Below are 1,095,739 nucleotides of genomic sequence, written 5' to 3'. Positions count from 1 at the left end.
ACATCACAACCCAAAAAAAAATGAGTTCCAGCAATTTATAGACGCGCCCCGCTTGCCCTATCCCGAAAGCACGCGTGAGTCCCATAAACTTTAGCTCCGAATAGTCTGTGCCGGTCTCGTTCCAGTTTCGACCCAAACCACAATTAGGGGCGGATTCTAAATACCATCATTTATGCTCGACTTCTTTTCTTCTGGTTTGGGACGCGAGGCTGTTCTATCTGTTTGGTTTGTCAAGAACAAACTTCGCAGTGAGGAAGATCATTTTTTTTGCGGGACCTTTTATTTGTAGATGTCTTTGGTAACCTTGTAGTACACATTTTTTTTAATTTGAAGTTTTTTTTATCATGCAAAATATTGTCATATCAAAAAGTTATGCAGCGAGTTAAATACTTCATTTATTTAAGCAAATTTTGAACTTGTCAGCACTTTAATGGATCCTGAAAAGTACTTTTCAGTACTATTATTTATGGCGATGAAAACTAGGCCTTTCCGTCATTCGAGAATGGCTGAAAAATAATAATCACAACGGAATCACAAAAAATATAATTAGTTAAATTAATGAAATTGCAAATAAAAAGTTCACCTTATTCGTGATAGGCCTTTGATATACTCAAAAAGCAACGCAAAAAAACCTGTCACGATCCCGAAACGTTTTTTTTTTTTTTATTCTTTGGGTCGTATTTTGTCGCACTCCAAATCCTCTGCAAAAATTTCTTAAAAATGAATTTTTATTTCTTTTTATGATATTTTTTTTGACCTTGCAGTTTTTGGTCAAAATTAAAATTTAGAAAATGTTTAGTACATTCCCTCATTTTTTTTTAAATATCAAGCCAAAATAATTAATTTCATAAAACTGCAAAAAAATCAATTAAATTCCAATTTGAAGAATAGCTTTACATTATACATTTAAATTAGTTTCCAACGGTTAATTGTCACCATTGAATAAATATAAAAAAGGTTTGTTTGATTGCAAAGAGTTTTTTGTTTACATCTTGTCTAGTTTGTTTGTTTGTTTGTCATAGCCCAATACCTCCTTTAGAAGTCCTTATTTGCAACTTAAAAAAAATAAAAAAAATGGCAAATTTCGTGCCCTTATCAATAAAACTAACATCGAATCAAAAAAAAAATCTGATAAGCAATTCTCTATGAAATCGATATTTTTTACAATTTATGTTTTTGAATATTTTAATCCGGCTGAAACTTTGTTTTTGCCTTCGGTATGCCCAAAGAATCCATTTTTCATAATTAGTTTGTACATATAATTTTCCTTACAAATTTGGTAGCTGTCCATACAAAAATGATATATGAAAATTCAAAAATCTGTATCTTTTGAAGGAATTTTTTGATCGATTTGGTGTCTTCGGCAAAAATGTAGGTATGGATATGAACTACACTGAAAAAAATGATACACGGTAAAAAAAATGTTGATTTTTTATTTAACTTTCTGTCACTAGAACTTGATTTGCAAAAAAAACCCTATTTTTAATTTGTTAAAATGATAAAATATGAAACATTCGTGAAATTTTCCGATCTTTTCGGAAACAATATTTATATTTTTTTTTATCTAGTTTTTCGTGTTTTTTTTTGTCGTAGTCCAATAACTTGTTTTTATGTACTAATTTTTAATATTTTTTTAACAAATAAGGCCGTTGCAAATATTTTTAAAAGTTTATGTTTAATTTCAATTCAATTTCAAATTTTTAAAGGAAAAAGGAGTCTAATAAACTGAGAACAATCATAAATTTATTTTTCTGCATTGATAATCATATTAAACATGTTTGGACTGGACTTAATTCCCCCCCCCTCCCCCCTTTGATCAGAGTCGAGGGACATAAACTCCTAAAAATATTTTCAACGGCCAAATTTCGAAATAAAAAAATCAAATGTTCAAACCAAAATTTTATTACCTTTCAAAAAGTTATTTTGACTCTGAAATTTATGACTTTTTTTTAAAAAAGAGCAAAATAGTTTCAACTTTTAACAATGCAAAATGATCTGAATGTTTCCGGAATATCACGTGTGGAAAAATGGTGGATAATTGATTCACTGATTAAAAAATCATTTATGCAGTTCCGTCGTGAAACTACTAACTTTTCCAGTCACTCTAATAGTAGTTTATGCAACAAGTTGCAAAAAAAGTTTTTCTCAGCACGAGTCGTAGGGTAAGGTAGTCATCAATGAGACACTTTTGGTTTTCAACTTTCAACGATTTTTGTAATTTTTTTATCACCATGTTTTAATGAACTTTTTGTTACATTTCCTTTCTTTTAATGTGTTCTAAAATTGACCAAAATATGAGATCGATCCGACATCTACAGCCAGAGTTATTCAACTGTCTCATTGTAGACGCACTTGGCAGGAACAATGAGACAGCTGGGGAACAATGAGACACACTACGAAAATCAACATTTTTCTAGCAAAACATCATGTTTTTGTATTGTTCCATAGCAGGTGACTTGCCTTGAATAATTTAGAGCAATTTTGCCAACATGAAACTTTAATTAACAAAAGTTATACTAAAAAGTATTTAAATTTTGTAAAATCCATATATTTACACCAAATAACTTGGTATTTTGCCTTCCTCACTGAGGTAAGGCTATAATCCTGCTCGAAAAATGAACTTTTGAAAAACAGCTCGTAGACCTATATTCATGTATACCTATCGACTCAGAATCGAAAACTGAACAAATGTCTGTGTGTGTGTGTGTATGTGTGTGCGTATTCACTTCGGTGCTCAAAATTCTTGCCAAGTTTTCTCGGCACTGGCTGATCCGATTTTAGTCAAAAAAGTTGCATTCGATTTGTTTTGGTGCCCCATACTGCACTATTGAATTGTTTGAAGATCCGATAAATAGTTCAAAAGTTACGTATAAAAAAGTGTCAGAGTTGCGAATCAGGTGCTGGAATTTTGATGCCGGATCTCACTTATCTATATGAAAACTATGTCCGGATCTATCATCCGACCCATCGTTGGTTAGGTAATCAAAAGACCTATCCAATGAGTCCAAAACATTGAAGATCTGGCAACCCTGTCTCGAGATATGACCACTTAAGTGATATTTATATACTTTTTTGAAGCCGGATCTCACTTAAATGTATGTAAACTATGTCCGGAACCTCCATCCGACCCATCGTTAGTTAGGTTATCAAAAGTCCTTTCCAATGAGTCCAAAACATTGAAGATCTGGCAACCCTGTCTCGAGATATGACCACTTAAGTGATATTTATGTACTTTTTTGAAGCTGGATCTCACTTAAATGTATGTAAACTATGTCCGGATCCATCATCCAACCCATCGTTGGTTAAGTTATCAAAAAACCTTTCCAATGAGTCCAAAACATTGAAGATCTGGCAACCTTGTCTCGAGATATGACCACTTAAGTGATATTTTTGTACGTTTTTGAAGCCGGATCTCACTTAAATGTATGTAAACTATGTCCGGATCTATCATCCGACCCATCGTTAGTTAGGTTATCAAAAGACCTTTCCAATGAGTCCAAAACATTGAAGATCTGGCAACCCTGTCTCAAGTTATAACCACTTAAGTGATATTTATGTACTTTTTTGAAGCCGGATCTCACTTAAATGTATGTACACTATGTCCGGATCCATCATCCGACCCATCGTTGGTTAGGCAATCAAAAGACCTTTCCAATGGGACCAAAACATTGAAGATCTGGCAACCCTGTCTCGAGTTATGACCACTTAAGTGATATTTATGTACTTTTTGAAGCCGGATCTCACTTAAATGTATGTAAACTATGTCCGGATCCATCATCCGACCCATCGTTGGTTAGGCAATCAAAAGACCTTTCCAATGAGACCAAAACATTGAAGATCTGGCAACCATGTCTCGAGTTATGACCACTTAAGTGATATTTATGTACTTTTTGAAGCCGGATCTCACTTAAATGTATGTAAACTATGTCCGGATCCATCATCCGACCCATCGTTGGTTAGGTTATCAAAAGACCTTTCCAATGAGTCCAAAACATTGGAGATCTGGCAATCCTGTCTCGAGATATGACCACTTAAGTGATATTTATATACTTTTTTGAAGCCGGATCTCACTTAAATGTATGTGAACTATGTCCGGATCCATCATCCGACCCATCGTTGGTAAGGTTTGAAAATCTGGCAACGCTCAGTTTCAAGTTATGACCGCTTAAGTGACATTTGTATATTTTTTTATTGAGAAATAGATGGAATTAGTGTCCAAACTCGTCATATCATCAAATGTATGTAAAAAGTGAGGAAGGCGCCAACCACATTGGTGGATAAAGTTAGTTTTTGGTTAAATGAGGTTAAAACTCTATAAATATGCCAAGATTACTTTCAATTCATGTTTTGAAAGACTTCCATAAATTTTAAAAAGTTTAATGAAGAAAAATCGAAGTGTCTCATTGTTACCCATAGGCTGAAATGAGTGGGGAACAATGAGACAGCCCTGGATTCTGGGTATATTCTTAATTTTGGCCAAACCTAATGAAAGGACATTGTAACCCAACTCAATCCCTATAGAACGTCGAAAGAAATTTGAAGAAATATTAGTTTTGGTGTAGATGGCAGCCTACGATCGAAAAACTATTTTTTGTCCAAAATTTACTTTAACACCCCAGAATCAAACATTCATGAATAACTTCTCAAGGGGGCGTCCATAACCAAAGCCACTATTATGGCAGATGTTTATCTAGTAGACACACCTTTCCCCAAAATATGAGCCTGATTGATTGAAACTAAGACTTGTGAGAGCCATTTTATCATTGTTCCCCGTGTCTCATTGATGACTACTCTACCCTACATTTATCCAACGAGGTTCACCGAGTTGGATAAATACGACGAGTGCTGAAAAAAATCAAGTTTTGCAACGAGTTCCATACAACATTTTTGCAATTCGAAAAAACACCCTTTGAGAAAATTTTAAGAAATGTTCTCTGCATGTGTTTTTTTTTCATATACCTTTTAAATTTAAGTCAAATGTTCATGTATTTTGTCAAGGATAACTTTTCGAAACAAGTGCTGAAAAGTTCAACTGTTCAGCATCCGTTTCAGTACTGAAAAGTAGGACTTTTCAGTATTTATTTTGAAAAGTGTTATTATTCGATACTGTTATTTATGGTTCAGAAAAGTAGGCACTTTCATCGTTCAAGAATGACAGGAAAAGTAAGTAGTTTTACCACGGAATTGCAAAAAGTATCTTTTCGCTTCCAAAAAATTCAGAATGGTGAATTAATATGCATTATGCTTATAAAGCTGACAAGTTGAATATCAGTACTGCACAATTCAGCACTGAAATGAGTGCTGAAAAATTGAATTTTTAAGAATGAGTATTGAAAAGTAACATTTTTCAAAATTATTTTATTTGAACGGTGAATTTACTTAACACATCATTAAATTACATTCAAAGAGCGTTTTTCAGAATAGCAAGAAATATTGTAAGCAACGCGTTGCTAAACTTGCACGACAAAAAAATACGACTCGAAACTTAGGAGGCTCAGCAAGTGCACTCCGATCAACAATGTCAGTAGACGAAAATTTTAAGAAAAGTTCTCCGCATGTGGTTTTTTTTTCATATACCTAATATATTTAAGTAGATTTTTTTTGTCACATTTCTAAATTCTTAAGTAACTTGAAAACAAAGCAAGGTTTGTAATGTAATTTTTCAAAAAAAAAAAATTTCAAAAAAAATGTCTCTGGTTCAATTCAAAAGGGGTCTTTAAAAAACGCCTTAAACTTAAAGAATATGTGTTTTTATGAAAATACCATTTTTAATTTTCTATTGCATAAACTTTGCCGAAGACCAAAACACGTTCAAAAAGTCTTAAAATACAAAGAAATGAAAATATAAAATTTCATCCAGATCAAGAATGACAAAAACACGGCTTTTGAAAACCTGTAGAATTATTCAAATTAAATCTAAATGTAAATTTTTGGTATGAAAATTCATTTTTTTTTTTGGTTTTTTTTTTGACAAATGAAATTTGTTGTGGAACTTTATTTTAAAATAAGGTATCAATTTTGGTTATAAAATTGTCAAAGAAGCATCGAACGAAATTGTCTGCTTGAACAGATTTTTTCCACGATGGCCAAATCTATTTCTTTGCACAATCAAAATCAAATTATTCGCTCTACAGCATTGCCTTGGCGTTCTCGATTGCGAGATTCCTACTAGAAACTAGGTGTCCGAAGGCTTGATTGTTGAGGCAATTGCAAACCTCTTTTTACACCTAAGCTTCCATCCACCCCGGGATTCGAACTGACGACCTTTGGATTGTGAGTCCAACTGCCTACCAGCGACTCCACCGAGGCAGGACCCAGGGAGACGACTCCTACACCTGGACTGAGCTATCGACCTAACCTTTTAGGTTAGACCGGGGCCAACATCCGACGGAAGGCGTGGTCAGACAAATCTCGTCTCGAAAAATGCCACCGGGACCGTCTGGGATCGAACCCAAGCCGACTGGGTGAGAGGCAACCACGCTTACCCCTACACCACGGTCCGGGATATTTCTTTGCACAATAATATGTGAAATAATGCAGATTGTTTAAAGGAAAAATACTTTTGAATAAAACACTTTTATGTTGTTTTTTTTTGTTGAAGATTTCTTGCTTCAAAAATATACCACACAATCAATCAATAATTATAATTTCTAAACGAAAAAGCTTCCCAGAGATTCGTCTCAAAGTTCATTAGAAATTCCGTTCCCATCTCTACGACCTACGGCCCAGAGGTTCGAATGACGACACGCGTAAAAGAAACGAACAGCAAAAAAAAAAACAAGGAATCTCCACTTTGAAGAATTTCAAATCACATTACGCACATTTCACTCCCTGTGGAATTCGGCAGCAGCAGCTAGCTAGGCTGAAAGTAATTTGCCTCTGGGAAACGAGCTTTGTGGAGGGGGGAATTTTCAGCTAGAAAGAACTTTCGATTGAACTCGCGGGTCTTCAATTTGCGGGAACTGGGGCTAATCATTTTTGATTGCACTCAATATCTAGTTTCAACTAGTAATGAACATTTACCACACAATGCACTTCAACAGGGGGAAAATAATGAAATCATTTTTCAATTGAAAAAGAGCTTGAGCAAATTGAATTGTAATTAACCACAGCATACAATTTTGTATGGAAGCCACAACCTTTTTGCGTTAAGGTTGACCACAGGCTCGGTTATTCGAGGAAAAATAATGTAATAACGATGTGGCTGAGGCTTTACGTACCATTTCGTGTAATTGAACCCAACCAGTATTGCTGTAATTTCCTTCTGCATTCTACGCAGTGCTGCCAGCTCTGAAACTGACAGGAAAAACTAAGAGTATAAATTCCTCATTAATGCTTCTTGCAGATCCTCTTCCAAAAGTAGAGCTAATGCATTCTTTCTTGCACAAAAGTCTTTCACTTACCGGGGAAAAAAAGAGCAAGTAACGTCAGCAATGCTGAAATACTGGGGGAGGGGATCAGATTCTCCTTTTTCATTATGGCCAGGAGTTCAAGTGCTCCAATCATGTTGAAAACTCAGGTGTGTGTGTGTGTGTGCATTCACTTCTCCGGTGCACGTGCGTAACAAAGAAGAGCCATTTCATTTGCATTCAAGAGCTGAAGTTGCTGCTGCCTGCCAGTATGTAAGGACCGACAAGGATCTCTCGATACGTACTGCGGGGGATGGGTCTTTGGAATTTCAGAACAATCGAGCGAATAAAGGGGGTCAAAGTTAAAGGTGATGAATTTTTTAACTCGATTACTTCGCTTTTGGGTGCAATTGAGTAAACGTTTAATTTGGGTATGAGATTGATACTCACTCAGTGATTCACACAAAAAAAAATGTAGAGATGATTAGGGATTCGTACCTGAAATGAAAAAAAAGAAGAAAAATATTAAGATGTATTTAAACGATTTGTTGCGGTACTAAAATGAAACTACAAATTTGCGCAATAACCACACTGTAATTTATTATATCTCCAAAAAATGGGGGAGCACTTTACTTAGTTCAATCCTAAACAAGAAATAACGAATAAAAGAATCCTTTTCGCGAGTCATAATCCACTGCGCCAGAGGGGAAAAAACATAATACATTACCAAACATAAAAGGAAAGACCCCCCCCCCCCTCACTCTCTCTTCTTGGCAAACTCACCCTCGGCAATATCCGTAAACAAATAATAAAAAGCCAGTACACGTACCGGCCTCATCCCACCTCCAGGAAAACTCAGGTCGGTAGAATCCGCATAAAACGTAACGGTATACCCGTTTAGTCGTACGATAAAGCAAGCCCGACCGATCCTTGTTTATGAAAATAAGATTATTATTTATTGATTAGAGAGAAGGAAGCCGGGGACTTTTTTTTACTCCACCTTCATTCGGGGACCACGTGGCCCAGGTTGTTTGGAGAATTTGCCATTCCGACCGTGGGGTGTACGCTTTTCAATTGAGGATGATTGGGGGAATGTAACATATTAGAAGTCCTTTTGGAAAATATCATGACAAAAGTTCTTATTGATACCAAAATACTGTTTAGCCAAAAAAAAAAAAAAACAAAGCTTAACACAAATTTTTGTTTTGTCGTGGAAAATCACCAATAAGCCAACTCCTTTCGGGTCGACGAGTCCTTGCTGCTATTGCAGCTCAAGTACTTTCGGTTGTAAGCGTTGGAGGGAGCCCCCCCCCCTTCTCCAAAACAAGTGGCATAAAGTGGATACTGGACTGTTCGTATCGGAATCGTTTTCATAAAGTGTACCATTTTATGGCCGATCGGGTGGAAAATATCCTTTCGTTCAGAGGGAACGAAAGGGCTCAATTTTGCTATGGATTGTCCTTGTTTATTGCAATGGGATAATTTGGTACTATATCTAGGCAGAAGATGTTTGCGAAATGAAAAATGCGAAACAAATACGAGCAGAGTGAATGATGCGTCGGCGTGCCTTCCAAGCAGCGATGCTGAAGATATTTTTCAAAATTTATTTCGATTTCCCGTACATACTTTTTTCAAAGGAAAATTTTATATTTTTGAGTAATTTTGGTCAACTCTTTTCATTTATCAGAATGTCTCGGGGAAAACAGACAAATTTTCTCATTGGTCTAAAGATTACAAGAAAAATATAAAATTCTACACCTTCCTGTATCACTTCACACCTATTTAGATTGAATAACACATTTTTTACACAAAATCTGTTCAAATTCCCAAGTAAATAATAAATAAAATTACGTGAAAGTTGAAATATGTTATTATTTATTATTTTATTATTTCTCGTTTAATGGTTTAGTTTGATCAAATTCTTAAGTTGCTTCGAAAATCGATTAAATTATAAGATTTTGAATGTTCTAAAAAATAAAATTTCGACAATGAAACAATCAAGAGAGTCAAAATAATCAAGATTATCAAGAGAATTTAAATGAACAAAAAATCATGGTTATCAAAAGAATCAAAATTATCAAGAGAGTTAATTATTTTAAAAGAGAATCATAAGAGCCAAGACAATCAAAATAATTGAGAGAAACAAAAGAATCAGAAGAATTAAAACAATAAATCAAAACCAAACTAAATCAGCATTATCAATAACAATCAAAAATATCACAAAAAATCAAGAGAATCTTGAAGAATTAGGCAGAATGAAGAGAATTTCAAAAATCAAGAAAATTAAGGCAATCAAGACAATCATGAGTATCAAGATAATCAAACGCATCAAGAGAATCTAAAGAATCAAACGCATACAGAGAATCAAGAGAATCAAAAGAATCAAGTGAATCAAGAGAATCAAAAGAATCAAGTGAATCAAGTGAATCAAGAGAATCAAGAGAATCAAGAGAATCAAGAGAATCAAGAGAATCAAAAGAATCAAGAGAATCAAGAGAATCAAGAGAATCAAAAGAATCAAAAGAATCAAGAGAATCAAGAGAATCAAGAGAATCAAGTAATTTTGGTAATTTTGGTCATTTTGGTCAGTTTGGTCATTTTGGTCATTTTGGTCATTTTGGTCATTTTGGTCATTTTGATCAGTTTGATCAGTTTGGTCATTTTGGTCATTTCGGTCATTTTGGTCATTTCGGTCATTTTGGTCATTTCGGTCATTTTGATAAATTTAATCATGTTGATCATTTTGATCATTTCGGTTATTTTAGTCATTTCGATCATTTTAGTCATTTTGGTCATTTAAGTCATTTTAGTCATTTTGGTCATTTTGATCAGTTTGATCAGTTTGATCAGTTTGGTCATTTTGGTCATTTCGGACATTTTGGTCAATTCGGTCATTTTGGTCATTTCGGTCATTTTGGTCATTTTGAAAAATTTAATCATGTTGGTCATTTTGGTCATTTTGGTCATTTAGTCATTTTGGTAATTTTGGTAATTTTTGAAAATTTGATCATCTTGGTCATTTCGGTCATTTTAGTCATTTTAGCTATTTTGGTCATTTTGGTAATTTTGGTCATTTCGGTCATTTTAGTCATTTTAGCTATTTTGGTCATTTTGGTCATTTTGATCAGTTTGATCAGTTTGGTCATTTTGGTCATTTCGGACATTTTGGTCATTTCGGTCATTTTGGTCATTTCGGTCATTTTGGTCATTTTGAAAAATTTAATCATGTTGGTCATTTTGGTCATTTAGTCATTTTGGTAATTTTGGTAATTTTTGAAAATTTGATCATCTTGGTCATTTCGGTCATTTTAGTCATTTTAGCTATTTTGGTCATTTTGGTCATTTTGGTCATTTCGGTCATTTTAGTCATTTTAGCTATTTTGGTCATTTTGGTCATTTTGATCAGTTTGATCAGTTTGGTCATTTTGGTCATTTCGGACATTTTGGTCATTTCGGTCATTTTGGTCATTTCGGTCATTTTGGTCATTTCGGTCATTTTGGTCATTTTGATAAATTTAATCATGTTGGTCATTTTGGTCATTTAGTCATTTTGGTAATTATGGTAATTTTTGAAAATTTGATCATCTTGGTCATTTCGGTCTTTTTAGTCATTTTAGCTATTTTGGTCATTTTGGTCATTTTAGTAATTTTAGTCATTTTGGACAATTTGGTCATTTTGGTCATTTTAGTAATTTTAGTCATTTTGGACAATTTGGTCATTTTGGTCATTTTGATCAGTTTGATCAGTTTGGTAATTTTGGTCATTTCGGTCATTTTGGTCATTTTGATAAATTTGATCATCTTGGTCATTTTGGCCATTTTGGTCATTTGGTCATTTTGGTCATTTTGGTCATTTTGGTCGTTTTGGTCATTTTGGTCATTTTGGTCATTTTGGTCATTTTGGTCATTTTGGTCATTTTGGTCATTTTGGTCATTTTGGTCATTTCGGCCATTTTGGTAATTTTGATAAATTCGATCATGTTGGTCATTTTGGTCATTTCGGCCATTTAAGTCATTTTGGTAATTTTGGTCATTTTGGTCATTTTGATCAGTTTGATCAGTTTGGTCATTTTGGTCATTTCGGTCATTTTGGTAATTTTTGAAAATTTGATCATCTTGGTCATTTTGGCCATTTTGGTCATTTTGGTCAGTTTGGTCATTTGGGTCATTTTGGTCATTTTGGCCATTTTTGTCATTTTGGTCATTTTGGTCTTTTTGGTCATTTTGGTCATTTTGATCATTTGGGTCATTTGGGTCATTTGGGTCATTTGGGTCATTTGGGTCATTTGGGTCATTTGGGTCATTTGGGTCATTTGGGTCATTTTGGTCATTTGAGTCATTTTGGACAATTTGGTCATTTTCGTCATTTGGTCATTTTGGTCATTTGGGTCATTGGGTCAATTGGGTCATTTTGGTCATGAGTCATTTTGGTAATTTTGTTCATTTTAGTAATTTTGGACAATTTGGTCATTTTCGTCATTTGGTTATTATGGTCATTTTGCTCATTTTGGTCATTTTAGCTATTTTGGTCATTTTAGTCATTTTGGTCATTTTGGTCATTTTGGTCATTTCGGTCATTTTGGTCCTTTTGGTCATTTTGGTCATTTTGGTCATTTTGGTCATTTTGGTCATTTTGGTCATTTTGGTCATTTTGGTCATTTTGGTCATTTTGGTCATTTTGGTCATTTTGGTCATTTGGGTCATTTTGGTCATTGATTATTTTGATTATTTTGATTATTTTGATTATTTTGATTATTTTGATTATTTTGATTATTTTGATTATTTTGATTAATTTGATTAATTTGATTATTTTGATTATTTTGATTATTTTGATTTTTCTGATTATTTCGGTAATATTGGTCATTTAGTTAATTTAAAGAATCCAGCGAATCTGCAAAATTAACAGAATCAACTGAATTAAGAAAATGGTGTTGATAATCCAGAATTATTTCCAGGACTTTTGAAGAAAGGTGCATTTTGTTTTTTTTTGTGTCACAAAATTGCCCATATCTTTTTTATTACACAGAAAAAAAATCAATTCTCGTAATCGTGAATTAAGTTTACGAATGAGGGAACCACGAAGGAATTTATTCATGAGTATGGTGCATTTTCACTATTAACGTGAATATATTCCTTCGTGGTTCTCGCATTCGTGAATTTAATTCACGATTTCGAGCATCGATTTTTTTCCGTGTAGTAGGTACATATGTCATTTATGCTAAATTATCAGTAATTTAAAATGTAACCTTTTCGAAGTGAGACAACAACAAAAATCATAGATTGTGCTTGCGATTATGAAAGTATTATTGTCATGTTCGTTTCAGGTCTCCTTCGGGACGGAGAATTTCATCAAAACAGTTAATTAACAGCAGAAATTTACAACTTGAGGTCGGTACAGCTAAATTAAATTCCAAACGTCGTGAGATCATCATGGCATGGAGTGCAATTGATTCCGGGTAAAAGGGTTGTGTTGTTTGGTTTCGTGTTCCAGGCAGGCGGCAGCAAGGGGTCATCCAATTTACAGCACCGTGTAGGCAGCGGCCACCGGGGCAGCGTACGGATAGGTCGCGGCGTACGGATATCCGGCGGTGTAGGCAGCGGCGTAAGCGTACGGGCTGGCTGTGTAGGCCGCGGTCAGCGGAGCGGAGTACGCCGCCAGAGCCGGGGATGCCACCACCGGGAAGTAGGGCTTGGCGGAAACGCAAGCGATGAGGGCCAGGACGGCGAAGAAGATCTGCGGAAAAATGGGAGGGAAATTGTGAGCTTTTGAGCTTCTTGCTAGAATTTTAAAACCGAGAACTTACCACTTTGGCGAACATTTTTGAACGGTTGATAATACTTTGCAGTCGGTTTGCAGTGGATGAACTGTGCTCTCTTCAGTGATTAGAAGAGGATTTTATACCTCCCAAGCCCGCCAGGTGTTCAATACGCGCGAGGTGACCGAATCATCGCCTCGACCTTGTCCTGTCCAACGATACGGTGACCTCTCTTCACGACGACGACGACGACGGTGACAACGATTTGTGTCCGCGGAACGTGAGCGACCGCAATTCGATCGGGTAATGGACACCGCATCGCATCGTCTCCATCGAAATTAGCATGGAGCACTGCACCGGGACCTTGCTGTAGTTTAGTTGGTTGAACTATGCCTAGACTAAGAATTCTCGGCGAAATCAATGCAATCAAGTTTTTTTTTTAACAACAACCCAGAAAAACAAAAGGGCAAAAGGACAAAAAGACAAAAGGACAGGACATAAAATCTTTAATTTTGAGTGCTGAAATTTAAATGATTTAAAGCAAATTTTTTAGCGTCTGATTTCCTAGAGATTTATTTCTAAAATGCAACCATCAAATTGCACCCAATTGATGCAAGCCTATCGAAACTGACAATTTGAGTTGCTGATGTTCAATAGTTGATTTTAGCGCACTGCTGTTTACTCAGCAAAGCGCGCAATGTTTCCAACTTGACGTGAACTGATTGCAATCATTTCGTTGCCGTACAGCGAGAATTTTCACTAGATGAGTTGAGATTCAACAAAAACAACCCCACGGCCAATAACTTCCGTAGTCAGACTTAGTCAGGAGTGGTCAATTTGGAGTTCGCGCTCTTCTAAAAAAAGGGTTTCAATTCCAATTCCATTTCCAATAAAATCCCACTTGGCCCCATTAAACTTCTAGCTGACGCACGGAGCCAAAATCGCATGTGCTCCAGAACGTATCGATTAATGAACCCAGGCCCCGGCTTTCATCCCAATCGTACACGCGCGCCATCAATTTCGATGTTCATGACGACTGTATTTCGGCTCCCGGGTCAGGTCCATTCCATACGCCGTTCACGTTTTACGGCACAGGGTTGGACGTGCCGCTGCCACTTGGAGGACACCACACATTGTCACCTCCTACTCCGCCTCCGAAATCAGCTCTACCGAGCCGGGCCGGGACCGAATTGCTCAGTGCTTTCCATATAAATAGCCGGTGGCCACCGACGGAATGGTATCAGTTCCAATCGAACCCAAAGCAACAACGAGAAGTTCAGTCCCGCCGCGCTTCAATCAACCGCAATTTCAATCAAGATGTTCGCCAAAGTTGTGGTAAGTAAAGGGAGCCTCGAACGGACTCCAGTGTTGTGATCCTAGGCGAGCGCAGCTCGCCAGCTCTATTCTAGATCTAACCCAAAAAAACTCCCTCTTTCCCGCTCCAGATCTGCCTGGTCGTGTGCGCCACCCTGACGTCGGCCGCCGTTCTGCCCCTGGCCGCTGCCCCGCTGGCCGCCGGAGTTGTCGCCCCGTACGCCACCTCGTACAACGCGCACACCGTGAACCACAACATTGCGGCGCCGTACGTGGCGGCGGCCGCTCCCCTGGCCACCGCCCGGTACGTGGCCGCCCCGGTTGCTGCTCCCGTGGCCGCCAGATACGTTGCTGCGGCACCAGCTGCCCCGGTGGCGTACGCTGCTGCCTCCCCGTACGCGGTCTCCCCGTACAGCTACCCGTACCTGTTCTAAGGAAAAAATAATGGGAGCTCTTGAAGGAGCGCTCTACTAGTCAATGGTGATGATGCTGGACAATAGCTGTTATGAATAAGAAATCTTGTTGAAATTTATATTGGTGAATCTTCCTTTATCCGAAATAATCCTGAAGAATTATTTTTAAGTCTATTAAATATAGCAATGTTAATGCTTGAGAATACTAAAAAAAAATCCAAGAATAGAAAAAAAAACAACTTAACTGAATCACATACAAAAACATTATTTTATTTATTCCTGTTTATAAAATTTGTAACCTGTCTTACAGAACATAAAAGCTTTTTCAGAAAATTTAATTTTTAATTTCGAAATTAATCGATTATTACCTAAAAAAAATGCAAAAAAAAACATTAAAGATTTTTCCTCTTATTTTTGAGAAACATAAACTTGAAATTCCTGATACACAGTTTTTTTTATAAAATAATAGACGGATTTACAAACTTAAAAAAAATTTAGTAAATAAATTCAATAAATCATTTTAAATTTGAAACTTTCTCGTGCTTTCGAAAAAAATAAGATTTTTTTTTCACAGAGGCATCGAAATGTTTGCCAATTGAATGATACATGCAAACTCAAATTGTAAAGCTAGAAGATCCATCCCAAATTGTTGAGCTAGAAGATCCACCTTCAATGTTTTAGAGTGAATTGATAGGAAATTTAGTTATTGTTAAAAAAAAATACATTCAGATTTGATAAGTTTTGACCCGAACAGACGGTAATCACAAAATTCATGCCATTTCAATAACAAATACTATTAAAATAACAGAAAGTGTTATGGAATATTCTTGAAAAATCCAACTTTGCATAAGAATTGAATAACAGTTTATGTTATCATAACAAAATTGGTTATTGGTCTGATATTGGTTGAAAGCCAAAATAGCTTTGGAATAACATTTTTTATTATGGAAGAATACCTCCAACTGTTATTGGGATGATCGGATTAGTTGTTAAGATAACAAAAAATAATAACAAAGATTTGTTTGAAGCATAACTAAAAGTGTTATTAGTCTGTTATTACAATAACAATCCAGTAAGGGTTATTCTCTACCAACTCAAACGAAATCGGGGAAAGTTGCCCCGACCCCTCTTCGATTTGCGTGAAACTTTGTCCTAAGGGGTAACTTTTTTCCCTGATCACGAATCCGAGGTCCATTTTTTGATATCTCGTGACGGAGGGGCGGTACGACCCCTTCCATTTTTGAACATGCGAAAAAAGAGGTGTTTTTCAATCATTTGCAGCCTGAAACGGTGATGAGATATAAATTTGGTGTCATAGGGACTTTTATGTAAAATTAGACGCCCGATTTGATGGCGCACTCAGAATTCCGAATAAACGTATTTTTCATCGAAAAAAACACTAAAAAAGTTTTAAAAATTCTCCCATTTACCGTTACTTGACTGTAAAATTTTTTGGAACATGTCATTTTATGGGAAATGTAATGTACTTTTCGAATCTACATTGTCCCAGAAGGGTCATTTTTTCATTTAGAACAAAATTTTTCATTTTAAAATTTCGTGTTTTTCTAACTTTGCAGGGTTATTTTTTAGAGTGTAACAATGTTCTACAAAGTTGTAGACAATTACAAAAATTTTGATATATAGACATATGGGGTTTGCTTATAAACATCACGAGTTATCGCGATTTAACGAAAAAAAGTTTTGAAAAAGTTACTTTTTGCGTTTCTCTTTGTTTCGTCGTCCGTGTCTGTCGCGGGTGACCATGAATGGCCATGATCGATGACGACCAACTTTTTCAAAACTTTTTTTCGTAAAATCGCGATAACTCGTGATGTTTATAAGCAAACCCCTTATGTCTATATATCAAAATTTTTGTAATTGTCTGCTCTACAACTTTAAAGAACATTGTTACACTCTAAAAAATAACCCTGCAAAGTTAGAAAAAAACACGAAATTCTAAATTGTTCTAAATGAAAAAATGACCCTTCTGGGTCAATGTAGATTCGAAAAGTACATTAAATTTCCCATAAAATTCCAATTTTTTTTACAGTCAAGTAACGGAAAATGGGAGAATTTTTAAAACTTTTTTAGTGTTTTTTTCGATGAAAAATACGTTTTTTCGGAATTCTGAGTACGCTATCAAATCGGGCGTCTAATTTTACACAAAAGTCCCTTTGACACCAAATTTCTATCTCATCACCGTTTCAGGCTGCAAATTATTGAAAAACACCTCTTTTTTCACATGTTCAAAAATGGAAGGGGTAGTACGCCCCTCCGTCACGAGATATCAAAAAACGGACCTCGGTTTCGTGATCAGGGACAAAATTTACCCCTTAGGACAAAGTTTCACGCAAATCGAAGAGGGGTCGGGGCAACTGCTGTGTGAGTTGGCGGAGAATTACCCGTAACATAAATTTCATAACGACAAATAACAAATCTTGTTATAAATATTTCATGTTATTGGCCTAGTATTTTCAAATATCAAAAAATGTTATTCCCAAGTTATTTCCGTCGGCTCGGGATAGATATCGCTGCTAACTACATAGGAATCCCAGCAAGCTTAACTCAAGAGAGCATAGAGGTATCGAATTGTTTGCTAATTGAATAATATATGCAAAACTCAAATTGCGTTGTTTCTCATTTTATTAACCATATTTTGGGAGCGAGAAGATCCGCCTTCAATGTTTAATTTAAATTTAAATTTTAAATTTCAATTTAGTGATTGTTCGAAAAAAAATAATTAAGATTTGGTAAGTTTTGAGCACTGATTCTGAAAATCGAAAAATGATCTTTTTATTAGAAAAGATGAACTTTTCGTTACTTCAAAAAAAATAATTCATTTTTCAATACAAAGTTCATTACAATTGTAAATCAAAGTTCAAATCAATAATTGAAGTTTTTTTTTTAGATGCTAAGCGCGAAATTTGTTTCAATCTGTTTTAAATCATTTGAGACAAAAAAAATGGACTTTCGATATGTTTCGCTCATCAATAAACGAAGGTTTTTTTAAAATTATATTTTATTGGTTTAATATTGATGTTTTATAGTTTTATAATGTTTGTCCATTCAATTCTTTTTAAAAAGTTACCAAAAACCAAATACATTTTTGTACGGAAATTATCCGATTTTTTTAAAGGAATTATGTAGTGAAACTGATGTTTAGTATATGATTCTGTATTAAACAATAAAATGAATGATAAAAAGGGAAAAAATAGATTCAAAACACTAAAATGGCTATAGTCACTAGCAGTTGATGGCGCAAGCTTTTGAATGTCTTGAAAATTGAGTTCTTTGAAATCAAACGTATTTACTGAAAAATAGTCAAAAAAAATTAAGTAGTTTAATTATCTTTACCAGAGGCGACTCGTGCCCGAATGTAGTACCTGTTCAATGTTATTTTTTAAATTCTTTATTATAGAGTTTTTCAGCCGGATGCTGGTTCAACTCTTTTGGATGATTTGACTTCGTGCTTGAAGTCGACCCGGTTACAATGTTGTTTTTAATAAATATTGATTATAATAATAGATCGTAGTTAATTTTTGAATCTTAATGTTAAAAAATGTTTTTGAAGCTTTTTTCTTTCCAATGGCTTTTATGTTTATGTTTTATTATTTTATACTATTATAATTTTCTGTTTATGCAAATAATTAATTACACTTATGATTAAGACTTTTTTATCTCGTTAAAATGTATTTTTAAGACTTAATCATTAGCGTGGCGAATGTGGAAAAATAGAGCAATCGCTCTGCCATCCTTATCGAAATTCAAGGGAAGTTATTGAACATTGTACTTCATCCACAACATCCTTCACAAAGGAAAACTGTTTGTTGGGCTTTTTAAGGCCCAACTAATATTGAGCTAACTTGGTTACTATTTAAAAATTCAATTGACATTTTACTTTATACTTTATACGACCTGGTTGTATCGCTTTTGATCCTTTGTCAATTTTTTAGAGAATTGAATTTACTCACTGTTATGTCCTCATGGTTTTGGAATTTAATTTCTGAATAAAAAGAAGAGCTTCTTCTGATGTTAAAAACAAAACTATATCGACATGAATCCGAGATAATGAAAATATTTGTTTTTAGCATCAGTAAAAAAAAAGTTTTCAGAACTAATTCATGCTACAATATATGATAATAATATATTCAACTAGAGTGAACCGGACCAACAGCCTGAATAAACACAGTCGTTTTTGGAGCATTTAATGGCATCAAATCTTGCACTTTTTAGGACTGCATCCGCTTTAAATACAATCATCCTGAAAATAAAATAACGATCATGGTTGAATCTACGATCATAATTCTTCTCATGTGTCCCGAGTCTGGAAAAACACAGTACTTTTTTGTTTCAATTGTTTCAATTCAATCTATCAATCACACTATCTAAACTTAACATTACATCACTTTCCAGTAGAGCAGGAATCCACTAGTTACCAAGAAGATCGAAGAGGTTCAACGCGCGCAGTTGAACATTCCAGTTTTAAAACAAGCCATCACCAGTCTGCGCAAAACAGCCTGATGCCTAAAAGTGCGCCAAATATAGAGCAATATCTGTCGTGCTCTCGCGCTCTCTCATTTATTCATGCTCTCAACGTGCTGTCAACGCGCTGGCTTGTTTACCTCTTGCAAGCAGCTCCCTGCAGAGCTGAGCGAGCTAAGTCAGCTGGGGCCTGGGGGTGGCATTTCGCTCTCTCCCAAAAATGCTGTCAGTTCACGCTCTCAGATTGAACCTGATTTACCAACACATCGATACTGCCGCTGCGTATGAATAGGAAGCTCTTTACATGTGTTGATTTTTTCTGTATGGAGATTTTTCCCGACGTTCAAAGGGTCGGTGTTGAACGCGACGAGCATTTGCGCGTGGCCCGCTAGGCTGGCTCGTTTTAGTATTGGTGGGTTGTAAAGAGAGGTAAAGAGTAAAGGGTGGCGGGCCAAAGCTTTTTCGGTGCATGCAGCGCTGCTGGACATAGGGCGTTTAATTTGTTAACGTATATTCAAACAAAAATTGTAATTTTATGTTGCTGGTTTAAAAAGCACCACGGCACATAAATAAAAAAAAATATCCGCTTGAAATCGGCTACCTGTTCAATGAACAGGTTGAACAGGTGGACGAGTCGCCTCTGATCTTTACCAATCCAAAATTGTATTACAAATTTGAAGCGAAAAAGAAAAAGGCTTTCAAAAGTCCAGCTTTGAGTTCCTGTTTTCTAGCCGAAGTTTAATCCAAATAATGCATCACAGTCAACAAGTACAAGTCTTGAGATTTTCTTCTAGGACAAAACCAAACACCCAAAATTCTGAATCAAGAGAATCGTTCCCTCAAAATTTATTGAGGGCTCAGCGCCAAAATCGAGAGAATTATGCTATCAACTCACACCACCATAACAAATGAGTTCATTCGTTAATTGAAACAATAAATCTCCAACAAGTGTCATACATCGACATCTAACCACTCCTTGTTCATCAAGCTGTGGTGGCCGAGGCAGTTAAGTCATTGAGTAAGTATGTCAAAGGTCTCTGGTTCGATTCCCGTAGTTGACACTTTTGGTTTTTGTTTTAACAGATGAACTTTTTTTTTGCAAATGAACCTCGAGAGAATAGTTCTATCGCCCATCTCGAGCTGTGTTCTCTGCGTCCGTGAATGGTACCACTATTCTCTCGACTCGAGACCATCATTCTCTCGGACTAGCGCTGCCAGTTTTGGGTGAACCCATGCATAAAATGTAAAGACTTCTGAGTAAAGCATGTTTTTTTCCAAAAACAAATTCAAAACCTTTTATTTGTAAGAATGCCAAACAAAAAAAATATCTAGTGAAGGTAAATATTACAAAATTCCTCTCTAAATGAGTGATGTCACTGCCAAACATTCACAAAACTTCTTCCACTTTATTTTATAAAAATAAAATAAAAAATCATAATTTGTAAACAACAAAAAGTACCTAATACCTAAATAAAAAAAATTGAACGTCAAGGAACGTATTTATAAGATGTTTTAAAGCAATTTTTACTCTGGTTTTTATTTAAAATTGAAGGGAGCGACAAACTTTAAATAAAAACTTTTACTGTTTAAGTTTATTTTCAATATTTTTGATAAATCATTTTAATTTTATTTTTAATTTAAACTTTTTTCTCTCCTCGGAATAATCTTCATCAATCTTCACCTATTTCTGGAAAATCAGCAAACTGATCTAATTGTAACGCTTTTTCTGATTTCATGGCTTTATTATTTTTTTTTGTGAAATAAGTAATAAGTTTTAAAATTGAAAATGAGAAACAAATTCTAATTTATCATAAAAAATGAAAAACAAAAATAAACGTTCTGAATATGCGGTTGATTTATTTTTAAATTAAAGTCACATTTTTCCTCTTATATGTGAATGCTTTGGAAAGCGTAGAACACTTTTTATTTTTTATGCTTTAGGGGTTTATTACGAGAACATTGATCAAACATTTAAAAAATTTACTTCAATTTTATTCCAAAAAGCCGTCGACATGGTTTTGGTGTTTTAGTTATTTTACTTATTCATCCACTGTGTGCTTCCAAATGTCTCATTAAAATGACATATTTGGATTGGTTCTACATATTTTGCTGTATAAGAAAAGACGGCTTCCGCATGCTCGATTGCATCAGGTCTCGCAACAAAGCTCTTTCGGGGGCTGACTTTTAACCTTTTGAGCATGAAATTGATAGCCCACAAAACTTATGCCACCCAGATTCTCTAACTCGCACACACACACACACACACATAACTTGGCCACACAATCGCCCCCAACCTCCGTTTCCAATTTGGCCATTACCGGTAACAATTTGGTCGTTATTTTTGGTGAACCACTTTACGCCTCATACATCGCACCACCACCCAGCTGAACACCATCATATTCACTTTGGATGCACAGGTGAAAAAGTTGAAAAATTCAATTTCGTATGTAATTTTGTCCAGTTCAACAGAAATATTTCTTCAAGAAGCATAGGAATAATTGAATGTGCAACTACCGGACTTCTTTTTTACAGTGTAGAAGGTACTTGCAAGGCACACACCGACGACCGGTACGTACTCACTCTACACACAGTAAAACACTTATTTATAACGAACTGTTTATGAAGTTTTTCCTCCTGAAACCACCCCATTTCTCATCCCCTCCTTCGTTCCTTCCCATGAAAGATCATGGGAAAATAAAAACGAAAACTCACAAAAGTTTAGCACCTACGTGTATGAACAGCAATTTTCGTGTGTTTGTGTGTGTGTGTGTGTTTTTTTTTAGAAAACAAGTGCAGTCAGCTTCCTCCAAGGAATGTTCAAAAGACTCACCGCCCTTTCTCTAATTTTCGCCCACTGTTCCCCACCAGTAAGTTCATGACAGAGCAGGAAGAAGAGTACCGTTCGCCCCGGAATTCGATATTGGAAACAAGTGTGTTCAAAATCATCATCTCTTCATCGCGGCGGTTTCTTTTATGCTCTGGCTGTACACAGTCAGTGTGGGTGGCACGAGCGGAAGGAGCGGGGTCACGCTGCAGGGTGGGGAGGCTTTTCTCAATCACTCTTATTGAACCTTATTTTTTACTCATGATAGTTCAATGAAAAATCACAAGCAAAAAAAAGATTTTGACCAGCTTTCGACTTTTAAAATTTATTGAAAAGATGACTTATACACAGTTTAACTTCAAATGTTTAAATTTTAAAATTGTTATAGAATATATGAAAAACTATAACAAGATATAATAACCAAACAAAAAAGTAATGCTAAAATACAGAAGAATTTACAGATCAATAGGGGAAATGTACCCTTTCTAATCAAACACTTATCTTCGTCATATGGAGAGTTTGATGCTCTATTAAAGCTCCAAAAATACTATTTATGCTATAAACTTACCAGCAACAGCACCGTCTCGAGTTAGCACGCAAATGTATGCTACTTACCTGGGCTGCGGAGTCGGTGTTTCAAACGATTCCGACTCCGACTCCGGCTTTCTGAGATTAACCGATTCCGACTCCGACTCCGGCTCTGGCTTTCAGCTCGAACCGACTCCGACTCCAACTCCGGCCTACAAACTCTAGCCGACTCCAGCTTTCAACAAATGGTTAGCTCCGACTCCGACTCCGAATCCACTTATTATGGAAACATTGATAAATAGAATTATTTAAATACTTTCTAAATATAATGTTTTCTCAAAAAAATAAATTCGAATCACAAAACTGAAAAAAAGTTCGAGGTAACAAGTTTTAAATATGATTGAAACAGAAATCAAAAAATATTTCTAATTTTGAAAGCATTTTCAGAAGAACAATTCAGAAGTACACAGAAAAAAATCAATTCTCGAAACCGTGAAGTCAGTTCACGATTATGAGAACCACGAAGAAATATATTCACGTTTATGGTGCAAATGCACCATACTCATGAATAAATTCCTTCGTGGATCTCACATTCGTGAACTTAATTCACGATTACGGGAATTGATTTTTTTCTGTGTAAGGACCAACATTTTACCGACGATTAATGATTTTTTTAAATAGTGATTTTTGTTAAACAATTAAATCATTTATGTAAAATCGAATTTACAATCGAAAAGTACTTAAGAGGCAGTATTTGTAGATTCTGCTCGGTTTGTTCTAGAGGTCGTATCGAGGTGCTCCGATTTGGATGAAACTTTCAGCGTTTGTTTGTCTATGCATGAGATGAACTCATGCCAAATATGAGCCCTCTACGACAAAGAGAAGTGGGGTAAAACGGGCATTGAAGTTTGAGGTCCAAAACACATAAAAAATCTAAAAATTGCTCGCATTTCCGTAAAACTTCATCAATTCCAACTCTCTTAGACGCATTCGAATGGTCTTTCGAAGCCCTTCAAAATGTGCTATAGACATCCAGGATTGGTTTGACTTTTTCTCATAGCTTTTGCAAATTACTGTTAAAAATGGATTTTTTTTAAAACCTTAATAACTTTTGGCAACAGCCTCCAACACCCATACTCCCATAGGTCAAAAGTTAGGTAATTTCATGGACTATAAGCCTACGGTATTAACTTTTTGGCCAATTGCAGTTTTTCTCATAGTTTTACGATTTTTCTAGAACAAACATTTTACAACGTTAATTTTTGCCCTGTAGGCCAAGAAGACGGCACTTTTTGGTCTCAATTTTATCATTTTCGGAATCCTCGGACAATTTCACGTAAGTTAGAAGTATTGGAGTTGTAATTTTTAATTAAAAAATAATTAAATAAAACATTTTTGAAAAAAGAAATGGATCTTATTTACCCTATGATCAATACGTCAAATGCTGTATCAAGTAGGCGAAAACTCGTTTTACCCCTAATCCGACAAAATTCTAAATAATATTTTAATTAATTCTAAATGGCAATTTTTTCAATCAAATTCAAAATTCCAACACCTCAATCTAATGTAAAATTTTCTGAGGATTCCGAATATGATAAAATTGAGACCAAAAAGTGCCGTCTTCTTGGCCTTCAGGGCAAAAACTAACGTTGTAAAATGTTTGTTCTAGAAAAATCGTAAAACTATGAGAAAAACTGCGATTGGCCAAAAAGTTAATACCGTAGGCTTATAGTCCATGAAATTCCCTAACTTTTGACTAATGGGAGTATGGGTGTTGGAGGCTGTTGGGAAAAGTTATTAAGATTAAAAAAAAAAACCATTTTTAACAGTAATTTGCAAAAGCTATGGAGCAATTCTCTACGAAATCGGTCTTTTTTCTTCAATTTTAATTTTTGTATTTTTTAATCCGGCTGAAACTTTTTTGGTGCCTTCGGTATGCCCAAAGAAGCCATTTTGCATCATTAGTTTGTCCATATAATTTTCCATACAAATTCGGCAGCTGTCCATACAAAAATGATGTATGAAAATTCAAAAATCTGTATCTTTTGAAGGAATTTTTGATCGATTTGGTGTCTTCGGCAAAGTTGTAGGTATGGATACGGACTACACTGGAAAAAATAATACACGGTAAAAAAATTTGGTGATTTTTTATTTAACTTTTATCACTAAAACTTGATTTACAAAAAACACTATTTTTAATTTTTTTATTTTTGATATGTTTTAGAAGACATAAAATGCCAACTTTTCAGAAATTTCCAGGTTGTGCAAAAATCACTGACCGAGTTATGAATTTTTAATCAATACTGATTTTTCAAAAATCGAAATTTTGGTCGTTTTTCAACTTCATTTTCGATGTAAAATCAAATTTGCAATCAAAAAGTACTTTACTAAAATTTTGATAAAGTGCACCGTTTTCAAGTTATAGCCATATTTAAGTGACTTTTTGAAAATAGTCGCAGTTTTCATTTTTAAAATTAGTGCACATGTTTGCCCAGTTTTGAAAAAATATTTTGAAAAGCTGAGAAAATTCTCTATATTTTGCTTATTCGGACTATGTTGATACGACCTTTAGTTGCTAAGATATTGCAATGCAAAGGTTTAAAAACAGGAAAATTGATGTTTTCTAAGTTTCACCCAAACAACCCACCATTTTCTATCGTCAATATCTCAGCAACTAATGGTCCGATTTTCAATGTTAATATATGAAACAATTGTGAAATTTTCCGATCTTTTCGAAAAAAATTTTTGGAATTTTCAAATCAAGACAAACATTTTAAAAGGGCGTAATATTGAATGTTTGGCCTTTGTGAAATGTTAGTCTTGATTTGAAAATTCCAAAATATTTTTTCGAAGAGATCGGAAAATTTCACAAATGTTTCATATATTAACATTGAAAATCGGACCATTAGTTGCTGAGATATTGACGATAGAAAATGGTGGGTTGTTTGGGTGAAACTTAGAAAACATCAATTTTCCTGTTTTTAAACCTTTGCATTGCAATATCTCAGCAACTAAAGGTCGTATCAACAAAGTCTAAATAAGCAAAATATAGAGAATTTTCTCAGCTTTTCAAAAATATTTTTTTCAAAACTGGGCAAACATGTGCACTAATTTAAAAAAATGAAAAACTGCGACTATTTTCAAAAAAGTCACTTAAATATGGCTATAACTTGAAAACGGTGCACTTTATCAAAATTTCAGTAAAGTACTTTTGATTGCAAATTTGATTTTACATCGAAAATGAAGTTGAAAATTTTACGACCAAAATTTCGATTTTTGAAAAATCAGTATTGATTAAAAATTCATAACTCGGTCAGTGATTTTGCACAACCTGAAATTTCTGAAAGTTGGCATTTTATGCCTTCTAAAACATATCAAAAATAAAAAAATTAAAAATAGTGTTTTTGTAAATCAAGTTTTAGTGATAAAGTTAAATAAAAAATCACCAAATTTTACCGTGTATTATTTTTTCCAGTGTAGTCCGTATCCATACCTACAACTTTGCCGAAGACACCAAATCGATCAAAAATTCCTTCAAAAGATACAGATTTTGAATTTTCATACATCATTTTGTATGGACAGCTGAATTTGTATGGAAAATTATATGGACAAACTAATGATGCAAAATGGCTTCTTTGGGCATACCGAAGGCACCAAAAAAGTTTCAGTCGGATTAAAAAATACAAAAAAAATCGAATGACCGAAATCCTAGAGAACTGCTCTATGAGAAAAAGTCAAACCGATCCTGGATGTCTATAGCACGTTTTGAAGGGCTTCAAAAGACCATTCGAATGCATCTAAGAGAGTTGGAATTGATGAAGTTTTACGGAAATGCGAGCAATTTTTAGATTTTTCATGTTTTTTGGACCTCAAACTTCAATGCCCGTTTTACCCCACTTCTCTTTGTCGTAGAGGGCTCATATTTGGCATGAGTTCATCTCATGTATAGACAAACAAACCCTGAAAGTTTCATCCAAATCGGAGTACCTCGATACGACCTGTTTCACATCGGTGAAAAACTTGCTCTTAACACATTTTTTTATTAAGTTCACTGTTTTAAAAATATAGCCTTTTGATGTTAAATTTTGTACGAAAAAAAACGGTTTTTCGATTTTTTTTTAATAGTGTTCTTGATTGACCATTCCTGAAATTTTTTTTTCGGTTCAGAAAATTTCCTACTATTTCGTCTAAGAAAATTGGACCACTGGTTGCAGCGATTCAGCGGATAAAAGAAATAGAAACAGGATATTGTTTTTTCTAAGTCTTACCCAAACAACTCTCCATTTTCTAATGTAGATATATCAGCAATTAATTGTCCGATGCTCAATATTGAATAAATGAAATTTTCCGAACTTTTCGGAAAAAAATATTTTTTTTGATGAATACTAACACTTCAAAAGGGCCAAACATTCAATATTTTTAGAAATGGACAATCATGGATACTATTTTTTTTAAAGTGAAAAAAACCGGCATTTTTCGAACAAAATTTTACTTTCAATTGATATATTTTTAAAACGGTATAAGGCTTTCTAGGCTCAGTGAACAAAATATAATTTAACCCAAAAATTATGAACTCCTCGTCACAGTGTCCTGATGCAAACTCGAGCTCGAGCTTTCACAGCCCTGCGAAATATGTTGGCTGACATATCGTGCGGTCAGTCATGAAAAACAAGCTGGAAGACGCCTGACAAAAAACTTTTGACAGAAAGTGATATGAAACCTGATGCAAACAAATGTCCAGCTGTCATGTAAACATACTTTGAATGTGTAGGTAATTTTCTGACTAGAAAGCCTTAAACTTAATCAAAATATATGAAAAGTACTTTTCGATTGCAAAACCGATTTTAATTTAAAAATTGGTCAGAAAATTTTTAAAATACCGATTTTGGGAAATTGATTTTTTACAAAAAAAAATCAACCGATATTTACGTAACTTTTTCATATGAACACCTGCCTAAATTGTATAGAGATTAGTATTAGTGAATCAAGGACACCAAATGGCTTCTTTGGTGATAGGGAATGCCCCCATAATGTTTAAGCCAAATATAGCAACAAAAAAAACAGAAAATAAAAAAAAGTTTGAAATCGGCCGATTTCGTAGGGAATTGCTTTTAGGATAAACTTAGTTAAAAAAATGGTTACGCAATGCATGCGACTTAAAAAAACAATTAAAAAATAAGAAGTTTTGTGAACAATAAAAAAAGCATAATTTTTGTTGAATTTTAAATAACTCCGACTCCAGCTCATAAAATGTAGCCGACTCCGACTCCAGCTGTTCGAGTTTTCGACGACTCCGACTTCGACTCCGACTCCAGATCCCCAAAAAGACCCGACTTCACCGACTCCACCGACTCCGGCTCTGACTCCGACTCCACAGCCCTGCTACTTACTGGCCAAAAAGATCAAGTTTAATGCACTTTTGATCATAATTTCTGTTTTGCGAGACCATTTCTCATCATTTTGGTGGCACACACATCCACACGCTAGATCAGAGGTTAACTGCTTAACAAAAGTGGAAAATTGTTCATTTAAAAGCATTTTGATATGCACGAATAGATGATGAAAGATGCCTCAGAGATTTGCTCTGATAGAAGCTTAAATTTGTTTGTTTAAAGGGGTGTTTTTAGCACGCTTAACAAACAGTTTCTATAAGAACATTTTAGCACTGTCAATTTGTGTGATGAAAAGAAGTCACAACTCAAAGTTAAAAGATATATATAAAATTCATTTCAACACCGAAATCACCACAAATCGGGTCACACACAGCTTCTTTAATCGCTGCAAGCAGGCCTGCAAAATGTTTCCAACCCAGCGTACACATGAAGCAAACCGAAATGTCAGTTCACTGCTAGCATCTGACTATAAGCCTACTGTATCCGTTCAACCACTGCCGCCTGACTCGTGCCGGTCGGCTGCTGGAGAATGAGAGACGTGAAAAAATGAGCTACACTCACTCAATTCGTGTCGTATGACTGACTCTTAAAATCCTCTCTAAACACTATTTTGACTATTTTTAAACAATTGAATGGTTCTAGACTGTGCAAAACACTTAAAACAACCATAACTTATAATCAAAATTACATTTCCACGCATAAATACCAACTTTTTGTGTAAAAACTTGTTTCTTTATGTGTGTGCGTGCAACGTCGAATGAGCGTTGGTCGACTACTGCCTCGCATTGCAGCTGCTCAGTGAGCTAGGGCACTCACGACTGAGTCGGGTTCGTTTATGTCACGGTTTTGCGGTTCAGTGAATGGATCTGAAAAAATCGTGTATGCGTCGCCGATTTTCGCGTCAGGACCCCTGACATTTTCAGCTCTGGCTGCAAGTACTCGTCACGGAACCCGGCCCATCAACCCGTTTGATGTTTGATAACTTTTACGTTTCCCGATAATCCACCGAATGACGAGCTTCGCCCCACATCTCGATACTGCTGCAAGTGACTGCATTCTAAAGTGTTGGCAGCACGTTCCAACACTTCTTGGAGCTGTCACGTGAACGGAGTTTGGCCCCGTGGCCACGTGACATGCGGGGCTTCCAGGAGAGGAGGGTGGGAGCACGACCACACGAGATGCAATCTATCTTGATGTGGTCTTCAGCACTGGGAGGATGGTTGTGCATCAACGACGATGTTGTCAAACGAAACCACACAAAACTCAGACTCTTTCGCCTGCTGAAAGTCTCCGCTCTTTCCGGGCACTAGAGCTTTGGCAACTTGGCGTGACAGTTTTCCGAATGGTGGAACGCTGTTGACGGAGCGGGATTTGCGGGATTTCTGAGCAAACTGGCGATGGGGAGTTCGGTTGGTGCGGTTTACCACCGTCGATACTGGGCTGGTGGGTGGTGCAGCGCGCGTTACTCCAGCAACAGTAAATAATTCTTGGAGGGTGTTCCGTTCTTGCCACTGAAGTGGTAGTACAAGATTCCTGGTGGAATGTTAGTTCAGTGAGAGATTTGTTTGAGATTCTGGGTTGGAAAAGAAGTTTTCCACCCAAGGCGATGAATCTTAAACTGTGTTACTAGGAGCAATAGTTTGAGTTCTGTGGCGACGATAGACTAAGTTTATTCATCTTCAACACCGGGGGAAGGAAGCTAAATTTGCAATCAGAGCGGTATTGCGCTTCGGCAAGATTATCTTAAGTTTGAAAAAGATAAATAGAATTATCCCTGCTTTGGGACAACTTAGCAAAACTATAAACATTTTACGATTTTCTTTGCAGCTATTCAATGAATACTCTTATTCTTTCTTTCATTCTTTCTTTCATTCTAATTTTCATTCTTTATTTCTTTCTTTCATTCTATCTTTCATTCTATCTTTCATTCTTTTTTCATTCTTTCTTACATTCTTTAAATCATTATTTCTTAAATTTTGTCTTTCTTTCTTTGACACTCGGGGTTCCAATCAAGCTGCCAAAAGAGGGTTCGAACCAAGCTTCAAGATCTTGCATCCGTTTTAATTAGTTTTGATGAACCTCATTGATAGGGCTAGGGAAAGAAAAAACAACCCAAGTAACATTTTTTCCAGGAGTTCTACAAGAGCTCTTCAAGATAGCTACACTGCCCATGTTCGCATAAATGTCCCATATGCAAAAACAGCAAGCTGAGAAAAATGCATTTGAAGTCTGTCCCATACATAAGGCTACGTGTTAAGTTTACGCGAAAAAACTGGATTTCCTCCTGGTTTTTAGACCAAAATACAGAATGTTATATGTTTTTCGGAAAAAGCACACGATTTTGAACCAAAGTGCATCAATAACTCAAAAGCGATGAAAATGCATATGGGACATTTATGCGATCAGGGGCAGTACCGGTAGGTAGGATAAAACTCTCTTCAAGTTCTCTTCCAAACTCCTGAAGAAGTTTTGAAGAGAATTGTATCCTACCGCGGTCCAAACTGCTATGCTGTAGCTATCTTGAAGAGCTCTTGTAGAACTCCTGGAAAAAAATGTTACTTGGGAATATTCTTTTAGCAAAATTATTAACAGAAAAGTGTCTTAAAAGTTAGCAGTAGTTACAAAATAAAACCCCCTGACACAAATTATTTTATTTTATCTTTATTTATTTATTATTATTTTTCTTTTTTTTTTGAGAAAAGGAGTACAGTCATGCCCCGGTTTTGCATTCCTCGAGTTTGCAATGATTCGTTCAGTTGCCTCGGTTTAGCACGGCCCTGTGCTTATCCTATGAATAATCATCCAAACTTCAAAAAATTATAGTGTTTAAAATCGGTCATCTATCTATTGCATTTATAATTACATGAAAATTTTCACAAAAATACGTTTTTACTTATAATCTAAGATTTTTACAATATGGGCATCAAATAATCAAAAAATGTCATACATACACAGTTATCAAAATTTTTTGGAAACACTCAAAATTTTCATAAAAAGACGTATTTTCGAAAAAAAACTTAAAATTTCTGTTTTTTACAATATCTCAAATGATTGAGATTTTTTCAGACATTTCGAAAATTATAACATTTTTATAATACTCAGAATCTTTACAAAACTAAGTATTTTTGAAAAAAAAATACTAAAATTGATTTTTTGCAATATGAGTATCAAATGATTGGAATTTTTAACACATTTCGAAGGCATAACACAAATTTTAAAAAATTTCCCAAACCAACGAATTTGAAAACGGTGCACTTTATCAAAATTTCACTAGAGTACTTTTTGATTGGAAATTGAAGTTGAAAAATTTTTGCGACCAATTTTTCGAGTTTTTGAAAAAATCAGTATTGATTCAAAAATTCATAATTAGCTCAAAGATGTTTTGCACAACCTGAAAATTTCTGAAAAGTTGGCATTTGATGTCCTCTAAAACATACCAAAAAATAAAAAAAAAATAAAAAGGGTGTTTTTTTGCAAATCATGTTTCAGAGACAAAAAGTTAAATAAAAAATCACCAAATTTTTTTTTACCGTGCATCAGCGTAGTCCATATCCATACCTACAACTTTGCCGAAGACATCAAATCGATCAAAAAATTCCTTCAAAAGATACAGATTTTTGAATTTTCATACATCATTTTTGTATGGCCAGCTGCCAAATTTGCATGGAAAATAATATGGACAAACTAATGATGCAAAATGGCTTCTTTGGGCATATTGAAGGCACCAAAAAAGTTTCAGTCGGATTAAAAAATACAAAAATTAAAATTTAAGAAAAAAGACCGATTTCGTGGAGAATTGCTCTTATTACTAATATTTTGATTTTTTGCGGTGGATACCAAAGAAGTTTTTTTATCAAAAAAATGATTGAATGAAAGTTCTAATGAAAACTTTCAGAATTAATTTTTGTTGGCTTTTTTATTATTGAAGAGTTTAGAACTAAATTGTATTTTTTCAGATAGGTTCCTTGATTTTTCCCAATGAAAAAAGTGAGAAATTCCCAATCCAAATCTGATACAAACTTTAGGTATATAATGTTGACCCAAATCTGTTATTAGCATGGTATTGCATTAAAAAAAACTGAGCGTTGGATTAACATAATGTTTGGATTAAAAGTTCCCACTAAGCCCGATACAACGACAGCTGCTTTTCAACTCAAGACAAAATCCAAAATCCCGAAACCATCTCAGCCACTAGAACGTACAAATCCACCACAAATTGTCACCACAACAATGACAACCGTTCAACACCGAGCAAAGCAAGTGAACGAACGCTTAATTAGCGCTGACTTGGCTCAGTCAGCGGAGAGGTGCCAAATTTAGAACTTCTTCTTCTTCTTCTCACTGCTTCCGAAACCCCATTTGGCACCTGCCGGCGATGGTTTTCATGGGGTAGGCAGCAAGGAAGGGGGGGGGGGCTTAATTAATCTTACGTCACCCTTCAAGTGACGGAGCAACGAACGGTTGGGTTTGATTTGTTGGTCGTTTTGTCGTTTATGTTTAATGGATTGTTATTTTCCTTTGATGTGTTCTGACTTCCTCAAGAATTTTTATGTTTTTTTTTGTAATTGGTTATTTGGCCCATAAAACTTGTTTTGTTCAAATTTATTTTGACAGTTCTAAACAAAAAAAGTGAAGCAAACATGTGGTATCACTGTCAAATCCAAAAGACTTACGGCATCCTTCCAAGAGGATCATGAATGACCTCTCACTGTGCCAGAATTCAAGTGGTGTACCAACCTGCAAAGAAAAAAAAAAACACACACACACAAAAGAAGTGATTAGAACAAGACGACCATGCCAGCAACGATAAATTGCGCTATAGATTGGGGTAATTTATTGCTGCGGGTGAAAGAACACAAATTCTGAGCAAATCGACTACGGACGTCCGAAGAAATGGCCGGCTTTTTAGAAGGGCCAGCACCAACCCACTCATAAACAAGACAAATGAACTACTGTACTGGGCTCAGCGGCACACAGACCCACCGCAATGAGGTTATAATTGAGTTTGAAATGGAGATTTTTGCTTCTTTTTTTTGTTGGATAAGGGTAATGGAGCGTACTTTGTTTAGGGGGGATACATTACAGCCGTGTTTTGCATTTGATTGTAGCAAGAGATTAATCATTTTAATGATGTTGACCATCACAGTTCATTTAACAAAACTCAAATACTTGTTTTCTATCAAACTCAAACCTCAATTTAGATTCCTGAAGTTAAACTTTTTTGATAATATATTGAAACCTTTTCTGAAAAGTTGGCGTTTAATGTTCCCTAAAACATATCAAAAATAAAAAAAAATAAAAAAAGTGGTTTTTTGCAAATCAAGTTTAAGTGACAAAAAGTTAAATAAAAATTCACTGAATTTTTTATTAACCGCGTATCATTTTTTCACTGTAGTCCTTATCCATACCTACAACTTTGCCGAAGACACCAAATCGATCATACAATTCCTTCAAAAGATACAGATTTTTGAATTTTCATAAATCATGTTTGTATGAAAAGCTGCCAAATTTGTATGGAACATTATATGGACAAACTAATGATGCAAAATGGCTTCTTTGGGCATATTGAAGGCACCAAAAAAGTTTCAGCCTGATTAAAAAAAAACGAATGACCAAAATCATAGAGAATTGCTCTGTTGTTTTCATTCAAATCTTTTAATAAGAGCAAGAAGAATTCACTCACTCTTATGTACTGATTCATTTTTTATTCATCAATTCTTTTATTAAAATTTTTATACGGTTTAAAGGTGTTCTCAAACATGAAAATTGTTTAGGCATAAAATATTAACTATTAATTTTGAAATATTTGTTTTTTTCTTATTGATTCTATGTCATTAAAAAGACCATAAACAGGAAAAAAAAGTTCACCGAATTTCTGGGGGTTCCTTGACCAAATTTATTTGACTTGTATTTATTTTTATTTCATTTTTTTGCCATTGAGGTGACCGTGCCGTACTAGGGTGGTCTTTAAAATGGTAATTTTAGGCCAAATTTTTTTTTTACATAACTCCGCGCCATTTCAACGAATTTAAGCTGTCTTGGACGCAAACAAAAAGTGATTAATTAAAAGCAATTATTGTAACTTTTTTTGAAAAATCTCTGTGGAGTGACGCGGTTCAAAACAATATTTTGATTTTGGGGATTTCTATACCTTTGGTCGTTGGATTTTTGCATTATGGGTTTATCGAATCAAAAACGATAATTGTGTATCAACATTTATTTTTCCACAGGAAAATTAATAATCTTTAGCAAAGTTGTATGTAATTTTTAGGACAATCTCGAAAAAAAGTTACACTCTATAAAAATTTACCCATTTTTTTATGAATATTTTCTACTGAAAGCATGATTAAAAAACTGTAATATTTTTTCATTAAATTTTTCAAACATTTTTTAACGTTGCAAAAATTTGTATATTTTGTGCATGGACATTACATTTTCCATTGAGATATGATTAAACAATCATGGACCCTATTTTATTAGAAACAGTGTTGGAATTCGAGCGAGAATAAGAAAAGCATTTCTCGCTCGCGAACGAGGGAGAGAATTAGTAGTACTCGCTCGCGCTCGCATTTTCGTTCGCGTTCTAGCGAGCGCCGCGAGCGCTCGCGAGCACCTCGTGCTAGCCGTCCGTCCAAAGCTAGCAATTTGTTTATCAGGCTTATCAATGCGAACCAGGCGATGGCATAGAGGTGTACCTTCAATCGCTGTGTTGTTTTTTGTTCGTTTCTAACACGTTCAATTTCACGCGAACGGGCAATTCTGGCTCGCGAGTGGAGGATAGCACGGGCAATCGGTGAGTTTCTCTCGGCAGCTCGAGACTCGTGGCGAGAACTCGAGAGAGAGGATTTTTTCTCGCGAGAGCGCGAGAATGCCAACACTGATGAAAAATAAACAAAAAAATCGTTTAATAGCCATTTAAGGGAATATTTGAGATAAAGAAGTATTAGACCTACATTTTTGAACATATATTAACAAAAAGTTGCAATTTAAATTGGTGAAAAAGTTGCTGAGAAAACATAAAAAATGATAATGCGAAAAACTAATTTTCTCAGTTTTCTCCAACTCGGCAATCACCTGCCCGATTTGCAATTTGTTGAATTTTCGTGATTTTTTTTTTACGTGTGTGACTTAATAGTTCCAACTAAACACAATGTTTAACCTTCTACAACCCAATCCCGCCTCTGGGCAGGCTTTAGTCTATTTTCAACCAATTTTTGATATTGAAAATTTTAGGAAATTTCAGAGTTGGATGTTAAACATGCTTTTTTTAACTGTGACTTTTCCAATACTAAAAAAAAAATCATTATCAACTTTAGCTATGTTTTTCGCAAACATTTTCTATATAAAATTTAAATTTTAATTTTTCTATTTAAAATAAGTATGCATTATTTTTTGTAGTGTCCTACACTATACCACTACGCAATTTCTACAACTTAATAATAATGGTATCATTTTAAGTAGAAAAAGTAAAAAAAAAACAAGCAGAAAATTAAAAAAGAACAAAAGGTTTTGATAGAAGGTGGTACAATAAGCCAAGTACTATCAGAAAGTGATCAAAATTTGACAAGATAAATGCAACATGAATACTAAACGCATAAAAATCGAAACTAGTAAAACATAAAACAACACAAGTGAAGTTTTTCGTAGAGCAAAAGTTGCTCAAAACGATCTCTTGAACACGGAAAAAATTAAAAATGGGAATTACAGGATAAAATAAAATAGTATTTATTTTGCAGTTTATAACTTTTCAATGCGACCTCATAGACCACTCTTCACGTATACCTATCGACTCAGAATCAAATTTTGAGCAAATGTCTGTGCGTGTGTATGTCTGTAATTCCGTGCACCGAAAAATATGCACTCGTTTATCTCCGGATTGGCTGAACCGATGTTGACCGTTTTGGGCTCATTCGATCCGTCTTGGAGTCCCATAAGACCCTAGGTAATATTGGGAAGTTAGGAACGTACTTCAAAAGTTATGCTAAAAACCTTAAACCTTTCTTTTGTAAGAAATCCCGTCTTGTTATATATCCCAAGTAACATTTTTTCCAGGAGTTCTACAAGAGCTCTTCAAGATAGCTACAGCATAGCAGTTTGGACCGTGGTAGGATAAAACTCTCTTCAAGTACTCTTCCAAACTCCTGAAGAAGTTTTGAAGAGAATTTTATCCTACCGCGGTCCAAACTGCTATGCTGTAGCTATCTTGAAGAGCTCTTGTAGAATTCCTGGAAAAAAATGTTACTTGGGATTGTTACAAAGGTATTTGAAAGACCTTTCCATGAGCCTAAAATATCCTAGATCTGACAACCCTATCAAAAGTTATAAGCACTTAAGTGTTATTTATACACTTTTTAGAGGCCGGATCTCAGATATTTCGATGAAAATGATATACGGGTACATCATGCGTTCCTTCGTAAGTAAAATAATTTAAAAACCTTCAAAATGAGCTTAAAACATCTAAGATTTGACATCGCTATCAATAGTTATAAGCACTTAAGTGTTATTTATACACTTTTTAGAGGCCGAATCTCAAATATTTCGATGAAAATGTTTTTCGGATCTATCATGCGATCCATCGTTGGATAGCTAATCAAAAGACTTTTCTAATGAGTACAAAATACTGAAAATCTGACGAACCTATCAAAAGTATAAATGCGTTTTTCCTTCCTTTCCTAAACTTTTATTCTTATTGACAATAAGACAACATAACGAACAAGAACCTAATGAAAGAGAAATGAAGTTTTAGAAATAGATCAAAAATATTTTTTTATAAGGATAAAATTCAAAAATCCATGATTGAAATATCCAAATCCCAACTCCCATTCTTCAACCAACTTTCCACACCAACAAGCCACCCGACATTCGTCAATTCGTTCCGCCATGTCGAAACCCGAAAACGTGGGCTGATCGCCTGCTCTTGAACAACAAAGCAAACAGCAACCACTTCCGGCAAAGGTTCAATTTCAACCCTGCTCCCCGTGCTGCCAGCGCTAACGATCTGTAACGTGTCCGCCGGGCGATTTCATCAAACCATCAAATCGAGGAGGGTGGTGGAAAAAAAAAGTTTTCATGTTTTTAGGGGGGGGGGGGGGGAAGGAAAATATGTTTCCTGAGAGATTTTTCCTCCCAAAAGAATCGGGCGAGCCCGTTGGGTCAATTTCAATCAGCATTAAAAAGTCCTGAAAGGCATTTTTTTTTATTTTGTCTGTGCTTTGAAGTGTAAAAAAATACACTACAAGCCACAAGCAGGTCCAATCTCTGTGAAGTGTGTGCGAGGTTGTGCGAGATGGTTTGAAACGGCCTCGAGGGATCGGCAACTAGCCGCACTGTGGAATAGCATTAGAAGATATTGATTCTTGCTTCTGAGAAATTTTTCTTCAACTTTTCCGAGTAGATCTAAGTGTTTTCTTTGTTTTTGGACACCGTAAAAAAACGAAGGAAAAGTTGGTCTACACTGAGACAAAACTCACCAACATTTTGCATAGTGCCCTGACCGCACAATCGTCCCGCTCTGCACGGAGAAAAAAAGTATTCACAAAATCGTAAACAAGCGTTCATGAAAATGGGAACCACGCACAAAGTGTTCAAATCCCATGGTACGATTTCCAACAACGTACCATGGCATTTGAACACTTTGTTCGTGGTTCCCATTTTCATGAACACTTGTTCACAATTTTGGGAACTCTTTTTTCTCCGTGTGATTTGGTGTAGCGTCCGTCGCCGTTTTTTCATTTCTCTTCCCTTGTGGAGGTGGTGGAAATGGCAAATTATCGACGCTTTTCCGGGGGTCGTTTTCCATGAATTCTTTTTCCCATACATAAAAGTGTGACACCATTTTGTGTGAGCGTTTCGCAAGACGACGATGGACAGACTCCGGTTGGTCTTTTGGAATCGGAAATGGAAACCGGACTGAAGATCGGAGGTGAGGCCAGGGAAAATGTTGCAGGGTAAAGTGGGGAATTGTATCGTCTGAAAAGGAAAACAATGCGTGATGCGAAGGACGTCGGAATGATTGTCCATTTGGATGGGCTATTTATCACGCATCGATCTGGCTCGAAGTACATAAATCAAACTCTTTCCAGGCGAAAGTTTTTGTTTTTGAGTAGGAAAAATAACAATTATTGTCGATTTGTAAATACACAGATTAAAAAATTATGGTAATATTACATCTGGGAAGGGGTACATCTTTTATGTCAGAAAAAATGTGTAATTTTACCTCTGAAAATGAGTAATTTTACCACTTTTCTGGTGTGATGTCACTTTTTCAGTCTAAATTGAGGTAAAATTACACCATAAAAGAGGTAATATTCAACCTTCCAAAATTACATCAGCCAAATTTACATTATTTTTACTGTGTAGGTACGAAAAGAACAACAGCCTGATACTTAAAATTCTGATGATAAAAATTTATTCAAAAATTCAATACAAGAAAAGTATCAGAAGTTCACCCATTAAACACTTAGCCTAATGACGTTAAGTTGCGGTTTAACACTCCCAGTCCCATGTGTGTTTCTATCAACCGTCATTAGCAGCAGCGTTCTACCATTAAAACTAATACTTTCTTTTTCTCGATGTGGGCGTGTGCGTGCTTATCCAAACAATAACCTTTTGCGACATGCTCGAGCAAGAAACGAAAAAAAAAACGTCGACCAAATAACAATAACAATAACGATACTAATCGCCAACCTGTGCGCGTCAACTTTCACGCCACGTTGCACAAATTATCGTGAAACAAAAACATTCACACCCACAAACACACAAACACACATGCGGCCTATCCTTTTGGGACCGATAACGGTAACGGTAACGACTCTCGCAAACGGAACCGGAGCGAAATTGATGAAGATCTCCTCGCGTTGGGGGGCAGAAGCAGAGGAGCAGATTGTGCCACCACCAACACTACCATCGGCATCATCATCATCATTACCATAAGTTGAGGGGGTGTGTGTGTGTTTAGGTGCAGCCGGCAAATCGAATCATCAAAGGAAGTGGTCCTCATCGGCACTTGAGGTGTGTCATTATAGGAGGAATTCCGGAAGGACGGTGTCTTGCTGGGAGGAAGTTCGAAAGAGTTGTTTGAAAAAGGACCAGTTTCAAAACTTATCTTAGACGTTCAACACATTTTGTATTTTAATTTCAAACTAGGGCAAAAGCAAAATAAAAGCACAATAATTGCAAAATAATAACAAATGGCGAAACAATTTAAGCAAAATACAGAAACACACAAAAAACCAAGTAAAAGTATCGTAGAATCGAAAAATAACTTTTTTTTCAATATTTGGGTCTCTGATCCGAACTATGACTTCCAGAATGCTCAAAAGTGATCCAATTATATGTAATCCAAGATGGCGATCAAAATGGTGGCGGACAACCCACTAGTAAAATTCTACAAATTTGCGGTCACTGAACTTAAATTTCAACTCAAAAACACAATCATCCAAATTCAAAAGATTTTTGAATTAACCCAGCAGAGGAATTCAAAATACAATGATTTTTGATTAGTGCACAATCAATACAACACCTTTTTTCGAAAAAAAACTAAAATTCAAGTCATTTAAATTTAAACATATGGGTTTTTTTTACAAAAACTCGGTTCTACAAACTTAAATCCCCTCAACTTCTTATATTTTTCATTTGTTTTATTCGTTTCACTAGGAGACGGTGATTTTAGCGGATTGCAGACTGGATTTTCGCCATGTGATGTGATGACTGTCTAAGCCCAAGTTGCCTAGGAATCGACAATTGGGAATAGAACCAATTCCACCTGAACTAGATTCTCATAACCATGGCAACCTTCCATTGCCGGCCGCTCCCATCTCCACCACGCACTAGGGACCAGTAATGGGATTTGGAAGACGGGAAGTGCTGATGCTCCACTTTTTTCAGAGTATTAAGGGAAAATCTCCACGGTATCCTCAAGTAAGTTTCGCTTGGAGTTGGACGGTTTTTTGGGAAGGTGAATGGTCTGAGGAGCCACCCTAGGCGAGTGGTAACGACCGTTTTGCATTGTTGTTCGAATTCTTCGTGTGTTCTCATTTCTAATGGGAAAGCTTTCAATCCTTCTCATCTCTTATTGGATGAATTCTGTCAGTCGCCCAGGCTATTTTTAGCGAGGTATTTTTAGATTCAATTTCAACTGCGCTTGCATGCAATCTTGTTAAAGTTCTGATATTCAACTTGCATTCAATTATATTCTTTGTCCGATTCTTGGATTCAACTATATCAGTCTCAGTCCTCCTCAAGCTACCAATGATCCACGGTTAAGTTTTTCATTTAATTCAAATTTTAATGAGTCCAGAACCTTCTCGTTGGGAGCAGATGGGTATCGAACCCAGGACCATTCGCTTATAAAGTAAACATCGTAACCACTCAGCCACAACCGCTCCAATTATATTTTTTATTTGTTTTGTTGTCCAAAAAGTGAACACTTTTTAGTGCTTTGTTTTTACCGAGTAATATTTTTTTTTTAAATAGTAATTTTTTGAAAGTTTCGATAATTCACCGAAAAGTTTCCAAAAATCATTTGAGTTTGGAAAAAAATTACCGGTATTTTTTCTTGATAAAATGCATCGATCTATTCAAAACATTATAGCATAGCATAGCATTGGTGTCTACCCGTAGCTGCTACTTCGTTATTGACCAGAACCCCCAAACATTGCTCCGTGGACCACAGATGAAAAGTAGGAACCAATCATCACCCCTTCGCAATTTTCAAAGGTCCCTATCATGCTGATCAATACCGACGCCGGCCACGACCAGAGGTAAGACACGGGGAAGTGGATGGGAATGTTAGCCGATACTTGAGTGATGGGACCGCTAAATCAGCTGCGTCTCCGACAAAGTATCACATGAGTTTTGAGGGGTTAGTAAGATGGGTATGAGGTCAGGATTCACTGTGGTAGGTGATGCGACCATAAGCAATTTGTTTATCGGTTGAAATTTTAAAAATCTTAGGCAGCCGGCTGCGGAAAGATAGCTATCTAGGGATTTAAATATAGTTTTAATTCGACCGCGATTCTCCAGAAATTCTCCGTCGGCGTGCCTTCCGATCAACGGTGATGTAGGAAGGGCTTCCTTCATGAAAAATTATTTAATATCATAAGCCTTAAAACAAATTCGTCGACGTGCCTTCCGATCCTCGATGATATGGAAAGGACTTAATCCAGCAATACGACTTGCTTGTCTCAAAAATAGGTACGTTTTTATAAAAAACTATAAAAAGAGAAAAACACAAAAAAAACTCATCGGCCAACGAACGCGAGTGAAAAAAAAACAATGAAAAAATAAGAAGATAAAAAAACAGAACTGCGCGTCCCGAAAAGCACCACACTACTGATGCTATTATTTAATTATAATGACCAATCACCCCATGCACTCGAACTGCGACACAAAAGAGACGGAAAATAACACGAAAAAACAGGACTGCGCGTCCACACAGGCACCGCACTACTGATCACATCGATCTATTTAAAACATTTTATAAAAAATCTGTTTATTATAAAAAGATTTTTTTTCACGAAGAGGCAATGTGGCCCTCAACTGAAATCTTCGAAAATAATGTATCAATTTACTATGTTAATAAATGATATCAAAATGGCTAATTTCAGTGAAGCACCTTTGATTTTTTTTTAAATTTACGAACAAACTTTAAAACTAGTCATAAAAACATTCATGAATAATTATGTTTTTTTTCGAAGCCTACAGTTTTGATAGGATATTTTTTGATATTTTTGTTACTTTTTGCTGTAAAACATAGAAAATCAAGAATTAAATTTTAAATCAAACCAAAAAATTTTAGTTTTCTTTTTGTGATAAAATTTGAATAAAAAACGTTATTTAAATTAAAAGTGAAATAAAAAATAATGACTGTTCACACCAACAACTAATCAATTCTCTGAGATTTCGGTCATCCGTTTTTTTTTTGTATTTTTTTTATCTGAAACTTGTTTGATGCCTTCAGTATGCCAAAAGGAGCCATTTTGCATCATTAGTGGGTCCATATAATTTTCCATACAAATTTGGCAGCTGTCCATACAAAAATGATACATAAAAATTAAAAAATCTGCATCTTGTGAAGGAATTGTATGATCGATTTGGTGTCTACGGCAAAATTGTAGGTATAGATGAGAGGTACACTGAAAAAAATGTTACAAGCTAAAAAAAATGATGATTTTCAATTTCACTTTTCATTACTAAAATTTGATTTGCAAAAAAACCGAGTAAAACATTTTTTAATCAATACTGATTTTTTTTCAAAAAATGTAAATATTGATCGCAAAAATTTTTGAACTTTATTTTTCGATGTTAAATCGAATTTGCTATAAAAAAAGTACAGCAGTGAAATTTTGATAAATTGCGTCGTTTTCAAGTTATAGCCATTTTAGGCATTTTTTTTAAAATAGTCGAAGTTATTCCATTTTTTAAAATTAGTACCCATGTTTGCCCAATTTAAAAAATATATTTTTGAAAAGCTGAGAAAATTCTCAATATTTTGCGTTTTTGAACTTTGTTGATACAACCCTTAGTTGCTGAGATATTGCCATGGAAAGATTTAAAAACAGGAAAATTGATGTTTTTCAAGTCTCACACAAATAACCTACTATTTTCTAATGTTAATATCTCAGCAACTAATGGTCCGATTTTCAAAGTTAAAATATGACATTTTTGTTTTAATTGAGACTAACATATCAAAAGGACGTAATATTGTTATTTAATGAATAAAAACTATTCTAGTTTTTTTTTAACCAAAACTGTAAACCTTGGCAAACCAGGCTTAAAATTTGAATTCAAACCAAAAGATTTTGTGTTTTTTTTTTCATCTAGTGATAAAATATGGTTATTTCAAATAAGAGTGATCCATTTTTAATGAATTATCCTCTTCTGATTTTTGAATATTTACATATAATTTTTGTATGAACAGCTGTCAAATCGAATGAACACTTCTATTATTTGAAACAAAAATTAAAAAAAAAATGTAATTGAAAAAACTTTATCAGGAAACATATCTAAACAAGTATATTAGAACAACCGATTTAAAAAAATAAAAATCAAAATTTCGATTTTAAAATTTTTGAGTAACATTCTGAACAATTTAGAAAAATCTGTTTTCAAAAAAGTTTAGAAAGTACATTATTTATTTTTTTTTAGATATTGTATGAATTTAGTAAGAATCATTTTCAGATAGAAAAGTTTTTTACCTAAGTTTTTAGTAAATACTAGTTTGAATTACATTGTTTTCATAGTAAGAAAAAAACGGAACATCAAAATGTTTTATCCAACGCATTTTCAAAAGTTCCATCCAAACTGAACCTAGTGCTGCAACGACGATACGGGCTTCCTGATTAAGGAAGCTTCCTTTGATGGCTGTGATTGTTTGGCATCAAACCCTGCTCCGTCGAGGTGCTGAGCCCGGCATGTAATGGAACACTTATACGACTATCGTCGAGGACTAGCTAGAAAGCAGGCGAGCTTTGAATGAAGCTTACCAGTCAGTCAACAGATTAGAGGGGCTGAGCTGTGTGGAGTGCGCCCTTACGCTCAAGTGCTGCTGTTGTGTTGAATGTGGTGTCATTAATTTGTGCGGCGCATTCCGGTGGAACAAAATAAGGATGTGTGCTACACTGTTTGCGGGTTTGGCCTGTGATGAAAACGATACAATGACAGGCTTTCATCTTTCTGCTTTACATTTGCATTTGTGGTAGAGCCTTCTCCTTTCAAGAACAATCGTGTTGAGGTTGTTTTTTTATAACACTCTGGTCTAAGTTTTTGAGTGCACTCTCGTCGCACAATAAGACACAAATTCGATTCGAAAAATGCATCAAAAGCTCGTTACCAAGCAATCCCTCACATTTCGCTCGCGATCACAACAAAAAACACCCACAAATGCTCGCAAACATACTTTTATATCAATCAATTTATTCTCTCCGAGCACACACACACACACACACACATTCGCACACACGGAGGGACACATTTCATTTGGCGCTTGGCAAATTCGTTTCGGGGAAATCTATTTTTCAAAAATTGAACCTCCATTCTCGGCAGTGCCTTTTTTTGTTCGTTCTTCTACAAGGCCTTGGAGAGCGTTTTGTCCCCAGATTCTTCTCGAGTTCCGGAGGCTATGTGTTGTTGCTGTTGGGGGTGACGTTCGGAATCTAGGACAGAATAAAAAAAAACGCCATGCTGGAGGAGCAAACTTGCATGGCACTATGGCATCTGCGTTTGCCCTTTGCGTGCAAAAGACCCTTGGTAGCGGGGGTTCTGAAGGATATTAATGTTTTTTTTTACTTTTGAATTGGAAACACACCAAAAAAGTCGAAAAGTGCAATGCCGATAAAAAAAATTATTTAAAAAAAATGTAAGAAAAATGGTAAATTAAATTAAAATTAAATGCATTACATTTCCCTTTAAATGCATCTAGGTTCCTTTTTATTTTGATAGGATAATATTGGATAGAAAACCCTTGAGTTTGAACCAAACAAACTACTATTGCACTTCAGTTGCAACGAGTATAAAGTGAAACGAAAGTGAGAATATTAATTATACAGCTCTTATGTAATTCACCACGCGTTCTAAATTATATATTAAATGGTTTTTAATTTAAAATCTTTAAAACATCAAATATTCAAATCTTAAGTTCTTGAAATCCTAAATTCTTCAAATCAAGATATCTTTTCATCTTGAATGCTTCAAATCCATACTTCAAATCAAAGTAACATTGAATCTTGAAATCATCATAACTTCAAATATTCATGTCCTCGAATCTTCAAATCATAAACCTTCAAATCTTCATATCTACTGATCTTTAAATCTTGATATCTTCATCTTGTCACATCTTGAAATCTTTAAATCTTCAAATCGTATCAATAGGAAGAGAATGAATTTTACAACCTGGGTGATGAATAGAGAGAATTCCTAACGTGATTTTCGAATGATCCCACTTTGTTTATATCTACAAAGTAAGAGGCTGTTCAAGCACAAGCATGACTTTTTTCTTGCTGGTTAATGAGCTGTTTAATAATCAGTAGTATGTGTTTTATTTTATCTAGTTTTTGATTTTTTTGCTAGAAAATTGTCGCGTTTCGATCGGTTAGAAGAGATTTTTTACGGGTGACAAAGAACTGCGGCAAGAGTGTCATTCTGCGATGTTGCAGTTAAATTCCTGATTTTGGAATCCTGCAGCTTTCCTGGTCCAGCGTAAAAACATCGCTACTTTTAGCGAAGCTGATCCAACAAGCAGAGAGAATTTTAACTAAACCATGTTTTCAAACGGAATCAAACAATAAAGACAGCATCTGGGTGGATACAACCGCATCGACTCCATAAACAACTTCCATTCATAATCATAAAAAAAAATGACGATCTCGCCTTCTTAACTTTCTTAAGATTTCTTGACTTCAAATCCAGGTCCTCAAAAGCCACACATTTTTCATTAAAAAACAAAATACAATTTTTAATTATCGATAACAATACTCTCTACTTTTGACGCACAGTAAATTGGTTTCACTTTGACAGTTCAAAATTGAGGCCGTTTTGCGAACCACTATTCAGCACCCAGTTTACAACCATCGAAAAAAATAATACCCTTCTTTAATCAAATCAATAATAAAAAGGAGGACCCCTTGGCGTAGTGGTTAGCGTCTTCGGCTGCCGATCTCTCATGTGTTCTAAGGGGCCCGGGTTCGATTCCCGCCCATCTCCTTTTTTACCGTTTAGTAAAAAAATAGGTTTGGGAATGGTTAAATAGTTATGGTGAATGAAATTGTGCGGAATCGATCCTTGTGTGTTCAAGGATAAAAAAAATAAAGCAAAAAACGTTGAAACGATAACCTGTTTCTACAAAATTTAATTTCTGCGATTCTCAGTAATTGAAAAAAGAAAAGGTGAAGAATTACTGTTTGAATTCCCGACGTTTTCCTGACTTTTCCAAGACCTCAAATAATAGAAATTTCTCTAACACCGAACATAGTTTTTAAATAAATATAAAACACAAAATTTATTCATTTGATTAATAAAAATTTTAGTAAAAAGAAAAGGACAAAGCTCAAGAATTTTTAAAAGGTCCTACAACATTTACAGAATATTTGTTAAATCTTCTAAAAAGATGTTTTTCTACACCCAAAGGAAAAATATATCTCAAAATCTGCAGCAGTGGATTTGCTGCAGAAAATGTCATATTTTATAACATTTTTTGCAGCAAGCCCCTAGATCATTTTTGCCCGCGTGTAAATATTTCAGCGATCTGCAGTTCTCACCAACACATATAAGGCTGGCCCGTCCCCGAGCAACACTCCAAAGAGAAGCATATGTTGGTGCTTATTCACTCACTTTTCATCAAGCGTCCATGGCGCGGTGGTAGCGTGTCGGATCATTAACCAAGAAGTTGGTGGTTCAATCCTCGTTCTGTTAAGAGTTTTTTTTTTTTTGGGAAATACAACCAAAAAGCCGTCGGTAATGTCGATAATTGTCGGTAACGGGCAAAAATGTCATACCACTATATCGCTAAAAATGCATGAGGACAGTTTTCATGCAGATTATGATATACTTTCATGCCGCCATGCATCACAATCATGCTACCGCCGTTTGGGTGTACCACTCCTGAAAGTTTCATGAAGATATTTCATGGTTAAACTGAGTAAGAGACGATTTACGCTCAAAATGTTTCTGCCCTGAAAACAGAATTTAAAAAAAGTTGAAGTGTGTGCTTATACTAACCTCTGACTTTTTTGCCTATAAACATGTATGTAACCCTTTAAATGTTTGCCATTTTGGGTGCATTTGAATACCCTTGACTCCAGGCGAATTAAAAAAAAACCCAAACAGCAAAACAAGAAAATAAAAAAATTACTCCAGAGAAGAAATAAACTAATACAATCACAATTTAGTAAAAATAAAAAAACTGAATTTTAAATTTGCCATTGATTTTTTCCAAGAGTCGCCTTAAGACACCATAATTCATAAAAAAATATATATCGAAGAGTTAACGCATTGTTTAAATCAAATTTCCTTTTAAATGTTGTGTATTTGATACCTTATTCCAAAAAATCGTGTGGATTTATTAATTTGTCAGTATTTTTTTAAGATTTCAATTTTATCCAATAAAAAATCCAGTTTTAAAAGAACATTTTTGATAGATTTTTGCCTAGATAAAAAAAAACGTCTTCAATCTGTTTTATCATTGTTACTTTTTAAATATTTGATTTGTTATTTTCAAAAAGCGAAAAATGGTTTCTTAATTAATTATACTCTAAACCACAAAAAATAAGAGCACGAGGTGCTCACAATTTTTGAATGACAGGCCCAATTTGAAGTTCCAAATGCAGGAAAATGTGGAAAATTATTTATTAAAAAAAATTAAGTAACGTTGTTTCAGTCTATAAACTAAAGAAAACATTTTCGTCTTTTTAATAGTACAGAATTAAAATTTCATTAATTTCAACGATCTTGCTTGAAAAAGTTGATTCAAATTCAAATCAACTTAACCAAAATTCATAGATTAAAATAGTGAAAGGAACCTTAGATTTGTTGTTTAGTGCTCAAACCGAATTGAATTGCAAATTGAACAAAATCTCAACTAAAAAAATTCAAAAGTTAGAAAATGATTTTCTTACGAGAATGCTTAGGATTCCAGACTTTTTCTAGCTTTTTTTAACGACTTTTTAACAAAAAAACACTAATTCCTAACGTCATGATGTTTTCTGCAATTTTTGGATAATTCCAAACTTTATCCCGTCTTTCTTGACTAGAGTGGCCACCCTGAAGTACAAGTTATCCAAACAAATTGGACAAAACATTTTTTTCATTTTGTTTTCTTGCAATCGTTGGTCCAAAACATTCAAAAAATGAAAAAAATCCAAAAGTGATCAAAATGAGAATGAATCTGGTATTATGACATCGGGAATAGTCAACAAATTTTGAGTCAGAAATAATGCGCAATAAAAAAAATTGTGTTATGTGTAGATTTGAATCATTCGATGCGTAATTTCACATGTTCCACATGAAATGAGGCAAAATTACCGTAAAACGGGGTGACTTTGATAGGTTTGCGATTTTTCCGTTAAATGAAGAGTACAATTAAAATACGTACGTAATTGTTTAGAATCATTCTGACCGTGGTAGAGAAGTGTTCATAGTACCTAAAAAAGAACTTTTCATAAAGTTTAAAAAGTTAGTTGGCTATAGTTAAGAAAATGTTGATGAAAGTCATTATTTTAAACTTCTCAAAGTATCATGATTTTCTCAATGAACATGATTTTGAATCGGAAAACGAATACATTTTCGGATTCTTTGGACAATTTTCCACTAGGAGAAGGTTAAATAAATTTGTATACAATCAATAATACCTGTGTGTTTTCGAAACACAATTAAAAAAAAATCTCCAATTTTATAGGCGATTTCAGTTCAAAAAATTTCATGTAAAGTGTTAAAGCTTGTGATTCGTGCTTCGAATTCAGTGATTTAACAAATTTCAGGCAAAATTCCGTTTTTTTTTACAATTTTACCTAAAACTTCAATGTATTTTGTTAAAACGCTTATAAACTTAGTTTACTAAACATAAACATTGATGTATTTCTCTAAAACTATATCAGCTACTTTAGTGATGGTACATTTAACGCACAAATAAAGTTTGAACATCTTAAATATGATTTCAACAAGAAAAACTATGACTAAAACTAAAAACTAAGTCACACTCCAAAAAAGTGCATGGACTTTGTGTGGCCTACCCCAGTAGGACATGTTTTATAAATAATAATTTTGAAAAAAATCCTTACCTGTTGGAAAATATTCCAATAACAAATTGAAATCATATCAAAGTCACCTCGATTTGCGGTACATCTTAAAAGAAGTAATAAACTTCGATTCCCAAAATACGTATTTTTGAATTTTCAAGATTTTTTTTGATAAGTTATAAGGGAATAAACTATTTGTTTGAGTCACATTGGAAGAAGTTCCGGAGGTATGATTTAGAAAAAAATAATTTTTTAAATGAATAGCATCCGAACAAAAAATAATGCAGAAAAGCTGTGAACATTTCCTGCGATTTTTTTTCTGAGACTTTGACAATTCGACAATTAGTTATCGTAAAAAAGGAAACTTTTATGAAACTTCTTTTGATTTCTAATGTTGAGTCAATTACTCATTTCAAGCCAGAACAAAAAATCTTATGTGTTCGCAAAGGGACAAAAAAAAGTCCAACGGCACAACTAACTTTTTCTGAAACATTAGTAATGAAATTTTTATGGAAAAACAAAGTGCACTAATTTTGAGAATCAGTGGTACTCAATGTAAATGCAAGATAAATTTAATATGATTTCACGTGTCTCGTTATCAAAATACGCAGTTCATAAAACTTCAACATTTAAAATATTAACCTGCTGCATTAAAGGGCATCCTCCCTAGGTCCCCAAAAGCCCCCGCCAACGCACGGCAGAGAGCTCACTCCGGGAAAATTCTCCTCCCTAGAGAACGAACGAACGAACGGTGGCAGCTTTTCGCTTATTGAACAGTATACCGAATATGAAATTTATTTCATATGATATCCTATTCTGTGTCACTCCGGTTTCAGTGCAAACGTGCAAACTCGAGTGGGGTTCCGAAAAAAAAAGATTCCAGCGTGGGGATAACACCCTTTTTTGTGGGGTGGGGAAAACTCCGACCCCTTTTGGTTGGCACGTGCTGCTCGGTCTCAATTTTTCAAATTTAATTTTTTATTAGATGGGATTGTTCGCTCGCTCGCTGGCTTCTTCACTAACCAAGCTCAATTCGATTCAGAGTATCGCCACTTTTTTTTTTTTGGCTCCACAAGACACACAATTTGGAGTGGGGAAGAAGACGCCCTCGATAAATATTACCCCGCTTTTAATAATTGACAAATATGGATTCGGATAATGTGAGTTTCATGTTTGGCCGGCAATAAATCTTGTATTGGAAGGGACTAGGGATCGCTACTGGTATGTGAGAAAATTCCGGATTTTCTTCGTGGGAAAATTTGGGCTGTAAGAAAATAATGGCCTTGGCCGGGCAATTATTCATCCTCGCCTTCTGGGGTGGATACAATGCCGGCGACGATGTGACCAGAATGGGGATGGCCCATCGATCAGTTTTGCGCTGGAGCTTTCCAGGAATTTCAACGAGGATCATAAAGAAAAGGATGGAATATGTTAACCGGAAGGGTCTTTTGGTGATGGATGATTTGAAAAAGGAGGATGCTTTTTGTAACCGATTCTGAAAAAAGACAACGCGTTTTGAATTAAATCAATAATAAAAATTTCAACTTAAATCTCTAAACAATCTTTTATAAAACATCTCGACCCAGCCAGGCTCGATGTAAAAGTGTGAAGTAATCCTGAGATTTCTTATAGAAAACACTTTTGTTAAGAGTTTCTATTCTCAGGGTTGGGAAATTTATATACACTTTTACACAAATATACCTTTCTTTGGCATTACCCAAGAATTCAAGGAAATGGGATTGAACCAAATTCCAAAAAAAAAAAATATTCAAAACTGCACTTTTTCACGCATCGAACATTATTCAGCGCCCAGAACAACTCCAATTCATGCATCAAAGTTCATCACGCAACCTCCCAAGAATCCGCAGAGAGCACGGAAAAAGAAAAAAAACTCTCAGAACTTTTCCCCTTCTTTTTTTCCTGGCACGAGCAAGCCATAAATCTCCTAATTTCGACGCCCAAGAAAAGCTCGGCCAAAGGTGGCCTCCTTTCGGTTTGCTAATCGCGATATAAATCGATGCGGCAGAGAGCTTTTTTTTGCTGCTTTTTCTCCGAGGGGCCACCCAAAATTTATTGGCGCATTTGCAGAGCAAGAGCCTGGCTGCTGGACCATCCGGAAATTGCTCGGACGCTGGAAACAGGCGCAGACATTCCTGGAATGTGAGTGTGTGTGTGTGTGTGTTACGTAAGGCATTTCGCGAGGTAATAAATTCAAGCACTTAACGATGCTGCCACTGTTGGATAGTGCCAACTGGTTGGGAAAGTCAACGGGGTGCAGGTTAAGGGGTGACATTCGATTTTTGGTATTTTCTTTTAGTTCTAAGATAACTTCTCTTTGAAGCGAAAAAAGGTTTTGAAATGATTGAAATATTTACACGAGAAAACTAAAAACTTGCTCATATCTACACTGGCAAAAGAAAATAATTAAATTTCACTTTCACACATGTAAATTTACAAACCTTTAAAAGTTACACTTATTTTGACAAAATTCTGTGATGTTTACCATGAAAAAAACATGGAGCATTTCTCTACCAAAACTGGAAATAAGTTATATTTATATTTTTTAATTTGGTTCAAACATTGTGCTGCCCATACAAAAATAGTACGTAAATATTCGAAAATCTGTAACTATTGAAGGAATTTTCTGAACAATCCAATATTGAAATTCACTTTTTTACAAAAAAAAAACAAATTCCCATAATTCATTAATTTTAATTTTCGACTTTTTTTATGTTTTAGGCCGTAAACTTTGATACGCATTTGCAACGGCCTTACCCGAACAGACGGTAATAACTGAATTCATGCCATTTCAATAACAAATACTGTTAAAACAACAGAAAGTGTTATGGAAAATTCTTGCAAAATCCATTTTTGCATAAGAGTTCAATAACAGTTTATGTGATCATAAGGGTAATTCTCTACCAACTCACACGAAATCGGAAAAAGTTGCCCCGACCCCTCTTCGATTAGTGTGAAACTTTGTCCTAAGGGGTAACTTTTGTCCCTGATCACGAATCCAAGGTCCGTTTTATGATATCTCGTGACGGAGGGGCGGTACGACCCCTTTCATTTTTGAACATGCGAAAAAGATGTGACAATTGTGACAAAAAAAAACACTAAAAAGTTTTAAAAATTCTCCCATTTTCTGTTACTCGACTGTAAAAAATGTTGGTACATGTCATTTTAAGGGAAATTTAATGTACTTTTTAAAATTTCGTATTTTTTCTAACTTTGCAGGGTTATTTGTTAGAGTGTTACAATGTTCTACAAAGTTTTTGATATATAGACATAAGAGGTTTGCTTATAAACATCACGAGTTACGAAAAAGTTACTTTATGCGTTTCTCTTTGTTTCGTCGTCCGTGTCTGTCGCGGGTGACCATGAACGGCCATGATCAACGACGACCAACATTTTCAAAACTTTTTTTTCGTAAAATCGAGATAACTCGTGATGTTTATAAGCAAACCCCTTATGTCTATGTATCAAATTTTTTGTAATTGTCTGCTCTACTTTGTAGAACATTGTTACACTCTAAAAAATAACCTTGCGAAATTAGAAAAAACACGAAATTTTAAAATGAAAAATTTTGTTCTAAATGAAAAAATGACCTTTCTGGGTCAATGCAGATTCGAAAAGTACATTAAATTTCCCATAAAATGACATATTCCAAAAAAATTTACAGTAAAGTAACGGAAAATGCGAGAATTTTTAAAACTTTTTTAGTGTTTTTTTCGGAATTCTGAGTACGCCATCAAATCGGGCATCTAATTTTACATAAAAGTCCCATCGACGCCTATTTTCTATCTCATCACCGTTTCAGACTGCAAATTATTGAAAAACACCTCTTTTTTGCATGCTCAAAAATGGAAGGGGTCGTACCGTACCTCCGTCACGAGTTATTAAAAAACGGACCTCGGATTCATGATCAGCGACAAAAGTTACCCCTTAGGACAAAGTTTCACGCAAATCGAAGAGGGGTCGGGGCAACTGCTGTGTGAGTTGGCGGAGAATTACCCATAACAAAATTTGTTATTGGTCTGATAATATTGAAAGCCAAAACAACTTTGGAATAACATTTTTTGTTATGGACGAATACCTCCAACTGTTATTTGGATGATCGGATTAGTTGTTAAAATAACAAAAAATAATAACAGAGATTTGTTCGAAGAATGACTAGAAATGTTATTAGTCTGTTATTACAATAACAATCCAATAACAAAAAAAAACATAACGATGAATAACAAATCCTGTTATAAATAACATAAAATGTAATTGGCCTAGTATTTTCGAATATCAAAAAACTTTATTCCCTAGTTATTTCCGTCTGCTCGGGTAGGGAAAAAAAAACAAATTTTGAGTAGAGCGTACAATTTCCCGGGGTTACGAATTTCCCGGGAAACGGAAAATTTGCCATCTTCGTTTGAGCAGTTTTTTTTTATTCAAGCGTTTAGACAGTGAGCAAAATAAATCCAAATTCCACAATCAAAAAAAATCATTTAAACTTGCCTCTGTGATCAGTTTTAGAGAGTGTGATTTGACAAGTTGAAGTGGAAAGATGCAGAAATTATGTTTTTCATAATAAATAACTTTTCTAAAACAAGGCATATGGTCAAAACTTTATTATTTTTTTTTTTTTTCTTAAAAATCTAACTTCTCGTGTTTGTTTTACTTAAAACAATTCAATATTTTCAAATATTTGAGAACAAATTAATAAAATATGTTTGCATTTTGGGCGTCCAATTTCCCGTCCAGGGAAAAAAAATCCCGGGAAATCCCGGGATTTCCCGGAAAAAAATATTTCCCGGGAATTCCCGAAAGTATACATTTTCCTACCTTTTTGCCATCAATGTTTTGAAATTATACAAAAAATAATAATTAGAGAATTTAATTCATTTCAACCTTCATATTCATATTGAGCTTGTCTGTAAATTTTATGTCAAGGTTTAATTCAGATAATATTTATTTATTTATTATTTAGGAATATTGTTCGCTTATATGTTGGGCAACAAAAATTACGCATTTATGGATTGAATATAAAATATGGGTAATTCTCTACCAACTCACACGAAATCGGGAAAAGTTGCCCCGACCCCTCTTCGATTTGCGTGAAACTTTGTCCTAAGGGGTAACTTTTGTCCCTGATCACGAATCCGAGGTCCGTTTTTGATATCTCGTGACGGAGGGCGGTACGACCCCTTCCATTTTGAACATGCGAAAAAGAGGTGTTTTTCAAAATTTGCAGCCTGAAACGGTGATGAGATAGAAATCTGGTGTCAAAGGGACTTTTATGTAAAATTAGACGCCCGATTTGATGGCGTACTCAGAATTCCGAAAAACGTATTTTCATCGAAAAACACTAAAAAGTTTTAAAATTCTCCCATTTTCCGTTACTCGACTGTAAAAATTTTGGAACATGTCATTTTATGGGAAATTTAATGTACTTTTCGAATCTACATTGTCCCAGAAGGGTCATTTTTCATTTAGAACAAAATTTTTCATTTTAAAATTTCGTGTTTTTTCTAACTTTGCAGGGTTATTTTTTAGAGTGTAACAATGTTCTACAAAGTTGTAGAGCAGACAATTACAAAAATTTTGATATATAGACATAAGGGGTTTGCTTATAAACATCACAAGTTATCGTGATTTTACGAAAAAAAGTTTTGAAAAAGTTACTTTTTGCGTTTCTCTTTGTTTCGTCGTCCGTGTCTGTCGCGAGTGACCATGAACGGCCATGATCGATGACGACCAACTTTTTCAAAACTTTTTTTCGTAAAATCGCGATAACTCGTGATGTTTATAAGCAAACCCCTTATGTCTATATATCAAAATTTTTGTAATTGTCTGCTCTACAACTTTGTAGAACATTGTTACACTCTAAAAATAACCCTGCAAAGTTAGAAAAACACGAAATTTTAAAATGAAAAATTTTGTTCTAAATGAAAAATGACCCTTCTGGGACAATGTAGATTCGAAAAGTACATTAAATTTCCCATAAAATGACATGTTCCAAAATTTTTACAGTCGAGTAACGGAAAATGGGAGAATTTTTAAAACTTTTTTAGTGTTTTTTTCGATGAAAAATACGTTTTTTCGGAATTCTGAGTACGCCATCAAATTGGGCGTCTAATTTTACATAAAAGTCCCTTTGACACCAGATTTCTATCTCATCACCGTTTCAGGCTGCAAATTTTTGAAAAACACCTCTTTTTTCGCATGTTCAAAAATGGAAGGGGTCGTACCGCCCCTCCGTCACGAGATATCAAAAAACGGACCTCGGATTCGTGATCAGGGACAAAAGTTACCCCTTAGGACAAAGTTTCACGCAAATCGAAGAGGGGTCGGGGCAACTGCTGTGTGAGTTGGCGGAGAATTACCCATATTTTATTTTGGACAAACTATTTTAACGATTTTTTTGTTATATCATTCATATATATTCACCTCTTCCGGCCAGGAATAAAATTGAGATTTGTTTGACATTTTTGTTTATTGGTTGAAAATTGAATTGATATAATTAAATTATTCAAAAAGAGTTGTTCGATAAGAATTTGTTTTAAAGTATTCGAGAAATTACTGTTTGTTATAAATTTTTAAAGCACGTGAGCTAGCAAACATAAATAAAATATCGTTTGATTTCAACCACTTTTACAGTATGAAAATTATTTTATTCTAATTAATTAATTAGGCCATGTAACCGTATAACTAAAATCATACCATAATTGAAATCATGAAAAATAATTCAAAACAACTTCGTATCATATGAAATTTACGCAAAGAATGCCACCAGATTTTAAAAACTTGCTCCAAATATTTTAAAACTTTGAATTGTGATTTCATGAAATAGTGTTTCAAGTTGAATAGCGCTAGAAATTACACTTTTTAAAGGCAAATTCAATGATAATCTATTTATTCACAAGTTGAAAATGCTTGTTCTGGAATAAATTATTTGCCATGAAAAACATTATTTTTGCATGATTTTTTCACTTTCAACTTTATGGTCACTGTGGCAAATTTAAAAGCAATTTTATTGTTGTGGAGCATAGATTTTCACTGTCCAAAAACCTTGAATAAAAAAATGCTGCTCAACAAAAAATACTAAAAAAATATATTTTTTTGATGTGGTACGATTTGAGGACAGCATAAAAAATTAGAAAATCTATATTCAATTTTTTCAATTCAATTAGTTTTTCTTAGTAAATAATCAATTCACAATTTCGTAATTCTTATAACCTAATAGAGTTTTGGAGTACCTTTCAACTATGATTTGTACTATAGTTCATTTTGATGTAATTGGATATTCTAACAATGGATTTGCCAACAGAAGGAAAAAATATTTTAAAAAAACCTTCTAAATTTGCTAAGGAAAAGGATAGAGATAGAAAAGCTTAAAACTAGATCACAGTTTGTTTTGTCTTTTGACGTCGAAAAACTTCGCTGCACAAGGCAGCTTATCCGTTGTAGATATACTTCATCATAAGCTCACTCAGAGCTTGGAATTGTTCTGCCTTGTTCCGGCAGGCACGAAAGCGCGTGAGCATCTCTCCAGCAAGAGCGAAAAACTCGGGAAGCGTGAAGAGATCATCTCCGGTAACGTCAGCTTGTCCCGGTGAAGTAACGTCATGATTCGAAATCCGGACACTTAGTACCATATTATTTTTGTTATAGCTGGCAAAAAATCATGTAATAAGTTGGAAATGTAGAAATATCATCAGGATTTAGAGCAATTCTCTACGAAATCGGTCTTTTTTCTTCAATTTTAATTTTTGTATTTTTTAATCCGGCTGAAACTTTTTTGGTGCCTTCGGTATGCCCAAAGAAGCCATTTTGCATCATTAGTTTGTCCATATAATTTTCCATACAAATTCGGCAGCTGTCCATACAAAAATGATGTATGAAAATTCAAAAATCTGTATCTTTTGAAGGAATTTTTGATCGATTTGGTGTCTTCGGCAAAGTTGTAGGTATGGATACGGACTACACTGGAAAAATAATACACGGTAAAAAAATTTGGTGATTTTTTATTTAACTTTTATCACTAAAACTTGATTTAAAAAAACACTATTTTTAATTTTTTTATTTTTGATATGTTTTAGAAGACATAAAATGCCAACTTTTCAGAAATTTCAGGTTGTGCAAAAATCACTGACCGAGTTATGAATTTTTAATCAATACTGATTTTTCAAAAATCGAAATTTTGGTCGTAAAATTTTTCAACTTCATTTTTCGATGTAAAATCAAATTTGCAATCAAAAGTACTTTACTAAAATTTTGATAAAGTGCACCGTTTTCAAGTTATAGCCATATTTAAGTGACTTTTTGAAAATAGTCGCAGTTTTTCATTTTTTTAAATTAGTGCACATGTTTGCCCAGTTTTGAAAAAAATATTTTTGAAAAGCTGAGAAAATTCTCTATATTTTGCTTATTCGGACTATGTTGATACGACCTTTAGTTGCTGAGATATTGCAATGCAAAGGTTTAAAAACAGGAAAATTGATGTTTTCTAAGTTTCACCCAAACAACCCACCATTTTCTATCGTCAATATCTCAGCAACTAATGGTCCGATTTTCAATGTTAATATATGAAACAATTGTGAAATCTCTTTTCGAAAAAAATATTTTTGGAATTTTCAAATCAAGACAAACATTTTAAAAGGGCGTAATATTGAATGTTTGGCCTTTGTGAAATGTTAGTCTTGATTTGAAAATTCCAAAAATATTTTTTTCGAAGAGATCGGAAAATTTCACAAATGTTTCATATATTAACATTGAAAATCGGACCATTAGTTGCTGAGATATTGACGATAGAAAATGGTGGGTTGTTTGGGTGAAACTTAGAAAACATCAATTTTCCTGTTTTTAAACCTTTGCATTGCAATATCTCAGCAACTAAAGGTCGTATCAACAAAGTCCAAATAAGCAAAATATAGAGAATTTTCTCAGCTTTTCAAAAATATTTTTTCAAAACTGGGCAAACATGTGCACTAATTTAAAAATGAAAACTGCGACTATTTTCAAAAAGTCACTTAAATATGGCTATAACTTGAAAACGGTGCACTTTATCAAAATTTCAGTAAAGTACTTTTTGATTGCAAATTTGATTTTACATCGAAAATGAAGTTGAAAATTTTACGACCAAAATTTCGATTTTTGAAAAATCAGTATTGATTAAAAATTCATAACTCGGTCAGTGATTTTTGCACAACCTGAAATTTCTGAAAAGTTGGCATTTTATGCCTTCTAAAACATATCAAAAATAAAAAAATTAAAAATAGTGTTTTTTGTAAATCAAGTTTTAGTGATAAAAGTTAAATAAAAAATCACCAAATTTTTTTACCGTGTATTATTTTTTCCAGTGTAGTCCGTATCCATACCTACAACTTTGCCGAAGACACCAAATCGATCAAAAATTCCTTCAAAAGATACAGATTTTTGAATTTTCATACATCATTTTTGTATGGACAGCTGCCGAATTTGTATGGAAAATTATATGGACAAACTAATGATGCAAAATGGCTTCTTTGGGCATACCGAAGGCACCAAAAAAGTTTCAGTCGCATTAAAAAATACAAAAAAAATCGAATGACCGAAATCCTAGAGAACTGCTCTTTAGTATAAACAGTCAGTTTTAAGAGCATGTATGCAAAATATGTCTTTTCTAACAATTTTTCATCAGAATTTGAAAATTAAAATGACTTGTTTTGCTTCGAATCCCGGACACTGTTAAAAGCTGATTCGAAATCCGGACACTTTTGCTTCGAATTCCGGACACTCGATTTTGCTAATGAATCGCACAAATTTTAACTGAAATGTTAGTGAATGGCATTCTTTAGGTCTCGAATAAGCTGTTAACATCAAAACAATCGATAGTTTATATAAAAATTTGCTAGAATTTAAGGAAATCAAAAATATAAAATTCTGCTTTGCCTTCCCGGTGCTTCGGACGCCTATGAAATATTTCCGTTGAAATGTTTCGCATTTTTGGTAAACTTATAATTTTATTTTATTGAATTGTTTTGGCATTAACTACAGCGTTCAAACAAACTTTAAATGAAAGTTAATGTTAGAATTCATCAAATAACACAGTTTTGACAATCATAATGCGAACTTATATCCAAATAATTGATAAAACAAGTTGAAGTGTCCGGGTTTCGAAGCGTCCGGGAATTCGAATCATGACGTTACCGCTCCCAGAAGCGGCTACTCTAGCGTACGAACCTCCCCAACCGGGAGGGAACGCTGGGTTGGTCGGTGGAACCGCTCCGCCGCCAGCTGCTGCAGCGTTCGTGCTCGAAGTCTTTGGAGGTTGGCGGGACGCTGGCGCTTTCTTCTTCTTGTCCTGCTCCTCGAGGTACTTTTTCCGCGCGGCACAGCCACGGAAATTCGCCGTGTGGTTTCCACCACAGTTCGCACACTTGACGCGCGCTTTGTGCTGCTGGGCGTTTTCCCCCAGCTGGTCTTTCCGCGGAAGATTGCACCTTTCGGTGAAGTGGGTCTCACCGCACTTAACACACCGGGGCGGAAGATTACAGTTTCTTGAACCGTGTCCGAATTTTTGACAGCGGTGGCATTGCGCTGCGTCGGTCGGATTCTTCGTGTAGAATCGCCACGTCACGAAGAAGCCGTCCAGTGCTTTGATCTGCCGTAGGTCCTGGATTTTGACCGACCCACGATCGAAGTACAGGAGGTACAATGTGTACGTACCTGTCACCGTTGTCGATTTCGAGAGCACCTTAACCTCTCGAGGCTTAAACTTGACGCCCGACAGGTGTTCTTCCAGGTCGGAGATCGGGCGGTCCGGATATCCCTGAAGGACGATCTTCACTGGGACCTTCTCTGCTGGGTCAAATGTGAAGAATTTGAAGTTTCGCAACTTCAACTTCTTCACTACCAAGTCGAAATTCTGTTTTTATGCGTAATCACTTGCACCGAAGTTTTACTAATTTTAAGAAAATATTGAGTCCCTCAAGCAACTCGTCAACATCGTCCGCCAACGTATCCAAAACAAAAATTGGAGGTGGTCGTCGTTCCTTCGGAGAGTTACACTTTTTCTGCTTTCCTTGCTTGCGCGCAAGTTCATCATCGTCATCGTCGTCGCCAGCACTGCTGCTGTCACTGGCGGTGTTGTTTTCTTCTCCACTCAGCATCTCAAATTCGTTGCTGGTGGGAACGTTGGAAGTGGTTGTTGTCGTGGTGCTTGTGGACGGCTGCTGCTGCTGCTGCTGGCCGGAAGTGCTTCCGGATGCCCGAGTCGATTGTCTCGTCCGTACAGGGGACTCACGTGGACGGTATGACACGTGTAAAAACGATGGATCGGTGACGTCACTGGGCACGCTCCCGTGCGCGATGGCGGTCGATGCGGCGTTGGTGTGTTTACCTTTCTGCACTCTGCCGGTAGATGAACTTCGCGGGTTTTTCGAGGCCGCACTCGAACTGCCACGGCCACGGGAATGATCCTCAGACTCATTTTGACCATTGATGTTGCTGTTCTATACAATTCTGTTGCAAAATATTAATCAGAAACAGGATCAGAATAAATTTCTTTAAATTTCAAATTTCCCGGGAATTCCCGGGAAATTTGTTGAAAATTTCCCGTTTCCCGGGAATTTTGTGACCCCGGGAAATTGGACGCACTACATTTCAATAACTTATTTAAACCATTAATGTTGTTGTCCTATATAATTTTGTTGCATAATATCAATTAAAACCAAAATCATAACAATTTTCAATAAATTTAAAACTTCCCGGGAATTCCCGGGATTTCCCGGGAAATTGACTGAAAATTTCCCGTTAACTGGGAAATTTGTAACCTCGGGAAATTGGACGCTCTAGTTTCATTTTTGTCATAAAAATCCGATCAATATTTTTCAAGAAAACGTCAGTTGAAAATGAGGACCAAATAGGCAACGACTAACGTCAATAATGTTATTGAAAAAAATCCAATTCATCTCAAACCAAACCTTATTCAAAAATTCAAAACTTTCTCAATTAAATCCATCCTTGGTACACTGATCAAAAAAAAAAAAAAAAGATGATTGAAAATTTAACAGATTAACAATAAATGAATATTATACTTTGAATTTTAAATTAGATACTAAAAATGTAAAATTTTGAGATCCCTGTAAAAAAAATCATTCAATCAATCCTTTCTTTCCTTTAACTTGGCTCCTTGCTCAACTCAAGCTCTGTGAAAGAACCGGAAATTGCCATCTCACGCTTTTTAGCACGAAAAACATAAACCTTTTTCCACATCACATTCCCAGTTTTACTCCCTACTCTTCTAAGAGAGCACTACTAAACAAACCCTTTACAGACCCACGCAGAATAGCTTTGTTAAATATTTTTATCTCTAAATTTTGTAAACAATTTACAAAAATTGTGATTTTGCTCCTATTTAAAAAACTTCTCATTCAACTGAAATTTGATGAAAACAGTAATTCCCAGAGATTCATTTGAGGGTTAACTTCATCTCAAACCCGTCATCTTCCCCGAGTCACGCTGGTCCAGTTTGTTTGCCCAAACTCCCCGGTCTGACCTTAATCAATTCACCCCCGCCCCGCCCCCACTGTGTTTGACCACCCACAACTGTTTGGACGCTGCGCCCCTTGTTTCGGTCAATTTCCGTGTCTAACACGCTGGTAATTTCCGGCCGATCAGCCATCCTCATCCGAGACCAACCTAACCACGCAACACATGGTCCAGGGTCGTCATGCTTACATAACCACCGATCTTTCCGCGGCGCGCCCGACGACGACGTACTTGTTTCAAAGGTCGACCAAATTTCCCGCCGTGCGTGTGTACCAGCAAACACGCACCATTCTGCGATATCGCGATTTGAGCGCCAATGTTTGCGGAATCGTCTGGCGGGTTTCGGCGAAATTCCCGAGGAACCGGAGACGGCGTCGGCCAACAAATATGGCCGCGTTTTAGGTTAAGGGCAGCCGGCAGAGGATCCGGATTGAAGATGATGGAGAGCTCTGGCCACGCACGCGATTTCCGGCCACTGCGGCAGGCCGACACACTGGGGAAGGCTCTACAGCGATTGCAAGGGCGACTATTGAAGGAGCAAACGCGACCGATAGAAGATAAATCAGTTGATTGATTGCGTGGGTGAGTGTGTGAATGTAGTTTAGGGTGGTTCACTATTAGGGAGAGAATATTTTGTAAAAATTTGACATTACAAAATTTTATCCATAAAAAGGCATTACTAACTAAATCTGATTTGATTTGACAAAAACCCGATTTAATCCCACCTGGGGTGAGATAGAGCCTTTCTTACAAAAGGAAGATAACGGCAGTTGATTTTTTTTTTTCAAAGAAATAGCAAAATAAAGAATGATCCATTCATGAATCAATTCAAAACTCAACATGATTTTTTCATAAAACTGAAAAGCGCTGGTTTTTACCTCATTTGCCATGGCCGGTTGTAAGCTGTGCTTGCACACAAGCATTTTCGATTTTTAAAATCAGATTAAATTATTTGTGAGGCAGAGAATTAGCTCACAATTTGCGATGTTAGTAATGTTTTCTGCCTATCGCTTAATTGTTCTTATTCTCTGAGTGTTTTTTGCACTATTCAAAATATCAAGAATTAACGAGAAAACAAAATAATTCCATCTTGCTCCAGAGCGTTAAAGTGGTTCCATTATGACTGGCAGAAAGTTTTTCCACACCCGAGAATTTGCCGTGCTGTAAACGATGTAACGTAAAACCGCATAAATGTTCTTGAAAGCTTTGAAACGCCTGCTGGAATTCACTAAACTGACATTTAGGCGTCAGGCAAAATTGTGAGCTTTCAATAAGCAAGCCAGAAAATGATGTAGTATGCATTCAGGCGTTTTTGGGTTTGGGAAGCATACTGCGACTGAGCGCTCGGTGAGACTTCACTACGACAAACGCACGCTGGGTTCATTGCCGACGAGCCGATACGATGAACCAAAATACTTACACACAGAAAGGCTCGTACCGAAGCTAGAAAACCAAACCAGTGATGTGTGTTGTCACTGGCGCATGGGCAGCTTGAACGCTCACCAAAAATTCGCTCACTCAACGATCGATCAGAGAATGAGCAAAACAAAAAAGAAAGGCAAAAGAAAGAGCATGGGGCTTTAGAACGGATAGCTGCTTGCGTCTAGTATGCGTTCACTGGAGCTTAGCATAGATAGTCATGAAAGGCGATGTGTGATGAACGAGCCATCGATAAAGCAACTTGCACTAAAAGGGGGTAATCTAGTATCAAAACTCTATACGCGCCAGCATCACGCGCCACCATTGCTCGCGTCTGCATTTGAAGCTCACCTTGACAACTTGTCGACGAGGCGACGAAAATCGTTCGTCCATGATTTTTTGCAGATTTTTCGAATGAATATTTCTCGAGAAATGATTTGGGAACGAAGCTGGATTTGGCGTCGGAGCCAAAACCAAACCCTATACCTTTCTTTAGTAAGAAAGGCAAAAATGGAAATTTTCTAAAATCTGAACGTTAAATCCGAATGAGGTCAAATTTGTTTCAGAACCTCGATTATCGTCTAGATTATGATATGAAGAAAAAAAATAGATAAAATGCCAAAGGAATAGTTTTGGCATTTGGTGAAAGTTAGCTTTTACCTTTTTTAGGGGTTTTTCCCCCTCACAGTGAATTAGTCCTCAAGCTGTAAACCAAGAACCACATTACCGACATGGATGAAAATTTGGGAGGATGTAGGGCTCGAAAAATGCATTTTTTTTTAATAAATAAACGATTTCAATACTTCAATTTTCGACCGAATTTTCATTTGAAAACCGCCTGATCAGGTGAAAACACACTCCGAGTCCCCATAAAAAATGGATAAATGCAAATTTGGTATGGAACTGGTTCAGGTTCAGCACATCCCCTTTCAAATGCGCCCAAGAGAGCTTAAATCCATAATGTGGGCTCTGAGAAACCCCCTACCACAAAATTGAGCACTTTTTTACCACACACGGACGTCACGCGTGCTCTACAGTAAATTAAGCGCCAAAATTCGCATATTGGAGATAGACCAATTCTGTCATTGTCAATCGATCGGGCGTCGAAAATCGATCGTCCATGATTTTTTGCAGATTTTTCGAATGAATATTTCTCGAGAAATGATTTGGGAACGAAGCTGGATTTGGCGTCGGAACCAAAAGCAAACCCTATACCTTTCTTTAGTAAGAAAGGCAAAAATATGAATCTTAGGTAATTTCGATTTCCGACACCTTTATGATTTTCGTAAGTCTTTGCTCTAAGGTACAAATGGAGTCCTTTATCAGAAATATGAGGTCCATTATTTGGAATCTGAAATCGATAGGATGTGACCCATTTTTTTTTTAATTCGTAAAAGGCGTGTTTGTTATTTATTTGCACCATGAAATTTTTTTTTATTTTTTTTTGTGTACTCAAATTGACGATAAACTTTTTTTCACAAAAAAAAAAAATAAAAAAGCATCTGCAACGTTTTTGTAAAGCAACTTCGTCGAATTTCTTCAAAGTATTGCTTTAAAAATATTTTTTTGGTTTAAATTTCATGACTCATTTTGAGACATTTTTAAATAATTCAAAAATATTTGCTGGGAACTTTGTTTCACAATTAATTTGCTTTCTAAGCGTTATCCTAATAAAATTTATAGTTTTCTAGCTTACACATTTATTTAAAAAAATCAATTTGAATAAAATGCCTCAAACAGAATAGTATGAAATCAATAGTAGAATTATTCTGTAAAACAATCCAAGTTTTTTTTCGTATGTTTCACAATTTCACAAAATTGATAATTATATTTATTTCTCCCAGTTTTCATTTTAATTCTAAAAACATCAATAAAGAAGTGTTAAACATTAAATTCAAAAATAAAGAATGTTTAAATTTTAAACAAAAACACCTTTAGCAAAAATTGCTAAATGCATTCATTTAATTTTAAGTTAAAATATGTAAAAAATTGATCTAAAGCATTTTTTTTAAAATGAAGATTCTAAATTTATTAATCAAATATTTCATTAACAGCCTTGCAACAGTCGCTTGTATCCTTGTATCCATGGCCAGGGCTGGTGCAGGTGATTTTTCTCGATTTCGCGAAAGCCGCGTAATCCACGAAATTTGCCCCTGACCGTGAAATTTGACAAATACCGTTGAATGCTACAAAATTTGAAATATTTAATTTATAAATCGCTGCTTATTTCATTTATGCTTTAATTTTTAAATTAACAAGAATTTTGGAAGCAGTTTCCTATTCAAAAGTATTGCCTGTCAGATTTAGAATTATTTGTTGAAGATAATGTTTATAAGAATATTCAACGAAATTCAGAAAATTGATTACACATATCCAGCAAAATGTCTTTATTCCACAAAATTACGAAAAGGTTGTTAATGGTAGTTTATGCAACAAGTTGCAAAAAGAGGATTTTTTCAGCACGAGTCGTACATTTATCCAACGAGGTTCACCGAGTTGGATAAATACGAAAAGTGCTGAAAAAATCAAGTTTTGCAGCGAGTTCCATACAACATTTTTTGCAATTCCAAAAAAAACACACACTGAGTGAAATTTTATGTCAAATTTTCATGTATTTTGTCAATAAATTGTTTAAATCAAAAAAATGTTGAAAAGTGTTACTTTTCGAAACAAGTGCTGAAAAGTTCAACTTTTCAGCATCCTTTTGAGTGCTGAAAAGTAGAACTTTTCAGCATTTATTTTGAAAAGTGTTGCTATTCGATTCTGTTATTTTTGGTACAGAAAAGTAGGCTATTTCGTCGTTCAAGAATGACAGGAAAAGTATGTAGTTTCACGATGCAATTGCAAAAAGAATATTGTACGTACGTGCTGAAAAAATCCTCTTTTTGCAACTTGTTGCATAAACTACTATATTCAACCTAACAATAAAAGTTAACGTGAGAAGTTAAAACTTTATAATATTTAAATTATTTTCAAATTGATCAAAATAACCACGACAAGTTGCATTTAATGAGAAATTAATTTTCTTTTTAATATTTTGAATAAGAATTATGTATTTTTGAAATAAAATTTAAAAAGAATTTTGCAAAGTATTATGTGGAATTATCACTAAATGTAAGAACTGCTATTTATGAAGTTTGGCCTAAACTTTATTTAAATACTTAAATTTTCTTATTGCTGAAATTTAGGAAGACGAACAAAATTTTAATACACATTTTTAACTGGTTCTTCTATACATGATGTTTAAGATGTGCTTCGTTTTTGAGATATTTTAGCAAATCCAATTTCTAAAATCTTAATAAAATTAAAATGGCTCATACATGAACATGCCTAACTTTATCAAATATAACTATTTTTTAAAATAGGTGTTTGGTGTCAGGGGGTTTATTTTGCATCTTGCACTACTGCAAACTTTTAGGACACTTTTCTGTTCATAATTATGCTAAAAGAACACATTTTCTGATTCATTTTAAGCAGTTTTCAGAGTACCGTAGAATTGTCGTGAATTTCCTATGTTTTGTTATTGGCATGCCGCGAAATTTCGATTTTTGTGCCGTGAAAAATCACTGCCCCTAGTAATGGCCAATTCAATCAAAACTTTGAATGTATTTTTTTTCGTGCAGAGTCAAAAATTTGGTGCCAAATTATTATACACAGAAAAAAATGTAGATTTGGAAGCTATAATTTTGGAAGTTTGAATATTACCTCTTTTATGATGTAATTTTACCTCAATTTAGACTGAAAAAGTGATATTCCACCAGAAAAGTGGTAAAATAACACATTTCTAGAGGTAAAATTACACCTTTTTTTCTGACATAAAAGATGTACCCCTTCCCAGATGTAATATTACCATGTTTTTTTTTCTGTGTAGTGTTAGAGCATGACGAATCCTGGACAGCAATTATTTCACAAAGCTGCTATTTTTTATCGATACATTTTCAGATTAAAATTGAAATCGGAATCATAAAGTACAGAACTGAATTTTTAATAAACTTCACCGCTTTTAAAACCCCAGGTAGCTTATTTTTTGGAAAAAAATGAGTTTTTTTTATTGGTGCCCATGGTTGTTCAAGTCTGATTTTATTAAATAAGTTTTAAAAATTGCCTTTATTTTTGTTCTAAGCTGGATCTAAAAAACTTCCGAGATTCACCCCTTGTTGCTGATAGCAGCCACACAAAAAGAAATAGGAAAACTAAGGTTTTTTTAAGCTTTTATCCAAATAGCAGATCCGACTTTAAATATCAAAAAGCGGAATGTTGTACTCTTTTTGGTGAAAATATTATCAAAACTTTAAATTCACTAATTTCATTTGAAAAGGGTCTAAGGTGTAAATTACACAAGATATTTTTTAAACGTTTTCCAAAATGAAATTAAATTAAAACAACTTTTTGAATCAATCCAGAAAAAAATCTAAAAGTTTGCATCACCCTAATCCGAACCAGCCTATAACCGCTCACATGTGAGCACGGGGTGTCTTCAAGTGGCACTCAAAATATGTTGACGCTGACACTGACACGTTAGAGGGAGGCCTGTGATGTGTGTGGGGGTGGGTGGTAGAAGGGAAAAACTCATAGCTCGAGTCGAGGAGGAGACGAGACCAGACGAAACCCACAAGGACAAAAGCAATTGAGATAGTGAGATATGGCCAAATGTGTCACCGAAGGACGTCCAAACGGATCGATTACAGAGACAGAGATTTTCGCGGAGCTTTTTGTTTTTGTTGTTGCTTGCTTGTTGGGAAAGCCTTCTAGTTGGTGACGATTTCGGTGCTGACGAGGCACGTTTTCAAAGTTTTCGACTAACGACGACGGAGCGACGGCTTTTTGCAGGGGGATCCGTACTAAATGCAAATTCGAACCAATAAATCTGCGGGTTGCTTGAAATCAATTTCGGAACGGAGTGTGGGTGTGTGTGTGTTCCGGAAATCAAGCTCATACAGTGAAGGGAAGGATTTCAATAGAGAGATATGGCAGAACCGCTTGTCGGGCCTGGCGAACAACTGACGGAATGACGCTTTTGAACGCGATATGTTGAGCCGCGAAATTAATGATCGGGATTTGAAAGGGCATTCATATCAGCTTCGATTAAGCTTAGTCAGCAGATTGAAATCTCGATAATTTATGGCTAGATTTCTTGAAGCTGGAATTGAATCTATTATGTACTTGCTGCACGATATTAGTTCAGTTCAAACCCATTTTTAATACGAGAGATATTATAAAAGGATTAGTATTTCTCTTTTAAAACAACAACATTCAACGTTGCTTCTCCAGAGCATTCCCAACTCTCAAGTCTTGAACTATGTTTTCGAAGAACTCCAAGAAATTCCATCCGTTTTCCCACAATCAAATGCAACGACCCCTCCCGCAGCACCAGCGTAACCGACCTCCAAACTTTTGAAATGCAAATTGCAAAGTGCCAGATTTTCCCCCGAAATCATCGCCATCGCACAAACCCATCGTAAACGAAAGTTTTCCATCATCTTTCCCAGCTTGGCATACAAATCGCTGGGAAAACCGGAAGGCTTTGTCTCGGAACTCTCCTTCGTTTAGAATTTCTGTGGAAAACTTTGTCAACAGAGTTTCGTTGTCGAGACGGGGCCATAAATTTGATTGCGATGTTTTTCCTTTTTCAAGTTTAAATTAGTTGTTAAGATATTCTGGACAATTTTATATTTTATTGTTACTTTCAGCTCAAATTGAATTCAAGGAATATTTATATTGCAACTTTATCCTAAATAGAACAACTCAAATTCGCCTCACCAAGTGTAAAATTCGAGTTGATATCGAGCTAGATTTTCTCGGAATGGAACCAGATCTTCTCATATTACTTTCCCCGGAAATGGGTCGTCCCCAATCCGATAGCAACTGAAGTCACGAATTATGGACGGGTACAACAGGAAGCAAACTACGCACAATAAATCTAATCCCCGCCAACAAATCGGATGCTGATTTGGACGAAAATCAATATCACGCCCAAATTCTAGGGCAGAAGGCACCCGGGTGGATTTTCGTGGAAGGACACAATTGCGAAAATATGGGGAAGGGTGAACTTTGTCGGATTTGTCGTTATTTAATATTCAAAACGGGTGCGACCTTGTGCATTAGACGGGGACACGCAACTCGAACTGGCAGAAATTTAATTTGCTAGGGATTGGGAGGGAAAATTTGACGAGAAAATTTAATTTTCCGAGGTTAAAATGATGAGAAAAAAAATTTAAGTTATGAATCCATAACAGAAGCAAATTAAGCTTAAAGCTTTTAAGAAAATTCTATGAAATTATGTAAAAGAATTGTTCAAAATATTTGAATGCTTTTAGAATACCTACTTTAACAAAAAATCAATTAAAAAATAATTTTTTATAACATGAATAATGTTTATTTGCACCTTTTTCTCTCAATTGATTCCAAAACCTCATTTTAAATTATTAAAATATTTAAGATCACCCATCTATGAGAAACGTAATTCTCTATGTTTTCTCAAATCGATAATTTAGTGTCTTAGGCAAAGTCGTAAGTAATGAATAGGACTTTAATAGAGAATAGAGAATAGAGAATAAAGAATAGAGAATAGAGAATAGAGAATAGAGAATAGAGAATAGAGAATAGAGAATAGAGAATAGAAAATAGAGAATAGAGAATAGAGAATAGAGAATAGAGAATAGAGAATAGAGAATATAGAATAGAGAAAAGAGAATAGAGAACAGAGAGTAGAGAAAAGAGAAAAGAGAATAGAGAATAAATAATAAATCATAGAGAATAATGAATAGAAAATTGAGAATTGAGAATTGAGAATAGAAAATTGAAAATAGAGAATTGAGAATTGGGTAATTCTCTACCAACTCACACGAAATCGGGAAAAGTTGCCCCGACCCCTCTTCGATTTGCGTGAAACTTTGTCCTAAGGGGTAACTTTTGTCCCTGATCACGAATCCGAGGTCCGTTTTTTGATATCTCGTGACGGAGGGGCGGTACGACCCCTTCCATTTTTGAACATGCGAAAAAAGAGGTATTTTCAATAATTTGCAGCCTGAAACGGTGATGAGATAGAAATTTGGTGTCAAAGGGACTTTTATGTAAAATTAGACGCCCGATTTGATGGCGTACTCAGAATTCCGAAAAACGTATTTTCATCGAAAAAACACTAAAAAGTTTTAAAAATTCTCCCATTTTCCGTTACTTGACTGTAAAAATTTTGGAACATGTCATTTTATGGGAAATTTAATGTACTTTTCGAATCTACATTGTCCCAGAAGGGTCATTTTTCATTTAGAACAAAATTTTTCATTTTAAAATTTCGTGTTTTTCTAACTTTGCAGGGTTATTTTTAGAGTGTAACAATGTTCTACAAAGTTGTAGAGCAGACAATTACAAAAATTTTGATATATAGACATATGGGGTTGCTTATAAACATCACAAGTTATCGCGATTTTACGAAAAAAGTTTTGAAAAAGTTACTTTTGCGTTTCTCTTTGTTTCGTCGTCCGTGTCTGTCGCGGGTGACCATGAACGGCCATGATCGATGACGACCAACTTTTTCAAAACTTTTTTTCGTAAAATCGCGATAACTCGTGATGTTTATAAGCAAACCCCTTATGTTTATATATCAAAATTTTTGTAATTGTCTGCTCTACAATTTTGTATAACATTGTTACACTCTAAAAAATAACCCTGCAAAGTTAGAAAAAACACGAAATTTTAAAATGAAAAATTTTGTTCTAAATGAAAAATGACCCTTCTGGGACAATGTAGATTCGAAAAGTACATTAAATTTCCCATAAAATGACATGTTCCAAAATTTTTACAGTCAAGTAACGGAAAATGGGAGAATTTTTAAAACTTTTTTAGTGTTTTTTTCGATGAAAAATACGTTTTTTCGGAATTCTGAGTACGCCATCAAATCGGGCGTCTAATTTTACATAAAAGTCCCTTTGACACCAAATTTCTATCTCATCACCGTTTCAGGCTGCAAATTATTGAAAAACACCTCTTTTTTCGCATGTTTAAAAATGGAAGGGGTCGTACCGCCCCTCCGTCACGAGATATCAAAAAACGGACCTCGGATTCGTGATCAGGGACAAAAGTTACCCCTTAGGACAAAGTTTCACGCAAATCGAATAGGGGTCGGGGCAACTGCTGTGTGAGTTGGCGGAGAATTACCCAATTGAGAATTGAGAATTGAGAATTGAGAATTGAGAATTGAGAATTGAGAATTGAGAATTGAGAATTGAGAATTGAGAATTGAGAATTGAGAATTGAGAATTGAGAATTGAGAATTGAGAATTGAGAATTGAGAATTGAGAATTGATAATTGATAATTGAGAATTGAGAGTTGAGAATTGAGAGTTGAGAATTGAGAGTTGAGAATTGAGAATTGAGAATTGAGAATTGAGAATTGAGAATTGAGAATTGAGAATTGAGAATTGAGAATTGAGAATTGAGAATTGAGAATTGAGAATTGAGAATTGAAAATTGAGAATTGAGGATTGAGGATTGAGAATTGAAAATTGAAATTGAAAATTGAAAATTGAAAATTGAAAATTGAAAATTGAAAAATGAAAATTGAAAATTGAAAATTGAAAATTGAAAATTGAAAATTGAAAATTGAAAATTGAAAATTGAAAATTGAAAATTGAAAATTGAAAATTGAAAATTGAAAATTGAAAATTGAAAATTGAAAATTGAAAATTGAAAATTGAAAATTGAAAATTGAAAATTGAAAATTGAAAATTGAAAATTGAAAATTGAAAATTGAAAATTGAAAATTGAAAATTGAAAATTGAAAATTGAAAATTGAAAATTGAAAATTGAAAATTGAAAATTGAAAATTGAAAATTGAAAATTGAAAATTGAAAATTGAAAATTGAAAATTGAAAATTGAAAATTGAAAATTGAAAATTGAAAATTGAAAATTGAAAATTGAAAATTGAAAATTGAAAATTGAAAATTGAAAATTGAAAATTGAAAATTGAAAATTGAAAATTGAAAATTGAAAATTGAAAATTGAAAATTGAAAATTGAAAATTGAAAATTGAAAATTGAAAATTGAAAATTGAAAATTGAAAATTGAAAATTGAAAATTGAAAATTGAAAATTGAAAATTGAAAATTGAAAATTGAAAATTGAAAATTGAAAATTGAAAATTGAAAATTGAAAATTGAAAATTGAAAATTGAAAATTGAAAATTGAAAATTGAAAATTGAAAATTGAAAATTGAAAATTGAAAATTGAAAATTGAAAATTGAAAATTGAAAATTGAAAATTGAAAATTGAAAATTGAAAATTGAAAATTGAAAATTGAAAATTGAAAATTGAAAATTGAAAATTGAAAATTGAAAATTGAAAATTGAAAATTGAAAATTGAAAATTGAAAATTGAAAATTAAGAATTGAGAATTGAGAATTGAGAATTGAGAATTGAGAATTGAGAATTGAGAATTGAGAATTGAGAATTGAGAATTGAGAATTGAGAATTGAGAATTGAGAATTGAGAATTGAGAATTGAGAATTGAGAATTGAGAATTGAGAATTGAGAATTGAGAATTGAGAATTGAGAATTGAGAATTGAGAATTGAGAATTGAGAATTGAGAATTGAGAATTCAGAATTCTGAATTGAGAATTGAGAATTGAGAATCGAGTATTGAGAATTTAGAATTGAGAAGAGAGTAGTAAGGAGTAGTGTAAATTGAAAATGAAGAATTGAGAATTGTGAATTGAGAATAGAGTAAAGAAAAGTGAAAATAGAAAATAGAGTATAAAAAATGGAGAATGGAGAATGGAGAATAGAGACCAAAAAATAGGTCTTTTCTTCTAACCAAAAATAAAATTTCTGATCTTTTTTTTTCATTAGTATTAAACTCACAGGATTGGTTTTCCTCCAATTCTCATCCTAATCTAACCCAATCCCAAACTCGACAATTTTAATCCACCCCAAACCCATCAAACAGCGTTGGAAAATCGATTTGTGATGAAAGGATTTTCCGCGCGACTTTTCCGTCGTCATCCCGTCGAGGATTTTCCACCACACAAACACACACACACACACACGTTCCCTCTCCAAAAGCATTCGAGCTTTTTGCCGACTTGACGACGACGGCGTCGAATTTTACATTTTTATTTCCTCGTAAGAGCAAATACATGCAATGATTTTACTTTTTTTTCTGAGCTTGAAATCGAGACGACAACTCAGCAGTTGAGAGCTCAGCCCAAATCGGCAACTGATTGATACAAGCTTAGCTTTTCCAAGTCATTGGCACCACCGCCAACCATCACAGTGGGTGGCGTAAAGAGGAGGGGGAGGGGTTTGAATGGAAAAATAAGATTTTCCCAAGCACGCATGGGGAAAATTGTGTTTATTTTTCCGGGGTTTTGGCCGCAACCAAATCCAAGGGCGCAAATTTTTAAAACATGATGATGATTTTGTTGTTTCCTCCACCTACTGCCTCTCTCAATTTTATACGAGCTGTCATTTACGACGACAATTTGACGAGCTCTTTTTTGCTTGGAAATTGGATTTTTGGTTTGTGTTTTGCGTTATTTTGTTGTTTTAGGATGGTGGAGAGGAAGCGGGAGCTAATACTTGTGGTGGGGTGGGGAAGGTGGATGGTTTTATCAAATGGTGCAACCATTTATGCGGAATCGGCGCCCATTTAGCCCGGTTATGGAAGAACGGCGCTGAATTGATGATGTGGGTGGTTGATCGGGTGAATGGATTTTTTTCCCTCCAGTTGAAAAGTTAATAAATTTGGCAATTTAGATTTTATTGCGTTGCTCCCCCGAAAAAAATGGCTATTGAGTTTTATCCTTTTTTTTGGTATCTTGATGGGTCTGATTCATTGGAAAGTCAGTAAATTTCATGTGTTAAAAAATAGACATTTAAATTCAACTCAGCGAGCAGCAACAAAAACGGATAGAATTTCAGGTAGATTTTTTTTAAACTTAATGAAATACATTTCCAATGCTCAAATTTGAAATTTGAAGAAATTGGATAATACACCCAACTGGCAGTCGCATGATTGTGATGCATGGCGGCATGAAAGTATATCAGAATCTGCATGAAATCTTCCTCATGCATTTTTTGCGATATAGGAGTATGACATTTTTGCCCGGTACCGACAATTATCGACATTACTGACGGCTTTTTGGTTGTATTTCTAAAAAAAACACTTAGCAGAACGAGGATTGAACCACCAACATCTTGGTTATTGATCCGACACGCTACCACTACGCCATGGACGCTTGATGAAACGTGAGTCAAATAGCACCAATATATGCTTCTCTTTGGAGTGTTGTACAGAAATTTCGAAAATTCTGCTTAAAATTAGATTTTTTTTTACAGTTTTTTAATCGCAAATTCTGAATTTCCAATAAACAATGACAAACACATAATTTGGACAAAGTTTAAATGTCTACTGTATTATTTAATATTAAGCATAATGTAATAATTAAACATTTTGCAGTTTCTTCAGTTTATGCAATAAAAAATATAGTTCAATAAATATTGATTTTTTTTAACACGCTGAAAATTTCATAAATATTTAACCAACATATTTAAATTAGAGTTTTTTCTGAAAAATATTTTCACAGTTTTCGCACAAAATACGGTATTTTTTCGAAAATACTCAAATATTCAAAATTTGCAATATGGGTACCAAACGAAGCGAAATTATGTATGCTTTTTCACTTCATTAGCGAAAATGCATTCAAAATGTCGCTTCCTTTGGGAATTTTGAAAATTTTAGTATTTTAGAAAAATAAGGTATTTTGTAGAAAAAAAGCTATAAAAATTAAAAATGCATATCAAATTTTGCTTCATTTGATGGGACCATTCATAAATAACGTGGACACTTTTTTGAAATGTCAGACCATCACACCTCCCCCCTTGTGGACAATTTCCATTTAAACAAATTCTTTTTGTTTAGAGCGTGGACATTTAGTGTAAGTATTAATTAAGTGAAAATTTCAATTTTAGTTTTCCCCAAAAAAAAACAAAAAAACAAAAAATGAATAAAGTATAACCAAATTTCACTTCGTTTAATACCCATATGTGAACAATTTTGAGAACATTATGTATTTATACTTTGAAACATACTACATTTAAAAATATATATATTCTTAGTGAGATCATTGAAAATTTCTTCTGCCTTTTTGAACAATTTATTTATTATTTAATTTTAAATCGCAGACTGCAGCTGTTTTTTTTTTGTTTTGTTTTAGGAGACATTTTGAGCAACTTGTCATACGAAAAAGCTTTCATGTATCATTTTATATTTTCATCATTCGTTTGAAATTTTATTGTTTCAATTTGTATTATAATTACTTTTCGCCTTGCAAGTGTTTTCAATAGTTTTCGAGTCACGTATTATTTTTTTTGCATGTTTTCCACATTGAACAGAACAACTGTTTCAAATCGAAGAAAAAAGTTTAGACACAGTCTGGTAAAGAACAATAATGATTGTATATTTGGTTTTGGTTTGAAATATGCATAAATTCAGTCAAAAACAAAAAAAAAATTAAAAAAAGCAAAAACAAAAAATGAATAAAGCAAATCAAACCACAAAATCAATTATATTCTAAATATTATTCTTAAAAAAATTGAAGCACGTCGAAATCCGGAATATCTCCAGTAAAAATGGACCATATTTGTCCCCCATCTGAGAGTTCAAAATATAGACAAATTTGGATCCTTTTTCAATCGGAATCATCCAATTTGGTATATTTTTTTTATCAAAAGTGATAAGATTTTTAAGATAAAATCATATTTAAAGTAAAATCATGTGAAAATCATATTAAGAGGCAGTATTTGTAAATATTGCTCGGTTTGTTCTAGAGGTCGTATCGAGGTGCTCCGATTTGGATGAAACTTTCAGCGTTTGTTTGTCTATACATGGGATGAACTCATGCCAAATATGAGCCCTCTACGACTAAGGGAAGTGTGGTAAAACGGGCTTTGAAGTTTTAGGTCGAAAAAACATAAAAAATCTTAAAATTGTTCGAATTTCCGTAAAACTTTATCAATTTCAACTCTCTTAGATGCATTCGAAAGGTCTTTTGAAGCACTTCAAAATGTGCTATAGACATCCAGGATTGGTTTAAATTTTTCTCATAGCTTTAGCAAATTACTGTTAAAAATGGATTATTTTAGTCCATGAAATTACCTATCTTTTGACCTATGGGAGTATGGGTGTTGGAGGCTGTTCAAAACTTTTTTTCGTAAAATCGCGAAAACTCGTGATGTTTATAAGCAAACCCCTTATGTCTATATATCAATTTTTTGTAATTGTCTGTTTTACAACTTTGTAGTACAATGTTACACTTTAAAAAATAACCCTGCAAAGTTAGAAAAAACACGAAATTTTAAAATGAAAAATTTTGTTCTAAATGAAAAAATGACCCTTCTGGGTCAATGTAGATTTGAAAAGTACATTAAATTTCCCATAAAATTACATGTCCCAAAAAATTTTACAGTCGAGTAACGGAAAATGGGAGAATTTTTAAAACGTTTTTAGTGTTTTTTTTCGATGAAAAATACTTTTTTTTCGGAATTCTGAGCATGCCAGCAAATCGGGCGTCTAATTTTACATAAAAGTCCATTTGACACAAAATTTCTATCTCATCACCGTTTCAGGCTGCAAATTATTGAAAAACACCTCTTTTTTCGCATGATCAAAAATGGAAGGGGTCGTACCGCCCCTCCGTGTGAGTTGGCGGAGAATTATCCATTTTTAAATTTAAAATAAAGTTAAATTAGCATAGCATAGCATAGCATTGGTGTCCACCCGTAGCTGCAACTTCGTTATTGACCAGGACCCCCAAACATTGCTCCTTGGACCACAGATGAAAAGTAGGAACCAATCATCACCCCTTCGCAATTTTCAAAGGTCCCTACCGTGCTGATCAATACCGACGCCGGCCACGTCCGCTAAATCGGCTGCGTCTCCGACAAAGTATCGCATCAGTTTTGAGGGGTTAGTAAGATGGGTATGAGGTCAGGGTTCACTGTGGTAGGTGATGCGACCATTAGCAATTGTTTATCGGTTGAAATTTTAAAAATCTTAGGCAGCCGGCTGCGGAAAGATAGCTATCTAGGGATTTAAATATAGTATTAATTCGACCACGACTCTCCAGAAATTCTCCGTCGGCGTGCCTTCAGATCAACGGTGATGCAGGAAGGGCTTCATTAATTAAAATGATTCTATATAATAAGCCTTAAAACATATTCGATGGCGTGATATAGAAAGGACTTAATCCAGCAAAACGACTTACTAGTCTCAAAAAAAAAACAATAGAAAACTATAAAAAAAAACAACACAAAAAAACTCATCGGCCAACGAACGCGAGTGAAAAAAAACAATGAAAAAAAGAAGAAGGTAACAAACAGGACTGCGCGTCCCCACAGGCACCGCACTACTGATCAATTTAACATAAAGTTAAATTTAACATAAAGTCGTTTTAAAAAGATTTTGAAAATGAGTTCTCGTCCATGATCAAATCAAACCACAAAATCACTTATATTCTAAATATTATTCTTAAAAAAGAAAAATTCAAGCTCGTCGAAATTCGGAATATCTCCAGCAAAAAACGGACCATATTTGTCCCCCATCCGACAGTTCAAAATATAGACAAATTTGGATCTCGGAAGCATCATATTTGGTATTTTTTTATCAAAAGTGATAAGATTTTTAAGATAAAATCATATTTAAAGTGAAATCTTGTGAAAATCATATTAAATAAATGTTTGAAGAAAATCAACAGCAAAGACTTAAAACATATTACATATTTTTTCAACTCTTTAATAAAAAGAAAAAAAATCATTAGAAAATAGAATGTGCAACTAGAACGCACTCAGCAATACTTCAATGGAATATTTTTTCCAAAACTTCAAAAAGGTTCTCAAATTAACTGTGTTTCCAGAAAGTCCCTTTTTCCTTGCCAAAAATAACCCCCCAAACTCCTTTTCACTCTCTCTCTCCCATCTCGTTACCAGTTCATGAATGAATTATCATGGCATAAACATCCGCAACGGTAGGTACAACGCCTTCTTCGACCCACGTGTCCACGTGCTCATAAATTTCGCCCAAACTGGTTTGACCCTCTTGGAATTCCGAGGCGGCCATCCGTCATGATTCCCCGGGTTGGCCTGTGTGTCATTTTTGGCAAAGGAGAAAAGTGGTCCTGTCTGATTCCACCTCTCCCCCTTAAAGGGGGAGGGGGTCCTGAGCTGGGCGATAAAATATTCATGCAGCAGCAGAAAAATCATTATTATTATGATTATTGCTATTATTAGATCGATTTGGGTGGTAACGTTACGGTCGACATTAAAAAAGGAGAAAAAAAATACCAACCACTCTCGGGACAGTGTTTGGCGATCCTCTCCAAGATTTGATCCTCTTTGGTGAAATATGACACAGTAGCAAAAAAAAAGTGGGTCAGCCGTGAGAATCGAACTAAGATGCATTGATTTCCAATCTTGCGACACCCCTAAAAATAAGAGTTTAGAAAAAAAAATCAAGATTTCTCTCCGTGCAAGCTTGCACGCGTCTGTTATTGATTCTTTTCGTTCGATAAAGTTTACGAGTGCGAATGTGTGTGAGTGTCGTCTCTTGTCTGGCTGGCTGGCTCGCCCCTGGGCCAGAACAAATTTGAATGCACATTTTATGGGACGATTTTCCTCTCGCAGCGCCGGCTGGGGACACATTTTTTTTGCAGCAGAGTCTCGTGGCAACTGGATTTTGCACAGTTTGATGCGTTTCCATTTATTGTGTGCAGAAGCGACATGAAATTGATGGAAAATGGTGGAAACGTTTTCGGTAATAAAAATTGAGCGGAGTACTCTTTGGGGGGAAATATTTGTTTGCCTTTGTGTTCGGCAGTCATATCGGACTTAGTTAGATAACAATAGAAATGGAGAATATGGACAAAACCAAGTGTTTTAAATCCTTCATGAAAATGTCGGAAGCAATCTTATTTTTAATGCATCTTTGTTTCAAGATCAAAAAAAAATCAAATTATTCGCTCTACAGCATTGCCTTGGCGTTCTCGATTGCGAGATTTCTACTCGAAACTAAGCGTCCGAAGGCTTGATTGTTGAGGCAATTGCAAACCTCTTTTTACACTTTAGTTTCCATCCACCCCGGGATTCAAACTGACGACCTTTGGATTGTGAGTCCAACTGCCTACCAGCGACTCCACCAGGACAGGACCCAGGGAGACGACTCCTTCACCTGGACTGAGCTAACGACCTAACCGTTTTAGGTTAGTCCGGGGCCAACATTTACTTCCCGTCCGACGGAAGGCGTGATCAGACAAATCTCGTCTCAAAATTTGCCACCGGGACATTCTGGGATCGAACCCAGGCCGACTGGGTGAGAGGCAATCACGCTTACCCCTACACCACGGTCCCGGGTTTTGTTTCAAGATAGGTAAGCTAAATAAATTTCAAACTTATCCAATGTGCATAACTATAATACCTTCACATTTCCAGTCTTTTTATTTTTCTTTTTATTACTTCAAGTTTAATTCCAAAAATATTTATTTTGAAGTTTGGATATGGGTAATTCTACGCCAACTCACCAAGTAGCTGCCCCGATCCCTCTTCGATTTGCGTGGTAACTTTTGTCCCTGATCACGAATTCGAGGTCCGTTTTTTGATATCTCGTGACGGAAGAGCGGTTCGACCCCTTCCATTTTTGACCATGCGTAAAAAAGAGGCTTTTTTCAATAATTTGCAGTCTAAACGGTGATGAGATAGAAATTTGATGTCAAAGGGACTTTATGAAAAATTGGACGTCCGACTTTCTATACATTGTTAAACTTTAAAAAATAAATTTGCAATTTAGAAAAACACGAAATCCTAACATGAAAAATTTTGCTCAACTTGAAAATCACCCTTCTGGGTTAGTGTAGATTCAAAAAGTACATTAAATTTCCCTTAAAATGGCATGTTCCAAAAAAAATTACAGTTGAGTTACGGAAAATTGCAGAGTTTTTTAAAACTTTTTTAGTGTTTTTTCAATGAAAAATACGTTTTTCGGAATTTTGAGTACGCCATCCATCGGGCGTACAATTTTACATAAAAGTCACATTTACACCAAATTTCCATCTCATCACCGTTTCAAGCCGCAAATTATTGAAAAAACACCTCTTTTATCGCATGTTCAAAAATTAAAACGTCAGGAGATATCAAAAAAACGGACCTCGGATTCGATTTTGGTGACAAAAGTTACCCGTAAGGACAAAGTTTCTAGCAAATATGAGAGGGGTCGGGGCAAATTTTCCCGATTTCGTGTGAGTTGGTAGAGAATTGCCCATATGAGCAATTCTCTATCAAAACCGGAAATGGATTTTATTTGTATTTTTTGATTTGCATCAAACTTTGTTGTGGCCTTCCCTATGACCAAATAAGTTTTTTGTGTCATTGGTTCACTCTTACAAGTCTCCATACAATTTTGGCAGCTGTCCATACAAAAATGGTACGTAAATATTTATAAATCAGTAACAATCAGCAAACTTGTAGGTATTGTTGAGGACTATTGAGAAAAAAAAGGTACACGGAAATAAATATTGTCGATTTTTTACTTAAAATTTTTTTCACAAAAAAACAAGATTTTTCAAAATAGTTTTTTTGTTTTGGAGATTTTTCGATATGTTTCAGGGGACAAACTTTTGAGCAACTTTTGAGCCATAGAGAAATATGGTCAAAAAATCTACCGTCAAGTTATGAATTTTTGAAAAACCAGAGTTTTTTGGAAAAAAATGAGATTTCATGCAAAAAACATCGACTCAATTTTTTATGTAAAATTAAATTTGCAATCCAAAATTACTTTACAGATTTCTTTATGAAGGGCTCCGTTTTCAAGATGTAACCACCGAAAGTTTGGTTTTAGTGAAATATTTGCAGTTCTTCGATTTTTAAAAATAGTGACCATGAGCGACCATTTTTAAATATTTTTTTTTTAAGTTCAGAAAATTTGCTATAAAATTGTCTTTGAGCCAAATAAAAAAAAATATCGGAATCGGCCGAATTCGTAGAGAATTGCTCATATATTAGGCCGATGCAAATATGTTTCAAAGTTTTTGTCCCTCGGCTCTGGCCGGGGTCGAGGGGGGGGGGGGAAGGGCATTTAGGGGCAAAAGAATATAAAAATATAAATATTGAAATAACAAGCCATAGATGCAAAATTTTTCATGGAAAAAGTGTTATGCAATCATTAATTTTCAAAAAAACACAAATTTGACGAAAACAACAATTTAAGCGTAATATTTTCAAAAATTCAAAAGATTTTTAAATCAACTCAAACGCATTTTAAATTGATTACAGCTGATTGTATTTAAACTTCCATAAAAATTTTGAAGTTTTTTGAAAAAAAAATGCCCCCTGATTTTTCGGGCTGATTTTGAAGGGGGGAGACAAAAACTTTAAATAAAATTTGTACTAGCCTTACAATATTTTAAAAAAAAAGACATGAACCAGATTTTTTTAATCTGAACATTTATTTTTGTATCATAATTCAACGATATGGTCGAGATATTTGCAATTCTTTTCAATTTGGTTTTATTTGTGAATAATCAAGTTACTATAAGTCCATTTGGAGTACATAATAGAGTTATGGAGTTGCTTTCATCTCCAAAGTAATCATCCATTTTAAAGCAATTAATGTTGTTAATATGGACATAATCAAAAGTCAAATATAAAATTGAAAAAAAAATACCAAAATTTTCAAAAGGGAAGATGTTTGAAAACTGTTCATATCTTTCAATTTTAAAATACTTTATGAAAAATTTGTTAAAAAGCTGAAAAACACTATTTTAATTTTCTGTTCTTCTAACAACAAATATCAATAATTTTTAATTACAGTAAACCTTCCCACTCGACCTTGCCTTTTGTGTGCACAGCAGAAAAAGTAGTAATTCAGCTAAGAGTTAATGAGCCAGATGAAAAAATCGTGGTAAAATTACATGAAGGGATGTGGAATGTTTGATGTTGAATAAAATGTGTAATTTTACTTCAAAACATGTATAAATTTACTTCTGTTTTGGTTTCTTTGCGCTTTTCCACACAAATTGAGTGAATCTTAAGTTTATTTTTTTATGATGAAAAAAAAGTGTGCAAGTGTGGAGACCATTTCAGTTTTTCGTGGGAAAATACAAGTCTCCACTAAACATTAAATATTCAAAATTCTGTATCTTAAGAAAGAATTTTCTTAGCGATGAGGTTTCTTTGGCGAAATTAAAAGCATTACTTGGAAGTTCTAAGAGGGAATTAGTTACACTCTTGAAAAATTATTTAAATTTAATATTGATTTTCTCTCAAAAAACTTGAAAATTATTGATTTTGGAAATACTTGCAGCTATGCATTTTTTAAATAAAAACATTTTCAATACTTTTAAATCAACTCTAAAATTTAAAATGGTAAAACCATAAATTTTTGACCATATTTTTGAAATTGAAAATCACATGCAAAGTGCATTGATTAAAAAAATGCATTATTTTGGAGATGTAAAAAAATAATTATTTTTTCCTGTTTGCTTTTCCTTCAGTGGTTGTATCTCAGCAAGAATCACAAGAAAGGATGGACCACTTGATGAATAATTTCTTGGATAAAGGTTTTTGTTTTAATTTTACAGCTTGAGAAAAGAATTCCTGTAATTTCAAGAGATCTACTGCCTACTCTACTGCCAAACCCCTAAAAAAATACATTTTTTAAAACATTGGCAAAGTCACATAAAACAAGTAAAATTTCCAATCTATAAATTTTCTAAAATTTTAAGAGTTCTTTTTTCCAATGCAATTTTTATACCGAAGCCCGTCTAAAGGCGGGGTTGGGTTGCAGAGGGTTAAACAACCAACGCAAGGATCTCGTTAAGCTTCAAAGCATTTCGAGTGCTTGATGGTACGAAATCCCTCCTACGTATAGGAGTGGAACCGGCAAATCCAACGCTTTTCATTTGCAAATCTCAACAACACCACCACTTTGGTTGGATTAAACATCATCCTTTTACTGATGTAAACAAAAACCTACGGCAACTATTCGTTAAAGTTGCAGATTAGTGTGCAGCACTGCACCGAGGGCTTATCTTTTTGCTGTTTTTTGAAATTATTTTGTTCAACTAGCGTAACAGGCTTGGATTTTGGTTTTGTAATTCGGGTTTTTTCATCAAACGTTTTTTTTCGGAAGCTCGAGCTCACGAATCGGAAGTTCCCCGATTATCAGCTTCCCCCCACCAAAAGCACCTAATCACTAGGGGGAGGGGTTAACCAAACCGATAGCTCACCACTCACGCTAGCCACATTCCGTGTCACTTTTGCTGACAAATCAAGTGATAAGTGTTTCGCAAACAATCCCACCGAAGACCGGACCGACGTTTATTCGAGCACTGAACGCTGGGTGGAAGTAGTTTCGTGGCAGCTCATAATCAGTACGGGCTGTTATCAGCGAAACCGCAAGTTTAATCCACATTTGGCGAGGCTCCACACGTGGCGTGAAAATCCTCTCTTAAGGAGTCTTGAGTTAATAGTCAGTGCAGAGTAACCATTAATCCAGATTACTGGATGCACTCCACTGACTACGGAATGGCGAATTATGGCGAATATATTTCAGCTTTTATTCGCCTTATTCAGAGCGGCTCGTAAACCACAGCATTACGGATGTTCAACACCAAACTGCAGCTTGCGCCTGAAGTGGAATTCCTCAATAATTTAACAACCATTTTTTCACACATTTTCGTTGCCACGTTGTTGTTGTCGATCGAGTCGTTCGAGGAGGGATGTTTACTTCCCGCAGTATAGTCGCAGAGTGGAGGGGCGATGAAACAAATATGATACATTTGCGGCGGTCTCGAAACTCCCGTTCGGAGATTCGCTCTCCATCAGCACGAGGTGGAGAAGAGGAAGACCAAGAACAAGTCCGGCTCTAATTTATAAATATCGCATGATCATCGTCAGCAATCAACAGCCAGCAGCAGCTCGTCGGTGGAGTCGTCACCGGGGCCACGTTTGGGGCGGTCGGTACAAGATTGGTGCAACTACGTCGGGACCACTCTCGGTGGCGAGAGTAGGAGGCACCCGATGATGGTCCCGGGAGAAGGTTGACTAGTCGAGATGGCTGGCTGGCTGGTAGAACAGTGGGCACTCCGGATAGCGATGGAAAGTTTTTGAAATTGTTACCTGAAAAGAGAAAAAAAAAAGTTTGAGTTATATCTTTTGTGTTAGAAAACAACTAGATTAACGATAAATAAATTTGATAACATGTTTTACTTGATACAAATTTAGCTAAAATATACGTAACGTAACAAACATTATTGCATACATATTTTGACTACAATACAAAGGAATAACAATGCAATGTTTTGTGAAGATGGAAACAGCACTAAAAAATACTAATTATTTCTTCTTTGGGAATAACACAAAAAAAAACAATGCTAAACAATATTATTGATCCAAATCAAATCAATCACATCAATTTCCATTCCACTCTGACGAAGTGTGATACTTAAGGTTAACAAAACATTGCCGAGATTCTCGGTAACGATGAAACAGCTGCCAAAAAAATGTCTTCGAAGATTTGTGTTCAATTATCTAACAAACTCTCTACCGAGAAAAATCTGAGTACAAACGATAGAAATGGGATTCCCATGCACAGCAACGGCGATAGCAGACCGACTACATTCTTTGAAATAGACTCTGTTGCGAAAAACATTGCATGATCTTGAAGTGAAAAAATAAATAATAAAAACAGGTTTATTTTTTGATGAAATTTTCAGCACACGACGAGATCCAGCATGGTTCTGCCGACGAGTGCTGATAAAAATAACATTGCAGTTTTTCAAAAAAAAAACTTTTCAGTGAAACATGTGCTGAAAACAATTACTTTTTGTTATGGGTGCTGACTAGGGCGTCCCTTAAAAAATGAAAAGTTGTGAAAACTTTGGTGCTCACCTCTAGAATGATTGTAGTTTTTACTGAAAAAAATATATCATAAATCACTCCGCAAAACAAGCCAAAAAAAATTTGCAACCAAAACAAATGCATAGGAATTGTAGGAAATTTCACGAAGAACATTTTCCTTTGTTTTGAAATTTAATTAAAATATAAATTTGTCGGTTACGTCACATTGTGAGAAAATTGCATGTTCTTTATCATCAAATGTTATGACAAATATCGCTTTTGAGCGAGCAAAATAAAAACATCAAAAAAACATACCTTTCCGTTTGTAATCATAGTACCGTAAACCGGGGTGACTTTGATAGGATTTTAATTTGTTTTTAGAATATTTTCCAACAGGTAAGGTTTTTTTCAACATTATTATTTTTAAAACATGTACTGGGGTAGGCCACACAAAGTCTATGCACTATTTCGGAAAAAAAGTTTTTTCAATAATGTTTAGAAAAATAGTTATGTTAAAAATTCTTAGTTTAAATTCCGGGGTGACTTTGATAGTCATAGTTTTTCTTGTTAAAATCATATTTAAGATGTTCAAACTTTATTTGTACGCTAAATGTACCATCACTTAAGTAGCTGATATAGTTTTTAAGAAAAAAAAAAATCAATGTTTATATTTAGTTAACTAAGTTTATTAGCTTTTTAGAAAAATACATTTGAATTTTAGGTAAAATTGTTAAAAGTCGGAATTTTGCCTGAAATTTTGTTAAAACTAGTTTTGTTTATAAAATTATTGATTTATATTGCATTTTATACTGAATTCGAAGCACGAATCACAAGTTTTCACATTTTACATGAAATTTGTTCAACTGAAATTGCCTATAAATTTGGAGATTTTTTTAAATTGTGTTTCAAAAACACATATTATTTATTATTTACAAACTTTTTTAACCTTCTCCTAGTAGAAAATTGTCCAAAGAATCCGAAAATGCATTCCGTTTTCCGATCAAAAATCATGTTCATTGAGAAAATCATGACACTTTGAGAAATTTTAAATAATGACTTTCATCAACATTTTCTTAACTATAGTTAACTAACTTTTTAAACTTGTCAAAATTTTATGAAATGTTCTTCTTGAGGTACTTTGAACACTTCTCTAACACGGTCAGTATGTTTCTAATCCATTCCTTACGTATTTTAATTGTACTCTTCATTTTGCGGAAAAATCGCAAACCTATCAAAGTCACCCCGGCTATCAAAGTCACCCCGTTTTACGGTAGCCAATTTGATTTGAATTTTGAAAATTTGTTCCCTTTTTCTCACTAAATTGCAAATATCTCGGCTTTGCGTGGACCTAAATTAAATTTCAAAAAAGGAAAATGTTCTTCGTGATTTTCCTGATTTCCTACAAGCTGTATGCATTTGTTTTGGTTGCAAAATTTTTTGAAGCCCCATGCGATCAAATTTGAATGACTTTAGTACGTTTGAAACGCGCATTTCTGAAAAATACTCGAAAAACTCACCTTTTTCATTCAAGCTCCGCGAGCAAGTTGTAAACTATTTTTGGGAATTTTGTGTTGCATGAAAACGTTGATCCTGACTTTCTAATCTTTTATTGTAGGGGTGAGCACCAAAGTTTTGACAACTTTTCATTTTTTTTAGACGGTCTAGTGCTGACAAGTACAGTTTTGTCAGCTCTCAAATTAGTGCTATAATAAACTTTTGAGCACTGATTATTTTGGAGAAGATAAGTACACAGAAAAAAAATATGGTAATATTCATCAGGAAATGGTGATAGATTTTGTGACGAAAAAAATGTGTAATAATACATCAGGAATTGGTGAATTTTCATCAGTTTCTGATGAATATTCATCAGGTTCACATTTTACACATTTTTTGATTAATATTACTAAAAAAACTAGGTAATATTTAACCTACAAAATTTTCAACATTCCAAAATTCAACATTTTTTTCTGTGTATGCCATATTGTGACAGGAAAAGTTTTTTCAAAACAGAATTGAAAAAAATTTAAAAACATATGTAATAGAAGCTTACTTTCCTTGTTATTGTCGTAAAAAAAATCGGCATTATAATAGCTTTTTTTAGATGCGAAAACGATTTTTTTTTTCAACAAAGTGAAATTGCAGAAAGCTTTTCAGAAAGTCTTTTTTTGTGGAAAATTTAAAACCATCATATTGAATCGAATAATAGCATCATTAGTGCGCTGGAAGTGGGGACGCGAAGTCGTGATTATTCAGGTTAATTTTTTGTGTGTGCTTTTGTATCGTTATTTGTATGGGGTGAGTGCGTAATTTGTAAAGGTGGTGTAACTTTAACTATCGGACTAACATTCCTCCCTTTCGTTGAACTGCAGGCTTCTTGGGAGGACGCCGGTATTGACTAATAAAGAAGGATCTTCAGAGGTTAAACAGTGAACGGATGGTTGGCTCCCACTGATCATTTTTGATTCATTGTTTAACTTCAGCTGATCTGTCTATAACGGAGCAGCAGCTCATTGGCAGTCAACCATGCTCATGCTCATGCTCAAAATTTAAAACCATCATATTTATTGTTAAAAAAATAAGTTTTCACATGAAAAAAGGTGCACAATATATTGTAAAAATATTTCAAACACATAACAAAACGTTAATGTTTGTTACTCTAATCACTTCTATCCATTCTATAAATTTTGAGTGTTGGGACCACTTTAAAGGGATCCATCAAACATATTTTTTCAGGTTGAGAAAAATACATAAAACATATTTTTTAAATTTTTTTGTTGGGACAGCAAGTAAGCCATGTGGCCACTATTTTAAGAAATTTCAAAACCTTCCTCAACCACCATGTGGAAATGTTTAGTTTGAAAATAGTCACTTTCTCTGAACACAACATCCTTAACTCTACTATAATTGAGTTAACAAATAATTAATTTCACTTCAGCAAATAACACAGAAAAAATCATGGTAGTATTACATCTGAGAATAAGTACATCTTTTTTAAACTTATAAAATAAAAAGAAGAAATTTTTTGTGTTAATATAGACAAGTATTTTATATTTTCTTGATTTGAACATAAAATTCAAGTTCATCGAAACCGCTTTATTCAAAATTCAGTGATTTCTTGCCTTAAATTAAAAAATGGATTTTTATTCAATCTTCCATCACCACCATTTTGCCGCCAACTTGATTTAAAAATTCTAAATCACTTTAGAATAGTTAAGGGGCTTTACTTAAGCTTGATAACCAAAAATATGACAATAAAAAAAAAATCTCAGCAACTAAGGGTCGTATTAAAAAAAGTCAAAACGCAAAATATAGAGAATTTTCTCAGCTTTTCAAAAAAAAATTTTTTTTCAAAGGTGGGCAAACATGGGCACTTATTTCAAAAATTGATAAACTGCAACTTTTTTCCAAAAAGGTGCACTTTACCAAAATTTCACTTAAGTACTTTTTGAAAGCAAATTTGATTTTACATCGAAAAATGAAGTTGGAAAACTTTTGCGACCAATATTTCGATTTTTTGAAAAAATCAGTATTGATTAAAAAAGTCATAACTCGGTCAAAGATTATTTGCACAACTTGGAAATTTCAAAACAGCTGACATTTGCTGTCCCAAAAAACATAATAATTAAAAAAATAAAAATAGTGTTTTTTTTTTGCAAATCAAGGTTTAGTGACAATAAATGAAATTAATAATTACCAAAAAAAAATTTCAGTGTTCCATTTTTTGTCAGTGTAGTCCTTATCCAAACCTACAACTTTGTCGAAGACACCAAATCGATTAAAAAATTCTTTCGAGAAATACAGATTTTAGAATTTCCATATATCATTTTTGTATGGACAGCTGCCAAATTTGTATGGAAAATTATATGGACAAAGTAATGATGCAAAATGGCTCCTATGGGCATACCGAAAGCACCATAAAAGTTTCAGCCGGATAAAAAAGTACAAAAATTAATATTAATAAAAACACCGACTTCGTAGAGAAATGTTCAAATGATAATAGTATCGTTATATAGTAAAAAATTCGAAAACCAGCAAAAAATTAAAAAGTAATTGTGGGTAATTCTCTACCAACTCACACGAAATCGGGAAAAGTTGCCTCGACCCCTCTTCGATTTGGGTGAAACTTTGTTCTAAGGGGTAACTTTTGTCCCTGATCACGAATCCGAGGTCCGTTTTTTGATATATCTTGAGATGATGAGATAGAAGTGTTTTTCAATAATTGGCAGGTGATGAGATAGAAATTTGGTGTCAATGGGACTTTTATGTAAAATTAGACGCCCGATTTGATGGCGTACTCAGAATTCCGAATAAACGTATTTTTCATCGAAAAAAACACTAAAAAAGTTTTAAAAATTCTCCCATTTTCCGTTACTCGACTGTAAAAAATTTTGGAACATGTCACGAAACAAAGAGAAATGCAAAAAGTAACTTTTTCAAAACTTTTTTTTCGTAAAATCGGTCGTCTAATTTTACATAAAAGTCTCTTTGACACCAAATTTCCATCTCATCACCGTTTCAGGCTGCAAATTATTGAAAAATACCTCTTTTTTCGCATGTTCAAAAATGGAAGGAGTCGTACCGCCCCTCCGTCACGAGATATCGAAAAACGGACCTCGGATTCGTGATCAGGGACAAAAGTTACCCCTAAGGACAAAGTTTCACGCAAATCGAAGAGGGGTCGGGGCAACTTTTCCCGATTTCGTGTGAATTGGTAGAGAATTACCCAAATACCAACAATGAAACAAGACACAGCACGCAAGAAATAAAAAATAAAAAAAATAAGCTATAATTAGATTTGTTTATTTCTATGTTTTTTACCAAAACTCGAAATAAAAATAACAAAATCTATTTTTCTCACATATAATTCACATTTTCCCATTCTCAGCTCACAAACCGCTTCCATCTCGGAAAAGGTCACTTTCCACGACAGCTTTACAAACTGGGTGGTGGTTCTTCAAAACCGTTCCCGGTTAGCACACACTGTGCGTGCAAGATTTATTTGTATGTGTGCCAAGACCGTGGCGTGGCAGGTCCAGCACCGGGGGTTCAACCCGTTCGGTGTAACTCGGTGGCAAATCAAGAACCGTCATCATCATCACGTCTCGTGGACTAACTCTGCACGTTTAGATTGTAAAATTATTTGCTTTCTCAACTTTTAGAGCGGTCGTCATCTCGGCTGGCCTGTAATCTCTCCTTCCTACTAGAAACCTGATTACGTTTCATTGCATGATTTGTATCCATTTTTCTGTGAGGTTTGAACAGAGATTTGAAAATAGTTTGATTTTTATTAAGTTAAAAGTGTTTAGTGAAGACTTTTAGTAAACTTCATTTTGACAATAAAAGTATAAAAATAATCATTGAAGCAATTCTTTTATAACGAAACCATTTAAATAATTATATTTAGATAAGACCCTTTCAAAAAGCTACTATGCCACTGCGAATGCTCGATCTCACCCACGGTGGTCACTAACTGGGTCCTAGTGTCTGTCCCTATCATCATTAACCCGTTTTCTAACAACACAGGAAAAAAAAATCTCAACAAAATTTGTTTTTTTTATGAAAAAAAAAACTCAACTATTTTTTTTTTTTAAATAAATTTGCAGGAAAATTATGTTTAACTTTTAGTTTAAATTTATTTAAAATGAAAGATATTTTCAAAAAATATTTTCCAACAGTCCAACACTTCTATTTGTTCGTCAGTCTGTCTGGCCTCGTGGCTCCGGGTGGAAATGACCCTTTGCGGAGAAGCTGTCCGACTCATTTCAATTGACTGTGTGTGTGTGCGCGCGCACACCCGTTGACGTGGTTGAAGATGATCAATGAGGTCGCAGCGCGCGCGGATCGGTTTCGAACAGGCGAAAGCGATTATAAATTAGTTCTTTTGCTAGCTATCTCTTTCTCATTCTCGAGCTGGGATGTCGAAGGGGGAGGGAGAGTGAAATAAATGCTATTACGTGATTTGTGTGTGTTTGTGTGTGTGTGCGCACTCGCTCGCATTCCCATCTGGATCGGTTTCATTTCTTGACAGGTCTCGAGGGGGTGGCGGGATGCGAAAGTGTGAGGTGCAGTAATTAAGATTTATATCTTTTAATACTTATTTCTAGGTTAACTCATGTGCGGTTTTTTTAAAGAAAAGAAGCGCTTTTAATCTTATTTCAGAAAGTATACAACCTTCTATTCTTCAAAAAAGTATACAACTTGCAATATTTTAAGTTTTTTTTTTGCTACGGTATGTCCACGCATCCTTCTTCCCCTGTAGATTATGTGAAATGTGGTCGATCCTTAGAATTCTCTCTGCGATAAAAACAACGCAGTAGGGCTGACTACTTATCGTAATACATTTTTGGGTGTTCTCAGATTTATTGTATTTCTAGAGTTTTCTTTAAAGGTCCAATAATCCAAATTGTTATTATTAGCTTTACGTAGGTATAAGTCCAGGTGGTCTGACATTTACTGTTCAGACCTAACCAATAAATACCGTAAACCGGGGTGACTTTGATAGGATTTCAATTTGTTTTTAGAATATTTTCCAACAGGTACGGATTTTCTCAAGATTATTATTTTGAAAACATGTACTGGGGTAGACTACACAAAGTCCATGCACTATTTCGGAAAATAGTTTTTTCAATAATGTTTAGAAAAATAGTTACGTTAAAAATTCTTAGTTTTAATTCCGGGGTGACTTTGATAGTCATAGTTTTTTCTTGATAAAATCATATTTAAGATGTTCAAACTTTATTTGTACAATAAATGTACCATCACTAAAGTAGCTGATATAGTTTTTAAGAAAAAACAATGTTTATATTTAGTTAACTAAGTGAATAATCTTTTTAGCAAAATACATATAAATTTAAGGTAAAATTGTAAAAAAGTCGGGATTTTGCCTAAAATTTGTTAAAACTAGTTTTGTTTATAAAATTATCGATTTATATTGCATTCTATACTGAATTCAGAGCACGAATCACAAGTTTTCACATTTTGCATGAAATTTGTTCAACTGAAATTGCCTATTAATTTGGAGATTTTTTTATATTGTGTTTTAAAAACAAATATTATTTGTTATTTACAAACTTTTTTAACCTTCTCCTAGTGGAAAATTGTCCAAAGAATCCGAAAATGCATTCCGTTTTCCGATCAAAAATCATGTTCATTGAGAAAATCATGACACTTTGAGAAGTTTTAAATAATGACTTTCATCAACATTTTCTTAAGTATAGTTAACTAACTTTTTAAACTTGTCAAAATTTTATGAAAAGTTCTGCTTAAGGTAGTTTGAACACTTCTCTACCACGGTCAGTATGTTTCTAAACCATTCCTTACGTATTTTAATTGTACTCTTCATTTTGTGGAAAAATCGCAAACCTATCAAAGTCACCCCGGCTATCAAAGTCACCCCGTTTTACGGTACAATATGAAATTTGGCTGGAAGATATTACAATTGAAGAGCATGTTTTTAGACATTCTTCAAGAATATTTTCTGATCTTTTTATCACACTAAATTTAATCTCTTATAAAATCTTTTCTATGAATTATACGTATCAAAACACACAACTAATTAAAATTCGCTCTTACATTTTTATCTGATAACAGTTAATTGACTAAATAGTTTGAAAATAGTTTTTATAATTGTTGTATTTGAGCAAGTCTCTACGAAATCGGTCTTTTTTCTTTAATTTATATTATGGTATTTTTAAATCCGGCTGAAATTTTTTTGGTGCCTTCAGTATGTCCAAAGAAGTCATTTTGCATCATTTCTTTGTTCAAATAATTCTGCATACAAATTTAGCAGCTGTCCATACAAAAATGATGTATGAAAATTCAAAAATCTGTATCTTTTGAAGGATTTTTTTTATCAAAGACACCAAGTCTTGGGAAAAGTTGTAGATATAAATAAGGACTACACCGAAAAAAATGATATACGGTAAAAAAAATGGTAATTTCACTTTTTGTCAATAAAACTTGATTTGCAAAAAACACGGTGTTTTTATTCTTTTTTATTTTCTGATATGTTTTAGGGGACATCAAATGCCAACTTTTCAGAAATTTCCAGAGTGGACAAAAAATCTTTGACCGAGTAATGAATTTTTGAATCATTACTGATTTTTTTTCAAAAATCGAAATATTGGTCGCAAAAAATTTCAACTTCATTTTTCGACGTAAAATCGAATTTGCAATCAAAAAGTACTTTAGTGAATTTAGTTTTCAAGTTAAGGGGTTACATACATGTAAATCGTCAAAAATGTCCTAGGTTGGTATGAGCACACATTTAAACTATTTTTTAAATCTTTTTGGAGGGCATTAAAATATATATTTTGATCTAGTAATAAAATAAATATGAAGACATTTGGATATACCTTTGCCGAGATATAACTATTTTAAGTTAGCTGTTTCAAAAAATGAGTGCCACGATATCTCAACACTGCTTTGACCAAATCGGCTCAAAATTTTGGTGAAGACTCGTTGAACCGGTCCTGTGTGCATGACGAAGGCTGATTTTCAAAAACTTAATTCTTGAAAAAGATAAAAATATTTTTATGTTTTTAATATAAAAAATCCTCAGTTTTTGATTTTTGTATTTTTTAAAAAAGCAAAATTTTAAAATCGGGCTTCGTCATGCACACGGAACATGTCTTGAGAGTCTTCACCCCAAATTTCAGCCAATTTGGTCCATCCCATCTCGAGATATCGTGGCACCCATAAATCAACTCGGTGTTTACAGAAAAACGTTTACAAAGTTTGACAGTTCGCTTTGCGCATGGCAAAATTATGAACTTAATTCGTCTCTTACTCAGTTCAGTCACGAAATATCTTGATGAAACTTTCAGGAGTTATTGAAAATCATCTTTTTAGTGAATCAAGTGAATTTTCTGTAATATGAACTTTTATGATTTTCTACATGTATGTAACCCATTAAAGCTACTTTTGAGTATTTTTTTTCTTTTTAAAGTCGCAGTTTTTTTTTTAATTAGTGCTTATGTAAAAAAAGTGTTTTTTTTTGCAAATCAAGTTTTAGAAAAAAAAGTGAAATTAAAAATCATCAAAAAAAATAAAAGTGTATCATTTTTTTCAGTGTAGTCCTTATCTACAACCACAACAACTTTGTCGAAGACACCAAATCGATCAAAAAACTCCTTCAAAAGATACAAATTTTTGAATTTTCATTTATCATTTTTGTATGGACAGCTGCCAAATTTGTATGGAAAATTATATGGACAAACTAATGATATAAAATGGCTTTTTTTGGGAATACCAAAAGCATCAAAAAAGTTTCAGCCGAATGAAAAAAATACAAAAATTAAAATTAAATATTTAAAACCGAACTCGTAGAGAATTGCTCTGATAATATAAATATGCTATCATACCCATTATTATTGTTAACACTTAAATAAAATAAATACTAACTCAATAAAAACAAAGCCATAATATTACTATGTATAAGTAAAATAAACACTTTTATACAAATTGAAACTTTGCAGTAAAATCCAAAGCTCAAACTTGATTGTTGATCCCAGTAAGAGTCCAGACATCACGTACCAAAGCGCCTCATTCACATTGCTCTAGTTCTCTAAAAAGCGGATCTGCCACAACATCCCAAAAACATACACACTCAAACCCAAAAATCAAAAAAATAAAACTAACGAAACAACACGACCAGCTCCGAACCCCAAATCACAGAGGTTTCGCTAACTTTTTTCGCCAGGTATTCTCTCTCTCTATCTCTCTCGTTTGCCGACAGAGAGTTGTGATCTTTTTTTTATTTTCAACTTCTTTTCCCTTTATTTTATTCCAAGTGTAAAAGTGTGGGCATGTTTGCATGTGTGAGAGATGTTCCCGTTTTTTGTTATCCTGCTTGTTTCTTGTTTTGTATTTTGCTCGGCATTTTTTTATCATGTATTTGCTACTAGCTCCCCTTTTTTCTGACTAGCTGCTGTTTTGCTTCTGGTGATTCCGAAAGAAAAAATCCAACACCGCCGTCGTCGTCTTCGTCATCACCATCAAAATCATCCGCATCAGCATCCTCACGTGCGATGGTTATTGTTGGTGTTGTTGCCTTTCGTGGATCACCAGAACAAAACGAAGAAGGGAGGGGGATCCTGAACCCTTTAGTGGATGTTGGTTTTTTATTTCTTTTTGCTAAGTGTTTATTTTCTTTTTTTTTCACTTTTTCTCATGGCTTTTTTTATTTCAACTTATTGTTTTAGGTTTTAAGTCCAATTCAACTAAATTTTTATTCAGGTTCCTCAAGGGTTCTCCCCAGGTTAGCTAAACTCATCCATGTATTCAAGTGTGAGTGTGTGTGCTCTTTTCACTCGATTCTTGGCCTTCCGTGTATTGTTTGCGCGAGATGGACTTGTTGTTGTTATCTTTATCGTCAGTGCCAGGCCAGCGCACACAAGTGCCACTCGCTGGAGCTGAACACATTGTTGTTTGGGCCTTCTTAGAGTGTATCGGTTGATCCTTCGTTCGCGTTAGGCCGGTTGATGATGATAATCTTTGAAGGTGGAGTAACTCGGAAGCAGAAAAGTTTGGAGAATCATGGAGAACATTTAGAACAGAATAAAAATCATATAATTTTTTTTAGGTCAAATTGGCTATAACTTTGGCAGCTAGGGGAAATAAACCCATTTTAAGCCAAATAAGCGATCGTGTTTGAATGATGCTGGATAATCTGGAGTGTTCCTTGAAATTTACTAAAACCAAGTACACCAACGAGTAGAGCAACTTTTTGTGAACATTTCTGTTTATTTTCACTTTTATTAAAGGTAATTCTATTCCTTTTACAAGAATTTGAAAAAAATATTTCGAAAATGTATTTTAATCAAACGAATGCATTTGGCCACGCCCATCTTCCTATTTTCAGCTTAGTTTTTTTTTACTTCCACCGCTCATTTGGGTCTGCCTAGTGATGCCAAAATTGATGAAATTTTAAACAAACACACACGAAAAGTTGCATTTATAGAGAAAATTTCCATACAAATTTGGCAGCTCACTTCAACAGGCGCGCGGTGGTGTTGGTAGCCACCTTTTGTTCTTTATTTGCCTTCGCTTCTCGTTCGTTTTTTTCAGCCTTCGATTGGAATGGGTCGTCAAAATTAAAACGTCAAAAGAGTTTGTCACTGTGTGTGCCACCAAAATGACGATAAATGGTCACGCAAAATAGAAATTATGATCAAAAGTGCATTTCAATTGATCTTTTTGGCCAGTAAATGGCATAAATTTGCCTGCTTACTTGAGGTGGTGCTGTTGCAGGTAAGTTTATAGCCTAAATATTTTGGAGCGTCAATCGAGCATCAAACTCTTCATATGACGAAGATGGGTGTTTGATTGGAAAGGGTACATTTCCCCTATTTTTTTTTAATTCATCAAAAATAATTAATTCAAAAATCGTTTTTATCAAGGTAACTAAGAATGCCAAACGAATTGCTAGTTTTGCAAAAAAAAAAAAACTTTCAAATTTCCCCGTATTTCGTCTACTTGGACATATCGTAAACCGGGGTGACATTGATAAGATTTCAATTTATTTTTGGAATATTATCGAATTGTTAAGGTTATTCTCAAGATACATATTTTTAAAACATGCACTGAGTTACTATTTTTGAACAAACATTTGTTTTTTCATTTGTGTCTAAACAAATAGTTGCGTCGAAAATGTTTGGTTTGCAATCCGGAGTGATTTTGATAGTCATAGTTTTTCGTGCTAAAATTAGATTTAAGGTGATCAAATTTTATTTTTACGTCAAACTAAGGTTGCTGATATATCTATAAAGAAAAAAAACAATATTAATATTTATTTAACAAAATGTATGAGCTTTTTCTAAAATACAAATAATTTTTTAGTAAAATTGTTGAAAAATCAGATTTTTGCATGAAATTCGTTAAAACTAGTTTTGTTCATAAAATTATCGATTCATGTTGCATAAAAAACTGAACTCGAAGCATGAATCAAAAGTTTTCACAATTTATATGAAATTTGTTCTACTGAGAATGCCTATAAATATGGAGATTTTGTTTAGTTATGTTTCAAAAACACATGATATTTATTATTTAAAAACATATTTTGCATTCTCATAGTGAAAAATTGTCCAATGAATCTAAAAATGCATTCCGTTTTCCGGTTCGAAATCATATTCATTGAGAAAATCATGACACTTGGAGAATAACAAAATATTGCTATTTATCAACATTTTCTTAATTAAAGTTAAAGGTCTAACCTTTTAAAGAGTTCAAAATTTTATGAAAACTTCTTCTAAAAGTACTTTGCACACTTCTGTACCATGGTGCACACTTCCATACCATTATGTACGTGTTTAATTTGTAATTTGTAAAAATCTCAAACATATCAAAGTTAGCAAAGTTTTACGGTACTTTTGATAAAAAAAATGTTTAGCAACTTAACAAAATACTTTATAAAGAAAAATAAACGCAACTTTAAGAGCATGGCACAACATTAAAATAAATGAACTCCGAGTTAAGAATTTATTAAACACATTGTAGATACCTAAATATTCTCTTCTGCACAGTTCTTGAAAAACGAGAAAATCCGATTTTTTCCCATTGTTTGCTTCTAAAAGATTCTCGAATGGCCCAATATTTGCAAATACATGTTTTATCAAGTTTCAAGTGTATGTATGGATTGAGACATTTGAGGAAATTTTCAAAAAAATTGAGGGCCTCGTGGCGCGGTGGTTAGCGGTTTCGGCTGCCGATCCCTAAGTTGCTATGGGGCGCGGGTTCGATTCCCGCCTTATCTTCCTGGCCTTCTATCGGATGGGGAAGTAAAACGTCGGTCCATTTGCGTAAAAGAGGTTTTGGGTGACTCACCACACATAACCTTCGAACACCTAGAAATGAGCAGAAACTTACAACAGAGACCACAAAAGACCCGGGGGTCGTTAAAGTAGATTGCTTTGCATTTTATAAATTTGCTTTAAAACTCATTTTTTTATCAAATTGATGCCTCAGTGCTCTCTTGTAATAAGCTTGCTGGTTTTCCTATCTAGTTAGAAAAAGAGAGCACAAAATACTAGGGCGTCCAATTTTCCCCGGGAAACGGGAAAAATATTTTTGAAATCCCGGGAATTCCCGGGATCCCGGAAAAAAATTATCAGTAATAAAATCTATGTTTTCATTATATTTGTTATGTTTTCAAGTTTAAAATCAAAGAATTCGCTTAATAATATTAAATGGTGATAATTTAAACTTCAATCTAAACAAGGACGACAGTTTTTAAAAAGCCTATAAGAAATTAAAAATTGATAAAAATCAATGTTGATTTTTGTGGGTTTTGGATTTTAAATCAACTACAATTTTTAATTCCAATTTCAATATTTTTTTTATTGATTTGCGGTTAAAATGACATTATTCTTAATGAAAATATTTCTTTTATAATTTTTTTCATATGACATGAGTAAAACACCTAAAAAAGTTTCTTTTATCTAATCTAATCTAATCTAATCTAATCAGACCCTAGCGCAGCCAATCTTTCGAAGGGATCTTGGAGAGTGCCTTAGGTTAGATGACGCTTAGCACTCTTCTTGTCATTTATTAACATTTGTAGTGCGCCATTGCATCGGAATGCATTGAAACATCACAAGCGTTAAAGCGGCCAGGCCTACTGCGTAAAGCCGTATCGTGGAGATGACTCGTAATTGGGTTGAGTTTGAGCACTGAGTGTTCGAACAACAACACAATTCTGAATCGACAGGGGAGGAAGAAGCGTTTGGACACACCACCATACGCTCCGAGATTTTGGTGGATTCGTTGGGAGCACCATGCTAAGAAGGTTTGGTACTCCGGGACCCTCTGGGATGGGACATAATATTTCCACGAATGCCCAGGACATTATTTGCCGTGGTTATAGCGCCACAACTCGCTCTCCTTAAAAAGTTTCTTTTATATGTCTTAAAAAACAAAAAACGACAACAAATAAAATGATACCAGTCAATGTTAAATTTTTGATTAGTTTTGAATTCATTGTTTTATATAAAACATATTTAACAAACTAACTTCAAGTTACTACCGCCAAACGGACGAAAATCGGATCTAAAATCTGAATAGGTACAGGAGATTTTAGAGCAATACATTTGGAAAACGGTGTACTAAATGTTTTGTTCTGTTCCTGTTTTAACCGAAGTCATCCCAATATTTTTTTTTTGCTTTAGTAGCATTTGTCCTTTATTGTCCCAGATGCCGGTATTCGATTAAAAATATTTTAAAATGAAATATTTTTTTTTTTCAAATATAAAATCGTAAATATACGTAAATATATCCATTCTATTTAAAAAATAAAAGAGAAAAAAATTAAAGCGCTAGGCATTCTGTAGACCTGTTAACTAAAATTATAATAATTTGTCCTTATAAGACAAATTATTGCTGATATTTGCCGAATACAAATTTAAATTCATTTGATCGATTACTTAGTATTCAACTGTTCTTCTATGTTAATGCTTCTTATCGATTACTTAGTATTCTACTATTTCCACAACAAAATCTGAATTTCCAGAACAAAATATGATTATTTTTTTCAATTTCGGGAATTCCCGGGACAAATTATGGAAAATCCCGGGATTCGGGAATTCCCGGTTTTGGGAAAATCCCGGGAAGCACTACAAAATACTTATTATTTCGGATCAAAACGTCTCAACTGAAAGGATCATTTGTTAGTAGTTTGGAAAAGTTTTATTCAACGATTACGCTAATTTTCAGTTCGAAAAATACAAAAATAGAATATTATTTTATGTTTTATGATGTAGGGGAAATATACCGATTTTAATCACTCCAAGCCGTTCGACCAATTCTCATCACTTTTGCCGTTTTCCGCTATAAAATAAACATTTTCAGATGTATCAACAATGGAGAGTGTCTTGCTCACTTTTATTTTAGCTATTTATTACTTTGAAACAGTCATTCATGATCAAAGTGCTGATAGGCCGATTATAGAAATAGGCTGAAAAAGGATAAAGTTCCCCTTTATATGCCAGGACCCGTGTTGTAGGGGTAAGCGTGGTTGCCTCTCACCCGTTCGGCCTGGGTTCGATCCCAGAAAGACTCGGTGGCATTTCTCGAGACGAGACTTGTCTGATCACGCCTTCCGTCGGACGGGGAAGTAAATGTTGGCCCGGTCTAACCTACAGGGTTAGGTCGTTAGGTCAGTCCAGGTGTAGGAGTCGTCTCCCTGGGTCCTGTCTCGGCGGAGTCGCTTGTAGGCAATTGGACTCACAATACAAAGGTCGTCAGTTCGAATCCCGGGGTGGATAGAAGCCCAGGTGTAAAAAGAGGTTTGGAATTGCCTCAACAATCAATCAATCGACCACCTAGTTTTGAGCAGGGATCTCGCAATCGAGATCGCCAAGGCAATGCTGTAGAGCGAATAATTTGATTTTTGTATGTATCTATGCAGAAATATCAATATTTTTTCCGGATACGTAGAAAAATTATCAAGTTCTAGTAAAATATGAAAGTTTATTACACTTGCAAACTTTATGACATCTGGAATCAGGAAAAAATCTGTTCAACTTTTATGGTGCAATATGTAGCTTCTTCCCAGTTCTCGATGCTATGAAGTTTGTTCACGTTAACGTTTTTTTGCCTATTTTCCCATTTTCAAATTTGTGTAAAGGTTAATTTATTATGCCTTTCAGGATGAAAACACGTGTCAACAAGAATGATTAAATCGGTTCCCAATTAGTTTATCGTTCCACCTGAATTTGCCCAAAAAATCGTATCAAATCAATCTTGGCCCCTGTAACAGGCAGCACCGTTTATAAAATTCGATTGCACATTTTGCTCACCCACCGATAACGAAATTGAAATTGCACCCCATTTTTTTTGCTACCCTTATCGAACCCCTAAACCCCGGTTCGACACACCCCTGACGATTTGCGTCGCGCTCGTGGCAACAGCTGTTTTCCCCTTTTCTGTGACTAACATATGAAGCAAATACGAATCCGTTTCAGGTTAGTTTTCTGCAACGCTAAATTTGAAAACTTTCGCCCTCGCGCTTTCTGCACGTGCATCAACCAGGAAAAGTGAACTGGTTCAGAACGAAGTAAGGCCAAAGCTACTTACAGGTGTAACATACATCAAACAACAACATAATTAAATTTTCACAGCTCGTGACTACAGCGGAAAGTTGGGAAGTATTTTTTTTTTTCGTTTGCCGAGTGCACGCCAAACTCAACCTAGGAAAGAAGGGAGAAATCCGTGCCAGTCTAGAACTCTCAGAACAAGACACAACTTACGAAAAGTAAGCCAACAAAAAAAAATATCGGGCAACCAAACCAGCAAACAAAACGTGCAACTTTTTCGCGGAATGAATTTAAAAGATGCACACGTGTTCTATATACTTGCGGCAAAGAAAAACTTTCTTTTTCGTTTCGGGAATTTTTGCAGCATTTTTTTGGCGATGTGCTTTCTGCTGTCATCTTGAGCGCGAAATGTGCTCCAGACAGAGCTGCTTGAAATGCGAGCTCTGTGTCGGCCAGCCAGCAGTGCCAGTGGGTTTTTTTTTTCTCAGTTCAGACACGTCCCGCGAACTTGGAGAACTTGAAGTTGGTTGAAATGTGAAGTTTGCAACCATGTAAGTATAAGGTTGCAGCTCATGTTTGATTTTTTTTTTCTTCAAGAGATTCTAGAGCTTGGCACGAAAATTGAGCATGCTTTTGTTACAGTATTTAAAAAAAACAACTGATAGATTTTTTCAATATTGGATTAGTGCGCTGACCACGGGGACGCGCTGTCTTGTTTTTGCATGCTCATTTTCATTTCTATTGTTTCGCTGTTTGTGTGCTTGGGTGCTTGGTTATTACATATAGGTGAAGGGATTTTATTAAATGACCATTTTATTGCATTATATTTTACACTTAACACATTATACATAACACATATGAAACTGTAAACAGGAGCGTTTGGTACGGTATGTCCACGCATCCTTCCTCCCCTGTAGTTTCTGTGAAATGTGTTCCGTTCTCAGAATCCTCTCTGCGGTAAACACAACGTAGTAGGGCTGGCCGCTTTAATTTTTGCAATACATTTTCGGGTGTTCTCGGATGTACTGCAATTATTAATAATGACAAGAAAAGTGCTTGTGGCGTAATCTAATCACAAGACTTTCCAGCATGCTTTCATCGGACTGGCTGCGTTTGTGTTAGATTAGATTAGATTACAACTGATAGATTTTTTCAATATTGAAAATTGTTATGTTACATCTGGGAATGACGCCCAAGGCTCCAAAAAAGTTGGAACGGTAACTTCAACTCAATGGTTCTCGGGCATAACTCAACCAATCAAGATGATTCTTCTTTCCAGTGATTTGTTAGGATGTCTAGATGATTCTAGAACTTTGCAGAATTTAATTTCATCAAATCTGTAATTTTTGCAATCAAAAACATCGTTCCAACTTTTTTTTTCGAGTGTAAAAAAAAATCGCCAAAAATTCCGCGGAGGCAGTCGTTTTAAAAAAGGTGGAACGATGTTTTCGGTTGCAGAAATTACAGATTTGTTTAAATCAAGTTCTGCAAAATTTTAAGATCATCTAGACATTCTTACAAATCACTGGAAACAAGAATCGTCCCGATTGGTTGAGTTAGGCCCGAGAACCAGCGAGTTGAAGTTACCGTTCCACCTTTTTTGGGAGGCTTGGGCGTCCGTGTAAGTTGGACATGCGTTGGGCGTTCCAGTGTTAAACTCTTTCGAAATATTTTTTTGTAAAACTACACTACAAAATTTCCATTTAATTTTTTTCATTGATGTGCATTGATTGTGTTATTACTCCCTTCAAAAAACTTAAAAATCATTAATAGGACGTGCAAATGACCAATAAAGCATTTTTAAAGATTGTTATTCGCAGCTGTGTGTTGGCAAATCACCATAAATCCAGTGTCAGAACTCCAAATAGGCACCCTTGACTGATTAAAAAAATAATTTGGATTGAATATAAAGTTTACCAACTACTTAGTATAAAATTTTATATTACTTTGGAAATTCTATACAAAACTAATCTAAACTTAATTTTGCAAACATTTAATTAATCTAAATTTCAATATAATACCTTGATATTACAAAAGAGTTGCTAACTAAACATTTTGGAGAACAAAAATTTCAGAAAGTTTTCATTTTCCATATTTTTGGTCTTTTTGACAAAAACGAAACCATAACAATATATTAGATCGGAAATTCTATGTCCTTTCCGATTCCGGTTCGGATGCCGGCGGATTTTCCGACGACGTTATTCCGGGTTGGTACGAAATTCCGACGAAAAATAAATTATTAAAGACCCCTAAAACGGTGTTATACCCACCAAGGTTGTTAACGTTTAAATTATCGAGGTTCGATAACGATAACGAAAATCTATCGTTATCGTTCTTCCGATAATTCTATCGGCGATAATTTTATCGACGATAACGGACGATAACTTGTATTTAATATTCTCGATTTCATTGGTAAGTTTTCAAACGAGCTCTTACAATGAACTCTATTTCATGAGCGATGAACTCCAATGCATGTAAAAAGTCACAAAGTCGAATATATTTATAATGTTTTAGAGTTTTTTTAATGAAATACTCAAACTATCACAAAATACCGTATTTTCTTGAAAATACTAAAATATTTCTTATTTGCAATATGGATATCAAACGATTCGAAATTGTGCATGCATTGTCACTATTTTAGAGTTTTTGGAATTAAATACTCAAATTTTCACAAAACACTGTATTTTCTCAAAAATACTCAAATTTTAAAAATTTGCCATATGAGCATCAAACGATTCAAAAATTTAAATGTATTTTAACTGTTTTAGAGGTTTTTGAATGATACTTATATTACAAATCATGAAAATTTGAGTACTTTTAAACACAAAACAGTATTTTGTAAAAAAAAATATTATTGCATTCAAAAATCTCTAAAACAATTGAAATAGATGAAAAATTTCAAATCGTTCGATAATCATATTGCGAATCATAAAAATATATTTATTTTTTGAAAATTTGAGCATTTCATTAAAAAAAAATACTATAAAACCATGAAATTTTTTGCCAAATTTCAAATTATTCGATTATATATTGCGAATCATTTAACAGTGAAATGCGTGCACAATTTCGAATCGTTTGATACCCTTATTGCAAATTAGAAATACAAATAGTATTTTAGAGAAAATACGGTATTTTGTGATTTTTTCAGTATTTTTACTTTGAAAATACATATCATCAGAAAATATTTACAAATAGAAAGCTTGAAAATTCAACATGATTTAGTTAGTTTAAGTCAATTAAAGAAATATAATCAGGCCGTTGCAAATATTTTTCAAAGTCTATATCGCCCCCTCCTTCAAAATTGGCCTGAATAATCAGTGAATAATCAGGGGGCAACAATTTTTTTTTTCGAAAAGCTTCAAAAATTTAATAAAAATTAAAGTTTAATCAACTGAAAACCAGTCAATGCCTCGACATTTTCAAAACTAATGATTGGAAAGCAACTGTATGCCTGTAAAATGCATTTTAAAACACTTTTTTCATCCAAATGTTGAATCCTGGCTTGCGATTTCAATTATTGTATTTTATTTATATCATCAGAAAATATTTACAAATAGAAAGCTTGAAAATTCAACATGATTTAGTTAGTTTAAGTCAATTAAAGAAATATAATCAGGCCGTTGCAAATATTTTTCAAAGTCTATATCGCCCCCTCCTTCAAAATTGGCCTGAATAATCAGTGAATAATCAGGGGGCAACAATTTTTTTTTCGAAAAGCTTCAAAAATTTAATAAAAATTAAAGTTTAATCAACTGAAAACCAGTCAATGCCTCGATATTTTCAAAACTAATGATTGGAAAGCAACTGTATGCCTGTAAAATGCATTTTAAAACACTTTTTTCATCCAAATGTTGAATCCTGGCTTGCGATTTCAATTATTGTATTTTTTTTTTATTTTTTTGCCCCCACCCCCTTGACTTTGGTCAGAGCCGAGGGACATAAACTTCAAAAAATATTTGCAACGGCCTAAATATAAGTAATCGACCGTTATCTTCGATAAAATTATCGCCGATAGAATTTTCGAAATAACGATAACGATAGATAACCATTATCGTTATCGTTAGACGATAACACTATCGACGATAATTCCATCGATTAACAACCTTTATGTAGCAAAATGTTCGGCAAGAGTTTCTGAACAAAACGTATTACTAAATTTCTATCAAATTTCAACTTATTTTCATGTTTTATCCCAAATTGTACATTAGAATGGCTCGAGATGGTCGGTTTTTCAGAACATTTTTTTCTTCTGTTGCTTCTAGGCCCCTAAACAACTCCCCAAATTTTGGGAGCGATCGGTTGCGTCCACAGTTGGTGCATTGCAATTCAATTTTGTATGGGAATTATCACATAAAAACGTTACTAAATCCACCTTTAGGTGGTTGGTGCCTTACTCGCATGCATAAGTGAATACACTGCCTCAAAAAAGTTTATAAATAACACTTATTTTTATCAAAATATCTGTGATCTGGCCTCAAAAAGTGTATTAAAACACTAAAGTACTTATAACTTATGATAGGTTTGTCAGATCTTCAATTTTTTGGGCTCGTTGGAAAGGTTTTTTGATTACCTATCCAACGATGGGTCGCATGATAGATCCGGACAACTTTTTCATCAAAATATTCGAGATCCGGCATCAAAAAAGTGTATAAATAACACTTAAGTGCTCATAACTTTTGATAGGGTTGTAAGATCTTCAATGTGTTGGACGCGCTGGAAAGGTCTTGCAAATACCTTTCTAAAAATGTATAGCATGACGGGTATTCTTACAAAAACCACCCTTTTTAGCATAACTTTTGAAATACTTTTCTAAAATTTAAATATTAACTCCAGTCTTGTGGGACCCCAAGACGAATTGAATGAGACCAGAAAAGTCCAAATCGGTTCAGCCAGTCCAGAGATAATCGAGTGCATATTTTTTTGGTGCACAGACTCACATCCAGACACACGCACAGACATTTGTTCAGAATTTGATTCGATAGGTATACGTGAAGGTGGTTCTACGAGGTCGAATAAAGAAGTTGAGGTAAGGAAGGCAAAACCTTCATTTTTACAATTTGATTTTTATTATTTTTATTTTCCACTAAATTTTTCAAACCAACACCTAGGGGAAATATACCCATTTTAATCACACTAAGCCGTTCGACCAATTCTCATCACTTTTGCCGTTTTCCGGTATTGAATCAAGATTTTCAGATGTATCAACAATGATGAGTTGCTTGCTCACTTTTATTTGAGCTATTTATTACTTTGGAACAGTCAAAAACATTTCATTTAAGCTGTAATTCATGATCAATAAGCTGATAGGCCGATAATAGAAATAGGCTGAGAAAGGGTATAGTTCCCCTATTATGTTAAAATTGAGCAAATTCTCTAAAACTTTCCCGAAGAAATTATTGTGCTATCTTGTGCAGCGTGCTCAATACTGGTCTAAAACGTGGTTTTCGAGCGAAAAACACGTTTCAGACCAGTTTTTAAGACGCTGTATCTTTTGACAGGAGCAATATAGCACAATACTTCCTTGGGGAAAGTTTTAGAGAATTTTCTCCATTTTTACCCTATTGTGTTGTTTTGAAAAATTTAGTGGAAAATAAAAATGATAAAATCACAATGTTTAAAAGCGGATTTTCCATGCTAATTCCTATACAAAAAATTGCTGCCAAATTTTAGGGGGTTGTTTGGAGACCCAATAAGCATAAAAAACTTTGGTCTGGTTTGATTTGATCATTTTTAAAATTTCCCATATAACGACGAGCCAGTCTAATGTGCATAGTGCCCAAGGGGTGTAATTATTATGATATTTTTTAAGTGTGGTGTTTGCGAAAATGCGCAAAAAAAAAGTTGCTGTTTTTATTATAACAACGAATTCGTCTAATACTACGATCATAATATTTACGTACAGAGCTGGTGGTGTGGCAATCCATTTGATAATATACGGAGAAAAGCGAGTTCCGAAAATCGAGAACAAGCGTTCTTGAAATTGGGAATCAAGTGCGAAGTATCTTAGTTTTGTTTTAAACACATCTTTTCTGGTTCCTAATGTCATGAACGCTTGTTCGCGATTTTGGGAACACATTTTTCTCCGTGTATGTATACAAAAACAATTTTAAATCCTGAGCAAAGGTTGTTCATTTCTCTAAAATATCATGGTACTTAGAAAAATAAGCTTCACCGTTGAGTGACAATGAATCAGCCATAAAAAGTATGTTAATCTCTGGTATTCCAACTATTTTTGATCGATTTCTTATGATAAAAGTTTTGTTAAAAATTCAAAACAAGCTGAATTTTTATTTTCGTAAGTTCTTCGCGAAGACAGAGCTTATTTTCGTTCACAGAAATCCCGACAACCCAAAGACCATGTAAATCCATCAATCAAGTCCCATTTTCGTCTAAATGTCCAAATGACGTGACGTGAACTCGTTCTCCCTTCCCTGTGCTCTGTCGTGGCGGCGGTAATCCACTCCGTCACAACGTGGATCCCCCTTCCCAATAAGAAAAAGAAAAGAAACGATCTCTCTCCCTCCAATCATCCCATTAACCACCCCACTAATTCCAACATGCCAAAACACATGAAACCAGAAGAAGGCGAAAAAAAAATCTCTGAAATAAATACCGACTCTAGTTTTGGAGCAAACGAGCGTGTATTTGTGTACCTTGTATTTTTCTTCTGATCTCCGTCTGGACGTCGTGTATCCAATCGCCTTTTTAGAACCGGCCAAACAGATTCATTCACTTGCTTCACAGCTCTAATACACCTTTCCACAGGGGGAGAACCCACACACGCACAAGCACCAGTCGTCGTAAATAACACACAAAAAAAACTACGATGCACTGACTGTCGAAACAACAGAACGAACGGCGAAGCAGGCCGTGCGAACACACACACGCACGCACGTTCTCCTCCTTGGCTCCTCTTCTCTTCTCTTTTGTGTGTTGTGCTGCCGTAAATCTCTTTTATTATATTGTTGTGTATTCCTCTTTTTCGCTATCTTCCTTTGTTTCGTTCTTCTTGTTGTTGCCTTTTGTTTTGTTTTCTTCCCGATTCATTTACTACACCTTTGATGTTAATTTCCTGGTGTGCTGCCCTCCACCATCCATCGGGTTTCGCGATTCCCTTGCGCGAATATCGCCGCAAAGCGAAACGTCAAACACTGTGCGCCCTCGGTATGCGTGTTTCGTAGGCCTACGCTCACTCACTCTTTCTCTCGCGAGCACAAAAATACCGTAACAGTGACACCTTTCTCCGAACGCCGAGCCGCTGCCGTGTACGGTCGTGTTTTTATTATTGACGACAATACAGCCACCAAACGCTTCTTACGATCAATGAAATCAAGGGGGGCAACCACCAACAATTACCCAAAGAAGGATGCACTCTCTCTTCCACTTCCAAAACAGACTCCACACACTCCCTAGGTTGACTTCTTTTCCCTCTGACGACGGCGACGGGCGCCACGACGGTGTGTCGGAACGGACGGATCTTCTTCGTGTCTTGTTCTCAGAAAACCACTAACACAGCGGCCGCGGACCGTCTCTTTCTGCCGCACGCGGAAATTCCACCGAGATAGGGTCGTCGGGTGTCGCGTACACAAATCTCGTCAACTTTCGCCCTACTCGCACGCCCCTCGCCCGCTCTCATCTGTCACTTTCCATACAAAATAAAAAAAGAAAACACACCCTCACGCAAGGGGTCTGCCACTCGCGGCCTGGGGTCAGACACCAAAACGCATTCCCATTCGAGCTCGCGCTAACTAGATCAACCGCAAAAGGTCAAACACAAAACCCGCTAATCAATCTGGCCCCCCGAACGTCTTCATCCGCCGTCCTGCTCTAGCCACCGCCGTAGAAAACGGGAACCCCGAAACCGCGAAGAGAACAGAACACCGCGAACGAAACGACCGTGGAGACGCGTCCACACCCGTCAGCTGTTCCGAAGTGACTGACAGAAGCGCGCTCGGCGGAGCTGGGAATCGGGCCCCGACGGTCCGTTTGTTTCATTCCATTGCATTCACGAGGGTCCGCTCAGTCCGTAAACATTAAGGGAGGCCCGGACAAGTGTGCGTGTGCAATACACCTGACAATGCACGGCTGTCAAAAGGGAAGGAAAGTTTTGAGTAGGCGTGATGTTTTCAAGCGAGCAGTGCGAGGAGATGGCGCTGACATCTGGTGGGATTGGGATGGACTAGATTTTGGTTTGAGGGACGCGCGCGCGCAGTGAAGAAACGTGGTCGTGCAAGTGTAACAGTTACGACAGTTTGCAACTATTTGCGAAAATTCAACTGAAAAGACATTTATCAAATCGCTGACGTTTTAAAATGTGACTAATGGCCTATCTACAATCACTTAGCTTAGAACATCTAAGTAAAGTAGTTACTTAGGAAAGTCTGCACCTTACGTTCGTCATCCACAATCAACTTAGAAAACTTGCTGGGCTGATATACGTTGCTATGCAGTTGTTTGTTTACCTTTGATATGGAAACGTCAACTTACCGTAGATTTTGAAATTTTCCAAACCAAACGTCAGTTTCTAATTTGATTACTTTTCCATTGTAGAAACTCAGATTCATTTCCATTGATTCAAATTCCTAAGCTAAGTGAAATTTTCTAAGCTAAGTGATTGTAGATAGGCCATAAATCTTTTTGGATTCAGCCCTTTCCTAGGGGCTTGACACTTGCAATATACTAAAACCCCGATGGTTTGCCACCGATCGTTGCCAACACGATGAGCACGCACACTTTTAAACCTTTGTCATAAACAAGGGGAACTAACTGAAATGTGTCAAACCACCGATGTTTTAGTGTAATAATAAGTAATTTCATTCCATTATAGAATCTTTTAAACACTGGTTCTGAGAGTATGTCTCTTCCCGAGCAGACGGAAATAACGTGGGAATAAATTTTTTTGTTATTTAAAAATACTAGGCCAATAACATTTTATGTTATTTATAACAAGATTTGTTATTCGCCGTTATGTTTTTTTTTTGTTATTGGATTGTTATTGTAATAACAGACTAATAACATTTTGCGTTATTCTTCGAACAAATCTTTGTTATTCTTTTTTATTATTTTAACAACTAATCCGATCATCCCAATAACAGTTACATAAACTGTTATTAGACTCTTATGCAATAATGGATTTTGCAAGAATATTCCATAACGTTTTTTTTATTTTAACAGTATTTGTTATTGAAATGGCATGAATTTTGTTATTACCGTCTGCCCGGGTTAATCAAAGCAATGTAGGTAAAGTACCGAAATCGAGTAATATTAGTTAATTTAATTTCATTCGAACTAACAAATGCAAATATCCTTATTCGATCTATTGACAGCAACATTTTGATATTGGAGGGAGTGCATTTCAATTCACATGATGCACAAATTCAGCAAAGACACTTGTAAAATTATTGTTAGGGGAGTTGATGTTTTGCATTGAATCTACTACAAAACAAATTACACACTTCTTTGAGTCACAAGTGAAGTAGATACTCAAATTGTCTAAAAACTAAAAACTAAAAACTAAAAACTAAAAACTAAAAACTAAAAACTAAAAACTAAAAACTAAAAACTAAAAACTAAAAACTAAAAACTAAAAACTAAAAACTAAAAACTAAAAACTAAAAACTAAAAACTAAAAACTAAAAACTAAAGCATAAGCATAAGCATAGGTGCCCACCCGCAGTTGCTACTCCGTTATTGACCAGGACCTCCAGAAGTTACATCCACGAGCCGTGGAAGATGAGTGGGTGCTATCTTTCCTCGCTTCGCAACTTCTCAAAGGCCCCTATCATGCTGATCAATACCGGCGCGGCCACGACCAGTGGTAGAGTCACGGGGAAGTGGATGGGAATGTTAGTCCGATACTTGAGTGATAGAGACCGCCCAATCGACTGCTTCTCCGACAAAGTATCACATGAGTTTTGAGGGGTTAGTAGATGGGTATGAGGTCAGGATTCACGAGTGGCAGTGATGTGACCATGAGCATTTTGTTTATCGGTTGAAAATTTTAAATCTTAGGCAGCCGGCTGCGGAAAGATAAACTAGTGATGATTTAGAAAGTTTTTTTAATCGAACGCGTGCCAACCGAGCATTAGTGCTATGGGCTGGACTTATCAGTATATTCTTACTGTTTCTACAATTTAGATAACGCGAGCAAATTTCAAATCTCCTCGCAGCAATACACGCACAATACACGACAAAAATGCGAAACAAAAGGCACACAAAAAGAAATCACTTTTCACTCCGAATATTTTTTACGACCACGCGCTCCCTTTGTCAATTGTGCACTGATGACGCTGCATTTTCAGAGGGTAATTTTCTCTTCGCAGCACACAATACACGACAAAAATGCGAAACAAAAGGCACACACCAAAAAAAAATCACTTTTCACTCCGAATATTTTTTACGACCACGCGCTCCCTTTGTCAATTGTGCACTGATGACGCTGCATTTTCAGAGGGCAATCTTCTCTTCGCAGCACACAATACACGACAAAAATGCGAAACAAAAGGCACACATAAAAAAAATCACTTTTCACTCCGAATATTTTTTACGACCACGCGCTCCCTTTGTCAATTATGCACTAAAAAACTAAAAACTAAAAACTAAAAACTAAAAACTAAAAACTAAAAACTAAAAACTAAAAACTAAAAACTAAAAACTAAAAACTAAAAACTAAAAACTAAAAACTAAAAACTAAAAACTAAAAACTAAAAACTAAAAACTAAAAACTAAAAACTAAAAACTAAAAACTAAAGACTAAAAACTACAAACTACAAACTACAAACTACAAACTAAAAACTTAAAACAAAAAACTAAAAACTAAAAGCTAAAAACTAAAAACTAATTTTAATTATTATTATTATTAATAGGTCTGCACAGACAATTTCAACAAGGTTTCTTTTGTTCTAACATGGGTCATTCCAGGTCAACTGAGAACACTTTTGGACTCGACCTTCACCGAGCCGGGTCCGGTGGCGCAGTGGTTAGCGTGGTAGCCTCTCACCCCAGTATGGCCTGGGTTCCGTCCCAGACGGACCCGGTGGCATTTTTCGAGACGAGATTTGCCTGATCACGCCTTCTATCGGATGGGGAAGTAAAACGTCGGTCCATTAGCGTAAGAGAGGTTTTGAGTGACTTACCACACATAACCTTCGGACGTCTAGAAATGGGCAGAAACTTGCAACAGAGACCACAAAAGACCCGGGGGTTGTTAAAGTGGATTGCTTTGCTTTGCTTCACCGATTTGGACCAAACTTGGAGGGAACGTTCATCTTTTGATAGTTAACAGAAATACCAAGTTTGGTGCTGATTGGACCATCACTCTATTTTTGGCACCGCCCTCTTTTTTGACGATTGTCTAAAAAACTTTTTTTTCTTCGAATCAAAACTTTGCAACTATTTGAGGCAAAGACTTTCTACAGGTTGCATTTTATAGAAAATTGTCCAAGGAATTCGATAAAAATAAAATGTTAACCCTCAAATGCCCTTTTATATTATATTTTAATGTTTTAAGTATTAAAATTCAGTTTTGACCAATTCCTTATATTTTTATTTGTTTTATTTTATCACCATCGTGTTCCCCGGACAATTTTACATAATAATCAATGTAAACTTCAAACTAAAATGAACTATTGGTGAGATACAGCAATTTTACTGAAAAAAGTTTGATTATGCGCTGCACTCTGTCCTATTCAAATCCGAAATAAGTTTCTCAAATATAAAACCGAAATATGCGGGATTCATCCCATTTTGTTGAAAAGTACACCATGTACTTCCGAGTGCTGCGTAAAATCTAACTTTTTTCAGTACAATCGCTGTATCTCACCAATAGTTCATTTTAGTTTGAAGTTTACATTGATTATTATGTAACATTGTCCGGGGAACACGATGGTGATAAAATAAAACAAATAAAAATATAAGGAATTGGTCCAAATCAGCACACAACTTGGGATTTCTGTTAACTATCTATAGATGAACGTTCCCTCCAAGTTTGGTCCAAAACGGTGAAAGTCTAGTCCAAAAGTGTACTCAGTTGACCTGGAATGACCCACATTGAAAATTAAACCATGATTCGAGATATCCTTATTTGAAAAATGAAGTTACATTAAGATTTTTTTTTCATAAAGCTTAAACTTTAAAAGGCTGCATCTCGGCGTCTAGCAGTTCGTTCAACAGAGTCTTAATTATTTTTTTAATGTATTATAGCTTTGGTACCAGATTTAACTTAACATCATCTTAATTTCTAGTGTCAAACAATGTTTTTTGGTAACCAAAAACAATTTATAAATACATAATTTGGGAATGCTCACCTTTATGCAGTAATAATCAACCTCGAGTGCTCTTTTTTTCTGAAAAGTCCTGATCACAATCCACAATTTTGCCCAAAACACCAAATCGATCAGTAATACTTCTCAAGATACAGATATGCAAATATTTACCCGCCCACTTTGTGTGAAGAAAATTTTTTCTTATTCCTAGGGGGAACTCCCTTGAAAAGTAAGAGGGCCGACATTCTCAGTTTTTTTTAAGAATCCAAATTCTTTGAAAAGACAACAATTCTGTTTCCGAATTTAATGACGATAAACGATGCATTTCAGGGAATTGCTTTTCTTAATATGTTTACTCCATAATATATTTTTCCATTCATTCAGTGTATCATTTGAACGAACTTCCCATTTTCGCGATTATCTGGGGTTATATTTTTGCATCGCTTGCAAGCAACAGCTTCCCCCCTCTCCAAAGGGGTACTCGAATATCTGGATCAATTTTTCATTTGCCACAAATATATATAAAGTCTTTTGCAGTAAGATCCATATCACCGGTGCAATATGCGTGCGGTATATTTAACGTGGGTTAATGTGGGCACTTTGTGGGTATTTTTTTATGTTTAAAGTGGTTTGTTTCGAGGAGATTTATTATTATCAAGGGGGGAATAAATGAAATCTGGCTGGGCAGTGAAATTAAAAATGATACATGGGCTGTTTGCATTTATAAATAAAGCTGATATTTTTTAACCGATTGAAAATAGATTTACAATTTTAATCCAGGAATTTAATTTTCGGTAAGAAATACGCGTTGAAATTAAATTTGAACAAAAAAATATTTAAAAATATCCTTAAATCGTTGATCTCAACAAAAAGGTTAAAATGTTTAGCATGCATCATGCTTGTTTAACAAATCCTATCTTTTCAAAAGAATGTCAATTTATATTTCCAAATCCCAAAAAAAACCTTTCCAACATGTCAACCTTTGCTAAAATTTCCAATGACCATGCGAAAATTCCTCCCAACATTGCAATAACGCGAGAGGGGGAAACTTCCAGCAATGCTCTGTGAAGCGTGCCAATTCTCATCCGAATCGGCTTTCCCCGATTCTTTTTTTTTGCCTTTCTTTTTTCCCTTCACACAACCCTCTTTATTTTCCCTGGAAAATGGCACCACGCTCTTTTTCCTCTTGGCCACACATCATATAAGCAGCTGTTTTTGGTTCCCTTCGGCCAACGAATCTTTATACGGAGAAAAGACCTTTTATAGTTTTCCACGAAGACCTTTGAAAGTCGGCCGTGAAAAAAACCGGAAGGGGAACTCTACTTCCAACTAACTAGCCGGTGGAAAGCCCCTTTTTCGTAACATCTTTTCAGCTTGTAGCACATCCTTGTCAGCTCAAAAGTAAAGCCGGGAGGAGAGGATTGTTTTTTGTTTGAAATTGTTTTTTTTTTCATGAAATTGAAGCCTGGAAAATAATTTTAATTAGGTTAAACTGAAATTGCTTAAATTCCTTTTTAATAATTTTGAAAATTTAACTTATTTTAACACTTGTGTCTTTTTCGTTTGAAAAGTTCCACACTAATTACACAATCTGTGCCACAGAACAATCCTTCAGCAAAAAAATAAAACTAAAATCCCTTCTGTCCACGTCGGTGGCTATTACAGTTTTTCGACCAACAACAATACCGGAAGTTCTTAAAAGTTGCACCACCATCGCAGATAAGATAAGCGTAGAATGCAAATGAGGAGTTAACAGGCTGCGCCAGAGCTAAAACGCAGCCAACAGGAGCAAAAAAAAAGTGGGCGGGAAAACAATGCGCGCACAATTTGCCAGGAAGGAAAGAGCAAGAAGTATCAGCAGAACGAGTCCGGCAGCAGTGGTTCAGGAAAAGTTTACAACAAAGGAAAATGCCTGAAAAAATGATAAAGTTTAGAGTCTGGTTGGACGAAAGTTTAGCGGCTTTTGAATCCGGCTTTGGGCTTACAGGACAGAACAGCTTGTCTGGGTGATGAAGTGAGGAATATTGCCTCATTTAATCTTTTGATGTTTGAGAGGATCAGATAGGAGCAGATAAATATGTTTTGCTGATTACCCTTAGGATTTTTAACAGTTTGACCAATTAATCATGATTTAGTTTGCTTACATGGTTTTTCTTTTTCAAAAGTTAAAAAAGGAAAATCTTTTTTTTAGTTTTTAAGACAACATAGGATAGAGAAAAGTCCTTTTTTAAGGACTAATTAAATATGAGAAGACGGGGCAAGTGTAACAACTAAGGTAATGCTTGAGAAAACACACATAAAAAGCCTTCCCTATTGAGCAATTCTCTACCAAAATCGGAAATGGATTTTATTTGTATTTTTTGATTTGGCTCAAACTTTGTAGGGGCCTTCCCAATGACCAAATAAACCATTTTGCGTGATTGGTTCATCCATACAAGTCTCCATGCAATTTTGGCTGCTGTCCATACAAAAATGGTATGTAAATATTCAAACAGCTGTAACTTTTGAGTGAATTTTCTGATCAATTTGGTGTCTTCGGCAAAGTTGTAGGTATTGTTGAGGACTTTTGAGAAAAAAATAGGTACACGGAAAAAAAATTTGCAGGTTTTTTAATCAACTTATTTTTCACTAAAACTTAATTTCCCAAAATACGTATTTTTTTATTTTCGAGATTTTTTGATATGTTTTAGGGGACAAAAAATCCGCAAATTTTCAGCCATAGAGAAACATGGTCAAAAAATCTGCCGCCGAGTTATAAATTTTTGGAAAAATAGTGATTTTTGGAAAAAATCGAAGTTGCATGCAAAAACAAATTTGACATTATTTTTTAATGCAAAATTGAATTTGCAATCGAAAAGTACTCTACAAATTTTTTGATAAAGGTCTCCGTTTTCAAGATATAGCCACCGAAAGTTTGATTTTAGTGGAATATTTGCAGTTTTTCAATTTTTTAAAATAGTGACCATAAGTGACCATTTCTAAAAATATTTTTTTAAGAAGTTCAGAAATGCTATAAAATTGTCTAAGAGACATTGATGATTGGACCTTGGGTTGCTGAGATAGAGCCGCTTTAAGAAAAAGAAACACGAAAATTGAAGTTTTCTTAATCTCACCAAAACAACCCACCATTTTCTAATGACCATATCTCAGAAAATAATCTGTAGAGTACTTTTCGATTGCAAATTCAATTTTGCATGAAACTTCATTTTTTTCCAAAAATCATTATATTTTCAAAAATTCATAACTCGGCGGCAGATTGTTTGACCATGTTTCTCTATGGCTCAAAAGTTGCGGATTTTTGTCCCCTAAAACATATCAAAAAATCTCGAAAATCAAAAAATACGTATCTTGGGAAATTGAGTTTTAGTAAAAAATAAGTTGATTAAAAAATCTGCAAATTTTTTTTCCGTGTACCTATTTTTTTCTCAAAAGTGACAAAACTTTTTGAATCAAGACAAACATTTCTAAAGGGCGTAATATTGATTGTTTGGCCATTTTGAAACGTCAGAGTTGATTCAAACATTTTAAAAATATTAATATTAATTATAAAACAAGCCGCTGTATCTCAGCAACCATAGGTCCAATCTCCAATGCCTCTTAGACAATTTTATAGCAAATTTTACGAACTTTAAAAATATATATATTTTCTGAGATGGTCACTCACTATATTTAAAAATCGAAAAACTGCAAATATTTCGCTGAAATCCAACTTTCGGTGACCATATTTTGAAAACGGGCCTTATATCAAAAAGTTAGTAGTGATTGAAAATTCAATTTTACACAAAAAATTGGTAAAAAACCAGTATGAAATTATTTAATTAATAAATACCACCATTTTTTCTAAAATTCTTAACCCGACGGCAGAACGTAGAAAGGGGTACAAACAAAGAATCGCTGATTTTTTAATTTTTTTTTTTTTCACCAAAACTCTATTTCTTAAAATACATTTTTTTTACTTTTGAGTTATAGATAATTATTGTGCACTTAATTCATAACTCGGTCAAAGATTTTTTGCACAACCTGAAAATTTCTGAAAAGTTGGCATTTGATGTCCTCTAAAACATATCAAGAAATAAAAAAAATAAAAATAGTATTTTTTGCAAATCAAGTTTCAATGACTAAAAGTTAAACAAAAAATCACCATAATTTTTACCGTGTATCATTTTTTTCCAGCGTAGTCCGTATTCATACCTGCAACTTTCCCGAAGACACCAAATCGATCAGCCGAATTAAAAACTACAAAAAATAAAATTGAAGAAAAAAGACGGTTTTCGTAGAGAATTGCTCTTATGACAAGTTGGAGAAAATGGGAATTTGTATGGAAATCCCCCCTTTTTCTCGCGCTTGGAAGTTTAGGTGTTAAAGAAGAGTACTGTGAAAAAACCAATGCGCCATGGGTTTTCTGTGTACATAGGCTTTTTAAAAAAGTAAAAGAGAAATAATTTTAAAAATCTTAAATTTTCAAAAGCACAAAATTTAATATAAAAGAAACGGATAAAATTAGGTCATAGAAAATGTACCGTCTGTGGTGACCGCGTGTCTCCTATTAAGAAGAGCGACCGATATGCTCAAGAGTCACAATCAAACTGTGCGCGATACGATCGTTTATCGTGCACACGAGTCCACTGCACTGGTGATGATTCGCCACACGCAGTTGCGCACTTATTGCATATATTATATGTTTACCTATAAAGGCATCCACCACATCTCCCCTTCTTTAATTTATAATTGAATTCATTAGTTAATGTACATCTTGTATAACTATATTGCAGCAATTAATCAATGAGTTAACAAACAATTAATTTTTCTCTTATCATGAAATCCAATTTAATTTTCGACTCTCAATATTATTGTAAGTGACTTTTTTACTGTAAACACTTTTGTCATGGTGTTTGTACTAAACTCTTTCTAATTATTCATTCGTCTAACATGCGTAGACTGCAAATATAAATTTGAATAAAGAACCAATTCCTTCACATCTTCCCTCTCTTTCCCTTTTTTTCTATATCATCCAATTTATACACTCACGGAATCTGCAAAAATAACAAATAAAAAATATGTTTCGGTTTTCTATCGTTAAACAAATGTGAAATGTTGTTGAACTTCTCAAGATAACAACCTTGATACACTAATCAGTTGCCTACAGAGCGATTTTGTATATCAAACGTTTGATAAGTGAGTGGTTCTGTCTATTTACTTCCTGATGGCCTGTGACCAATATGAAACTGCGTGAATTCCATGTGATTAACAAAAGTCTATAATCTCAAATGATATCAACTGTTTGGCACTATCAAGCATGATCTATTGACCATGTGGATAAAGCCCTACTCTTCGTCGGCCCCTCAAATTCAAAAGATTGTGATCATCCTGTATATTTGTTAAAGAAATCAATCCGTCTTTAAGACACACACAGAACACCCAGAGGAGATGAGCGTGAAACGAAACAAGGCCTGTAGTAACATTGGGCAACCGAATCCGCTATTGCTGTTGATCGCGTCTTTAGCTGTTATATTTATTCATCATAATCGATTCCATATAGCCCTTTTTTAAATAAACCACTACCGAATGTGTTCACCGGTGAGCATTTAGCTAAGGAAAACGAATGTTAATTTCACCCAAGATGGTCTTCACTTGAAGACTCAGGTTAACTTTCTACTTGAACGAGATAACATTTTCATATCTTTGATACGCTGGCACAATCTCCACTAAAATCTGATAGTCACCTCTGAATTTTCCGAGCCAAGCAGCCTAGTTATAACGTTTCTGCTTAAGCGGTAGATCGGAGTTCAAATCCCGATTTGGATCAACACAACTGATCTTTTTTCTTCTTTATTCGATTGCTTAATACAGGGTATTGCTGGAACTTAGGGAAAGTGACCTATGCACTTGTTAACTCTATCCTTGACATGTTAAGAAATAACCCCTGAATTCGCTTTGTAAATGCAGTCCCGACATTCTTCATGGATCATGGGTAAAATATGAACAAGGCATCTCTAATGTGCCAACTCTACAATTCTTTCGCGTAACAACTCTTTCGAGCTTAATGCTTTATCTTAAAACAACATTTTCAGCAGTTCATCCTCCTGGAAACTATGCAGCTCTTGATTGCTCAATTATGATCCCCCCAGATTGTATTGTCGACCAATACCAAAACTAGAGGACAAATTCAATGGAAAACCTTCACTCCGCTGATGTTTTATTCGCTATCCTCCTAACGTTCCATTTCATTAATCATCAAGCTCTGTTTTATCCATGTTTGTTTTATAGGGAACTACTAAGTTTCGTTGACTTAGCTGACAACTGTATTTTTAAATCCGATTCATAGAAGAGACAATCGCTAAGCTGCCGAGAATTGCTGGCTGGAATCCTTTGATCCCGTATTTACGAACCAGTCTATGTTAGATCTATAATACTATCAATCTACGTATATATAAATGTATGTATGTATGAATGATCCCCACACCCATAGGCAACCTAGTTCTGAAACACATTTGAGCGCTTGGGTCTCTCACTCTGTTAATATTTTCAAAAGCATGCTTCCGTATGTATTTTACTTAAAACTGCTTTTCATATGCATAAATACTCGAGTCGTGCTATGTGGTCCTGTTTCCCCTCAAGCTTCGTCTTTTCTCGAGGCAGTATCATCGGTAAAACCAAAATCAATTTACATAGAAATTTACACTCCTCTCAAGCTACATGTAGATAATTCGTATTAACAATCATTCTGAATCAAATTGATTTGATGTTCTTTCGTTTTGTGCCTTGATTCGATAGCGATGATTGATACATTCACCTGCTATACTTCCACTTCAGGAGGACTGATGATAATTCAACTTCTAATTCCTATGCCTACATAACAAACCATTCACCTTAACGACCCACAAGACTTTTGTGGTCTCTATTGCAAGTCTCTGCTCGAACCTAGGAGTCCGAAGGCTTGAACAGGGAAAGCACCCAAACCTCTTCCTACTCCAAGGAACCCTCCACACCCGCATCTGAACGGACGGGGAGACGACTCCTACACCTTGAATAACTTAACGGCCCAACAACAACTTAAAGCCGTGGCCGACAATTTTCATCACCATCCGATGGAAGGCTTGACAGCAAATTTCTCGTCTCAAGAAATGCGAACGAGTCAATACCGACCCTGTAAACCCTGATGCCTACACAACCCCAGATGATCAAATATTTGCAATTCTGATCGATAGCCTGCCAGTAATTAAAAAACTTCATCTTCCCGGATCGACTTACGGCCTTCGATCCTTGATCACCATTTGGCAAATCTCTACAATCTTTGATGTTACTGATTTTATTGAGCAGCTTAGTATTAGATAACGGGATGTACGCGATTACAATCTTAACCGTGGAGTCCAATGTCAGCTGTATTTTAAATCTTCTTAAAATGTTCTTTCTGATCTGAAATTTGAACTATCCGTGCATTATTGTTGGCCATACTTATTAGAACTAGCCACCGGTATCAATAAAGGAATTCCAGCAGATGAAACCGGCTATACATATAATCGACGTCCATCAATGCTAATTCATTTCCAAGTGTCACAAGATCACAACTCAATAAATATTATTTCTGTTTTTTTTTTTTCAATTTCTCCACATTTACTTTTTTTTATCGGGAGTTGCAACATTTCCGTAATCACATATTTTTTCACATTTTTTTTTAATCGCACCGGGATGTCCTCAGGTAACAATCAGAATATTTATTCTTTTTTTCGCAACCGAAAAGTTTAACCTTCTCGTAACAAACCAAAAAACATGTATTGTTCTTTCGACCAGCAGAAATTACATTTCCGTATTTATCCACTCGAAATTTAATCTCCGTTCAATTAATTTAGTAACAACCAGAAATTTCAATTTGTTTCCGTAACATCCGTAACCTACTATTTTTATCTTTCTGTAGCAACCAGAATAATCATTTTCTGTAACAACAGGAAATTTACATCTTTCTGTAACAACCAGAAATTTCATCTTTCTGTAGCAACCGGAAATTTCAACTTTCCGTAACAACCAGAAATTTTATCTTTCTGTAACAACCAGAATTTTCCTTTTTCTGTAACAACCGGAAATTTCAATCTTTTCGTAACAACCAGAAATTTTATTTTTCTGTAACAACCGGAAATTTCCATCTTTCCGTAACAACCAGAATTTTCCTTTTCTGTAACAACCGGAAATTTCCATCTTTCCGTAACAACCAGAATTTTACTTTTCTGTAACAACCGGAAATTTCCATTTTTCCGTAACAACCAGAAAATTTATTTTCTGTAACAACCGGAATTGCCATCATCCCGTAACAACCGAAAATTCCTTTTTTCGTGACAACCAGAAAATTCTGTTCTGTTCTGTTATAACAAGAACTTGCTTGTTTCTGTAACAATCGTGAATTTCAATGTTTCCGTAACCATATTTTTTTTGCTTCAAATTGAGATTTAGATTTTGAAACAAAACTGGAAATATCTTAATATCGTATCAACCAGGGGTTTACTTTCTCCCATTTCAACCAGAAATTACCTTACTTCTGAAATAACAAAACACGTTATTTGCCTGACAGCAATTAACATCATTTCTGATCCACATTGAGTAGATAACCATTGAGCATATCCAAAATAATTCAAACTGTTGCACATCACAGGAAATACGCACCTCATGTGTCCAGCAAGAACCTAATTTGTTCCATGTATTTGATTATCAACACAGCACATTTATATTATGTGCGCGATTCAATTGTAATCCCTTTCCAAGGTCATTTCCCCGCAGCCTCTTTTGATGCACATTTTTCATTATTCCTTTATACACCAACTTTCCAAGGTTATCTCTTTAGAGTTTGCTGCAGCACTTTTTTTTTTTTTTTTGCTTTTATTCATTTATTTATTTTTTTCTGCAGCAGATTTGATTTCACTCAACTTTTAATTCTCCACTCGTCTTTACTTTCACACATTTTTTCCGCATTTTTTCCATAATATGCACAACCTTTGAAAGCACGTTCTTTCATCTACTATCACATATTTTTAAATCAGTTAACTATCCATAATTAATCAAAACACACATCAAATTTTAATTGTAATTTTCACTGCGTTGCATTTTACATGCGCCATCCTCGTCGCCATTGTGTGGTGACCGCGTGTCTCCTATTAAGAAGAGCGACCGATATGCTCAAGAGTCACAATCAAACTGTGCGCGATACGATCGTTTATCGTGCACACGAGTCCACTGCACTGGTGATGATTCGCCACACGCAGTTGCGCACTTATTGCATATATTATATGTTTACCTATAAAGGCATCCACCACACCGTCATCAGAAGGTGAGATTTTGTCATGCAACAATGCTAAAATACATAAAAACATACAAAGAACATACAACGTTTCATCCAAACAAAAAAAAAAAAAAAAAACAAACAAAAAAAACATTGTCATAGAAAAGTTTTTCTGACAAAAACAAACAAAATTCTAAAAATCATTGGAAAAAACTTTGATAAAATCCAATTTCAAATTATCATAACTCCACTGTGGATTCTCGCTGCCACATTTTTCTCACCGGGTTTGTTTTTGTTTTTCCTCTTTCACTTCGCGGAAACCATCTGATTTTGACAGTTCTGGTTAAAAAATCACCCAAAGTGCAGTTATCTCTCAACGCGAGCATGAGCTCACTTTCCCCCTCGGAAGTTTTGCATTTAATTCCGCTGCATTTCGTGTAGGAAATGTGCATTTAGGGATCGTTCTTTTATTACGTAACGCGAAAAATCGGACTTTTAGACCCCCTCCCCCCCCCCTCGTAACAAAATTTCCATACAAATTTTAAAAATTTGTATGGAGCGTAACACGGCCTCCGACCCCCCCTCCCCCCCTACTGCGTTACGTAATAAAAGAACGCTCCCTTAGCTTGTTCCAATAGTTTACAGTTTAATTGAGTTTAAAGAAATTTTAAGCAGCAATGCTAACGAGAAGATTAACCAGCAGTGGATTCCACTGGAATCACACCGCTGGAAGCAGTTGTTACATCATCCAGAACCTACGATTCTCATCCAGTGGAGACCGGGACCGGAAAGTAACCGGTCAGGATCCGTCCCAGCAACCACAATCCAGCTCGTACGAGTACATCACACTGGAGCAGCCGGAATCCAGTCGTCACCAGGCGCAACGATCGACTAGTTCCGGCAGTACGGTGGCCCTGCGTCGAATCTCGTTGCTCGATCTGGCCAAATCAAAGCTGTACGAGGCGCAGTCGTTTTACGACGAGTTCAGCGGCATGAACGAGGTCAAGGTGGCCCAGAACAAGGTGATTGAGATCCAGAACCAGCTGCAGCTGGTGCAGGAACGACGACGGCATATCTTGCTGGAGTTGACGTTGATTCGGAAGCAGATGCAGGACATTCACGTTGAGTTGCAGAAGGCGGTTCGCGGCGAGCATCGCTACGTTGAGCTGATCAAGGAAGAGTTTGATGTAAGTTTAAGGGAACTCTGCCTCTAAAACTCTGATTAATCCATACTTATTTTAGGTAATTGCTCGCGAGCGCGAAAAGAACCAAATCTTCCAGATCGTCGACCAAGAAGAACGCGAACTCTTCTCGCACCTCACCTCGGCCGTCAAGACAAGCCACGAGAAGGAACGCACCCAGGCGAACAACGTCAAGTACTGGTCCATCATTGGATCGTGCGTTGGAGCGTTGCTGGGAATTGTGGCCACTTCGATCAACTATTACTACCGAAACACGCAGTTTGAAGCGATTAAGGCCACAACCGGCGAGGGTGTCAGTCGGTTGGTGCAGGTCGATGGAAAATTGAACGAGTTGGGACTCTCGTTGGACTACATCAAGGAGTACGTGGCGATCCGGCGGGAAGAAGACGAAAAGGCACGGTTTCGGGCGATGCGAGAAGCCGAGTTGGCGCAGATTAGGGCCAGGGAGGGATGGGGAAGCTATCTGTGGAGGAACAGTGTGCGGGTTTACAGGTTTTTCATACCAAATATGAACAAGTGAAGCATGTTGTTGATTTAGGTTAAGAGAATGTAATGGACACTTCCAAAGGAATAAAGCAAAAGTTTACATAATTTTTAAAATGTGTTTTTGATAGGGGAAATATACCCTTTCTAATCAAACACCTATCTTCGTCGTATGGAGAGTTTGATGCTCGATTAAGCTCCAAAAATACTACTTAGGCTATAAACTTACCAGCAACAGCACCGCCTCTAGTACGCACGCAAATTTATTCCATTTACTGGCCAAAAAGAACAGAACAGAAATGTTCACAAAAAGTTGCTCTACTCGTTGGTGTACTTGGTTTTAGTGAATTTCAAGGAACAATCCAGATTATCCAGCATCATTCAAACACGACCGCTTATTAGGCTTAAAATGGGCTTGGGCATACTTCCTCTACCTTTTATGTTTTTTTTTTTATATTTTTACAGTTACCTTTTTTCAGTTCTTAAAGTACGGTATGCTGATCGGAAGGAACGCGGTCAAGAAATGTTGCGTGTTCTTTTCGTGACCCCCCCAAGAAAAGTTGACAGTTCGGTATGAACGCGATTGACGGTGTGCGCGCTTGAGGTTCTTTCGAGGAAAAAATAAAAAGATTAATAATATTCAGAAGTTAAAATTAAATAGATTTTAACAACAATTATAAACAAAATTAAGAAATCAATAAATAAAAGTAAATTTAGAAATTATTAAATTCTAAAACAAGAAAAACTAAAATTTAAAAAAAATATGTAATTATGAAATAAGGAAATTAAAAAATTAGGAAATAAGGAAACCAGGGAATTAGGAAATTTGGAAATTATGATATAAGCAAATTAGTTAAATAAAGCAAATAAGAAAATTATGAAATTAGGAAATTAGGAAATTTATATGTAAGGAAATTGGGATGTTAGGAAGTTAGGAAATTTGGAAATTAGGAAGTTAGGAAATTAAATTAGGAAATTAGAATATTAGGAAGTGTGGAAGTTAGGAAGTTAGGAAATTGGGAAATTAGGATATCAGGAAACTAGGAAATGAGGAAATTAAGAAGTTAGGAAGTTAGGAAATTAAGAAATCAGGGAATTTGGAAATATGGAAATTAGGAAATTAGGAAATAAGGAAATAAGGTAATAAGAAAATAAGAAAATAAGGAAATTAGGGTATTTGGAAACTAGGAAGCTAGGAAATTTGGAAATTATAAAATAAGGCTGGTACAAATGTTTAATTTTTTTCTGGAATTCTTAAATTCTTAAATTCTTAAATTCTTAAATTCTTAAATTCTTAAATTCTTAAATTCTTAAATTCTTAAATTCTTAAATTCTTAAATTCTTAAATTCTTAAATTCTTAAATTCTTAAATTCTTAAATTCTTAAATTCTTAAATTCTTAAATTCTTAAATTCTTAAATTCTTAAATTCTTAAATTCTTAAATTCTTAAATTCTTAAATTCTTAAATTCTTAAATTCTTAAATTCTTAAATTCTTAAATTCTTAAATTCTTAAATTCTTAAATTCTTAAATTCTTAAATTCTTAAATTCTTAAATTCTTAAATTCTTAAATTCTTAAATTCTTAAATTCTTAAATTCTTAAATTCTTAAATTCTTAAATGCTTAAATGCTTAAATTCTTAAATTCTTAAATTCTTAAATTCTTAAATTCTTAAATTCTTAAATTCTTAAATTCTTAAATTCTTAAATTCTTAAATTCTTAAATTCTTAAATTCTTAAATTCTTAAATTCTTAAATTCTTAAATTCTTAAATTCTTAAATTCTTAAATTCTTAAATTCTTAAATTCTTAAATTCTTAAATTCTTAAATTCTTAAATTCTTAAATTCTTAAATTCTTAAATTCTTAAATTCTTAAATTCTTAAATTCTTAAATTCTTAAATTCTTAAATTCTTAAATTCTTAAATTCTTAAATTCTTAAATTCTTAAATTCTTAAATTCTTAAATTCTTAAATTCTTAAATTCTTAAATTCTTAAATTCTTAAATTCTTAAATTCTTAAATTCTTAAATTCTTAAATTCTTAAATTCTTAAATTCTTAAATTCTTAAATTCTTAAATTCTTAAATTCTTAAATTAAATTCTTAAATTCTTAAATTCTTAAATTCTTAAATTCTTAAATTCTTAAATTCTTAAATTCTTAAATTCTTAAATTCTTAAATTCTTAAATTCTTAAATTCTTAAATTCTTAAATTCTTAAATTCTTAAATTCTTAAATTCTTAAATTCTTAAATTCTTAAATTCTTAAATTCTTAAATTCTTAAATTCTTAAATTCTTAAATTCTTAAATTCTTAAATTCTTAAATTCTTAAATTCTTAAATTCTTAAATTCTTAAATTCTTAAATTCTTAAATTCTTAAATTCTTAAATTCTTAAATTCTTAAATTCTTAAATTCTTAAATTCTTAAATTCTTAAATTCTTAAATTCTTAAATTCTTAAATTCTTAAATTCTTAAATTCTTAAATTCTTAAATTCTTAAATTCTTAAATTCTTAAATTCTTAAATTCTTAAATTCTTAAATTCTTAAATTCTTAAATTCTTAAATTCTTAAATTCTTAAATTCTTAAATTCTTAAATTCTTAAATTCTTAAATTCTTAAATTCTTAAATTCTTAAATTCTTAAATTCTTAAATTCTTAAATTCTTAAATTCTTAAATTCTTAAATTCTTAAATTCTTAAATTCTTAAATTCTTAAATTCTTAAATTCTTAAATTCTTAAATTCTTAAATTCTTAAATTCTTAAATTCTTTAATTCTTAAATTCTTATTTTTTTTAAATTTCTTATTTTTTTAAATTTCTTTATTATTTTTTTTATTCCTCAATTTTCATTCGAGTTTTTTTTTAATTTTGGAAGAAATAGAGTTTTTGATTGTTATAATTTCGAGGTTTTCGTAAATTTGTATTTACGAATTTCTATATTTCCGATTTTTAAAGCTTTTGGAATTTCGACTCGTACATTCGTTTCGAATTTTAACTTTTTTGATCTATTGAATTTATAAAAAACTTTAATATTAAAATTATTATTAAATTCTGCATATTTTTAATTTTGGTTTTTCAAATTTCAGATTTTTATTGAAATTTTCTATATTATTTAAAAAAAATGTAATTTGAAATTTCTGAAATGTTTGTTTTTTTTTTCATATTTTTGAATTTGTTGTTTGGTTGGATTTCAAAATTTCAGATTATTATTGTATTTTCAGTAAGAACATAGATATTTGCGAGGATATTTGTATGATTGTTGGCAAGTTTAATTTCACTCTGATTTACTTCATTTTGGTCCCGCGAGTGTGGATAAATAGGACAGTGCAGGGGACTCATAATCCAGAGGTAGCTGGTTGGTACTAGCAATAAATTGTTGGTGACACGATGGCCGACATCTATAAAGACAACTTCTTTTTTTACTCCATTTCGACCAAAAAACTAAATCTGTCCTTTAAGTTTCAATATTCTGCTTTTTGAGATTCGGCGGGAATTTTAAATACCGCAATATTAGATCAAATAAAAAATTATTGAAACGTTTATCAGTCGTATTCAAAAAGGAAAATTACAATTCTTTGATTTTTTCATCAAAACATATTACAAACAAGCACCGCGCGAAGAAACGTCAAACGCAATCTTTCCGTTTCTGTTACTTTTCAGCTGCGTACCGCTTAAGAAAAATCTTTTCGTGACCCTTTCCTTGACCGTTTCTAGAGTTATCTACGTGCGCATGTATTCCGTGTACGTACACGAAAAAAAGTGAGGTTAAATTTTGTACCGGCCAGCAAAACAAATGGTGTGCTAGTTTGTGTGAGATCGGGCTTAGATAGCTCTCTTGGGCGTTTTTTTGTATGGAGTTTTGCGTTCCTTCCCATCTGCGTATCAGCCTTAAGGGCGCAATATTGAAAGTATGGCCTTTTTGAAATGTTAGTCTTGATTTAATTTTTGTGAAAATATTGTTTTCGAAAAGCTCGGAAAATTTCACGAATGTTCCATATTTTAATATTGTAATTCGGACCATTAGTTGCTGAGATATCGATATTAGAAAATGGTGGGTTGTTTGGGTAAGACTTAAAAACATCAATTTTCCTGTTTTTAAATCTTTGCATGGGAATATCTCAGCTCAGAAATTTTTCAGCTTTTCAAAAATATTTTTCTCAAGCATGGGCAAACATGGGCACTAACTAAAAAAAAATAATAAAAAAGCTTTTCAAAAGCTGGTGGCAGTGCGTGGCCGAATGGTTACGCTGTCCGCTTTGTAAGCGGATGATTCTGGGTTCGATTCCCATCTGCTGCAACCTTCCATCGGATGAGGAAGTAAAATGTCGGTCCCGGCCTTGGTTGTTAGGCCGTTAAGTCATTCCAGGTGTAGGAGTCGTCTCCATGCCATAAGTACAAACAACAAACCAAACCAAGCCTACTCCGGTGGAATCGCTGGCGGCGGTTGGACTCGCAATCCAAAGGTCGTCAGTTCAAACACTGGGGTGGAAGGTTCCTTGGAGTAAAAGAGGTTTGGGTGCTCTCTCCATTCAAGCCTTCGGACTCCTAGGTTCGAGCAGAAACTTGCAATAGAGACCACAAAAGACCCGGGGGTCGTTAATGTGGATGGTTTGTTTGTTGTTCAAAAAAGCTACCTTAAAATGGCTATAACTTGAAAACGGTGCACTTTATCAAAATTTCACTAAAGTACTTTTTAATTGCAAATTTGATTTTACATCAAAAAAATTTACATAAAAAAACACAAATACCGTCTTGCACGAACAGGCTTTGTTTGCGAGTTTATCAATTTTGTTTGTTTTTTTTTTGTCATAATCTAATAGCTCCTTAAGCAAACTAATTTTAATTTATTTTCAAGGTTAGGTTGCACCCTCTCTAAAAAAATGAGCCAAAAATTCAAGGGACAAAAATTTTTCAAAATAAACTTTAAAATGGTTGTGGAAATATGGTGTACTGGTGTTTTATGCAATTCAAAAAAAGTGTTTTTTGTAAGATTTTTCTTTCGCTTAAAATAAAAAAAAAACGCATTTTTATACTCATGTTTCTGTTGTATATTGTTCGTATTCAATTATAATAATATTTTCTGTTTCCTGTTGATTTGTTTCCTTTGCTCTCTCTCTCTCTCTTTTTTCTCATTACTCTCCCACTTGCTCAACTTTTTCTCTCACAATACTCTTTGTTCTTACTTTCTCTTTCTCACTGCATTTCGCGACTATCATCTTCATCTCACACGGTGTGATTTGTTTTTCTCTTGTATTGGTTTATTTGCTGGATAAAACGGGGGTTTTCTTTTCACTTTTCTACTTTATAGGATTCTTTAAACTTTTATTTTTCACCTGTTTCTCTGTACCAAATTTGTTTATTGTTGAGTGTGAGTGTGTGTATATTTGTGTGGGAAGTTTATTCTAGGCGTCTTTCTTCTTTCTCTCTCTCGTTTGTTTTATTTGCGACTTATTTTTTTGCTTGTTTTAATTTATTGTAACATGCTTGGTTGTTGGTTTGCTTTATTGATTTGACTAAGATACTTCGCTATGTGGTTGTTTCTTATTTGTTTTCATCTTCGGTTTATTCACTATTTTTTCAACGACACGCACACAATTACAATTTGAAATCGAACGATTTTCTGTTTGCTTGTTGATATACTTATGTGAGTGTGTTGGGTATGAATGATGATAAACTACTTTCACTAGCGAGAGTGATATCACGACGTTTGTTACATGCACACACTGCACACACACACACACATACAGACGGGATTGTTTGTGAAGGATGATGATTTTTGGGGGGAAAGAGAAATGTTAAGGCCAAACGGGATCTCTTGGTTTCCAATGATTTTTTTCTTCAAAGTAAATATATAGGAAATGTTTCCGCTCCGTTTTTTCTCTCTCCAAATGTTTGCTAACTAAAACGATTATTTGATTGGTCGATTTGTGATTTTAATGTGGGAAATCTTACTTCAGAATTTCAAGTTTTTCTTTATTATTTCATTTCGCAGATAAACCGGCTGCTGTTTGTCAACATGATTTTGATTCTTCTAAAACAATATTTACAAATTGTTCACGTTGCAGGAAACTTTTAGGAAACTGTCTCTCAAATTAAATTAACTCCCTAACCCTAATGAACTTTTTAAAAAATGAGCTCGTTTCTTAGGCTAGAAAAAGGAAAGGCAAATAAGTGTAGCGTCAAAATAGATATGATCGGAACAATGAAACTGTTGCACTCGATTTCTAAAACATAATCTCAGCTCTAGACTATCACCGTTCGTCGTTCTACAATTAGCAAAAGCTACTAGCAACTTACTCCGACTATCCTTAATCTTACGAACTAATGCGGAACGAAAAGTAAAATCTTTCTACACTCGGCACTGATTTCGAACTCGCAGTAGGCCTTGACGCGTACCACGCTTGGCGAAATTGGATCGGTAAAAAATAGAAAGAACCAAACAAAATGGCGCATTTTTTTCACCCCTCAACGCACCCCCCTTCGAACTGTTCCATTGGTTAAGAAATGGAACCTTCCCGGGGTGCCCTCCCTCGCTTTGAAAGGGTCAAAAAACGAATAAAAACCTAACCTTAAAAAGAACAATAAATTCGCGCCTCACTCTAAACCCGGTTTGAATTGCTCGCTCAAATCGGTAGCTGATGGCAAAATTTCAAGCATTTTTCTCTTTTCTACCGAAAGTTGTCTCGTTGCGGAAGCTAGGGATGCGCCCTCTCTCTCTCTCATCAAGCTCACAACGCACATGCATTCCGTTTTCTCCTCCTAAACTCGGATTAGCCTTAGCCTACTGTGACTGACTACTACTGGTGGTGGCAGCTTCTGCTTCTTCTTCTGCTTCTCTCCCTCCTCCCCATTAGTGGGAATCGATAAACTCGTACAGACACGTGGGCACCTGGCCGTGGTACTCGATCGAGTGGCGCTGGAGGACGCGGGCGGCTAGGCAGGAGAGGCGCGTGTACCGGACCGGGTTGACCAGCTCGTGCAGGCGCTGGTTCTGCAGCAGCGACTCGAACGTGTCGCCGTCCAGGTTTCTGGTGTCCTGTGGATGGAAAAAAAAAGAAGAAAAGTGAGTTTAAAATTGAGATTTCAAAAAATGTTTTCAAAAATACTGGGGATATATATAATTTAAAATGAAAAAGTTTTTTTTTATTTTGAATAATTTGGATCGTAGCGCTTTTGGCAAAAAATTGAAAAGGCAGGGAGCCCTCGCCCCTTACAGATGTTCCGAAGGTTGGTTCTTTTGCCGTTCTTTGGCATACTGGTCATGTCTTCAACATAACCACCTAAACTCCTGCTAAAGTACAGAAAATTGCGGAAACGCGCTGCGTAGAAGTCTGAAAAATCGGTGCAGTTGATTGTTTACCACTTCAACAATATTTTCGAACATTAATTTCCCAGTTTTTTTTTTCAAAACAACTTTGGAATACATTTTTTTGTTATGGAAAAATAACAAAAATAATAACTAAGATTTGTTCAAAGAATAACTAAAAATGTTATTAGTTTGTTATTACAATTACAATCCAATAACAAGAAATGCATAGCGACGAAAAACAAATCATGTTATAAATAACATAAAATGTTTTTGGTCTAGTATTTTCAAATATCAAAAAAAGTTATTCCCAAGTTATTTCCGTCTGCTCGGGTGGTCAGTTCTATCAAAAGTTATGGACAAAAAACGGGTTTAAAACACTGATTTTCGAATGAAGATTTATTAAAGTTAAACAAAAAAGACCTCCGTGAATTAACATATCAAAATGGCGTATTTTTCATCGTAATCTTGCTGTAACTTTCGTTTATAAAGACCAATTATCATTTTTTTTAATAGATATGTTTGTTTTAGTAAGCTCTACAAATGTCTTGCACTAACTCGTTACAAATAAAGCTTGAGTTGATAAAACCAACAAACTATTATTTTCATAATTACCCTAATCCAGATCACAAAAAAGGCTCTAAAAACTTGCAGTTTGAAAATAGATAAGCTTATTTCAAGGATTTCGAGTGTTTTACTTGGTATTGTAAGAATTTATTTTCTTTAGTTATTCTAGTTTATTTCAAGTATTTCATACATTCCATGTATTTCCAGTTTTCACAAGAGTTTTTATATATTTCAAGAAATTTGAAAAGTTGAAGAATTTCAAATATTTCAAGTTTTTGAATATCTGAAAAATTTCAAATATCTAAGGTTCATTAAGTATTTAAAGTTTTTTTTTAAATATTTTATTTTTTTAAATATTCACAGATATTTCAAGTATTTCTAAATTTCGAAACAATTCATATACTGCAAGTAATTCAAAAATCATTTCATTAACTTTGCCAAAAATTTCCAAGATTTATAGTTTATCAGATAGTTTAAGTATTCCAAGTTTTTTTTTTTTTTTTTTTTTTGATAATTGAAGAAATTCAAAGTTTTTCAATTACAAAGTATTTAAAGTAATTTATGTTTATTGAAACATTTGATTTTTTGAAGTATTTCACATATTTGAAAAATTTCATGTAATTTGATGATTCAAAAGATCATTAATCATAATTTAGATAACGTCAAGTATTTCATGTATTTTGATAAATTAAAAATTCCAAATATTTCATAAATTTTGATCAAATAAAAATTTCAAATATCTCAAGTATTTATGTATTTTAATTATTTTAAGTTTTTCAAGTATTTCAAGTATACTTCATTTATTTTGAAACATTTGGATAGTTAATAAAAATATCGTCGATAATATTTTCGTCTAACGATAACGATAATGGTTATTGGGATCGAAGCAATCTGTGCCCGTGTTCGGACGCGTTTTTTGAGCGCTGTCATTTTTTTTCCATTTAATCGTCTTTAAAAGTGTTAAATTTCTTAAAATACGGAGATCTCTTTATAATTTTCGGTTCAAAACATTTGTAGTTGAAGTGATGGAAGTGAAAGGCAGACTTTTTCGGTGAAATGTTTGAAATACGACTTTCACGACTCGGCAGAGTTGCTCCACCGGGAGGAGATGTCAGCAGCAACAAGAAGATCAGGACCTGGGTAACTTCACGAAGTGGCCATCAGCTAGAGCGTTGCCTGTGGTTCCAGTTCGACCAACATAAATTCCAGAATGGCGACGTCGTTTTTCAAGAATTGTCGAAGCAGATGTGGGTGGTGATCATCATCCATCCTCATTAAAGTGGGTCGCTTGCAGTTAATCGTGCGGTTTTAGGATTGCTGCCGGAAGCTCTGCTGATCAAGACAGGGATTCAAGAAAAGTCATGATTCATGTGACATGTGGCGAAACGATCGGAAATGAGCTGGTTTCGAAGATTCTTCGTATTTGGTGAGAGCTTTCCATTTTTATTTTCAATTGACACTTCCATCCACTCTAACATCCATACATTTCACTAAAGACCAACCACGCCAATCTTACTATATACGCGGTAGGGTGTTCCCTTGGTCGTTCGCTGTGAGTTGTGGATTGCCTGCTTCTCTAATGAAGGTTCGACTGAGGGGCATGCTTATTAATTTCTCGTCGCTCCATACCCTCAGTGACGTGATGGGAGCAAGGGCGTCTATGCAAAGTGTCCCTTCACCCGCTACAAATTTCCGGCGCTTGGGGCGGGAAGAGGGAAACCATTTTGATCTATGCGCCGGTATTTGTAGCATTAAAATTCGTGCAAAAAAACTTATGCACGTGGGTGTACAGATTACGGAGTAAAAGATGATCGAATTGTTCACCTAGCGCTCACATGTGTTCCAGGACCAAGTTGCCTGCGGGTATGGGGATCATACATACATACATACATACGATAACGATAATGGTTATCGTTATCGTCGGAACGATAACAAAATAATCTATCGTTATCGTTATTTCGATAATTCTATCGGCGATTATCTTATCGCCAATAATGGACGATAACTCATTTTTAAAATCTTTCTTAAATGGACTAAATTCAACCAAAATGAGTTAAATTTTAAATGTTTTAATCAAAAAAATATTTTTGAAAATGTGGTAAGTTTCAAAGTATCCATGCTCAAAAATTTTTACAGGATGCCTTACTTTTCGAAAATATGCCAATTTTCATAATTTGCAATATGCTTTTTTCACTTCATTAGATTTTTTAAGAGCTAAAAATTTCACAAAATACCGTATTTTTTTAGAAATTTTGCAATTTGTTATATGGGAATCAAACCAAGCGAAATTTTATATGCTTTTTCACTTCATTAGAGTTATTTTGTTGAAAAATGCTAAAATTTTCACAAAATACCGTTTTTTTCGAAAATACTCAAATTTTCAAAATTTGCAATGTGGGTATCAAACGAAGCGAAATTTTGTATGCCTTTTCACTATAATTGAGTTTTTTTTAATACTAAAATTTTCACAAAAATACCATATTTAATATAGGTATTGAACGAAGCTAAATTTTTGAAGCTTCAAAAAAAAATTGTGAAGTAAGTGAAAATGCATTCAAAATTCCGCTTCCATCGCGAATTTTACAAATTTGAGTATTTTCAAAAAATACAGTATTTTGTGAAAATTTTAGTGTTTCATAAAGAAAGCTCTAATAAACTGAAAATGCACATAAAATTTCGCTTCGTTTGATACCCATACAGCATATTTTGAAAATTTTATTGTTTTCGAAAAAAGACGGTATTTTGTGAAAATTTCAGTTAAAAAATAATATATTCAAAAAGCATCCACATTTTGCTTCGTTTAAAACCCATATTGCAAATATTGAAAATTTGAGTACTTTCGAAAAATACGGAATTGGGTCCTAAAATAAAGCTTAGATAGCTTATATTATTGTTAACAGCGATAAACCTTATTTTTCTGAGCACAATGACACTCTGTACGACCACAAGGAGCTTAAAATGGATTTTGAATCTATTTTGAAAAATTAACCTCGCGGTCCTACTTGACAGCTCTTTCCAAGGGGACCAAAGTTGATCCATCGAAAAAATGTTGTCTTGTCAACTTTTTTGTTGCATGAAACTTAGGCTGGTACAAATATTTTTAAAAGTTTTTGAGGGACAAAAACTTTTTTAAATATTTGCATCGGCCTTAATACATTTTCAAAAAATATATACTTGGTTAAAACAATGAAAATTTAACACCATTTGGTTGAACTAAGAACGATAGAATTATCGTTATCGTTATCGAGCAATTATCGAGCCTCGATAATTTCATCGTTAACAACCTTGTATTTCATAAATTTCAAGAAAATCAAACGTATTATATATTACACATATTTTATGTATCTCAAGTATTTCTAGCATTCAATGGTTTTTGAATATTTAAAATATTTCAAGTCGATAGTTTTGGAAAATCAGGTGTATTTCAAATCTGGAGTTTTTTTTAAAAAGGTCCAATAAACCAATTTTTTAGTATTAGCTTTTTGGGTGTTTCAATACCCTTGACTCAAGGCGGTTTCAAAAACACCCAAAAAGCGAAAACTGGAATTTTGGTTTATTGGACCTTTTCAAAAAAAACTCCAGAAATGTTTCTAGTATTTTAAGTATTTTGAAACATTTGTATATTAAAATATTCTTATATTTCAGCTATATCATGTTTTTTTTTTAATAATTCAAGAGTTTAAAATTGTTCGAGTATTTAAAACATTTTTAGTATTTATTAATGTTTTCAAGGGTTTTGCCTTCCTCACCTGACTGAGGCAAGGCTATAAAATCACTCAAAAATTGAACTTTTTAAATAAGCCTCCAAGATATACCTTTACGTATACATATCGGCTCAGAATCGAATTCTGAGCAAATGTCTGTGCGTGTGGATGGACGTAGATTTTTTTTTCTCATTCACTTTTCTCGGAACTGGCTCGGCCGATTTTGTCCGGATCTATGTTTTTGGATTCGTTTTCAGGTTCTTTAAGTCTTTTTTTAATTTCATCCGGTTTGGTGCAGTATTTAAAAAGCAATGTTCGAACAACTGTTTTGTTTGATACAAAAAAGGGTCATTATTTACATAATTTGAAAGCTCCGGCGGATAGCTGTCGGAACTTTCCGCTCAGTGCACGCACACAAACACTACAGTACTTCAAATTGTTCATTAAATTTATCATAGATGGCAGCATCCAGATGTATAGTGTCTTTACTAAGTAAGCGTTAGCCAAAGCTTTCGTAGTGTGAGGTTGCAAGGCTTTTAGGAGGAAGGCAGCAACCACCTTCTGGTGGATTAGGTAATGTTTTGCTTCAATATTTTCAAGTATATGCTGTATTTCGAAACTTTTAAATATTTCAAGTATCACCGATATTACAAGTACAGAACGGATCCGTTAAATTGAAAGGAACAAATCCAAAAATTGAAATCTACATCAAAAAGTGGCACTCACCAGGTGCGCCCCGTACTCGAGCAGCGTCTGGGCCAGCACGGCCGGGCAGGGCCGCGTCAGGGCGGCTAAATGCAGCGGGGTGTTGCCGGCCTCGTCCTGCGCGTTCGGGTCCGCCCCGACCTGGAGCAGCGCCTTCGCGAGGCGGGGCGAGGGCAGCTGGCAGGCGGGGTAGCGACCGACGAGCGCGGCCTCCTTGTAGCACGCGAGGTGGAGCGCCGTCCGGCCGGACTTGGCCACGATCTAGAAGGGAAGAAAATGGTTAGTTTTGGGGAAATTATTGTGAAGGGTTGAGATGATCCTACCTTCAAACTGACTAATTCGTAGAACGCACGCAGAATCTGGTGCTTCATGCTATCACAGCACACTTCTTCGTCCTCGTCGAGCAATCGGGCCAACAGGCAGGCCAGATGCAGCGAGATGACCAGCGCTCGGTTCAACGCCGTGCTGTCCCGTTCGTGGGTCGGCATCTGCTCCAGCATGCGCTGGCCGTACTGAACTTCGCGGATCGACTTCTTGAAGATGATCAACATGTCCGAGGTTTCGATCGGTGGCACGATCCGGCCACGGGTGATGGGTCGACCCGCCTCGCCGAGCATAAAGCTGAACAGTTCGGCAAACGAGAGCAGCGATGATTGGGTCATTGGGTTCAGCGGTTCCAGGATGTTTTGCTGCATGGACAGCGCGTACGTCCACAGCTCGATGCACCGGTCGAAGCGGCCCGAGTCGGCGTAAACGGCACCTCGGAAGCGGATGTAGTAGCTGGTGTCCGGATGGACCGGGCCGAGTATTCGCTCGCGGATTAGCAACGCCTGCATGCGCATCTCATCGGGGTCCATCACGAGCTCGTCCAGCGCGTCCAGGTCGTTCACCTCCTGGCCAAAGTCGTACGCGGGCACGGGTTCTCGGACGGGCTTCGGTAGCACCGGACTGTTGTTGTAGCTAATGAGAAAAACCATCCGTTAATATCTTGATCAACTCCTACTCCATAGCTCAAAATTACCGATCTTCCATGGCACGTTTCCAGAACGAGAGCGCCCCCAACATGTCGCGCTTCTTGTCCACGTAGGTCGCCCCGAGCAGCTCGAGCGCCGCTATCCGGTCTTCCCGCTTCACGAATGGCAAACTGATGAGGTGTTCCACGATGGGCAGGTGACCGGTGACGCTGGCCGCTAGCAGGGGTGTCATTCCTGAAAGCAAACCACAAACAACTCATTCCAACAGTTCATTGAAAAAAACATTCAGCGACGAAACCGTACCGTACGAGTCCACGTCCATGGTGGCGCCGTGCTGGAGCAGCAGCTGCAGGATCTCGAGCGAGCCGGACTCGGCACAGTCGTGCAGCGCGGTGTTGCCCTTGACGCTGCGCCGGTTCACGTCCGCCTTGAGCGAGAGCAGGTATTGTGCGATCTTGTAGTGGCCCTTGTAGCACGCGATCATCAGGCAGGTGTGGCCGTGGCGGTTCGCGACCTCGATGTCTGGAGAGAGTTAGGAAAAGGAAAACAATGGTTAGTATTAAAAAAATCCTAAATCGTAAAAGAAAACGAAAATTTCCCTAGGGGCCATCAATAAATCACGAGAAACCTTCAAAATCAAGCATTACTTTTGAAAAAGATCTACAAATAGTTAATTTTCCCCATTTCATATTTTAGATCTAATTTTTAAATTTTGAAATTATTTTTATTGGAAAGATGATATGAAAATTTTACAGAAGCTTCATTCTTTAACGTTGAAAATTGAACCAAAAAATCAAAATCAAATCAAATTATTCGCTTTACAGCATTGCCTTGGCATTCTCGATTGCGAGATTCCTACTCGAAACTAGGTGTCCGAAGGCTTGATTGTTGGGGCAATTGCAAACCTCTTTTTACACCTTAGTTTCCATCCACCCCGGGATTCGAACTGACGACCTTTGGATTGTTAGTCCAACTGCCTACCAGCGACTCCACCGAGACAGGACCCAGGGAGACGACTCCTACACCTGGACTGAGCTAACTACCTAACCACTAGGTTAGACAAGGACCAACATTTACTTCCCTGTCTGACGGAAGGCGTGATTAGACAAATCTCGTCTCAAAATTTGCCACCGGGACCTTCTGGGATCAAACCCAGGCCAACTGGGTGAGAGGCAACCACGCTTACCCCTACACCACGGTCCCGGCAACGAACCAAGGTTTTTTAAAAAAATATAAAGTGATAAAAAGTTAAATACAAAATTGATTTTTCCGTGTACCTATTTTTCCGAAAAGTCCTAATCATAACCTATAACTTTGAAAAAGACACCAACATCGAATAAAAAATTGAATTGTCTCCACATAGAAGTGATTGATTTGAGATCATTTTGTTGCTGATAAAAGTAAAATGAATGTTCAATACTTTCTAAGAAAACATCTGAAGAACTAAAAGATGGTTTGAACACGTATCTTATCGTGATCAAAACATTTAAACTGACATACCATCATGCCTAGTAAAAAATCATGGTAATATTAAATCAGGGAATAAGGTCACCTGTTATGTCAGAAAAAAGTGTAATTTTACTTCTAAAAATGTGTGAATTCACTACTATTCTAGTGTTTTGCCACATTTTCCATCAAATTTGAGGTAATGTTACTTCACAAAAGTGATAATATTACATATTCAATTTGTTAGGAGGGGGAAGAGGGGCCAACATTTTTTTTTTTTGCGTTACATTATAAAAGAACGCTCCCATTATTTATTAAATTGATAAATCCTTGACTGAATTCTAACTCGATTTTTTCCTTTTTTCCAAAATTTACAAAATTCTATCGTTTAATTTATCTCTTTACTATGTTTATCTAAATTATTGCGTTAAAAAATATCACACAAAAAAACATGTAAATTTCACCTCCATGATGTAATTTTACATGGTGTCTAAGGTATAACTAAACACAAAAAAATATTTCCGAATGTAACATCATTCATGATGTAACACTTTTGCACGTCATTAAACATTTAAATTTAAATTCAATTTGATGTAAATTTGCAACAAATTATACGTAAAAACATGATTTTACGTGTGATTAAACCGTTTACGTCGAATCTCAAGTTTACATCAACTGAGTTTACATGTGATTCATTTTTTCCGTGTCGAGTAAATTTACATTTTTTTCTGTGTACAGTTTCAGTTTTTTTTTTTGAGTCGAATATCATATAAAATTTCCCTTTGCCTCGTTTAATTTTACATACTTTGTACGTCAATTTTACCAAACTATCGCTGAAACAAAATGACAGCAAATAAAGCCGATGCAAATATTTTTGTTCCTCGGCTCTGGCCGTGTCGAGGGGGGACAAAAAAAGTATAAAAATTTAAATAACAAGCCATAATTTCAATATTTGGATGCAAAGTGCAGTTGTTTTGCCATCATTACTTTTCAAAACAAAGTCCAATTAAACATTTTGCGATACTAAACAACGAAAATTTTCAAAAATTCAAAAGATGATTAAATCAACGCAAACATGCTAAAAATGATTTTAAACGCAGGGGAATGCATTTTAAATCAATTTCAACTGATTGCACTTAAATTTCCATTTGAATTTTGATGTTTTTTGAAAAAAAAAATTTCTCAGAATAAATGTGTAATATTATCTATACACTGCCCCTGATTGCATAAATGTCCCATATGCATTTTCATCGATTTCGAGTTATTGATGCAGTTTGGTTCAAAATTGTGTGCTCTTTCAAAAGACATCATCCAGTACTTTGTTCTAGAAATCAGGAGGAAATCCAGTTTTTTTCGCGAAAACTTAACACGTAGCCTTATGTATGGGACAAACTTCAAATGCGTTTTTCTCAGCTTGCTGTTTTTGCATATGGGACATTTATGCGAACATGGGCAGTACAGCAGTTCTCTACGGAATCGGTCTTTTTTTCTTTAATTTTAATTTTTGTAGTTTTTAATCCGTCAGAAACTTTTTTGGTGCCTTCGGTATGCCCAAAGAAGCCATTTTGCATAATTAGTTTGTCCATATAATTTTCCATACAAATTTGGCAGCTGTCCATACAAAAATGATATGTGAAAATTAAAAATCTGTATCTTTTGAAGGAATTTTTTAATCAATTTGGTGTCTTAGGGAAAGTTGAAGGTATGGATATGGACTACACTGAAAAAAATAAAATAAAAAAAATTGGTGGTTTTTAATATCACGTTTTGTCACTAAAACTTGATTTGCAAAAAAACACTATTTTTATTTTTTAATTTTTTAATATGTTTTAGAGGGTATCAAATGGCAACTTTTCAGAAATTTCCTTCTCGAAAAAAAAATCTTTGGCAAAAAATCTTTGACCGAGTTATGATTTTTTGAATGAATACATTTTTTTTCAAAAAATCGAAATATTGGTCGCAAACATTTTTCAATTTCATTTTTCGATGTAAAATTGAATTTGCAATCAAAAAGTACAATAGTGAAATTTTGATAAAGTGCATCGTTTTCAAGTTATAGCCATTTTTATGTGGCTTTTTTTCAAAATAGGCGCAATATTTGATTTTTTTAAATAGTGCCCAGGTTTGCCCACTTTTGAAAAAAAAATTTTTTAGAAAAACGGAGAAAATTCAATTTATTTTGCTTTTTCGGACATTGTTGATACGACCATAAGTTGCTGAGATATGGCCATGCAAAGGTTTAAAAACAAGAAAATTGATATTTTCTGAGTCTCACCCAAAAATATTAGCATTTATTTTATTCCTGCAAAAACCTTTTTGAATAGTTGATTATGTTAATTTAAAATCTTCATGAGACATGAAGTAGTCATTTTTTTAAGCATATAACATTACCATATTTCACCAGAGAAAATTATTAGTTTGAGAGCAGTACTGTCGTCCCGAGCAGGTAGGAATACTTTTAATAAATTTTCCTATCCAATCGATAAATGAATAACAGTTTAATAGCAATTATATATAGCAAAAAAAGCTATTGATTGAAATTTTTTAATTGAATAGAATATAATTTTCGGAAATTCGACCATGTGTTGTTATTCATTTATCTACACCCACAGTAGAAAGCCGAGAGAATAACTCTACCGAAATAGAGGAGAAAAGCAACTCGCGACAAAATTTTGAGGCTAGGAATTTTGACAGGTATGATTTTCATAAAGTATTCGCCTCCTTTTCTCTCCCACAGAAAACCTGGGAACAAGGTAGCTGTCAAACTAGGCCAAAATGTTAAAGTCACTCACAAAATGAACTTTGAGTGATTTGAGTTCATTTCTGACGTCACGATTTTTTCCTCTATAATATACCTCTCGCGGGTGAATCACCACGAAATTGTGTTCATTGAAACAGTTCATCCCATTGACGAATTGACGAACACATTTTTAGAATTCATAACCCGAAACCAGTAACAAGGTACTCACCGGCCCCGTGTGACACTAGGTATTTGACGATCTCGTAGTGGCCGTCGAAGCAGGCCGCCCGCAGCGGCGTGCTGTTCGTTTTGGTTGTACTGTTCACTTTGGCACCGTGCTGGACTAGAAGCTTCACTATGCTGGTGTGGCCGGCGGCGGACGCGCACCAGAGGGGCGGGGCGCCCTCTATCGTTTCGCCGTCGAATATCACTAAAAAATTAGACAAATTGTTAGACCACCTACGTAGATTATGGATGACCCCCCCCTTCCACGATAACGTACCTGAACCCGGCTGTTCGACGTCGGCGTGGCACCGTTTGATCAGATACTGCACCACGTCAAAGTGACCATTCCGGCAGGCAATCAGCAGGGGTGTGGCGCCGCCCGTTTTGGCCGTCACCAGCATCTCTGTCTCGTTCTGGGGCCGGCCGCTGATGTATCGCTGCAATGGGAAAGAAAAAAAAAGTTAAAAACAACGGAAATTAGCATAAGGTTGAAAATAGAACTGAAAAATTGCAAGTCACGAAAATATTTTCGAATTCACAAACATTTTTGGTTGGCTTGTTATGAAATATTTAGCATCAAGCTAATAAACCGATTTATTCAAATTTCACACGACTCAAATTGAATTAAGTTGTCAGCGTAAACAAGTCTGCGAAAATATTTGTCTCCTCGATTTCTGTTTTAAGAGACGAAACTGGTTGATTCAATATTTAAAGCTTCTAAAAAAAAGGATGATGGCAAAAAATTAAACAGTCACGTACCTTCAGACTTAACCCTGAAATATGCATAAGTGTTTTTATGTAATTTGTGAACGCCACATCGTTGAATGATCTTGAATAAAACAGCCATTATCAGCATTTTCACTGTCACCACATTCAAACTGCCGGAGAAAACACACAAAAAATGTCTAAACAACCGTTAATAGCTAAAGAAACCCACACAAAATCGCGCGAAGACGAGCCTCTCAACTCGACCACAGATCAAGTTGGTTGCCCTTGAAAACGAGGAGAACGCACCGGACCCTTGAATTTCCACATTTATTATTAAAAAACAGTTTGTTCATAAATTGTACAAAGATTTTTGTTATAAATATGAATTTTCAATAAACAAAAAAAAAAACAAACTTGATGAGCAAAGGGTTAACTCAAAATCCCTTACAGCCACTTCCAAGCAACGTTTCAGATGTACCCAACATTGCGTAATATCTTACTTCTACTGCTATTTTGGTATGACCCCTGACGCGTTGCAACCGGTTTTGTTAGGTTTATGTTTTTTTTTCTCTCGCCAAACTATATTTCTTTCACCTTACGCGTCATGGCAGGTTTACACACTTAAATTTACGATCATTATCGGATCTTCATTATCTGATGCCACCACCTCCCCTCGTATACGCACAGTACAGAGATGTTGACGAACTTCAAGTTGAATGTCAAGTGGCTTGGAGAGGGCTCTGGGTTTGGAATTGAGTTGTTTTTGTAGATTTGGGTTTGTTTTTGTGATGTTTTTGGTTTTTGGCAAACATTTTTTTATGTAATTTTTGCTTAATAGAGTTTTGAGAACTTTATAAATATTCATTAATTTTGATACTTTGTGGACATTCTTAAATGGATTTGGCAAAAGGTTGGAAATATTCCTCAACCCATGATGCAGTTTTAACTAGTGTGGAGTGCAGTGCATGTGCAGTAATCTTGGCTCGCTTTGATCATTTTAAGGAAATTTAAAATTTCCTAAGCCAGTTTGACAAGTCGCAATAGTGCGATCGATAGCAATAAATTAATGCTAAGTCCAAGTTAGTGGGAATTGGGTCCTAAAATAAAGCTTAGATTGCTGATATTATTGTTTACAGCGATAAAGCTTATTTTTCTGAGTACAATGACCCTTTGTACGACCACAAAGAGTTTAAAATGGATTTTTAAATCAATTTTGAAAAATTAACCTCGCGGTCCTTCTTGACAGAAAAGCTCCTACTTGACAGCTCGTTCCAAGGGGACCATAGTTGATCCATCGAAAACATGTTGTCTTGTCAAAAAAAATTGCATTAAAATGAAAAAATGTGATCAGAAATGGTTTTTAATCGTATTTTTAGCGTTGTACATAAAAATTTACATAGGGCTTTAGTACCCAATTGCGCAATACTTCTTAAATTATTATTCATTTATTTTTTTGCATCAACTGACCCTTCGATCATTTTGATTAGTTTCTTGTTTTTTTTCTTGCGTTTTTTTCTGATTAAAACTGAGTTTTTATACTGACTAGGGGAGATATACCCTTTCGAATCAAGCACCTATCTTCGTCATATGAAGAGTTTAATGCTCGATTAAAGCTCGCCTCAAGTAAGCACGCAAATCTTTGCCATTTACTGACCAAAAAGATCAAATTGAATGCACTTTTGATCCTAAATTCTATTTTGCGAGACCATTTCTCATCATTTTGGTGGCACACACATCCACACACAAGATCAGAGGTTAACTGCTTAACGAAAGTCACCATCAATATCTTTTCACTTGAACATTAGTTAGTCACTCACTTGAAAAATAATTCCGAAACTTGTTAATAATTAGCAAGCGCCATAAAAAAAACAAACGCGCCAAGTCTTTCGACGTTTAACTTTTGACGACCCATTCCAATGGCTGAAGAAAACCGAGCGTGAAGCGAAGGCAAATAAAGAACAAAGGGTGGCCACCAACACCACCAGGCAGCGCCTGTTGGAGGGAGCCAGTGATGCCAGGAAATTTTCTCTATAAATGCTACTTTTCGTGATTGTTCGCTTAAAATTTCATCAATTTTGGCAGCACTAAGCACACCCAAAAAGGCGCTGGAAGAAAAAAAGAACTAAGCTGAAAATAGGAAAATGCGCGAGGCCCGCAAACTCAGAAGGCATCGAAAAATTGAGCGCCCGGTTAAAAAAATAAAATCTTGGGTCTATTCAATTCTATATCATGAAATCATGAATAATTTTTTTTATTGAAGTTCTAATCATAGACTAATAAAAGACTATACAGTGGGATCTGAACCATGACTCAACCTTTTTATGACCCCTCGGCACGGCCGGTTCACTGTCAAAAATGACAGATCAAAATGTCAAGAACTGGCTCCACTGACGATTTTCTGACGTTTCTTTTTTTTTGATTTGATTGGTGAATCTAAACAAACACACACATTCGATTTATTTGAGGATGCATTTGCCATCCCAATAATATCGGAGAACCGGAACAACCGACAGGTTTTTCAGGCTGATCGCCATAATTTTTTAATTTAATTTTAATTTTGCCTTCTATTTCCATCGATTTCGTAATAAGTCGCCGATGGAACAAATGGCCATTCGGCATCGGTTCCGGGTTGATCAGCAGGTGCTGCATGCGGTCATGTAACATCCCTTGGTACTTCCGATTACCGGTTTCACAAGAAATTAAGCACGCGAGAGCAACGATTGCAAAAGGCTTGTGTGCTTGCCGGAATGAACACGATGGTGGTCGGTGTGAAAGCTTCCGGTTCCGGTACACGGAACCCCGGGGAAAGTCGTAGAATCGAACGTATTTGAACCGATCGGAACCAGGATACGCTGAAGCTTTTCTTAGACGCAAGCCCTCCTGATTAGCATGCTGTCCAACTCCACCTTACAGGACATTTCCAACCAAGGTTCCAACTGATATAGCTCTAAGTTGTTTAGTATCAATTAAATCTTCAATCGAAATGTTCATTCAAACTAAAAAAAAAGATGTCTAGAGTGTTGATTAGATCAATCATCATTTACCATCAAATTTACAATGAAAAAGACTTGTAACAATATGATTGTATTTTGCTAAGTCACGGTCATCAAAAGACATTTCTGTGGCTAAGGAATTTAAAACCAGGTTCTAACATAACAGCTCGGTAAACGGCATATTTGATTAAAACAAAGACGACAAAAAGCTGTAAATTTTATATATTTTCAATTCAAACTTAACCACAAATTTACATCAGTAACATACACACAAATACACCCACACATAAGTCGACGACTTGGGGAGCGTTCTTTTATTACGTAACGCAGTAGGGGGAGGGGGTCAGAGGCCGTGTTACGCTCCATACAAATTTTTTAAAATTTGTATGGAAATTTTGTTACGAGGGGGGGGGGAGGGGGTCTATAAGTCCGATTTTTCGCGTTACGTAATAAAAGAACGCTCCCTTGGCTGCGGTAGCCCCAGGTTGGGCCTTCCCCTCGCGGATGCGGTTCTTCTTGGTCGCAGGGTCTACGTTGGTAGGGAAGCCTTCTTCTTGCACACGTCCTTGAGGAACGGTAACGGCACTCTTCAGCCTGGTCATTTCACGCCTTCACTCGAGCATTTCTTCTCCGCCAGTTCTTGCTTTTCCAACTGAAGTTCCTTCAACTTGTTTTGGTGGTAGTGAGCACCGAATGACCCCGCTCCATTTATCTGGGAGGCCGGTGCACGGGCGTGGTCAAGGACATGACAGCGAATTCCCTGGAAAGAGACAAATGATTTCTCGCTTAAGATAGGAAAATCTGGTTAATATGTTCAAATCCTCATATCACAAGAAGAGTTTGAACTACTCAACTGATCTTGTGCTATTTAAAAACACTTAAATCTTACCATTTTGTTTGAATAATAATCGAAGGAGTTCTGCAACAAAAACAAAAATTCCGCCGTCCAACTGATGCGAAAACAAAAACAAACACGATCGCGCCGATGCGATACGCGCGCAAAACAGCACAAAGCAAAATTGAAAAAGGCAGTGCGGCCAAGGAAATCTGTCATACGGGGGGTAAGCCGATGCGGTTCAACGTGGTTCACGCGGTTCACAGCATATGAGTCATATTTTTTTGAAAAAAATGTTCGGAGTGTTTAGTCTTTAATTAGTCTATGTTCTAATGGTTCAATTTAGCTATCAAATTAAATTTTGTCAAAAGTTAGACTTTTGGTAACATTGTTGGGAAAAAATCGTCATAATAGATAGTTAACCAGGAATATATTCAAAACGATTTTGCATGGATTATTTTTGTTTTGAAACATACACAGAAAAAAAAATCATGGTAATATTACATCTGGGAAGGGGTACATCTTTTATGTCAGAAAAAAGGTGTAATTTTACCTCTGGGAATGTGTAATTTTACCACTTTTCTGGTGTAATGTCACTTTTTCAGTCTAAATTGAGGTAAAATTACATCATAAAAGAGGTAATATTCAACCTTCCAAAATTACAGCTTCCAAATTTACATTATTTTTTTCTGTGTAATGGCTTTTTTTTCAAGAACAAATTAATTTGACTTAGAATACTACTTTGAGAATATTCACAAAATCGAAAAAGAAAATTTACATAAAAATGTAAAACATAATTTTAAAAGTAATAAATTGAAATAAGTTATTTTAACTTTCATTGATTTAACCAACACAGAAAAAAAGTTGAATTTTGGAATGTTGAAAATTTGGTAGATTGAATATTACCTCTTTATTTGTGTAATATTACATAAAAAATGTGTAAAAATATGAACCTGATGAATATTCATCAAAAACTGATGAAAATTCATCATTTTCTGGGGTAAAATTTATCATTTATTTTGCCACAAAATCTGCTACCATTTCCTGATGAATATTACCATCATTTTTTTTCTGTGAAACTGAAATTTTTGATGTTTACATTTCCCTTTTGATGAAAGATATGACAACAAACAAATTTATTTCACTTATTTAATGATAGTTCTTTGAGTTAAGGAGCTATTAGACTATGGACGGTTTCCACGCAAAATCGACCATAAAAATACGATTTTGAACCGGACCATTTCCGATCTTTATAAAACTTGCTGGATCGTTTGTCCTTCTCAAATCAACAACTCCTGTGCACTCAGTTTAGTAATTTACAATGGCATTTGAATTTTAGGAATTCTTTTTGTTTTAAATTATTGGTAATTACAATTAAATTGAAAAAATCATATCTTTCGAAGCAGATGTTCAAAAAAATCGATCGAAAGTGTGTTTTAACGAAAATCGTGCGCTCTTTTCAATGAAAATATTTCCAAAAGCCGAAACTTTCATTTTCGATCAAAAAACAGCCAAAAATCCAATTTTCTTCGAAAATCAGGCTGAATACACCCTTTGATTCAAATTTTGCCATTACCATTCGAAAGAGCGGACAATTTCCCACTTTTCTTCCATAGACACCAAGTTGGAGCGAAAGCGTTTTCGAGTGGTTTGTAAATAAAAACCTTTTTTCGTTTTTTTTTATTTTTTTCAAAAAACTAAATTACATGTTTTATGGCAAATTTTGTAACAGATCCCATTTTTAAACATAAAATAAAGTTCTGCTTCCGTGTTTTTGAGTTTTTCCTTGACGTACCAGTTTCAAATACATATAAAAGGATCGAAATAATGAAAAGGTGCACCTTAAAGTAACATTTCCTGAACCATTTTTATTATGGAAAAATGTTTATCTCACTCGTCAGTGTTGTTAATACCTGCAAATTTTTTTTTCCTATTTTTTATGGGTCTTAGGGTGATTCCTGTCGCGTCAGGGCGGTTCAAAGATGACAATTTTGAGTATTTTTTAATAATCATTGTCAAACGCCGTTTAAACTGAACTCATGCGTATTTTTCCTTGAAAGCCAAATTAGTAACTTTCCATGTACAAACCGGATAACTTTAGTTGGTTTAAACAATGTCAAGTTGTTTTTAGAAATATGTGTTTATTTTTTTTTTTTGAAAATCGCCATAATTGTCATTTTAAAGCACACCCTGACGTGCCAGGAACCACCTTAATAACCTCAGTGTCTTGCGAACCTTCGTGGTGAACGGACACTAGAGCTGCGGTATTTTTTACTACCTAAGCTCAGAGTTATTTCAAAACAAAATTCACAGTCTTTTTAAAGACTACCTGAGTTATTTTCCAAAATTCTAAACAGTCTTTTCAAGACTAACCCCACCTGAAATTTTGTTGTATTTTACAAACGAAGCCATCTTTTAAGAGAACTTTGCTTGCAAAATGCGTCAAAACAAAGGTAAACGCAAATCTTCTGAAGATTTGGTCGTTACGTCGGTGAAGCGTTTGAACGCTAAACCGGCTATCGGCAACAGAAAACGAAAACAGCCTCTTCTGAGGTCTGATTCTGATTCTGAATGTGAGGTCAATCCTCCAATTCCATTGACAAACAGTTTCGGTGTTTTATCCGAAACTGAAGACATGGAACCTTCTCCTCGTACTGAGCCTTCTGCCGTCGAGAAACGAGTAAAGGCTCCGCCAATTGTAGTGACTTCCGTCTCCGATTTGGCCAGCTTTCGAACGCAACTGAAGAATTGCAAGGAAACTTGCAATTTGAAGGTTTCGTTCCAGCTTGGTCGAAGAGGAGAATGTCGCTTGTTGACGGAATCTTTACAAGATCACCAAACTTTTGTTGGTTATTTGAAAACCACAAACACAATTTCTACACATATGAGACCAAGAATGCTCGGCCATTCAAGGCGGTCTTGAAAGGTCTCTCCAACGACTTGTCGGTGGATGAGATCAAAAACGAACTTAAGGTGTTGCTTGGCTTTGCCCCATCCCAAGTAATACCAATGAAGAAAAAATCAAACGGGAATATTTCTCGCTTTGGTTTGACTTCACAATTTTATCTGATTCATTTCAACAGAAATGAAATCAACAATTTGAAACTTTTGGACAAAGTACAGTTTTTGTTCCATGTACGGGTAAAGTGGGAGCATTTTAAGAAACATGGCGGTAATGGCCAGAATCTGACCCAGTGCCGGCGTTGCCAGGCATTCGGTCACGGTACTGATCATTGCGCCATGGTTCCAAAATGCATGGTTTGCGGGGATTCTTCTCACGACAAGGACAATTGTCCCGTGAAAGAAGTCACCCAATTTAAATGTGCAAATTGTGGTGGAAATCACAAATCAAATTTCTGGGATTGCCCCATCAGAAAAAGGTTTTGGATTCTCGTGCTAAGCATCAGCCGAAATCCAAACCGAAATTTTCTCAAAGTCAGGTTGTACCTGCATCTTTAAATCAAACGTTCGTGCTGTCTCACTCGAACAATGCTAGAAATACCCCTACCGTGGAAAAGTTAGGTAACAACAATGGCATTTCTTATGCTAACGTCGTTTCGGGTTCGGGTTCATCCACGAATTTTAAATCCTCTACCAATCTTTCTGAAATTGGGCAGGTACCTCAAATCTCATTTGAAAATTTTTCTGCTGGCAACGCTTTGGGATCTTCTGATCTCGGCGATGTTACGTTTGAAAAATGACTTTTTGCAAAACTCACTGTTTGGTTTGATTCAAACAATGAGTAATGCTACATCCATGATGGAAGCAATCCAGATTGGATTAAAATTTGCGAATGATGTTGTTCTTACCCTGAAGTTTAATCATGGATCTAAGTAATTCCATCAATATTATGAATTTTAATGCTCGCTCTTTAAAAGCGAAAGAAAATGAATTTTTCAACTTTTACGAGTTCATAACGTGCATGTTGCTGTTATAACCGAAACATTTTTAAAAACTGGCACTTATTTGAAAAGTGATCCAGATTATAAAGTTATAACTAATAACCGAATGAATCGAAATGGCGGTGGAGTTGCAATAGTTATCCACCGTAGTATGACTTATAGCACTTTACGTGACTTTAAGTTAAAAGTTATTGAAAGTTTGGGCATTGAACTTGAAACTTCTTTTGGGAAAATTATGATTGCAGCTGCATATGCCTTTCCAATGCACTGGGGAAAATAAAAATTATTTCAAAGGGGATTTGAATAAACTTACTCGGCATAGATCTCGATTTTTGATTATCGGTGATTTTAATGCCAAACACCAATCTTGGAATAATTCTAAAGTAAATTCCAATGGTAAAATTCTATTCAGAGATTGCACTTCTGGTCTTTATTCGGTTTTATACCCGAATGGGCCAACTTGCTTTTCTTCTGTTAGAAATCCATCAACAATTGATTTGGTTTTGACAAATCAAAGTCAGTATTGTGGTCCTTTAGTGACTCATGCTGATTTTGATTCTGATCATCTTCCAGTAACTTTTTCACTTTCTCATGAAGCAGTTACCAGACCCAATAGTTCTGTGTTTAATTACCACAAAGCTAATTGGGACAGGTATCAGCATCATATTGAGAATAATTTAAATCATGATTTTGTTTTAGAAACCAAAGCTGATATTGATTCAGCCTTGGAATCTTTAACTAATGCAATTTTGGATGCTAGGAATATTGCTATTCCTAAAGTCCAAGTCAAATTTGATTCTCCCATTATTGATGACGATCTTCAGCTTCTGATTCGTCTGAAAAATGTTCGCCGAAGACAGTATCAACGTTCTCGTGATCCTGCACTGAAGCGAATTCAAAAGATTTGCAAAAGGTTATTGACCACAGATTCACTCTCCTGCGAAATGAAAAGTTCGCAAGAGATGTCGAACAAATTAAACCTTATTCCAAACCTTTTGGAAACTTTCAAAGGTTCTTAAGAAACCTCAAAACCCATCCCTTCTTTAAAAGATGGTGATAATATTCTATTAACTAATGGGGAAAAAGCTCAAAAACTTGCTCAGCAGTTTGAGAGTGCTCATAATTTCAACTTGAATGTTTTGAGTCCTATTGAAAATCAAATTTCAATAGAATTTCAGAATATTGTTGAACAAGAATTTTCATCAGATGAAGTTTTTAATACGGATCTGAATGAAATAAAATCTATTATCAAAAAATTTAAAAATATGAAAGCCCCTGGTGAGGATGGCATTTTTACATTTTAATTAAAAATTACCAGAAGCAACTTTAAGTAGCTTGGTCAAAATTTTCAACAAATGTTTTGATTTGGCATATTTTCCCAGTAGTTGGAAAAATGCCAAAGTAATTCCGATTTTGAAACCGGATAAAAATCCTGCTGAAGCCTCAAGCTATCGGCCCATTAGTTTGCTTTCATCTATTAGTAAATTATTCGAAAGAATAATTCTTAATAGAATGATGACGCACATTAATGAAAATTCAATTTTCGCTGATGAGCAGTTTGGATTTCGCCTTGGGCATTCAACTACTCATCAGTTGTTGAGAGTTTCAAATTTAATTCGAAGCAACAAATCTGAGGGCTATTCTACTGGCGCTGCTCTTCTAGACATAGAAAAAGCATTTGACAGTGTTTGGCATAAAGGTTTGATTGCGAAATTGAAAAGGTTTAATTTTCCGATTTATATCGTGAAAATTATTCAAAATTATTTGACGGATCGTACTCTGCAGGTATGTTATCAGAATAGCAAATCTGATCAACTACCTGTACGTGCTGGCGTCCCTCAAGGAAGCATTTTGGGTCCAATTTTATACAATATTTTTACTTCTGACTTGCCTGATTTGCCCCCAGGATGTCAGAAATCACTTTTTGCTGATGACACAAGCATCTCCGCCAAAGGTAGAAGCCTTCGTGTCATCACAAGAAGATTACAAAAAGCTTGGATATTTTCAATTCTTATTTGAAAGAATGGAAAATTACTCCAAATGCTGCAAAACTCAACTTATTATTTTCCCTCACAAACCAAGGGCTGATTTTCTTAAACCAAAAGTCATCACATTATAAAGATGAATGAGGTAAATTTAAAGTGGGAGGATCAAGTGAAATATCTTGGACTTGCTTTTGACAAAAACCTTACTTACAAGGATCACATTGAAAGTATCCAGGTTAAATGTAACAAATATATTAAATGTTTGTATCCACTTATAAACAGGAATTCTAGACTTTGTCTCAAGAATAAACTGTTAATTTATAAACAAATTTTCAGACCTGCCATGCTTTATGCTGTGCCGATCTGGACAAGCTGTTGCTTAACCAGGAAGAAAAACTTCAGAGGATTCAGAACAAAATTCTGAAAATGATTCTGAAACTTCCTCCCTGGTTCAGCACCAGTGAACTTCATCAATTAGCCGAAGTTGACACTTTGGATGTTATGTCCAATAAGATAATTGATGCATTTCGACAAAAATCATTGCAGTCTTCAGCTGCATTGATCCGCTCTTTATATAGTTTATAAGTTAGTTTTAAGGTATCCCTTTTCCCTTTTGTACATGTAGGACCTCCTACATTTGAAATCACTGAATAGCGAAAGCTACAATATTTCATGAATAAATGAAAGTTGCTAGTATTTAAAATTGAGGTGAAAAGTCATCGTTTGTGATTGGACACTCAATAATATTTTAACTGAATGAATGTACATGGAAAAGAAATTGGAATAAATATAAATTAAAAAAAAAAAAAAAAACCTTAATAACCTAACAAAAATTATGTATAAAGCCCGAGAATCCCGAAGATTTGAAGCCGATCCGAGCACCTTAGAGTTTGGCCATGCCGTTTGCCTGGAAAATTGTTGTAAGTCACTTAGCAGAATTTTGTAAGATGTTCAATAATTTGTCAACGTGTTTTTTTTTCTCACAATTAAAATAAAATAAAATCCAACACAGGATTTTTGATTTGTCATCCTGAGAATAATTTAAGTAATAGTAGGACGAAAAGGGAAAAAATATCACAGAATTTTACAATTTGCAGCTTTTCTATACAAAAATTGTTGTAACTTTTCAGAGATTTGATGAAATAGCATGTTTATTCTGCAAATTTATTCTTGATATAATTAGTTTCAATTCTACGCAAATAGTTTTGATAAACACGAATAAATGATGTTTCCAGATGAATTTGGAAAATAAAATAAGAAAAAAACTATTTTGCAGGTATTAACAACACTGACGAGTGTGATAAACATTTTTCCATAATAAAAATGGTTCAGGAAATGTTAGCTTAAGTGCACCTTTTTTGGTTATCTTTAGTAATTATTTCGTTCCTTTTATATGTATTTGAAACTGGTACGTCAAGGAAAAACTCAAAAACACGGAAGCAGAACTTTATTTTAAGTTTAAAAATGGGATCTGTTACAAAATTTGCCATAAAACATGTAATTTAGTTTTTGGAAAAAATTAAAAAAACGAAAAAGGTTTTTATTTACAAACCACTGAAAACGCTTTCGCTCCAACTTGGTGTCTATGGAAGAAAAGTGGGAAATTGTCCGCTCTTTCGAATGGTAATGGCAAAATTTGAATCAAAGGGTGTATTCAGCCTGATTTTCGAAGAAAATTGGATTTTTGGCTGTTTTTTGATCGAAAATGAAAGTTTCGGCTTTTGGAAGTATTTTCATTGAAAAGAGCGCACGATTTTCGTTAAAACACACTTTCGATCGATTTTTTGAACATCTGCTTCGAAAGATATGATTTTTTCAATTGAATTGTAATTACCAATAATTTAAAACTAAAAGAATTCCTAAAATTCAAATGCCATTGTAAATTACTAAACTGAGTGCACAGAAGTTGTTGATTTGAGTAGGACAAACGATCCAGCAAGTTTTAATAAGATCGGAGATGGTCCGGATTTTGAGTGGTCGATTTCGCGTGGAAACCGTCTATGGCAAACAAACAAACAAACCCGAGCAGACGGAAATAACTTGGGAATAACTTTTTTTGTTATTTGAAAATACTAGACAAATAACATGTTATGTTATTTATAACAAGATTTGTTATTCGTCGTTATGAATTTTTTGTTTTTGTATTTACAGACTAATAACATTTTTAGTTATTCTTCGAACAAATCTTTGTTATTATTTTTTGTTATTTTAACAACTAATCCGATCATCCCAATAACATTTGGAGATATTCTTCCATTACAAGAAATTTTATTCCAAAGTTGTTTTGGATTTCAACCAATATCAGACCAATAACAAATTATGTTATGATAACATAAATTGTTCCGATTATTTTATGAAGATTTTAGAGTACCATGAAATTGCCGTGAAATTTAAATATTTTGTAATTGGCATGCCGTAGTAGTCAAAAAGTAGTAAGTCACACGAAAATGCCTCGCAACATGCACTGACACAATATATTTAGTTAATTTACACCCAGAACTGGACATCGGCATACGAGAGGATAAAGAGCACGATTCGGTAGTAAAATGGTACTGTGTGCGGACTGAGAGGATAAATCCCGAAATTACCGAGAGTACTTTACTCATGAGTTAATCTTCAAAAAAAGTTCATGTATCAAAAAAAAAGTACCGGTACCGAGACTCGAACCCAAGACCTTTGGCATATTGAACCGTGCCTATGCCGTATGGGCCACCATGTTTCGGTGACTAAGTGGCGGTCATTTGTCCACATAAGCCACTACATAGGATGAACTATTCCAATGAACGAATAAACACTACACAGCTAAAAAAGTAGTATGTATGTGCATGTAAAAGGCCTGGGTGTAAAATAAATATTGCATTATTTTATGCAATTATATGTGATTTTACACCCTGAAATATGTAGCCCATCAGTATGGGAAACCTACTTGACCGAAATGTCAAGCTCACGTATGCGTTTATCTTTTCCAGCTTTTCATCGGTCTGATGGCCGAGTGGGCTAAGGCGCCAGTCCTTACTGTTGGTGCTGGGTTTGAATCCCGTCGGTTGCAACTTTTTTTTGTGTTTGCAAAAAATGGACATGCAGTGTGTAATATTAAGTGTTTATTTTGACGAAGGTGATGTGCATGCGTTTGCATGCGATTTTACCATCGGATTTTTTGCTGTGTATATTAGGGTGGGTACGTTTTTCAAAAAGTTCTCGGATCAAGTTTTAGTATGGTTCCCCTTGTAGGGCATGCAAAATAGCACTTTCCTCACATTTCTTTTCGTGAGGACTATCCCCTCGTTCTTTAACTTTGGGTGTAAATTCTTTACAAAATATCTTGTAGATTAAGATGTGAAAGAAATTTCATGTCATACTTCCATGTGTTAAGTAAACCGTTCATATAAAAAAAATTGAAAGATGATTCTAGTGCTGAAAAATTCAAAATTTCAACACCCATTTCAGTGCTGAAATATAGCACTTTTCAGCATTGGCATTAAAGGTATTAATTTTCTTATCTGTTATTTTTGTAGGTTATGTATGCAATTTTGTCGTTCGTGAATGATAGAAAAAATAAGTAAATAGAACAAAAAATATGGAAATATTCATCAGGAAATGGTGACAGATTTAGTGTCAGAAATGTGTAGTATTACATCAGGAATGGGTAAATATTCATCAGTTTCTGATAAATTTTCATCAGGTTCACTTTTTTACACATTTTTACAACCAACCCAAATTTCAATTTTCCAAAATTATGTTTTTTTTCTGGGTAGTTTTATGACGGAATTGCAAAAATATTGTTTCTGTTATTTTTGCGAAACATTTACGTGTTTAAACTTTAAACTTTTTACAATGCTTTCCTTGCTTATAGTTTAGCAACATAAATAAAATAAGCAGGATGAAATTTTATTTTAATTCGATAAATCTATCTTAACAGAATATTGACAAATCCACATTATTGTGGAAATATATTTAAATTTAAACAATTATACGTTTTCAAAAGAGAGCAGGATTTTTTTCTAATTTTTTTGTGGTTTGCTGTTACATTCTGATCGATTTTTGAAGCATTTTATCCCCTTGTTTTTAAAATGAATTTTAAAGCTATATAAACTCTCCAAAATTTTCCACTCGATTCACCTCTCGCATCGACTTTTCCCACGACGTTTTCTGCAGCCCGAGCCAGTAGCGCAGCACGATCACAACGAGCAGCATCTGCCTTAGGATCATCACTTTAGACACCAGCACACTTTCGACACTTTTCCACTTGAGCACCTTGTACAGGGCGGTAATGTAGAGCAACATTTTGTCGTTTTTTTGTGTGTCCTCTCCCGGTCACTGCCAAAATTGAACTGCGTTCTTCACTTCCACCTTCCAGAAGCCAGACACAGGGAGATCACTTAGAACCGTTCACACGAGAACTGGAAGAACTTGTTGCACAAGTTTCAAAAGTTTACTTTTTGGGGAACGAAATTCTGACAAATTCCAGCTTGATGGACACAGTGGCAATGACAAAACAGTCAAATTTCAATGTTTTCTGTGATTCTGCCTGCGAATCCGTGATCAGCACCTGATGTGGCCGCGCCAACCGTTCGAGGGAAACTAATATTTGCACCCTCCCCCTCCAACGTGGACGGCGAGGCAAACATCTTTTCGTTTCCGTTAATCGGCGTCGACATCGAAGTGACACTCCAACTGGATGTCTCAAACTAACGTTTTAAGCAAAAAAAAAAACACAGATAATTTGTGAAAATTGATGCTAATTGCGCCATGAGCTGGGAAGTTAACGAAACGCGACGAAAACGAACAAATATTTTTAAACATTTTTGAAGGATGCCAGTTGTGCCGATTTGAGGAAAACTAAACATGTTAAGAAAACCAGCTCGGCTGAGGTGGTTGGACTTCCTTGTGATAATTTTAAAGGTAAGTGAATGTATTTTTGATTTTTTAAATTTCAAATAATGTTTGCTTCAACAAGTTTTCAATCATTTGTTGATACATTTTAAAATTATCATGCATTTTCTTTAAATTGTAAAAATCAGCAAATAAGATTGTTGTTGTTCAGAAATAGATGTTTCTATCCTTGATGGTGTGTTCAACAAAGTGGAAAGTTTGCGTAATTTGTCACTATACTCAATAGCTTGGCGTCTGGAGATGTTTGTTTCGATAAAAAAATATCATTTTTCATAGTTTCTTCTCGCGAGGAAGTGGCATCCTTGAAACTAAAAATAGCAGTTTTATTTTTAAATAGAAAATGATTTAAACATGTCTGTGGAATCAGAGTCGAAGTCAGCAAAATTGGCGCTCTTTTAATTACGTGAATTTTGTTAAATTGGGATTATTTGTAGGCTTGCAAGCATGCTTTACCAATAATATTGCAATGACAGGGTTGCCAGGTAAATCGAAATGGCTGGTCACATTTCAAAGCCTTTTAAATTTCGAAATTTTTTTTTTAAAGAGCAAAAAAAAAATTTTTTTGAACAAATAATTTCCGAGTTATTAAAGTTTGAAAAATGAGGGATAACTTGACACTGAGAAAAACTCATCGCAAAAATTTCTGTTTTCAGAAGTTTAATCTGAGCCACTCAGCGTGATCAACACAGTCAAAAAAAAAAAATTGTAGGAAATTATCTCAACCATTCGAAAATATTTTTTTGCAAGTGTGATTTTGCTTCATACTAAATTTAAATGCAAAAAAATCAACTTTTTCAAAATTTGGTCTATTTGGTCAATTTATCAAAAATGGCTAAAATATTTTTTTTTTTTCAAATTTGCTTTTGCATCTAACATATTTTTGCATTAATGATAACATTTCAAAATTTTCAATAAAAAAATTATGCACCATCCTATGTACAAGTTAGAAAAAAAATTACAATTACAATTACAATTACAATTACAATTACAATTACAATCACAATCACAATTACAATTACAATTACAATTACAATTACAATTACAATTACAATTACAATTACAATTACAATTACAATTACAATTACAATTACAATTACAATTACAATTACAATTACAATTACAATTACAATTACAATTACAATTACAATTACAATTACAATTACAATTACAATTACAATTACAATTACAATTACAATTACAATTACAATTACAATTACAATTACAATTACAATTACAATTACAATTACAATTACAATTACAATTACAATTACAATTACAATTACAATTACAATTACAATTACAATTACAATTACAATTACAATTACAATTACAATTACAATTACAATTACAATTACAATTACAATTACAATTACAATTACAATTACAATTACAATTACAATTACAATTACAATTACAATTACAATTACAATTACAATTACAATTACAATTACAATTACAATTACAATTACAATTACAATTACAATTACAATTACAATTACAATTACAATTACAATTACAATTACAATTACAATTACAATTACAATTACAATTACAATTACAATTACAATTACAATTACAATTACAATTACAATTACAATTACAATTACAATTACAATTACAATTACAATTACAATTACAATTACAATTACAATTACAATTACAATTACAATTACAATTACAATTACAATTACAATTACAATTACAATTACAATTACAATTACAATTACAATTACAATTACAATTACAATAACAATTACAATTACAATTACAATTACAATTACAATTACAATTACAATTACAATTACAATTTCAAATATTCAATATTACGCCCTTTTCAAATGTTAGTCTTGGTTTAAGAATTTTGAAAATATTTTTTTCGAAAAGATCGGAAAATTTCACGAATGTTTCATATTTTAACATTGAAAATCGGACCATTAGTTGCTGAGATATCGACATTAGAAAATGGTGTGTTGTTTGGGTGGGACTTAGAAAACATCAATATTCCTGTTTTTAAACCTTTGCATGGCAATATCTCAGCAACGAAGGGTCGTATCAACAAAGTTTAAAAGTGCAAAATATAGAAATTTTTCTCAGCTTTTAAAAAATATTTTTTTCAAAGGTGGGCAAACATGTGCACATATTTAAAAAAATGAAAAACTGTGACTATTTTCAAAAAAGTCACCTAAAAATGGATATAACTTGAAAACGGTGCACTTTATCAAAATTTCACAAAAGTACTTTTTGATTGCAAATTTGATTTTACATCGAAAAATGAAGTCAAAAAATTTTTGCGATCAATTTTTCGATTTTTTGAAAAAATTAGTATTAATTCAAAAATTTATAACTCACCCAAAGATTTTTTGCACAACCTGGAAATTTCTGAAAAGTTGGCATTTGATGTCCTCTAAAACATATCAAAAAATAAAAAAATGAAAATAGTATTTTTTGCAAATCAAGTTTTAGTGACAAAAAGTTAAAAAAAAACACAAAATTTTTTTTACCGTGTATCATTTTTTTTCAGTGTAATCCATATCTATACCTACAACTTTGCCGAAGACACCAAATCGATCAAAAAATTCCTTCAAAAGATACAGATTTTTGAATTTTCATATATCATTTTTGTATGGCCAGCTGCCAAATTTGTATGGAAAATTATATGGGCAAACTAATGATGCAAAATGGCTTCTTTGGGCATACCGAAGGCACCAAAAAAGTTTCAGTCGGATTAAAAAATACAAAAATTTAAATTTAAGAAAAAATACCGATTTCGTAGAGAACTTCTCAAGTTATTCTTTACAAATTGACAAAAGCAAATAAAAATATAAAAATCTTTGAAATCTTTAAAAAAATTTAAAACATTTAATATGTCTTGAAAAAAAAAAGATAGAAATTCTCTCAGCAAAACTCAAGAATGACTTTAAAACACTCCATTTAGAACCGATTTACACTCGTGGAGACGAGTTTTCGGTACATGCCCTTACAGAAAATGTAAACATCACACCGAGATTTACATTTCAAAAGCGCTTATACAAAATTGCAATAAAACTATTTTTAAAACAAAAAATAACTACAAACTTCAAAAGGTAGTCAAAATTCCAACGATTTTACTAACAACAAATAGCAATTCGCCAAATCCAAACCTTAAAGCAGACCTCAATTCAGTCCAACTATCCAGTCGATCAACCCAAGCTGCCCTGTGGTCAGGCCATGTTGTTGTTGTTGTCTGGTCCGGCAGTGATGGCGATGAACCTGCCCTTGGTAACCTTGAACGCGGCGGCGATGTTTTCAACCTTATTCCACACATTGCGCCTTTCGACCATTTTTGGTGCGACGATTAGCTTTCAGGAATACATTTGAATGTAAAATTTTCAAAGCTATCCGCGAAACGGACCTAGCCGGAGTTCAAGTTCACGACTAAACGATACCGCGAAGAGTTGAACGGGGAAAAATCAATCACGTTTGAAATGGGCTGGTGCAATCATGCTGCTGCTCGCAATTACAAGAGTTGTGTCTTCATGGACTAACGGTTCTTCTAGTATTTAATAGCAGTGTTTTGCAAGGAAGAACTAGCAAAGGGAAAAAACAGAAAACCGCAGAACATAAACAGAACGTCGAGTTCAAGAAACTCGAACTTGTTCAGGTTTGCACTGAGAGAATATGTTTGAAATTCTATGTTCTTATTTCAAATTCGTATTTTTTGCATTTATTAGCTAAAGCTTCAATTTGGACTGTATTTTTCTTTCCGTGTACCCCTCAAAGTGCATCGACTCTGCTACCTTCCTTCTGGGCCGTTTTCGGATTGACCCTTGAATGGTACACGCCTTCGGTGGCCTTGTTTTTCTTGCACGTGCCAGATTGCAACCCAACAGCGGAGAGTGCGTATTCTCGTTCCATAGACCAATGATCTCTGGTAAAACCACATAAACATAAACGCAGCACAAAGAAACACAACAAAGAAACCGGTCAATTTTTTCCTCGGCCAGAGAGGAAGAAAGAAGAGTTGTCAATGTAATTTTCTTCACCGTCAACCACATGGTCCTAGGGGAGCGGGACCTGTTTTTGGATGATTTCAAAAGTCATAATGTGAAAAAAAGAAAAGAAAGAAAAAGATATTGATAACAGTGAAACAAATTCTTGATGGGTTAAAAAATTGGTTTCTCTCCCCTAATATTACAACTAATGATACGTTGCCGGTACTGGTTAGGGAATGAAGGGTTTCTGCATCATGGCTTGTGCATGTGCAAGGGCCACGAGTGTGCAGGATCATACGGACAAACAGCTAATTGCCTGACAGCACAAAAGAGACACTCTCGTTGGGGGTTGCATCTAGAAGTGCAGACTGAAGATCTGGAAGAAACGTTGAGCTAAAGATGACTGTGATCAATGGCGGAGGTAGGAAACCCATTCTATCAACTTTTCTTTTTTTCTCTGTGTTTGAAATTTTGAAATTTACGTTTTTTTATAAAACTATTTTGAATCTGATCATATTCTTCTTGAAAACCGAATCAAGAAGCAAACAAAAACGTTTTTTTTTATTTTCTTATTTTATTTTATATTTCTTCGTTCATATTATGAATACGGTTATTACAGGTCAACTGGGTACAATTTTGGATTCGAACTTCACCAATTTGGTCCAAACTTGGAGTGAACGTTTATCTATCGATAGTTAACAGAAATTCCAAGTTGGATTGGACCATCCCTCTATTTTTGGCACTGCCTTCTTTTTTGGCGATTTTCTAAAAAAACATTTTTTTCTTTTAATCGAAACTTTGCAACTGTTTGAGCAAAAGACTTTCTAGAGGTTGCATTTTATAGAAAATTGTCCAAGTAGTTCGATAAAAATAAAATTTTAACCCTTAAGTGCCCCCGTATATTATATTTCAACGTTTTAAGTATTTAAATTCAGTTTTGAGCAATTTCTTATATTTTTATTTTTTTTATTTTTCACCATCGTGTTCCCCGGACAATTTTACTTAATAATCAATGTAAACCTCAAACTAAAATAAAGTAGTGGCGAGATACAGCGATTTTACTGAACAAAGTTTGATTTTGCGCAGCACTTGAAAGTACATGGTGTGTATCTCGCCAATTGTTCATTTTAGTTTGAGGTTCACATTGATTTATAAGTAAAATTGTCCGGGGAACACGATGGTGATTAAAATAAAACAAATAAAAATATAAGGAGTTGGTCGAAACTGAATTTAAATACACTCAAACCCCGATGGTTTGACACCAACTGTTGTCAAACGAACGGGGTCACTTTTTAGTTTGACACCCCTTTTACACGGAGTTCACACACACTACCAAACGTTTGTTTTGATAGTGTGCGTGAGCGTCGTGTAAAAAGTGACAGTTCGTCACTTTTTAGTTTGACTTTGACCAACCAACGGGGTACAAACTAAAAAAGTGTCAAACGAAAAAGTGACCAACCACCGGGGGTTGAGTGTACTTAAAACGTAACAATATAATATACGGGGGCACTTCAGGGTTAACTTTTTATTTTTATTTGAATTCTTTGGATAATTTTCTATAAAATGCATTATTAAGAAAGTATTTTACTCAAATAGTAGCAAAATTATGATTCAAAGAAAAAAAATAGAAAATCGTAAAAAAGAGGGCGGTGCTAAAAATAGAGGGATGGTCCAATCGGCACCAAACTTGGTATTTCTGTTAAATATCGATAGATGAACGTTCCCTCCATGCTTGGTCCAAATCGGTGAAGGTCGAGTCCAAAAGTGTACCCAGTTGACCTGGAATGACCCATATTCAAATATTTTGGAAGAATATAGAAATATATAATAAAATAAAAAAATAAAAAAAATATTTGTTTGCTTCTTGATTCGAATTTCAAGAAGAATAAGATCGGATTAAAAATAGTTTTATGAATAAAATCATAAATTTCAACATTTAAAAAAAAGAGAAAAAAAGAATAAAAATAAGACAAAGAAAAAAAATTAAATTAGATTTTTCGAAATGAAATCATTCCAAGCCCGTCGGATAATCGAGTCAAGACTGTTATTCAGTGTTAATTTTTTAAGCCTATTAGGCCTGATGTACTGACGAAAAAACATAAATTTCTAAACTAATCTATAACAAAATTTCCCAACAATATTTACTTTTTTTTGTCAAAATTTAAGCCATAAATATTTAAATTATTCTCAATTTCCAAAATGAAACTTGCGTGAATAAATACTGTTCCTTGCTAAATTTGTCTCATTCATGTTTTTTATGAAGTATATTGCGTACCTTTAATTCAACTTAATTATTTCATAAAAAAAACTTTTTAAAAAAATCCTGCGTTCAAATTGTTATTTCAGAATTTTTGTCAATTATTTTTTCGCATATTTTTTCATTTTCCTTTTTTTTACTATTCATCAAAAAGACCGATTCTCACTATACGTATTTTTAACCATGAATATTTTAAGATATTTTTAAAATTTTATTATTGAAACTATTGTTGTACAAGATTCAAATCAAATCATGCAATAAATATTTTTTTCCAAACATCCGTTCTTATTTTTGTATAAATATTTAGTCTGGTGCAAATTTTATTTCAAACTGTTATTAATTTACAATGCGTTTTCCTGCGTTTAGAATCACTTTTAACATGTTTGAGTTGGTTTAAAAAACTTTTGATTTTTTTTTAAATTTTGGATGTTTAAGTTTTTTTTATGCTGAAATTTTTGTTTTCGTTAAATTATTCATTTTTTGAAAAACAACTAAACTAGTGTAAATTGACCCCCCTCCACCCCCTTCTCGACACCGACCAGAGCCGAGGGACAATAACTCTGAAAAATATTTGCATCGACCTTAAGAGAATTATAAAAATGAGACTTTTGATGCAAAATCCTTAATAAAAATAAAGCTTTGAAGACAAGAAAATGTAAAATATTTTGAAAATTAAAGCCTAATAATGTGTTTATCAGAACATGTTACTTTATTTCCAAAAATCACTAAAAATTGTTGGCAAAATTTTTAGTTATTTTCTCAATCTTGTATTGTCTTCCCCGCAAATTGGTCGCAAAAAAATAAGACGCAAATTTCCTTATTATCAAACCTACTGCCTTCAACGTGAAATACTGACTTCTGATTGAATTTAAATGTTTAATAAAAAAAAAAAAATTTAGGCTGTTTTTAGCTGGGTACTGAATAGTGGTTCACAAAACGGCCTCAATTTTGAACTGTCAAAATGGAACCAATTTACAGTTCGCCAAAAGAAGGAAGTATTGTTAGCGATAGTAAAAAATTGGAATTACGGGCTTTTGTCGGTATTTTTCGGTGAAATTAAACTCTCAAAATTAGAAGAAAGGAATGAAACTGATAGGTGGATAGGTGACTAGTGTCTTAGAAGAAGAGTGAAAAGGACGGAAACTAAGTCAGCGAAAGGGCCATATGAGAAAGCGTACGTGTGTGATCAAGTCTTTTAACCTTCTAATTTGGCTGTGTACAAGTTCTGAGTCGCAACCTCAGTAAGTGTACACAGACAAATCATCCCTCCCGAGCAGACGGAAATAACTTGGGAAGGTCATTTTTTGATATTGTGAGAAGATCGAAATATGTTATTGGGATGATCGGATTAGTTGTTAAAATAACAAAAATCAATAACAAAGATTTGTTCGAAGAATAACTTAAACTGTTATTATGTTGTTATTGCAATAACAAACCAATAACACAGAAGGAACCATGAAGGAATAACAAGATTTGTTATTTTGTGCGGAGAGGTGGAGCAGTATAATAACAAAAAATGTTATTGAACAAGTATGTCTCCATAACAAAAAAAAAGTTATTGTTTTGGTTTATTTGTAATTTGCAAATAAACCTGCAGTTGCCATAACTCCTCTGTACTAGTCAGGGTTGTAGAGTCGGGTACCTCCAAGCGACTTTGAATCCATACTTTGAAGACAACTCCGACTCTGGATGCAGGATATGACGTCAACGACGACTTCAGCTCTCTAAAAATACCCGACTTCACAGATTCCGACTCCAAGTAAAAGTTGCTGAAAATTTGCTGAATCCGATGCAGTCTCCGAGGTCTCACCCCAGCTCGAACTTCAACGTCAGTTCCGACTTCCTGGCTCTGTGAAAATAATAACAGTTTTTGTTATGCACACATCAAAAATTTTCAATAAATACATCAATTTCGTTAGGGAATATAACAAAATTTAAAAAAAATCAACTCTCAAAAGTTAATTTTATCGGATTAATTTTAGCTTGAAACCCCATTTCATGGTGAAATAAATGACCCCGATAAAATTGGTCAAAATTATTTCATAGTTCTAGCCAATTTTAGTAAAATCCCTTAGGGGGTATATCAAATAATAAAAAAATCAACTTTCAAAATTTCAACTTTTCAGAATAATTTTAGCTTAAGGACCCCATTTCATGGCCAAAATTATGACCCCGACGAAATTAGACAAAATTATCCCAAAGATTTAAACATATTTAACAAAAGAAAAAATAATAACAGATTGTGTTATGGACACTTAGAAACTTTTCCATTTGTGCGATTTATGATAATTTAATTTCTAAGTCAGTATACCGAACGAATAACAAATTTTGTTATTAGGAGAGTTTTTGAAATGTATAACATTTCCTCTTATTAGCGTGTTATTAAACATTTTCAATATAATATCACTTCAATACCAAATTTTGTTATTTTATCAGAAACTGTTATTATTTTTTCTTCTTGAAGTTGAACTTCAGGATAAAATAATAACACTTTTTGTTATTTTAACAGGATTTGTTATTGAAATATTATTAATTTTGTTATTACCGTCTGCTCGGGCTGTGTGTCATCCAAATGACTCCAGGACGGTCAAAAGAAATGATCACACACCGCCTAGATACGCTTTCGGCACGTAATTTTGATTCTCTCGATACATGATTTACAACCAAGGCGGTGTGTGATCATTTCTTTTGACCGTCCTGGAGTCATTTGGATGACACACAGGGGATGATTTGTCTGTGTACACTTACTGAGGTTGCGACTCAGAACTTGTACACAGCCAAATTAGAAGGTTAAAAGACTTGATCACACACGTACGCTTTCTCATATGGCCCTTTCGCTGACTTAGTTTCCGTCCTTTTCACTCTTCTTCTAAGACACTAGTCACCTATCCACCTATCAGTTTCATTCCTTTCTTCTAATTTTGAGAGTTTAATTTCACCGAAAAATACCGACAAAAGCCCGTAATTCCAATACAATTTAAGGTGATTAAAACAATTTGGGTAAATAAACAATCAGTCCCAATACTGAACGATAGTAAAAAATTGTTTTTATTTGCGAGAATGAAACAATATATGGCAACAGAGAGTGAAACTTTCCCAGTTGTCATGGAAAACTTCACAGTAGCTTGACAGAAAGGTTAACTCAATGTTCCACTTTTAATTTCTCGATAAATCAGCTCAAGTAAGAAAAAAGTCATGCTTGTGCTTGAACAGCCTCCTACTATGTAGATGTAAACAAAGTGGGATCATTCGAAAATCATGTTACGCAATCTCTCTATTCATCACCCAGGTTTTTTGTTGATTAGTTTTCTCTTATCAATCAAATTTTGGAGTTTTTGAAACGCCGGAGTTTTTTACCCGACTTTGATGAAAAAAAATATTAAATTTGTTAATAAAGATTCTACACTCTAATAATGGCTTCCCTTAATTGCAATAATGCGAAAGAAAAAAAAATGTATAAGTTAAAAAAATGACAAAGACAACTTTACAAGCCAGCTCATAGTGCTTTCTTCCAAAGAGAGCAAGAACCAAGAGCGGTCGTCGACCGGGGGCATCAGCAGAAATCCAAAAAGAGCAGCCGACGTAGACCGCGATGTGAGCACAAAGTTTCATTGAACTTGCTGTCAAGAACCGCGAGAGAAAACGACTCAAGAGCGCGCTAAGAATCGTCTCCAAGTGTCCGTGTCATCGTTTTGTTTTGTTTGACCAGCACTTATTGGAGTGGTTGTGCAGTTAAGGGGGCCGGGTGACTTATTGGCAGTTTTTGAAAAAAATGTTTTTAAATATTAAAATATTTATCATATTAAAAATAAAGAAATTGATATTTTTTTAATGTACCACCCTAATCTTCAACTGTTGAAAAAGAGCAGAAAAGTTTAACGTGCTGATTGCACTGGAGCACTGACAATGGGGAAAGACCTGACAGGCGGTGGTGAGTCATCTCCTGAGACACTTCTTATTGCGTTCCAAGTCGCGTTCCATTCTCGCAAAAGTTCATCTCGTGAACATTTGCGTAGCGGATTTATGGCGATTGTGTTAGTCAATTCCAGAAGAAAGGTAGGAACAAAAGAAGAATTATTGGATTGAGAAGGTTGTAACACTGCAACTCAGGATGAATTTCAAAGGTTTTTGAAATAATTCTGGTGTATCAACAATTACCATAAAACGACCCAGATTCCGTTAAGGGAGGAATAAAGATTTGTTCCGCAATTTGTCGGGTATCAATAAGAACCCAATCACGGTTCTGCAGACTATTGCCACCACTTGCAAGCTGATGTAATTGCTGGCGTTTGTAACGTCATCTACGTACAGTACAGTTTCTTGGCGAGTAAAATAATGCTCAATCAATCGGGGGGTTCGTTAATTGAATGTCGTAGATAACCTCAAATAATCAGGTTGAAAACAGATTGGAATTTAGCAGTATAAGAATAGCAGTATTTTTCTTGCTCTTGCGTTTTTTTACCAAAAAAGTTCACATTTTCTCTTGTTCAAAAGGTTGCTCTTGCTCTTGCTCTTGCTCTTGCTCTTGCTCTTGCTCTTGCTCTTGCTCTTGCTCTTGCTTTTGCTCTTGCTCTTGCTCTTGCTCTTGCTCTTGCTCTTGCTCTTGCTCTTGCTCTTGCTCTTGCTCTTGCTCTTGCTCTTGCTCTTGCTCTTGCTCTTGTTTTTGTTTTTGTTTTTGTTTTTGTTTTTGTTTTTGTTTTTGTTTTTGTTTTTGTTTTTGTTTTTGTTTTTGTTTTTGTTTTTGTTTTTGTTTTTGTTTTTTTTTGTTGCAACAAAATAATTTAAAAAAAAAGTTCAGTTGATAATTTGAGAAACAGAAAAAGCGCAAACCAGTAAAGTATATATGCTGATAACGGTGGAATGTTTTTATTAAGATTTCGCGAAATTGCAGCTTGCAACTTGATCCCGATTTCCTTGAAGCGATGTTGCAATCCAATTTTGCACTGGCATTTCCAATTATCAAAAACTGAAATGAACCAAAAATTTAGAATTAATGAAATTACAAAGTTATTGTAAACATATTAAATTAAGATAAAACCTTACTGGCATCTAATTTTCCGTGTAATTGCAGCAGAAAGTGACAAACAGTACAAACGGCCTGGGAGTCGGGGAGGGTCAACCAGTTCTACGAAAACAAACAACAATCCATCAGTCAGAAGCGTTGTGTAGAAGCCTGCTGGATTAATTAACTTTAACAACCAGGAAACAAACAAGGTGAATCATGGTTTGGAGAAGATTACATGCTCGCCAGAGGCAATTAGGAATTAACATGCAAATAACCTACTAGTTTGATAGTTTGATTGCTATTGAATCATAGGATCAATTATAAAAATGTATTTGTTGAGTAATTTTCATTTGAAACGAAAAAAAGGCATAACATCAGTATTGAAATACTTTATAGAAGATAAATTTCTTTAACTCAAATCCTTTCTATGTCAATTTCCTTGATGGAAAAAGGAAGTCGCCATTACCGCCACGTAACTGCGTATACAATCACAGTTGGTCTCAATTTCTTTGTGATCACTTCCTCGTATACAGGAAAACAATCTCTTGACGAGTAAAAGTCGAAAGAGAAACAAAAATCCACAAAGCAGTGCCGACCACTGCTCCTGCTGCGGGGGCGTAGCCCCAATTGGACTAACCTAGAACTAAATAACGGAATTTTTTCACGGAAAACAAGTCTTGTGTCAAAAGTTGCACCCAAGTGACAAATTGCCTTTTCACCAGTGCGGGGTGTAACCAAAACAAAGATTCTCGAACCAGACTTGACGGTGCCTTCGCAAGTTCAAGTTCAATTCGACTCCCAGGTTTACTCTTTTTGGTTAAACTAGTATTAAGTCGGTTTATAAGCGCTGCTGCTGCTAGCACTCAGCTCGAGCGGGGTGCACATTTCGATGGGGGAGCGTTCAACTCGTGAAACCAACGGGCCAAGTTGCCCTATTTGGAAGATTTGCCTCATAAGGAAGCGGTCTGGCCGAGGTGTAGAATCTGAGGAATTCTGTCGAGTTTTGCTTCCTGTGATCGGGGCTCTTAAGCCGGGTGTGTTAATTTGAGTTTAAGCGGTGCGCGAAGTTGTTAAGCAATAAATCGTGCGAAGCTGACACACCTTTTTTGAGTTGCTCAACTTTGGCGGCGGAAGACAGTTATTGATCAGGAATGACTTTTTGGCAATGTATTTAAATTGAATGTTTAATGAAAATTGCATTTTTTGAAGTTCCGTGCAGAAACTACTTATAACTGCGACTATTTAAAAAAAAGTTACCTAAAATGGCTATATTTTGAAAACTTTTTGATTTTTTGGTTTAATATCGAAAAACGAAGATGAAAAATTTTTGCGACCAATATTTCGATTTTTTGAAAAAAATTGAATTGGTTCAAAAATTCATAACTCGGTCAAAGATTTTTTGCACAACCTGGAAATTTTTGAAAAGTTGACATTTGATGTCCCCTAAAACATATAAAAAATAAATTATAATAATGTTTTTTTTTGCAAATTAAGTTTTAGTGACAAAAAGTTAAATTAAAATCACTAAAAAAAATTTACCGTGTATCATTTTTTTCAGTGTAGGTAGTTCATCGATCAAAAAATTCCTTCAACATTTACAGATTTTTTAAATTTCATGCATTATTTTTGTATGGACAGCTGCCAAATTTGTATGGAAAATTATATGAACATACTAATGATGCAAAATGGCTTTTTTGGGCATACCGATTCCACAAAAAAACGTTTCAGCCTGATTAAAAAATATGGGGAGAGGGGGTAATTTGCACCCCGTTAGGGAAACTGTGATTTTTCAACTATAACAGTATTTCTATGGAAGAATTTTGTTCGATGTTCCAAAACAACTAATATTCTTCTTCATCCATGTGAAAAAAGTCTTTCATAAACCTGAAAATTTATCGAAAATATCAAATTTCTAAAAACATTTTTGATTCATTTCAAATAACCATGCGAGGCAAAATACACCCCAACTTTAAGAAAAAATGCACTACAGCAACGGGGCAAAATGCACCGGGTTAAAGCAGTTTTCACTACTCACCACTAGATGACACCGCTGTTTTTACAAAGGAGCATCACAGCGGTGCATTTTTGTCCCGATCACGCTTTTCGCAGAAAATTTAATTAAAAATACATTTTTTCATGTTTTTGGATTCATCTATCTAGTGAATAATGAAGATAATGCCAAAAACTATATAAATCAACACTCACAATATCAATAAATGCTTTTCATATTGTTCAAAAATCATATTGAAAGCTCAATGAAAATTAGATGAAAACACAACATTTCAAAGTTTTCCAAATAACTTAAGCTGTTTTTATACAGTGGACTCTCTCGTTGTCGATATTGAAGGGACCGTCGAGAGAGGGAGTTATCAAATTATAGAACGCAAAATAAAAGCAATCTTCTTGAAGGGACTGAAAATTTTATTGACAGCTGGAGGCAATATTGATATCGAGAAGATCGACAGCCAGAGAGTCCACTGTACTACGAAGCTCAAAATATTCCAGCATGATTTAGCAATGTTAAGCTTCAAATTTCTATGATTTTTTTTTCCCGAAAAACTCTTTCAAATACCGAGAAAAGCAGGAGGTGCATTTTGGCCCTGGGGTACATATTGCCCCTTCTCCTCCTACAAAATAAAAATCGAATGACCGAAATCTGAGCGAATTGCTCAACTGGTTTATTTGCAATGTTAAAAATTAGCCTTTCGTAACTTTTGCTGATTTTTTTTAACAAAAAATATTTATGATACTTAAAAATCCAGGCCAGGATTTAATACATTGGTTTTAAAAAGATCTGAATTATTTTCATTGAAACGAACAGAAAATTTCACAAAAGTTTGAATTTGCAATATTTAAAATCAAACCAATAGTTTCCTGGGGTGCTTTTTCTCCACAAAATATTTCTATTATTATTTTTATTTATTTAAACTGAATATTAAAAAATGCCCAACAGATGCCAATAACATTAAAACGGTGATGTTTATGAAGAATTTTGTAAAGTGTTATTTATTACAAATTTGATTTTGCGTCTAAAAATTAGTTTCTCAATTATGTTTTACAATATCTGGATTTTATTCCAAAATTTATTAATTACCAAATTAAAAAAAAAAATAAAGATTCTGCACCAACCCAAACTTTAGCGCAAAAGATGGTATTTTAATCCCCTTATTAAGATCGGAAATTTAAAAATTGTTTTAGGAATTCACATTTTAGTGATAAAAATCAAATTAAAAAGTCGGGATTTTTCCGTTTATCTGTTTTTTTTTATCGAAAAGTCCTAATTATAATCTGCCTATAAATTGAAAAAAAAATCAAGATTTATTTGAGTTTTATTTTGAATTTTGAAAGAAATTCTTCGAAACGCAATTGAGGTTTTGCAGCGCAACTGTGTTTCAAATGTAGGTGGCGCCAAAATGAGGTTACTTGCCAAAAATCGTTTTTTTTTTTCTGCTGGATTGAAGAACAAAATCGCTTATTTCTCATGATTTCTTGCAACAATCTTAATGAAACTGGTTGCAAAAGACGAGAAAAATTTGTTGCTTTAAAAGAATGAACATCAATTTTTGGGCGCGCAAAAATTTGTGAACTTTTCCTTAAAAAAACATGTTTTGGAACACGAAAAAATGAGTTTCCTCATATATATCAATGAAATAAATAGTTATTTAGTTAACAGATGTTTTAACGTATATTCAATCACTTTGATTGATGTTTGACAGACTTTCTTGACAAATAGTCAAAATTATTATCTTTTTCTAAATTTACAGTTTTCTCATAGAAAAATCAAACAAATATTGGAAAGTTGTAAACCAAATTGTTGGAAATAATTTTTCTCATCCGAATCTGGCATAAGTTTTATAAAAACGTTGATTATGAAGGTAAAAACACATTTTTTCGAAAAATCATAGGTTTACGCTATTTGTTCATAGGTGGCGACATGTGTCTTTTAGCTTTGCTGCAAATCCTCTATCAAACTCAAAAAAAATCGTAAAAACCCAAAATATTTGCAGAATTCTAAAGAATTACTCTGCAACTTGTTTCTTGAACTTCTATTTTGCAACTCCATTGTGAAACTTCTTATGTTTCCAGTTATTCTAGAATGATCAAAACGGCCTACTTTTCTTTACCAAAAAATAACAAAATCGAAAAATAATTTTAATCGATACAAGGGCTGAAAAGTTATGCTTATCAGCACTCAAACGAAGGCTAAAAAGTTATACTTTTCAGCACATGTATTGACATTATTTCTTTAAACTACTATTCCAAAATCTATTTGAGTGCTGAAAAGTTCAACTTTTGAGAAAAGGAAAAAAATGAAGATCTTGTTGTTTTGTTTAAATTGCTTAAATTTAAATGTGATTGACTTATCACATAAGTCTACAAAAATCGCTCGACTTCTAGCAAATCTGACCTTTTGAGGAAGCTAAACCGTGAGCTCAAGCAGCGCAAACGTTTCAATGACATTCTCGAGGCAAATTAATTGAGAGCACATAAACTTCCTCGAAACCACCTCTTCTGCCAAACAAACAAAAAAATCAAAAATTACGACCTGAACCGCCAAATAAACTGTTCCTCCTAAAAACAAAAAAAAAAGGTTTATTCCATTCCAAATGCACACGACAATCGCCGACGACAACCTCAAAACCGGGTGGAAAATTCTCCAAGGCCAATGGCACGGCGCACAAACACATTCACATTTCAAATGAAAACATTGAATCAGTCACGCACTGCCATAATCGACGGAGCAGCCGAAAAAAAAAAGTCATAATAAACAAAAAAGTTCGAGGCCAATAAACCAATTTCCACAGAGTTTTTCCAGCGCCAAGCAAAAGGGTGGGGGTTTAGGAAAAACCGAAAGCTTGGCCCCAAAATGATTTCATTCATTCGATTGAGGGGGTGGCGTAAAAGTTTTTTTGCAATTCCGTCGTGAAACTACTTACTTTTCCTGTCATTCTTGAACGACGAAATAGCCTACTTTTCTGTACCAAAAATAACAGAATCGAATAGCAACACTTTTCAAAATAAATGCTGAAAAGTAACACTTTTCAACATTTTTTTGATTTAAACGATTTATTGACAAAATACATGAAAATTTGACTTAAAATGTTTGGTTTTTGGAATTGCAAAAAATGTTGTATGGAACTCGTTGCAAAACTTGATTTTTTCAGCACTCTTCGTATTTATCCAACTCGGTGAACCTCGTTGGATAAATGTACGACTCGTGCTGAAAAAATCCTCTTTTTGCAACTTGTTGCATAAACTACTATTGCCGGGGAGGGAAAAAGTAGGTGTAGGTTAGAGGATAGTTTTTTCTAACTCCTAAAAGTGACAATTGATTAGTTGGTGACAAGATGGTAGGATGACAAGGTTAAATTATAACACTTTTCTTAAATTCTTAAAAAAAATATATTCGAGATTTATTTGAGTTTTACTACTAATTACTAAAGATGAAATTGCTCGTAAACACCCGATTCTATCGTCTTGTCCCCACGACGAGTGCTGTTCAGGTGAGTCCTTTTTCGTCCCCAATAATTCGGCTGACGCCGCCCTTGACACAGTCTGCTTTTCCCCCCATTTTTTCTTTCTTTGAGTTTTCCAATGCCACTTCTAATCGCTTCATTCAGGCGTTTGTTGGAGGAGTGTGGTGGTGATTGGTGACCTTTTTTTTTTTTTTTTTTTTGTTGCCCAATGGGCATTGGGTTAAGTTCACTGCGACCACCTGAGAAGGCTATCTTTTGTGATGTACCCTGGTTACTGTCCATACTACAAATTACTCGTATCCATTGGATCGGAAGACGAGGGGTTATTTTGCAGACATGGTTTATCCCAATTCGGCGCAATACAGTCGATAAACTGTATGACCTTCTTGGGATGGGTGTGGTGCCATACATCGTACGGCGTAAGAAGGTGCGATCCAAAGAACCGCAGCCTTCGAGACACAAGTGCTCCGCAGAAGCAGAGTAAATGTGCCGAGCTTTCCAGCTCAGTTAAACAAAAACGACAGAGGTTGTTAGGCCACCTGCCGATTTTGTGCAGGTGATATCTGGCAGGACAATGTCCTGTTAGAAGCCCTGCGAGTATTCGTAGTTCCCTACGGTTTAAGCCAAGAAGTTTCCTGGCAATTGAAGGACTTGGAGTGATAAAAGTTTTAGCTTGTCTCAATCCTCGCATCTCGCCCCAGATTGAAGCGATTTGCAATTGTCCCCAATTAGTTATTTCTTGCTTCACGGCACTTTGGTTTGGTGACCTTCCCCTACACCTAACGTTGTTTTACTCTGATTTTAGGTGAATAATTATCTTGATATTTTCTTCGCTGAAGGTTTGCGAGAAATTTCTTTCTGACCGATGGAAGAACACGCTTGATTGCGTAATTTATGGCGGCAAAATTTCTCGCACACAAATTTAGGGGAAGAAATTTGGTATACTAAAAACAGGTGATTCAATGAGGTGGAAAGTTTTTTCGCACAACGTGGGGTTCGATGGGGGTCGTAATTTTACTTACAAATTACCATTTGGCTGTTATGTTCGAATTTCATGAGGCAAGGTCAGGGTGTTTGGATGGTTTACCTGGAAAGAAAGGGAAATGAAATTTAATTAGTTTGGTGATTCATTATTCGTCGTTGAAGAATTGATTGCTGTAGATTTAATCAAATAGAAGTAGCTATCGATTTGTCTCGAAAATAGGACCTCACACACTTATTATTCGGAGCTTAACAAAAAAAACATACCGCGTTCTCAATTCTCAAATTGTTTTTATCCTTCAAAAATTATGATGAAACAGGCATTTGAGTTTTATTTATGAGTAAATATTTATCTAGAAAAAAACTGTATCTTTACTGTAGACTTAAAGAAAATTAACAAAATTAGAAATTGTAATAATGATTGAAAATTTGCTAAAATAATTTGAAATTCTCTGAATCTTTCAAGCATTCACAACTGGACTACTGGAACAGATAATGGCTCAACCAAAAATTGCTTGAGCCTCTGTACCAAATTGAAACGAATTTTGTTTTACTTAACCTTTTGATACTGGGTTGAGAATGAACCAAAATATTGAACTTCCAAGGGACATTTTTTGTCTTTTAAGACCTTTTAGAATGTAAGACTTGATTTTTGAATTTTGACAATATTTGTGCGGAAATGAACAAAAAATCACAGTTGTTTCGTCGATTTTCATTGAAAATTGCACCTATATTTGCCAAAATCTGGAGATTTTTTTTAATGAATTAGAGCGTCCAATTTCCCGGGGTTACAAAATTCCCGGGAAACGGGAAATTTTCAACAAATTTCCCGGGAATTCCCGGAAAATTTTAAATTTAACGAATATTATTTTAATCCTGTTACTGATTAATCTTTTGCAACGAAATTGTATAGAACAGCAACTTTAATGGTCAAAATTAGTGTGAGGATCAATTAATGGCTTGACTGCTTGTAAAAAATCTTGCAACTTTGAGAAAATATATAAACATTCTAATTTTGAAATCTTTCAAATCGTCCCAAATGAAAGAAAATATTATTAGTATTTTTGTTGAGAAGGATTTTTTTAAATCAAAGTGTTTGGACAGAGAAAATCTATGCTCCACAACCATAAAATTGCTTTTAAATTTGTCTCAGTGACCATAAAGTTCAAATAAAAAAACCAAAACATTCAACTTGTGAATAAATAAATAATCGTTGAATTTACCTTAAAAATCTAATTTCTAGCGCTTTTTAACTTGAAACACTATTTTTACTTGAAAATTTGATACGAAGTTGTTTTTTAAAGGTTTTTCATGGTTTTATGATATGACTTTAGTTATATGGTATTCAGCCTAATAAATCAATTAGATTTAAAATAATTTTGAGCATTTAAAAGTGGTTGAAATTCAACAATATTTTTTCATATATAACCCTCTTACGCCCTTGGTAGCTCACGTGCTTCATAAATTTATAACTTCAAACTGTAATTTCTCGAATACTTAGAAACAAACTCTTCTTACACAAAACCTTTCTTAAAGATTTAATTATATTAGTTCAATTTCCATCCAACATGTTCAAGGTAAAAATAAAAGTCAAACAAATCGCAATGTTGATCTTGGCCGGAAGATGTAAATATCTCATTTTCAAATGATATAACTAATCTAAAAAAAACATTAAAAATGGTTGTCAAAAATAAAGTAGTTTATATTCATTCCATAACAGCGTAAGTTTTGTTGTCCAACATATAAGCAAACAATATTCATAGTGGTGAATGCTTCAGAAATAAATATTATCTGAATTAAACCATGACATGAAATTTACAGACAAGCTGATTAGTTAATATGAACAGTAGATGGAAATAAAAAAATCAAATCTCCAATTATTATTTTTTGTATAATTTCAAAACATTGGTGCCAAAAAGGTAGGAAAATGTATACTTCTGCTTGTAATTCGGGAATTCCCGGGAAATTTACAAATTTCCCGGGAAACGGGAAATATTTTTTTCCGGGAAATCCCGGGAATTCCCGGGAATTTCCCGGGACGGGAAATTGGACGCTCTAGGTCCAACAAACCAAATTTCCAGCTTTCGCTTTTTGGGTGTTTTTGAAACCACCTTGAGTCAGGGGTATTAAAAACACTCAAAAAGCAAAAACTGAAAATTTGATTTATTGGACCTTTTTAAAAAAAACTTCAGAAATATCGTCAGATGAATAATGACACTAAGAAAAACATTTTTTTTTCTCAAAATAAGGCCAATAACAATTTTAATTAAAAGTTGTTGTCCCCCTTCCCTGCAGAATATCCCAACAAATCAAGGAGTTTAAAAATAATTTTGAGTATTTCTCTCCGTTTTCGCAAATTGTTTTTTTTTTTTTTGCTATTTCAATTTAAACATCGTCCTTGTATTCCCTATGTCAAAAAAGTCATTTTGCATCAATATTTTTCTCAAAAAGGTCTCCAAAACAAAATGGGTATGTAAATGTATTAAAATCAGTATCTTCAGAAGGAATTTTCTGATTAAGGTTTTAGGTTATGTGATCTGGATTTTTCAGAAGCCTATTTTTTCTGAAAAATCCTAATCCTAATAAACACGGAAAAAACTTTTTTTTATTTAAGGTTTTATTAATAAAAGTCCTAAAATACGTAGTTCTTTAATTTAGTTTTTTTTTTCGATATGTTTTAGGAGACTTAAAAAGACATCTTCTGAGTCATCGTGCATGATGGTGCAAAATTAGAGTTAGGAGAATGATTTTTTGGAAAAATCGTGAAACTATTAAAAATCGTTTGTTAAAGCAAAATCTTACTTGGAATCGAAAAGTATCTCAAATTATTTTTGGGAAAATGTATCGTTCGCAAGTTATAGCTTCTTTGGGTTTATATGTTCGATATATTTTCGTTTTTCATGCATTTTAAAAACACTTCTTGAAAGAAAAGCACCACCAAACATAAATATATTTGAAAAGCTGAGATTATTTTTCTGAGACTTTGAAAATGTACTACTAATGTCTGACATACAGCCTCAGAGAGAATCCGAATCGAAAAAAAATAGCCAGAAATGTTCAACTAGCGATATCTCGGTAACTATTGGCTCGATATTCAATGTTAAAAATGAAACCTTTGTGAAATTTTCGGAGCAAAGGTTTTTTTGATCACTGATCGCAAAAAGACGAAAAACTTTAAGTAAAAACATGATTTTCTAAAATTCATTGATATTTTGCGAATTCTTGAAATGCATGAAAAAATTGCTTGTAATGCGAATTTCATCGTAAACTCAGGCTTCAAAGACGGATTTTGTATGTTTTTGTGATATGATATAAACAAGAAAAAAATCCAAATAATACTTAGTTTGGGCTTTAAACATTTGTTTAGTAAAAAATGTAAATAAAAAAATCCGATTTTTTCCGTGTACATATATTTTCTGAAAAGCTTTAATCAGTACCAAAAACATTTCCCAAGACAAAAAATTGATCAAAAATCCCTTTTCAAGCTATGGAGATTGTTTATATTATGGGTACATTTCGTTAGCAATAATATTTTTTGTAAAATACTCAAATTTTTCACAAAACTACGTATCAATTGATCGGAATTTTTCATACATTTCGAAAGTCGTAACACAAATATTTGAAAATAATAAAAGTTTTCACAAGCTAGGAATCTCGCAATCGAGAACGCCAAGGCAATGCTGTAGACCAAAAAATTTGATATTTTTTTTTAAAAGTTTTCACAAAATTACGTATTTTGGAAAAAAAAAATACCAAAAACTCATCTTTTTTTAACAATTGGTACCAAATGATTAAATTTTTTCATACATTTCAAAAGTAATATCACCAATTTTAAGAAAACACTCGAAATTTTAACAGAACTACGCATTTAAAAAAAAAATCATTCGAATTGTATGAAAATTTCCAATCATTTTAAACTCATTAAGAAGAAAAAAATAACAAATTTTAGTTAACAACGAATATTATTACTATCGTAATGTATGCAAAAATCCCGATCATTTGATATGCATACTGTAAAAAAACTGAAATTTTTAGTATTTTACCGAAAAAAATGTTGTTTTGTGAAAAATAAGAGAATTTTCAAAAATTTGTGCTAAAATTTTCGAAATTTATTTAAAAATCTCGATCATTTGATACCCAAATAGCAAAATCAATAATTTTGAGTATTTCTTCGAAAAATAAGGCCGTTGCAAATATTTTTTAATGTTTATGTCGCCCCCTTCAAAATTGGCCCGAAAAATCAGGGGGCAAAATAAATATTTTTCCAAAAAACTTCAAAATTTCCATGAAAATAGAAGTGTAATCAACTGAAAACAATCTTAAAATGCATTTTTCTGTATTGATAATCATATTTAGCATGTTTGGGCTTGTTTAAAAATGTTTGGAATTTTTATGAAATTCCAATGTACAGCACCGCAAAAATGTTACTTTACGCAAAAAAATAAAATTTTCTTCAATACATAAATATTTTGAACACTAATGATTGCAAAACAACTAGGTAGATTAAAATGCATTTTTAAACACTTTTATCATTCAAATTTCAATACCGTGGCTTGTAATTACAATTTTATATTTTTTTTTATTCCCCCCCCCCTCGACTTTGGCCAGAGTCGAGGGACCTAAACTTCAAAAAATATTTGCAACGGCCTAATTGCATTTTAAAATACAACAAAATACGTATTTTTGTGAAAAATTTATGTAATTATAACTAAAAAAGATAACTGACACTATCCCGATTCTAAAATAATATAATTTTTAATGTTTGGATGATTTTTCATAGGATTATACACTGAACATTCCGTGGTGCAGGGGTAACCGTGGTTGCCACTCACTCAGTCAGCCTGGGTTCGATCCTAGACGACCCAGTGGCATTTTTCGAGACGAGATTTGTCTGATCTCAGTCTAACCTAGAGGTTAGGTCGTTAGCTCAATCCAGGTGTAGGAGTCGTCTCGGTGGAGTCGCTGAAAAAGTTGGTCGTCATCGATCATGGGCTTTCATGGTCACCCGCGACAGACACGGACGACGAAACAAAGAGAAACGCAAAAAGTAACTTTTTCAAAACTTTTTTCGTAAAATCGCGATAACTCGTGATGTTTATAAGCAAACCCCTTATGTCTATATATCAAATTTTTTGTAATTGTCTGCTCTACAACTTTGTAGAACATTGTTACAGTCTAAAAAATAATCCTGCAAAGTTAGAAAAAACACGAAATTTTAAAATGAAAAAATTTGTTCTAAATGAAAAAATGACCCTTCTGGGTCAATGTAGATTCGAAAAGGACATTAAATTTCCCATAAAATGACATGTTCCAAAAATGTTTACAGTCGAGTAACGGAAAATGGGAGAATTTTTAAAACTTTTTTAGTGTTTTTTTTTTCGATGAAAAATACGTTTTTTCGGAATTCTGAGTAAGCCATCAAATCGGGCGTCTAATTTTACATAAAAGTCATTTTGACACCAAATTTCTATCTCATCACCGTTTCAGGCTGCAAATTATTGAAAAACACCTCTTTTTTCGCATGTTCAAAAATGGAAGGGGTCGTACCGCCCCTTCGTCACGAGATATCAAAAAATGGACCTCGGATTCGTGATCAGGGACAAAAGTTACCCCTTAGGACAAAGTTTCACGCAAATCGAAAAGGGGTCGGGGCAACTTTTCCCGATTTCGTGTGAGTTGGTAGAGAATTACCCTTTTCAACTGAAATCGAAGTTTAAATAGCTCAATAAGAAGTGAGCAAGCAAGTTTCTATCAAAAGTTATGCAAAATTAAGTGTTCAAATAGTGAAAACACCACATTGGATGGAGTTAGGAGCGAGTGCTTATCCTGCCAAACATTCAAGAATTACCTCTACGATAAATAAAAAGTTTGCTTTGATTATGGTTTTTTCTTATTTCATAAAATGACTAACAAGATAAATTCTCTCCGACCAAGTGAATATCCCCAATACTCACTGTACGCGATCAGCGGAAAATTTCCTGTAAACTGATAGCCACTGACGATCGCGTGACAATCGCTAAACGATTATCACACCCTGGCGTCCAGAGGCGCGCGCGCAACAAAGATCGATCGCTGCAGCTGGCTGCAGTTTCCTAAACAAGCCGCAACAAGTGAGTCTGTGGCGTATACGTCAGACGTTAAGCGATTAATCAACCTGAAATGAAAACAAAGCCCGTTTCTCCATTTTGCAAAGAGTATTTGTTCTAAAAAAATAATAGAAAAAATCTACACTCTTGCTTTAAATACCATGCCCAAACCTGGCGGTGGTGACAGATCGGTATGCACTGTACTTTACCCTGCTACTACCTAGAGTGTGTACTATGCATATTAGTTGCACCGGTTTGCTGTTCTCAGACAACGGGCATGATTTATGGTTTGTAGCTTCCCCGACCAGTCGGATTTTAAATTGACCGTTTTGTGAGGTTGATTCGTCCACCTTGTTGAAATTTCAACTTGGTTTCATTATTTTAAGAAATCAAACATTCTCAAATAGTTTGGATATTTCAGATGAACTGTTTCAAACTGTCAATCAGCGACGGTAACAGCGCAAAAACCGGCACAATTTGTAGACTCTATGGAAGCTTGGCCACCGTTTAATGCCACAGCGAATTGTGGGTGGCAGCCATGATGTAACTCTAATCAGCTGTGAGTTGTTCGGTTTGACCTGAAAAGTTTAGCTATCTGAACGCAGCTTGGTCAGCTGGTTTGCGTGATTTGAGATAAGCTATTTAGTTTTGAATTAGTCGGAATATTAGTCATTATGTAAACTTAGATTTATTGGAAGTAACTGATATTAAGTATTCGAAATGGAAAATTATTCAAAATTTGAGAAAATGTAGTGGCTTTCCAATGACTGATCGACTCGTCACTCATCGTCAGCACTGCCAACAATAAAACAAACGACGACGGGGCAACATAAACAATAATTTACTCGCGCAAATGCCACACGCGCCCAGCTCTAATGAGGGAGAATTGCGTTAGAGGCTGGATTTGTGCTCGCTTCGTAACCGGCGGGCCACATTAAAATTAATCGATCGTATCGTGTATTGCCACAGCTCCGATGTTCTAGCGGATCGTTATTGCCGTTGTCACTTTGGGAGAACACCAAGGTAATCACTATTGGAGCGGTAGATGTTAGAGGAATTTTCAAGAAACTATTAGCAACAACTTTTTTCTTACTGTCTGTGTGTCCAATCCAATACCCACTAGCCGGCAGTGAAATTATGGGAAAGTATAGTTTGTATAAGACTTGGGTTATGCTTATACAACTTATCTCAGTACAGTCATCCCACATATTCGGAACACCCACAAATTCGGAACACTTTTATGATAATTTGTCAATAGCATGCCAAAAGTAGCTTTTCTTTCGACCTTACTATTTTTAGAACCTTCATTTGTACATTATCTTGCTATTTCACTAGTAAAAGTAGGACTTTTTGAACAAAAAACTTCATTCCAAGACTATTTTGTCCTGAGCAGCAAAACACTGCCTCCAAATGGTCTGTTTCATAATTGTGGGATGTTATTGTGCCTCCTACATTTGTGGAACACCTGAATTTAACTGATATTTTCACAAAAAAAAGTTATCAAACCATGTACAAAACATCACTAAGCTTGAGTTTCATTGGTTTCCGTGTGTGAAGTCATTATTTGGTAATAAATATGTACTCCTGGAGAGATCCAAAGTTTGTTTACATTCGTAAGAAAAAAGTGTTCCGAATTTGTGGATTTCAAGGGTCAAAGTAATTCTTCAAATCTTCATATAAAAGTTAAAATTTGCAGATGTTCGATACAGCATTCGAAAGATCGCAAGAAGAGCTTTCAAATGAAGGTAAAAGCGAAACATTAAGTTTAATTATCGATTTGCTATGATTTTTTGAACATTGGCCGATCTGGAAACCGTTCCGAATATGTGGGATGACTGTACCGGGTTTTGGTGATCATAGCCTTTGCACTGCTTTCAAAGACTATATTCTAAGGTCATTGGACATTGCCTGGTCCCGCCTTCACATAGTAGCAGGCTTCAAAAGGATCCTAGATGGATAATTCTCCGCCAACTCACACAGCAGTTGCCCCGACCCCTCTTCGATTTGCGTGAAACTTTGTCCTAAGGGGTAGCTTTTGTCCCTGATCACGAATCCGAGGTCCTTTTTTATATCTCGTGACGGAGGGGCGGTACGACCCCTTCAATTTTTGAACATGCAAAAAAGAGATGTTTTTCAATAATTCGCAGCCTGAAACGGTGATGAGATAGAAATTTGGTGTCAAAGGGACTTTTATGTAAAATTAGACGCCCGATTAGATGGCGTATTCAGAATTCCGAAAGAACGTATTTTTCATCGAAAAAACACTAAAAAAGTTTTAAAAATTCTCCCATTTTCCGTTACTCGACTGTAAAAAAATGTGTCTGTCGCGGGTGACCATGAACGGCCATGATCAACGACGACCAAAAAAAATTCAATTCAAAAAAAAAAATTCGTAAAATCGCGATAACTCGTGATGTTTATAAGCAAACCCCTTATGTCTATATCATTTTTTTTTGTAATTGTCTGCTCTACAACTTTGTAGAACATTGTTACACTCTAAAAAATAACCCTGGAAAGTTAGAAAAAACACGAAATTTTAAAATGAAAAATTTTGTTCTAAATGACCCTTATGAGTCAATGTAGATTCGAAAAGTACATTAAATTTCCCATAAAATGACATGTTCCAAAAAATTTTACAGTCAAGTAACGGAAAATGGGAGAATTTTTAAAACTTTTTTAGTATTTTTTTTCGATGAAAAATACGTTTTTCGGAATTCTGAGTACGCCATCAAATCGGGCGTCTAATTTTACATAAAAGTCCTTTTGACACAAAATCCAAATCTCATCACCGTAGGCTGCAAATTATTGAAAAACACCACTTTTTTCGCATGTTCAAAAATGGAAGGGGTCGTACCGCCCCTCCGTTACGAGATATCAAAAAATGGACCTCGGATTCGTGATCAGGGAAAAAAGTTACCCCTTAGGACAAAGTTTCACGCAAATTAAAGAGGGGTCGGGGCAACTTTTCCCGATTTCGTGTGAGTTGGTAGAGAATTACCCAGATATATTTTTAGACTTCTAATTCTGAGAGATATAAAAACAATAATGTTGTTTAAGATCAACTTTGCAACTTTTGCTACAAAACGTCACAGCTAAAAAAGCCTGTGGCAAAAAAATAATTATGGTACAATTCTGTGGTCACCTCCCCAGCGCTGAACCAAAACCATAAACATTTCCACACGCGACTTACCGCAAAAGTGGCGGCGCGGCGCTCTAAACTGATTGAAATGTTATATGTGTTTTTTTTCTGGTCTGCACTGCTGATGGTCCTCCAGTTACTACATGTACAGCGGCGACGTTGCTTCTGCTTGTTGCACGCGATTCGGTAAAGTATGTTGCAATTGGCAGAGTTAACAGCTCGTAAAATGACGACTAAACATTAGCAGCATGGACGGCAGTTGAAACATGGGCAGGCAGAAGAGGCATTAGGTTAGCTGATTGTGGGAAATTTGTGAGAATTGGTTTGTGAAGTTCGAGTTCTAGCTCAAAATATGTTGTGTTTCACCTTAACATACTTTGGTTAATCATGAACATCATATCAATAGCAAAAAAAAAATCTTCAAATTGATTTATGGTCAAAGATTCAATTCATCCCGAACAGTACCATATCAGAAATAAGCTCAATAGAGATTTATAACACAATTGCATAGCTCCGACAATCCAGCCCAACAATCAGCCGCGGTTTCGATTGGCCCCTATTACGAGCCGGCTCTTACCCAGTGACTACCAAACAGCGGCGGTGATCTCACATAATTGAATGCAGTTTGCTTGCTCGCTTGATGGTGGTGGTGGTGGTGGTACGGTTCCCATGCTCCACTGCACTCTTCACCAATTGCTGAGACCACCACCCGGGAGAAGGGGAGGCGGAGGTTGGGGTCCTGCCCCAAGAGCTCTAGTTTTAAAACATAATAGCAACAGTCTTTGATGGTTTGTTATTAAATCCACTTCACAACAAACAAACGCACTCGGTTAGGCTGGCTCAAGTTATCAATGAGCGTAGTACTGGTAGTTTGGGTGTCTCAGCTAAACAAGAGTCTTCAAGGTCGTTTTAGAATTTCCTCGTTACCCTGGACTCTACTGACGGTCGTTTTCGGCGCCGGTATTGATCAGCAATTTTATTTTTCGTGATCGCTATAACTCGTGAAGTTAAAAAAATTTGTTTACAAAGAAAATTTACCCATCTTAGTAGATTTTCGCAAATTGTTTAACGATATTCAAAGTTGTTTTCGTCTAGGATGAAGCTTTTTATATACATTAGGGAGGTCCAAATTCGGGCTTCCTCGAGGCTACCTCCTGACCCCCTGAAAATTCCAAATATGAGGTAATTCTTATCATGGAAACTCCTCCCTCTAATTGCTTAATGTTTGTATAGGAAAATTCTTTTAAAAATATGGAGAACAGCAACTGTTTTACTTTTTTACCAGTGGAGGGCGCCATAGTTATCTGATTCTTACCGTTTCTTAGATGTAGAACCTTCATTAAATTTAGAACAACTTTCCTCAAGACACCATATGTTTAAGATTTTTTCCCGCGAAGTTTTTAGCGCCCAAATTGATCATTTCATTGGTCAGAATGAGTAAACAATTAACCTGATAATAATTATAACTCCAATATTATCAAAAAATTGGCAAAAAACCTTTGGATTTTCGATATTGTACAATGATTTTTTTTTTTTCAAAAAATATAAATATCTCTGAAATCAGATATGCAAAGTATAACATTTTGGAACTTAAAAAATACGTGTTTTTGGGAATCTAATTTCTAGTGAAAAAAGTGAAAAATAAAGAAATCTTTATTTTTTTCTGAACTGTCCTAATTATTAAAACTCTTTTCTAGAAAATAACATTTCCTTATTACAGAGAAACCTATTTTACACGGTGTCGTTACGGTTTTTATATTATCAATTTCTTTTAAACCATAGAATATTTTTGCAAGATTTATAAAGCGTTTGGTAGATCTGAACAAAAAATCGTTCCAGAGAAATCGACAAAAAAACGTAAAGCATCGCGTAGGTTTCTCTGTATTAGGAAATTTTGAAAATCGGACAATTATTTTCTGAGATACAAGGTGGTTAATGCATAAGATTACCGTCGATAATTTTTATCGTCTAACGATAACGATAATGGTTGTCGTTATCGTCGGGACGATAACGATCATTATTTCGATAATTCGAAATCGATATGATTCAACCAGTGTAGTCAGTCTCAAAGTATAAATACTCGAAATTGTTCACGAAATTCCGTATTTTTCAAAAGTACTCAAATTTTCATAATTTGCATTATGGGCATCAAACGAAGCAAAATTTTGTATGATTTTTCACTTCATTAGAGTTTATTTTAGACAAATATTAAAATTTTCACAAAATATCGTGTTTTTTCGAAAAAACACAAAATTTTCAAAATTTGCAATATGGGTATCAAACGAAGCGAAATTTTGTATGCTTTTTCACCTTATTAATGTTTTTTGAGAAATACTAACATTTTCACAAAATACCGCATTTTTTCGAAAATACACAACATTTTCAAAATTTTGCAAAATGGGTTAAAACGAAATTTTTCATGCTTCAAATATACAATTAAATTGTATATGCTTCATATAATTTTTTGCTTTGTTTGATACCCATACATATTACAAATCACAGAAATTCGAGTATTATTAAAAACTTACGATAATTTGTGAAAATTTTATTGATTCAAAAAAAAGGAAAATTTTTGTATTTTCGAGAAATACAGTACAGTATGTACTTTGTGAAAAATTGGGTGTTTCATAATTAAAACTCTAATAAACTGAAAATGTACACTGAAATAAAAAAAAATCAGAGTTACCAAAAGAACCGGTTGGGCTAGGTTCACCAATAAAATTGGTTCGGCTTAAGCCTCCTTTTGTGGTTCAATCCTGGTTCAGTGAACCATGAACCATGGCTTAAGCCAGGCTAACCCGGCTAATGAAAACCATGACTATGCATAAGTGTTACGGTGCAACAATGCTACCGTGTAACAAATATAATGATGTAACATTGTTACACCGTAACATTGTGACACTGTAACATTGTTACACTGTAACATTGTTACAACGTCATATTTGTTACACCGTAACATTTATTACACCGTAACATTCGTACACCGTAACATTGTTACACCACAACATTCGTTGTAACACTGTTACGGTGTAACAATGTTACGGTGTAACACTGTTACGGTGTAACACTGTTACGGTGTAACACTGTTACGGTGTAACACTGTTACGGTGTAACAGTGTTACGCAGTAGTAGATTTAGGGTTGAACAGTATAATGGTGTCTGGTTCAAGCCAATGGTTCATTTTGGCTAGCCTCGCCTGGTTTGAACCAAATGAACCATGGCTCACGGCGCTCGTTGAGCCTGAGCCGACGATGCTTGCCGACGTGTGGAGTGAACCTGAACCAGAAAAATGAACCTAGCCTAGCCGATGGCTTAGGCTAGTGGGAACACTGAAAAAAATAGTACCAAATTCCTTTATTCTAGGAATTTTGCCTCTTTTCCTTATTTAGTAATCGGGTTGTTTGGATTACTTAATAAGGAAAGGAGCCAAAATTCCTAGAATTTAGGTATTTGGTACTTTTATTTTTTTTTCAGTGCACACCAAATTTCGCAGAAAATTTGAAAAAAAATTAGTACTTTCGAAAAAAAAAACGTTTTTTGTGTAAAATTTTGTATCTTCAAAACAACTCTATAATGTGAAAATGAATAACAAACATTGTTTGGTTTGATACCCATACTGAAATAAAAAAAAAATACCAAATTCCTAAATTCTAGGACTTTTGGCTCCTTTCCTTATTTAGTAATCGGGTTTTTTTTGGATTTTAATAAGAAAAGGAGGCAAAATTCCTAGAATTTAGGAATTTGATACTTTTTTTTATTTCAGTGCATATTGCAAATTTTAGTATTTTTGAAAAAATACGATACTTTGTGAAAATTATAGTATTTTCGTATTTTTTGTTGTATTTTCTTTTTTAGTATTTTTATCGTCCCGATATTTTGTGAAAATTTTATAGATTCACATTAAAAAAAAAAATGAGTGAGTAAAACTCTAATAAACTGAAAATGTACATACAATTACGCTAAAAATTTAAAAAAGATTTAAGTGATTTCGAAAAAATACGTTTTTTGTGTAAAATTTAGGCCGATGCAAATATTTTTAAAAGTTTTTGTCCCTCGGCTCTGGCCGGAGTCGAGGGGGAAAAAATATAAATATTAAAATAACATGCCAAAGTTTCAACATTTGCATGGAAAAAGTGTTTTAAAATGTATTTTACACTAGTTCAGTTGTTTTGCAATAAAAGTTTTCAAAAACTGTAAAATTTGACGAAAACAAAAATTTTTGCGAAAAAAAAAACTTAAGCGATAGTAGACATCGAAAATTTTCAAAAATTCAAAAGATTTTTAAATCAACCCAAACATGCTAAAAATGATTCTAAACGCAGGGGAATTCATTTTAAATTGATTTTAACTAAATGCACTTAAATTTTCATAAAATATAGAAGTTTTTTGAAAAAATATTTTTTTGCCCCCTGATTTTTCGGGCCAACAAAAACTTTAAATTAAATTTGTACCAGCCTTAGTATCTTCAAAAAAACTCTAATAATGTGAAAATGAATAACAAATATTGCTTAGTTCGATAACCATATTGCAAACTTTGAAAATTTGAGTATTTTTGAAACAATACGATTATTTGTGAAAATTACAGTATTTTCGTATTTTTTTTTTGTATTTTAGATGATTAGTATTTTTATCGACCCGACGATAAAAATAGAATTATCAGTGGCTTCAAGAAGGCAACAACCGGCTTCACCTTAGACAAGTTTTTTAAATTTAATTTAGGTGTCTTTTTCTTCGAAATAAAAAAAATTAATCTCGTCAAACATAAAAAACGAATGTTAAAAAATAGGTTATTTGGGAATTCCACTTTTAATCATAAAATGAATTAGAATGTTTTTTCCGTGAACCTTTAAGTTTTAAACAAATTGTATTGGCTTCATATTAATATTAAATATTTGTGCCAGTTTTTAAGGAATGGATTATTATACTTATACTTAGAAGAAGTAGACAGCAAAAAAATCGATGGTAAAATCGCATGCAAAAGCATGCACATCACCTTTGTGCAAAATACACTTAATGACTGACGCCTCAGCCCGTTCGGCCATCAGATAGATGAAAAATTTACAATATAAATATGAGCTTGACATTTCGGTCTAATAGGTTTCCCATACAGATGGGTTACACATTTCGGGGAGTAATATTACATACAATTTTATAAAGTGATGCAACATTGGTTTTGATATTTCGTCTAATGATGTTCTATCTAATAAAATTTACCTTAATTTTGCCTTCCTTTGACCTGTTGTCCATTTACAACCTTTTCCTATTGACCTTTTGGAGATGAATGACAATTGAGGCTATTGTAGCCAATTGACGAAAAGTTTTAACTTGAAATTTTGAACCAGTCTAACCTCTCACTCACATGAAACACACCCGTTTAATAAATTCATTAGCTGCGGAGTACAGAGACTTGTGCCCGGCAATGAAATTATGTCATAGCCTATAAACCCCCTTGGTTGGTTGATTAGATGGTACGAGAGATTTTGAGCTCTTGAACACGTGTGTTAGCCGCCCTGTTGAGTTTTGCTGGGTGGTCTCCTTTGAAGTGACTGCTGCAGAAGCTTCAGCGGACTTGACATGTTAGAGCGATTGTTTTTGCTGGGCTGATGAGGAATTAGAAATTGAAATTTGCAAAACGAAAGGTTGAGGTAGTTGTGGATTAGAATTTCATAAGGGTGATGACAGTTGTTCAAATGTTTGGAGCCTTGTAATGCGGATCAAGTGCATTGTAGATCAACTATAAAATGATCTAGGTCTGGATGTTGGTCAGTTACTTTTCGAGCAAGATGACCCGAGTTCAGACGTATCTTATCGTTGTTATCGTTTCGGCGTTGGTAAGATTCAAATATTATTTTATTGAGTCGTGTTGATGGAATCTAAAAATTTCAAATTCCACAGTTCTCAACCACTCTGGGATCGCCAATTTTCTGGCTTCTTCCGTGGAGTAGCTGGCTCAACCCAACTACCACAAGCAGTACCAGCAGTGGCACTTCCTCAACCAGCACTGCAACGGCACGAACCCCTTCAAATGTGTCCATAGCGATCGGAGACCGGACCAACACAACCGCCGGACTGGACGACATGGGAACCGTCATCGACGGGCTAACCATAAACGCTGGTCGGCGGAGAAGATCCGCCCAACAGCTGCCCGAGGTGGACTTCATTGTACCAAGTAATGAGTCTTATATTCAAATCGGGAACCACGTGATCAGACTTCCGTCGCGAAACATTTCCAACATCACGATCAACGTGGTCGACGGAGTTCCGTACGTTGGAGCAGGAGGGCTTCCGGCTCCGCCTCAGGATGTGCCTCCAAATTTGTTCGACCACATCAAGAACTTTTTCGACGGGGTCTTCAACCGGACCAACTAAGGCATTTCCTCGTACTGTGAAAACCTGCTAGTTTGACAACGTGGTTTAACAAACCAATTATCCAGTTTATGTTTGAAAGTGTTTGTAAAATCAGCCAAAAGTATGAATTTCAAATTAAAAAGTGTCAAACCATCGAGGTTTACCGGTTTTATTTTCACTCGAGTTCATTTTTGGCGTGGCGCGGGCTATTTTCGGACTAGCCAAACAAGTTTGCCGGTTCCCCAAAGGACATTAGACAAATTTTTGATGTGGTGTGTTCGGTGTATTTTTAAAGCCACAACAGATGCTTTCATCCGAGTGACAAACACACACAGATATATTGCAGTCAAATTCACTGTCACTGGGTTAATTTTAGATGCGCGAGTGATGCTGTGTTTTTCCTGCCCGCTTGAGTGAGAGTTTTCCGCGGTGGTGGTGAGGTGCAAGTGTGTCGTGAGAAGTGAAGTGTTTCTGGCGGGGGTAATGTTCGATGGAACGCGATACTTCCTGTTTGAGAAGACATGATTTTTCAAGTGTCAACCAGAATAAAGATTCTCTGTGCCAGATATTGACTGATTTTTCATTTTATGCTCTTTTTGGACAATTTTTGATTAAAATGAACGAATTTTATTGAAAATAAAAAAATAGAATGTGGTTTTCTCGAGGAAACCGTAAATTCAACATTTTTAAGGCCATAAAATCAGTTAAATCATTTATATTTTACAAACTTTTGAATTAAATCATGTCCTACTTCCCCTTCACCATTCAGAATTGTTAAATTTTCGTCTGATTTTTTTTGCGAATAAAAATCCGTCGATAAATCGATATTTTGAAAACTGATCGATATTTTGAAAAATAATGGAAAGCAGCTGGACGCATGTAAAATGCATTTTAAAACACTTTTTTCATTCAAATGTTGAAAACTGGGCTTGTAATTTAATATTTTTTAAAATTTCGGCCACGACTTCGGTCAGAGCCGAGGGACATAAAATATTTGCAACGGCCTAACTGGCACAAAAAATTGAATTCCAAAAAACAATACTTTTAAATTTATTTTTTTCTGGGGTAAACACAGCAATAGTATGGCTAATTTATTTCACAAAGAAATGAAATGTATTAAAAATATGACTTTTAAAAATAATGTTCTTCAAAAAATCCAGAAAAAGGATTTTTTAATTATCGTAATATGAATAAAGTTATCAAGCGACACGAAATTCAGTATAAATTTGTACTAATTAGATTGAACAGTTTGTGACACAAAAATGTTTTTTTATTTCGTTGAAATTTTAACAAAATTTTAAGGTGACGGCAACCTGCAGTAAAACATGGTGTTTTCTACAAATGATCGTTGCATATGTCATTTTATGTGTTTACCACGTGGTCTATTTTTGAAAATTAGTTTTTGAAAATAAATACCTGATAAAACTCCATGAAAATGTATCATCAAATGCAGCAACCCATTTATAGCCGATTCCTTTCATCACTTATGAAAAATTTGCAGTTCTTAATGTTTTTTTATAAACTTTTCCATCATCTTTCTTCTTATTATCACTTCTAATATTATTTTTCTTCTTGTAGCCAGGCAGCATATTCTTCTTATTCTTCTTTTTTCATGCAAATAATAGTTTCTCGTTTCTAAGCTACTTCCACCAATCAAATTGTCGTCAAAAAGAATCACAGTCGAGATCACAGTATACTTAATAACACTACATTCACGAATCTACCAAGAGAAATCATTTTCATCCACTAATTATTAAAAGTTTTATCACACAAAGTTTTGATTACCGCGTGTAAAAAAAACACATTTGCTAGGGAATGCAAAAATGTCAAAATAGAGTTTTTTTTATTACAACCTATAAACCTGATTAGATTAGATTAGATTAGATTAGATTAGATTAGACAACCTATAAACCTGATCGAATTAGATAATTGAAATTTGATTTCGTTTCCGCAATAAAACTAAATAAATAAAACCACACATTGCTACCGTAAACCGGGGTGGCTTTGACAGGTTTTTGATAAAATAAAAATAAAGAGTTCAAACTACAAGTAAGGAATGACATGGAATCAATCTGATCTACAACGGTCAGTATGATTCCAAATATTTCATACGTATTTAATTTAAACTATTCATTTTACCTGTAAAATAGGTATTTCCAGAGTTTTTTTTATAAGGTCCTATAAACATATGCAAGACAAAAGCTTATAGGTCATTTAAAAAAACTCTACACTTGAACTTCTTTTTATTCTCCAACGCAAAATCAAATAAAAAATAATTTCAACTTTCAGTATTTTATTTTAAAAAAGTACCTGGGATTGGCTACACCTTGAAAGATTTAGATGCCATGAACATGACAGAAGCAAAACATTGTTTACAGTCGCATTATAGTAGTGTCGCGAACAGCTTATCAAGACATCACGCATACTTGTAAGCATTGATGATGGTTGATGATAATTGATTCACAACTACATACGAAGAACGCTGCGCTACGGCTTCACCTTAAGTTGCATTAACACAAACATTTTATTTTTTTTAAGGTCTAATTTTTTGAACCCTCATCAGCACAAAAAAGTTTTTTGCATTAAAAACTCTGTTATTTTAAACTTGTGTAGTAAAAATCTACTATACTTTAAATCGTGTTTTACCTTTATTACAAATTACAAAAAATGGTGTGATAAACACCAAATTTTGTGAGAATGTTAGTCGAAAAATAATCAAACCATCCACTTTCACAACCCCTATGTATATTGTGGTGTCTATTGAAAATTTCTGCTTTAAAAATGTTAGTATTTTACAGTAAAACTTTTATGTAGTTAAAGTCTATGCAAAATCATGTATTTTCATGAATCAAAATAAGATATTTTTCGAACTTTTTGATAACTGATACCCTGAAAACTCTAAAACTAGTTACAATTTTTTTGTTTATTTTTTATTCCATCAATAAAATTTTTTCATACATTTTAATTATTTTTTTATATACATAGATGAGCTCAAATTAGGAACAAAGCCTAGTGATCGAAAACCTAAATTTTCAGATTCAAGGGTATTCCGGGTTTGGAACATTGCAGCGCCAATGTGAATATTTTTAAATAAATATAGCCGAGAAAATTAAAAAAAAATATTTTGTGGGCTTTAATATCGGATCAATAGTTGCTGAGAAAGCTTTGAAATGTATAAAAATTGAAAAAAAAACTAATATTTCCTTTTTTTCAGATATTTTATTTATGTTCGATATTCAATGTTTAAAATAAAATCATTTGATTTTTTTTTTATTTTTTTCCAATAATTTCATTTTCTTAATTTCAACAGCAAACTTCAAATTATAAAAGGGTAAAGCATAAAGTTTTAGTTGTTATTTTGATTAGAAAATTTAATGTTTTTGCCTTCCTCACCTCACTGAGGCAAGGCTATAAAATCACTCGAAAAATGAACTTCTTAAATACACCTCCTAGATATACCTTCACGTATACCTATCGGCTCAGAATCAAATTCTGAACAAATGTCTGTGGGAATGTGTGCAGACACGATTTTTTTCCACACGATTATCTCAGAACTGACTGAACCGATTTTGGCCGGATCCGCCTTATTCTGTTCGTTTTGGGGTCCCCTAAGACCCTATTAAATTTTATTTTGTTTAGTAAAGTATTTAAAAAGTTATGCCAAGAAAAATATTTTTGTAGATACAAAAAAGGGTGATTTTTTGCCTAACCTCAAAAGGCCGGGTCTTTTTGTTTGCGTGCGAGAGTCGCGCCAGATGCGAAAAGCCCGGTTGCCATATTGCTTCAAATGAGAGTCTGCATATTTTCTGGAAAAGTCTGTTTCAGATTTATATTTTTTTCATAAACTTATTTTCATTATTACTTTGTAAATGTGAGGAAGGCACCACCCACCTAATGGTGGATTAAGAAACGTTTTGATATAAAGACTTGCACGACTTACAGGTACTTATGAAATCCATTTCTGGATTTTAGAGCTGAATACAGCAATTCCCTCGCAAACAGCATGATTAGAAAAAAATGTCCGATCGGGCTATTAGGGTGACCACGGAACACGGTGTAGTTAGAGTTGTCCAAGGAATTGCCATTTTCGTCGATATTCGAAAATACAACATTTTCCAAAAATCATAAATCCGCGCCATTTCAACCGTATTTTTCTTTGATGCAGTGAAAGTTAAAGGCCAATCTAGTTAATCGCAGTGAAATTCACCATAAACTGGTCTCTCGTTGCAGATTAAAACTTCCCTAGCCCATTCAAGGAAAGCTTTTAATTTCCCCCGAGTACTATTTTTCCAAGAAGGTCCTCAACGAAAGGTTACGTTTCAAGACCAGCAGCAGCGCTTCAAAAGCCAAAAAGGAGAATTCTTATTATTCAGGTTCGAGTGACCTTTAATGCCAAGTTCTGCTCGCTCATTAGACGTCATTGCTGACTTTTTGAAACTATAATCAGTTTTGGGGTGGCTTGACGATGCCTTCTGGGGACAGGGCCTCCATACAAGTCTCAGTGTAAACAAAGATAAGTGAGTTGGTTTTTTTTTTCAACTTAGTGATTGACACCTCATCGCATTCAGACGAAGTTCGCGCGTGGGTGTGGAAACTTTGTGTATAAGTTTGAAAAGTTGCTTAAAAATTGCAGATTTCGCCAACGAGTGTGGGGGTTCTAATGACTGCTTTGGAGTACCGTACATATCTCGTTAGAATTACGCGCCAAGTTAAGCTCTTGACGGCGACCGGTTTGCTGAAGTTGATTCGCAGAACGGATCATTAGTTGAGCTCTCGGTGGATAATTATGCTTAATTTCATTATTTAATGCCTCGCAGAGAGCTAGGCGCACTGGGTAAACACGAACCGTTCTCGGAGCTGGATGGCCTCCGTCTTGGTGGTGGCCTCTCGAAAGGCTAACTTTCACGTGGCAGAGCAACTCCGCGCTGACATCTCGGCAAAGAGCAAGAGCCACTTGTTCAATATTGGCTCAGCAAACTTCGAGAAGGATGGGTTTCCGTGGATTCATGAAATATAATTGTTTGGCAGTCTTCTTCAGCAGGTTTACCTATTTTAAAGCCTCAACAAATGGTCATCGTCATGATCTCTAGCTCAACATTTTTGCCTCAACTATAAAACTATTCTAGAATTTGAAATTTCAAAAGAAATATTATCATTATGTCCTGAGAGCACAACAGCGACAAACTGTGAAGAACCCTCCAAGTGGTGGTGTGGCTCCAGAAGGGTGTCAACAATTCTTCGGTGCATTCCTCCTAGTTCCAAGAGAGTGACTTATTGTTATTTGCTCCAGCACCGATGTAGACATTGCACCGTCAGATGAATCACGTCACATGAGTAATACACACCTGGAATGAAAAAGAAGAGAAAAGGGGAAAAACATAAGTTAGAGAAAACGCCGAGCTTCCGTGGCCGTGAGGTTACGGGTTTCGCCTTGTTAGCGGAAGGTGATGGGTTCGATTCCTGTCTGGCTCGGCAAAGTCAGATCCCTTAACCCTTTCAGGCCTGATGGGTCATATATGACCCATACCGAAATTCGGTTGTATAAAATCACACAGTGCTCAAAACATATAACATTGTTCAGCAAAGTTGTAATTTATGAGTTGCTGTACCTAGGAAAAAATGTTTGAGTGGTTGTTAATGGCCTTTTTGGCGACCTAGAACATCCTGAAAACCTGAAATTTGGAAACTTCAGAAAATGTTGAAGATAATTCAGGTTTACAACGATTTTTCAAGGCAAATGAAGTTTAGTTATTACCAGTCACATCCTCACGACCATTTGGGACCACTTCGATCCCTTTGGATCTCTTTTGGGATGATCTAGGTCCTCCAAAGTGTCCTGGAATACAGATCTTGGAGTCTACCGCCGTAACAACACGATTCTACCAAGTTTCCGATTATGGTTCATATGCAGTGATGTCCCTGGGACCCTTTGGCAACACTATGAGCTATGTGGGTCACTTTTGGGATGTTCTGGGTCCTCCAAAGTGTCCTAGAATACAGATCTTGGAGTCTACCGCCGTAACAATACGATTCTACCAAGTTTCCGATTATGGTTCATATTCAGTGATGTCCCTGGGACCCTTTGGCAACACTATGAGCTATGTGGATCACTTTTGGGATGTTCTGGGTCCTCCAAAGTGTCCTGGAATACAGATCTTGGAGTCTACCGCCGTAACAACACGATTCTACCAAGTTTCCGATTATGGTTCATATTCAGTGATGTCCCTGGGACCCATTGGAAACACTATGAGCTATTTGGATCACTTTTGGGATGTTCTGGGTCCTCCAAAGTGTCCTAGAATACAGATCTTGGAGTCTACCGCCGTAACAACACGATTCTACCAAGTTTCCGATTATGGTTCATATTCAGTGATGTCCCTGGGACCCTTTGGCAACCCTCTGAGCTATGTGGGTCACTTTTGGGATGATCTGGGTCCTCCAAAGTGTCCTGAAATACAGATCTTGGAGTCTACCGCCGTAACAACACGATTCTACCAAGTTTCCGATTATGGTTCGTATTCAGTGATGTCCCTGGGACCCTTTGGCAACACTCGGAGCTATGTGGATCACTTTTGGGATGTTCTGGGTCCTCCAAAGTGTCCTGGAATACAGATCTTGGAGTCTACCGCCGTAACAACACGATTCTACCAAGTTTCCGATTATGGTTCATATTCAGTGATGTCTCTGGGACCCTTTGGCAACACTATGAGCTATGTGGATCACTTTTGGGATGATCTGGGTCCTCCAAAGTGTCCTGAAATACAGATCTTGGAGTCTACCGCCGTAACAACACGATTCTACCAAGTTTCCGATTATGGTTCGTATTCAGTGATGTCCCTGGGACCCTTTGGCAACACTCGGAGCTATGTGGATCACTTTTGGGATGTTTTGGGTCCTCCAAAGTGTCCTGGAATACAGATCTTGGAGTCTACCGCCGTAACAACAGGATTCTACCAAGTTTCCGATTATGGTTCATATTCAGTGATGTCTCTGGGACCCTTTGGCAACACTATGAGCTATGTGGATCACTTTTGGGATGATCTGGGTCCTCCAAAGTGTCCTAGAATACAGATCTTGGAGTCTACCGCCGTAACAACACGATTCTACCAAGTTTCCGATTATGGTTCATATTCAGTGGTGACCCTGGGACCTGTTGGAAACACTATGAGCTATGTGGATCACTTTTGGGATGTTCTGGGTCCTCCAAAGTGTCCTGGAATACAGATCTAGAAGTATACCTCCGTAACAACACGATTGTACCAAGTTTCCGATCATGGTTCATATTCAGTGATGTCCCTAGAACCCTTTGGAAACACTCTGAGCTATGTGGATCACTTTTGGGATGTTCTGGGTCATCCAAAGTGTCCAGGAATACAGATCTTGGATTTTCCCACCGTAACAACATGATTCTACCAAGTTTCCGATTATGGTTCATATTCAGTGATGTCCCTGAGACCCTTTGACGAACACGAGAAACCAATCCGCGGACGTGGAGATAAGTGAGATTGAGGGGAAACCTCGTATATTTTTGACCCATATATAGTTCGATACCGATCATATAGCCCAATTTTCAGCTCGAATTTTGCCTGAGACTATGTTAGCGAGAAGAAAGTTGCAGTTGAGGCATTTCTCCGTGTATTGCTACAGAGTTTTTCAATGCTCAGATTCAGCCGCCCACAGATCGTTCGAGAGATTGAATGTGTTGGGTTTTGGGAGGTTTATGACTTGAACAAATTCAACTAACGCTGCAGTCAAAATCCTCCCTCGACCGCCACCTACCCCTTTTGCCTCGACAAATGGGATTCAAGCCATCCTTTCGCTTACAAAGCGAAACCCGCCAGGAGCTAGCACCCTTTAGCATTACTAGACTCCAAGAACTGTATTCCAGGACACTTTGGAGGACCCAGAACATCCCAAAAGTGACCCACATAGCTCATAGTGTTGCCAAAGGGTCCCAGGGACATCACTGAATATGAACCATAATTGGAAACTTGGTAGAATCGTGTTGTTACGACGGTAGACTCCAAGATCTGTATTCCAGGACACTTTGGAGGACCCAGAACATCCCAAAAGTGATCCACATAGCTCAGAGTGTTTCCAAAGGGTTCTAGGGACATCACTGAATATGAACCATGATCGGAAACTTGGTAGAATTGTGTTGTTACGACGGTAGACTCCAAGATCTGTATTCTAGGACACTTTGGAGGACTCAGAACATCCCAAAAGTGATCCACATAGCTCATGGTGTTTCCAATGGGTCCCAGGGACATCACTGAATATGAACCATAATTGGAAACTTGGTAGAATCGTGTTGTTACGGAGGTATACTCCAAGATCTGAATTCCAGGACACTTTGGAGGACCCAGAACATCCCAAAAGTGATCCACATAGCTCATAGTGTTGCCAAAGGGTCTCAGGGATATCACTGAATATGAACCATAATTGGAAACTTGGTAGAATCGTGTTGTTACGGAGGTATACTCCAAGATCTGAATTCCAGGACACTTTGGAGGACCTAGAACATCCCAAAAGTGATCCACATAGCTCAGAGTGTTTCCAAAGGGTTCTAGGCAGACATGCATCGGCACTATGAGCTCTTTTTAACGGCACTCAGCTTGTTATAGATGGCATTTTCGTTTGAAGCAATGTTATGCTTGTTGCTAGGTAAAAATCTCTTGATTTTGGCTTGAATAATATGTAGAAAACATTGGTTCATTGGAAAACCCGATTTTAGCTATATTTTCATGTAAATGTTCTCTTAAGCTCTCAAGAAGAACTTCTTAAAAGCTCTTTGAGTGCATTTAAGAGTTCTTAACCTATATCTCGGTTGGGTTTCAAAATAATCTCTCAGGGTCTTCGGGAGCCTAAAAGACAAGCGTAATTAGCGTATTCTAATCACTGGCACAACATGCTGGGTATCTTCTATGTGAAATGCCAAACAAGTTCTTCTAAAAGAGGAGTTAGAGCGGATGCATGTCTGGTTCTAGGGACATCACTGAATATGAACCATGATCGGAAACTTGGTAGAATCGTGTTGTTACGGAGGTATACTCCAAGATCTGAATTCCAGGACACTTTGGAGGACCCAGAACATCCCAAAAGTGATCCACATAGCTCATAGTGTTGCCAAAGGGTCTCAGGGATATCACTGAATATGAACCATAATCGGAAACTTGGTAGAATCGTGTTGTTACGGCGGTAGACTCCAAGATCTGTATTCTAGGACACTTTGGAGGACCCAGAACATCCCAAAAGTGACCCACATAGCTCATAGTGTTGCCAAAGGGTCCCAGGGACATCACTGCATATGAACCATGATCGGAAACTTGGTACCATCGTGTTGTTACGGCGGTAGACTCCAAGATCTGTATTCTAGGACACTTTGGAGGACCCAGAACATCCCAAAAGAGATCCACATAGCTCATATTGTTGCCAAAGGGTCCCAGGGACATCACTGCATATGAACCATGATCGGAAACTTGGTACCATCGTGTTGTTACGGAGATATACTTCAAGATCTGTATTCCAGGACACTTTGGAGGACCCAGAACATCCCAAAAGTGATCCACATAGCTCATATTGTTGCCAAAAGGTCCCAGGGACATCACTGAATATGAACCATAATCGGAATCTTGGTAGAATCGTGTTGTTACGGCGGTAGACTCCAAGATCTATATTCCAGTACACTTTGGAGGACCCAGAACGTCCAATAATGAAATGTAACTTTTTTTTGCCTGTTTCTGTTTACTCATGGAAAAAATGAACTACTGGTACCAAAATTGTAGATTAACACAGCTCAGAAAAATTCAGGCCTGAAAGGGTTAAAGGAGTAAATATGCTCACTGGGAGTACTGACCGGTAGGGGATGGGTTTCGACTAGCGGCGTGCTGGGTTTCCAATCCAGAGGTCGTGAGTTCGATTCTCATACCGGGATGATGATGAAATCACATGCAAAAAAAAAAAAGTTCAAACAACAAGCACGTAACCGAAATAGCCTAAAACAAACACCAAAATAGAAAGACTTGAGTGCTTCTGGGCGTCTTGTTGCCAAACACTAGGCTAGGGCTCTAATATTATACAATGTTTGTCTGGTAAGACGACAGCAAGCTGCTCAACACTCTAAGAGGTGTTTGGTTTTGGTTTCATTGCAGCGAGTTGCCACCACCACAACTATCCGCGGCAGAATCGTTGGCATCGTGACAAACGTGAGATGCAAATATACTCTTAGTACACACAACGAGGTTTTTTATGTTGTTTTTCGCGCTAGCCACGAGGTAGTGCGAGCCTTAGCTAGTCAAACTTAAAAAAAGAAAAATAAAGGCTTCACGCACAGTAAAAAAAATCTTGGTAACAATACATCTGAAAATGAGTAAATCTTTTATGTCAGAAACGTGAGTAATTTCAGCTCTAAAATATGTAAATTTATCGCTTTTCTAATGTAATGCCACTTTTTCAGTCTAAATTGAGGAAAAATTACAACATAAAAGAATAGAATAAATAATTAAGAATATTGAATATTTCTACATTCCAATATTACAGCTTCCAAATATACACAACTTTCAACTGTGCAGTAAAAAACCAGATGAAATTTGAAAGGTTGAATACTTAGTGGTAGAATATTTCCTCTTTCTTGTATAATTTTCACATAATTTTATATACTCAGAAAAAATTGTGTAAATAGCCCGTGTAAAATTGGAAGGTTTAATGTAACCTCATTTAAGACGATTACAAACGAAAAGTTGTAAATTTACATATTATTAGATTAGGTTTTTCTGACATAAAAGATGTAATATTGCCATGATTTTTCTTTAATGTGTAGCAAACAAAATCAATAGAACCTGGTGCTGCAATATTCTAGTTCAGTTTTTCACACATAAAATTGTCTCAAAAAATGCTCGAAAAAGATGGAATATTCAACTATCAAATTTTTAACCTTAAAAATACCGTGTTTTCAAAAGTATCATTGATGTTTTTGGTTAATGTTCTTTGAAAAAACTAGTTTTTTGGTAAAAAAATATCTGTTATTGCTTTCAATTAAATAAGGCTGGTTAAAACTTTTAAAACATTTTTTGTTCCTCGGCTCTGGTAGAATTTAAGTGCAAAAAAGAACAAAATTTCCATTTTCAAGACTAATTTTCACAAAAATTAAGCAAATAGAAGGTATCACAAAATACTTTATACATTATTACAGTCAAGCCTCTGTCACAAAATTGCAAAATATCAAAGAATTTATTAAATTTGTCTCCAAGTCTCAAAAAAGTGCTACATAGTTTACAACCGACAGTATAAGCTTTGAAATGAAAATGTCGATTTTCTGCAATATTTTTTTTATCCCTCTTGACAAAAACATTAGATAAAATCGGCTGAAAATCATGAAAGACAGCAAAATTAAACACAAAAATAAGCAATAATAACTAAAAGATCAAAATCACGCCATTTCTTAAAATATGATTAAATGTCTGATGAACTTGTGTATATTATACAGACATTTTTTCATATTTGAAGAAATAGGGCGATTTTGAGTGCGATCTAAGTAGGTGCTGTCGATGTTGATTTCGATTAAAAAAAATCAAAACATGTAAAACAAGTCATACCACCATGCTTAAAATTTTCTGACAAAATAAAACAATATCAAAGGTTGATTTTTAAAGATTATCGGATTTTTGTCGGATTCCTCGAGAAATTTTACGGAACTATGCCAAAAATAAGAGACATGATTTTAAAAAACGGGAAAAAAAAACAACTTTTTACACTAAAACTGCAATAATTATTTTGGCCAGGGATTAAGAGTCCAATTCGCATTTTGAGCTTTTTCCGAGCACTTTAACGTACTTTTTGAAGGGAGGTTCAACCTTGTGTGACAAAGTGTCACATAGGGATGAGGGAGGGGGTGGGCTGGGTTAATTTTGGCCGATTTTTGCGTGACATACTTTATGGATGACGCCATACAGATTTCAGATTATTTACATTAATTCGTGTGTGATAAAACTAACGATGCTAAATGGCTTCTTTAGACAAGAATTCAAATAAAAAAAATTTCTTGCTGAAACTTTGAAAATTACTCAACTGTCAAGCATAATAAAAAAAAAATACTGATATCAGAAAGGTATGTTTTTTTTGTGGAATAATAAATCATTTTTATTCTTCTCTCTTAATTTATTAGTTCTATAAATATTATGGGTTTTTTATTTCAAAATTTCATTAATGCACTTTGTTTATTTATACAATATTTAAAACATTTCTAGATTGTTTTTATTGAAGCACGGATTTAAATGGCAGTTGAAATTTATTTTCATTTCTTTCGGTGAGCTAAGGGTCTACCGAACATTGGAGCAAACTACTAGTGTCACACCTTCTTTAAACTATGTTTGTTGATTCTTTTTTCCGCATTTCAGCGGACCACCATGTGCCGCTTATTTCAACCAAACTTTGTTGATTGTTTATTACGATGGAAAGTTTTGAAACCTTATATTGATGCCACGAAATCAAATGTATTTTTCTAGATTTACCTGTAAGCTTCTTATCTGAGTCAATGAACAATCTATTCAAATACTTTAATTAAAATGTATTTTTCTTCAAATCATAAAACTTTATCGCTTCCTTTCGTGCATAGTTTGCCAACCTCATTACCCACCTTTTGCTTGCTCTAATCGCGCAAATAAACATGTTTCCTTTCCCCTTTTACACGCTTCAACATCTTTGAAAACCCCATTCAACATGCAAATTAGAATCTATTCAAGAAAGTGTGCTGCTCCCGCGAAGAAAACTGCATCTCGCTCGCGCGCGCATAATGACAAGTCATTTCCGCGCTCGGCACATTTGCCCTGCATCTTGTTTGCCAGCCCGATGGTAGTCGACCCTATTGCACAACCCAGGTTCAGCTCAGCACAGTTGTTGGGCGACAAATAGATATCAGCAGTACAGAGTGGAATAGGGGAGAGCAGCTTAAAAAAAAGAGGGTTTGACGTTTCTATTGAATTGAAGAACTTTTTCAATGTTAACTTAGGAATCTTTTCTGGATTTTATAGAAATTACTGACAGCTCATGTTTGCCCTACAAAAAGAGGATCATCAGCGAAACTAACTGTACTACGAGTGTGTAAACCAGTTTGTCGTGTCGTGATGAATTTGACTGGCGGAAATTGCGAACTAGATTGAGCATGTCAAACTCATCCTCCTCTCGACTAGGAAAGTATTCTCAAATGATTTAAAAGGGTGCTTGAACTTGATTTTTTTCTATGTTGTGGTCTTACAAATTCGACGTAAGTGTCCACGTGGTTCAACCAAACTTCGGGACAATGCACAGAATGGTCAAACAAATTAAACATGTTTGGTATTTTTTACATGCGTTTTTTTTGAACGTCAAAAGGGGACTAGCGACAAGATAGCACGACAGCGGCATAATACAGAAAAATAAAGCGTTATGGGAATGCATTTCTATGTAAAAGTTCGAATGATAAACCGAAGATGCAAAACCGAAGCGTGCATAACTGAAACACATATAAACCAATGAAAAATCATGCAAACATAAAAAAATAGTGTTTTGGAATCGGAATAATGACAGCTATCCATTGTAATTAAAGTTACATAAAAAATTTCACAAAAATACTTAATTTTCCTGTATTTCAAAAATGCCATTTTTAACTCTAAAAAAACTCAAAATATTCGTTATTACAATATGGGTATTAATTGATCGTGTTTTTGTCATACATTTCGAATGACAAACTTTTTTTTGATAATACTAAAAAATTTCACAAAACTACGTTTTTTCGAAAAAAAAATACTCAAAATTTTAGTTTATGCAATAATGGTATCAAATGATTAACTCTAACTAAATACTTAACATTTTCACAAAACTACGTATTTTTGAAAAAATACTCAAAATTACAGTTTTTCACAATATTTTCAAATGATTGGAATTTTTCATACATTTCAAATGTAATATTAACCTTTATTGAAAATACTCCAAATTTTCACAAAATTACGATTTTTTGAAAGTTTTTTGCAATATGGGTATCAAATGATCGTTTTTCATACATTTGGAATGTAATATTTACATTTTATTGAAATACTTAAAATTTTCACAAAACTTCGATTTTTTGAAATAAAAACACTCGAAATTTCACAAATTATCGGATTTTTTTCAAACAATTCGAATATATACATTTTGAAACTTTGAAATTTTTAATATATTTTTTGAAAAAATGTAGTTTTGTGAAAATTTTGACTATTTTCACAAAAAATATTATAGCTTTCGAAATTTATTAAAATATTTCGATCATTTGATACCCATATTGTGAAATTTCGAGCATTTTTCGAAAATTCGTAGCTTTGTAGAAAATTTGAGTATTTTCAAAATATTGTGTTACAACTTTTGAAATGAATGAAAAATTCCCAATCGTTTGATATCCATATTGCAAAAACTGAAATTTTGAGTGTTTTTTTCCGAAAATATGTAGTTTTTATACTCCCGTGCTTAGCCGAGACAGCTGAACGAATCAAAACCGGGGCAGTGCAAAACCGAGGCGTGCAAAACCGGGGCAAGACTGTAGTGGATATTTATTATTTTGGATATGGAACGCAACAAAATCTGAACAATCATCGAATAATATTGTCAGAACTTCAAACCATTTTGCTGGTTTGAAGTTCTGACAATATTTTCCTATGATTTTTCAGATTTTGTTGCGTGACATATCCAAAATTAATAAATATCCACTACAGTCATGCCCCAGTTTTGCACTAAAACCGAAAATTGATTTAACTTACATTTTAGAATTGGCTCAAACTTTCATATCAAAAGCCATTTGGTGCCATTGGTTCGCCCATAAAATTGTGGCAGCTGTTCATTTAACGATGGTAAGTAAATATTCGAAAATTTGTAACTATTGAAGGATTTTTTTAAATCAGCTTGGTATTTTCGGCGAAAAAAAAAACTTTGCCGATTTTTAATCAACTTTCTTTTTACAAAAAAAAATCAATTTCCCAATATCCATATTTTTATATTTTTCGAAATCTTTGATATGTTTGAGCCATAGATAAGTATGGAGAAAAATTTTGCCACCGAGCCATGATTTTTGAATAAAATTCAAATTTTTGATAAAATTCACAATTTTCATGATATAATCACTTCATTTTAATTTGAACTGAAAAATTCTTGTTTTCCGATTTTTTAAATGGTGTCCATGATTATTTATTCCTGAAAATATTGTTTTTGAAAAAAAATCAGGAATTTGAAAATTGGACCTTTGGTTGCTGAAGATTAACAAAGTTAAAGTTTTTAAGTCTCATTCAAACAGCTTTTTATTTTCTTGTACCAATATCTCAGAAAATAATGGTCCTATTTTCAATGTTAAAAAAATAAATATAAATGAAATTTTATGATCTTTGCGAAAAAAATATTCATGAAATTTTGGAACAAAGACTAACAAATCATAAAAGGACTAATATTCAATTGAACACCTTTTTGAAATGTTTGAGTTGATTCCAAAATTTTAAGGATATATTTTTCGAAAATATCTGAAAATTTCACAAGTGTTTCATTTTTTAACATTGAAGGGAAATAGGAACGACAATAATCTTAAAATATGCCCAAACGTTTACAAACCAATTCAGAAAAATATATTTAGAATTGTTTACATTTAAAAACGCCTTATATCCAAATAAAAATTTAAAGTTTAGATGACAGTTGAAGGAGCAAAAGTTCTAATATGTCTTCAAATAGCAGGTAAAGGTAAATAAATATTCCTAATAGAAACAACCAACAACAATAAAAAAGTCTACTGTTTCTGTAAGCCGATAGCAACTCCCCAAAACCATCGCGGAATCCACCATTATCGTTTTGTTTACACTTTTGTAGCAACGCACCGGCTCCCCCTTTCCTCGAAATCCGGTCCAACTTGGACCGGCAGCACTTCTTCGCGCCGCACGCCGTTACCTGAAAGTGAAAATCGAGGCCAAGGTCTTTCGCTTACTCCACGGCGGTGGAACAGCCACGATAGCCAAAATATCTCGTAACCAAAGTGGGGGTGTTTTGCCGGCGGTTTCGTTTGGTTGGGCTCGGATCGATTGCGGTGCGTGTCTTACGTGTACCAGTGAAATGCCACTGCTGCGGGGAACCCTCGATTGCCGTTCGTTACAGTGCTTTTTTTTGATGAAATTATAGGTTTTTTTTCTAAGGAATTTAGGTTGAAAATTTGCGAGCCAAACGCCATTATGGCGTCGCTCGAAGAACTGTCAAAATGTGCCATAATGGCGGCTGCCATAAAAAAAATCCAACCTCTCGAGGGTTAATCAACTTCCAATTTGAGAGTGCGTCCGGTTTATGAAGGCCTACCCCAAACTTTACGACCGGTTTGGCTTCTTTCACCTTGATTTACATCAAATATTGGTTTTCTTTTGGGGGCTGCTGAAGCCGCCCTGCCGGGCGTTGGAAACTGGTTTTACGAACAGCGGAAGGTTAAGAGTTGATGCGTTCGTTAACCTTGAATTTGGGGAAGGGATCGACTGCGAGTTGATCTTCAAATCGGTGAAGGTTGGCATAATGATAGTGACAGGAAATTATTCTAATATCACGTTATTTATAGTTTCCTAGTTTCACTCAAACTTTAAGTTAAAACATTATTACGAAATGCAGATTGTAGATTTTTTTCAATTAAATTGAATGAAATATTGTTGTATAAAAAAGAAAACCTGTCTGAATCTGAAACCAACCAAAAGAGAAAAAAAAACACTTCTTCAATTCGTTACACAAGTTCCTTTAATTTAATTTGCAAGATCAGAGATCAAATGCAATCGTTTCAATCCTCTCTACCTCTTCACGGTTGCCAGCACTTTCCCTACAAGTCTCGTGCCACCTCACGTGTGCGCTACTGCCGGCGTGGCCCAATTTCCCACGTGCGAGTTTTTGTTTTCCACGGCGCATAATTTTCACACCTCTCTCTACCTATTTACAACGCAACGAGGGTGCATTCAGTTGCCCTCAAACACTTCAGTCTTAAAGAGCATAGCTATTTGAAAATAAAAATAAGTGGTATGCCTCAATACCTCGCAGATTTTTCGCAATCTTCAACCACTCTGCAGTTGGAACACCGGCTTAACCCATCACTACCAGGCTGACTGCGTGCCTTAATCCACTATTACACTGACTTGAATTCAGACCCCCCCAGGGCAACTATTTTGTACTCTTGAACACTGAAAAAAGTTTCGAAAAAGTTAAAAAACCGAAGTTTTTTAGAAAACTTATAATTATTTTAGAGTAAAATAACAAAACAAACAAAAATTTCAAATTTTATTCACAGTGCACCAACTATTTCCGAGCAGGGGTAAATAACACGGGAATACCAAATTTTGGTATTACTTGGGCAAATAACAGCGACCAAAATGTGCCCTTGGTTGCCCAGTAATAGATGGTAAAATACCATGAAATCATACCAAAAGCTTGTATGTGGAAGGGCACAACAATACCATACCATGTTATTCCAAAGGTAAAATAATACCACAAAATAAAATCATTTCAATACCAAGTTGAGGTCTTCTGGATTTTTGAACATTGCTTGAATACCAAAACTTGGTATTGTCATGGTTTTAATTTAAGGTATTCCCGCGCCCTTGGAAAATCATATTTTGGTATTCCTGTGGACAAACATGATATTGGTTTGATTTCATGGTATTTTACCATCTATTACTGGGCAACCAAGAGCACATTTTGGTCGCTGGCATTTGCACAAGTAATACCAAAAGTAGTTTGAAATTTTTTTTGAGACATCATTTTAGCGCAAAATTAATTATTTTGTCAAAATTGGTCAAAATTTTCCCATAGTTTCAGAGGAATTTGATAAAACACTTTAATACCAAAATAATACCAAAATGTGCCATCCTGACTTAGAAAATTTTCCACAATTTCAAGTCATTTCTGTAGGGGGTATATCAAAAATGTTTAAAATCAAGTTTGAAATTTCCGGTTTTCAATGAAAGCATTCGCTTTAGACATCATTTTAGCGCAAAATTAATTATTTTGTCAAAATTGGTCGAAATTTTCCCATAGTTTCAGAGGAATTTGGTAAAACACTTTAATACCAAAATAATACCAAAATGTGGTGTTCGACCATTGACAAATTCTGCAATTTTACAATATCAAAACAATACCTTAAATTGGTATGATACCACATTTTGCTCTTGCATAATCCTTAAGACAAATTTTTAAGGGTCCAGGAATACCAAAATTTGGTATTGATACCAGAGAAAGGTATTATTACGCATTTCCCTTGTTATTTACCCATGCTCGGGATGCTCGGGTTACCACGGTTGGAGCGTTGCATAACCGGCCTGGGGTTGCCTGCCCACAAGCCGCTGGCCACATTAATTTACACCGTTTTACACCTGTAAGTGAAACTCAATCTGCGATGACGACGGCGGCATCAGCCGGCGTACGAGAGTTTGGCCGTCGTCAAAACAAGCCCCCTCGGCCGCTGCTCCCAGTCTGGCCGGGCCCCACCGAGTCCGAAGACTTGCACGCAACTGGACTTCGAGCCGGCGTTTGATCGATATGATGCAGTGTGGAACGATGCACGGAGGGAAAATGGGATGAAATGTTTGTTTTTTGGCAACTTACATTTTTTTTAGTTTAAGAAATCAACAAAAAAAACTAAATGCTCTCAAAAAAAAAAAACAAAAATATCATAAAATAAATTTAAGTTATACTTTTATGTGTAAAAAGAGAGTAAATAAAATGATATTTCAATTACAACAAACAAATCTAGAAAATTTGATAATTTATTTTTCATTTTTTAGATTTTTTAATTAAAATTTTGTGAAAGAATAAGTTAGCTGTTCATCGAAAAGGTACATAATAAAACCAAAATCAAAAATCATCTTTCCTCTAGCAAAAGTACAAGTCGCTCTTCCACATTTCAATTAGAGCTGGGACTTCGGGTATCCGGATAATTTACATTTTTTTCTATATTAAATTTGATGAACCCAAGAAAGATTTAAAAATACAAATGTTTTTCGGATAATAGTATTCGGCCATAAATCATGTGATAAAAAACTTGAGATCTCTTGAAAACCTGAAAAAAAATTTGTTTCATCTTTATGTCACCCCACAGTCGTGAGACAAAGCTGGCTTGTATAATAAAATTATTAATTCTGCAAATTATCCGGATATCCGAAGTCCCAGCTCTAATTTCAATGTTCTCTTTGAACCAAACATATCTCGCGATAGGAATACCAGATCATAAAATTGGAAGACTTATTGTTAAAATTTCTTTTTAACACGATAACTTATTTAATAAAATTGAATAACAGAAAGATTCCACCAATTTTCAAAACATTTTTTTAAATTCTTTTTAAATAAAAAAAATGGCTCTGAAAAGATATATCCACTTAAGTACCGATATCTACCGACAGTGATGGCAGAACCTCTCACTTTTAAGTTGTTGGAAAGGTCTTTAAAATAAAAGACCATGTGGGTAATTCTCCGCCAACTCACACAGCAGTTGCCCCGACCCCTCTTCGATTTGCGTGAAACTTTGTCCTAAGGGGTAACTTTTGTCCCTGATCACGAATCCGAGGTACGTTTTTTTGATATCTCGTGACGGAGGGGCGGTACGACCCCTTCCATTTTTGAACATGCGAAAAAAGAGGTGTTTTTCAATAATTTGCAGCCTGAAACGGTGATGAGATAGAAATTTGGTGTCAAAGGGACTTTTATGTAAAATTAGACGCCCGATTTGATGGCGTATTCAGAATTCCGAATAAACGTATTTTTTATCGAAAAAAACACTAAAAAAGTTTTAAAAAATCTCCCATTTTCCGTTACTCGACTGTAAAAGTTTTTGGAACATGTCATTTTATGGGAAATTTAATGTACTTTTCGAATCTACATTGTCCCAGAAGGGTCAAAAAAAGTTTTGAAAAAGTTGGTCGTCATCGATCATGGCCATTCATGGTCACCCGCGACAGACACGGACGACAAAACAAAGAGAAACGCAAAAAGTAACTTTTTCAAAACTTTTTTTTGTAAAAACGTGATAACTCGTGATGTTTATAAGCAAACCCCTTATGTCTATATATCAAAATTTTTGTAATTGTCTGCTCTACAACTTTGTAGAACATTGTTACACTCTAAAAAATAACCCTGCAAAGTTAGAAAAAAATGAAATGAAATGAAAATGAAAAAAATTGTTCTAGATGTTCAAAAATGGAAGGGGTCGTACCGCCCCTCCGTCACGAGATATCAAAAAACGGACCTCGGTTTCGTGATCAGGGACAAAAGTTACCCCTTAGGACAAAGTTTCACGCAAATCGAAGAGGGGTCGGGGCAACTTTTCCCGATTTCGTGTGAGTTGGTAGAGAATTACCCATGTTTATTTATGAACCAAGCGTAGAAATGTTTTATTTTTTGTTTCTTTTATTAATCGTTTAAAAAAAATCACCGCTTGATATTTTTAAAGAATTCTGTCAGTAAACGCGTCAATTTTGTCGAGTTATGTTAGATTTGGGCTCCCTAAACACGCTATTATCGACAGAATTGAATTTTAGTGACTTTCCTTCGAAAGAAAAAAGTTGTGAATTGCAGGTATAAATGCTGTGAAATTATTCTAAGAACCCGAACGCCTAACTGAAATTTAGAACTTTATTCTATCGCAGGTAATTCAATAAAATTATATTAATGTCTATAAGAGCGTGTTCAGGGAGCCCAAATTCATCATACCTTGACGAAACTTATGCATTTACTGGAATCAATTCAAAAAATGTCGAGTTGTGTTACTATTAGGTCGGATCCTTTTTTTCAAAACTGAGCAAATTAAAAAAAAATGAGCAAATTTAAGAATTATAAAATGTATGCGGAAAATAACACTTAAACAAGAATAATATAATTTGAAACATGCTTGATTGTTTTCAAAATTTTTCTACAACAATTTAAAGATTTGTTCTTGTTTAGGTGATTCGAAAAACTAACAAAAATATTGCTGAAACAAAACTTAATTTTTTGAGGGTTGGGAAAAAACCCACAGCAATATTAAAGCAACAGGAATAAATTATATTTAAAAAAATTAAAATATATATAAGCTTGAATTTCTGCTCATAAAACTGTATAAAGAACAAGTGATGTTAGAAATAATGGGAAACCCAACTAATTTTTTTCTCGAACAATTTCTTTCAAATAAGTCAAAAACAAATCATTTTGAAACTAAGAGCTCGAAAAATCGTATTGAAACTAAAAATGATTATTTTGAAAGGAAATGAAAATCTTTCAAATACCTCGAAATTAGACTTTTCGCAAATAACTAACATTTGAAAAAAAAAAATCAATAAAATGTTACTAAACCATAAATGAATTATTGAGAAGGAATTCAACATAATTTTAAACGAAAAAATATCCTGAAGCTATTAAAAAACTGTTCATGTTTTATTGTTTGGAAAAATTAGCAAGTTTCACTATAACAAGAACAATATATTTTGAAAGAATATAAACATCTTTAAATTATGCATGCACTCAGATTTACCTGTAACTGTAACTTCTTACAGAACTCATAACTCATAAAAATAAAACAGAAAAACGAGTGAAATATTTTCAAAGAATATTAATACATGATAGGACTTTTTTTTTAAATTTTGAAAATAATCATGAAATTTCCCGATCTTTTCGAAAATAATATTTTTATTTTTCTGAATTATGACTAACAACTTAAAAGGACCAAACATTCAATATTACACCCTTCTGAAATGTTAGACTTGATTCAATTTTTTTTAAAGATATTGTTTTCGAAAAATTTCAAGAAAATCACGAATGTTTCATTTTTTATCATTGAAAATCGGACATTGAGGTGCTGAGATATTGACATTAGAAAATAAAGGGTTGTTAGGGTGAGACTTAGAAAACATCATTTTTTCTGTTTCTTTTTCTGTAAGCCGCTGTGTCTCAGCAACCAGAGGTCCATTTTCAATGTCTCTTAGTCAATTTTATGGAAAAAATCGTTAACTTTTCGAAAAAAAAATTATCAGATGTTGTTACTCATTGTTATTAATTTAAAAAATAGATAAACTGCAAATATTTCGCTGAAATCAAACATTCGAAAGATATATTTTGAAATCGAGGCACTTTATCAAACAATATGTAAGGTACTATTCGATTGCAAAATCAAATTTACATAAAAATTGAGGCCAAAAAATTATAAATGAAATTCTGATTTTATCCAGAAATCACTATTTATTACACATTCATAAGTCGGCAGCAACATTTTTAATCATACTTTTCTATGGCTCAATAGTTGCGGGTTTTAGTCCCCTAAATCATTAAAAAAATCTCGAAAATTGAAAATTACGGAATTTGGGAAATTGAGTTTATGTGAAAAAAGTTAATTAAAAAATCGGCAAAATGTGTTTTTTTGTGTACCTATTTTTTCTGAATATTCCTTATCAATACCTACAACTTTGCCGAATACGCCAAATCGATCAGAAAATTGTGATTCGAATATCCGAAATGAAATATTTGCAAGGCATGCGGATAATCGACTCTTAACTGTTATCGATCGAAACCAATTTTAAAAAATATAAAAATATTAATAAAACAAGAATAAAACATTATATCAAATCGTTGTTTTTTTGACCACATCAAACCCTTCCCAAAACCCACCGTGCATATTTACAGCAGTGGTACAAAAACTATGTAACTATGTGGCTGCACAACATCATCGGCCCCCATACACACGTGTGCAATTACGGATTAGAAAACGCACGTGGTGGATAAAAATAGTCCGATTGGAGGGCGGCGGTTTTGCTGAATGCTCAACATTTTAATGGTCAGATTTATTGGACCTCGTGGAGGCATGTGCCCAACGTATGCCGTCATAGTTTAGTGCAGTGAGGTAATAGGCTCGATAAATTACCAGTTCTTTAAGTAATTGATGTGAACGCAGAGCAATTTGAGGTTGGACAATTTGTCGAATGACGTTTAATTCATTTAAAACTACTTAAAATGCAGATGGAAAACATTCTTTGAATTTTCTTCAGCACAATACCAATTCAATTTTCCACTCAATTAACTTTGTTTTTAGTTCTTTTGCTACCTTTTGACCCATAGCACATCAATCAAAAGCATTTTCTTTTTCTTCCTTTCTGCGAAAAAAAAAAAAAAACAGGAACGATGACATTGTACAATCCAATCTTTCACCATGACTTTTTGACACAGTTAAAAAATTATATGTATATATTTTTTTAATTTTAAGTAAATTTGTTTAGTAATTGAAAAAAAACATTAAGATGAAAAGAGAAAAAAATAAACATATTTTTTGCTGTGCCTTGGCAACTGCACTGAAAAGCTAAGTGAAAAATCCGATTTTCAAAGAAAAAACTGGCAGAAACTGGGTCATTTCCTCGTCGTTGGATGTGCCGGTTATGTGTGCATCTCACACTGCTCTGCCGTCACGTGAAGCTGCGGGTACAGCTCTTTCGTGGGTGAATTTTGATCATTTTTTGTTTGTTTCAGCTTTTCAGCATTTTCCCACACTCTTGTTATTGGTGGTTTTCCCTCCTGCTGCTTTGTTGCTTTTGAGCTTAAACCCGAGTAGAAAAGGAATAACAATATGTTTTTAGTTGAAAGCATCATAATTTGTAAATATTATATGAACAAACAAAATTTGTAAATAATTACAAACATTGTTCTTGAACACAAAGTTCAACATTTCAGCATGGAAATGTTTATTTTTAAATAAAAGAATCACAGAAACGTTAAAAACAACAACAACTAACATTGATATGAAGTCTTAATTTAACAACTTTTGTTCCTAAACTCCACCAATTCTCTATTTTGAAATGTGGGAGACCCACCGGCTCAGTTTCGACTCGGGGTGGAAGCGAACCAAAACATTTTTTCGTAACTCAAAATTGTGTGAGCTGCCAGCGCGGTTGGTGGCCGCTTTTTCGGATTTGGAACTCTCTCAGCTGGCAGTTTGGCAAACCGTTGTCGCCGACACCAGACATCGACGCAATGTCTGCGCGGTAGGTGCAAGTGTTGGCAGCGACCGACCACCATTAATGTGTGCCCGCGACAGATGTCCACCTGATGTGCAATACCAGGTCAGGTTGTGTGAAATTTAGAACAAACCGTTGGCATGAAAATTGTGTTGTGATTAAAATTACTTAGAAAATAGTAAAAACAAATTTACTAACGGTTTAAAAGCATTCAAAATTTTCAAATTCTCAATTTCAAAACCATCGTCAAGTTCATGCGTGGAAAAAGCGCTTTAAATGCCTTTTGCGCCATCTATTGCTTTGCGTATTTCACGGCAGTTAATTGCCATGTCGTGTGAAAATGGACAACAAACCAGGCTCGGAAAGTCAACGAAGCGTGTCCGTCTAAAGCTTTTTTTGGCAACCGAGCCCCCTTGGTATCACACAACATGGGGTGCGAAAATTGATGTTTTGACAATGTTTTAAGAGATTTTTGTGCAACATGACATTTCTTTCTTAGTATCACGAAGTTTCAATTATTTTTTAGCAAATGTTCTCCAAAATCATCCAATTTCTTTAAATACGGTTTGTATTGTTTTATTTGGCTGAAACCTGGTGGGGACGTAGCCATACAAAAATGGTGTTTACATATTTAAAAATATGTACCTTGGATATGGACCTTTTATTCAAACCTCGCTCTACAAGCTGAATATGGTTCCTCGACAACTTTGTAGAACATAGCAAAGCTGTAAAACATTCTGTTCTCCTGCTTTAGGCTCGGGTACCAATGGGTTAATCTCAACCAATTACGCTCAAAATTTGCACAGATGCACAGATGTCATTTTTTCTGGACATCCTAACCTTGGTAACTTTTTGATCGGTTTGGAACCTTTGACAAAGTTATGTAATAATAGCTTAATTCAGGAAAAAAACATTTGAAACAAAAATTGAAAACCAAACTCCTTAAAAAATATTAACAATCAAATAAGGCCGTTGCAAATATTTAAAAAAGTTCATGTCTCTTTCCTCTGGCCAAAGTCGAGGGAAAAATTGGCCATGGTTTCAAAATTCCAATGAAAAAAGTGTAGTAAATAATTAGTTTTCAAAAAAATTGAATGTTGACAAAAAAAATCATCGTTATTTCACAAATCATCTGTTTTGACTGTTTAAATTATGCTCAAAATGACTATCAACGCTGGAAATGCATTTTAAATAATTTACAGCTGATTGCACGTCAAATTTCATTGACTGTTTTTATTGTATTTTTCAAGTTCACTTCAATGAATAATTAAAAAAAAATTCCGTTTATTGTGGGTGTTAGAAGAGTTTCAGACTATACAAAGCAAATCATAGAAAAATTCTGCAAACTTGTTTAGGCTTTTTTAGTTAAAGATTTTTAAGCTTTTCAATTCTAACATTTTTATGACATCATAAGGCGTTGGAAATATTTTTTGAAGTTTATGTCCCTCCACTCTGACCAAAGTCGAGGGGGGGGGAGGCAAAAAAAAAGTATAAAAATTGAAATTACGAGCCATGGTTTCAAAATTTTATGAAAAAAATTGTTTTAAAATGCATTATACACAAGTCCAGTTGTTTTGCCATCATTAGTTTCCAAAATATCTCTATATTTTAACGAAAATTTTATTTTTCCGAAAAGTAAAATTTTTGCGATGCTGTACATTGGAATTTCTAAAAATTCTAAATATTTTTAAACAAGCCCAAACATGCTAAATATGATTATCAATGCAGAAAAATGCATTTTAGATTGTTTTCCGTTGATTAGACTTCTATTTTCATGGAAATTTTGAAGGTTTTTGGGAAAAAAAATTGTCCCCTGATTTTTTTTTATTTGCAACGGCCTAATTGTGCCTGACAGTGCATTTTTATTTAAAAATGAAATTGGCAAAAGGGTTAATATTTGAAATTTGAGCTTTGGAACACAAATTTTTGACACAGCTAAAGATTATTCAGAGCATACAAAAACATAACACAAATAATCAAAACGAACTCAATTCTCCTACTCTGCTCTGCTCTCCCTTTAAAATTCCTCCAACAAATCTTGCTAATAAATTGCTAATAAATAATAATTGTCATTTAAAAAAACTCATAAAATCGATTGCAAGCTAGTAAAAGTATACTGCATAACGCTTTTTTGAATGCATAAAAGGCTTCAAATCATTCAACAAATTTTGAATTTTCAGAAATTTGCTGATATTTTGCTAATTTGTGACAGTACCATAATGTTATGATTAGGGCTACTGATTTTTCACGATTTCACGGATGCCGCGTAATCCGTGAAATTTGGGAAATACCGTGAAATGCCGCGAAATTTGAAAATTTCATTAAATATTTAAGATTCTATTGATAAATCGCTTATCAAGCTATTTTTTTAAGTTCAAGCATTTGAAAAAAATTTAACAAACATTTGAAAAATACTTAACAAATTTAAAAAATATTTCATGCCAGATCCACAACTATTTTTCGAAGGTATTGTTCACTATTCTAAAGTTATTAGTATTTCTTAAATTTTATCAATATATCGTGCTTGCCATTTCATTAGGGCACATACATTTTGCCTTTCTTACAATTTTAATCAAGAGTGTTCCTTTCACACCATATGTAAACCGTCATTTGAGTGAAAGGGATACACTATTATTTACAAAAGTTATGTGCCCTTTTGAAATGTTAGGCTCCATATGAGAAATTCTCTACGAAATCGGTCTTCTTACTTCAATTTTAATTTTTGTATTTTTTAATCCGACTGAAACTTTTTTGGGCCTTCGGTATGACCAAAGAAACCATTTTGCATGATTAGTTTGTCCATATAATTTTCCAGACAAATTTGGCGGCTGTGCATACAAAAATGATGTATAAAAATTCAAAAATCTGTAACTTTTGAAGGAATTTTTTGATCGATTTGGTGTAAAAAAAATTGGTGATTTTTTAATTTAACTTTCTATCACTAAAACTTGATTTGCAAAAAAAACACATTTTTTTTTTATTTGTTTTAGAGGACATAAAATGCCAACTTTTCAGAAATTTGCAGGTTGTGCAAAAAATCACTGACCGAGTTATAAATTTTTTAATCAATACTTATTTTTTCAAAAAATCGAAATATTGGTCGCCAAAATTTTTCAACTTCATTTTTCGATGTAAAATCAAATTTGCAATCAAAAAGTACTATACTAAAATTTTGATAAAGTGCACCATTTTCAAGGTAAATCCATATTTAAGTGACTTTTTTGAAAATAGTCGAAGTTTTTATTTTTAAGAATTAGTGCACATGTTTGAGAAAATTCTCTATAGTTTGCATATTCGGACTTTGTTGTTACGACCATTAGTTGCTGATATATTGCAATTCAAAGGTTTAAAACAGGAAAATTGATGTTTTCTAAGTCTTACCCAAACAGCCCACCATTTTTCAATGTCGATATCCCAGCAACTAATGGTCCAATTTCCAATTTGCGATCTTTTCGAAAACAATATTTTCAAAATTTTCAAATCAAGACTAACATTTTAAAAGGGCGTAATATTGAATGTTTGGCCCTTTTGAAAAGTTAGTCTTGATTTGAAAATTTTAAAAATGTTGTTTTCGAAAAGATCGGAAAATTTCACAAAAATTTGATGTTTTAATATTGAAAATCGGACCATTGGTTGCTGAGATATCGACATTGAAAAATGGTGGGCTGTTTGGGTGAGACTTAGAAAACATCAATTTTCCTGTTTTTAAACCTTTGCATTGCAATATCTCAGCAACTAAAGGTCGTATCAACAAAGTCCGAATAAGCAAAATATAGAGAATTTTCTCAGCTTTTCAAAAATATTTTTGTCAAAAGTGGGCAAACATGTTCACTAATTTAAAAAAATGAAAACTTCGACTATTTTCAAAAAAGTCACTTAAAAATGGATTTAACTTGAAAACGGTGCACTTTATCAAAATTTCACTCCAGTACTTTTTGATTGCAAATTTGTTTTTACATCGAAAAATGAAGTTGACCAAATTTTCGATTTTTTGAAAAAATCAGTATTGATTCAAAAATTCATAGCTCGCTCAAAGATTTTTTGCACAACCTGGAAATTTCTGAAAAGTTGGCATTTGATTAAAAAATAAAAAAAAATGAAAATAGTGTTTTTTTGCAAATCAAGTTTTAGTGACAAAAAGTTAAATAGAAAATCACCATTTTTTTTACCGTGTTTCATTTTTTTCAGTGTAGGGTAGAGTAGTCATCAATGAGACACGGGGAACAATGATAAAATGGCTCTCACAAGTCGTAGTTTCAACCAATCAGGCTCATATTTGGGGGAAAGGTGTGTCTACTGGATACTCGTCTGCCATTATAGTGGCTTTGGTTATGGAAGCTCCCTTGAAAAGTTATTCATAAATGTTTGATTCTGGGGTGTAAAAGTAAATTATGGACAAAAATTACTTTTTCGCTCGTAGGCTGCCATTAACACCAAAACTAATATTTCTTCAAATTTCTTTCGACGTTCCATCGGAATTGAGTTGGGCTACAATGTCTATTCATTAGATTTGGTCAAAATTTAGAATACACCCAGAATCCAGGACTGTCTCATTGTTCCCCACTCATTTCAGCCCATGGGTAACAATGAGTCACTTTGATTTTTCTTCAATAAACTTTTCAAAATCGATGGAAATCTTTCAAAATATGAATTAAAAGTGATTTTTGGCATATTTATAGAGTTTAAACTTCATTTAACCAAAAATACAAAGTTATTTGGTATTAATATATGGATTTTACAAAATTTAAATACTTTTTAGTGTAACTTTTGATATTAAAAGTTTCATGTTGGCAAAATTGCTCTAAAATGTTCAAGGCAAGTCATCTGCAATGGAACAATACAAAAACATGATGTTTTGCTAGAAAAATGTTGATTTTCGTAGAGTGTCTCATTGTTCCCCCGCTGTCTCATTGTTCCTGCCAAGTGCGTCTACAATGAGACAGTTGAATAACTCTGGCTGTAGATGTCGGATCGATCTCATATTTTGGTCAATGATAGAACACATTAAAAGAAAGATAATGCAACTAAAAGCTCATTAAGACATGCTGATGAAAAAATTAGAAAAATCGTTGAAAGTTGAAAACCAAAAGTGTCTCATTGATGACTACCCTACCCTAGTCCATATCCATACCTACAACTTTGCCCAAGACACCAAATCGATCAAAAAATTCCTTCAAAAGATACAGATTTTTGAATTTTCATACATCATTTTTGTATGGACAGCCGCCAAATTTGTATGGAAAATTATATGGACAAACTAATGACGCAAAATGGCTTCTTTAGGCATACCGAAGGCACAAAAAAAGTTTCAGTCGGATTAAAAAATACAAAAAAATCGAATGACCGAATGCTGAGAGAATTGCTCCTAACTGTTTTATTTGAATCATCAAAACTGTATCTTCAATCAATATCAGTTAACCTTTCCCAAAATAATGCAATTACAGTCCGGCCTGGCAATAATCAAACCGGGGACCAATTACCCGACTGCGTGGCATTTCAAAACCCCCCACCAAATCGGTGAAGGCATGTCCAATGGATCCAGCCAGCCCGTCGAACCGAAATTCGAAAGGTTCCACAAACCCAAGGGCAAAGGTAACTCCAACGCTGGCTCACCAAAATTGCAGCGGTCTGAAAATGCCATAACCCGGTTATTTAACTTTGAAACACATAGACGGCAAAACTGAACCGACAAAAAAAACGAAGAGGTAGAAACCCCAAATAGTTAATATAACGAGAGCTCATAGTAATAATCAACAACCTAAACAAACAAGACAGAAAATGGTTTTGTCTGGGCTGCATTTTGGAGCAATCTGGAAAAAAAGGAAAGGGAAAATTGCAAAACAATGCATCGTCAGCTTGAAAGGTTTTCCCAGGTTGCGAAAAAGTCGAGACTCCCCCTTGAATGCTCCAAATGTGGGTGTATCGACTTAACTGTTTGGAGCTGGGAGTCAGATTTCGAAACTTCCGAAAGAAAATGTGTTGAAAATTCAGAAATTACTTTTTTCTTATTTTTTGTACATAAATAAATTTGAGTATTAAAAATCACTTCATTGAAGAAAAATGACTAGAAAGCCCTTTTCAAAAACTAGTTCCCACTGAATCCTCACTGTAATACGATGTTCTCGATTTGCATTCCTTCAAACAGAGTTTAATGTGTTCTGTTTATTGGGGAAAAAATATATGTTTCTTCACCACATTTATTTCTATGTAGGGCAACTGAACTCGTAGGCAAGTCATGCAATCCAGACGAATTTTATTGCTGATGAATTGTTTTGGCAAATACGCGATTTACGAGCCTCTAGTTATATCGATTCTCGAGAAAATTCATTCTGCTTCAGGAAGATTGAAAAATCCGACCTGATTTAGATTTAAAAAGTTTAACATGACAAGTTTTGCAAAAATCTCCACTATTACGTTAAATTGCAACTAATCCAGCTCGGAATGCCACACAACTGTCTTAAGTCTCAAGCCCGGCTCAGAAAAGCTTAAGCTGTGCGCAAGCAAAGCAGAGCATGCCAGACTTCTTCTATTGGGTAACCCATTCTTGCGCAATTCTTTTTGACGTGTACGCGCGGCGCAGCTCAGTTGCAGAGCTCATTTTTCGGTTTTTGTTTTTAACCGAACGAGACCTGTCGGGAGACCTGAACTGACAGACAGGCAGCAGCAGTCTGGCCGAGCCGGCGAAAGGAGAGCAAACGTTGGCTTTGCAGAGCTGCAGCAACAGTATTGGTTGTCCGGCTGTCGTGTACGTCACTTTGTTGTGATGGAAAGATGATCAGACTGCAGAGGTTTAAAGAGGTCTTACGTTGCAATCAGAAGGATCAGCTGTTTGGGGATCGATCAGTAAAGTTGTACCAATATTGTGGCTCTTACCTGTAAAAAATAGAAAAAATATATATAATTAGTCAATACATTCATAAAACAAGTTGTTTGTTTTAATAAATAGCATTGGATGCATTCTTCGGACTGGCTGCGCTTGTGTTCGATTAGATTAGGTTAGATTAGACACTATTTGACCTTATTCGACAAGCTACAAATTGAAAACAGACATGAAACTTGCCAAATATAACAAGATTTTGCAAATATTTGGCAACACCATAGCTGTCTAGAAAAACTATAAGGAGCCATCCATAAACTACGTGGACTTTTTTTTTAAATTACTTTTGGGTTCCACAGATCCCCAAATTCTAATTCAATCCTATGATATTCAACCCCATGCAATGTTGTCACACCCTGCAAATGCGACAACTGACCAAAGGAAATTTAGTCAGAGGACGTTTTATCACATGTCAATGACCGACTACTGCATACATTTTTTGGTGTAACTCGTGAATCCGGCAACCAAATTTAACCGAATTTTGGGACGCTGCACAGAATCGCCAGCCAAACAGAACGTGTTTGTTATTGTTAAACATTAAAACACGTTTTTCTCAGAACGTCAAAAAGCGACGTGCGACAAGATAGCACTAACACGTCCCACACAAAACAATATATTTTATATACGAACCGTAGATAATACCAATCCGCGTCACAACATTCCACCCATCCCGGAAAGGATTCCGTCGATTGGTTGACGATTTGCAGAAGGTCACAAGCTGCGTACAATAACGATTGGAGAAAATGACGCATCATCGCCAAACTCAGCTCCCCCCATGAGGAAGACGCCGAAGCGCTTCCTCGACACGGGGCTCTGCTCCGCTCAGCGACCAGCTCAGTCTGTTCAACTCCGTTCTAGGTGAGGAGCGAAATCGTGACCTGGCAAGTCTTCACCGGCACAAACCCCGGAAAACAACTCGCGAGGCTCCTCCAGCCTTCCATATTTGGAAAGTTGAACCTCGCCTGGTTGAGCCTTTTCCGGAGTCTACGATTCTTTTTGTTTCGTTAATCTGCCTAGCTGACGCGGGACAGGGGGAACTTCAAAGGGCGGGTTATCCATCGCAGAACAGCGAAACTGGTTTGAGGTTGCGGTTTTTTCGTGACAGTCACAATAACAAATCGAAATCAATTCCACGAAACTCGGGTAAACAAACACGTAAAAATCGATTCGACAGAAATTGAAATAGAAAGCCACGTTGGAGTGGCAAAATTGGTTTTGGGCGACGACAACGACATGTCGTTGGATTTTGTCGGGGAGCGAAATACGACCTTCTAAACGGATCCAATTGAATGCTTTGATGAGACATGGTTTGGGAAGGTTAACACGACAAGAAATTGATTGGCTCATTTCATCGATTAGTATTTTTGAAATGAAACAAGGAAATTAAGGAATATCTTCAAAAATCGTTAAAAAGGTAAACGAACGGCTAAAATTAGGAATATTCTGACAGCCACGCAAACAACATGCGAATGTCATAAAAATTTCATCTTATTTTTTTTTTTTATTTTTTTTTTGCCTTTCCTATTTATTTGCGCACACCGTTTTATTAAACAAGACAGTTTACTCACACCTGGTTTGTGTGTGTGCAATACATGAGGTGAAGGAACCTTCCACTACTGGCAAAGAGACCAGAGCATCGGAGTATTCGACGTGTGTTCGAGCATGTTTTATTCCATCCTGCCAGAAATAGCATAGGGGAAACTAACGTTTCAGAAAAAATCTTATTGTTTTAATATGACAAAAAATATCAAAAAAATCGCTTCGCTAGGAGACGGTGATTTTAGCGGATTGCAGACTGGATTTTCGCCATGTGATGTGATGATTGTCTAAGCCCAAGTTGCCTAGGAATCGACAATTGGGAATAGAACCAATTCCTCCTGAACTAGATTCTCATAACCATGGCAGCCGTCCATTGCCGTCCGCTCCCATCTCCACCGCGCATTAGGGACAAGGAAAGGGATTTGGAAGAAGGGAAGTGTTATGCTCCACTTTTTTCAGAGTATTAAGGGAAAATCTCCACGGTATCCTCACGGTATCCGTTTTTGCATTTTTTGTTAGAATTCTGCGTGTGTTCTCATTTCTAATGGGAAAGCTTTCAATTCTTCTCATCTTTTGTTGGATGAATAGGGCCGTGGCGGGATCGTGCTGCCATCTGGTTTTTTAAGTGCAGGAGTGGAACAGTGCTGAGTCATCGTCAAAAAAAAGAAGGAGTGGAAAAGTGCTGAGTCATCGTCTAAAATTAGACGGCTTCCTATCTCGCCCAACAAAATGAAGTCGATAAAGTAGTCGGTTTCGATGGAGAAAAAGTGGAAAACGTGGTCTAAAAAAAGCGACGCCATCCCCCTATTCTATCAGTCGCCCAGGCTATTTTTAACGAGGTATTTTCAGATTCAATTTCAACTGCGCTTGCAAATCTTGCATGCAATCTTGTTTGAATTCTGATATTCAACTTGCATACAATTTGATTCTTAGTCCGATTCTTGGATTCAACTACATCAGTCCCAGTCCTCCTCAAGCTACCAATGCTCCACGGTTAAGCAGAAAGCATTTTTGCTTGCCAATCTACAGGGGATCGAACCCCGCCGTGAGCTTCTAGTTTTTCATTTAATTAAAATTTTAATGAGCCCAGAAACTTTCTCGTTGGGAGCAGATGGGTATCGTACCCACTACCCAGGACCATTCGCTTATAAAGCAAACATCGTAACCATTCAGCCACGACCGCTCCCTGACAAAAATTATCAAAAAAATTGCATGTTAACAAGATTTCATGAACTCAAGTGAAATCCAAACCAGTTTAACTTAACAACTATATTTTTTTAAGTTTTTGTTCCTCGTTTCTAGACGGTGAAAAAGTGGAGTAAAACAAAAAAAATAAAAGTGTTACAGACATGGCCAATATAGCAAAGATCTAATATTTTTTTAAGTCTCTGCCATTTTCCCACGGCTACGTCACGACTGTCTTCCACATACAAGACGAGTGAAGTCAAAATAGAACCAAGATCAAACCAAGTTTTTTGCGCATGGCTTTTGAAAAGGTCGTATGCTGCGCATCGGACATAATTTACACATATTAAAACTTTTAAAAGTTTATGTTTTTTTTCTAAAAGATTTATAATTAATTTCGGATTTGAACTAGGAGAACAGTATTTAATTTCATCGAGCACCTTATATTGGCATATCAGTACTTTGATGTATTTAAAACTAGTTTAAATCATTTTCAAAGGAATTTTAATAAGTATTCTAAAAGCGCAAACCTAGGAAGCATCTAACGTGATTTATTTTGTTTCAAGAAATTTAAATCTATTTAATTTTTAGTTTAGTGTATTGTGTTGATTGTAAATATGGTCAAGTAGAACTTTGTAATATTCTGAAATTATACTCAAATAAATGTTAAACGAGGAAAACATTACGTAATACTTCTTATTATCTCAAATAAAAAAATAATGCAAGATAGTGAAAACTTCAAAAAATTGAAAAATAATTTCGTATAAATTTCATACTACCTTTTCAAAAACCACATGTAGGTAAATAATATTGACAGCGCCGCTGGCGGTGACTTGCGTGTCAGATCCTTGAATTTTCCTTGTATTGATTTTTTTTTACAAAATTATGTTTTATTTGACAAATCAACAATCAACTAATTTATCGTTATTTTCAGAAATTGTAAATTATTGAAATTCTCAACTATTTGATTTTTTATTCAGTAGTGGATAATTCAAATTATTAAAAATAATAAAAAAACCACTTTTATCGAAAATTATCTTAAAACGATGCACTTTTATCAAAATTTAACGGATGTCTAAAAAAATCTAATCTAATTATTCGCTCTACAGCATTGCCTTGGCGTTCTCGATTGCGAGATTCCTACTCGAAATTAGGTGTCCGAAGGTTTGGTTGTTGAGGCAACTGCAAACTTCTTTTTACACCTTAGCTTCCATCCCACCCCGGGATTCCAACTAACGACCTTTCGATTGTTAGTCCAACTGCCTACCAGCGACTCCACCGAGACAGGACCCAGGGAGACGACTACTGCACCTGGACTAAGCTAACGACCTAACCATTTTTTTAGGGTTAGTCCGCGGTCAACATTTACTTCCCGTTCGACGGAAGGCGTGATTAGACAAATCTCGTCTCGAAAAATGCCATCGGGACCTTCTGGGATCAAACTGGGCTTGCCAACTGGGTGAGAGGCATCTACGCTTATCCCTACATCCACGCTTACCCCTACATTTAGAATGCTAATTCAGTATCGGGACCACGCGGCCGCTTCTTACAAATTGAGTTGTTTCCAAATCCAAATAACTTGTCAAATGGACAAAGACCCAGCGCGTACCCAAGCCGCGATGGCACAGTGGTTAGCATTTTAAAATACCAATCAAGAGGACCTGGGATCGAAGCCCGGCTCTAGCAACTTTGATTTTTCGATGATTCACAGAGTATCAAGAATTTATATTTTTTTAACTTTCTAGTTGGGAGCAGATGGGGCTCGAACCAAGGACCATTCGCTTACCAAGCGAACAACGTAATCAGTCAGCCAGGCCGCTCCTCTATTTCGATGGCTAGCTTTGTTTTACATCCAAAAAGTTTTTGGATAAAATTCCGTTGCTCTTTCTTCAAAACATTACTAAAATATTTGGTTGTAAAGTGGGTTGAAAATTCAACTTTACATCGAATAATAAAGTTGAAAAATTTTTGCAACCAGTATTTCGATTTTTTGAAAAATTAGTATTGATTCAAAAATTTATTTCCATTTTTGTCCATTCTGGAAATTTCTGAAAAGTTGGCATTGATGTCCCCTAAAACCGATAAGAAAAAATAAGTTTTTTTTTGCAATCACAAAAAAAATTACCGTGTATCATTTTTATCAGTGTAGTCTGTGGATAAGGACTTTGTCGAAGACACCAAATTGATAAAAAAATCCTTCAAAAAATACAGATTTATGAATTTTCATAAATCATTTTGGTATGGACTTCTGCCAAATTTGTATAAAAAATTATATGGACCAACTAATGATGCAAAATGGTTTCTTTGGGCATACCGAAGTCACCAAAAAAGTTTCAGCCAGATTAGAAAATTCAAAAATTCAAATTGCAAAAAAAGACCGATTTCGTGAGAATTGCTCTTTAGTGAAAATTCCTTATTATAACCTGAAACTTTGCTATTTTTAGCACTTCTTCTGTTTTATTTGATAATATCTTGGCATTGACATCAAAATTCACTGAACAAAAATTGTCGCATGAAATGTTTTTTGTTTTTTCAATGTCCAATTAGCAAAATTGACACCAGAACGATTTATGAGTCATGTACCTTGTTAAATCCAACTTATGTTAAACAAATTTTCTGTAACAAGATGCAAAATCATGTTGAGATTAAGCTGCAAATCTGACTTTGTATAAATATTTTTTTTTAAATTGAAAATAAAGTATCATTATCAGTGCTGTATTTTTTGTTAATTTAATTTTATGAATATTGAAGCTTAAAAATCTTGTTTCACGAGGGACATAAAAGCGGTGTAGAAAAAGGTATGAAAATTTTCATAAAAATGACGATGATACCCCATTCTCTCCTATACGATACGAACCGTTGTGACCTTGGAGCGCAGATTTGCGCCGGCTGTAGGGTGCAAAAATATGAGTATTATTAATAAAAACAAAAACAGCCAAAACGGAATTATTCCCCGCACAAACATTCACACGAAAGGTGGTGTGTTCGGCAAAGTGGACAGGTTTATTGCACTTGTGTGTTGAATTGATAATGATGCTGAGTCACTTTGGTTGTGTGGCAGGATGTGTGGCTATACCTGTTCTAATGCGTCGTCTAGACTTGTACGGTATTATCGTGATCGTTTAAAAAAAAGGTGCTCTTAGCTGTTATCGACGAGTACACCCCGATTAAGGTTCGAGGCGTGATCGCTGCTTAATAGCATGATCCGCTGATCATGCTGACTTCCTTGTTCCCTGCACTTAAGCATACCGCAGAATATATGACACCCGGTCGTTAATCTTCGCTCCATACGTGGATGCAATACTAATTACGACCACTTGTGAACCTGTGAACAAAAACACTGATAAAAGCTCAGCCGGAGCGCTCGCTCACATACAGTTCTGCTCATGTATAAGTAACGCCGGCTTCACCGGGAGTAATCGTTGAAAAGGTCATGAAACCACAGAACCGTGTTTATCTTCCCTTCGCTCCCCAACTGGCCGCTTTGAGGAGTCCGGGTCCGACAAACTGTCTAGGCGGCAAGAGAACAAGCAGGCTCGTGTGCTGCTTGTCGAACACAACGGTTCAGCGTCTCTTCGGCGGACCGAATCGGGACTGGCTGACCTTCACGCGGCTTGTGTTGGGTATTTTGTACTGTTGGGAAGGTAATCCGTTTCCGGATTTGGGTTCAATTTTTTTCTCTCTCAAACTTATTGAACCATTCCCAGTGAGTATCCAAGTATTGATCGAACCCCTTCTCTGAGCTTCAAAAACCTAACCTTGCACCAAATTCGTTACCCAGGTCCCAAAAACCAGTGGACTGTGGGAAATTATAACCGCAGTGCAATTGCTGGCCGACCTCGTTCCAAACTGCCTCCCCCAGCAACAGCCAGCCTGGCGGCAATCTGTGTGGTGCACTTCACGCATCGCCAAGCTCCACAAAAAAAGGCTTTTTCCCTCCGTGCTCAACAACGACGAAAAAAACCTATTGCCAAACCGGCGACAATCGTCGTCGTCGTCGTCGTCGTCGTGCACCATTTGGGCGCGCTGAGTTCTTTCCCAACAGTCCTGTGCCTGTAGGGTCTAACGACTGCAGTTTTTCGCTAATATCCATGTGTTTAGTACAAAGAGTAGGGGCTCTACCTTAGTCGGTGCCACCAAAGCTTCGTGACTAATTTGGCGTGACTTGTGCGCCGATTTCTAACCCCTGGCGCGACCCATCGCGGCGCGCAGTTACATGATAATGGAGGTAATTTTACTTGCTTTCGTTGAAGAGTTGCACCGTAAATGACGGAGCAGTCAGGTGCAGCTTAGTTGGGTGCATTTTGCTATTGTTTTGATGAGATTTTAAGTGACTGATATTTTGTATGAATAACTGGCCCATTTAATGAGGCATGGAATATTGTGCCTTCGAATTACTAAAACTAGCAGCAGTTTGTAAATACCTCCTCACCACGATTGACGACAGTCGGCGCCACCACCCGGAAGCAGTGAGCACGGCCATCACGTGTGTCCTCCTGTCGCCAAGTCCTCGAACGTCAGCAGGCGTCCCGTTTCTCCGCACATGCTAGAAAATGCACACCAAAAATCCGTTTAATACCCGGGGAAATATTCCGCGTGGCTTGGTCACATTTTCCTCGTCCCTCCAGGGCTGACGCATGACGGTCAAACAAATGTGACCATGATGGGAGACACACCACAAGGCAGTCCCGGAGGTGATCAATTTTTCACGCGACAATTCCACGCGGCGTGGGGAGCATTTCCCGAACTTCTACCCCCTCAAGAAAATCGAAGGGAAGGGAAAGGGAAGGGAAACATCACGCGCCCCCACACGTAGGGCTGCATTCAATTGTTCAGAATACGACCAAATATTTGGTCTCCTTAATGAATTTGAACAGATAAATTGAATTGTTTACTCAAGAAATCGATTTTTCGAAAAAATGCCAAACTTTGAAGGTCTGTACCGAGCTCCAGGGTGCTCCAAATTTCAATGTTATATATACCAAAAGATGCGCAAGGATCTGGCCTACACGCCAATGATGTTGAAAATAAACGCTTCAGTGGCCAAAATGCCTCAAAAAGTGACATTTTTGAAAAAAATCTTTTTTTACGGGTTAAATCCCATTTAAAATTGAAAGGCGGAGCGCCAGCTCCTGTTACGTCCAATCAAGCTCATATTTTGGATTTTGGCTTAGTATGCCCACCAGAACAAACCCTTGAATGCCCGCCAAAAAGTCATTTTTGTTACATCCTACTGTCACATTATCATCAAGAAATCAATTTTATCAACTTGAAAACGGTTTACGATATTCGAATTTCATTAAATAAAGATAAGTTTCTTAAAAATTAAGTCAACTTTTTTTACGAACTTTTTTTTAACGTGAGTAAAAATCATATTTTTTCAAAAACTTGGCAACACTGCCAAATCAAATTTTACCAACTTGTGCTACACTGAAACCCCGATTGTTATAACACCAATTGTTGTCAAACGGACGAGGTCACTTTTTAGTTTGACACCCTCTTCCAACGGAGCTCATACACACTTCCAAACGTTTGACATGATAGTAAGTGTAGGTCCCGTGTAAAAAATGTCACTTCGTCAATTTTTATTTTGACTTACATAAAAAGATAGCATAATTATCATATCAATAAAAACAGAATTAAAAAAAAGGTTATTTTGCGCAACCATGCTTTTTTTGCTAAGTCCAATCAAGAATGGGTATTTTTCTAAGAGTGTATCGATTTTTTTCAGGAAAGTTCTAAGCAATATATAAAAAAACATTTATTTGATTTGTTGGCAATCATTTAAAACTTCACAAGTAAATTGTTGTTGAAAAACGTTTGTTTAAAGATTCATTACGAAACGTGGAATTCATGAATTTTAACGTTAATCGTTAATCGATGAATTTAATTGTTTTCATTTTTAACTTATGGCATGATTTATTCCTTTTCAAAAATTAGACTTTTATTTAATGTTTTGGTAACGTTGATTTTTTTTTATTTTTAATCAAGTAGGGTGGTTATTTAACGCATTTTACAAATTTTAAATTTTTAGACCTTAGATCGGATATACCTAGACGTGATTTTTTTGCAATTATTTTCCACTTCCACTTTTCATATAAAAAATAGTTCTGAAAAGTACATTTCTAGAGTATTTTTTTGAATAAGTCCTATAAGCATAATAAAGATAATAGCTTTTAGGAAATGTTTAATAAAAAATAAACTCTAGATTTTGAGTATCGTGTTAGCAGCAGTGCCGGGATGATGGATTTTTGTGGTGTTCTTTTTGTCCTGTATTCGTGATCGTGTTCAGAGTGCATAATTGGGAAAGGGGGCGCGTGGTCGTAGAAAATATTCGGAGTGAAAAGTGAATTTTGTGTGTGCCTTTTGTTTCGCTTTTTTGTCGTAAATTGTGTGCTACGACGAGGCCACGCGCTTGCCTTACTGAATTATTTGTGTCTTGAGCATCATTTTCGTTGAGTAATGTGTGTTTTAGGTGCTTGTGTAATCTTAATTCATTGTGTTGTGATTTTCACCATTGTCGAATGACAAAACAACCTCATTTTCATCGCCAAAAAACAGAAACGAAATAGTAGTTTATGCAACAAGCTGCAAAAAAAAAGATTTTTTTGGCATGAGTTGTAAGAGTGTTGAATAAATCAATATTGCAACAAGTTCCATCCAACTTTTTTTACAATTCCGAAAAACACCTTTTGAATGGAATCGTAAGTCAAATATCAATGTATTTAGTCATGTCAATTCACCGTTTAAATCAAAACAATGTTGCAAAGTATTACTTTTCAAAACAAGTTCAACTTTTCAGCATCCATTCTAGCTCTGAAAAGTAGAACTTTTCAGCATTTTGGTAGAAAAAAAGTAAGCTATTTCGTCATTCAAGAATGACAGGCAAAATAAGTAGTTTTACGACGGAATTGCAAAAGTACTTTTCAGCATCTTTTGAATTCTGAAAAGTTGTCTTGTCAGCACTTTTATCAAGTTTGTCAGTAATCGTGACGGCAAATTACATTCAAGTGGGGAAACAAGCTGTTTACTTAACACTGGAACGCCCAACGCATGTCCAACTTACAATCGGACGCCCAAGCCTCCCAAAAAAGTTGAAACGGTAACTTCAACTCGCTGGTTCTCGGGCATAACTCAACCAATCGGGACGATTGTTGTTTCCAGGGATTTGTAAGAATGTCTACACAGAAAAAAAAATGATGGTAATATTCATCAGGAAATGGTGACAGATTTTGTGGCAAAATAAATGATAAATTTTACCCCAGAAAATGATGAATATTCATCAGTTTTTGATGAATATTCATCAAGTTCACATTTTTACACATTTTTTATGTAATATTGCACAAATAAAGAGGTTATATTCAACCTACCAAATTTTCAACATTCTAAAATCCAACTTTTTTTTCTGTGTAGATGATTCTAAAATTTTGCAGAACTTGATTTGAACAAATCTGTAATTTCTGCGACCGAAAAAATCGTTCCTCCTTTTTTTTTTAAATTCCCCAAGCGGAATTTTTGTCGATTTTTTTTACACGCTAAAAAAAAGTTGGAACGATGTTTTTGATCGTAAAAATAACAGATTTGATCAAATTGAGTTCTGCAAAGCTCTAGGATCATCTAGATATCCAAACAAATCACTGAAAAAAAAAGAATCGTCCCGATTGGTTGAGTTATGCCCGAGAACCAGCGAGTTGATGTTAAAACGTTCCAACTTTTTTGGAGCCTTGGGCGTTGGAATGTTAATAAATCCAATTAGAAAGAAGTTTTCCGGAATTGGATAAAATATGTATTAAACTTTGCAACTTGTTGCATACACTACTATCGGTGGATTGCGTTTTTGGTTTTAAACCTGTATAACTCTATCTTCCTAATTCTCTCATGATCGTTTCTGAATTCAATTCGTCTAGCAAATTCGTCCAGTTGTCTTTCTAAATTGAAGGAAAGACGCAAAACGTTCACGACTCAACGATTTCCAGAACGCTGAAAACGATCAAAACAAGTTTCACACATCCGCCACGGGGTGGCCACATTTTAAATTCAATTGCAACCATGTGCCCCTGCAGTAAATAAGTTCACGGAACCACGATTCCCGCTTGACAAAAAAATCTATAATCACTTGCAGGCACCAACAGTTTCTGAAATTAGCACTTCAAATGCGTCCCAGGTTGGTTCCCGGAGTGGTGACCTTTGGTGCTCGCCATTGGTGCCATCACGTGGTCACGTGTGCCTTGCCGCGGTCACCACAGCAGCTCACGTTTGCTCCACTCTACGTGTCCTAATCGGATTAGCCGTAGGCTGGCCAGTATGAGTTTTTCTTTTCAGGTGAGAAAATCAGGTAAACAATATTGAAGTGCAATCACTTTTGGCAATTTCACACATATCTGAAGAGGGATTGCACTAATACATTTCAATTTTTGACGCGTCGCTATGTCTCACGCACAAGAGTAAAAGCAGCGCGTCAAAAATAAAGATGTATTAGTACAAACGATCTTCAGATATGAGTGGTGTGATAGTTGATTCGTCCTGAAAATTTTCACATTTTCACTCAAATCACAAAAAAAAAAATGCATATTAACAACAATGTCGTTGCACCTCTTGTCATGACCTAACCTAGAAGTCACCGAACGAAAACAAAAAATCAAACATCACTATCTCAAAAACACGACTTTTGTGGTTGTTTTGTGTTTACATGTGCATTCAGTCTTATCTTATCGCGTTTCCAGATGTCGTGGTTTTGCTTGCTCGTGAGTTTTTTTTTGCTTAGTGTCGTCGTCGTGACCGGCTGATGGCTTATGAATTATTGTTGTTAATGAGTGTGGTGCAAAACGCCGTAAATCATTAATCTCACAAACACATGTACGAGGAGGTATACTGTCTGTATTCGGACTTTTTTTTCACACCCAGTTTTGTAAACAAACATTATCAAAATTCAATTAAAGCTTTGCTTTGGAGGTGACTTGCGGATTTCAAACCAATTCATTAAATTGTGTCAAAAAAGATGATTAGAAAATATTTCAAATCACGATGTGACATAAAACAGCTGATTCAGCTGTAAAATCAAACAAAGAGTCGTTACTTAAGAGCGCTTGAAAAGCGCTCTCCAAAACCGTGACTAAAAGATCTCAAACTCAAACTAACGAGCACCACAACTATTGCACTACTGCTAACGACCGTGCTCGAATGTGTGTGAGTGTGAAGTAATGCAGCAGATAATAAAAACAACAACAAACAAACAGATAAATCTTAACGACCAACTTTGTTCCGTCACGATATGGTAGGCTTGGGTAGAGGAGGTGAGAAAAACATCAAACGGGCTAGAGATAGAAAATTCTCTCTCCTCTACAGGCAAACTCTCTTTCGACAGCTTTCAACAGCTGGCTCCCGTTGAGAAGGGGGTTCCACGAATAGATATTGAGACCGGAAAAAGTGATATTTGCCTTGATGAAGGTGAAACTGGTTGAGAGTTGATTACTCTTGAAATTAAAAAAAAAAAACTGGAATGAAAGTACCTTTTTGAGTAACAATAACTTTAACAAAATTACGAGCAAATTTTTATTAAAAATCGTAAGGCAAAAATAAATTATTTGATAAATTGTTAACCCATACCTTCCTAATTATACACAGTAAAAAAATATATGGTAATATTTTATCTGGGAATGAGTACATCTTTTATGTCAGACAAAATGTGTAATTTTCGCTATAAAATAATTTTCCGTAGTAACGCCACTTTAATTTAGGTAAAAAAAGGTAATTTTAAACCTTAGAATACTACACCTCCCAAATTAACATTTTTTTTACTGTATACAGTCCAGACTCGATTATCCGAAATTTTGATCATCCGTTTCGATTATCAAGAGGTTTGTATGCGACTTCAGATAACAATAATATTGATTTTTTTGTAATTAGAATAAAAACTGGTTTAAATTTTATGTTTATTTTTATATGTTTAAAAAAATCAATCAAATTGGAATTCATTTAGTTTTTGAGAACATAAAAAATAACAAAGTTTTTTATTCAAGAATATAAAAAATACACTTAGTTTCGCATTTCAAGATCTTAAAAAAAAGCAAAAAAATATCACAACATGCTTTATGCATTATTACAGTTTTACTGTTGTAAAAAATAAAACCTAGAAAATATCAATAAATTACGTTAAATACGTCTTTTTCCTTTCCCTGGTCTTAAAATTTTTAAGAAAACCATTTGACCATTTGATAAAAAATTAAAAAAAGGTTGTAAAATATAATTTTTAAAATTTAAATTAGAAATTATGAAATTAAATTGGCAATAACCTTAAACGCTTCAAATAAACTAAAATGGTTAATTAGTTTATGATCGGTTCAAGGTCAAGAAGTTTCAGCGTTTTTTTTGTAAATCTTTAGGCCAATGCAATTTTTTCATGTTTTTGTCTCCCCGCTTCAAAATATCCTTAAAAAATCAGTATTGCTCGAAATTTAAATTTTCAATGAAAAATCATGCAAAATCGATTCTTAAACATTTAAGATTGATTTATGTACTTGAAATGAAATAAGTCTATTTAATTTTTATACAAATTTTGTTTTTCGTTCAAATAGATCGGAAAGTGTCGTAAAGCTTTAGGAAAATAAATATATTTTCATTTATTTATTGATGGTTTGCAATTTCGTGAAAAAAAGCGTAGAATAAGCTGTAATAATATTAAAAGCATTTAAATTTACTTTTTGCATAATAATTTCGAAAATTTTGGCTTAGCACTTTTTTTAAAGTCATGTTTACTCCGTCAAAAATGCTCCAGAAAATCATCAGTCAACATTAAAAACTTTTTGATGGTTCCTCACATTAATTCAGCTCTGGCCCAAGCTTGAACTGGAGTTAACGCGAGCGAAGCGGGAGAAAAGAAAAGAGTCTGTATTAAAGAGAGTTGCTCTCTCGCTCACTGTCTTGCGGAAATTAAGAAAACAACAACAAGTCGTTGTCCATTTTTTCAGTTTTGCAAGTGGCTTGAAGTTGAAGTGAAATTTAATATTTTGCGAGATATTTTGTAAAAGTCATTTTATCTAATTTTCAGTCGCAACAAAAATCTGGATCACGTTGGTAAAATAAAATTTTCAATCATTCCAATTCGAGTTTAAAGCGAGCTATCATATCTATTCTTATAACTTTTCACCCAGCTCCTACAAATCTATGTTTTGAACGTCATCCCGATGGGCGTGTGAAGAGAGAAATTTGAGAGCCGCACCATCCAGAACACCATTATGTAACAAGTTTCAACCTTGGCCGGAGTGTATCCTCCTTTCCAGAGTCTTGTATGTCGTGTAAAGAATTGACGATCCTTTGTCGTCGTTGTCGTCTTGGGAGACCTACCTTCAGCACAACCAGGTTGCCGTCCCGAGCCGCGTTGAAAACGTTCTCTTTGTTATCCATCGCTGTTGCTAGCATCTAACAACACGCCGTACACGCACTGTGCACACAGACACACCTACGCACACACAGCTAGATTCACGTGCTTGAACACACACGCTAGCACCCTCAGATGGGAGATACAGAAGGGGGGAACAGGCCCAAAATATTCGAGAACTTTTATCCCCTTTTTCACTTTGCTTTCTCTTCTATTGGCTCTTTTCGAACCTTTTTCTTAGCTTCTTTTGTGTGATGTGTTTCTTCTTATTCTTGCTCACGCTTCTAATGTTTGACTTTCTTTGTATTTTACTTCACTTGGTGGACACTTTTTTACATGTACTGCATGCAATTTTCGCTGTTGAACACATTGGCTTGCGGCATTTACATTGCACTTCCTGCTTTCACACTAAAGTGACACCTTCTTGTTGGGCCGATCGCAGCGCCACTCCGTCATCCAGGCGTGGCCGAGGGTGGAAACAACACAAAATCACCAAATTTCAAGGGATCTCTTCTACAAACTAGTTTTGTTTGTATTCCTGGAAGCTTAGACTCACACACGAACACACCTTCGCAGGATCAAACAGATGGTTTCCAGCAGTGCTGGTGCACACACCAAGACAGGATCGATTATTTTCTTTCGATTCTTTTCCTTCTATCCTTCTCCTCTCACGATGTTAGGTTATCCTTTGTTTCGTTGAGGTTTGTTCTTTGCACCAAAGCTTGTACGCTTTTCTTTGTCACAAAGTTCCAAGTTCTTGAAAATTGCTCAAAATTTTTGGGTCAGTACATCCGGAATTACAACACTTCCGGAAGTGCAAAATTTCTACGCGAGCCTTAACAAGAACTTTCGTAACTTCGGCTATCCCCGTGAACACAGACTCCAACTCCGTTGCTACTCTCCACTTACAACGCCCTTTCCAGCGACGGTACGATGCGCGCGAGAGAGAGAGTTCAACAACTTTTAGAACCAGTTTAAACTTCTGGGCAGAGAACGCACTTTCCCTTTGTGTATCACAAAGGTCTACTACCACAGAACTTCCAGGAGTGATGGCTTGATGTTCAGCTAGGTGGTGGATTTGTTTTTGTTTTCTCACTGCGAACCCAACGAATGCGAGCGAGCAACTGAACAACCCCCAGCTGGTAACGCGGCGGTTCGGTGCTGGCTCGAGTTCAGGACAACGTGTAACGGAAAGAGTTCTGCGGCGTATGTAGTGGTGTGACTTGGCAACGCCGCCCGTTTTCTCGCTCATTTGCAGGAAACTGGCAACGTCGACCGTTGCGGCGTTGTTGAACGGGTAATATGGTAACGGGTGAACGCCGATCAGATTTGGGAATCTTTTAAAACATTCAGCATTTTTTAGGAAAATCAGATGCCCTCTAAAAAATTTTAATATTATTTTGAAGCTTTTAAAATATTCTTAACAATTTATATAAATCGTACAAATTAGGTCTTTAAAGAATATTGGACTTTTTGCTATGAACATGGCATTCCCGTCATCATAAATCGATTTCCGGTCAGAACGCGTTTGACATACGTACATGCCCGACTACCGTACACATTTGTAATTATAACTCGGAACTGCGGGATCAAATTCAACCAAACTTCGGGCCAATGCACAAAATGGTTTGTTTTTTGCAAGTGTTGGTTTGATTTATCAAAGTTTTTTCTGATTAAATTTTGTTTTAATAACTATGCGAAAACATCAAATCGAAAAGAAAATTGAACACACTCCATCCACCAAAGAATTAACAAATAAAAATTGATTTTTGCTAAAATAAAGAACACTCAATGAAAATTACCCCACTCATCCAATTTCGTCCAACAGTCGATCGCTCCATCGACGCCGCGCGAGAACCAGAAAAGCAAACGAAAATAACTCCGCGGCTGCCTTTTGGACTCTCGGCCTGCTATTCTTGGTTGGGTGTCCAACTGGTTGCTGTGTTGGTTCAAAATAAACGGAAATGGCGCTGTGTGTACTCGGTACTGCACAAACACCAACTCACGCCGGGTGTGTTTGCGGGTGGTGGCGCGCATGTGGTGTGATGTGTGCTGCGCAATAAAAATATACACCAGAGGAAGGCAGACACTAATACTCTGTCGGCAAAGAGAGACTCGTTTCGTTACACTGCGAGTTCCACGTTTAACGGAAGCGGAAAAACGCGAGTAAATTTCGAGAAGAAACGATAGGTTTGTTTCGTGTTGGGTGTTTGTTACGCTAGACGCTACCAGATGTCGGTAATTGTGAGTCGAACAAATTTATCGTTTTTGTGAATAATTAAATTTCTTCCAATTGGGTACTAAAGCCCTATGTAGGGTAAATTCTCGTATGTTTGGCAGGTTAAGCTTTCGCTCCTAACTCCATCCAATTTGCTGATTAACACTATTTAAACATTTAATTTTGCAAAACTTTTTAAAGAAACTTGCTTGCTCACATCTCATTTGGGCTATTTATCACTCGATTTCAGTTGAAAACGCTTTTAATTAGCTTTAATTGAATGTCAAAGTTCTGACCTGCAAACATTAGAGCTGGAATTAGATGCTACTCCCCAAAATTTTTATGTACAACGGTAAAAAACACGATTAAAAACCATTTCTGACCACTTTTTTCATTTTAATATTGACAAGACAACATTCTTTCGATGAATCAACTATGGTCCCCTAGGAACGAGCTGTCAAGTAGGAACTTTTCTGTCAAAAAGGACCGCGAGGTTAATTTTTCCAAATTGATTTTAAAATCCATTTTAAACTCTTTGTGATCATACAAAGGGTCATTGTACTCAGAAAAATAAGCTTAATCGCTGTAAACAATAATATCAGCAATCTAAGCTTCATTTTAGGACCCATTTACATATTTCATTACTACCAACTGCATACTATTTTATTTCTAAAATAATTCTTGATGGAGGCCTCTAAGATGGAATGAACAGCTTTTTTTAATTTTTGAACAGCTTTTTTTAATTTTTGAACAAGCTCATAATGTTTGAATAAAAAATAAATATGTTAACATGCATTATTGTTTATTTTTAAGGTCATTGCGAATACTTGTAAAGATTACATCCAAACCAAATTTTTTATTTTTGTTTCTTGGGTCTGTTTAAAACCACCTTGAGTTAGGGGTCACCTATTCTGCCCACCATTGAAAAAACGGCTAATATCCACTTTTGGCAAAAATGAGATATTAGCACCAGGTTGTAGAGGATATTCCAACGCATCTTCTGAACCTTGAATTTCATAGAAATAATGTTTAGATTTGGCTGCCGATGCGAAAAACCAAATGGCTAATATGCCACTCTTATGGGAAATTGCCTTGACGGAGATTTTGTGACAAACACTAAAACGCGTTTTTCTCGGAATACTTGATTTGGCATAATAGCCGAATTTTCAATTATGGGCAGTATTCTCTTCCCTTTTTCTTTCAAAATTTGATCGAAAAAATAAAGGGCGATATTTTTTTAAAAGAAAATACTTCTAGATAGAACGGAATCAGAATTCATTTTTTACGTCTCCCCCATCCTTCACAATTTCACAAAAAAAAAAGTTAAAAAATATTGCTGAAAATAGAAATTTCAAGGAATAAGTCTTTTTCAATCAAAGATAATTTATTTTGAATACATTTTACAACGTTTTCTTTTGCATTTATAACCAAAACAGCCACCTTTAGGATTTGAAAAAAAAATATGGGAAAAGAGTGTTCATATGAAGTCTTTGCAAACTTTGCAAATTCTTACATAGTGATTAAATTGTATGTACAAAATAGAATTATGCTCCAAATATGAATGTTTTTTGACTTCAGTCGAAGTCGAGGATCTTAAAAAAGGTATGTTAATTTTAATTTTCAATTTCACGGAACGAAATATTTTTAACTGCTCTAAAAAATAAATCTAAGTTTCCAATTGCAAGCATGATTTGCAAAATTATTATGCATAGAGTGTCAAAAGATGCTTAAACTACCGGTTATGTTTCTGCAAATGTTTCTTTACATTTCCTCATATATTGTTTCATCGAAAATGAAAATTTTATCCCGCTTTGTACTTTTTTTTTATTGCACTATCACAGCTAAAAAAGTTGTAATCCAGCTGCGTGTAAAAGATCTGGGTGTAAATTAAATATTGCATTAATTTATGCAATTTTATGTGATTTTACACCCTGAAATTTGCAGCCCATCAGTATAGGAAACCTACCTGACCGAAATGTCAAGCTCATATATGCGTTTATCTTTACAGTTTTTCGTCGGTCTGATGACCGAGTGGGCTAAGGCGCCAGTCCTTCCTGTTGGTGCTGAGTTTGAATCCCGTCGGTTGCATTTTTTTTGTGTTTGCAAAAAATGCACATGCAGTGTGTAATATTAAGTGTTTATTTTGACGAAGGTGATGTGCATGCTTTTGCATGCGATTTTACCATCGGATTTTTTGCTGTGTACAAAACACATTTAATACAATTTAAAAGCGCTCGTTGGTGTTTTATCAATGAAAGTTTTAAGGTTTTTATGCTGGTTAAGTTGTAACTTCTTGATCCGAAATTTACGAAATTTTGAAATTATGATCTTAAAATTTAATGGTCTCAAGAATAAAAAAAATCTTATGAATGATATCGAAAACAAACTCAAGTTTATAAGTGATTTGAACAACTCGTCGCTTGTGTGCTGTCTTGTTTCACAAGATAGCACACAAGTGACGATTTGTCAAGTTTCGTGAAATTTCTGTTAGATAAGGTGTTTCGGACTTATGTTCTCCATGAAATTTGCAATTTTTGAGCGTGAAAAATCGCTAAGCCTGACCATAAACCTTGAAAAAAATTGCAATGAATCAAATTAAAATATAAAAATATACATGAAAAAGCCTAACATTATTAAGTTCATTTCTTTTAATGAATAATAATAAAGTATGATAGAATCCTAACTTTTATATTTATTAATTTATTACATTTATTCCACATGGGCTCATGGGCTTTAAAACATGTGTCATAATTTATTCAAACATGATTACACCTTATGCCTACATCTACATCTGCAGTGAGAGTGATTGTCAAAACAGACAGTACATTTGATTCAAAAAGTTTAAGACAACCTTGCGAATGGAAGAATATCTTTATAATAAGTTTTTATCGGAACTTTTGGAACAATATAAACAAATCGGTTTTTTTTCAGACATCGAATCAAATAACTAAGGAGCCGAAAAGTTTTTCAAAGATTATTTTTTAGGAATAAATAAAATTAAAGAATGCATTCTTATCACAATTTTTGAAATAAAAAAAATTGTTTTGAACAATATATTTGAAATAAACTTAAAAACAATCAATGCAAGTTCTTAAACCTCTTCTTAAAGCCAAATGCAAATTTAATTTATTTTTATCTATCTCCTTAAAAATTTCTCAAAGCTAAACAAATGGAATTGAATAAAACTCCTTCCATCGATTGTAAACAACTAAGAATACTTTTATAACATTTAATTTTGGATTTTTTGAATCAAACAGTAATTAGGGGAACTATACCCTTTCTCAGCCTATTTCTTTTATCGGCCTATCAGCACTTTGATCATGAATTACAGCTTATATAAAGTGTTTTTGACTGTTCCAAAGTAATAAATAGCTCAAATAAAAGTGAGCAAGCAACTCTCCATTGTTGAAACATCTGAAAATGTTGATTTAATAGCAGAAACGGCAAAAGCGATGAGAATTGGTCGAACGGCTTAGTGTGATTAACATGGGTATATTTCCCCTAATAAGCCTATAAATATTTTTTGGAGTCACAGAACTTTACGACTTGTCATAGTTCAATAGCGATGAGTTCAGCGATGACCTAAACATGTTAGGGTACCAAAAGTTGCGTATTTTAATTACGAAAATTTTGGTCATCGCTGAAATTTTTAAGTCATCGCAGTTTTAGTGAAAAAAGATATTTTTTGCGAACTTCGTCATTTTCCTGTCTTTGCGCGTGGCGCGTCGAAAAACTCAGTTTTTATTTTCAAAAAATCATATCTCAGAAACATACTGTTTGGCATCGCAAGTTTTAGTGATATGTTATGTGAAATTTTTCGAGGAATCCGATAAAAATATTTTCAGACATAGGCTCTTTGGTCCAGACACGGTCAAAACGCCATTTTAAGTTTTCATAGGACTTTTTGAAACGTTAAGATAGATTTTTGAAACTTTTTACTATTTTTCTCAAAAAGCCAAACCAATCATCTTTCTTTTGCGTCTAAGACAGCTAAAATCGTATGAAATGACGCGGAGATATGATTTTTTGAAAAAAAAAGTGTTTTTTGCAAAAAATGACGAAAATTGCCATTTTCTGAACCACCCTAGCACGATGTAGGTCAACCTAATGGCCAAACAAAAAAATACGGGTCTTATTATTTTGGCCAAGGAACCCCCAGAAAAATTTCTGATCGGAGAACTTTTTTTCAGATTAGGCTCTTTTTAAATGGAATTGGGTACTAAAGCCCTATGTCAATTTTTATGTACAACGGTAAAAAACACGATTAAAAACCATTTCTGATCACTTTTTTTCATTTTAACGCAATTTTTTTTTTGACAAGACAACATTTTTTCGATGGATCAACTATGGTCCCCTTGGAACGAGCTGTCAAGTAGGAGCTTTTCTGTCAAGAAGAACCGCGAGGTTAATTTTTCAAAATTGATTTAAAAATCAATTTTAAACTTTTTGTGGTCGTACAAAGGGTCATTGTACTCAGAAAAATATGCTTTATCGCTGCAATCAATAATATCACCAATCTAAGCTTCATTTTAGGACCCAATTGCTGTATGGATATAAATACTGTTTTCCTTCAAACTTAATTTTTTGAAAACTAATTCATGTGAAACAAAAGTTGTGTTTTTTAATACTCCTGACTCAAGGCGGTTTCAAAAAAACCCTAAATGCAAAAGCTGGAAATTTGGTTTATTGAACCTTTCAAAAAAAAAAAAACAAAAAAAACAAAAAGAACTCTAAAACTGTACTGCCCATGTTCGCATAAACCAAATGCATTTTTACCGATTTTGAGTTAGATGTTGGTTTTTTATGTTATTCTATGTTACACTAAGAATATTTATCACTGTGTTCAAATATGTGTCCAAGCTATATCCACCTGAACACATCTTTTTGATTATGATTTGACTCGTTCATCTGTTTGTATCTGTTTGGAATATATTGAACATTGTTTATTTCTGCATTTTGAATCAAATTTGTAATTTTTGGAACACAAATCGGGATAGTCGTGAAAATTGCACACTTTCCAATCACCGAGGTTGCACCGTTCCATAGCGTTTTGCAGATAAATAATATCCCCAACAAGCCCCCCGCACAGAAATCTGGCAAATCGACTGACGCGAGCAGCGCCACTGAGAGCCGCTAGAGAATGCTGAACAATAACGGTTCTCTCTCACCGCGCCGCTTTCCGTTCCTGTTGCTCATGCTCAGAAGAGCGCGCGCTCTCATTAAATGCGACCGAGCGGCCATCTTTGCTCTCTCTGTTTACCAACAAGTGCGTGGTTTTCCTCCCCTCACCTTCGCGGGTTTCTTCTGTGGGGGGTCAGTAGATGGAGGCGCCAGGTTTTTTGTTATATTTTGTTGGGGTTTTGTTTATGTTTTAATAAGATATTTTTGTTTAAATTTCTTAAACTTTTGATTTTGATTCGAATTTAATAAATTTTCGTATTGTTTTGTTTACCTTCAGTTTTTATTACCCACTCTTTCCGCGAACCAGCGCCAACACGTGAGCAGTCGCGCTCCCCATTTCTGGCTCGTTCTCTCGGCTCTCGCACAGCTCGCGAGAGTTCCCACGAGAATACCGGCACAAACCCAAAACCGGCGGCCACGAGCTTAGTCGCACTGGGGATCCCGTTGGAAGTCGTTCGGAGTCGTAGTCGTCGTCGGTTTCGTCGAATTTCCGTGCGTCAAAAAACCGTTTCGCTCGTGTCACGCGCGCGCTCGCTCCTGTCACGGCGGTGGTCCGAGGTTTGAACCCCGCGTTGAGACTTTTTTTAACTTGGTTGGTGAGTGTGCGAGTTTCGGATGTTGTGACCGCAAGTTCGGAGCTATATCTGGGAAAGGAAAATCTGTGTTTATTATTACTCGCGGTTTTGCGGTAATTGACCAGGCCAAGTAAAGTGTCAAAAAGCCGCGCGCGGAACACACACACTCTGTCACGTGCGTGTTTGTGTGTGTGTTCGGTTTGGGGTACGATATTATTATGCAAATGCGCAAAAGAAGAAGTGTGTCTGGCTTTTGAGCAGATTTTGCGGTGTCGTTTATCCAGAGTCTGAGGAGAGAGAGAGTTTGTGTGGTTGATGATGTGCTGATTGGGTGGTGAAGGTGCGGTACACTTTGGGGTCGTCACGACATTCTAGTGAGAGGGAGAGAGAGAAAGAGCAAACGAGTGTCAAAGTGCTTAGCGGAGGTGAGAAATGCCATTTTAAACATGTTTGGATAAGTACACAACAAAACACACACACAGACACATTGTGGGAGCTCATAAACAAGTACTTCGAAAAACATCTATATCGGCTATTATTACTAGTGTTGGTGTTATTGTACCAAACAAACACAACTACAACTAATGTTCTATTGTTTTCAAATAATTGACCCTAGGATGTGTGAGTGTGTCTTGATTATATAAACCGAGCAATTTACCGTTCCCATGACGAATCTGTGTTGGTTTACCACAAGCAGATTGACCTAATGGATTCTCTCAATTAGTTAATTAAAAATGACTGGTGTGGTTTTTGTGTGTCCGGGCGACGGACTTCCTTTTGTCTCGAATGATTGACGATGGATTGATACGGGTTGTGTGCTGGAAATGCATATAAGAAACATTTTTTTCACCAACAAGTATTTGAATCACAACAGATTCAATGAACTAAAACTGGTTGAAAATGTCAAAAGTCAGGTCAAGTAAAAAATTAAAATAACAAAATTCAATCAACTTCTCAGTTGATAATCCAACACGTTACCAACACCGCGATTATTTAGTGATGTGAGAGAGGCAGAACACAAACGAGCTCTTCTCTTTTACCAATTACTCTTGAACGTCACGTTTAAGTGTATTGGTGAGGAATTCAGATCGCTGTCAAAATTCATGCATATTTCAAATGAAAAACTCTCATTTTATGTAGAAAAATCCATTCAAAATTATTCGAACACTTTACTGCGCGCCCTCTTTTAAAATTTACCCAAAAAAGAGAGCAAAAAAAAGTCTTCAAACTAAAAAAAACAAAGAGGGAATTATACCCATTTTAAGCCTAATAAGCGGTCGTGTTTGAATGATGCTGGATAATCTGGAGTGTTCCTTGAATTTTACTAAAACTAAGTACACCAACGAGTAGAGCAACTTTTTGCGAAAATTTCTGTTTATTTTCAAATTTACTAAAAGTTATTATACTTCTTCTACAAGCATTTACAAAAATATTTCCAAAATGTATTCTAATCACTGTAATTTTCCTATTTTCAGTTAAGTTCTTTTTTCTTCCAGCGCTCTTCTGGGTCTGCAAAGTGCTGCCAAAATAGATGAAATGTTAAGCGAACACTCACGAAAAGTAGCATTTATGAAGAAAATTCCGTGGCATCACTGGCTCACTCCAACAGGCGCTGCTGGTGGTGTTGGTGGCCACCCTTTGTTCTTTATTTGCCTTCGCTTTTCGCTCGGTTTTCATCAGCCTTGGATTGGAATGGGTCGTCAAAAGTCAAACGTCAAAAGACTTGGCACCTTTGTTTTTTTTATGGCGCTTGCTAATTATTTTCGTGTTTCGGGATTATTTTTCAAGTGAGTGACTTACTAATGTTTAAAAGAACATGTTGCCGGTAGTTGGAAGAAATTTCATATGTTAAGCGCTTTGAAAACGTTAGCGCCAGTGAGAAGATATTGATGGCGACTTTCGTTAAGCAGCTAAGCCGTTTTCTTGCGTGTGGATGTGTGTGCCAACAAAATGATGAGAAATGGTCTCGCAAAATAAAAATTATGATCAAAAGTGGTTATTCGATATTTTTGGCCAGTAAATCGCATAAATTTGCGTGGTTACTTGAGGCGGTGCTGTTGCTGGTAAGTTTATAGCCTAAATAGTGTTTTTGGAGCTTTAATCGAGCATCAAACTCTCCATATGACGAAGATAGGTGTTTGATTAGAAAGGGCATATTTTCCCTATCATTTAAAAACAATTTTCCCGCGTTGTTTTGAAATGTTTACAGCTCATTTGGGATTAGTTCCGAAAGTCTAAATGTTTAAATGTTTCTCAACACAATTTTATTTTTCAAACCAAGATCTCTAATTGTGTCTACAGTGATTCCACATCAAACCAGCCGGTTACAAATCAAAAAAGTTCAGATTTGGCTCAAAGTTTGGCACAAGTGAAAATTCGTATTTTTTTACCGCCAAAAATCACTAGCCCTAATTGTGATGAATAACGACAAAAATGAATCGAAATCACATCATAACAAAAACACTTAGAAATTTTTTGGATGGAGAGATTGAAATTAACCATTCACGAGCGAACACGACAGGCTTGCTCAATCGCTTTACTCAGCGAAACAAATGCTTGGTGAATTTCTCTTCCTACTCCGTCCGCCAACCCAAGTCACAATATATTATTGATATCATTGATTTTGGGCGATTTCTTTAATGATTAAAGCAAACCCGATCGCAAACTATTCTCAGTCAGCTTTGAGCGACTTGGCGGAATCGGTCTCCCTGAACCATTCGCTGTACTACCCGATTGGAGTGAGAGGGAGAGCAAAGAGAGAGTGTTCAGTAGCAATTGGTGTGGAAGTGACAAACGGTAAGAATACATCAGAGCAATTTTATGTCGCTCAAATGTCAAATGTCGCTCAAAATTTGTGCTCGTGAGTGATTGAGTCTTTTTGGAGCGATCAGGACCCTTGCTTTTAAATAGTTTTTATTAGCAGAAAAAAATCTTGGATTTTGAGACGAATTTTTCGATACAAGGTGATAAGATATTATTTAAAAGTTATTATTTTTTCAGTAATGAAATTCATTGCGTCTCGACATGGTACAAAGTTTTAGAATATTAGTAAAGCCGTCCTTATTTGCAATTTTTTTTAATTTGCTTAAAATCAATTTGATGGTTAAGTATAGGTTAAATATTTTAAATTAGCTTTAATGGTTTCTCAAAAAAATATATATCTTTTTTATTTTTTTTATCTTGCCATTTGATTTAAGTGTGAAATTATACAATTGTACAGCAACAAAACAATAAATCTTTTGAAACAATACATGAAGTGCCAAAAAACGACTTCCACATAATAATTTGTCAACTTCAAGACAAACACAACCCCACACAGGGTCACAGAAATTAGTGAAATTTCACGCGCAACTTATTTCGAGCTTGAAACATTTGGCAAGAACAAACTAATTGGTTGTTTAAACTCATTCACCAAATCGTCCACCGGCAGAACCCCACGATGTGAGAAACATCAACACGAAGCAATAATAGCAAAAGGAAACTCAACCCAGAAGAAGCAAGAGAGCCAACGAGCAGCAGAAAAAAAAACGCTGCAAAATGTCAAATTAGCGGTTTCGTTCTTCAAATTCTAAAATTGACGAGGTTGCGGGAGAGCTGCAAAGAGACACGACTCCGTGCCGGTGCAAAAACGGTACATGACTTGCTCGCCGAGTGTCGTCAGGTTAAATTAAGGGAAAGTGTTGCCAGTGGGCGGCAGCGTTTTTGAGCGTAGGTCGTTTTCACCTTAATGTCAGCCATGTATTGCAAATTTTGCGTTATTGAAATAACGTTTGAAGAGAACTTCAACAGTCCGACTTACGTCATAATGAGACGACGTGAGTTGCAGGTTTGAAATTTGATCCAACCCGTTTCAAGTGAGCCCTCCCGGAAGTGTGCCCAAACTACACCGAAACAGGATGTCCAGCTGTTGCAGGGTTCTGTCTAATAAACGCCAGATGGCTCTCAGGAGGTTGTGGTTGTTGTTGTTTCAGGCGGCTGCGACCACCATAGCAAACCGTATACCGCAAGCTGATGTTAGTTGGCTAGGTTTCAGTGCTTTGCGGAAACGTGTGCTAAACTCCGTACTCTGGATCATAAATTTGTGGCAACACTGTACTGTCACAGTTGCGGTGAAATTATTTAAAATCGAATAGGTTATTAGTTGATAATCGGGTGTATTTTTTAATCTATGCGTTAATTATACATCTACTATTTATTATCTAGCTGTAACTTTGGCCGACATCTAAAGGGTCCAGCCATAAATCACGTGATAGGGAATTTCCACGTTTGGTATTTTTATTTGTTCTGGTAAAAGTTATTTTTATTTGTTGACATCAAATTATTGAAAAACAACTGCACAAATGTGCAATGCTTTTAACGACACTTTTTCATTGAAATGTGGATTCTCTTAAAATTAAAGATTTTTTTTTGAGTTGGAAATGTGACTTGTTTTATGTGACTTTGCCAATGTTTTAAAAATGACATTTTTTCTGGGGTCAACTCTGGCTGTGTTTTTCACTAATATTTTCTATAAAAATAAATAATAATAGTTTCTTTCTAGAGTAAAAATGTGACAAACATGAGAAAAATAAAAAGTGGCTGTAGAAACATATGTAGGAGGTGCTTGTATAAGTCAAATACAAGCAGAAACAAACATAAGCTAAACAATATAAATGTAAATATAAATTCTCAAATTAAAATATGAAAAACATAAGCAAGAGAAGTAGAGTTTTTGGTAGCACAAAAGTTGCTCAAATGTCCTCCTGAATAAGGAAAAATTTAAATTTGCGAAAAATGTGGGCAGTAGAGGGTAAAGATGATTTTGGTCAGTATTTATTGAAATAAAAAGGCTGGTATTTTTATTTTTTATTTAAAATTTTTGCCTTGCCCAAAAAACACGACATTGATGGCATTTCTTAAGCGATGTTGTGACTTCGGCAAAGTTGAAGGTATGGATAATGGGAGCGTTCTTTTATTACCTAACGCAGTTGGGGGGAGAAGGGTTGAATGTTGTGTTACGCTCGAAATTCCAAAAATCCATTTTTTTGCGTTACGTAATAAAAGAACACATCCTTATGACTATGTTAAAACGAATTGAAAATAAAACACCATTCACCATTTTCAAGTTAATATTCATTTTTTTTTAAATACATTCCAGACTCAATTATTCGAATTTTCGATTTTCCGAAGAGATAATTGAATCACGATCAAACATTTTTGTTTCCGTTTTTATTTATTTTTAACTTCACATTCGCTTCCGAGAACCCGCGTTGATTTCCTAATAAATATTAAAAGGCATTTTTTTATAATTCGTTACCGCCATATTGGCCGCCATCTTGGAACTAAAAAATCTAAATCTTTAGTGTAGTTTAGGGCTTTAGGGGCTCGACATTCAAAAAAAAGACAGCGAAAAACATTTTTTTTCCGTGATTCGATTATCCGAAGTTTTGGTTATCCAAAGTGAAAATTTTCCGAAGCTTTCGGATAATCGAGTTTGGACTGTAGTGCTAGTTATATTCTCGTTCTATAGATGGCACCCAAGTAACATTTTAGGCTTTATCAAAGCTGTCACAATCGCTGTAAAACCTTTCAACCAAAACCAACATTAAAACCACTTAGTCGTAACAAACTCCCAGAACCTTGATAAACCCCACTTAAAACCCAAAAGGACCGCCGCAAAAGGTTGTTACGGCCAGTGCTGTTAAACGTTAATTAACGTTAACGCGTCCGTTAATCGTTAAAATTAACGAGAACGCGAACGGAGCCTACGTTGATCTTAACGAGAACGTGAACGGTGCACGTTAATTAACGTCGTTAATTAACGTCGTTAATCAACGCGTTAATCCTTCTGAGGCCCCGACTTTGAGGGCCTGTATCTCCCAAACGGTTACATCTAGCGGGTTACTTCCAGTTGCATTTTACGGGCATTAACAGTGACTATGAGTTCCCGGTGAGGTTATTTGTCCAAAGTTACCACCGGTTCCGGCAACCCGGAACATCCGTCAAGCATGTTTTTTAAGGCTTTTGTCATTCAATCGACATTTGAGCCAATGTTATGAAACGTTGTTTGTAGTACATAGGTACACTGACTACCTTGGGTCAGTTCAGGTCATCTGTGGCCACTCCGGAACCGATTCCATGGTACCACGCAAATGGTTCCGATGATTGTGATATTCAAAAGTCGACAATTTTAGTGAAATGAAACTCATTAATCAGCTATTATCATGTCGGTGTCCTTTGACCCGATCGGACCTATCCGGAACCGGTTACCGGTGACCGGAGGAAGTGTAGTGAGTATAGGAAAAGTCCTTTCATGCGACATATCAAAATCATGGTACCATTTGCGTGGTACCATGGAATCGGTTCCGGAGTGGCCACAGATGACCTGAACTGACCCAAGGTCGCGTTCACTTTTAGGTTAACTTTTAACGATTCCGTTAAGTTAAACGTCGTTAATTTAAACGTTTAACAGCACTGGTTACGGCCTATTTATAAAACCTACATAGGTGTTCAAGGCTTTACAACTGAATCCTAACAACATCCTCAAAGCCTTGTTTAAACCTAGTCAGGAGTTAAGGAAAAATGACATTTCATACGTCTTCAAACGTCTTATGTCAAAAAGGTTTTATTTTGGCAAAAAATAAGTCTTCGTCTTGCCAAATGAAATTATGGAGATGGTTGTCAAAAATGCCGATGACAAAAAATAGTTATTAGAGGTAATCAAAATAATTGGCAAGCCTATTTCTCGCAATGGGTGGCTCAAATTCAACTGCGGTTGAAATTTTATTGATAAATGTAGGGGATATAAAGTAAAAAAACTCGCTTCTTCAAAATTCATTATTTTGTGATCATACACGGAACAAAATCCGGTCAGCGTTTTCGAAAAATCTTTGCGACGAATTCGGAAACGTCGAATGTTTGCGAAATCATCGGCAAAGTTTTCAATATTGGAAACTTTGCTTTCAATATCGAAACAAAATGCTTCCAAAATCGAACGCACTTTGTTGTCGGTTCATTTGAGAGTGCAGACCGCCGCAGCCAATGCGTTACGGGCTGTCAAAACAAATAAACAAATCCGATTTTATTTTTCGCGAGGTGGTTTCAAGATGCGGAAAAGTTGGTTGAATTTTGCAAGGTAAATTAGTAAACACTGTTCTATTTCTTAAATTATTCTAAAACCATTAATTTTCAGCTTCCCTCCCTTTTTCCCCGGCTGCCCAGGCTTCGACCCCGAAGAAATCGCCCTCCGTTGGACAGCCGTTTGGAAATTTTCGCCTCGCAAGCTGGCCGGGCTCCGCGGCCAAATCCATCACGGAATTCAACATCGCCGGTGGCGACAGCGCTCTTCTTGTCCGGTCCGCCAACCTGCTGCATCCGGTCCGCCGCCACGACGAGCGCGCTTCGATTTGGAACGGAACTGCCTTTTTAAGCGTCGACGGAACAATCTCCGGAGGCAGGTACAGGTATGAGCGCAGATACTCGATTCCCTCGATACCAGTAGTTGTGACGTCATGCTTTTTTCGATTTTAGTTTGCCAATAGTGAACACACAAGTCGCAGTTCTGCTGTGGTGTCCCGGACGCCAAGATCCGCATCTTCGATCTCGGCCGCAAGAAGGTCCTACTCGAGGACTTCCCGCTGTGCGTTCACCTAGTGTCGGATGAGTATGAGCAGCTGTCCTCGGAAGCGCTCGAAGCAGGCCTCATTGCTGCAACAAATAACTGGTCAAGTTCTGCGGCAAGGACCAGTTCCACATCCGCATGCGGCTGTGCCCGTACTACGTGATCCGCGTCAACAAGATGTCCTGTGCCGGAGCCGATAGACTCCAAACCGGAATGCCAGCCGATCTTGTCGGTGTGCACGAGCGACCGTTTCCGACAGCAGGCCCTGCGTCGTGCCAAGTTCAAGTTCCCCAGCCGTCGGAAGATCTTCATCTGGAAGAAGTGGGGCTTCACCAAGTGCGACCGCGACCAGCACCAGGTGTACTGGGACGAGGTTTACCTCGTCAGCGACGGTTGCGGTGTCAAGTTCTTCAACGACCACGGCCCGCTGAAGAACCGGGAGGCGTACGAGCGCGCGCGGTTGGCAAAGGTTCATCGTTCGTCGTTGAGCTGAACTCTGTGTGAACGTGAAGGTGTCGTCGGACAGAGAGAAGGGAGCGGGAGGAAACGGGTCCATCAAAGAGACGAGTTGTTCCTTTTAATTCCGCTATATATATATATATATATATATATATATATAGCGGAATTAAAAGGAACAACTCGTCTCTTTGTATTCACAGTAATGCATTCTGCTAAAACGCTCAACCAAACCACAACAGGTCCATCAAAATAAACATGATTCCGGATTGCAATTCCATGCAATCTACTCTAGTTGCTCCAGGTGCTTCGGGGCGTAGTAATCCCTCTGCGCAACCAACACGCCTACGAGGTACTCGTAGAGGGCGGGGTGATTAGCTTTGGGCATAAACATCTTGGCAAAAGAAATGTGCTACGGTTGCCGGAAAAAGCTTTCGATCTGCAGCCGCGGAGGAAGTTGGTTGCAGCGGGAAGATGCACCACATGATGAAGAACAGCACAACCTACTCGCAGTACATCCATATCGAGTGCAAGTGGGGGCAGCTCCAGAGCTGGCGAAAATCAACTGGGAGGAAGATTTGACCATCGCGGGAAGCAAACCGTCGAACCGGTCCCGGTTGAACAGCCGGAAATGGCCCCGACACGCAGGAGAGCTTCAAAGTAATCAAGTTTTTGATTGAGCAGTACCAAAACATAACCAAGACGCTGTACGGTGAGTTGCTGTATCACTTGATTTCATGTGAATCCTCATTTTTTCTCTAAACTTCTCCAGACCGACTAAACTAAACTTTAACAAAAAAAAATCAATTGTTGTTAAATGAATGAATATTTTAATTTTTCATTTTAATAATGTTGCCGATTTTTAAAAGGTCATATAAACATATGAAACAGAACAGCATATAAGACATGTTATTGTAATGTTTTTAATTTTATGATTTTAAAAACATTTAAATTAAATTAAAAATTAAATTTCAATTATCTCTTTTAACAAACATGTTTTCTATTTGAGAAATTTCCGAATAAAAAAAAATACGGTATTTCAAATTTTTGATCTATTGGTGTATATTCCAATGTTGAGAAGTTATTTTTTATATTTTTTTGATTTCATGAATTTTAACATGTTTTATTTTTTTGAGAATTTTTATAATTTGTTTTTATTTTTAGAAATTTCGTAGCTTATAATTTTTTCAGAATGCTTAAATTTTTAGAATTTTTAGATTTTTAAGAATTTTTAGAATTTTTAGAATTTTTTGATTTTTTAGAATTTTTTGATTCTTTTGAATTTTTGGAATTTTTAAAATATTAAGAATTTTTAGAATTTTTCAAATTTTCAGAAATTTTTAATTTTTAGAAGTTTTAGAATTTTTAAAATTTTTTGAATTTTTTAAATTTTTAGAATTTTTAGAATTTTTAGAATTTTTTTAATTTTTAGATTTTTTTGAATTTTTTGATTCTTTTGAATTTTTTGAATATTAAGAATTTTTAGAATTGAGCAATTCTCTACGAAGTCGGTCTTTTTTCTTCAATTTTAATATTTGTATTTTTTAATCCGACTGAAACTTTTTTGGTGCCTTCGGTATGCCCAAAGAAGCCATTTTGCGTCATTAGTTTGTCCATATAATTTTCCATACAAATTTGGCAGCTGTCCATACAAAAATGATGTATGAAAATTCAAAAATCTGTATCTTTTAAAGGAATTTTTTGATCCATTTGGTGTCTTCGGCAAAGTTGTAGGTATGGATACGGACTACACTGGAAAAAAATAATACACGGTAAAAAAAATTTGGTGATTTTTTATTTAACTTTTTAACACTAAAACTTGATTTGCAAAAAAACACTATTTTTAATTTTTTTAATTTTTTGATATGTTTTAAAGGACATAAAATGCCAACTTTTCAGAAATTTCCAGGTTGTGCAAAAAATCATTGACCGAGTTATGAATTTTTGAATCAATACAGATTTTTTCAAAAAATCGAAATTTTGGTCGCAAAAATTGTTCAACTTTATTTTTTGATGTAAAATTGAATTTGCAATCAAAAAGTACTTTAGTGAAATTTTGATAAAGTGCACCGTTTTCAAGTTATAGCCATTTTTATGTAACTTTTTTCGAAATAGTCGCAGTTTTTCATTTTTTTAAATTAGTGCACATGTTTGTCCACTTTTGAAAAAAAATAGTTTTGAAAAGCTGAGAAAATTCTCTATATTTTGCTTCATGGGACTTTGTTGATACGACCTTTAGTTGCTGAGATATTGCAATGCAAAGGTTTAAAAACAGGAAAATTGATGTTTTCTAAGTCTCACCCAAACAACTCACCATTTTTATTGTCGATATCTCAGCAAGTAATGGTCCGATTTTCAATGTTAAAATATGAAACATTTGTGAAATTTTCCGATCTTTTCAAAAAAAATATTTTCGAAATTTTCAAATCAAGACTAACATTTTAAAAGGGCCTAAAATTCAATGTTTGGCCTTTTTGAAATGTTAGTCTTGATTTGAAAATTTTGAAAATATTGTTTTCGAAAAGATCGGAAAATTTCACAAATGTTTCATATTTTAACATTGAAAATCGGACCATTAGTTGCTGAGATATCGACATTGAAAATGGTGGGCTGTTTGGGTGAGACTTAGAAAACATAAATTTTCCTGTTTTTAAACCTTTGCATGGCAATATCTCAGCAACTAAAGGTCGTATCAACAAAGTCCGAAGAAGCAAAATATAGAGAATTTTCTCAGCTTTTCAAAAATATTTTTTTCAAAAGTGGACAAACATGTGCACTAATTTTAAAAATGAAAAACTGCGACTATTTACATAAAATGGCTATAACTTTGCACTTTATCAAAATTTCACTGAAGTACTTTTTGATTGCAAATTCAATTTTACATCTAAAAATGAAGTTGAAAATTTTGCGACCAAAATTTCGATTTTTGAAAAATCAGTATTGATTAAAAATTCATAACTCGGTCAATGATTTTTGCACAACCTGGAAATTTCTGAAAAGTTGGCATTTTATGTCCTCTAAAACATATAAAAAATTAAAAAATTAAAAATAGTGTTTTTTTGCAAATCAAGTTTTAGTGTTAAAGTTAAATAAAAAAATCACCAAATTTTTTTTACCGTGTATTATTTTTTTCCAGTGTAGTCCGTATCCATACCTACAACTTTGCCGAAGACACCAAATCGATCAAAAAATTCCTTCAAAAGATACAGATTTTTGAATTTTCAAACATCATTTTTGTATGGACAGCTGGAAAATTTGTATGGAAAATTATATGGACAAACTAATGATGCAAAATGGCTTCTTTGGGCACACCGAAGGCACCAAAAAAGTTTCAGTCGGATTAAAAAATACAAAAAAAAATCGAATGACCGAAATCCTAGAGAACGCTCAATTTTAAGAATTTTTCAAATTTTTAGAAATTTTTAAATTTTTAGAAGTTGTAGAATTTTTTGATTTTTTTAAATTTTTAGAATTTTTTATAATTTTTTGATTTTTTTTAATTTTTTTGAATTTTTAGAGTTTTTAGAATATTTAGAATTTTAAAAAAATTTAAAAATTTTTAGATTTTTAAGAATTGTTTAAGAATTTTTAGAATGTTTAGAATTTTTATAATATTTTGAATTTTTTTTTTGAATTTGTAGATATATTTGTTTTTTGATTGAATTTTTTGAATTTTCAGCATTTTTCAAACTTGTTGAATTATTTGATTTTTTAAATTTTTTTAGAATTTTAGAATTTTTTGAATTTTAGAATTTTATAATTTAGAATTTTAGAATTTTAGAATTTTAGAATTTTAGAATTTTAGAATTTTAGAATTTTAGAATTTTAGAATTTTAGAATTTTAGAATTTTAGAATTTTAGAATTTTAGAATTTTAGAATTTTAGAATTTTAGAATTTTAGAATTTTAGAATTTTAGAATTTTAGAATTTTTGAATTTTAGAATTTTAGAATTTTAGAATTTTAGAATTTTAGAATTTTAGAATTTTAGAATTTTAGAATTTTAGAATTTTAGAATTTTTGAATTTTTGAATTTTTGAATTTTTGAATTTTTGAATTTTTGAATTTTTGAATTTTAGAATTTTAGAATTTTAGAATTTTAGAATTTTAGAATTTTAGAATTTTAGAATTTTAGAATTTTAGAATTTTAGAATTTTAGAATTTTAGAATTTTAGAATTTTAGAATTTTAGAATTTTAGAATTTTAGAATTTTAGAATTTTAGAATTTTAAATTTTAGAATTTTAGAATTTTAGAATTTTAGAATTTTAGAATTTTAGAATTTTAGAATTTTAGAATTTTAGAATTTTAGAATTTTAGAATTTTAGAATTTTAGAATTTTAGAATTTTAGAATTTTAGAATTTTAGAATTTTAGAATTTTAGAATTTTAAATTTTAGAATTTTAAATTTTAAATTTTAGAATTTTAGAATTTTAGAATTTTAGAATTTTAGAATTTTAGAATTTTAGAATTTTAGAATTTTAGAATTTTAGAATTTTAGAATTTTAGAATTTTAGAATTTTAGAATTTTAGAATTTTAGAATTTTAGAATTTTAGAATTTTAGAATTTTAAATTTTAGAATTTTAGAATTTTAGAATTTTAGAATTTTAGAATTTTAGAATTTTAGAATTTTAAATTTTAGAATTTTAGAATTTTAGAATTTTAGAATTTTAGAATTTTAGAATTTTAGAATTTTAGAATTTTAGAATTTTAGAATTTTAGAATTTTAGAATTTTAGAATTTTAGAATTTTAGAATTTTAGAATTTTAGAATTTTAGAATTTTAGAATTTTAGAATTTTAGAATTTTAGAATTTTAGAATTTTAGAATTTTAGAATTTTAGAATTTTAGAATTTTAGAATTTTAGAATTTTAGAATTTTAGAATTTTAGAATTTTTGAATTTCAGAATTTTAGAATTTTAGAATTTTGAATTTCTATTAATTTTTTTCAATTTTTAAATTTTTAATTTTTTTGAATTTTAGAATTTTTTAATTTTTTTGAGATTTGAACCTTTGATTTTTATTTTAACGATAATATGACGATAATTGAAATATATTGTTGTGTTCTCTTCCGCAGTCTATGCCTCGCGATTGCAGCGTGATTTCAGCAAACATCCTATACTGCTGGCGGAGTTTCTGCTCGTCAGCAGAGCGTCCAAAGCGGGGACTCGTTCCAGGCGGACGGTTTCCTAGCGCTCAAGTCAATCCTCGAGGTGAAGTTCGGATTTGGAATGGCGCCTTCGTTTCCCTCGAGTGTCATGAACCTGAGTCGGCACTATAACCCCTTTCCCGAAGGCACGAAGGGGAAAAGAGCAACAACCTCCAGAACCAGGAGAACTTCCAACGGTACGCGAATCCGCTCAAGGGAAGTGCCAGCTCGCTGTGCGGTGCCATGGAACCGAGTCTGAAGCCAGCGCCGGAAATCAACCGGATCGCCGGAACGAGCTCGCTGCACCGGTCCCAGCAGCACCTATATCCGTGTGGCTCCGCCGCCGACGTCACCGAGTACGAGAACGATCTGGACAAGGCGTAGGCTGCCAACCGGAACTCGCATACTCTGCTGCGCAAAACGCAAAACGCCGACATCATCAGCATCAAAAGCATCCGCGGCGCGATCACGGTGCCAGCCACAAAGACTTTGGCAAGTGGAGCATCAACGGGTGTACGGCGGCCACGTCTCCTGCTACTGCTAGCACCGGAACTCACATCACGGGGAGCAACGTGCCAACGGCGGCGACGGCGCCCGGCAGTACCCAGCTGCACCACGGTCATCGAGGCCGGTTTGCTCTGCCAGATAAAACATCGGCTCGTTCGAACCGTCGCCACAACCACAGCATTCACTCATGCAGTTTCGTTTTAAAAATATGAATAAGTAAATAAAAACTTAAAACAAAATAAAAACCTCTTCTTCTTCTTTTTATTTCTATCCAAATATCGAGCAGCAACGGTCAATTCAAAAAGGTAAATACTGAAGTGGCTGCGTGCTGCGTGCTTTTGCCGGGGTATGCGTTACTGCGTTACGTTTGCGAAATCGTGGAAACTGGTTTGCGATATCGGAAGCAATGCTTCCTGCTGAGGAGTGCAAACCGAGATTTTCGATTTTTAGAGCAAATCGGAAGCAAAGTTTGCGATTCCGCAAACCGGATTTTGTTCCGTGTAGTGTTTAATGTTAAAACATATTTTATTGCAATTCTTTGAAAAAAAATCTTTGAAAAAAAAAATGAGATAAAACCGTTTGGCATGACATTGCCATTGGGTTTTCAAGACTCTATTAAAACTTGAAAGCCAATTAGCTTTTATTGTCACAAGGTTTTATGTCCGAGGCATAAAACCTTGTTAGAACCTACTAATTAGCCCTTGCTTATTGGTTGTGGTGAATGCTTAAATAAAACTATAAAGCAATCAAGATGCTACCATAAAACCTCAATAAAACTTGGTGGTGGCTAGTTGGTTTAAAAATGTTACTTGGGCATTTTATGTCCCCTAAAACATATCTGGAGTTTTTTTTAACCAAATTTCCAGTTTTTGCTTTTTGGGTGTTTTTAAAACCGCCTTGAGTCAGGGGTATAAAAAAACACCCAAAAGCAAAAACAGAAAATTTGGTTTATTGGACCTCTTCAAAAAGAACTCCAGATAGGGACCATCCATAAACCACGTGGACACCTTAGGGGGGGGGGGGGTTTGGCGATTGTCCACGGTCCATACAAAAAAGATTTTTTTTGTATGGACAATTGTCCACGAAGGGGGAGGGGGGGGGGGGAGGTTGAGATTTCCAAAAAAGTGTCCACGTGGTTTATGGATGGTCCCATATCAAAACATTTAATTAAAAATCCAGCAAAAAAAATCGTGTTCAATGTTTTACTACTTTGTCGAAAACTCTAGAGACCCTAAATAGGGAGACTGGTCTAAGCTGGCTAAATCGATCTGGCAACGTATGTTTTGAGCTTGGCAACACTGATAAGTTTTGCTGGGCGTAAAGGCAAATGCTCGTTTGGATACGTCAAACTCGTGTCTGTTTGGGTACGTCAAATTCACTTCGACCAGTCTCCCTATTAAGGATCTCTAGAAAACTCCAAATCAAACAAAAAATCTCTCAAAAAAAAAAGATTTTTCAATTTCGACGTCGTCGTGCTATCTTGTCGCACCAGCCATTTTGACGTTCCGAGAAAAACGCGTTTTTATGTTTGACCTTGAATAAACAAAAACGAGAGCGCGCAATGTTAACAATAACAAACATGTTTTGTTGTGCTGACCATTCTGTGCATTGTCCCGAAGTTTGGTTGAAGTTGGGTGCTGGAGTCCCGAGTTATAAATACAAATGTTTAGAATTTTGGGGATCTGTGAAGGTCAAAAGATGAGGCATTGTGAGCCGCTCAAAATGGCGTTCTTAACTCAATTTAACCCATAGTGCACATACGACAAGTTAGCATGACGACGACGATTTAACCATTCACAGAAAAAAATCAATTCTCGTAATCATGAATTAAGTTCACGAATATGAGAACCACGAAGAAATTTATTCATGAGTATGAGGCTTTCTAGGCCCAGTGAAAAAAATATAATTTAACTTAAAAATGACGAACTCCTCGTCACAGTGTCCTGATGCAAACAATGATCGAGCTGTAGCTGTCACAGCCCTGTGAAGTATGTTGGAGACTAATATCGGGCAGTCAGTCAAAAAAAACCAGCTAGAAGTCGCCTGACAATTTTTTTTTTGCTAAAAAGAGATAGGAAACCTGATGCAAACAAACGTCGAGCTGTCATGTAAACATACTTTGAATGTGTTGGTAAATTTCTGACTAGAAAGCCTTATGGTGCATTTGCACTATAAACGTGAATATATTCCTTCGTGGTTCTCGCATTCGTGAATTAAAACATTTTTATTGCGATTTGTGCTAATAAACCACCGTTACTTCATTTTCAGACCTCGCAACATCATCTGAACCTAAAATCGAACCAATTGGCATCCTTCTACGCACAACCAATCAGTCTCCGCATCAACACCAACTAATCAAAACCAGCCTCCAGCGCGGCGGTAATCAGACCAACCAGTGATTGTGTGTGAGTGTGTACGTGCGTATTTCTGTGTTCATCGTAATTAATTACACACTTGCTGACACCTTTTCCTCCTAATCACCCTCGCTATTGGCAACGGATGGATAGAGCGAAGAAAAAAAAATCATAATAAAGAATTAATTTCACTATCACTAGCCGCGCTATTAACGCACGGCGGTGGTGGTCGCCAAGAAGATTAACGGCTAATTTGCGCCACTTCGCGAACCACTTTTTGCTCTTCGGCAAAGTTCGCCGACGAAGACAGAGGAGAAGAGGAAGAGCGAAAACAATGTTCAAGGTGGCTGCCGAAGTCACCAATTAGCATACAATCGCGTAAAGGCGCAGCGCCAGCGTCACAAGAAGCAGGAAGAGAGGGGAAGTGAGAGCGGGAAAGATTAGCGTGGAAAGGGGAGAGGAAGATCGAGTTAAGTGGGGAGAGAGGAATGAGGGTGATCTTGTCGTAAAGAATGAAGAAGAAAAAGTGATCGCAGTAGCAGCGCGGTGAGCAGAAATAACAAAATTCACGCGAAGAAAAGAAGAGTGTGCGAAAAGGAAGAGCGAAGGAAGCGTCGAAAGGGTTGAACGGAAAGCGAGGAGGAGGTGAGAAGGAGAGAGAGGAAAATTCAATTCGTGTTTCAAGCGCAGTTTTGCTCGTCGGCACGACGACAAAGTCGGGTGAGAAAAAGAAGTGGAAGAAGCTGAAATTGAAGTTATTGTTGAAACCAAATAAAATTTTGCGCGCGCCGTGGCGCTGAAGAAAACAAAGTAGGCGAAGAAGCAAACAAGAGCAAAACAGTGCAAAGCACAAGTTTGAAAGTGCTAATAAGTAATAATCAATGCTGGCACAATGAGAAAACAAGCTGATGGGGAAGGAAGAAAAAAGAAAAGAAGTTGAATTTAAGCATTAATAAAAAATTTAACGGTTTCACGAAGCAAAAAAGGAAATAAAAAAAATCGCTGATTGATAAATTGATTGATTGTGTTTTTTCTCCACTCTGTTCCCCGTTCATCATGGTGCAATTTAGTGTGGTGCTCGCACACAAATCCGCGTGTAAGTGTGTGTGTAAGCGTGATCGCATCCAATAAAAAGTAATTAATCGCAATAAAAGCGCGACGAAGATCAGAGAAGGAAAAGAAAGTCAAAATAGGGAGGAGGAGGAGAGAGCGGTGCAGAAATTATCTTTCAATTTGCTTCGGGGTTTTTCTTCCCCTCTCTCGCTAAGATCGATAATGCAGAGCTGTGATGTGAATCCGGTTTCGATTGCGTGAGAGCAACAAGGGCGCGCCGTGTAATCGAGAAGAAGAAAGAGAAGTTGAAGAAGCGATCTCTTTGCTGGAAGCCGCCGACTTTTCTCGGTGGTCGTCTGCGAAGAAAAGAAGAGAATCGCGAGGAAGGAAAAACACATCAGAAATTCAATCAAGTGTGAGAGGCTGGTGAACCTTGGTCGAAGAAGAGAAGAAGAAGAAGATCAAGAAGAGGAGCAGTAAAGGAAGGTGAGAAGTGCAGCAGAAGCGTCGTCACCAAGCAGAGAGAGAAGAGCTCCGGGAAGGAGGACTAATCTAGAGAAAGAATCAACGCGCGCAGAAATGTATCCGGCGCCAACGAGACATCCGTCCGCAGCGGTAGGTTCATAAAAATTATGACTTAAACATTTGTCAAGTTAATTCGGAACAGTATTTAAAATTAAGTTTAATATTGTTAAGTAAGGTAAACGTTCTTTAAATCTTGTGGAGAATGAGAAATTAACAATTAGTGTTTGGCTTAATCATTTGTGCTGCTGTAACTTCAGCATAGAGATTCTAATTTTAGAAAAAAAAAAACACTTTTTGAGGATATACAAATCACTAAACAAGGAAATAAACAGGTTTTTGTAACGGCCATCAAACCGTCGCCGTCGTGCTAACTTGTCGTACGTGCATTTTGGGCCAATTTATGTTAAGAACGCCATTTTGTGCAGCTCACAATGCCTCACCTTTTGACCTTAACAGATCCCAAAAGTTCGATATCAATCCTGAGATATTCAACGAAAAACTCCGTGCATTTTTGCCGCTTTACATATGAAAGTTGTTTCAATCTTGTCACTCCCTGAAAATTGATGTATGTGCGACAACTGGCCAAAAGGATTTCAGGTCAGAACGCGTTTGACGCAAGTACAAGTAAGACTACCGTAAACAGTTGTAATTATAATTCGGGACTTCAGTACAAAACGTGTTTGTTATTGTTTACATTGCGTGCTATCGTTTTTGTTTATTCAAGGTCAAACATAAAAACGCGTTTTTCTCGGAACGTCGAAATTGGCGGGTGCGACAAGATAGCAAAACGATGTCGAAACGGCTTCAACTGAAAACTCAGCACTGGCTGAACCGATTTTAACCGTTTTAGGATCCAATTTGATTCGTCTTAAGGTCCCATAAGTACCTATTGGAAATTATAAAGTTTAGTAAAGTACTCGTAAAGTTTTGCTAAAAAACGATTTTGACAAAGGTTCAGAAGATTGTAAAAACGGTGGTTTTTAAGTATAATCGACATTTTTAGAAAGATATTTAGAAGATCTTTCTAACGAGCTCAAAACATCTAAGATCTGACAATCCTATCAAAAGTTATGAGCACTTAAGTGTTCAATGTGTGAATGATTGGAGGGCACCAACCACCTCAAGGTGGATTATTTTATTATTTTTTTCCATATGATGCATTAAAAGTTACTTTATTTGACGTAATCAATACAATTTTCATACTTTTAGGCTGAAATCTAAAAAAAGTGACTATCAAAGTTACCTCGGTTTAAAAATATCGATTTCCAACCAAATAATTTGTTAAAGCAAGTCAAGCGTTAGAATAAGGCCATTGCAAATTTTATTTCATGTTTTTGTCTCCTTCTTCAAAAAATCCCAAAAATGAGGGGGCATTTTGATTGATTGATAAAACTTGTATAAGGGTTATTCCACCTGAAGTGTGCAAGAAAAAATGCAAATTTGAAAATTACCATCTCCGATTCTGCTCAAATTTGGCAGAGCTGTTGAGACTATCAAAACATGCAAAAATCCCGAATTTCATCCAAATCGGACCACCCCCTCCATTTCTGTACCCTCCCAAAAAATCGACTTTTTGGCGATTTTTGAGCGAAACCCCTATCTTCAAACGGCGATAACTCAGGAACCACAAATCTTAGAGGGTCGGTCTTAGACTCAATTTTGAAGGAAATTGGACGTAGAATCCATTTCTGTGATCAAAATTTAGATTAAAATATGTTTTCTACCTGTATTGTGCAATTGAAAACTTTAAATGGCCGTATCTCAAAACAGCCCTATTTATTTTTTGAATTTGACCTCACCATCGTATTCCCCGTCCGATTTTACATAAGAATCACTTATCGACAGAAAGGAATATGTTTCGTTCCAGAGATATCGAATTTTAAAGTTTTGAGTATTTGAGATTACCTAAATTAGCTACACTCGTCGCCTCTGCTAGAAGCACTAAGTCGTGCTGATCAATAACTGCTACCTGCTTTTATTAAAATACGATTTCATCCCAAATAATCATTAGCAAAATAGGCAAATATTGAATGAACACCATTGTAGAAAACTGCTGTATAATCTTAAATTAAAAAATAGTATACAGTGAATTTGTGTGCTAGCCCAATGGATAGCCCAAGAATGGAATTCCCGCAGAGCTAGCTGGAAATTGCAACTGATCTTGTAAGTAACACTTGAGAAAAAGTGTACGATACATTATCGTGTTAAAAATTATGAATTAACATGAATAAAACTCTCGTGAAGCATGATTAAGGAGGAGAATTTCTGGAAAGTATAAAACTGAAAAATGTAAGTAAATCATAAAGATTAATCTGATTTATTATCTGATTAAGATCAACTTCAGTTGTGTTGATTTCGACACCGTCCGAACAATAATCTTTTTTTTGTTTGTCAATCATTTAGAAATTTTGAAAGACGATAAAGCTGCTGTCCACATGTAGCAGAATTGAAAAAAATCATCAATTATTCAGATGAAACTGGCTCACAATATAAAAATCGGTTTAATATGATCAACCTTTCAAACCGTAAGGCAGATTTTGGGGTTTTTGCTGAATGGCACTATTTCGCTACCGCACATGGCAATAGCTCTAGACCCCATGAGAGTTATTTCATCTACCACAGCCAGCTCTACATTTGTTCTCACTTTAAATAAAAGAAATAAAATTGATAAAGTGGGAAGAAATGAGGAATAAGGAAAAATATAAAAATGATAGAATTTTTTTGAAAATTGTATTGTAAAAACTCTGTAGCATTTGCAAATAAATATTCAAAGTTTAAATTTTACTTAATATGGTTTAATGACACTGAGATCACGAAGATCAGTGCATTGAAAAATACCCAATAAATATTCCTTAAACAAAAAATAGATTGTTCAAGGTATTGATTATCTCAAAATCGTATAAAATTATAAAAAATAATTCATCTTACAGAACACCAGGTAGTAATTATTCATCAGCACGACTTAGTGCTTCTAGCAGAGGCGGCGAGTGTAGCTAATTTAGGTAATCTCAAATACTCAAAACTTTAAAATTCGATATCTCTGGAACGAAACATATTCCTTTCTGTCGATAAATGATTCTTATGTAAAATCAGACGGGGAATACGATGGTGAGGTCAAATTTAAAAAAATAAATAGGGCTGTTTTGAGATATGGCCATTAAAAGTTTTCAATTGCGCAATACAGGTAGAAAACATATTTTAATCTAAATTTTGATCACAGAAATGGATTCTACGTCCAATTTCCTTCAAAATTGAGTCTAAGACCGACCCTCTAAGATTTGTGGTTCCTGAGTTATCGCCGTTTGAAGATAGGGGTTTCGCTCAAAAATCGCCAAAAAGTCGATTTTTTGGGAGGGTACAAAAATGGGAGGGGTGGTCCGATTTGGATGAAATTAGGGATTTTTGCATGTTTTGATAGTCTCAACAGCTCTGCCAAGTTTGGGCAGAATCGGAGATGGTAATTTTCAAGTGCTGTTCCGCTTCAGATGGAATGACCCATAATTGATTTTAAACTATTAAAAATACATTTTTGCAATTCCGTCGTGAAACTACTTACTTTTCCTGTCATTCTTGAACGACGAAATAGCCTACTTTTCTGTACCAAAAATAACAGAATCGAATAGCAACACTTTTCAAAATAAATGCTGAAAAGTTCTACTTTTCAGCACTGAAATGGGTGCTGAAAAGTTGAACTTTTCAGCACTTGTTTCGAAAAGTAATACTTTTCAACATTTTTTTGATTTAAACGATTTATTGACAAAATACATGAAAATTCGACTTAAAATTTCATTCAATGGGTGTTTTTCGAAATTGCAAAAAATGTTGTATGGAACTCGTTGCAAAACTTGTTTTTTTCAGCACTCGTCGTATTTATCCAACTCGGTGAACCTCGTTGGATAAATGTACGACTCGTGCTGAAAAAATCCTCTTTTTGCAACTTGTTGCATAAACTACTATTATAACGTTTATTTTTGTATTTAAAATCATGTAGAGCCCTTTTGGACTTTTTGCAATTTTTTTTCTTTCGGACCACAGATTGTAAAAATACTTTTAAAGTTCAAATGTAAACCATTTTTTTCAATTTGGTTATGATTTTTCTGGTACTTTTGTACGCGACCCTCGTTAATTTTAAGCAAACACAGTTAAAACTTAAAGAAATTTTAAATTTTGTGTCTTTTTGTACATTTTTAGACATCAATCCAAGTTTTTTTTCATTTAGAAATTTTACGAAATGGATAATTTTGTTTTGTTGCACCATTTTTCAGTTTTAAAATATCTCTATGGAAATTATGACAATCAAACTGAAACATGACACAGCGGGTTTTTGTCCCCTAAAACATATCAAATAATCACGAAAATAATAATATATTTTGGGAAATTGAGTTTTTGTGGAAAAAAAGTTGATTAAAAAATCTGCAATTTTATTTTTCCGTGTACCTATTTTTCTCAATAGTCCTCAACAATACCTACAACTTTGCCGAAGACACCAAATTGATCAGAAAATTCACTCAAAAGTTACAGCTGTTTGAATATTTACGTACCATTTTTGTATGGACAGATGCCAAAATTGTATGGAGACTTGTATGGGTGAACCAATGACACAAAATTGCTTCTTTGGCTATAGGGAAGGCCCCCACAAAGTTTGAGTCAAATCAAAAAATACAAAAAATAAAATGGTCGAAATCGGCCGATTTCGTAGAGAGTTGCTCTAAAGGCACACACAATAATAAAACCTAAAAAAAACAAGATAAGTAATATTTTTCGAAGGTCAAAAGTTGCTACAAATTACTTGACAAGGGTAAAAAATCATCCCCGATAAAAACCTGAACAGTAGAGGGTAAAAAATCTCAAACTTTTGTTGAAACTGTGAATATGTCAGAAATGATTGTTTAAACTTGAAAATAGCTTGTATGTAGAAATAAACTGTTTAAATCAAACTCATGGCTCAGATCGCGCACTCACGCCCGTAAATGGCAGCAAAATTAACGATAATTACGAATCCAAGAAACAACTCAAGCCTCCCGAGGACCGGATAAGGGTGATCTCGAAGTGTTCAAATTGCATTTCCACTGCACTACTCTGCTCTGCTCGCTGCTGATGCTGGTGCGTCCTCGCCCGATGGCTACCGATGACTATTATTAAGCAGCAAAATTAAACCTCATTAAAAGTGCACTTCGCCGGTTCGGTCGGTCGTCCCCTCTGGGGAGAGTAATAAATCTCGTTTTCCGTCCTAATTATCCCGAAACCAATCTTCTCGCCTTGCGATTAAAGCACAATTTGATGGGGTTTAAAGTAAGCTAGAATTGATCAAAGCGATCAAATTTGTGCAATTTTTTATAAATCACAATTTCACAATCTCGTGACCGCGTCACAAAGCAATCAAAAGTCGTTGATTTTTTTTTTATTTCCTCAGATCTTATCAACCTCATCGAACGACCTGAAGAACCCGCAAGCGAACAATGATCAATTGACTCTTGCAGAGTGTTGTTGAACATCAAACCAATTTGCTTGCTGACATAATCGCTGCCGAGTGCGACCCGTGATTAATTATCGCTGATAATCGCGACAACGCCACTTTTGATTGTTTGATGGGGAGCGCGAGAGAAAAAAAATCGGACAAAAAGAGGAAAAAACGTCCTATCGCGAAAAACTCAATTTACACGAATCACTTGACTTGGAAGTGCCTGCTGCCGCTCGCTGCACGGCCGATGACGAATGTTCTCGAGCGTGACTTTGTTATCGCGATGTTTGACAAGATGGGAATACATGAAAAAATACATTGGAGATGCGATGATGGCGTATGATAGGAAAAAGTTCGATAAAAATAGCGTTGAAGTTTTATAAACCACGACTTCTAGACGATTAGAAATGTTGAATATTCTAGAAATTCGTCAAAATCTTGTTACAAAATTAGGGTTAACAATTACTCAAATTGAATCAGTTAGAATTTTCTTTCACTTTCTAATCGACTTCGAACCGTAATCAATCAAATTTTAATGACTCAATCAAAATCATCCACGGGCCGGTCTAGACACGAAGACTGTTTTTAGAATTGTCTTATCTCTGTGGTGGAATAGGCTAATTAACACTGTTTGAAGTGATAACAGCAAACAGCGGATGTCATATTGTTGTCTGAGGAGCCCTGGCATGGCAATTTACTTTACATGGTTCTATCAAATTGTTAAATTTATTTAGAATTTTATAATATTTTAGTTTGGTAAAATTCAGTAAAACATTTGCGGTCATAAGTCATCATCATCTCTGTTGCCCTTGCTCCAAACCGAAATTGTTTCATCCCGAATGGATGTGTACAACAGCTCGTAATTTCAGTTCATAAATTAATTTAAATCGCAACCACTGCTATGTGCTTGAGCCTGTATGAAGGAAGCGAAACATAACAAACAAGAGTTTCAACTGAGCTGAGTATCATGATTATGTAAAAAGCAGTAGTGTAGAGGTAAAGAAACAATTATTTAATTTTTGAGCAATTCTCTACGAAAACGATTTTTTTTTAATTTTAATTTTTGTATTTTTTAATCCGGCTGAAATTTTTATGTTGCTTTCGGTATGCCCAAAAAAGCCATTTTGCATAATTAGTTTGTCAATTTAATTTTCCATACAAATTTGGCAGCGGCCCATACAAAAATGATGTATGAAAATTCAAAAATCTTTATCTTTTGAAGGTATTTTTTGATCGATTTGGTGTCTTAGGTAAAGTTGTAGGTATGGATAAGGACTACACTGAAAAAAATTCACTTTTTGTCACTTAAACTTGGTTTATAAAAAAACACTTTTTTTATTTTTCGATACATTTTTTTAGGCATCACATGCCAACTTTTCAGAAATTTCTAAATTGTGCAAAAATCTTTGAACGAGTTATGAATGTTTTCAAAAATTCGAAATATTTATAAATTTTAAAAATCGAATTATAAATAAATTTTCAAATAAAGACTAACATTTCAAAAGTGCCAAACATCCAATATTACGGCCCGAAGTTGACAAATTTTTGCGACCAATATTTCGATTATTTTTTTTTTGTAAAAATCTGTATCGATTCAAAAATTTATAACTCGGTCAAAGATTTTTTTGCACAATTTTGGAAATTTTCGAATAGTTGGCATTTGATGTCCCCTAAAACATACAAAAAATAATAAAAAATAGAGTTTTTTTGCAAATCAAGGTTAAGTAACAAAAAGTGAAATTAAAAATCCCCAAAAAAATTTTACGATGTATCATTTTTTTCAGTATAGTCCTTGTCCATACCTACAACTTTGCTGAAGACAAATCGGTCCAATAATACCGAAGGCAAAAAACAAGTTTCAGCCGGAAAAAAAAAATACAAAAATTAAAATTTATAAAAAAAAACTATTCAGTAGAAAACTTCTCAGAAGTATAAAAGCAACATTTCAATCTTTGTATTTTTTTTAAATTAATGTTGAAGCTTTGTTCTTTTTTTGGATTGGATAATTAAGACAAAAGAAAGTCATTTAATCTTCCATTTCAAATGTTGGTAATGATTCTAAAATTTTCAATGTTGTTTGATTTTGGAAAGAGGATGAAATTTGTTAAACGATTAAATGAAATCAGAAACAGAGTAAAAAAACAGAAAATATTTTTTTTGTGAAAAATAAACCCTTTTACCTTTTACCAACCCCGCCAAGAAACGTGATTTAATTTCAAAAAACTCGCCAAAAAATCACTATCAACTAATGATTTGTTATCAAAATGAATCGTTAAGAAGAACTGTTTAAATCTATGAAATTTAAAATAAGAAAAAAAAGAATGCCGCAATTTTTGTAAAAAATCGACTTACTTTAAAAAAAATTCATTTAAAATTAAATGAAATCTGTTCATTGAAGAATGAAATTCGAAAAAAAATCTAACTAGTTCATTATTTGAAAATCTGTATGATAAAAAAACACGAAAAAATAGAAATTCAAGATTTTTTAAAGGAAATTTTGCCCAAAATGACTTTCAGAAAATGAGAAAAAAAAGGTGCAGGTGGTTATGTTACACATGACCAGTATGACAAAGAACTTTGCAAGATGATTGTTAAAATTTTCGATCAGAATGTCCGGTCCAAATTTCGCCCTTATAATAACCGTCCTATCGAACTAAGGGGACGGAAATTGCAAGTGGAGCTGAAATAGAAATCGAAGTGAAATCAATTTACTTTCCTTCACCACTCGAAAGTTACCAAGATGCGGGAATGTTTTTGCAGGGCTGTTGCAAGCAATCGGCGGCAGTAAAGGAAATTTGAACAACAGACATTAAAAGCTACCCTTTACAGGGCTCTTAATGATTACGAGATAGTTATTCTAAATTTCCAGAAACAGATTTTCGCAGTGGCACAAAAAAATGTGCATCGCAGTAATCTATTTATTACTTCCTGCCTAATAAGCAATATATTTTAACTGCTTAATTTCAGATAATGGCCAAATGCAACTTTTTATGTCCATTATCAAAAACCATAAAGTTTGATACCCATATTGCCCATACTCTTACGGTCCGACAAATGTCCCCCCATCGGAACATCCCCGGGGCCTCTGGCCACTCCGGATTGTGGCCACTACTGCCGAAATGTTAAATTTCATATCCAATATAAAAAACCATAAAGTTTTATACCCATATTGCCCCAACTCTTACGGTCCGGCAAATGTCCCCCCATCGGAACATCCGCGGGACCTCCGGCCACTCCGGATTGTGGCCACTACTGCCGAAATGTCAAATTTCATATCCAGTATCAAAAACCATAAAGTTTGATACCCATATTGTCCCACTTCTTACGGTCCGGAAAATGTCCCCCCATCGGAACATCCCTGGGGCCTCCGGCCACTCCAGTCCAGGTGGTGGCCAGTTCCAATGATCGACTCCCGCGACTGCCATGTCTTAGCTGGTCCTTGCCTCCAAGCCATCTGCTCCCAGACCTCCAGGCCGTCTGCTACCGGGCCACCAGGCCATCTGCTTCTGATGTTTTCTCGTCGACGTCCAGCAATAGAATGAATTTTCGGGACCGACCGAGCCGAGTTTTGTTGGCTCGTCGACGATCCGAAAATTATGAGGTGGAGTGGGGGTGATTTTAGATACATCAATCTCACGTCTCTCTATTGACTGATTGGGAAACGTTCGTTCATCCAACCAGCGTGCACCAAAAAGAGGGGAAATTTGCCGAGAGGGGAATTCGTCACGTAACGTTTTCGCTTCGCGAAAATTTTGGATTGACACCACGTATAGAAACCTTAGGACAAAGTTCTTTGTCAAAAGTTTAAAAAACTGACAGCATTGGGATGAAATGGCTTAAACTTTTTTTTTTCATTATTTGCTTTTCCAATATAGCCACGTAAGTTTTTTTTTAACATAACATTATCTACCAAATAATATTTTTACAAAGATTTATAGTGGAATGTTTGAAACTGACTTTGAATAGGCATTTCTATGCAAATTTGATCTTGTTCAATGAAAATGATTAAATATTTTGACTAATATTGCTCAAAAGTTTTTTTTCTGATTTGCTTCTATTTTATCTATTTTCTTTTTGTCAATTCCAAATCAAAATCAAATTTAACAGTCGACGTCAGCGACTTTTTAAAATTTCAAATCATAAGGTAATAACAATATTAAATCATTAAAGAAAAGAAAATTTATTCAAGATCAGATCAGAAAACTTAAAAATAGTTTAAAAAATTATTCAGTTATTGGCATAAAAATAACAGAAAAATGATAAAACTAGATTCAAGTTTTCCAAGTTGTAAATAATAAAACTAGATTCATGTTTTTCAAGTTGAAATGCCTGATTTTGAAGATAAAAAAAAAAATTTTTGCATCTTGAATAAACCAAGTCTAAATCTTTTAATTTATTCTGAAATTATACTTAAAAAATGTTAGACAGATTGTTTGTACAGAGAATGAAAGTATTATTTAATCAAATAAATTATTTCGTGCTTTCCAGTGTATCCCTTTCTTACCTTATGCAAACTGTCATTTGAGTGAAGGGATACACTATTGTTTACAAAAGTTTTGTGCCCTTTTGAAATGTTAGGCTCTTTTTAATGTTGTAATTTTTAAGCATTGATTTGTAAAAAAATGTTGATTTCCCACTGTCAAAGTCGTGGAGCACCCTTTAAGGTGGTAAATGGTGTCCTTCACTTTTGGGCCAATGACTGTCAATGATGGTTCTGAATGCAGGGTCCAGAAATAGTAAATTGAAATGAAAAAATAGGAGGTTTTTTTGAAAAGGTCCAATAAACCAATTTTCCAGTTTTTGCTTTTTGGGTGTTTTTAGAACCGCCTTGAGTCAGGGGTATTAAAAAACACCCAAAAAGCAAAAATTGAGAATTTGGTTTATTGGTCCTTTTCAAATAAAACTCCAGATATGTAAAATGCTTGTCGAACAACACAAAGAAAATCTTTTTTTGATTGAAACATTCTGAATCATAATTTGAATGTTTTTCTAGAACAAACATGGCCGCCAAATGGCCAGAGCCTTAAATAACCTTTGAAAATGCTAATGTATAGTTGATAATAACAGGAAACAATTTCAATTGGAACTCCGATTTTTCATTTAAAACAATTATATTTTTTTTAACAGTGCATAACTTTGGCTTCAAAAGTTATTAAATTTTGAATAAAACTTTTTCGAATATTTTCAAAGCATTTTTGTATAAAACAACTGGCTAATCCATATGGAGACTATGGAATGAATGTTCAAATTTTCTCTCAAATAAAAAAATGCATTTCATTTGATTTGCTCTGAACATTGAATAATTTGTTAACTTAACCCTCTACAACCCAATCCCGCCTTTAGACGGGCTTCGATTTTAAAAATTGCCAAAAATACATTTTTCAACCAATTTTTGAAATTTCAAAAGCATTGGAAAGAAGAACTCTTAAAATTTTAGAAAATTTAGAAAATGTGAAAAACAAGCAAAAAATTGAAAAAGTAACTATAAAAAAATGAAAAAAATTGGAAGGAAAAATACTACCAAAAACAAACATAAACTAAACAAGATAGATGCAAATTAAAATACTAAAAATAAAACAAGGAAAACATAAAATAAGAGAAGTTAACCCGGGAAAAATAAAAATATTCGAAAAAAATGTGGGCAGTAGAGGGTTAAAAAAGAAGTTCATATACATAAACCGAGCTTAGATGAGGAAAACAACATCATTGTTGGATTACTTATTATAAATAACATTTGTGTAAATTTGGACAAATGTCTCAGATTTCACCTCCTTCTTCCCAACTCCTTACCGTAGTAGTACTACTACTCAGCAGCTCAAACACTCTTGCCTTGCGACCAACTGACGCGGCGTGGTGGCAACGACGATGTTGACAATTAAGTAATTTACATATACGGCACCACCACAAGCTGCCGGGGTCGGCTGGCGTCAGAAGAAGGAGAGCGGCGACGGCGGCGGTTGTTGAGAATCTACTCGCGTAATGACGATGTGATGAATAATCAACTGTGGCCAGCCATGCACACGCAGTTCAAGTGGGCGCTCTAGGGTGGTACTTTGCGTGAAATTTGGCTTGAGAAGTTCTATGCGGCGTTACAGCCGGTATCGTTCGATACGCCAATAGTACACCTTTCAACCTACATTGAAAGATAAGCAAAGTGCCAATAGTTTGTTTATCTAACACACCGAGCAGTGGGAGGGGGATTGAGTGAGTAAGTTCAACCACTTGACGCCATTCGTTGCCATTTATATGACGACAGTCGACGAATTGCTCGGTCAACAAAGCTGGAGTGTAAGCCGGCGCAAATATTACGTATTTTGTGGCGTTACAAAAATAAACTTCTGGCGTTATCTGGGCCACCAGAGTGAGGGGGAAATCATACTTGTGAGTTGGCGGGAGATGACTGCTGCAGAAAGATAACGCGGGCGAGTTAGGCGTTGCTGTTATCGGAAATTATGACATGTGCAATCGATACGGTACACACCAGAAATAACGGTAATCAACGTTGAACCTATTTGCGTTTTAAGAGGAAATATGGTCTCTTGCAGTTTTGCCTAAACAGCTTAATTTCAACGAAATTCAAAAAACCAAGAACATCACGATGTAGTAAACATTCTTGAGAATTACTGTAGAAGAAATCAAGTCTCTAAGTAAAACTGGCGATTTTGTATTTACTTTTTAAGACGACTTATGTGGAAGCATGGAGATTAAGGTCCCCAGAAACACTTCTTTGTGGACTTAAAAAAATTTCAGGAGCCGAACAGCATTGCTTTCTACACACCTACCTCTCAGTAACACCTCTGCCACAGCACTTGACACGTTGGCTTACCGCTGATGAATTGTATCCGAGAGTCGTGTTACTAAAGTGCGGGTGAGCGCCGTGAAGCAGAGAGCAGTAATTACAACGAAAACGGTAAATAGAATATGCAAAGTAAGACATGGCAGCTTAGCTCCTTCCCCTTTCCACCCTCCTAGACATCTCAACACTTGACAGACACACAGGTCCCCATCGGTTCCTAGAGTTCAGCTGAGATATTATTTCACAGTCATGACAGCTTTGGGGCTTGTACTTGTGGGAATAGTTACAAGACAGGGGCACGATGGAGTGTGTCGTCTCATGTTGAACGTTTGCTTTCCAGACATGGAGCTTCTGGGGATGTGTTAAGGGACTTCTTCAACTGCCAAAGGGTATGGGGTCCTACCAGGGTTTGACAATCAGCACATCGTAAAATATTTTAACATAATTTCAATTAATAAAAAAATGTACAATTACGCACTTAACAAGGGTGCTTATGCTTGAACCTTGGACTATAAAGTCCTGAACTCAAAATGAAACAGACCACTTGCCCCATTAGACTGGCCGGTGTCATGATGCAAGAGAACAGATATTTGCATTTCTCCAGGGCACACATACAAAACCAAGACACACTTACTCACAGCTCTATATTTATTCAAACGAAGAGGACTGTTTACATTCTCTGGTTTTAACAAAATAATCATAAATATGTGTCAATATTTGCACACACTTGGCAGTGTCTACCGAAGACGACGACGATGATGACGACGATGACGACGACCAAGATAACCAACAACTGTATCGTCTTTGCCGATGAGGGCTGAATTTTGTACAAAGACGATACAAAGACAGAGGTCACGTAAGACAGATTCTTGTTTAGTTGTTTGTGGTGTTCTCAATGTCTGTATCAAATCAGGTCGAATAGGCTGTTTAGTGTTATTGTGGTTTAGAAGAAGGCATTTAATTAGTAGGACTGTGCACTGAAAGTAAATTTATTGAGACTTAGCAAAAATAGAAAAAATGTCAAAAATAACCAAAAATAGCAAAAAAAGCTAAACTGGCACAAAAGCGAAAATAGCAAATACAGTAAAAACTTGCAAAAATAGCAAAAATAGCAAAAATACCAAATTTTTGTTTGCAAAAATAGCAAAAATAGCAAAAAAAAAAAGGAAAAAAGCAAAAATAGCAAAAATAGCAAAAATAGCAAAAATAGCAAAATAGCAAAATAGCAAAATACCAAAAATAGCAAAAAAAAGCAAAAAAAGCAAAAATACCTAAATTGCAAAAAATAGCAAGAAAAGCAAAATACAGCAAAAAAAGCAAAAAAAGCAAAAATAGCAAAAAGTTGCAAAAATAGCTTAAAAAGCAAAAAAAAAGAAAAAATAACAAAAAAAGCAAAAATTGCAAAAAAAGCAAAAATTACTAAAATAGTAAAAAAAAGCAAAAGTAACAAAAAAAGAAAAAAAAATATCAAAAAAAGGAAAAATTGTGAAAATTGTGAAAAAAGCAAAAAAAAAATGCAAAAATAGTCAAAATAGCCAAAAAAGCAAAAGTAGTAAAACTAGCAAAAATAGCAAAGATAGCAAAAATAGCAAAAATAGAAAAATAGCAAAAATAGCAAAACAGCAAAATTAGCAAAAATAGCAAAAATAGCAAGAAATGGCAAAAAAAGCAAAAAATAGAAAGAAAAAGCAAAAATATTAATATTTAAAAAATGCAAAAAAAAAAACTAAAATTACAAAAAAAGCAGAAATTTCAAAAAATAGCAAAAAATGCTAAAATAGCATAAGAAGCAAAAATGAAAACAATAGTAAAAATAAAAATTGCAAAATTGCAAAAAATAGCAAAAATAGCAAAAAAATAGCTAAAACATAGCAAAACTAGCAAAAATAGCAAGAAAATAGCAAAACTTGCAAAAAAAAACAAAAATTACAAAAATAGCAAAATAGCAAAAATAGCAAAAATAGCAAAAATAGTAAAAATAGCAAAAATAGCAAAAATTGCAAAAATAGCAAAAATAGCAAAAATAGCAAAAATAGCAAAAATAGCAAAAAAAACAAAAATAGCAAAAATAGCAAAAATAGCAAAAATAGCAAAAATAGCAAAAATAGCAAAAATAGCAAAAATAGCAAAAATAGCAAAAATAGCAAAAATAGCAAAAATAGCAAAAATAGCAAAAATAGCAAAAATAGCAAAAATAGCAAAAATAGCAAAAATAGCAAAAATAGCAAAAATAGCAAAAATAGCAAAAATAGCAAAAATAGCAAAAATAGCAAAAATAGCAAAAATAGCAAAAATAGCAAAAATAGCAAAAATAGCAAAAATAGCAAAAATAGCAAAAATAGCAAAAAAGCCAAAATAGCAAAAAATAGCAAAAAAAAAGCTAAAATAGCAAAAATAAAAGAATAAAAAAATAGCAAAAATAGAAAAAAATAGCAAAAAATATCAAAAATAGCAAAAATATCAAAAATAGCAAAAATAGAAAAAATTGCAAAAAAAAACAAAAATAGCAAAAATAGTAAAAATATCAAAAATAGCAAAAATAGCAAAAATAGCAAAAATAGCAAAAATAGCAAAAATAGCAAAAATAGCAAAAATAGCAAAAATAGCAAAAATAGAAAAAATAGCAAAAAAAGCAAAAATAGAACAAATATCCAAAATAGCCGAAATAGCAAAAATAGCGAAAATAGCAAAATAACAAAATAGCAAAAATAGCAAAAAAAAGCAAAAATAGTACAAATATCCAAAATAGCCGAAATAGCAAAAATAGCAAAATAACAAAATAGCAAAAAAAAAGCAAAAATAGTACAAATATCCAAAATAGCCGAAATAGCAAAAATAGCATAAATAGCAAAATAACAAAATAGCAAAAAATGCAAAAATTGCAAAAATTGCAAAAATTGCAAAAATTGCAAAAATTGCAAAAATTGCAAAAATTGCAAAAATTGCAAAAATTGCAAAAATTGCAAAAATTGCAAAAAATTCAAAAATTGCAAAAAATGCAAAAATTGCAAGAATTGCATAAATTGCTAAAATTGCAAAAAATGCAAAAAATTGCAAAAAAATGCAAAAAAATGCAAATAATTCAATTGCAATTTTTAAATACAAAGCTTCTAGCGTGTCCAATCCCCGAACCTCCGTTCGTTCACAGCTCATTTTTATTTTCAATTTCTCTGTGATATCAAAGCGGCGGTGCCGGCGACGTTGGCAATGTTCCCAGCCGTGTTTGTTTTTCCAACCCATTTTCCTCGAGTTTTCCATTACGGCTGCCTCTCCTCGGGGTGCGAAACCAAGCACGCGGTCATTTGCTACGGCCCGTCGACCGAAAGTAAATGAGCAACAATCTTCAACGCGCCCCCCTAGACGGTTGAAGTCGTAGGAGGTTGATAGTGGGATTAAATTTGGTCAAAATTTAGTTTTCTAGGTTGGTGATGAAAGCTCGTCAATTTTAAGTTTCATTATTTAAAAAGGTTGTTTTTCAAAAGGTCTGGAGAAAATAATTAAAAAAAAACAATGTTGTCCAATTTCGCTCCAACTTTCACCCACAGTGCCTCAAACAAACCATTCAACGTTTCGCTTACAAGATGTTCGCTGAAATGGTTGAAAAGTTGGTAGCGTTTCGAGACTACTAATTGGACGAGAGTGGAAAAACACTTTGAGTTTTTCACCGCCCGCTTTCCGTGCGCAAAACTTGATGAGCCGGGTCGAGTTTGTAGTGCAGTGACTACAAAATATTAATTACAAGTTTATTTTACGGTTTTTTTTCTCTTCTGCAAAACCCCTAAGTCTTGCTACCAAAGTCACCGCGGTCAGCCAAGTTGAGGTGAGATTGAAGAAGATTATCCGTTGCATACCAAAGTCGAGTAAAGTTAACAGCCACGAAAAGGTGGGCGGTAAGGAGGAGGGTTTGGGGGAAATGCTTAAGCTTGTGGAACGAAAAACAAAAACGAATAGCCGAGGCGTTTTTGTTTCAATTTTCCAACCCGCTGAACGTTAGTTGTTTGTTTCCGAGGTGGGGAAAAACATTTGTTCCGCGCTGCATAATCGACTGTTTTGGTTAAAGTTTGGTTTGCTGGAACAATGATTGGTGCGATGACCTTTCGTAATTTGAACACAAGTTGTTTCATTTAAACTTAATAGAAATTTCACAAATATTCCCGGTGGCCGGCAGCAAAATTATGAGAAAGTATAAAAAAATATCTGAAAGCAAGAATGCTGGGTCACAAAACAGTATATTTTATAATTCCTACATAAAATTGTTAACCATCTATCAACTCCTCCTTTCTCAATCTCAGCCTTCACCCATTAATTTCCAAGAAAATCCTAAACTCTCACAATGTGTGTCATTTGCCATTCAAAGAAGAACATTCATTTGAAATTCCGTCCCATCCAATCTTCACTGGAAACCATTAAAAAAAGTCTGCTTTTAGGACACGTGCCCCACCACCTCCAGTTCCCTCCCCCGAAACATTCAAATGCCATTCGGAAGAAGTCGTCATTGTCTTGGTTCAATCAAAGCAACCGTCCAAAAACGACGACGACGACATGACGAGGTGGGACCTCACAAATCACCACGAAATTCCATCCACGACCAATTGACACCGAAACGCCTTCTGTAAATTATAGTCGCCCATATATTATCATACGGCCCGAAGGTGGTACTGACCCGAGCAGACGATAACTGTGTAATGGAAATAAAATTTGTTACGGTTTGTTTGTTTTGATCGAATCCTTTCTTATTAAATTAAAAGCTGATTAAAGTGTTCGAAATTTTAAAATAAATTTCAAAAATAACAAATTGTGTTAGTTAAGTCGCTGTTAAATTTACAAATTATGTTCTTATTTGAAACAAAATGTGTTTTTTAGAAAGATTTTTTTTTGTTCTTTCATACCCACTCGGGGCACCTTCCCATAATCGCCGATGTTTTGCGAGCAAACAATTTGCAGGTTAGGTTCCAAAAGTGATGAAGCCAACAAAAAAAAAGTCTTCAAACTTCCCTCACTCACCGTCCAACTTGACCGACGACGATGGCCAGTCGACGGGAGTAGAATACACAAAAAGACATCAAAGTTGTTCGCCGACACCCAAAACGTCGTCATCGTCGTAAAAAAAAACAGCCTCAACCTTTCCACAACACTGCACTGGTGTGTCCCAAGGAATTGTTCGCCGGACTTGGATATTCGGGCAGGGGTGTGGTTTTTCGGCTCGATTTGGTAACCCTTTAAATGTTAAATTCTAAAATCGAGCAAAAAAAAAAAATTTAACAAATAAATTTGAAAAGATCAACAAAAACATCAAAAATCTTTTCAAAACCCAACATGTTGTAGAAAGCAAAAGTCAACACAGGGTTAAGATGTTATGGAAACAGGTCATAAAAAGCGTCAGTTTGTATGACTTACGATGGGCAGCAGCAGCCAGTGATCTTTCAACATCTTGCTGGCGTTGTTATTTTTGTTGGATCTTTTTTTTCTTTTTTATCTTTTGCAAATGTCCAATTCTCGTGAATGTATTTGGGCGTAGCTCGTAGGTGCTCAGTCGAGGATGATGAATAACAAAAATAAAACGCTTTCATGAGAGAAAAAAATCGAACCAAAAAAGCGTTAGATTATTTAAATTGGTTGTAAATATTTGGGAAACGTTATGACCCCGGGAATGGGGTGAGGACTTTGCGGTCAATTTGTTTTCGCCGAGTTGTGGAGATTGGTTTTATGAATAGGATCTTTGGTTTGAAAAAGTGTATAGAATAGTAAGTGAAGCTTTGTTTTAATATTTAATCATCAAGCTGTTCGAAAAAACAGTGTTGAAATGATGTTTTTGAAAAGAAATATTCCTATAAAAAATGTGTCAAAAAAGAAAAAAAAAACAATGAACGTTGATATGTTCCATTGTTTCTACATTCATTTCAAAATAAAACAAAAAAAATAAATATCAACCCCCCCCCCCCACTCTCCCCTCGTTGACAATTGTCCTCAAAAAAAATCTGTTTTGCACGGAGCGTGAACAATTGCCAAGGTCGAACGGAAAAAAGTCAAATTACAAAATGTCTAGTTACAAATCAACAACAGAAGGGTTTGTTTTTCTAACCAGTGAATCAAACCTAATCGTGTTTAAATGATCAAAAATAACAATTTCTTTTATATTATTTTTTTTAAGATTATGTTTTAAAATGCATTTTACAGGCGTATAGTTGCTCTCCAATTAGAAGTTTTGTAAATATCGAGGTATTGACGGAATTTATTTTTTCGCAAAAAAAAAATCGTGGGACTGTACATTGGTACTTCATGAAAATTTAAAAAGTTTCAAAGGAGTTCAAAAATGTTGAACATGATTATAAACGCGGGTAAATGCATTTTAACTGGTATTCAGTTGATTAAACTAAAATTTTCATTAACATTTTGAAGTTTTTCGAAAAAATGTGTTTTGTGGAGGGGGGGGGGGGGACATAAGCTTTGAAAAATATTTGCAACGACCCTAATTGAAAAAAAAAATACATTAGGTAATGTGATTCCCGAACAGACGGAAATAACTTGGGAATAACATTTTTTGTTATTTGAAAATACTAGGCCAATAACATTATATGTTATTTATAACAAGATTTGTTATTCGCCGTTATGATTTTTTTGTTATTGGATTGTTATTGTAATAACTGACCAATCACATTTCAAGTTATTCTTCGAACAAATTTTTGTTATTATTTTTTGTTATTTTAACAACAAATCCGATCATCCCAATAACAGTTGGAGGTATTCTTCCATAACAAAAGATGTTATTCCCAAGTTGTTCTAGCTTTCAATCAATATCAGACCGATAACAAATTTCGTTATGATAACATAAACTGTTATTGAACTCTTATGTAAAATAGATTTTTCAAGAATATTCCATAACACTTTATGTTATTTTAACAGTATTTGTTATTGAAATGGCATGAATGTAGTTATTACCGGCTGTTCGGGTTTTCACCAAGAAAAATGTTTAGTTTTGGATTCACAGATTATTTGTCGTTGAGCTATTTTATTAAACATAAACTTCTAAATGTTTGGTTTTGCTTGACATTAGGTTATTGTTTTAAGAGTTAAAAGTTTTGTAATTTTTCATACCATTTTTTTATCGTTTCTCACCCAAAATTAAAGGGGGCATTAATTTATAGAAAATATAAATTTTTGATGAAAAAAATTGTGCAATAAATTGTAAACTATTTAAAATCAGTTAATTATAGTTGATTTAGTATTTTTAAGCAAACAGAGCACATAGAGACTTTTGGCAAGTTTGACAAAGACAGAAAATGTTTAGAATTGGAATATTTTCATATATTGCTTGATATTTTGCAATTTTTTGACAGAAGCATAACTATATTTATGTATGTAACGTCAAGTTCTTTAAGGTTAGCTTGAAATCTGCAATTAAGTTTTTTTGGTTGTGTTGCTCCTACCAATTTTTTTTCTTAAATATGTTTAAATTTCCCGGGCAGACGGTAATAACAAAATTCATGCCATTTCAATAACAAATACTGTTAAAATAACAAAAAATGTTATGGAATATTCTTGAAAAATCCATTTTTGCATAAGAGCCTAATAACAGTTTATGTTATCATAACCAAATTTGTTATTGGTTTGATATTGGTTGATAGTCAAAACAACTTGGGAATAACATTTTTTGTTATGGAAGAATAACTCCAACTGTTATTGGGATGATCGGATTAGTTGTTAAAATAACAAAAAAGAATAACAAAGATTTGTTCGAAGAATAACGCAAAATGTTATTAGTCTGTTCTTACAATAACAATCCAATAACAAAAAAATCATAACGGCAAATAACAAATCTTGTTATAAATAACATAAAATGTTATTGGCCTAGTATTTTCAAATAACAAAAAATGTTATTCCCAAGTTATTTCCGTCTGCTCGGGTTATGAAAATATTTGTTTCCTCTATGATCCCAAAATTCGAAATAAGCAACATGTCACTATTTTGATTTAAAATACCTAAATAAACGTTGAACAATGTGTTTTCAATAGATTTCTATCAAGTATACAAGTTTTCGATGAAAATTTTAATTCTTAAAATAATCATTTTTTTTGCTCGATTCCCTGGATTTTCCTGGAATTGTCCAATTCCTGGATTTTTCAAATATTTCCAGGTTTCCCCGAAATTGAAAAATAATCTAACAGAAACTACAACTTGCATAAAAAAACTTTTTCAGCTTGAGTCTTGACTTTTTGAAACTAGTTCTGAAAAGTTGAATTTTTAGTGCTGTAAAAATATACTTTTCAGCACTAAAAATTCAACTTGCTTCAAAAAGTCAAGCACTGGTATTGAATGCTATTGATTTTCCATTCTGTTATTTTTGGTAGAGAAAAGTAGGCCGTTTTGTCACTCGAGAATGACAGGAAAAGAACGTAGTTTCACGACTGAATGGCAAAAAAAATGTTATTGAAAATGAGATTTAGAGCGTCCAATTTCCCGGGGTTACAAAATTCCCGGGAAACGGGAAATTTTCAACAAATTTCCCGGGAAATCCCGGGAATTCCCGGGAAATTTGAAATATGACGAAAATTATTCTGATCCTGTTTCTGATTAATATTTTGCAACAGAATTGTACAGAACGTCATCTTTAATGTCCAAAATCAGTGTGAGGATCAATGAATGGCTTGAATGCTTGTAAAAAATCATGCAACTTTGAGAAAATATTATAAGTTTTCTTATTGTTTATGCTTTCTTTCCAATCGTACCAAATCAAAAAAAATATTATTAGTATTTTTTGTTAAAAAGTATTTTTTTAATCAAAGTGTTTGAACAGTGAAAATCTATGCCTCACAATAATAAAATTGCTTTTAAATTTGTCTCAGTGACCTTATCGTTGAAATGAAAAAAATATCATGTAGAAATAATGTTTTTTTATGGCAAATTACTTATTTCAGAATAAGTATTTTCAACTTGTGAACAAAAAGATAATCATTGAATTTGCCTAAAAAATCTAATTTCTAGCGCTTTTTAACTTGAAACACTGTTTCATGAAACCAAACTCACAGTTTTACAAAAATTGAAGCGAGTTTTTGAAATATGGTTGGATTCTTTGGGTAAACTTCATAGGATTTTTCATGGTTCCATTTATGGAATGATTTTAGTTATATGGTTAAATGTCCATATAAATTAATTAGTTTAAAATAATATTCATAGTGTAAAAGTGGTTGAAATTAAACGATATTTTTTCATATTTCAAATTTAACGGTTATATCTTGAATACTTTTAAACAAATTCTTCTCGAACAGCCCTGTTTTGAAAAAAATAATTATATCAATGAAATTTTCATCCAATTTGGTCAAGGTAAACAAAAATGGTGAATATCTTATTTTCAAATGATATAACAAAAAAAGTAGTTAAAATAAATTGTCGAAAAGAAAATAAGCAATATTCATTCCATAATAGGGTAATTTTTGTTGCCCAACATATAACCAAACAATATTCCTAGTTGTGAATGCTTCAGGAATAAATATTATCTGAATTAAAACTTGACATGAAATTAACAGACATAGTTCAATATGAACATTAAATTGAAATGAATAAAATCAAATAAGGTTCTCTTATTATTATTTTTTGTATGATTTCAAAACATTGGTGCCAAAAAGGTAGAAAAATGTATACTTCCGTTTAGATTTCGGGAATTCCCGGGAAATTTACAAATTTCCCGGGAAACGGGAAATATTTTTTTCTGGGAAATCCCGGGAATTCCCGGGATTTTTTTTTTCCGGGACGGGAAATTGGACGCTCTAATGAGATTTTAATGTGAATATAGTAAAGCATATGAATACTTCGAAAGGATTTTGAAGTATTTTTTTTATCGGATATATATGTGTTTGGTTTATAAACTTGGTTTATCATTGAAATTTAAGTGTTCAGATCCGCAAAATGCATCTCCCATTAAATATTTTTGTTGTATTTTTTTATAAATATTTTCTAAGAACAACAAAATAGGTACACCAACTTTCATATTTAATGCTGTAATATTTACTGTCTTAATCATACGCTAGTCTCGATTTGCTCCAGTTGGCGAAAGTGACATAAATGAAGATGAACCCGGGCAGACGGTAATAACAAAATTCATGCCATTTCAATAACAAATACTGTTAAAATAACAGAAATTGTTATGGAATCTTCTTGAAAAATCCATTTTTGCATAAGGGTATAATAACAGTTTATTTTATCATAACAAAAATTATTATTGGTCTGATATTGGTTGAATTCCAAAACAACTTTCGAATAACATTTCTTGTTATGGAAGAATATCTCCAAATGTTATTGGGATGATCGGATTAGTTGTTAAAATAACAGAAAATAATAACAAATATTTGTTCGAAGAATAACTAAAATTGTTATTTGTCTGTTATTACAATAACAATCCAATAACAAAAAATTCATAACGACGAATAACAAATCTTGTTATAAATAACATATAATGTTATTGGCCTAGTATTTTCAAATAACAAAAAATGTTATTCCCAAGTTATTTCCGTCTGTTCGGGAAAGACTATTTGAAGAATATTTGTTATACAAAACAAAAAATTCTAAACTTACCTAAAACTCCAAATTGATGAGATGTCTTTATCTTTTTAATTGGTTTCATTTATTTTTTTGTTTATCATTATAAAAGATTTTTTTAATTAAAGCTTTTCTTTCAAAACCTGAATTTTGATTTAAAATAGATGAAAAGATAAAAATCAGTTTATTTGAGAGTTGGATTTCTTACAATTACTATTTATTCTCAAATGCTGAATTATAGAATAATTTAATCATTTTAAAATAAATTGTCAGAGTTAGATTCATATAATTTTAGAACTTTGAAGTGCTGTTAAACTTTTTTAATGGAACTATAGGGTGACGAACGGGAATTCCCGGGAAATTGGCCATTTTTGAGCCTCTCGATTCCCGGGAAATTCCAGTTCAGAAATTGAAATTCAAGGTATTTAAAATAAGCAGACTTATTTGCTTCAAGGATGTTTTCAAATTTGGAGGCATGTTTCGAAAATTTACCAAAATCAATAATTATTTAAGTAAAACTATGGCATTACTTACATTGTTAAGGAATGCCTACAGTTCATATTCAGTTCAGTTTTCCATTAACTGTAAATACTCTTTTACTGTTTAATAACAGTTGAAACAAAAACACTACTTTGAAATGTTGCTTAAAAATTCTTATTGTCTTATAGCAATAATCCTGATCTTGAAAATTGATGTTTAAACTTTTGTTTAAGTTAAAAAATCTAATGAAACGTTTATGTCTACCAGCACCAACCACGACACAGACAAATTCTTAAAACTCTGGAAACTTATTTAGTGAGAATTAAGATTTAAAAAAACATAATTCAGTACAGTTTTGAGTACCAACTAGAGATCCTAAATAGGGAGACTGGTCAAAGTGAATTTGACGTACCCAAACAGACACGAGTTTGACGTATCCAAACGAGCGGTTGCTTTTACGCCCAACAAAACGTATCAGTGTTGCCAAGCTCAAATCATACGTTGCCAGATCGATTTAGCAAACTAAGACCAGTCTCATAGCCAGTCTTAGGGGGTTCTTATTTAGGGTTTCTAGTCCCAACAAGCCATTGAATTCAACTTATACCAGCAGAATTGGGAAGATTTTTCTACACGTAGATAGATTTCCACAAAGCAATTCAAATGTCGATATTAAACTTTCATTGTGTGGAACAACTATTACTTTTTTTTTTTCAATTTCAATTCGGTTTTATTGGTGAATAATCAAGATACAATAAGTTCTTTTGAGGTACATAACAGAGTTTTGGAGTTCCTTACAGCTGTGTGTTACATCATAATCCATTTTGGAACAGTTATTGCTTGTAAATAAAGGTGTCACCAAGAGTAAGAAAAAAAATAAAAAAAAACTTACTAAAATTGCAAGGGAAAGGGGATAGAAATAGAAAAAGCTTAAAACTAGATCACAGTTTTTTATCCTTTATAGATGTGCTTGATCATCAGCTCCCCAAGGGCCAGGAATTGCTCCGCCTTGTTACGGCAGGTCCGAAATCGCGTCATCATCTCCCCTGCGAGAGCAAAGAACTCTGGCAGGGTAAAGAGATCTTCTCCGGTAACTTCTTGCTGGGCCGTATTGCCACTGCCGGCAGCGACCACGCTGGCAAACGATCGCCCCCATCCAGGAGGGAACGCTGAGTTGTCCGCTGGAACCGTACGATGGCCAGCTGCCGGCACGGTTTCGCTCGTACTTCGCTGAGGAGGGTGGGACGCTGCTGCTTTCTTCTTCCTCTTTTCCTGCTCCTCGAGGTAGTTTTTCCGTGCGCTGCATCCACGGTAGTTGCTGGTATGGTTACCTCCGCAGTTGGCGCACTTGATGCGCGCCTTCGTTTGCTCTGCCTTGTCCCCCAAGTCCGCTTTGCACGGCAGTGCACACGCCTCAGAGAGGTGTGATTCACCGCACTTTACACAGCGGGGCGAGAGGTTGCAGTTCCGCGAGCCGTGGCCGAATTTCTGGCAACGGTGGCATTGTGCTGCGTCCGACGGGTTCTTTGAGTAGAACCGCCAGTTTACCCAAAACCCGTCCAACGCCTTAGTTCGCCGCAGGTCTTGAATTTTGACGGTGCCGCGGTCGAAGTACAACAGGTACAGGGTGTGTGTACCTGTTACTGTTGTCTTCCGCGAGAGGACGTTTATTTCCCGCGGCGTTATGCCAGCACCCGAGAGGTCCTTCTTGAGGTCGGAGATCGGGCGGTCTTGGTACCACTGCAAAACGACCTTAACGGCAGTCTTCTGTACGGGGTCGAATGTGTAAAACTTGAAGTTTTGACGCTTCAATTTCTCCACAACCAGGTCGAAGTTCTTTTCGTCAAATGTGTAAACTTGCACTGACGACTTACCGATTTTCAGACAATATCCGAGGCCTTCCAGCAACTCGTCAACATCGTCCGCCAACGTGTCCAAAACAAAAATTGGAGGTGGTCTACGTTCCTTTGGAGAATTGTTCTTTTTTGGCGTCGACACTTTCTTCCGTGCACGCCCGTCATCGTCGTCGTCGTCGGTAGCGCTGCTACCGTCGGTGTTGTTGATTTCTTCGTCGTCGCTCAGCATCTGGAACTCGTTCCTGATGGGAATGTTGGCGGATGTTGATGTGCCACTGGTCGTGGCACCGGAAGTACCGGAACGGGTTCGCACTGGTGATCTCGGAACGTATCCGGGATGTAGATACTTTTTGTCGATTCCATCTGCGCTCACGCTCCCTGCGCGATGGCGGCCGACACGGCGTTTGTTTGTTTACCTTTTTGCACACGGCCGGTAGACGAACTTCGCGGGTTTTTCGAGGCCGCACTCGAACTGCCACGGCCACGGCCGGCCTTTGGCATGCTGGAGAAGCAAACTCGCGGGTAATCACTATCAACTGCGGCGAAAAATTTCGAAAAAAACGGTAGAGCACAGAGCACTTGACTGCTGCTGGCTCTCGTGCGTACCACAACTATTACTTAATGATATCAAATTTATACAAATGTTATTTATTTGTTTTAGTTCTTTTAAATTTCTGACAGCAAATCAATTATTTTGCCAAACAAAAATAACTCCCGGTCCCTGGTTTTTGCGAAAATCGGCAATTTGCTAGACATAACCATTCAATTCAATTTCCTAAAAAACCGTGTTTTAAACTTGCACCTCAAACTAAAAAGAAAATCAAACGATCATAATCTTTACCATTTTCCCAAATTGAAACCAGAACGAAAGAAGTCATTGCCATAAAATCATCCACCCTCGTCCAAAAGCGAGGATATCAATTAAAGTCCGACCCCCCTCCCAGGTTTGCCTCCTTAATGCTCACCAACACGAAAATCACCGTCATTAAGCCAGCACCGGCACTTTTCCACTCCCCCCACCCAACTCAACACTCGGCACAAACAACCCAAGACAAGTCCCGTCCCACCCACTAACAATCCCCCCCAACTCGACTCCCGTTAAAATCAGTCGACCCGCCGGAAGGCGAAAAGCGAAGAGGAAAACCTGTGTCAGAATGCAAATAAAATTACCACCGGAATTTATCTTTTCCGCTTTACTCGAGCTTGGTCGACAAAGCTGCTGTGGGTGTGGGTGGGTGGCAAGTCCTCAAACAGTTTTCCTCCTGGAGGAGGTGAAGGCCATTCCGGTGAATCAAACGTACACCCTCCCCACTTCCCCGCACTCCCTTGTGGAAACTTTTCCTGATTTTCCCCAACTGTGTGTGACCTGCTTCTGGTGCTCCCGAACGAACTTTTGAACTTGATTGGGGTGGGGGGTGAAAGCGATTCCTGTATGTGTGGGAAGGAGAGAGAAGAGCAGCAACTGAAAGAGCGAGAGAGTAGGTGCCGACAAAAAGGATGGCGTCGTACTCCGAGCCAATATGGCTGGTTTTGCCATGAAGAAACTTCTACACACACACACACATACACAGTGGCTTCGGTTTTTGGATGGGGTCGTTTGGAGAGTTGGGACAGCAGCAGGAGTGTTGCAAGGGAGAGAATGTTTTAGAGTATGAAAATGGAACATTGCTTTGAAAAAATATATAACCTTTACTGACATTATATTGTATTAAAGCTTTATTGACACTTTTGGAAGAAATTTCAATCATATGAAACGAATGAAAATGTTTTGAAATGATTTGAATCCTTAATGTAATTGCCGAATAGATTCATTTAAAATCGTATAACTAGAAAAAAAAAACTATTGGGTTTAAACTTTGGAAATTATCAGCTTCAACAATCTTTTAAAAAAAATGTAATGTAGTTTATAAGAAACCAAAAAAAAAAAAAAAAAAGTATAAATATTCATAAAACAAGTCATAGTTTCAGCATTTACATGGAAAAAAATGTTTTAAAATGCATTCTTCATTATCATTATTATTATTATTATTATTATTATTATTATTATTATTATTATTATTATTATTATTATTATTATTATTATTATTATTATTATTATTATTATTATTATTATTATTATTATTATTATTATTATTATTATTATTATTATTATTATTATTATTATTATTATTATTATTATTATTATTATTATTATTATTATTATTATTATTATTATTATTATTATTATTATTATTATTATTATTATTATTATTATTATTATTATTATTATTATTATTATTATTATTATTATTATTATTATTATTATTATTATTATTATTATTATTATTATTATTATTATTATTATTATTATTATTATTATTATTATTATTATTATTATTATTATTATTATTATTATTATTATTATTATTATTAGTTCAGTTGTTTTGCAATCATTAATTTTCAAAAAATGAAAGTTTTGACGAAAACAAAAATTTTAGCGAAAAAAACTATAAACATGGAAAAGTTTCAAAAACTCAAAAGATTTTTAAATCAACTTAAACAGGCTAAAAGTGATTCTTAACGCAGGGAAACGCATTTCAATTTGATTTCAGCTGATTGTACTTAAAATTCCATTAAAATTTTAAAGTTTTTTGATAAAATATTTTTTCTGCCCCCTGATTTTTCAAAAACTTTAAATAAAATTTGTACCAGCCTAATTGAAATTTATATTTTTATTTCAAAAGAATATACCGATAGAAGTATAAATGTTAAAATGCATAAACATTTTGTGATTTTTTTTATTCAAAATTTCGAAAAATCAATAAAGCAATGCTTTACACCTTTTTGAAGTCTTTAGGCACACTTTGAGGGATGAAATGGAGAAAAACCGTTTTTTTTGAGATTTTAAATCTTTAAACTCTGTGCATTTCTTTTGTGAAAAAGATATTGTTTTAAATAAGATTTAATCCTAAATTATCTTTTATGGTTGAACCGTCTGAGGAAAATACAATAAAATATTAAAATATTTTAATTTCACTAAATTGTTTGATACCCGATAAGGCGTCATGTTCGAAGATTACTGAACGTTTAGGTGAATAATTAAATAAAAGTCATGCTATTTTTGTAAATAATAAAATGTTTAAAACAGGCCTGCCCAACGTCCGGCCCCGGGCCGGATCCGGCCCTTGAAGCCATTTCATCCAGCCCGCGACGGCTTTCTAAAATATTTCTATGACCGGCCCTTAAAGCTGTTCATGAAGTATAAAATAAATTAAATTAATGTCTGAATTAAAAAAATAAGCTTGAGATCAAATTTTAACATATTGCTAAAACATTCTTCATGTTTGAATTTTATTCTTATAATTTTTATATTGATATTATTTAACTGAAAAAGTTGTTCAGGAAAACAAAAATATCCATTTCGTAAAATTGTTAAATTTATGAAAAAACTTCTATTGTTATCTTAAAATTTACAAAAAAAGACTAAATGTTATTTCTTCCAGTTTTGACTGTGTTTACTTTAATTTGAAGTTTTTTTTCTATTTTCTTTTTTTAAATAAATGAGTAAGCAAAACTTATGTATTTTTCCAGAACAACTTTTTAGTGATAAAGTTTTTTTTTTAAAAAGGTTAAAAATCAAATTATTTATACTGAAAACAGATCGTCGGAAATATTTTTAAAATATTGAAAAATGTATCAAAAACTTGCAACGATTATTGAAATTTGAATGTGTTTTTTTTTTTTATAAAAAAACATATCAAGGTATTTAATTGCAATCGTCAAAAACAATATCTTTACAATTTTAAACAAGCAAAAATTTAAATAAGTCAAATAAACAAATTTTTGAATGTTGTTTGTTTTTCATTTTTTAAATCAAGATATATGAATCATATTTGCAACACTAGTTCTTATATGTATTTGCTTTAAAAAAACTCAATCATAAGAAAATTGAAAAAAATGTGTTTACTTTTTCAGCTTTTATCAAATATAAAGGTCCTTCCGCAAAGGACCTCTAAAAAAATAAGAACCCGAAAAAATCCTGATTTTAATTTCACTTTTTCAACACAAAATGATATTTATTTTTTAGTTTTTTGTATGTTTCAGAAAACCACAATTGAGCTTGTTTTCACACATTTTTTTGAGTTTGGAAAATCACTTCAATTTTTTTTCCAAAAACATGTTTGATGTAAAATTTAATAAGCAATGTAAAAATACTCCAATGGATGTTTGATAAAGTGCACCTTTTCCAAGTTACTATACTAGTTCAAGTTAAGTATATTTAGGTAAAATCCTGAAAAACATATTTTTAGGTGACTGAGAAAATTCTCTACTTTGTTTTAGTATTGTTCATTTGAACATTAATAAAAAAAATCGATATTTTTTTTTTTGTAATGCTTTTTTAATTTTTTCGAAAAATTACTTCAGAATTTAAAAATCACGACAACATTTCAAATAGGCGAAAAAATAAATTTTAGGCCATTTACAAATTTTTGTCGTAATTTTGCAATTTCGATTGTATTTTCTTCTTAATAAGATGATAATTTTTCACATTAGTTTCAAATTATCGGAACAATGAAATTAGAAGTGGCGTGTATTTTTATTTCAGTGTACTTTTTCAGAAAGCCCGCCCAATTCCCTACAAGTTTGCCTTTGACCACTTTTTGATACGCTGCAACGGCTTCTAGATGCCGTAATTTTTAAATTGCAAAATACAAAAATATTTAAATAACTTACGCACTTCTCAAATGTTATTTTTGAGTATAATTGGCTTTAATACACAAAAATGCCTTATATAGGCCTAGGATAATATGTCTACAAATCTTCATTTAAATCGGAGAGGGTCGGGTACAAAAATACCAGAAAAAATCTTGATTTGAGCTGGAATTTCTCAATAGTGAAAGTGAAAAAAGGATATTTTTGTTTCGGTTTAGCTCATTTTTTTCTAAAAAGTCCTGACCTCAACCTACAATTTTGCCGAAGAATCCAAATTGATCAGATCGATCGACAAAGTTTCACCCAAATAAAAAAACGAATTTTAAATTGCAAAAACCTAGATTTATTGATATTTTGCTTTTTTGGTAGATTTGTTTTATTTGTTCATTTCTTTAATAAATCAGCAAACTTTGCTCATAAAACTGAGTCATTCCGAAAAAAAATATTTTTTCGACGCCTCTGTTCTCTGTTCTTGAGCCGACCAATTTCCTTCACACCCCGCCGAAGCCACAGAAGCATTCAGAGAAAACTCAATTTTACTCAATACATCATCGCTTAACTTTTTGCCATTTCACACTCCCCGCAACTCTCTCCTCGGGGAGGCCACCCCCTTTTCCCCTCCCTTATGTTGATTTTATTTAAACGCCCCCAGCCCACTCCTTACCTCTCTCTCTTTTTTTTTCCTTTTCCGGGAAAATCCCCTTCCCCTCCTCTCCCCCACCAAAACCAAACCAGCCAGCTGTGCTCAAGTAGCCACAAAAGCAAGTGTATCAGAACCTCCACCACATTCTCCTCACTTCCACCTGGGGGTGGGTGGGTTGGTCCGGAAAAACGTTAAGTGACTATCGGGTACTTGTCGACTCGACACGAATAACTGTTGGCCACCGCACCGGCACCGTCGTCGTTTTTGGCTCAATGTTGGAGATGCCACGAGAGCTGAGACGACTGCTGGAAAGGGGGTTGGAAGGGGGTGAGGAGGGGATGTATGTTGCTACTGCTTTGTGGTTTTTCTATGTTTCAGAGCCGTGGGAAAGGGTGGGGGGTTGGAGGTGGAAAGAAGGGGAAGGTATTTACACGGATTTGCTGGGCAGTGATGCCGATCGGGTTTGTTTGAATGTGGTTTCAAAGTTTAAGTTTAAGTATTTTCAATGTTTTATTTTTACCAAGTTTTTGTTTGAGAAATATTTTTATGATTTTTTTTTTATGAGCTGGAAACATTTTTTAATTAATTACTTTATTAGAATTTTTAAAATCAATGTTTTATATTAAGACAACATTTTGTATATTTTAAAAACAAAACAGGAATAAAATATTTGATATTTATTTTCCAATTTGGGAAATTTGAAATATATGTTTGTTGTGAAATTTCAAATGCATTTTTAAATTGTATCTACAATCCTCAGTAATATTTTTTTTTTCAATTGCTCAAATTTCTTTCATTTTTTTTTATTCTTGACAAAAATCATAAAAATATCGTTTTTTAAAGTGTTGCGTCAATTTTAGAAATGGGTTCCGAACAAAAAAATCAGTGAAAAAAAGGACTTTTTGATTATAAAAAAACCTTAAAATAAATGTTATTCAATGCATCTTTAATAGATTCACAACAGTTTTCACAAGTTTTTTCAATGAAAGTTTTAATTTTCAGCAATAAATTTTTTGCAAGCTGATTTTTTAAATGACTTTAGGCCATTAAAACATTTTTCAATGTTTTAGTCAACGGTTCTGATCAGGTAAAAAAAAGTTTTTTATATCAAGCCCAATATTCTGAAGAAAATAAAACGGTTTACGCTTAATAATGAATGCAGTGGTATAATAACAAAAAAAAAAAAAAAAAAAAAAACAAAAAAAAAATCTAAATTATAATGCCTGCGTTAAAAATATGTGTACATTGCCAAATAAATTGTCAACCATTTGCCGTTTTTTTATTCTAATGGTACTTGATAATAATAATGATAACAAATTTAAATATAAAATGATAAAAAAATATAAATATTCAAAATTTTCTTCAAAAATCAGCTTGTAAAAAATGATAGCTAAAAATTTAAACTTTTTAAGTCACTCTGATTTTTTTTTAATATTTTGAAAGGTAAAATAACACAATTCAGAAAAATAAAGATAACGTTATACAATATTCAGGATTATTTGATTATAATTGAAAAATAACATTTGGAAATTATTTAAAATTGATGTTTGTTTTTAGATTTTTTTTTTCAAAAATAAAGTAAAATAACAAAAAACTATTTGAGTCAAAAACATGAAATGTTTTTTATGACTTTTTGAGAATATAAGTGTTATATTTTTTGTAATGTGGAAAGTAGAAGAAAACCATCATATTATTTCTAGTATAATTTGGCCCTTTTGATATAAATGTTCTGGTTTTGAAACTGGTGATTCAATTTCAGAATTTTCAAATTTTTTGACATTAATATTTTGATGTTTTAAATTTTATGCAAAAAGGTGAACCTCGTTGGATAAATGTACGACTCGTGCTGAAAAAAAAAGAGTTTTGCAACTTTTTTTTGCAGTCCTGAAAAATACTCTTTGATTTTAAATTTTTGATCTTAAATTTTTGTATTTTGTCAATAAATCGTTAAAATCAAAAAAAAATGTTGAAAAGACCTATTTTTCGAAACAAATTTCAGTGCTGTAAAGTAGAACTTTTCAGCATTTATTTCGTAAAGTGTTGCTATTCGATTCTGTTATTTTTGGTACAGAAAAGTAGGCCATTTCGTCGTTCAAAAATGACTTGAAAAGTAAATAGTTTCACGGCGGAATTGCAAAAAAAAAAAATGTTAGGAGCGGTCGTGGCTGAATGGTTACGATGTTCGCTTTATAAGCGAATGGTTCTGGGTTCGATACCCATCTGCTTCCAACGAGAATGTTCTGGACTCATTAAATTTGGAATTAATGGAAAATCATGAAAAAGCTCACGGTGGGGTTCGATCCCCTGTCCTTAGGATTGGCAAGCAAAAATGCTTTCCACTTATCCGTGGAGCATTGGTAGCTTGAAGAGGAATTAGACTGGTATAGTTGAATCCAAGAATCGTACAAAAGAATCAAAATTGAATGCAAGTTGAACATCAGAACTCAAACAAGATTGCATGCAAGATTGCAAGCGCAGTTGAAATTGAATCTAAAAATACCTCGCTATAAATAGTAGGGTGGGTACGTTTTTCAAAAATTTCTCGGATCAAGTTTTAGTATGGTTCCCCTTGTAGGGCATGCCCATAGGGACTTTCATGCCAAATATCAGCTCATTTGGTTGTAAACTGGCTGCGCGCATCAGGGTTAAAGTTTAAATGGGAATTACTATGGGAAAATTTTACATTTTGTTCAAACGCTCCTACAGGTCTGGGAAAATAACGCGCCAACTTCTGGTATGGTCAGGCCTATGGGGAATGGTCTGGAGAGCACTTTTCCCGAAGAGAGCATATGGATTCGTTGTCCCTAGACCTGGCGCATCGGCAAACAATACGATGTCCCCGAAATCAACGGTTTTCCCCCAAAAAGCATCAAATTTTCCTTAGCATGCTATGAAAGCTTGATGAACACCGCGACGCCATACGTCAGGCAGCTACCACGTGGGTGAGAAACGGCTGGAATATTCAATTGCAAACCTTCTTTGAACTAGAAAATGATCATTTCGAGCAATCCTGATATTATTTAGTCGAATTCAGAATCTTTGCATAGCAAATTTGTATTTTTTTGCAAATATTTCAACCACGTGGTAGCTGCCTGACGTATGGCGTCGCGGTGTTCATCAAGCTTTCATAGCATGCTAAGGAAAATTTGATGCTTTTTGGGGGAAAACCGTTGATTTCGGAGACATCGGATTGTTTGCCGATGCGCCAGGTCTAGGGACAACGAATCCATATGCTCTCTTCGGGAAAAGTGTTCTCCAGACCATTCTCCATAGGCCTGACCATACCAGAAGTTGGCGCGTTATTTTCCCAGACCTGTAGGAGCGTTTGAACAAAATTTCCAATTTTCCCATAGTAATTCCCATTTAAACTTTAACCCTGATGCGCGCAGCCAGTTTACAACCAAATGAGCTGATATTTGGCATGAAAGTCCCTATGGGCATGCCCTACAAGGGGAACCATACTAAAACTTGATCCGAGAACTTTTTGAAAAACGTACCCACCCTAATAAATAGCCTGGGCGACTGATAGAATTCATCCAATAAGAGATGAGAAGAATTGAAAGCTTTCCCATTAGAAATGAGAACACACGAAGAATTCGAACAACAATGCAAACGGTCGTTACCACTCGCCTAGGGTGGCTCCTCAGACCATTCACCTTCCCAAAAACCGTCCAACTCCAAGCGAAACTTACTTGAGGATACCGTGGAGATTTTCCCTTAATACTCTGAAAAAAGTGGAGCATCAACACTTCCCGTCTTCCAAATCCCCTATCCTTGTCCCTGGTGCGCGGTGGAGATGGGAGCGGCCGGCAATGGACGGCTGCCATGGTGGTGAGAATCTGGTTCAGGTGGAATTGGTTCTATTCCCAATTATCGATTCCTAGGCAACTTGGGCTTAGACAATCATCACATCACATGGCGAAAATCCAGTCTGCAATCCGCTAAAATCACCGTCTCCTAGCGAAGCGAAGCGGAATTGCAAAAAATGTTTTTTTAATAGTAGTTTATAAAAAAAGTTGAAAAAGCAGATTTTTTCAGCACGAGTCGTACATTTATCCAACGAGGTTTACCGAGTTGGATAAAAACGACGAGTGCTGAAAAAATCATGTTTTGCAACAAGTTGCTTACAACATTTTTTTGTAATTCTGAAAAACGCTTTTCGAATGAAATTTTATGTCAATCATCCAGGTATTAATTTTCCAGTAAATTCACCGTTCAAAACAAGAAAATAATGAAATATTTTACTTTTCGATACAAGTGTCGAAAAGTTCAACTTTTCAGCACCCATTTTAGTGCTGAAAAGTAGAACTTTTCAGCACTGGTATTGAAAGGTATTAATTTTCCATTCTGTTATTTTTGGTAAGGAAAAGTAGGCCGTTTCGATTCTCCAGAAAGTCAGCAAAAGTTGACAGTTTCACAGCGGAATTGCAAAAAATAAATTTAAGTACGGTGGCCTCATCATAATGTTATTTTTGAAGTATTTTTGATTGGAAATTCAAGTTCAATGTTTATTTAGATTTTTTCGAGTGTTTTTTTTACCACAATAAAAAACATAACGTGTTCGAAAAAAAAAAACGATTGTCATGCTCTTTACCTCAAAAGTTGTCTCTTCACAATCTCATAAAACGAATAAAAAAATTTAATGATTTATTGAAACATTAAATTAAAAACATAAATTTGCAGTTACTGCTTTCAAAAGTTAAGAAGACAGAGCTATGATTTATTAACTTACGATTGCAAAACAACTGTACTACCTTTAAATGCATTTTAACTACATTTTTTCATAATTTTGTTTAAATTAGGTCTTGTCCTATAAGTTTTATTCGAATGTTGCCCAATCCTGAAAAATATTTGAAACGGCCTCATAATTTTGAAAATCGGCATTTTTAAGAAATATCTATAAATAAATCCCAACAAAATTGATTGAAAACTCCAACTTAGCCTCTCAGAATGTTTCGATTTTAAATCCAAGTTCAGACCTATCGGACTGTAGAAATTCAATAATTGCTTTCTAACAAAAAATCATCTATTTTTTTAACATTGACAAAAAACACATCCGACACCACTTCCAACCCCGGTTTTTGGGGGATAACTTTCCAGCTTTTCCCCAAAACACAGCAGCCGCCCTGCTGCGGTGGCACCTCCCGGCATCCACCATCCTTGACTCCGTGCTGAACCACTCCGCTGCCCAAGGATCCGAGCAGAGAAGCTCCCAAATGGTGTTGTTATTGCCCCTGCTCACTTTCCAACTCTGAATCTCTCTTTCTGCGCTACAGGATCTCAAGTGGCAAAAGCCGTATACAAAAGCTCGCTTATCGCAGTCGGAGCAACAAGGAGTGAAAGAGAGAGGACTTGCGAAAATGAACGAGAGGGAGAAAGAGGCAACCCGCCACAAACATGGCAGACATTATTAATACAGACATATTTGCAAACGAGCGAAAAACACACTACGTGATTGCTCTCTTGATCTCCTCCTGCTGAGGAGGCCGGCTGACTTTTAAGGAAGTGACGATTGTGTGTGGTTTCAAGGGGGGTTGTCGGGTGTTCTAGTTGTAAAGCTTTTCTGAGTTGAAGTCAGGGTTGCTCCGAGATTTCAAAAAAACTCATTTATTTCTAATTTTTTTTGTCGAGTTTAAAAAAAAATAAGTCAACCCTCCTTCGAATCTCCCAAGTTAACCTCCTCCAAGAACCATTCCCATTGTGGCCGTTCTCGTTCCCCGCGTACAAATAACCGTGGAACCATTTCCCGTGGCATGGCGGCGGTGATGGCGGTGGCGGCAGGGACATGCGCCCTAAGGTCGGTCGGGGCCATAGTTACTAGCTGTAGCCGTGGTTCACGGTCGTCGCGCGAAACCTTGGACCGTCAGTTGCGGACCGGAGCCGGTTCGGTGCACACACTGTGGCACTGGTTCTGGAGTCCAGAATCTCTCAGGGAAGGCATGAGGCATCGGACTCGATTTATTGATTTTGGGAATCGCGTATTTAACCCTCTAACGCCCGTGGTTACTCTAGAGCATAACTAATTTTTGAATTTTGTTAAACGTAAATTTTGTTCAACTTTCTTTTATACACCCAAAATTCCGAGTCGAGAGAATCGTTCCCTCCAAAATTTATTGATGACTAAGCGCCAAAATCGGGAGAATAACGCTACCAACTTACACCACCATAGCCATAAATCTCCAACAAGTGTCCTACATCGACATCTGACCACTCCTTGTTCACCAAGCTGTGGTGGCCGAGGCAGTTAATTCATTGGGTTAGTATGTCAAAGGTCTCTGGTGCGATTCCCATGGTTGACACTTTTGATTTATTGTTTTGAGGGATGAACTTTTTTGTTGCTAATGATCCTAGAGAGAATAATTCTCTCTCCCATCTCGAGCAGTGTTCTCTGTGTCCGTAAATGGTACCACTAGAGCAGTTCTCTACGGAATCGGTCTTTTTTCTTTAATTTTAATTTTTGTATTTTTTAATCCGGCTGAAACTTTTTTGGTGCCTTCGGTATGCCCAAAGAAGCCATTTTGCGTCATTAGTTTGTCCATATAATTTTCCATACAAATTTGGCAGCTGTCCATACAAAAATGATATGTGAAAATTCAAAAATCTGTATCATTTGAAGGAATTTTTTGATCGATTTGGTGTCTTCGGCAAAGTTGTAGGTATGGATACGGACTACACGGGAAAAAAATGATGCACAGTAAAAAAAATTTGGTGATTTTTTATTTAACTTTTAATCACTAAAACTTGAATTGCAAAAAAACACTATTAATATTTCTTTTTTTTATGTTTTAGAGGACATTAAATGCCAACTATTCAGAAATTTCCAGGTTGTGCAAAAAATTATTGAGCGAGTTATGAATTTTTGAATCAATACTGATTTTTTCAAAAAATCGAAATATTGGTCGAAAAAAATTTTCAACTTCATTTTTCGATGTAAAATCATATTTGCAATCAAAAAGTACTTTAGTGAAATTTTGATAAAGTGCACCGTTTCCAAGTTAAAACCATATTTAGGTGACTTTTTGAAAATAGTCGCAGCTTTTCATTTTTTAAAATTAGTGCTTTTCGAAAACAATATTTTCAAAAATTTCAAAACAAGACAAACATTTTAAAAGGGCGTAATATTGAATGTTTGGCCTTTTTGAAATGTTAGTCTTGTTTTGAAAATTTTGAAAATATTGTTTTCTAAAAGATCGGAAAATTTCACAAATGTTTCATATTTTAACATTCAAAGTACGAAGAAGCAAAATATAGAGAATTCTCTCAGCTCAGGAAGGCACCACCCACCTAATGGTGGATTGAGAAACGTTTTTTCCAGTGTAGTCCATATCCATACCTACAACTTTGCCAAAGACACCAAATCGATCAAAAAATTCCTTCAAAAGATACAGATTTTTGAATTTTCATGCATCATTTTTGTATGGACAGCTGCCAAATTTGTATGAAAAATTATATGGACAAACTAATGATGCAAAATGGCTTCTTTGGGCATAGCGAAGGCTCCAAAAAAGTTTCAGTCGGATTAAAAAATATAAAAAAAATCGAAAGACCGAAATCCTAGAGAACTGCTCAACCATCAAATTTTCATCAACGTTGGACGATCTAGTTACAAGTAATGTAGAAAAACGTAAAATATCTCGATTTTGCTCGGGCGGAAAGGGGTTAAAATATTTCTTGAGTTCAAACACGCAATTTCAGTTTAACTGATTGTTACTCTACCAAAAACATTAATTCAAAACAAGATGAGAACACTGATAGTTTATTTTAATACTCTCAATACTCTCATCATTTCCTTGGTGAAAATAGGTTCGAATCGGAAAACAAACTTCATTACCAGATTCTTTGAACAATTTTACACCATGAAAAAAAATTTGTTTTTTTAATTTTAATTTTAAGTGTTAATATAGCAGAACTCCAAAATATCTTCTTTTTTAAGGAATTTTCGGTAGTTCTTTGTAAGGATGTTAGACAGAAGGTTGTAAAACAAAAAAAGGTCGAAAGGACAAAAGGTCAAAAAGACAACAAGACGAAAGTGTTTTATGATAATATAACTTTTTGGTAACATTTTTATAAGTTCAAGAATGATCAAACCTTAAAAAAAAGTTTCCTGAGATAAAAGTCTAAATTCTTATTTCAGTAATATTTTATTAGGTTTAACCATTATTTCGAACACATCTTTGATCATTTTATGATCCTTTCCCGAATATTGTTAAGAATGGTTAATCAGTCAAAATTCTTATTTCATGCAACTGTATTTCCTCAGATAAGATCAGTTTCTCAAAAAAGCGTTTAAAGATTTTTTTCATGCAGATATATTTTTATATTCTTCCAAAAGAAATTATTCTTGTTTATGTTTTTTGTAAGTCTTAACAACGCAAAATATGTAAAATTTTAATAGTTTGAAATTGAATTTTGGTAAACTTAAATTTTGTTCAACTTCCTTTTATACACCCAAAATACCGAGTCGAGAGAATCGTTCCCTCCAAAATTTATTGAGGACTAAGCGCCAAAATCGGGAGAATAACGCTACCAACACCACCATAACCATAAATCTCCAACAAGTGTCATACATCGACATCTGACCACTCCTTGTTTACCAAGCTGTATTGGCCGAGGCAGTTAAGTCATTGGGTTAGTTTGGCAAAGGTCTCTGGTGTGATTCTCATGGTTGACACATTTGATTTATTGTTTTGACAGATGAACTTTTTTGTTGCTAATGAACCTAGAGAGAATAATTCTCTCGCCCATCTCGAGCAGTGTTCTCTGTGTCCGTAAGTGGTACCACTATTCTCTCGTCTCGAGGCCATTATTCTCTCGGACGAGCGCTGCCCAGTTTTGGGTATATAAATTTCGAAAGGGAATCAATGTTTTCCTAATTATTTTTTGTAAGATTTACATCATTATCATCAAATCTCAATTCTAACAAAATTTCTTGCCTAAAATAACAATTTTAATTGGATTCGATACTTTTAATCTTTAAAAATTACACATCATCAAGATAAATGTTTTCAGATTTTAGGAAAGTGATATTTTTTCGACTTCAAAATTATTTGTGAATTACACTTTCTTTTCAGCATGAAACATATAATTGGAATCTATTTTGAAAAGAATACTATCAAAATATATTTTTTCCATACCTTTAATTTTTGAATTGTTTTAAAAATGACACTATAAAAAATTAATTTTGATAATTCGAAAATGAATGGTTAATTGAATACAAATTCGTAATACAATTTTCTGAATCATCACGACCTGGCTGGAAGATTTTCGATTTAAGAATATTCCAATTTTATTTTTATTAAAAAGTGAGAAAACATTCTTAACATTTGCAAATTGAAAAAAATTATGATTGCTTTCAAATAATTTGTATTTTTTTTCAACTTTGATATTTTTTTTTGCAACGGCCTTAGATAACTTTTTTTTCTTTCATTTTTTATGAAAAAATTAAATACAAGAATGCCTTATAAAATTTCAACAAAATTTAATTTCACCATCAAACACAATTTTTCAAATTTATTTTTTGTTTGGATGACTGAAATTGAAAGTCAAATTAATGGTTTTAAATCCATGTTCTTTTCAAACGCAATATTTTAACTACGAACATCGTTTTTTCATACTTTTCCTTGACCTATGATGCTTAAATTTGGCTCAGATTTGAAGATTTGATTTGAGTTTAAGTTTTAAAATTGGCGAGAAGATCCGAAATGGTCTTCATAACAGAATCTTTTTTATTGTGATTAACTGCTGGATATATTTCAAATAAATATTAGTTTTTTTTCTGAACACAGCTTCATTTTCATGCATTCCTTTCGAATCTTAGTTGTGACAATGTAATAAAAGTTTTTATTTCTTTTTTATTCACTAAACTCAAAAAACTGGTAACGTTTATAAAATCTTTTAAAAAAATGAGAAAACGCTTTACTAATACATTGTATGTCTTTATAAATATTGTAGGAGATAAAATTGAAAAAAAAATAGGATTGAAGACTAATTTTTATTTATTGAAAGAAAAACTATCATAAAACAAGATAAAATACTGTATAAATTTTTGAAATATCAATAAATTCATGAAATATTATTTTTTTGCCAATATGTTATGTCAATTTTTATTTTTTATTTTTTCTAAATGTTTTGGGGATGAAAAAAGATAAAAAAATTGCAATGAGCAGTTCTCTAGGATTTCGGTCATTTGTTTTTTTTTGTATTTTTTAATCCGGCTGAAACTTTTTTGGTGCCTTCGGTATGCCCAAAGAAGCCATTTTGCATCATTAGTTTGTCCATATAATTTTCCATACAAATTTGGCAGCTGTCCATACAAAAATGATGTATGAAAATTCAAAAATCTGTATCTTTTGAAGGAATTTTTTGATCGATTCGGTGTCTTCGGCAAAGTTGTAGGTATGGATACGGACTACACTAGAAAAAAATGGAACACGGTAAAAAAAATTTGTGATTTTTTTATTTAACTTTTTATCACTAAAACTTGATTTGCAAAAAAACACTATTTTTAATTTTTTTTATTTTTTGATATGTTTTAGAGGACATAAAAAGCCAACTTTTCAGAAATTTCCAGGTTGTGCAAAAAATCATTGACCGAGTTATGATTTTTTTTAATTAATACTGATTTAAAAAAAAATCGAAATCATGTTCGCAAAAAATTTTTAACTTCACTTTTCGATGTAAAATTGAATTTGCAATCAAAAAGTACTTTAGAGAAATTTTGATTAAAAAGCACCGTTTGCAAGTTATAGCCATTTTTATGTAACTTTTTTCAAAATAGTCGCAGTTTTTTCATTTTTTTAAAATAGTGCACATGTTTGCCCACTTCTGAAAAAAATATTTTTGAAAAGCTGAGAAAATTCTCTATATTTTGCTTTTTCGGACTTTGTTGATACGACCTTTAGTTGCTGAGATATTGCAATGCAAAGGTTTAAAAACAGGAAAATTCATGTTTTCTAAGTCTCACAAAAACAGCCCACCATTTTTCAATATCTCAGCAACTAATGGTCCGATTTTCAATGAGCAATTCTCTACGAAATCGGTCTTTTTTCTTCAATTTTAATTTTTGTATTTTTTAATCCGACTGAAACTTTTTTGGTGCCTTCGGTATGCCCAAAGAAGCCATTTTGCATCATTAGTTTGTCCATATAATTTTCCATACAAATTTGGCAGCTGTCCATACAAAAATGATGTATGAAAATTCAAAAATCTGTATCTTTTGAAGGAATTTTTGATCGATTTGGTGTCTTCGGCAAAGTTGTAGGTATGGATACGGACTACACTGGAAAAAATAATACACGGTAAAAAAATTTGGTGATTTTTTATTTAACTTTTATCACTAAAACTTGATTTACAAAAAAACACTATTTTTTTTTTTTTTTTTGATATGTTTTAGAGGACATAAAATGCCAACTTTTCAGAAATTTCCAGGTTGTGCAAAAAATCATTGACCGAGTTATGAATTTTTAATCAATACTGATTTTTCAAAAATCGAAATTTTGGTCGTAAAATTTTCAACTTCATTTTCGATGTAAAATCAAATTTGCAATCAAAAGTACTTTAGTGAAATTTTGATAAAGTGCACCGTTTTCAAGTTATAGCCATATTTAAGTGACTTTTTTGAAAATAGTCGCAGTTTTCATTTTTAAAATTAGTGCACATGTTTGCCCAGTTTTGAAAAAAATATTTTTGAAAAGCTGAGAAAATTCTCTATATTTTGCTTATTCGGACTTTGTTGATACGACCTTTAGTTGCTGAGATATTGCAATGCAAAGGTTTAAAAACAGGAAAATTGATGTTTTCTAAGTTTCACCCAAACAACCCACCATTTTCTATCGTCAATATCTCAGCAACTAATGGTCCGATTTTCAATGTTAATATATGAAACAATTGTGAAATTTTCCGATCTTTTCGAAAAAATATTTTCAAAATTTTCAAATCAAGACTAACATTTTAAAAGGGCGTAATATTGAATGTTTGGCCTTTTGAAATGTTAGTCTTGATTTGAAAATTTTGAAAATATTTTTTTCGAAAAGATCGGAAAATTTCACAAATGTTTCATATATTAACATTGAAAATCGGACCATTAGTTGCTAAGATATTGACGATAGAAAATGGTGGGTTGTTTTGGTGAGACTTAGAAATCATCAATTTTCCTGTTTTTAAACCTTTGCATTGCAATATCTCAGCAACTAAAGGTCGTATCAACAAAGTCCGAATAAGCAAAATATAGAGAATTTTCTCAGCTTTTCAAAAATATTTTTTTCAAAACTGGGCAAACATGTGCACTAATTTTAAAAATGAAAACTGCGACTATTTTCAAAAAGTCACTTAAATATGGCTATAACTTGAAAACGGTGCACTTTATCAAAATTTCACTAAAGTACTTTTGATTGCAAATTTAATTTTACATCGAAAATGAAGTTGAAAAATTTTACGACCAAAATTTCGATTTTTTGAAAAAATCAGTATTGATTAAAAAATTCATAACTCGGTCAATGATTTTTTGCACAACCTGGAAATTTCTGAAAAGTTGGCATTTTATGTCCTCTAAAACATATCAAAAAATAAAAAAAAAATAAAAATAGTGTTTTTTTTGCAAATCAAGTTTTAGTGATAAAAAGTTAAATTAAAAAATCACCAATTTTTTTTACCGTGTTCCATTTTTTTCTAGTGTAGTCCGTATCCATACCTACAACTTTGCCGAAGACACCAAATCGATCAAAAAATTCCTTCAAAAGATACAGATTTTTGAATTTTCAAACATCATTTTTGTATGGACAGTTGCCAAATTTGTATGGAAAGTTATATGGACAAACTAATGATGCAAAATGGCTTCTTTGGGCATACCGAAGGCACCAAAAAAGTTTCAGCCGGATTAAAAAATACAAAAATTAAAATTGAAGAAAAAAGACCGATTTCGTAGAGAATTGCTCAATGGCCTTTTTAGAAAAAAAAAACAAACGATTTAAAGTAAGTGCATATGAAAAAAGAAAGTGCAGTAAATTTTATTCAAATCTCATTGTGAATTGCTCAACAAAATTTAAATGACCATTTTTATGACAAACTCTTAAAAATTAAACACACAAAGCTCCCTCATTACTTCCGCAAAACTTTACCGTTAATCAAATAGCTACCATCGAGTTTAATCTCCGATCTCCACCGCCACCGATTCACTCCCATTTTTCCCGTGAAAAACGCGTTGGTCGCTTTTCGTATTCCGGACAGAGACATGGAGGAAAGAGGGGGGGAGGGACAAACTTTTCCACCCGAGAAGCAATTTGCGCAATTTCTCACGTCCGTCAGCCAATGTACTGCGGCCAGTAATTCTTGTGCTTGGAAGTACACACTACATCAATGTGCAGAACCAACCGTGCTGGAACAAAAACTAAAAAACACTTGAAAGTTTGTAACCCGTTACTTAATCTAGTTGGGCTGCAGCAGCAGCAGCACAATTGGTTACAAATGGGTGAACTTGATGAAGCTTTGTTTGCCTTGGGAAGTTTTACGGGATCAAGATTAGTTTGGAGTAGGAAATCTACGTTGGATAAGTGAAATTAAGATTGTTTTGCCAAGATTCTATGTGGCACGATATTATTTGTTTTGTTTGCTTTTGAAATGAAGTTGAATATAATTCTACAAATTTGCTTTGAAATCTTCTTTAAAATTTTTGCTGAATTTAAACCCCATTCCGTGCAGATTTGCTAGCGTGTTTCGCAATGTAATTAACGAGTTTTGTAAAGTGCCCAACTGTGCTGACCCTCTCTCCAACTGATTCACAGAGCTTTCCTTTCATCACTTGGAACATTAAATTACATCAGCTGGCGAAGTGGCAGGCATGCCAACCACGCCCGTTTCATGCTCGGTTGGCGATTTACACGCAGACAGCAGCGAAGGGATGGAGGGAAATTATTAATTTTTCACTCAACAACACCAGTTGACTGATACGAGGTGAATACAATGTTGCAGTTGAGGCTTGGCACTTTTATGGGCGAGTGATAAGAGCCGTGTAAATAATGTGATTTGTGTCATCATCAATCTTCGGTTTATTGTAAAGAACATTAATTTTCTTATTCTCATTTTCTTCGGTTTCTTCGAACTGGCAGGGTTTGTGTTCAACTGGATTAGATTAGATTAGGAGAACTTGGCGGTCCCAACAAGACCTCAATGCTAAGATTTCTCTTAATGTTCCAAAAACTAAAAAACTAAAAACTAAAAACTAAAAACTAAAAACTAAAAACTAAAAACTAAAAACTAAAAACTAAAAACTAAAAACTAAAAACTAAAAACTAAAAACTAAAAACTAAAAACTAAAAACTAAAAACTAAAAACTAAAAACTAAAAACTAAAAACTAAAAACTAAAAACTAAAAACTAAAAACTAAAAACTAAAAACTAAAAACTAAAAACTAAAAACTAAAAACTAAAAACTAAAAACTAAAAACTAAAAACTAAAAACTAAAAACTAAAACTAAAAACTAAAAACTAAAAACTAAAAACTAAAAACTAAAAACTAAAAACTAAAAACTAAAAACTAAAAACTAAAAACTAAAACTAAAAACTAAAAACTAAAAACTAAAAACTAAAAACTAAAAACTAAAAACTAAAAAAAAACTAAAAACTAAAAACTAAAAACTAAAAACTAAAAACTAAAAACTAAAAACTAAAAACTAAAAACTAAAAACTAAAAACTAAAACTAAAAACTAAAAACTAAAAACTAAAAACTAAAACTAAAAACTAAAAACTAAAAACTAAAAACTAAAAACTAAAAACTAAAAACTAAAAACTAAAACTAAAAACTAAAAACTAAAAACTAAAAACTAAAAACTAAAAACTAAAAACTAAAAACTAAAAACTAAAAACTAAAAACTAAAAACTAAAAACTAAAAACTAAAAACTAAAAACTAAAAACTAAAAACTAAAAACTAAAAACTAAAAACTAAAAACTAAAAACTAAAAACTAAAAACTAAAAACTAAAAACTAAAAACTAAAAACTAAAAACTAAAAACTAAAAACTAAAAACTAAAAACTAAAAACTAAAAACTAAAAACTAAAAACTAAAAACTAAAACTAAAAACTAAAACTAAAAACTAAAACTAAAAACTAAAAACTAAAAACTAAAAACTAAAAACTAAAAACTAAAAACTAAAAACTAAAAACTAAAAACTAAAAACTAAAAACTAAAAACTAAAAACTAAAAACTAAAAACTAAAAACTAAAACTAAAAACTAAAAACTAAAAACTAAAACTAAAAACTAAAACTAAAAACTAAAACTAAAAACTAAAAACTAAAAACTAAAAACTAAAAACTAAAAACTAAAACTAAAAACTAAAAACTAAAAACTAAAAACTAAAAACTAAAAACTAAAAACTAAAAACTAAAAACTAAAAACTAAAAACTAAAAACTAAAAACTAAAAACTAAAAACTAAAAACTAAAAACTAAAAACTAAAAACTAAAAACTAAAAACTAAAAACTAAAAACTAAAAACTAAAAACTAAAAACTAAAAACTAAAAACTAAAAACTAAAAACTAAAAACTAAAAACTAAAAACTAAAAACTAAAAACTAAAAACTAAAAACTAAAAACTAAAAACTAAAAACTAACTAAAAACTAAAAACTAAAAACTAAAAACTAAAAACTAAAAACTAAAAACTAAAAACTAAAAACTAAAAACTAAAAACTAAAAACTAAAAACTAAAAACTAAAAACTAAAAACTAAAAACTAAAAACTAAAAACTAAAAACTAAAAACTAAAAACTAAAAACTAAAACTAAAAACTAAAAACTAAAAACTAAAAACTAAAAACTAAAAACTAAAAACTAAAAACTAAAAACTAAAAACTAAAAACTAAAAACTAAAAACTAAAAACTAAAAACTAAAAACTAAAAACTAAAAACTAAAAACTAAAAACTAAAAACTAAAAACTAAAACCTAAAGAGATAATAAAAATAGAGGGGTAATGCTCCGCCAACTCACACAGCAGTTGCCCCGACCCCTCTTCGATTTGCGTGAAACTTTGTCCTAAAGGGTAACTTTTGTCCCTGATCACGAATCCGAGGTCCGTTTTTTGATATCTCGTGACGGAGGGCGGTACGACCCCTTCCATTTTGAACATGCAAAAAGAGGTGTTTTTCAATAATTTGCAGCCTGAAACGGTGATGAGAGAAATTTGGTGTCAAAGGGACTTTTATGTAAAATTAGACGCCCGATTTGATGGCGTACTTTATTTTTCATCAAAAAAACACTAAAAACGTTTTAAAAATTCTCCCATTTTCCGTTACTCGACTGTAAAGAAATTTGGAACATGTCATTTTATGGGAAATTTAATGTACTTTTCGAATCTACATTGTCCCAGAAGGGTCATTTTTTCATTTAGAACAAAATTTTTCATTTTAGAATTTCGTGTTTTTTCTAACTTTGCAGGGTTATTTTTTAGAGTGTATCAATGTTCTACCATGTTGTAGAACAGACAATTACAAAAATTTTGATATATAGACATAAGGGGTTTGCATATAAACATTACGAGTTATCGTGATTATACGAAAAAAAGTTTTGAAAAAGTTGGTCGTCATCGATCATGGCCGTTCATGGTCACCCGCGACAGACACGGACGACGAAACAAAGAGAAACGCAAAAAGTAACTTTTTCAAAACTTTTTTTCGTAAAATCGCGATAACTCGTGATGTTTATAAGCAAACTCCTTATGTCTATATATCATAATTGTCTGCTCTATAACTTTGTAGAACATTGTTACACTCTAAAAAATAATCCTGCAAAGTTAGAAAAAACACGAAATTTCAAAATGAAAAATTTTGTTCTAAATGAAAAAATGACCCTTCTGGGTCAATGTAGATTCGAAAAGTACATTAAATTTCCCATAAAATGACATGTTCCAAAAATTTTTACAATCGAGTAACGGAAAATGGGAGAATTTTTAAAACGTTTTTAGTGTTTTTTTGATGAAAAATACGTTTTTTCGGAACTCTGAGTACGCCATCAAATCGGGCGTCTAATTTTACATAGAAGTCCCTTTGACACCAAATTTCTATCTCATCACCGTTTCAGGCTGCAAATTATTTAAAAATACCTCTTTTTTCGCATGTTAAAAAATTGAAGGGGTCGTACCGCCCCTCCGTCACGAGATATCAAAAAACGGACGTCGGATTCGTGATCAGGGACAAAAATTACCCCTTAGCACAAAGTTTCACGCAAATCGAAGAGGGGTCAGGGCAACTTTTCCCGATTTCGTGTGAGTTGGTAGAGAATTACCCAGAGAGTTGCGAGTTGAGAGTTGAGAGTTGAGAGTTGAGAGTTGAGAGTTGAGAGTTGAGAGTTGAGAGTTGAGAGTTGAGAGTTGAGACTTGAGACTTGAGACTTGAGAGTTTAGAGTTGAGAGTTGAGAGTTGAGAGTTGAGAGTTGAGAGTTGAGAGTTGAGAGTTGAGAGTTGAGACTTGAGACTTGAGAGTTTAGAGTTGAGAGTTGAGAGTTGAGTTTAAGAATTGAGAGTTAAGAACTGAGAGCTAGCTAAGAGTTAAGAGTTACACTGGCGATTTCAATGAAATTTAAGTTTGCAGATGTTAGATATTATTCACAGACTAATAGCACCTAAATATACAGGAAACACTGCAAATTTAAAATGTCCTAATGAATAAAAGTAGCTTGTTATTTTATTTTGATATAACATTTTGATTTGAACCAAAAAAGATATGTTGTTCAATATTTACAGCATTCAAAGTCCTATTTTTTCATTTCACTCTGTTTGATCTGATGATTGGTCCAACAAAAAGTAAAACAATATCATTTCATAAGTCCAGAAGAAGTGAGGTAATTTGGCACAAAACTGGGAAAAAACACACACCTCCCCCAATAATAGTCCAAGTGAGAAAAACAAATAGCTCTGATCTGACCGGGCACCACCGTCATCATCATCATCGCCGGATTCTCCCCAACCCAACCCACAATGATCACGAAGGGGAGGGGGAAAGTGATGCCCCCCCCCCCCTACTCATCAGCCAGAGCAGAAACGAAAAAGCAAACCAATCAACGAAATATATTAGTTCGAAAATCATCGAATTAATTTATCAATAAAAGCTTATTAAAACGAATGCCGGAACGACTGGGAGAGAGGGTGATTGGGGAGGTTGTGGGAGCACTCAGTGTTGAAAATCGCGGATCATCGTGGAAAGAGGCGTGGAATGGAGGGTGAGAGAGTATTGGCCGATAATCGGGGACTGTGGCCTGTGAAAATGTATTCAATCTGGTTCGTTCCGCAGTCAGGGGGGGCAGTGTTGCCAACATTTTAATTTTTTCTGATGACTTTTCACAGAAAAAACCAAAAATAACAAAAACTTTAAAAAATGAAGCAGGTTTAAAATTTTGTAGTTTGGCAACACTGCCCACATTCTCACTCCAACAAAAAAAAAAACACTGAATGAGTCAAATTCCATCGCGCTCGGAGAGATGAAAACAAAATTGAAAAACATAATAATTCATTAAATTTATAAGAGCCGCTGCTCGGTGTTGAACCGTGGCGTGTATGTGTGTGTGTGAGCGCGCGTCTGGATGTACGTGTGCTTGCTCCGTAAATTATTATACGAACCCGGTTCTTGTTCGGGTTCCTCATTCGATCTGTCGAAATATAATCGTTACCCCCCGAAAAAAAATGGGAAAACTTTGGGCTGGGTGGAGGAAGAGTGACTTGAGCAGCCGTTTTCATCACAACCGGGGGAATTTGTATCGGGTTGAGCGGACTAATTGAATTATTTCGCGGTGTATGCGTTTTCGGTATTTGCGCTGATAAATTGGTGCAAATTTGAGATTTGCTGGTGGAATTGCAGTATACTGCAATGGAAATGTATTAAATATGGTTTGCCAAATTACCAGTTGTATCCAGGATTGAAGATTTTATCAAACATTTCCGAGATATTAATTTTATTTTATAGCTTTATCCATACAACGCTGAAGAGTAATTTACATCATTTTCGCAAATCGACTATTCTACATATTTATTTACTTGATTTGCAATTTGCATTGTTAGGTTATCCATACAAGTCTACAGATAATTTGACGAGCTGTTTCTACAAAATGGCCATGTGAATATTCCAAAATCCGTATCTTAAGAAGAGATTTTCTGATCGAGAAATCAAGTCTTCGGTAAGATTGTACGTTGTTATTAGCACTTTTATAATAGAACTAGTTTCATTGATATAATTTTAATTCCCAAAGTACATATTTTTTAAGGACAGCGATTATCAACCTTTTCTGGGATAGGTACCACTTTTCGTTTTATCTAAGCTTCTAAAGCCCTCAGTATTAGCGCATGTAATTTTTCGTTCTTATGAGTTTTCTAACACTAGAAATTTCAAAAAAATTATCAAGGTTAAGCATGAAATTTGAAAAAAAAATCAATATTTTTTTAGTGTAAGCCAGTCTTTACTGTTAGTGCTGGGTTTGAATCCCGATGGTTGCAATTTTTTTGTGTTTGCAAAAAATGTACATGCAGTGTGTAATATAAAGTGTTTATTTTGACGAAGGTAATGTGCATGCTTTTGCATGCGATTTTACCATGGATTTTTTGCTGTGCAAATTTAATTGATAACGTCAAATAGAACGACAGCTAAAATTATTTTATGTTTCATTCAAAAATTCTGAATTATTTGTTTGTTTTACAAGTTGAAAAATTGCTTAAAATTCATCAGAAAATGATCAGAAACCAATTTTGAAAACATTCTAAAGGCAAAACTTCGTTTTATAAAAAAAAAAAATTGATGGATTGAAATTAATAATTATTTTGAAGATATTTTACCATATTTAAAACAGCACACTTAATCAACAGATTTTTTTTTAAGTAATTCACGAATGAAAATTTGATGCTGTTTATAAAAGTGAACTTTCAGTGTTCAGTGTATATGAGCAGTTCTCTCAGATTTCGGTCATTCGATCTTTTCTGTATTTTTTAATCCGACAGAAATTTTTTGATGCCTTCGGTATGCCCAAAGAAGCCATTTTGCATCATTGATTTATCCATGTAAATTTACATACAAATTTGGCAGCTCTCCATACAAAAATGACGTATGAAAATTCAAAAATCTGCATGTTTTGAATGAATTTTTTGATCAATTTGGTGTCTTCGGCAAAGTTGTAGGTATGGATACGGACTTCACTAAAAAAAAGTGATAAACGGTAAATTTTCTTTGGTGATTTTTATTAAATTTTTTGCCACTTAAACTTGATTTGCAAAAATACACTTTTTTATTTTTTTTTTCATTTTTTGATATGTTTTAGGGGACATTAAATGCCAACTTTTCAAAAATTTCCAGGTTGTGCAAAAAATCTTTGACTGAGTTATGAATTTTTGAGTCAATACAAATTTTTCAAATATCGAAATATTAGTCGTAAAAATTTTGCAACTTCATTTTTCGATGTTAAATCAAATTTGCAATCAAAAAGTACCGTAAACTGGGGTGACTTTGATAGCCCGGGGTGACATTGATAGAAATTTGATTTGGCCACTAATTTTGATACATCCAATGTAACAGTCATATTTTTGCATATATGTTCGATAATAAGCTATCCCTTAATGCTTGCATACTCAAAATTCTCAAAAATGTTTAGATATTAATTTGACGGGCATTTGAAAAACCTATCAAAGTCACCCCAGTTTACAGTACCTGAGTGAAATTTTGATAAAGTGCACCATTTTCAAGTTACAGACATCTTTTGGTAACTTTTTTGAAAATAGTCGCAGTTTTTATTTTTTTTTTAAAGTGCCCATGTTTGCCCCCCTTTGAAAAAAATAAGTTTGAAATGCTGGGCAAATTCTCTATATTTTGCGTTGTTGAACTTTGTTGATACGACCCTTAGTTACAAAAAAATTGATGTTTTCTAAGTCTCACCCAAACAACCCACTATTTTCTATCGTCGATATCTCAGCAACTAATGGTCCTATTACAATGTTCATATAGGGCAATTCCAGCTCAAATCAGGAATATTTCTGGTACTTTTGTACCCGACCCTCTCCGATTTCAATGAAACTTTGTAGACATGTTATCCTAGGCCTATACAAGCCATTTTTGTGTATATGGAGCCAATAGTACTCGAAATAACATTTGAGAAGGGCGTAAGGTATTTAAATATTTTTGTATTTTGCAATTTAAAAATTGCTGTATGTCGAAGCCGTTGAATCGTATCAAAAAGTGGTCAAAGACAAACTTGTAGGAAATTGGACGGGCTTTCTGAAAAAATATACTGAAAATTTAAAAAAAATACACGCCACTTCTAAGAGATTTTCAGTTTTTAAGTTTAAAAGTTTAATTTGATGGTGATGTCACGATTTTTTTTCGATCAAAATTTTTGAGGAAATAGCCTAAAATGTTACAAAAAGATTCACGAAAAATGCAGGATGGTTTTTCACTCCTAGAAAAATACAAAAATCATTTACTGCAACTGTTTTTTTAAGTGATTTAAACGTCATAAATTTTCAAAATCGGTAGTGGGAATCTATTCCCCAGACAATTTTACATAAAAGTCTCCTTATTAACCATTGCCCTTAGTCCAACCCTTGGGAAGATACAGCGGTTTTAAAAATAAAAATGTTGAAAAAATAGGTTTTTCTGTGGTTTTTGGCAATTTCTATATGACAGACTTGGTTTTTCGATCTCGTAAATATTTTTACCAGAAAGCTCGTCCAATTTCCCATAAGTTTGTCTTTGACAGTTTTTCAATTTGACTTGCCTTATTATCTACGTAAGTTTATTTACTATCCAGGTTTAACCACACTGAAAAAAAATCTATTTACAGTTATGAGCAATGTAATTAAACTTATATCTGTAATCCCACACATTTAATTGAAATGCTGTCAAAGGCAAACTTATGGGAAATTGGACGAGCTTTCCGGTAAAAATATTTACGAGACTGAAAAACCAAGTCTGTCATATAGAAATTGCCAAAAACCACCAAAAAACCTATTTTTTCAACATTTTTATTTTTAAAACCGCTGTATCTTCCCAAGGATTGGACATAGGATAATGGTCAATATGGAGACTTTTATGTAAAATTGTCTGGAGAATCGATTCCCATTACCGGTTTTCAAAAATTTTGACGTTTAGACCACTTTAAAAAAAACAGTTCAATTTTTCAATTTGTGTTTTTATTAGAATTTAGCAGTTCTGTTCCAGGATGTTACATTTGCAATTCAGAGATTTGGAGAACCTTTCAACTGAGATCAATTCATAAGCCTTTGCAGTGAGAGTACATATTTCTACGTTTAGATTTTGCTAGCTGAGTGCTCTTTTAGGGAAAATAAATATTGAGAAAAAACCCTAGATCTATGCAAAAAAACAGTTTTAGTTAAGTATTTTTGTATTTTTTTTAGGAGAGACATAACATCCTGCATTTTTCGTCAGTCTTTTGGTAACATCTTAGCCTATTTCCTCAACAAAAAAATTGAATGAAAAAATCTTGACATCACCTTACAATTTTACTTTTAGACTTAAAAAATCAAAAAAAATCTCATAGAAGTGGCGTGTATTTTTATTTCAGTGTATTTTTTTCCAGAAATCCCGTCCAATTTCCTACAGGTTTGTCTTTGACCACTTTTTGATACGATGCAACGGCTTCGAGATGCAGTTATTTTTAAATTGCAAAATACAAAAATATTTAAACAACGCCCTTCTCAAATGTCATTTTCGAGAACAATTGGCTCCTTATACACAAAAATGGCTTATATAGGCCTAGGATATCATGTCTACAAAGTTTCATTGAAATCGGAGAGGGTCGGATACAAAAGCTGGAATTTCTCTAATAAAAATTATACCAGCTTTGCCTTTGCTGATTACGTTCTACATTTTCCACATTCTCAAAGTCCAAGCTGGACAAAAAACTACAGAATAAAGAAGGCTACACAACAAAAAGGTAATCACTCTCGGAAATTACCGGTATCAATCAATCTGAAGCTCGGAACAAAACGCACCTACCAGCCAACCCACAGTCCAGCCCGTAATCTGCTGGACTACATTTTTGCTCTCGTTCTTAGCCGCTACGATTAACATCACTCCGCCGCGGCCGCGGTCTCGAGTAACACCTTTTTGCGCTGGGAACTTTCGTCGATTTTAGGGGAGTTTGGCAATTGGTATCCACCCCAAGAAGAAGAAAAATATCAAAATAAAATCAAAAAATAAACTATAAATTTGGTAATGCTCCCTACTCAAGAGTTCCTTCAAAAAGTGTTCGCAGACGACGTGTGGTCGTACGCGGCAGTCGTTGCCAGTAATTTTATCGCTCGAATCCACAAGACTTGCCACAAGAACACACATCACAGTGGAGGTATCCTAAGAAAAGTGTTGTCGAAAGTGTTTGGCCCTGCCCGCGGGTTGCCGCTGGGAAGTGGGAGGGAGTTTCCTCGACACCTCAGACGTCTCAAGTCTTCAAGCTGGACCGACCGGCGGTCGTAAACGTTAATGACTATTTAATGCTTAATGCCATAATATCCAATTTTGTTGTGGTGAACTGGGTCCGGGAGTCAACTGGGGAGAATGGAGCTGAGATTGAGGGTTTTTGATGTTGCGCTTGTTTTCACGAGACTTACAGTAATGACGAACAGGTTAAGTCGTAGAATGAAGGGATTTGGCTGTAACGATTTTGAAGTTTAGTTTTGATAGCACAAACAGCATAATTGGATTAAACAATTTTATTCTATAAATATCTGTAATTTTAAACTTGTTACAGTGAACATACAAAATCGTACATTGAATGTCTCAAGTGCGTCAGAACTCCTTGCCACCGAATACAGTGTTGCCAAAAGCGTTTCATTTCGTTGTACCCTGCTGGTTGTCCGAACGTCCAGAATCCGCAAAAAAAAGAGAGCAAAGATTGCTGGAGAATTGTGGTGTGTCCAGCTTCGCAGCTTCAGTTGACGCCAACAACACCATGAAAGACTTGCTCAAAACGAAGTTTGGAAGGTTCACGTTACCTCAACTCCACGTGGAGTCGTTGAATCTCCGACTCACTCATCTGAACTGAGAATGATGATGATGATGACGCCGACGACGAGGGCCATGGTCCGGGTTCCGATGGTCATTTATGTTACCCCTTCTCGCTGCCCTTGGTCCGTTGAATTGACCACGGTTGAAGAAGAGACCGCTTATTGTTCAGCTCGCACCGTGTCCATTACGTCTGGGAGAGGAGTTGCCTTTTGCTTTTGTGTGTGTATGTCTTCGGTTCTCGCGGTGATTCGCTCGAGTTGTTCTGGAGAGTTTCCTTTTGGCCTTTTCGTCTGACGCTCCGTCGGGTTGTGTCCGAGATCGTCTCGAGAAGTCCACACGATGATTACTGTTATTATCGTTATTTTGTTCCACAGCTTTACGTCGCGTCTCGCGCACACCCTTTTGCTGGTTGCACATTATTCACTGAATGGTACACACACTCAAGGGAAACTTGGGACTTGAAATAACTGGAGGAAGAACGCTGGGATGTTTTGGATTCGCACCTTGGAGTTGCTCCCAAGTCAGGGAATAAGCAGTAATGGACGTTTGTAGTAGCTTTAATTAGTTCGTTTTGATGGGAAATTAGGTTACTTTTGGTTGTTCTAATCATTTGAACATGCTTTTACAATTTTGTACAAATCAACCAAAATAAAGTTGAAAAACATCCACCTCCTCACTGACTTTTTGTCACTGAACGTTGAATCCTCAAAGTACGTATTTTCGAAATTTGTTGAAAGAAAGAGGCATTTTCTGAGCTAGAGTTTAATATAATGAAAAAAAAATCGAAAAAAATAATTCTAGATTTTTTTTTTAATTGCCGTAAAGGATTTAAATTTATTTTTTTAATATTTCCCAACTGGAAAAGTTTTTCTCAAGATTATTATTTTTAAAACATGGGTAGGCCACACAAAGTCCATGCACTATTTCTGAAAAAAAGTTTTTTTCTATAATGTTTCGAAAATAGCTACGTTAAAAATTCTAATTTTTATTTCCGGGGTGACTTTAATAGTCATAATTTTTCTTGTTAAAATCAGATTAAAGGTGTTCTTTAACTTTATTTTTACGTTAAATATGCCATCACTAAGGTTGCTGACATAGTTTTTAAGAAAAAAAATCGATGTTTGTATTTAGTTAACTAAATTTATAAGTTTTTTAGCAAAATTCATATAAATTTTAGGTAAAAACTAACTAAATCCACCTATGTGGTTGGAGCCTTCCTCACAACAATGGCTGTACACAAGTTTCATCTATTTTGACAAAGGACTTTGTCTTAAAGCTCTATCTGCGGTGTCAATGCAAAATTTTTCGAAAATGTAGCGTTACCGTCGCAAGCCCTCGGCGTGACATTCTGTTTCTGTTGCGTAGATGCCGTGAAAACTATTTAAGCTAAAAGTTAGCCTCTGGAGGATTTAGTGTCCATCAGACTTTCATCAAAGACGGACCTTACGTTGGGAATTTTATTGCTCACACACACACACGCAGGTGGTGCACGAACTTGAGAGGAGGTCCAAGAAGTTATTGACGGTAGCCAGAACGGTCACCGGAATACCGAAATTATTGGGAACAATTTGGTAGGATATCGGTCACACCCGGAGTGGCCAGTGCCCTGTGGGAAGGTTCTACCGGGAGGACATTTACGGAACCATACAAATTTGGGCAATATGGGTATCAAAATTCATGGTTTTTGATACTGGTAATGAAAATGACCATTTTGGCAGGATTGGCCACACCCGGAGTGGCCATTGCCCTGAGGGAAGGTTCTACCGGGAGGACATTTACGGAACCATACAAATTTGGGCAATATGGGTATCAAAATTCATGATTTTTGATACTGGTAATGAAAATTACCATTTTGGCAGGATTGGCCACACCCGGAGTGGCCATTGCCCTGAGGGAAGGTTCTACCGGGAGGACATTTATGGAACCATACAAATTTGGGCAATATGGGTATCAAAATTCATGGTTTTTGATACTGGTAATGAAAATTACCATTTTGGCAGGATTGGCCACACCCGGAGTGGCCATTGCCCTGAGGGAAGGTTCTACCGGGAGGACATTTACGGAACCATACAAATTTGGGCAATATGGGTATCAAAATTCATGGTTTTTGATACTGGTCATGCAAATGGCCATTTTGGCAGAATTGGCCACACCCGGAGTGGCCATTGCCCTGAGGGAAGGTTCTACCGGGAGGACATTTACGAAACCATACAAATTTGGGCAATATGGGTATCAAAATTCATGGTTTTTTATACTGGTATTGAAAATGACCATTTTGGCAGGATTGGCCACACCCGGAGTGGCCATTGCCCTGAGGGAAGGTTCTACCGGGAGGACATTTACGGAACCATACAAATTTGGGCAATATGGGTATCAAAATTCATGGTTTTTGATACTGGTAATGAAAATTACCATTTTGGCAGGATTGGCCACACCCGGAGTGGCCATTGCCCTGAGGGAAGGTTCTACCGGGAGGACATTTACGGAACCATACGTCTTGGGGCAATATGCGTATCAAAATTCATGGTTTTTGATACTGGTCATGCAAATGGCCATTTTGGCAGAATTGGCCACACCCGGAGCGGCCAGTGCCCTGAGGGAAGGTTCTACCGGGAGGATATTTACGGAACCATACAAATTTGGGCAATATGGGTATCAAAATTCATGGTTTTTGATACTGGTAATGAAAATTACCATTTTGGCAGGATTGGCCACACCCGGAGTGGCCATTGCCCTGAGGGAAGGTTCTACCGGGAGGACATTTACGGAACCATACAAATTTGGGCAATATGGGTATCAAAATTCATGGTTTTTGATACTGGTCATGCAAATGGCCATTTTGGCAGAATTGGCCACACCCGGAGCGGCCAGTGCCCTGAGGGAAGGTTCTACCGGGAGGATATTTACGGAACCATACAAATTTGGGCAATATGGGTATCAAAATTCATGGTTTTTGATACTGGTAATGAAAATTACCATTTTGGCAGGATTGGCCACACCCGGAGTGGCCATTGCCCTGAGGGAAGGTTCTACCGGGAGGACATTTACGGAACCATACAAATTTGGGCAATATGGGTATCAAAATTCATGGTTTTTGATACTGGTGATGAAAATGGCCATTTAGGCAGGATTGGCCACACCCGGAGTGGCCATTGCCCTGAGGGAAGGTTCTACCGGGAGGACATTTACGGAACCATACAAATTTGGGCAATATGGGTATCAAAATTCATGGTTTTTGATACTGGTAATGAAAATGACCATTTTGGCAGGATTGGCCACACCCGGAGTGGCCATTGCCCTGAGGGAAGGTTCTACCGGGAGGACATTTACGGAACCATACGTCTTGGGGCAATATGCGTATCAAAATTCATGGTTTTTGATACTGGTGATGAAAATTACCATTTTGGCAGAATTGGCCACACCCGGAGTGGCCAGTGCCCTGAGGGAAGGTTCTACCGGGAGGACATTTACGGAACCATACGTCTTGGGGCAATATGGGTATCAAAATTCATGGTTTTTGATACTGGTAATGAAAATTACCATTTTGGCAGAATTGGCCACACCCGGAGTGGCCAGTGCCCTGAGGGAAGGTTCTACCGGGAGGACATTTACGGAACCATACAAATTTGGGCAATATGGGTATCAAAATTCATGGTTTTTGATACTGGTAATGAAAATTACCATTTTGGCAGAATTGGCCACACCCGGAGTGGCCAGTGCCCTGAGGGAAGGTTCTACCGGGAGGACATTTACGGAACCATTCAAATTTGGGCAATATGGGTATCAAAATTCATGGTTTTTGATACTGGTAATGAAAATGGCCATTTTGGCAGGATTGGCCACACCCGGAGCGGCCAGTGCCCTGAGGGAAGGTTCTACCGGGAGGACATTTACGGAACCATACAAATTTGGGCAATATGGGTATCAAAATTCATGGTTTTTGATACTGGTAATGAAAATTACCATTTTGGCAAGATTGGCCACACCCGGAGTGGCCATTGCCCTGAGGGAAGGTTCAACCGGGAGGACATTTACGGAACCATACAAATTTGGGCAATATGGGTATCAAAATTCATGGTTTTTGATACTGGTAATGAAAATGACCATTTTGGCAGGATTGGCCACACCTGGAGTGGCCATTGCCCTGAGGGAAGGTTCTACCGGGAGGACATTTACGGAACCATACAAATTTGGGCAATATGGGTATCAAAATTCATGGTTTTTGATACTGGTGATGAAAATGGCCATTTTGGCAGGATTGGCCACACCCGGAGTGGCCATTGCCCTGAGGGAAGGTTCTACCGGGAGGACATTTACGGAACCATACAAATTTGGGCAATATGGGTATCAAAATTCATGGTTTTTGATACTGGTAATGAAAATTACCATTTTGGCAGGATTGGCCACACCCGGAGTGGCCATTGCCCTGAGGGAAGGTTCTACCGGGAGGACATTTACGGAACCATACGTCTTGGGGCAATATGCGTATCAAAATTCATGGTTTTTGATACTGGTGATGAAAATGGCCATTTCGGCAGAATTGGCCACACCCGGAGTGGCCAGTGCCCTGAGGGAAGGTTCTACCGGTAGGACATTTACGGAACCATACAAATTTGGGCAATATGGGTATCAAAATTCATGGTTTTTGATACTGGTAATGAAAATGGCCATTTTGGCAAGATTGGCCACACCCGGAGTGGCCAGTGCCCTGAGGGAAATTCTACCGGGAGGACATTTACGGAACCATACAAATTTGGGCAATATGGGTATCAAAATTCATGGTTTTTGATACTGGTAATGAAAATTACCATTTTGGCAGGATTGGCCACACCCGGAGTGGCCATTGCCCTGAGGGAAGGTTCTACCGGGAGGACATTTACGGAACCATACGTCTTGGGGCAATATGCGTATCAAAATTCATGGTTTTTGATACTGGTGATGAAAATGGCCATTTCGGCAGAATTGGCCACACCCGGAGTGGCCAGTGCCCTGAGGGAAGGTTCTACCGGTAGGACATTTACGGAACCATACAAATTTGGGCAATATGGGTATCAAAATTCATGGTTTTTGATACTGGTAATGAAAATTACCATTTTGGCAGGATTGGCCACACCCGGAGTGGCCATTGCCCTGAGGGAAGGTTCTACCGGGAGGACATTTACGGAACCATACGTCTTGGGGCAATATGCGTATCAAAATTCATGGTTTTTGATACTGGTGATGAAAATGGCCATTTCGGCAGAATTGGCCACACCCGGAGTGGCCAGTGCCCTGAGGGAAGGTTCTACCGGTAGGACATTTACGGAACCATACAAATTTGGGCAATATGGGTATCAAAATTCATGGTTTTTGATACTGGTAATGAAAATGGCCGTCCCGCCCGTGTGGATCAATCGGACCGCGCACTGGATTCACAATCCAGAGGTCGCTGGTTCGAATCCCGCGGCGGGCGCTCTAAAATTCTTTGTGTAAATATGGGTATTTGGCGCCGTCGCTCCGTGCCATACTTTCATACACTTAGGAGCCCAGGGCGGCGAAGTCCTTGTAGATAAAAGGAAGACACTAGTGGTTGGTACTAGCAATGGTGGCCGACAGCTATAAAGTCAACTTCGTAATGAAAATGGCCATTTTGGCTGGATTGGCCATACCCGGAGTGGCCAGTGCCCTGAGGGAAGGTTCTACCGGGGGGACATTTATGGAACCATACGACTTGGGGCAATATGGGTATCAAAATTCATGGTTTTTGATACTGGTGATAAAAATGGCCATTTTGGCAGGATTGGCCACACCCGGAGTGGCCAGTGCCCTCGGGAAGGTTCTACCGGGAAGACATTTACGGAACCATACAAATTTGGGCAAAATGGATATCAAAATTCATGGTTTTTGAAACTGGTAATGAAAATGGCCATTTTGACTGGATTGGCCACACCCGGAGTGGCCAGTGCCCTCGGGAAGGTTCTACCGGGGGGACATTATTCGAACCATACGACTTGGGCCAATATGGGTATCAAAATTCATGGTTTTTTAAACTGGTAATGAAAATGGCCATTTTGACCGGATTGGCCACACCCGGAGTGGCCAGTGCCCTCGGGAAGGTTCTACCGGGTGGACATTAATCGAACCATACGACTTGGGGCAATATGGGTATCAAAATTCATGGTTTTTTAAACTGGTAATGAAAATTGCCATTTTGACCGGATTGGCCACACCCGGAGTGGCCAGTGCCCTCGGGAAGGTTCTACCGGGGGGACATTAATCGAACCATACGACTTGGGGCAATATGGGTATCAAAATTCATGGTTTTTGATACTGGTGATAAAAATGGCCATTTTGGCAAGATTGGCCACACCCGGAGTGGCCAGTGCCCTGAGGGAAATTCTACCGGGAGGACATTTACGGAACCATACAAATTTGGGCAATATAGGTATCAAAATTCATGGTTTTTGAAACTGGTAATGAAAATGGCCATTTTGACTGGATTGGCCAAACCCGGAGTGGCCAGTGCCCTCGGGAAGGTTCTACCGGGGGGACATTATTCGAACCATACGACTTGGGCCAATATGGGTATCAAAATTCATGGTTTTTTAAACTGGTAATGAAAATGGCCATTTTGACCGGATTGGCCACACCCGGAGTGGCCAGTGCCCTCGGGAAGGTTCTACCGGGGGGACATTAATCGAACCATACGACTTAGGGCAATATGGGTATCAAAATTCATGGTTTGGCCACTACGGGTGTGGCCAATCCGGGTGTGGCCAATCCGGTCAAAATTGTCATTTTCATTACCAGTTTCAAAAACCATGAATGTGGATTCCCATATTGCCTTGTAATGAAAATGGCAATTTTGACCGGATTGGCCACACCCGGAGTGGCCAGTGCCCTCGGAAAGGTTCTACCGGGGGGACATTATTCGAACCATACGACTTGGGGCAATATAGGTATCAAAATTCATGGTTTTTGAAACTGATAATGAAAATGGCCATTTTGACTGGATTGGCCACACCCGGAGTGGCCAATCCAGTCAAAATGCCCAATTCAGTCGTAATCGAGCTGTCGTGGTAATCGGTCGCATTTTTAATTAAGTCCGTGTCGTTCCGCGCGCTTTTTGAAGTGTAAGCATAAACCGCGAATTCATTCATTTTTTTGTGTCGACTTAACCCTCTCAACTCGCGAAACATGCCTTGCCATATCAATAACTGCCAAATCACCGACGCATCGCACTTGATGCAGTGTTCCGGTTCGTGTGGCAGAAGTTACCATGCTGCGTGCGCTGGGACACAGAGGAACTACGAGAACGAAATAACTAATTATATGATCCCGCTGTGCCGAGACTGCCAGGGAGTTATTTCGGTTGAAGTCACAACTCGCGCCGTTCTCCTGCAACAGCAAAAGCTGACTTGCGATATCACAGCTCTGATTGATGCTAACTTTAAGGCTTGCAATGCCTTCAAGCAAATGGACAACAAAATCGAAGTTGTTCAAGATGAATATGAGGGCATTGCCACCCTCCTTGGCGAAATGCAGCAGCAACTCAACAGACTGGATAAAAAAATCGACGACTCTACATTAAACGTATGCAAAAAGTTTCGTCAATTTTAGATGACGTAGCACCAGCGGACAACGCCAGTACGTTGGTCAAAATCGACGCACTGACCTCCGTCACTCAGCAAATTGGTGAGAGTCAGAGTATGATCGGTGAAAGACTTAAGAATATCAACACGGAGTTGATTTTTGTCTGGGCGTGACCCTGGTCCTGCTGTCAATGAAATCCTCGAGGAGATTAAGGCAATCTCAGCCAATCTCCCGGCTGGTACTGAGCAAACCGAGGCTCATCACGAAACTCTCGCTGATGAGTTAGCATCTAGCTCAGCTTCAGGTAGTCCCAATCTTAAAGACAATTCTGGATGGCGCACACTCGGCAATAAACGGCTATGGAAAGCTGACTGGACTGACTACGATATCCGAACAGCACGCCGAAAGGAGCAATCTAAATTGAGACGTAAAGCCAATCAGCGAAAACGGCGTCGGCAACATAGGCGCTCCAGCTACACCGGGACAGACGACCTCGATGAGATCGATTACGAGCTCGATTACAGCTTCTTTGACAACAATTTCCACTTAGAACAACGTAACGACCGGCTTCACCGCCTGTGCCACAATCAGCTTGCACAACACTTAGTAAAACAACCAGTCAACTTATTACAAAATCCACAACATTCACAATCCCAGCAACAACAACACCAACAACATAATCAACAACAACAATCCCAGCAACAACAACACCAACAGCATATCCTGCTCCAACAACAACAATCCCAGCAACGTCAACACCAACTCCAGCAGCATCAACATCAACAACAACATCAACAGCATAGCCAGCATCAACAACAACAGTCCCAGCAACGTCAACACCAACCCCAGCAGCATCAACATCAATCCCAACAACAGCAACAACTTCATCAACTCCAGCAACCCTATCAAAACCAACAACAGCAACATCAACAACTTCAGCAACCATCTCTACAGCAACACCAACAACAAACATTTCAACACCTACAGCAGCCGCAACAAGCCCACCCCCTCCAGCAACAACAGCAACAGCAACATCAACAACAACAACCACAACCCCATCAACAACATCATCAAAATCTACAGCAACAACTACAAGCCCAGTCCCACCAACAACAGCAACCACAACTTCATCAACAGCAACAGCCCACCCAAGCTCAGCTAATACATAGAAGCGCACAGGTATACAGTGAAACACCTAGCTGGATGTTCCGGCCAGCGCAACGTAGCTCTTTTTCGGAAACAGGAAATTTTATGAACTAATGACGCCTTCATGTGAAGCTAGCGATAATTTAATTTTGACAAGTCCAACCACTGCGTCTAATAATTTAATTGAAATTTTGACTTACTGTCAAAACTTCAATAGAATGAAAAGTGCCGCAAAAATCGACACTATTAATCAAGCTATCAGCGGATGCCTTTATACTGCTATTCTTGGCACGGAGACCAGTTGGGACGCTAGTATTTTAAGCGAAGAGGTTTTCTCTAGCAACTTTAATGTATTCAGGAATGATAGAAATCTGTTATCATCCGGGAAAAGTCAGGAGGCGGCGTTTTAGTCGCCATTAAAGCCGATTTTGACTCAGAAAAACTTGATTCTGACGTTTTTGCACATTTTGAACACGTATGGGTCAAAGCTCAGATTGCAAAAGAGACTCACATCTTTGCATCTGTGTATTTTCCCCCGTTATCGCCACTCAGCTCATATGAAGATTTCTTCAGGAACGCTGAAAAATTATCTCCAGTCTAGATCCCGAATCCAAAATACATTTGTATGGCGATTTTAATCTCGGTGCTGTCGACTTCATGGTTGACGCAGAAAACGAGTCTATTCTTATTCCCATCTTAGGGAAAGTGATAGATTACAATTAATTTTTGATAAAATGTACTCTCTCGGCCTAAATCAAATTAATCATGTTAAAAATCAAAATAATCGCTTTCTTGATCTTCTTTTACTAATATGACTGAAGACTTCTGTGTGACTGAAGCAAATAATCCACTTTGGAAAAATGAAGCTCATCACACAGCAATTGAATTTTCACTTTTCGTGCATAAGGCTAATAACAGACCAGATGGTTCAGATTACGAAGAAATTCCTGATTACAATAATGCCAATTATCCCTTAATCAAACGTAGACTATTAGAAGTTGATTGGAAAGCATTACTAGAGAAAGAAACGAACATCGAGCTAGCAGTTAACACTTTCTATAGCATTATATACGACATCCTCGATGAAAGCGTCCCAATACGAAGAAAAAGACGCACAATTGACAAACACCCGCCTTGGTTTACGAGAGGTTAAAAACCTTAAAAATAGAAAACAAAAGCTCACAAAGCTTACAAAAGCAATAGCCAAAAACTTGATGAGTATCTACAAATATGCAGTCAGTTAGAAGTCACCATCCAATTTGAATTTGAAAAGTATCATAGAAAGGTAGAATCGGAAATCAAGAGTGATTCCAAGCAGTTTTTCAATTTTGTAAAATCAAAATTAAAAAGTAGTAATTTTCCGTCAAATATGTCTCTCGACAATAAAATTGGCAAAAACAGTGCAGAAATTTGTGAATTATTCGCAAACTTTTTTGAAAGCGTATACACCTCTTTTGATGAAAACGATCGCGACCGAAGCTACTTTTCCTTTATACCCCAAGCAAATAACGAAATAACAGTCGATAGCTTATCCTTAGATGAAATTCAGGCGGCTCTTAAAGCTCTTGACAGTTCGAAAAGTACCGGACCAGATGGAATATCTCCAAAATTTGCAAAAAATGTAGCCTCTGAACTGGCTTCTCCGCTTTATTGGCTATTTAATCTATCATTAAAATCAGGAATATTCCCAAGTGCTTGGAAGAAATCATATTTAGTTCCAATTTTCAAATCTGGTAAAAAATCTGACGTGAAAAACTACCGTGGAATTGCTCTTATTTCATGTATTCCCAAGCTCTTTGAGGCAATAGTTAACAACAAAATGTTTGCTCAATTAAAAGACTACATAACACAAAAACAGCATGGATTTTTCAAAGGGCGCTCAACCGCAACTAATCTTCTCTCGTTCGTAAACTACACATTGAATGAAATGGATAACAAAAACTCTGTACAGACACTCTATACTGACTTTAGCAAAGCCTTCGACAGAGTGGACATTCCTATGCTTCTTTTCAAATTGGATAAAATCGGAATTGATTCTAATCTACTTTCATGGCTTAAATCTTACTTAACAAAACGCACGCAATGTGTTAAATTTAATGGCCTCATATCTAGGCTCATCAATGTTACTTCCGGGGTACCTCAAGGCTCTCATTTAGGCCCATTACTTTTTATTCTTTACGTAAATGATGTATCCTTTATATTTAAGCATATCAACGTTTCGATTTACGCAGATGACATGAAATTGTTTATGAAAATTAAAGACGAAACTGACGCTTCAAGATTCCAGAACGAAATCAACATATTCTTTGAATGGTGCTGTCGTAGCCTTTTACAACTTAACATTAAAAAGTGTACATCGATCTTGTTCAGCAGAAAAATAAATAAGCCAAATATAAACGTAAAACTAGACAACCAGATAGTTGAAACTTGTTCAAATGTTAGAGATTTAGGAGTCATACTTGATTCTAAAATGACTTTCATCGAACATTACAACACGATGGTATTCAAAGCAACTAATATGCTCAACTTCATAAAACGATTCAGTTATAACTTTAAGGACCCTATACATTGAAAACATTGTTCATAGCTTATGTTCGCTCTATTCTTGAATATTGTAGCGTCGTGTGGAGTCCACACATCAAAACACACGAAACCCGTATTGAATCAGTGCAAAAACAATTTTTACTATTTGCTCTTCGTAAACTAGGGTGGACAGTGTTTCCTCTTCCTTCGTATATTGCACGCTGTATGTTAATAAGCTTAGAAACACTTGTAAAGCGTCGTGAATTCGCTTCTCTCTCGTTCGTAAATGATCTTATTGCAAACCGAATTAATTCTCCAGAGTTGTTACAAACATTAAATTTCTATGAACCCACACGCGTATTGAGAGCACGTGAGCCTTTCGCATTGCATTTTCACAGAACTGACTACGCTAAACACGGGCCCATGAATAGAATGATGGAAACTTATAACAAATATAATAACATAATCGATTTCACAATGACAAAATCCACCATGAAAAAACAGTTCTACAATCAAAGATAGATGTTCCCCCCTTGTAATTAGAAACTAAGCAACGATCATGTAGTCTACGTATGTTTGACGAATAAATAAATGCAAATAAATTTTCATTACCAGTTTCAATAACCATGATTTTTGATACCCATATTGGCCCAAGTCGTATGGTTCGAATAATGTCCCCCCGGTAGAACCCTCCCGAGGGCACTGGTCACTCCGGGTGTGGCCAATCCAGTCAAAATGCACATTTTTATCACCAGTTTCAATAACCATGAATTTTGATACCCATATTGCCCCAAGTCGTATGGTTCGATTAATGTCCCCCCGGTAGAACCTTCCCGAGGGCACTGGCCACTCCGGGTGTGGCCAATCCAGTCATAATGGCCATTTTCATTATCAGTTTCAATAACCATGAATTTTGATACCCATATTGCCCTAAGTCGTATGGTTCGATTAATGTCCCCCCGGTAGAACCTTCCCGAGGGCACTGGCCACTCCGGGTGTGGCCAATCCAGTCAAAATGCCCATTTTCATTACCAGTTTCAATAACCATGATTTTTGATACCCATATTGGCCCAAGTCGTATGGTTCGAATAATGTCCCCCCGGTAGAACCCTCCCGAGGGCACTGGCCACTCCGGGTGTGGCCAATCCAGTCAAAATGCACATTTTTATCACCAGTTTCAATAACCATGAATTTTGATACCCATATTGCCCCAAGTCGTATGGTTCGATTAATGTCCCCCCGGTAGAACCTTCCCGAGGGCACTGGCCACTCCGGGTGTGGCCAATCCAGTCATAATGGCCATTTTCATTATCAGTTTCAATAACCATGAATTTTGATACCCATATTGCCCTAAGTCGTATGGTTCGATTAATGTCCCCCGGTAGAACCTTCCCGAGGGCACTGGCCACTCCGGGTGTGGCCAATCCAGTCAAAATGCCCATTTTCATTACCAGTTTCAATAACCATGAATTTTTATACCCATATTGGCCCAAGTCGTATGGTTCGAATAATGTCCCCCCGGTAGAACCTTCCCGAGGGCACTGGCCACTCCGGGTGTGGCCAATCCAGTCAAAATGCACATTTTTATTACCAGTTTCAATAACCATGAATTTTGATACCAACATTGCCCCAAGTCGTATGGTTCGATTAATGTCCCCCCGGTAGAACCTTCCCGAGGGCACTGGCCACTCCGGGTGTGGCCAATCCAGTCATAATGGCCATTTTCATTATCAGTTTCAATAACCATGAATTTTGATACCCATATTGCCCTAAGTCGTATGGTTCGATAAATGTCCCCCCGGTAGAACCATCCCGAGGGCACTGGCCACTCCGGGTGTGGCCAATCCAGTCATAATGGCCATTTTCATTATCAGTTTCAATAACCATGAATTTTGATACCCATATTGCCCTAAGTCGTATGGTTCGATTAATGTCCCCCCGGTAGAACCTTCCCGAGGGCACTGGCCACTCCGGGTGTGGCCAATCCGGTCAAAATTGCCATTTTCATTACAAGTTTAAAAAACCATGAATTTTGATACCCATATTGCCCCAAGTCGTATGGTTCGATTAATGTCCCCCCGGTAGAACCTTCCCGAGGGCACTGGCCACTCCGGGTGTGGCCAATCCAGTCAAAATGGCCATTTTCATTATCAGTTTCAAAAACCATGAATTTTGATACCTATATTGCCCCAAGTCGTATGGTTCGATTAATGTCCCCCCGGTAGAACCTTCCCGAGGGCACTGGCCACTCCGGGTGTGGCCAATCCAGTCAAAATGGCCATTTTCATTATCAGTTTCAAAACCATGAATTATGATACCTATATTGCCCCAAGTCGTATGGTTCGATTAAGTAGAACCTTCCCGAGGGCACTGGCCACTGGTGTGGCCAATCCAGTCAAAATGCCCATTTTCATTATCAGTTTCAAAACCATGAATTTTGATACCTATATTGCCCCAAGTCGTATGGTTCGATTAATGTCCCCCGGTAGAACCTTCTGGCAGGTGTGGCCAATCCAGTCAAAATGCCCATTTTCATTATCAGTTTCAAAAACCATGAATTTTGATACCTATATTGCCCCAAGTCGTATGGTTCGATTAATGTTAGAACCTTCCCGAGGGCACTGGCCACTCCGGGTGTGGCCAATATCCTATAAATGTGGTCCCAAGCCCATTGCCCCAAATCATTCTGGTCCGGTGACCGTCCTTACAATCTTCATAAGAACAGAATTCCTCCCAATTTAGTGCACAAACTGTGTCTTTCAATGTGTGCGTGTGTGTGTGTGTGTGAGCAATAAAATTACCACCGTGGATCCGCTTTTGTCGAAACCTCGTAAGGCACTGAATTTTTCTGAGGCTATCTGTTAGCTTAAATAGTTCGCATGAAATGTGGCAACAGTGATGCAACATTCTCGCGTGACAGTTCCACGTAAACAGGAGAGGAGGCAAAATTTGCACCATGTTGCCATATTTCATGCGAACTATTTAAGCTAACAGATAGCCTCAGAAAAATTCAGTGCCTTACGAGGTTTCGACAAGGGCGGATCCACGGTGGTAATTTTATTGCTCACACACACACACGCACACATTGAAAGACACAGTTTGTGCACTAAATTGGGAGGAATTCTGTTCTTATGAAGATTGTAAGGACGGTCACCGGACCAGAATGATTTGGGGCAATGGGCTTGGGACCACATTTATAGGATATTGGCCACACCCGGAGTGGCCAGTGCCCTGGGGAAGGTTCTACCGGGGGGACATTAATCGAACCATACGACTTGGGGCAATATGGGAATCAAAATTCATGGTTTTTTAAACTGGTAATGGAAATGGGCATTTTGACTGGATTGGCCACACCCGGAGTGGCCAGTGCCCTCGGGAAGGTTCTACCGGGGGGACATTAATCGAACCATACGACTTGGGGCAATATGGGTATCAAAATTCATGATTTTTGAAAATGGTAATGAAAATGGCAATTTTGACCGGATTGGCCACACCCGGAGTGGCTAGTGCCCTCGGGAAGGTTCTACCGGGGGGACATTAATCGTACCATACGACTTGGGGCAATATGGGTATCAAAATTCATGATTTTTGAAACTGGTAATGAAAATGGCCATTTTGACCGGATTGGCCACACCCGGAGTGGCAATTGCCCTCGGGAAGGTTCTACCGGGGGGACATTAATCGAACTATTCGACTTGGGGCAATATGGGTACCAAAATTCATGGTTTTTGATACTGGACATGAAAATTACCATTTTGATTGGACATTTTCCGAACCATACTTGTTTTGGCAATTTATTTCCACAGAGGTACCAAAGATAGAAAACATTTTATAGGAATAAATTATTTAGGATTAAATACATAGGCAATGTTTTAAAAATATAAAATAAAATAGAATATTTTTTAGGAGTTTTGTACAAAGTTCTTTGTCATATTGGTCATGTAGAACATAACCACCTGCACCTTTTTTATATCCGGCTTCCAAAAAGTACATCGATATCACTTAAGTGGCCATGTCTCGAGACTGGGTTGCCAGATCTTCAATGTTTTGCACTCGTTGGAAAGGTCTTTTGGTAACCTAACCAACAATAGGTCGGATAGTGGATCCGGACATAGTTTACATACATTTAAGTGAGATCCGGCTTCAAAAAAGTACATCAATATCACTTAAGTGGCCATCTCTCGAGACAGGGTTGCCAGATCTTCAATGTTTTAGACTCGTTGGAAAGGTATTTTGATAACCTTACCAACGTTGGGTTGGATGGTGGATCCGGACATAGTTTACATACATTTAAGTGAGATCCGGCTTCAAAAAAGTACATCAATATCACTTAAGTGGCCATCTCTCGAGACAGGGCTGCCAGATCTTCAATATTTTAGACTCGTTGGAAAGGTCTTTTGATAACCTTACCAACAATCGGTAGGATGGTGGATCCGGACATAGTTTACATACATTTAAGTGAGATCCGGCTTCAAAAAAAAACATCAATATCACTTAAGGGGCCATATCTCGAGACAGGGTTGCCAGATTTTCAATGTTTTAGACTCGTTGGAAAGGTATTTTGATAACCTAACCAACGTTGGGTTGGATGGTGGATCCGGACATAGTTTACATACATTTAAGTGAGATCCGGCTTCAAAAAAGTACATCAATATCACTTAAGTGGCCATATCTCGAGACAGGGTTGCCAGATCTTCAATGTTTACGACTCATTGGAAAGTTCTTTTGATAAGTTAACCAACAATAGGTCGGATGGTGGATTCGGACATAGTTTACATACATTTAAGTGAGATCCGGCTTCAAAAAAGTACATCAATATCACTTAAGTGGCCATATCTCGAGACAAGGTTGCCAGATCTTCAATGTTTTGGACTCGTTGGAAAGGTCTTTTGATAACCTAACCAACGATGGGTCGGATGATGGACTCGGACATAGTTTACATACAGTTAAGTGAGATCCAAATATATGTGAAAACACATTATTATACATAACTTTTGAACTACTTATCGAAACTTCAATCTGTATAAAACTCGATCTATGGGACCCTAAACCAAGTCGAATGCAACAAGTTCGGGTCAAATCGGTTCAGCCAGTGCCGAGAAACATGAGCTAGTTTGTTGGTCACATACATACATACACACACACATACACACAGACATTTGTTCAGTTTTCGATTCTGAGTCGATATGTATACATGAAGGTGGGTCTACGACGTTTTTATACAAAGTTCATTTTTAGAGCAGGATTATAGCCTTACCTCAGTGAGGAAGGCAAAATGCTAAAAAGTCGAAATTTTGCCTGAAATTTGTTAAATTTAGTTCTTTTAATTTATATGAAATTTGTTTAACTGAAATTGCCTGTAAATTCCAAGATTTTTTTGAATTATGTTTCAAAAGCATATTTTATTTAATATTTACAAAATTGTTTTACCTTCTCCTAGTGTTATGCATTCCATTTTCCGATTCAAAATCATGTCCATTGAGAAAATCATGACACTTTGAGAAGTTTGGAATAATGCCTTTCATCAACATTTTCTTATTAATAGCTAACTAACTTTTTATACTTTTCAATTTGTTATGAAAAGATCTTCTTGAGGTATTTTGAGTACTTCTCTACCAAATGAACAAGCCATATTTTTAACATTTGAATGGAAAAAATGTTTTAAAATGCATTTCACACTAGTTCAGTTGTTTTGCAATCATTAGTTTTCTAAAACTGTGAGATTTGAAGAAAACAAACATTTTCGCAAAAAAAACTTTTTCTGATGACAAACTTAACTTTATTTTGAAAAATTATAAGGATTTTTAAATTAACCTAAGCATGATTCAAAATGCTGGGGATTACATTTTAAATTGATTTCAGCTGAGTGCACTAAAATTTCGATTCAAATTTTGAAGCCTTTAAAAAAAATTGTGTCCCCTGATTTTTCAAGCCAACTTTGAATTTAAATATTTTAAATAAAATTTGTAACAGCCTAAAGCAATAAAAAAAATCGAAAGTATCAAAATACGTTATTTGAGGATTCATCGTTTAGTGATAAAGCGTAGTGATAAAAACTTTAAATAAAATTTGTACTTGCCTAAAAAGTGAAAAAAAGTAAATGTTTTTTCTTGTGTCTTTTTTTTCTTAAAAGTTCTAATTTCGATGCAAATAATTTTCAAAGTTTTTGTCCCGCGGCTCTAGCCAGGGTCAAAGGGGACAAAAAATAAAATAAAAAATGAAATAACAAGCCATAGCCCCAAAATTACAATGCAAAAAGTGTTTTAAAATGAATTTTACACTAGTTCAGTTGTTTTGCAATGAGCAGTTTTAAAAAAAAATACGAAAACAAAAATTATAGCGAAAAAAAAAACTTGTTGCGATACTAAACATAGAACATTCGCCAAAACCTTCAAATAAAAGTTGAACCAGTCTAATCATAACGTACAAAATTTTGCCGATGACGCCAAATCGATCAAAAAATTGTATGGAAAACTAATGATGCAAAATTTCTTCTATTGGAATAGGTAATCCGTGAACAAAGTTTCATTAAATTTAAAAAAAAACTTCACGATAGTGTTGCGCTTTACATAAAAAAATAACTAATTCAGTTCCTTTTCTTCTTTTTTCAGGTAAGTTTCTTGATGACCAATAAGGTATCTGTGAGGAAGGAACTATCCAAAACGTAATATTGTATTAGAGCAATTCCATATTAAAAAGGGAATCGGTTGTACCCGATATTTGTGTATATGGAGCCTGTTTCACTCGATAATGACATTTGAGAAGGGCGTAAGTGTTTTAAACATTTTTGTATTTCGTAATTTAAATATTGCTGTATCTCGAAGCCGTTGCATCGCATCAATAAGTGGTCAAAGACAAACTTGTAGGAAATTTGACGGGATTTCAGGAAGAAAAAAAAAATACTCTGAAAGAAAAAAACACGCCACTTTAACGAGATTTTTTGATTTTTAAGTTTAAAGTCAAATTTGTAAGTGAGCCCATGATTTTTATCGTTCAAAATTTTTGTGAAAATAGCCTAAGATGTTACAAAAAGACTCACAAAAAATGCAGGATGGCGCAACTCACCTAAAAAAAATACAAAAATCATTTACTGAAACTGTTTTTTTCAAAAGTGCTCTAAATATCAAAATTTTCAAAAACCGAACACGAGAGTCGATTCTCCAGACAATTTTACTTAAAAGTCTCCATATTGACCATTGTCCTAAGTCCAATCCTTGTTGATGGTTTTTGGCAATTTCTATGTAACAGATTTGATTTTTCAGTCTCGAAAATATTTTTACCGGAAAGCACGTCCAATTTCCCATAAGATTGTCTTTGACCAATTTTCAAAATAACTTGTTTAATAAAAAAATTCGAGTTTTTTGATTTTTTAAAATAGTGTCCAAGATTTTCCATTCCTGAAAATATTGTTTTGGAAAAATTGAGAAAATTTCCCAAAAACTTGACGCATAAAGTGGGCGCAATATGCAATATTTGACTTTTGAAATGTTAGTCTTGACTCTAAAATTATAAAAATATGTTTTTGAAGAAAATTAGGAAATTTAACCAAAAAGTTATTTTATAACATTGAAAATAGAACTTCACTCCAGAGCAATTCTCTGAGATTTCGGTCATTCGATTTTTTTTTGTATTTTTTAATCCGGCTGAAACTTTTTTGATGCCTTCGGTATGCTCAAAGAAGCCATTTTGCATCATTAGTTTGTCCATATAATTTTCCATACAAATTTGGCAGCTGTCCATACAAAAATGATATGTGAAAATTCAAAAATCTGTATCTTTTGAAGGAATTTTTTGATCGATTTGGTGTCTTCGGTAAAGTTGTAGGTATGGATATGGATTACACTGAAAAAAATGATACACGGTAAAAAAAATTTTGGTGATTTTTTATTTAACTTTTTATCACTTGATTTGCAAAAAAAACACTATTTTTATTTTTTTTATTTTTTGATATATTTTAGAGGACATAAAATGCCAACTTTTCAGAAATTTCCAGAATGGGCAAAAATCTTTGTCCGAGTTATATTTTTTGAATCAATACAGATTTAAAAAAAAAATCGAAATATTGGTCGCAAAAATTTTTCAACTTCATTTTTCGATGTAAAATCGAATTTGCAATCAAAAAGTACTGCAGTGAATTTTTGATTAAGTGCACCGTTTTCAAATTATAGCCATTTTTATGTAACTATTTTGAAAATAGTCTCAGTTTTTCATTTTTTTAAATTAGTGTCCATGTTTGCCCACCTTTGAAAAAAATATTTTTGAAAAGCTGAGAAAATTCTCTATATTTTGCTTTATTGAACTTTGTTGATACGACCCATAGTTGCTGAGATATTGCCATGCAAAGGCTAAAAAACAGGAAAATTGATGTTTTCTAAGTCTCACCCAAACAACCCGCCATTTTCTAATGTCGATATCTCAGCAACTATAAATCCAATTTACAATTTTAAAACATGAAACATTATTGAAATTTTCCGATCCATTCGAAAAAAATATTTTCAAATTTTTTAAATCAAGACAAACATTTCAAATGGGCGTAATATTGAATGTTTGGCCCGTTTGAAATGTTAGTCTTGATTTGAAATTTTTAAAAATATTTTTTTTTAAAAGATCGGAAAATTTCACGAATGTTTCATGTTTTAACATTGTAAATCAGATTTATAGTTGCTGAAATATCGACATTAGAAAATGGCGGGTTGTTTGGGTGAGACTTAGAAAATATAAATTTTTCTGGTTTTTAACCTTTGTATGGCAATATCTCAGCAACTTTGGGTCGTATCAACAAAGTTCATTAATGCAAAATATAGAGAATTTTCTCAGCTTTTCAAAAATATTTTTTTTTCAAAAGTGTGCAAACATGGGCACTATTTAAAAAAAATGAAAAACTGAGACTATTTTGAAAATAGTTCAGCCGGATTAAAAAATACAAAAAATAAAATTAAAGAAAAAAGACCGATTCCGTAGAGAACTGCTCTCCAGACTCGACTATACGAAGCCTCGATTATCCAAAGTTTCGATTATCCGAAGGTTTGTATAGGACTTCGGATAATCGAATCATGACCAAAAAACATGTTTTCGTATCTTTTTCTTTTTTTACTTTTAACATCAAACTCGAGTTCTTCGACCCAATTTTGGTCAAATTTAATAGTTGATTGCCTATTAAATAGAAAAAATCATTTATTCAATATTTCAAATGCGCCATGTTGGCCGCCATCTTGGATTTTATAATTTTAAATCCCTTTAGAGTAGTTTAGAGTTCATACTCAAGCTCGAAGAAAAAAAAATCGTGATTCGATTGTCCAACTTTTGATTTTTCGAAGTGAAACTTTGCCAAGGCACTCAGTCGCCAGCCAGCGACAAGTTCAGACGTGTTTTGCTCGTGTTGTCATCTCGGGTGCTTGGAAGTTTTTGACAGATGGAGGTGGAGGAATCCTCCGAGGAGGAAGATTTTCGTCCCGTCCGCGGGAATCGGAAGCGGAAGAAGTCCAGCGAGGTCACTGGAATCGGCATCGAAGGAGAAAAAGTTGAGAAGACCCTGCTCAACAACAACAAGTTCAGCCCGCTAGCGGATAACAAAAACAACAACAATGACAGCCCAGCAGGAGGAGGGGACGCCCCGGCGGTTCCACCACCCGGCCAGTCGGCAGGTAAACAAAAGCACCTTTGGTGGTGAAGAACACCACGGATTTTTACAAGCTCGTGGCGATAGTGGAATGTTGTAAATTAGGTTTCAAACCGATTTACAAACTAACCCGATTTGGAACCAAGGTGACCTGCTTCTCTGTCAAAGATTTTGACAAGTTGCAAGAGCTACACAAGAAGAAGAAAGTGGAATTCTACACCCACGATCGGCGGAGCGAACGAAATCATCGGGTGGTTCTTCGTGGTTTTCCTGATGAACTGAAACCGGACGAGGTCAAGTACCTGCTGAAGAGGGATCTCAAGCTGGACGCGCTGGAGGTGCATGTCATCAAGCGGAAGGAAAAGTCTACCGTGGACGAAACTCCGTACATTGTGGTCTTCCCCAAGGGATACACCAATCTGAAGAAGCTCTCTGCAATGAAAGTTGTGGCAAGCACTATCATCCGGTGGGAGGCCTACCGGAACAAGCGGCCGAACGTGACCCAGTGCAGGAACTGCTTGCAGCTAGGTCATGGAACCAGGAACTGTCACCTGAACGGCAGGTGCAACAACTGTGGGGGTCCCCACAAGACGGACGAGTGCAAAGTCCAAGAAGCCGAGCCGAAGCGGTGTGCCAACTGCTCTGGAGCCCACGAAGCCTCGGACCGCAGCTGCCCTTAGCGTGCGGACTTCATCCGGAGGCGCCAGCAGGCGTCGAAACCGAAACCGCCGGCAAGGAAGGTGGAGAAGCAGAGTCCAGCAGTTCCGGCGTTTACGCCGGCGGAGTTCCCTCCGCTGCCGGGCGCAGTTCCGGACGGAAAATCCAAGGATCGCCCTCGTCCCGCAGAAAGCAGCCAAGGTGGCCCCCGAGACGGTGGAGCCACGGAGAAGGAAGCCGGGGAGGTGCTCTACAGTTCGGCTGAGCTGTGGGGGATTTTCTCCGAGTACATCGGCAGGTTCAAGTCCTGCAAGACCCGCTTGGACCAAGTAACCCTCGTCAGTTACATGATCTCCAAGTATGGAATTTAGGGAGTTTTTTTTTGTTATTATATATTGTTATACTGATCCTCGGTCCCAACCTGGTCACAGCACCTAAAAGGACCTAATAAAAATAAGTTAAGGAAAAAAAAAAAAACTTTGCCAAGGCCCTTGGATAATCGAGTCGGGACTGTATTTGTTTTTTAAAGATATTGTCGCTAGTAAATAAATGCTTGCGGCCCAGCAAGAAGTCAACGGGGAAGATATTACTCTGCCGGAGTTCTTTGCTCTCGCGGGGGAGATGATGACGTGGTTCCGGACCTGCCGTAACAAGGCGGAGCAATTTCTGGCCCTTGGGGAGCCGATGATCAAGCACATCTACAAAGGATAGAAAATTGTGATCTAGTTATAAGCTTTTTCTCTTTCTTTCCCCTTTCCTTTGCAATTTTAGCATGATTTTTTTTAAATTGTTCTTGCTCTGAATTGATTGTATCGTGATTATTCACCAATAATCCTGAATTTAATTCAAAAAAATAAATGGTTGTTTTGAGAGACTTAAAACCCATAAATTTTCTTGTTTTTTTCTTTTATTCACTATTTCAGTAACTTAAGGTAACTAGAGGTGAAATCTTATTGAAAATTTTCTCAACGTTTCGATATTAAATATGTTCGTGAATGGACAATCATTAGTTTAAAAAAAAGTAAGATTGGGCAAAGACAAAAAAAATGTGAAAAAAAGATGTAATATGAAAAAATAATTATTTTTGTATTTGTAGTACCCGAAAGCATTCTAGTGTATACTTTTAATTAAATCAGTTCATTAATTATTTATTCAGTACTTTATTGAACATAATGCATATTTTTATTTTGTATTTTGATCATGTTTATTTATCTTCCACAGTCTATTTTGAGTATGCATTGTTCAAAGACTAACTATTGGCGAAGTTCCACTTGCACCATTATTCCAATGAACATTACGCAACAATCAATTACCTCCCACCAGCAGCACCTTTCAAGTCATGTGTCACTCGGCTAAGTGGCTAATGTATGACTATGACCGCAAAATTGCATCTTGTTGCAGTGCTCACACCCCTTTAACTGTTCTAAAGCCGTATATATAGAAGAAAAATATGTACTTGTTCAACATGACTGACGACCAGCCCAGGGAGTGGAGAGAGGAAAGGGGCTAGTCTCGTTCCGGTGCGATGTTCTTCCTTCACCCACCTCACTTCCTGCAAGAAAATAATGTATGTAAATTGAATGTTAATTGATATTGATATGACATACCAGATACAGTTAATTGAGCGTGGAAAATTGCACCACTTGCACGTACAAACGCGTGCACTATCTGCCGGTGGGGAGGAAATAACTTGTGAGTTGGGCGTAAATTACGTGTTTGTTTCAATTTTAGTTTTTATCTTCTCGTTTGAATATGTTCAAAATTCGCGTTAATTTAAAGGAAGTGCTACGTAATTGGCAAACGTCCCCCCAACCAGACAAAGCATACGCTTCAATCGATATGTGTGATTAGTGCCTTTAGCCACAATATAACTCAAAAAGCCACACGGCTGTGTTTATGCTTTATTGCCTCAAATAAATGAGGGGGAAGGGGGTAATTTGTGGCTGGTTCTGGCAGGTGAGCTTCGTTTTTCACTCTAATAATAGCCAACTATCTGTGGTTGACATTGAATTTTTAAAACCCTCTCTGTGGGGGTTGGGGTTTAGGGGAATACCACATGTTTGAAAGTGGTCATTAAAACGAGTGAAAAGGTTAATTTTGCTGACCCGGGAACGGTGTCAATGTCAATGTTGGATGATTTTTTTTTAGCTTAATCTAAATTTACCAAGAACATTGATATTAATAATGTTTATAAAATGTATAATATCGAATTTCTTTTAAAAACCACAAACAATACCTTGCTCTAGAAAGCTTCACTCTACCGCAAGCTCCCTCTACTCAACTTCAATTCCAGGCACATTTTCCTCGCTGTTTGCCCACGGAAAGTACACACAAGTTTGTGTAAATATTTTACGAATCCACCCACCAACAACAACAGCAGCCATCGTTACCTCTCAACCACCATCGCCATCATCATCATCGTCGTCGCAGTTTGTCGACATTCGCCGGTAAGTCGCACGCGGTCAGTGCGGTTTTGGCGAAGGTTTGTGCGCGCAAATGACACATTATGGCCCACCCCCACTTACTTACCACCCCCTTTGGCAAACAGTTGAACCTGCCGCGGCAATAAACTCTACTTGGATATTGTTGGTCCGAGCCCAACCCCGCGCCGAGTGTTTATTTGGCTAATTTGTATCATTATCGAATGTTTGTTTACGATATACCCAAGCACGGTATCGGGTTGAGGGGTTCCTCTCGGTTCCCGGAGGATTGCCCCCGAAAATTGCGCTGCTGGGAGTTTAGTGACAAAATTGGGTTCAAATGCAATTACCGAATTGTCCTGGGCACGTAACCGAGCCCTTCAAATAACATCACCATCGGTTTGCAATTGGAGCTCAGCATTTGTGCGGTTGTGACATTTGTGCAAACAAAATGAACCCAAGAGCGTAGAATAGAACGGTAAACAGATGTGTTTGATAAGCGGAGAAGTAGTTCGCTGATTATAACTAAATAATAAAGAGAGGGAGCTCTCTACATTTTTTTTTCAATAACTGGACCTCGGAAAAACCAACAAACTGACCTCGGATTTATGATCAGGGAAAAAAGTTACTCCTTAGGACAAAATTTCGAAACGAACGACGAAACGAAAATGTCTCTCTTCCCGAGCAGGGGTAAATAACACGGGAATACCAAATTTTGGTATTACTTGGGCAAATAACAGGGACCAAAATGTGCCCTTGGTTGCCCAGTAATAGATGGTAAAATACCATGAAATCATACCAAAGTCTTGTATGTGGAAGGGCACAATGTTATTCCAAGGGTAAAATAATACCACAAAATAAAAACATTTCAATACCAATTTGAGATCTTCTGGATTTTTAAACATTGCTTGAATACGAAAACTTGGTATTGCCATGGTTTCATTTTTAGCATAGATTATTAATCAAGTAGATGTCCCACTTGGAAGTTGCTCCATATACCCAGGTGGCGACACCCCTTTAGCGCTCTGCGCGCCCCCACAGTCAAATTACAGGTACTAAATTGCTAAACAAAATCGTAGTACTCTGGAAACTTTCCCGTTGGTTTTTGCTTTGACATTTTTAAGTGTAACCATGGCACCAATTTATTTACTCTAGCTCAGCCTCGGGCAAAAAGTCGAAATTTACTTTTTCCCTAGAGGTTTCCCTCAAGTTTTTCCCGCGAAGTGCCAATCGTTAAATCGACGACGGTAAATATTCGCCAAAAAAGAGATTCGTAGCCAGTGCTAATTTTTTTTTTCGTGTGTGTTTTGCTAGGAACCTCGCTAGGAGCGGCCACCCGGTTGGTCATCCGAAACTCCAAAGTGACCTGGAAGTACAAGGAACCGAGTTGTAGGAGGATAACAGGAACAAGCAGCACAAGATTACACCTCGGACAAGACTAAAAGTTCGGGGCCATCCTCCAAGATATTGAATAAAGACTAGCATGATTTTCAGTATCAACATTTTATTTTAAATTATAAACATGGAATCATATTGTATAACTACATTATTTTCCTCTTGCCAACGATCCCGTTACCCAGCTTTTTCTTTTTCAGCTGGTCCTTGTATCAGTTTGTGTTAATTAGATTCGTGAGGGACCAGGCCATGGTAAGGCTTTGCTGGAGGGAAGCCGTGGCCACCACCCAGGTCGTTGCCGCGGGCTTCTGCTCGTTCATGTTAATTTGTGAAGGGGAAAGATCTGCTTGCAATCACACCCGGTTAACGTTTCCGGTTTAAATCGAAGGACGAAGTACAAATCGCGTGGCCTGTTGAAAAAAAAAATTGTGGTGGCATTTTTGATAAAATTTGTTATCACCTCACCTGCATTTGTGGACAAAACTCCACCGCAAAAAGCTATCTACTTTAGGTTGAATTGGACCAGAGGCGGCTTGACAATTTTGTTCATTTTACGGGGTTGGATTCCGGCGGATTGCGATCTTTCGATTAGTCGGGATCTGGTTGGGTATAGTCGTACCACGAGGGTAGCTACATAGGCAGAATTCGATTGCTGAGTCGGAGTGGTTGGCAGGCCGTATCAGGGGACTTAGAGGGGACTGGAGCTGAGAAAAAATAACTTTTCCAATACTCATTTTTGATGAACTTCATTCTACTTACCTGTTGACTCGTCTCCACGCCTTTAATGGGCACCACCGAAGGAATCGGTTCCGTTCATGAGATTTCTGGTAGCCTGAGAAGCTCGAAACCGGGAGATTTTATAAGGAGATGAAAATAAGTGTTCTGGAGTTTCGCTTTTGTTGACAGAAAACAAACAGTTTGAAAAACATCAGTTGCTACGATGCAACCAAACAACTTGAACTGAAACCTGGGGGGAAAAATATCCCGAACATTCCCTAAGGGAAACACCCATAATTAGTACCTGTGAATTGCCACCAGGTGAAATTTTGGCGTGGCGGTAGTGTCGCCTGCCCTGACGGCGGAGTGGCGTATCTATATATATTTAGTCTATGTTTTTAGGTATTCCCTCGCCCTAGGAAAATCAGATTTTGGTATTCCTGTGGTCTTCCACACACATGATTTTGGTATGATTTCATGGTATTTTACCATCTATTACTGGGCAACCAAGAGCACATTTTGGTCGCTGGTATTTGCTCAAGAAATACCAAAATTTGGTATTTTCATACCATTTTTAGTGCAACAGTTGCAGTTACTGAAAAAACGGTAATGATCCACATGCAACAGCCAAACCTACTCACCTGATGATTCCATGTTGTTCTTAGTAATATTTTTCACCACATCGAATGCTTTTGTCATTGATGAACGGCCTGTGCTTGAAGTTCTTGAATATTCTAAAAAATAACAAGATTGAAAAATAAGTGTTATTACAATGAAACTGGATTGAAGTTCACCAAAATTCAATAATCTGTCGATTAACTCGTTCTTCAAAGTATTTGGTTATCCCAACTTAGATTAATTTCAACGTTTTAAAAAAAAATCTCAGTAGGTATATCAAAAAAATTTGAAATCATTTTTAACATTTTTGGGTTTCAAGTCATTTTAGCGCAAAATTAATTATCTCGTAAAAATTTATTAAAAAAATCCTATAGTTTCAGAGGAATTTGATGAAACCTTTAATACCAAAATAATAACAAAATGCGCCATCCTGACTTAGAAAATTTTCCACAATTTCAAGTCATTTTTGTAGGGGGTATATCAAAAATGTTTAAAATCAAGTTTGAAATTTCCGGTTTTCAATAAAAGCATTCGCTTTGAGACATCATTTTAGCGCAAGATTAATTATTTTGTCAAAATTGGTCAAAATTTTCCCATAGTTTCAAAGGAATTTGATAAAACACTGTAATACCAAAAGAATACCAAAATGTGGTGTTCGACCATTGACAAATTCTGCAATTTTGCAATATCAAAACAATACCTTAAATTGGTATGATAGCACATTTTGCTCTTGCATAATCCTTAAAACAAATTTGAAAGGGTCCAGGAATACCAAAATTTGGTATTGATACCAGAGAAAGGTATTATTACGCATTTCCCTTGTTATTTACCCAGGCTCGGGTTGACTAGATATGACGTATAAAGATCCCCCAAGATAAAACAGTACAGAAATGGCCACAGGAACCATGTTGCGGGACCCCGGCGGAAGATTGACCAGGAAGGACTAGTAATTTTGGCATGTTGCATTTCAAACGTCATGGTTTCAACAGAGTAGCCTACTACTAGTGTTCAATTAGTAAAACAATCAATTGTGACCTACTGTGATCGGCTCCAGGTACCCTGGGGGAAGAATTGGCCACTTTGGTCCAGTAAAATGGGCAAGATGCATGTCAAACTTCATGATTTTTCAACCCCAATGCATAAATTTGAAATTTAACAAAAAATATTCTGATCCTGTTTCCGATTAATATTTTGCAACAAAATTGTATAGAACAGCAACTTTAATGGTCAAAATGAGTGTGAGGATTAATTAATGGCTTGAAAGCTTATAAAAAATTATGCAACTTTGAGAAAATATTATAAATTTTCCAATTTTTTATGTTGTTTTTCAAATCGTAGGGGAAATTCTCGTATGTTTGGCAGGTTAAGCACTCGCTCCTAACTCCATCGAATTCGCTGATTTTCACTATTTAAACAACAAATTTTGCAAAACTTTTGATAGAAACTTGCTTGCTCACTTCATATTGAGCTATTTATCACTCGAGTTCAGTTGAAAACGCTTTTAATTAGCTTTAATTGAATGTCAAAGTTCTGACCTGCCAACATTAGAGGCACACTGGAATTAGATGCTGTTCCCCTACCAAATCAAAAAAAAATAGTATTTTTTGATGAAAAATATTTTTTTTAAGTGTTTGGACAGTGAAAAGCTATGCTCCACAGCAACAAAATCGTTTTTGAATTTGTCTCAGTGACCATAAAGTTGAATTGGAAAAAAATTATGTAGAAATAATATTTTTCATGGCAAATTACTTATTTCAGAACACGTATTTTCAACTTGTGAATAAATAGATTATTATTGAATTTTCCCTAAAAATCTAATTCCTAGCGCTATTTAACTTGAAACACTATTTCATGAAATCACAACTCAAAATTTTACAATATTTGAAGCGAGTTTTTGAAATATGGCTGCATTCTTTGAGTAAATTTCATGTAATACGAAGTTGTTTTTTAATTATTATCATGGGGACCATCCATAAACCACGTGGAAACTTTTTTGGGAATCTGTAACCCCCCCCCCCCTTCGTGGACAATTATATATATATATAAAATCTAAAAAAAAATCGCCATAACCCCCCTCCCCCTAAAGTATCCACGTGGTTTATGGATGGTCCCATTGTTCCATATATGGTATGATTTTAGTTACATGCTTATATGGCCTACTTAATTAATCAGACTAAAATAGTTTTCATTGTGAAAAAGTGGTTAAAATTAAACGTTATTCCTCGAATACTTTTAAACACATTCTTGTCGAACAACCCTTTTTGAAAAATTTAATTATAAAAATTAAATTTCCATCCAATTTGGTCAAGGTAAACAAAAATGGTGAATATCTTATTTTCTTTGTCGAAATCTTATCTTATTTTGTCGAAAATAAAAAAAGGTAATATTCATTCCACAATTGCGTAATTTGTGTTCCCAACTAATATTCCTAGCTGTGAATGCTTCAGAAATAAATATTATCTTTATTAAACCTTGACATGAAATTCACAGACAAGCTGATTAGTTCAATATGAACAGTAGATTGAAATGAATAAAATCAAATCAGGTTTTCTAATTATTATTTTTTGTATGACTTCAAAACATTGGTGCCAAAAAGGTAGGAAAATGTATACTTCCGCTTGTATTTCGAGAATTCCCGGGAAATTAAAAATTTCCCGGCAAATGGCAAATATTTTTTCCGGGAAATCCCGGGATTTTTTTCCCGGGACGGGTTATTGGACGCTCTAGTTTACCCATACAAATCTCGATTAAATTTTGGCCGCTGTTCATACACAACTGTAACTTTTCAAGGATTTTTTTGATTGTGTATTGGGCAAAGTTGTAGATATTGATGAGGACTATTCAGAAAAATTTATACACAGGAAAAAATTGGTGATTTTTCAATTATTTTTTTTACAAAAAAAAAACAATTTCTCAAAATCCCTCTTTATTTTTTTAATTTTTGATATGTTTTACGGGTACGCATCTTTTAAGCCATTCAGAAGTATGAAACAAAATTTTGCCGACAAGTTATGAATTTTTCGGACAAAATTAAACTAAAAAAAAAAATCAAATTATTCGCTCTACAGCATTGCCTTGGCGTTCTCGATTGCGAGATTCCTACTCGAAACTAGGTGTCCGAAGGCTTGATTGTTGAGGCAATTGCAAACCTCTTTTTACACCTTAGCTTCTATCCACCCCGGGATTCGAACTGACGACCTTTGGATTGTGAGTCCAACTGCCTACCAGCGACTCCACCAGGACAGGACCCAGGGAGACGACTCCTACACCTGGACTGAGCTAACGACCTAACCTTTTGGTTAGTCCGGGGCCAACATTTACTTCCCGTCCGACGGAAGGCGTGATCAGACAAATCTCGTCTCAAAATTTGCCACCAGGACCTTCTGGGATCGAACCCAGGCCGACTGGGTGAGAGGCAATCACGCTTACCCCTACACCACGGTCCCGGCTTTAAACTAAGGATGGCTAAATTTTGAAAACGGTGCAATCAAGGAAAATGTGCAAAGTACTTTTCGATTGCGAATTCGCTCTTCAAAAAGAGCCGCTCTTTTGAACGGCTCTTTCGCTCTTTTTCGAAATTTGGATGAAAAGGGTTTTGTCAAGAATCATGTGATTTTATAAATTAGGCCGTACCAAATATTTTTTGAAGTTTTTGTCCCTCAACTCTGGCCAAAGTTGCAAAAATTTAAAAAAATATATGGCAAGCCATGGTATAAACATTTTAATAAAAAAATAGTTTTCAAATGCATTTTACACATTCCCAGTTGTATTGCAATCATTAGTTTTCAAAAAATGATGAATTTTTTTTAAGCCACGGAACGGAATTTCACACAAAATTCATAATATTTTTGATCGGTTCCAAAATGCTTTTGAATTTGTTTTCAGTTGATAAGACTTTTATTTCCATTAAAATCTGGAAGTTTTTTGAAAAATATACTTTGAAGGGGAGGGGTGAAATAAACTTTGAAAAATATTTGTAACGGCCATATTCGATAACAAAAATAAAGCTGAAAACGAGAAGATGCCCTTGAAAATCATAGGTGGTGTCTATGTCAAGATTTCTACTCAAAACTAAACATTCGAGTAATTGAATGGCATCCAAACTTAAATCTAGAATGCTGGAAAAAATGCTATTAATTTGGAAATTACGTTTATTTCTGCAAGAATTGAACTTACGCTGATATTTTATTTGGAGAAAATATTCTGTGAACGGTTCTTTACATTCTGGTTTAATGGATAAAGTCTATAAGGGACCATCCATAAACCACGTGGACACTTTTTTTGGTTATCTCGAACCCCCCCCCCCCTCGTGGACAATTGTCCATACAATAAAAATCTTTTTTTATGGAGCGTGGACAATCGCCATACCCCCCCCCCTAAAGTGTCCACGTGGTTTATGGATGGTCCCTAATCGCTAATGTTTATTTCAAAATCTCTCAAATATTAAGTCGATTTTTGGTAATATTTGACAAATTATGATATTTGAAATTTGTATTCCGGTATAACTTTAATGTACACTCAGTTGTACAATGAAAAGTTTATTTCATTTCGTTTAGAAAATCATTTACTTTTGGAATTAATTTTTATAAGCATTGACATTTTTGACCGTGTCCAGTGGCAGCGCATCTGGAGACAGTTCATGACCCGGAGGTTGTTAACCAATTTGTTCTGAATATTCCTCATCAACACCTACAACTTTGCCGAAGACATAAAATATTAAAAAATAAATCCTTCAAAAGTTACAGATTTTTGAGTATTTACGTACCATTTTCGTATGAACAGCTACCAAAATGGTTTTTTTCGTCGAGATATATATTTTTTAAGTCTTAAATGAGTGGTGCTCAGGAGCTTCCATCGGCGTTAGAGAGTTAAAAACATAACAAAATAAGTCGTTTTAAATTATTATCAGATGATTTTGAGTCATTTTAAAATATTTTGTTTTAAGAAATCTGAAATTTTTCGATTGCGAACTAAAATAAATATTATTTTATACATTGTTTTAAAATTCGAATTTCGTTTTGAATTGTTCAGTAAAAACTGATTGACTTTAAATTAAAATTATGAAAAAATAAGGAAATAATATTTACCATAATATGTCAAAACTATACCTTACACTCGAAAAAATAATTACCAAAAAGCCACCGCAGATCCCCGAAAGACCTACACAAGAGAGTTTAAACGCGCAGAACGAGCTCCGAAACAACAAGTTTTGAATATTTAATCGCTTTCGGCAAACTTCTCCAGCGACAGAACGCTGGAAAAACTCTTCTTCCCCCAAGGGGAGGGTGGGTGGGTGTCGGGTTTCCAACAGTCATCATCGCATGCTTAATGGGGCGGCGGATTCAACTCTCCCTCCTCCCGACCACGATTTAAGGGTGGGTGCCGGAAAAACACTAAAACAATGGTATTAGCTATGACCATCACGGATGGTTTGGGGGGAGGGTTTGTGGGTGGCAAATGTTTGTCGAAAAACGGTGACACATTGCCACCCCTTTTACAAATTTGCACACCCAGAAAGGGGGCGGTCGGTTACACGTTGATGATAATTTTGTTGGTGACGATGATCATTTTTGTGTTGTTATTTAATTAATTGATGTTCTAAAATAATATAATTTAATTGAAAAAATAAGAGTTTGAAAATAGGTTACTTTACCCTAATTCCCAAAAACTCGACACTGGTTCGGTGTCAGTTTTTCCCGGGGACCTCGGAAGTTTCAAGGGGGGTGATGACGACCACAATATGCAAATTTGGGGGAGGTCGCGGAACGGGGCAAAAGTTTCGAATTTGGTTACAAACCGGTGGAGCGAAAGGCGAGGTGAAATTAACCGTACAAATTAGAATTGGTTGTTTGTGCGAGGGCGTTGAGTTGGGTTGGGTTCGGTCGGAGCTGGGAGTGGGTCGTTTTCCGACGTGCGGAAAACATTATGAAATTGTTGTGAATGAGAGTGTTGGTACACAAGTGGGAATTCCGAGAGCTTCCGCCACTGCGCGTCAGGGTGAGAATTTGGGGAGGAATAATTATGGAGTTTTCGGCGAAAATTTACTTTATGAATCTCTAATTAGCTTTTGGGCAAACATTTCACAGGAGCGGAATGTGTGTTACATGATTTTGGATGTTTGTAGGGGAGATCCTTAGGGTGGTTCAATTTTGATTTATTGCCTTCCATTACAGGTTTGAAGTTTGACAACCATTGAGTCAACTTATCCAAATACATTTCCCATACAATTGTGTATGGAAAAAGTCACTGTTTCAGTTATTGTCATTCAAACCAGAAAAAAATATCCTAGAAACTCCCTACTCGTCACTCACAAAGTCCTCACTCGAGTGGCTCATTGAAATAATCGCCTGGAAATCGTTACCAATCAACGAAATCTGATACCCATCGAAGCCTCCAACCGTTCCAACCACCACCCCAGTCACCACAAAATCCGTCTCGACAAACCTGTGGTAATCCCAAAACAGCAATTTCCGTCCCGAATCCCAGCTGTTAAATCACGGCGCGCACCGTATAATCAGCACCGGGACCTCATCATCCCGATTATCAGCCCCGAACAACCCCATCATCATTATCATCGTCATCGTCATCAGCAGGGCCACTTTCCGCGATTACATAATCAATTTATTATAATTTTCCGTATTGGCGAAAACAATCAACCGCGAACGCCCGGCGTCCCGGCCCAAAATGATGGCCACACTTTTTACGCTTTTAATGAATCTGCCACATTTGCACAGCTGCTACCGGTTTCGGGTTGACCGCGGCCAGAAGGTCTGCCTCCAACCCCCGTTGGAAATGGCGCTACCGCGCAATACCGACGATGATTAAGGGGGCATTTCATTTTCAGTTAATTTATTTTACGCGACGATGACAAGTGTGATAGCTTACTGTTAGGGTGGTCAACAATAAAAATGGTTTTTTTTAGTAATCAAAAATCAAATCAAATTGATCGCTTTACAGCTTTGCAATTGCAAATAAGCAATTCTCTACAAAATCGGTCTCTTTTCTTTAATTTTTTTTGTATTTTTTAATCCGGCTGAAACGTTTTTGATGCCTTTGACATGCCCAATGAAGCCATTTTGCATCATTCATTTGACCAAATAATTTTTCATACAAATTTGGCAGCTGTCCATACAAAAATGATTTATGAAAATTCTAAAATCTGTATCTATGGAATGATTTTTTTGATCGATTTGGTGTCTTCGACAGAGTTTTAGGTATGGATAAGGACCAAACTGGAAATATTTGATACACAGTAAAAAAAAGGTGATTTTTTATTTCACTTTTCACCATAAAAACTTGATTTGCGAAAAAAAATATTTTTTTTATATTTTCTGATATGTTTAAAAGAACATCAAATACCAACTTTTCAGAAATTTCCAGACTGGGCAAAAAATCTTTGACCGAGTTATAAATTTTTGAATCAATACTGATTTTTTCAAAAAATCGAAATACTGGTCGCAAAAAATTTTCAATTTCACTTTTCGATGTAAAATCCAATTTTCAATCAAAAAAATACTGTAGTGAAATTCTAATAAAGTGCACCGATTTTGAGTTATAGCCGTTTTTAATTAACTTTTTTTTTAAAAAAGTCGCAGTTATTTTTTTTTAACTTCGTGCTCATGTTTGCCACTCTTGAAAAACATATTTTTGAAAAGCTGAGAAAATTGTCTATATTATGCTTTATTGAACTTTGTTGATACGACCCTTAGTTGCTGAGATATTGCCATTGCAATGATTTAAAAACAGGAAAATTGATGTTTTCAAAGTCTCTTCCAAACAACCCACCATTTTCTAATGTCGATATCTCAGCAACTAATAGTCCGGTGATTACAACCAAATCAATAACTAATGGTCCGATTTACAGTGTAAAAATATGAAACTTTCGTGAAATTTTCTGATTTTTTTCGAAAAAAATATTTTCATTTTTTTTTAAATCAAGACTAACATTTCAAAAGGTCATTATATTGAATGTTTTGCCCTTTTGAAATGTTAGTCTTGATTTAACAAAATTGAAAATATTTTTTTCGAAAAGATTAGAAAATTTCACGAAAGTTTCATATTTTAACAATTACAATTTGACCAATAGTTACTGAGATATCGACATAAGAAAATGGTGGGTTGTTTGGGTGAGAAAACATCACCTGAACCAATATTTCGATTTTTTTTTTAATCAGTATTGATTCCAAAAATCATAACTTGGTTACAGATTTTTTTACCATTCCGAAAATTTCTGAAAAGTTGGCTTTTGATGTCAAGTTTTAGTGACAAAAAGTGAAATTAAAAATCACGAAAAATTTGTTTACCGTGTATCATTTTTTCAGTGTAGTCCTTATTCATACGTACAACTTTGCCGAAGACACCAAATCGATAAGATTTTTGAATTTTCCTAAATCATTTTTGTATGGACAGCTGCCAAATTGGTATGGAAAATTATATGGACAAGCATGATGTAAAATGGCTTCTTTGGACATACCGAAGACACCAAAAAAGTTTCAGTCGGATTAAAAAATACACGAATTAAAATTAAAGAAAAAAGACCGATTTCGTAGAGAATTGCTCTACTTCTTTAAATATTATTTACCATAGTGATATGAAAACAATTTTTTTATCTAATTCCAAGAGTTTTATACATTGCACACATTTTTATTTTGAAGATTTAGAGCCAATTTGTCTGAACTAATATGTTTTTTTTTAATATTTGAAAATAATTAGTTTTGGGAACATTTTCGATGAAACAACTTAGCGAAAAGATAATTGCTAATTCGTATTATGATCAATTTAAATTCACAAAAAATTCAGAACACATAATTTACTTTTGCAATTGTATATAAAAATCAATGAAGTTATTTAAAAAAATTAAATATCTGTAAATAAAAAAACAAAAATTATTTTTTTTCAGATTTTTAAAATTGATTTAAAAAAAATCTTCAGATAAGTCATACCAGTTGGAAAAAAAACCTTATTGAAAAAAATAATCTAATGTGATAAAGTCACCCCAGTTTACGAAATTTTATGTCCCTTTTGCCTTTCTTAATTAGGTAAGGCTATAATCCTGCTCTAAAAATGAACTTTTTATTAAAAGCTCAAATACCCACCTTCATGTGTACATATCGACTCAGAATCGAAAACTGAACAAATGTCTGTGTGTGTATGTAAGTATGTGACCAAAATTCTCACTGAGTTTTCTCAGCACTGGCTGAACCGATTTTGACCAAACCAGTTGCATTCGACTTAGTTTAGGGTCCGCTTTTGAATTGTTTGAAGTTTCGATAACTAGTTCAAAAGTTTTGCATAAAAATGTGTTTTCACATATATCCGGATCTCATTTATATGCATGTAAACGATGTCCGGACCCATCATCCGACACGTCGTTGGTTACGTAATCGGAAGACCTTTCCAACGAGTCCACAACATGAAAGATCTGGCAACCCTGTCTCGAGTTATGACCACTTAAGTGATATTTATGTAATATTTTGAAGCCGGATCTCACTTAAATGTATTAAACCATCATCCAACCCATCGTTGGTTATGTAATCAAAAGAACTTTCCAACGAGTCCAAAACATTGAAGAACTGGCAACCCTGTATTACCCATTGTTGGTTAAAAGAGAGGAAGGCATCAACCACATTGGTGGATTTAGTTAGTTTTGATTTAAATTTTATTTATATGATTTTTCATTAAATTCGGAAACATAAAGAATGTTAGCATTATAATCTTCCCACCTTTATGCCGGTACTTTACATACCTGCAACAGGTAAAACATAATCTTCTTCTTCAATCGAAGATCTCGATCGTTCCATTAGTCAAGTTTTTCCTGAAATTACCTTGGGAACATTATTTACAACATAAAAAAACCTGTACAAACTATTCACACCAAACTCCCTGCAACGTCCCAAACAATACCCTAATAAAAATTAAACCGTTTTTCCCGCCAACAATTGCGAGTACGCCAACGCCACGTGTTCCGTTGGTGGAGTTACAGGGGGGGAGGGGAACGCCACTAATGGTGGGCATCAAAACATTTGTCCCAAGTCACACGCGCAAGGGAGGAGGAGGAGGAGGAGCGCCGCCGTCGCAAAACGTTGTTTATCAGCGGTAAATACAGTGTGCTCTGTGTTTACTAAAGATATATACCTACTAAAGCCAGTCAGTGTGTGGAACTGTGACGAGTTGAAGAAGGCAATTTGTTTCACGAGTGCGCGCGCGAATCGAATTACGTTGGAGGGGTCATTCGGAGAAGACGAAATAGGTAGACAAGATTAAGGTATTAAGGTATTGTCACCGAAGTGGGTTGTCCAGAAATGGCGTTCAAATTGAATCTCAAAATCACTTGTGTAACGTAATGTACGATCAACTCCTTATTTCCCAGTGGGAAAAACGTTACACGATTTGTTCTCCTCTCCCCTGACAAGTGGGTTCGCCGCTCGTGTAATGGGCAACTGTCACGCTAGCCGCCGGCTGAGGTAATAATTTGTGTAATTCCAGTGGGAATCGAGGGGTGGAGAGGACGCAGTTATTGATTTGTGGAGCAGAGCTATGTGATTATCGATGGACGCTTACTCGCACTGATAGTATTAGGGAGAGGTGCTAAACAGCGCAAGAATTCCGGATTTGCAATGACGATATCGCGGAGGTGTGAAGATGGAGCGCAACCAGCTGTGAACAGTTTGAGCAAATGTTTGTTGAGTTGGAATTGTTGAGTTTGCAAGTGGGTCGGAGTTGTGAAGTGATAAATAGTAAAGAAAAGAACATTGTTGCAGATGAGGTTCTTGCAGAAATTGGTATTTAAACAATTCTAGTGGTAGATATTCATTGCCTACTCACTAATTCTTACAAAAAAGTTTCATCTTCGCAGTAAACTTAAGTGTCAACCTGAACTTTTACTCCTAATTGCATGAGATTCACTGAATCCGATTTTTCATTTTTCCGCACACCGCTCCGAAACAATAAAGTCCTAATTAGGACCATCCAGCGAGTGGTCCGTTCGTACCATGTGACAAAGGACGGTTGACAGAGAGGGGGTGGTGAAAACAATTTATCACGCACCCAGAAAAAGGCACCAGAAGGAGCACACGAAAGCGAAGAAAATTATTGTATAATTTCCTACTTAATTTTCCTCCCCTCTCCACCCGGGGGCTTCCGGTCACCAAGTCCCAAACGAGGCCACCACCCCAAAGGCGAACAAACGAACGCACCACTGAACCGTAAATACCCCCACCCCCTCTGCTACTCAGAAAAGAGGGTGGAAAACCACTCCGAGCTCAGCGCTCCCATTAGCAGCAAGTTGCCACAGGAGCAAATCTCTCCAAATTTCCGTCCACGCCGTCCTTCGTCGTATTACGATTATCCTTCTTCTTATTATTTTCTTTCCTTTTTCATGCTTTTATTATCCCACTTCCAACAGCTTATCTTAATACCGAGAATCTTCACCCTCCCCCTACCCAAACTTTCCCAATTGTCATGGTGGGCGAGAGCCTTTTCCGTTTTCAGTCTGAGACCAGTCGTTCCAAAGCAACGAGCGAATCCGACACCACCACCACCACCACTTCTTCTTCCAACATCTATTTCTTCCTTTCTTTTTATTTTATTTTGGGGTCGAATATCATCGTCGTCAACGTAATCATCATCATCATCATCAGTACCAAGCTTGGCTGCCTTATTGCTTCTTCTTCTTGTGGTGGTGGTGGCTGGGGACATAAACGAAAAGACGATCCTTGCTATTTCTCACCACCCGGGCCACCAACATAAAGTCATCGGAAAGAAAAGTCCTTGGTGAAAGGCGGCCGTGAAATGCTGTAAGTTATGGAGGTAGGGCACGGTGGGAAATTTTGCACAGGAATAGAATGAATGCAAAAAATGAGGTTAATAGAATAAAAAGTTAAGTAAGGGGATTTCAAATTTCTGATCTGCCAATTAATATTTTTTTTTTGTTTTTTAGGAAATCAGACTGGCTTTCTGACAAAATGCACTGAAATGAAAATGCACGCCACTTCCATGACATTTTTTTAAATTTTATGATTGAAAGTTAAATTTTAAGATGATGTCACGATTTTTTTCAAAGGAGATAGCCTAAGATGTAACAAAAAGACTCATGAAATCTCTTCTTAAAAAAATATAAAAATCATGTACTAAAACTGTTTTTCTGAAATTGGTCTAAACGTCAAAATTAAAAAAAAAAAAACGATAGTTAGAATCGATTCCTCAGACAATTCGACATGAAAGTCTCCATATTGACCAATGTCCTATGTTCAATCTTTGTGGAAAAACAGCGGTTTAAAAAAAAAAATGTTGAAATGGTATTTTTTTAATTTGAAATTATTGTTTTCGAAAAGATCGGAAAATTCCACGAATGTTTCATGTTTTAACATTGAAAATCGGACAATATCGACATTAGAAAATGATGGGTTGTTTGAGTGAGACTTAGAAAACATAAATTTTCCTGTTTTTAAACCTTTGCATGGCAATATCTCATCAACTAAGGGACGTATCAACAAAGTTCAAAAAAAGCAAAATATAGGTTGTTTCAGCCAGGGCTGCGGAGTCGGGTCATATTTCAAACGACTCCGACTCCGACTCCGACTCCGGCTTTCTCAGATTAGCTGACTCCGACTCCGACTCTGGCTCCGGCTTTGAACAAATGGTTGGCTCCGACTCCGACTCCGACTCCGGCTTACCAACTCTTGCCGACTCCGACTCCGACTCTGACTCCAGCTTTCAAGAAATGGTTGGCTCCGACTCCGACTCCGGCTCCACATATCTTAAATGTTTCAAAAGTTAGTTAACTATTATTGGTTAATTATTTTTAAAACAATGATAAATAGGATTATTTAAATACTCTCTAAGCGTCATGTTTTTCTCAAGAAAACATATCAAAAGTTAAGTAAAAGTAAAGTAAAACAAATAAACGGAAAAAAAGTTTCTAGGTTACAAGTTCTATACGTTATGGAAACAGAATTAAAAAATATCTTCAGTTTTAGAGGCATTTTGAGAAGAACAGTTTTGTAAGTAAGTTTTGATTTATTTGATTAACCTCTAATTTGAAAATATTTTTTTCAAAGCTTATAAATTTAAATATTATATTGTTATTTTTGAATGAATAACTAAACAAAACCTGGCCTTAATGATCTATTGAACATTAAAATTCAATTTGCTCACTTTCAGGCTGACATTTGTAAGATGCACAGTGACAGACACCTTGTTTTTAAAAGACAATTTTAAACGAAACTTTTTTTTTGTTTTTTTTTTTAAACGTACATAGACATCACGCCATGGCTGAAGGAGATTATTATTGCAAATCAATGTATCTAAACAATTTCTTCGTGGAAAGGATACTTAAGAGATCCTTTTCAAATATCTGTGACATGAAAAATATTTTAACCTGGAAATTTTTAATTTATTTTAATTTTTAAATTTTATATTCTTTAAAAAGGAGGTGCACGATACTTCGTGAATCTTAACCTAAAACAAAGCTTTATGGATGATCTTTCACCTCCATCAAAATATATGAAAAAAAAACTTAAAATATAATAAAAAACAAATATCCACAAGTAAAATATTTTCTAGGTCACATTTTTTTCATTTTTTCAAGGTACATTGATTTGCAATGATTATCACTTTCCGTCATATTGGCGTGAGACACACAGTATAAGAAAATTCGTACCAGTTGATAATATTTTAATTCTGTTTATTTATTTATAATATTTGAAAAATAAATTTAATTCCTATATTTTGTTCTATACATTTTTTTATTAGTTCATTTTTGTTATAAATTCTTGAGATTTGTTTAACGATAATTTGCAACGATATCAAAATAGTTTACCTAAAATCAACATCAACATCAACAATCAATGATCATTTCAAATTTGTTGCAACTTCTTTTGACATTTTTTGTTAGTTTCAATTATTTTAAATGCAACACTTTGATTTTCTTGTACTCAGTTATAAACAAAATGCGCATGTTGAGTTTCAAGTAAGAGATTGTTATTATCGTTGATTATTTGTTACAAAAGTTAAACTGTCAGTGACTCTTTTTCGATCTGCAAAAACAGTGATTACTATTTATAATCTTGTTATGTACCTCGTAATTTTTTCCTAAAAAATGATTTAACTTAAAACTTCTAAGACATTCGCTATCGGGGTAAAAGATGACTTTGTGTGTACTTTTTTCAGAAATAACTGGATGAAATTTGGTCAAATTTGAGTTGAAAGGGCACATAAATGTAGTCTGACTACATAACCAATATTTTTTTAATTTTTTTTTAATTATGATACTACATATTTCGGTAAGTGGTTATCATTTAGTGATTATAGTGCATTAACCCAATTAGAGCTTTTCAATCACAATAAAAAGCTTTAAATACATAATGGCATCTGATAAATCAACTAAAAACATAAGTTGTTTTGTAAATTAAGCTGTTATGTAGGAAATACTTAACAATAAAAAAAACATATTTTTTCTTGAATTAAAGATAACTCCGGCTCCGACTCCGACTCCGGGTTATCAGAAATCTTCGGCTCCGACTCCGACTCCGACTCCAGCTCGTAAAATTTAGCTGACTCCGGCTCCGACTCCGATTCCAGCTGTTCGAGTTTTGACGACTCCGACTCCGACTCCGACTCCAGGCTTCCCAAAAAGACCCGACTCCACCGACTCCGGCTCCGACTCCGACTCCGACTCCACAGCCCTGGTTTCAGCTTTTCAAAAATATTTAAAAAAAATAAAAACTGTGACTTTTTTCAAAAAAGTCACCTAACAATTGATTTAACTTGAAAACGATACACTTCATCTAAATTTCACTACAGTACTTTTTGATTACAAATTTGATTTTACATCGAAAAATGAAGTTGAAAAATTTTTGCGACCAATATTTCGATTTTTTGAAAAAAAAAAATCTGTATAAATTAAAAATTTCATACTCGTTCAAAGATTTTTTGCACAACCTGAAAATTTCTGAAAAGTTGACATTTCAACTTATCTAAAAATTGAAAAAAAATTATGTTTTTTTTGCAAATCGAGTTTTAGTGACAAAAATTTATATAAAAAATCATCAATTTTTTTACCGTGTATAATTTTTTTCAGTATAGTCCGTATCCATACCTACAACTTTGCCGAAGACACCAAATCGATCAACAAATTTCTTCAAAAGATACAGATTTTTGAATTTTCATGTATCATTTTTGTATGGACAGCTGCCAAATTTGTATGGAAAATTATATGGACAAACTAATGATGCAAAATGGCTGCTTTGGGCATACCGAAGGCACCAAAAAAGTTTCAGCCGGATTAAAAAGTACAAAAATGAAAATGAAAAAAAAAAGATGGATTTCGTAAAGAACTGCTCAGAATTAAAAATTTTGTAAGGGGATTTTCAATTTCTTTTCTGCCATTTATAAAAAAATATGTGTTTTTGTTTTTTATTTAACCCAAATTCTGAGCAACATTTTCGTTTTGTTTTTCAACAAAATTGGATTAAATTTGGTATTAGATATTTACAAAGCATTCACAGCTAAATACTTTTTGCAATTCAAAATACAAAAATTCAAAATTATAAATTGGAAATGAAATTTAATGTTAATGATTTGAATTTTGTAAAATTTAACCAACGTTGTTTCTATCAATTATGTTCCTATAGGTAAATGTTAATTTTAAAATGTCAAAATTTGTAAAATGTATCTTAAATAGATATCAATCGGTTTACTAGTTTATGCAATGAATATATTATTTCTTAGCAAATTTTGTTTGCCTTCTGATCGCTATCGCTTTACATGGAATTGATCAATGATCAATCGATCCCAGACATGCTAAATATGATTTTAAACGCAGGAAAATGCATTTCTTATTGTTTTCAGTTGGTTGGACTTCAATTCCCTTTGAAAATTTTGGAAGTTTTTTGAAAAAAAAATTTTTTTTTGCCCCCAGATTTTTTAAACCGCTTTTGAAGAAGGGGGGGGGGGGGGCTACATAAATTTTGAAAAATATTTGCAATGGTCCTTAAATGGTATTTATTTTTTTTTACTTTTGGCCTGATCGACGTCGATGGATAGGAGAAAAAAAAATAAGTTCATAATTTCAGTCAAAACTGTAAAAATTTCAAAAATGCTTCATTAATTGAGCAGTTCTCTAGGATTTCGGTCATTCGATTTTTTTTGTATTTTTTAATCCGTCTGAAACTTTTTTGGTGCCTTCGGTATGCCCAAAGAAGCCATTTTGCATCATAAGTTTGTCCATATAATTTTCCATACAAATTTGGCAGCTGTCCATACAAAAATGATGTACGAAAATTCAAAAATCTGTATTTTTTGAAGGAATTTTTTGATCGATTTGGTGTCTTCGGCAAAGTTGTAGGTATGGATACGGACTACACTGGAAAAAAATGGTACACGGTAAAAAAAATTTGGTGATTTTTTTATTTAACTTTTTATCACTAAAACTTGATTTGCAAAAAAACACTTTTTTTATTTTTTTTTTATTTTTTGATATGTTCTAGAGGACATAAAAAGCCAACTTTTCAGAAATTTCTAGGTTGTGCAAAAAATCATTGACCGAGTTATGAATTTTTTAATCAATACTAATTTTTTCAAAAAATTGAAATTTTGGTCGCAAAAATTTTTTAACTTCATTTTTCGATGTAAAATTGAATTTGCAATCAAAAAGTACTTTAGTGAAATTTCGATAAAGTGCACCGTTTTCAAGTTATAGCCATTTTTATGTAACTTTTTTCAAAATAGTCGCAGTTTTTCATTTTTTTAAATTAATGCACATGTTTGCCCACTTTTGAAAAAAATATTTTTGAATAGCTGAGAAAATTCTCTATATTTTGCTTCCTCGGACTTGATCGGTTGATACGACCTTTAGTTGCTGAGATATTGCAAGGCAAAGGTTTAAAAACAGGAAAATTGATGTTTTCTAAGTCTTACACAAACAGCCCACCATTTTTCAATGTCGATATCTCAGCAACTAATGGTCCGATTTTCAATGTTAATATATGAAACATTTGTGAAATTTTCCGATCTTTTCGAAAACAATATTTTCAAAATTTTCAAATCAAGACAAACATTTCAAAAAGGCCAAACATTCAATATTTCGCCCTTTTAAAATGTTATTCTTGGATTAAAAATTTTGAAAATATTGTTTTCGAAAAGATCGGAAAATTTTACAAATGTTTCATATTATAACATTGAAAATCGGACCATTAGTTGCTGAGATATCGACATTGAAAAATGGTGGGCTGTTTGTGTGAGACTTAGAAAACATCAATTTTCCTGTTTTTAAACCTTTGCCTTGCAATATCTCAGCAACTAAAGGTCGTATCAACAAAGTCCGATGAAGCAAAATATAGAGAATTTTCTCAGCTTTTCAAAATATTTTTTCAAAAGTGGGCAAACATGTGCACTAATTTAAAAATGAAAACTGCGACTATTTTGAAAAAGTTACATAAAATGGCTATAACTTGAAAACGGTGCACTTTATCGAAATTTCACTAAAGTACTTTTGATTGCAAATTCAATTTTACATCGAAAATGAAGTTGAAAATTTTGCGACCAAAATTTCGATTTTTGAAAAATCAGTATTGATTAAAAATTCATAACTCGGTCAATGATTTTGCACAACCTGAAATTTCTGAAAAGTTGGCTTTTATGTCCTCTAAAACATATCAAAAATAAAAAAATAAAAATAGTGTTTTTGCAAATCAAGTTTTAGTGATAAAAGTTAAATAAAAAATCACCAAATTTTTTACCGTGTACCATTTTTTCCAGTGTAGTCCGTATCCATACCTACAACTTTGCCGAAGACACCAAATCGATCAAAAATTCCTTCGAAAGATACAAATTTTTGAATTTTCGTACATCATTTTGTATGGACAGCTGCCAAATTTGTATGGAAAATTATATGGACAAACTAATGATGCAAAATGGTTTCTTTGGGCATACCGAAGGCACCAAAAAAGTTTCAGCCGGATTAAAAAATACAAAAATTAAAATTGAAGAAAAAAGACCGATTTCGTAGAGAATTGCTCAATTATAACCGTAAAGTAACTGTTAAAAATTATCTGAATTTCAAGGAATTAGTGAAAAAATCGATCTGTGATCTCAAAAATAAAAATTTGTAAATAGGTTAAAGTGCTTCATAATTCTCTCTAATGAAATATGATTTTGAACGCAGGAAAATGCATTTCAAATGATTTTCAGTTTAGTTCTTCTTTTTTCACTAAAATTTTAAAGTTTTTTGGTAAAATATTTGATTTGTCCCTTGATTTTTCGGATCGATTTTGAAGTCATAAACTTCAAAAAATATTTTCAACGGCCTTATCAATGAAAAGATTATTTTATAAAAATATATAAAATGAACTGAAATCACTTCTAGTTTTTAACTTTGATCAACATCTCAAATACAAATCTGTAAACACATTAGTAAAAAAAACCCTTGCTCCAAATTCATTCATTGCTGTGTAAAACGCCAAAAAAAACCCAAACCCCCTCCAAAGCGCAAAGAACCGCTCGCAGTGGAGCGCGGGCAAAATAAATGAATTTATGATTACGCGCCGGGCCATGAAACGATTCTGCTCGAGTTGCTTGCTTTGTAGATCGAAATTTGAGCATGTGTTCCGGCGATGCATGGCCCTCATCACTCATACCAGCCCGACCGCTCGTTTGGGAATTGATCCTTTCACCCACCCACCCACTTCTACCAGAAGGAGGGAGGAGGAGGAGGAGGGAAAGTGGAAATTTCAAATAAAATAAACAGACCAAAGCACAAAATATGCATTCATCGTTTCGCGTGGTGATGTGCACGGTGGGTTTCAAGAACGATTTTAAAGGCAAAAAAATAGTAATAATATTAATAAAAATAAATTTAAGTCAGATTATTCAAGCTTGTTTTTGTGACAATGATCTTCTTTTACATGAATTTTTTTACATTAAAATGTTACACAAACTTCGACTTGCAATTTTCCCGTCACTTTACCCTCGCTACTTGGCAAGACAAATGACCCTACACCCGGATTCAACGAGGGAGTCGAGCACAACCGGCACATTGAAAATGACCTCCTCCCTCAACCCACCGATCATCAGCGTTGTGTTTATTTGGGATTATAAATATTTCGCTGGAAAATTATCATCGACCGAGAAGGGGGGGGGCGGCGCTCGACCGGCCAATTTCCATTCAATTTGCTTGCCTCACACTTGCACAGAGTGGGGAGAAAATTCGGAGGGGTAAAAGCATCGCATCGTCGCGTCAGAGTGCGTAAATATTCGTCGGGAAATTCCAATTAATCATAACGGGTTCTTTGCAAGGGGTGGTGTGGAATGAATAAGGCATTGTAAAAGGAAAATAAAATTGTCTATAATTTGAAAACGGTCTAGTAAAGTAATTTTTGATTGCAAATTAAATTTTGCATCTAAATCATAATTTTTTTACATTTGAGCAATTCTCTACGAAATCGGTCTTTTTTTCTTTAATTTTAATTTTCGTATTTTTTAATCCGACTGAAACTTTTTTGGTGCCTTCGGTATGCCCAAAGAAACCATTTTGCATTATTAGTTTGTCCATATAATTTTCCATACAAATTTGGCAGCTGGCCATACAAAATTGATGTATGAAAATTCAAAAATCTGTATCTTTTGAAGGAATTCTTTGGTCGATTTGGTGCCTTCGGCAAAGTTGTAGGTATGGATATGGACTACACTGAAAAAAAATGATACACGGTAAAATTTTTTTAGTGATTTTTTATTTAACTTTTTGTCACTTAAACTTGATTTGCAAAAAAACACTATTTTTAATTTTTTTTATTTTTTGATATGTTTTAAAGGACATCAAATGCCAACTTTTCAGAAATTTCCAGGTTGTACAAAAAATCTTTGAGCGTGTTATGAATTTTTGAATCAATACTGATTTTTTCAAAAAAGCGAAAAATTGGTCGCAAAAATTTTTCAAGTTAATTTTTCGATGTAAAATCGAATTTGCAATCAAAAAGTACTTTAGGGAAATTTTGATAAAGTGCACCGTTTTAAACTTAAATCCATTTTTAGATGACTTTTTTGAAAATAGTCGAAGTTTTTCATTTTTTAAAATTAGTGCATATGTTTGCCCACATTTGAAAAAAATATTTTTGAAAGGCTGAGAAAATTCTCTATATTTTGCATTTTTGAGCTTTGAAAAAATCAGTTTTTCGATTTTTTGAAAAAATCAGTATTGATTCAAAAATGTATAACTCGCTCAAAGATTTTTTGCACAACCTGGAAATTTCTGAAAAGTTGGCATTTGATGTCCTCTAAAAAATATCAAAAAAAAAAAATAAAAAAAATAAAAATAGTGTTTTTTTGCAAATCAAGTTTAAGTGACAAAAAGCTAAATAAAAAATCTTTCAAAAATTTTTTACCGTGTATCATTTTTTTCAGTGTAGTCCATATCCATACCTACAACTTTGCCGAAGACACCAAATCGATCAAAAAATTCCTTTAAAAGATACAGATTTTTGAATTTTCAAATATCATTTTTGTATGTGAGCAATTCTCTACGAAATCGGTCTTTTTTCTTCAATTTTAATTTTTGTATTTTTTAATCCGGCTGAAACTTTTTTGGTGCCTTCGGTATGCCCAAAGAAGCCATTTTGCATCATTAGTTTGTCCATTTAATTTTCCATACAAATTCGGCAGCTGTCCATACAAAAATGATGTATGAAAATTCAAAAATCTGTATCTTTTGAAGGAATTTTTGATCGATTTGGTGTCTTCGGCAAAGTTGTAGGTATGGATACGGACTACACTGGAAAAAATAATACACGGTTGGTGATTTTTTATTTAACTTTTATCACTAAAACTTGATTTACAAAAACACTATTTTTAATTTTTTTATTTTTGATATGTTTTAGAAGACATAAAATGCCAACTTTTCAGAAATTTCAGGTTGTGCAAAATCACTGACCGAGTTATGAATTTTTAATCAATACTGATTTTTCAAAAATCGAAATTTTGGTCGTAAAAATTTTCAACTTCATTTTTCGATGTAAAATCAAATTTGCAATCAAAAGTACTTTACTAAAATTTTGATAAAGTGCACCGTTTTCAAGTTATAGCCATATTTAAGTGACTTTTTGAAAATAGTCGCAGTTTTCATTTTTAAATTAGTGCACATGTTTGCCCAGTTTTGAAAAAAATATTTTTGAAAAGCTGAGAAAATTCTCTATATTTTGCTTATTAGGACTATGTTGATACGACCTTTAGTTGCTGAGATATTGCAATGCAAAGGTTTAAAAACAGGAAAATTGATGTTTTCTAAGTTTCACCCAAACAACCCACCATTTTCTATCGTCAATATCTCAGCAACTAATGGTCCGATTTTCAATGTTAATATATGAAACAATTGTGAAATTTTCCGATCTTTTCGAAAAAAATATTTTGGAATTTTCAAATCAAGACAAACATTTTAAAAGGGCGTAATATTGAATGTTTGGCCTTTGTGAAATGTTAGTCTTGATTTGAAAATTCCAAAATATTTTTTCGAAGAGATCGGAAAATTTCACAAATGTTTCATATATTAACATTGAAAATCGGACCATTAGTTGCTGAGATATTGACGATAGAAAATGGTGGGTTGTTTGGGTGAAACTTAGAAAACATCAATTTTCCTGTTTTTAAACCTTTGCATTGCAATATCTCAGCAACTAAAGGTCGTATCAACAAAGTCCAAATAAGCAAAATATAGAGAATTTTCTCAGCTTTTCAAAAATATTTTTTCAAAACTGGGCAAACATGTGCACTAATTTAAAAATGAAAACTGCGACTATTTTCAAAAAGTCACTTAAATATGGCTATAACTTGAAAACGGTGCACTTTATCAAAATTTTAGTAGAGTACTTTTGATTGCAAATTTGATTTTACATCGAAAAATGAAGTTGAAAATTTTACGACCAAAATTTCGATTTTTGAAAAATCAGTATTGATTAAAAATTCATAACTCGGTCAGTGATTTTTGCACAACCTGAAATTTCTGAAAAGTTGGCATTTTATGCCTTCTAAAACATATCAAAAAATAAAAAAAATTAAAAATAGTGTTTTTTTGTAAATCAAGTTTTAGTGATAAAAAGTTAAATAAAAAAATCACCAAATTTTTTTACCGTGTATTATTTTTTCCAGTGTAGTCCGTATCCATACCTACAACTTTGCCGAAGACACCAAATCGATCAAAAAATTCCTTCAAAAGATACAGATTTTTGAATTTTCATACATCATTTTTGTATGGACAGCTGCCGAATTTGTATGGAAAATTATATGGACAAACTAATGATGCAAAATGGCTTCTTTGGGCATACCGAAGGCACCAAAAAAGTTTCAGTCGGATTAAAAAATACAAAAAAAATCGAATGACCGAAATCCTAGAGAACTGCTCATGTATAGCACACGGTGGGTAAGAAGGGGATTATTATGCAACTTGCATGCACCTCGGAAATTCTTTCTGGAGGTTGTTGGGGGGACTATTCTGAGTCAGAAAAACCAACTCCCAAAATATTCTGTCGGTGAAAACTTATTTTATCTCGATTTGAAGTTAAAAAACCTAATATATCACCTAAAAACTCAAAAATACGTCTAAAAACTCGGTCTATCTCTGGACAAAGATGTACATTTTCATATTTTTTGTTCACAAATTTTATTCCTGACATAGTACACCTTGAATCGATCCATTACTTGAGTTCCAGCGTCATCCGAAGGTGTAAAATAATGTTATTTCTAAAAAAAATATTTTCAATTTGCTCTGGTAAATAAACTGTCATGTCTGAATTTAAAAACTAATATTGTAGTTTTGTTGCAAACAAAATGAAGAACAATTTTGCAGAAAAAAGTATGACATTTTATCCATTTACAGTAAAGTTATGTCTATTTTAGTGGGAAAATTTCTGCCAATTTTCAAAATTCTTCAATATTTATCTCATTCCTGTTATAAACAGCTACTATGATCATACTCAGAAGGATGTAACAAAAAATATAATTTGGCGGTCATTCAGGGGCTGGTTACGGTGGGAATACTGAGCTCAAATTCCAAATATGTGCTTGATTGAACTTATTAGGAGCTAGTGTTTGCATTTGAATTTTTAATGAGATTTTACCCATAGAAAACACTTTTTTTTCAAAAATGTAGATTTTTTAGTCACTTTGGTCACTGAAGCGTTTATTTTAAACATGATTAACGTGTAGGACAGATCCTTGCGGATGTTTTGACCTATATAACATTAAAGTTTTGAGCAAAATGAAATGGCGCCACGCTTATCTTTTCTACTGAGACGTTTTTTCTTTAAAAAAATAGAAAAAAAAACAAACAAAATTTTGAAGGCCTGTACAGAGCTCCAGAGTGCTTCAATTCAATGTTCTATATACCAAAACATCTGCAAGGATCTGTCCTACACGCCAATGATGTTGAAAATGAACGCTTCAGTGGCCTATCTACATTTTTGAAAAAAGTGATTTCTACGGGTTAAATCTCATTAAAAATTCAATTGCAAAACGCCAGCTCCTGTTAAGTTCAATCAAGCTCATATTTGGAATTTGAGCTCAGTATTCACCGTAACCAGCCCCTGAATGACCGCCAAATTATAATTTTCGTTACATCCTCCTGAGTATGTTCATAGTAGCGGTTTATAACAGGAATGAGTTAAATATCGAAGAATTTTGAAAATTGCCAGAAATTTTCCCACTAAAATAGACATAACTTTACTGTAAATGGATAAAATGTCTTCCTTTTTCTGCAAAATTGTTCTTTATTTCGTTTGCAACAATGCTACAATATTAGTTTTTGAATTCAGACATGACAGTTTGTTTACCAGAGCAAATTGAAAATATTTTTTTAGAAATAACATTATTTTACACCTTCTGATGACGCTGGGACTCAAGTAATGGATCTATTAAAGGTGTACTATGTCAGGAATATAATTTGTGAACTAAAAATTGATATTTAGATGAAAATGTACATCTTTGTGCAGAGATGGACCGAGTTTTTAGACGTATTTTTGAGTTTTTAGGTGATATATTAGGTTTTTTAACTTCAAATCGAGATAAAATCAGTTTTCACCGACAGAATATTTTGGGAGTTGATTTTTCTGACTCAGAATAGTCCCCCCAACAACCTCCAGAAAGAATTTCCGAGGTGCATGCAAGTTGCATAATAATCCCCTTCTTACCCACCGTGTAGCAGCCAAATTTGTATGCAAAATTATATGGACAAACTAATGATGCAAAATGGTTTCTTTGGGCATACCGAAGGCATCAAAAAAGTTTCAGCCGGATTTAATAATATAAAAATTAAAATTTATGCAGACCGATTTCGTAGAGAACTGCTCTTTTACATCATGACAGAGGTAATAATAAATCTCTCAATTTAACACATTTGTTTTAATGTGTACGACTTGTTTTTTCCAGAAATATTGAAAATACAGATTCTTTATAGTTTTAGTAAAAAAAGCATGAGTTTATGAAATCTGGGAATGGGCAATATTTAGGTAAGATTGCATCATAAAAAAGGTAATATTAAACCATTCTATTTTATACATGTTTTATTTCGCATTCATTTATCATGTTCTTTTCAAAATAGACACACATCATTTCGCGAAATTTCTCGAATCAATCAGACGCAAATCGAAAAAATAAAAACTCCGAAAATCGTCTACAACAAACAAAAATGCTCTTCTTATCCACGCAACAGAATCGAAAAAGAAGCAACGTGCCTCATTTCTGATTCGCCGGTTACGTGACCTGCCATCAATCGTTTCAAGAATCATCTTTCGCTCCCTGCAAAAAAAAAACCGTCCAAACTGCTGTTCGATATTGTTGTTACTCACGACAGACTTTCCTTCCTTGTTCGCAACAAATGCGACGGAAAATAAAGAAATCAAAAATCGGAAAAGTATCAACGAATCGCATTGGTTTTCCCCCCTAGTGAGGGGGTGTGGGGGGAGTGCTTTCCCTTGCGTCCGCTCCGGAAATCAGTTCGACGTCGCATATTGAGTGGAAAAGACGTTGCCACCATTGATCTGGTGGAGAAGGGGTAGGGAAGGAGGGTTTTGAAAAAAAAATGTATACCAGCTCATTTTTATGTGGGAGTTTTCCGCTTTTTCCGGACGAGAATTGGGGGTTGGGTGGGGTGGAAAGTAAGGCTTCCTTTTGTAATCTTTCTCCGTTGACTGGTAAACTCAATTGGGTTGGATAGGGAATTGTAGGGTGGCTTGATTTTTTGGGTGGGATTGGGATTGGGATTGGGATTGGGATTGGGATTGGGATTGGGGTTGGGATTGGGATTGGGGTTGGGATTGGGATTGGGATTGGGATTGGGATTGGGATTGGGATTGGGATTGGGATTGGGATTGGGATTGGGATTGGGATTGGGATTGGGATTGGGATTGGGATTGGGATTGGGATTGGGATTGGGATTGGGATTGGGATTGGGATTGGGATTGGGATTGGGATTGGGATTGGGATTGGGATTGGGATTGGGATTGGGATTGGGATTGGGATTGGGATTGGGATTGGGATTGGGATTGGGATTGGGATTGGGATTAGGATTGGGATTGGGATTGGGATTGGGATTGGGATTGGGATTGGGATTAGGATTGGGATTGGGATTGGGATTGGGATTGGGATTGGGATTGGGATTGGGATTGGGATTGGGATTGGGATTGGGATTGGGATTGGGATTGGGATTGGGATTGGGATTGGGATTGGGATTGGGATTGGGATTGGGATTGGGATTGGGATTGGGATTGGGATTGGGATTGGGATTGGGATTGGGATTGGGATTGGGATTGGGATTGGGATTGGGATTGGGACTGAGACTGAGACTGAGACTGAGACTGAGACTGAGACTGAGACTGAGACTGAGACTGAGACTGAGACTGAGACTGAGACTGAGACTGAGACTGAGACTGAGACTGAGACTGAGACTGAGACTGAGACTGAGACTGAGACTGAGACTGAGACTGAGACTGAGACTGAGACTGAGACTGAGACTGAGACTGAGACTGAGACTGAGACTGAGACTGAGACTGAGACTGAGACTGAGACTGAGATTGAAACTTCTCTAAAATTCAAGATTCATGATCCAATTTACCCCACCATCTCCTCTGCATTCTGTTTGTACGTGTGAACAATCGTCGGAAGCGCCTCACACCAAACGAAAAGCCGGTGGAAAATTCTCATTCAATTTGGATTTTCCTACCCTGCGCCGCTCGGAATATCCTACTTTTATTTTTTTCTTTCACCGACGAAGGTCGTTCGATGGCGTAAGGATTCTTCTTTTCTTGGATACATTTTTATTCTTCTTCTTTTGCTGTTGCTTTTCCCTGCTTTATAATATGCTAATGTAAGCTGAACATTTGTAACAGCAAGTCGAGCGGAAGGCGATTGCTTTGCGGAAGGGGGGGAGGTGGGTGGTTGAGGGTTGAAGGGTCCTCGTGAGGTGCTTGTTCTGTCGCCGTCGTTATGGGTATTATTGATATAGATTCCCCTCCCCTTCCACGTGCCATAGGGGGTGGATTGAGGAAAAGGAGGGACGCACCGGAAAGCTATTATTATGAAAATATTATGATGATGATTATTATGGCAGCCAACCTTTGCGTGGCAGGGAAGCGTTTCACAACATCGAGCCATGGCGAAATAATCGTCGGAACTTTGAGTAACGATGTGATAGTGGTGGGTGGAGAGGGATCGATGGTAAATTTATGATGATTGATTGAAGGTAAGGAGACCTCGTTGGAAAACGATTTCTTTTACATTGAATTTTTCATTTGAACCAATTGTTAAATTCAGTAAAATGAAGCCATTCTTGTTTTTTTTATATATTTAACATATAAAAATATTAAAATTCCTCTGGTTAGGGTTGAGGGTAGAGCAGAAAACCACTAAATGTCAAATACCAGGCTAAATTTAAATCCTAAAACTATTAAGAAATGCCTGAAGCAGTTTTATTATAATGTTGTAAATATTGTAAATGTAATTCTCAGACTTTGTATAATAATCAACATCAATTAATCTTACTTCAAAATAGCAGCCAAAAATTGCTGCCGAATCATCAAAGATCCCTTCTTCCAATTTCCAACCATCCGCCAACATTATGTTGCTATTTATTTGGGATAATTTTCTGATTTCTTTTTCCCTTCTCACCCCGCTTCCAAGAAGAGCAAAAAATATCCCTCCTTATTATCCCTTAAGCGACCCTTCCTCTGAAAGGAAAAATAAAACACCAAAGTGGAAAAATCAGTTCCCTGCCAGGCGGAAAAGATTTCCATCTTGCTTCTCCCCAGCAAAAATAAGGAGAATGGCAAAACACATAAACATAAAACCTCGATTTCTTCGACGGAAGAAAAAAAAACAGTATTCAACAAAAAAAAAACGAATTGACTTTTGGGTTCTCGCTCTGCTGAAGGAAAACAACCCCACCGGAAAACCCCTTTTCGGGGGGTGGGAAAATTGAAAACGATGAAAATATGCTGACTCGCAAAACCAACCCTCTTCCACCCCTCACAACTCAAATCTTAAGGATAAGCCAAAAGAAAGAAAGTAAAAAAGCTTCGTGAAAGGATTGTGGGGGTGGAGACTTTTGTGGTGTCTGAGGAAGTCGACGAAAATTGCTTCTCAGTGCTTGTTTTCCGGTTTGTAGACATGGCTCTTGGCAGGGTTGGAAGATGCTGGAAAAGTGATGCCAAAGTTATGTGCACGTGATTGTTGCAGTGGAGGTCTTCCGTTTTTTTTTTTTTTTTTGCTGATGCCGGAATGAATTGGAATGGAGGGAAAAGAGTTGGGTTGGAGATAATTTTCTTCGTTTTAATGGTTTTATCATGAGGCGTTGAGAGAGTTTTTAACACACCCTACTTAACATCAATTTTGAAAAATAATTAAGGTGACATGAAAACGATGAAGTGTTAAGGATGCTTTATTAACGCCATTAAACATATATTTTAAAATATTTATGGTAGCTGAGGTGACATGGTAAAAAATTCTTTGGCTCATAATAATTACATTTTGATTTAGATTCTTATTATTGATCTTGAATTTCACAAAAAAATATTAAAGTGAAAATATATACTTTTCTACATTGAAAATTGAATCTGAACCATATTGAAAATTCAATTCCCGAGCAGACGGAAGTAACTTGGGAATATCATTTTTTGATATTTGAAAATACTTGGCGAATATCATATTATGTTATTTAGAACCAAGATTTGTTATTCGTCGTTATGCTTTTTTTGTTATTGGATTGTTATTGTAAAATCAGACAAATAACATTTTAAGTTATTCTTCGAACAAATCTTTGTTATTATTTTTTGTTATTTTAACAACTAATCCGATCATCCCGATAACAGTTGGCGATACTCTTCTATAACAAAAAAAAAAAAAAATGATTCCCCAGTTGTTTTGGCTTTCAACCAATATCAGACCAATAATGAATTTTGTTATGGTAACATAAACTGTTATTAAACTCTTATGCAAAAATGGATTTTTCAAGAAGATTCAATAACACTTTCTGTTATTTTAACAGTATTTGTTATTGAAATGGCATGAATTTTGTTATTACCGCCTGCCCGGGTTCCTCCAAAAGCTGCCTATGGCCTGTTGGTAGATTTTTTTTAGAAAACTATTTTTAGCATATTTTTTCTAAATAATCATCAAAAAAATAAAGTTAGTGTCCCTCTCCTTAAAATTTTAGATTTTTTTTTTAAATTCAAAGATCAAATGTCAAGTTTGAAGGTACAAACCAACCCTTGAGTATTTGATTAACAAAGTTAAGCTAACGATTTTTAATTCAATTTAATATAATTTCCAATGTTTAGTTTTGTATTTCCTGGCAAGTTGGATAATTTTTTGACAATTTTCAATTTAGAATTAAATAGACTCAATACTTAGACAAAAACATACCCGAATAGACGGATATAACTAAATTCATGCCATTTCAATATCAAATACTGATGAAATAACAAAAAGAATACCTCGAACTGCAATAGGGTTGATCGGATTAGTTGTTAAAATAACAAAAAATAATATCAAAGATTTTTCGAAGAATAACTAAAAAATTTATTCGTCTGTTATTATAATAACAATCCAATAACAAAAAAAATCAAAACGACGAATAACAAATCTTGTTATAAATGGCATTAAATGTTATTGGTCTAGTATTATCAAATATCAAAAAATGATATTCCCAAGTTATTTCCGTCTGCTCGGGCATTTAAATTATTTTCCATGGTTTATTTTTTTTTGTCAGAAACACAATTATAAATTTATTTCATATTTTTTCTCACATTAAATATGTACCCATTCCCAGATGTTACTTTTTCACATTTTTTTTTTATTTTTCAAAACTATTATTAAAAACAATGTAACTCCGGTTCAAATTTACGTGATATTTATTTCGTCTTTTAATAAAATATAATAAAACCATGTTGTAACCAAAAATCATCGAGAAGCAATTATTTTTCAAAACGTTTGAAAGCAATCATGACTATATTTGAAAAATATGAGAATGAGGAAAAAATCAGCACAATCTCGTGCAGTTTCATTAAATTGAATATTTTTTTAAAGTTTTTCCAATTTTTTTTCGATTCAAAATTAAAAAAAAGGATATTTAGGATCATGTTTTTTTTGATTTAAAGAAATACATCTGGAAAAGAAGATTGGTATTTTTATTCCTAAGATACAGACAAACCGAACATATTTTTCATAATTCGATCCAATCGATTCAACTCGAGTCATTAGTTAAATTTTCTGATTCCTGAAAAAACATTTTTCATTATTCAGAATTTTTGATATATCGGTATTTTTTGTGTTTTAGGCCTTTTAGAATTTTATGCTAGATTTTGAAGATTTGAATTTATACTTGTTCGAAAATTAGGAAATTTATTTAAGACTTCATTTTTAACTTATAGGATATCGATCTGATAGTTGCCATGCTATTGTAAGTTGGAAAATGTAGGCTAATTGTAGAACACCAAGAGAATTTTATATATCAACATCAATTTATCAAATTTTGAAGGTCATAAATAAATTTGTTGAAAATTTTCTCAGCCGTTTGAAAAAAAAAACATATTTGGAAATGGACATTCATAAACATTACATAAAAAAATCAAAAATTGCTATGCATCAGGGAATGTTTTAAACCTGAATTTAACCCTCAAATGGCCATAACTAAAAACGGTTAGTTTCATGAAAACAAATTTAAAGATCATTGAGTAAATATATTTTTTTACCTTAATTTTTTTTTTTTTGAAATAAGATGGTGCACATTTTCAATATTTCAAAAATAATATCTGAGCAATTCTCTACGATATCGACCGATTTCGACCATTTTTATTTTTTGTATTTTTATTATTTGGCTTCCGAACTTAAAAAAAAAACAAAATTGTTAGAAATGGTTACTCATGGCCACTATTTTAAAAACAAAATTGACAAACTGCAAATATTTCGTTAAAATCAAGCTTTCGGTGGCTATATCTTGAAAACGGAGCCCTTTATCAAAAAATCTGTACAGTACTTTTCGATTGCAAATTCAATTTTACATAAAAAATTTAGGTCAAATTTTTTTTGGTGTAAAACTTAGATTTTTTTCAAAAATCACGATTTTTTCAAACAAATTATAGCTTGGCGGCAGATTTTTTTTGTCCCCTAAAACATATCAAAAATTCTCGAAAATCAAATAACTCGTTTTTTGGGAAATTGAGTTTTTGTGAAAAAAATGTTAATTAAAAAATCGGCAATTTTTTCCGTTTACCTTTTTTTCTCAATAGTCCTCAACAATACCTACAACTTTGTCCCCAAATTGATCAGAAAAATCAATCAAAAGTTACAGCTGTTTGAATATTTACGTACCATTTAGTATGGACAGCTTGCAAAATTGTATGGAGACTTGTATGGGTGAACCAATGACACAACATAGCTTCTTTGGTCATAGGGAAGGCCCCCACAAAGTTTGAGCCAAATCAAAAAAATACAAATAAAATTCATTTCCGATTTTGGTAGAGAATTGCTCATCTGTGAATATGTTTATGTCCAAACTTCGCCATGATTCGCCTGATTTATCGCCTGTGAAAAATATGACTTCGTATGTTGCTATTTTTTTTTTAATCAAAAATTCGAGTTGTAGTGTGTGTGTCAAGATGGCGGTGCCTTCCCGTTTTACCTTTAAAGATGCCATTATTGGTAATCTAAAACTTTTCTGAACTGTCCTCTTCACTACCTACAACTTTGCTGAAGACAGCATATCGATCAGAAACCACTCTTCCCCACCCCTCTCCTCCAACAGATTTTTGAATATTCAGCTATTGTTTTTAATGACAGCCGCAATGGACAAACCAAAGATAACAAAAGGCTTTTGATCAATCTTAACTAAAACTAAGAAATTGTTTTCTTGTGCAAATTTCAGCTGTCGAGCAATCTAGTGACGTTACACAATTTTTAAGGGAAATTTACTTTTCTTAACACAGCAAATTTGTAAGACAATTTATTTTGATTGTTTTTTTTTTATTTCAGATGTGTTTTTTTTATAACCTTCTCAATATAATTATTAAGCATATTTTCAGTAAAAAATATCATAACTGCTTAAACATTAAAAATCTTATTTCTATTTTTCTTTTCAGGTGAGTTAAATTTTGATAATCCAGTGGTCCCAACGTCAAAACCACAGATATGTTTCGCCCACTCAATATCCAGAAGGTAAAGTACCAATCACCGATCAATTTCACCGGGGGTGCAAATGTGTTCTCACCGCAAATAAAAACATCTTCAAAGGGGTTCAAATTAATATTGATCTGAAATCAGCACAAACACCCACCCCAGCATCAGCAAAGTTTCCAAACCTCCCCCTCCCCATGCACACACACACCGGGATGCCAAATGCAAACAAACCGCAAAGGAGATTAGAGTTCCAATGGAAAAACATTGCCCCCTCGCTGCTCTCTAAAATGTTCTCTGCTGTTGGTTTTTCCAACATCCCCCTTCCCCCTCTGGTTGTGGTTGAAGCCATCCAAGCTACTCTACATCTGCCAAGGCATGAAGTATCAATTTCCTCGTATCCTCTAAACCGATCTCCACCTTCCAATCACTGGTGCTGCTGCTCCACCATGGTCCATGGCTAGTGCGAGAGATAGAAGGTATAACTTTCAACCAATCCCAGGCACTTCCAATCAATAAATGTTTTAATCGCATCGGATGAATCTTTGAATAATATTAGCATTTTGTTCCCACACACACCCACACGTACTCTTCTTTGCCAATTTCCCTCACGAACCGACACATTTGTGCCCGGGACTTCCGGTCAACCCTGGAAAATCCCAGCCCCGCCTCTCCACCCACCAATTTCCCAGAAAGTTGCATCGGAACCATGTTCCATCGTTTGCTTTATAGACGACGACGAGGAGACAAGGTACCGTACCATCATGGATGATGGAGCTCCCAGAGCGGTGAAAGAAGAGCAAGTTTTGCACTTCGATCCATTGGCACCAGCTGGCAAAGGTTGAACCTCGTCGTCGTCCTCGTTGTGGTTGCCGGACCCCTCCCACCCAGCGCGGTTGGGCTCCTCGTTTTACTCGGCTTTTGCTTTGCCTAACCGCGTCCTAAAGTTATTACAAGTAAGGTGAAGGTACGGGTTTTTGGATTTTGATTACGAAAAAAGTTACCTTGGTCGTTTTTCATATTTTTCCAGTATTTTTTTCAATTAGTTTTCGCTTTTGATGATTTAATTCACCAAATCAAAAATACTAGATTTTTTTTTTCAAAATGTCCTGCCAATGCATAGGAACCCCATGGTATACAGGCATAAAGGAATATCGAAAATTGCCTGGACTGAATTTATGAAGAATTTGAGTTGAGGATCTTTTTTAATTAAATCATTGAAAAAATAAATATATAAATAAATAAAGTAATTATTTTTCTTTTGAAAAATAGTTTGCAAAGTTTCAATTAGCTTGAATCCAATCAAAACATAACCTCAATAAATAAACAATGAAATTTTCAAAATTATTTTAGTCAAGATATGGACATGCATTGTTTTATCTATTGTTGGTGGTTTATTTGCAGATTATTACTACTTAAAAAAATGTTTTGAAATATTTTTTTAAAAATACTGAAATACTGATATGTCAACATTAGGGTCCCATTGGAAAATTTTAATTATTTTTATGCTTATTAACATTATTTCAAACAATGGTAAATTAATACACAATTATTTGCATCGATTCACAATTTACAGTTTTGGTTCTTATTATGAAATTTTGTATTGTAATTCTTGGTTATTTTCTAAAATGTCCAACTTTTATATTCTACAACGACCTCTAAACCTCAATGGATGTGGCTCAAAATTGGCACACTTTTTTGTCACCCTATTGCCCATACAAGTCTCCATACAATTTTGGCTACTTTGCACACAAAAATAGTTTTTAAATATTCGAAAATCAGTATTCAGACATTTTTTCGGATTTGTTCTCTTCGTTAAGGTTTTTGGTAATTATCAGGAATATGCAGACAAAAAATACCCCTTTAAAACACCATTTTTATTCCAAAAGGGCTATGCAAAAGGGCAAATGCCGAAGTGTGAACTAAGAGTCTCTCCTGCTTACGTCAGTTTATTTTTCTATCAGGAATAAGCAGGATGGACTCTTTGCTTATACTTGACTTCGGCATTGACCCCATTATATTGTTTTGCCTGATTTAAAATGAGGTCATCATTTGCAGATTGGTATCAAATTTGTTTTGCATTTTTACTGTATTAGTTTTTTTAAATACTTAAATTTTCACAAAATACCGTAGTTTTCTAGAATACTCAAATTTTCAAAATTTGCAATTAGGGTTAAATATTGCGAAAAAAAAAACAAAATAATAAAATTTGCAATATAAGTAACAAACGAAGTGAATTTTTTATGAATTTTCAGTTTATTTGCTTTTTTGTTGGAAAATACTCAAATTTCCCCAAAATACTGTATCTTTCGAAAATACTCGAATTATTTCAATTTGCAATATGGGTATCAAACGAATCGAAATTTGGTATGCATTTTCACTCGATAAAACTTTTTTTTAAATACTTAAATTTTAATAAAATACCGTTTTTTCAAAATGCTCAAATTTTTTGAATTTATGATATGGGTATCAAATGATTCAAAAATTTTGTATGTTTTTTTTTAAGTTTTTTTTTGTAAAAATCAAAAATTTTACAAAATACTGCACATTTTTGAAAATACTAAATTCTTTTAAAATTTGCAATATGTGATCAAACTAAGTAATTTTTTACGCATTTTAACTTCATTTTTTAAAATACCAGGTTTTCAAAATTTTAAATATATGGGTATGAAACGGAATGAAAACTTGTATGTACGTTTTTTTATTCTTAAATTTTAACAAAATATCGTATTTGAGTAGTGCGGTGCCTGTGTGGACGCGCAGTCCTGTTTTTTCGTGTTATTTTCCGTCTCTTTTATGTCGCTGTTCGAGTGCATGGGGTGATTGGTCATTATAATTAAATAATGGCATCAGTAGTGTGGTGCCTGTGTGGACGCGCAGTCCTGTTTTTTTTTTTCGTTTTATTTTCCGTCTCTTTTGTGTCGCTATTTGCAAGCTATTTGTGTACATGGGGTGATTGGTCATTATAATTAAATAATGGCATCAGTAGTGCGGTGCCTGTGTGGACGCGCAGTCCTGTTTTTTCGTGTTATTTTCCGTCTCTTTTATGTCGCTGTTCGAGTGCATGGGGTGATTGGTCATTATAATTAAATAATGGCATCAGTAGTGTGGTGCCTGTGTGGACGCGCAGTCCTGTTTTTCGTGTTATTTTCCGTCTCTTTTATGTCGCTGTTCGAGTGCATGGGGTGATTGGTCATTATAATTAAATAATGGCATCAGTAGTGTGGTGCCTGTGTGGACGCGCAGTCCTGTTTTTTCGTGTTATTTTCCGTCTCTTTTGTGTCGCTATTTGTGTACATGGGGTGATTGGTCATTATAATTAAATAATGGCATCAGTAGTGCGGTGCCTGTGTGGACGCTCAGTCCTGTTTTTCGTGTTATTTTCCGTCTCTTTTGTGTCGCTGTTCGAGTGCATGGGGTGATTGGTCATTATAATTAAATAATGGCATCAGTAGTGCGGTGCCTGTGTGGACGCGCAGTCCTGTTTTTCGTGTTATTTTCCGTCTCTTTTGTGTCGCTGTTCGAGTGCATGGGGTGATTGGTCATTATAATTAAATAATGGCATCAGTAGTGCGGTGCCTGTGTGGACGCGCAGTCCTGTTTTTCGTGTTATTTTCCGTCTCTTTTGTGTCGCTGTTCGAGTGCATGGGGTGATTGGTCATTATAATTAAATAATGGCATCAGTAGTGCGGTGCCTGTGTGGACGCGCAGTCCTGTTTTTCGTGTTATTTTCCGTCTCTTTTGTGTCGCTGTTCGAGTGCATGGGGTGATTGGTCATTATAATTAAATAATGGCATCAGTAGTGCGGTGCCTGTGTGGACGCGCAGTCCTGTTTTTCGTGTTATTTTCCGTCTCTTTTATGTCGCTGTTCGAGTGCATGGGGTGATTGGTCATTATAATTAAATAATGGCATCAGTAGTGTGGTGCCTGTGTGGACGCGCAGTCCTGTTTTTTTTCGTGTTATTTTCCGTCTCTTTTGTGTCGCTGTTCGAGTGCATGGGGTGATTGGATTTCTTCTTCTTCTTTTTTCATTAATTTTTTGTTCACGCGTTCGTTGGCCGATGAATTTTATTTTTGTTCTCTTTATATAGTTTTCGATAGAAACGATCCGATTTTTGTTTTTTGAGACAAGCAAGTCGTATTGCTGGATTAAGTCCTTTCCATATCATCGAGGATCGGAAGGCACGTCGACGGATATGTTTTAAGGCTTATGATATAAAATAATTTTAATGAATGAAGCCCTTCCTACATCACCGTTGATCGGAAGGCACGCCGACGGAGAATTTCTGGAGAATCGCGGTCGAATTAATACTATATTTAAATCCCTAGATAGGTATCTTTCCGCAGCCGGCTGCCTAAGATTTTTAAAATTTCAACCGATAAACAAATTGCTCATGGTCGCATCACCTACCACAGTGAATCCTGACCTCATACCCATCTTACTAACCCTCAAAACTCATGTGATACTTTGTCGGAGACGCAGTCGATTTGGCGGTCCCATCACTCAAGTATCGGCTAACATTCCCATCCACTTCCCCGTGTCTTACCACTGGTCGTGGCCGGCGTCGGTATTGATCAGCACGATAGGGACCTTTGAAAATTGCGAAGGGGTGATGATTGGTTCCTACTTTTCATCTGTGGTCCACGGAGCAATGTTTGGGGGTCCTGGTCAATAACGAAGTAGCAGCTACGGGTAGACACCAATGCTATGCTATGCTAAATTTTAACAAAATATCGTATTTTTTTAAATACTCAAATTTTCAAAATTTGCAACATAAGTATCAAACGAATGAAAAATTTGTGCATTTTTTTTATTAGAGGTTTTTTTTAGTTTTCACAAAATGCTGTGTTTTTTCGAAAATACTTAAATTTTTCATATTTGCATTATTTATATCAAACGAAGTGAAATTTTGTATGCCTTGTTACTTGATTAGAGTTATTTTGGAAGATACTATAGTTTTCACAAAATAGCGTATTTTTCGAAAGTACTCAAATTTACTTTAATTGCAATAGAGCAATTCTCTACCAAAACCGGAAATGGATTTTATTTGTATTTTTTTTTATTTGGCTCAATCTTTGTGGTGGGTCTCGTGGCGCAGGGGTAGCGGCTTCGGCTGCCGATCCCGATGATGCTATGAGACGCGGGTTCGATTCCCGCCTTATCCACTGAGCTTCTATCGGATGGTGAAGTAAAACGTCGGTCCCGGTTTCTCCTGTCTCGTCAGAGGCGCTGGAGCAGAAATCCCACGTTAGAGGAAGGCCATGCCCCGGGGGGCGTAGTGCCAATAGTTTCGTTTCGTTTGTGGGGGCCTTCCCTATGACCAAATAAGCTATTTTGCGTCATTGGTTCACCCATACAAGTCTTCATACAATTTTGGCAGCTGTCCATACAAAAATGGTATGTAAATATTCAAACAGCTGTAACTTTTGATTGAATTTTCTGATCAATTTGGTGTCAAATTTTTTTATCAACTTTTTTTTTACAAAAACTAAATTTCCCAAATACGTATTTTTTGATTTTCGAGATTTTTGGATATTTTTTTGGAGACAAAAAACCGCAACTTTTGAGCCATAGAGAAACATGGTCAAAAAATCTGCCGCCGAGTTATGAATTTTTGAAAAAATAATGATTTTTGGAAAAAAATCGGGATTTCATGCTAAAACAAATTTGACTTTATTTTTTAATGCAAAATTGAATTTGTAATCGAGTAGTTACTTTACAGATTTTTTGATAAAGAGCTCCGTTTTCAAGATATAGTCACCAAAAGTTTAATTTTAGCGAAATATTTGTAGTTTTTCGATTTTAAAAATAGTGACCATGAGTGACCATTTCTAGAAATATTTTTTTTGAAAAGTTCAGAAAATTTGCTATAAAATTGTCTAAGAGACATTGAAGATTGTACCTCTGGTTGCTGAGATACAGCGGCTTAAAGGAAAAGAAACACGAAAATTGAAGTTTTCTAAGTCTCACCAAAACATCTCACCATTTTCTTATGCCGATATCTCAGCAACTAATGGTCCGTTTTTCAATGTAAAAACATGAAACATTCGTGAAATTTTCCGACCTTTTCGAAAAAAATATTGTTAATGGGCCAAACATTGGATATCACGCCCATTTAAAATGTTAGTCTTGATTTAAAAAAATGCCATTTTTGTACACAGCATTTTTGGACAGCAGTCAAAATTGTATGGAGACTTGTATGGATGAACCAATCACACAAAATAGTTTATTTGGTCATAGGGAAGGCCCCCACAAAGTTTGAGCCAAATAAAAAAATACAAATAAAATCCATTTCCGGTTTTGTTAGAGAATTGGTTTACGGTATCAAACGCAATATAATTTTGTATTCTTTTTTAAAGTTTTTCTTGAAAATACTAAAGTTTTCGCAAAATACCGTATTTTTTTAGAAAATACTCAAATTTTCAAATTATGCAATATGGGTATCAAACGAAGCCAAATGATATCTGAAGCATACACAATGAGACTGTTTGTATGAAGCATGAAGCACACACACGAATACACATTTATTTGGTCAGTTTTCTATGCTGAGTCGATAGGTTTTTTTTTTACAAAAATATCATTTTCAGATCAGCATGTTGTAAATCTGTAAGATGTCAGTGCGAAAGGCAAAATAAATGTTTTGGCCCAAACATGGTCCCCATACCTTAATGTGCACACACATTCACCCGGTAGTTGCCCATCAACATTGAACGCCCCAAAGAGATATGCCAGGAAACAGTGGAGGGGAGGGGTCCTGACCGACGGTGGGTTATATCCATATGTGTGCCTCTCATATCTTATTCATTGTATGTTTAACTAACTTTTCATTCGATCAAATAATCGTCCCCACCCTTCTCTCCTTCTGGTCCGTTCTCCGTTACCTGACACGGCATATCCTTTCGGGAAATGGGTGATTGAAGGGGAAAGGGGAATGGGGCAAGTATGGACCACATCCATGTATACGAATATTGGCAAACTGGCATAAACAGCAAGTGTTGGGTGTGCATGCCCAAGTGAATGTATCGCTTCTTACGGATGAAGTCCTTTGCTCCTCTTGGGTCAACATAAACATGCTCGCACCTACCAGGGTTTATATCGATAGACAGATGATGTTCGTGCTGTTTTTGTTGTGGTTATTGTTTAAGTTAACTAGTTCGTGTATTAACTGAGAAGATCTTTTCTGATAAATCTCAGTTTCCATCAGCGAAGTGATGTTTTTGGCCTAGTCAGGTGGCATTCTTTTCCATTAGGGAAAAAATCGCTTTTCCCTGTTTTTTCCAATTTTCCTCCAACTGACAGATGACAGTTCTATGAACAAGGTTCATACCTCAGTCGGTACGGGTGTTCGCAGAATCATGTTCTGGTCCAATTTTTGAAACCACTTTTTTGCCTCCTCAGTGAGGAGTCCTCACATCACAACAGCCTTCATGGAGGAGGAAGCTGATGGTGGAGGTTGAGCATCAAAACTCTTTGTGTGTGTGCGTGTGTGACACTCTGTGCGGTACAACACTTTTATGCCCATGTTCCAACATTCGCTGCCCTGCCCATATATCACTGTCTGGTTTTTATTCCCAAAGTTGGCACCTTTTTTTTACTCACCTTTCTTCTCGCGAAAGCTTGCACCAGAAAACTGCAATATTTGTGTGAGTGTGTGTGTGTGTTCGACTTCGTATGTGTGCTGAAAAGCCCACACTATTGTGGAGTGCTGGGAGCTTTGATGGCTCTTGATTCAGCTTTTGGCTGGAGTCACTGACGGTGGTAAAGTCGTGTAAAAAAGTGGGTGGTGAAAAATTTTTGCATCGGAGGAAATGTGGAAAACCTTACGCTCGTATGATGGAAACCTCTCGTCGGGTGTGGTTGTGGGAGGTTGTTGAAAAATACATTTACGAAAAATGTGCTCCCACATTTTGCCAGCAAGTTCTGAAGTGTTATTGCTTTGTCATTTATGTTATTTCATGAAAAAAAAAAGAAATGATTTTTTACATATTAATTAACTGAGCAGTTCGTTTTTTTTTGTATTTTTTAATCCGCCTGAAACTTTTTTCGTGCCTTCGGTATGCCCAAAGAAGCCATTTTGCATAATTAGTTTGTTCATATATTCCATACAAATTTGGAGCTGTTCAAAAATCTGCATCTTTTGAAGGAATTTTTTGATCGATTTGGTGTCTTCGGCAAAGTTGTAGGTATGGATATGGACATCAAATGCCAACTTTTCAAAAATTTCCAAGTTGTGCAAAAAATCTTGGACCGAGTTATGATTTTTTTAACCAATACTAATTTTTATTAATCGAAATATTGGTCGCAAAATTTTTCAACTTCATTTTTCAATGTAAAATCAAATTTGCAATCAAAAAGTACCTTAGTGAAATTTTGACAAAGTGCACAGTTTTCAAATTAAAGGCATTTCTTTTTTTAAATAAGTGCACATGATTGCCCACTTTTGAAAAAAATTAAAAGCTTAGAAAATTCTCTATATTTTGCTTTTTTGAACTTTGTTGATACGACCCTAAGTTGCTGAGATATTGCCATACAAAGATTAAAAAACAGGAAAATTGATGTTTTCTAAGTCTCACCCAAACAACCGACCATTTTCTAATGTCGATATCTCAGCAACTAATAGTCCGATTTACAATGTTAAAATATGAAACATTCGTGAAATTTTTCGATCTTTTCGAAAACAATATTTAAAAAAAATAAAATCAAGACTTAAATTTCAATGAGCATAATATTGATTGTTTGGCCCTTTTGAAATGTTAGTGTTGATTAAAAAAAATAAAATATTTCATAAATCTTTCATCTTTTAACATTGAAAAACGGACCATTAGTTGCTGCGATATCGACATTAGAAAATGGTGGGCTGTTTGGGTGAGACTATGAAAAAACCAATTTTCCTGTTTTTAAATCTTTGTATTGCAAAATCTCAGCAACTAAGGGTCGTATCAACAATGTTCAGGAATGCAAAATATAGAGAATTTTCTCAGTTTTTTTTTTAAATATTTTTTTCAAGAGTGGGCAAACTTGGGCAGTAATTTTGAAAAAAATGAAAAACTGCGACTCTTTTCAAAAAAGTTACCAAAAAATGGATATAAATTTATCAAAATTTCACTGAAGTACTTTTTGATTACAAATTCAATTTTATATCGAAAAATGAAGTTGAAAAAATATTGCGACCAATATTTCGATTTTGTTTTTAAATCAGTGTTGATTCACAAATTCATTTTTTGCTCTCCCTGGAAATTTCTGAAAAGTTGGCATTTGATGTCCCCTTCTTAAACATACCAGAAAATGAAAAAAAATATAAAAAAAATAGTTTTTTTTGCAAATCAAGTTTAAGTGACAAAAAGTGAAATTTAAAATCACCATTTTTTATTGGGTATAATTTTATTTCAGTGTTGTCCTTATGCACACCTACAACTTTGCCGAAGACACCAAATCGATCAAAAAAATCATTCAAAAGATACAGATTTTTGAATTTTCATTTATCATTTTTGTATGGACAGCCGCCAAATTTGTATGGAATATTATGTGAACAAACTAATGATGCAAAATGGCTTCTTTGGGCATACCGAAGGCACCAAAAAGTTCCAGCTGGACTAAAAAATACAAAAATTATAATTAATAAAAATATACCGATTTCGTAGAGAGTTCATTTATGTAATTTGATAAAAAAATTATATATTTTGACATATTTAATAATTGCGTAATCATTGAAGTTTTCGCAAATCGACACAAGAAATATTTTTCATATTTAAAGTAATTCAAAATTCTTCTTTGAAAATCTGCAACAAACAGATTGCTCTGTACATCTTGCAGGCCTGCCCACAACCATTAAACAACCTGTTCAGCCTAACTAAGACACAATCCAAACAGAACCAGTTGAACTGTAAATAATCCCTCTCTTAAACAATCGAATCATACCCCTTTCACTCCCAGCGATGATTACAATCACTTATTCTGGAAGATCCTTTGAAAACCGGCCCCCCGAGCAGCAAATTACGTTAAACCTTTATTGTCCAAGCTGTGCCTTCCACAGAGACGTCCACAAACACCAAACACCTCTTCTGCCCGTAGTGACCACTCTTACGAGCATCTTTCCAAGAGTGGCCTCATCATCGTGCAACCACTTTTCGTCGTCGTCATCTTTGCCTCTAATAGAATACGGTTCCCTGCTGGCAAATAACGAACCGGGAGGCTTTCGGTATCCATAATCCAGAAGGAAGCAAGCTGACCGGTTGTGTGAGGGTTGTTTGTGGTTTGAGCGAGGAACTCCTCGGTGCTGCCGTTTTGCGGTCATGTTGTCTACGCTGTGTCGTCTTCTTCCTCAACCCAGAGAGGAGCTTGGAGGGGTGGGGGGGTAGGGCATCATATCCGGATGAAGATGTTAATGTTCTAAGTGACTTTGAAATTGGTTGAGAGATTAAGTTATTCCGGAGTCCCAGCGGCACTTTTCGGGAAAAGGCGAGGGGACAGCGGCAGCAGCAGAAATTGGAACGACCAACTTTGTCTTCGGGGGGTTTAGGTTACAACAACCCTGTAGTCGTAGTCTTGACACAACACGGATCCTTTATCCTGCTTATCGTCTTGTTTTTGCGTGTGTGCGTGTGAGTGGGTGGTTCTAAGTGATTGCTGATGTTGTTATGGTGTTTGCTTCATTATACGGAAGGTGTGTTTTACACACACACACACACAAGTGGGAGGTTGAGACACTAGATTGATGCCCTAGGGCATTAGGTACCTAGCTAAGATATTCACATCCAATTTAATTTGAGTTGGAATCTTGTAGCAGTTTGTTGGGAACACGTGCAAGATGTTCTGTTTAGGGTATATTTTGTCAGTCAGCATGTGAAAGACAAAGTTTGGCAATGGCAGTTATTCTGCATGGCAAACGACAGAGCAGAAAACAATATGTGTGTGATAGGCCTTTTTCTAATGAAAGTTTCAAATCAAACAGACTATTTGAAACTTTCATTTGAAAAAGGCCTATCAATTTTGAAACTTTTTTAAAAGAATTCATGAATTTGAATTTTAATCGTCATTATATCTGGTTGTTGCGTATAAACAGAGTGGCGTGCCCCTCGGACACTGCTGCTGAACTTCTTGTGTATCGTTCTTTGTGTGTACTTAGGGGAACAGCATCTAATTCCAGCGTGCCTCTAATGTTGGCAGGTCAGAACTTTGACATTCAATTAAAGCTAATTAAAAGCGTTTTCAACTGAAATGGAGTGATAAATAGCTCAATAAGAAGTGAGCAAGCCAGTTTCTATCAAAAGTTTTGCAAAATTAGTTGTTTAAATAGTGAAAATCAGCAAATTGGATGGAGTTAGGAGCGAGTGCTTAACCTGCCAAACATACGAGAATTTCCCCTACGATGACCTGGTGCCCGTGCTATTGCTCAAAGTAGAATTAGAAATAAACAACTGTTTGAAGCAAGCGGTAGTGCGGGCGCACCGAAGTCGTAGGTCTATACAAGCCAGAAGCACATGTCGCCATTTTGAATTTTCTTTGTGCTAAAATTTAGTGCTCATTTAGTGCTATTTAGTGCCCTAAACCCCACATTTAGTGCCCTTATAGTTTCCATACAAATTGCCATACAACATTTGAAATACAGGCCAGATGACACATGTCACCATTTTGAATTTTCTTTGTGCTAAAATTTAGTGCTCATTTAGTGCTATTTAGTGCCCTAAACCCCACATTTGGTGCCCTTATAGTTTCCATACAAATTGCCATACAAAATTTGAAATACAAGCCAGATGACACATGTCGTCATTTTGAATTTTCTTTGTGCTAAAATTTAGTGCTCATTTGGTGCTATTTAGTGCCCTATACCCCACATTTAGTGCCCTTATAGTTTCCATACAAATTGCCATACAACATTTGAAATACAGGCCAGATGACACATGTCGCCATTTTGAATTTTCTTTGTGCTAAAATTTAGTGCTCATTTGGTGCTATTTAGTGCCCTAAACCCCACATTTAGTGCCCTTATAGTTTCCATACAAATTGCCATACAACATTTGAAATACAGGCCAGATGACACATGTCACCATTTTGAATTTTCTTTGTGCTAAAATTTAGTGCTCTTTTAGTGCTATTTAGTGCCCTATACCCCACATTTAGTGCCCTTATAGTTTCCATACAAATTGCCATACAACATTTGAAATACAGGCCAGATGACACATGTCGCCATTTTGAATTTTCTTTGTGCTAAAATTTAGTGCTCATTTAGTGCTATTTAGTGCCCTATACCCCACATTTAGTGCCCTTATAGTTTCCATACAAATTGCCATACAAAATTTGAAATACAAGCCAGATGACACATGTCGTCATTTTGAATTTTCTTTTTGCTAAAATTTAGTGCTCATTTGGTGCTATTTAGTGCCCTAAACCCCACATTTAGTGCCCTTATAGTTTCCATACAAATTGCCATACAACATTTGAAATACAGGCCAGATGACACATGTCGCCATTTTGAATTTTCTTTGTGCTAAAATTTAGTGCTCATTAGTGCTATTTAGTGCCCTATACCCCACATTTAGTGCCCTCGTAGATTCCATACAAATTGCTATACAAAGTTCAAAAGTCAGATTTCAGATCTCGCCATTTTGAATGATTTTCTATGCTAAAATTTAGAGCTCAGACAACAAATTAGAAAAGTTTGTTCAAACAATTATAAGCACTTAATTTTTTCTCAAGCAGAGGATAGTTTTTTGGAATTTTCATGATTATAAAATTTGTGCATTTTAAGGAAAAATTTCAAATCAAACACTCAATGCTTTTGTAACTAAATTATAAATATTCTTCAAACCATCTCCCTCCCCCTCCCCATCATTTAGTTAACCTGTTTAACTACTGCAAACCACCCCCGAAAACACTGTAAACCAACCTTCAACACTTTTTTTATGTTGCTTCCTTCATTTGGACCAAAGTTGCCGACATCCCCCACCAACCGAGACACAACTTAGTGTGTGCGAGTGCTGTGATGGAGAAACCAGAAACCAAGAAATAAACTACACTCTCTACAAAGCTTCCCCCATCCTTCCCCCCACCACGCTTCCCTAAAAGCGCTCAATTTGCTGTGAAATGTTGGAAACGATTTTCCACCGCCGCCGCTCGTCGACTTTGGGGTGGCAGTGTTGAAAGTTGGCTGGGGGGAGGAAAAGTGTTTTTCAAGAAACTTCCCTCGGAAGAAGAAACAGCCTCGGGAGGGGGGTGCTTTCCAGCAAGAGTTGTTATGTGTTGAGAATATGAACACGGTTTTAAGTCCTTCCTCCCCCCCCCCTTTCTGCGCCAACTTCCTTTGAGGTTTGAAGAGTTGGGTGGAGTTGCTGCCCCCAACCCCTCCGCTCGTCTTCAAGGGGTGGGAAAATTGTTCTCGAAAAGTGAGCTCCGTATCATCAACATCACTTCTCGAGCTGTTCTCGTCTCGCAGAGGGGCACACACACACATACATGAACATTCACACTTACAGAATCACACACACACAGCGGTGGTAGTCTTGAAGCGTTGAAGAAGCTGTTGAAAAGTTGCCCTCAAGGCTGAAATGAGGGCTTGGGCGGAGAAGGGGGAAGGAAAATCTCGAGAACAAGGAAAAACTCAGACAACAATGATGATAGTGGTGTGTGTGTGTGTGTGTGTGTGTGTGTGTGTGTGTGTGTGTGTGTGTGTGTGTGTGTGTGTGTGTGTGTGTGTGTGTGTGTGTGTGTGTGTGTGTGTGTGTGTGTGTGTGTGTGTGTGTGTGTGTGTGTGTGTGTGTGTGTGTGTGTGTGTGTGTGTGTGTGTGTGTGTGTGTGTGTGTGTGTGTGTGTGTGTGTGTGTGTGTGTGTGTGTGTGTGTGTGTGTGTGTGTGTGTGTGTGTGTGTGTGTGTGTGTGTGTGTGTGTGTGTGTGTGTGTGTGTGTGTGTGTGTGTGTGTGTGTGTGTGTGTGTGTGTGTGTGTGTGTGTGTGTGTGTGTGTGTGTGTGTGTGTGTGTGTGTGTGTGTGTGTGTGTGTGTGTGTGTGTGTGTGTGTGTGTGTGTGTGTGTGTGTGTGTGTGTGTGTGTGTGTGTGTGTGTGTGTGTGTGTGTGTGTGTGTGTGTGTGTGTGTGTGTGTGTGTGTGTGTGTGTGTGTGTGTGTGTGTGTGTGTGTGTGTGTGTGTGTGTGTGTGTGTGTGTGTGTGTGTGTGTGTGTGTATGTGTGTGTGTGTGTGTGTGTGTGTGTGTGTGTGTGTGTTCGTGGTGGGGTTTGAGGTCGAAGGAACGTGGAAATAAAACATAGACTATATTATTTTATTATAGTTCCATTATTGAGCGGCGGAAGATGTTCGTGAATCTCGGTGTGGGTGACGACGAGGACGACGTTAAAAGACTCGGAGAAGTCAGGGTGGAAAAAGGAGCAGGACGTGTCTCCCATTTAGTGGCTTTAATGGTGTAACTTTTTGAGAAAGGTTAAAGATTTTTTTTTTTTGCCTGGACTAGTTTAAACTATGTCAAAAAGCTATAAGGCATAAATTGAACTAGTGAAAAAACTACATTTTGGTGAAACAACTAAAGTTTCATTCAATTTCATGTTCTTTTGAACTTTTTAATATTTATTTGTTTTATTTTTAAATATAAATAAAGTTTATGCAGTTTAAAGTTTAAAAAATTAGGATTTATTTTTATTTAAATGAAAAAAAAAACATTAGCATAATATAATCGTTCCAAAGACAGCTTATTAAAGTAGCTAAAACCAATCTCAACTACAGATCAACTACAAAGAAGCTTCGTAGAAATCTGCTGAAAAGTCAACCACTTTTAACGAGAATCAATTCTCTTCAAATCTACGTCGTATTGTTTCCTTTTTACGTTTCTAAACAAAAAGAAAAGAAAATTCCACCAGCATAAAAAAGTGCTCCATCCCATATAAACGAACACATAAACATTACTTTTTTCCACTTTTCCCTCGACTTTCCCAAAAAAAAAACTCTCAAAATTCAGCAGGACGACCGCCAGTTCAGGATCATCATCAGCCGTGTAGCAGTAAAAATGCCAACCAGATGAGAGAGTCCCTGCGAAACAACGTCGTAGGCAAAAAAAAACGCCATAACATGCTTTCACCACCCTCCACAGCTCCTTTTTTTCGGAAAAATGCTGAAGCAAAAAAAAAGGAACTCGCTTGTCGCTTTTCTCACATTTTTATGGCACACCCCCCCCCCTCCATACTCTCCTCACCCAGCAGTACAAATCCGTTCCACGTTTTTTATTTATCACAAAAACACAAAATTAACACAACCCCCCTCTGCTAACCGAACACACGAAACCCCAACCCACCCACTCAGCTGTGGGGGAAAAAACGAGGAAGGGGGGGGACTTTTCCTTCTGGTTTCATGTTTGTGTTTGGGAAAGTGGAAAAAGTGAAGCAAAAAAATAAAAATACTGGAAAATTGAGCCGGGAAAAGTGAAGGGGGAAAACAGCTTATTCGCAGTGTAACAAGCAGCTGGGAGCTTAACGTTATGGGGGAGAGGGATGATAGCGGATAGTGGGAAAGTTTAGAGGAATTTTGAGATAAAATCAAAATATCCTGCAAAAAAATGCTTTTTTTTGTGATTTTTAGCAATTTTATAATAAATTGTCATAATTTTTTTTTGTGAGCCGTCATCAGGGGGTTGAGATTAGGTCATACACATTTCGGCATTTTGGAAGACCCAATTTTCAAATGATTCAAATTTGGGTGTACAGTTTTTTGAAAAGTATAATCTCTTATTTTGCTTTCGTTTTAAATAAGTTTGTTATTCAGACTTTTAGAGTTCAGTTTGGAAGTGGAACTCAGACAAAGCAGACGTGTTTTCTGCAGCGGAAGGCTTTGTGCAAAAGGGAATTTGATCAAAATGGAGAAGAAACGTAATTTTACATTGCGATTTAATTTTGGAGAAGGAGCTAGGAGCCCAACGGATAATGAAATATTTGAATTCTTTCGAAAACAAAATTGGAAAAGTAGTGATTTGAGTGCTTTCTATCGTGAACAACATTTGATATTTGTGCGTTTCAAGAATCAAAGATTGGCCGATAATGCATTGACTAATCTCGGAAATGTATTTTTGTTTAAGTATGAGGATGGGAAAAAGGGACAAGTATTTGTTAATGACGCTAATGTGGTGTGTAAATATGTTAGGCTTTTTGGTCTGCCTCCAGAAGTGAAAGACGTTGATATTGAAATAAGTTTGGAAAAGTTCGGACAAGTGCAATATTTGAAAAGAGAGCGTTATTCGGCGGATACAGGTTTCCCTATCTGGAACGGAGTAAGAGGCGCCTACATGGAATTGGTCAGCGAAATTCCATCGACATTGGAAGTTGGTGGAGTTTGTGCCAGAATTTATTATGATGGACAGCCCAGTTTTTGTTTCAAGTGTGGTTCTCAAGATCATCTCAAGGTCAATTGTACGGGTGGTAACCGGAAGAACAATAGACGGTCAACTTCTGGTCAAGAAGATGGCTGCTCTTCTTCAAAAAACAATGGTTCTGTGGTCACTCAACCAGATTGCTTGCTAGTTGTTGCTAACTGCGAGAATCATGAAGACAAAGAAGCCATGGAAAGAAGAATATCAAAGGAAAAAACCTCGAAAGATAACAGCAAAGCAATTTCAAAGGGTGAAAAGAACAATAGATCGGTCCCTAGCGATTTGGATAAAAGCAACCGAGAGCATGATATCCAAGCGGACTTGCAAAGTTTGAGCGAACCCAGACAAATTACCGAAGAGGAATTGAAGAAGATAAGGGACTCGTGGAAGTATTACAAAGGAACATAAATGACATGTAAATTATCGAAAAATAAATAAAATAAACCCGTTTTTAGAATAAAAAAAAAAAAAACTTTTTGCAACTTCTCAAGAACAATGTAATAATTGCAACAACGTTCAACAAATGTTGTTGAGCAGGATAGGGCCGTTGGAATATTAATGTCAAGTCCCCTACGAATTAAAAAATAATAATGCCGAACAAAAAAAAATAAATTAACAGCATTGAAATTTTCATTGCAACATCATGTAAAATTAATTTTGAAATTTGCAGAATTTATTGTGTTATGCTTGTTAATATATTTTTAATTAAGTAAAGAATTTTATAACCAGTTGAAGACGAAAATACAAAAAAAATCATCAATTTGTTGACTATTTATTTTTTATTTTTGGGTGTTTAATTTTTATAAATATCCCGGTTTCAAAATCACTTCAAAAGCAAAATTAAATTTTGGAGTATTAGACCTTCGAAAAACGAATTTTCTCTGATTAATGAGGAGTCTTTAGAAGAGCTGAATTTTCTGATCAGTGCTTCTAAAAACCTATTTTTATTTGCCTTTTGACACAAAATATTAAAAATACTTAAAAATAACTAAAAATACTCAAAACACTTAAAATTATAAAAATTATAAAAATACTTCAAATACTTTAAAATAATTTCAAATACTTTCAAATGCTTTTAATACTTTGAAAAACTTTAAAATACAAAATAAAATTGTATAAAATTGAAATCACAAGCCATGGTATCAACATTTTAATAAAATGAGAGATTTAAAATGCAATTCACTCTTGCCCAGTTGTTTTACAATAATTAGTTTTCAAAATATTGTATGATAAGTAGTGACGATTTTTTTTCGGAATTTAAAAAAAAAACAATATTTCAATGTTTTTCATAGATTGCAAATATACTGAATATGATTTTAAACGCAGTAAAATGCATTTGAAATTGTTTTCAGTTGATTAGACTCCTATTTTCATCAACATTTTGAAGCGTTTTGAAAAAAATATGTTTTCCTCTTGATTGTTTTCACTGATTTTGAAGAGGAGGGTGACATTGACTTTGAAAAATATTTGCAACGGCCTTAAAATTTTTTAGACATGCTTAAAAATACATAAAAATGCTTAAAAATACTTAAAAATACATAAAAATACTTAAAAATACTTAAAAATACTTAAGAATACTTGAAAATACTTAAAAATACTTAAAAATACTTAAACATATTTAGAATTACTAAGAAATACTAAAAAATACGTTAAAAATACTTAAAAATACTTAAAAATACTTTAAAATATTTAAAAATTCTTTTTAAAACTTCAAAATACTTAAATTACTTTAAAATACTTTAAAATACTTTATAATTCGTTAAAATACTTAAAAACACTAAAAAAATCTTTTTGCAATTCCACTGTGAAACTGTCAACTCTTCCTGCCCTTCTGGAGAAACGAAACGGCCTACTTTTCCCTACCAAAAATAACAGAATGGAAAATTAATACCTTTCAATAACAGTGCTGAAAAGTAACATTTTTCAATATTGTTTTGTTTTGAACGATGAATTTACTAAACACATGAATGTTTGACATAAAATTCCATTAAATAAGCGTTTTTCGGAATTGCAAAAAATGTTGTAAGCAACTCGTTGCAAAACTTGATTTTTTCAGCACTGGTCGTATTTATCGGTAAACCTCGTTGGATAAATGTACAACTCGTGCTGAAAAAATCTTCTTTTTGCAACTTGTTGGATAAACTTCTATTAAAATCCTTTAAAATACTTGAAAATACAAACAAATACTTTAAAATAATTAAACACTTGAAAATACTTGAAAATACATAAAAATGCTCAAAAATACTTAAAAATACTTAAAAATGCTTAAAAATACTAAAAAATACCTTAAAATATTTTTAAAAAATTGTAATACTTACAAATACTTACAAATTCTTAAAAATACTTAAATAATTTAAAATCTGGAGTTTTTTTTTGAAAAATTCCAATAAACAAAATTTTCAGTTTTTGCTTTTTGGGTGTTTTTGAAACCGCCTTGAGTCAGGGGTGTTCAAAAACACCTAAAAAGCAAAAAATCAAAATTTGGTTTATTGGCCCTTAAAAAAAAACTCCAGAAATACTTAACATTACATAAAGATACCTATTTTTTTTTACTTAGGCCGATGCAAATATTTAAAAAAGTTTTTGTCCCTCGGCCCTGGCCGAGGTCAAGGGGGGGGGGGGGGGCAAAAAAATAAAAAAATATAAAAAATTAAATAACAAGCCATAGTCTTCACATTTAAATGAAAAAAGTGTTTTAAAATGCATTTTACACTAGTTCAGTTGTTTTGCAATCATTAGTTTTCAAAAAATCTAAGATCTGACAAAAACAAAAATTGTATCGAAAAAAAAGGATTTTGCATTGAAGATTTTCAAAAAATTTTAAGATTTTTTAATAAACCCAAACATGCTAAAAATGATTTTAAACGCAGGAGAATGTATTTTAATTTGATTTCAGTTGGTTGCACTTGAATTTTCATTGAAATTTTGAAGTTTATTGTAAAAATATTTTTTTTGCCCCTTGATTTTTCGGACCAGTTTTGAAGGGGGGGTGACAAAAACTTTTAAAAATATTTGTACCAGCCTTAAAAATTCTTAAAAATACTTAACAAAAATTTAAAGAACTTATAAATACTATGAAGTACTTATAAATACTGGAAACGACTGAAAAATACTTGATTTTCTTTGAATACTTATAGCTACTTAAAACTACTTAAAATACTTTTTTAAATACTCTAAAATTCTTTAAAAAACTAAATAATTCTTAAAAATATATTAAAAATCCTTTTTTCCATAAAATTATTTTCGTTGCTTTGGCCTGGTTAGGACCGAGTTGGCTTTTGTAGTTACATTTTTCTTAAAGCGTAATTACAGAGGATATTGTGAGTTAATGTTATTGGGAGGGGAGCTCATCAAAATACTTCAAAATACATTAAAAAAATAGTTTAAAATACTTCAAAATACAAAAAAACTTAAAATATTCAAAACATGTACTAAAACACTCAAAAACACTTGACAATCTTTTTTGAAAATCTCTTTTTGCTATAGATGTGCTATAGAATTCTATAGGTGACAAAAAATTCATCTTTTGAGCTACGGCACAAGTAAGTCAACATTTATTTGGCAGTGTTGCCAATCAAAAAAAAAATAACAATTTTTGTTAAAACTCAGGAAAGGGACAAAAAACATTAATAAAATTCAATTCGTCCTATGTTCATTCTATCAAAAAAAATCGTTTCTTAAAAATGTATTTTCAAGATTTTCAAATCAAACATTTGAAAAAGCAATGAATTCATATTTACAACCTTATCAAATGTTCAATAAGATATTTTAAAAATGGTTAGATTTCGAAAAAGTGTCTACGTGGTTTATGGATGGTTCCTAAGCAACAAGACACATATTCCAATAGCCTTTTTGTATGGATAGCTGCCAAAATTGAAAAGAGGCATCCATGGAACAACTAATGATGCAAAATGGCTTCTTTAGCCAGAAGAAATGTTTCATCCAAATAAAAAATACAAAATAATAATAGTGTCAAAGAATTATTACGAAAATAATCAAGAATTATTTAAACTGATTTTGAACTTTTTGTTTGCACGAACTTTTTTAAGAATTGTAATTCAGATGAAACAAATCTAAAATGTTTTCTTTAACCTTTTTAAAAATTTAAATATTTTGACTACACAAACACAACTAAAAAAAATCAATTTTAGATTTGTTCACCAAACTCGAAGTTCAGGTTGATGATTCTAAATTACCACGTGCTTTTCGGACAACCCCACTGTGCTGTGATGTATGATCCTTAGAGTCGTCCTCCCCACACCAGAGGATAGACAACATCGCCAACGAACGCGGTGATGATGATGTATATCGCGCTCCGTTCCAAGGGGCATGTTCGTGTGACGAATCGAGGAAAACTCGGAAAATTCTCACCTACTCCCACTAACTTGCTTTTGTGGTGGTGGGGGTTCGTGGCCTGCCCGGCAGCTCACACATTCATCACCATTTATTTATGCCATCACGGAGTAGTCAACGGGGATCATCATCAGGTGCCACTCCGTCATCGCTAGGGTAAGGAGGAGGGTCGGGGTTGGGGAGATTGCGTGCGAATCTTCGTCATCGCCATCATTAACGATGTTCCTGAGGGTGGTGCTGGGCTGGGGGGGAGGGCTGTTGTGTGATAGGCATCGCGGTGTGATTCAAAGTGATGCAAATGTCAGAGTGAGCCTCCTTGCAGGGAATTGCAGGTTTTGCGGTGACGCACGATGTTGCAACTGTCGTGACGATCGATTTTTTTTTTGTAGATTTGATTCAATAACTTTAGTGTTGTTTGGAAATTGTTGAATCGAATATTTCAATCTACATTGTCCTCATTTTGGTTAAATATTGAACAAATATTTTAGGGAAAATTGTGTTTTGAAATAATGTTATACTCTAAAGTTTAGTTCTACCCTGACTTAAAAAAAGTTAAGGTGGTATTTTGAAGTTAAATTTAAGTAAAAACAAATCCCAACAATTACACTGTGTTCAACACCGGATTCTCTGTAGTCACCCGGCTTGAATCATATTGTACCAATTTCTATTTTTTTTTCTCTCTCAGTTCTCACTCCATACTCGCACGCACACACAATCCCACACCGCACTCGATTCTCTTGCTTCAAACGAACGCATCCTGCGAAGCAGAATCATTTAGTCCTGGTTCACTCAAGCCACCAAACCACTTCCCTCGTGAATCCCTCACTCCGATAAGGACACACCGTTTGTATACTGACTGGAGTCGAGCTTGCTCGTTTGAGCGAAAGAGATAGCAATTTCTCTTCTCTCTTCCTCCTCACATCGCGAAAGTGATCCGATCCTGATGATGACGGTGGTGACAAACACACAGTGCAACTTTTTTCCACACAAAAAAAAGGTCCTTTCGCGAACACACACTCACACACACAAACTCACAACCAGCTTCAAGCCACGGCTCAATGACGATGATGATTGCGCTCGCATCATCACCATCGGCTCATCCCCCCTCACAGTGCGCGCGAGTTCACACTGATGGGTGACGGCGATGGCGATGGTGCTGGGTGAGAGGAAGCGACGAGCCTTTTCCTCTTCTGTCAACTGTGAACCTCCGTATACGACGCGCGAGCTCTCGGTTGCGTGTGCCGTTGTTTTTCCTGTGAGTGTGTTTTCTGGTTTTTTTTCTTCTTTTTGTGTGCAAAGGGCACTGTGAAAAAAGTCGCTTATCAAATAAAAGCAAAATTGAAATTTATTCAGTGTAAAACATTGCCCAATAATGTTTTGATTCAGAAATGATGAAATCAAAGTTTGTGAACTTTACAAAAAAAATAACTCGCAAAATCCGATTTTGAACTTATATATGCTCCAAGTGATAAGTTTAACCCTTTTGAGATTTTAATATTTATGATGTTTTGTAATGTTTCCCAGTGTGTTACACCGGCAGATTTTTTTTTAATTTTTTGTTTAGAAGCTATATTTTAAGGAATCACCTTTCCAAAATATATTTTTAGATGATTTGATATGGCATTAGAGCCGTTTTTTATAATTTTATTTTTTGTATTTTTTAATCCGGCTGGAACTTTTTTGGTGACTTCGGAATGCCCAAAGAAGCCATTTTGCATCATTAGTTTGTTCATGAGCAATTCCAGCCCAAAACAGGAATTTTTTAGGTATTTTTTTCTCGACCCTCTCCGATTTCAATTAAACTTTGTAGACATGTTATCCTACGCTTATTTAAGCCATTTTTGTTTATATGGAGCCAGTTACCCTCAATAATGACATTTGAGAAGGGCGTAAGTGTTTTAAATATTTTTGTATCTCGTAATTTAAATATTGCTGTATCTCGAAGCCGTTGCATCGGATCAAAAAGTGGTCTAAGACAAATTTGTAGGAAATTCCGAAAAAAATACACTGAAAGAAAAAAACTCTCCACCTTTATGGGATTTTTTTGATTTTTAAGTTTCAAAGTCAAATTTGAAGGTTAGCCCACGATTTTTTTTCGTTCAAATTTTTTGTGAAAATAGCCTAAGATGTTACAAAAAGGCTCACAAAAAATGCAGGATGGAGCAACTCACCTAAAAAAATACAAAAATCATTTACTGAAACTGTTTTTTTTTTTTCAAAAGTGCTCTAAACATCAAAATTTAAAAAAAAAAAAACCGAACACGAGAGTCGATTCTCCAGACAATTTTACATAAAAGTCTCCATATTGACCAATTGAAATGAGGCCAAAGACAAACTTATGGGAAATTGGACGAGCTTTCCGGTAAAAATATTTTCGAGACTTAAAAATCAAGTAGGGTAGGGTAGTCATCAATGAGACACTTTTGGTTTTAAACTTTCAAAGATTTTTCTCATTTCTTCATCAGCATGTTTTAATGAGCTTTTTGTTGCATTTTCTTTCTTTTAATGTGTTCTAACATTGACCAAAATATGAGATCGATCCGACATCTACAGCCAGAGTTATTCAACTGTCTCATTGTAGACGCACTTGGCAGGAACAATGAGACAGCTGGGGAACAATGAGAAACACTACGAAAATCAAGATTTTTCTAGTAAAACATCATGTTTTTGTATTGTTCCATTGCAGTTAACTTGCCTTGAACATTTTAGAGCAATTTTGCCAACATGAAACTTTAATTAACAAAAGTTATACTAAAAAGTATTTAATTTTGTAAAATCGTATATTTATACCAAATAACTTTGTATTTTTGGTTAAATGAAGTTAAAACTCAATAAATATGCCAAAAATCACTTTTAATTCATGTTTTGAAAGATTTCCATAGATTTTGAAAAGTTTAATGAAGAAAAATCAAAGTGTCTCATTGTTACCCATGAGCTGAAATGAGTGGGGAACAATGAGACAGTCCTGGATACTGGGTATATTCTAAATTTTGGCCAAACCTAATGAAAGGACATTGTAGCCCAACTCAATCCCTATGGAACGTCGAAAGAAATTTGAAGAAATATTAGATTTAGTGTTAATGGCAGCCTACGAGCGAAAAAGTAATTTTTGTACATAATTTACTTTTACATCCCAGAATCAAACATTTATGAATAACTTTTCAAGGAAGCGTCCATAACCAAAGCCACTATAATGGCAGACGTGTATCCAGTAGACACACCTTTCCCCCAAATATGAGCCTGATTGGTTGAAACTACGACTTGTGAGAGCCATTTTATCATTGTTCCCCGTGTCTCATTGATGACTACTCTACCCTATGTCATATAGAAATTGCCAAATACCATCAAAAACCCTATTTTTTCAACATTTTTATTTTTAAAACCACTGTAACTTCACAAGGATTGGACTTAGGACAATGGTCAATATGAAGACTTTTATGTAAAATTGTCTGGACAATCGACTCTCGTGTTCGGTTTTTGAAAATTTCGATGTTTAGAGTACTTTTGAAAAAAAAAACAGTTTCAGTAAATGATTTTTGTATTTTTTTAGGTGAGTTGCTCCATCCTACATTTTTTGTGAGTCTTTTTGTAACATCTTAGGCTATTTTCATAAACATTTTGAACGAAAAAAAAAAATCGTGGGCTCACCTTCAAATTTCCTACAAGTTTGTCTTTGACCACTGTTTGATACGATGCAACGGCTTCAAGATAAAGCATTATTTAAATTACGAGATACAAAAATATTTAAAACACTTACGCCCTTCTCAAATGTCATCATTTGACAACTATCCATGCAAAAATGATATATGAAAATTCAAAAATCTGTATCTCATGAAGGAATTTTTTGATTGATTTAAAGGCTTGGGCAAAGTTGTAGGTATGGATAAGGACTAGAGCTGGGACTTCAGATATCCGGATAATTTACATTTTTTCTATATTAAATCAGATATAATCTTTTCAATCAAACCAAATCAATAGAGGTGTACAAAAATCGTATCAGAACTTCAAATTATTTGGGTAAAAATATTTGAGGAAATCAAAATAGATTGAAGAATAAAAATGTAACGAATTGAATAATTTTTCGGATAATAGTATTCGACCATAAATCATGTGATGTAAAATTAAAGGTCTTTTGAAAACCTGTAAAATTATTTTGTTTCGTCCTCATGTCACCCCACAGTCGTAAGACAAAGCTGGCATGTATGGGATATTTCATTTTCTACTAGAATTATCAATGATGCAAATTATCCGGATATCCGAAGTCCCAGCTCTAATAAGGACTACACTGAAAAAAAATGATACATGGTAAAAAAAATTGAGTATTTTGAATTTCACTTTTTGTCATTGAAACTTAATTGGCTAAATAAACAATTTTTATTTTTTTTTAAATTTGGTGATATGTTTTAGGGGAAACCAAATGCCAACATTTTAGATACTTACAGAATATGCAAAAAATCTTTGACCGAGTTATGATTTTTGCATCAATTCACATTTTTTTTTAGATCGAGGTACTGGTCGCACAAATTTTTCAACTTCGTTTTTTGGTGGCGTTACGTACTTTTTGACTGCAAATTTAATTTCAAATTTAAAATTAAATTCAAAATTTTGAATGTTTTGATGTTTTAGAAAAATCACTATTTTTTCAATAAAAAACTGCTTGGTTTAAGATTTCTTGCCCTTTCTGTTTTTTTATTCTAGAATGATTGCATTTTATGTCACCTAAAACATACATAGTTGTTCTTTTGGAAATCAATTTTAAGTGACAAAAAGGGAAAAAATCTGGATAATTTTTTCGGTGTGGTCCTGATTCATACCTACAAATTTACAAATATAAAACTTTACTAGTGGTAAAGTCATTGGTCTCTAAGACACAAATGTTGTGTTATTATGTAAAATTTATTGTGCATCATACATTAAAAATACACATTCTTTTTATTATGAATTCTTTATGAACCAAAAAAAGAATTCTGTATTTTTTTATTTACTTTTAATCCGAAAAATAGAATGAAAAGTCGGAGTTGGTTTAAGTACCAAATAAAAAAATAAAAATTACTATTTACGGTTCGATTTTCTAAAACTGTGCAACACATAAAAAAATAGAGTTTACAAGCATAATTTCTATATATTTAAATGAACATAATGTTTCTCAACTTGTTGTGGTATTGCACAAAGGAATAAAACATAAACTTTAAATATAAACGAGCTCAAACATGATAATTATGATCATTTTCAGGCAGGAAAATGCAATTCAGATTGTATTCAGTTGATTAGAGGAGAAACCATTTTTATATCCTGGCATTTTTATAACAAGTTTTGCGGTATTAATAAGTGTGAAATTATTTTTCAAACATTTTAATTTTCTATCTCGTTGAAAAATCTAAAATATTTTGCATCAACAGTCCAGATTTAATTATCTGTAGTTCTCGCAAGAAATCATTTCAGAAAATCGATCCACAAAAATATAATAACCTAGTCTGGACAGTTTGATGGATCAAGCTTATTCTATTTTGTTTCTTTTTTTTCTTTTTCTTGAATTTGTTTAATATATTCTAGTTCTTAGAATTATCTTCGTGGCGAACACAACGCAGTAGGGCTGGCCGCTCTAATTTTTGTAATACGTTTTCGAGATTTATTGAATGTATTCCAATTTTAAATATTGTCAAGAAAAGGCTGAGGCAAACTCTAATCTATATACTGTCCAGCACGCTTTCATTGTGAAATGTGTGTGAATGTGAATATTTTTTTTAATAATTTTTTAAATTTGTTTTAACATTCCTTCCATCCGTTCCAGTGCAATCCTAAAAATCTTTTTTATTGTTTAACAAAACCACTTCCAAAAGCCCATCAAAAATGTTATTTTGTAAACAATTGCAAACCAAAAATCGAATTAGTCGCTCTACAGCTTTGCCTTGGCGTTCTCGATTGCGAGATTCCTACTCGAAACTAAATGTCCGAAGGCTTGATTGTTGAGGCAATTGCAAACCTCTTTTTACACCTTAGCTTCCACCCACCCCGGGATTTGAACTGACGACCTTTGGATTGTGAGTCCAACTGCCTGCCAGCGAATCCACCGAGACAGGACCTAGGGAGACGACTCCTACACCTGGACTGAGCTATCGACCTCACCTTTGAGTTAGTCCGACGGAAGGCGTGGTCAGACAAATCTCGTCTCCAAAAATGCCAGTCCCGGCAAAAAAAGTTCATTGCTGGCGAAAAAAAACAAGATTTTTAACATTTAAGATTTTCAAATTTTGGAGATTAGAGGAAAACTCTATAAATTTCTGTTATTGTTTGACAAACCATAGTTTGAAAAATCCTTAATAGTATTATTTATATTTTCAGCTACAAAAATCATTAAATAAATAAATAATTAAAAAAGTAAGCGTAATCTTGTTTACATTCGCTAGCAATATTTATTGTTTTGGAGCAATGTAAAAGAAATGGACAGATTTTTTTTATAAGCATCTCTGTAAATCAATCCACAGTTTGTTACAGTGTGCTAATATTTTCACAGTGCAATACCTCTGCTACTGCTGCTGACTCTAGACTCCGGCTGTTCATCGTCCTTTTATTTGTTGTTGTTCGAGTTGGTGTTCTCTCCGTCCCCCGAATACAGCTCGGCCTGCGTCCTCTGCTATGTTTGTACAGCAATCAGCAGCAGCAGCTAGGATGGTCGAAAGGATACATGCGTTTCTGGTCCTCGCCGTTTTCCTCCCATCCTTCCCGCAGCAGGATTCAATGTGATGGGAGATAACCTTACTAAAAGAGAGGGGAAGAGGGAGAGAGTGCGAAAATAACCTCAAACCACACTAATTCGTCCTTTCCTGAACGTTGTGTATTGCGCTCCAAAAACCAAAAAAGGACTCCAGTGCAAACACACACACACACACACACACACACACACACACACACACACACACACGCTCGCTCGCGTGCGTTCACCATAACGGTAGTCGTTTCTCGCTTTCTCTCTCGGCGAAGTGATCCTTACCAGAAATGATGGGATCGGGACCGGGACCGAGGAGATAGGAAAGGGAGGGAGAATGTATACATTTCAACAGCTTTCATTCATGGGTGCTGCACCACGATTTTTGGAAGGATATGTTAAAAGGAAAGAGAGAAGAGGGAGTTGCTGGCTGTGAGAGGTGAGCAGATGTGAGCATGAGGTTTGGAGAGAGAGAGAGAGCGTGCTGTTTGTGTTTACATGCGCAAGGATAACATGGAAGTGTTGCCGGATAGAGTGGAAAAGTAATTTTATTTGTTTTTTCTTCTCTTCTTCTAGAGGACTTGAATTATTTCAAAATTTTATTATTATAAAGGCTAGAAAATGAAGCTTATAAGGAAATTTTCACTAAAAAATTTTTCCTGTGAAACCTCTGTGACTTAAGTTCGAGCTATTTGTTAAATATGATGCTTTAATGTTTTATTGGAAAACACTTTTAAACATGCATCATAGGTTTTTTGTCGCAGTTATTCAGGCTATTTCTTTTCGAAGTTTTAAAAAAAAATCTTGTTTCGTGCTTATATTTAAATGGAGAAGGTGGAGGAGGAGGAGTGGGTACATAAACTTTTAAAAAATATTTGTTTCGGCCTTAGGAAAATAAAAATTTCAATAAGACGTTTTTTAACAAAAGCTTTGAGGAATTAACACTTTGTTAATAATCTCATCTCATAAATTAGGCAAGTGCAAATTTTATGCAAAGTTGATATAAATCAGTTCTCTAGGAGGAGGCTAAAAAATCAAATTCAACTATTATATAGTCAAGTACAGAATCGATTATCCAAGGCTCGACTTCTTAGAAACTTCTGATAGTTGAATCGTGCTAAAAAACGTTTTTATTTTGGTTCCATAGCCGCCATATTGGCCGTCATCTAGGATCACATATTTCCAAACTACTTTGGATAATTTTTGGGGTCACGTTGTGCTCAACTAAATAATTTTTCGTGATAAGTTTATCTGAAGTGTTTTTTTCCAGGGCTTCGGATAATGGAGTCTGGTCCCCACCCTTTTGTTTGAAGAAAAAGTTGTGGTACTGTACATCGAAAATTTAAAAATATATATATTTTTTTAATAACCGCAAACATTCTAAAAATGATTCCTAAAGCAGAAGAATAAATATGAAATTGATTTCAGCTGATTGCACTTCAATTTCGATTGAAATTTTTAAGTTTTTTGAAAAAAAAAATTGCCCCCCGATTTACCGGGATGATTTTTAAGGGAGAAAGATATTTGCAACGGCAAAACTGGAAGTTGGCATTAAATGCCTTAATTTTAAATTGATTTTTTCAAAGTACTAGTTGTTTATGTGTAAGGATGTCTTAGGTCATTTAAAAACTCCCTGGAGCTAAGACCTGTCGGTCTACCGCCGTAACAAGTAAGATTTCGACCGGTTTTGACCATAATCCTTGGTCAAAACCGGTCGAAATCTTACTTGTTACAAGCACAGTTTCAGTGTGTGTGTGCACAAAAAAAAAAATCATGGTAATATTACATCTGGGATGGGGTACATCTTTTATGTCAGAAAAAAAAGGTGTAATTTTACCTCTGGAAATGTGTAATTTTACCACTTTTCTGGTGAAATGTCACTTTTTCAGTCTAAATTGAGGTAACATCTCATCCCAAAAGAGGTAATATTCAACCTTCCAAAATTACAGCTTCTAAATTTACATTATTTTTTACTGTGTGGTAGACTACTCTGTTGTTGTGTTGGTATGTTCAGGGCCAATCCATGAAGTCCTTATTACCACGTAGACCCACACATTTAAACTTCAGGGAGTTCTTAAATGACTCAAGACATCCCAACACATTAATACAGTAGTCTACCATACTCACTGAAGCTATGCGGGTATGATCCGTGGTCAAGAATCACCGACTTTTGGCTTGTTACGGAGGTAGACCCACCGGTCTTAACTCCAATGAGTTATTGGATGACCCGGAACATCCCAATATGTTGTTAAAACAATGCACTGTAAAGTAGGAGTAAAGTAAACCGGGAGTAAAGTAAGAGTACGCACTAGCCGTTTCTAGCTTTAATTCAGGGGTGCTCGAAATGTTTTGAATCTGGGCCAAATTCGAAACTCAAATGAGATTGCGGACCAAATTTACAAAATAGGTTATTTGAAAAATTGCATTTTTTGGATTTTCAAAACCTATTGTTTGGAACTCAGTGCAAAATTAGATTTTTTCATCACTCGTCGAAAATGATCGTTGAGAGCCAGAATTTAAACTTTTCAATGGAAAAAAAATGTTAAAAAATTATTTTAGTTTAAGTTTTTATTTTTTCAAAATAAGTAACTTTCGACGAAAATTGCACATGTTTGCTCACTTAAGAAAAAAAATATGAAAAGCTGAGAAAATTCTTTATATTTTGCTTTTTTAACTTTATATGAGAAATTGCCATGCAATGGTTTCAAAACAGAAAAAATGATGTTTTCTAAGTCTCAACCAAACAACCAACCATTTTCTAATGTCGTTATCTAATCAATGGTCCGATTTACGATGTTAAAATATGAAACATTCGTGAATTTTTCCGATCTTTTCGAAAAAAATGTTTTGAATAAACCAACATTTTAAAAGGATAAAATATTCAACATTTTGTCCTTTTGAAATGTTAGTCTTGATTTAATATTTTTGAAAATATTTTTTATTTGAATAGATTGGGAAACTTCACGAATGTTTCATATTTTAACATTGAAAATCGGACCATTAGTTGCTGAGATATCGACATTAGAAAATTGTGGGTTGTTTGAGTGAGACTTAGAAAACATCAATTTTCCTGTTTTGAAACCATTGCATGGCAATATCTCAGCAACTAAGGGTCTTATCAATAAAGTTCATAAAAGTAAAATATAGATAATTTTCTCAGCTTTTCAAAAATATTTTTTTCAAAATAGGGGAAAAATTGGCACTAATTTAAAAAAATTAAAATCTGCGACTAGTTTCAAAAAAGTCACCAATAATGGATTAAACTTGAAGACGGTGCACTTTATCAAAATTTCATTAGAGTACTTTTTGATAGCAAATTTGATTTTACATCGAAAAATGAAGTTGAATAATTTTTGCGACCAAAATTTCGATGTTTTGATAAAATCAGTATTGATTCAAAAATCCATAACTCGGTCAAAGATTTTTGCACAACCTGGAAATTTCTGAAAAGTTGGCTTTTGATGTCTTCTAAAACATAAAAAAAATTAAAAATAGTGTTTTTTTGCAAATCAAGTTTAAGTGACAATAAGTTAAAAAAAATCACCATATTTATTTTTACCGTGTATCATTTTTTTCCGTGTAGTACGTAGCCATACCTACAACTTTGCTGAAAACACCAAATCGATCAAAAAATTCCTTCAATAAATACAGATTTTTGAATTTTCATACATAATTTTTGTATGGACAGCTGCCAAATTTGTATGAAAATTTACATGGACAAACTAATGATGCAAAATGGCTAATGATGCAAAATGGCTACCGAAGGCACCAAAAAAGTTAAATTGTGTAATGATATTCACTGAATTATTTCTCTAAATTGTACTACGTCCTTTTCAAAAATGAAAAGTGGTGCGGGACAAGTGTGTGCACTTAAATATGGCTGTTTTTACTTGTCAAAGATACCCTTCTGATAATTTCTTTTTGATTTATTGTGGAATTTGTTGTATTTTGACTGAAGAACAACCCCCAAGAGTGCGCATTTCTAGAGTTTGCTTGAAAAGGTCCTATAAACCAAATTTCATTTTTTTTTGCTTTTTGGGTGTTTTTAGAACCGTCTTCAGTAAGGGGTATTCAAAAACACCCATAAAGCTAAAATTTAAAATTTGGTTTATTGGACCTTTAAAAAAAACTCTGGATTTGTACTTTTCTTCACAAATCAGCGGAAAATCATCAACATTACAGTGTTTGGTAGTGATATTTCAAGAAATCACCAATTCTTCTGGCATCCCTTCCCTCCACACTGCCATATTGAAATCCTGCCCAACTTTCTCAGAGAGCACATTTCTCTCTCAGCCTCTGTTCGCCTCCTCACTCTCTGTTATCCTTGCTCGTCCTTCTGCCTTCGTTGACGGTTTCGCACGGTTACGTCGAAACGTCATTTGTGTGCGAACTCTCGTGCTGGGCGGAGGAGCCTTTGTACGCGTCCTTGCTGTCAAGTCACGGCCGACTACGTCGACCACTACGCTCTCGTGTTCCGGTCTGGTTTTCTTTTTTTTTTTACGGGAAGATTTTTTGGAGAAAGTGATTTTCTTTAGGGGTGTTGGTTTTAAGCAAAGTGAATTAAATAATTGGTGAAGAAGTTCAATCGGCGACCTGCCAACCCTGGGATTAGGGTCACCAATTGGATTAAAGCGCCGCCGACCCAGAGAGGGGTAATTGAATTGGCCAGTTGCCAGGTGCCGGGGGGTCAAGAAGAAAGTGCGCGGGGTTACGCGGGATCAACAAAAGCGAGAGTGCGAACTCCCAGAATCGCTGGAGGATCTTCGCGCGCGTGGTTCTACAGTGTCCAAGAGCGTGTGTGTGTGACGTCAGGATATTCGTCAGTGTGGGTGGTGGTGTTGTTGTGGTTTTGGGGGTTAAATTGAGAGTGAGAGTAGTCTCCCCTCCCCCACCCGGAAGCTCTGTTTGTAATAATTCAATCGTTCATTAAACATATTAAATAATCACATTAAAAACAGTTACCATCTCGCAGAGAGCAGTCATCAGCGCGCGCGTGATTGAGTGGTCGGTGTGTGCGTTACGCAAACACACACACACACACACAAACAGGGAGAGCAAGGGAGTGTTGGTGAGAGCGGTGTGTTGTGGATCTCTGTGGGTCACGGTGGTGGCATATTTATGAATAAAACATCGATATTACGATAATAAAGCACATTTTCCGACGAATGAATTAATCAGTTTAATTATAATGCTCCACGGGAGTTCCGGGTAGTGGCGGTGGTGTTTGTGTCGGTTGTTGTTGTGGTGGCGCCAGCCAACAGTGCTGGTGATGTGGTGGTGAAATAATGGATAAATGCCAGGCTTTATCGCAGCGGCGGTGGTGGTGGTAATCGTGCAATTCCACTGAATCAAAGTGTCAACTAGTGGGAAAACAATTGGCAGCATTTTACCCCCTCCCTCGCCAACTGAGCGGGAAATCGTTCGTGGAAACTCAAAAGTGATTAATTTTGTGCACAGTTGAGCAAACATACCGGGAGGCACACGTACACTTGCACACATATAGAGCAGAACGAGCGCGCAAACATGACTGCCAATTTAAAGGTGCGGTTACGATTGTTTTTTGTTTTTGTTGTTGTTAGTTACATGTTGCATAATTATATTTAATTTGCGATTATTAATTTGACAAACACACACACTCACACGTGACTGTGTCACGGAGATAATTATCGCGCGGCTTTGCCGCGTACGGATTAACATAATTAGTTCGATAAATTATTATCCGTGTGGGTGTGTGTGTGTTTGTGCAAATAACTTCGACGAGCGAAAGTGATACACTCACTCAAATCGGAGTAATTACTTTGCCCCGGCCCTAATGATTGATTGATTGTGTAGTGATAATAGGATCGTAATAATGATGAGTCAAAATTGAGGTTTAATAATATTTTTCTTTCATGTTTTTTTACAGGGTCCACCCCCGCAGGGGCGGCAGTTCACAATCGCGGAAACGCTCGAACGGATTAAGGAGGAGTTCAATTTTCTCCAGGCACAGTATCATTCGTGAGTATTGACAGTTTTTTGTTTGTTTTTTTTTAAGATACAAGCCCTACAAGTCCTTGAAGAACACTTTCACTTAGCTTTCACTGAGAGAGAAACATTTTAAATTTGACTCAACCCACCTTGGATTTGCGTAACACTTTGTCCTAAGGGGTAATTTTTGCCCTTGATCACGATTGAGCTTCGAGCCCTTCCGTTTTTGAATATTCGAAAAAAAGGAAATTTTATATCAAAAAGAACTTTTTTTGTAAAATTGGAAGCTCAATTTGATGGTGTACTCTGAATTCCGGAAAAAGTATTTTTCATCGAAAAAAATCAAAAAGAGTTTAATTTTTCTTTAGTAGAAATTTTAAAAAATATCCCAGAAGGGTAATTTTTCATCGAAATAAAAAAATTTCATTTTAAAATTTCGTGTTTTCTGTAACTTTACAGGATTATTTTTTAAAAGTGTTTAAACGTTCTGTCCTACCAGCAAATGATAACTCTCTTACTCTGTTAAAAGATATATTTCAGTGTGTGTACAACATTTTTGTTAACAATACCCTGTTATCTTTATTTTTTTAATTAAATTGTTTTAAATGCTCAATTGTTTAAAAATATTTCTTTAGGCAGATTTTTTTTAAATTGTGCAAATTTTCTTGTACATTAATTCCGTTTAAATATTATAGAGTACCCATTTTTCAGGTCAAACTTTAGGGAAACATATTCCCTGCTTATTCAACGGTAACTGTAACCTGCCTTGATTTAATTTATTGGTTTACTTTGTTGTGCATGGCTGAAGATAACTTACAGCAGTTTGTTGAACCACTTTTAAAATACTTCGTTGAAAAATTATCAGTCATTGTAAACATGCTAAATTTAGGTCTTAATAAAAATTATAAAGTTTTTATTTTTTTCATATTACACTTGTTTTAATGAACAGTTTAGATGAACAAGACATATGTTGCTAAAGATTTCTTTAAAATGTTGAAACATGCTGGTTTGAGTATTTCCTAAACTCTTGGCATGACTCAAAGAACTCTTTCAATCAAATACCCTTTTCAGCCAATCAAAGTTGAATGTTCAGGCTTTCAACTCAGTCAAAAGAAAAATGGAGGAAGTAAAATAAATATAAATTATTGAATGAACAAGCCATAGTTTCAGCATTTTCATGTAAAAAGTGTTTTAAAATTAATTTTACAGTAGTTCAGTTGTTTTGCAATTATTAGATTTCAATTAATGAAAGATTTGACGAAAACAAAAATTTCAGCAAAAAACAAAACTTAAACATTGAAAATTTTCAAAAATTCAAAAGCTTTTTAAATCAATTCAAACATACTAAAAGTGATTCTTAACGCAGGGAAACGCATTTTAACTAGATTTCAGCTGATTGTACTTAAATTTCCATAAAAATTTTGATGTTTCTTGAAAAAATATTTTTTGCCCCCTGATTTTTCAACCAACTTGAAGGGGAGGGGGAGACAAAAAGTTTAAATAAAATTTGTACCAGCCTAAGTGAAATAAGTGAAACTCATAATAATATTTAAAAAACAATTTGATATTCGAAATAAAAAAAATATTAATGCTTTTCTTAAATGTCTTTCTTGATTTTCAAATTTCCTAATATTAAGGATCAGAAAATTTTACGGATGATTCATTTTTTGACTTTGAAAATCTAACACTTTGGGACTGTTTTGAAAATTGAGTTCTGTTTGGTTGACGATGAAAACTTAAATTTTATTGTTTCTTTTATTTGAGAGCCTGCATCTCAGAAACGTAAAGATCAATCTGCATTATTTCTAAGACAGCTTTGTAACTTTGGAATAGATAAGGGCACCATTTAAAAAAGTCGATTATCAATGATTTTTTTCAAACTCGATTTTAAAGTGGATTAACTCGAAAATTGTGTTTTTTAACTTAACTTTTTATGTACTTTTCGCTTGCAAATTCAATTTTACATCAGAAAATTATACTCACAATTAGTGCGTCCATCCCGGGAATTCCCGGGACAAAAATCCCTAAACCGGGAATTCCCGAATCCCGGGATTTTTTATATTTTGTCCCGGGAATTCCCGAAATTGAAAAAAAAATCATTTTTTGGTCTGGAAACTCAGATTTGGTTGTGGAAATAGATGACTTAGTAATCGAAAAGAATTTTAAAGCATTAGCAAATTTGTATTCGGCACATATCAACATTTATTTGGCTTATAGGGAAAAATTATTAAAATTTTAATTTTCGGATCCGCAGAATGTTTAGCGCTTTAAATATTTTCATTACATTTTATTTATTTTATAAATATTTACGTTTAGTGATGATTTTAAACTTGAAAAAATATTTAATTATTTTTCATCAAACATCGGCATCTGGAGCAAATTAGGACAATAGTAACGAATTAAGACAGCTGTTTAAGCCAATATTTTTTGCATAAAGTTCTGATATTTTTTAAATAAACAAAATAATTAGTACACCGATAAATTAGAAAATTTATTGCTCTAAAATATCCTGAACCTATTCAGACTGCAGTCCCGATTTCCGTCAGTTGACGGTAGTGGCTTAAATACAATTTTTAAATATTTTTTTTTGTAAAACATGAAATTATAAACTTTTTTAGCTTTTAACATTGGATGGTATCATTTTATTTGTTTTCGTTTGTTTTTTTTATAGTTTCAATGAATTTCTTTAAGCATTAGAAGTCATGTCACATGAAAATTAATAGAAATTTTTAAAAATTTTAGGATGATAAATATGAAATAATTTAAATCACATTGGATTAAAAATAATTATTCAATCAAAACCCAAAGCACAACAAAAAAAAACAATTTTAATATTTTTTAAACTAGCTAAAAATCGCTGTTCTTGTTCAGATTGAAGTATAGATTATTACCAATTAACAGTATTGAGCTAATTCTGTATGTGTAAGCTTGAAAAACATAACAAATTTAATAAAAACGTATATTTTATGATTATTTTAAAAAATTCCCGGCATCCCGGGAATTCCCGGGATTTCAAAAATATTTTTCCCGTTTCCCGGGAAATTCAAAACCCGGGAAAATTGGACGCCCTACTCACAATTCTATTTCTTAAAATTATAAAAAAGATAACATTTCTTTGTCTTCAAAACCCTTTTTTGGTTCTCTGAAGCACATCAAAAATTTCAAAAATTGTAAAATACGGATTTAGAATTAAGAAAATGTTGATTTATAGCATTATTTTAATATTCTCATAGTGTCATGATTTTCTCAATGAACCGGATTTCGAGTCAAAAAATCGAATGCATTTTCAGATTCTTTGGACAATTTCCCACTAGAAGAAGGCAAAATAAGTTAGTATATAATTGAAATTATGTGTATGGAAACACAACTCAAAAAAATCTCCCAATTTAAAGGCATTTTCAGTAGAACTAATTTCATAAAAAATGTAAAAACTTTTGATTCGTGCTTCGATTTCAGTTTATAGTGCAATATGATTCAATAATTTTATAAACAAAACTAGTTTTTAAAAATTTCAGCTAACATTTTGATTTTATAACAATTTTACCTAAAATTTTTATGTATTTTGTTAAAAAGCTTATAAACTTAGTGATGGTACATTTGACTTAAAAATAAAATTTGAACACATTTAATCTGATTTTTATAAGAATAATTATGAATATCAAAGTCACCCCGGAATTCAAAATATGAATTTTCAGTGCAACTATTTTTTAAACACTTTATATCAAAAATAGTGCGTGCACCTTGTGTGGCCTACCCCAGTACATTTATCAATAATAATAATCTTAAGATAAACCTAACCACCTGAAAAATATTTCAAAAATTAATCGAAATTGTATCAATGTTACCCTGGTTTACGGTAATTAAAATTTTAGTCATGAAAAGTTGATAAATAGTAATAGTAAAAAGTGATGAGCAAATATTTTTAAGAGTTCTACAACCTTGTACTCCATCGATCAAAACATTCTTTTTTTTAAATACTGATTTAAGAATTTTAACGTAGCATTTTTGAATAAATAACTGTCAAAATTGTATTGAGACTTGTACCAATCATGCAAAATGACTTCTTTGGATATAGAAGAATTGCCTTTAAAGTTTGAGTCAAATAAAAAAAAAACACAATAATTGAAATATTATCAAATTGGCAGATTTCGTGGAGAATAACTCTTATGTTAAAAAAAAACGAAAATTCAATTGGTGACACTCTTATTGACCGCGAATATCTTTAATTGCTGTGTTATTCCACAGTTGCAAAGTATTTTACTATAAAAGTACATCGCGAGATATCGTACCCATACTGTTTTTGAATGATTTATATTTTTTGTAATAATATGGAAGGCATGAAAAATAATTGCAAACATATTTTTAATTATAATTCTAAGGCTATTTATAACCACTTGAGCTCGAATCGAGTTACAAAAAGCCAATAAGTTTGGCCCCTCGAGGGTTAACTGCATCTCCAATCAGCACGTGCGTGCCTGTGTGCGACGTGTTTGTAATGTATTTATTGACCAAATAATGCCGAGCACAATAACGCGAAGAATAGCTCTTTTTCCACTGAACGTGTGTGAGTTTGTGTGCGTGTGGCACCAAAATTCCCAAAGGACGCACACACACACTCGCACAAAATCACGCAGGATCGTTTTTGGTGTGTCGTCGTCGCTGACGTCCTTTTATTTCTCTCCCTCCCCGGAAACCCATAAGGACTCGATAAAGCTCTTATGTGAACAACAACCAGTAGAATGGTGAAATCAGGGTGAATTAATAGGGGCTGCGAGCCGGGTCGCTCGCTTTTATGAATAATTTTGCCGTTTTTCTTTCATAATGGAGAAAAAGCTGCGGGCCAAAAATTAGAGGACAAGCCTGAGGCAAGAGAGGAGGTAGGGAGGGAAAAAGCAACACAACTGGGAAATTATAATGGTTTTGGAACGCGACGATGATGGTTGATGATAACCAGGGAAAATATCGAGAAATTAAGGGGAATCGGGACACAAAGGAAAGAAAAGAAAGGAGAGAAAAAAGTTAACAATTTTTAGCACCAATGTCACGAATGAGAAATAGATCCTTGTCGTCCCAGAGCTGTTGTTGTTGTTACCGTCTTGTGTTGTCCACGACTATTAGAATAGGGTGTGAAAAGTTCCATCAGGGAGGGAACAGCAACAAAAAAAAAACTTGTAATTGAAATATAAATAGTGTGACTTGGCGGCGACGGCTGCTGGCATCAGCACGGCGCTAAGGTAAACAAGCAGCACAATTATACCGATTAAGGGGAAGTTTCTTTGCTGACGAGATTCTGAGGGAATAATCGCAGAATTTCATTTTTGTGCCATTTGTAGCGTTTTATTTGTTTCGTTTTGGTGCGCTTATAGGGCTAATTTGATTGTTTGTCGACTGCTTTCCAATGGGAGATATTAAGGTACAGCGGCAGATGGTACAAATTGGTGACGAGGACGATTGATGGAAACGTGTGGTATGGCACATCATCTGGCGGGTAAGAGGATGAACAAACAAGCGAGTTCGCACTAATGCCATAATTAGGTTAGGGTGGTGGTTTTGGACAAGGCATTGATGATTTATTGAACCGATCAGAATGGTAGATTTTTGCCTTTTTTTTCGTACGAGTTCAGTTTTTCAAATCTATAAACACAAACGTACCATGGGATTTGAACACTTTGTTCCTGGTTCGCATTTTCATGAACGCTTGTTCACGGTTTTGGGAACTCATTTTTCTTCGTGAAGTTGGTTGGAAGGTATTTTTTTTTTGATCGATTTGGTGTCTTGGGCAAAGTTGTAGGTATGGATAAGGACTACATTGGAAAAAATGATACACGGTAAAAAAAATTTGTGATTTTTAATTTAACTTTTTGTCACTAAAACACTATATATGTTTTTTTTTATATGTTTAAGGGGATATCAAATGCGAACTTTTCAGAAATTTCCAGGTTATGCGAAAAATATTTGACCAAGTTATGCATTTTTGAATCAAAACAGATTTTTCAAAAAAGCGAAATATTGGTTGCAAATTTCTTTTAACTCGATTTAAAATCAAATTTGCAATCAAAAAGTACGTTAGTGAAATTTTGATAAAGTGCACCATTGTATTTTCCGATTCCAAAGCACTATATTTTTTAAGTTTGGTTGTTTTTCATAGGATTATAGCCATAGGCTCCCATATAGCCCAGATCCCAAATGACCGGAAAAATAGAAAAAATTTAGCATTTTTTTAAAATACGTGGTTTCGTGAATATTAGATTATTTCTAAGAAACTGTAATTACTTTCGAAATGTATGAAAATATTCCGATAACATAATATTCATATTATAAAAAACCTGATTTTTTTTTTCAAAAATACGTAGATCTGTGTTATAACTTAAGAAGTGAATGGCAGTTGTCCATACAGAACTGGTACAAAAATATTCTAACTTTTGAATAAATATTCTGATTGGTTTGGTGTCTTTGGCAAAGTTGATGACTTTTCAGAAAAAAATTAAATGAAAAAAAATTGTCAATTTTTAGATAAACTTTTTTTTGCAAAAAAAGTTTCCGAAAATCGATATTTTTTATTTTATTTTATCTTAACGTAAAATCAATTTGCATTCAAAAAGTACTTCAAAGATTTTAAGATAATGTGCATCGTTTTGAAGATATAGCCACTCAAAGTTTAATTTGAATTGATGAATTCAAGTTTTTCAATTTCTTAAAATAGTGACCATTGTCCATTTTTGAAAGTTTTTTTTTCGAAAAGCTGAGAAGATTTACAATTAAATTGCCTAAGGGACATTCAAGATTGGATCTATGGTTGCTGAAATTTAGCAAATAAAAAATAAACTAGAAAAATGAAGTTTTTTAAGTCTCATCCAAACAGCCCTTTATTCTTATGTATTACCAATATCTCAGAAAGTAATGATCCTGTTTTCAATGTAAAAAATACATTTTTGAAATTTTATGATCTTTTCGATTTAAAAAAAAACACTAACATTTTAAAAATGGTAAATATTTAATAATACACCCTTTTCAAATGTTATAATTGACTCCAAAAAATTAACAATATTTTTTCGAAAAAATCAGAAAATTCATTTTTAACATTAGAAATAGCATTATTATTTTCAGAGATTTTTGAAGTCAAAAATAAAATGCTGCTTGGAATTTTGTTTGATACTTTTTATTTATTTTTTAAGAATTTATTTTTTTATTTATAAGCTTAAAAATAGATCTCATTTCGCATTGTTAAATACCCCAACATCCCAATATTCAAACAATTTTGATTTCAGCTATCGAAAAAAATCTTCTGAGTTTTTTTACTATAAGTGGAAGTCTTTTTCTTTAAAATACACAAAAAAAAACATTTTTATGTTTCTCCTAAAAAAGATACAAACATTTAAATATACCTTTTTGCAATTCCAGTGTGAAACTGTCAACTTTTCTTGCCCTTCTGGAGAAACGAAACGGCCTACTTTTCCCTACCAAAAATAACAGAATGGAAAATTAATACCTTTCAATAACAATGCTGAAAAGTTCTACTTTTCAGCACTGAAATGGGTGCTGAAAAGTTGAACTTTTCAGCACTAGTTTTGAAAAGTAACATTTTTCAATATTGTTTTGTTTTGAACGATGAATTTACTAAACACATGAATGTTTGACATAAAATTCCATTAAATAAGCGTTTTTCGGAATTGCAAAAAATGTTGTAAGCAACTCGTTGCAAAACTTGATTTTTTCAGCACTTGTCGTATTTATCCAACTCGGTAAACCTCGTTGGATAAATGTACAACTCGTGCTGAAAAAATCTTCTTTTTGCAACTTGTTGCATAAACTACTATTTTGAAACCGTAAAATCGCTGCAACTTTTCAACAGAGCTAGCGCCTCTTTGTTCTTTCGTCAGAAGGTTATTTTTATTCCTCTAAACATGCTCCGAAGACACCAAACCAAAAACCGACACCGAAAAAAATGCAAAAAAAATAATTTAACACTTTTTTGAAAGTTAAGTGCGTTTCATATAAAGTTTTGTATGAAACGGAGTTCAGGTTGGCAAGCACTGCCGAAGAGGGTATGCCTCTATCTGTTGAGGATTCGGAGAAAACGTTTAAAAATTAATATTTAGGACCACCCTTGTACCAATATTCCCAAATGTCGCAGAATTGCATAGATATGTTTTTGTGCTGCTAAATTTGATTTTCAGACCACTGTGCAGAGCACTGATAACTGGAGCTTCGATAACTGGAGAAGAAATTGGCACAAAAATCGTGTCATTTCGGTTTTGCTAAACGCACCGTGTGGCATGACTTGTGGTTAGGATTAGCAAACTTTACGGGTTGCCCCGAAGCAATATAAAGTATTTGATTCGGCTAACAGAAATCAAAAAACAAATAATTACGCGTTATTTGTCATCAAAAAAGAATCAATGATTGAAAAACACGGGCTAAATATCAGCTTCAATCCTAACCGTCAGGAAAAATTCTTCCCCTACTGTTGCACAGGATTCGCTTCACTGAAATTGAGCCAAATCAAGGAGGAAGGAGGGCACCCAAGCTGACACGAACGGAAAACCACCCTCCTTCTAACGCTGCTTAATTTATCCGCTCTCCCCCTTCGTCGAAATTCTCTTTTCACCCCGCACCGCACCAACCCCGTTATTAAACCAAATTCCACTCATTTAGTCCTAGATAATCATATTTCACCCTTGTCGTCGTCGTCGTGTGCAAGTCCTTTTCCCCCTCCTGTAATCGTCATCGGGCGTCCAGTCATCGATGATTATGGCAAGTCTTTTACTTTGTTATTTCGTTTCACCGGGCTTGCCACCACCCCACTTACAGGCTGGGATGATCCCATGTTCGAGGTTGATGTCCTTTGAGCAGGGTTGATTTTTTTTTCGCATTAAAAAAAAATCTTTTGTGAGATTTAATATAGACAGGATATATTTTTCAAATTCCCCATTTTTGTAAATGTTTTACACTTTTCAATCACAGTATCTAATTTACATTCTAGTGCACTCAATTAAATTGAAAAAGTGCGTTAAAATTTAATTGAAAACATCCGATTGCTTCCAGTGAAATGCAGCTGCTACGAAGCGTTGAAAAAAAATAATCCATTTAATCGCCGTGCCAGCCCAAACAAAAACCTATCACACAAATCCACTCCCACTGATTCACTATCCCGGGGTGGGAGGAAAACCCACGCTAAATAAGTGATACTTGTTTTGGAAGCTGCCAGAAATCGAAACAAAATACACCTAGTTTGCAAAAAATAAAAACAGAATCTCTGGCACTCAATCGGTTCTTGGAAAAATTTCATTATTTTTGCACTCGTTTTTCCACTTTTTGTGAAATTGAATGTAAAAACCGAGTGTTGATCCACTCGAGAGTGTTTTTCACTCTACTCTGCTTAAAACAATTAAATTTGGCTGCCAAAATAACAACAAACACAACGCTTTTCACGCTTGACAATAAAAAGGTAGCAAAATCAAATCCTTCCACCCTTTTTTTTCGTCCCACTTGTCCAACAGAAACGCGCCAAACGAAACGTATAAAATCTGTTGAATATTTAATTTAGCACATTTGCGCAAAATTGACCGAGCCACGTAGCCCAGTGGTAACGCTTCCGCCTCGTAAGCGGTAGATCGGGGTTCAAATCCCGGCTCGGACCAACACAACTGGTGATCTTTTCCCTTCTGGAATCGATTGCTTAGTAAAGGGAAGGTAGTGTATCGTCACAAACTGGACCTTATCACGACACCTTAGGGAGGCGACCTATGGAATGTTAACATTAACCTTAACATGTTAACATTAAGTTGAGAATGGAACTGCCACTGAATCCGCTTTGTAAATGCCGGCCCCGATACTCTTCAAGGGTGTTCCCCTCAGGAACTGGGAAAGATTTACTTACATTTGCGCAAATATTTGCTGATGATTTCCACCCTCTTTTTTTTTCATTCGCGAGGGGTGGCAGATTTTTTGTTCTGTCCAAAGCTAAAATTCACCCCGCCGGACTGTGAAATGCACCACTCGACATACGTGAACGGGTTACGCAAAAAAAAAGAGAATTCACCTGGTTCAAACCCACGGGCCACGATGAGCAGGTACTAGAAAAAACTGGGGAAAAAAAGAATGAAAATTGTATAGATCCAGTGTGTTAGAGTGCCACTGAACAGGTTCAAACTGGGAGGGTTTTTCTCGAGTTTTTCCAGCTTGGTTCATGGTCAACCCTCCCTTGAAGGCAGCAGCAGCAGATGTGCCAAGTGGGAATGGCTGTGAACGAACACACACTCTGTGGGTTACAAGCAAATGAATTGGATTAACATTCTACCCCTTATTTTGATTTTATTTTCCACCCGGTTGAATTAGGTTGTTCGAGGGCTCCCTGGGGGATCGGATTTTGCAACCATGGACGATTTTTCTTTATTTTTTGCAATTGTGTTGTTGCACTCTTGCAAATCACATTCGCATACACTTCTTCAAATTTTAAATTTACTTAAATTGTTCAAATACAATCTTTCGATCAAGCTATCTCACCAAACTCGACCCGCAGGAATGGCTGAATTTGTAAGTGATCACACAGACTGTTGTGAAAATTGGCCAGCCGGAAGGGAGCTGCAGCTGGCGCTGGTTCCCGTCTGTTCGATACGGTGACCGCAAAACCAGCAAACCGCCGCAGGTTCACAGAGAAAGGCCACCGTCCATCGGTGCGTGTAACTAATGGAATAAGTGAGCAGTTTCTAGTCGGGATGTTTCGAGATGGACTGCTGGTCGAGTTCTGGCGGTACACGTCCGGAATCAATTGTGATGAAAGGGATCCCACGAAACGGTGAAGCTTGGTTGTGGTGGAAGTGTCTGGGATTTCCAATTGCCCCAATCTGAGGAAATTGTGGGATCAAAGTATGACCATGGTTTACCATAAATATTGAGTGAAATAACAATAATTTTTGACAAAGACTTTTGCTGTATTAAACTATAGCAGTTAACCAATTTGGGAATACCAAAAAATAAACCACTTCAAAAGGCAAACATAGCATTAAAAAAGTGAACGATGCTCATTGTTGGTATAATAAGCGATCTTTGCAGTATTTTTCTAAAAAAAAACCTTTTAATTTTTATTTTAACAAAGCAAAATTTTCAGCAGCATCAAACTTTAATTTTGAGAAACACCAATGTCTTAGTCGAAATTGGTTAAGCAGTTTCCTTAAAATAGCTCATTGAAAATATTGTTCAAGTTGTAGACAAATTTAGAAAATGATCTAACGAGGTTTACCGAGATGGATAAATACGACAACATTTTTTGCAATTCCGAAAAACACCCTTTGAATGGAATTTTATGTCAATTGTCTATTTGTTTGGTCAATTCCCTGATAAAATCAAAACAAAATATATAAAAAAAACACTGAAATGGGTGCTTTTGTCTCTTCGACACTTGTGTCGAAAAGTATCACTTTTGGAAACTTTTATTTTTAGTAAAGAAAATTAGGCTTTTTCGTTATGCGAGAATGGCAGGAAATGTAATAAGTTTCACAACGGAGCTGTGATTAAATTTTCTGAAAAAAATCTATTTTATTTTTTAAAATATAAAAAACTTTAAACATCAAATATCATTTTAAAAGAAATAAAATTTAGATTCGAAAAGTGCTTAACAATTTTTTGATAAAATGTACCGTTTTCAAAGTAAAAGCTATATATACCTTAAAGTAAACATTTTTGACTAATTTTCTATTTTCTTGAAGGAAGCACACCGAAAAAACACATTTCTGAAAAGCAGAAAAAAAATCCTGCAATTTTTACTGGAACTCGCTGGAAAATCGGACAATTAATTTATAAGATAGGGTAGAGTAGTCATCAATGAGACACGGGGAACAACGATAAAATGACTCTCACAAGTCGTAGTTTCAACCAATCAGGCTCATATTTTGGGGAAAGGTGTGTCTACTGGTTACACGTCTGCCATAATAGTGGCTTTGGTTATGGACGCTCCCTTGCAAAGTTATTCATATATGTTTGAATTTGGGATGTAAAAGGAAATTATGACTGAAAATTACATGTTCGCTCATAGGCTGCCATTAACACTAAATCTAATATTTCTTCAAATTTCTTTCGACGTTCCATAGGGATTGAGTTGGGCTACAATGTCCTTTCATTAGGTTTGGCCAAAATTTAGAATATACCCAGTATCCAGGACTGTCTCATTGTTCCCCACTCATTTCAGCCCATGGGTAACAATGAGACATTTTGATTTTTCTTTATTAAACTTTTCAAAATCTAGGGAAATCCTTCAAAACATGAATTGGAAGTAATTTTTGGCATATTTATTGAGTTTTGACTTCATTTATCCAAAAATATAAAGTTATTTGGTATAAATAAATGGATTTTACTAATTTTATTTACTTTTTAGTATAACTTTTGTTAATTAAAGTTTCATGTTTGCAAAATTGCTTTAAAATGTTCAAGACAAGTCACCTGCAATGAAACAATACAAAAACATGAAGTTTTACTAGAAAAGTATTGATTTTCGTAGAGTGTCTCATTGTTCCCCACTTGTCTCATTGTTCCTGCCAAGTGCGTCTACAATGAGACAGTTGAATAACTCTGGCTGTAGACATCAGGCCGATCTCATATTTTGGCCAATGCTAGGACACTTTAATGGAAAGAAAATGTAACAAAAAGCTTATTAAAAAATGCAGATGAAAAAAATACAAAAATCATTGAATGTTGAAAATCAAAAGTGTCTCATTAATGACTACGCTACCCTACAGCCTCATAACGAATTCGAATCGATGAAAATGATTTTTTCTAATTGCCCAGTAATTTTCATCTCAAAAATTTTATAATTTTGTCTGAACTATAAAATAAGAAAAATCATCTTTGGGTGTACATTTTCACAAGTAAAACTTGATTTAAAAATGTTGAAATTATTTTTTTTTAATAAAAAAAATTATTAAAAATTCAATTTTGCTGCCCCCAACATGGTTTGGAAAAACTAATGATGCAAATGACTTCTTTGGATATAGGATATGGTCATTCCATCTGAAGTGGAACAGCACTTGAAAATTGTCATCTCCGATTCTGCTCAAATTTGGCAGAGCTGTTGAGACTATCAAACATGCAAAAATCCCGAACTTCATCCAAATCAGACCACCCCCTCCATTTTTGTACCCTCCCAAAAAATCGACTTTTGAGCAAAACCCCTATCTTCAAACGATGATAACTCAGGAACCGCAAATCTTAGAGGGTCGGTCTTAGACTCAATTTTGAAGGAAATTGGACGTTGAATCCATTTCCGTAATCAAAATTTAGATTAAAATATGGTTTCTACCTGTATTGCGCAATTGAAAATTTTAAATTGCCGTATCTCAAAACAGCCCTATTTATCTTTTAAATTTGACCTCACCATCGTATTCTTCAGCCACTTTTACATAACAATCACTTATCGACAGAAAAAAATATGTTTCGTTCCAGAGATATCGAATTTTAAAGTTTTGAGTATTTGAGATTACCTAAATTAGCTACACTCGCCGCATCTGCTAGAAGCACTTAGTCGTGCTGATCAATAATTACTACCTGGCGTTCTGTATGATGAATTCTTTTTATATTTTTATACGATTTTGAGATAATTATTTCCTTGAACAATCTATTTTTTGTTTAAGAATTATTAATTGAATAATTTTTAATGCACTGTTTTTCCTGATATCAGTGTCATTGAACCATATGAAGTAAAATTTGAACTTTTAATATTTATTTGCAAATGCTACAGTGTTTTATCATTTTTATATAATTTTCATATTTTTCCTTATTCCTAATTTCTTCTTTTATTTAAAGCGAGAACAAATGTAGAGCTGGCTGTAGTAGATGAAATAATTCTCATGAGTTGCCTTGTGCGGTAGCGAAATAGTGCCATTCAGCAAAAACTCCAAAATCTGTCTTACGGTTTGAATGAATGATAATATTTAACCGATTTTTATATTGTGAACCAGTTTCCTTTGAATAATTGATGATTTTTTTCAATTCTGGTACATTTAATTTCAAAAACAAAACCATATACTTCCGATACATGTGGACAGCAGCTGTATCGTCTTCCAAGATTTCGAAATGATTGACAAACAAAAAAAAATCAAAAACAAGAAATCAACACAACTGAATTTGATCTTAATCAGATCATAAATCAGATTAATCATTGTGTTTTTTTTTTTTTCATTTTTCAGTTTTATACTTTCCAGAAATCCTCCTCCTTAACACCTAAACCCCCAAGCTCGAGAAAAAGGGAGAATTTCCATATAAATTCCCCCTTTTTCTCGAGCTTGGGAGTTCAGGTGTTAATCATGCTTCAAAAGAGTTTTATTCATGTCAATTCATATTTTTTAACACGATAATGTATCACACACTTTTTGTAGTAAGTGTTACTTACTAGATCAATTGCAATTTCCTGCTAGCTCTGTGTGAATTCCATTCTGCCCTGTATTGCGCATCGTTCTTGCTCTGTCCTGTGGGCTAGCACACAAATTCACAGTATACTATTTTTTTCAATTTAAGATTATACAGCAGTTTCCTACAGTGGTGTACATTAAATTTTTGCCTAATTTAGTAAAGATTATTTGGGATGAAAGCTTATTTCAATAAATAAGCAGATATTGATCAGCGCGCCCGAGTGCTTTAAGCAGGTGCGGCGAATACGGCTAATTTAGGTAATCTCTAGGAGGGCCTCGTGGCGCGATGGTTAACGGCTTCGGCTGCCGATCCCTAAGTTGCTATGGGGCGTGGGTTCGATTCCCGCCTTATCCTCCTGGCCTTCTATCGGATGGGGAAGTAAAAGGTGGGTCCATTTGCTTAAAAGAGGTTTTGGGTGACTCACCACACATAACCTTCGGACGCCTAGAAATGAGCAGAAACTTGCAATAGAGTCCACAAAAGACCCGGGGGATTGCTTTGCTTTTGGGTAATCTCAAATACTCAAAACTTTAAAATTCGATATCTCTGGAACAAAACATATTCCTTTCTGTCGATAAGTGATTTTTATGTAAAATTGGCCGGGGAATACGATGGTGAGGTCAAATTTCAAAAAATAAATAAGGCTGTTTTGAGATGGGTAATTCTCTACCAACTCACACGAAATCGGGAAAAGTTGCCCCGACCCCTCTTCGATTTGCGTGAAACTTTGTCCTAAGGGGTAACTTTTGTCCCTGATCACGAATCCGAGGTCCGTTTTTTGATATCTCGTGACGGAGGGGCGGTACGACCCTTCCATTTTTGAACATGCGAAAAAGAGGTGTTTTTCAATAATTTGCAGCCTGAAACGGTGATGAGATAGAAATTTGGTGTCAAAGGGACTTTTATGTAAAATTAGACGCCCGATTTGATGGCGTACTCAGAATTCGAAAAACGTATTTTCATCGAAAAAACACTAAAAAGTTTTAAAAATTCTCCCATTTTCCGTTACTCGACTGTAAAAATTTTGAAACATGTCATTTTATGGGAAATTTAATGTACTTTTCGAATCTACATTGTCCCAGAAGGGTCATTTTTCATTTAGAACAAAATTTTTCATTTTAAAATTTCGTGTTTTTCTAACTTTGCAGGGTTATTTTTTAGAGTGTAACAATGTTCTACAAAGTTGTAGAGCAGACAATTACAAAAATTTGATATATAGACATAAGGGGTTTGCTTATAAACATCACAAGTTATCGCGATTTTACGAAAAAAAGTTTTGAAAAAGTTACTTTTTGCGTTTCTCTTTGTTTCGTCGTCCGTGTCTGTCGCGGGTGACCATGAATGGCCATGATCGATGAAGACCAACTTTTTCAAAACTTTTTTTCGTAAAATCGCGATAACTCGTGATGTTTATAAGCAAACCCCTTATGTCTATATATCAAAATTTTTGTAATTGTCTGCTCTACAACTTTGTAGAACATTGTTGCACTCTAAAAAATAACCCTGCAAAGTTAGAAAAAACACGAAATTTTAAAATGAAAAATTTTGTTCTAAATGAAAAAATGACCCTTCTGGGACAATGTAGATTCGAAAAGTACATTAAATTTCCCATAAAATGACATGTTTCAAAATTTTTTACAGTCGAGTAACGGAAAATGGGAGAATTTTTAAAACTTTTTTAGTGTTTTTTTCGATGAAAAATACGTTTTTTCGGAATTCTGAGTACGCCATCAAATCGGGCGTCTAATTTTACATAAAAGTCCCTTTGACACCAAATTTCTATCTCATCACCGTTTCAGGCTGCAAATTATTGAAAAACACCTCTTTTTCGCATGTTCAAAATGGAAGGGTCGTACCCTCCGTCACGAGATATCAAAAAACGGACCTCGGATTCGTGATCAGGGACAAAAGTTACCCCTTAGGACAAAGTTTCACGCAAATCGAAGAGGGGTCGGGGCAACTGCTGTGTGAGTTGGCGGAGAATTACCCAGATACGATCATTTAAAGTTTTCAATTGCGCAATACAGGTAGACAAAGCACCTTAATCGAAATTTTGATCAAGGAAATGGATTATACGTCCAATTTCCTTCAAAATTGAGTCTAAGACCGATCCTCTAAGTTTTGTGGTTCCTGAGTTATTGCCATTTGAAGATAGGGGTTTTGCTCAAAAATTGCCAAAAAGTCGATTTTTTGGGAGGGTACAAAAATGGAGGGGGTGGTCTGATTTGGATGAAATTCGGGATTTTTGCATGTTTTGATAGTTTTAACAGCTCTGCCAAATTTGAGCAGAATCAAAGATACTAATTTTCAAATTTGCATTTTTTTTGTTTCAACATAAAAAAATCAATGAAAAGTCGTTTTGTCAAATCGTGGGGAACCCCTTTTTAGTCATGAAAGTTAAATCTCAAAATGTTAAAAGTGCCCAAAACGGGGCTGCAGATTTCTTGGCTCAAGTAACAAAACATGTAGCTTTCAAATTTTGGTGCATCCGAAAATTAAAATTTTCGAAGAAAAATTAGGAAGATCATTTCGTTTTAAAACTAATAACTTTTCGTCGTTTCATACGCTTTTTGCTTTCTCGAACGCAAATAAAATGTCATTGGCTGGCTTTATAGGAATAATAGTTTGAATGCAAAAAATCTTGATTCAGACGCGGTCCTTTGCAAATGTCGCGCTAGTTTTTTCGTTTCAAAAAACTATCTGTTTTTTAAGATTTTTTGCTTCGAAGAGACCTTTAATTGGTAGAAACGAAAAACTAATGTAAATGAATAAAAAATTGTTGTTGTTGTTTTTAAATAGATTTTCTAATGTTCGTAATTTGGCCACCCTTTAACCCTCTACAACCCAAATCCGCTTCTAAACGGGCTTAGAATTAAAAAGTCGCCAACCATCCATTTTTCAATAAATTTTTGATCTTTACAAAGCACCTGAAAGAAGAACTCTTTAATTTTTAAGGTCGGAAGGCTCAACTGTTTTATGAGACTTTGCCTTGAGAGAATTTTGTCAGTTGACAAATACGTGTCCCATTTTCGAGCCGATTTTAAAGGCATTTATTTTGATGATAAAACTTTTTCAAGAGAATTATAAAAAAATTGTAACTGTTTATCAATTTTATTATAAATTTCTGTGTATTTTATTAAATGATTCATTGAACATTTGTTATACTTGAATAGCAGCGCTTTTCACCCTAAAATAAACAACTAAACTCATATACACAGCTAAAAAAGTAGTAATCCAGCTGTGTGTAAAAAACCTGCGTGTAAAATAAATATTGCATTATTTTATGCAATTTTAAGTGATTTTACACCCTGAAATGTGTAGCCCAACAGTATGGGAAACCTACTTGACCGAAATGTCAAGCTCATATATGCGTTTATCCTTTCAGCTTTTCATCGGTCTGATGGCCGAGTGGGCTAAGGCACCTGCCTTTACTGTTGGTGCTGGGTTTGAATCCTGTTGGTTGTAACTTTTTTTTGTGTTTGCAAAAATTGTACATACAGTGTGTAATATTAAGTGTTTATTTTGACGAAGGTGATATGCATGCTTTTGCATGCGATTTTACCATCGGATTTTTTGCTGTGTAGAAGCAAAAAAATTAATGAAATTTGTATTTCTCTGATTAATATATTTGACAATATCTACAATTTTCTTTGAAACTTATGCAGCATCTCAATATTTTACAAATTCACCACCATCGATTGCTAGCAAACACCCTTGGCCACAATGATTTCCCCTCCGACAACCGATTAGAACTGATTAACATATCGTAATCCACGTGGTCAATCGAGAACAAAACGGGAATTACAAATAATCTCAAAAGCTCTCAGACCCCACCCCTCTTTTAAGGGTTGTGTCGCCCAGCCAATTTCACATCAGCACACAAACACACACACTCTCACACACTATTTCGCTTTTCATCGCAGCCGGGTTTTATCCAGAGTGTCGTTAATTTAATTGCCATTATGATCGTCGCTGGCAGGACAATTTTCCTCCCTTCCCTCCTTCCCAGTTTGTGAAAATGATGACGCAGCAGCAGCAGCGAGTCAATTGAAAAAGAGGAAAATGTGGGCTGAAATGGCGATGAAATTGATATGTGTGTGTCCGCGGAAAAGAGGGACAATTTTCCAAATGTATTAATGCACTCGGTCTCTCTCACACAAACGCACACATGAGCAGTGAAAACTGTGAGTGAATTTGGCGGAGGGGGGTTGTGTTTCAATTTTCGTCATTTTGCCCCCGTGACGGAAAATGATCATCGCGCGCGTGGATGACGACGACGACGCGGTGTCGATGACCACAATTACGCCCTGGAGTGTGAATTATAACGCACAAACACACGCACACACACACAAATACAAACTCAAACTGGTAGCCGTACTCGAGCGCAGGGTAAACAATGAGGGGCGCACGAGATTTCAATAAACTTCACTTTATGATGCTGATTAAGAGCTAATTAAAATTAAATTTTTGCTCGAGGGATTTCACGGCGCCGCGGGGAGGATTTGCTGGCTGGGTGTGATGCGTCCTGCCGATATGGGATCATGTTTTATTGGTTCTGGAACGTGGTGGTGGTGGTGAAACCGGTGAGTTTGGATTTGTTGCGGGGTGATGGCGTGGTTGCTTATAATCAATTTGATGGGAATGTTTCAATCATTCGCACAAGTGTTGGTGATTTTGTTTGTTTTTTAAATGCTTTCTTTAGACTAAATTAATTTTAAACAACTCCTCGACATCAAGAGTTCCTGACAAATTTATTAGCAATATAGCATTATTTAAATTTTTATGCTTATTAATACCAGTTGTGGTATTTCATCAGTTTTATGCTTATTAATACCAGTTGTGGTATTTCATCAGTCGAACGGTTTGAAAATATTAGTTTTATTTTAAAAATAAAAAAGAACACTTTTCATCAAACAAGATTACAGACACATTAAGACTAATGTTTCAAAAAACATTGAAGGAGCATGAGATGTATGTTTTAATCGAAACAATTTGAATGGAAAATAAATGCAATTCCGTTGTGGAGTAGTTCTTTATGGAATCGGTCTTTTTTCTTTAATTTTAATTTTTGTCACATTCGTGAAATTTTCCGATCTTTTCGAAAAAAATATTTTCAAAAATTTAAAATTAAGACTAACATTTCAAACGGGCTAAACATTCAAAATAACGCCATTTTGAAATGCTTAACATTTTTTGAAAATATTGTTTTCGAAAAGATCGGAAAATTTCACGAATGTTTCATATTTTAACAATGAAATTATGAGTAATCGTTGCTGAGATATCGACATTAGAAAATGATGGTTTGTTTGGGTGAGACTTAGAAAAGATCAATTTTCCTGTTTTTAAACCTTTGCATGGCAATATCTCAGCAACTAAGGGTCGTATCAACAAAGTTCAATGAAGCAAAATATAGAGAATTTTCTCAGCTTTTCAAAACAAAAATTTCAAAGGTTGGCAAACATGGGCACTAATTTTAAAAATGAAAAACTGCGATTATTTTCAAAAAAGTTACCTTAAAATGGATTTAACTTGAAAACGGTGCGCTTTATCAAAAATTCACTTAAAAACTTTTTGACTGCAAATTGGATTTTAAAAAGAAAAGTTGACATTTGATGTGCACTAAAACATATCATAAAATAAAAAATAAATAAAAATAGTGTTTTATTGCAAATCCAGTTTCAGCCGGATTAAAAAATACAAAAAAATCGAATGACCGAAATCTCAGAGAATTGGTTTGTGAACTTTTTTTTTATCGCCAAAAATAACAGTGCACAGTGGTCCAGAACTCAAAATGATGTGGAAAATGAATTTTCCAAAAAATGGTGACGTTGTGGAGCTTTGGTGTCTTCAGAAGAGTTGTTGGTTTGGTTCAAAACTAGGGTGGTTCACGATTAGGGTGGTTTTGAAAATCTAAGTTTTCAGGAATATTTTTGGGAAATGTTTCGTCTTCTAAAAAGTTGTTGTACTTGCCAATCCAAGCAGTTTTGTGGCGGACACCAAAATTTTATCTCGTAATCCACGCCTTCTACGACCAAATTTAGAGAAAACATCTGATAAACCGTCAAAAATCAGTTTTTTGAACGTAGCAATTCAGGGTTAAGTTTTAGAGAAAAGTGTTGTTTGAAGCAGTTTTAGAGCTTTGAAAAACAAACATTTTTATTATCTGACAAGTCAATTTCGACTTAAGGGTCGAAAGTTACAGCCATTTTAAGGTAAAAAAGATGCACATTTAAAACTCAAATATCTCGAAAAGGCGCAGGCCAAATTTTAGGCGCCAGGTTGCATTCGAAAGAGGAGATCTAGCACTATAAACGCTGAAAAAATTTCAGGGGTATTTTTATTTAAACTCAAGATATCTTCATTTGAAAATGTCTAATTATCAAGGGAAAAGTGTATGGGACCACCCTAACGAAATTCGAAAATTGTCCAACTATATGTATTTCCATGTATTTTGCCCGCTGAATCTGAATCTGCCAAAGTGTCGAAAAATCAATTTTTGGTCATATTTTGGGATTAATAATAGTCTTTCATAGAAAATCTAAAATGAAAATAATATAAAAAAATATTTGTTTTTGCTTCGAACAACACTTTTCACTAAAACTTACCCCTGAATTGCCACGTTCAAAAAACTGATTTTTGAAGGTTTTCTCAGATGCTTTCTCTTTGGTCGTAGAAGGCGTATATTACGAGATAAAATTTTGGTGTCTTCGACAAAGTTGCTTGGATTGGCAAGTACAATAACTTTTTAGAAGACGACAAAATTCCCAAAAATATTCCTGAAAATTTAGATTTTCAAAACCACCCTAATCGTGAACTACCCTAATTTGGAACCAAACCAAAATTTCCATTTGCAACAACTCTTCTGAAGACACCAAAGCTCCAAATCGTTATCATTTTTCGGAAAAATACATTTTCCACTTAATTTTACGTTCTGGACCACTGTGCAGTGAGCATCCATTTGAGTGCTGTACAACTCAACTATTCAGCACTTTTATCAAAAACTAACACTTTTTGACACCAGCCTAAGATTTGGCATAGAACTCGTTGCAAGGCTCGGATTTTTTAACTTTTTTCTTTGATTTCCCCAAATTTTTACAAAATTAGTATCGATCAACATTTGATCAAAAATATTTTATTTTTTTTTAAGCTAAAACCAGACCTATAATAAACAGTTTAATTAGGAGGGACAGCTAACTTCATCTAAATTTTCACAAAAATAACAAAAATTCATATTTCCCAGAAATTGAACGCGGGAAAATCATGAAAATTAAAGATTTGGCAATCGTGTTCAAAAATATGAGAACTGAACAAAAAATAACGTAACTATTCTTGCTAAAATGTTTTGAAAATACTTACGGCAATAATATAGTACGAATCAATGTTTTTTTTTTTGGTTTTTGACAGATGTTTTGATGAGATATAGGATTTGATGTTCTGGCAACCATGGCAGGATTATGAGTACTTAAGGCTATTTTGCTTCAGAACTGGCATTATGTTCTTCGCTGGTTTGGTTTTGAATTTTTTTTCTGATGAGTTATAAACTTGGCAAATCTGGACTTTATTTATAATGTATTAACGATGAAACGACTTGTAGTAATATATTTTCAGAAATTTTCGATAGGTCAAAAACGTGATTAACGTTAACTTTTCAGATATGTTTACGATGAAATTGTGTAAACGTAGCTTCAAACGTATTTCCAGAATAATTTTCGTTACATTTTTTTTAACAAATTTTCTTTTTTATCATTTTTCAAAGATATTTGCAAAAAACTTCTTGTTTCATGATCAGCGATGGAAATGTATGTAAACAAAGTGAAATAAATGATTTTAAGTGGTGCTGACAAGAAAATTCACAAAAAAAATCATCAGCAAATTGATTTTTTTGTAGAATTTCGGGAGCGATTTTCTTTTGCGTGATTCGCCTCTTCTCTCTTTCGCGGGTGAAGAATGTTCGCAAGCGAAATTGATTGTTTTACAATTATTCCATCCCTGTTCATGATCAACCCCTTTATGTGATTTTGTCACTTGAGTAAAATTTATATTTTTTTCGTTACATGAAACTCATTTTGCTCCGTGTAGACTTTTATGAGAATTATAAGATATGTTTTATAATGAAAAAAAGTTAAATTTTGTTCCTAAAACTCCCAAATAAAAAACTCTTCCAAACATTTATCAAGATTGAAAAAAGAACAAATTTCAAGCCTGATTTTCATTAAAGAGTAGCAAAAAGACAAATGTTTAACACACTATTATAATTTTTTATTTTATTTTTACATTGTTTATCAATTTTGAATGAAAGAATGAGGTATGTCAAAATCTAGTTTTTTGCCCACTGATTTTTTGAGATAAAAGTTTTGAAATGACTTTACTTTGTTTTATACTACTAATGTTTATGTAAAACTCTTGATTGTTTGTTATTCTGGTACACTTTATCATAATAAATACCACCACACCAATATTTTACATTTGAATTTCGTGATGGTTAAATGTGACCATCTTTCAGATGAATTATCATCTCAATTCATAAATTATATGTAAAATCACACATAAACAGATGTTAATTTACACTTTTTTGGAGGTAATTTAACACATTTCTGAATAAAATAAGTAATTTAAAATGTTATTTTTTATTTGCAAGGTTAAGAATTATGCTTTTTATATGTTTCTTTGCTATTATTTCAAAGGAATTTAATAATTAAATCACATGAAACATTCAGTTTGTTAGTTAATTTTCCATAATACCACATAAATTAACTTACTCAAAATAGAACTGTCCCATTCTGTTAACCCCTACAAACAGTCAATCAAAATTGACGACACCCACGTTAAACTCTGTTCTAAACATACCCATCAACATTTGACACCCCCGGGAAGACCCACCCCCGCACCGAGTGGGCAACCAAAAGCACAACAAAATACTAAGAGAAACAGTGTTGTGCGATGTTTCCACATCCTTTCCCGCCCCGCTCTAATTCAAATGTGTTGGCCGGAGCCCAACAAAACAGTTGCTTATGTGTGTGGGTGGGTGGTGGTGCCACCTACCGGTCACAAACAAACAACCTCTAGCGTAGGGGTTTTTTCCCCCAAAAAAGAGGTAGAGAAAGGGGGGTCGGACCATAACAATAATGCGAGAAGTGTACAGCAACTGCCCCGCCCCTCGCAGCCACCCACAATTGCCAGACCGCAAAACCGTTTACCACATTTTCGTATTTAAAGCTGTTTTCGGTGTAAATTTGCCCCCCGCAATTTTCCACCTCCGTGTGTACCTTCAGAGCGTAGTTTTTGCTGGATAATGTTTGCCCAGTCAGCGTCCCAGCAAAGTGACTCCCGGCCGACAGTTTTAGCAACGGGGAAAATTGGTGCCGGGTGGAAATCGATTGTTCCAAATTGGGGGGAGGGTAGTTGATAGCTACCGTTAGAAGGTGAGGTTACTGATATCCTTTTTTCAATCAATTTTAATATAATTTGAAATAAGTTATGTTTGATTCTACCTTTTCGAACAACTTGTTTGTTTCAAAGAATTAGTATTTTCAATATATAGCGGAATTAAAAGGAACAACTCGTCTCTTTGTATTCACAGTAATGCATTCTGCTAAAACGCTCAACCAAACCACAAGTATTTTCAATGTTTTAAAATTTTGGATATTTAAAAAAAAATCAGTTTCATGATATTTCGTGGATCATACTGTTTTTAACGTTGGATCATATTGTTAAAGCAATTCTGAAGATATTTTAAACGTTTTCATCTCACTTCTCAATAACTATATAGAAAATCGAAATCAGAACAAACCAAAAAGGGGTATTTTTTAATCCCCTCTTGAAATATCCACTTAAATAATTTAATATCTTGAATATTAAACAGGACTCAAAAAACAGTAATGTTGTTAAAATGTGTAAAATTAAGAAAAGAAGTCAAATTGTTATTACCACGAATGCAAATATGACTAAATTTATTATGTTTCCTAAGAAAAGCTGGTATTGATGCTCTAAATAGCAATATATTTTCTGAGTATTTTTCTCTAATCCAATGAAATGTAATTTTTCATTCATATTCTGATTGATTGCTCCTCCAGTCACAAATTTATTGACTTAGGGAAGAGAATGTTTCTAGTGAATGTTACTTTCAAATGAATGTTTGCATCTAATAGAATTATAAAAATAAATCTGCAATGAGTGCAATCTTTAACAAATTTATCACAATTTACTTGTTTAGTCAACTTTAACAAATTTTTGTTGAAAAAGCCTGCAATCAAGTGATTGATAATATTTAATTCAATTCAATTCAATTTATCATGCTTATGATAAGTTGATGATTCCGAGAATATGTTTTTACTGATTTTTTTTAACATCAAGAAGCATTCGCTTCTCAGTAAATGTGGTAAGATTTTTTTTTAGTTCAAATTTTCTAGCCCAAAATTATAATGATTTTTAAACCAAAAAAGCATTCAATTTATTTGTAGTTTAAAGTATTTTTGTAATCTTTTGTAATTTGTTTCCTAAAAATTCATTTGCAAGTAACCTTTCTGATTTATTGATAAAAATATTCAATGATATCTATTGCTTTTAATAATAAGAATTGAAATTGTTTTTAAAGCGGTAAAAAACAAATTATTTTTGATTTAGTTTTAAAACGTCGTTTGTTGTTTGCTGTAAGAGACCATCCACAAACCACGTGGACAAATATGGTGGTTTATGGGGGGTCCCTAATCAGCGCAAACCAAACCGTGTACTTTGGAAGCCCAAAAAAATCTATTTAGGCCACTTTGAAATGTTGAACTAGAATTTCAAATTTGGAAATTATTGTTGTTGAAAAGAGCAAAACAAAATTTACCCAAAAATGTTTTTAACATTGAAAGGTGAACCAATAGCTCCCGAGATATCGCGATTTTCGAAATCTGTAGAAAATTTAGTTCGGCTCTTCAAAGAAAATTTGATTGCTTTTACCGTTGTATCGCAAAAAAATAAAAAAAAAAAAAAACAAAAAATGCCTTGAAATGCTTTTATCTAAAAAACAAGTCAATTTATCATGCAAATTTTTCAGTTAATTTTGGTGGCAAATTTTATTTTCCGTTTTTTTTTATTCATGAAATTTTGTTTGAAAATATTTTTTTTATTTTTTTCTAAAATCATTTTTTTTCATAAAATTATTTCTTTGATACCTGATATTACACCATACTACAATATAACGTTAAAGATGCTTTTTTTTTGGCCCAAAAAATATAATATTTTTTTAAATAAAAAATACGTATATTTAAAATAAAATAAATCTTAAAATAAATAAAATAAATATTTAATAAATCAAATAAAAAATTGTATTTTTTGTGTATCTTTTCGTTGTGAAAAGTCCTAATCACATTATACAACTTTGTCGAGTACACCAAATTGATCACACTTTTTTTTCTCGAGATACAGATGTTCAAATATTCACATAACCATTGCGTATTTTGTACGATTAGCCTTCTAAATTTCATCCAGATCTAAAAATCCAAAGTTAAAATTTTTAGAGGAGATTGCAAAAATCTAGGATAATTTTCTGATTGTTTATTGAGTATTCTATTATCAAAATCATATATAATATATTTTTGAGGTGTTTTGGCGCCTCATCCCCATCAAAAAAAATACTTTAAATTAAATTGGCTTTAGCTTAATATCAAGAGCGTAAAAAATTACTTTTTTGAATTTTCAATCATGATTAATTAGTGAAGAAAAGACACAATTTTTCTGAGATATTTAATTTCATGCCGAAAACTTTCAGATAATTATTAAAAAAAACTTCATGAATTTAAGTTTTTGCCTTCCTCACCTCACTGAGGCAAGGCTATAAAATCACTCAAAAATTGAACTTTTTAAATAAGCCTCCCAGATATACCTTTACGTATACATATCGACTCAGAATTAAATTCTGAGCAAATGTCTGTGCGTGTGGATGGACGTAGAATTTTTTTTCTCACTCACTTTTCTCGGAACTGGCTCGACCGATTTTGTCCGGATCAATGTTTTTGGATTTGCCTTCAGGTTCTTTAAGTCTTTTTTAAATTTCATCCGGCTTGGTGCAGTACTTTAAAAGATATGTTCGAAAAACTGTTTTGGTTGATACTAAAAAGGGTCATTATTTACATAATTTGAAAGCTCCGGCGGATAGCTGTCGGAACTTTACGCTCAGTGCACGCACACAAACACTGCAGTGCTTTCAAATGGTTCATTAAATTTATCATACCTAGATGGCAGCACTCAGATGTATAGTGTCTTTACTAAGTAAGCGTTAGCCAAAGCTTTCGTAGTGTGTGGTTGCAAGGCTTTTAGGAGGAAGGCAGCAACCACCTTCCGGTGGATTAAGTAACGTTTTTACATCGGAATTTTAATTTTCAAGAAAATGTTTATTGTTAAAATCATGATTAATATTAAAAAACTGTATTTGATATTTTCCGACACTTTTCCGAAGCTTATTGATATCTGTAATCTGGATGTTATTGGACATTCGAACTCTTTGAAAAAAATTAACTCTCTACAATCCAACCCCGCCTTAAAACGCGATTTGATTTAAAAAAATCGCCAAAAATCCATTTTTTAACCAATTTTTGATCTTTTAAAAGCATTGGAAAGAAAAACTCTAAAAATTTTACAAAAAATTGTGGTCTGTAATTTTTTCTGTCTTAATGTGATTTTGGCTGTGTATTTTATTTTGTTTTTTTTTCAGTAAAAAGAAGTATGCTGTAATTTTTCTACTGTCCCAAACTATGTCTCTATGCATTTTTATACAATTTTAATGAGAATGGTGCCATTTTATAAAAGAAAATGTTAAAAACAAGCAAAAAATTTAAAAGGTGACTATAGAAACATGAAAAAATTAGGTAAGCAAAATGTAATGATAGGAGGTGGTAAAATAGGCCAAATACTACCAAAAGCAAACGAAAACTAAACAAGATAAATGCAAATTAAAATACTAAAAATGATACAAGAAAAACATTAAACAAGAGAAGTAACAACAAAAGTAACACAAAATGACCTCCTAAACAAGGGAAAAATAAAAAAATTCGAAAAAAAAATTGGGCAGTAGAGGGTTAGTTATAATCATATTTAATCATAATCGTTAAATGACATTTGATGAAGGAAATATAAAAATAGTAAGAAAATGTTAAGTTGATAAATACCAGAACGGTCATCATTAAATAGTATTTTTTGATTTAATTTACGTTCAAACAAGGCCGTTGCAAAAAATTTTCAAAATTTATGTCGCCTCCACCCTTCAAAATTGGTCTGAAAAATCAGGGGACAAAAAAATATTTTTCCAAAAAATTTCAAAATTTCCATGAAAATAGAAGTCGAATCAACGGAAAACAATCTAAAATGCATTATTCTGCATTGATAATCATATTAAGCATGTTTGGGCTTGTTTAAAAATGTTTTGAATTTTTATGAAATTCCAACGTACAGCACCGCAAAATAGTAGTTTATGCAACAAGTTGCAAAAAGAGGATTTTTTCAGCACAAGTCGTACATTTATCCAACGAGGTTCACCAAGTAGGATAAATACGAAGAGTGCTGAAAAAATCAAGTTTTGCAACGAGTTCCATACAACATTTTTTGCAAATCCGAAAACACCCATTAAGCGAAATTTTAAGTCAAATTTTCATGTATTTTGTCAATAAACCGTTTAAATCAAAAAAATGTTGAAAAGTGTAACTTTTCGAAACAAGTGCTGAATATTTCATCCATTTGAGTGCTGAAAAGTAGAACTTTTCAGCATTTATTTTGAAAAGTGTTGCTATTCGATTCTGTTATTTTTGGTACAGAAAAGTAGGCTATTTCGTCGTTCAAGAATGACAGGAAAAGTAAGTAGTTTCACGACGGAATTGCAAAAAAATTATTTTTCGCGGAAAATCAAATTTTATTCAATACTTAGGTATATTGGAAACTAATGATGGCAAAACAACTGGACAGGTTAAAAATGCATTTTAAAACACTTTTTTCATTAAAATGTTGAAACCATAACTCGTAATTTAAATTTTTATACTTTTTTTATTTTAATGCCCCTCCCTCGACTTTAGTCAGAGTTGAGGGACATAAACTTCAAAAAATATTTGCAACGGCCCAATTAAATTCTAAAAAAATGATTAAAATGGTAGAAAGATCATTCAAAAAATAAATAGTCAGAGTTGATTTCCAGCTATCGCACAGTGATTTCCCAGGTAGTCACAAGTTGATGCCAACAGATGCCACAGTGTTTGGCTCAATTCATCCCCTAGTTAGTCAACTCCCACTACTTCTGCTACTAATACAGAGAGCAGGACAATGACTTGCCGAGGGTGTGTGACGGCGGCTACGAGATCAGGGCCGTGTACAAGGGGGGGGTTTTAGGGGTTTAACCCCCCCCTGGCAAATTAAGTTAGTTACACCCCATGCGCCCCTCGGGCCGAAGGGCCGATTTTTTTTAGCTATGTTGCTAAAATGCCAAAAAGATTTTTTTTTCAAATCGATATGAAAAATTTGACTGGAGGCGCCCCTATGACTAAAACATTTTTATGAAAATTATGATAATTTAACTGGAGGCGCCCCTAAGACTTATTTTTTTTCAATACGAATATGCAATATAAAAATTTGACTGGAGGCGCCTCTACGTCTTAAAAAAATCATGCAAATTCTCGAAATGAAATATTGAATGGAGGCGCTCCTACGACTTAAAACAAATCATATTATTTTTTTTATAAAAATTGACCGGAGGCTCCCTTATGACTTGAAAAAACATGAAAATTCTTGATATAAAAAAATTGACTGGAGGCGCCCCTATGACTACCACATTTTTATGAAAATTTAACTAGACGCGCCCCTTAGACTTAATTATTTTCAATACGAATATGCAATATAAAAATTTGACTGGAGGCGCCCCTACGTCTTAAAAAAATCATGCAAATTCTCGAAATGAAATATTGAATGGAGGCGCCCCTACGACTTTAAACAAATCATATTAATTTTTTTTTATAAAATTTGACTGGAGGCGCCCTTATGACTTGAAAAAAACATGAAAATTCTCGATATAAAAAATTTGACTGGAGGCGTCCCTATGACTACCACATTTTTATGAAAATTTAACTGGACGCGCCCCTAAGACTTATTTTTTTTCAATACGAATATGCAATATAAAAATTTGACTGGAGGCGCCTCTACGTCTTAAAAAAATCATGCAAATTCTCGAAATGAAATATTGAATGGAGGCGCCCCTACGACTTAAAAAAAATCATATTAACTTTTTTATAAAAATTGACTGAAGGCGCCCTTATGACTTGAAAAAACATGAAAATTCTCGATATAAAAAAATTGACTTGAGGCGAACCTATGACTACCACATTTTTATGAAAGTTTAACTGGACGCGTCCCTTAGACTTAATTATTTTCAATACGAATATGCAATATAAAAATATGACTGGAGGCGCCCCTACGTCTTAAAAAAATCATGCAAATTCTCGAAATGAAATATTGAATGGAGGCGCCCCTACGACTTTAAAAAAATCATATTAATTTTATTATAATTGACTGGAGGCGCCCTTATGACTTGAAAAAACCATGAAAATTCTCGATATAAAAAAAATGACTGGAGGCGCCCCTATGACTACCACATTTTTATGAAAATTTAACTGAACGCGCCCCTTAGACTTAATATCTTTCAATACGAATATGCAATATAAAAATTTGACTGTAGGCGCCCCTACGACTGTAAAAAAAAATCATACAAATTTTGTTATGAAAATTTGACTGGAGGCGACCCTAAGACTTTTTTTTTCCATACGAATATGCAATATAAAAAATTGACTGGAAGCGCCCTTACGACTTAAAAAAATCATGCAAATTCTCGATATGAAAAATTAAATATAGGCGCCCATACGACTTTAAAAAATCATACAAATTTTGTTATGAAAATTTGACTGGAGGCACCCTTATGACTTAAAAAAATCTTGCAAATTATCGATATGAAAAATTTGACTGCAGGTGCCCCTATGACTAAAACCTTTTCATGAAAATTATGAAAATTTAATTGGAGGCGCCCCTAAGACATAATTTTTTTCAGTACGAATATGCAATATAAAAATTTGACTGGAGGCGCCTCTACGTCTTAAAAAAATCATGCAAATTCTCGAAATGAAATATTGAATGGAGGCGCCCATACGACTTAAAAAAAATCATATCAACTTTTTTATAAAAATTGACTGGAGGCGCCCTTATGACTTGAAAAAACATGAAAATTCTCGATATAAAAAATTTGACTGGAGGCGCCCCTATGACTACCACATTTTTATGAAAGTTTAACTGGACGCGTCCCTTAGACTTAATTATTTTCAATACGAATATGCAATATAAAAATATGACTGGAGGCGCCCCTACGTCTTAAAAAATCATGCAAATTCTCGAAATGAAATATTGAATGGAGGCGCCCTACGACTTTAAAAAATCATATTAATTTTATTATAATTGACTGGAGGCGCCCTTATTACTTGAAAAAACCATGAAAATTCTCGATATAAAAAAAATGACTGGAGGCGCCCCTATGACTACCACATTTTTATGAAAATTTAACTGAACGCGCCCCTTAGACTTAATTTCTTTCAATACGAATATGCAATATAAAAATTTGACTGTAGGCGCCCCTACGACTTTAAAAAAAATCATACAAATTTTGTTATGAAAATTTGACTGGAGGCGCCCTTATTACTTAAAAAAATCATGCAAATTCTCGATATGTAAAAAATTTGGCTGAAGGCGCCCCTATGACTAAAACATTTTTATGAAAATTATGAAAATTTAACTGGAGGCGACCCTAAGACTTATTTTTTTTTTCAATACGAATATGCAATATAAAAAAATACCTTACGACTTAAAAAAATCATGCAAATTCTCGATTTGAAAAATTAAATATAGGCGCCCATACGACTTTAAAAAATCATACAAATTTTGTTATGAAAATTTGACTGGAGGCACCCTTATGACTTAAAAAAATCTTGCAAATTATCGATATGAAAAATTTGACTGCAGGCGCCCCTATGACTAAAACCTTTTCATGAAAATTATGAAAATTTAATTGGAGGCGCCCCTAAGACTTAATTTTTTTCAGTACGAATATGCCATATAAAAATTTGACTAGAGGCGCCCCTACGACTTAAAAAAACATACAAATTTTATAATGAAAATTTGACTAGAGGCGCTCTTATGACTTAAAAAAATCATACCAATTCTTATATTGAAAATTTGACCTATGACTATGAATGAAACATTTTTATGAAAATTCTCAATATGAAAATTTAACTGGAGGCGCCCCTACGACTTAATTTTTTTAAACATATTCTCAACATTAAAGATTTGACTGGAGGCGCCCCTTAGAATTAAAAAAATCATGCGAATTCTTGATATGAAAAATTGACTGAAAGCGCCCCTATGAATTTTTTTTTAAATACAAATTCCCAATGTAAAAATATGACTGAAGACGCCCCTACGACTTTTAAGGCATATGCTCAATATGGCAACTTGGATTGAGGCGCCCTTATGACTTAAAAAAATCATACAAATTCTTATTATGAAAATTTATTTGGTGCCGCCCCTACGACTTAATTTTTTTAAACAAATTCTCAATATTGAAAATTTGACAGGAGGCGACTTAAAAAATCATGAAAATTTTCGCTATGAAAAATTTAATGAATGCGTCCCTACGACTTTGAAAAAATCATACAATTTCTTATTATGAAAAAATGACTGGAGGCGCCCTATGACTTAAACATTTTTATGAAAATTCTCGATATGAAAATTGAATTGAAGGCGCCCCTACGACCTAACAAAATCATGCAAATTCTCGAAATGAAAAATTGATTGGAGGCTCCACTACGACTTTAAAAAAATCATACAAATTTTATTATTAAAATTTGACTGGAGGCGCCCTTATGACTTAAAAAATCATGCAAATTCTCGATATGAAAAAATTGACTGGAGGCGTCCCTTTGACTTAAACATTTTTATGAAAATCATGAAAATTTAACTGGAGGCCTACGACTTAATTTTTTTTAAATAAAAGTTCACAATATAGAAACTTGAATTCTCCATATGAAATATTGAATGGAGGCGCCCCTACGACATTAAAAAATGTATTAATTATATTTTAAAAAATTACTGGAGGTGCCCTTATGACTTGAAAAAAACATGAAAATTCTCGATATTAAAATTTGGTTGTAGGCGCCTCTATGACAAAAACATTTTTATGAAAATTCTTGATATGAAAATTGAATTGGAGGCGCCCCTACGACTTAAAAAAATCATGCAAATTCACGATATAAAAAATTGAATGGAGGCTCCCCTACGACTTCAAAAAATTCATACATTCTCGATATGAAAAATTTTACTGGAGACGCCCCTATGACTAAAAATTTTTTATGAAAATTATGAAAATTTTACTGGAGGCGCCCCTACGATTTATTTTTTTCCAATTCAAATTCTCAATATAAAATTTTGACTGGAGACGCCCTAACGACTTAAAAAAATCAGGCCAACTTTCGATATGAAAAAATGAATGGAGGCTCTCTTTTGACTCAAAAAAAATCATACAAATTCTTTTTATGGAAATGTGACCTATGATAATTATGAATGAAACATTTTTATGAAAATTCTCAATACGAAAATTTAACTGGAGGCGCCACTACGACCTAATTTTTTTTAAACATATTCTCAACATTAAAAATTTGACTGGAGGCGCCCCTACGACTTAAAAATATCATGCAAATTTTGGATATGAAAAATTGACTGGAAGCACCCTATGAATTATTTTTTTAAATATGTATTTAAAAAATAATGTTAATATAAAAATATGACTGAAGACGCCTCTACGACTTTAAAGGCATATTCTCGATATGGCAACTTGGACTGAGGCGCCCTTATGACTTAAAAAATCATACAAATTCTTATTATGAAAATTCAACTTGTGACTTAAATTTTTAGAACAAATCTTCAATACCAAAAATTTGACAGAAGGCGCCCTACGACTTCATCATGAATCATGATGATTTTCGCTATGAAAAATTTAATGGATGCGTGACTACGACTTTAAAAAAATCATACAATTTCTTATTATGAAAATTGACTGGAGGCGCCCCTATGACTAAAACTTTTTTATGAAAATTATGAAAATTTAATTGGACGCGCCACTACGACTTTTAAAAAATCATACAAATTTGACAAAAAAAAATCATGCAAATTCTCGATATGAACATTTTGATTTGAGGCGCCCCTACGACTTAAAAAAATCATGCAAATTCTCGATATGGAAAATGGAATGGGGGCGCCCCTATGACGTAAACATTTTTATGTAAATTCTCAATATGTAAGTTTTACTGGAGGCGCCCTTATGAGTGGGGAAAAAAATTGGTAAAAATATTGAAAAAAGTTGAATAATCAGTGCCCAAATCAGCTTAAAAATGATAAAAATATTTTAAACATAAGATTTTACTGGAACCGCTATTATGACAAAATTAAAACATTCAACAAAAAAAAGTTTGACTATCGACGCCCCTCTAGCAACATAAAGACTGTTTAATAAGAGCAAAACAAAGTTTGGCGTACGGTAACATAAAAAAATAAAAATTCTGTTTAGCGTTCTAGCTACAACAACTTTTTGCGCCGGTTGGCAAACTTTGTTTGACTAATTTTGAATAGTCTTTATAGCTTGAGGAGCGCCGATAGTCAAATAATTTTATCAACAAAACGCCGCTGGTAAAATCCTATTTATCTTTATCTTTGATCTTTTTTTATGTTGCTCTACTTTTTCATTTTTTTTATTTTGTCATGAGGCCACCTCTAGTGAAATTTTATTTTCAAAAAGGTAGTCAAATTGTTTTATTTAAAAAAATTATTTCATCACAAGGCGCAACTTTTTATCATTTTTATGTTGCTTAAGCTAACTTTTTTTTGATTATTTTTTTTACGTGTTGTGAAACTTTCTTTGAAATCTAATTTTCAAAATATTTTCATCATTTCTATGGTGCTATTCAGGCGTTGATAGTATTTTTTTTAATATGTTAATTATTTTATCATTTTTTAAATTTTGTATATGAGAGAGGTGCCTTTTCGGAACATTTTCTGGGGTAATTCGAAATATATCTTTGTTTCCTGTAGCAACTTTGTTACTTTTTATCGATTTTCTAGGACGTTTCTTCAGAAAAGTCAAGGAATCGATAGAAATATATTCAAAATTATCTTTTTTATTTTAATTTTTTATACTCAAAAAGTCTGTTACAAATGTTTGACCCAAAAACGAAGTTTCTTATCTAATTTTTCAGATTTTCAGGAAATTCCGTCCAAAGATACAAAATTTCATACGTTTACATACCCATTCCAGCCCTCAAAATTGTATGGAGACTTGCATGAAAAAACAAATGATGCAAAATTGCTTCTTTTGACATAGGGAATGCAAAGAAAAGTCGCTTGAAAACCAGTAGTTTCCGAGTTATGATCAGTTGAACACTTTCAGTTTATCCAGCTACAACCCAACCCCACCTCTAGGCGGGTTCGATCTAATAATTAGCCAAAAATCTTTTTTTTACCAATTTTCGACCTTTAAAAAGCATTGGAAAGGTGAACTCTTAAAATTTGTTTTTTTTTAGGGTTGAACGTGTGACTTGTTTTATTTGACTTTACCAATGTAAATTTTTCTTGGCTGTGTTTTTCACTAATATTTTCTGTACTTTTTTCTATTGTTTCAGACTATACCTCTAAGCATTTTTAACAATTTAAATGATAATGGTTTGTTCTAGAGTAAAAAATTAAAAACATACAAAAAATAATGAAAAATTGGCTGTAAAAACATGACAAATTAGGTGCTAGAATAGGCCAAATACTACCAAAAACAAATATCAACTAAACAAGATAAATGCAAATATTAAAACTATAAATGAAACAAAAACAACAAAAACAAGAGACGTAAACTTTTTCGTAGAACAAAAGTTGCTCAAAATGTCAAGGGAAAAATTTAAAAAATCGAAAAAAATTGGGCAGCAAAGGGTTAACTCTTAGAAAAATCAAGTTCATCGATTTGATTTCTTTGAGATTGTGTATCTCAGAAACAAATTGCTCGATTTGAAAGTTTCAGAGAGAAAATTGTACAAAATTTTCTTGAAAAGAAACCAAAATAAATTGAAAATGCAGTCCTAAAATTAGCTTTCACCTGAAAACGGTACATTTTGTTAACAAAATTGCTTCAACAATTTTTGTCCACTTTTACGTTTTTTTTCTTCAAAAAAATCATATCTCCTAAACCAGATGAATAATATGACCGGCCCCAGAATTGTATGGACATTTGTATAGAAAAACGAATTATGCAATTGTGCTTCTTTTGACATATGGAATGCATGGTGCATGGCAAAGTTTCATCCAAATCAAAAAAATGAAAAGCTAAAAATCGTGAAAAAAAATTGCGAAAACGTTGAGAACTACTCTTAATATTTAAAAAAAAAACTTATGAAAACTTGTTTTGAGCAATTACCGCTACACTTCTTCACTAACGCTCCACAAGTGAACGGCCCATGCCTCTTCCGATTTACGCCAAAACTCTCATTTGCGCAAAAATCTCAAATTCGCTCAAACTCCGAATTAACGCCCTCCCTTCATGGTGCTATTCAACACGATTTGCAGCACCAATTCAAGAAGTGTAGTCTCCTGTTGCACCAATGTAAAATATATAAAAACGAAGTTGACTTTATATCTGTCGGCCGGTACTAGACCAACCACTGTCTTCCTTTTAACTACAAGGACTTCGCCGCCCTATTTGAGTAAGGCACAGAGCGACGGCGCCGGATACCCATATTTACACTTAGAATTTTAGAGCGTCCGCCGCGGGATTCGAACCAGCAAAATATATGTAAAATATACCAAAGTATTATTTATTGAGTTTAAAGATTGACTGTTAGCGCCCTTTCGCAATCTAAACAAGCACCCCATGCGCCCCTTTCGAGAAAACCCTCCCCTTTCGAAAATCCTGTGCACGGCCCTGTACGAGATCAATTCGAACCGAAGGTAAAACTGTGTTGTATAGGTACATAAAAGTTGCCTTCTGGAGGGAAAAACTGGGCAGGGTGAGGTGAGCAGTAACTACTGGTGGAAAATTGGACAAGTCACGTCGAGGGGAACCAACCCAAAATTGATACAGACTCGATTTCTGTGAATTTGAGGGTGCGCTTTTCCAGGCACAAACTCACAAATTGTTGTCTGATGTGGAGTGGTGAAGTGGGTGGCAGGGAAAATGGTGGAACGGTTTGTTGCCACAGGCTGGCTCGTTTTCTCGGGCCCAATGAAGCGATAAAGAAATAAGTAATTTATTGAATTTGCTCTTCTGAATCGTCTGCCCGCCAGGGGTATTGTTGTTCGGTGCTCGTTCGTTCTATGCAGGGACAGTGGGAACGGAACGAAACACTGAATTGGATTCTGTCGATCAGGACTCTTGTCGTTGAGGGCTGCTTCTTGGGAGTTGGCCAAGGAGAGTGAACACGAGGGATGTTTGTTATGATAAAAATCTTCTTTATTTAATTTTATCAAATTTCAAAGTATTTGGAAATTTGCATTGACTTATTTGATTTTTTATGAATTTAGAGGAATTTCTTAAGCTCAACTGTACAACAAATGAGGAAATTATCTGGTATCATAACAAACAACTAATTACCCCTGTTCGCTTCATTCGTTCGTACAAATATATTCAACAACATTTAATTATTCAAGTGTTTCCTCCCCCTAAACCCAACACAAACGTTTTACCATACAACAAGAATCACAGGCTGCATGTCCTCCGTCAGGACGTCAAACAAATTAAATTTCAAATCACTCGTTCCCCCCCACCAAACCAAAAACCAAACCGAACCGACATCAACACCGAGCTCGTGGAAGGGTCGAACGCCGTGCTATCCCGAGCTAGGCCGGTGGCCAAAACTTTCCCTTCGCATCGCAAACAAGCACATAAATCTTAATTAATTTGGCCCATTTTCCGCCCTGCGCCGCCACTCGTTTTTCTCATTTTCTTCCCGGCCTTCCCCGCCTCAAAATCGAAAACTCACCACCTTCTTTTCTCTCTCTCTTACTTTCCAGATTGAAGCTAGAATGTGATAAACTCGCCAGCGAGAAAACAGAAATGCAGCGACATTATGTCATGGTAAGTTCCAACTTTGTAATTGTTCTTTTTACCGAGGAAAAACAGTGTCCCCCGCTCCACTCCGGGCAATCATCGTCCTTGTCGTGCAGTTGGGGGGGGGGAGGAGTTCAGGGGGGCGTCCCGATACCGAAACATTTATACGACTCATTCTTCTCAATTGCTTTATTTTATTAGTGTCCTTCTCCTTCGCTTTTTGCACCGGACCGCACCCGGAACGTTCAGACAACACTCCGGATGCCAGCAAATAATAGGAGAAGGGGGGCGTCTCTTTCGACTGGGGTGGTTCTTAGATAATTTTGTAGTTTTAAAATAGATTCCTGTAAGGTTATCTTAAAAAATAATAAGATCACTTATTATTTTTATTCCCATTTCATTTAACACAGCTAAGAAAAATGACATTTCAGACATAGAATTCATGTGGTTTCTTCTACATTTTCAAAAATAATTTAAAAATTTTGTTTGTTTAATTTATGAAGATTAAGTCTGTCTAATAAATCTAATGAAAAAAACTTTTTGTTCCTCTTTCCTGATTCTGGAAACAAAAATCCAAAGCATTGTTTTTTTATTTGTTACGTCAAACATTTATAAGAATTTTGGGTTATTGATCCCCAGACTATTGAAACAATTATTTGTGGTTTGTAAATTTCTCGGGAATTCCACAAATACAAGCAGTAGAATACATTTTCCTACCTTTTTGGCATCAATGTTTTGAAATCATAAAAAAATAATAATTAGGGAACCTGATTTGATTCTATTCATTTCAATCTACTGTTTATATTGAACTTATCAGCTTATCTGTAAATTTATTTTCAAGGTTTAATTCAGATAAAATTTATTTCTGAAGCAACTACTAGAAATATTGCTTGCTTATATATTGAGCAACAAAAATTACGCTGTTATGGAATAAATATTAGCTATTTTATTTGTAACAACCTATTGTAAAATTTTTTTGTTATACCATTTGAAAACAAGATATTTACTTCTTTTGGCCAAGGTCAAAATTTAGATTTGTTCAAATTCAAATTTATTCATTCAAATTCATTTATTCAAATAATTCAAAATTTAAAAAAAGGGTTGTGCGAGAAGAATTTGTTTAAATTTGTATATCGTTCAATTTCATCCACTTTTACACTTTGAAATTATTTTAATCTGTTTAATTTATTAATGAAATAAATGAAACCATGAAAAATCATTAAAAAACAATATCATATCATATGAATATTGCCCAAAGAATGCAACCATATTTCAAAAACTCGCTTCAAATACTTAAAAACTTTAAGTTGTGATTTCATGAAATAGTGTTTCAAGTAAAAAGCACTAGAAATTCGATTTTTAAGGCAAATTCAATGATTATCTTTTTTTTTCAAGTTGTAAATACTTAATCTGGAATACATTATTTGTCATGAAAAAAAATATTTTGCATGATTTTTTATTCACTTCCACTTTATGGTCACTGAGACAAATTTAAAAGCAATTTTATGGCTGCACTGTCCAAACACTTTAATTTAAAAAATACATCGCAACCAAAAATACTAATATATTTTTTTTATATGGCACGATTTGAAAGACAGCAAAAAAAAAATATAAAACTTATGTATTTTCTCAATGTTGCACGATTTTCAAGCCAACAATTGATCCTCACACAAATTTCGACGATTAATGTTGCTGTTCTATACAATTTTGTTGCAAAATATTAATCAGAAACAGAATCAGAATAATTTATTCACAAATGTCTAAACTACATTTTAGTCACATCACAGTACTTTTGATTTAATATCATGTTGGTTCAACGTGAAATTGCTAACAAGTTTTTTGATTACAGTAATTTAATAGAGAGGGAAATTGCAGAAAATAACTTTTTTAGTTCCAATTATAATATTTACTTTTTAAATTAATGTTATTTCAATGTTAAATTAACAGTTCTTTGAAATATTTCATAAGTTCGTCTCACTCGTTTTTTATCTTTCCATCATTAATTGCTAGATGATTATATTCTCCTTTATTATTATAAAATCAAATAAATAACCCTCCTACCCATTCCCGTTCCTCAATCCCAAATTGTCCAATTCCACTTCCATCCTAAAAATATAATATCTGCCAAATTTACACAAACACACCACACCTAACTGATTCGGAGCGTTTGGTACGGTATGTCCAAGCATCCTTCCTCCCCTGTAGATTCTGTGAAATGTGATCCGTTCACATTTCATCCTCTCTGCGGTAAACACAACGCAGTAGGGCTGGCCGCTTTGATTTTTGTATTATATTTTCGGGTCTTCTCGGATGTAATGCAATTATGAAAATGACAAGAAAAGTGCTTGGGGCGTAATCTAATCACAAGACTTTCCAGCATACTTTCAATGAGCTGGGTGCGTTTGTGTTAGATTAGATTAGATTAGATAAGATTAGATTAGATTAGATTAGATTAGATAAGATTAGATAAGATTAGATTAGATTAGATAAGTTCGTCTCCCTCGTTTTATCTTATATTTAACATTTTTTAAATTTTACAATATCGCAATCAAAATTATGTGAAAAAAAATATCAAGCCGTAGTCTTAACATTTGAGTGAAAAAAGTGTTTTGAAATACATTTTACACTAGTTCAGTTGTTTTGTAATCAAAACTTTCAAAAAAATTGAGGGGGTACCAAAAACTTTTATTAATATTTGTAACGGCCTTAACGATATCGCTTAAATTTCTAGAAAAAAATTAAGAATTTTTAATGGATTATCTTAATGATTTTTAAGGCTTTTGGATCGGTGAAAACTCGTGTTAAATCATATTTTTTTTTATTTAAAGGATAAAAATAACTCATTTTTTAACTTTTAATATAAATAATTATTTACATTATAATTTTGTTCGCATGAAAATGTTTTTTTTTTGCCTTAAGATAAAGAATTTTCAATAAATTCAATTTGTATATTTGTTTAAATTTTTTTATTTTATTTTATTTTTTCAATCTTAAAATATGAAACATTCGTAAAATTTTCCGATCTTTTCGAAAAAAATATTTTCAAAATTTTTAAACCAAGACTAACATTTTAAAAGGGCCAAACATTCAATATTACGTCCTTTTAAAATGTTAGTCTTGATTTAAAAATTTTGAAAATATTTTTTTCGAAAAGATCGGAAAATTTAACATTGAAAATCGGACCATAAGTTGCTGAGATATCGACATTAGAAAATGGACTTGGAAATCATCATGTTTCCTGTTTTTAAACCTTTGCATGGCAATATCTCAGCAACTAAGGGTCGTATCAACAAAGTTCAAAAATGCAAAATATAGATAAATTTCTCAGCTTTTCAAAAATATTTTTTTCAAACATGTGCACTAATTTAAAAAAATGAAAAAATGCGACTATCTTCAAAAAAGTCACATAAAAATGGATTTAACTTAAAATTGTGCACTTTATCAAAATTTCACTCAAGTACTTTTTGATTGCAAAATTGATTTAACATCGAAAAATGAAGTTGAAAAATTTTTGCGACCAATTTTTCGATTTTTTGAAAAAATCAGTATTGATTCAAAAAATTATAAGGCCGATGCAAATATTAAAAAAAGTTTTTGTCCCTCGGCCCTGGCCGAGGTCAAGGGGGGTCAAAAAAATAAAAAAATATAAAAATTTAAATAACAAGCCATAGTCTTCACATTTAAATGAAAAAAGTGTTTTAAAATGCATTTTGCACTAGTTCAGTTGTTTTGCTATCATTAGTTTTCAAAAAATCTAAGATCTGACAAAAACAAAAATTGTATCGAAAAAAAGGTTTTGCATCGAAAATTTTTCAAAAAATCTTAAGATTTTTTAATAAACCCAAACATGCTAAAAATGATTTTAAACGCAGAAGAATGTATTTTAATTTGATTTCAGCTGGTTGCACTTGAATTTTCATTGAAATTTTGAAGTTTATTTTAAAAATATTTTTTTTGCCCCCTGATTTTTCGGGCCAATTTTGAAGGGGGGGGGGGGGGGGGTGACAAAAACTTTTAAAAATATTTGTACCAGCCTAACTCGATCAAAGATTTTTTGCACAACCTGAAAATTTCTGAAAAGTTGACATTTGATGTCCTTTTAAACATATCAAAAAATAAAAAAAATTAAAAAAACACTATGTTTTTTTTTTGCAAATCAAGTTTTAGTGACAAAAAGTTAAATAAAAAATCACCAATTTTTTTTTACCTTGTATCATTTTTTTTCAGTGTAGTCCGTATCCATACCTACAACTTTGCCGAAGACACCAAATCGATCAAAATATTCCTTCAAAAGATACAGATTTTTGAATTTTCTTACATCATTTTTGTATGGCCAGCTGTCAAATTTGTATGGAAAATTATATGGACAAACTAATGATGCAAAATGGCTTCTTTGGGCATACCGAAGGCACCAAAAAAGTTTCAGTCGGATAAAAAAATACAAAAATTAAAATTGAAAAAAAGACCGATTTCGCAGAGAATTGCTCAAATGCAAGTAAAGTATGTAAATTAAAAGAAAATATTTGTTTCAAATCTGTAGAAACCTATTTTTTGTATTTTCCAATGATAAATTACTATCCATTTCAATCAAAATGGGAGACGTTTTGATCCTTTTTTTTCAAAATAATTACTTTAGATAAGGAACATGATATACTTTTATACGAAGCTTTATAAAATTATTTTGAATTGTACTATTAGCTATATCACATTCTCAGTATTAATGTATTTATGTGATAATTTTTGGGATTATTTTTATGATGGTCATTATTACAAGACCTAAAGTGAAATTGTAATGGACTGAATTAAAAAAAAATAAATTGAAATGTTTTAAAATGTCTAAGCAAATTTGAGCTTTTCTTTGCAAACAGTAACCCTAGCTCTCCAAACGGGGAAACACCCCACCACAAGTAGTAGCAACTTCTCCAGCCAACATTTCCAATCTCAACCAGAATCCGACCGCCAAAGTCCTCCTCCTCTTCCCCCCTACTCACTCCACCCATCGCCGACAGGAAAACATTAACTGACTGACTACTCTTCTGACGATGACGACAATCTCTCGAACCTCCCTCGTCTTTCCCGAGCAGAAGGGCAAGAATAAAACTGTCTGCCTGTGTCTGTACGTGTGTCTTTTATTTGCTCCAGCGCAGCATCCCTCGTCCCCCCACTCGAAGTCATTATCATTCCACCCAACCCGTCCCACAAAAAAAAGAAAAGCTGCTCTCTGGCAAACTCAATCAGATCAAGTTTTCCCTTTTCGCCCTCGTCCTCACCACCTTTTCAACACATTCAGCCAACATCATCCCCAATCAGTTGAATTCTCCTTCTTTTTTCTCACTCTCGTTGTGTTTCTTTTGTCCTGCTCTCGCGTGAGCGTGTCAACGCTCTCTCCCTCTCCCTCTCTCTCCGGCAGAATTCTGGCAGCAAACAAACAAACCCTTAATCGTCCTCGTTCGCACTTGTGTGCCAGCAAAAACACACACAAACACACACACACACAGCATGGGGAGGGGGTCCTTTGGGGAGTTCTTTGGTAATTGGTATTCCAATCTGCCCCAGCTCGCTCGCTTGCTCTTTCGCGCACTCATTTATGGCTCTCTTTCTCGTCGTCCTACCCTCTTCGGCTCCCGCTCCTCGTTCATTGCGAGCAAACAATTTCATTTTATTATTTTATATTTATTATCAATTATCAGGCACATCCATATCGTTTCCTGGAGTGGAGCCGTGAACTTTTGTTGCAGGAAAAAGGGATGCTCCGTTTCTCTCTTGGAATTGTGTGTATGTGTGTTTTTTTTTTCTTTGAAAATGTGTGATACTAATTCTTTAATTGTTCAATTTAGTTCTGATTTCATGATCTGATTGTAACATTAAAATTATTTTTAGTTTTAACTGCGTTTAACTCATTTATCTACTATATTAAGCTTTTTCAAAGCATTTATAGAAAAAAATCAGAATGCATATAGTTTGAGTAAAATGAAAACACTTGTTTTCATGTTTAAAAAAAGAGTTTTGGACAACTTGAGCCGCGTTTACTATTGACAATGATTCAGTAACAATTTACTACATGAAATGATTATTTTTTTTATCGACAAATAATTGGTTCAAATTAACAGTATTGCATTTTTTTATAAGGTATCGTCATCACGGGTGACATTGGGTCTGATCCCAAGACCCAATATCACTCCTGATGACGGTCCCTAACATAGAATTGGAGTTCCTCACAAATATGATTAAGACATAATTACCAATGGATTTCAGGCTGGAATTGGAAAAAATCCTTAAAAATAAAACTTCTCAATAAAATGTTGCAACTTAAATGCAAGTTAAATTTTCACAACTAAAATTTAAAAATTATGTCAGACACCGAAAAATGACTTCAGAACAAACACAAGTTGGTACAAAACAGCATCTGTAAATTGTTTATAAAATTTTGCGATGGCCTTACTTAAAAATTAAAACAATGTTGGTCGCATTACATCTGGAGGTAGGTACATTTTGATGTCAGAAAAAATGTGTGATTCTACAACTTTTCAAGTATAATTCCACATAGTCATTCTAAATCACACAGAAAAAAAACATGGTAATATTACATCTGGGAAGGGGAACATCTTTTATGTCAGAGAAAAATGTGTAATTTTACCTCTGAAAATGTGTAATTTTACCACTTTTCTGTTGTAATGTCGGTTTTTCAGTCTGAATTGCGGTAAAATTACATCATAAAAGAGTTAATATTCAACCTTCCAAATTTACACAATTTTTAACTGTGCAGGACCAAAGTGGTCCGCGAGGTGATTTTTTGTGGCCTTCGGACCCGTTTTGATTATTCATGTAAAATGGCCCTTTTAACATGTTTAAATGCAGATTTTAACTTATTTTTGTTAATCTTATTTTTTGGTAACATAAAAGTAAAGGTTTCTTAATATTTGATGTCGATTATTCAATACAAATACTTTGTTCAAATATTTATCAATTTTACACGTTTGAATGTGAGTTAAAATAATAAGTTTCGTTAAAAAAAGTAGAAAACTTCAATTCATGTTGATTTACAAATCAAACCCACTTTTTTATGGACTGAGTCCAAACTTGTATTACACTAAAATACCGTCTACACAGTAATTTTTTTTGTCAATTAGGAAGGTGTAATTTTGGAAGGTTGGATATAACTTCTTTAATGATGTAATTTTACCACAATTTAGACAGAAAAAGTGACTTTTCACCAGAAAATTGATAAAATTACACATTTTTCTGACATTTAAGATGTACACCTTTCCAAATGGAAAATTACCAGGATTTTTTTTACTTTGTACTTAGGGAATCGAAATCATGACATTTGAATAAAGAATCTGAGTGGCTTATCAAAATTTATGGAAATTTTATTGAAATTGTAATTTTTTTTTGGAAATTACATTCACATAGAATTTTTATTACACAGCAAAAAATCCGATGGTAAAATCGCATGCAAAAGCATGCACATCACCTTCGGCAAAAAAGACATTTAATATTACACACTGAATGTACAATTTTTGTAAACACAAAAAAATTGCAACCGACGAGATTCAAACCAAGCACCAACTGTAAGGACTGGCGCCTTAGCCCGCTCGGCCATCAAACTGATGAAAATTGGAAAGGATGAACGCTACATATTTCAGGGTGGAATGTTATATAAAATTTCATAAAATAATGCAAACTTTATTTTTAAAAAAAATATACCCAGGCTTTTATATGCTACATGACTACTTTATTTGCTGTGAAGTTGAACTAAATTTAATCATCAAATTAAGCCGTTACAAACAGTTTTTAAAGTGAAAGGGATATTAGTATTTACATTTTGCTTTTTGCTGTTGGTTTCATTAAGGTGTTACATACATGTAAATCGACAAAAAAGTCAGAGGTTGGTGTGAGCATACACTTAATTTTGTTTAAAATATGTTTTCAGGGCTTAACAATGTACATTTTCATCCATTAACAAAATAAATATGAAGACATTTGAATGTACCATTGCCGAGATATAGCTGTTTTAAGTTAGCAGTTTCAGGAAAGGGTGCCACGATATCTCAACACTGCCTTAACCAAATCGGGTCAAAATTTTGGTTAAGACTCGTTAAACCGGTCCTGTGTGCATGACGAAGGCCGATTTTCAAAAAACTTATTTAAAAAAAAGATAAAAATATTTTTTTGCTTTTCATATAAAAAATCGTCAGTTTTTGATTTTTGTATTTTTTTGAAAGCAAGATTTCCAAATCGGGCTTCGTCATGCACACGGGATATGTCTCCAGAGTCTTCCCCCCGAATTTCAGCCAATTTGGTCCATCCCATCTCGAGATATCGTGGCACCCTTAAATCAACTCGGTGTTTAGAGAAAAACGCTCAGAAAGTTTGACCTTCCGCTTTGCGCACGGCAAAATTTTGAGCTTAAAATCGTCTCTAACTCAGTTTAATCATGTAATATCTTAATGAAACTTTCAGGAGTGATTGAAAATCATCTTTTTAGTGGAATAAACAAATTTTCTGTAATATGAAATTTTGTGATTTTCTACATGTATGCAACCCCTTAAATTTAAAACCAATTGATTGAAAGCTTTTTTGAACAAATTTGTTGGAAGATTGTCATTTTCTGTTTTTTTTTTTGCTGATTTTAGCGTGACGTACTTTTTGGATAATGCCTAACGTAATTTCATTTCTTGAATTAACAATTTTTATCATTTCACCCGCAATCTCATGTAAGTTTCAAATTTGGCCCACCACTCAAAAACTTTGGGCACTTCTGGTCTCAAGAAAGGTAATGTTACACCTTCCAAATTAACATTTTTTCACTGCACAGTTAAAAAAAATTATAGTTATATTACATCTGGGAAGAGGTACATCTTTTATGTCACAAAAAAGGTGTAATTTTACATGTGAAAATGTGTATTTTTTCCACTTTTCGGATGTAATGTGATATTTGCTAAACACTTAAGACTGTAAAATTGGCAAAACACTTGAATGGTGGTAAATTTACCATTTTTTAGAGGTTACACATATTTTTCTGATATAAAAGGTGTACCAACTCACAGATATAATATCACCATGATTTTTTACTGTGTAGGTAATTACACTTTGACCCCAACAATGTGTAAATAAATATCTTTGTTCACAGTTAAAACTAGTTTGAAATGCGGCGAGATTAACGTTAAAAGGTGTCAATTTCAAGAAAACAATGTAAATGGGCCAAAACCAAAGTATAAACAAACAGTCTTTCCTGCTTACGCCAGTGGATGTTTACATTTGGAACGAGCAGGACAGACTCTTTGTTTACATTTCGGCTTTAGCGTGAATGGGCCGTAATTTGAAATTTATTGCTTAATTTACTTCTTTTTCATGTCATTTTACCTAAATGTGTCAGCAATGGCATCAAAACAAAAAGACGATAATGTCTCCTTGCTGGTGTAGTTTTGCCAGATACCGGGTCTAAAAGATTTTGCGTCAATAAAATGTGTAATTTTGCCTCAGAAACTCGAAAAAAAAATAATATGCAAAAAAAAAGGTGAATTTACTCGATTATTGTTTCAACACAGCGTTTAACTCAACTTGTTTTAACTGCACACTGCACACATCGATTAAAATAAAATTAAAATTTTGAGGTCAAATATGCAAATAACATTTGCAAATAAATAAAAATAAAATTAATCAAGCTATTCATTATATTCTTTATGTTTGTTCGGGGGAAATTTTGACAAAAACTGTTTAGTTTGCGAGTTCAAAAGCTTGAAAAAAGTGTAAATTTACAGCATTTTATGTTTATTGTTTGCTTTTTATTTATTTTTCTGTAAAAGTTTTGAACAAATAGAAGAAAAAGTATCAAAACCATCAACTTTTCAAGAAAACCCACCCACAAGCCCCCAGTTGTTCAGCCTCACCTCAATCTCGATTCTCGCCAGCAAAACGACTTGTTAAACGATTCTATGGTGCTTGGGAAAACACGATAACACCCCTCAGGAGAGCAAACCCACCCACCCAACAGATTAGAGTTTTCTTTCAGCTCTCCAGCTCTCCTCACTCTCAATTAGAGCATTTGGCTGATACAGAGAAAAAAGGAGCAACCACCTTGGACTACACGTGCTGTGTTGATGTTCATCAGCTTTACGGTTCACACACACACACATACAAACATAAAGAGTTTGTGCTTGCTTTGGGTGGGTCTCTGTGTACAAGAGTGGGAAACCTCACATCAAATAAAGGTGAGCTCAGAAACGTTCACTCTCTTAGATTATGAGTACCTTATGTGGTCAGTGTTTAGTTTTCCGATCTAATCGCATTGATTGGCTTGAATTTGTTGCGCAATTCTCTGAGATTTCGGTCATTCGTTTTTTTTTGTAGTTTTTAATGCGGCTGAAACATTTTAAAAACCTAAGGTATGCCCAAAGAAGCCATTTTGCATCATTAAATTCTCCATACAATTTTCCATACAAATTTGGCAGCTGGCCATACAAAAATGATATGTGAAAATTAAAAAAATCTATATCTTTTGAAGGAATTTTTTGATCGATTTGGTGTCTTGGGCAAAGTTGGCATGGATGAGGACTACACTGAAAAAATTATACACTGTTAAAAAATGGGTGATTTTTTATTTTACTTTTTGTCACTAAATTTTTATTTGCCAAAAATCACTATTTTTTTTTTTCATTTTCTGGTATGTTTTAGAGGACATCAAATGCCAACTTTTCAGAAATTTCCAAAATGTGCAAAAAATCATTGTCCGAGTTTTGATTTTTTTAATCAATACTGATTTTTTCAAAAAATCGAAATATTGGTCGCAAAAGGGCACCATTTTGAAATTATAGCATTTTTTTCAGTTCAGTTTCAGTTATTCATTTTTTTTAATTAGTGCCCATGTTTGCCCACTCCTGAAAAAAATATTTTTGAAGGGCGGAGCAAATTATCTATATCTTGCTTTTTTGAACTTTGTAGATACGTTATTTAGTTGCTGAGATATTGCCATGAAAAGATTTAGAAACAGGAAAATTGATGTTTTCTTAGTCTCACCCAAACAACCCACCATTTTCTAATGTCGATATCTCAGCAACTATTGGTCAGATTTTCAATGTTAAAATATGAAACATTTGTAAAATTTTCTAATCTTTTCGCAAACAATATTTAAAAAAAAATCAAGACTAACATTTTAAATGGGCATTATATTCAATGTTTTGCCTTTTTGAAATGTTAGCCTTGATTTAAAAAAATGGAAAAAGAAATTAAAATTGAAGAAAAAATACAGATTTTGTAGAGTATTGCTCCGTTTCAACCACTCAGGAGAGAAGTTGAAAAGAACAGGGGTGGTATTTTTTAAGATCTGGAAAAAGTCATCACATTCTTTCACAGAAATAAAAGCGCTTTTTCTAACCCACCATTCACGGTGGAAAAGTGGAAAACGAGCGCGCAAATTTGTCCCCACTCGAGAAGATGCTCCTCTGACTTCCTCTGGAGTGTGGGGTTGATTTCCCACTAAAAGAAGGGAGAAAAGCTCCCTCGAAATGGCTTTATGTCACAGTGCTGCTGCTGCTGATGATGGGAAAAATGGCTGTTTGTGAACCAGACACGAGCAAACAGTTTGCTCGAGTTGGCTGCCGATGACGATGATAATAATGTTTGGCTTGTGTTTTCCAGTGGTTTTGGGATGGGGTGAATTGAAAATTGATCTTTGGGTTATCTTGATTTTTCTGGGGACGTGGATTTAAGTTGGGGTTGAAGTTTTGAGGAACTGTAGACTTTGATTCTTGTATTTGTGTATGGTCTGAGCTTTCTAGAACAATTCCATGGAGACGCATGGTTTCCCAACTTTTCAATGGAGTCGCATGGTCCTTGAACCATCCAAGTAGCACTTGCTAGCTAAAATGCTTTTAGCACAAAACAACTTTTCCCGCACTCGATTCGAGAGGGGGTAGTAAATAATTTTTATTTTAGTGCCCTGTGCTCCACCCAAAAAAACGAAAGCTCCGACATTCAACATCCTAAATCACGTCTCCATCGTGTAATAATGTGCCAGCCAGCCAAATAGTGTGTGCAGTGCAGCGTTCAACTTTTTCCGTTTTCTAACGTTTCAGCCATAAATATTCACATTCATAATAATAAATTTGTTGCATTTAATATCGCAACTCGTTGATTCCGTCGTTCTGAACTCCAGCAAAGTGTGCAGAGTTTCAGCGAGTAGCCTCCTGCACCCGGTCATGGTGGCCTGGTGCAACAATATGGCATATGGCCTGGTGGAAAACCCAGGACCACACCAAAAAGTACATAACTTGGTAAATGTTTTCGCTCTCCATGATGGCTTGTACGGACTCCGTTGCTGCTTTGGTACTGGCTTTTTTGTTCTTCTTTTGGAATATTTTTGTGCTACTGTTTGAAGAAAATTTATAACATTTTAGATCTTTCGGTTTATGAAATTATGAGGAAGTTTATTTCAATATCTGCTTCCAACAATTTTATTTCAAAAAAATTAGGATAACTAGACTCAAATTTCAAAACCACCCAACACTCACTTCAAGGTGAACCATCCAACTTTTTTTTCCACGACATCATCGCTGAACCCCGTTCGGAAGGCCTCCTCCGAAACCGGGGAACCGCGAACGTTGCTCTTGGTTGCAGCTCTCCATCACGGTCTGACGAACGACCGTTCCACAGGACGTGGAAAACCTCGGAAAAACCACTCCTCACATGCCGGAGGAGGAGGAGGCCCTTTTTAGTGCCACTTTTTAGCGAGTTTCAACTCGGCGCACGGCTGATGATCCCGATGATGGCGCTTTCCACTGACGACGGTGACGCGCGATGATGACGGATGCCGGGATGTACGTGGAATGCAATCGAATCCCTCCCCCAAACCCGAACTCACCCAACTTGGAGCGCTTTTTCTCATGCTGTGGAATGGTACTTACATTTTTCATCCATTTGTTGCCGCAAACTAGGGGGGGAGGGGAACACATGAAGTACGTGTACCCGACTGGAGATGAGTTGCATTTCTCGAGTGTGTCGAGTGCACATACACTGGCACCACCACTCGGCACTAGTGGGTGAGTGTGTGTAACCAGGGTGTGTGCTGCACCACCCACTGTAACTGTGCAACGCGATGGGATGCACTAGAAGACATAAAAATAAGGTTATGCTGTGAACACTTGAACAGTTGGTGAAGTTTAAAACTACACAAAAAAAAAAAACACCTTTTTGAAATCTGTCTTGGACTGTAATGTAATGGCTTTGCTCATTCTAAATACTCTAAATGAATTTTAAACATTAAAGTTATCGGAAATATTATGGCATTTGCTTAAACAAAAATTAAGAGTCTCGAAAGTTAAAGGAATGCATAAAGTATCAGAATTTTTTTTTCTGATTTTCCTAAGAATTTTGCGGGCTGATGAAACTGAGAAAATCTTATTTTCCTCAATAAACAAGCTAGAAGAAATTGTATCTAACTGTACTAAATGTTCTCAGCTTTTTGAAAATATTTTTTCAGGGGTGCTTATTCTTCATACAATATTTTTAAATCGCCAAATTTTTTTTTTTTTTAAATGTCCCCCTTTAATTGGTCTATAACATTATTCGAAAAAGGCATAAAGTTATTTTGGATTGCAAATTATATTTTGCAACAGAAAATTATGTCTTGAAAATTAAATTGACATTTTTCTTCCAAAAATCTATCTTTTTGTTACCAGATTTTGCACCATAATAAACTCTAGCGCAAAAGTGGCCTATTTTAGTCTCCTGAAACATATAAAATAAACGTTACTTTATCCACCTTAAGTTGGTATGTGTCTTCCCTAAATAAATTAGGGCTAGTGGTTTTTTTCGCAGTATTTTAAAATCTTCTTGAAGTAAATGCAATAATTTATTATTTTAGAAGTATTGTTCAGAGGAAAGTTACTTTAAGAATTAACAGAAGTCAAAGATAAAAATGTACTTATAACCCCTTAACTTTAAATATTTAGTTCAATTTTTGTATTAAATTTAACAAACTTTTCAACATCTGAATTTGCCATTTTGCTATCCTAATTCTGATGAAGCTTTCGAAATTTGAATTTCCGTATAATTTGCTCAATTCTCTTTGAAAAAAAAGACCAAAAGTAGAAAAGTAAAATAAGTGAAATAAAATTTTATGTTTTCGTTGTTTTCAGGAAAAAGAATTTTTGATTATTTTGAAAAATGTCAGGCAAAGTTCCCTTTAAAACAATTTTCTGAGACATTTGGTAATGATAATACTAGAAAATCATAAAATTGAAAATGTCTCAACCCTCTACAACCTAACCCCACATTTAAACGCGCTTCAATTTCGAAAATCTTAAAAAATCCATTTTTCAACCAATTTTTGATCTTTAAAAAGCATTGGAAAAAGAGCTCTTTAAATTTTAGAAAATTTATGGGCTGGAAGTTATATTTTTTTATGTTACTTTGCAAATGTTTTTTAAAATGTCATTTTTTTTTGCTGTGTTTTAACTAACATTTCATAATTTTAAGTGAAAAGAACTATGCAGCAATTTTTCTAGTGCCCCAGACTATGCCTCTACGCATTTATTTTTACAATTTAAATGATGGTATTGCCATTTTATAGCAGAAAATGTTAAAACAAGCAAAAAAAAATTAAAAAGTGAATGTAAAAACATGAAAAAAATAAGATAGGCAAAATGTAATGGTAGGAGGTGGTAGAATAGGCCAAATACTACCAAAAACAAACATAAACTAAACAAGATAAATGCAAATTAAAATACTAAAAATGAAACAAGAGAAGTTTTTTTCGTAAAACAAAAGTTCCTCAAAACTACCTCCTGAACACGGGAATAATAAAAAAAAATTGATAAAAGAAATTTGGGCAGTAGAGGGTTACGTCAGCATGTATTATTTTTGAAATCAATAAATTCTACCCAAATGTTCAAATCATTTTAAAATTTGTTTTTTTTTTAATCAAAATGAATTATGCAATTTATTTTATTTTTCAATACTACCTATATTCTTTGGATACTGCTTCCAAAATGCTGTCTAGTTTGTTTGTTTTCAAAGTAATTTTTCGAATTTCGCGGCATTTCACGGTATTGACCAGATTTCACGGCCAAGGACAAATTTCACGGATTACGCGGCTTCCGTAAAATCGCGACAAATCACTAGCCCTATTAATGAAGTTGTTTTTGCCTTCCTCACCTTACTGCGGAAAGGCTATAAAATCACTCGAAAAATGAACTTATTAGTTTGACCTCGTAGACCCACCTTCACGTATACATATCGACTCAGAATCATGTTCTGAGCAAATGTCTGTGTGGATGTGTGTAGGTGGGTGGACAAAAAAATTGTCACTCGTTTATCTCCGGCCTGGATGAACGAATTTTGACCGTATTAGTCTCATTCGATCCGTCTTGGGGTCCCATAGGTCTCTATTTAAAATCAGCAAGTTTAGTTAAGTACTTCAAAAGTTATGCTAAAAAAACGATTTTGGCGTATGTAAAAAGGGTGGTTTTTGCAAGAAACCTTATCATGTTATACATTTTCAGAAAGGTATTAAAAAGACCTTTCCAATTAGCCCAAAACATTGAAGATCTGAAAACCCTATCAAAAGTTATTAGCACTTAAGTGTTATTTATACACTTTTTGGAGGCCGGATCTCAGATATTTCAGTAAAATTATATCCGGGTCCGTCATGCGACCCATCGTTAGTTAGATAATCAAAAGACCTTTCAAATGAGCCTAAAACATCAAGGATTTGACAACCCTATCAAAAATTATTAGCACTTAAGTGTTATTTATACACTTTTTGGAGGCCGAATCTCAGATATTTCAATAAAAATTATGTCCGGGTCCATCATGCGACCCATCGTTAGTTAGATAATTGAAAGACCTTACAAATGAGCCTAAAACAACAAGGATCTGACAACTCTATAAAAAGTTATTATCACTTAAGTGTTATTTATACACTTTTTGGAGGCCGGATCTGAGATTTTGTGATACAATATTGCCTGAATCTTCCATGTGAACATTCGTTGAATAGGTTTTTATTTATCAGACCTTGCCGATGAGCCAGAAAAATTGAAGGTCTGCGAACCCTATCAAAAGAAATCAGTAATAAAATTGATTTGTTAAACATGGGGAATGTTTCTATTTTTACTGAATGTATTGACTTTATGAATGTGAGGAAGGCACCAACCACCTAAAGGTGGATAAAGTATCGTTTTTTTTTTCAAACTAAAAATACAAAATTGAAATTTCAAATTTCTAACATTTCATCAGCATAAGATTTTCGAGGTCCGGCCCCAACACAGTGAATATATAACACTTAAGCGCTTATAACTTTTGACAGGTTTGCTAAATCTCCAGATTTTTCGGACTCGTTGAAAAGGTCTTTTGAAAACTTAGCTAAAGATGAGTCGCATGACTAATTCGAACATTATTTTCATCGAACATTATTTTCATCACAATATCCGAGATTAGGCCTAAAAATTGCCTAGTTTACACTTAAGGGCTCATAACTTTGTACAGAGTTGTCAGATTGTCATTCTTTTGGGCTCGTTGGACTTGGTCTTGGCAAACTTACTGGACATTCCGGTGAAGATATATTCGAGACTGGAAAATCAAGTCTGTCATATAGAAATTGCCAGAACTTTGCCTGCTTTTCAATTTTTAAAACTGCACAGTAAAAAATAATGTAAATTTGGAAGCTGTAATTTTGGAATGTAATTTATGATGTAATTCTTTTATGATGTAATTTTACCTCAAAAAAAAAAAAAAAAAAAAAAAGACTGAATAAATGACATTACACCAGAAAAGAGGTAAAATTACACATTTCCAGAGGTAAAATTACACCTTTTTTCTGACTTAAAAGATGTACCCCTTACCAGATGTGTGGGTCTCGTGGCGCAGGGGTAGCGGCTTCGGCTGCCGATCCCGATGATGCTATGAGACGCGGGTTCGATTCCCGCCTTATCCACTGAGCTTCTATCGGATGGTGAAGTAAAACGTCGGTCCCGGTTTCTCCTGTCTCGTCAGAGGCGCTGGAGCAGAAATCCCACGTTAGAGGAAGGCCATGCCCCGGGGGGCGTAGTGCCAATAGTTTCGTTTTTTTTTCTTACCAGATGTAATATTACCATGATTTTTTTCTGTGTGCTGTAACTTTACTAGGATTGGACTTGTATTTTTAAGGAGAGTTGCTCCGGCTTACATTTTTTCCTGAGTCTTTTTTTGTGAGTTCTCAGGCTAATTTCACAACAAATTTGAAAGTAAAAAGTCGTAGTCTCACCCTCAAATTTGACTTTTAAACTTAAAAATAATAAAAAATCTTATAAAAGTTGCGTGGTTTTTTTATCAGTGTATTTTTTATAAAGTCGAGATTTTTTTTGGAAAAATCACATTTTTTAAAAAATTACAAATTGTTGGCAAAATTTTTGACCAAGCTTCTCTATGACCCTAAAACTGCGGGTTAGGGCCAAATAAAACATTTTAAAAATCTCGAAAATAAAAAAAAAATGAATTTTGGGAAATTGAGTTTTTGTAAAAAAATGAAAGTTAATGAAAAAATCGGCAAAAAAATTTCATTGTGCCTATTTTTTTAATAGTCCTCATTAATGCCGAAAACACCAAATTGATCAAAAAATGCCCTCAAAAGTTTCAGATTTTCGAATATTTACGTTCCATTTTTGAATGGACAGATGCCAAAAATGTATGTAGACTTGTATGGTTACTTTGGTCATAGGAAAAAAATCGACAAATTTCTTTAAAATTGTTCATGGGTAGTATATTTTTCTATAAAGATTTGTTTTGCAAATTTTCTAATGAAATTTATCTTAGAAACATTGAAGATTAGACCTCTGTTTTTGGAGATACAGCGGATTGTGGATTTCTTGGTTTAACCCAAACAGCCCCCCATTATAGCTTGCCAATATCTCAGCAACTAATAGTCCAATTTTTAATGTTTAATAATGAAACGCATGTATTTTTTCTTTATTTCAATATCAGGACTGATATTCTCAAAACCGTAATAATGATTTTTCCTCTTAGAAATGTTAGTCTTATGTTTTGAAAAAATTGTTGCGAAAAATTAAGGAGGCAATTTAATATTTTATCCAAAAACTAAAAAAAAAAAAGAATTTCCTGAAAACATTTAAACATTTGATTGAACTATGAGATGTTGAATTTTTGCAATATTTCAATGTATGTTTTTCGTTGAAACTTAGTTTTTTTATCGAAAACTAAAGATTGCAAAACAACTTAACTGTAATTTAAACCCTTGTTTTCTGGAATATTGAATATTATCTGGCTTGTAATTGTAATTTTTAATTTTCATTCATTGATATTTTCTTTATACTTTAATTATAAGATCAGATTTGGTTTAGAAATGATATTATTTGTTTTATTTGTATGGCCACAAAATGAACGCTTTTAAAAAAATGTTACATCAATAAATTGTACAATTTAAATGTTTGATCCATAGATTCGTATGAATTTTAATTCAACTTTTAAAATTAAATGCTTTTTAACTCGGATTAGCCCTGTTGGTAGCAGGCTTTTCTAGTGTACATCTAAAACCTAGAACATTCACCCAAACACCAAAACAGAGAGTGTGAGTAGGAAAACCCCATTCAACGCACACGGGAAGTGCTGAACAAATAGAAGCCGCTGCCAACAACGCTTTCGTTCTAGATTGTGGCAACGTGGAAAAATGCATCCGAGAGAGGAGAAAAAAAAAGAAGAAGCTCGAAATGAAAGTATAGCAGAGTGCAACTATGAGTTATGTGCTCCGCTCGGTCGGACGGACGGTGTAACTTCCCATCCCACAACCAGTATTTTTTTTCATTTTTGCATAGGGAAAAGGGTGGAAAAAGTGACGATAAACTGGGAAGTGAACTGCGTTTTCCGAGCCAGGAAAGAGGATGGAGGGTGCATAAGGTTGAGCTGGAGGTGGCAGATTCAGATCTATGACGACGAACGTTTGCCCTTGCTGGAATGGAAAGTGGAGCGATGGGAATTTTGTGTTGGGAAAATGTTGAGTTTTGATGTAATGACATTTTTCAGTATTGAAATATTGGGTTGTTGATTTGACATGTGTTGTTATTTTTAAAGAGATTTACAAATTTAAGTTTGCAAACAGTAAATCAATCAAATTTGTTTGGATACTGACGAATACTTCAAAATGAATTCCTTTTCCGAATCTACTCTAAAATCCGACCACAATCAGATTAGGGCACTTTATCGTCGAGAGAGAGAGACTCCCAAGTCCTTGCAAGTCTCAATTCCGAATTGGAACCGTTTTCTCGCACAATAAATCATACCCTCGAGCGACCCAGAAAAGCATTTCCCTCAACTTCCCCTCTTCATTGCTTCTGTGAAATTTCCTCCCACTCTCTCCTCATGTATGTATAATTTTATCGGAAAAGGTCCTTCTCGCTGAAGTTTCTACCCCCGCCGGCTGCCGCTTGTTGTTATATTATTTTATTATGATTTTATTTTCCTTTCCCCAGTAGCTCAGCGAAAAAGTCCCACATATATTTCCGTGTTTACAGCCCTTTTCTCCTCGACACATCTTGAAACAGCTTCCCTTCCCCAAATGTCGGCAGCCATTCTTGTGAAACTGTTTTCCTGTGATGGTTGCCAGCATCTCAAAAAAAAAAGAAAAGTCGTTGAAAATCCGAGACCTTTTACGAGAAAATTTTGCAAGCTCCCTCATCTCAAAGTCTTTGTTCTTGAAAAACGTCCACCAGAGAAATTCAACTCGTACGAACAACAACAAAAAACGGAGCAGAACTTTCCTTCTCGGTGTCGACGGTTGGCTTCCCTGTTTATGTTATTTTCCAGCATTTCCCCCCCAAGTGCAGCTTCGGTCCTTTTTCCTCGTTTTCCACTTTTGGCTTTTATTTCCGGGTTTTTGATTTTCCGGCGAGGACTTGCCCTCGTTTGTTGTCACCCAACGGATTGGGTTTCCAAGTGTTTTCCAAGAGTGTGGGGGAGGTTACGGAATTGTGTTACTGGCTGGTCAGGGTTGAAGTTTAACTTTTATTTTATGATTTAATTTAAAACACGCCAAATACTAGCTGGGTAATTCTCCGCCAACTCACACAGCAGTTGCCCCGACCCCTCTTCGGTTTGCGTGAAACTTTGTCCTAAGGGGTAACTTTTGTCCCTGATCACGAATCACGGTAGAGAATTACCCAGCTCGTATTTCATAATTGTACTAACAGTTCAAGCGGACCTTTTCATTTCTTGAATTATGAAGATTTTCCATAATGGTTCCATTTAAATATAGAGATTTATCCCAACTGAATTCTACATGGATTAAGTTCAATTTAAAAATTTGATTGTAAATTCCCTTCCGATGTTAAATTACTCAAATATAAGGCTACCAACTGTGCGGATTTTTTCCTTACCATACGGATTTTCGAACCTCTTCGCGGATTTTTAACAGGCCGGACATTTTGTAGGGAATTTTACGCATAATACGGATTTGTACGGAATTCTAACAACTTTTTTATCATTGAATTGCTGTTTTGATTTTGTTAACTAGAAATTTGTATTTTTCTGTGAGTTTGATTTAAAAAAGGTTTTCTCAATTCAAACTTAATTATCAATAATTCTAGAGTTTTCGAACTATTGTCTTTCATATGTTGATAGGAAAAAACTCTAGGAATTGTTCTTTTAGAAATTCCTTACTAAATATATTTATCGATTTCCAAAGGCTTTCTAAAACTTGTGAAAACATTTGAACATTTGAATTAACAAATCCAGAGTTTTTTAAAGGTCCTTTAAACTGTTGTGCTTCACATGTTATAGGACCTTTTCAATAAAAAAAAAACTTTGGAAAAGTGTTCGTGAAAACACTAAGAACGATATTATTTGTAAAAGCAAACATTTTGTGAAATTTGTTAGCTGTAAAAGCGACATAAATTTATATGTTAAATTCTTAAATTTATTAAATTTAATTCATCTAAATTGACAGTTTTTGTTATACCATGGTGTCATATCGGCAAAGTGTATGGATGTTTGCCTAACAAGAGTTGGTAGCCTTACTCAAAGAATTGTTGACGGAAATTTATAAACCTGAAAATGTTTATCTGATTGATAAATACTGTTTGATACTCCATCAATTTTACAATAATAAGTTACTCAAGTTTCAGTTTAATTAAACATCCCAAATGCTGAGGTATTATTATTTTTACGTTCATGATCTTGCTGTCAATTTAAAAAATTAGGGAATTTTTGAAAAAAGTTGTAATTATCCTTAAAAAATAGTGCTAATTATTCTACATTTTTTGGTGTAAAATTCCTAGCTTTTAGGTATCCATTTTACCGTTTGAACTGAATGAATTAGAAAAATAGGTACTGCTAAATATAAAAAATGGGAAAAGAAAAACAAACAGCTTTAAATGTTTGTTAACCTTTTTTTCAGAGAACTGTTTTCATGTTTCAGTCATTCTGTCTTACATTTTTTCCAAAAACCTTATGCATTAAACATACTTCAAATTTTAACTAAACCCTTTCAGACCGGATGGATTTTGGGACTTTTTGTCATAACCATATTTAAAATTGAAATTATCTTCATCTCACTTAATCCACTTATAACTAAGTCAGTTTTGATCAATTGAATGTGCAATGTTCTACAAAGTTGTTTCTAATATAAACATTTGTACAGATCTAGCACAGATTTTTTTTGGTTCTATTTCAAATTTTTGAGTCTTTTCTTAACCAAATTGGCTGACGCTTTTAGGAGAGCTGCTGTGGTTGCCATTGGTTTTTTGCTGGCCTATCCAAATAGCACAAATTTTGCCATTTTGACGCACCCTACTGATGGGTCATGCTGACCCAATAATCATAATATTCTAAGCAAGTATAATTTTCGTTTGGTCCTAATTTCCCATCATAAAACTATTTTTTTTTAATTCAGGCCTTGGTTAAATTAACTGCATTTTCAGTCGCTTTCAAGTTTTCTTATAAATGTTAGTTTTTGATCTTAATAAATTTAAAAAATACTATTTTTAATAAAATAACAAAGTGCAAAAAATCCGCATCTTAAGAACGAAATTGTGTCCAATATGTAATATTTATATAAACTCAACAAAATTTTGCCGACATTTCAACTTTTTTTTAAATGAAAGTTTTATTTTTCATTAAAAAAAAAAACCAGAATCAAAGCAAATATTTTTGCTGCCTGTTAAAAAGTTTGTTTTATTGAAAAATATATTTATGGATTGTTGTCGAAAATTGCTAAGCGTTTTTGAGAAGAGTAAATTAGTTTTGCAGTTATGATTTTTTTTATTTGCAAATCACCAAATCATAAGTAAAAAAAATTGAAATAGTTTATGTTTTTTCTACGGTTTGTTTTAATTGATGTAAAATGTTACATATTGAATTTGCTGTGCATTTCTCAAACCTTGTTTTAAATTATTTACTCGAAAATTGTTAATTACATTTAATGTACGTTTATATAATTTGTTAAATATATGATAATACAAAAATTTAAAAGAAACCACAAATAAAAAAAAAGTTGTTATTTATTAACGTTTATAGTTTGATAAGGCCATTAGATAAGGCTTGCAGAGGTCATGGTTTCAAGTCAATTTATTTTTATTTTTTATTTTTTTAAGAGAAATATTTCACAAACTGATTTGTACATTTTCAGAGCTATGCTACAGTGTCAATTTTGTAAAATATCATTAAATTGTTCAAATGGTCAATCAAAATATTACAAAAATATTTTCTAGTTTTAGTTCCAATATGTGGTCTAAATATTAAAAATGTGGAAAAAAATAAAAAATATTTTCTTGATAAAACAAAATACTGTTTTTTCTAGTAAAAAAATCTTTTTTTTTTTGTTTGGGAAAGATATCTCTTTCAACGTTCTACAATGTATTTAAAATAGCAATTTTACAAGTGTGGTATTCAAAACAAATTAGCTTTTTATTGCTTTGATCTCTTATTTCAGAAGAAATTTTTGACAAAAAATTAAAATAAATTTTACTTTGGTTTAATTTATAAATAATTTGAGAACTCAAATGGCTGTCTTCGATGGCTTAAAAAATATATTATGAGCAATTTTCTACCAAAACCGGAAATGGATTTAGAGTTTTCGAACTATTGTCTTTCATATGTTGATAGGAAAAAACTCTAGGAATTGTTCTTTTAGAAATTCCTTACTAAATATATTTATCGATTTCCAAAGGCTTTCTAAAACTTGTGAAAACATTTGAACATTTGAATTAACAAATCCAGAGTTTTTTAAAGGTCCTTTAAACTGTTGTGCTTCACATGTTATAGGACCTTTTCAATAAAAAAAAAACTTTGGAAAAGTGTTCGTGAAAACACTAAGAACGATATTATTTGTAAAAGCAAACATTTTGTGAAATTTGTTAGCTGTAAAAGCGACATAAATTTATATGTTAAATTCTTAAATTTATTAAATTTAATTCATCTAAATTGACAGTTTTTGTTATACCATGGTGTCATATCGGCAAAGTGTATGGATGTTTGCCTAACAAGAGTTGGTAGCCTTACTCAAAGAATTGTTGACGGAAATTTATAAACCTGAAAATGTTTATCTGATTGATAAATACTGTTTGATACTCCATCAATTTTACAATAATAAGTTACTCAAGTTTCAGTTTAATTAAACATCCCAAATGCTGAGGTATTATTATTTTTTACGTTCATGATCTTGCTGTCAATTTAAAAAAATTAGGGAATTTTTGAAAAAAGTTGTAATTATCCTTAAAAAATAGTGCTAATTATTCTACATTTTTTGGTGTAAAATTCCTAGCTTTTAGGTATCCATTTTACCGTTTGAACTGAATGAATTAGAAAAATAGGTACTGCTAAATATAAAAAATGGGAAAAGAAAAACAAACAGCTTTAAATGTTTGTTAACCTTTTTTTCAGAGAACTGTTTTCATGTTTCAGTCATTCTGTCTTACATTTTTTCCAAAACCTTATGCATTAAACATACTTCAAATTTTAACTAAACCCTTTCAGACCGGATGGATTTTGGGACTTTTTGTCATAACCATATTTAAAATTGAAATTATCTTCATCTCACTTAATCCACTTATAACTAAGTCAGTTTTGATCAATTGAATGTGCAATGTTCTACAAAGTTGTTTCTAATATAAACATTTGTACAGATCTAGCACAGATTTTTTGGTTCTATTTCAAATTTTTGAGTCTTTTCTTAACCAAATTGGCTGACGCTTTTAGGAGAGCTGCTGTGGTTGCCATTGGTTTTTTGCTGGCCTATCCAAATAGCACAAATTTTGCCATTTTGACGCACCCTACTGATGGGTCATGCTGACCCAATAATCATAATATTCTAAGCAAGTATAATTTTCGTTTGGTCCTAATTTCCCATCATAAAACTATTTTTTTTTAATTCAGGCCTTGGTTAAATTAACTGCATTTTCAGTCGCTTTCAAGTTTTCTTATAAATGTTAGTTTTTGATCTTAATAAATTTAAAAAATACTATTTTTAATAAAATAACAAAGTGCAAAAAATCCGCATCTTAAGAACGAAATTGTGTCCAATATGTAATATTTATATAAACTCAACAAAATTTTGCCGACATTTCAACTTTTTTTTAAATGAAAGTTTTATTTTTCATTAAAAAAAAAAACCAGAATCAAAGCAAATATTTTTGCTGCCTGTTAAAAAGTTTGTTTTATTGAAAAATATATTTATGGATTGTTGTCGAAAATTGCTAAGCGTTTTTGAGAAGAGTAAATTAGTTTTGCAGTTATGATTTTTTTTATTTGCAAATCACCAAATCATAAGTAAAAAAAAAAATTGAAATAGTTTATGTTTTTTTCTACGGTTTGTTTTAATTGATGTAAAAATGTTACATATTGAATTTGCTGTGCATTTCTCAAACCTTGTTTTAAATTATTTACTCGAAAATTGTTAATTACATTTAATGTACGTTTATATAATTTGTTAAATATATGATAATACAAAAATTTAAAAGAAACCACAAATAAAAAAAAAGTTGTTATTTATTAACGTTTATAGTTTGATAAGGCCATTAGATAAGGCTTGCAGAGGTCATGGTTTCAAGTCAATTTATTTTTATTTTTTATTTTTTTAAGAGAAATATTTCACAAACTGATTTGTACATTTTCAGAGCTATGCTACAGTGTCAATTTTGTAAAATATCATTAAATTGTTCAAATGGTCAATCAAAATATTACAAAAATATTTTCTAGTTTTAGTTCCAATATGTGGTCTAAATATTAAAAATGTGGAAAAAAAATAAAAAATATTTTCTTGATAAAACAAAATACTGTTTTTTCTAGTAAAAAAATCTTTTTTTTTTTGTTTGGGAAAGATATCTCTTTCAACGTTCTACAATGTATTTAAAATAGCAATTTTACAAGTGTGGTATTCAAAACAAATTAGCTTTTTATTGCTTTGATCTCTTATTTCAGAAGAAATTTTTGACAAAAAATTAAAATAAATTTTACTTTGGTTTAATTTATAAATAATTTGAGAACTCAAATGGCTGTCTTCGATGGCTTAAAAAATATATTATGAGCAATTTTCTACCAAAACCGGAAATGGATTTAATTTGTATGTTTGATTTGGCTCAAACTTTGTGGGGGCCTTCCCTATGACCAAATATGCTATTTTGTGTCATTGGTTCACCCATACAAGTCTCCATACAATTTTGGCAGCAATTAATGGATCGATTTTCATTTTAAAAGGGCCAAATATTGAATACTACGCCCATTTAAAATGCTAGTCTTGATTTAAAAATTTTCAAAATATTTTTTTCGAAAAGATCGGAAAATTTCACGAATGTTTCATAAATTAACATTGAAAATCGGACCATTAGTTGTTGAGATATCGTCATTAGAAAAAGGTGGGTTGTTTTGATGCGATTTAGAAAACTTCAATTTTCGTGTTTCTTTTTCTTTAACACTCCTCCGTCCAAGGCATCCCATACTTACACGAACGACCAAGGCGGAAAAAAAGTTGGAACGCTAACTTCAACTCGCTGGTTCTCAGCCAAAACTCAACCAATCTGGATGATTCCTTTTTCCAGAGATTTGTACGGATCTCCAGATGAGCCTAGAACTTTGCAGATCTCGATTTGATCAATCCTCTAATTACTACGACTAAATTAGTCGGAGCAACTTTTTTTCCGCGTGTATTTCCGAAAAGCGACTCAAGCGGGAACATTTTTGCTACGCTGCAAAAATACAATAACTTTGCTAAAATGTTAGCAAATCCCATAAAATTATATATAAAAATTTCCGTTATGATCTCAGGATTATGATGAGCTTCTCAAATTTCCATTATTTTCTCAAAAAAATCACAAAACTACGTAAAACTACAGAAAAATAAAAATGCCTCATTTTATGACAAGAACTTTATGGTAAAATCATTGATTTCATTGATTTTTTATGAAAATGTTTCAAGTGATCTAAATTATATGTTTCAGAATCATTCTGGGTGTGATTCTTCCTAAATACTACAAAATTTTACCAAAACTACGTAAAATACAGAAAATTTTATGCTTTCCTTTAGAACGTTATTTGCTTCATGGTAAAGTCATTGATTTATTTTATGAAAATGTTTCAAATGATCTAAATTATAAGTTTCCGAATCATTCTGAGTGTGATTCTTCCTGAATACTACAAAATTTTATCAAAACTACGTAAAATACAGAAAATTTAAGAATTTTTAAAATTTTATGATGGTATTAGAATGTAGAGCATTGTTTTGGAAGCTTATTGTATAGGAGCAGTTCCCTACAGAATCGGTATTTTTTCTTTAATTTTATTTTTTGTGTTTTTTAATCCGGCTGAAACTATTTTGGTGTCTTCGGTATGCCTAAAGAAGCCATTTTGCATCATTAGTTTGTCCATATAATTTTCCATACAAATTTGACAGCTGTTCATACAAAAATGATATGTGAAAATTCAAAATCTGTATCTTTTGAAGGAATTTGTAGATCGATTTGGTGTCTTCGGCAAAGTTGTAGCTAAAGATAAGGACTAACCTTAAAAAAAAGTAATAAACGGTAAAAAAAATTGGTGATTTTTAATTTCACTTTTTGTTACTAAAACTTGATTTGCAAAAAAAACACTATTTTTTTTTTTTTCTGATATGTTTTAAAGGACATCAAATGCCAACTTTTCATAAATTTCTAGAATGGGCAAAAAATCTTTGACCGAGTTATGGTGTTTTGAATCAATACTGATTTTTTCAAACAATCTAAATATTGTTCGCAAAAAAATTTCAACTTCATTTTTCGATGTAATATCGAATTTGCAATCAAAAAGAGCTTCAGTGATTTTTTTTTCATAAAGTGCACCGTTTTCAAGTCAAGCCATTTTTAGGTAACTTTTTTGAAAAAAAGTTGCAGTTATTAATTTTTAAAATTAGTGCCCATGTTTGCCCACCTTTGAAAAAAATATTTTTGAAAAGCTGAAAATATTTTTAAAAGGGTCAAACATTCAATATTACGCCTTTTTGAAATATTAGTCTAAATTTTTAATTTTTGAATGTATTTTTTTTCGAAATGGTCGGAAAATTTCACAAATGTTTCCTATTTCAACATTGTAAATCGGACCATTAGTTGCTGAGATATCGACATTAGAAAATGGTGGGTTGTTTGGGTGAGACTTAGAAAACATCAATTTTCCTGTGTTTTAACTTTTGAATGGCAATATCTCAACAACTAAGGGTGTTATCAACAATGTTCAGAATGCAAAATATAGAAAATTTTCTCAGCTCTTCAAAAGATTTTTTTCAAAAGTGGGCAAACATGGGCACTAATTTTAAAAAATGAACAAATTTCAAAAGAGTTACCTAAAAATGGCTATAACTTGTAAACGGTGCACTTTATAAAAAAATCACTAAAATAATTTTTGATTGCAAATTCGATTTTACATCGATAAATAAAGTTGGAAAATTTTTGCAACAAATATCTCGATTTTTTGAAAAAAATCTGTATTGAAGTTTATTTTGTAATTTTTTTTAATATAACTTTTCGGTTGAAAAAATAAAGAGAAAGTTTTGAAAACTTATAATTTAGAGTATACTCAGGAAGAAACACACTCAGAATGATTCGGAAACTTATAATTTAGATCATTTGAAACATTTTCATAAAATAAATCAATGATTTTACCATGAAGCAAATAAAGTTCTAAAGGAAAGAATAAAATTTTCTGTATTTTACGTAGTTTTGGTAAAATTTTGTAGTATTCAGGAAGAAACACACTCAGAATGATTCGGATACTTATAATTTAGATCATTTGAAACCTTTTTGTAAAATAAATCAATGATTTTACCATGAAGCAAATAAAGTTCTAAAGGAAAGCATAAAATTTTCTGTATTTTACGTAGTTTTGGTAAAATTTTGTAGTATTCCGGAAGAAACACACTTCGAATGATTCGGAAACTTATAGTTTAGATCATTTGAAAAATTTTGATGAAATAATTCAATGATTTTACCATGAAACAAATAAAGTTCTAAAGGAAAGTTTAAAGTTTTCTGCATTTTACGTAGTTTTGGTAAAATTTTGTAGTATTCAGGAAGAATCACACTCAGAATGATTCGGAAACTTATAATTTAGATCATTTGAAACATTTTCATGAAGTAAATCAATGACATTACCATGAAGCAAATAAAGTTCTAAAGGAAAGAATAAAATTTTCTGAATTTTACGTAGTTTTGGTAAAATTTTGTAGTATTCAGGATGAAAACACTTTCAGAATGATTCGGAAACTTATGATTTAGATCATTTGAAACATTTTCATAAAATAAATCAATGATTTTACCATGCAGCAAATAAAGTTCTACCTCCGTGTACGCACGAGTGCAAGCAGCAGTCAAGTGCTCAGTGCTCCATCGTTTTTTCGAAAATTTTCGCCGTAATTTACCGTGATTAGCCGCGAGTTTGCTCCAACAGCATGCCAAGGGCCGGCCGTGGCCGTGGCAGTTCGAGTGCGGCCTCGAAAAACCCGCGAAGTTCGTCTACCGGCCGTGTGCAAAAGGTAAACAAACCAACGCCGCGTCGACCGCCATCGCGCCGGGGAGTGTGAGCGCCAAAGGATTCGACCCCAAGTTACTACACGCTAATTACCGCGTCCAGGATCGCAGCCCTATTAGGCTCCGTTCAGCTACTTCCGGCAATCCGTCGACCGATGGCGCTTCAACATCCGCCAACATTCCCACCAGTAACAAGTTCGCGAGGCTGAGTGACGAGGAAAGCAGCTACAACAACACCGACGGTAGCACTACCGACGACGACGACGACGATGGTCGTGCACGGAAAAAGTGCCGACGCCAAAAAAGTAATTACTCCAAAGGAACGACGACCACCACCAATTTTTGTTTTGGACACGTTGGCGGACGATGTTGACGAGCAGCTGGAAGGCCTCGTGTACTGCCTCAAAATAGGTAAAGCGTCAGTGCAAGTGTTCACATTTGACCAAAAGAACTTCGACCTGGTTGTGGAGAAATTTAAGCGTAAAAACTTCAAATTCTACACATTTGACCCCGCGCAGAAGACCGCTGTAAAGATTGTCTTGCAGGGGTACCAAGACCGCCCGACCTCCGTCCTCAAGGAGCACCTCTCGGGTGCCGGAATAACGCCGCGAGACATAAAAGTCCTCTCGCGGAAGACAACAGTCACAGGTACACACACACTGTACCTGTTGTACTTCGACCGCGGCACCGTCAAGATTCAAGACCTGCGGCGGACTAAGGCGTTGGACGGTTTTGGGTAAACTGGCGGTTTTACTCCAAAAATCCGACGGACGCAGCGCAATGTCACCGTTGCCAGAAATTCGGCCACGGCTCGCGGAACTGCAACCTCCAGCCCCGCTGCGTGAAGTGCGGTGAGTCACACCTCTCGGAGGTGTGCGCACTGCCACGAAAGGCGGACTTGGGGGAAAACGCAGAACAAACCAAGCCGCGCGTAAAGTGCGCGAACTGCGGCGGTAACCATACCGGTAATTACCGTGGATGCGTCGCGCGCAAGTCCTACCTCGAGGAGCAGGAAAAGAGGAAGAAGAAAACAGCAGCGTCCCACCCTCCTCAACGAAGTACGAGTGCAGCCGTTCCTGCAGCTGGCCAGCGTACGGTTCCAGCGGACAACCCAGCGATCCCTCCTGGCTGGGGGCGATCGTTTGCCAGCGTGGTCGCGGCCGGTAGCGGCAATGCGGCCCAGCAAGAAGTCACCGGGGAAGATCTCTTTACCCTGCCGGAGTTCTTTGCTCTCGCGGGGGAGATGATGACGCGGTTTCGGAGCTGCCGTAACAAGGCGGAGCAATTTCTAGCCCTCGGGGAATTAATGATTAAGCACATCTATAAAGGATAAAAAACTGTGATCTAGTTTTAAGCTTTCTCTATTTCTATCCCCTTTTCCTAGCAAGTTTAGTAAGTTTTTTTTTTAATTTTTCTTACTCTTGGTAACACCTTTATTTACAAGCAATAACTGTTCCTAAATGGATTATGCTGTAACACACAGCTGAAAGGAACTCCAAAACTCTGTTTTGTACCTCAAAAGAACTTATTGTATCTTGATTATTCACCAATAAAACCGAATTTGAAATTTGAAAATAAAGTTCTAAAGGAAAGCATAAAATTTTCTGTATTTTACGTAGTTTTGGTAAAATTTTGTAGTATTCAGGAAGAAACACACTCAGAATGATTCGGAAACTTATAATTTAGATCATTTGAAACATTTTTATAAAATAAATCAATGATTTTACCATGAAGCAAATAAAGTTCTAAAGGAAAGTTGAAAATTTTCTGTATTTTACGTAGTTTTGGTAAAATTTTGTTGTATTCAGGAAGAATCACACTCAGAATGATTCTGAAATTTATAATTTAGATCATTTGAAACATTTTCATGAAATAAATCAATGATTTTCCCATGAAGCAAATAAAGTTCTAAAGGAAAGTATAAAATTTTCTGTATTTTACGTAGTTTTGGTAAAATGTTGTAGTATTCAGGAAGAAACACACTCCGAATGATTCGGAAACTTATAATTTAGATCATTTGAAAATTTTCATGAAATAATTCAATGATTTTACCATGAAGCAAATAAAGTTCTAAAGGAAAGTTTAAAATTTTCTGTATTTTACGTAGTTTTGGTAAAATTTTGTAGTATTCAGGAAGAAAACACTTTCAGAATGATTCGGAAACTTATGATTTAGATCATTTGAAACATTTTCATAAAATAAATCAATGATTTTACCATGAAGCAAATAAAGTTCTAAAGGAAAGAATAAAATTTTCTGAATTTTACGTAGTTTTGGTAAAATTTTGTAGTATTCAGGATGAAAACACTTTCAGAATGATTCGGAAACTTATGATTTAGATCATTTGAAACATTTTCATAAAATAAATCAGTGATTTTACCATGCAGCAAATAAAGTTCTAAAGGAAAGCATAAAATTTTCTGTATTTTACGTAGTTTTGGTAAAATTTTGTAGTATTCAGGAAGAAACACACTCAGAATGATTCGGAAACTTATAATTTAGATCATTTGAAACATTTTTATAAAATAAATCAATGATTTTACCATGAAGCAAATAAAGTTCTAAAGGAAAGTTGAAAATTTTCTGTATTTTACGTAGTTTTGGTAAAATTTTGTTGTATTCAGGAAGAATCACACTCAGAATGATTCTGAAATTTATAATTTAGATCATTTGAAACATTTTCATGAAATAAATCAATGATTTTCCCATGAAGCAAATAAAGTTCTAAAGGAAAGTATAAAATTTTCTGTATTTTACGTAGTTTTGGTAAAATGTTGTAGTATTCAGGAAGAAACACACTCCGAATGATTCGGAAACTTATAATTTAGATCATTTGAAAATTTTCATGAAATAATTCAATGATTTTACCATGAAGCAAATAAAGTTCTAAAGGAAAGTTTAAAATTTTCTGTATTTTACGTAGTTTTGGTAAAATTTTGTTGTATTCAGGAAGAATCAAACTCAGAATGATTCTGAAATTTATAATTTAGATCATTTGAAACATTTTCATGAAATAAATCAATGATTTCCCCATGAAGCAAATAAAGTTCTAAAGGAAAGTATAAAACTTTCTGTATTTTACGTAGTTTTGGTAAAATTTTGTAGTATTCAGGAAGAAACACACTCAGAATGATTCGGAAACTTATAATTTAGATCATTTGAAACATTTTTATAAAATAAATCAATGATTTTACCATGAAGCAAATAAAGTTCTAAAGGAAAGTTGAAAATTTTCTGTATTTTACGTAGTTTTGGTAAAATTTTGTTGTATTCAGGAAGAATCACACTCAGAATGATTCTGAAATTTATAATTTAGATCATTTGAAACATTTTCATGAAATAAATCAATGATTTTCCCATGAAGCAAATAAAGTTCTAAAGGAAAGTATAAAATTTTCTGTATTTTACGTAGTTTTGGTAAAATGTTGTAGTATTCAGGAAGAAACACACTCCGAATGATTCGGAAACTTATAATTTAGATCATTTGAAAATTTTCATGAAATAATTCAATGATTTTACCATGAAGCAAATAAAGTTCTAAAGGAAAGTTTAAAATTTTCTGTATTTTACGTAGTTTTGGTAAAATTTTGTAGTATTCAGGAAGAAACACACTCAGAATGATTCGGAATCTTATAATTTAGATCATTTGAAACATTTTTATAAAATAAATCAATGATTTTACCATGAAGCAAATAAAGTTCTAAAGGAAAGTTGAAAATTTTCTGTATTTTACGTAGTTTTGGTAAAATTTTGTTGTATTCAGGAAGAATCACACTCAGAATGATTCTGAAATTTATAATTTAGATCATTTGAAACATTTTCATGAAATAAATCAATGATTTTCCCATGAAGCAAATAAAGTTCTAAAGGAAAGTATAAAATTTTCTGTATTTTACGTAGTTTTGGTAAAATGTTGTAGTATTCAGGAAGAAACACACTCCGAATGATTCGGAAACTTATAATTTAGATCATTTGAAAATTTTCATGAAATAATTCAATGATTTTACCATGAAGCAAATAAAGTTCTAAAGGAAAGTTTAAAATTTTCTGTATTTTACGTAGTTTTGGTAAAATTTTGTTGTATTCAGGAAGAATCAAACTCAGAATGATTCTGAAATTTATAATTTAGATCATTTGAAACATTTTCATGAAATAAATCAATGATTTCCCCATGAAGCAAATAAAGTTCTAAAGGAAAGTATAAAACTTTCTGTATTTTACGTAGTTTTGGTAAAATTTTGTAGTATTCAGGAAGAAACACACTCAGAATGATTCGGAAACTTATAATTTAGATCATTTGAAACATTTTTATAAAATAAATCAATGATTTTACCATGAAGCAAATAAAGTTCTAAAGGAAAGTTGAAAATTTTCTGTATTTTACGTAGTTTTGGTAAAATTTTGTTGTATTCAGGAAGAATCACACTCAGAATGATTCTGAAATTTATAATTTAGATCATTTGAAACATTTTCATGAAATAAATCAATGATTTTCCCATGAAGCAAATAAAGTTCTAAAGGAAAGTATAAAATTTTCTGTATTTTACGTAGTTTTGGTAAAATGTTGTAGTATTCAGGAAGAAACACACTCCGAATGATTCGGAAACTTATAATTTAGATCATTTGAAAATTTTCATGAAATAATTCAATGATTTTACCATGAAGCAAATAAAGTTCTAAAGGAAAGTTTAAAATTTTCTGTATTTTACGTAGTTTTGGTAAAATTTTGTTGTATTCAGGAAGAATCAAACTCAGAATGATTCTGAAATTTATAATTTAGATCATTTGAAACATTTTCATGAAATAAATCAATGATTTCCCCATGAAGCAAATAAAGTTCTAAAGGAAAGTATAAAACTTTCTGTATTTTACGTAGTTTTGGTAAAATTTTGTAGTATTCAGGAAGAAACACACTCAGAATGATTCGGAAACTTATAATTTAGATCATTTGAAACATTTTTATAAAATAAATCAATGATTTTACCATGAAGCAAATAAAGTTCTAAAGGAAAGTTGAAAATTTTCTGTATTTTACGTAGTTTTGGTAAAATTTTGTTGTATTCAGGAAGAATCACACTCAGAATGATTCTGAAATTTATAATTTAGATCATTTGAAACATTTTCATGAAATAAATCAATGATTTTCCCATGAAGCAAATAAAGTTCTAAAGGAAAGTATAAAATTTTCTGTATTTTACGTAGTTTTGGTAAAATGTTGTAGTATTCAGGAAGAAACACACTCCGAATGATTCGGAAACTTATAATTTAGATCATTTGAAAATTTTCATGAAATAATTCAATGATTTTACCATGAAGCAAATAAAGTTCTAAAGGAAAGTTTAAAGTTTTCTGCATTTTACGTAGTTTTGGTAAAATTTTGTAGTATTCAGGAAGAATCACACTCAGAATGATTCTGAAATTTATAATTAAGATCATTTGAAACATTTTCATGAAATAAATCAATGACTTTACCATGCAGCAAATAAAGTTCTAAAGGAAAGCATAAAATTTTCTGTATTTTACGTAGTTTTGGTAAAATTTTGTAGTATTCAGGAAGAATCACACTCAGAATGATTCGGAAACTTATAATTTAGATCATTTGAAACATTTTCATAAAATAAATCAATGACTTTACCATGCAGCAAATAAAGTTCTAAAGGAAAGCATAAAATTTTCTGTATTTTACGTAGTTTTGGTAAAATTTTGTAGTATTCAGGAAGAATCACACTCAGAATGATTCGGAAACTTATAATTTAGATCATTTGAAACATTTTCATAAAATAAATCAATGACTTTACCATGAAGCAAATAACGTTCTAAAGGAAAGCATAAAATTTTCTGTATTTTACGTAGTTTTGGTAAAATTTTGTAGTATTTAGGAAGAATCACACCCAGAATGATTCTGAAACATATAATTTAGATCACTTGAAACATTTTCATAAAAAAATCAATGAAATCAATGATTTTACCATAAAGTTCTTGTCATAAAATGAGGCATTTTTATTTTTCTGTAGTTTTACGTAGTTTTGTGATTTTTTTTGAGAAAATAATGGAAATTTGAGAAGCTCATCATAATCCTGAGATCATAACGGAAATTTTTATATATAATTTTATGGGATTTGCTAACATTTTAGCAAAGTTATTGTATTTTTGCAGCGTAGCAAAAATGTTCCCGCTTGAGTCGCTTTTCGGAAATACACGCGGAAAAAAAGTTGCTCCGACTAATTTAGTCGTAGTAATTAGAGGATTGATCAAATCGAGATCTGCAAAGTTCTAGGCTCATCTGGAGATCCGTACAAATCTCTGGAAAAAGGAATCATCCAGATTGGTTGAGTTTTGGCTGAGAACCAGAGAGTTGAAGTTAGCGTTCCAACTTTTTTTCCGCCTTGGACGGAGGAGTGTTAAGCGGCTCTATCTCAGCAACCCGGGGTCCAATTCTCAATGTCTCTTAGACAATTTTATAGCAAATTTTCTGAACTTTTAAAAAAAATATTTTTAGAAATGGTCACTCATGGTCACTATTTTTAAAAATTGAAAAACTGCAAATATTTCGCTAAAATCAAACTTTCGGTGGCTATATCTTGAAAACGGAGCCCTTTATCAAAAAATCTGTAAAATACTTTTCGATTGCAAATTCAATTTTGCATTAAAAAGTAATGTCAAACTTGTTTTTGCATGAAACTTCAATTTTTTCCAAAAATCACTATTTTTTCAAAAAATCGTAACTCGCCGGCAGATTTTTTGACCATGTTTCTCTATGGCTCAAAAGTTGCGGATTTTTGTCTCCTAAAACATATCAAAAAATCTCGAAAATCAAAAAATAAGTATTTTGGGAAATTGAGTTTTAGTAAAAAAAAAATGTTGATAAAAAGATCTGCAAATTTTTTTTTCCGTGTACCTATTTTTTTCTCAAAAGTCCTCAACAATACCTACAACTTTGCCGAAGACACCAAATTGATCAGAAAATTTACTAAAAAGTTACAGCTGTTTGAATATTTACATACCATTTTTGTATGGACAGCAGCCAAAATTGTATGGAGACTTGTATGGGTGAACCAATGACGCAAAATAGCATATTTGGTCATAGGGAAGGCCCTTACAAAGTTTGAGTCAAATAAAAAAATACAAAAAATAAAAATGGTCGAAATCGGCCGAATTTGGTAGAGAGTTGCTTTTATATGTTTTTTTAAAATAGAATTGGAATTTTGATTATTAAACCACTTAGTAAATTGTAAAAAATGATTTCAGGCTTTTTATCCAAGGCATTCCAAAGATTTAAAAAAAATGTCAATTTTCAAAGAAAATCAAAACCGAAATTTGAAAACATTTGTAAATTTAAAATTTTGTGCCTAAAATAACACTGAAAACCCCGCTTATTGAAATATTTTTGCACCAAAAGGGCTACTATTCATAGAATTTAATATTAGGATAAATCAACCTACCTAATGAAAAGTACCATGCATCTCCATAAAAGCTCCAAAATTTTATCATGTTATTGGAGAGACATGGCACGTTTAGCTGCAATATCTCTTCATGGTTTAGATTTCTCATTTATTTTAGCTGCCTTAAAATTAAATTCTAAAGCTTTTTAAAAATCCCATTGGTTAGTAAACTTTATGCCCCTGAAACTTTGACCCTTGTCTTCCAAAGCAGAACGCAAACTCGTAACCTTCCCTCGAGGGAGCTCGTGTCCACCAGTAACACAATAACGCCACAAGGACGATCATCAGCACCAAACAAAGCTTCTTTTTTCATTTTTTTTTTTTTGTTTTGCCTCGTTTATTTTATTTTCTTCTGGAAAAGACTTTCCACCCCGAAACCTCGATCCCACCGCCCACGGGGTGATGTTTTATACGTTCTCTTATTAATATTTATTTGTTGAAAATTATGTCCACGATGAGGGTTGAGGGGGAGGGGGGGAGGTTACGCCACCCCAACCCGGTCAGTCAAGTGTGAAAATTGTGCGCTACTCCCCGCAGGGGGCGAACTCTTTTTTTTGTTGGTCTGGTTCTCGTCTGCGAATGAAATCATATTTTTCTCGCCACAGTTATGCCCTTTTTTCGTTTCCCTCCGGCTCACCACTACAGCCCCGGGCAGGTTCCGTGATAGTGGTGGCTTCCGGAAGACCGGACAGAAAAAATGGCACAAGTCCTCCATTGTTATACATGGCAGTGTTGTTGCTCCCTCGGCGACCGTTTCCACGAGCTCCCGGCGAACCCCCCGGCTAGAGGGCGGGCCACTTTCGTTATGTTTTATGGTGGTATTTATTAGATTGTTACAAGCAATTTTCGTTATGATTGTGTCTGGCTTCGGGGGGGGAGGACGGATGACCATTTCTAGGAGGGAAGAGACATATTTTAGTTGTCTGGTAAAGTCACAGGAAGCAAAAGTTATAGTTTTTTTCAGTTTTAGTTGAGGTTATGTTTTTTGGATTTTAGTTCAAACTCAGAAGAAGTTTTAAGGTTGTTGAAATTTTGTTTTTTTCAACGTTTCGATCTTCTGTGTGATCTCCTTAAGGAGTTGAACACCTCCACTCGTAATATATCAATTCACTTAATATTTCCCACCAAAGAAACTCACCAGCAGCCAGTGTGATAAATCAAATATTGAACATTTTCACAGCCAAACATTTACCGTGTTCTGCGGAAAACCTCACCCACACATACCATCGTCGGCGACTCCAGGGGCATCATTATTGATACGATTATCATAAATCCCTTTGAAGTTCCGATCCGGGCCCTCATCGCAACCCAGAAATTAATCATAATTCCCCTACCCTGGCCGAGGGGATATCATCCTTTTTTGCTCAAACGAAAGCAAAAAAAAAGTCATAGAAAAGGAATCATAATTTTCGGTTCAATGAATCTTACCAATCTCTGAAGAGCATCGGTGAAGTGATTTTCCTTTCCTCCTCTTTTTTTCCTTCTTTATATACTTTTTGCAATCTAAAGCTCACCATCTTTCCCCCTTGTTAACACCACCACCACCAACCAGCCTGTGAAGACTAGGGGGAAGGTTTATTGATTTTTCCCCCTTCCCCCCAGGACGTGTACAATCTTTAGCAAATTTACGCAAGAAGGACCCTTGCAAGAAGAAGCAAAATGTTTGATCCTGCAAAGATGATAAAAAATAATAATAAAATAACAGCAAAAAGTTTCCCAATCTTTTAAGGATAAACTTTTCGTCGCCTGACACCACTTAATTACACCCTTATCAAAACAATTACCGGGACAATTATTACCCGGCACACATACAGTCGCACAATGATCGCACACGTACTCATCGTTGTCGGTCGTTGCCTCTTTCGTTCCTACCGTATAATGGAACAATTTGTAAGGACTCGCACACCCAATCTCCCCACTTTTTCTCATAGTGTTACGATTTTTCTAGAACAAACATTTTACAACGTTAGTTTTTGCCCTGTAGGCCAAGAGGACGGCACTGTTTGGTCTCAATTTTGTCAAATTCGGAATCCTCGGTCAATTTCACGTAAGTTAGAAGTATTGGAGTTGTAATTTTGATTTAAAAAAATAATTAAATAAAACATTTTTGAAAAAAGAAATAGATCTTATTTACCCTATGATCAATACGTCAAATGCTGTATCAAGTAGGCGAAAACTTGTTAAACCCCTAATCCGACAAAATTCTAGATAATATTTTACTTAATTCTAAATGGCATTTTTTCCAATCAAATTCAAAATTTCAACACTTCAATCTAATGTAAAATTTTCTGAGGATTCCGAATTTGACAAAATTGAGACCAAAAAGTGCCGTCCTCTTGGCCTACAGGGCAAAAACTATCGTTGTAAAATGTTTGTTCTAGAAAAATCGTAACACTATGAGAAAAAGTGCGATTGGCCAAAAAGTTAATACCGTAGGCTTATAGTCCATGAAATTCCCTAACTTTTGACCTATGGGAGTATGGGTGTTGGAGGCTGTTGCCAAAAGTTATTAAGGTTTTAAAAAAATCAATTTTTAACAGTAATTTGCAAAAACTATGAGAAAAAGTTTAACCAATCCTGAATGTCTATAGCACATTTTGAAGGACTTTGAAAGACCATTCGAATGCACCTAAGAGAGTTGGAATTGATGAAGTTTTGCGGAAATGCGAGCAATTTTAAGATTTTTCATGTTTTTTGGACCTCAAAATTCAATGCCCGTTTTACCCCACTTCCTTTTGTCGTAGAGGGCTCATATTTGGCATGAGTTCATCTCATGTATAGACAAACAAACCCTGAAAGTTTCATCCAAATCGGAGCACCTCGATACGACCTGTTTCACATCGGTGAAAAACTCGCTCTTAAAATGCATTTTCCTGCGTTTATAATCATATTTAGCATGTTTGAACTCCTTTGAAAACATTTCAAATTTTCATGAAATACCAATGTAAAATTTTTTTTTTTTTAGGAGAAAAAAAATCCGTCAATACCTCGATATTTTCAAAACTTATGATTGGAAAGCAACTGTACGCCTGTAAAAAGCATTTTAAAACACTTTTTTTTATCCAAATGTTGAAACTTAGGCTTGTAATTTCAATTTTTATTTTTCATGAAAATTTTGAAGTTTTTCGAAAAATATGTTTTTGCCCCCTGATTATTCAGGCCAACTTTGGAGGGGAAGGTGTCATTAACTTTGAAAAATATTTGCAACGGCCTTAATTATAAACTTACAAAAAAAAACACAAAAAGCTAAATTTCCTTATGCCTTATACATCATTAGAGCAATGTAAGCATCAAAATTTTGCAAAATATCAATGAATTTTTGATTATTATTTTTGTAAAAAGTTCTACATCTTTCAACAATTTGTGGCTTCAAAATTTAAAAATTAGTTAAAATATTTAAAAAGTCTTTCTGGATTAAAAATGCATGAATATCTGTTACATAATCTTTTCTGAATAGTTACAATCTAAAACAACGTCTTTAGGATCAAAAACTAAGCTTCAAAATTTCTAATTTCTATGGGGCCCTTAAAAACTAAATAATCATATTTCGTGAAAATTTCACGGGACTCATTCCCAAGAGGACTGATTTCAAAGATCAAAAATAATATTATGAAGCTAAATTCCAAATTAAACTGTTACTAAAAGCAATAAAAAATTGAAATTAATTAAATTATTGTTTTGAAGAAAAGCTACTAAAATACCATCGCAATTTCTGATTAAAAAATAATCTCATCACCATTGCACAGTGTTCGGAATGGCAAAATTAACTGGAATAATTTGATAACTCCTTTATTTGACGTCCTAGCCAAATGGTGTCTGAAAGGATAAGCGCATGTATCAGCTTGACATTTCGGTCAAGTAGGTTTCCCATACTGATGGGCTACATATTTCAGGGTGTAAAATCACATAAAATTGCATAAAATAATGCAATATTTATTTTACTCCCAGGCCTTTTACACGCAGCTGGATTTTTACTTTTTTAGCTGTGTACATTCCCTGCAAATATTTACGTGTCTATCGGTGTCTATTTTTCGATATCTCAATTTGAATTTGACGGTGTTTAATCAATTTATTTATAAATGTTATTCGAAATCATATTGAATAAGAGGTAAAAAGACCGGTAAATTGAAGGGTAAATTGATCGATTTTAATGGAAAATACTTTGTCGATGAAAAAGTACGACAACCTTTCTAAACTGACCAAATATAAAAGGCAATACTAAATTTTAAATACTAACAATTATTTTAAATTTTAATTTACATTATTTTTAGGCTAAACATGTTTTGATTCATAATTTTAGAATGTGTGTCATAGTTTTAAGCATAAACAATGCGCCATTTTGAAAACATAGCAACTTGAAAATAGGCTCAAAATCACTTAAAAATGGTTATAACTCCTCAATAAAGGCTCAAAACATTTTGCTATGTAAATTTATGTCATAAACAACTCTTCACAACATAGTAGGCCGCTCAAAATCTAACATTTTGAGTTATCACCGTAAAAAGTGCTTTTTTGGACCATTTTTGCAAAACTGGCGGATATCTGGAGTAGATTAAGAGACAAAGCTTCATGAAATTTTCTCCTCTACAATTTTGCCCAAGACACCAAAGCCCTACAACGTCATCCAACAAAGTTAGTTTTTGGTTGACAATTTACCTAGAAGGTCGTCACCCTGTATGTCAATAATTTTAAAATTATTAACTTATCAAGTACAACAACTCGTCCGAAGACACCATTTGGCTAGGACGTCAAATAAACGAGTTATCAATTCATTCCACTTAATTTTGCCATTCCGAACACTGTGCATTGGAATGTTTAATTGGCCTTAAAACTTAATTCAATTATTTAATTTTATATCTTTATTGCTTTCTCCAGCCACGATCTCTTTATATCTACCCAGGTAAAACCGACTGTTTAACCTGGGTAAAAAACTTTTTTTTTAAGTTTTTTTTTAAAGTCCTATAAACAATATTTTTATTATTTGATTTTTGGTTGTTTTTGGACACCCCGGGCTCAAGACGGATTCTAATCGAATCAGACTCTTGAAAAAAGTTTTTTTTGCAAATCAAGTTTAAGTAACAAAAAGCGTACCTTGTTAAAAATCACAAAAAAAATTAACAGTGTGTCATTTTTTTCAGTGTAGTCCTTATCCATACCTACAACTTTGCTGAAGACACCAAATCGATCAAAATTTCTTCAGAATATACAAATTTTTGAATTTTCATATATCGTTTTTGTATAGAAACCAAATTTGTATGGAAAATTATATGGATTATTATATGCAAAATGGCATCTTTGGGCATACCGAAGGTGCCAAAAAAGTTTCAGATGGATAAAAAATTCAAAAATTTAAATTAAAGATCAATTTTGTGCTCATGTAAAAAGAGGTCAAATTGTACAGTTTCTGAGGTAAAATTACACGTTTCTTCTAACATTTGATATGATTTGATTTTTTTTTCTGAACAAAAAATAACAAAAAAGCTGTTCAATTTGCAATCGCCTTTTTGCGAGAAAAACGCAGCCCCTTCCCCACAAATGGGAGGAAAATCGCATAAAATAATAATAACTTTATATGAGCTTGCAATCAATTTCATGTTAATTTTTTTTCGTTCCGAGGGAAAAACTCGCGACAGTTGGCGAATATTTTCGCAATCATTCTCGCACGAAACACTCTCACCCTTCTTCGATGAGGGTGGGTGGTAAAGTTGCTGAAAATGAGGGTCCTTCCGACTTCCGAGCGATGAAATTTGCATGAAATGTAACAAGAAAAAAAAAACAAAAACCTGGAAGGGAGTTTTCCAAGTGTCAAGTGTGTTTGAGCTGTAATTAAGTTTATGAGGCAGTGTGCTTGCTCGGAATTTTACCTCTCGAGTTCGCACTCGAAATTTGAGTGACATTTGAACCTTGGGTTCCGGGAAATTACGGCTGCAAGTGCCAAAGGAAAGGGAAACCTGCAGCGTCAGCGGCTCTCCACCGGGTGTTGTGATTGGCCCCAGGGTTTTCACATCACTCACACTTAGCAAGGGTATGAGGATGAAGAACAAAGATTGCATCCAATCAAGTTGATCGATTCCCTCTAAGAGCAGATTTTAAGTTTGGTGGCATTTCAATAATATTTTGAACAATTTTTAAAGTGATTTTTTCTTACAAGTTGAATCTTTTTCACTTCTCAAAATTTGGACAGTCACCATCAGTAGCAGTTCCATCAGCAAAGTTGAAATTCTATCCTGTTTCTCCGCAAAAAAATGGTAACCCCCTTCTTGAAATCCAATCGAATTCGAGAATCAAACGGCAGCTTTTCCGGGAAGAGCGCAACAAAACCATCAATCATGTCATCCACCCAGTTTGAACGCCCCCAAAACACACCACCAACCCCTTTCGCCACAACCCCCTTTGGGAAAAGTGCGAGAAAAAACTCAGCTACTTTTCGATTTAAGAGCGAGTCCACGAACAGGGCATACCCCTTTGTATGAGACGTCGTTTGGACCTCACCAATCTGCCTGAAATTTTCAGGGGTTGTTTGTACATATAAAGCTAGCATCTGTCCAAAATATGAGCACTCTAGGTCAACGGGAAGTGGGGCAAATCGGGACACAAAGTTTGAAGGTTCAAAAACGTCAAAAATCTTTAAAAGGCTATAACTTAGGCAAAATTCAATTTATTTTCAAAATTCAAAATGCATCTGAAAGGGCTTACAAAATGCAACAAAATGCAGGATAGAGCACCCCAATTGGTTAATTCTAAAGGGAGTTATTGGCATTTTAGAGAAAAAATAGCATAATTTTCAAACTCAAATAAAAAAGTGTTCCATCCAGATATCAACTCGGTTCGACCTGCAGCTTGTAGGGGACATCTGGGACTACCATCTGAGACTGAGACCGCTTTGGGTAAGGCAGTTTAACATATTGAATAGACACTTTTACTTTTAGTGAATTTTTTGGTTGTAAATTTTTGCTCGGGGGACCACTTAGATCCCATTTTATGGTGATAATTTTATCATATTCGTGTTTCTGAGACAATTTCACATTAGAAACATGCATAAAAATGTTTGTTTTCATCCATTTTAACCCTTTAAAAAATAAAAGTTAAAAAAATCTTCGATTCACATTTATTGAAAATCAAGCTTGTTTCCAAGGATACTAGATGACACCAGAAAAAAAGCAGCCTTTTAATTTTTTTTAACTTTTATTTTTTAAAGGGTTAAAATGGATCAAAATAAACATTAAGCATGTTTCTAATGTGAAATTGTCTCAGGAATACGATTATGATAAAATTATCACCAGAAAATGGGATCTAAGGGGTCCCCCGAGCAAAAATTTACAACCAAAAAATTCACTAAAAGTAAAAGTGTCTATTTAATATGTTAAACTGCCTTACCCAAAGCGTTCTCAGTCTCAGATGGTAGTCCCAGATGTCCCCTACAAGCTGCAGGTCGAACCGAGTTGATATCTGGATGGAACACTTTTTTATTTGAGTTTGAAAATTATGCTATTTTTTCTCTAAAATGCCAATAACTCCCTTTAGAATTAACCAATTGGGGTGCTCTATCCTGCATTTTGTTGCATTTTGTAAGCCCTTTCAGATGCATTTTGAATTTTGAAAATAAATTGAATTTTGCCTAAGTTATAGCCTTTTAAAGATTTTTGACGTTTTTGAACCTTCAAACTTTGTGTCCCGATTTGCCCCACTTCCCGTTGACCTAGAGTGCTCATATTTTGGACAGATGCTAGCTTTATATGTACAAACAACCCCTGAAAATTTCAGGCAGATTGGTGAGGTCGATGCGAGATGGGTATGCTTTGCTCGTGGACTCGCTCTTAACCCCTTTCCACGTGTGTGTGTTTGTGTGTTTGTGCGAATTTGTATGTGGATGAGAGTTTCCAAATTCCGTTGAGGGATTTATGGTTCATGTGCATAAAAAAAGACACACATTCACACACGTGCACAGATAAAGGATGAGCCCAAAACAAGATCACACAAATTCACACACACACACAAGCCGGGCGCTTTCAACTCAATTTACAGCGAACTTTTTCGACCATAACAGCAGCCCAACCCCTTTTCGGTCGCCGTGAACCGCCCACACGATTTCGCGTGTGAGGTTTTTTTTCACGGTGAAGTGCTTCCTTTTATAGCCTCGCGTGGAAAATGGGAAAAAAAAGGTTGAGGTGAAAATTTACCGTGTCACGCGTTGCTGGACACGGTCGCGGTGCTTTTGTTGTGTAGGGGTTGTAATTTTTAGGGAGTCGTTGTTTTTTTTTTGTGTGTTGGTTGAACACAGCGGACGAGCTTTAACTTTTTTTGTTAGGGGGAGGGAGGTGATAAATTTGGTAGCGTTTGATTTGATTTCGAATGAACGCAGTGAATTAATCTGTAAATGCTTAAAATTTCTAAAAAGGCAAACAGAGCAAAAATATAAAAGACACATTCTCCGGCAATGTACACCTTAGGATGAAATTTTGAAAAGCGTGTATGAGCTATTTGAATATTTTTTCTCGATTCTAGACTACTTGAAGCTTCAAAAATCATGGTTTTCATTAATTGATCATTTGAATATCATTTTGTACAAGTTGGTTAGGTTATGCATCAATTCGTGATAAAATCATCGTTTTGAAAAAAATTTCTAAAAACTCCTGGTTTTCAGCGAAATAAAATCCAAAAAATATTCTTTTGATTGCATTTTGTAGGTTTTTAGTTGTACTAAACGGAAATGTCATGGGTTTGCAGTTTATCTTAAGTAAAGTATTTTTTCAAACTAGTGTAAGTTTACCATTTTATTGCGTTGCAACGTCACGAAAAAGGGACATTTGTTTATGTCAACAAAAAACTAAACATTCAATCATTTTGATATTTCGGATGCTCTTTGTACTTGGAAAGAGCTTTCAAATGCAATCTAGAGCGACTTAATTGGTTGTCTAGATCCAAAGTTACAACAGGTTTAAGTTTGCGTTGCAACGTCACGAAATTTTAAATCATATTGGTCACATGGCAAAAAAGGTGTATGCGTAGTTGGTTGTTGAAGATAAAAGGGTACTAAATATTATATATTTGTTATATAATGTTTCCGAGCATATTTACAGAAGAATTGTACATGGGTTATTCACAAATTCCGTCATTTAAGTTAAGTTAAGTTAAGTGAAATTCATTAAACAATAAAAATCACGTGATTCGATTGTTTTTTTTTCACAAACTATTGTCACTCTGTTGTTGGACGAACCCTTACTTAAATAAGTTGTATGCAACGTTTTGTTGTTCACAATTAAAAATGTTATGTTGCGCAGTTAAACAGTTATATTATTTCCTCAAATTTAATTTAAAAAGCACAAAAGTCAACAAAATAAGTTACGTTGTTTGCAGATTACCCCTTAGGGGCCATGAACAAACGATATGGGCACTTTATTTATAAATTCAAAATAAGCCCTCCTGAAAACTTGAAGCTCCTCACCTCCCTTCTAAATCTTCCACGAGTTTTGTAAGTTGCCCAAAACCATTAAAATATTAAGGGTGCGTTCTTGCATTACGTAACAAAACATTTATATTTTTAGACCCCTTCCACCCCCTGGAAATACATTTCCGATACACTTTTTTTGTATAAATCCTCGAACCCTCCTCCCTCCCCTTGATATTACGCCGTTACGTTATGCATGGACGTCCCGTTACATGGATAGAGGAAGGGAGAGGGGGGGGGGGGGTTTCCTTCGTGATAATGGAATAATACAAAAAAAAATATTTTGAAAACCCTTTGGAAAACTTCGTAAATCGTACTGCAACTATGAAAGCAGAATAGGGGGAGGGGGGGGGGTCTAACATGGGCGGGCCAAGCAATTCACATGTCCTTGTACTGTCTATTAATGTCTTATAATCAAATCTCAACCTACAGTTGTTCAGCCTAACAAAAACTATGATTTATTTTGAAACTATTATTTCGTGACGTTGCAACGCAACGAAAAACCCTGTTTTCAAAAACAGAGCGTTGCAACGTCACGAAATGTAAGCGGTCTTCAAAAATCGTGGTTTAATTTTTCGAAAAACTAATGATTGCATTCGATTTGTTGGCCAATTTTACACTAAAAATGGAAGAAGAACTCCAAATTTGCCGTTTAACAGAGCAGAGTTAATGGCGAAACATGAATTGGGTCAGAATTGAGAAAAAGTCACGCGTTGCAACGTCACGCTACATATCCCCCTCTCAAAAATAAAATATTCGCTTAAAATAATGTTTCAACATTGTTTCTTATAGGAAATTTAATGTACTTTCCGAATCTGTAATAATATATGTACCTTTTCAATGTAATTTTTGAGTTACAGCCGAAATACTGAAAAAAGAAAAGTCAAAGCGTTGCAACGTCACGGCGGAATGTGTCAAAAAAAATCAAAATCAGCAAAAAAAGCAAATAAAAAGCAAAAACAGCCAAAAACAGCAAAACTTGCGAAAACAGCAAAAAATGCAAAAAAAAAAAATTCAAAAAAAATGCAAAAAATAGCAAAAATAGCAAAGGAAGCAAAAATAACAAAAGTTGCAAAAATAGCAAAAGTAGCAAAAATAGCAAAAATAGCAAAAGTAGCAAAATAGCAAAAGTAGCAAAAATAGCAAAAAAAAAATGCTAAAATTGTAAAAAATCCAAAAAATGCGAAAACTGCAAAAATGCAAAAAATGCGAAAAATGCAAGAATTGTAAAAATAGCAAAAATTGCAAAAATAGACAAAAATGCTAAAATTTTTAAAAAAGAAAATAGAGTAAAAATAGCAAAAAATCAAAAATTGCAAACATTGCAAAAAAATTTAAAAATTGCAAAAAATGCAAGAATTGTAAAATAAATAAAAAAGCAAAAATAGACAAAAATCCTAAAATTTCTAAAACAACAAAAATTGCAAAAAATGCCAAATTGCCAAATTACAAAAAATGCAAAAATTGCACAAAATTGCAAAAATTGCAAAAATTGCAACAATTGCAACAATTGCAAAAATTGCAAAAATTGCAAAAATTGCAAAAATTGCAAAAAATTGCAAAAATTGCAAAAATTGCAAAAATTGCAAAAATTGCAAAAATTACAAAAATTGCAAAAATTGCAAAAATTGCAAAAATTGCAAAAAATGCAAAAAATGCAAAAAAGCAAAATATGCTAAAATTGCAAAAAATGCAAAAATTGCAAAAAATGCAAAAATTGCAAAAATTGCAAAATTGCAAAAATTTCAAAAATTGCAAAAATTGCAAAAAATTCAAAAATTGCAAAAATTGGTTTATGTTTTAACGCAGTGAATTAATCTGTTTAAATCACATGTAATGGATTTGAAAGCTCCAAATCAAGGCATCTGGTTATAATATTTTTGAAGCAAAAATTAAAAAAAGCAGTTTAAGCAAAAAAGCAAAAATAGCAAAAACAGCAAAAATTGCTGAAACAGCAAACAAAGTAAAATAAAAGCAAAAGAAGCAAAAATAGCAAAAGTAGCTAAAAAGCAAAATTGCAAAAATTGCAAAAATTGCAAAAATTGCAAAAATTGCTAAAAATGCAAAAAATGCAAAAATTGCAAAAATTGCAAATTGCATAAATGCTGAAATTGCTAAATTAACAAACATTGCAATACCTGGTTTATTAATTAAGTAAATTAATCTGTTTTGATTCTCACATATAATGGATTCGAAAGTTGCTAAACAACGCAACTGTTAATAATATTTTTGAAGCAAAAATAGCAAAAATGGCGAAAATTGAAAAAGTTGCAAAAATTGCAAGAATCGCAAAAATTGCAAAAAATGCAAAAAAAAATGCAAAAATTGCAAAAATGGCAAAAAATTCAAAAATTGTAAAGATTGGAAAAATCGCAAAATTGCAAAAATTGTAAAAAATGCCAAATTGCTAAAATTGCTAAAAAAATAAACAATGCAAAACATGCAAAAAAAATGTAAGAATTTCCAACAACAAACGATTAACGATTATCTGAATATCGATTCAGATACTGAAAATTTGCACAAATTCATTTTCCTCTAATCAATATCCTAGCTAATTCCATAAAAGAATCGTTCCCTAGCGCTCGTTCTCCCAAAATTCAGCCTTTGCCAGCTGTAGCATATGCGTTCCGGCACGACCAAAGACCGCACACTTTCGCGACCGCAAGCATCCGAGCCTTTTCCACACGCGCGTCGTGCGCTTTTCCGGCCAAAACGCATCGTCGCACCGCACCTTCCGGGACGACCCTAATTTGAATAACAATAACAATAATAATTTCGAATTTTCCAAAACCCGTCCTCGTCATTTTGCAGCTGCGTCGTGCGTCTGGTCTCGGGGAAAATTTTCTCGCTCCAGCTGCACACGTTTCGGGCCTCGCGGAAAAGCCTCCGCGAAATTTTCCCAACCACGGTGGGGGGGGGGTCGTCGATTTCGCGAGAGTCGTTCGATAAATATTATTCAAAATTATTCATGTTGAAGGAGGGGACGGGAAACAGCACAAGTGGATGCGATTTTGATTGGATTTTGCGTGTGCATTTCCCTGAATTTGTCGTGTTCTGCGTGGAAAAAGGATTTTCACTGCAGTTGTGCAAGGGGGTGGTGGGGTGATCTTTGCCCCCTCTCCTCATTTTGAGGAGTTGACTCCGATATCGCGTTGGTCAATATTTTATTTGCAGTTTTGTGGGGAAGTGGGAAACAGGCGAGAGGTTCTGTAGCTTTGGAATTTCGTTCAATCTTGCAGACTTGGCCTCCCAGATCTAGCAAATGTTCCTAGCTCTAGAGTGAACATGGTTTTTGGATTTCCAGTGGTGGATCAATAAATTATTGCGTATATTTTGGATGTCCCAAGTGGTTGAATGATTCATAATCAGTTCACTTAGTTTTTGGACTATTTCAACAGACTTTCTGTGTATTTATTTGAAAAGAAAAACTACTTAAAACAAACATACAGAAATACTTAAATACAAAAAGCAGCAAAAATTTAAAAAAAAAGAATAGCAAAAATGCCAAAAATAGCAAAAATAGTAAAAATAGCAAAAAAAAGCAAAAATAAAACAAAAATGGCAAAAAATTGTAAAAATAGTAAAAAAAATAACAAAAATAGCAATAAAACAGCAAAACAGCAAAAATACCAAAAAATACCAAAAATGCAAAAAATACCAAAAATAGCAAAAATACCAACAATACCAAAAATATCAAAATAGCAAAAATTGTAAAAATTGCGAAAAAAAAAGCAAAAATAGCAAAAATCGCAAAAAGAGAAAAAATAGCAAAAATACCTACAATAGCAAAAATAGCAAAAAGAGATAAAATAGCAAAAATAGCAAAAATATCAACAATAGCAAAAATAGCAAAACATACAAAAATAGTAAAAAAAAGCAAAAAAAGCCAAAATTGCAAAAATAGCAAAAAATGCAAAAATAGCAAAAATAGCAAAAATAGCAAAAATAGCAAAAATAGCAAAAATAGCAAAAAAAGCAGAAATAGCAGAAATAGCAGAAATAGCAAAAATAGCAAAAGAGCGAAAAAAGCAAAAATACCAAAAATACCAAATAGCAAAAATAGCAGAAATAGCACAAAAAAGCAGAATTTGTAAAAATTGTAAAAATAGCGAAAAAAGGCAAAAATATCAAAAATAGAAAAAATAGCAAAAAGAGAAAAAAGCAAAAATATTAACAATAGTAAAAAAAGCAAAAAAAGCCGGGACCGTGGTGTAGGGGTAAGCGTGGTTGCCTCTCACCCAGTCGGCCTGGGTTCGATCCCAGAAGGTCCCGGTGGCAAATTTTGAGACGATATTTGTCTGACCACGCCTTCCGTCGGATGGGGAAGTAAATGTTGGCCCCGGTCTAACCTAGAGGTGTTAGGTCGTTAGCTCAGTCCAGGTGTAGGAGTCGTCTCCCTGGGTCCTGCCTCGGTGGATTCGCTGGTAGGCAGTTGGACTCACAATCCAAAGGTCGTCAGTTCGAATCCCGGGGTGGATGGAAGCTAAGGTGTAAAAAGAGGTTTGCAATTGCCTCAACAATCAAGCCTTCGGACACCTAGTTTCGAGTAGGAATCTCGCAATCGAGAACGCCAAGGCAATGCTGTAGAGCGAATAATTTGATTTTTTGATTTTGAAAAAAAGCAAAAGTAGACAAAATTGCAAAAATAGCAAAAATAGCGAGAATAGCAAAAATAGCAAAAATAGCAAAAATAGCAAAAATAGCAAAAATAGCAAAAATAGCAAAAATAGCAAAAATAGCAAAAATAGCAAAAATAGCAAAAATAGCAAAAATAGCAAAAATAGCAAAAAATAGCAAAAATAGCAAAAATAGCTGAAATAGCAAAAATAGCAAAAGTAGCAAAAATAGTAAAAATAGTAAAAAAAGCAAAAAAGCAAAAAAAAAAAAGCAAAAATAGCAAAAATAGCAAAAATTGCAAAAATAGCAAAAAAAAAAAAGCAGAAATAGCAAAAATAGCAAAAAAAAAGCAAAAATACCAAAAATAGCAAAATTAGGAAAAATAGCAAAAATAGAAAAATTAGCAAAAAATGCAAAAAGCAAAAAAAATGCAAGAATTGCAAAAATTGCAAAAAATGCAAAAATAGCTCAAATTGCACAAATTGCAATAATTGCAAAAATTGCAAAAATACAAAAATTTCAAAAATTTCAAAAATTTCAAAAAATTTAAAAATTTCAAAAATTTCAAAAAATTTAAAAATTTCAAAAATTTCAAAAATTCCAAAATTTCAAAAATTTTAAAAATTGCAAAAAAAGCAAAAATTGCGAAATTTGCAAAAATGGCAATGAATGTGACTTGCATTTTCCTCAAACTCGGGCCGCACTTTTTTTCGCCGGATCGATGTTATTCGCTACTAATTTCGTTCACGACCATCCACCAATGCCTCGCCATCGTCGTCGTCGTCGTCCAGTTCACCAAAGATAAGCCTTTTGTGTCCCTGCGTCCTGGAATCTACTACGCGACCTCCTGCGGTCATCGTTGTGGCCCGCTGCCATTGATCTAACCTCATTTGTTCCTGGCTGCCGCCCTCCTGTATGCGTGTAAATAGACTCGTCACGAGGAGAGCAACTGCAAAGGTTGGACACGCTGGGATGTGTCCTCTCTTTCGTTAGAGAAGGTCCGAGTCGTCGTTATCTGGGAGCAGCAACCAAAGGGACCGCACCGGCCACAACGAACGGGGGAGCTTTTCGCCGCACATGCACGTGCATAGGAGCGCTATAAATTTATAATTAATATTGTATAAATACGTATAAATGGTGCTACATCATCAGCATCATCATCAATCGGTGCGCGAGAGCTGCTGCGTTGGAGCGTGGGGGATGACCACGGTCTGGACGTCCTAGCTGGATGCAGTAGAGCACTTTGGAGAAGGAACTGAAAATTCAAAATTGAACTCGTTGAAGCTTTGAACGAAAGATTTCATCTCCTTCGCACAGGTCGCTTAGTCAGAGAACCGGGCACAATTTTCGAATCTCATCACAGAACCCGTGATGACGACGACGACGACTCTCTATTTTCTAGCAGTGACACCGGATCGGACCGAACCGCGAAGAGATAGATTGGACGTGGATGATGGGCCCCCGGACGCACTGCAGCGTAAGTTTGTCCACTTTTGTAGGTGCAATCCTTGCGGTGGATGGACCTGCGGTACGGGTTCGTAGCCATGGAGCCATGACCGCGTGGAATTTTGTGCAAATGTGGAACGATTGGAGCCCTGGGAATGGATCTCGGGCATTTGTGGTGAAAATTTAAGCTTCAACTTGTGAGGTTGTAAAAAACAATTGAAAAAAGTTATTAGTTAGCTTTAGAAATCTAAAAATATCTATTTTCGTTTCATTCAGTTCCATTAAGGGGTTACATACAATCTCAAAATTTTATATTGTATCATTCTAAATAGTTGACGAATCTTTTCGTACTCTTCGGCTAAGTTGTTCTCTAGAATACGAACTATAAGCTAATAATGTTTTTTTTTCTGAAATGCCTGCAAACTTCGACCATTTTGTTACATCCTAATACATATCCCGTGTAAAGGGCGAAGTCCGATCCTTCCACTTTTTGAAGGGGATTTGCTATCCGCCTTCCAAATCCCTTGTCCCTTGTAAGATGGGAGTGGAAACTGTTTTAGGTGGAATTGATTCGACAATCAATTCATAAAAAAAATACAAAAATTAAAACCACAGAAATACGTTTCTATTTTTTTGGTACAGTTAGGCCGTTGTAAATATTTTTCAAAGTTTACCGGGAAATTCAAAACCCGGGAAAATTGGACGCCCTACTACAACCTAATTTATTTCAAATTTTAAGCCTTATTTTAGAAAATTTTGAACAAAATGTAGCACAAATGTATTTTCATCATTACAGTGCTGCTACTACTAAATTTAAAAAAAAAAATCAATGAATCTATAAAAAACTGAGCTTTTACGTTTTTCACTGGTCTTTGGTCCTGATTTTTTTTTTTTTTTTTTGATAAGTTTAAAAGTTTTTTATTTCATTTTAAATGCATGCATCCCCTTTGAGTCATTACATGAGCGAGTACAATGTAATCAAAAGAATAATTCTTTTTATTTTTTATTGAAAAAACTTGGGAATTATTTACTATTGATTTCACAAGTTTTTTCAATAAAAAATTACGTTTTAGTATTTGTTTTGCTCCTTGTTTTAATTATTTTAAATAAAATGTGCAGAAGTCTTATGTTAAAGGCCTTTTTATCTGGGGCTAATCTTTTTCTTTAAAAATCGTCTAACTTTTGATAGAGTTGAACAATTTGGATGTTTCAATAATAAAACATATAGGGGAAATTCTCGTATCTTTGGCAGGTTAAGCTCTCGCTCCTAACTCCATCCAATTTGCTGATTTTCACTATTTAAACAACTAATTTTGCAAAACTTTTGGTAGAAACTTGCTTGCTCACTTCTTATTGAGCTATTTATTACTCGATTTCAGTTGAAAACGCTTTTATTTAGCTTTAATTGCATGTCAAAGTTCTGACCTGCCAACATTAGAGGCACGCTGGAATTAGATGCTGTTCCCCTATTCATGAATACATGAATTATTTCATTGCGATTATTTGAGAACACTCATCGAGAAAAGATTTATAAATTTATAAACATTAAACAATTATCAGGAAACCTACCAATCAATATAATAAATGTTTCTTTTAGGAATAAATTAATTGCGTTAATAAAAGCTTCGTTTTAAAAAAGTTTAAACTTTTAAGCTATCGTTAATATTTTTCAGATGGTTTGGCGGAAGAAGAAAGTATAATTTCAACCCTTATTTCCCAAATAAAATAATAATACTCATGATAAAAGAACATAAAAAAATCAAACGATTAAAATATTGAATGTTTCATGACTGTTTCCATACTCTGGTTCCAATTTTTTTATCTTTCTTAAATCAGAAAAAAGCTCATTTGCATTTTCATTTTTTTGCAGATGATTCTTTTCTGGAACCAATATGTGCAACTTGATTAGGTGAAGTTAAACTCTATTTTTTAATAAAGACTGCAGGCAGACAAAGCACATACACGGCTTATTTTCTAGTGTTTTCAACCTTTCCAGGAAAAAATAGTCATCGCTACTTTCAAATGTGTTTTATAGGAAATTTTCTCAGCTTTCCAATACTTCTTAGAAAAAAAAGTCTCATCGAGAAATTTCTGAGATATCTTTATTTTAAGTTTTTTGTTTTAAATTCCTTCATCATTTATTGGAAACTTTTTAATAACAGTTCAGGAAACTTCAAATGATGTGTTTTATGCGTCATTAACTCATCAAAACGTGCAAAATAAGACAAGAAACAAATTTATAGAAGCTCGCAAACCGCTAAACATTTTGAAATTTATTTTTCAGCTGGTTTATGAATTTGCGGAATTTATTCTGTAATTGAAATCATATATTCATATTTTTAAAAATACTAAAATTAATAGATTATGACATTTTTGCAGGTGTGATATTGGTAAGGGTGTTTATTGAATAAATATATTCATATTTGCAGGTGTGATATTGGTAAGGGTGTTTATTGAATAAATATATGATATTTCCTTAAATAAAATTGAACCAGGAACATAGATACAATACATGATTTAAAATCAAAAATGTTACACAAATTACTGTCGCAAGCTTCAAAAATGATATTTTTATAGGTACGAAGTAAAAATAAAATTTTAGAGAATATTTTACCGTTGAAAATGCATTTAAAAGTAGCAATAAAATTCGTGTGTTTTAACTGAGAATGTTGAAAACACCTTCAAAAACATTGTTTTGGTTTAAACAAAAATAAAATATTAATTCAACAAAAAATCAAACAGAAGCCTTCCATTACAAGCTATTTGAACAAAACTCAAGGTACTTGTAAAACGTTTTAAAAAAAGATAAGACTTCTTTGGTATTGGTGATTTATTGATTATTTCATACAAAAATATAATAGAATCTCTTTCATACCATGAAAAGTATTTCACCTGAAAATCTCCACAATAATTTTAGGTTCAGTTTCGAATAAATTACCTGTTTTGAATCCATGCAACTGGTTAATGTTTGGTTAAAGAAATAAGCATATTTATTCATAAATATCTTGCAATACCCTTAGCGATCTCAAGAAATTTCGGTTGTATCAGCTAAATTCAAGCTAAATCAGACGGCTAATATTTGCACCCAAAAATTTTGTAATAATCTATTGATTCTTGTTGACAAATATTTGATTAAAAACATATTTTTTAAAATGTTGAGTGATTTGCAACCTTTTACAAAATTGTTTCTTGTCTTATTTTGCTCATTTTGATGAGTTAATGACACATAAAACACATCATTTGACAAGTTTCCTGAGCTGTTATTATGTTTCCAATAAATCCGTAGTAACAGTTCAATAGGGCTAATCTGTGTTTGTAAACAAGCAGTCTATCTCCCTCTTACTTGACGTGAACTGTCATTTGAGCGAAAGGGATAGACTGCTTGTTTACAAATGCAGATTCGCCCTATTGAAATGTTACTACGGAAATGATGAAGGAATTTAAAACAAAAAAAAACTTAAAATAAAGATATCTCAAAAAATTAAGATAATAGATTGTTATAATCGTTGAATATTTGTTGGAAGAGTTATCCTCTCAGTGATTTTTTTGTTTTCGTTTTCCATAAATAGTGAATATGTATTATTTATATTTTTTTCTGTACCTCGTAACTTTTTTCCTGAACATTGATTTACTTAAAACCAGCAAGACGACATTCACTATCGGGGTATAAGATGACTGTGTGTGTACTTTTTTCAGAAAGAACTATATTAAATTTGGTCAATTTTTTGTTTAAAGGGTACATAAATATTGGCAAAAGGATGCAGTCAAAAATCAATTAAATTTTTCTGGCTACAAAACCAATATTATTATTATTATTTTTTTTTTTTTTGGTTTATGATGATACTACATACTTGGGTGCTTCTCGTTCGAAATTCTTTGCTTGTGGTGTGTTCCGGTACGCGTTATTTAAGAATGTTCCGGATGGGTCTATTTCGCGGATCGATTATCCGGTTTACAGAATCCGTGTTGTACTTCACCCGTGACTTCACCGGAGTTTGGTGGGTTAAAGTGGAACCAGAATTCCGACGGTTTTTCGGAGGTGTTCACGTGGATTGGGCGTTGTGACATTTTGACGCGAAATCTCGGTCACCAAATAGTGTTTTTGAAGCCAAACTTTGGGTTTTAGTCTGGAAACAATGTTCGTCTCAAGTGACTGAAAATTGTGAAATTGCTCGATTTTTTCTAGTTTATTTTGTAAAATTGTGAAACTTAATTCTAAATTTCAAAATGGAGGTGTTAAAAACTGTGCCTGCTGCTGGTAAAAATTTTGGTGTAGGAAGTGAAGGGTGTGGGGGGGGGGGCGATTGTGGTTTGTGTTAAGTGGAATTTTCTCAGACAAGGAAGAAGCAATTCGAGGTGGAGCATACTCCGGAGAAAATCGGGGCCAGGTGGCTGTGGAAGCTGGAAACCAGTTCAACGACGACGGAGGCAATCGTGTGGATCACTTGGCGGCAACATCCGGCAACGCAAGAGATGCAAAGGAAGCGGGGATTTACATAAGAGTTTACGGAGCTGGATGGGTGATCCTAGAATTTGGTGAGAGCGTTCTAGTATTGTCCCTATTATGGAGCAGCCGTGGCTGACTGGTCACGGTTTTCGCTTTGTTAGCGAATGATCCTGGGTTCGATTCCCATCTGCTCCCAACAAGAAAATTAAAGAAATATGAATTTTTGAAACTCTTAACATGAATGAAAAATCAAATTCGTTCGAACCGGGGTTCGATCCCCCGTCCTTTGGTTTGGTTGAATTAGGAATACTATTACTACAAACTATATACATGCTGGGCCTTTGTCCATTTGACAAGGGCTCGGAAGTTCTAAATAACGTTTGAATCCGATTGATGCAATCGTTCTTTAGGGCGGGGCTTGTCGATTCAAGCTGAGGTACCTCGCGCATGGCTAGCCTGCGTAGAAATGGGTCACCGAAGCTCGGCAGAGCTAACACCGTCCAAATGCCTATGCGAGTTATTTGCATGTATAGAATACAAAATCTAAAATACATGGAAACAACTCAATTTGTAAGAAGTGACAGCGTGGTCCCGTTTGGTTGGTTGCACACACACACACACATGATGATACTACATACTTGGGTAAGAGCTGATTAACAGGTTATCATTTAGTGATCTCTAAAAAAAATGAAACTGGCAACGCAGCGCATGCAACTTGAAAAAATAATAAAAATATAAGAAGTTTTGTAAATTAATCTGTTTTATAACAATTACTAAAAAATATAAAAATAAACATAATTTTTGTTGAATTTAAGATAACTCCGACTCCGACTCCAACTCCGGGTAATCAGAAATTTTCGGCTCCAACTCCGACTCTGACCAACTAATAAAATTTAGCCGACTCCGACTCCAGTTGTTCGAGTTTTTATGACTCCGACTCCGACTACAGGCTTCCCAAAAAGACCCGACTCCGACTCCGACTCCACAGCCCTGACAAAACTTAATATTACATTTCTTATAATCTTTGTTTTTACGTCCTCAACCTAGGCTAGTTAGCCTATAATTTTTGTTTGGTCCTAAAATTCATTTTCCCATTATCAGATTATGGAATTTTTTTTCTTCAATATCTGGTTTAAAAATCTAATCGAAAGTTAATTTTCTACCTATGTCAATAAGCTTGTCTTAATCAGTCTAGTTGAGCTTTCATGCAAATGTACTTTGTGATTTGCGACAACACTGTTACAAAGAAAATTCCCACCCAATTGAAGGTTCAGAACACATGATTTCCTATAACTCCAAAGACCTTCCCCGCAAGCCAATACAATTTATTTTATTCAAACGAAAGCAAAAAAAACGGAAAGAGCAAATTGTCATACCATCAAACGGCAACACTGTTGCAGTGAGTTATGTATCTGTGGGAGGGGGTTGGAAAGCGAAGCAAGAAATGAAAATGCAAGAATCGTCCTTTCCATTTTTCTTCATCATACCACAAAGCACGTGGGGAGGTGGGGTTGCCAGTCGTTCCTTTTGAGTTAAGGGTCGTTCTCAACTTCGTGCCAGGGTGGGTGGGGGTGGGAGGGAGAAAGATTGTATGAATTTTATATGAATTTACAACTTATCTCTATTTACATATATCATTTTGGTTCGGCTCCCACTGCTGCGCTGGAAGCTGCTGTCGTTGGCTTTTTTTTTGCTCTGGAATTGGTTTCCCCCCCGCGGGGTATGAGGAAGGACGGAGGGGAGGGGTTGGGTGGGTTCTCGGGTAGTCTTAGCATGTTTTTCACATTCTCCACAAAAGTCGACTCTTTTCACAAGAATTTCACTTTCCTGCTGCACCACACCCAAGCCAACGTCTGTGTGTGTGTGTTTGCAAGTGTTTGTGTGTTCGTTACGCTCGAGGGAAAATATGTAACATTTTTGCTCTGATCCTTCCAACTGCTCCCTCCCCTTCTCACTTCTGTCCCAAGTTCATCCCCAAAGCCCCAGTCTGCTCTTTATCATCGCTTTTCTTGGTAGTCAGTTTTGCTTGTGTGGGTGTGTGTGTGTGTGTTCACGTCTGTGAAAGTGGCTGTTCCTGTCTATCTATCTGTTCCTCTGTGTGTATGTTTGTACGTGCGAATGCTGCTACTTTTTCGGTGGAAAGCCGAAATACATCTTCCGGTTTATGGTGTGGCGTTCAGATTGAATAAATATTTGAAGGCTACCCTCATCCTCCCACAGCCTTACCATCCCAAGGGGAGGTTGGTGGAAAGTTGGTGGGATGAAAACGTTGAAGAAGGGCGGCACCAAATAAAGCAAGATGAATGTATTTACCAGATGACAAAGATCTCGCTGGAAGCTGCACGAAAAAAAAAACTGCGCGAATCCGGATCATGATGGAGGTGGATTTCCACCCCACGTCCCCCCCGCTTCAACTGCATCCTCTCGGTATCTTGTGTGTGTGGGTGGGAACTGTTTATATCGTGTGGCACGTCGATAATCTTCTCCCTTCTTTTTTTTTTTCGTTGCTCCTTCATTGAACGTCAAAAAGAACGACGAAGCGAAGAAGCTTTGGGATGTCAATCATGGGCAGATGGTATGATTGAGGGGATTTTTCCCCCTTGCTGCGTGAAATAGGGCTCGGGAAAATGGACGACCAAAGGTTGGTGTGGAAAATATGATTACGGTACGGAAGCAGTTTCCAAGTTGATTGGATAAATATGGTTGGGACCACGTGGGAGTGTGTGTGTGGGTGTTTGTGTATTTGTGTCGGTTGAATGAGATAAATCTAATTATGGAATAAAGTGGACCTTCTGTGAATAAATTATGATTATCAATTCTATTAATTCTTACTGTTATTCTTTTTACCTTCTGCTACATTACCTTTCTAGAAAATAGAATTGTTTTGTATGAAATATGGTAGGCAGCATTGCTTGCAAAATAAATTGAAAATGTGCAATCAAATCGCAAGCAAATTTAATAAGAACTTATTTAAAATGTAATCACATTTTCAATCGAAACAAATTTGTGCAAATTAATCGCAAAAATGATATCATGAAATCCAGTTTTAAATTTCTAAAACTTAAGAGCAGGGATGGAATAATCGCGAAAAAATCAATTTCGCTTGCTAACTTTCTTCACCCACGAAAGAGAGTCCTCTCAATTCACGCAAAAGAAAATCGCTTCCGAAATTCTCCAAGAAAATTAATCTGCTGATGATTTTTTGTAAATTTCCTTGTTAGCACCACTCAAAAATATTTATTTTACTCTGTTCACACACATTGCCCATCTACAAAAGGTGACAAGTTATTTTTCGACTTGTGAAGTTACACTTGCAAGTGTAGTAGTGAAGAAGATGTATTGCCGAATAATCAAGATGATGATTTTTTGTATTCTTTTTACCGATCTTTCGTGCGCGAGAGAGGAGAGACATGCTCCCTTCGGATTTTTTCTCTTGATCCAAAGATTTTGTTTTGATGATGATTATTCCATCGCTTCTTAAGGCCGATGCAAATATTTAAAAAAGTTTTTGTCCCTCGGCCCTGGCCGAGGTCAAGGAAGGGGGGGGGGGGGGGGCAAAAAAAAAAAAAAATATAAAAATTTAAATAACAAGCCATAGTCTTCAAATTTAAATGAAAAAAGTGTTTTAAAATGCATTTTACACTAGTTCAGTTGTTTTGCAATCATTAGTTTTCAAAAAATCTAATATCTGACAAAAACAAAAATTGTATCGAAAAAAAAGATTTTGCATCAAGAATTTTCAAAAAATCTTAAGATTTTTTAATAAACCCAAACATGCTAAAAATGATTTTAAACGCAGGAGAATGTATTTTAATTTGATTTCAGCTGGTTGCACTTGAATTTTCATTGAAATTTTGAAGTTTATTGTAAATATTTTTTTTTTGCCACCTGATTTTTCGGGCCAATTTTGAAGGGGGGAGGGGGGGGGGGGGTGACAAAAACTTTTGAAAATATTTGTACCAGCCTAAGAGCTTCTGAATATTATTTTCTGAAAAAAAAAACTGAAAACTTCAATTATTTTTGCAACGATTAATAAGGCCGGGGATCAACATTTCGAATTTTGTGAAATTCTGTTGTACATTACAGCGAAAAGTTTTTTTTTTTCTCAACAAAAAAAAATCCTCATTACAAACATTTTTTGAACCTGAGTAATTCTCTACCAACTCACACGAAATCGGGAAAAGTTGCCCCGACCCCACTTCGATTTGCGTGAAACTTTATCCTAAGGGGTAACTTTTGTCCCTGATCACGAATCCGAGGTCCGTTTTTTGATATCTCGTGACGGAGGTGCGGTACGACCCCTTCTATTTTTGAACATGCGAAAAAAGAGGTGTTTTCAATAATTTGCAGCCTGAACGGTGATGAGATAGAAATTTGGTGTCAAAGGGACTTTTATGTAAAATTAGACGCCCAATTTGATGGCGTACTCAGAATTCCGTAAAAACCTATTTTAAAAAAAAAACACTAAAAAAGTTTCAAAAATTCTTCCATTTTCCGTTACTCGACTGTAAAAAAAATTGGAACATGTCATTTTATGGGAAATTTAATGTACTTTTCGAATCTACATTGACCCAGAAGGGTCATTTTTAGAACAAAAATTTTCATTTTAAAATTTCGTGTTTTTCTAACTTTGCAGGGTTATTTTTTAGACCGTAACAATATTCTACAAAGTTGTAGAGCACACAAGGGGTTTGCTTATAAACATCACGAGTTATCGTGATTTTACGAAAAAAAGTTTTGTGGTGATGGTGGTGATTTCTCCTATTTCTCGAGCTTGGTAGTTTAGGTGTTAAAGAAAGAAAGATTGTTTTAAATTCGAAATCAAAATTATGACTAACAAATCAGAAACTTATTTTTTCCAATATTTTTTCAAGAAGGTTAATAATTGAGTTTTCAGATATTTATTAAAGTATGCCCTCAAATAAAATTCAAAATAAAAAACAAATTAAACTATCCCTTTTTAAAAATCTCACTTAGTTTTGCAAACAAATAACAATAAAATAAAAAAAAAATAACGCAGCTTTTTATATTATTTAAATTATTTGAATTTTTATTTGGATACCAATTTTGAAAGCTTCATGAAAAAATATCTTGAAAGTAGTTTATTCAACAAATGTGCATAATAATGATTTTTCAACACAATTCGTATATTTTTTGTTATGCAACGGGTGCTGAAAAGACCAAGTTTCACAACTAGTTACATCCTTTTTTTGTTGCGATTCCGAAAAACATTTTTTGTAGCACGTTATGCAACAAGTTGCTAAAAGATGATTTTTTTCAGCACGAGTCGTACATTTATCTAGCGAGGTTTACCGTGTTGGATGGTTACGACGAGTGCTGAACAAATCAAGTTTTGCAACAAGTTCCATAAACCATACAACATTTTTTAAAATTCCGAAAAAAAAAGTTAATTGTTTATATGTTTAGTCAATTAACTGATAAAATCCAAACAATATTAAAAAGTACAACTTTTCGACACAAAAGCTGAAAAAATCTAATTTTCAGCACCCATTTCAGTGCTGAAAAGCAGAACTTTTCAGCAATTGTGTCAGAAGAAATCACTTTTCGAAACTTTCATTTTTTGTAGAGAAAAGTAGGCCTTTTCGTTATGCGAGAATGACAGGAAATGTAATTAGTTTCACAACGGAGTTGCAAAAACAGTTTTTTTGCAATTCCGTCATGAAACTACTTACTTTTCCTGTCATTCTTGAATGACGAAATAGCCTACTTTTCTGTACCAAAAATAACAGAATCGAATAGCAACACATTTCAAAATAAATGCTGAAAAGTTCTACTTTTCAGCACTCAAATGGGTGCTGAAAAGTTGAACTTTTCAGCACTTGTTTCGAAAAGTAACACTTTTTTGATTTAAACGATTTATTGACAAAATACATAAAAATTGGCAAATAATTTCACTCAGTGTGTGTTTTTTGGAATTGCAAAAAATGTTGTATGGAATTCGTTGCAAAACTTGATTTTTTTTCAGCACTCTTCGTATTTATCCAACTCGGTGAACCTCGTTGGATAAATGTACGGCTCGTGCTGAAAAATCCTCTTTTTGCAACTTATTGCATAAACTACTATTTTTTTCTTTAAAACTTGTGAATTCCCATATTCTAACGTGTCTTTTGTATGGTGGTCTACCTTAAAACTTAACATTTTGTCAAAAATAAATGCTGTAATAAAAATTCAAGAAACGTTTTTTTTTTGGTTGATGATAAAAAGGAAAATTCTTCAATACAAAGTTACAGGAAATATACGAATTTTCAAATCAGATTTGCAAATGATTTCACCGATCTATAAATCGCACTTTTGTTCGGATTTAAACACATTTTTTAGAACTAAAAATGAAATTCTATTAGCTAAAGTTGTGAGTGAATGTAAATTTCTTTTTTCCTATGTTCAAGGATTTTCCCTTTCTGAAGATGTAATTGGGCATTAACAAGTTTTAAGGATATTATATAATGATTGAACTTGTATGCTTCTTTCCTTCAAAGGCCAAAGATAAAAAGTATTTTAAGAGTTTTTTTTTAAGTAAGCGTAAGGGAATATTTCTTTTAATCTCTAGATTTTCACGGATTGTTTATCCAATTTTACTTATTGAAATGTGTGTGTGTGTTTTTTTTAACAAAACTGCATTTCAATTATTTTTATTTTAATGTGCAGAAATAGGCAGTCTTAAAATGGTCTGGTCTATGATGAGGCGATGTTTTTGTGTCTCGAACTATTTTGGAGTACCTGAATTTATTAGATAATTTATTCAACCATTATTAACAAAATATAATTTAGCTTCATCGGTTTATACAACGTTTGAAATCTTTATTTTGAGGAAATTTTTGTTTCCACAATCACTCAAATGAAGAACAAAACCAAATTTTAGATTTAATTATTGATCTTCTCACACGAATCAACTCACACGAAATCGGGAAAAGTTGCCCCGACCCCTCTTCGATTTGCGTGAAATTTTGTCCCAAGGGGTAACTTTTGTCCCTGATCACGAATCCGAGGTCCGGTTTTTTTCAATATCTCGTGATGGAGAGGCGTTACGACCCCTTTCATTTTTGAAAATGCGAAAAAAGAAGTGTTTTTCAATTATTTGCAGCCGGAAACGGTTATGAGATAGAACTTTGATGCGGGACTTTTACGTAAAATTGGACGCCCGATTTGATGGAGTACTCAGACTTCCGAAAAAAAATTCACTATGAATCACAAATTATATCGATAATTCTCGTAATTTTGAAAACACCAAAATTTCTCTTACAAATATCTGGGTGCTTCAAGCTCTGATTGATGTGCACCGTTAATTTCGATTATTGTTGTTTGGAGCTATTTTCTAATGGTTTATTTTGATTTTTTTTTTTAAATTTCTTACTAAATGGAAGGTGAATTTTCCGAACGAAAATCATTCTGATCCAGGCTTGGCAAACACTCAAATTCTCTATTTCATAACAGAGAGCGGTACAATATTCCCACAAAAAAAAGTTATATCGAACTCTACAAAATTCCAATCACCTCAACCCAGATTACGTTATCTAAACACGGAAGTAAAAGATTTTGTTTATTTTTAGTTGATTTGCTACTACGATTTATTTTTTTCACTTATTTGATTTATACATGAAAATAACGATTTAAAATTTGGAAACACTACACAAAACGCCAAAATTGCTTACCAAATTCAGCAACTTTCCGTGCCTTCAAACCAACGATCCCCGGGAAAAAGGTGCACATCACATCCATCGAGAGGACACCCCTTCGTCAATCGTGATGTGTGTGTGTGTGTGTGCAGTGGAGCTGCGTTTCAAATCAATCTCCAATCCGAAAGCCTCTCGTCCGAACCAGGAACCGGCACGTCAGAAATCTCTTGATGCCGGGTGTTTTTTTTTCTCCTCTACCAAACTGGGTGGGGTTGTATTTGCATTCTAGTTCATAGATTTTGTGTGCTGGAGTTGCGTTGCCTAACACATAAAACATAGAGTGGCTTTAGTTGGAACGCTTGCGATTCATGAATATCTGGAGGAAGATTTGGATGGGGCGTATTTCGGTTTTTTTGTTAATCTTTTTTGATCGAAATATGCAAACTGTTTAGTATTTAGTCGAGATTTTTGCTAAAACTAGTGAGATTTTTTGCGTCAGCGTCAAACGCGGAAAATCTGGTTTCGTCCACTGACATAAACAAACAAAGAGGATTGGAGTCCCCGAATGGGGAATATCGTAGTTGCAAGAATTTTTTCTACTTTGAACACGTTTGTGGGAAAAAAACGTTTCGTTTATGGATGTATTTTCATAAATTGATTTTTTAGATGCCTTTGAAGAGAACTTTTCCGTACTTTTTTAGTTTCGTGAGTTATCAAACACGATCCCAATACTAATGGATTTTCCTTTCTGATTTTTTACAGTACTATGAAATGTCGTACGGCCTCAACGTCGAAATGCACAAACAGGTAAGTCTTGCCCTCTCCACCGATTGTACCAGCTCATCACCGGGAGACCCTTCATCCATCATCCAATTAAAAACCTCACACCTCAGTCAAGCACTCTACGCTCCATTCAGTCAACAAATCAACCCTCAACCCCTTTTTCATTAATGAGCTTCCTCCAATGCCAGGAAAACCGCCATTACACGCAAACAACCTGCCCCATTTCCGTCCCCACGGGTTTCGAAAAATCCTTGGAAAATCCCACCCCCCCTTCCCCACTGTAAATAAGATAATCACATAAAATTAAATAAATGTCACAGCACGAAAAGACAAACTCCTGGCCCCCCAAAAACGGGCGACCTTTTTGCCCTGGCCTGCCTCCGCCTTCCAGGGAAATGTCGTCGCTGTGGTGTGGCAATGTGTGTGAGTGTCGTAACCACCATCGACGACGCCGGCCAAGAAAGGCGCAAAAGGATATGGCCCTGGTTTGCTATCAGATTTACTGGCACCACGGTGAAGACAGCTAGCTCGCTGTGGTGCCGCTGGGAGGAGGGCAGTGGTGCCAGATTTGGCATTTTTTTCGATTCTTTAATCTCAGTTTGATCTATTTTTTTAAGTTCGTCATGAATAGCAGTATTGTACAAGCTTTTAATTGTTGAACTGTATATTCTAATTAAAATTCAATTAACATGCATCATTAATAAAATCCTACAAGCCGGTTCAAATTAAAAATTGGAGAACATTTTAATAACTTTTTTTTACTTGTATAAAATATGATGGACATAAAAAATCAGCATATTATAAATCTAAAAAAAAAAAAATTTTCAAATTTGTTATTGTTTTTTGCCATAAACTGTCTTGAATAATTGAGTAACTTAATATTAAAATATTTCATAAATTTTATTGTAGAATGGGGAAATGTATATTTATCTTGTAAAGGTTATTGGTTTTGAAATAAAGGGTTTCTAATCCAAATTTTCAACTGAAATAAAAAAAAACTTAAACTGTTTTAATTGAAATGTGTTAAACAACTAAAATAGTAGTTTATGCAACAATTTGCAAAAAGAGGATTTTTTCAGCACGAGTCGTACATTTATCCAACGAGGTTCACCGAGTTGGATAAATACAAAGAGTGCTGAAAAAATCAAGTTTTGCAACGAGTTCCATACAACATTTTTTGCAATTCCAAAAAACACACACTGAGTGAACTTTTACGTCCAATTTTCATGTATTTTGCCAATAAATCGTTTAAATCAAAAAATGTTGAAAAGTGTTACTTTTCAAAACAAGTGCTGAAAAGTTCAACTTTTCAGCAACCATTTGAGTGCTGAAAAGTAGAACTTTTCAGCATTTATCTTGAAAAGTGTTGTTATTCGATTCTGTTATTTTTGGTACAGAAAAGTAGGCTTTTTCGTCGTTCAAGAATGACAGAAAAAGTAAGTAGTTTCACGACGGAATTGCAAAAATTATATTACGGTTTTGATGAATTTTGCTCATTTTTTCGTTGTTTCATTTTTATAAATGAATTAGGCTGGTACAAATTTTAATTATAGTTTTTGTCCCCCCCCCCCTTCAATGTTGGCCCGAAAAATCAGGGGGCGAAAAAAATATTTTTTCAAAGAACTTCAATATTTTTATGATAATTTAAGTGCAATTAGTTAAAATCAATTTAAAATGAATTACCCTGCGTTTAGAATCATTTTAGCATGTTTGGGTTGATTTAAAAACCTTTTGAATTTTTGAAAATTTTCGATGTCTACTATCGCTAAAGTTTTTTTTTTGCTAAAATTTTTATTTTCGTCAAATTTTACATTTTTTGAAAATTTTTATTGCAAAACAATTGAACTAGTGTAAAATACATTTTAAAACACTTTTTCCATACAAATGTTGAAACTATGGCATGTTATTTAATATTTATATTTTTTTATTTTTTTGCCATAAATCTTGGTGCAAAAACTCTTGTTGATGTGCACCCTTAATGGACTTCGTATACTGAAATAAAATTCAGCGTTTTCTAGAACTGCTAAATATATAACTTAAAATAAAACAAGTTCACATTTCAAATTTCATTCTCAAATATTGAGGAAAAAAAAATTCAAACTTCAAATTAGAATGCAACATTTGTAGCCAATTTTCAAGATATTTAAATATGTGCTTACAATATTTCAACTGTCAAAAAGTTTCCCAATTTGTTTTATTTTTTAAGGAAACTTCAATTTAAAATTTTTTTAAATCATATTTAAATTTTGACAGCGTCGTAAAAGAGGAGGAGACAAAGTTATTAAACAAAAGCAATAAGTATTTAATCTGCCCTGATCTGCCCTTATATCTCCTTATTATCACTATCAGTATAAAAATGCTAGAACTCCGAAAAAAATGAATTTCAAAAATTCTTATTTCGTTGTTCCCGAATAATATGTCCAATAAAATAATCCATTAAATAATGCTAACAAAAATTTAAAAACGAAAAATCAGAAGATTTGAAAATTTGATTCTTTGCCAAAAATCAGGGTCAAACCAAACAGTTGATAATAAAAAGATTTAATGTTAAACAAATTATTAACTTTGGATTGCTTAAAAAAATAGATAAAAAAAACTTTTTCAATAAATTTGAATAGAATAGTTTTAAAAATGTGCTAACTTTTCAAATGTTAAAAACTTCTATTTTTTTAATGAATTCAAAAACTGTTTAGCTATTAGATGTTAAAATATGTTTTTCTTTCAAATTTTATTTAAAATCAGGTTGAAAAAAAATCAAAAAAGCTTAATTAATCAAAAAACGTTACTTAATCCACCCTTAGGTGGTCGACGCTTTCCTCACATTTAAATGATGCTATCCAAAACGCAAATAGTGCGTAAATAACACTTAAGTGCTTATAACTTTTGATAGGGTTGTCAGATCTTCAATGTTTTGGAAGCATTAGAAAGCTCTTTTGAATACATATCCAACGATAGGTCGCTTGAGAGATCCGGACAACGTTTTCATCAACATATCTGAGATCCGGCCTCCAAAAAGCGTATAAATAACACTTAAGTGCTTATAACTTTTTTTTCCAAAGTACTCTTATTTTTGTATTATAATCAAAATCAAAAATATATATCTTAAAAAACGCAAATCGCAAAAATATGATTATTTTTCAATTTGCTCTTTTCATAAAACAAAAAAATTCTGGTAATAATTTGAAGAATTCTGGTTTCTTTTTTTTTCAACTCATTTAACTATTCATTTCCAATATTTTTTCCTCTCGAAATGCTAGCCTTCCACACACACACTCATTCACACTTCGCATTCGTATGGGATGGTGATCTTAGCGGGTTGCAGACTGGATTTCGTCATGTATATGTGATGATTGTCTAGCTCAAGTTACTTAGAAATTGATTATAAGGAATCAAAACAATTCTAATAGAACAGAACACCATTCCTCATAAAAGCTGCTTTTTTAATCTGAGTAGTAAAAGTATTAAATTCATCCTGAAACGCTGTATGACAATAGAAATCAAGTCAGTAGACGAGTCGGACAGTTCACAATGAATTGCAGTTTATTCTGTCTTCTTTTTTTTTAACAGCAGATCTTTCATTGCGAGCACTTCATTGCGAATTGATGTATGACAATGACTTGGAATCCGCTCGAAATCTCCACGAAGAACAGTGTGTTGCTTTTCTAAATTCAAACAATTCTGGCAACCCTGCCCTCCCGGCGAAGCCAAAAGCCAAAGGTGCGGCAAACAGTTCCGAAAACACAACGTTCCCATCCCCATGCGTTCCGTCCTCGGTAGGAGGGTTGGGGGTGACTTTTCCACAGCCTGAGAATGAGAGAGCTTTCCTCCCAGTCTCAGGCGAGAGAGAAGGAGAGGGAAACTCCAGAAGTTGCCAAGTGGTGCGAGGGTTATTAAATTAAAATAACAGTAATAGCTGTGAAAGCATGAAAAGTAGGAAAATCATGAACTCGTTGGAGCTCGCTCGCTCTCTCAGTAGTACAGCCTTCTCGCTCACTCTCACTCAGCGCGGCACCTTCTCGCCCCTAAACTCCCAGGACGTCGGAGGTCGGTTGTGTGGAATGTATTTGCTTAATTGCGCTCGTTTCGACGACGACGTGCGCTCCGGAACCGACAGCAAATTTTCCTCAACTCTCGCTCCTTCCCCTCGCTCTTTCAGAGGGTTGGGAGGAAGGAAAATTAGTGTTTGTGCGCAACAAAACCGATTTCCCCGAGAAGTTGTGTACTTTCGCTCGGAAAGGAAACCCCAGTGCTGCTGCTAGTTTGGGTTTCCGCTTGTTCTGGCTCCCCACCTACCTTCTCTCTATGTACCTTGGTAAGTGTTTTCCGACTGCCGGCGAGACAGACTTGGCTGGATTGTGTTGGCTGGCAAGTGGCAAGATGGCTCTTTTTTTGTGGATCCTGGCACAGTTGGTGAAATTGGTTGAAATGGGGTATGGCGGGTAATTCATCGTGAAATGGCAGTAAAATTCACGATGAAATAGAGTATCAACAATTGTGCAGATTGTCGAAAAGTGCTCATTTTAAGACAAACCTTCACAATGCTAAATATTGTTTAGAAGCATTACAAAAACTTTCATGAAACATTTCAGGAGCGTGAAACAATAGCTTGCCTGCTGTTCATGATGAATTTTTAATCAAATGACTTCTCTTAAAAGCCCTAATAATTGTTTTGACACAATACAATAATACTTTCAACTAGTTTGCTTATGTTTGTTTTTTGTTTGTCTTGTTGATTTTTTGAGCAAAACAAATGTTTGAACTGCTGTTCATTATGAATTTCTTTTGGAAACTTTTTTGCAAAATGCTTAAAATTGAATGATCTTTAATTTTAGTGTTAAGCTACACGACGCTTTTGTTAACAAAGCAGTTTTTTTTTTTGAGTACTCTATTACTTATCCGACATACAGCTGTTCACGATGAATTGCCCAGTTAAATCCTTCCCAATCCCACTGTCCACATCCAACTTTCTCAAACGAGCAGAGCAGGCGATCCTAACTTGATTATAATTCTCGTAGCATTCTCGCTTTCACAAAACACTCTCGGTTATTCCACCGTCGTCGTCCCGTTTCCACCGTAGACGCCCCCCCCCCCCTTTCCGAAGAAGATACGCCGGAATGACAACGTTTTCAAGACGACCTGGCTGCAGGTCCTTGATTTCTTTAGTCAACCAACCAACCGACCGAAAACAAGCTTGATTGTCAAAGTCCTTTAGGAGTTAAGGGAGGGCGCCCCCCCCCCCTCTTTGATGATGGCTTCACTGATGATGACGGTTTGATGACGGCGTGAAGCGTGCTCGAACGATGAGTTGAAAGTTGGAATAATAATCAACTCGAAGAAGTTGTTTGAGAGAGAGTGTGCAGCGCGGGCACGCTAATGGTCTCAGGGAAGAAGGTGGGGTTGTGTCCTGAAACGGAATACATTATCCTTGCTACAACGAGCATACGGCACGGCGTAGGAAGGATTCACGTTTTAAGGGCTGGCAATGGTATGTGGTTTCGGATATGAGCTGTACGTGGAGATTGCCGGCCCGGAACGTCGTCGTCGTCGTCTTCTTCGTGGGGTGTCCTTTGGGAATGTCTTGTGGGAGTATGTGTGTGTGTGCGGGCGTGTATTAAGCAATAATAATCGTATTAGACACGGAATCAGATTAAAGTGAGTGAGAACCGAGAAATTGAGCTTCACGCTGCGGCGGAGAAAGTGGTTGATGTTACGGGGGCGGTGTTCTGTTCTGCGCAGCACAGTTGTCAGTAATTTGATTAGAATGTTGTACGCCAAATTGCTAACTGAGAATTATGTGTTCAACACCGTGGCGCAGACTTCGGGGTTAGCCAGGTCACGGATGCTAATTGGCGTAGCGAAGCGTGGTGATTTGCCGAGAAGGGAACCGTGATTTGATTAGAAATTCATGATGAATAGCAGTGAGACTTGCACTGTTCTAAGCTTCAATACTTGTTTTCATCATGAATTTATGGATTCTTCACTAAGCAAATCATGATGAACACTACTGATCTTAATTAAAATAGCTATTTGTCAGGTTTGACTCACACTAATGTTCGTCTTGAATTGTTTCTTACATGCGATTATCTAGATTGTAATTTGTTGAGGAGGAATAAATAATTGAATTAGTAATTCATGATGAAAAGCACTATGATTTGCATTGCTCTTAGCTGGAATAGTAACATTTATAATGAAATCACAACTCATTTTCTTACTTCCATTTCTTATTAATTCATCATAAATTTGCACTAAGCAGTTAATGACAATCTTTGCTCTTCATATTCAAAGTTGTTTGAGCATGACACATACTAATACTCGTCATGAACTTCCTTCCACGTGAGACCAACTTTCAACACACAATTCCCCCAGCGATGCGTGACGGTTTGCTCAAGTTAAGATCTGTAAATGAAGGTGCATTGTTCTCATCTCTAATAGTAGTGTTCGTCATGAATTCATCTCACTTCTTCACGTTCTCTTAAACCATCCATTTTACGTTTTCTAGTACAGATCATGATGAACATTGCCCAACACTGAAAAAAATCTCTATTGCGTATGACACATACTAAGGTTCGTCATGAACAGCCCACGTACTACAATCTTTCAACTCACATATTCAATTCCCCCAGCTCGACAACAGATGTTCCACTTTAAGCAAAAACCCACGTGAACAACCACCCCCCCCCCACCCAACTCCACGTGGCCACCCCCCCCCCCCCATCGACTCTGTCGAAACCAAGATTGCGCCACCCCTCGCCATCGTCGTCCGTGCACGTTCCGTGTCCTGGATTAGGCCCGTTTTAACAAGCATAAAAACGTGCACAACGTGGTGGAACTGCAAAATGATTCTGATCTTTTCACCTCGTCGGCTACGCGTGGTTTCGGTGTTGTGGGAAAAGGACAAAAAATGTCCTTCCTGCCCCCTCCCCTTCAGAGGGTGGTGGAAAGCATATCTGTACCGGTGTACATTGGGTCGTTGAAATCCCTTGGCAGCGAGGAGTGGTGTACGGTGCTATTCATTTTTCTGGCTTTTCAACATTTTTTTTTTTGCTCTACTTTGTTTTGCTTGGCACTTTTTTTCCCGGTATTCTTTTCAGTGAATGGTACTTTTTCACACTTTTTACAATGGATTCTTTTTGCGCGGCAGGTTCAGCTTCCTTATGAACAGCAGTGTTGCGTACCATATTTTTCTGGAGTAGACCTTATGAAATATTCATACTTTGTGCTGTAATTTACTATTTCGCGAACAGCTGGGTTGGCAGGTAACTCAAGCAATAGTCGTACTACTGTTCGTGATGAAGTGAACTTGTTTATTTTTCTTGTTTTATTCACATTTTTGCTCTTTTTCAATTGTTATTGTATGCAAAATGTACTGCTTTGTATTTAAAATTTAAATAGAGACATTCATACTGCTGTTCGTCAAGAAGTTCACTTTTTTATTTCTATTGTTCATGAATTAAAATTATAAAGCAAATGAAACAATAAGATTATGAAGTTCAGCATGAACTGACTCTTATTTTTAAATATTTAAGTTCAATACTGCTTTTCACGCTGAATTGCATAATTTTTTAGTGAAATTCCTTAAAGCACCTACAAAATCGTCTCAATTAACACCTAACCTTCCGCTTTTTTCCCGGTATTCTTTTCATTGAATGGCACTTTTCCACACTTTTTACAATGGATTTTTTTTTTGCGCGGCAGGTTCAGCTTCCTTGTGAACAGCAGTGTTGCGTACCATATTTTTTCTGGAGTAGACCTTATGAAATATTCATACTTTGTGCGAGCAGCTGAATTGGAAGGTAGTTCAAGCAATAGTCGTACTTCGTGTTCAATATAAAGTATGTTGTTCAGTTTTTCGTGTATTATTCACAGTTTTGCTCGTTTCAAATGCATATTGTTTGCAACTTGTATTCAACATTCAAAGTGCACAATATTCATACTGCTATTCGTCACGAAGTTCACGTAACCATTTTTTATATAAGCAAATGATTGTTTACACTTCTGTTCTACATGAAGTGGGGCTGTTACGCATGCGAAACAACTTGCAAGCTTAGTTTAGTAATTCAATACTGCTTTTCGCGATGAATTGCATAAATTTTCACTTAAATTTCTTAAAGCTTCAACGAAATCCTCTCCATAAACACCCAACCTTCCGCAAAAATTGAATCCGAAGGCCCCTTCAGGGCTGCTTCTGTGAAGACACCACGTGTCACCCCTCCCCCCTTTCACCACACATTCAAGCTCCTCCTCGTTGCGGGTGGAAAAGCGTTGATTAAGTGGAAAACACCGAGCCGACGAGCTGTGGGGTGGCGGAGATTGTGATGAAAGCTCCAACAACAACAAAAAAGCTCCACCGCTCCAAATTAGAGAGTGAATGTTTGCGCCCCCCTACCCTTTCTCCTCACGACAAGAGGGGGGGGGGTGAAAACGCTCCTTCTGGCAGAATTTGTGATCCTGCTGTTTGAGGTTCTCCTCTTGGCAACCCCCCTCCCCTCTTTAGTGAAGGTATGAAAGGAAGATGAAAGTTTGCGAAGCACTCTTGCCCCCCCCCCCTCTTCACTTTCATGAAAAGAGGGGGGGGACTGCTTGACGGTGTGATGGCAACAGAGAGATGAGTAATCTGAGCAGTGAATCATTTTCATTCCTTTGTGGCACCTTGCGTCCCTCACTGCTGGGGGAGACCCCCCCCCCCCTCCTTTGAGGAGTTGGAAGGGGGGGGGGGAGGCAAAATAACAGCAAGGTCTATTCTTCTTTCCGAGCGAAGCCATCACCCGGAGTCACTTGGCTTGCAACGTTGTCGTTGCGTCGTCATCCTTGTTTCTTCGGAGGAACCCCCCCCCCCCCTTTCTCGTCATGAGTCGTTTCAAGTTTGCTCGTTTGGTGCCGGGAGGTCCTTTTGGCTGTGAGAGGACGTCCTTCGACAAAGTGTACGAGAGAACAATGCGGAGCAGAGTTCACCTAGCGGAACTAAGGAGGCTTTTTTGTAGTATTTCATACAATGTTGCGTGCAAGGTGTTTTTATTGCATGCAACGCTAATGCGATTTGCATTCCAGGTAAAGTTTTCAGAAGTGGCATTAAATTTCAAGTTGTTCAAGTTGAATGCTCCCCACTATTTTTCCATTTTTTTTAATTTAACTTTCTTTGCACACCGAGAAAAATTGGTTCCCAAAATAGTGAAAAAGCGTTCATGATATTGCGAACCAATGTCAAAGTGTTCAAATTTCATGTTCAAGTTTTTGAAAAACGCTCTATGAAATTTGAACACTTTTTTCGTGGTTCCCAATTTCATGAACACTTGTTCACGATTTGGGGAACACATTTTTCTCCGTGCACTAGCAGTCGAAAAACATTAAAAAGCTATACTTTTCGCAACGCAAACGCAAAAATACTCTGAGGCAAATGACGAAAGTTATTTAGCTGGCAGAGAGCAAGAAAAATCTGCGTTTGTTATTTCTTTTTCATTCTTTTTTTGTGTGCTATTGCGACCGAACAGTCCAATTGTGTCTCTTGGGGATTTGCAGAGTTTTCTTTATGAGATTTTTTTTTGCTTTCGGTTTGGTCGTTCGAAGCTCGAACCCCCAGATCGCCGGCGTATGATAATGTGATTTATTTAAATAATTTTCAGTGATTAGGGCTTTAATTAATTTCTGACTCGAGGGACGTCGTTTTTTGTGCAGTGTAAAGCTCGGTTTAATTCGGGGGGTGTAATTGGAAAATTAATTGCGAAGCTAATTAAAAATGCAGAAAAATATCTCCTTCTTATTCATTTTATCATTTAGTGGCATCTTCCTGGAAGAAAAACTTTTTTCACTTTCCATAAAAAGAACCTTTTTCCTGCAAGAAGAAAAAAAACCGGCACGTATAAATTAATCTCAATCAACTTTCTTTGCCCATTTCCTTCTTTTTGCAAAGTCGATTTTCCGCACCCTTGGAAAATCGCTCCTCTGAAGGGGATCAAAATACACGTTTTTTTTCTGCTCTCTCTCTCTTTTCGGAAAACCCCTCACGGACGACTCTGGAGGTAAATAAATTTATCATCCCAGGACGTGACGGCCAGGAGGGTGTGGGGAAAAGTTGTTTCGATGTGGTTTCGGAGAAGGTCATGCCATGGAGAAAAATGACAAGGGTGGGAGGATTAAAGAGATGATTTGGGTGTTTGGTTGAATTTCGTATTTTGAAGTTAATAATTTTCGTTAGAAAATGCATGTTATTTGCTAAAAAATGAAAAAAAAAACTTGTTTGATGCATTTTGCCCTCATTTTTGGTATTTTTTTTTCATCTCAAAAGTTACTTAAATCAATTTTTAAATATGTTTTCAAAATATAATACTGGAAAACATACTTAACTACAAAAGCATGTCTTAGTATTTTCATTTTTTTTTTCGTTTAATTATTGAAAATGACTTTCATTACTCAATAAAATTCTTATCAATATTATCTTCATCATTTTTTTTATGACAGATGGATAAAAAGCAAACATTTTCTAAAGGTTCTATCCAATATTTCCATTTTAGCAGTTACATTCAAATCGAAAAACTCTTCAAATCACCCACATAACTTCACCATTTTTTATTCCCATAAATTATTCATGAATCTTGCATGCACAGATTCCATTTTCATCTACCGTCAGCAAAAAAAGAAAATAGAAAAATCCATTTCTTACACCACGAATTCCAACACCACAAGCACTACAGTCCACCTCCACATCCAGCCGGCAATAAGGTGAGATAATAAATCGAGAAACGGATAAAAGAAAACAAGTCTCGTTTACCTCTCGGCCATTTCCAACTCCCCCCCAAACAGAGTTCATAATTTTTCCCAACTTGCTCCATCCTGTCGACCATTGTGCTTCCGGCACGTCCCTTCCCTCCCTCCCTCCCGGGAGATCCTCTTTAACCTAGAAAAAAGGACAAAGCCAACCCGCTGCCCCTTCCTTCCTCCTCCCAAAGGACGAACCTTCGTGACCGTAATGAATTCCTCCTTTTTTTCCTTGTTCACCTTCACCAACTTTTATTCGCCATCACTACCAGCAACAGAGACCCCCCCACCCTCTTCGCTCTCCCTTCCATTTTCCGCAATTTTCCTCCCCCGTCCCCTTTCCCACCAACCTTTTGTATTTACTTGCTTCCGCTTGAAACGCTCGAACAAATAAGCGCCCTCCCTGCCTCCACCGTCTGTTTTTCTCGCCCACTTTTCTGTTCACTTTTCCACCGACACCACCCACCCGGACTGGTGAAATGAAAAGAAGAAAAAAAAAAACCGGACAGCAAAAGGGAAATGCGAACGAGCGAAAAAGTGGCGCTTCCCATTTTTTGTTGCTACGAAGAGACTGTGGAAGGATGAGGAAGAGGAGGGGGGGGACTTTTCCACCGGTTGAGGTTGCCTGCCGCCGGTCTGCAGAGGATGAAGAGAGAGGTTGGGGGATACACAAGAGTTTACCGTTTTTCTCACCTTCGTTAGACTCATCCTCGGGTAGGGTTGTTTACGGCCTGTGGTGGAAAAGTAATGTGTTGAATAGGAATAGGAAATTTCAAAATGTGGTTTCTTAAATTGAAAATAGAATTTGGTTTTTTTTTCATAAGAAAAAAAAATAAAATTAAAAAAAATCCGAAGTAATTCGAACAATTGAAAAAATATAAAAAAAATTATCAATAGAATTGACTATTATAAAAAGTTGGAAAAACATTTTTGTAAAGATAAAGCTGTGCATGGTATCTGAAACACAATTTATTTAAATTTGATAATCAATGTATCTAGGTATACAAAACAAACAATGTATATTTCTGGAGTTTTTTTTTTAAAAAAAAGGTCCAATAAACCAAATTTTTAGTTGTTGCTTTTTGGGTGTTTTTAATACCCCTGACTCAAGGTGTTTACAAAAACACCCAAAAAGCAAAAACTGGAAATTTGGTTTATTGGACCTTTAAAAAAAAAACTCCAGAGTTCTTCTTCATTTAAAATTCAAAATCAAAATAAAAACTAACTTAATCCACCTATGTGGTTGGTGCCTTCCTCACTCTTTTTCAATAATGGGTGATATGTGATATGATGGGTTTGGACACAAATTTCGTCTGATTTCGTTGAGTTTCAGAATACAAAAAAACACACATATCACTCAAGGGCTCATAAGTGATATCTTAAGTGGTCATAGCTCGAGACAGGGTTGCTAGATCTTCAATGTTTTAGACACGTTGGAAAGGTCTTTCGATTACCTAACCAACGATGGGTCAGATGATGGATCCGGACATTGTTTACATACATTTAAGTGAGATCCGGCTACAAAAAAAGTACATAAATATCACTTAAGTGGTAAGAACTCGAGACAAGGTTGCCAGATCGTCTATGTTTTAGACTCGTTGGAAAGGTCTTTCGATTACCTAACCAACCATGGGTCGGATGATGGATCCGGACATAGTTTACATACATTTAAGTGAGATCCGACTACAAAAAAGTAAATTAATGTCACTTAAGTGATCATAGCTCAAGGCAGGGTTGCCAGATCGTCAATGTTTTAGACTCGTTGGAAATGTCTTTCGATTACCTAACCAACGATGGATCGGATGATGGATCTGGACATTGTTTACGTACATTTAAGTGAGATCCGGCTACAAAAAAGTACATAATTATCACTTAAGTGGTTATAACTTGAGACAGGGTTGCCAGATTATCAATGTTTTAGACTCGTTAGAAAGGTCTTTTAATTACCTAACTAACGATGTATAACATGATGATGTTTGGTTCAGTTTACTGCCATTTATTCAATTTCCGAAAATATGCAAAAACACATTTTTATACACAACTTTTGAACTACTTATCGAAACTTCAAACAATCCAATAGCACCGTATGGGACCCTAAACCAAGTCGAATGCGACTGGTTTGGTCAAAATCGGTTCAGCCAGTGCTGAGAAAACTGCGTGACATTATTGGTCACATACACACACACATACACATACACACAGACATTGTTTTTTTTTTTTTTTAATCGAAATGTTCAGTTTTCGATTCTGAATCGATATGTATACATCAAGGTGGGTTTTCAATCTTTAAATAAAAAGTTCAATTTTAGAGCAGGATTATAGCCTTACCTCAGTGAGGAAGGCAAAATGTGTTGTTGAATGTACTGAATGTTTTTAAAACGCCTTGTGATTTGATGTAATTTTACATGCAACGAGCGTCTAAATTTACCATGTCTGATTTTTTAGTTAATGATTTTATTGACTTTTTTCTGTGAATCTAATAAATATTTTTTTATAAATATGATTAACACTAAATTCAACAACAAAAAACCGCCTATTTCACACATTCATTAGATTTTTTAAAGTAAACCTTGCAAAGCTGAGCAATCTTCTATCAAAACTGAAAATTGATTTTATTAAAATATAAATAAATTTGTTCAAACTTTTTGGGGGCCATCCCTATGACTAGGGCTAGTGATTTTTCACGGCAGAAAAATCGGAATCACGTGTCATGCCCAAGCATTGAAATTTCACGGCAATTTCGCGATACTGTAAAAACTGCTCAAAATATTCGTAGAAATGTATTCTTTTAGCAAAATTATTTCCGGAAAAGTGTCTTAAAAGTAAGCAGTACAAAATAAAACCCCTGACACGAGAGTATTGAATTAGTTTTAGTAAATTTAGAAGAATTTCCACCAGATGATTTCTAATTTTTTTGTATAAGGTCTTACAAACAAATCTGGAGTTTTTTTTTTTTTTTGAAAAGGTCCAATAAACCAAATTTTCAGTTTTCGCTTTTTGGGTGTTTTTTAATACCCCTGACTCAAGGTGGTTTCAAAAACACCCAAAAAGCAAAAACTGGAAATTTGGTTTATTGGACCTTTTCAAAAAAAAAAACTCCAGAAACATTGAGTGTATTCCACTTACTCCAATGAACATTGCCGTAAAGTGTGAAAGGGATACACTCAATGTTAATATTTAATAATAAGAACTAAATAAAAAAAGTCAAGAATTTATGATTCAGCTGTTTTAATTTTATTGAGATTTTACAAATTAATTTGCTTAAAGAAAAAAATATTTTTCTTTTTTTTTGCTTTCCTTAAAAGTTCAGGCAAAACATCATTAAAAGCAGTTTTTACATTTATTGATAATTCAAAAAGAAATAAAATACATTGCAAAATGGTTAACAAATATGCATTCAATTGGTTTTATTTTACTTATCAATTGAACCAAAACACATAATTAATAAACATAAAAAAATAAAAAAAACTAAAAAAAAACTTTTTTTTTTCAAACATTCAAAAGATTTTTAAATCAACCCAAATATGCTAAAAATGATTCTCAACGCAGAGGAATGCATTTTAAAACGATTTCAGCTGATTGCACTTAATTTTCTATTGAAATTTTGAAAACTTTTTGCAAAAATATTTTTTTTGCCCGCTGATTTTTCGGACCAACTTTGAAGGGGAGGGAGACAAAAACTTATTTTTTTTTTTGCATTTTCTTTTTAAGAAGTATTGATTAATGTTCTTTTAAAATCTTTTCAGAATTTTGTGGAATAAAGCAATTATCTGCATTTTGTTGAATATTCCAATGAACAATATCTTCAAAAAATTGTTGTAGATCTGATATAAAATACTTTTCTATTTGTAAACTGCTTTAAAAATGCTTGTAAAAATCTTTGCAAATGTTTGAATTAAAATAAATAAAGCTTATATGCGATTTATCAATTGAATATTTTAAATTTCGCGACATTGCACGGTATTTCCCATATTTCACGACCCGAGGCAAATTTCACGGATTATGCGGCTTCCGTGAAATCGTGAAAAATCACTAGCCCTACCTATGACTAAAGCAGCCTTTTTGTGTCACTGGTTCAATTTTGGCAGCTGCTACAAAAATTGTAGCTGTATCTTTTGAAGGAATTTTCGGATCGGTTTGGTATCTTCGCCAAAGTTGTGGTACTCAGAAAAAATGCCGTTTTTTATGAAATTATTTTGTACGAAAAATAATTTACTGAAATTCTTATTTCTTTTTAAATTTTTTATTTGTTTTTGGTAACTAAAAACCGCAATATTTGACCAAAGAAAAATGTGGACAACAATTTTGCCGCCAAGTTATGGTTTTTTGAAAGAAAAAGAAATGTTTTGAAAAGATAGAAATTTTACTCTAGAAAATTGTTGATTCAGTGTTTTCTGTTAAGTCAAAAATGATATCGGATTAGCCATTTAAAGCTTAATTTTAACAGAAAAATTCGATTTTTTCTATTTTTTTTTAATTATCCATGATCACGAGAATATTGTTTTGGAAATGTTGAGAAAATTTACAATAAAATTGCTTTATTTGAAGATTGAGACTAATGAAAGAAATTCTTTTTTATAAAGAAATAAAGTTTTTTTTAACGACCATAGCAAATAATTTGTTTGCAAAATCTCCTTTTTGTTTAGCTAAATGAGTTTTTTTTATTTGATAATTGTTTAAAAATTACATAAATAGGATTGAAAATTGATTATCACTATTTCATTTACACAACTAAAATTTTTGCTTTCAAATCCATTTCGAATTCAAAATTTCATTTAAAAACATTATGAATAAATTAAACTGTAAAACAAACCTGTTCGTTCTTTTCAAATTTTCCACATTGATGTTATAAAAAAGGACAAAATACTTAATTTCAAATCTCCAGCTAGTTTTTTTTTAAGATTAAATAATTGATTTATTGTAATCTTGATATACAAAATTTAAATACCATTGCAATATAAATTAACATGTTTTAATCTTCGCAATTTGTACATTTAGTCACAAAAGTTAAAAATACAGTTTTGTTTATTATAAAATTGCAAAATAATAAAAACGAAAATCAAGCCTAACATTATAACTAAGAAATACGCATTAGAGGCAAACATGGACCAAAATGCAAATTAAATGAAAATGATAAATAAGAAAAACCAAATACTTCGTTCAATTATTGGCTATTTTGAAAAGTAGAAATATTCTTTCTTCAAAATTATATTGTTCAAGACAGACATAAAAATTATGATGTAAGTTTATCAATAAAAAAATATGAGATCTATTTAATAACAACTACATCGAAATCTGTTAATATTGTTACAATTTCATAACTTTGCTCAAAGAAAGCCACCAACCAAGGATTATTTTCCTGTCAACTAACAAGCCAGATAAAAAATAGCAAAACAAAAAAAGAAGAAAAACCCAACCTGTAAATTTGTGAGGTTGTTTGGCGCACTTTTAATTGGAAGTAATTTTCCGGACCAGCCAGTAGCAAGGGCAGCGACAAAAAGTGGCTACTCCGTGCGACACACTTTACCTGTTTAGCTGTTTTTTTTCTCTGTCCTGTTTTTACACTCCTTTAAACCAAGTCTCTGGAACCTGCTACCTCTCTGGCACACCTTGTTTGTGTGTTTTCACAGGAACATCAACCCTCCCCTCCCCTCCGCAAACCCAATCTGGTTTTAAAGTGGAGAGAAATAAGGTTGAGAAAAAAAAAACCTGCGAAAAAGGGGTGGAATTCCTGATGATGTTGTGTAATTTTAAGTGAAAGCAAACCGAAAAGGACGAATAAAAGCTCGGGGTGTTGAAATTGTTATGGCCGTGTGGCGGTGGCACTGCCACCCTGCCCCCAGCAGGAACTCGCTGAGCTTCAACGGTGGATTCCTAGATTTGTATTGTTTTGTTTTTTTTTACTAGCCTCTGGCAGATGATAAGGGATGTTCTTTTTCGACAGGGTTGGGTTGTGGGAAAATTGAGAGTTTTTTTTTGTTTTCATTTGTTGTTGTTCAAGTCATAATTAAGAGAGGATTAAATGAATCAACGCTGGTTTTGTAATATTTGTAATGTTCATATTTTTCCATAATTTCGCAGCCATAATTTATTTTATTTTATTTGTTTTACAAATTTTGTCTAATTTCAATCCTTCAATTCAGATCACACCTAGAATTGTAATTCAAAAGTCAAAAATAAACTAATTAAATTTCTCAACAAATAAAAATCCCCTCAAACCCACCGTGCCACCCTCCCGACCAAACAGAGCCAAGTGTGTGTTGTATGCAGCAAGGGAAAAGTGGAAAATCCCTTCCCTTCTCTCCTTTCGTTTTCCCTTTGTCCTCACCAAAGGGAAAGCCACCCTCCTGGCAGTCACCCAAAGTCAGAACGGCAACCGAACCAAATCCTGTGACACGTGGCAAAGGGGGGGGGATCGAAGGGACGGTAAACCGAGGCGAACAATTTTCCTCCCATCTGGCAAGCATTCCAAAGCTCTGAAAGAGGGAGGAGGAGGGGGGGGGGTTCGACCTGGGTCGTTATGTTATGCTATGGCTTGAGGGGGGAGGGGGAGGGTTGGGTTTAGCCAACGTTGTCGACGACGTCGTTTTCAGACCGTAGGAAAGTACGGCGAGGATTGAGAGGGGGGGGGGTCTCCCTCACCTCCCCCTTGGTTCTCTGTTTCAGGGTGGTTGGTTGGTTGGGATTTAGCGACCGGGCAGCTTCTGAATACTCTCTGTCCTGGCTTTCCTGCGAGGTGAGGAGTTGGGGGATCATGTTTATGAAATTAAATATAAAAGAAGAGAAAACGATACGGAAACAGGAAGTGACGGAGAGTGGGCGGGGGTTGGCTCTCGAGGGGGGGGGGATGAAAGTGAGGGTTGGAATAGAGTGAAGTGCCGTGTTATTGTGCTGTATTATCAGATGGGTGGTGGCGGTGACTTGAGGGGCTCAATGGGGTGGGTGGATTGGTTATTCTGGTTTAGAGAAACGGAGGATGATGGTGGTGAGTGTGTTTACGCTTAGCAAGCTGGAGGTTTATCCCGAGCGCCCAGAAAACAGAAGGTCCTTTCACTCTGGCACTTCTTGGTTTACGCTGTAGGTGGGATTACAGTAGGGACTAGCACAGTGGTTACCTAATTGGTAATAGTGGGAAAATATTTATAAATTATTTTACTTTATAAATTCTATATTTTTTTGTGTCAAATTTCTTTCCCTTTTTTCCTCGCTATAATTACAGTATGTTTAATTTTGGATAGTTTAAAATTTTATTGCTTGAATGATGCCGCTTTTTTAAATAAAATGTTGAAAATTTCACCAATTCCTTAAGTATTTATAACTAAGAATTATTGAAAAAGAATGCTGTGTTTTTTTACATTAAGGTCGTTGCAAATATTTTTTTATGTTTATGTCCCTCACCTCGACGGGCCAAAATTTAAAAAAAAGTATTAAAAAGGATACTACGAGCCATGGTTTCAACATTTTAATGAAAAAAAATGTTTTAAAATGTATTATACACTTTTCCAGTTGTTTTGCAATCATTTGTTTCCAAAATTTATAAGTATTCACGAAAATTTTACTTTTTTGTGGTGCTGTCCATAGGAAATTTCATAAAAATCCAAAACATTTTAAAACGAGCCCAAACACGCTGAATGTAATTATCAATGCAGACAAATGCAATTAAGTTTTCTTCCAGTTGAAGACACTTCTATATTCATCAAAATTTTGAAGTTTTCTTGAAATTTTTTTTTTGCCCCTCATTTTTCGGACCAGTTTTGAAGGGGGTGACAGAAACTGTGAAAAATATTACAAGACAGAAATCATTTCATTAAAGATAAAAAAACAACGCAATTTCGTTCAAACATATTGTGGCTTGGCTCTGTTTCTGGTCAAGGTAGATCAACAAACTTACAAAGTACAATACTATTTCGTGTAGAAAATGTAACAACTGAACTGAAGTAGAAAAAATCATGATAAAATGGATTTCAGACAGTTTACAATCGATTTTAAAAGTTTTTCAACGACAAAATCTGTTCTCAGCCAATGTTTTTGCCAATTTAAAAAAAAATCCGAAAGATCAAAAAATCGAAAAAATGATTTTTTCCCTTTGGTTGCATACATGTAAAAAATCTCAAAAAATCCGATTATTTATTAAATCCTTTCAAAAGATGATTTCCAATCACTCCTAAAAGTTTCATAAAGATATTTCATGATTTAAGTGAGTCGAAGACAATCTATGATTAAAGTTTTGCCATGCGCAAAGTGAACCGTCAAACTTTGTGAGCGTTTTTCTCAAAACACCGAGTTGATTGGCTGAAATTAAGAGTAAGGGCTCTCAAGACATGTCCCGTGTGCATGACGAAACTTGATTTCGAAATTAAGGTTTTTAAAAAATTATAAAAATAAAAAAACTGTTGATTTTTTATGAAAACAGAAAAATATGTTGATCTTTTTTTTTAAATTAACTTTTTGAGAATCGGCCTTCGTCATGCACACGGGACCCATTTAGTAAATATTCACCAAAATTTTGAGCTGATTTGGTCAACGCAGTGTTGAGATTTCGTGGCACCCGTTTTATGAAACTGCTGCCTTTAATTTTATTTTGATAATAAATGAAAATTTATTTTTAAATACCCTGAAAAAAAACTTTAAAAGAAATTGTGTGTACTCATACCGACCCTTGACATTTTTGCCAATATACTTGTATGTAACCCCTTAAATTAAACTCAAAGTCACTATATCGATGCCTCTGTGCTCTCTAAATAGGAAAACCAGCAAGCTAAGAACAAAAGAGCACAGAGGCATCGATATCTGGAAAACGGAGCACAGAAAATCTAGTATTTTTCTAATCTCAAAAGAAGCAATTTTTTGCCCTCTATAACATATACAAAAACACGAAAAAATTTAAAATTTGGATTGTAAGTATTCGATTTTTTGTAACAAAAAAATTCTATATAAAATCGACATTTTTCCGTGTACCAACTATTGTTCTGAATAGTCCTCATCAAAACCGTCAACTTTGCCGAAGGCACTAAAATGATCAGAAAATTTCTTTAAAAGATACAGATTTTCGAATATTTATATACCGGATGTCACGGTGCTCAAAATACCAATATTATGAAAAAAATATAGCGCATCTCTGTGCAAAGAATAAAAACATTCGCTGATGTAGTTTTCGAGATACAGCCCTTTTAAGATGTTACATCCGATTTTCAATAAGAAAACCAAAACAATCAATACAATTATAGCATTTCAAAGAATATGCATTTCGAGATAATGATGTTTTTTGCTTTATATGACTGTCAAGTATCTCTGGGCCAAGTTTCAGAAGGTTTGCTGATGTAGTTCTCGAGATACTGTCATTTTAAAATGTTATTTCCGATTTTTTTAAAGAAAATCCATAAAATCAATACAATTTCAGCATTTCAAACAATATGCATTTCGAGAAAATTGTGTTTTTTGCTTCATATTACTGTCAAGTATCTCTGGGCCAAGTTTCAGAAGGTTTGCTGATGTAGTTCTCAAGATACAGCCATTTTAAAATGTTATTTCCGATTTTTTCAAAAAAAACCATAAAATCAATACAATTTCCGCACTTTAAAAAATATGCATTTCGAGATAATGATGTTTTTTGCTTTATATTAGTGTCAAGTATATCTGGGTCAAGTTTCAGAAGGTTTGCTGATGTAGTTCTCGAGATACAGCCATTTTAAAATGTTATTTCCGATTTTTTCAAAGAAAATCCATGAAATCAATGCAATTTCAGCACTTTAAAGAATATGAATTTTGAGATAAAGGTGTTTTTTGCTTCATATGACTGCCAAGTATCTCTGGGCCAAGTTTCAGAAGGTTTGCTGATGTAGTTCTCGAGAATTGATTTTATGGATTTTCTTTGAAAAAAACGGAAATAACATTTTAAAATGGCTTTATCTCGAGAACTACATCAGCAAACCTTCTGAAACTTGGCCCAGAGATACTTGACAGTCATATAAAGCTAAAAACACCTTTATCTCGAAATGCATAATCTTTAAAGTGCTGAAATTGCATTGATTTCATGGATTTTCTTTGAAAAAATCGGAAATAACATTTTAAAATGGCTGTATCTCGAGAACTACATCAGCAAACCTTCTGAAACTTGGCCCAGAGATACTTGACAGTCATATGAAACAAAAAACACCTTTATCTCGAAATGCATATTCTTTGAAATGCTAAAATTGTATTGATTGTTTTGGTTTTCTTATTGAAAATCGGATGTAACATCTTAAAAGGGCTGTATCTCGAAAACTACATCAGCGAATATTTTAATTTTTTGCACAGAGATGCGCTATGGTGTAAGGAATCGATAGACCCCAAAATCTCGGATTGCATATTTTTTTCATAATAACGGTATTTTGAGCACCGTGGATGTGCGACAAAAGGTCGAAAGACATAAGGTCGAATGGACAAATGGTCGAAAGGACTAAAGATCGAATGGACAAAATGTAGAAAGGACAAAATGTTGAATGTGAAAAAATTAAACAAATAATTATAATTAAAAACTTCTAAAACATTCATGAAAAAAACATTTACTTGCGATCACGCCTGGTTTTTTTTGTGAGTTAATCCTTGGTTTATCCAACCTTTTAGTAATGATCTTTTAGATAAATAATCAGATTAACTTCCAAAACATTTTTCGATGAGATTTCCATTCTTTCAAACATGAACAGTTCTTCCAATATAAGTTCGACTTCTAAAATATTTTTTCAAGTTTTTATTTTTTTTAAACAAACTTTTCTTGTTTGTCGATATATTTTTGTGAGTTTTATTTTTCATTCTTTCAAACATGAGCAGTTCTTTGAAAAAACAAGTTCGACTTCTAAAATATTTTGAAGGTTTATTTAAAAAAAAAACTTTTTCTTGCTTGTCGTAACATTTTTGTGAGTTTTTTTTCCATTTAAACAAAAACATAAGTAGAGCTTTGAAAAAAAGTTAGACTACTTAAATATTTTGTAAGTTTATTTTTATTTAAAAAAAACCTATTCTTGATTGTCAAAATACTTTTGTGAGTTTTTCCATTCTTTCAAACATGAGCAGTTTTTTCATAAAAAAGGTCGAAATCTAAAATATTTTACAAGTCTTTTTTTTTTTTTGTTATTGAAAACAATTCTTTCTTGTTTGTTGCTATTGACTCCTGAAAATTTTTGGAAGTTTATGTTTTATTTTTTTAAACAACCTAATCTTGATTGTCAAAATATTTTTGTGAGTTTTTTCAATCTTTCAAACATGAGCAGTTTTTCCTTAAAAATGTTCGACTTCTAAAATATTTTCGATTTTTTAACAACCTATTCTTGATTTTCAAAATATTTTTTGTGATTTTGTCCATTCGACCTTATGTCTTTCGACCTTTTGTCATACATTCTCTTGGTAATAGGGAAGGCCTCCAAAAAGTTTGAGCTACTTCATAAAATATAAATAAAATCCATTTCCGGTTTTGGCGGAGAATTGCTCCGTTTTCTATATGAGCAGTTCTCTAGGATTTCGGTCATTCGATTTTTTTTGTATTTTTTAATCCGACTGAAACTTTTTTGGTGCCTTCGGTATGCCCAAAGAAGCCATTTTGCATCATTAGTTTGTCCATATAATTTTCCATACAAATTCGGCAGCTGTCCATACAAAAATGATGTATGAAAATTCAAAATCTGTATCTTTTGAAGGAATTTTTGATCGATTTGGTGTCTTCGGCAAAGTTGTAGGTATGGATACGGATACACGGAAAAAATTTGGTGATTTTTTATTTAACTTTTATCACTAAAACTTGATTTACAAAAAAACACTATTTTTAATTTTTTTTATTTTTTGATATGTTTTAGAAGGCATAAAATGCCAACTTTTCAGAAATTTCCAGGTTGTGCAAAAAATCACTGACCGAGTTATGAATTTTTTTATCAATACTGATTTTTTCAAAAAATCGAAATTTTGGTCGTACAAATTTTTCAACTTCATTTTTCGATGTAAAATCAAATTTGCAATCAAAAAGTACTTTACTGAAATTTTGATAAAGTGCACCGTTTTCAAGTTATAGCCATATTTAAGTGACTTTTTTGAAAATAGTCGCAGTTTTTCATTTTTTTAAATTAGTGCACATGTTTGCCCAGTTTTGAAAAAAATATTTTTGAAAAGCTGAGAAAATTCTCTATATTTTGCTTATTTGGACTTTGTTGATACGACCTTTAGTTGCTGAGATATTGCAATGCAAAGGTTTAAAAACAGGAAAATTGATGTTTTCTAAGTTTCACCCAAACAACCCACCATTTTCTATCGTCAATATCTCAGCAACTAATGGTCCGATTTTCAATGTTAATATATGAAACAATTGTGAAATTTTCCGATCTTTTCGAAAAAATATTTTGGAATTTTCAAATCAAGACAAACATTTTAAAAGGGCGTAATATTGAATGTTTGGCCTTTGTGAAATGTTAGTCTTGATTTGAAAATTCCAAAAATATTTTTTCGAAGAGATCGGAAAATTTCACAAATGTTTCATATATTAACATTGAAAATCGGACCATTAGTTGCTGAGATATTGACGATAGAAAATGGTGGGTTGTTTGGGTGAAACTTAGAAAACATCAATTTTCCTGTTTTTAAACCTTTGCATTGCAATATCTCAGCAACTAAAGGTCGTATCAACATAGTCCGAATAAGCAAAATATAGAGAATTTTCTCAGCTTTTCAAAATATTTTTTCAAAACTGGGCAAACATGTGCACTAATTTAAAAATGAAAACTGCGACTATTTTCAAAAAGTCACTTAAATATGGCTATAACTTGAAAACGGTGCACTTTATCAAAATTTTAGTAAAGTACTTTTGATTGCAAATTTGATTTTACATCGAAAAATGAAGTTGAAAATTTTTACGACCAAAATTTCGATTTTTTGAAAAAATCAGTATTGATTAAAAAATTCATAACTCGGTCAGTGATTTTTTGCACAACCTGGAAATTTCTGAAAAGTTGGCATTTTATGTCTTCTAAAACATATCAAAAAATAAAAAAAATTAAAAATAGTGTTTTTTTGTAAATCAAGTTTTAGTGATAAAAAGTTAAATAAAAAAATCACCAAATTTTTTTACCGTGTATTATTTTTCCAGTGTAGTCCGTATCCATACCTACAACTTTGCCGAAGACACCAAATCGATCAAAAATTCCTTCAAAAGATACAGATTTTTGAATTTTCATACATCATTTTTGTATGGACAGCTGCCGAATTTGTATGGAAAATTATATGGACAAACTAATGATGCAAAATGGCTTCTTTGGGCATACCGAAGGCACCAAAAAAGTTTCAGCCGGATTAAAAAATACAAAAATTAAAATTGAAGAAAAAAGACCGATTTCGTAGAGAATTGCTCATATGTAAACGCCTCTCTTTCAATTAAATAAAAAGTTCTAAAAAGTATGTCATGTTTTTGATTATGGAAATCCTTAGTCAAACATTCTCCGAATCCTGAAATTCTTGGATTTTGAAAATGCCCTGATGTGTAGTTAAGGGTTCTTTTGGGATTTTAGTGCTCATAATAATTGGAAAAATTACGAAGCAAATGCAGCGGCATTTTGAATTTTTATCAACTTTTTTTGTTTAACTATTTAGCATTCAACACAAACATAAAAACATATAAATATTGAAATAACAAGCCATAGCTTAAACATTTGCTTAGAAAAAGTGTGTTGAAATGCATTTTACAGTAGTTAAGTTGTTTTGCAATCATTAGTTTCAAAAAAAAATGTGAGATTTGACGAAAACAAAAACTTTAGCGTAGAAAAACTTTACGCTATAATAAACATCGAAAATTCAACTTTAACATTTTTAATTTAAACTTTAATTAAAATTTGTACCAGCCTTATGTAGAAATTGCTAGATCAAACATTTGGGCAAATCATTTCAACAAAGTTTTGGTTAGACTTTCATTTCGCTTATTTCGAGCCTTGTCCATAATTTTAAACACTACATCAATCAAATAAGATTGTTGGAAATCGCTTAAAAAAAGAAATATTTAATTCTGCTTATTTTATTAGATTTTTTCTAATCTTATCAAAAAGAAATTTGTGTAATACTTTTTTTAATGGAGATCATATGACAAATTTGAAAAAAATCTTTTCATTTATTCTCATTTTATTTGAATCACATTGTGACCACAATCAACCCCACTCTCATCCCACTGTGCGCTCTTCGCCAGACACCGGAAAAGCCACCCACAGAACAGAGCATCATCATCGCTTTCCAACGATGACGATGACTTCCACCCAACCTCCGGCAATGACGCCTCCGATGACGGCTGCTGACGGGCCCCGATGATAATGATGGAGGGAGAGTCCTCCTCCCTTCCCCACCTCCAGTCGGCATCGAGGTCGGTTTATTTGCCAAGAAGACGAGCTCGGCGGCGGGCTCTGAATTTCAACGATGTCAGATTGAGTCGAGATAGGAATGTGTATAGCGGTTTCCCCGCACTTTCCTTACCCCTCCCCCTTCACGACAAAACCGCACGGACGGATCAGGACCTTTTCAAACCACCCACCCAGGGTGGGGGGGGGGAAGCTAGTCTGAGTTGCTGTGGCTTTCCGGTCTTATGTAGGTGAACTCGGTCGGAATAGGAGGAAATGTATATTATCTAATCTTCATCACAATTTGACACTGTTTTATTTACACAACGATTCGCAACTTTTTTTTCTGCTTTCTCCTCCCATGTTTTGAGGGATGGTTTTTAGGTGGGGTGGAATATATTAAATTAGTGTAGCAGGACGGACGGAAGGGGAGCTCGGGATGAACACCCGAGATAAGGTTTTCACAGGTCAGGTGGCAGGTCGAGGGGGGAAGGAAAGTAAATTATACAAAATTTATGCCAGTCTCACCCCAATTTACACACAGACAGAGAGACCTGATGCCGATGGCCATCTTCTTCTGGATGGGGGGAGCAGAAATTGGGAGGGGTGAGTTGACGTCCCCTTGAGGGTGGAAAACTTTTCGACCAACTTGGCCCGGCTCGGAAGAAAAGTGGGAAATTTAATTTGTTTTGTGCTTGGTGGAGGATGCCGGGGGTGGGGGATAGAGCGTCCAATTTCCCGTCCCGGGAAAAAAAATCCCGGGAATTCCCGGGATTTCCCGAAAAAAAATATTTCCCGTTTCCCGGGAAATTTGTAAATTTCCCGGGAATTCCCGAAATTCAAGCGGAAGTATACATTTTATTAACTTTCTGGTACATTTTTTAAACTTTCAAAAAAAAAATCGAAATAAAAAAACATATTTTAATAAATTCAATTTACTGTTCTTATTGAACTTATCAGTTCGTCTAAAAATTTTATGTCAGGATTTATTTTAGATGTTAATAATTTCTGAAGCATTCACAACTAGGTATAGATCTTGTACGATATTATGAATAAACTTATGTGGTCATAACTCGAGACAGGGTTGCCAGATCTTCAATGTTTTGAACTCTTTGGAAAGGCCTTTTAATTACCTAACGATGGGTCGGATGATGGATCTGGACATACATTTAAGTGAGATCCGGCTTCAAAAAAGTACATAAATATCACTTAAGTGGTCATAACTCGAGACAGGGTTGCCAGATCTTCAATGTCTTGGACTCATTGGAAAGGCCTTTCAATTACCTTACCAACTATGGGTCGGATGATAGATCCTGATATAGTTTACATACATTTAAGTGAGATCAGGCTTCAAAAATGTACATGAATACCACTTAAGTGGTCATAACTCGAGACAGGGTTGCCAGATCTTCAATGTTTTGGACTCATTGGAAAGGCCTTTCAATTACCTTACCAATGATGGGTCGGATGATGGATCTGGACATAGTTTACATACATTTAAGTGAGATCCGGCTTCAAAAAAGTACATAAATATCACTTAAGTGGTCATAACTCGAGACAGGGTTGCCAGATCTTCAATGTCTTGGATTCATTGGAAAGGCCTTTCAATTACCTAATCAACGATGGGTCGGATGATGGATCCGGACATCGTTTACATGCTTATAATTGAGATCCGGGTATTTGTGAAACACATTTTTATACATAACTTTTGAACTACTTAACGAAACTCCAAACAATTCAATAGCGATGTATGGAACCCTCAACCAAGTCGAATGCAACTGGTTCGATCAAAATCGGTTCAGCCAGTGCTGAGAAAACTCAGTGAGAATTTTGGTCACATACATACATACATACACACACATACACACACACATACACACACATACACACACATACACACACACAGACATTTGTTCATTTTTCGATTCTAAGTAGATATGTATACATGAAGGTGGGTCTAGGAGCTTTTAATAGAAAGTTCATTTTTAGAGCAGTGAGGAAGGCAAAATCGAGAAATTACAGTCAAAAGTTTAAAATTCATAGAGCACTTGAGCTACACTCAAAAAAAATGAGTTCGCGTAAACGTGAACAGAGCTCATGCCAGCGGGAACCAGGAAGAAAACTGTTCACTTTCATGGTGCAATGCACTATAAAAGTTGAACAGTTTTCTTCCTGGTTCCCGGTGGCATGAACTCTGTTCACGTTTACGCGAACTCATTTTTTTTAGTGTACCAAGGGCGTAAAGTTTAAATCTGAAACTACTAAACAACTTTTTTCTATGAAAATTCTTTTAACCGAAGTCTTTTATTAGGCCGAATCATTAAAAAATCATTAAAAAACTACTTCAAAAAATGTAAACATATTTCAAATACTCGCTCCAAACATTTGAAAACTGTAAGTTGTAATTACATAAAAATGGTATTTCGAGTTAACAGCAGATTTTTAAGGTGAATTCAATGCTTATATATTTATTCATGAGATCAATCCAGTAAGATTTGTTCTGAATAAATTTTTTGCCATGAAAAACATATACCTGGCTACTTCTTATCAATACAAAATACTAATCATTATATTTTGAACGAACGCATTTAGAAAATTTATGTATTTTCCTGAAGTTGTATGTTTTTTTACAAGCAGCCAAGGCCTTACACTTACTTTGACCATTAGAATTGCTATTTAATACTATTTTGTTGCAAAATATTGACCAAAACCAGGATCAGAACAATTTTCGATTAATTTAGAATTTCCCGGGAATTCCCGGGATTTCCCGGGAAATTTGTTGAAAATTTCCCGTTTCCCGGGAATTTTGTAACCCCGGGAAATTGGACGCTCTAGTGGGGGATAATTTAATGCGTTTTTCGCTGGAATTATAAACTTGTTTGCAAACACACGCACGCACTCAAACTCTGTATTTTTCATTCAGGCCTGCGAGGGGGTGTTGGTTTGTTGATTAATTGATGAACTGGAAGAACCGTGGCGAAAGTTCTGTGGCTAAAGGAATTTGGGAAAATTTTATGGGGGTGGAGAAGCAATTTATTTTAGCTAATTTTGAACCTGGGTGAACAGATTTGATTGCCGTGATAGTCGGCTTTGGTTCAAAGTTTGTTCTGGGTGAGCGAATTTAATCTGTTTGCTGGTTAGCGTTACTAGTTTTTAATTATTGATGAACCATGGATTGATTCCATTTAGAATAGTAATCAACTGATTTTCAAAACTAATGTTAAAACAAATATCTAATGTCATTATAATTGTACTCCCAAAAAAAAACAAAACCATAATTTATTCCTTCAACGACAGCTCGCACACCCATTACGACGCTAATCAATTTTATCTTTCCAAAATAATCCCAATTTTGCCCAATTACTGGTCATTTCGACGATGGTTCTAGTGCACAAATGTTCATTAAATGAGCTCTCATTTCCGTCCAATGTCCCGCACCCCTCCCACCCAACACCCTGGTAAACTTTCGGCAACACTGGTAATTGGAGCTCCGGCCAAATGAATAATTGTTTAATTAGAGAAAATATGCTATCGACGCCGCTCCTCCCCCACCCAAGAGAGTGGACACAACACAGAAACTCCGGAGTAAAGTTTGGAAAGGGGAAATGATTTTCGGGAAAAGTTTTCGCGCTCACCCGAGGGGGGAGGGTCAGTTCGGTGGAAATGGAAGTGAGTTTTGTGATGGGGTTGGTCGAATGTTGGGATCGAAACCATTTTGTTGCCAGTTTCAGATTATTTAAATTTTAAATTAAAATGATTAAAAAAAAAATCAGAAAATCATTGCTAGAAAACAATAAAAATCTAAAAAATTAGCATTCATTTGAGTACATATAAAAAAAATTTTATCACTTTTATCAAAAATTATATTTTTCGAGACTATTTTGAAAGTTGACTTTTATCTTAAAAAAAATAACATTCTTAGCAGGGAAGAAAACGTTTCACTGAAAAATCCAATTCAAATAGTGTTTCCCGAAACATCTCGCTACAAAATTTGTTTTTTTTTTCATCACTTGCCGAATGTCTGTTATGTACGAATCATGCTTAAAATCTTCTTTTTACAATTCCATCGTGAAACTATTTACTTTTGCTGTTATTCTCGAACGACGAAACAGACTACTTTTCTCTACCAAAATTAACAGAATCGAATAGCAACCCTTATCCAAACAAATTCTGAAAAGTCTACTTTTAAGCACTGAAATAAACGCTGAAAAATATAACTTTTAAGCACTTGTTAGGAAAAGTTGAACTTTTCAACATTTTTTTTTTTATTTAAACGATTTATTAACTCAATGCATGGATATTTGTCCTATAATTCTGTTCAAATGGTGTTTTTCGGAATTGTAAAAAAAATGTTGTTTGGAACTTGTTGCAAAACTTGATTTTTTCACCACTCGTCGTATTTATCCAACTCGGTAAACCTCGTTGGGTAAATGTACGACACGTGCTGAAAAAGGCCTCTTTTTGCAACTTGTTGCATTAAACTAATATTTTGCAACTTGTTTCATAAACTACTATTTTGATTTCAATATCAATATGTAAAAGTTTTTTTTTACTAAAATTGCATTTAGGCCGTTGCAAATATTTTTCAAAGTTTATGTCGCCCCCCCCCTTTCAAAATTAGTCTGAATAATCACGGGGCAAAAATATATTTTTTCAAAAATCTTCAAAATTTTAATGAAAATAGAAGTCAAATCTACTTAAAACAATCTAAAACGCATTTTTCTGCATTTATAATCATATTTAGCATGTTTGGGCTGGATTAAAAGTATTTTGAAAAATACTTTTTTTCTGCAAAAAAATAAATTTTCGTCAATTCTTAAGTATTTTTGAAACCAAGGATTGCAAAACAACTGGGCAGGTGTAAAATGCATTTTGAAACACTTTGTTCATTCAAATGTTGAAACCATGGCTCATAAATGCCATGTTTAAACTTTTTATCCCCCGACTTTAGTCAGAGTCAAGGGACATAAACTTCAAAAAATATTTGCAACGGCCTTATCGCACTTTGCTAAGGCTGATGCAAATATTTTTTGTTTTTGTTAAAAAATAAATATTGAAATATCAAGCCATATTTTCAGCATTTGCATGGAAAAAGTGTTTTATAATGCATTTTACACAAGTTAAGTTGTTTTGCAATCATTAACATTCAAAAAATGAATGATTTGTCGAAAACAGAAATTTTAGTGATAAAACAAACTTAAACATCGAAAATATTCAAAAATTAAAAAGATATTTTAATCAACTCAAACATGCTAAAAGATTTTTCGGGCCATTTTGAAGGAAGGGGGGGGGGACACAACAACTTTAAATAAAATTTGTATAAGCCTAAGTAGAGCGTCCAATTTCCCGGGATTACAAAATTCCCGGGAAACGGGAAATTTTCAACGAATTCCCGGGAAATTTGAAATTTTTCGAAAATTGTTCTAATCCTGGTTTTGATTAATATTATTAATACTTCGCAATAAAATTGTATACAACAGCAACTTAAATGGTAAATATAAGCGTGAGGATTAATTAATGCTTTGACTGCTTGTTAAAAACATACAACTTCAAGATTATATGATTTGCTTAGCTTTTATTGGTATTGGTATTGGCTGTGTTTCAACTCGTACAAAATATAGTTTTCCAACTCAGAAATGGTAAAGTAAAAAGGTTGCCAATATCTGCAATGTAAGATACGTCCCCAAAAAGTTGGTTAACTCAAGGTTGAACCTCAATATTTTTAGCTATTACAACCCAGATTCATTATTTATTCACTATATCCAGGTAAATAAATATAAATTTTGGGTTTACCAACTGTACAAAATTTGTTCTTCTTTGAATCTGTAAACCTGTCTTAATACTAACAGTTGACGTTTAATAAGCTTGCCTATCTTATTTGAAAATATTTTTATCGCAAAAATCAGACAATTTTACACAAGAATGACGATTTGCACTTGATAGTTTGTCACATTTATGTTGATATATAAATTAAACTATATAAAAAGATTGAAGACTCAAATTTGGTCCAATTTTCCCATACGCAGAATAAACTGCCTTTTACATAAGGTTTATCAACATAAATGTGTCAAACTATCAAGTGCAAATCGTCATTCTTATAAAATTTGTGATCTTTACGATAAAAATATTTTCAGATTATTAAAATCTGATCTAACATTTGAAAACGGCCAAAAATACTTTTATAGCGGAATTGGGGTTAAATGAACCCTAGATGATTTTTACGGTGCAAGTGGTTGTTTTTACTGGATTCCTGGGACTGTTTCACATAAGTTTAAAGCATTTTGGATGGCCGTTTAAAGCCTCCGCTCTAAATACAGACCAATTTTCAAAAAAGAAAAAAGTTTTTCCTTTTTGGGTGTTTTTGAAACCGCCTTGAGGCAGGGGTATTGAAAAACACCATAAAGGCAAAAAAAATAAAAAAAACCTTTTCAAAAAAAAAACTCCAGAATTATTCCAGCCATGCTTAAGTAATGAAAAACACAAAATATAACAGATATAATTATTGTATGTTGAAAAATAGTCCAAAAACAGTTAGCAAATATAAATCAAACAAGATTTAATATCTCTTAAAATAATATATTGAAACCTAAGGAAAGAAGTTGTTGAAATCGACTTACTAAACAAAGTAATTTTTATTTCTTAAATGCAAAATGGTTTGGCAGTGGAAAGTCAATTTAAATTGATTTTTATAATTTTAGTGTTATAGAAATAAAAAAAAATATCTGAAATTTAAGAACCACCCCAAAACCATCGGTCGTAATTGCAACCACCCTTCTCCAATCATTACATCGGAAGCTAAAAAAATGTGAGTTCTCCACCCATCATCAACAAGAAAAAAACCCTCATCATCGTCCTTTTTCCCTCCAATCAATTTGCTCCACGTTCCATTCCCGACTCCCAGTCCCGTCTACGTCCAACCCAAACACACACATACCCAGAAACGCGAGAAAACAGTCAAACAATTATCCCAAAACCTTCGCCTCACACTCTACCCACCCACCCACTGTGGGTGTGGGTGGCACTGTGGGGTGTCAAAGTTGCGCTTTTCTGTGTTTTCCCCCGATCTCCTCTTCCACCCAAAAGGCTTGTATTTAGCCAGTTTGGGGGGGGAGGGTGGCAACGTTGTTGGCAAATACTGAAACAACGAATTAAGCTCTTTTCACCCCCACCTCTTTTTTTCGCGGGAACCTGTTTGCGGTGTGACGGTGCCGTCGACGGGGAAAAACTTGCGAAAGAAACCAGGCAATTGGAAATGAAATTGAGTTTATTAGTAAATTAATTAAGATAAAAACACACGGAGAAATCGTTACGTTGTTTCGGTACGTGCTTGGCAAACGAGAGTGAGAGGGGGTGAAAAAAATGGGTGGGTGGAAAAAAGGACCTGTGAACACAACACGCGCGCAGGTGAGCCATTTAGTAGCACAGGTTGATGGAGCGGAGGGGGGATTTGAGGGCAGGAAAATGAAATTGGAAGGCAGAACAAAAAACGTGAGGATGGTTTAATTGAACTGTAACGATGAGATGAATGCTGTGTGAGTGTGTCGTTAAGGGTGGGATGGGCGGTTTATCCGATGGAACAGGTGGAAAGTTTGAGCGGGAATGAGACAGGGGCTGATGAAAAAGAAAAGCGATAATCTCTCACGTATGCGGAGCACAAATAATTATCTCTCTTGAAGGTTTATTTTATTAGTATGTTTAATGTAGAAATCTGATTTTTTTTTCTGGCCCTGAAAAGAAATTTGGCAAAACAAACCTTATTTAGGCCACCCCAGTGATAAGCGCCTGTCAAGTTTACTGGATTTACCTCTTTCGAAAATTGATTCTCGATTGTCTTTTATAATTTCAGACTTTGATAATTTAAATTGTCCTTCGCTACTGAACACTCTCTCTTTGCTCTCCCTCTCACTCCAATCGGGTAGTACAGCGAATGGTTCAGAGAGATCGATTCCGTCAAGTCGCTCAAAGCTGACTGAGAATGGTTTGCGATTGGCTTTGCTTTGATCATTTAAGAAATTGTTTCAAATCAATTATATCAATAATATTTTGCAATTTTGTTTACTTTTGTTTACCCAACATCAAATACACATTTGACAGCAATTTCCACAATGCCAAATTCTGATTCACGGCAAACTCTTGTAGTGCAGGCACAGTGAGCGCCGCGCTAGTATATTTTTGGGCTCTCTCCTCTCTGGCATATTCGTGTGTGACTCTGGTTGTTTCGCTGAGTGAAGCGATTGAACAAGCCGCTGGCCGCCAGCCTGTCGTGTTCGCTCGCGAATGGTTGCGCGCTCCAGGCGGCAAAGATTCGTTCGGTGATGAGTGAGTGATTTCTGAACTTTGAACTAAAAATCAGGACCCTTGATTTTTTACATGGATTAAACTTAGTGTTTATTTTTTTATAATTATTGAAATAGTTAAGCATTTCTAAAATCTGTATCTTGAGAATACAATTTCTGATTGATTTAGTGTCTTCAGAAAAGTTGTAGGCGTTGCTTTAAACGTATCATAAAAAAATAGCCACACACTTTCAAAAAAAAACAATTTTTATTACTAGACTTTTCACAAAAAAAAAATAATTGCTCAAAACAACAATTTTCGAAAATTATCTTTTATGAGGCCCAAATGATATCAAATTTAAGGGATGATTTGAAAATTTCGAAAATATATTTATTCGAAAGATCGGAAACTTTCACCACAATTTATTTTTTTGACATTAAAAATCGATCTCAGATTTGCTGGGTTATTTTATCTTAAAAGCTTGACTTATTTTGTAAAATAATTAGCATTGGCAATTCCTAAAGTATAAAATTATCGATTTTTCATCTTTTTTTAACACGTTTTTTTTTGATAAATTGGCAACACCTCAAAATGAATTTCGACCAACTTGTGCCATAGCTCAAAAGATGGCACTTTTTGGCATCTAAAACAAATTAAGTAAAGGAGAATTAAAAAAAAAATTATTTTGAGCAATTCTGTTTTTGTATATGAAATGTTCAATTAAAAAAGAGTGATTTTGTTTCAAAGTGTAACTATTTTTTTTTGAAGGGGAAGGTTGTTAATCGATAGAATTATCGTCAGTAATATTATCGTATAACGATAAAGATAATCGTTATTCCGATAATTCTATCGGTGATAATTTTATCGACGATAACGGACGATAACTTATAATTAATATATTTATTAATTTAACTAAAACCAATCCAATTATGTTTAATTTTAAAGCTTCCCCTCAGTATTTTTTTTTGATAATATGGTATGTTTCAAAGTATAAATACTAAAAAAATCACAAAATACCGTATTTTTTTAAAGTACTCAAATTTTTACTATTTGCAATATGGAAACGCAAACGATTCGAAATTTTGCATGCATTTTCACTTTTTTAGATTGTTTTGAATGGTGGTGGTGGTAGTTGATTTATTTCATGCAGCTTTAACATGTTTGTCATTCGCTGCCTGTTTTGAATGAAATCCTCAAATTTTCACAAAATACCTATTTTCTCGAAAATACTCAAATTTTTATAATTCGCAATATGGGTATCAAACGATTCGAAATGTTGCATGTATTTTGGCTCTAGATTAATTTTTCAAAACAACTTATCCGTCATGAGTTTTCTATGCAGATAGACCTTTTGAAAACTTAATCTAGAATTGTTTTAGAGTTTTTTAAATGGAATATTAAGTTTTTTTTACAAAATACCGTTTTTTCCCGAAAATACTCAAATTTTAATGTTTCGCAATATGGGATCAAACGATTCGAAATTTTAAATGTATTTTAACTGTTTTGTGTTTTGCCTTCCTCACTGAGGTAAGGCTATAATCCTGCTCTAAAAATGAACTTTCTATTAAAAGCTCCTAGACCTACCTTCATGTATACATATCGACTCAGAATCGAAAACTGAACAAATGTCTGTGTGTGTGTATGTGTGTGTGTATGTGTGTGTGTATGTGTGTGTGTATGTGTGTGTGTATGTATGTATGTGACCAAAATTCTCACTGAGTTTTCTCAGCACTGGCTGAACCGATTTTGATCGAACCAGTTGCATTCGATTTGGTTTAGGGTCCCATACATCGCTATTGAATTGTTTGAAGTTTCGATAAGTAGTTCAAAAGTTATGTATAAAAATGTGTTTTCACAAATACCCGGATCTCAATTATATGCATGTAAACGATGTCCGGATCCATCATCCGACCCATCGTTGGTTAGGTAATTGAAAGGTCTTTCCAATGAATATGAAACATTGAAGATCTGGCAACCCTGCCTCGAGTTATTACCACTTAAGTGATATTTATGTACTTTTTTGAAGCCGGATCTCACTTAAATGTATGTAAACTATGACCGGATCCATCATCCGACCCATCGTTGGTTAGGTAATTGAATGGCCTTTCCAATGAGTTCAAGACATTGAAGATCTGGCAACCCTGTCTCGAGTTATGACCACTTAAGTGGTATTCATGTACATTTTTGAAGCCGGATCTCACTTAAATGTATGTAAACTATGACCGGATCCATCAATCGACCCATCGTTGGTTAGATTATTGAAAGGCCTTTCCATGAGTCCAAGACATTGAAGATCTGGCAACCCTGTCTCGAGTTATGACCACTTAAGTGATATTTATGTACTTTTTTGAAGCCGGATCTCACTTAAATGTATGTAAACTATGTCCGGATCCATCATCCAACCCATTGTTGGTTAGGTAATTGAAAGGCCTTTCCAATGAGTCCAAAGCATTGAAGAACTGACAACCCTGTATCGAGTTATTACCACATAAGTTATACATTGTGTTCTTTTTTTCTGGATCTAAAAAAATGATGAAACCAATCATATACCCATTTTTGGTAAAAAGTGAGGAAGGCATCAACCACATAGGTGGATTAAGTTAGTTTTTTGAATGAAATATTTCATTTCATTTCATTTATTGGATTGTTTTGGCAAAAACATCAGTGCAGTAATTATCCTAAGCTGAGATATGGGGTACCTTTCAACAGCTGACTAATTCAAACAGTGTTTAGAGTTTACTGGTACACGGGAGAAAAATTGAGCAGGGGAAGGAAAAAAATAACAAAATAACCTTCGAAATTGCTAATAGATAGGGGATAGTTAGAGGAAAGGAGGTATTTCTTATTCTAATATCACATCAAGGGGACATCTGCTGCAGCAGAGGGTTAGCTGATGTGGCACACCCCATCCAAAACTTTGGAAGCACTCGTAGAAGCCAATCGTCAATCAGCTCCATCTTCGCCATCCTGTGGACGTCGTCAGTCGGGTGGAAGGGATCCAGGTTTAACACCATCTTCAGCAGCCGGTTCTGCTTCACTTGCAGTTTCTTCCGATGTGAAGCAGCGCAATCGTGCCACGCCGGGTATGCATACGTCATCGCCGGTTTGAGCACCGTCTTGTAGAGCAGCAGTTTCGAGTTGCGGTCCAAGTAGGAACGTCGTTTCACAAGCGGGTAGAGCATCCTGGTGATCTTGTCGCACTTGGTCGTGGCGTTCTTGATTGTCCAGGGCGGCCCCCAGGTAATTGACGTCCTCCGACCATGGCACATGGCTACCCCACACTGAAACCTCCCTGCGGGGAAGGTAGCGTGGGCTTCGCTTGCGTGTGAAGAAGATCGCTTGCGACTTCTCGGCATTTGTCGTTATCTTCCACTTCTTCTGGTAGCGTTCGATGGCGTTTTGGGCGGCTTGCAGCTTGGTCACGACGATGGTTGGATCGGAGTCTGACGCGAGGAATCCCGTGTCGTCGGCAAAAAGGAAGTAGCTGACGCCATTGATCATTGCCAAGTCCGCCGTGAATATGTTGTAGAGCGTGGGACTAAGGACGGCACCTTGCGGGACGCCGAAGAGAACTTCGTGCCGGTCCGACACATGTCCGTTTACCACAACGTGGTACGATCGGTTTTGCAGGAACGAGCGGACGATCTTCAGGATGTACAGCGAAAAGTTGGCGAGATACATTTTGTGCAGGATTGCTTCTTGCCACACTGAGTCGTAAGCTTTCTCGACGTCCAAGAGCACCATGCCGGCTGACTTGCGCCGCGCGAAGTTCGCGCGCACCTCCTTCACGAGCCGAACGAGCTGATGATTGGTGGAGTGCCCTCGCTTGAATCCGAACTGGGTGTCCGGAATAACCCGCGTGTTCTCCAAGTGTTGGTCGATGCGCACCAGAATTACCCGCTCCAGGAGTTTGCTGAGGGTTGGCAGCAGGCTGATTGGCCGATAGTTCGAGGGTTAGTGGCGTCCTTGTTTGGCTTCGAATGCCTATCACCACCGCATGCTTCCACGCGGCTGGGAAGTATCCGAGTCGGACACAGGTGGAGAAGATCTTGGCGATGAAGATGTGCGCCTTCCGGGAAGCCGCTTCAGCACGATGTTTCTCAGTTGATCCTGGCCCGGTGTTTTCTTCGCCTTCAGTCTTCGGATGAGCTGCGCCACCTCTTTGGGACGAACCAACCACGAATGGTTGTCCGCCAGCGGGGTCCGATCGATGGCATCGATGGAGTTGTTCACCTCTGCGACAGTCACTGGATCATCAGGCATCTGGTTGGTGTGAGCGCTAGCGAAACTGGCCGCCAGTAGTTTAGCCTTCTCGGATGAGGATGCGATGATATTTGTTCCCTTGCGCAAGGGAGGGCTGTACTTGGTCGTCTTCCTCAGTGCCTTGGTGATTCGCCAAAGCGTATCCCGATCGTCGTGCAGCGTCCGTAGCGTGTCCTTGAACTTGTTGAAGTTTGCCTGGTTGCACTCCTCTCGAATTCGCCGGTTTAGCGACGACACGATGTCCTGGTAGATCGGGTCCCGTCTCCTGTACCATTGACGCCTTCGCGTGTTGCGGAGCGCGATCAGCCTGCGAGTGTCCTCTGGGATTGCAGCTGTTTGGTAGCTACGCTGTTGAACTTCTGGAACTGAAACAGCTTCGGCGTCCAGCAGGATCTTGGTGAAGAACTCTACCGCTGCGTCAACATCGGCTTCCGTGTTGAGGTCGGTGACTTCGGGGTTCAGCAAGTCCAGCTTCGCGTTTATCTCCCTTTGGAAGCGTGAATGAAATATTAAAATTTTCACAAAATATCGTTTTTTCTCGAAAAGACTCAAATTATAATACTTTACGATTCGAGATTTTACATGTATTTTAACTGTGTTTTTGAATGAAATACTCAAAATTTCACAAAATACCGTATTTTCCCGAAAGTATTAATTTTTTAATAGTTCGCAATATGGGTATCAAACGAAGCGAAATGATACCTGCTTTTTCATTCAAAAATTCTAAAACAGTTAAAATACATGCAAATTTCGAATCGTTTGACACCTATATAGCAAATTATAAAAAAAAGGAGTAGGGTAGAGTAGTCATCAATGAGACATGGGGAACAATGATAAAATGGCTTTCAAAAATCGTAGTTTCAACCAATCAGGCTCATATTTTGGGGAAATGTGTGTCTAGTAGATACACGTCTACCATAAAAGTGGCTGTGGTTATGGAGGCTCCCTTGTTAAGTTATTCTCAAATGTTTGATTCTGGGGTGTAAAAGTAAATTATGGACAAAAATAACTTTTTTGCTCGTAGGCTGCCACTGACACCAAAACTAACATTTCTTCAAATATCTTTCGACGTTCCGTTGGGAATGAGTTGGGCTACAATGCCCTTCATTTGGTTTGACCAAACTTAGGAATATATCCAGAATCCAGGGCTGTCTCATTGTTCCCCACTCTTCTCAGCCCATGGGTAACAATGAGACACTTTGATTTTTCTTCATTAAACTTTTCAAAATCTATGAAAATGTTTCAAAACATGAATTGAATGTTATTTTTGGCATATTCATTGAGTTTTAACTCTATTTAACCAAAAATATAACGCTATTTAGTTTAAATAAATGGTTTTTACAAAATTTAAAAACTTTTTAGTATAACTTTTGTTAATTTATGTTTCAAGTTGACAAAATTGCTTTAAAATGTTCAAGACATGTTAACTGCAATGGAACAATGCAAAAACATGATGTTTTACTAGAAAAGTATTGATTTTCATAGAGTGTCTCATTGTTCCGCAGCTGTCTCATTGTTCCTGCCAAGTGCGTGTACACTGAGACAGTTGGAAAACTCGAGCTGTAGACGCCAGATCAATCTCATATTTTAGTCAATGTTAGAACATATTAAATGAAAGAAAATGCAACAAAAAGCTCATTAAAATATGCTGATGAAAAAAATACATAAATCGCAGAAAATTGAAAACCAAAAGTGTCTCATTGATGACTACCCTACCCTACTTTAAAAAAATACGGTATTTTGTGATTTTTTCAAGTATTTATAGTTTGAAGCTTACCATATTACCAAAAAAATATTTACTAAGAGAAAGCATTAAACTTCAACATAATTTGATTGGTTTTAGTCAATTTTATTAATATTAATTATAAGTTTTCGTTCATTATCGTCGATAAAATTATTGCCGATAGAATTATCGGAATAACGATAACGATAGATTATCGTTATCGTTATCGAACCTCGATAATTTTATCGTTAACAACCTTGGTTTTAAGCTTCAACAATGTTTCAATTTATCATTAATTTGAAAGCATTTCGTATTATCTTCGTGTATATTCGTGTATTGACTGACTGCGAATGTAAAACGTTTTTGTGTAGAAAATAAATAAAACATTTTCATTTGAAATAAAAACTTCCAACAAATAGTAAAAAAAGTTAAAAAAAATTACACAAAATTCGTAACAACTTATTGCATATAAAAAAAAAAAAAAAACAAAAAAAGTTCATGAAAAAGTGTTAAAATGTATTGTAGTCAAGCTACCACAACATCAGAACTTGGTTATGTTGCTTATAAACACCTCAACCTCATCAAAAATTACGTCGAAATATGTCAAATCATGCACTTCCCAAAACCACAGATAGATATATGTGGGTTGCACAATACACAAACACCAATGTTCGGAGAAAACCCCACCCAACCACACACACACTTACACTCTCCCGCTAGTTTTGGCGTGACCACTTTCCACCAATTTGATTTATAATCACCGCGTCGTCGTGCCACCCCCTCCCTATTTCCATTCGACCCCAAATCACAACTGTGGCCACTCGCCGCGCACATTTCGCGTGTTTGTCGTGTTATTGTCACATGGTTTATTTTAATTAATTGGTAATTACATGTTACGTTAATGTTCTACATCGAGTTGGGGTCTCCCCCCTCGGCGTTCTGCGAGCCTTTTGGGCACTTCCTGGAGCACGGGACGACCATACAACTAACACAAACACACTTACAGGTGAGCTGGTGACACCGCAGTGTGGGTGGGGGATGGGTTGAAATTGGTTGCGTGTGGTTTGCAGGACGCTTCCTGGTGAGTGATGGCGCTCAGTCACGAACCTAGTGCACACTCCCACCCACAAACGCCCACGTGGTTGCTGTGGTGGTGATGGACATTTCCAGTTGATGGGGGGTGTCCCCAAGTTACGTGGTTTTGATATTGGAAATTGGAAATTACTTATGAAAATATTGAATTCAAATGTTTAAAAATAAACAAATAAAATCGCTAAAATTGGCAAAGAGTTGCAATCAGACTTCATTCCTGTTACAAATGGCACCATTCATATGTAATGAAATTGTTTCATGTCGGGTAATGAACCATGGACGGACAAACCGACTGTTGCACTCTCACCTTAAATAAACAAAAAGGTTCGAGTGATTCCCCCATTGCACACCACAAACCCCAAACGTCACCCGTTCAGTAAATTTCCAAACACCCAACTAAAATATGCCCCCCTCACCGCTAGTTTTCCACTCAATTGAAACTGAATCCTTCAACCCCAGGCTCCAACAGGTGCAGCTCCCAACCACGAAAATTGATTCAAACTGCAAAAAGGACAACCCTAGTCCACCAACAATAACAACAACAAAAAAATCACTCTGCAATCTGCCAGTCCAGCCGTCACTCGATTTCGTTTGAATATTTCAATTATATTTATTCCATTGTTATTAATTCCATTCCGTACCTGCCGAAACCAATTCACGCCACCGTCATACAATAATACACAAACCGAACCCCACCCACCCGTCCATTTTGCATCCATTGCATATTTCAACTGTGTGCATTTTTTTTTTTTTCACCATGTTTTGTTATTGTTTGAAATCCACTTTCCGTCTGGCACTGCACACCTGCCTGTGTGTGTGTACCTCAGTTGGACAGTGATTTTCAATTTTTGTGTTCATTTGTTTCACTTTTCATAATAATTTGCTTTTGCGTCCCCCCCCCTACCCCTTTCGCACACACCAGACAGGATACAACAACATCAGAGAAAAAAAATATGGAAAGCAGTCAATGGTGCAATGTTATGAATAAATATTCGTCGGCGGTGCAAACCGAGTTGAGTTGGTTGAGCGAAATAAAAAAAAGTTTTTTGATGGGAAGTTGGTTTGGGGGTTTACAGCAGTGTGCGCGCGGCAGTAATCGGTATTTCCATTAACTTTTAGGGACTTTGAGGGCTTGATTGTTAAGCGATAGGAATTTTTTCCGCCTGGATTCGATTTTTTTGTGTGCCTGGCGTCTGGTTACTTTTTATCGCATTTGAGCAATTCTCTCAGATTTCGGTCATTCGATTTTTTTTTTTGTATTTTTTAATCCGACTGAAACTTTTTTGGTGCCTTCGGTATGCCCAAAGAAGCCATTTTGCATCATTAGTTTGTCCATAAAATTTTCCATACAAATTTGGCAGCTGTCCATACAAAATTGAAACAAGAAAAAAAAAGCTGTATCTTTTGATGGAATTTTTTGATCGATTAAGTGTCTTGCGGAATATTGACTATACTGAAAAAAATGATACACGGTAATAAAAATAGTAATTTTTTATGTCACTTTTTGTCACTAAAACTAGATTTGCAAAAAAAAACACTTTTTTTATTTATTTATTTATTTATTTATTTTTACTTTCTGATATGTTTTAGGAGACATCAAATTCCAACTTTTCAGAAATTTCCAGAAAGGGCGAAAAAATCCGAGTTATGAATTTTAGAATCAGAGCAGTTATCTCAGATTTCGGTCATTCGATTTTTTTGTATTTTTTAATCCAACTGAAACTTTTTTGGTGCCTTCGGTATGCCCAAAGAAGCCATTTTGCATCATTAGTTTGTCCATATCATTTTCCATACAAATTTGGCAGCTGTCCATACAAAAATGATGCATGAAAATTTAAAAATCTGTATCTTTTGAAGGAATTTTTTGGTCGATTTGGTGTCTTCGGCAAAGTTGTAGGTATGGATATGGACTACACTGAAAAAATATGATACACTGTAAAAAATTTTTTGGTGATTTTTTATTTAACTGTTTGTCACTAAAACTTAATTTGCAAAAAAAAACTATTTTTTATTTTTTTTATTTTTTGATATGTTTTAGAGGACATCAAATGCCAACTTTTCAGAAATTTCCAGGTTGTGCAAAAAATCTTTGATCTAGTTATGATTTTTTTATTCAATACTGATTTTTTCAAAAAATCGAAATATTGGTCGCAATAAATTTTCAAATTCATTTTTCGATGTAAAATCAAATTTGCAATCAAAAAGTACTCCAGTGAAATTTTGATAAAGTGCACCATTTTCAAGTTAAATCCATTTTTAAGGTGACTTTTTTGAAAAGAGTTGCAGTTTTTCAATTTTAAAATTAGTGCACATGTTTGCCCACTTTTGAAAAAAATATTTTTGAAAAGCTGAGAAAATTGTCTATATTTTGCACTTTTAAACTTTGTTGATATGACCCTCAGTTGCTGATATATTGCCATGCAAAGGTTTAAAAACAGGAAAATTGATGTTTTCTAAGTCTCACCCAAACAACCCACCATTTTCTAATGTCGATATCTCAGCAACTAATGGTCCGATTTACAATGTTAAAATATGAAACATTCGTGAAATTTTCCGATCTTTTCGAAAAAAATATTTTCAAATTTTTTAAATCAAGACAAACATTTCAAAAGGGCCAAACATTCAATATTACGTCCTTTTGAAATGTTTGTCTTGGTTTAAAAATTTTGAAAATAGTTTTTGCGAACAGATCGAAAAATTTCACGGATGTTTCATATTTTAACATTGTAAATCGAACCATTAGTTGCTTAGATATCGACATAAGAAAATGGTGGGTTGTTTGGGTGAGACTTAGAAAACATCAATTTTCCTGTTTTTAAACCTTTGCATGGCAATATCTTAGCAACTAAGGGGTCGTATCAACAAAGTTCAAAAAAGCAAAATATAGAGAATTTTCTCAGTTATTCAAAAATATTTTTTTCAAAAGTGGGCAAACATGTGCACTAATCTTAAAAATTGAAAAACTGCGACTATTTTCAAAAAAGTCAGATAAAAATGGATTTAACTTGAAAACAGTGCACTTTATCAAAATTTCACTGAAGTACTTTTTGATTGCAAATTTAATTTTACATCAAAAAATTAATTTGAAAAAAATGCAACCAATATTTCAAATTTTTGAAAAAATCGGTATTGATTAAAAAAATTCATAACTCGGTCAAAGATTTTTTGCACAGCCTGGAAATTTTTGAAAAGTTGGCATTTGATGTCCTCTAAAACATATCAAAAAATAAAAAAAAATAAAAATAGTGTTTTTTTGCAAATTAAGTTTTAGTGACAAAAAGTTAAATAAAAAATCACCAAAATTTTTTTTACCGTGTATCATATTTTTTCAGTGTAGTCCATATCCATACCTACAACTTTGCCGAAGACACCAAATCGATCAAAAAATTCCTTCAAAAGATACAGATTTTTGAATTTTCATACATCATTTTTGTATGGACAGCTGCCAAATTTGTATGGAAAATTATATGGACAAACTAATGATGCAAAATGACTTCTTTGGGCATACCGAAGGCACCAAAAAAGTTTCAGTCGGATAAAAAAATACAAAAATTAAAATTCTAAAAAAAAGACCGATCTCGTGGAGAATTGCTCATCAATATTATTTATTTTTTTATTGAAATATTGGTCGCAAAAATTTTTCAACTTCATTTTTCGAGGTAAAATCGAATTTGCAATTAAAAAGTACTTCGGTGAAATTTTAATAAAGTGCTTCTAATTATAGCCACCCGAGCAGACGGTAATAACTTGGGAATAACATTTTCTGATATTTGAAAATACTAGGCCAATAACATTTTATGTTATTTATAACAAGATTTGTTATTCGTCGTTATGATTTTTTTGTTATTGGATTGTTATTGTAATAACAAACTTATCACATTTTTAGTTATTTTTCGAACAAATCTTTGTTATTATTTTTTGTTATTTTAACAACTAATCCGATCATCCCAATAACAGTTGGAGGTATTCTTCCATAGCAAAAAATTTTATTGCAAAGTTGTTTTGGCTGTCTATCTATATCAGACCAATAACAAATTTTGTTATGATAACATAAACTGTTATTAAACCCTTATGCAAAAATGGATTTTTCAAGAAGAATCCATAACATTTTTTGTTATTTTAACAGTATTTGTTATTGAAATGGCATGAATTTTGTTATTACCGTCTGCCCGGGCATTTTTAGGTAATTGTTTTGAAAAAATAGCAGTTATTTATTTTTTTAAATTAGTGCCCTTGTTTGCCCAAAAGCTAAGAAAATTCTCTATATTTTGCTTTTTTGAACTTTGTTGATTTAAAAACAGGAAAATTGATGTTTTTTAAGTCTCACTCAAACAACCCTCCATTTTCTAATGTCCATATCTCAGCAACTAATGGTCCGATTCTCAATGTTAAAATATGAAACATTCGTGAAATTTTCATTTTTTTAAATCAAGACTAACATTTCAAAAAGGCTAGCTAAAAATCTGCTTTACGTTGAGATTTTTGCCTGTTCAGAAAAAAGTGACTTTTTGTGCAAGTTTTAGCAGGATACTTCGAGATTTAAAAAAATATCAGATCGAGATTTTGAAAACTTTTCTGGCTTTGGTACCGGAAATTTTCTTCAGTTTATGTTTTCTTCCCTTTTCCTTGATAATCGAAAAAATAAACTTTCAAAAATTACTATTTATTTTTCATTTCAATTTGAAGTAAAGTTTTTTTTTTTCGTTTTTCGCATGAATTATCTTAAAGTTAATGAAGCACGATTTTAGATATCACGCATAAAAAAAATATCAAAAAAAAATTTTGTAAGGTAAATATAAATGTTCAAAAAAATCAAATTATTCGCTCTACAGCATTGCCTTGGCGTTCTCGATTGCGAGATTCCTACTCGAAACTAGGTGTTCGAAGGCTTGATTGTTGAGGCAATTGCAAACCTCTTTTTACACCTTAGCTTCCATCCACCCCGGGATTCGAACTGACGACCTTTGGATTGTTAGTCCAACTGCCTACCAGCGACTCCACCGAGAGACCTACCAAATTTTCAACATTTTCAAAATTCAACATTTTTTTTCTGTGTAGTACACAGAAATAAAAGTTGAATTTTGGATGGTCGAAAATTTGGTTGGTTGAATATTACCTCTTTTTGTGTAATATTACTTTAAAAAAAGTGTAAAAATGTGAACCTGATGAATATTCATTAAAAAAAACTGATGAAAATTCATCGTTTCCAGAGGTAAAATTCTTCTTTATTTATTTGACGCAAAATCTGTCATCATTTCCTGATGAATCATTTCATCCTATGTATCAACATTTTGAAAATGTTGCAAAACTACCCAATTAAATTACAGTCCAGACTTGATTATCCGAAGACCTCGGAAAAATTTCACTTTGGATAATCGAATCGCGTATTTTTTTTCGTTGTCTAATTTGTGTTGCTTTTTAAATTCACGATTGCGGCTAATATGGCTGTGCAAAAGTATTGAAAAAATGCATTTTATTATTTAATTGGCAGTCAACTATTCAAATTTGAATAAAATGAGGTCGCAGAACTCGAATTTGACGTTTAAAACAAGAAAAAAACGAAATAATCGAACTTCGGAATCGAGTCCGGACTGTATTCATGGAGAAATTAACTTTGGAAATGTTGAACATTTCACTTTACTGTCGATTGTTCCAGTTTCCCAATTAATTAAAGTTAAATTAATGTTACTTTAACTTACTTTTCTGTCCTTCATTTTTTGTTGGTAGACTAAGATTTACAATAGGCAAAAATGGTAAGTGCCCAATCACAATCGAAGATTTTTTAGCTCAATAACAACAAATTTTATGATCACTTTATTGGGCTGGGTTGATTTCTAGATCCTTTATAAATATATTTTCATTTGAAGCAAAATTTGGCATGACAATAATTCATGTCATCACCTAAAATTTAAAGATATAATAGTTAAAATCTGTGCGAACTATTAAAATTAAAAAAAAAAAACTAAATATTCTTTTATTATTAAACATAGAAGATTTCACTGAGTCTAACCAAAACTTCCCACCAACCATCGCGAATCACTAAATTAAGATTCACCGAGATTCGCAGAAATCGCCGGCACCGATGTCCCGAAGTTAAATTCGATAACACTCTGCACTACTCTTTGCTTCTCGAAACCAATACCTCCCCGCAGCAGCTTATCATCCCAAAAAGGGCGCGAGTGCGAGATCCAGTCCGGTCCTTCCGGCCGAACGCCCTCTGTAACCAAAAACTACATCAAAAGCCTACCAGCGCCTCGCCTAGCACTACCACGTTCGTTCCAAGTGTCCACGTGGGCCGTTGTGGGGGTTGGGGTTGCCCTTCTTTTAGGGGAAGGGAACGCAGGGTTGGAAAGACTCAACTTCATTTTTTAATGAAGAACTTAACTTTGTTTACTACTTGTATAAGTTTTGAAAAATCAGAAAAATAATTTTCAGATTTTTTCATTAAAGGTTGCAACCAGGCCTGACAATCAACCTGAGTTCCTCGCAGGGCCAATTTTGGGCTCCACCGTGGAACGACCCGGAAACCGAAAAGTGTTTTGATATGTTTTAGTCTCGTTTGTTGCCAGCAGCAGCTCTGACTTCAACGACGATGGCAGGATGCTGCCGAACTAAAGCATGACATGACATGTTTGCCACCACAGCCAGCCAGTAGAAGTCTGCTTTTGGGGGGTTGCACGGAGGGAATCATCTAATTTTGGAAACATGCTTCAGTTTAGTGTACGTGTCGACGGAAAGGGGGGAGGGGGGGGGGAGACACAGACACACTCTGTTCAGCAGAGAAAACCAACGACCAATGTTCACGCGGCGATGAGATGCAGGAAAGATTTTTCACATCCTGACTCGGACGACGAAAGTGCAGTCTATCTAGTCCGGGTGTCCAACGCAGCGGTGATGCACGTCGAAAATAGGGGAGAGTTGGGACTTTTCGAATATCTCAGGATCATAGCTGCTTTCAGTACCTTAGTATGAGATTTGACCACCAACACTGTTGAACCCAAACGTCCCCTAATCGACTGGTTTGGTCACCCATTTCGGGTCATCGCATCATCTGGTTCCGAGGACCAAGGAACCGCATCATCATTACCATGAGCACGACGACGATGATGACCGTTTTGTTCGAGGCACCAGGAACGAGGTATCTAAAAAGCAGTTCTAAAGGACCAGTTTGTGGTTTTGGCAACCGCTCGAAACCGCTTGCCCCCCTACCCGGGCTGTAGAACGTTCATAAAAACGGACGGATCTGCTGGTCCTGACCATGGCAGGCCCCAGAACCCCACTGTGTGAAACGATATAAAATCGAATGATAGACTATGTGAGGCCTTCCAACCTGGGGATCCTTACGGTTCCTAGACCCCCGTCTCCCCCTTTCCCCCTCCTTTTCGGACAAGTGGTTGCGGTGCATGTGATATGAGCAAATCGATTCTGTGTGCACCCTGGGCTACCGGGCCGGGTGTAAGAGTTCCAAATTCCAATAAAAGAGGACCCCAGCTGCACCAAACTTGCACACATATTAGGCATAGTCCTCTGTCCACACACACACACACACACACCAAAAGTGGCGTCCTTTTCGGACGCCATAATGCACTTTGCGCCAGAGAACATTGACAGCGGCCGGGGACATAAAAGGTCACCACAGACAGTTCGGAGTGGGGTGACGAGGGGGGGGGGATATCGTTTGTTCTTTGTGGACTCTCTTACATGACTCGACAGCAGAAGCATTGGCTGACCAATTTTGGGGCTGCTACTTTGCGAAGCGACGAGGCGAGGGGGTTTTGCAGGGATTTTTGCCAATTAGAGGGCACTTGTACCCGTCATGATCTATTGGCGTTCGGGAGTACCTAGTCTGTGCGAGGAATGGCTGCTGCAACTGAGCTGAGGTTTCAGGGTGCTGGCAGTTCTAATGTGTACGGGGTGATTATTGGTTGGTGATTTGACTTTGCAGAACTGGGGATGTAAATTGACCGTGAATTAACTGCCAAATAGTCAATGGAGGAGTGAGTCCAAGGGATCATTGGACACCAAAGGTGGTTGACAACGATGATTTTTCCTTACTGAAAATTTGTGAAATCAATAAGATTTCCTCATAAATTTAGGTAAACCTACATCGACAAAAGAGGTTGTATTAAACCATCCATTTTTAACCAAACAAAAATGCACATATTTGTTCGTCGGACTTCATAAGTACCCAGTGCTCTTCTTAATATTTAAAGATCGGTATTTATAGATAGAGTAAACAGTTAAAAAAAAGTTTATTTGTTTATTGTAAAATTATCCATAAAATATGTAAATTTTCTCATTTTTAGATGTAATACTAAACATTTTCTCTGTCACACAATCTGTTAGAATTTTCCAATGAGCAGCTCTCTACATGGTGTCGATTTCTGGAAAAGTCAGGAAAAACCTGGAATTGTCAGGGAATTTTAGTTTGACCTGGAAAAGTCAGGGAAAGTCAGGGAATTTTAAGCTGGGTCAGGGAATTTTAATGACCTTAAAAATTTTAATTTTTTTTTGAAAATTTACTCTTGTGAGGTATTTCAATGTCTTCCAGGCCAAACTTTTCAACATTTTGATAATTTTTATTTGTTTATATAATAAAAAATATAGGATTTTTTTTTTGCAATGATGATCATCTCTTATTATTTGTTTTGCGATCACAGAATTACTATTATGTTACATGAAAAACTATCGTTTTAGTCATTTTGGCCGATTTTTGCGTGACATACTTTATGGATGACGCCTGATTGCAAAACAACTGAACTAATGTAAAATAAGGTTTGTGTTTTTGTTCAATATAAAGTAAACCAGAGAAAAAAATCTTCAATTTTTTCTTAATCTAAAATTCATCTGTTTTCAGCTTTGTCAGATTTTTTTCAGAGTTTATGGGAGGTAACTGTCGGAAGGAGATTCTCTTCCCTTGAGGACACCGTGAGTAATTTTGCTTGTTCGGGTCCATCCATCACCATTGAGACCTTCATGTCGCAGCAATTTGAAAATGCTCCCTTTAAGTCTGAGCTACTGTAATTCAACCGCTACATAGGTCATCCTTGTGAAAAAAATTCCAGCATTGCAAACATTTGAAATTTGGAAAATTGAAGAATCAAAAATTTAAAAAAATAGTCATATTATAAAATTTTAAAATGTAAGGATCCTAAAGTTTTGAAATTCGAAAAGACTTATATTCTAATATTATAAAATTCTTAACTTTTTATTCTGAAATTCTTAAATTTAAAACTCGAATTTTTGCCCCTATTTTAGATTACACAGATCAGTTCAGTTTGGATCGAGCGATCATAGAAATCCTCAATACTTAATACATTTTACAAAAAATCTCTCTTTGAAAATTATTTCGACGACTCTAATTAGAAAAATACAAACAAACATTTCCGGAGGAAAATTCAATTTTATTTCAGTAACAACTTCTAAGAAATCGCGGTTTTCACACTCAATGAAGAAAGTTAAATTATCCTTATTCCTGATAATATTTAAGAATTGAAAAAAAATTAAGAATTTAAAAAAAAATAAGAATTTAAGAATTTAAGGATTTGAGAATTTAAGGATTTGAGAAAATGATAATTTAAGGATTTGAGAATTTGATAATTTAAGAATTTAAGGATTTAAGAGTTTAAGAAGTACAACTACATTTTTCATATTTTTGCCAAAACAACATTCTAAGCCTTACAAGGAAGAATTCTTGTGGTCAGATCGAGTTTAAATTTGGAATCTAACCTAGTGATAGATCAATCTTATTTTTCAATCTTTCACAATTTTCAGTTTTTTTGTATTTTTGAAAGATTTTTAGGTAATGGGTATATGTAAAATTGTTGAAGAAGATTTTTTTTTCAAATATTCAGAAAATCGTTAACTATAAATACGAACATTGTTTAAAAACACCAAGATATTCCTCAAACCGTACACATGTACACGTTTAGATGTATATTTTACTTAGTTTTTCAACGTTTCTATTTTTCTTAACGTTCAAAGCTAAATTACACCTTTTTCCAGGTTTATGTTTCAAGCACCTTTATTTTTTTATAAAAAACATTCAAATATTTAAACGGCCTAATTCGTTTGAAAAAAACATAAAATTTTCTTTGAAAACTTCAACTTAAATTTTTTTATGGAAAATAAATGCTGCTTGATTTGCTACAATTTTAATTATTATATTTTTTTCTGGTAAAAATATACGGATGGATAACACCAGAGGAAAACACATAGAACATTTTTATTGTTGCTTATTTTGGATACTCGATTAAAAAAAACCATTGACAGAATAAAAAAAAAGTTTGAAAGATTTTGCAGAATCCATCGTTTGCTTCCATTTTTTTTTGAACAAATATATTGAAATAAAAAAAATTATAAGTTTTTTTTAATATCTTAGATTTCCAATATTTAAAAAGGAGAATTGCATGAAACCATAATACATAATATCTTCAAACAATATGTTAGAAAAAAATAATAAAAAAATAATAATTTGGTCGTCTGGAGAGGTCAGGGAAAAGTCAGGGAATTTTATTTTGGGATTTGGATCGACACCATGACTCTACCAAAACCGGAAATGGATTTTATTTGTATTTTTTATTTGACTCAAACTTTTTCCCTATGACCAAAGAAGCTATTTTGTGTCATTGGTTCACCCATACAAGTCTCCATACAATTTTGGCTGTTGTCCATACAAAAATGGTACGTAAATATTTTAACAGCTGTAACTTTTGAGTAAATTTTCTGATCAATTTGGTGTCTTCGGCAAAGTAGTAGATGTTATTGAGGACTATTGAGAAAAAATAGGAACACGGAATTGTTTTCGCCGATTTTTTGATTATCATTTTTTCACAAAAACTCAATTTCCCAAAATAGTGATTTTTGGAAAAAAATGAAATTTTATACCAAAAAAAATTTCCTCAATTTTTTATGTAAAATTGAATTTGCAATCGAAAAGTACTGTACAGATTTTTTGAAAAAGGGCTCCGTTTAAGATACCAAACATTCAATATAGCGCCCTTTTGAAATGTTAGTCTTGAATCAAACAAATTCCAAATATTGTTTTCGAAAAGATCGAACAATTTCACGAATGTTTCTTTGTTTAACATTGAAAATCGGTCAGCAACCAGAGGTCCAACCTTCGATGACTCTTAGACAATTTCATAGCAAACTTTCTGAAGTTTTAAAAAAATATTTTAGGAATGGTTACTCGTGGTCACTATTTTTAAAAATCGAGTAACTGCAAATATTTCGTTAAAATGAAACTTTCGGTGGCTATATTTTGACAACGGAGCCATTAATCAAAAAATCTGTACGGTACTTTTCGATTGCAAATTTAATTTTACATTAGAAAGTTGAGGTCAATTTTTTTTGTGTAAAATTTCGATTTTTTCCAAAAATCACTATTTAAAAAAAATCATAACTTGGCGACAGATTTTTGATGTGCATGATTTTTTTTAAACCATTTGATTGGTGTTGCTATGTTATGAAAATATCTCGATTTTTTCAAAAACTTCAAAAGTTTACATTTAATTGAATGTATGGTATCTTGAAAACGGAGCCCTTTATCAAAAAATCTGTACAGTACTTTTCGATTACAAATTCAACTTTACATAAAAAATTGAGGTAATTTTTTTTTGGTTTAAAATTTCAAAATTGCATTCAAAAATGACTTAACAGATTTTTTTTATAAAGTGCATCGTTTTCAATTTACAGGAATTTCATTCTTTAAATTTTTTCAGTATTTTGCAATCAAAAAAAAATTAACTTCGGATAATCAAAACTTCGGATAGTCGAATCATGATTTTTTGCATATTTAAGTATGACCCCTAAACTACGCTTAAGTGATTTTAATTTTTTTAATCCAAGATGGCGGTCAAATTAGCGATGATGAAAAATTGAAAAAAAATGCTTTTTGTAATTTAACATGCAATCATCAATTCAAATTTGACCAAAATTGGGTCGCAGAACACGAATTTGATGTTTAAGGTAAACCAATATGCCCGCTTTTTACCTGTGTGTGTGTGTGTGCAACCAACCAAACGGGACCACGCGGTCACTTCTTACAAATTGAGTTGTTTCCATGTATTTTTAGATCTACATTCTATACATGCAAATAACTCGCATAGGCATTTGGAAGGTGTTAGCTCTGCCGAGCTTCGGTGACCCATTTCTACGCTGGCTAGCCGAGCGCGAGGTACTTCAGCTTTATCGACAAGCCCCGCCCTGAAGAACGTTTGCACCAATCGGGTTCAAACGTTATTTAGAACTTCCGAACCCTTGTCAAATGGACAAGGACCCAGCGCGTATATAGTTGATAGTAACAGTATTCCTAATTCCATTCATAGCTCACCAAGCCGTGATGGCCTAGTGGTTAGCATTTTTGCTTACCAATCCAAAGGACGGGGGATCGAACCCCGACTCGAGCGAGTTTGATTTTTCGTTCATGTTCAGAGTTTCAAGATTTATAATTCCTATACTTTCTCGTTGGGAGCAGATGGGAATCGAACCCAGGACCATTCGCTTACAAAGCGAACACCGTGACCAGTCAGCCACGGCCGCTCCCTCAATATGCCCGCTTTTTACCTACATTAAAAATATCCCATATTCATACTTACAATGCATTTCTAAATTCGTGAAAATGAACATAGGGTTGTATTTTTGTTGTTTTTATTAAAGCATTTTAGATTTATGCAATAATTTTTCCATCCACTTATTTATTTAATTTTTTTTTATTTTAAATTTCCTGTGGGTGGTTGGAAGGTAGTCATTATTATTTCAATTAATTAAAGAAGTGTATTGAATATTTTCTACATTGATATCCTTGTGAGAGGGGGTACAATTCTAGCTTCATCCACTTTTTTTCTATCCGCATTTACTATTTCTAATTCCTGTTTTTCTTTTCTTTTTTTTTTGCTCTCCCTACAATCTCTCTCTTTTTTTGTCATTGTGAAGGGATCATCGATCCATCCGCATTTTTCTTTTCATTTTTCTTCATATTTTTCATTGTTTTTTATTTTTTTTTTATTGGCACTTACTACCATTCTTTGTGAGGGGATTCTGAGCTCGATTTGCTCTCCATCCGCATTGACCTTTTCTTATCTATGATTTTCCTTTTTAGTAGTAGTTAGAATCAAAGCCTGGGAATGGGGCGGGAGCATCAGGGCAGTGGACAGTATGCTGTAATGGCGGAGACTGGATTTTTTAAGGATTGTCTAATTACTACATCTATTGACCTCTGTCAGTTTCCAGCTGTCTGCCACGCCCTTTTAGGCCCCCAAGAAAAAAAAAGCAAACATTAATTGTATTAACAAAAATTCAAAATATTTTAAAAGTCTCAATTAGGATCTAATTTTGCTGTTGATGTTCAACCTAGATTCAATTATTTCGAATCTTTTGCTTTGCATTCCTAAGATCTTTCCTTTGTTTTTTTTTATTGTAATTTTCTGAAAACATTTGAAAATATTTTCCGAGCAGTTTTCCACGTACCAATTAACCTTTTTCACTCCAAAATAAACGTCCTATTTTCGTTAAGCCCACTCGACACGTGTACCGGCTTAACCAACTGTGCCTCGCCTCGCAGTTTCACCGTCGCAAAATTAATTTCATCCGAGTGATATAAACTCCACAAACCACACTCTGTAACCACCGCACCCCCGCTGCTGTCGCCGGCACAAGCTGAAAGCCGGCCGGGGTAAAAGTGGGAAAATTAATCTGAAAATCGAATCGTTTGGGCGTGGGCCAACCCACCCTCTTTGGAGCCCCCTTCTGGCGGGGCCGATAATTGTTACCCGGGGTAATAAATAGTTGGATCAATTAAATTTGCCTTGATTTATAATAACTGTAGTTTTAAGTTGCTTTGAGACATTGAGTTTGTAACTTAAAAGTCAGGTTTATTTCAGAAATTGTAAGCCACTCTCAAAAGGTTTTCTCGCTACAAAAAAGGGTGGCACCCCCTCCCAGCGAACGAAATCGGCAGCTAATGAGGTGGTTTTATTTATTTTTAATTTTTATCGTTTCACACTTGCCCACACGCCGCCATGGTGATGTTTGGTTGGAAATGAGTTACAATTTGTGGGGGGGGGGGGGTGCTCGCTGCCTCGGGGACAGATTTAATCAATTGGGTGCGTTGTTGATGGGGGGGTTGGTCGATGAGTTTAATTTATTTCGGTACCGATTAATTACATCAGTTGAGTTGCTCCCTCAACCCAGTCAGAAGTTGGTGGTGGGCGTGATCGCGGATTATAATTATGCGATGCTTCACCGCACCCGTCAATAATGTTGTTTTCGTTTTGGTTTGCGGCCAATTTGGGTACTTGTGTGGGTGTGTTGGCTGTGCCCACGTGCGGGAGTTGGGTTAATTGATGTTTGTGAACTTTATTGTTTCTGGGTAGTAGTTTGATCCATGCAGCAGTGTAGCTGACAGCTTAAAAGTGTGATTAATTGAAACAAGGATAAATAACTCATAAAAAAAACATAATGAAAAAATATTGTTCCACCTTCGATTATTTTATTAATTTTATAAAACTTTTATATAATTAAAAATGACGATCTTGTAAAAATCGATAAATATTTGTAAGAAAAACCATGTATTTCCAACAGGCACCTAATTTGAACTTATCAGCACTTTGACTTACGATCGAAGCTGCAAAAAAAAATCCAAGTCTTTGTCTACCCTGCAAAGTTTTCTCACCAATCAAGGAGTGAAAACAATGTTAAAACAAAACCTTGAACAAATTCTTTGAAAGCTACTTTAAAATTTAATTTGAGTTATATCAAATTTGAATGCTATTTTTTACATTTTGTACTGGAAATCGAAAATTCGCATTAATATTGTTCTTGAACTCATAAATCTATTTATATTTAATAGCTTAATAATTTTAATCATTTGTGCATTTTCTCATACTAACCAACTCTAGCCGACTCCGACTCCGACTCCAGCTTTCCAAAATTTGTTGACTCCAGCTCCGACTCCGACTCCGACACCTAATCTGTATTTTGAGTATTAAAAAACGCATTTTCAGCACAACAATTTTCTGACTAAATTTGAATTTTATTGTTTGAAAAATTGGACCATTTTATTTAACAGCATCTTATTCCAGCGAACTCCCACAGAACTTTGACATTCAATTAAAACTAATTAAAAGCGTTTTCAACTGGAATAGAGTGATAAATAGCTCAATAAAAAGTGTGCAAGCTATCTATCAGAAATTTACGACTCCGGCTCCGACTCCGACTCCAGCTCATACAAATTAGCCGACTCCGACTCCGACTCCAGCTATTAGAGTTTTGACGACTCCGACTCCGACTCCGACTCCAGGTCCCCAAAAAGACCCGACTCCACCGACTCCGGCTCCGACTCCGACTCCGACTACACAGCCATGGTAAAAAGGGTGGTTTTTGTAAGAAACCTCGTCATGTTATACATTTTTAGAATGGTATTTGAAAGACCTTTTCAACGTGTTCAAAAGATTGAAGATCTGACCAACCTATCGAAAGTTATAAGCACTTAAGTGTTATTTATGAACTTTGTGGAGGCCGGATCTCAGACATTACCTAGCATTACACTCAAATGTGAGGAAGGCACCAACCACCTAATAGAAACGTTTTTTTGTAACAATTTCAACTTTACAAACTTGAAAATTTTTCTAAATTAAGTTATATTTTGGTTTATTTTCACAAAATGATAATTTTGGTCATTAATCAGACATATTGTGATACCTTTTGCCACAAATTCAAAAAAAATCAGTTTTTGTCCTCTCTCTTAAAGCCAATACCACCAAATAAAATAACAGTTTCACAGAAAAAAAGTTGAATTTTTGAATGTTGAAAATTTGAGAGGTTGAATATTACCTCTTTTTTAGAGTAATATGACATAAAATGCCAACTTTTCAGAAATTTCCAGGTTGTGCAAAAAATCACTGACCGAGTTATGAATTTTTTAATCAATACTGATTTTTTCAAAAAATCGAAATTTTGGTCGTAAAAATTTTTCAACTTCATTTTCGATGTAAAATCAAATTTGCAATCAAAAGTACTTTACTAAAATTTTGATAAAGTGCACCGTTTTCAAGTTATAGCCATATTTAAGTGACTTTTTGAAAATAGTCGCAGTTTTCATTTTTAAATTAGTGCACATGTTTGCCCAGTTTTGAAAAAATATTTTTGAAAAGCTGAGAAAATTCTCTATATTTTGCTTATTCGGACTATGTTGATACGACCTTTAGTTGCTGAGATATTGCAATGCAAAGGTTTAAAAACAGGAAAATTGATGTTTTCTAAGTTTCACCCAAACAACCCACCATTTTCTATCGTCAATATCTCAGCAACTAATGGTCCGATTTTCAATGTTAATATATGAAACAATTGTGAAATTTTCCGATCTTTTCGAAAAAAATATTTTTGGAATTTTCAAATCAAGACAAACATTTTAAAAGGGCGTAATATTGAATGTTTGGCCTTTGTGAAATGTTAGTCTTGATTTGAAAATTCCAAAAATATTTTTTTCGAAGAGATCGGAAAATTTCACAAATGTTTCATATATTAACATTGAAAATCGGACCATTAGTTGCTGAGATATTGACGATAGAAAATGGTGGGTTGTTTGGGTGAAACTTAGAAAACATCAATTTTCCTGTTTTTAAACCTTTGCATTGCAATATCTCAGCAACTAAAGGTCGTATCAACAAAGTCCAAATAAGCAAAATATAGAGAATTTTCTCAGCTTTTCAAAAATATTTTTTTCAAAACTGGGCAAACATGTGCACTAATTTAAAAAAATGAAAAACTGCGACTATTTTCAAAAAAGTCACTTAAATATGGCTATAACTTGAAAACGGTGCACTTTATCAAAATTTCAGTAAAGTACTTTTTGATTGCAAATTTGATTTTACATCGAAAAATGAAGTTGAAAAATTTTTACGACCAAAATTTCGATTTTTTGAAAAAATCAGTATTGATTAAAAAATTCATAACTCGGTCAGTGATTTTTTGCACAACCTGGAAATTTCTGAAAAGTTGGCATTTTATGCCTTCTAAAACCAAATTTTTTTTACCGTGTATTATTTTTTTCCAGTGTAGTCCGTATCCATACCTACAACTTTGCCGAAGACACCAAATCGATCAAAAAATTCCTTCAAAAGATACAGATTTTTGAATTTTCATACATCATTTTTGTATGGACAGCTGCCGAATTTGTATGGAAAATTATATGGACAAACTAGTGATGCAAAATGGCTTCTTTGGGCATACCGAAGGCACCAAAAAAGTTTCAGTCGGATTAAAAAATACAAAAAAAATCGAATGACCGAAATCCTAGAGAACTGCTCAGCATTGAAAAGATGAACTCTTATTTTTTTTGAAAATTTAACGTTTGGAAGTTTGAGTAGTTTTATGTGACTTTGCCAATGTTTAAAAAAATGTAGTTTTTTAGGGTTCAACTTTGGCTGTGTTTTTTAACTAACATTTTTTACATTTTAAGTAAGTAAGTATGCAGCTTTTTTTTTTTGCAGTATCCCAGACTATGCCTCTAAGCATTTTTTTTAACCAATTTCAATGTTGATGTTGCCATTCTATAGTAAAAAATGTGAAAACAAGCAGAAAATTGAAAAAGTGACTGTAAAAACATGAAAAATAAGAAAGAACAAGAAAAGGCCAACTACCAACATAAACTAAAAAGATCAATGTCAATTAAAATACTAAAAATAAAACAAGAAAAACATTAAACAAGAAAAGTAAAGTTTTTTTTTGTAGAACAAATGGTGATCCAAATGACCCCTGAACACGGGAAAAATAAAAATCTTCGAAAAAAAAACTAGTTCTGCAACCCTATTTTTAGTGCGTCCATCCCGGGAAGTCCCGGGATAAAATGCCTGGGATTTTTCCTAAACCGGGAATTTCCTAATCCCGGGATTTTTTATATTTTGTTCCGAGAATTCCAGAAATTGAAAAAAACAAATTTCAGTCTGCAACTCAGACTTGGTTGTGGGATTAAAGGAACAGTTGAATAATTAAGGAGCTATTAATCTACGGCAAACAAACAAACAAACTCGATTTTTTTGACAGTTTGCCTGCTTTGTTTGTTTGCCTGGATTTGGTTGTACAAACGTCCGCCAGCACACATTTTGCCTTGTCTGCGAGATTGACGCAAACTTTCAAACACGCAAAAGTGCAAGTTTGTTTGTTTGTTTGCGGTAGTGTAATAGCTCCTTTAGTAATCGATAAAAAAATTAATGCATTGTGTTTGGCATATATGTATCAGCATTTATGTTGGTTATTAGGGAAAATTGTTAAAATACTAGTTTACAGATCCGCGCATTGCACTTTGAATATTTTATTTATTTCTAATAGAGACATGGTATTATATTTAAAGATTTTTAAGAATTAGAACTTGAAAAAAAACTATTTTCAATTAATTCTCACCAAACACCGGCATCTGGAGCAAAACGGGACAAAAGAAACGAATTAAGACAGCTGTTTGAACAAAATTTTGATTAATTTCTGTTAAAACAGGAATAGAACAAAACAGTTATTACACCTTTTTTTTAATGTATTATTCTAAAATGTCCTGTACCTATTTTGTCTGTAGTACTTATTTTCCCCAGTTGACGGTAGTAACATAAAGATTATTTGTAAAATATTTGTTGATGTAAAACATGAGATCCTAAACTTGTCATTTTTTTAAGATTGACTGGTATCATTTTAATTATATATTTTTTCCGAGATAATCGAGACTAGACTGTATATTAATACACTAAATTACAACAATAAACTAATATATTTTTAGAAAATGTACACAGTATAAAACGCACAGCAAAAAATCCGATGGTAAAATCGCATACAAAAGCATGCACATCACCTTCGTCAAAATAAACACTTAATATTACACACTGCATGTAAAATTTTTGCAAACACAAAAAAAAGTTGCAACCGACGGGATTCAAACCCAGCACCATCAGTAAGGGCTGGCGCCTTACCCCACTTGGCCATCAGACCGATGAAAAGCTGATAGGATAAACGCATATATGAGCTTGACATTTCGGTCATGTAGCTTTCCCATACTGATGGGCTACATATTTCAGGGTGTAAAATCACATAAAATTGCATAGAATAATGCTATATTTATTTTACACCCAGGCCTTTTACATGCAGTTGGATTACTACTTTTTTAGCTGTGCGTTGAATTTAGATAATATTAGATAAGACAGTAAAAAAAAAGTTGAATTTTGGAATGTTGAAAATTTGACTGTTAAATTTTGGTTCAAAACACTAGATAAAACAATGAACAAATTTATATAAAGACAGTACCAAAAAAATTACAAATTCATTGAATAAAATATATGAATCTTCCAGAATGCATAAGTCTCAATTCCACCCCCCTTCCTTCACCCCCCTTTGAACACGAGCAAACTCTTCGGTAGAGAAAACTTTTGAAAGGCAATATTCCCACACCCAACTTACAAGTGGCCCAAAGTCGCCCCATTCCACCGCCGCCTCTTCACGGAAAACCCCAAAAGCGAAACAGCAAAAATGTTTTCACAGCATTGTACAAGTGTGTGCGTATGTGTGTGTGTGAGATTTCAAACAAGGAAAAATATCGAAAAATCTGCCAACAGTCTTTGTATGCTGCCAGCAAGGACCCGAAAAAGTTGCTACATTGCTGGGTTGACTTACTGCTGAAGAAGGAGGACGGCGGGGTCGTCTGGACCAAAAAGTAAAAGATGATAAATTTTTATTTCCCTCCGGGAGTGTCACCCTCCCCCTTCCTTTGTGTCACAGTACCACCCAGTTACTGTGAAAAGTTTTTGTCAAGATGCTTGGAAAAGTATTGGGATCGGTCAACAAATCCACTCAATTTAACATTACACTCAAAGAAAAAAAAGTCCTCAAAAAAATTTATGTAAAATCAATATAAAAGTTGCACAAATTATCACAAAAAAAATACCGAAAATAAAAACTCAGCTGACTCTCAGCCGGCAACTTTACGGTCCTTAAAATCGATTCTTATTTTATTTGCTCTCTCCGGAGTCCCATCCCTCCTCGGCAGTCTCAAGTTGCTCCGGAAAAAGTTGCTGGAAAAAGCGAAGAAAATTGTAGCGACTTAAAAAGATCTTCCGTTGCTGCTTCCGATTTTCTTTTTTTCTTTCTCCATTTATATAAAGCGCTGCTAAAAAGGAAGGGTCTTTTAACACGGGGGGGGGGCAGATTTTCCTTCTCATCTTAAGGAGAAAAAGGGAGGGGGGGAGGGTTTGAGCAAACTTGTGAAGCAAAATTAAGTGGAAACTTTTTTGCGCGTCGCTTTTCTTCTGTCTCCTGGTGGAGGGTGAGAAGGAGGAAGAACCCCAGAGGGTGAGCTTGATTGAAAAATAATAAAACGAAAAGTGGTAAAAGTGGCGATCGTTATGGTTGTGGTGCTGGTGATGGTCGGGGAAACTTAAAGAGGGGGAGAGATAAAAAGTGGGGAATGTGAGGAAAACACGGTACGGCCTTTGAACTGAGAAAATTGAGCTTGGAAGGAAAATGGGGAGGTCAAGGGGTGGGATTATGGGGTAAATTAGGTGGAAAGATGGTAAATATTCTTGGATTCCTTGTCTTTTTTCTCTTTTGCTGAATCTTTAAGAAAGCTTATCTTGAACCAGGGGGTCGAAATGTGACAGAAAAAAAACATAATTTGGTAGCTTTAACAGCAACCAATCAACTACAGTTAAAGTTGCTAAAAGTTTCACCAAAACAAAAATAAATTACTTACTATTTTTATTTTTATATCCAAATTGAGAAATATTTTTTTATATATATTTTCATCAATTAATTATCACACACTGAGAAAAAACTATTTCTCGTATAAATTATTTAAATTTGACTCATTACTATAAACTTGTTTTATATCTTTTATCTGCATCTTTTAAAGAAAATTAAGACTAAGTAACAAAAATATAAACATAATAATTTTGGGACCACAAATCTTAGAAATCGCGAAATTTTAACGTTTGACGAAAAAGTATTTTTACGAATTCTTCGATATTTGAACAAAATAGCAGAAGCACTACTGTTATCATGTAAAAAGTATTGTGTAATATTTTTTGCTGCAATGTCGAAAAAATATATAAATATTTTTAAGTATCATTCAAAAGCAAATGAATTCAGATAAAAAAAATATTTGTTTGAGTTGCATTTCAAACCCAATCGAATTACAAAAAAAAAAATAAGGAAACGAAAATTGATATGTTAGGCTTCAAATATTACTATTTAAAAAAAACTCTTTGTGTACCTGTAAAATGGATTTTTGGTCATATTTTGGGTTTTTATGATAATTTTGTATAGAAACTTGAAATATGACCAAAAATCGATTTTTTTCAAACTTTGGCTCAATTCTGAAGGCAGATTAGCAGGCAAAATTACATGGAAAAACATATAGTTGGACAATTTTCGAAATTCATTAGGGTGGTCCCATACACTTTTCCCTTCTAGAATGAAGATATCTTGAGTTTATTGAAAAATACCCCTGGGATTTTTCGGCGTTTATAGTGCTAGATCTCCTCTATCAAATGAAACCTGGCGCTTAAAATTTGGCCTGCGTTTTTTCGTTTTAAAAATGCAACTTTTTTACCTTAAAATGGCTGTAACTGTAACGACCCTTAAGTCCAAATTGACTTGCCAAATAATAAAAATGTTCGTTTTTCAGAGCTCTAAAACTGCCTCCAACATCACTTTTCTCTAAAACTAAGCCCTGAACTGCTACGTTCAAAAACTGATTTTCGAAGGTTTGCTCAGATGCTTTGTCTTAATTTGGTCGTAGAAGGCGTGAAATTTAGATAAAATTTTGGTGTCTTCGACAAAGTTGCTTGGATTAGCAAGCTCAAAAACTTTCTACAAGACAAAAAAATTCCAAAAATTCCTGGAAAGTTGGATTTTCAAAATCACCCTTATCGTGAACCACCCTAATTTTGAACCAAACCATGAGTTGCCATGAAGACACCAAAGCTCCAAAACTTCACCATTTTTCGGAAAATCCATTTTCCATTTTTGCCTTCCTCACTGAGGTAAGGCTATAATCCTGCTCTAAAAATGAACTTTCTATTAAAAGCTCCTAGACCCACCTTCATGTGTACATATCTACTCAGAATCGAAAACTGAACAAATGTCTGTGTGTGTGTTTTTTTTTTTTTTTTACAGGGTCGGAATCTGCAATCAGACACCTGAGAATTCATTTCTCAGGTAGTGTGGGGTTGGAAAAACAAAAGAGTTTTCCCGACCCACTAAACCAGTCCTTGAACGCCGTGCCCTTTTCCCCCCGGGACCACCTCTCGGTATAACTTCGGGGGGAGGCGTTGCATTTTCTGCACTAGTCTACTTACAGGATCCATGCCGGGTGCTAGAACCATTTCCTGTTCTACATACATATGAGTCCATGCGAGGGTTTAACCGCGCCCAACCGTGTGTGTGTATGTGTGTGTGTATGTGTGTGTGTATGTGTGTGTGTGTATGTGTGTGTATGTATGTATGTGACCAAAATTCTCACTGAGTTTTCTCAGCACTGGCTGAACCGATTTTGATCGAACCAGTTGCATTCGACTTGGTTTAGGGTCCCATACATCGCTATTGAATTGTTTGAAGTTTCGATAAGTAGTTCAAAAGTTATGTATAAAAATGTGTTTTCACAAATAACCGGATCTCACATAAATGTATGTTAACTATGTTCCAATCCATCATCCGACCCATCGTTGGTAAGGTAATTGAAAGGCCTTTCCAATGAGTACAAAACATTGAAGATCTGGCAACCCTGTCTCGAGTTATGACCACTTAAGTGATATTTATGTACTTTTTTGAAGCCGGATCTCACTTAAATGTATGTAAACTATGTCCGGATCCATCATCCGACACATCGTTGATTAGGTAATTGAAAGGCCTTTCCAATGAGTCTAAGACATTGAAGATCTGGCAACCCTGTCTCGAGTTATGACCACTTAAGTGATATTTATGTATTTTTTTGAAGCCAGATCTCACTTAAATGTATGTAAACTATATCCGGATCCATCATCCGACCCATCGTTGGTTAGGTAATTGAAAGGCCTTTCCAATGAGTCCAAGACATTGAAGATCTGGCAACCCTGTCTCGAGTTATGACCACTTAAGTGATATTTATGTACTTTTTTGAAGCCGGATCTCACTTAAATGTATGTAAACTATGTCTGGATCCATCATCCGACCCATCGTTGGTAAGGTAATTGAAAGGCCTTTCCAATGAGTCTAAGACATTGAAGATCTGGCAACCCTGTCTCGAGTTATGACCACTTAAGTGATATTTATGTACTTTTTTGAAGCCGGATCTCACTTAAATGTATGTAAACTATGTCCGGATCCATCATCCGACACATCGTTGATTAGGTAATTGAAAGGCCTTTCCAATGAGTCCAAGACATTGAAGATCTGGCAACCCTGTCTCGAGTTATGACCACTTAAGTGATATTTATGTACTTTTTTGAAGCCGGATCTCACTTAAATGTATGTAAACTATATCCGGATCCATCATCCGACCCATCGTTGGTTAGGTAATTGAAAGGCCTTTCCAATGAGTCCAAGACATTGAAGATTTGGCAACCCTGTCTCGAGTTATGACCACTTAAGTGATATTTATGTACCTTTTTTAAGCCGGATTTCACTTAAATGTATGTAAACTATGTCTGGATCCATCATCCGACCCATCGTTGGTTAGGTAATTGAAAGGCCTTTCCAATGAGTCCAAGACATTGAAGATCTGGCAACCCTGTCTCGAGTTATGACCACTTAAGTGATATTTATGTACCTTTTTTAAGCCGGATTTCACTTAAATGTATGTAAACTATGTCCGGATCCATCATCCGACCCATCGTTGATTAGGTAATTGAAAGACCTTTCCAATGAATCCAAGACATTGAAGATCTGGCAAGCCTGTCTCGAGTTATGACCACTTAAGTAATATTTATGTACTTTTTTGAAGCCGGATTTCAGTTAAATGTATGTAAACTATGTCCGAATCCATCATCCGACCCATCGTTGGTTAGGTAATTGAAAGACCTTTCCAATGAATCCAAGACATTGAAGATCTGGCAACCCTGTCTCGAGTTATGACCACTTAAGTGATATTTATGTACTTTTTTGAAGCCGGATCTCACTTAAATGTATGTAAACTATGTCTGGATCCATCATCCGACCCATCGTTGGTTAGGTAATTGAAAGGCCTTTCCAATGAGTCCAAGACATTGAAGATCTAGCAACCCTGTCTCGAGTTATGACCACTTAAGTGATATTTATGTACTTTTTTGAAGCCGGATTTCAGTTAAATGTATGTAAACTATGTCCGGATCCATCATTCGACCCATCGTTGGTTAGGTAATTGAAAGACCTTTCCAATGAATCCAAGACATTGAAGATCTGGCAACCCTGTCTCGAGTTATGACCACTTAAGTGATATTTATGTACCTTTTTTAAGCCGGATTTCACTTAAATGTATGTAAACTATGTCTGGATCCATCATCCGACCCATCGTTGGTTAGGTAATTGAAAGGCCTTTCCAATGAGTCCAAGACATTGAAGATCTGGCAACCCTGTCTCGAGTTATGACCACTTAAGTGATGTTTATGTACTTTTTTGAAGCCGGATCTCACTTAAATGTATGTAAACTATGTCTGGATCCATCATCCGACCCATCGTTGGTTAGGTAATTGAAAGGCCTTTCCAATGAGTCTAAAACATTGAAGATCTGGCAACCCTGTCTCGAGTTATGCCCACATAAGTTATACATTGTGTTCTTTTTTCTGGTTCTAATAAAAAAATGATGAAACCACTCATATACCCATTTTGGTAAAAAGTGAGGAAGGCATGAACCACATAGGTGGATTAATTTAGTTTTTTTTTATTTTTGCGATCTGGACTACTGGCAAATTTATACAATAACTTAGTTACAATTGATTGCAAATGTTTTTTTTTCCTTGGAAAAATCATTTTTCTAATTGATTTATATTTGTGCCTTCAAAATTTAGAGAAAAAGGTGGTTTCAAAAGCGGAGAGATAAATCCGTTACAATGTATTTGTAATTGCTTCAAGAACGTTAAAAACTAATATTTAGCATATTTTCAGGGGAATTTTTATCCAATATGAAAATCAATTGAAGATCTGGCAGCACTGCGTAAAGTTATGAGTACCGAAGTGAAAATTAAGTAATGTTTGAAAACAACTTCTTTGGCGTCATCCATAAAGTATGTCACGCTCTAGGGGGGAGGGGGGGTCTGAGCAAGTGTGCATTGCATGTTATAAGTATAGGAAAAGCGTGACAAAGGGGGGGAGGGGGGGGGGGTAAATTTTGGCTGATTTTAGCGTGACGTACTTTATGGATGAAGTCTTTACTGTCCATTCACTAGCAGGTATTAAGCAAACTGTCGTTGAATCATAATTTTGAAAACTGGAAACCCTGCCGTTGAAAACTGGGAGCCCTGCCATAGAATATCGCCACTTAGTGAGATTTATCAAACTTTTGAAAGTCAACTGTTTTCAATTATCGTCAAAATGACTTCGGAACCGTTTGAAAAAGTTTATTTCGATGAGTAATTTACTTTGAAGATATGGCAACCTTGTCAAAAAATATCGTTCTTTCTATTAAAATGTTTGATTTGTCAAATGTTAGTTGGAAATATTGATGGAATTAATATCGCATTTCATTGCACAAATATTTCAATAACATTTTGAAAATCTTGGAACACTGCCAAACAACAACGATTTATTTACAATACACAAACATGGAGTCAATGATTTTAAACAATTTTGCTGTTAAAAATAATGTTTTGTATTTCAATGATATGTTTACAAAATAGGAAAATTAATAACTAGATTTGCAGTAACCTTCCTAACCACCTATTTTTTCCCCTTCATTTCCAGACGGAAATCGCCAAACGTCTCAACGCCCTAATTGGCCAGCTGTTGCCCTTCCTGGCCACGGAACACCAGCAGCAGGTGGCACAGGCCGTCGAGCGGGCGAAGCAGGTCACGATGCCGGAGCTGAACGCGATTATCGGGGTGAGTATTTTTGACAAGTGAATCATTTTTTAAATATTTTTCTTTGGTTTTGCGTTTCCTGAACTTGATTTGATTAGCTCAAATAGACGGTTCTTTTTGCCGGTTGCCAAGGAATGCTTAGCGAATATTTTTTGTGATGATTTTCATATTAGTATTTCTTAAGTTGAACCAAACTTCCCTAAATGTTGTAACCATCGCGTCCGTTCTTGCTAAAATGGATTTCTTTTCTCTCTTTTTCCCCGTTTTTGGAACAAATCTCTATTTCCGCGCGTCCCAAACCAAACAAAATATACAAAAAAAAAAAAACAAAATCGTGTTTCTTCAACCAAGCAGCAACATCAACAGCAGGGAATTCAGCAACTTCTAGTAAGTTAATAGAAAAAATGCCTTTTCCCTTTTTTCAAACCAAACATCAAAGCACAATTCCTCGTTTTGAACTAAAAATCAAACTCATCTAATGTACTTTTTATATGTTGTGTTGCTCATGTTTAACTGTCTCATCCTCGAATTGGTTACAAACACTAAAAAAACATTAAATTAAATTCACAATTTTGCCGCACCGTGTTAATCACTTTTCGTTGTCGTTGAGTTTAAGTCATGCCAATTAATTAATCAACACCACCACTGTTTCGTGTTTCATTTGCATTTTCAATGTTGTTCGCGTGTGCTTAATATAAATCCATGCACCTCCCCTTAACAACCCCCCTCCCCCTCCCTTCTACCGCAACAAAGTATCCAGAGCATTTTGTATTAATTTCGCCCGGCGCCCGGCGTGTCCAAATTAATCAGCCCAATCTCGGCCCACACTTTCCGGCGGCTTAATTTCCATTGTTGGCGCTCGATTATTCCCTCCCCCGTGGCGCTGGTGATGTTCATTATTTTCATTAATTGATCGTATCGGTAGATGTCGAAACAAAAGGCTTCCCAATCCCATGGTGGGAGGACGGGAGGTGAGGAAGTTTATTCCGATCCCGAGCTTTCCGTCGTCCCCGGGGCTATCCTTCGCTCTTCACTCCCGGGTTAAACCGCAACATAACTGCCACAGATTATTTTAAGCCACAATACGGTCGGCACGGTGGGGAAGGATATAAATCATAATTTTAATTTAATTGTTTCAACCGTTTTTTTTTCTTTTGTTTTAGTTGCACTTCGGTCTGTTTTAAAATGTTTTCAGTGTTTTGAATTTAACCGATAAAACTATGTTGTTCAAAGTCAATTAAAAATCAAATCAAACCAAATGCAACAGTCAACTGCTTACCTGTAGCGATAAACGGGGATTTTTTTTCGAAATATATCTCGTATGATATCAAAACCATTTCAAAACATCCAAAACTCGCAGGTAAATGTGTAGAATGTACTTTAAAAAAACAAATTAATTCAAATTTTATTTTAAATAACAATTAATTAGTTATTTTTCATCAGTTTCTATCTGAAAGATGTTTACTTTTTCTAAACAATTTACACAATTTTAAGATCAAGTTTTTCATTATCTAAATCGTTGAAGCGAGACAAAATAAACTGCTGATGTTCAAAAACATAAGTATCATCTATTGATGACTACACAGCAAAAACAATCGTGGTAATATTACGTCTGGGAAGGGGTACATATTTTATGTCAGAAAGATTTGTCTAAATTGAGGTAAAATTACAACATTAAAGAAGTAATATTCAAACGTCCAAAATTAGACCTTCCAAATTAAAATTTGTTTTTAACTGTATAGTGAAAACTACTTCGAGCCATTTTGCCTCAGTGTTGTGATGCATGGGCAATTGAATTAAAATTGTTTAAATATATATCACAAATGTCATCAAAAAACAAAGTGAATAATTTTTTAAATATTTAACGCAAAAAGCAACGTAAAGTAATATTTTTTTTAAGTTTCTGTTAAAATAATTTACAAGATTTTATGATTTATCTATTAAAAATATGAAGGAATAAAAAGTATTTCAAATTCCGGTTATTTAAAGATAATATATCAAAATACATAAAAAATATAAAAAAACAGAGTTTTTCGACATGATTGTCATTTTTAAGCACATTTCGTATTTTACCAAATTTGTATAAAAAGTTTACTGAGTTTTCAACAGCTGACACGGAATAAAATTAGGTTATTTTTTATAACACTTGCCTTCTTTTCAGAAAATTACAGAATGAATAAAAAACCTTTCACCAAATCATGATTTTTTATGGTGAACAAAGTTCAAATTTTTTTTAACTTTAATTTTTAATTTTAAATCAAAAGGTACTTTAGAGCAGTTCTCTAGGATTTCGGTCATTCGATTTTTTTTGTATTTTTTAATCCGACTGAAACTTTTTTGGTGCCTTCGGTATGCCCAAAGAAGCCATTTTGCATCATTAGTTTGTCCATATAATTTTCCATACAAATTCGGCAGCTGTCCATACAAAAATGATGTATGAAAATTCAAAATCTGTATCTTTTGAAGGAATTTTTGATCGATTTGGTGTCTTCGGCAAAGTTGTAGGTATGGATACGGACTACACTGGAAATAATACACGGTAAAATTTGGTGATTTTTTATTTAACTTTTATCACTAAAACTTGATTAACAAAAAACACTATTTTTAATTTTTTTATTTTTGATATGTTTTAGAAGACATAAAATGCCAACTTTTCAGAAATTTCAGGTTGTGCAAAAATCACTGACCGAGTTATGAATTTTAATCAATACTGATTTTTCAAAAATCGAAATTTTGGTCGTAAAATTTTCAACTTCATTTTTCGATGTAAAATCAAATTTGCAATCAAAAAGTACTTTACTGAAATTTTGATAAAGTGCACCGTTTTCAAGTTATAGCCATAGTGACTTTTTTGAAAATAGTCGCAGTTTTTCATTTTTTTAAATTAGTGCACATGTTTGCCCAGTTTTGAAAAAAATATTTTTGAAAAGCTGAGAAAATTCTCTATATTTTGCTTATTTGGACTTTGTTGATACGACCCATAGTTGCTGAGATATTGCAATGCAAAGGTTTAAAAACAGGAAAATTGATGTTTTCTAAGTTTCACCCAAACAACCCACCATTTTCTATCGTCAATATCTCAGCAACTAATGGTCCGATTTTCAATGTTAATATATGAAACATTTGTGAAATTTTCCAATCTCTTCGAAAAAAATATTTTTGGAATTTTCAAATCAAGACTAACATTTCACAAAGGCCAAACATTCAATATTACGCCCTTTTAAAATGTTTGTCTTGATTTGAAAATTCCAAAAATATTTTTTTCGAAAAGATCGGAAAATTTCACAATTGTTTCATATATTAACATTGAAAATCGGACCATTAGTTGCTGAGATATTGACGATAGAAAATGGTGGGTTGTTTGGGTGAAACTTAGAAAACATCAATTTTCCTGTTTTTAAACCTTTGCATTGCAATATCTCAGCAACTAAAGGTCGTATCAACATAGTCCGAATAAGCAAAATATAGAGAATTTTCTCAGCTTTTCAAAAATATTTTTTCAAAACTGGGCAAACATGTGCACTAATTTAAAAATGAAAACTGCGACTATTTTCAAAAAAGTCACTTAAATATGGCTATAACTTGAAAACGGTGCACTTTATCAAAATTTTAGTAAAGTACTTTTGATTGCAAATTTGATTTTACATCGAAAAATGAAGTTGAAAATTTTTACGACCAAAATTTCGATTTTTTGAAAAATCAGTATTGATTAAAAATTCATAACTCGGTCAGTGATTTTTGCACAACCTGGAAATTTCTGAAAAGTTGGCATTTTATGTCTTCTAAAACATATCAAAAAATAAAAAATTAAAAATAGTGTTTTTTGTAAATCAAGTTTTAGTGATAAAAAGTTAAATAAAAAAATCACCAAATTTTTTTTACCGTGTATTATTTTTTCCAGTGTAGTCCGTATCCATGCCTACAACTTTGCCGAAGACACCAAATCGATCAAAAATTCCTTCAAAAGATACAGATTTTTGAATTTTCATACATCATTTTTGTATGGACAGCTGCCGAATTTGTATGGAAAATTATATGGACAAACTAATGATGCAAAATGGCTTCTTTGGGCATACCGAAGGCACCAAAAAAGTTTCAGCCGGATTAAAAAATACAAAAATTAAAATTGAAGAAAAAAGACCGATTTCGTAGAGAATTGCTCTTTAGTGAAATTTTAAAATAGTAGGCACTTAAGGTAACTTTTTTCAAAAAACTTGTAGTTTTAATGTGCATTAATTAAGAAAATTCCCAACATTTTGCATTTTTGAACTTGGTAGTCCAAAAGTTTTTCTTGGGACTTTTTACTGAAAAAAATCTGAAGAATATTGAAGCACCTCTATAACAACTATTTTTGGAAAGTTGAGAAAACAATTTTTCAATTCGAATCGATGAAAATTATTTTCTGTAAGTGTACTCGATGTCACCAGATAAGCCTGCAATTTTGAATTGGCGATATCTTGGAAACATTGATCCAATTTACGAAAAATATTTCAAAATTGTAAATTCAAGCTCAACTTTTGAAAAGTGTTCAAATAAAAAATAATATCATATTTAAAACAAATTATTATTTTTTGATTGCAAGATTCTGAAAAAAAAAATATTTTTTTTTTTTTTTGAAAAGTCCTAAACATAACCTACAACTACGAAGAACCTTCTCATGATACTGAATTTCATACATTTACATACCCATTTTGTCTGATTAGCCACCAAAATTGTATGGAGACTTGTAAGGCAAAGCCAATAATGCAAAATGACTTTTTTGACATGAGAATGCATGAACAAATTTCATCCAAATCAATGCATGAACAAATTTCATCGAAATCAATGCATGAAAAATTAGAAATCACAAAAAATAGAAATCGTAGAGAACTACTTAAGAGCGAGATTTTCACCAATGTGTAACAGGTCGTATCGAAGTGCTCCGATTTGGATGAAACTTTCAGCGTTTGTTTGTCTATACATGAGATGAACTCATGCCAAATATGAGCCCTCTACGACAAAGGGAAGTGGGGTGAAACGGGCTTTGAAGTTGGAGGTCCAAAAAACATAAAAAAAATCTTAAAATTGCTCGCATTTCCGTAAAACTTCTTCAATTCCAACTCTCTTAGATGCATTCGAAAGGTCCTTTGAAGCACTTCAAAATGTGCCATAGACATCCAGGATTGGTTTGATTTATTCTCATAGCTTTTGCAAATTACTTACTCCCATAGGTCAAAAGATAGGTAATTTAATGGACTATAAGCCTACGGTATTAACTTTTGTACCAATCGAAGTTTTTCTCATAGTTTTTCGATTTTTCTACAACAAACATTTTACAACGTTAGTTTTTGCCCTGTAGGCCTCAATAGCGGCACTTTTTGGTCTCAATTTTATCATATTAGGAATCCTCGGACAATTTCACGTAAATTAGAAGTATTGGAGTTGTAAATTTGATTGGAAAAATTGCTATTTAGAATGAATTAAAATATTTTTTAACAGTTTGTTGGATTAGGGGTAAAACAGGTTTTCGCCTACTTGGTACAGCATTTGACGTATTGATCATAGGGTAAATAAAATCTATTTTTTTTTTTCAAAAATGTTTTATTAATTTATTTTTTAAATCAAAATTACAGTTAAACAGTCGATCAGTTAAACTCACCAACTATTAATTTTCTCTTTTTCCATTGTTGAAGTAAAGTTGATGAAAGAATTAAAATTTGTTAAGAAAACTTTAAACATGATTTATGTACGGAATTACATTCAAATCGATGGTCTATTGCAGGGGTGCTCAATGTTTTTGGAGGCCGGGCCAAATTTGAAGCTCAAATGAGCTTGCGGGCCAAATCTACAAAATAAGATTTTTATAAAAAAAAAACGATGTTTTAATTAAAAAGACTAACAAAACTACTATCAGCTGATTTTTTTTAATTCCTGTTATTTTTCAACATTTCTGTTGATTAAAAATAATTGTTGATTGTTGTTGTTGATTTCATTGTATAAGTATTTGAAAAAAAAATGTTTGTTTTCAATAAAATTATGATTTTTTTTATATGTATTTCGAAAATGATGTCATTTAATAAGGGCGTAATTTATTTTTCAATTGAGTGTGATTGTAAAAAATCGTTGAGAGTCAGAATTTTAACATTTCAACGAAATAATATCTTAGAAAATGTGTTAAACACCGGTAAAGTTGAAATGCAACAATTATTTAAAAAAATGAAGGATTAGACAAAAAAAATATTTTAGCGAAAAAACATTTATTCATCGGAAATTCACTGAAATTCAAATTATTCTTGAATAGACCAGAACATGTTCAAAATGATTCTAAACGCAGAAGAATGAATTTTTAATTGATTTCAGCTGATTGCACATCAATTTCCATTGATATTTAGAAAATTTATGATTAAAATTTTTGACCATGATTTTTTTAAGAATGGGAGGAGGGGAGGATTGTCGAGAAAAGCTTTGTAAAATACTTGCAAAAGCCTTATCCCTCCGATTTTGATATTTTGTCTACCATAATCCTGAAAGCCAAAATTTCCAAAAATGTTTGATGAAATTTTTGCCGATAATTACTAGTTTTACACTCATTGAAACTCGTGAAACTGTGTCCTAATATGGGGATCAAAACATTAATAAATAATTAGTTTTTTAACAACAAAAAAAAAGATAAGCATAAAATAGTTCAAAATAAACCATTATTTTGAAAAAGTCTAAAATCACTTCACAAGTGATCAACGGGCCATTTTACATGATTATTCAAAACGGGTCCGCGAGCCACTAAAAATCACCTCGCGGGCCATACTTTGGTCACTGTTCAAACTTTATATGAAATTTGTTAAAATCTGCATGCGAAGTTTTGGTTTTGTATACGACATATAATTTATCAGAATCATTGACATTTGAAAAAATGTGAAATTTTAAAACTGTCTTAAAACGAAAAGTAAAAATCCAGCTCCGAAAAATTGCGCAAAATTTCCCATTATCATCGCTAACCATTTCAGTCGCTGCCTGTCGTACCAATCAACCGGTGATTACCACCCCCACACACACACAATCCACTTTCAATTTTGCTCATTATAAAAGTACCCACTTCTCATCCTTCTCCTGCTTCAACCTCCCAACGCGCGACGGGGGGATCGCGCGGAATCAAATGTCAACCGGTTAATTAAACTCCAATAAGCCACGTGTTGATTGATAACGATAACGGCGCAAAAGGCGAGTGAAACGGTTGTTTCTGTCTCACATTTCCCCGCTGAAGAGGGTTGGGAGGTGGGCGGGTAGTCTCATTATGTATTTAGTGGTTTTCGGTTTGTGCGGTCGGTGGTGGTGATATACATAAATGATAGGCACCGATACAACGTAATCCGGAAGCGATGAACCGATGGAATTTTCAATAACAAACCGCCGTCGTCACCCACCCCACTGGGACTGGGATGGGTTTAATTGGGTAATTTTTCATCAAGCTGAAAGTGCCTTTTTGCGCCCACTTTAGTATGCTTTGGGAGGATTTGACAGACTAATTTAGAACCACATTTCTCTTTTCGTAAAAGAATAAAAAATCTGTTCAAAAAGATATGTTCCGTCGGAAGAAACGTGTTAATCTACTTCTGGAAACTATTCAAACTCAACATAAGAGCAAATTCCATCCAACCAATCAGCAGCACAATCTCTTTGTTTACGTCTTCAACTCATCAAAGGCTTCACCCCAAAGTTCAAGAAAATCGTTGAAACAGATCAAATTTGCCTCCCCTTTCCACAGTGTCATACTTGCAAACCACTAAACCGTTCAAGGATTCCTTTGGCGAAAATCTTATCTTTGTAGAAGAGTCATCGACAAATTCCCGTCAGTTCACACAAAAACACACACAAACACACCCACAGCAGACAGATAAAAGACTCGCTCTCTCTTCCAACCTCGCCCACCCAGAACTTGGATGGTTCGCATTCAACATTTAATTAACAACATCATCACGTTCCATAAGTTTCTCTATTATCCTTCGACGTCCTTTCCCTCCCCCTTCCTTGGTTTCTGTTTGCCAACGGCCATAACCAACCCTCGTCCCCCTCCATCATTCCCCCTCCACTTTGCTCCACTAAACTAAAACCCAAGACCAAAAGCACATAATCATTCCGCTTCTCCGCTCTACATGTTTGTGTAGAAGAAGCATACATACAGGCGAAACCGCCGTCTCCCTTCAATCTGAGTGTCTGTGTGTCACGCCCTGTGTGTGTGTGCCAAAAGATTTCCTCCCCCTTCAAAGAACACGAAACGCTTCGCCTTTATGGCTCACTTTACCGCAGCCCAGCCACCCAATCCTAGTGACTCTTTCCCAAGTGGGTTGGCAAAAGTCTTGAAATCACTTTAGCCTCATCAGTAGCAGTATATGTGGCACATCAACATCCTCGCCGTCCTCCGCAAGACTCCCTCCCAGTTTGGTGGCAGAGAGTGGCACTACACACTCACACACACACACACACACACACACACACACACACACACACACACACACACACACACACACACACACACACACACACACACACACACACACACACACACACACACACACACACACACACACACACACACACACACACACACACACACACACACACACACACACACACACACACACACACACACACACACACACACACACACACACACACACACACACACACACACACACACACACACACACACACACACACACACACACACACACACACACACACACACACACACACACACACACACACACATTGGTGGGGAAGAAGGACTCTCCAGAAGTAGCACAATGTTTGCTGGATAGATCAGACAGAAGACAGCGTCGCCACCACCCCACCCAAACCAAGCCCTTCTTCATAGAGCTGGCTGCTGGCTGGTGCTTTATGGCTCGTGGATGATGCTGCCTTCTTCAATGATGATGATGATGATGATTATGAAGGGGATGCCCTAGCGGAGATTTGAGCAGCTTGAACTATTAGCAGAAATTAGTGAAATGTCTTAAAGCGATACCCTGAAAATGGCCATAAAGTATGCCGAAACGTTGAATTTAAAAAAAGTACCCAAATACCTGTTTTGTATCTTGAGAAGAAATTGTCTGATCAAATCGAAGTATAGAAATTGTCAAAAACCATAAAAAAAACCTATTTTTTCAACATTTTTATTTTTAAAACTGCTGTAACTACACAAGGATTGGACTTTCGTGAGTCTTTTTGTAACATCTTAGGCTATTTTCACAAAAATATTGAACGAAAAAAATCTTGGGCTCACCTTCAAATTTAACTTTTAAACTTAAAAATTAAAAAATCACATAAAAGTGGAATGTTTTTTTATGTTTCAGTGTATTTTTTCGGAAAGCTCGTCAGATTTCCTACAAGTTTGTCTTTGACTACTTTTTGATACGGCTTCGAGATACAGCAATATTTAAATTACGAAATACAAAATATTGAAAACACTTACGCCGTTCTCAAATGTTATTATCGAGTGTAACTGACTCCAGATACATAAAAATGGCTTATATAAGCGTAGGATAGCATGTCTACAAAGTTTCATTGAGATCGGAGAGGGTCGGGTACAACCGATTCCCTATTTTTCATGGAATTGCTCATATACGGTCATAGAAAATTTCAAATAATTTTTTATGTGTTATCGTTAAAAGCATTATTGGAGTGATATTTTAGGAAAAAATTTTTTTTTTGCATTTTGACATTATTTAATGGAGGGAAAGCACTCCTGCAAACTTTTTTTTAACATGGATGAGAAGATTTCCTACAATTTTCCTTTTCCAGCTTTGTTATTCGGGCTGCTAGTTAAAAACGTTACTTTTAAAATTTCTGAATTACAAGTTTTTCTTAATTTTACCTAATGAGCAATTCCAGCTCAAATCAGGAATTTTTCTGGTACTTTTGTACCCGACCCTCACCGATTTAAATGAAACTTTGTTGACATGTTAACCTCGGCCTATACAAGCCATTTTTGTGTATATGGAGCCAATAGTACTCGAAAATAACATTTGAGAAGAGCGTAAGGTATTTAAATATTTTTGTATTTTGCAATTTAAAAATTACTGTATCTCGAAGCCATTGCGTCGTATCCAAAAGTGGTCAAAGACAAACTTGTAGGAAATTGGACGGGCTTTCTGAAAAAAAAAATACACTGAAACAAAAATACACGCCACTTCTATGAGATTTTTTGATTTTTAGGTCTAAAACTTAAATTTAAAGGTGTTGTCACGATTTTATTCGTTCAAAATTTTTGAGGAAATAGCCTAAGATATTACAAAAAGTCTGACGAAAAATGCAGGATGGTATGTCTCTCCTAAAAAAATACAAAAATCATTTACTAAAACTATTTTTTTGAAAACTGGTCTAAACGTCAAAATTTCAAAAACTCCATAGTGGGAATCGATTCCCCAGACAATTTTACATAAAAGTCTCCATATTGACCATTGTCCTATGTCCAATGCTTGGGAAGATACAGCGGTTTTAAAAAAAAATGATGAAAAATGGGTTTTTTTGTGGTTTTTGGCAATTTCTATATGACAGACTTGGATTTTCAGTCTCGTAAATATTTTTACCGGAAAGCTCGTCCAATTTCCCATAAGTTTGCCTTTGACAGCTTTTTGATTCGACTTGTTTTGATATTTACGTAAGCTAATTTACTATCCAGGTTTCTACCACACTGAAAAAAATATTCTCTTTTCAGTTATGAGCAATGTAATTAGCTTATATCTGTAAGCCCATACATCCAATTGAAATGCTGTCAAAGGCAAATTGGACGAGCTTTCCGGTAAAAAAAATACGAGACTGGAAAACCAAGTCTGTCATATAGAAATTGCCAAAAACCACCAAAAAACCAATTTTTCATCATTTTTATTTTTAAAACCGCTGTATCTTCCCAAGGATTGGACATATGTAAAATTGTCTGGGGAATCGATTCCCACTATGGGTTTTTGAAAATTTTGACGTTTAGACCACTTTTCAAAAAAACAGTTTTGTAAATGATTTTTGTATTTTTTTAGGAAAGACATACCATCCTGCATTTTTCGTCAGTCTTTTTGTAACATCTTAGGCTATTTCTTCAAAAATTTTGAACGAAAAAAAATCGTGACAAGTCCGTCCAATTTCCTACAAGTTTGTCTTTGACCACTTATTGATACGACGCAATTGCTTCGAGATACAGTAATTTTTAAATTGCAAAATACAAAAATATTTAAATACCTTACGCCTTTCTCAAATGTTATTTTCGAGTACTATTGGCTCCATATACACAAAAATGGCTTATATAGGCCTAGGATAACATGTCTAAAAAGTTTCATTGAAATCGGAGAGGGTCGGGTACAAAAGTACCAGAAAAATTCCTGATTTGAGCTGGAATTGTCATTAGATCATTAGTCACCTTATTTTCAAATGACTGTATCTCAGAAACTATTGGATCGATTTTCAATGATAAACATGAAACATTTGTGATTTTTTTCAATCTCTTATTCATTTAATTTTTTTAAGTTCTAGCCAAACATTTAATTTAAAAAAAATTCAAAACAAGTAGTTTAAGGGGTTACATAAATATGATTCGACAATGTGACAAAACTTTTTTTCGTAAAATCGCGATAACTGGGGATGTTTATAAGCTACCCCAAAAAGCTATATCAAAATTTTTGTAAATGTTGTTTGTTCTACAACTTTGTAGATCATTGTTACATTCTTTAAAAAAAACCCTGCAAAGTTAGAAAAAACACGAAATTTTAAAATGAAAAAAATAGTTTTAAATAAAAAAATGACCCTTCTGGGAAAATGACATGATCCACAATTTTTTACATCGGAGTTTTTAGATTGACACTCCTTTTACTTCTTTTTTTTCCTCACACAATACCAAACGTTTGGACTATGGTCAACAAACTAATCAGTGTTAAACCAAAACGTGTCAAACCATCGGTGTTTTAGTACACGAGATTGTACATCATTCTAATTCAGCGTTAGAGAATATGCATTTTTTTGTCCCCAGAACATATCAACAATTTTTTTAAATCAAGAAATACATATTTTTGAATTAAACTTTTAGTGATAGAATGTGCCGGGATTTTTGATTGTTTTTTTTTTGTTTGCGTGATCATACTTTATATTAATTTTTATACTTGATTATAATAACAAATTTCTATTATTATATTACCAAATGAGATGAAGCAATTATTTTTTAAAAAGCAAAAAATGTCAATCCAGGTCAACTGGGTACACTTTTGGACTCGACCTTCGCCGATTTGGACCAAACTTGGGGGGAACGTTCATCTATCGATAGTTAACAAAAATCCCAAGTTTGGTGCTGATTGGACCATCCCTCTCTTTTTGGCACCGTCATATTTTTGACGATTTTCTAAAAAACTTTGCAACTATTTGAACGAAAGACTTTCTACAGGTTGCATTTTAAAGAAAATTGTCCAATGAATTACTTATTTCGGATATGAATTCATAGGACAGAGTGCAGCGCAAAATCAAACTTTTTTCAGTAAAATCGCTGTATCTCACCAATAGTTCATTTTAGTTTGAAGTTTACATTGATTATTATGTAAAATTGTCCGAGGAACACGATGGTGATAAAATAAAACAAATAAAAATATAAGGACATGGTCAAAACGGAATTTTAATACATAAAACGTTAAAATGTAATATCAGGAGGGTTTAAGGGTTAAAATTTTATTTTTATCTAATTCCTTGGGCAATTTTCTTTAAAATACAACCTGTATAGAAAGTGTTTTGTTCAAATAGTTGCAAAGTTTTGATTAAAAAAAAAGTTTTTTAGATTATCGTCAAAAAAGAGGGCGTTGCCAAAAAGAGAGGGATGGTCCAATCAGCACCAAACTTGAGAATTTACACGAGTAGAAAAAAGTCCTTAATGAAGTTTTTTTCACCCATGCATATGTCATCTCTTATTATTAGGTTTAATGTTCTAAATTGTAAAAAATGACGTTACGATTTAAATATTCTTGAACGTGAGATATAACGAAACTCTTGAAATCCTCAAACAAGAAGTGCTGTATCAAAATACTTACGCCAAATTGCTGTATTATCGATACATAACCAGCTGAATTATGTGATAAAGAACATAAAAAAATTATGTGATAAAGAAAACATAAAAAGGAGAAGATGAAGATAAGCAAAACACAACCCACAGGCGTTTTTTCTCAAAGGAAATAAGGAAATATAAAGTTGCCTTTTCTCCTTTCAGCTCACTGCACTGTCATATAAATAACATGGCAGAATTTCCCTGTAAATAAAGTCAGCAAAAAAAAAGTTTCAAATGGTTACCGGAAGCGTGGTCGTCGTCATATCGTGTGGGCTCCATGAAGTAAATTGCTGACATAATTATAATCGCATAACCGCATTTTAATATAATCATCCAATTTAATTCCATCGCTCGCCGGCGATGGCTTTCCCGGCAGGAGTGTGTGGTGAGGGAATTTTCCACCGTCGTCGAGTTTTCCGCCCAACATATGTGTACATGTTCGCGTAACGTAACCTCGAGGGCTCTCCAGGGATTTATACACCTTTTCCCAGTTGGAGGGCCTGCACCACCCCGCCCCGTCAGCAGGAAAGGTTGTTTTCGCTGCCCCTGACTTCAACACAGGCGCCAAGGCTTAGCACTAGTAGGATTTTGCCGGCACGAGTACAAACCGATATGTGTTCGCCTTTTTGCATACCTTTTATTGTGGTCAGGGGTTCCCATTTTTTCCAATAGAAATTCTAAAATTTTTATAATTTTGAATTTAGCAAATTATTACTCTTTTCATGCCCCAAAATTTTCTAGAAATGTTGATAAATATTTTGTTTTGGAAACCCTCTAATCCCTCAAAACCTATTCCACACCCACGCGATATAATATCACAAAACACGAAGCATGACTGCATGTGGCATGTGTTTCCGTTTTACCCCCAAACCCTTTTTCTAAACCCCACTCCTCTGTGGCAATTTTCTTCTTCATCCCGTTCCACCACAAATGCTAATACATCGAAGTCATCCCCCCTCCCCCTTTTCCGAGTGAGTTTCCAGTTCAGTGCATGAAACCAACCACCTTTGGAGAAGGGGGAAATCGCATGTGTGTTTGTTCTCTTTGCTCAGTCTGATTATTGTTTTTATTGTTATCAAGCGTACAAACAAGTGCAGAAAACTCAATGGGGTGGAAAAAAGGAGGAAAACCTCAACGGGTGGTTTGAAATCCCTTTTCCTCGTACGGGCAGACTTATACGGTTGCCCTCAGGCTTAGAAGTTGAGGATTTTGACTTGGGGAGAGGGGGGTTGTTTTTCTCTTTGGTCAAACCCGTTTCGAGTAAGTGGTCATTTCGAGCTTTTTGCATCAATTTTCTTTGTTTGACTCTGTGGAGTAATACGGAGTGTTGTTAAGTTGGGCAATCTTGAATAACGTTAAATTTTGTTTCTCTAATTTCAACTGTTTTATCTATTTTTTTCACATTATGTCAAAACGATCCAAAAATTTCATCATTTCACCTTCGCCCTTCAAGCAATCACACATTTATTATATCGCTAAACCAAACCACCCTTAGTCACGCGATAAGAAAGCGAACGGGCTTTGTTGAAAGAGGGCAAAAGCCCGGAAATGAATTATGAACCACCGCGTGCCCCCTCAACACATGCGATTGCCACATAATATTTTTTCCGAATTCTTTTTTATTCAAAAGGAGGGTATGTGGGAGGGGAAATCGTGGAAATTGTCACACTTTGTGAGCAATTTTGAACAAATGATGTTTGATTAGATTTTTCTGCATTATATTGTGATTTTCAAATCAAATTTTTTTTACGAATTTCTTTTTTTTAAGATTTTTAAATAACTTATTTTTTAAATCCTAAACAATATCCTTTTAAAATAATTAATAAGTTCTTTTGCTTTTAAAATATTTTTCAATTTAGAAATTTTAAACAATAATTTCTAAAAGCAGAACTCTACTCAACAACGGTACAAAAAATTTAACGATTTTTTTGGTATGCCTTCCGTGTGCCCATACAAAAATGGTTAGTGAAAATTCAAAAATCTGTATTTCTTCTGGAATTTTATGATCGATTTGGTGTCTACGTCAATGCTTTTGGTAGAGATGAGGATGGATTTCCAATAAAATCAATTTTATAATATGTTTGAACGGACATACACTCTTTTAGATTTTTTAAACCGAATTTGGAAGTTGGAAAATCGGTAAAGACTAAAAATATAAGACTAAGTGATTTTTTTTTTTTTTTTTAAGAGAAAAGTTCATAGTTTTAATTTTGATTTTTTTAAATTATACTTTATTTTGCCGAAGACACCAAAACGATCAAAAAATCCTTCCAAAGATACAAATTTTTGAATTTTCACATACGTTTTGGTAAGGAAAATAATAAAGCAAATTTCTCTACGAAATCGGTCTTTATTTTAGAATTATAATTTTTGTATTTTTTAATCCGACTGAAACTTTTTTGGTGCCTTCGGTATCCCCAAAGATGCCATTTTGCAACATTAGTTTGTCCATATAATTTTCCATACAAATTTGGCAGCTGTCCATACAAAAAATGATGTATGAAAATTCAAAAATCTGTATATTTTGAAGGATTTTTTTGATTGATTTGGTGTCTTCGGCAATGTTGTAGGTATGGATACGGACTAAACTGAAAAAAAATATACACGGTAAAAAATTTTTTTATCAATATTGCGATTTTTTTTAAATTAGTATTGATTCAAAAATTTATAACTCGTTCAAAGATTTTTAGCACAACCTGGAAATTTCTGAAAAGTTGGCATTTGATGTCCTCTAAAGCATATCAAAAAATAAAAAAATAAAAAGTTAAATTAAAAATCGCCCGTTTTTTTTTACCGTGTATCATTTTTTTTAGTGTAGTCCGTATCCATACCTACAACTTTGCCCAAGACACCAAATCGATCAAAAAAATCCTTCAAAAGATACAGATTTTTGAATTTTCATTCATTTTTTTTTTGTATGGACAGCTGCCAAATTTGTATGGAAAATTATATGGACAAACTAATGATGCAAAATGGCTTCTTTGGCACCAAAAAAGTTTCAGTCGGATTAAAAATAATTTCCTAGAGAAATTTGCTTTATTATTTTCCTTACCAAAACGTATGTGAAAATTCAAAAATTTGTATCTTTGGAAGGATTTTTTGATCGTTTTGGTGTCTTCGGCAAAATAAAGTATAATTTAAAAGAAATCAAAATTAAAACTATGAACTTTTCTCTTCAGAAAAAAATCACTTAGTCTTATATTTTTAGTCTTTACCGATTTTTCAACTACTAAATTTGGTTTAAAAAAATTCTATAAGAGTGTATGTCCCTTCAAACATATTACAAAATTGATTTTTTTGGAAATCCATCCTCATCTCTACCAAAAGCATTGACGTAGACACCAAATCGATCATAAAATTCCAGAAGAAATACAGATTTTTGAATTTTCACTAACCATTTTTGTATGAACTTCTCCCAATTTGTATGGAAAATTATATTGACAAACTGATGATGCAAAATGGCTTCTTTCTACATACGGAATGTATCAAAAAAGTTTCAGAAGGATTTAAAAATGCAAAAATCAATATAAAAAAGGCTTATTTCGTAGCATAATTCTCCCCTTTAAACATAACAAAAAAAAAGTTATTTTTTTGGGAGATTAAATACTACTTGTAACGTTTTCTAATACATATTCACCTTTTCTAGGGGCATCCTTAAAAATAATTGACGAAAAAGCTAGTTAAATGGAAACAAGTTTTTTTTTCTGATCAAAAATTGCATATTTGCTTGAAATGAATATTTGCTTTATATTTTTTTGATCATGTTTTTTTTTAAATTAAATTCAAATCTGTTAAGAGTACTAGATTTGCATGCATGATTACTTTAAATAACGTTCTTTTTGCCTTCCTCACTGAGGTAAGGCTATAATCCTGCTCTAAAAATGAACTTCGTATTAAAGCGTCGTAGACCCACCTTCATGTATACATATCGACTCAGAATCGAAAACTGAACAAATGTCTGTGTGTATGTGTGTGTGTATGTATGTATGTGACCAACAAACTAGCTCATGTTTCTCGGCACTGGCTAAACCGATTTGACCCGAACTTGTTGCATTCGACTTGGTTTAGGGTCCCATAGATCGAGTTTTATACAGATTGAAGTTTCGATAAGTAGTTCAAAAGTTATGTATAAAAATGTGTTTTCACATATATTTGGATCTCACTTAACTGTATGTAAACTATCTCCGGGTCCATCATCCGACCCATCGTTGGTTAGTTATCGTTGGTTATCAAAAGTCCTTTCCAACGAGTCCAAAACATTGAAGATCTGGCAACCCTGTCTCGAGATATGGCCACTTAAGTGACATTTATGTACTTTTCTGAAGCCGGATCTCACTTAAATGTATGTAAACTTTGTCCGGATCCATCATCCAACCCATCGTTGGTTAGGTTATCAAAAGACCTTTCCAACGAGTCCAAAACATTGAAGATCTGGCAACCCTGTCTCGAGATATGGCCACTTAAGTGATATCGATGTACTTTTTGGAAGCCGGATCTAAAAAGTAGATGACACTTGTGTACAGCCATTGTTGTGAGGAAGGCTCCAACCACATAGGTGGATTAAGTTAGTTATTTATTTTGCTCATAATCTAATCTAATCTAATCTAATCTAATCGAAAACAAGCGCAGCCAGTCCGAAGAAAGCATCCTGGAAGAACTTGTAGTTAGATTACGCCCCAAGTTCTTTCTTGTCAATATTAATGATTGCATTACATCCAAGTTACCCCAAACATGTATAAAAAAATAATGATAATATTACATCTGGTAAGGGGTACATCTTTTATGTCAGAAAAAAGGTGTAATATTACCTCTTTTATGATGTAATTTTACCACTTTTCTGGTGTAATGCCACTTTTTCAGTCTAAATTGAGGTAAAATTACATCATAAAAGAGGTAATATTGAACCTTCCAAAATAACAGCTTCCAACTTTACATTATTTTTTACTGTGTGAATTAAATCTGCATTCCTACAGTCAAGACTCGATTATCCGAATCCTCGATTATCCGAAGTTTCGATTATCCGGAATTCGATTATTCGATGTATATTCGATGTAATCGAATCATAACCAAAAAAAAAATTCGTATTTTATTATTTTCTTAATTCTAACATCAAATTCGAATTTAGCGACCCCATTTCATATTTGAATGGTTGATTGCCTACTAAATATTAAAATGCATTTTTTCAATGTTTCGTCACCGCCATTTTGTCCACCATCATGGAAATAAAAATTCTCAAACTCTTCAGAGAAGTCAGACTTAAGCTCATCAATCAAAAATAAGAGAACGATTATTTTTGTGATTCGATTATCCGAAATAAAATTTTGCCAAAGCCTTTCGGGTAATCGAGTCTGGACTGTACTTCTATACAAAAATGTTCTCGAATTCAGTGTTTACATCGAATCACTACCACAATCATTCAATTCATTCAATGACTGCTGGCCCTCGCAACGCTTACGACGAATCCCAATGACAAAAGGAGGGGAGGGAAGTAAATTGCAATCGATCCGACTAATAAGTGGGTCAGTCGAGTCTTTGTCGTCGTAGAATATGTTTTGGTTTCCCGGGCAAGGGGGGACCGGGGGTAATTTGCCGTAGGGTTGCTTCCGGTGAATAATCGATGTGTGTGTGGTGTGGGCCTTGCGACAGAACAACTCAATTATTGTATTTTGTTTCGAAATTATACTAGTTACAATGTCAATACCTCATCGAGGGGGAGGAATTGATTATCCTTTTCCTGTTTGATAGGAATTTTGTTATTAGGAATTCATGAACACAACTAAAAAAGTTAAAAGTCGGAATAAAAAAAAGAAATAAAAATATTTAAACAACAATATTCAAATATGTAAAATAGATGTTTTGAATAAACGAAACAACAGCAAATCTCATCAATTGAAAGTACCATAGAAAGTTGCCCCAAGAAATGTCATCATAAGCCAGAAATCATTTTCACATTCCCCTGAACCTCCCATTTCCTCTATGCCACTCATCATGCCATAATCGCTCTCTATGAAGCAATTTCGAACTTCAACATGAGCAAATACATAACCCCCGGGATTTTTTTTTTCAACACTCCTTGGGCAATCTCTGCCAAAGCTTGCAATTTTGGGGTGGGGGAAATCCAGGAAAAACTCTCCATCACGGAATATGGTATAAACGGGATTTTATTACGTTACATTATATTTTACTGCCACTCATATTTTTCCGCTATAAACATTTGGAAAGAATGTGGAAGGTGTTGCACCGAAGCAAAAAAAAATTATAGATAAAAACATATTTATAAAAATTAAACGAAATATTATTTCGAAAAAGTTTTGTGTGTGATTTAAAAAAAAACATAATTTATTAACTGTGCACTTTTCCTGTGAACACTCCCCATCGCAATATGGGAAATGATGGCCAACATTTCAACCAATCCACAAACCTCCCCACCCCCACCAACCCCACTCGGTGTCAACCGAAGGGTAGCAATATAACAACACTCCGCCCTATTGCCCGTGCCGCTCAACTTTCCACTATTTATTGTTTGATCGAGGGGAGGAGGAGGGGTTGACTGCCATCAACTGTACACTAAACGTACACAGAATACTGTAAAAAAAGCTGAAAATTAAACAAATTATTTTAAAAAAACTTACTTTAAATTTTTATAAAAGTGAGAAAATATAATAACGACAAAATACTTTCAATGGTTTAAATCCTTGAATTTTTGGTGATGAACAAGTAGTTCCACTATTTTTGAAAGCTGAAAAATAATGTATTTAAACAACTTCATTATAATTTTTATTTTAGTTTTTGTGATATAATTGCAAAATCAATTTTACTTTTTATAGTTTCAGCTGTATTTTTGCTACTTTTCTGAACAACATTTTTCTTCCGAAGAATCTTAACTTTTTCATTTATATTTCATTCGTCAGGATATAGGGTTAGTGAAATTTCACGATTTCGCGGACAGCGTGAAATCCGCGAAATTTGGCTTTTTCCTCGAAATTTCGTGAAATTTTATGCTGGTGTGAAAATTTACCATTTTTTCTCAAAATAATTTATCAAACTCAAAAAGGAAAAAAAATAATTTTTTGCAATTCCGTTGTGAAACTACTTACTTTTCCTGTCATTCTTGAACGACGAAACAGCCTACTTTTCTGTACCAAAAATAATAGAACCGAATTGCAACACTTTTCAAAATAAATGCTAAAAAGTTCTACTTTTCAGCACTCAAATGGGTGCTGAAAAGTTGAACTTTTCAGCATTTGGTTTGAAATGGGTTACTATTCGATTCTGTTATTTTTGGTACAGAAAAGTAGGCTGTTTCGTCGTTCAAGAATGACAGGAAAAGTAAGTAGTTTCACGACGGAATTGCAAAAACTACTATTATGAACTACTTGAAAATTAAGCGAGTGGTTTAATTACTATTATAGGGTTAGTGATTTTTGTCCATTTTCGTGGACGGCGTGAAATTCTTAAATTTTATAATTTTTTTTAAATAACAACTTAATAAATATTTCATCTATAAAGACTATTTAATTAAATTTTATTAGTTTTCAATTAAAAAGCTTGAATATGTTAAGTTGATATGAACCATTTGAAGAAATGTGCAGATTTTTGAGTTTTTTAGAAACTAACTAAATTTAGTTATATTTTCATTTGCTGTAATAACAATTTTACTGCTTTTTTATTTGAAAGGTATAATTTCGAAAATATTAAAAGAATCAAACTTTTTTTTATTCAAAATATAAGGGTAATTCTCCGCCAACTCACACAGCAGTTGCCCCGACCCCTCTTCGATTTGCGTGAAACTTTGTCCTAAGGGGTAACTTTTGTCCCTGATCACGAATCCGAGGTCCGTTTTTTGATATCTCGTGACGGAGGGGCGGTACGACCCCTTCCATTTTTGCACATGCGAAAAAAGAGGTGTTTTTCAATAATTTGCAGCCTGAAACGGTGATGAGATAGAAATTTGGTGTCAAAGGGACTTTTATGTAAAATTAGACGCCCGATTTGATGGCGTAATCAGAATTCCGAAAAACGTATTTTCATCGAAAAAACACTAAAAAGTTTTAAAAATTCTCCCATTTTCCGTTACTCGACTGTAAAATTTTGGAACATGTCATTTTATGGGAAATTTAATGTACTTTTCGAATCTACATTGTCCCAGAAGGGTCATTTTTCATTTAGAACAAAATTTTCATTTTAAAATTTCGTGTTTTTCTAACTTTGCAGGGTTATTTTTAGAGTGTAACAATGTTCTACAAAGTTGTAGAGCAGACAATTACAAAAATTTTGATATATATACATAGGGGTTTGCTTATAAACATCACAAGTTATCACGATTTTACGAAAAAAGTTTTAAAAAGTTGGTCGTCATCGATCATGGCCGTTCATGGTCACCCGCGACAGACACGGACGACGAAACAAAGAGAAACGCAAAAAGTAACTTTTTCAAAACTTTTTTCGTAAAATCGCGATAACTTGTGATGTTTATAAGCAAACCCTTATGTCTATACATCAAAATTTTTGTAATTGTCTGCTCTACAACTTTGCAGAACATTGTTACACTCTAAAAATAACCCTGCAAAGTTAGAAAAACACGAAATTTTAAAATGAAAAATTTTGTTCTAAATGAAAAATGACCCTTCTGGGACAATGTAGATTCGAAAAGTACATTAAATTTCCCATAAAATGACATGTTCCAAAATTTTTACAGTCGAGTAACGGAAAATGGGAGAATTTTTAAAACTTTTTATTGTTTTTCGATGAAAATACGTTTTTTCGGAATTCTGAGTACGTCATCAAATCGGGCGTCTAATTTTACATAAAAGTCCCTTTGATGCCAAATTTCTATCTCATCACCGTTTCAGGCTGCAAATTATTGAAAACACCTCTTTTTCGCATGTTCAAAATGGAAGGGTCGTACCGCCCTCCGTCACGAGATATCAAAAAACGGACCTCGGATTCGTGATCAGGGACAAAAGTTACCCCTTAGGGCAAAGTTTCACGCAAATCGAAGAGGGGTCGGGGCAACTTTTCCCGATTTCGTGTGAGTTGGTAGAGAATTACCCATAATGAAGAGTATTTTTTATCTTTAAAATCACATATCGACGATATTTGTTAACTATTTTTTTGTTTTCTTTTCTCATTTAGAATAAATATTTCGATTTTGTTCAAAAATATATCATTTTTGCAAATTGGTTTAAAGTTAAGTTTTTTTAAAGTGAGCTAAAAACCTTAAAAATATGTTTAATGGGCTAAATGTCACATAAAATTCAATTTATTTTACTCATTTTGGCTGGACGAAATTGCTAAATCTAGCTTTGATATGAAATTCAATAAAATATAAAATGATGTAACAGAAACAAATATGCGAAAAGTTCTTAGCTTTATTAGTCGAATATTAAAAAAATCAGTTCAGTAAATGAGTATACGCGTGCCCTACATTTTGTTTCAAAGATATATAAAGGCCATCTATAAACCAGGTGCAAACTTTTTTGATAATTAGGAGATTTTTCAAACTTAGTAACTTTTTTCAGTTTATTGAAGAATAATATATAATGAAGCTTAAAAAGTAGTTTCTGTGATTTAAACATAGTATTTTCAGAGTTCCGCGAAAATTGTGTGAAATTTGGTGTTTTGAAATTGAGGTCCCTGTGAAATTTGTAATTTTCGAGCGTGGAAAATCACTAAGCCAAGTCATGAAAATAGCAGATATTATCTAGCAATGTACTGAAAAAAAATCTTGCAAGTTCTAAAAAATAAAATAACATCGCTGCAAGATAACATATTAGTACAGAAGTTTTTTAAGCGATGTTTTTTTCTGAAATCATTGAACCTGCAAGATAAGTATAGTTCTATTTCTGAAAGATAACTTCGATTTTATTCAAAATAAGGCTGGTACCATTTTTATCAAAATTCTTAATCTAAATGTATAGTATCGCATAAAGTTTTTTTCGACAAAATTTTTGTTTTCGTCAAATCTTACATTTTTTGAAAGCAATTTTTTTTAATAAAAATATCAGATCATTTTTTTACCAAAACATCATACAAAAACTGACCTGAATTTACCTTTCAGAAACCGAACTGAAGTTATCTTGCATAACGTTACCTTAGAAAAAATTATGCTGAAGTTTTCATGCAGAAAGTTATCTTGCCGATTTGATGATTCATGAAAAATGATTCATGATAATTTTTTAGTACATTGCAGAATAACTTCTGCTATATCTCGAGTAACAGATTTTTCAACATTGTTGTTGCAATTAATCTTAAAAAAAAAGCTGTATTTGTGTAATATGGCCCATTTTCATAAATTCCTTTGAAGATTCTCATTGATATCTAAACTTATCAATTCAAATGCATAGTGTTTGTTATTCAATAAACAATAAAAAAAAATCAATTTTTAATATTATATAAGGCAGCTTTGTAGCCGGAAAGGTCATCAGTTGCTTTATTGAAAACCTTTTCAGATAACGTCATGATTCGAAATCCGGACACTTAGTACCATATTATTTTTGTTATAGCTGGCAAAAAAAATCATGTAATAAGTTGGAAATGTAGAAATATCATCAGGATTTAGTATAAACAGTCAGTTTTAAGAGAATGCATGCAAAATATATCTTTCTAACAACTTTTCATCAGAATTTGAAAATTTAAATGATGTGTTGTGCTTCGAATCCCAGACACTGTTAAAAGCTGATTCGAATTCCGGACACTCGATTTTGCTTATGAATCGCACAAATTTGGACTGAAATGTTAGTGAATGGCATTCTTTAGGTCTCAAATAAGCTGTTAACATCGAAACAATCGATAGTGTAAATAAAAATTTTTCTTAGAATTTAAGGAAATAAAAAACATAAATTTCTGCTTTGTCTTCCCGGTGCTTCGGACGCCTATGAAATATTTCCGTTGAAATGTTTCGCATTTTTGGTAGACTTATAATTTTATATTATTTAATTGTTTTGGCATTAACTACAGCGTTCAAACAAACTTTAAATGAAAGATGATGTTAGAATTCATCAAATAACACAGTTTTGACATTCATAATGCGAACTTATATCCAAATAATTGATAAAACAAGTTGAAGTGTCCAGGTTTCGAAGCGTCCGGGAATTCGAATCATGACGTTAGTCAAAATAAAAAAAAAAGTTTTATTAATCAAATCCATTTTGAAAAATATTTCAAACCCTTTCTTACTGTGCACTAAAAGCAACCACTTTTCCTCCTATTGTTGTTATTATTGTTTGCCATAAAACAAAAATGTTCGTCCCCGTTGCTCCATCGACGACCTCCGGCTACGGTGGCCTGGCTCCATCGCACAACAACAAAATAGTGGCGTCCTCAAAGTTTGGCTATTTACACCCTCTTCCCCCTTCTTTCCAGCTCCCATATGCTGGCTGTCACTTGCTGGAAAATACACTAGCCCACACAACCCCCCCTCGCGGTGGTCAACAAACTGCGGTTGAAAAGTGTGTGCAGTGATGCCAGTCGAAAGAAAAAAAAGATTTGAACTTTAAAAATTAGCTTTTATATTTTTGTGGTATTTTGTTTATTAAATATCAAAATTTGTTCAATGAATTCGTTTTAGACAGTTAAAAAGTTTTTTTTTTGTCTAAAATTGCATATTTTTTTAAAAAGAACACTAAGTCTCAAATTCATATTAGTAAATTTTTATCAGATCGTTTCTGTTTAGACTAGGTGAACCACAGTTATGTTAAATTTTGTGTTTTAGATACATAATAACATTAGTAAAATACTCTTAATACGTAAGTAAGATCAACAGTGTTGCCAAATTTCTTAAGTGTAAATTTAAAATTATAATTAAGTTATTTGATAAAAATCTTTAAATATTTTTTTTTTAAATTAAACTAAAAAACAGTGTCAATCATTACCAACATTAAAAAGTTGGCAACACTGCTGAAAAACCACTTCCCCCTGAAAGGTTAGTGCGTTGGGGGAGGGGGGGAGGGTCGTTTAGGGATTTACCACCCGAAACACACTAAAGTACAAGCGATGTACGATTGCGTTTTGGTTAGTTTTGGAAGTGGAAGGAGGGAGCAAGGGTAAGTTGGCAGTTATAATAGTTTTCCAGCACGGACGACAAACCACCACACACACACGCGCGTGGTGGCTGGGGTGGGACCTAAATTATGTTGTTGGGGAATGTGGGGTGGGTGGTGCGCTGTGGTTGAATGTTGATGTTTTTCGTGGGGGGTGATGTTTCGCGTTGTTTGCTACACTTTTGCGGACGATTGGTTACAGAAAATATTTTCCGCCGGCCCATGCAGGGGGGGGAGGGGGCAAGGTTGTGATTTTTGGTAGGGGGAGAAGGAGTCGGTGTTTCGCTTTGTATGCGACTAAGTTGGAACACAACGGAGACCATCATCGTAATCATCATGGGGCAAAGGGGGTATATTCTAGAGAGGAAACCCCTTAAGGGGAGAAGCCACCCTCGTAAAGCTGAAACGAAATGGGACTGATAATTTTACGACCCCTCGATGATGGGCATTGTGGGGGGTATCAATTTTATTGAATGAGTGGTGAAATTGCTTGATTCATTGTTTGTGGAAATTGCTTTGTAGCAGAAATCGAAAATTATTGGGAATGCTTTTATTGCTCAGCATATTTAAATATAAGTATATAATTTGAATGATTTCTCTTTTATTGATGGTATTGTATTACCCGTTTGTCTGTTTCCTCAGAACTCAATTAATATGTTTATTTTGTTTTTTGCAAAAATAAGCTTGTTTTTCGTTTAAAAGAACACCCTCAGCATGGGCGAGTCTAAACGCATGCGATGGAATGTAAGCGTATTCAACCTAAAAAAACTAACTTAATCCACCTATGTGGTTGATGCCTTCCTCACTTTTTAACCAACAATGGGTAATATTAGTGGTTTGGACACATATTTCAGCTATTTTTTTTAGATCCAGAAAAAAAGCACACAGATATAACTTAAGTGGTCATAACTCGAGACAGGGTTGCCAGATCTTCAATGTTGTGGACTCGTTGGAAAGGTCTCTCGATTACCTAACCAACGATGGGTCGGATGGTGGATCCAAACATCGTTTGCATACATTTAATTGAGATCCGGCTTCAACAAAGTACATAAATATCACTTAAGTGGTCATAACTCGAGACAGGGTTGCCAGATCTTCAATGTTGTGGTTTCGTTGGAAAGATCTTTCAATTACCTAACAAACAATGGGTCGGTTGATGGACCCGGACATCGTTTGCATACATTTAATTGAGATCCGGCTTCAAAAAAGTATATAAATATCACTTAAGTGGTCATAACTCGAGACAGGGTTGCCAGATCTTCAATGTTGTGGTTTCGTTGGAAAGATCTTTCAATTACCTAACTTACGATGGGTCGGTTGATGGATCCGGACATCGTTTACATACATTTAATTGAGATCCGGCTTCAAAAAAGTACATAAATATCACTTAAGTGGTCATAACTCGAGACAGGGTTGCCAGATCTTCAATGTTGTGGACTCGTTGGAAAGGTCTCTCGATTACCTAACCAACGATGGGTCGGATGGTGGATCCGGTCATCGTTTGCATACATTTAATTGAGATCCGGCTTCAAAAAAGTACATAAATATCACTTAAGTGGTCATAACTCGAGACAGGGTTGCCAGATCTTCAATGTTGTGGTTTCGTTGGAAAGATCTTTCAATTACCTAACAAACAATGGGTCGGTTGATGGACCCGGACATCGTTTGCATACATTTAATTGAGATCCGGCTTCAAAAAAGTATATAAATATCACTTAAGTGGTCATAACTCGAGACAGGGTTGCCAGATCTTCAATGTTGTGGACTCGTTGGAAAGGTCTCTTGATTACCTAACCAACGATGGGTCGGATGGTGGATCCAAACATCGTTGGCATACATTTAATTGAGATCCGGCTTCAACAAAGTACATAAATATCACTTAAGTGGTCATAACTCGAGACAGGGTTGCCAGATCTTCAATGTTGTGGTTTCGTTGGAAAGGTCTTTCAATTTCCTAACTTACGATGGGTCGGTTGATGGATCCGGACATCGTTTACATACATTTAATTGAGATCCGGCTTCAAAAAAGTACATAAATATCACTTAAGTGGTCATAACTCGAGACAGGGTTGCCAGATCTTCAATGTTGTGGACTCGTTGGAAAGGTTTCTCGATTACCTAACCAACGATGGGTCGGATGGTGGATCCGGTCATCGTTTGCATACATTTAATTGAGATCCGGCTTCAAAAAGTACATAAATATCACTTAAGTGGTCATAACTCGAGACAGGTTTGCCAGATCTTCAATGTTGTGGACTCATTGGAAAGGTCTCTCGATTACCTAACCAACTATGGGTCGGATGATGGATCCGGACATCGTTTACAAGCATATAAATGAGATCCGGATATATGTGAAAACACGTTTTTATACATAACTTTTGAACTAGTTATCGAAACTTCAAACAATTCAATAGCGATGTATGGGACCCTATACCAAGTCGATTGCAACTGGTTTGGTCAAAATCGGTTCAGCCAGTACTGAGAAAACTCAGTGAGAATTTTGGTCACATACATACATACACACACACATACACACACACACACATACACACACACATACACACACACAGACATTTGTTCAGTTTTCGATTCTGAGTCGATATGTATACATGAAGGTGGGTCTTCGAGCTTTTAATAAAAAGTTCATTTTTAGAGCAGGATTATAGCCTTACCTCAGTGAGGAAGGCAACATTAACAACTGTGCATGTTTTTTCAAGAGTTCAAATTGAGAAAATGATAACGAAAACTTTACAAAATATCGAAGAATTCTTGAAAATACCAGATTGTAAAAAAAAATCTCAAAACTATTTTTTTTACCATTGAAGGGTTTAACGAACCATTAAATAAGTAGCCGCAATATTGTCAGTTGCAAAATTAGGGCTGATTGGAAAACAATTTGAAAATATAATTTTCCTCAATTTAATTTTTTTTGCAATGCTCTGTCTCAGCAACTGTTTGGTCAATTTTCAATGTCCAAAAATTAAATTTGTAGAGAATTGAAAAATTAACTCACAATGGCACTAAGTTTCGAAATCTAAATTTACCAGGATTTATTTAACCCGTTGCAAATATTTTTCAAAGTTTATGTCGTCCCTCATCAAAATCGGGCCGAGTAATCAAAGGCAAAAAAACTCTAAACATTTCAAAATTTTAATGGAATACGAAGTCTTGTGAATTGAAAAAAAAATTAAATGCATTTTCCTGCATTAAAAATTGTATTTAAAATGTTCAAGCTCGTTTTAAAATATTTTGATTTTTTGTTTAATTCCAATGTGCAGTACCGCAATAAGTTTTTTTTTAAGAAAAAATAATTTTTTTATCAAAACATTGCACATATTCAATACTTTATAATATTTATATATTTTCAATAAACTTTATGTCTTTATGAAAAACAATACTTTCCTGCGGCTCGAAATTTTTTTTTAAATTTGATTGCGATTGATATCTAAAATTAATAGATTTTTGCAAGTTAATTGCAAAGTTATTTTTTTGTTCAGATTGAAATACAAAATTCATTTTTGCATAAAGTTACAGGGATTTTTTTGTGATGCAAAATTAACTTCTGTTGTTTTGAGTTTTTATGTTGTCCATATTTGGTTCTGGATGAACTATCTTGATGTTTTTTAGCGATTTATAGCTGATTCAATAATTTTAAGTTTTTATTCGTTGCTTACTTTGTATTGTCCAACATATTTTAAAACAAGGGATAATAAACATAAAATAAGCATAAAAACATAAAAGTTCACTATCACTGGATCCTCATGAAAAATGGGACAACAATACGAGCGTTTTGAAAATTTCGTCGTCTAGTGGCAACTGCCCCACGGAGAACGAAGAAAGCGTTTTGAAATGCGTTTAACACTGTTTCAGTTGTTATGCAATCATTAGTTTTTAAAAGTGTAAGATCTGACCAAAAACAATTTTTCAACAGAAAAAAAACTTTTTGCGGTATCATTTATTGAAAATTCTCAAATAGCTTAGAATGAACCCAAATATGCTAAAAATGATTTTAAACACAGGGAATTTTTTAAATTATTTTCAGCTGACTGCAATTGAATTTCCTTTAAAATTTTGAAGTTCTTTGAAAAAAAAATTCCCCCGAGGGGGGGGGGGCTCACGTGATTTATGGATGGCCCCTCACAAGTTTTAAGTGTTATTTTTAAATAAATTTGGAAAATTTATGAACCATGCTACAAACATGGTTTTGATGACATCAAAAAATATATTTTTATGAAAAAATAAATTTAGAATGAATTTTGATCAAACTTGGAACTTTTTATTATATTAGGGTCGTTGCCAATTTTTGAAGTTTATGTCCCTCGACTCTAACCAAAGTCGAGGAAGGGAGGCAAAAAATAAAAAAAAAAGTCAGAAAAAAATTAAATTTCAGGCCACGGTTTAATCACTTGAATGAAAAAAGTGTTTTAAAATGTATTACACATCTATCCAGTTATTTTGCAATCATAAGTTTCCAAATTTTTTAAGTATTGAAATTTTCAAGTTTTTTAAAATATTTTTTTGCTTCGTTATTTTTCGGACCAATTTTGACATAAACTTTGATAAATATTAGGATCTAACCTAAAATTTATTTTACTAAAAGATAAAAGTTAATATACTGAGTTAAACAAACTCTTCATTACTAATAGTCAATTAGGCTGAAGTCCAGTACATGTTTTAAAAATATAAATTATAATAAAAGTCTTACCGGTTAAATAATATTTGAAAAATCCTATTAATGTCACCCTGAATCACGGTATTTTGAACGCCTTTTTGTTTTTTCATGTGTCTTTGTACCGTAAACCGGGGTGACTTTGATAGGATTTCAATTTGTTTTTGGAATATTTTCCAATAGGTAAGGTTTTTCTCAAGATTACTATTTACTGGGGTAGGCCACATTAAGTCCGTGCACTATTTTAGAAAAAAAAAAGTTTTTTTAATAGTGTTTAGAAAAATAGTTACGTTCAAAGTTTTTAGTTTAAATTCTGGGGTGACTTTGATAGTTATAGTTTTCTTGTTAAATCATATTTAATATGTTCAAACTTTATTTGTACGTTAAATGTACCATCACCAAAGTAGCTGATATAGTTTTAGGAAAAAAAAAGTCAATGTTTATATTTAGTTAACAATGATTAAAAGCTTTCCAATAAAAAACATACAAATTGTAGGTAAAATTGCTAAAAAGTCGGTATTTCGCCTGAAATTTGTTAAAACTAGTTTAGTTTATAAAATTATCGATTTATATTGCATTTAATGCTGAATTTGAAGCAGGAATCATAAGTTTTCACATTGTACATGAAATTTCAACTTAAATTGCCTATATAAATCTGGAGATTTATATAGGCAACTTCAAAAAAAACACAAAATCAAAAAAAAATCAAAAACGCATATTATTTATTATTCACAAACTTATTAAACCTTCTCCAAGTGAAAAATTGTCCAAAGAATCCGAAAATGCATTCCGTGTTCCGATTCAAAATCATGTTCATTGAGAAAATCATGACACTTTGAAAAGTTCAAAATAATGACTTTCATCGACATTTTCTTAACTATAGTTTACTATCTTTTTAAACTTTTCAAAATTTTATGAAAAGTTCTTCTTGAGGTATTTTGAACTACTTCTCAACCATGGTCAGTATTATTCTAAACCATTCCTTACGTATTTTAATTGTACACTTCATTTTGCGAAAAAATCGCCAACCTATCAAAGTCACCCCGTTTTGCGGTATTTATCAATTCTGGAGTTTTTTTTAAAGGTCCAATAAACCAAATTTCAGTTTTTGCTTTTTGGGTGTTTTTTAAAACCCCTGACTCAAGGCAGTTTGAAAAAAAACCCAAAATGCAAAAACTGGAAATTTGGTTTATTGGACCTTTAAAAAAAAAACTCCAGAATTGTTATTTGAATTTTTATTTGAGTGCAATCTTTGATTATTTTTATAATATAGTTGCTTTTAAAAATGGTCACTTGTATTGCATGTGTCAACAATAATAATGAACAACAATGTATTTATGTTCCACATATTCATTGTCAACTACACGGATAGAAATCCTGTAACCAATCCGGTAACAATGTGTCGTTGAATTCAACAACATGGAAATATTTCCAAAATCGTCAACATTTTTCTCGATTTCGATGCAAATGTTTTCAAAATCGATAACATTGTTGTTTAAAATCGAAAATAAAGTTCACGATTTTGGAAACATTTCCACGTTGTCAAATTCAACGACACAGTGTTACTGGATTTGCTTACAGGATTTCTGTCCGTGTATAATTACCATTTCAAACCTCAGCATGACTTTTGTTCTCCAGAATCGACCCTCAACCATTCCAAGTGCAACCACATCAAACAAAATGAAAAATATGCCTCTTCTGTCATTCCAATCATCAATCAATCAGCTATGACCCGTTGATAACCCTTCAACGTTAACCCACCCACACACACACATTGCCAGATCAGCCAGTTGTTAATCAAATCACCACATCGATGACCGCGAAAACCTCCCACCTCTTCCACCCTCACCACCACAACAATAGGAGATGTTTTATTTATGTGTGCTTTCTGCCGTATTGGATTGTATGAACCGGCGGGGGAGCCGCTTTTAGTCATTATTTAAACGAACAATTTAATCGCTCCCATCCATATTTAATGCGGCACCATCGATATTCATATCGCAAATAAAAGGGGGTGATGCATGCATTGTTGTTTGTATGTGTGTGAGTGTGTTTGAACCTACCACTCCAAAAAAGGGGGGAAGAACACTTCATCAAATATATTGGGAAGCGATTTATAGGCGCATAATGATAATCACAACATTGCAATTAAATCATTTATACATTATAATTATCCGTTCCACCCACCCACTCAACACAAATAAACATCACTGACGAGATTTGGAGAGCAACAATTCGAAGTGGTCTAATTAAAAGTTATTAGTTATTATAAATATTTTGACCTTTTAAATTGTTCTCTCCCAATTCTTATCAATACACAAACACACAAACCGACAACCGCGTCAATTACTAATTAAATTTCCATCATTTTTCTTCTCTCTCTCTCTCTCTCTCCCCTCGCCCTTGACCATCCCTTTCCCGCAGCAACAGATCCACGCCCAGCAGATCCCAGGCGGACCGCCGCAACCAATTCCGGGGCTGGGCGCGCTGGCCGGACCGCTGACCGCGTTCGGTGGCCCGATGGGACTGGGACCGCACGGCGGAGCGGTACCGCAGAGTTTGCTGAAGGCACCGCCCGACCTGCACCGGGAGGACCTGAAGGTGCCCCTGGGGGGACCGTCCGCCGAGGAGCGCATGGTGAGTGGGACGCTTGAATTATTTTTTTTTCAGTTGTTATTTGATTTTTTTTTTTTCAATGATTAAATATTAAATCTAATTCACTCGTTAAATTTCAATATTTGAATAAATTCTTTTTGAGCATTTCTCTCAGATTTCGGTCATTCGATTTTTTCTTTTGTATTTTTTAATCCGACTGAAACTTTTTTGGTGCCTTCGTAATGCCCAAAGGAGCCATTTTGCATCATTATTTTGTCAATATAATTTTACCTACAAATTTGGCAGCTGAGCAATTCTCTACGAAATCGGTCTTTTTTCTTCAATTTTAATTTTTGTATTTTTTAATCCGACTGAAACTTTTTTGGTGCCTTCGGTATGCCCAAAGAAGCCATTTTGCATCATTAGTTTGTCCATATAATTTTCCATACAAATTTGGCAGCTGTCCATACAAAAATGATGTATGAAAATTCAAAAATCTGTATCTTTTGAAGGAATTTTTGATCGATTTGGTGTCTTCGGCAAAGTTGTAGGTATGGATACGGACTACACTGGAAAAAATAATACACGGTAAAAAAATTTGGTGATTTTTTATTTAACTTTTATCACTAAAACTTGATTTACAAAAACACTATTTTTAATTTTTTTATTTTTTGATATGTTTTAGAGGACATAAAATGCCAACTTTTCAGAAATTTCCAGGTTGTGCAAAAATCATTGACCGAGTTATGAATTTTTAATCAATACTGATTTTTCAAAAATCGAAATTTTGGTCGTAAAATTTTCAACTTCATTTTCGATGTAAAATCAAATTTGCAATCAAAAGTACTTTAGTGAAATTTTGATAAAGTGCACCGTTTTCAAGTTATAGCCATATTTAAGTGACTTTTTGAAAATAGTCGCAGTTTTTTTTTAAAATTAGTGCACATGTTTGCCCAGTTTTGAAAAAAATATTTTTGAAAAGCTGAGAAAATTCTCTATATTTTGCTTATTCGGACTTTGTTGATACGACCTTTAGTTGCTGAGATATTGCAATGCAAAGGTTTAAAAACAGGAAAATTGATGTTTTCTAAGTTTCACCCAAACAACCCACCATTTTCTATCGTCAATATCTCAGCAACTAATGGTCCGATTTTCAATGTTAATATATGAAACAATTGTGAAATTTTCCGATCTTTTCGAAAAAATATTTTCAAAATTTTCAAATCAAGACTAACATTTTAAAAGGCGTAATATTGAATGTTTGGCCTTTTGAAATGTTAGTCTTGATTTGAAAATTTTGAAAATATTTTTTTCGAAAAGATCGGAAAATTTCACAATTGTTTCATATATTAACATTGAAAATCGGACCATTAGTTGCTAAGATATTGACGATAGAAAATGGTGGGTTGTTTGGGTGAGACTTAGAAATCATCAATTTTCCTGTTTTTAAACCTTTGCATTGCAATATCTCAGCAACTAAAGGTCGTATCAACAAAGTCCGAATAAGCAAAATATAGAGAATTTTCTCAGCTTTTCAAAAATATTTTTTCAAAACTGGGCAAACATGTGCACTAATTTTAAAAAATGAAAAACTGCGACTATTTTCAAAAAAGTCACTTAAATATGGCTATAACTTGAAAACGGTGCACTTTATCAAAATTTCACTAAAGTACTTTTTGATTGCAAATTTAATTTTAAATCGAAAAATGAAGTTGAAAAATTTTTACGACCATAATTTCGATTTTTTGAAAAAATCAGTATTGATTAAAAAATTCATAACTCGGTCAATGATTTTTTGCACAACCTGGAAATTTCTGAAAAGTTGGCATTTTATGTCCTCTAAAACATATCAAAAATAAAAAATTAAAAATAGTGTTTTTGTAAATCAAGTTTTAGTGACAAAAGTTAAATAAAAAATCACCAAATTTTTTTACCGTGTATTATTTTTTCTAGTGTAGTCCGTATCCATACCTACAACTTTGCCGAAGACACCAAATCGATCAAAAAATTCCTTCAAAAGATACAGATTTTTGAATTTTCATACATCATTTTTGTATGGACAGCTGCCAAATTTGTATGGAAAATTATATGGACAAACTAATGATGCAAAATGGCTTCTTTGGGCATACCGAAGGCACCAAAAAAGTTTCAGTCGGATTAAAAAATACAAAAAAAATCGAATGACCGAAATCCTAGAGAACTGCTCAGCTGTCCATGCAAAAATAATGTATGAAAATGTGTGTCTTTTGAATGAATTTTTGATCGATTTGGTGTTTTGGGCAAAATTGTAGGTATGGATATGGACTACACTGAAAAAAATGATACATGGTAAAACAAATTTTGGTTATTTTTTATTTAACTTTTTGTCACTAAAACTTGATTTGCAAAAAACACTATTTTTATTTTTTGATTTGTTTTAGAGGACATCAAATGCCAACTTTTCATGAATTTCCAGAATGGAATCAATACTGATTTTTTCAAAAAATCGAAATAGAGCAATCCTCTGAGATTTCGGTCATTCGATTTTTTTCTGTGTTTTTTAATCCGGCTGAAACTATTTTGGTGCCTTCGGTATGCCCAAAAAAGCCATTTTGCATCATTAGTTTGTCCATATAATTTTCCATACAAATATGGCAGCTGTCCACACAAAAATGATCCATGAAAATTCAAAAATCTGTATCTTTTGAAGGATTTTTTGATCGATTTGGTGTCTTCGGCAAAGTTGTAGGGCGTCATCCATAAAGTATGTCACGCTCTAGGGGGGGAAGGGGTGTCTGAGCAAGTGTGACGTTGCGTGTTATAAATATAGGAAAAGCGTGACATACGGGGGGAGGGGGGGGGGTAAATTTTGGCTGATTTTAGCGTGACGTACTTTATGGATGAAGCCTAGGTATAGATATGGGCTACACTGAAAAAAAATGATACACGGTAAAAAAAATTGGATATTTAAAATTTCACTTTTTGTCACTACAACTTGATTTGCAAAATAACACTATTTTTATTTTTTTATTTTTTGATATCTTTTAGCGGACATCAAATGCCAACTTTTCATAAATTTCCAGAATGGGCAAAACATCTTTGACCGAGTTATGATTTGAATCAATACAATTTTTTTCAAAAAATCGGAATATTGGTCGCAATTTTTTCAATTTCATTTTTCGATGTAAAATTGAATCTGCAATCAAAAAGTACTTTGTGAAATTTTGATAAAGTTCATCGTTTTCAAGTTATAGCCATTGTTATGTAACTTTTTTTCAAAATAGATGCAGTTATTGATTTTTTAAAAGAAGTGCCCATGTTTGCCCACCTTTGAAACAAATATTTTTGAAAAACTGAGAAAATTCTCTATATTTTGCTTTTTTGGACTTTGTTGATACGACCCTTAGTTGGAGAGATATTGCCACGCAAAGGTTAAAAAACAGGAAAATTGATATTTCTAAGCCTCACCCAAACAACCCACCATTTTCTAATGTCGATATCTCAGCAACTAATGGTCCGATTTACACTGTTAAAACATGAAACATTCGTGAAATTTTCCGATCTATTCGAAAACAATATTTCCAAAAAAATCAAGACTAACATTTCAAAAGGGCGGAATATTGAATGTTTGGCCCGTTTGAAATGTTAGTCTTGATTTAATTTCACGAATGTTTCATGTTTTAACATTGTAAATCGGACCATTAGTTGCTGAGATATCGACATTATAAAATGGTGGGTTGTTTGGGTGAGACTTAGAAAACATCAATTTTCCTGTTTTTTAACCTTTGCGTGGCAATATCTCAGCAACTAAGGGTCGTATCAACAAAGTCAAAAAAAGCAAAATATAGAGAATTTTCTCAGTTTTTCAAAAATATTTTTTTCAAAGGTGGGCAAACATGGGCACTTCTTTTAAAAAATCAATAACTGCAACTATTTTGAAAAAAGTTACATAAAAATGGCTATAACTCAAAAACGATGAACTTTATCAAAATTTCACAAAGTACTTTTTGATTGCAAATTCAATTTTACATCGAAAAATTTAAATTAATGAAAAAAGACTGATTCCGTAAAGAACTGAATATTGATCGCAAAAATTTTGCAAACAAAAAGTACTTTAGTGAAATTTTGATAAAATGCACCGATTCCATGTTGAAGCCATTTGTTTTTTGCCTTTCTTACAAAAGAAAGGTTTATGGTTTGCTTTTGGAAAAACGCTTTTTTCAGAAATCTAAAAAAAATCGTGCACGGCGAGGATTCGTCCCAGGAAAAAATCCTATTACTAAATTGAAGGTTTAGATGCGCTCTTTCGATTGAATTTTGGCCCGAAACCCGGAACTCAAAGTCTGAATTTTGAGAGCTCTTTTCTGAAATACATGGCCGATGTCTGTATCCGCTCTTAAAAATTTGTGTCTTCCATCACTGGAAAACCGCTCGTGAAACCCACAATTTTTAAAAGCCAGATCTGTAGCCGTAGGGTCGGAGACGAACATTTTATTTTTCGATTCACAATTTTCGACCAGTAAATGTGGTCAAAGCCATTTTTAGAGGTAATTTTTGGACTATTTTACAGATAACACTATCAAATTTAAAGAATTCAGTTTCAAACAAAAAGCCATTCGAAAACATGCGCCATAAACTGTTTGGGCCCAAAATTTGAAGCTTTTCCAAAATGTATTTCCAGAGATATAGCGATTTTAGTGTTTTTCGTCTTATTTTTACCCTATTTTTTCCTATTAAATTTTTGGGTTAATACAAAAAGCTCGACAAGTCGTCAAGTCGAAGCTTCAACGCCAGCGCTTTTACGCTTGCGCGTTTTACGCTGCGCGTGAAAGTGTTCTTTCTGGCTTTTCATAATTGATCGACAAAGTGCAATGGCGATACATATTTTTTTAAGTTAATCATAGACTAACATTATAGACTGAGTACCCTTTATTTTTTTTCTAATAATGTCAATCCAATATGTTTTTCTTAATTAAATTTAAATGTCTTGCGACAAATAATGTACTTTTGAAATAAAAAAAATGGCATTTGAGGTTAACCCTAAAAGATTCGAAGCTTTAGGTAAAATTCTCACTGGATGGTATCATTATGTTTTTGAAAAAATAATTGCACCAAAATATATCTCGGAGTTTCATCATTTTGTAAGAAAGGCTCTATTTCACCTCTGGTGATATTAAATCGGGTTTTTAAGTGGTCGCAGTTTTTAATTTTTTTAAATTAGTGCACATGTATGCCTACTTTTGAAAAAAAAATAGTTTTGAAAAGCTGAGAAAATTTTCTATATTTTGCGATTTTGAACTTTGTTGATACGACCCTCAGTTGCTGAGATATTGCCATGCAAAGGTTTAAAAACAAGAAAATTGATGTTTACTAATCCTCACCCAAACAACCCACCATTTTCTTATGTCGATATCTCAGCAACTAATGATTTATTTTACAATGTTAAAACATGAAACATTCGTGAAATTTTTCGAACTCTTCGAAAAAAATATTTTCCGGGCCAAGTTGAATATTTGGCCCCTTTGAAATGTTTGATTTAATAAAATGAAAAACATGAAAAAATCAAAATATTGTTTTCGAAAAGATTGGAAAATTTCACGAATGTTTCATATTTTAACATTGTAAATCGGACCATTAGTTGCTGAGGTATCGACGTTAGAAAAAGTTTTGTTCAGCCTCCTTTTGCGTTGGTGGCCGGCCTAATTTGCAATTTGTACCCTTAAGGTCTTAAGGTTTTAAATAGAAGCTAGAAATGGGTTGACACCCTGTTGATGTGCCATCCTGTCTTCCAACTATATCAAAATTTCTTGAAATAAGTAGTTTAACAACTTTACCTAAGACAACAACGCTTCTACGGTGTTAGTTTTTAAATTTAATAAAACAGGAAAATTATAAAAATCAAAATGTAAAAATGTGGGTTTTCCCATACAAGTTCCATACAAATTTGAATCGCTTTGCGGAAAGCCGGGCCAAAACCAATCGCTCCCAAATTTTGGGGGGTTGTTTGGGGGCCCAAGTGGAACCGGAAAATGCCTGTTCTGAAAAATCGATCATGTCGAGCCACCCTAGTGGTCACCCACTCAAATCGCTCAAATCCCATTTCTGTCATCTCCGACAATTTTCAAAAAATCAAAATAATTTTGAATATTCTTAAGCATGCTTTAAATAATTCTTAACGCAGGGGAATGCATTTTGAATTAATTACCAATTACATAAGTGGATTAAGTTAGTTTTTTGCCAGTTGTTGGATCATTGAAATTATTTTTCGAAGTTTATGTATATATGTATATATGTATTTGCAACGGCCTTATTTGAATTTTATGATTTTTTGCCGGGACTGCTGGTGTTGGGGTATGCGTGGTTGCCTCTCAGCCAGTTGGCCTGGGTTCGATCCCAGACGGTCCCGGTGGCATTTTCCAAGACGAAATTTGTCTGATCACGCCTTCCGTCGGATGGGGAAGTAAATGTTGGCCCCGGTCTAACCTAGAGGTTAGGTCGTTAGTTCAGTCCAGGTGTAGGAGTCGTCTCCCTGGGTTCTGCCTCGGTTGAGTCGCTGGTAGGCAGTTGGACTAACAATCCAAAGGTCTTCAGTTCGAATCCCGGGGTGGATGGAAGCTTAGGTGTAAAAAGGGGTTTGCAATTGCCTCAACAATCAAGCCTTCGGACACCTAGTTTCGAGTAGGAATCTCGCATTCGAGAACGCCAAGGCAATGCTGTAGAGTAGAGCGAATAATTTGATTTGATTTGAAAAAAAATTGCGAGACAAGTTTTGAAACAGTTTTGTTTTGACAGATAACTGGGTCAATATATCAAATTAACTTATGCCATAAATCAATAATGAGCTATTGCCATGTCTAAGCATTTAACACGTAGCAGAGCAGCAATTCGAACATCAGTCCAACTATTCGAGGTTGAAAGTGTAGAACAAATAATGAGTGCTCTGCTAGCCGCCTGCATTCTGGTGATTTTCCTACTCTTCAAATGGTTCACCAAAAACAAAGATTTCTTCCGCGACAAACCCATCCCGTCGATGCCATTCCGATCGCTACGGTACAACACTGTGTCACTTCTCCTGAGGGCGACGGACATCGGGACATTTTGCGAACAGATGTACAACAAGTTTGCTGATGCTAAGTAAACCTTAGGCAATTGAATAGTTGATACAGGAGTTGAAATTCTACTACATATTTCAGAATTTTCGGTATGTTTGATATTATCAAACCCGTAATCATTGTACGCGATCCAGATCTTATCAAACGCTTCACCGCGAAGGACTTTGACCACTTTGTCGATCGACCTGGAATTTTGGGAAATGATAAGAACGATGATCCACATGCTCTGTTTGGGAAATCCTTGCCCATGTTGACCGGTTCCAAGTGGCGAGATATGCGGACCACCCTCACTCCAGTGTTTACCGGCAGTAAGATGAGGCAGATGCATCAGCAGGTACTTGAGTGCTGTGACAATGTTGTGCAGTTTCTGAATTTGGAACAACAGGAAGGTGAGGTGGAGATTGTTTTGCAAGATTTGACCAATCGTTTTGCTATAGATGTGATTTCGTGTTGCATATTTGGCATAAAGATGAACAGTCTTTGCGATCGGACAAACAAAATTTATACTTATGGGTCGCAGGTATCGAAACTCGTCAGGATTAGTATACTTTTTAAAATGCTTCTGATAAAATGCTTTCCTACCTGGAGTTCAAAGCTTGGGATTGATGCTATTGAGCGAAAACATGCAAAGTATTTTTACGAAATTGTAACGGATACAATCAAAAGTCGAGCGGAACAAAACATCACAGCTAATGACATGATTAACCTGTTGACGCAGGCACAACAGAATCAACAAAATCTAAAACTTACAAACACTTTGACTGACAGTTCCATAGCAGCTCAATTATTGGCGTTTCTACTCGCTGGCTGTTCAACGATTACATTCACTCTGGTTTGTCTGATTCACGACCTTGTCGTTCATCAGGAAGTTCAGCAGAAGCTGTACGAAGAGATCATCCAAACACAAGCTAACTTGGACACTGACAGGCTCAGCTACGACTCCTTGCAGAGCATGAAGTACATGGATATGGTCATTTCCGAAAGCATGCGAATCCATTCACAATTTCCACATCTTTTCCGCCAGTGTGTGAAGAACTACACGGTTGACGATGGCGAGGGGCTTAAATTCGACATCGAGCCAGGCACTTTGGTCTGGATTCCAGCTCAGGGTCTCCAAATGGATCCCAAGCATTTCCCCGATCCCAAACGGTTCGATCCGGAGAGATTCAACGCGGAAAACCGCCGAAACATCCATCCGGCGACGTATCTTCCCTTTGGAGCTGGGCCAAGAAATTGCATCGGATTACGGTTAGGACTGATGGAGATGAAAGCGCTGTTGTATCACTTGTTGTTGAATTTTTCTATTACTGCAAATCGTAACACGCCAACAGCACTTCCAATCAACAAAGGATACGCATTTTTGAAGGCACTGAGCCGGGACGTGTCGGTAACATTTCAGAATCGTTCTAAAAGTGATTCGTAATCAATTACTACTATTTTTAGTACTACATAATCGTGATTGAAATAAATAGTGACTTTTAGTTTGCGGGAAAGAAACCTCTCTTTTTATTTGTTTACCTTTCAGAATTTGCATCACATTGTTTACTAAACACTCTCACCAACCACGCAGCTCCTCATGGGAACGAGAGAGAGAGAGAGAGAGAGAGAGAGAGAGAGAGAGAGAGAGAGAGAGAGAGAGAGAGAGAGAGAGAGATAGATAGATTGAGAAAGAGAGCGCATGTGCCTTCGTGTCGTACGGCTGCATGAGTGCTGAGCTCAGGGCCCCGGCGATGGCCTGATATGAGCTACCGAACAACATGAGCAATATGGCGTCGTTTGTTTACAAACATGAGAATGTTTGTGGACGAACCGAAAAATTTACTTTTTTGTAAAAAAATCTATAACCATTGTGCAATAACATTAAGTCTTACAAAACAGACACAATTTCGTTAAATTCTAGACCACAGTTTGTTTTATAATTATTTTTCAATTTAAACCACTTTTATCGCGATTCTGATCAAGATTGCACATCAAATCATCGTGCCTTAAGTGTATCTTTAGTTTTCACATCGATTCGCTGTAGATTCGTGTTTCAATTTTGAAATTTAGCATAATTTGAAATTTGTTGCAAAATTCTCTACTTCAGCCATGTGCAACAATTTCCACATCACCCATGCGGGAAACCGATAATGGGGTAATTCATGCGTTCCAAACTGTCAAAATTCCAAAACGTCATTGCCAATCTTCGGTTCGCTGCTTTTGCTCGTGTTTGAAGTTTCGGGTCGAGACTCTGGCTGAGCTCGATTTCGTTCGTTTCCACTTCGTGTGCGATCACTGGAGCTTCGAAATAACAAGTCACATGTGAGCGTTGTCGATTTCTGAAAGCACTTTTAAATGTCACTCAGTTCCAGTCACTGACCGTTCCCCGTCCAAGCCCTATTCGAAGACCAGAAATCAGACTTATTTCCATAGTTATAAGGACATGCTTTAGAATAAGCTGGCAATGTTCGTCCAGGTTCCTATATATATTTCACAGCCATAAGTATTGTAAGATCAGTTCCTAATTGGACTCGGTCGTTGGAAACGACCGACGAAATAGGCGGCGGGCCAGATACGGGCATAAAAATGTCAAAACCTCTCCCCGCTCACTTCGTCTCACCATCCAGCTGCAGCTTTGTTGACAAACAAACGAAGCACGCGGTCGTACAATGGCGGCATCGAGCCAGAATTAGAGGTGGTCATGTGGCTAAAATAATATTTGTCCGACTAAATAAAAAATTGCGAGCATGTTCATATAATTATTCGTAATGTCAGAGAAGTGACTTAAAAATCAAAATTTTAATCCTTGTTTTAATCCTTATTTTTTCTCGAATTGAACTTTTTTACACCAATTGGGAACCCCTAGGTCTACCCACGACCGTTTCCAATGACCGTGAGAAGATACCAGAAAATCTAGCTACCAGCTAAACCACAATACCATGTCATTAGAATTTATTCAAGCCAGGCTTGATAATCATACGAATATCACTATTTCTTTCGAAACCAGCCTCCTTCTATTTCGAAAATTATTAAAATTAAATTTTGAAACTTTTTTCTTTTTCTTGATTTACTTGTTCCGTTGAGCACCAGCACGGAGAAAAATCAGAACCCAGCGTTCATGAAATTGAGAACCACGAGATTTACTCGAGAAGAAAGTGTCCTTTGAGCTTTAAAAAAAACTCTTTACTTTTATCCTCGTTCCAGCGCAACTCCGTCTCACCTGCCGACCGTGAAAAGTACCGGCCCCGATCGCCCCTCGACCTGGACAGCGAAGCCAAGCGGCGGAAAGAGGAAAAGCTTAACCACGTAAGTTTGGGTTCGAAAAACTCTGGTCTTTTTATCTCATTTGGTCAGGAAGAAGTGTTGCCAGACTTGACTGATTTTTACCAAATGAGCAATTCTCTAAAATTTTGGTCATTCGATTTTATTCGTATTTTTTAATCCGGCTGAAACTTTGTTGGTGCCTTCCCTATGACCAAATAAGCTATTTTGTGTCATTAGTTCAGCCATACAAGTCTCCATACAATTTTGGCTGCTGTCCATACAAAAATGATGTATGAAAACTCAAAAATCTGTATCTTTTGAAGGAATTTTTTGAACGAATTGGTGTCTTTGGCAAAGTTGTAGGTATGAATAAGGACTACACTGAAAAAAATGATACACGGTAAAAAAATTGATGATTTTTAATTTAACTTTTTGTCACTAAAACTTGATTTGTAAAAAAACACAATTTTTGATTTTTTTTATTTTTTGATATGTTTTAGGGAACATCAAATGCCAACTTTTCAGAAATTTACAGATTGTGCAAAAAATCTTTGAACGAGTTATAAATTTTTGAATCAATACAAATTTTTCAAAAAATCAAAATATTGATCGCAACAATGCACCCAACTTTGAAAAAAATTTTTTTTAAGAAGCTGAGAAAATTCTTCACATTTTGCTTTTTTGAACTTTGTTGATACGACCTTTAGTTGCTGATATATTGCAATGCAAAAGTTTAAAAAATCAGGAAAATTGATGTTTTCTAAGTCTTACCCAAACAACCCCCCATTTTCTAGCGTCGGTATCTCAGCAAATAATGGTCCAATTTACTAAGTAAAAATATGAAACATTCGAGAAATTTTTCGATCTTATCGAAAATAATATTTTCAAAAATTTAAAATCAAGACTAACATTTCAAAAGGGCGTAATATTGAATGTTTGATAAAAAGTTAAATTTAAAATAACATTTTTTTTACCTTGTATCATTTTTTCAGTGTGGTCCTTATTCATACCTACAACTTTGCCGAAGCCACCAAATTGATAAAAAAAATTCTTCAAAAGATACAGATTTTTGAATTTTCATACATCGTTTTTGTATGGACAGCTGCCAAATTTGTATGGAAAATTATATGGGCAAACTAATGATGCAAAATGGCTTCTTTGGGCATACCAAAAGCACCATAAAATTTTCAGCTGTATTAAAAAATACAAATATTAAAATTAAAAAAAAATCTATTTCGTAGAGAACTGCTCAAATGTCTTCTTATATTTTTTTCAAGTCTTGAAATTGTTTAAAATCCTAAAAATATGCACCCTTATGAAATTGCCACAATATTGAATGATTCATTGTTCATTTGAAATGATTTTCAATTTTTTTTTACCTGGCAACCCAAAAATAGAGCCTCTCTGAAAGCGGTATTCCATTACGGGAAGCCTTGTTATGGTAGACAAGACACACACCTTTGACACGTTATTGTTCGTGTTTGGATTCAGAATATTAAAAAAAAAATGCCTTTCTTACTAAAGAAAGTTAGTTTTTCAAACAAATTGAGTACAAATAACAGAGCGAGCCTTTGAATACATCCAAATAGTTTGAATCCTTACTGTTTACCAACAAGAAAACTGTCTGACGTTCAATTTTAACTATATTGTTGCCCCCCTTCAGTTGATTTTGACCCCATTTGTTTTCCTTAATTCATGGTATTTTCAAAAATTGCGCCCATTATTTTACAGGAAAGCGATGGCGACAAAAGTGAGCAGGATTTAGTGGTGGACGTCGCCAACGAAACGGTAAGGGTAAATCCCCTTAAGGTGGTATTCCATTACAGGAAACTTTTTGTTTGCAAATTTGACAGAACGCACAAACGGTGCGTGGCTTGTCTGGTTTGCAAACAAAGCTTCCCGCAATGAAATGCCACCTTTGGCAGCAGCAGAAAGAGCCAAGCACAATAGTTAGAGTCACAGCTTTTCTGTTTCTTCCATTTATGTTAGTTTTCTTGCTTTTGTTTCTGGTTTAGTTTTTGTCAACCTTTTTAGATTGGTGTTTGGGCATTTTTCACAGTTTTCCACCCAGTAGTGTTCACTATCCGCTATAAACAATTCCTCCGGCTCGCTCTGTGGTTGTACTCGTGGTTGTTCACTAGAGTTTACGCACTCCACCCTCTCCGATTGAACAGAGCAGCAGGGTTCTTAACCTCACTTAGCCGGGACAGCAACTAACTTGTGTGCAATATTGCATAACAGAAAGTTTATTTTTATCCCGCAGGGAACGCCATCGCCCCGGCCAAACGGTGACCACGCGTCGCTGGAGAGCCGGGACCGGGACAGCGTCGGGCTGAACGGCAGCGACAAGGCCGGCTCGAGCAGTTTGAAGGGTGCCAACGATCGACCCCCGTCCCGGTCCGGGTCCAGCTCGTCCCGGTCGACGCCCAGCCTCAAAACGAAAGATGTAAGTGTTTCCGTTTTCTCCAGTGTTGCCAGTAAAATCACAAATTGATCCCCATTCCAGCTCGACAAACCGGGCACTCCGGGCGGCAAGGCGCGCGTCCCAACGCCCAACTCTTCCACCCCTGGCGGCGGCGGTGCCGGCGGCGTCCCCAAAGCAGTAGTACCTCCCACGGCGGCCGGCGGCTACCCGGCCTCCCCGTATCAGCGACCGTCGGATCCGTACGCGCGACCCCCGCCCGACCCGTACGGCCGGCCACCGATGCCCTTCGATCCGCACGCCCAGCTCCGAACCAACGGCGGAATCCCGTTGCCCGTCTCGAGTGGTAAACCGTGAGTAGTTGACGCTTGGCCAGCGAGTGGGTTCTAACCCAACTTTCCCCTCTTAATTCTTCCGACAGTGCCTATTCATTCCACATGAACGGCGAGGGCGGACCCCAGCCGGTGCCCTTTCCGGCGGACGCCCTAACCGGGCCCGGCATACCGCGGCACGCCCGCCAGATCAACACGCTGTCCCACGGGGAGGTCGTGTGCGCCGTCACCATCTCCAACCCGACCAAGTACGTGTACACCGGCGGCAAGGGCTGCGTCAAGGTTTGGGACATCTCCCAGCCCGGCAACAAGAGCCCCGTCAGCCAGCTGGACTGTTTGGTAAGTCGTATTGTTTCTGGAGTTATAATCATAGAATTAAGTTCAATATTTTCAAACATTCTCCCCCCATCTACCTACCAACAGCAACGTGACAACTACATCCGCTCGGTGAAGCTCCTGCCCGACGGCCGAACGCTGATCGTGGGCGGCGAAGCGTCCAACCTGTCCATCTGGGACCTGGCGAGTCCGACGCCCCGCATCAAGGCGGAACTGACGTCCGCGGCGCCCGCCTGTTACGCCCTCGCCATCAGTCCCGACTCGAAGGTGTGCTTCTCGTGCTGCAGCGACGGCAACATCGCCGTCTGGGACCTGCACAACCAAACGCTCGTCCGGCAGTTCCAGGGCCACACGGACGGGGCGTCCTGCATCGACATCAGCCCCGACGGGGTTCGGCTGTGGACGGGCGGGCTGGACAACACCGTCCGGTCGTGGGACCTGCGGGAAGGTCGCCAGCTGCAGCAGCACGACTTTAGCTCGCAAATCTTCTCGCTCGGGTACTGTCCAACGGGTAAGTCTTGGTCACTACTGGCGTTCGACCAACTCTAGATCATTAATCTCATGTTCTTCTCCCCTCAATAGGTGAATGGCTCGCCGTCGGAATGGAAAACTCCCACGTGGAGGTGCTGCACGCGACCAAGCAGGACAAGTACCAGCTGCATCTGCACGAGAGCTGTGTGCTGTCGCTGAGGTTCGCCGCCTGCGGCAAGTGGTTCGTGTCCACCGGCAAGGACAACCTGCTGAACGCGTGGCGCACGCCGTACGGTGCGAGCATATTTCAGGTGAGTGGGATAATTTTATTTGTGGATTTGTTGTAAAATTGATTTGAGTATTAATCACACCAAATTGAATTTTTATTCTCGTGTAAATTTGACTTGAAAAAATATGGGTGTCAATAAAATTTGAGAGCGCACTTAAAAAAATCATTGAAAATACCACAATTATTTTATTATATCTGTTACTTTTTATTTCTTACATTATTTGACCTGCCGTTTTTTTTAGGTAAAAAAAAGGATGAGTTATTTTGCATTTGTTTGTTTTACCTTTCAACTTATCCTACAAAATCCTACAAATGTTGGATTTGACTTGCAAATACTTTGGTGGCCTCACTTAACCTTGACGATTTTGATGAAAAAATAGAAATAGGGCAGATGACCCTATTTTGTACCTGAGCAATTCTCTCCGAAATCGGTCTTTTTTTTAGAATTTTAATTTTTGTATTTTTTAATACAACTGAAACTTTTTTGGTGCCTTCGGAATGCCCAAAGAAGCTATTTTGCATCCAAATAATTTTTCATACAAATTCGGCAAAAATCTGTACCTTTTGAAGGAATTTTTTGATCGATTTGGTGTCTTCGGCAAAGTTGTAGGTATTGGATACGGACTACACTGAAAAAAAATGATACACGGTAAAAAAAAATTTGGTGATTTTTTCTTATCTTATCGTCACTATTTTTTTCATCTTTTTATTTTTTTTTATTTTTTGATATGTTTTTGGGGACATAAAATGCCAACTTTTCAGAAATTTCCAGGTTGTGCAAAAAATCTTTGACCGAGTTATGAATTTTTTAAGCAATACTGATTTTTTTCAAAAAATCGAAATATTGGTCGCAAAATTTTTTCAACTTGTGAAAAGTGATTTTTTTTTCTGTGCCTTTTGTTTCACATTTTTGTCGTGTATTGTGTGCTGCGAGGAGAAGATTATCCTCTAAAAATGCAGCGTCATCAGAGTTCATAATTGGCAAAGGGAGCGCGTGGTCGTAAAAAAATATTCGGAGTGAAAAGTGATTTCTTTTGTGATCTTCAAAGCCCTTCCTGTATCATCGTTGATCGGAAGGCACGACGTCGGGTGAATTGTGTTTAAATTTTTCGAATAAGATTTTATTTTTTTGCGTTGAAAAAGCCATTTCTATATAATGATCGAAAGACGCACTGACAATTTGGATCGTCGAGGGCATAATGGAGCAAAATAACTGTGTGTGAGTGATTTTTTGTGTTAACCAGAAAGACCTTCCCATAGCTCGGAAGGCTCGCCGACGGGTTTGTTATGAAAGTCCTCCCCATAGCGTCGTAGCTCGGGAGGCATCGAAAAGCCAATACCTTATCCTACTAACCCAAAAAAAATTAATCACGTGATGCTTGAAGGAGATGCTGTGGATTCAACGGTCTCAAGCGGTATCAACAAGTATATAGCGAAAAACTATGTGCTTGATGAGTCTGCAACTTCAACTATCGGACTAACATTCCTCCCTTTTGTTGAACTGCAGGCTTCATGGGAGGGCGCCGGTATTGACTAATAAAGTAGGGATCTTCAGAGGTTAAACAGTGAACGGATGGTTGGCTCCCGCTGATCATTTTTGATTCATTGTTTAACTTCAGCTGATCTGTCAATAACGGAGTAGCAGCTCATTGGCAGTCAACCATGCTCATGCTCATGCTCATGCTCAATAGTCGCAGTTTTTATTTTTTTGTGATTAGTGCACATATTTGCCCACTTTTGAACAAATATTTTTGTAAAGCTGAAAAAATTCTCAACAAAGTTCAAAAAAGCAAAATACAGAAAATTTTCTCAGCTTTTCAAAAATATTTTTTTTAGAAAATGGGCAAACATGTGCACCAATTTAAAAAAATGAAAAACTGCGACTATTTTCAAAAAACTTACATTAAAATGGCTATACCTTGAAAACGGTGCACTTTATCAGAATTTGTTGAGTACTTTTTGATTTTAAATTCCATTTTACATCGAAAAATGAAATTGAAAAATGTCTGCGACCAATATTTCGATTTTTTTTAAATTAGTATTAAAAAAAATAAAAATAGTGAAATTAAAAATTACCAAAAAACATTTTTTACCGTGTATTTTTTTTCAGTCTAGTCCTTATCAATACCTATAACTTTGCCGAAGACACCAAATCGATCCAAAAATTCCTTAAAAATATACAGATTTTTTAATTTTCATATATCTTTTTTTGTATAGAGAATTTGCAGCAAAGCTAAAAGACACATGTAGCCACCAATAAACAAATAGCGTAAACCTATGATTTTTTGAAAAAAATGTGTTTTTTCCTTCATAACCAACATTTTTATGAAACTAATGCCGGATTCGGATGAGAAAAATTATTTCCAACAATTTGGTGTACAACTTTCCATTATTTGTTTGATGAAAACTGTAAATTTAGAAAAAGATAGCAATTTGGACTATTTGGCAAGAAAGTCTATCAAAAATCAATAGAAATTGTTGAATATACGTTAACACATCTGTTGTTAACTATATAACTGTTTATTTCATTGGTATATACGGGGAAACTCATTTTTTCGTGTTCCAAAACATGTTTTTTAAAGAAAAAGGTCACAAATTTTTGCGCGCCCAGAAATTGATGTTCAATATTTCAGAGCAAAAAATTTTTCTCGTCTTTTGCAATCAAAAATTAAAATTAATAAAAAAAGACAGATTTTGTAGAAAGTTGCTCTACTAATAATTTTTCTTTCAAAAAAATTAAAATTGTGATTTTTGCGAAAATCGACGAAAATTTCATTTTTTGCCCCACCCTATTTCGGATAGGAACACCCTAAGAGAGCGTTCTTTTAAAGATTGTTTGCTTAGGGAGCGTTATTTTATTACGTAATGCGAAAAATCGGACTTTTAGACTCCCTCCCTCCCCCCCCTCGTAACAAAATTTCCATACAAATTTTAAAAATTTTGTATGGAGCGTAACACGGCCTCTGACCCCCTCCCCCTACTGCGTTACGTAAGGGAGCGTTCTTGCTCCCTTACGGCTTATATTTACCGTTATGGTGGACCTTCCCGTATCCCCTTAATTTACAAAAAAAATGAAATGAAAATTAAATTTGAAATCAAAAAGTGCTTTACCGAATTCCGGATAAGTCACTTTTAAGGTATAAGTTTCGGAAATTTTAACATTTTTCGTAAAAAAAATACTTCATGAAGGAAAGTCAAACCTGAAAACCATATTTTTTAAATGCTGAGAAAATATCCTTCAATTTTCTATCCAAAACTTTGGAAATTTGGACAATAAATTTCTGTAATACAGCCTTACAAAAAAATTTAATCGATGAAAATGAGTATTTTTAAGTGTCACCCTAATTAGCCTGTAAAATTCAATGGACGATAACTCTTAAACTATTGCTTTGATTCTAAATGTTAAAAAAAAACTTTTGTGGAATTTTCTAATCTTTGAAAGAAATATAAAAAGCAAAGTTTTGAATAATTTATAGAAATTTAAATACAATAAAATATTAAAGGTTCAAAATATGAATTGAGAAAAGTTATATATTTTTGAACCTTTTCAAAAATTATGATTTATTTTTAATTATGACTTATCAGAAATTTTTCGTTCATTCGAAAAAAAAAATTAAAACATTTTAGATCAGCCTTGACGTGGTGGTCAAAAGTAAGTAATTTAGGTCCTTTTAAATGTTGAGGATGAATTTAATAATCTTTTTTTAGAAAAAAAAAACGTCAAATTTAAACGAAAGCTTGTTTTTGTTTATATTAAAAGTCGGACGCATATTTGCTGAGTTTCGTCCCTTGAACATTTACGCTAAGTCGTGTGCGTCATTTTCCAAATTGGATATTTGGAGCAAATATTTTTTTGTGAAAAGTCGAATTTAAAAAAACGGGTAAGTCCTAAGCAATATCTATTCAAGTTGTATTCAAATAAAATAATAATCGTATATTTCCATTTTTGTATATTCCCTCTGGTGTGATGTGATGTGATGATGTGATTTATGGACGGCCTTCAAAAAGTCCAATCTAGTCCACCAATGTTTTCTCACCTTTCACACCAAATTCGAGTTCTGCGACCCCATTTTAGTTTAATTTCAGTGATTGATTGCCTGTTGCATTAGGGTTACCAGGTCAATATTTCAAACATCTGGCAAAGTATCGATTAAAAATGTGGAATAAGGTAGCAGATGAAAATCTAACAATTATGAATGGTGAAGTAGAGGGAGGATATTAATCCATTCAAAAGTTTGTAGAATTCAGATGGCTTAACTTATTGCCACACACAAATTTTTAATTTACATTTCATTCAATACTAAGTTATTCTTTTTTTTTCAATTTAATTCGTTCATTTTTATCAAAAAGTTGTTCAAAATGGACATAATGGGAAAAATCTGGCAAAATCTGCCAATATCTAAATCTCAAACTCAAAATCGATTATTAAATCTATTCTACAATTCTCTCTTCTCCCCACTGCAGTCCAAGGAGACCTCATCAGTACTTAGTTGTGATATTTCGACCGATGACAAGTACATTGTGACCGGTTCCGGCGACAAGAAGGCCACCGTGTACGAGGTCATCTACTAGAGCAGCACCGTCATCATCATCACCACAGACACCATTCAAAAACAGACAAGGGTAATGTAACACAAAATCCACGAGAAGGAGAAGGAATCTTCAAGAAGTGACTTAAAACACCGCGTGTCAATCCCAACAAACGCTTCTTTACAGTAGCTGTATCAGTTATGCGAGAGTGAAACAAAGAAAAACAAGAAAACATTCAATTTGGTGAGAATTTGTAAAAATCTGCGTAACAATTCACAAACCAAAAGAAAAAAAACACGCGCGCTGGGTGTAACAAAGTTAAACACGGTGGCAAACAACAACTTGCTAAACAAAAGGAAACGGAAAAAATGCTACAAATGTTATGCTGTAAGAATAGTATGATTTAAGTAATTTACTAAAACAATTTAAAGGTAAACGCGCAACACAGAATGTCGCCCCCTCCCTTTAAATGGTCAAAAATCAAAGAATTAATTGTAGTAACTAGCGGAAAGGTGGCAACAGCAGAAGCAGCAACAGCAACAAAGTAATTTAAATTATCAAAGTGATTCTCGTAAATAAATGCAGAGTATTGTACAGTATTTGAGAACTTCGTAATGTTAATTATGACTAAGACCAAAACGAGAGAAAAATACAACCTAGTGGAGATCCCTGGAGGTTTCAAATGCAAAAAAAAACTAAAATTTGTCTGTAAAAAAAAAACAATTAAAATTAACTCAAATCAAATTATTTTGGTCACCCAGTGAAGAAGCATCCGAACCTCGATATCGATGTCAGTTACTTAAGTCCAGTTTTTGATTTTTCCATCATTTTTCTCATCATCTTCCTTCCTACAAACCAAATTTATCAACAACAACAAAAAGTGTCAAGACAGAAGAAAGGTGTACATTTCTCATCGCACTCATTATCGCTTTACGGCATCCCTTTTCAGAACGAGTAGAGTGCGCACCCGATCGATTAATGACAAGAAGAAAAAACATGTAATATCGAATGCATTTAAGGCCAGAAAATCTTTCTCTGCTGCTAAAGTGTCGACGAAAATGAGTGTTGAAAATAGAATCAACAAGGTGAAAAGTGTGTAAAACCGGCAAACACTGGAAAGTTCAATATAAATATTATAAATAAATATTTTTAGAAATGAAAAATTAAATCATATGATTTTTTGTCAGAAAATCAAATCCGAAACTTCAAAAATAAAATAACTTTCAATCTTTTCCCCTGCGTTCCCTTGTCATGTAAATTCAAGTAGACCATATATCGACATTTTCTGTGACAGTTGGCTGAGCTCATCAATCTTTTTCGCCGACTCAGTCGGGTGGAGAAGAATACACCTAGTTGTCTGTGTCAGCCAGCCTTCCAAACTGTCAGTGAGAGCCGCCTTCATTTTTTGTTACTGTTCCTATTTGGTTGGAGCAGTATGGTATTTGATGGAAAATACATTTAAAAAAGATTTTTAATTTGTAAAGGTATTTATGTACTGAGCAATTCTCTACCAAAACCGGAAATGGATTTTATTGGTATTTTTTTATTTGGCTCAAACATTGTGGGGGGCTTCCCTATGACCAAAAAAACTATTTTGTGTTATTGGTTCACCCATACAAGCCTCCATACAATTTTGGCTGCTGTCCATACAAAAATTGTATGTAAATATTCAAACAGCTGTAACTTTAGAGTGAATTTTCTGATCAATTTGGTGTCTTCGGCAAAGCTGTAGGTATTGTTGAGGACTTTTGAGAAAAAAATAGGTACACGGAAAAAAATATTTGCATATTTTTTTATCAACTTTTTTTTCACTAAAACTCAAATTCCCAAAATACGTATTTTTTTGATTTTCGAGATTTTTTGATATGTTTTAGGGCACAAAAATCCGCAACTTTTGAGCCATAGAAAACATGGTCAAAAAATCTGTCGCCGAGTTATGAATTTTTGAAAAAACAGTGATTTTTGGTAAAAATCGAAGTTTCATGCAAAAACAAGTTTGACATTATTTTTTAATGCAAAATTGAATTTACAATCGAAAAGTACTTTACAGATTTTTTGATAAAGGGCTCCGTTTTCAAGATATAGCCACCGAAAGTTTGATTTTAGCGAAATATTTGCAGTTTTTCAATTTTTAAAAATAGTGACCATGAGTGACCGTTTCTAAAAATATTTTTTTTTCAAAAATTTTTTTCTCAAAATATTTTTTTTAAAGTTCAGAAAATTTGCTACATATAAAATTGTCTAAGAGACATTGAAGATTGGACCTCGGGTTGCTGAGATAGAGCCGCTTTAAGAAAAAGAAACACGAAAATTGAAGTTTTCTTAATCTTACCAAAACAACCCACCATTTTCTAATGACCATATCTCAGCAAATAATGATCCGATTTTCAATTTTACTGCATGAAAAATTCGTGAAATTTTCCGATCTTTTCGAAAAAAATATCTTGAATTTTTTTAAATCAAAACTAGCATTTTAAATTGGCGTAATATTCAATGCCCCTATGGAGGCCTGCTGGAGCCATATGGAAGCAGCCATCAACGCAGCGGCATCGAGCGCCATCGGGTACGTGGACCGAGTTCGACGGAACGGCTGGTTCGACGAGGAATGTCAGGCGATTTGGGACGAGAAGAAAGCAGCGCGGGACAAGTGGCTGCTGCGCAACACCCGTGGGAACAAGGAGTCGTACAAACAGTTGCGAAGACAGCAAACCCATCTCTTCCGGGATAAGAAGCGCCGCCTGGAAGAGTTGGAGTTCCAGGATATGGAGCAGCTGTATCGCTCCAACGAAACGCGTAAGTTCTACAAGAAACTCAGTCAATCCCGGACTGGCTTCATGCCGCGAGCCGAAATGTGCCGGGATAAAGACGGAGGAATCTTGACGGACGAGCGTGAGGTGATCGAAAGGTGGAAGCAGCATTTCGACGAGCACCTGAACGGCCCAGAGGCGGAGTACCAGGACGACGGGGGAAACGACGTCAGCGGTATGGTGGACGGCGAGGACGAGCCAGCACCCACGATGAGGGAGGTTAAGGATGCCATCAAGAAGCTGAAGAACAACAAAGCAGCGGGTAAGGATGGTATCGGTGCTGAACTCATCAAAATGGGCCCGGACAAGCTGGCGGCCTGTCTACACCGGCTGATTGTCAAGGTCTGGGACACAGAACAGCTACCGGAGGAGTGGAAAGAGGGAGTAATATGCCCGATCTACAAGAAGGGGGACAAGTTGAAATGTGAGAACTATCGAGCTATCACTATTCTCAACGCGGCCTACAAAGTGCTGTCTCAGATCATCTTCTGTCGTCTGTCGGAGCGAGCAAAGGATTTCGTAGGGACGTACCAAGCCGGTTTTGTGGAGGGGAAATCGACGACGGACCAAATCTTTTTGCTACGCCAAATCCTCCAAAAGTGTCGCGAGTACCAGATCCCGACGCACCACCTGTTCATCGATTTCAAAGCCGCGTACGACTCGGTCGATCGCGAAGAGCTATGGAAGATCATGTACGAGAACGGCTTTCCCGGGAAGCTGATCAGACTGGTGAAATCGACGATGGACGGGGCGCGGTGCAGCGTGAAGATTTCGGGAGCGATGTCCGACCCGATCGAATCGCGCAAGGGACTGCGACAAGGCGACGGTATCTCCGGCCTCTGTTTCAACATTGGGCTTGAAGGTGTCATGAGGCGAGCGGGCTTCAACATGCGGGGCACGATTATCAACCGGTCCAGCCAGTTCATCTGCTATGCCGACGACATGGACATTGTCGGCAGAACGTTCGAGGATGTGGCCAGGCGGTACACTGAATTGAAGCGGGAAGCGGATAAGGTTGGATTGAAGGTGAATGTTGCGAAGACGAAGTATCTGCTGGCAGGAGGAACCGAGTCCCTTAGGGCTCGCATAGGACCGAGCGTGACGATCGACGGCGACGAGTTCGAGGTTTTGGAGGAGTTTGTGTACCTCGGATCGTTGGTTACGTCGGACAACAACTGCAGCAGAGAAATTCGGAGGCGCATCATCACCGGTAGTCGTGCCTACTACGGACTCCACAAGACCCTACGGTCTGGTCATCTTTCCCGGCGTACAAAGTGCACCATGTACGAAACGCTGATAAGACCCGTCGTCCTCTACGGGCACGAGACGTGGACGATGCTCGAAGAGGACTTGCAAGCGCTTGAAGTTTTCGAACGGCGAGTGCTTAGGACGATCTTTGGCGGCGTGCGTGAGAACACTGTATGGAGGAGAAGGATGAACCACGAGCTGGCGCAACTCTACGGCAAGCCAAGTATTCGGAAGGTCGCCAAGGCTGGCCGAATGCGGTGGGCCGGACTCGTCGCGAGAATGCCGGACGCGCTGGATGCGCGCCAACCGAACCAGACTATCAATCCGGTGAAGTTGGTGTTTAATTCGGAGCCGGCTGGAACGCGGCGGAGGGGGGCGCAACGTGCGAGGTGGTTAGACCAAGTGGAGGAAGATCTGAGAAGTGTGGGAGTTCCGAGTCGGAATTGGAGAGTAGCAGCCCAAGACCGAGTTCAGTGGCAGCGCATCTGGAGACAGCTCATGACCCGGAAGTTGTACGAGCAGTAAAAGTAAAGTAAGTAAAGTAAGTAATATTCAATGTTTGGCCCTTTTAAAATGTATGTCTTGATTTAAAAAATTTCAAATTATTTTTTTCGAAAAGATCGGAAAATTTCACGAATTTTTCATGCAGTAAAATTGAAAATCGGATCATTTTTTGCTGAGATATGGTCATTAGAAAATGGTGGAATGTTTTGGTAAGATTAAGAAAACTTCAATTTTCGTGTTTCTTTTTCTTAAAGCGGCTCTATCTCAGCAACCCGAGGTCCAATCTTCAATGTCTCTTAGACAATTTTATATGTAGCAAATTTTCTGAACTTTTAAAAAATATATTTTTAGAAACGGTTACTCATGGTCACTATTTTTAAAAATTGAAAAACTGCAAATATTTCGCTAAAATCAAACTTTCGGTGGTTATATCTTTAAAACGGAGCCCTTTATCAAAAAATCTGTACAGTACCTTTCGATTGCAAATTCAATTTTGCATTAAAAAATAATGTCAAACTTGTTTTTTCATGAAACTTCGATTTTTTCCAAAAATCACTGTTTTTTCAAAAATTCATAACTCGGCGGCAGATTTTTTGACCATATTTCTCTATGACTCAAAAGTTGCGGATTTTTATCCCCTAAAACATATCAAAAAACCTCGAAAATAAAAAAAACACATATTTTGACAAATTGAGTAAAAAAAAGTTTATTAAAAAATCTGCAATTTTTTTCCGTGTGCCTATTTTTTTTCTCTAAAGTCCTCAACAATACCTACAACTTTGCCGAAGACACCAAATTGATCAAAAAATTAACTCAAAAGTTACAGATATTCGAATATTTACGTACCAGTTTTGTATGGACAGCAGCCAAAATTGTATGGAGACTTGTATGGGTGAACCAATGACGCAAAATAGCTTATTTGGTCATAGGGAAGGCCCCCACAAAGTTTGAGCCAAATCAAAAAATACAAATAAAATCCATTTCCGGTTTTGGTAGAGAATTGCTCATGTTCAAAAATGGAAGGGGTCGTACACGCAAATCTAAGAAGTGGAGAATTACGGGACCATCCATAAACCACGTGGACACCTTTTTTTAGAATCTCAGTCAATTGTATATATGTTTAGTGAGTTCACCGACAAAATCAAAACAATAACTTTTCGATACAAGTACCAAAAAGTTCAACTATTCAGCACCCATTTCAGTGCTACTTGTATCGAAAAGTATTACTTTTCAATTCTTTTATTTTTAGTACAGAAAAGTCAGAATAGTCCTCATCAATACCTACAACTTTGCCGAAGACAGCAAACCCTGGGTGATGAATAGAGATAATTCGTAACGTGATGTTCGAATGCTTCCACTTTGTTACATACTTTGTTACATGTATACATCTACCAAGTAGGAGGCTGTTCAAGCACAAGCATGACTTTTTTCTTACTGGTGAGCTGTTTTATAATCAGTGGTAGGTATGTTTTTTTTATATTATAGACATTATTTGCTGGAAAATGGTGTGTGTTTTCAAGTTTCGATCGGTTAGAAAAGGTTTTTCTTTGTACAGGTGTTGAAGAACCGCGGCGATAGTGTCATTATGCGTTGTCGCAGATAAATTCCCTGGCTGATTTTGGAATCCTGCAGCTCTTCCTGGTTCAACGAAAAACATTGCTAATTTTAGCGAAGCTGATCCAACAAACAGAGAAGATTTTTACCAGTCGCATTTTAAATGGCAACAAACAATTAAAAAAGTTTCTGGATGGATCCAACCGCATCGACTCCATAAAAAACTTACATTCATCATAATAAAAAAAATACGATCTCACCTTCAACTTCCTTAAAATTTGTCCAGATCTTCAAAAGCCACATATTTTTCATTCTTGCAAAAAAAAAACATTTTTTGATAATCGATAACAATATTCTCTACTTTTGGCAAACAGCAAATTGGTTCCGCTTGACAGTTCTAAATTGAGGCCGTTTTGCGAACCACTATTCTGCACCCAGATCAAGACCAAAAAATTTGCCGAAGACATTAAACCGATCAGAAAGTTCCTTCAAAAGCTACAGATTTTCGAATATTTTCGTACCATTTTTGTATGGACAACTGCCAAAATTGTATGACACAAAATGGCTTCTTTGACGTCATTTGACAGCTCGTGTGCACTGTTTACATGGTCTTCGTCGATTGTCGACGAATTTCCCCGAACGAAATCGACGACCGCATCGAACCGTACTAAGTCCATGTAAACAGTGCACTCCTTCTAACCTCCAAATCGAGTCGGCGTAAAACCTAATTGGTGGAGAATTGCTCAACTGTTTATTTCGCTTGACAAGTGTCTAAGGTCAAAACATTTCAATTAACTCATGCAATCTATTTTGCCTGATAAGTGTTGTTCCCTGCAAAATATAAAACGCTCAGTGATTTAGCTCAAACATTAGTTCGACCGGTGTCGTTGCAAGCGTTGAAACTTACCACGTGATGGAACTATCCTACACACTAGGGCTGTCGTGGTTGCTGACTGCAGTTTTGCTCTACAAATGGATCACCGGCAGCAAGGATTTCTTCCGCAACAAACCAATCCCATCGGTGCCCTTTTTCTCACTTCGGGACAACACCTATTCACTCTTTTTGAAGCAGACCGATCTCGGCGCGTTCACTGTACATTTGTACAACAAATTCGCGGGTGCAAAGTACGGTTCTAACCAAATATTTACGTCTGCGAATTACAACTAGTGATACCTACAATTTTAAATTTGCAGAATTTTCGGCATATTTGATACCATTAAACCAGTGTTTGTCGTGCGCGATCCAGAGCTCATCAAACAAATTACCGTAAAGGACTTTGACCACTTTGTTGATCGGCCGGCGCTGTTTGGTTACAGTTTCCGGGACGATCCGTACGCACTGTTTTCGAAAATGCTACCCGTGCTGCACGGTGCTCGGTGGAGAAATATGCGAAACATCCTGAGTCCGGCGTTTACCGGCAGCAAGATGAAGCAGATGTTTCAGCTAGCGCTGGGATGCTGTGACAATGTTGTTCAGTTTTTAAATTCTGTCCAACAGGAGCAGCAGCACGGCGAGGTGGAGATGCTGCTGAAAGATGTGACCAGTCGTTATGGAACGGATGTGATTTCATGTTGCTTATTTGGGCGGAAGTTGAATAGCTTTCAGGATCGCAAAAACAAATTCTATACTTATGGAATGGACATGATTGTACTGCATAGGATTGTCGTGGTTTTAAAAATGTTTTTGATTAGATGCTTTCCTGCTTTGGCCGCTAAGGTAAAAGTAGATCTGCTCGATCGAAAACATGCAAAGTATTTCAACGCATTTGTTGATGAGACTATTGAGGATCGAACTAGGAATAACATCAAGGGAAACACATTGATTGACATGATGATAGAGGTTCAATTACATCAACAAAGTCAGGAATCAGCATTGCCCGTAACGTTTACCAACCATGAAATAGTAGCACAGTTATTAACGTTGTTTCTCGCCGGATCAGGAACTTTCCAATTTTCATCGGTCGCTTTAATTCACGATCTTATAATGAATCCGGATGTCCAACAGAAGCTGTACGAGGAAATCCTCCAAACACAATCCGAATTGGGCACGGAAAAACTCAACTACGACACCATTCAAAACATGAAATACATGGAAATGGTCACCTTGGAAAGCATGCGACTTCATACATCATTTTCAAACGCCTATCGGCACTGTGTCAAGGACTACACCGTTGACGATGGAAATGGACTCAAATTCAACATCCACCAAGGAAGCAATGTGTGGATACCGATCCTAGGACTGCACATGGATCCCAAGTATTTCCCAGATCCCAAGCGGTTCGACCCGGAGAGGTTCAACGCGGAGAATCGACCGAACATCCATCCGGCGACGTACATTCCGTTTGGAGCTGGTCCGAGAAACTGCGTCGCAAGACGGTTCGGCCTGATGAAGGTCAAAGCGCTTCTGTATCACCTGTTGCTGAACTTTTCCATCACTGCGAGTCCCAACACGCCAAAGGTGCTTCCGATGAACAAGGCATTCGCCTTTTTGGACACAGTCGATGGAGACTTTCCGGTGACGTTTAAAAGACGTCAAAAGAACTGATTTGGACTGTGAATTATCAGAAAGTTTCAAAATTCGTCGCTTGTGTGCTATCTTGAGACTCGTTTGCCGAAAAAGATGTGACGTGTCACAAGATAGCACACAAGCGACGATTTGTAATAAATGTAACTCTATTGATTAATAAATTGGTACGGAAACGAAAGCTTGTAAAATACATTCCAGCATTCTTTTTTGTTGTTGTACATTTTCAATGATTTCCGCTCTGCGAGCCGAAATTAAGTCATTAAAAAAAATAAACCGATAAATAAACCGTACAGTTCATCGGGTTGGAAAAACAGTGCCATCCCATTTTTGGCAACACTACTTACGACACATTAAATGTAAAATCAAGCAAAACAATTTAAAAGGACCGAAGCCCAAGTGTAAACAAAGATTCTTATTACATTGTTTTGCTAGATTTCCACTCGTCAAAAACGACTGATGGATGAGACTAACTTGATTTTTCTTCTAAATTGTTGATCAAAAACCAATCAAAAACCTCACACAATAATGTACAAATGAATATTATTGTCTGCTTTTTTACGAATTTCTTTCAAAAAGAGCAATTCTCTACGAAATCGGACTTTATTTAAAATTTTAATTTTTGTATTTTTTAATCCAGCTGAAGCCATTTTGCATCATTAGTTCATATAATTGTCCATGCAAATTTGGCAGCTGTCCATACAAAAACGATGTATGAAAATTCAAAAATATGTATCTTTTGAAGGATTTTTTTGATCGATTTGATGTTTTCGGCAAAGTTGCACGTATGGATACGGACTACACTGAAAAAAAATATACACGGTATAAAAAAATTTGGTGATTTTTTATTTAACTTTTTGTCACTAAAACTTGATTTGCAAAAAAACACTACTTTTATTTTTTACTTTTTGATATGTTTTAGATGACATCAAATGACAACTTTTTAGAAATTTGCAGGATGTGCAAATAATCTTTGACCGAGTTATGATTTTTATTCAATATTGATTTTTTTTTTAAATCGAAATATTGGTCACAAAAAATTTTCAACTTCATTTATCAATGTAAAATCAAATTTGCAATCAAAAAGTACTTTAGTGAAATTTTGATAAAGTGCATCGTTTTCATGTTATAGCTAGGGTTAGTGAAATTTCACGATTTCGCGGACAGCGTGAAATCCGCGAAATTTGTTTTTTTCCGCGAAATCCCGTGAATTTTTATGTTTGTGTAAAGCTGTAACGATTTTTCTCAAAATGATTTACCTAACTCAAATAGGAATAAACATAATCTTATGAACTACTATAGAAATAAGTGAGTTGTTCAATTATTAACATAGGGTAAGTGATTTTTGATGATTTTGTGGTCGGCGTAAAATTCGTGAAATTTATCAATATTCTCAAATCATGTTTGTTTTTAAATATTTCATCCATACAGACTATTTAGGTAATATTTTTTTTTTTAAATAAAGTTTTCAATTGAAAAGCTTGATATAAAACATTTGAAGAATTGTTCAGATTTTTCAGTGTTTTAGAAACTTAGTAAGTAATATTTTCATTCACTGAATAACAATTTTACTGCTATTTTTTTGAAAGGTTTAGTTTGAAAAAAAAATTAAAAGAATCGTGAATAAAATGAAAGCTTTGAAATCAACTTTTAAAAACTTAACAGATTTTTTCTGAGTCCTATTGAATTTTAGCGATATTTGATTATTTGGGTGGATAATTCCCGTGAAAGTAAAAAAAAATACTACTTTTTTGTTTTCATTGTTGTATAAAAAATTTGATTTCGTTACAAATTATATTATTTTTTACTTTTGATTTAAAATTTAAATTTTGAAGAGGGAGATAATATAGAAATGTTAATTTGCTAAATGCCGCAAAAAATTCAAATTATTTCACTCATTTTTGTTGGACAAGATTGTTAAATCTTGCTTTGATATGAAATTCAATAAAATGAAGCAAATCAGCGAAAACTTTTTAACATGCCCTACATTTTATTTCAAAATATATTTAGAGCCTATCCATAAACTAGGTGGAATCTTTTTGAAAATTAGGGAGATTTTTTTTGTGTCACGTTCAAATTTATGAAAGATATTTTTGTTTATTGAAGAATAATATATAATGAAGCATAAAAAGTAGTTTCTGTGATTCAAACATAAGATTTTCAGAGTTATTTTCACATTTTTCACGTTCCGCGAAATCTGCGTGAAATTTTGTGTTTTGAAATTGAGGTCTCCGTGAAATTTGCAATTTTCGAGCGTGAAAAATCACTAGGCCTAGTTAAAGCCATCTTTAGTTAACTTTTTTTTAAAAGTCGCAGTCATTAATTTTTTTAAATTAGTGCCCATGTTTGCCCACTTTTGGAAAAAAAAATATTTTTGAAAAGCTGAAAAAATTCTATATAAATAATATAAAATTCTATTCCTGAAACGAGCCAAATTAGTTAGACCGTTCCTGAGAACTATGCGAAATATGTTGACGCTTTGCATAGTAGGTCCAAAATAGGGCCATATACCCTATTTTGCTATTTTTAAACTTTGTAGATACGACCCTTAGTTGCTGAGATATTGCTATTCAAAGATTTAAAAATAGGAAAATTGATGTTTTCTAAGTCTCACCCAAACAACCCACCATTTTCTAATGTCAGTATCTCAGCAACTAATGGTCCGATTTTCAATGTTAAAATATGAAACATTTGTGAAATTTTCCGATCTTTACGAAAAAAAAAAACTTGAAAACGATGCACTTTATCAAAATTTTACTAAAGTACTTTTTGATTGCAAATTTAATTTAACATTGAAAAACGAAGTTGAAAAATTTTTTGCGGCCAATATTTCGTTTTTTTTTTTAAATCAGTATTGATTAAAAAAATCATAACTCGGTCAAAGATTTTTTGCACAACCTTGAAATTTATGAAAAGTTGGCATTAGATGTCCTCTTAAACATTTCAATAAATAAAATAAAAATATAAATAGTGTTTTTTTTGCAAATCAAGTTTTAGTAACAAAAATAAAAAAAACAAATTTACCGTGTATCATTTTTTTCAGTGTAGTCCGTATCCATACCTACAACTTTGCCAAAGACAACAAATCGCAATTCGCAATTTTCAGTGTAAGAACGGGCCTTGACCGATCTTATGCACCAGGTTCCCGACGAACACGCACTGCCCTTACACCTACATCTCACCCTTGCTCTGAGTCAGTACGAGCAGCACGCTAGAACACGCTTTGAGTGTTCGTGCCAGGCATGCACACCTTCTTTTCCGGTTACGCATTTTAACTCGGCCGGGGGTGGTACATTAAGTAGGGTTTGATGTAAGTATAAGCGCCTAACCATTTATAGTGTGCCTTTTAACTTTCATTAAAGCAAAAACTGTTATATTTTTAGCTTATATTCAAAAACTAATTGTTATTTACTGTGTATTGTTTTCTCCTGAAATCTTCCCTATTGTTGAGTCGTGTTAATATGTTGCTTTTTCTTCTGTCGCGGTGTTTTGTTACAATATTTTGGTCCTAAGCATGTTGTAAAAGTTTACCAAAAATACAATAATAATATTTGTGTTAATCCTTTAACCATTCCATAAATTGAGTAAGGGCTCAAACCTCACTTGTTTGAAAAAAAAGGGTGAAGATTGCAAACAATAGACAGTAAAAGAGAATTTATTTTATAAAAATCAAGTATCAATAGTAAGAGAATGATGAGCGTATTTTGAAGAATAAAAATGATAAGCTAGATGTATTAGATGTAAAATTAGACAATAGTTAATAAATAGAGATACAAAACAAGCTTAGATTATAGTAATGATAATTTATAGGACAGATAAAGAATTATTCAAATAAATAAATTCGCAATAAAATCAAAAAAGATTAGGCGAATGACAAATAGACTTGATATTACTAGTAGGGTAGAGTAGTCATCAATGAGACACGGGGAACAATGATAAAATGGCTCTCACAAGTCGTAGTTTCAACCAATCAGGCTCATATTTGGGGGAAAGGTGTATCTAATGGATACACGTCTGCCATTATAGTGGCATTGGTTATGAACGCTCCCTTGAAAAGTTATCCATAAATGTTTGATTCTGGGGTTTAAAAGTAAATTATGGACAAAAATTACTTTTTCGCTCGTAGGCTGCCATTCACACCAAAACTAATATTTCTTCAAATTTCTTTCGACGTTCCATAGGGATTGAGTTGGGCTACAATTTCCTTTCATTAGGTTTGGCCAAAATTTAGAATATACCCAGAATCCAGGACTGCCTCATTGTTCCCCACTCATTTCAGCTCATAGGTAACAATGAGACACTTTGATTTTTCTTCATCAAACTTTTCAAAATCTATGGAAATCTTTCAAAACAAGAATTAAAAGTGATTTTTGGCATATTTATAGAGTTTTAACTTCATTTAACCAAAAATACAAAGTTATTTGATATAAATATACGGATTTTACAAAATTTAAATACTTTTTAGTATAACTTTTGTTAATTAAAGTTTCATGTTGGCAAAATTGCTCTAAAATGTTCAAAGCAAGTCACCTGCAATGGAACAATACAAAAACATGGTGTTTTACTAGAAAAATCTTGATTTTCGTAGAGTGTCTCATTGTTCCCCAGCTGTCTCATTGTTCCTGCCAAGTGCGTCTACAATGAGACAGTTGAATAACTCTGGCTGTAGATGTCGGATCGATCTCATATTTTGGTCAATGTTAGAACACATTAAAAGAATGAAAATGCAACAAAAAGATCATTAAAACATTCTGATGAAAAAATGAGAAAAATCTTTGAAAGTTAAAAACCAAAAGTGTCTCATTGATGACTACCCTACCCTACATTAAGGAAAAGCATATTTTTAAGGAAAAAAATGTTTGTTACAGTAGTATCAGTTGATAGAAAACAGTGGAAAAGCTTTGAGAGATAAGAGAATCAAAAGTTAGTAAAATTAAAATCAAGTGTTGGATATTAAATAGAAGAATCAGTGAAGAATTGGGAATCAGAAAAACAAAATAAAAATAGGAGATAGGTGGTAGCTGAGAATGAAGAGAAGAGAAACCCCGTTGTGCGATGTTTCAGGTACATCCACAGCAGTTGACTCAACATACTGCGAATCAAAACAATACCGTCTACAATCACAAATTACTTCCCTTTCCCACATTGCCGCGCCCCTTTCTTTTAGCCGTCTCGACTCTGACCCGCGGTGGTCAAAGGATTACGATCCGTTTCCACAGGCCACCAGCTAGGTCATCATGAAAACCAAGCCAACGTGGAGGTAAGAAAATAGGACACTCGCAAGGAACCAGAGCTATACTGTTCTGATCAAGATAATTCGGATGATCTAACAGAACTACGGATGTAGTTAGTTACGCTCCTTCCAGGATGTTCCTTACGTGGACGTCAACCGAAGAGCACGCAACAAGGTCAGTGCCATTGCATGCTCTTAGGTATCAATCCTTGGCCTGCAAGGACAGCTGCCAAATTTGTATGAAAAATTATATGGACAAACTAATGTTGCAAAATGGCTTCCTTGGGCATACCAAAGGCACCCAAAAAAGTTTCAGCCGGATTAAAAAATACAAAAAAAAAACGAATGACCGAAATCTCAGAGAATTGCTTACATACGAACAATTCTCAAAATTCGTAATAAATAAAGCTGATGACTCACAACTATCAAAAAATCATCAACATTCATAAAAAAAATCAGAAAATAAAAAAAAACTTTTCGAAAAAATAATATTTTGATTCGAAAATCTCACATACCACGAGCCTTCAAAGCCTTGAAATGCTGATGCAATTTTGACAGTTTGAGCTGGTGTGAAAATGACGACGGATTTGGTGAAATGAACAATTTCGTTGAATTAAGTTTATTAGACCCAAAATAGGTAGAGGTAATAGGCCCAAAATAGGGACGAATCTAGAAATTTGTTTTTGAGCATTGATTGTACCGAACTTTTGCACGTGGGAGAAGTCTTTTTCCAAATTTCCCTTTCAGTGAAACTTTTGTTGCGAAGATTTTTCCGAGATAAATACCTACATCCACTAAAAGAAAACAATTGTGGTTTCATTCATCCAAAGTTGTCACTAAGTGGAAGCTCATCAATTTGTCATCTTTGTATTATTTTCCCTTTAAAAGATCCATCTGGTTTTTGTTGCCTTGTTCTGTCTGGCAAATGGAGAAATTTTATGGATGAACAACGCGCAAACACGATAAGCGCGCCCATCGCCACGTTGGCCGTGTCCTTTCTTCTTACTCCTGTTTCAGTCGATTTCTAGTCATTTTGCGCCACTCTGCGCGATGATCATCGATCGCTGCTGGAGCGCCAAGCTGACGCGTTTTCGAAACGCGGTGAACATTTCCAGAAGCGCTCTGGTTTTATCATTCCGTTATCAGGGTCTTCTGCATGGCATGTATCAATTACATCCGGCGACACGTCTGGGTCAATCCCGAGAAGTTATCTGTCCGCGGGTGACGGTGACGGTCTGCTGCGATCAGTCGCGGTTCGACAGCCAACCATCGCGGCCAGGAGCAATGGATAACTTTGACGTTACGACGGAGGACTTCCTGGCGAACGGATTCTACCAGTTCTACACCGAGTTCAACGAGGATTCGTTCGACGTGTTTCAACCGGAAGATCATCGCCTGTTCGAGGAGTCGTTGGCGATTGAACCTTCTTCGGAGGTCGTTGAACCCGCGAGCAGTGTTCGCCCAGTCAAGGACGTCGATCTGGAGGTCAACGTGGAAAACTTCATACTCGAGTACAGCTGCGTCGAGTTCAGCCAAATTTGGGAAAGTGACTTCAGGCTACCGGAGCGCACCTTCCTGTGCGACGAGTCGTGCGCTCGGTTCTGCAACCCTCAACCGGCGGAACCCGCTGAGCTCATCAAACCGGAACCACCCACCGAAGAGCAACCCCAAAGCTTCGTCTGCCCGTTCGACACGTGCCGCAAGGTGTACGCCAAGCCGGTCCACCTGAAGGCCCACCTGCGGCGCCACATCGGTGACAAACCGTACCACTGCAAGTGGCCCAGCTGCAAGTGGCGATTCTCGCGGTCCGACGAGCTGGCCCGCCACTTCCGGTCCCACTCGGGGGTGCGCCCGTACGGGTGTGATTTTTGCCCGAAGAGTTTCTCCCGGTCGGACCACCTGGCCAAGCACAGGAAGGTGCACGAGCGCAAGTTTGCGGCCGGCAAGTGCAAAGGCGTGTGGGTCAACCTGCCCCGGGGGCGGCCCGGACGGAAGCCGAAGAATGCAGGCGGTGGGGGGAAGGGGTGACACGGGAGGCTCTGTAGGGTTAGTAAAAGTTTCGTGCAATAAAAACAGTTTTGTTTATCAGTTTTATTTTATAAGGGAGCGTTCTTTTATTACGTAATCGGATTTTTAGACCCCCTCCTCCCCCCCTCGTAACAAAATTTCCATACAAATTTTAAAAATTTTGTATGGAGCGTAAGACGGCCTCCGTAAGACGGCCTCCTTCCTACTGCGTTCCGTAATAAAAGAACGCTCCCTAACTTGTTTTTTGTTCAACGTATAGAGGAGAAAAGCAACTCGCGACAAAATTTTGAGGCTAGGAATTTTGACAGGTATGATTTTCATAAAGTATTCGCCTCCTTTTCTCTCCCACAGAAAACCTGGGAACGAGGTAGCTGTCAAACAAGGCCAAAATGTTAAAGTCACTCACAAAATGAACTTTGAGTGATTTGAGTTCATTTCTGACGTCACGATTTTCATTTTGTGAGTGACTTTAACATTTTGGCCTTGTTTGACAGCTACCTCGTTCCCAGGTTTTCTGTGGGAGAGAAAAGGAGGCGAATACTTTATGAAAATCATACCTGTCAAAATTCCTAGCCTCAAAATTTTGTCGCGAGTTGCTTTTCTCCTCTATAGCATTAGCACAGACGATTGTCTGTGGTTTTAGTGCAAATAAAAGGTCTATTCCCGTACTGCAGAATTCTGCAATTCTGCACAAAAACGGCAGCAGAGCGTTCCCGTACTTTTCTGCAGCAAAAGTAACTCTTCTCTCAGACAGAACTTCTGCAGTGAGAGAGGTAGAAGTTGCAGCGAAACCGTTCCCTTACTTTTCTGAAAGCTCTCTCTTCTCTTTCTTGTTGAAAAGTTACTGCAATTTGGTGTGATGGATGTTGAGTACACGCTTACATAAAATTTGCAAGTTGGGTGAAACCAAGCATTTTATTATTAGTTGTAATAATAAATGATTTTGGGGTAGATTTTTTTTATGTCTGGTTTTATTGAAAACGATTTTTTTATGTTTACGATTTCAGGCTCAGTTCATCCATGTAAATGATAAAGCGATTTTTTTAGTGTTTTTTTACCTGATAAAAACGGCTAGTACTTCAACAAAACAAAATGTATTATAAAAACAAATTGTTTTAAAAACTTTTGATCTTAAATTGATGTTGAATTTAGTATATATTTAGTAGTGTTAAAATAATAAGTAAATTTAATTGGCAAATAATAAATTGTACCTTTAACGATGCTACCAATTTGTATTCTTATATGAACAAAAAAATTGATGTAATTAGGGCGTCCAATTTTCCCGGGTTTTGCATTTCCCGGGAAACGGGAAAAATATTTTTGAAATCCCGGGAATTCCCGGGATCCCGGGAAATTCGCAACAGTAATAATATCTATGTTTTCATAATATTTGTCATGTTATTCAAGCTGAAAATCATCAAATTGGCTCAATACTATTCATTGGTGATAATATACACTTCAATCTAAACAAAGAATAGCAGTTTTATAATAGCTTGCCAAATTGTTTTGTTTGTTCTTTGTTATGCTTAGGTTTCTAATCAAATTTCTAACCTAATGTGATTTAAATGAAATTAATCTCTTATAAATACATATTTTTTATTATTTTTTTCTGCCATGACTAGAATTATTTAAAAAAAATCTATGTCTAAAATAACAAATAAAAAGATAACAAACAAAATTATAGATGCCAATGTTTAATTTTAAATAAGTTTAGAAATTCATGTTATATATAAAGAATATTTTACAAATTATCTTAAATCACTACCGCCAACTGAGGAAAATCAGTACTACAGTCTACATAGGTTCAGGAGATATTAGAGCAATTAATTTGGAGATCAGTGTACAAAGATGTTTCATGAAAAATAATTTAAAATGTTATTATTTGTTCAATTTCAAATCATTAATAGTAATTTTTTTAAAAATATCAAAATATTTAGAAAAAATTTAATGCACTAGGCATTTTCCGGATCGATAAATTTTAAACAATTTTCCTTTCTAAGTCAAATTAATGATGATATCTAGAGTTGAATAGGTTCTATACACATGTAAAACACAAAAGCTTATAGGACCTTTTGAAAAACCCTGGATATATGCTTAATATTTTATTTTACTTTATTTAATCGTTGTTTATCAATTTCCACAAAAAAAACCCTCCATACCAAAATTTGATATTCATTTCCGATTTCGGGAATTCCCGAGACAAAATTAAAAAAATCCCGGGATTCGGGAATTCCCGGTTTTGGAAAAATCCCGGGATTTTTGTCCCGGGAATTCCCGGGATGGACGCACTAGATGTAATTTTGTCAAAACTAAAATTCTGAAACTCTGAAATTCTTGAATTCTTAAATTCTTAAATTCCTAAATTCTCAAATTATTAAATTCTTAAGTTCCTAAATTTTCAAATTCTTCGCAATCTTGATTCATAAAAACACACATTTTTTGGAGTCATATTTTAGATTAGAAACTTCAATTTAGAGGATTTAGAGATTGGAAATTTGGACTGTATCTTTTTTATTTAATTTTGAGTTTTAAAATTTTTGGTTAACAGAATTTTTTAGTTTGACTTATTTTTGAAATTATTATTTCTTTAATTCTCATTCCTATTATTTTAAACTGCTGCTTTTGAATTTTTGGTGTTCTGAACTCATAAATATTCAAACTTTTGTTTTTTTTTATTTCGATTTTTTTCAACCTTTATTTTTTTATTTTGAATTTTCAAAATTAAGATTCTTCTGAAAATTTAAACATTTTGAAATATTTAGTTTACAAATGTTTGAATTTTTTAGCTTTGAATTTGTGACTTTTTACTCTTTTTTATATTTTTCTGATATAATTATTTGCATTTTTAAATTTCTCAAATATCTGATTTATGTTTTTGAAAGTTTCTCAATTTGAAAATATTAGTTTTTTTATATTTTTAATCATGGATTTCTTAGCATCCAGATTTCTAAATTTAAGTTTTTCAAAAAAATTGAGTTATGGATTTTTTTTTCAAATTTGTCAATTTTGCTGCGTCACCCTTGTTCTTGCATGTGACATCCAGTCATAATTTATTTATGTTATTATGAATAATATTTCAAACATTCTGCAATTAAAACATGTGGTTTTGGTCCCTTCTATAAAAACCTTCTATAAAAACTTATGTTTGTCTTTTTTTAATCATATTTATTAAACGTACCTGCCACTCTAATTTGTAAATTGTTTACCTAATGTACACAATTTGAGTTGTTTCTAATATTAATTAAGGTAAACTTCTTTCAATTACTTTTTTTGTGAACCATTTTTTAATATGTTGAAATAATTAAAAAACTTAAATACCCAGTTTGAGTAAATCCACTCAACTGTGTTCAATGTTGCAGAAAAAGTACTGGAACGCGCTACCCAAACAAACATTTTGCGGTTTCTCTCCTTGCAGAACTTCTGCAAAAGAGAGAGATGAAGAGAGTAAACTGAAAAGTACGGGAACGTGCTGCAAAAAAGTGACTTATGCTGGCTGCAGAATTCTGCAGAAGCTGCAGAAATTCTGCAATTCTGCAAGTACGGGAATAGACCTAAAAACATAAAAGTTGATGTACAAACATAAGGGGATTGCATGTATTCTTCACAAGTTTTCAGAATTTGACGAAAAAAGTTTTTTTTTGGAAAAGTGGTGATTTTTTCCTGTGGAGCTGCGTATTGGCTCATACTTTTCATGTAAAAAATATCGTTTTTGCTCATTAAAAAAGTGCCTCCCAAATCAGCAATCAAAAAATTACATTATTGTTTTCACTCATGGATTTCTTTCAAGTCAAAAAAATAAACCTTTTTTTTCTTAAAAATTCTTGAAAATCAAAAATTTATAAAATCATTTAAAAATTTGCAACAGATTCCAACACCTAAATTCTAATAAATTCAGCTAAAACTAACGCGCAAAATAGAGGTACATATTTTTGAGTATTCCTTTCCTCCCCTCACGCCTCACTGGCCCAAACTAAAGCAGGTCGCATTATTCTCAAACTCACCGGTATCCAGCAGCACCCCTCCCGGCATACATCGGAACGGATCCTCCGTCGCTTCCTGCCACTTGGCCAGCCGCACCCGCAGCCGCTCAAACACCTCCTTCACGACGGGCTTCCCGTGGACGTTTTTCCGCTCGGCCGGATCCAGCTTCAGGTCGTACAGCTCCCACTCGGGCCGCTGGTAGTACTGGCGCAACGACTTGTACCAGCGCAGATCCTGGCCCTGGCGCGTCCGGTTCAGCATGTCCTGGAACGTGGGCGACACGAAAAAGTCCTGATCGATCGGGAACGGCAGCTGGTAGTTGAGGTTGTGGATCAGTTTGTAGCGCTTGGTGCGGACGGCCCGCATCGGGTAGGCCATCGTGATCTCGTGGTAGGACTGGGACGCGAACACGACGTGGTCTGGGTCGACGGGGGGTTCCGTGTAGAGCAGGGGGAGGAGCGATTTTCCGGTGAGAGGGTTGAGGGAGTTAGATTCTGGGTAGGACAGGTTGAACCAGTCCAGGAAGGTTGGAACCAGGTCCAGGTGGCTGGTCATGGAGTAGGTCACTTCGTTGCGGCGACTCTTCGGGTCGGGGGATCGGATGAACATTGGTTCGGCCATTCCGGGGTCGTACAGGTTGGTTCTAGCAGCAGGGAGCGGTGGACCGTTGTCCGAGGTGTAAACTACGAGCGTGTCCTGTTCCAAGCCAGCGTTCTTCAGTTCCTGTAGAACCAGTCCAATGCCTTGATCTAATCTGGAGATTGTCGTGTACTGGGCGGCGACGTCCCTCCGAGCAGGTTCCGTATCCGGTACATAATACGGCAGAATTAACTCGTCCCAAACGTAGTAAATTGGGTGCCAATCCGGGATCAGTCCCATTCCTTCCTCTCCGGAACCCCAACGCTCGCAGAACGACCCGTACTGTGGCGTAATGTGACCACATCGGTGCGGATCGTGGAACGAAACCATCAAAAAGAACGGATTGTCCTTGGCATCCCTCAAAAACTCCCTAACAAACAGTTTAATGTTGGTTATATTTCGTCCAACCTGGTTCACCGAGAACTGCTCCTCAGTCCTCTCATAGTCAAACTTGAAAACCTCGCCCGGGCCAACGTGCTTCTTGCCGATCAACCCAGTGCGCACACCGGCTTCGCCGAGGATCGTCGAAATACTGCGAACCCGTCCCAGCGCGTCAAAATTGTGCACCCCGTTGTGCAGGCCGTACATCCCGTTCTGGTGCTCCGGCATCCCGGTCAGAATCGAAGCTCGCGACGGCGAACAGCTGCTGACCGAGGCGTACGCATTGTTGAAGATCAAACTCTGCTTGGCGAGCGCGTCCAGGTACGGCGTCTGCACGATCCGGTTCCGGTAGGCTCCCATCTCGAAACCACCGTCGTCGGCTAAAAAGTGACCAAATTCAACCAACAATTCACAAAAAGACCAAAATTATCAAACTTACCCAGCAAAAAGAGAACATTCTTGTGAGCGAAACTAACGGACACCACGGTGCAGAACCATATCAGAGCACGGAACGGCCACGGTAGCGCCATGGTCATTTCCGACGTGGGTCGGAGAACCTAATTTTTAAAATGGAAACCAGCGCGGCAATTACGAGACTTTTTGGACTTTCACTTTTTGTGACGCCGTGGGAAAGAGTCTCCCGAGTCTTTCACTTTTTTGGCTGGCGGCCGGAGATCTGCTTATCTCCGCTGGTTTCATCTGACTGAAGGAGGAGGAGGAGGTTGTGATGAAAAACAGATGTCGAGCCGCTAACAGCGAACAACAACAACAGCAACAAATGAATGACAGAAGTAAAACTAAAATGAGTAAACAAATAAAAGGCCTTTTAATGGAACTATGAGATTACATAGAGACAAATTTGGACAAAATGTATAATTTTTCAGGTAAAAAAATATTTGTAAGCAATACAAAATTGCAGAAATTTTTTATGACCCAATCTCACCCCCAGACCCAATGTCACCCCTGATGACGGTACTCATGATGCAAATATAATTTTCGAAATAAATAAATAAAATTATTCTAAAAAAATGCCGAGTCCAATAGAGTCCTTAAGCCCCAGCCTCCCAAGTAGCCATCCAGCACTAACAAAAGTCACAAATCAGCAGTACATTGGCACCTCTATTGCTGATTAGCCATTCAACAGCATTGGTTAATGCAAATCAGCACTTATTTAACAGCACAGTAAAAAGCTGTTATAGTGCTGATACAAAACAAATTGATATGGTGCCTTTTCCAAGCCATGGCCTTAAAAAACTGTCAAGTGCTATTGAGTGCCGATGCACGTCTGCTGGCAACACGATTCTGGTTATGAGTGAAGAGTGAGAGAGAGGGAAAAAGCAAAACAAACTGTTCGCTGACTCATGCCTCTTCAAGTGGGCAGATATTTTTGAAAATTCGCTCAAATCCGAGCTCAAATCTTTCCTTATTTTGCAATCTTTTCATGTAAGTATGTGAAATAACTCTAAACATTACCAGTTTTTAACATAATTAATTTTAAGTTTTCCAACATCGCCTCGTTTCAACCATTCCAGTGAAAAGGCAGCTGGTGGTCCTGCGATTAGCCCCACCCGGGTAATGCTGCAGCATTCGATGGCCCGTGGGATGTCCGGAACGTGCAAGGAAGTTGAATGTACGCTGTTCGACGACGATCCGGGAGGCAGAAACTTGGTTTCCGTGAACCGTGCGAAAAATAGCTGAATAAAAACATTGTCCTAGGAGGTAACTGTAGGACAATCAAATAAATGTAAAAAATGCTTTATAGATAAATATGGGTTTTCAAATAAATCAATTGTTTTCCATTGGTTTCAAAAAAAGAGAAGAGAAAAACTTGTGATTTTGTGTTGACACGAACTACTAACCAGCTATAAATACACATCAAACATTACTTCTCATTCAGCCGTGAGGACACGGGCTCTGGAATCACCACATCAGCGACGTCAACTACCATAATCACACAGATCTTCTAAAAATAATCGTCTTCGTTCATTCAGCAGGTAGTCGGTAACGCAGTAAAGTAAACAAACCAAAAATAGAATAGAGAGAGCGTGGGCGAGTAACATTTTGCCTCTCTGTTTATTTTTTATTTTGACATTTTCCGCTGGGTTGGACATCAAAAGTAGAGAACAGTACTAAACCAGCCGAGTAAAGTCCAAAAGCGGCCATTATTCAGCACTTTAGTAGCTGTCAGTGCTGAGGCAAAAACTGTTTAGCTTTTACCCGTAGCTGTGAAAGCGCATTTAGTGCCGAAGTTATTAGTGCTGAATGGTTACTTGGGCTGCTATCGCGAATACCGAAAGCCCATCACATCGACGAGAAATACACTATCGCTGGCTCCGATGGAACTATCGTTCCAACCGGAGAGGCACGCACACGAAATTGCTGTATACATACACTAGAGCTCACGCACACAAATGAACGCATTTCTACCACGGCTACGTCACGACTGTCATCCACATACAAGGCGAGTGAAGTCAAAATCGAACCAAGATCGAACCAAGTTTTTAGCGCGTAACGTTTGAAAAGGTCGTATGCGCATCGTTCATAATTTCCAAAGAAAAAAAAAACTTTTTTTAGTTTATTTTTTTTCTTCAAAAAAATTTACATTTAATCTCGGACTTGAACTTGGGGATCAGCATTTAATTCCATCGAGAAACTAATGTTAGCATATCACCCTTTTGGTCGAGGGGCAGGACACATGCTCTAATCAACTAAAATAATCGGCTAATTGATCAGAAATTATCAGCTAATCAATTAGTTTGACGCTAATCAACTAACGGTTCCCACCTTCTATCATTATCTTGGTCTGATGAAGAAATGTCAAAAACACAAAACAAAAACAATTTTTTTCCGCAGAAGCCACAAGAGTTCGGTCGGGACCCGGTTGCTGCTGGTGCTACTGAAACGAGGAGGGTCATTTCCGTTCGCCGGATGTGAAAGAATTCCCAGCTCCAACACGGTGTCATCCGACAGTAGCAGAACAAGCAGCTGTTCATTGTGGAAGGTCGCTTGTTTTTGTTGTTTCGTCACGTCCGCAGTCTGCAGCGCCAACAAGAAACCCAAACTGGAGGCTTCCTCCACCAAAGGGCCGGCGGCCGGGACGCAAGACGACGAAGTGGAGGCGAATTGTGTCGTTGAGTAAGGAGGAAACACCGGGAAGGCCAGGTTAGTAGATAATTACCGATTCACTGTTATGGAGCTGGCTAAAACGAATATTTTTCACAGCCCCTCATCGGTTAAGAAATCCCCGAGCAACAGCATTCCAGGAAGAGGAGAAAAATACACAAAAAGTCCAGATCCAGACAGAGTCCATGGATCGTCCAAGTCGACTGAAAAGAAGACTTTTACCGTTGCAAAGAAGGAGAAACTGGAAGTGAAGCGCGAACCGTTGGAATCGCCGAAAAGGATGTGAACACTAAGGACAACATGATGAGTTTCTACACGAGCGCAAAGAGAAGGCAGTTGCGGCGATTCTGGCCGCCTCCAAGAACTACGGGACGGAGTACAATACGGGAGAAAGTTCTGGCGAAAGGGCGAAACGGTGACGTGCTTGGCGCGGACGTTCCAGATCATCGAGCGACTGCGGATGATCGTGATTCTGGTCAACTACTTCTGGTCGGTGATTCTGATTCTGAGTCCGGACGATCTATACTGGCGAGTGTGTACTTAAGCTTGAACCGGCTTGCTTGGCGCCGGCGTACGCGGGCGTCGAGTTGGACATGACGGGGAGCACTCGTTGATAATGCGATTAGGCAGAGCATGGGCCGAAGTTTGGCGCAAATTTTGATGGACGCACAGATGACGGGGGATTTGAACCTGGTGGCGGAGCAGAGCAAGAGTAGCTAGCGGATAATGTTCCGGCCAGCTCCGCACTCGGTCAAGGACGTGTTTGGGCAGTTAAGGAAGATTAACAAGAAGACGGGGACGGATGATGGACAAGATTCAGTCGATGTTTGTGCCGGGTGGGTACGGTTTGGGTTGGTGGAGCAGTTGCTGCTGTAGGCGTTGGCACAAGCTTGTGCGATGACGCCACCAAACCATGATGGTTGTAAAGAACCGGTGGTGATTGCGTTGAGCAAGTATGAGAAAGCTTCCGAAGACGATGGTGGAGGACATTGCGTTGGTGCTGAAGACGTCAGTGTCAGATTGTACCGTTGCTGCTGGAGTACGGGGTGAATCAGCTGGTGGACAAGTGTGCGATGATGCCGGGAACACCGTTGAAGCCCATGTTGGCGCACTCGACCAAGGGCGTTTAGGAAGCGTTGGAGCGATTCGACGTAAATTGATTTAAGTGCGAGTGGAATAACGACGGAGATCGGGCGCTTATCCACCTGCTGGAGGACGGCAGCGTGAACTTTTACAGTCGGAACTAGGAGAACAACACGAGCATATACCCGGACGAGATTGCTCGGTTGGACCGTACTCCGGAGGATACGGTCAAGAGTGCGATCCTGGACTGTCGGAAAAAATGCTGGTGTTGAGCAGATCTCGTCTACCGGAAAGGAATATTATACTAGGTAATCTGGAGATTTCGTATGAAATAAAGTTTGGGTTTTTACATATGGGGGTGGGGGAATTTCTTTCAAATGAAAGTACCGCTCAAGAACTGGCCCACGTCAATGATGATCTTTTAGTAATTTGCAATGCCGAAATCACAATGGAAATAGTGATCGTATCACCCAGGCAATAACATTCTGGACATCGTAAACTAGTCTTTTCTTCTTCTAACTCGTCAAACGTCAAATTTCCAGCAAGTTCCATTTGAAATTTGCTCCCGGAAGAAACTCGACTCTAATGGTCTGAATTATTAGAACCGAACCGGGCTGGCGAATAAAGCAAACATCCGGTTACGGCCAGCCCAACCTATCTGGGCTACGTTTTCAGGCCGTTTCTGCCGCAATAGCAGCAAGCGATAGCAGAACCAAACATTGTGTCGCCGAAAAAAAGGGAGTTTGGCTGAATTGGCAGCATCTAAAGAAATCCGTGTCAAGTAGAAAATCATCATACAGAGATCCCCAATGAACGAAACGTCTCGGTGGAAGCAGCTTCCGCCAGTTCCTGATGCGGAGAAACTCCAGGACCATCTAAAAGCTCGATCTCCGGGAAGTTCTGCTGGGGGCATCAAAGATTGAACCGAGGATTGAACCTATATTTGCGCTTCAAACCCATACTTGTCACTCAAAAGCCAAACCGAATCTCCGAAAATAATGACCAGAACTTGTGCTGCAGTCCACCTCTTTCGCTTATAGACCACAGGAATAACGATAATGGTCGTCCTGGAAGGGGCAATTTTCACGAAATTCCGAATCGGGGTTTTAGAATCTTTCAAAAATCATTGGAAACAAAACACGTTTGCTGCTGTCAAAATGACTCTTCTCGATTAGACAAGATAGTTTAAATGGGGTGGGAATGACGTGTCAGTTCAGCGCTAATTGATTAGCTAATTAGCAGAAAATTACGCTAGTTGATTAGTGGTACGATAATTAATTAGGTGTGTCCTGCCCCTCGCTTTTGGTGTTCAATGAAAAACTAGTTTAAAAGATTTTCGATGGAAATTCAGTGAGTATTTTAAAAGCGCAATGTATTCTAAACCAACGGCCAGGAAGAGTCAAACGTAATTTAAGTTGTTTCAAGGAAATTGGATCTATCATTTTTAGTTTACTGTATTGTGATATATTGCTTGGATGGTCAAGTAAAACTTTGTAATATTTTGATATTAGAATTGTTAAATGTGGATTAATTTACGTTACGTAATACTTGTAATTATCTCAAATATATCTGCAAAAGATAGTGGATACTCACAAAAAAAATATTTGGAAAAATAATTATGTATGGAAAAATAATGATTTCATACGACCTTTTCAAAAACCACACGTAAACCATATTGACAGCGCCTCTGGCGCTGACTTCAAAAAACTGCATGCGTGTCAGATCCTTGATTTCTACAGGGCTTACGGGTGAGAGAATTTCACGATTGCTCTTTCTCTTGCTTTTTGAGCGAGGGGACTGGCTGTGTGAGAGATTTTTTTTTCCGTCTTACGCATCGGTTTGTTCGTTGCTCGCTATTTCATCGGCGTCGTTTTCGCTTCGCTCTCTTGATGCACTTTTGGGAGAACGCCGAAAATTTGATTATTTGAGCGAGGGACGATATATAAAAGCCCTCGCCATCGGCGAGGAAACGAGAAAATACCATACCTGGCCCCAGGTGAATTTTTATGTTTTGTACAACGTAACAAAACGACTAAATACCATTTCTGATTACTTTTGTCATGTGAGTGCAAAAAATATAATTGACTATCGCAAATTTAAGCTTAATTTAAGGACCCAATTCAAGCTTAATTGGGTCCCAAAATAAGGGCATCTGCAGCGCTGGGTGCAAATCAAATTTGCCTCCGGCTTATGAATATATTTGGTATACCAAGATCAAATTTACCACCTTGAAAAAACCGCCATTCCAACCGCTAGGGTAGCAAATTTGCCACCGAAACAAGCCCACCGCGGGGGGCAAATACTGTTTTTTTGCTCTTGTTTGCCTTCAAAATGAATAATTATTTGTTGATTCATGACTAGAAATGGAGTTAATAAAATTAAAGTTTAAAATTTCAAAGAATAAATCTGGAGTTGTTTTTAAGGTCCTATAAACTATTGTCTTCATATACATGTGTTCCAGGACCAAGTTGCCTGCGGGTATGGGGATCATACATACATACATACATACTATAAACTATTGTCTTCATATATTTATCCAGGTTTTTAAGCGAAGATGGCGTTTGAATGGTGAACGCCTGAATTGACAAAATCGCGCAGTAGCACCAACATTAGAAAAAAATGTGGCTGTCATGCCATGGCACACTTGCTCCGTAATGTTGGTACCACTGCGTGATTTTGACATTTCGGGCGTTCACCATTCGAACGCCATCTTCGCTTAAAAACCTCGATAAATACATACCATGGTAGCATATTGTAGGGTTAAATTGAGAACACACACCGACGTATTTTTGCTAAAAACATTCCGTGCTTGAATTAACTGATTAACGCAGTCAGTTTTACTATGTCGAGAGCGGTACGGTAATTTCAACCCTCCAATATGGAAAGAATGATAATGAATTCGTAATTGATACCATGCAATTTTGTGGAAGCATGGTAGATTCTACCATTATTGCGTTTTCTTTCACCAAAATGTCACAGTTATTTTAATAAGCAGCATTTTTAGCAAATGTTCTTAAAATTACCATGGTCGGGCTTTCAGTGTAGGACCTATTAAAAAACTCTAGAAATATTTTCGAAAGTGTCGAGAGTTCAACAATTTGCTACCCGATTTGATTCCCACCTAGTTTGCCCTCGAATTTGCTCTCGAGTCTCCCACCGCGCGTTTCAAAGCAGATAGGTTTGATCCAAGAGTGTGCCACTTCAGGGTTTCGGCGCGGGTCTGGCGCGGTGCCAGAGCTTTTGAGCTCCGAGCCAACTTTTCTGCAAAATATGAGTACTTTTGTTGAGAGTGTAACATTTGACGTTTAGTAACGTCAGACTCGTGGTGATTTTGACTGTTTATGTTTCATCAAAATTAATTTGATGGAGTGGCCGTCGGAAAAACGTTTACGTCGGTTTTGGGCAGTGCGTGGCCGAATGGTTACGCTGTCCGCTTTGTAAGCGGATGATTCTGGGTTCGATTCCCATCTGCTGCAACCTTCCATCGGATGAGGAAGTAAAATGTCGGTCCCGGCCTTGGTTGTTAGGCCGTTAAGTCATTCCAGGTGTAGGAGTTGTCTCCATGCCATAAGTACAAACAACACACCAAACCAAGCCTACTCCGGTGGAATCGCTGGCGGCGGTTGGACTCGCAATCCAAAGGTCGTCAGTTCAAACACTGGGGTGGAAGGTTCCTTGGAGTAGAAAGAAGTTTGGGTGCTCTCCCCATTCAAGCCTTCGGACTCCTAGGTTCGAGCAGAAACTTGCAATAGAGACCACAAAAGACCCGGGGGTCGTTAATGTGGATGGTTTGATTTTTTTTTCGGTTTTGGGCGGAAATTCGCGGTTCTCACGACATTTCGGGCTGGCGAAATGTTACCGGTGTCCAACGTACCAAGTCGGGTTATTGACGAACGGTTCCCTGCGGTCAAAATGAAGGTGCCAGACCCAGCGGAACCGAAGTGTCACCCCCCTAGGCTTTGGGACCCTATTATTCTTGGCACATATTCTTAAACAGAAACACCAATAATATGTAATGCCACACTGGTAAACAGCATTACACTTTTTTCAGTTCACTTTTACACACTTGTATGGGATTTTTCAGTTCAAGTATGATTACACACTTTCGTGTAATCATACTTGAACTGAAAAATCCCATACAAGTGTGTAAAAGTGAACTGAACAGTGTGTAATGTTGATTATCAGTGCAATAGAGTTATCTAAGGCCGCTCTCACGCACACTAGCACGCCATTTGTTTTGCTGGCTGGTACAAAATTTAACCTCAATCTTTTTCGTGTACGTACACGCAATACATGCGCGCGTAGATAACTCTATGCTCAGTGTAGCACTCTATTTTAGCGTGTACCAAAACGAAAAGCCTTTTCAGTGACGCTCGATTGACAGCTCGAAAGAATGAAAATTAATGATGATGATGATGATGACGAATTTCTTCGCTGTCAGATTTTCACCACCCACAAAAATATAAACAGTTTGAAATTTACGTGAAAGTTTTTCCTTTTTTAACGAGGAATTTCTACCGGAAAAATGCCCGAATCTACCCTCACGGTATTTGAGAAGGATAGCTTCAACGCTGAAAAGTGTGAGTATTTTTAAAATTGCTTAATTTTGGCGATTTTACATTGTTTTTTTTTTCGACAGATGTTAAGGAACTTGTTCAGGACTGCGTCGGCGGCCCGGAGCTGCAGCAAACCAAGGCCAAGATCCAAAGCCACAGCGACACGGTGTCCTCCACGCTGAAGAAGCATGTATACGAGAACTACATGCAGTTTATCGAGACGGCCAAGGAAATTTCGCGTATGATGTCATTTGAAACCTGGTTGGATTTTAGCTCAATGAGATTTCTTGCAGATTTGGAGTCCGAGATGTACCAGTTGTCGCACATTCTGATTGAGCAGCGGAACCTGCTGTCGACGCTGCGCGACGAGTCGATGCTGGACGATCAGAAGTACATCATCGAGGACCAGAGCGTGGATCCGAACGTGAACGAGGAGCAGCAAAACAAGAAGGCGATTCAGCTGATCAAGGAATCGCTGCTTGGGTACAAGGGAAATCTGGACGATAAGGTGTTCATCTACGAGGGTGGGTTGATCGAGCTGGACACTAACGATTATCGGCCGATCTGTCGCATTCACCTGTTTCTGTTTAACGATGTTCTTGTGCTGGCCAAGGTCAAGCATGATAAGTAAGATTTTGCACAATTGAAATGAGAATTATTCTCACAGATAATTCACTCTTCCAGAAAGCTCGAATTCCTCACCGAGTACGACACCAAAAAGATCGCCGTCATCAACATCAAAGACCTGGACGGAGTCAACAAGAACGCCATCAACGTCATCACGAGCGACGGCGCCCGCATCTTCCAGTGCGTCAACTCGGCATCCAAGCTGGAGTGGATCGACAAGTTCGAGGTGGCGATCAAGTTCCACCAGCTGAAGCACAAGAAAGGACCCGCCCCGCAGCCACCAACCTCGCTCAAGTTCGACAAGCAGAAATCCGTCGATTCGGACATGCTATCTCCAAGCGCCTCAGCCTCCGTGTCCATCATCGTGGAGAAACAAGCTCCCGACTGGCTCGCTTCAGCCCCGGAAGAAATCCAAGCGGAAATCGCCCAACGCCACTTCGAGGACAGTTTGACCCTGGTTCAAAAGTGCGAAGAACACCTAGCCAGAGATAGCAGCTTCGCGAACGCGGCCGAAATCGGCGAAAAAATCAAAACCCTCAAAACAACCCTCTCGTCCGTGCTGATGCAGGAACTGTCCAGTTCGCAGAGCCGCAGCCTGCAAGCGGCACTTCGATCTAGCCGGCGTCCCCTCAAACTGCTGGTCGAGATGGGAAAGGCACGGGAGGCGTGCGGGATTCTGCTGCGCGTTTGCAGCACCGCAATTCGCACTTCGCAGCGACAGGCACGGCGGAACAATCTGGCCGTTTCGGAGCTGTTCTTCTGCGACGTGGCGCAGGTTTCGAGCGAGTTTTTGAGGGCGTTTAGCAGCAAGGCGTCGTGCACGAGTGGTAAGGATTTGTAACACGCTAGGTAGTGTGGTAATTATTGCACTCGATCGTAATACTTTGGTCGTAATTTCTCGACTCACGATCGAGATTCCTCGATAGTAAGATTACGATCTACCATCGAGAAATTTCGATCGAACTTTGAAATATAATTTTTGGGTTTGATTAAAAATACACAGGATTTGAAATTAAATACTGGATGTGGGTCATTCCAAATCAATTGGTTACACTTTTGCACTCGACCTTCACCGATTTGGGCCAAACTTGGAGGGAACGTTCATCTATCGATAGTTATCAGAAATTCCAAGTTTGGAGCTGATTGGACCATCCCTCTAATTTTGGCACCGCCCTCTTTTTTGACGATTTTCTTGAAAACATTTTGTTTCTTTTAATCATAACATTGAAACAACAGTATGAGCAAAAGACATTCTACAGGTTGCATTTTATTGAAAATTGTCCAAGGAATTCGATAAAAATAAAATTTTAACCCTTAAATGCAATTTTGATTACACAATTATACTTTGAAACTTACTAGATTTTCAAAAAAATTATTCTTAGTGAAAGCATTGAAAATTGAACATAATATGGTCGAATTACTCGATTTTAGAATGATTTTAAAACCGAGTCATCGATAACGATAGATCTGGAGTTTTTTTTTGAAAAGGTCCAAAAAACTCGTTATCGTCGGGACGATAACGATAACCATTACCGATAATATTATCGACGATAATTTATCGAATAGCAATCTTGAAGTTTACGTAATTTCATAAAAAATTCAAATAGTTTTCAAAGTTTCCTTTTTGCTAAAAAAAAATCTTCAAGGCATAGATATTTTGAAAACTAATTATTGCAAAGCAACTGGATTGATTAATAATGCATTTTACAACATTGGCAAAATGCGGCGGTAGCCCTTAGGTGGTTCTCCACCCCGAGACTAGGTAGCGCAGCCCTGATAAGGCTGCCTACCGAAAAGAGGATCGCGAATGGCAAGAAGGCTAGAAATCCGGAACAAACGGTAGAAGCCCATAGAAAAGCAGACCACCGATTGGCGACTCGGCTCTTGGAACTGCAGGTCTTTAAATTTCTTGGGTTTCGAATTCGCCTTAGCGAATGAGTTGCAACCTCGCAACTTCGATGTTGTGGCACTGCAGGAGGTGTGCTTGGAGGAGGAGCAGGTGCTCGACTGGCCAGGTCGGCAGACCAATTCCCGGTTTTATCTGAGCGGCGGCAAGGACAAGAAGCTGGGTACCGGCTTTATCGTGCGGGGCAAGATGCAGGATCGCGTGTTCGGCTTCACGGCGATCAGCGAGCGGATGTGTAAGTTGAGGATAAGAGGCCGTTTCTTCAACTACAGCATCATCAACGTGCACTGCCCCCACGAAGAAAAGACCGATGATGAGAAGGAAGCATTCTACGCGACGCTGGAGGAGGTGTACGACGGCTGTCCGCGGCAGGATGTAAAGATCATCATTGGGGACATGAACGCTCGGTTCGGAAGGGAGGAAATGTTTCGACCGACAATAGGCCCAGAAAGTCTACATGCGGTCACGAACGACAACGGCCAACGCTGCATCGACTTCGCAGCCTCCCGTGGAATGGTGGTCAGGAGCACCTACTTTCCTCGCAAGGACATCCACAAAGCCACCTGGACATCACCTGACCAACGGACGAAAACGCAAATCGACCACGTCCTGATCGACGACCGATTCTTCTCGGACGTAACGCACGTGCGCACCTTTCGCGGTGCGAATATTGACTCGGACCACTACCTAGTTGGAGTTGACATGCGCTCAAAGCTGTCGACGGTGTACAACCAACGCCGAAGCCGGCGGGCCCCTCCGTTCAACACCGCGTGTCTCCAGAACGGGGAAGTGGCCCACAGTTACGCGCAGCAGCTGGAAGCGAATCTGCCAGGTGAGGAGGAACTTGGCGCAGCCTCGCTCGAAGATGGTTGGAGCCGTATTCGCTCAGCCATCGGCAGTGCAGCGGAAGCCACACTGGGTAGTGCGATCCGAATCAGTCGGAATGATTGGTACGACGACGAGTGCCAACAGATTACCGCCGAGAAGAAAGCAGCTTACGACAAGAAGCTGCACAAGGCGACGAGAGGGAACGTGGAACGATACAGGCAGGCTCGGAATCGGCAGGTCGCGGTCTTCAAGCTTAAGAAGCGCTAGCAGGAAGACCGGGATTGCGCAGAAATGGAGCAGCTATTCCGAGCAAACGAAACGCGGAAGTTTTACGAGAAGGTGAACCGGTCCCGCAAAGGCTTCGTGCCGCGAGCCGACGTGTGCAGGGACAGTGGTGGAAACCTGATCGTAAACAAGAGCGAGGTGTTGGACAGGTGGAAGCAGTACTTCAACGAGCATCTCAACGGCGATGAAGCGAACGGAGACGGCGATGGAGTCAACCTTGGAGCGCCCGCAGCTGATGAACAGTTCCCAGCACCTGATCTGGAGACGGTGAAGAGGGAGATCAGGAAGCTGAAGAACAACAGAGCTGCCGGAAAGGATCGGTTACCCGGTGAGCTCTTCAAATATGGAGGAGAGAAACTAGCGAGGGCGCTTCACTGCGTGATTTCCAAGATCTGGGAGGAGGAGAAGCTACCGGAGGAATGGATGGATGGTGTCGTGTGCCCCATCTACAAAAAGGGCGATAAGCTGGACTGCGGCAACTACCGCGGCATTACGCTTATCAACGCGGCCTACAAAATCCTCTCCCAGATCCTCTGCCGTCAGCTGTCACCCCACGCAAGGAGGTTCGTGGGGCCCTACCAAGCGGGCTTCACTGACGCGCGCGCCACCACGGACCAAATATTTTGTCTCCGACAGATCCTCGAGAAATGTCGTGAGTACAACGTGCCCACACATCACATCTTCATCGACTTCAAGGCGGCCTATGATACAGTCGACCGCGAGCAGCTATGGCAGATTATGCACGAGAACGGATTCCCGGATAAACTGACTCGGCTGATCAAGGCTACCTTGGATGGTGTGATGTGTCACGTGCGTGTTTCGGGGGAATTAGCGGAACCCTTTGGATCACGCCGAGGGCTGCGGCAAGGTGATGGCTTATCCTGTGCGCTGTTCAACATCGTCCTTGAGGGCATTATTCGAAGGGCGGGCATCGAAACGAGTGGCACGATTATGAACAAGTCCTACCAGTTGCTTGCTTTTGCCGATGACATCGACATTGTGGCAAGAAACCTGGAGACGGTGATGGACGTCTACACCCGACTGAAGGTACAAGCAAGGCGTGTAGGACTTGGCATGAATACGACGAAGACGAAGTACATGAAAGGAAGGGGTTCGAAGGATGTCGGCCCCCCAAGTCTCACCCCTCTAACTGTGGATGGTGATGAGTTGGAGGAGGTGAGCGAGTTCGTGTACTTGGGATCGCTGGTAACCGCCGACAACGACACCAGCAAAGAGATCCGGACTCGTATTTTTGCTGGGAATCATGCGTAGGGGAACAGCATCTAATTCCAGCGTGCCTCTAATGTTGGCAGGTCAGAACTTTGACATTCAATTAAAGCTAATTAAAAGCGTTTTCAACTGAAATCGAGTGATAAATAGCTCAATAAGAAGTGAGCAAGCAAGTATCTATCAAAAGTGTTGCAAAATTAGTGGTTTAAATAGTGAAGATCAGCAAATTGGATGGAGTTAGGAGCGAGTGCTTAACCTGCCAAACATACGAGAATTTCCCCTACTTCGGATTACGGAAAACTCTCACTTCGGATCGAGTGCAACGCCGCACGAAGCTGACGATGTACAGAACACTGATCAGACCGGTAGTCCTCTATAGCCACGAGACCTGGACGATGCGGCAGGAGGACGAACGTGCCCTTGGAGTTTTCGAACGGAAGGTGCTACGAACGATCTACGGTGGAGTGCAGGTGTCTGACGGAGTGTGGCGACGACGCATGAACCACGAACTGCACGCGTTTCTTGAAGAACCGACCATCGCCACCCAGGCGAAGATCGGGAGGCTCAGGTGGGCCGGCCATGTCGCTCGAATGGAAGAAAGCCAGCCTGTCAGACTGCTATTTGACCGCGCTGAACCAGCTGGCGGAACAGGCAGAAGAGCAGGGAAACCGCGCGCACGGTGGGGAGATCAAGTGAATGGTGATATCCGGAAGATCTGTAACCTGGGAAATTGGAGAGTAGCAGCACAAGACCGAGAAAGATGGAAGCGTCTTCTTGCTACAGCACGCGTACCTGGTGCGCTATGATGATTGGTATGTATGTACATTGGCAAATGAAGAAAACATGGCTTGGAATTTTAGTATGACAATAATTTAAAGTCAAAAGTTGAGATAAACAAATCAATTCAAAAGGAGCAATTCTCTACGAAATCGGTCTTTTTTTAAGAATTTTAATTGTATTTTTTTAAGATTTTTTAATTGTGGTAGTTTCCCTGCAACTAAGGATCGTATCCTGGGTGATGAATAGAGAGAGTGCGTAACGTAATTTTCGAATGACCCCTTTTTGTTTACATCTACAAAGTAGGATGCTGTTCAAGCACAAGCATGACTTTTTCTACTGGTAAATGAGCTGTTTTATAATCAGTGGTATGGTATGGTATCAGAGAGAAGGGAAATAATAAATAATAATGAATACTCTTTGATGGTATAGTTTGCTGGAAAATTGTGTGTGTTTTGAAGTTTCGATCGGTAAGAAGAGGTTTTTCTTTTTTACAGTGACAACTTCTGCGGAAGTGTCATTCTGCGATGTCGCAGATAAATTCGCTGGCTGATTTTGGAATTCTGCAACTTTTCCCGGCCCAGCAAAAAAACATCGCTAATTCTAGCGAAGTTGTTCCAACAATCAGAGAAGATTTTCACTAAATCAGTATGTTTTCAAACGGAATCAAACAATTAAGACAGCTGCTGGATGGATACAACCGCATCGACTCCCTAAAAAACTTGCATTCATAATTATAAAAAATGACAATCTCGCCTTCAACTTTCATAAAAGATTTCTTGACTTCAACTCCAGGTCCTCAAAAGCCAATAAAATTTCATTCTTCGCAATTCGCAATTTTCAGTGTAAGAACGGGCCTTGACCGATCTTATGCACCAGGTTCCCGACGAACACGCACTGCCCTTACACCTACATCTCACCCTTGCTCTGAGTCAGTACGAGCAGCACGCTAGAACACGCTTTGAGTGTTCGTGCCAGGCATGCACACCTTCTTTTCCGGTTACGCATTTTAACTCGGCCGGGGGTGGTACATTAAGTAGGGTTTGATGTAAGTATAAGCGCCTAACCATTTATAGTGTGCCTTTTAACTTTCATTAAAGCAAAAACTGTTATATTTTTAGCTTATATTCAAAAACTAATTGTTATTTACTGTGTATTGTTTTCTCCTGAAATCTTCCCTATTGTTGAGTCGTGTTAATATGTTGCTTTTTCTTCTGTCGCGGTGTTTTGTTACAATATTTTGGTCCTAAGCATTTTATAAAAGTTTTTCAAAAGTACAATAGTAATATTTGTGTGAATTCTTTGATCACTCCAAAAATTGAGTAAGGGCTCGAACCTCATTTGTTTGAAGAAAAGGGTGAAGATTGAAAACAATGGACAGTGAAAGAAATATACTATTTGAAGAATCAATAGTAAAAGAAAGATAGTAATTTATGAAGTAGATAAAGAAATTAACAATAATTAATAAATAGAAGTAACAAACAAGCTTAGATTGTATTGAGGGCAATTTATAGGGCAGATGAAAAATTATTCAAATAGATAAATAAAGAAAAGGCGCATGACAAACAAAATTGACATCGCTGCCAAATTAAGGGAAAGCAGAAAGTATGTTACAGCAGCATCAATTGGTAAAATAGAGTGAAAAAGCGTTGAGAAATAAGAGAATCAAATGAGTAAAATCGAAATCAAATGGAGGATAGTAAACAGAAGCCGCGTTAGAAAATCAGTGAAACAAAATAAACAGAAGATAGGTGGTAGCTGAGAATGAAGATAAGAGAAACCCCGTTGTGCGATGTTTCAGGTACATCCACAGCAGTTGACTCAACATACTGCGAATCAAAACAATACCGTCTACAATCACAAATTACTTCCCTTCCCCACATTGTCGCGCCCCTTTCTTCTAGCCGTCTCTACTCTGACCCGCGGTGGTCAAAGGTTTACGATCCGTTTCCACAGGCCACCAGCTAGGTCATCATGAAAACCAAGCCAACGTGGAGGTAAGAAAATAGGACACTTGCAAGGAACCAGAGCTATACTGTCTTGATCAAGTATGATCTAACAGGACTACGGACGTAGTCAGTGACGCTCCTTCCAGGATGTTCCTCGCCTGAGCGTCAACTGAAGAGGTATCATCAGCATCATTCGCACTTGGCCTGCAATAAAATTTCATTCTTGCAAAAAAAAATATAATTTTTAATGATCGATAACAATACTCTCTACTTTTAGCGAACAGTAAATTGGTTCCACTTTGACAGTTCAAAATTGAGGCCGTTTTGCGGACCACTATTCAGCACCCAGGTCGTATCAACAAAGTTCAAAAAAGCACAATATGGAAAATTTTCTCAGCTTTTCAAAAATATTGTTTTTAAAAAGTGGGCAAACATGTGCACTAATTTAAAAAAATTACAAACTGCGACTATTTTCAAAAAAAGTTACCTATAAATGGCTTTAACTTAAAAAGGTTCACTTTATCAAAATTTCACTCAAGTACTTTTTGATTGCAAACTTGATTTTACATCGGAAAATGGAGTTGAAAAATTTTTGCGACCAATATTTCGATTTTTTGAAATAATCAGTATTGATTGAAAAATTCATAACTCGGTCAAAGATTTTTTGCCCAACCTGGAAATTTCTGAAAAGTTGGCATTTTATGTTCCTTAAAACATATAAAAAAAATTAAAATAGTGTTGTTTTGCAAATCGAGTTTAAGTGGCAAAAAGTGAAATTAAAAATCACCAACAAAATTTTTACCGTGTATCATTTTTTTCAGTGTAGTCTATATCCATACCTACAACTTTGCCGAAGACACCAAATCGATCAAAAAAATTCTTCAAAAGATACAGATTTTTGAATTTTCATACATCGTTTTTGTATGGACAGCTGCCAAATTTGTATGGAAAATTTTTTATCTGACCTTTTTTCCAAGGTCCAAAAACTATTCGTTAGTTTAAAAACAAATAATAATGTGTGGTTCTTCGTCATTTCGTCATAAAACTTGAAAATTTATTGACACACATACAATTTGCCTTCCTTTCAGCGCTGATCGTCTGGTGCAACCTGGAGCTGCAGTACTTTGCGTCGCAGCTGATCAAGCACTACCTCACCAAGGACACCCAGCTGGAGATGGTCGCCAAAGTGGTCGAGGGCGTCCGCGAGCCGTGCTCCAAGCTGACCGACATCGGGCTCGATCTGTCCTACCACATGGAGGGTCTGCTGCGGAACACGCTCGAACAGCTGCTCGAGGAGGCCAAGTACCGGCTGGTGGACTCGATCGGCCGCACCGAGGACGTCTGGCAGCCGTACAACCTGCAAACCAAGACGAACCTGCGCGCCGTGCTGAAGGAGTTTGAGGGGGTGGGGGTGGACATGCAGCCGCTGGTCACCGGGGACACGTGGATCAATCTGACCCAGACGACGGTGAATTTTTGTCGGCACTTTTTGGCTACGGCCGAGAGTTGCGCCCACCTGGCCAAGTACGACTCGCTCAAGACGGACGCGGAGCTGCTGCTGAAGGAGCTGTTTCTTGCGCAGCACGCAATTAAGCCGCACGCCGCCATGAACGTGGATGTAAGAGACTGTTTTGGGCGGGGGTGACTCGAATTCTGTTTAATGTTGATTTTTTTTCAGCTCAACTTTGTGGCGAAGAACAAAACGTACATGAGCGAGGTGCTGCTGCCGATTGCGATCGCGCGCTTCGAGAAGATCTCCGACAAGAAACCGGACCTGCTGGCCGAGCTTCAGCTGCAGCTGCGTGGACCCCCGAAGCCCAAGCCGCGCAGCGTTTACAAAACGGACGTTCTCTAATTGAGTGTAGATTGTAGCGTTGATCAACGAAAAGAGTTGTATTTATTCCATTAGCACTTAGGAACGAACTAAACTTAGCCTTACACCTTAATCATCGAACGTAATTTTCTTACCCGCAAACGCCTGAATGCCCTTCTCGCGCTGTTTGGCCGCCCAGGACGGGTGCAGGTCACTGGGGATAGTTGGCTGCTGCGGCGGCGCCGCTGCTAAAGACTCGAACACCGTTTTCTTACCCTGAAAAGCTTGAATTCCCTTCTGCTTCTGCTTCGCCGCCCACGATGGGTGCAACTCCTCGCGCGGAGCGGCCTCAACCGCCGGGGCCTCGGAATCGAACACAATCTTCTTGCCGGCAAACGGTTTGATGCCCTTTTGCTTCTGCTTGGCCGCCCACGAGGGGTGGAGGTCTTCCGGTGCAGCGGCGGGTTCCGCCTTGTCGGAATCGAACGTCGTTTTCTTGCCGGAGAACGGTTTGATGCCCTGCTGCTTTTGCTTGGCCGCCCAGGACGGATGAAGATCTGGCGTTGGGTTGTCGCCCTCGTCCAACCGTTTGCGCTGCCCCTGGAAGGGTTTGATTCCCTTTTGCTGCTGTTTTGCCTTCCACGATGGGTGCAACTCGTCCTGGTCTTTGGGGTGGGGTCGCTTCTGGGGTCGTTCCTCCTTGTTGCCCAGAATGTCCTTCTTCTTGATGGTTCGCTTCCAACTGTACTCTTCCTCTTCCTGATCCTGCTCTTTCTTGTCGACAACCGGCGCCGTAGCGACGTAGCTCTGGCCACTGCTCGTTACGAAGAAGCTGTCCTGAATTTGAACGCTTTTATCTTTCTCGTCGTCGTCTTCCGGTGCCTTCAACAGCTTTCGCTTTTTCGGTTCTGGTTTCTTTGTGGAATCCTTTGATTTTTGTTCCTTCTTTTTAACGGAATCCTTCGGTTTTGGTTCCTTCTTTTGAACATTTTTCAGTTTGGCAGGAGTTCTGACAAATTTACCCACGTCTTCTTGCTCTTCCTCATTTTCAGAATCATTTGAAACGGAATCATCTTCGTCATTCGATTCTTCAGAGTTATCCTTATCCGCAACCTTTACCTCCTGCTCGCAGAATCCCTGGTCCTCAGACTCTTGCTCTCCAGCAACTTCCCCCTTAACCTTCCGCACCTTCTTCCGCTTCTCCTTCCGTTTCTTGCCCTCCTTCACCTTAACCTGGTCCCGACTCTTCAAAAACTTGTCCAACAGCTCCATCTTGCTGTTCAACCCGAACCGCCGAATCAGCGCCTGCACTTCCGGCGCCAGCTTCTTGTTCTCGTGAAACCTTAACAGCGCTCGCTTCTCCACGGTCAGTTCCGCCCCGACCGCGCTCTTTGGTTTGAACCGAATTACCGCTTTGGCCAGTTCCGACGCGTGTTGGGCGCGAATGTGACTCATTAGGAGTTCCGCCGATTGGACCTTCTTGGAGGCGCGCACGTTCTCCGCGTGAGTGGCTTGCTTTTGCTTCCAGAACTTGATGTCCCGCACCAGCTTGTGGATGATGTTCTCGCGGGCGATCTTCACATGGTTCCGGAAGATTTGGAGCTGGTCGGAAATGCGGTGGTTACAAGGAAATCAACTATTTAGCAAGACAAATTTGATATTCACCTCTCGATTAAGCTTGTCGGTATCCATATTCCATTAAATCCGTTAAAACAAATTCGCAAAAAAATTGAAAAGAAACCAGAAAAATCACTCAACTTCTTGAAAATCTCCAAGCATGCACGTTGTGTTTTGATCAAGCTTTGTTATGACATTTCCCGAACGTCACCCAATCGTCACCTTCGTCGCTGCGCGACCCCACCAAAAAGCCTTTTCACCGCACGCCTCTGCGTCTGTCACTCCGAAGCTGTCATCGCCACGGCAAACGTCACCGCGCAAGGAGAGCAAAAGTTTTGAAAACATTACACTTTTATCTCCACGGTTCAATTTGCAAGCAGAGGAAAAAAGGTTTTCACTACGCATTTAATGCGGAATATCGCGAAATAGTTTGGAACTTAACCCCGCGTTTGTTCGGCGCTCGCAGTTTTACGTTTTCGTTTCCGATTCGCCCCCCAGCAAAGCTGGCCCCTGCAAACTTGAGCAGAAGGAAAAACTATCCAAAATGTCCGAGTCGTACGGTAAGTCCCCCCGCACACGGGATCGCTGCCTGCGAAACAGGGGGGAAAGTGGGGAGCCAAAATCATTTGCAAGTTTTTCACCTTCCAACGGGATCTCTTGCGCTTTTCCTCCCCCGTGCAGATCGGCGCTCACTTTCCCCCCTCTTTGTTATTGTTGCCTTCTCGTGCCGTGCGCCTCATCCGCTCTTTCTCTTTTAACCTCCCGCACAGATTATCTGTTCAAGTTTCTCATCATCGGCCGAGCTGGAAGTGGAAAGTCGTGCCTGCTGCATCACTTCATCGAGAATAAATGTAAGAGGAAATCTAAATCGACTCGTTTAAAGGTGACTAGAACGACGCAATTGTTGCATTTGCTGCTGCTGCTGCTGTTGTTGGTGGTGTTCAAGGGAATAGCGCCACAGCGTAAAGGCTTTCGAAACAGTTGAGCGCTTATCGATCAAGCATTCTAGGTTTCTTGGGCTCGAAAGTGTGTGGGGGGAATTCCCGAGTAAGAAAGGTTGCAGATAATGGGTTCACACACGCTGTTGATGGGTAATATTCTTAGAAATGTGCTTTAACTAATATTTTTAAAATAGCAGTCCCACCAAAGACGCGACCTTCATTTTTAGAAACAAGTTTTATTAGATTGTCGTAAATTCACTTATTGGAGTTCGCAAGCTAACTTAATTGACTAACTTTTCACGGAATTAGAATTACGGAAATTCTAATCCAATTTCGACTGAAACATGCCAGGAACCCAACTGCATCCGTAGTGCCGTTAGATCAGCTTGGTCAAAACAGTATGGCTCTGTTTCCTTGCAAGTGTCCTATTTTCTTACCTCCACGTTGGCTTGGTTTAGTCACCATGTGGCCTGTGGCTCGTAAACCTTTGACCAGCGAGGGTCAGAGCCGAGACGGCTAGAAGAAAGAGGCGCGTCAATGTGGGAGAGGGAAGTAATTTGTGATTGTAGACGGTATTGTTTTGATTCGCAGTATGTTGAGTCAACTGCTGTGGATGTACCCGAAACATCGCTCAACGGGGTATCTCTTCTTTCCATTTCAGCTACCACCAATCTTCTGTTTATTTGTTTCACTGATACTCTAAGATCTGTTACACCATAGGGCACCTCTGTACAAAAAAAAATCGCTGATGTAGTTTACTTCAATTTTATAAATTATTTTAAGCTCTAATTTTTGATGATTTTTTTATTTTTATATGTATCTTTTTCGAAAAAACATAATTTTTAATTATGAAATTATTTTAATTTTGTTGGCTTTTTAATATTTTTAATTAAAAAAACAGTTTTTTTTAATTTTTAATATCTTTAAAAAAAAATATTTTAAAATTCAAAAAAATTTTAAATTTGAATTTTAGATTCATGAATTTTTAATTATCGAATTTCTGATTTTTGAATTTTTGTTCATTTTTGCTCACCCACAGCCACGGTGCTAAAATACCGTTATAATAAAAAGCAATCCGAGATTTTGGGGTCTATCGATTCCTTACACAATAGGGCACCTCTGTGCAAAAAATAAAAACATTCGCTGATGCAGTGTTCGAGACACAGCCCTTTTAAGATGTTACATCCGATTTTTAATAAGAAAAGCAAAACAATCTATACAATTTTAGCATGTCAAAGAATATACAATTCGAGATAATGATGAATTTTGCTTCATATGACTGTCAATAACATAACGGAAATAACATTTTAAAATGGCTGTATCTCGAGAACTACATCAGCAAACCTTCTGAAACATTTCCCAGAGATACTTGACAGTCATATGAAGCAAAAAAAACATCATTATCTCGAATTGCGTATTCTTTGAAATGCTAAAATTGTATAGATTGTTTTGGTTTTCTTATTGAAAATCGGATGTAACATCTTAAAAGGGCTGTGTCTCGAACACTGCATCAGCGAATGTTTTTATTTTTTGCACAGAGGTGCCCTATTGTGTAAGGAATCGATAGACCCCAAAATCTCGGATTGCTTTTTTTTTTATTATAACGGTATTTTAGCACCGTGGCTGTGGTTGGTGAGAGCAAAAATGAACAAAAATTCAAAAAATCAGAAATTCGATAATTCAAAAATTCATGAATCTAAAATTCAAATTTAAAATTTTTTTGAATTTTAAAAAAATATTTTTTTTTAAAGATATTAAAAATTAAAAAAAACTGTTTTTTTAATTAAAAATATTAAAAAGCCAACAAAATTAAAATAATTTCAAAATTAAAAATTATGTTTTTTCGAAAAAGATACATATAAAAATAAAAAAATCATCAAAAATTAGAGCTTAAAATAATTTATAAAATTGAAGTAAATATATATTTAAAAATTAAAATCTTGACTTTTCTGATTGCGTTCTATAATCAAATCTCGTTTACGTTTGTTTGTAGGCCCTAATCAAAAAGTCTAGACATGTAAACATTTAGTGCAGGGGTGCCCAACCTTTTGGCCCTGCGGGCCAGATCTGATTTTTCTGAAGCAGTGGCGGGTCGGAATTAATATTTGATAATTGTTGAAAAAGTAAACAAATTTTTTTCAATTTTCTTATGATTGAGTTTTTTTTAAAGCAAATACATAAAAGAACTGGTGTTGCAAATATGATTCATATATCTTGATTTTAAAAATGAAAAACACAACATTCAAAAATTTGTTTATTTGCTTATTTTAATTTTTGCTTGTTTAAAATTGTATAGATATTGTTTGTGACGATTGCAATTAAATACCTTGATATATTTTTTTTATAAAAAAAAAAACATTCAAATTTCAATAATTGTTGCAAGTTTTTGATACATTTTTCAATATTTTAACAATATTTCCAGCGATCTATTTTCATTATGAATATTTTGATTTTTAAGCTTTTTTTAAAAAAACTTTATCACTAAAAAGTTGTCTTGGAAAAATACATTAGTTTTGCTTACTTATTTATTTAAAAAAAAAGAAAAAAAAAACTTCAAATTGAAGTAAAAACAGTCAAAACTGAAAGAAATAACATCTAGTCTTTTTTTGTAAATTTTATGATAACAATAGAAGTTTTTTTTTCATAAATTTAACAATTTTACGAAATGGATATTTTTGTTTTCCTGCACAATTTTTAAAAGTTTATTAATATCAATACAAAAATTATAAGAATTAAATTCAAACATGAAGAATGTTCTTGCAATATGTTAAAATTTGATCTCAAGCTTATTTTTTTAATTCAGACAATAATTTAATTTATTTAATACTTCATGAACAGCCTTAAGGGCCGGTTATAGAAATATTTTAGAAAGCCGTCGCGGGCCGGACGTTAGGCAGACCTGATTTAGTGTATCCCGCTTACTCCGATGGACATTGATGAATTAATATAACAATAAATTAAAAAACTTAAAAAAAATAGAAACAATATTTAAACCCATAATTCAAAAGGAGTCCAAATTTAAAAAAAATCTTCAACAAATTGAAACAGATAAATCTAGTGCTTTTAATGAAAGGTCCTATAAGCTATTGTGTTTGATATGTTTATAGGACCTAATAAAAAAACTCTGGAAATAATCTATCAATTTGAAAATTAATTTTTGAATTTTAGAAGTTTTTAAATTTTTATTTTTTTAAATTTAAAAATATTTTAACTTTCGACATTTAAAATTTTAAAATAATTTTTAAAACTTTTCAATTTTTATGTTTTTTTAAATTTTTTAATTAAGTAAAAATATTTGTATTGTTTTAAATTTTTTTTTTTTAATTATTTTTATTAATTTTATTTTTTTAAATTATGTTTAGGCAGTTGCAAACATTTTTAAAGTTTATGTCGCCCCCCTCCCCTTACTTATAATCGGTCTGATAAATCAGGGGGCAAAACATTTTTTTTTCTCAAAAAACTTTAACATTTTAATGGAAATAGTAGTCTAACTGACGGAAAACAATTTGAATCGCATTTTCCTTTTTCTTTTGTAAATCCTGTTTAACATGTCTGGGATCCATCAAAATATATTTTCAATTTTTGTACAGCACCGCAAAAAAATGTTTCGGTGCAAATAAAATTCTGAAGTTTTTTTTTTAAAAAAAGGATCCATAAACCAAATTTTTCAGTTTTTACTTTTAGGGTGTTTTTTAAACCGCCTTGAGTCAGGCGTATTAAAAACACCCAAAAAGCAAAAACTGGAAATTTCGACTTTGGCCAGAGTCGAGGGACATAAACTTAAAAAAAATTGCAACGGCCTAATTTTTTTATTTTTGAATTTCTTTGAAATTTTTGATTTTTTTTTAATTTTTTGTCATTTTTTGATTTTTTTTTTAATTCTTTGTCTTTTTTTTACTTTTTTTTTGAATTTTATTCACTTTTTTTAATTTAAAAAATAGATTTTTTTAAAATTTCTTTTAGTTTTTTGATTTTTTTTAATTTTTTAATTCTTTTTTGATTTTTTTAATTAAAAAGAAATGTATTTTTTTATTATAAAAAAAAAAAATTTTTTATCTGTCCTTTTTTTAATTTTTTTGTTTTATTTTTATTTTTCATTTTTTTTTTATTTTGTGATTTTTGAAAGATTATTTTTAGCTTTTTGTAATCCTTCCAAATTTTTGATTTTTTTTATTTTCATGTTTTCAAATTTTTGTTAAGGCCGTTGCAAATATTTTTTGAAGTTTATGTCCCTAATGGGGGGAAGGGGGGGGGTATAAATAAAAAAATATAAAAATTGAAATTATAAGCCTAGGTTTAACATTTCGATGAAAAAAGTGTTTTAAAGTGCATTTTGCTGGCGTACAGTTGCTTCTCAATCATTAGTTTTGAAAATATCGAGGTATTGACGGAATTTGTTTTTCGTAAAAAAAACTTTTCATGGGACTGTACATTGATATTTCATGAAAATTTTAAATGTTCTGAAAGGAGATCAAACATGCTAAATATGATTACAAACGCGGGAAAATGCATTTTAACTGGTTTCAGTTGATTAAACTTTAATTTTCATTAAAATTTTGAAGTTTTCCGAAAAAATATTTTTTTGCCCCTGATTATTCAGACCAAGTTTTAATGGGTTGGGGGGGGGAAAGGGGGGGGGGGGTTTCGTGTGACATAAACTGATTTGCCTAAGGCCGTTGCAAATATTTTTCAAAGTTTATGTCATCAAAATTTAATGAAAATAGAAGTCAAATCAACTTAAAACAATCTGAAACGCATTTTTTCTGCATTTATAATCATATTTAGCATGTTTGGGCTGGATTAAAAGTATTTTGATTTTTTATGAAACTCCAATGTACAGCACCGCAAAAACTTTTTTTTTTGCAAAAAAAAAAATGTTTCGTCAATACTTAGTTATTTTGGAAACTAATGGTTGCAAAACAACTGGGCAGATGTAAAATGCATTTTTAAAAACTTTGTTCATTGAAATGTTGCAACCATGGCTCGTAAATTTAATGTTTAAACTTAAAAAAAATTGAATTTGTTTTTTTTATTTTTTTTCAATTTAAAAAAATGAATTTTTTTTTTACATTTTTTTTATTTTTTTAATTTTTGTTGAATTAAAAATATTTTTTTTTTTTAGCAGGCCAAGGATTGATACCTAAGAGCATGCAATGGCACTGACCTTGTTGCGTGCTCTTCGGTTGACGTCCACGTAAGGAACATCCTGGAAGGAGCGTAACTAACTACATCCGTAGTTCTGTTAGATCATCCGAATTATCTTGATCAGAACAGTATAGCTCTGGTTCCTTGCAAGTGTCCTATTTTCTTACCTCCACGTTGGCTTGGTTTTCATGATGACCTAGCTGGTGGCCTGTGGAAACGACTCGTAAACCTTTGACCACCGCGGGTCTGAGTCGAGACGGCTAAAAGAAAGGGGCGCAACAATGTAGGAAAGGGAAGTAATTTGTGATTGTAGACGGTATTGTTTTGTTTCGCAGTATGTTGAGTCAACTGCTGTGGATGTACCTGAAACATCGCACAACGGGGTTTCTCTTCTCTTCATTCTCAGCTACCACCTATCTCCTATTTTTATTTTGCTCTTCTGATTCCCAAATCTTCACTGATTCTTCTATTTAATATCCAACATTTGATTTTAATTTTACTAACTTTTGATTCTCTTATCTCTCAAAGCTTTTTCATTCTTTTCTATCAATTTATACTGCTGTAACAAACTTTGTTTTTTTTTTTTTTTTTCCTTAAAAATATACTTTTCCTTAATGTACTAGTAATATCAAGTCTATTTATCATTCGCCTTATCTTTTTTGATTTTATTGCGAATTTATTTATTTGAATAATTCTTTATCTGTCCTATAATTATCATTATAAGCTTGTTTTGTATCTATATTTATTAACTATTGTCTTATTTTACATCTAATACATCTAGCTTCTCATTTCTTCAAAATACGCTCATCATTCTCTTACTATTGATACTTGATTTTTATAAAATAAATTCTCTTTTACTGTCAATTGTTTTCAATCTTCACCCTTTTTTCAAACAAGTGAGGTTTGAGCCCTTACTCAATTTGTGGAAAGGTTAAAGAATTAACACAAATATTACTATTGTACTTTTTGGTAAACTTTTATAACATGCTTAGGACCAAAAATTGTAACAAAACACCGCGACAAAAGAAATAGCAACAAATAAACAGACTCAACAATAGGAAAGATTTCAGGAGAAAACAATACACAGTAAATAACAATAAGTTGTTGACTTCAAACTAAAAATAAAACAGTACTTGCTTTAATGAAAGTTGATAGGCACACTATAAATGGTTAGGCGCTTAAACTTACATCAAACCCTACGTAATGTACCACCCCCGGCCGAGTTAAATTGCGTAACCGGAAAAGAAGGTGTGCATGCCTGGCACGAACACTCAAAGCGTGTTCTAGCGTGCTGCTCGTACTGACTCAGAGCAAGGGTGAGATGTAGGTGTAAGGGCAGTGCGTGTTCGTCGGGAACCTAGTGCATAAGATCGGTCAAGGCCCGTTCTTACACTGAAAATTGCGAATTGCGAATTGCGAAAACTTTAAAAAAATAGAAACAATATTTAAACCCATAATTCTAAAGGAGTCCAAATTAAAAAAAAAATCTTCAACAAATTGAAACAGATAAATCTAGTGCTTTTAATGAAAGGTCCTATAAACTATTGTGTTTGATATGTTTATAGGACCTAATAAAAAAACTCTGGAAATAATCTATCAATTTGAAAATTAATTTTTGAATTATAGAAGTTTTTTAATTTTTATTTTTTTTAATTTAAAAATATTTTAACTATTGAAATTTAAAATTTTAAAATAATTTTTAAATTTTCTTTAAAACTTTTAAATAAAAAAAATTGCAACGGACTAATTGTTTTTATTTTAGAATTTATTTGAAATTTTTGAATTGTTTTTAAATTTTTTATTTTTTTTTAATTTTTTGATATTTTTTTATTTATTTTTTACTTTTTTTAATTTAAAAAAAATAGATTTTTTTTTAAATTTCATTTAGTTTTTTGAATTTTTTTTATAATTTTTTATTTTTTTTTGATTTTTTCAATTTAAACGATATGTTATTATCTTTTATATTTTAATTTTTTTTGTTTTTTTTTTTATTTTTATTTTTTTTTTAATTTTGTGATTTTTGAAAGATTATTTTTAGATTTTTTTATTCTTCGAAATTTTTGTTTTTTTTAATTTTTTTATTATTTTATTTTCATGTTTTCAAATTTTTGTTAAGGCCGTTACAAATATTTTTCAAAGTTTATGTCATCAAAATTTAATGAAAATAGAAGTCAAATCAACTTAAAACAATCTGAAACGCATTTTTTTCTGCATTTATAATCATATTTAGCATGTTTGGGCTGGATTAAAAGTATTTTGATTTTTTATGAAACTCCAATGTACAGCACCGCAAAAACTTTTTTTTTTTGCAAGAAAAATGTGTTGCAACCATGGCTCGTAAATTTAATGTTTAAACTTAAAAAAAATTGAATTTGTTTTATTTTTTTTTAATTTTTTTTTTCAATTTAAAAAAATGAATATTTTTTTTACATTTTTTTTATTTTTTTATATTTTTTTTTATTTTTGTTGAATTAAAAATAATTTTTTTTAGATTTTGTTTATGATTTTTAAAAACTTTTGTTAGATTTTGTAATTTTTTTTAAATTTTTTTTAATTTTTTTCAATTTTCTAAATTTTTGTTGATGAAAAAATTTATGAAAATTTTGATTTTTTTTAAATTTTACTCCGCACTTGATTAATTTTTTTTTGAATTTTATTAACTTTTTTTAATTTAATATTTTTTTTATTTCTTTTAGTTTTTTGATTTTTTTTTATTTTTTTTTTGTTTTTTTTAATTAAAAAGAAATGTATTTTTTTCATATTGAAATTGCTTGAAGATTCATACCCGTGATCAAACCCTACGCAATGTAACCAGCTCCGGAACGAATTTAAATGCGTAACCGGAACAGGTGCGGATGCCTGGCACGAACACTCAAAGCGTGTTCTAGCGTGTTGCTCGTACTGACTCAGAGCGTGGGTGAAATGTAGGTGTTAAAGGCAGGGCGTGTCCGTCGGGAACCTGGGGCATAAGATCGGTCACGGCCCGTTCTTACACTGAAAATTGCGAATAGGGAATTTAAATAAAAAAAATATGAATATTTTTTTTGTAGTGTATATTTTTTTGATTGGATGATAATTTATTACATCTAAAAATCAAATGAAAAAGTTTGAAGACAAATTTGAATTTTCAAGCTCCTCAAATTCTACAACTTTTAGGAATTTTGAACAATATATTTTCATGCGGCCCGCGAATTTGGAGCAAATTGCTAAAATGACCCGCGGGATTGAGCTGGCTGAGGACCACTGATTTATGCGATACGGTTTTTTTTCCTGGAGCCTTTAATTGTAGGAAATTAGATCAACTCAGGTGATACTAGACAAAAATAGTACAAAATGTTTGCACCAAGGTCTCTCCATGTATATTTGAGCCAATTCCAATTGCGTCGCTCTAGTTGCAAATAACTTGGTGATCAATTCCAACCAGCCACCCACCGACTCGATTTGCTAAAACAATAATCACACCCCGGGCTTATTTATTTTAAATTCTCTCCCACCCTTTTCCCCGCGCGCACGCAGTCAAAGAGGACAGTTCGCACACGATCGGGGTCGAGTTTGGCTCGCGCATCGTCAACGTCGGCGGTAAATCGATCAAGCTGCAAATCTGGGACACGGCCGGCCAGGAACGGTTCCGGTCGGTCACGCGGTCCTACTACCGTGGGGCGGCCGGCGCCCTGCTCGTGTACGATTCCACCTCGCGGGACAGCTTCAACGTGCTGTCGAACTGGCTGAACGACGCCCGGACGCTGGCCTCGCAGAACATTTGCATCCTGCTGGTGGGCAACAAAAAGGACCTGGAGGAGGAGCGCGAGGTGACGTTCCTGGAGGCGAGCACGTTCGCGCAGGAAAACGAGCTGATTTTTCTGGAGACCAGTGCCAGGACGGGGGAGAACGTGGAGGAGGCGTTCCTGAAGTGCTCGAAGACCATTTTGGCGAAGATTGAAACGGGCGAGCTGGATCCGGAGCGGATTGGGAGTGGCATCCAGTACGGGGACACGTCGATGCGGGGAGGAGGTGGTGGGGGTGGCACCGGGTTGGCTGGGGGTCGAGCGCAGAGCAGCGGAAGACGCCGAACGCCGGATTGTACCGGGGGGTGTCGTCCTTAGAGCGAGTCGCGACTTCTGGAATCTGTTGCTGTTTTTATTCGGCGTACCAACAAACTTAGCAAAAAGCAAAAAAAAAAAACTTGGTGATTGGGGGGTGAGTCACACAAATACAACAAACGATTGTATTGCACACGACTGTATTTTTTTGTGTTTGGTATTTATTTAAAATTAATTCGCGACCAGATTCGAGGAAGAGTCGACACGCATTCGTCGTCGTTTGAGCGTTTATTTTTTTCCAAACCATTCTACTTTATATTCCTTTTTACTTACGTTAGAGAGATCTGCAAAAGAAAGCAAACAAAATTGCTAAAACTGAATTAGAAAAAAAACACACTGGAAAACAACAATGTTCGCCACAATCTCAAACATGTGATCGTTTATGATTCTGAGTTAGATTTATTCACATTTATGATAAATATTCTTTTACACAACAAACACCATAATCAAAAGCATATTTTTTACCTTTTCCCTCTTTTTTAGTAGTATTTATTTGTCTTCGAAAACCGAAATCGATAGAAGAGAAGAAAAAAAAACTTTTAAAACCTGCTCTTGTATCAGCACAAAGTGAAAAAACTAAAAAAAAGTGTTAAACGTTTGATGTAAGCTAAGCAGAGATCAAGTAAATTTGTTTCAACCAACATAAACTTCTGTAAAAAAAACACAACTTATGGTTTAGACAAATAAAGATTGTAAAAATTGTCTTGCGGACTGCAAAAAATTAAATATTCTTTTTCAATAGAATTGAAAGAAACGATTCCATTTCTTCAGCGGCTAGGTGTAAACAAGCTGTCGCGCAACACGATCCTCGCGTGACAAACGCGCTCGCGCGATCATCTGTTATTTTTTCTCTCCTCTCTTCGCGACGATCTTCTCTCGAGTGGTTCCTTAATCTTTATCTCGGCGCTTGCCGGTCGCATCGCAGCAGCATTCGAAACCTGTCTGAACTTGGCGGAAGGTTCTTATCTTGCGCGAATGGTCCACCTTTTGTTTCCTAGAAGGTGTTGGCGTCACTCACTCTCGCTTGACGTTCTCTCGGTTTTAGGTCGCGCTCGCGGGAACAAAAAGCGTCTGCTTCTCCGGTGCAACATTCTGGTAAGTGCGGTGTGATTGCACCTGTGACATTTGAGTGGGCTTGGTGATATTTCACGGAAGCATGTGCAATGTTCCCACTTTAAAATAATTTTTGTCAAACTTTTTTGTTACTCATTTTTTTTGTCATATATTTGCTCAGAAATGCATAATAATTCGAACTGGGTTCGAACATTTTCCAAGTTCTTAGAACTTTCGAACAAATGATTATATATGGAGAATAGTTAACTAGTTGAGAGATGGTGAAGAATTAAAAAAAAATGATTTGTTAAATAGTGGCACTACAATTTGGTAAAATGTTGAATGAATATTTAACAAATGATTTCCAAACGGTTTTCTTCTATGCGGGTGCCCAGAGGTCGACTTGAACTTCTAATACGTAGACTGCCGCTCAAATCAAGTCCGTCCCATAAATAATTTCGTCAATTTTGAGTTAATGATGCAGTTTGGTTCAAAATCTTGTGAACTTTCAGAAAAAAACTAATGAAATTTAGTAGTTTATTCTAGAAAAACATAGCAAATTTCACCTTTTCGTGAATTCCTTACACGTAGCTTTGAGGGCGGGACAAATCTGGAGTTTTTTTTTTAAAAGGACCAATAAACCAAATTTTCAATTTTTGCTTTTTGGGTGTTTTTTAATACCCCTGACTCAAGGCGGTTCTAAAAACACCCAAAAAGCAAAAACTGGAAATTTGGTTTATTGGACCTTTTAAAAAAAAACTCCAGAAATTTGCCTTGCATTTTTCTCTTGCTTGCTTTAGTCGACAAATGGAAATTAAAGTGCAAACACCTGAAACCAATTTATAATGCATTTAGAATCATTTTAGCATGTTTATTAAAGTTAATTAAAGTAAATTAAAATACCGCAAAAAGTTTTTTTTCGCCTTAATTTTTGTTTTGCTCAAATCTTACATTTTTTTGAAAACTTATGATTGCAAAACAACTGAACTAGTGATAAATGCATTTTAAAACATTTTTTTCATTCTTTTGTTGAAACCTGTTGAAACTATGGCTTGTTATTTGATTTTTTTTAACTTGTGTCCCCCTCGAACCCGGCCTTAGTCGAGGGACAAAAACTTTTAAAAATATTTGCAGCAGCCGAAAACAGCCTAAATAATTTTCTAACATTTTTTCCATTGAAAAATTGATATTCTGGCTCTCAACGATGATTACGGGTGTTGAAAAAAATCTAATTTTGCTCCGATTTCCATATATTTTTTTTGCGATTCCGAAAACTACGTTTTTGCAATTCCGTCGTGAAACTACTTACTTTTCCTGTCATTCTTGAACGACGAAATAGCCTACTTTTCTGTACCAAAAATAACAGAATCGAATAGCAACACTTTTCAAAATAAATGCTGAAAAGTTCTACTTTTCAGCACTAAAATGGGTGCTGAAAAGTTTAACTGTTCAGCATTTGTTTTGAAAAGTAATACTTTTCAATATATTTTGGATTTAAACAATTTATTGACAAAATAGATGAACATTTGACTTATAATTTCACTCAATGGGTGTATTGACATTTTTTAAATCATGACTAACGTTTTAAAAGGGCCAAACATTGAATATTACGCCCATTTAAAATGTTAGTCTTGATTTATTTTTTTAAACATTTTTTTCGAAAAGATCGAAAAATTTCACGAAAGTTTCATGTTTTAACATTGAAAATCGTACCATTATTTGCTGAGATATCGACATTAGAAAATGGTGGACTGTTAGGGTGAGACTTAAAAAACTTCAATTTTCGTGTTACTTTTTGCTTAAGCCGCTGTATCTCAGCAACCAGAGTTCCAATCTTCAATGTCTCTTAGACAATTTTATAGCAAATTTTCCGAACTTAAAAAAAATATTTCGGTAAAATCAAACTTTCAGTGGCTACATCTTGAAAACAGAGCCTTTTATCAAATAATCTGTAAAGTAATTTTCGATTAGAAATTAAAAAAAAAAAAGAAAATTACGTCAAATTTGTTTTTGCATGAAATTTTGAATTTTTCCGAAAATCACTATTTTTTCAAAAATTCATAACTTGGCGGCAGATTTTTTGACCTTGTTTCTCTATGGCCTAAAAGTTGCGGTTTTTGTCCCCTAAAACATATAAAAAATCTCGAAAATCAAAAAAAATACGTATTTTGGGAAATTGAGTTTTTGTGAAAAAAATGTTAATTAAAAAAACGGCAATTTTTTTTCCGTGTACCTATTTTTTTCTCAATAGTTCTCAACAATACCTACAACTTTGCCGAAGACACCGAAGAATTGATCAGAAAATTTACTCAAAAGTTACAGCTGTTTGAATATTTACATACCATTTTTGTATGGACAGCAGCCAAAATTGTATGGAGACTTGTATGGGTGAACCAATGACACAAAATAGCATATTTGGCCATAGGGAAGGCCCCCCACAAAGTTTGAGCCAAATCAAAAAATATAAATAAAATCCATTTCCGGTTTTGGTAGAGAATTGCTCACATCGAAAAATGACCGGTCACTTTTTGCAGATGGACAATGTGTGTAAACAAAATGAAATAAATATTTTTTTTGTGATTCTATCAAGGAATTTCACAAAAAAATCTTTAACTGATTAATTTTATTCGAGGAGTTCGGGAGCGACTTTCTTTTGCGTGTTTGGCCTCCTCTCTTTTTCGCGGTTAGTAGGCGGAAATGATTTTTTGCGATTATTTTTATCCCTGCTCGTTTCTAAGATACAGCCACTAAACCATTGAAATAATTATTTCGACGCCAACATTTCAAAAATCATCATGCAAAAAAACGCATTTGAATGTTGAGCATCCATTTTCAATTCCCATTTTAATATAAAAGCAAAATAAGATGTTCTAATAATAACAAACGATGAAAAATGTTGCATTCATTGATACTTGATCATCCAAATTCAATAAAACATTATTTCCGTCGTTTTATTTAAGAAAAACAAACATAACTTCTTTTGAAATCACCAACGTCTATATCACCCTGCTGTCATTGAGGGGGACGCTTTGTTATGATTCGTTTTTCTTCGCCGAATGTACATGGCGCTTTGTTCATGATGCTTTTTTTTCGTCACGAGGTTTATGTAGTCTTTTGTTTGACAGGTTGACAGGGCTATATAAACAGAGATTTGGTTTATGTTACTTTATTTAAAATCATGATTAAACAGACTTTACTGAAGTAACTTTTGCTCAATTTTGGTGGAGAGGTAGCTTATTAGGAGTACTTTTAGAATATGCAATAACCCAGAAAGTGTCAAAATGTACATGATGCCTTTTGAAATGCTACCGTCGATTTTTTAATTTGTAACATTGCCCAGACTTGATTATCTGAAGGAAACGGGAAAAAATCACTTTGGAAAATCGAACTAAGATTTTTTTTATTGTCAAACGTTGTCATAGTGATTTAGAATGGTGAGATCCAAGTTGGCGGCTGGTAGTGATGAAATATTGATAAAAATGTTATCAATATTTTTATTTTTATTTTGCATATCTAATATGCAATCAACCATGGGGTCATCTATTAACCACGTGAATACTTTATTGGATTCCTTTCCTCATGTAGATAATTGGAGCTGTTTATAACTGTTTTAATAATAATAATAATAATAATAAAAAAACATTTATAAACATTAAGCTGTTAAGAGCATTTTTTTAGAGTAAACCTATTTCGACAATTTCCAAGTTTCAATTACACCCGTGAAATCGTGAAAAACCACCACCCCACAAGCGCTAGCTTGCCGGTTCGCAAAAAAAAAAACACCAAAATTGTGCGTACACCACCCACAACCCAACTCCCTCCCATGAGCCCCCATCATGCCAAGCTCCCCAAAAGAAAAGAGAGCGAGAGTGAACAAAGCAGTATAACCTAACAGTGGAGAGTGGACGGAAAAGAGAATTCGCGCGCGCCTGAAGACCGACCGACTGTTGAGGATCGACTCCGTGTCAGTAGCGGTTCGTACGTCGACGGTGACGGTCACTCGGTGTGAAGGTGGTCAGCAGGACCTTAGAGACCCCCCTCCTCCTCCTCCTCGCCTCTTCTGGCACGTGTGTGTTCCGGTAGTGCAGTTCCGAGGAACCGCCGCGGTCGATCAGTGAGTTCTTGACGGTCGAAGCGTTGACATCGGGTCTGTCTGTCTGTGGTGATCGAGAATTTCGCGAAACTTGCACCGCCAAGCAGATCTGAAACACGGACTGCTCCTGTCAACGGGGGCCTCTAGGGTTTCATTCATTGAATTTGCGCGCGCCCGATTCATTCACAGGCCACAGGTTGTTCTGGAATGGGCCGGTATTGCTGCGCTTTGCACAAGTTTTCAATTACCGGTGAAGGAATTCGTCCGCGGCCAAGTCCGGCCAAGTCTTCAAGCTGCATCGCGCGCTTGGGAACGAAGATCTAAGCTCGGAGAACCAGGTGCCATATGTGTGTTTGCCGGTCGGGTTTGTGGTGGTATGATCGAAAACCCCGTGATGAATATTCATGGAAATTGATTTTCGACTTTCGGCCAACCTGTTTCACGGGGCCTCTCCGTTTGCAATAGAGTGTACGGTGTAGACCGGTGCGACGATCGCGCGCTACGTTCTTGAATTTCGGCCCGCCCGAAGAAACAGCTCTTCGTTAGCACTCGACGATTAATTTCACCCAAAAAAAAAAAAAAAAAAGAAAAAGAAAAACGAGAGTACGCATCAACACCTCGACGCGAACGCACGCGCTAACGAAACACGCGTTTTTAAATTGTTTATCAAAAAAGGATAACACTTGACATTTAAACGAGATTGTGGTTAGATCAAAACGAAGCGACTTTTTTTGTGTTAATGTTTGTGTAAGTGTGTGTTTATTTGTTTGTGGTGGCGGCGACACTGGTAGAATAAGTTAAGCAGGCAGTAGAAGAAATCAAAAGTGCCTTCGTGCGTTTTTCGCGTGTTGTTTCAATTCAAGAATCGGTGAACAACTGAATCAAAGTGTGACAAAAAAAAAGAAGAAAAAGCAAATAAAACCATTTCAATCGGAAGAACCAGGTCATTTACTGTGGTGCATTTTGTGTGGCAGTGCGTGAAAATTGTGCAGCGAAAATTTAAATTTGAGAAAAAAAAACGTACACAAGAAGAGTTTCGAAGCAAATATTTGCCAAGTGGTCAGGTTTTTTTTTCGGGTTGTACGTAACCTTGCGAGTAGAGAAGTAAGTTTTGGCGCGCGAGCAGAGTAATTCCAAGCAAAGAAGAGAGAGAAAAATAAAGAGTTTGTTGCGATTTTATTGTTGACGGAAGTGGACGAGCGCGGTTGAGCAGTTTCCGGTTTTTGTTCTGAGAGGTAGGTGACGTTCTTTTTGGAGATTTTCTCGATTTTTTCGTTCTCGCTAAGTGTTGAGAAAGAATGGATGATGGATTTGTCCTGATGGATTGCGAGCGAGTTTTATTGATATGGTCGCTGGGAGGAAGAGATTTTATGACTTTTAGTGCAAGGATATAAATATGATGGACGTTGTAAAGAGATTGGAGTTTTATTTTGATGGGTGACGGTTGTGAACGTTGCGTACACCGATTTAATGGAATTGTAGCGAATAAAAAAAAAGGTTTCGACGTTGATTGTTATGGCCACTCGATGAAACAAAGGATAATATTGGGAAAGGAGACAAGGGCGTGGAATTTAAATTCAATGGTGATGATAGAAGTCTGGAGTTTTTTTTTTTAAAGATCCAATTAACCAAATTTCCATTTTTTGTTTTTTGGGTGTTTTTGAAACCTCCTTGAGTCAGGGGTATTAAAAAACACCCAAAAAGCAAAAACTGAAAATTTGGTTTATTGGACCTTTTAAAAAAAACTCCAGAATCAACAACTTGAATGGTTTTATTGAATTTACGAGCCATGGTTTTAAAATTTGAATGTACAAAGTGTTTAAAATGCATTTTCCACCTGCCCAGTTGTTTTGCATTCATTAATACTCTAAGTATTGACTAAAATTTATTTGTATGGCAATAAAAAAGTTTTTGCGGTGCTGTCATTGCAATTTCATAAAATGTCAAAATACTTTTAATCCAGCCCAAACATGCTTAATATGATTATAAATGCAGAAAAATGCGTTTTAGATTGTTTGAGTTGATTTGACTTCTATTTTCATTAAAATGTTGAAGATTTTTGAATTTTTTTTGTTCCCTGAATTTTTTGGTCCATTTGAAGGGGGGAGGGGGGGGGGGGGGCGACATAAGCATTGAAAAATATTTGCAACGGCCTAATTAAGAATAAAAAATACTATTATTTTTATATATTATTAAAAAAATGTTTTTTTTTAAACAAAAATGCCTTAATTTTTTTATGAAAAAAACTTTCTTCGATTGTGGTTTTGGAGCCTGTGTCATTCAATCAATTAAAGCTTTGTATAGTGCTTATTGGTGATGGAATTTATGTTTTCCTATACGCAATATTTGCAAACAAAATAGGACATTAAAATTCTTTTAATGCTTTTATCGCTTCATCCATTTTTATTTTTTCTCGTGGCTTGGGAACTTGTATCCACAGGTAGTGTTTTATAATATGAATTTTTATCAAAAACGCCAGGGCAATTGCTGTAAAAAAATCTTGACTTTTTACAAGATTTTTATTCGCTTTTATTATTGCTAAAATAAAAAAATATAAAAATTGAAATAACACTCTATGGTCTCAACATTTGAATAAAAAAAGTGTTTAAAGTGCATTTTACACCTGTTGTCAAAATATCCAAGTATTGAAGAGATTTTTTTTCATCGCCGAAAAAAATATTTTGCGGTGCTGTACATTGGAATTCCACAAAAATTGAAAATATTTTTGATCGATCCCAGACATGCTAAATATGATTTAAAAAAAGGGGCGACATAAACTTTGAAAAATACTTGCAACGTGTTTTTAAGTGTAGTAGTAGTAGGGAACATACAAAATAAATAGCATTTATTATCATCAGTCCAGACTAAATTATCCGAAGGCCTTGGAAAAATTTCACTTCGGTTAACCGAATCTTCGTGAAACCACGATTTTTTTTCTTCAACTTATTTTTTAATATCGCTAAAGTGTAACCCTTAAACTACGCCAAAGTTATTAACCAATTATTTTAATATCCAAGATGGCGGCCAAAATGGCGGTGATGAAATGTTAAAAAAGTCATTTTAGTATTCAAAATGCAATCAACTATTCAAATTAGACTACAATGGGGTCGAAGAACTCGAATTGAATAAAAAAAATACAAAACAAAAAAAAAAGTTGACTGTCGAAGTCCCATACAAACAATCGGGTAACCAAAACTTCGGATAATCGAGTCGAGCAATTTTTTTAGTTTTTTTTTCTATTGATTGGAAGTTTATAGTTAAAACCTAAATCATTATTTTTTATTTGTTAAATGCCATTTTGATTTGACAAGTTTTTTTCAAATAAATATTAACATTTTTAATAAATGATTTATTATTTTGTTCTCTATTTTTTTGAGAAATTGTTGAGGATTAGGAACAAAACAATAAATAATTATTGGCATTCTTTTTAAAAGAAGTTTATTGAATAAACCTAATCAAATATTTTATAATTTAGAAAAAAATAAAGTTTAAAAATGAATTTTAACCTTTTACATTATTTTTAACAAGTTCTTTTCGAAAAGAATCTAATATTTGTGGATAAATAATTCATTTTTTGGAGGAGTGATTGAAAATGATAAAATAGGCATGAATTATCAGCACATGATTATTTTTTCTATGTTGAAGAATCCTTAGTTTGTTGCAAATGTTTTTGAAAGTTCTTATCCCCCCCCTTCAAAATTGGCTCAGGTCACAAAAAAAAACGAAGACACAATATTTTAATGGATCTGTAAATGCAATCAGGTGAAATCAATTTAAAATGCATTGCTCTGAGTTTAGAATCATTTTAGCATGCTCGAGTTTGTTCAAAAATCATTTGAATTTGAGTAATTTTTCGATTAACAGTCCAGCAAAATGCTTTTCCGCTAAGTTATTTTTTCTTTTAATATTAGGGTGGTACCAATATTTTTAAACGTTTTTGTACCCCCCCCCCCCCTCCCCGATGCCTTCAAAATTGGTCCGAAATATTTTTTCAAAAAACTCAAAAATTTCAACGGAACGTCAAGTGCAATCAGCTGAAATCAATTTCAAATGCATGCATTGAGAATCATTTTTAGCATGTTTGGGCTTATTCGAAAATCTATTGAATTTTTGAAAAATTTTGATTTGCCGCAAAAAGGTTTTTTTCGCATTTTTTTGTTTTTGTCAAATTATTAATTTTTTGAAAAACAATTATTGCAAAACTACTAAATTAGTCTAAAACGCATGTTAAAACACTTTTTTCATTCAAATGACATGGCTTGTTGTTTAATTTTTCATATTTTTTTTGAGGACAAAAACTTTGAAAAATATTTGCATTAGCCTTACATTAAAAATAAAATGAATATACGGGTATATAGCATTTTCATTATTATTTTTTGCATTGGAATGTTCAAATTCTAATTTGTTATTCCATTTTTAATATATTTTATTTTTTGTATATGTATTGCAATAATATTGCAATTTTCAAATTGAAAACAAGCTTAATATGAAAAAGTGCTTAGTTAATTTCTTTAAAATTGGTATAATAAATTTCATAATTTTTTGAACAGAATAATTCACATCACTTATCAAGTACCAATTCTAAACTTTTGTTTTATTTTGATTTAAATGCCCATCACAAGTTGTTCGAAACAGAAAGAAGCTTCTCAGAACCTGTTAGGAATTCACCTTCAGAGTAATAAAGACTGACGCAGACAAGGACGCAGATCATCGCCGTGATGGTTTTGTTGGAACACTTGTACAAATAACGAACCTGCTTTTGATTGAGAAGGTGCTTTATTTTTGCGAACTCGCATGTCTGTCATTTGACATACATTCTGAAGAGAAAGAAATTGATTAAATAGGCCAAACAATAAAGAATTGAAAATACTTCCTTCCCCCAGAATTGCAATTATAATTTTTGAAAAATAAATTGCGTGCTGTTTTCGTACCCTCCTTAGCGCGTTCTCCGGAAGTGTGTCCCAAAAACGTGTTTTCACGAATGGTGAGTCAAAATTTTCACGTCAGAAAAAAAAACGTTTGGAAAAAAACGTTCAGCCATTACCGGTTTCTAGCAGAGCCATCAGCCGTGTGCTGCGACCCGGCCTGTGTAAATATCAAACATATAAACAGTTGCATTTATTTATAGTGCTAGTAAGCAGCAAAAGCAGCGTGTTGTACTGAAGTTATAAAAACAATAAAAAACGCACGTTTCTTCTTCTTGCTCTTTTTTGAAAACAGCTCATGAAAATTAGAAAGCAGAATTTTGTAGAAAATTTAGTTTTTCTGCTAAAAAATTGTTTTTGTAAAAAGCATTTTTATCAAATACGCCCTATTCAAACACTCCTCCAGACTTTTCTCTTATTTATTTTTGCACATCGTCGCAAAAGATGTCTAGTCGTCTGGGATGGCGTTTTCTTCCTGATGTAGGCCCCCTCAAAGATGATATCAAGGAAGGGTGGTGTGGGGCGTGTGATGGACCGCGCCCACTCTTCTGCGTGTGTCGCATCTGCTGACGGTGGTGGTGCTGGTGGGTGCACTCTCCGTTTTCTGGTGGGAAGTTAATTTGTTTTCCTCCCGAAATTTTCGCACAATTTTCGCAGAACCCGAAGCAAAAAGAAAAACATTTGGGAAATTTTCTGCTTGTTTTGCAGCTGAAATTAAATTGAATGCGAAGAGATAACCACGATGCGATTGGCGAAATGATATCCCCCTTTTGAGTGACTGGCGCTTAGATAAAAATTAAATGCTTTTTTTGTGGGTTCCAATTTGTTTGGGAAGATTTGTGGGATCGTGTTTCACTGCAGACAGTTTAGTGGGTAAATCTCGGTTAATCACGGAACATACAATCGCCAAATTTTACTGCTTGCCCAAAATAATAGCCTTTCAAACACGAGTTGGTAATTTCACATTCTTGTGAAATCCATGTATTATTGAGTTGCTAAAAAAATGTATGATAAACAAAACGTAAAACAACCATTTAACTCATGGGTGCTCAAAGTTTTTGAATGCCGGGCCAAATTTTAAGCTCAAAAAAGCTTGCGGGCCAACTGTACAAAATATATTATTAAAAAAATTAACTACTTTTTTTTAATTTAAAATACAAAATAGATCTATTTTTTCTAATAAATATCAAAATAGATGTTTTTTTTTTATAAAATAAACAGTTTTTTTTTAATTTCTGTTATTTTTTGAACATTTTTGTTATTTAAAAATAATAGAAAATAGAAAATGACAGTTTCCCCTAAGATTTATTGATTTTATTTTTTTAGATATTGGAAAAAATAGTATTTAGTTGAATGTACATGTACTTGAAATTTTGAAGTTTAATTTATTTTGAAGACATAAAATCTGAACAAATTATGCGACGGCGTATTTTTATCCATCTATTATTTTCCAAAAATCGGGTCCTGCGTAAATTTTTATGTACAACGGTAAACAACATAATTAAAAACCAATCCTGATCACTTTGTTTTAATTTTCATGCAAAAAATAAATTGATAAGACAACATTTTTTCGATTGACTTTGGTCCTCTTGGAACGAGTTGTCCTACTTGTCCTAGCTCTTTTTTTGTCAAGAAGGGCCGCGAAGTTAATTTTTTTTTAATTAAAATTTATATCTTTTGCAGCCGTACAAAGGGTCGTTGTACTCAGAAAAGTAAGTTTTATCGTATTGAACAATAATATCAGAAAGTTAAGCTAATTTTAGAACCCAATTAGGCAATAATGGAAAATATTTCAAAAAAGGTTTAAATTGATTTCAGCTGATTGCATTTAAATTTTCATTGAAAGTTTGAAATTTTTTGAAAAATATTGTTTGCTCTTATTTTTCGAACCGATTTTTATGGATGGGAGGGTTGGGGTGACAAAAGCTTAGATTAGGTTCAATGCAATCCCTTCACAGAGCTCCAGCTCACTGGGAAATGCATAAAGCATATTTACTCACAACGTTCAAAGTATCCAAAAAGAATAAAACAGTGCACAACCGAGCCTAACCCAATCTGGGTAGGTGAATGTTCTCAGCAACGCTGTGAAGTGCGCAATTCGGTATCAATTAAAAAAAAAAGCTTAGTAAAATATTTGCAAAAGCCTCATTGCTCAAATTTCAATATTTTGCCTGCTAGAATCAGATGGTTGTCAATCAGATTCGTTATCCAACTGTCATGAATTCGAATCTCGAGATGAAAGGTTTCTAAGTGCAAAGTGAGTTTGATGCTCACTTTATTAAAAGGGTTTTTGTTATTATTACAGTTTTCTACCTAAGTTTGATGAAAATTTAGACGATGTTAACTAGTTTCACTTACATTGAAACGTGTGGAATTGTTTCAATTAGAAAATTTGTGAACGAAATATTTGTGTTGTAAAATGGGGTTCAAAATATGGATAAATGTTTAGTTTTATATTAGCAAAAAACGTTTAAAATTAACTTTCATTTTGAAAAACAATAACTCACTTTGCAAATGGTCAACGGGCCATTTTACATGACCATTAAAAATGGGTCCGCGGGCCACAAAAAGACACCTCGCGGGCCACGTTTGGCCCGCGGGCCATACTTTGGTCACCCCTGATTAAACTACTCCTCAGCATTAGTAACGTAATATTTTAATGAAGCTTTAGTAAATTAGCAACATTGAATCAGTATATTTTTCGATAAAACAAATTAATCATACGAAAACAGTCAAATTGCAAAAATGAGGCTCGGATAATTCTTTGCCTCTTTCCAGGTATTGTTTTTTTTAATCAAATCACAATTTTGGAGATTTTTTTGCTTGTTTGGTAGGGTGAATTTGTCTATTCTATCTTTTTGTGTATCCCAACTGATCACCATTATGTTTCAAGCCTTTACAATGTTTTTACAAATAAATCATTATATATTCAAATTATTGAATAAAAATTCGGGCCACAATACAACAAAAACACTTTTTCAAAATAGATCTCATGTTTGTTTCCTAGCTATGGAATTAAATTTCAAATAATCCAAAAGTTGTTACGGGCGTACAATTGAATGTTTGGCCTTTTTGAAGTGTTAGTCTTGAAAAGATCGGAAAATTTACAAGTGTTTCATTTTTCAACATTGAACATTCATCATTGCCGAAATATCGACATTAGAGAATGGAGGGTTGTTTGGGTGAGATTTAAAAAAAACATGAATTTTCTTGTTTCTTTTTTTAAGAAGCTGTATCTCACAACCAGAGGTCCAAATTTCAATGCCTCTTAGACAATTTTATAGCAAATTTTCAGAACATTAAAACAAATATTTTCAGGAATTTTAATCCATGATCATTTTATTTAAAAATCAAAAATACTGTAAATAAACGGGGCACTTTTTGATTGCCAATTCTACATTAAAAATTAATTTAAAAAAAATGTGTTAAATTACGTTTTTTTCCAAAAAATAATATTTATTAAAAAAATTACAACCCTGTGGCAGAATTTTTGACCATACTATGGCTCAAAAGTTTCGGGTTTTGTCCACTTTAACAAATAAAAAAAAAAATGAAAAAAAAAAATGGAAATTGAGTTTTTGTAAAAAAAATTAACTAACAAATCGGCAATTTTTTTCCGTGTACCTATTTTTTTCTCAATAGTCCTCAACAATACCTACAACTTTGCCGAAGGCACCAAATTGATCAGAAAATTCATTCAAAAGTTACAGATTTGCGAATATTTACGTACCATTTTTGTATGGACAGCTGCTAAAATTGTATGGAGACATGTATGGGTGAACCAATGACACAAAATAGCTTCTTTGGTCATAGGGAAGGCCCCAACGAAGTATGATCCAAATAAAAAACACAACAAATAAAAATGGTTGAAATAGGCTGATTTCGAAGAGAATTGCTCAAATAAAAGAAAATGAGAATTAAATGGATTTTCAGTATCGGAAGCATAAAATATATAAATGCTATGAAAAGTTAGGCCGTTGCAAATATTTTTCAAAGTAAGATAAAAGGAAAACAAATCATAGCCATGTCAATCAAAAAAAATAGTTTTTAAGTGCGTTATAGATCAGTATAGTTGTTCTACAATCATTAATTAAAAAATCTCTTTTTTGATTATAAACGCAGGGGAAAGCATTTTATTGAAAAAAATCAGTATTGATTCAAAAATTTATAACTCGGTCAATGATTTTTGCAAAACCTTGAAATTTCTGAAAAGTTGGCATTTGACATTTAAAAAAATAGTGTTTTTTTTTGCAAATCATGTTTTGTGACAAAAAGTTAAATAAAAATCACCAAAATTTTTTTGCCGTGTATCATTTTTTTCAGTGTAGTTCATATCCATATCTACAACTTTGCCGAAGACACAAAATCGATCAAAATTTTTCTTCAAAAGATACAGATTTTTGAACTTTCATTCATCATTTTTGTATGGACAGCTGCAAGATTTGTATGGAAAATTATATGGATAAACTAATGGCTTCTTTGGGCATACTGACGGCACTAAAAAAGTTTCAGTCGGATTAAAAAATACAAAAATTAAAATTCTAAAAAAATACCGATTTTGTGGAGAATTGCTCTATTGCATAAGAACAAACCAGTAGAGGATGTATCGAATTATAAAGATATGCTTTAAATACTCCAAATAAAATAATTATTTTGAATTGCTTCAGTTTATTCATTTGAGAATAGACTGTTTTAATGAAGCACTCATAAATCTTTGAAACACTAGACGAGCGCCACACGAGTTGCCAAGTATTTTAATAGCTATTTTTTCGCATTTTCCAACATGATATTGTGTGCATTATTTAATTTCTTAATGTTCCTCCCAGCAGTTCTAGCAGCGCAGAAAATGTGCAAGTTGGCCACCCAATCAAACCGTTTTCCGCATGACGGGTTCATTCCGCTTCGAATCCGCTTCGAAAATTGTTTCGAAATTTTCTAAACGGAATCTCCGGTTTGACTCCGTTTAGATTCCGTTTGAGCAATTTTGGCACACTAGCGACACCTACTGGTGTACGGCCGAACCTTCGTGACACTTCGCTGCATTTCGCCGAAGCGGTTTTGTTGTCATTTTTTGCGTAAAACAGCCAACACTTTTTCAGTCAAACGTCAAACAAGATCAAACACGTGCGATTTGTTTTCGAAGATTTTTTCTGCTGTGGCCAATTTCCGGCCAATAGAATCGGTATGTCCTCGAGATTTGTGTTTTTTCTGGAGATGCACATTCGGTGCTCTCGTCAATTGCCAAGGGAGACAGCACCGGACGATTGTGTCGGGAAATAATCGAGTTCCGGTTTCCGTTGGTCAGGTATGTTTTTTGTTGCTTTTTTATCATCAAAACTAACTTTAAAATTATTTTAATATAGGTGGACAATCGCAAGGTGTTCCTTGATTTCACCGTTGACAAACGGCCAATCTCGATGCGACCGCTGAGGGTTGTGGGTACTGGAACCAGCCAGGCAGTAAGACCAGAACCTGCGGAAAATCTTTGGTCATCAACGCCTACTTAGTCCAGCTGCGCAGTGTGTGAGCTTAAGGTTGGACCCGAGGTTGGACATGTCCTGCGTACTGAGGGCAACACGATGCTGGCGCTCTAGCTGGTGGGACAGGTGGTTATTCTATGTGGGATGTCGTAAACAGCAAGTTCTAACGAGGGTCGTTCGAGTTCGTTGCCAGCAGTGACGCAACTTATCCGTTCGAAAGCTTGGCGCATGATTCAGCGGAGCGAGAACACTCGGTGTGAATCCTCCCAAACCCTTTGTCGCGCCAAACCCTCCGATAGCGACCACCAGCACCACCTCCTCCTTCGCCGGCCTACCAGGATAGCGGTTTCGGTGGTGAAGAGTGGACCTCCTTCGCAGTCGATGACCAGCTCGTTGCTGGGGAACCTGCTGTAGAACGACAAGTGCCCTTCGAACAGCTATCAGCAAATTACTCTCAGCAGCAGCCGCATTAAATGAAAGTCAGGAGCAGCAACAACAACCCGGCACGATGGCGCCCGCCGACCTGTCTTAAAAGCCTCGGCTAGTTACCTAATTTCGGCAAGATCCAGATAGGCTCCTACCGACGGCACCGCTAGTGCCGGTAGGCCACAATTATTCGTGAGTTTACGACGGGGGCAGCTTCAAATGACCTCAACCATCCACCGGCCTATCTGGAATCGGCTCTTCGGATTACGCGGACGCCCAGCAGCAAGAAGCAGCAGCGGTTGACCGCGGATATGGCACGGCGATTGTCACCAGCATCACACTAAAGCCTATGTAATTTTGCGAAAATAAAGATCATTTAAAAGGGGGGTTTGGGGCAGGGATTGGTTTTTTTATGAATAATTAATAAACATAATCTCAATGTTTAAAAAATGTCCTATCTGTTTTTTTTTCTGGTTGAATTTCAATTCAACCAAAACATAAAAGAAACCCACTGCATAAAAACAAGAAGAAGAAGAAGCTGTCAAAACTAACCCGTCCATTCCGTTTCGATTCCGTTTGAATTCCGCTTGAACCGATTTGGGGCGAAAACTCAAACGGAACCGGTTGTTGCGTTTGAAACGGAATGCGGTTTAGAATCTAAAACGAACACTGTTTAGAATTCGAATCGAACTTTTTTCGCTCAAACGGAATTCTAAACGGAATTCAAACGGAACGCTTTGAGTGGGCATTAGTGCATCATTAATCTTGCTAGACGTTTTTTTCTTCTGTTGCTCTTGGACAGCGCCACCACCCCAAAAAAAGACGCCACCCCATTTTGGTTTCGGACGTGACGACAGCACAAAAAAAATTAAGTGTATCGTTTTCGTCCCTTCTAGTAAAAGTGCACGCGAAATTCTGGCCCAACTTTTCGCCCCGAATTCGCTGCACTCAGCCAAATTGACTCCTCTCTTTTACTCATATAACATGATAGCATCTTGAAATTTAATCTCCGGGTTGGTTGTGGAACCGGCCCCAGGAATCTTCTACCCTCCGTTGGGACGGACGGAATATGATGACCCATTTATGGGCGTAGCATAAAAGTTGTGACTAGCCTTATTTTTAGATGCAACTTGCTGGAATTGTTTTGATTTTGTCCAGCTCATCGGAAATGTTGCGTTCGTTGCGGAATGTTTGCGGTGTTGAACTACCAACGGTTCGGCTGGATGGTGAAAAAAAAATGCTGTCTAAACGGATTATGTCTAATGTTTTCGGAGCGAAACCGCTTGTTTTATGGCGTTACATCGTCAACATGATTCTCTATTTTTTTTTCAAATTATATTTTTATATATTTTTCAAATTAAACGAAAACCTTAATCCAAAAATAAAAATACGATATTTACAGTCTCATTCTCATGGACAAATGTTACGCCATCAGAAAGTCGTAGTCTATTTAGAATAATGAGAGCAATGTCACCAAATTGCGTCTGTTATTAAGCCGCTATGTACACATACGGGAGATAAAATCTGCGGCTGAGATACACCAGCGCCAAAACCCAAGGGGCATCATCACACTTGTTTCGCAAATTTTGGCTGCAACTCATAGAGATGTTCAAATAGTCACTCGGAACGGTTGGATCTTAATCACAATGCAGGAAATTCGTTTCAGAAATAAATATTATATATACTGCTTTGCCGTAGTATATCTAGATTTTTAAGCAAAGATTGCGATCGAATTGTGAACGCCCGAAATGTCAAAGTCACGCAGTGGTACCAACATTATGAAAAAAGTGTGCCATGGCATGACAGCCACATTTTTTTTCTAATGTTGGTGCTACTGAGCGATTTTGACATTTCGGACGTTCACAATTCGAACGCCATCTTCGCTTAAACACCTGGATTATATTTTTGGTATTTAAAAAATAATAATTTCAGACATTTTTTTATCCTCAACCCAAACCAGAGTTGAGAAATATTTTATTGCCTTATTTTTATTTTCAAATTAGCACAGCAAAGCATAGCATTACAGGTCTGTTACACTGCTGTAGAGAGTGACACAATGGTCAGTTCAATATTCTTAGACAATTTAAGTGTAGGTCGGTATAATAAAAAATATGTGTGAAAGTAAATTTCCACTCTGTGCTCCAAGGCTACGCCCTTACAGTCCCGGGAGATTTGACAGGTTGCAACTAGTTGCAGACGAGCAGGAAACCCACGCACAGCGTTGGAAGAATCATCATCAAAAGAAAATCGTTTAACGTTCGTCAAGAGAAAAAAAAAAACCCGAAGGGAACATGGCTCTCCTCTCTCGCGCACGAAAGATCGGTAAAAGGAATCTAAAAAAATCATCATCTTGATTATTCGACGGAACATCTTTTTCACTACTACACTTGCAATTGTAACGTCGGACGTCGAAAAATGACCTGCCACTTTTTGTAGATGGACAATGTTTGTAAACAAAGCGAAATAAATAATTTTAAGTGATGCTGACAAGGATATTCACAAAAAAACATCAACAGATTGATTTACTTGGAGAAATTCGGGAGCGATTTTCTTTTGCCTCCTCTCTCTTTTGCGGGTGAAGAAATCTCGCAAGTGAAAATGTTTTTTTTTTGCGATTATTCAATCCCTGCTCACAAAACTAATTTTTCATCAAAAAAAAATCGAAAATTATTTAAAATATGATTAATTTTGATGTAATAAATAAGAATAATCTGGATTTTTTATGGAATAGGTCCAATAGACAAAATTTTAATTTAGCTTGTTGGGAGTTTTTGAATATACACCCACTCAAGGCGAATTAAAAAATACCCAAAAGGAAAAAAAAAGAAAATTTTGTTTATGGGACCCTTTCAAAGAAAAAATAAATAAAAGAAAACTCCAGAATTGAATAAGAAAGAGCAAATCAATAGCTCTCGACTTATTCTTGGTGTGTTGTTAACAAAATTATAGGTTAGCGTTTTTCAGAAAAAAGTGGATACATGGATTTTTTTGCTGTTTTTGTTGACTAAATTTTGACAAACCTTCGATTTTTTGTAATATTTGTATTTTTTTAGTGTTCATTTATTTCAAATTAAAAGCATGTCGGACGTTTTTATTTCGGCCAATCCATGCATTTTTTAATGTGTTTTTTTAAAGCTTAAGCTTTTTTGATTTCTTTAAATTTTAAAATTACGACCTACAATTCAAACTGAACAAGATAAATGCATGAAAATACCAAAAACATTTATGGGTCGTTCCATAGATGACGAAACACGAAAAGAAATTATCGTGTGTCAACTATGTGGGACATTCTCCGACACCTTCTGTGTCGGTTAATGGAAGACCCCTAAAAAGCTAGTTCAACCAAATATTACACTTAGAATGAATGGCCCTTAGCTTCTTCACCTCCTTTCCCCTTATAACTGCCAGCGCCCTGTCTGGATCTATCCACCATGTGACAAAAGGTTTGAAAAAACTGTTGTCGCGATCTTCAATTCTGTCTCTCCCTCTTTCTGTCCTAGGTTAGCTTAATATTTCTCGCCGCAAATTCCCAATATAAGCAAATAATTATAAAAACATATAAAGAAAAAGTCAAAACAAGGAAAGTCAAGTTGTAGAACAACATCTGTTCAAAATGGCCTTTCGCCGATGTGAAAAGTTCTCTAGTGCTGAATGAATCTTTAAGATAACTCCATCTTTTTTTTTAAATAAATGAAAATATAGGGTGACAACGATGAGTTTACTATCCTTCGGCTTAATTTTTATCTCCCCCGAAAAGCTTATCTTATACGATCTCAATTGTTGTCTAGATCATGTGAAATTCATATTCAAGAAGCAACTACTCATTTGGTTTGATAATTTTGTGTAGAACAAAGATAGCTTCATGAAAGGTTCTTTAAAAAACAAAGCCGACAAACAAAAAACAAAAAAAAAGAGTCATGAAATTTTGAACAAAATAATACGAACGATCATAAGATCCAAAGTAACTAAATTTTCTAAAAGTTCGCACAAATCACGGTCCGGTTAATGGCCGCGCACGCATCATCATCAAAATCCGTCCACAGGAAGGAGATCTTGCCAAAAAAGACGTCTGGCCATTTGATGGTCTCCCTCCCCCCAAGGTCTTTCCTTGGCGGCGGCCGGCGATGACGCGAGGCTGACACAGTTTCGCCTGCACTTGTGTGTTAGATATGGATCGTTAAAAATCCTTTTAGCACAGTTTCGGGTTTGGATTTGTGCTAGATTTTTTTTTCAATTATTTTTATTTTGGGGAAGTTACGCATAATTTGAAGAATGTGAAAATTTCGATGGTTTCAATTTCCAAAATATTGCGAAATTAAAGATCTGCTGAAGAAAATGTATTTGCTCGATTTTGGTTAAATTTCAAATTATTTTTCTTTTTATTTATTTTTGTTGCTTAGAACAAAACTAGAAAATAATCTAATTAAAGGCTCAATTTCTTGAACAATTTTTCCCACTATCAATCGAAGGAGAAAGTGCTGACTAGAGTGGAGACGTCTTGGCGAGTATGAAAGAAGGGGAAGGGTGGCTAAACGCGTGCACATAAATTTAACGCTTTGTTGATGTTGTGGATTGTTTTTTTCTTGCCAAAAAAATAAGGCAAAACTCGACAACGACAGCGAATGTTGTCTTTTGGCAGTTTTATTTTACTGTTCTCGTTTTAGGAAAGTATTTGAAGTTGTTTACTTATTGGTTGACTGTAGTTTTGAATTATTGAATCATTATTTGTTGATTATAACTTTATAAATCATTATTAAAATTGGTTTCAAACAATAAAACAATAAAAAAAATCTGCTAAACTGATCTTTTAGGGTACACGATTTCAAAAAAAAAAAATGAAAAAGTTCATAACCATAAATAGGTGGATTATGCCGTATTTTGGATTTGATTTGGGAGGGTTGAACGTCTTTTTCCTCGGGACGAAATGCAAGATAAAACCAACATTGGAGATAAGTGACGTAGTTTGTACGAAGATAAACGGGGAGTTAGCCGCATTTCGGGGACATGTTTCCTAATTGAAATTGCCATTTAGTCGTTGTAATCCCTGCCCAATGTCACGTCCTGGCAAAGTTCGAGCAGCAATTCATAATCAATTGACAGTTTGAGGCTATGTAAGAGCGACTGTGTCATCATCGATTGCGATTCTTGCGTCACCAGTGCCAACCGAAAGACGACACCATAAATTAGTATTATCCTTAATTTTTCACTTTTAACGTTCGATCGGGCGAAGGCCAGGCGCGGTCTACGGCGCGAGTACAAGAATCCCTTGAACTCAAAAGGTAGCTTCTCAGTCTGCTCAAATGGGAAAGGTCCTCCAGTGTAGAACCATTAGTCATCCCGGACAAACATCTCTCGGGATTAATATTTTCTCATCAACATGTATTGTCAGCCAGAGCAGAAATATTGAGAATGTAAACCGGGCACTTTATTGGATCTGGTTCGGTTTGAGGCACTGTGAATAGTTTATCAGTAAATTTGCCTAAAGATTCAAAACTTATAGTACACCCAAACCAAACTTCTCTGACATTCAGTGTCGACCAAGCTACTGACATCCGTTGGTAGTTTTTCGACCAACCAATCACTTGATCGCGTCACCAATACTGCTCTACCAGAGGGATAAAGAGAGTGTAAAGGAAAAGAGCATGATTGCATTCTGCCTCTCCGTTCCAACACGATCTCGTGGCGCATTGGTTAAGAGTTGGACTCTTATCTAAAAAACTCCGATTCGAATCTGGGTGGAACTAAATTTTTGTTTTTATTCATAGCAAGTTATTAAAAACAAATAATACAACTTTTGTCTAACAAATCGATTCTGAGTGGTTTCTCTTTTGATTTCCCGAATTTGATTATTCAACTATAAATTTCTGCAGGTTTTTTTCACCGTGCCACGTTTTCAGTGGTGTTCCTGCGTGCGTTACGTCTCATTGCGTTCTCGTGGGACAATATTTTCCCGTCAATATCTCTGCCAGCTTGCGCAAACAGGCAAGGTTTGCTCCACTGCCAGCCTTTGAGTTGGTCTTATTTATTCGCACTGTCTCCTTGGTTTGGGAGCGTTCTTTTATTACGTAACGCAGTAGGGGGGGAGGGGGGGACGGAGGCCGTGTTACGCTCCATACAAATTTTTTAAAATTTGTATGGAAATTTTGTTACGAGGGGGGGGGAGGGGGTCTAAAAGTCCGATTTTTCGCGTTACGTAATAAAAGAACGCTCCCTTTGCTGTTCAGCTCAGTGTTAACAAAGTTGTAAAGACTGTCAACTTTATCTTTATGGAACTTTGATGTTGAAGATGAGTTATTCTGAGTTTTTTGTCATACTTATATAATGTATCGAAAATAATTAATTCTAAATTTGTTATGGAAGGTAGTATCTTTAAAGAAAATTCAAAACAAAATTCAAAGATTTGCACTAATAAGCCCTTTTCAATTCTCCATCCAGACCCTGACTTTCTTCGGTAGTCACCAGGCAAGCAGTCTGCGTGGTCTGTTTCTTTTTTTTCTGTTCAATAAACAGAAGTAACAAGGTCTTTGGCACAAAGGGTGTAGAATTTCTTTCTTCTCTTTTCTTGCGTTGCGATCGATCTCTTTATTGAATTGCATCCGACACATGTCATGTAATTAGTATACCAACAACAACAACAACCATCGAAAGGGCTTCTTGTTTATTGTTGTCTGCATGATTTCTGCTGCTGCAAAAATCAAGGACTGTTTATTGACTGATGAGAACATACATTGTTTCTCATGTTTGCTGAAGTTTATTTGCAACCGGAAGTCAATTTTCACAACATGTGGCAAGGCAATTGAATCTATGGTTTATTGTTCTTGGATGAACTTGTCAGGATTTCTATTTTTTTCAATTGTGTAATTCAAATTAAGGCCACAAACAAACAAATTTAATATTTTCGTCCCTCAGCCCTGGTCATGGTCGAGGAATTTCTAAGAGAGAGCTGTGTCCTATCCCTCGTTTGGTCCAGACCAATATTCAGGATAGAACTGTCAGGCCAAATCTGTCAGAACAAGACTGTTAGACCAGACCAAGAGTAAAAAGTAAACAATCATGATTTTTTTACTTAGGTGTTTTGACAAATCAAGAAAAGACATTTTGAAACTACATTTATTTTTTCAATTCATTAACTGGTTTTGGACTGCAAAATTGTTTGTACGTCGGAAAATTACTGAATAATTTGACGTCATGCACACAAACAAATAATTGAGCAGTTAAGAGACTTTTTCGGCCACATTAATTTTATATCGCATTTTCGGTGTTCACCTGAACAATCTTGAAATTAGGTTTTTTGTTTAGTGATTTCTCCTTTTGCATCATTCCCTTGGGAATTTCAAGTCTTATTTACAAAAAAAAAATAAGTTAAAAATACTCAGAAACATGATAACAGTTATGCTTCTGCCAAAGCTTTTTAATATGTACACCAAATCATGAAATATTTTTTTCCTGAACTATTCTTGGAAGAAAGGAAATTGTATCTAGGAAAAAATTGATATTTTAAATTGATTTTGTTTAAAGCATCTGTCAACTCTCCCGAAATCGGAAAAAGTTGCCCCGAACTCTCTTCGATTTGCATGAAACTTTGTTCTTAGGGGAAATTTTTGTCCCCGATCACGAATCCGAGCTTCATTTTTCGATATCTCGTGACGGAGGGGCGGTACGACCCCTTCCATTTTTTCAACATTCGAAAAAAAAACGTATTTTTCAATAATTTGCAGCCTGAAATGGTTATTGTTTTGAAATTTAATGTCAAAGGGAATTTCATGTAAAATAGGAAGCCCGATTTGATGGCGTACTCAGAATTACGAAAAAAACGTATTTCGAATCTTCAAAATCTCAGAAGTGTCTTTTTTATTTAGAACATAATTTTTCATTTTAAAATTTCGTGTTTTTTGTAACTTTGTTGGGTTTTTTTAGTGTGTAACAATGTTCTACAGAATTGTAGAGCAGACAATTTCAAAAAAAAAAATGAGGGGTTTGCTTATAACCATCACGAGCTAACGCGATTTTTCGAAAAAACATTGTAAAGCTAAGCTTGAAGCGTTTTTTTAATAATATTCTGAAAATTTGATCTTAGAAACAGTAATATTTCAGTTCTGCCAAAGTACAAACATTTGAAAAGAATGTGGTGGTGCCATTTGAATTTGTTTTGTTTTTATTTTGGAACATTTATTACGCCAATGCTTCAAAATTAAAATAAAAGTGCGATATTACAGCTTTATTTTAATTTTTTCTCTTACGAAAATCACCCACGATAATAGTGACAATGAAACAAAGTCATTACGGCCAACCCCAGTTTTAATGTCTCGTTTTTGTAGTCCTCCCGCCATTAATCTGTGCTCGTTATTACACGATACCGAACATGTGTCACATTCGATCGTGAACATACGATGATGGCTGGTTTTACCATTTTTTATTATTATTGTCTTTCGCTGTTATTAATTGTCCTTTCGCTCGGGTGACATTGCAATGTGGTTGCACCCATCATTAAGTTCTCATTACTCGTCCAGAGTGTCATCTCTGTATTCTTCTTGTTTTGTGTAGTGTTTGGATGACAAGTACTTACAAGGACAAACTTGTGCTTTTTTACAGTCTGATTGAAATTTATTGTCGATGGTCATTGTGAAAGATGGAATTGCCTTGGCTGTCAAGAAAAGCTACACAGAATTTAAAAGATAACTCAATTAAAAAACTATTTACTATTCTTTGTTTTAAATCTAAACATGAAAACATTTATGAACCAAAAGGTTAATTACAAAACAAGTTACATGATACGAGTATGGTTATGTCATACGTCGATAAAGTAAAACATCGCGAAATTTGGGATGGGGGATGACCTGTTGCGGTGCAGGACCTGGTAGACTCTTCGAACGATGCCGAAAAGGATACCATTTTTCACAAGTCACTCCTTTCGGATCCGCCCATCTGCTGCGGCGCAGCTCTTCTAGAGAAATAAAAGTGCACAATGAGTCCACTGAGTTGTTTAAACAATCGAATCCCGCACCAAAGTGGCAGCCCGAGTGCCATATTTCCATCTTTCATTTTTATGGCACTTTTTTTAAGTTCAGGGCAGTTGAGAAACAAAAAATCCAACTGGAAATGAAAGGTAACCGAACCATTGAAGGAAGATTGGCCCCAGCGAAGCAAGAAAAAAGTGCAAGAATCAATCATGACATAAATATTATCGAACACGGCGCAATTGTTTTTTGAACTTCCCCTCCCTTTGATCGACTGGGTAGACTTTATTCTTTTTTTTTTGAGGTCACAATCAAAATCCGCGTTGTCTTACGACAGGGGCGTGAAGTCACCTGGGCGGTGGGCCATCGATCTTGACAGGATTATACCGCACCGATACTTTGTATCTCCCAGAAATGGAAGGATTTGTGGGAATCGATGTGAGAGAGTGAAATGATACTTTGCAGAATGTGATGAAATCAAATCTTGCTGAGTTATGGACTATGGATTATTATTTTATTATATGTAATGAAAATGATAAAGAAGTTATTTTCTTATTATTTTTATCAGATAGTTCCTCTTAAAATATCATTTATAGCATTTAAATTTGGATAGCAAAAATTTATGATCGGATTTTTTGCGCAAGAACAAGGTCGATGAAAAGAGATAAAAATGTATTGAATAAAGTATGACAAACAAATATTTAGGTAAATATAAAACCATAGGCACTTTTGAAAAATGATCACTGTGGCCTTGGGTGACAATAAAAAAACGATATTAGGGATTTTTGGTGATTTTTATGCTTCCTTTAGTACCCCTTATACACGGCGTGTTTTCTGGGCAACCTTAAGGAGAAAAAAATAGTCATCGCTACTGCCAAATGTGTCTTATAGGAAATTTTCTCAGCTTTCCAATGCTTCTAAGAGCGAAATGTTTCATCGAGAAATTTCTGAGATATCTAATTTTTAAGTTTTTTGTTCTAAATTCCTTTATTTTTAATTGTAAACATTATAATAACTATTCTAAAAACTTGTCAAATTATGTTTTTCATGTGTCATTTACTCATCAAAATGTGCAAAATAAGGCAAGAAACAACTTTGGAGAAGGCTTCAAATCGCTAAATATTTTGGAAATTATGTTTAACCGAGTTTTTAATATATGGGATTCATTCAAAAATGAAAATCATAAAACCATCTTAAAAATATTATTTACAAGAATTAAAAGATAATTACACAATTTTTGTGTACAAATATCACGCGTCTGCTCTTATTGAGCTGATACAATTGATTTTTTGCAGGTTTGAGATTGTTAAGTTTATTAATGGATTTTTATGAATAAATATGATACTTCTTAAAGCATATATGAACCGGGAACATGGATCCAAAATATGATTTAAAATCGAAAATATACTACCAATTACTGTTGCAAGGTTCAAAAGTCATATTCTCATGTGTATGAAAAAACGAAAAAAAAATTACTGTTGAAAATGCATTTGAATGTAGGAGTAAAAAAAACTGAAAAAAAACACTGCCAAAAAAATGTATACATATTTTGTATTCATGCAATTGATTAATGTTTGGTTAAGGAAATATGATATTTTTTTTCATAAAAATCTAGTGATATCCTAACTAAACTTAAACTTGCAATAAAAAAATCGGTTTTATCAGCTTAATTCAAGCTAAATCCGAGCATAAACGTGATATTCGTGAACAAAAATTGTGTAATTATCTTTTAATTATTGCAAAAAATGTTTTTAATGCGGTTTTATGATTTAAATTTTTGAATAAATCTCATATATTCAAAAAACTCGGTTGAACTTAATTTCCAAAATATTCAGCGATTTGAAGCCTTCTCCAAAGTTGTTTCTTGCCTTATTTTGCACATTTTGATGAGTAAACGACACATGAAAAACATCATTTGACAAGTTTCCAGAAAGTTTAACTTAAAAAATAGATATCTCAGAAATTTCCCGATGAAACATTTCGCTCTTAGAAGCATTGGAAAGCTGAGCAAATTTCCTATAAGACACATTTGACAGTAATGATGACTATTTTTTCTTGAAATGTTTGTTCTAGAAAACACGCCGTGTATATACTTTCAAGTATATAAGCCGATTTCTTTTCATCGCATTGCTAATAACTCAACAGGATCAACTTGGATCTTTTTGCGTTCTTCAACAAAGTTGTAAGGAATTAAATTTCCTACAAGATTCTCACACAACAATTTTGAGCAAGACTTTCGCCACCTGCTGTCAAAATCCCGAAACGATGTTTTTCCCCATACATTTTTGGAAATTTTCCTACACAAACTTCAACAATCAATAGCGACTCCAAAACCATAACCGATTTGGATCAATATTTGCAAAGTTATTTATTTATGCCAAAGGGATCGAGTCAGGGGTTTTCTCATGAGATTTTCCAAAATTTTCACTTTCTTTGTCATCAACTGTGGCCTTCAATTTGTATAGAAAAGCAACCTAGAGTCTTCAAATGTTCTAGGAAATCTTCACTCAAGTGACCATAACTTTAGGTTGTTGTTGTTAATTCATTTGTTTTTGACAGCTTTAACCTTCTTGGTCATTCGCTGCCGTATAACATTAGGTAATTGGAAGAAAATAGTAGCACAGATAAACATACATTTCTATGGACATACGTACAGACATTGTTCAGTGTTTGATTTTGAGTTAATTTAGATGTCTATTTGTTGAGTGATTTTTAATTATTTAAATTATTTTATTGAGTCATATAAAAATATATAACTAAAAAAAATTGCGTAAAGTATTTTTTTCATACTAACTAAAATTAAATGAGATTAAGTAGTTTTTATCAAAACTTTTCAAGAATACCTGCAACATTTTCAAAGACACCAAATCGTTCAGAAATTCTGTTCATAAGATAAACATTTTCGAGCATTTAGGTACAAAATGTAGTGCTGCGCATAGGATGTCAAAAAAAAAAATTCATTGCTTTATGATATCAGTACGATTAAGCTTCTTTTCCAAATTGTGATGCGCCCATTCTTCTCTCTTTTTTTCAAAATTGTGCTGAAAACTTTTTTTATGAAAAAAAAATTAAAAAAAAAACTTTTTGATTTAACCCTCTACAGCGCAATTTTTTTCGATTTTTTTTTATTTTTCCCTTGTTTAAGAGTTTTTTTTGAGCAACTTTTGTTCTACGAAAAACTTTACTTCTCTTGTTTCATGTTTTTCTTGCTTCATTTTTAGTATTTTAATTTGCGTTTATCTTGTTTTGTTTATGATTGTTTTTGGTAGTATTTGGCCGATTTTACACCACATATCAATACATTTTGCCTATCTTTTTCATGTTTTTAAAGTCACTTTTTCCATTTTTTGCTTGTTTTTCGCTATAAACTGAAAAAAATGCGCAGAGGCATTGTGTGGGACACAAAAAAATACTGCATGCTTTTTTTCACTTAAAGTATAGGAAATGATAGTAAAAAACACAGTTAAAGTTGCCTCTAAAAAAATGACATTTTGAAGTACATTGGCAAAGTCACATAAAACAAGTAAAACTTCTAACCCATACATTTTCTCAATGTTTAAGAATTCTTCTTTCCAATGCTTTTTAGACATCAAAAATTGGTTGAAAAATTGATTTTTGGCGTTTTTTTAAATCGAAGTCCGTCTATAGGCTTTGGGATTGGGTTGTAGAGGGTTAACTGAATAAAGAAATAAACTTTAAAATTGAATAAAAAAGTTTAGTTAATAATAATAATAAATAGTAATAAACATATTTATTGGAGTATTTATTAGAGAGCCTATAAAGAGAAGCAAAATGTTACTCTCGGGAATCCAATCGAGCTGGCAAAATAGGGTTCCAATCGAACAACAAGATTTTGCACGAATTAGGTCGCATGCATTTTCAATACTTTTTAATCATTAGACAGTAGATTGTTTGGACAGCTCTAGAGCGTCCAATTTCCCGTCCCGGGAAAAAAATTCCCGGGAATTCCCGGGATTTCCCGAAAAATAATATTTCCCGTTTCCCGGGAATTTTTTTAAATTTCCCGGGAATTCCCGAAATTCAAGCGGAAGTATACATTTTCCTTACTTTTTGGTCCTAATTTTTTTTTAATTTGCAAAAAATATTAATGAGAGAACTCAACTTATAACTTAAGAAAAACGGGGTATCAGTGATAGGATTTCATTCTGTTTTTATATATTTTTTCCAACTGGTAAGGTTTGTCTCAAGATTATTATTTTGTAAAACATGTACTGGGGTAGGCCACACAAGGTCCATGCTCTATGGTTGGAAAAAAATGTTTTTCAATAGTATTTGAAAACAAGTGGCGTTAAAAATTGTATTTAGCATATTGGGGTGACTTTGTACAAAATATTTGTTGTTAAAATCAGATTTAATGTGTTCAAATTTGACACAATCACTAAGGTTGCTGATAAGTTTTTAAGAAGAAAAAGAAAATCAATGTGTAAATTTTACTTTACATAGTTTTTAAGTTTTTTTAACAATATACCTATAAATTTTTGGTGAAATTGATAAAAAGTCAAAATTTTGCCTAAAAATCCTTAAAATGAGTTTTGTTGATAAAATTACGGTCTAGAACAAGTTATTTGCCATGAAAAACATAATTTCTGCATGCTTTTATTTTTTGTTTGTTTTATGAGTCAACGTTATTCTTAAACATATTCCTTTGAAATGGTAACAGAGACAAATTTAAAAGCATTTTTATGGTTAAGAAGCATGGATTTTACTCTCTGATTCAATATTTTATTTAAAAAAATAATACTTCTTAACAAAAAAAATCAATTGATATAATAAGAAATTGTTTTTTTTTTTTTACATAGTTGTATGATTTTTATAAGCAGTCAAGCCATTAATTGACCCCTACACTCATTTTGAACATTAAAGTTGCAGTTCTATACAATTTTGTTGCAAAATATCAATCAGAAGCAGGATAAGATCAATTTTCGATAAATTTCAAATTTCCCGGGAATTCCCGGGATTTCCCGGGAAATTTGTTAAAAATTTCCCGTTTCCCGGGAATTTTGTAACCCCGGGAAAATGGACGCTCTAGACAGCTCGATTGGAACCTCGAGAATTACATTTCGCATCTTCATATAGGCTATCTAGTATTTATATTCATATTTTTTTGTTATTTTTGATCTATAGAAATAATTGAGCATAAGTTACAAAAAACTCTGGACATTTTGTACTGAAATTCATTGAAACTATTGTTAATTCGCCAACAAACTAGCCACGCACATTAATCGCTACATTTCATGCTAAAGCGGTATGAAACTGTCGCCCCGGATTGCATGATTGGATTACACACATTATGATTTATGTTTCCGTTGTGCGTTTACTCAGGTTTTTTTTGCTGTCTTTCAACCGCGATGTGTCTCTTCGTTAACGATCTTTTGTCAAAAGGACGACGACGACGACGACGGCGGTGAATTGAATGGCTTCGGGGTGGGTTCGCTCGATCTGAATCCCCTAAGATCAAGACCAAGTAGAAGAAGTCCGGTGGTCTGGAAAGAGTATATGTTGCCTTTTTCGCTATGCGTTGTGGAATCTCGCGGGCCCGATTGACTGGTTACTATCACGCACACGCTGGCCGATTCCCGGGCTGGGGCATGCACTTGAGAGTCCCAGGAGCCCCCGGGGGCCCCTACGATGGCCAATTTTGACGCAGGGCCTGATTTTCGATGACAATGCATATGTGAATATGTTTGTTTTCCATTTTTTTTGCTCTTCATATTTGTTGTTTCGCTGTTTCGAACTGCTTTTTTTTTTCTACATTTTGCATTGTCAATGCTCTGAAAAAATGTTAAAAAATGACACAATCCGAAAATGGGCGAAAGGGCGTTTCGTTGTCTGGTTGTCATTTTTTATTGTGCGAATCATTGTCATGTATTGACAATACCGCGAGGAGTGTGCTTGCATAATGTTGCGCGCCCTTAATGTTGCGTAGGCAATCCGCGCAAAACTTGTATACGCAATTTGTTTCCCATATTGGGGAGGTGGTGCAAATTGAAAGTGCACCAGAAGCCGGCAGCAGCAGCATCAACTGGGACCGAAAGCATATCAAGTGATTGACAGTGATAAATGGAAGATTGCGTAGGTCTGCAGGAGGGATGGGTTTGGCCAATGTGTAATGTTCGAGAAGCATCGGCCAGTTTCAGGGACGCTGGGTAAACAAAAACTTAACTTGTAAATGAGTTCAGTTAAGGAAGTTCCACTCGTATCAATGAGCATTCAGGCTGTTTGTTCAGATGCACTGAATGTCAAGGTGATTTGAGATGAATGCAAATTTTACTCATTATTGTTGTAGATATGAATTGCATAAATGCAGGGTGTAGTTTTTTTTTGTATAAAATACTAAAAACATTAATTTTAGTTTTTTAATTTATTTTTAAAAACCTTAAACTGTGCAAAAAGAGATATTTTTGCAAAAAAAAAACAGGTTCGACTGATCTTAATTGTTAAACAATAAGAGTTTTGAGGCCCTTTGGTACCGGACTGGACCGGAAAAGTATTATATTTATACTTTTTAATTATTAAACTGCATATTTAAAAAAAATCAGATCTGTTTGGTGTCTTGGGCAAAGTTGTAGGTATTGATGAGGACTATTAAGAAAAAAATAATTATATCATGATTATTTTTGCCGATTTTTGAAATTCACTTTTTTCCGCAAAAAAAAAAATCTCAATAGCTGTATTTTTAATTTTTTCCATACTTGGGGACAAAAACCGCAACTTTTGAGCCATGAAAAGTATGGGCAAAAGTTTTGCTGCCGAGTTATTAAACAAGGGTCGAGATTTTTGATCAAAAATCACTAACTCATCCCCGAACGAATCTTTGCCGATTGAAGCGCGTGACCATTCGTAAGCGAACACAACTCGCTAGCTGCCAGCATCTTGGCCAATCGCTTCACACAGGGATACAAATTCTTCGTGAATTTCTTTGCCTTCTCCGTCCGTCGACCCTAGTCACAAACGATTATACTCAGAGAGGAGAGAATCTAACAATATACCAGCCCGGCGCTCTTTTGGCCTGCAATACCACAGTTTGCTGTAAATTTGTATTTGGCAAGGTGGAAATTGCTGTCAATTGTGTCTTTGACAGGGATGGAATAATCGCTACAAAGAGAGCTTGCGAGCTTTCTTTGCCACGAAAGAGAGAGGAGGCGAAACACGCAAAAGAAAATTGCTTTCGAACTCAAAAAAAAAAATTAGTTACCTTAAGATTTTCTGAGATTTGCATTGTTAGCACAAGTAAAATTAATTTATTTAGTTTTATTTACATACATTGTTCATCTACAAAAAGTGACTAGACATTTTTTGACGTGTAACGTTACACCTATAAGTGAAGTAGTGTTCGGCCAAATAATCCAGATGATGATTTTTTCGAATTCATTTTACCGATTTTTGAGCGTCAAAAGATTTTTTTTCGATGAAGATTTTTCCTTTGCTTTCCGTGTTGTGTTATCAACAAAATTGTAAAATATTTTTGATAACGTTGATTTTGAGCAGTTTAAAATATGATCAAAATAAAGCCGATTGCAGACTATTTAGAGTCAGCTTTGAGTTCTAACTTAGCGCAATCGGTCTCTTTGAGCCATTCGCTATACTACCTGATTGGAGAGAGAGGGAGAGCAAAGAGAGAGTTGTCAGTAGCGATTGGTGTGGAAGTGACAAACGATAGGAGTTTTGCATCACGTTTTATTTGTTCTCGTGAGTGCATGAGTCTTTTTGGAGCAATCAAGACCCTTGAACAGAAATTTAATTCGTTTTTTTTATAAGAGTTTAAACATTTCGAGTGAAATATTTTCGGGAATTGTCATTCACGGACACTATTTTTAAAAAAAAATTTTTTACAGTTATAATTAAACTTTTAGTGGCTATATTTTAAAAACGATGCATTTTATCAAAACATATTTAGAGTTTTTTTGAAAAGGTCCTATAAACCAAATTATGAATTTTTGCTTTTTGGGTGTTTTTAGAACCGTCTTGAGTCAGTGGTATTCAAAAACACCCAAAATGCAAAACTTAAAAATTTGGTTTATTGGACCTTTTTAAAAAAAAACTTTGGATATGTAGAGTACTTTTCGAATGCAAATTTGTTTTTACATTTCAAACTGGAGTCTAAGTCTGGAGTTTTTTTTTTTGAAAAGGTCCAATAAACCAAATTTTCAGTTTTTGCTTATTGGGTGTTTTTTAAACACCCAAAAAACATAAACTGGAAATTTGGTTTATTGGACTTAAAAAAAAACTCCAGAAGTGTACTTTTTTGATTGATTAAAATTGAAATTTCAAGCCATGGTTTCATCATATGAATTAAAAAAATGTTTTAAAATGCGTCAAACAACCGTCCAGTTGTTTTCCAATCATTAGTTTCCAAAATATCTAAAAAATAGTGAAAAAATCCGTTAAAAAATGGTTTACTCATGTACATCGAAATGTCATGAAAATTGAAAATATTTTTAATCCAACGAAAATTTACTTCAGATGAAAATCAACGCAGAAAAAATGATTGTAGATTGTTTCATGTTAATTTCCATCAAAATTTTGAACTTCTTTGAAATATTGTATGATTTCAAACAAAAACCTTGAAATGGTTATAACAAAATTACACTACGGGGCCATCAATAAACCACGTGAATACTTTAAGAGGGAGAGGTTTTACGATTGTCCTCGTTTCAGACATTCGAGATTTCCATCTGTATGGACCTTGTTGACGCATTTGACGATCAACAGAAACAGAATGTTTACCAAAAATTTAAAAATGAGATTGACTCGACACCATGATAAAGGGCTGTATTTTTTGTTATAAATCAACGCGCGCTCAAAAAATGAGCCAATTGACACGAAGGGCCGACCTTCCTGTGCCTTCGGTTATTAATGGTTCATGTTAATTGGCAAGAGGAAGCACCTCCCAAAAAGGTCCTGCCCTTCGGTTGAAGGTTTCCCGCTTAAATATCACGGCCAATTCGGCGGCGCAGGCTTAAATTTCCTTCGATGATAAATCGATGCTTTTTTCCGCTGTCTGGGGTGTGTCATTTTAGAAGTACCAATTGGAAACCCGTTTACGACCAAAGCTGATCGTAAATGTTGCAAATTAGTAGCACTAGTTTAGCGACTAAATGGGCATCGACCGAAACACGATACGTGGCTCACGCGTGGTGGAAAACAAAGTTTGGAATAAAATTTAAACAAAAAACCGCAGAAGCAGAATCATAAAATATGCAAATTTTTTGGGGATTGCAAATTTGGGGGGAAACTTGCAGTTGGGTGAACGCAAAATGTTTGAAAGATTGCATCGCGCGCTGGAAATTGATGGTTGTTCGTGGGGCTGTAGTAAAACGGTCGTTTCCAATTTTGGTAGCAATTTATGGCTCATTTGAATGCAATCTTGGGTCTTCTCATGTATAAAAACTTGGGATTGGAGCACCAAATTGGTTGCAGTTTCTCTTTCTATAATTGTATTACATTTTTATGGATGATGCTAATGATATGTGTTTAATAAATGTTTTATTTGTTTCTTTTCAGGTATGTGGTTTGATGATGTGTTGTTAACATTAGGATTAAAGTAAGACAATTTATTCAAAAATTGATTCACTATGATTCAGCAAGCTTTCAACTATTCAACAGCAATTCCAAAAGACAAAAAATATCCGTCCTTGTGTATGATGTATGGTGCCGTAATCCGACAGCATCTTTCAGCCTCACTTTACGAAATTGACTCATCTCCAGTTTCAGCGCGGGAAGAAAAACCCTCTTCCCCAGGCCAAGGCTCGCCGTAGAAAGTAAACAATCATTAATAACAATTAAAAACACATTTTTACAGTTTTTCAATTTCCTCTCGCCGGCGATGAGAAAGGACTTGAACCCCCGACATGCACGACGCCAACGTCCTTGATTGAGGAGATCTGCTGCAGCTTGGAGCAGCAAGAGATTCAGCTTTTTATTGACGGATTTATGCTTCCCATGGGTGGTAATGGGTGGGATGTTTGGTTGAATTGATCAGCCAGCGGCATGGCAAGTGAGAGTGCATTAATAAAGTTGTCTGCAGTCGGGGACAATTTGCCATCCTCGGTCACAGTATAAAGTTATGTTAAATCTTACATAATTTTGCATTATCATGGTCTTTAACTCGCTAAATGACATTTGCAATATTTAAACAGTTTGTAATAATGTTCTCAACGACAATGTAATCTAAATTTACATTTAATCTATGTTATTGGCGATAACTCTTAGAAGGGTTGCCAGATCCTCAACATTTATGACTCGCCAATTTTTTTTCCTAAATATATTCATTGTGGCATAAGAGTATGGAAGCATTTTAACGAAATTGTGCCTTACACAGTTTTATTAATTTCACTAAGGTGCTCAACACGGAAGACAGGGTTGCCAGATCTGCTGCAGTACGAAGGCAAGTTTTTTTGAGGTAGATACTTGAAAGACCTTTCTTATGATGTATAAAGTTCTATAGTTTTTTTTTACTTACATGAAATATTGCTCAAAAAGCATTTTTAAGAGGCAGTATTTGTAGATTCTGCTCGGTTTGTTCTAGAGGTCGTATCGAGGTGCTCCGATTTGGATGAAACTTTCAGGGTTTGTTTGTCTATACATGAGATGAACTCATGCCAAATATGAGCCCTCTACGACAAAGGAAAGTGGGGTAAAACGGGCATTGAATTTTGAGGTCCAAAAAACATGAAAAATCTTCAAACTGCTCGCATTTCCGTAAAACTTCATCAATTCCAACTCTCTTAGATGCATTCGAATGGTCTTTTGAAGCCCTTCAAAATGTGCTATAGACATCCAGGATTGGTTTGATTTTTTCTCATAGCTTTTGCAAATTACTGTTAAAAATGGATTTTTTAAAAACCTTAATAACTTTTCCCAACAGCCTCCAACACCCATACTCCCATAGGTCAAAAGTTAGGGAATTTCATGGACTATAACCCTACGGTACTAACTTTTTGGCCAATCGCAGTTTTTCTCATAGTTTTACGGTTTTTCTAGAACAAACATTTTACAACGTTAGTTTTTGCCCTGTAGACCGAGAAGACGGCACTTTTTCGTCTCAATTTTGTCATATTCGGAATCCTCGGACAATTTCACGTAAGTTAGAAGTATTGGAGTTGTAATATTTCTTTAAAAAATAATTAAATAAAACATTTTTGAAAAAAGAAAAAGATCTTATTAACCCTATGACCAATACGTCAAATGCTGTATCAAGTAGGCGAAAACCTGTTTTACCCCCAATCCAACAAATTGTTAAAAAATATTTTAATTCATTCTAAACGGCAATTTTTGCAATCAAATTTACAACTCCAATACTTCTTACTTACGTGAAATTGTCCGAGGAATTCGAATATGACAAAATTGAGACCAAAAAATGCCGCTATGGCGGTCTACAGGGCAAAAACTAACGTTGTAAAATGTTTGTTCTAGAAAAATCGTCAAACTATGAGAAAAACTGCGATTGGCCAAAAGGTTAATAACGTAGGCTTATAGTCCATGAAATTCCCTAACTTTTGACCTATAGGAGTATGGGTGTTGGAGGCTGTTGGGAAAAGTTATTAAGGTTTTAAAAAAATCAATTTTTAACAGTAATTTGCAAAAGCTATGAGAAAAAGTCAAACCAATCCTGGATGTCTATAGCACATTTTGAAGGGCTTCAAAAGACCATTCGAATGCATCTAAGAGAGTTGGAATTGATGAAGTTTTACGGAAATGCGAGCAATTTTAAGATTTTTCATGTTTTTTGGACCTCAAAATTCAATGCCCGTTTTACCCCACTTTCCTTTGTCGTAGAGGGCTCATATTTGGCATGAGTTCATCTCATGTATAGACAAACAAACCCTGAAAGTTTCATCCAAATCGGAGCACCTCGATACGACCTGTTTCACATCGGTGAAAAACTCGCTCTTAAGCATCATATAGAAGAATTCTTAACGTTTTTAAACACAATGTTTCACTCGGTTCATGTCAAATGCATTGGCAAATTCAAAAGTGTAATTTTTGGTGGTTTTCAAATACGACTAATTCTATCAGAATAGAAAAAGACCAACTAAACAAGATAAATGAAGTTGCAAATGGGTCTTTCCAGGTCAACTGGGTACACTGTTGGGCTCGACCTTCACCGATTTGGACCAAACTTGGAGGGAACGTTCATCTATCGATAGTTAACAGAAATCCCAAGTTTGGTGCTGATTGGACCATCCCTGTATTTTTGGCACCGCACTTTTTACGATTTTCTAAAAAACTGATCTTTCTTTTAATCATAACTTTACAACTTTTTTGCAAAAGACTTTCTACAGGTTACATTTTATAGAAAATTGTCCAAGGAGTTCATTGAAAAAAAAAAACCTTTTAATAGGGGGCATTTAAGGGTAATAATAATATTATATTTTAACGTTTGAAGTATTTAAATTCAGTTTTGACCAATTCCTTATATTTTATTTTTTTTGTATCCATCGTGTTCCCCGGACAATTTTTCATAATAATCAATGCATACCTTAAACTTAAATGAACTATTGGCGGGAAACAGATATTTTACTGTAAAAAGTTTGTTTTTGCGCGGCACTCGAAGCACTCGTAGGTACATGGTGTACTTTTAAACAAAAGTAATGAATCCCGCATAGTTCGGTTTTTATATGTGAGAAACATATTTCGGATTTAAATTCATAGGACAGAGTGCTACGCAAAATTAAACTTTTTTTCAGTAAAATCGCTGTATCTCGCCAATAGTTCATTTTAGTTTGAGGTTTACATTGTTTATTATGTAAAATTTTTCGGGGAACTCGATGGTGATAAAATAAAACCAATTTTTAAAGTTATAAATAATTGATCAAAACTGAATTTCAATACATAAAATGTTAAATTATAATAAAAGGAGGCATTTAAGTGTTAAAATTTTATTTTCAACGAATTCCATGGAAAATTTTCTATTAAATGCAACCTGTACATAGTCTTTTGCTTGAATAGTTACAAAGTTATGATTAAAAGAAAAAAAAGTTTTTTAGAAAATCGTCATAAATAGAGAGATGGTCCAATCAGTACCAAACTTGGTATTTCTGTTAACTATTGATAGACGAACGTTCCCTCCAAGTTTGGTCCAAACCGGAGGAGGTCGAGCCCAAAAGTGTACCCAATTGACCTAGAATGACCCAAATACTAAAATCGAAAAAAATATATACATAAAACACAAGAAGTAAACTTTTTCGTAAGACAAAAGATGCTGAAACTGACTTCTTAAACAATATTAATAATAAAATCTCCGCAAACAATAATTGTCTTTTGAGGGTTAAATTTTATAAAAAGATCCACCAAATTAATAGCTCTATTTTTGGACAAAAATGTACACTTTACACTCAAAGAAAATTTTCATTTTAACAGTGCATGGTCAATTAGAGGACAGTTAATGAAAGGAGCAGGAAGAATCTTGCCGACCCTCGGTGGAGCCCCCGCTGAGGAGGGTTGCGATAAATTAATTTATATTGGAAAGCAAACGTTAATTGTGGAGCATGGCCACCAACCGCCAACTCTCGGCTCGGATGATGGCTTTATAACTAACGAGTATTGCCTGGGGACATGTTCATTTGAGTTTTATATTGATGATTTTCAAGTGGTTATACTTAGTACCATTTTCAGTTAACAATGATTTGAAAACACTTAAAAAAGTCTAATCTGAAATAATAAATGCAAAATGTGGATATTTTCTTAAACTGGTCCTAGAATCAACACAACCGTGTACGCACGTGTCTCACTAAAAATAACCACTTCTTCTTCTTATTTTTCTTCGGCAAAGTCAAGTGCAAATCAACATCCACTACTACACCACTCTGCCTCTAGTCTTGGCCAAAAATTGAAAATGAACTTCGCACATTAAGTCACGTTTCGGCTATTTGAATTGCAAAATCATTGCCGGGCACTACTTTGGAGATTAAGGGAGGTTGGGTTTCATGGACTTTAATTGATCAACTCTTTATAATAAGTGTTTAGATTCCACAAAAAATACTTTAAATTTGAGTACTTGTTGCTCAAGTTATACCTTATCTCTTAAAGCTATTAAAATTCGCAAATGAGTAGCAACTAACACCACTACCCCGGCTTATACTGGTGTCAGTAACCGCTGGCATGGATACAGTTGATATAAACACTGGCTCAAATCATTTGAAAACATGCAGAGGATTTTGCAAACGGCTTGAGGCAAATATTATGGAGTGTGTCTTTCGCTCACTTCCGTTTCTTTGATTTCCTCCCGTCCAAATTAGAATCGCTTATTACGTGTTCCTTAGTTTAGAGCGCGTACACACGATTTATTTCTGGACATTTAGTGAAGTTCTCTGCTGTGACTACGCGCGCTACCTCCGACGTAGTCCGACAGCCCACAGTACTCGCAAGGATGATGGGTAAATTAATTAAGTCCAATCTACTGGCGGTGGCGCTAAAAATATCGCAATGATGGCGCGACGGCGACTCACTTTGGTCACGCAACGCGTTGGCCACTTTAGTTGACATGCAAATCTTGGACCTTGCCCAGCAAATGTCCGACTTAATGGCTTGACTAAATGACACTGTCCCAAGAACGTCAGCGACGATGTTTGAGTCATTTAGATGTTTTAAAGCCCTTCTAATGTGTCATCCCGAAAGTTGGTCACTCTTTATGCTTTCTCGAATATCTAAATTACGATTTGATGAATCTGACATAAACTTTTCTTCAAAAAGGTTCGTAACACATCTCCTCAGTAATAAATCATCACCGTAGTAACGTTCCCGCAGCATCACAGCATACCCATAAAACTCATTGAGCCGAAATGCCTTAATCGCGACCCTAAATCGTTTATGGTTCCATAAACGTATCCATCATAAAGCGTCGTAAATTCCAGCATAAATCCTCGCGGTCACTTCCTCATTAGTCACGATGCGTCGGACGTGCATCAATCGGATCGCCTGGGAGATACCGTATCAAACGTCCACCTTAAGGTCCACACATTGATGGGAATCGTTCGCTAATAACCATCATTTGAAATGTTTGTAAAACGGTAAACATCAGCTAATACGCGCCGTGTGTCCCGAATCCATCATTATAAAGCGATGAAGTTTGGCTTTTTTTTATTGCTTTGTTCCAAGAACAGCAAGATTCCCTTGGAAATCATAAAGTTCACTACATGGTGTCTACTCTGGCTCAAAGGAAGGAAGAACATTTTTATTTAGCTGGGTGAGATACCTTGTGAGCTGAATGGAGTTCGTGGGAACGGATACGATGTTTCCAGCTGTAAAATAATTCATTTAAGGTGTTGTGTTGGATTTCATGGCACATTATGTAGTTCATTTAATACTATCTGGGTATAACACTGTCACATCTGCAGGGTTCTACGGTTCTTTTTATACCAAGCAGACCAAAAGTCAGAACTCGTCCCAGTAGAACGGTAGGTCCTCTGTATTGGGCCTGACACCTATTTTCGACTAATTGTAAAAGATTTTGTTTTTCCAAAATTTCATTATTTTCAGAAATAATAGAGAAAAGAAAATGCTGCAAAATGCTTGAATTAGTAAGATAGTTTTACTACCATCCAAAATTTCATAAAAATGTGTAAACATTTCAGAAAAAATGTGATAAAGATAACCCCCGCATGTGTTTTTCATTGAACATTCGTGCCCAAAATCAATCATCTTTGCAGTTAACTACATTCAGTAGGCCTGGCCGCTTTAATTTTCGTTATGTCTCAATCGGTTATATTGCAATGTCGCACTGGAAATGTTAATAATGGAGATATTCTCAACGTTTTGGCAAGTCGACCTTTCTTTGTTTTTTTTATTTGATTGTAAATTTATCTATGCTTTCCCTATGTAAAAAAGCCATTACACCGACCGACAAAATTTCTGCGCAGGTTCAACTCGAGGGGAAGCATGAAGTTTATGGTTCCCAAAACCACGTGTAATTTGATTTTTTCACAAAAATAATAAAAATAATTGGGCTGGGTAGAATGGTTATTCTCCAAAGTTTGTATGGAGAATTAGTGCTGTTCGCTACTCTCTCATATTGCATGCAATTTTTTGCTTGTATGCAACAGCAATGAATCGTCCTATTTCTCCATACAAACTTTGGAGAAAAACCATTTGGCCCTGTCTAAATATTTCTGAAAAATTCAAAGTACACGTGCTTCTGGGGACCCTAAACTGCATCCTTCCCTTTTTTATCAATTGTTGTAGTTCAATGTTCAATTCAGTTTTTGCAGAAAAGTTTCCATACCATTTTGCACGCTGATCATACAAAATTAGTACGTAAATATTCAAAAATATGATCGAATTGGTGCCTTTGACAAAGTTGAAAGTGAAAGTACTTTAAAAAAAAGTTAAGGGGATTTTAGTTTTGGTATTTATTTTACTATTTACTTCCCCTTAAAAAAATCCACAAAAATGATTTTTTATTTTTTTTTTCATGTTTCTTGGACTAAAATAGGTGGCATTTAAGATAGTATGGTGTCATACAAATCGTTTTAAGTTCCTATAATAAAAATTGCAATGAAAAATGATTTTTTTCAATTTTATGATAAAGTGTACCATTTTGAATCTATAGCTATTTTTAGGTATTTTTTTAGTCGTTTTGGGCATTTCAAAAAAATATAATAAAAAATACAATTTCCAACAATTTTTCCATTTAGACTTAGTTGATCGGCCTGCTGGCTGCTTGAACTCTTTAACGGCGCACATCAACCTTGGATTTTGGCTCCGCGATTTTAGTTAGACACATCACAGTATTTTGAAGTACTGTACACCGTAAATACAATCATATTACTGGAATGGGTCTTTTATATCACTTATGTTAGAAAAAAAATGTAATTATATTCCTAGAAAATGTGTGATTTCAGCACTATTCCAGTGTTTTTAGACTATTTAATAGGGTGGGTACGTTTTTCAAAAAGTTCTCGGATCAAGTTTTAGTATGGTTCCCCTTGTGGGGCATGCCCATAGGGACTTTCATGCCAAATATCAGCTCATTTGCACAGAAAAAAAAATCATGGTAATATTACATCTGGGAAGGGGTACATCTTTTATGTAAGAAAAAAGGTGTAATTTTACCTCTGGAAATGTGTAATTTTACCACTATTCTGGTGTAATGTCACTTTTTCAGTCTTAATTGAGGTAAAATTGCATCATAAAAGAGGTAATATTCAACCTTCCAAAATTACAGCTTCCAAATTTACATTATTTTTTTCTGTGTGGTTGTAAACTGGCTGCGCGCATCAGGGTTAAAGTTTACATGGGAATTACTATGGGAAATTGGAACTTTTTGTTCAAACGCTCCTACAGGTCTGGGAAAATCACGCGCCAACTTCTGGTATGGTCAGGCCTATGGGGAATGGTCTGGAGAACATTTTTCCCGAAGAGAGCATATGGATTCGTTGTCCCTAGACCTGGCGCATCGGCAATCAATCCGATGTCTCCGGAATCAACGGTTTTCCCTCAAAAACAGTGCTGTTAAACGTTTAAATTAACGAAGTTTAACTTAACGGAATCGTTAAAAGTTAACCTAAACGTGAACGCGAACGGAGCCTACGTTGATCTTAACGAGAACGTGAACGGAACACGTTAATTAACGTCGTCAATTAACGTCGTTAATTAACGCGTTAATCCTTCTGAGGCCCCGACTTTGAGGGCCTGTATATCCCAAATGACAACATTTAGCGGGTTACTTCCAATTGGACTTGACTCTAAAAGCTCCCGGAAGAGGTATTTGGCCATCGTGGCCACCGGTTCCGGCAACCCGGAACTTCCGGAAAACATATTTTTCACTGGTTTTATCAAGGAACAAGTATTTGAGAAAATTTTCAAACGATTTTTTTTGTTAATCGTAACATTGCCTGTTTTGGGTCGATTCAGGCCAACTGTGGCCACTCCAGAATCGGTTCCAATGTACCTTGTATCCAGTTCCGAAGACTGCCTTATTAAAACCCCCTACATGTAACATGTTGAACTCTGTGAAATTTAAAGCTTTCATCTGTCATGGTCATGCCTATGTTTGCTGGCCCAACCGGACCACTCCGGAACCGGCTATCGTTGGCCAACATCCAAGGTTACGCCGTTTTGAAAAGTTGCTACGGAATCATGCCGACGCCTCATGACCCGACCTTGTATTGAACTTGACCTTGAATATGGAGAAAAATTATGCTTACGACCGACATACAAAATTCCATGATTTTGTGTAATGCACTGCCTATTGTTTTCGGTGGTCCAGTTAAAAAACCTACAGTTGGCGTGGGTGGTTTCAGTTAGCATAGTGCAAGCAGACGCAGTCGCAAAGCACTGAATCCAAGTAGGCCAGCTATCCTGCTGCTTATCACAGTTCTGCCGTAACCATGGAAACCACGCTGGTTACCATGAAAACACAAACACCCACCCACCCCACGATTAGCTGCGTGGGTTGGACTGCATGGTGGTTTCCATGGTTACGGTGGAAGTAGAGACGGCAGAACTGTGACAAGCTGTCAGTCAGATCTTAACTTCAGGGAATCCTTGCATGACTCAGGACATCCAAACACATTAACAAAGAAGTCTACCATACTCACTGAAGCTATTCGGGTATGTGCCGGGGTCAAAAACCGTCAACCTCTGGCTTGTCACGGCGGTAGACCCGCAGATCTTAACTCCAGGGAGTCCTTGGAAGACTCAGGACTTTCCAACACATTAGCAAAGTAGTCTACCATACTCTCTGAAGCTATTCGGGTATGTGCCGTGGTCAAAAACTGCCGACCTCCTGCTTGTTGGTAGACTCACCGGTCTTAACTCCAAGGGGTTCTCGGATGACTCAGAACATCCCAATAAATTGTTACAACAATGCACTGTAACCTATCATACTACTGAAGCAGTCTGGGTAGTATCCGTTGTCCGTTGTCGACTTGTTTCTTTGGTAAGCCTGTTGCAAAACATTCCCAGATGTTTCAGATGAACTAGAACATCCTAGGTTTTCCAAAACTATGCTAAAATGTGTTAATAACAAAATTAAACGAATTACAATTGATACATTTTGAAAATTATCCTCAACTTAAGTCATGGACATTCTTTTTTAAATGATTCTCGATTCAAACAGCCCCATTTTGTTGTGTTAATCAAGTATATGGTGTACATTGGAACCGATTCTGGAGTGGCCACAGTTGGCCGGAATCGACCCAAAACAGGCAATGTTAAGATTAACAAAAAAAATCGTTTGAAAATTTTCTCAAATACTTGTTCCTTGATAAAACCAGTGAAAAATATGTTTTCCGGAAGTTCCGGGTTGCCGGAACCGGTGGCCACGATGGCCAAATACCTCTTCCGGGAGCTTTTAGAGTCAAGTCCAATTGGAAGTAACCCGCTAAATGTTGTCATTTGGGATATACAGGCCCTCAAAGTCGGGGCCTCAGAAGGATTAACGCGTTAATTAACGACGTTAATTGACGACGTTAATTAACGTGTTCCGTTCACGTTCTCGTTAAGATCAACGTAGGCTCCGTTCGCGTTCACGTTAATTTTAACGATTAACGGACGCGTTAACGTTAATTAACGTTTAACAGCACTGCTCAAAAAGCATCAAATTTTCCTTAGCATGCTATGAAAGCTTGATGAACACCGCGACGCCATACGTCAGGCAGCTACCACGTGGTTGAAATATTTGCAAAAAAATACAAATTTGCTATGCAAAGATTCTAAATAATATCAGGTTTACTCGAAATGATCATTTTCTAGTTTAAAGAAGGTTTGCAATTGAATATTACAGCCGTTTCTCATCCACGTGGTAGCTACCTGACGTATGGCGTCGCGGTGTTCATCAAGCTTTCATAGCATGCTAAGGAAAATTTGATGCTTTTTGAGGGAAAACCGTTGATTCCGGAGACATCGGATTGATTGCCGATGCGCCAGGTCTAGGGACAACGAATCCATATGCTCTCTTCGGGAAAAGTGTTCTCCAGACCATTCCCCATAGGCCTGACCATACCAGAAGTTGGCGCGTGATTTTCCCAGACCTGTAGGAGCGTTTGAACAAAAAGTTCCAATTTCCCATAGTAATTCCCATGTAAACTTTAACCCTGATGCGCGCAGCCAGTTTACAACCAAATGAGCTGATATTTGGCATGAAAGTCCCTATGGGCATGCCCTACAAGGGGAACCATACTAAAACTTGATCCGAGAACTTTTTGAAAAACGTGCCCACCCTACTATTTAAGTCTAAATTGAGGTAATATAACATCATAAAAGAGGTAATTTTACACCTTATTTTTTTTTCTGAGTGTTAAAACAAAATTTGACCATTTTTACAATCAGATTCTTGCAAGGTTGGGTCCGTTAGTTCAACTATCTTGGAATAAGAAGACAACAACTTCTTTGGTTGCTGTGCGCCCTTAAGCTTAAAATTTGTGTCACCAGTTTCACCAAACACAGTTAAAAAATCATAATAATATTAAATCTAGGGATGGGTACTTCTTTCATGTCAAAAAGTGTAATTTTTACTCTGCAAATTTGTAATTTTACCACTTTTCTGCTGTAGTGTCACTTTTTCAGTATATTTTTTTACTTTACACTAGAAAAAAATTAAACTTGAAATTACTGTTTTTATTTGCAATATTCAAAAGGAAACTTTTGTGCTGTTTCGAATAAAAATAATTTAAAAATGTCAAAATCATGCCGTCCGTGTCAGAAGGGATTAAAACACTATTTCGGACATCCAAAAACATTAAAAATAATACCCAGTAAAAAATTGTGTAAATGTTGAAGATTTAATAATACATCTTTTATGATGTAGTATTACCTCAATTTCAACCAAGTAGTGGAATTACAACGGAAAAGTGATAAATTTTCACATTTTTAGATGTAAAATTAGAAATATACTTTAACATGTAAGATGTACCCATAGGGACGTGGCGTTACATCGTGCTGCCACCTGGTTTTTTGAGGTGCAAAAGTGGAAAAGTGCTGAGTCATCGTCTAAAAATAGACGGCGTCCTATCTCGCCCAGCAAAATTAAGTCGATAAAGTAGTCGGTTTCGATGAGAAAAAGTGGAAAACGTGGTCTAAAAATAGCGACGCCATCCCCCTATTCCCAGATGTAATATTACCATGATTTTTTTACTGTGCACTAAACACCGGGAACCGGGACCGTGGTGTTTGGGTTAGCGTGGTTGCCTCTCACCCAGTCGGCTTGCGTTCGATCCCAGACGGTCCCGGTGACATTTTTCGAGACGAGATTTGTCTCACATCGCCTTCCGTCGGATGGGGAAGTAAATGTTGTCCCCGGTCTAACCTAGAGGGTTAGGTCGTTAGCTCAGTCCCAGCACAGCAAAAAATCCGATGGTAAAATCGCATGCAAAAGCATGCACATCACCTTCGTCAAAATAAACACTAAATATTACACGCTGCATGTACAATTTTTGCAAACACAAAAAAAAAGTTGCAACCGACGGGATTCAAACCCAGCACCAACAGTAAGGGCTGGCGCCTTAGCCCACTCGGCCATCAGACCGATGGAAAGCTGAAAGGATAAAAGCATATATGAGCTTGACATTTCGGTCAAGTAGGTTTCCCATACTGATGGGCTACATATTTCAGAGTGTAAAATCACATTAAATTGCATAAAATAATGCAATATTTATTTTACACCCAGGCCTTTTACACGCAGCTGGATTACTACTTTTTTAGCTGTGAGGTGTAGGAGTCGTCTCCCTGGGTCCTGCCTCGGTGGAGTCGCTGGTAGGCAGTTGGACTCCAATCCAAAAGTCGTCAGTTCGAATCCCGGAGTGGATGGAAGCTAAGGTGTAATAAGAGGTTTGCAATTGCCTCAACAATAAAGCCTTCGGACACTTAGTTTCGAGTAGGAATCTCGCAATCGAGAACGCCAAAGCAATGCTGTAGAGCGAATAATTTGATTTTTTTTTAAACAAAAAATCACGATTATTTTTAGGAAAAATGAACAAAATTACTCAATGACAAGAAGATGCTAAGCGTTAATTAACCTAAAGATGCCCTTGAAGGACTTGCTACGCAAGGTTAGATTAGATTAGATTAGCAAATTCCAAAATGATCGGGAGCTTAATTTAACAAGTCCAAAATAGAGACATCTACGCTACTAAACTCTTGATCCTGAAAACGCATGTCGGATGGAAAATATTGTAGTTATTTCATACGCAAAGAAGCCGCGGTAACCCGCCCTGGGGACAGTCGAACACATGAATCAACTTCTTCCCGCTCAGCTCTTCCGCGACCTCTCGGATCAACGCGATTCCCTCAGCTCAGCAGTGTGTGTTGCAGAAGTCGGGCGGGTGGCCCCAGCAAAGTACCCACAACTACAAAATCAACAACAGACAAAAACAAGATATGATAATTATAATTATGAATCGAACACATACACACAGGTTTTTCGCGAAGAATTTAAGGTACACACGAGCTCGTTTTGGGAGCGTTGAGGTCGGAGGAATGTCCACGTTGGTTATTCAACTCCTGTAGGGTTGACCCTATGGCCCCTACGGCACTGCTGGGGACATCAACCCTTTATTCCTTACGGTGAAGCTCGTGGGTAGAGCAAGCCACTGCAAGTGACTTCCATAAAAAGAGTCTTGGGCAATTATTTGCCATGTCGACGGTTACATTTCAAAAGGCATCATGTACATTTTGACACTTTCTAGGTTATTGCATATTCTGAAAGTACTCCTAATAAGCTACCTCTCCACCAAAAATGAGCAAAAGTTACTTCAGTAAAGTCTATTTAATCATGATTTTAAATAAAGTAACATAAACAAAATCTCTGCCATCAGCAGTCCCTGTTTATATAGCCCTGTCAACCTGTCAAACAAAAGACTACATGAACCTCGTGACGAAAAAAAAGCATCATGAACAAAGCGCCATGTACATTCGGTGAAGAAAAACGAATCATAACAAAGCGCCCCCCTCAATGACAGTAGGGTGATATCGACGTTGGTGATTTCAAAAGGAGTTATGTTTGTTTTACTCAAATAAAATTACGGAAATGATGTTTTATTGAATTTGGATGATCAAGTATCAATAAAAGCAACGTTTTTCATCGTTTGTTATTATCAGAACATCTTATTTTGCTTTTATATTAAAATGGGAATTGAAAATGGATGCTCAACATTCAAATGCGTTTTGCCTTCCTCACTGAGGTAAGGCTATAATCCTGCTCTAAAAATGAACTTTGTATAAAAACGTCGTAGACCCACCTTCATGTATACATATCGACTCAAAATCGAAAACTGAACAAATGTCTGTGTGTATGTGTGTGTGTATGTGTGTGTGTATGTGTGTGTGTATGTATGTATGTGACCAACAAACTAGCTCATGTTTCTCGGCACTGGCTGAACCGATTTGACCCGAACCTGTTGCATTCGACTTGGATAACGGTCCCAAAGATCGAGTTTTATAAAGATTGAAGTTTCGATAAGTAGTTCAAAAGTTATGTATAAAAATGTGTTTTCACATATATCTGGATCTCACTTAAATGTATGTAAACTATGTCTGGGTCCACCATCCGACCCATCGTTGGATAGGTTATCAAAAAATCTTTCCAACGAGTCCAAAACATTGAAGATCTGGCAACCCTGTCTCGAGATATGTCCACTTAAGTGATATTTATGTACTTTTTGTAGCCGGGTCTCATTTAAATGTATGTAAACTATGTTCGGATCCACCATCCGACCCATCGTTGGTTAGGTTATCAAAAGACCTTTCCAACGAGTCTAAAATATTGAAGATCTGGCAACCCTGTTTCGAGATATGTCCATTTAAGTGATATTTATGCACTTTTTGGAAGCCGGATCTCACTTAAATGTATGTAAACTATGTCCGGATCCACCATCCGACCCATCGTTGGTTAGGTTATCAAAAGACCTTTCCAACGAGTGCAAAACATTGAAGATCTGGCAACCCTGTCTCGAGATATGTCCACTTAAGTGATATTTATGCACTTTTTGGAAGCCGGATCTCACTTAAATGTATGTAAACTATGTCCGGATCCACCATCCGACCCATCGTTGGATAGTTTATCAGAAGACCTTTCCAACGAGTCCAAAACATTGAAGATCTGGCAACCCTGTCTCGAGATATGTCCACTTAAGTGATATTTATGCACTTTTTGGAAGCCGGATCTCACTTAAATGTATGTAAACTATGTCCGGATCCACCATCCGACCCATCGTTGGTTAGGTTATCAAAAGACCTTTCCAACGAGTCCAAAACATTGAAGATCTGGCAACTCTGTCTCGAGATATGCCCATTTAAGTGATATTTATGTACTTTTTTGATGCCGGATCTTACTTAAATGTATGTAAACTATGTCCGGATCCATCATTCAACCCATCGTTGGATAGGTTATCAAAAGACCTTTCCAACAAGTCCAAAACATTGAAGATCTGGCAACCCTGTCTCGAGATATGGCCATTTAAGTGATATTTATGTACTTTCTTAATCCGAATCTAAAAAATAGATGAAATTTGTGTACAACCCCTTCAAATCAGCCATTGTTGGTAATGAGTGAGGAAGGCTCCAAGCACATAGGTGGATTAAGTCAGTTTTTCTCAAAACGCATGGTATGTACATGATGCTTTTTGAAATGTTGGCGTCGATGTGTGTTTTACGTGGACGATGCGTAGATAACCGCTGAGGTACTCAGCTGATGCAACGATCGCTGCACTCTTTCGGCTCCAGCAGGTTCCTCAGGGTTTGGTACCGAATTTCCAAGTAATGTTTGGAGGTTGTCCAAAACGGTGACCTTGGTGAGGTATTATCGCTCGACTGAATAACAAAAACCCCAATCGAACCGAACTTTTTTGATAATCAATTAACGATAATCGCCGCGACGTGGTCAAAGTCAAAGGCGCTGACCGCGCCGGTAATCGATGTGACAGCGCCGAAATCGAGCCTTGAAGGTGTGTGCGATCGGTTGCAAATTAAAACGGCGCAAAATCACCTCGCGGCTGACAGAGGTGCTAATGTGACGACTGTCAAAAGCAGCTGCTGCTAAAGTTGGTGGTCGAAGCGTCATCATAGCTGATGCATGATGGTGTTGTGAACGGTGGCGTTGCGGGTCAGATCGCGACCAGCAGACTGATTGACGCGTGCAAGTACAAGCTTGTCGGGGGTTGCTCCAAGCTGATAGCGCTGAGAACTGTTCTGCGAAAGTAGAACGTATTGGAATCGTCTCGGACTCCGGATTCAACTCCAACTCTGTCGACTCGGACTTCAGAATAAATTACAATCTTAACCCGCACTGCTAGGTATATTACCACCTCTTCACCCATACAAACTGTGCCAACGAACGTTCTTAAACTTGACCTTTCTTCCGTTCCGTTGAACTCTTCGCGTACACCGAACACTCTACACCCCGAGGCCCCGAGCTCATTCATTCGTGAGATGGGTTTTCTGTTTGCATTAAAAGCTATTTGTGTTGGCTTTTGCGCTGATAGAAAATAGCATTTTCGAGGCGGTTGCCGCTGGAAGAGGAAATCAATGATCCGAAGAATGACCCGCTTGTATCAAGTTTCGACCGAAGATCGCGCTGGCGTATGAAATCGCCTCTCAAATCGCTTCTAATTAACTGGTGAACGCCAGGTATGTGTTCTGGGCGGCTGGGGTGTCGCATTACGGAAAAGGACCCAAGTTAAGAGATTTCACAACTCACGAGTTCGTATCGGTTGGTAACAAGAGATTGCAGATTGTGTTTTGGTTTCTCGAGCAAGATTCGCACACTGATTAGTCACACTGCTGGAAGCAGGTGACTTTGGGAGCGGTTTACGACCTTGGTACATACAATTAAGATAATGTAGGCCAGGATGAAGATGCTCGGCGCCTCTGGCTATGTGTTGTGGTTACTATTCCAAGAAATGTTGTTGCTATCGCAGAGATTACTCACAACTGTTACAAATTAGGATCTCTGGGCACGCAAGTGAACCTCTCTAAATATCGTCGTGATCGTGCTATCTTGTCGCACGTAGCTTTTTAATGTTGGTGTGAGAAATTACCCCTATTTTTTGTCCCGATTCGTCCCACATGAAAGTAGTGCTTGTAGATTTGTTGTTAAAAGCGTTTTGCCTTCCTCACCTTACTGAGGAAAGGCTATAAAATCACTCGAAAAATGAACTTCTCAATTAGACCTCCTAGACCCACCTTCATGTATACCTATCGACTCAGAATCGAATTCTGAGCAAATGTCTGTGTGTGTGGTGGGATGTTGATCAAAAAATTGTCACTCGATTATCTCCAGACTGGCTGAACCGATTTTGTCCGTTTTGGCCTCATTCGATCTGTCTTGAGGTCCCATAAGTCGCTATTAAAAATTACGCAGTTTAGTTAAGTACTTCAAAAGTGATGCAAAAAAACAATTTTGACTAAAGTTCGGAAGATTGTAAAAAGGGTGGGTTTTTGTTATACATTTTCAGAAAGGTATTTGAAAGACCTTTCCAATGCGCCCAAGACATTGAAGATCTGACAACCCTATCAAAAGTTATAAGCACTTAAGTGTTATTCATGCACTTTTTGGAGGCCGGATCTCAGATATTTTGATGAAAACGTTGTCCGGATCTCTCATGCAACCTATCGTTGGATAGGTAATCAAAAGACCTTTCCAACGCGTCCAAGACATTGAAGATCTGACAACCCTATCAAAAGTTATAAGCACTTAAGTGTTATTCATGCACTTTTGGAGGCCGGATCTCAGATATTTTGATGAAAACGTTGTCCGGATCTCTCATGCAACCTATCGTTGGATAGGTAATCAAAAGACCTTTCCAACGCGTCCAAAACATTGAAGATCTGACAACCCTATCAAAAGTTATAAGCACTTAAGTGTTATTCATGCACTTTTGGAGGCCGGATCTCAGATATTTTGATGAAAACGTTGTCCGGATCTCTCATGCAACCTATCGTTGGATAGGTAATCAAAAGACCTTTCCAACGCGTCCAAAACATTGAAGATCTGACAACCCTATCAAAAGTTATAAGCACTTAAGTGTTATACATGCACTTTTTGGAGGCCGGATCTCAGATATTTTGATGAAAACGTTGTCCGGATCTCTCATGCGACCTATCGTTGGATAGGTAATCAAAAGACCTTTCCAACGCGTCCAAGACATTGAAGATCTGACAACCCTATCAAAAGTTATAAGCACTTAAGTGTTATTCATGCACTTTTGGAGGCCGGATCTCAGATATTTTGATGAAAACGTTGTCCGGATCTCTCATGCAACCTATCGTTGGATAGGTAATCAAAAGACCTTTCCAACGCGTCCAAAACATTGAAGATCTGACAACCCTATCAAAAGTTATAAGCACTTAAGTGTTATTCATGCACTTTTTGGAGGCCGGATCTCAGATATTTTGATGAAAACGTTGTCCGGATCTCTCATGCAACCTATCGTTGGATAGGTAATCAAAAGACCTTTCCAACGCGTCCAAAACATTGAAGATCTGACAACCCTATCAAAAGTTATAAGCACTTAAGTGTTATTCATGCACTTTTTGGAGGCCGGATCTCACATATGTTGATGAAAACGTTGTCCGGATCTCTCATGCGACCTATCGTTGGATAGGTAATCAAAAGACCTTTCCAACGCGTCCAAGACATTGAAGATCTGACAACCCTATCAAAAGTTATAAGCACTTAAGTGTTATTCATGCACTTTTTGGAGGCCGGATCTCAGATATTTTGATGAAACGTTGTCCGGATCTCTCATGCGACCTATCGTTGGATAGGTAATCAAAAAACCTTTTCAAAAAGCACAAATTGGATTGGGGATCTGGCTACCCTATCATAAGGTGTAAGCATATAAGTGCCCTGCAATATGAAGATTATCCAATCTAGTGGTATGAATAATGAGTCAAATTGATAAAACACTGAAAAACATCGCCCTTTGTGTCTATTTTGGATAGCACCCTTTAAATGTGAGGAAGGCACCAACCACCCTAGGGTGGATTAAGTTACGTTTTTGTTTTAAAAGCGCATTTCGGTTTAGTAACAACACCACAGAAAAAATCCGGTAAAATTTTCACTTTTCTGAAGGTTTCGTGCTAAATAACTATTTTGAAAGCTGGAAAACCCGCCTTACCTTACTAATCTACAAACCTTGGTCGAACGTCGCTTTTTGACGTTCCGAGAAAAACGCGTTGTAATAGACGAATCCAGCTTGAAATGGTCGCTAGGTGGCTAATGATGTTAGAAATGACAGCTTCCATGTATTTGAATATGGGAGCACAGGAAAACTCAATTTTTAAGCAATAACATGATTTTTTATGATCAAAGTATTGATTGATTAGGTGTACAAAATGTGTCTAGAATGTTATTAATATAAAAACTGTTCGATTCAGCAGGAATTTTGTGCACCAAAAATAAATAGTTTTTATATGTTATGCATTTGATTTTGAAAGAAAATAACAAAAAGTATGATAATCGAGACATTTAGTATGGGAGCAGTCAAATCTCTCACCATCAAAAAGCAGCGTTAAGCTTTCGCTGGATTTGTCTATATTTGACGTTGAATAAACAAAAACTAGAGCACGCAATGTAAACAATAACAAAGAACGTTTTGTTTTGTATGGTTGACCATTCTGTGCATTGTCCCGAAGTTTGATTGAATTTGGTTGCTGGGATCCCGAGTTATCGTTAAAAATGTTTACGGTAGTCGGGCATGTACGTGTGTCAAAGGCGTTCTTATCTGAAATCCCTTTGGCAAGTTGTCGCATTTACTGCACATTTTCAGGGTGTGTTAAGATAGCACAACAAGATCGAAACTTCTTTCGTATAAAAAGTGACAAAAATGTGCAATTTTTTCGGGTTTTATTGAATATCTCAGGGTTGAAATCGAATTTTGGGGATCTGTGAAAGTCAAAAGTAGGGGCATTTAGAGTTGCACAAAATGGCGTTCTAATCCAATTTAGCAATCATACAGCGACGATCTGATAGGTAGTAAGCTAGTTGTACACTGTTAAAAATACTACTATTAAAGTCATATAGTTTGTGCTACGATCCTCTAAACTCTTTTAAGCACACAATCCAAGCCGATCTTCAAGATCGGACAATTTCCACACATAAATCTACGCTCGCCCCGGTCATCGGTACTGTCCACCGAGTTCGTGAACTGACTACGTACGCTGGTGGCGTGGTTCGCACACGTCACACCGATCGGCCGGCAAGAAGCCGGTTATGCTAAGAAGTTCATACGAAAGCGACTCCGTCTGGCGGGCTTGGGGTTGGGAAAATCGTTCCAAACACGTGACTTGATTGCCACCGGCACGGTGTGCGTTGCTGACATCGTCAGACACCGGTGAGAAAGGGACAAAATGTGATGTGATAAAAACATGTCAACCCAGAGCGCTGAAATTGATTAATGTGGGACACCAGCGCCGGGGCAGTGTCATCGGGTGTTGCGCAATACCGGCGGCCGTTGATCGCGAGGATCGCTGCGGGAACGAAGAATTCGTGATTGAGGTTTATTGAAAGTGCTGCGAGGTATCCGAGCAGCTTTGTAGCCGGTGATACAAGGGATGATCTAGAGATTAGCTAGTGTTAGTTGGTCTGATAAAAAAAACTTCAGTAAACCATCAAAAGACAACAAAAGCGTCCAGATCAAAACAAACATTCACAAAGGCGGAACAGAATCTCAACTGATTTACGAGAACGGATCAGCTGAGCCGACCTCCAAAGCCGGCTACCAAGTTACGCCGCCATAAATTTTACGCTTCAAAGAGGCGCCCGATGATTGAAAGTTAATGGCGACTGCTCTCGCAAACACTCAATTTTCTAAATTTCCTCGCCGCAGTCCCAGTCTGGCAAAGTTTTTCTTTAATCTACCGATGATAAGATACCGTCCTAATCTCTCGGCACTGAGAAACTCCCAGTTGCGGACGCCCGCTTCAGTTCAGACTTTTATTGGTCACTTTTACGACCGGATAGAACTTGAAAATCCACTCTCTGTCTACACCGAGGCAACTCTGTGATGTTCTGCGCGAGACTCTCTGTCTGTGAGGGAAAACATGCCATGGCCACACCGCCGGAACGTTACGGGTTTCAAAGCAAGCCAGAATCCGCTGACAGCTGCACAGTACTAAACCTTTTCGTGTATTGTTTACCCACCCCGAAAGTGGTTGTTTGTTGCTTGTCGCACCGAAATCGCTGGCCGCTGCTTTTCCTCCTTCCATTGTTGATGTTGTTGCTGTGGAGCTTCTTTTTCCGGATTCGTTCATAACGGTGTGACCGCGGGGTGTGTGTGGTACCTTAAACTTTGAATTCACTTAGTGCAAGCACATTTGGGTGAATCATTTGCACTTGAGCTAAATTCAACAACTTTTTTCACAGTCAGCTTTAAACACAGTTGTACCAAAACGTACTAACTATCGTGCATTTTGGATTGAGAATTTGGTGTTGTGTTTTGTTTCAGTGCACATGATGTATGTTTTTGACGGAACGAATGCTTTTATGTAAACAATATTTTTGGCTGTTTTTGGTTGAGAATTTAAAAACTGTGTTGTACGACATGGTTTACAAAACATTTTTAAAGAATTTCCCCAAAAAACTTTGCCCAAACAAAAAATGCGGGCCATTTTTTTTGTCAAACAAATACTCACAATTTAAATCAAATATTTTTCCAAGTTTTTGTCCATCTACCATCTAGTTGAAGTCGAATAATTTTATTTTTCTTTTCAAAATTTATCTTCGAATCAAACCATTAGATAATCGAAACACAAAAATTTTTCGTTTTTTAAATAGTGTCCATGACTGTCCATTCCTGAAAATATTTTTGTCGAACAGTTGGGAAAATTTCAAAAAAATGTCTAAGAGACATTGAAGATTGGACTGGAACATGGTTGCAGAAATATAGCGAATGAAAGAAAAAGAAACAAGAATACTAAAATTTTTCAAGTCTTGCCTTTCGGAAACTAATGGTCCTATTTTCAATTTTGGAAAATGAGACATTTGAGAAATTTTGTTTTGAAAATTTTAGAAGCAATTCCAACATTTCAAATGGGCAAAATATGGAATATTTTGATTCTAGAATAAAAATTTTTTTGACCATAATTTTAATATTATGCCAAAACCACTGTTTAAAAAAATACTAATATTATAATAAATAATAATAGAGGGTTAACCCTCTTCAACCTAACCCCGCCTTTAGGCGGGCTTCGATCTAAAAAATTGCCAAAAATCAATTTTTCAACCGATTTTTGATCTTTAAAAAGCATTGTAAAAAAGAAATTTAAAAAAAAATAGAAAATTTCAGGCTTGGAAGTTTAACTTGTTTTATGTGACTTTGCCAATGTTTTTAAAAATGTCATTTTTTTAGGGGTCAACTTTGGCTGTGTTTTTTGCTAACATTTCCTATATTTTCAGTAAAAAGAAGTATGCAGTAATTGTTGTAGTGTCCCAGACTATGCCTCTACGCATTTTTTTTTGCAATTTTAATGATGATGGCGCCATTCTGTAGCAGAAAATGTGAAAAACATGCAAAAAATGCAAAAAGTGGCTGTTGGTAGAATAGGCCAAATACTACCAAAAACAAACATAAACAAAACAAGATAAATGCAAATTCAAAAACTAAAAATAAAATAAGAAAAAACATAAAAAAAGAGAAGTATTGTTTTTTGTAGAACAAAAGTTGCTCAAGATGACCTCCTGAACAAGGGAAAAATAAAAAAACGAAAAAAAATTTGGGCAGTAGAGGGTTAAACATGAACAGTTTTGATAACTTTGCGTCATAGCTTAAAAAGCATTGTTAGTCAAACATATGTGTATTGACGAAATCGAAGCGTTTACTGACATCAACTTCAAAAATGTCAAGTTGTGTATTTAAAATAAGAAATGTAGAATTAGTAATTTTAATTCATGTCATGATTTAATAATTCATGTTCTATAATTTTAAAGAAATGCCAAACATTACAATTTTCAAGTCAAAACTGACAATTTTGATAAAATTTATAATGGGTTGGAAAATCATTCAATACCTACCTAAACAGAGCAGAGCAGATTTGTTTTTTTTATATTGTTCTACATTTTTGCATCATACATTGTCTCCAACTCATATTTCATAAAATGTGCCCACAGATTAAATCTCTCCCTTCCAGGATATCTCCTCCACCCATATTATTGCGTTACCGTCCGATCAGGAGCAATCAATTACCGGACATTTCGCAACGAGCCTCCCTCTTGCTTTACACAATTATTTCTCATCCATGTTTACCCAGCATTAATGACAGCTCTGTCTCCTCTCTTTTTTTTTGCTCCTCTTTCCAGGTACGACCGTTTCCCGCGGTTCAAAGTGTAAGCAACGCCATAAATTAAGGTAACACATCAGCGCCATATTTCATCGCGGCTGCTGCAGCAACCAATTATTGTACGAACCCCGCAATTAGGGCCTCCCTTTTGGGAAATTGATCCCCAAATAGTGGACGGCGGCGTGGCAGATCTAGATCTGGATTGGCTGCCGCCGGCAGTTAGAACCGATGACCGGTATCGACGAGGCACTACGGGTTTACACCCAGCTGCCAAAATGTGCCATAATTTTCCATATTTCAACACGGAGACTGAGGTCGTTTACCAATTGGGGACCAGTGATGCAAAAGCTCTTAAGTGCTCGCAAGCATTCACAAAGGCTCTCAACACTGCATCTCGTCGCGAAGTTCCCAGCGGGACTTCGCGACTTGACCCGTTCTTCTCCGTACGAGCTCGTTGGACGTTTCTCATTGTCTTATCGCTGCTACAGCGTGTTCAACGTGCTTCGCAAGGGTGCAGTTCCCGAACCGTATCCATTTATTTCGCCAGCTCCCCCGGACTTTGGGGGTGTGGAGACGGCTCTCCTGTTATGGTAACGTGTCGAAAGAACAAGAACGCTCGCAATTCTTACGCTGTATCTCCGAAACAGATGTTCGTTCGACACCGTCCTCGGATGGGCGAAGGAGATGGTTATCTCTCGTCCGCCTAACGACCTGAAACCTGTCGAAGTGGTGGTGTTGTCCCGCGCCCGAAATTTCGCCGGGTCGTGCCAAGATTCGCGAGAATCACGAAGAAATTGTCGGAATTCCACACTCTTTGGGTCTTTGTTTGCTGGTTGTCGTACTATCAAGATTCGCAAGAGAAAATAGACTCCCCGAGCACCACCGTCGTCTATTGGGGGAGATATTTTTGCCCGGACACCTCAATCCTCGGGCGCGGGATCTTCGGTAAAGTGCAGCAGCACCCTCGGAAGTGGACAGCCTTTTCTTGTACCAGCCCCAAACTCGTCGAATATCAATTTATTTCATCTTGACGATGCACTCGGGTGAGATTGAGGATCCGTGCAGAAAAGAGGGGGCGAGGGGAGGAGGCTTTTTGTTGGGGATAAGCTGTCACATTGTTTTCTCCAACACGTCAGTTAAAATGCTGCCAGTTTTCTTATTCGCTGCAGCCGTCGTACTGTGAAGCGTTAATCCGAAGTCGATGACAGATTGGGGAAAAGAGCTCTGCTGCAATGGGCTTTGTTCGATGAGGAAGCGTTTTTGCTCAGCGTTTTTTTCCGCTTGCTTGCTTGCCCTTTCTTCTGCTTGATGTGAATCGTTAAAGTGACGGAGTGGTTTAAGTCGAAGTCGATTGTTAAAACTAACTAAAAACTCCTTTGCGGTAGAGAAATTATTCTTTTATTTTTATAAAACATTATAACGTCATATTTTAGTTTCAAGATTATCAATTCGGTGTCTTCGGCAAAGTTGTCGGTTGCAGACCTTTAACCACACCCAGAACTGGACATCGGCATACGAGAGTATAAATCTCGAAATACCGAGAGTACTTTACTCATGGGTTCATCTTTAAAAAAAAGTTCAACTATCAAAAAAAAGTACTGGTACCGAGACTCGAACCCAAGACCTTCGGCATATTGAACCGTACCTTTGCCGTTTGGGCCGCCATGGTTCGGTGACTAAGTGGCGGTTATTTGGCCATTAGCTGTTCCAATGAACGAATGAACACGCGAGAGGACTATACTCTCACAAAATAGCACTTTCCTCACGTTTCTTTTCGTGAGGACTATCCCCTCGTTCTTTAACTTTGGATGCAGTATTGAATAGTGACACAGTTTTTTCGAAAATAATGTGTAATTTTACCTTGAAAAATGTGTAAATTCACCATTAATTTAGTGTTTTGTCACTTTATTACTCTAAGTTCTGGTACATCATAAAAGAAACAATATTTAAACTGAAAATTTTTCTGCATCCAAATCTACGCAACTTTTAACTGTGTGTGGCCTATGTAAATCGATTAAAAACTGTTGTGTAATTTAAAAAAATCTTCAAAAAACCAGAAGGCACTTGTAATTAATAACCCTTTTCTGGTTTTGCCATAAAAGTAATTTTCAATAAATTTATAATACAATTCCAATTCCAACTCCCAATAAATTAGTTTTGAAAAAAAAAACTTACTTTTTCTGCCATTCTAAATTGACGAAATGGTCTGCCTAACATCATCAAAAATAACAGTGCTGAAAGGTCCACATTTTCAGCACTTGTGTCGACATGTAATCTGCAACTTGTTGCATCAACTACTATTTCAAAATGCTCCGAAAACTTTCCACAATTCTTTTTTGCTCCTTTTTTTTATTAATTATATCATTGGAGTTATTTTTTCGCATCTTAAATCAAAACTTTCTTAGAATTTTAAACCCGTGGGTATTTTAATTTGGTTCTTATTTATTTGGTTTAAACTCCCTTTTAATATGTTTAAATTATCGGGTATAATTAAAACATATATTGATAATTCGCAAATTAACGTAGACATTTTGTTTTATTGTCAATTCTGAAGATGGCTTCTTTAGAGTTCTTACAAATTCAAAAAAAGTAAGTTTTTGAAAAAAATAGTCTTTGTAAATGCATTCTAATTATCAAATATTTAGAAGCCATAGTTACTCAATCAAAAATACAAAATAATTCAGCGATTAAATTTGATGAAAGACAAGGGTTTTAAAATGTAATTCAAATTGTTCTTTTCAAAGGTTTTAATACATCGACGTCGTCGTGCTATCTTGTCGCACCCGCCATTTTGACGTTCCGAGAAAAACGCGTTTTAATGTTTGACCTTGAATATACAAAAACGAGCGCACGCAATGTAAACAATAACAAACACGTTTTGTTTGGCTGACCATTCAGTGCATTGTCCCGAAGTTTGGTTGAAGTTGGTTGCTGGAGTCCCGAGTTATAATTACAAATGTTTACGGTAGTCTAGCTTGTACGTGCGACAAACGCATCCTGACTTTCCTGGCCTGAAATCCCTTTGGCCTTTTGTCGCACTTACATCAATTTTCATGGAGTGACAAGATAGCACGACAAGATTGAAACTACTTTCATATGTAAAGTGACAAAAATGCACGGAGTTTTTTCGGTTTTTGTTGAATATCTCAGGATTGAAATCGAATTTTGGGAATCTGTGAAGGTCAAAATGTGAGGCATTGTGAGCTGCACAAAATGGCGTTCTTAACTCAATTTGGTCCAAAATGCACTTACGACAAGTTAGCACGATGGCGACGACATGGTTACCACTCAAGGAAATTGTGTTTTTTGTCAAAAAGTTGAGAGATACTTGGAAAGTCGGAAATACTTGATTGATTTTTTTTCAAACGTTATGAGCTTCAACCTGAAAATGTTATGTTCATTTAAATATTTTAATCTATTATTGAATGAAAAGTTTTTTTGATTCTTTAAATTCCTTATTAAAATTTCAGATGTGGGCATGCATTTAAAAGGAAATTATATAAAAAATATCATAAATCATCTTTTTGAAATTTTTGAAGTAAGTTTGTTAAAGTAAAATAGTAACAATAAACTTTAGAACAATAAATGAGCTATTGTCAACTAAAATATAGCTAAATTTCAACGATTAACGAACGTAATCGATTCCAACTGAAGTTTAGAAATATTTTTTGCGTGATTTTTTTTCAGTAAAATTAATGAGCCATTGAAATTATCTATTCTTATTTAAACTTTTTTGCTTTTCAAAAATATGAAAAAATATTGATATATGCCTTTTTAAAAATACGCATAAAATTAGAAGTAACAAAACTGACTTTTGCATGAAAAAAAAAACATTTAAATACTCAAAACTTAAGAAATCATCGTTGCAAAATTGAAAAGGAAACTTGATAAAAACATACTTTCACACGAATTCTTAGATATTCTGATATTTTTTATGAAACAATAATAACTGTTATCATGTTTTAAGGCTCAGTTTTTAAAACAAATAATATGAACAAAATTTCAAATTTTTAACCCCTTTTCTTTTCAAACAAAGATATTGGATGGTTGTTTATGTTATGAAATTTTAAAAATGAAACTAGATTTTCTTTCCAATTTTTGTGAATGAAAATTTTGAGTTTTTAAGCGATTATATTTGTAAATACATATGTTGTGAAGTTTTTAGCTTCAGTTTATATGCTTGATTTTTTTGTAATTTATACAGAAATTTCGACGTTTTATTGACAGTTTTTTATGGGCAATTATTCTTTGAGTATGAAATGCCTATTATTTTTGTTCTGAAAAGTCGAGAATTCGAAAATGGGATTAGAGTTGCCACCTTGATATTATTAATATTTTTGTATGCAATATAAATGAATGAACCAAAATGTTCTGACAAGCGTCAATAGATTGGTTGGTTTAGCTAAACGAAACAATCATTTAGTCATTTTTAAAATTTTCATGAATAAAACATTTTATGAATAGATCAATAAAATGTCTCGTCCATTTAACAATCACTTCATCGCTAGACACATAACAATAATCCTCTAGGTTAAACTATTTACTAGCTTTCGATTTATGCGAGATGCTCGTCACGCAACAACAGGGCCGTTGAAACCCGTGTGACATTTTCCCCAGCCCATAAAAATGCCGATTAACATAGTTTTTCCGCTTTTCCGTCGCCCTAGACTGGCGTTTCACGTTTGGATTTCCCGCGTTTATTTTAATCTCTCGTGCCTTCTTCCTCTGCTTTGACAAGCTGCCCGACGCGTTGAGTCAAGTTTTCAGTAGTTCTGTTGGTTGTTGTCTGAAGGGCCTGATTTGTGAGACGAGCATTTTGGGGCATTTTTATGGACAACAAATTTTACGGTCGTATTTTCCACGTAAACGTCACACCGAGCACACGCACATAAATCACCCTCAAATTATAATGTGTGTTTATGAAAATTCCGTCCGCAAAACAAGGGCGATCCGCATAGAACGGGTTTGGAGATGCGAAGACCTTTGTTTATTGACGATTCAAATCTGTCAAGCTTGTTTTTTTAAATCGTTTTATTGAAAATTCAGAAATTTGGCAACACTGCTATTAAGTTGCAAGTTTTTAAGTTTTTTGAACAATTAAGTTAATTTTTACTGTCAAATGTTTTGAACACACGTTTTGAAAAACCGAGTTGCCAAAACGACTGATTCTAAATCGATTCAAAGTGTTTAAGACCCGCATAAGTCCTACTCCGTCTCGATCACCGCTCTATGCCGCACGAGACGTACGGTTATGGGTCGAAAGTCTAAGATGCATTCGGTGTACTGTTTACGTTTTTTTTTTTTTTTTTTTAATTTATATTTATTCAAATTTCTTTTCCATGTACATTCATTCAGTTAAAATATTATTGAGTGTCCAATCACAAACGATGACTTTTCACCTCAATTTTAAATACTAGCAACTTTCATTTATTCATGAAATATTGTAGCTTTCGCTATTCAGTGATTTCAAATGTAGGAGGTCCTACATGTACAAAAGGGAAAAGGGATACCTTAAAACTAACTTATAAACTATAGAAAGAGCGGATCAATGCAGCTGAAGACTGCAATGATTTTTGTCGAAATGCATCAATTATCTTATTGGACATAACATCCAAAGTGTCAACTTCGGCTAATTGATGAAGTTCACTGGTGCTGAACCAGGGAGGAAGTTTCAGAATCATTTTCAGAATTTTGTTCTGAATCCTCTGAAGTTTTTTCTTCCTGGTTAAGCAACAGCTTGTCCAGATCGGCACAGCATAAAGCATGGCAGGTCTGAAAATTTGTTTATAAATTAACAGTTTATTCTTGAGACAAAGTCTAGAATTCCTGTTTATAAGTGGATACAAACATTTAATATATTTGTTACATTTAACCTGGATACTTTCAATGTGATCCTTGTAAGTAAGGTTTTTGTCAAAACCAAGTCCAAGATATTTCACTTGATCCTCCCACTTTAAATTTACCTCATTCATCTTTATAATGTGATGACTTTTGGTTTAAGAAAATCAGCCCTTGGTTTGTGAGGGAAAATAATAAGTTGAGTTTTTGCAGCATTTGGAGTAATTTTCCATTCTTTCAAATAAGAATTGAAAATATCCAAGCTTTTTTGTAATCTTCTTGTGATGACACGAAGGCTTCTGCCTTTGGCGGAGATGCTTGTGTCATCAGCAAAAAGTGATTTCTGACATCCTGGGGGCAAATCAGGCAAGTCAGAAGTAAAAATATTGTATAAAATTGGACCCAAAATGCTTCCTTGAGGGACGCCAGCACGTACAGGTAGTTGATCAGATTTGCTATTCTGATAACATACCTGCAGAGTACGATCCGTCAAATAATTTTGAATAATTTTCACGATATAAATCGGAAAATTAAACCTTTTCAATTTCGCAATCAAACCTTTATGCCAAACACTGTCAAATGCTTTTTCTATGTCTAGAAGAGCAGCGCCAGTAGAATAGCCCTCAGATTTGTTGCTTCGAATTAAATTTGAAACTCTCAACAACTGATGAGTAGTTGAATGCCCAAGGCGAAATCCAAACTGCTCATCAGCGAAAATTGAATTTTCATTAATGTGCGTCATCATTCTATTAAGAATTATTCTTTCGAATAATTTACTAATAGATGAAAGCAAACTAATGGGCCGATAGCTTGACGCTTCAGCAGGATTTTTATCCGGTTTCAAAATCGGAATTACTTTGGCATTTTTCCAACTACTGGGAAAATATGCCAAATCAAAACATTTGTTGAAAATTTTGACCAAGCTACTTAAAGTTGCTTCTGGTAATTTTTTAATTAAAATGTAAAAATGCCATCCTCACCAGGGGCTTTCATATTTTTAAATTTTTTGATAATAGATTTTATTTCATTCAGATCCGTATTAAAAACTTCATCTGATGAAAATTCTTGTTCAACAATATTCTGAAATTCTATTGAAATTTGATTTTCAATAGGACTCAAAACATTCAAGTTGAAATTATGAGCACTCTCAAACTGCTGAGCAAGTTTTTGAGCTTTTTCCCCATTAGTTAATAGAATATTATCACCATCTTTTAAAGAAGGGATGGGTTTTTGAGGTTTCTTAAGAACCTTTGAAAGTTTCCAGAAAGGTTTGGAATAAGGTTTAATTTGTTCGACATCTCTTGCGAACTTTTCATTTCGCAGGAGAGTGAATCTGTGGTCAATAACCTTTTGCAAATCTTTTTGAATTCGCTTCAGTGCAGGATCACGAGAACGTTGATACTGTCTTCGGCGAACATTTTCAGACGAATCAGAAGCTGAAGATCGTCATCAATAATGGGAGAATCAAATTTGACTTGGACTTTAGGAATAGCAATATTCCTAGCATCCAAAATTGCATTAGTTAAAGATTCCAAGGCTGAATCAATATCAGCTTTGGTTTCTAAAACAAAATCATGATTTAAATTATTCTCAATATGATGCTGATACCTGTCCCAATTAGCTTTGTGGTAATTAAACACAGAACTATTGGGTCTGGTAACTGCTTCATGAGAAAGTGAAAAAGTTACTGGAAGGTGATCAAAATCAAAATCAGCATGAGTCACTAAAGGACCACAATACTGACTTTGATTTGTCAAAACCAAATCAATTGTTGATGGATTTCTAACAGAAGAAAGGCAAGTTGGCCCATTCGGGTATAAAACCGAATAAAGACCAGAAGTGCAATCTCTGAATAGAATTTTACCATTGGAATTTACTTTAGAATTATTCCAAGATTGGTGTTTGGCATTAAAATCACCGATGATCAAAAATCGAGATCTATGCCGAGTAAGTTTATTCAAATACCCTTTGAAATAATTTTTATTTTCCCCAGTGCATTGGAATGGCAAATATGCAGCTGCAATCATAATTTTCCCAAAAGAAGTTTCAAGTTCAATGCCCAAACTTTCAATAACTTTTAACTTAAAGTCACGTAACGTGCTATAAGTCATACTACGGTGGATAACTATTGCAACTCCACCGCCATTTCGATTCATTCGGTTATTAGTTATAACTTTATAATCTGGATCACTTTTCAAATAAGTGCCAGTTTTTAAAAATGTTTCGGTTATAACAGCAACATGCACGTTATGAACTCGTAAAAGTTGAAAAATTCATTTTCTTTCGCTTTTAAAGAGCGAGCATTAAAATTCATAATATTGATGGAATTACTTAGATCCATGATTAAACTTCAGGGTAAGAACAACATCATTCGCAAATTTTAATCCAATCTGGATTGCTTCCATCATGGATGTAGCATTACTCATTGTTTGAATCAAACCAAACAGTGAGTTTTGCAAAAAGTCATTTTTCAAACGTAACATCGCCGAGATCAGAAGATCCCAAAGCGTTGCCAGCAGAAAAATTTTCAAATGAGATTTGAGGTACCTGCCCAATTTCAGAAAGATTGGTAGAGGATTTAAAATTCGTGGATGAACCCGAACCCGAAACGACGTTAGCATAAGAAATGCCATTGCTGTTACCTAACTTTTCCACGGTAGGGGTATTTCTAGAATTGTTCGAGTGAGACAGCACGAACGTTTGATTTAAAGATGAAGGTACAACCTCACTTTGAGAAAATTTTGGTTTGGATTTCGGCTGATGCTTAGCACGAGAATCTAAAACCTTTTTTCTGATGGGGCAATCCCAGAAATTTGATTTGTGATTTCCACCACAATTTGCACATTTAAATTGGGTGACTTCTTTCACGGGACAATTGTCCTTGTCGTGAGAAGAATCCCCGCAAACCATGCATTTTGGAACCATGGCGCAATGATCAGTACCGTGACCGAATGCCTGGCAACGCCGGCACTGGGTCAGATTCTGGCCATTACCGCCATGTTTCTTAAAATGCTCCCACTTTACCCGTACATGGAACAAAAACTGAACTTTGTCCAAAAGTTTCAAATTGTTGATTTCATTTCTGTTGAAATGAATCAGATAAAATTGTGAAGTCAAACCAAAGCGAGAAATATTCCCGTTTGATTTTTTCTTCATCGGTATTACTTGGGATGGGGCAAAGCCAAGCAACACCTTAAGTTCGTTTTTGATTTCATCCACCGACAAGTCGTTGGAGAGACCTTTCAAGACCGCCTTGAATGGCCGAGCATTCTTGGTCTCATACGTGTAGAAATTGTGTTTGTGGTTTTTCAAATAACCAACAAAAGTTTGGTGATCTTGTAAAGATTCCGTCAACAAGCGACATTCTCCTCTTCGACCAAGCTGGAACGAAACTTTCAAATTGCAAGTTTCCTTGCAATTCTTCAGTTTCGTTCGAAAGCTGGCCAAATCGGAGACGGAAGTCACTACAATTGGCGGAGCCTTTACTCGTTTCTCGACGGCAGAAGGCTCAGTACGAGGAGAAGGTTCCTTGTCTTCAGTTTCGGATAAAACATCGAAACTGTTTGTCAATGGAATTGGAGGATTGACCTCACATTCAGAATCAGAATCAGACCTCAGAAGAGGCTGTTTTCTTTTTCTGTTTCCGTTAGCCGGTTTAGCGTTCAAACGCTTCACCGACGTAACGACCAAATCTTCAGAAGATTTGCGTTTACCTTTGTTTTGACGCATTTTGCAAGCAAAGTTCTCTTAAAAAGATGGTTTTGTTTGTAAAATACAACAAAATTTCAGGCGGGGTTAGTCTTGAAAAGACTGTTTAGAATTTTGGAAAATAACTCAGGTAGTCTTTAAAAAGACTGTGAATTTTGTTTTGAAATAACTCTGAGCTTAGGTAGTAAAAAATACCGCAGCTCTAGTGTCCGTTCACCACGAAGGTTCGCAAGACACTGTGTACTGTTTACGTTGTAAGTGGATGCGGACAGCCAACCCAGCCCAGCCAGGCATGCATAAAGTGTTGATCGGTGTTGACAAGATGAAATGCAGGCCACCCCACTGGCTAGTCGCTCGAACCGGAGCAACTGTAACTGTTTCTGGTTTGTTTGTTTGGGGCCGTGAAATGTTTGGACCGGCTCGCCGACGACGACGACGACGACCGGGAAATATCGAGATCAAGTGCAGTTCTGTATTATAAATGGTGGACGTTTGAATGGTTTTTTTTTGTGTTTTTGTTTGGTAATAATTTATAATTTGAGGTTGCCGTTGCAACGATTCTTTGTTACTATTTGAACTTAAGGGTTTTGGGACAGTTTGTATAGGCGAAATCCTACACTTAATAACCTGATTCAATCATGGATTTTTCTTAACAAGGTTAAATAAATTTTAAACATTCTTTTGTTATACAGTACAGTTAAACTGGGATTGAGGATAAAGTTATTCTGCATTGAGTAATAACTTGGTGTCTCAACTGTTTATCATTCACTTAAACGATGATAGATTAAGTTCCTCATCAACATGATATCAAGCTTGTTGCTATCTCCTTGAAAAGCATCACCTTAAAAAAACAAAACGTTTCTAATTTGAACCTCACGATCTCCACGGGACGGATACGTTTCCAGTTTCAAATCATTCAAATCTAACGACTTGCGTTATCACGTTGATGCCCCAGAATTACATCACCACTATCGAGAAATCACTTAACAAACCCGCGTGCTGCTGCTCACCTGGTGCAAATGCTAACCAATCGACCGGGTCCCGAAATTAGTCCTAGGTCTAACCTATCCGGAGCGCGGACAGCGCGAGGAAAGAAATTGAATTTAAATCGCCTTATTTTCGGTGCCTGCTGCACAGCTTGAGCCAGTAAGTTATTGCCGTGCTTAAAGCTCTCAAAAATAAGCCACTTGTTTCTTTCTCTCTGTGTTGACTTGCTATTTTCGGTCGTTTTCTTTTCGACCCACAAAAAAAAAACAAAATAAAATAAAACATTTAAAATAAAAAAGCAAAAATTTAAAAAAAAATTTAATAAGAAATTGTTCCAAAAAGATTTAAAATTGTAAACAAACAAATAATATTTATTCTAATACTGAACATTTCACAAAACATTTTTTTTGAAAAAATCCCCATTCAAGGGTTAACGGAAAGCTCACGTATGGTTGACGGTTATGCCAGGTGACCCGCTGACTCGAAAACCGATCGCTTTGACCGTTTTCGTCGTCATGCTGAGCAGTTACAACACCTGGGAGAAGAAGTGATGAAGACTTTTGGTTAATTAATTATCACTCAGATACGAATGACGTGTAATAATACGAAGACTCAACTTTATTGTGGTTCAAACTGGAATTTAGAGCGGTGTGTTTTATTTTTTTATTTTTTTGAATTTGTTGAAAAAAGTCATGAAAAAATTCTGGCGATTTTTACACAATTGTTTTTCAGAGGAAGGTTGACGTCACGACACAAAGTCTTATCGTGATTTCTGCTTTCCTCCTATATCGGGTCTGCTCTCGACCATCGATCGTCATTCCGCGTGTGACAGATAAAGATCATAAATTCGTGGATAGGAGTAGGACCCGACTATGCGGTTCGGCGAAAATTTATCACCTCAGATTATCGCTGACAGTGTCTGCTGCTACTACACGATTCGGAGTGCGACGACATACAGAAGGATCGACATGGAATTGAAATAAATTTTGAGCAGTCCAGGTGTGTTTCGGCAAGTTGCGAAATCGGTTTCAGCGGGGATTAATCGGTGAAAACCCGAAAAAGTTGAACGGCCACGTGGGAGGTCAGCTTAAAACCTCCAGAAGATGTCTGGGTGTTGGCCTGTCAAAAATTTCTCCAATGAAGAGGTTGCGCGTTTGTTTTAGTAGGAAATTAGAATGGACGAGACAGACGAGAGTGATGCTTGAGGCAGAAATATCCGCGCGAGAACGTGTCCGACGGGGGAGTCTAAATAAAGTGCAAAATGTTTCATCTTGAGATTACCGTTAGGTGGGGATTGTCTGGTATTTTGTTATTTTGCTAAAAGTAACACAACGACCCAAATAAGATAAAAGTATCTTAATCGAAAGATTTATGTTGAATGGACTTATAAGTAATAATTTTTCATAGTTCTAAATAATTTTTAAGTACATCACAAATTCGCCCTTATGTTTAAAAACGTTACTTAATCCACCTTTAGGTGGTTGGTGCCTTCCTCTCATTTATAGAGTGATTACAATCCCCTAAAGTGTCCAGATGTTTATGGATCTCCCCTAACGTGATCGCAGCACTTAAGAGGTCCTTATAAAAATAAGTGACGAGTAAAAAAATAGACTTCCTACAGACTTTTTGTCAAGATTATACAGACACCGCCTTTCAGGAAAATGGCATCCCTCTACAAGGCGATCAGACGGGACCATTTGAGGTTATGTAAACTCAGACCATTTTTTAAACTGCTTGTAATTTAAGATAGGTAAGTCAGATCTTGAAAATTCTTAATCCACAAGAAAGGTCTTCTTATATGCTTTCAAAAAATATATAACATGTGAGGGTTTCATAAAAAAAACACCCTTTTTACCATAATTTTAATTTAATATGAATCATAACTTTTTAAATACATAATAAAACTGCATGAATTTAAATAGCAAATTAGGGGACGTTAAGAAAGATCGATTAAAACCATTCCGGCCAAAATCGGTTGAGCCTGTGACAAGATATTACAGTGACATTGATTTGGTACACAGACATTTGCTCAGCTCGTGATTCTGAGTCGATATGTACAAATGAAGGTAGGTCTAGGAGGTCTAACTAAAAAGTTCGTTTTTCGAGTGATTTTATAGCCTTTCCTCAGTAAAGTGAGGAAGGCAAAAATAGTATAAAATTAGTAAATCTGGATGGTTCAAAATTAGCAATTTCCGAATAATTTAAATAACATATTATAAACGATTAAAATAGACAAAAATATTTAATTTTACACATTTTGAGTGTTAGAACTATGTCTTGAAATGGATACATGTTTTCTGAACTATTGCGGCAAAAAATGTATCCAGTTTCCGATGTAATTTTATGTCAGAAAATTAATTTGAATTTTTGCACAATAATTAAGACATAATAGAGGTAACAAAGGTTAAATCTTCCAATTTTTCAACTTACAAAATTCTATTTTTTTAACTGTGCACAATTCATGATAGTGACGATGAAACCGTCTCAAAATTTCATTTTTGATTTTTTCATTTCATTTTTTTCCGGAATGCTCAACACAGTAAAGAGAAGGTTACTAATTTTACTTCTGAAAATGTGTAATTTTACCACTTATCTGTTGTAATGTATCATTGGAAATTGAGGTAAAATTACATCATAAAGAAGTAATATTCAACATCCTCAATAACACCTTCCAAACAAACACATTTCTTTGCTGTGAAATCAACATCGTTGAGTAAACGATATTTTCATGATTTCCTTCGTCTTTTGGTAAGCATCTGAGTGGTGTGACCTGCCAGCAAAGCTCAACGTTTAAAGTAAATCATGGTCTAACATTTGATCGTGTCAATATTATTAATTTAACATTGAAAGTACACACCAGAAACGTGTAATTAATAAAAGTAAAAAAATGTATATATTTGGAAAGTGTTAAATTTGTAGGTGTAATAAATATAACTTCTTATATGATGTGATATTACCTCAATTAAGAGTGAAAAAGTGGCAAAATACTGAAATAGATGAATTTACACAATGTTTGTGGTAAATTTGTTGTCATTTCTGTTTGACTTAAAAATGGTGCAATTCCCAGATGGAATTTCACATATTTTTTTTCCTTTGAAACTGACGACTCACAACTAAAGAGCTAAAATGTTAATTAACAAGCTCGAAAATCCAAAGAAAAAACTTTTAGGGAAAATATGTTGACTCGCAAACTTTGCAAAACATGAGCATCTGAAGCCATGGAAGGCTGATGCAATTTTGACAGATCGAGTTGATTTGATTATTATCACAGTAAAAAATTGTGTATATTTGGCATGAGTAAAATTTGTAGGTGTGATGTAACTTCTTGTATGATGTAATATTACCTCGACTAAAACTGAAAAATTGGCAAAACTTGGGCAAAACACTTAAATAGTGGTAAACTGACATCCAAGAGGTACTCATTCCAAGATTTGATTTAACTACAGCCCAGACTCGATTATCCGAAGTTTCGATTATCAGAAGTTCGATTATCTGAAATTTTTATGGAGCTTCGGATAATCGAATCACGAAGATTTTTTTTAGTATTTTACCATTTTCATATTTTCAACATCAAATTAAAATTCTGCTACTTAATTTTAGTCAAATTTGAATGGTTGATTGCCATAAAAATGTCCAAATGCAATAGTTCAGTATTTCCAGCGCCATTTTGGCCACCATCTTATATTTAAAAATTATAAATCAGTTTAGAGTAGTCTAGCGATCATACTAATGCTCAACAATCAAACATAAGAAAAAGAAAAAAAAACATTTTTTTCGTGATTCGATTATCCGAAGTCTGGACTGCATTATATTTGTTTACTGTGACGAGTCTGGACTGCATTATATTTGTTTACTGTGAAACTGAGGTCTCACATCGAAACGTTCATAAAATGTTCAAAAAACAAAAAAAATGATTTTGACTCGGCAATTTTGCAAACCATGAGCATCTAAAGCCTTGAATGGCTGGTGCAATTTTGACAGATCAAATGTTTTTGCGAATCTTGAAAATTTGAAAATAGATTTATCCATCGTTATTTACTCAAGATTTGTTTTAAATAGTTTAGAGATGAATACAATACTTTCAAACTCTCATAAATAACACAACGCAACAGTTTGAAAGTTAATGTCAGTAAACGCTTAAATTTCTTTAAGGTAGGCTAGGTTTGGGCTCCCTGAACATGCTCCAATCGACAGTATTATTTTGTTCCGGATTTCTTACCAGTAAATAAAATTATAAATTTCGGGTACTTATAAAAGTTATAGAATCACCTTGAGCAACCATGCGTATTGAAAATCAACAATTTTATTTTTTCACAAAAAATCCCTAAAATTCAGTCCTTTTGATTGGAGCGTGTTCAAGGAGCCCAAATCTGTCATACCTTGACAAAACTTAAGCGTTTACTGACTTACCTTACTGACTCACCTTACTGATCAACTTCAAAATTGTCAAGTTATGTAATTCTTGGCGCGAACGATTGATTGTTACGTTGAACGTATCATCCGTTGATATTGATCATTTCACTGTTATCTCGAAAGAGAGAGAATATTGTTCCGCTATCTATCTCAGTAGTTCCGATCTGATAGTACTATGGGGATTTTTTGTACAGTGTAAACTCACCCAAAATCTCACAGAAAAGCTAAAATTATTTCGTTCTATTTCTCACCAGTTTTGACCAGTGAGTGATCAAGGACGAGTTTATGGAAAAGTATCTCGCAGGAGAGAGAAGATTGGTTGGCTCTAATTCTTAAAAGTTTTACTCAGTGAGCACGAAGTATTTGATCCAGAATTTTCTCTAAGAAAGTGGTTCGATCATAGGTAGAAATCCCTATCATTTCGTTTCGAATTTGTGAATTTTGTGTCCATAATTTTATTTTTTATTTCAAATCACCTCACGCGACAGTACCAGACACATGACCGTCAAGGGAAAGAACGCCGCCGAGGAAAGGAGCTCAATCTTCGCGCGTGCAAAAATGCTCATCATAATCGTTGGACGGCCCGTCTGGGTGACCTGGACTAAACTAAACGTATAGGAGAACGGAGATTTCGGACCTGACCGCTCGCGGCAGGTTCACGGTGATCCGAGACGAATCCGCCGACGGTTTGCCGCGAAGCTCACAGCGCGCGTTCCGAAATTAACTTTTCATAAACATACTATAAAATGATAGACATAATTTATTATCTTTTGGTGGTAATAGATTTTTTGTTGTTGTTGGGGGTTTGTTGGTTGGGTTCGTCTGGTCTGGGACGATGACCGACAGGCGATTTTTGAGGGTGAAATTTGGACTTTTGAAGAGTGCGGAAACCTTTTTTTTGCAGATATTAGGAGGTCTTCAGAAACGTTTTACTTGGTATTACCACTCAATTAGCTGATGCTCAAGACTTAATCTTGAACCACGTTTTACGACATTGAAAGTAGATGTTTCGCTAATCTACTTAAATTGATTTTATGTGTCCGACTAAGAATCCCACTCAGGCCACCAAGTATCGATCCACCGCAAGGGCCATTAACCGCCCCGGCCAGGATCAATGGCCCGGTGGCGCGGCAGCGACGTCAACATGGTCAACATCCAGCAGCAGCAGCTTCGACAGCTAGCAGACGTTTTTCTTTCCGCTCACATTAATATCATTCCGGTGGTCGTGTGGCCACGCCACAATCATCCACGACACACGGTCAAGTTCTTGAACATGATCTCCTCCCCATTGCCGATTCATCGCACGCAAACTCGGGATACAGTACGACGCTGGTGGTTTGACACGGCTGATTGTTGGCGATCGTGGCGGAGTTCACGACTTCAACTCTACAACTCTGATAAAAGTGACAGTTCACAAGCTACAATCGAACTTAAAACTGTCAAACCATCGCGGTTTCACTGTAGCCACCCAGTCTACGACTAGAACCGGATCGTACTGATCTTCTGATCAGATCGTCGTCGTCGCACAGACTCCAGCCTGTCTTGGGCGGCGGGATGTAGACGATGACATCACGTGCGCGGAGCCAAGCGGGCAGTGTAGACTTTCCGGCCAGGAGAAGTTCTTCTGGTGCGTGTGATCGATGTGCTTGCGATCGCGGAAGAAGGATGCCGGGAAGAACGGGAACGGAATAGAACCGCAGAGCTTTGAAGGGTGGACGTACCCTCTGCTCTGGATACGATCTACATGCCAAGATAGGGGTAGATCGAGCTTGGAATATTAATTGTTTTGAGAATGAATGGTTGGGAGACAAATAGAGGTTGTTTTCATCTTTGCTTCGTGTTCTGTGTGACGACGAAGTTGAGTACTTTGCGTTCTGCGATACAGTCATTTGTGTGTATAATGGAATAGTGCGTGCTTTAGCTGGAGGATTGTCAGTGATCCTCAACCCATTTTTTAAACGAATTATTTGAGGTAGAATTCTAATACCTACACATGTAACCATTTGACGACCACTGCCAACCACATGTTTGCAAACAGGCTTTTAGCACAGTGCAAATAGTGCGCAGCATCTCTCTGTTCCGTTTGTTGATAGCTCTTTGGCCGTGTTTGCCAAATATGTGTTCTCCAATTAAACAACCATACGTCTCCATCTCGTCGCTTCGTCTATTTCGCTGATCCAGGCCGGGGCCTGACCATTTGTCATCTTCCCACGCTCATCTGCGGACTCTGCGTTTAGAGGCCTCTCCTCCATGTGGCCATTCAAATCAGCTGACAGGGGCAATTCCCGTGTCCGCCCATTCGTTTTCCGGGAGGCGGCTAATCGTTGATAGCCCGGAACAACAGCTCCAAATTCAATTCTGCCCACCACCGGTGTGGTCAGTAACTCACGAAAGGGAAACCCTTTTTTTCTCATCAAAGGGTTGGACACTGTAACAAATCTGATATTTGTTGTATTTCATCATTTTAAAAAATCATACAAATTGAAATTAAAAAATATTTACTGTCCCGCCCCTACTGGTCTCCGCAGCAGGTAAGCAGCTATCATCAGGTATCCACAACTAGAAGGCTCGTACATCTGTCCGGGCCCGGAACGCGACGTGACCACACAATCCGACACAATTTTAATTAGTTTTCACGTTTGTTGGGTTGAATCGTTGAATGCACCCATTTCACTGTGGAAACATAAAATGCTAGGTTTTATATGCTTTTGCTGCGTGTTGACATATTTCAACAAGGGCTAAAGCGCAGTACAGACTCTGGGAGAGGTCTCAAACGCCAGTTGTGGGCGAGTTTGGATTGTGTGCAATGGTGGGTATTGTTGAAACAGAAAATAGTTATGCTTGAATAAACATGGTGCAGATTGTTGAATGTACTCAAAAGTCAGCATTCAAGCAGCTTTCAATTAACTAGCTTAATAATAAATAAATTGAATAATTAAGTAAGTGTTTGAAGCGTTTATACAATTTGTGTTAGATAAATGTTTTTGGAATTGATTGCTGATTGATTTTTTGTTTCAGAATAAACTGTAGTGATAGTGTTATTTGTTTTTATTTAATTGAACGAAATTCAGAGCACTAATAAAATTTAATAAATTTTTCAGACAATTTACATATTTTGAATGCCATTTCAAATACTTGGTTAAGTTGTTTTATGGAGCTTATCAAACTTCTCTTTTAAATAAATTTTATCTCGACCCAATATATCCAGCAAAAATGTAACATTCAAGTCAGACGCATATGTTTTTCTTATGATTAAATTTGAATTTCTTATTCTAAATGGGAAGACAAGTTAAAAATTAAAATGTTTAATTCTTTTCGTATGTACACAATGTGTATGTATGTGTACTACACATATCCAAAACTCCTAACGTAACGATTATTTTCTGTGCTGATTTTCCTCTTGACTGTGAAAGAAAAAAATACTCAATAAAAATCACAAATAAAAAAATATTGGAAATTTCAAGCATAAGTTTAATTTTTCATATAAGGCCGATGCAAATATTTAAAAAGTTTTTGTCCCTTGGCCCTGGTCGTAGTCAAGGGGGTCATAGTCTTCACATTTAAATGAAAAGTGTTTTAAAATGCATTTTACACTAGTTCAGTTGTTTTGCAATCATTAGTTTTCAAAAAATCAAAGATCTGACAAAAACAAAAATTGTATCGAAAAAAAAGATTTTGCATCGAAAATTTTCAAAAAATCTTATGATTTTTCAATAAACCCAAACATGCTAAAAATGATTTTAAACGCAGGAGAATGTATTTTAATTTGATTTTAGTAGGTTGCACTTGAATTTTCATTGAAATTTTGAAGTTTATTGTAAAAATATTTTTTTTGCCCCCTGATTTTTCGGACCAAATTTGAAGGGGGGGGGGGTGATAAAAACTTTTAAAAATATTTGTACCAGCATAAATGGTATGAAAAAAAGTGCTTAAGACAAGATAACCGTAATATTTTGTAATATATTTTTAAGTAATAATTATTTACTTCATCGGGTGACCTGTAAAAACCAGATTTGCAACAGTCATAAAGTTAGCCAAATTGATTGAAATTTGCGAAAAACGTTTAGAAACTGATACACAATCAAATACAGAAGTTGTTCAAAAAAAAAAGTAAGTTTAAACTCACCATGTTCTGTGCCCAGATAAATAAACAAAGGGGAGACATGGGGACAGCAATTTTTAGCATTTTTGCTATAAAAGCCTGACCAGTTTCTTACACAAACATAATTACAGAAATTCTATAAATAGAACAGTCAAACAAATCTTTGCATTAAAAAAATTATTTCGGCAAAATGTCAAAATGAAAATTTTAGTGTTGAAAAATCATTTTATTAATCAGTTTTATATAGATTTAAAAAAATAAGTTAATATGTTCGGGTTAAGAGCAGTTAGATTTTTTTTTATGCCCGTGGGTGTCGCTCAACCTGCATTCCTGTCACACATGAGGTCTGCACAGCTGATTCCACGAAGATTTTTCCCGCCAGTAATGACAGGAAACGCTGACAAACGGAATATGTGCCAAAATCCTAAGTGGTTTTTAACATATGAAGGAAATCATCGTGAACTGGAACTGCCGGTCGTTAGCCCGGGTAAAGTGGAAACGTTGAGATGATTGTTGTCCTCTGCTCTCATCTCGCAAAAGCCATACAGAGAACCACGTCCCAATCAACCGGCTCTGTGGCTTAATGGTTACGTCTTCTGTCTCCCAAGCAGAAGGTTCAGGGATCAAATCCCGGTCGGTACCTTTGAAATTTGGAATCAGGTATTTGAATATGAATAAAAACTAAAATGAATCAGGTGGGATTCGAACTCACACCTTTGGATTGGTGGTCCGGGACGCTAAGCAGTCGGTTATCAGAAGGTTTGCACTCTAGCAGTGAATTGATCCGTAGTGTTGAAACATGTTATTCTCTTCTTCTCATATTATTGAATACACGCTGGTCCCAGTTTTGCCTGATGGGATCGGAAGTTTAAAGATAGGTCGAGAACCCGTCTGGTTCTTGCTCTATCTTTAGGCGGGGCCAGACTATGCCCACTGTGACCTCGGAATTGGACCGCAAGGAGCTCTGTCATTCTGAAATGGGTCGTTGGAAGCAGCGCGAGAGCTGGGACTGAGATAAGCTGTATCAGCATTCGGCATGTACACAGTCTGATACAAATTATACTTTCCCATAATTTCGCTACCGGTTAGCGGGTATTGGATTGGACCACACACACACACACACACACACACACACAAGAGCAGTTAAATTTTTTTTTATTATTTTGATGATTTTCAAATTATTAAATAAAATACACATTTTTTTCAAATTTCCTAAAATTAACATTATTGAATTCTTGTTTTTTCTAATTTCTAGTGGAAAAAACGCAACTTCTAAGCCATTGAGAAGTACGGGTAAAAATATTGCCAATTATATCCGTTATTTTTTTATCGTATCAAAAAGTGGTCAAAGGCAAACTTGTAGTAAATTGGACGGGCTTTGTAAAAAAATGCACTGAAAGAAAAATTCACGCCACTTCTATGATATTTTTCAATTTGTATGTTTAATAGTTTAATATAAAAGTGATGTCACGATTTTTTCTTCGTTCAAAATTGTTTAGAAAGATGGTACAACAAATATGTCTCTCCTAAAAAAACCAAAATCATATACTAAAACTGTTTTTTTTTTAAATTCCGGCGTGAAAATATTTAGTTTTCCTTTCAGAGCGGAAAACCTCGTTGGATAAATGTACGACTCGTGCTGAAAAAATCTTCCTTTTGCAACTTGTTGCATAAACTACTATTCTACAAAGTGACCTAAACGACAAAATTTTGAAAATACTGCGGTTTAAAAAAAAAAAAAAAATTGAAAAAGGAGTTTTGAACTTTTTTTTGGTGGTTTTTGGCCATTTCTGTATGACGTTCTTGATTTGCAAGTCCCGTAAATATTTTGTTTTTGGAAAGCGTGTCCAATTTTCCATAAGTTTGCTTTTATCATTATTTTTTTTTTCAAGTTCGTCAATTGGAAGTGGTTTGTCAAAGGTTCCAATCATCTTAAAACACATATTTTTTCAAGTTACAATGTATGCTCAATCAATTGCCATCGAATCTCCCTGAAACTCGCAATAATCGACAACTTTGTCACAATCACTCAAATTGCGAACCGCTTGCGGTCAATCAATCACAATAAATACAAAAAAAAATGTGCATGGCGCTTGGCCGTCATTAAGCCATTACGCGCGCGGACCCAAGTTGATCGAACTTCCCCGTCAACGGGCCTGTCAACCGTCCTCCTCCAACCGTTCTGAACCTCGCGCGGGTTCACCGACATAAAACCCCACAAACGCACTATTTGTTTATGCTACTCGCAGACACACGCACGAACAAGTCCCACGGATATGCAACCTCTGGACATGTCTCGGTCGGTCATCGAGTTGTCGTTCAGCGACGATCGCATTCTATACTCGTTGGCTTTGTGTGTGGCGAAGTTGTTCCCTTGGATGGAGCGGACTTCCTTCTTTCACTCCGTGTTGGTTTCTGGTTTGTTATTTATGTTTGGATGGTTTTTTTACTTGCGCGAAAGGTCTTCACGGTGAGGGACGTCAGCCTCGGTCAGTCCCATTAGAAAGAGCTCTTCTTCTCGATCTCAGAGAGAAAGAGTAGTTCAGAGATGATGAACCCTAGTGGGAGCAGAGTAAACAGTTGATCGAGTGTGGGACATGGTGGAGACTTTAATTTCACTCGAAAGAATCTTTTGATTTAAAATTGGTTTTTTTAATACTACACCCAAACGAACGACCCCTGACATCTACAGCTTCTACACAGTAAAAAATAATGTAAAATTGGAAGCTGTAATTTTGAAAGGTTTAATGTTACCTCTTTTATGATGTAATTTTACCTCAATTCAGACTGAAAAAGTGGCATTACATCAGAAATGCGGTAAATTTACACATTTCTAGAGGTAAAATTACGCCTTTTTCTGACATAAAAGATGTACCCCTTCCCAGATGTAATATTACCATGATTTTTTTTTCTGTGTAGCAGATCGTCAATCTTCAAACCTTAAAGTCTTGTCACCCTGTCCGCCAATCCGAACGCACCCCCCCTGTGCCAGACATTGGCCCTCTACCGATGATGGCCGAGGTCGCTCAAAAGAAACAAATTGGCCTGTGTCCGTGCGCCGCCGCGTCGTCTTCAGACCGGCCGGCTTTAAATTAGATTGTATTAAATTTGCCGCCGGATCGAAAATCGTTTGTAGAATATGGCGCGAGGTGGCGCCGCGTCCGATTGCCTTTGCCGGACCCAAGCCATAAACGTAAACACACGCAACAAAGAGGGAGGGCGAACCTAGGTGGTGGCGCTAGCGATGAAAAGTTTGACAGTTTGTGAATATGATGAGTGCGTGCGTGCCGCGAAAAGGAAAGAAAGATGGCGCCACCGGCACGAAGAAAAAACGCGTGCACGGGCCAAGTCGCGTGCTGAAATTTGAAATGTTCAAGACAGTGACGCATGACCGTACAGGTAGACTCGAATGGTTTGACAGAAATTGGCGCACAAATTCCCTTTTTTAAAAGTTGTCAGATCATCGAGGTTTCACTGTACTGGATATATTTAGTTAGCCTGACTTGGTTAAACTTAACATCGTTTAGATTGACACATCAACTAAATAGGCAGTACATTAGTGGTGTGACGGGGCCTTCACCTGTGTTGTGCGCTGGTTGAGATCGTGCTCGGCTACAGATCTGCTAGAAGCAATAATATTTAGCTACACGAAAAAAGTAGCTCCAGCAGCTCGTGGTTTGACCCCCTCTGATCCGAATAGTGAAGAAGTTGTTGTTCTGCGGTGCGAAACTGAAATGAAAATAAATAAATTAGGGATAAAATGTGAACCAAATTAGGGTGGCTCTTATGAAAAAGAGAAAATAAAGAAGAAATATCTGTAATCCCATAAAAATAAAAAATAAAAAAAACTGAAAACAATAATAACTAGATAACTTTGCATTTTATGATAATTTCTTAAAAGAACTACTTCAATGTTACAAACCATTTTTTATTATTTTCCCAGAGAGATTTCTCGGCATATATTAAAGCTAGTAGGCAATTTTGATCATCTAAAAAAATAACAAAAAAACGAAAGTCAAAATCGAGATTTTTTTCTGATAAGAAGGCAATAAAGCTGTTGCACATATTTCTCAAAGAGGCAAAAATAGAAATAAATTAGATCAATATACTTCAAATTTATATAATAACGGAAGTTTAATCAACTGAAAACTATTTGAAGTTCTTCTGTGTTGATTATTAGCGTGGTTCAGGGTCCCTTGGAAATGCAAAAATGTCAGCAAACCCGCTGCATTGTTGATAAAATCATTGTTTGTTGTCCACAGAAGCTCCTCTGAAATTTTCAGCAAATTTGGTTCAGGTTTCGTCACAGCTCTTTAGCATTTAAGTTTGCATGGGAATTGCATGGGGAATCTGCAATTTTTTCATTTTCTAACAGCAATAAATCTTCTATTGAACCAAAAATCCTGAAACCTCACATAAATATCAAAAATGATATGGGGAACATTTTTCTAGAACACCCCAGGTTGATCTAAGCCGAACTGACTTAGTTATAAGTGGATTAAGTGAAGGTGTCGAAGTTGTATTTTCCAAAGGGCCTCTTTCGCTAAATTTTCACCAGAAGGCTCACTTTGATCGATGGCAAATCGTTTGACAACTTGTTTGTTTATTAATGTCAGAAGAAAAAAACTGGAATGGCGGTTTCAACTTCGGTGGAACAATTGACTAATTTTTCTTCCGTCTTTTCAGGTTTAATTTGAAGATGAGCTTTTGTCCAGCGCTGTGCATGACTTGGCCTCGATCTGGAATCAAGGATTTTCTCCAGCAAATTGCTTAAGGCTTCTGTTTAGTGTGGGAGTTGATGGATTTCGTGGTGGTTAAAAGCTCAACCGACGTTCGCGCTCCGGCAATGTAGGGGGAGAGGGGGTAATATGCACCCCCTAAGGGAAAACTGTGATTTCTCAACCATTACAGCATTACTGTGGAAGAAATTTGTTCGATGTTCTAAAACAACTATTATTCTTCGTCATCCATGTGAAAAATGTTTTAAAAAACCTAAAAATTGTTCGAAAATATCAAATTTCTAAAAACATTTTGAAATCATTTCAAACAACCATGCGGGGCAATATGCACCGCAACATTGGGGCAAAATGCACTACAAAAACGGGGCAAAATGCACCACAACATGGGGCAAAATGCACCGGGTAAAAGCAGTTTTCACTAGTCACCACTAGATGACACCGCTGTTTTTACAAAGGAGCTTCACAGCGGTGCATTTTGCCCCGACCACACTTTTTGCAGAAAATTTAATTAAAAATGCATTTTTTGATGTTTTTGGACTCATCTATCTACAGAATAGTGAAGATTATGGCAAAAACTATACACCTCAATACTTACAATAACAATAAATGCATTTTATATTGTCCAAAAATCATAATGAAAGTTCAATGAAAATTAGATGAAAACACAACATTTTAAAGTTTTGCAAATAACTTAAGCTGTTTTTATACTACGATGCTCCAATTTTTCCAGCATGGTTTAGTAATGTTAAGCTTCCAATTTCTATGAGTTTTTCCCGGAAAATTCTTCCAAATACCGAGAAAAGCAAGGGGTGCATTTTGCCCCGGGAGTGCATATTACCCCCTCTCCCCCTACGTGCCGCCAGAGGAGCTCCAACTACACTCTGCCGCTTCCACCTTCTGGGAGGGGGAAAGCTAGGGGAGATTGATATGTGGCTTTTAGTTGCACCTGCAATCTTCGTCACCGGTACAGCGTTTTAGTGCCGAATATTCTTGAGGGACGGCCAACAGGCGTTACATCTTCTTTTAAACCGGGCATGCCTAGAAGGGGGGCCTGCTTAGTGATGAAGACCAGCAGACTGAGGGTTGTAGTCCTTTACGGTTATGGCGCGGGGAGGTCATTATCAGACGTAATCAGATGCCGCACAGAACTTATACTGACTAAGCTGACCAATCCAGATGCACGCACCCTTACAGAATCACCTTTCATCGGTAACGGGCGTGAACTGTCCACTCGAACCCCTGGATAACATAGATTGACTAGATTTAGGATACTTTTGTGGATAATCGATATTCCTCAGATCAGCTCTTTTATTCACCGTGTCCGGGGTAGCCCTTCGACACCCTCAGGACTAAAACCCTACCACTGCTTCGCGTGGCTTCACTCTGGTCAAACTCTGGCGGTCAGCTTGTTCACCATTGGAACAGTAGGCAACCTTGAGCACGGATGACCGTATACGGAAGGACCTATAGGAAGGATAGGAATAGGAAGGACCTATAGGAAGGATTGTGGATGCAACTGCCGACCAGCGACGCTACCGAGGCAGATTTGTTTTCCAAGGACTCCTTCACCTGGACTGAGCTTACGACCAAGATGCTGGGTTAGGCCAAGACTGACATTCAATTTCCATTCCAACGGAAGGTGTGATCAGACAAATTTTGTCTCGCAAAATGTCACCGGGGTTTGCTGGTATTGAATCCAGACCAACAGGGATGAGACCAGATCCGGCACACGGCAATTACCCACAAAAGTATCCTAAATCTAGTCAATCTATGTTATCCAGGGGTTCGAGTGGACAGTTCACGCCCGTTACCGATGAAAGGTGATTCTGTAAGGGTGCGTGCATCTGGATTGGTCAGCTTAGTCAGTATAAGTCCTGTGCGGCATCTGATTACGTCTGATAATGACCTCCCCGCGCCATAACCGTAAAGGACTACAACCCTCAGTCTGCTGGTCTTCATCACTAAGCAGGCCCCCCTTCTAGGCATGCCCGGTTTAAAAGAAGATGTAACGCCTGTTGGCCGTCCCTCAAGAATATTCGGCACTAAAACGCTGTACCGGTGACGAAGATTGCAGGTGCAACTAAAAGCCACATATCAATCTCCCCTAGCTTTCCCCCTCCCAGAAGGTGGAAGCGGCAGAGTGTAGTTGGAGCTCTTCTGGCGGCACGTACATTGCCGGAGCGCGAACGTCGGTTGAGCTTTTAACCACCACGAAATCCATCAACTCCCACACTAAACAGAAGCCTTAAGCAATTTGCTGGAGAAAATCCTTGATTCCAGATCGAGGCCAAGTCATGCACAGCGCTGGACAAAAGCTCATTTTCAAATTAAACCTGAAAAGACGGAAGAAAAATTAGTCAATTGTTCAACCGAAGTTGAAACCGCCATTCCAGTTGTTTTCTTCTGACATTAATAAACAAACAAGTTGTCAAACGATTTGCCATCGATCAAAGTGAGCCTTCTGGTGAAAATTTAGCGAAAGAGGCCCTTTGGAAAATACAATTTCGACACCTTCACTTAATCCACTTATAACTAAGTCAGTTCGGCTTAGATCAACCTGGGGTGTTCTAGAAAATTGTTCCCCATATCATTTTTGATATTTATGTGAGGTTTCAGGATTTTTGGTTCAATAGAAGATTTATTGCTGTTAGAAAATGAAAAATTGCAGATTCCCCATGCAATTCCCATGCAAACTTAAATGCTAAAGAGCTGTGACGAAACCTGAACCAAATTTGCTGAAAATTTCAGAGGAGCTTCTGTGGACAACAAACAATGATTTTATCAACAATGCAGCGGGTTTGCTGACATTTTTGCATTTCCAAGGGACCCTGAACCACACTATTGATTATGCATGCTTATCATATTTTAGCTCGTTTGAAAATACTTTGAATGTTTGAGAAATTTTGATGGGCTGCAAGGTTTTTTTTTTCGACAAAAAAATCGTCAATTAATGATTGCAAAACAACTGGACTTCTGCTAAATGCATTTGAACACATATTTTTAACATAAGTTTTCATTTAGTTATTTGATCATGGATTAGAAATGGGAAAAAAGAGCTGGCTCACTAAAAAGAGCGAACGAACCATGGCTCACAAAAAAGAGCGAACTGTTTTGCGGTGGAATAATTTTTCAACTTTTGTCTTTTTCAATCATCAAAGTCAAATAAATCAGAATTGTGTACACGGTGTACTTTTTCATGTACTAAATTACTTTAAAAGTGGATGATTTTCTGAACCAACTAAAAAACTTTTCATTAAATTGATCGTAAAGAAACATTAGTGAATTACACAAGTACAAATTTGATTATTTCAAAATTCTTAACTTGGAAAATTTTGCCGAAAAACTACTAAGGGAGCGTTCTTTTATTACGTAACGCGAAAAATCGGACTTTAAGACCCCCTCTCCCCCCTCGTAACAAAATTTCCATACAAATTTAAAAAAAAATGTATGGAGCGTAACACGGCCTCCGACCTCCCCTCCCCCCCTACTGCGTTACGTAATAAAAGAACGCTCCCTAAGTATCCATATCCGAACTGCTCTTGCCCGATTGAACTTTTGCTTTTATAGACTTTTTAGAATGTTGGCCGAATATTTTCTCAACATAAAATACCAGAATTTGTTTAACTTGAGCAGAACTAAACGCAATTTCATAAAGTTAATAGCAATTTTCTTCAAAATCCTTGATTAAAGTTTGATTAAAGTTGGACCAACGAATTATTCGAACGTTTAGACCTATGGTTCTCAAGCGAATCTTCTCATGTTTCGCTTTTTTAAAATAATGTATAAAAATCTAATACAAACAAAAAAAATCACACAACTCTTTTAAAAAGACCTTTAAAAAAAAAATGATAAAGAACGAAAGAGCCGTTCAAAAGAGCGGCTCATTTTGAAGAGCGAGCGAAAATGAGCGGCTCCAAAAAAGAGCGGTTTTGCCCACCTCTATCATGGATTAATTGAAATTATCCAGTGGTGCCTGAAAAAAAAAAACAAAAATTGAAATAATTTACCTAGGCATTTTTCACTACATTATAATATTTTGTTTGAGGCTTGTTCAATTCACCTCAAAAATATCACAAAAAATTCAAATTTCACTACTTCGGAGGTCCGCTAAAGCCTAATCTACAATGGTAAATCGCAGATTGTTGCGTCTGTCACTTTTGCCCCCGTTTACTTTGTTAGTTCGATGTCAGGCAGGGATCGCAGCAACCGATGGTCGATACTCTACTGACATCTGGATCAACTTGATGATTGTTTTCGCAAGAGTTTCCGTAAGATTGATTTTAGCCTCAAATTTGACCCTACTAGGTACTACGCCAACTCGATTCGGAGATTAGAAAAGGGTGCACTGTTTACATGGACTTAGCACAGTTCGATGCGATCGTTGATTTTGTTAGGCGAAATTCGTCGACGAAGACCATGTTAACAGCGCACAAGAGCTGTCAAATGACGTCACGGCGTAAAACCTAATTCGAATTAAAAACCACACCAACATCAAAATGGAATTGTCAAACTAATGTTTACATTTCGACTCGTTTGTTTTTCGATTTCCGAACACGTGGTTTCATGCTTTTGACAGCTGTCAGTCTTTCTAATTAGCAAATTCGGATTCGCTAATTCAAATCCACTCTGTATGAAATATTGGACACTTGGCGGGATATCATAAGTTTTGAAAATCCCTTCAAAACATAATATTGTCAAATCATGTTCATAGACAGCGATATGTATGAATACAAAATGCCTTTGAAAAACATCTCAAAACTAGATAACTGCTTATTTCAAAGCGCCCAAGGGAACCACCCTAACCTACCGCGAGAGCACGAGTTGAACGACATCTTGAACACCGCGGTGGCTTGTCTGCTCTCCTCAGTAGTCAAGTGTTTATTTCGAGCGACCCAAGTGTCAAAACGCGAGGAATGTACGCAAATCGGAGTCGCACGAAGTCGCAACGCATCGAAGAGCTGAATGAATGAATCGGTTGGTCGATGAATGGGTGCCCGTAATTGGATTCCCTTGCTGGGGTTATTTCAAGAAGTTGGATTGCAGGATTGATATCAGATCTGCTGCTGATAGCCTTGAACTTGCTGGTACATTTTCGGTGCATGTGCTTGCGATAAACAATACTCTTTATTATCATGAAGTTCTGAACGCATTATCTCATTAGAAAGTTTATTTTGCTAACAATGTATACTAGCGACGACACCCTGTTTGTTCAGCTTTGTCAGTGTACACGAGTACAGGACGCACTGTTCTGCATTATGCTATTACGGCACCACAGCTAAGCCGGTCCTGCTTGGGATTGTCATCTAAGTAAACAAACCAACAGCTCTCCAATAGCGCCATCTGGTGACGTTTGTCTTAAGTCCCGTGCAATCGCGTAGATCGTATACGACCGCCATACGTTTGTGATATCTAATACAGCTGTAAAGCCGGCTGCCGGCAGTATCTTCTTCGTCCAGGGTTGAACTTTCCAGGACTGAAGACAGCTCGTTTAGGCGGACTTCCGACATTTGAAATTTATGTATTCTCTCAAGTGCTGTTTGTACTATCCACCGGATTCAACGACCTGAAGTGCCCATAAACGCATCGGTTGTCATCGATCGCCGGCAAGGTCTCATCGCTGCGGGAGGTTCTCGCGAGAAAAAAAAAAAGTTCGCAATCATCCGAACTCACTGTGAGTACACACAGCATCGCACCACACCGTCATCTCTCGTTGAGATAAGCCACGACGCAAAGTGGTGGTGGCACTTGAGAGGAGGTTCGCCTGTTTGTTTGATCTGGTGAAGTACCGGTATCTTACCGGGGCCCGCGTTGAAAACGCGATGATTGATGAGTGCTGAAATGTAGATGTTCTACGGGGTGGCACAGTTGAACTCGTCAAACATTATGTTCAGCGTTGCATGTCCATGCTGTCATCCAGGTGATCTCTGGGTTCTACAGGGTTTCTAAACAGAAGTCTACAGGTCTGTTCCCAGGACCGCTTGTTCAAGCGGCGTTCAAAACTGCAGCTTTCGATCTCGGTGAGGTTCGTTGAACTACTTCCTACCAAGATTCCGCAATACTGGGCACTGCACAGCTGGCAGTGACCTCATAGTTGCCAAAACGGCGATGTTCTGCTCGCCCCAAACAAACGCTCGCGTCGCCTCAAGGTCAGTTGATCCATCAAAAGTGTATCCGCTAACAGGCGGCAGTTCGACAGAACCAGACACACTCAACCATGTGCGGGGATACGTTGACTTCGGCGTCGTCGTCGAGTTCCCAAAATGGATTAAAGTGATTACGAGTTACGAAGAGTTGAATGGGGCCTGAGCCGCTGCTCTTCAGTGTTCTGGAGCCAGGGGGGCGTGATGTCGCACTTTTGGAACGACCCATTCATCATTTTCGGCGTTCTTCTAGTTCAGCGGAAAGTTCTAGCGCGCAGGACTGTTATTGTCGCGCGGACCAAACCTACTTGGTATGCTGGCTTGGTCAAGGTTAGTTTTATGTGCTTCTGGGTAAGTGTTTCGCGTTTGCGAAAATGGCATCAACAGAACCAATCCGCGCGAGTTTGAGCGATCACTTGCCATTAGTGGAAGTAGTAGACTTTTAGCCTAGAAGTCGTTTCGCGCCGTCAAATGGAGTGTGACGGAGTTCGGGACGGAGACGAGTCTAGCCAGATGGCTTGGCGACCGAAGGAGCGGTGTCATTGAACGCGCCAGCGATATTTTTATGCTGTGCCTTTATTTACACGCTCTAGTTGATGCCAAAAAAAAGCTACACGCTACATGTGTAAAATATGGGTTTCTGGTTCCAGTTTGAGAAGGGAAGGGGCTGGAATTGATTAAGTAGGATGATAAATTTTCACTAAATGCTGCGTAGAAGTCGGATCTGTCAAATTGGGAAGGGTTATGCTTGATGAATTATTGTATTAATATGGAAATGATGTTTCCAATTTGTGAACCTTTTATGATTTTAAACTAACCATTATTTTCATTTTTTTCTTTTTAGGTCAGTTTCGATCCACGGATTGCTGTTTTGGGTAATTCACAAAAAAATTCATTATTTCGTTACAAAAAATATGTTTAAAACATGATCAAAACCAGTCATAAAACTAGATGAAAAAAGTAATGATTTTTTGCCTTTACATCACTAAAATGACGAAAATGCCTTGATAATTACTTAACTAAAAACCTACCTGGATAATTGGAATTGGAATGGCAATTTTGTTGCGAAATTATCATTGTTGGCACTAGATGTAAATATCTGTGTTCCAGAAGATATTTTTTTTTAGATTAACACTCAAACGCTCGGGTAGTCATTTGACCCCTATTTTTTTTTCTTAGATATCCCATAACTTTTGATAGAATTGACCAATTTGGATGCTTTCGGTTGCAAAAGATCCAGATTTGTCTATATTTTGAACTGCCAGATGGGGGACAAATCTGGTCCATTTTTACCGGAGATATTCCGGATTCGGTACCTCGGCCCTCCTATATGGGTATTTGGCCAATATAATAAAAACTTTTCAACAGAAAATTTTCGGAAATGATGCAAAACTACAAGGCATCATCCTAATACATCATCCTGCAAAAATAATTGACATGGTTAAGTCCTACGGGGCAGCGGAGCCGGTTCCAGTTGGGCAACAATTGACATCAGCTCAGTGAACCGTTTCCCGATAGAACCTGTTCCGGTGCCCGAAGGTCTTCAGCATGTCATGTATCTATGCAGGATGATGTTTTAGGATGATTCCTTGAAGTTTTGCATCATTTCCGATTTTATTCTGTTGAAAAGTTTTTATTATATTGGCCAAATATCCATTTAGGAGGGCCGAGGTACCCCAACAGAATCCGGAATATCTCCGGTAAAAATGGACCACATTTGTCCTCCGTCTGACAGTTGAAAATATAGACAAATCTGGATCTTTTGCACCCGGAAGCATCCAAATTGGTCAATTCTATCAAAAGTTATGAGATTTTTAAGAAAAAAAATAGGGGTCAAATGACTACCCGAGCGTTTGAGTGTTAATCACAAAAAATCTTTTACGCTTGCGAGAGAAGAGAGGGGGTGAAGCACGCAAAAAAAAATCGCTCCCGAACTTATCAAAAAAACGCATTAGTTGAAGATTTTTTGTGAATTTCATTTTTGCACCACTTAAATGATCTATTTTGTTTTGTTTACATACATTGTTCTTCTTCTAAAGGCCATTTTTCGACGTGTGACGTTACACCTGTAGGTGTAGTTGTGAAATTGGTGTTTCCAAATCCGTTTTTTTGCTTCTGGTGAAAGTCAAAAGATTTTCTTTTGATTAAGAGCCAGATTTTCGCTAGGGGGCACGCTGCTCGCATCGATGAGCTCCGATTTTGATGAAACTTTCAGCGTTTGTTGGTCTACAAAAAATATGAACTCATGCCAAATATGAGCCCTTTACGATACGAGGAAGTGAGGTAAAATATCAATTCAAAATTTTGCAAAAATGTTCAAAAATAATAGGCCAAATTTTTAAAACTCTCATAACTCAAGTTTGGCAATACGCAAACCGGCTCGCTCTGTTTCATTTGAAAGGTCTTTACATGCACTACAACTTCGACTTCGAATAACATCTGTCGGATACTTACCTCCAGAGATATTTACTAATTACTGAAAAGTCATGATTTTTAAAAAAAAATGTCGTATCTTTCTTAAAAACGGAGATACCACCATACCCTATGTGGCAAAATTGAGGCATGGCTAGTACTCTAAGTCTACAATAATAACTTTTTGGTACCTACGATTGTGGTAAAAAAATCAATAATTCTTAGAAAATCCTTTTTTTTAATTAATTTTTACAATTCCATCAAACCCAAAACAATGTTTCGATATGAAATCGTTCTTGTTGAGTCTCAATTTTATCACCGAATATGTTTATACGCTGGAGATGTTAAATATGGCATAATTTGACATATCTTTAAGCTTTTTATGCCAAACTTATTCCAATAACTGAATTGAAAAAAAAATACTTGTGAATAAAAGCTGAAACTATTTTAAAAACTATTATCTTTATTGCTGTTGTAACAAGCAATGCGTTCGAAAAGAGATGCTGTAACTGGAGAAAAAGAGTTTTCCACACAAAAATATATTACTACAGAGCAAATTAAATCACTATTTGCTAGATTTGCAATGCTCTACAAACAAAACAAACTGAAATTGTCTGATGTACGTGATGAACACATCCAAATGATTGAAAAATCTGATGATTTATACACGGTGAATAACATATAACATGTAATCAATTGCATTTACTTATTATTTTTTTCAATAAGCTTCTGAAAAAATAAAGCAGGACTTAGTTACTACACTATTAGAAACTGTAGAGAACTAAATTTCTCACATGAAATTTCTTTTGAAATATTTCTTTATATGGTGATATCAATAACATCTATTCAAGTCTGTTTGCGCACATAAGAACGTCTGTTGATCCTGTCGCACTTTCTTTCCCGGTAAATACAAATTAAAACACTCAGATTACAGAGAATAAAACTGTTTTATACAAAAAGACTTCATTCGCGTGGACTAGGCTGTATTTAGCAGTAAATTAACTGTTCTGACCTGCTGTGAGATCTGTCAGGGAATGTTCTGTTCTGTTCTGAGGTGGTTTTCCTACAAGAAAATGTACGGTCAGGACAAGTTCACTGACCTTTTCGTCCTGTTTGTGTTCTGTTATTTAGGCTAGTACGCTGATCGGAAGGAAAGGGGTCAAGAAATGGCTTTACGAACAGCAGAACAAAGGAGAGGGAGTGATTTCTTGGGGCTTTTCTTCACCCTCTCTGGTTTGCTTTAGCTGCCGCTGCTGCCCATTTGATTTTTTTCTTGACCGGTTTCTTCCGAAGTGCGTATACCGCTTTTACAAATATGTGTGTGTTTACATGTAACGTAGAGTGCGAAAACTAGACAACACAAACTGTGGCAAAACTACACGAAAACAGTACAGTACAGAAGTTTCTGACTAGAATCGTCATCTTGTGTGTAAACAAAGTCTATTGAATTTTATATAAATATATATCATATTGTTTCAGGAAACGGCAAAAAAAACAAAGTGGGCTCTGGAATTACACTTTATCTAACGGAACAATATTGAATTTATCATACACTTATTGATCCTTGCACTGTAACTTGGATTCTACCCGCACTTTTCTCTCGCACTTTTGACAGCAAAAATGCTAAAATCTAGGCAACCACTCGTTGTTTATTTACATTTCGAGTCGCAGTTTCCACCAAACTGAACTTTCGCACTTCAAAATTGCGAGGGACAGCTAAAAAACATAAACCATATTTAACATCTCCAGCGTATAAACATATTCTGTGATAAAATTGAGGCTCAACAAGAACGATTTCATATCGAAACATTGTTCTGAGTTTGATGCAATTGTAAAATTTAATTAAAAAAAAGGATTTTCAAAGAATTATTGATTTTTTTACCACAATCGTAGGTACCAAAAAGTTATTATTGTAGACTTAGAGTACTAGCCATGCCTCAATTTTGCCACATAGGGTATGGTGGTATCTCCGTTTTAAAGAAAGATACGACAATTTTTAAAAAATCACGACTTTTCAGTAATTAGTAAATTTCTCTGGAGGTAAGTATCCGACAGATGTTATTCAAAGTCGAAGTTGTAGTACATGTAAAGACCTTTCAAATGAAACCAAGCGAGCAGGTTTACGTTTGGCCAAACTTGAGTTATGAGAGTTTTAAAAATTTGGCCTATTATTTTTGAACATTTTTGCTAAATTTTGAATTGATATTTTACCCTACTTCCTCGTATCGTAGAGGGCTCATATTTGGCATGAGTTCATATTTTTTGTAGACCAACAAACGCTTAAAGTTTCATCAAAATCGTAGCTCATCGATACGACCTCTAGAACAAAGCCGTGCCCCCTAGTGAAAATATGGCTCTTAAGATTCTTCCATCGCATTTTTGCTTCTAGAAATGATCAGTTTTTGCAATTAAGAAATCTCTGGTCAATTTGCAATACGTCGTAACAGCCTTCGCAATCTCCGACATTCGTTTTTTTTTCCTCTGAAACAAATGATATTTTATTTGTTTATCAGTAAGGAGCATTTAAGCGACGCGCAGACGAACAATTCAAAGCATCGAAAATGGCTTGTTTACAACTGGCGCTTAGGACCTTTTGAAAACTAACCCGAGAAATATTGTAAGTAGCAAAAGCATCCCTGCAAAAACTGTGTTTCAAAAACAGAGAATCAGATCATCATTTGGAAACGTAAAAAAAGTGTTTTTTAGCTCTTTAAAAATTTGGGCTTGGTTAAGAAAACCTATGTTATTTTTATGGAAAAGAACATAAAATTTCATAGATATGGTCAGTTGAATAATGAGGCCTAATTTGGTGACACATAGCACTAATTTTTGATAATTTTCGCAGGGGTGCTTTTCCTTCATGAAATATTTTAAACCCTCTACTGCCCAAATTTCTTTTTCGAAAATTTTTATTTTTCGCTTGTTCAGGAGGTCATTTTGAGCAACTTTTGTTCTACGAAAAACTTTACTTCTCTTGTTTTATGTTTTTGTTGTTTCATTTTTTGTATTTTAATCTGCATTTATATTGCTTAGTTATTGTTTGTTTTTGGTAGTATTTGGCCTACTCTACCACCTGCTATCATTACATTTTGCCTATCTAATTTTTTCATGTTTTTACAGTAACTTTTTCAATTTTTTGCATGTTTTTCACATTTTATGCTATAAAATGGCACCATTATCATTTAAATTGTGAATAAATGCGTACAGGCATAGTCTGGGATACTTGAAAAATTACTGCATACTTCTTTTTACTTAAAATATAATAAATGTTAGTAAAAAATACTGCAGAGTTAACTTTCAAAAAGAATTGAACTTTTTTTGAAAATTTTAACCAAAATATGCCTATAACTTGAAAACGATGCACTTCATCGAAACAGTGTGATGTCCTTTTTGATTGCAAATTTAAATGAAAATTAGAGAATTAGAAAATGGAGTTTTTAAGAAGTAAACTTTTAGTGGTAATTTAAAAAGTTAATTTTAAAATCAGGAAGTTTTGTTCTGAAATGTCCTAAGGTTGTTTTAAGGACATTTTTGCCGAAGACACTCAATCGATCAGAAAATCCTTTCTCAAAAGATCGTGAAATTCTACAGAATTATTCATGTTTTAGTTCACATCATTTCACAACAATTGGTGGGCGACCGGTCGCGTTTTTTTTCTCGATTGTCTAACAGTACTTTTAAAATGATTTGATTAAGATCAATTTGCCAAATCAGCATAAACTCACAGTCGTAAGTTTAATTGCAACAGATAGAAGAACGTGACTTCCAACTAGCTTGCTTTAAACTAGCGACTCGGCTACGACAATTTAGAGCATAAAACGAGCTCGATGTCAGCAGTGGAAGAAATTAATCAACCAAAGTGCTCCCACTGCCCCGGCTAGATCTTATCACCCTCAAACGGAATTTAGTACGGTGGGATCATGAACCTGTTCAGCGGTCCCCCGCTTAATGGCTATATTGAACAGTCATGTTTGAAATTAACTTTAATTGACCATATCTGGTGGAGGGTTCTGGACACCAGCACGTTTTTTCGGGACTTTGAATAAATTTTAGGTGGTGCGCAAAATTAGAGGGTTTTGGAGCTGGAACAAAGAACTCCTCGACACCTTTTGTTCCTCGCCCCGTTCATCGGATGTGGTGACTTGGAGGTATCCCCTCCAAACTCCAAACTCACGCTGCGGGTGAGACGATGATTATCGCGCGAGGGAGTTTAGAACGTTTGCGGAGGTGTGAAAACCTACCCCTGATTGATGGGTTAATAATAACAGACCTTACGCTCGAAAGTGATTTATGATTGTGCTTTGTAATGGAGGTTCTGCGAAGCTGGGGTTGATCTCCTCAGGAGTCCCACAGCGATGAAGTTGTTTGGATGGTCACGCGTGCGGATCAGACGAATTTAGAATCTTTGCCAGACTATAAAGCCAAAGTAAAGATCGACACCGTTGCATATTTGTTTACATGAGTTCTACTGCTTTTATCACCGGCGGCGATGCATCATCGCACGCCGCCCTGGTTGACTGCTGGCGCGAGTAACGCAATACCCACCACGGTTCGACAGAATTTGGACGAAAACCAGTGCCCCGACTGGCCAGCAGTTCCGAGCTGATCAAAGCAGATGAAGACATTGCGCAACCTGGTCGCGCGTCTCAGGGGTTCCGAAGATCAGCAGGTCGTCTGACAGCTTAACACTACCATAAACAGCTGGCTTGAGAACCACTGCACTGCGTAACGCGGTGTAGCCAAAATCTGAAATCTACACCACGCGCGGAGGAAGCGACGAGCTGTCGACACGGCGAAGAAAGTCCCAAGTTGGGCATCTGCTTTCTATCACGCTGCTGGTCCCGCCCCGGTCTGCTACATAGTTCTCCCTAATCGTCCCGCGTTTCTCTCTTTGCCGGTGGAAATCTGTACCAGCTGTGCGGCTCCAGCAGCAATAGATCGGTTCGCTTGATGTACTACTGCGCGCTTTAGAACAACAACAACCGTGTTAATCTATCCTAAATGACCGCGCGGCTACACGGTTGGAGAAAGAGGCCGCCGCCGAGCGTTATGCTTCGCTCCAGTTCTCAGTGCGTGCTGGCCGGCCGGCCGGCCTCGGACTATCAGCGTGGTCGTGGATCCACCATGGGTATATTGGATATGGTCTATGTTTTGAGACAGTGGTTGTCAACCGTACACATCATGGATGTTTGTTGTAGGGCAATTCTCTGAGACTTCGGACAACGTTATTGTTTGTTTTTTTTTTATTTGGATGAAAAATTGTGTGTACTTTTTCTTTGACCAACGAGGTCTTTTGCATTATTAGTTCGTCCATAAAAGTTTCATACAAAAATATTCTTAAATCTGTACCTTGAGAAAAAAAGCTGATTGTTTTGGCGTCTTCAACTAAGTTGTAGGTATTGCTTAGAATTCCTCAGAACATTAACATTTATATGGTCGAAAATAAATTTGTTGACCATTTTCAAATGTTAGGGTTGATTTGAAAATTTTGAAATCTATTTTATTCGAGAGATTCGAAAATCTCACAATAATTTCATTTTTTGATATTGACCAGGAACCAGGAAGTTTCATTATTTTTAGCTTAGATACGTTATTGACAAGCAAGAGCCAAATTTTTCGTTGATATTTGGCCATAGAGGATTTTTATCAAATCGTCGGAATAAAAGTTCCGATGGAAATCCAGCCATATCTATGTTCTCCGGGGAACCAGTCGCGTTCCGAGATGTGGACGTAATCGCCCAGAATATGGGACTTTTTCTCAAAACCTCGCTCCACAAGCGGAATATTGTTCCTTGAGTAGAGGTGGGCAAAAAAAGAGCGAACCGCTCAAAGATCCGATTCACTAAAAAGAGCGAACGAACCATGGCTCACAAAAAAAGAACCGCGATTCTTTTGACAAAGAACTTTGTCCTAAGGTTTCTATACGTGGTGTCAATCCAAAATTTTCGCGAAGCGAAAACGTTACGTGACGAATTCCCCTCTCGGCAAATTTCCCCTCTTTTTGGTGCACGCTGGTTGGATGAACGAACGTTTCCCAATCAGTCGATCGAGAGACGTGAGATTGATGTATCTAAAATCTCCCCCACTCCACCTCATAATTTTCGGATCGTCGACGAGCCAACAAAACTCGGCTCGGTCGGTCCCGAAAATTCATTCTATTGCTGGACGACGACGAGGACACATCAGAAGCAGATGGCCTGGTGGCCCGGTAGCAGACGGCCTGGAGGTCCGGGAGCAGATGGCTTGGAGGTAAGGACCAGCTAAGACATGCCGGTCGCGTGAGTCGATCATTGGAACTGGCCACCACCTGGAGTGGCCGGAGGCCCCGCGGATGTTCCGATGGGGGGACATTTTCCGGACCGTAAGAGTTGTGGCAATATGGGTATCAAACTTTATGGTTTTTGATACCGGACATGAAATTTGACATTTCGGCAGTAGTGGTCACAATCCGGAGTGGCCGGAGGCCCCGCGGATGTTCCGATGGGGGGACATTTGCCGGACCGTAAGAGTTGGGGCAATATGGGTATCAAACTTTAGGGATTTTGATACTGGACATGAAATTTGACATTTTGGTAGTAGTGGCCACCACCTGGAGTGGCCGGAGGCCCCGGGGATGTTCCGATAAGGGGACATTTGCCGGACCGTAAGAGTTGGGGCAATATGGGTATCAAACTTTAGGGATTTTGATACTGGATATGAAATTTGACATTTCGGCAGTAGTGACCACAATCCGGAGTGGCCGGAGGCCCCGGGGATGTTCCGATGAGGGGACATTTGCCGAACCGTAAGAGTTGGGGCAATATGGGTATCAAACTTTAGGGATTTTGATACTGGACATGAAATTTGACATTTTGGTAGTAGTGGCCACCACCTGGAGTGGCCGGAGGCCCCGGGGATGTTCCGATAAGGGGACATTTGCCGGACCGTAAGAGTTGGTGTAATATGGGTACCAAACTTTATGGTTTTTGATACTGGACATGAAATTTGACATTTTGGCAGTAGTGACCACAATCCGGAGTGGCCGGAGGCCCCGGGGATGTTCCGATAAGGGGACATTTGCGGAACCATAAGAGTTGGGGCAATATGGGTATCAAACTTAATGGTTTTTGATACCGGACATGAAATTTGACATTTCGGCAGTAGTGACCACAATCCGGAGTGGCCGGAGGCCCCGGGGATGTTCCGATAAGGGGACATTTGCGGAACCATAAGAGTTGGGACAATATGGGTATCAAACTTTAGGGATTTTGATACTGGACATGAAATTTGACATTTTGGCAGTAGTGGCCACCACCTGGAGTGTCCGGAGGCCCCGGGGATGTTCCGATGGGGGGACATTTGCCGGACCGTAAGAGTTGGGGCAATATGGGTATCAAACTTTATGGTTTTTGATACTGGACATAAAAAGTTGCATTTGGCCATTATCTGAAATTAAGCAGTTAAAATATGCTAATGCTAAGCAGTTAAAATATATTGCTTATTAGGCAGGAAGTAATAAATAGACTACTGCAATGCACATTTTTTTGTGCCACTGTGAAAATCTGTTTCTGGAAATTTAGAATAACTATCTCGTTATCATTAAGAGCCCTGTAAAGGGTAGTTTTTAATGTCTACTGTTCAAATTTCCTTTACTGCCGCCGATTGCTTGCAACAGCCTTGCAAAAACATTCCCGCATCTTGGTTACTTTCGAGTGGTGAAGGAAAGTAAATTGATTTCACTTCGATTTCTATTTCAGCTCCACTTGCAATTTCCGTCCCCTTAGTTCGATAGGACGGTTATTATAAGGGGGGAATTTGGACCGGACATTCTAATCGAAAATTTCAACAATCATCTTGCAAAGTTCTTTGTCATACTGGTTATGTGTAACATAACCACCTGCACCTTTTTTAATCTCCGGTCTTTTAAAAGAACCGTTTCAATATGGCATGATTTTTGTTATAAATATAATTTATTGAATTTCCAAAAAAATAGTATTAAATTTGTTTTTGAGAATCGAAAATGCAATTTCAAAAATTTCAATGCTTATAAAAATTAATCCCAAAAGTAAATGATTTTCTAAACTTTTCATTGTACAACTAAGTGTACATTAAAGTAATACCGGAATACAAATTTGAGCATTTTAAATAGCATAATTTGTCAAATATTACCAAAAATCTACTGAATATCAAAGAGATTTTGAAAAATATATCATATATCATATATATTATATATCATATATCATATATCAAAGCTATAAAACATGATCCAGAATAGTTATTTACGATTTAAAAAGTTTTTGTATAAAAATTTTTTTTTTCACCAGCTATCCAACGGAGAAGGACAACCATGGGTGGTCTCTCATGGTCTCTCATGCTCAAATTTTTTTTTTCACCAGCTATAGTCTCGGGTATCAATGGGTTAATCTCAAATAATTTCGCTCAAAATTAGCAAAGATGCTCAAAATAACCCAATAGCGGATTTCCGCTTGTGGAGCAGGGGGTATTTTTTTCTGAGCACCCTACTGTGCAGCGGTCGAGATCGCAAAATTAAGTGGAAAAAGGATTTTCCGAAAAATTATGTTTTTTTTTGTGCTTTGGTTGTCTTCAGAAGAGTTGTTGCAAATGGAAAGGAGCAATTTTTGGTTCGGTGGAAAATAATGGTGGTTCACGATTATAATGATTTTGAAAATCTAACTTTTCAAGGATATTTTTTAGAAAGTTATTTGACCAAATTATATCTCGCATTCCACGCCTTTTACGACCAAATTTTAAGAAAGCTTCTGAGCAAACCCTAAAAAAACAGTTTTTTTAACGTAGCAATTCAGGGTTAAGATTTAGAGAAAGCATTCTGAGCACATTAAAGCTCTTAAATTTTATTTTTTTATTTTTTAAGGAGTCAACTTGGACTTAAGAGTTAAAAGTTACAGTCACTTTAAGGTTGACACAGAATTTATATTTTAACATGGTTGTAACAAGTTTCGAGTTGCATAATAATGAAAAACGTGTCTCAGTGAAACCCCAGAAAATTCCATCGCAAGATGTCAATAAGTGGACCCCGGATTCGTGATCAGGTTTCCTCTAAGATGAGTTGATCACAATATCTGAATCTGATCGTCTCGAAACCTGACCACCACTGGCTGACGACGGTCAACCAACGTAGAAAGTCCACGTGAGTCCCGCAAGCCAAACCAAGACGGATCGCTGGGTTTGCTTATTGTTTAGATTTGTGGACGGGGTGCGGCCGGCAACTAGACCAAGATTGTTTAGACCGGGAGTGGCGCAAGTTATTATTAGTGCTCACGAGTTCGGGGCGGTAGGGGAACTATACCCTTTCTCAGCCTATTTCTATTATCGGCCTATCAGCACTTTGATAATGAATTACAGCTTATATAAAGTGTTTTTGACTGTTCCAAAGTAATAAATAGCTCAAATAAAAGTGAGCAAGCAACTCTCCATTGTTGAAACATCTGAAAATGTTGATTTAATCGCAGAAACGGCAAAAGTGATGAGAATTGGTCGAACGGCTTAGTGTGATTAAAATGGGTATATTTCCCCTACATCTCATTTTTATCGCATAGATTTTAACGGAAATGATATAATTCTTGCAAAACGGACCATGACAGATCTATTCCGATTGGCCGGATTCCGTACAAGGTCGCGCCCCGATAGGGGACTTCCTTTATAGCGTTTCCATCTAGGGAACGCAAGCACGTGATCAAGGGATTATCCGCGCCCCAAATCGGCTTTCAGCGCGGACAGGAAACTCAATATTTCACGTTCGATTATTTATGCAAATCGCAGCGCGGCGGTCTTCTTGAAAATTTCGGTGAACCTAGGTTCCCGAAAAAACAAAATTTAGCTCCGTTCACTGCCATTAATCAAGTGGACATGAGCTGACCGCTCCGGGACTACCCGATTTCATCGGGTCAATCAATTACGGTATTATGGAAATTCGGCGGGATGAGCAACCCCTTCGAGTGTGGATCGGATTCTCCGTGTGCCAGAGTTATGATGTTTGGTTGGACAGTTTATAAAAGTTTATGGGAGTTTGCAAAAGTGACGATTTAATTTAGGTGTATTCATTTAAGAATTCTACATTTACAAAAATATTTTTTTACAATCAAACATGAATTATCAAATTTCATCACGTAAACCAATGATGACACAATCCGCCAACCGGTTGGCATAATTTGCTTTCGGAACCGATCCGTGCCGCATCTTGCATCGGCCATTTAGGGAAGCAACACCAACAAAAAAGAGCCCATATTAATAACCGCACCACCGGCCGCACCATATCCTGGGGGCAGTTCCATCGAACTTCATTGATCCTTATCGCAACTTTATGGATTTTTGTCGCCACAATGAGTGTGTTGAATCGCAGGCATTGGCTGAATGGTCGGTCGGTTATGAGGTGGACCGCGGCGGTGTTATGCAATTCCTCCCCACCGGTGTTACCGAGTGGCCGGCCGGTTGGTCCTGGGACCCTGGGGCTTGAAATATTGCTACCACCGGCGCAATCCACTTCTGATGTTTACCGTGGCACAGTGGGATGGTATGTGATGAATCATGGCGAAAAAGTTCATGTTTTTTTTAACGGTATGTCCACGCATTCTTCCTTTCTTGTTGATTCTGTTAAAGTGTGATCCTTTCATAGAATCTATTTCGCGGTAAATGCAACGTAGTAGGCCTCGCTTCATAAATATTCGGAATCAAATTTGGGGTAACAAAATTTTTGGCCACAATCTCCAAAAAAAATCCCACCGTGCATTCGTTTGGCATGTTTATGACGTTGACTTTCTGGTATTCAACGGTATTCATGCGGGTGACGAAATGGACCCCACGGTTTCGTGGGCCCTCAGGGCCTTCCTTTAACGGGGCCACAGGTCAACGCGAACACATCACCGGAGGATTCATCTCACCCGTCCCTTTACTGATGAAGATTTATGAGGTTCGAGTTCCTCGGGGCGGCCGGCGATCCGACGAGGTGGTGTTAAATGGCCACGCTAGTGTCCCATTCGTGAGCGGGGTTTACGGCCGGTCCGTGCGCGATTCGGAAGTGATTGGATCGGACATAAAACATCAAGTGGGTAGCCCTTTTGGGTGCGTGATTCATCTGCCCCGGCCCATTAGGAACTACCGTGTGAGTGGTTTTGGGGTCATAAAAGTGTGGCAGAGATCTTTGGCCGGGGATAAACGGTTTATTGTTGCGCCAGCACTGACTATGGCAACGTGAATGTTGAAATAAGCAAATTACCAGTTTAATCAAACCCTTTTGGAAAGGGCATGCTTCGTTGTGGGACTTAGATCATCTGGTGGTAACTCTTTGACATAAAGCTATAAATCTGCTCAAAGTTGCCGCCGCTTTTGTCCAGCCTAATCCTACCTCATATGCTAATGATGAGCGATTTGTTCTCGGTAATTTGTGCCTACGGTTCCAATTCCTTATAAGTAATCGAATAAAGAAAACGTGCGTTTAGTTTAGTTGAAATTTACTAATTTACAATCATGCTTTACGTTTATCAAATAAAATAAATGATTCTCCCCTGCAAGTTGAAAAAGGCCCCAATCTTCCCAGACAATCAGTCCCCAATCCCATTAAACGGAACGCAACGGTGTCGACTGGTGGTGACTCCGTGGCGCGTCGATAACCTTGAGCGCACTCCCAATCTCTGACAGACCCGGGCCCACGTAGTCTGGGTGGTTCCCGCCATCTTCAGCGCTTGCCTGTTGTGGTAGGTCCCGCACGCAGACAAACCATTTTATGTAGTTCGATTGTCCCCCGTCCTAGGGAGTTGGAAAGAAGGACATGACCAAACATAATCCTTACCTTTTTACGGGAGGATGACAACCAGGAAGGTGCTGTGTCCTATCTCTCGCCTAGACCAGACCAAAATCCATGATAAAGCTGTTAGACCAAATCTGTCAGACCAAGACTGTCAGACCAAAGAGCAAAAAGTAAACAATCTTGGTCTTGGACGCAGGTGCACACAAATCAAGAAAAGAAAATTTGAAAAAGAATTTTAATTTTCCAATTCAATTACTGGTTTTGGGCTGCAAAATTTAATGTACGCCAGAAAATGTTAAAACAGTGTGGCGTCCTGTACACCGACAATTAAATAAGCAGTTAGACGCTTTATTCTTTCACTTTAATTTTTGATCGCGTTTTCGGTTTACACCTGAACAATCTTGAAATTATTTATGCGGATTTGTGATTCCTCTCGTTCAATCATTCCCTTGACGACAACCTTATTTCGACCAAAGCAAACTGACGACAGTCGACCCACAACAAAAGCACCATCTGTCAAATGGTAGCCCATATCAAATCAATTTTTGGGCAAGTTTCACCGGATTTTTTTTTGTGGGGTTGTTAAGCATGCCAAACTGAACCGAAAAACGCGTTTAATTGAATTTATTTTACTGAATAAATATTTGTGTTTTAAAAGCGTGTTTCGGTTCAGTTTGGCATACTTAACAACCCCATAGATAAAAAAAATCCGGTGCAATTTGCCCGGAAAATGGTCAAATTTTCATTTTTCTGAAAATCTCCATATAAAATCCGGGTTTCAAGCTAACTAACTATTTTGACAGATTGAAAACCCGCCTTACCTTACTCATCTACATACCTTGGCCCGTAACAAATCATTGGTTTTTGATTTTCAAATTTTTCGCAATTTAAACGATAAATTCCTGAAAAAAAAACACGTGAATTGTGTTGCTGATGGCAAATTCTATCATATTATTGAAGATTCCATTTCAATATTAGCTGAAAATTCATATCGAAAAAAGTGATTTTTCTGTTTACCTTTTTTTTGCTTTTTTATGATCGATCAAACCAGGGGGTAGCGAAGAAGACGCCATCTTGGAAGTTAACCCTCTAACGCCCATGGTTACTCCAGAGCACCACTAATTTTTGGATTCAAAATTAAATTTCTCAGCAACTATTCATTTTTTCAACCTGCTTCAACCTGCATTAGTTAATATAGAATGTTAACTAATAACCATTAAAATTTCGTCCAGTTTGGTCGATCCAGTTACGAGTAATGTGGAAAAACGTAAAAAATCTCGATTTTGCTCTGGGCGGGAAGGGGTTAAGAAAACAAACACTGACAATCAGTATTATACATATTTCTATGGTTACACGAAGTGTGTTATCCTGGTTGAACTCAAAAGTCCCACACGCAGAAAAATAAGGCATATTTGAATCAACAAAACGTTTTGTTGATTTGAAAATCAATTTTTTTGTTAAATCAACGCTAAACGTCAAAGCAGCTTTTTCAAAACAACAAAAGACTTTTGTGGAATCGATAAAATCAAGGTTTGTTTCAACGCAAAATCGGCGTTGATTATATTCAACAAAAATTTTGTTGATTCAAACCTCGTACAGGCTGATTCTACAAAACTTTTTTCTGCGTGCATGTAAATGTGTAAAAGCAAACTGGAAAATGTGTAATGCCGACTCTCAGTGTACGGGCGCACTGTTTTGTCGACCAAAAGAAAAAAAGCAAAAAAAGGAAAACAGGAAAAATCGCTTTTTTCGATATGAATATTCAGCCAATATTGGGATGGAATCTACTAGAATATGATAGAATTTGCCATCAGCAACACAATTCAAGTGTTTTTTAGAATTTTTCGTTTGAATTTCGGAAAATTTGAAAAACAAAAATGATTTGTTATGGGCCAAGGTATGTGGATTAGTAAGGTAAAGCGGGTTTTCAATCTGTCAAATTAGTTAGTTAGCTCGAAACCCGGATTTTATATTCAGAAAAATGAAAATTTGACCATTTTCTGGGCAAATTTCACCGGATTTTTTTTCTGTGAGATTGTTAAGTATGCCAAACTGAACCGAAACACGCTTTTAAAACAAAAATATTTATTCAATAAAATAAATTCAACTAAACGCGTTCTTCGGTTCAGTTTGGCATGCTTAACAACCCCACAGAAAAAATCCGATGAAACTTGCCCGGAAAATGGTAAAATTTTCCACTTTTCTGAAAATCTCCATATAAAATCCGGGTTTCGTGCTAACTATTTTGACAGCTGAGAATTCACGCCTTACCTTATCTAATCTACATACCTTGGTTATGGGCTACCATTTGATAGCTAGTGCATTTGTTGTGGGCTCTTATTTGACAACCGTACACACCAATTTCTCATTACTGAATTCAGTTAAATTTACTGAAATCTGCACTACTGTAATTTTCAGTAAATGAAAACTTGCTGAAATTTCAGCAAACTTTGACAGCTCCATACAATTTTTAACTAAAGATCAGCAAAAAACTAACTGAAAATTTCAGTAGTGCAGTTTTCAGTAAATATTAACTGAAAACGAACATCAGAATTTGCTGTGTACTAATAGCAACTGTTGTCAGTTTGCTTTGGTCGGAATAGGGTTGCCATCCCCCAGGATCAAACAGTGCGCCCGTACACTGAGAATCGTCATTACACATTTTTCAGTTTTCTTTTACACATTTTCATGAGACTTTTGAGTTCAACCAGGATAACACACTTCGTGTCACCATAGTAAAATGTATAATAATGATTCTCAGTGGCAGCTTCCTCGCTGCCCCCTACATTTTTACTAAGATCTTGATACTTGACGGAACCAAGGTATGTAGATTAGATAGGGTAAGAAGCCTGCTTTACCCTATCTAAACCTGTAAAAACAGTTTAAAAAATCTTGTGAAATTTGCCCGGAAATTGTTTGAATTTACGATTTCTGAAAATCTTCATATAAAATTCGGTTTTTGAGCGAACTATTTTTTGACAGCTGGAAACCCCGTCTTACCTTATCTAATCTAAATACCTTGTGGCGATACTTTGTTTTGACACTGCTTTGTACCAATGGCAAACTTGCCTGCAAGATTACACCTCCTTGACACGTACTCCTCACTCTCTCTGTCTACGCACCCATCCGATGATCCTGGGTCGTTCTCACCTGGCCAACCCGTCGCCGTTGCAGATCCCGGTTTTGCTCGCACAAAAGTTAATCAACGGTGCGAAACGGTCATAAATACATAAATAAATAAATTTATCGACGCTTTATTACCAGCGAGCAGCGGTCGCACGTGTATTTGCCGCGGGACCGCGGGTTTGTTTACCGTCGGCCAAACAGGTCTCGACGAAAAGGAGAGTGAATGAAAGTGAGAACCGATCATGCGGGTTGGGTTGGGACAACCCACGTTGATTTTTGTGCACTTAGCTCTTTTTTTAAACAAAGTGTCATGCATTAGGGTTACCTGGGTTGATGCCGGTTTGGTAGGGTAATTAGGGGCCGGTAATTGGGTATTTGGTATAACCTGGTATGCTGGACAAGGCAATTGATTAGCGTTAATTTGTGTGAACTAGCCTACGAGATGTTGGGAAAGTGTGTGGTCTTTTGCATCAGGTTGAGTGGGTTGGACTGAAACGCAGCTGAGATCAAAAAAATCAGTGAGTTTTCATTAAGCATAGCAGTCCTGACTTGTTCAATAATCTTCTGAATTATGACCAACTATCGTAAATATATACCGGTTGAATGCGAATGTTCTCGATTCTGCTCACCCCAAGACGATGCAGTCCCAAGGTGCCGACAAAGTGCAACACAACCGTCACCAGGAAAGCCTCGGAACCGGTCAACTTCGGCTCTTATCTTGTTGCACGATACCAAATGGTGGCGTCGTGGATGTCGCCGGTATCATAACCATAAATTGGGACTACCGATCTGCGGACGATGATAATGGTGATGATTTTTATTGCGTTCCACGATCAATAAAACGCGCTTAACAATCATTGATCGTGTTTTCGATGGGAATCGCCTCACCAGTGGGTGCAGTGATTATCACATCACCCACCTAAGAGTAAAAAGCCCTCAGACTGGGAGTAAAACCATACAGCGTACGATCTGAGAGAAAAGAGCACGAGATGGCTGTGATATCTGATAGCTCATTATTTGATCCTCAACGGTATAACAATACCTTCAGGTTCAACCACCTCACGTACCACAACCGATCAAGCGCCCTGTCTAGCGCCATCGACGTGTCTCGTTAAGTCAAGATCCCGGTGTCCTTGCGTCCGTCGCAGCCCACATGAGTCACCACCGAGGCTATTATCGTCGCGACTAGTACGCACAAAAAGGCGCTCACTTGTTTTCTCTTGCTCAGTGTTTGCTATCAATTTAATCGAGATCTATACCGCCGCGACGACGACGACGACGACCAAGTCTACGCGGATTAGCTAAGCGACGCACAGTACATTAGAACCCCGTTTGTTTGGCTATGGTGACATTCTTACTGAGATTGACATTCAAAGGACCAAACAAGCGAAGCTTCACCGTACAGCGACATGTCTGCACCATCGCGCTATTTAAATTGAGCATAGAGATTGAGCATCGCCAAGCGAGTCTTCTTGTCGTCGAGTTGATCTGCAGACAGTTTAAAGCCCCTATTGACTGAACCTCTTGGTCGTCCACCTGCTTCACCGCGCACAGCTCGTTGAAAAGTCTTTCAATTGAGCTGCTGCTGGTGCAAAAAAAGAAGGCACATTGAGTTGCATGCACTTGGCCAAAGCGCTCTGACAGAATGAATTTATCGATGTATCTGGCGGGGGTCTGGCTGGCTAATAGAAGAATGTATCGACTTTTAACATAATTTATTCATTTGAGATTTCTCTGGCTCGTTTGAAGTGTCTGCATATTCAGACTAGACGGTACCGGAGCGGAGGCAAAGTGGGGGCAAATGCAATTTGCATAATAGGAGTTGGTGATACGGATGATGTAGTAAGAGTGGAATCTAGTTTGTGTTTGCTTGGCGGACTATTTTTAGAATGATTAGAGCTTAATTGGAAGTGAAATTGAAATTGAACGCTGGAGTCTCGTGGCGCGTTAACGAAACCAGACGGCAGCATTAATCGGGACCAATTATGGAAATTGAAACGGTGATGCACCCAGAAGAGATTCGGTGATCAATAATGGCGCTAGCCTGGTCAGAGTGTAGATCTCGCTTCCTGTTCGCTAAAACAAGACCCAAACCTTGTCCTTTGATCATGAAAGAGGAATTTGTCAACACAGCCGCCGTTCATTGATCTTTTGCCGCGGATGAGTTAACATCTTGGCGGCACGAAGTAGAACTCAAAGAAGCAAACAAAAACAAACTCACCCACCCAGCATATGTGCGCCGCTACATTCTATCAGTATCAATTTGCAAATTTCGTTCCGATGTTGTCGCTGCTCATGGTCACGGCCACGACCGACGCACCCCACAAAAGTAAAGACGCGCGTGTAGTTTGTCAAAATAAAAACTTAAACGTTATCGATGTAGATTAGTAGAGAAGGAGTGGAGAAGCTATGGAAGAGTCTTGTTCGACACAGTTGAGTTCCATTTGAAGGTGCCGAAAACTATCCGGTTTGATGTAATTCGTACAGGGTTTCATTCAGAAGTAAAAATTACAGTTTAAAAATCTCAACTCAACCTTCAGAAACTTCATTCTCAAGCTGCCAAAACGTTATCGGGACTTTTATAGGAAAACTATTAATGCATAATGTTTTGGTCGTAAAAAAAGTACACAAACAATTTCTTAAAAATTTAAAAATACAAAAAAATTGCATGACATTCTTTGAAGAATTGCTCTTTATAAACATTGATTTTGCTAAAGTATTTATAGATTTAACGAAATATTTTTTTTGTTTTGATAAAACTTTTTCAAATTTTTGGCAGATTTCAAATTATCACCTTTCATTTGCGTCCAAGAGAACTTTTTTTCGGTTATGCTTTTTTTCAAATGGAATTGCTGCAAACCTAGAAATATTCTGTAATTAGAATTACAAACGTTGTAAAAATCTAGTTTTTTTTCGAAATTTAAAATTTAAAGCCAAATTTTTCAATATTTTAAGCAAACAGATTCACAATTTACTTTACACATTATAACAGATATGCTACAGTATGAATGTGAAAGAATGTCTTACTTTTTCATATTTGTAAAAAGAAAAATGCCTCTTGAGTATGGAAGTTTGTGCTAAAATTAAAAATTCTTTAAGGGGTTACATATATGTAAAATGTAAAAAAATCTGTTTTCAGGGCATTAAAATACACAGAAAAAAAATGATGGTAATATTCATCAGGAAATGGTGACAGATTTTGAGCATGAGCATGAGCATGAGAGACCACCCATGGTTGTCCTTCTCCGTTGCTGAACAGAACCGTAATCACCTATCAATACAACTGACCATACGCTTAAACGATCTAATGGTGTTTCCCTTATCAACAGCATGTATGAATGCGTTGAAAAAATAAAACATCAAGATCATTAAAACTAGATCTGAAGCAAATAGGTAACAGTCATTGGCCACCAACGGCGCCCGCCATGTCAGTTTGTAGATCTCGGGGGGAATGGGACGGGAATGTTAGTTAGCACAGGTTGCTACAAAGGGTGGGTTCTATACGATATCCACACCCCCACGTGTGCCGGAAAACTACTTCTACTTGGGATTTTGTTAGTGGGAAAGGGTAATGGCCAGGATTCATCATAGAGGATGATGATGCGACCCAATAATCAATAAATTTTGTTTAATGATGTGATGTATTATGCATTCTCAAGGCAAACAGTCGGAGGATGCGGATGAGATTATTCCCGGTTATTTGGTGTTAAGTTTAGCATAAATGATTCAATCTTAGACAGCAGGCTGTGGAAAGATAAAACCAAATGAAATGCGAAAACGCGAAACCGCCCGGACCGAAAAACACACACAATCGGGAGGAAAACAAAGACGGAATCGGCAACGAAAATCCGGCGTGTTGACCGCGACCCGCACCGTTCAAATTCTCCAAAGCAACTCCTAAAATACTAAAATACTACACCCAAAGCTAAAGAACGTGAGGAAAGTGCTATATTGCGAGAGTATAGTCCTCTCGCGTGTTCATTCGTTCATTGATTGGAACAGTTCATCCTATGAGTGGCTTATATGGACAAACGACCACCACTTAGTCACCGAACCATGGTGGCCCATACGGCAAAGGCACGGTTTAATATGCCGAAGGTCTTGGGTTCGAGTCTCGGTACCGGTACTTTTTTTTTTTTTGATAGATGAACTTTTTTGGAAAATGAACCATGAGTAAAGTACTCTCGGTAATTTCGGGATTTATCCTCTCCGTCCGCACACAGTACCATTTTACTACCGAATCGTGCTCTTTATCCTCTCGTATGCCGATGCCTCAGGAAATGGTGACAGATTTTGTGGCTAAAAAAATGATGAATTTTACCCCAGAAAATGATGAATTTTCACCAGTTTTTGATGAATATTCATCAGGTTCACATTTTTACACACTTTTTATGGAATATTACCCAAAAAAAGAGGTAATATTCAACCTACCAAATTTTCAACATTCCAAAATTCAACTTTTTTTTTCTGTGTATACATTTTTATCTATCATCAAAACAAATTGAAGACATTTGGTTGTATCATTGCCGAGATATAGCTATTTGAAATTAACTTAATTAAATTAAGTTTTTGATCTTTGTATTTAAAAAAAGCGTAATTTCAAAATCGGGCTTCGTCATGCACACGGAATATGTCTCAAGAGTCTTCACCCCAAATTTTATCCAATTTGGTCCATCCCATCTCGAGATATTGTGGCACCCGTAAATCAACTCGGTGTTTCGACTCTCTAACTCAGTTTAATCATGTAATATCTTCATAAATCTTTCATGATTGATTTAAAATCATCTTTTTAGTGGATTCAATAAATTTTCTGTAATATGAAATTTTGATATTTTCTACATGTATGTAACCCCTTAAACGTTATAAAATGTAGCCTCAGTAGTCAGCAACTATTTTTTAAAATTGTTTCTTATTAAATAGTATTTTTCATTTCTTTATTTTTCGTGAAAAATAATAAGGGGTATAGCAAAACCTTGAAATATATTTTTTTCAAGTAATCCGCATTTTATCGTGGAATCGGTCGATCGAAAAACAATGTTTCTCCCACAAAATTAACCCTTACAAGCTAGATGACCGCTCTGATATGGTCACTCAAAGTGGTGGGCGCCAACAGCATACCACCCCGAGCAACAAAAATTGCTAATTTTCCGATTGAACAGAGCAACATACACAAAACAAACAAACAATCAAAAGCGCGCCTCAGAAGAGAAACATGGCACATAAATCTCACCACACCGCGCTAAATTCACGCTCAAATTGCTACAATGTCTTTTAAATTGTCATCCGGACGGCCGACCGCCCCGGCCGGACAGACAGCCCAAATTGGTCGTAAATCATGGGTTTGGATGGGTACGAAAAATTCCGTAGTCTTCTTCCGGAGACTCCTCCGAAATGTCCCCACACGTTTCAGAACAACAGAACACCGACTTTGGAGGCGATAAAACAGTTGTCTAGTGGCGGCCTTTTAGGTTAGGTATCAATTACCTAGAGATTCTGGCCGGACCTCCGTTCGTGCGTATATGGACCCCCATTCATGCATGTCGCCGATTGACCGTTTGACTCGTGCGGCCATAATTCACACTAGGGCCTGGTAAGTTCGATGGCCCGCCGCCGCCGCCGAGGAGTTTATCTAAGAAAGCAGCATCGACAATGTATGCTGCCACCGCTAGAAACCGTCAGCATCGCCGTCGCTTATGGTGGTTGTGGAGGAAGCCTCAATGAGCAACTGAAAAGGGTCATAAAAACGCGTTGGCAATTAAGAGGGGTATGATCATAAATCTTCATCTCGCGCGGGAGGAAAAAAAAGACCTCGCATATATGCGGTGTATGCAAACCAACCGAGTCGACGATTAATAATTGATCGAATAAGCGATATGGTTTAAAGTTAACAGCTGAGCGAACGCGGGGCAAGCGCAATGATACTCTGGGGGTCTCTAATTAAAAAGATGTTATTTTTATCTGGCCAGCATCAATTGGCTTTTGACTATGCAGGAAGAAATCTTGAAAAGTAGAGGGGAACCCACTGGAACTAGCATTTATGTTTCCGGATTGACTGCATGTCGAAAAGTTTCCTATTGCTTCTAAGGACTAAAGAAATGCACGCTATCCTCGGTATTCATGATAAATTTTGGAATAAATTTTCGTGGAAAAGTCAAGGGATCCGAAAAGTTCCTCTAATATTCAGAATATCACTATTATTATTTTGTAAGCATCAATGCATTGAAAATGATTTTTTTGAAAAACTTAAAAAAAATTGATTCAAAATGCATCAATCAAAAATATAATTTTCTATGTGACTTTTTGTTAACAAAAAGTGAATAACAAATAAGCTTTTTTTTAATTTTCGAACTTTTTTTTAAAGTTTAAAGAAAAAAGCACCTTTTGCGCTACAGTGTAGGACGGTATATCGCAAGGTCATTGAGAAAACCCATGTTTTATTAATTTAAAGTTCACGACAACCAGATGTCTGACCAATATTGTTTATAATAAAAATAAAATATTTAAAAATGTTCACAACTCTCTAGAAAATACAGTTTGCAAGAGTTTTTTTTCTTTTGTAAAGTTCTTAAAATTAAAATTTTCTAAAAAAACGCTTTTTACCAAAAAATCATAACATTGGTAACAGATTTTGCACCATCCTTAACTGTAACTGTAGTGGTATTTTCGGCAAAGTCTAATAATCTATAACTGTGTGTGTGTGTGTGTGTGTGGGTTTTTTTTTTTTTTTTTTTTACAAGGTCGGAATCTGCTACCAGACACCTGAGAATTCATTCCTCAGGTAGTGTGGGGTTGGGAAAACAAAAAAAGAGTTTTCCCGACCCACTAAACCAGTCCTTGAACGCCGTGCCCTTGTCCCCCCGGGACCACCTTTCGGTATAACTTCGGGGGGAGGCGTTGCATTTTCTGCACTAGTCTACTTACAGGATCCATGCCGGGTGCTAGAACCATTTCCTGTCCTACATACATATGAGTCCATGCGAGGGTTTAACCGCGCCCAAGAATCGCGTTGCTTTTGATCGGCTAGTCATATGCAGCCCTCTCCTTGGACCATCGAGACGTGTACCGATTTGGTAGAGCCAACCGTCATAACGTGCTCTCCTTCACAGCCACACTCGTGGGTTCTCGACTCCTGTGACCATCGAGACGTGTACCGATTTGGTAGAGCCGACCATCATAACGTGCTCTCCTTCACAGCCACACTCGTGGGTTTTCGACTAGGCTCCTAGTCGTTCCTCCTCTGATCGTCTCTCCATTTCCGCTGGAGAGCCGAAGTGATCTGCGTCACCGCTCCGACGACCGCATTCCACTTGGCGATGTCGCTGCACATTCTTCGCACCACATTATCCGGGCTGGTGTCCGCTCCGATAATGGCCAGCATTTCGCTTCGCGCTGCCTCGAAGCGAGGGCAGGCGAACACCACGTGCTCCGGTGTTTCCTCGCAATCGACGCAGTCCGGACAGAGAGGAGACTCTGCATGTCCAAACCTGTGCAGGTACTTCCTGAAGCAGCCATGGCCCGACAGGAACTGTGTGAGGTGGAAGGTGACCTCTCCATGCCTTCTGCTCACCCACGTGGATACGGACGGGATAAGCCGATGCGTCCATCTGCCTTTCTCCGTGGTGTCCCACTCACGTTGCCACCTTGCCAGCGATTCGGCTCTCGCAGCTTCCCGGATACCTCTCGTGCCTCTCCGGGTGTAGCGCACGGTGTCCTCCTCCAGTGTGATGCCGATGGGGATCATTCCGGCTATGACACCAACTGCTTCCGACGAAATGGTCCTGTACGCGCTTGCAACCCGCATGGCCATCAGTCTCTGCGTTCTGTCGAGCAGCGCTCGATTTCGCTTCGTCCCCAGCGCCGTCCACCATACCGGTCCGCCGTACCTAAGTATGGACGTCGCGACACTTGCCAAGAGGCGGCGCCTACTGCTCCTGGGTCCAGCGTTGTTCGGCATCATCCTCGACAGTGCCATGATCGCCTTAGCCGCCTTCTCGCAGGCGTAATCGACGTGGCTGTTGAAGTTCAGCCGGTCATCCACCATCACCCCGAGGTACTTGAGCGCTCTCTTCGAGTGCACGACGTGTTCTCCAACGTGAATTTGGGCCTGCTGCACCTTCTTGTGGTTACTAACCAGCACCATCTCCGTCTTGTGGTGAGCGATCCGCAGCTTCACCTCGAGCATCCAGTTCTCGATCATTGCGATTGCCTCCATAGCCAGCACTTCGACCTCCTCGACATTTTCGCCGGTTACCGTCAGCACTATGTCGTCTGCAAAGCCCACAATCTCTACGCCGTTGGGTAGTCCCAGTGTCAACACTCCGTCATACATTCCATTCCACAGTGCTGAACCCAGAATGGATCCCTGTGGAACTCCCGCGGTAACAACAACGGTTTTTGTCCATCGGCAGTGTCGTAGACCAGCACGCGGTTCTCGAAGTAGCTCTTCAAGATCATGCACAAATAGTCAGGCACCTTCATTTTGTGCAGCGCTGCTGCTATGGCCGCCCAGCTCGCACTGTTGAACGCGTTCTTGACGTCAATCGTGACTATTGCGCAGCAACGGTTCGGTGTGTGTGTGTGTGTGTGTGTGTGTGTGTGTGTGTGTGTGTGTGTGTGTGTGTGTGTGTGTGTGCAACCAACCAAACGGGACCACGCGGTCGCTTCTTACAAATTGAGTTGTTTCCATGTATTTTTAGATCTACATTCTATACATGCAAATAACTCGCATAGGCATTTGGAAGGTGTTAGCTCTGCCGAGCTTCGGTGACCCATTTCTACGCTTGCTAGCCGAGCGCGAGGTACTTCAGCTTTATCGACAAGCCCCGCCCTGAAGAACGTTTGGACCAATCGGATTCAAACGTTATTTAGAACTTCCGAACCCTTGTCAAATGGACAAGGACCCAGCGCGTATATAGTTGATAGTAACAGTATTTCTAATTCCAGTCATAGCTCATCAAGTCGCGAAGGCATAGTGGTTAGCATTTTTTCTTACCAATCCAAATGACGGGGGATCGAACCCCGACTCGAGCGACTTTGATTTTTCGTTCATGTTCAGAGTTTTAAGATTTATATTTTCTATACTTTCTCTTTGAGAGCAGATGGGAATCGAACCCAGGACCATTCGCTTACAAAGCGAACACCGTGACCAGTTAGCCACGGCCGCTCCAAAGTCTAATAATCTATAACTTGGCCGAAAATATCACATCGACCACAAAATCCCTTCTTAAGATAATGTTTTTTCAATATTTACATGCCGTTTTGTTTGACCATTCGTCAAAATTGTAAAGAGCCTTGTATAAAAAAAATAATTTTATAAAGAGGCTTCTTTTGATAAAACAAAAATTCTTATTTTTTTGCAGGCAACGAAGTTGACTTTATAGCTGTCGGCCACCATTGCTAGTACCAACCACTAGTGTCTTCCTTTTTTATCTACAAGGACTTCGCCGCTCTGGGCTCCTAAGTGTATGAAAGTATGGCACGGAGCGACGGCGCCAAATACCCATATTTACACAAAGAATTTTAAAGCGCCCGCCGCGGAATTCGAACCAGCGACCTCTGAATTGTGAGTCCAGTGCGCGGTCCGATTGATCCACACGAGCGGGGCATCTAAAGAATTACTCATTTACCTGTCAGGGCTTGATGTTAAGAATCATCATCGGCAGTCTTTGTTCCAAGGGTAATGACACCGTTTACGACATGAAGTTGTTGTTTTACGAGGTTTTTACTATGATTTCAACTTTCTAGATTTTCAACATTCATTTTATTGAGAGACCTTCAGCATTAAAAAAAAGTTGAACATTAGATTTTGGTGTGTCGCAAAGAACGCGTTAGAAAACATAATTGAAGTCATTTACTATCAAAAATTAGCAGAAAAAATGCAAAATTCTGCAACAAATTGCACTACAAAGTGAAAAGTCCTATGATAAATCGTTCCAAAACATATTCGAAAAGTTGAACTTTTCAGCACTCAGTACCGTAAACCGGGGTGACTTAGATAAGATTTCAATTTGTTTTTGGAATATTTTCCAACAGGTAAGGTTTTTCTCAAGATTATTATTTTTAAAACATGTACTGGGGTAGGCCACACAAATTCCATGCACTATTTGGAAAAAAAAAGTTTTTTTAATAGTGTTTAGAAAAAGGTAACGTTAAAAATGCTTAGTTTTAATTCCGGGGTAACTTTGATAATAATAGTTTTTCTTGATAAAATTATATTTAAGATGTTCAAACTTTTTTTGTACGTTAAATGTACCATCACATAAGTAGCTGATGTAGTTTTAAAATTAATGTTTTTGTTTAGTTAACTAAGTTTAAAAGCTTTTTAATAAAATACATTTAAATTTTAGGAAAAATTGTTCAAAAGACGGAATTTTGCCTGAATAATTTTTAAACTCGTTTTGTGTATAAAATTATCGATTTATATTGCATTTTATACTGAATTCGAAGCACGAATCACAAGTTTTCACATTTTACATGAAATTTGTTGTTGAAATCGCCTATAAGTTTGGAGATTTTTTAATTGTGTTTCAAAAACACATATATTTAATATTTATAAACATATGTAACCTTCTACTAGTGGAAAATTGTCGAATGAATCCGAAAATGCATTCCGTTTAACGATTCAAAATCATGTTCATTGAGAAAACCATGACACTTTGAAAAGTTTAAAATAATGACTTTCATCAACATTTTCTTAACTATAGTTAACTAACATTTTAAACTTTTCAAAATGTTATGAAAAGTTCTTCTCTACCACGATCAGTATGATTCTAAACCATTCCGTACGTATTTTAATTATACTCTTCATTTTGCGGAAAAATCTAGAACCTATTAAAGTCACCCCGTTTTACGGTACTCAAAAAGCCATTTTGCACTCCACCGCACAGTAAATAAAAAAACATAAAAATGTGTATTTTCACCACATTTCTGGTATAATGTCACTTTTTCAGTCTAAATTGAGGTAAAATTACAGCATGAAAGAGGTAATATTCATCCTTCCAAAATTACGTCTCCCAAATTTACACATTTTTTTACTGTTTGAACTACCCTTTTTTGATGTGCTTTTGCACCAAAATACAAATGGAAGAAATAAACCCCAAAAAAAAATTTGTTAATTCTAAAAGTGATGACAATCTGGCACCATCGTTCAACGATCTATCCCCAAAATGTCCCTTTGCAAATCTGACGTTTAGCATCACCCAAAACTCAGTTTTTGGCAGGATATCGAAGTCGTCGTGCTATCTTGTCGCACTCGCCATTTCGACGTTCCGAGAAAAACGCGTTTAAATGTTTGACCTTGAATAAACAAAAACAAAAGCACGCAATGTAAACAATAACAAACACGTTTTGTTTGGCTGACCATTATGTGCCATTGTCCCGAAGTTTGGTTGAAGTTGGATGCTGGAGTCGCGAGTTATAATTACAAATGTTTGCGGTAGTCTAACTTGTACGTGCGTCAAACGCGTTCTGTGTCGCACTCACATCAATTTTCAGGGAATGACAAGATAGCATGACAAGATTGAAACTTCTTTCATATGAAAAGAGACAAAAACGCACGGAGATTTTTTTCGGATTTCGTTGAATATCTCAGGATTGCAATCGAATTTTGGGGATCTGTGAAGGTCAAAAGGTACGGCATTGTAAGCTGCACAAAATGGCGTTCTTAACTCAATTTGGTTCAAAATGCCCGTACGACAAGTTAGCACGACGGCGACGATATGACAATCACGCGTTACTTGTTGAAAATGTTTCCAGTACCCCAAATTTGGCACGTTCAGCCATGTTCATATTTTGACTTAAACCTTACAGGCGCTAGCGCGTGCTTAATGCGTAAGAAACCCGACTTCATAACGCAAAAAGTCCATTCCGGGTGAGTTACCTGGCCGAGATGAGCTAACCAAGCACCTGGCCAATGACGTTGCCACGTGCCGAGATTCCTGACCCGTAACATAAATATCATATAGTTGAATACGAATGCCTTGAACTCAACCGGCAGCACTGCTGCCGGCGAAGAAATGCTCCAGGAATGTTTGGGGAAAAGATCGTACTAATGGCTCTAAGCAACGCGCGGTAGTAGACCAGGTTGTTTACTGGGTTTACGTCAGGGAGGGAAAGAGCTAGAGAGTAGTATTTTGGGTTCATTAGAATTAGCTGGAAAGATGGCGCGAGAAAAATTTCAACCATTTTTATTGGCTCAGTTTAAGGTATATTACATACACAAATTTTGGTAGGCAACAGTTGCTTCAGCGGTTCTACTTTGAGTAAGAAGTCCAGAAGGAAGCAGTCCATAAGGAAGCGGAAAAATCCTGTGACACTGGCTATAGGTCATCGCTGAATGTTAGGGTAGTTTGGTTTGGGTGTACAAAATCAAACTAAATAGTTCTGAGAGTTTTAAGAAGCGTTTGAGAACCACTGCCTTCAACTAGCAACAAAAGCCGCCAAGTCGCTGTCAGATCATCACGAGAGTTTCTTAGATCTACACACTGCCCTAATAGCTCGTCATGTTTAGTCTGACTCAGCGCACGGGAGAAAGCAGATCCGAGAGTTTAAAAAAAACTTGTGCATATTAACGTATTTACACGATTTACGCTACCGTGTACTGTCTGTAGCTAAATTTTGCCTGACGGCCGCCCTGTGCTAAATTCGGCCGATATGTTGATCTTTTTTCCCCTCTTTTTCCCAACGTCGGAGTTTATTTTTTCGCATATCGCGTTCCGTCCAAATACACCCGGGTTTTTCGCGTATACGCACCACGGATTTTTTTTCTTGCTTAATTGGCGCGAAAACGGCCCTGGCGGCGCGCGCTCGCGGAAAAAGTAGCGATGTTTGGCTTTGCGAAAATCGCGCTGGTTGACCTTCAAGGCCGATGAGCTGGCATCTGGCGGCCAACGTTTGGACGGATTATTGTTCCGTGATGCGGTGAAGTGTGTGAGCGCTATCAACTTGAAAAATGGCCCCGAAAATTACCAAATCCACCGAAGAAATTTATCGCCTTCTAGAATTATTAGCTGGAACCATCGAAGAGTGATTACTCCAGATCTTGGAACATGCTACCCTGCGAGAAAAAAGGTTCGCAAAACGTTCTCCCTGATCTTTCAATGAGTAAAAATTGCCTACAAGCTCAATATCTTGTAACGACACCTTCGCAACTTTTTTTCCGTGCGTTTAACATGTTGCTCTAACCACTCCCTGAACCAGACGGATCGTCTCTAAATCAAATAGCAACACGCTTTTCCCCACCCCCAAATAGCGCGTTGTGAACCATTTATCAAAGCCGTGTTTTGAAACATTTGCGTTCATGTTGTCCGCGGCAGTATATTGTGAATGTTGAATTGTCTTCTCAAAACATGCCGCGTGACAAAAATTCTTTAAACTCGTTAAAATAACCCCCCCCCGGTTCTATTTTGAAAAGGACGCCGCCACTCACGCAAATGTCATTTCTGGTTCAAGAATATATTCGGTTATGTAACATTATACAAAATTGCTTTCCTGAATCATCCAAAATTCGTCGAGGTTGTGCTCTGAAGCCGCACGAAGGTGCTAGACGACTCGATCGAACGCTTTATTTAAGATAAGCCTGGCAAAGCTAAAAAAATCGGGAAATCATGAATAATAATATTTAAAAAAAACATAACTAGTAAATGATCACTCACGTGTGGAAAACTTGTTCTGACCAAACAAAATAAACAACAAATGGTAACATGAATCAAAGCTTTGCAGCTACACTCTTGACTGACACCATTTGTATGATGTGTGGCAATAATGCACAGCTTTGCAAAAAGCGACCTGGGTCGACAGAGCACAACCCCAACGAAGTGACAAGTGGTTATTTTTTTTCTTGTGTGTGGTCTTGAAAACACAAAACCAAAAGGATTTGACGTAGATTCGACAAACGGCACTTGATCTGGGTATAAAAATAGGAAAGGGGTGTTCCATGCCAAAAATGGAATCGGAAAAATTTTGCATGTCAAATGGTTCAAGGTTAACGCAAATTTAACCACGAGGATTTGTTTGAGCTATGACGATTCCGAGCACCACCATAATTTAACATTCTATTTCCCAAACCTTTCCTGTCTTCCATGTTTTGATTTATTAGTATTGTTAAGTAATTATTTCAGGTCACATGTTCTACCACATATCATGTTTCTTTATTACTTTTTCAATCACAATTTTAATCAAAATTTCTAATTATTCAAGCATTATTGTAAGATGACAAAAATATTGCAAAAAATCCATACAGATAAAAAAAATTACAATCCAAGAAAAAAAAAAGAAAAAATCAACAGTCATGCCTCAGTTTAGCACCGCATATGGGGGATGCAAAACCGAGGCGTACATAACTGAAGCACAGAGCTTTTGGGATCAAAAAGTTATAGTGTTTTGGAATTGGAATAATGGCAGCTATCCATTGTAATTATAGTTACATGAAAATTTTAACAAAAATACGTATTTTTCCTGTATTTTGAAAATGCAATTTTGACTAAAAAAAAACCCCTGAAAATATTTGTTATTGCAATTCGCGTATCAAATGATCGATATTTTCATACATTTCAAATGTCATACCATTTTTCTGAAAATAGGGGAAATATACCCATTTTAATCACACTAAGCCATTCGACCAATTCTCATCACTTTTGTCGTTTCTGCTATTAAATCAACATTTTCAGATGTTTCAGCAATGGAGAGTTGCTTGCTCACTTTTATTTGAGCTATTTATTACTTTGGAACAGTCAACAACACTTTATATAAGCTGTAATTCATGATCAAAGTGCTGATAGGCTGATAATAGAAATAGGCTGAGAAAGGGTATAGTTCCCCTACTGAAAATTTTCACAAATCTACTTATTTTCAGAAATATACTCAAAATTTTCAGTTTTTTTTGCAATATTGGTATCAAATGATTGGGATTTTTCATACATCTCAAGTGTAATAACACAATTTTTTGAAAATACTCAGCTATTTCAAAAAACGACGTATTTTCGAAAAAATACTCAAAATTTAAGTTTTTTTGCAATAATCGGAATTTTTCATACATTTCGAATGTAATAACAACTTTTTTCAAAAACACTCAAAAATTTCACATAACTACGGATTGAAACGTTGTTCTCGACTGTATTACACAATTAGGTTGTTTTTCGGCTCAGCAGTCAGAGTCTGACTGTTGAGCCGAAAAACAACCTAATAACTACGTATTTTCGAAAAAAAAAACACTCAAAATTTCAGTTGGGTAACGAATGATCGGAATTTTTTCAAACATTTCGAATATTATAAATTTTGAAACTTATAAATTTTGAGTATTTTATAGACAATACGTAATTTTGTGAAAATTTTGAGTATTTAAAAAAATGTTCTAGCATTCGAAATTTATTAAAATATCTCGATCATTTGATACCCATATTGTGAGAATCTGAAATTTTGCACATTTTTTTAAATACGTAGTTTTGGGATTTTTTTTAATATTTTCAAAAAAATGCGCTACGACTTTCAAAATAAATAAAAAATCGCGATCGTTCGATATCAATATTTTAAAAATGTGAAATTTTGAGTGCTTTTTTTGAAAATATGATATTTTGAGTGCTTTTTTTTAGAAAATGTGTAGTTTTTTTTGAAAATTTTGAGCGTTTTTACAAAAAATATATTATTTTCGAAATGTATGAAAATTTGAAGTATTTTTTTTTCGAAAATGCGTAGTTTTGAGATTAGTTTTAGTATTTTCAAAAAAGTGTTGTTATTACATTCGAAATGTATAAAAAATCCGATCATTTGGTACCCATATTTAAATATTTTTTCAAAAATACGCAGTTTTGTGAAAAATTGGAGTATTTTCAAAAAATGTGTTATTATAACCCCGAACGCTAATCCCGAACGCTTGATACCCATATTGTAAAAAACTAAATTTTTGGTTTTTTTTCCAAATTTACGTAGTTTCCTGATTTTTTTTTTCGAATTTTCAAAAAAAAATATAACATTTGAAACATATGAAAAATTTTGATAATTTGATACACCCATATTGCAATTACAATAATGTTGATTTTTTTTTTCGAGAAACATTCCATTTTCAAAATACAAAAAAATACATATTTTTGTGAAAATTTTCATGCAATTATATGTGCAATGGATACCTGACATCATCCCAATTCCAAAACACTATAATTGTTTTATGTTAGTATGATTTTTCATACGATTTTAGCCAATGTCTCACATAAGCCAAAACACCATAAGCCCTGTGCTTCAGTTAAGCACTAGGCCGTGCTTAACCGAGGCAGTGCAAATCTGAGGCTTGCAAAACCGGGGCATGACTGTAACAAATTTCAAATTGAAAAAAAATTAAAAAGGAAATTTCAAAGCTCTGCAATTTAAGGAAGTTTTTTTACCCTTTTTATTTAGGCCGTTGCAGGGACGCAAAAAAACATTTTTTCAAAAATCTTCAAAATTTTAATGAAATTGGAAATCAAATCAACTTAAACAACCTAACGCATATTTAGCATGTTTGGGCTGGATTAAAAGTATTTTGAATTTTTATGAAATTCCAATGTAAAGCAAAGAAAAAACTTTTTTTTCTGCAAAAAAAAAAATAAATTTTCGTCAATACTTAGGTATTTTGGAAACTAATGATTGCAAAACAGCTGGGCAGGTGTGAAATGCATTTTTAAACACTTTGTTCATTCAAATGTTGAAACCATGGCTCGAAACACCCTCCCCACGGCTTTGGTCAGAGTCGAGGGAGAAAAACTGAATTGAAAAAAGCATAATCAACAAGCCTAACAAGATTGTTGTGAATTTAATCCAAAAATCAAAACAAAATGATATCATTTCAGCAATTTCAACTAACCATCTTTTAAAAAGGTCTTACAAAAGCTGTGAAGATTAAAAACTTCAAAAAAAAAAATACTAATTGCTGAGAGAATTGCTAAATATTTCAAACGAACATATTATTTTTTTGTTTCTGAAATGGAATTCCTCAACGCCACTTTCCCATCTTCGCTGTACGGCTTCCGCTTGATCTGGCAATGTTTTGACGTCGAGCATCTTCGTTTTTTTTCCAATTTATTCTTGGAAGCTAGAGTGCCTCAAGTGTGATACAGTCTACGGCTTCCCAAGATTTCATGTAAATGTTATTCCACCACCGTCAGCTCAAATTTCAATGTCATCAATTTGCTGATTTTTCCGGTTTTCCACTTTTCTTTCCGCCTTTTTTTCCAGACTCTGCAGCACATCACGCGAGAGATTTTCCCGGCAGTTCAGTTTGCTCCAGCCGCTTGATGCATTGACACGTGGTGCGTCGTGCGTGAGTCCGCGTGGTCTCGTCCCACTCGATCCCCCTTCATCCCACAAGGATCACCCACGTGCCACAGGTGGAATCTCTGCCGCGGGTGCGCGGGCCCGCATCATCCCTCGTACGAGCTTCGACTTTGAGGACCCTGGCGGTGGTGACCTCCGTGGAGGTGGTGGCCAGGGTGGTGGTGGTGGTGAATCGGCAGAAGCATCAGGTCGAACCGCAGCGGAATCCACGTGGTGGTGGCCGGCCCGAATCATGACGACCCGGTGGTCCTCGCCCAAGTGTAGGATCTACAGTGGGATCGTGGTCGCGGTGCTGATCATCCTGACGCTGATCGTAACGCTGATGCACCAGAGCAGCGTGAATCGGCAGCCACAGCCCCACTTGGGGACGTTGGTCGGGGTGGTGCACGGTGGGGATCAGAATAGTGAGCGGGATGCGGGTGGTGCAGTGACGGGAAGTGACAGTGACGGGGGAAGGACAAGTGGGACAAGTACGCCGGGGAAGGGTGGCGGCGGCGGAGAAGGTTCGATCGTGGACGGAGAAGTAGTGGATAGCAACCGGATATCAGGTGAGAATGTTTATTTTTTATTATTTCCTTTTTATTATTTTAAACATTACAATTACTTTGATATTTTAGCTTTTACCACCGATAGATAAACAAAACCTCAAACTCCTGTTGATCAAAAATCAAATCCAAATTATTCATCGAAACCAAACTAAATAAAATATGAATGAAACATTTGTTTAAAGTACATTTCCAGGAAATGTTTTTAAAGGTCTCATGGATTATTTTATCTTTTCTGTTTGAGTATTCTCTCGAAAATATCTAGATCAATCAATCATCGCTTGATTTTTTTGGGCATATTAAACTATGTTTTATCCCATTTCTCTGTCTATTATCATATTTACATAAATTTTCCATTTTTTCGAATGAAAACTTAATAAAGACATGAAATATAATGTTCTTCCCAAATCCCTGTACAACAATTGTCAAACATCCCTCCTTCGTTAATGGTGCCACCTTCCGACACCCAGTAGGTGGCACCAGCCCCCCCTTCCCAACCCAATCGTCGATAATCGCCAATCATTCAAACTATTTCATGACTCCTCCTAGTGTTTAAACTCCTTTAGCTGTGCGTCCATTCCGCCAGCCGATCGCCCCCGGGAGATTGATGCGTGATATTTTGCGTTAAGTGCTAGTAGAACGCCACCACCATCGCCTTAACGAGATGCTTAACCCTTTACTGTTTTATTGGTTCTTAGGCGTGATCTAGTTGTTATACAATTTGAGATTTTTTGTGACTTTCTTCTTGGTTAATTTTTTTTAATTATTCTTTGTTTAACATCGCTTTTTTGTTTGCAACTGTTAGCAAAATGAAATAGTTTGTAGAATAAGGGTAAGTGAAGTGAGGGTTAACTGTTCTTTAACCCTTTACTGCCCTATTTTTTCTATTTTTTCCCCCTGCTCAGGACATTTTTTGTAACTTTTGCTCTACAAATAACATTACTTCTCTTATGTTATGGGTTTCCTGCTCCATTTTTAGTATTTAAATTTGAATTTATCTTGTTAAGTTTATGTAATTTTTTGGTAATATTTGGCCTACTCTACCACCTCCTATCATTGACATTTTGCCTATCTATTTTTTCATGTTTTTGTAGCCACTTTTTTGTATTGAATTTTTGGCCCTTTTGAAATGTTTATTTATTTATTTATTTATTTATGAAGCAACGTCTTTACAGACTGAATTTAAATTAAACGCCTAATCCTATGCTTAAAATTAAGCTTTGTCATTCCATGAAAATATTTGTCGGATACAACATTGAAACATTTACAACATTCATAAAATGGATTGTAGAAGCTTCTCCAGCCATCGTTTGGGAGACGAATAAATTCAGCCTTTCTTCGTAGTGAAGCAACCCTGCCGGATGTTCAATTGGAAGCCGGCCAAGAATAATCCTAGTGGCAGTTTTCAGGACTCTTTCATACAGGTTAGTTACAGGTCTTGATTCAGAAAAGTTGAACATATATTTTTCGAAAAGATCGAAAAAAATACATTGAAAATCGGACCATTAGTTGCTGAGATATCAACATAAGAAAATGGTGGGTTTTTTTTTGGGTAAGACTTAGAAAACTTCAATTTTCCTGTTTCTTTTTGTTTAAGCCGCTGTATCTCAGCAACCAGAAGTCCAATCTTCAATGTCTCTTAGACAATTTTACATAAAATTTTCTGTACTTTTAAAAAAATCGGAAATGGTTACTCATGGTCACTATTTTTAAAAAATTAAAAAAAAATGCAAATATTTCGCTCAAATCAAATTTTTAGTGGCTATATTTAAAAAAAAACGTTACTTAATCCACCCTTAGGTGGTTGGCGCCTTCCTCACATTTAAGGGTGCTATCCAAAATGCAAAAAGTGCGTAAATAACACTTAAGTGCTTATAACTTTTGATAGGGTTGTCAGATCTTCAATGTTTCGGACGCGTTGGAAAGCTCTGTTGAATACCTATCCAACAATAGGTTGCATGAGAGATTCGGACAACGTTTTCATCAAAATATCTGAGATCCGGCCTCCAAAAAGCGTAAAAATAACACTTAAGTGCTTATAACTTTTGATAGATTTGTCAGATCTGCAATGTCTTGGACGCGTTAGAAAGGTCTTTAAAATACCTTTCTGAAAATGTATAGCATGACGGGTTTTCTTACAAAAACCACCCTTTTACAATCTTCCGGACTTTTGTTAAAATCGTTTTTTTGCATAACTTTTGAAGTTCTAAACTAAACTGCATAATTTTTAATAGCGACTTATGGGACCCCAAGACGGATCGAATGACGCCAAAACGGACAAAATCGGTTCAGCCAATGTCGAGATAATCGAGTGACAATTTTTTGATCAACATCCCACCACACACACAGACATTTGCTCAGAATTTGATTCTGAGTCGATAGGTATACATGAAGGTGGGTCTAGGAGGTCTAATTGGGAAGTTTATTTTTCGAGTGATTTTTTAGCCTTTCCTCAGTAACGTGAGGAAGGCAAAACGGAGCCCTGTAAAGTAATTTTTGATTGCAAATTCAATTTTACATAAAAAAATCATGTGAAATTTTATTTTGTATTTTTATAATTTAGATTGTTTTTTTCAAAAATCAGTGTTTGTTTTTCAAAAAATCAGCGGCAGATTTTTTGACCATGCTTCTCTATGGCTCATAACTTGCGGATTTTTGTTCCCTAAGGCATATAAAAAATCTCGAAAAATACGGTTTTTGGGAAATTGAGTTTAAAAAAGTATTATATTGAGTTAAAAAAAGTTTAAAAAAAATCGGCAATTTTTTTCGGTGTACCTGTTTTTTTCTCAATAATCCTTAACAATACCTACAATTTTCGATTTGGTGTCGATCAGAAAATTCTCTCAAAAGTTCCACCTTTTGAATATTTACGTACCATTTTTGTATGGACAGCTGCCAAAATTGTATGGAGACTTGTATGGGTGAACCAATAACACAAAATAGCTTCTTTGGTCATAGGAAAGTCCCCCACAAGGTTTGAGCCAATTAAAATAGAACAAAAAATTTCGAAAAGAATTGCTCATTTTCATTTTTCTTTAAAAAAATTTCATTAATTTATTAATTAGTCTCTTAGCATAAAAAATAAAATTTTAGTGAAAATTTCAATACTAAACAAAACACAGCAATTATTTCGTGATCCAGCTGCTTGTAAAAGGCCTTAGTTTAAATCAATTTTGCCTTATTTTAAGAAATTTATGTAATATTACACCCATTACATGTAACATTACAGGAAACCTACTTGACCGAAATGTCAAGCGTTTATCCTTCCCTTTCTTAATTGATCTGGCGCCCTAGCGGGCTAAGGCGCCAGTCCTCGTTTCGAGTGCTGGGTTTTGAATGCTGTCGGTTGCAACTTTTTTTTGTTTGAAAAAAATGTAATATAAAGTGATTTTTCTTTTAAAGGTGATGCGCATGCTTTTGCATGCGATTTAACCATCGTTTTTAATCTTGCTTTGTAAGTGAGGGTTAACTATTCCTTAAACTTATTTAAAGGTAGAGATACCTGCACCCAAGGCAAGTTATGATGATGTTCACCGCGCGAGAATGTCTCGATTGAGGCAGCAGTGAATCACTCCCAGCGCGATTAGTTCTACATTTCACGGCTGTCCGCTCTCGGGAGCCCTGGAAAGCGACAAAAAGTGTGCAAAATTTTGGTGGTAATCTCCCCCAAAAAGCCGGGAAGATTAATGTGTTCACGCCGCCCGAAAGAAGCAAGCTTGGGAACTAGTTTAAAGGTTAGGCTTGGCCCGCACCCCATAGAAGGTGTTGATTGGGCAAGGCCTGTTTTCCTTCCCCCTTTCCCAACCAGACGAAACCGACAAAACTCACGTTGCGCTAATTGTAAACCTCCGGATTTCAAGGCACAGCGACCCAAAATTGCTTATTTGAACGATTCACGGGAGCGAAGACGGGGTCGGTGGTTCTCAACCTTTCCCATAATTTCCTGGCTCAGAAGTCAAAACGGTTACGGTTGAGGAACACCGGCGGTTAGAACTGGTGAAAACACAACAATTTCCGCTTGGGAAACTCCCACAACCTGCTGTCATGATCCCAACCCAAGCCGATTGGAGAAGTTTAGCAATTACGTAGACACATTCTTCACGTTAATTTTCTGTTTACTCTTCTATTTACGAAAACTTGCCACTTCCGAGAAAACAGGCGGTTTCTTAGAAACAGTGAGTTCTCGCGTAAAATTATACTCCCTTAATAACTGCTAAAGTAGGACAGGTGTCAAGAAGGCATAATTATAACTGCTATTAAAATAATGTTGTCCCTTTTTAACAAAATTTGGCACGACAAATCTTCGAGAAAGTGATACAACTGTTGAGAACGATGCCAAATCAGTGTTGAAACTGAAACATAACTTCCATGGGAAAACTTTTAATTTTCTTATCGCCATCGTCAGGATCGCATGTTCAGCAAACGGGCGAAAATCATGACGGAAAATAACAATAATAAAGATAAGTACAGCAGCGATCAATTATCATTCCTGGGCGATGGGTGCAGCGATACCTCGAAAGTGGCAAAAGAAGTGTTCTGAATTTGCATAACAACGCACGCATCGTTTGCCGTCAACTCTACACGTTGAAACGAAATTGCGTGAAATTAGGTTTTAATTTACATGCGTTTTGCTGTAAGTTTTCAAGTAATTTTAATTTCTTTGAATTTCCCAAAATTGAAAAAAATAAAATGGTTTCAAGTTTCTCACAATTTTGGCGAACTTAACCCAAATTTCGAGTCATTCCAGCTGAGCGTGTGTAGCAACGATGCCCAACAAGTCGATATCGCAATGGACACAAATGAGTGCAGTTTTACGTGCGTTGCGTGCAAGGGATCGTTAAGAGTGCTTCCTTCATATTACACGAACGACAATCACAGCACAGGACAAGTGCTGTGCGTGTTAAATGAGGCAAATGACGTTGTAATGGTTGTGATTTGAGGAATGCAGATTCAAATTAGTTAAAATAAAATTTAAGAAAAATGCGAATTAAAAAAAAAGATTTAAATAATTATGCAAAAAATGAAACTATTTCTAAATCAATTTGATTTATCAACCATGCATTAGAAAAAAAATTAAAAAATGTTTTCGATGGAATTGTTTTCATCAAATTCAGGAAGTGGTACACAAATCTGCTTGGAACAGCCATGATCATAAAGACCGTACCATGTCGAACCAGTATTTTTAAAACATTTTACAAAATACAATTTATTGTATTTTTTTCATTTCTTGTACAAAACCCTACACAGAAAAAAATCATGGTTATATTACGTCTGGGAAGGGGTACATCTTTTATGACAGAAAAAGATTACACTTTTCAAATTTTTAATATCTAAAAATATGGCAGTCACCAGTATCCTTCTATTTTTAGAACGATCTGCTATATTTAGGGGAATAAAAATAGTCAGGAATGCTCCTCCAATTTTGTCAATTCGACAAAATTCGGTTACATTCAATGTAACCGCAACCATCGAAGACGGCCAGGGCGCTTAAAGCCAAATTCGTGCGCGGCAGTGGTGAATAAAACCGGCAAAGGTAATTAAAAATCCATCGAACCAGAGCAGTAAAAGCAGTCTTAGGGCACCCGCGGGTGACGAAGTATGAAAGTGACGATTATGGCTGGACAAAATATTAATTTTCACGGCAGCACTTTTGATAGCCGAACATAAACACTTTCGATTGAGGCGGTGGCATGAATCAACTAGCAGTGCACGTTAAACTTTGCTCATGATTTTTATGATAATTTCCACAGCAGTTATTTTTTTCTTACACAGCAAAAAAAAACTGATGGTAATATTAATCAGGAAATGGTGACAGATTTTGTGTCGAAAATTTTTTTAATATTACATCAGGAATTGATGAAAATTCATCAGTTTTTGATGAACATTCATCAGGTTCACATTTTTACACATTTTTTATTTAATTTTACTCAAAAAATAAGGAATATTCAACCTACCAAATTTTCAACATTCCAAAATTCAACTTTTTTTTGCTGTGTAGTGCAAAACGATTGTGAGCTGCACAAAATGGCGTTCTTAACTCAATTTGGCCCAACATGCACGTACGACAAGATAGCACGACAACGACAACGTGGTTTATGGATGGTGATTGCTAGATTTTACCTACGAAATTTTTTTTTGTAGATTCAGCAACTCTGTCTTACGTTATGATCGCTTAAATGATATTTATCAAGGTTGAGAATCGATAAAATTATAATGATAACGTTAGATTATCGTTGTCGTCTCGACGATAACGATAGAACTAGCGTTATCGTTAACAACCCTGATATTTATGCATTTTTTCGTTTTGTAAACAATGTCCGGATCCATCATCCCATCTATCGTTGTAGGAAATTGAAATACTTTCCAAGTGAGTTCAAACAACTTTGAAAATCTGGCTACCCTGCACCAAGTTATGACCACTTAAATGATATTGATGTACTGTTTCAAAGCCAGATCCCACTTAATCCCACTTGATCATTTAAGTCCAGTTTAATTAAATGATCAAGTTTTGTGCTCATCCTTATACAAAAAGTAACAAGTTAAACAAAAGCTAAACTGGAACACATTCTCCGAACACTGGACATTGCTTTCGAGCGGGTTGTTTTGATTGCCGCGAAGGTGGTCGGATTGCACTGTTCGATCGATCAATAAGCCGGTAGAAAGTTCGGCCAAACCGTATGCGATTCCAAACAGCCCGCAACTGCCGACTGCACCCACCGGAAGTGCAGTATGTGACGGTTATTTTTTCTGCGGTTCTTGCGGTCCTGCTGGCTGGTGACACTCTGTATTGGCAGCAAACTGCCAATACCGGCCAAACTCTCAACGGGTGCATTGATTGAGTTCGATCGCAAACCTTTTTCTTGTATCGTTTTTCCACTCAATTTAAAGTGTCTCGTTTAGAGGGGAGCGTAGACCATACGCGGCACTACCAAGTCAGCCGTGAATTTTAGTGCGACACATGTCCAGCGGTACGGATGACGGAGATAGACCACCCTAAAAGCTGACCCGACCGCCCACCCACGATGCAGAAAGACTGGCAGACCATTTTGGTGGTTTGTGCACACCTTGCCATTTTGGAGCGACCCGTTGCTCTAGATTTCACCGTGTCATTAGTGCGAACCGTTAGTTGGCGACATTTCTTCCAGTTTTAGAAGACTTTGTTCGGCCATACTTTTAATCCACTGAGCAGAAGGTTCAATCTCTCACCAGGTCTTCCAACAGCTTAATCGATCAACATAACGATTTCAGAACGAACCCCCCGCTCTAGGTCAGCGATTAACCTAATTCAAGCGGTCTGCGATTGGATCAAAGCGCTACCACCACTTCATCGGTCATAATCGCTGCTCATTAGCGCTCATGAACCATTCTTCGAACTCTGCGCGCCCAATATCTGCACCGAATCTCGGGCAAACATCTTCGATCGTCTAATGCAGGGCGGTGGGGCGCACAGTGGGACTCTGTAACCGCCCACCAGCTGGCCCAATTTTGACCACACGATCTGGAGTTTGCTGCTGAACAGAGCAGTCCCTGCCCGGAAATCACTTAATCGTGTTTGCGTTGCCAGCCCCGGGCTGCCTGATCTCGGAGTTCAGAGTCTCGAACCTTAAGTCTTTATTTGTTCAAGCTTGTCCGTGGTTTGACCAACTAGCGGGCAGACTAGCCCAAGTAACAAACGATTTGCCTAATACTCTTCACAAGTTTTATTAAAGCTTTGGAAAATGTTACCAAGTTTCATAACAACTTTGAATTATCCTATCAAGTTCTATCCTCGCTTTTCTTTCAAGATATCTTGAAAACTTTTCTAATAGGTTTTCAAGACTGTCGAAACAGTTTTATTTATTAGTTTAAATAAGATTTTCAAGCATTCTTTTAGTGACTCAAATAAAACCATCTTAAAACCAATTGTGCTAGTAGTTGCATGTTCCAAAACCGTAGGACTTTAGCTGTCAAAAGCAACATTTCAATCATGGAGCAGCAGCAGCAGCGCAGTTGCAGGAGACATTTTGTGTGAATTTACAGATTATGAAATAAAAATTCCGTTACCATTATTGTTGCTATCTCTGTGAAAACCATTTAAAGCGAAAAGTGATTTGTTTGCGGTTAAAATTATTCAAGGAGCAGTCGAACCATGCCGTCCCTAGTTTGTGATTTTTTCTGAGGATTGAAGAAAATTAGTGTTGTGCAATGTCTATGCTGATTCGTAATCCATCATTGGATGAAAACTAACGAGGCAGCAAATGTGTTTTTTTTTTAATTTTTAAATTGACTAGCGTTCAAATTAACTATTTCAACTTCCAAAACGGCATTTTCTTGTCCAAGAATAAGTTGATTTGTTCAAGAATGTTTTAAATTCACAACGGCTTCCTGAAGATAAGATTAAAACTCTTCAGTTTTAGAAATGGCTTAATTAAAACCATGAATATTTTGTTGCATGTATTGCTACGTTCAGTTTGTTCAGTGCAGTTTAGAGGTTAGGTGATCGATTAATAAGAGAATAAAAAGTGTTATTTGTGATTATTTTTTTTTGTGGCGGATGAAACCTATGACAAACGTTGTAAATGTGTATGTGAAATAAAGAAAAAGTGACGAAAACCATGATCATGTTCATGATAAAGTGAAATATAGAATATGTGACGAAATAAAGCCAAACCAAATAATTGACACTTTGGAATACGTTTTGTCATGTAGTATGTTTTTCCGCAGTATTGTTAATGTTATATGAATAAAAAACAGAGCTATTATTGTGTTTATTTATTTAGAGAGAAAATTATGATCAAATCTACAGCAACAATCAAAAGGGCGCATGCAAATTTGGAACAATTATTATTAAAGTTCTTAGACAACAGGTAACTACTCATCTAAATCCCCTTTGCGGAAGAAAGCTGGAGAGGATTGCTGTTGTTTGAGTGTCCGAGTAATGTGAACCTGAAAATTAGCTACACAGTCGAAATTTTTGTCCACCCTTTTCCCGTGTTGGTCCAGAAATTTTCACTACCCGGATCTATTTTCCACCATCGATACAAGCATGCGCTACGGCCAGTGCAACGTGTGATTTAGCCTTGGTTAAAGCAATATCAAGTCTTTCACAAGTCCTACAGTTCTTCAGAAGTCCCCACCAAGAGCATGCTTAGAATAATTACATTTAACATGGTTTTAATCAAGAAAAGAATGGTTTAACGATTTTCGCCATATTGAGAGGCAAGAAATTGGGCAAAAAATCGCAGCCATGTTGAATATTTGAGAGATATCAGAAATTAAACGTATTTTGGCATGAAAATCTTGTAGGTTATTTAAAGATTCAACAAGGCGAGCAGTATTTTTTTCGAGGCATCTTGAAAAATTATTCGATCATTTTTTAATGGCATGAACTTTTTTGGATATGTTCACTAAATTATGCATGTTTTATTTTTCAATATAGCATTTTCCTTGTAAATTTTTGTCTTGTATAATTTTCTAATACTTGTTTATCAAGTAGGGTACACTATAAGACAGAATGGTTTTGATGATAATATTTTTGAATTCAATAAGATCTAGTTAAGGCACGTTTGGTTTTCTTCAAGAGCTGTTCCATTTATATCTTGATTTATTTCAGTCGCTAAGAAGTCTTCCAGGATACTCCAAAACCATTTATCATTTACACAAGATTTATTTAATTCAGCAAGAGTCTTTGAAGACATTGCTAAAACTTATCTGCTAGATTATATCGTTTTAAAACATCCTTGAAAATTGATCTTCATAACCTCCTAAAATAGTCCACTTTGCACTTAACTCAGCTTTAACTCGTGTTTAATACAGCATGTAGGACTAAAATGTTTTATAACCATATTTGGCCAACGACTCTTAATAATCTCTTCTAGATCGTTTTAAAACTTAAATTGTTACTTGGGTAGTTCATCTGCATATGGTTATAGGGTATCCAGGATATTTTAAAAATATGGTGAAGATCTACAAAGTATTTGATCATTTTCTGGGTACCCGAACATAAGTTCTACCAAGACCCTCAGAGATAGACACACCTGACGAATCCGCCACGATACTAAACACGACCAATTCGGCATTTTCGGGCAGGTCTGTCCTCCTCATTTGATATCTACGAGAGCTCAGCCAAAGCTAGAGCAACAAGGGTGTGTGTTGCTGCGTGCGGCAAAATGGTGCTAATTAGCAGCGTCGGGAAGTTTTGTATGCGATGATATTTAGTTTTCCTTTGTCCCGCCCCCTCTCTCGGGAGGACCCTCCCACCCCGAAACGCTCTAATGAAGATGATGATGAGTATTAGTCCTACCCCCTTCCGAACCGCCGCTGGTATGGACATTGATGCTTGTAGGAAGCCCTACTCGGCTAGAAACGGGATTTTGTAAGGTTTTTGGGGCAAACCAAGGAAACGATATAATTTAGGAAGAATAACAACTGACCAGCGAAGTTGATTCATTTCGCTAATGAGTTGGAGCTTCGTCTTGGACTGCTTTCGCACAGCTGGAAGATGTGTAGAACTGGTTCCCAGCGATGAAGCGCTGCAACCTAATCCTTCTAGCAAGGCCCTCGACCACGACTAGCATCTTGTAATCCCGGGCTCAGAGCAGTGTCGTTCTGCGGTTTCGCTTCATTCCCATAACCCATTTTATGTAACCTGTGGTCACATCTACACTCCTAGAACCTCCCGACGAGGGCTGGACCACAAAGTGAAGGCAAGATATCTCACGCCTCGGTTGATACCTTCTGCAGCACTACAAGAATGCGCAGAGGGTCAACCACCGGAGAGGCTTCACTTGCAGAGTTCATCAACGGCACACGTCGCTACGACTTTTCGAGATCGGTTATCTTGGTGGAAACGATGCCGGCGGTACGCGTTCTGTGTGGCAAAATGGTTGACCCTGTAGTGACCACTATCTAGTTCTAAGTTTTTCTTAAATAGACTAGTTCAGATTCAAAATTGAACCAACGACGAGTCTACAACTTTTTTATCATCATACTAACATTCCTTCCGTTCCACGAACTGCATTACTCTAGGGAGGGCGCCGGTATTGACAAATGTTTTACTAGGTATTTTTATGGAGGGAACTTCAGTTAAGCTTCACATTTGAAATTGTTTCTAAAAGAAGCTGCCTCAACACCTTACAGGGTTACCGACAAGAATGTCCACACTCAAGAAGAATCTCTTCGGCCACCTTTGACCGCCGGACATAAATTGTCGTTGCCGGCCGTGACAGCCGTCCCCGCGGGGTGATGTGACGGTAGCCCTAATTTCAAGATAATTGAACGATAAATCCTGCCCGCGCATAGAAGTGACTTCTCCGTCGGACCCGCAAACTGACATTAATGGCGCCGTGATTGATGGTGGATGGCGATGACGATGCACGCGAAATCAACTGAGCACTTCTTCGAAGGAACTCGCCCTCTTAATTGCCCAGGAGGAAAAGGGGGGCAGAGAAATTCTTTGTCCAATCAAGTCGGAGGCTGCGATGGGGGCGCCATGCGTTATAGATGACGGATCGAAAAGTGCCAACAAAGACCGAGATGATCGCGTGCTTGATTCAATTTTCTCCTTCCGAGGATACACTTTTTTGTGATTTGGAAATCCACGTCAAATTGCAAAAAATATGATACCTCCAAAAAACTGTTGAAACTTTATCACAGCTTCTGGTTACACTTAAACGATAGTGGCCAAATATTCTGATAAATTTGCCAGAGAAATACTCAAAAATCTTGTGAACGGACTTACTGATCGATTTGCAAATAACTTTACAATCTAAAAGTACCTAACATGAATTTTTAAATCGAGCACTGTTGTCAATCATATAAACCCTACTTAACCCCTTTTTTGTTATAAGCGTGGCTTTTTTACTTGAAGAAGTCATGACTAGAGCGTCCAATTTCCCGAGGTTACAAAATCCCGGGAAACGGGAAATATTCAACAAATTTCCCGGGAAATCCCAGGAATTCCCGGGAAATTTGAAATTTAACGAGAATTATTCTAATCCTGTTTCTGATGAATCTTTTGCAACGAAATTGTATAGAACAGCAACTTTAATGGTCAAAATTAGTATGAGGATCAATTAATGGCTTGACTGCTTGTAAAAAATCATGCAACTTTGAGAAAATATATAATTTTTTCTAATTTTGAAATCTTTCAAATCGTCCCAAATGAAAGAAAATATTATTAGTATTTTTGTTGAGAAGGATTTTCTAAATCAATGTGTTTGGACAGTAAAAATCTATACTCCACAACCGTTAAAATTGCTTTTAAATTTGTCTCACTGACCAGAAAGTTAAAAAAAAAAAACAAAAAATTCAACTTGTGAATAAATAAATAATCATTGAACTTACCTTAAAAATCTAATTTCAAGCGCTTTTTAACTTGAAACACTATTTTTTAACTTGAAAATTTGATTGTTTTATGATACGACTTTAGTTATATGGTATTCAGCCTAATAAATCAATTAGAGTAAAATAATTTTGAGCATTTAAAAGTGGTTGAAATTCAACAATATTTTTTCATATATAACCCTGTTACGCCCTTGATAGCTCACGTGCTTCATAAAATTATAACTTCAATCTGTAATTTCTCGAATACTTAGAAACAAATTCTTTTTACACAAACCTTTTTTAAAAATTCAATTATATCAGTTCAATTTCCATCCAACATATTCAAGGTAAAAAAGTCAAACAAATCTCAATGTTGATCTTGGCCGGAAGATGTAAATATCTTATTTTCAAATTATATTATAAAAAAAACATTAAAAAAGGTTGTCAAAAATAAAATAGTTTATATTCATTCCATAACAGCGTAAGTTTTGTTGTCCAACATATAAGCAAACAGTATGCCTAGTGGTGAATGCTTCAGAAATAAATATTATCTGAATTAAACCTTGACATGAAATTTACAGACAAGCTGATTAGTTAATATGAACAGTAGATTGAAATAAAAAAAAATCAAATCTCCAGTTATTATTTTTTTGTATAATTTCAAAACATTGGTGCCAAAAAGGTTCCCGGGAAATTTGCAATATTTTTTTCCGGGAAATCCCGGGAATTCCCGGAAATTTTTTTCCCGGGACGGGAAATTGGACGCTCTAGTCATGACCAGGGTTCGCGAATTTTCACGATTTCGCGGACAGCGTGAAATTCGTGAAATTCCCGCGAAATCCCTTGAAATTAAAGTATTTTCGGAAATCAATGCACAAAAATACCACAAATTTTATCTACAAAGATTTCAAGTGTTAATTTGATAAGTTTTCAGTTGAAAACGTGAAATTAACTTTTTTGGATTGAACTCATATAGTTGATAGGAAATCATTTATTGAAATAGAGTTGTAAAACATTAAATAAGAAATTTATAAAAAGTAATAGTAATAATAAAAGTTTAAAAATTGAAATTAAGAGCCATGATTTCAACATTTCAATGAAAAAAGTGTTTTAAAATGCATTATACACCTGTCCAGTAAATATTGACAAAAATTTTATTTTTGCGAAAAATCGTTTTTTTTTTCGGTGCTGTACATTGGAATTCCACAAAAATTTTAAACAAGCATAAACATGCTAAATATGATTATCAATGCAGAAAAATGCATTTTAGATTGTTTTCAGTTGATTACACTTCTATTTTCATGGAAATTTTGAAGTTTTTTGGAAACAAAATGTTTGCTCCCTGATTTTTCCAACCAATTTTGAAGGGGGAGGGGGGCGACAATAGCTTTGAAATATATTTGCAACGGCCTAAATAAACTAAAAAACGGTGCATAATATCAAATTTAATGTGAACTACGTTTTGATTGCGAATTTGATTGGCATTAAAAAAAGAAGTCAAAAAGTTTTATTGACATTTTTCCACGCTTGAACAAATATTATTTTTTCGAAAAATTAACAACATTGTAAACTGATATATGACTAACTTGTACTATAGCTCAAAAGATTCAATATTTTGTCATCTAAAACATATCCAAAAATGAGATTTAATTTGTTTATATTTTATAATAAAATGCTTATTTTTTAGAGTGTCACATTTTTAAAAAAAAACCTAAGCAATATCGAATATTGACGAAAACACCAAATTGATAAAAATATTCGTTCTCAAGATACAGATTTTTGAAGATTTGTAAAAATGTATGGAGACTTATACAGACGAACCAATGTTGCAAAAAAGCTTCCTGGTCACAAAGCAGGTTCTAGGGATGCCCAAAGTTTTTTTTTGTGTTCATATTTCAATTTATAGATCTGAAAATACAAAATACACAATTTAGGTAGTTATAGGACATATAAGTTATAAAAATATCAAAGAACAAAAATGACATTTTTCTAACAGTTTTGATCGAAAAAGGTTCCAATCAATTGGTTTAAATTTATTTAAATCAACAAAATCAAATTTTCAAAGAAGTGATGAATATTTGAAAATATAACGTAATATTAATTTAAAATAGCGCAACTTTAATTTTAAATCACTGCATGAGCAGGAAGGAGAATAAAACAAAATTGGTTTGAGGCCCAGCTCATAAATAATGCCGCGTTACGACTTATGAACTGACTTCACATGCACTTTGGTGACCACTGATGTAGAGAGTAAAAAAGTGACTGATAATTACCGTTATTACAACGAACCATTAGCTTAGTGAAAAAATCTTATATTCTAAACCCTAAAAACATATAATTAAAAATTTATGGAAAAAGATGATAACAATTCAACGAAACATTTAAAACACTGTTCGCAATTCTGCATGGAATCTCTCAGTAGGTCGATCGATTTGGCAAGATCTTACCAGCGAAAATTAAAGGGACAGCCAAACCTGCAGCAATTAGCGCCCTCGGGACCAAGGTGAACCGAATCGGGAATTGGCACTGCCCCGTGTCCCATATTTTGCAAGATTCCCCGACAACAAAGACACCACTTTGCAACCATGGCCAAGTTTGCGTGATCGTTTTTTTTTGTCGAATCCAGCGCAAGGGCGTCCTTTATTAGTTGGTCCGATAATTTACGATTATTACCGGGAAGGACTTTAACGAGGACTGTTAAACACGATGAACGCAATTAATCGACGCTCCGATTCTCCCACACTTGGAACTATAAAGTGCATGTTGTCGCGCCCTCCCCTTAGGGGGTAACGTCTCAATTCCATCAAGAGCCAATAAAAGTTGAACTTGAGATCTTCCTGATTGGAATCAAGTTACCGGCACACTCTCTTTGATTGCAGCCTATCACGGGCTATCAAATATCATAAACGATCACTTCCTCGCTCGAAGGTCCCTGACGCGAAGCCAACGAACTTCGGTTCAACGCGGCCGCCTCTTAAGTCCATTCGAAGGAGAGCTAGCGCGCCGAAAACATCACAAGCCAAAGCCCAAAGAGTTCAAGCTCCCATCGCGGAAGCTGACAACTCGATGATTGAAGTTCGCGGTTGGATTTTGAGGAATCCGAAGCTCGTCGACCGAAGCGGCGTTGAAAGCTGAGTGAGTAACGGTTGGGGCTACCGCCGGTACTGAGGCCTGAGCTATGAGGTATTCCACTTGGATCCTTATTTGGACTAAACTGAAATTAAAGGTATGTGAGCTATGCTACTACCTGACTTAGATGGTTTCGCATTACGTTGGAATATATTTTGTGGTATTGGGAACTGGTTTTACTAATATGATAAAAGTGTATTGCATAAACATCGTCTTCAAAAACTAAAACTGTATTGCAACATTTGTAAACGGTAGCAAAATTACACAAATCGCGCTGAAGTCACGAAATCAATTTAAGCCAGCATCTTAAGCCCATCGCGATGCTGCGTAATCGAAACATGTCATTTGCACCTCCCCGTTCCTTGGAAACAACAACAAACAGCGACGTTCACGCATTTACTTTGTTATAATCGGCGGTTTACAAGAATGGATAAACGCTGACATTGATATCATAATACGCACTTGGCACGCACCTCAGCTGAAGTCCAGTTGAGTCTGGTTCAGCTACGCAACCGCTAAGACAACGATCACGACCTGGTTGAGCTACCGTGCCGTATCTTCAAGCTATTACATCCATATACTTAGTCGGAAGCTGCGTATCTCGTGAGCACGCGTGTGAGTTAACAGTTCACCACAGTGGAACCGCGTTAGTTTGGTCGAGCTGTCACTTTGTTCAGCGCTCGCAGAATCAACACATGTGTGTCAAACTTCCGAGGTTCACCGGTACCACGGTTGATGACGAAGGAGCGTTAGTGTGATGATTGATTCTCAAATCGTTATGTTGAACGCACGAGGAAACCTGAACCGGGGATTATCGGAGCTATATAGCGGAGCGACCTGTCATTACATCACTGCCAAAAATGGTCCTCCTGTGCTGGGGACCGCTTTGAAGAGGTGACGTGTCCGAACGGCTAAACTTGGACAATAACATACTTTTAAATCGGATTTTCTTTAATTTTAAATCTACTTTTCAAAAGAAACGAAAGAAAAGTTTTTAAAAATTACAGAATACGCCACTTTTTGCTTGTGTGCGTAGCAACTTCAATGTCGCACGCACCTCCCTGAAAATAACAGCGTTGTTGTCACATTTGAAACTTGTCCACTAGCGTACCAGTTTCAGAGCCGCGTTGAACTAGGGATAGTGAGCATACTGATCGGTGATATATGCGTTAGAAGAGAGTGATGCAACCAAATAAAAAAACAGAATAAATTTATAATAGGTCTTTTCAAAAAAAACTAAAGTTTGATGAGAATTAATATTCCCAATTTAACATAAATTACGCATTTTTTGGAGATCTTGAAATTTTGATTTGAAAGAATCATTGAACACGCATTCCCTATGCCAAAAGAAGTCATTTTACAAAATATGTTTTTTCCATGCAAGTCTCCATACAATTTCGCGTGTTTTTCATACAAATAGGCCTAGGAATATTCGAAAACCTGCAGCTTGAAGAGACATTTTCTGATCGATTTGGTGTCTTCCGTAAAGTTCTAAGACTTTTTAGAAAAAATAGGCACACGAAAAAACCGGATTTTGTTTGACTTTTTATCACTTAAATCGAATAAAAAATCCCTTGTCAAAATACAGACTTTCGAAAATTCACTTCCTTTTTTTTGTTTGACCAGCCCGCTAAGTTGTATGGAGCCTTACATGAAAAAAATAGACAACATTTCATTCGAATCGAAAAAAAAAACAAAGAAAAGTCGATTTGCGAAAACACAGAGAATTTATCTTAAACGTTTTCAAGCATTTACCAATAAAACATCAAATAACAAATGTATAAAAATATTGAATATTCAGTAACCACATGCTTTCTGAAGATCATGGTACAGAAAAAAACATGCTTAAAATTTCAAACTTATTAAAAATGTGGGCTCTTACATTTACAGGGAGAAAACAAAAATAAATTTACTAACTTGTTGAGTGATTTTTTTCTAGCTAAGTTCAAAAAAATCCTTTTTTTTTTGTAGAAGATTTTTTTAAGGTTCTCATTTTTTCGGCAATAAACAATTCAAAAAATGCGGCTGCGATTAACCCAAAGATCAATCGCAAAATACTTTTCTTATTTTTCGAGATTATAATATTTTTATGAAATATGGAGTGAATATTTACGGAATTTGTTATTTTTAATAAATTTTGATGATAATATTTGATTCGATGTCTGATGATTTCATCATCAATACATTAGAATCATTAGAGGTATTGGACTATGGCAAACTAACAATTAAACTCGCACTTTTTAGCGTTTGACAGTTTGTCAAACTCGCAAACTTGTTGCAAGCAAATGTATGCAAGCTGACGTTTCTGCAAACAAATGTGAGCGAACAAACTACGAAGACAAACTGTCAAAATGTGCGAGTTTGTTTGTTGGTTTGCCGTAGTCTAATACCTCCTTTGGATATTTCACTAGGGATGTTTCAATTTTAAAAACATGGGTATAATATGCATTTAAAACAGGTCAAAATGTGTAAACATATTTTTGTTTGGTTTTTGATTTCCTGTGTAAGTTTTTTCAGACAATTTAAAAAAAAACTGCAAATTAATCTGAAATTAAATTTATCAGCACTTGCAGCCTAAATAAATATAACCTACAAGTGAAAAAATTCAAAAAGCTTGTAACTAAAATACAAAAACTCCTTTTTATTTCTATGTATGTACCACAATGCGTTCGATTGCCTTCGTCATCGCCATAATAATAAAAATATTGAAAAATTTTACGACTTCAGCATGTGCAAGACGAAATCTGCCACAAATCTTGGCCTGACTTAACATTAATGACACTTTCCTCCGCGCGGTTAAGTATTGGTCCCGCTTTTTTTCCTGACCAGAAAAAAAACAGGAAAAAAACCATAATCACATAATTTTTGCCCATTCGGCATTCGGCCCAAGGCGGGAGTTCGCCAACAGTAGCCGAAGTACAGTCATCCACCATATTCGGAACACCCACAAATTCGGAACACTTTTATGATAATTTGTCAATAGCATGCCAAAAGTAGCTTTTCTGTCGACCTTACTATTTTTAGAACCTTCATTTGGACATTATCTTGCTATTTCACTTGTAAAAGTAGTACTTTCTGAACAAAAAACTTCATTCCAAGACTATTTTGTCTAGAGCAGCAAAACACTGCCTCCAAATGGCCTGTTTCATAATTGTGGGATGTTATTGTACCTTCCACAATTGTGGAACACCTGAATTTAACTGATATTTTCACAAAAAAGTTATCAAACCATGTACAAAACATCACTAAGCTTGAGTTTCATTGGTTTCAGTGTGTGAAGTTATTATTTGGTAATAAATATGTACTCCTGGAGAGATCCAAAGTTTGTTTACATTCGTAAGAAAAAAGTGTTCCGAATTTGTGGATTTCAAGGGTCAAAGTAATTCTTCAAAAACTTCATATAAAAGTTAAAATTATCGATTTGCTATGATTTTCTGAACATTGGTCGATCTGGAAACCGTTCCGAATATGTGGGATGACTGTACACAATCTGTTTGCAATGAATTCGGCGCTCTTCCGAAGGCCGCCCCGATCGGGATTGCGTCGTGTGCCGCTACCACTCTCGCTCTCCAGAAGCCGAACGAGATGCGGTGCTGCCGGTGATTTATGGCTTGTGATCTCATCTTCCATAAATCCATAAATACTCGGAAACAATTTTCGTAATCCAAATACGAACGCAAATAAAAAGGTCGCGTGCGGCTTTGGATTTTTGTTTTTGTTCCATCTCTGTGTGTATGTTTTGTACGGGGTTTGGGAAAATTGGGATTATGAAGAAAATTGCATTGATTTCAGGAAGGAAAACACCGTGAACAAAGCCCTGATCGGTTCTGAGAAATTGAGTGCGATTCTGTTGTTTCGATTGAATTTGATTGATTGCCATATCTCTGTTTTTGTGTGTGATTTCATTAAATTCGCAACAGTTGTTAAGAGATATCCCATGTAAATGAAGTATACACTTAAACTTTTTTTTTTTAATTTTTCAGGGCATTAAAATATACATTTTTTAATCTATTACCAAAACAAGTTTGAAGACGTTTGGTAGAATCATTGCCGAGATATAGCTATTTGAATTTAGCTGCAGTGTTGGAATTCGAGCGAGAAGAAGGAAAACATTTCTCGCTCGTGAGCGAGGGAGAGAACTAGTAGTATTTTCTCTTCTCGCTCGCGCTCGCATTTTCGTTCGCGTTCTCGCTCTAGTCGAGAGCGCTCGCGAGCGCCCGTTCGTCTCAAGCTAGCAATTTGTTTATCAGGCTTATGAATGCGAACCAGGCGATGGTATAAAGGTGTAACTTCAATCGCTGTGTTGTTTTTTTTTTTTCGTTTCTAACACGTTCTACTTACCGCTCGCGGGCAATTCTGATTCGCGAAAAAGCCCGTTCGCGAGCGGAGGAGACCACGGGCAACTGGTGAGTTTCTCTCGGCAGCTCGGGACTCGCGGCGAGAACTCGAGAGAGAGGATTTTTTCTCGCGAGAGCGCGAGAATACCAACACTGGTTAGCTGTTTCTAAAAACGGGTGCCACGATATCTCACCACTGCTTTGATCGAATCGGCTCAAAATTTTGGTGAAGACTCGTTAAACCAGTCCTGTGTGCATGACAAAGGCCGATTTGCAAAAAGTTTATTTTAAATAAAGATAATAATATTGTTGATGCTTTTCATAAAAGAATCGACAGTTTTTGATTTTTGTATTTCTTTAAATAGCAAAAATTCAAAATTGGGCTTCGTCATGCACATGGGATATATCTTCACCCCAATTTTCAGCCAATTTGGTCCATCTCATCTCGAGGTATCGTGGCACCCGCAAATCAACTCGATGTTTAGAGAAAAGCGCGTACAAAAATTAACAGTACGCTTTGAGCATGGCAAAATTTTGAACTTAAAGCGTCTCTAACTCAGTTCAGTCACGAAATATCTTCATGAATTTTTCAGAAGTGATTGAAAATCATCATTTAGTGGATTCATTGAATTTTCTGCATTGACAAATTTTATGATTTTCTACTTGTATGTAACCCCTTAAATTAATGTAAAGTTATTTTAGGTGAGCAAGCAACTATTCTTAATTCAAATGTTTGTCATTGTTGTCTGCTCTACAACTTAGTCATTGTTATCCGAGCATTCGTTGGTGAAGGTTGTCTGAATCAACATGACTCGTCGCGTCCCGGCGCAAAACGCCGGCAATATTGCCCTACCTGCGGCTCAAGCAGGCAAAAAAGTGGGAATTTCCAAAAGGAAGGTTGAGGCCTCAACTGATGGCCAAAAACCGGGAATTTCCAAAAGGAAGGTGCTTTTGGAAGTGACATCGAACAGCAAAAAGACGAAAAAGAGCGACGGTACTGTACCGATGGATGAGGAGGAGGAGAACTCTTCGTCGCACGAGGAGCAGCTATTGAAGAACAACAAGTTTGCTGGACTGCCTGACGAGGACCAGGTAGCGGAAGCAAAGGAGAATGAAGTGAAACAGCGAAAGGAGAAACTGCCTCCTTTTTATGTGCGGCAATCAGCAGCAACGATCGACTTTCGAGCGGGGCTGGTTGAACTCATCAAGTCTGGGAAAGTCCAAGGCAACATTCGTCTGTGTCAGGACGGATTTAAGGTGCTGGTGCAATCCAGGCAGCACTATCAACTGGTCAAGGATTACTTGACCGAAAACGAGGCGGAGTACTTTACCCATGATGTCGTCATGGATAAGCCGTACAAAATCGTCGTCAGAGGTCTGTACGACATGCCAGTGGAGGAATTAGCTGCCGAGCTAAAAGTTTTGAAACTGGATGTGTTGGCCGTGCACAAAATGAGCCGACGCAACAAAGACATCAAGTACCGTGACCAGCTCTACCTGCTGCATTTGGCTAAGGGATCGACGACGCTTCCTGAGCTGAAGGCAATTCGAGCGGTTTTCAACATTATCGTGTCGTGGGAGCGATACCGACCAGTGCATCGTGACGTCACACAATGCTTCAACTGCCTGGGCTTCGGGCACGGAGGTAAGAACTGCCACCTGAAGCGTCGTTGCGCCAAATGTGGTACCGATGCGCACATCACATCCCAGTGCATCCAAGATTCGCTGGTGAAGTGCCTCAACTGCAACGGTGAGCACTCGTCAACCGACCGAAAGTGCCCCAAGAGAGCTGAGTTCGTGAAAATTCGGCAGCAAGCATCGACGAAGAATCAGCCTCAGCGTCGTAGAACTCCTCCAGCCTTGGTGGAGCAAAATTTCCCACCTCTTCAACCGCGACGCCAGGTTCCGAACTTGGCACCGTTGCCGTTGGATCCCAGGAAGAGAGCTGAGATGAATCATCCACGGCCGGGTTCTAGCCAGGAGCCGAGACCGCCACCACCGGGCTTCAGCCAGGAGCCAAGACCAACCCAAGAACCAGCAGTTGAGGAAAATGGTAATGATCTTTACACCTCAACCGAACTCCTCAATATTTTCAAACAGATGTCCGCTGCACTGCGTGGATGCAAAACCAAGACCCAGCAGATTGAAGTGCTGACCTCGTTCGTCATCCAGTATGGATCGTAGGTCCCTCAAGCTGCTGAATTGGAACGCTTGCTCCATTAGGAGGAAGAACTTAGAGCTGGTGGATTTTCTTCGCGAGAAGGAGATCGACGTAGCTGCCATCACGGAAACTCATCTGAAGCCCGGTGAAAAAGTTTATCTGCAAAACTACAAGATCGCGACGCAGCTCGACAGGACCACCTCTGGAGGAGGAGGTGTGCTTGTCGCTGTTCATCGTGATCTCAAGCCACGCCGGCTGCCACACTTCAAGCTGGACATCATCGAGGCCGTTGGGGTGGAAATTCCCACTTCGGTTGGCCCAGTACTCTTCATTGCTGCATACTGCCCACGTCAGGTGAATTCCAGAGATGGTTCAGCAGCAAAACTGAAGAGCGATATCCAGAAGCTGACACGGCGGAGCGCAAAGTACATCATCGCTGGTGACCTCAACGCGAAGCATGAAGTTTGGGGCAACAGCAGGAGGAATCGGAACGGAGTGATTCTGCACAACGATCTGCAAAACGGATACTACAACGTTGTGAGTCCAGATCGTCCAACGAGGGTGGCTCGGTCTGGGAATCACTCAATCATCGACTTCTTCATTACCAATATGGCTGAGAACGTGGCTCATCCTGAGGTGTTTGAAGAGTTGAGTTCTGATCACTATCCGGTGGTTGTGGAGGTTGGAGCTTCCGTTACTCCGCAGCGGCAACCAACCCGGAAAGATTACCACAACGTTGACTGGCAGCAGTTTCAGCAAGTGGTCGACAGCAACATCGACTATGATCAACACCCGGAAACTTCTGCCGATATTGATCGTTCGCTGGAGGTGATCCAGCAGGCTATCAACCAAGCAGAGGCTGCCAACGTTCGGGAGGTTCCTGTTAATTTTAAGGTAACTGATATTGACGTAGATACTAAACACTTGATTAGACTTAGGAATGTTTATAGGAGACAATATCAACGGACTGGGGACTATGACAAAAGATTTCAGTTAACAATTTGAACAAAATCATACAAGACCGACTTGACAATATCAGAAATCAAGAATTTTCAAAACATGTAAGCCAGCTTGGGAATTATTCAAAACCATTTTGGAAACTTTCAAAAGTTCTTAAAAACAAACCAAAGCCTATTCCTCCTCTTATTGTTGAGGATTCTCGTTTGATTACATCCGAGGAAAAGGCAAATGCACTTGGGCTTCATTTTGTTAGTTCTCATAATCTTGGCGCTTCCATGACCAGCCGTAAAGAAACATCAGTTGCCAATAGTATTTCAACAATTAATAACTCTACCTTTGAATTTCCTGCAGATTCCCATGTTTCTGGTGAGGAAGTCAAAGTTGCAGTTAAACAAATGAAAAATATGAAAGCTCCAGGCTTTGATAACATTTTAATCTAGTGTTGAAAAAACAGAGTGATCAGTTCTTTCAACATCTAGCCAATATTTTCAATAAATGTTTGCAACTTGGTTACTTCCCCACCAATTGGAAACTGGGCAAAGTCATACCAATTTTGAAGCCTCAAAAGATCCAACATCGCCAACAAGTTATCGTCCCATTAGTCTTTTGAGTAGTCTGTCCAAACTCTTTGAGAAGGTCATCTATTCAAGGCTTTTGGATTTTACCAACGATAATAATATAATTTTGAATGAGCAGTTTGGCTTCCGAAAGGGACATAATACTGCTCATCAGCTTACGAGAGTAACTAAAATCATCAAGCAGAACAAGCTTGAGTCTAAATCAACTGCTATGGCTTTGTTGGATGTTGAGAAGGCTTTTGACAATGTTTGGCATGATGGTTTGATACATAAACTGTATTTATACGGTTTTCCAATGTATCTTATCAAAATTATCCAGCACTATCTTTCGGAGAGATCGTTCAGGGTTTTTCTGAATGGGATTGCTTCTGGATTATTCAACATTGATGCTGGGGTTCCCAAGGAAGTATTCTTGGCCCACTTCTGTACAATATTTTTACATCTGATTTGCCTACTCTTCCTGGTAATGGTGTGTTGTCACTTTTTGCTGATGACACTGCCGTTATTTATAAGGGTAAAATAACCAGATATTTAGTTGGCCGTCTTCAGAAGGGTCTTGACGTTCTTTCCGAATACTTTGGCGACTGGAAAATTCGCATAAATGCAGCCAAAACTCAAACCATCATTTTTCCACTTTCCAAATCGGCCAGATTTGCCCCAAAGGATGATGTTTTGATAAAAATGAATGATGTTTCGATACCCTGGTCAAAGGAAGTTGTCTATTTAGGTCTCATACTTGACTCGAAACTTTTGTTTCGACAGCATGTTGACAAAATATTGAACAAGTGCAGCATTCTCATCAGGTGTTTGTATCCTTTAATTAACAGAAAATCAAAGCTATCTTTGAAAAATAAGTTAGCAGTTTACAAACAAATAATTTACCCCGTTATTGAGTATGCAGTACCTGTTTGGGAGTGTTGCGCTAGAACTCATAAATTGAAGCTCCAGCGTGTCCAAAACAAGGTACTCAAAATGGTTTTGAATGTTCCTGGCTGGACAAGATCAAGTGAGGTTCATGAATTAGCAGAAGTAAAAATGTTGGATCAGAAGATTCAAGAAAAATGTTTGAAATTCAGGGAAAAATGTGCTATATCTGAATACCCCTTGATTCAAGGATTGGTTTAGTTTATGGTAAGATAAAGTTAGTTTTAGGTTAGGTTATGTTTTCTTAAATTTTTTTCCTCATTGTACCTAGTGTTACAAAAATGATAAATCATATACTTTTAAAGTTAAGAAAATGAACAGTGTTTAAATCACGAAAAGCAAACTAAAGCTGAAGAGCCACAGCTGACCACTTATTATGTAAACCAAATGTAATTATTATAAGAAAGATTCAATAAAGTATATTTAATTAAAAAAAAAAAAAAAATTTCTACAACTTAGTAGAATTTTAAAAGGATTTTTTTATTCTAGATGAAAAAATGGCCTCTCGGGAATATTGCATATAAGAAAAGTACATTAAAGTTCCCATAAAATGACATATCTCTCGATTTTTGACAGTTTTGATTTTTTTTAATTTAAAAACTCAACTTTTTTTTGATGAAAAATACGTTTTTTTTTTTGTTTTGAGAACGCTATATGGCACAAAAGTCCCTTTGACACCAAGTTTCTATCTCTTCACGGTTTTGAGCTACAAATAACTGAAAAAGTGGTAGTCGTACTGCCTCACCGTCACGAGATATCGAAAAATGGAACCAAAAAGAGCTCAAAATCGTTAAACTAATAATAAAGAATTAAAAAAGTTAATGAACTTAGAAACATTTTTCACAATTTCAAGGACATTAAAACTTTTGGTAACAGTTTAATCATCTTGCTCTTGCGATGGAATAATCATCATCAAAAGAAAATCATTGGACGTTCATCAAGAGAAAAAATCCGATGGGAGCATGGCGTCTTCTCTCGCACACGAAAGATCGGTAAAAGGAATCTAAAAAAATCATCATCTTGATTATTCAGCGGAACATCTTTTCCACTACTACACATGCATGTGTAACGTCACAAGTCGAAAATGAACTGTCACTTTTTGTAGATGGGCAAAGAGTGTAAACAAAGCGAAATAAATAATTTAAAGTGGTGCTAACAAGGAAATTCACAAAAAAAAAACAGTTTGGGAGCGATTTTCTTTAGCGTGATTTGCCTCCTCTCTCTTTCTCGGGTGAAGAAAGTTCGCAAGCGAAATAGTAGTTTATGCAACAAGTTGCAAAAAGAGGATTTTTTCAGCACGAGTCGTACATTTATCCAACGAGGTTTACCGAGTTGGATAAATACGACGAGTGCTGAAAAAATCAAGTTTTGCAACGAGTTCCATACAACATTTTTTGCAATTTCGAAAAACACCCATTGAGTGAAATTTTAAGTCGAATTTTCATGTATTTTGTCAATAAATCGTTTAAATCAAAAAAATGTTGAAAAGTGTTGAAAAGTTCAACTTTTCAGCACCCATTTCAGTGCTGAAAAGTAGAACTTTTCAGCATTTATTTTGAAAAGTGTTGTTATTCGATTCTGTTACTTTTGATACAGAAAAGTAGGCTATTTCGTCGTTTAAGAATGACAGGAAAAGTAAGTAGTTTCACGACGGAATTGCAAAAATGATTTTTTTGCGATTATTCCATCCCTGCTATTAGACTACAAAGTAGCAGTTTGTTTGCAGCAGGGCTGTGGAGTCGGAGTCGGAGTCGGAGCCGGAGTCGGTGGAGTCGGGTCTTTTTGGGGACCTGGAGTCGGAGTCGGAGTCGTCAAAACTCGAACAGCTGGAGTCGGAGTCGGAGCCGGAGTCGGCTAAATTTTATGAGCTGGAGTCGGAGTCGGAGTCGGAGCCGAAGATTTCTGATAACCCGGAGTCGGACTCGGAGCCGGAGTTATCTTAGATTCAAGAAAAAATATGTTTTTTTAATGTTCAGTATTTCCTATATAACAGCTTAATTTACAAAACTACTTATATTTTGAATTTTTATTGTGATTGAAAAGTTCTAATTGGGTTATTACACTATAATCACTAAATGATAATCTCTTACCCAAGTATGTAGTATCATAATTCAAAAAATAATAAAAAAATATTGGTTATGTAGTCAGACTACAATTATGTACCCTTTCAATTCAAATTTGACCGAATTTCATCCAGTTATTTCTGAAAAAAGTACACACAAAGTCATCTTTTACCACGATAGCGAATGTCTTAGAGGTTTTAAGTTAAATCATTTTTTAGGAAAAAATTACGAGGTACATAAAAAGATAGTAAATAGTAATCACTATTTTTGCAGATCGAAAAAGAGCCACTGACAGTTTAACTTTTGTAACAAATAATCAACGATTATAACAATCTCTTACTTGGAACTCAACATGCGCATTTTGGTTATAACTGAGTACAAGAAAATCAAAGTGTTGCATTTAAAATAAGTGAAACTAACAAAAAATATCAAAAGAAGTTGTAACTAATTTTGAAATAATCATTGAATGTTGATGTTGATGTTGATTTTAGGTAAACTATTTTGATATCGTTGCAAATTATCGTTGAACAAATCTCAAATTTTCCCATACTATATGTCTCACGCCAATATGACGGAAAATGATAATCATTGCAAATCAACGTACCTTAAAAAAATTAAATATTTGTGACCTTGAAAATATTTTACTTGTGGATATTTGTTTTTTATTATATTTTAAGTTTTTTCATATATTTTGATGGAGGCGAAAGATCATCGATAAAGCTTCGTTTTAGATGAAGATTCACGAAGTATCTTGCACCTCCTTTTTAAAGAATATAAAATTTTAAAATTAAAATAAATTAAAAATTCCAGATTAAAATATTTTCCATGTCACAGATATTTGAAAAGGACATCTTAAGCGTCCTTTCCACGAAGAAATTGTTTAGATACTTTGATTTGCAATAATAATCTCCTTCAGCCATGGCGTGATGTCTATGTAGGGGAACTATACCCTTTTTCAGCCTATTTCTATTATCTGCCTATCAGCATTTTGATCATGAATTACAGCTATCATAAAGTTTTTTTGACTGTTCCAAAGTAATAAATAGCTCAAATAAAAGTGAGCAAACAACTCTCCAATGTTGATACATCTGAAAATGTTGATTTAATAGCGAAAAATGCAAAAGTGATGAGAATTGGTTGAACGGCTTAGAGTGATTAAAATGGGTATATTTCCCCTACGTCTTAAAAAAAAACAAAAAAAAATGTTTAGTTTAAAATTGACATTTAAAAAACAAGGTGCCTGTCACTGCGCTTCTTACAAATGTCAGCCTGTAAGTGAGCAAATTGAATTTTAATGTTCAATAGATCATTAAGACCAGGTTTCTTTTAGTTATACCTTCAAAAATATCAATTTAATATTTAAATTTATTAGCTTTGAAAAAAATATTTTCAAATTTGAGGTTAAGCAAATAAATCCAAATTTACTTACAAAACTGTTCTTCTCAAAATGCCTCTAAAACTGAAGATATTTTTTGATTTCTTTTTCCATAACGTATAAAACTTGTAACCTAGAAACTTTTTTTCCGTTTATTTGCTTTACTTTACTTTTACTTTACTTATTTTTCTTGACAAAAACATGACGCTTAGAGAGTATTTATATAATCCTATTTATCAATGTTTTAAAAATAATTAACCAATAATAGTTAACTAACTTTTGAAACATTTAAAATATGTGGAGTCGGAGTCGGAGCCAACCATTTGTTGAAAGCTGGAGTCGGAGTCGGAGTCGGAGTCGGCTAGAGTTGGTAGGCCGGAGTCGGAGTCGGTGTCGGAGCCAACCATTTGTTCAAAGCCGGAGCCGGAGTCGGAGTCGGAGTCAACTAATCTGAGAAAGCCGGAGTCGGAGTCGGAGTCGGAGTCGTTTGAAATATGACCCGACTCCGCAGCCCTGGTTTGCAGAACCTCCCGGTGATCATTCCCTCCAAATCCCCAAATTATGACTAGCTTTTCCAAACCTTAAAGGTCTGATCTCATCGATGCACTTCCTCCTCGGATGCAACTTGCCCTCTCTACGTGAACAACTGCCGGCTAATTTATGCGAAAACGCACACTTTTAATCGCCCAATAAATTTCTTCCACTTGCCCCGGAAGAGGGAGCTCTGTTTTAAGTACATCTCCTCCACCTGATTCAGGCCGGGGCCAACTTGCCACTTTGGGGGAGGGAAGGCCTACAATCTCGACAATCTCGTCCGGGGCTGTGTAATCACGCAGTAACATGCACAAGAATGCAGAAACAAACCATTAGCGAATGCAACATTTTATCTTAATTAGTGCACCGGTTTTGTGCCTGCTTGCTTGCTGCTGCCGGTTTTGAATCCGCCCCATTTCTCACTTCATATATAACTAAATAAAAGCCGCACTAGTTGAAGGTAAAATCGCGGTTTTGCTTCGTTTGATTGCCACTCGACCGAGTGTAATCTCGCATTAGAAATGGTTGTTGTTTGCAAATGCAGGATCAATCGGCAATGGGTGCACTAATCAAAGTTAGATTTCCGATCTAAGTACATGAACGAGTAGTGATTTAAAGGCTTGAAGTAGCGTTTTGCAGAGATTCCAAAGTATTATCTTTTTTTTTTTGCTTTAATATCTTGAACAGAACTTTGGCGTCGGAGTCGGAGTTGGCAAATTCTCAGAAGTCTTGAAATTGTAAGAAGCCATTTTATTCTAATAAACTGCATTTTGAGAACTCCTGCTCAGTGGTCATTTCGCAGATAAATTACCGATTCAAACGAAGAAAAGTACCTGCCCTCCATTCCTACCCCCAACTCGCAGTCAAACACACATTTCTTGGTCAATTTTCCCGTTTCGCGAGACTAGTAGTTAATAGCTATCAAGATCGCATTCGATTTGTTTGCGTGTCCCAGCCATTAGGGCTAGTGAAAATATGTGTCCAATGCCGGGGCCTGGCATGCAATTAAAGTTCTGCGCGAGCCCGACCTCGCAGATCTTACGCCGGGGATAAGCTGCGTGTAGCTGCCATAAATTATTCCAAGTTATGCCACGAATCGGGAGGGATGAGCTGGCTTGTGTACAGATATTTCCTAGCATAAATTATCGGCACAAACAGTCCGGAGGATCGATAAATTTTGCATGTTCCGACGTCGCCCGGATTAACCCCGGCTGTCAGATTGAAGCTGCCGATTAGACGCGTTGGAGTCGTGTAGTGTGTTTGCGATTTATGAAGCAGAGGATGGAAGCGATTTCGATACCATTAGATGGTGTTTTGCGATTAGAAAAATCTCTGATTCTGTTACTTTCGCGCATCGATTAGCGATCGCGAACCTGATTGGAACCAGTTCAAAACAAGGCAGTGTTTTGCATTCTCCGGCCAATTTGTCAGTGCACTTCTACTTGAGTCCGGAGGCAATACCGCTCAGTAATGCACCATTGCAAATCCTATCAAAACAAACTGACAAATGCAGCTAGTCGTGCGAATCGAAGCCAGAAGACGGTGAGCTGGCAGATAACATCCGCAGACACTATAGGAGCTGAAGTCAACCGGGAACCCAAACAAAAACAGTACCTGACAAATTGATTGATCACCTGCAACGAGACGCTTCTGAAATCAATTCCTTGTTGCCATATTTGTACACATCCAGGACAAGAGGTACCTTTCCGCGAGTCTGGCCGCGGATGATGAATCACACTTCGTCGTCTGTGCCCGGCTGGAGATCAGCCGGAGGATTCCTTTGGTTTAGCGTACAGATCTTAAAATAGTGTTGCAACTTGCTTCTAACTCAAGCTGTTCCAAGTCCATTCTTAGTCGGGATCTGCTATTCCCGAAAGGTTAAACTTTTTCTTATTTTTATTTTGACCTTAAGTTAGGTCATGATTGTTTTTTTTTGTGTCCCGACAAAAGCGATGTGGCGAAAACCTTCTGGCTGACTTAGATTTCGATAGGTTTATGACTCAACAAAAAATAATGTTTTCATACAACTGAAAATTCCCAAAAATAGTTTAGAATTTGCGATTTGCGATTTACTCAAAATGCTATGTTTTCATTAAAAATATCATATTTTGTTCTAAAGCCTTGCGTTCAAATTGCCCCGTATTTCATAGTAAGGAGTCATACCAATTAGTGCGTCCATCCCGGGAATTCCCGGGACAATATTCCCGGGATTTTTACAAAACCGGGAATTACCGAAACCTGGGAATTTTTATATTTTGTCCCGGAAATTCCCGAAATTGGAAAAAAGCAAAATTTTGGTCTGGCAATTTTGAATTTGTTGTGGATTTTGGTGAACAGTTAAATTCTTAATAATCAATAAGAATTTTAAAGCATTCAAATTTGGTTTTCGGCATATATCCGAAGTAACAGTTTAATAGGGCGAATCTGCGATTATAAACAAGCAGTCTATCCCTTTTGCTCAAGTGACAGTTTACGTCAAGTAAGAGGGGGATAGACTGCTTGTTTACAATCGCAGATTCGCCCTATTGAACTGTTACTGAACTGTTAGATAATTTCTATATAATACCCAAGTAACATTTTTTTCCCAGGAATTCTACAAGAGCTCTTCAAGATAGCTACAGCATAGCAGTTCAAGTACTCTTCCAAACTCCTGAAGAAGTTTTGAAGAGAATTTTATCCTACCGCGGTCCAAACTGCTATGCTGTAGCTATCTTGAAGAGCTCTTGTAGAACTCCTGGAAAAAATATTACTTGGGATATAATATGTTTCAAAAAGACTTGGTATTATATTTACGTGCTAGAATAAAATATCATATTTGATTATTTTCATCAAACACCGGCATTTGGAGCAAATCAGGACAAATTTAACAAATTAAGACTGCTGTTTAAGCCAAATTGTTTGCATAATGTTTTATTTTTTTTTTGGTTGAACAAAACAATTAGTACACCGATTTTCAAATGTATTGCTGTAAAATCTCCTGTACCTATTCAGACTGTAGTGCCGATTTTCCCCAGTTGGCAGTAGTGATTTTAAGATAATTTTTAAAATATGTTTTTTATAAAACATGAAAATCTAACTTATCTAAAGTTTTACATTGACTGATAAAGCAAACAAAATGTGTTGTCTTCTCTTGTTTTTAAAGTCATTTTCAATGAATTTGTTAAGCTTGTAATAAATTAAAAAAATATATAAAAATAAAAGTATATAAATAAGACACTTATTTAATGTGAATTACACTGGATTAAAAATGGTGCTTCGTTTAAAATCCAAAGCACATCAAACAAAAAAATCATTTTTTTTATGTGAAGCTATCTAAAAACTGCTGTCCTTGTTTAAATTGAAGTGTAGATTATCACCAATTAATAGTATTGAGTTAATTTCATGATTCCATGTTTAAACAACATAACAAATATAATGAAAACATAAATTTTATTACTGTTTATAGAATTTCCCGGAATCCCGGGAATTCAAAAAATATTCATCCCGTTTCCCGGGAAATTTAAAACCCGGGAAAATTGGACGCCCTACTACCAATAATGTTCTGAATTCATATTGACCCAGGAAATCGCAATTTTTCATTGTCGGCATGTTAAAGTTGGAAAATTAATTTTTTCCTGACAATTTTACGAATTTCTCTCAAAAATCTATTTAAAAAAAATCGGCGCCAAAAGCAAAACCATCATCTGGAAGGTAAAAATTTTCTAAATCATTTTGCAATTAGTTTTGGTCACTTCAGTGTCAAGATACAGCCATTTTAGTAAAATAAAAATGGCAAATTTTCGAAACTCCCTATGAAAACTCAATTTTATCATCACTGTTTCAGCTACTGCCAGCATTTTATATGTTCCCAAACCTTGTGCATTGTTTTATAACAGCAATTTACTAGCAAAATCCATAGTTTTTTTTTTTGATTTGACTATTTGACGTAGGCGCCATGACAAAGAAATGTATTTTAAATTAATCGCCTTTAGTTTTGCTGAAAATAGATTTTTAATAGAAAAATATTACATGCATCAATATTTTGAACCAATGTGATTTTGTTGTACTGAAGGCGGTCAATTTTAAATACATTTCTTTATCATGGCGCATCCGTCAAATAGTCAAATCAGGGAAAACTATAGATTTTGCTTGTAAATTGCTGTTATAAAACAATGCAAAAGGTTCACTCTGAGGGAACTGGGAACATTTCCGTACCAGAAAAATTGCAAAAAATATTATATGCAACTCAATGCAAATCTTGATTTTTCGAGTAATCGTGATAATTATCCAAAAAAATCTTCTTTTTATTTATTGTTGCATAAACTACGCTTGATAAATGTTGACAATTTTCCTAAAATACGTTTTTCTATCAAATTGTTAAGTTGTATAATGTTTGCAACAACAAAGGAAAATATTAAAATCATAAACCATTTTTCTAAAGTATGTTTTTTTTTAAATCAAATTGTTAAGTTTTAAAATGTTTGCAAAAGAAATGACAAATTTTTAAATACTTAACTACACCACATGAGAAACCCTTTTCCGACTTATTTTGAACTAAGTTGAAAGAATTTTTTTTCCTTCTTTGGTCCGATTCTGGAGTTTTCGCTTCATAGCTTACCTTGCTAGTTTGAGGTGGAGTATTTTTACACTCATCGGTCATAAAAAAGGAAATGTTTTTTTTCTGTCCTCTTCTTTTCTCCATCTCTTTTGCGAGGCGCCTAGGCTTGATTGATGTTTGTTGTGATGTGAGGCTGTCAATTTTTGGCGTTTAAACAAAGTGTGAAAGTCGTTAAAAAAAGAACACGATGCTCAACCAAAGTGCTACATGTTTTGGGATGTTTGAGGTGATTCTGTTTGTCGTCACTTTAAAGCTGAACGCCACTTTGGCATCAATACACATCTTTGGAATCATCAAAATATTTTTGGAATCATAACTCCACATTTTATCATTATTCTTCCCTGTCAGCCAGCTATATCTGCACATTTCCGGAACAATTGTGTGCAGCAAAAATTTGCATTCGTCATGCCCGCCAAATTGAGCTTCCCCTCGAATAACAATAATCAACTGGTCGCAATTAGTCAGCCAAAAGTGCAGCAAAACCGTTTTGTGAAGATTGCAGTCGTTTTTTAATCGCCGCCGCGGTCCTGATTGAAGCTCATCAATCTCAATCACTCTACCTTCCAAGTAGTTACCAAGATTAAGAGGAGGGCAGGGGGTCCTGATCAGAACTTCAGCATTGCACCATTGTTCTGTGGGAGTTAGGGTGGTTCACTCGGATCTTATGGTAGGCATTTTGAAATAGATGTTTTTTTTTTCAGAAACAATAAGGTTTCATTTTCAGTAATCTAGCTTCACCTTAAAAAAAAATACCTTGATTCTAAATACATTCTCGAAATACTCATGAACCACCCTAAACCAAAGATCCTTCTGCAGAGGGTGCAGTCGTCTGGTCATCCTGGCACCAGGAAGAACCTTCGGCTTAATTCAATTTGTCATTAGTGTGAATTTCGGCGCATATGAGATTCAATATGTTTACGAAAAAAAACTCCCCTCCAAATTGAGCAGGTTCCCATCGTTCCGAAGAGTGGTCCACGCAGGAAGAGTGGATCCACGCATGAAATTCAGACACAACAGTCCCGAAAAAAACGAGCCCCCGCAGTCATCGTGTTTTGAAGGAGTCATAAATGGCTGCATTCAAAGTGCAATTACTTATGCGGGGTGCTGCAACATTACCGCGGTCATACAATATTGCCACTTAAAAACTTGAGCGGATTCGCGCGGTAGAGGGCGTGTGGTGCGGTACGGAAATCACGATCATAATTTGGGCAACAGGGTTGGCACAGCAAAAAAAAAAGATAAGGAAATGGAAACTTCGAAATGATATTTTTTGCGTTATTTTGACTTATCTTCAAATTTTCAGTTTTTGGTTAATTTAAGTGTGTGTAGTAGATATTTTTTTATGAACTTTTTATAACATATTTTTTTCAAAGAGCAACATGATCCTTCTGCCAGAGCAGTGCATCGTGAGTCATTAGGTTTTAAACGGGTTAATTTCTTCCACCATGAGAAAGGCGAGAGATCTGTGTACACTGGGGAAGATGATGCGTTGCCGTTTCACGTTGCAGCGAAATGAGAACAGATCGTGCTCGGGGTCATTTGGGAAGATGCTTCGTAGCTTCTTGATTTTGGGAAAAATAAATAAAATATCGCCTCAGAAATGTAAGCTCACTGATTCCAGTTTGTATTGCTTAAAATAGATTTAAAATAGATTGTATTTTAATAGAGATAAAATAGATTGTATTTTAATCATTTGGACATAAAGTTTGACAAATATTTGCAACGACCTAACTTAAAATAATTGATTGAAACCCAAAAAAAAAAAATGAATTTACAATGTACAGAGGGAACCATAAAAAGCTGGAGATTTGTTTTTATATTTTAACTAGAGCGTCCAATTTCCCGGGGTTACAAAATTCCCGGGAAACGGGAAATTTTCATCAAATTTCCCGGGAAATCCCGGGAATGCCCGAGAAATTGAAAATTTAACGAACAATTATTATGATCCTGTATCTAATTAATATTTTGCAACAGAATTGTATAGAACAGCAACGTTAATGGTCAAAATGAGTGTGAGGATCAATTAAGATTGACTGCTTGTAAACAATCATTATTATTAGTATTTTTTTGTTGAAAAGTATTTTTTCAATCAAAGTGCACAGTGGACAGTGAAAATCTAAGCTCCACAACATTAACAATAAAATTTGCTTTTAAATTTGTCTCTCATAAAGTTAAAACGGAAATAATCATCTAGAAGTAATGATTTTTGTGGAAATAACATATTCCGGAACAAGTAATTAAACTTGTGAATAAAAAGATACCTAATCATTGAATTGCCTTTAAAATCTTTTTTCTAGCGCCATTTAACTTGAAACACTATTTCATGAAATCACAACTCAATGTTTTCGAATATTTGAAGCGATTTTTTTAAATATGTTTCATATTTTGGGTAAATTTAATATGATACGAAATTGTTTTTTTAATGATGGTTTCATGTATGATATGATTTTAGTTATATGGTTATAAGGCCTAATAAATTAATAAGATTTTAAAAATTTTAAAGTATAAAAGTGGTTAAAATAAAGCGATATTTTTTCATATTTAACCCTCTTACGCCTTTAGCAGCTCAGGTGCTTCATAAATTAATAACTTCAAACAGTAATTTCTCGAATACTTTTGAACAAATTCTTCTCGAACAAAACCTTTTTTGAATCATTTAATTATATCAATTTAATTTGGTCAAGGTGAACAAAAATGTTAAATAAATCTCAGTTTTGATCTTGGCCGGATATTTTCAAAAAAAAAATCGTTCAAATGGATTGTCGAAAATAAAATAGTTAATATTCATTCCATAATAGCGTAATTTTTGTTGCTCATCATATAAGCAAACAATATTCCTAGTTGTGAATGCTTCAGAAATAAATATTATCTGAATTAAACCTTGCCATGAAATTTACAGGCAAGCTAATTTGTTCAGTATGAACAGTAGATTGAGATAAATGAAACCAAATCAGGTTTTCTAATTATTTTTTAATGCAAAATTTGCAAATATTGGTGCCAAAAAGGTGGGAAAATGTATACTTTTGCTTGTATTTCGTAAATTCCTGAGAAATTTACATATTGCCCGGGAAACGGTAAGTTTTTTTTTCGGGAAATCCCGTGAATTTTTTTTTCCGGGACGGGAAATTGGACGCTCTAACTTTAACACTTTAGCATTAAAAACATTATTGGGACCTCAAAAAACCATGGTAATATTATATCTGAGGATCGGTACATCTTCCAAGTCAGAAAAAAAAAACTAAATTTACCTCAAAAAATATGTGAATTTACCATTTTTGCCTTCCTCACCTTACTGAGGAAAGGCTATAAAATCACTCGAAAAATGAACTTCTTAATTCGACCTCGTAGACCCACCTTCACGTATACCTATCGACTCAGAATCATGTTCTGAGCAAATGTCTGTGTGGATGTGTGTAGGTGGGTGGACAAAAAATTGTCACTCGATTATCTCCGGACTGGATGAACGAATTTTGACCGTATTAGTCTCATTCGATCCGTCTTGGGGTCCCATAGGTCTCTATTGAAAATCAGCAAGTTTAGTTAAGTACTTCAAAAGTTATGTTTAAAAAACGATTTTGGCGTATGTCCGGAAGATTGTAAAAAGGGTGGTTTTTGCAAGAAACCCTATCATGCTATACATTTTCAGAAAGGTATTAAGAAGACCTTTCCAATGAGCTCAAAACATTGAAGATCTGACAACCCTATCCAAAGTTATTAGCACTTAAGTGTTATTTATATACTTTTTAGAGGCCGGATCTCATATATTTCAGTAAAAATGATGTCCGGGTCCATCATGCGACCTGTCGTTAGTTAGATAATCGAGAGACCTTGCAAATGAGCCTAAAACATCAAGGATCTGACAACCCTATCAAAAGTTATAAGCACTTAAGTGTTATTTATATACTTTTCGGAGGCCGGATCTCAGATATTTCAGTCAAAATGATGTCCAGGTCCATCATGCGACCCATTGTTAGTTAGATAATCGAAAGACCTTTCAAATGAGCCTAGAACATCAAGGATCTGACAACCCTATCAAAAGTTATTAGCACTTAAGTGTTATTTATATACTTTTTGGAGGCCGGATCTCAGATATTTCAGTCAAAATGATGTTTCGGAGGCCGGATCTTAGATAGTGTGATAAAAATATTGTCTGAGTCTTTCATGTGAACTATCGTTGGATAGTTATCTTTTTATCAGATCTTTCCGATTAGCCAGAAAAATTGAAGGTCTGCGAACCCTATCAAAAGAAATGAGTAATAAAGTTGAATTGTTAAACATGTTAAGGGAATGTTGCTATTTTTACTGAATGTATTGACTTTATGAATGTGAGGAAGGCACCAACCACCTAAAGGTGGATTAAGTAACGTTTTTCAACTAAAATTGAGGTCAAAACAAGATTTCCGCCCTTTTTTATGGGAAGCTACATTTTTTTTTTGCTTTTTGGCATTTGGCTTAAAATGCAAAACAATCAAAACCAACTTTTGAATTTTCATGACCAATTTTAAAATTTCGGCCATTTTCCGGTAAATCGCAATGAGCAAGTAGTCATGGATTTTCGAGATTCTTTCTGTAAATCGCACAGTTAAAAAAATCTGAAATTTTGAACATTAAAAAAATTTATATTTGTGTATCAAAGAAGTCATAAATGTAATAATTAATGTAATTTAAAATCAATTAATGTGACACATGATATTGTAAGATGATTCATTGCATTTTTGATATTTGATGCTTCAAAATCACTATACATAAATACCTCGATTTTAAAGCTCGGCGTTTTTAAGGTGCTAAAACCCCTGAAATGAATTTAACTCGAAAACGGTGCATTTTAAGAACTTGGAATAACCAAATTCAATTTTACATCCAAAATGGATTCTGATTTTTTTCGGGGATTTTTTTTTCAAATCATGACTTTTTAGTTTTGACTAAATATCAAAAATTTGGCATTTTTTGTACACTAAGGGAAAAGCTTGTAAATATTGTTTTTTTTTTATTATGTAATAAAAAGTTAGGTTAAAAAATGCTATTTTTTCATGTATCTATTTTTTTCGAATAGCCCTAAGCATAACCTACAGCTTTGCCCATGGTGTCTTGGGCAAAGCTGTAGGTTTAATAAAAAAAAACATTCTCAAGATATACAGATTTTCGAATACATGCTACTACTTTCTATAGAAAGCTCCAAAATTTGTATGGAGCCTTGTATGGGAAACCCAAAGATGCAAAATGACTTATTTGGCCCTTAGGAATCGATGGACAAAGTTTTGTCCGAATAAAAAAATCAATAAAAAGTCGATTTGCGAAAACGTAGAGAATTCCTCACTTGCGAAAGTTGTCGTTAATTTAAGGAAATTTAAAAGATGAAAAAATACACGAGTTTTTTTTCTAATGTAAACTTTCAAATAAAAACGGTATAAATTAATTTACTTAATTTAAGTTTAAAGTAAATTGCTTGTAAATAATCAACTCATATAGAAAAATAAATGAAAAGATTTTTTTTCACGTCAACAATCAAATCTTAACCACCCTTCATAATCTCGTTTCCGAAAAGTCGTTCACCGCGTCAGTTCGCGCCAGAGTAAAGTGCATCTTTAAACCATTTTTTTACCCTGCCATCATCTTTAAAAACTCAATTTCGCCCCAAAAACGCACCACAGCAAGCATCCCCCCTTGGCAAATGATCCGCGTTGTTTGTTATCTCAATTTTTCTTCGTCTCGCCGGAAAGGACGAACCTGCGCGTCGAAATGTGCAAACTGCAACTGCAACGCCGCCGCCAAAAATTTGAATAAAATTAATTTCCATTTCATGCTTCCCAAGCCGCCGCAAGGCGTCAAGCAACGAGGCTGCGAAGCGTCGCGTCACGCCGGCTTGCCGTGGCAAGGTATGAAATTGAGGAATTCTGTAACAAATTGGTTCAATTGGGCTGCGAAGAGGTTGGTGGGGTTCTCTCAGGAATTTGAATTGAAAATTTCCCCAAAAGCAATGAGTCATTTGTTTTAGCCTCTCGTGTTATATTGAGAGGAATTATTTAATTATTATTTTTTTATGAAGAACCACCCCATTGTCGTAGGATCCCGCAGTGCCGTAGATTGATATTCTTGGCATACATTTGGTGATTTTCAGAGGATTTTTTTTTATTTTTGTTACTTCTTCCTCATCATAAGAAGTGCCAGTGGATGAGCATTTTCACCGATTTGGTTGCATTTTCATCAACCTCATAAACCATGTCTGGCCCTTCTGGCGAAAGAACGTAAAAGTTACGAAGAAAAAACAAGAAGCCACTTCGTTCGTGTCTCGAGTCAGAATTTTCTGCAATGCATGAATGCATGAACATTATCGAAATGGACAGCGGCGAAAATTAAGTTTTATGATAAGTACATTTGCAGTGGTACACTGTGAAAATTGTAATAAATTTTTTTGGTAAAGTTTTTTTTAATAAGGACGTTACAAATGTTTTTAAGGTTTCGTCGCTTTTAAATCTGATTTTCATAAAATGTATTTAAGAAACATTTACATTTCAGTTCAAATACAAGCAAAGCTCCAAAAAGACTCATTCACTCGCCAGCGACAAAAAACTGCTCCTACCGTTTCCTAACCGTTTGTCACTTCCACACCAATCCACAGTGGTCCAGATCGCAAAATTAAGTGGAAAACGGATTTTCCGAAAAATGGTGAAGTTTTGGAGCTTTGGTGTCTTCAGAAGAGTTGTTGCAAATGGAAAGGGGCAACTTTTGGTTTTGTTGAAAATTAGGGTGGTTCACTATTAGGGTGATTTTGAAAATCTAACTTTTCAGGAATATTTTTGGGAATTTTTTTGTCTTCTAGAAAGTTGTTGAGCTTGCCAATCCAAGCAACTTTGTCGAAGACACCAAAATTTTATCTCGTAATCTACGCCTTCTACGACCAAATTAATAGAAAGCATCTAAGTAAACCTTCAAAAATCAGTTTTTTGAATGTGGCAATTCAGGGTTAAGTTTTAGAGAAAAGTGATGTTCGGGGCACTTTTAGAGCTCTAAAAAACAAACAATTTTATTTTTTGACAGGTCAATTTGGACTTAAGGGTCAAAAGTTACAGCCATTTTAAGGTAAAAAAGATGCAAATTTAAAACTTAAATATCTCGAAAAGGCGCAAGCCAAATTTTAAGCACTAGGTTGCATTTGAAAGAAGAGATTCAGCACTACTAACGCTGAAAAAATCCCAGGGGTGTTTTTCTTTAAACTCGAGATATCTTCATTTGAAAAAGGCTAATTTTCAAGGGAAAACCTTATGGGACCACCCTAACGAATTTTAAAAATTGTCCAAATATATGTTTTTCCATGTAATTTTGCCCGCTGAATCTGAATCTGCCCTCAGAATTGACCCAAAGTGTCGCAAAATCGATTTTTGGTCGTATTTTGGGTTTCCATGTGAAATTATCATTTAAACCCAAAATATGGTCAAAAATCACTTTGGGTCAATTCTGAGGGCAGATTCAGATTCAGCGGGCAAAATTACATGGAAAAACATATATTTGGACAATTTTTAAAATTCGTTAGGGTGGTCCCATAAGGTTTTCCCTTGAAAATTAGCCTTTTTCAAATGAAGATATCTCGAGTTTAAAGAAAAACACCCCTGGGATTTTTTCAGCGTTAGTAGTGCTGAATCTCTTCTTTCAAATGCAACCTAGTGCTTAAAATTTGGCTTGCGCCTTTTCGAGATATTTAAGTTTTAAATTTGCATCTTTTTTACCTTAAAATGGCTGTAACTTTTGACCCTTAAGTCCAAATTGACCTGTCAAAAAATAAAATTGTTTGTTTTTTAGAGCTCTAAAAGTGCCCCGAACATCACTTTTCTCTAAAACTTAACCCTGAATTGCCACATTCAAAAAACTGATTTTTGAAGGTTTACTTAGATGCTTTCTATTAATTTGGTCGTAGAAGGCGTAGATTACGAGATAAAATTTTGGTGTCTTCGACAAAGTTGCTTGGATTGGCAAGCTCAACAACTTTCTAGAAGACAAAAAAAAATTCCCAAAAATATTCCTGAAAAGTTAGATTTTCAAAATCACCCTAATAGTGAACCACCCTAATTTTCAACAAAACCAAAAGTTGCCCCTTTCCATTTGCAACAACTCTTCTGAAGACACCAAAGCTCCAAAACTTCACCATTTTTCGGAAAATCCGTTTTCCACTTAATTTTGCGATCTGGACCACTGTGCAATCGCTACAGAATACTCTCTCTTTGCTCTCCCTCTCACTCCAATCGGGTAGTACAGCGAATTGTTCAGAAAGACCGATTGCGTTATGTCGCTCAGTCGCTGAGTCGAAATAGTTTGCGATCGGCTTTGTTTTACACAGTTTTTAAACTGCTTAAAATGTATGTTATCAAAAATGTTTTGCAAAAAAATTGAAATTACAAGCCTAGGTTCCAACATTTTGATAAAAAAAGTGTTTTAAAATGCATTTTACAGGCGTACTGTTGCTTTCCAATCACTAGTTTTGAAAATATCGAGGTAGGCGACATAAACTTTGAAAAATCATTGTTATCCGAGCATTCGTTGGTGAAGGTTGTCTGAATCAACATGACTCGTCGCGTCCCGGCGCAAAACGCCGGCAATATTGCCCTACCTGCGGCTCAAGCAGGCAAAAAAGTGGGAATTTCCAAAAGGAAGGTTGAGGCCTCAACTGATGGCCAAAAACCGGGGATTTCCAAAAGGAAGGTGCTTTTGGAAGTGACATCGAACAGCAAAAAGACGAAAAAGAGCGACGGTACTGTACCGATGGATGAGGAGGAGGAGAACTCTTCGTCGCACGAGGAGCAGCTATTGAAGAACAACAAGTTTGCTGGACTGCCTGACGAGGACCAGGTAGCGGAAGCAAAGGAGAATGAAGTGAAACAGCGAAAGGAGAAACTGCCTCCTTTTATGTGCGGCAATCAGCAGCAACGATCGACTTTCGAGCGGGGCTGGTTGAACTCATCAAGTCTGGGAAAGTCCTAGGCAACATTCGTCTGTGTCAGGACGGATTTAAGGTGCTGGTGCAATCCAGGCAGCACTATCAACTGGTCAAGGATTACTTGACCGAAAACGAGGCGGAGTACTTTACCCATGATGTCGCCATGGATAAGCCGTACAAAATCGTCGTCAGAGGTCTGTACGACATGCCAGTGGAGGAATTAGCTGCCGAGCTAAAAGTTTTGAAACTGGATGTGTTGGCCGTGCACAAAATGAGCCGACGCAACAAAGACATCAAGTACCGTGACCAGCTCTACCTGCTGCATTTGGCTAAGGGATCGACGACGCTTCCTGAGCTGAAGGCAATTCGAGCGGTTTTCAACATTATCGTGTCGTGGGAGCGATACCGACCAGTGCATCGTGACGTCACACAATGCTTCAACTGCCTGGGTTTCGGGCACGGAGGTAAGAACTGCCACCTGAAGCGTCGTTGCGCCAAATGTGGTACCGATGCGCACATCACATCCCAGTGCATCCAAGATTCGCTGGTGAAGTGCCTCAACTGCAACGGTGAGCACTCGTCAACCGACCGAAAGTGCCCCAAGAGAGCTGAGTTCGTGAAAATTCGGCAGCAAGCATCGACGAAGAATCAGCCTCAGCGTCGTAGAACTCCTCCAGCCCTGGTGGAGGTAAATTTTCCACCTCTTCAACCGCGACGCCAGGTCCCAAACTTGGCACCGTTGCCGTTGGATCCCAGGAAGAGAGCTGAGATGAATCATCCACGGCCGGGTTCCAGCCAGGAGCCGAGACCGCCACCACCGGGCTTCAGCCAGGAGCCAAGACCAACCCAAGAACCAGCAGTTGAGGAAAATGGTAATGATCTTTACACCTCAACCGAACTCCTCAATATTTTCAAACAGATGTCCGCTGCACTGCGTGGATGCAAAACCAAGACCCAGCAGATTGAAGTGCTGACCTCGTTCGTCATCCAGTATGGATCGTAGGTCCCTCAAGCTGCTGAATTGGAACGCTTGCTCCATTAGGAGGAAGAATTTAGAGCTGGTGGATTTTCTTCGCGAGAAGGAGATCGACGTAGCCGCCATCACGGAAACTCATCTGAAGCCCGGTGAAAAAGTTTATCTGCAAAACTACAAGATCGCGACGCAGCTCGATAGGACCACCTCTGGAGGAGGAGGTGTGCTTGTCGCTGTTCATCGTGATCTCAAGCCACGCCGGCTGCCACACTTTAAGCTGGACATCATCGAGGCCGTTGGAGTGGAAATTCCCACTTCGGTTGGCCCAGTACTCTTCATTGCTGCATACTGTCCACGTCAGGTGAATGCCAGAGATGGTTCAGCAGCAAAACTGAAGAGCGATATCCAGAAGCTGACACGGCGGAGCGCAAAGTACATCATCGCTGGTGACCTCAACGCGAAGCATGAAGTTTGGGGCAACAGCAGGAGGAATCGGAACGGAGTGATTCTGCACAACGATCTGCAAAACGGATACTACAACGTTGTGAGTCCGGATCGTCCAACGAGGGTGGCTCGGTCTGGGAATCACTCAATCATCGACTTCTTCATTACCAATATGGCTGAGAACGTGGCTCATCCTGAGGTGTTTGAAGAGTTGAGTTCTGATCACTATCCGGTGGTTGTGGAGGTTGGAGCTTCCGTTACTCCGCAGCGGCAACCAACCCGGAAAGATTACCACAACGTTGACTGGCAGCAGTTTCAGCAAGTGGTCGACAGCAACATCGACTATGATCAACACCCGGAAACTTCTGCCGATATTGATCGTTCGCTGGAGGTGATCCAGCAGGCTATCAACCAAGCAGAGGCTGCCAACGTTCGAGAGGTTCCTGTTAATTTTAAGGTAACTGATATTGACGTAGATACTAAACACTTGATTAGACTTAGGAATGTTTATAGGAGACAATATCAACGGACTGGGGACTATGACAAAAGATTTCAGTGAACAATTTGAACAAAATCATACAAGACCGACTTGACAATATCAGAAATCAAGAATTTTCAAAACATGTAAGCCAGCTTGGGAATTATTCAAAACCATTTTGGAAACTTTCAAAAGTTCTTAAAAACAAACCAAAGCCTATTCCTCCTCTTATTGTTGAGGATTCTCCTTTGATTACATCCGAGGAAAAGGCAAATGCACTTGGGCTTCATTTTGTTAGTTCACATAATCTTGGCGCTTCCATGACCAGCCGTAAAGAAACATCAGTTGCCAATAGTATTTCAACAATCAATGACTCTACCTTTGAATTTCCTGCAGATTCCCATGTTTCTGGTGAGGAAGTCAAAGTTGCAGTTAAACAAATGAAAAATATGAAAGCTCCGGGCTTTGATAACATTTTTAATCTGGTGTTGAAAAAACAGAGTGATCAGTTCTTTCAACATCTAGCCAATATTTTCAATAAATGTTTGCAACTTGGTTACTTCCCCACCAATTGGAAGCTGGGCAAAGTCATACCAATTTTGAAGCCTCAAAAGATCCAACATCGCCAACAAGTTATCGTCCCATTAGTCTTTTGAGTAGTCTGTCCAAACTCTTTGAGAAGGTCATCTATTCAAGGCTTTTGGATTTTACCAACGATAATAATATAATTTTGAACGAGCAGTTTGGCTTCCGAAAGGGACATAATACTGCTCATCAGCTTACGAGAGTAACTAAAATCATCAAGCAGAACAAGCTTGAGTCTAAATCAACTGCTATGGCTTTGTTGGATGTTGAGAAGGCTTTTGACAATGTTTGGCATGATGGTTTGATACATAAACTGTATTTATACGGTTTTCCAATGTATCTTATCAAAATTATCCAGCACTATCTTTCGGAGAGATCGTTCAAGGTTTTTCTGAATGGGATTGCTTCTGGATTATTCAACATTGATGCTGGGGTTCCCCAAGGAAGTATTCTTGGCCCACTTCTGTACAATATTTTTACATCTGATTTGCCTACTCTTCCTGGTAATGGTGTGTTGTCACTTTTTGCTGATGACACTGCCGTTATTTATAAGGGTAAAATAACCAGATATTTAGTTGGCCGTCTTCAGAAGGGTCTTGACGTTCTTTCCGAATACTTTGGCGACTGGAAAATTCGCATAAATGCAGCCAAAACTCAAACCATCATTTTTCCACTTTCCAAATCGGCCAGATTTGTCCCAAAGGATGATGTTTTGATTAAAATGAATGATGTTTCGATACCCTGGTCAAAGGAAGTTGTCTATTTAGGTCTCATACTTGACTCGAAACTTTTGTTTCGACAGCATGTAGATAAAATATTGAACAAGTGCAGCATTCTCATCAGGTGTTTGTATCCTTTAATTAACAGAAAATCAAAGCTATCTTTGAAAAATAAGTTAGCAGTTTACAAACAAATAATTTACCCCGTTATTGAGTATGCAGTACCTGTTTGGGAGTGTTGCGCTAGAACTCATAAATTGAAGCTCCAGCGTGTCCAAAACAAGGTACTCAAAATGGTTTTGAATGTTCCTGGCTGGACAAGATCAAGTGAGGTTCATGAATTAGCAGAAGTTAAAATGTTGGATCAGAAGATTCAAGAAAAATGTTTGAAATTCAGGGAAAAATGTGCTATATCTGAATACCCCTTGATTCAAGGATTGGTTTAGTTTATGGTAAGATTAAGTTAGTTTTAGGTTAGGTTATGTTTTCTTAACATTTTTTTTTTCCTCATTGTACCTAGTGTTACAAAAATGATAAATCATATACTTTTAAAGTTATAAAAATGAACAGTGTTTAAATCACGAAAAGCAAACTAAAGCTGAAGAGCCACAGCTGACCACTTATTATGTAAACCAAATGTAATTATTATAAGAAAGATTCAATAAAGTATATTTAATTCAAAAAAAAAAAAAAAAAAAAAAAACTTTGAAAAATATTTGCAACGGCCTTGTTGGCGAAAAAAAAGCTTTTTGAGGTATTTTAAAAAAAAACCTTTTTTATGGGGCCGATTTTGAAGGGGGGAAGGGGAGGGGAGAAAAATATTTGCAAAAGCATTTTCCTATTTTTAAACATTATGAATTTTAATCAAAATATGATTCAGGAAGATTCGAAGAAACAAAAATATTTGATACATTTTTGAAAGTAACAATTGTTATGAAAGATAAAACGCTTTCTTTAATTTATTTTGTTTTGAAATGCGGCATCATATTTTAGGTTTTGCAAAGTGAAAGTGAACTATAATTTTATAAAGTTTTTTTAAACTGGTGGCAACAAAAGTTAATTCCCAAAAACCGATTTTATGCAAAATTTACAGCAGATTCAAGAAAAAAACTTACATTTACCATTTTTCTTAATCCGTGACAAACCATTTTTATAAGTTTTTGTTTGTCGCGAGCGGTAAAATTGAAATTTTAAGCATTTTTTTTTTCATCAGAGCTAAACATTTCTAAAATGATTAAATTTATTTTGATTTAACCAATATTTGCATCGGTCTTAACATAAAATCTGTTTATGTGAATTATGTTTTAAAAAAATAAACATCATGACAACATTAAATAAAATTATTTTGATTTTCTCCTAACTGTGTCTAATCCTCATCAAAAGTGCATTCAAAAATTGATCTTTGCAACGCCCTGCACGTCCGCTTAGCATGGCTTTATCATAACGCGAAGATGATGTTTATGCTAAATTGAATATTTGCTGAAAGGCAAATCAGCAAGTCCCCCCCCTTCGACTCGGGCCTCGCAACAGGAGAGATGAATTAATTAAAGCCAAAATTGAAGACAACGTCGTCGTCGTCGTCGGGAAAGAGCCCGTTTATCAGATCACTGTGTTTGAAAAGTTGTTTTGTTTTCGCTAATGGTCTTTTATCATGCAAAAAACGCCCATGGATCTGCAACGGCCCGAGCCGATCATCACTTGCACACAAAGTCTTGCAGCACGAACTCGAGCTCCCTTTTTGCGAGACAGAGTTAAGCTTTTTTCTTGCTGGGGATAGAATACATAATTAGAGGGCTCAATGGACTTCACCAGCGCGAGAAGTGCCCTTCAATTTGACGTCTGGCTCAGAAATGGTCACTTTTATTGCTTTGGGTTTTTTTTTTTCTCTTTCCAACTGCTAAGTATGTCTCACGTGGCGATTAAGCATTCATGGTGCATTTCACCGCCGAGATGCATCGTTACAAGGTGTCGTAAAGTGGGGCTTGGATTGCTGTCCTGTCGAACGATGTAAGAATAAAAAGGTTTTTTTAATTGCGGATTTGTGCAGTGGAGAATGATTGAAGGCTGGTTTTAAAAGGTACTTACGTTGGATGGATTTCAAAAAAGGTTATTGGTGTTATCTAGAATTAAATCATTTTTTTTCTGACTGCTATTAGTTTCAGAGTTTTGGAGAAAAGATATTTGTCAATATTTGAATACAACGAAATATTGCATTTTGTTATTTGTTTAACATTGAGAATGTATCAATTTTGTAACAAAATAATCATCAACAGCATATTACATTCAAATTAAATTAGAAGTAAAATGTAATCTTTTTTAACATTCACGATAATACAACATTTTCCAACTTTGTCAATACTTTGACCCAAGGTTTTAACTAAAGTGTTTCTACATTTGTTTGAAAATAATAAAAAAATAATTTGAAAAAAAACATGTTGCGTTTCATTGTAAAAAAAATATTTTTGTTTATTTTATTCGATTAAAAATGAAGATTTGATTTTTTAAACTTTTTTTCAAGAATATTTAAAGAAAAACCAAAATTCAAAAAAAAACATTTCTTCAAGAAAAATAATACAGCAATTCCATTTGAAAAGAGCCTAAACCGAAAAAAATCCGATCGGCCTCCAAATTTTTCTGGGGTTTCCTTGGCCAAAATAATTAGACTCGTATTTGTTTGTTTGGCCATTAGGATGACCTACATCGTGCTAAGGTGGTTCAAAAAATGGCAATTTTCGTCATTTTTCGCAATTTTTTTTTTTCAAAAAATCATAACTCAGCGTCATTTCATCCAATTTAAGCTGTCTTAGACGCAAGAGAAAATGTTTAGTTTGGCTATTTGAGAAAAATAGTAAGAAGTTAACATTTGAAAAAGTCGTATGAAAACTTAAAATGGCGTTTTGACCTATGTCTGAAAACATTTTTATCGGATTTCTCGGAAAATGTTACATAACATTTAAAAAAATTGGCGATGTCGAACCGTACGTTTCCGAGATACAGTTTTTTGAAAATAAAAACTCAGTTTTTCGACGCGCCACTCGCAAAAACAGGAAAATGACGAAATCGGCAAAAAATAACTTTTTTCACTAAAACCGATAGAAATATTTTCAGACATAGGCTCTTTGGTCCAGACACGGTCAAAACACCATTTTAAGTTGTCATGCGACTTTTTTAAATGTTAAACTAGCTTTTTGAAATTTCTTACTATTTTTACCAAATAGCCAAACTCATCACCTTTTTTTGCGTCTAAGACAGCTAAAATCGGATGAAATGACGCGGAGATATGATTTTTTGAAAAAAGTGGTTTTTGCGAAAAATGACGAAAATTGCCATTTTTCCAACCACCCTAGCACGATGTAGGTCACCGTAATGGCCAAAAAAAATACGGGTCTAATTATTTTGGACAAGGAACCCCCAGGAAAATTTTGAGCCCGATCAGAGAACTTTTTTTCGGTTTAGGCTCTTTTCAAATGGAATTGCTGAATATTGATCTGATTTTCAATTTTATAAAAATGAAACAGTTTTGATTTTTACGATGATTTAAACAAAAATATTTTAACCCTCTACAACCCTTCTAAAAATTCGTCAAAAATCATTGTTCCAGCCAATTTGTGTTCTTTAAAATACATTGGAAAGAAGAATTATTTGCATTTAAGTAAAATAACGTTTGAAAGTTTTCAAAAAGGTCACTTTTTCTGGGGTCAACTTTTACTGGGCCTCTTATTAACTTTTCTTATATATTTGTGAAAATAAGTATGCAGTAATTATTGTAGTGTACCAGACTGTGCCTCTAAGCTTTATTTTCAATTTAATTGATAATGATACCGTTCTATAGTAGAAAATGTGAAAAACAACAACAAAACAATTGAAAACGTGATTGTAAAAACATAAAAAAAAACAAAATAGATTATAAACAAAAAATAAAAAAGTTACATTAACTAAACAAGATAAATGTAAATAAAAATTCTAAAAATTAAACAAGAGAAACAAAACACAAGAGAACTAAAGTTTTTCGTAGAGCAAAAGTTGCTCAAAATGACCTCCTGAACACGGGAAATACAAAAATGTTCAAAAAATGGGCATTAGAGGGTAAACATCATTAAAATCAATTCATATTTGACGTGGACTCAAACCACTGATTAAGACTCGCTTCAAAAGTTTGAGTTATTTTGAATATCTTTAATGTACCGCCAGTTAAGGTGGCATTTGGTCTGCGGGTGAGATAAGGTCAAATATGAAGTGATTTTTAAAGATTGTGCAATTTATTAAGTTTTTCTCAATATAACTTAATTAAGACGTTTTGTAATCTTAAGAAAACTTTGCTGATAAATCTCGTTCCTTGAACAAATCCGTTCATTTTGGCAGCTGTTTAAGCTTGAGGTACGTTTTTAGTCAGAAATGACCTCTCAATAAATCAAATAATATTTTGTTCTGAAGAATTGAAAATGCTCCAGTTATTCGATGAAAACTTCAGTTTTTGGTTTGGAAACAACATTTTATCTATTAATAGTTTCAAAGCTTATCTCATTACCTTTCCAACGATGTATATTTGTCCTAATAAAACATTTAAAATGGCTGAGCTATGTTAAAATTAAACAATCAGCCTTTTTTACGAAAAACGCTAGTTTTTTACTCCATTTTTTGACTTTCAGCTTGCGTATCTCCGTAATGAACAAACTTAGAGCTTTGAAAATTTGGATTTTTCTTAGTTAGAATGTTTACTTTCGAGAAAAAAATACCAAAAAATATTTGGAGAAGGTCACTTTTTTGAAACTTGGCCACCCAATGTACCATAGTGCATTCTGTGCATTGTCCCGAAGTTTGGTTGAAGCTGGTTGCTGGAGTCCCGAGTTATAATTACAAATTGTTACGGTAGTCTAGCTTGTACGTGCGTCAAACGTATCATGAAATCCCTTTGGCCTTTTGTCGCACTTTCATCAATTTTCAGGGAGTTATAAGATAGCACGACAAGATTGAAACTACTTTTATATGAAAAGTGACAAAAATTTTCGGAGCTTTTTTGGTTTTCATTGAATATCTTAGGATTGAAATTGAATTTTGGGGATCTGTGAAGGTCAAAAGATGTGGCATTGTGAGATGCACAAAATAGCGTTCTTAACTCAATTTGGCCCAAAATGCACAAGATAGCACGATGGCGACGAAGTTTTAAGCATTCGTCACTGTATTTATAAACTTTACCAAAATTTTCGATTTATTTTCTGGTGACAAATGTCACCATAATTCAATAAACAACAACATTAATTCATTTGATGACAAAACTTGACAATTTTGAAGTTGATGTCAGTGAACACTTCAGTTTCGTCAAGGTATGGTAGATTTGAGATCCCTGAACATGCTCCAATCGACAAAATTGAAATTTAGTGAATTCCCTGCCAATAAATAAAATTGTAAATTTCGGGTATAAATCGTATGGAATCAGCTTAAACAACCATGCGCACCCACGTTTATCTGTGGGGGTGGCAAAAATTAGGGAGTGCGCATGGTTATTTATAAGAAAAACTTTGTATTTTTTTGCATGTAATTACTCAATGAAAAACAATTCAAATGATGTATTAATAATTATTAATAGATTACAACTAACCCAAAGTTCAGCAACAACGGCATCAATTACATCCCACCACAACCCACTCAGAACTAATCGCCAACTTGTTTTCTCCATTTATTCCCAGGTAATGCGCGCCGTTCTCTCAATGAAAATATGTTTATTTTCCGACTTTTAACCGGTAAGCCAACCGTCACTTAATTTATACACCTGTTCATTCACCGGTTCTGTCCACCCAACAGGAAGGGGGGGGGGGAATCTGCCCGCGGAAGATCGTGATGCATCACTCAAACCGGCACCACCAGCCGATTGACTCATTGAGCAAATATAGTCACACTCCCCAGCAAGCAATCACAACAACGGCCTCCTCTTCTGCGCGGGCACGGTCATCTGAGCGGGATGCAACAAACCCCCTCAAGCATCCGTAACACCCCGGCGAGATTGATCGATCGATTCGTCTCAACGGGAATTGCATGCATGCACTCTTGAGAGTTGTAGCAGCGTTTCGTGAGATCTCTATCTCGATTGGTTAGGGTGGCGTTTTTTGGCATGATTGGCGAGTCCGTCTTCAACTCCAGCAAATTTGCTGACTCCGACTCTGCGAATCGCTTTGCGTTGTTCTGGAAAGTTGTTTCCAAAGTACATTTTTTTAGACACTTCGACAGATCAATTCCGATCGCTTTGCAATGTTCCGCAAAGTTATTTCCCAAACCGTGTTTGAGCAAAGGGACTTTGACAGATCAATTTGGATTTCCTTGCGATATTCTGCAAATCAATGTCATTTCGACAAATCAATTCGGATCGCTTTGTAGTGTTCTACAAAATTGAACCACCCTACCCGTTCCATCCCCCTTCAGGAAGTGTTTATCTACGCGGGAGAGGTGTGAAGTGTCCAATTAAATGTGCAGTTAAGGCCAGATAAGCCTGCTGGGTACCAGGCGCCGCCAAACTCGTCCTGGACCTTCCCAAGCGTGCAAAGACAACAGAGAACATCTGCGCTGTTGTCGAACGATGATCGAAGGTCGCCCGGTAAGGGCTCGACAGACCTGCTGCTGGGCAAATCACTGTCAATCGATTGGCTCGCTAATTGGCGCGGCGATTTCACCGACGTCGGAATTTGTCGCCGAGATCTCTGAGGGGCCTCCGGGAGGGTGACATAATTGCCGGTGATTATTCGCCGGGAGGTAATGAAGATCGTGTTGGAAGTAATCACCGTAATCAGGCGATTGATTAAGATGGGCTTGGGTGATCTGAGTGGATTTCTAAACAAGAAGGTTGAGATCTACGACGTTTCGATCGTCTTCTTCAGGGTTGTTGTACTAAATCTTCAAACTAAAGAAGCATAGCTGAGTTTAGTTCCAAGATCTTGTAGGATCATGTTCTCACCTTTGACTCCGGTAACGTTGAAAAGTATCGTAAAAAGGTCGTATCAATCAGACGTCATCAGACGTTTCAAACGGTTCTACCTTTTGTACTGCCGTGGCGAACAAGATTCAATAGCAAAAGAGATGATCCAGCAAGCAGCGGGTCGTTTGGCGAAGACGTAAATATGACATAATTATAGCCGCGGTCAGTCGCGGCAATCAGTCAGGCGCGCGTAGATTTGATTTGAGAAACGTGACCTGTACCACATTCTGGCGGGCTCTTCACGGCGAGACGATCGCAACTTATGAATGAAAACGTGGCGAGTCAAAAGGGGTATGGTTTGGGGGGTCCATTGAAGACGAAGATGCTGCGTAGACCTTTCCGTTGGTGGAGTTATGACGGAATGACATTTTGCCTCGCGGTTCTGGGAGGAACGCGGGCGCGCGCGCGTACGAAATTACCGATTGATGGCTTAATGATACAGTAATCAGCGACTGTGTTGCGTTGATATCGACAGTTGGGGGAAGGTGGTTGCTTGACTTGCTGGGAAGTACGCGCGATGATAAAAGTTCATCGTGATTTGCAAACAACAAATGTCAAATCGATGCAAGAAGGATGAAGGATTGGTGTCAGCTGGAAATGAATAGATGATTGAATGGTGTTTTGTGTTATAAGGTCGAGCAAACTGCGGTAGACTGCTGACCTCAATTTGAATTCGCTTCAATTGAACTTATATTTATTGAATTTTGCAATAACTTAAATAAAATAAAATTGCATATTAATTTAAAAACGAACAGAAAGTCATTTAAATGTACTAATTTAACGAACCTCATTAAACCACTTACCGTTGTATGAACTTTAATCTACATCACTATACGACAACCGTACAAATTGACTCCATAACTTGTAATCAGCGCCACCGTGGCACGAGGTTTCCTTCTAAACCGCCATACATTCTACTCGGTGACCCTCGATGTACTTTTCTGCTACTGGCCATACTCCATTCATCGAACCTAGCCGTACAGTCGTCTAGTCCATATTCATGACCGTTTTTTTGCCAGAGGTGTAGAGGAGGTAACCCAGCCCATTTTCGCACGCTCTTCAACGGCGGCCACACGACCATCATCTCTTCAAATTTATACCCCTGTTTAGGCCCCGTTAAAAGCTCTGTAATTGAGCGGAATTAAAAACGGAAATTTATTGACCCTCTCCCACGTCTCCGAGAGAGGTGCTTTGCTGGGGTGATTTATGGATCACGAGTTCACGCCTGGGCTGGTGATTTATCGGTCGGAACAGGGATTACGGACAAACCGAAGCGAGAACAAGTGTTGGGTTACAAGTTTTATTACACAAACAGTGAAGGCGCTGAACATGGTGGGGTCACTTGGGAGGCGTTGAACATCCAGGCTGGTCCTGGCTGGGCGTTCGCGGTAGAATCTTCTTGAAGAAGCTCAACGGAGCCTCGAACGGTTTGCTGTTCAGGAGTGAGGAGGAAGAGGCCGGTTTCGACTGAGCTTGGACGATATCTCTAATCGCTTTGTCGTGATACTGCCGCAGGTAGTTGAACTTGTGGCCAACCGTGGGTGGTCTGATGGCCAGTTTCACCATGAGGGCATCCTTTTTTATGTAACCACCCTCGAGAAATTCCCCCCGGGAGATGAAGTTCTTCCAGCCAAACGGCATCCACGGTTGAAAGTTGTGCTCCAGCGTCTTCTTGACGGATTTGAAGCCCTCGCCCACCAGCGTTACCGTGAACTCGTACCTGTTTTTTAAAGATCAGCGATCATTACCCACCCAATATTCTCAAACAACTAAACTTACGAGTTAGGAATCCCATCGACCATTTCGAGAAACACACCTACAAACAGTCCCTTCATCTCACCGTTCCCACCGGGGTAGACCTGCAGTCGCCACGAACCCCCCAGATCATCCCGGATGCTGTCCGAGTACAGACAGCCAAAGGCGTTGCTCACCTCGGCCACGTTACGAATGCAGCACGCCTCGTTGACACAGTCGACGGAACATTCCCTGGAATCGGAAATTTGTCAGAATCGGAATATCTCAAAAATCTACCCTTTGACGTACTCCCTGAGTGCGGAATTGTTGCGCTCCAGCTTGTCGGCATACTTGCGCAAGCAGTCGTACTTGTCGATTAAATGCGGCGAGCGAACGGAGAACCGCAGCTCGAACGAATCGTTCTCCAGATACTGGTCGAACAGCAGCTTCTGGTCCACGAAGTGATTCTGACCCCAGCCCTTGCGCAGCTCGAATATGTCCTCGTCCTCGTACGTATGGTACGGATGGAGGCGGTTCGGAAGTTCAATGACGTAGTGGTACCTTCCCTCGATTCCTTCGTACAGCTGTAGAAACACACTCACGCTCGTATTCTTGGCGTCCCCGAATCCATTCGGGTGGATCTCCAACCTCCAGGTGTTTCCCAAATCGTCCCTCACCAGGTCCGAGTATTGAATCTTATTTTCAGTCCGCGCCTGGCTGAAGTTCCTCACAGTGAACCGCCAACTCGACGGTGCCGGCATTAGCTTACAGTAGAATCTGTGCTCCGCTACGTTCGGTGCCAACAGCTGCAGCTTCTTCGTCAACACTTGGCATTGCGATTCCAGCTGTTGCCGCTCCGTTTCCGTAGATGGCTCTTTAGATACGCTGTCCTTCAACGCATACAAGTTAACCTCCGATTTGTTTAGCTCCTTGGTAAGAATGTCATTCCAAGCGTCTACTTCAGCCAACTTGTCGTTGTACTGCTTATGTACCTCACGAAACTCTTGTTGAACCAGAATGTTGATCGACTTGATTAACCCGTCCTTTGAAGCCTTCAACGCTTCCTTCCTCTTAGCCAACGTTTGCTGGATTCGCTCCGTAACGCCATCGAACGCCTCCTGGGTCCTCTGCAAAGCACCCTCCAAACTCTTCGACGTAGAACTCGTCACCTCCGGCTTGGCCACCAAATTCCTCAACGATTCAATACCATTGCCCCATCGAAACTTGACAAACTCTGCCAAGCACACACTTCCCAAACAGTTCGGACAGGCATCCTTCCCAGACTTTTGCAGCCAGTCCCGAATGCACACGAAACAGTAAAACTTAGAACACTTTGGACACAGATGGGGATCGTCTGTTGTCTTCAAGCAGATCTGGCACTCTAAACTCTCGCTCAACTCTTTCAACAGCTGCTCCTGCTGCTGTTGTTGCGATAATTCACTGGCCATCGCGATTAAATCGCGTCAGCATCCAGATAAGACGAGTCGTAAACAAGAGCTTGCAAAACCGTCTTGGAGATTCAGCCCAACATCCGGTAGGTCAGCGCGCTCCCCCCCGGGGCTGTGACCTCCTTATCACTTCACTGCACTGTGAGGTAATCGAACACAAATCGATTAAAACAAACCCGCCAGAACGCCTCACACAAAAAAAAAATGAATTTCGACCTTTTTCGTGATCAATCCTCGGGAAAACTAACCCTGCCGGGTGTAGTGACTAGCGTCTGAAACATTTCCCGTCCCGACTCTCGTTCGTTTGCGCTCTCTCGGAAAATCTATTTTTGGCAAACGACAGTGAAAATTTACGGCCAAACCTTCCCCAACAAGCATGGCGCGCAAGTGCGTCGAGCTTGTTGCTCTCTGGCGTGGATCACCAGTTGAAAATGAGAGTCTGAATTTCCAAAAATAGCTGACAGTGAAAACAGTGACGCTGCATTCGATTTCGATCATCATGCCTCACCATCAGGGTGTGATGTTATCATGCTCTACCAGCTGAACGATCCTTATCTCTCATTCAATTACAGCGGCCATTGACTGCATAAAGAAAATGCACATGCATAATCAGCGCATTGATAGACCATCTGGATCGATTCATTATTGAACATATTGATGATTCCAGCAAAATGTTCCATATAAAAGCTTGGTCCTGGAACTCATTCAGCACACTTCAGTTCTTCCTTTCTCGGTGAACATTAAGCGAAGGATTCTACTGTCTCAACGAACTAATCATGTTTGTGAAACTACTCCTCCTCGCCTTGGGTAAGTACTATCAAACCACTCTTAGAACAAACCATCTGGATTAACACCGATCTTCCAAACGCAGTGGGGATCAGTACTGCGTACCAGTATGAGTACCAGAACGAGTTCTACAACCGACGCCCGGAGAACAAGACCGGATTCGAGTTTGGTGCCTGGGAACCGAACCGCGAATACGTCTACAATGTCACGTCGAGGACCATGACCGCCCTGGCTGATCTTGCCGATCAGTGGACCGGTGTGATCACTCGTGCCCGCCTGATTGTGCGTCCCAAGGACCCGCAATACGTGGTGTGCTACGTGAAACAGGCCGAGTACGCTACCTTCAACGAGGAGCTGCCTCAGGGTTACCGTACCAACATCTGGAGAGAGCTCAACCAAAAGCTCAAGTGGCAACCCATGCCGTTCAGCGCTAAGCCCTTCGCCATCCGCTACCGCAAGGGAGCCATCAAGGGACTGTACGTCGAGCAGACCGTTCCGAACCACGAAGTCAACATCCTGAAGGCCTGGGCTAGCCAGCTGCAGCTGGATACCCGCGGAGCTAACGTCATCAAGTCCAAGTACAACCAGTTCCCCGAGAACACCACCTTCACCGGTGTGTACAAGGTCATGGAACCCCTGGTTACTGGAGAATGCGAAACCCTGTACGATGTGAACGTTGTCCCGGAACACGTTATCAAGGGAAACAAGCGCTTCGTCCCGAGACCCGAATTGCGCGAAGACAACCAATACTTTGTCGAAGTGCACAAGACCCAGAACTTTGACCGTTGCGAACAGCGCATGGGATACCACTTCGGATTCAGTGGTCAGAGTGACTTCAAGCCCAACTCCAACCAGATGGGAAATGTTGCCTCAAAGGCCGTTGTCGGTCGCATGTTCCTGACCGGTACCTGGTACAACTACACCATCCAATCGTCCAGCACTGTCAACAAGGTCATCGTCGCCCCGTCGATGGTTGATGACCAGAAGGCTATGGTCTACTCCCAGGTCAACATGACTCTCGACCGTGTTGTCCCCTACGATAAGGTCCCGATGGGTCCGGCTGAGGATCGTCAAGTGTTTGTCGACCTTGTCTACAGCTACAACATGGCCAACGATAAGAAGAACAGCGTGCGCCCAGGAAATGAGACCGACTCCTCGTCGTCCTCGTCATCTTCGTCATCCTCTTCGTCTTCGTCTTCATCATCTTCGTCATCTTCTTCCTCGTCTGAATCTGACTCGTCCAGCTCTTCGGATTCCTCCAGCTCAAGCTCGGAAGAACAAAAGAACCAGAAGGACAACCCCAAGATCAGCCCGGCCGAACAACACAAGCAGCTGCTGAAGGATGTCAAGAACCGTCGTACCCGTCGTGATCTCAACGCCCAAAAGGAAAAGAAGTACTACGAAGCCTACAAGATGGACCAGTACCGTCTGAGCCGCAACAACGATACCTCTTCCGACTCGAGCAGCTCCGACGATTCCAAGTCGTCGAGCTCTTCCAGCAGCTCTTCGGAATCGAACGAAAACAGCAAACAATCTGGATCTGGATCTTCGTCGTCGTCTTCGTCGTCTTCCTCATCGTCCTCGTCGCAGTCGCCATCCTCGTCGTCTTCCAGCGAATCTGATTCTCTGAGCAGCGAGGAACAATACTACCAGCCAATGCCAGAGAGCTTCAAGGAGGCGCCCCAGGCTCCTTTCCTGCCTTTCTACACCGGATACAAGGGATACACCGTGCAGTACGCTCGCAACGTTGATGGACCCCGTGCCGTTAGCAAGCTGGTCCAGGAGATCGCCGATGAGCTCCAGAACCCGTCCAACCTGCCCCAGTCCAACACCCTGAACAAGTTCAACATTCTGTGCCGTGCCATCCGCACCATGGACTATAAGGAAACCTACGAGGTCGCCCAGAAGTTCTTCGTTTCCCAGAAGGAGCGCCAGGAAGGAGACAACCACAGCGAGAAGTTCGCCAAGCGTTGTGACGCCTGGAACACTTTCCGTGACGCTTTGGCCGAGGCTGGAACTCCTCCAGCTTTCAAGGTGATCAAGGAATTCATCGAAGAGAAGAAACTGCGTGGAGCTGAGGCTGCCAGCGTTATCGCTACTCTGCCCCAATCGATCCGTTACCCGACCGAACCGCTGATGCATGAGTTCTTCCTGCTGGTCACCTCCGACACCGTGCAACACCAGGATAGCCTGAACGTCACTGCTCTGATCTCGTTCACCCATTTCGTGAACCAGGCCCATGTCAGCAACCGCTCCGCCTACAACTACTACCCAGTCCACAGCTTTGGCCGTCTGGCTGATTCTGACTACAAGATCGTCGCCCACAAGATTGTTCCTTGGCTGGCTCATCAATTGCGTGAAGCCGTCAACGAAGGAGACAGCATCAAGATCCAGGTCTACATCCGTGCCCTTGGAAACCTTGGACATCCGGAGATTCTGAACGTGTTCGAGCCCTACCTGGAAGGCAAGATCCCCGTCAGCGACTTCCAGCGCCTGTGCATTGTTGCCGGTATGGACAAACTGGTTGAAAACTTCCCGAAACTTGCCCGCTCTGTGCTGTTCAAGGTGTACCAAAACACCGGAGACGTTCATGAGGTACGATGCGCCGCTGTTCATCTTTTGATCCGCGCTGAACCACAAATTGAGATGATGCAACGCATGGCCCAGCAAACCAACGAGGAGCCTAGCCTGTACGTGCGCGCTGCCGTCAAGACTGCCCTGGAATACGCCTCCCAAGCTGACGAGTATGAAGCTGATAGAACCTTCGCCAACAACGCCAAGGCCGCCATCAAGCTGCTGGATCCGGAAGTGTACGGACTGCAATACTCTTCTAACTATCTGCGTGACATCGCTCTCAACAACCTGGAGATGGCTTACCGCATGTACGTTGGACAAATCGCCTCTGATGATCACTGGCTGCCTAACGGTATGTTTGTGCATCTGCGCAAGAACCTGGGTGGAGTCAAGAGACACACCACTTTCTGGTATTTGGTGTCGAGCATGGAAACCTTCCTGGACCTGGTTGACAAGCAGTACGATTCTAGCAACATCTCGGAAGACTACAAATCGGCCGATTACTACTACAAGTATTACCAACAGTTCCCGGAAAAGAAGAGCGAATACTTCGAGAAATACTTCAAGACTCACGAGTCCCAGAACGAGATGAACAAGAAGTACAACGAGCAAAACAGCAAGTACTTCCAAAAATACTCGACCACTCGCATCGCCAAGCTGCTCAACATTGACCCTCAGGAAGCCGAAGAGATGGAAGGTCAGCTGCTGCTGCCGCTGTTCAACGGTAAATACTTTGCTGCTTTCAACAACCAGACCATTGAAAACATCCCACGCAAGCTGAAGGAGCTGTGCGATGATCTGGAAGACGGCATGAGCTTCAACATCACCAAATTCTACCAATACCAGCCACTCACTCTTGCCTTCCCGCTGGCTTCTGGTCTGCCTTTCGTGTACACCCTGAAGAACCCGACTGTTGTCAAGATCGAAACCGAAGCCACCATCAAGACCCACCCCAGCATTGTCAAGAAGCCTGCTGGTCACCCGGAAACCGAAAACGACGACTTCATCCACGTGCCACGCGTGCTGAACGGATCTGTTGATGCTAACCTGGTGTTCCACCGCTTGATCGATTCCAAGATTGGATTCATCACTCCGTTCGACCATCAACGCTACATTTCTGGAGTCCAGAAGAAGATTCAAGTCTTCCTGCCTTTGAGCCTGGAGTTCAACTGGGATCTTGAGAATGACCAATACGAAACCGAGCTTGAGATTCTGGACAAGAAGGAAGACAAGCTGCTGTTCCATCTGAGCGCCTGGCCGTACACTGGATTCAAGGACATCACCGATATGCGTCCGATTTCTGAGAACCCGAACGCCAAGATCATCCACGCCAACGAGCACAACACTCAGACTTTCCAACAGACTGTTGGCCAGGACATGTTTGGCTTTGCTCTGCGTGTGCACGCCAAGTACGACGAAGACATCATCGATGTTCAAAGCATCCTTGAGCATGTTCAGGAAGGTGACTATCTGGCCGCCCTTGTCCATCCGTTTGCCTACCAGCCTCTGTACTATCACCAGCTGAATGTGTACTACGATGCTCAGCGCACTGGTGCCAAGAAGGTCCGCGTTCTGGCTCACTACAACGAGGGAGACTTCGACCAGGACTTCCAGGAATCCGACATCAAGCACCCGAAGGGACGTCACGCTTACGCTGGATATTACAACGAGAACAACCTTGCTCAACCCTTCGTCTTCAACGCTGGAAGCCAGCGTCGTCAGGAACAGTTCATCAAGAACGCTGCCGCCGGAATCCGCAACAGCGATGTTACCGTGTTCGACTTTGGATTTGTCTTTGAAGGTCGCGAAAAGAAGGCCGAATATGTTCTGACCACTGCCTACGCCGATAGCCCGGTTGATGAGAAGTCTCGTATGCTAGTCTTCTTCTCTGGAAGCCCGTACTCGCCGTCTGATCGCTTCTTCGGAGTGCCGCACAACGGAAAGCAATTCCAGATGTGCCTGTCTGCCACCAACGAGTTCCCGAACATGCCCAAGCTGAACTTCATCAACGCTCTGAACCACGATATGGATTCGTCTCTCCGCTGGGAACTGTCGTACGGTGAGAAGTGCCAGGGAGGAGCTCAGGTCTCGATGAAGGGCAAGCTGAAGCAGTCGGATGAGTACCGTCACAAGCTGCGCATCTCCGAGGTCGGACAACGCTGCAAGCAACAGATGGATCAGGGACGTTTCCAACTGCAAGATTGCCAGAACGCGACTCGCCAGGCTGGATATCTGGATCAGTACAAGCTTGACATTGAACTGAAGGATGTCGGATCGTATGCCCGTAACTGGACTCTCAAGGTTGTTGATTGGGTGCAGCACATGACCTACCCGTGGTTCGAACCTAACTACCTCTACAAGGGCAAGTCCAACAAGATTGAATTTGAGTTCGAGATGTCGCCTTACGGAGATTATCTGAACGCCTCTGCCTTTGCTCCGGAATACGCCTTCGAGATTGAGAACTACCCGGTTGACAGCTTCTGGGCTCGCTACTTCACTGCCGTCCACACCGATCTCGCCTGGTACGAGCGCCTGGGAACTTATGCCTACCAAGGAAACTATAAATGTGAGTATTTTTTACTTTGGTTGTTGGTTGCTCCAGAAACTGATTTATTTTGTTCTTCTCGGCAGCTTCCTGTGCCGTTTCCAGCAAGTACGTCGATACCTTCGATGGCCGCAACTACGAGTACAACATGGGTGAATGCTGGCATGTGGTTTTGCACACCGTGAAGCCCGACTACGAGTACTACGCCCAGCAGTCTCACTTCCAGAACGCTGACACCGAGTACCGCTTCAAGAACGGATTCAGCGAGGACGAACAGATCAGCGTGTTGGCCCGCTCGGGACCATCGCAGGAGCTGTACTTCAAGGTCATCCTGGGACAGTACAAGCAGAACGACTACAACATTGATATCCTGCCGAAGGGAGCAGAGCTTCCGGAAGTGTTCATCAACGGAAAGCCCCAACAGATCCATGAGAAGTACGCTGTTGAGCTGTACACCAACGACAATGGAGGCGATCAGCCTCTGTTCCGTTGCTACGCTCTGCCTGGCAAGGAAATTGAGATCAGCATCCGCGACGATGATGTGAAGATTGTGTTGGACGGACAGCGTGCTCGCGTCTTTGCTGACCAGAAGTACTTTGATAACTTCGTCGGTCTGTGCGGAACCAACAACGGTGAACTGTACGATGACTATGTCACCCCCGATCAGTGCTACATGAGCCAGCCGGAATACTTTGCCGCTTCGTACGCCCTGACCGGCCAGAACTGCTCTGGTCCGGCTAAGGCGTTCAACATCGCTTACCAACAGAAGGCCAAGGAAGAGTGCGTCAAGGAGGAGGTGTTCTACGGAAATGTCATCAGCGAGCAGGAAGCTGGCCGCAAGCGTTACCGCTACTACAACCACAACGTTGAGGATTCTTCCAGCTCGTCCGACAGCTCGTCGTCGTCTAGCTCGTCCAGCTCGTCGTCTTCCGAGTCCGACTCCAAGTCCAACTCTGACAGCTCGTCCAGCAGCAGCTCCAGCAGCTCCGAGGAAGAGAAGATCACCCGCAACATCAACAAGGAAAGCAAGGGCACCTACAAGGAGTTCCACGCCGATCGCCAGAAGCACACCCTGAAGGAATGCGAAATCCAGCACCAGCACCAGATCGTCGAGCAGGGCGCCAAGACCTGCATCACCAAGCGCCCGCTGCCGGTGTGCCCGTCGCACTGTGTGGCCTCCAACAAGCTGCAAAAGTACGTCGACGTGCACTGCCACGACAGCGACGACCAGAGCGTGAAGCTGTACAAGAACCAGATCGCCAAGGGCTACAACCCGGACATGTCGAGCCACCAGGTCACCAAGACGATCAAGTTCAACATCCCGAAGACCTGCGTGTACGCTCAGTAAGGAAGCTTTTGAATCTCTTGGTCAAAACGTATATCGGAAAGCAATGAATTTGGACAAAGTATAAAGCAAGAATCAAGCAAATAAAGCATAATTTGGCAATTAATCAAAGCATTGGTGTTTCTTTTTGTTTCTCCACGCGCTGGTTCCCGATGCATTCGAAAGAAGCCGCTCCCAGGTTTCCCCCGCCACCGACATGCTCATTATTTCCGATGAGTAAACAGATAAATCACTCCCATTTACAGGGACCGCTCTGCGTGTCTGAATGGGAAATTTATTCTAATGAGAATGTCTTAATTAAGGCGTAATACTTCCTGCGGCGATGTCTAAATTGATAGAAAGCCCGCACTTCAAGCGGTTGAAACAATGTTTGGAGTCGGGATGATGAATAAGGTCAACGCGCAGGCTTGCCATTCGGCTCGATCGTCTGGTGACTGGTGATCGACGGGACAGTTTCCTTCTTTCGTGTGGTCTAGTCTGTTACTTGGGAGCCTTGGGAGGTTTGTCCTATTTAGGGGGGCTAGGCGTTTTTATGCAAATTTCTGATCGCCTGAACTGTACAAAGTGGAACTACAACAGTTGCAGTTGAGTGCGTGTTCTCCGAAAGCACCGCAGTGGGTTTCAAGCTGCTTGTTGGACAACTAAGACATCGTGTTTGTCTAGTTTGCTTGGGGACCACTGGACAGTAGCATGCATAGATCGACCAGATAACGAGCGTTGAATTTATAGACTTTGAGCCACCTGACAGCAATGATCCAGCAGCGCAAATGATCGATAAATTGAGTCGTTACGATCCTTAGAAGGAAGCCACAGCAGGGACAGTGCCTATGGGGAATAACTATATTAATTTAAATATGCAGCCGGGACATATTCACCACGGCGGCATTTTAATGAGACATATTTCTCTCCTTTTAGAATGCAACCACAAGGAACAAACAAAGAACGGTCGCTGGGTTCGATCGTAAGGCGCCAAGGCAGCAAACCACAAGCGTCTATTTCACGTCCACGCGAAGGCTGGCCAGGATCACTTGCGGCTATGCCGTCCATTTCAATAAATGTCAAAATAGAGAGTGTCAGTGCACATGACATGAAATGGATCGCAAGCTTTGCATTACAGAGCCATTCAATCATTGTTCTTAGAACTGGTGTATTGGAGAAATTGATTTGTTTAAGATCTAGATCTAAAAGTAGATTCAGTTAAGGTGCAGCTGCAAGAAATCATCCTAAGCAGTTCTATAGACTAGGTCCAAAATACGTACACCAACTGCACCGTTGCCCGTAGAATGCAGAAGTGCAATTGCTTCCCGGTCTGGCCGATTTCCGAGAATGTCACATCACACACGCGAATTATGAGTGCATGTCAAATCTGGCCAGGCGAAAGACGTGTCTTCCGTATTTACAGAAACACAACGTGCTCGCGGGTGCAGTCGCCTTACGGCGCGAGTCCTGTCGTGACAGTTTATTGCGAGGATTAACTGCCTGGTGCATAAATCAGTGTTGATTTCAGCAGAAATGCACGCCAATCAAAGGTGCACTCCCCGGGTGGCAGGGGTGAAGCTCGCGGAGCTCTGACCGGGAGATTAGTGTCATTTTGATAAATTTCAAATCAATCGGTGGTTACTTGAGGTGTTCGTAAAGGTATTCAAAATTTACCACGCTACTATTGTCTTTTTTTGCAGGAGGTTTTAAAATTGGCTAAGCCACCAACAAAAGTCGTAAAACGAACGGCCACCCACAATGCGACATTTTTGATTTCCTGGTTCAGAGCATTTATTTTTTATGTTTATTGTTATTGTCATAAGCTTCTTTATTGAATGCAATGAAATCTTCATTTCACATGTTTCACACCAAATTTCAGCTGAATTGTATGCTTAACAAAAGTGCACACAGGCGGAGGTAAGAGGTCGGATTATTATTATCTTTTGTGGGAGAAGTCGAAAATCGATATTTTTATCTTTTGACAATGATATGGAATTTGAATAAACTTTCCATAAAAAAACTCCTTAAATTCAGAAAAAAATATCTCATGTAATTGGGATGAAATAAATTCAGTTTTTGTTTGAGGACATGAAATCATTTTGAAAATTTGGTGACCATTTTTTTTGTGAGTAAAATTTAGATAATATGTTTGTGCATTCAAATTACCTATCTAAAGAATCTAAATAAAAGGCCAATTTCAGACTCAAACTCATTTCATAAAGAAAATCATGACAACTGTGGAAGTCTTAGATAGCATTTTTTCGTGAAAATCAAATGAAGAACTTCAAAAGACCAAGCTCAGTGTCACACAAAGTCAAACTGATTTTTACTTAAATTGTAAACAAACACACTTAGATTTTTTAACCGAATTCGGTAAAGTATAAAGAATTTTCATCTGCAGAACAGTTCGGTAAATTTCAATAAAAAGTTACCGAAATTCGGTAATGAAATTCATTTTTGTTCATCGTATAACCGAAATTCGGTAAAATTTTGTTCATTTTGACAGGTGGTTTACCGATCAGAACATTACCAATTTTTCAACTACCGAATTTCTGAAGCAACATTTGAAAAGGACGCATAAGCATATTGACAGCTAGAACTATTTCACTAATTCCCAGAAAACAAGTAACTATTTAGCAAAAACCGCAACGTTAGAGGACAGCTGGGAAGGCTAGCTTGTTTAAAACATCGAGTATTGTGAAAAAATTATCTGTTATCCTGGAATTTTCAAAATAGTTCCAGTTGTTAAAATGCTTATCTGCCCTTTTCTCGTATTGCTCTAGATTTGGTAAAGTTTTCCGATGTTTTAACTGTTGAACAGTCCGTTAAACTGAAAATTACCAAATTTGGTAAAAACTTACTGATATTCGGTAATAAAGTTCATTATTGTTCATAGTACAACCTAAATTCGGTAAAATTTTGTTCATTTTGACAGATGCTTCACCGATCTAAATATAATCGATTTTTCAACTACCAAACTCGGTAAAAAATCCAAGTGTGTAGGTGGCTTGAAAACTCCCAATTTCCTTCCTATAAAGACAAATTTAAATATGTTAATTTTCTCCCAAAAAATCTTGTTCCATCTTAATTGGGACAGCAACATTGACTGCTGATTAAGTTCACCGCTTCTTTACGGGTTGCGATTGCTTACTTGAACACTGGTGGCTGCTTTTAATCGATTCCTTAATCAACGCCTGGAGCACATTTCTCAGAGTGCAAAAATTCCATCAGCCAACACTTGAAGTGCATGAAACCGAAGCTGGCCAGTGGACAAGCTTAACCCTTAATTGTTTTTTAAATGTTTTTTTTCAATTCTATTAATTTTTATAAACAAAATAATTAATTTCGTGTTCCTTATAAATGGTAACATGCAAAAAAATGTTTAGGAAAAGAATACAAACAGAAAAACTTAAAACTAAATATCACAGTTTCTTGTTGTCCTTTGACGTCAAAAACTTCGCTGTACAGTTCAGACTCGATTATCTGAAGGCCTTGGAAACATTTCACTTCGGATAATCGAAACTTCGGACAATCGAATCACAAAAACAAAAATATTTTTTTGTCGTCCTATTTTTGATTGTTGAGCTTAAGCTCCTAAACTACTGTAAAGTAATTTTGAGTAATTTTTTAAATTAAAGATGGCGGCCGAAATGGCGGTGATGAAAAGTTGAAAAAAATGCATTTTGAAATTTATTGGGCAATCAACTATTCAAATTTGACTAAAATAGGGTCGCAGAACTAGAAGGAAAATAAAAAAAAACAACATCTTGATTCGATTATCTGAAGTCCCAGAAAAACCTTCGGATGATCGAACTTCGGATAATCTAAACTTTGGATAATCGAGTCTTCGGATATTCGAGTCTGGACTGTACAAGAAAATTATCCGCTATTTTAAAAATATTGTTTTTTTGTGCATATTTTTTTCCCGATTTTTTAAATTTTACATCTACTAAAAAAGGTAACAAAAACAAAATCGAATAAGTTTAACCAAATTTGCAGTTTGTAACGTTAAGGGTTAAACAAGCTGGCTTGAAATCGAAATCGAAAGAGGAATCGAAGTTAAAAGTCCGAATAAAACAATAAAACAAGTCAGTATCAATTAAACGCGCCCGGCCAGGATAAGCCATTAACGCAATTAGCATAAACATTATTGATTTCCGATATTTACACGCATGCCGCACGGGTTTTGATGGCGCCCCGTTGAGCACGATACTGCTGCGGGTTATGGAGGGAAAGCCCCTCGCTTGGACCTTTCTTAATCCTTTAGTTGTAATCTTTCCTTTTCGTTAATGTACGACACGCGGTGTCAGCTGAGGTTAAGCAGGTACTTAATTGCGTTTTGTGGCGAATACCCGAGAAACCCATATTTGAGAAAAAATTGAACTTGAAAACCCTGAAGAGATTTGCGTAGTTCAGTGGAAACGTCAAATTTCGGAGAAAGTGATCGTTGAAATTTTAAAGTGCCCTTTTTACTCGGGTTACCACCCCGTGATTCCTTCACGATTCGTTAATTGCAATTAACTCCGTGCGAACTCTGCCCGTGGTAGGAACAACCAGGGCTAGCCAAGAACAATTAGCGATTTACATTGCGCGAATTTAACACTCGCCGCACGTTCGCGTTGTGTCTGTGTGTGCCCGTCATTAGCACCGTGGACTGTCTTTTGTCGCGACCTGCCGGTAGTCGGTGCTGTAACTGTCGTGTAGCATCATGTACGATCGTCAGGAGTGGTCCCTTTGAGACCCTTAACATATGAATGTTGGTGTAGTTGTAACATTAAATTACTACCATCGACATTGAAACTCATTTCTGGCAACATTTGTTTGTTTACAAACAATGCTTTTTCAATGTTGCCAAATTGCTTAGTTTTCATCAATTTTGACACATAACCTTTACCGACGAGGGGTCGCACAGTGCAAACGGCAAATCGGTGGGAACTTCTTTTTGCACGGAGAGAAAATGCATCGGTTACCGCCACACGATGCAAAGCTTGAGAGGAGTCATGAATGTTAATTACGTTCATTTTCTTCCCCGTGGGGAACTGTCACTGGCCAACCGTTGCCGCCGCCGACGGGGGACCCCTCGTCGAGAATCAGTGATTGATTAATAGAATTTAACTGGCCATTACAATAATTCTGAGGAGATAATGAGACTCTGTCGTGTTTGTTGTTTGTTGTTGTTGTGGTGGTTTTGTGAGCACACAAGTACCAACACGATTGATGACACGCTCTCGCTAGCGCGACGACGAAGATAGATAGTTTGGCCTTGAAAACGTTGGAAGCTAATCTGCTTTATGATGGTTTTTATAGGTTGGTTTGACAGGTGTGTTTGCGTGTTTGTGTGCGTGCTGCTTTGAAAAAGGAAGTTATTAATGATGAGCGTTTGAACGTAGAATGGCGAGTTCAGCTGATCCTATTTGAGGTTAAGCTTCCTTGTCTCTTGCTTAATTGTTTTGAATAATGTCAAAGCGAGCTATCAATTATGCAAATTTATAAATGCATAAAAAAACTCATTTCGAACGCAAATCTTCAGCCAACCAGGTAACGATTTATTAAAAACGTTCCATAAACATACTTTAATGAGTTAACACTCTTGATTATCGTTATCTGTGTCTTGTTACGGAAAAGAGGCACCCTGTGATAAAAGGTCTTTCCGGAAAGCGCGCTAGTTGACAGTTGACGAAAACGAAAGAAAGAGAGAAAAAGAGAGCGAAACAGCGATAGTGAGTTTTGGCGTTTTGAGTTCAGTCTTCAAACGGAAGTAAAAGCGGAAAGACGTTCGCGGAATAAAAAATGAGTGAGAACAAGTGCGACACTAAGTTTCACCAATAATAGAGGAGTTATTCTCTGATTTGAACAATACTTTTCTGGATTTCTTCTTATTTAATTCGGTCTGTCAAACAATTTTAATAGCAGATCATACCAGAAAGGTGGAATTCTAATTTAAAATATTTTTCCCATTTGAGCGATGTGAAGTTACACAGAAAAAAAATTAAGGTATTATTCATGAATTGGTGTATTTTCATCAGTTTCTGATTAATTTTCATCAGGTTCACATTTTTACACATTTTTTGAGTAATATTACTCAAAAAATAGGTAATGTTTAAGGATTGAAATCAAGATCAATCATCTAATGCTGCTGTCGAGACTATTTCTGTTTTATAATTTCCATGGCCACTTCTTAGGTGGATATTTTTTGTATTAAAAAGCTATTGTTAAACTAAGATTGATTCACTCTTAGACAGAACTTGTAGCACTTCCCAGTTAAACTAAAATTTAATTAAATTCAACTATATTTTTTTTGTAAAACTAAACCGCTGATGTAAAAAAATCAATTTCAGTGTTAATTAGCGTTAATGTTCGTGTCATAAAAATAGAACTCCGATTCCAGCCAGCAACCCATGGCCCATGTTTTGCCTAGATCCTCACGTTTCCAGTGAGCCTCAATAGTACAAGGCAGCCGGTTGTAATGTGTTTCTTGAACTCAACCAACTAATTGGCACTAAATTATAACGCACTGCGCTCTCTTTACCAGAACATCCGCATCGCAATTTCTGGCTCTAAATTTACGTGTTCAGGCACAGAAAAAAAAGATTGGGGTTTTCACCAACATTTGCAAAAATAAATCTTGTTAAATTTAAAGTATTTTTTATGTTTCTTGAACAAATATTGTAGAATAATTCCCGCAAATTTTCTACCGTGTACAAATAGTTTCAACTCTGCAAGTCAGTAGAGGTTGTTTTATTTCTTTGAGCCCACCCAAGGAGTCTCATCTTCGTGTTGGCAAAGCACTCCGATATGGCACACGGCGAAAATTGAAGAATAAGTTTGATTGGTTTATAGCGAAACCAAGCCCATCTTTTCAATTGTTGTGGCGTATGAACGTGTGTTGGTTGTCACCGTTTCCCGCCTAATGGCGAGAGGACAATCGTATTTGAATGCATCATTACCATTAAAAGAGGCTCATTTTGATTCTTTGCTGTTGAACAGTGAAGTTTCGAATTCAACAACATAATCCTTAAATTGATTAAAATTATATTCGAAAACAAGGTTATGTGGCATCTAGAATTATCAGCTTCAAACTTGATTTTATTATTAAAGTTATCGAACATTTGATTAAAATATATTTTCATAAATCGAATCATCACTGTACGTTTGTATAAAGTCGTCGCACGAGTTCCCTGAAAGTGAGCCCCACGTGCCGTCGAACGAGCTCGCGACGATGGAAACGAGTGAGTTCAAGAAAACAAAAATCAAATTATGTAAATGATTATGTTTTTTCCTAAGCGTTTTATTGTTTGTAGCTTTACAAATCGGTCGATTGTGCTCGGAACGTTCCAAACTGTAAAACATCATCTCAAACAACATCACCAGCATTGGTATGAAGATTCGATGCTTTGAGCCGTCTGGAAGTACATTAAATTGACAAAGGTGGCAATAGAGCTTTAGTTATGATCGATTCTTGCGTCGTTCGGAACTCCTTAAGAGTTCGTTGAGCATGAAGTGTGTTCACGAGATTTGGACTAGCTTCATTTGTATGGCTGAATTAGTTTGAATAATTTAAGACACTTTGTAAGACGAAACCTTAACACGGCCATTCCTTAGCCAATAACAAACCAACACAACATGTATAAATTGAATAATTCATTCGACCAGGAAGACCTCTTCCTGAAATTCTTGCTGGGCTGAGTCATCACCAGAAAACGTTGGTTTTCTCACACACCAAAATAGATCAACAAACTTACGTATACGTCGCTATCACTCATGCACAAATCCGCTGCACCACTCACCGCTCGTTCGTTCATTCATGCAAACTTTTGCCACAGGTCCATTCAATCTCAGCTGTTTAAGCTTTTCGATCACGTATTCACGTTCTTTTTTTTTTGCTTTCTTTATGCTGATGCCTCTCGCAAGTTCCTTACACTTTGTAGCGGTTCGAGTTCAAGGCTAAGCTGGACTTATAACGGCTGCTTTTGTTTAAAGATGTGCTTTTGTTAAATAGTAGAACTTTTTTTAATCAAATGATCAAACAAACAAATTCTAGCCGATTCTCATCACTCTTTTCTCATTTCTCATTTCTTATTTCTCACTTCTCATTTCTCATTTCTCATTTCTAATTTCACATCTCTCATTTCTCATTTCTCATTTCTCATTTCTCATTTCTCATTTCTCATTTCTCATTTCTCATTTCTCATTTCTCATTTCTCATTTCCCATTTCTCATTTCTCATTTCTTATTTCTTATTTCTCATTTCTCATTTCTCATTTCTCATTTCTTATTTCTTATTTCTCATTTCGCATTTTTCATTTCTCATTTTTTATTTTTAGTTTCTCATTTTTCATTTCGTTTTTTGTGTCTCATTTCTCATTAATTCTATAATATGGGTGTACCCCATTTGGCATAATGGACATTTGGCATAACGGGTTTTCAAGATGGACGTTTCGCATAATGGACGTTTGGCATAATTGGTCCAAGACATCAGGGACGTTTGGCATAATGGACATTTGGCATAATGGACGTTTGGCATAATTCGTTCAAAAACCATCAAAGACGTTTGGCATAATGGACGTTTGGCATAATTATTACGAGCTTGTTTTTTTTTGTTAAGTATTTGTCATTTTCACGAACGAAAATGTATATGTTTTACCTTTTTTATATTACTTTAAGAGATTATAATTTTTTTCTATAAAAAATTAGGTATCTCTATATTTTTTCCCCAATAGTCAATTCTTTCCTTTTTGAATAATTCACAATAAATCTTTTCAATGAAATTTTGATATTTTAGGAAATCTCTAAATAAATTCACATTTTTCCCTTCTTTTTCAAATTTAATCGAAAGAAACCCCAGAACTGGGCAGCACTCATCCGACACGAGACTAGCGGAAAGATTCACAGACACAGAGAACACAGTTCTAGATGACCGAGAGAATTATGCCCCTCGAGTCCATTTTCAAGAAAAAGTTCATCCTTCAAAACAAAAAGTGTTCTCTACGGGAACTGAACCAGAGACCTTTAATAGACTAACTCAATGACTAAACTGCCTTGGCCACAGCAGCTTGGTGACACAAGAGTAGTCAGATTTCGATGTATGACTCTTGTTGCAGATTTACTGTTTCAATTAATTAATTAAATTAATTGTTTTGCAGGTGTGAGTTGGTACCATTATTCTATCGAGTTTAGCATTGAGCTCTCTATAAATTTTGATGGAATTATACTCTCGATCCTGTATTTTGGGTGAATGGATGTCGATGTTGCTTTTCTTTAAATATTTTGCAATTAAGTTTTTTTATTCAATTTTCCCATCATTTTTTGTATTTAACTTGATCTAATCTAATCTAATCTAACACAAACGCAGCCAGTCCGATGAAAGCATGCTGGAAAGTCTTGTGATTAGATTACGCCCCAAGCACTTTTCTTGTCATTATTAATAATTGCAGTACATCCGAGAACACCCGAAAATGTATTGCAAAAATTAAAGCGGCCAGCCCTACTACGTTGTGTTTACCGCAGAGAGGATTCTGAGAACGGATCACATTTCACAGAATCTACAGGGGAGGAAGGATGCGTGGACATACCGTACCAAACGCTCCTGTTTACAGTTTCATATGTGTTTTGTATTATGTGTAAAGTGTAAAATATAGTGTGGTTATATAATCAAATAAATATAATAATGCAATATAATGATCATTTAATAAAATCCCTTCACCTATATATAATAACCAAGCACCCAAGCACATAAACAGCGGCCCAAAAGAAATGAAAATGAGCATGCAAAAACAAGACAGCGCGTCCCCGTGGTCAGCGCACTAATGATGCCATTATTTAATTATAATAACCACGCACCCAAGCACACAAACAGCAACACAAAAGAAATGAAAATGAGCATGCAAAAACAAGACAACGCGTCCCCGTGGTCACCGCACTAATGATGCCATTATTTAATTATAATAACCACGCACCCAAGCACACAAACAACGACACAAAAGAAATGAAAATGAGCATGCAAAAACAAGACAACGCGTCCCCGTGGTCACCGCACTAATGATGCCATTATTTAATTATAATAACCACGCACCCAAGCACACAAACAGCAACACAAAAGAAATGAAAATGAGCATGCAAAAACAAGACAACGCGTCCCCGTGGTCACCGCACTAATGATGCCATTATTTAATTATAATAACCACGCACCCAAGCACACAAACAGCGACACAAAAGAAATGAAAATGAGCATGCAAAAACAAGACAACGCGTCCCCGTGGTCAGCGCACTAATGATGCCATTATTTAATTATAATAACCACGCACCCAAGCACACAAACAGCGACACAAAAGAAATGAAAATGAGCATGCAAAAACAAGACAACGTGTCCCCGTGGTCACCGCACTAATGATGCCATTATTTAATTATAATAACCACGCACCCAAGCACACAAACAACGACACAAAAGAAATGAAAATGAGCATGCAAAAACAAGACAACGCGTCCCCGTGGTCACCGCACTAATGATGCCATTATTAAATTATAATAACCACGCACCCAAGCACACAAACAGCAACACAAAAGAAATGAAAATGAGCATGCAAAAACAAGACAACGCGTCCCCGTGGTCACCGCACTAATGATGCCATTATTTAATTATAATAACCACGCACCCAAGCACACAAACAGCGACACAAAAGAAATGAAAATGAGCATGCAAAAACAAGACAACGCGTCCCCGTGGTCACCGCACTAATCTAGTTCTGGGTGTAAAATACTAAAATACTAAAACACAAAAGTACAAAAATCAAGAAAAGTTTCACGTAAATTGTGAATCTAATTTACAATGATCATGTACACCCAAAATTCAGAGTCGAGATAATCGTTCTCTCAAAATTTATTGAGGGCTCAGTGCCAAAATCGATAGAATAATAGGGACGTGGCGTTACATCGTGCTGCCACCTGGTTTTTTTTTCTCATTTTTTGTATTTAACTTGAAGAAGGGAAATTCTCTTATAGATGTTGTTTTTAAACATTTATATAATTTCTGCACATTTTTTCTCTGTTGGTTTAATTTTTGCAATAAAGTTGTTTATGGAATTTTCCCTTCTTTTATTTATTCAATACTAATCTTAAAGAAGGGACAACTGCCCAAAAAAATAAATGCTGATTAAATGTTATTTTTAAGAGAGGTAGGTGAAAAACATAAAATTTTTGCGATAGTCAAACATTTAAAGAGTGTCAAAATGTGAATCGTTAAATTTACTTTTCCTTCCATAAGTTGAATTTTATATAAATAAATATAAATGTTATAAAAAATTTCATAATCGAAGTTAATTGTCAAATATTCAAAAAGTATTGTTTTTAGAGATTTTCCCTACTAAAAGTTGAATTTAAAATAAAAGAAGGGAAAATTTCATAACTCATTTGTCAAATATTTAAAGAAAGAAAAAATGTACATCCCTTATTAAGGATGAATATTAAAGAAGAAAAAATTGCATTAAAACAATGATTGCAAAATTTTGAAAAAAAAAACAAACTGCACATTTTTGAGAGATTTTACCTTATTTTAGATTTAAAATAAAAGAAGAGCAAATTGCTTTAAAAAATTTAAATGCATTCCGTTAAAGAAGAGCAAAATGTACATACATTCATTAGGTTGAATTTGAAAAGGAGGGAAAAGGGTAAACAGTATAAAATCTTTATTGCTAAATTTCAAAGACTGGCAAAACTTACATCACTTTGTTAGGTTGAATTTAAAATAAAAGAAGGAATAATTGAATACAAAAAATTAGCTGCAAAATATTTCAAAAGAAGACAAATCTCAATATTATATATTTATGAAAAAAATGCATTTTATATTTATGAAAAATTGCATTTTCAAGCTTTATTGAGAAAAAAAAGGAAAAAAATACATCTATTGGGAGAAAATGACAAAGATACTAGATTTCTTGAAAACAAAAAGTTCAAGATGGTATGTCAGAGACATAACCGAAAGACATAGGACCAAACAATTTGAATGTGTTTTTGGATTGCTAGTGAAATCTGAAATAAGATTATTTTATTTTGTTTCATAGATTTGTCGGCAAAATTGTCATAAATGTTCTCCCAAGGTGAACCTTCTATGAGGGCACCGGCAACTCCAGGTTGTGGCCACTACGGTCGAAATGTCAATTTTCATGTTCAGTATCAAAACCATGAATTTTGATATCCATATTGCCACAACTCGTATGGTTCTGTTAAAGACCCTCCGGGCCCCGGGAAACCTGCTTTGAGATCACCGGTCACTCAAGGTTGTGGCCACTACTGTCGGAATGTCAATTTCAAAACCATGAATTTACAGTATCAGTACAGTACAGTACAGTATCAAAAACCATGAATTTTGATACCCATATTGCCACAACTCGTATGTTTCTGTAAATGTCCCCCCACGCCCCGAGGGAACCTTCTTTGAGGGCACCGGCAACTCCAGGTTGTGGCCACTACTGTCGAAATGGCCATTATTATGTTCAGTATCAAAAACCATGAATTTTGATACCCATATTGCCACAACTCGTATGGTTCTGTAAAAAGTCCTCCGGGCCCCAGAGGAACCTTCTTTGAGGGCACCGGCCACTCCAGGTTGTGGCCACTACTGTCGAAATGGCCATTATTATGTTCAGTATCAAAAACCATGAATTTTGATACCCATATTGCCACAACTCGTATGTTTCTGTAAATGTCCCCCCAGGCCCGGGGGGAACCTTCTTTAAGGCCACCGGCCACTCCTGGTTTTGGCCACCACTGTCGAATTGGCCATTTTTCATGAGAACCGCCGCATCATAGCGACTTCCATCGGTCCGCTTCGCTCGAATTTCCTCCTTCTGCTGCCGGTGGTTCTTCCTTCTGGTTGCTGGCCCTCTTCTTCTATTGGCCGCTGCTGCTGCTGCTCTGCGCCGGCCCGACGTGCACAGTTCGAGTGCTCGTTCCAAAGTGACTTGCTTTTGCGAAATTTTCTGCTTAAATAGCGGCACAGCCGGAGAACGGCACAAAAGGGGCGCGGTCTCGAATGCATACGCTCGCTCTGATTGGTCATCTGTCCGATTTGTACTGAAAAATTACTCATTTTGATTGCATGTTTTAAGTGCTTTAACTATGTTTAGTCAGACTATCTATGTAGTTAAACATTAGCTGAAGTCTTCCTCTTTCGATTGGTGGTCCAACCATCTGGATTGATTCACAGGGAAAAAAGATATAAGCGTTCAAAATGTCCCCTTTTTTAACGCTTAAAAGTGACGCTTTGGATCGAATTTCTGAACTGGCCCCCCAATATAGTAAGTAAAGACATAGTCCTATGTCAAAATCATTTTTATAGTAAAGTTATCTGCTTAGAAAAAAGGAAAAAAATAGCTAGCAAAAATTATGCCAAACGTCCATTATGCCAAACGTCCTTGATGGGTTTTAAACGAATTATGCCAAACGTCCATTATGCCAAATGTCCATTATGCCAAACGTCCCTGATGTCTTGGACCAATTATGCCAAACGTCCATTATGCCAAACGTCCATCTTGAAAACCCGTTATGCCAAATTCCATTATGCCAAATGGGGTACACCCCTATAATATTTACTTTCTCACTATTAACTCTTTACATTAAATTTTGAATTATAATACTTCTCAAAAATGAAATCAAAAGAGCTCGATTTTTATGCAGAAAGAAAATACTTCACCGTGATAAAGAATGCGTCAAGAACAAAGTTCAAAAAATTGTTAACTTACATTCATATTTTTTTTTTTATTTTTTTTTTTTTTTGTTAAAAATTGTGCGGAATTCGCCAGTTTCCAATTAATTTATGATTTACTTTTAAAAAAATCAAAATGTCTCACACGGCAGTTTTACCAGATCACCAATAGTTATCGAAAAGATCGAAAATTTATTTTATTTTTTACAAAAAGGTAGGTTTAGAGTAATTTTCCACACTTAAAAAAAAAATCTGGCTTGATTGCACTTAAGTCTATAGTTAAGGATCCTAACAGTTTTGCAAGAAATTTAAAATTTATTGATCATAAGTAGGCTCAGTGATTTTTCACGCTCAAAAATTGCAAATTTCACGGAAATTTCGCGGAACATGAAAAAAATATTAAAATAATTATGAAAATCTCATGTTAAACTTACAAGTAAACTTACAAGCTTTTATTGGCGTTCAAGTATGACAGAAAAAGTTAGTAGTTTCACGACGGAATTGAAAAAAAACAAAATTTTAACTTCCACGGAAACCATCCACCTAAATAATCAAATATCGTGAAAATTAAACAGGACTTCATCCATAAACTACGTCACGCTCAAATCAGCCAAAAATTTAAATTTTTAATCTTTTTTTTTTTTGCTCTTCAGGTTCTAGGTTATAGTACCAGAGGAAAAGGGAAAGATTTCAAAAAATAAATCAATGCAATTTAAAAAAATCTGTGCAATCTTTGAAAATATATCACAATACATTTGTTCAGTCAATTTTATCAAGTTTTGGTTGAAAAAGACAAAATTTATAAAAACAATAAATTCCGAGATTTTTTTTTCTTTGATTGATTTTTGTTAACATTATTGAAGTATTCGCAACATTCACTTCACAGTAAATGTTTTATCAATTTTATGTTAATGTATGTTTTGATACCAATTCTTCAAATGGTTCATATCAAGAATCTATTTAAGAAAATTGATAAATTTCACGAGATTTCATTAAAATCTTAAAATTTCACGAATTTCACGCTGTCCACGAAATCGTGAAAATTCACTAACCCTAATCATCAGTTTATAAAAATCAGTACTATAATGTTTCACAGTGATTTTAGAAAATTCTATTAATATAATTTGAGTGCTCATAATGTTGAACAGTGTTGCCAAATCTTCAGCAGCTTTCTTAAATTCAAAAAGCTTTTTGAATACAGTCATCCCACATATTCGGAACACCCACAAATTCGGAACACTTTTGTGGTAATTTGTCAATAGTATGCAAAATGCAACTTTTCTGTCGACCCTACTATTTTCAGGACCTTTATTTGAACATTCTCTTGCTATTTCACTAGTAAAAGTAGTAGTTTTTAAACTAAAACCTGCATTTCAAGACTATTTCATCCAGAGCTGCCAAACACACCCTCCCAATTGCCTGCTCCATGATTGTGGGATGTTATTGTACCTCCCACAATTGTGGAACACCTGGATTTAACTGATATTTGCACAAAAAAGTTATCAGACCACTCATAAAACATTACTAAGCATGAGTTTTATTGGTTTCAGAGTGTGAAGTCATTATTTTGTAAAAAAATAAGTACTCCTGGAGAGCAAAACAAGTTTGTTTACATCGTAAGAAAAAAGTGTTCCGAATTTGTGGATTCCAAGGGTCATTTTTTTTTTTAAAAACTTGATATAAAACGATAAAATATACAGCCGGTCTATACATCAATCGAAAAATCACAAGTAAAGCTTTCACATGAAGGTAATAGCAAATCATTAAGTTCAATTATCGATTTTCCATGATTTGTTGAACATTGACCGATCTGTAAACTGTTCCGAATATGAGGGATGACTGTACTTTTTAGTTAGGAAGGCACAACGATTAATTGTACAGCCTCAATCTTGTTGCAGAAATAAACCTCACTGTTCGATGCAAACTTCCTCATAAACCAGACCGTAAATATTTGATTGACCTTTCGACGTGCATCCCTGCAATCGCCGGACAGCAGTCGCCGTCGATCGCAATCGTAACCGCCCTGTTTGATGGCTTCCACGACACTCTTTATTTGTTTACGCTGGCGACGCGCCTATGGCTTTCGTGGGGCCTTAATCATAATTCGTGTTGTAAAACGGCACTTTTAATGGGCCTCCGGACGAATGTAAAGTGTTTAGTTTCGAGCGCAGTGGTAATTGACGAGTGCGCTACAATGTTTGCCCTGAACGGCCGGACTACATTACACTTTTACGACGATGGCCCCACCCATTAGCCCGGGTGGGGCAGGGGGTTACAAAAACATAAACCAGGTTGTTCGGAGAAACATGCACCCCGCCGGAAACGGCAGCAGTTAAACAAACAACAAACACTATTAGCCGTAGGTGATGATCCCGGGCAGCTGTCGGTGGGGATGACGAGAAGCTATCGATCGTGCTCAAGACGGTGTTCGGAAGAATCTCACCTAGGTGGTGATCATATCGGCGTCACCGGACGCCTAATTTCCATACGAAATTGCACCAGCGACATCCGAGGGCAAGGTTGCCAGTGTTTGGCCTGCGTGGGACGTCCGGCCAGACGATGCGAACGCTGCAACGGGGGCGCCAAATTAGATCATACAAACTGTCATTCTAGCTCTCCGACCACGATCATGCTACCGCCGCGGGTGTCTACAAATAGTGCTGAATCAGTACGAGTAGAGTAGTGGCGTTGACAGCCATTAAGCGCGTCCTTAATTGACTGCATCGAGGCACGAGGTCACCGAAAGTGTATGCCCGCCGGAGCACGGAATTGGGTCAAGGTACGGGGAGCAACAGCGCTATCGACAGATCAACGAGCTAGTCATTCATGGTGGTTGGTGCACTGAACTTGGCGTTGCGGCTATGCACGAGGAGGAGGCGAGGTCTCTGCCATCGCGAAACCTGTTGTGGAGTAGTGAACCACTTGTCTATCGTGATCGCGAGACGAGACGAGATATGTTTAGAACCGCAGACAACAATCAGACATTGAAATAGTTGTAATTAGAGTGAGGAATAGTGCTTCTAGGCGGAGACGATTTTATCAGCCGTGACGGGGAAAACAAAACGGACGATTAGTGGTTGATCGTTGGAAGTAATTACTCTTAGTTTCATAAAGTCCCATGAAGCTCATGATCATGATTTTGTTGAATCTATCATCAACAGGTTAAATAAAGCCAATAATTTTATAAAATGTTTTCATGTTGTCATTAATTGTTTCATGACAATAAACTAAAAAAAAATCCAAAAAACCAAAATACTAAAATACTAAAATACTAAAATACTAAAATACTAAAATACTAAAATACTAAAATACTAAAATACTAAAATACTAAAATACTAAAATACTAAAATACTAAAATACTAAAATACTAAAATACTAAAACACTAAAATACTAAAATACTAAAATACTAAAATACTAAAATACTAAAATACTAAAATACTAAAATACTAAAATACTAAAATACTAAAATACTAAAATACTAAAATACTAAAATACTAAAATACTAAAATACTAAAATACTAAAATACTAAAATACTAAAATACTAAAATACTAAATACTAAATTACTAAAATACTAAAATACTACACCCAAAGTTAAAGAACGTGAGGAAAGTGCTATATTGCGAGAGTATAGTCCTCTCGCGTGTTCATTCGTTCATTGGAACAGTTCATCCTATGAGTGGCTTATATGGACAAACGACCACCACTTAGTCACCGAACCATGGTGGCCCATTAGGGTGTAATATGGTTGTATGGAAAAAAATAAAATTGTCCAAATCTAATGAGCACAGCAACTTTTTAGTTCCTTTTGGGGTCCTAAACAACTCCCCAAAGTTTGGGAACGATTGGTTTAGTCCTCACTTTGCGCAAAGCGATTCAATTTTCTATGGGAATTTGTATGGGGAAACCCATTTTTTTGGATTTTGATATTTATAAATTTCACGCATCACGCTGTACTTGAACCAGATTCATATTCGAATACTCTGAAAGATGCTCTACAACTTTTCCGAAGAGAGTATGGTGCTAACTTGCTCCTATAAAAAGATACAGCGTGTTCAAAACTCGTCTAAAACGTGTTTTTTGCTCGAAAATCACGTTTTAGACGAGTTTTGAGGACGCTGTATCTTCTTTCATGGGCAAGTTAGCATCATACTCTCTTCGGGAAAGTTGTAGAACACCTTCCAAAGCATCCGAATACGAATCCGGTTTTAGTACAGCGTGAAACTTGGATTTTTTAAATATTAAAATTCAAAAAAATGATTTTTCCCATACAAATTTATATGGAAAATTGAATTGCATTGCGCAAAGTGAGGACTAAACCAATCATTCCCAAACTTTGGGGAGTTGTTTAGGACCCCAAAAGGAACTGAAAAAATGCTGTGCTGGAAAATCGATTTTGATATTACACCCTAGTGGCCCATACGGCAAAGGCACGGTTTAATATGCCGAAGGTCTTGGGTTCGAGTCTCGGTACCGGTACTTTTTTTTTGATAGATGAACTTTTTTGGAAAATGAACCATGAGTAAAGTACTCTCGGTAATTTCGGGATTTATCCTCTCCGTCCGCACACAGTACCATTTTACTACCGAATCGTGCTCTTTATCCTCTCGTATGCCGATGCCCAGTTCTGGGTGTAAAATACTAAATCTAATCTAATCTAATCTAATCTAACACAAACGCAGCCAGTCCGATGAAAGCATGCTGGAAAGTCTTGTGATTAGATTACGCCCCAAGCACTTTTCTTGTCATTATTAATAATTGCAGTACATCCGAGAACACCCGAAAATGTATTGCAAAAATTAAAGCGGCCAGCCCTACTACGTTGTGTTTACCGCAGAGAGGATTCTGAGAACGGATCACATTTCACAGAATCTACAGGGAGGAAGGATGCGTGGACATACCGTACCAAACGCTCCTGTTTACAGTTTCATATGTGTTTTGTATTATGTGTAAAGTGTAAAATATAGTGTGGTTATATAATCAAATAAATATAATAATGCAATATAATGATCATTTAATAAAATCCCTTCACCTATATATAATAACCAAGCACCCAAGCACATAAACAGCGGCCCAAAAGAAATGAAAATGAGCATGCAAAAACAAGACAGCGCGTCCCCGTGGTCAGCGCACTAATGATGCCATTATTTAATTATAATAACCACGCACCCAAGCACACAAACAACGACACAAAAGAAATGAAAATGAGCATGCAAAAACAAGACAACGCGTCCCCGTGGTCACCGCACTAATGATGCCATTATTTAATTATAATAACCACGCACCCAAGCACACAAACAGCAACACAAAAGAAATGAAAATGAGCATGCAAAAACAAGACAACGCGTCCCCGTGGTCACCGCACTAATGATGCCATTATTTAATTATAATAACCACGCACCCAAGCACACAAACAGCGACACAAAAGAAATGAAAATGAGCATGCAAAAACAAGACAACGCGTCCCCGTGGTCAGCGCACTAATGATGCCATTATTTAATTATAATAACCACGCACCCAAGCACACAAACAGCGACACAAAAGAAATGAAAATGAGCATGCAAAAACAAGACAACGCGTCCCCGTGGTCAGCGCACTAATGATGCCATTATTTAATTATAATAACCACGCACCCAAGCACACAAACAGCGACACAAAAGAAATGAAAATGAGCATGCAAAAACAAGACAACGTGTCCCCGTGGTCACCGCACTAATGATGCCATTATTTAATTATAATAACCACGCACCCAAGCACACAAACAACGACACAAAAGAAATGAAAATGAGCATGCAAAAACAAGACAACGCGTCCCCGTGGTCACCGCACTAATGATGCCATTATTAAATTATAATAACCACGCACCCAAGCACACAAACAGCAACACAAAAGAAATGAAAATGAGCATGCAAAAACAAGACAACGCGTCCCCGTGGTCACCGCACTAATGATGCCATTATTTAATTATAATAACCACGCACCCAAGCACACAAACAGCGACACAAAAGAAATGAAAATGAGCATGCAAAAACAAGACAACGCGTCCCCGTGGTCACCGCACTAATCTAGTTCTGGGTGTAAAATACTAAAATACTAAAACACAAAAGTACAAAAATCAAGAAAAGTTTCACGTAAATTGTGAATCTAATTTACAATGATCATGTACACCCAAAATTCAGAGTCGAGATAATCGTTCTCTCAAAATTTATTGAGGGCTCAGTGCCAAAATCGATAGAATAATAGGGACGTGGCGTTACATCGTGCTGCCACCTGGTTTTTTGAGGTGCAAGAGTGGAAAAGTGCTGAGTCATCGTCTAAAAATAGACGGCGTCCTATCTCGCCCAGCAAAATTAAGTCGATAAAGTAGTCGGTTTCGATGAGAAAAAGTGGAAAACGTGGTCTAAAAATAGCGACGCCATCCCCCTATGGTACCAACTCACACCATCATAACAAATGAGTTCATTCGTTAGTTGAATCAATAAATCTCCAACAAGTGTCATACATCGACTTCTGACTTCTCCTTGGTCACCAAGCTGTGGTGGCCGAGGCAGCTAAGTCATTGGATTGGTTTGTCAAAGGTCTCTGGTTCGATTCCCGTTGTCGACACTTTCGGTTTTTTGTTTGACGGATGAACTTTTTTTGCAAATGAACCTCGAGAGAATAGTTCTATCGCCCATCTCGAGCTGTGTTCTCTGCGTCCGTGAATGATACCATAGATAGTTTCAAGATATCTTAAGAAATCTGCTTATCGCTTAACTATGCACCGAAAGTGCAGAACTTTCCATGGATTCGAACTGTTGAAATGCAACACGGCAATGATGAATAGCTCCCGTCCCTAATGAGTGTGACCTTTCGCGCCGCTCTTATGTCCCTGTTATCCCAATATCGCGTAAATAACTCCCAATAGAGCGCCCCCCCCCCCCACCGATAGCGAATTCTTCTAATACACGGCCAGTAATCCTGGCCATAATTCATCACTTCAGGGGGTGCGCACAGTCGTTTCAAAGTCCACAAATCTTGACCACCACGGCTATCTATTGTGCCGAATTCATATGCAAATGCTCAGCTCCTTTATCCTGACTGCAGCAGCTGCACATAAATAACAGCTGACTTTGGCAAACGCAACCGTCGCCGCCGCCGCAGCATTTCATCATAAATCAGTCTCAAATATTCATATGTTTTGTAGAATTTTTCTCCCCGTTGAAAGTCTTCGTCGCCGTCGCCTTCGTCGCACAATTCTTAGTTATTTATTGTAAACCCGTTGAAAGCCCATGTCAGAAGCCCTAAGTCGCGGGATCTCCGCAGAAAGGGATTAGCTCACGACCGTCGGACTAGACTCGCATGCTAATCGCCCCCTAAGCGCGCGGTAGACTGGAAAGGCCATCTCCCGGAGGAGCGGCAGATCTATCTTCCGGGGTCAATCCGTCTTCTTGGCGCTGCTGAAATCTGATACATTACCCCGGTCCACACGGTTGCACCGTATAGCTGGGGTGTCCGCTTGATAGATCTCCGAGGGACTAATCGTGTTGGGTTACACACACATACACGGTGCTCATTTGCATTTATTTGCTTCGATTTCTAGGAAGGTGTCCCCCTGATATTCCCGTTCCTCGGTGTATTAGCGGGGAAGGTAATTGATTTAGTGGCCACCTTTAGCGGCGCGGCATTAAAAATTGTCACGCCCGTTTGTGACTTAGTCGCCGCCAGGATCAAGATATTGCGCAGGTTGGTGGAGGGCTTCAAGGGCACCACCATTCTTTGTCTGTAAGAAGGGCTACCTAGAATGTCCCAGCGGGTCTGGTGGGAAATAGGTCTGTCACGATTCTAATTATTGGTTGACTGGTGGCGCTTGAAATTGAGGGAATGTTGTGCTTACTGAAATGTACAAATTGAACTGTCGGACCTGACGACATTCCTTTGAGGTATATATACTTCGGTTTACAATCGAATGATCTTAATAACATAATTCTGGGATTAAAGATTCAATTGCTGTTGAAGTATAGGTTTTGTACAAGCTATGAACAGATAAAATCTTACTCCAATAAACAATTAATTATTAAAAAAATTTGATCCAAAACAGTTGTTGCCAAATTTTTGTCTTCTGGGTGGCACAGCCACTCTCCCAATCTCCAAAATATTTCCTTTTCAAGTCGCAAAAAAACGAGACTCATCGCCAATCCTCTCAAACTTTTCGGCTCCCACGGTTGTGATTAAAAAGTTTTTAATTTTCTTTTGACAGCCGGGCGGCTTCCCAACCCGCCGACACCACACACTTAAATCAAATGAGAGGTTGGTTTTATGTGCTTAAAATTCAATTTAACCCAATCCGAAGAAATGCATCCCCGCAGATGATGGCCTCTCCGCGCCCAAACATGGGGAAGATCCGCCGAAATTTTGCATACCAAAAACCATTCGAAACGACCTACATCAAACGCGATAAAAAAGAAGCAGTAAATTTCATTCGCCAACTCCGTCTCCGGACGGTGACGGATTTATTGGGAGGATTCCTTCCTCGAAACGAGCTGCAAACATGGCAAATAAAGCAAAACTGACGCACAAATCCCTCCGGTTTTCCCTTTTCAGACGATTCCAACAACATAGGCCGGCCGCTGGACGGCGATAGTCCGGCATCGGGCAACGGGACGCAGCCGCGGGCCGGCTTTCCCGTGGACGACGAAATCCCGCGGTTGCACGACCCGGACAAGGCCGAGATCGCGTTCATCAAGCCGAAGAAGATCCTCGGCAAGCCGCTGCACGCCACGGACGTCCTGTACGAGGGCAAGATCATCGACACTGGTAGGTGGACTTTTCAAATTGTTAACTTCCTTTGATAAAAAAAATTACTTTAAAAAATCAGATTGAAGGGCAAAAGTTTGCACCTGCAACTTATCGAATAACTTAAGGTCGACGTTAAATGACAAACGGTCGAGAGTAGACAAAAGGTAGAATAGATATAATGTCCAAAGCTTAATTTAATACAATAAACGCTGTTAACGACAACCTTTTCGTGGTTCGATTAGGAAATAAGTATCGCTGTCGTTATTGAAATAGGTATATTTTATCATCGATAAGTAGAGGGTGACGATTCTCGAGATTTTCAATTTCCCGGGAATCGAGAGTTGTATTTTGCTATTTCCCGGGAATTCCCGGGACCCGGGAGTTTTTTTTCAAACTATGCAATAGTGCCAATAATTTAACAGAAATGTAATAAATTTGTTCAGTAACATGTTATGTTATAAACTAATTCAGTTACAATTAATTCAAACTTATTCAACGAAACGTTAATTTAAGTAGCCTCGTTTTATAGTTCACAGTTCTACATTTTGATATATTTTTTTCTGAATTCGGAAGCTTTTTGCATGAACTTGTTATTAGATTTTGAAAAATTTAAAATTAGCTAATATATAATTTCCCAGTATCTTTATTTTTGCAATTTTATAAATAGCGACTCAAAACAACAATTTAAAATTGTTTTTCCTTCTTGGGCCAACTGTAAATATTAAATGAAGAAATATTAACAGTTATCCGGAAAACCAGAATTTTAACAATTGGTGAACCTAAACATTACAAAGAGTTGCAGAGTTATTTTTCCAAAATGTTATTTAATATTGAAATTGATGCTAAACCCAATACAACTATTGACATCAAAAAGGAAATTACCTTGATACAGCGAAATTAACTTACTTAGAATAAAAAAAAAACAAAATTATAAGGTTTGCTATGCTCGAGAGATGATATAGAAAATGAACTTATTTTTAAAATGCTTTTCCTTCTTAGAAATAATAAATTGGAATAATATTTAAAAAAAACTTGAGTTTTTCATTTCTGGGGTGTACCTGCAAAGTATGCTTCAATGTAACTTTTGTTTACACTTAATTATAGTTATTGAAATTTTTGACAAGTTAAAATTTACACTTTCTAAATAAGAAGAATTAAAAGCATTGGTTTATTCGAACTTAAATATCGATCATTGAACACTCAATGTTCTGGACAATTTCGATTTTTTCGAATGGTTTTCTGATTAGTTTATATAATTTGGTTTTCATATTTATAAGAATTCCCGGGAGTCTCGACCAAATTTCCCGGGAATCGAGAGGTCCAAAAATGATCGATTTCCCGGGATTTTTTTCCCGGGAATTCCCGCTCGTCACCCTCTATCGATAAGTTTCTGACGATAACCTACAAAAAATTCATTTAAAGTGACTTCTTAAAATGAACTTATTCAAACAAAAACTTCTCCGTCACAGAATGCTAATTATTGGCTGATTTCTTGCATTTTATTTTTTTATTTCTCTCAAACTCTTTGAGGGCCTTTCCTATGGCCAAAGAAGCCAAAGCCAAAGGTGAATCCAAATAAGGTTCCATACAATTTTGGCATCTGTCCATACAAAAATAGTACGTAAATTTTCGAAAATCTGTACCTTTTGAAGGAATTTTCTGATGGATTTGGTGTCTTGGGCAAAGCTGTAGGCATTGATGAGGACTATTCAGAAAAAAATAGTACAGTTGAATATTTGAAAATTGAAAATTGAATTTTGAAAATTTTACCATTTTGAAATGTTAGCCCTAATACAAAAATTTGAAGAATATTTATTTCGAAAAGATCAGAAAATTATATTTTGTTAATTTTTTTACATTGAAAATAGGACCATTAGTTTTTGGGATATTAGTACAGTCCAGACTCGATTATCCAAAGCCTCGATTATTTGAAGTTTCGATTATCCGAAGGTTTAGGGGAAAGTGGGGCAAGTGTAACAAGCTAAGGAAATGCTCGTTATAACCCATTAAAAAGTTAAAAAATCTGTCGGATTTTATTATAATCATCTCATTCTAGGTCTTAACTAAGACTTTGTTAGAACAAGTTTTTAAAAAATCCTTTTTTTAATGTAAAAAATTGATTTTAAAATTTTTGATTTTCCGTACGTTCTACTCAACTAGGGGGGCAAGACGAACAACCCGTTGGGGCAAGAGGAACAATGCATGAAAAAACATGTTAATTTGCTAACAATTGAACTGTTATCACTTAGATACATCAGGTTAGAATGTATTTGAATGTTTCTTCCATTTTTAAATCAAATTAAAAATATTTTACTAAAAATTTCATCGTTTCTGCGAAAAAAAATATTACTTGGATGATAAATAGTAAATTTTCATAATATCACTATATTTTGTCTGGACGATTTTTTTTTAACAATTGTTTATCATTTTTTAAGTACTTTCATGTATTTATTTCCCAATAAAATATGTTGTTGCATGAATTTGTAATTTTTTCCATACTAAAAATCCATATGGTACACTTGCCAAAAAAATAAAAAAATATAATAATTGAAATTACAAACCTAGGTTTCAACATTTGGATAAAAAAAAGTGTTTAAAAATGCATTTTACAGGCGCACAGTTGCATTCCAATAATTTGTTTTGAAAATATCGAGGTATTGACGGAATTTTTTTTCGCAAAAAAAAGAACTTTTCGTGGGACTGTGCATTGGTATTTCATGAAAGTTTAAAATGTTTTCAAAGGAGTTCAAACATGTTAAATATGATTATAAACGCGGAAAAATGCATTTCAACTGGTTTTCAATTGATTAAACTTTAATTTTCATTAAAATTTTGACGTTTTTCGAAAAAATATTTTTTGCCCCCCATGATTATTCAGGCCAAATTTGAAGGGGAGTGGCGACATAAACTCTGAAAAATATTTGCAACGGCCTAATTTGAAATATGGGTATCGAATAAAACAAAACAAAATGCTAAAATTTTCACAACATTCGCATTCTTTTTCTACATAAAATTTGTATAATTTTTCACTGTATTTTTTTACAAAATACCGTAGTTTAATAACTCAAACTTTTAACATTAGAATATGGGTATAAAACGACGTAAAACTACTGAACCTTATCGTTATCGACGAAAGATAAATTATGTCAGAAATACTACAGTTGATACAAATCTTGAATGCTCAAAAAAATATTTGTTTCTGTAAAAAAAAATCAAATCTGCAAATATCATCAAAACAAAAATCATTAATATTAGATTTAAAAAATCACGAAATAATTAGAAATTTGTTTCTTTTTGGAAATAGTGTTTAATATCAATTCAAGTGAGAATCGGCTTTCTTTTAATCATCAGACTTTTTTTTAATAAAATAAAAATGTTTTTCAAAAATCCATTTCTTTAAGCAGCTTTTTGAAAAAAATAAGGAATATTTTTTCCAAGATTTTGAATTTTGTGGAGCCATCCATGGATAGGGCGTCCTTCAATCCTAATGCTTATGCTAAATTCAAACATGAGTAAGAGAATAATACTTTCAATACATAATTTCTGTGAGTTTTGCATAATATTTAATGCGTAGTTAAATTATTGCTTTCATAAAACTAAACATGTCTCTGCATTTTAATTTTATTTTTAATTTTTTGAGCATTTTTGGCATTTGAGCAAAAACGAAAAATTCATCATTTGAATTTCATTAAAAATCTAATGTTACGCTCCACAATAGTTGAAACAAGAAGCATACAAATTTGCAAATACCAATTTGAAACAAACAAAGACGTCCTTTTCCAGTTTGTCACTCTTAACACCTCTCACCAATTTCCTGGTTTCCAGTCTTGTTCCATGCGAAGAGACGCCGCAACATTGAAACGCCATTAAGGGGAGTCGAGTTGGGTCATAAAGTGTCCCGAACGGTACTTGATCGATGTCCGCAGTATAGCTGTACCTTTTAGGGGTCTAATTAACGGCACATGATGAGGCTTTTGTTTACCTGCGATTATTTCTCTTATTTCTTTATTGCCATGCTGCTCAATTAAATTGATGGACCGCACTCTGTCTGGTTTGATGTAAGGAGATGAGAAGGAACCGTCGTAAAGCTGATTTGGCACCATAAAATCGCAAGTGTTTTATTTGCAGCGATTTTCTGGTAAATTAAGGTAAACAGTAAACATGAGATTGATGCATGCACTGGAATGTTGGGATTCGTTGTGAAATAATTAGGGCTTTTATTGACACTCCGTTTTCCGGACATCTACTTTAACACACAACTTTAGTCAATTAAAGTCCCACGTGCAAACATGTCAAAGCCCTTAAAACGTACCCCTCAATCCGAGTAAATTCATCACACTATAATTCTCCAATTAGCATAAACGTAATGCATTCACACCATTTAACTTTAAACGGTCCATGCCTTCGAGAGAAGCTTACTGTCACCGGCTTCAACCCGCGGGGGAGACTTAATCAACCTGTTGCCACCGGGGGAAGACAGCAGAACGGCGGCCTTGAAAGCCGCTTACGCCCATGTCGCTTAAGCCCCCACCCCGGTGGCGACGGATTGTGAAAAAACAACTGCCCGCAAAGAACGCAAACCGGCCGGAGGGTCTTCCAAAATCGATGACTTTCCTTAATCCCATCAACGGACTTGGCGGTTCCTTGGCGACACATTGAGCGTTGGCGTTGACGGCATCGCCAACCCTTTGAAGCCAGCAAACAGTCAAACCCTGATGGGTTGACAAAGGCAGGCTAAAAGAGTTGAAAGCAGTGGATGCAACACCACGCGGTCGCCTCCAAAGTGATCGATGATTACGAATCTCGTCACGTTCTGCAACGAATCTTCGCCCAGGCGGTACAGATGTTGCCCATTAGGGTGGGTTTCGCCAACACGTCCAGCCCCGCAGACACATGTCTCGCTAGATCGTCGCAGGAGGGGCGGATGACATTTGTCGTACAACTGTGACCAACGAAACTTCGCGCGATACTGTCCTGCTTGCGATGTGTACAAAATGAAGTTCACGGTATTTTTTGCGGGCCCGCGATCGCGATCCATAATGTTATTAATGAGGGAAGAAGATTATAGCGGAACCGTAATAATGGCTGAATAAATCGCACAATTCCCACGCAGTTTTCGGACGCCTCGCGGGATACTCATGACGATCATCTTGATTTGGTTAGGGTGGTTCGTACTTATCAGTAACTTTAAAAATCATTAGTTTTGAATCCAGGATTGTGGCGGCAGAGCCCTACAAGCAAACAGTTATACATTAAGGAGAAGTAGGAAAAATCTTGCATCAAGTCCATTTTAAAGTGCTTTGTTGTTCTAGTCATGTCTGTAACATAATTACTAGCACTTTTTGATTAAAGAAAATTTAAGAATTATTTGATACAAGTGGACCATCCTAATCCACTGTTCCACTGGTTCTGTATTAAGTGGTTACTCAATGAGCTCCGGGATAGCTCCGGCGTGAATCGAACACTCCGGCGGACATCACGATGTGATTCACATTTTACCACGTCCAGTGAGACCGAAAGAAACGTTCATGAGAATGGTGCGAGATGCATCCTAATTGGCGCGTGAGCGGAGGGATTTCGCAAATTGAAAGGGGATCGTCTGGATTTTTAAAGTTTTTTTATCAGCATTCTTTTAAAAAAAAACATACTAACTTTCAACGAACAAACTTCCGATGTATTCAGTCAACTATGAAAAGTTGAGAATTGAGTCATTACACCGTATGTCAAAGACGATATAATTATGACTGACCGTGCGTCGTAAAACTACGGGATGCCCAGTATAATTAAATGTTATTTTTCTTTTGAAGTCATTGAAGCAGCATGCTCGATGTATGCGGATATTTCATTTTATTATTAATAACCGTTAATTTTAATACTGAAAAATCAAATTAAATTTAAATTGGCTGTATTGTCGAGATAGTTTTTTAAAGACTGACTTTTTTCTAACAACTGTTTCACAGAAAAAAACAATTCCGTTTGTTCAACAAAAATGATATTGAATTAAAATCTGAATAATTCTATAAAGTTACTACAGAGGAATTCTTAAAATTGAATCAAACTTCTTCATTACTGCATTTCTTGAGTCCATTTTCAATAGGCATGACTAGTTTTTCCAAACAAATTTTGCGGGCAATTCGTAGAAAATAATGCTGTTAAAGTTGCACACAATAAATTCATCCTGAAGAAGCTGAATGTGCTGAGAATAGAATAACTGAACGGACGTCAAACAAAATACCAGGCAATTAAGTTTTTTTTTATGTTTTTTATCGATTTTATTTAAAACATATCACACGGATAGAAATCCTGTCGGAAAACCCGTCCACAAATTGTTTTAAAATCGATAACATCGATTGTTTTCGGTTTCGTTTACAATGTTTTCAAAAATGAAAACATTTTCATCGATTTCGAAAACTTTTGTGTTCGAAAACGCGACTTTTTCCGTCATACTTTTGCGACGCGTAACTACTGTCAAAACGCAGCCCAATTCAATTCTGCTCGTGACAGTTTGTTTATATTTTCAAAGTTTTTTTTATGTTTTCGGGAGAAGTAACCGGAGGACCGGAAAAGTTCACGGTGTTCCCGAGGGTGTTGGTGAAATAAAGTGTACTTTGTGCTAAATGAAAGCACCAACATGTGCTGCCGAAGTGTCCAGTTGCTAACACCGCCAAGAAAGTCGTTCCGGACCGGGTCGAAGTTAAAAAGTGCTTTCGGAAGTGGCAAAATCACCTGCCCGGGAGAAGTGAAAGGTCAATCCGCACCGCCAGCCGCGATTCTCAACAGTGATCGAAAGGGCCAGTACGGTTCAGTTCAGAAATTAAAGACGGAACCGTTGCTAATGGCCGCACTCGAGAAGGCGGACAGCGGAATAAGTGCATCGCCGGAACCTCTTCCTCATCCTTCTGCCCCACGGCCGATGCGGAAGAAGATGTTGTTTAGCGAGAAGAAATCATCAGCCGCCGCTGCTGGTGCGGAACGACCGTTGACTTCTCCCGGACAGATGATTTTGCCACTTCCGAAAGCACTTGTGAATTTCGACTCGGTCCGGAACGACTTTGTTGGCGGTGTTTTCAGTTGGACACTTGGGTAGCAATTCTTCTTCTCCTCCTCCTCCTCCTCCTCCTCCTCCTCCTCCTCCTCCTCCTCCTCCTCCTCCTCCTCCTCCTCCTCCTCCTCCTCTCCTCCTCCTCCTCCTCCTCCTCCTCCTCTTCCTCCTCCTCCTCCTCCTCCTCCTCCTCCTCCTCCTCCTCCTCCTCCTCCTCCTCCTCCTCCTCCTCCTCCTCCTCCTCCTCCTCCTCCTCCTCCTCCTCCTCCTCCTCCTCCTCCTCCTCCTCCTCCTCCTCCTCCTCCTCCTCCTCCTCCTCCTCCTCCTCCTCCTCCTCCTCCTCCTCCTCCTCCTCCTCCTCCTCCTCCTCCTCCTCCTCCTCCTCCTCCTCCTTCTTTTTTCAGCGGGAAAAAATCTTCAACGGGCCGTTGAAACCCTCAGAAAGTTGGTAAGATTGATAAACAAATTCTCCCCAAAACTCGTAATCGATCGATCTAATCGACCTTCCTCCCTCCACAGGCTGCGACGCCGTCCTCTTCCACCAGATCTCCAGCCACCTCAGATTGCACCACGACGGCAGGAAAAGCTGCCCGGGACAAGACGCATCAACCCAACTCGAACTCCGTCGAGCATCCTGGAGCCGATAGCGGTCAAGCTTCGGTCCTGCAGAAAGCGCTGAACACCCACAAACACACACCACATTACACTCTACCACCTAAAATTTTAAAATTCTTAAATTCTAAGATTCTAAAATTCTAAAATTCTAAAATTCTAAAATTCTAAATTTCTAAAATTCTAAAATTCTAAAATTCTGAAATTCTAAAATTCTAAAATTCTAAAATTCTAAAATTCTAAAATTCTAAAATTCTAAAATTCTAAAATTCTAAAATTCTAAAATTCTAAAATTCTAAAATTCTAAAATTCTAAAATTCTAAAATTCTAAAATTCTAAAATTCTAAAATTCTAAAATTCTAAAATTCTAAAATTCTAAAATTCTAAAATTCTAAAATTCTAAAATTCTAAATTCTAAAATTCTAAAATTCTAAAATTCTAAAATTCTAAAATTCTAAAATTCTAAAATTCTAAAATTCTAAAATTCTAAAATTCTAAAATTCTAAAATTCTAAAATTCTAAAATTCTAAAATTCTAAAATTCTAAAATTCTAAAATTCTAAAATTCTAAAATTCTAAAATTTTAAAATTTTAAAATTCTAAGATTCTAAGATTCTAAAATTCTAAAATTCTAAAATTCTAAAATTCTAAAATTCTAAAATTCTAAAGTTCTAAAATTCTAAAATTCGAAAATTCTAAAATTTTAAAATTCTAAAATTCTAAAATTCTAAAATTCTAAAATTTTAAAATTCTAAAATTCTAAAATTCTAAAATTCTAAAATTCTAAAATTCTAAAATTCTAAAATTCTAAAATTTTAAAATTCTAAGATTCTGAAATTCTAAAATTAAAAATACCCAAATTCTCAAATTCCCAAATTCCTAAATTCCTAAATTCCCAAATTCTAAAATTTCAAAATTCTTAAATTCCCAAATTCTTAAATTCCCAAATTCCCAAATTCTTAAATTCCCAAATTCCCAAATTCCCAAATTCCCATATTCCCAAATTCCCAAATTAACAAATTCACAAGCAAATTCATTTATTCCCAAATTTCCCAATTCCCGAATTCTCAAATTCTAAAATTCCCAAATTCCAAAATTTCCAAATTCCCAAATTCACAAATTCCCAAATTCCGTAATTCTAAATTTCCCAATATTCCCAAATTCTTAAATTCCCAACTTCCCAAATTAACAAATTCACTAATTCCCAGATTCTCCAATTCCCAAATTTTCAGATTCCCAAATTCTTAAATTCACAGATTTCCAAATTCCCAAATTTCCAAATTCACAAATTCCCAAATTAACAAATTCTTAAATTCCCAAATTCCAAAATTAACAAATCCCCAAATTCCCCGATTCCCAAATTCCTAAATTCCCCAATTCCCAAATTCCCCAATTCGCAAATTCCTGAATTCCTTAATTCTCAAATTCTTAAATTCCCAAATTCCCAAATTTCTAAATTCCTAAATTCTCAAATTCTTAAATTCTCAAATTACCAAATTCCCAATTTCTTAAATTCCCTAATTACCAAATTCAAAAATTCTTAAATTCCTGAATTCCCGAATTCCCAAATTCACAAATTCCCAAATTCCCAAATTCCCAACTTCCCAAATTAACAAATTCACTAATTCCCAAATTCCCCAATTCCCAAATTTTCAAATTCCCAAATTCTTAAATTCCCAGAATTACAAATTCCCAAATTCCCAAATTTCCAAATTCCCAAATTCACAAAATCTTAAATTCCTAAATTCCAAAATTAACAAATTCCCCAATTGCCAAATTCCTAAATTTCCAAATTCCTGAATTTTAAATTCCTAAATTCTCAAATTCCTTAATTCCCAAATTCCCAAATTTCTAAATTCTTAAATTCTCAAATTCCCAAATTCCCAATTTCTTATATTCCCAAATTCAAAAATTCTTCAATTACTAAATTCCCGAATTCACAAATTCACAAATTCCCAAATTCCCAAATTCCCAAATTCCTAAATTCTTAATTTCCCAAATTCTCAAATTTCAAAATCCCAAATTCCCAAATTCACAGATTCCCAAATTCCCAAATTCTTAAATTCCCAACTCCCAAATTCACAAAATCCCAAATTCTTTGATTCCCCATTCCCAAATTCTGGATTCCTAAATTCTTAAATTCCTAAATTCCTCAATTCCTGAATTCCTAAATTCCTAATTTCCTGAATTTCTAAATTCTTAAATTCCTAAATTCCCAAATTCCCAAATTCTCAAATTTTCAAATTCTCAAATTCCCAAAATCCCAAATTCTCAAATTCCTTAATTCTCAAATTCCTTAATTCTCAAATTCCAAAATTCCCAAATTCTTACATTCCCAAATTCTCTATTTCCTATGTTCCTAAATTCCTAAATTCCTGAATTCCTAAATTTTAAATTCCTTTATTCCTAAATTCCTAAATTCCAAATTCCTGAATTTCTAAATTTCTTAATTCCCAAATTCCCAAATTCCCAAATCCCCAGATTCCCAAATTCACAAATTCCCAAATTCTCAAATTCCCAAATACTTAAATTCCCAAATTAACAAATTTTCTTATTCCCAAATTCCACAATTCCCAAATTTTCAAATTCCCAAATTCTTAAATTCCCAAATTCCCAAATTCTCAAATTCCCAAATTCTCAATTTTAAATCCCAAATTCACAAATTCTCAAATTTCTAAATTCCCAAATTTTTAAAATCCCAAATTCACAAATTCACATTTTCCCAAATTCCCAAATTCTTAAATTCCCAAATTCCAAAATTATCAAATTCCTAAATTCCCAAATTCCTTCATTCCTCAATTCTCAAATTCCTAAATTCTCAAATTCCTTAATTCTTAAATTCCTAAATTCCAATTTCTTAAATTTCTAAATTCCCAAATTACCAAATTCTCAAATTTCCAAATTCCTAAATTCCTAAATCCTCAAATTCCTGAATTCCCAAATCCCCAAATTCCCAAATTCCCAAATTCACAAATTCTCAAATTCCCAAATTCCCAAATCGCCAAATTTGCAAATTCCTAAATTCCTAAATTCTCAAATTCCTAAATTCCCAAATCCCCAAATTCACAAATCCCCCAATTCTTCAATTCCCAAAATCCCAAATTCCCAAATTCTTAAATTCCTTAATTCCTAAATTCCTAAATTCCTAAATTCATAAATTCCTAAATTCCTAAATTCCTAAATTCCTAAATTCATAAATTCCCAAATTCCCAAATTCCCAAATTCCTTAATTCCTTAATTCCTTAATTCCTAAATCTCAAAATCCCACATTATCAGGTTCTTGAATTCCTAAATTTTCTTATTTCGATATTCCCAAATCTCTAAAATTACATAATACCAAGTTCCTAAAATCACAAATTCCCTAATTTTGATTCGGGATTCCCAGATTCAGAAAATCCCATATTCCCAAAAACTCCACATTCTTCAATCCCCAGATCCCCATGTTTCCAGATTGTAAAAACACTAATTTCTTGTATTCCCATATTCCAAACACACACACACACACACACACACACACACACACACACACACACACACACACACACACACACACACAGATTAGTTTGTTAATTAATGATGTATTTTTTCCCTCAATAAATAAAAAAACGAATCAACTGTTTTACTGAACCAAAAGAAATATCCAACGGTCAATTCAAAAACCAAAACCAACGGTCAATTCAAAACCGATTAAACCGCCACCCTTCGTTTGGGATGGCTGCGTGCTTTGTTTTGAGCCAGGCGTACCCAATCGTCACGCTTCAGAATCGAGAACATTGTTGTCGATTTCAATGCAAATGTTACCGGACGACTGGTCGACAACATTACGAAACGAATTTTAGAGCAAATCGACAACAATGTTGTCGATTTCCCGGACAGGATTTCTATCCGTGCATATAATTTTTATTTTCTTTTTTATAACAAAAGGTTTTATTCCCAATACACAAATTTTGAATTTTCAAAAACAATGACATTTTTAATAGACTATGATTTTGAGAATTATAAAAAATGTGCGCAAAATAAATCAAAGAAAAAACCAGGTAATTTATTTTATTCCCATTTTCGAAATAATTAATGTAGGAAAAAAACGTTTTTAACAATCTGCTTTTTTAGTTTTCTTGTTTAAGTTTTAGTGAGGATCTGAAAAAAATGTGAGTCTTTTAAGATGCCCTCATTTTGAACTAATGATAATTCTGAAACTAAAGGTCCGACTTTAAATGTAAGAAAATCTAAGTTTTGTGAAATCTTTGAGATTTTTTTAATATTTAAGCCTGAACATATTTGTCTTGATTTGAATTTAACTGTCGAAAAGGTTCAAATTCACACCGAATTTTTCCCTTCGACATCATCAAGTTTCAAGAAAAAATAATATACAAAATTTGATGAAATGTAAAAATGAAATTTATCATGGAAAATTTGTACAATCACTTATAAACTTTTAATGAAACTTTGAATAGAGTTTATTTTTGTGTTTTTGATAAAATACAGTAATTTTTGATCCCCAAATAAAAAAATACACTTTATACTTAAGAAATACCATTTTTTATGAATAAATTAATATTTTGATTATTTTTTAACAGAAGCATGACTGATACATTGCATTGTATGAGCCACCCTAGAACAAGCCTGCCCAACCTTTTCGGCTCAATTTTCACATTTTTGATCGTCAAAATTAAAATTGTTGATTTTTTCATGGTTTCTTTGATGGAATCGGTACTCAGATGACCAGAGAACATAACTTTGATAAAAGTTTGAAAAAATATTTTTGCAGGTCGTTTTTATGAAAGTTTTAAGTGAAAAATTGGTCCGGCCCGCGGGCCGGATTGTTTTGACCAAAAGATGTAGAATTTTATTCTTAACAAATGCTTCTTAGACACCAAAGCTCGAAAATGCATCCCTGAAGCGGAAATAAATGATTCCTGCTAAATCGGCGTTTCCGACCACTGTGCAATGGTTTTAGCATTTTGTGATAGACAGTAAAAAACATGTTTAAATTTTGGAAGGTGTAAAATTAAAACGGAAAAAGTGGCAAAACATTGATAATTATAGGTGTCTTGATAAGGTCCAGTTTGTGACCTTCCCTTTACTAAGCAATCGAATCCAGAAGGCAAAAGATCACCAGTTGTGTTGGTTCGAGTCGGGGTTTGAACCCCGATCTACCGCTTACGAGGTGCAAGCGTTGTAACTGGGCTACGCGGCTCGGTCGAAATTTCACATTGTAGAGGCAAATTTATTCATTTTTCTTGACATAACAGATGTCCCATTGAATCGATTGCACATTCAAAATAAAATTTTGGCTTGAAAATTGAAGTTTACCATTGGGTACACCCTAAAAATCGCAAATTGAGCAACAACATAAAATTTTGCCCAAATTTTCTAAAAAAAATCTTCATAATATTGAATTCGTCCTATTAAAGGTTTTTGTTTTGCAGCATTGTAAACAAAACGTGAACAAATATTTTTAACACTCCCATCCCAGTTGACGATAACTAAAACATAACCTTTACCCCTTCTTCTACTCCCCAGATGGCACCGGTGGCCAGCACGCGCCCAAGTCCCACTGGACGGGCCTGTTCCGCAATCGGTCCTCGCGCATCTGGGACCCCAACCCGGAGTACGACATCGACGCGTTTGGCCTCAGCATGCGCATCAATTTGTTCCACGATCGGGGCGTAATGGCGGACGGTTTAAAGGTAAGTCCTACCTCATCGGGGAAATGCTCGCGCGCGCGTAATTTTCCAATTAGTGGGTGCCAATTTATGACGAGTGCAGAGGAGCTGCCTCTCGTGTAATGTCCCACTGGGTGCGTTTTGTGTTTATGACCAGCTCTCGACCGGGCCGAAGATCGAGAAGGTCCCCCATCGATGGGGGGGAAGATCTGTGAACCGGTGATCATCATCTTCGTCATTATTGCCGTTTTGCGGAAAGTGCAACGATGCACACGGGTTATGAATGGACGTGCACGTACACACGCATTCACAAAGACAATCACACAGAGGGCGTGCCGTCAATGGTAATTGCCTACGGCTGCTGGGCGATTATTATCACAGATCATACATACGAATATACACGTGTGCGCGAGTGCGCAATAAAATTAATGTGCACTTGAATGGTTACGATTGCACCCCGGTGTTTGCCATTTATCCTGCCCCTAACTTTGTGGTCAGTCGGCGCGGGCGCTGGTGCGAATGTTTTCGGAAACGAAAATAAACTTTTCCAAGCATGCAATTTTGTGCAATTATATTTTATGCATCGGACGTTGTTTGATCTTTTCTCCTGTAGGTTAGAAAAGTAGCGATTAAAAATACAATAAATCTATATAAAAACTGATTAGGGTCCTCAGTAAAGGTGTAGGTTATTAATTATCAATACTGTTCAGCACTCTGGCTGAACTGAAAAAAAAAAAACAATTTTTAAATTCCAAAAACCGGTAAGGCGGTTGAAAATTGTATTACAAGTATTTGAAAGCATTGATCGAAATTTCAATGTTTATGCTTTTTTTATAATTTTCACTTGGATTATTTTTTTCCATTGATTCCTTCTAAATAATCCATGTTGCCTCCTGCATAATCCATACAAGTCTCTATACAAATTTGGGGATTATCCATAAAAAAATGTCATGAAAATATGTGAAAATTTTCAATCATGAGAAAAGATTTTCTTATCGATTTGGTGTCTTCACCAAATTGTAGGTTGTAATTATCAAATTTTACAGATATTTTTCCGATTTTTTTTTTAATTTCGCTTTTCAATTCAAAATGTCGAGTGAAGGTTTTAAACCCTCCTCGATTTTTTTAATTATTTTACATTGAAAATCGGATATATTTTTCAGAATATCGTCGATTGAAAAATTTCGGCAAATTTGACACTTTTTTTTAAATCGAAATAAGATTATTTTTCCCCGAAAAAAAAACAATTTAAAAAAGGTTGTAACTCAAAGACGATTCATTTACCCAAAATTCTACTCAATTGCAAATTTTATTTTACATCCACAATAATTTGCGAGAGTTATTTATAATTCAGAAATTCAGAATCTTTCAAAAAATTATACGTTGTTTCAAATGACGACGTCTGTCATGCACTTTCCACACTCTAAAATTGACACTTTCAGTATAAAAAAAATATAGATAAAAAGAAAATGTTAAAATCGGGTTACCTTTTTTAAAAATTTCCAATCATTATTACCAAATCACCAAATCGATCTAACTTTCATCTCAAGATACGGATTTTCAAATATTTTCATATCACTTATAGACAGCCGCCAAATTTGTATGGAGAAACCTATTATGCAAAACGGCTTTTTTGGATGGCCAAATTTTATCTTTCAGAAGCATAGTGCAATCACCAGTTTTAAACTTTGAAAATTAATCTGACAATTTCCTAGTGATTTTTAGGCGAAAACGAAACTATTGGCACTACGCCCCCCGGGGCATGGCCTTCCTCTAACGTGGGATTTCTGCTCCAGCGCCTCTGACGAGACAGGAGAAACCGGGACCGACGTTTTACTTCACCATCCGATAGAAGCTCAGTGGATAAGGCGGGAATCGAACCCGCGTCTCATAGCATCATCGGGATCGGCAGCCGAAGCCGCTACCCCTGCGCCACGAGACCACGTGGTGATTTTTAGGCATATAATTCATAAAATAAAAAAAAAGTTTTTTTATGCAAAATATAATGCATGTCGAAAAACATAGTTCTAAGCTCTCCTAAAAATATGTTGAAATAAAAAAAAAACATTATGTTCAAAACTAAAAAGAAGTTAAAACCAAGGCACGATTACAATGATCTATCGTTATTTTTATTTTGATAATTATATCGGCGATAATCTCATCGTCGATAATGGACGATCGCTATTTTTTTATAATCTTTCTAAAATCGACGTAATTCAACCAAATCATGTTAAATTCTCAATGCTTTCACTAAAAATATTTTTGTTGAAAATGTAATAATTTTATAAGTATGAATACCCAAAATTGTTCACCAAACACAGTATTTTTCAGAATAAATACTCAAATTTTCCAAATTTGCAATTTCAAACGAAGTGAAATTTGGTATGCTTTTTCACTTAATAATAGTTTTTTTTTTTTTTGAAAATAATGAAATTTTCGCAAATTCCGTGTTTTTCCCAAAAAACCCAAATTTTCAAAATATATGGGTATCTAACGAAGCGAAATTTGTTATGCTTTTCCACATTATTATAATTTTTCTTTGAATAATACTAAAATTTCAACAAGTTACCGTATTTTTTCGAAGGTACTCAAATTTTCATGATTTTCAATATGGGTATCAAACGAAGCTAAATTTGATGTGCATGTTCCGTTTTTAGATTTTATTTTGTTAAAAATTACAGTTTTCACAAAAGACTGCATTTTTCGGAAATACTCACATTTTCAAAATTCGCAAAGAAAGTGGAATTTTAAATGCATTTTTACTTTATTTTTACTTTTTAAATCACAAAAAATTTGACAAAATATCGTAAGTTTTTGAAAATACTCAAATTACTAAAATTTGCATATGTGAAAAAGTATAAAATATTTATCATCGTTTGACACTCATATTGCAAATTTGAAAAAAAATACGATATATTTGAAAATTTAAGTATTCTCCAAAAAAAAATCTAATGAAGTGAAAAATCATACAAAACATCGCTATGTTCGATACCCAAATAATGGAAATTTAAGTACTTCGACAAAATACAGTATTTGCAAGTGAAGAAGTATACAATATTTTGCTTCGTTTGACACTCATATTGCAAATTTGAAAAAATACGATATTTTTGAAAATTTGAAGTACCCTCCAAAAAAATCTAATGAAGTGAAAAATCATACAAAACTTCGATATATTTGATACCAAAAAAACTGAAAATTTGAGTACTTTCGACAAAATACAGAATTTTGTGAACAATTTTGAATATTTATACATTGAAACTTACTACATTAAACGCAAATATTTTTGGTGAAAACATTGGAAATATAACACGATTTGGTTGGACCTTGGTTAAAACATCGCTAGACCATAAACCCGTTTTGATTTTTTTTCCGAAAATTGATTTACAACATTTAAAAAATAGATAAAAGTCAAAAACATTGAACTGCATGTTTAATGTTTTTGACTTTAAGAATAAGAATTTAAATAATAATAATAATAATTTCAAGTCAATTTTTAAACAATTTTCGGTTAACAATTTCTGAAGCATTTTTGGCATTTTTCCTAAAGTCATCAGTCAGATTATTTTTGACATTTTCATTTCAGTTACTTAGTTGTGCAATTATTATCCTTTTCTCGGATATGAATTACCTTTCAACAGCTGATTAATAGTTGAAATATTGTAAAGTTGAGAAGAGATTCTTTGCCAAAATCATAGTAGTGCAAATGGAACATTGATTTTAGATTGTTTTGTAAGTTTGTAAGATATATTTTTTTAATGATCTGATTTGCGAAGGAAATCTATAGCACATAGGTGCCTATAAAAAGAGCTCAAGAATTATTTACGCAACATTTTTCTAGTTATCACAGTTTTCCCATCAGTACATCCACTATTGTTCCACTCATAAACCCCCCCTCCCAGCACGTTAATCCGCGCCCGTCCCCCAAAATCAAATCCTTCCCAAACCCCCTTCTGGCGATACTCTCAAGTGCACTTCTGCCCGGGACACGCCACGCCACAGATTGTTAAACAGATTCACACATGTTGCGGCCGCGGTCTAAGTGCAGTAAATTGTCCAGATGAGGAGTGCTACCGCGGGGCACTCGGCCATTCGGAAGCGGCAAAAGGAACGGAAATGTGGCCACGCTGCCGCCGCACTTGAAAAATGATGATTATTTCCCCCACGGGTGGTGCGTGTGGTCATGGTGCGGCCAATTTGCATTTCTTGGCGTTCCACACACGTGTGGAGACTCGAAGGACTTGGCGCTGGCAAGATAATCTAATTATGCTGTAAATTATTGAAACGGTCTCTCCTGGGGGGGCAGCACAGAACTGCACTAATTGTAAGTGGCAGCATTTGAGGCGTGTGCAAGCACTTGCTGGAGTGATTTGGATGATATACATTGTAGCGATTGTGGCTGGATTTGGGGGAAGCTTTCGCCTGGAGGAGATATCGGGATTCGAAAAGTTCAAGCAACTCTTACATCTTTTTTCTCTCTTGGTATCTTTCATCAACAGGAAACACACGTGTGGCCGAACAAAACCCTCCGGAAGCAGGACGACTCGGAGGATGCAGGAGGCCAGGGCTGCTACTACAAGGGACACGTCGAGAACGACGAAAAGTCCCTGGTTGTGGTGTCGCTCTGCGACGGAATTGTAAGTACAGACTTTTGATGTTTTCTCAATATTTGTTACAAGAAGAAACAAGAAGCCCAACCACCCAGTTGTGGATTGAGTACATTTTATCTCTGATACAGGGCTAGAACAAAGGTTGAAGACAAGTGGAAAATAAAGCAGATGAGCAGATGTTTACTATTCGATCAGTTTGTAGCATACTCTTACACTTATCAGAACCTTTCAACGGCTATCAAGCTGTTTAAGAATCCAACTGGTGTTGCCAAACACGAATCGATAATTGAAATGCTGCTGATTGATGCCACTCTCAGCAGGACTTCCTTTGATGCGATTGCTTTGAAAATCTCAAATAGAAAAACATTAATATTTTACAACCACCAAGGATAGTAAATTTCCCCCAAGAGTCCCCTAATTGCCACTTTTCATGCCCCTTAGGACGTGCTCAAGTACCCCTTCCTAGACCTAAGTCGTGCCAAAAACATTGGCAATAAATCCAAAATTAGCGCCCAGATCGCACTCTCAGAGTTCTACCCGCCCAAAACCACTACAAAATTGACTGGGCTGCTGTGAGTATTCGCTCAAATTTTAGCACGTCTTCTGCGGGCGGTACGTGCGGCGGCGAGAGTTGATAGATTTATGTTCTGCTAAGCGCACTTGATCGCTGTCCAAGAAAGCCGCTCAACCGGGCCAACGTTTTGGCGGTCGCCTATCCGCGCGCCGTTTCCAAGGTCAGCCAAACGCAAACAAAATTGGGAGGTGGTGTTCTTTCTCAAAAAAAAAAAAAAACTCTCTGGAGTAGATGTGACTCATTACGGCCGATAGACGAGTTCAAATAATTGGAATCAACTAGGGATACCACAATAAAACCTGCGAGTTTGGCCCGTAGACCCGTTCTGCAATGACATGTTAATGGCTTATGGGCATTTGGGCAAATTCTGAAAGATTCTTTTTTTTTGTTTCCAAAAAATGGCTACTTAGTAATTCTTCATTTTGCATCGCGTCAGTTGTGCGCTATCTTGTGATAACGACCATTTAGTACTTTTCGAGAAAATCGATTTTTAAAGTTTGTTGGTAAATAATCTCAAACTTTTCGAAGCAAACGGTTCGTATACTATCGCTTAACAAACGCTCCAAGTTTCAACTAATTTGGTTACACCAGTTAAAAGATACAGTAAATAATGTAAACAAAAATCTGAAACGCACGTGTCACAAGTGTGTTTCGAAAGTAAAATTGTACTACGTGTCACAAGTGTGCACAGAATTCCCATACAAACTAAAATAAGCTCAAATCAATGGTTTAATCGACTTAATCAGTATATTGGCAGTGCGTGGCCGAATGGTTACGCTGTCCGCTTTGTAAGCGGATGATTCTGGGTTCGATTCCCATCTGCTGCAACCTTCCATCGGATGAGGAAGTAAAATGTCGGTCCCGGCCTTGGTTGTTAGGCCGTTAAGTCATTCCAGGTGTAGGAGTCGTATCCATGCCATAAGTACAAACAACACACCAAACCAAGCCTACTCCGGTGGAATCGCTGGCGGCGGTTGGACTCACAATCCAAAGGTCGTCAGTTCAAACACTGGGGTGGAAGGTTCCTTGGAGTAAAAGAGGATTGGGAGCTCTCCCCATTCAAGCCTTCGGACTCCTAGGTTCGAGCAGAAACTTGCAATAGAGACCACAAAAGACCCGGGGGATGGTTTGTTTTGTCAGTATATTTTTATAAACAAAAGGTTACATTACCTTTAGAAGGTATGTGTGTACATAAATTAGTGAAAAACAAGAAAAATTTCCTACATTTTCCAACAACATGTATGACGTGTCACAAGTGTCACAATCATTTTGATGATAAATTGGTCTATGTCACAAACGTGTATTGCGATATCCGAGAAACGGAAGCGAGTTTCCAAAATCGGGTTAAAGCATCTTGTAGTGTTTGTTAACTATAGCAAAACGTCATCATTAACTCATTTTCGACCAAAATGGTCTATGTCACAAGATAGCACACAGCAAGTAGTCAATTGAATATTCGAAATTCGAAGTTTTTTTATGTGATTTCTTACTAGATGTAAGTTACGATTGAGACTTTTTAGAAAAAGCACGGAAAAAATACCGATTTTTTTTTACTGGACTTTCTATAACGAAAAATTTAAATTCCCAAAATAAGCATTAAATTTTGTAAAAAAAAAGTTCAAATTATCATCGGAAATTTAAGTGCAACCAACTGGAATCAATTTAAAATGAATTCCCCTGCGTTTGGAATTTATTTTTATCAAAATTACCCGGTGTTTTCAGCGGTATTTTTCAGCACTGTTTTTTTTAATGCAGGTCTCCATACAATTTTGGCTCTTGTCCATGCAAAATTGGCATGTAAATACAGTCCAGACTCGATTATCCGAAGGCCTTGAAAAAAATTCACTTCGGTTAATCGAATCTTCGGATAATCGAATCACGGTTTTTTTAGTATGACCCACAAACTACTCTAAAATAAATTAGAACTTTTAAATCCAAGATTAAATTCGGCCGTGGACCCGTGGTGTTGGGGTAAGTGTGGTTGCCTCTCACCCAGTCGGCCTGGGTTTGATCCCAGAAGGTCCCGGTGGCAAATTTTGAGACGAGATTTGTCTGATCACGCCTTCGGTCGGATAGAGGAGTAAATGTTGGTCCCGGTCTAACCTAGAGGTTAGGTCGTTAGCTCAATCCAGGTGTAGGAATCGTCTCCCTGGGTCCTGCCTCGGTGAAGTCGCTGGTAGGCAGTTGGACTCACAATCCAAAGGTCGTCAGTTCGAATCCCGGGGTGGATGGAAGTTTAGGTGTAAAAAGAGGTTTGCAATTGCCTCAACAATCAAGCCTTCGGTCACCTAGTTTCGAGTAGGAATCTCGCAATCGAGAACGCCAAGGCAATGCTGTAGAGCGAATCATTTGATTTTTTTGAAATTCAAGATGGCAGCAATGACAAAACGAATTAGACTTAATTTAGGTCACCAAACATGAATTTGATGTTAAAAGTAAGACAATAAAGATACGAAAAATTTTAAAAGAAATATTTGATTATCTAAAGTCCCATAAAAAAACTAAAATCGAACTTCGGATAATCGAGTCTGGACTGTAGTTTTAAAAAACTGTATCGCGAGAAGAGACTATTTTATTGATATAGTGTTTCAAGCAAAGTTGTAGGTGATAAAAGGACAAAGCAGAAATTAATAGTTAGGCCGTTGCAGATATTTTTTAAAGTTTATGTCCCTCGACTCTGACCAAAGTCGAGGGGGCAAAAAAATAAAGTATTAAAATTGAAATTATGAGCCATGGTTTCAACATTTTAATGAAAAAAAGTGTTATAAAATGCAGTAAACACCTGTCCAGTTGTTTTGTCATCATTAGTTTCCAAAATATCTAAGTATTGACGAAAATTTTATTTTTTGCGAAAAATATTTTTTTTGCGGTGCTGTACATTGGAATTTCATAAAAATGCAAAACATGTTTAAACAAACCCAAACATGCTAAATATGATTATCAATGCAGAATAATGCATTTTAGTTTGTTTTCAGTTGATTTTTTTTTCCGAAGTACTTTATTTATTAAATCTTTTTTTACAAATAGTGCTTTACATTTACTTTCAACATCATCGAAAGAATTGTTTTCAGTTGATTAGACTTCTATTTTCATGGAAATTTTGAAGTTTTTTTGGAAAAATATTTTTTTTTGCCCATTATTTTTCAGACCAATTTTGAAGGGGGAGGGGGGCAACATAAACTTTCAAAACTATTTGCAACGGCCTTAAACTCAAAAAATACCCATTCTTTTAAACAGCAGTTTTCACAAAAAGCAGAATTTTCACAAACCTTATTTTTCAATGTCTAATCTACAGGCATTTTAGGGCAATAGAGATGCATAAACATTAAAAAAATATAGAAAAAACTAACTTAATCCACCTATGTGGTTGGTGCCTTCCTCACTCTTTTCCAACAATGGGTGATATGTGATATGATGGGTTTGGACACAAATTTCGTCTGATTTCGTTATGTTCCGGAATACAAAAAACACACATATCACTCAAGGGCTTATAAGTGGCGTCTTAAGTGGTAATAGCTTGAGACAGGGTTGCCAGATCTTCAATGTTTTAGACTCGTTGGAAAGATCTTTCGATTACCTTACCAACGATGGGTCGGATGATGGATCCGGACGTTGTTTACATGCATTTAAGTGAGATCCGGCTACAAAAAAAGTACATAAATATCACTTAAGTGGTCAGAACTCGAGACAGGGTTGCCAGATCTTCAATGTTTTAGACTCATTGGAAAGGTATTTTGATTATCTTACTATTGATCGGACGGATGATGGAACCGGACATTGTTTACATACATTTAAGTGAGATCCGGCTTCAAAAAAGTACATAAATATCACTTAAGTGGTCAGAACTCGAGACAGGGTTGCCAGATCGTCAATGTTTTAGACTCGTTGGAAAGTTCTTTCAATTACCTAACCAACGATGGGTCGGATGATGGATCCGGACATTGTTAACATACATTTAAGTGAGATCCGGCTACAAAAAAGTACATAATTATCACTTAAGTGGTTATAACTCGAGACAGGGTTGCCAGATTATCAATGTTTTGGACTCGTTGAAAGGTCTTTCAATTAATTAACTAACGATGTATAACATGATGATGTTTGGTTTAGTTTACTGCCATTTATTCAACTTCCGAAAATATGCGAAAACACATTATTATACATAACTTTTGAACTACTTATCAAAACTTCAAACAATTCAATAGCACCGTATGGGACCCTAAACCAAATCGAATGCAACTGGTTTGGTCAAAATCGGTTCAACCAGTGCCGAGAAAACTGCGTGACATTATTGGTCACATACACACACACATACACACACACACACACACACACACACACACACACACACACACACACACACACACACACACACACACACACACACACACACACACACACACACACACACACACACACACACTCACACATACACACAGACATTTGTTCAGTTTTCGATTCTGAGTCGGTATGTATACATCAAGGTGGGTTTTCGAGCTTTAAATAAAAAGTTCAATTTTAGAGCAGGATTATATCCTTACCTCAGTGAGGAAGGCAAAAATATTATTGAAATAACAATATGGCTGAAACTATGGCTTTCAGCATTTGTTTGTAACACTTTTCAACATTTTTTTCATTTAAACGATTTATTGAAAAAATACATGAAAATTTGACATAAAATTTCACTCAGTGTGTGTTTTTTGGATTTGCAAAAAATGTTGTATGGAACTCGTTGCAAAAACTTACTCGGTGAACCTCGTTGGACCTCGTACGACTCGTGCTGAAAAAATCTTCTTTTTGCAACTTGTTGCATAAACTACTATTTTCGAATCAAGTGCTGAAAAGTTCAACATTACAGCACCCATTTGAGTGCTGAAAAGTAGAACTTTTCAGCATTTATTTTGAAAAGTTTTGCTATTCGATTCTTTTATTTTTGGTACAGAAAAGTAGGCGATTTCGTCGTTCAAGAATGACAGGAAAAGTAAGTAGTTTCACGACGGAATTGCAAAAAAAGTGTTTTAAAATGCATTCTATACTAGTTCAGTTGTTTTGCAATCATTAATTTTACATCATTTGAATGAATGAAAAAATGAAAGATTTGCCGAAAACAAAAATTTTTGCAAAAAAACTTGAACATCGAAAATTTTCGAAAATTCAAAAAAAAATTAAATTAACTCAAACATGCTAAAAGTGATTCTAAACGCAGGAAAACGCATTTTTAATTGATGTCAGCTGATTGTACTTAAATTTCCATTGAAATTTTGAAGTTTTTAAAAAAAATATTTTTTGCCCCCTGATTTTTCAGGCCAATTTTGAAAGGTGGGGGGGGAATAAAAACTTTAAATAAAATTTGTACCAGCCTTATTTTTGAAAAATAAAACAATAATCAAGAAAATAAAACACAATTTTTTAAAGAAAAATCAAAAACTGCGTCCTCTATTGGGCACTACTCTGAAGTTTAGGCTTTTTCGTGAATATTGTTAAAACATTCGTTTTCGAACTATGATATCTCGGCATTTTCACCGGAATCAACTTTGCATCTATATTTCAATAGATTAAAAAGAGGTTTATCTCAGGATTAAAAGCTTACGAATTTGTAAAGGCCACAAAGCACAAGGTATCGAAACATTTTTTTTTAATAATTAGTATGTGCAAGATAAAAAAAAACCGTTGATTATTTTTTCAAGAAATGACACACTAGTTGAGATAGCTTAAAAATTCCAAGGGCGTACTCCATTGAGTAAGTCACGCTTAATGCAACCAAAAATGGAGCAAATGTCTTTTTTTATGCAAACGATAATTTTGAACTTTTGACAATTACGCATTATTCAAATGATGTATTTTTTTGAACAAATTTTAAAATATATTAAATTAAAACTTGGTTTATGGCAGCGCATTCCACTTTTACCAAACGTTTAGTCAGTACTGAACATCCTTGCCCAAATAACTGTTTTGTTTACAAAACCACTAATTGCAACCGCGAATCTCCTCACAACCAGTATTATGCAATTTGCAAATACAAGCACTGCGCAAGGTTTGTTTATCATAATTCGTGGGAAACATTGTGCAGATGCCGGCTGCTATTGAACCAGTTGCATTCTGGACAATTTCGTGTTGCTAACCTCTTAACCTACATTCCAAAGGCCAGCTCACAGTTTATCTTAATCCACCCGTCGCGCGGCGTTCAGCGATCTTCCAAATGAGCCCAATTTGTAATCCTAAATATGTCCGGTGGTCACGCCTACTCGCCACCTAAACAGCCGCTAATTAATCGCCGCTAAACTGTCTGACTCCGGAGCGTCTCTTCGCCCACGCCCAGCGTCCGTTGACGGTTGACCCATCAATCGGCCGCGGTGAAGATTTGACAGGTGGCACACAGGAAAACCACCATAAAGCCATTTTAACACTCTCGCCCCAAAACAGTCGACAAGTCGAGAATTTGCCAACTATGCTAATTTCACGCCTCGGTACGCTCCGGCCTCCTCGCTGGCTTTCAGGTAGATCATCAGCGGAATAGCAACACCTGTTTGACGAAGAATTGATCTCCGGTCGTGTGAACAGACTTCTTTTTGTTGCTGTATTTTTTTTTTGCCAAAAAAACCAGAAGCACCCACGCGCAGCTGATCTGGCCAGCGCGGCACGATCAGAACACCTCTGGATGCGCGCTTCCAAACATTGCCAGCTCTCCGAAATCAGATGTGTTAATCGATTTTTTGGCTTGGAATTTTAATTGGAGTTTGCGTTTGTATACAGAAACCTGTAGCCAGGTAATCGATGCCATAACCTGGAGTTTATTTTGGCTGATTTCAGCAAGTATTGAAATGCTTAGAACCACGTGGTTTGGACAAAGGGGTAATTTTGCCTAAAATTTACACTCTTGATTTCAGCTTAAAATATCTAATCGATCATTTATTGTAAATTGTCCGAGTAAACTTGAACTAATGTACCACTCCGATATGCAACGATTGCATTACATTGAACCACACTCCACACTTTGGGTAATTAATTCGGCAATCGCTCCTTTTAATGGCTCCTTATAATTGCGTGTTAGTAACATTACGACATTTTGGCCCGGAGGCGTTCTGCCACGAGCGCCTTTTTCACTCTCTTGCTTCTTCGAAGTGACACTTTTGTGGCCAAGTTTAGGCCGTGAATCTTAAACAGTCAGTCAGCCCCGGCACAGCACCCACAACATCTTGCCGCCGTAGGTTGGCCTTTAACGGGTGCCGGGTTTAACACCCCTCGTGCGCACTACACGCGAACGTTTTGTCACTTTGAAAGTGGCCGGATTAATCTATTTTAAATGTACGTAAACGCTTGTTTTTGCTAGGCTGCTCGGCTTATCCATTATTCAATTAGTGCAGCAAATTGGAGCAGTATTTTCCACACGTGATTTCTTTGAATCGCGTACGCACAAATTGAATTGATAGTTAAATAAGACAGATTCTAAATTTCCCCGAAATATTGCATCCACCGTTCCTGGAATATATCGATTACGCTGCCCCCAGTCGCCTGACCTGGCCAAAAACCATAAACATTTCCTATGCACCTCTAGCACCAAACCGGATTGTCGATTGTATAATACAGCAACTTGTGCTGCTTGTGGGATCTAAAAATAACCGCCAAGTTACAGCACCAAAGGGGCAAGCCGGCCAATCCTCCCGCGCGAATCCGTTGAATCATCGCGGTTCTCAACACTCAGTTGCGTAAAAATGCGGAATAATTTTTTTTTGCAGTTCCGTCGTGAAACTTCTTACTTTACCTGTCATTCTTGAACGACGAAATAGCCTACTTTTCTGTACCAAAAATAACAGAATCGAATAGCAACACTTTTCAAAATAAATGCTGAAAAGTACTTTTCAGCACTGAAATGGGAAAGTAACTCTGGGAGTAACTCTGAGTTTCTCAGCTTACTCCCGAGAAACTTCAATTCCCACCCATAGGTTGATACCTTGGTTTAACAAAATGTCAATGTCAGGCAAATGTCAACTTAAAAAGTAAACATTTTTTTTCAAAATTCTCCCGCAGCAGACCTGTATGTTTTGGACGCAGTTTCATCTTTTTCCGAAAAGCAGGAACCTTTTTAGCCGAAGCGCCCGCCAGCGCACCAGCAGGAGGAAAAACCGGGAGACTCCTGCCGCGCTGGAGGTCGATAGCAAGTTAACCTCAGGAAGGATTTATAAACTAGTCCTAAACTGCTGCAGAATCTTCAATGTCCAAATTTCCAGTGTAACGGGAACAATCTTTAGAGTGACTTCGTAGATTTCTCCGAAAAGGACTAATTTAGTCGGATCAACAATCAGTGTGGCCCCCACTACCTCATGAAGCACACGGCTACCTTCACCGATGCCTCATAAAAATACGAAACGGAATTTTTTGCTGATTTCCAAATCTTCAGAATATGGCAAATTAAAACACATTATTTAAGTTTTTTTAATTTATTTTACAATTTCACAATTTTATAGTGTGCAGACAGTGTGGTTCCTCTGGCAGATAGTTGCAGGGGCCAGGGAGAGGGAACACTTTTCTCCGACTGTTCAGGATGTTGTTGTCTCGCTCGCCTCCGACAGTTATTGCTCTTCCAGGGACAGACCAGGCGCAGCTTAAACTGGTTGGTTCCTTGATCTTGGCAGCGTACGAACGCTTGACGCAGAACTTGGCCAGGTTGAGGTTGAGGTTACTGCTGGTGGGGCATACCTCACAGTGGACCATTGCAACGAAGCGTCAGTTGTAGTTGCCGACGGAGAACTTGGCCACACGGCCAGTATACACAAAACCATTTTGGATTGGAAAACGCTTTTCCGGCATCAGTTCCAATATATTTTCCGCAACAGGAGACGACGGCCGCAATTGCGACGCTGGCGAGCTCCGGGAACTGCAGAGGAAAAAAGGTACAACGAGATTAGAGAGCTCTTTCAGATGGCAACGGAATCCGCCTTTTCTAAGAGCGGTCCACCGGATTGCCGAAGAAACTTATCTTATCGTGTCTTTTTGCACTTCAGCTTCCAGAAGACATTTTTTTTTTCTTCAAAATAAACAAACCCCTAGCAATGACACACACACTTTTCTGACACAAGGTTGATCTATATAGGTGGGATTGGTGAAAAGCAATCGGAGTAACTCGGAGGAACATTGAGAAACTCTCGTTACTCTGGGCAAAATTGAGGAACTCTTTTGCTCACTGAAATGCCCTTGCTTTTAAACATTTTTTTTTATTTTAACGATTTATTGACAAAATACATGAAAATTCGACTTTAAATTTCACTCAATGGGTGTTTTTTGGAATTGCAAAAAATGTTGTATGGAACTCGTTGCAAAACTTGATTTTTTCAGCACTCTTCGTATTTATCCAATATAAATGTACGACTCGTGCTGAAAAAATCCTCTTTTTGCAACTTGTTGCATAAACTACTATTTTAAATGGAATTTAATTTTGCTGATTCTAGGATGTTCATCACTTTTCTGGAATTTAGTTTAGAAATTTTGGAGAAAGTCACTTTTATTTTACAAAATTGGGCATATCTCTGCTTATATTAAACAAAAAATGATACTTTTTTTAAAAGGAAATTGTTCTGGAAGCTGCTCTCTACAATTAGATTGTTTCAGAAATGTTTTAAAATGTCGTGGTGTTTTATGGCAGGGTATTGAAAGAAAAATGATTTTCAGTGACTTTGCTGGAGAAAAATCCTATAAAACAATCTTCCAAAAAGCTGCCCTGGATCCCCGACGAAATGTTTCGACCCCGAAAAATATCAGGAAAGAGCCCTTTTCTGATGGGGCCAAATATCATACGGGGTCTTTTTTAGGGGGGTAATATTTTTTGAGAAAACGCAAGAAAACTATTTAATGCATATGAAAGTATGGAACATTTCATTTGCGGGGTGAATGAAAATTTTGGTCGGGGAAAATTAAAGATATCATCTTTTGAATTTTTTGAACATTTTTCCTATGAGACAAAATTTGGCCTATTTTAATTCTGTTTTGTTTTACGTACACGTGGACATATTGTATGGTTCAAATCATATAATTTCTTATGCGAAATGATGCAGGCAACATTTTTCCTGAAGCACGCAAAATGATTGGAAATAAGGAAAAAAAGTTATAACGGTTTTATTGGAATTTGGGAAAATTTCTGTAAAAATTGAGCACCCTCTTTTCCAAAAACCGCAATGTTTTCAATATTGAAATCATTGTTTGGTGAATTCTCTTTTGAGAAGTTTTTTTGGACCCACTGAGTATAGGTCAGATGATAATTTTGTAATTAAAGTGGTTAATTATTTGTTGTGTTGTTTATTGAAACAATTTATTTATTGTATTTTTTATTATTTAAAATTTGGCTGCTAGTTTTTTCTTTACATTTAAAGCTCAGTTATTTGAGATTAACTTAGTACATTTGCATACATTTAAACTTTTTACTGATTTGTACACAAAATTTATGTTATTACTAATAACTGCAACTTGAAATTTGTATTGTCGAATTAACGAAAGGCTAAGAAATAGAAACCCTGTAATTGTATTTAAACTGCAGATCTCCATCAAATAAACAATTATCATGTGGACCATGTACTCACAAAAAAAGTGAGAAAATATAATGAAAACGCACCAAAATATGTTGATTCGGTTAAAATCCAAAATTAATAAAAGGACTAACAGTTGAACATAAACCCAACCAATTAAACGTTTCAGTAGAAATTTGTATGCTCAATGGGCCCAGAAACACTTCTCAAAAGAGAACTTATCAAAACAATGAAAAAAACAATCAAAAACATTTTTTACAGAAAATTTCCCAAATTCCAATAAAACCTTTATAACTTTTTTCTCTTATTTCCAATCACGTTGCGTGCTTCATGATAAATGTTTCCTGCATCATTTCCCATAAGAAATGATAAGATTTGAACCATAATGTCCACGTGGACTTCGAACAAAATAAAATTGAAATAGGCGAAATTTCGTCCCATAGGAAAAATGTTCAAAAACTTCAAATGATGATAATTTTAATTTTACTCGACCAAAAATTTTCGTTCACCTCGCAAATGAAAAGGGTTCTTCCATTCTTTCACATGCATTAAATAGTTTTCTTGCTATTTCTCAAAAAATACTACCCCCCTAAAAAAGAACCCGTGATCAGACATGCCGAAATTGTTATCTAAGTTTGTTCTAGGAATCAAAGTTAAAATGGCCGTTTTTTTATTCTTTTCAACATAAGCAGATCTTTTCGAAAAAAGTAACCTTTAAAAATCTATATTTTTGACATAGGACTATGTCTCTACTTACTATATTGGGGGGCCAGTTCAGAAATTCGATCCAAAGCGTCACTTTTAAGCGTTAAAAAAGGGGACATTTTGAACGCTTATATCTTTTTTCCCTGTGAATCAATCCAGATGGTTGGACCACCAATCGAAAGAGGAAGACTTCAGCTATTGTTTAACTACATAGATAGTCTGACTAAACATAGTTAAAGCACTTAAAACATGCAATCAAAATGAGTAATTTTTCAGTACAAATCGGACAGATGACCAATCAGAGCGAGCGTATGCATTCGAGACCGCGCCCCTTTTGTGCCGTTCTCCGGCTGTGCCGCTATTTAAGCAGAAAATTTCGCAAAAGCAAGTCACATTGGAACGAGCACTCGAACTGTGCACGTCGGGCCGACGCGGAGCAGCAGCAGCAGCGGCCAATAGAAGAAGAGGACCAGCAACCAGAAGGAAGAACCACCGGCAGCAGAAGGAAGAAATTCGAGCGAAGCGGACGGCGTGAAAGTCGCTATGATGCGGCGGTTCTCATGAAAAATGGTCAATTCGACAGTGGTGAAAAAAAAGCTGGAGTGGCCGTTGCCCTCGAAGAAGGTTCCCTCGGGGCCTGGGGGGACATTTACAGAAACATACGAGTTGTGGCAATATGGGTATCAAAATTCATGGTTTTTGATACTGATCATAATAATGGCCATTTTGACAGTTGTGGCCACAACCTGGAGTGGCCGGTGCCCTCAAAGAAGGTTCCCTCGGGGCCTGGGGGGACATTTACAGAAACATACGAGTTGTGGCAATATGGGTATCAAAATTCATGGTTTTTGATACTGATCATAATAATGGCCATTTCGACAGTAGTGGCCACAACCTGGAGTGGCCGGTGCCCTCAAAGAAGGTTCCCTCGGGGCCCGGAGGACTTTTTACAGAACCATACGAGTTGTGGCAATATTGGTATCAAAATTCATGGTTTTTGATACGGTACATTAAAATTGACATTCCGACAGTAGTGGCCACAACCCTGAGTGACCGGTGATCTCAAAGCAAGTTTCCCCGGGGCCTGGAGGGTCTTTAACAGAACCATACGAGTTGTGGCAATATGGATATCAAAATTCATGGTTTTTGATACTGAACATGAAAATTGACATTTCGACCGTAGTGGCCACAACCTGGAGTGGCCGGTGCCCTCATGGAAGGTTCACCTTGGGAGAACATTTATGACAATTTTGTTGACAAATCTATGAAACAAAATAAAATAATCTTATTCCAGATATCACTAGCAATCCAAAAACACATTCAAATTGTTTGGTCCTATGTCTTTCGGTTATGTCTCTGACATACCATCTTGAACTTTTATTTTTAACAGCTTATGTTGCCCCCTTTAAAAATGTCTCCATAAATCCAAGGGCAAATCTTTATTTCAAAAACCATCTAATCTAATCTTATCAAGCCCTAGCGCAGCCAATCATTAGAAGGGATCCTGGAGAGTGCCTTAGGTTAGATTACGCCTAGCACTCTTCTTGTCATTTATTAACATTTATAGTGCACCATTGCATTAGAATGCACTGAAATATCACAAAACGTTAAACCGACCAGACCTACTGCGTAAAGTTCACTGCAGAGATGATTCATTGGATTGGATTTAGTTTGAGCACGGGGTGTTCAAACAGGAAACTTGCCGTACATCAGTTCTAGCAACCATTGGTTTTCCATTTTCAGTGGTTTTAAGAACTACTGTTCAACTTGTTTACTATTAGGGTAAATTTTCTAAAATATTTAAACTTTTGAATCATTCTGATCTTTTTGAATACAATATTTTCAATATTTTTAAATCACGACCAACATTTTCAAACTATTTTTTTTTTCAAAAATAAGTCTCTTTCACAGTAATTTTTTTGCAGCGAATGAGATAATTTCACAAAATATCATTTTTTACATTCAATTTGCGTTGAAAATATTTTTTAAATTTTTCAAACTTTGAATAAATTAAGCCTTTGTAAATTGTCAACTTTGAAATGATAAAAAGTAAATAGTCCTGATCATTATAACCATTTTGTAGAAGACACTAAGTCTAGTGCGTCCATCCCGGGAATTTCCGGGAAAAAAATCCCGGGATTTTTTCTAAACCGGGAGTTCCCGAATCCCGGGATTTTCTATAATTTGTCCCGGGAACTTTTGAGGAAAAAATATTATAATTTTAATTAACAGGTCCGCAAAATGCCCAGTGCTTTAAATTTTTTTCTCCATTATTTTATTTTTTTAAAGACTGGATATATTTACGTATATTTTCGATTTCTAATTTGAAAAAAAAACAATCTCACATCAAATTATTTATAATCAAACACCGGCATCTAGGACAAATACGTACAAATGTAACGAATAAATACAGCTATTAAAGCAAAAAATAATTGCATGACGTTTTGGATGACTTCGGTTAAAACAGGAACAGAACAAAACAATTTGTACTTCCAAATGTATTGCTCTAAAATCTCCTGTACCTATTTAGACTGTAATTCTGATTTTCCCTCGGTTGGAGGTAGTAACTTGAAGATAATTTGTAAAATTTGTTTTATATAAAACAATGAATTCAAAACTTAACTAAAATTTTACATTGACTGCTATCATTTTATTTATTGTCGTTTTTTGTTTTTTAGACATATAAAATAATTTTTTAAGCTGTTTTAGTCATGGCATATAAAAAAATATATAAAAGCAAAAAAAAATTAAAGGATTCCAAAGTTTTTTTTTGAATAGGTCCTATAAACATATGGAAGACAAAAGCTTATTGAACCTTTTCAAAAAAAAACTCAAGAATTCTGTAATTTGATTCGCAAATAAAAAAAATAATTAATAATACTGGAATTAAAAATAGTATTTGATATAAAATCCTAAACACCACAAAGACAAAAAAATTCTTTAAGGCTATTTTAAAACTGTCGTCTTTGTTTAGATTGAAGTGAGGATTATCACCATTTGATGTTATTAAGCTAATTCAATGTTTTTAAGCTTAATAACATCAAATGGTAATTTCATTTAAAATAATGAAACATAGATTTTATTACTGATTCAAAAATTTCCTGGGATCCCGGGAATTCCCGGGATTCCAAAAATATTTTTCCCGTTTCCCGGAGAATTCAAAACCCGAGAAAATTGGACGCCCTAGTTTAAGGCATTTAATGGTTTTAAATTGGGAAATGGATGTACACATTTTGTTGGTCTTAGTCTGTTCTAACCGAAATTAACCAGAAAAATCAAAAAATTGTGCTCCTACATAGTTAAACCTGTTGTCCCAATTCGCCCCAGTTGACGGTGTTAAGCTAATTCTATAATTTTAAGCTTTAAAGCATATAAAATATTATTAAAACATAGATTTTATGACTGCTTCAAAAATTTCCCGGGATCCCGGGAATTCCCGGGATTTCAAAAATATTTTTCCCGTTTCCCGGGAAATTCAAAACCCGGGAAAATTGGACGCCCTAACTAAGTCGATCAGACTTTGAACTTGAAGAACAGATGAACAAAGTATTTTTTTTTAATTGACTGCATTTTAAAGCAATACTGAGTGTACCCTCCTGGTGGACCCGCATGTACCGCATGGCGTCCTCTTCATCCTCGCGGAGATTTGTTTACACGACGGTCTGACACACGTCTAATCGCGCGCGCGATTCTCCTGAAAATGCTGCGCGTCTACGCCACCACCCCAGTGGGAGGCGGTGGGGTTAAGGTGAACCATCTTGACCCTGCTGGTGGAAAACGGCCCCGATTCGACAGGTCGTTCAACTATCAATTCGACGATGTGATTGACCTTGGCTTTGGTTTTTTTTCTTGTTTGAGATTTGAAGATCCGAAATCCACCGACATTGACCTTGAACAAGCGGATTGGGCCATCGACTGAAACTGGGGAATCGTGAATACCGAAAGGGTGTCAAATTTCATTGCATCCGAACCTTTTCGAAGGTCTTCGGATAACAGTACGGTGTGGTCCTTAAGCTGAATTCCTCTGCCAGGGGATGGTTTTAATTTGCAGGCGATTAAGTTCCGCTCGTCAAAAAATTCACCAGACAGCAACGTCTCAAAACCCCTTCAAACACGAAAAATCACTTTTAGTTTTATCTTCGAGTCGCCACCATGGTAGGCATTCCTTCCCCCCAAATTGAGTTCTCGCTTGTCGCATTAAGTCGTTGAGATGCAGACGGAGATCACTTTCTGGTTGAGAGGAAGCGACCGACGACGGTGACGGATTGCGAAAACGCGGGATCCGCGGATTAATCCGCGCAGTGGCGAGGACGACGATGGGTTTTCGTGAGTCAGTAGAATAGACTGCACGAATTTGCCCGCCTGTCAACGAAGAGATTGGATTTGGGCTGAAACTGTGCATTTGCGGTAGACTTGTTGGCAGAAAGATTAATGTCCATTAGTGCGAGTGGTGGTTTTGAATTTTGTTTTGGCATTTTTGCGACAAATTTGTGGAAAAAGCAAGTGGCATTTGAAAAGCTCCGAATCTTAAGTTAAGACTTGAAATATCACTTTGATTACAAATTCTAATTTAAGCAGAAAATGAAAAAAAAGCTTGAGAATATTGACACCAACACAAAACGTGGAGAATTTCCCATATCACCTTAAAAAATTAAAGCATCAACATGTTTCGCCTTTCAAATCCAATCGTAATCTGAACACATCAAAACTATCAAAACGACTTAATTCAAAAATATATCAGGATCAAATTATTCAACCGCTCAAAACAGATCAAATTGAATTATAGAAAATCACCCCAAATCGCTTCTCACTTTCGTTCAAGGCCAGCTCGCGCCATGATCGCCGTCATCATCTTCAATCATCTGTTACAGTTGGTTCGGTTCTCCACCAACCGAGTTTTTTTTTTCGATAATACATCGCAAAAATTAGCCAGATTTGTTAATTCAATTATCGAGCGTTTTTCCTTTTTCTTTTTTGCACTTCTCAGTTTACTAACCACGACCACTTTGGCCGGGTTTTCGCAGTTTGTGGTCTTTTTGCGGCTTTTCGATTTCACGCGTTCACGCCTCATCGGGATGGCGCTTCGGTTGAAATCAAAAGTGTTAAAATCGTAATATTTGACCCATTGGACAAGTTGGATAGAATCCAATCTGATCGTAGAAATTGTCCAGCTATGTTTGGTAGTGACTCAAAGTTTACTCTATAAATCTTTGAAATTTATTGTCAACGTCAAGTTCAAGTTCAACAGCAGCTCTAATTTGTTTGATAGCTGTTTCCATCGTGGCTCGCTACACCACTCAAATCGAATCAAACTCCCATTTTCGTCAATCACTTCGCTGACATTGCGAACAAGCCGTTAATGTACGTGCCCGTTAGAAACAAGCAACAAGTGCATCCAATTGTGTTTGTACATACATCATAACCTTTCTGACTCGATATCACCGGTGGTGCTGACCAAAAAACAACCCCAAGCGATTGTCTTCAATTTAGAAGCACTCAGCTCAAAAATGATTAATAGTTGTTCCCGAAGAGAGAGTGCCCCGTCATCGAAGCTGACCTTGGTGAATCGTTAAATTGAATTTATGAGCTGAATTTGCGAAACTTAATTCTGACCACGCGACTCCGGCGCTGTCATCGCAGATTCAGAAAAGGAAACTGAAATTCGTAAATTTCATTGTCCCTTGACAGCACAATGAAAAAAAAGAAGAACGAAATGAATTAATAATGCTTGAAATATTTATTAGTTGCTTTCTTTTTTTTACATTTTCTTTATGCGCTTAAATCCATATCAATTTGAAAATTCTAATTTGAAATGCCATTTGAAAAAGTTCCTCACTGAGCGTACACGCAGGTCTTCGGGATGTTGAACTTGATCGTCTTGGTGACCTGGTGGCTCGACATGTCCGGGTTGTAGCCCTTGGCGATCTGGTTCTTGTACAGCTTCACGCTCTGGTCGTCGCTGTCGTGGCAGTGCACGTCGACGTACTTTTGCAGCTTGTTGGAGGCCACACAGTGCGACGGGCACACCGGCAGCGGGCGCTTGGTGATGCAGGTCTTGGCGCCCTGCTCGACGATCTGGTGCTGGTGCTGGATTTCGCATTCCTTCAGGGTGTGCTTCTGGCGATCGGCGTGGAACTCCTTGTAGGTGCCCTTGCTTTCCTTGTTGATGTTGCGGGTGATCTTCTCTTCCTCGGAGCTGCTGGAGCTGCTGCTGGACGAGCTGTCAGAGTTGGACTTGGAGTCGGACTCGGAAGACGACGAGCTGGACGAGCTAGACGACGACGAGCTGTCGGACGAGCTGGAAGAATCCTCAACGTTGTGGTTGTAGTACCGGTAACGCTTGCGGCCAGCCTCCTGCTCGCTGATGACATTTCCGTAGAACACCTCCTCCTTGACGCACTCTTCCTTGGCCTTCTGTTGGTAAGCGATGTTGAAAGCCTTAGCCGGACCAGAGCAGTTCTGGCCGGTCAGGGCGTACGAAGCGGCAAAGTATTCCGGCTGGCTCATGTAGCACTGATCGGGGGTCACATAGTCATCGTACAGTTCACCGTTGTTGGTTCCGCATAGACCGACGAAGTTATCAAAGTACTTCTGGTCAGCAAAGACGCGAGCACGCTGTCCGTCCAACACAATCTTCACATCATCGTCGCGGATGCTGATCTCAATTTCCTTGCCAGGCAGAGCGTAGCAACGGAACAGAGGCTGATCGCCTCCATTGTCGTTGGTGTACAGCTCAACAGCGTACTTCTCATGGATCTGTTGGGGCTTTCCGTTGATGAACACTTCCGGAAGCTCAGCTCCCTTCGGCAGGATATCAATGTTGTAGTCGTTCTGCTTGTACTGTCCCAGGATGACCTTGAAGTACAGCTCCTGCGATGGTCCCGAGCGGGCCAACACGCTGATCTGTTCGTCCTCGCTGAATCCGTTCTTGAAGCGGTACTCAGTGTCAGCGTTCTGGAAGTGAGACTGCTGGGCGTAGTACTCGTAGTCGGGCTTCACGGTGTGCAAAACCACATGCCAGCATTCACCCATGTTGTACTCGTAGTTGCGGCCATCGAAGGTATCGACGTACTTGCTGGAAACGGCGCAGGAAGCTGTCGAGAAGAACAAAACAAATCAGTTTCTGGAGCAAATACAACCAAAGTAAAAAATACTCACATTTGTAGTTTCCTTGGTAGGCATAAGTTCCCAGACGCTCGTACCAGGCGAGATCGGTGTGGACGGCGGTGAAGTAGCGAGCCCAGAAGCTGTCAACCGGGTAGTTCTCAATCTCGAAAGCATACTCCGGAGCACTGGCAGAAGCGTTCAGATAATCTCCGTAAGGCGACATCTCGAACTCAAACTCAATCTTGTTGGACTTGCCCTTGTGCACGTGGTTAGGTTCGAACCACGGGTAGGTCATGTGCTGCACCCAATCAACAACCTTGAGAGTCCAGTTACGGGCATACGATCCGACATCCTTAAACTCAACGTCAAGCTTGTACTGATCCAGATATCCAGCCTGGCGAGTCGCGTTCTGGCAATCTTGCAGTTGGAAACGTCCCTGATCCATCTGTTGCTTGCAGCGTTGTCCGACCTCGGAGATGCGCAGCTTGTGACGGTACTCATCCGACTGCTTCAGCTTGCCCTTCATCGAGACCTGAGCTCCTCCCTGGCACTTCTCACCGTACGACAGTTCCCAGCGGAGAGACGAATCCATATCGTGGTTCAGAGCGTTGATGAAGTTCAGCTTGGGCATGTTCGGGAACTCGTTGGTGGCAGACAGGCACATCTGGAATTGCTTTCCGTTGTGCGGCACTCCGAAGAAGCGATCAGACGGCGAGTACGGGCTTCCAGAGAAGAAGACCAGCATACGAGACTTCTCATCAACCGGGCTATCGGCGTAGGCAGTGGTCAGAACATATTCGGCCTTCTTTTCGCGACCTTCAAAGACAAATCCAAAGTCGAACACGGTAACATCGCTGTTGCGGATTCCGGCGGCGGCGTTCTTGATGAACTGTTCCTGACGACGCTGGCTTCCAGCGTTGAAGACGAAGGGTTGAGCGAGGTTGTTCTCGTTGTAGTATCCAGCGTAAGCGTGACGTCCCTTCGGGTGCTTGATGTCGGATTCCTGGAAGTCCTGGTCGAAGTCTCCCTCGTTGTAGTGAGCCAGAACGCGGACCTTCTTGGCACCAGTGCGCTGAGCATCGTAGTACACATTCAGCTGGTGATAGTACAGAGGCTGGTAGGCAAACGGATGGACAATGGCGGCCAGATAGTCACCTTCCTGAACATGCTCAAGGATGCTTTGAACATCGATGATGTCTTCGTCGTACTTGGCGTGCACACGCAGAGCAAAGCCAAACATGTCCTGGCCAACAGTCTGTTGGAAAGTCTGAGTGTTGTGCTCGTTGGCGTGGATGATCTTGGCGTTCGGGTTCTCAGAAATCGGGCGCATATCGGTGATGTCCTTGAATCCAGTGTACGGCCAGGCGCTCAGATGGAACAGCAGCTTGTCTTCCTTCTTGTCCAGAATCTCAAGCTCGGTTTCGTATTGGTCATTCTCAAGATCCCAGTTGAACTCCAGGCTCAAAGGCAGGAAGACTTGAATCTTCTTCTGGACTCCAGAAATGTAGCGTTGATGGTCGAACGGAGTGATGAATCCAATCTTGGAATCGATCAGGCGGTGGAACACCAGGTTAGCATCAACAGATCCGTTCAGCACGCGTGGCACGTGGATGAAGTCGTCGTTTTCAGTTTCCGGGTGACCAGCAGGCTTCTTGACAATGCTGGGGTGGGTCTTGATGGTGGCTTCGGTTTCGATCTTGACAACAGTCGGGTTCTTCAGGGTGTACACGAAAGGCAGACCAGAAGCCAGTGGGAAGGCAAGAGTGAGTGGCTGGTATTGGTAGAACTTGGTGATGTTGAAGCTCATGCCGTCTTCCAGATCATCGCACAGCTCCTTCAGCTTGCGTGGGATGTTTTCAATGGTCTGGTTGTTGAAAGCAGCAAAGTATTTACCGTTGAACAGCGGCAGCAACAGCTGACCTTCCATCTCTTCGGCTTCCTGAGGGTCAATGTTGAGCAGCTTGGCGATGCGAGTGGTAGAGTATTTCTGGAAGTACTTGCTGTTTTGCTCGTTGTACTTCTTGTTCATCTCGTTCTGGGACTCGTGAGTCTTGAAGTATTTCTCGAAGTATTCGCTCTTCTTTTCCGGGAACTGTTGGTAATACTTGTAGTAGTAATCGGCCGATTTGTAGTCTTCCGAGATGTTGCTAGAATCGTACTGCTTGTCAACCAGGTCCAGGAAGGTTTCCATGCTCGACACCAGATACCAGAAAGTGGTGTGTCTCTTGACTCCACCCAGGTTCTTGCGCAGATGCACAAACATACCGTTAGGCAGCCAGTGATCATCAGAGGCGATTTGTCCAACGTACATGCGGTAAGCCATCTCCAGGTTGTTGAGAGCGATGTCACGCAGATAGTTAGAAGAGTATTGCAGACCGTACACTTCCGGATCCAGCAGCTTGATGGCGGCCTTGGCGTTGTTGGCGAAGGTTCTATCAGCTTCGTACTCATCAGCTTGGGAGGCGTATTCCAGGGCAGTCTTGACGGCAGCGCGCACGTACAGGCTAGGCTCCTCGTTGGTTTGCTGGGCCATGCGTTGCATCATCTCAATTTGTGGTTCAGCGCGGATCAAAAGATGAACAGCGGCGCATCGTACCTCATGAACGTCTCCGGTGTTTTGGTACACCTTGAACAGCACAGAGCGGGCAAGTTTCGGGAAGTTTTCAACCAGTTTGTCCATACCGGCAACAATGCACAGGCGCTGGAAGTCGCTGACGGGGATCTTGCCTTCCAGGTAGGGCTCGAACACGTTCAGAATCTCCGGATGTCCAAGGTTTCCAAGGGCACGGATGTAGACCTGGATCTTGATGCTGTCTCCTTCGTTGACGGCTTCACGCAATTGGTGAGCCAGCCATGGGACAATCTTGTGGGCGACGATCTTGTAGTCAGAATCAGCCAGACGGCCAAAGCTGTGGACTGGGTAGTAGTTGTAGGCGGAGCGGTTGCTGACATGGGCCTGGTTCACGAAATGGGTGAACGAGATCAGAGCAGTGACGTTCAGGCTGTCCTGGTGTTGCACGGTGTCGGAGGTGACCAGCAAGAAGAACTCATGCATCAGCGGTTCGGTCGGGTAACGGATCGATTGGGGCAAGGTAGCGATAACGCTGGCAGCCTCAGCTCCACGCAGTTTCTTCTCTTCGATGAATTCCTTGATCACCTTGAAAGCTGGAGGAGTTCCAGCCTCGACCAAAGCGTCGCGGAAAGTGTTCCAGGCGTCACAACGCTTGGCGAACTTCTCGCTGTGGTTGTCTCCTTCCTGGCGCTCCTTCTGGGAAACGAAGAACTTCTGGGCGACCTCGTAGATTTCCTTGTAGTCCATGGTGCGGATGGCACGGCACAGAATGTTGAACTTGTTCAGGGTGTTGGACTGGGGCAGGTTAGACGGGTTCTGGAGCTCATCGGCGATCTCCTGGACCAGCTTGCTGACGGCACGGGGTCCATCAACGTTGCGAGCGTACTGCACGGTGTATCCCTTGTATCCGGTGTAGAAAGGCAGGAAAGGAGCCTGGGGCGCCTCCTTGAAGCTCTCTGGCATTGGCTGGTAGTATTGTTCCTCGCTGCTCAGAGAATCAGATTCGCTGGAAGACGACGAGGATGACGACTGCGACGAGGACGATGAGGAAGACGACGAAGATCCAGATCCAGATTGTTTGCTGTTTTCGTTCGATTCGGAAGAGCTGCTGGAAGAGCTCGACGACTTGGAATCGTCAGAGCTGCTGGAGTCGGAGGAGGTATCGTTGTTGCGGCTCAGGCGGTACTGGTCCATCTTGTAGGCTTCGTAGTACTTCTTTTCCTTTTGGGCGTTGAGATCACGACGGGTACGACGGTTCTTGACATCCTTCAGCAGCTGCTTGTGTTGTTCGGCCGGGCTGATCTTGGGGTTGTCCTTCTGGTTCTTTTGTTCTTCCGAGCTTGAGCTGGAGGAATCCGAAGAGCTGGACGAGTCAGATTCAGACGAGGAAGAAGATGACGAAGATGATGAAGACGAGGACGAAGAGGATGACGAAGATGACGAGGACGACGAGGAGTCGGTCTCATTTCCTGGGCGCACGCTGTTCTTCTTATCGTTGGCCATGTTGTAGCTGTAGACAAGGTCGACAAACACTTGACGATCCTCAGCCGGACCCATCGGGACCTTATCGTACGGGACAACACGGTCGAGAGTCATGTTGACCTGGGAGTAGACCATAGCCTTCTGGTCATCAACCATCGACGGGGCGACGATGACCTTGTTGACAGTGCTGGACGATTGGATGGTGTAGTTGTACCAGGTACCGGTCAGGAACATGCGACCGACAACGGCCTTTGAGGCAACATTTCCCATCTGGTTGGAGTTGGGCTTGAAGTCACTCTGACCACTGAATCCGAAGTGGTATCCCATGCGCTGTTCGCAACGGTCAAAGTTCTGGGTCTTGTGCACTTCGACAAAGTATTGGTTGTCTTCGCGCAATTCGGGTCTCGGGACGAAGCGCTTGTTTCCTTGATAACGTGTTCCGGGACAACGTTCACATCGTACAGGGTTTCGCATTCTCCAGTAACCAGGGGTTCCATGACCTTGTACACACCGGTGAAGGTGGTGTTCTCGGGGAACTGGTTGTACTTGGACTTGATGACGTTAGCTCCGCGGGTATCCAGCTGCAGCTGGCTAGCCCAGGCCTTCAGGATGTTGACTTCGTGGTTTGGAACGGTCTGCTCGACGTACAGTCCCTTGATGGCTCCCTTGCGGTAGCGGATGGCGAAGGGCTTAGCGCTGAACGGCATGGGTTGCCACTTGAGCTTTTGGTTGAGCTCTCTCCAGATGTTGGTACGGTAACCCTGAGGCAGCTCCTCGTTGAAGGTAGCGTACTCGGCCTGTTTCACGTAGCACACCACGTATTGCGGGTCCTTGGGACGCACAATCAGGCGGGCACGAGTGATCACACCGGTCCACTGATCGGCAAGATCAGCCAGGGCGGTCATGGTCCTCGACGTGACATTGTAGACGTATTCGCGGTTCGGTTCCCAGGCACCAAACTCGAATCCGGTCTTGTTCTCCGGGCGTCGGTTGTAGAACTCGTTCTGGTACTCATACTGGTACGCAGTACTGATCCCCACTGCGTTTGGAAGATCGGTGTTAATCCAGATGATTTGTTCTAAGAGTGGTTTGATAGTACTTACCCAAGGCGAGGAGGAGTAGTTTCGCAAACATGATTAGTTCGTTGAGACAGTAGAATCCTTCGCTTAGTGTTCACCGAGAAAGGAAGAACTGAAGTGTGCCGAATGAGTTCCAGGACTAAGCTTTTATATGAAACATTTTGCTGGAATCATCAATGAATCGCTTATGATTTTTATGCTGATCTACTAGTTTTTACTATCAATTTAGTACTTACTTTTCTATCAATGGAATATTTTAGTTACCTTATCAGCATCCACTGCACTACGTAAACAATCGATTGCTTCAGGTTGCTGCACTCTGGAATCCCGTTGCCACAGATGTAATTTTTTTATGACGAGTACTTCACACGCTATAATTACGAAATGGACCCATAAACTTACCTGCAGTATAAATCTTGTTTAACATGCGTTTAAGCCATATGAAAACACCTTTACCGAAGTTCCACAATGTCGGTAATTTATGGCACCATTCTCGATGGTCCGAACATAATCCCCCCTCGGGTCACACGATACTGCGCCACGCAAGGAGTCCCCCTCTGAGATTGTCACACACGAAATTACAGCCTCAACGTGGGGCGTTACACGCGGTTCCCCGGAGGCTGCACCCACAACCCTGGTTTTCAATGGTCTTCCTTTTCTTTTCTTTTTTTTGCAGAAAGGACACATTCGCACCTCGAACGGATCGTTCTTCATTGAGCCCCGGGAACAGTACACCAACGAGGGTACCAACATTTGGCACGCGCTCTGGCGGATACGAGGTCCCACCCATGACGAGAGTAGTACAGTGGACGAACCGACCGCGGGATCGGCCAAGGATGACGGCAGCAATTGTGCCCTCGATACGAAGCAAGAAGGTGAGTTCGGTTGTAGTTTCCGTACCAGGGGGTGATTTCGCAATTTGAAATTGAAATTTTAATCAACTTTGTTCAGAACCAGTCTTTGAAGTTGTTGCTACTTATGCTCTCAGCTGAGGCTTGTTAAACAATTCCAGTAACATATTTATTAGGCTCGATCGTTAATTGCACAAGACCCCTTCCCCCTACCGTTCTTGGTCAACTCAGTAGGTTCAACATGCTTAAACGAGGTTCTCTGCGGGTAAACCTTCACCTGCAAAGTTCCCAGTGGGTTTCGTATGGTGCGAAATTCGCCGTCCTAAGCGGCAACCAATCGATACCTCTCCAATATTTCAATCATTCGACAGTTAGGTAAATTTATAGAGTTGACTTGTGATCACACGTGGTACACCCGTAAGGCGAAAGATCACCGCGCATGAATGCCCACAGCCGAGAGCTGGGGTATAGAAGACTGTTAGTTATACCCAGAGGTCCAGAGGCCACCTCGGAGAGACCTATTAGCACAACTTTTATGGGGTCCTGAATCAGCTTGACGTGTTGTTCTCTGAAACCCGCGTCCGTCCACCGAGCAGATCTGGTGTCACATTATTATGGCGAGTCGTAAAAACGCTTGCTGGAGGTAGCGCTTCTTTTTGGCATTATCAAAAATGTTTACGTTTCAAAACATGACCAAACATCGCTGAAATAACTCAACTAAGGCTGGACCGTCCTACCAGCGCAGATGATCAATGGCCCGGAGTATTTTGACATATTGACGATTAATTGCTGACGTGCCGTTGATTTATGGATACACCACACATTGGGACACTGAAGCCGCTTCAGCTGATAACGCTTTTGAGCGGGGGCAGTTTGCGAAATCAAGGGAATAAATCAATGACCAGCAACCAAATATGAAGTTGCAGCTACTTCCTCGTCTGAAATCGCGATGGAGACACACAATCGGTGAGACGCTTCCGAAGCACGTACAAACGGTAAAACTTGAACCATAAAAGATGAATCAGTCCTTTTGCTACTAAAACATTCCTATGGCACCATCATATCGGATATGGGGACTCCCTTAGAGCAAACTAGCATGAAATCAACTCTTAAACAGTGTGCTAGGTCAACTTCATTCAGTAGTTACTATGCGGAGTTCTTTTCTTCCAGCTGAAGAAGCAGTTTGTTGAACCACCATCAGGATGATGGTGGGTGCTGATAAGGGCTCACTATAGGGGGTGAACCAGCAAACTGCTGAATGGTTGAAAACTAGAAACATCTGGAGGAGCACTACTACGGCATCCCTTATCGCGCTGAAGTCGCTACATCAGTCTGCAGGGAGCCATCTGAGCTAATCAGCGAACTGAATCAGCTGTGGCCTCGTTTGAAAGTTTTTTGTGTGACTCAATGCTTCTTTGTATTTTTTTTTTTTTCTACAGGTAATATTTACATCCAATTTCAAGTCTCTGTAATTAGTAAATAGGTCATTTGAGGCAATGCGGAGCTAATACTACCCAATGTCCAAAATTAACATGAATTTCCTCAGTGGAAACTCAAGTTTAAAACAGATTTTATTTTCTCGTAATTTCATTGCCGGCTTGCCTTGAAGTTATGAGTTTACAGAGTAAAATTGTGAGCAAATAAAACCATTAAGATTCAAATTCAAAGAGTTTGCTTTGTCAAAAGAAAAAAACACTATTTAATGAATTTAAAGGGAACAACATGTGCACGAACTTTGGCCGGCCACGCAATTATGAAAACAAAAAAATCTGAAAATTATCGAAGAACTTTTGTCAAAAGCAACATCATCGCAACGCAAATGAACCCTGTACTGCCCATTTTTTTTTTAATTTGTATTATTTGGAGGTGGCAACTTTTATTTTATGAAACACGTTACTTCTCTTGTTTTATATTTTTCTTGTTTCATATTTAAGTATTTTAATTTACATTAATCATGCTTAGTTTTTTTTCTTTTTTTTTCTTAGTATTTGGCCTTTTCTACCACCTCCTATCTTTATCATTTGCCTTTTAAGTTTTTTTTCATGTTTTTACAGTCACTTTTCAAGTTTGTGCATGTTTTTCACATTTTCCGCTATAGAATGATAGCATTATCATTTAAATTGTAAAAAATACAAAATATTTTTACTCAACATATAGAAAATGTTAGTAAAAAATACAGCCAAAGCTGACCCCTAAAAAAATTACATTATTTAAAATATTGATAAATTCAGATAAAACAAAATTAAACTTTCAACCACAAAATTTTAAGAATTCTTCGTTCCAATACTTTTTAAAGATCAAAAATTGGTTGAAAGATTGGTAGGAAATACAAAACGGGTTTTTTTTTAATTTGGATAAATATGGCTTGAACTATGTTAAAATTTTGACCAATTTTATCAAGGACATTATTTTGGCCATGCAATATGGTCATTGAAATAAAACTTCTAAATAAAAATGTCAATGTTGATTGTCCATAACCCAGTTTGAAAGATTCAATCATTTTGTTTCATGTTTACCACTTTCCTCACTAGGATAATTTGTATGGTTTTTTTTTTCAATATATTTTCAAATGTCAATTAAAGTTTGTTATCCATCTACCAAAGTTTACTGATGTTATTCGGGATTTGAAAATAGGTAACATTTAATTGGAACCGGGCAAATATAAAAGCAGCTACAAAACAATATCAAAATGATGTTTATACCGTTGCAAAAAAAAACTTATCCCACCAATACCAAATTGATTTATCAGGAACATTATTTTTACTCTGTTATTGTGGATTTAGCTGGTAGCTGGATTTTCTTGCATTTTCTCACGGTCATTGGAAACGGTCTTGGATATACCTAAGGGCTCCCAGAAATATCACCGAATAATATCAATCAAAACCCGTAATCATAAAAAATAACGGTGATCGAAATTCCCAATTGGAGCTGCAGCTGGATGGTGAGACGAAGTGAGGGGGGAGAGGTTTTGACATTTTTATGCCCGCATCTGGCCCGCCGTCTATTTCGTCGGTCGTTGAGCCGACGGTCATTTCCAACGACCGAGTCTAGCAAGCAACTGATCGTACAATATTGGATTTCTTGTTTAAAATTGGTAACAAACTGAGTCAAACAAATCTCTGTTATTATTTTGTGTTATTATAACAGCTAGGGAAAATAAACCCATTTTAAACCTACTAAGCGGTCGTGTTTGAATGATGGTGGATAATCTGGAATGTTCTTTGTAATTTACTAAAACCAAGTAGAGCATCTTTTTGTAAACATTTCTGTTTATTTTCACTTTTACTAAAAATTATTCCATTCCTTTTACAAGCATTTGAAAAAATATATTTCAAAAATGAATTCTAATCAAACGAGTGCATTGGGCCACGCCCATTTTCCTATTGTCAGCTTAGTTCTTTTTCCTTCCTGCGCTCTGCTTAGTGCTGCCAAAATTGATGAAAAAGTAGCATGTGAGCAGTTCTCTAGGATTACGGTCATTCGATTTTTTTTGTATTTTTTAATCCGACTGAAACTTTTTTGGTGCCTTCGGTATGCCTCAAGAAGCCATTTTGCATCATTAGTTTGTCCATAAAATTTTCCATACAAATTTGGCAGCTGTCCATACAAAAATGATGTATGATGTATGTATGTATGTATGTATGAATTATCTTTTGAAGGAATTTTTTGATCGATTTGGTGTCTTGGGCAAAGTTGTAGGTATGGATACAGACTACACTGAAAAAAAATGATACACTGTAAAAAAAATTTGGTGATTTTTTTATTTAACTTTTTATCACTAAAACTTGATTTGCCAAAAAACACTATTTTTAATTTTTTTATTTTTGATATGTTTTAGAGGACATAAAATGCCAACTTTTCAGAAATGTCCAGGTTGTGCAAAAAATCTTTGACCGAGTTATGAATTTTTTAATCAATACTGATTTTTTCAAAAAATCAAAATATTGGTCGCAAAAAAATTTCAACTTAATTTTTCGATGTATAATCAAATTTGCAATCAAAAAGTACTTTAGTGAAATTTTGATAAAGTGCACCGTTTTCAAAATAAATCCATTTTTAGGTAACTTTTTTGAAAATTTTCGCAGTTTTTAATTTTTTAAAATAGTGCACATGTTTGCACACTTTTGGAAAAAAATATTTTTGAAAAGCTGAGAAAATTCTCTATATTTTGCTTTTCCGGACTGTGTTTATACGACCTTTAGTTGCTGAGATATTGCAAAGGTTTAAAAACAGGAAAATTGATGTTTTCTAAGTCTCACCCAAACAACCCACCATTTTTTATTGTCGTTATCTCAGCAAGTAATGGTCCGATTTTCAATGTTAACATATGAAACATTTGTGAAATTTTCCGATCTATTCGAAAACATTTTTTTCAAAATTTTTAAACCAAGACTTACATTTTAAAAGGGCGTAATATTAAATGTTTGGCAAAGATTTTTTGCACAACCTGGAAATTTCTGAAAAGTTGGCATTTTATGTCCTCTAAAACATATCAAAAAATAAAAAAAAATTAAAAATAGTGTTTTATTGCAAATCAAGTTTTAGTGATAAAAAGTTAAATAAAAAAGTCACCAAATTTGTTTTACAGTGTATCATTTTTTTTCAGTGTAGTCTGTATCCATACCTACAACTTTGCCGAAGACACCAAATCGATCAAAAAATTCCTTCAAAAGATACAGATTTTTGAATTTTCATGCGTCATTTTTGTATGGATAGCTGCCAAATTTGTATGGAAAATTTTATGGACAAACTAATGATGCAAAATGGATTTTTTAGGCATACCGAAGGCACCAAAAAAAATTCAGTCGGATTAAAAAATACAAAAACTAAAATTGAAGAAAAAAGACCGATTTCGTAGAGAACTGCTCATGTATAGAGAAAATTTCCTGGCATCACTGGCTCACTCCAACAGACGCGCTAGTGGTGTTGGTGGCCACCCTTTTTTTCTTTATTCGCCTTCGCTTCTCGCTCGGTTTTCTTCATCCTTCGATTAGAATGGGTAGCCAAAGTCAAACGTCAATAGTCTTTGCGCGTTTGTTTTTTTGATGGCGCTTACTAATTATTTACATGTTTTGGGATTATTTTTCAAGTGAGTGACTATAACTAATGTGCAAAAGAACATGTTGCCGAAAGTTGGGGGCTGTTTTGTATCGAAAGCGCCGTGAAAAAGTAAGCGAAAGTGAAAAGTTGATTTTGGGGATATTTATTAAGCGTTTGAGGGTTTCTCGCGTGTGTCACTGTGTGTGCCAACAAAATGATGATAAATGGTCTCGCAAAATAGAAGATAGGACGAAGATAGGAGTTTAATTGGAAAAGGTATATTTCCCCTAATTTGATTGTTCCAATAAGAAATCATGACAAATCTGACAATTACAGAACTTGAACTTTTCCAAGTATATCCAACTGCTTGATATAAGTTAGGATTAGGATGTAACAAAAATGACTTTTTGGCGGGCATTCAGGGGTTTGTTCCAGTGGTCATACTGAGCCCATTTGGCATTTTTGAAAAAAAAATATTTTTTACGGGTTAAATCCCATTAAAAATTCAAATGCAGAGCGCCAGTTACTGTTACGTCCAATCACGCTCATATTTTGGATTTGGGCTCAGTATGCCCACCGGAACAAACCCCCGAATACCCACCAAAAAGAAATGTTTGTTACATCCTATTATAGCTATTCGAAAGCCGGAATAGGAGTCGGAGTTGGAGTAGCTGAAACGATACCCGATCGCACAGTTCTGAGTTTCAGAAATAGTTCAAAGTGGAAATTTAAATGGGCCATTATGGATGGTATTTGATCAAAATTTGTACAAGCTCTGGGATAGTTTCTAAGGTACTGTTCTCCTAATAAAGACATTCCAGCAACCGTTCCTTCCCTCATTTCTTTGATGAACCTTCATTGTTCTCTGACAATCATTCATCGGGAAGTCCAAAACATTCTGTAGCACATACTTGTTTATGGCATTTTTGAACGCCCGTCAACTTCTGGATTTTTTTTGTCCTCAAAAAACCCATGCCAGTTTTCCGAACAAAAGCACCCTGAAACTATTCCATCAGCCCTTCCCAGCACAATCTGAATCTCTCTTGTTTGTACAGAGCACACGTCTCACATGTTTTGAAAATTACCACCTCCATCAATCATTACGCCCCCCGGAAACCCATTTTGTACCGTTTGCCCAGAACTTGATCGATACGCGCGGTGTTGGTTCGATTCTTTGATATCATCTCCACCCCAAACCGTCCAATCCGGAATGCCAATGTTTTGCGTTATCTGTCAGCGGTAAATTTACGAGATAATTTACATAATTGAATTCCGAAACTCGCCGACGAGAAGCTGAATTTTATGTGTTAAAATTAATTAGATATAGCGATCCTTTTTGCCGCGTCCACCTCTGGGCGGAACGATTCCGGCAAACCGCTCGCCGCTCTAAGCCAAACATGATCGTTTATTTGATGAAGTCAACGGTTAAAACTGACACTAGTGTGGTTATTAAGCGATTGTTTACCGCGAGGGGGTTCTACTCTGGTAATGAGGTACAAAGCCATCACAATGAAGTCGTTGATTGACGCGGAGTTTAAGTGTTGGTTTGACCCGGGCCGCCGTACGGGCAGCTCCAGTTGGGCACCTCCAACTCAACGAAGCGTCGATCAATGGGGAGAAGCGATGTTTTTTTTTGGGGGTGATCGATCATGATTACTGACTGTTTTCGGGAAGGGAAATTTTGGACAATTTATCTACGATCGCTCGGAACTATTAGGTTGGTTCAAATTTAATTTAAAAAATAATTAAAGACCAGCATATGTTTCAACTTGAACCAGCCTAACTCACCCCTAGAAATGGCTGGTGGTGATTGGTAGGCAAATGGCGTAGCAATTTATAACCGTTTGTGAGCTTCGATACACCTCTCCCTTTGATCCATACCCGAATGCCGTGCGGGCATTGAGTTGTAAAGATTGATGAATCAGATTTCCGAAGGATACGGGGATACGCATTTTTAAACTATCAGTTTCCGCGTGTGTCAGCACCAGTCGTCAACAAGTTTACGCAGTGTTTGAAGGGACTCAACCCGAAACCCGTTTTTCTGCTGGCAGATAATCAATTCCAGTTCCTGACTCAATGTCTTGGTGGTGTTGCTTCCGGTAGCTGATAACAGCCCCGCATTTAGGAAAATAATAATCACCAACATGCTATTCACACCTCTGTGAAATTGGTCGAAACCGCTGCCAACAGCAACGACCTTGCCGATCTTGCGCAACCTCCGCGACCTACCTTCTTCGAGGTAGTGAAAACGAAAAACGGGTTCTCCCCCAAACGTTCGACAAAGTTTGTGCTCATGTGTGGAAAAAAAATTCAACCACTTTGCCACGCTGGACACTTGAGTCTTGTCACCAAACGTAGTTTTTGCGCCATACCGCACGCCGCGGACTTGTTTGGGTTGCCCATTAGCGTCCGCGTCCCCGTGTCAATCACTGCCAACAATCGGCTGATCGCAACTTTTGGGACTCACGTCATCTCGAGCCCAATCCCAAAACCAAACAGCACTTGGCAGAACATGAGTCGTTTTGGGGAACCTCAACGTTCAAAATCTTTAATTTGTTCTCATGAAACCGTGTAACTCTACCCCGTAAACAAAATTCATTCAAAGGGTCAACCTTACGCCTCCTTCAAGCAGCACAGGCTCCCTAACATCCACGCTCAAGAACAAGTTCTCACGCCAACATCCCCAGCGACAACGTTGTTCTGGGCCCCAGGGTGGCTACATTAATGTTTTTGTTTTCTTTCTCCGCGTGTCGGCTTGACTCGGCTTGGCATGATCTTGACCTTGGCCGAGTCGCGTCACTTAGCGCGCGCGCCCGCCCGGCCAGTCGTCTTTCCCGCGAGACGACGACGGCGGCGGCGTTGAAGATGACAAGTTGGCTGCCAATGCCAATTTGGTCCCGTCAAAATTTTGTAGGAGGACAACGGACTGGATGGGGGCGGTGGTGATGGTTGTGACAGTGTCAACGATGAGCACTTCCATCTTTTTCTCTGGGAGTGGGGAAGCGGCACTTTGACGGAATGACGTTCAATCCTGAACGATACAAAGACATCCATCATTAGAGCGGGGTTTGTTTGATGAGCTATGTTGAAGCACCTTAGGGAAAAGAGTTGAAATTTTAGCGAAAACAGTTTCTTGGGTTAGTTCCCAATGGGGCCTATCAGCCATCACGATCTCTAGTACTTTTTAGATTATTTCTCCATTTTTTGCCTTCCTCACCTCAAAGAGGAAAGGCTATAAAATCACTCGAAAAATGAACTTCTTTATTCGCCCTCGTAGACCTACCTTCACGTATACCTATCGACTCAGAATCAAATTCTGAACAAATGTCTGTGCGTGTATGTCTGTACCGATTTGGACCGTTCTGGTCTCATTTGATCCGTCTTGGGGTCCCACAAGACCCTAGTTACTATTATGAAGTTTTGATAAGTACTTCAAAAGTTATGCTAAAAAACAATTCTGGCTAAAGTTTGAAAGATTGTAAAAAGGGTGGTTTTGCAAGCAAACCCGTCTGATCATACATTTTTAAGAAAGGTATTTGAAAGACCTTTCTAATGAGCCCAAAACATTGAAGATCTGATAACCCTATCAAAAGTTATGAGCACTTTAGTGTCATTTGTACACATTTTATAGGCCGGATCTCAAATATATTGATGGAAAAGTTGTCCGGAGCTATCATGCGACCCATCGTTGGATAGGTAATCAAAAGACCTTTCCAACAAGCCCAAAAGATTGAAGATCTGTTAACCCTATCAACAGTTATGAGCACCTAAGTGTTATTTGTACACATTTTAGAGGCCGGATCTCAAATATGTTGATGAAAAAGTTGTCCGGATCTATCATGCGACCCATCGTTGGATAGGTAATTAAAAGACCTTTCCAACAAGCCCAAAATATTGAAGATCTTATAACCCTATCAAAAGTTATGAGCACTTTAGTGTCATTTGTACACATTTTAGAGGCCGGATCTCAAATATTTTGATGAAAAAGTTGTCCGGATCTATCCGGAGATCTGGCTCCCGGGATTTTGTTGATTTGAAACTCCCGGAAAAAAATGAACAGATATATTTTTTTACTGCCTTAAAGCTTACAAAACTTTAAAGTAATATAACTATTGAAAGTGAACAATTTTCATGAAACAGCCCCGTAGGTGTTGTTCTAATATTACGTCCAATGATTTTTGGGATTCTAGACCCCATACTCCATGTAGATATGTTGTAAGAAGTAAAATTTAGATAAAATTTGTAGGTTTGACATTCTTACTACAGAAACAAATATGTACATAATTGTGAGGAAGGCACCAACCACCATCGGTGGATTAAGTAACGTCTTTAAAGTAATAATCGACTTTTAAATTATGTAATTATTTTAATTGAAAAGATCAGAAATATTGATAAAGTTTATTTTATCGTCAGTTCCAAGGTATCGTAGGTTGAAAATTACAGGCATTAACTGAAACTTAGAAAAACTAATTTCCATCGATTCGAATTTTTGTGATGCTGTATCTCAGAAACTAATTGCCTAATTTTCAAAGTCTCAAAGAAAAAAATGTAGGAAAGCTTTTTAAACATATTTTCCCGGAGTTGGCTATCCTTCATAAAATAATTAAAAAAAATAAGAATGTTAAAATTTTCGAAAATTATCACCTGAAAACCAAACGGTGTCTTTTATCAAAAAGTCGGCGAAGTACTTGTCGATTGCAAATTTGATTTAGATTTTAAAATATTTTTTTGGAAATTTTCGATTGCTAAAATATGGAACCAGATGCACAATCATGCACTATGGCTCAAAAGATGTCTTTTTGTGTCCCGTGAAACATATTAAAAAAGCTTAAAAAATTACAAAACAGATATTAAATACATATATGTACTTTAAGTAAAAAAAAGTGAAATAAATATATAGGTAATTTTTTTCCGAGTGCAACTATTTTTTCAGAATAGTTCTGATTATAATCTACAATTTTGTCGAAGACACCAAATCAATCAGAAAATCCCATCTCAAAATACAAATTTTCATATATTTATTTAAGAATGCAAGCCAAAATTGTTTTCAGTTTTCTATGGAATGATGCTTGATTGCGTCTTTTGACATATTGAATGTGTGAACAAATTGCATCTGCATAAAAAATACAAAGAAAAATCGAATTGTGAAATCGTAGAGCACAAAAGTTGTTTGGAAAATTGGCGGAATTCCTATAATTTGGCAGTTTCCATATATCAATCGTGATTTTCATATTCCAATCATATTTTTCTTCAAAATTACCGAATTTCTATATTAAAAACTAAGGGCTCGTTGCAAAGTCATAAATCAGCAACAATAAGTCAGGTCAACAATGTAAAAATTGAAAAGAAAATCGTTCAAAAACTATTCTTGCTGTTCATTACATTTCATGTCATTCTTGAGGCGAAACGGCCTACTTTCCAAATCCCAAAATATCAATACTGAAATATAAGTGCTGAAAACATTTCAGCACGAAAAGCAGTACTTTTTATACTGGTTTCGAGTTTAATACTTATCTTGAAGGAAAATAACATTCAGCGGGTAACAAACGTTTCACTGAAAAATCCAATTAAAAGGGTGCTGAACAAATCTTCTTTTCTTTTAGCGATTTTACACATAAATTACTATTTCTGAGCTTACCAAAAAATACAATATTGTTCTAATCCGAAAAAAGATTTTTATTTCGGGAAATTCAACCATAAAATGAAACTAAAAAAACCTTTGTCATACACTGCACTAAACTTCCGGTAGTTTAACACTTTTTATTTTGCACCCCGTTGGTTTGAAAAAGTCAAACTGAAAAGTAACGAACTGTACAACTCAAATTTACAAGCAAATTCAGCACTTTTGTCAATTTAAGCTTCTTAGAGTATGAGCATTTTATCAAAGACTCTAAATTGGTCAGCAATCAGATGTACAGATTTCGGCATAATTTAATATTTTTCAGAAATCGATCAAAAAAGTACCATAGAAAACACATAACAATTTGTATCAGACTGTTTTGAAACAAAAGAATTTCTTGTTTTATTCAAATATAAATGGATACAAAGTTTTTATTTTTTTTATAATAAAAATTATAAACAATTCAAAAAATCCTCCAAACACTTTTAGGTGATTCAAGAACCCGGTCTTCTTCCAATCGCGGAGTCCCCAATCGAGGTGCGACCTTGAGGCAAAATTTGCGTACTACGTTTCCGCTCTGTCACGCGAAAAAAAAAGACGCCAAACGGGACCCGTCACTCCGTTGTAGCCCTGACGTTGGCGCTGCTGGCGGCGGCGTTGGTGTGTCATTGACTGATCGATGGTGCAAAAATAAGAAAGTCGTTGACGCATCGCGCGCCTTGAACTTGGTGTTAAGTGTTATTTTGATAGAAAGCAGAGCGGAACTGTTTGATGGAGACAATGTTGCAATTGGTTGGGAAAAGTTATTAATTCGTGATCTGAACTTCATTATGCCCATAGCTGTCAACCGGGAGTTGTGTCAAGGTCGCAGGTGTCGCTTTGACAAGGGGTGAACCTGATATCCCAGAGTTGCCTCACACGACACAGCTGGTGATCGTTGAAGGGCAGCCACGACGTTGTCTTGGGCATGATCTCCGCGAAGCTCACCTGAAAGCGCGGGGGTCATCGGCAGGTCAACACCCGTCAGCTGACAGCGCGCGCGCGAAATGTACGCCGTCTGCGAACATAAATTGCTCAGCTAATGTTTTACAAGCTCCGCTAGACAGCCGACGACGTCAACAAGTACGTACTACGAGGCAGCTGTTCAGCATTATTGCTCGCTTGTAAACACCTTCATTGAAAGATTTCCAATTGAGATATGACCAAACTCATTCTAGAGAACCCTTCAAGGGATTGCCGTTGGAAACAATAGTTTGATGTAAAAATTAATTAAATTCCTTAACTGGAGGACTCCCACAGCATGTACAACGTTGAGGTTTGCGAGACTCACGGAGTTGGGCCTAGTCCACGGTCAGTTCACTCTGTATCACACGAGTACTTAACCATTTTTAAATAAATTAATTCATTTTCGATACAAACTAACAGGAGAACATGTTGAAGATAGAGCCCATGCATCACTATGCACTCCGCTGCATAGGAGAAGGAGGCCAAGCGGTGAGAGCCCCGCTGAAAAGCCTGAACAGCACAAGTCCTTCGGCAAGCCTCACCCTCCTACATACCTGCGCGTGGATTCCTGTTTACAAAGGGAGGCCTATTTTGAAACATTTTCGCTGTTTTACAAGCGACCCTCCTGCGACCAGCACAGGGACCTGATAAATCTAGACTCTGCACGAATGTGCACCCAAACAAAGGAGCTCTGACAACTTATGTTCGTTGGGCTTGTGAACAGAAAAATGGTTTCACTTTACCAACTAGAGAATTTGGGTGCATCTCAGCGGGAGACTTCGTTGAAAGGAGCTCGAACTTCTGCGACTCTCGGTGTTCACCGTTGTGGAGGTAATTCCTTCAGCCTTTAATCTTGTAGGTAATTTTTATCTCCTATTAAGCTCGACTGCGGCTGCGACTGCGGTTTGTCTTTCGAAAAGACCGGCTGATTAATTACGGTTAACCTCTGCGCGGCAGAACTTGTTCTAGGCCTGCCCCCTTCGGTCAACCCGCGGATTGCCGCGCCGGAAGATCCGTTATCGAAGCTAATCCCGCGCCGGATTGGTTTTTAATTAATGTAAGCTCATAAATATCCAAAAGCTCGAATGTTGCCGATTCATGGAAATCAGCAGCAGCTGGCATAAATTTAGCAAATCGTCCGATGACTACAGCTTTTCTTGGGGGCGGAGTGGACCGAGAGACCGCGAGCTATCATCGATTCGTCACGTGTGAATGAGATCGTTAGAGCTGACCGCCGCCAAAGCGGGCCAGAATATGCAAATTTGCCGCCATAAGTCATCTTAATTATGGCGGAGTAAATCATACGCGGATGCGTCCTCCCCTCGAACCGAGCTGGGAATGGATCGGCTTTCGACTAAGATTGCCAAATTTGGGTTCGTGGAAATGGTCGTTAGTTAGCATTTGAAGCAGGACTAGTTGGCGAAATTTCCGAAAAAGTTTGCTCGAATTTATTGCAATACAGTCAAGATTCTTATATCGGAAATTTTAACTGGGAAATTCCCTACAAAATTTTCGATTTCATGCATTTTTATTATTTAATTTGGTTCAAACTTTATAGGGGCCTTTCCTGTGACCAAAGAAGATTTTGTTTGCCATTGGTTCATCCATGTAAGGCTCCATACAATTTTGGAGGAATTGTCTGATCGATTTTGTGTTTTCGGCAAAGCTGATGGCATTGATGAGAATTGTCACTATTAGGTTTTGCGCCGACTCGATTTAGAGGTTAGAAGAAGTGCACTGTTTACATGGACTTAGCACAGTTCGATGCGGTCGTCGATTTTGTTCGGGGAAATTCGTCGACAATCGACGAAGACCATGTAAACAGTGCACACGAGCTGTCAAATGACGTCACGGTGTAAAACCTAATATTGGACCTAGTACCTATAATGGATAAGCGGCAAAATGACGGCGATTTCCTCAATTTCTGAACTATTTCTTGTAATCGTTCGCTATAGGAAAATTCTTAAAACCACTATCAACATTTTTCCACTCCCGTCTCAACGAAATAATGACATTTGATTAGTTTTCAGAGTAAAATTCATAACGTGTTTTCGTTTTTCGTTGCACTTTCACATTTCAGATTTGGATTCAAATTATGGGCATAAGCTTAAGTAACACAGTAAAAAATGGAGTAAATTTTAAAGGTTGAAACCTCTTTTATAATGTAATTTTAGCTCAATTTAGACTGAAAAAGTGACATTACACGAGAAAAGTGGTAAAATTACACATTTTCAGATGTGAAATTGCACATTTTTTTGACATAACATTACCCCTTCCCAGATGTAATATTACCATGATTTTGTTTACTGTGAACCAGTTGAGCACTTTGCCAACTTGAGTGCCGCCTTCAACGAAAATATTTTTATTTAGGTCTAAAATTCATCCTAAAACTTATTGACATGTTTAACTTGATAAAAAAATAATCGTTAATGTACATGATATAAAATCAGTCGCAAATGGCTTGTTTTGGTTTAGGGACAACACGCACCTGCCAAGAAAAGGGGTCAAGAAATGGCTTTACGAACAGCAGAACAAAGGAGGGGGTATGATTGCTTGGGGCTTTTCTTCGCCCTCTCTGGCTTGCTTTCGCTACGGTTGCTGGTCTTTGGATTTTTTTCCTGACTGGTTCCTTCCGAAGTGCATATACCGCTTTAACTTCCGGTTATGTTTGTGACATAACTACTTTGACTTTTATTTTTAGGGGACGAAACCCGCATTTTTTTAGGTCCTAGAGAAATACGGAACAAAAGTTTTCCGCCGAGTCATGATATTTTCAAAAGAAAAACCTTGAAAAAATAAAAACTGATTACTGATATACACACAGCTAAAAAAATAGTAATCAAGCTGCCTTTAAAAGGTCTGAGTGTAAAATAAATATTGCATTATTTTAAGCAATTTTATGTAATTTTACACCCTGAAATATGTAGCCCATCGGTATGGGAAACCTACTTGACCGAAATGTAAAGCCCATATATGCATTTATCCTGTCAGCTTTACATCGGTCTGATGACCGAGTGGGCTAAGGCGTCAGTCCTTACTGTTGGTGCTGGGTTTGAATCCCTTCGGCTGCAACTTTTTTTTGTGTTTGCAAAAAATGTACATGCAGTGTGTAATATTAAGTGTTTATTTGGACGAAGGTGATGTGCATGCTTTTGCATGCGATTTTATCATCGGAATTTTTGCTGTGCAGCGGACAAAAGAAAAAGAAACAGGAAAATTTAAGTTTTCATCAAAAAAAATCAAATTATTCGCTCTACAGCATTGCCTTGGCGTTCTCGATTACGAGATTCCTACTCGAAACTAGGTGTCCGAAGGCTTGATTGTTGAGGCAATTGCAAACCCCTTCTTACACCTAAGGTTCCATCCACCCCGGAATTCGAACTGACGACTTTTGGATTGTTAGTCCAACTGTCTACCAGCGACTCCACCGAGGCAGGGCCCAGGGAGACGACTCCTACACCTGGACTGAGCTAACGACCTAACCTTTTTAGGTTAGTCCGGGGCCAACATTTACTTCCCGTCCGACGGAAGGCGTGATCAGACAAATCTCGTCTCGAAAAATACCACCGGGACCTTCTGGGATCAAACCCAGGCCGACTGGGTGAGAGGCAACCACGCTTACCCCTACACCACGGTCCCGGTTTTCATAGTCTCATCAAAATAGACCCCCTTTTAATGCCAATATCTGAACAACCAATAGTTCAGTTTTTATTGTTGAAATTATTTGAATCAAGACTAACATTTCAAAAAGGCGTCTGCCTGTGTGGATCAATCGGACCGCGCACTGGACTCACAATCCAGAGGTCGCTGGTTCGAATCCCGAGGCGGACGCAAAAAATTCTAAGTGTAAAATATAGGTATTCGGTGCCCTCTCCCCGTGCCATACCTTCACACTTAGGAGACCCGGGAGGCGGAGTCTTGTCGCAAAAAGAACGATACACACCTGTGGATCCGTTGACGAAACCGCAAGGTTTAAGAGGGCCACATTATAAGGTGTTACGTCGATTCCGTTCCGTTTTCAAAAAGGCGTGATATTGAATGTTTAGCCCTTAGTCTTGCTTCTAATTTTTTATAGTTTTCGAAGAGATCTGAAAGTTTTACAAATGTTTCTTTTTTAACATTGAACATTATTTCGAGTTTCTATCTACACAGAAAAAAAATCATGGTAATTAATATTCATCATGAAATGTTGATAGATTTTGTTTCAAAAAGAGGTGATATTCAAACATCCAAAATTTCAATTCAGACTGGATTATCCGAAAACTTTGGAAAAATGTCCCAAAGGATAATTGAATCACGAATTAAATATATTTTTTCTGATCTGTTTGCTGATTCTGATTGTTAGGCTGATGAAATATTGAGAAAATGCATTTGGTAATTTTAAGGCAATCAACCATTCAAATTTGACTATTATGAGGTCACAGATCATGAATTTGAGGTTAGAAGTAAGAAAATAAGAAAAAAATAGAAAACGCATTGAATTTTTGAATTTAAATATGTCTTTATTGAACTTTCTTATAATAATTACATTTCATTTACATTCTAAGTGGTATGGCTAAATGCTCTTCATCTTTATTGTATTTTTCGTTTTATTATTAATTGTTCACATTCATTTATTTACTTCAAACTGTTTTACATATTTGCATTGAATCAAATACATTTGTTTAAAAAAGAAAAAAAAACACCGCATTTTTTTTTGTGATTCGATTTTCATACAAAACCTAGGATAATCGAGGCTTCGGATAATCGAACTTCGGATCATCGAAACTTTGGATAATCGGGTTTGGACTGAATCTCAAAAACGATGAAAATACATTTGGGAAAAATGCTTATCGACTATATAAAAAAAATGGAACATTGGCTAATCAAGTCTGAATTATTTCAACAAACAAAGTTTACCGAAATGGTATGCCTGTTACTGATAATATTCTTACTACAATGTCTCGCGTAGAATCAGGTACAATTCCAATTTCCGCGCCAGCAGCATCCAAACGAGCATAGGTATTTATCATAAGGAAGAACTCTCGCCTTCAGTGCAACTTCAACCGAGCCGCCGTGGTCATCTCGCCGATCGGCGGCAGCACCCGGGAGGTTAATTCCACTCTTTACGACCGTGCCAAATTGAAGATTTACACACGCTTCTCCAGAGTGCGGTTTGACGCGTTTTTTGCCAAGGCACACGCCGTCCAGTTTTATGTGGAACCTCCTCAGGAGCTCCTGAAGTTCTCGTATCACGCCAACAACAAGTGCAATTATGCAATGTTTACGTTTGCTGGAACCCATCGCACACTCTGGAAGCCATTACAGCTGACAGTTTTGAGTGTTCAATTTGCGGGATTCCGGAGCTGAGGACCGCAGGGACGACGTTCCCCTAATCGTGACTAATGGACATGGGAGTTCTAATCGCTCGCAACCACGAAGGTGGGGAGTTTCGTCTAACGGCACATTCTGTCACACGTGCCGGGTCCAACCCGGTGTGACTGATGAGGTCTGCAATCCTTGATGCCCTTTGCGGGGAGCCTACGCGCGGCCAAAAGATGCTCTCGCGGAGTCGGGCTGCCACAGCAATCGCCTTTTGGCGTGGGGCGATGATTACTTAACAATAGGTTGGAAGGTGCAGTTAATCTTCTTATGCAAATACCTTCTTGCCTTTTATGAATTACTGCATTCGATATGCGCGCGTAGACCGACGGGCGTGGTGCGCAAGGCGTGTCTTCCTCGCTGGGGCTGTAAACGACATACTTGGGGCCTGTGACTTGCAGGGTGAGTCGGGGTGTGATCGGATCACTCAAGTTCTGGGACAGTTGACGTCAACGCGGACCGCCCTAATGAACCCCCAACTCCCCTATACGTGCTAGGGAGACTGTCTTCTTCCGATGCTCTCAGGAATTGCATCCCATCTCAGTGAACAATTCAGGGAAAATGCAAAAATGGCTCGTTCCGTTATACGGGACGTGTGCGATCTCCAAAGAAGAGTTGACGAATGAGCCCGATGACGGTGATTATGATGGGAAATTTCGCTCGCAGGTCGGTTGTTTCAACCTGATAGAGACTTCGGGGCTTATCTCCGGCGGTTATAATGAAACGATAAAATTAAGTTCCGATAAGATCGAGCGAGTCCTTGTAACGCCCCGCGATCGCGGTCTCCTGAGGTAGTAGCAAAATTGATCATGGGGTCGGGACAGCTATGTTATTAATTGTAATTAATGATGATTCAAGCTACGTCGTTGAGCGTGCTTTCGGGCGAAATCGCGATGAAGCTGTCTCAGAATCATCGACAATTCTCGATCAGTTTAGAGTATTTAGCCCACGAAACTGGTTCATCCCGATAAATCAGCTGTTCCTAATCGAATTTCAAAATAAACATTCGCGAGATGCTGACCATTTGGAGCCCACTCATCACAGCGGTTTTGTATATTGGCAGAACGTGCCCCCGGGCACAAACAATCGCTCAGTTCAGCATCTTGCGCCATTTTTTTCCTCCACTCTGCATATGGAACTGAACGGCGACGTGCTCTTCAGAGTAATGTAATGGCTACCCACTAATTTTACCCTCGGAGATTTATGAGGCCATTGCGCAATCCGTCCACCGCAACCAGTCCGTCAGTACCGGGAGGGTTTCTAGAGCGTGACAACTACTAAACTAGGACATTGTTGTATTCCCTTTTCCCTTAATGAGAACTATTCAAATTTCCCATTAAAATAACACCCACAATTTGTGCCCTTTAAACGCCGCGACGCAAAACACCTTGAGGCGAGTTGTGACAGTTGACACAAGCCATGTGTCAAACTTTTCGCAACTCCCAGTTCGCTTGCACTGAACCGCTAAACGCACCGCGCGCGCGCGAGCGCAAACTCAATTAAATGTCAACAAACTTGTCTCGCGTGTCGGCTTTGTCAGCTCGAGTTTGGATTTGGTTTTATCCTTCAAACTGCAGCAACAGCAGCAGAAGTCGCTAAATTTCGACCGAAAAGAAGTCGAATGTTGTTCTGTTAAACATATCATGCCTGCGCCGAGAAGAGCGGACCATTCTTCGAGCACTTGTCAAACAGAGCGACGGCGGAGTTGACCCAAGCACGTGTATAAAAATATTTGCCCAAGCTGTCGGTTCGCGCTGCTGCCGGGCCGTAGTTGCTGGTCAGGTGGAATAATTGTTGTATGTTCAGTGAAGTTGAGAAATGTCCTACCGGGTGGTATTATAACGAGCTAAGAAAAACATTGAAAAACTAAATAAACTTGGAGCTTTGAATGGTTCAGCGGGATTTCCCAATGTTTCCGTCAGTTATGATCAGTTCTTTCAATTATTGAATGAAATTCCATTTCAGATAGATTCATACCAAGTTCTTTCAGAAATCTTGGAAATAACTTGTAGTTTCGCGTTTTTTTCCATACAATTCCAAAAATGTTGTAACCTATGGTATTTGCATCCCAAGATTAGTGCGATCGTTTGTTCCGCGGCACGTTACGGAGGGAGCACTTGAGCAGGCTTGCGGGCATAACGACCTACTAGCGTAGCTGTCCAGCCCCTACGGACGCTACCAACGCTGCACCGCTAGTTGCGCTAGTCACCGCTAGGAGCGCACGAGATCATCGCAAACGCCCGCCTTGGGTAGCGGCGATGATCAGGACGATGGGACGATGGGACAAAGGAGTCCAGAAGGGGGAGGTTGAGGATCGCTGGGAAAACCCCGCCATTGCAACGGTCACTTTGCCTGGTATCTTGAAGAGGACGGTCGATATCCGTGAAAATCACCGTCACGAAGTAGTGAAATTATAGAAGTGAAGTGGAAGATCCGGTAGACGCCATCCCGGAGAAAAGCCGTCCGACGATCTGGAGATCCGGACGCAAGCAGGAGGAGCCTGCGTTGATTTGTGGACATCCAGGTAAATACCGTTGCTTCCCCGATCTATCGCCGTCCAACCTCCCTCCGCCATCGCTAATTTCCGTCCCATTGTGCCCACAGAACCCCTCGGTGTTCGTACGCTTCGCGTACAGGCCGGCACAGACGCATTCGCCCGCCGTAAGCCACCCGACACCCGCGGTATTCCCCGCGCGGTACATCATACCGCCGAGCACGATCGCTCACGCACGAGGATCGCCCGCGACACCGTTCCGGTGTGGGAACCGCCCTCGCGACGCCGCCATTTTGGTCTGCGGACCAACCGTCGCGAGATAAGACGCCAGCCTCGCCAGCCGTTACACCAACCGACGCCGGAAACCAGGCAGACCGGTGGATTCGTCCGCCGTAGTCCCAGAGTCCGTCAACATACTCGGGAGCGTCGAGGCAGGTGGCGCAGAAGAGGGTCGAGTACGAGAGCAGCAGCTGACCGCCCATAGTGGTCGCACAACAAGAGAGGAAGACGTGTCCCGCCCCGGTAGACCGAGTCCCGGAGGTCGGTGGAGGCGTGTAGCCGTTGTTCGAGGAACGCGAGCTGAAAGTGAGCGGAAGCAGCAGTTCCGGAAAGGGGCCCCGACGAAGAAGAAGGAAGAAGGACGTGTGAGGTAGGATTAGCTAGTAAGGAAGTGGGAGAACTAGTAAGTGAGGTAGCCACGCAGCTTGAGTCTGCCGAATAAAAACACGAGTTTCCGGAATAAAGTGGGCTTGTTTTGTCCGTTGGTCCAATCGAGTGTTTCCCTTTCCGATTCCGGATTAACATGCCGACCCTGAGGCAAAGAGGGGGGTCTCACTGATGCTGGGGTAGCCCACCATTAGTTACACTTGGCGCCCAACTAGAAATTAGTTTAACTGTTTCGTGTTTGGGTTCACTTGAGGACTTTAGACGATTTGCCCACTTCTCTGGGAAAACGCCCATTATTCAGGTGCAAAAGTTGTCTAATCGTCAAAATACAAACAGAAGTGACGCTAATATTTGAATTTTTGAGTTCCGAGGAGGGGTTTTGGAAGTCTACGCTAGGAGGAACGACCACCAGACATTGGCAAAGTAATTGGTTGGAGATTTCGTAAAATTTTGTTTGAATTCCGGAATAGAATTCGTATCGGTGGAGTGTCGTTTCCTTCGGACTAGTTGAGTGAAAACACCAGGCAAAATAAGTGATTTATTCCCCGTACAAAAGTACGATTACAAAAGTTTCGACTAACACTAGGTTTTTTTTTACAATTATTCGCTATTTGCTCATTCATTCAAGAGCGTGATTCAATTCTGGGTTTTTTCAATTCATTGTTGATCAGTTGGTGTTCATCAATGAACAGTTTCATTCAATAGGTTATCAAATTATCTCAGTTAGCGAATCAATTTTAGGTATTTTTCTTAATTTGTAGTTGAGATTGCTCATTTCTAGTATTTTTTAAATTAATTTTCTTTTTAATTACAAAATCTTTGATTTTCTTTGCACCCAAGATGGATATGGTCCATTTGTTGTCACTGTATCGCGGGATGAATACGGGTCATTTGACCGTTGATGAACTCGAACATGAGCTGAAGATCCGCGACATTCCGTTTGATTCATCGCGCAGCGTAGCCGAACGTGCGTTGCGTAATCGCCTAAAAGAAGAGAGAGAATTAAAACATGTTGTGTATGAGCAAATGAATGGTTCAGTGTTGGATGAATTGGAAGCGTGTGAGTTGAAAGTGAGTGAGATTAAGTCCCACTTGGAAAGCCGGAAATCCAAGCAAGCACCAGAACAGTCATTCAAGACTAGGATTCTGCATTGCGTTTTCCGCTTGGAACGTTTGAGAACATACACCACCAAGGATGATGAACTGAATTCATTAGCAGAAACAGCTCGAGCGTGTATGAAGCTGCTAAATACTTTCTTTTCTATTTCTTCACATTTGCCCGAAGTACGTGAAGCAGAGTTAGCACTCATTAACCAGAGTCTAACGGAAATAATGAAGAAACAGGATGCGGAAAAAGGAAATGGAAAAGGAGCGGAAGAAGATAATGAATCTTGGAATAGTACTGAAGAGAATAATGGAGAGGAAATTGCTGGAATTGTTGGTGAAACTGGATCTGTTAGTGGAAATGGTAAGGGAAATGGTAGTGGAGTTGGTAGTGGAGTTGGTAGTGGTGATGGAAAAAGTGTTGGAAAACCTGGTGACGTGGAAAGAGCTGAATTTGAACAGTGGAAAGAACAAAAAGTGGAACTAATAAACGTGGTCAACAAGTTGTTGGAACACATTCAAGTTCTAGAAGCGAAACAGGCTGAGAAAGAGGTGGAGAAAGAAAAACCGGAAGTACAGGCCAAGCCAGCCAACAGTACGCAACTTGGAGTAGACGCGAACAAGGACAAAAAGGACGAGGGTAAAAGCCAGCAGAATCCAGGTGATTTTCTCGCGTGGCTCAACCAAAGAAATAGTTCATTGGGAAGCTTCGGTAACTCAGAGAATGAACATAACAAACCAGAGGAAGTTCATTCCGGCAAGGATGAACCGAAGGAAAAGAAAACCGGATTTGGTAGGAGTTTACCGGTGCATAAGTGGACGGTTCGTTATGACGGGATGGACAACGGGAGGAAACTGAACGAGTTTTTGAAGGAGGTGGAGTTCAACGCTCGTTCAGAGAACATTTCGGAGTCCGAGTTGTTCCAGTGTGCGCATCATTTGTTCACGAGGAAAGCACGTTCTTGGTTCATGGAAGTGAACGGGAATAATGAACTGGGTTCATGGAAGAAGTTGGTGGATGAATTGAAGAGCGAATTCTTGCCGATCGACATCGATTACGTCTATGAGCGGCAGGCCAACAATCGCAAGCAAATGTCCAGGGAGAAGTTCCAGGACTATTACTTGGACATGGTCCGGATCTTCCGCTGTATGACGAATCCGTGGGATGAGAAACGGAAGTTTGACGTTCTCTTCCGCAATACTCGCGAGGACTGCCAAATAGCGATGCTAGCCGCAGAAATCAAGACGATTCCATCGATGAAGGAATTCGGTAAGCGATTCGACTCTGTCAATTGGAAGCTGTATCAGAAGGGAGAAAAGTACACGCCGCGATCAGCGCACGTGGAGGAGGTGCAAACACAGCGGTCGTCGTACCAGAACACCGGAAATAGGTACCAGAACTCGAATCGTTTCCAGGGTGGAAACCGATCGCAGGGTGGTTACCAACAGCAAGGTCAGAACCAACAAAACCGTCCGTACTACAACAAGAACAACAGCAACGGAAACTACAATCAGAAAAGCTCGTGGAAGCCAGAACAGCAGATACAGCAGAGCAACGGAAATCAGAAGGAGAACAAACCAAGGGTTGACGAGAGGGCTCAACCGAAACCGAACACCCAGAATCGCGAGAACAGCACTGCTGCAGGTTCGAGTGGAACCAGTGCCTTACAGCGGATCGTGAAGGCGTACATTCCGGTCAAACGGGATATTTGCTTCAATTGTCACGTTGCAGGTCATGGCCATGAGGAATGCCGGCAGGAGAGGAGCGTGTTCTGCGTGCGGTGTGGTTTTCCGGGGTTTTCTACGAAAGATTGCCCGTATTGTGAAGCAAAAAACATGCAAAAGACTGCTCAGTGAGGCGAGTCAGTCTCACGGGAAGCTCCAGAAGACCTCACGAAGATACCGAAGCGTCGGAAGCACTCCAACAGCTAGGATATTCGAGGGTTGATGGAGAGAAGAAAGAAGAAGATGCTGAAGTGGCAACGATGCTTGTTACAGTGAGCAACGGCGATCGTAGGCCGTTTGCAAGAGTGGAAATGTTGGGAATATCGGTTGTTGGACTTCTTGATAGTGGTGCACAGCGCACAGTTTTAGGTGTTGGTGGAAGAAAGTTAGTGAAGTTGTTAAGTTTAAAGTTGAAACCCACGAATATTGATTTGAAGACAGCCGGAGGTGAGAGTTTAGAGGTGATTGGGTGTAGTGACATACCGATTACGTTCAATGGTGTTACGAAGATTCTGTCCGTGATGATCGCGCCGAAGCTGAACAGGAAGTGCATCCTCGGCTACGACTTCTGGCAGAAGTTCGGCATCAGGCCAACGATGGAATCCGTCGAGGTGGTTGATGAGCAGGTCGATGAAGATCTAGAAGACGCAGAAGAAGAATTAGAAGAAGAGCAAAAAAAACAGTTGGAAGATGTACAGAAGATGTTTCTCGTTGCCAGCGAAGGAGTCGTCGGAAAGACGGACCTGCTGGAACACAAAATCGAGCTGAAGGAGGAGTTCGTACAGTCCGAACCGGTCCGGAAGAATCCGTATCCGTGGAGCCCAGAAATACAAAAGAAGATTCATATAGCTGTGGAAAAGATGCTCCGGGACGGAATCATCGAACCGTCGGAGTCGGATTGGGCGTTGCCGGTCGTTCCGGTCAAGAAGAGAGACAGCGAGGAGATCAGGCTGTGTCTCGATGCTCGTAAGCTGAACGAGCGCACCAAGAGGGATGCGTACCCTCTGCCCCATCAGAACAGAATATTGAGTCATCTGGGGCCGTTCAAGTACCTGTCCACCATAGACTTGAGCCAGGCGTTCTTGCAGGTGCCGTTGAGTGAGGAGTGCAGGAAGTACACCGCTTTCTCCATTCCCGGAATGGGATTATTCCAGTTCAAGCGACTTCCGTTTGGACTGATCAACAGCCCGGCAACCTTAAGCAAGCTCATGGACAAAGTCTTAGGATTCGGGGCACTTGAGCCGTCCATTTTGTCTATTTAGATGACATTGTGGTGGCCAGTCACACGTTTGACGACCACATTGCGAAACTGACAGAACTTGCGGAGCGGTTGAAAAACGCGAATTTGCGCATCAACCTCGAAAAGTCCAAGTTCTGCTGCTACGAATTGCCGTATCTCGGTTACATCCTGTCGCGAGAAGGAATGCGGCCCAATCCAGATAGAGTCCAAGCTATCTTAGGATATGAGGCCCCAAACTCGGTCAGGTCGCTGAGACGATTCCTCGGTATGGTCAACTACTACCGTAGGTTCATCGATAAGTTCAGCGAACTTACTGCGCCGCTCACGGACTTGCTAAAGAACAAGCCGAAGCGAGTGGTGTGGTCTAAAGCAGCAGACTTAGCTTTTCGGGCCATCAAGGAGAGGCTGATTTCAGCTCCAGTGATGGCCAATCCCGACTTTAAGCTACCGTTCTGTGTCCAAACGGACGCAAGCGACACCGCGATAGCCGGAGTTCTGACACAGGTTCACGATGGTGTGGAGAGGGTGATCGCGTATCACTCAGAGAAGCTGAAGGGTGCTGAGTTGAACTACCATGCTGCGGAGAAAGAGGGTTTAGCTGCGCTCCGTTGCATCGAGAAGTTCCGCTGCTATATTGAGGGCACTCATTTCACGCTGGTGACCGATTCATCCGCGCTCACGTTCATTATGCGAGCAAAGTGGAGGTCGTCGTCGCGTCTGAGTCGTTGGAGCATAACCTTCCAGCAGTACGACATGGAGGTGAAGCACAGAAAGGGAAAGGAGAACATCGTACCCGACGCGCTGTCGCGGTCGATTGAGACGCTCGACGTGGGCGATGACGACAACTGGTACCGGAATCTGTACAATGCTGTTGAGGACGATCCGGAGAAGTATCTGGACTTCCGCATCGAGAACGGGAAGCTGTTCAAGTTTGTGTCGTCCAAGTCCGACGTGCTGGACTACAGATTTGAATGGAAGGAGTGTGTACCAGAATCAGCACGAGAGCAAGTCATGCGGCAAGAGCACGACGGCTGCTTGCACATCGGCTTCGAAAAGTGCATTGAGAAGCTCAAGAGGAGGTTTTACTGGCCTCGAATGAGCGCAGACTTGAAGAAGTACATCAACAGGTGCGACACCTGTAAGGAGACAAAACATTCGACCGTGTCTACTGAGCCGATGATGGGACAACAACGAGTAGCGGTTAGGCCATTCCAGATTGTCTGCATGGACTACATACAGTCGCTTCCGCGTAGCAAGAAAGGGAACGCACACTTATTGGTCGTCTTAGACGTCTTTTCTAAGTATTGCCTTCTTGCTCCGGTCCGGAAGATTTCGTCTGCTAGTCTGTGCAGCATTCTGGAAGAGCAGTGGCTGCGAAAGTTGTCTGTGCCCCAGTACATCATCACCGACAACGCAACTACGTTCCTGTCGAAGGAGTTCCAGGACCTGTTGAAACGGTATGGAATCCAGCATTGGGCAAACGCTCGTCACAGGAGCCAAGCAAATCCCACCGAGCGCTTGAACCGTACGATCAACGCGATGATCCGCACGTACGTCCGGCAAGATCAACGGCTGTGGGATACTAAAATCTCAGAGATTGAGTTCATCCTGAACAACACGGTCCACGCAACAACGAAGTTTACGCCACACAGAGTAGTGTTCGGGCACGAAGCGGTGACCCGAGGAATGGACCATCAGCTCGAGGACGATGAGGAACTCACCGAGCAAGAGCGTATGGAACGCATGCATGGAGTGAACAAGAAGACCTACGAGCTGGTCAAAGAGAACCTGCAGAAGGCGCACGAGAGTACAAAAAGGCAGTATGATCTGAGGCACAAAAGGTACTCACCGGTGTTCGATGTTGGACAGCGCGTCTTTAAGAGATCCTTCCAGCAGTCGGCGGCGAACAAGTCCTTCAATGCCAAGCTTGGGCCTACGTACGTCCCGTGCATCATCGTCGCGAAGAAGGGAACGAGTTCCTACGAAGTGTCCGACATGAATGGTCGCTCACTGGGAGTCTTCTCAGCGGCGGATTTGAAAGCATGATCTCTGAAAGAGGGACATGGCTTAGTTCGAGGACAGAGGTTCATCTGAGAGGAGGTCAAGGTCGATATAGATGTGATTCCGCAAATTCATTCATCAGGAGTTCTCATCTAAGTCGCCTTGCGCAATCCACAGCGCATGAATGAACCGAGTGTCACTCATCAATGGGTTCATTGACACATGAACGCCCACGCATCGCAAGCACCAGTATGGAAAAGTGCATCCTAGGAAATCATTGATCAAATTTTAAGTGGAAGTTTTAAAGTGTCGTAATTGAGTGTTATTTTGTGTTTGTGAATCAATTTTATGTTTTATCGGTGCACAATGTTCCATTCATCTCTCAGGCAACATTATCAAGAATATTTCTAAAGTTGCACTACGAGAAGGGAATGTGGAAGGAAAATTGCATCGGAGTTCAAAGTGTGTGTGAAAGAACATGTTAATGAGTCGTGAGGAGTGAGCAAATGAGTTGGCTAACCATGAAGTTGCAAGAAGATTTTTGTCATATACCATGCATCACTATTTAGCTTTTTTCAATTTATAACTAGGATTTTTTCGCTTAATTTTTCACCTAGTGGACGCACTTCCGTGAAATTTGAGCACTTCATACTTACCAAAAGCATAGCATTGCATAATTCATATCAGAGCATATTGCATCTCTGATGAGCTTGTTTGAGAGATATGGGATTTTTGGGGTAGAATTCGGGAATAAAACTTCAAATGATTATAAAGGTACCTTTTTAAACTGATACGTATCAGGAAAATAATAAAATAAATTCCCATTTCTACACAAATCGCCGATTTTCTCACAAACAACCGCATCGCGATCTTGCACAGGCCACATTTTTTATCACCAATAGTAGTTTGACAGGTTCAGGTCACTCAGCAAACCCGAAGAAGCAGCACACACACTGATACGAATGATAACGATAAAGATTATAGCACGAATTGGTTCGATAAAGGAGATCTCCGACACTCACGTAGTGAATTATTTCAACCGTCGCTTGATGCGAATAGGTTTTTGATCGCGATATTTGTTTGAATTTGTTTATTCCGGAATTAATTAATTTATTACCATGGTATTATTTGTAATTTGCATGCAGCAGAAAATTTGAAAATAAAAAAAAAATTTAAAAAAATCAAAAGTTATAAAAATTTGCATGCTTGAGTATAATTTTAATTTGTAAATATTTTAATTTGTTATTTATTTATTTATTTGACTTGTAAATATTGTAATTTAAATGTTGTCAATGTCGGTTAATATATCAAGAATGGAGATCGCTGGAGACCGGAGTTGAAATATACGTTGATGGTCAGTAACAGGTTTCGGCCTTGAAACTGAGAGGAGTCGACTTAGGTTGACGATGATAACTTATGACCCCGCCCATTACCCTTGATATAAGTGTTGTGAACTTGTGTATTCTGACTTGACTTAGTACAACGGACTCAATTTTCAAATATTTCTGGTTACTTTGAGTTAAAACAACGATGTGCAGTCAATTCTTTGTTCTTGTCTCGTGGTTCAGAGGTAAGCGGTTCGTATATAGTGCTCAGTGCAAAACGAAAAATGTTAAAAAAAAAATATTAGTTCTAATATTTTTTTTACCCGAGCGAGGGGAGAGTGTAACCTATGGTATTTGCATCCCAAGATTAGTGCGATCGTTTGTTCCGCGGCACGTTACGGAGGGAGCACTTGAGCAGGCTTGCGGGCATAACGACCTACTAGCGTAGCTGTCCAGCCCCTACGGACGCTACCAACGCTGCACCGCTAGTTGCGCTAGTCACCGCTAGGAGCGCACGAGATCATCGCAAACGCCCGCCTTGGGTAGCGGCGATGATCAGGACGATGGGACGATGGGACAAAGGAGTCCAGAAGGGGGAGGTTGAGGATCGCTGGGAAAACCCCGCCATTGCAACGGTCACTTTGCCTGGTATCTTGAAGAGGACGGTCGATATCCGTGAAAATCACCGTCACGAAGTAGTGAAATTATAGAAGTGAAGTGGAAGATCCGGTAGACGCCATCCCGGAGAAAAGCCGTCCGACGATCTGGAGATCCGGACGCAAGCAGGAGGAGCCTGCGTTGATTTGTGGACATCCAGGTAAATACCGTTGCTTCCCGATCTATCGCCGTCCAACCTCCCTCCGCCATCGCTAATTTCCGTCCCATTGTGCCCACAGAACCCCTCGGTGTTCGTACGCTTCGCGTACAGGCCGGCACAGACGCATTCGCCCGCCGTAAGCCACCCGACACCCGCGGTATTCCCCGCGCGGTACATCATACCGCCAAGCACGATCGCTCACGCACGAGGATCGCCCGCGACACCGTTCCGGTGTGGGAACCGCCCTCGCGACGCCGCCATTTTGGTCTGCGGACCAACCGTCGCGAGATAAGACGCCAGCCTCGCCAGCCGTTACACCAACCGACGCCGGAAACCAGGCAGACCGGTGGATTCGTCCGCCGTAGTCCCAGAGTCCGTCAACATACTCGGGAGCGTCGAGGCAGGTGGCGCAGAAGAGGGTCGAGTACGAGAGCAGCAGCTGACCGCCCATAGTGGTCGCACAACAAGAGAGGAAGACGTGTCCCGCCCCGGTAGACCGAGTCCCGGAGGTCGGTGGAGGCGTGTAGCCGTTGTTCGAGGAACGCGAGCTGAAAGTGAGCGGAAGCAGCAGTTCCGGAAAGGGGCCCCGACGAAGAAGAAGGAAGAAGGACGTGTGAGGTAGGATTAGCTAGTAAGGAAGTGGGAGAACTAGTAAGTGAGGTAGCCACGCAGCTTGAGTCTGCCGAATAAAAACACGAGTTTCCGGAATAAAGTGGGCTTGTTTTGTCCGTTGGTCCAATCGAGTGTTTCCCTTTCCGATTCCGGATTAACATGCCGACCCTGAGGCAAAGAGGGGGGTCTCACTGATGCTGGGGTAGCCCACCATTAGTTACAATGTCGGAGAAGCAAAAAAATACCAATTATAAATAATGCATTATGTATTGTGAGTCCAACTGCCTACCAGCGACTCCACCGAAGCAGGACCCAGGGAGACGACTCCTACACTTGGATTGTGCTAACGACCTAACCTCTAGGTTAGACCGGGGCCAACATTTACTTCCTTGTCCGACGGAAGGCGTGATCAGACAAATCTCGTCTCGAAATTTGCCACCGGGACCTTCTGGGATCAAACCCAGGCCGACTGGGTGAGAGGCAATCACGCTTACCCCTACACCACGGTCCTGGCACTTCAAAAAACAAAACAATGTATTTTTCAATTTTTCATCACCGGCAATTTGGCCGCCATCTTGGATCTACAAAAAATCGTAGTTTGGGGGTTATACTTCGATCTTAAAATTTGCCAAAAAACAATTTTTCAACCAATTTCGATCTTTAAAAAGCATTGGAAAGAAGCACACTTAAAATTTATTTTCTTAAATTTTTAAGAGGTTGGAAGTGTGACTTGTTATATGCGACTTTGCCAATGTTTTTAAAAAAGTCATTTTTCCTGTGGTCAACTTTGGCTTTGTTTTTCACTAATGTTTTCAATATTATATTTAAAAACAAGTAGGCAATTTGGTTTAAAATCGTGCACCCTCACGGAAAACACATTTTTTCCATTTTTTTTTTTTAATTTTTTCTAGACTTGAGGAAATTTTCAGTTTATGTCCCTCGACTCTGACCAAAGTCGAGGGGGTTAAAATGCATTTTACACCTATCCAGTTGTTTTGCAATCATTAGTTTCCATAATATTTATGTATTGACTAAAATGTTGTGCATTGAAATTCCATAAAAATTCAACATATTTTTAATCCAGCCCAAACATGCTAAATATGATTATCAATGCAGAAAAATGCATTTAAGTCTGTTTTCAGTTGATTTGACTTCGATTTGCATTAAAATTTTGAAGTTTTTAGAAAAAAAATTGCCCCCTGATTTTTCGAACCATTTTTGAAGCTGACATAAACTTTGAAAAATATTTGCAACGGCCTAATTACAAAACATTAATTTCTAATGACAAAATCTTTTAACACTGGAACGCCCAACGCATGTCCAACTTACACGGACGCCCAAGCCTCCCAAAAAAGGTGGAACGGTAACTTCAACTCGCTTCAACGATGTTTTTGATCGCAAAAATTTCAAATTTGGTCAAATTAAGTTCTGCAAAGTTCTAGAATCATCTAGATATCCTAACAAATCACTAGAAAGAAGAATCATCTTGATTGGTTGAGTTATGCCCGAGAATCAGCGAGTTGAAGTTACCGTTCCAACTTTTTGGAGCCTTGGGCGTTGGTATGCACTGATGCACAAGATTCGGGGTCAAAATCCGACGACCTCTTGCTTGTTACGGCGGTAGATTCGTAGATCTTAACTCCAGGGAGTCCTTGGATGACCATGGACATCCCGAAGTACCCATAGACCTTGGAGATACATAAAATTTTAGTAAACAAATAAATCTAAAAAAAATGTTTTTTAAATAAATTATTTTTAAACTTTTAATATTAATTTTTTATAATAGTACAACAAAGGCTAGCTGTGGACCCCCCGAGCCCCCCGAGCACTAGGGTGACAAGAAAAATTGAAAATTTCGGAAAATCGCAAGAGATACCCCCTGGATTGATTAATTAGGCAAAAACAAGTAACTGTGCCAATTTTGAGCCAAATCGGTTAAGGCTAAGGGGTCGCTTTTCATCGTTGATGTTTATATGGGGAAAATTGCAAAAATGTATGGGGAAAAACATCGCTTCAGGATTTTTGCAGCAGGTGGCGCAGGTCTCGCCCAAAATTGTCCAAATGTGAGATTCTTGTAGGAAATTTAACTACATACAACTTTGTAGAAGGGTGCAAGACGATCCGAGTTGATCCTGATAATAACTCATGCGATGAAAAGAAATCGGCGTATATACTTGAAAGTAGTATACAAGGGGTATATAGGAAGTATATAAGAAAATATTTTTTTCCACAAAAATCACCAAAAATCAGGATCAATTAAATTTCCTACAAGAGTCTCACACTTGGACAATTTTGGGGGAGACCTGCGCCACCTAGCAGAAAATTACTGAAACGATGTTTTTCCCCATACATTTTCGTGATTTTCCCCCATATAAACTTCAACGATGAAAAGCGACCCCTTAGCGCCTTAGCCTTAACCGATTTGGCTCAAAATTGGCACAGATACTCATTTTTGCATTAGGAATCGAGTCAGAGGGTATCTCTGATGTTGATTTTTTTTATTGTCTCCCTACTATGCACCAGGCGCTTCCATATTCTTGTAGATGGCTCATATAATTGGGAGGAGACGCATGGTTTTTTTAAATTGTTCGATTTTTTATGTTGAAAAATTTACCAACTTCGCGTCAGTCCGCGTGGACATAAAATCAAATTCTGTCGATTGCATCGGATTCGGGGAAGCATTTTCTCTGAGGAACCGATGAGATATCGTGTTTCCCGTGACACAAGTTTTGTTTTGTCGAGTAGTGTAATCGAGTCTAGACTGTGTTTGTATCATGATTTTTTTTTAAGATGATGATATATTATGAGGAAACCTGAGAATAAAAGAAACCTTATGGATTTTGATTGTTTTATCATGAATGCTAGTCGAGGTATAAATTTAGGGTCTAGAGCAACCTTCCGAAAATAAACGGAATCGACGTAACACCTTATAATGTGGCCCTCTTAAACCTTGCGGGTTCGTCAACGAATCCACAGGCGTGTAGACAGGCGACAAGACTCCGCCTCCCGGGTCTCCTAAGTGTGAAGGTACGGAAACCTTTATTTACACTAAGAATTTTATGCACCCCTCATTCAATTTAATTGATTTAACATGATTCATAAAGTTGTAATCATTACACAACTCTAGAGTTTTGTATACGTCCTATGTTATATAGCTTCTTTTATATGTTTATAGGACCTTCAAAAAAACTTTAGAATTATTATAATGTTAAAGCGATTCTTCCGTATTGTAACATTGTTGCAGCGTCCTTTTTAGTCGTTTAAAAAAAAGTTCTTATCTTCCCAAAACACTAATGAAGTCCCACGGCACTCCATTAGCGAGAAAGCCAAATCGCATCCCATTCTCATCTTCATATTCTTTCCCCAAATTCAACCCCATATCGCATAAAATGTATCGAAAACATGCCAAAAACAACCGATAAATGCCCCCAAAAGCAACCGCGCGCGCAGCCTCCGTCCACGATCTACAGACGCCGCCGCGATGCAGAACCGATCCACTCCGGCCTTTGCCAACAATGCAGCAAAGCCTCGCTGCGCGCAGAAGTGTACCGTGTCATTGACATTGAATAATTACGTAATATCGTGCAAACGATCGGATCACGATTCCGCGCGCCTTCAAGAAGCAGCGGCCCGAAGAGAAACGAGCGAAAAACAGCTGAATTCTACCGAAAAGCCGCGATCGTGGAGCGAACGAACGGATGTGGAAGGGACGAGGGAAAAAGCACACACTCTTTTGAAGTTGCAAGTTCACGGAAACGCGGAGCGCAGAAGAAAGCATTGCGAGAATAACGGGGCGAAAGAGGAGAGTGAGTTTGGGGGAGGTCAAAACATCAGCCAATCTGGAATGGCGATCTGAAGAGTGCATTTTGATGCATTTTCGGTGAACTTGATGGGTTGAGCGATTGTCACCTTTACTGCTCGTTAGTGCTCGAAGCATTGACGGCAGGCAGAACACGATGCTGAGAGGGGTTCGTTGATCCTTTCGTGCGGCGTGATCAACTGTCCACTTTGGCCGCGGTGGCTGAGCGGCAGCGAATGTATGTTAACGACCCCCATCAATTGTTGATGCTTGTTGTTGTCGTTTGGTTGTTCTGCTTTGCTTGACCAAAGAGAGGTATTTATACTCTTCGGGTTAATTTCATCTCTTGAGAATTGGGCACTCAAGTACGCGTACCTCGCGTCCTCTCTGTGCAGACACTTTAGCACGCACCGGCTCAGAAAAAAAAGAGAAGGAAAAGGTGGAAAGATCGACAAGCCACGTAACGAGATCAAGAATGATCGTTGATGGCTGCTCTTTTTTTTCTCTTCTGGGGTTGGGAAATGGTGAGATGGACCGCTGTACAGGGTCGATGATGGAGCGCGTTACGAGATGTTTGTTTGTTTGCGAGGGTTTCTGTTTTTTTTGTCTTATGTGCACTCTTTCTACTACGAACATGCTCTTCGGTGGAGAATTTTAATGGTGATCATGGTAAAGTGTGTTCAGAATTGAATGGGTTCTGAAGAGGTAGCCGGTGTGAATCGGGTCATAAAAATGAATTGGTTGGCAAATGCCATGGAAACCCTTTTTCTGAATCTGAATAGAACTCGTAATAAAATTTGTGCTTTCCATTTCATTAGGGCTTTTGTAAACAAGAGTGTATCCCTCTCACACCGTATGCAAACTGTCATTCGAGTGAAAGGGATAAAGTAAAGTTTTGTGCCCTTTTGAAATGTTAGGCTCCAATTAAGTAGTCCCTTCCAGAAGAACCGAAATTTGACGCTAATGTTTGAAATATCTGCTGAATGTCAAGAAAAAACTAACTTAATCCACCTATGTGGTTGATGCCTTCCTCACTTTTTACCAACAATGGGTAGTATGAGTGGTTTAGACACATATTTCAGCTTTTTTTAGGTCCCGAAAAATAAGTACACAGATATAACTTAAGTGGTCAGAACACGAGACAGAGTTGTCAGATCATCAATTTTTTGGACTCGTTAGAAAGGATTTTCGATTACCTAACCAACAATGGGTTGGATGATGGATCCGGACATCGTTTACATGCATTTAAGTGAGACCCGCCTTTAAAAAGTACATAAATATCACTTAAGTGGTCATAACTCGAGACAGGGTTGCCAGATCTTCAATGTTGTGGACTCGTTGGAAAGGTCTCTCGATTACCTAACCAACGATGGGTCGGATGATGGATCCGGACATCGTTTACATGCATTTAATTGAGATCCGGCTTCAAAAAAGTACATAAATATCACTTAAGTGGACATAACTTGAGACAGGGTTGCCAGATCTTCAATGTTTTAGAATCATTGGAAAGGTATTTCGATTACCTAAACAACGATGGGTTGGATGATGGATCTGGACATAGTTTAAATGCATTTAAGTGAGATCCGGCATCAAAATTCCAGCATCCGATTCGCAACTTTGAAACTTTTTTATACGTAACTTTTGAACTACTTATCGGATCTTCAAACAATTCAATAGTGCAGTATGGGGCACCAAACCGGACCGAATGCAACTTGTTTGACTCAAACCGGATCAGCCAGTGCCGAGAAAACTTGGCAAGAATTTTGAGCACCGAGGGGAATACGCACACACATACACACACACACAGACATTTGTTCAGTTTTCGATTCTGAGTCGATAGGTATACATGAATATAGGTCTACGAGCTGTTTTTCAACAGTTACTTTTTCGAGTAGGATTATAGCCTTACCTCAGTGAGGAAGGCAAAAAAGGGAAACAAAACAATATTTGCCGATTTCAATTGCATTTTTTGTTAATCGTGATGTTTAGTGGTTGTGATTAGGTCGTTAGCTCAATCCAGGAGTAGGAGTCGTCTCCCTGGGTCCTGCCTCGGCGGAGTCGCTGGTAGGCAGTTGGATTAAAAGTTATTTGAAATCCCATTAAAATTGTTAGAATCACTCAATTCAATTTAGTTTATGGTTTTGTAAGTGCAGTAAGGAGCTGGGAGATCATTGTCGTTAAATTTAAAAGTAAACAAAAAATAGAAAACACTGACAAAAATACCTGTTGCTTTTATTTTAGGGGGCAAAATTTAATTATTGTCTACGGAGATTTAAATGTTCTCAAGCTTATTTCCGATGCATATTTTTCTCTTTTCAAACAAAACTAGTAATCAAACTTTGACATTTTGAAATATTGTTTAAAAACAAAAAATGAAACCTTTCTTTATCCTGAGTTGTTCTTTTCTTAATTTTTGGCTCAAAGCATTTCTTTAAAAAACGAAGAAATTTTAAGAAAAATTTGTTCTCATATTTTTTGATTTTGATTAAATTTGTGTGTTCTTTTCCTATGACCAAAGAAGTCATTTTGCATTATTGCACAGTGGGAAAAAAGGGCACAAAAATTACCATTTGTTTGTCCATACAAGTCTCCATACAATTTCAACAAACGTTCATATAAAAAGCCTAAAATATTCAAAAATCTGTATCTTGAGAACTGATTTTCTGATCGATTTGGTGTCTTCGGTAAAGATAATACTAAGAACTGTTAAAAAAATTAACACTCTTAAACAAGTCAATCCATTTTGCATTCCTCACTGAGGTAAGGCTATAATCCTACTCGAAAAAGTAACTTTTGAAAAACAGCTCGTAGACCTATATTCATGTATACCTATCGACTCAGAATCGAAAACTGAACAAATGTCTGTGTGTGTGTGTGTGTGTATGTGTGTGCGTATTCCCCTCGGTGCTCAAAATTCTTGCCAAGTTTTCTCGGCACTGGCTGATCCGGTTTGAGTCAAACAAGTTAAATTCGGCCCGGTTTGGTGCCCCATACTGCACTATTGAATTGTTTGAAGATCCGATAAGTAGTTCAAAAGTTACGTATAAAAAAGTGTCAAAGTTGCGAATCGGATGCTGGAATTTTGATGCCGGATCTCACTTAAATGCATTTAAACTATGTCCAGATCCATCATCCAACCCATCGTTGGTTAGGTAATCGAAATACCTTTCCAATGATTCTAAAACATTGAAGATCTGGCAACCCTGTCTCAAGTTATGTCCACTTAAGTGATATTTATGTACTTTTTTGAAGCCGGATCTCACTTAAATGCATGTAAACGATGTCCGGATCCATCATCCGACCCATCGTTGGTTAGGTAATCGAGAGACCTTTCCAACGAGTCCACAACATTGAAGATCTGGCAACCCTGTCTCGAGTTATGACCACTTAAGTGATATTTATGTACTTTTTTAAAGGCGGGTCTCACTTAAATGCATGTAAACGATGTCCGGATCCATCATCCAACCCATTGTTGGTTAGGTAATCGAAAATCCTTTCTAACGAGTCCAAAAAATTGATGATCTGACAACTCTGTCTCGTGTTCTGACCACTTAAGTTATATCTGTGTACTTATTTTTCGGGACCTAAAAAAAAGCTGAAATATGTGTCTAAACCACTCATACTACCCAATGTTGGTAAAAAGTGAGGAAGGCATCAACCACATAGGTGGATTAAGTTAGTTTTTTACACAAAAATAGAATCGCGAAAAATAAACATTTTTGAAAACTTTTTTACATGACAAAAATGCCATCTTTTGAGTTCAGACAGAAGCTGGTCAAAATCAATTGGCAGTGCTGCCAATTTTTCAAAAAATCATAATTTTGGAAAATCGCTGTTTTTTTTTACTTCACACACATACACACACACAAGTTTGTTGTCGAGAAGTACATTGCATAAATTTCGATATCGTGCACGGTTTTCAAATTGTAGCCACCTAATTGTTTTTTTTTTTTTTTTTTTTGAACATGACTTTTTTCACAAGTAGAAGTTATGACCAAGCTTAACTATCTTTTAGAACATTTTTATTAAAAAATAATCAACAAAATTTTGATGTTTTTTTTTTCAATGTCCAATAAGGCCGTTGCAAATATTTTTCAAAGTTTATGTCCCCCCCCCCTTCAAAGTTGGCCTGAATAATCAGGGGGGCAAAAAAATATTTTTTTGAAAAACTTAAGTTTTATCAACTGAAAACCAGTTAAAATGCATTTTCCCGCGTTTAAAATCATATTTATCATGTTTGAACTCCTTTTAAAACAATTTAAATTTTCATGAAATACCAATGTATAGTCCCACAAAAAGCTTTTTTTTTTTGCGAAAAAATATTCCATCAATACCTCGATATTTTAAAAACATTTTATTGGAAAGACACTGTACGCCTGAAAATGCATTTTAAAACACTTTTTTCATCCAAATGTTGAAACCTAGGCTTGTTATTTCTTTTTTTTTATTTTTATTTTTTTTGTCCCCCCCTCCTCGACTTTGGTCAGAGCCGAGGGACATAAACTTCAAAAAATATTTGCAACGGCCTTAACAAAAAGTCAAAAGAATTTTTTAATTGATTTTATCATTTTCTTTATTTCTTGAAATTTCCAATTCAACTTTTTCATGCACTGCTCATGTGTGAAGTCATGGCAAAGCATACAGAAATATTACATAAAGATAGTTTCTTTGAAATAATAAAAATGCTCACAAAAGTATTTTTTTAAATCAGAATATTTATCATAAAATCATTAAATGAACAAAATTGTTTACTCAGAAAGAATGAAAAAAATCACTATATTTGGGAAACCTTTATTTCTAAAACAAAAGATTTGCAAAGAAATTACGTCGGATCCTAATATGAAAGATAAATTAAAAAAAAGGCTCATGGTTGAAACAAACAAAGGAAATACAAAAATGTAGAAGAAAAAAAAGATGAGTTTGAAAGCATACAAGTAAAATGTAAAAAAAAAGTTTTTTGAATACTCTAAAAAGTAAAACAAAATGGATTTATGGGAACAGCATCTTACTCCATCGTGCCTCTATTGTTGCCATATCTGCAATTTAACGTTCAATTACAGCTCATAAAAAGCGTGTTAAACTGAAATCGAATGATAAAAAGCTCAATAAGATGTGAAATAGCAAGATTCTATCAACAGTTTTATAAAATAAGTTATTTATAGAGTTGAAATTCATCAAATTTGATGGATCATACGAGAATTTCCCATAACGCATAAAGGAGATCCAAACTCTGTTTTGGCTTTTGAGTTCAGATTATTTCTCGACACTCATACAACATTCATTCCTAAAGAACTCCTTTCATTTGGCATTCGGCGCTTGTCCTTTCGACCTTACGTCCTTTTAACTTTTCTTACACATCCAGTCTTTGTAGAATCTACCGCTTTTGTTTATTCTGACTAGCCCAGCATTTTGCCTTCCTCACTGAGGTAAGGCTATAATCCTGCTCTAAAAATGAACTTTGTATAAAAACGTCGTAGACCCACCTTTATGTATACATATCGACTCAGAATCGAAAACTGAACAAATGTCTGTGTGTATGTGTGTGTGTATGTGTGTATGTGACCAACAAACTAGCTCATGTTTCTCGGCACTGGCTGAACCGATTTGACCCGAACCTGTTGCATTCGACTTGGTTTAGGGTCCCATAGATCGAGTTTTATACAGATTGAAGTTTCGATAAGTAGTTCAAAAGTTATGTATAAAAATGTGTTTTCACATATATCCGGATCTCACTTAAATGTATGTAAACCATGTCCGGGTCCATCATCCGACCCATCGTTGGTTAGGTTATCAAAAGACCTTTCCAACGAGTCCAAAATATTGATGAACTGGCAACCCTGTCTCGAGATATGCCCACTTAAGTGATATTGATGTACTTTTTGGAAGCCGGATCTCACTTAAATGTATGTAAACTATGTCCGGATCCACCATCCGACCCATCGTTGGTTAGGTTATCAAAAGACCTTTCCAACGACTCCAAAACATTAAAGATTTGGCAACCCTGGCTCGAAATATCCCGACTTAAGTGATATTGATGTACTTTTTGAAAGCCGGACATGAAAACTATGTCCGGATCCACCATCCGACCTATCGTTGGTTAGGTTATCAAAAGACCTTTCCAATGAATCCAAAACATTGAAGATCTGGCAACCCTATTTCGAGATATGCCCACTTAAGTGATATTGATGCACTTTTTGGATGCCGGATCTCACTTAAATGTATGTAAACTATGTCCGGATCCACCATCAAACCCATCCTTGGTTTGGTTATCAAAAGACCTTTTCAACGAGTCCAAAACATTGAAGATCTGACAACCCTGTCTCGAGACATGGCCACTTAAGTGACATTTATGAACTTTTTTGAAGCCGGATCTCACTTAAATGTATGTAAACTATGTCCGGATCCACCATCCAACCCATCGTTGGTTAGGTTATCAAAAGACCTTTCCAACGAGTCCAAAACATTGATGATCTGGCAACCCTGTCTCGAGGAATGGCCACTTAAGTGATATTTATGTACTTTTTTATTCTGGATCTTAAAAATAGATGAAATTTTTGTACAATTCCATCATATCAGCAATTGTTGATAATAAGTGAGGAAGGCTCCAACCACATAGGTGGATTAAGTTAGTTTTTTTTTTCAGTTCAAATTTGAGAAACGCGGGGTTGATGAACGGTCCCTTAGTCGTGCCGGAATAATTCTAAGACTACTCTGTGCTCAGACGTCAAAACAACTAGATTTTTTAGAATCCTTCATCTCTTATTAGTGACAAAGTTCATAATTTCAGTTGAAGTTACAGTACAGTTCATCAACAATGACTAATCAAAGCAACATAAATGGTCGCATAAATATGAGTTGAACTATAGCCAATGGACTTTTCAAAAGTATCCCGCGGACATTCTCTTCTTGACCCCCAACGGTCAGGATCAACAAGTATCTCCCCTTCAACCGCACATGTGTGTGCAAGCATGATACCCCTTTCGCGGCGTGTCATGTATGCAAAAATTGTGCAATCAAACGCCAACATCTCCGCGCGATGATCAAGTGCCTCTCCATTCACGTGAAGCTCTCAGCTGTGCGCGCAAAAGAGCTTGACACCCCGGCACGAGACATGACCGCGGCGAATTGGCCCGGAGTGCGTTTGCGTTGATTGACTGGTGAGCAGCTTTGGCAAATTAGCCGGACCGCCAGAAATGCCAGGCTGGCATGTCAAAGTGACAAAATCAACACACAATCATAAATATCCATCAAAAAAGTTGGTGGCTGCAGCACGTGCCTTCAGGTTTTTACTCCGAGTCCACGAAGACCTTATCAGTTAACAAATTGGCCGCGCGTAGCCTCCCCCCAAGCCGGTTCCATGTCGGTGGTGGTGCCCTGGGGCGATTGACCAGTCTCAACCGTGATCCTTTCACTCTTGCCGAGGGGACTGAATCAAACTGCCCAAAGCCTTAACAGTTAGAGACAAACATCAGGCGCGCGCTGATTAGCGCACGATTAGGGTGGGTTGCACCCAACAAATTAGCGGCATAAATTATGGGTCTTTACCGGATTGTGGAGCGACGTATGCAAATTTGTGTGGTGTGCGTTCAGCGCTGAACTTGGGCGTTGAACCTGTTTGTCGCGATTGCGATTGAAATTCGCACAGATTTGGAATTGATTGGCGGAGAATTAGCTACTGTGACTCTTCCACTCAACTAGACATTTTTAGCAGGTTCGTCACTTGTAAGATTGTGACGTTGAAGTCTTTCTCGCTTGAGTGGCAACTACTGTGGTTAGAAGCTCTACACACCCTTTCGTATTTGCGTTCAGATGTCAACTCGGGTTGATTGTCCTTCAGACCGAAACAAAATCTCCAGCTTCTGATCGTAACACGGAGTTGCGTCGCGGCGACTATCGGTTTCGAGCCCATCTCTCGCGCACCGTCGAATCTAAGTTTGTTCAACAAACCCAAACGTCGATGTCAACGAAGAGTACCGTTTTGCGCAACTGCGGCGATCCCCAAAGCACGACCTCAGATTGGTTAGTTCCGATAAACAGCCGGCCAACAGTGGGTGGGTGTCTTAGCGCTTTGGTAGTTGCATCTCAATTACAGGTCTCCGTATGTTGACAACACCGAATACGGGTCCCCCGTCAAGGTCACTAACTCATGGGATCGTCACCTTCTGTAGGTTTGGTTCTAGCTGGCAAGCCCTACGCGCGCGTTTCTCAACGGTAGACATGGCACTTTTATTAACGAGGTGCAAGTTGACGTGACTCCCAGCACAACGTTTTCCTTCGGTCAGCATAGCTATGCTGGTAAATAGTAAGGTGTGAACATTTACTGCATGCATTGGCCATAAAATTTACATCAGTCATCTCGGCGCACACAGCGTCTACGCCGAAGAGGACGGCAACGGCGATGTCCGAGACTAATCGTTTAGAAAACGCGTACAAAATGAAGAAGTATGTACCGTGAGCATGAATGATGCTGATATGTTTCGTGACACGGTGGAAAATTGATTTGAAAATAGCTTCAAATTCCAAAGATTTTCAATTCAGATTCAAAGATTCAAAGATTCAAAGATTCAAAGATTCAAAGATTCAAAGATTCAAAGATTCAAAGGCGTTCTAAAAACAATTTTCCCTCAGTGTACAATCTCCATCGCTAAGGTGTTACTGATGTGAACTTTCCGTGCCATGTCGCAATAATGTTTTGCTGCAGACCACCACCACCTGCTGCAGTCTACTGACCACCACTTACCCACAGCATTATCATAATCATTATCACATGCATCTAAGAGCAGGCCCAGACTAGTTTTCCTTCTAAGTCCCGCAGACAACGACGTGTGACTAGTAGTATTTATCTTCACACGTATCAGATGTCCAACGGTCACGAAGTAACCACCGGCCACTTTAAGATAAATCGTCTCCACCACATCACCCCCTCGAGTGGAGAAAATCATAATCTTTTGAGTTGTTGACCGCTGCAGCACCAACAGGGATTAATGCTCTCCGTAATTTGCTCCGTTCTCCGTTAAGTGCATGCTAATTACTGTAATGGATAATTAAAATATAATCAAATTACACCACACGAGTTAGACCAGACTCGAGCACGCCGCAGGAAGTGGCCACTTTGGAAGGAAAAGGGCGCCTCGAGAGAGAGGCATGTCGTTGGTCAATAATCAAACTGGGGGAGACGGGCGTCGATTGATGGTGTTGGGAAAATAAAACATTAACAGTTTATCGCAGTTCATTTCCCTTTCAATCCCATTCAATTATGCTGTGCACTTTGTGGGCTTGTGAGTTTTTTTTTATTCAAGGGCTTCTCAAAAATTTTGAAACTTGGTTTTGATGTAATTATAAGTTCTAAAGTTAAAGGTATTCATAGAAAGTACAGAAAAACTTAATCTCCGGTGGTTGGTCACTTTTTCGTTTAACACTTTTTTTCACCCTGTTGGTTTGACAAAATCAAACTAAAAATGAACGAAATGTCACTTTTTACACTCACACTTACTGTCAAATCAAAAGTTTGGTAGTAAGTGTAAGCCCTGTGTAAAGAGGGTGTCAAACTTATTTTGACAGATTTTGAATTTTCTGCCAATTTGAACAACTCTTTGATTAAAATGAACTTAAACTTAACTTAAACCCAAATTTTGGAAAATATTTTTTTTAATAAAAATTGTTGAGGTCGAAAAAACCAATAATATTATTTAAATTCGACAAACTTAAAAAAACATATTGCACCTCCACTTTCCCATTCAAAAGTGTAACATTTTCGTCTGCCAGATTTTCATCGGTACTTGGACAGGTTTTTTTCATTTTCAACTTGGCAACCTTGCTATGGATAATCGAATCACGGAAAAATTGTGTCTTTTTTTGTAAAATACTAATTTTTTCACAAAATACCGTATTTTTCGAAAATACATTTTTTTCCATAACAAACGAAGCAAAATTAAAAATGCTTTTTCACATTTATTATTATTATTTTTTTAATAAATACTAACATTTTTTTTTTGAAAACTTGTACAAAATACCTTATTTTTTCGAAAATACTTTTAATCCAGAAGATGGCGTTATATTTGGTGAACGCACGAGATGTCAAAATCACGCAGTAGTACCAACATTACAAAAAAAAAGTGTGCCATGGCATGACAGCCAAACTTTTTTCCTAATTTTGGTACCACTGCGCTGCGATTTTTGCTAAAAAATCTGGATAATTGTCAATATGGGTATCAAACGAAGCGAAAATTTGTACACTTTTTCACCATTCGGTTTTTTTTTTTGAAAATACACAAATTTTCTTGATTTGTAATATGTTGAGACGAAGCAAATAGTGTATGCTTTTTCACTATTATAAGAGTTTTTTTTATAAGATGCTAAAATTTTCATAATTTACATAATAGGCATCAATCAGTGCGTCCATCCCGGGAAATCCCGGGACAAAATTCCCAGGATTTTTCCAAAACCGGGAATTCCCGAATCCCGAGATTTTTTTATATTTTGTCACAGGAATTCCCGAAATTAAAAAAAGGACTGAAAATTCAGATTTTGTTGTGGAATTAGATGAACACCGATTAAAAAATAAAAATGAAATATTAAGCATATATCAGTATTAATTTTACCTCTAAAGGAAAATTGATGAAATTTACCAATCCGTATGTTGCCTAGCGCTATAAAAAATTTATGTTTAATTTTATGTATTTTTTTTAAAGATTATGTATATTTATGATTTCAAATTTAAAAAAAAAAAGATTATTTTAAATTATTTTTCCTGAAAATATTAAGCAAATTAAGACGAATGTATCTTAATAAGACAGCCGTTTTAGTATTTTCTTGCTTAATGTTTTGATTTTTTGCCTTCCTCACTGAGGTAAGGCTATAATCCTGCTCGAAAAATGAACTTTTGAAAAACAGCTCGTAGACCTATATTCATGTATACCTATCGACTCAGAATCGAAAACTGAACAAATGTCTGTGTGTGTGTGTGTATGTGTGTGCGTATTCTCCTTGGTGCTCAAAATTCTTGGCAAGTTTTCTCGGCACTGGCTGATCCGATTTGAGTCAAATTAAGTGCATTCGATCCGGTTTGGTGCCCCATACTGCACTATTGAATTGTTTGAAGATCCGATAAGTAGTTCAAAAGTTACGTATAAAAAAGTGTCAGAGTTGCGAATCGGATCTCACATAAATGCATGTAAACTATGTCCGAATTCATCATTCAACCCATCGTTGCATAGGTAATCAAAAGACCTTTCTAATGAGTCCAAAACATTGAAGATCTGGCAACCCTGTCTCAAGTTATGACCACTTAAGTGATATTTATGTACTTTTTTGAAGCCGGATCTCACTTAAATGTATGTAAACTATATCCGGATCCATCATCCGACCCATCGTTGGATAGGTAATCGAAAGACCTTTCCAATGAGTCCAAGACATTGAAGATCTGGCAACCCTGTCTCAAGTTATGACCACTTAAGTGGTATTCATGTACATTTTTGATGCAGGATCTCACTTAAATGTATTTAAACTATGTCCGGATCCATCATCCAATCCATCGTTGGATAGGTAATTGAAAGACCTTTCCAATGAGTCCAATACATTTAAGATCTGGCATCCCTGTCTCAAGTTATGAGCACATAAGTGATATTTGTGTACTTTTTTGTTGCCGGATCTCACTTAAATGTATGTAAACTATGTCCGGATCCTTCTTCCGACCGATCGTTGCATAGGTAATCAAAAGACTTTTCTAATGAGTCCAAAACATTGAAGATCTGACAACGCTCAATCTCAAGTTATGACCGCTTAAGAGCGAGTTTTTCACCAATGTGTAACAGGTCGTATCGAGGTGCTCCGATTTGGATGAAACTTTCAGCGTTTGTTTGTCTATACATGAGATGAACTCATGCCAAATATGAGCCCTCTACGACAAAAGGAAGTGGGGTAAAACGGGCTTTGAAGTTTGAGGTCGAAAAAACATTAAAAATCTTAAAACAGCTCGCATTTCCGTAAAACTTCATCAATTCCAACTCTCTTAGATGCATTCGAAAGGTCTTTTGAAGCACTTCAAAATGTGCCATAGACATCCAGGATTGGTTTGATTTTTTCTCATAGCTTTTGCAAATTACTGTTAAAAATGGATTTTTTTAAAACCTTAATATCTTTTTCCAACAGCCTCCAACACCCATACTCCCATAAGTCAAAAGATAGGTAATTTTATGGACTATAAGCCTTCGGAAATAACTTTTGGCCAATCGCAGTTTTTCATCATTTTTCGATTTTTCTATAACAAACATTTTACAACATTAGTTTTTGCCCTGTAGGCCGTCATAGCGGCACTTTTTGGTCTCAATTTTGTCATATTCGGAATCCTCGGACAATTTCACGTAAGTTAGAAGTATTGGAGTTGTAAATTTGATTTCAAAAATAATTAAATAAAACTAAAAAAAAAATAGATCTTATTTACCTTGTGATCAAAACTTCAAATGCCGTATTAAGTAGGCGAATATCTGTTTACCCCTAATCCGACAAAATGTTAAAAAATATTTTAATTCATTTTAAATGGCATTTTTTCCAATCAAATTTACAACTCCAATACTTCTAACTTACGTGAAATTGTCCGAGGATTCCGAATATGACAAAATTGAGACCAGTATGTGCCGCTATGACGGCCTACAGGGCAAAAACTAATGTTGTAAAATGTTTGTTATAGAAAAATCGAAAAACTATGAGAAAAACTGCGATTGGCCAAAAAGTTATTTCCGAAGGCTTATAGTCCATAAAATTACCTATCTTTTGACTTATGGGAGTATGGGTGTTGGAGGCTGTTGGAAAAAGATATTAAGGTTTTAAAAAAATCCATTTTTAACAGTAATTTGCAAAAGCTATGAGAAAAAAATCAAACCAATCCTGGATGTCTATGGCACATTTTGAAGTGCTTCAAAAGACCTTTCGAATGCATCTAAGAGAGTTGGAATTGATGAAGTTTTACGGAAATGCGAGCTGTTTTAAGATTTTTAATGTTTTTTCGACCTCAAACTTCAAAGCCCGTTTTACCCCACTTCCTTTTGTCGTAGAGGGCTCATATTTGGCATGAGTTCATCTCATGTATAGACAAACAAACGCTGAAAGTTTCATCCAAATCGGAGCATCTCGATACGACCTCTAGAACAAACCGAGCAATGTTTACAAATACTGCCTCTTAAGTGACATTTGTGTATTTCTTTATTGAGAAACAAGCCTTTCCTGACAAACTTCGTTCTGCCTTTATTCGTTTGTTGACGTTTTTGACTTTTTTGCTTATTCAGCCTCCTGTGATCAAAACTTGATTTAATCCTTTCCCATACAATCGGCAAATTTTCCGGAATCGGTTCCAGAGTGGCCAAAGTTGTAACTTTTTGGCGTAAGAACCTTCCTTGGACTCACGAACTTACCATACGAACCCAACGCAACAAAGAGCATCTCGATCGGACGTTCCGTGTTGAATTGATTCGCGTTCCAACAAAACCGTCGAAATTTTGTATATATATTGAAGATAGAAAGATTTTGTGTCCAAACCCATCATATCACCAAATGTTAGTAAAACGTGAGGAAGGCAACAACCACATAGGTGGATTAAGTTTGTTTTTTTTTTGTTGATTTCGGTTAAAACAAGAACAGAACAAAACAATTAGTATATACACCGTACGTCAAATGAATTGCTCTAAAATCTCCTTTACCTTTTCAGAATGTAGTCCCGATTCTCTCCAGTTGAAGGTTGTGGCTTTATGATAATTTGTCAAATATTTTTTTATATAAAACATGAATGTCTAAACTTATCTAAAATTTTATATTGGCTGGTATAATTTTATTTGTTGTATTTTTAGTTGTAATTTTAGACATTTTAAAAGATTTTTTTTCGATGTTGGTGCATTTAAAAACCATAACAACGAGCAAAAACAAATCTTTTAAGCTGTAGATTACCTCCAATGAATAGTATTGAGCTAATTCTATGATTTCAGCTCGAAAAACATGACAAATATAATGAAACATGGTTTTTATTACTGTTTTAAAAATTTCCCGGGAAATTCAAAACCCGGGAAATTTGGACGCCCTAGCATCAATCGATGTGAAATTTTGTATCTTTTTTTCACCTTTACTAGAGTTTTGTTTTGTAATGAACTAAAATTTTCACATAATACCGTAATTTTTCGAAAATACAAAAATTTTCATAATTTGCAATATGGGAGAAAACGGAGCAAAATTTAGGATACTTTTTTTTTTGAAAATATTCAAATTTTCCCAACTTACCGTATTTTTTTTAAAATACTAACTTTTTTATTATTTGCCATGTGTGTGTCAAACGAAGCATGCTTTTTCACTTTTATTAGAGTTTTATGTTTTGTATACTGCCCCTGATCGCATAAATGTCCAATGTGAATTTTCATCATTTTTGAGTAATTGATGCAGTTTGGTTCAAAATCTTGTTCACTTTCAAAAGAGTCTAAAACATCCAGTATTTTGTTCTAGAAATCAGGAGGATATCCAGTTTTTCGTGAAAACTTTTAAAACACCTAGCCTTATGCGGGGACAAACTTGCCTTGCGTTTTTCTCAGTTTTATGAAGTATAATACTCATTTTTTAAACAAATTACCGTCCTATTTCGAAAATACTCCAATTTTCATAATTTGTAATACAGTGCCAAACAAAGCGAAACGATGTATTATTTTGTAAAAAATTTAGTATTTCATTCAAAAAACTCATAAACTTTGAAGAAAATGAACAAACGCGAAAAAAATGTAAGTGATCAAATTTCGCAGTCCCATACAAACTTTTGGATAAGCGAAACTCCGGATGATTGAGTCTAAACTGTATTGAGCAAATGGTTGAAAACTTTAATACCATCAAATTTTCTTTTTTTTTTTTTTTTCGTCAAGAAAAATGCTTTCGTTTAAGATGGAGCGGCCGTGGCTGACTGGTTACGGTGTTCGCTTTGTAAGCGAATGGTCCTGGGTTCGATTCCCATCTGCTCCCAACGAGAAAGTATAGGAAAATATAAATCTTGAAACTCTGAACATGTACGAAAAATCAAAGTCGCTCGAATCGGGGTTCGATCCCCCGTCCTTTGGATTGGTAAGCAAAAATGCTAACCACTAGGCCATAGCGACTTGGTGAGCTATGACTGGAATTAGGAATACTGTTATCACCATCTACTATATACGCGCTGGGTCCTTGTCCATTTGACAAGGGTTCGGAAGTTCTAAATAACGTTTGAATCCGATTGGTCCAAACGTTCTTCAGGGCGGGGCTTGTCGACAAAGCTGAAGTACCTCGCGCTCGGCTAGCCAGCGTAGAAATGGGTCACCGAAGCTCGGCAGAGCTAACACCTTCCAAATGCCTATGCGAGTTATTTGCATGTATAGAATGAGAGCTAAAAATACATGGAAACAACTCAATTTGTAAGAAGCGACCGCGTGGTCCCGTTTGGTTGGTTGCACACACACACACACAGAAAAATGCTTTCGTTTAAGATTTGATTATGAATAAAATCGCTGAGTATATCCCAATGCATCTATGTTCAATATTTTCCATAGCTCTCCTCAACACATGAATATATTAAGATTTTTTCGCAAAAAAAAAACGATTGAAAAAATCAAATGCATGTTAACCTAACATGTGCAAAAATAGTGAATATCCAGGATTGTGAGGTATTAATTTTGAAAATAATTAATCAAATTTGGGAATGTTATTTAAATTTAAAATTCCATGTTTCTCCAAACAAAGCAACGAAAAAACCTACAAAAAAAATCTCTTTTGTAAAATAATTAGAGGATTATTCGACGCTCAGATATTTTGCACGCAGCTGAATAACAACAAACTTTTACCTGTACTAAAAATCTAAAAAAAAGTCATCGTTTCAAATTACCTTATTAATTGTCGATTGTATTTTCATTAATTCATTAAATGATTTGGAACTGTTCAAATTTCTAGCTTATTATTCCGAGATTCTACAGGTGAAAATAAATCATTCGCCTTCCTAATTTATTCCTAAAATCACGTTATCACCCTTGATGATCTTGAACCTTGATTCGATTTTCAAAACTAACATATCTCACATACCAGCCTGTCTCTCACTTCTAGTCCAAGCTATAGGTGTGGAATTTCTGCAATTCCAACTTACAACAAAAAAATCATCTTTCGTCATGTGTCTCTATCAAACCGGCTTCCACCTCATTTCTGAACCATTGCCATCAATCACCACCGCAAGTCTCGCACCGTTCTTCGGTCCTGCCGCGGCCAAACAGGTTGATCCAACAATCCGAGAAAAGGTCCCCCAACGTCTCACCGTCGTCTCGAGGTGACGAAGCTAGACCAAGTGTCTGCCACTATTTATGCTAACTAGCCTGGCAGCGGGTGTTTCTCGTCATTTTGTGTTCATTGCTCAGGTCGAGTCGAAAAAAAACGAGCCGAGCCGAGGGAGTGGAACATTAAAAATCGTTAATTTGATTAGCATAATATTTTAATTTTTACGAGTCTCGGAGTGAGCAGCACTTCAGCATCCACAGCTCAAGAGAGACGCAGTCAGCCAAGTCGACGGCTTGGTGGCAGGCCTCAGTCCATGATCAGAAGGGAATGTTTTTTTTTTTTTGCTTGCTTGCTTTCCGACTTGTTTTGTTGATTGTTATGAATGAAAACAAGTTTGCGCCCTTTCTGAATGGATTATGAGCTGTTCAATGACACCTGTTGCGCGCGCGCGAAGAAGTTTGCCGATCAGCACTTTCGGTGCCTGAAGATCTGCACCCAAAGATATACACACTTATCGAGCGAGTAATCTTCATGAAGATTTGTTTTCCTTTCTGTTTACAGAACAACACAACAAGCAGCTGGAGCAGCTGACCAACGGCGTTGGACTCACCCATCACAGTCGGGCCAAGCGCAGTACGGCACACATCGCCAACAACGAGTACACGATCGAGGTCCTGGTCGCCGTCGACAAGAAGATGCAGGAGTACCACCGGGATACGCTCAAGTCGTACGTGCTGACGCTGATGTCGATCGTAAGTTCCTGACAAAAAAAAACTAATCTTCAAACAACTTTCAACGACAATTTGTCACCCCCAGCCGTCAAAACAAAACGCGTTTGCAACAAATTGTTACATAACGTCGTAACGAACACAACACATGCAGAATAAATGTGTCAAGTCAATAAATTTGCCCACCTCCACAGTTAATCAATTCCGCACAGTCTCCTAACCAGCTGATCGCGGGTTCGAAGCTGTACCCATGATCATCAACCTGTGCACCTACCTACGACTAACTGACTCGCAAGATTCGCTTGACTTGCTCACTTGCTCCCGTGTCTGCGTTGCGTTTCGCGCATAAATACACCTCCAAGACATCCGATCGCAATCAATCAATTCTGCATGTAAATGAATTTGTTCCCCAACACTCTCTGATGTACTCCTACGACTCGTCGGGGGTAAATTGGCAAAACAAAACGGGGTGCATCGAGCGGTTATGCTAACCCTTGATTTACCTATTTCATTAATTTATGTTTTATTTGATAATTTTATGTAAATGAAAAATCATTACCGTCATCAGGGGTGACATTGGGTCTGGGGGGTGAGATTGGGTCATACAAAAATGTTGAAATTTGTATGACCTAATCTCACCCCCAGACCCAATGCCACCCCTGATGACGGTACTACATCATAGACAACTACTACATTTATGATGTAGTTTCATTCTTGCAAAAGAATTCGCAATTCGCAATTCGCAATTTTCAGTGTAAGAACGGGCCTTGACCGATCTTATGCACCAGGTTCCCGACGAACACGCACTGCCCTTACACCTACATCTCACCCTTGCTCTGAGTCAGTACGAGCAGCACGCTAGAACACGCTTTGAGTGTTCGTGCCAGGCATGCACACCTTCTTTTCCGGTTACGCATTTTAACTCGGCCGGGGGTGGTACATTACGTAGGGTTTGATGTAAGTATAAGCGCCTAACCTAACCTAGTGTGCCTATCAACTTTCATAAAGCCAAAACTGTTTTATTTTAGTTTGAATTCAAAAACTAGTTGTTATTTACTGTGTATTGTTTTCTCCTGAAATCTTCCCTATTGTTGAGTCTGTTTATCTGTTGCTATTTCTTTTGTCGCGGTGTTTTGTTACAATTTTTGGTCCTAAGCATTTTATAAAAGTTTTTCAAAAGTACAATAGTAATATTTGCGTTAATCCTTTAATCATTTCATAAATTGAGTCAGGGCTCGAACCTCACTTGCTTAAGAAAAAGGTGAAGTTTCAAAACAATGGACAGTGAAAGAAATATACTATGTAAAGAATCAATAGTAAAAGAAAGATAGTAATTTATGAAGAAGATAAAGAAATTAACAATAGTTAATGAAAAGAGATAACAAACAAGTTTAGATTATTGTTATGATGGGCAATTTACAGGGAAGATGAGAAATTATTGAAATAGATAAATAAAAAAAAAAAAGGCACATGATAAACAAAATTGACATCGCTGCCAAATTAAAGGAAAGCAGACAGTTTGTTGCAGCATCATCAATTAGTAAAATAGAGTGGAAAAGCGTTAAGAAATAAGAGAATCAAATAAGTAAAATCGAAATCAAATGGAGGATAGTAAACAGAAGCTGCGTTCGAGAATCAGTGAAACAAAATTAACAGAATATAGATGATAGATAAAAACGGAAGGAAGAGAAACCCCGTTGTGTGATGTTTCAGGTACATCCACAGCAGTTGACTCAACATACTGCGAATCAAAACAATACCGTCTACAATCACAAATTACTTCCCTTTCCCACATTGTCGCGCCCCTTTCTTCTAGCCGTCTCGACTCTGACCCTCGCTGGTCAAAGGTTTACGATCCGTTTCCACAGGCCACCAGCTAGGTCATCATGAAAACCAAGCCAACGTGGAGGTAAGAAAATAGGACACTTGCAAGGAACCAGAGCTATACTGTCCGGATCAAGAAAGATCTAACAGGACTACGGACGTAGTCAGTGACGCTCCTTCCAGGATGTTCCTCGCCTGAGCGTCAACTGAAGGGATATCATCAGAATCATTCGCACTTGGCCTGCTTTCATTCTTGCAAAAGAATCAGATAAAAAAGAATTAAATTAAATTCAGTGCTGTTCCCTACGTAGGGTCAAAATCGAGTACCCTTATTCGAGGCAAAATGACCTAAATGATCTAAATGACCAAAATTACTAAAATGACCAAAATGATAAAAATGACTCAAATGACCAACATTAACAAAATAACCTACCAAAAAGTTCAGACCAAAAGGCAAAAAAGGACCAAAAGGACCTAAATGACCTCAATTACCAAAATGATCAAAATGATCAAAATGATCAAAATGATCAAAATGATCAAAATGATCAAAATGATCAAAATGATCAAAATGATCAAAATGATCAAAATGATCAAAATGATCAAAATGATCAAAATGATCAAAATGATCAAAATGATCAAAATGACCAAAATGACCAAAATGACCGAAATGACCAAAATTACTATAATTACCAAATTTATTAATTTACGTTTTGGTCTACGTAGCGCGATGATTTGACATAGCGATCGCGTTTTGGCAGGTTTGCACCAAGAAGAAGGAAAAGAAAACCAGCTTCACGTTTTGAAACCTGTGTTCATGTTCGTTCGTACGTGCTAAAAAAAACGTAAAAAATAGGGGATTGCTCACTATTTTATTTTTTCTTACTCTTGTTAGGACCATCCACAACCCGGTGGACACTTATTTGGAAATCTCAACTTCTCCCCCCCCCCCCCTCGTGGACAATTCCCTTACAAATAAAATCTTTTTTTGTATGGAGCTCGGACAATTGCAAACCCCCCGCCCTCCCTCCCTAAGGTGTCCACTTGGTTTTTGGATGGTCCCTTTATGAAAATATTATTTTAACAAAACTTAACGTCTAAATTATAACCTTTTTTAATATTTCTGAGCGGTGATTTTTTTCTCACCTGAAATTTTAAGAAAAATAGAATACAGTCATGCCTCGGTTTTGCACGCCTCGGTTTTGCACTGCCCCGGTTTTGCACCGTTCAGCTGCCTCGGTTAAGCACGGCCCAGTGCTTAACTGAAGCACAGAGCTTATGGGATTTTGGCTATATGGGAGACATTGGCTTTAATCGTATGAAAAATCATGCAAACATCAAAAAATTATAGTGTTTTGGAATCGGGATGATGACAGTTATCCATTAAAATTATTATTTCATGAAAATTTTCACAAAAATACGTATTTTTCCTGTATTTCGAAAAGACATTTTTTTTTCTCTAAAGAATCCAAAAATATATTATTATTATTGCAATATGGGTATCAAATGATCAGGTTTTTTTCATACATTTCGGATGTAATAACATTTTTTTTAGAAAATACTCCAAATTATCAAAACTACGTTTATTCGAAAAAAAAAAATACTCAAAATTTAAATTTGTACAATATGGGTATCAAACGATTAGGATTTTTTCATACATTTCGAATGTAATAACAACATTTTTAGAAAATACTCAAAATTTTCACAAAACTACGTATTTTTGTAAAACTTTTTAAAATTTCAGTTTTTACATTATGGGTATCAAATAATCAAATCATTTTTTTTTTCAAAAACAGTAGTTTTGTGAAAATTTTGAGTATTTTCATTTTTTAATAACTTTCGAAATGCTTGAAAAAATCCCGAACGCTTGATACCCACATTGTAAAAACGAAAATTTTGAGTATTTTTTTTTCGAAAATACGTAGTTTTGTGAAAATTTTGAGTATTTTCAAAGAATATTGTTATTACATTCAAAATGTTTGAAAAAATCCTGATCGTTTATCACCCACATGGTAAAAACGGAAATTTTGAGTATTTTTTTCGGAAATACGTAGTTTTGGGAAAATTTTGAGTATTTTCAAAAAATATTATTATTTCATTCGAAATGTATGGAAAAATCCCAATCGTTCGATACCCACATTGTAAAAACGGAAATTTTGAGTCTTTTATGAGAAAATACGTAGTTTTGTGAAAATGTTGAGTATTTTCTAAAAATGTTGTTATTACATTCAAAATGTATGAAAAAATCCCGATCGTTTGATACCCATATTGTACAAATTGAAATTTTGAGTATTTTTTTCGAAAAATGTTGTTATTACAGTCGACTCTCTGGTTGTCAATATCCAAGGGATCGCCGAGGAAGAGAATCATCAGTTTACAGAACGATGCAAAATGAAGAGTCGATTGAAAATATTTTTTTCTTGATACCCTGCTATGTGAGAGAATCATGGCAACGTCCATCAAACAAAAACAAACTAATGTCAAACACCCTTCAAAGCTTCGTTTCGCCAAGAAAAATGTCTATGCAAGCCATGAGAAAGTGAAATTATTGACAACCGGAAGAGATTTTTAAAGCAAACAGAATCCAAGGGACCGTCGACGAAGAGATCCTTCAAGCAAATGAAAATATCGAGGAATGAAGATAATTGAAGTATGCAGATTGAAGGGACTGAAGAAATCATCGATAGATGGAGAACTATTGATATCGAGAAGATCGACAGCCAGAGAGTCGACTGTACATCAAAAATGTATGAAAAAACCTGATCATTTGATACCCATATTGCAATAACAATATATTTTTGGTTTCTTTTGAGAAAAAAATGCATTTTCCAAATACAGGAAAAATACGTAATTTTGTGAAAATTTTCATGAAATAATAATTTTAATGGATAGCTGACATCATCCCGATTCCAAAACACTATAATTTTTTGATGTTTGAATGATTTTTCATACGATTAAAGCCAATGTCTCCCATATAGCCAAAATCCCATAATCTCTGTGCCTCGGTTATGCACGCCTCGGTTTTGTATCCCCCATATGCGGTGCTAAACCGAGGCACGACTGTAACTTGAGAATAATTTTTAAGGTGTGATTTTCCAATGTTTAACAATCATTTTTCTATGGTTACTTTTGACCGTATGTTGATAACATTCCTTTGAAAAAAGTATGCACGGAGAAAACCTCAAAATCGTGCACAAGCGTTCATGAAATTCTAAACCACGAACAAATTGATTTTGGGAACTGAACTGATGATAAAGTTATATAATGAAGAAATTTTTAACAGAGATTGACGATATTAAGCTAAGGGATAATCAATGATCTCCAGAGCACTTTCTCACCGCCAATAAACCAAGAAAAAAAAGTCCATCAGAAAAATTCAATTATTCACGCAATTACCACGCGAAACAGTTTGGCCACGGGCACTTTCGTTCTTCATCCACAGAAGCACTTGTCGTTCAGCGGTCTGTACACGCCATACATAGTAGCGCAAGCCACAGGTCGTCCGTCCGTCAGTCCGATGGTGTCTGTTTTCCCGCTGATTAATCACAGCTCGCGCACCGTGTACAGGGGACTAATCTTGATCCAATTGAACAGCTACTTTAGCTCACAGCATAATACTTAGTACTACTTCCAACGTTGTGTTCTGCTGGTGGTGGTGGCCAAAGCACGTCATAACTCATTCCGATCTCTCACGTACAGATGGCAGCAGCAGCATCCAGTGCATATAGGTTAAGTTGCACCGTTAGTGCTGCCGCTGCACGTTCCGGCGACGGTATCGGAATCTGTCGATCGGTTGTACCATAAATTTCCCGAAACTTCCCCCCTCCTTTTGCATCGCTTTCCCAATAGTTTGATATTTATATTCCACGTCTTGTGGTCTTTGCTGGTGAACCAATAATTCTTTGTTTTTTCACCTCTCTCTCTACCGCTCTTTCCCAACAGGTCTCCAGCATTTACGCCGATGCCAGCATTGGGAATTCAATTAAGATAGCCGTGGTGCATATTCTGTACCTCCACCAGGATCTGGCCGCCAGCAGCAAGCTCGATCAAAACGGCAGCAAAGGTAAGCTCCTAGAGAGAGAGAGAGAGATCTATTGCCCGCGGATTGTGGCAGTTGTACGAGTAGTAGCAAACATTTTTCAATTTATTTATTGTTATCGCGAACCAAATTTGTTATGTTTATGTTTATTGCGATTGTCACGCGCGACTTGGTTGCGGTTCCGGACGGAGGGAGACTCACTACGGCGTAGCACACCGTGCGACGACGGTGAGGATTGGGAAATTGATGCAAATTATGGGAAATTGAATCCCACGGGCTGAGAATTGCGGGATGTTCCGAGTAGAAGACAATTGCAGAAGAAATATAGATAAAATTTCACTATTTTCACTATAAAATTTAAATTGATACAAAAATCAAAAGAGAGTAAACATCTCAAAATCAAAAGAGAGTAAACATCTCGTTACTGCGAGATTTTGAATAAAAAATCATGAGATTAAATTCGAGTTTTTTGTGATTATTATTATTATTATTATTATTATTATTTTTTTTTTTATAGGTCCAATCTGGGTGATGAAAAGAGAGAATGCGTAACGTGATTTTTGAATGATCCCGCTTTGTTTACATCTACAAAGTAGGAAGCTGCTCAAGCACATGCATGACTGTTTTTCTTACTGATAAATGAGCTGTTTTATAATCAGTAGTATGCGTTTTATTTTGTCTAGTTTTTGACATTTTTTGCTTTAAAATTGTGTGTGTTTTCAAGTTTTGATCGGTTAGAAGAGGTTTTTCATTTTTACGGGTGACGAAGAACTTCGGCGATAGTGTCCTTCTGCGATGTCGCAGATTAATTCCCTGGCTAGTTTTGGAATCCTGCAGACCTTTCTGGTCAAGCAAATAAACATGGCTAATTCTAGCGAAGCTGATCCAACAAACAGAGCAGATTTTCACTAAACCAGTAGGTTTTCAAACGGACCCAAACGATAAAGACAGCTTCTGGATGGATACAACCGCATCGACTCCATAAACGACTTCCATTCATAATTTAAAAAAAATACGATCTTGCCTTCAACTTTATTAACATTTCTCGACTTCAACTTTAGGTTTTCAAAAGCCAAACATTTTTCATTCTTGCTAAAAAAAAAAATTATCGATAACAATACTCTCTCATTTGGGCGAACAGTAAATTGGTTCCACTTTGACAGTTCAAAACTGAGGCCGTTTTGCGAACCACTATTCATCACCCAGGGTCCAATGAACCAAATTTCCAGTTTTTTGCTTTTTGGGTGTTTTTGAAACCACCTTGAGTCAGGGGTATTAAAAAACACACAAAAAGCAAAATCTGATAATTTGGTTTATTGGACCTTTTAAAAAAAACTCCAGTTATGAAACAAGTCAGTTTATCAGAAAATTTCATCTGAAATTTAAATTAAGATATTGTCTGAAGAATTGTTGGGAAACGGAAATAACGATTTAAAGTATTAAAAATAAATCGTTACAAGCTCACAACAAAGAGCTTTTTCAAACAATTATATGTGAGAGATCGTTTAAAAAATTATTATCTTGCGAAAGGATTTTATGATCGATTTGATGGACTAAGACTTTTCGAAAAAAAATGTTATACAGAAAAAACATTTTTTTATTCCACTTATTATCCCTAAAATTTGAATTACCAAAATTGTTTTTTTTAAATGTTTTATATGTTTTTATAATTTTTTATATAATTTTTTTATATGTTTGAGGGTACTAAAACGACATATTTTGAGCCATAGTGGGTGATAGTGCAGAACCATTAGGAGATATGAATTTTAAAAATGTCGTGTTTTTTGGAAAATATTAAAAATCTGGTAAGAATTACTAAATATCGTTTTCAAAATCAAAATCAAATTTGCAATCGAAACTATTTAACATTTTTCATATAAAATGAACCGTTCTGAAGTTATAGCAAATTTACATTACTTCTTTTAAGAAAAGCACCTCCGGAGAAAAATATGTTTGAAAATATAAGAAAATTTCCTATCATTTCCTCTCTTTATCTTAATCGGACAATTAGTTTCTGAGATACATACTCACAAAAAAATCGAATCGATGAAAATTAATTCCTCTGAGTGTGACCTAATAAACCTGCAATTTTCACCTGACGATATCTCGGAAACTTTTGTGAAATGTCTTTTCATTAATAATAATTTCAAATTTTAAAATCAAGCATAACTTTTAAAAAGGTCTACAAATAGACCAAATAAAATTTCGTATTTCAGACCAAATTTGAAAATTTTCTTTCCGAATGCAAATTTAATTAGCAAGCTTAAAAAATATTTTGGAAATTTTGTTGGCATGCATAGTTGCATTCTTAAACATACAATTTTGGTGGATTTACTGAAAACATTTCATAGCACAAATTCAATGGCTTATGTCAGGCTGACGTCTGGCGAAAAAGTGTCAATCTCCGTTAAACTTGTCACCGTCATTACCAGATACAGATTTTCATATATTTAAGTACTCATTTTGTATGCCCAGTCCATAAAATTGAATGGAGACTTGTATGGAAAAAAATGTTCTAAAATTGCTTCTTTTGACATAAAGCAATTCCAGCTAAAATCATGTATTTTTCTGGTACTTTTGTATCCGACCCTCTCCGATTTCAATGAAACTTTGTAGACATGTTTTCCTAGGCTTTTTTGTATATGGAGCCAATTGTACTCGAAAAGTAAGTTATTTAAATATTTTTGTATTTTATAATTTAAAAAATACTGTATATCAAAATAAAACTTGTAGGAGGCCTTCTGAAAAAAATACACTGAAAGAAAAATACACGCCACTTCTATGAGATTTTTCAATTTTTAAGTTTAAAAGTTGAATTTTGAGGTGATGCTAAGATTTTTTTTTCGTTCAAAATTTTTGAGAAAATAGCCTAAGATGTTACAAAATGACTCACGAAAAATGCAGAATGGTATGCCTCTCCTAAAAAAATACAAAAATCATTTACTAATACTGTTTTTTGAAAAATTGTCTAAATGTCAAATTTTTTTTAGAAACCGATAGTGTGATTCGATTCCCCAGACAATTTTACATCGAGCAATTCCAGGATTTTTTCTGGTTCTTATGTACCCGACCCTCTCCGATTTCAATGAAACTTTGTAGACATGTTATCCTAGGCCTATATAAGTCATTTTTGTGTATATGGAGCCAATAGTACTCGAGAATAACATTTGAGAAGGGCGTAAGGTATTTAAATATTTTAGTATTTTGCAATTTAAAAATTACTGTATCTCGAAGCCGTCACATCGTATCAAAAAGTGGACAAACTTGTAGGAAATTGGACATACCATCCTGCATTTTTCGTCAGTCTTTTAGTAACATTTTAGGCTATTTCCTCAAAAATTTTGAACGAAAAAAAATCATGACATCACTTTCAAATTTAAGTTTTAGACTTAAAAATAAAAAAATCTAATAGATGTGGCGTGTATTTTTGTTTCAGAAAGCCCGTCCAATTTCCTACAAGTTTGTCTTTGACCACTTTTTGATACGACGCAACGGCTTCGAGATACAGTAATTTTTAAATTAAAGAATACAAACATATTTAAATACCTTACGCCCTTCTCAAATGTTATTCTCGAGTACTATTTGCTCCATAAGCACAAAAATGGCTTATATAGGCCTAGGATAACATGTCTACAAAGTTTCATTGAAATCGGAGAGGGTCGGGTACGAAAGTATCAGAAAAATTCCTGATTTGAGCTGGAATTGCTCCATAAAGTCTCCATATTGACCAAACATGTTGAAAAATAGCTTTTTTGGTGGTTTTTGGCAATTTCTATATGACAGACTTGATTTTTCATTGTGGTTCAGTCTCGTTAATATTTTAACAGAGCTTAAATACATGGCTCATAACTGAAAATATTTTTTATTTTCAGTGTGGTAGAATCCAGGATAGTAAATAAGCTTACGTAAATATTAAAACGAGTCAAAGTAAAAAACTGTCATCACTTATGTCAGTAATGTATGAAAAAAGCTTCATAAAAAAAATATCTATTTGGGAAATCGTAGAGAACTACTCGACCTAATCGCTGAAATCACGACTCTTGGTTTAAGTATGTTGATAGTTAATCATAATTCAATACCAAGTAAAGCAAAATTGCTTCATCAAGAATCGATCCTATTACCTCCACCGCCTCGGGACACCCGCCAGTAACTCATTTGCAATAATAATTGAATTTTTATTGGCACGGTTCTACCCGTAAAAATGATTACTATCTTAACTACTGTAATAGGTCCCACTGCGCAGCGGCAGCTGTTGCTGACTGGCCGCTGGCACCGACTGGTCCTCCGATTTTCTCGTCGCGACCACGAAGAACTCCCGTTGAGTTGTAACTTTATCGGTGGAAAGCCACGGCTAGGTTCTGGTTGTCCAAAAGGAGATTAATACGAAATAAATGCAGATAGATTACTCGCGAGCAACAAAGTATGATTGATTTTGAAATTGTTTTAAGGAATTTTGCGAAATGTTCGTTGTCAGCGGGTTTTCTTCGCGTGGACAGCAACTAAAATCGGACAAACTTTACAAACAAGTAGCATTCGCGCAGACATTTCAGTCGATTTGTCTGCGCTCTGCGCGCTGGTCTACGGTGAAGTTAATTGACTAATTGGCCCCAGTCTAGACTGGGGTAGACTTTTGATCTGCTGGCACATAGAAAACTGCATTTGCAGCCGGCACCATTACTCTGTGAGGAATGTCTACGCAGCTGAGAGCTAGGTATAACGCAAACGAGCGATCGTAATAAGTCAGCTTGTTGACACGTTGCGTCTCAGATGTTGGCGCTTGTTCTGGTGAACCACAAAGGTTGTCAAACTGACCGGTCGCGGAGACCAAAAACAATGACCATTCGGGACAGGGAGTTGAAAACTAATATTTATTACCCTGTGGAAATGTACGACAAGCGTTGATTAATAACCTACACCCAAGTGTGACATAAATCATAACATGCGTAAAGAATGCTGATTGAAGTTCGCAGAATGTGAAAAATGTTGTTCAAATTCTCACTAACATTCCTAACCGCTGGTGACTCAGCCCGTTACTAATAAATCACCGTCGGTATACTTTCAGGCGTTTCCGCGTCCGAGATGCTGCAGGCGTTCTGCAAGCTGAAGGCGGCTTCCAACTTCCACCACGATACGGCGTTTCTGCTGACGCGGGAGCAAATCTGCCGCCACCAGTCCAAGTGTGACACGTTGGGGCTGGCCGAGCTCGGCACCATGTGCAAGCGGTCCTCGTGTGCGATCGTCCAGGACAACGGGCTGTCGGCGGCGTTCACGATCGCGCACGAGCTGGGACACGTGTAAGTTTGCTTCTTTTTATTTTATTTTTTTACAAAGTTGAAAAATTTATCAATACATCACTAAGGCTAGTACAATAAACTAAATCACCGTGAAATATGCCCTGCAACGGTTCTTCCTAGAGAGCGAGACCACCAGTAGCACAACAGGACGCCACCATGTAATTGGAGGTCATTACCAATCACAATAACTTATCCTCCAGCTCATCCATTCCCCTCGGCCGTCACTCGGCGGAAAGATAAATGATTCATTCCGTGGGTTTGATCGCGGACGTGCGGTACATGATAAATAGGTCCACACTCTTGGCCAGCCACGAAGTACTTCCCGGATGATTAACACCGCAGAGTAAAACAAAACAAAAACTGGAGGCTAATTTATATGATAAATATATTACACAGTGGATAGCGATTACCCTTAGGATCAGAGATGATTATATCAACCAACCACCTTCCAGATATTGAACCGTCCCAGTTAGACCCATTTCCGCTCCCGTCTCTGGTTCAGAATAAAAACGTGATCTAACGACTCTCTAGCGACAGTCGTTCCGTCAGTACAGTAGTCAATTAACGACTAACGCGTGTTTGACATAGAAACAATCAACCGGCTCAGCTGATGTGTCACTTGATACATCAACCTATCCCCGCCATAGACAGACAGGGTGGACGGGACAGACAGTCAACAGACTTGCGCTTGTCTCATTGTTTTGCCTGACCGCGCGCGCACTTCAATCAATAACAATCGGGCTTAGATCGAGTGTGATGTTATTTATGGGGCGTGAACTGTCCCTTTCGCGCTCGTGCACGGTTCACTTAGTGGTCATGGCCACTGAGCGGGGCGCGACAAGTGTCATGCGCTATTATTACATTTTTTATTTTTTTTTATGAGCCGGGTCCGGACGTCTAAGCTGTGGCGCCCTTTTTAGGGCCGGCAAGATGATGAGTACGGCGGGTGTGAGCTACTAATTACTGGAAGCGCCAGCGGAATACGTAATCGCCCCCTGTGAGTCGTCAAGTTGGTCTGGTTAAGTTTTTGTTGTTTTATAGATTTGGAAGCACTTCCACGAACCAATAACTACCCGAGGGAAAATGAATTGGTCAGTCGTTTCTAGGGAAATACAATGTAGTTGTTTCGGTGTAATATGGTAATGTAATTGTTTATCCAAACTGTGATCGTAAACAAGTCCAAATAGATCTAACGGCGTGTAATGACTAATTGTAACATTGTTTGGGTTCTTTGGAATACTGAACCTTCTATCCATATAATAATCTATCATTGCGTTCGTTCATTGCGTAATTTTCGTTGTCTATTTTTTATTGTCGACCTTAAACATGACCCCTCTACAGTGGTTTAGAATTTTCAAATCCAAGATGGGCGCCAAAATGGCGGAGATAAAATATTGAAAAAATGCATTTTGTAATTTAATTGGCAATCAACCAATTCAACCAAAACGAAATATTTTTTTTCATGATTCGATTATCCTAAGTCTCATGCAAACCTTCGTATAATCGAAACTTAGGATAATCGAGGCTTCGGATAATCGAGTCTGGACTATATGTTTACAAACAAATTTCCCTTGAATTCTCGGGAAATTTTAAAATTATTCAAAATGGTTTAGATTAATAATTTTGCAATCAAATCGTAATGGAAAGCAACCTTAATAGTGAGAAAAAAATCAAGAATCAATTCATGGCTTATCAAAAATCTAAAAAAAAAATTTCATTTTTAAAACAATAAAAAATTTCATTTCCAACCTGAATAAAATACAGAAATATTTTTTTGTACAGTCAAAGAATCGTCAAATAATTTGGGTGATGATTCCAAATATTGTTTTGTAAAACATTAGGCCAATTCAAATCAATATTACTTTTTCTCAATTTTTCACATTTTTATAACTTCATCATCCCGGTACGAGAATCAAACTCACGACCTCTGGATTGGAAATCCAGCACGTCGTTAGTCGAAACCCAACCCCTACCGGTCAGTATTCCCAGTGAGCAGATTTGCTCTTTTAAGGGATCTGATTGTGCCGAGCCAGACAGGAATCGAACCCATAACCTTCCGCTTACAAGGCGAAACACGTAACCTCACGGCCACGGTAGCTCGGCAAAAACAAAAAATCAAAATTAAGCCATATCCAAAGTTCCGTAAAACGTGAGTGACTTTGATAGTCTTGAGATTTTTCCGCAAAAAAGAGAACAAAAAAACGTACGAAATGGCATGGAATTACACTGGTAGAGAAGGTAAATAAGTGCTCAAAGTACTTCTAGAAGATGTTTAAAAAAAATAATGGTTTAAAAAGATAGTTAACCATAATTAAGAAAGTGTTGATGAACAGCACTATCTTAATATTCTCAAAGTGACTTGATTTACTCAATGAACATGATTTCAAATCGAAATAAGGAATGTATTTTTTCGGATTCTTTGGGCAATTATCCACTAGGAAAAGGCATCAAAAATTGTAAATAATAGATATTATGTGTTTTTGAAACATAATTAAGAAAATCTCAAAATTTATATGCATTTTCAGTAGAAGTGTGAAAACAAATTCGTGCTATGAAATCAGTTTAAAATGCAATATGAATCGATAATATTATAAACAACTACTTTGAATTTTATAAACAAAACTAGTCTTAACTAATTAAGATTTAGTTCTGACTTTTTAGCAATCTTACCTAAAATTTATATGTATTTTGTAGAAAAATGTTTAAATTTAGCTAACTAAATGTAAACATTGATTTTTTTTTCAAAGACTATATAAGCAACCTTATTGATGGTACAGATGACGTAAAAATAAAACTTGAACACCTAAAATCTGATTTTAACAAGAAATGTCAGAGCCTTGTACCGCCAGTGGGAAGAACATCATATTTTTATAATAAACATGGTAAAATTATGTTTTCAGTTGAACAATTCTCCCCTAATTCCGGAAACCGGTTTTTTAGTAATTTGTATTTGGCTGAAACGTTATGATCCTATGACCAAAGAAGCCATTTTGTGTAATTCGTTCACCCATACAAGTCTCATTACAATTTTGGCTGCTGTCCATACAAAAATGGTACGTCTGTATCTTGCCAAAGAATTTTCTGATCTGATCGATTTGGAGTCTTGAGCACCATTTTAGGTATTGATTAGAAAAAAATGAACAAGAAAAAAATCAATTTTACCGATTTTCAATTTACATCTCTTTTAACACTGGAACGCCCAACGCATGTCCAACTTACACGGACGCCCAAGCCTCCCAAATAAGTTGGAACGGTAACTTCAACACGCCCGTTCTCGGGCATAACTCAACCAATCGGAACGATTCTTGTTCCCAGTGATTTGTAAGAATGTCTAGATGATCCTAAAATTTTGCAGAACTTGATTTGAACAAATCTGTAATTTCTGCGACCGAAAATATCGTTCCAACTTTTTTTAAACGACTGCCTCCGCGGAATTTTCGGCGATTTTTTTTTACACGTGAAAAAAAAAAGTTGGAACGATGTTTTTGATCGCAAAAATTACAGATTTGATCAAATTAAGTTCTGCAAAGGTCTAGAATCATCTAGACATCCTAACAAATCACTGGAAAGAAGAATCATCTTGATTGGTTGAGTTATGCCCGAGAACCATTGAGTTGAAGTTACCGTTCCAACTTTTTTGGAGCCTTGGGCGTTGGAATATTAAAAAAAAATCTATTACCCTAAATCCTTAGTTTTTGGGAGCGTTCTTTTATTACGTAATGCAAAAAAAAAAGATTTTTGGATAAAATGCATTAGTTCTATTTTGGCAAAAATAAACGCAATTTTAAAATTGACCGCGATCTTTTCAAAATCCTAGGTTTAAGTTTGGATGCCATTCAATTATTTCAACGTTTTGGTTCGAGTAGAAATCTTGACAAAGAGATCAAATTATTCATAAAAGTCCAATGTGAAATAACTTTTAAAACCATATCATTCTGAAAAATAATCTTTTTATCAATTTTTTTAAAAAAGAGCGAAAGAGCCGTTCAAAAGAGCGGTTTTGCCCACCTCTAGTATCAACAAATGGCTATATCTTAAAAATGGTGCACTTTTTCAAAATTTCACTTAAGTACTTTTTAATTACAAATTCGATTTTACATCGTAAAATGAAGTAGATACATTTTTGCGACCGGTATTTCGATTTTTTTTAAAGTGGGTATTGATTCAAAAATTCATAACTCGGTCAAAGATCTTTGCCCATTCTGGAAATTTCTGAAAAGTTGGAATTTGATGTCCCCTAAAACATATCAGTAATTGAAAAAGATTAAAAATCAGCAAAAAATGTTTAACCTTGTATATTTTTTATTTTATTTTTTTTTCAGTGTAGTCCATATCCATCCATACCTACAACTTTGCCGAAGACACCAAATCAATCAAAAATTCCTTCAAAAGATACAAGGGCTTTTGTTAATTTGATTTGGTTAACCGCGGTGGATTTTCTTGAAATAATTCGAACTGTCAAAAATCCACCAAAGCATCTACCACATTGATCGCACAAAAATCTGTGGTAGAAAAGTATCCACCGGTATATGCTTTGGTGGATTTTTGACAGCTCGAATTATTTCAAGAAAATCCACCGCGGTTAACCAAATCAAATAAACAAAAGCCCTACAGCTTTTTGAATTTTTAATATCATTTTTGTATGGACACCCGAGCAGGGGTAAATAACACGGGAATATCAAATTTTGGTATTACTTGGGCAAATAACAGCGACCAAAATGTGCTCTTGGTTGCCCAGTAATAGATGGTAAAATACCATGAAATCATACCAAAGTCTAGTATGTGGAAGGGCACAACAATACCAAACCATGTTATTCCAAGGGTAAAATAATACCTCAAAATAAAACCATTTCAATACCAAGTTGAGGTCTTCTGGATTTTTGAACATTGCTTGAATACCAAAACTTGGTATTGCCATGGTTTAATTTTTAGGTATTCCCGCGCCCTTGGAAAATCAGATTTTGGTATTCCTATGGTCTTCCAAATACATGATTTGGTATGATTTCATGGTATTTTACCATCTATTACTGGGCAACCAAGAGCACATTTTGGTCGCTGGTATTTGCACAAGAAATACCTAAATTTGGTATTTTCATACCATTTTTAGTGCAACAGTTGCAGTTAGTGAAAAAACGGAAATGATCCATAAGCAACAGCCAAATATACTCACCTGATGATTCCATGTTGTTCTTAGTGATATTCTTCACCACATTGAATGCATTTGTCATTGATGAACGGCCTGTGCTTGAAGTTCTTGAAGATTCTGAAAAATAACAAGATTGAAAAATAAGTGTTATTAAAATGAAACTGGATTGAAATTCACCAAAATTCTATAATCTGTCGATTAACTCGTTTTTCAAAGTATTTGGTTATCCCAACTTAAAGAAATTTCAACGTTTAGAAAAAAAAATCTTAGTGGGTATATAAAAAAAAATTGAAAATCAGCTTTAACATTTTTGGGTTTCAAGTCATTTTAGCGCAAAATTAATTATCTCATCAAAATTTATAAAAAAAAATCCCATAGTTTCAGAGGAATTTGATAAAACATATTAATATCAAAATAATACCAAAATGTGCCATCCTGACTTAGAAATTTTTCCACAATTTCAAGTCATTTCTTTAGGGGGTATATCAAAAATGTTTGAAATCAAGTTTGAAATTTCCGGTTTTCAATGAAAGCATTCGCTTTGAGACATCATTTTAGCGCAAAATTAATTATTTTGTCAAAATTGGTCAAAATTTTCCCATAGTTTCAGAGGAATTTGATAAAACACTTAAATACCAAAATGTGCCATCCTGACTTAGAAAAATTTCACAATTTCAAGTCATTTCTTTAGGGGGTATATCAAAAATGTTTAAAATCAAGTTTGAAATTTCCGGTTTTCAATGAAAGCATTCGCTTTGAGACATCATTTAAGCGCAAAATAAATTATTTTGTCAAAATTGGTCAAAATTTTCCCATAGTTTCAGAGGAATTTGATAAAACATTTTAATACCAAAATAATACCAAAATGTGCCATCCTGACTTAGAAAATTTTCCACAATTCCAAGTCATTTCTTTAGGGGGTATATCAAAAATGTTTGAAATCAAGTTTGAAATTGGTCAAAATTTTCCCAAATTTTCAGAGGAATTTGATAAAACACTGTAATACCAAAAGAATATCAATATGTGGTGTTCGACCATTGGCAAATTCTGCAATTTTGCAATATCAAAACAATACCTTTAATTGGTATGATAGCACATTTTGCTCTTGCATAATCCTTAAGACAAATTTTAAAGGGTCCAGGAATACCAAAATTTGGTATTGACACCAGAGAAAGGTATTATTACGCATTTCCCTTGTTATTTACCCATGCTCGGGCATCTGCCAAGTTTGGGCATACCGAAGTCACCAAAAAAGATTCAGCCGGATTAAAAAATACAAAAATTAAAATTAAGAAAAGACTATGATGACATTCTAAAAATCGACAAAATTGAAAAATGTCCACATTCCATCAAGAACCCATTCTGTACTCTTAAGTGCTCATCGCGTCCCATCGTTTGCTCGCACATTTTAGCGTTTTAAATCGACCGTTAAAATTACCATTAAATAAAATTAAGTAACCCCTCACGGTAGACCGCCCCGAAATGGCAAAACGATCATCACGTCAAATTATCGACTGTAATCGATACACACTGCACACTGAGCAGTTCTCAACATCAGCTCAAAGTAATCGTCCAAGTGGATGCTGCTTGCGCGGACGACAACCACACTGGAGAAAGAGTCCAAGATCAGATCCTTGATTTGCGATAGGGTTACCAGGGACTTGAACCATTGGTCAATTAAGTCATTTCATCGATTCGATCTTAAGAAATAATGTTTTTTTTGCAAGGATGAAATCTCAGTGCAATTTTCCGCCAAGGTTCGACTTACAATCGCTTACCTTAAGCGGTGCAATTATCATCCTTCATCTCTCTCTCTCGGTGCATTTGAACGACGAGCGATTCCTCGTGGGGCCATATTTGGCAGCAGTGGCGGCGGCACGTTGACGTTTGGCAGGGGCCTGTCCCGAAAAAAAAATTATCGTTTGGCAATATGGCAGGTCAACCTTTTAAATCAATCTCTAAGGGATTCTGACGGAACGATCATTTCTCTGCGGTTCGGGTTTGGGGCCATAAATTTAAGGCATCGTTTAAATTGAAGTCGTCCATCGGTGTCGATCAAATAAGACGAAATTTAATAAAATTGATTACTTCTATAATGATGCAATGCATTTCTGCAAGGAGTATAATTAGAGGAGGGGGGGCAGGAATTGTTGAATGCAATGCGGGACTGCCAGGGTAAAAATGGGTCATTAGTATGGGATCTGCGAAAACGTTGAAACGTTTGCCGGTTCTGACTGCTATTGAGCCATTATTGTGCGGATTGGGCCAAACTTTATGGACTGCGTCAATTGAGGGATGATTGCGGTATAATAATATGTTGAAGGATTTCGATTGATGGACCATAATTGAATGGGAGATTAGAAAATGACGTTTGATCCATGCTTTGTTGAAGGAATCATCTATAGCGATTACACTTGCTTTAACAATAGATTGTCTAAACGTCTACCATGCTATTTGCAATTTAATAATCGAGTTCCCTATTTCTATTTCAGACTCAGCATGCCCCACGACGACGACGTCCGATGCATCCCGTTCCGGGGTGAAGGCAGCGGCAAGCAGAACATCATGTCCCGAATGCTGGACCAGAACACCCATCCGTGGTCGTGGTCCAACTGTTCGCGGAACTTCGTCACCGAGTACCTGGAGTGAGTATTTGCTGTCTTTTTATGACCGATTCTTAGCGGAAGTACACCAGATTTCACTTTTTTTTTTATTTTAATGAGGATTTACTAAGGCCGCTGCAAATATTTTTCAAAATTTAAGTCGTCCCCCTCGGTTCGAAAAATCGAATTTCATCCAAATCTGAGCAAAATATTAAAACAAAGTTTATTGCAAAAATATGAAAATTTCCAAATGGCTATTGAACTTTTTTGATGAAAAACATCTTTTGAACATCATTGAACATTTTAATCAAGACTAGCATTTCAAAAGGGCGTAATATTGAAAAGCTAGTATTGATTCGAAAATAGTCAAAATAATGTTTTCGAAAAGATCGGAAATTTCACGAATGTCTCATATTTTAACATTGAAAATCGGACCATTAATTGCTGAGATATTGGCATTAGAAAATGGGGGGTTGTTTGGTTGAGACTTAAACATCTTCAATTTTCCTGTTTCTTTTTTCTTTTATCCGCTGTATCTAACCAACCAGTGATCAAATCTTCAATGTTTAGTAAACGAAATTGTAGGAAATTTTCTGATTTTTTCGAAAAAAATATTTTATACCGCTTTAAAAAATCAATAAGTTAGTTAGTTATCTTTATTAACAAGCCTTTCAGCCATAATCGCTGGTTCGGTTCGATATTGAAAAAAACACGGAATTTTTCAGACAAACTTGAACTTTAAATGGCTTTATTTTGAAAACGGTACAACAAATCAAAAAAATTGTGAAGTACTTTTCGATTAAAAATTTGATTTCACATAAAAAATACACAGAAAAAATGTGAATTTATTCGAAACGGAAAAAATAAATCACATTTAAACTCAGTTGATGTAAACTTGAGATTCGACGTAAACGGTTGAATCACACGTAAAATCATGTTTTTACGTTTAATTTGTCGCAAATTTACATCAAATCGCATTTAAATTTAAATGTTTAATTACGTGCAAAAGTGTTGCAAAAATCAGCATTTAGAAAAAATCATAACTCGTCGGCAAAATGTTGGTCCATAGGGGAAGGTGGGGCAAGACGACCATATGGGGCAAGAGGAACAATCGCTCGTACGGGAGTAATTTTTACAATTTTGATTATTTCCAGTGTGAGGAATTGTTGCTAGCAATTCAAATAGCTGATTCTACAACCACATAACCGCCAAAACGACGTAAACGCCACTGGACATAAGATTGAATGAAGTTTTTTTTCAAAACCTTTGTTTTCATGTAATATTTGGAAAGTACAAAATAAGGCTTGACTTGCACCTATTATAAAGTATAATTTAACTTTTGGTTATTTTTGTTTAGAACTTTTAAAAAATCATGTGCAGGTGTGGCAAGTGTACCATATGGATTTTCAGTATGGAAAAAATACGAATTGCTTGTGAAATAAATACATTAATATACTTAAAAAATGATAAACAATTGTTATAAAAAATGTCCATACAAAATATAGTGATAACATGAAAATTAACTATTTATCATATAAGAAATATTTTTTTCATAAAAACGATCAAATTTAAGTTAAAAAATATTTTTTGAATAAACATTTCAAATACATTCTAATCTGATGTATTTAAGTGATAACAGTTCAATTATTAGCAAATTAACATGTTGTTGTATGAAAACCCGAGGTACAGTTGAACCGCGTGTACCGCACGGTGCAGGGAAGCTTGGTGTCGCTGTTTGTGTGCTTGGGTGAGTGGTTATTATAATTAAATAATGGCATCATTAGTGCGCTGACCACGGGGACGCGCTGTCTTGTTTTTGCATGCTCATTTTCATTTCTTTTGTGTCGCTGTTTGTGTGCTTGGGTGAGTGGTTATTATAATTAAATAATGGCATCATTAGTGCGCTGACCACGGGGACGCGCTGTCTTGTTTTTGCATGCTCATTTTCATTTCTATTGTTTCGCTGTTTGTGTGCTTGGGTGCGTGGTTATTATAATTAAATAATGGCATCATTAGTGCGCTGACCACGGGGACGCGCTGTCTTGTTTTTGCATGCTCATTTTCATTTCTATTGTTTCGCTGTTTGTGTGCTTGGGTGCTTGGTTATTATAATTAAATAATGGCATCATTAGTGCGCTGACCTCGGGGACGCGCTGTCTTGTTTTTGCATGCTTATTTCATTTCTATTGTTTCGCTGTTTGTGTGCTTGGGTGAGTGGTTATTATAATTAAATAATGGCATCATTAGTGCGCTGACCACGGGGACGCGCTGTCTTGTTTTTGCATGCTCATTTTCATTTCTATTGTTTCGCTGTTTGTGTGCTTGGGTGCTTGGTTATTATAATTAAATAATGGCATCATTAGTGCGCTGACCACGGGGACGCGCTGTCTTGTTTTTGCATGCTCATTTTCATTTCTTTTGTGTCGCTGTTTGTGTGCTTGGGTGCTTGGTTATTATATATAGGTGAAGGGATTTTATTAAATGATCATTATATTGCATTATTATATTTATTTGATTATATAACCACACTATATTTTACACTTAACACATCATACAAAACACATATGAAACTGTAAACAGGAGCGTTTGGTACGGTATGTCCACGCTTCCTTCCTCCCCTGTAGATTCTGTGAAATGTGATCCGTTCTCAGAATCCTCTCTGCGGTAAACACAACGTAGTAGGGCTGGCCGCTTTAATTTTTGCAATACATTTTCGGGTGTTCTCGGATGTACTGCAATTATTAATAATGACAAGAAAAGTGCTTGGGGCGTAATCTAATCACAAGACTTTCCAGCATGCTTTCATCGGACTGGCTGCGTTTGTGTTAGATTAGATTAGATTAGAATTAACATGTTGTTGTATGCATTGTTCCTCTTGCCTCAACGGGTTGTTCGTCTTGCCCCACTAGTTGAGTTGAGCGCACGGAAAATTAAAAAGGATTTTCTAAAAACTCAAAGTCTCAGTCAAGACCTGGAATAAGATGATTATAAAAAATCCGATAGATTTTTTAACGATTTCAATGGGTTATAACGAGCATTTCCTTAGCTTGTTACACTTGCCCCACTTTCCCCTACTTCTAAATGCGCAAAATTCCCCTGAAACATACAAATAAAAAAACTAAAATTAAAAAATACTGATTCTGGGAAATTGATTTTTTGTGAAAAAATCATAAAAAAAAATCAGTGTACCTATTTTCCTGAATACGTACAACTTTGCCGAAGACACCAAATCAATCAAAAAAATCCTTGAAAAGTTACAGATTTTCGAGTATCACGTACCATTTTTGTATGAACAGTTGCCAAAATTGTAGTAAGATTTGTATGGGTGAACCAATGACACAAAATGGCTTCTTTGGTGATAGGGAAGGTCCCCACAAAGTTTGAACCAAATAAAAAGATATAATAAAATCCTTTCCGGGCCTAAGCCTTAATTTTCCACTGAATTTTTTAAAGTGTAACTATGTTTAATCTTGATTGTCCTAATCAGAACCTGAAGACACCAAATCGATCCAGAGACCCCTTCCAGAGATCTAGATTTTCGAAAAATTACAAACCATTTTTGTATGGACAGCATGTTATATGAAAGCGTCTTTGATTCTGGAATGTCATGTTTAAACTAATAGAAAATTGTTATCATGTCCTAAAATTTTTAAATGATATAACAAATTTAAATTAAATAAAAACAATTCAAGTATCATTTCAAGATTGAGGCATCATTAAAATTTGCTCTTAATCTAGTGTAACAATGCTTCCTTATGAAACAGATTTCTACAAATTATATTTTAATGAAATTGACAGAAATTGCAGTATTGCGCTAAGTATTTAAAAATGATATTCAGATTTTAAACAAATCAGTCAAATAAAATCGCCCCTATGATCGATTTCTAAACATCCAAACAGTTTCACAAAGTTTATACGGCCCAGAAAAAATGACCCACGTTGTTAACGCTCCCCAGGTGTTTGCCGTACTTACAACCCTGCCCGCGCCAAGACCCCTCGTGGGGCGTAGCTGTGGTGCGTATTAGGCCCTCCTCCCTCCCTCACTTCATCTAATCCCCCATACGCAAGCAGCTCAAAATGTTGATAAATTATGATATCGAAATCATCGATCAAAGCGCGCTGATCGCGTTGATTACAAACTATCTTTCCTGGCCTCCCCTCGCCCCCTGGAATGGATCAGCGTGTGATGTGAATGAATCATGATTCCCACCGGATTGGAGCTTTAGACAAATAAAACTAGGTGAGATGTGTCAATTGTGGAACTATTTTAGAGGGTTTTAAAGCTTTTTTATCTTAATTTTTTACGTTTACATAAAACAATTTAATTTAAAAATTATGATTGAAATGAATAGGAAAATTTATTTAATTCAATTGGTTTCAATTTACCAATGTAGACTAGGCTCCCCTACCACGACCAAACCGAAACACCATCCGGTCGAAAAGTGGGCAGCTGCCAATTTATGATTGGAGATAATTAATGAAATTATATTTTTCGCTAAATCTACACCCTGCTATTTTGGTGGAAAGATACTTCCCCTCGAGGGGGGAGGAGGGACCGTAATGGGTGTGCGCCACCCAAATCGAACACCCCACAATTGGCGTGGCTTTCAAGAAAAACCGCCCAACTATGTGGAGTTGAACGATGATAGTACAACGTTTCAATTTCGATGAATGTGTGTTTTTTTCCTGCGATTTTTGGAAGGCGAATAGAGAGCCCCCATGTGGTGCGCTGGAAATGAGCTTTCAATGTGGCCCTAATTATGTGCGCTAATGATTGAAACCAGGGGCTAGAGAAAGGCGCCTGATCTCACGGGAAATCTTTCGTTTTTGTTATTTTCGGCTGATTCGACTTCGACTCTTGGGAATTGGACGGATGAAATGGAAAGTTTGTTTGTAAAATATAAATTTGATGCAAATTTCTTGGAGAATTTTTTTACAATGGAGGCATTTCTTGATAAGTATTTTGGTCCTGAAATTTCGATAAAGCGCACCCTTTTTCAAGTTGTAGTCATTTTAAGTAACTTTTTTGAAAAAAAGTCGCAGTTTTTCATTTTTGAACAAAATATAGACAAATTCTCAAGTACCCCTCGTTTATTGATCACGGATATCTCTATAAACTTTTGGTCTCTAACTATAGATCCGATTTTCAACTAAAAAAAACGATATATTTGTGAAATTTTACGACTTTCTCGAAAATAATATTTTGAAAATTTTGGAATCAAGACTAACACTTCAAAAGGGCGTTATATTGAATTAATATAATTTTTAAATTATAATTATAATTTTTATTATAGTATTTATCTTTAGTTTCTTCTTTAAAATTGTTTTAACTTGTTTTCCTCTTCATTCTTATATTGTGTCATTTGATTTTCTACAATATTTTTTGTGTATTTTATAGATTGAGATTTATATAATGTTTTAATTCTGTCTCTGTAAAGTTTATCAACGATATGTCTAAGCTTAGCTTTAAAAAAGAATGAAGAGTTTAGATTCAATTCAGTCTGTGCATATTTTTGTGACGGTGTAACTAAAAAACTAATAAGAAACAAATTTAAACGGTTTTAATTTTTATCACCATAAAAGCAGTTGGCTGGGGAATAAATAAATAAATAATTCTCTAATTTTCATCAGACCATTGCAATTTTCATATCAAGTTTTCCTTCTAACTTCAAAAAATATTAAATAAGAAAAAAAGCTCCGAGATTTTTAGAATTATCTACAGTTCAAATAAAGGTTTCTAAATATTTGCAAAGCGCTTAATAAATTCTGATAGAAATTATTTTACTATTTTTAAGATTTCTCTAGATTACAAATTCCAGATACAAAAACTTAACTCAGATAGTTCATAATAAGCTAGGGTACTGCACAAAATATTTTTTTGCGATTTAAATTTGGAGATTATTTTAAAGAAAGAGGGCCCGAACAGACGGTAATAACTAAATTCATGCCATTTCAATAACAAATACTGTTAAAGTAACAAAAAGTGTTATGGATTCTTCTTGAAAAATTCATTTTGCATTAGAGTTGAAAAACAGTGTATGTTATCGTAACAAAATTTGTTATTGGTCTGATATTGATTGGAAGCCAAAACAACTTTTGAATAAAATTTTTTGTTATTGAAATGATCAAATAAGTTGTTAAAATAACTAAAAATAATAACAAAAATTTGTTCGCAGAATAACTAAAAGTGTTATACGTCTGTGTTTACAATAACAATCCAATAACAAAAAAAACTCATAACGCCGAATTACAAATCTTGAGAGAAATAACAAAGAAATAACATAAAATGTTATTGGCCTAGTATTTTCCAATATCAAAAAAAAATATTTCCAGGTTATTTCCGTCTTCTCTGGGGGAATCAATTTTTTAGTCTGATTTCTTCATAAATATAAGAACATAGATAAAACTAAATTTCAGACCCAATTTTCAACGTTTTAAACAAAATTGTACAAAGCATCACAAAGTGCTAAATACGTTGTAACAGTCACGCTACCCTATTTTTTTTAAATATCAATAAAGTCATGAAAATATCGTTTTTTTATTTTATGTATTTTCGATATGTTGTTCCGAAATTTAAAATCGGCAAAAAGTGTTAAAATACCGTCATCAAGGGTGACATTGGGTCTGGGGGTGAGATAAGGTCATACAAAAATGCTGAAATTGGTATGACCCAATCTCACACCCAGACCCAGTTTCATTGATGACGGTAGCCTATTTATTGAAAAATACATTTAAAAAAAAGCAAAAAAAAATCTTTTCTAAATCGAACATAATCTAGGAGATATAAGAAATGAATATTGTTATGTGAGTAAAACAATTGCATAACATGCATAACATAATCATAATTCTGCCAACCAGGTATTATTAGTACTTAAATATTACAAAACAATTCTTCCCATTAATAAACATGTTATTTGCTTGGTGTCTTCTTCGGTAGCATCTTTTCAGCCAAATATTTGTTCGCAAAACCGATTAAGATGTGACACAACCCCTCTTTAAATTTTGCAGACAAACTACCTGCCCGCTTGATCTTAAACTTTTCCTTTGATTTATTGTCCAATCTTCCGTCCATAAAACTGACATAATTAATCAATTTTGCATCGATGCTCGCGGCGGGCAACATTTATTGCCAGCTTTCGGGAGGTTTATGCTCAAGGAAACGCGCGATCCGATCGGCGTGTTTTATTTTATCGCGGCACCGAAAAAATGCATAAATTAGACGTGCTCGCGGATGGCTCTTTTTTTTGTCTCCAAAATGTCCAATTTAGAGGTTGGGTGGGGGACTTTTTGTTTTCTCAACGATGCCGCCCAAGATGGATTCATTTTTCAATCGATATCGATCTATAACGGTGTTGCGGAGGTTGGATAAGATCTTGCAGCGGTTCTTTTTAAGGGTTGAGAAATTTTGTCGAAATTACTTCCAATATTTCATTCGCTGCCGAATAAAGTTCAGGTGAGTTGGTGAACTAAAAATGTCACTCTGAGGACGAGCACAACGACTTTTCCCATGCCAAGATCGGATTACTGACCTGATAAGGCAGAATTAATAAGGTAGACATCGTGACCAACTCTGACGTTAACTTGATCAATGTTGAACATGCCTGCAAACTTTTGGAGAGGATTTCAGGTCAACAGACCAAAAACTCAAGACTTTTATCAAATTTCCACACCATAACAATAAAACTCCATTTAAATTATGTCAGCTCCCCCAAACGATTGAAAATGTTATGTTTGTTTATCTGTGCTCAAATCAAAACGACGTTTTATCAAAATCAATTACACCTGTGCCACCGCCGAGGCGGCGGTCCCTTTGGAGTGTGCCCGAGAGATGCACTTTCTGATGTCCGACTTTTGATGGGCCGAACCGCAGCACAAGAAAGCGAGAAAGATATGGGCCTCTCTTTATTATCGCTTATTTTTCCTTCTTTAGGAACCTCAAAGAACGTCACATCAACACCGCTCCCGCGCGGTATCTGATGACGGTGATGATCACCTGGAGCGAATCGTTTATTATCAACAAAAGAGAAAATAAAGGGATAAATGTTGGCATCAAGGCTCTACCATAAACTACGTGTCGAATTTTTTCATCTTTTTGCCTTTTTGACTTTCTTACTAATGAAAGGTATAGGTTTTACTTTATGGCTGGACATCATTTTCATCTTCGTAAATATTACAATGCAGCATGAATTTTAATCGGAAAAATCGTTAAAAACTCACACTGCATCGATTTTTGCCGCTCTATCGATTCATCTTGACAGAACTCGTCTATCTCCAACCCTCGAATTTTGAGGAAATAAATTCCGTGGAGATCGAGTGATGTTCGTGTGTGGTAAAATTTTACCAAATTTTGTGTCGCGTCGTTCTCAGCTCCCCTAAATCCGATTTTGATTCTTGCATGATGAAGCTCATGTGCTGAACCTGGGCAAGTTGCCGCTCAAATTTCGAAATATCAATCTGTTTTCGGATGTGATAAGACTTTTCATCGAATAACACAGTTTCCAAATGAAAATATGGTCACATTATTTCATTGTCATATCTTTTATTTGTCTCAAAAATTGCATTTTTCGAGCTCTTCAACCTCCCAAATTTTCATCGAGATTCATAATTTGGTTCTGGAGTAAAAGCCCACCTGGTGACCTTCGCCAACATTTTTCGTTTCTAATTTTATCCGAAATTTCTTTCTACATTCATAGTACAGACCATGAGTGAGCATCTGAAACAAATTTGACATCTATCGGCAATCCCGATCAATTTTTAGAACGATTTACTTTTTGCCTTTTTGACTTTCTTACTAATGAAAGGTATAGGTTTTACTTTATGGCCGGACATCGTTTTCATCTTCGTAAATATGACGATTCAGCATAAATTTTATTCGGAAAAATCGCTAAAAAATCATACTGCATCGACTTTTGACGCTTCGTCGCCAAGTCGACAAGTTGTCAAGTTGAGCTTCGTATACTGGCGCGAGAATGCTGGCGCATATATTTTGTGGCTCGAGATATACTCGAGATATGCAGTTAACAATGTACGGAAAACCTACTGTTACATTGAAAATTGATCCGATCATTTTCACAGCGGCGAGTTAGCCGAGCGGGTTGGGGCGCGGACTTGGTAACCTGAATGTGACTCTCGCTGGATTGATGTTATTTTTGGGGTAAGCAGACCTGATTTTTTTCTTCGGTACATGCTTTTTGTGTACACGTTTTCTCATACAATATTACATGCTTTTGCATGCGATTTTACCATCGGATTTTTTGCTGTGTAATCATTAAAACGAATTTCTTTAAACGGAGCTGATGGATGACCCCTTTGTCGGAAGTCACGGCATCGGGTGGAAATTGGGGGCATTTCTTTTGTTAACCTTTGGTGCCCACTGACTGGACACTTTGGAACGTGGTAGCGGTGGCTGCATTCACGGAATCGTGGCCTGGTCGTGGTGCATTCCGAGCTGTCGCATTTTATGGGTGGCGTCATTTAGGGGTTGATAGAAAAACGAAAAAGATAACAAACTCTTCAACCACTTCAACTACTAACAAAAAAAAATGGCATGACTACCTTTTGAAAAAAACACGATTATCCGATTATAATCGAAATCCGCCATCCGAAACTAAATTTTGAAGAGGGCTTCGGATAATCCGGTACGGACTGTATTTTTGTAATATTTTATTAATTGTTTTGTTAGTGATCTGTGAAATAAGTCAAAATCACACTTCTGTCACCAACGGCCACACCACCGTGGAATGTGCCGAAGTATGTCACCTCATTTTCTAATTGGCCATTTCCCGGGTGGATCCTCAAAGCGAACCGGTAGACAAAGCTAAGCGGTGAGGTTCCGCCCTCAAAATGCCAGGAATTTTCCTTACTGTTTAAATAACCGCCAACATAAATCAACGTTCTATGCCGACTCGTAAAACTGCGTGAGAGGTCGTTGTGCCAGTTAAATTTTCTTCTTTTTTTTAGATTTTATTATGGGAAAGAGTTTTTTTTTTCACCGAGGGAAAAATATTAGAATTAAACTGTCGTGACTTTCTTTGAGCGTCCATTAACCCTGGTTCCGACTTCGTGACTTCATTTGGTTTTCAATTTCAGATGTCGTTCATTAATGCGGAGTAAACATTTGGACTTTTGTAAGCTCCCCCCTTACCAACAACAGACGTTCTTAATATTTGAATTTTACGACTTTCCCCCTCGACGAAGGAATTATTAACCAGCCGGCTGCGAAAATACACATAAAAAAACCCCGACCTAGACAATGAATATTTATGTTCCCCACACTTGCACTAACTTGGCATGTCCAAAAGTGTGGTCCTCGGCCAGGCCGTGTTTGTCGTCTTACAGGGGTTTGCTTTTTTTACGATCGCAACCGATCGCGACTTGAATTGACGAGGAGAATCCATACTGTGTGTGACGGACGAACAAACACACTTGGGGCAGGTTCTGTGCTGTTTAGAGTTATCATTTTACACAATCTGGTGTCATAAATTTTTCAATGAGTTTTATGGGTTCCCGGGTTGCGTCTCCCCGAAAATTGTACGAGCGCGTATATTGGTCGGCCCCAAAACAAAAAAAAATAGTGACCTACAAATTTTGAGCTGTAGAACGGCAATTTATGGCATGTTTGCGGTCGTTATTCTGACTGAATTATATGCATTTTGGACTGCCCGTGAAGGTAATAAAATCGATGGTTCTGTTGAGCGATCGTTCTTGATGCAACTTTTAGAGGTGATTTTTTTGCAATCGAACTTAAAAAAGTTGTTTATTAAGATGAAAAATTCAATCAGAAAATCAATAAAAATCACCTTCACAGAACCACCCTAACCAATGACGCATATAAAGCTTGCACATTCCCTACCCCAAGAGGGAAGCTTTCCGTCTAAAGAATGGATATTTTACGATTATGACCGAACTACATTGTTCTCTTTATATCGGTGGTCATCATCATCATCAACAGCTTGTGCATTGTGTCTGGAAGGTGTAAATTTGTTCATTCACAAAAACACGCCGATCCTTGTGCTTTGTCTCTTTTAGTGAGTTTGAATTGGACCCCAGCTTGATTACATGCTGATTTCGGTCCCGATGTAGGTGTAGGATACTGCACGGAAATTGAGACATTTGGCGGGGTTTATTGCATCGTAGAATACTTTAATATTGAAATTTTTATGAACGTATCTAAATTAATAAAAAAAGGTGGTGCAAAATTTTTCGTAGTTGTGCTACGTTGACACTCTTTCTGAACAAATTTATATGGACGAGTAAAAAGATGGTTTGTCACAATTCTTTAAAACTTTTAATTGTAATTTTTTACAATAACTACAAGCGGAATAGCTTCATGTCTACCTAAGTGGACTTATCTATATCCATTTTTAAATTTTAAACAAAAAGGAGAATGGGCGAATTTTGTCCAAGGATGTACACGAACAGGACCAACTTTTTTCGAAAGATTTCGCCGAGACATGAAAAAAAGTCTTCTGGACCAACTCTCTAAACCCCGGGGTTCAAAAGTTACATGCTGTTGCAGTTTGAGCATTTTGAGTAAAAATATACAAAAAATCGTATTTTTGCTATTTCTAAAATCCTTTATAAAATCTCTGTTTCATTATGGATTTCGATTTTCTTGACTTCATTCGACGCGTATTAGCAAAAACTATAAATTCTGATATGTTTTAGCATGATTGAAACATGATTTCTCTTGTTTTTATCCGTTTGAACCGTTTGTGCAAGAGGCATCCTATAGAAACAAGTCGAAACTTCAAGGTTTTGAAACCGGATCCGACCCAGACTGCTTCAGTGAGTATGGAAGGCTTCAGTGCAATGTTGTAACAACTTATTGGGATGGTCTGAGTCATCCGAGAACTCCTTGGAGTTAAGACCGGTGAGTCTACCGCCGTAACAAGCAAAATGTCGGCGGTTTTTGACCACGGATCATACCCGCATGGCTTCAGTGAGTATGGTAGACTACTATGCTGATGTGTTGGAGTGTCCTGGGTTCTCCTAGGACTCCCTGGAGTTAAGATCTATGGGTCTACTACCGTAACAAGCAAAATGTCGACCGGTTTTGACAACGGAACATACCCGCATAGCTTCAGTGAGTGTGGTAGACTACTTTGCTAATATGTTAGGATGTCCTGGGTCATCCAAGGACTCCCTGGAGTTATGTCCTCTAAAACATATCAAAAAATCTCGAAAATAAAAAAAAAAGTATTTTGGGAAATTGAGTTTTAGTGAAAAAAAAGTTGATTAAAAAATCTGCAATATTTTTTCCGTGTACCTATTTTTTTCTCAAAAGTCCTCAACAATACCTACAACTTTGCCGAAGACACCAAATTGATCAGAAAATTCACTTAAAAGTTACAGTTGTTTGAATATTTACATACCATTTTTGTATAGACAGCAGCCAACATTGTATGGAAACTTGTATGGGTGAACCAATGACGCAAAATAGCTTATTTGGTCATAGGGAAGGCCCCCACAAAGTTTGAGCCAAATCAAAAAATACAAATAAAATCCATTTCCGGTTTTGGTAGAGAATAGGGTTACTTAAGTAACGTCATGATTCGAATTCCCGGACGCTTCGAAATCCGTATATCTCATCTTGTCCTATCAATTATTTGAATATATGTTTGCATAATACTGAACTTGTTTGGACGCTGTAGTTAATGCCAAAATAATAAAAATAAAAATATTTGTTAACCAATAATGTGAAACATTTCACTGAAATATTTCATAGGCGTCCAAAGCACCGGGAAGGCAAAGCAGAAATTTATGCTTTTGATTTCCTAGCAAATTTTTATATAAAATATCGAATGTTTTTATGTTAACAGCTTATTTGAGACCTAAAGAATGCAATTTACTAAAATTTCCGTACAAATTTGTGCGATTCATAGTAAAAATCGAGTGTCCGGAATTCATAGCAAAAGTGTCCGGATTTCGAATCAGCATTAATCATTGTCCGAGATTCGAAACACAACAAGTCATTTCAATTTTAAAAATTCTAAAGAAAACTGGTTATAAAACTGGTTAAAAGTATAAAAAATACAGTTTTTTCCCGTACAAACTTTCGAGTCTGAACCGTATTTTATTTTATTACATTTCAGATACGATAAATACAGCAAATCAACACCAATCTTGCGTCTCCATTAACCTTACTTCAAATTTTCCTCATTCCAGACAAAACCACGCCGCCTGCATGCTGGACAAACCGACGACCGACCTGATCGAGCCGTCCTCGTCGCACACGAAGCTGGCCGGCGAAAAGTTCACCAACAACCAGCAGTGCGAGCTGGTGTTCGGCAACGGGTCGCGCATCTGCTCGTACATGCCCGTCTGCGAGCGGCTCTGGTGCAACAACGGCGACGAGCTGCTCGGCTGCCGGACGCAGCACATGCCCTGGGCCGATGGGACCAGCTGCGGCGAGAACCAGTGGTGCCAGAAGGGCCAGTGTGTGCACGTGAACCGGAAGGCGCTGCAGCCGCAGGACGGCGGCTGGGGCCAGTGGAGTCCGTGAGTATAACGAGAGGGTGAATTGGTAAAGGGGAGATTCTAATGCAGATCTTGCTAACAACAGGTTCAGCGAATGCAGTCGAAGTTGTGGCACCGGGGTTCAGATTTCGACGCGCGTCTGTGACTCACCACCGCCGGCCAATGGCGGGAAGTACTGCATCGGAATGCGGATGCAGTACCGATCATGTAGCACGCACGAGTGTCCAAACAGTGCGCTGGACTACCGGGAGGAGCAGTGCCAGGAGCTGGACGGAAACAACTTTGAAATTCCCGGCCTGGAGAAGAACGTCAAGTGGGTTCCGAAGTACGGCGTCAAGTCCGAAGATCAGTGCAAGTTGTACTGCCGGGTTAAGAACTCCAACAACTACTTCCTGCTGCGGGACAAGGTCAAGGATGGGACCGCCTGTGCCCATCCGCACGAGTCGTACGACATGTGCATCAATGGGCACTGCCGGAAGGCGGGTTGCGATTACGTGTTCGAATCGGATGCCAAGCTGGACAAGTGTGGCGTCTGTCGCGGTAGCAACGATACCTGCAGCGACGTCAACGGGGTGTTCCCGCACAGCAACATTCACTACATGAAGAAGACGTTTGGGTACGTGCAGAAGATCGTGCGAATTCCTCGTGGCGCAACGAATATTGTGCTGATCCAACGAGGATACAAGGATGACGGGAACTACTTGGGTGAGTGATTGTGCGACTCCATGAAAAAAAATCTGCTCACAAAATACCTTTTTACAGCTCTGCGCGACGAAGACAACGAGTACATCTTCAACCCGCCCAAGATCCCGATCATACCGGGCTTGAAGAAGCGCCTCTTTGCCGGCGTCATGCTCGAATACAATGGTCCGGACGAGCCGATCGAGACCATCCAGTCGGACTTTGGACGGCCACTGAAGCGGGACCTGATCGTGGAGATTTACTCGCACAACAAGATGCGCCCCGTCAGCGAGAACATTGTCGAGTACAGCTTTACGATTCCGATTGATCGATACCAGCCGCAGCAGCAGGTGCAACAAGTGTCCAAGGCGACGCCGATTTATACGCCACAGTACCCTAGTCAGAACAGCATTCCAAACTACCAGTGGAAGATGTCCGACTGGAGCGAGTGCGATCAAAGCTGCTACGGACGCCGGCACCGAACGGCTGGATGTTACGACATCGAAACGGGCAAGGAAAAGTCAGGTTCATTCTGCAGAAACAGTGCAAAACCTCAGCAAGACAACGAACCGTGCAACATGGAGTGCAAGTTTGAGTAAGTGGAGACGCTTGGTTGACCAGCACAATATACTTAAACCGTGGAACCTCTCTTCCAGGTGGGAACCGCTAAGTTCCGAATGCTCCAACAGCTGCGGCGAGGGCGTCAAACACATCAAGTACCAGTGCATCCAGCGGTTCCTCAAGTCCCAGCAGACGAACCCCGTCGACTCGACGTTCTGCTCGAACATCCCCACACCCCGAACGATGGAAAAATGCCACGGAACGTGTCCGGATGCGACCTGGAGCTACGGCGACTGGGATCTGGTAAATTACGGCGGAACCATCAACCAACCGTGTTTTGTCACACCTCAATAACTGTGTTCCATTATTCTCTTCTCTCTCTTTATCTCTCTCTTCGTCCTGTTTCCGGAACCGTGTTGTTGTGTTACGTCCCCGGAAACTGTGTGTCCGTTAAATGTATGTCCTTCATTGTGGGAATTCATGTCCGTGCGTTCGTCCGTCCGCTGGGGTAAACAGTGTTCCCGCACGTGTGGTGGTGGCCGTCAGAACCGCTCCGTTGCCTGTCTGTCCGCGCCGAACGGGTCGTCGATCGCCGAGAGCTTCTGCGCCAAGCTGCCGCGGGAGGAAACGTACCGGGCCTGCAATACCGACAGCTGCCCCGAGTGGCTCACAGGAGAACTGACACCGGTAGCTAGAAGAGTCGAGTTTTTTTTTTTTGTTTGCCTCTTTCTTTTTCCATCCTTGCTGTGGAGCTCTTTTGCCTTACTTTCGGTTAAACATTCGTGGAGCTAAATTGGCGTTGTGAATCTAAATCTACTGGCTAAATTTCCCCCCTTGAGGTTGTAGGTTTGCGCTTGAGCGGTTGAAGTAAATGGTGGCATTTTTTATTAGTAATTATTTAAATTTACACATTTCTTTGTTTTGGGAATTCATGGAGACGCATGGTACTGTCTCTGTTCTTGGTTGGGGGGAAATTTTAATTATTATTTATTGTTATTATATTGTTATACTTTTTGCACATATATTTTTGGCGAATAAATGCAAATAAAATGTTCTGTCTGTTATGAGCAATTCTCTGAGATTTCGGTCATTCGATTTTTTTGTATTTTTTAATCCGGCTGAAACTTTTTTGGTGCCTTCGGTATGCCCAAAGAAGCCATTTTGCATCATTAGTTTGTCCATATAATTTTCCATACAAATTTGGCAGCTGTCCATACAAAAATGATATGTGAAAATTCAAAAATCTGTATCTTTTGAAGGAATTTTTTGATCGATTTGGTGTCTTCGGCAAAGTTGTAGGTATGAATATGGACTACACTGAAAAAAATTGATACACGATAAAAAAAAATTTGGTGATTTTTAATTTAACTTTTTGTCACTAAAACTTGATTTGCAAAAAAACACTATTTTTATTTTTTTTCATTTTTTGATATGTTTTAGAGGACATAAAATGCCAACTTTTCAGAAATTTCCAGAATGGGCAAAAAATCTTTGACCGAGTTATGATTTTTTGAATCAATACAGATTTTTTCAAAAAATCGAAATATTGGTCGCAAAAATTTTTCAACTTCATTTTCCGATGTAAAATCGAATTTGCAATCAAAAAGTACTTTAGTGAATTTTTGAAAAAGTGCACCATTTTCAAGTTATAACCTTTTTAGGTAACTTTTTGAAAATAGTCGCAGTTTTCATTTTTAAAAATAGTGCCCATGTTTGCCCACTATTGAAAAAATATTTTGAAGAGCTGAGAAAATTCTCTATATTTTGCTTCTTCGGACTTTGTTGATACGACCCTTAGTTGCTGAGATATTGCCATGCAAAGGTTAAAAACATGAAAATTGATGTTTTCTAAGTCTCACCCAAACAACCCACTATTTTCTAATGTCGATATCTCAGCAACTATAGGTCCGATTCACAATGTTAATATATGAAACATTTGTGAAATTTTCCGATCTTTTCGAAAAAAATATTTTCAAAAATTCAAAATCAAGACTAACATTTCAAACAGGCCAAACATTCAATATTACGCCCATTTGAAATGTTAGTCTTGATTTAAAACTTTTGAAAGTATTTTTTTCGAAAAGATCGGAAAATTTCACGAATGTTTCATGTTTCAACATTGTAAATCGGACCTATAGTTGCTGAGATATCGACATTAGAAAATGGTGGGTTGTTTGGGTGAGACTTAGAAAACATCAATTTTCCTGTTTTTAACATTTGCATGGCAATATCTCAGCAACTAAGGGTCGTATCAACAAAGTCCGAAAAAGCAAAATATAGAGAATTTTCTCAACTTTCAAAATATTTTTTCCAAAAGTGGGCAAACATGGGCACTATTTTAAAAATGAAAAACTGCGACTATTTTCAAAAAGTTACTTAAAAATGGCTATAACTTAAAAACGGTACACTTTATCAAAATTTCACTAAAGTACTTTTGATTGCAAATTCGATTTTACATCGAAAAATGAAGTTGAAAAATTTTTGCGACCAATATTTCGATTTTTTTTTTAAATCTGTATTGATTCAAAAATCATAACTCGGTCAAAGATTTTTGCCCATTCTGAAATTTCTGAAAAGTTGGCATTTTATGTCCTCTAAAACATATCAAAAATGAAAAAATTAAAAATAGTGTTTTTGCAAATCAAGTTTTAGTGACAAAAAGTTAAATTAAAAATCACCAAATTTTTTTACCGTGTATCAATTTTTTCAGTGTAGTCCATATCCATACCTACAACTTTGCCGAAGACACCAAATCGATCAAAAAATTCCTTCAAAAGATACAGATTTTTGAATTTTCACATATCATTTTTGTATGGACAGCTGCCAAATTTGTATGGAAAATTATATGGACAAACTAATGATGCAAAATGGCTTCTTTGGGCATACCGAAGGCACCAAAAAAGTTTCAGCCGGATTAAAAAATACAAAAATTAAAATTAAAGAAAAAAGACCGATTCCGTAGAGAACTGCTCTTATGCTTTAAGAGTAAAATTTTAAAAGAAGGGGAGCATCACCAGCTTTAAAAAAAACACAGGATTTTTTAGCAAATACAATGCTGTATAAATTATACTCAGATTTCAAACATTTGTTCCTCGGAATAATAACCAAAAATTAGTGGGGGAAGAGATTTTTTTAAATTAAAAGCCTGGTTTGCAAAAAAATAAACGAAAAGAATCGCAACAACCCATAAAAAAATTTAATTAAAATAATGAATTTATTTTTTTTCTTTTCAACTTTAACGTCTTTTACTAAAACAAAATAGTTCAAAAGATTGATTGAAAATTTATAAATAAGAGTTAAGCCTTGTAATGTAAGTAATATTTATTTTCAAAAGAAAAACATGATAATAACTACAGAAATCACGTGATACAAAATTCGGCATTTTTATATGACTCAATCAGACCCCTTAGATCCAGTGACCCCTCAGGGTAGCCAACTTTTTAGCGTATGCACCTTCCTTGGACTTAAACGAACCAAACGCAACAAAGAGCACCTCGATCCGCCGCTCCCTATTGAATTGATTTGCGTTTGAACAAAACCGTCGAAATCTATTTTATATACAAAATTATAGAATAAACTTAAAGATTATATGAGCAATTCTCTACCACAACCGGAAATGGATTTTATTTGTATTTTTTGATTTGGCTCAAACTTTGTGCGGGCCTTCCCTATGACAAAATATGCTATTTTGTGTCATTGGTTCACCCATACAAGTCTCCATACAATTTTGACAGCTGTCCATACAAAATTTGGTAAATATTCAAACAGCTGTAACTTTTGAGTGAATTTTCTGATCAATTTGGTGTCTTCGGCAAAGTTGTAGGTATTGTTGAGGACTTTTGAGAAAAAATAGGTACACGGAAAAAAAATTGCAAATTTTGTTATCAACTTTTTTTTTCACTAAAACTCAATTTCCCAAAAAACGTATTTTTTGATTTGCGAGATTTTTTGTTGTTTTAGGGGACAAAAATCCGACAACTTTGAGCCATAGAGAAACATGGTCAAAAAATCTGCCGCCGAGTTATGAATTTTTGAAAAAAAAAGTGATTTTTGGAAAAAATCGAAGTTTCATGCAAAAACTAGTTTGACATTATTTTTTAATGCAAAATTGAATTTACAATTGAAAAGTACTTTACAGATTTTTTGATAAAGGGCTCCGTTTTCAAAATATAGCCACCGGAAGTGTGATTTTAGCGAAATATTTGCAGTATTTCAATTTTTAAAAATAGTGACCACGAGTGACCATTTCTAAAAAATTTTTTTTTGAAAAGTTCAGAAAATTTTCTATAAAATTTTCTAAGAGACATTGAAGATTGGACCTCTGGTTGCTGAGATACAGTGGCTTAAAGAAAAATAAACAAGAAAATTGAAGTTTTCTAAGTCTCGCCCAAACAGCCCACCATTTTCTAATGACGATATCTCAGCAATTAATGGTCCGATTTTCAATGTTAATACATGAAACATTCGTGATATTTTCCGATCTTTTCGAAAAAACTAATTTGAAAACTTTTAAATCAAGACTAACATTTAAAAGGGCCAAACATTGAATATTACGCCCATTTAAAATGCTAGTCCTAATTTAAAAATTTTCAAAATATTTTTTTCGAAAAGATCGAAAAATTTCACGAATGTTTCATGTATTAACATTGAAAATCGGACCATTAGTTGCTGAGATATCGTCATTAGAAAATTGTGTGTTTTTTTGGTGAGATTTAGAAAACTTCAATTTTCGTGTTTCTTTTTCTTGAAGCGGCTCTATCTCAGCAACCCGAGGTCCAATCTTCAATGTCTCTTAGATAATTTTATAGCAAATTTTCTGAACTTTTAAAAACAAAATATTTTTAGAAATGGTCACTCATGGTCACTATTTTTAAAAATTGAAAAACTGCAAATATTTCGCTAAAATCAAACTTTCGGTGGCTATATCTTGAAAATGGAGCCTTTTATCAAAAAATCTGTGAGGTACTTTTCGATTGCAAATTCAATTTTGCATTAAAAAATAATGTCAAACTTGTTTTTGCATGAAACTTCGTTTTTTTTCCAAAAATCACTATTTTTTCAAAAATTCATAACTCGGCGGCAGATTTTTTGACCATGTTTCTGTATGGCTCAAAGTTGTCGGATTTTTGTCCCCTAAAACAACAAAAAATCTCGCAAATCAAAAAATACGTATATTGGGAAATTGAGTTTTAGTAAAAAAAAGTTAATTAAAAAATATTAAAAAAAATTCCGTGTACCTATTTTTTCAAAAATCCTCAACAATACCTACAACTTTGCCGAAGACACCAAATTGATCAGAAAATTCACTCAAAAGTTACAGCTGTTTGAATATTTACATACCATTTTTGTATGGACAGCTGCCAAAATTGTATGGAGACTTGTATGTGTGAACCAATGACGCAAAATAGCTTATTTGGTCATAGGGAAGGCCCCCACAAAGTTTGAGTTAAATAAAAAAAAATACAAAAAAAATGGTCGAAATCGGCCGATTTCGTAGAGAGTTGCTCATATGTACAAAAAATCAAAAAAAAATATTTTTTTTTATTCAAACAAAATTTTTATAAACTGACGTTGAGTATGTTCTGAAAAGAAAGAAGAAAAAGTTACATTCAACAGATGTAAAAGTTCCATTACAATAGAGACACATATTAAAAAACAGATATCGCTTTTTGAAGCCTCGAGTTTTTTTCTAAAAATTAATACATATTCCGTACTCTGTTATTAACATTGTTGTTATTGTTATTATTGTTAACAATTTGACTACCATTTGTTTGAAGGTAGAATTATAAAAGCAATTAGAAGATCTTTTTTGGCTGTTCAATGGTAAATAAATATTGTTTAATTTTTTCTATCTAAAAAATTAGGCCTTTTTACAATATTAATATTTTGGAAGATTGGAATTTTCGCGAAACTTAATGATTTTAATATGATGGTTCCCGTGTCAAATGGAAATTTCAAAGTATTATTTTTTTTTGAAATGTTAAAGACTTTGTTACAGATTCTATTTTTGCTTCTCGATTTTGGGTGTTTTTGGAACCGCCTAATGTCAGGGGTATTCAAAAACACCCAAAAACAAAAAAAAAATGTTTATTGACCTTTTCAAAACAAAAAACTCCAGATATATTAATCATTTTGATTAGACTAAATCAACTATTTTTAGTTTAAATCGAATCCAGTCCAGATCATCCGAACGTTTGAATGGGAATTCGGATAATCAAAACATGAACAGAAATTTTGTATTTTTTGTATGTTTCTATAATCTTACTTTAAACATCAAATTAGAGTTCTGCGATCCTTTTTTATTCAAATTTGAGTTTTGGCCGCCATCGTGGAATTACATATTCCAAACCACTTTAGAGCATGTTTGGGGTCATAATCAAGCTCAACAATCAAAAAGAAGACAAATCGGGGAAACTCGATACGACCTCTAGAACAAACCGAGCAAAATCTACAAAAACTGCCTTTTAAAAATGTATACAAAATGCAAAAAAAAAATAAAAAAAGAAATCGGACGATTTACAAGCAAATAATACCGTCAACCGCTCAAGTGCAACAAACAACCTCGTATTTAGAATAGATCTCAATGTTCCTACACTGTACTTGCTTCATAGATTTTACAAATCAACTGCAATATGTTCAACTCTTTCAATATAAACTATACTCGAAAAAAGGAGTTGCAAGTTGCTGAAATTCCAGATCGAATTACTATTCCAAAATGCTTTTCGAAGTTGCAACTTCTTTATTCACAAAACCATAGATGTTTCATGTTTTACAGACTGTTCTAAACCAATATATCTTTTCTCTTTCCCTGTTTCTCTGTCTCTATCGTTGCGTTCAATATCCTACACATCCGTCATAAAACGGGATATCCATGCCATAACTATGAACTATTGTAAATACTGAACCATTTTCTATTGAATCTTGTTAAACATCTCAAATGGTTTCACTATTGGCAAATTTCACCTCCTTGTCACAACATTTCATACTTTCTCTCATTTCCTCGTGTACTACACCTCCATAAACACAACACAAACAACCTTACATATATGTGTCGTCGTCTATCCACCGTCCAGTGTTCGGTGACCTGTGGAGAAGGCCAACAGCGGTATGCTATCCACTGTGTACTAAACAATGTAAGCGTTAACGCGGCTTTATGTGGCACCCGGCCGGTGGCCGTGCTCGTCAACTGTACCATGCCACCCTGCGAGAAGAAGGTATTTTTTACTCGTTTGTTTTTCATCTTGTTTTTTTATTTATATGCTTTATATTGTTTATTTTTTATTCCTTAAAAAGTGTGCTTTTACTTTCTGTTTCGTGATCGAATTTTCCCAAATCTTTTGCTTTCTGTGTGCGTTTGAGCGTTTCATTTACATTTTTCTTTCCAAATTTCACACAAGCAGAATGAACCTGAAAGTTTTTCTTATTTTAGGATTTTCTCGAAAAAAAAAAACTCCTGAAGCACTTTTAATAACACTACTCTTTTCAATAAACTCCCCTCCCGGAAAACCTGCAGCAAGAATCCACGTACGCTTACTCGGGCGAGGAAACCAGGCCCTCGGTCATCCGGCATTCCGACAACAACCATGAGTACGCATCCCGCAATGACATCAGCTTCAGCAACGCGTCGCAATCCCTGCAGCAGCCCCATCCGTACAAGTGGTGCAAGGGCGTTTGGACGCCGTGTAACGCCAAGTGTAACGGGGGCACGCGCTGGCGTAAGGTGCAGTGCTGTCACACCGACAACGAGTCCGCCACCGTGCACGATCGGTACTGTCACCACGAGAAAAAACCAATGGAGAAGACCAACTGCGGCAACTTCCGGTGCCCGCAGTGGAACTTTGGCCAGTGGGGCGAGGTACGTACCGTTGGAGGGTTTTATGAGTGTGCGCTGTGCTTGTTTTAACAGCTTATGCGGCTAAATTTGCAAAATTCATCGCTAAGTCCGCGTAATCGAAGAAAAAACTAATTCTTTGAAATTATATAGAGTGGCCACTCAACTCAGTAATTTGAGATTCTGATTTTTAGAAAAAAAATTGTGGAATATGTAGAAAAAGGAAATTTTATGGACCACCCTAACAGATCTTAAAAGCCATGCAAAAGGTACGGATCATTTTTTTAGGGACCATCCATAAACCTCCTCCCTCAAGATGTCCACGTGGTTTATGGATGATTCCTTAAGCCAGTGAACCAACCAAAGTCCAATTATGAGACCGATCTGAGATCTTAAAATAGATCTGTATTTATCTAAATGAGATTTTTCAGATAAGATATTCATCACAATTACTGATATTGATGAAGACTAGTAAAAAAAATTGCTAAAGTCTGATAATAAAATCTTTTAGATACTAAAACTTCAAGAATGCACTTCAAAAGGTTGACAGACTTATGTTCGAGTAGAATAAATAATGGATAGCATGAAGTCAGCTATCCATTAAAATTATAATTTCATGAAAATTTTCACAAAAAAAACGGAATTTTTCCTGTATTTTGAAAAATACTCAATTTTTTTTTCATAAAATATTGTTATTTTATTCGAAATGTATGAAAAATCTCAATCGTTTGATACCCACAATGTTAAAACGGAAATTTTGAGTATTTTTTTGAAAAATCGTAGTTTTGTGACAATTTTTATTGTTTTCAAAATATGTTGCTATCACATTCGAAATGTATAAAAAATCCCGATCATTTGATACCCATATTGTAAAAAACTGAAAATTGGAGTATTTTTTCGAAATTTCGTAGTTTTGACAAAATTTTGAGTATTTAAAAAAAGTTGTTATAACATTCGAAATGTATGAATAAGTCCTGATCGTTTGATACCCATATTGTAAACACTGAAATTTTGAGTATTTTTTCAAAAATACGTAGTTTTGTGAAAAATTTGGAGTGTTTTCAAAATATGTTGTTATTACATTCAAAATGTATAAAAAAAATCCCAATCGTTTGATACCCATATTGTAAAAACTTAAATTTTAAGTATTTTTTTTCGAAAATACGTATTTTTGTGAAAATTATTTTACATTCGAAATGTATGAAAAAGTTCCAATCATTTGATACCCATATTGCAATAACAATAATTTTGAGTATTTTTTCGAGAAACATTGTATTTTCAAAATGCAGGAAAAGTACGTATTTTGTGAAAATTTTCATGAAATAATAATTTCAATTGATAGCTGACATCATCCCGATTCCAAAACACTATAATATTTTGATGTTTGCATGATTTTTCATACGAATAAAGCCAATGTCTCCCATATAGACAAAAACCTATAACCTCTGTGCTTCAGTTAAGCACTGGACCGTGCTTAATCAAGGCAGCTGAACGAATCAAAAACAGGGCAGTGCAAAACCGAGGCGTGCAAAACCGGGGCATGACTGTACAGTCCAGACTCGATTTTCCGAAACCTGGATTATCCGAAGCCTCGATTAACCGAAGTTTAGATTATCCGTAGTTTCGATTATCCAAAGGTTTGTATGAGACTTCGGATTCGGATATTTTTCACATTTGATTGGTTTGGATTTCAAAATCAAATCAAATAATTCGCTCTACAGTATTGTCTTGGCGTTCCCGATTACGGGATTCCTACTCGAAACCTGATGTTCGAAGGCTTGATTGTTGAGGATATTGCAAACCTCTTTTTACACCTAAGCTTCCATCCACCCCGGGATTCGAACTGACGACCTTTGGATTGTGAGTCCAACTGCCTACCAGCGACTCCACCGGGACAGGACCCAGGGAGACGACTCCTACACCTGGACTGAGCTATCGACCTAACGCTAACCTCTAGGTTAGACCGGGGCCAACATTTACTTCCCCATCCGACGGAAGGCGTGATCAGACAAATCTCGTCTCAAAATTTGCCACCGGGACCTTCTGGGATCTAACCCAGGCAGACTGGGTGAGAGGCAATCACGCTTACCCCTACACCACGGTCCCGGTTTGGATTTAAAAATTCTAAATCTATTTAGAGATGTTTAGGGGTCGACAATCATAAATAAGACGAAAAAAATGTTTTTTTTTGTGATTCGATTATCCGTTTTGATTATCCGAAGTGAAATTTTGCCAACGCTTTCAGATAATTGAGTCTGGACTTTACAACAACAATTGATTTTTGCAATTCCGTCGTGAAACTACTTATTTTTCCTGATCTTCTCGAGTGACGAATCGGCCTGCGTTTATCTACCAAAAATAATAGAATGGAAAATTAACACTTTTCGGCACTTTTCAGCACTGATATGGGGTTCGGAAAAGTTGAGCTTTTTAGAACTAGTATCGAAAAGTAAAATTTTTCAGTGTTTTTTTTTCTTTACACATTGATGTTTGACATAAAATTTGAGTCAAAAAGCGTTTTTTTTTAATTACCAAAAAATGTGTAAGCAATTTGTTGCAAAACTTGATTTTTATAGCACTCTTCGTATTTATCCAACTTAGTAAACCTCGTTGGATAAATGTACAACTCGTGCTGAAAAAAAATCTTTTTGCCACTTGCAGCATAAACCACTATTTTACAATCAAAGCTTAAATCAGATTATTTTCAATCAAAATATTAAAAAAGCTGATCATGTCATAATAATTTATAATCACAGAAACATAGATTTGAAATAATATAAAATTCATAAAACATACAAATTTGAAGTCAGATTCGCTCTTGTAAAACAAGTTTTGAAGATTGTAAGCTATTGTCCACTTTCGACTAATTATGTATTGGAATTTTTATCCATATTCGACCGTTTGTCCTCATTTGACCATGTGTCCTTCCAACGTTACGTTTTAGAACTTCTTTGCATCCAACCATTTGTCTTTTCGACCTAATGTACTTCGACTTCGACCTAAAAACTGACCGATTTACGTCTAATGATTGCAGTACATCCGAAAACACTCGAAAATGTAATACAAAAAAGAAAACAGAGCAGTTCTCTCAGATTTCGGTCATTCGATTTTTTTGTATTTTTTAATCCGACTGAAACTTTTTTGGTGCCTTCGGTATGCCCTAAGAAGCCATTTTGCATCATTAGTTTGTTCATATAATTTTCCATACAAATTTGGCAGCTTCCATACAAAAATTATGTATGAAAATTCAAAAACCTGTATCTTTTGAAGGATTTTTTTGATCGATTTGGTGTCTTCGGCAAAGTTGTAGGTACAGATATGAACTACACTGAAAAAAAAGATACATGGTAAAAAAAAATTTGGTGATTTTTTATTTAACTTTTTGTCACTAAAACTTGATTTGCAAAAAACACTATTTTTATTTTTTTTTATTTTTTTGTATGTTTTAGAGGACATCAAATGCCAATTTCGAGGTTTTGCAAAAAATTGAAAAAAATATTTTCAAAATTTTTAAACCAAGACAAACATTTCAAAAGGGCGTAATATTGAATGTTTGGAAAATTTTACGAATGTTTCATATTTTAACATTGTAAATCGGAACATTAGTTGCTGAGATATCGATATTCGAAAATGGTGGGTTGTTTGGGTGAGACTTAGAAAACATCAATTTTCCTGTTTTTAAACACTTGTAGGCAATATCTCAGCAACTAAGGGTCGTATCAACAAAGTTCAAACAAGAGCAACTCTCTACGATATCGACCGATTTCGACCATTTTTATTTTTTGTATTTTTTGATTTGGCTCAAACTTTGTGGGGGCCTTCCTATACCCAAATATGCTATTTTGTGTCATTGGTTCACCCATACAAGTCTCCATACAATTTTGGCAGCTGTCCATACAAAAATGGTATGTAAATATTCAAACAGCTGTAACTTTTGAGTGAATTTTCTGATCAATTTGGTGTCTTCGGCAAAGTTGTAGGTATTGTTGAGGACTATTGAGAAAAAAATAGTAATATTCAATGTTTGGCCCTTTTAAAATGTTAGTCTTGATTTTAAAATTTTCAAAATATTTTTTCCGAAGAGATCGAAAAATTTCACGATTGTTTCATATATTAACATTGAAAATCGGACCATTAATTGCTGAGATATCGTCATTAGAAAATGGTGGGCTGTTTGGGTGAGACTTAGACAACTTCAATTTTCGTGTTTCTGTTTCTTTAAGCCGCTGTATCTCAGCAACCAGAGGTCCAATCTTCAATGTCTCTTAGACAATTTTATAGCAAATTTTCTGAACTTTTCAAAAAAATATTTTTAGAAATAGTCACTCATGGTCACTATTTTTAAAAATTGAAAAACTGCAAATATTTCGCTAAAATCAAACTTTCGGTGGCTATATATACTTTTCGATTGCAAATTCAATTTTGCATTAAAAAATAATGTCAAACTTGTTTTTACATGAAACTTCGATTTTTTTCCAAAAATCACTATTTTTTCAAAAATTCATAACTTGGCGGCAGAATTTTTGACCATGTTTCTCTATGGCTCAAAAGTTGCGGATTTTTGTCCCCTAAAACATATCAAAAAATCTCGAAAATCAAAAATACGTATTTTGGGAAATTGAGTTTTAGTAAAAAAAAAGTTGATAAAAAAATCCTCAAATTTTTGTTTCCGTGTACCTATTTTTTTCTCAAAAGTCCTCAACAATACCTACAACTTTGCCGAAGACACCAAATTGATCAAAAAAATCACTCAAAAGTTACAGCTGTTTGAATATTTACATACCATTTTTGTATGGACAGCTGCCAAAATTGTATGGAGACTTTTATGGGTGAACCAATGACACAAAATAGCATATTTGGGTATAGGGAAGGCAACAACCGAGCCACAAAGTTTGAGCCAAATCAAAAAATACAAATAAAATCCATTTCCGGTTTTGGTAGAGAATTGCTCACAAGCAAAATATAGAGAATTTTCTCAGCTTTTCAAAAATATTTTTTTCAAAAGTGGGCAAACATGTGCACTATTCGAACAAAAATGACACAGAATCTACAGGGAAGAAAGGATGCGTGGTCGTACCATACCAAACTCTCCGAACCGATTAGGTGTGGTGTGTTCGTGTAAATTTGGCAGATCAGGTAAAATAAAATAAAAACTGACGTTAAAGATCTACTCATTCCCAGATGTAATGTTACCATGGTTTTTTTACTGTGCAGTAAATCGATAATTACAAACATACAATGAGTGGCCACCCTAAATAAATCGCACAAAATGCAACACAAAATCATAAACTAACAAACATTTTAATATTAAAAACAAAACAATTGGTCCATGTAAATTGGCTTAACTTTTGACAAAATATTCGGTTGTTTTCGAGTCCTTAATTAGAACACATTCCATATCCAAAATTCAAAAAATTATCAGATTCTTTTTATTTCAATTGGATCTGCTGTATCTCATTTGGTTAGATTTCTTGCATGTTGTCTGATGGTCTGACGTGTGTCCTTCATTTTTTCCAAAGCTAGTCTTAACAACAGATCCTTGTTAGAAAATTTTTAAAATTAAATTAGCTTAGTAGTGTCACTCCTTTCTCTCTTTCATTTTAGTGCAATGACGATTGCAAGCGCTACCGCCAGGTGCTCTGCCAAGACCACCGCGGCAAGGAAAGTAACGAGTGTCCCCTGAACCAGAAACCACCCGAGGTGGAGTCGTGTTGCCACTTCCGATGGAGGATTACTAACTGGAAGCCTGTAATTATCTCGTTCCTTCCTTCCTCTTATCGAGTACTATTACAAAGATTGTTCTGGCCAACCAGAGACTTTCATTGTCCCGTTTATTGTCCAGAGCGTGTCGTCCACACATCTTCACACCTCTTCTAACCGCTTTTCAACTCAATATTTGTATTTTTGTTTTTGTTTTTCGTTTTGCTTTCTTTGTTTTCTTTCCTCTCCCACCCCCACACCAATCTCTCTCTACGCAGTGTAATGTGACGTGCGGTGGTGGCGACGGTTACCGTACCGGCGAGCGTGTCTGTATGCGTCTGTTCCCGAAGTCCGCCGACAATCCGCACCCGGTCAAAACGGGCCGCAAGGTCGACGCCAAGAACTGTGCCCACGTCAAGATCCCCCCGGCCAAGAAGCTGGTCCGCAAGTGCAAACCCTGCCAGTTCCGGTGGGAGGTTTCCCCGTGGTCAAAGGTGGGCTGCTCTCTTTACTAGCAATAGTTGAGTTATCCTTCTGTCCCTGGTCGGTTCGATGAATTCTCGTGGAACCGATCATGGCCAGCTTGCATGACCATGCACGATGCACCCTGCGTGACAAATTTTTCCGAAACCGTAGTGTGATGTATCTAAACTGAATTTCTCCGTTCTGTTTCTCTTCCCACGACCACACGAACTCCTGGTTTGCAACCCCCGAAACCAAAAAAAACCATGTAAACTTACTCTCATCCCCCACCTCATGACATCAATGTGCTCATCTCATCCAACACAACCTCATCCAACTCATCCAACCTGTGATGTCGCGCTGACTGTTGTCGATGTCGCTGCTGCTGGCGCTACTTCCGCTACTGCTACCAACGCTGCTTCCTGTGACACCCGTGCCGTGAAACCGCTACTACAGTGTTCGGTCGGCTGTGGGGTCGGTCTGGCGACGCGCAACGTGACCTGTAGCAACGGTCGCACCACCGCCGCGGCAAGCGTTTGCGACGCCAAGCACAAGCCGAGCAACGTGAAACCTTGTGAAACGTACACCTCCTGCCGCTGGAGCACTGGACGATGGAACAGAGTAGGTTAACCCCATCCACAAACCACATACACAATCTGTCCCCTTCTCCTCCGGATTTGCAACCCCCGTTCAAAACCGCCAAGCCAAAACCCGCTAACCTAACCTCAATCTTCCCCGCAGTGCAAGTGCGACGGCTTCCAGCGCCGGTCGGTCAAGTGCTACGATGAGATCACCAAGACGGAGTCGATCCGCTGCCCGGAGACGCGCCCCTACCAGAAGCGCAAGTGCGAACCGGCCCAGGACTGCCGCCAACGGTACAGCAAGTCGGTCGCGTTCAGCTGTGCGGACGTGCAGCGCATCCGGCGGACGCGTGCCGACGGCGAGTACACGCTGAGCGTGCAGGGCCGCCCGGTGTCGGTGTACTGCCACAACATGACGAGCAACGCGCCGGCCGAGTACGTGACGCTCAAGTCGGGTGAGTATTGGGAACTGTTGCACTAAATTGGTAAGGAACCATCCATAACCCGGGCAGACGGTAATAACAAAATTCATGCCATTTCAATAAAAAATACTGTTAAAATAACAAAAAGTGTAATGGAATCTTCTTGAAAAATCCATTTTTGCATAAGAGTTTAATAACAGTTTATGTTATCATAACAAAATTTGTTATTGGTCTGATATTGATTGAAAGCCAAAACAACTTGGGAATAACATTTTTTGTTATGGAAGTATTACTCCAACTGTTATTAGGATGATAAGATTATTTGTCAAAATAACGAAAAATAATGAAAAAGAATTGTTCGAAAGATAATTTAAAAATAATAGTCTGTTATTACAAAAACAATCCAATAACAAAAACAAATCATACTCTTGTTTACAAAAGTTATGTGCCCTAATGAAATTGCAAGCACGAAATCCTGTTATAAATAACATAAAATGTTATTTGCCTGGTATTTTCCATTATCAAAAAATTTTATTCCAAAGTTATTTCCGTCTGCTCGGGAAACCACGTGGACACTTTTTTGGAAATCTCACCATGGTATAAGAAAAACTGTGAAGGAATTATTTGGATAAATTTTGAATTTGCAGCATACAAATTTCACTTTGCTATCAGAGTGCTTATGACTTGCACGGTTAAAAATATTAACAAAATAAACCGTGATTTGCTGAATTAAATCTTCAATTTAGTATTTATTTATTTTTGTTAAACGTTTTAAAGCTTACGGAATGTCAAGTTGATTTTTACGAATAATATTATTCTCAGTGTTTTCACGAAAGCATTTCTAGATTTTTTTGTTGAAAAGGTCCAATAAACATGTGCAACACAATAGCTTACATTTGCTAATTTGCTTAGAAAGCCTTTGGATCTTTTATTGAATAAAAATGTTTTGTAAAGAATTTGCAAATAACATTTATTGATAATCCACTCTGAAATTAGAAATCCCTGGAAAACGATCCAAGTTATCCCTTTAAATTCGATCTGACAGTGACATAAACATGTCTAATTAGCAAAAGCTTTGGACAAATCAAAAAACAATTATTTTTTTAAAGTTATTAAAATTCCGGACAAATCCGTTTATTTTTTTGCGAAAAATTCCGTACAAAAAATCCGGCCTGTTAAAAATTCGCGAAAAGGGTAGAAAATCCGTGCGGTAAGGAAAAAATCCGTACGTTGGTAGCCTTAGGCTCTTAGCCATAATGGACTGTTGGAATAATTATTAGGGGAAGGTGGGGCAAGACGACCATATGGGGCAAGAGGAACAATCGCTCGTACGGCCGTAATTTTTACAATTTTGATTATTTCCAGTATGAGGAATTGTTGCTAACAATGCAATTAGCTGGTTCTACTACCACATAACCGCCAAAACGACGTAAACGCCACGGGGCATGAGATTTAATGAAGGTTTTTTCAAAACCTTTGTTTTCTTATAATATTTGGAATGTACAAAATAAGGCTTAGGGCTCGTTTTAAGGCTCATTTTATCAAAATGCTATTTTTCCAAGATCAGTAGTGTCCCTACCAATGACATGCAGTTATTACAAAGTATGATTTAACTTTTGGTTATTTTTGTTGAGGGCTTTTAAAAAATCTTGTTCAGGTGGGGCAAGTGTACCATATGGATTTTTAGTATGGAAAAATTACGAATTGCTGCAACAATATATTTTATTGGGAAATAAATACATGAAAGTACTTAAAACTGATAAACAATTGTTAAAAAAATGTCCATACAAAATATAGTGATATTATGAAAATTTACTATTTATCGTCGAAGTAATTTTTTTTTTCGTAAAAACGATAAAATTTAGAGTAAAATATTATAATTTAATCTAAAAATGGAAGAAACCTTTCAAATACATTCTAATCTGATGTATCTAAGTGATAACAGTTCGATTGTTAGCAAATTTACATGATTTTTCATGCATTGTTCCTCTTGCCCCAACGGGTTGTTCGTCTTGCCCCACTAGTTGAGTAGAACGAACGAAAAATCAAAAATTTTAAAATCATTTTTTTTCATTAAAAAACAGGATTTTTTTCAAACTTTTTCTAACAAAGTCTTAGTCAAGACCTAGAATAAGATGATTATAATAAAATCCGACAGATTTTTTAACTTTTTAAGGGGTTATAACGAGCATTTCCTTAGCTTGTTACACTTGCCCCACTTTCCCCTACTAGCTATTTTTGATTTGTATCATTACTTTTTCTTGTTTTTTAGATTTTGTTTTCTTTTTTTAAAGATTTTTTTTTATATTATTATATTTTTACAGATGATGATTATTTTTCAAAAAATCAATAGATGTATTTTCCCATTTTTAGTATTCTCAATAAACCTTTTTAATGCAACTTTTCATACATTTTATTCAAAATTTTAATTCAAAAAAAATCTCTTAATATCTATACATTTTTGCCCTTTTCAAATATTTTGCAAGTAATTTTTGTAAGCATTTTTTTTTCTTTTCTAAACTCAAACCTTAACCAATGAAATGATGTATAATTTGTGGTTGCCCTTCTTGAAACATTTTGCACTTGAAACATTTTGCAACACGATTTTTATGCTATTTTACCTTCTTTTCCAAAACCCAATTAAAACTAAAAGGGATGTAAATTTTGCACTCCTTTAAAAATGCAATTAATTTTTTTATACAATTTTCCCTTCTTTTATTTAGTATTTAACCTAAACCCACTTTCTTTAAATATTTGACAATTGCGTTTTTATGAAATTTTCCCTTCATTAATTTTAAATTCAACTTACAGAAGTAAAAACCTCACAAAAGATGTACGTTTTAAACATTTGAGGTTGTTTATTAAATTTTCCCTACTTTTATTTAAAATTCAACTTACAGAAGGTAAAATCTTTAAAAGATTTACATTTTGCCATTCTTTAAATGTTTGACAAATGTATTATTTTTATGTATTTTCTCTACCATTATTTAAAAAAAAAATCAATTTAATTTGCACTTAAGTTTTTTTTAAATATTTGTTTCTCTTATTCTAGTTAAATTTTGAATAAAAGAAAGGAAAATTGCCTTAACAACTTGATTGCAAAAAATATCAACAGAGGAAAAATGTGCAGAAATGGTAAAAAGTACATATTTATTGAAGAGATTTTTTCTTCTTCAATTTGAATTTTTGAATATAATAAATAAGGAAAAATTGCATTAAAAAACTTAACAACATCAAAATCCAATTACCTTCTTCAGATTAAAAAAGGAGGCAAAAATGCGAATCTATTGAGAGATTTCCCCTACTTTAGGTTAAGAGGCAGTGTTTGTAAATATTGCTCGGTTTGTTCTAGAGGTCGTATCGAGGTGCTCCGATTTGGATGAAACTTTCCGCGTTTGTTTGTCTATACATGAGATGAACTCATGCCAAATATGAGCTCTCTAGGACAATGGGAAGTGGGGTAAAACGGGCTTTGAAGTTTGAGGTCCAAAAAACATGAAAAATCATAAAATTGCTCCCATTCGCGTAAAACTAGATTAATTCCAACTCTCTTAGATGCATTCGTAAGGTCTTTTGAAGCACTTTAAAATGTGCTATATACATCCAGGATTGGTTTGAATTTTTCTCATAGCTTTTGCAAATTACTGTTAAAAATGGATTTTTTTTAAACCTTAATATCTTTTTGCAACAGCTTCCAACACCCATACTTCCATAGGTCAAAAGATAGGGAATTTCATGGACTATAAGCCTACGGTAATAACTTTTTGGCCAATCGCAGTTTTTCTCATAGTTTTTCGATTTTTCTATAACAAACTTTTTACAAAGTTAGTTTTTGCCCTGTAGGCTCCCACAGCGGCACTTTTTGGTCTCAATTTTGTCATATTCGGAATCCTAGGAAAATTTCACGTTAGTTAGAAGTATTGGAGTTGTAAATTTGATTGGAAAAAATGCCATTTAGAATGAATTAAAATATTTTTTAACAATTTGTTGGATTAGGGGTAAAACAGGTTTTCGCCTACTTGATACAGCATTTGACGTATTGATCATAGGGTAAATAACATCTTTTTCTTTTTTCAAAAATGTTTTATTTAATTATTTTCTAAATCCAAATTACAACTTCAATACTTCTAACTAACGTGAAATTGAGACCAAAAAGTGCCGCTATGGGAGCCTACAGGGCAAAAACTAACTTTGTAAAATGTTTGTTATAGAAAAATTGAAAAACTATGAGAAAAACTGCGATTGGCCAAAAAGTTATTACCGTAGGCTTATAGTACATGAAATTCCCTATCTTTTGACCTATGGAAGTATGGGTGTTGGAGGCTGTTGCAAAAAGATATTAAGGTTTTAAAAAAATCCATTTTTGACAGTAATTTGCAAAAGCTAAGAGAAAAATTCGAACCAATCCTGGATGTATATAGCACATTTTGAAGAGCTTCAAAAAACCATTCGAATGTAGATGCAGAGAGTTGGAATCAATAAAGTTTTACGGAAATGCGAGCAATTTTAAGATTTTTTGTGTTTTTTCGACCTTAAACTTCAATGCCCGTTTTACCCCACTTCCCTTTGTCGTAGAGGGCTCATATTTGGCATGAGTTCATCTCATTTATAGACAAACAAACGCTGAAAGTTTCATCCAAATCGGAGCACCTCGATACGACCTGTTACACATTTGTGAAAAACTCGCTCTTAAATTTTGAATAAAAGATGAAAAAATTGCATTAAAAAAGCTCAACTGTCGAAAATTTAAAGAGTAGGGTAGAATAGTCATCAATGAGACACGGGGAACAATGATAAAATGGCTCTCACAAGTCGTAGTTTCAACCAATCAGGCTCATATTTGGGGGAAAGGTGTGTCTACTAGATACACGTCTGCCATATTTGTGGCTTTGGTTATGGACGCTCCTTTGAAAAGTTATTCATAAATGTTTGAATCTGGGGTGTAAAAGTAAATTATGGACAAAACATACTTTTTCGCTCGTAGGCTGCCATTCACACCAAAACTAATATTTCTTCAAATTACTTTCGACGTTCCATAGGGTTTGAGTTGGGCTACAATGTCCTTTCATTAGATTTGGCCAAAATTTTGAATATATCCAGAATCCAGGGCTGTCTCATTGTTCCCCACTCATTTCAGCCCATGGGTAACAATGAGACACATTGATTTTTCTTCGATAAACTTTTCAAAATCGATGGAAATCTTTCAAAACATGAATTAAAAGTGATTTTTGGCATATTTATAGAGTTTAAACTTCATTTAACCAACAATATAAAGTTATTTGTTATTAATATATGGATTTTACAAAATTTAAATACTTTTTAGTGTAACTTTTGTTAATAAAAGTTTCATGTTGACAAAATTGCCCTGAAATGTTCAAGGCAAGTCACCTGCAATGGAACAATACAAAAACATGATGTTTTACTTGAAAAATGTTGATTTTCGTAGAGTGTCTCATTGTTCCCCAGCTGTCTCATTGTTCCTGCCAAGTGCGTCTACAATGAGACAGTTGAATAACTCTGGCTGTAGATGTCGGATCGATCTCATATTTTGGTCAATATTAGAACACATTAAAAGAAAGAAAATGCAACAAAAAGCGCATTAAAACACGCTGATTAAAAAAATAGAAAAATCGTTGAAAGTTGAAAACCAAAAGTGTCTCATTGATGACTACCCTACCCTACATATTTTGAAGGTTTTTCCCTTCTTTAAAATGAATTTCAAATACAATTTAAAAAAAAAAACAAAAAAATGAAAAAGGGATAATTTTATCAAAAATCTAATTAAAATGTAAAGCTTTCAAGCGTCGCGAGTCGCGAAGCATATCTTTTTTGCCGGGGCCGATTTTTCGAAAAATGTCAAACTTTGAAGGTCTGTACCGAAAGATGCGCAAGGATCTGGCCTAAACGCCAATGATGTTGAAAATAAACGCTTCAGTGGCCAAAATGCCTCAAAAAGTAACATTTTTGAGAAAATCTTTTTTTACGGGTTAAATTCCATTTAAAGTTCAAATGCAAAGCGCCAGCTCCTGTTACGTCCAATGAAGCCCATATTTTTGATTTGGGCTTAGTATGCCCACCAGAACAAACACTTGAATGCTCGCCAAAAAGTCATTTTTGTTACACTCTAATGCATACGCAGTAGGGTGGTCCAAATCCGGACTTTTTTGGGGCTACCCCCTGAAATCAAAGATTGACCCATCACTAGGCTAAATTCCAAATTTGAGCTCATTCTGACCACGGGAACCCCTCCCTCCAATCGCTTAAAGTTTGTATGGGAAAAATCGTCAAAATGTATGGAGAAAAGCAACTGTTTTACTTTTTTACCTGTGGAAGGCGCCATAGTTATCCGATTCTTACCATTTCTCAAATGTAGAACCTTCATTAAATTTAGAACAACTTTCCCGAACACACCATATTTTTAGGATTTTTCCCGCGAAGTTATTAGCGCTCAAAACTGACCATTTTTGCGCGGCTAGCTGTAAGGGGCTACCTAACAACGATGTTTAATTACAATTCGTACACGCACGTGCTCTCTCTCAGGTTCAAACTCTCTCACGAGCTTGCTCGCCTGCCTGCCTGCCTGCCTGTTTGCCTACAAGCGCGCGCGCTGTTTCTCTGCTTGGACTTTTGTCGTCGTCATCGTTTTCGTTCCGCTGCGCTGCGTTCCTGGCATGTTTATTATAATTTTCAGGATATATTTCGATATTTATTTCGAGATATAAAATTAAATGTAATATGTGATTAACAATAGATATCATATTATCAGAGCGTGTGTGAGAGAATATAAATTTCGATAAATTAGTTCCTCCATGAATTGCCATCTGTTATTATTGAGTAAATTTTTAAATTGGGATATTGTAATTTAAATTTATTTCTTTTTTTTTAAATGGTACCATATCAAACTCAAGACTGGGATTTTAACTATTCTAGAAAAAATAAAAGACTATTTTTAACTTAGTCAAGTATAGATTTCAGAAAGAACAATACACTTAGACAATTCATCGATTATGGGAACTGTTTTTTCCACTTTTGTATACTATCAAACAAGCTTAAAAAAAAAAATTGAAGTTTTTTCGTAGCCCTATGATCACGACTATTTTTCATTCCATACAAAATATTTTAATCTGCCGAAAATATAACAATCTTCCTTACAACAAATTGCGGTATATTTTGCTTTTGACGATTATTAGAAGTTTATGTCAGATTCCGAAACATCCAAAAAGTGCAACGAGCATGAGCAGCATGAGCATGAGCATGGTTGACTGCCAATGAGCTGCTACTCCGTTATTGACAGATCAGCTGAAGTTAAACAATGAATCGAAACATCCAAAAAGTGCAACGATGTCTAAAAGAAAAGCCTCAAAAATAGAGATTGTTGAGTTAGCTAGTTTTATATCTGGAATCAAATTGCCTTCGAATGGACAAGCAGTTGGTTGGATGATATTTAGAGTAAAAAAACAAAATTTGTATTACCTGAAGATTTTTTTTTAAAATAACTCTAATGAGCATATACAAACAACTGCTTGTAATGTTTGGAAAAACGAACAAACCCTGTTCATTTGCTTTAATCTTTTAAATGAGCCTAAGCCAAAGCCTAAGCTGCCTTTTATTCAATTTTTTTTCGGTGCACTTTAAAAAAAAAATTGACGTGATCTAAGAATTTATATGCTAAATATATCTCAAAACAAACCTGCTATTTTAGTTGAAAATTATAAAAAAAAAACATGCCAGGAACGCAGCGCAGCGGATAGCAAACGAAAACGACGACGACGACAAAAGTCCAAGCAGAGAAACAGCGCGCGCGCTTGTAGGCAAACAGGCAGGTAGGCAGGCAGGCGAGCAAGCTCGTGAGAGAGTTTGAACCTGAGAGAGAGCACGTGCGTGTACGAATTGTAATTAAACATCGTTGTTAGGTAGCCCCTTACAGCTAGCCGCGCAAAAATGGTCAGTTTTGAGCGCTAATAACTTCGCGGGAAAAAATCCTAAAAATATGGTGTGTTCGGGAAAGTTGTTCTAAATTTAATGAAGGTTCTACATTTGAGAAATGGTAAGAATCGGATAACTATGGCGCCTTCCACAGATAAAAAAGTAAAACAGTTGCTTTTCTCCATACATTTTGACGATTTTTCCCATACAAACTTTAAGCGATTGGAGGGAGAGGTTCCCGTGGTCAGAATGAGCTCAAATTTGGAATTTAGCCTAGTGATGGGTCAATCTTTGATTTCAGGGGGTAGCCCCAAAAAAGTCCGGATTTGGACCACCCTAATACGCAGTAATTTTTGTCATTTTTTGTAGGTCAGTGTAATTTGTTCGAAAGTTTTCTAAAAGTGCAAAACGAAATATTTTGTTTTTTTTTGTATTTTAACTTTGGACACTTTCAAAAAAAAAATCTCTGCTCAATTTTACATTTTTTTCAAATGTTGAACAAAATTAAGCTAATGTTTACTAATTTTGTTCAGCATTTGAAAATATGCAATAAATGTGATTGGAACCAACCAAATATTAATGGTTTTATAATAAGCTAATACAATACAGTCTCGATTATCCGAAGGCCTCAGAAAAAATCACTTCGGATACTCGAAACACGAATGTTGAATATTTTTTTAATAATCGAGCTTAAGTATGACTTTTAAACAGCGCTAAATCCAACATGGCGGCCAAAATGGCGGTGATCAAAAATTGAAAAAAATCCATTTTGTAATGTAATAGGCAATCAACTATTCAAAACTGACTAAAATGGGGTCGCAGAACTCGAATTTGATGTTAAAAGTAAGAAAATAAAATAATAGGAAAAAACTTTTTTTTTGGTCATGATTCGATTATCCGAAGTCCCATACCAACCTTCGGATAGTCGAACTTTGGATAATCGAGGCTTAGGATAATCGAGTCTGGACTGTAATTAGAAATCGATATCACAATTAGTTATTGACCATTGCGAAAACATATATCACCTTATTGAGTTATTTGGAACATTTTTTTCTCTGTTTTCGGATTTTCTTGTAATGATTTTTGAAACAAATGAGTTAATTTCGGAAAAATCACCTCTGTTATTATATTGTGTTATTATAACAGCTAATCTGGTCGTTTTCATGACAGAACTTGAACTTTTCCAATTATTTCCACCTGCTCGGGTGGAATAGTGAAATCATCTTTTCATGGTAGAGTCGCTGTCAGCAGTTGGACTTGCCACCCAGAGGTCGAATCCCGGAGTGGAAGGAGGATAGTTTGTAAAAGAGGTTTGGATTGTCTGACTATTCAAGCCTTCTAACGCCAAGAACCGAGTGGGAAACTTGAAATAGAGACCACCAAGATCAAGTTGTTGAGCGAATGATTTTTTTAAACATCAAGCAGAAAAGTGAACAAAATCTTGTATTATCCACTATATGGGAATTCGGATTGCTAAAGACTAACTATCGTAAACGATCAATGACAAATCTTCCCCCACCCAGGCCTGGTCGAAAACTACGCCATCTACATCAACCGGCGGGCGGCGAACGCCGGCGTTTGCGCGCCCTCGTCCGCGGACTGGGTCGACGAGAGCATCAGCTACGGCGCGACGCACTACCGCAAGATCCGGCTCAACATCGGGACGCTGCAGGTCGTCGAGGACGACCACCGGTTCACCGATCGGTCCGGCCAACCGCAGGCGTTCGGTTCGGCGGGCGACTGCTACAGCAACACCGGCCTCTGCCCGCAGGGTGACTTCTCGATCAACCTGGAGGGGACGCCGTTCCGGATACGACCCCGCACCCAGTGGGAAACCAAGGGCCAGAACGCGGTCATACACTTTTTGATACGGGTAAGAATTGGTTGGGTTTTGGGTTGAAATTTCGAGGATCAGTTTGACGAAATTTGATTTTTTTTTTTCAGTTGGAAGCACCGTACAAAAAGGTTCGGGCACGTTGCGGCGGCTACTGCGGCACCTGTTCGGTGTCCCGCAGTGGATTGTTCCTAGAGTTGGAGTAAGACTAAGTGATCATCAACCGCGCAAAACGCACACCACGGACGAGGTCATTTTTGCGTTTGCTAATAAAACGCAATTTGAAAAAAAATGAACCTAACAGAGCTGCCACTGACAAAACACTAGGTGCCAACAAAACTCACACACACACACACACATTTAGATTAGTTTAATAAGAAGCCCTGAAAAGTATTTATTTGAACTTTACGATAGCCCTAACGGGGGTTTCGCCGAACACTATAGTCGTGCTTCAAGTGTAGAAACAGCATATTTTCTAGAACTAAATGCTCTGGGAAAGAATTACCCTTAAGAAAGCATGGATTGCGGGAGCCACGGCGAAGTGGATCGACCGTCGCTGCCAATCGAATAGCAACTAAAGACTGACCGAGAAAGGAATCATAATTTGTAACGAGTAATTTATTGCTATAGGTGCAGGCAGGCAGACAGGTTCGGTCCACTTCCAGTTCGCTTCCGGTCCCCGATTGTGTCCCGTGGTTCAGTTTTATTGAGCCGAAGTGAGCAATCCGGCAGCTTTTGATATTACTTTTGGTGTCTCTATAATCGGCTAGCATTAACCGCAACATACTTCCGTGTGCTTCCATTTTAGTTAGTTGCACGTGCTTGCAGTTTCCATTGTTCCAATTTTCTGTTGACTATTTTTTCAAACGGTGCCTCGAACATAACTATAACTAAAGTGCTTTCCAACGTGACGTTTTTTAGAAGTTTACCAAAGTACAAAATTTCTGTAATCTCAAACTTTAGGTGCGACGAAAATACTCAAATTTAGCAATACGAACACGAAAACACTTCACACACACACACGCCCTACTTAACCTTATATTGAAATTAGTATTATACGTCAACTCCGGAAGTCGATCGATTATTCTAAAATACGCTAGTATAGAACAATTTTCTGAATCCGGCTAAAAACGAATCCGTGCACTAAACGATGAATGAGTCCCCTTTGTGCGAACAAACAGGTCCGTTATTCAAAACCAAAAATTGTGAACAACTTTCTTAACAAACCTAAAACTATTTTCCATCCGAATTAAAAAAAAACACACAAATCTTAAACTAGTGAAAATTGGAGCTTAGGATTTAGAGAAGGAATCTACTACTTTTAAACGACAATCTGCCACCGTCAACAAACGTCAACTTAAGAGCAACAACAAAAAGTACCAACAAGGAAGCCGCAAACTGCCATACTTAGCTGTAGTTTATATTATTTTCGTTCTCTTAAACAAAAAACAAAGTTTTAATGTGTTTGTAAAATTTGAAAAATCCACAAACGTTTAGAGCAAACTACTGTGTAGCCCGCGCGCAGCAGCGATCGGAAAAAAGTATTATTTAATTGCAAGAAGAAGAAGAAAAAAAATGAGGGGCAAAACCAAACTGCATTTGTAGCCACCCGGCATACTGTAGAAAAGGAAAAACAAACGTCTAGAATAAACCAATTCATGCAATCACTTCTCGAGCCCAGAACCGCGTTTGCTGGAGTCAAAGTCAAACTGCCAAGTGATTATAGGATTCGTAAACCGCACGCGCTTTACAGTTGGTCCCTTTTTTATGTACATATTTTAACTCCTAAATGATAATTCAATTGGATATACGCTTAATACGATTTGTTTTACTGTTCAAAAATTGCAAACCTTCATTCGATGCGGTTGTAAGAAAAAAAAACGGAACTTTTTACACATGTTTTTGAGAAGAAACAACACTTTAATAAAACAAAAACTATTATTTATTACAAGTTGCAAACATTAAACATAGCTGTAAGCTCGAACACGTAAGACCCCAAACCGCAATGTACTACTCTAACGTGCCGATACTCCCACTCAACAAATGCATTTGTGTAAAGAAAAAAAAACCGTAACATTTAATTTTGCCACATACCTTACAACCAATACAACCTACAAAACTCAGAAAGCAAGAATGTTCAAACCTTGTACCGCCGCCTTAAACAATATAAAATAGGAAATGCTAAATGTTTTGTAGCAATTTACGAGAAACATTTTCTTTACAGTAACAAATAAAACGATCTGTACAGGCACGTTCAAAATTACTCAGCTTTCGTCAAAATCGAACAAGTTTTCATAGTATTCTGAGTGAAATTTACTCAAATCTTCCGGAAGCCCCCTTTACTCATTTCTGAGTAGGTTCAATTTTAAGGAAAACTGAGTGATTTTGAACGTGTGTGTAGTCATTTGAACAAGACAAACGTTTTTTACTCAAGCTCACACTCTCCCTGAGTCCCATCACCTTGAGGGGTCCATGGTAACATTTCAATAGGGCGAATCAGCGTTTGTAAACAAGCAATCTAACCCTCCCTTACTTGACGTGAAATGTCACATGAGCAAAAGAGATAGTCTGCTTGTTTACAAACGCAGATTCGCCCTATTAAACTTAAAAAAAAATATAATGAAGCGTTTCCATTCAAGCACTCGAATCGGGTACTTCATTATGGATCATCATGGCCCAAATGCTTTCGTGGTGAACTCACAGAGTGCGCACGCTTCCCGTAGCGAATACAACAACCGAAAAAGACCGAAATATCGATAATCGCACGCGCTGCGTTGGATGGTTTAGGGTGGTTCACTTTTGTTGCGCTCTTGTACACTCTACCTACAATATTTTTTCGTGAAAATAAATGATAAGGAAATTTGAATAAACAAATAAAGTTTAAATAATTTTATATTTTAAATAACCTACTTCAAACGACTAAAAAATATTCAAACAGTGAAATATTTTTAGAATATGTGACAGAACTGTTTGTATTCAAACAGTTTTCAAACTTGAAACTTAGTTATATGTTTATTAGTTGCCTAAAAATAAGCCTTTAAAATGTTGTATCAACCAAGGCTTCATCCACTTTATGTATTTATATTATCAATGCTTTTTGTCATACTGATCCTGAGGACATGATTGGGTAGGTTAAAATGAGATTGTGTTTGTGAGAGTATGTAATCGTGTAATGATGTAAATAAGCTAAATCGAAACTTCGTGCTCAATCGCCGCCCCCAATGTTCATTAAAAACCCCATTCGCACAAGCTTCCCAAAATCAGTACTGTGGGTTTTAACTGTCGAGACTGTTAAAACCTACAGAACTGACCCCAAGGAACTCGAGCGAACGGGGTACACTATCCACACACCAACGGACTTTTACTATGTGACCCTTAACTGTTCCAACAAAGGCAAAATTATTAAAATGAATTCATATGTTGAGGTTTAAACTCAATCAGCAAAGGTAATTAATTAACAAATGCAAAGAAACACACGTCGGGCAAAATTTTCCCACATAAAAAAGTCGGAACTTGTATAAAATGTTTTACAGTCCCCTGTCCTGTCACGTTCGTCAAAAGTCTTGTCAATTTTGCTGAAAATTAAAGTGGTTAGAGTTGCAGTTAATCGTATTCAACATGACCAGAAAGGCAGGCCTGTAATACGATTATCATGCATGAGTACTTAGCTTTAAAGAGGACGACTCCGCAACCGCCGTCAGATGTCCTCGATCACCTTCGCCAGCATAAGTCGCAATTGGCCAGTAACGAGTTTGTCCTGCTTGTCCTTTGACCAGCTCCGCCGTGGATACCATCATATCGAAATCGGAGTTCCATTACGCCACACAACCCGGCCGCTAGGTACGCTGCAGTTGCTCCGAATTTTCCGACGACAGGAAGCATTCGATCATTCGGTTCCGTCTGGATTTATTCTTCAAAACTGTGGCACTGTAAATATTCTTCAAATAACTAATAAAGAACTATTAATATTTCCAGACACCACTCGGCAAAGATCAATGTGTAACATCTTTGACTGGCGCTAGTATGGGGAACAAATGCTCCCCTGCTCTTTCCGTATTGGTAAAGTGCATTACAAGCCCTCCGACCGTCCCATGCTTTCCATGGGGGCAAGGTCCCAGCCGTGCGGAGGGTTTTTGTCATACTGATCCTGTTGATAACATAACAACCTGCAAGTTATTTTTAGAGCAATTCTCTACGAAATCGGTCTTTTTTTCAGAATTTTAATTTTTGTATTTTTTTATCCGACTGAAACTTTTTTGGTGCCTTCCATATGCCCTTTGCATCGTTAGTTTGTCCATATAATTTTCTATACAAATTTGGCAGCTGTCCATACAAAAATGATTTAGGAAAATTCAAATATCTGTATCTTTGGAAAGAATTTTTTGATCGATTTGGTGTCTTCGGCAAAGTTGTAGGTATGGATAAGGACCACACTGAAACATAAAATGGCCTCAATGATGATACAAAACTGTTCAAAAAGCTTTTACAGTGTTTGTATTCCAAATATTTTCAAAAAATCAAACATTTGTCCAATTTTATCATGGGGAAATGTTTTGTTAGAAAAATTCTAATAGTTTTGTCGTCAAAAATAAAAACATCTTCGGAACGGTTGAACCTATTTTAACTAGCCACGTTGCAAAAAAAAGGTGACAATTTAGGCTTCTAATTACAAATACCAAAACAAAAAAATAGAAAAAATACTGAATGAACCTAGATCAAACAAACTTTGCTTGCTGATCTGAAGAAAAAAATCAATGATTTTTTAGGAAATTCAATTGCGTCTCCAGCTAAATGTAGTTTTCGTCATTTAAACTCAAATCTGTTGATTGGAGCATGTTCAGGGAGCTCACATCTATCATACCTTGACGAAATCGAAGCGTATAATGACATCAACTGCAAAAATGTAGAGTTGTATAATTATTCAAATGTATTGAAAAATAAAAATTAATACAAACGCAACAAGTTTACAGGCTATATTTTTGAAAAAAAAATGTATATGGAAATTTATCTCAAGATGGAAATTGGAATATTGCTTATGTTGGGCTTATCACAACTGCATGTAGGTACAAACAATTGATGCAAAAGTTCCACATTTGACACAATAAATGGATGCACAAAGCTTCAATTTGAGGAAATTATTTCCTAGACTTCATATTTATTAAGATTCTTCTTAAATATTTCTCGTGAAAGGAGGTAGATTTAAGCAAAATCTGCAGTTGTAAAAACTTCTTGTATTTTTTTATTGCTTGATTTTTTTTATTGTAAAACTGTAGTATTTTTTCTCTTCTCGCTCGCGCTCGCATTTTCGTTCCCGTTCTCGCTCTCGCCGCGTGCGCCTCAAGCTAGCCGTTCGTCCCATGCTGAGCAGTTCTCTACGGAATCGGTCTTTTTTCTTTAATTTAAATTTTTGTATTTTTTAATCCGGCTGAAACTTTTTTGGTGCCTTCGGTATACCCAAAAAAGTCCTTTTGCATCAAACTAATAATTTGTCCATATAATTTTCCATACAAATTTGGCTGCTGTCCATACAAAAATGATGTATGAAAATTCAAAAATCTGTATCTTTTGAAGGAATTTTTTGATCGATTTGGTGTCTTCAACAAAGTTGTAGGATATGGACTACACTGAAAAAAAATGATACACGGTAAAAAAAAAATTTGGTGATTTTTTATTTAACTTTTTGTCACTAAAACTTGATTTGCAAAAAAACACCATTATTATTTTTTTATTTTTTTATATGTTTTAGAGGACATAAAATGCCAACTTTTCAGAAATTTCCAGAATGGGCAAAAAATCTTTGAGCGAGTTATGATTTTTTGAATCAATACAGATTTTTTCAAAAAATCGAAATATTGGTCGCAAAAATTTGTCAACTTCATTTTTCGATATAAAATCGAATTTGCAATCAAAAAGAGCTTTAGTGAATTTTTGATAAAGTGCACCGTTTTCAAGTTATAACCATTTTCAGGTAACTTTTTTGAAAATAGTCGCAATTTTTCATTTTTTTAAATTAGTGCCCATGTTTGCCCACCTTTGAAAAAAATATTTTTGAAAAGCTGAGAAAATTTTCTATATTTTACTTTATTGAACTTTGTTGGTACGACCCATAGTTGCTGAGATATTGCCATGCAAAGGTTAAAAAACAGGAAAATTGATGTTTTCTAAGTCTCACCCAAACAACCCACCATTTTCTAATGTCGATATCTCAGCAATTAATGGTCCGATTTACAATGTTAAAATATGAAACATTTGTGAAATTTTCCGATTTTCTCGAAAAAAATATTTTCAAAAATTTTAAATAAAGACTAACATTTGAAACGGGCGTAATATTGAATGTTTGACCCTTTTGAAATGTTAGTCTTGATTTTAAATTTTTGATAATATTTTTTTCGAAAAGATCGAAAAATTTCACAAATGTTTCATGTTTTAACATTGTAAATCGGACCTATAGTTGCTGAGATATCGACATTAGAAAATTGTGGGTTGTTTGGGTGAGACTTAAAAAACATCAATTTTCCTGTTTTTTTACCTTTGTATGGCAATATCTCAGCAACTGAGGGTCGTATCAACAAAGTCCGAAAAAGCAAAATATAGAGAATTTTCTCAGCTTTTCAAAAATATTTTTTTCAATAGTGGGCAAACATGGGCACTATTTTTAAAAAATGAAAAACTGTGACTATATCCAAAAAAGTTACCCAAAAATGGTTATAACTTGAAAACGGTGCACTTTATCAAAAATTCACTAAAGCTCTTTTTAATTGCAAATTCAATTTTAAATCGAAAAATGAAGTTGACAAATTTTTGCGACCAATATTTCGATTTTTTGAAAAAATCTGTATTGATTCAAATAATCATAACTCGGTCAAAGATTTTTTGCCCATTCTGGAAATTTCTGAAAAGTTGGCATTTTATGTCCTCTAAAACATATCAAAAAATAAAAAAAATTAAAAATAGTATTTTTTGCAAATCAAGTTTTAGTGACAAAAAGTTAAATAAAAAATCACCAAATTTTTTTTTACCGTGTATCATTTTTTTCAGTGTAGTCCATATCCATACCTACAACTTTGTTGAAGACACCAAATCGATCAAAAAATTCCTTCAAAAGATACAGATTTTTGAATTTTCACATATCATTTTTGTATGGACAGCTGCCAAATTTGTATGGAAAATTATATGGACAAACTCATGATGCAAAATGGCTTCTTTGAGCATACCGAAGGCACCAAAAAAGTTTCAGCCGGATTAAAAAATACAAAAAAAAATCGAATGACCGAAATCTCAGAGAATTGCTTTGCTAGCAATTTTTTGATTAGGCTTATGAATGCAAACCAGGCGATGGTATAAAGGTGTAATTTCAATCGTTGTGTTATTGTGGTTTTGTTTCAAACACGTTCAACTTCTTGCGAACGGGCAATTCTGGCTCGCGAGCTATCCCGTTCGCGAACGGAGGAGAGCACGGGCAATCGGTGAGTTTCTCTCAGCAGACTCGCGGCGAGAACTCGAGAGAGAGCATTTTTTCTCGCGAGAGCGCGAGAATACCAATACTGCTTTTACACGTGTCCATTTGCTTTCCAATCATTAATTTTCAAAATTTCAAGGTATTGGCGGATTTTTTTTTTTCGCGAAAAATTTTTTTTCGTCGGACTGTAGATTGGTATTTTATGAAAATTTAAAATGTTTTCAAAGGAGTTCAAACAGGCTAAATATGATTATAAAAGCAGGAAAATGCATTTTAAGTGGTTTCCAGTTGATCAAACTTTAATTTTCATTACAATTTTGAAGTTTTTCGAAAAAATATTTTTTTGCACCCTGATTATTCAGGCCGATTTTGATGGTGGGGGGGGGGCAACATAAACTTTGAAAAACATTTGCAACGGCCTTATACAAAAAAAAACAATTTTCAAATAAACAGCAAAAAAGTAGTACTACTGCGTGTTAAATGCCTGGGTGTAAAATAAATTTTGTATTATTTTATTAAAATTCTATGTAATATTACACCCAGAAATATGTAGCCCATGAGTATGTGAAACCTACTTGTCCGAAATCTCAAGCTCATATATGTGTTAATCATTTCCATTCTTCAACGGTCTGATGGCCGAGCGGGCTGAGGCGTCAGTCTTTACTGTTTGTGCCGGGTTTGAATTCTCGTCTGTTGCAACTTTTTTTTTGTTTACAAAAAATGTACATGCATGTGTCTTTTTCACAAAGGTGATGTGCAGTGTTTTTGCATGCGTTTTTACCATCGGATTTTTTGCTGTGTAAGTTCCATCAACCATCAAACCAATTTTTTAATCCCATAATTGAAAAGACTATTATTATTTAATCTCGACAGTCTTATAGACGGGAACCGTGGTGTAGGGGTAAGCGTGGTTGCCTCTCACCCAGTCGGCCTGGGTTCGATCCCAGACGGTCCCGGTGGCATTTTTCGAGACGAGATTTGTCTGACCATGCCTTACGTCGGACGGGGAAGTAAATGTTGGCCCCGGTCTAACCTAGAGGGTGAGATCGTTAGCTCAATCCAGATGTAGGATTCGTCTCCCAGTGGGCCCTGCCTCGGTGGGGTCGCTGGTAGGCAGTTGGACTAACAATCCAAAGGTCGACAGTTCGAATCCCGGGGTGGATGGAAGCTTAGGTGTAAAAAGAGGTTTGCAATTGCCTCAACAATCAAGCCTTCGGACACCTAGTTTCGAGTGGGAATCTTGCAATCGAGAACGCCAAGGCAATGCTGTAGAGCGAATAATCTGTTTTTTTTTCTTATAGCCTTATTTTTCGCAATACCTTGCAGATGAGTATAAAACGGTGCAATTCTGGAGTTTTTTTTTTAAAGGTCTCATAAACCAAATTTTCAATTTTTGCTTTTTGGGTGTTTTTGAATACCCCTGACTCAAGGCGGTTCTAAAACACCCAAAAAGCAAAAATTGAAAATTTGGTTTATTGGACCTTTTCAAAAAAAAACTCCAGAATTGTGGTATTAAATTAAACTCGGTACAAACAAATATCACTCAATTATGAAATGAACCAACGAGTCACTCACAAGCTACATTATCATGGATGTGAGAATGAAATTACGAAGAGAATGAGAATAAAATTATGGACAGCAAACCAATCCAACTTCAACCCGCGACCAAAATATTCAAACAAAACTCAAATTAAACAAAACCCTTTTGAATATTTGTCAAACATCAAAGTTATAAAATAATTTAAAAATATTAAACAAAATAAGAACACAAAAAGATGAAAAAAAACTATAAAAAGGAAGCACAGTGCAGCACTCTCGCGAGTCATCGTGAGACAGTTATAACACGAGCGCGCCGAGTACCTCCACCAGTCAGTCGCAGGCGCGCTCTCCCCGTGGTTAGACCGTGAATTTCCCCCTCGTGGTCTGTGTCTTTCTTACGTTTTAATCGCACACTGTCCTATACGGGTTCAGTGCAGTAGAATTTTATTTTTACCTTCGCTCGTTTCCTTCTTCTTTAGTTTTGGCAGTTCGGTTGGGTAAAAAATTGTGTGAATTTTAATTTGTTCTTGAGTAATTTCGCCACTGCAACATTGTATCAACGAGGCATTTGTGATTCACGAACGTACGTCGGGCGGGGGATTTTCGCGGATTTTAATTGTCCGAACCCGCGAGAGTTACGGTCACTTGAAGACGCCAACCGAAAAAAAAGTGTGAGAAAGTGCCAACAACAGAGGGGAGCCAAACAAGTGAAGAGAAATCACCGAAAATTATGCTGCTTTCATCGCTGTCACGATCAGCTGAGACGGAGAAACGAAAATGAAACTCAACATCAAAATCATAACCTCAAACTTATCATCGCAAGTCTGTGCGGTTTCATGCTAGTGCGAGTGAAGCGTTTCTGGTTGTTTTACACCTCGCCGACGATCGTCACTCATTACACAAATCGCTTAGTCGTCGCGACGACCGCAGGTCGTCAACTGTGCAGGTCAAAGTCGAACCCAGGGAACACCCCAGCGGCGTTGTTGCATAACCGGGGACTGGAAGTTCTGGACGTAGGAGAGGTAAGAACTCGTTCGAATCAAAATCAATGAACGCAAAGAACTTGGCCCAGTTATTGATTTTCGACGACGGTCAAAACAGTCGGCTCTGTGACGTCACGTGCACAATCATACGGGAGGAGAGTTTTGTTGATTGTGAAACCCATGAGCTCGCGGGCAAGGTCGTCGTCGCCTGTCGACGTCAGAAAGAGTAGAACCGAACTGATTGGCGAGGCGCCGACGCAAAGAAGGGACGGCAAGCGATGGGATGGGGGGGGGAGGGTGAGAGTGAGTGTTGTTGAATGAATTTAGAAGGAATGTAGCCAACACGCTAGTACTCTACTGTAGACTGACTAAATGTTGATGGGCGATGTGTTTACGCCGAAAAAAACACGCTGTCTCAAGCCGGTTGTTTGCCGAGAGTGTAGAATATTGACTGATTGGGTCAAAAACAATGAATGTCTCCATGAAATTATAAAAATCAAAATAACTTACTGAGGAAAGGCTATAAAATCACTTAAAAAATGAACTTCTTAATTTGACTTCCTAGACCAGCGATTCTCAACCTTCTTCTACGCCGGTACCCCCTACCATGTAAATCAAGTAGGCCCGGTACCCCCGTTGAGAATCAATGTCCTAGACCCACTTTCACGTATACATATCGATTCAGAATCATGTTCTGAACAAATAGCTGTGTGTGTATAGGGTAGGGATGTTAATCTAAAAATTGTCACTCGATTATCTCCGGACTGGATGAAAGGTTTTTGGCCGTTTTGGTCTCATTCTAGATGTAAATCAAGATGTTTGGTAAAGTACTTCAAAAGTTATTCTAAAAAACATTTTAGACTCAAGTCTGGAAGATTTAAAAAAAAAGTGTTGTTTTTTGCAAGAAACTCGTTATTTTATATTTTTTAAGAAAGGTATTTGAAAGACTTTTCCAATGAGCCCAAAAGATTGAAAATTTGATAACCGTATCAAAAGTTATGAGCACTTAAGCGATATTTTAGCACTTTTCATATGCTGGATCTCAGACATTTTGATGAAAACTTTGTCCGGATCTAGCATGCGACCCATCGTTGTATGGGATATCAAAAGACCTTTCCAACGAACCCAAAGATTGAAGATCTGACTAAGGTTGTCAACCGTTGATGAACCTTTATTCTTTAAACCTGTTAAAAGGCAATTATGCTATTTTGACTGAAAGTACTTATTTTATGGATGTGAGAAAGGCGCTAACCACCGAATGGTGGATTAAGTAACTTTTTTTTCAAAGATCCTGCAATTTTTTTTATGCTTCTTTAAATAAGCAAAAAACATTGTTTTGTTTGATACCTTAACTAAAACTCCAATATGAATAATTTAATAAATTATTTTCAAATTTTATTACAGTCCACAGACTCGATTATCCGAAGCCTCGATTTTTCGAAGTTTCCATTAGCCGAAGGTTTGTATGGAACTTCGGATAATCAAATCAAATCACGAACAAAAAAAAGGTTTTTTTTTTTATTTTTCTTGATTTAAACATCGAATTTGAGTTCTACGACCCCATTTTAGACAAATTTGAATAGTTGAATACATATTAAATAATAAAAAGCTTTTTTCCAATATTTTGTCAATATTTTGCCGCCATATTGGCCGCTATCTTAAACAAGTAAAAAAATTTTTTCGTGGTTCGATTTTCCGAGATGCAACTTACCCTAGGCTTTCGGATAATCGAGTTTGGACTGTATTATTGCGCGTATTCCCGAAAAAGACACGCGGCATACCAGCCTCAAAACGACGCGCCGCACTTTCGGCAAATGCGCGCTGTCAAATCCCATACTGTGCGTCTTGTTTTTGTTGATCTTCTTCTTCTAATTGCATGGCATTGCTGCCGGAAATGTTTTTTATTGCACCAAAAGTGCAGAAAATCGCTGGCAACAGTGTCTGCGGCACATTCTGAAATGCCGCGCGGCGTGTACCTTCGAGAGAAACGGACAATACATTGACACCGATACTTAGTAGCTAGGGGAAATATACCCATTTTAAGCCTAATAAGCGGTCTTGTTTGAATGATGCTGGAGCTGGATAATCTGGAGTGTTCCTTGAAATTTACTAAAACCAAGTACACCAACGAGCAAAGCAACTTTTTGTGAACATTTCTGTTTATTTTCCCTGTTATTAAAAGTTATGCCATTCCTTTTACAAGCATTTAAAAAAAATATTTCCCAAATGCATTCTAATCAGTCGAGTGCATTGGGCCACGCCCATTTTCCTATTTTCAGCTTAATTCTTTTTTTCTTTCAGCGCTCTTTTGGGCCTCCTTAGTGCTACCCTAATTTATGTTATTTTAAGCGAACACTCACGAAAAGTAGCATTTGTAGAGAAAATTCCCTGGCATCGCAGGCTCACTCCAACAGGCGCTGCCTGGTGGTGTTGGTGGCCACCCTTTGTTCTTTATTTGCCTTCGCTTCTTGCTCGGTTTTCTTCAGCCTTCGATTGGAATAGGTCGTCAACATTGAAGCGTCAAAAGACTTGGCGCGTTAGTTTTTTTTATGGCGCTTGCTAATTATTTACCAGTTTCGGGATTATTTTTCAAGTGAGTGACTAACTAAAGTGCAAAAGAACATGTTGCCGATAGTTGGAAGCAATTTTATATCTTAAGCGCATTGAAATCGTTAGCGCAAGTGAAAAGATATTGATGGCGACTTCCGTTAAGGTGAAGCCGTTGATCATTTTCGAAGAAAATTGATCATCACTATAAAATATTCTGTATTAAATTCAATTTAACGAATATCTGCACCAAAAGGAATTAGCATGTGCTGGTTGTTGCCTTCTTGAAGACACTGAAAGATTTTTTGATCTAAATCAAATGTGCTTCAAAATTTATATAATTTTGTGGCACAGTCATTGACGTCCTAGTTGGCAATCATTGATTAATGACGATTTCCATAACTTTACAAGGAATGGGATAATTGTTACCAAAAGGAATCAGCATGTGTAGGGCACTATTCTAAACAACTTGTTGAAGGAATTTTGTCAAAATATTGAATGCGACGCAAAATTTATATATTTGAACGAAAAATCATGACAATGATGGAAGTCTTCACGTTAAGCAGTTAACCTCTCATCTTGCGTGTAGATGTATGTGCCACCAAAATGATGAGAAATGGTCAAAATATAAATTATGATCAAAAGTGCAATAAATTTGATCTTTTTGGCCAGTAAATGGCATAAATTTGCGTGCTTACTTGAAGCGGTGCTGTATGTGGTAAGTTTATAGCCTAAATTGTATTTTTGGAGATTTAATCAAATAAAAAAAAAGCTAAAAATTGAAATTACAGACCACGGTGTCAACATTTGAATGAAAAAAGTGTGCATCATGCATAATACACCTGTCCAGTTGTTTTGCAATCATTGATTTCCAAAATTTCTAAATACTGACGAAAATATTATTTTTGAGAGAAAAATTTTTTTTGCGGTGTTGTACATTATAATTTCATAAAAGTTCAAAATATTTTTAAACGAGTCCAAACATGTTAAATATGATCATCAATGCAGAAAAAGGCATTTAAAATTGTTCTCAGTTGATTAGACTTCTATTTTTATTGAAATTTTGATATTTTTTTTGAAAAAATATTTTTTGCCCCCTGATTTTTCGGACCAATTTTGAAGGGGGGGGGGGGGAACGGCATTAACTTTGACATACAGACATTTGCTCAGAACATGATTCTGAGTCGATTTGTATACGTGAAGGTGGGTCTACGAGGTCAATCTAATAAGTTCATTTCCTCAGTAAGGTGAGGAAGGCAAAAACATGAAACAAGAGAAGTAAAGTTTTTCGTAGAACTCCTCAAGTTGGGAAAAATAAAATACAGTTTCGATCAAACTGTTGATTGCATCAACAAAATAAGGCTTCGATAACGAAACTATTTTGAATTATTTAAATTGTTTCAAAATTTTAAATTTTTTAACAAATACAAACAACGCACATTCAAAACGACCATGATACTTGGCTATAATTTTTCATTCAAAAATAACCGAATAACCAAAAAAGCCGTTGTAAAAATTAATGAAGTTTTTAAGAAATAAAAAAAATAAAGGTTTCAAAGTATTTTTAAAACGGTTGAAAAATACATAATAGACTATTACAGTATTCGTGTACTGTACACAGTAAAAAAAATAAAGGCAAAATCGCATGCAGAAGCATGCACAATGTGCAAATTACCTTTATGAGAAATTCCATTTAATAATACACAATAAATGCACACTATTTCCGCACGCAAAAAATATTCAAACTTGCGGGTTTCAAACCGATCACACACGAAGAGGATGGCGCCTTAGTATTATATTCAATATAAGCTTGGAATTTCGGTTCCCTCACCAATGAGTTGCAATTTTCTACATGTAATATAACATAAAATTTCGTACAATAAGGCCAAACATTTTTTCGCCCGGGCCTTTTAAACGCAGCTAAATTAAAATTTTTTTGCTGTGTACTTTTTTTCAATCAAATGTTAAATCCATGGCATTTTTTATTTTTCTTTATTTTAAATGATAAATTAAGTATTGAATGATGTATTCTGCTCAACTATAAATCGTAATTCTCAAAACAAACACTAGTTATTTGTATGTACAAATGAACTCAAGGTCGTTGTCAAATTGTAACCCAAATTCTGGCAACTAGAACAGCTGATAGTGTACCTCGATAGTCCAAGTGAGTACACATGTTTTACAAAAGGTTAGTTGTTGCATGTAGTTTGTCACGTGTTGTCGTTATCAATCTTCGAAAAACTTAGATAACACCAGCGATAAGTGTTTGTTTGAAATAGTTTGCGGTTGGCAACAGAAATTAATCCCTGTAACTGTTTTGTAAAACAATGCAACTGTCGCGCATCTTTCGACCTTTATGACGCGTTATCAGGACATCATTGAGGGTAATGTAAATAGACATAATTTCCGCTGTTGCAATCATGCCTGCTGCAACAATGATGCAGTACTATACTCATTGCGACAAGTCAAATTTGCTTTTTCTCAGCCAAATTATAGCCTAATTGGTGGTCATCAATCTTTGTCCATTAGCTTTTTGAGACAGAATATATTTTTGGCAAGTTGTAATCAGTTTTGATTGCTGCGTAATCATTGTTGAAATCATATCTTGAGCCTTCAAAACCCAACTTGGCACTTTAATTATAGGGGAAGAAAAAATGTCCCTTTACCCTACACGGTCTAAATTTCGCAACTCATCACTCAAGCGTTTTACAATCTTCTTGACAATCTCACTTAATATTGGGCAATTCGGGGCGCCGCACGATGTCCACGGTGCCAAGAGCTGGTCTACACGCTCATTCATGGTGACAAAGGAACTGCACGTCTGTTTCTATCAGAGCTGTATCAGCCAAATTGGTGGCGTTTAAGATCAATTGAATGATGCAACACTGGGAATGGGACTTTCGACTCAGCTGTTTGAGGAAAACGATTGATTGTGTTTATCAAAGGCATTTGGTACCACAAAATGCTCATATTCTGATATTCTAGTTTATTTGATTTTTTGTATAAATATCAATAAAAATGTTTCACGAAGAACTTGAATAGAATCTTGTAATAATTTCTAGCTGGTATCGATTCATTGCCTAACAAGATATTAACCAGGTCGACCAATTAAACCTTCAACCGCCACTTTGCACGTGGCGTTAAGTTTCGCCAAATGGCAACAATATGTGTTTATTCCCACGCCACGGTTTTAAGCGCTTGGCTGGGTTTTGCAAAAATAGACATTTTAACCGAGTCAGCAATCCGAAATCGTTCCAGTGGAGAGTGGGCCACATCGGTGCAAAACATAGCAAGCATTCTGAATTTTGGTTTGAATAAAATATTTGCAGTGTTTGGTGCTATTGCGACTCACATTCGCTCCTTATTTATAGGTCTTCGTAAAATGCGTTTTATTTTTGGGAGTAGAAGAAGCCCTTCGTAGACCTTGATTTATTTGACCCTTTTGATAGAAGCACTTGCAAAGAGCGTGATTTCAATTAACTTGTTTTCTTGGGGAATTGCAGTACAGTAAAATGTTATCTTCAAACTTGAAAATTGTCCTCTCGACAGTCCACATATAAAATGCAATTTATTTGTGGACTTTCTACCTTAAACGCTCTCAAACCAACACTTGAAACTGCAACAAAATTCAACCAACGCGGAACGCACCCGTTTTCGCGAATCAAAATTCCACAGCATACAATGTTTTCCTTGTTTTCCCGCCCAAATTAATGGAATGTTTTCTTTGCTCTAAAATTATATATTTACAGTGCGACACGGTGGCGACTGGGAGTAGGTAGGATTTGTGGCATCCCAAAGCATCCAACATGGCCTCTTTCGGCGTGTGGGACTACGTCGTGTTTATCGCCATGCTGATGGTGTCGGCCGGCATCGGCGTCTACTACAGGTTCTCCGGCGGAAAGCAGAAAACTACGACGGTAAGCGATTCTTAGAAATTAGTTATATTATAACACTATCATTGCGGCCTTAAAAATCACTTTATTGTGATTTTAGAAGTAGAAAAGCTAAAATAGAACCAGTATCTTTGACGCATATTGAAAACAAATAAAATGTTTGCGATCAACAGAAATTAGTGGATAAGGCCGATGCAAATATTTTTGAAAGTTGTTGTCCCTCGGCTCTGGCCGGAGTCGAGGGGGGGGCAAAAAAATAAAAAAATATAAATATTAAAATAACATGCCATAGTTTCAACATTTGCATGGAAAAAGTGTTTTAAAATGTATTTTACACTAGTTCAGTTGTTTTGCTATAAAAGTTTTCAAAAAATGTAAAATTTGACGAAAACAAAAATTTTAGCGAAAAAAAAACTTTAGCGATAGTAGACATCGAAAATTTTCAAAAATTCAAAAGATTTTTAAATCAACCCAAACATGCTAAAAATGATTATAAACGCAGGGGAATTCATTTTAAATTGATTTTAACTAATTGCACTAAAATTTTCATAAAAATATTGAAGTTTTTTGAAAAATATTTTCTTGCCCCCTGATTTTTCAGTCCAACATTGAAGGGGGCAAAAACTTTAAATAAAATTTGTACCAGCCTAAAACAAAATTCAACATTGCAAGAATCAAACAAAAATTCAATTGCTTTCAATTTGGTTTGTTTTGTTTTGTTCCGATTCTGTTTTGAAAACATGCCTAGCTTGGCATACATAACACAAGTAGCTCGAAAAGTATCGGCCGATGATCGCGTGATGTTCAGTTGTAAGGAAATACGGGGTTAAAGGCATCCCCTAAGCAAGAGTCAACATTTCTCGAATATTAGACCATTTATGAAAAATATCTCTTCACAGGAGGCTTCAATAAAATATTTCATTTCATCAAACTTCATCAATAATAATTTAGTCCAAAAAGGGCCACAAGTTACAACAATGAATTTTAAAAATGCATTTTCAAATGCTTATGACAAGATCTCAGGATATATTCATGTTTTGGAGATCTTATGCGGTGGAAATACGTGTTGGGCATGCTCCGAATACTCTGTGATTTAAAGTTAACAGAAACTTGTTCAACATCTATTCATCCTTATGATCCCGGTTCTAACCTGATCGTAGTACCTAAAAGGACCTAATAAAAATAAGTTATGTAAAAAAATATATCTATCGATAAACCACGTGGACACTTTTTCGAAAAATCATAGGGCACACAAAATATTATTTGCTGAAAATTTTAATTTTCTTTGAAAAAAAAAAACTTGTGCCATCGATTGTTAACTAGGTATTTAAAATACATTGTTTATCATTATATTGTTAACTGAAAAGAAAAAAAAAACAAAATTTTCATAAATATACAGTATGTGAAAAAAGTATTTACACCCCTTGGGCACTATGCACATTTTGTGATGAAACATGTGAAAAATTTAAAGTTTGACAGGAACCTAGTACTACGTTTTGTTCAGAAACTCATGCCAAACATTTTGCTACAAAAAGCTCATGAAAAGATGATTTCTATAAAAAGTTATATAACAAATACTATTACGAAAATAAAAAAGGTGCAAAAAAAGTTTGTACACCTTTCGAAAAATTAACATAAATAATGTTATGTGTTGACAAATCACCATAAATCCAGTCTCCCAACTCCAAATAGGCATCCTTGACTGATTAAAAAAAGAATTTGGATTGAATATAAAGTTTACTAACTACTTAGTATAAAAGTTTATATAACTCTGGAAATTCTATATGAAACTTATCTAAACTTAATTTTGCAAACTTTTAATTCAACTAAATGTCAATATATTACCATAGAATTGCTAAATAAACATTTTGGAGTGGGTATAACACCGTTTTGGGGGTATTTGTATCGATAGAACAGATTTTTCGTTGGAATTTTGTACCAACCCGGAATTACGTCGTAGGAAAATCCGCCGGCATCCGAACCGGTCCACGATTTACAAGTCAACCTATTTGGAATCGGAAAGGGCATAAAATTTCCGATCTTTTGATACCCATTCATCTAGGTTTTCTTTAAAACCTACGTTTTTAAATACCTGGGAAAAAAGTAAAATTGATCCACGAGAACAAAAATTACGAAATTTCATACATTTTTGGCAGGTTGCTCAAACGAAACCATAACAACGTATTTGCTTAGGTATTTATTATTCTATTCCCAAGTAACCAATCAGCACTAAAAGTAGAAATTGTTCAGCACTAACAGCGCTTTACCTGCAGGTAATAACAGCTGAGTTGTTTTGGAAATTGCTGGAAAAGCGCTTTTACAGCTGATTTGCAGCTGAGTTTGGACTTTATATTTCTGTTTTAGAGCTGGGCCCCTACTGTTCTTGATCCGGCCCTGCAAAACGTCAAAAAAAATTATGAGATGCAAAAATGTTGTCATCTCACTCTCTCTTGTCCTCCTTCCTCAGTTCTATTTTCGGTTTGTTTACTTCTTTACCGGCACAGCTTGATGGGAGGAAATGGCTGAGAGGGGGAGGGGAACAATTTATTTGATGAAAAGCTTGGTGTTGGAGATTTGATGCCAGGCACGGGTTGTTGATGTTTTACGTTGATCGAATCATGCACGCTTGCCGTCATCCCTAAATAAGCGGTGAGATTCGGGCGCAGTTTCAGTAGTATATGTAAGTTGCATTTCGTACTGGAATGTACTAACTTTTTCTCGAGACTAAATAATCATAAAAAGGAAGCCAAACGACGGACTTGGACAGATTCATCAACGGTGTGTTGCAACCTCGGGGCAGCATGCCGAACTCTCAACGGAGAATCATTTGAAAGCAATAATTCCTTGGGAAATTGTGGTTCTTACGGTGGAATCACAAGTTAAACATCGACAATTGCCGTTTGCATTTGATATCGAACTGGCCCCAAAAATGCCAACCTGCACCCTCTAAGTCAAAGAAATCTGTCCAGCAGAAGTGATGATTCCCTTTTTATTATGTTACACCTTGGTTACACCGCAATTCTTGTCGCAATTTCACATCATTGAACATAAAATTAATCGTGCAACATATCGAAATTGGATTTAATCTCAGCTGCGACTGACAGCCGTTCCGTTTTTTCCTCAGCTGTTTGGTTTTCGTGAGGGATAAGCGAGACAGAGATATTTTGTTTTTGTTTTCATCATTCTTTCTCTTTCACATCTCAACTGTGTTGCCAGTTTAATGGGAAAAAATTAGGCAGTGTTGCTGGTAGCAGCATTAAATGTGCTGCATTTCAGCATATGCTAGAGCAGTTGCTTTACAGCTGATTTGCTCTAAGATTAGCTGTTTTAATGCAGATTAGCTGTGGAATGCTGGTTTACAGCCTATTAATGATTTCTTTTAGTGCAGGATGGTTACTTGGGTTATTATTATTATATTATTCTCCTGTGATCAAAATTTGATTTTACGTAACTTTTCCCATACAATCTGCAGATTTTCCTGAAATGGTTCCAGAGTGGCCAAAATTTTCCGATCTTTCCGAAAATAATATTTTGAAAATTTTCAAATCAAGACTAGCATTTCAAAAGGGCCAAACATTCAATATTACGCCTTTCTGAAATGTTATTCTTGATTTAAAAAAAAATGAAAATATTTTTTTCGAAAAGAACGGAAAATTTCACGAATGTTTCGTATTTTAACATTGAAAATCGGACCATTAGTTGCTGAGATATCGACATTAGAATATGGTGTGTTGTTTGGGTAAGACTTAGATAACATCAATTTTCCTGTTTTTTAACCTCTGCATGGCAATATCTTAGCAACTAAAGGTCGTATCAACAATGTTCAAAAAAGCAAAATAACTTGCTTTAACTTGAAAACGGTGCACTTTATGAAAATTTCACTAGAGTACTTTTTGATTGCAAACTTGATTTTACATCAAAAAATTAAGTTTTAAAATTTTTGCGACCAATATTTCGATTTTTTGAAAAAATCAGTATTGATTCGAAAATTCATAACTCGGTCAAAGATTTTTTGCACAACCTGGAAATTTCTGAAATGTTGGCGTTTTATGTCCCCTAAAACATATCAAAAAATAAAATAAAAATAGTGTTTTTTGCAAATCAAGTTTTAATGAAAAAAAGTTAAATTAAAAACCACAATTTTTTACCGTGTATCATTTGTTTTCAGTGTAGTCCTTATCCATACCTACAACTTTGCCGAAGACACCAAATCGAACAAAAAATTCCTTCAAAAGATACAGATTTTTGAATTTTCATATATCATTTTTGTATGGACAGCTGCCAAATTTGTATGGAAATTTATATGAACAAACTAATGATGCAAAATGGCTTCTTTGGGCATACCGAAGGCACCAAAAAAGTTTCAGCCGGATTCAAAAATACAAAAAAAATCGCATGACCGAAATCTCAGAGAATTGCTTATATATAGAAGAAGAAGATAGATATAGATAGAAGATGGCACTAGAGATTTGATAAACTTAGCTTAGTGAGCGTTCTTTTATTACGTAACATAGTGGGGAGGGGGAGTCTTGTCGTGCGATTTGACACACCCTGAAAATTGATGTAAGTGCGACAACTGACCAAGAGATTTGAGGTCAGAACGCATTTGACACAAGTAGCTACAAGCTCGGCTACTGTAACATTTGTAATTATAACTCGGGACTCTGGCAACCAAATTCAACCAAACTTTGGGACAATGCTCAGAACGGTTAACCAAACAAAACGTGTTTGCTATTGTTTACATAAAAACGCGTTTTTCTCGGAACGTCAAAAAGCGACAAACGACATAATAGCACTACAGCCTCGAAATACTGTTATAAAGTTTTCAATAATTGAATAATAATTGTCCAAATTATACGTATAAATTAGGTAAAAATAATACCTCAATCTCTTCCAGGAGTACCTGCTGGCCGACCGGAACATGTCGATCTGGCCCGTCTCGTTCAGCCTGATGGCCAGCTTCATGTCCGCCATCACGCTGCTAGGCGTCTCGAACGAAAACTACCAGTTCGGCACCCAGTTCGTGGTGATCAACATCTCGTACGGGCTGGCCACCCCCATCGCGGCGTACCTGTTCCTGCCGGTGTTCTTCAAGCTTCAGGCCTGCAGTGCCTACCAGTACCTGGAGATGCGCTTCGGCAAGAAGACCCGCCTTGTGGCGTCGCTAGCTTACACGCTGCAGATGATTCTGTACATGGGAATCGCTGTTTACGCGCCGGCCTTGGCCCTCGAGGCGGTCACCGGGCTGGACCAGACGTACTCGATCCTGGCGATCGGCATCGTGTGTACGTTCTACTCCACGATCGGCGGCATGAAGGCGGTTCTGTTTACGGACGTGTTCCAGTCGGTGCTGATGTTTGCGGCGATCTACGCCGTCATCATCTGTGCGGCGGTTAAAGCCGGCGGGCTGGGACCGATCTGGGAGGCGGCCGAAAAGGGTGGACGGCTGGAGTTGTGGAAGTGAGGCTTTTTTATGGGTTTATGGTTTGATTAAGATACTAATCGTTCTTTACTTTCTTTCAGTTTTGATCCAGACCCAACAACGCGACACACCTGGTGGTCGCTGGTTATCGGAGGCATGTTCACCTACCTGTCGCTGTACGCCGTCAACCAGACGCAGGTTCAGCGACTTCAAACCGTCAAGGATCTCAAATCTGCCCAGAAAGCGCTTTGGCTAAACTGGCCCATACTGTCGCTGCTGAGTTTGAGTACCTCGTTCAGTGGACTGGCGATCTACTACTTCTACAGCACATGCGATCCATTGAAGCAGGGTCGCATCAAGGTCCGTGACCAAACCATGCCACTCTTTGTGGTGGACGCCATGGGCAGTATGCCGGGTCTTCCCGGCTTGTTTGTGTCGGGGATCTTCTCGGCGAGTCTTTCGTCGGTGTCGGCTGCACTCAACTCACTGGCTGCCGTTACACTGGAGGACTATCTGAAGCCACTGTACGCCAAAATCAAGGGACGACCTCTGCCAGACATGCAGTCCAGCTTTCCAACCAAGGTCATGGCCTTTATCTACGGAATTATCTGCTTAGCGGTAGCCTTCGTAGCTCAGTTCATGGGAGGGGTTCTGCAAGCCTCGTTGACAATTTTCGGCGTCATCGGTGGACCACTGTTTGCGCTGTTTTCGTTGGGGATGTTCACCAAGCGAGCAAATCAGAGGGTAGGATCTTTTGAAGTTCTTTTCAGTTGACATCTACCTAATGTTATCTTTTTTAGGGTGCAATCGTGGGTCTAGTTACAGGGATTGCATTCTCCCTATGGGTTGGTTTTGGTCAGCCTCGGCCACCGCTCAAAATGTTGGACTTTTCCGTAGAGCATTGCAGCCAATTCGGCGGATACAACTCCACCACAATCACCCCAATGGTGATGGCCCAGCGGTTAGACCGTCCAGACTCGGACTACTTCTACCTGTACCGACTATCCTACCTGTGGTCCGTGGTTCTTGGCTACGTCCTAACATTCATCGTGGGTTACACCGTAAGTCTCACCCTGCGTTGGCTGGGCCACCAGGGTACGGAGCGGATCTACCTGGACAACGATCACGTCTACATCAACACGGATCTCTTCTCCCCACCGGTGGCCAAACACATTAAGCGGGCACTTGCGAGGCACATCGAGAACGGCGGAGAAGTAATTACCAAATGATAACCCTTTTCTGTTAGATCCGCCATAAAAATTTGCTCATTCCCATTTTTCCAGGTCGAAATTACCAAACGCCACGGCATCAACAAATCAGATTTCACCCACCTCTGATGACCATCTCATTGCTCATACCCCTCAAAATCCTAATTGTAAAGAAAAAAAACACTTAGACTGTCCCCCGAAGCTGAACGTACCTTAGGCGGATCTCCCGAGAGCTCCAACCTTGTAGTATATACCTTAGAAACAAATTGTTAAAAGTATTGTCCGCGTGATTGGAAAACAGTGTAGTGAACGTGTGTGACCCCTGCCCGCATCCCTTCACAAGTCTAGAGGACACCATCAATCCTGCATCCCGAGTCAACAGCCAAATTCTGATACAGATTTGATGCTTTCCTCTTGAATTCATAAAATCGATTGCACAAAATCTTAAAATCATCTAAACTTAAGAAAAACAAAAACGGATTGCCACAGTGCCGCATTTCATGAAAGTGAGCAAAATAAAGTCTTCCAAAAAACGAAAAAGTACTATAGGTAATAGTTACGATACAATTAGTTGCATACTGATCGGTGTAGATGTTTAGAAAACGCGATTGTTTTTTATTTCAAACGTGAAACGGAATTACTTAATTGGAGCGTCGAGTTTGTTTTTTTTTAAGCTTACTGACATTAGGCATTAATTTAAGAGTTTTTAGTTAAAAGTGTGAGTTATGTAAACTGTACAACAATTGCGCAGGGATTTTTTTTTGTTATAGAATTGTGGTATAACTGCAATATTGTTACGAAATAAATGTATGTAAAAATGTAAAAATATATTACGTGTGATTTGTTATTCAAATCAAAAACAGATTCCGAAATTGATAACAATTTTTTTGTTCCGAAAAATTGCACTAAAATCTCAATAAAAACATTGTGTCTTGTTTTTATAACAAGGCCAATTTCTAATTAAGGAAAGAAAGTATAGTTCCTTAAGGAACTACACTCAAACCCCGATGGTTTGACACCAACTGTTGTCAAACGAACGGGGTCACTTTTTAGTTTGGCACCCCTTTTACACGGAGTTCACTAACACTACCAAACGTTTGTTTTGAGTTTGGCAAACTGTCAAACACGAAAAAGTGTGAGTTTGTTTGCGGTAGTGTAATGGCTCCTTCAGTATACCATTCCCAGCATTCCATTCTCCCAAAAATGTATTTCTCAGAAATAGAACAGTCACAGTGTTTTTTTGACAGTTACAGTGATTTTCTCACTTTTTGTACAAATAATTTTCAAAGTTTATGTCGTCCCTCTCTGCACTGTAAGCTGAGCCCAACTTTAAAAAAGCCAAACTCTGAAGACCTGCACAATTTGCGCAAGAATCTGACATACACGCCACTGATGTTGAAAATATGTAGTTGCAAAAGTGGCCAAAATGTCTCAAAACACCATCATTTTTTAAATGCATTTTACGGTATCCAATTCAAAATGAAAATGTTTGGGATTTGAGCCATGCTTTTTGTATGAACAATTAGTCCACATAGGGAAAAAGGGAGGGGGAGACAATTGTCAGTAAAGTGTTTACGTGGTTGAAACATTATTCATAAAATTATGATTTTGGGGTGTAAAAGTAAATTAAAGGAAAATAATACATTTGGCTCGTAGCATGACATGAATACAACACATTTAGATTGGCTGTTTCTTTCGTCATTTCAGAGGACATGAGTTGGAATGCAATGTCCTTTCATTGGTTTGACCAAAAAAAAATTTGTGCATAGGTACCCACAATCCCAAGCTGTCTAATTGTTTCTTTTCTGTTGAGCCCATGTGAGAAACTTTGATTTTTGTTCGTAAAACATTTCAAAAAACGTTGTAAATCATCATAAGATAAACATGACTTTTCACTTATTTATGAAGTTTTTACAAAAAAATATACAATTATTGGATTCAACCTTCACCGATTTGGACCAAACTTGGAGGGAACGTTCATCTATTGATTGTTACCAGAAATCCTATGTTTGGTGCTGATTGGGCCATCCCTCTATTTTTGGCACCGCTCTCTTTTTTGACGATTTTCTTTTTTTTCTTTTAATCATAACATTGAAACTATTTGAGCAAAAGACTTTCTACATGTTGCATTTTGTTGAAAATTGTCCAAGGAATTCGATAAAAAATAAAATATTAACCCTTAAATGCCCCCTAATATTATATTTTCACGTTTTATGAATAAAAATTCAGTTTTGACAGATTCCTTACATTTTTATTTGTTTTATTTTATCACCATCGTGTTCCCCGGACAATTTTACATAAAAATCAATGTTAACCTCCAATTTAAATGAGCTATTGCAATTTTACTGAAAAAGTTTGATTTTGCACAGCACTCTATCCTATGAATTCAAATTCGAAAAAGTTTCACACATATAAAAACCGAACTATGCGGGATTCATCCCTTTTTGTTGAAAAGTACACCATGTACTTCCGAGTGCTGCGCAAAATCAAACTTTTTTTCAGTAAAATCGCTGTATCTCGCCAATAGTTCATTTTAATTTGAGGTTAACTTTGATTATTATGTAAAATTGTCCGGGGAACACGATGGTGATAAAATAAAACAAATAAAAATACAAGGAATCGGTCGAAACTGAATTTTTATTCATAAAACGTGAAAATATAATATAAGGGGGCATTTAAGAGTTAACATTTTATTTTTATTGAATTCCTTGGACAATTTTCAACAAAATGCAGCATGTAGAAAGTCTTCAAATTTATAATTAAAAGAAAAAAAGTTTTTTAGAAAATCGTCAAAAAAGAAAGCGGTGCCAAAAATAGAGAGGGTCCAATCAGCACCAAACTTGGAATTTTTATCAGCTATCGATAGATGAACGTTCCCTCCAAATTTTGTCCAAATCGGAGAAGGTCGAGTCTAATAGTGTACTCAGTTGCCCTGGAATGACCCTTATTTAATGTTTTTTAGTTCAAATACAAGGTTTTCATGACACTTATGTAAATATTTTTTAAGTACAACTATCGTTACTTAAACTTACTTGAAGTTGGTAACATGGCTTAAAACTTGTATAGTTAAGTTACGTTTAATAAAACATTACGAAAACATGATTGCAGAAAATGTAATGAATTGATTTTCATAGAATGTCTCATTGTTCCCCACGTGTCACTTTGGTCAATGCACAAAGAGTTGTTGTACTTAATAAGGACTGTCTTTTGAAGTTATTGACATACAGGGTGACGACCTTCCAGGGTGTCAACCAAAAACTAACTTTGTTGGATGACGTTGTAGGGCTTTGGTGTCTTCGGCAAAGTTGTAGAGGAGAAAATTTCATGAAAGTTTGTCGAAGGCACCAAATTTGTAGCTCTTAATCTACTCGCGATATACGCCATTTTTGCAAAAATGGTCCAAAAAAGCACTTTTTTGGTGATAACTCAAAATTATAGCATTTTAGTGGCATACTATGGTTTGAAGAGTTGTTTATGACATAAAATTACACATCTTTGCCGAAGACAGCAAAATGTTTTGAGCCTTTATTGAAGAGTTATAACCATTTTTATGTGATTTTGAGCCTATTTTCAAGTTGCTATGTTTTCAAAATGGCGCATTTTGGCGCAAAACCGAACAATGCACCTGAAAGTACACACTTTCAACTACATTTCCTGAAAATATCTCCGTGTCTATCCGTGTCTATTTGACAGTTTTTAATCAATTTATTTATAAATGTTAATCGAAATCATATTGAATACGAGTTGAAAATCGGTGAATTGAAGGGTAAATGGATCAATTTTTATGGAAAATACTTTGTCTATGAAAAAAATACGACAACCTTTCTAAACTGACCAAATATAAAAGGAAATATTTAATTTTAAATACAAACAATTATTTAAAATTTTAATTTACATTATTTTTGGGCTAAACATGTTTTTATTCATAATTTTAGAATGTGTGTCATAATTTTAAGCATAAACAATGTATTTTCCATAAAAATTGATCAATTTACCGATTATTGCCAAAGTTTCAATAAGATTCCGCTTTAAAACATAAATAAATTGCTTAAAAACCGTCAAATTTAAATCGAGATATCTAAAAATAGACACGGATAGACACGGAGATATTTTCAGCAAATGTAGTTGAAAGTTTGTACTTTCTGGTGCATTGTTCGGTTTTGCGCCAAAATGCGCCATTTTGAAAACATAGCAACTTGAAAATAGGCTCAAAATCACATAAAAATGGTTATAACTCTTCAATAAAGGCTCAAAACATTTTGCTGTCTTCGGCAAAGATGTGTTATTTTATGTCATAAACAACTCTTCAAACCATAGTATGCCACTAAAATGCTATCATTTTGAGTTATCACCAAAAAAGTTCTTTTTTGGACAATTTTTGCAAAAATGGCGTATATCGCGAGTAGATTAAGAGCTACAAATGTGGTGCCTTCGACAAACTTTCATGAAATTTTCTCCTCTACAACTTTGCCGAAGACACCAAAGCCCTACAACGTCATCCAACAAAGTTAGTTTTTGTCTTTATTAAGTACAACAACTCTTTTGAAGACACCATTTGGCTAGGACTTCAATTTATCAATTTATTCCACTTAATTTTGCCATTCCGAACACTGTGCAATGTTCAAACACTTTTCTTGAAAATGAATGCAGCGAGAACGACAGCATAAAATGCGAATAATAAAACTACAAAAATCATTGAATATTACAAAGCAAAAGTGTATTTACCCTAATTCTTTTTTTCACAAATCGAAAAAAGATATTTGTCTGACGCATTTTTGTGTAAAATAAAGCCATTATGCATCATTACATTTTATATACTCACATGAAAAAAACATAACTTTTAGAACAGATTTTGCAGTTTAGCCCGTAAATGTACCAACTCTTCCCGATATGTAAACATTTCAGCGAACTGTAGTCCTCACCAATACAAGCAACTGATCAGAGAGAAGAATATGTATGAACGGTCCTTGGCACAGTGAGAAAGTATCGGATTAACAACCAAGAGTTGATTCTCGTTCTGTTAAGAGTGTTTTTTTTTTCGAAATACATTCAAACAGCCGTCGGTTATGTCGATTAATTATCGGTAACGGACAAAATTGTCATAGGTAACGTCAAGTCAAGTTTACGTGTAAAAATTAAATTACAAATAAAAAAAGCCGAAAAGTTAACACTGCTTGCAAAATACAAATAATATAAAAAGTAGAGTAAAAAGTAGTTAGAAAAATTGACCTCAGAAAAAAAATATTTTTCAAGACATTGACGAAGTCACATGAAACAAGTAAATCAGCAAACCCAATATATAATAGAAATTGTGGAGTGCCATGCTATTTGAAGATTCAAAATTGGAAAAAAAAACATTTTTGACGAATTTTTAGGTCGAAGCCCGGTGGGGTTGGGTTGTAGAAGGCTATTTTTTCACCTGATCATTAAATTTTGCTAAGACATGTACACCACACCTCCCTTCGTAGTTTATGGTTTCTTTATAGAACTTTCCAACGGTACTCTATCCATTCACTGAAATTAGGCCATCGATAGAATCGCCAAAAATCTAATATATCAATTTATAAAAGAGTCACAACCCTGATGCTACATGCCGCACTCTACAACACCTAAACCAGCGAACCCCCATTGAAGGTGTCCATCAATGTGCTGCTACCGAAATTCGGTAGGAGTAACATACCTTCTCAATGCGGAATGACTGTGCACAGACAGCAGCAGGTAAATCAAGAATCCCAGCCCGGCATTATTACAGAATGGCTATATCGAATGGTGTGTAGAACATGAACCGAAAAGAAGAAGCATGATAATGGGTCTCCTCCCATTTATTGCCCTCTCCATTGGCACTGCAAATTGTCTTTACAACCCTGAATGTGCCAAAATTTGCATGGTTGATATTTCTGTTAAAAAATAAATTATGAAATACTTCACAGTAAAAATATCATGGTACCTCCTTTCCAGATTAATTTCACTTTTTAGTAAAAATTAAAGCAATATTACATCATAAAAGTTGTAATAAAAATGTAAAAATTCTATAAGTTTGAAATACGACGTAACAGCCACCACCAACACTAATTTGATTTTTTTCTTCTCTGAAACAAATCAAATTTTCATTGTTTTCATTAAAGAGCATTTCTAGATTTAATTTTCAAAACAACCTATCCCTCGTGGGTTTCCTATGCAGATAGGACCATTTGAAATTTTAATCTAGATTTCTGGAGTATTTTTAATAGATCCTATAAACATATGAAACAAAATAGCTAATAGGACCTTTTCAAAAAAATCTAGATTTAAAGAACGTGCAGATGATTCCCATCTGCTGCAACCTTCCATCGGATGAGGAAGTAAAATGTCGGTCCCGGCCTTGGTTGTTAGGCCGTTAAGTCATTCCAGGTGTAGGAGTCGTCTCCATGCCATAAGTACAAACAACACACCAAACCAAGCCTACTCCGGTGGAATCGCTGGCGGCGATTGGACTCGCAATCCAAAGGTCGTCAGTTCAAACACTGGGGTGGAAGGTTCCTTGGAGTAGAAAGAGGTTTGGGTGCTCTCCCCATTCAAGCCTTCGGACTCCTAGGTTCGAGCAGAAACTTGCAATAGAGACCACAAAAGACCCGGGGTCATTAATGTGGATGGTTTGATTTTTGATTTTTTTAGCAGATGATTCAAAGCTTCCTTAATTTTTTTTTTCAGTGTTGGCAAGTTTCCAAACAATGTTTCCCGAAATGAACTATACAAACAAATCTGGAGTTTTTTTTTGAAAAGGTCCAATAAACCAAATTTTCAGTTTTTACTTTTTGTGTGTTTTTAATACCCCTGACTCAAGGTGGTTTCGAAAACACCCAAAAAGCAAAAACTGAAAATTTGGTTTGTTGGACCTTTTCAAAAAAAACTCCAGAAATGAATAATGCCATTTATAAAATGTTACTGTAAACATCCCAGTACGGTAGAGGGTTAATCGCGAAAACAAGTCTAGTGACTCGGCTCGACGACCATTTCCGCGCCATCGAGTCACGGCTGGTTCCATGACCGCTCGCGGAGCGAGGTGTTTGTCCGACAAAAGATCTGCGACTCTTTTGGCACACGACGTTCCTCAGCCAACATAAAAGAGACCAGATGAGATGGCACAAACCGGCGATAGCAACGTTTAGTTCTAATCGATCGAACGCCGAATCAATGAAGAACGCGTGGAAGCCCCCGCGAGTCAAGACAAGAAGTCGTCGAATATTATAAAATACATTCCCCGACCGAGAAACAGGTTAGTCCGTCTCGTGTTGATGCCGAGGTTCTTAGTCTCGCGTAGTCGCGCGTGTCCTTCCAAAAAGTGAATGAGTGAGTGTCGATCGCGATGATCTCCGGAATCGTCCTGGTCCTGGTCGCGGGGCTTGCTGTGTGCTCCAGCCAGTACTACAGCATAAACCTGGGCGTTGATGAACCCTTGGTAGCACAACCCGTTCCGGCTCCACCACCATCACCGTCCGGTGGTCCAGTCCAAGAGGTTCGACCCAAGATCACCCCGCTGGATGCGATGATCGACAAAACGAACCACCTCGGGTTCCGCATCCTGTACCTACACTCGAAGGGCAACAAGAACAACATTGCCTTTTCGCCGTGTGCCCTGGCCAGCATTCTGGTGGCGCTGTACGAGGGAGCGGATGGGCGGAGCGCAGCAGAAATTCACGAGAATCTGGTCGTTCCGTACGATAAGGATATTCTGCGGGTGGGCTACCGGGACATTCATCGGCGGTTGCGAAGTTACTTTTATCAGAAGGAGAACTTGCTCAGCGGGCTGAGCTTGAGCAGCGAGAACATCACGATTCGGTAGGTTTTGAAGGATTCTATGACAATTCTCGGAATCGAATTTCCTGAAAAGGACGTTATCCGGAATGAATTTTCCCAGAATGGCGTCACTTGATAACTTTTTTTGTATCGCACATAACTCTCTTAATTTCCCAGTAAACTATAAACTTTTTGCATGAATTGAAAGCTTAAACATTCAACTATGTTTGGCTAATAAGGGTATTTAATCAGCTAAATTTTTCGAGTCATGCCAAGCGTTTTGAAATAGTAGTTTATGCAACAAGTTGCAAAAAGAGGATTTTTTCAGCACGAGTCGTACATTTATCCAACGAGGTTCACCGAGTTGGATAAATACGAAGAGTGCTGAAAAAATCAAGTTTTGCAACGAGTTCCATACAACATTTTTTGCAATTCCAAAAAACTCACACTGAGTGAAATTTTATGTCAAATTTTCATGTATTTTGTCAGTAAATCGTTTAAATCAAAAAAATGTTGAAAAGTGTTACTATTCGAAACAAGTGCTGAAAAGTTCAACTTTTCAGCACCCATTTGAGTGCTGAAAAGTAGAACTTTTCAGCATTTATTTTGGAAAGTGTTGCTATTCGATTCTGTTATTTTTGGTACAGAAAAGTAGGCTATTTCGTCGTTCAAGAATGACAGGAAAAGTGAGTAGTTTCATGACGGAATTGCAAAAAAAATATTTTAAATCGGCATTTTCAAAATGTTAGCGGTAACTTGATCCCCGTTTCAACATTTTGAAGAAATCTTAAGCAAAATGTTTCTTATTCATTTAAACTATTGATTTTCTGTCAGTTACAACAATTTCACATAAAATCTGAACGTTTTCATTCAAAATATAACAAGAATAGTATATAAAATATTTGAAAACTTAAAATATTCTTTTTTAGACCAAAATTGAGCACGTTTACAAAAGCTGGTAATTTTTGTTTACAAAACATTTGAAAAATGATTCAAACTTCAGTAAGTCATCCATATATACATCTATTTTAAAGGAATTCATGTACGAAAAACCAAACCAATTAATTAAGATTGATGCTGATTCCAGTTACTGTAAAAATGCAGGGATCAAGTCTCCCCAAACGCACTTTTTGAAACAATTGATTGTAAATTGAATGTCAAATACGTAAGGGTTTCGTAGGTAATATTGATAAACTTAGCCATGTAAAAAATATTTTTGTAAAGGAATTTTCAAATCGCTTCGAAAACCGGACACCTCATCTTGTATTATCAATTATTTGGATATACGTTCGAATTATAAATGTCAAAAATAAGTTATTTGATGAATTCTAACATCCACTTTCATTTAAAGTTTGTTTGAAAGCTGTAGTTAATGTCAAAAGAATTAAATACAATGAAATTATAAGATTACCAAAAATGCGAAACATTTCACGTGAAATATTTCATAGGCGTCCGAAGCACCGGGAAGGAAAAGCAGAAATTTATGGTTTTGATTTCCTTAAATTCAAGCAAATTTTTATATAAAATATCGGTTGTTTTGATGTTAATAGCTTATTTGAGACCTAAAGAATGCCATTCACTAACATTTCAGCCCAAATTTGTGCGATTCATTAGCGAAAACGAGTGTCCGGAATTCGAAGCAGAAGTGTCCGGATTTTGAATCAGCTTTTATCAGTGTACGGGATTCGAAACACAACAAGTCATTTTAATTTTCAAATTCTGATGAAAAATTGTTAGAAAAGGCATATTTTGCATGCATTCTCTTAAAACTGACTGTTAATACTACATCCTGCTGATATTTCTTCATTTCCAATTTATTACATGATTTTTTGTAAGCTATAACAAAAATGATATGCTACTAAGTGTCCGGATTTCGAATCATGACGTTATACATATCAAAACAGAGAGAAAAAAATATCTCATGTAGGTTTTTTGCAGCATTTTTTTTTTTGGAAAAATGTGTGTAACTCAATCTAAACATATTTTTTAAATTTGTTCTCTACAATAATTTTGTGTCAATTTTGCACAACTTTCTAGAACAAAGCAATTTTGTACCCACATGCTGAAGAAATACAAGCTTGGGATCAAGTGTCCCCACTCTCCCCTACAATGAAATTTAATATTTTTTTCAAATCGTGCGGTTTTGGGGAGAATTGCTCTACTTTGATTTTTTTTTACTTGTTGAAGAAGACAGTAAATCCTCGCAAAGACTAATAATTTTTAGCAGTGCTGCCATTTAAAATAAAAAAGTTTAGATTTTTTTTAAAGGTCTTATAAGCTATTGTGTTTCATATGTTTATAGGACCTATTCAAACAAAACTCTAGCCGTATAAACCGTGAAAACATGGTCCCTTGCTTTTTTCAATATATTAAAATTAGATTAGCAGACAAAAAGCACTTTACCGATATTTTCAGATAAATGTAGTGCGTCCATTCCGGGAATTCCCGGGACAAAATTCCCGGGATTTTTCCAAAACCGGGAATTCCCGATTCCCGGGATTTTTTTATTTTTTCCCGGGAATTCCCGAAATTTGGAAAAAATATCATGTTTTGATCTGGAAATTCAGGTTTTGTTGTGGAAATAGATGAGCAAAAAAAATTTAAGCATATATCCAGGGTTTATTTAATGCCTTATAAAAGGGGTGCCCAACCTTTTGGCCCTGCGTGCCAGAATTGATTTGCCTATGTGGTTGTGGTCCGGTTATGTTTTATTTTTTTTCTGAAAAAAATGTGCTGGAAAAATATAATAAAGTTAACAAAATTGAATTCAAGATTTTTAACTTAATCTTTTAAATTTTACAAATATCTATGTTAAAATAATGCAGAAAACAATTCTCTGGTTAGTTTTCAATACGTCATAACAGCCGAAACAATTACAACTTTATTGAGTAAACAGGCAAAGGAAAATCTATATCATTGTGCTATGAGGTATCTTATTAATGATTTTTCTTTTTTTCGGTGACAACAAAGAAACAGAAAGTTGATTAAAAAAGCTAATCGAACTGAATGTTAACTCTTTGAAAAACATATTCCAACGATTATTTTTTAATTGTAATTGGCTCTTATGCCAAATGGGATATTTTCGAGCTAATATAAAAATAGATTGTTTCGATCAGAGAGAATACAAGAAAGTTGCTTGAATATTTTTCAAAAGTATTTTTTTATATAAAACATGAATGTCTTAACTCATCTAAAATTTAATATTGGCTGGTATCCAGATTTTTAAACGAAAATGGCGTTCGAATGGTGAACGCCCGTAATGTCAAAATCACGCAGTGGTACCAAAATTGCGAAAAAAGTGTGCCATGGCATGACGGCCACATTTTTTTTCTAATGTTGGTGCTACTGCTTGATTTTGATAGTTCAGACATTCACCAATCGAACGCCATCTTCGCTTAAAAACCTAGATAGTTTTATTTGCTGTCTTTTTATTTGTTATTTTAGACATTTCAAAATATTTTTTAAAGATTTTTTAGTCAAAAAAAATTTTTATAGACTTATTTAATTTGAATCAAAATGAATAATAAAATAGATTTAAAACCAAATCACAAAAAAAAAACAAAAAAATCAAGCTATCTAGAAACTGCTATCCTTGTTAAGATTGAAGTGTAGAGTATTGAGATTGGGATTTCAAAAATATTTTTCCCGTTTTCCGGGAAATTCAAACCCGGGAAAATTGGACGCCCTAGATAAATCAACACATCAAAAATATTGTAAATATCTAGAGCAACAATTGGAAAGACGGAAAAACATGTTGGCAGTTGGAACAATTTAATAAATTCTGAGACAAGAATGATTAAGGGTTTAGATTTTAAAAAGGTTAAAACGAATGGCCAGTGCCAATTTTATTTGAAGTTTTGTTTTGAGTCTCCAAAACACAAATCACATTATCTCATCCAATTCGCTTCGCTCCGTTAGAGGAGACGGTGATTTTTGCAGATTGCAGACTGGATTTCGCCATGTGATGTGATGATTGTCTAATCCCAGGTTACCTAGGAGTTGCGGAGGTTTTTCCGTGTATACGAAACGCGTCGGTTCGTTCATTTATTGCTCTACATTTCGATACGATTTTTGCGAAGTTGGCGTGACTCTGCGGTGTAAATTTGGTGTTAACATTTTATTTAAAGATCATATTTTGGGTATCAAGTGAAGTTTTTACCTAATTTAGACGATTGTCCACAAAAAATCAAATAAAAAAAAAAGTTTTTATTTGGGTTTTCATGCCATTTGACATTTGCTGCGGCGCTGTTCCATTTTCCGTCGTTCCGGAGACATTTTTTTTCAATGGGCATAGGTTGCATAAAACTTTCTGCGATAAATTGGATGCAAGTCAAAATCGTACCTCTTTTCATCGCAGGGGATCGCCATCTCGTTTTGTCACAGGGGGTAGATATTCAAGCTCCGATCTTGTAGTAGTGAAATTCGAACCGTTCAACGCGATAAATGGAAAATCGTGAGAAACAGTGAGCGTTAGGTGAATAGTTATCAAAAGTGGATGCTGTTGCTGTGATATTTTGTCGGCGAAGGATTATCCTGAAAATTCCACTTCTAGTTTTTGTCCAGTTTCCTGCGCGACAATAGATATAATGAGACTCGGTTTCACGATTTTGCGCGTCCGGGACATCCTGAGCAGTGTATCCTTTTCAAAGAATTTATGAATTTAAAACATTGTTTCGAACTATTTGACTTTTCTCCTACTAATCTTAATTTCCGTTCACTCATTTCTTGTGAAATCCTTATTCAATTCTTCTACGCAGTTTTTCCTATTTTAAAGTCTAATCGTCAATATTTTTTTTAACTTTAACTATCTTTATCAGCCTGCATCTGTACTTTAATCGTCTCCTTTCATAACCAAATATTATTTTCAGCAGGGTATGCAGGTAATTTATTATAAAACTCAATATAAATTGAATATAAATGAATAATTATGTATTATAACACTTAACACACCCTACACAACACCAATGCAATCATAAATTGGAGCGTTTGGTACGGTATGTCCACGCATCCTTCCTCCCTGTAGATTCTTTGAAATGTGATCCGTTCTTAGAATCCTCTCTGCGGCAAACACAACGCAGTAGGGCTGGCCGCTTTAATTTTTGCAATACGTTTTCGGGTGTTCTCGGATGTACTGCAATTATTAATAATGACAAGAAAAGTGCTTGGGGCGTAATCTAATCACAAGACTTTCCAGCATGCTTTCATCGGACTGGCTGCGTTTGTGTTAGATTAGATTAGATTAGATTAGATTAATCCCAGGTTACCTAGGAGTTGATAATCTCCACCGTATCCCTTAAATAAGTTTACAAATCTCATCGAATTATCAGCTAACTAAAGAAAGAATAAAATATTTAATTTTTTGTTGTTGAATCAACGCTTAGCATCAAATTAATTAAATCAATATAAATATGTTCGAATCAAGCAATCCCAAGGGATCGTGTCAAAACCATGTAGATATTTTTTTTTACTTTTATTTATTTCGCCATCGTGTTCGTTCAAGCCCTGAGTACGAATCCGTACTGAAATTCTACGGCTACGACCTGGACAACATCCCGGAAATGCACATGCAAACCACCACCACCACAACGATTCTCCCAATGTCAACCGAGTCCGAGGAGACCACAACGTTCCCAACGGACTACGAGATGACATCCAGCGAGGAAGAAGAGACCATGTCCACCACCGAATCGATTCCCACCACGCTGGATTACACGACGGGCTCGTCGGAAGAGGACGAAGAAACAACGGTGACAACCGAGTCGGAACAACAATCTGGCGAAGATGAGACGACTACCGTGGGCACGGACGAGGACGGTGAAAGCACCACGTTGGAGGGTGAGACAACGACCGAAGAGGAAGAAGCAACCGAGGCAACCACGGAAGAGCAGACGGAAGCTCCGAGTGAGGCACCTGCCGAGGGTGGTGAGAAGCGGAGACGAAATCTGAGAAAACGTGGTCAACGATTGAGTCAGTCGCAGCGACGTCAATCGCATCCGAATTATCGGACGCGAACGCTACGGAGTAAACGAAACCCGGAGGAATTCGACCTGGCGAGTCATCAGCGGTTTTTGCAGAACTTTCTTCTTCAGGACGTAACCACGGCGTCTCCGTTCGCTGCGTTCCCGAGCTTCTCCGCCGAGCGATCGAACCAGTTCCAGCAGGATCGTTTGCTCGAAGATACGATCGAGCACAACTTCTACCTGAGCGAAACGGAGACGGTTAAGGTGCCGTACAAGATCTACAACACGATTCTTAAGTACGCGTACATCGAACGACTCCAATCGACGGTTCTGGAGTTGGAGCTGGATTCGGACGATTACATGCTGATCATCATACTGCCGGACTACGAGTTTGGGCTCAGTAATTTGATGAAATTGCTCCAGATCGGTGACAATGTACCCAATTTGAGGGATATCGTGAAGCAGATGACACCGTCGTGGGTCAAAACGATCGTGCCCAAGTTTAACCTGAAGGGGAACATCATTCTGACCAGCGACTTGCAAAATGTTTGTATTACATAACTTGGCACCCATTGTTACGCAGAGGCTAATTCGTTTTTTATTTCTAGATGGGAATCAACGACATCTTTGAACCAGCGCGTGCCGACTTCACGCCCATGACGGAAGACCCACTGATTTACGCGAAGCACATCGAGCAGTCAATCAACATCAACATCCGAACGCAGTCACTGCAGCAGCTAAAACGTAATTAAAGAATCTGTTGTAGCATTCCTACAGAAGACGGTTCTGCCTGAAGACCCACCCTAATTGGGCTAATACTTTGCTTCGTTCACAGGGTTCACATCGCTGTACAAAAACCCCATCGAGCTGGCCATAAACTATCCCTTCCTGTTTTGCATTTTGGACAAAGAGATGGACCTGGCGCTCATCACCGGACGTATCCTTAATCCGCTTAACTCTCGAATTCATTAAAACAATAAAATTTATTTAATATCGATCGTTCGATACCATCGCGCAGCGTGGCACTTTTATTGGAAGGGTTTTGAAGATCGCCGTTACGGAACGCTACGCTGAACGAGTATGCCCATCTCGTAGACTCGCTTGCGAATCTCCGGGCAGCGACAGAAGCGGTCATTCGTGCCCTCACAGTACTGAAACGTTGGAACGATATTGCAAATATATACTACGTTTGATTTTCCCTAGTATAACTTACCTTAAACAGCTCCAGCACCGAGCGTGCCTTCAAATTAAACTCCTTCAAATGCATCCGCAGGAACTGGGCCTCCATCATCGACAACGACAGCGACTGGGTCAGAAGCGACACCTCGTCCTGGCCGTTGGCCATTGCCCGCTGCAGCAGTGCCAACTCAATCTCGTTGAACTGGCACGGGGTCATTCGACCGGAAACCAACGTCGAGTCTTCGTTGAAGCTCAACACGTTTGGTACCGCCTCGTGAGACACGCACATTGGGTACCGAACCAACGCCCGGTCATCGGAATCTATTTCTCTAAATTCTTCTTTCACAACCGTGGGGACACTCGCAACCGGAATCGAAACCATCGGCTGTACTGCAGCTGCTTTGGCCGGACTTTTCGGTGTCAGGATCTCGGCGATCCTGGCACTGTCCGGTTCATCGACCGCCATTCCAGAACTAGCTAAAATTTCACCTGTGAAACGGGACAAAGTTAAATACAAAAATGTCAATGAAAATTGCTTTTAAAAACATACTCAACACTGTGTACGCCACCGTTGGGGATATCTGCAGATATCCGGTCATTATGGTAAAAATATTGGCACTAAAACGAGAGATTTTCACGAAAAAGTTGAATTTCACAAGAACTTTCGACCGATACGCGTACAACCCGCACAACAGAACAATAAAAACAAGTCAAAACAGTATTGCTTTTTTGTTATTTAATAACACGAAGATTTGAGACTGTTTCTTTTTGGGTTAAAGATTTATCCCACATTAACTCCCCACATTGACTGGGCAGCCCGCCGGCGGTCCGCTGGCGGACCGCCAAACCGCTCTGGCGATCCGCCAGCGATTGATTTGGCGGACCACGGGCGACCCGCTGGCGGATAAAATTTGCAACAATTTGGCGCACGATCAGTTTTTTTATCGTGACGTTGGTCCGCCAGCGACTCGCCCCGGGGTCGCCCAGGTTTGCCTTGAAATGTTTCACCCGCCGTTCATCCGCCCCACATACGCCGTTTTGTATGGTTCAACCGCCCCTATAGGATGGTCCGCCAGCGGGTCGCCCTCGATACGCCTCCCATAGAAAGTTCATCCGCCTAAAAAGCCCCAACCGCCGTGGCTCGCCCTCGACCCGCCTTTCATATACGGTTCGTCCGCCCCTGTAAGATGATCCGCCAGCGGGTCGCCCCCGATCCGCCCCCTATATAAAGTTCATCCGCCCAAAAAGCCCCAACCGCCTTGGCTCGCCCTTGATGCGCCTTTCATATACGGTACAGCCGCCCCTGTAGGTTGGTTCGCCAGCGGGTCGCCCTTGATACGCCCCCCATATAAAATTCATCCGCCCAAAAAGCCCCAACCGCCTTGGCTCGCCCTTGATACGCCTCTCATATACGGTTCAGCCGCCCCTGTAGGTTGGTCCGCCAGCGGGTCGCCCTTGATACGCCCCCCATATAAAATTCATCCGCCCAAAAAGCCCCAACCGCCTTGGCTCGCCCTTGATACGCCTCTCATATACGGTTCGGCCGCCCCTATAGGTTGGTTCGCCAGCGGGTCGCTCCCGATCCGCCCCCTATATAAAGTTCATCCGCCCAAAATTCCATTCCATTTTTGAACATGCGAAAAAAAGAGGTGTTTTTCAATAATTTGCAGCCTGAAACGGTGATGAGATAGAAATTTGGTGTCAAAGGGACTTTTATGTAAAATTAGACGCCCGATTTGATGGCGTACTCAGAATTCCAAAAAAACCTATTTTTCATCGAAAAAAACACTAAAAAAGTTATAAAAATTCTCCCATTTTTCGTTACTCGACTGTAAAAATTTTGGAACATGTCATTTTATGGGAAATTTAATGTACTTTTCGAATCTACATTGACCCAGAAGGGTCATTTTTCATTAGAACAAAAATTTTCATTTTAAAATTTCGTGTTTTTCTAACTTTGCAGGGTTATTTTTTAGAGTGTAACAATGTTCTACAAAGTTGTAGAGCAGACAATTACAAAATGTTAATATATAAACATAAGGGTTTCCTTATAAACATCACGAGTTATCGCGATTTTACGAAAAAGTTTTGAAAAAGTTACTTTTGCGTTTCTCTTTGTTTCGTCGTCCGTGTCTGTCGCCGGTGACCATGAACGGCCATGATCGATGACGACCAACTTTTTCAAAACTTTTTTTCGTAAAATCGCGATAACTCGTGATGTTTATAAGGAAACCCCTTATGTCTATATATCAAAATTTTTGTAATTGTCTGCTCTACAACTTTGTATAACATTATTACACTCTAAAAAATAACCCTGCAAAGTTAGAAAAAACACGAAATTTTAAAATGAAAAATTTTGTTGTAAATGAAAAAATGACCCTTCTGGGTCAATGTAGATTCGAAAAGTACATTAAATTTCCCATAAAATGAAATGTTCAAAAATTTTACAGTCGAGTAACGGAAAATGGGAGAATTTTAAAACTTTTAGTGTTTTTCGATGAAAATACGTTTTTCGGAATTCTGAGTACGCCATCAAATCGGGCGTCTAATTTTACATAAAAGTCCCTTTGACACCAAATTTCTATCTCATCACCGTTTCAGGCTGCAAATTATTGAAAACACCTCTTTTCGCATGTTCAAAAATGGAAGGGTCGTACCGCCCTCCGTCACGAGATATCAAAAAGGACCTCGGATTCGTGATCAGGGACAAAAGTTACCCCTTAGGACAAAGTTTCACGCAAATCGAAGAGGGTCGGGGCAACTGCTGTGTGAGTTGGCGGAGAATTACCCACATATTTCATCCGCCCAAGCAGAATACCCGTTCAGGTTCCTTCAGGATTCTGATAGTGTTTTTCAAGTTCATCTAAAACTGAAAAAAACACAAAGTGCCTTATATACAAGAAATGCAGATCTTGGTAGATTTTGTGTGCTGAAATTTAGAAATAAAACAAAAATATGAAAAAACATAATTTTCAAAATAATTTTGTTCTCAATACATCTTACGTGCGTTGTTAGTTCACTGAGGTGAAATGATGAAAAAAATAAAGAAACAAAATAATATATTGATAAGCAAACTTGTTGCGAAGATTTTCCATTTCCTGCAAATAAAAATAATTCTTTAAATAATTCTTAAAAACTTAATTATTTAAAATGTTCATGTATTATTGGTACTTACATATAAACATGCAACGTATTGAATGTTAACAATTCATACTCTAATATAATCAAACACAAGCGCAGCTAATCCGAAGAAAGTATCCTAGTAGATTACACCCCATGTTCTTTCTTGTCATTCAATTTGATCATATATTGTATGGGGAATGGTAGATATGAATATAAAAATAAATCTTACAGTGAAAAGATAAATACAAATAAGCAGTAATTTTAAAGATGATTCCGGGAAGCTGCAAAACAAACAACTATAATTAAAAAGACACATGCTCCAGATGGTTCCATTGCTGAAAGAAAAGGAATAGGATAAGGAAGGATATAAACATTTAAATAAATCATCTAGTGAATAGATAAATGTAGGCATTAAAATTGAAGAAGATTCCCGGAAGCTGGAAGAAAGATAAATATATTTTAAAGAAAAATTCTTCAGACGGTTCCATTGCTATTTCAGTAACTGTCGTTAGTTCATGAAATTTAATCATATATGGCATGGAGGAATGGTAGAAAAAGGACAAGGAATAGGAATGATATAAACATTAAAATAAATCAAATGAAGAATAGATAAATACATATAAGCAGTTCATTTATAAATGATCCAGGAAGCTGAAAAAAAATTAAACACAATTTTAAATGATATTGTTGCCGCTGAACTGATAATTGAAAATAATTGAAATTACTTCCTACCCACGTCCTGCATCATGCACACCTAAAAATGTCAAACAAAGAAAGACAAAAATCGCTTCTGCACCACTAATTGCCTCCACTGCTGGCACTGAACCCGCAACCTTTGGAGTGTTAACATTCACACAAAGAAACATTAACATTAATTGAGTAAACATTGGCACAAAATCCGCTTTGTAAATGCCACCTCGATACTCTTCAAGAGGTTTCCTTGGGAAAGATATACTTTTTACCAAAATGTACACAAAATTTCCATACAAACATACAAAAACGAATAAATCAAATCATAACAACAATGAAACATATCAAATTCTAAGTATTCCAAATGATTGCACATCTGCCAACAATATTTATAAGGGGTGTCACATAAATTACACCAACAATAACGATTATTCTTGCAAAACAACCTTCAATCACTATTTCAAACGCACTTTCAACTGTTTGTTTACATAAGTTAACAATCTAAACAACACAACACTTCTCCCAACACAAACTTAACAACGAAAATCATCAGCCGCCGATTAAATAACAACACCCACCGAAGCTCGTTGAAAACTGACTGAAATGTCAAATTCGAAATAAATTCCTTCAGATGCAAACCGCCACGGCAATCAGCCTTTGGCTCGCCGCGGAGATTGAGGGGCGAACGATATTGAAACATTTCAGCGATCAGTTTGAACCGCCCAGGCGATGCGCCCATGGCACGCCAAGGCGGATGGAGGGCGGACGAAATTGAAAAATTTCAAATGTCAAATTTCAACCGCCCAGGCGGCCCGCCCTCGGTTCGCTAGGGCGGTTCTAGGGCGGACCACACGATCAGTAACGGCCGCCGATGCGTAACGTCCGCACTGATCAGTGCGGACGTTACGCATCGGCGGCCGTTACTGATCGTGTGGTCCGCCTAGAACCCTAGCGAACCGAGGGCGGCCGCCTGGGCATTTGACACAACGTCCGCCCTCCATCCGCCTTGGCGTGCCATGGGCGCATCGCCTGGGCGGTTCAAACTGATCGCTGAAATGTTTCAATATCGTTCGCCCTCAATCTCCGCGGCGAGCCAAAGGCTGATTGCCGTGGCGGTTTGCATCTGAAGGAATTTATTTCGAATTTGACATTTCAGTCAGTTTTCAACGAGCTTCGGTGTGTTAATCGGCGGCTGCTGATTTTCGTTGTTAAGTTCGTGTTGGGAGAAGTGTTGTGTGTTTAGATTGTTTACTTATGTAAAAAAACAGTTGAAAGTGCGTTTGAAATAGTGATTGAAGGTTGTTTTGCAAGAATAATCGTTATTGTTTGTGTAATTTAATTGACACCCCTTATAAATATTGTTGGCAGATGTGCAATCATTTGGAATACTTTTAATTTGATATGTTTCATTGTTGTTATGATTTGATTTATTATTTTTTGTATGTTTGTATGGAAATTTGGTGTACATTTTGGTAAAAAGTATACCTTTCCCAGGGAAACCTCTTGAAGAGTATCGAGGTGGCATTTACAAAGCGGATTTGGTGCCAATGTTTACTCAATTAATGTTAATGTTTTTTTTTTGTGTGAATGTTAACACTCCAAAGGTTGCGGGTTCAGTGCCAGCAGTGGAGGAAATTAGTGGTGCAGAAGCGATTTTTGTCTTTCTTTTGTTTGACGTTTTTTAGGTGTGCATGATGCAGGACGTGGGTTGGAAGTAATTTCAATTATTTTCAATTATCAGTTCAGCGGCAACAATATCATTTAAAATTGTGTTTGATTTTTTTAACAGTTCCCTGGATCATTTATAAATGAACGGCTTATATGTATTTATCTATTCTGCATTTGATTTATTTGAATGTTTATACACCCAAACGAAAAATATATCTCAAAATCTGCAACAGTGGATTTGCTGCAAAAAATGTTATATTTTATTACATTTTTTGCAGCAAGCCCATAGATCATTTTTGCCCGCGTGTAAACACGTCAGCGATCTGCAGTTCTCACCAACACATAGAATGCTGGCGCGTCCCCGAGCAACACTCTAGAGAGAACATTATGTTCGCGCTCTGTTCCTCACCATTCATCAAGCGTCCATGGCGCGGTGGTAGCGTGTCGGATCAGCAACCTAGTAGTTGATGGTTCAATCCTCGTTCTGTTAAGATTTTTTTTTCTGCAATACAATCAATCTGCTGTCGGTAATGTCGATAATTGTCGGTAACGGGCAAAAATGTCATACCCCTATATCGCAAAAAATGCATGAGGACAGTTTTCATGCAGATTCTGATATACTTTCATGCCGCCATGTATCACAATCATGCGACCGCCGGTTGGGTGTATCATTCCTATTCCTTGTCCTTTTTTCTACCATTCCGCCATACCATATATGATTAAATTTCATGAACTAACGACAGTTACTGAAATAGCAATGGAACCATCTGAAGAATGTTTCTTTAAAATGTAATTATCTTTCTTCCAGCTTCCGGGAATCTTCTTCAATTATAATGCCTACATTTATCTATTCACTAGATGATTTATTTAAATGTTTATATCCTTCCTCATCCTATTCCTTTTCTTTCAGCAATGGAACCATCTGGAGCATTTGTCTTTTTAATTATAGTTGTTTGTTTTGCAGCTTCCCGGAATCATCTTTAAAATTACTGCTTATTTGTATTTATCACTGTAAGATTTATTTTTATATTCATATCTACCATTCCCCATACAATATATGATCAAATTGAATGACAAGAAAGAACATGGGGTGTAATCTACTAGGATACTTTCTTCGGATTAGCTGCGCTTGTGTTTTATTAGATTAGAGTATGAATTGTTAACATTCAATACGTTGACTGTTTATATGTAAGTACCAATAATACATGAACATTTTAAATAATTTAGTTTTTAAGAATTAGTTAAAGAATTATTTTTATTTGCAGGAAATGGAAAATCTTCGCAACAAGTTTGCTTATCAATATATTATTTTGTTTCTTTATTTTTTTCATCATTTCACCTCAGTGAACTAACAACGCACGTAAGATGTATTGAGAACAAAATTATTTTGAAAATTATGTTTTTTTCATATTTTTGTTTTCTTTCTAAATTTTAGCCCACAAGAATCTACAAAGATCTGCATTTCTATATAAGGCACTTTGTGTTTTTTTTCAGTTTTAGATGAACTTGAAAAAACACTATCAGAATCCTGAAGGAACCTGAACGGGTATTCTGCGTGGGCGGATGAAATATGTATGAAAGGCGAATCGAGGGCGGGCCAAGGCGGTTGGGGCTTTTTGGGCGGATGAACTTTATATAGGGGGCGGATCGGGGGCGAGCCGCTGGCGGACCAACCTATAGGGGCGGCTGAACCGTATATGAGAGGCGCAACAAGGGCGAGCCAAGGTGGTTGGGGCTTTTTGGGCCGATGAATTTTATATGGGGGGCGTATCAAGGGTGGCTGAACCGTATATGAAAGGCGCAACAAGGGCGAGCCAAGGCGGTTGGGGCATTTTGGGTGGATGAACTTTATATGGGGAGCGTATCAAGGGCGACCCGCTGGCGAACCAACCTACAGGGGCGGCTGAACCGTATATGAGAGGCGCATCAAGGGCGAGCCAAGGTGGTTGGGGCTTTTTGGGTGGATGAATTTTATATGGGGGGCGTATCAAGGGCGACCCGCTGGCGAACCAACCTACAGGGGCGGCTGAACCGTATATGAGAGGCGCATCAAGGGCGAGCCAAGGCGGTTGGGGCTTTTTGGGCGGATGAACTTTATATGGGAGGCGTATCATGGGCGACCCGCTGGTGAACCAACCTACAGGGGCGGCTGAACCGTATATGAGAGGCGCATCAAGGGCGAGCCAAGGTGGTTGGGGCTTTTTGGGTGGATGAATTTTATATGGGGGGCGTATCAAGGGCGACCCGCTGGCGAACCAACCTACAGGGGCGGCTGAACCGTATATGAGAGGCGCATCAAGGGCGAGCCAAAGCGGTTGGGGCTTTTTGGGCGGATGAACTTTATATGGGAGGCGTATCATGGGCGACCCGCTGGTGAACCAACCTACAGGGGCGGCTGAACCGTATATGAGAGGCGCATCAAGGGCGAGCCAAGGCGGTTGGGGCATTTTGGGCGGATGAATTTTATATGGGGGGCGTATCAAGGGCGACCCGCTGGCGGACCATCTTACAGGGGCGGACGAACCGTATATGAAAGGCGGGTCGAGGGCGAGCCACGGCGGTTGGGGCTTTTTAGGCGGATGAACTTTCTATGGGAGGCGTATCGAGGGCGACCCGCTGGCGGACCATCCTATAGGGGCGGTTGAACCATACAAAACGGCGTATGTAGGGCGGATGAACGGCGGGTAAAACATTTCAAGGCAAACCTGGGCGACCCCGGGGCGAGTCGCTGGCGGACCAACGTCACGATAAAAAAACTGATCGTGCGCCAAATTGTTGCAAATTTTATCCGCCAGCGGGTCGCCCGTGGTCCGCCAAAACAAACGCCGGCGGATCGCCAGAGCGGTTTGGCGGTCCGCCAGCGAACCGCCGGTGGGCTGCCCAGTCAATGTGGGATTACACACTTCAAAAAAAAAGTATTAATTAATACATTGACTGGGCAGCCCGCCGGCGGTTCGCTGGCGGACCGCCAAACCGCTCTGGCGATCCGCCAGCGTTTGAGTTGGCGGACCACGGGCGACCTGCTGGCGGATAAAATTTGCAACAATTTGGCGCACGATCAGTTTTTTTATCGTGACGTTGGTCCGCCAGCGACTCGCCCCGGGGTTGCCCAGGTTTGCCTTGAAATGTTTCACCCGCCGTTCATCCGCCCCACATACGCCGTTTTGTATGGTTCAACCGCCCCTATAGGATGGTCCGCCGCGGGTCGCCCCGATCCGCCCCTATATAAAGTTCATCCGCCCAAAAGCCCCAACCGCCTTGGCTCGCCCTTGATGCGCCTTGCATATACGGTACAGCCGCCCCTGTAGGTTGGTTCGCCAGCGAGTCGCCTTTGATACGCCCCCCATATAAAATTCATCCGCCCAAAAAGCCCCAACCGCCTTGGCTCGCCCTTGATGCGCCTTTCATATACGGTACAGCCGCCCCTGTAGGTTGGTTCGCCAGCGAGTCGCCTTTGATACGCCCCCATATAAAATTCATCCGCCCAAAAGCCCCAACTGCCTTGGCTCGCCCTTGATGCGCCTTTCATATACGGTACAGCCGCCCCTGTAAGATGATCCGCCAGCGGGTCGCCCCCGATCCGCCCCCTTTATAAAGTTCATCCGCCCAAAAAGCCCCAACCGCCTTGGCTCGCCCTTGATGCGCCTTTCATATACGGTACAGCCGCCCCTGTAAGATGGTCCGCCAGCGGGTCGCCCCCGATCCGCCCCCTATATAAAGTTCATCCGCCCAAAATGCCCCAACCGCCTTGGCTCGCCCTTGATGCGCCTTTCATATACGGTACAGCCGCCCCTGTAAGATGGTCCGCCAGCGGGTCGCCCCCGATCCGCCCCCTATATAAAGTTCATCCGCCCAAAATGCCCCAACCGCCTTGGCTCGCCCTCGATTCGCCATTCACACATATTTCATCTGCCCAAGCAGAATACCCGTTCAGGTTCCTTCAGGATTCTGATAGTGTTTTTTCAAGTTCATCTAAAACGGAAAAAACACAAAGTGCCTTATATAGAAATGCAGATCTTTGTAGATTCTTGTGGGCTAAAATTTAGAAAGAAAACAAAAATATGAAAAAAACATAATTTTCAAAATAATTTTGTTCTCAATACATCTTACGTGCGTTGTTAGTTCACTGAGGTGAAATGATGAAAAAAATAAAGAAACAAAATAATATATTGATAAGCAAACTTGTTGCGAAGATTTTCCATTTCCTGCAAATAAAAATAATTCTTTAACTAATTCTTAAAAGCTAAATTATTTAAAATGTTCATGTATTATTGGTACTTACATATAAATAGGCAACGTATTGAATGTTAACAATTCATACTCTAATCTAATCAAACACAAGCGCAGCTAATCCGAAGAAAGTATCCTAGTAGATTACACCCCATGTTCTTTCTTGTCATTCAATCTATATATATAAAAATTTCGACGGTTTTGTTCGAACGCGAATCAGTTCAATACGGAGCGTCGGATCGAGGTGCTCTTTGTTGCGTTGGGTTCGTATAAGCCCAAGGAAGGTTCTTACGCTAACTAAATGACACTTTGGCCACTCTGGAACCGATTCCGGAAAAGCTGCAGATTGTATGGGAAAAGTTACGTAAAATCAAATTTTGATCACAGGATGCTGAATAATCAAACAAGCATGAAACGTTAGGAAACCAAAAAAGGGCAGGACGAAGTTTGCCGGGAAGAGCTTGTTTGATCATATATTGTATGGGGGAATGGTAGATCTGAATATAAAAATAAATCTTACAGTGAAAAGATAAATACAAATAAGCAGTAAATTTAAAGATGATTCCGGGAAGCTGCAAAACAAACAACTATAATTAAAAAGACAAATGCTCCAGATGGTTCCATTGCTGAAAGAAAAGGAATAGGATAAGGAAGGATATAAACATTTAAATAAATCATCTAGTGAATAGATAAATGTGGGCATTAAAATTGAAGAAGATTCCCGGAAGCTGGAAGAATGATTATTATTTTTTAAAGACAAATTCTTCAGATGATTCCATTGCTTTTTCAGTAACTGTCGTTAGTCCATGAAATTTGATCATATATGGTATGGAGGAATGGTAGAAAAAAGGACAAGGAATAGGAATGATATAAACATTCAAATAAATCAAATGAAGAATAGATAAATACATATAAGCAGTGTCGTGACTGAAGCCCGATATTACATTTAATTTCACAATATTACGGATCAGGAATAACAACACGTCGTTTCAAGTCCAAGCAAAACACACGACTGCTTTATTTCTCGTTTCTTCACGCACACATCTTCAACGCCTCTCTCGCTTGACCTGATATCTCTTGCTCTCTAATTTCGATTCACGAACTCTCTCTCTCTCTCTCTTCTCTGCCACACTCATTCACTACATCCTCGTTCTTCCCTACTCTAAATTTTTTTTTACTATTGCCTTCATGTTCACTGATAGAAAAAGCCTGAGCAATTTATCAAAAATACATATTCAACTGCAATCTAATTCCCAGCTTGATGATCTGTGGTATTCTGGAAACACTGCTCATCCCAAGATTCAGCTCCAGCACATGCTTCTCCGGTATCCTTTTTCGTGACACGTAGAAGCCAATCCAAACTCCAATATGATTACCTGAAATTAAAGAAATAAAAAACGACAACCTCGAAAGTTCTCGTGTTATTAATTGTTTAATAAAACATATGACTTATAAATTATAACTCACAATCATCCCAGAAAATGTATCATATCTCAAAATATATCAAAGAGATTAAAATATAAAAATTCTCTTATAAACTTGTCCAACAATCCATAACAAACATCTTTTACTACATCTTCCTTAAAATCCAATCATAAGGTCAAATTTGAGTCGAATAGGTTATGAGTCTATCGATCCTCAATCATCACTTCCAAAAGATTTAAAATTTGAAAGATCTGTTACCAACTTGTCCAAAAATTATTAATGTATTTTTTTTTATCCCTGTAATCCAATAAAAAATGTTTTTTTTTCTGTAATCCAATCATGATCACAAATTTGAGTCGTGTATGTTATGAGCCTATCCTTTCTTAACCCTCTATCGCCCATGGTTGATCCAGAGCACCACTATTTTTTTTTACTTCAAATTAAAATTTCTCGAAAACTAATGAATGAAATGATCTCATTCTTCCTGCACAGTGTTATTTAAGATGTTCAATTCCTCCAATTCAAATTCCATCCAATTTGGTAAATTCTGTAGAAAATTAAGGAAACCGTAAAAAATCTCGATTTTGCTCTGGGCAGGAAGGGGTTAAATCATTACTTCAAGAGATTGAAAATCTCAAAACCCTGTTACTAACTTATCCAAAAATCGTTTAATATATTAATATATATTAATCGCTTTTCTATATCTTCCCTGAAATCCAATCATGAGCTAAAATTTAAGCCGTGTTGGTTATGAGCCTATCAATTCTAAAATCCTCACTTCAAAGAGATTGAAAATCTGAAAATTGTTTTACCAACCTGCAAATGTATATATTTTTTAGTGTCCCTATCGATTCTTAAATCATCACCTCCAATAAATTGAAAATCTGAAAATTCTTTTACTAATCTGTCCAAAAAATTATTAATGTTTTTTTCCCGTCCCTGTAAAAATTTAAGTCCTGTAGGTTATGAGCCTATTGATTCTTAAATGATGACTTCCGAAAGATTGAAAATCTGAAAATTCTTTGACCAACTTGTCAAAAAAATAATGAATGTTAATCTTTTTCTATATCATTCGTAAAGTCTAATCATTAGCTCAAATTTAAGCCGTGTAGGTACGAGCCTACCGTCTCTTCTTTATTAATTTCACTTTATTAGAGATTGAAAATCTGCCATTTCCTTTATTTACCATCTTTACGGACTAGTTTAAGTTCAAATCCGTTCAAATCGTTCAGGATTTCGCTTTTTTATATCGCTTCTGAACAGAATGAAATTCTGAAATTCCTTTGCCATCTTTTCCAACCAAATTCTTACATCACTTTGTTTGCAGACGTTTTAATATATCATTGAAGAAACAGGCTGCATTTCAAACTGTATAATATCCATCTTTTCTTCCCCAAGAAATTTTAGGTAAAAATTCTAACATTCACGATTTATCCTCAGAACTTAAAGTTATTTCAAGACTCTCCACCCTCACAGGGGACTCAGGCTAAAAGACTCATGATTCACGCTCTATCCTCACAGGGGGCTCAAGCTCAAAGGTTTATTGTCCACGCTCTACCCTCAAAGGGATCTAAAGCTCAAAATTCATCATCCACGCTCTACCCTCACAGGGGACCCAAGCTCAAAATTCATCATCCACGCTCTACCCTCGCAAGGGACTCAAGCCTCAAGATTCAACATCTGTGTTCCACACTCACAGGGGACTCAAGCTAAAAAAATCAGCAGCGCTCTACCCTCAAAGGAAACTCAAGCTCAAAATTCATCATCAACGCTATACACTCACAGGGGGGTCTCAACCTAAAAACTCAACATCTATTCACAGGAGACTCAAGGTCACAGTTACATCATCCACGCTCTACCCCAACAGGGGACTCAAGCTCAAAAATGTAATCACCAACGCTCTAACCTCACAGGGGACTCAAGCTCAATGATTCATCATTCACGCTCTACCCTCGTAGGAGACTCAAGCTCAATGCTCATCATTCACGCTCTACCCTCACAGGGGACTCAAGCTCAAAAATTCATAATCCACGCTCTATCCTCGCGGGGGACTCAAGCTCACAAATTTATAATCCACGCTCTACCCTCACAAGAGACTCAAGCTCAAAAATTCATAATCCACGCTCTACCCTCGCGGGGGACTCAAGCTCAAAGGTTTATTGTCCATGCTCTACCCTCACAAGGGACTCAAGCTCTATGATTCATCATTCACGCTCTACCTTCACAAGGCACTCAAGCTCAATGCTCATAATTCACGCTCTACCCTTACAGGGGACTCAAGCTCAATGATTCATAATTCACGCTCTACCCTCACCAGGGACTCAAGCTCAATGATTCATCATTCACGCTCTACCCTCACAAGGCTCAAGCTCAATGCTGATAATTCACGCTCCACCCTCACAAAAATTTATAATCCACGCTCAACCCTCGCAGGGGACTCAAGCTCAATGTTCATCGTTCACGCTCTACCCTTACAGGGGACTCAAGCTCAATGATTCATAATTCACGCTCTACCCTCACCAGGGACTCAAGCTCAATGATTCATCATTCACGCTCTACCCTCACAAGGCTCAAGCTCAATGCTGATAATTCACGCTCCACCCTCACAAAAATTTATAATCCACGCTCAACCCTCGCAGGGGACTCAAGCTCAATGCTCATCGTTCACGCTCTACCCTCACAGGGGACTCAAGCTCAATGCTCATCATTCACGCTCTACCCTCGCAGGGGACTCAAGCTCATCATTCACGCTCTACCCTCGCAGGGGACTCAAGCTCAATGCTCATAATTCACGCTCTACCCTCACAGGGGACTTAAGCTCATCATTCACGCTCTACCCTCGCAGGGGACTCAAGCTCAATGTTCATCGTTCACGCTCTACCCTCACAGGGGACTCAAGCTCATCATTCACGCACTACCCTCGCAGGGGACTCAAGCTCAATGCTCATCATTCACGCTCTACCCTCGCAGGGGACCCAAGCTCAATGCTTATAATTCACTCTCTACCCTCGCAGGGGACTCAAGCTCAATGCTCATAATTCACGCTCTACCCTCGCAGGGGACTTAAGCTCATCATTCACGCTCTACCCTCACAGGGGACTCAAGCTCAATGTTCATCGTTCACGCTCTACCCTCACAGGGGACTCAAGCTCAATGCTTATAATTCACGCTCTACCCTCACAGGGGACTCAAGTTCAATGCTCATAATTCACGCTCTACCCTCGCAGGGGACTCAAGCTCAATGCTCATAATTCACGCTCTACCCTCACAGGGGACTTAAGCTCATCATTCACGCTCTACCCTCACAGGCTCAAATGATTCATCATTCACGCTCTACCCTCACAAGGCTCAAGCTCAATGCTGATAATTCACGCTCCACCCTCACAAAAATTTATAATCCACGCTCAACCCTCGCAGGGGACTCAAGCTCAATGTTCATCGTTCACGCTCTACCCTCACAGGGGACTCAAGCTCATCATTCACGCTCTACCCTAGCAGGGGACTCAAGCTCAATGCTCATCGTTCACGCTCTACCCTCACAGGGACTCAAGCTCAATGCTCATCATTCACGCTCTACCCTCGCAGGGGACTCAAGCTCATCATTCACGCTCTACCCTCGCAGGGGACTCAAGCTCAATGCTCATAATTCACGCTCTACCCTCACAGGGGACTTAAGCTCATCATTCACGCTCTACCCTCGCAGGGGACTCAAGCTCAATGTTCATCGTTCACGCTCTACCCTCACAGGGGACTCAAGCTCATCATTCACGCACTACCCTCGCAGGGGACTCAAGCTCAATGCTCATCATTCACGCACTACCCTCGCAGGGGACTCAAGCTCATCATTCACGCTCTACCCTCGCAGGGGACTCAAGCTCAATGCTCATAATTCACGCTCTACCCTCGCAGGGGACTCAAGCTCAATGCTTATAATTCACTCTCTACCCTCGCAGGGGACTCAAGCTCATCATTCACGCTCTACCCTCGCAGGGGACTCAAGCTCAATGCTCATCGTTCACGCTCTACCCTCACAGGGGACTCAAGCTCAATGCTCATCATTCACGCTCTACCCTCGCAGGGGACTCAAGCTCATCATTCACGCTCTACCCTCGCAGGGGACTCAAGCTCAATGCTCATAATTCACGCTCTACCCTCACAGGGGACTTAAGCTCATCATTCACGCTCTACCCTCGCAGGGGACTCAAGCTCAATGTTCATCGTTCACGCTCTACCCTCACAGGGGACTCAAGCTCAATGCTCATCGTTCACGCTCTACCCTCACAGAGGACTCAAGCTCAATGCTCATCATTCACGCTCTACCCTCGCAGGGGACTCAAGCTCATCATTCACGCTCTACCCTCGCAGGGGACTCAAGCTCAATGCTCATAATTCACGCTCTACCCTCGCAGGGGACTCAAGCTCAATGCTTATAATTCACTCTCTACCCTCGCAGGGGACTCAAGCTCATCATTCACGCTCTACCCTCGCAGGGGACTCAAGCTCAATGCTCATAATTCACGCTCTACCCTCACAGGGGACTCAAGCTCATCATTCACGCTCTACCCTCACAGGGGACTCAAGCTCAATGCTCATAATTTAGCTCTACCCTCGCAGGGGACTCAAGCTCATCATTCACGCTCTACCCTCACAGGGGACTCAAGCTCAATGCTCATCATTCATGCTCTACCCTCGCAGGGGACTCAAGCTCAGCATTCACGCTCTACCCTCGCAGGGGACTCAAGCTCAATGCTCATAATTCACGCTCTACCCTCACAGGGGACTCAACCTCATCATTCACGCTCTACCCTCACAGGGGACTCAAGCTCAATGCTCATAATTTAGCTCTACCCTCGCAGGGGACTCAAGCTCATCATTCACGCTCTACCCTCACAGGGGACTCAAGCTCAATGCTCATAATTCACGCTCTACCCTCACAGGGGACTCAAGCTCATCATTCACGCTCTATTCTCACAGAAGACTCAAGCTCAAAAATTATAATCCACGCTCTACCCTCGCAGGGGACTCAAGCTCAATGTTCATCGTTCACGCTCTACCCTCACAGGGGACTCAAGCTCATCATTCACACTCTACCCTCGCAGGGGACTCAAGCTCAATGCTCATCATTCACGCTCTACCCTCGCAGGGGACTCAAGCTCAATGCTCATCATTCACGCTCTACCCTCATAGGGAACTCAAGCTCATCATTCACGCTCTACCCTCGCAGGGGACTCAAGCTCAAAGGTTTATTTCCATGCTCTAACCTCACAGGGGACTCAAGCTCAATGATTCATCATTCACGGTCTACCTTTACAGGGGTCTCAAGTCTAAAGATTCAACATTTACTCACAGGAGACTCAAGCTTAAAGTTACATCATCTACGCTCTACCCCAACAGGGGACTCAAGCTCCAAAATGTAATCACCAACGCTCTAACCTCACAGGGGACTTAAGCTCAAACGTATATTGTCCATGCTCTACCCTCGCACAGGACTCAAGCTCAAAGATTTATTGACCATGCTCTACCCTCAAAGGGAACTCAAACTGAAGAATTCATCATCCATGCTCTTCCCTACAAGGGAACTTAAGCTCCAAAATTCATCATCCAGCCTAAAGCTTCAACATCTATCCTCTACTTTCAAGCTCAAAGGTTCATTTTCACGCTCTACCCTCAAAGGGAACTCAAGCTCAAGAATTCATCATCCAGCCTAAAGCTTCAACATCTATGCTCTACTTGCACAGGGGACTCAAGCGCAAAGGTTAATTTTCACGCTCTACCCTCAAAGGGAACTCAAGCTCAAGAATTCATCATCCACGCTTTACCCTCGCAGGTGACTCAAGCCTAAAGATTCAACTTTTATGCTCTACCCTCACAGGGGACTCACGCTCAAAAATTTAATCATCAACGCTCTAGCGTCAAAGAAAATTCAAGCTCAAAATTTATCATCCCCGCTCTACCCTCGCTGGGGACTCAAGCCTAAAAATCCAACATCTATGCTCTACTTCCACAGAGTAAAAAAAAAAACCCTGATTTTTTTTATCTATTAGCTTCATATTTTTAAAGTATGTTTAGTCCAACGACTATTGACAAGTTGTCTTAACCATTGAAGCATTTTAATTGTGATAATTTTTTTTTTGCCTTTGTTTCTTACATTTTCATATTAAAGAATTGATTCTCTTAGAACTCAATGCGATATTTCAGTCAACTTACTCAACACTTGCTCATTTTTTTGTAGCTGGTGACACTGTCATTGACAGCCATTGACACATAATCAATACGTTCACACTTTACGACACAACCATCATATAGAAAACACGCACTACACGCAAATTCAGCCTTCAGCCATGGCTAACCAGCATCGCATTCTTTAATGCCCCATTATCAAAACAACTACATTATGTGTCAACAAAATAAGTCACCAGCAAGCAGAACGTTGGTTCCCCAAACATTCCTGACAGTGAAGTAAAAGCCACAATAAACCGGTAGTACATAACAGAACCAAAACAAATAATCACTTTTAGATCACTCATACAGAGCACTGATTGCGCCTGAACTCCATCAAGATTAAGTCTAATCGTCACTCCACATCAACATTCACATTGATTAACTGTCCAACATCAGCCTGACATCGGTCCGATAATAGAGCGTATATCAGAAGAAGATGTGCACAGGGGTCGGTCCTACATCGACCAGGAGTTTGAACGTCTTACCTTTGCGGGAAAATTCTGTCAAAACATTTGATGTCTGTGTTACCACAAATTTCGGTCGAAATGCTCCTGCTCGAAGAGCTCCTTCAAAGTTACCTGCACATAATATCGCATCACCCTTAAACCGACGACCTTAAACCAGCACCATTTTTCTGCTGCAGACTTTCACAATTTTACTCCTTAGCCATTGCAAGAAAACGCCGACGCCATCTTGGCGCACTTCGGCAGCAAGCAGCATCTTCGGAATTTGTCACAAGTCACCACCGTAATCTAGATGGAACACTTAATTTTCACAAAACAAAAGAAAAAAATGTACGTAGTCCGCGGCGGGAGCTTTTACTGCGCCAATGTCGTGACTGAAGCCCGATATTACATTTAATTTCACAATATTACGGATCAGGAATAACAACACGTCGTTTCAAGTCCAAGCAAAACACACGACTGCTTTATTTCTCGTTTCTTCACGCACACATCTTCAACGCCTCTCTCGCTTGACCTGATATCTCTTGCTCTCTAATTTCGATTCACGAACTCTCTCTCTCTCTCTCTTCTCTGCCACACTCATTCACTACAAGCAGTTCATTTATAAATGATCCAGGAAGCTGTAAAAAAAAATTAAACAAAATTTTAAATGATATTGTTGCCGCTGAAATGATAATTGAAAATAATTGAAATTACTTCCTACCCATGTCCTGCATCATGCACACCTAAAAAACGTCAAACAAAAGAAAGAAAAAAATCGCTGCTGCACCACTAATTGCCTCCACTGCTGGCACTGAACCCGAACCTTTGGAGTGTTAACATTCACCCAAAAAAACATTAACATTAATTGAGTAAACATTGGCACAAAATCCGCTTTGTAAATGCCACCTCGATACTCTTCAAGAGGTTTCCCTGGGAATGATATACTTTTTACCAAAATGTACACCAAATTTCCATACAAACATACAAATAAGTACAAATCAAATCATAACAACAATGAAACATATCAAATTCTAAGTATTCCAAACTTGATTCCAAATGTTTGCACATCTGCCAACAATATTTATAAGGGGGTGTCACATAAATTACACCAACAATAACGATTATTCTTGCAAAACAACCTTCAATCACTATTTCAAACGCACTTTCAACTGTTTGTTTACATAAGTAAACAATCTAAACAACACAACACTTCTCCCAACACAAACTTAACAACGAAAATCAGCAGCCGCCGATTAAATAACAACACCCACCGAAGCTCGTTGAAAACTGACTGAAATGTCAAATTCGAAATAAATTCCTTCAGATGCAAACCGCCACGGCAATCAGCCTTTGGCTCGCCGCGGCGATTGAGGGGCGAACGATATTGAAACATTTCAGCGATCAGTTTGAACCGCCCAGGCGATGCGCCCATGGCACGCCAAGGCGGATGGAGGGCGGACGAAATTGAAAAATTTCAAATGTCAAATTTCAACCTCCCAGGCGGCCCGCCCTCGGTCCGCCAGGGCGGTTCTAGGGCGGACCACACGATCAGTAACGGCCGCCGATGCATAACGTCCGCACTGAGTTAATGTGGGATAAATCTTTAACCCAAAAAGAAACAGTCTCAAATCTTCGATTACAAATTTCCACTGGCAACTAAAAATTTAGTTTTGTTTGACAATATTTGATATTTTTGCCAAAAATCCCAATTTGCCTATCTATTTGTCCATTTTGTATGACCAGTTACAAAATTGTATGGAGACTTGTATGGAAAAACTAATGACGCCAAATGGTTTCTGTTGCCACAGGGATTGTTGCATGGGAAAAATTTCATGCAAAACAAAAAAAATACAAGTTAAAAAATTACTCACAAAAAACTTGACTAATTCTAGAAAATTACTCAAAAAAAAAACTATAGTTTCTCAAAAGTTCCTCAAAAACTTAAGAATTAAGAGCGAGTTTTTCACCAATGTGTAACTGGTCGTATCGAGTTGCTCCGATTTGGATGAAACTTTCAGCGTTTGTTTGTCTATACATGAGATGAACTCATGCCAAATATGAGCCCTCTACGACAAAGGGAAGTGGGGTAAAACGGGCATTGAAGTTTGAGGTCCAAAACACATGAAAAATCTTAAAATTGCTCGCATTTCCGTAAAACTTCATCAATTCCAACTCTCTTAGATGCATTCGAAAGGTCTTTTGAAGCCCTTCAAAATGTGCTATAGACATCCAGGATTGGTTTGACTTTTTCTCATAGCTTTTGCAAATTACTGTTAAAAATTGATTTTTTTAAACCTTAATAACTTTTGGCAACAGCCTCCAACACCCATACTCCCATAGGTCAAAAGTTAGGGAATTTCATGGACTATAAGCCTACGGTATTAACTTTTTGGCCAATCGCAATTTTTCTCATAGTTTTTCGATTTTTCTAGAACAAACATTTTACAACGTTAGTTTTTGCCCTGTAGGCCAAGAAGACGGCACTTTTTGGTCTCAATTTTGTCATATTCGGAATCCTCGGTCAATTTCACGTAAGTTAGAAGTAAGGAAACCATTTTTGATTCATCGAAAAAATGCTGTCTTGTCAATTTCTGGAGTTTTTTTTTATATATAGGTATAATAAACCAAATTTCCAGTTTTTGCTTTATGTGTGTTTTTGGAACCGCCTTGAATCAGGGGTATTTAAAAACACCTGAACATAACCCATAATAAGATGTCTTGAATTTGCGTGTAAGTATTTTTAAAATGTTAAGTTTTTTGTGTCCGTTCCCTTATTGTTGTTGTTGCTTTTTTGTTCACCGTAAAGAAAATCGGCGCAAAATGTTCACGTCCGCATCCGGTTTTGACAATCAAGTGGCCGCACCCAATTTTCCAACAGCTCTTTTCTCAAATTTCACTCCGAACAAAGTGCCAATGAATTCGACCTTTTTCGGACAGCCGGCCCAACCGGTCGGTTGGACCGTGTCCACCGGCAGCACCCAGCATTGGCCTTCCGGTAAGTCTGACCAAGCAGCTTAGACGATGAACGCTTCGAAAATGTACTCTTTTAAACAGCAGACGAGCAATATTCCAACTCGTCCAGCGGTTCGCTCGAGGTGCCGGAACGTCCTCCGGCCGCGCTAACCTTACCAATCCAGAACCTACAGGACATGATCGACCTGGAGCATTCCATTTCGTCTATGCAGCAATACGAGTGCCTGGTATAATGTGCCCAGTTAGGTTCGATCGACACAACTAAACGGATTTTCCCTTGTCAGCTTTGTCATTTGCAGGTGCTGACCATCCGCCACCATGGCAACGAGAGCGAAATGTTCCGGCACTTTATCGCTGATTCCGTGCTGAGCCGGGTCGGTTTTTCCCGGCTTAAAAGTGGCAAGTATGATTGCACCATGCGGGACAACTTTCCACGGATTATGTCGGCGATTAAAAGTAAGACTAAATCATTTCAAAACTAGATCTTATATTTGCTAACGCTAAGTTACCTGCAGGTGCTTGGTTCCCGGCCAGGGACCGCAACTCGTTCGAGGCCCAACTGTTGTTGCTGCTTAAGAATTCTCACACTCGCCACAAGAGCAACACCCACAGGAATCACCTCGGAGATATTCAGAACCAACCCGGCATGATCCCGGACGCTCCCGCGCAGCAGCAGCAGCAGCAGCCGAAAGTGCACACCCAACCCAACGGCCATGAGCTGATGAACCAGTGGTATCAGTACGCGATCTACTACCGCGACAGATACCAAATTACGAAAAAGGAGAACCAGAAGCTGAAGGCTAATTGCGAGGTGTCCCGGCGGCGTGTTTCGCGCTGCCTGCGCAAGATGAACCGGCTGCGGCAGCACATGGACGTGCTCGAGCAACGGATCGATGAAATTGATGGTTGAGACAGGTTTGAAGGAGTTTTTTTGAAGCTGTAAGATCTTTTATGAAATTGATTATTTCCTTGCAATCTCCTGTAAGTGTGCGAAAATAATTTTAATTTTTCTTTTTTGTGAGTCCTTCTAATAGCATTGGTGCTTGGCAGGCACGCAGTCTTCGCATTTGTTATTTCACTCTAGTGATTCTGATTAAACCGGCATTTGATGGAATCTGCGCGAGTTTTAAGATATGATGTACAGACATAACAGATCGTCTAAATAAGATAATTTAATTCGCATTTGGGCAATTCTCGGAGACTTCAAACGACGATTATTTTATCGTATTTCTATTTTTCGTCTTTTTTGAACATAAATCTGGACTTTTATAGATCCAACTCGGTAATT

General features: G+C 36.4%; 23 protein-coding genes, 2 long non-coding RNA genes and 1 pseudogene across 48 annotated transcripts in view; 16 read left to right on the top strand and 10 right to left on the bottom strand.

Moving 5' to 3' along the window:
* LOC6045170 (furin-like protease 1) overlaps positions 1–108,568 on the bottom strand; it is a 454,649-nt gene extending 346,081 nt beyond the window's left edge. For 2 of the 5 annotated variants that reach the window (XM_038263921.1, XM_038263920.1), the window contains exon 1: positions 107,294–108,568. The gene's annotated coding sequence lies outside the window, so the exon portion shown is untranslated. The remainder of the gene's footprint in view (positions 1–107,293) is intronic. The other 3 variants (XM_038263923.1, XM_038263924.1, XM_038263922.1) reach the window with 2 other exon arrangements.
* Positions 12,630–13,302, bottom strand: LOC6047890. The gene is made up of 2 exons (XM_001864844.2): positions 13,154–13,302; positions 12,630–13,083 (listed from the first exon to the last, which is right to left on the bottom strand). Exons 1-2 carry the CDS (start codon positions 13,166–13,168, stop codon positions 12,868–12,870), a joined length of 231 nt encoding a protein of 76 aa, XP_001864879.2. The 5' UTR covers positions 13,169–13,302; the 3' UTR covers positions 12,630–12,867.
* On the top strand, positions 14,348–14,951 carry LOC6047888 (larval cuticle protein F1). The gene is made up of 2 exons (XM_001864845.2): positions 14,348–14,440; positions 14,551–14,951. The coding sequence occupies exons 1-2, from the start codon at positions 14,423–14,425 to the stop codon at positions 14,851–14,853; spliced, it is 321 nt and encodes a 106-aa protein (XP_001864880.2). The 5' UTR covers positions 14,348–14,422; the 3' UTR covers positions 14,854–14,951.
* A 13,945-nt stretch (positions 108,569–122,513) lies between the features above and the next one.
* On the top strand, positions 122,514–123,966 carry LOC6047889 (mitochondrial potassium channel). Its single transcript, XM_001864846.2, has 3 exons — positions 122,514–122,627; positions 122,797–123,358; positions 123,414–123,966. Exons 2-3 carry the CDS (start codon positions 122,849–122,851, stop codon positions 123,891–123,893), a joined length of 990 nt encoding a protein of 329 aa, XP_001864881.2. The 5' UTR covers positions 122,514–122,627; positions 122,797–122,848; the 3' UTR covers positions 123,894–123,966.
* Positions 123,967–128,875: 4,909 nt separating this feature from the next.
* Positions 128,876–236,185, bottom strand: LOC6047886 (protein fem-1 homolog CG6966). Its single transcript, XM_038260243.1, has 8 exons — positions 235,015–236,185; positions 141,796–141,955; positions 141,523–141,723; positions 137,411–137,629; positions 137,155–137,341; positions 136,457–137,093; positions 136,155–136,394; positions 128,876–130,887 (listed from the first exon to the last, which is right to left on the bottom strand). Exons 1-8 carry the CDS (start codon positions 235,087–235,089, stop codon positions 130,702–130,704), a joined length of 1,905 nt encoding a protein of 634 aa, XP_038116171.1. The 5' UTR covers positions 235,090–236,185; the 3' UTR covers positions 128,876–130,701.
* On the top strand, positions 189,522–190,472 carry LOC6047887. Its single transcript, XM_001864848.2, has 2 exons — positions 189,522–189,581; positions 189,646–190,472. Exons 1-2 carry the CDS (start codon positions 189,534–189,536, stop codon positions 190,117–190,119), a joined length of 522 nt encoding a protein of 173 aa, XP_001864883.2. The 5' UTR covers positions 189,522–189,533; the 3' UTR covers positions 190,120–190,472.
* A 6,675-nt stretch (positions 236,186–242,860) lies between the features above and the next one.
* LOC6043265 (protein groucho) lies at positions 242,861–627,818 on the top strand. 15 transcript variants are annotated; one of them, XM_038265216.1, is made up of 17 exons: positions 242,861–243,447; positions 258,999–259,109; positions 260,353–260,752; positions 406,740–406,831; positions 444,308–444,371; positions 509,114–509,158; positions 575,471–575,608; positions 575,939–575,974; positions 607,770–607,982; positions 618,215–618,316; positions 620,006–620,062; positions 620,538–620,720; positions 620,781–621,049; positions 621,118–621,367; positions 621,452–621,875; positions 621,947–622,146; positions 626,589–627,818. In XM_038265216.1, the coding sequence occupies exons 3-17, from the start codon at positions 260,717–260,719 to the stop codon at positions 626,694–626,696; spliced, it is 2,217 nt and encodes a 738-aa protein (XP_038121144.1). In that variant the 5' UTR covers positions 242,861–243,447; positions 258,999–259,109; positions 260,353–260,716; the 3' UTR covers positions 626,697–627,818. The 15 variants fall into 15 exon arrangements, with proteins under 15 accessions (XP_038121144.1, XP_038121143.1, XP_038121140.1 ...); XM_038265215.1 differs by having other exon boundaries at positions 258,999–259,133; XM_038265212.1 differs by having other exon boundaries at positions 258,999–259,133; positions 259,775–260,752.
* LOC119770407 lies at positions 250,549–256,969 on the top strand (annotated as a pseudogene).
* On the bottom strand, positions 340,589–341,323 carry LOC119770408. The gene is made up of 3 exons (XR_005278804.1): positions 341,195–341,323; positions 340,901–341,139; positions 340,589–340,845 (listed from the first exon to the last, which is right to left on the bottom strand). It is a non-coding gene; the product is annotated as an uncharacterized LOC119770408 (long non-coding RNA).
* Positions 614,627–616,616, top strand: LOC119770406 (probable cytochrome P450 9f2). The gene is made up of 2 exons (XM_038265228.1): positions 614,627–615,053; positions 615,113–616,616. The coding sequence occupies exons 1-2, from the start codon at positions 614,770–614,772 to the stop codon at positions 616,452–616,454; spliced, it is 1,626 nt and encodes a 541-aa protein (XP_038121156.1). The 5' UTR covers positions 614,627–614,769; the 3' UTR covers positions 616,455–616,616.
* A 5,806-nt stretch (positions 627,819–633,624) lies between the features above and the next one.
* Positions 633,625–635,478, top strand: LOC6043264 (probable cytochrome P450 9f2). Its single transcript, XM_001870875.2, has 2 exons — positions 633,625–633,892; positions 633,962–635,478. Exons 1-2 carry the CDS (start codon positions 633,681–633,683, stop codon positions 635,310–635,312), a joined length of 1,563 nt encoding a protein of 520 aa, XP_001870910.2. The 5' UTR covers positions 633,625–633,680; the 3' UTR covers positions 635,313–635,478.
* Positions 635,479–641,793: 6,315 nt separating this feature from the next.
* Positions 641,794–642,552, top strand: LOC6043263 (transcription factor Sp8). The gene has a single exon (XM_001870874.2). The coding sequence runs from the start codon at positions 641,809–641,811 to the stop codon at positions 642,550–642,552; it is 744 nt and encodes a 247-aa protein (XP_001870909.2). The 5' UTR covers positions 641,794–641,808.
* A 3,829-nt stretch (positions 642,553–646,381) lies between these two features.
* Positions 646,382–648,326, bottom strand: LOC6043262 (N-sulphoglucosamine sulphohydrolase). The gene is made up of 2 exons (XM_038264962.1): positions 647,993–648,326; positions 646,382–647,933 (listed from the first exon to the last, which is right to left on the bottom strand). The coding sequence occupies exons 1-2, from the start codon at positions 648,087–648,089 to the stop codon at positions 646,510–646,512; spliced, it is 1,521 nt and encodes a 506-aa protein (XP_038120890.1). The 5' UTR covers positions 648,090–648,326; the 3' UTR covers positions 646,382–646,509.
* Positions 648,327–656,196: 7,870 nt separating this feature from the next.
* On the top strand, positions 656,197–665,863 carry LOC6043257 (exocyst complex component 8). Its single transcript, XM_001857946.2, has 6 exons — positions 656,197–656,339; positions 656,399–656,554; positions 656,609–656,942; positions 657,000–657,769; positions 665,006–665,535; positions 665,596–665,863. Exons 1-6 carry the CDS (start codon positions 656,285–656,287, stop codon positions 665,770–665,772), a joined length of 2,022 nt encoding a protein of 673 aa, XP_001857988.1. The 5' UTR covers positions 656,197–656,284; the 3' UTR covers positions 665,773–665,863.
* LOC6043256 (DNA ligase 1) lies at positions 665,792–667,535 on the bottom strand. The gene is made up of 2 exons (XM_038259921.1): positions 667,396–667,535; positions 665,792–667,332 (listed from the first exon to the last, which is right to left on the bottom strand). Exons 1-2 carry the CDS (start codon positions 667,420–667,422, stop codon positions 665,860–665,862), a joined length of 1,500 nt encoding a protein of 499 aa, XP_038115849.1. The 5' UTR covers positions 667,423–667,535; the 3' UTR covers positions 665,792–665,859.
* Positions 667,536–667,639: 104 nt separating this feature from the next.
* On the top strand, positions 667,640–678,254 carry LOC6043255 (ras-related protein Rab-4B). Its single transcript, XM_001857939.2, has 3 exons — positions 667,640–667,907; positions 668,118–668,198; positions 676,950–678,254. The coding sequence occupies exons 1-3, from the start codon at positions 667,892–667,894 to the stop codon at positions 677,534–677,536; spliced, it is 684 nt and encodes a 227-aa protein (XP_001857982.2). The 5' UTR covers positions 667,640–667,891; the 3' UTR covers positions 677,537–678,254.
* A 4,309-nt stretch (positions 678,255–682,563) lies between these two features.
* Positions 682,564–1,038,123, top strand: LOC6043247 (A disintegrin and metalloproteinase with thrombospondin motifs 9). 4 transcript variants are annotated; one of them, XM_038259919.1, is made up of 24 exons: positions 683,871–683,914; positions 734,722–734,770; positions 799,134–799,780; positions 884,527–884,739; positions 897,898–898,064; positions 902,537–902,674; positions 927,357–927,555; positions 977,162–977,352; positions 983,092–983,212; positions 988,251–988,482; positions 996,121–996,273; positions 1,009,399–1,009,731; positions 1,009,796–1,010,415; positions 1,010,473–1,010,986; positions 1,011,048–1,011,255; positions 1,011,469–1,011,639; positions 1,018,026–1,018,166; positions 1,018,466–1,018,807; positions 1,024,388–1,024,531; positions 1,024,762–1,024,977; positions 1,025,402–1,025,566; positions 1,025,687–1,025,981; positions 1,035,398–1,035,747; positions 1,035,819–1,038,123. In XM_038259919.1, exons 3-24 carry the CDS (start codon positions 799,465–799,467, stop codon positions 1,035,912–1,035,914), a joined length of 5,325 nt encoding a protein of 1,774 aa, XP_038115847.1. In that variant the 5' UTR covers positions 683,871–683,914; positions 734,722–734,770; positions 799,134–799,464; the 3' UTR covers positions 1,035,915–1,038,123. The 4 variants fall into 4 exon arrangements, with proteins under 4 accessions (XP_038115844.1, XP_038115845.1, XP_038115846.1 ...); XM_038259916.1 differs by lacking the exon at positions 734,722–734,770 and having other exon boundaries at positions 682,564–683,914; XM_038259917.1 differs by lacking the exons at positions 734,722–734,770; positions 1,018,026–1,018,166 and having other exon boundaries at positions 682,564–683,914.
* Positions 682,887–693,185, top strand: LOC119768922. The gene is made up of 4 exons (XM_038260721.1): positions 682,887–682,894; positions 682,936–683,043; positions 692,855–692,909; positions 692,968–693,185. Exons 1-4 carry the CDS (start codon positions 682,887–682,889, stop codon positions 693,109–693,111), a joined length of 315 nt encoding a protein of 104 aa, XP_038116649.1. The 3' UTR covers positions 693,112–693,185.
* LOC6043253 (E3 ubiquitin-protein ligase TRIM37) lies at positions 853,118–855,258 on the bottom strand. Its single transcript, XM_038259920.1, has 3 exons — positions 853,877–855,258; positions 853,613–853,819; positions 853,118–853,553 (listed from the first exon to the last, which is right to left on the bottom strand). Exons 1-3 carry the CDS (start codon positions 855,013–855,015, stop codon positions 853,172–853,174), a joined length of 1,728 nt encoding a protein of 575 aa, XP_038115848.1. The 5' UTR covers positions 855,016–855,258; the 3' UTR covers positions 853,118–853,171.
* Positions 855,754–862,376, top strand: LOC6043252 (vitellogenin-A1). Its single transcript, XM_001857927.2, has 3 exons — positions 855,754–855,822; positions 855,887–860,941; positions 861,007–862,376. Exons 1-3 carry the CDS (start codon positions 855,792–855,794, stop codon positions 862,266–862,268), a joined length of 6,348 nt encoding a protein of 2,115 aa, XP_001857970.2. The 5' UTR covers positions 855,754–855,791; the 3' UTR covers positions 862,269–862,376.
* Positions 920,165–926,767, bottom strand: LOC6043250 (vitellogenin-A1). The gene is given in 4 exon segments (XM_001857924.2): positions 920,165–921,534; positions 921,599–925,997; positions 926,000–926,640; positions 926,705–926,767. Coding segments are annotated over 4 exon segments (6,333 nt in total). The 5' UTR covers positions 926,736–926,767; the 3' UTR covers positions 920,165–920,272.
* LOC119768778 lies at positions 948,365–954,892 on the bottom strand. Its single transcript, XR_005278221.1, has 4 exons — positions 954,444–954,892; positions 953,636–953,835; positions 951,030–951,184; positions 948,365–948,701 (listed from the first exon to the last, which is right to left on the bottom strand). It is a non-coding gene; the product is annotated as an uncharacterized LOC119768778 (long non-coding RNA).
* Positions 1,038,124–1,045,024: 6,901 nt separating the features above from the next.
* On the top strand, positions 1,045,025–1,059,589 carry LOC6054798 (putative sodium-dependent multivitamin transporter). Its single transcript, XM_038263084.1, has 6 exons — positions 1,045,025–1,045,728; positions 1,051,986–1,052,153; positions 1,057,027–1,057,589; positions 1,057,653–1,058,295; positions 1,058,352–1,058,765; positions 1,058,835–1,059,589. Exons 2-6 carry the CDS (start codon positions 1,052,043–1,052,045, stop codon positions 1,058,886–1,058,888), a joined length of 1,785 nt encoding a protein of 594 aa, XP_038119012.1. The 5' UTR covers positions 1,045,025–1,045,728; positions 1,051,986–1,052,042; the 3' UTR covers positions 1,058,889–1,059,589.
* A 6,171-nt stretch (positions 1,059,590–1,065,760) lies between these two features.
* On the top strand, positions 1,065,761–1,073,512 carry LOC6043267. The gene is made up of 4 exons (XM_038265474.1): positions 1,065,761–1,066,577; positions 1,072,036–1,073,041; positions 1,073,104–1,073,239; positions 1,073,331–1,073,512. Exons 1-4 carry the CDS (start codon positions 1,066,105–1,066,107, stop codon positions 1,073,465–1,073,467), a joined length of 1,752 nt encoding a protein of 583 aa, XP_038121402.1. The 5' UTR covers positions 1,065,761–1,066,104; the 3' UTR covers positions 1,073,468–1,073,512.
* LOC119770485 lies at positions 1,073,460–1,074,385 on the bottom strand. Its single transcript, XM_038265475.1, has 3 exons — positions 1,074,225–1,074,385; positions 1,073,709–1,074,163; positions 1,073,460–1,073,646 (listed from the first exon to the last, which is right to left on the bottom strand). Exons 1-3 carry the CDS (start codon positions 1,074,271–1,074,273, stop codon positions 1,073,551–1,073,553), a joined length of 600 nt encoding a protein of 199 aa, XP_038121403.1. The 5' UTR covers positions 1,074,274–1,074,385; the 3' UTR covers positions 1,073,460–1,073,550.
* Positions 1,074,386–1,094,138: 19,753 nt separating this feature from the next.
* LOC6035049 lies at positions 1,094,139–1,095,566 on the top strand. Of its 3 annotated transcripts, XM_038264041.1 has the most exons (5): positions 1,094,139–1,094,208; positions 1,094,285–1,094,473; positions 1,094,533–1,094,678; positions 1,094,736–1,094,907; positions 1,094,967–1,095,566. In XM_038264041.1, the coding sequence occupies exons 2-5, from the start codon at positions 1,094,299–1,094,301 to the stop codon at positions 1,095,359–1,095,361; spliced, it is 888 nt and encodes a 295-aa protein (XP_038119969.1). In that variant the 5' UTR covers positions 1,094,139–1,094,208; positions 1,094,285–1,094,298; the 3' UTR covers positions 1,095,362–1,095,566. The 3 variants fall into 3 exon arrangements, with proteins under 3 accessions (XP_038119969.1, XP_001845215.2, XP_038119968.1); XM_001845163.2 differs by having other exon boundaries at positions 1,094,161–1,094,473; positions 1,094,536–1,094,678; XM_038264040.1 differs by having other exon boundaries at positions 1,094,161–1,094,473.
* Positions 1,095,567–1,095,739: the final 173 nt, after the last annotated feature.

This window comes from Culex quinquefasciatus, chromosome 3, assembly GCF_015732765.1.
Source record: "Culex quinquefasciatus strain JHB chromosome 3, VPISU_Cqui_1.0_pri_paternal, whole genome shotgun sequence".
NCBI classification, from domain to species: Eukaryota; Metazoa; Arthropoda; class Insecta; order Diptera; family Culicidae; genus Culex; species Culex quinquefasciatus.
The sequence above is the reverse complement of the archived record's forward strand: the minus strand, read 5'-3'. Positions and strand labels throughout refer to the sequence as shown.

Bases quoted from the DNA above. Each gene is read 5' to 3' on its own strand.
- LOC6047889 (XM_001864846.2), top strand. From the start codon at position 122,849: ATGCTAACGAGAAGATTAACCAGCAGTGGATTCCACTGGAATCACACC. The intron at 123,359-123,413 runs GTAAGTTTAAGG...TACTTATTTTAG, and splicing joins TGATCAAGGAAGAGTTTGAT to GTAATTGCTCGCGAGCGCGA.
- LOC6047887 (XM_001864848.2), top strand. From the start codon at position 189,534: ATGACCCGAGTTCAGACGTATCTTATCGTTGTTATCGTTTCGGCGTTG. The intron at 189,582-189,645 runs GTAAGATTCAAA...CAAATTCCACAG, and splicing joins TTGTTATCGTTTCGGCGTTG to TTCTCAACCACTCTGGGATC.
- LOC6047886 (XM_038260243.1), bottom strand. From the start codon at position 235,089: ATGCTAGCAACAGCGATGGATAACAAAGAGAACGTTTTCAACGCGGCT. The intron at 137,630-141,522 runs GTGAGTACCTTG...AACTCTCTCCAG, and splicing joins CCTAGTGTCACACGGGGCCG to ACATCGAGGTCGCGAACCGC. The intron at 137,342-137,410 runs GTACGGTTTCGT...GTTTGCTTTCAG, and splicing joins CATGGACGTGGACTCGTACG to GAATGACACCCCTGCTAGCG.
- LOC6043265 (XM_038265213.1), top strand. From the start codon at position 260,717: ATGTATCCGGCGCCAACGAGACATCCGTCCGCAGCG. The intron at 406,832-444,307 runs GTGAGTATTGAC...CTTACTTTCCAG, and splicing joins CTCCAGGCACAGTATCATTC to ATTGAAGCTAGAATGTGATA. The intron at 621,876-621,946 runs GTAAGTCTTGGT...TCCCCTCAATAG, and splicing joins GCTCGGGTACTGTCCAACGG to GTGAATGGCTCGCCGTCGGA.
- LOC119770406 (XM_038265228.1), top strand. From the start codon at position 614,770: ATGTCTAAGCATTTAACACGTAGCAGAGCAGCAATTCGAACATCAGTC. The intron at 615,054-615,112 runs GTAAACCTTAGG...TACATATTTCAG, and splicing joins AACAAGTTTGCTGATGCTAA to AATTTTCGGTATGTTTGATA.
- LOC6043264 (XM_001870875.2), top strand. From the start codon at position 633,681: ATGGAACTATCCTACACACTAGGGCTGTCGTGGTTGCTGACTGCAGTT. The intron at 633,893-633,961 runs GTACGGTTCTAA...TTAAATTTGCAG, and splicing joins AACAAATTCGCGGGTGCAAA to AATTTTCGGCATATTTGATA.
- LOC6043263 (XM_001870874.2), top strand. From the start codon at position 641,809: ATGGATAACTTTGACGTTACGACGGAGGACTTCCTGGCGAACGGATTC.
- LOC6043262 (XM_038264962.1), bottom strand. From the start codon at position 648,089: ATGACCATGGCGCTACCGTGGCCGTTCCGTGCTCTGATATGGTTCTGC. The intron at 647,934-647,992 runs GTAAGTTTGATA...GTCACTTTTTAG, and splicing joins GAATGTTCTCTTTTTGCTGG to CCGACGACGGTGGTTTCGAG.
- LOC6043257 (XM_001857946.2), top strand. From the start codon at position 656,285: ATGCCCGAATCTACCCTCACGGTATTTGAGAAGGATAGCTTCAACGCT. The intron at 656,943-656,999 runs GTAAGATTTTGC...TCACTCTTCCAG, and splicing joins GCCAAGGTCAAGCATGATAA to AAAGCTCGAATTCCTCACCG. The intron at 657,770-665,005 runs GTAAGGATTTGT...CCTTCCTTTCAG, and splicing joins CAAGGCGTCGTGCACGAGTG to CGCTGATCGTCTGGTGCAAC.
- LOC6043256 (XM_038259921.1), bottom strand. From the start codon at position 667,422: ATGGATACCGACAAGCTTAATCGAGAG. The intron at 667,333-667,395 runs GTGAATATCAAA...ATTTCCGACCAG, and splicing joins CCGACAAGCTTAATCGAGAG to CTCCAAATCTTCCGGAACCA.
- LOC6043255 (XM_001857939.2), top strand. The intron at 668,199-676,949 runs GTAAGAGGAAAT...GCGCGCACGCAG, and splicing joins TCACTTCATCGAGAATAAAT to TCAAAGAGGACAGTTCGCAC.
- LOC119768922 (XM_038260721.1), top strand. The intron at 683,044-692,854 runs GTTTGTGGTGGT...TTGCCAAGGGAG, and splicing joins TATGTGTGTTTGCCGGTCGG to ACAGCACCGGACGATTGTGT. The intron at 692,910-692,967 runs GTATGTTTTTTG...ATTTTAATATAG, and splicing joins TTCCGGTTTCCGTTGGTCAG to GTGGACAATCGCAAGGTGTT.
- LOC6043247 (XM_038259916.1), top strand. From the start codon at position 799,465: ATGACGACCCGGTGGTCCTCGCCCAAGTGTAGGATCTACAGTGGGATC. The intron at 799,781-884,526 runs GTGAGAATGTTT...TTCCCTTTTCAG, and splicing joins GGATAGCAACCGGATATCAG to ACGATTCCAACAACATAGGC. The intron at 1,035,748-1,035,818 runs GTAAGAATTGGT...TTTTTTTTTCAG, and splicing joins TCATACACTTTTTGATACGG to TTGGAAGCACCGTACAAAAA.
- LOC6043253 (XM_038259920.1), bottom strand. From the start codon at position 855,015: ATGGCCAGTGAATTATCGCAACAACAGCAGCAGGAGCAGCTGTTGAAA. The intron at 853,820-853,876 runs GTACGTCAAAGG...TTCCGATTCCAG, and splicing joins AACAATTCCGCACTCAGGGA to GGAATGTTCCGTCGACTGTG. The intron at 853,554-853,612 runs GTAAGTTTAGTT...TTTAAAAAACAG, and splicing joins GTCGATGGGATTCCTAACTC to GTACGAGTTCACGGTAACGC.
- LOC6043252 (XM_001857927.2), top strand. From the start codon at position 855,792: ATGTTTGTGAAACTACTCCTCCTCGCCTTGG. The intron at 855,823-855,886 runs GTAAGTACTATC...TTCCAAACGCAG, and splicing joins ACTACTCCTCCTCGCCTTGG to TGGGGATCAGTACTGCGTAC. The intron at 860,942-861,006 runs GTGAGTATTTTT...TCTTCTCGGCAG, and splicing joins CTACCAAGGAAACTATAAAT to CTTCCTGTGCCGTTTCCAGC.
- LOC6054798 (XM_038263084.1), top strand. From the start codon at position 1,052,043: ATGGCCTCTTTCGGCGTGTGGGACTACGTCGTGTTTATCGCCATGCTG. The intron at 1,052,154-1,057,026 runs GTAAGCGATTCT...AATCTCTTCCAG, and splicing joins GAAAGCAGAAAACTACGACG to GAGTACCTGCTGGCCGACCG. The intron at 1,058,766-1,058,834 runs GTAATTACCAAA...CCATTTTTCCAG, and splicing joins ACATCGAGAACGGCGGAGAA to GTCGAAATTACCAAACGCCA.
- LOC6043267 (XM_038265474.1), top strand. From the start codon at position 1,066,105: ATGATCTCCGGAATCGTCCTGGTCCTGGTCGCGGGGCTTGCTGTGTGC. The intron at 1,066,578-1,072,035 runs GTAGGTTTTGAA...TGTTCGTTCAAG, and splicing joins AGCGAGAACATCACGATTCG to CCCTGAGTACGAATCCGTAC. The intron at 1,073,042-1,073,103 runs GTTTGTATTACA...TTTTATTTCTAG, and splicing joins TGACCAGCGACTTGCAAAAT to ATGGGAATCAACGACATCTT.
- LOC119770485 (XM_038265475.1), bottom strand. From the start codon at position 1,074,273: ATGACCGGATATCTGCAGATATCCCCAACGGTGGCGTACACAGTGTTG. The intron at 1,074,164-1,074,224 runs GTATGTTTTTAA...CCCGTTTCACAG, and splicing joins GGTGGCGTACACAGTGTTGA to GTGAAATTTTAGCTAGTTCT. The intron at 1,073,647-1,073,708 runs GTAAGTTATACT...CCAACGTTTCAG, and splicing joins CGGTGCTGGAGCTGTTTAAG to TACTGTGAGGGCACGAATGA.
- LOC6035049 (XM_038264040.1), top strand. From the start codon at position 1,094,224: ATGTTAAGTTTTTTGTGTCCGTTCCCTTATTGTTGTTGTTGCTTTTTT. The intron at 1,094,679-1,094,735 runs GTATAATGTGCC...TTCCCTTGTCAG, and splicing joins TGCAGCAATACGAGTGCCTG to CTTTGTCATTTGCAGGTGCT. The intron at 1,094,908-1,094,966 runs GTAAGACTAAAT...AGTTACCTGCAG, and splicing joins GATTATGTCGGCGATTAAAA to GTGCTTGGTTCCCGGCCAGG.